Source organism: Ambystoma mexicanum, chromosome 6p (genome assembly GCF_040938575.1).
Source record: "Ambystoma mexicanum isolate Mex_15411 chromosome 6p, UKY_AmexF1_1, whole genome shotgun sequence".
In the NCBI taxonomy this organism is placed as follows: domain Eukaryota; kingdom Metazoa; phylum Chordata; class Amphibia; order Caudata; family Ambystomatidae; genus Ambystoma; species Ambystoma mexicanum.
The window spans coordinates 306482328-307481120 of record NC_090935.1 but is presented as its reverse complement, the minus strand read 5'-3'; the positions used below and the strand labels follow the sequence as shown (position 1 = coordinate 307481120).

The 998793-nt window shown below is 46.4% G+C and overlaps 1 protein-coding gene across 1 annotated transcript; it reads left to right on the top strand.

The window, feature by feature from the left end:
* The first annotated feature begins 55426 nt into the window (after positions 1–55426).
* On the top strand, positions 55427–591161 carry ALPK2 (alpha kinase 2). The gene is made up of 11 exons (XM_069626477.1): positions 55427–57535; positions 229506–229647; positions 229867–232257; positions 237024–237165; positions 243237–243364; positions 243478–243513; positions 398083–398357; positions 408201–408289; positions 452031–452248; positions 487242–487290; positions 587134–591161. The coding sequence occupies exons 1-11, from the start codon at positions 55427–55429 to the stop codon at positions 587339–587341; spliced, it is 5787 nt and encodes a 1928-aa protein (XP_069482578.1). The 3' UTR covers positions 587342–591161.
* Positions 591162–998793: the final 407632 nt, after the last annotated feature.

Here is a 998793-nt window from a genome sequence, read left to right as displayed (position 1 = left end):
ACTCTATGGGAATTAATTCCATTATATTTTTAGTTAATAGTGCTAAGGATATACACGCTTTCACCTCCCCACTATTGCAGAGCACCCACCAATGCAAAGATAAGGGTTAAACAGACAGATTCCAACATGATTCAATGTAACTGGATAGAGTGTTCTTCTTTAGCGAGTTCATTGAGTATAAATGTTAGTTCAATATGGGTAGGGTCTACCCAGTTTTGCCTGCCCACTTTACTAACTAAGGAAAAGGTATTAAGGCAGTTAGCTCCCTACACAATTGATAGCTTTGGGATATATCTACTTACATGGGAGATCTCACCCCCTGACGTCCCTTCCCTACCCCTCCTCTCCTACCATTGCCACCCTCCTCTCCCCCATCCTCTCTCCTCCCCCTCAAACCTTAAATTAGTAACAATACTACTTAAAGGCAATGAGGACACCAGACCACTCCCCCTTCCCTTCCCCTCCCCTCCTCCCTCCCCCTCTACCTCAAATCCTACACCGTCACTCCTTCACCTACCCCCTCCTCTACCCTATTCCCCCCTTGTAAATAGTTCTACTAATTGTTTTATGACCTGTTCATGTTTGTAAATATGCTCTCTCACTTTGTATCTGTTGTTATATTGTAAAGCGCTTTGGTTTAAAGCACTATATAAATTCAATAAACATAAACATAAATATGGGAGATCTCTGTTCTTGGCTCAGGAGGCCCACCAGATCCTAGGACCCTCTTTCAGGCAGGCAGCTTACAAGCCTCTATCCACCAGACAGGTCTCTCCAACCACAGGCCTCTCTCAGATCGAGCTCCCAGATTTATAAGCAAAGTCCCTAGGTCTCCTTTTCTCCCTGCTTCTAGGTAGGCCTTGGTTTAGCTTTGTTCCCCTGTCATGTCAGTGCCCCGATGGATTAGGCAGCTCTCCTCGGCTCTCTCCCTAGTGGTTTTCTTGCAAGTCCCCTCTTAGATTGGAACTTGCCAAGATATAGTGCTGATGACACTCCATGATTATCCAAATTCCCATGCTATGGATTAGCCGCCTCTCTCGCTCTCCCTCCTCCGATACATGCACTGCCTGCTAATATGACAAGGCGTTAGGGTGTGTGGATGATGGAGGCTGAAGGAGGAGAAAGATTCATCATCCCAAAATGACAAGTGGGTTTAACTTCTTCAGTGTTCTTAAAATCTAATAACATGGCATTTATCCTATTGTATCAAAAAATAACTCTGTGACTCTGCGCCAATTTCTTTCAGAAAGCTATCTGATTTTTATTGAGTCAAAAACTTATTTTGTCAGAACACCCTCTATAGGGTCAAAAACATTAAGTCAAAAGGCTCTGTATGACACGCTTTTCGGCTCAATGGAGCCTTTCTCAAATCTGGGCTACTCAGGTGTATTCTAAGAATATTCATCACATGATATATCATTAGATAATCAATTCAAAATTCAAATACAAAAAGATTTGTGTATAATCACAACATTCCCCCAATAATAGTCCCCCCCCCCCGAGTTATGTTGAAAATACCAATTTAAAGACAGAGATTAGGGATTGGTAACGGGGAGGATTGTATGGGTCATAAAACAAAACAAACATTTATGCAAATAGATTATACATAGCACAAGGGAGAGAAAAGGTAGGAAAACAGGGAACCAAACAAACAGAAACAAGAACGATTTGATTTCATCAAATATACAATGTAGAAACAAAATAAATAAATAAATAAATTGGAGAAAAAGAGAAAAATACAAAATTATTAACAATGATTGCGTGATATTATTCAATTGAAGTTGTCTCTATTGTATTCTCAAGCAAATAGTGACTTACCCTGAGGTACATGAAATATCCACTGATAGTGTTGCGCTGGTTTGGAATTATATTGGGTTTAATCCCATGCTCCTTCTCTGCCAATTACATATAATGAGATATATTTAATCTACTTCTCCCAATTGAGAGAAGTGAAATATATATTGCTTACTGAGACTGCCTAGAATTACTGAGATATTGACTATGATCACTCATTCATTCAACTAATATATAAACATCTGTCTTACAACCTGCAAAATTGGCTGAGTAACGTCCCAACACTCCCTGGATTAAGCGTGACTGATGTCGGCTTCTGGATACCGGCGTTCCTAATCTCTTTTGCCAAGAACATCTAATACGCTATAAATAGCCTTCACTCCTTTCACATATAAACGCAGTTACAAGCACGGAAACCCAAAGACATCATGGAATCCCTTTTTCCTATGGGGATTTCCATGATGACGCGGCATTCCCGCATATCAATTGTATGTTTACCTCGCAATCTATGAATAATGTTGTGAGCCATGTGTTCGCTTTCCGTGATCGAAAAACTCATCTAATTCCATACAATTATCAGATACTTATTAATTAAATGTTCCTAATTTCATAGTGCCCAAAATGTATTGCCTGAAAGCAGAGGTTGCTTACCTTCTAACGGCTAATTCACTCGCGTTGGCGTTGTTGGGAACGCCGTCACCATCTTGGAATCCCTTTTTAAAGTGGTTTCCATGACGACATGGCGTATTTCCTTTCTTTATGTCTACTCTATGGGCTCGGCATAAACTCTGTATTATCATTAAGTTAAATACATTTTTGTTTTGATTTTTAAACTAAGTATAATCCAAGTCACGACAGTTAATAAAGTGTGTGATCATTATCAGTATTGAATAATTAAAAATCCCTCGTAAGTATGTGAGATTGTTTAGACCGCAACGGCCATCTTGGAAAACCTGGTGTATGAAGGTTTCGATAATAACAAGGCGTCTTATCCACCCTTCAATTAATTTGCTATTCAAAATGAGATTTCAGTACTAAAATAATGCCGCGTTAATATTTAGAACTGTTTACTTGACCTAAACAAGTGCATATTTAAAAAATAATTATAATAATATGAATATATGTACTTGATATGAAATGATCATTAAATATCCCACATTATTGTGGCTACATGAGTACTGCGTACCATGGTATGTATTCACGATTTCACCTGCTATCCTCCAAAAAACGTTTAGTCTGGTACTGAGTAAGACAATCTAATTAGGATATTCAAATATATATTCCCCATTCTACCGCTCAACTTAAAATGTTATTTGAATAATTATCCTTGGTGACATCATAGTCATATCAGCAGATATACGTTTTTTAGTACATTTACCATCGCATAATTTGTATACGGTACTAAAGTGATTAACTTCCTAATTGACCCGGTACATTCATCATATTCCATCATTTTCACATCAACATCTTGTTAAATCTATATGCATATTGCACACTCATAGAAACAACGCCATTTCAGTGTCTTTGTTTAGACCTGTTGCTGTAGAGTCAAAGTGACAAATGAGTCTGGCTTCTGCTTGCTGTAATGCTCTTAGTCTATCCCCACCTCTTTTAGACATGGTGACTTGTTGTAGTCCAACAAACAATGAGGGACTCCAAGCCAAAACATACACTCGGTCGTGCTTGGAAAGAGCATGAAAATATATAAAGAAACTAGGAGACCGATGTACTCAATCTTATTTAGGTTTTCAGGACAAAACTAGACCATCAATATAGCACCAACCAAACGGTACAGCTGAGAAAATGCAAACCACATCACAAAACAAGAGGTGAAAAGATTGAATTCACATCATTAGATTTAATAGAAAATATATATTTTTAATTAGATACAATATATCATGAGAATTCTAAAAACTCCTAATGTATAATGATACATAGAAGTCATAAAATACAATTCATAAAAAAACTTTTTACTACATGTCAAAAAAATGTCTCACAATAATACGCAACACAACCGGACCCACACGATTCATCAATCACTCCATTCATATTCAACTCTTACATATCTACAATTCATACCACAAAAACAATAATAAAACATGGACTGCACTTCAACACTAATGAACTTATTGCATGTTAAATTGAGGCACCATGTTCAAATCCTAGTGAGTGGCAAACACTAATTTACTATGATGCCATCAGAATATCCTAACTGTGGAATTCTTCAAACAGTCATATTAATTGACAATTTTAGCCACTACAAACGTGGATAATTCAAAAAACCAACATGTTTCTTTCCATTTTCATAGTTAACTTAATTATGTGGAAATTCATCAGGGTGACTTGGAAACTGAAGTCATCAATGATCGAAGGTGCTGAAGTATTGCGTTGCTCAATAGGCCAGTCTCGTCCTGACACCTAAACAAAAGATTGAAGAAACAAAAATTACTCGCATGAAATGGAGTAATTTAAGTAGTACAGAGTGAATCTGTAACATGCTCTTTCACTGAGCATAAATAGTAGGTCACAAGACCTGTTAGAAACACCGACAAAAGGTCACAAACAACTAATGGATGGACCAACTGGGTATGTCAGCTAAATATATTAGGTAACAACCCTATGCATGGTGCAAGAGAGTGAAATCGGGAAAAAGAACTGTCTAGTAAGGCAAAAGTCGTGAACCACTAAACGGACCACATATAGTTAGTAATATTATAGTGGTAAATACAGTAAACCTATCAGTGGTCATAGCTATTGGAAGTTCAAGACCAACAATAATAATACTAATGGCAGCGTTAATCTAAAATGCTGAAATGAATGCCAGAAGTATAACTCAATAGCTTTCAGACTCAGTTCAAAGTGACACTTACTTGGCCATATACCAAACGTGGAGTATACCCCAATGCTTAATCCGAAACGCTAAAACCAAGCGCAATGTTGCCAAGTAGAAATCAAGGCAAAGAATGCCCTATAAAGGTAAAATATAAGAATAGAATATGACAAATATCAAGTCTGTAAACAATTAACTAAACTCGCAGAGTGTGTCAAGTCATATAAACGCTCGGAGAATTGCATAATCAAGCACAAGTACCGAATCCCATAAGGACTTACTTGGAAAAAAAGTGTCGGCTAAAACTCGTAAAGTGTTTTCAGTTGTGCCGTACACCCGCACGTCACTGGAGCCACGTAAGTAAATGCCACGGTGGTCATAGTGTAGGCGTCTCTTTGCAGATTGTTCAAAGCATCTAGCAAAAGGAACCATCAGGGCAAATATAGTTACCAATATAGGCAGTCTGTCAATGTTTGTGTTGTATACATGCACTTCTGTTATAGCGCAGGTGACTCTGCACCATATATTAAAGGAGGAACAATTCGAACAGTGCCTCATGCAAATGTAGGTGAAGTAATGTGTATTCAAAAACCTGTGATAATGCATAACAGTTCTACATCTAAGCATGCGTGAAAGCCCATCAGAAATGCATGTAATAGGTCAGAGTCAGTCGCAATTGGCCAAAGTGAAACTGGCACGTGACATTGTCCGAAATATCAAATGAATGAAAATCGTGTCAGAAACGGAACCGCAAAGGAAAACAAAAATGTGATAGAAAACCCGACAAGCTACACCTGTTGCAGAACAGCCGAACCGGATAGTATCCCACTAATGTGTTCGAATGAAAAAAGCACATGAATGCTTACCGAGATCGGGATCCTGCGTTGGATGTCCATGGTAAAGACAAACAGTCCTTTCAAGAAATAAAGAAAGGGCTGTGAACGGAAACTCACGGTTCCGTATATACTGCAAGGTATCATGGTACTGGGCTCGAATGGTCGTGCTACCAAAGTGAGTAAATGCGGCCATATTGAAAAGGAGTGCCTATTCTCGTAGCAATGCTGTGAATTCAATCCAGATTGACACAGCCAATAAAAATGAACAACTGAATTCAAAGGCATATTTCAAAAAAAAGAACTGAATTCAAAGGCATATTTCAAAAAAAGAGAAATAGGAACAACCATAATAGCACAAAGTCGCTATACTCGTAATGATGTTGTGAGCTAAATGCAAACACAACAAACTGAATATGCAAAATGGTATAAAAGAAGAACACAAAGCAGACACATTTTTTTACCAGATGATAGGAATAGTTATTATATCAAGATAATGGCGTGTCATTCAGAGAATAAGGTCCAGTTGTTCATTAAGGCCAATTAAATTGCTTTTAGTAAGGAATATTAACCTCATCTCTTCTTTTAGCAAGATGCTCCTGCTTGTATTCCCGCCGTTTGCAGTGCGTACCTTCTTTAGGACAGTCCATTTCAAGTCTTCGCAATCATGGTTGTTCATCAAAAAATGGCCAACCATGGGAGCTGTGATATTTCTATTCCTAATACAGCTCTTATGTTCGGTAACTCGAATCTTAATTTTACGTTCAGTTTGTCCAATATATAATTTTGAGCAGGAGCACCAGATGGCGTATATGACTCCGCTCGTATTACAGTTTGTAAAGCTGCATTGTTGCCAGGGTTTTGTTAAACCTATATCAACCATAGTAGTGCGTTTCATGGACAAACAGCATTTGCAACTACCGCAAGGCGAATGTCCACAGGGTTTGGCTAAACCCCATTGTTCGGTAATGGTAAGCTGAGAGATGGAATAATCACCAATATCATTCCTTGTAACCAATTCCTTAAGATTACGTCCGCGTTTAAACGCGCATCTTGGTATTGGGACCGGATTACTGCTTTTAGATAACAAATGCCAGTTTCTTCTGATAATGCTGACAATCTTGTGTGACAGTGGGTTGTACGTGCTCACAAAAATCAAACCATCTGGATCAGATGTGGAAGGTTTTCGCTTATATTCAAGAAGGGCTTGTCGATGGTTGTTAGAAGCCCTTTTGAAAGACCGTTTCACAATTTGTCGGGGATAGCCTCTCTGTATAAGGTTATTACCCAAACTCGCCGCTTCCTGCTTAAAGACATTGGTGTTGGTACTATTACGCTTCAGCCTAAGAAATTGGCCGAAGGGAAGATTGTCACGGAGTGTTTTGGGATGGAAGCTATCATATCTCAATAAAGAGTTCCTATCCGTTGGTTTATGGAACGGTTTCACTTCTAGCGTATTATTAGTATTATTAACTAGACTAGTAAGATCAAGAAAATCAATTCTCTGTCTATCATAATGAATCGTGAATTGTAAAAAGGGATTAATGCTGTTAAGCCAATCAAAAAATACCAGTAGACATTGTTCATCGCCATGCCAAATCATGAGCACATCATCAATATACCTTTTCCATAAGATCTGGTGCTGTCGGAAAATGTTAGTTGCACTAAAAATGCTCTGTAGTTCAACGGCATTAACGTAAAGATTGGCCAAAGTCGGTGCCACTGCTGGATCTGTTGGAAAAAATCATTATTAAATTTAAAATAGTTCTCAGTGAGGGCTAAAGGGGTACACCAGAGGATAAATGAATTGGGCGTAATACCAGATGTACGTTTTGCCAACAACAACTCTTCAATCATGTCTATGGTAGATGATTGTGGAATCTTGGTATATAGTGAAACGATGTCTAAAGTCACCAAAATATCCTCGCTACTCTTAAAGGGAAAATGTTCAATAAAGTTAATAACACTGGTGGAGTCTTGTACGAATGATTGCATCTGCGGTACAAAACCTTTTAGGAAAGAGTCTGCAAATTTCGCTAGTGGTTCCAGTAGGGAATTGGTACCTGAAACTATCGGTCTCCCGGGAGGGTTGACCAAGGTTTTGTGGACTTTAGGTAGAATATAAAATTCTGGAACTCCGGGGTCGCTCTTGACCAAGTATAAAGCCTCTTTATTAGTAATCCATTTCCTATCCCTTGCTTTCTCTACTTTAGTAGCGATCAGAGCTTTCAGGCGGGGCATAGGGTCATTACTCAGAGGTTTGTAAAAACTGGTGTCAGACAATTGTTTATTGCATTCAGAAATATAGTCCACTTGATTAAGAAGGACAATGGCACCACCTTTGTCGGCACTGCGAATGACAACTGATTTGTTGTTTTTGAGTCCATTAATGGCTGCGCGTTCGGCATTCGAACAATTCTGAAAAGTGCGTTTCATAATAGTGGTATCTAGTTGATCTAATTCAGATAGAACTCTCTGTTCGAAAACAACAGATTCCGGACTGTAACTGGAGAACGGGGGACAAAAGGTGGAAGGATTGTGAAGCCCACTATTGGTCTGTTCCATATCGAATGGGTTGTCCTTGAAGTATTGTTTCAGATGTATTGTAGTCCAACACATTTGATCAATTTTTTATCGTCCATTTGGTGTAAGTTCTGCCAATGAACTGCCAATGGCAAGGTCGGATCTTGACTCCCTATTTTACTCGGATGCTCTCAAATTCTTATTCTAAGTTCTCTTTTCATGCTGCCTATATACATTTTATTGCAAACACAGCAAATACTGTACACAACATACTTAGTACTACAATTTATTGCTTGCTTGATTTTCACAGATTTCCCATTCAGATCCTTGAATTCTAATGTTGCTTCACTTGCAAATTTACACATGGTGCAGTATCCACATTTTCTAAATCCTCTGTCTTCTTTCGTGAGCCAAGTATGAATCTTGGATTCCTTAATGTCTGGCAGTAATGATGGGCTGATTAAAGATTTGAGAGTATTCGCTCTTTTATAGATCGATGTCGGTTTATCCCCCACAAATTTGCTTATATGTTCGTCTAACTTCAGTAGATACCAATGTTTATTGAAAGCTTTCTGAATTTTTCTATAATCTTTATTGAATTGGGTAATGAACCTTACTTCATCTGGTTCTGTATTTGTAGGTTTGTTTTTCTTCATCAAAGTGTCCTCTTGTTTAAGGGTTTTAATTTTTTCATAAGCCTTCTTGACACTTGACCCTGGATATCCTCTATTCAAAAAAACATGTTTGCAATAATTTGCATTCCTGTTCAAAACTCTTTTCATCTTGACAATTAGGTCTTGCTCGTATGTATTCACCCAATGGTATGTTCATGATGGTTGATTTCTTATGGCAACTTGTCGCATGTAGTAAAGAGTTAACCTCTGTTGGTTTCCTAAATGTCCGTGTTGTAAGCTGATGATTGGTCACACTTATTGTAAGGTCTAGGAAATGTATTTCTCTAGTGTTATAAGCTCCTATGAATTCAATTTCAAAGTATCTTTTCCACAATTTAATTCTGGTGCCGTAGTCTGGGTCTTGATAAACAACTTCTTCTTCCAACATACCCATAAATAAATTTGCTAATGCGGGCGCAAATTTAGTCCCCATAGCGACACCTTTCTTTTGTTGGTATGTCTTGTCATCAAACATGAATATACTAGAATCTAATGCTAATTGTAACATTTCTTTTAGCATTTGTATTTGTTGAAAGAATGAAGCAGAGTCGTTTCGAAAAGTGTGGTCTATTGTTGCAATTGCCCATTTATGTTGTATTGAAGTGTATAGTGCTTTGACGTCCAATGTGGCCAGAGTGAAAGAATCTTGCCATTTAAATGTTTGTAATAGACGTATCACTGAAGTGGAATCTTGTAAATAAGATGGTAACAGATTGACCCTTGGTTTGAGTATTACATCCAAATATTCTGATAAATTCTCTGTAATCCACCCTATTCCACTGAGGATCGGGCGTCCTTCCGGTATTATATCAAAGCATTTGTGAATTTTAGGTAGAAAATACAATGTAGGTGTTACGGGATCATTAATGAGTAGGAATGCTTTTTCATCATCAGAAATCAATCCACTTCTATAGCACATTATTACAGATTCTCTGATTTCTGTGACAATATTTTGTTTTGCAGTTGAGCTGAGACTGACATAACATCCTGGGGTACTCAAATGGTTGTTTTCCATACTCAAGTAATCTTCCCTATTCATGATCACAATATTACCCCCTCTATCAGCCTCTTTGATGACAATCGATGTATCCATTGATAATTCCTTTAACGCTGCATTATTTCAGTACTGAAATCTCTTTTTGAACAGCAAATTAATTGAAGAGTGGATAAGACGCCTTGTTATTATCGAAACCTTCGTACACCAGGTTTTCCAAGATGGCCGTTACGGTCTAAACAATCTCACATACTTACGAGGGAGTTTTAATTATTCAATAATGATAATGATCACAAACTTTATTAACTGTCGTGACTTGGATTATAATTAGTTTAAAAATCAAAACAAAAATGTATTTAACTTAATGATAATACAGAGTTTATGCCGAGCCCATAGAGTAGACATAAAGAAAGGAAATACGCTGCGTCGTCATGGAAACCGCTTTCAAAAGGGATTCCAAGATGGCGACGGCGTTCCCAACAATGCCAACGCGAGTGAATTAGCCGTTAGAAGGTAAGCAACCTCTGCTTTCAGGCAATACGTTTAAGATTTTGGGCACTATGAAATTAGGAACATTTAATTAATAAGCATCTGATAATTGTGTGGAATTAGGTGAGTTTTTCGATCACGGAAAGCGAACACACGGCTCGCAACGTTATTCATAGATTGTGAGGTAAACATACAATTGATATGCAGGAACGCCGCATCATCATGGAAATCCCCATAGGAAAAAGGGATTCCATGATGTCTTTGGGTTTCCGTGCTTGTAACTGCGTTTATATGTGAAAGGAGTGAAGGCTATTTATAGCGTATTAGATGTTCTTGGCAAAAGAGATTAGGAACGCCGGTATCCAGAAGCCGACATCAGTCACGCTTAATCCATGGAGTGTTGGGACGTTACTCAGCCAACTTTGCAGGTTGTAATACAGATGTTTATATATTAGTTGAATGCATGAGTGATCATAGTCAATATCTCAGTAATGCTAGGCAGTTTCAGTAAACAATACATATTTCACTTCTCTCATTGGAGAAGTAGATTAAATATATCTAATTATATGTAATTGGCAGAGAAGGAACATGGGATTAAACCCAATATAATTCCAAACCAGCGCAACACTATCAGTGGATATTTCATGTACCTCAGGTTAAGTCACTATTTGCTCAAGAATACAATAGAGACAACTTCAATTGAATAATATCATGCAATCATTGTTAATAATTATGTATTTTTCTCTTTTTCTCCAATTTATTTATTTTGTTTCTACATTGTATATTTGATGGAATCAAATCATTCCTGTTTCTGTTTGTTTGGTTCCCTGTTTTCCTACTTTTTCTCTCCCTTGTGCTATGTATAATCTATTTGCATAAATGTTTTTTTTGTCTTATGACCCATACAATCCTCCCCGTTACCAATCCCTAATCTCTGTCTTTAAATTGGTATTTTCAACATAACTTGGGGGGGGAACTATTATTGGGGGAATGTTGTGATTATACACAAATCTTTTTGTATTTGAATTTTGAATTAATTATCTAATGATATATCATGTGATGAATATTCTTAGAATACACCTGAGTATCCCAGATTTGAGAAAGGCTCCATTGAGCCAAAACACGTGTCATACAGGGCGTTTTCACTTAATGTTTTTGACCCTATAGAGGGTGTTCTGAATTTTTTGGCTCAATAAAAATCAGATAACTTTCTGAAAGAAATTGGCGCAGAGTCACAGAGTTATTTTTGATACAATGCAATTTTAACCGTATAGGCTTTATACCGACAACTCCGAATAATTGCGACATCATGATAAAAGTATAATATTTGAAATTCTGAATTAAGATGTGTAATATCAAAAACGAATACTAAGGAGTCGCCCACAAGACCAGCTATAAACAGCAAAATCCAAACACGTACTTCATACATGGCATTTATCCTAATTGTCACTTAATTCCCAGCACATATATATTTTTGAATTCTATATTTTATGGCAAGTCAGAAAATACTAATCATATCTTGGCAAGCTCTCCCTGGGAGTAAACAATTTTTTATCAATTTAATCCTGAGCCATAATAGTCACAAACCTGAAGTTTCCTGGTTCAAACCTGACTTCCATGACCGATCATCCCACCAACTTTCTATTCCGTCGGAATTATGGGAAGGCCGAAATCATAATTTTTCTCATAACTCAAGTTGTAGCCACCACACACAATTTGTTTTCACATGGTCCTGACAGGCTTTTTATCCCTTTTAATCTGAGTCTGGGGTGAGCTCACTGAGACATACGATTTTCTTTTAAGTACAGAAAAGGTGGTCCAGTGTTAATCAATGGCAAGGCATCTCATGTGTCCCTCAGTTTTAGGTAGCCCCCACCAATTTTATGATAAATGCATGTTCTTGTGACCTGACACAAACATCTGCTTATCAGCTATCTGTTTCATGCACAATGTTTGATCCTCCATAAGTGGCTCTGAAGCCATTTCTTGAGGTCGAGTTAGCCCTGAAAAGGTCATTTCTGTTGGCCACTAATGCACAGTTAATGGGGAGACCCGACCCGACCTTACAGGTTATTTCTGCTGGCTGTGTTATCTGCAAATCCCACAATTTTGATCTACTTCTCTGTATATTCTTTGTATTTATAAATGGAAACCAGATCTTCTTCAACTGGAGGTCCTCATCCAAAGGTCTTGAGCTCAAATTTTCAAAGGCACAGACCTTTCAGTTCAATGAGGAAAACACCATCTGCATCAATACCTCAGAAAATACAGCTTTAAATCGACAAGATGTGCTTACATTTAATATTATATCTCGGCATGTGGCTTACAATACAATCTTTCTTTTCTATTATATAGAAGAAAGGTAGATTCATTATTAATGTTATGCACATAGATAGGCCACAGTTAACATAGGAAACCAGTCTTCAATTAAAAAATGAAATAGGCCATTCTCTTTACAGGCTGTCATTTTGTATGATGAAAATGAAGTCTCTTTAGTCCTAAAAAACTTAATCTGTCACTTGACTGTATTTCTTAAATGTCAGGCATCATTTATCTTCCAAATACGCAGTGTTTCAAATGTATCATTTCTTTCCACATGCACTGCTGCAGGTTTGTCAAGGTGCTTCTTTTTCCCAGTTTACACAAAGTCAGCCTCTGCAGCCCCCATGTTGCTTCCCATTCATTGGGCATATCCATCAGTTGTAGGTTCTCGGGTAGATTCCCCTTCACTTGTGCACCTGTCCAATTTTAGTGTAGTTGACTAGGCCCATTTATTTCCATTTTACTAGGCCTTATGTCATACATCACTGTTTAGTACTGGCTTTTATATTTCAATGGAACTCCTCATTAGCCATCTTCACTCTCACAATAGGGGCCTAGCATTGCCTCTCCATCTCTGTCATTCTGGGGCTGTCTTTTCACCCCACATTACCCTCCACCCGTTTACCAACTCTCACATTTGGAACATTTTCAGATCAGCCAGAAACACATCTTTGATGGCCATTGCAGTTACCTGATTCGCAGCTGGATGAATTTTATATCTCTAAAATCGCCTTGAAATTACCAATAAAATGGTACATAAATGAAGACAATCTGCCTCATGGTTGCTGGAAAAAAGACCTAAATTATAATAGTCCTTTTCATTTAATAGTGAATCTTCATGTGGGACAAATGGCAATTCTCTTTGCTTCAGGCCATATGGGCTCTCTGGATCAGCATGTAACCAGTGTTTTTATTATTCACTTTGTGTTTGCAGCTTGCTCTTTGAAGTTTGTTTCCTGTTTGAAGTTGTAGTCCCCAGTCTTCACACTTTTTAGTCATGCTCCAGCCAAAGGGAACTGTCCTGCTATTACTGCCTTCAGAGCCAGCAGGTCTGGTGAACACTGGGGATTCCACACCTTTGGCAGGACACACTTTATTGCAGTTATAATTAAATGGGGAATGTAACATCCAGACTGGCAGTGGGAAATGTCTTTGTGAAGTTTGCCCACCCACAAGCCAAAACGGTTTGCCTTAGGCTGACATTTTTCAACAGGAAATAAAGTGGCTTTTCAAATGTCACTGGTATTTTGTATGCAAAACATAATATGCATTAATTTTTTTCAGCACCCACCATGTCTTTTCTCTGACAATTTGCTGTTAGCAGTGGTACATTTTCACGTTTAAACTGCAAAGCCTTTTTTTGTGTCAGTGTTGAATAATCCTGCTTTTCATGTGAAAGGGACTTTCCATTTTCTTTTGCAAAGCCATTTTTGTGTCAATGCTGAAAAAGCCTACTTTTCATGTGAAAGGGACTTCAGTTGGAGGCCTTTGAATGCACCCCACAGCTTCATGCTTGGTGTAGCGGTGCTGACGCTATAAACAAAACATGCACAGCCCAACCTATGCATATTCTTGAAAAGCATGTACTGTTTATGCTCATGCTGTACCCACACTGCCTCTCCAAAGGAATCTGGTATTGCTCACGTTGCACATGGAGGAAGCATGCACAGGAAAACATTCCTGAATCCAAGCTTTTAAAATAAATTCAACCAATTCAAACCATACAAATATCTAATTGTATCTATGCACAACCTAGAAACCAATATTATTCACAAATATTAAGCACCATTTTCGTTTGAATCAATTCTTTAATCAGAGAACCATTTGTTTGGACAAACATATTCAATTGCCAATGGTATTGTTTCAAACTTAGTGGGAGAACTGTTTAACCTTTTTGAATTAAACGGCCGTTGTCAATGTGTATGTCTTTATTGTTCAGTATTTTTCTATTGCCTAGATGACTCGTTCATATTTGGCTTTTTGTCTATAGATGTATGGATGTTTATACAATGTGTAATGAAAGCATTGGTAACACAACAGTAGGCAGGTTGTGTATTCCCTTCTGTAGAAAAGCTGTCCGTATTTATTTGAGATATTGTGGGTGCTCCCCTAATGAACGTTAAGGGCCCCCCTTCCCTTTAAGTTCCTTGATTTATTATTTTAAACGGAACACTTTCCGATTAAAATAGCATGTGGCTTGTCCCAGATGGTTGGTTTGCGATTGTTCCATTGGGGAGTGGGAGTTTTAAATTAGGGATATTCCTCGATAGAAGGAATCCCTATAAAGCGAAATATCTGCCAAAGATAGCAGCCCTCACAAAGCATGCGTAGAAGGGGCAGACTGATCATGGGGTGTGGCAGAGTCTGGCCCTCGCATGCTTGTTTATGGCTGACTGTTAGGCAGAGTGTGGGGCAGTGCCCAGCCAATTTTCATAATAAAGGAAACTGGTAGCTGAACTGACGGGGTGCAGCGGTGCAGCAACACGTATGTACATGGGCAGAGTGCTTTGCATTGGCTTAGAGAGGACAGACTGCAAACTGTCTGCCTGGGAACTTGTACTGTTTACCTGCTGCGCTTGCGGCCTCCAGCACACACTGTGCTGCTTCAGCCCCATACTGGCTCTGTTATAATAGGACAGGTAGATAACTGCACAGGAGAATTCATCGAATTCCATTTCAACTATTTTGTTATCGAATTTTGCCGCAAATATATTTGGGGCGAGGGTACGGGCAATAATTAAGGTGCGGGCTGAAAGGGGGACTGCAGAGGTTGGGAGGGTTACCTCATGCATATATTTGCAGCACAAATGTTAACAACAACAAAAAGTTGAAATCGAATTCGACGAATTCGCCTCGAAATCAAATAGAACCGTTATAGCTTTATAACCGTTGCACCTTGAAACACTTGTGTGTAGGCGCATTATAAATAACCTATCGATCAAACAATAGCTAGCAGCACTATCCCTCTTGATGGACTGCCACACCCCAAGGCTAGTCCAAGGATTTCTGCCACCATAAGCAAGGTTACAATTTGTCGGTACCTCCCTATCCTAAATGTCCACCCGCAGACAGCAGCAATCATTCTGCTATCCACCTGTCTCTACCCTGTGCACATACCCGCAGGCAGCAGCAATCATTCTGCCATCCAGCTGTCTCTACCCTGTGCACATACCCGCAGGCAGCAGCAATCATTCTGCTATCCACCTGTCTCTACCCTGTGCACATACCCGCAGGCAGCAGCAATCATTCTGCTATCCACCTGTCTCTACCCTGTGCACATACCCGCAGGCAGCAGCAATCATTCTGCTATCCACCTGTCTCTACCCTGTGCACATACCCGCAGGCAGCAGCAATCATTCTGCCATCCAGCTGTCTCTACCCTGTGCACATACCCGCAGGCAGCAGCAATCATTCTGCTATCCACCTGTCTCTACCCTGTGCACATACCCGCAGGCAGCAGCAATCATTCTGCTATCCACCTGTCTCTACCCTGTGCACATACCCGCAGGCAGCAGCAATCATTCTGCCATCCAGCTGTCTCTACCCTGTGCACATACCCGCAGGCAGCAGCAATCATTCTGCTATCCACCTGTCTCTACCCTGTGCACATACCCGCAGGCAGCAGCAATCATTCTGCCATCCAGCTGTCTCTACCCTGTGCACATACCCGCAGGCAGCAGCAATCATTCTGCCATCCAGCTGTCTCTACCCTGTGCACATACCCGCAGGCAGCAGCCATCATTCCCGCAGGCAGCAGCAATCATTCTGCTATCCACCTGTACCGCGCACTATCACCACCGGAGTGGTCCCCTGGCGAACCCTTTGATTGACAAATTGTGGCTGCAGGCAGCTAGCTACCTCACGCCATTTGCTGAATAATAGAGTGGTAACTGAAAAAATGATAACAACTTTAACACAGCCATGGCTATTTGGAGCTATTAGGAACTGAAGGTGGGACTGTTTCGGTTAAGGACGTCTTTCGTGGTGCACCAAGACCTGTGCACCCCTCCGCACCCCACACTCCCTGCACCCTACTGCACACATTGTAAGATGCTTGGTGGACTTGTCACATCATCATTTGATTTAAAGAACAGACCATTAGATAACATTAACTGATGACGTGATGATGATACTATCTTTAAGAAGATATACACAGATGACTGATCTTAGGAGACAGGCCACTGTGTTGGAATGTAAAACTCTTCCTCATTCACGTGGCAATACAACTACACCCTTGTTGAGGTTCTTCTGAAATTACCTGATTTACTTCCAAAGTCACTGCATGCTGCAACTGTTCACTCATAAGATTAGCTGGGATTTCATAGGACTCCTGTTTAATGTCACCGAATTCATAATACTCCGGTTATCTCACCTTTGATCTAAATATGGCAGAAGGTTTTCATGTTCTGCCTTGGGTACCTTCTTCCTTGCATTTTCGTAAATGAGCCAGCAAGCGTTTAGTGGGAACTGCATCTACGCATGCGTCAGGTGCAATATAACAAAGGCGCATTTCGTGGTGGCGATTACATCGCAAATCTCAGGATGGACGTTAATACTGATGTTGCCGTGTACAGGGGATACGGCGATGCCAACAGTGATGCAGACAGTTGCAGGAGATTTACTGAAACACATCTGTCTCCCAGGGCTAGATGGATCAGACACTGATGCTTACACTGACACTTCTAAGGAAGCTTGCACCATCCGCTCCTCCTCTTAAATAGAGGTTTTCTGGGAAAGGACGTCTTAAACTGCTGTCGTATTTTAACTGGCAGTTATACGTGAAAGTGAAACTTGCATGGCCCACACTGCGCGTAACCTGCGGATGCAGGGGAAAGCAATCCTTGCCTGAAAGATGCGTGACCTGGCGGCTGTGCAGATATTCTGGGCATGTAAATCATGTCCTGCCCAGTCCATGCTGTACATGCCCTGACTCTGTGACAGAAGCTTGCACTATCCACATTGCACACATTCTGAACATGGAGTATAAAGCATTCCTTGCCTCCGTCCATTCTATACCTCCACTGTCTGGATCAAGGATGCTTGCCCTGAGGCTTTGCAGATATCCTGTGCATGGAAATCCTGACCTGATCTGTCCATGCTGTGCATGCCCGGACCTTGTGACAAAAGCTTGCACTATCCACATTGCACACATTCTGAACATGGAGTATAAAGCATTCCTTGCCTCCGTCCATTCTATACCTCCACTGTCTGGATCAAGGATGCTTGCCCTGAGGCTTTGCAGATATCCTGTGCATGGAAATCCTGACCTGATCTGTCCATGCTGTGCATGCCCTGACTCTGTGACAGAAGCTTGCACTATCCACTTTGCACACATTCTGAACATGGAGTATAAAGCATTTCTTGCCTCTGTTCATTCTATACCTCCACTGTCTGCATGAAGGATGCTTGCCCTGAGGCGTTGCAGATATCCTGTGCATGGAAATCATGAACTGATCTGTCCATGCTGTGCATGCCCTGACTCTGTGACAGAAGCTTGCACTATCCACATTGCACACATTCTGAACATGGAGTATAAAGCATTCCTTGCCTCCGTCCATTCTATACCTCCACTGTCTGGATCAAGGATGCTTGCCCTGAGGCTTTGCAGATATCCTGTGCATGGAAATCCTGACCTGATCTGCCCATGCTGTGCATGCCCTGACTCTGTGACAGAAGCTTGCACTATCCACTTTGCACACATTCTGAACATGGAGTATAAAGCATTTCTTGCCTCTGTTCATTCTATACCTCCACTGTCTGCATGAAGGATGCTTGCCCTGAGGCGTTGCAGATATCCTGTGCATGGAAATCATGAACTGATCTGTCCATGCTGTGCATGCCCTGACTCTGTGACAGAAGCTTGCACTTTCCACATTGCACACATTCTGAACATGGAGTATAAAGCATTCCTTGCCTCTGTCCATTCTATACCTCCACTGTCTGCATGAAGGATGCTTGCCCTGAGGCTTTGCAGATATTCTGTGCATGGAAATCATGAACTGATCTGTCCATGCTGTGCATGCCCTGACCCTGTGATAGAAGATTGCACTGTCCACATTGCATGCATTATCGTAACAGAAAGCATGCAGAGCTTCTATTCCTGCTGTGGGTGCACTGTCTACACGAAGAACGCTTATTCTCCCCCACTGTGCAGATATTCTATGCACAGAAGATAATTCACTTCTTGCCCATGCTGCAACTATGCTGTCTCTGTTAAGAAATCTTGCACTGCCAATCATGCATCTGTATTCTGTTCATGGAAGGCATGCATTGCGGCTTGCTTGCGGCTTGGACCCTGCAGGGCTGATTTCCTGCACGCAAAGGCCACCCGTCTTCCTTCCCGTATGAGGCATGGGTCTGCTCCACCAGAGGCAATGGAACTCGAGAATGCTTTAAGATATTGAATACTGCGGCATTTGGGATGCTTCCTTTGCTGCAGGAGCATGCAAAGACGTGGCCACTCACTAGCCAGCCACATCTACACAGCCCATGAGCACATGAGGGTTGGATACCTCAGTGAGTTAACAGTGTGCTGCTAAGATCTACTGTGCGCTTCACAGCCTCAGAGATCTGTGCGGGTTTGATTCAACTTTTCATCCTTCTGAGATCTATCCATGCCATACCTTTCAATTGGGACACTTATAGAGGAAGAACATGCTGAGGCGTGTACTATCTGCTGCATGAAAAATATGATTAACATAGTTCGTTAATTATGACTAATAAGCTAATTGTTCGCTTGAGAGAGAACATGGATCCATTGCATGGTGAGAGGTCTTTTCGGCAATGGGTTAATAGAAACCCTCTTTTTCTGTGCGACCATCTGTAATGAGTGGTGCACACAATGGTGCACGCGGAGAGAATGGGGTATGGTTTCCAAACTGGGTGGCAGTCTTATTCTACATGTCGAAACGCGAGTAGCACTCAGAAAATGCATTGATGATCTTTTCAAGCCAAATAAAATGTATCATGTCAACAGATGTTAATTATTGGTGCAGCTCTATGTCCCAAAAATTAATTGAACTAAGGTCCTACCGGATCATGGCACCTCAAAAACCTTCCACAATTTGTATTAGCTCAGACTCTAATGAATTTTTAATGTAAACTTGCAAGCAATGTCCATCAAATTATACAAGGTCTCATCGTAGCCAGACAGCGGTTGGCATTCCAGTCCATCCCCGTGAAGGGAGACGGGACGGCCCTTTCTGCACTTATTGTGTGCACACGGAGGAAGCATGCACTGTTTCTGTGCACCAGCATTGGGGTGCGAGAATGTGTCTTTGTTGGCTGATGTGCTTTTGGGAGGCCTAATGCACTGGATAGCGCTTTTATCGGCTTTGAGACATGAACAAAAAAATACAAAGGATGTGGGTGGGGGTGCGTGTGCGCTTTGCAACAGATATTTTTTTTAATATCTTTTTTTTATTTCTTGTTAAAAAGAAATGCTAACGACTTTTGAAGCGTTGAACTTCATACTCAAATAAAAACTTTTTAATGAGTTATTTTTATGTTATTTTTTCAATTGAGGACAAAATTACCTTCAGTCTTATTCCTGTGTTTCCGTAAGTGAATAAATTAAATGTTCTCAAAAACTTTGCTCAACTTTTCAAATCCTGAATTTAATTGAGCATTTCCAATTCGTCTGGTTTTCTCCTCTGAATCAACGATTCTGGTTCATCAAATATTTAACAGTTAGGCTCTCTTCTTTACAGGCGAAATCCTTAGATCCACATTTTAAATATAATTCCCTTAAGTCCTTGTTGGAGTGAGGCAGAGTTTCTTGGTGCTCGATATGGAAGGAGCTGCCTATTCGATTCTTTCGGTGAGGAGTCTGTCTACAGTGACTTTGAAATTAAGGAGGCGGACCCTATTTACACTCTACACCTCAGCGGAGTGAGGCAGAGTGTCTTGGTGTCTTCGTGGGCGAGCGGACATTGACAAGTCAAATGTCAAAGGCAGATGAGAGATCAAGTAGGATGAGTACAACTGGGGAGTTGGAGTCAAGAGATCCAAGCAGTTCTGAAGAGCAGTTCCCTTGTCTCTGGATGTTCGAAATCCAGATTGATAGTCATGGAGACCACCAACAAGTCCAGTGTGTGAGTTGAGTTGGGGCAAGGCCAGCTTCTCCAGCAGTTTCCCCAGGAAGGGGGTGATGGAAATAGGGCAGGAGTTGGCTGGACAGGTAAGGGCTGCTGAGGTTATTTTCAGGAGGGGGGGCACAAGTGAGTGTTTGCGGGAGGAGGGGAAGGATCCAGTGACAAAAGAGTGGTTGCAGAAATCAGCGCGTGTGGGGGCAAGAGAGCCAATGTTGTCCTTGATTGTTCTCGATGAGCAAGGGGAAGCCTGTTTAGAAGAGACCTTCATGGAGTGGACAACTCTGGTAACTTTTTTAGGTGTGACAGAGAAGAAAGAAGTGAGGGGGGAGGAGGAGGGAGAAGGGGCCAAGGCAGGCAAGGGGGTGTGGGAAGTGTTCAGAGGGTGAGTAGCATGGGTGTTCAGGATGTCCTAGGTTTTGGTGGAGAAGTGAATGGCCAGAGCATTGCAGAGAACCTGGGAGGGGGAATGGGAGGAGGAGACTGTGGAAGGGTTGGCTAGTGCCCTGCAGATCTTGAAATGTTCAGCCGTGTTGTTGGAAATCTGTGTCTGTATGTGGGCTTTTTTCTTGGCACGGATGGAGAGTCTGTATTGCCTTTGGAGCTGGCGGCAGGCCAGTTTGTCAGAGGATGCACCTAAGGTTTGCCACTTACATTCAGCCGCTCTGCATTTTCTTTTTAGGGCAAGAATGTCAAGAGTATTGGTAATGGACACGTGGAGGTTGCTGAGAGCAGAGTCAGTGGTAGAGTCTGAGGTAGGGTGGCAAGGTTGGATGAAGGTGGGAGTGAATGCAGCAGCTGATACACATTTCATTGAGCGGATGTTAGTGAATGCAGTTGGCAGGGCTATTGGGGGTGCTGTCATAGGGCCAAAGGGATCCAGGTGTGAGGAGAGGAGCGAATGTTCTGACCAAGAGAGAGGGGTGACTAGTGGGGAGGAGGGAGAGAGGTCAGAGTGAATGAGGGCGTCCAGAGTGTGTCCAGTCAAGTGAGTTGGACCAGAAGGGAGAATGGAGAGGTGCAGAGGTCAATGAAAAGAGTAGATGCTGTGACAGGGGAGTCCAATTGGATGTTGAAATCCCCTAAGAGGAGGAGATTGGAGGTGGATGAAATTAAGGAAGAACAGAAATCAGCACATTCAGAGAGGAATAGGGTGGTAGAGAATGCAGGCCGGTAAATGGTGGCAAAGGTCAGGGTGGAGGAGGGTGAGATGCCCAATTTGAAAACCAGGCCTAATTAGAGGAAATAAGGGTCACCCTAGTGGCAGACTAGCAACTGCTGTTAACCTAAACCTAGCTATTAATTCATGATCCATTGATACGACACATGAAGGTATACTGGCGGTAGAGCTGACCTTGAGAACAACGGAATTGAAAATATTAATAATCAATCTATACTGGAACCCCGCCCATTCTTCTTTGGAATCAATACATTCGGCAATTTCCAACCTGATGGATGCTTGGCTGGTCCATTCTTCAATAATTGCAATTGTCTTGGACAGTGATTTTAATTCAAATTGTTTGTCAGGTGCCAAAGCCAACAACGCCAACACCTCACACTCTATGAAGATTTTAGATAATATTTCTAGGGGAATAGCATGGGACTTCTTCCTGACAAAATGGGATGCTTCCCTTGTAATGAAATGTGCGGAGCTTAAGGCATCAACTGCTACTCATGGCATCGGGGCTCTGCAGAGTCATGGATAGAACACTTACATTTCCAATGAAATTAGAAATCGGTGTGGTCTGGTTACTTTTCATGATCTGTTGGTAGGCAATCATATTATCTTGTCCATCACATTGCAAACTGGAATCCAACCGTGTGAAATTCAACCCCTTACTTCCCTGCTGTTAACGGATCATAATAGTCTAACGTTGAAATGGAAAAAACGGAATTGGACTATTTTTTCAAACCTTATTAACAGGAAACTTAATGAGATCATTCTTGGCGAAGAAGTGTCGATGGTTTTGTCCACTCATCTATTTAGCAAAATAACTTCTTCCTGCTTAAAAGAAAGGCCAACAAGGGGAAAGTAATATGAGCAAAGCCATCTCTGCATATATATGATTCTGGGATAGCTGAATCTAAAAAAAACAAAACAAGCTAGATTAAGGGCTATATTCATTCTGTGCCTCCGTAATGAGGAATATACAAGGGCTAAGAAGAAAATAATTCAAGCCCACAGGAACTATGTTAAATCTCTTAGGCAGGAAATGTGCCTCAAATACAATCAATCGATCTTGAAACAACTTTAGGTCACAATACAGCTTGTTTTTTGGTCCATTATTAATAAAAAATGAAATACTGGAATTGCACGTTCCGACTGTCCAATTGTAGAACAGGTCTGGGTCAATTACTATTGTCAGAAATATTTTAAACCTAGTGGCTTCGAAATATTGCACAGGAATTGAGGGGTTGGACTCCACAGGGCCCTCTCCCTGGACCGTGGAGGATATTATATGGGCAATCACTAAGGCAAAGGCATCATGAGCACCAATGGGGAGCTCACTAAACACCTCCATAATGGCACATCTCACGGCATCTGTTAGAAAGGGAAAATCCGGCTCTATGTACATGTCTTCAATCGACATGGAAAATGCATTTGACTGAGTAATTAGATCAATTCTATGGTCAAAGTTCATGGCCTACAAGTTTCCTTTGAAACTTGTACAGTTGATTGCTCTATTACATACCAACATGACTGTGAAGGTTAGACTCACAAAGGAGGGCTCTATGTCTGGATCCATCAAAAACGGAAATAGGTCTTAAACAAGATTACGTACTAGCACCTGTCCTATTTAATGTACACATTAGTGATATTGACCATGTCTGGATTGGGGAGCTCACTAAACACCTCCATAATGGCACATCTCACGGCATCTGTTAGAAATGGAAAATCCGGCTCTATGTACATGTCTTCAATCGACATGGAAAATGCATTTGACCGAGTAATTAGATCAATTCTATGGTCAAAGTTCAAGGCCTACAAGTTTCCTTTGAAACTTGTACAGTTGATTGCTCTATTACATACCAACATGACTGTGAAGGTTAGACTCACAAAGGAGGGCTCTATGTCTAGATCCATCAAAAACGGAAATAGGTCTTAAACAAGATTGTGTACTAGCACCTGTCCTATTTAATGTACACATTAGTGATATTGACAATGTCTGGATTGACAGCAACTCATATCCTGTTAAACTGGGCCATCTTAGAATGCAGTGGATTGCTTTTGCAGATGATATTGTACTTTATTTCGATAAAACAGGACATGGGCTTCAAAGGAAATTGGATTTATTTGTTCACTACACCGTGAATAACAATCTTGTGGTTAGTGGAGAAAAGTCCAAAGTGGTAATATTTACATCTAAACATAAACCCAAGACCATGTATTGGTCGATTGGCACTCATAGATGGAATAGATTACTTTATTTACGATATCTTAGCTACAATCTTTCAAACTCGAATTCACTGGAAGGCAGTAAGACTCTCTCTTTGGTTTCTCATTGAAAATGGGTCTATTACCAGTTTTTAAGTTCTCAATGATGCCTATGTTTAGATATTACTTGGCTAAAATAGTACCGGTTTTGTTATATGGCTTGCATATAGTCAATACTGACATAGGATCATATTTAGATTGTACACATGGTCAGTTCTGGACGGAAACGCTGTGTCTAGCTATACCACTGCCTAATGTTGTTGTGAGACATGAGTTTGGATTTACCTCCCTTCAAACCAGGTACCCGTGGAGACAGTTAACTGGTTATGCCAAAATAATTTCCCCTCCAGTGGACTCATTGTGTGAAGATCTAGGTTTGATGACCAGGGCAAGTTCTGTTCCAACACTTAACGTTTTATAAGGAAACAATGATCAACATTTTGGAACTAGTCTGCTCCACTGAAGATGAACTCATCTCTCGACCTGCATCTACTAAAATGAAGCTGTTTAGATTTGATTGGGCTACTACTTGTGATCAGGTCTCGTTTTATAGTGGATATAGGGAATATGCCATATATTTGAGGAAAAGGAGTGATCTGCTTGGCTATCTGTGGACATTTCCTTGCAGTAAAGCTCGTGACTTGCATATGCGCTTTCGTTTGAACCAATTACTTATCTTGGAGTGCACCAGTTGCTGGGACCCGGGTGGTGTTGGCTCTACTGATTTGTAGCATTTGCAAAATATCGGGAAATACTGAAACACTGAAACACTGAGACATTTGGTCACAATGTGTCCTGGCTTCATTGTTGTAAGGAAGAGTCATTTTAAGGAATGTGCTTCTGGTGGTATTGATTTTACAAATGGTTTCTTTTGGACCCGTCTAATGTGGGGAGAGAATATTTCACCTTTGTTAGCTCTACACCATTTTCTTTTAGAGGTATTGGTGTTACCTACTAGCTCATGAGTTTTTTTTTTCTTTTTATTTCTTTGTTTCAATCTTAATTTTCTGATTTTATAGATCATATACAAAGGAATAGTATGTTAAGGTATTGTATTGATAGATATTGCATTTTAATGTATTTGTTTGTTACGTTATATTGTAAAGGTTTTTGACCAACTAAATGCAATAAAAGGAACACATATTAAGTCCTAGTCCTGTAGTAGATAAATCAGATGTTCTCAGAAATTGCTCAAGTTTTCAAATTCCAAACCTCAATTGTGAATTTCCAGTTCGTTTCACATGATGTGCATGAAGCTCATTATGATAGTAGAATCCTCTAATTTAGTTATCTGAGTAAAGAAATCTGGTTCTTTATATCTTTACTGATTAAGTTGTCATGTTTAGTGGTTATATTCTAAAATCCTAATGTTTAATATAATCAATTCCTCAACACGTGTTCACAAATGGCTCATCAGGAGGAAAAGTCGCAAGATCGTAATATATATCCATGTAATTACGTTATAAATCTGTGAGATAAAGAATACAGTAATAGAATATTAGATATGTGAAATCAAATGTACACTAATAACGTTAATGTGGATTATATTCAAGGCCTATTTTGGACTAATCACGAAATATTTGTTGGTGTGCTGATAGCATAATCCAAAATTCCATTGAATAATGTAGTTCCAAATGAAGTATGTATGAAAAATGATGGGGAAATTTAGATAGGAATCTGTGTGATCTGCATGAGCCCAAAAATCTATACTGCAGTGCATCACGTATGATGTTTTGCTGTATGATGCATGTATATTAGCTGGTTACAATCCTTTCATATGCATATTATCTTACAAAATGTATTTTTTATTGTACGTCCACACAATTATTTGTGTAGTGAGGCCAAATGTCCATATTTACTCATCACGGTATGTTTCTATTGTTCAGTGCACCGTTTTGCATCTCTTTCCAGCTTCTCAATTTAACCATATTGTGTGATCCTGAACATATCATGCAACATTTCCAGTATCAAAGGCTTTTATATTTTGATCCAAAATTCCCCACTTGATCAAACAGTGTTATAATTGCCAAATACCTTGCCCTTTGTGTATTATTCCTTCTTTTATAGAAAGGTTAAGGTGCTAATAAAAGTAATGTTAGTCCATCAAAGGTATAGTACACCTGCTGCAATACTTGTGTCCTGTCTCATTAAGTGTTTTGCTGCCTTGCGAAAGCTATTTCGCAAAGCACACGCTTTTTATTCTGGTTACAAACAAGTTGTTTCTAGCAAGGTCCAATGTAGCACTTTGCACTTCTTTTGGACCCAAGTGATTTGAGTTCTAATCTCGGTTTTTAAAATTGAACATATTGTCTAATCTTTGACATATCAGAAAACATTTCTAAAATCAAGGCAATCTGGATTGTGATTCGGGATGGCCAGTTTGGCCTAATAGTGTGTTTCGTGCCCAATCTCTTTAAACTAGACAGCTCTACAGTGACGGCATGTTGCATTGTAATGATTGCAGTTTTGCGGAGAAGTACTGACATCCCTCCAGTGATTTCCTGTCTGGGTCGCATTAAAAAGCCAAGTGTAACTAGCCTGCTGAAGAGTGAGAGCTAAATCGAATGATCCCGTGGAAAGCACGGCAGCCTGTACATTGTGCACACGGTGATTTACAAACACATCAGCCCTTCTAGAAAGTGCCAGCAATGTGTGATACAAATACAATACCTGCTTAGAAGATGCGCTGTAGTTACTACATAATCCGAAAGCCCTTCATAAAAGCGGTGGTACTGTTCCCTTAGGTTATCCCCTCCATGCTAACAGTACTACCCTTTATGGTAGCCTCGCTGGAAAGTGCCAGTGTAATCCCATTGCGACATTTTGCAGTCTTACTTAGAAGGGCTAGTTCTGTGCCACTGTGATATAAAACGTACAATTTGGATCAGATTAATCAAATTATGCAATCTTTGCAGACAACTCAGTTACCACTTGTTTTTTTCACTGGGATTAGCCTTTATGACGTGCAGATGATACAAAAATCTCCCCTGCAACTACATGAACCCATTGAACTATGTTATTGTTATAGAATGTTGTGCTTTCTTTAGTGCAATACCAACACTCTCTGTGTGTAATTGTTACATGGTCCCTTTTTTAATCGTGGTTGTTACTACACATTTAAAATCAAGCTCACAAACGAGTCGCACAGCCCTTTCCCGCCAGTTCACTGTAACTTTCAGGCAGGTGGGCCGGAACCGAGAGGGGCAGGAGACGAGACCAGAGAGGGAATGGGAGCCAAGTCGCTCCGGATTTCTTATTCTGGGGTGCCAGGGTGAAGCTGTGACAATCCGGGCGCAGTTCTCCAAGCTACAGGGTGCTGCGTCTCCCGGCGCCCTTTACAGTGTTTCACATCCGGTTCCGGTGAAGCGTCCATGATCCGTGAGCCAGGACACCTGCTGGGTCGCTGGCACTCTAGCACCCCATGCAAAGGCAATTGCGAAAGTGGAACTCGGGAAAGAAGCGTGCTCTTGGCCTGAGCGCAAGTGCAGCTCCTTCTGATAAACACGTTCATATACCCACTGCCACACTGGAGTCACAGCCGCCCCAGCAATATGCCATCCTAGAGCCTAGATTGCTGAGTGCTTAAACCCAGGCCAGCAGTGCACTCGGCCATCACACGCACCGCGGGTACACTATAGGAATGAGGAACCTCTCTGGCAAGCACACTTCTAGAACACGAAAAGGTGCCCTGCACTGCGTGCTTACTGTAAAGATGTACTCTTGGGGAAGAAGAACGCGAGAGACACCAGGCAGGGAAGGGAACTCTTTCCTTAACTTCCACTTGACAAGTTGTTCACACAGAGGCACGTTACAAGGTAAGTATTAAGGAAGGTAAGGAATCCTCCCCCGGCCTCCACTCTCAGAGGCTTTCCACTCCAACTAACCTCCATAGAACATTCAGGGCCCTCACACCACAACCTTCCACAGATGAGCATTCCACCAGGCATTCCATCGCACTAGCATCCATGCAGCAAAAGGGCAAAGGGAGACACAAGACACAACACTTAATCCCTGCACAGACTAACACAGGCACCTCCTCCACAAGGGGAAACAGGGCATTCACCCGCCTCCTCTTCTGCAGGAACTAGAGGGAAGGCCCCTGTGAAACCCAAGCACTTCCCCGGCTGCAGCGGGTATGAGAACCTGCACCTGGGTCAGCCTGTGTAGTGAGGAATCCTGGTTTCCCTTTGCACGTGTACCCCAGCGAGTGCATGCCCAATGGGCCATGCAAGGCCAAGGGGATTATGCTTCCCAAGTCTTGAATGGACCATTGGTCTTGCTGACTGGACTACTGCATGCCCTATCACACTAGTGGGTGCTCATGCACATCCTTATGCCAATGGCCCACAATGGTGTTGAAATCCTGGCACCTACTGCCTTCCTGATTCCTATCAGTGCATGGGGTGGGCCATCCTGCAAAGTGGTAGAGACCAGGGGTGCTGTGGTGTTGGTGGCAGGTAAGTAGTTTAAAAAAAGGTGTGTGTGTGTTCTGTTGAGGGTAAACTCTCTCCGTCAATCACCCACAGCCACACTAATAACGCTTGGAGCCATTGCTAACATGAACCATCTTTATTCTCTAACATGACTGGACTGATTTTCCCTTCCCGTGTCCCTCCCCTTCCACCCCCTTCCCGCCCTGGTGTGTGTGTGTGTGTGTGTTTTTTCTTAAAGGGGCTGTGTCCCCTTATTCAGATACAACACCTCCCCCGTGCGAACATGAAAGCTGGGGTCACATCTGTTCAATGAGTCTCACCGGTCTCCTCACTGTCCTGTGAGGTCTGCCTGGAGACTCTCTGCTTTCGCCGCTCGATTCAACATCTTCCTCATCTCCTGGGTTTTCAGCGACCGCTTCTGGTGCCTCTTGATCATCGAGATACAGTATTTTGAAGAATGACACGTTCCTAGTTATCTCCTGGCTCTCCTGTTGCAGTTATCATGGGTCCCTTTATGGCTGTGACAATTCGAGGTTCCGGGTCATAACGGGTGTCCGTTTCCCTCCTTTGGTTTTGTCATACTAAGACTGTTTGTCCTAATTCTAGCTGAGTGTCTTTTGCATTCCGCTTTTTGTCGGGCCACTCTTTGGCTTTTCTCTTTTTTCTGGCGTCTCATTCCCTTATAGCCGCGTCTTCTTCCGGTGTATAGTCTTCCCACTGGGGGATGCATGTTCGGGGTCGGTACCTCACCATTAGTTCTGCTGGTGTTTTCCCTGTCGCATCATGCCGGGTGTTCCTGTAGCTTCTGTGCATGCCACAGAAGACCTGCGAAAGAGATATTTGTTCAGCAAGGGCCTTCTGTCTAGTTAATTTTATAGAGGCTATGAACCGTTCCACCATTCCGTTGGCTTGGGGCCAGAGTGGGGTAACCTTCTGATGGCGGAAGCCGAGATGGTCTGCGAGTTTGCCGAACTCGCGTCCTTGGAATGGGGACCCATTGTCCGTCTTGACGATGTTGGGGATGCCCCATTCACTGAATAGTTCATCTATGATGGGTGCCGTTTCAGAGAATGATGTCGAGGTGTTTGTTTGAAGAAGGGAAATCTTGAGTATTCATCAATGAGCACAAGCAGGTATCCCCCTCTTTCCAGGGGTCCATAGAAGTCCATTGCAACCTTTGGCCAGGGCCTCTCTGGAAGTGTTGTTGGCTGTAGGGAGTTTTGGAGTGATTTCCTCGCTGCTAGTTGGCAGGGTCTGCAGCGTACCAGCTTGTCCTCTACTATGGTATCCATGTAGGGGAACCAAATGTGGTTTCTTAAGTTCTTTTTTGGATTGTCAATCCCTCTGTGGCCATCATGCACTAGTGCTACTAGTGTCTTCTGTAGATCTTTTGGGGCCACTAGCCTGTTTCCTCGTAGCAGTATCTCTTGATCAGTTGCCACCAGTTCCGTGTGCATTTTGGCTAGGCGGTCTAGGTCTTACTTGTCTGCCCCCTCCCCTCAGTTTCTTCTTACTTGGCATTCTCTCCATTTGTTGGAGCAGGTGAGATGTATGGCGGCTTTGATTGTCGGGTCTGCCTTACTTCGCTGTTGAGATTGTTGGTGGCATGGCGTTGGAGGATAGGTATGAGATGTATTCTTCGGCCTCATGGGCTAGGGTGTCATCACTTCTCATCAGTGGGGGTCTTGACAGGTAGTCTGCCGGGTTGGCTTCTCCTCCAGGCTTGTGGATGATCGCATAGTCATATTCTTGTAACCTTATCCCCCAGCGCTCTATTCGGGGAGGAATTTTAGTCTTGGGGTTCCCTAATATCGAGGCCATTTACAAAGTGGTGGAACTTTTTGGAGGCCGATACAGCTGCAAGGCTTTCTCGTTCAGCTTGGGAGTAAGCCTTTTCGGTGTGAGATAGGGTGCGGCTGGCATAGACTACAACTGCATGTCGTGCATTGTCCTTGGTGTCTGTTTGGGCTCGGATGGCTCCTAAGCCAACTGGACTGGCATCAACTGTGATGATGGTGTGCCACTCCGGGTGGAAGTATGCCAGCTGGCGGTGGTTGGCGAGGTTCTCTTTGATGGTTGAAAATGCCGCCTGGGAATGTACGTCCCAGAGGAATGGCTGGTCCTGCTTGAGGAGAGCTCGGAGTGGATTGGTAACTGTGGCATAGTTGGGAAGTAGCATGCACAGTATCCTGCCATCCCTAAGAACAAGCGTAGTTCTGCTGTTGTTGTGGGAACTTGAAGGTCAGTGATTGCTTTTATCTTGTCCGGGTCAGCCTGTATGCCTTTATCTGAGAATATATGTCCAATAAATCTGAGGCTAGTTTTGTTGATGTCGCACATGGGCCCATTCAGCGTTAGGCCCGCCTCTTGGAGGATCTTGCAGACAGCTGTGTGTGCCCTGCCATATTGTCATATTGTTCTTGGTCCTTCCCGAAGATCAGGATATCATCGCTGTAGCTTCGGGCATTCACCTCGGATGATATTAGACATCTGATTGTCTCTTGAAAGATTTCTGCTGCGGAAGATATGCCAAAGTTGAGCCGTTTATATCTAAACAGCCCTTTGTGTGTCGCAAAGGTGGTGATTGCTCTTAAGGCAGGGTCTATGACGGGCTGGTGATAGCCCTGATTGAGGTCTAGTTTTGAAAAATGTGTCGCTTGGTTCAGCGTGATAAGCATATCCTCTAGGCTTGGTCCTGGGTGCCTCTCCCTTTGAATGGCAGTGTTGGGGATGCGCATATTGACGCATATGCGTAGGCGTTGTTATCCTTGGGCACTATTACTATGGGGGACACCCATGGTGTTGGTCCTTCTGCCTTTTCAATGATGTCGTTGAGGAGGAGGAGTTTGATCTCCTTTGAAACTTGGGCCAGGAGGTGGAAACCCACCTTGCAGGGGTGTTGTGGCACCGACTGACTTTGGGGTCAATGTGCAGCTTAATGAGAGAGTCTTTGAGCATTCCTACTCCTTCAAATAATTTGGGGAACAGAGCCTTGAGATCTTTTTTGGTGGGGGGACGGCATGTAATTGACATGATGACATTGCTTTCTGACGGGTGTCCCTTTATTATTTCAGTTTGGTCGTATTGCAGGTCGATGAGTGCTAGGGCTCTGGCTGTCCTGTAGCTGAGAAGGCAGCGTCTGATGGAGGGACTCCTTATGAGGTGTATTGTGGTTGTTATCGTGATGTCGCGGTGCGTCAGGTTACATTGAAATTGTCCTTTGGACATCATGCGCAGGGCTGCTCCCCATTGGAAGATGTGAGTTCTGGACTTCCGCAGAGGGTAGAGAGCCGCAATCTCATGGTATAGTTCTTCATTCATGACATTCACTGTCGCTCCGGTGTCAACAACAAATTGGTTCCTGGTGTCTCTCATTTGAAATGTAACCCTGGGGGCGGTGTGCCTTCGGTATCGCTGCTGAGGAGTCAGACGTACTCCCTGTCATATCCGTCTTTTAGGTATTGCAATTGTTGCACTTCCACCTGGTGATATCTTGGCGGAGAGTTATCGTATGTGTCGATGTCTAGTGGGAAAGACAGGATATGACTGTCCTGTTCATGAGGTGGCGGGAGTTGTCTTGTATACGTTCTCTCTTGCGCAGCTGAATGCAGCGGGTCACGGTGATGGAGGTCGTAGAGCTCATGAGCTTTCCAGTCGGGTTCAATTTGTAGTCCTCTAATGCTCTCACTGTGTTCAGGCGTTGGTAGGCGTTTCTGGGGTAGGTCACACTTCTTTCGATGGGGCGCTGGTCATGCTATTCTCTGTGTGACTCCGCTGGGCGACTGGCATTCTGTTGGCGGATTGGGTTCGCCTCATGGAGTTGTTCCTTGCACATGGCTTGAAAGTGGTTTCCTGTCCACATCACATGCATTGTTGTCCAATCGCGGGGCATGGTCCCCTGTGTGGGTACTCGAACCTGCAGCAGTAGCATTGTCGATCACTTTGTGTACGTTGCGAGGAGTATCTGGAAGTTGGTCTGCTCGGGGCATTCGGGTATCAGGTGTAAGGGGTTATGGCTGCGATGACGTCACCCTTTTTGGGGTTTTCTATGGTTGCTGCCTGAACATCAATCCTTTGATACACCCTAGCCAAGTCCAGTAATTCTTTGAGGGATAGGGGCTTTTTCAGGAGGTGTTTCCTGAACATTGAAGATATACATCCTTCTATTATGCAGAACCTAATTGCTTCGTTGTCGTTGAAGTTGGCAAAGTCACACTTTATGATCTTCCTTTGGAGGCGGATGACAAATTGTCCTATCGATTCATGGGGAAGTTGAGCACATTGATTGAAGGTAACCCTATTTTGGGTTTTCTATGGCTGCTGCCTGAACATCAATCCTCTCATGCACCCTGGCCAAGTCCAGTACTTCTTTGAGGGATAGGGGCTTTTTCAGGAGGTGTTTCCTGAACATTGAAAATATACATCCTTCTATTATGCGCAGCCTAATCGCTTCGTCCTCGTTGAAGTTGGCGAAGTCACACTTTATGATCTTCCTTTGAAGGTGGATGCCAAATTCTCCTATCGATTTGTGGGGAAGTTGAGCACATTGATTGAAGGTATAACGTTCATAATCACGATTGGGTGTTATGATTAGTTTTTCGTTAATGGCTTCCAGAAAATGCGGGTAGGTGGCGCGGTCTTGTGGGGGAATTGTGCGTATTATGTTTATTTCTCTTCCCGCAACATTAGGGAAGATGCTGATTTTGTTCGGGGGGTCTTGGGTGCCTATGGCACCTACAAAGGCTTCACATTCCTCAACCCACTCTTCCCATCACTGACCATGGTCATGGTGTGGGTTGAGTGTGAATGGGCTTGGTCTCCTCATGAGGTTGGCATGTGACGTGAGGCTGGCAGCGGCGTCTGTGGGGGCGTCTGCATCTGCTGCGGCTTGTGCTGGATCGGTCATTATTGCTCTGTAGTTAGTTGGAGTTGTTGACAGTGTTCAAAGGGTGGTTAATGAAGGTCTTCCTATATGATTGGCATCTTTTATTGCTTATTGTTTAAAACATTTTTTTTTTTAACTTCAGAATCTTAGAGTGTCGGGTCTTGGGCTTTGTGGCTTGAAAAATGTATGTTCTGGATGAGGGCCCCGTTTCTCTACTTTGCCTTGTGACTTTATTATTGGCAGTGTTGGTTTAAGAGGCTTATTTTCCCCTCTGGGCTTGACTTGTTGCTCTCTTTTATTGGGGGGGGGGGGGCCCAGTGTCCGTTGACAACGTTTTGTTAGTGGGCTGGTGGCCTTCTTTAAATGAGGAGCCCAGTGTCTGATGATGGCAACATTTTATTAGCAGGCTGGCAGCGGGATGCACACGTCGCATGTTGTAGAAGAAACGTATAAACTACGGAGCTCCTTTCCTCGTCGTTCCTCTGCTGGTGCTGGCTCCTGGATCTGGCAGAGCTCCGTGCACGTAGTTTGGTGAGTCTTCCTGTCCCGCCCACGGTCCAGCGATGCCGTCTGCTGCTGCTGGACGTGGGAGTCGCTAGTGGCTCTTCTCCTTGTGGCTGTGTCACAGTCCTACGGCCCCTGCTTCCTGTTGCTGGGTTTACCGGCTCACGGTCCGGCAGCCCCTCCTTCTAGCTGCTGGGCTCATGGTCCGGCGGCCCCTCCTTCGAGTTGCTGGGTGCACAGGCACGTTGCTGTGGGCAGAAGTCCTTCAACGTTGCGTTCGGGTGACCGCTTCGCACCTCATAACTGCTGTTACCGTGGTTACATTCCTGCAGTTAAGTGTGGCAGTTGTGACCTACCACGGTGCTGCAGGGTCTGGCGACCCGTCACTGCCGCTGGCGGTGTTGCCTGCTTCCTGTCTTCGTGTCTGCTGGGCACGTAGCCCACCCTGCTGTGTGTTCCACACCCTTCTATGCTGCTGCACGACGCAGGTCCACATCGGTTTCGCCGCCAGTTGTTGAGGGTAAACTCCCTCTGTCAATCACCCACAGCCACACTAATAACACTCAGAGCCATTGCTAACTTGAACCATCTTTATTCTCTAACATAACTGGACTGACTTTCCCTTCCCGTGACCCTCTCCTTCCGCCCTTGTGTATGTGTGTGTGTGTGTGTTTGTTTGTTCTTAAAGGGGCTGTGTCCCCTTATTCAGATACAACATGTACTTGCTTAATTGCATGCAACTGGTAGCTTATGTGGCTGTGTATGTGCCCACGTATGTATGTATGTACGTGTGTGTTTGTGTGAATGTCTGCAGGTGTGAGGAAGCGGGATCGTGTGATTGGAGCATGGAGTGTGAGTGTGTCCGAACTGGGGGAGGGAGAAGAGCGATCAGGGAAGTGCTCGTACAGAGGTCTGGATGCCTTTACGAATCAAAACAACACTCCAGCAGTAATCCCAAATTACAGCCTACACATCAAAATGTATAAACCCGGATCTGTCCACTTTAGGAATGCTTTCCAGACAACATTAAAGGGTGTCTCGTGATTACTACGCTGCTGATAAATTAAGTTCTAAAGACTGTTCTCATTAACGAGTCTCTGATTGTTTGTGCCCTCATTAACCAAAAGGTGCGTCTTTTTGGATTTCAAGAGCATCATAACTTTAAGGGGGTCCTAGAAACTAGAGCTCTGGAACTAACCGTCTCGGGTACCGAGGCAGGACAGCTATATTGTGTCGCTTTCATTAAATGAAACAGGCCCTTAGTGCTATCCCTATCTCTGATTGGGATGTAACCTAGGTTGGGGGTGATTATTTGGTGTTCAGTACACTGTCCCACATATTCAGCACAGGGAACCTGAGTCTACCAATTACCCCTTATTCTGATGATGTAAATTAGCTTGCTACCCCGACGAGTTTGGGGGCGCGGGGAGGGCAAGTCTACCCAATCGAAAAACTTTCTTTGTCAAAGTGTTGTAAAAAAAACTTTCCACAGAGATTATATTTCTGTAGAGGTCAAGTTCCAAATAAAAAGTGGGGGACATACCATTTAAATGTGGCATCGCCATAAATGAGCGTATCAAGGTGCCCTCTGAAAAAAGTGGGGGGACTCCTGAAAAAAGTAGGGGGACTCCATCCACCCACATGTGCCCTCGACTTGAGCCCTGGTTAATGTACTATTGTATTATTTTGAAATTGCCTGTGACTGGCTAGAGGCTCATTCCTTCATGTCGGTCCATGTGTAGTTTATGACATTTAGGGGGTAATTCATAGAATTCGGCGCACAAGAAGCGCACGCGGCTGGCGCACAGTGTGCGCGTGCGGCAGTCTGCGCCAGCCGCGTTCGCCAAAACCCATTTCAGCGCACAGCGTATTCATGGATTTTAACATCCATAACCAGCCGTGGCTCAGAGTCGCACAGCGACCCTGCAGCAGCGCCAGTTACGCCACCAACCCCGTCCTGTGCGTCATGAGCAGCGCACAAATCCAGTACATGGCGCAAAGGCCAGTGGACCAGCATGCAGCCCTGCAACCATGAAAATTAGTGTAAAACTCCCTGCGCACCCCTCAGAATACATGGATGCAGCCCATCCACCCTCCCCATGCCCCACAGGCAGCCCATCCCCCCAGTGCATGCCCCACAGGCAGCCCACACCACAGGGGGGACAATTCCCACTCGATTTCGGTAGCACGAGAGGGGTATGTGTATTCTGAGGGGTGCGCGGGGAGTATCACATGCGATAGGCCCTGTGCAGCGGGGTACGTGTATTTGTGGGGTGCGAGGAGAGTTTTACACGTGATAGGCCCTGTACGAGCGGGATACGTGTATTTGTGGGGAACGTGGGGAGTTTAACACGCTATAGGCCCTGTGCGAGCGGGGTACGTGTATTTGTGGGGTACGCAGGGAGTATCACACGCGATAGGCCCTGTGCGAGCGGGGTACGTGTATTTGTAGGGGATGCGGGGAGTTTTACACGTGATTATGCTAGCGCGAGAGGGATACATGTATTTGGAGGGGTGCGCATGTAGTTTTACACGTGATAGGCCCTGTGCGAGAAGGGTACGTGTATTTGTGGGGTACCCCGGGAGTTTCACACGCGATAGGCCCTGTACGAGCGGAATACGTGTATTTGTGGGGTACGCAGGGAGTTTCACATGCTATAAGCCCTGTGCAAACAGGGTACGTGTATTTGTGGGGTATGCAGGGAGTTTTACACGTGATCATGCTAGCGCGAGAGGGTTACATGTATTCGGAGGGGTGCGCAGGGAGTTTTACACATGATAGGACCTGTGCGAGAGGGGTACGTGTATTTGTGGGGCACGCAGGGAGTTTTACACGCGATAGGCCCTGTACAAGCGGGATACGTGTATTTGTGGGGTACGTGGGGAGTTTCACACGCTATAGGCCCTGTGCGAGCGGGGTATGTGTATTTTTGGGGTACGCAGGTTGTTTCACACGCTATAGGCCCTGTGCAAGCGGGGTACATGTATTTGTGGGGTACGCGGGGAGTATCAAACGCTATAGGCCCTGTGCGAGTGGGGTATGTGTATTTGTGGGGTACGCAGGGAGTTTTACATGTGATTTTGCTAGCGCGAGAGGGATACGTGTATTCGGAGGGGTGCGCAGGGAATTTTACACATGATTTGGCATCATGTGCCCTCCCGGGTATGCGCTTCCCCCCTCCCCATGCCCTGCAGGCAGCCCACACCACAGGGGACTACCCTACAACCCTCACCATGCCCTGCAGTCAGCCCACGTGGCACCATGCACTTGTGAGCACATTTGTGAGCCCCTGCCCACCCAGCATTGACGGGTACCTGCCAGCAGGCCCCGACTCATGTCCCCCTGTCCCCCTGCCCACCTAGCATTGACGGGCACCTGCCAGCAGGCCCCGACTCATGTCCCCCTGCACCCCCACCCACCCAGCATTGACTGGCACCTGCCAGCAGGCCCCGACTCATGTCCCCCTGCACCCCCGCCCACCCAGCATTGACGGGCACCTGCCAGCAGGCCCCGACTCAGGTCCCCCTGCACCCCTGCCCACCCAGCATTGACAGGCACCTGCCAGCAGGCCCCGACTCATGCCCCTCTGCACCCCCGCCCACCCAACATTGATGGGCACCTGCCAGCAGGCCCAGACTCATGTCCCTCTCCACCCCCGCCCACCCAGCATTGACGAGCACCTGCCAGCAGGCCCCGACTCATGTCCCCCCTCCCAACACGTCATCACGATCCACACACATGGCCCTTATGGCCACCCAAATCCCACCCCACGCCACCCCAGTCCAAAAACCCAACCAAGTATACCATCCACCCCACATTGAAATCCACCATTACCTGATACATCCCAAATGGCAAGTATGCACATAAATACATGTCCGTCACACACACACAATGAGTGCAAGTGAATGAGAATACCCACATCGTGACATGCATGAAACCAATGAGAGAATACCACACAAATGAAGTATTAAACCAAAATGTATTAAAAATAAAAGCAAGGAAATGAAAGAAACTCACACAATAATACAAATAATAAACAAAAGGCTGCATGTCCAAAATAAATGATATAAAATACATGAATGCTACATCAAAATAAATCCAAATGAAAATGTCTCCAAAGGGTTCTTCCATCAAACAAGATCCAAATGAAAAAATAAATCCATTTTTCCATGGTAAAAAATGAAAAAAAAGAAGTCCAATCCAGTCTTCAACTATATACAATTTCCAATCGAGGGTCCATGAGCCCAACAACCCCAATTAAACCTACAAAGAACCCTACCTAATAAACAACTATATACAAAAATGTGGGGCATAGTCCATGTGCCCCAAATGAAAGAAAAATATAAAGGAAACCTAACACTAATTAACTATGTACAATGGCGGGCAAGTCCTATGGCTCACTTGTTGATTTCCCAGGCCAGGGCATCATCCAACTCCCGTTCTACGTCCTGGAGGCGGGCCTGTTCCATGGCCCCGAGGTTTCGCAGGGATAACGCCATGTCCACCTCCAACTCCCTGTGAATTTCCTCGAGGCACTCAGCTCGCCTCAGCGCCCTGTGCATGGAGTTCTCCGCCCTGACCATAGTGAGCCGTGCCTCTTCCACCCGCCGCCACTCTGCATCTATTTGTGGCCCAACCGCTGCCACACGGAAGACACTCCCAATCCAGGGTCCTCCTGCCCTCCGGCCGATGCCTGCTCCTCTGATGTTGATGGCCCTGAGCCATCATCACTCCCACCTTGAGCCTGCTGCTGCCGTGCATGTGCCCTGGCTCTTGATGCCTGCACGTCCTCCTCCTGCTGGGGTCCAGTTGTTGGGGTGACCACCCCTGCTCGACCTCCGACTCCCGACTGCGGCGGTATGTGTCCTCCACCAGCGTGGCCCCTGGGTCAGAGGCAGCTCCACAGGGTACCCAGGTGATACTTTGGCCGGAAGATGGCAAGGAGGACGACTGGCGCATAGGGGGTTCAGTTGAGGAGGGGGTCGATACAAGGTCCAGCAGACGGAGGAATCCAGCACTGGTGACCCGTCCTAGTAGGTCGATGTGGTCAAAGAGGCATCCCAGATAACGTGCAGAGAGTCTTCACGAAAACCCTGCAAGTCATCTTGGATGCCCCGTTGACGCAACGCCATCCCAGCCAGGACAGGCTCAACATGGACCCGGATTGCCACATCCGTAGGGAGAGGCAGGCCAGTTGTTGTTAGCGCATCCCCTCCCTGCGAACGGGTCTAGACGAAGGCATCCCTGCTGGTGCGGGATGATGCAGTCACAGGATCGGGGACACCGTGGCCACCTGTGCTGCCTCCTGTTCCTGCCCCGGGACTGCACCACTAGCACCAGTGGAATCTCCCCCTCCAGACCCCGTGTGTGTCCCTTCCATGGCCTCCTCCTCAACCAAACCCCCACCAACCTGGATGACTCTGTGCCATCTTCCTCCATCAGACCCTGTGGGGTTTCAGCTGCCCCTTCTTCTGCCGAGGAGTCGACCTCCGCCTCAAGGACCTACCCTCGGCAGCTGGGGCCACGGACGCGCCACCAGACTCCTCACTCCACGATGAGATGACAACCTGGGAGGGGAGCCGGGCCTTGCGTCTCCGGCTGGCGGTGCGATCCCTGCCGCTTTGCTCCACAGCACCGTCTCAGCCCTCTTCATCAGTTGGCGCTGCAGACAGGGAGAGATAGAACACATGCATCAGGGCACTGTACAATGGTCTGATACACACATGACAGTTGCGCATGAGTGGCAGTGTCAAACTTCACACATGTCATCACACTCCCCAACACACATATAATTTCAACTCACACACATGCGCAAATCAACAGGAATGTTGCAGCAGGCAGCACCATCCATACACATACAACAGCATGAGCAACCGAAGGTTAGCCTGATGTCACATGCAACACGGGGAGTGAAGAACACATGCACACATGCCACCAGACATACATGCATCTGTACATCTCCATCACCTGTCGGAGTGATATCATCGCCATCCATGTCACATCTGCCAATCAGCCTCCTACATGTCAGTGTACATACATCCATGGTGTATCACAGTTGCACACTTGTCAAATACACACACATGCACATGTGCATAGTGCAGATACATGCAGGTGGAACCAGCATCCATGTGTGACACCACAAGCATGCAACAGTACATACACGGAAATGTAAACATGTGTGCACACATGCATTCGGCCAGCATGTATTTGAACACATACACCATTGATGTGTCTCACACATGACAGGACTCACATGCGGCAGGCTCATGTCCCTGTACATACACATCCATACATGGGCCTACAAAGACAAATGTCCAACCTGCACACTCCTGGCACACCTCAACATGCACAGCGTCCAATCAGTACGCATGTACACTTACCGCTCGACTCTGGACGGGTCTGCCTCTTAAGGACCTGGAGGTGGAGCGCTGGGCGTATACGTTCCAGGACCCTCATCTGGTTGTTGGTAAGGCGGACCCGGCACCCCTCAGCATCCGCTGCCTTCAGGAGTCGCCGGGCCTTGTTGAGGGTACTGGACCTGAAGTCCTCCCAGCGCTTCCGGACGTGTTGAATGTCACGGGCTGCCACCCCCTCCATGTTGATGGTAGCCACAATCTCCATCCAGATCCTCTTCCGTCCTTCATTGTCAGCACGTGAACTTCCAAAGAGCGCATCATACTGCCCCAGGACTTGCTCCACTAGGATACCAACTTCATTGGCACTGAAGCTGGTAGCCCTCTGCCTCTCTGCTGGGGGGTTGCCACTGGTGCCAGATGGTGTTGTGTCCGATATGGCAACCCCCGAGGCAGGTGTGGGTGGGCAACTGGGTCCTGGGGCTGGGTTGTGGAGTGATGGAATCCCAGTCAGGAGTCTTCTGTTTCAGCAGGGGTGGTCACAGCAACTAGACCCCTGCAAATGGCTGACGTGCAGGCACCAAACAGCAGGGCACATGCCCAGCAGGCAGGCAGCAGCAGATGGCAGGTGGGAGCGTGCTCGAGGCTCTGGGGGGCAGGAAAATGGCCTTCTGGGCAGGAGCGTAGTCTTACGTGTGTTGTCGCGTGGCCAGCTTGATACGGACTGATTTGGCACGTGAAAAAACTGCACATCAACGTGTAATTTGAGGAAAGGCCCTTAGCACGTAAGAGCGTCTGTGATGTTACGCACGCAGGCGTTTCCCTCGTGACGGGTGCATAGTGATTCAGCATGTGAAAAAACAACACGTCCGCGTGTGAATGTGTGTAATTCGAGGAAAGGGCCCAAGTGCGTAAGCGCGTATGTGACGTTACGTGTGCAGGTGTTGCTCTCTGCAAGGGTTAAATGTGAGCGCCGGCCAGCAAAACACTGTACGTGTTGTTTGTGTGTGTTTGCTCTGCTGGAATCACACGCGATTACTTCACAGCGTCTGAAGTCCGTACCTCTTCTTTTGGTGGGGTGTTGCCTACGCGCACAAGCGCGTGTTTTTTTTTTTCCACGCAAGGCATACAGTGAGTCGCATACGCTTTTTTTCCACTGTGGTTCCCCCTGTGCATGCTTACTGTTTGAAGGTCATTGTATCCTGCCTGTTCCACGCGTAGGTGTCTTGTGTTCCTGGGTGCCACACCTTACTGCCGGATGGAATATTTACGCATGTGGGCTACCATGGTCGCGTGCACAATTTTTTTTTCTTCTAATTTCGTGATCTTAAATTCATTTTCACTTATAATTTTTTGATTTTTTTTCTTTTTTTTTCAGGGGGTGCCTAGGCGTTGCGTGGCCCGTCATTTCTCTCAGGGATCACAGACAGCCTTGCAGGGGCACTTGGGTACCTATACCATCAAGTACCCTGCCCCCTTCTAGCCAATAGCCCAGGACAATTGTTGAGTGAACCTCCCATAGCCCACTTTCCATCGGTGCAATGGTTCGGAGGCCACCAAAGGCTAAGGGTGGAAAATCTGGCCATCCTCCAAGGGCTGGACGTAGTCGGGCAAGTCACACAGAGACCAGGGAGGACGGGGAGTTCCAGGGTGGCCAGGGTGGCTACAGGGGTGGAAGAGGCAGGGGTGCCCCTCTGGGACAGGATGCACAGCCATGTGCTGGTGCAGACATGCCACCACCCCCTGTGGTTCCTGGTGATGCACCTGTTGTATCCCTCCTGGCACCCATATCACCCAACAGCAATTTACATCTGCTGTCACAAGCCCATTGGTGGTGGTAGCTGCAGGTGCAGATGTGGACACCTCCACCCGGGTTCTGGGTCAGGCAGCGCATGTTTCGTTGTGTGAGGAGGACTCCCAGGATGATTTCCATCTTGTCCGAAGGTGGGCTCATGTGCGTCTACTGTGGCTGTGATTGTAGCACACATATCTTGGGCAGTACTGACATCTGCTGCCCCAAGCAGCCGGGTGGTGGTAACTGCATGTGCAGATGCAGCCAACACTACCCCGGCAGTGACTCAGACCCAAGCAAGACCTGCCACTGCCCCCACTGATCAGGGCCACATTGCCCCCTCAGGGTCAGTACCCCCGTCCAAAAGGAGGAAGCGTGCTCCTGCACAAGAGGCTGGGACCCCAGACACGGCTCCGGCCTCTGGCAGGTCAAGGAAGAAGCCTTTCTGCAATCAGGAACTGGACTTCTTTGTGGGCTACGTGTCGGAACACCAAAGCGATATGCTTGTGGGCCCACAGTGCCTTACAACACATCACCAGCGTTGGGTCCACTGAAAGCATGTTGCAGATGGTGTGACATCCATGGGATTCCAGGTGCGCACAGCTCAGGACTGCTACAAGCGCTGGAATTACCTCAAACGCAGTGCTAAGCAAAAGCGTGCCTCCAATTACTCCATGTCTCTGGTAACTGGTGGTAGGCCACCATCAGAGGAGGATGAACACACTCGGCATGAGGAGATCGCTTCAGAGTTCATCCCGGAGGAACAAATCCGTGGAGTGGGAGAGCGGATGCACTATGATGCATCATCTGGTGAGTATTGTTGCGTGCAACTCAATGACAAGTGTGTTTGGCATGTGTGACCCGCCCAGCTATAAGTTGGCTCTTACCTATCTGCAATCTCCCTCTCCACCTGTGTTGTTCACCAAGGGTCTGAACGTTCGGCCTCAATTCACAAAGAGCACATGGCAGCTCTTAACTACTGCATTATCATTTATTTGTACGAGTTCCGGTGCTATGCTGATGACAACCAACACATTTCCTGGCTGCCCTGGGCCACCTCTTGTCCCTCCCTCATTACAGATAGCCTCATTGCCATTTGCATTTGGTGTACTACCAATGGTCTCCGTCTGAATACAGCAAGATTGACATCCTCCTCATCGATGCACCTTTTACATCCTTTGCAATCAATCTCTCGCCAGCCCCACTTGGCCCACCTCCTGCCTCCACCTGCAAGGCCATGAACCTCTGGGTCACCTTTGACTCAACCCATCCCTTTTACACACACATTTGTGATGTATCTTGGAATGGATTAACTTATTGCTCCACCGCCTCAAGGGTACTGTGCCCTCCCTAACATTCTCCAACATGCTCACAATCTGTCAAGCTCTGGTTCATTCAAGGTTGGGGTACTGTGACAGTCTCATTCAATAATCGACCAGTCTCCACCCTCCACCACTAATCCGGTACAGGGCTGCAAGTCTTGTCCTTGGCCACAAGCCCTGGGATCCCATCATTCCAGCTATGTGACCCCTTCACTGGCTACTAGTGGATGCAAGGATGTTACTTCAGACCCTCCGCATTGTGCACAAGGTTTCTTTGGGACTGGGTAGAAAATACCTTCGCCAATCCCTCTACCAATTCCTCCCCCCTTGAGTCCTTTGATCCTCTTCTCCACACTCCCTCAAGCTCAGTTGTTACTTTAATGAATGAGGTAGGAGCAGATCTGTGTGTACAGCTGGGAGCTCACTTTTGAACTGCCGACTGGCCACCTTGAATCTTGAGGGGAGATATATCTGCTTTTGGTAGCACCTCAACACCTTCCTTCTTGCTCCTGCATTAGCCCCTCTTCTACCCAGCTGAACAGTTCCCTCTGTTGGGACTGTGCCCCTGCACACACTCTATCCATCGGATCAGGTACCTGCTCACCCTGCCTCCCTGCTGCACTGCCTACAGGCCTCCCATATCAGTGGGTCCAGTGCTTGTCCCCATACAGTCCAGCACTCTTTGTCTGCACTCATCAGATTTGTCCTGTCCAAATCATCTTGCACTTGCCACTTGTTGGCTGCACTACCACTATTTGAATGGACATTCTATCATTGCACTTCATTTGCCTTCTTTAGTCTGTTTTGTTTGGCACATTCCCCTTCTCACCCTTCCTGGGTCTTCAACCCTTTTTCCCTTCTCCATGCACTAGCGTGTTCTGTATGTCACTGTGCCCAGTATGATAGTTGTTTTGAATTCCTTTTCTCTCTTGTTCCCCTCCCTTTGCTTGTTTGCGCTCTGAGCCACTTGTGTACGTGTGCAATCATGATGGTGCTGTGTGATGTTGACCTGACATGTATGTAACCATGTCCCTCCCATCACAGTTTGGAAATGCACTAGCATAGATGCCTCCCATGACACATGTACTGTGCATAGTTGATTGTAGTTGAGTGCCGCACATGAACATGCATTTTACATGTATCATGGTGTGTTCGGTTACATTTCTAGCTGTGTCTATCTGTGTGGTAACACATGCTTATGCTAGGTGCCGATTATTTGTTACCATCTCTCATTTTTGATTTGCATGTATGCCCTCTAGAGGTTGTGTGTGATGCAGGTGATGTGCAACATGCAATAGATGTGTTGCATTCACATTTTGCACGCATCCTTTACTGCTTTTGGAATGGCCCTGCATTGCAATTCTACTGGATGCATGTTGGGGTTTGATTTGCCTGTGACATGGCTGTTTCATTATTTGTCGTCAATGTTGTGAACTGTATGTGTGTCGTATGTGCTACTGACATGCGTGTTCTTGCTTTTCTTTTTTATGTTGCAGGTGATGACGCACTGGCGGCAGAGGATGAAGATGTCATCCCACACATGGTGGTCAGTTCACATGTCCAACCAGGCACCAGTGGTGGTCGTGGGTGGCAGCCCACGAGAACCCAAAGGTGCTCCAGGGCATTGTGTCCAGAGCTGACTCTGAGTCAGGCTCAGATGTATCCTCTGACCACTATGTTGAGCCGGATCTGCATCATGACGTGTCATCGCCGGTAGGTGATCCTGTGTCGGATGGTCTTCTGTCAGCAACACCTGCAGTAGGGGGCCAGGCAGGGCTGGAATGTCCACCTGTGGTGGTTACGGGTGCACGGTCACACTCAACACCAGTTGGCCATGTTCCTGGGGCATCAGGTCGACAGAGGGATGCAGTCCAGCAGCCAGAGGCGGCTCCAACCCAGCAAGGACCATGTCTTCTTGGGCCCAGCAGGTGTGGTGTCTGGCGACCCGGTGGCCGTGTGGCACCGGGGTCAACTGCGTGGAAGCGTTCCATGATTGCCATAGCTCAGCAACAGGGGGGAGCAGTTGAGATGATTGCTCAAGGTATGGAAAGTGTGACCCATTCCATCCTCCCTTCTGTTAGGCAAATGGTGCTCCATCAGCGGGCTACGCAGTCCACGTGCCGCTCACTCAGGCTGGGCATGACAGCGTAAGACAGGGCGCACCGGGCTGAAATGGCGGCGCTGCGTGAAACACTTAATGCTCAAGGAGAGGCACACCGTGAGGCCCTGAGGGTGGAACAACAAGCCCTCCGATCTACTCTAACTGACCTCATGATGGATCAGCGTAGGTGGACAGAAGACAGGTTTGAACAGCTTGAAAGAACCATCTCGGCTGAACTCTGTGCAAGCCGGGAGTCACTCCGTTTGTCATGTGAGGCCATGCAAGCATGATTCCGTCTCACACGTCAGTCGCTGCAGGAGGAAGCACGTGTGACACGTGAGGTAATGGATGCTGGCCTCAGTCTCATTGCCCGCCAGGACCTGGCTTACCAGACCCGCATACTTGCTGCCGTTGAAGGGGCAAGGCGTGGCTTGGTGTGGTGAGTCAACTGCACCACCTCCACCTTCTGATTCAGATCCAGAGGGTGACCCTATCTCCCACATAGGTCGGGCCGTGCAGGCGCTGTGCCCAGTGACCTTTTTTTTTTACCTCTACATCTACACATGTGGGTGTAGAGGTGCACCCTGTACCTCCCCCCTGCTGGGTGCCCCCCATCCCGGCCATTTTGGATTTTTTCTTTTTTTTCCTGCAAATTTTTTTAAATCTTTTTTCTAGCAGTTTTTAATCTGAATATATTTCTGATTTTTCATCAAATTTGTATGGTTTTTGGTAAGTATGTTATATTTTAATTTTAATTTTTCATTTGATTTAAATTTTCTGTTATTTTGATGTTATTTTTCAATTATTTCACTTTGTTTTTTTGTTGTTTTTTTCAGGTTTTCTTCTATTTTATTGATTTTGCTTTTGTTTCATTCGTTACTCTTTTCATTTTATTTCTTTCAATACATTATTTGAATTTATTTGTATTTTCTTTAGAATTCTATTTTTTTCAATTTTATTTTGTCTATTGTGCATACATGTGACAGTGTGGTGCTTTGTGGCATCGGAAGGCATCCACTGTATGTTCCTGCTGGGTCCATTCAGGCTTGTCTTGTGTATGTGTTTTGCTTGGGGTCCTGACACATATGCTACTCCTGCTTCCCTTTTCCATGGGCTCGCAAGGATGGCTCAGTGTAACAGCATATCACACAGGGGTATTGGGCTTCTGTCACATCTGTGGCCAGATATCTACTTGTGTGTACACCCCTGTTGGGTATTCCAGATGGGTTCTCCAATGCATGTCTGCAGTTCACTTTGGTGAATATTAAGCTGACTGTGCATTTCATCATGTTGCTTGAGATGTTTATGTATTGAATGTGTATGTTGATGTACTTCCTGCTGTAGCTGGTACCATGCACTCTTTGTCTGCATACAACACACTGATGGTGGGAGGGGTCCATTTGCTGAGAATGTGGAATTGGGACAGTTTTACCACAGTAATTTTGATATGCCACATGAAGGGTGCACGCTGAGTTACCCCTGTCACCATGCATTTCAACAACCACCCATTCCTTGCTAGCACCACTTTGGACATTTCCCAGCCCTGGCTGGTGTTTGGCTGTGACATCTGAGTTATGACTACATTGTTTGTCATTTTAATTATCTGTTTGTGTCATGGACCTGAACCCCCCCCTCCCACTGTTTGCACTTCGCCCTTCTGACAATCCGGCCAATCAGGATGCTTGAGCCTGCCACCACTATCAAAAGCCCACTACGGTGCCCCTGTCTAGACCTGTCCACATGCCTTCTCAGTCACTTGAAGACCCCTGTCTCCCCTGCCCCTGTCAGTGTCCCTCTGTCTCTCCCCTTCATCATCACATCCCCTACTCTCCTTAACGGCAGGTTTCCCTCTGCCCCCTGTGTGTGCTTTCTTTCACCATCTCCCCCATTGGTCATTTTGAGCTTGGCCCCCTCCTCCCTTCTTTCCGACCTCTCCCTCTCCACCCCTCTTTGGCCTCCTCCTTGTACTCTGGCTGTCATTTTCAACCACTAGCCCAATTGCCATTGACCATGGTGATACATAGGCGCTCGTTCTTTGCAGACATTTGCCCTTCTGCCTCTGTCCTTCCACGCCCCACCTTCACCATTTTAAGTATTATTTTGACCGTTTTTTTGATCATTAGTCCCTCCACCACTGATTACAGGTCATCTCTTCCCCCATTCCCTTCTGTCTTTCTTCTCCGCATCCCCAGCACTATGTTTAATCTTTGTAGACCTACCATAAGTTGTCACTTGTTTTGTTACTCTCCTCACCTCTTCCATCCTCTTCCGTCACTCCCCTCCTTATGTGACTCCCGCACTGTGACTGTTCCCATCAGGCATGGGAATGTTGATGCTAGTTATGTCATCCTACAATCCGTCCCTAGGCTCTCCCTTATTGGTCCTGGCATTTATTATATGTACTTTGCTTTTCCAGTTCATTCTCACACTGTGGACTTTTTGAAGGACATGTAGGAATGTACTGTTCTTCTCCCTTATTCACTCCCTCATTGATGCACTTTGATGAAGTTTGTGTGTTGTTCATTTCATCGATTTCTATGATTCAGTGATGGGTCACTGTCTGCCATTGCCGATGTGGTGTACTCTGTACATGATATGTTCTGCTGGTCAATGGCTGATGCAATGTATTGATTTATTTTTACGTGTTAGGGGATGGGTGAGGTTTGAGACACAGGGGGGTCCTTGGTGCTATGCTCATATGTGCTGTGTACAGGACACTGGCATTCACTTCATTTCACATGCATGTATTCTAGACATGTCCATATGGACGAATACACTTAGGCAACACCGCCCCCAGATACATTTCACCCAGATTGCCTGTGTCATGACAATCCATGTTCTCTTCTGAGTCATTATTCGTAGACATGCATGAAAGGGTGATATTTGGTTGTATGCCATTTTTTGAAATGATGCAGAGGTGTTTTCCTAAATGCAATGCACACTCACCGTGCTGTGCAGTGTGCAGTGTTTGATATGGCCATTTGCTATTGTCCAGTGTGCATGGCGAAAGGTATTCAGACTTTTGTTGCTTGAATGACTGGTGACATGCATTTATGGCACCGTTTTCAGGGTGTGAGGTTTTGGTCACTCCTTTCTTCTGATTCCATGTGAGGTATAATTGTCTGGTGACTACATACATTTCTCACATGGCACTTCATGACTATTGTGTCATGTGTTGTGCATATGGTTGGATGTTTTCACATTGCATTCCATGGTATGGTGTGGCAGTCAGAGTTGAGGAGTGTTGGGAGAGTTTGGGTGGCATGCCAGTCCTTTCATGCCCTGTTTAGCAAGGGGGGGATGCCTTGAATGTGTTCCCTTTGGTCATATGGGATTGGTTGTGTTTAAGTATCTAGGGATGCACACAATGTGGCACTTCCGTGGACACATTCTCAGGGTGGTAAGGTAGTGACAGTTAACTGTCCCTTTGTCATCATCGATTGTGGCCTGGTATGTGCCAGGCCTGTGTGCACTCCACAGGGGTTGGAGTTTAGGTGAAAAATGTGGCCACAAGCTGGGTACGGGCTGCCTCGCCACATGCCCTTTCCCCTCCCATGCACAGCGGCCGTGCGTGTGGTTGGGGATGTGGGGGCACCACCATATCCACCAGTACGCCATGCCGTGTTGCAACATTGTGCAGGACACATGCTGCCACAATGATCCTGCACAGTACTGGGGGTGCATACAGTAGCTGGCCACCAGAGCGGTCAAGGGAGCGAAAGCGTGACTTGAGAACTCCGAATGTGCGCTCCACTATGGTCCTAGTTACAATATGGGCTGCGTTGTATCTTACCTGGGGTGGTGTGGTGGGGTTCCGTATGGATGTCATCATGTAGGTCCTCAGAGGATAGGCACTGTTCCCTGGTAAGGTGATAATAGTTGTCATTAGTGGGGCTTTTGTATTTGTCTGTGTGTGACATGTATGCATGTGTACAGGCATTTGTACTCACCTAGGAGCCATGTGTCGCCATGCTTCCCAGCTTCCATGGCCCGGCTCAGGGCAGACATTCTGTATATGAGACTATCATGGGTGGACCCAGGGAAGTTTGCATATATAGAGGTGATGATCCCCTTGGCATCACATACCACCTGCACATTGATAATGAAAAGCCAGTGCTTGCAGTTTCGATAGATGTGCTCTGTGGCCCTAGGTGGACGCAGGGCCACATGGGTGCAATCTATGGCACCGAGCACTTTGGGGAAGTGTGTCACCCTGTAGAAGTCCAAGACCACAGCCTGCCTTTGTGCAGGTGTTCTGGGCATGTATATGGGCCTGTGGACTGAGGGGCGCGCAGTGATGATTGCCAACACCTGCTGTAGGCAGCGTGATTGAGTGGCCTGTGAGACCCCACCCACTATGGCAGTTGTCCGCTGAAAAAGACCCAATGGCCAAAAAATGCAGTACATTGAGCACCTTCTCCAAGGGTCTCAATGCTTGGGAGCACAGGGTGGGCGATGTGAGTTCATCCTCCAACTCCCTGACCAAATCTAGGATGAAAGGAGGTGGAAACCTATACTTACCATAGACCTGGTCATCAGGCATCCCAAAAAGGCTGGTCCTGGGCAAAAAAATGGAGGGCCTGGCTATTCTCCTTCTCCTCCGGTGTCCCACGATCACTGCTGCGAGGAACGGGACATTCATCGTAGCTGTATATGCTTGTTTGTTGTTTGCGCGCACTTTTATGCTGTGCGAGGGTGCTTCTGCCTGCTTTCATGTGGCGGACGTAATTGTGCGTGTGCGTGTGTTTTGACGTGCGCAGGTTTTCCCTATTTGATTCCATGAATACGTGTAGTTCGCTCGCGTATGAGCGTTCTGTGTACTTCCCAGCGGTACTTCCCCTGTTACGCCCTTATTTTAATGCGTTGGTCCCCATTCCGCGTATTCCGCCCCTTGTTCCACCCCCTTTTTGATGTGCTCGCTGACGTGCGCTGTCGCTGTGCGCGTCGCTCACGGCGTTCGGGATGTGGAAATGACGCGTGCGCCAGCGTGTGACACGCGCATATTGAGTCCTGTATGAGAGCCAACACATCCTGCGTTTCTTTGGAATGAGGATTTCAAGGTATGCAAATATGCGTAGCTGCACTGCTATCAGGAGCTGAACCAGAGAGAGAATTTTGAAATAAGTCCTAAATAAAGAACCCACTGAATAATAAAGGATATTAAAAGACACTGCGGCTTCACTTCCATGGATAGCACCTCCATAATACTTAAATGGAGAAGCCTATGGATTACGTAGTTGTTGTGGAGGAACCTTTTGAGAGATTTTTATTGTTATTCAATTATGTTGGCAGAGAAGGTGAAGGGCTGAAGGAAAATTCTGTTCACAATGTTGTGTTCCCAGAGATCCTGCTCTCCAGGTGTCTACTGACGATAAAACAAGTAAGTTTAGGTTTGTGGGGTTGGTCCGGGGTACAACTTCTTATGTCTGCGACCTAATATCACTTCCATAGGGACGTGTCGCGTTGGTCTGGGAGGTTGTGGAGGAACTAAAACCCCTACCTCCTTGGTTAGTTATGTAAAGGATGTTATCCCACCCAATAACTGCACCGCACTGTTTAGATTTCTTTTTTCCAAGTAATTTGTATTTTGAAAACGAAATTGAAACACACGTTTTGGTGCCGTGGGGTTTACACGTGTTTCGGCTTCACAAGTTCCTTTCTCAAAACATATAGGGCATAAATTCGGGTTGCATGTTCTAAGCATATTAGTTATTCTCATGTGGCAGAGAATTCCACCATTCCTGTAGAAAAATCTAACATTTTCCATCGTAAAATTAGACTAAAAAGCTAATAAAAATGTACCACACATAAGACTAAATATTTACATTACTAACATTAACCACTCATAAAAAAATAAACTTGACAGATATCCAAAAAAAGTACATTCAACTCACAGAAAACAACTGCAATACGTGAATAAATCCCTTCAGTTCGCTGAACAAATGTAAAAAATAAAAAAGGAGAAGAGAAATAAAACAAAAAAGAGCTTCTTTACTGTTATTTACGGATACTATTACTATTGGTAAGCTTTAAAACATTAAAGATCTTTTCTACTTCTGCTGTCAAAAACTTCTCATTTCCTGAGGCCATTCTTTCCCAAAACATAAAAGAATCCAAAGACTCAACATTATGAATAAATATTTTCAATCTGAGAAGCCTTAGGTCCCAGGTCCCTAGGCAAGCGGATAGCATATGCTGAGTGGCGTGCTTTGAGTTCAACTCACATTCCTGATAGGTATCACTTGGAAAAGTACCCCTATCTCCAATATGTAGGATTTCCAGGGTAGGCAAGATGTTTAATCTAAATCTAAGGAAATCAGCCCTAGTTCTTGGATCTGATATACACTGTGTCAACCTGAAGCCAGCTCCCACCTCTCAGAATCAAGGGCAGTGACATGTCATGTCTGGGACTAGGTATTTACAGTAGTCATCCCTGCAGAGGGACCCCATTCAGGTCATATGTGGTTTGGTGGTGACCAAATGTCTGCTTTTGCCACAGTTTAAAGGGGGGCCTGCCGCTTTAATCAGGAACCACAGAGAGTCCATTAACCAGAGAGACCCTTTGATCCACAACAGACAGGAAAATGGATGGGGCTTAGTATTACATGTTTTCACTCCTTTACCTTTTCTGTTGCAAAGCCCTCTGGTTATGACCTCACGCATACAGGAGATTGTTGGTGTGGACCATTGGATTGGTTCATTAAGGTAGGCTTAGCCTACACCAATCACTGTGGCCCAATTGGCTTTAAAAGATGGTCGATCCACTCTTTTGGCAGATCATCTGAACACTTTGCAAGGGCTAACAGGAAGAACTCTGCATTGGACCCTGGCTGAAGGTACAGTCTGCCGTACATCTTGCGCCAGGGAGGGAAGGCTAGGATCTCCAAGAGGGAAGCAAGATCCCTTCCCTAAACATCTTCCAGTCAACAGAGGGAGATACTGAATCCAGACGACTCTAAAAAAGCTCCAGAACCAGTATCCAGCCAGCACACATCATGCCCTGCTAGGCTCTGCAGAAAGCTTCCAAGGTGGTAAGTGCCAGAGAGCCTCTGAACCAAACTAAGGACAAAGCAGCTGCCTGCAACACTCTCCTCCGCTTTGGCCGTCCATCTTAAAGGACAACACAAGCCCAGTGAAGAAGCTAGTAATAGTACATTGACAAGCATCTACCAACGTCTGCTTTAAATGACATTTTCGAGCCAGTCAAGCCCCTTGAGTTGCACCGCTGAATGTTATTCTGCCGCAGTCGCAAACGCTCTCCGAGAACGATTCCTGACCCCGACCTGCCATGCAGGCCAGCCTGCAGCCATCCGTCTGGCCTTGGTTGCCAAACTGCCTGTTCCCTGATACCCGCAGCTGTCGCCCATCTTGAACTCTGTCACAGAAGCTGAAAAGCACCCTAAAACCAACTTTACACTGTCGAGCACCAATAACTTCTACAAGCAGAAGTTACATGGTGGTTCTGTTCCCATGGTCCTTCTCCGAGGGCCCTCAGTGACATTTTATGACCCATTGCTCATTTTGTGTTGAAAGCAAGTACTCTTGAACTATTGCGATTAATGACTATATCGACTAACCTCTTGTCAGTATCCAGACTGCATTCCCTTTCCTTCTTTGAAACTGTCTGTACTCTGCATTCCTTTACAGGGTGGGTTGTGTTTTATATTGTGCTAGAATTGTCTGTATTGATAATAATAAAGTAGATCTTTTTATACAACCTTGACTGGACAGTCCCTTTTATCATTGGGTAATAATTGTATTTTCCCTGTGTTGCAACTAACCAACGATCCACGACCTTGCAGAGATAATCCTGCGTTTCCGTCCACGTTACCAAAATTGGACAAGGATGTTTATAATTTGCTTGTGTTTCCAATCTGTTTAGATTCCTTCTGGTGTACTAGAGGTGTGGATCTGATAGATGGTTGAGAAACTGATAGTCATCCCTGGACCACGGAAGTTGATTGGTCACACCACCTCTGCCAGTAGCTGTCCAGGATCGTAACACACTTTGATCACCCCTTGTTTTGTTCTACAAAGACTATCAAAGGACACTCTGGTACCTTCCCCCAGTCTCCCCAGTCTTTTTGAATGGCGGCCATGTGGGGTTCCTTATCAGTAAGGCTCTCAACACTGTTGATGCACCTACACTCCTCTGACATACCCCTTTCCGCTTTTGAATATTTCACTATTGAACTCCTAACCCATTCTCTCACTGTTCTGGCTCTCTATTGATCACCTGGCCCTCTCAACTCTATCTTTCCTGATCTAAACCTTGTCCTTGAGACACTTACTACTGACATCCCCATTGGCATTCAGGGGGACATTAACCTTCCCAAGCCCTCTTCAGCCACTGGCCTTGAACTTCATTCCCTCCTATCTGACTGCTCCTTCCACAAATAGCTTACCCACTAATTGTGGGAACACTCTTGAACTTGTCTTTCTCCAGAACTCACTCTGCTGCTTGGGCCTTTCCATTAACCCATCCCAATGGCTAAGAGGAAAGTCTTCCACGACTCTCTTGCCCTTTACCTTGATGATGTGAGAACATCTATCCTGTCTCAACCCCTTGTTCATGTCTCTTCCATTGACCATTCCATTTTTGGACTTTCACTAGGCACATATGGCTCCATTTAACCAACACTATCCTGCTTGCACACTCACATCGTCCCGTCACCGTCCTCAGCCCTGGATCACTCCTGAAATTCAAACCCTCAAAACAAGAATGTGCTTTAACCGATGATGCGGGTGCCAATTAGGGACCCCACCCTCCAAATATTCCATATCTGCCCTCACCTATGCACTGGACCCTGCCTAATCCGCCTACTACACAAATGTAATCTTCTCCCTTTGCTGTCTCCCCTGCAAACGTTTCTATACTTTCCAAGCTGTGCACACAGCTCCCAAGTCAATATCCTTCACCTCCTCCCTTACTGCTGAGGACATTGCTCACTCCTCTAAAATCTCTAAAATGTGGGAGACTCTCACAGTCCTCCATTTACCTCCCCAATCCTCCTTTTGTTCAGCATCTCTCCTGCTACTTCTCTTCTATTCTTGGCTACTTCTCCCCAATCTCTCATATTGAGTTAGCAGCCATCCTTTGCAGCCTCAACCCATCTTGAGTTCAAATCGATCATTTTAGACCGCAAATGGTTAAAGAATTGTTATTTTAGCAGCTAACGAAGTCTTTTTAGTTTAATTGGTGAATTTTTATGTGTTTGGTGATTAGTTGTTTCTACTTCAAAAACGGAATCCCTCCACAAAAGGATGAAGTTTAACATGGCGGACAAGCTAACTCTGATAATACATGTAAAAAAGTGTCCCTCCTGCAGAGTGAGAAAATCATTTATGTGATCCCAAAGAGAAATCGTACTAAGGGCATCATAAGAAACAAGGTAAAACATACAGACACAACTGCATAACAAAAACCTACCGCAGAACTACATGGGAGTCTAAGGTTTGCAGACAGAGAGGGATTAGTCCAGCTTTCTCTTACAGTAACTTTACACTGTTGATGTGCTACATTGCGTTTATTTGCAGGTGGGCAAAAATGTGCCTGGCAGGAACGTTCATTGAAATGATGCATGATTGAACTTGGTCCAATTGTGTCCCCATTGGTAATGTTTAGAATTGGTGCACCGTTTCTGTAATATTGCCCCAGGCCTCTGGGTTGAAGGGGTGGAGGAAGATTGGAGGGAGTGGGGAACCGGGGAGCTATGAAGAGTAGTTCATAATCCTAGTGTAACCCCGGATCAGGATTGCCATAACATTGCTACTCATTTGTTATATGTTGGGGTGCTACCCACCGGAATATGAATAATGCGTTCATGGTATAGTTTCCATTGGCAGAAAATCCATACTCCTAGGCACCATGATTGGGCAGCTACTGTTTCATTTATCGGCAGATCATGAATGCTATCGGATTATCTTTATTGCTGTGCTTGTGTACAAACTTTCAATGTCTTGTTTTAATGTAATATCCCTTGTCATCACCACAGATGCACAGAAGAGGATGCCGCAGTTTATCAAATATCTGCGAGAAACCCTTTGGGAATGATAAGCAGCTCCGCCATCATCGAGGTTGGACCAGTTACCAAATCCATCATTTACCAGAGGCTTTTCCATTACCCGAGAGAAGCTACAGGGATGGGCAAGGGAGCCGATGGCAAATGTGTGGAGCACCCTGGAAAGGACGAGCAGTGTTTCGCACAGGAAGAAGAGCGCCCTGGAACGGCCAAGCGCCGTTTCGCACAGGGAGAAGAGCGCCCTGAAACGGCCGAGCGCTGTTTCGCACAGGAAGAAGAGCGCCCTGAAACGGCCGAGCGCTGTTTCGCACAGGAAGAAGAGCGTCCTGGAACGGCCAAGCGGTGTTTCGCACAGGAAGAAGAGCGCCCGGGAACGGCCGAGCGCTGTTTCGCACAGGAAGAAGAGCGCCCTGAAACGGCCGAGCGCTGTTTCGCACAGGAAGAAGAGCGCCCTGAAACGGCCGAGCGCTGTTTCGCACAGGAAGAAGAGCGCCCTGAAACGGCCGAGCGCTGTTTCGCACAGGAAGAAGAGCGTCCTGGAACGGCCAAGCGGTGTTTCGCACAGGAAGAAGAGCGCCCGGGAACGGCCGAGCGCTGTTTCGCACAGGAAGAAGAGCGTCCTGGAACAGCCAAGCGCTGTTTCGCACAGGAAGAAGAGCGCCCTGGAATGGCCGAGCGCTGTTTCGCACAGGAAGAACAGAGGAATGGAAGAAGTTCCAATGAGGATACATCAGCGTCATCATCTGTCAACTCTTACCCTCATTGTGCGACAACAGATAAGTCACGATACTCCAAAAACCCAGTTTCGTATTTTGTGGATAACAAGCCAACCACATGGTTCGACAGCACCACGGCTAACCTAAAAAATACAGATGCACGAGGTGGCCACGAAAATGGCTTGATGATGGATGAACGAAACAAGGAAGGAACACATTCCAAGACAGTGTGTGTAATAGCTAATGCTGTGGATCACTGCATGAAGACTTCCAGCTCAGCACCACGCGCAGCGGAGTCTTCCAGCTCAGCACCACGCGCAGCAGAGTCTTCCAGCTCAGCACCAAGGCACGGCGATGAGGACTTGAGGATATATGAAGACGGTGACTTCAGGGACTCTGTCCCCAGCAGTAGATTCTCCACATCCAGTTATCATGCCGAAGATGGCCCTAAATATTGCCTCAGTAGTGTGGAGTATGACTCAGGCCAACAGGCCTCCACAGCTGACGATTTGCTTCTTGAGAGTGACTCCCATGACCTGAAGTGTTCCGACTTCCTGGCAGGTTACTGCGATCAAATCCTGCACATTGACGATGCTGTGGGATCGCTGGAACATCATCCCAGTGATGACGCAGGGCTGAACCAGGACGGGGGTGAGCACAGTACGCCTGGCTCCTTTGAAGTGTCAAATAACACAGGGGTTGGGGCGGCCCCCATTGGCTTCTGTGACAATCACTCAAACGCCAGCGAGGTAGCTGTCAAGGGAGCCCGGTGGGCCAGCAGAAGCAGCCTGTCAACTCTGCAAAGCGAGATGGTTCTCAGCGCTGGGCACCTCCAGAATGACCTCTCCGCCGTGAGAGCCCGCAGGAGGTGCAGCAAGCTGCCCAGGTCCGCTACCGACCATGACTCTGCTGGCCTCGGGGAAGCGAGCAGAGCCAGCCTGCGAGTTGGAAAGGGCTTCCCCCTGTATTTCCCACACCACTCAATTAAAGGACTCGCGGAGAGCGCAGCAGGGGTGCACGGCTTAGAGCAAACACTTTCTGAGGAAATTATAAAACTGATGACCGAGCAGGAACTCGTCGAGGGGCAGTCAAACGGGTGTTACAATGGTGGGGACGACTCGACCGGCTCTGGAAAGAAAGGCTGCGACAACGGCAGTGCTCCTTCAAGTGGACAGTGTGGCAGCGTGCTGACATCCGGGGAGAACCGTGAACGCAGGAGCATGGAGAAAGACAAGCCAGCGCGGACTGCTGCTAAAAATGCAAATAGCAGACATCTGCTGTGTGTTGAGGATCACACGGTTTCACTGGGGCAGCAGGAACCAGAAAGCCGCCAAAGCGACCCGGTGGAACAGGTGGATTCATCGCGTGCTCGTGACGGACGCCTTTCCAATGAATCGACCCTCACCTGCCCACCAGACACAGTGAGTAGACCAGCCTTTATCACTGCACTGCACAGGGCCGGCTTTGCATCGCTCCTCGAAAACAAACAGAGGTCGGCTGCGTCTATAGTTCCTAAAATACCGCCGTGCAGGCGCCGGTGAGTGACAGCTCCTGCTGCGCGGGGATCTAGCTGCGCGAATAGGCCTCAGATAAACATTGCGCGGGCCTAATTATAGACAAGGCCTGATAATGCCAGGCGCACTAACGGATCGCCGAACAGCTGGACGGGGGACGTCCGAGGTGTGCTGACGCGCTTCCCCCAAACACGGCCGTGCTTTAAAAAAGATTTCCCACGAAAACCCCGCTCCGGGGGAAGTACGTTCGAACGCCCATGCTCAGAAGGTTTCATTCTGAATGATATGAGTGTATTTGAATTGGCGCGCGGTTCCAAGCAGCGTTCCATTATGTTGACAGGCAGTCAGTGCGGAAAGTTAAATTGCAGCTAAGTGATCACCTATTTGATTATAGCGGCAAGTGCTGCTATGTCACCCAATGTAAAGGTACTCATTTCATCAACCACAGGCTGAGCCGGATTCCATCAGTTAGCTCTAAACATGATTTGGTTGCACACAGCTTCCTCGGGTTGGATATATGCATATGTGTGTACGCGCGCGTTTGTGTCATCTAAATCTATAAACATAAATATATATAATTAAATATTGAGGGGAGAAATAGAATCAATGAGGGTTTTTTGCTGCTTTGCATAGAATAAAAGAACCTTTGGGGAACAGACAGTGCTTTAAGTGGGGTGATAAATTGAGGTTGTGCTCTCGTTAAGTGGTGTGGCCTAAGTGTGAGTGCTTAGTCCACCCCCCCACAAAAGAGCCCCTGAGAAGAGCCCGCCCCAAACATTGCATTCAAGGAGCTGTGGTTAAAGAATTTCTACCTGACCCTCCTAGGCAACCCTTTAAATGTTAAATGTTAAATGTTTAAGGTATTTGTACCGTGCACCGTCACCTCCGGAATTGGTCCCTAGGCGCTCTGGCGGATCTGTAAATGATAAGGCAGGATGGGTTAGTAAGGTGAAGAGGGAGTAGGATAGTGAGAGGAGTGGTGTTCTGTTGGCAGCTTCAGCTCGGTATATACCAGATACTGAGCTTTGGTGCGGGTATTGGATCGGTGTCAGTCCGCGTGTGCTGTTGCTCCGGCTTATGTGTTGTTGCAGTGTTGTGAAGTGCATGCGGCTTGTTGTGCAAGAGATGGTTGTGTGAGTTTTTTGAGTGAGATAAGTATGGAGAGTTTGAGCTTATATTGGTTAGTGGGTTACCTGACCTTTAGCATGCTAATATTCACAGTTCTATCTAAATGTGGATATGCTAATATTCACAATTCTATCTAAGTGTGGACATGCTAATATTCACAGTTCTATCTAAATGTGGACATACCAATATTCACAATTCTACCTAAGTGTGGACATGCTAGTATTCACAATTCTATCCAAGTCTGGACATGCTAATAATCACAATTCTAAGTGTGGGCATGCTAATATTGAAATTTTATTTAAGTGCAGTGCTTGTTGACCTTGACAAGTAAGTTAGTATGTAATGCAAGGCAACTTTGACAATCCTGTCATGACTAAGTTCAGTCTGGTGGTCACAAATCTTTCTGAGTGTACCTGGTGTGAGTTTATGGCAGTTTATGTTTATGAACCAACACGGCTCCTTGAATGCAATGGGCTGCCTGCTGCATGATGTCTCTTTATTCCGAAACAGGAGGAGGGCTGGGTTGGACAGCCTCTCCTTTTGTTTCTGAGTAAAGAGCTAGCATGCAGTGGAAGCCCTTTAACCCAGCATGGTCAATGGGCTTCCTGCTGCATGTTAGGTCTTTACTCAGAAACAAAAGGAGAGGCTGGCTAACCCAGCCCTCCTCCTGTTGCTGAATATAGAGACATCATACAGCAGGTTTAGATGAATGGCGCTGCTCGGTTACACGGCTGACTTCAGGTGTCAGCTTTCGGATTAGAAAAAGAAAGCAGGCAGCTGTGTAACCGTGCAGCGCTTGGCAAAATGGCTGCCTTAGAGGTCGCATGGATGGGGCTAGTTGGGTAAGCCCCGGCATGGCCCCGGCTCAGCAGCCCATCTCCGAGACTGGGAACAGAGTCATGATCGGGGATCTTTATATTTGGCAAATATCTCTCTGATAAATGGGTTGTATTGAAAATATATATATTTAAATAATCGGTCTATTCAGTACACATTGGGCTTGATGCTCATTTAATTTTCATCAACACTCACCCTAACATTACAAAGTTTGTATCCAGGAGCCTTATGGGCTCATTTTTCCAGCCTAAGGATTTCGATTTGAGGTTTAAAAAGCTGGAAAGTCTGTCACTTCATTAGCTTCTTAGGGCTGCATTTACAAATGTCCAATGTTGGTTGTCCTTTATGCATGTCCACTTATGTATTGTCCCCGGTGACTTTTCCATTTACTCCCCTTCACGACCTGTTCAGAATGTCCCTCAAACTCAACCCATTGTAAGCAACTCACTGATTGCCATCAAATTTGATTGCTTATCTAGTGTACATTCTTTTGTGATCAAAAGACCATTGTTCCTCGTGTTTATTAATACATAAATACAAATAAATAAATAAATAACTCGCGCTTCAGGAGAATTGTAGAAGAGGAGAGTCTGGGTCTCTGAGGGCACATGCTCAGTCCCCACTGCACAGACCTCCTTAGACCATATAATTGAGCACACAATCAAGCAGCCGAGAGCTGCATGAACTTTGAAAAAAGAGATTAGGCCACTTCCTTGAAAGCACTCCACTGGCTTCTTGGTACCAGCATATCCAATTCCAGACCTGTGCTTTACTATCTGAGATGATCAGGGACTTGCCCCTTAGCAGAAACCAAACCAGAGCCTCTGCTTCAACCAATCCAACCAAACATGAGGCTAAACCACTGGAGCACAGGCAACATCTCACTTATGAAAGACTCTGGATCCAAAACACAGTTCAAATTTCATTTTTGCCAACTTTACTGTTCAACTCCCTGTCCTAGATGCCTTGTCTTGGGATTTTTCCCAGTTGCAGAGATTCCACTCCCTTCTCTGGGTCTCGGAGATAGGGCGTGCAAACTCCCGGATTCAAAGATAAGGAATTATCTCCACCCTCGGCCACAGGATTGCCACTGAAAGGCGTCCCCAATGTCACCCTACATCTGTACTAAGGTCTCTCCATGCAGAGGAGGCGTTGAGGCAGTCCATGGGCCCTAATAAAGAGGGGGAACCATGTGTTGACACCAGCCCAGATGTGTGACAAGGGTGGGTTATGCTTTAAATCAACATGGAGTTGGGTCATATCAATTCCCAACTGGGTGTAGCAGAATGAATCCCGCATTTCGTTTATTACCATGGAGACGGTACACTTGGGCCATTGATTCAAAAATATGTTGCAATGCTGTTTCCTACTAGAAGAAATCATCTCTCTTGACAACAAGAAATACAATTGAAAAGATAAAAAAAGAAAAAACATAAGATTGAATGTTGAATAGTAAACGAACAAATACACTAGAAGTTGGTACTACCCTTCATCACAGATACAGAGGAGATAGTAAATAGTTATCGAATTAATAGCTAACATAGCCCCGAAGAAGCTCACAGCGGGAAGGACGATATCCATTTCCAGAGCCCGCTTAGTAAAACATGTGTAGACGAAGTTGGGTTGAATTCAGTATTGGCATGTTAAGCATTTTGAATTCAATTCAATTGGCATATGTATTTAATTTGTGATATAGTTAATTGTGCACATTTAGCATTTTAACTAAGGGCATTTCTATAATTTCCTTAGCAAGGTTTACTTGTGCCTTAGGTATTACTGATGTTCAGTTAGTGTTTTGAGTTAAATGGGATGTTGGAGTTACTTTTGATGAAACAAGTGCAGAAAAAAAGTGCTTTTTTATTTTATGACATATCTGTGCCTATCATTACAAGAGGCTGTTACAAACCTACAAGATATAAAATTAATCTGGCGATCAGCATAAAATACAAAGTAATTTGATTAATTTACAATATAATCTGTAAAAAGGATCTTATAAAATAAAATAAAGTTTTGTAATTTAATTAAAAAAACACTATTAAAGTGTATGCATCTTATGCGTCACATCTACATCAATGGCCTTGTAATGCATGGGATTGGGCCAGACCTCTTACCTCTATCAATCGGGACTGCTAGCAGGCAAAGATGATTTGTGATTTCCTCTGTTGATAAAGTTAGTTCATAAGACTAGTTAGTGCGTGATGGTTTGTGGGATGACCAGGGGAAGAGCCCAGCCCTGCACTTGCACCATTTTGTGCCGGGTTGTCAAACAGTCCCAGAGTCAGTTTTTGTGCGAAACTCTTATCTTGTAACAGCTGTGCTTCTTAATCCCCATGTTCGATTTATGCATGTATCCGCCCCAAATTTCACATGTGCCGAGTTGGGACACTGCTCGAGTGTGCACATTGCGTAGTCTGAGAATCGAGGGTTGGAGCCAGGTTACCTTTAGTTTGCGGTACAGTGTGCAGAGCAATGGGAATTTGATTACACTTTCTATTGAGACTCAACTGCTTGACAGACGCACTCACTGGGATCCGCATTGACCCATCAGCCAGGGACTGTTGTGAGAGGTCAGAGGTCAAGCTGGAATTGTGAGGTAACAATATTCTGCATTTCTTCCAAATTTGTCTCCATGCCATTCGAACACCCGATTGAAAGTATAATATAAAACACAGGTTTTCACCCATTTTGTCCTCACCCTACTTTCATACACTTAAAATGTTTCTAAATCTACAGCAACACAAAGTCTTTCTCTCTGATACTTTCAAAACACCTTTCGAAAGCAGAGAAAAAAACGATTTTGCTGACCCAAAATTGATGTCGGAAAAATCGTGTCCTGATCACAGCAAATGTAAAGAGCTTTTTTATTATTGCTGTCAGAGAGCTAGTGGCACGGGTGGACTGTCCCACAGGGAGCTCTGTAGATTTCCCATTAGGCCTCTGCACCCCGGGCCACCTTTGTGAGGCAACCTATTTTATCTCCCAATTTTCTCATAGAAATGGGGTTGAGCTTGCTGAAAATGTGTAATATGGGGCCACTGTGAATATTATTCCCAGGGCCTTTTTGGTTCCCAGTCCACCTCTGACTAGTGGCATCACCAAATAGGACAGACTTTAACTTCCATCGCGGCCAGATGGACCATTGGAGGGTGGGAAACCTTCAAACAGTGGGACTTGTAGACCCATCCATCTGATCAGAAAAACAACCCAGTACGTTCGCGAATGGACAGTGGTTAGAGCGGCTGTGGCCTTTTACCCACGACATGAGGCATCTTGGCAACTGGGCACACAGGAGCGTTTACATTCTGTCAGAAGTAATGGTTGCGTGCACCGTGGTACAGATTCTCCAGCAGCCGCCCTCCTGTGCTTCCCTTGCAGACAGAAGTAACTTTATTTATTTATTTATTCGTTGTTTTATAACTCAAACAAATATAAATCTAAACTATTTGGAAAAGTTGAATTACATATATACAATTGACAACTCCATGCATTAAAATTAATTTGTTATCAATCAATATAATAAAACCATCCCCTTACTATCAAGATCACAATATATCATGCGGTTGACAGAATTCATCCTGCCTGTGAATCGACACAATTCTTCCTACCTGTTGAATCTCTGTATGTTTTACTCAGATTCTACAAATTACTCCGTGTAACTTCACTATACTCTTTATTTTTTCACACAACCTGTATAAGGCCATATTTCGATGGGCATTATTTGCCATTAAGCATAATATCCAAAAAGATGAAATCTGGATCATGGGCAAAATCCTCCAAATAAACCATATACATTGAACCAAGTGCTCCATACCTCGTCATAACACGTCCATATGATTCAGAGAAATGCCAGCTTTTCCATGCCCTACACCATCTCTCCACAAGGGGGTAACCCCCCTTTTCGAGCCTTAAGCTCGAGTGCGGGTAACTGATTGAGACGCAATAACAGGAGGAACCTTCGTAGCGCCGGTGAAGGACACAACACTAATGTTTGTTTGGACACAGGAATGCAGTTGCCACTCAATTAAGCTTTATGTTTTTCATTTAGATAGATGGGCATAGTTGCGCCTCTAATGCCAATCTTTTCACTTTTGAATGCTTTCGTTGTTTAACAGATGGAGGTCTTCACCCAACCAATCCCCTTACTTCTTTATTTCATTGTTCAATCTCGTTTGCACTTTGTCCATTGGCGTTCTTTATATAATCAATGTAAACTGAATATGCAGCTGTGCTTCCGTTCCTCATACACACGTGAGCAAGAATAACTTGCTGCCTTTACAATGGGTTTTATACTCTTCCAGTATTTGTTAACTTTCTGACTTAGATCATTAGCGTGATTTGTGTTGTTTTCCCTCTTGTCCATTGTCCAGTTCAGAAATCTTAAAGAAAGCACTTGAACTACTTTTAACAAGCAAATGTTAAACTTCCAACATCTGCAAGTTGGTAGATGGTGAAATATTAGAGCAGTGAAAGAGCAATGGTCCCAGTGCAGGGCAGGTCACATTGCTCTCTGCCGCTGGTGCCATGCTTGGAAACGTCCCTTGCCATGTTTCCTTGGCGTGTGGAGCGTCTGTTGTGGTCCAATGTTTCCACTGACTGCGGACGGAAATAGCCTCACTGTCACAGAAGGTAAAGGATGTCTAAGTTATGGTGCTTGCAAAGCAGATGTTTCTCCCATCTTGCAAGCTGTCAGACTGCGCCTTTACTCATCCACCGCAGAGGCCAACCGTTCTCCAGTGTCCCCGGCGACAGCTCCCAGAGGTAGGACTTGAATGCAACAGCCATGTTTTGTATATGAGGCCCAACACCCTCGAAGAAATCTTCCCTTTTTATAACGTATTCGTGTTCACTATAAGCTGAGTGACTTCGCAAATGAGAGCAGTCCGGGGTGTTGCTAGGTTTGTAAAAGATCCAGGGCTAAGCTAATGTCAGGACTGTCGGGACTAGGGGCTAGCTAGCCTTTTGGTTGTAGCGCCTGTTTCTATCCGGGGCTACAACCAAAAGACCCGGGGCTATAGCCCCCCACACCACCCATTGTGACGCCTCTGAGAGTAGTTAATAGCCCAAATCCCCAAAGTGACCATAAACTATCAGTTCTTGAGGAGGCTGAGCCTGCAATGTGCCCCTACATTGTTCATCGGCCCTAGGTTCATCCCGATGGAGCAACCATAGGTTCAAACCTCACCTTTATAGACTAACTTTCTGGCAAAGAGAACGGTCACAAGGCAGACCCTACATCATAATCCAGCCTTTAGCCTAATTGACTATTAGAGAAGAACTTAGAAGCTCTGGCTCAGTTATAGGCGGGCCCAAAAAAGGTGTTCTGGGGCTAGATTACAGAAACTTTGCACCAGTGCAAGTGCAAAGTTTGCACGGTATTAGCACTAGGGCAAAGTTTGCCCTATTTTTTTAAAACAATGGGACACATTAGAAAACGATTGCACCATGACAAGTGCAGTTTGGCATGGTATAAGCACCAGGGAAAGAACTGACATTGGGAAAAAAAAGATTCATTTTCACTGCATTATTGCAACAGGGCAAAGTTTGCCCTAGTGCTAAACCTGAATGGAATGGTATTACTCGCACCGGGGCAACATTTCTGTAATCTGGCCCCTGGTATGAACAGATTGGCTGTGTTAAACTGACTCATACCTGCCTGGAACCTACCTCATACCCACCTCATACTTTCCTGGAATGAAAGGAAAATGATCTGGTTTATTTAGATTCAAACTAAATGGATGTATTTCGAAATACGGTGTTTTGTATACTTCTAACGACTCTCTTTAGCTGTGTTTTGTCCTGTTATCTAAGCCTCAAACAATTGGGTACTTTACACAATACACATTTTATAGTGCATTTTTTAATCATCTCTACATTGTCTTTCAAAGTAATATGTCTTCACAGCCACATTGGGAAAAAGTCAACGCTTCAACATATGCTCAGCAATGATGGATACGGCAAGGTTGCACACACATAACATTCCAGCGTTCCCCTGCCACCATTTGCACAGCGACTCATTAGTACCATGTCGTGTTTTACCAATAGTCAAGGAGGATGTAAATAGTCGCCTATAACCGCAGACTTGAGAACTAGTTTATGACACACTGGGTTGGCAAATCCTGATTTATTCGCAGGTGGATGTGTTAACTACACTCTGCCATCTAATCAATTAAAATTGAATTGCTTCAGTAGCAACTGATGCTGTTTGGCTTGTTGAAGACTGGTAATCATTTGAGGTGCTGGTCTCAGAGGAAGTAAATGTGTCCCTCTTCCCTTTTCATGCGAGTCCCTGTATCTCACTCCACTTGTGCTGGTCTCAGAGGAAGTAAATGTGTCCCTCTTCCCTTTTCATGCGAGTCCCTGTATCTCTCTCCACTTGTGCTGGTCTCAGAGGAAGTAAATGTGTCCCTCTTCCCTTTTCATGCGAGTCCCTGTATCTCACTCCACTTGTGCTGGTCTCAGAGGAAGTAAATGTGTCCCTCTTCCCTTTCCATGCGAGTCCCTGTATCTCACTCCACTTGTGCTGGTCTCAGAGGAAGTAAATGTGTCCCTCTTCCCTTTCCATGCGAGTCCCTGTATCTCACTCCACTTGTGCTGGTCTCAGAGGAAGTAAATGTGTCCCTCTTCCCTTTTCATGCGAGTCCCTGTATCTCACTCCACTTGTGCTGGTCTCAGAGGAAGTAAATGTGTCCCTCTTCCCTTTTCATGCGAGTCCCTGTATCTCACTCCACTTGTGCTGGTCTCAGAGGAAGTAAATGTGTCCCTCTTCCCTTTTCATGCGAGTCCCTGTATCTCACTCCACTTGTGCTGGTCTCAGAGGAAGTAAATGTGTCCCTCTTCCCTTTTCATGCGAGTCCCTGTATCTCACTCCACTTGTGCTGGTCTCAGAGGAAGTAAATGTGTCCCTCTTCCCTTTTCATGCGAGTCCCTGTATCTCACTCCACTTGCTTGCCTTTAGTCCAGTGATTGCATGCAGATTTGACTATACTGGATAAAAGGTAAGAGTAAATAATCACATTATACTTTAATATGATATGATCTTAGGTTATTTATAACACGCTTAATACCCAGAGGTGTCTAAGCACAGACCGAACCCGTGTTGCTTCGTGTTGTCTTGCTTCCAAGGCGAGCATGTTGCCCCTGAGCCATCCTCCCGAATATATAATACACATTTATATAATCTTACTTCCTTTCAGATTTAAAGTTTTTACCAACTTGTATTTTTATAAATACTGCTAGCAAGCTCATATTGCATTTAATGGGATGTGGGAGTGATAAGTCTCACTGATCAGAGGCAGTGCTTGAGAAAAGTCAAGCATGCTTTAGTTTTGGTTACAAGCAAAATACTAAATAAGCTCCTCCATTGTACAAAACCTTAAGTGCAATGAAATAGCCCATTGTTTGCTGGCACCACTGATTTGATGTAAGTTCGATGCTGATCATAGACAAAGTAACGTCTTTAAGGTGTGACTACCAAATGCCCGCTTGCAAAAGCAGGTAGGACAGACAAGAAGAAAAGGGTCGAGCGAAGCCCCTGAATCTCAGGCCATATTAAAATCCTTTGACTTATGGCTTCTTCAACATTCTTCAAAACAAAATTCCAGAAAAATGTTATTCTATATATTTATAATGTATTTATCCTTTAGGAAACCAAAATGTTCATAGCTGCAAACAAACTCTAGTATGATTCAGGTCCACGGGGTTCAGACACTACTCCTATTCAGAATCCACATTGGCATCTCTGCAGTAGTCTTTCTTTTATTTCCATACACGCCCAAAGACGGCGGGAGATGTGCTAGCCTTTAGTCCACTCATGTGTTTGTCTCTCATTAAATTGTGCTTTTTATAGATCACCACTTCTGTTGGTATCCATTAATCTTAAGGGGTGTTATCATTGCGATAGTAAAGAACTACGGAGAAAATATATCTATGTTCCCAAGCCTCGTTTATGAATCGCTCCTCGGTTTGTATACCCTTCGATGTATTGTTCATTTTAATTCTGTAGTTTCAAAGAATGCTTTCACAGAAGAAACCAGGCGTCCACGCGCTGGTCAGGGAAAAAAAGTGCACATAAAGTGTGGAAGTCTGTACTAATAGATACTAGCCACCAACATGAGTCCATATTGAATAGGGTCTTATACAAGTGAATGGATAGATATTTTCAAGGTTCAGATTGGGAATTTGTAATTTGAATGTGAGTAATTTTGAAGTTTGTGATTGGTGATGTAAGCTATCCGGTCCGATAGCACAGCGAGTCGAGCGCTCGCTTTGACATCTATGCGTAGCCTGCTGATGCAGGTTCGAATCCCGGCAGGGCCAAGCTCAGCCTTTCATCCTTCTGAGGTTGATAAATAAGCACCACACAACCACACACCGTGGGTAATAATAAGCAGCACTCAGATACCTGAGGGTTCGTAGCGCTAGATAAATGCTAAATAATAATAATAATTGCGAAATCGGGATGTGAAAGGCATTAACAAAAGATAGGCCTTGCTAATTGCAGGCTGAGAATAATGCACCCACAAGGTAGGCCTTTTGTTCACAGCCCTCTACTGGTACCTATTTAGATGGTGTCAGCCCGGCACCCTCATCAGCTGTGCCCCTCCTCATTTACCTGCTGCAGCATCTGGCCTCCGGCTGCCTCCTTCTGTCGGTCTGGACACCGCGACTCCAGAAGCCCAACGCGCTTTTGTGCACAACCTTTTGTGTCTCAGGCTTTAGGCATAGCTCTCAACTCACACGCTTTTGGTGGGTGTCACCCGCCTTGTAAAGGGCTGACTCACCCGCCAAGCCTCCTGCACGCCCATTCATTCCAATGGGCGTCTCACCCGCCAAAAACAAAATCGGTTGATTTCACCCGCCTTTGCAACACAAATGGTTGAGAGCTATGCTTTAGGGTTTGCGGAATCTAGACCGTAAACAATAATTGCATATATACATATATCACACAATAAAGGGCGAGGCAGGGACGTCCAGATCACTCCCATCTGAGGAGAGACTCAATCCCAATAGGGCGCCGGAAGTGACACAACCTCAGAGGGAAGAACCGCTAACGAGGCGAAACAGGGGGGTGTGGTACCTGAAACCACAAATGGTGCACTTGTGGAAACCCTTAGTTCGGCTAACCAATTGCCATTCGGCTCTATTGAACAAGCTTTGGCTAAGGCCTCTTCGACCACTAATGAAGTGGACCCCTCAGTGCCTGTTGGCGCAAAATGTCTTTTCGATTTTCCAAAACTCAAAAACAATTGGTGGGGAAAATTCAAACCAAAGGGGACCATCACTCCAGATCTTGAAAAGAACAAAAAATAAGAAGATGGGGCATAAACGAAAGTCCAATGGATTACAGGCTTTTATGACAAACTTAACAACGCCCCAACTATCACCCTTCCTCTGCATCCCAAACACATGACGCTCAAGTAAGTCAAATAGCTTAACAATCAATCACTCCCACCTGATGTCTTAAAATGATGATCTAGAACTGGTTTCCGACTCTTATCTGAGTGATCTCATTGAAACAATCACCAGAGACGAGGAAGCTGATGACTGGAGAAACCTGAGCCGATCTGAATTTGTGGAAATAGACGGACAAGTGCCTCGATGCCCATGGGCTGTTTGTATGCTATACAAATCTAAATAGTTGTCTTAGGTAACAAATGGAGCCCCTTCTCGTTCTTCATTGAATGGTCCACCGATGGGTGAAAGGGCAATTAACTGCTCGGTCAAACATCCATTCAGAAGTATTGAAGAAAAGAGGTAACTCCTACCTAATCGGACAGTCTCTGTCCCACTGTATGTGGATTGCTCTTCGGCTAATAGGCCTTGATTAAGCAGGAGCAGCCGCAGGGTGCTAAGCCAATGTTTGAGCCGGCTAGACCTCAACCCTATAATTTGAGGGAAAAGAACTGAGCCTGTCTAGAAAAACTGTTGCCAGAGCATGGGAATTTAATCTTGAATCGCCGAAGTCTGATGAAACTGCTGCAATACATCCCTACATTAGGATATATCACTTCAGAGGATGTCCGTTTAGTTCAGTTTGTTAATGAGAACAGCATGGACTGTGTAATTCTGCATTTCGGCTCAGCCTTAATAAAATCTACAGTGTTGGATATGAGCGACCACCTGCTCCCCCTGGGTTTTGAGCTACGTGATTACATAGATAATAATGCAAACTTTATTGGTTGGGAGAACCCGGTTCCAAAAGTAGGAAATTCTAGGAACAGGAAAATCCTAATGCCATAGGCCTGAGAAGCTACAGAGCCTGACATCCAATCTACAGCTACTAAAAACTACCAATTATTTTCAGTTACCCCAAGATGGCAGGAGCTCCTGTTGGGGGTTGGAAAATCTCAAAGCTGGCCATGGCTTGCAGCGGCTCTGGCAAAACCTCGTGAGCATTAGATCCAGATAAAGGATGGGAATGAGGTCCTTTCAGTAGAATCCTGGAACTCTCGAGGTTTTGTGGAACTGGTCTCGAATGAGAAATTGGGCTTAGACCATTTTGACATCTTCTGCCTGCAGAAGACCTGACTTTGAACTAATCCAATTTGCAAAGGCTACTAGGTGTACCTAAATGAGGCTTTCAAGGGCTGGCTTGGGATGCCTTATTCGGGTCTACTGACGCTGGTCAACATGAACAGTGCCCTAGGTGTGAAAGAAGTCTCCCAACCAATCCCCTGTGTTCAGATGCAAAGAATGGAACGACAGAAGTTGGAGGATAAGACAAAATCGACCGTAATCTTCATAAACCTGTATTGGAGCATAAACATGTGCTCAGAACAAGGTTTTGTTGATTGTATTGTGACACTACTGGACGAAGTGCTCATATCAGTTATGATCCCTCATATTGTTTTATGTGGAGACTTTAATCTGCACTATCTGCAATTCTGAGACTCGGGAGGATAGCTCAGCGGCAATGTGCTCACCTTGGAAGCAAGATGACACAGAGCAACACAGGCTTGATCCCCGGGTCCGCGCTTAGAAACCTCTGGGTATTAAGCGCGTTATAAATAACCTATCATATCATATCACTCCTTCACCACTGAAGTCTTCCCTTCCCCCTGAAGCACTCTTTTGTGCACCCTCTTCTTAAGAAACCCTCTGGCGACACATCCTGCCCGGCTAACTATCACCCAATCTCCATCACTCTTTTCCTGGGTAAACTCCTGGTAAAGCGGGCCATCTCCCAGCTTAATCTTCACACTGAATCTGTTGGTTGTCTCCATGACCATCAGTCTGGCTTCAGAGCTGCCAGAAGCAAGGAAACTGCTCTCCTGAACATCTGTGAAGACCTGCTCCCCAACCTGGATTCCAACATCCCTGTGTCCTCATCCTACTTGATCTCTCTTCTGCCTTTGACATGGTCAACCATGCCATCCTGCTCAACCGTCTCTGTGATAACCTAGGTATCACCGATCAGGCCCTGGCTTGGCTGACCTCTTTCCTCTACGATCGACCCTCCCAGGTCCAACTTAGGTCCTTCCTCTCATCTATCTCTATCTCTACCTATGGTGTTTCCCAGGGGTCTAACCTCTCTCCCTGGCTGTTCAACCAATACCTGTCACTTCTTGGCCACCGCATTGCCATTCTCCCCCAACTTTCAGTGCTATGTGGATGACACTCAACTCCTTTACAGGCTCCCTTCCGCCACTTCTTCTTCTCTCATCTCTGACCGTCTGTCTGCTACCCAGGAGTGGTGTGCCGCCAATGATCTCTGCCTTAATGCTAGTAAGACTGAGATTCTCCTCGTCGGCACACCTGCCCCCTCCTTTCCTGTCACTCTCTGGCCAGCCTCCCTAGGCCCTCTTCCTGCTCCCACCTGTGAGGCTATAAACCTCAGGGTCATCTTCGAGTGCACACTCTCCTTCTCTCCTCACATCTCTGATGTTTCTAAGAAGTCACACTACCAGCTGCACCTCCTCAGAGGTATTCTTCCTTTCCTCTCCTTCCCCCATAAGCGCACTGTCTCCAGAGCTCTGGTTCTCTCTAGGCTGGATTACTGCAACAGCCTCTTTCTAAATCTGCCTGCTTCTACTCTCCACCCTCTGCAACGCATCCAGAACAGGACTGCGAGACTTGTCCTTGGCCTCAAGCCCAGGGATTGGATCTCTCCAGGACTGAAATCTCTGCACTGGCTCTCAGTGGCTGCGAAGATTAAGTTCAAAACCCTCTGCATTGTCCACAAGGCCTTCTGGGCCTGGGTCCTGAATACCTACAACTCGCTCTTCCTAAATATCTTCCTTCTCGAGCTCTTCACTCATCCGCCTCCAACTCCCTCAGGGTCAGTCGCTTCTCCAAGCAACAAGTTGGTGGTAGATCTCTTTCTTCGGCTGGGGCCTCTCTCTGGAACAGCATCCCTGAAACTTGAGGAGAACCATCTCCAGTTCTGGAGGCATCTCAAAACCTTCCTTTTTGCTTCTGCTTTCTATCCTCCTCTCCCCTGCTGAACTTCTGGCTGAAGCTGTATCTGCACTGGTCACCTGGCCCCACCCTCTGACCTTGTTCCTAGGTACCCTTTGCAGCCCGCTGCACTCCTGCACTGCCCCCCTGGCAACACCCGCACTTGGGGTCTGTATTCTGTATCCCTACAGTCCCATACCAGCACTTGACACCTGAGGTCATCACTTACCCTTGCCACCAGCTGGTGGCACTTTTTATTTATTGCTCTTATTTATTGTTCTTATTATTCTATTTTTCTTTTACTGTCAATCCCATGTTCTGCACTACCCGCCCCCTCCCCCGCATGTTCCTCCTTCCCCTGCACTTGCGAGATCTCACTGTCACCTGGCCTGGTAAGATTGTTGTTTCTGTCTTCCCTCTATTCCCCCTCCCTTGCCTCGCCGCGCCTTGAAACACTTGTTTATTGGCGCGTTATAAATGCCATATATTATATCATATCGAGATAGGCAGGTTGAGTGTTGAGTGACTCGATGATGGGGAAAAGGGAGTTGCTATGGCTGAATGAATCGAGGGCCCATGATTTAGTGATGCTGAATGGTCAGACAAAGGGGGACATCCTAGAGACTTTGAGATGGTCTAGGGGGGTGCAGCAGGCCTGCCTGGGCTATTGCTTTGTCTCCGCAAACGTGGCTGAGGCAACAAGGAACATTGAGGTCTTGGTGATGCCGGTGAGTGATTACAATTTGATAGCAATGAGTTGGGTGGTAACACGACGGCAGCGTCATGCCGCTGTGACAAACCCGGTCGAAGTGACATGGGGTAGAAATAGTCCAAGAATCAAACCCTCTGAAGTTCCCCAGATGGTATCTCGGTTTGAGCAATTTGTATTGGGTAATCCGAATGGAATAGAATATGGTTGTATTCTTAGGGACTATAGGGAAGAACAGGGCCCCCGCAGAAAGACCAAATTTCGTTAATGTACACAATTATAACATTGAAGTGATGTTAACTAAGAAATCGCTAAGATCCGATATTAGGAAATTAAGGCAAATAAATGGCAATGCACTTGAGATACAAATCAAGAAAAGGAAACAAAAATATCAGAATTGGCTCTTGGCATCAAGAGCCGCAAGAATGCAACACAATGCAGAGCATATGCTGCGTACGGGTAGTGTTCAAAAACAATACCATAAATCTCTGGGGATTGCTTAACAATGCAGGAAGCTTCCAACCAGCTCTCACAATCAGCCAGGTAACCGAAAATAGATGAGTCGAGTTCTACAGCAAATTGTTTGAGGGCGGGGAGGAAGGGGCCCAGAATAAAAGCACTGACACTGGGGGAAAATGGTCTACTGACTTTGATAGAGAGGAGATTAAAACAATGATTGGCAAGCTAAGCTCATCTAGGGCAGCTGTGCCGGATGGCCTGAACAATCATATTTTAAAAGAAAATGCTGATTTATGGGCAGATTTCACAGTCAAGATCTTTCACCAGATCCTGGAGACCAAACAGATTCCAGTCTCCTGGAGAGAGGCTGTAATAGTGCCGATCTTTAAGAAGGGCGAACGTGACGATCCAAAACACTATTGTCCAATCACCATTTTGCTTCTACCCTGTTGAGACACTTGAGTGTCTAGGTGGTGCACTCGGGTCATCTCGACCCCCATCAGATGGGTTTTGTGAGGGGAGTTGGCACCTTTCTAAACCTATTCCTGCCTAACCTTCTGAAGTTCCGATCATTTGAGACTAAAGCAAACATCTACTTGGCTTTCATGGATTTTGAACAAGCTTTCAATGGGGTGAGCAGGGGGAGGCTTTGGTCCAAACTGATGAGCTGGAACTGCCCTCTGTACAGGAGCACCTCTATACAAGTGAGATTATCGGCAAAGGGTGCCCTCTCGGAGAAAATGTATACATTTCAGGACTGAAGCAAAGCTGCTCCATAGCCCCAATCTTGTTCAATTTGTATATTTCTGACTTGGGAGAGTCCCAGCGGATGATTCAGTCATTTTCACCCAAGATTAATACAACAGATATTCCCTGGGTCCTGTATGCCGATGACTTGGTTTTTGTCGATCAAACTCCGATAGGACTGCAGAGCAGACTAAATACTTTCCTGTTGTATCTTGAAATGAATGGCCTGCAAGTAAACGTAAAAAATCCCAATGTCCAAATCATATAATCGGATCATAGAAAACACAAGGGATTATATTCGTGGGTGGTTGGTGATGAAACATTGGAAATTGTTGAATCTATTACCTATCTGGGAACCATAGTCAACAGAAACATTAATGATAATGCCCATTACATGATGCTACGAGCCAAGGTCAGGTTGATAGCGGGCCAAGGAAACGCTCTTCACAGGAGGCATGTGTACCTTCTCCGCACTATCACTACCTGCTTTCTATAAGCAAAAAGTGGTGCAGATTTTAACTTATGGAGCAGAATCCATGCTTAATGTGTCTTGGAAAGTATGGGGGCTTTTGGCGAAAGGTGTTAAGACTGCCCAATTCATTGCCATGATGATTGATTGATGATTTGAACTAGGTTTGCAATCTATTGGAATCAATTGCAATGTGGAAAACTACCTTTCTATTTAGTAATTGCATTGCCTTTGATAATTCACTCCCTTTTGATATTCAGAGACACAGTGATTTGCCCTCCTCGGATGCGTGGGTTGGGTTTTGGAAATGGAAATGTTTGGCCCATTTTAAGTCTTCTGACATCTCATTAGAAATGTTGAAAGGCAGTCTGTCAAAGGACAAAAAAGCGATGCAAAACAGGGATTGGGTCTCCACTCAGGAGTCCAGAAAGAAATACAAGCTGACGGTATTATCTGACTGAGCGAGCAGAGTGCTAAATCAAATCCCTGCTTATCTACACAAATTTCCATCAGCTCACTATCGCAAGCTATTTATGCAATGTCGCCTTAATATCCTCCCAACAAGAGAGGATCGATTGGCTAGGTAGCAAATATTGAAGGTGGACTCATTTTGTAGATATTGTGGAGATAGTGGGAGGAAAGAATCATTATTCCACTTGATGGTGATCTGTAGAGCTTTGGGAGAAACAAGGACCCGGTATCTGGAAGCTCACATAAAACAGACAAGCTCCATGTCGGCCTTGGAGTGGTGGGATATGTTTTTAATTGGGGAAAATTCGATCTGGTCTTAGCAGGAATGACATTAATTGAATGTATTTTTAAGGATTCATAAATTGAGGACCTCTAATGATGACCATTTGTTTCGAATGATGAATGTTTTTGCTTATGTTGGATTTGTTGATAAAGGCTTTTTTTGACACTCTATAATTTTCAGTGGCTGCTGCAGCTTTGTCAATAACCCTAGAACAAATGCATTTGCTACAGCGTCCTGACCAGTGTCACCTGGCTTCATTATGCCTGCATGCTGTGTAAATGCCACTACAAGCCTGTCCAGATAGTCCATGGGTGACTCCTTTTTGTTCTACCTGCAATTACTTATCTTTCCATAGTCTGTGTATCCATGGACACACCTTGGGAATAGTTGCCTATAAAGTGTCTCGTGCACATGTGAAGTCTGTGCCTATCACACGGTGATCTGTCGGCCATCCACTTTATTTGGTGAGTTGTGTCTAGCTTCAGCTGGTAGTATCATATGCATGAGTTTGTTCATATCGGCCCAGGATGAATTTTAACACTTGATTACCTTTTCTAGTTATTTGTCAATCGTTGGGGTTCTTGTCTCATGCTGGAAAGTCTTTTGTCAAGTTTCTGAGATCCCTCTTGCCTATGGCCCGTGGACCATCATTAATGGATTCCCTTTATTTGAGTCCCCGGGAGTTATCTGATAAGACTTGCTTTATTGGTTGCTTCCTTCTATAGTTCATACCTCCTTGGATGGCAGAAAGTTCAATGGGAAAAGGAGAGCTACCAGTGATGGATTTAAATTTGCGGTGCCAGTCACTCCACTACCCAAGTTGGACTGTAGTATCTTTATTTTTTTAACCACTGTGGAACACAATCTGTCCGTGGCCTACACTGAGTTGAACAATCCACAGGCCCACCTTTCCCCACTCCCCCTGCCCGACCCCATAGAGCTGGATTTGTGCTCAGAGGAGCATGTGTGCGGAACTCCGTGAAGCCTCTAGTGAGACTCAGAGCACAAATCCCTCATCCTGGGAAGCCCTGCATTTGTCCCTGCAGTGCTCTGAGAAAGGAGAACAAACACAAGTCTTGGCTTTTTTTAACAACTTGTCAGTGTAATTCAGAGCACAATCTGCCCGTGACCTACACTGGGTTGAACAACCCACAGGCCCTCTGCTCCCCACTCCCACTGCCCACCCCCATAGAGCAGGATTGGTCCTCGGAAGAGTAGGCCTCCATAACACCTACACCTAAAGATCACCCTTTGGGCAGCCTTGCCCGGGCAGCCGGCTGGGGGCACAGGCAAAGGGTGCGTTCCTGTGGGCGCTCCCTATCCCTGTTTCCATGGTCGACCGGGCGCCCCAGTCCTGCCAAGTACTGCTCTTGCCATCTGCAGCAACACCCAGGTAGAAGACTCCATCATTGATGTAGTGTTTTCATTTCTGAATCTCACTAGTGTTGTGTTCCACCACATTGCATTGCTTCAGGGGCTGCGTTTGCATTTATCAATCTTGCTAGTGTTGTGTTCCACCACATTGCATTTTTCTCATCATAGTGCTTCAAGGGTTGGGGTTGTAATGTGTAATGAATTTATTGTGCTGCACCCCATTGCATTTCCTTCCCACAGTGCTTCCTAGGTTGGGTATGGTTGCATTTTTGAGTCTCACTGTTGTTGTGTTCCAACGCATTGCATTTTCCTCCCTGCGGTGCCTCCTGGGTTGGGTTTGCATTTTTCAGTCTCGCTGGTATTGTGCTCGGTATCGTACAAAAAAGTCAACTATCTGATGCCAACCTGTACAATATTGCGCTTTTGCCCCATACCAAAATTCCAACTGAAGTCTCAATCGGAATTTTGGTACATAGAAAAACGTTTATCTCTTTATTATTAAGTGAAAAAGAAAAAAAAACTGTTACACTGACAATAAAGGGAGTGGGGGTTGTGGGGCTGTCCACCGCTCTCCTTGTTCGGTGTAATCGGAGTCGGGGTTTGAGGGGTGTCTCCTGCTATCCATTACCTGGATAGCCAGGGATGATAAAGTTAAAGAAAAAAAGATTGGCGCCAGTTCCAAGCCATGTTAGTGGAATGGAACTGACACCACAGGGACAGAGAGGAGTTGGCAGCGCATATAGAAGTGTGCCGCCTGTACCACCGAAAAGGTAAGTAGGGAGGGGACGGGGAGGCGGGTTGGTAATGCAGGCACAAGTGATCAATATGATGACTGTGCCACGTTCTAATGTCAGCATTTTATTGGTCGACATTTTGGTTGGTGCCGTGATCACATCGCCTTGTGCTCCACCACACTGCATTTTCTTACTCTCGGAGTAAGCCTGGCCAATATCTATAGTTTGCCACACCTGCATTCTGCCTGACTAAGGCTCTAAACTGATATCACGGCTATAGAGCTAGTACCTTTTTGGATTCCAACACTCTGAACCTCCGAATGCTAATTCTAGAAACCTTCAACCCCTGCCTCAAACATTACCATTGTAAAGCTTGAGTTCCAAAACACCACAAAGTATGGAGGCTAAGGTACAACACCACACACAGGCAGGCTTTTGCCATTGTGCACAACAAAATCCTAACAAGCTCGGGTTCCGAAGCATCACAAGACTTTGAGACTAACAAACGACCACCACAGAGAGGTTTTCGCTACTGTGAATGCAATACTACTCAAAATCCTAACAAACTGGGGTTCCCAAGCATCATGAGCCTCTGAGACTGAAATGCAACCACCACAAAGAGGTTTTCGCCACTGTAAAGTTGATACCTCTAAAGGGCACCATAAAAGGGAGCCTAAACTATCACGCTGCTAAAACCATCATATCCAAGGCACCATTGCTACAGGCACTCACAACCAGAACCCATAACACAGTAAGAATTTACCACTCAGAAATCCAGCTATGATCAATAGTCCAGACAGGGAATAGTCCTGCACTGGAATACTGCTAACCCGGGACCAGCTCCTCCCCAGGAACTGCTGTAACCCTGAGATAGCTTTGTCCTGAAAACGTACCCCGGTGGTAGCTCACGCCCCTGTGATAGCTCACGCCCCTGTGATAGCTCACGCCCCTGTGATAGCTCACGCCCCTGTGATAGCTCACGCCCCTGTGACAGCTCACGCCCCTGTGATAACTCACGCCCCTGTGAAAGCTCCTGCCTCTGGGATAGCTCCCTTCCCTGGGATAGTGCCCACCCCTGGGATAGATCCCACCATTGGGATAGATCAAGCTCTTGGGATAAACCCCCAACCACAAAATGCACCATGCCAGGAAATACAGACACATAAGAAATAGCCAAAACAGGATAAACCAATTGGAACAATCCCAACCATTGCAAAACAGCACACCCGTGAATCAACCTATACCAAGAAAAGAACACTTTTGCTGGAACAAGTCCAAAATCACTCTACTTATCACGCTACCAATTAACTTACCTCCCACCCGGACAACTATCCCACCAAATGATCCTTAAGCACATAAGGAGGATAACTGGAAACGCAACCGACAGACATGAAAGCCACAGAAGTACAATGGTAAGAAATTACTTAACACACCATTTGTCACAAAAAACTGGCATGACACAAAGAATCATCAATGTGAGCAGACAGATGACCTTGAAGAAAACATCAACCCAAGACGCAACCTTTCTGAACTACTCAACGAAGAAACAGAAACAACAGAACTGAATGCACAAGTTGAGGGAAGAATGAATCAATATCAACTCAAACTACCAATGCCGCTGCCAAAGGACAAACCAACCCCAGAAAACAAAAAGGCACACTGCAACCTAGTCAATACCAGATCAGTGTCAAAACACAAAACCGAAATGTACGAATTTATAATCGATGGTGGGACAGACTAGCTATTCCTCACTGAAACCTGGCTAACTCAAAACAACTAGATAATAACACGATTCCCTACCAAACACATCAAACTTAAAGAAGCCAACAAGAAGGATAAAGAGGAGGAGGTCTCACCACGGCATACAAGGATCGGCTAAAGATAACAACTGCACCACGACTAAATATCCTAAACTGAGAATCACTCCTTCTGCACCTAGCCTTAGATCACCATACCAGTTTATCGTTCCTACTTGTTTACAGACCACAGACATACAACCCTGCTTTCACAGACTCATTTGTGGATGACATCACCAACATCGCCATTAAACACGATCACCTGATCATACTGGGAGCTTTCAACATCTGGTTTGAAGAAGAAAATGACGACTAACCCAAAACTTTAAGAAATCAGCTAGCAACGATGCATCTATAACAACTGGTGAAAAGAGCGACACACATAGCAGGCAACACCCTAGATGCAATTTTCTGCAACAAAATCCTGGTCACAACTGCACCTCCAATGGAAATCCTCTGGAGCGTCCTTCTCATAATACCCTTCATGATCCACCGGCAGTGCAGATACTAACAAACATTCCAAAACATCCTCTGAAAGAAACTGGAAATCCATGAACATTGCAAACCTAAACGCCAGACTGGAAGCCACAAAACCGCCAATCACCGTCTTAGACTCAACCAGCATAGAAGAAAGAACTAAGAGAATCCAAAAATAGATCACGAAAACAATAGATGACATTGCACCAGAAAAACCATTCACCCCCTCACTAAAGAAAATAATGTTGAGATGAATCATTCCCCACCTCAGACCACTGAAAACATCAAACAGGAATTTGTTACAAACATGGAGAAAATACTACGACCAACAAAAGAAATCACATACCAAAGACAGATATGACTATACAACGCTGAAATACTGAAAGTTAAAAAGACCTATTACAACAAATGGATGAACACCCAGAAGGAGATGTTCAACATCATCAATGATCTAAGATACCCAACAGCATGCAAGTGATGACCTTGCAGACCACTTCAAAAACAAAATCACAAGCATCCAGGAAGTCTTTAAAAGCATGCCTGAAAACAACAACAACATCCCTAACTAGCCCCTACCAGAGCCATTTACTAGGATAAACCACCTCCAACCAATCTTGACAGAACAATTCAGCAGCATGGTGAGATAAAGCAACATAGCCGGCTCTTCTGGAGACCCATGCCCTCCAGATGTATATAAGATTATCCTCACTCAGAAAACACCTGCAGAATATTTCCTCAACCTCTTCAACCACTCACTAGCAACAGAAGCGGTGCCACAAGCCTTCAAATCAGCATACAGCCAGCCATTCCTTAAAGACCAATCAGGAAACATGGAAGACCTAACCAACTACTGACCAATCTCAAACATCCCATACGAAGCTACTAGAAAGATATGTCTACAAACAAATCTTGGAACATGTAGAAAACAATCGACACTAGACCAGGCACAAGTAGGCTTCAGACCCATGAGCGGAATGGAAATAGCATTACTATCGATCTGGGACAATCTAAAAACCAACACAGACTCCAACGTCCAATCAGCACTAATACTGCTTGATCTATCAGCATCCTTCGACACAGTCCACCACAAAACAATCATCAAAAGTCTCTAAGATATAGAAATCGGCAACACAGAACTACTCTGGTTTAAATCCTTAATGGCAGAGAGAACGGAAATTACTTGGATACCACCATTCGAGTCAACACCCGGCAAAACAAGATGTGCAGTCCCTTAAGTCTCATCACTCTTACTGCTACTTTTCAACATCTAGGTGACCGCCCTGAATAGCCTCATCCAAGGACACAGCTTCACCTGTTACAACTACACAGGCAACACACAAATCATCTAAAAAATCAACTCTAGCGAAGAATAAACCCCAACCCTTAGCAACTGCTTCACAGAAATAAACTGCTGGATGAGTACTAACAGCCTTAAACTCAACCTGGACAAAACAGAAATCATGATCACGCCCAACGACCCATTGAATCATCACCACATTCCATGGCCTACCCAACTGCGAAACCCACCTGAAACATCCACAGTGATTGAAAATCTCAGAATATTAATGGACAACAAACTAACACTCAAACCGCAAGTCAACGCAGTAGTAAAGAAATGCTTCTTTCACCTACGCACAATCAAGAGGATACTCCCATTCTCCACCTTCCCAGACAGAACACTCACTGTCATGTCTCACGTCATGTCAAGAATAGAGTATGCCGACAGCATCTATCTCGGAATGCCAGGATATCTTATGAAAAAACCACAACGAATACAGAACAGAGCAGCAAGACTACTCCTCAGACTCACTAAGAGAGAACGCATCACACCAGCACTGAGAACACTAAATTGGCTACCTGTCAAAAAACACATTTTCTTCAAAACACTCTCAATGACCCACAGAGCAATCCATGGTCAATGAGCAGAATTAATGCAAAGGGAAACATCTTCAGATACAAACCAAAACAAACATTAAGGTCCAGCAACGACATTCGTCTGGAAACAAAATAATACGCAAAACGTAAATTCGGGGATCAGCATTCTCCTGCATAGCAGTGAGACATTGGAACTCAATCCCAAAGGAAATGCAAACAACAGAAGATCACATCACCTAAAGTTCAGAAGACTGTTAAGAAACATCTATCTTTAATGCACTTAGCTAAATACGCAACATCATTGAAGGAAAACCACAAACAACACAATAAAAACTCTTGGAAATAACAAAAACCTGATTGCCCGAAACAGGGACACCCAAAGAATAAAACATGCTACTGCAAATCACCATAGATCAACCTAACCTGCTGAAAAGACTCAGATGACTGCCCACTAACCCTACTAAAGACATTCTAAAACTCTGCATACTCACACGCAAACACTGAACACTGAACAAACCAGACAAATAGCTCTGCCGCAAAATAAAAACTACAGCCACTCTACAGAAACCCAACAGGACACTAAATCAGCCTCACAGAAACCACCCATATACAATCATACACCTAACACCACATAACATAGGCAACTAAAAACAAACCAGCACACAGTGACTGGTTTTTCTGAACTGTAGCTACCAACAGCACATCAGAGCACTCTTGCGCTTTTCCCTCTCAATCCCATTAATTAACCAATCCCAACCCTTCCTTTTCAGATCTGACAGATCTCCTAGAGACCATGAAAAAAGCAGTGGTGCGTGGTATAAATCGCAATAACATAACATATCATAACTATAAGCTGGAGGGCTCATTGCAGACAGATAAGCTGCGGAATGCATTTCTACCTGGGACTGGCACAAGGTACTGGGATGAGACTTGCTAACAGGCAGGTGGATTTTGTCTGGGCTTTGGCAGGTTGCTGGAAGACAGTTGCTATGGGATAAAAAGAAAAGACTGCTATGGTGCATACCGAGGTGTTAGGCCCCGAGGTGGTGGGCCGACCCTCTTGGAAACGGCTCGCCGCCAATGCTAAGAGCCCGATAACGTGGGCCGCAGTGCCGTTACCAAGAGGGTTGTGCCCCCACTGAGGGGCATATCGCCTTTAACACCCTTGAGTAAACTACACGTGGGTGCTAAAGGTGATGTAAACATTTTTAAAAAGAGGAAAAACCTGCCTTTACTCCATTCTGCAACGACGCGTCAGGAGAGGAGTCCGTCTTCAGTGTTGATCCAAAGCTCTTTTATAGCACATATTTACATACATTATTGTTTATTATTAAAGGCTTTACACACTTTATGAACAATAAATGGGACGGATAGTTCTCAACAATCACACCCTGATATTGGAGAAGATATTCTGCAAGTAAGAATCTTGTGAACATGTAAAGGGGTTCTTGAACAGGATGGCGGACCAGTGGATAATATGGAAATTGTTGTGCAAACAATTGGAAACAAATGCATTTTGTTGCTGTCGGTTGGGTCTGTCCTCACTGGAGTGCCTATGCGCGACGTCCCCACACACCATATACATAGATCCGCTGAGACAGGGAGATTTCCACGCATCTTAATTTCCCTCTCCGGGATTCTGTTCCCGGGCTCTACTCGCCCTTCCTCTTCCTCCCTCCTCCCCTCGTGCCTGGCTTCCCTCTTCCTCCCTTAAGGTGGTCTCCCTTTAAGGTGGGCTGTCCATGATTTACGTCATATCACATTTCTCACTTTAGTGTGACCTAGAGATAGCTACCAGAAACATTTAGTAAGAGTTAATTCGTTTCATGAACAAAATGAGAAAGAAAGAAAAAATGGCAATGAAGAGGGACCGTAATGATGGATGCACTGTGGCTGTAATAACGTAATCCGCAAAACACATGCTCTACAGCTCCATGATTGAATTGGGATCATGGCCTGAATATGATTGAAGTGCTTTGGAGAGTATAAACTACTCCTTTTCAAAGAGGATACATGTTGTGCTTAAATCATTAACTAGCATAAGCCCTGGCTGGGGAGCAAGGATATACAGACACCCATAAGAATGTACTAATGTTATAATCTTTATGGTTATGCTCCATACATGTATGCACAGATACTAGGAAGAAACAGTGCAGGGGAAGAGGGCGGCAAACCATTTTTATAACAGTTTATTAATTTGGTTAAAAGGGCTTTCATGTGATAGCATTGCGAGTCCTGGGAGCGCTCTGGAAACCTGGTAGCGAGTAAATGAGAAGAAAAATTGGATTAAAGAAGTCTAGTACACAGTGGCACGAGTCAAGTATGTTTATCTCGCTCTATTTCACTACCTGCCTCATGCCCCCTTCGCTCCCTTTCCCCCACCACTCTCAGTTTTTCTTTCTCCCTCCAATGCCGCCTCTCTCTCTTCTCTCCCGCTCACTTTTCCACTTCTTCTCTCTCTACCACTTATCCCCTCTCTCTTGATCTCTTGCGTTCACTCGTCCTTTCCAGTATATGCTTACCTCTCCAAATCTCTATTCTTTGTCTTCTTGCCACCACTTCTCCCTTCTCCCCTTTTCTGTCTTTCGCTGCTCCCAGTTACTCTCTTTCCTAGTCTTTGTCCTTCTTTCTTTGCATCAACTCTCTTCCTCAGGAGAGGTCCAGTAGTTTTTTTCTTTTTCTTACTGATGTACACACACCTTTTCCATAATGAATTGTAATCTGAGGCTTCCTCAGGTATGCAGCACTGTGATGTAAAGTAATGCGATGCAATATAAAGTGGTCTTGTACGGTGCACTTCCTCCATTTTGGTATCATCTGGAATGAAGTCCCCTGCCTGACACTTATGGTGGATGATGGAGTAGCCAAGAGGGCTGGTTGCCACCATCTGCCAGGTGATGCTGGGCCTGTGAGTGGTGTGGGAAGGAGGTGGGAACTAACACATATATACGCAAGACTCAGATGTGCTGAGACATGGGTGTTCAGCGACAAAGTACAATGGAGTGTGAGGTGAGTTGGAGAGCAGAGAATATTGGAATAAGAGGCGTGAGAGGAAGAGTGATGGAGAAGTAGGAGGTTGGGGAGAGGAGAAAATGAGTCAAGGAGACGAAGTTGATAGAGAAGGTTGTAGAATGGATTGACCAGACATCAAAGGGGTGAATAAGAAGATGGTGGGGGAGGGTGTGAGAGGGTAGGATGCCTGCGGACTCTCAAAGTAGGTAAAAACCACAGAACAGGTTATCATGCAACGTTCTTTCTAGAGAGGGGCGCCTGCTACCTTTACTGTATTTTTCCAAGGAACTTGGGGTTGATCACCTTAAGTTACCTGGCGTGCACGAAACGTGGACCCCTTGCTCACTGTGCTCAGAGAGGCACAGCTCCAACCTCACCGATGAGGCCCGGCTAGGCAGAACCACGTGTCTGGGGATGCTGTTGACACTCTTGTGGGGGTGGGAGGTTTGTACAACAAAGGCATTTTAAAAATACCTTTGTTGCACAAACCTCCTCTCCACCAGCCAAATCAGCTCTCTGTCTGAGGTGCTGTGGGGCCCAGGGGACCAGAATGCAATTTTTCTACTGAACATCTACGATGTCTAGTAAAAAATGCCATACCTGCCCACCTGGCCCCCCAGCATCTTGCATACACACATAATCACTTTGTGTGTATGTGTGTTTGGAGCTGCGAGGCCCAGGGGACAGGCATGATATTTTTTTACTGGACAAGATGTCTAGTAAGAATTACCATACCTGCCCCCCCTGGCCCCGCAGCACCTTGCATACACACATAATAACTTTGGCTGGGTGAGTGTGTTTGGTGCTGTGAGGCCCAGGGGACAGGCATGGTAACTTTTTACTAGACATCTATAAAAGATGTCTAGTAAAAAATACCATACCTGCCCCATGTTCCCCCAACGCCTTGCATACACACATAATCACTTTGATTGTGAGTGTGTGGTTGGTGCTGTGAGGCCCAGGGGACAGGCATGGTATTTTTTTACTGGACAAGATGTCTAGTAAGAATTACCATACCTGCCCCCCTGGCCCCGCAGCACCTTGCATACACACATAATAACTTTGGCTGGGTGAGTGTGTTTGGTGCTGTGAGTCCCAGGGGACAGGCATGGTAACTTTTTACTAGACATCTATAAAAGATGTCTAGTAAAAAAATACCATACCTGCCCCATGTTCCCCCAACGCCTTGCATACACACATAATCACTTTGACTGTGTGTGTGTGTTTGGCACTGTGAGGCCCAGGGTGCAGTCATGGTATTTCTAATACCATCCCCAGCCCCTGGTCCTCCAGTACCTTCACAAACACCCATACCCACATTGATTGTGTGCATGTGTGAGGAACAGGGGATCCACAGGACAGGAGTGTATTTTTTTACTGGCCAGCTCTGATAGAGGGCCAGTAAAAAAAACATGCCTTACCCCAGTGCCCCCATGCCTCACAATCACACATAATCACATTAATCATTATTGTGATTGTGTCTGACTGCAAGGAGCTGGCACACCATGGAGCAGGCATGGCATGTTTTACTGCACATGGTTGATAAAGCAAGCATGATAAGTGTTATTATGTAACTAGACTTGCATTTGAATGCAGCCAGTCTAGCCATTTCTTGTTGTGGTAAGACATTTTGTATTGGGCATCTTTGGTAAAGCAAGCAGGACCAGTGGTGGTATTCTTACTGTGGCATGACATTTTGTACTAGGCACCTTTTGTATAACTAGCATACGTGTTATTATGTAGCTAGACTGGCATTTCAATGCAGCCAGTTCAGTCATTTTGTATTGTTGTATGGAAATTTGTATTGGGCACCGTTGGAAAAGCAAGCATGACAAGTGTTATTATGAAGCAAGACTGTCACTTTTATATGGTTAGTCTAGCCATTTCTTATTGCGGTATGACATTTTGTATTGGTATCTTTGATAAAGCAAGCATGATTAGTGTTATTACAAAGCTCTACTTGCATTTTAGTACAGTCAGTTTGGACATGTTTTTATACTTTGCCATGCATTTTTAATGGTAAAGGCAACTGTAGTATGTTCTTATGTGGGAATACTGCCATATATCGGTACAACAAACATGGACATGTTTTCTCATAGTATCATTACTAGCATTATGCACAAAGCAAACATGAGCATGTTCTTATATGGGAATAATAGGGTATAATGTTGCAGTCAACATGGAAATGTATGGGCACAGCCAGTGTGAAAATGTTTTATAGTGGCACATATTGTGGGAAAAGGCATCATGAAAATGTGTTGGAGAAATGCTCCTGTGCACTGTTGATGACTTGCATGTATTGGATTTTTTCATGGTTTACCCTACAAAACCCAATTGGAAACTGTTTGGATTTTTACCCAAGTTTTCTAAAAGTGTGCTCTAAAATGCACCATTATACCCCATTACAAAAAATTCTCGGGGGAGAACCCCCCCAAATCCTCCTTGCACGGTCTGGGATCGACGCTGTTTCAGCTGTGTGCGCTTCGCTCTCTCTCTTGTTTTGCTGTGCTCCACTGACTGTTGAGCCTGCTTGCTTTCCTTTGGACTGCCGCATCTTTGTGCTCCCGCTCCCCGTTTCCTTGATTCCTGTTCACTTTCCCTTGCTTCCCGCTGGCTTCCCTTTAACCTGCTGGTGACCGCGATTGCCTCTCTTTTCCTTCGTTTTGGTGGGGACATTTTCTCTGTTACTGACCTACCTTTAAACTTCACTTGGAATCCTCCTCCTCTTCTTATCGCTCCTACTGTCATGTACTGTGAGTACCTTCAAGTATCTACTTCTACAACCCACATTCAGGATTCTGCTGCTATTCTCCAAGAACGCACATTGTTTTGGAGAAGGTTTTTTTTGTAAGCCTTTCTGGCTTTTTTCCTTCTAAGGTCCTTTTGGGCAGGCGTCCATTGCTTGGGCTATAGCCATACAAGCATAGTGGCTTCTTCCCAAGATCGGCCGTACCTCTTTGAGGACTGGAAGACATCAAGGAAAACAGGAACCCCACCACCCTTGGAAGAGACCGCCTTGCAACTGAGTTCAGATGAATCAGGTGAGGAGGGGGTTGGATTTAAACCAGTGACAATCCCCAAAGATCCTCCACCCAGGTGATCCTCCCTCACTGCTCCACCCACAGGTTTGGGATACAAGAGCGATGGCCTTTCCCTAGCCACCTGAGAAGAGGACCCAAGGGGAGTAGATGTGAGAATGTCCTCAGGTTTCTCACATGCCCCTAATGTTCCATGGGATTAATATAATGCTATCCATCTTGGTCCCTTGGTGTAACGTCACTTGTGTTCGTCACCTCCATTGCATACTCTTTTATAGATCCTTCCCCCTCTGCCACTGAGATCCAGCAAGTCTAGCAACCTGATGCTTTTTCATCAAATTGCATATGACACTGTACTTAATCTCTGAAACAACTCCCCCTTCCATCCTCCCCCCACCCAGGCTAGAAACCGCAGCTTTCTAGCCATGATCCCCACCCTATTAACCCAACAAAGTAAACTTTCAGAAATAGCAGATACTGCTCCAGGGAACTGTTCTTGCAAGCCACTGCTCCCTTAATCGCCACAGCTTGAAGACTCAAATATGCTCCAACCGCATCCAGCTGTCCACATCATTCATTCGAATGACCCTGGGTCTCACCAATTGTCTCCAATTCCATTCTATTGCCTTCTTGACCAGGTGACAGCATGGAGGGTGCGCGTTCATGCCTTGTGGATCTGTTGCCGTCCATACTCTATTGTGCCTTTGTACAGTGAGGCTGTGCGAGCCCCATAACCTTTCCTTGCAAATCTCTCTGCTGCTGCCCGGTCCGCAAAGAACACAGTCTTGCCATCATGTACCACTCTGAGCTTTGCAGGATATAGCATAGTGTAGCCTTTTCTTTCGGAGTATTGCTTTTGTCTCCTGAAATATATGTCATTGCTCCCGGACGTGCTGGCTAAAATTGTGGAAAATCCGTATGTCCGTGTTGCCATATGCTAGGTCTCCTATTACTCAGACAGCAGAAGATACGGGCTATGATCAGATGCTGAGGTGTGCCCGGTGAGGCTTGGGCACCAATGATTGGTGGTCCCTTTTCACCAATAAGATAGAAGGCACCTGGGGGTTGCTCAGCACCTCCAGGAAAAGCTTTTCTTCAAATGTTTGCATTTGACAAATAGCTGTGTGATTCTGCTACCCCTGTGATGCGTAGAATATTGAGAGGGGATCTGCCCTACACGTCCTCATTATTGCCCACTACCTTTTTGATGATCTGTTGGAGTTGGGCCACTTAATTTTGGAGTTTTGCCACCTTGCCCTCTGTGTTTATTCTCTGTTCCGCTTCAGTCATGCGCCTGCACAGTTTTTTTCGATTTGAAAAGCTTAGACATCAGCTTTACTTGTTAGAGCATCAATCTTCTTCCACAGCGTATCTGTACATTCCTTGAGTGCTGTTAGTGTCTGTGTAAGAAGCATGATACCCAAGTCTGTTGCTTCCGCATTTTGCTCTGGGACATGCGCCTGGGATCCTCTGCTTTTTGTTTAATGACTATCTTGACTTGTTTTTTCAAATTCATCATTTATCCTCCCCCTTTCAGGACCCTGCTTCTTATCCATGGTACTCCGCTGTCCCTTGCCGTGCCCCCCAGGTCTGGTTGTGCCAGCTGCCCCTTTCTCTAGGGACTAAACAAATCTCACTTGTTTGTTTGTTTTAATATTTGTAATGTGCACCAGACCCGGGGGTATCAGGGCGCAATAGGCATCAAGAGGGTTGTTCAGCTTAGGTTACAATGCCGTGCAAGATCATGCATTTGAATAAAGTCAGTAGTGATAAGGGCAATTTGTACAGGATAGACATGAAGCTAGATGGTTACACAATAAGAACACAAAAGACAATAGCTAGTATATACAAAGTGTACAAAAGGAGTGAAAATTCCAGTGTATATATATTGGGAGGTTAGATGTTATCCTTCTTGATCCAGTGGATGACGTGAGATCTAAAGCGTGGGTAGGGGAGGTCAACCCTCAGGGGTGGGGGAGGGAGTTCCAAGATTGGGCAGCTTTAACCGGGAAGCTGCTCCCGCCAGTCTTTGTGCGTTTAAACCTGGGTACTGTAAGAAGGTTGGCGTTGGTAGTTCTTGTGGGTCGGTTGGCGAGTTGTCTAGTGAATCTGTCTATGAGATATTTTGGGACAGCCTGGTGAAGGCATTTGTGTGTGAGGGACACTGTTTTGAGAAATATTTTATCATTCGTAGATAGCCAATTATTAGATCTTCTGTGGTTAGAGATATGGGCTTTCTTAGGAATACATAGAGCTGCTCTTAAGGCGTTGTTTTGCAAAATCTGGATCTTATTGGTAATGTAATTATTACTCCCTAGGTATAGGGCATTACAATAATCCAATTTGGACAGAACAAGGGCTCTTGCCAGGGTAATGCAGTTGTTGGGGGAAAGGAAGGGCTTAGCTGCTCTAATTAGTTTGCAGGTGTAAACTGTTGATGAGGCCATGGAGTTGACTTGCTTTTTAAAACTTAGCGAAGAGTCTAAATAGAAGCCAAGGGTTTTGACTTCCCTAGCTACTGTGATGTTGTTTTCATCAATTATGAAGTTGGAGTAGTTATGGCCTAATTTGTTGAGGTTTGCAGGGGTGCCCAGGATGAGGAGGTCTGTCTTGTCATCATTCAGGCATAGACCGTGAGAGGCCATCCATGCCTGGATGATGAGGTATACCCTATCCACAAAAGCCAAATCCTTTCTGGAGTCGCCCGTCCACGGGATGAGGATCTGACTATCATCAGCTTTGTTAGTGTAGGTGATACCAAGGCCGTCTAGATCATCAAAAAGGGGCTTTGTGAAAATGTTGTATAGAGTGGGGGACACACAAGATTCCTGTGGCACCCCGCAGGTGATCGGTATGGGGTCGGCTGCTGCTATGGGGGAGAAGATGCGCATTGTTCTATTGTCCAAGAAGGATTGGACCCATCCTATCGCTTCTTGTGAGAAATGGGCGGCAGAATCCAGGTGGTTGCACAGGATCTCATGGTCTACTAGGTCAAACGCCGCTGAGAGATCAAGTAGCAACAGTAGTGCTGCCTTACCAATGTCTCTCAGCGCGTCGATTTGTGCCTTGAGGTCTATTAGCGCAGTCTCAGTACCATGTTGTGGTCTAAATCCTGATTGTCGTACTCCTAATAGTTTGTTGCATTCCAGAAATTGGTGGATTTGGAGGTAAGCCACCTTGTCCAAGATTTTAGGCAGGAACAGGACTGTGGTGATGTGGCGATAGTTGGTGGGTATGGACGGGTCGAGGGTTTGTTTTTTAAGTAGTGGGAGAACCCAACACTGTTTCAAATTGTTGGGTATGGTGCCAGTGGAGAAGGAGACATTTATGAGTTTGGAGATGAGCGGTGAGAGGCCGTGTGCAGAGTCTTTTATGATTTGGGCTGGGCATTGGTCACTGTGGCCGTTAGAAGGTTTAGGTCCAAGTATGATTTTTTTTTTCTTCTAGGATGGGTACTTTATTAAAGTAGAAGCGGGGGGTATGTTGATCGGGAGGTGGTGGTGATGGTTGGGATAGAGGCTTGGAAGTTTTGTTGGGTTTAGGGGCTAGGAGGAGGGTTTCTTTTTTATTATTAATCTTAGTGTGTTACCTGAAAACCAATCTTTTTGTGAAAATGTTCGTTAGCATCAGTTCAAAGGCCAGCATTGCGAGCCGACAAGGGGCTCTTGCTGGTGGCCGTGCGCTTCCTGGAGGAGGCGGGGCCTGTCCTATACACGTAATCTATCACGTGATCTTCACCATCTACAAAGGCCAGAGTGAACCGCCCGAGCGGCGAGTGTGTTACCTGAAATCCAATCTTTTTGTGAAAACGTTCGTTGGCATCAGTTCAAAGGCCAGCATTGCGAGCCGACAAGGGGCTCTTGCTGGTGGCTGTGCGCTTCCTGGAGGAGGCGGGGCCTGTCCTGTACACGTGATCTATCACGTGATCTTCACCATCTACAAAGGCCAGAGTGAACCGCCCGAGCGGCGAGTGTGTTACCTGAAAACCAATCTTTTTGTGAAAATGTTCGTTGGCATCAGTTCAAAGGCCAGCATTGCGAGCCGACAAGGGGCTCTTGCTGGTGGCCGTGCGCTTCCTGGAGGAGGCGGGGCCTGTCCTGTACACGTGATCTATCACGTGATCTTCACCATCTACAAAGGCCAGAGTGAACCGCCTGAGCGGCGAGTGTGTTACCTGAAAACCAATCTTTTTGTGAAAACGTTTGTTGGCATCAGTTCAAAGGCCAGCATTGCGAGCCGACAAGGGGTTCTTGCTGGTGGCCATGCGCTTCCTGGAGGAGGCGAGGCCTGTCCTGTACACGTGATCTATCACGTGATCTTCACCATCTACAAAGGCCAGAGTGAACCACCCTTGCGGCGTTAAACCCGGCAGGGGTAAAGGCCGACTACTGTTATGCGACTGTTACATGCTGGAGGTGTGAAATACCGGTTGGGAGACTGCAGAGGCCTCCCTCTTTGATCCCCCGGATACTCCTGTGCCCCACTGGAGCCTCACAACGCATTGAGTGGGCGTGGTCTTTACACAGGTGAGAGAGCACAATAGTGTATAATACACTACCCCTCCATATTTGACTGCTTACAGTGAGGAATAGTACTGATAAAGGGCAATCCTAGCAAAATGGCTAAACCAAAGCCTGTCAAAGCCCGGTACGATTTGCGTAAAGGCAACGCTGGGAAAACGGATAAACTTCCATCTAAAAGCTCCAAGAAAGACAAACAAAATGGGGCAGATGGTGCTCCAGAGAAAGGCACAATCCCGGCTATGTTTGGGAAAAATAGCACCAAAGTATCTTCTTTTACTGATAAATCGACAATTGATGATTGCAATTCAGCACCCCAGCCCCCACATAACAACAGTGAGGCTCTTGATTCTACTAATTTTAATGACATTGATAATAACTCACTTCTCGACCTGTGTCATGACAATCCAAAAATCAATGGCCTCTTTCAACAAACCTCTTACCCCTCGAAAGGATACCTCAATAGTGGTAGAAGCACAAGTCTTGAATGAGGCTCAGAATGATCAACAGAGATCCTTGGTCCCACGTAGCCCTAAACAAACAGGCAACTGTACCTCAAACCTGTCTGGCATCCATTCCATACACCCTACCCCCATTTCAGCCATAGTACCAACTGCAGGGCGATTATCGGCTTCCCCAAATCTTTATATTGACACTGAAGAATTGGAGCATACCGATAGAGGACCGAGCAACGTTACAGAGAGTTTAAATAATGCAGCAATCGTTGAATTACAAGCCTCAATGGCCTCCGTCCAATTTGCCCTGAAAATCCTTTTAAAGCTGTGTGGGAGGATCCATACCAATTCTATAATCCAGCTAGGGCTCCCTAACCCTATTGAAAGTATGGATCAAATACCACAAAAATTGTCGACACTGAAGGGGGACCGGGACCCAGTGGCTCCGCTTGAGGCGGATAACTTGGTGGAACCTAAGGAGATCGCTGTGGAAGCACCTTTAACTAAAAAACAACGTTGACAACTAAGACGTGAGGCCGCAAAAAATGTGGTGGTTGAGATAGCTTCCCCCTTACCAGCCACTAATGCTCCTGTCGTTCGATCCAAAAAAGCTAAAAAAAAAGGGGCCTGAAAACAAAGAAGCATGCAAATAAGGGTGCAGGGACCTTAACGAGCTGGATTATTCCGGACATACCACAGGAAGCTACCAGCACGATCCTGGAAGATCAAGAATCTGATCTCTCAGTTAATTCGACTGATGATTCTTCAAAATGCTCTACCCTATCCGGGAACGTGAGAACCGAGGAAGATGAACACCATGATTCCATGGAGGTAACGGATATTGACGACCCCAACGTAAGTAAAATCTGCATTATTAAAAACTTAAATCAGAAGAAAAGGGACAAGTGGCTGACAAGATCTGAGGTCTTGACAAAACTACATCTGATCCCACAGTTACGTGTTATACGCTCTGAAGATTTTCCTTTTGTGGAACCACTCACAGTATGCAACCCTAATGTTACAGCCCTCCATTGTTGTGTCATGGCATCAGCCAAACTGATTCGAAATTACAAAAAAATGCCTTATGCGGGTTGGGATAGAGGTGGATGCCAGTAAAGAGAAGGAAGACCCCCACCTCCCAAGAGGTGATCATGTTCCATCCAAGAATAATGGTGGCAGACCTACCCAACCATTGGGGAAGAAAGTTCAGATGACGGACATACAAAACACTTTGAAATGGTTGGCTGACTCACTACCAATGGTCCTACAACAACCATGAGATTATTCCTTACTAAGCTGGAATACTCACTGTCACCAACATTTTATTACTGTTAAGGGATCACTGCCACTCATTAATAGCCACCCTATTATTTTGTTACACGAGTCTTGGCTGTTGCAGCCTACGGCATGGATGGTTACTCTATCTACCACACCCTGGCTAAGAAAGGAACAAGGGGGCGCCCCTATGTGGGTTTAGCTATTGGTGTGTCAAATAAAATTAAAAGTAAAATGATTCCAGTGGAGAGCAGTCATATATGCGCTGCAGCCATGTCCCTTAGAATAAGAGATGCTTGGGAAGAAACGCTGTTAATAAACATATATAACCCCCCCGGGGGCAAAACATAGAGACCACATACAAGATGCCTTACATGATCTTCTGAGTAATTGGAGGTTAACAAATGATAAATATATTGTCATTGTTGCTGGGGATTTAAATTGTGGGATAAATTGTGGGGGGGCACTACTAATAACCGGAATCTAGCCAGTAACAGCCACTGGAAAACAGGTAAACACCGATAATGAGGGGGAATGCTGGAGTGGCTTCTTCGACTGCTGGGACCTTGAAATAATCAATGGCAGAACAAGAAGTGATAGACCTGCAAAATTCACTTGGAAGAATGGGAGAAGTGGGAGCACCCTCGATTATATCTTTACGAGTGCTGAGATTGCAACTATTGTTGATGATATGGTGGTGAGGGAATGTGAATGGAGCGATCACGAACCCCTGATATTAAATTTGGGGGCTTGCATTCCGAGGGAGGGAATGGTCTACTTAGGTGAGCTTACAATTAACCACTCTTTAAATCGCATATCCTGGTCGGCAAAAAATGTGCTGAAGGCATCTAAGGCATCGGGTGAATGAGGGTTCAAACAGTTTAAGCTATTCACGCAGATGTCACTTGAACAAATAGAAGGATGTATCAGCAATTTCTCCGGTTTGCACGGTTCCTGCAAAATTCGGTCGATGGTAGGAAAGGTGCCGCAAGAGGCAATCCATGACCGTACCATCAGAGACAGGAAACGTAAGCTCAGAGGTGATATCCGTGCCATCAGAAAGGGCCTACACCCTACAGATGTCAAAGCCATCAAAATAAGAAAACTGAAGGCTGCTTATCAAAAATGGCTAAAAATACACAACAGACATAGGAAATTGGAGAGATGGCAGTTCACAGTTAGATCTTTATGTAGTAAGAACTCCCGCAAAGTTTGGTCCCTATTAGGGGAGGTGAAAGGGAAGAAGACCATTAATATGGTGAATCCCATTGGCTGTGATAAATGGATTTCCCATCTGGAAAAGCGAAACGTTGGGATCCGTAATAAGATCTACTCTCCCACCTTTTCAAAACCCCCTATTTCCCCCTTTTATGTCTCCATTGAGGACCTACAATGGAGAATTAAGGAACTAAACACCTCACGAGCCCCAGGACCAAATGGCCTCTCGAATGTGGTGATGAGAAACAACCCTTCCTTCTGGGCCAATCTACTTAAAATTTTGTTTGATAAAATCATGTTTGATGGTCGTATACCAATATCTTGGCAGGCGGCCATCATCATACCAGTTTTTAAAAAAGGTAGCAGGACCGAACCAGAGAACTATCGGCTGTTATCTATGTTGGATTGTTCCGGGAAGATGTTTGCTGGTCTCACTCTCAATGAATTACAAAAATGGACTGAGGGGACAGGTATCTTGGACCAATTTCAATGTGGTTTCAGGGCTGGCTATTCCACCTCACATAATCTATTTATTATGAATGCACTAAGAAATAAGGCCCTGGTACACGCTAATCCAACACTATATGCACTTTATGTAGATTTCAGGGCCGCCTTTGATTCAGTAAATCGTTCCCTTTTATGGGAAAAATTGAGGAAACTGGGCTGCCCTGAGCCTCTGCTATATTACCTTGAGCTACTACACACTAACAATACTGTACAAGTTAGGCTGGATAATCAGGGTGCGGTGACTAAACCCATCTCTCTGATGTGAGGGGTAAAACAGGGATGTGTGACGGCCCCCACCCTAAATAACCTATTTGTGTCTGACGTGCCTAAATGTTTTTTGGGGATTAACAACTGCCCCCCTAATATAGGCTCCTACCATTGTCCCATACTGGCTTATGCGGATGACCTGGTGATACTAGATCACACTTTTAGTGGAATACTAAGGTCTACAAACCAGTTATGACGATATGCAGAATCCAATGAACTTATCATTAACCACAGCAAAACCAAACTGGTATTATATACTGCAGGAAGGGTTGCCAGGCCTCGTATGATGGTGGGCCCGATTGAAATTGAATACACGTCCTCGTATAAATACCTAGGTGTGGAGTTTGACAATAAAGGAAATTACCACACGTGTATTCAGGAACGTAGAACAAAAGCCGCCCAACTTACAGCATTAATATATAAATTCACGTGTGAGCAGTGTGGCTTCTCAATCTGGGCTGCACGCCAGTTATATTTGCAATGCCTGGCTCCTATGGTTACGTACGGATTAGAGTCCCTGATTAATATGAATCTAGGATGGCTACAACTCGTGGAGGGTAAGTTTAGGAGAAAAGTTCTCGGTCTCCCCCAATGCATCCGTATGGCCATGATTAGGCTAGAGTTGGGTATCTCCTCCCTCAAGGCTATGGTTCTGAGGAAAAGGATGGAATTTTACATCAGGCTTAACAACAAACCTACAAATAGGCTTCTCATGACCATCAAAGAGGAAGCTATTGCGGGTAGACAGGTAAAACTAGAAACCCAGACCAACATTCTGATTGAAGAAATCAGTTGGTCCCCGGAGTGGGGCAGGGAAAATTAACATCTGATTACCCACATGCGTAGTCGCTTAAATTTGTGGGACTGGCAGAGTAATTTTACCCACCTCAGAAGCCTGAAAAGCTACAGTTTCATCACGTTTATACTCTATACCAATATGAAGCCACAACCATACCTACATCTTTGCCCATCTGAACAATTGAGGCGTTTCATACTACTCTTACGCTTCAATTACTTACCAGTTTTGACAGCCCGAGGTTCAGTGATGGGTTTGGCTGCTACAGAAAGGTATTGTAGGATATGTGAACTTTCGACTGAGCCGGAGACGGCATGTGACGTATTAACGAAATGTCGTAGGTTGAAAACAAAGTACATGAAATATCTGAAGAAGTTCGTTCATAACACTGAATATATCGAACATTCAGATTTTTGGAATCAGTGTGTTAATACCTTAAACCCCAAACTGCACCTAGCACTTTTCCAGGTGTGGTGTGAGGCCAACACTTATTTGAAAACAAGCACAAGGGTGGCCACCCAGACGTACAAAGGATTTTACCTTTAGCAAACGGTTGAACAACGTTAATATGGAAGATAACTAGCCACACTGATAGGAGTATAAGGATGGCCTTATGTCTTGTATCAGGTTCTATTAATGATTTGATTTATTTATCTTTCTCTGCCTTGATCGATTGATTTGTGGTGAATCTTATCATGTTTATAATGGTTTTATATATTCTGTATATTGAATACTTTTCTACATTTTAATTGTTTAATGTAATTATGTGTAAAGTTTTTTACATTTTGTACAAAACTGTATCACATTAATAAATAATAATAATAATAATAATTAATCTTAGCTTAGAGAGTTGCTACCTTATTCGATAGGGCACGCTGAATGCTGGTACGCCATAAATTGTCCTTATGACAGGTATCTGGTACTATGATAGGTGATTCTATTTCTTTAAGGATTGTGAACAATTCTTTAGTCCTAGAGTTGGCTTGCGTAATGCGCAGATTGAAAGAGGATTGTTTGGCCGGTATGATTTCTTTTTTGTAGAGGGAGGCTATTTTACTAAGGTTGTTTTTATTAGTCTCAGAAGGGTCTTGTCTCCAGATGTGTTTGCTTTTGCGTTTTTCTAGTCTCATAGCTTTCAGGTGAGGAGTAAACCAGGTGTTTACATGTTTTTTAGGTTTGCTCTTTCTATTTTTCAGTGGTGCTATGGCATCTAATGATAACATTATTTTGTTATACTCCTCTACCATGGAAAAGAGGTCATTGTTGACGGGGAGTGAGTTTAAGGTGGGACAGATCAATGGGGTGAGTTTTTCAGCTGTAATGTTTCTTTTGTTTCTGGTGGGGATGGCTAGGGCTATGTTGGTGGCGGGTAATGGAGGCGTAGCCTCTAGAGAGAAAGAAATCAGGTGGTGGTCAGACCAGGGTTGAGGATTGATGGACGTAATGGAGGTCTGGCAGTTGTACTCTGCTACCCAGTCAAGGGTTCTTCCTTGTGTGTGCTGGCCCAGCAGCCTCGCTCATGTTGAGTACTGGCACGGTGGAGTGCACTGTGTTTTTTTTTTTATCACCCCTATGGGCCCAGTAACCACAGAGACTGACTTTTCTGGGCTTACACGCTGCCTCGCAGTTTGCGGCCCCATGAAACAGGATGGGCAGAGTGGGTTGTGAATACAACCCAGGCCCCTCTTCCCTCTCTTCTCCTTGACGTCACCTCACCTCTTATTCCTTGTACTAGTAGTCAGCTGGGGCAACGGAGGATGGACCGTGAGCCCAGCCACTCCGGTGTGAACCTCTCTCTGAATTCTAGTGGGAGGAGGGGGGAAGTATGGTGCCAACAGTCTCCCCCAGGCCACGCAGGTTGTTTGGCGGCAATCCACTCCTGCCCACCACTGCCCACTCAGCGTTCTCCTCCCACGGGGCCGTTCCTCACTCTGGTGCTGCTGATAGATGGGAGAAGCACCAGTACCACAACCCAGTGCCGTGCTGCGCCTCCAGCCAGCCCTGCGCACCGCTCCACTGTCTCTCGGCCGCGGAGACACCCAGCGACCTGCTCACTCCTTGGGGCCCAGCATCCACATCCTTGGGTCTCAGCCGGTGTGTCTTAATCGTTTTGTCGGCCCTCCGGGGGTGCACCGCTCTCTCGTTGCTCAGCCTGGGGCTTTCCTTCTCCCACTGCTGGTCACAGTTGTCAGTCTTCGCTCTACGTTCTCATTCCATTGCAGGGAGCCTGGCAAAGGATTAATATTGTTGTGGCAGCATCAGACTACTATTAGCTGAGGTTAGGGTCTGCAGTTCGGTAGTATTAGGATGTCATTTGGAGGATTTGTCAAGCCGTTGGCCGGAGCGTTCTCAAGACGCAGCCCTGTAGCCGACTTGGGCAACAGCGCCCCCAAACCTTATGTTTCAAACGTGACTCTTTCTCTAGCCCCAAAAACCCTCACCTCTATTCCAGAACTATATTCCATGAGGTGTCAAAAAGGGCAGCTGAGAAATCATGACCTTTCATCAAAAGAAGTTTATTCAACACATTTTCTAGGGAAGTGGTTGAGAGTTATAAACAAGGAAATCACATTACTGAAATGGGATCACTTATCAGAATCTTCCCTATGTATTAGCAATTCAAACTACCTTCTCTTCTTTAGGCCTCCTAGACATCTCGCTGGATCAGAATAGTGGTAATATCAATTTTCCTTTTATCATAGATCTCAAGCGTTATTTTTCTGATATAACGTAGAACAAAATATGAACGGGAAAGGCTTCCAATGAAACATGTTCAACTCTGGATGTCTCGTGAGCAGATACAATAGAATTGTCCACTTTAGGCTCCTTGAGAAGCTCACTGTACTTCCCGGGCCTTTCAGTCTACAGGCTGAAGTCTCTGGCCAATCACATGTGCTCCTTCGTGGTTCCCTCGTCAATTGAGTGTGAAGTGAGAGAACTACTGCTCTCTCACCAAAAACGTAGCAGGCGCCTATCTCTAGAAAGAATATGGCATGATAGCATGCTCTGTGGTTTTTACCAGCTTTGAGAGTCCACATCCATCGCTTTTTGCTCACTGTACTTTTCACAAAGGAGAAATACCCATTTGGATATCAGTCTTTGTCCCGCCCACAAGGGCAGTCCAGCATCGAAATGCTTGGTAAACTTCCTTTGAACACACGAGCACCCATCATGAACACAAGCATACACGCATCCATACACGTTTTTAAATAATATACATACAAACACACACATTTACACAACATACACACAGCAAGTACTATGTTTCCTTCACACAAACATCCATCATGCACTCACTCAAAACACAACCATACATGCATCCATACACATATTTAAATAATAATCATACAAACACACACATTTACACAACAAGCACTCTTTCATTCACACGAACACCCATCATGCACTCACGCATAACACAAGCATACATGCATCCATACTCACATTTAAATAATAAACATACAAACACAGACACACATTTGCACAACATACACACCAAGCACTCTGTTTCATTCACATGAACCTCCATCATGCACTCACTCAAAACACAAGCATACACACATCCATACCTATGTTTAAATAAATACATTAACATACACACGCCATTTAGACAATATACGCACTGCAAGTACCCTTCCATCATGCACTCACTCATCATAACACATCCATACACGCATCATACACAGTTTGAAATACTAAATAAACATACAAACACACATATTTACACAACATACACACAGAATGCACTCTCTCGTTTGCACCAGCATTCTTCATCCATCATCATCCATTCACCTAACAACACAAGCATGCACACATCCATACACATAATTTAAATTAAACAAAATGAACAATGAACATAAACAAACGTAACTTCTGCCGTGTGTCCAGAGGTTCCAACGCTCCACCCCCTGCAAGCATGAACAGGAATAAGAAAGTTTCCTGGTTCCTGCACATGCATGCAAGGGGCTTGAGCGTGGGTCCATAGACGCCCCACTCCAGCCTGCTCTGTCTGTATGTGCGAGGAGGTGCAGGAGCGCCTCCTCGCACATACAGACATGCAGTTCCCTAGTCAGCATTTCCTATGAACCATACGAGACTGGGGAAGCAAATCCCCCCAGCCCTGCATGGCTCATTGAGCATGCGCGGCTGGGGAATTTTAACTGTGAAAGGGAAACAAAATGGAAGAGCAGCCCCTGCTTGAAATTAAACTGAACTATACATATTGAATACCAAACTGAATATAAATTTGCCATTAAGCTGAACTATGCATATTGAAACCAAACCGAATACAAACTTGAAACTAAGTTGAGTTATACCTATTGGGTACCGAACTGAAAGAAAATTAATAACTAACCTGAATTACACATATTGAAATTGAACTGAACGAAACCTTGGCTTTAAGAATTCTGAACACTAAATGGAATAAAACCGTATTGGGAAAAACAAGTAACTGATGAAAGTTAAAGAGGAAAGTGTCCAAGTGAAAGCAGCCTATGAAAAAGAGCTCACATGTGTGAAAGAGTGTAACCAAAAGGTGGGGCATGAAACAGACCACCATAACGCGAACAATGCAGCAAGGCTGACAAGAGGTGTGTGACACGGTATGGCAAGGCCAAGAGGCAAACCAAGAGAAGCCAAGAGAGTGTAAAACCACCACTAAAGCCAATAGGCCACAAAGAGAAAGTAAGTGAATATAAATCTGTGCATGGGACAGGTACAGAAGAACCTGTATGGGCTGATGAGCCTAGGGATCGTGGTTGCGCGACCTTTGATGGGTGGACTGTGCGGTCTGACAACAGCGCTTAGACCAGTGAGCCCTAAAATTGTGAAAACCAAAGACATTGTGAAATATAACCAAGGAGAAGCACTGTAAGCAAACTGGTAATGACATTCAGAAGTAGAGTCAGGTTGACCAAGAGTTGTATAGAACATTGAGAGACTGAAGCAAATGGTAGTTGTTACATTAAAGTCTTGGGGAATGGAACCCTGAGGCTTGCAGAGCTGCTAGTGCTGTCTTGAGGATGGAACCGCAAGACCTGTTTCTTTTGAACTGCCTTGCTTGGAACTTGGGGACGGGAACTGTGAGGATTGTGCGGAACTGTATTGCCTTGAACTGGAGAAAGGTAATCTTGAGACTTTTGTGGAACTGTTTTAAACTTGGGACAAGGGAGCTGAAGAAGAAGCTCAGAACTTTGTCTTGATGACCCTTTCTTTCATTATTGACATCCATACACATTGTTTAGCTTTAGTTGTGAGGGAAAGGATAGGTTTTGGACACAGACAGCCTTTTAAGTTGAACTCTTTGACTCAGACTTCTTAGTTTTGTTCAGGTAGCGAAAACCCACCTTAGCAAAGAGCAAGTTAAGCCTTCTACCATCCTGACATTTGATTTAATAAACCAGTTTACTCTTATCCTTGAATCTGTTGTCTGTGTCGTGCTTCATGATGCCTTCACAGGCATCACAAATGGGAAGTAATGGAGACAGGTGTTAAATTATGAGAGTAGGCATTAGGTGCGGATTCTCATGGTGCAGGAGATACATTTAGGCCACACTGAGAAACTACAGAGAGTGCACTGTTCACAGATAAAGTGCATCAAATGGATCACACTCAAGAGGAGTAGCCACACATCTACGGCGCTCTATGTCATATTTCCACATTCTAAAGACTTACCCCCAAAAAAGACCGTTTTTTATTCTGCCATTTTTGTGTCGGCTTTAAAATGCAGAAATATGACATATTCCCATCCCCTCATAATGTGATCCCTTCCCCACCCTCTCCCACTAGTTTTCTTAATTGTGGGCTTTAACACCGTGAATCTCCCTTTTCCCCACCTACCACCCCTTCCCAGCACAACACACACTCACTACACACACACACACACACATACACACACAGACACACACACACACAGCCCCACATTCACTTACCTGACATTCCCGCGCCAGTCAGGCCCTGCACGCACTCGTGTGCAGCAGAGACCTGACAGTTTGATTTAGAAAAACTGCTCTGTGCAGTCACAGAGCGGTCTTTCTAAATTGATCATTTTTTTCCAGATTTTTAGAAAAGGTCTTTTGACCTAATACCACAAATACATGCCTCCCTAGGGTTTAAACTACAGAAGTTAGTACAGGACAAAGAAGGGAGGTACCACATGCTGGCGGGAGGGATGAGAGGGATGAGCGTACTTCTCATAAATGTTTATGTGCCGAATATGGATTCACTGGATTTCTTTCTAGGGTGCTCTAGGCATATACACACATATGTGGGATATGAGATGGTGTGGGTGGGGGATTTTCACATCTCACTCATCCTTGACAAGGTTAGGGCAAACATGACGCAGGTAATGATTCCAAAGGCAGTGGAGACATGGCAGAGTATAGCATGTTATAACGGAATAATAGACATATGGCGACACTTTCACCCGGCAGGGCGGGAATACAAGTACAACTCGAGTATACACAATTCCTCATCTAGAAAAGACTACATCATGGTCTCTTCAGAGATCACAAGGAGTACTGTAGACTCTAAAATAATCTCTAGGACACTATATGACCATTGCCCAATTATTATCATGTTCATGAGTGATGCTCAGCACCAGTCTTCCCCTGCTGGAGATTTAACAACCACTCCATTGAAGACTCCATGGTTAGGGAGGAAGCGGCGAGTTACGTAGACCAATTCATTCAGCATAAAGTGGGGCAAACCCAGAACTGGGGGTGGTTTGGGAGATGTTCAAGGTGTATATAAGGGGTAGCAGTATGGCTCGGGAGGGAGGAGTGCTGAAAGATCTCTGACATAGTGTCAAGGTGCTGGAGAGGGAGATTAAAGGGCTAGAACTTAAATAGGTCTCAGATGGTGGGGCAGAGACAGAGCAGCGACTTCAGCATACCAGGCAGAGTTCACCGATATAGCAGCTAGGGTATCCCGATACATCGTAGGGCCAACGCTAGCCACAGGATATGGAAAGGGGGTCCGCCCGAGCAGGGCCCTGGTGTGGGCCATTAGAAAGGAAAGCAAACTGGTGAACATAATTGAAGTAAGAACAAGCACAGGAGTGGTGGTTAGAGATAACAAGGGCATTCATTGGATATTCCGGGTCTACTACAACTCTCTGTACACATCCTGATCAAGTGCAGACAGGACTGATGCACAACCTTTTCTCGACCAGGTAGTGTTGGGGTGGCTAGACCCAGAACAAGCACTGCTATTGAAGACTCCAACAACAGCGGAGGAGATCAAACAAGTAATGATGTCACTAATGAACAACAAAGCCCCGGGATCAGACGGTTTAACAGCTGAATTCTACAAGGAATTCATGGATGAGCTAATCCGACTCCTGCCCAGTATGTATGCATCTGAACTGGATAAGGGGGTACTGCCAGAGTTCACAAGGTCTGCCATCATGGGTGTTCTGCTGTAGTCCCATAAGGACCCATCCAGCTGTGCCTCTTACTGGCCATTATCATTAATAAATACAGATAGCAAGATCTTATCGATTCGTCTCCAGCCTCACATTCCGACACTGGTCCTCCCAGATTTCTACTAGGCGTTTGCCCTGATATATAACATTGATGAATCGGTTCCTGTTAAAGTCACCTCACTCAACGCAAAAAAGGCATTCAACTCACTCACATGGTCCTTCATGTTTGAAATTCTATGCAGATCGGAGTTGGGAAATACTTTTGCTCAATGGGTTCAGCTGCTCTATAATGCCCCGAAAGCTAGGGTATTATCGAATAAAATATTATCAGACCTGATTAGTCCAACGTGAGTTACGAGACAGGGTTGCCCCTTGTCTCTACTCCTCTTTGCACTGGCTATAGAACCCATAGAATGCTGCATAAGGGAGTACCATGGCAGGAGGGGAATCAAATAATAAATAGTGTCACTATATGCGGACTATATGTTGCTCTATGTTACAGATCCCAGGCCCATCCTACCTCCCATTGTGTGTGACATACACACATTTGGAACCATATCAGGATTTTGAATAAATTCAGATAATCTGAGGTTCTACCCCTGACAACTGCAATGAAACAAACGGACATACAGGGGGGGTTTAGGTGGTGCCCAACAGGTATCAGATACTTGGGAGGCTGGTGTCCACTGATGTTATGATCCTTTATACCGAAAACAATGTAAAAAATCAAGGCCGACACGTGGATACAACTATCAATCTTGCAGGCCACACGTCTCTTGCTGGCAAAAATGTTGGCGGTCCCTAGACTCTTATATGTCTTCAAAAATGTACCAATGGTTCCCTCAGAGAAGTTCTGGACCAGACTCAGAAATACGATGATTAAATTAGCCTGAGCGGGGATACAACCTATTATCGCATATGACACCCTAACAAAAGGAAAGGGGAGCCTAGATTTCCCGGATCTGTACATATACTATTTATCAGCCCAGATTCAATGTGCCGTATGGTGGTGGGCTCCGATGCCAGAGCTACCGCATGTAGGTATAGAGAGGGCCACAACTTACCATGATAACCTTAAAGCTGCCCTATGGTGAAATTCAACTTGTGGCCATATGCAGGGAGCATGGGATGAACTGGCGAAGGTCACAGGGGAAGACCGAATGTTCTTGACGGCTTTCTCAATACATGGGGTGCACAAGATCACTGTGACAAATTAGAAGATATTTCAAACACACTCTGAGAGATTGGGTATTCATATGCTGGGGGACCTGTACCAAAAGGGCAGGTTCATAACGGCGGACGAGCTTAGAGAGTGGGGGGCGTGCAATGCTATTACTATATTAAACAATTAGAGGTTGCAAGTCGTGATACAGGCGGCTTGGCCTGTTTCCCAGGAGAACCTAAACCCACAGCAATATTGCACAAGTTTTCACGTGCCGCCTAGGTACAAGCAATGAGTATCCTCTCTTTACAGGACAATAAAAACACAGCGAGTTCACACGGCCGATAAAGCAGCTGAGGATCAGTGGAAGTTAGCCTGCATGCAAACGAGGAAGATATCACTTAATAATCAATATGGTGTGCAGTCAAAATATCGGGAAAAAAAATGTCGAAAGACAAAAAAGTCGAAAAGAAAAGTCGAAAAAAAGTCGAATAATTTCTTTTTTTATTTATATTTATTTTTTGGCTCTCGTATGTAAAAAAAAAAGGTAAAAACAAAAAACTAAAAAAAGGGGGGTTGAGGGGAACCCCCCATTTCGAATAAAAAACGTTATAAAAAATAAATCCGACTTTTTTTCGACCTTTTTTTTCAATATTTTGACTTTCGACCTTTTGTTTTTTGATGTTTTGACTATGAACCAATCAATATAGATTAACTTACTTTGAAAACCTGAACCAGATGTTTTATCAGGACCGTAATTTCACCAAAATGCCTGGGGTAGCAGAAGAGACATCACACGACCCTTGACCCCCTGATGACATCACAGGAAGTGATGTAATTGGACCCCACTCTCAAATGGCATCACAGGAAGTGATGGCAAACAACCTTCAGATTTTTCAGATGCGTCTACCACCTGTGTTTCTTGTCGCTCTCATTTCAGCCAGATATAAGATCCAAGGCACAGCGCGCGCGAGGCATGATTTGTCCATGATCACACATTTGGGGAATGTCGTTTTCCAGATTCGACGTAGGGGCTATATGTAAAACATACAAAATGCTGTATTTGTTACAGGGTGTTCGAAATCTCTAACGCAGGCTACAGCTAGTGTATGAAACATCTATCGATCAATGGACACAGAAGTACGTGCCAATTGTGGAGTTGCTGTGTTAAACAAGCCAAAAAAGCCTGGACCTGTGGAGGCGTGCACTGCTGTTTAACCAGGACAAAAATGCTGCATGAGCAAGGTCTGAAAATTGAATCATTGACCAGGATTTAGTATCAACAAAAATCCCTGGTTATAAATGTATCTATGAGTAGCTACCACTACGAAAGAGGAAATTCAATTAGACTGGTTTGCGTGCACACATGGCAGTGCAACTGATAATTATCTTTGCTGAAGTATAATACCTGGGAAAGATTATTTCTGTATACGCAAGACATAGCTTTTATTATCTAAGCATAATACTGGGTGCCAGAGGACTTAAAAAAACACCATTTAATGTAATGTCATTGTTGCACACAGAAATCCATGGCACCACACAGTTATTTTAAAGTGAGAACACTTAGGAGTTGCTTCTCAGCCAGGGACTCACTGGCAGACTTCAAGGTGCGCACTGCACAATACCCCTTTGTAAAACCCAGTGGTGCCCAATGGCGTAGCACAAAATGTTGGTGCCATGCTGTGGGGGGCCCACCAAGCTCCTTAACAAAGCACAGGGCAGACCACACCGCGGGTCGGTTCAGAGCACCATGTGTGCGCAATGTCCAAGATAATTATGCCGCTGCAGGGGCATGCACTACTGCAATTGAAAGTAGCTAATATGTTTTTAAATCAAAGCTTAAATGTTTAACGTGACATAGAAAGAAGGGGGGCATGCCTGATGCAAAAATATACCAGCCATCAGTGGTGGCTGGTGAGTAGTTTTTTTGGAGGGTGTAAATATTTGCCACAAGTATGTGATTGCGACCGAGCGTAGCGAGTCAGCTTGCACTAACAAAACTGGATCTGGGGGGATCAGGAGGAATCTTCTCCCTCCTCTGAGAAAATGATTTAAATAAAGGGTTAGAATGGTGCATTACACAGCACACTTTCTGTGCACTTTTAGGTAAAAGGCCAACAACTTGGATAAAAGGCCAACAATCGGTTTTGTAGGGTAAATAGTGAAAAAAGAACCATAGATACAAGTCACCCAAAGTGCACAGGGCATTTCCCAATGCATTATCATGCCGGTCCCTGCAATGTATGCCAGTATAAAACACATTTTCATACTGGCTGTGCTCATACTTTTCCATGCTGGCTCCACAAACATATGCTCGTATTCCCATATAAGACCATACTCAAGTTCGCTTTAAGATTTTCTTTTATAGCATGATTACTTGCACTAGGCACAAAACTGGCTCTGCCAATATATGCCAGTACTCCTATGTAGGAACATACTCCTGTTGGTTTGGCCATTAAACATGACATGTCACAATATGAATACCTGTCTAAACTGGTTCCAATGTAAGCCAGTCTAGGCCCCTCACAACACTTATTGTGCTTGATTCATCATAGATGCTCAGTTAATGAAATGTCATGCGACAGTAAAAAATATACAGGCCGCTACACCAAAACATCCGTCTAGTGAGGTAACACTTCTTATCATGCTTGCTTTTTTAAAGATGCTGAGTAATATATGTCATGCCACAGTAAGCAATGGCTAGACTGACTGCACCAAAATGCCAGTCTAGCCAGGTAATGAGACACATGAACTTGGTTCTGCCCGAAATACCATTAAAACATTCAAAGTCAATAAACGATGTTGCAAAAATGCTCCAATGATCCCCAGTCTCCCAGGGCGTTACACACACATGCATCTCCTTTCACTCACCGGTCTCTGATCATACATCCCGTCTCACATTCACTCACACTGGATTCACCACACAGGCACACACCAAACCCCACCAAGAACATTCAGACACACACTACCACATTCATACTCATTCACTTACGCATACACCTTTTCTTCCCTCCACCCATTCCATTCTCTACACAGGCACACAGCCACCCACTCAGAACATTCATTAAACACACCATCAAATTCATACTCATTCACACACCAGTCACTCACTCATACACCTTTTCTTACCTCCACCCATTGCATTCTCTACACAGGCACACACCCATACACCCACCCAGAACATTAAAAAACTCACCATCACATTGATACTCATTCACCCACTCACACCTTCTCTTACATCTACACATTGCATTCTCTACACCGGCCCCCACCCAGAAAATTAAAAAAAACACACATCACATCACTTCTCTTTCACCCACCAGCCACTCACACCTTCTCTTACATCCACTCATTGCATTCGCTACAAAGGGACACACCCGCCCACCCAGAACATCAGAAATAGACATCACATCACTTTTCATTCACCCACCATTCACATACATACAACTGACACGCACTTCACACATGCAAAATACACATCATATTTCTTTTTTAAAAAGCCTTCTGACCTTTTTCTTGCAATTTTGGTCCGTCCTTCCAGGCCACCCTCGGCTACTCCATGCTGCTCACAAACGTGAACCAGGAAGCTGTGAGAGCTTCCTGGTTCCTGTATGTGAGCTGTGAGGAAGCCAGGGAGAAGGAGTTGGAGCTGAATGTGGCCCGTGCCATGTGCCACATATCACAATCAACTACCCCAGGGGTCGCAGCTGTGACATCTGGTGACCCTCAAATGATGTCCCTGCATTTTATACCACGTTACAACTGCATAAATACTATATTGATAGAAGCCCGGAATGTACAAGGTGTCACCAACAGAATGCAGATTTTATACACTTGGCACGACCATTGATGGGGTGTACAGGTTATGGCTTCACGTTATGGAGGCTGTGAAAGAGATGGTGGACGAGCAGACACTGGACTCGCCACTAGCATGGCTACTGGCAGTATTTGAAGAAGGGAGTGTCCCTGTTCGTAGGTTCCCAGGGATGGCATCGATAGTGGAAAGATCACTGATTGCATCGGCCTGGAGCAGGGGGGCTGTGCCGAACTTTAAGCAATGTCTGGGATGCATGGCAAACTGTGAGGAGTTGGAAACTCATTCCGCAAACTCACTGCCGGCTAGAAGCAGACCCAAAGATGTCTGGGCTCCATTAAGAATCTACATAGCGATGCTAGAAGCACCAGACACACAGAATTAGAAGACCTGCAACCCATTGGAAGGCAGGTGACCGATGGGCAAAACTGTTTTGTACCATTTTCATTATAATACATGGGGGGTCTATGGGTGCTAGAGGGAGGGGTAAGACGGAAGGTTTGCGAACTGGGGACATTGCAATTATGTTGAGCACTATGCATTACTGTACAGTTACTTGGTTATGGTTCTGTTGTGGTTCAAGTGCAAAATAAAACGGATATACAAATAAAATGAAACATAAGGTTTGATGGTGACCAGCTGGAAACACCTGAGTTCGTTTTGTGGGACTATGTGAGGTTAGGTGGGATGTGGTGGTGCTATTTGGGTGTTGTTTCATGTAGAGGGGACATGATAGATGATCTACTTGCACTGGGATTATGGAAGAGCAACTGGTCTAGGAGGATTAATTGGATGGTATGTGATAGAGCAAAGGGTGTTGTGGGCCATGCACAAGGCTACTGATCGCTCCTCAGTGGTTGGGGTACTGGTGCTAGCAGGCAAACCGTTGAAGTGTGTATGGGGGTTAAATTACATTGTGTTAAGGTGGTTGGAGATTTAAAGGTTATTATGTTAAGTGACAGGGTTATGATTTTGACCCTGTCAGTATGCACAAATATCCTTCCCAGCCTGGGCTAGGCAGTCTACCAGGGCATATTCCAGAGCCAGGGGCGAGGGTGTTGGTGGGGGGGGGGGGCAGTCTTTATATCCCTGGAATGTGCCTTGCATGTTGACCTTGATACCACTGCTGATCACCCAATGCCTTACAACCTTGTTTCTGACTGGAGTGGTCTTTGATTTTATTTCAGTACCACAAGATCCACAATGCAATGCAGAAGTGGAGAAACACAGCATACCACGTAAATAAGCTTCCGGCCACGATATAGCTTCTTAGACTCCGGTGCCCGTCAAACCCCAATATAGTCAGATGAAATTCAATAAACCCCAGCTCAGCAGGAACAGAACGGCAAACAAACACCACATTAAACAAACCACAGAGACAACAGGACATATTGCACAAAAAAGGGGTTCGGCTAAGAGGGGGGTTCAACAGATGTGTCATGTGATGACTCAACCCCTGGTGAAAAGAACAGACTTAGATTGGCCCTCAGAGTCAGGTGAGACATGAAACTAATGAAGGGGGAGGAAAGGACTGAAACAGGAAATCACAGTATTAAATGACCGGTAGGAGCGGGACAGAGTGAAAGGTCTTCATGTGAGGTCAGGAGGCGTGGAGCTGGACCGAGAGAGAAGGAGAAGGATGGAAGGCAGAGAAGAGAGAGTGTTGAGAAGTCGGTGTTGGACGTGAGTGTAGGTAAGATGTTGAACATGAGAGACAATGGTACCAAGTTAAAAGAGTGAAGCTGTGATTTAGGAAGTGTTAGAGGAGAGGCGTGCAGGAGATAGGAGATTAAGTAAAAGAGTAAAGGTATAAAAGGAAAGGTGTGAGTAGTTTGAGTAGACCGGAGGTTGGAGACAAGAGGGAATAGTTGGTAGAAGAGGTTAGAGAGAGAGAAAAAGAGAGCGAGAATGAAAGGAGTAGTGAGGGAAGATTGGAAGGACAGCAGAGGAGAAACTAGATAAGATAGAGAGGGAGAGATGAATAAGAAAAGAGGTAGGAGTGGGACGCTTGATGAGAGATACAGGAAGAGAGGAACTATGAAGACTAGAGATAGAGCGGGAGAGAAATAAGGAGGGATTAGGAGAAGAACAGGAGGTAGGGCAAAGAGCTGCAAGATCAGGGAGAGGAGAGAAAGAGAGTGAGAGTGGGAAGAGAATGTCTGGGAAGAAACAGGCAAAATCTTGGACTCTAAAATAATGACCTTAATAAGGTAAGAAGAGGGTGTAGGGGTTATAGGAGCTAGAGAGCGGTTCTTATGTGGCCATCACACGAGCTCCATGCCCCGCCCTTCCCGGGTTAGGCATTCTTGAAGGCAAGTGATTGGTATCAATGTTCATCTTTCTTGTCGAGCGATTGGTAGGCCTTTTGTTAGTGTATTCCATTTGATTCCTTAGAGAGGAAAGTTGACTGCTTAACCCTCGCTGCCACCCAGGTTAATTTGTCCTTTTGCCCCTTTTCTTAGCGTCGGAGGTTGTCAGTGAAGCTGCAAAGGCGTGTATACGAAATTGTTCTAAAAGTAAAATGTGGGGATGGTAGAGAGGCTGGACAGCTATTATTGTTATGTGAGCCATGGAATCCAGCACAGGATAGGTCACAATGGTACAGACAGCTTAGTACACTTGACAAAGGTGCACTTGCCACAGTCTAGCAGATACTACAGTCAATTTACCAAGGTTCTACCAGGAGCAAGAATTACAGTGCAAATGGCAGGAAGCAAGTATCAGAGAGAGAAAGGTAGAGCGCACATCTCTCCCTCCCTATTTCCCCCATTACATCTCTGTCTCAGTCAGGAATGTAGCTCACTCTTTCTCGCTCCTCATGCTTAGTGCCCCCCTTCTATGTCTCTCCCTTTCATTCCCACTATTATAGGGTAACCCGATTTTCAAGACAAATAAACGGGACGTCCAATAACACAAAAGAAGGACTGCCCCATCCCCCCCTTTAACCCGGCCCACCTCACCCCAACCTCATTCCAAAGTATCTGCATATAAATTGTGACGTTTTATCTGTGGATGTCAACACGTTAATAACACAGAAGCTGTTGCTCTGTTTGACATTACATGTCTTGCTGTAGTTGATGCTGTCTCAGTCTGTTTCTGTGGCACAAGCAATGCATGCATGTAGATACTACCTGGAAGGTTGGTGGTTCAAACCCTTCCTCAAATGGCAAAATTGTGAAAATATTATGAGGTCAGGTTAGTTTATAATTGTTGCCGGTTAAGTTGTGTCACCAATGTTGTTTTTGAATCGGGACAGTGGGCCAAATTCCCAGACAGTCCCGGCACAACAGGGATGTGTGGTCACCCTACTCTGTCTACCAATCTTTTTCTCTCCTCTCCATCTTTCGCTCTCCCTCCTCTATGTCTCCCTTCCTCGCTGTTTCTCTCTCCAGTCTGTGTCCTGTCTCTGCATCTCCCGCTCTCCCTCCCTATGCCTGCTCCTATCTATTTCAATAAATGAACTGTATTCTTCATAATCAATTGCTTACCTTCGCAGCGAAGATCAGGCCATTGCTGGGTAAACACATTACTACTGTACGTGACTGAGAATGGAGGATGATTGGTGAAATGGTCATCGATCAGTGCCAGAGCCCGCTGCATGAGTACGCACCTCTGAGGACGCCATGTAGCCTTTTCCCATCAGGCATGGCAGCGTCTGCCCTTCTATCGCAGCACTCTCTGAGATCACCCTGGAAAACAATTTAATTCTGTCTACTCCAATACAAAAAGCTGAACATTATACTCAGGCTTTGATCGATAGCCTGCATTTAATGGCACTTTATTCGCTGTAATCTGTTCCATCCTTTCCAGATATTATTATATTTAATTGACAAAGGAGGTTGTTCTGTGAAATTATGGCTGCGGGTCCTGCACAGCGAATCCCTGCTTTTTTCAAGGTTTCAATGAAAATTGGACACGGGGACTGTACCTAAGCTATGAATCCCTCTGAAAACCTAAGGAAAAAAGGTGTAACAAAGTAAATATAGAGTCAGTGTAGATAAAAGCTCGTGAAGGGATTCTGCCCTCGAAAAACCCTATGGAAAACCATCACGGGAAGTCTAAACAGAAGCCTGCCTGGAACCCAGCTGGACACTCCTAAGGAGAACCAAATGGATCCAATATTTATAAAGATCAGTATGCGAGGTTCATAACATATAAAACACTTGAGGAGAAGTACATCATCAATTTAATCAACAACAAAAGCGAATCGCATCTGAAATTAATGTGAACATGGAACAAGGTCCATGTCGAAAAATTATATCTGACCCATATACAAATACAGTACAATTAAAATAAGAGCCTAAACCAAAACGGGTTAAATACACTTAACGAGTGAAATTGTGTTCGTGGTCACGAAGTTCCGCAAATCATAAATGAGGATCAGGATCAAAAAATCCTACGCGTTTCAGGACCTAGGTCCCATCTTCAGGGGTATGCCCTCATTCTATTCCTAGAATGATAGTGTAAACAAAAATGCTATCAGAATTCATCACTTAGATTAGTAAATAAATAATGTTGTGTTTCTAATACTTAGAAGCAATTAGATAAACCCCAAAATGAAGCAAGCAAAAGACCAAACAGTGTACTACAACAGCAAAGAATATCCTGTAAACAACACATGAAGGACCAGTGGAAATAAGGAGGTCAGTAATCTGGAAACCATAGAGCAACAAGAGCCCATGTAAGACCAGCCGTATAGTTTAATACACCCAAAGCAACCAACGTGCTGAACTCAGTGCCGTAATGCACCGGACTCAAGTAAGCAAGAACCAGCTTACGCATCATGTCATTAACGAGCAATAACCTACGGAGGACATCATTAGAGCGGATGTATGCCAAAAAACGTAGTTTACATTTACGGGTAGGCGCAGGAGCTCTTTCCGTAACGACTAATAGAGTCAATGCAAAACCTGTCTCACAGCCACCGCAAGCAATCACGCAGGGCCCGGCACGAAACATCAAATAGGTGTATAAATGGCCGCTATATTAAAATGTTGCTTTATCTAGTAATACATCCAGAAAACCCAGCAAGCTAATTCATGCAAAACCCGAAAGGTACAGGATATCTCGAGTTAACCCCTTAAGTGCCAGGCATATGAGTCGATGCAAAAAGGACGAGCAACTCGTCTTTGGCACTTTATAAAAACAAGTAAAATAAACAAAGAAATGAACAAAAGTAGGTAGTACAGGAAATTATGTAGCCCACATAAGTTGCTGTGACCAGTATTTGTGTGCAAAGAAAAACAGACAATAAAATTAGTAGTGTCGAGGAGAGTTGAAAAAAAGCAACAGAAGAGGCCAAATATAGTGAGATAAGGGTCGCAGCCCCAAGGGTCCACCAGAAAAGAAAGTGTAAGCCATAATTACAATAAGAACCAAAGAAACCATGTTCCACCAAAAGATAATACCTACTTTACACATGTAGAAATCTGTATAACCAAATAGTCTAATTTAGAAAAAACATAGCCCTGTCATTCATTGAAAGGTAAAGCCACTGGAGATCTCAAATTCTGTGGGTGGGTCTGAGACTTATGTTCTGTCCATCGCAGGTCTCCATGGGCATGCATTGGAGCTTCAATTTTGGTTGTTCTTTGTGTCATTACCTTTAAAGCATACTCCTAAATGCATTCATGTAAATGCACACAGTTGCTTAAATATTTCCCATAAATATGCCTAAGCGACCAAGAAATTGTTTTAAATAATGAGTTATAATGGTGCATTTTACAGCACACTTTTTTGAAAAATTGGGTAAAAAGACAAACAGTTTGCAATTGTGTTTCTATGGTAACTCATGAAAAAATCCAGTAGATGAAAGTCACCAACAGTGCAAAGGAGCATCTCCCCAGCACATTTTTAAGATGTCTTTGCCCACAATATATGCACATATTAAAACATTTTCATACTGGCTGTGCCCATACATGTTCATAATAGCTACACCAATATATGCCAGTTATACCCATATAAAAACATACTCATGTTTGTTTTGTGCACAATGGCAATAATGATACTATAGGAAAACATGTCCACGCTGGTTCAGCTAATATATGGCAGAAACCCCACGTAAGAGAATACTGCAGTCGGGTTTTCCATTAAAAATGCCATGCCACAGTATGAAAATGTGTCCAGACTGGCTGCACCAAAATGCCATTCTAGTCACGTAATAACACTTAGTATGTTTACTTCATTGTAGACGCCAAGTAAAAAAAAATGCCATGCCAAAGAAATAGCTAGACTGCCTGCACCAAAATGATACTCTAGCCACATAGTAACACTTTCCATGCTTGCTCTATCAAAGATGCCCAGTAAAAAATGTCATAACACAGTAAGAAATAGGTAGACTGGTTGAACCAAAATGGCAGTATAGCCGCATAATAAGCCGTATGATCCTTGCTTTATCAAAGATGGCCAATGAAAAATATTATGCCACAGTATGAAATGGGTAGAATTGCTGCATGTGCAAGTATAGCTTACTTATCATGCTTGCTTAATCGTAGATGGGCAGTAAGAAATGCCATGCCTGCCCTCTAGGCCCCCCGGCATGTCACACACATACATTATGAATGGGTTTGTGTGCGTGCAAGGTGCTGGGGCGTGCAAGATGCCCAGTAAAACATGTTACACCTGCCCCTAGGTCCCCAGCAAGTCACATACACAGATAATCAATTACGTGTGCATTTAAGCCCTGGGAGCAGGCATGGCATTGCGTGTGAGGCGGTGGGGGCCTAGGGTACTGGCATGGCATCCTTTAATGGGCATACTGAGTAACAACATGCCATGCCTGCCCCTGGGACCTCCCAGCGCATCACACGACACAATTAATGGATCATGTGTGCATGTGAGGGGCTCAGGGGACAGGTACGGTATTTTTTACTGGCCATCTATCATAGATGCCCTGTGAAAAATGGCATGCCTGCCCCAAACCCACCCACTTCCTCGCATAAAGAGCTGATTTTGACCGTTGGGAGGGGCCGGGCCTTGTGCAACAAGAACACATTTTTTACTGGGCATCCATCATCATACACTAAATCATTGCACACAAGTAAAGCATGCAAACAAATAAAAACATATTTAAATTAACTGAACTTCTGCCTGGTACCTGATGCTTCCTCCGAGTGCTCCAGCATTCCCAATAGGCTATGCAAGGCTGGGGAAGCAACACACCATTGGCCATGCATAGTTCATTGGACATGTGTGCTGCGGAACAAAAACGTTCAAAGGGAAACTATGTGTCCTTTCGACAGTTTAAGCCAGCACAAAAGTGCTCCCTCAGCTGCAAAAGGTAGCTGTGGGAGCGTTCAGTGTTTGCACTGTGCTGGCTCATGGGCTCCTCCAAAATGGGCAACATTTCGGTGGAACTTCACCCCCTCACCCATTATAGACGAGCCAACACTGGGTTTAGGGAAATCAAGCCTATGTGCAAACCCTCCTATTCATAGAAGAGAAATCCGCCATCAAATCCCGGCAGCAGGTGAAGCACTTGTGTTGATCTGCTGTAAACACAGTTTAAGCAGATACCTCATCTTGGAACACAACATTGGTCTATCTTGGCAATGAATCCCAGGATCCACTCCAGTCTGGATTTTAAAGAGGATTATACTTTATTGCTGCTCTCACTGGGCCCGACAACTTATGACATAATACGTCATCCTATGCGTATGCACGAAAAAAGTTTGTCTAGTGAGCTCTTCAACTTTGTAAGGCGCTTAATATTAGCAAGCTTTGGCAACGCCAATACATTTGGCTGTTAAATAAGTATTGTATTGACACTTGCAAGGCCTTCATCATTTGGCAGCTGTTGCCCAGATAGTAACATTATCTGCTCTGGTTCTCATGTCACATGACCTGTATTAATATATATCTCTGATGGCCATCAAAGGCCAGAGTACTCGCACCATTCCCAGGGATAACCATCAAATGCATGCACTCCAGACTCCTTCGCCAAATTTGGCTAATAACCACTACAACCGTGGGGGATGAGTATAGAGCAATGCATGCTTACTTGTTGAGAGTTCCAGTGTGGGCAGCAAGGCTTCTCTAGCTTTTCGCTTGGCGTAGCCCTGCCGTAACTACAGAGCTCTGTGTGGTTTCTTAGCAGAGCTTGTGGAAGAGTACATTGCGATTTAGCTAGGAGGCGGGGGGGAGGGGGAAGTGGGCAGGGAAGGCAGGCCTTGCCTTTATCTAATATGGACATGTCAGGTCCAGTGAGCTGTGCTTGTGTGCACACAGGTGATTTCAGGGCTTTGTGAGTTGTGGAACAACCAAAAGTCAAGTAACTAAACAACTCAAACACATACTGGTGCAGGCCAAGATCTCCTTCAAAATCCTGTGCCTTGCACTCAAGTGGCTGCAAGGCTCGGCACCATACTACCTACAAAAAAGATCCCACAAAATAAACCCATGTGAGCCATATGCTGCGTACATGGCACAGCGTGCTAATCCCCATCCCGGCATTCTCAAACCAGGGGTCTGAGAATGTTCTGCAATCGCTCTCCACCCCTGAAATAATTATAAGAATTGCTCCAACCAGATGTAAGTCAAGACAAAACTCAACAAACAATTGTATACTAACCCAGGGAGGACCCTTTGCTGGAATCTGCCAAAAGTGCCAAGAAGCAATTAAGTCATGCAGTGAGTGCTTGACCAATCAGTACGTATATAAAATAAATATATACACAAAAAGCATGTGTCTCGGCATAGGGTTGGGCAAAGATAATGGATTAGGGCTTGGGTGAGGTCATGAAAGCATTTCGGGAGAAACTGAAGACACGAACAGTGTGCCAGGAGAGAGTATTAGCCCCGGTACCCGCTGGCACAGAAAAGTAGACCACAGAACAAATATTATATTTTTTGGCAGGTTTAGGTGCACTTAGGACAACGCCAATACGGTTCATATCCATATTGGAATTTAAGCATAACAGCACCTAGTGAGCAATCCCGAGTTGATTCATTGACCCCATTACATAGCTCCTTGACCGACATGTCCAAGTATTGCACAGCGTCTCGTTCAGCCCATCTCTATTTCCAATAAATATTATCATCCAATTCCCCACCTATATCTCACCATTGCACATATCCTCCCACTAACTAACCCCGATCGTTCTCTGTTACTGGACCTTCCTTCATCCAAGCTGTCTGCTATTTCTTCAGTGTTCAGAACAGCTTTCATACAATTCTTGGTGTGCTGTTGTAAAAGCTTCTCTTTGTTGGTGTTTGGATATAAAAAGAAACCAAAGGTTTTGACTTCGGAACTTAATAACGACAATGCACGTGCCCATTAGATAATGGGCCTCATTATAGGTTTGTCGGTCCGGAAACAATGGTGCCGTTAAGCCTACCAGCACCTTTTTTTCTGGACTGGCAAACTACAAGTCTGTCTGCCTGAGCCGCTGTGCCTGACACGTCTGATCCTGTGGGGTGCAGAGGCCACGGTAGGCAGGCTTGTCACAGGAACACCGGCACCATTGTTAACGGTGCCGGTGCTCCCATGTCCCCATTCCCATGGAGCCCCATTGGACTCCATATGAATGGGGATATACGAAATTGCCAGCGCCTGACTTCCCGGCCGCCGGGGTTGTAATCCCCTGGTATTACTGGGAAGTCATACGCTGGTAATTCATTCTGAGTCTGGCGGCAACTCACCGGTAGCACCAGCAGGGTTACCGCCGGACTCGGAATGAGGCCCAATGTCTTTTTTAGCGTTGTCAATATTGAAGATTTTGATCTTTTGATATATGTCAAACGCCTGCTTGTTTTTACCTAATCATATTTTCCATTCTGGTTATAATATTTTCGCTGTATGTGCTTTTCAATACACCATCCCCCAGCCCGTGGTACTCTGGAAAGCACTAGAATTCTAAACAGCGCCCCAAGCAGAGAGGTGAGCAAAGGGGGAAAAACCCATATATGTAGATAGTAAACACCCCGCGCATTCCCTCACCGCCCCCACCGGCGTCCCCACAGTCTGTTATCCCTCCCCTGCGCAGGACATTCAGGGAATATTAATCACAATAATTTAGTGGTGGGGTTGCTGCACCTTATGGCTCTCATTATTGGTTTTGATTATGGAGGCAGGCTATTTGGCATGCCGCTTACATTTAGACCCTAGACTAAGATTTAATGGTCCACAGAAAAGTCAAACATTCTATGATCCGTGGTCATTACTAATTGATGTCAATGTTCAGTAATTCGCTCCACACTTTTGTTAAGTGACACAGGATATTTCTCAAGGCAGAATCGACTACAGCAAACGGAAATGATTTACATTCAATTTTAAATGTGAGAAAACAACAATACATGTTACATTTGGAGTTTACATTTGCAGCAAATTCTCTTTCCTACATTTCTGGGCACCTTAAGGATTTCATGGGACTTTAGAAGACAAGTATGATAGCTAAAGGAGAATGAATGCAGCTGTATTCTGTTCTGTCCTGTGTCACTATGTTGAAAGCAAATGATAAGTATTAGAATGTCGAGGAGTAAACTCTTACCTGGGGCGTTCACTGAGTCTTCACCCTCTTCCTGTAGAAACACAACTATGTTCTCGGAATTCCCCCTTTTAAGGGAGTCCTTTCTATGAGTTTATCCCACAGTCCCAGATATTGCGTGTGAGTCACCTGGGAGCACGTCTCACATATGACCAATGTTCTACTATGGAATGAAAACCTCTTCTTTATTGATTACTCATATCCGTTTTTAACTATCAGACAAAATGGGGCTTTCTTACATGTAGGCTCCTCGAAAGTGTCTAGCAATGAAAGGGTAAATGAGAAACAGTGTGTACAGTTGGTGTATTACAACATTGAATTTGCTTCGAGAGGGATGCTTTCTCTCTTCTCTCCTACAAAAAGGGCTCCATCAAAGCGTTTCTGAAACCGATTGTTGAAGTCCCAGAAGAGCTAAACATAAGTGATCTTACACCCTACTCGGGTACTGATGTTATACATCTGCCCTCAGGAACTATTGCTAGCCTCTAATTCCAAGAGTGTCTGAAAGTCATTGATGCTACTGAGGTCCAGGTTGTGTAGAAGTCATATAGGCCTGCATCCCCACACTTGACACAAAGCTATTCTACTCAGGCTTTGCTTAAAGCCTCTATAGCTTTGAAGCCTCTTGCCTTTTAACCTCTGGCCCCTGATCTTCCTCCCACGTGTAAAGCCTCATAAAGCTCATACTCATAATTCAGGCCACTGTGGGAGGTATGTTGGCTGTAGTGGATGATGGTGTGCGGAATCTGCTGCCTCAAAATCGGCAAGGTACTGATGGCATAGCAGACAATGTTATTCCAACTCTGTCTTTGGAGGCGGGTTCGTCTGTGAGGTTTGGTGACCCGATCTCCCCTTTTCTAACTTTGGGGGAAAGAAGAGAGAAAGTGTCCCTTTTGAATCAAAGTAGTTCACAGCCTTTGAGGGTTGGTGACTTGGTCTCTTCTTTTCTAATTTTGGAGGAGAGAAGAGAGAAAGCATCCCTCTCGAAGCAAATTAGCTTCTAGCATTCGTCATCCCTCCTAGATTCTTCGGTGGACTTTCCAGACTCCTCTGTGCAGTTTACTGGGGAGAGGGAATTCCAAGACCTTTTTAATAAATGCTAATACAAAAAAAGAGGTGAAGGCTGTTAATGATGAGGGCGAAACATTCTCAGATGATCATGTTCTTTTTATCGATTGCATCCTTGATTAGGGCGTTGCTTTTCCCCTAAATTGCTATCATGTTTTGGAGCTATTTTCTGCTGTGCCCAACCTAAGCTTGATCACTTCTAAAGACATATCCCAGGTGGAATGTCTTACGGAAGACAAACCAAGTTTAGCTAAACTCTATTTTTCTTCTTGTATGGTAAGAAATGTGGTGCTAGCAAAAGTGGAGACACTTTTATTGTTGGGCTTTGACGTGTTGCGCTCCGTTAACCTTGTGAAACAGTGTGATCTTCCAGCTGAGCCGATGTCGCTTAAGGGTCCACAAAAATAGGAGTTGCCACAAAGTGGTTAATCCCGTCTCGTGGAGAAGAACAGAGGGTACTTGATTCAAGTGCTGTCAAAGTATGTCCTGCTTTTGACTGGTCCTCCATTTTAAATACACTTCATAGAAGCACAACAAAGGGAATATACACATGAGATCCACGTGTAACTCTGGTTAGTTGGAACTGTAGGGGCTTTTCTCATTTAGTATCCTCTTTAGACACTTTGAATGACTATACATTGGTGTGTCTCCAAGAAATTTGTGTCCAATGAGTTGTATTTTGCATTTGTGAATTTTAAGTTTTTAAATATACATAAGTGTGATCACTGCTAGCTTGCACTAATGCTAGAAATCTATCCCTTAAACAACTTCGAAAAGCCAAAGACACTAAAGTTTGGAAGTTAACACAAGAAACTTTGTGAAATGAAGCTCTCTTCAATTGCATATTTGGAGTATTTATTAAAGATCAAGCAAATGCCCACCAGCTCATCAGCAGCATACAGTCAACTGACTTTTCCTCCTGCATCTTTCCTTCACCTTCCTTGTTCCACGTTCCACATTCCATGCTTGCGTCAGTATGGAATGTGAAACGTTAAGCATGGCATGCTACACATCATCCTTTTTTAAAACAACAAATACATTTCCATAAAACATGTTAAATTCTAATTCAGAACATTCACAAAGAAAATAACTGGGTTGTTTAGTTGATACAAGAAGCACTGAGATAATCCCAGTGATGATTAAAAAACAATGCACTGGAAACTGGATATTTACATGGGAAAGGTTCATGAGGAAAGACTGGAAATATAGAGAACAGAAAAACAATGTATTCATCCTAGTGATGATGGGTAAAACAATGCACTAACGCTAGATGTTTGCATAGGACAAAACACTGAAACCTGGCATTTACATGGCAAACATTGAAGATTGGAACTGGTTAGAGCTTCCCTATGTGTAAATCTTCACCTAACTCACATAGCCTCTTAGATACAAAGGTTTACCACATACACGTTTAGTGCAAACTAAACAACTCCCTACTTTACCTATCTTCTCCTCCTTAGACTTGAGACCTATTTCTCCAGTAACACTTTGTCCAGTGGTGTTGGTACAATTGCACTTACCATTCACACACTTAAATACTCTGTTAACATACACACTCTGCCATCTGAGACTCTAACTGCTCCATTAAACCTTTGTAACACCTCAGTAGGCTCAGACCAATGAACACATTTTCCTGCTCCTGCGCGAGGAAGTTTTATCCTAACCCAGTCACCTTCGTTAACGCAGCATCTTTTTGCTGCTTTCCTAATGTCATAGCAAATTTTATTATTTATATGTCTGTCGATTATATACTTTTTGACCCTTTTAAGGTCATGTCTTTCTGACATGCTCTTCCCAACCATGGAGGACAAATCCTGGTATTGGGGTTCCTTCCGCTCAACATTTCAAAAGGAGAAATGCCTGAAGTGGCATGGGGTTTAAACCTATGTGCGACTACTGTGTCCTCTGCAGCCTTCTTCCAATCTCTATTCTCTAAAATAGCACCCTTGATGCTATTCTTGATGACCTTGTTGAATCGTTCAACAATTCCATTGGTCTCTGGATGATAAATTGAGCTGCTTTTATGCTAATTTTCCTTAAAAAATGCTACAATTTCTTCAGATACAAGTTGAACTAAATTATCAGTTATAATGTTTGTGGGATAAACCTCTCTTTTAAAAATATCCTACAAAAAAATACAATACTTTTGAATAGATATATTATACCTATGCAGTTTCCACCCACCTAGACAGCATATCTATCAAAACAATGCAAAAACATAAAACCCCTTGACTCCTCATGGGTCGTACAATGTCCAAACCTACACGCTCCCAAGGTATAGTTGCAATAGACATGACTGTCATATGTTCTGTACTTGTAATACAGCATTTTGCAGAATCCTCACACCTGTAACAATCTCTAATCAAGTCTATCTACCTGTAAGTCAATCCTGGGCCACCAGTAATGCTGCCTTATAAGTTGTTCAGTTTTTGTCTTTCCTTGGTGTCCCTTATGTGCTAACTCTAGAATTCTCTTTCTCGCATTTACAGGTGGAAACAATTTGTCTCCTCTCAAAACCATCCCTTTGTTTATCCATAATTCATCAAACACATGTCTTACTGCATCTGGCATGATCCCTTTTCTAATTTCACTCCCTTTCACACCACATTCCAGACACTCTTTGACATTCTTCAGGACTTCATCTGATATCATTGCTTCCTCAGACACTCTCTGTGACACAATGGGGGTCATTACGAGTTTGGAGGTAGCCCTGGTGCTACCTCCAAAGTCGTGTCCGGGTTCTCTGAATGGGGACTTAACGGTTAATTCCAACCTCGGTGGACCCGGTAAATCCCCCATTCAAAAAACCCATCCCAATTCCCATTCGAGCCCCCATAGGGCTCAATGGGAATGGGGAGGGAGCTAATAACGGGCCCGCAAATAGCGGGCCAGTTATGAGCTCCCTGGTCCCTTAGTGGCTCCCGCTAAGGATGGCTAGTTTTACCAGCCGGCCTTAGTGGGACCCGCTAAGGGACCTCGGAATGCAGCAGTAAGGGGTTAGTGGCACCGGCATCCTTACCGGCGCCATTAACCCCTTACCACTGCACTCGTAATGAGGCCCACTGTCCTGATTTAGGTTTAAAATGTGATCCTCTTCACTCTCATCATCATTATCAGTTTCAAAAACATTGGTCAAACTTGATAGACAATCAGCTCTTTTATTCTTCACTCCAGGTACATATTCTATTCCCCAGTTATAATCTTGCATGCTCGCAACGCACTTGTGTATTCTCAACAAAACTTTATCTAAACCCTTTTGTCATCAAAATCCCTCAAAATCCCTCTCAGCGGTTTGTGATCTGACCTGATATCAAATTTCATACCCCAGAGGAAAGGACGGATCAAGCGCCCACTTAATGGCGATAAGCTCTTTTTCTATTCTGGAATAGTGGTGTTCTGCCTCTCTCAAAACCCTAGATGCAAAAGCAGTGGGAAAATATTTCCCATTGTCTATCTGAGACAACACTTTCCCCAAACCATGATTGCTTGCACCCGTTGTAAGAATGCTTTTTTATTGGGCTTAAAACTCTTCAGAGTGGGCGCATTGTTTAAAGCTACCTTTATCCCTTCACATTCATGTTCACATTGATCATCCCAGTGACACCTCACACCTTTCTTCACCAGCTTCCTTATGTGAAATGTTTTATCAGCCAATTCGGGAATAAACTTGGCATAATATTCGGCCATTCCTAGGAAAGAAACTACTTTTTCCTTGTTGTCGGGACTGCAAAAACTTAAAATAGTGTACATGAATTCCTTCTCAGGTCTAATACCTTGTCCGAAATGTCATGCCCTAAATATTGTATAGTGGACCTATTGAACTTACACTTGTCCTTACTGATTGTTAAACCAGCTTCCTTCAAAGTGTCTAGCACACTACGAAGTCTAAAGTTTTGTTCCTCCTTAGTCTTGCCATATACAAACACATCATCTTAGAAACACAATACCCCTTCCATGTGATGAAACAGTTGGTACATTATAAGCCGACAAACAGCAGCAACTGAGATATGCCCAAAAGATATGTTTTCACATTGAAACAATCCCTCAGGGTAATGAAGGCAGTTACATTTCTAGACAGGGGATGTAATACAATTTGATGGTAAGCAGACTTTAAATCCAAAGTGCTAATTACCTTTGCGCCAGTAATAGTGCCCAGCATCTCTGTTATGTTGGGCAAAGTATGTCTGTCTGGTATCACACATCAGTTCACACATCTCAAATCTATGCATAACCTGAGTTTTCCATTAGGCTTATGAACAATAGCCAATGGTGATACCCACTGACAAGACTGTACTCTTTCTATTACACCCTGTGCCTACACCCTGTTCCTCCATCTTCTCAAGTTCTTCCTTAACAGTATCTCTAATAGCTAAAGTACCAGCCTTACTTTCTGTACAACTTGAACAGTATCATTTTTCATGTGAAAGTCTTAAATATTTCTAATTTCCTAATTCCTCTCGAAAAACTGACAGTTGTTCAAATAGTTCAGATGACTTATCCTGATCTATGGCATAGACTACCTCCTCCGCATTTGGATCGAGTTTGATTTTAATTCTCTTTTGATGAGACCCACTCAGTAGTGGATATGTTTGTTTCCTGGAGATGTAGATTTTACCCTTCGCTGTTCTGTCCTTAATTCGCATGGTAGACCAGAACCAACCTTTAAAGTCAATGCGTTTGCCACCATAGGCAACTGGTTTAACATCCACTTCCTTTAATATAATATCCTTCTCCATTTCTTCCTTGAAAATGGATTTGGGTAGCAAGGTGTACTTAGCTCTGGAATCAATTACCATGTCAATTTACTTACTATCAATTTCTATGGATGACATGGGTTTCTCAACATCGGCATCCTCATCTTTGACATTGTTTACTTGCGAATCAATTATAAAAGTGCATTCTTCAAGTTCCTCACACAAATCATCAACACAGTCAATATTCTCGGCCTTTGTTCTACAGCAGTTGGCAAAATGACCCTTTTTGTTACACCGCTTGCATAGCGCTCTAATACCAGGACATTTGTCGCTACTGGCTAGATGATATGAGCTGTCACAGCAAAAACATCTTCTCCTTTCATTTTCATCTGTCCTCTCTTTAAATCGTGTTCCTCTTTTCTTTATCATGTTTTCTCTTTTAACACCCACTTTCTTCTTAGTCACATTCCTCTCTTGTATTGCTAAAACCTCTGGCACTTTCCTCTTTCTTCATTTCGGTTTCAACTCTTTTTTTCTAACTCCTTCACACACTTGTTGGTGTGTTTAACTTCTTTGGCCACTTTAAGTACTTCTTCAATAGATAGATTGCCTTTGCACCATAGAGCTTCTCTTACTTTTCCGTTGCTGCATTTTAACACAAATTGATCACGTAGTCTCTCGTTGAGATTGCTGCCGTATTCACACGAGGGAGCTATACCTCTTAGGGCCATAATGTTTTGCTCCACTGTCTCTCCGACTTCTTGTTTCCTTCTACCAAAATGGTATCTCTTGAGTCTTTTGCCTTCCATGTTGGGACTGAGAAAACCTGGTTGTGGCATGCAAAGAGGCATGGAAGGGTCCTTTACTCAAAGCCAGAGAAGCGCAGCATTCAGACTGACGTGGGGCCTGCTTAGGTGCGCATCGTGCTTCTCAGCGGTGGATGCTGGTTACGCGCTGCTGGGCTCGCACTGGGCCTTATTTCTTAATAAAATTGGTTGTTCTCCATAAAGTGCAAACCTTTAAATTGGAGGACATGGAGTATTGGAAGCACTAGTCCGGGAAAGAGAGGACTATCAAGAGGTAACAGCTATCGGCGCAGCGCAGCCCATTTACTTCAGTTTCAGGCTGCTTCTGATCTAGCTTTCTATCTGACACTCTTGTGCCCTTTCCTGTGCCGTGGTGCAGGTTCCTTACGACAGGCCATGTAGAGAAGCAAGTTGTCCCTTTGGTTGGTGTTCGGTTCAGTAGGTTAATTAATGAACGGCTCCTCAGTGGGCTGTCGTTCAGAGGAATTCCTCATCGCCACTGAAATTATGCACTGAACAATTGGATATTTGGATTATTTATTAAAGATCAAGCACACGTCCACCGGCTCATCAGCAGCATACCGTCAACTGACTTTTCCTCCTGCATCTTTCCTTCACCTTTCCTTCACCTTCCATGTTCCACATTCAACACTTGCTTCAGCATAGAATGTGAAATGTCAAGCACGGAATGCTGCACTATGCATTGGTATGGAAACCTGCCATTGGATTAAATTCAATAATGTTGTCTTGGGTGCTGATACTTCACAGAAGGATGCACATGTGGACCCCCTTGCATATGAATATGTTATACAGGACCTATTGAAGGGACTGGTAATAGTGGCTTTTGAGCCACTTCTAGGCTCAAAACATATAAGCGTAAGCATGTTTATAACGAATGGGTCTGTGAAAGAAAGTTTCTTCTGCATAAATCCATCCGAGGCCTTAACAAAGACGATAAAAAGTTCCAAAAAGAAATAAAGATTATGAAGCAGGCCTATACCAACTGGCTTGAAGGTTATCAGGCCAATTTGTATACAGATGATGCTGAAGCTGTGTTACACGCAGTTAGTAAACAAGATTCCTCAACGTTTTTTGAAAACATATTAAGGTGTCAGAACACCAAGTAAACTTCAGATTCAGCCTATTGCATTTCAATTTGGGAGGATCACTTTTTCGTATTATATCCAATGGCTCGCACTAACACAAGGCTTTGGGGGGTAAATTGGAAAGACTACAAGTGGTGGATCTGTTGTCGGTACAGACTTGTATCAAGAAAAGTAAAGCATCCAGGTCCCCCCGTCCGGATAGTTTAGCCAATGCCACCTTCAAATCCAACGTACCTTTATGGTTGGCTATCCTGTGGGGACTTTTTACACTCATTACCACCATCTTGGCCGATTTCTCTTTTGGACTCAGCTAGTAAAATATTTGGCAGTTTAGTATTGCAGGAACTTCAGAGTTGGGCTCTAGGAAATGGGTGTTTGGACATAAATCAAACAGGTTTCAAAGGGGAACCAGCATTTCCTTAAATTGTTTCATAATTGCTCAGTGTCAAAAGCGATCCATTTATTGTGCATTTTTGGACATCAGTCAGGCTTTTGACTGTATGAATAGAGCGGTCCTTTGGCACAAATTGGAAACTTTCGGCTGCCATTCTGGCATTCTTAGTATGGACTAAGCAGGCAACACTACTGCATGGATATACCAATCGTGGACTTCACCTCGTTTGCATGCTGGCTACATTTCGGTTTAATGTGTATATGAGCGACGTTGGCAAAGCTCTTAGGAGTAAAACTTACAACCCTCCGAAACTGGGTAGCTTGGTCTTAAATTACTTGGCCTATGCCAAATGGCATTTTTCTTTTTGATTCAACACCAATCGGACACCAACGTGCCCTTAAAGCAACAAACATATACTTTTTCAATTTGGATTTAAATCTAAATTTAAAAAAGCCTAAAATATTGACGCCTAATTACCAAGCGGGGGAATCACAAATTTGTTTGGGTATTAGACAATACACAGTTGGGGTTGGTATCCAGTTGTAAATCTCTTGTGGTTTGCATCTATGCAAAGCCGAATAAAATGCGGAGAGAGAACCATATGAGGAATGAGGCTGCTGTGAGTGCCTCTGAATTAAAACGTATTGATAGGCGTTTCGGACGGTTTTCTGTTATACCGGTCTTAAATTACTATCTTCAGAAAGTTATTCCTCATTTTCTTCATGGTGTTGAGTCAGGTTTGTTGGCCTCAAATTGGGATAGGCTAGAAGGTTTAATGTGGAGAAGTGTTTTATTCCTGCTGCAGGGAACTCCTGTCCCGATCATAAGGACTGCTCTCCCTGCCGGTTCGGGTCAACTGGACATTTTTGCAGTTGTTAAGGAAACTTTTTATTCCCCCAGAAGATACTTTATTTGTTAATTTTAGGGCTGAATTTAATAACGATCGATGTAAGGCACTAATTATTTGGACAAAACAGGCAACCCTCATTTTAAGCTCCCGTGAAATTTCGCTAGAGGAGCTTTTGGTCAATCCTCAACGCGTTAAAAAGAAACTTCTCAAAGAGGATTCATTCGAAAATCTAGTGATGGCCATGAACTATCATTGGTTTTATCACTTCAGATATGAGGTTAAAACATTTAATGTCTTACCTTGCTATTTGAAAAACACCCTTCTCAATTGCATAGAGGTGACATGTTGAGGTTCAAATGAAATGTGATGCCCACTAGAGAGATTTTGGAAGCTCAAACAAAAATTCCAAGAATTAACAGAGTCTGTAGATATTGTGCCAAAGTTGTAGAAACACTCAACCATTTACTAATTGATTGTTATATGTTACAAGGGCTCCAAATTGACATGTTTGCTAGGTTTGTCTTGTATGCTTTTTGAAAAATAATTCAGAGTTGTTCTGGTCTAGAATATTAAATAACCAGGAACCAATTTTAAATATAATATTGAGATTATTAAATAAGGTTTTAGTGTGAGGGTTTATATGTCTTATTGTATTGATGAAATTGTTGGCTGTAAACCTTTGTAATTGTTTTAATCGTGTTTGTTTTATATTCTTGTGTGTAAACGTATGTGCACTAATAATGAATAATAATAATAATAACAATAATAATAATATTAATAATAATAATAATGTATTTACATGTGTATGAGCCTGTTGGTCATTATTGAGGACTCATAGGAACCCACAACCGGGTTGGCATTTGGGGGTACGTCATTATTGAATTTAGTTCCTGGTGTCAGTCTTGCCAGTTCTTGCATAGAAAGAGAAGATAGACAAGGAGTTTCAATAGAAAGGAAAGACAGACAGAAATAATGTCCATGTGTCCATTGAGCAGGCATGACAGCTGCTCTCTGACATTGGGCTGTCAGTCAGTCAAGTGGAGGAGTTGTTTGCCTAATTTGATCTCAATAGCCGTTGTTGTGGGTTTCCTTCTTATCCATCTGATAGGCTGAGACCACCTTCAAAGGCAGGACGGGGGAAGGAGAATCCCTATGGAACCAGAGAGAGCTGATGTGACCTCCAGAGGGGAAAGATCTTGTTGTTTCTCTGCTTTCCCAAGGCATGTGATGGATCTGGGGAGACACCAGCACCAAAGGGGCGGAGCACTGAACTACTGTGCTCATTCCACAACCTTACCTGGAATACTATTCCCGAAATATCCATACAACACAAGATCCATCCAGGATGTTTCTCTATCAAATGTCTGTGTATCCAGTTATCAGATAGACTGCTATATTTTGGGGAAAGTTCCATCATCCTGAGCGAAAAGAAAACAGAGTTTCAAAGAGTTCCAAGGTCATTGGCCGTTCATTTCCTGCTTAGCAATTGGTTGTTTCCTGGAGCGGCAGACCTAAAGGGTGGGTGCATGCATGACACTTTATTTAAATCCCCCAGAGACTTAGTTTACTCTGTTTGGAGTTTGTGGAACTGTGTGCAAATATTTGTCCGGGGTAGGATAAGATTGTGTTGAATTTATCTCCCCCCTTCTTTGGGCTTTACTATACCTCCAGGTAATGGTTTGTCTTTATGCTTGACGGACATGAAGGAACATGCTATCACCACTCACTGGCACTGGCTAGCCTGCATGAATATCCTTTGCCATACCCTGCATTGCAGCCTCGGCTGTAGGGGACTGTCCATCTATCAGCCACTGGCTGAACACCCTTGCATCATCATCATCTTTCCAGGTGTTGGTTGTTTTTCCAAACTTCTTCCACTCTGCCTAGGGCAAGGGAGCGCAACTGCTTTAACTAGAGGGCGGAAAGTACCACACAAGTCTCATAAAATTATTATTATTATTAAATTATTATTATACAGCGAGCTGGACTTTCCATGGCCGTGAGAGGGCGGTCCGGGCAGTCACTGTGTGAATATGAGTAAACAAGGATTTTGAGGTATATTTTTGTATTGCTCTAGTTTAACTGTAATCTGTGTAATACATTGCCTTGTAATGGCATTACCACTTTGATGTATATGTATTTTGGGACTGAAATCATGTTTTTAAATGGATGCAAAATTGCACGCATCCAATGCAAAGTCAAAACTGGAAAACAGAGGCTTCTCACATGAAATGACAAAGGGATACAGAGTGTAAGAGAGAAAATAATATATAGGCAGTGAAGGAGCGGGCGGGGGAGAGAGAGAGAGAGAGAGAGAGAGAGAGAGAGAGAGAGAGAGAGAGAGAGAGAGAGAGAAAGTGAAAGTGAAAGAGAAGGGGAATGAGAAAAAGAGGCAGAAAAAGAGAGATAGAGAAAGGCTGATTTTAGACCAAAACACACTTAATCATAAAACACTCTTCATTATTATTATTATTATTCGGTTATTTATTGAGCGTGGACCTAGTGTCAGGAAGCAACAGTCATAGGGGGAAGAACACAGTGAGGGAAGCAGAGAAGGGAGGCAGCTAACAGGGGAGGGCGAGGGTGGGCATTTGGCAGCAAAGGATGTACAAGTAACAAAGGAAGGGGGAGACAGTGGGTAACAAATCAGCGAGTCTCAGATAGGGTGGGGAGTGCAGGGTGTTTCACAAATATACTTTTGCTTTGGAGGGCCATAAATGATGTCCTGAAGGGCCGCATCTAACCATATGTTGTCCACCACTGGCCTAAGGACTGAGTAATTCCTCCAACTTGGTTTGCTTGTCTGCACTTCCGCAACATCTGGATAGGTACATCTGCTAGATCCTATAACTCGCCATTCTACAATTGCCACTCCCTAATTCCCTTCCGTTTCTGCCTCTGCAGGATCGAGGATCCACCAACATTAGAATTGTGTCAACGGGCTTGACACTGGAGAGAGTGCACTCCCAGGGAGGGAAAGACAGTACTTAAACCAGCGTTCTTGCGAAACCTCTTTCCTTCAAGGGTCATATTTATTAGCTCCTCTAACCACATGTCTAGGCTTCATTTGCTACTCTCTTACCACAGTAATACATGTTGATCCATCAAATGCCTTGTTATCTGACACTTATTGGGAATCAGTGGTTCTGTTTACCAAACCATACAAGATAACATAATGCCTGTTATCTGCATGACAAAGAGTCTAGAAACTGAGGGACATGGTCATACAGCAAAGCATGCTGTAATTCTGCTCAGTTTACCCATGATCTGCCAACCAGCACGTCTGTTGTCTGGTCTTTGAAACATTGCTATCTGGCATATTATTATGACGAACAGCACTTTAAATGGTAATTCCAAAATGACAGACAAATAATTTGTATACACTTGTCGACACCACAGTGACACAAGAGATCACAATACTTTCTGCGTGGCAGATTTCCAAAACACGTGACACAAGACATACAGGTTGCAACATCATTTATTCGCAAATAGGGGTTGGTTGGGATAAATGGCCTGTCGGGTTTAGGTGTTTCTCTACAGAAGAACTAGAGATCCCTCAATGGGAATATTTTAAGTTATCCGTGTCTGGATGGGTCAAGCATTAAAGTCCTTGCCCTCGAGGATATACTGGTCTCCCCTATGTCCTCTAAACTCAACCCAGTCTCTTGGATAGGGTGGCAAGCTATTTAGTCACAAGAGTATAGCACCCATCGGAACACCTGGATTGAGGGCTCTTGGGAATTGGGAGTGGGGTGCCTTCAGGAGAGACATGGTCCCCCTTATCTTAGTGATAACCATCCTAAACCCACCCTACCTTTATGGGTTACTGTAGGTCTGCTCTCCTTCTTTTCCCCCTTTGGACACCTGACAGTACTGAGATGAGGAAGAGACAGCTGAGAGTATTGAACCCCACATACTCTCACTACTCTAGTATTGAGACGAGTGAGGAAGAAGCACCTGAGAGTAATGAACATCACTCTCACCACTTAGGTACTGCGATGAAGAAGATGCCTGCAAGGTATGAAGGTCAGGCATGTCCTCTTAGTCAGAGTCAGGCAGAATTGAATAATGGAATACACCTACAGCCTCTTGAAGGACCAAAGGTGTAAAAAAGGAGAAGCCATGAAGTGGAGATGGAGAGAGTTCTGGGGAATTTAGGTAAAGATCATCAGGAATCCTCTGGAGTCTGGAGGCAGCCGTGGTGGGACCCGAGGTGGAGGGGGATGCCACCCGACATCCCCAAGCCAAGGGGAGCCTCCTGTATGACGTGGGAGCAAACAGAGCTGCAGAGAGGCCAAAGCAAAGAGGACGCTGTGTCCATCCTTGCAAAGGTATTGAAGTTGATTGAAGTTGTCTGTGCCAGCCGAGCTCCAGTCCACACACGAGTTTGGCTCGTGGAACCTGAAGCAGCAGCCAGAGCGAAGGAGAAAAGCCACGACAGCCACCGGAGGAAGACTCCTACGACTGGTGAGTTCTGGGGAAGTTACCTTGATACGGGACGATCCGGGCGGGCTACGAAAGCAGTGAACAACGCTGAGGGAATGAATGCTTCAGTTACAGATGCAACTGTGAAGTTATATGAATGAAAGAAAGGCAAGTGGCACGAGGCATAGCAAGTCTCTTAATATTGAATAACGAACTGAAAGAAAGCAGAAAAGCTGGGTGCCACTATTGAATAATCAACTGAAAGAAAGTACCAAATGTGCTAATAGTGATTCACACCATGAAAGAAAATAGTAAACCAAGTTGAGTTGAGGACTCTGACTGGAGTCAAGTCTGAGAAATTGTTTGTTTTTGAAGCTACATTTGAAAAATGATTTGTTGGTTGAAATCATACTGATAAAACCCCCAAACCGTTCTTAAAGGACAGTACCCTGTATCCTTGGAGGAAGCTAAGTATGAAGTGGGCGAAAGGGTCACCAGAAGTGAAGTGTGAATAAGACCCTGAAATACAACAAGCCATTGAATGTGGACAGAGTAAGTAAGTCAAACTATTGAACTTGAAACACAGAGGCAAGACACTGAGGAGCCTATGTGTGAGTAGGAGAAGTAAGGGTTCCTGGTTGCATGGCCTGTGATGGGTGGAACGTATGGTCCGACAACTGCGCCAAGACCAGAAAACCCATACGTGTTGACAAGGAAACCTACTATTGTGTCAAAAAAGAAAACTACTATTGGTGCATTTAAAGCTTGGGGAAGGGAACCCTGAGCTATGAAGAATTGTTGCAACGTATATTAAAGACAGAGCCTCAAGATACTTCCTTTTATAAATGTTATATTGAACTTGGGGAAGGGAAACTTGATACCTGCCGCAATTAAACTGTATTGAACTTGGGGAAGGGAATCCCGAGAACGGTGTGGAACTCTATATCCTTAAGTTCAAGAGAAGGTAACTTGAACACTGAGGTGAATGTTTTGCTACTTGGGGAGGAGGAGCTGAAGAATAAGCCCAAGCTGGTAATAGCTTAGAACTTTACTTTTGGGACCGCTGTTTAGTTTATGCCAGCCATACACATGGTTTCGTTTAAGTGGTGAAGGCAAGCATAGGTTTTGAACACAGACAGACTTTTATGTTGAATTTACTGACATAGACTATCCCTATTTTCTTTAGGTAGGGAAATCCCACCTTAAGTTTCTTTAGGTAGGGAAATCCCACCTTAGCATAGGGCAAGTTAGGATTTACAAGATCCTGACATTTAAGTTAATTAAGTTATTTCTGTTACATTGAATCTGTTGTCTGTGTCTCCTTCGATGATGCCAACCTCACACTACACACATACACATCTACATGCAAAAAACCTCTTTGTACCAATAATGCAAAAAGGTACCATGTGATCTAGCCTTCAAACAAGGTCAACAATTTTGACCATGTGAGGAAACCTTCATCATAAAGGTAAAAAACAAAGATAATTTATTATCATCCATTGCGGTCTACTAGTAGAGCTTGTGCTTCCATTCACAAATGTCCATAACGTGGTACTGTATTGATGAGCTTCCATTGCTAGTTTCGACTATGCAGGGATCCAATCATTAAGATGTACAGTCTTCCTCAGGACCACAAAGGTTCAATACAAGTTGCAAAGACAATGATAAGCAATGTAAAAAACTCCTACAACTATTGTCAAGACCAGCTAATATACAGGAAAGTAAATTACATTACATACCTCTAACATATACGTGGAGGTCCTAATTCTGTGGTGAATTTAATTGCCAGTTACAATACTTTACACCAGTTGTGTGAAACCTGAAAGATATATATTGCAAATGTCACGCTCATTGTAAAAATATCTATGCACATGCATTCAACTTCCTTTTAAAGCATGCTCCACTTTCCATGAATGCAACCCTCAATACAAGCCTCAACAACTGCTCAATTAATAAAAAATATATTTGCTTCTCGCAAAATTCACTGCTGACTCCATCTGATAACCGAAATCAGCTCATAATGTCAATCTAAAATTACAAAGACAAAGTAGTATCCTGGCAAGCCTGAAAACCTGCCCTCATATTCCACTTTAGGGCTCATGATCTTACCTAACCAAACGTTCTGATGTATTCCCATAGTTCTTCTAACAGAATCAAAGGAATGACTTAAAAACAATTCTCGTCCAGTTCACCGTAGACTCGTGGCACAATGTATTTCCCAATGAATATGAACTCAAGGTTTCCATTTGGAAAAACAAAGCAAATACTTGCTCCAATGTCCTAGCCATCCAGTTGTCATCCTAACTAATTGTTTTTGACGCACATAATACAGCTCCCAAGCCGTGTATTCACTTGGAATCAATCTCGTCCTTAAGCAGACCTGGCGTTTTGCTGAATGAAATAGTGTTGCTCTCCCAACGACGTCACTATGTTGTTCATTCATCTCTCTCGCTCATATCCACGGAGAAGTGGTGTTGGGAAAACTACCAATGAAAATACACCCACGACTGTTAGGTCACAGGATTCAACAATAATTTACAAAATTCATACATTTGTAGTTCCTATACTACATAGACAATAATATACCATGTGAACAACATCATCACAATGGCTATAATCGTTTTGACCATTATAGCGTCATCATCTAAAAGGGGCTTACTTCCATTATGAAACCGTACCTCTAACAAAATGTGAACACTCGCAAGAGTTACCTCTGTATGTCAACTTCAGAGGCTCATGATGTTGTTCTAACCTGTGATGTCAATATATCAGAGTTATTATATTACACTTTCCATGAATATGTCATCCCGGTTACACAAAAAAAAACAGATTCAGATATTTGTGCCTAATTCCTGCCATTCGTGAGCGATCATCAATAATGCTACTCTTGACTAATCTTGTGGTTTTTCCCCTGTAAACCTTCTTACAAGGACACTGAACCAGATAAATGACATTAGAACTATTCCAAGTAGTGTGAGACCTTAGTGTCCATATTGTCTCCTTCACTGTATTATTTTTCACCTGAACCGTATATTTACACACATTACAATTGCCATACGGGAAAGGGCCTAAAATAGGTCCCAATTCCCACATTTGGCTAATCGAGAATGATTGTGTAGTAGTTTCTTTTCTGTCTGCTTTAGTAAACTGTTGCTTAAAATTGTTCGCCCTCGTAAAGGCAAATAAAGACAACAGCAATGCTGAATCCTCCAGTTGTAGCAAATGCCAATTCCTAAGAATGTGTTTTCTGATTGCATTACTGTGAGCACTAAAGGCAGTCACACAAACTAGCTTGTTCTTTTTTTCAATGTGGGGAGCTGGAGGGGCAAAAGCTTGTCAGCTGTGATATTCCCTTTATTCCTAGTGAGCAGCGGTGGAGCTATGGGAATCGTCTTGGATGCTGGGCCTTTGGCAAGTGTGAAAGAGATTAAGTGATAGTTGGTCCGCGAGTGAGGTTTGACAGAGGTAATTGCAGTCTCGCACTTAAGATCTGCTACCCAATCTAATATTCTGCATTTCGCGTGGGTAGGCTGGTTGACTCTTTGTGTGAGCCCTAGTTCAGTAAGGGTCTCAGACACGGTCTTGGCATGTTGGTCGTTGGGGTCGAGGAAGCCGAGGTTGAAATTTGTTTATGTTATTAGTTCAAGAAGTCTATACAGAATAGTTGGTGTCACTTTGCCTCTAAAAGGGGGCTTAGGGAAAATTAACAGTATTTAGCTATTAATTTAATCTGGGCCATCTGTACCATAAAAGACTCGATTCTAATCCCTAAACGGGTCTTATTAGCAAAAATAAACTCTAGATAGACTAATTGGTTGACTTCTTCTATTTTGTTTCCGTTGCTAAAGCACTTAAAATGTTTGAACTTATTTTTCCTGTTAAAAGTCAAAATACCTGATTTGTCAGGGTTAACTTCTTACCTTAGCAAACTCTGCCACCTGGTCTAGTGATCTTTGGAGACCACTAGGCGTGGAGTCCAGTAAGATAAGGATGTCCGCGTAAGCCATCCATCCAACCTTGAGGAAAAAGAGTCATGCTCTGGAATGTCATTGGCAGGTCCAACAAATATAAATTAAATAGAGTGGGGGCTAAAACACGCCCCTGTCTTAATACACCCCTGACCTGTACATCCCATCTCCACTCTTTGTGTTGGATTTCCACTTAACTTTGTACCACATGGCCCCTGCTGCACAACCAATACTGTAAACCCAGGCATTTTATTCTGTATCTGTCCCAGCTGATTCCTGTTCGCAATTTCAATGAGCATCCTCTGCTCCATTGCTGGTGATACTATTTTCCTGGTTGGCCCTCTGGGGTATACCCCCATTGAGGTGAAGATCTGCAGTGACCTCGAAGCATGATTGAAGAATTTGAAGCAAGTTTCTTTAGTGTTGCTACTCCACCTTGACTGTAGTATTAGGTTTCATGCACCTCTCCCAAGCTACATGCATGACTTTGCCATCTGAGATGCTGGCCACTGCGCTTCCACTCCCTTTAAACACATCTCCTTCCAGTCTCTTTCATTGGGAAGTCAGAATGGACAGTTTACCTGTTTGTTTTGTCCTGTAATCTGTGGAACAGTGATAGTCATGTAGTTACAAAGCATGTAATCATGGTGTCTGATTTTTCTGAGTTGTTGGGCACGGGAAAGTGTAGCATACGCGCATGGTCCTTCTGTAGCCTGAACTGGTGTCCCCTATCAATACGCCCTGAAGTGTCTGGTTTCTCAAGTGCATGCCAGCATTTCCTTTTCTGCAGCAATGGCCCACTCACCCATGCACACTGGCAACAAAGGAAACAATGGTGTCTAGCCTTAAGACACAGAGCCCTGGCAATCTCTGTCTTAAGCTGACCCAATACTTCTTTTTTCAGGTGTACTGTGCCCCTTTTCTCAAAGGTGTTCTGAGGCCCCAGGTGGTTATTGACAAATCGTTTTCAAATGTTCTCAGCCATCCCCATAGAGGTCGTGGATTGCCCTCTGCCCTTGGGGCCTGGGGTTCAGTGATGCCTTTGACTACATTTTCCTTGAGATGTAGTCTTTCGCAGAAACTGATTACCCTAAATCATGAGTTGAAATTAAACAAAAACGTACTTCTCTTTTTTGAACCTTGGACCACATATTTCTAACCTGGTCAGCACTGTAGTAAGTGTTTCTTCAGACCTTCCATGGTCTACGATGTCATTTTGTAAGTATTTAATGCCTACGATCCATTTCAGTGTCTCTGATATGAGTCTTTGGAACACTGAGTTATGACGTCCATGAGAAAGAGTGGGGGTCGCCTTACCAGAATTTCTTATCGTGACTGCCTTCTGGCAAACCCTTTCCTTGACGGCTGCCCTGTCACCCACCCTTCCAAACGTACCTCGTGGTCTCTGTCATTCTGCATGCCACACGATCTGTGTGTGTCCACAAACCCCTCTCCCAGAACAACCCCTGCCAGCCCATGTCCCCCTGCTCACTACTTCCTCTGATTGCTCAAGATGCAGGGGTGTTCCCCTCAGTACACATTACAACCTAGTCGCCATCCTTATTCGTACCCCTCCCGCCCTTTCAACCAGGTACATTAAGGGGAGTCTCCATAGTGCAGGGGACAGCATCTGAGTAGCCTTGTCAATGACAAGCTCACCCCGGTAATGTGACCCGCTTCCATTGGACATTATGGCATATGAACTCCTGGTTAGCGCTTTCCAATTCTTAGCTTATTAGTCTCAGCCTTTCGACTGACTACAATTAGGCTGAGCCACTCAGTGACCTACACTGATTCTACGACTTTGTCCCTTACCTCTCCGCCCTACACTTCTTTCATCTCGTCTCTGGCTGTGACTGGTAATGACCAGAGTTTATGCTTTAAAGCTGTTGCCTGGGCTGTAATGTGCTTTTCATACACCTGCCCTGTTGGTGTTCCTATCACTGACAGGAACACAGCCCTGTGGTTGCCTGGGATGGTGCTGCCTGGTCACAGGCGTAACACAAAATGTTGGGCCCCCCCTGCAAGCCCTGTCGAAGAGACCACCCCCCCACCACCACTGGGCCCCTGCTGGGCATGGGCAGTATTGGGGGCCTCCTGCCCTGCAGGGGCTGTGGGGGCCACTTTACGCAAGTGGATCACACAACCCCTCCTGTTAGGATCTGATTTTGTTTTGAGTAGTTGTTCCTGTGGCCATGCCAGTAGAGGCCAGCTCTTGGAAGTGACAGTTTACCACTTCTTTGTGAGAACCTGGAATCTCATCATAGGTTCCTCTGCAGTGCTATTGGGTTGCTCCAGTAAATACCTGTGTTTATCCTTCTTTCATGCATCTTGGGTTTGCCCTCTTATCATAGCTGACCACCAGGATCACATTCCAGTACACATTCTGTGTTTTCTCAGCTTCAAATCACTCCTGCCATGCGCCGAACCATTGTACAGCCACAGTGTTCATCCTTGCAGGTCCTTTCACAAAATGTGGCAATGGCACGTTTGCAAAATGACCAACTTTGTTGCTTTTGGCACATGACCTTTCTCGACCCGGCACTGTTTGCTGCATGTGGTCTAGGCTCTTCTTCCACCATCTAAATCTTGGTCCTCTTGTTGTTTGGCAGACCTCTCTGTAGCTGTCTGCTGCCAGGATTCCTCAATCCTGGGTGCTTCTTCTAATGACAGGTCTCGGCTTGTTTTGTACTCCGAGATTTCTGCAGCCTAGTGGGATCATGTCTCTCAGAATGCTGTCTGAGGGTTGTTTGAGGCCTCAGAGAAATTACTAGCTACTGTTGATTCCCTGAGGTTAGTCGGGAAGGCACCCACGGTCAGTCCGCTTCATGGTTCATGTTACAGAACCTTACCCTCTGACATGTTCCTTAGTTTCCAACTTCTCCATGCTTCATTTCAAAGCCTCCTCATATTTGTCATGGATTTCCGTCCTGTTGTTCTTTATCGACAGCTAAATGTTCTATTTCCCCTGCCCTTCCATTTCAAGGCATTCACTAGAATAGCCATCTCGCTCCCCCTGGTGCATCACCAGCTATGGGTGCCTGAAGGCACAATCTAAAGCTTTCCCTCCACTGGTTCTGTAGGATTGTCAGAATGACAGCTTTGTGCAAAGGGTCGTTACCCTTTGTGCCATGACTGGCTTTTCTCTCTGCTGGTTCAGGAACGCCTTGTTGCTCCTGGTCCGATTCTGCATGTCTAAGGTATCTAGTCTTCGTCGCCATTGTGATGTGTTGCTTATGCGTTCATTAAAGTGACACTGAAACCCTGCAACATTATATGTTTGTTGCTTTATTTCTCTCTGCTATGGAGAAAGTGGGGATCAGCCACTCACCTCTATGTGCATCCTCTGTCTCTCTTCATCCCCTTATTTTCTCTTCAGCACTCTTTGTTTTTCAGCATAGTGTTGCCTGGCGTACAGAAAGTACAAGATATTGCACCCAACATCCAACTGCCTCTGTGTCACGTCTCTGACATGATATTTACAGCTAAGATAAATACTGTCCATAGTTGCCTCCTGAAGAAGAAGAAACAGTACTTTCATCTCTAATCATGCGTACAGATCCCTGTGCTAATCTAGTATGCCTGCATTGTGCCTGCTCACAGCTCACCATGCAGATGTAGCCCAGTTCTGTACATGCCCAGTGAGCTCCACCGACACCCAGTCTCAGGTTAGTCACTAGTGTATCTCTTTTATGCATGCCCAGTGACTCAGAGTTTGTCAGTAACTAATGCAGAACTTGTGTGATGTTTCCTAGAAAAATGGTTCTAAAAAAGAAATTGCATATATTTTCAGAGCAAACAATGGAGTTGAATGGAAATGACGCACTGTTTAAGGAAAGTTAGACAAATGGATGGATAGGTAATGGGTGTGTGGGTTGGATGTTTTTTTTTAAAGATGGGATCTTGAGTTTTGTAGCGGGTTTCTATTGCTGAAGCTCGAGAGCATGGTGCTGTCTCTTGGGTTCTTGTCCTATGCTGTTCTCAAATAATTAGTCATGGGCACCCCTCTATGAGAACAAACACAGCAAACATGGCCTGTTTTATGGGATGGTACCCACTCTAGAGTCCGCAGCCACATTTGAGCTCACTGTTCCTTTCACAGATGGGAACATTCTCATTTGCATATCAGTCTTTGTCCCGCCCACATGGGCATTCCAGCACCGAAATGCTATGGCAGGACAAAGACTGATATGCAAATGGGTATTTCCCATCTGTGAAAGGTAAAGTGAGCTAAAGTGTGGCTGCGGACTCTCGAGTGGGTACCTTCCCAAACAACAGGTCAATGGGCCGTGTTCGTTCTCGCAGAGGGGCGCCCATGGACTATTTTTTGATTATTTAAGGGACTTAGGTTTCGTCACCCTAAGTTTCCTAGGGTCATCCAGACGTGGACCCCTTACTCGCTGTGCTCAGAGAGGCACAGCTCCACCTCCCTGATGAGGCCCAACAAGGCTGAAACACGTGTATGGGGTTGCTGTTGGTACTCTTGTTCAGAAAGGAATTGTCATAGCATTTCGGTGCTGGACTGCCCATATGGGCGGGACAAAGACTCATATGCAAATGGATATTTCCCATCTGTGAAAGGTACAGTGAGCTAAAGTGTGGCTGCAGACTCTCCAGTGTGTACCATTCCAAAGAACAGGTCAATGGGCCGTGTTTGTTCTTGCACAGGGGCGCCCATAGACTATTTTTTGATATGCTGTTCTCATGGTGAGGTTTTGCTGTCCTTGCTATCACCTTCATATGACACCAAGATTTTGTGTCCCATATAAAAATGCATCGACTTTCCATTTGTTAAAATACATTTTGACAGCAAACTTTATTTCTTTTTCATCACGCACTGTGAACACACGTTCACCATGCCTGAAAGAACTAAAATATATGTTTTAATATGTATTGTTATTTTGTACAGTGCCTATATGTAAAATACTTCACTTGAGGGTGCCAGGGAAAAGGGGAAGAGAATGGCGAGGGGTTTAGAGGTGGGAAAGCAGGGGACAGGATTTAGGGGATACAATAATGGTAATGGTAATGCCAACAGGAGTATGTTATTCCATCGTGGTACTGGCCTATATTGGCAGAGCCAGTTTAGGCATGTTTTCTTATAGTATCAGTACTGGCATTACGTGCATAGCAAACATGAATATTTTCTTATATGGGAATACTGGCCTATATCGGTGCAGCCAGCATGGAAATGTTTGCGCACAACGTGCATAGACATTTTTTTATATTAGCATATATTGTGGTTAAAGGAATGAAAATGCATTGGGAAATGTTCCTGTGCACTGTTGGTGACTTGCATCTATTGGATTTTTTCATGAGTTACCCAATAAAACCAATTGCAAACTGTCTGGCTTTTTGCCAAATTGTTCACAAAAAGAGTGCACTGTAATGCACCATTTTTAAGCCATTATTCATCTCTTTCTTACTCTGGCATTACATTTCTTTATTGAGCATCTATGATAAAGGACGCATGGTAGGTGTACTCAAATGTCTAGACTGGTCAACATTGGACCCAGTTTGGACATGCTTTCTCATTGTGGTATGGCATTTGTAATGGCAATGCCAACAGGAGTATGTTTTTACGTATGGTACTGGCATATATTGGCAGAGCTATCTTGGAGATGTATTCATATAGTGTCATTACTGGCATTACATGCAAAGCAAACACAAACCTCTTCTCATATGGGAATACTGGCATATATTGGTGCATCCACCATGCTATGATAATGATATTATAAGTCATTTATAATGTGCCTGTACACAAGTGTTTCTAGGCTCGACAAGACAAGGATGGGAAAGACAAAGGGGTACAAAACAAATGATCTTACTAGGGCTTGTGTCATACAGATTGTGCAAGTGCAAGGGGAAGGGAGAGGAGAAGTGCCAGATGACTGGGGGGGCAGGGAGAGTGCAATAGCAAAGCTCAAGTAAGTGCTGCCGGGGTGGCCGGTTCTAAATAAGTGTAAGGAGGCAGGGGACTGTAGAGTTTCAGATACAGTCCCTAGTGTGCGGTAGGCCCAGAGGCAGTGCATGCGCCTTCTGGTCATGAAGGAGTCTGTTCCCTGTAAGGTTCAGAGGGAGGCCAGGTAACCAGCAGACAAGAAAAACAGCAGTGGAGAGAGAGAGAAAAAGCAGAGGCGAAAAGGAAGGTCTTGAGTTGCTTACGGTTTTAGAAAGCGGTTGTTGCAGTAGTCCAGCCTAGAGAGAACCAGGACTCTGGAGACAGTGAGCTTCTTAGGTAAGTGAGAAAAGAAAGCAAGAACACCTCTGAGGAGGTGCAGCTGGTAGTGGGACTTCTTAGAGATGTCGGTGATGTGTGGAGAGAAGGAGAGGGTGGAGTCACAGATGACACCAAGGGTTTCTGCCTCGCAGGAAGGCCCAGATAGAGGGCCCATGGAGGGAGGAAGAGTGAAAGAGGGAAAGCAGGAGCAGGGATCCCAATGAGAAGGATCTCAGTCTTACTGGCATTCAGGCAGAAATTGTTAGAGGCACACCATTCCTGAATCGCAGATACACAATCAAGAATGAACGAGAGAGGAGAGAAAGCTGAGGGGAGCCTGAAGGAGAGCTGAGTGTCAACCACATAACCCTGAAAGTTAGGAGAGAAGGTAGAGATGAGATGGGCCAGAGGTGCCAAGAAAAGGTTGAAGAGCCCGGATGAGAGGTTAGAGCCCTGGAGAACACAACATGTGGAGAGAGAGGTGGTGGAGAGAGAGGACCCCAGATGGACCTGGGAGGATCATTCAGAGAGGAAGGAGGCCAACCAGGCCTGATCTCTGATGCCCAGGTTGTCATGGAGATGATTGATCAGGATGGCATGGTTGACCGTGTCGAAAGCAGAGGAAAGATCTATAAGGATGAGGACAGAAAGAAGGCTAGAGTCGACATTCGGGAGCAGGTCTTCACATGTGTTCAGGAGAGCAGTTTCCTTGCTTCTGGCTGCTCTAAAGCCATACTGATTGTCATGGAGACAACCAAGAGATTCGGTGTGGAGAGTTAGCTGGGATATGGCCAGCTTTTCCAGGAGTTTGCCCAGGAAAGGAGTGATAGAGATCGGGCTGTAGTTTGCTGGAGAGGAAGGATCGGCACAAGGCTTCTTTGGGAGGGGGTGCATATGTGAGTGCTTAATGGGGGAAGGAAAGGTTCCACTGACAAACGAGTTATTGCAGAAATCAGCCAAGGCTGGAGTGAGGGTATCAATGTGTTCCTTGATGGTTCTGGAGGAGCAGGAGAGCTCCTGCTTGGCTGGTACTTTCATGGATTGGAGTTATCTAGAAACATTGTCAGGAGTGAACACTGGGGAAGAGGAGAATGGAGGAGGAGAGGCAGTGGTGGCCCGAGAGGTGCAGAGAGAGGTAGAGGGAGAGGGAGAGGAAGGGGAGACAGAGGACAGGATGACCTGAGTTTTAGTGGTAAAGTGAGAAACCAGTCCCCTGCAGAGGGCCTGGGAGGGGAGAAGAGAGGTAGATACTGCAGTAGGATTGGCCAGCTTTTTGCAGATTTTGAAGAGTTCAGCCATGTTGTTGGAGGCCGCAGGGATGCATGCTTGGATGTAGGTTCTCTGGAAATGTATGAGCACAGCAAGCGTGAAAATATTTTTTATACTGTCATATATTGTGGGGAAATGCAGGACAATGCATTGGGAAATGTTCCTGTGTACTGTTGGTGACTTGCATCTATTGATTATTTTCAGGAGTTACCCAACAAAACCACCTGCACATTGTCTGACTTCTTACCCAATTTTTCACAAAAAGTGTTCTGTATAATACGTCATTTGAATCCATTATTCTAAAAATGCACATGCATGGTGGTCCAGGCCCGACCGGTGTGTGCTGCATCCTGTGCTTTTTGAGGAGCTTTGGGGTAGGGGGCCCTAAGAATAGCTCGCAGGGGGCCCCCTAAATGTTGTGTTAAGCCACTGACTACGCGCTACAGTAATATCTGTTATTGTTGCCCAATTGAATGTTACTTCATTTTGTAACCTCAGAAGGTTGAGGGGTTCAGTCAGGGTTGGCGGCATTTGAACTTGCAATGTACAGGCATGACCCATATCAGAGGTGAGCATTTCAATCATAAGCTCTCCACCTGTTCCTCAGTATAAATCAATGTATTTTACCCCAGGAACCCAGAAGAAAAAAAATATATTGTTATCTGTCACTGACTTGGCAACTAAACTGCTTCTGTGATGGTGCATTAGTGTCTCGTGGTGTTCCTTTTATTGCTTTACCTTTCTGGGTGTTTACAATGTCATAGATCGAAAGATCGGCTCAACCCCAATTGCCGTCAGGCATAGTAATCGTAGCTGCCTGCCTTTTGCAGCCATCTTACCCTCCTCTGCCTCCCCCCACCTTTTCAATTATATTTTAGCACTTACTCACTTACTCTTATCACTTGTCCCTTGACCTCTTATAACAGCTTGTCTGCCTCGTCCCCTTCCCTCCTTGTCTTCTCTCCCCCCAGCACTACCTTGAATAGTCTTGACCTTTTTTGTTCCTCTCCTTCTCCCTTCTCTACACCCCCCCACCTTCAATCCCCCCTCTTATCTTCATGCACTGCAACAATTGTTGTCAAGCATAGTAATGTTACTTCCTAGTCTTGTCTCCTTTTTTTCCTTCCTCTCCTCTCAATTATTGCTCCATGCACTCTCATTTGTTTCAAGGACCTGTAAGAATGTAACTGTATTCTCCCATGTTCCCTCCCTCCTTGAAGCCCTTTGAAACACATTGCATATAGGCGCTATACAGATTAACAATCAATCAATTCAATTCAATTCAATAGAGTGCTTTATAGTAACACCCAGGCAGTAGTACATTGCCATTACGAGCAAGGAAAAGAGGGTGGTGAATAGTGAGCAAAACAAGGGTGAGGCGGGAGGGAAACAATCGATTGCATATAAGGTGCTGTGTGCTGATGTATGGACATCGAGAGGGAGAGTGGTGCGGTGCACAAGGAGGGACAACAATCACTACTAAACTTTCATAGAAAGGTTCAGATGATGTACGTAAATACATGATTGAGCAGCTGGATCTATGGGAAACCATTGGACCTGGTTTTAAGGGACCCGGCTACTGACATGTGGGTTTTTACTCGTTACTCAGGTTACCTGTACACATGCCAGGTTACTTCAGAACATGCTTGGATTTCCCCAGATTGCTTCAGTTTACTTTGCTTTAATCATTGAATTACTTAACAATTTTTCAGACCACCTTGGATTACTTTGGGATTTTTAGGATTACTTTGGATCCCACTGGGGTCATTCAGATAATTTCTTATTTTAGAAATACAGAACTTCACTGTACCATCTGGGCTTGAATTGCGAATGATCTGATAACATGTTTGTATTGCATTATGGGGGAGAGATGCTCCTGCCTAATAAATCCACATCAAAGCAGATTAAAGACTAAATAAGAACACGAAGTGTGCAAAAGTTTGACCTCAGGTGAACCCCAGCTAAATGCTCATTTGCCGCCTACGTGTTGGGAAGCTGGATTGATTAGACATCAAGTCCCTGGAATGCACGGTCAAGAGTTTGTTTTAATGTTATTGCCTTTCAAATAGCTATTTTTCATCTGAATCACCATGCTGTGGCACAGATTAAGATAGGCGGCTGGCCTTGCCGGCAGACATGGCTGGTATACATAACTGTTACGTGATAGGGATTTTGATAACACAGAAAATCAGCTACAGGTTGTTTTGCTGATGTACATGTAAATGACCACTAATCCAAGCATTGCCTTCCGGGGCAATAGAGTTTGGAGCAGTCACTCATGTGACCACTAGGAGCCAAACACCGAAAAAGCGTTAATTGTCCTCTGGATCTAAAAAGGTTTGTTAGTAATGTGTTGGCTTGAGTATCAAGAGGCATTATTTACACTGATATGTATGCCCAGTTTTGTAAATCTCTGAGCACATAGTAATGCGATCAAAATGGGATTCTGTACTAGAGTAGGCATCTGTTGCAAAATATTCTCCTTCAGCTTTTGAGCCATGTTATGATGGACATGAATAGAAAAGACCCGGATGGTCAGATTGGTTTAAACAAAAAAAAAAGTTAATTAATTGTGGATGTGGTCTTCAGATTGATAGCAATCATCTAAAATCTAGGCTAACACGAATGTTTCAGCAAATACATTGCTATTTGGGGCTCCTGCTCAACCGTGAATATACTGCTAAAAATCCTAGGCAATCTGGATACCGCTTGTTCAAAACGAAAACAACTTTTAGTACAAGGGAACCAAATACACATGCCAAGGATTAACCCCCCTCCTAAGGTGGTGATGCCGGCTTGTTCCACGGTCAGTACTCACCTGCTATTATTTGCACACGTTTAATGCGTTTCACCCCCAGTTAAACCAAAGATACTAATATTAAAGAGCTGTGGAAAGGGAGAAAAGGAGTTGTAGGAGAATAGCACACATTTCATGATTGAAGTTACAGCCACTTTAAAGATTGCACTTATTATCTACATGAACCCCGTTTGAGCATTTTACTGGGACAGAAATTGAAACACATACTCTGCAGGAATCAGGAGATGGAAGAACATAGTATTCGTTCCATGATTGTTACTGAAATGAACCAATATAGCAAGAGAAGGGCCATTCTTGACAGGGTAAGCGTCAAAACACCCGTCCATGGTGTTTATTAAGGAAACCAGTAACTAAACCAAAGAGAGATTGGGTAGGGGCGGTGACTAACAACATTAGACCAAAAGAAAGGGAGGTGGTTTTAGTAAAGGCTGTACTGTTAGTTCACAAGTCACTACCCCATACATGAGGGACTTAGAACCTGCGGCTCTCAAATAATTTAGGACTAAAATTCCCTCGCCATTGACATTGCTGTCTAGTGTTGATGGGGCTTGCAGTGCAAAGCATCTGGAGAACCAAAGGTTGCATCCATAGTTTACCGAACCCTAAGTATATGGACAAAAACCTGGGATGGTGACAGATGCAAAATAGCAGTTGCAAAGTATTACCTGTTGATCAAATCAGTTTGTGCCCCATACACTGACCAATTAAACCTTTTTGAAGACTCTCACACAACCTTGCTATATTTAAAATAGTGTGCTCCAGAATTTTGGAATGCCTGCGCACAATATTCTCCAACAGTAGCCAAATAAATGAATTCCTGAGTTTTCACGGTGGCACGTTATACCTGGACATGATAAATAATGTGTTCACAGATGCGCAGCAATTGATAGACTTGTTGTCCTGTGACAACAATAATTCATATAATAAGAGAAATCTTGAATAGACTGTATAGCCATTAAAGTGGAATTGGAAGGATGTTAGTTTGTCCACTTAATTCACATGAAAATAATGTACATTTATGTAACCACTGCAATTTCATTAATGTGCTGAATTCTGCTTGTTTATTTGGTTATACATTAATAATCAAGAAGTACGGAGTGTGATATTATATTAAATATCCAGTTGACAGATGTCCCGAGAAGTCAAGGTAGATTTTGAAGATCTACATTTTTCTGCATGGGCAGTGGGTGACTCAGGATCGCGAATCCTGCAAAGACAAAATGAGGGAAAGAGCGGAGAAAGTAGGAGCAAACATTTGAAAAGAAGAGAGCCCCCTAGAAAAGCCATTGCAGAAGCTGCACAGGACTTCCACTAACAAAGAAGAAAGGCATGTGCTTCTGAATGTTTCAGCTCATCTCTATTCCCACCTCAAGTTGGTGGAGGACAGATTAGCTGAAAGGGGAACTTACATGCACGCGTTCACAGCAACTGCTAAAAGATATCAACAGAATTAACACTCATCTTGCAAGTTAGTGATCAGCGAGAACAGGAAATAAAACAATTGAATCAGGCTCTGGATAACAACCATATACTTCCTGCGCTTCCATTCTTCCCTCTCAGGCTGCCTTTGCTTCTGTCTCTGCTGATGACTCTGCTTCCTCTCTTTCTCTCACCTTATCTTTTACCCTTGACTTGCTTTATGCTGCCTTTTCTTTTTCTCCCACTTGTAAACCTCACCAACCATGGCTCATGCCTCAGTTTAGCCCTTTGTGATGTACCCTTCTCTGTGCCAAGCATCTTTGGAGTAAGTCCCATTCCAATTCGAACTCCTCTATTCTGTCAGACGTTCACTCTTCATTTGATGTTGCTCTTCTTTCTACTAATCAATCTTATTGTTCTGAACTATTCAACTCCTATTCCTCCCACACCCACTGCCTCTTTCACTCATTAACAAGTATTATTTCTCTGCCTTTTCCCAATCCTATGCTTGATTTGTACCTCTCAGCCACTAATCAGGCCTGTTACCTTTCCTCGATGGACACCTTCTTGAGCTCTACTATTACTCCATCTTCTACTTTTGTCTCTTCTCCGCTCTCTCACATTGCTTGTATGTCCTTGTTTCACACGCTCTCTAACCCTAAAAGTGTCCTTCTTCTGTTTGGATACCATCCCACTTTAGAGCCCTCTGATCCCATTCCTTCCGCTCTCATCTTCAAAGTCTATACTCCTCTATTGCCTTATCTTACTACTGTGTTTAATGCATCTCTCTTATCTTCATCTTGTCCTTCTTTGTTTAAACAGGCCACTAGTCTTCCTATTCTTAAAGACCTTCACTTGGCTCTCCCCTCCATCCCAATTGATGTCCCATCTCTTTCTTTTTTTATTAGTTTAAAGTGCAAAATTGGTTCATTAAAACCTTATACACTATAACATATACAGATACAAATCAGTTATATACATAAATTACGAAGTTACAGTAATAAAAACATACATTTCTTAGTCATATAGTTCATATAAACTATCCAACAACCTACGTTAAATGGAAATTAGATAAACTCTTTCTAATAATTACTGTCTGGTACCTGGCGACACTTTCAGTAATAATAACACCTAATCACATTTTAAAACAATGGATGAAGTCAATTAAAAATTAAGAATTGCTCTCTTCCATATATTAAAAGCTGTCCAAATATATACCATAATTTCTCCCATGCAAATGGTAGACCAAAACTGGTCAGAAGATATCATATCTCACTCACCAATTCGCCATATCCTTCAAAATACCATTCATATAGTTGTGTGCATTGAGTGAGTATATGTATAATGGTTTCTACTTCAATATTACAATGCCTACACCATCTTTCTCCCCAGGGAATTCAAGCCCAAGTATATTCTCTACAAGGGAGAATATTAAAACAGAGTTGGATAATAAATCTTACAATCTTTCTATTTCCCGTTTTTAACAGATAGACTCTCGGTGTGGCAGCTCTTAGCCCTTGTAGGGCATAACCTTCATATTGTTTCTTAGTACAGAGGTAAGACTGGTTTTTACACAGGTCCCGATTTTTGCTTTTTCCTTAAGAGATTTGAATAACAAAGTAACTTCTATATTTTCATTCGGAGCACTCAAACCAATTTCTTTAAGGAAAGAGAATACAGTTTCTTTTAGACTTTCCATATAGGTATTCATTTTTTTTCCCATTCCAGTTTTCCCCAATAAGTCTCATTAGGCTCTCTTCTTCCCCTTCCCACATCATAATCCTAAAATAGAGATTCCAACATCTTATTTTCCACAAGGTCTCCAATGAGGTTAGCCCCAGTTCACACCTTATCGCCACTACCGGTGTGGCCCCAGAGAGGCCTAAGAGTGGCCTCCATAACTTCCCCTCTAATTTCCCTAGGTTGGTCAAAAATGTTCCCTCCACTGTTTCCAGTGCATAAAGTATCAAAGGTATGATGCAGCTTTTATACACCTCCAGATATCCTTCAATAGAATGACCACCCCTACTTGTCATATACCGTCGTACCACATTCCACTTCTTTGTTGCTTTGGATGCCACTATTTCATGTAAATAATTCTTAGGGGGGGTTATTCATAATTGGGATACCCAAATAAGTATAAATATCCACCACTTCCAAAGTAACAGAATTAGAATGCCATTTAAAGCTCATTTTACCTCCACTCCTTTTGGGTCCCCAAAATATCATAATCTTCGATTTATTAATATTGATACTAATGCTATTTTCATTGGAGTAGAGGTACAGCTCATTCAGCATCCTTTGTAGTCCCACAGGTGTTGTATCTAACAAAATGGTATCACCTGCATACATTAGACCATAAGTAGCTCTACCACCTACTGTAGGTGGTAAGTTATTAATAGTAAAATACCTATCCCATAATTCGGACACATACAGGTTGTATACACTGGGGATGTCACACACCCCTGCTTAAGGCCTAGTTCTAATAGCTGGTGATATATTTCCCCCCTTAAAAAGGCTAACAACAACTGTTGTGTCCCTGTACATTTCCTCCATAAAATGCAAAATTCTTGGACAGAGTTTCCTATCCCTCAGTTTTTTTCTAGAGAAGATCTCTATCAACACTGTCAAATGTTTTGGAGTAATCAATGTAACATGCATACAACCTTTAATATCCATGGTATAGAAAATAATGTGGTTTAGCATAGTCAGATTATCCAGGGTACCATAGTCTTTTCGGAATGCCGTTTGTACGATGGGCAAAATGCCCTCCGCTTTACTCCATTTATTAATGATGTTAACTAGTAAGGAGCAAAGAATCTTACAACTGCTGTCACCCATTGCCAATAGCCGGTAGTTGTCAGGGTTTTTTCTGTCCCACTTTTAAGAAATTGTGACAACTACTGCTTTTTTCCAGCTTTCTGGGACTTTTTCCCAAATCCCACATAAAGGGTGGAAAAGTAGCAAGGCCCATTTCGTGGGATTGCATTTAATTACTATGTTGGCCAGTCCATCGTGGCCAGGGGCTTGAGATGCATACATTTTTTAATAATTTCTAATTTATCTGAGATTTCAGAAAGAAAATTATGTTTCCTATATTCCCAGCTACTTTTATCTAGGTTCTCTATTGTTTTGTTTACAAAAAAGTATTTAGAAATATATAGAAATATATTACACCCATGTTTCCTGTCCTACATCATTATTATCACTATTTCCTTCTTCCAAGAAAAATAAACGATACAGATGCCAACGGGTTTTGGAATCATGGGTTTTACAGAGCACAAAAATGCTCCTTCAATTGGCATTATTAATGCTGTGCTTATACGCCTTGAGACAGTTTTTATATCTTTTCATGATATTTCTAGTATGTGCTCTTTTCTCCTCTTCACTTACCCCTGGCATCACTTTGAGCATCTTAATATCCTTCTTCACCTCTCTTTTTCTATGCTGGATCTGATGGTCAAATTTATTTACATGCGTTTTCCGCTGTTTGTTTTTAACATACATCTTACAGTTCTCTCTTTGGATCAAAACCAGTAAATTTCCAATTACCTTAGCTCCATTGAGTATCATCTCATGGCCATCTAACGGGATTACAACAAATAGTCTATCGAATTTCTCTAAATTCTTCTCATTCCATATGACCCTATTCCCACCAGTGGAAGTTTGTATATTCATATTTTCCCCTACTTCCCAACTTCGTTGTGGAATTTTAACAAATGTTCCCTTCAGTGCCTTATGATCACTAAGAGTGGTGACTATATACTCAAAGGAGTTCATGGAGTTTCTTAATCTTTTACTTGCAAAGAAGTAGTCAAAGCGATAGCCAACCTTTCCATTAGTCCATATATTTCCTTTTAGAGCCCCTTCTACTGGTTCCAGATAATCCAAATCCCAGTTACACCGCAATTTCAGCCAAAAAATCCAATTTATTATTTGTATGTGGTGCTTTCTATCTAACCCACTAACCCCCATCTGAACTGGAATAGTGTCAAGAGAATCATCCCATAAATCCTTCCATCGATTCATTTCCATCTTGGCGACATCAAAATATGCATTAAAATTGCGTACTATACATATTTCTGAGTTCGGAGATTCCAATAACCATCCTTTAATGGTATTACTTATGATGTCACCTATATCAGTCATATTATTTCCCCCTGGGCATGACTAGATGTTAATTAGAGGCATCTCCCCGAACGGGCTCACATTATCAATGATTACACACATAACAAAGGGCGATTTCCCAAACAGATCATATACCCTACAGGGGATATGATTTTTCACCCCTATGCATAAACCTCAGACGGGGCGCTCTTTCTCCCCTCTAATGGCAGCGTTATTCCAAATATTATAGTCATCCAGTAACATTTCACCACATACCCAGGTTTCTTGGAGGGCAAATATATCACTATCCATCAATAGTATTATGCCATCAGGGTGGAGTAAGGAATTAAATCCTCTACTATTCTAGGATAATAAAGTGGTTTCACTTCCACATTCCTTATCTCAATAGTCAGGGAAGTAGGTACTCTGAGGGATCCATATTTCCCTGTGGTTTTCCTCAGTATCTTTTACTCTTTTAAGGTTCTTCCCAGGCTCAAATTTACTTTCCCGTTGTTCCAAATAAGCAATCGTATTACTTATTACTATCTCAAGGTCCTTGCCCCAGATACTTTTAGCGTGTTGTCGAATAAAGTCTACCAGAACCACAGATCTAAATTGTACGAAAACCCAATTTTCCCAACTGCCAGATTCAGGTAATATAACTGTCAATATCCATTGATTTAAGTTTATGCAATTGAGCATTTTGTATCAATTGTTCTAACAGCCAGGTGTGGTTCATAAAGGGACACACCTCGGTAGTGTTTTTTTCAGTGATCTTAATACTTTTCCCCAAATTTCCACGTATCACCTCCTCATTAGCTATTTTTCTACATGAACTACTTCTGCAATTTCCACTCATTGCAAACCGTTCCATTTCTGTTATAAATATCTCTCATTCCCTATTAGATAGGCTCTGGGCCATTTTATTATTGGGGATATTTAAGCACCTTACTTCATTTTCCAAGATCTCTTTTTATCCAATTCAACCACTTCAATATCATGACCTTTTCCCTTCAACCATTTTTCTAGGACACCATCTTTTTTGGGGGAAATTTTTTCTTTGTACTATTCCTTTTGCCATTCCACAATTTCAAACCTGTTACCAACTTTCACACATGCCAGATCTGAGGGGGTAGTTGCCGCCAATGTCACACTATTCCTTTTTACACATTTAGACCTTCTCACTTTGGCCATAGCAACCCTATTTCGGGTAGTTTTTTTTATTATTGCGTTTACGTCGTGTTCTTTTCTTAGATCCGTATGGAGCAGAAATATCCCCTGTACTATTAACAACCTTCCCTTCATTCTCAATCATTTCACCAATGAGTTCTCTGCTACCAGAATCTCATCCTCCTGCACCATACATTTCTCATTCTCATTCTCCACCACCAGACATAATTCACCCAAATTTCCCATACCGTCATAAGTAATCTTGGATTCCTTTCCTTTACAAGTCTGACACTTCCCGCCACTTTCCTCTATCATTATTCCCAGATCTTTGGTGTTTTCTATGGTCTGATACAACATGGATTTAATATCGTTTGGTCTTTTGATAACTTTGAGCATATACCAAGGAGAACGTCAATTGTGATAGTGAGGGCATCCAATTTTACAGCTAAATTTAATAAGTTATTGCCTCTGCGGCCTATAGACAAATGAATAGAATTTTTGCTACCATTTCCTGGGTCATTCAAGGACTCCTCAACCTCGTTTTCCTCCTCAGCATCTTGTGCACATTTTTCACAAATCCGGTGTGACAGACAGACTAGATCCTATTATGTTATTCATGTTAGCGCCAGTTTCTATACCGGGTTCAACATGAGACATATCCAGATCCGTCCGTACACCCATTGATTGACGTCTAAAGTCCTGTAATAGATTCAGCAGGGAATTATTATCAATCATGGAAATATTGGTAGGGGGTGGTTGTATATCCTCCAGCACCAGTTCTTTTGGTTTATCTTTTATGGTAAGGAAGCTCGATATTTTAGGTTGTTGTTCTAAAGACCATTTATCCTGGTTTATCATGCTTTTGTCCTTTTTGCCTCGACCACTAGAACCTTGCCCTTTACCAATATCAATTTCCCTATGATTAACCTGTGTTAGTGATGTATTTCTTTTCCCCTTCTTGGACCTAAGGTTATGAGATCGTAGATTAGAGCTCATATTACCTTTCCGGGTATGTTAAACCAAACAGTTCTTCAAAGGGGTGAAAATGCTAAAAAGGGCTCTGCCCAAGTGTATGCCTTTTCAAGCCCTAATAGTCGCCACACACTTCAAACACAGGTAGTACTACAATTATATCACTCTACACATGTATCAATTTCCCAAGGTGGAAGATATAAATCAGACAGTAGAGGGGAGGCTTGAAAAATCTCAAGGGATCCAGGAATATAAATATACGAAATAGAACCAGATGATTTATTTCATAATTTCCCTAAAAATAAAAACAGAAGGTTAAATTAAGTATCTATAGCTGGTGTCTTGGCGGAGAGAATAACCTTACAACCGCCTGAGTCCAGCAACAGTAATGGCCCACAAGGACCTATGTAATCCCCGAGATAAAGTGCAACGTGCTGGGTAAAACCACTAAAGCTTTTTGCAACCATCCAGGGGTGTACACAGTCTATAAAGATTAAAAATTAATGTGCTATAATTCACAGCCCCCGTCCAGGAAGAGAGCAACTAAAATAATAACTGCTAACATACGTTCTGAAATAGAAATATTGAATCGACATCCAATCAAATTAAAAACCTAGAAAAGCCTTCAAAAAAGAGCGAGGTTAAAAAGAATTGTCAGGATTACCTAATGTGAAAACTATATCATGAATAAGGAGACAAGATCCAGTCCAGCTAATCACCAGCTGATATTAAAGTCACTTGTTCGTCTCGGCCATATGACCAGACCAATGAGTACGTTTACGTACAAAAGCAATACAAGGCAGGCCGTCCAGAGCTCAATTTTCATTATACCACCACGAGAGGGACAACCAATGAGGCAGGGCATGCCTGACAGCTCAAGGAGGTGCCCTAGTCCGACTCTCCCCCCGGGCCGATGTCAGGTTTTGAACAGTCTATGCAAACTCCCAGTACTCAATGAGGAGGCAAGCGCTGATTAGTTAATGCAAGAGTTTTAGCCCGGGATTCCGTGTGGTCGCTTTGGCAGAGACGAGAGTTGAACATGGTATTAAAAAAAAAAAAATACCACCCATTAGCGCGTTCTATCCACCGAAAAAGTACCAGTGACTAAATCACTCGTACCTTACGGGAGTTAACCCCAAGTATTTCCTTGTCAGCGTCCTGTGTCCAGCCAAATATCCCAAACAGATTTGCCTCGCCCTTTTCACCTCAGGGCTTCTCGCCACAAGGGCAGCTGGTCTTTGACTTTATTCTCCTCTCTGGCACACGTGACACAGTGGTCAGCTGTTTTGCAAAGTCCAAACTCCTTAAGGAAACAGGAGCGCTCGCAGTGATTACAGCACTCGCAGAGATGACTTTTAAATTAGCAGAACAACTTTAACAAAAGATGCTCCACGTAATGCAGCTCAAACAGATTTGCCTCGCCCTTTTGTCCTCAGGGCTTCTCTGTTCTATATCACTTTTCCCTTATCTTTCGAAACTCCTGAAACATTTTGTCTATTCTCAAGTCTCTACCTTCATTACCTCTAACTCCATCCTTCCTCGCTTCCGACGTTGCCACTGCACAGAGACCCGCCTTGCTCTCTTTCTTTTATTCAATACTTTCTGCCCGCTATGCGAAACACTTTTCCCTCTTCATCTTTGGGTGTTTCGGTGGTCCAATGTCGTTTAAAGTTAACACTTATTGGCCCTCATTACAACTCAGGCGGTGGGCCATGGTGCTATTAGCACCATGGTCCATGCCGGATTCCGCCATGGTGGATGGCGGAATTACAGCCCCATTCCAAGGTGAGTGGGGCGGTAATTCCCCATTCACCATTTGCCCTTCCCCATTCCCATTTTTGCCCCATAGGGCATAATGGGGATGGGGAAGGTGCTAATTACGGCACCGTAAATTACGGTGCCGTAATTAGCACCAAGGTCGCTTAGCGCCTTGGACTTTAACGCCTGCAAAAAGCAGGCGTTAAAGTGTGAATCAGGCGTTAAGGGTTAACGGCGCCGACAGCGCCGTTAAACCCTTAACGCCTGACTTGTAATGAGGGCCATTGACTAAAAAACAGAAGCATTTACATATGTTGAGCATCACCAGGTCAGATATAGTTTCCAACTGTTCATGAACAAGCTTATCTTATTCTCACACGGTTTTTGTAGAAAAATATATATTTGATTTATCTTTATAAAGACATATGGACGTATTGGTACATTATGTTTACAAGATTAAGTTGATTGTTGGTTTTGCAGTGCATTTACAATATTACTCTCAATTTGTTCATAAAAAATCTTTTATTTCTGTGCTAGATAGAAAATAATTCAGCAATAAGATAGTATTAAATATACAGTTGTTTTTACTATTTCATATGTTCTTCGAACATTCAGTCTCTATTTATATCATTCACTCAATTCAACCCAACATGTTTCATTCCTATTCACCACTTCTTATTCAGACTCTTTGTATCGGAATGTAAGAGGATTCAATTCAACACTACAGCTAAGTCAATGCCTAGTCTGGGATACTGAATGGAAACCCTTATTGATATATCTTTATGTCCAGTTCATGCGTTCTGGATGACTACCCCTATATAACACCCCTCTCTTGGAATCCCCCTGACCCCACTGAGCCAAGAAGTAGTTCTGTTTTGCAAGTTAAAAGGTTTATTTGAGAATTTAAACAATATATATATATATATATATATATATCACACTTTATAATAAATTAATAATTGAATATCACACTTAATCTGATATGATAAAGATTAACAACGGAGAATCTGGCACTAGCCCACTTCTTTATAATCACTAAGGAGTTGACATGAAATGGATAAGGTAGCACACTGGTAAATAGGGACAGAAGAATAATGTGGTAGAGAATGCTTTATAGGGTTCAAGGAAATGCAAGGTTGAATGAATGAAATGCAGTATAGAAGATAAACTGATATGGTTTCACAAAAGACAAGGTAATCACTTTCCCTTTGTGGCAATTCACCCCCCCTATACAATGTAAGGAGATGGAAGGAAGAGCACACGGTTCAGGTATACAATCACAATGTAATACAGAGTTCCAGTTTCCCAGCAAGCTTAGAGGAGAATAGATATGAGTTTTACACAGGCTCAAAATGCTTTAAAATGTGATAGCAATATATTGCAAAATGTTGTAAAATGATTTTAATTCCCTCGGGAAGTTCAGGTTGAGGATTAGTTGGTTTAAATTAGTTCAGGCTTACTTTAGCAATGTTCTAGGAATGATTGGCAGGTTAAACGAATTTTCGGCAAATGAAAGCAAGGAAGCTGCTGTTTTCACACGTGGAGAAATTTGCAAATCGCGGTAAAATTCGCGAGTGCGTTTTTCGCGTTTGCAGCTAAAGTATAGGCAATAGGAATGCGGTTCTAGGTTCGTTGAAAAGCCAAGATTCCCAGCTTTCAGAGGGAAGTTACTGCAAGTCTCTAAAACAAACGGTCACGGAGATATGAGCGATATGGTAAAGGTCGTTTTTCAGATTTGAAATTTTAAAAGTTCAAAGTGACAAGTTACAGCTAGCAACTAGAAATGACAGGTGACAGCTTTGCAAATGACAGGTGACAGTTAGGAGACAGTTCTGGTTAGATTAAAATAGATTGAATTATATTATTTTAACTAAGAGATTGGTTCTGCACAGTTCTGCTAGGTACTCACAATATATTTTTGAAATAAATGGGCCTCGCCATGGATCTGGTCAACAGGTTTTCTTCAGTCGCCACGGACGGTCTCTGCGCACAGCGTCTGGGTCAGCTCTCTAGTTCTGCGAACAGCGGTCTGGGTCAGCTCTGCTCTGCCTCTGGTTCTGGATACTGCTCTGCTTTCTCTGGGTACAGCACTGCTTCTGGATCTTTCTGCACAGCTTTCTCTGGACCCAGCGCTGATCTGAACGGCTCCTGGATGCTGCTATCGCTGTTAGGTTTGCTGGATGCTGAGGCCCACTGAGAAGAGTTCTCAGTTTGTGGGTTTAGGCCCTTGCTTTGAGTTCTGAATCAAGTTCTTTGGAGTTTTAAAGTCTAAGTGTTGAATCTAGTATCTTTTGGATGTTGTGTGGTCCGGCAGAGCGCGTTGCAGCAAATGGAATTGAATGTCCCTATCTGTCCTGACTGTCTGCTTTTATGTGTTTTGAAAGTGGGTGGAGAGGCTAGCTTCCAAGGCCCTACCCCTCTCCACTTGTCATTGGCCACTTCCTCCTCTTCCCCTTGATTGGGGGGATGAAATGAAGTGTCATCATGATGAGGTCTGTTTATGATACAGAGAACCCACCCCAGTCAACTTGACACCCAAATCTATATCTGATCCAAATACATATTTACACAGGTACACATCTGTTTAAAATTACACGCACCCATCACATATCACATGAGGTATACTCTGTCCAAATCTGCTCTTCCTGAGAGCTTGCATTCAAAAATGGCAACATATTTCACTTTTTGGTCAGGTTACCAATATTGGATTTGTCCCCGCATTTACACAGATGTGCCCATGGTGTGTGGGCATTAGGTGGTGGAGTGTCAGATTTTTAACATACATACATTTAGAGTAATATCCTCTTTTCCGCTAAAACCCCCCTGAACATACCACCGGGTCCTACCACGTCTTCAAATGTGCACAGAAAAATCACAAGAATTATGGTATCATTTGAATAATTATGACAAGTCCGTACTATGAGTTATTCATCTTTTTCTAAAACCATATTCTGGCTACAGGGGTGTGTCTTTTCAGGTCACATGGTAAAGAAACCAGTCTTTCCACTTTCTTCAAGCTCAGCCTCTGTCTCCAGTTTCTCCCCCTCCCCGTTTCTGCCAAGAGGAAGCCATTTTTATGGCCCCTGCAATAAACCATCTGCCTGGGTGAAGGGGGTTGCATTGTTCAGAGGAAGCGATTTTTACGACACCCCCAATAAAACATTTGCCTGAGTCAGGACAGGGCTTTGTTCAATTTCCTGCAGAGCCCAGGTAATTCAATCATATCCCTTTTGGTGGGAACAGCAAAAGGCAGCTAAGCCTGGGAACACAGCTGTTGTGCAAGTCTCAACTCCTGTCGGGGGTAGCTGGTGGGCAGAATTCAGTTCCTTAAGCCAGGCCCCAGCTAATGTCACTTCTAGTTACCCAGTTTTCTGCATTCAAATAAACTAACAATTTTTACACATGCAGCTAGAATGCTGATTCTAAGTTTAAAACTATGACATTTAAACAATTGCAACCTATGTGACACTCAAAAGTAGGTCACTCATTTCTTTTAAACATTTAGATTTTTAGTGTCTTTCAGTCCAAATTTACTTAAACTGCTGAAATCCACAGCTCAGCCAGTCTTGTTATAAAACTTCAAGTCACTTCAGAATATAACTTTACATTGTATCCACCTCTCAGTAAGTCTTTCTTTGGCCTGCTTTGGGTTCATCTATTCAGTTTTACACAAAGTCTGGTGGTTTTAAAACGCCGGCTTTCTGACAGTGGTGAGTACTGGTAATGCAACCATTTTGGGGATTTTTCTTGGATTAATGCATTCCAAACGGGAATGGTTCTTACATGGTAGTAAATCCTTGCTTAACATTGTTTTGATGGGGCTCCTTACAGTAAAATGGTTATGTGGAACCCCACAAAAGGGTTGAATCTTTAAAGTGGTCTGGTGAGCCACGATTTCAGCAACTTTTTGACACCAGTAACAGTGGATTTTGTTAACAAAGATCTTTCTTTACACTGGTGGGTGGCTAGTGAGCTAACCATTTTGGTGTGCGCACAAACTGCGTGGTTCTCCTGGATTCTGTCGCACTTGTGGGCTTTTTGGCCATCTTGGATTTTCTAAGTCCACGGCACCAAATGTTGCAGCATGATAGCTCAAACGTGGGTCAGGACACCCAACAGGAAATTCATCAGGGGTATGCACTTCACTGTCAATCTTTAATCTCTCCTTGTCTGTTATTTTCTATCAATTGACAGGTTATTTGTATTGATGTTCTCTTCTTTGCTTCTATTATTTAACAGTTCTTCATATCGTTAGCTGTTTCGTCAATGTTGTGATTGCATTCTAATGTTTGCCACGTGTTCAGTCTGTTATTTCACTTCCTTTATCAGTTTCTTTGCACAGCATATTCAAACGCTGTTGCGAGGTTAGTCCATTTCTCTCTTGTCCTCTTGTGTATTTAATGGTCATAACATTTACACTTTCGAATTTCTATGATCTCTTATTCTGGGTCATTGCTGTTTATTTCTCATCTGATTTTGGCACTCGTTTCGCTCTGCAGGCTGTTTGAAACGTACTCTTTGCTCGATCACGTCTTGTTTTCGCTCGAGCCATTCAAGCCTCCACTGAGATGGCATGTGTGTCAAACCTATTTGGCTCAAATCAGTGCAACCCAATTGCAGCCATAGATTACTATGGCTCGAATTGGGTTGAAATGACATTTGAAATGCATGGAAAGGATGGGGCAGATTCTACCAAATATCTGTGGGTGCAAGTGAAAAAATGTGCTTGCACATCTCACATGTGTCAAAAAAAATGTACTTCCTATTCTCAAGGGTTGTCTCAATGTGTGGCTCACTTTCTGATGCCCATTTCTGCCCCCTTTGTGTATTTGTTCCAATAAATCCACAAACAAAATCCTCTTTGCAAGGCTCAGAAAATAGTCACATTTGCCTGGCTCTAATTGAAATAGGCACAAGGGTATGCACAATATGAAACTGGCTCATTGCTGACCCTGTCAATTATTTTCTTTTAAATGGAACAGCAGCATTATGAACCGCGATGGTCCTACTTGCAAATCTATTGCTCAAATAGGGATAGGCTTTTCTTTTCTTTTGAACATTTCAAAGTGACAAGCAATTTAAGTGCCTGCCACAGTGAAATGCTCTCCCAGGACCCATGTGGGTGTGGTGAGCCTGTCATACATTAGTTTTGGGAGTGCACTACAGACACTGATGTATGCAAGGGGGCTGGCATACACATCATTTTAGCTGCTACACAGTCCCCCTGAAAAGCACAGGTCTTTTTTGGTGCAGGTGAGCAGATGCAATTGCACATGCTTTGCTCATGTGGCTCTGAAATGGGGGTGAAATTCCAGTGATTATGTTCTGCAGTGCTTCTTTGCTCATGTGGCTCTAAACTGTAGGTGCACTTCCAGCGATGGCCATGTGGCGGTTCTGTGGCATGCATGACTTCGCTCAAATGACTTATTCTACTAATGTATAAAAAAAGTCAGAACTGTTTTTTTTGTGCAAAAAGTTCAGTAGTGCTGTGAACCACTACTATACACAATTCATTTGCACCTTCGGCTAAAAAAACTAAAATAAAAAAAAGAATTCTCGAAATGCTGTCGTTTAGTATTTTATGCAATCCACTGCCATTACCACTGTGCACTGGTACTCTTCTAATTTGTTAACCATGGGCAGTATTGGTAATTACCGCCATTGGGAATCCCCTTTAAACAATCTGGCCAAACTGTAATGAGGCCCACTTTCTTTGCCAGTTTTACTGTTTAATGCCTTCCCTTTACAGCACCATCCGAGTAATCTTTATTAGTGGCAAAAGTGGCACGTGCCCCGGGGCCTGTACCCTGGTCAGGGCCCCAACTCGGCTGCCAGATGCAAAGACTTCGAAACACATTTTCGATTAAAATGATTGAAGATTTTTTGTTTATCATTGTGTGCAGAAATAGCACTTTCTCTCTTTCTACAGTTTAATTGTGAGCTTCACCCCACCGGATTAGGGCTCGGTCCTCCATTTTAAGCTGTGTGCCGCCATTAAAGCCAGTACTATGGGAAATTGTGTTCAAGGCACAGAAAGACTCTCGCCAAGTACAGATGTTTAACTTATGAAAGAACAACATTTGGTATTTTCATGACTTGATATTGGAATGAAAACATTGCATAAAAGTACTGGAAGGGATGTGAATGCTTTTCTTGGAGGCTGTGGGTTGGTCTTCCTTTGCTTCATAGCTTTAATGCACCACATTGCTTTATGGACCTCACCGGGAGATGGCTACTGTGGATGGAATGACTCTTTGCTAGTTCCCACTTCCAGAATTGGCTGGATTTATTCAACCATTCTGCACCATACTGCTTTTGTGTCCATTTCACAAAAAGGGTTAATTACATGATCATCTACGTTTGTGGATCTCCGGACTTGAGTTCCATGCATTGTTTTCATTTGCAGCAGTGCAAATGAAAACATTGCATGGATGGGACTCAAGTCTTCCGTTGAGGCCCCGTAGGTAACAAATGCTCAGTGGAGATCCAGTAGTTTCAGGCACTGCAGACACCGTTGCGCTCTATAGTTATCCTTCAGGAATGCCATTGTTTCTCCCCATTCTTTGGCAAATTTCTGAAAATTGTTGTCCATTGCGTACGATGCCCACTCGAGGGAAAACAGTTCCCAAACCTTTCGCAGCCAGTCCTGAACCGTGCGTATAATAATGCCCCTTTTTTACACTTTGTAATGCAAAAAGTGTAAATGCCCCCTGCAATTCACGTTTACGGGAGACATTTACAATTCTACCAGCATAGAAAATGTGTGTGTGGGGGGACAGGGTGCGTGGTGTAATTCCAGCCTCTGAGACCGCCTCATGTGCCATACGTTTGGATAGTATTGCCGTCCTCAGCCACAAAATGCCTCCCAGCACTTTTTCTGGCCAGTGTTGTCCGTTTTCCATTTCAGAACCATAACTCTGACAGCACACCTGGGAGCAACTGAGAAAACCCAGGCTGGCGTCAGGACAATGGAATCAAGAACAGCCAGGTAATGGACTTGGAATGTCCCAATCAAACAGAAGAGACACCCAAAACCGACCTGACAACCCCATATGGACCCCAAGCGAATGGGCGGCCAGCAGAAGTGAACTGGGAGTGGGGAGAGACGGTATTACCCAAATTATTCGTTTACAATTGTTCGAATGAACAATTGACTGAATTTAAAGGGTGAAAATTGACCTTTTCACAATTGACCATATATATATATATATATATATCTCGGTTTGGTAATATATATATATAGGGGTTTTGGGGGGTTTGGCGTTGGGTGGGGGGTTGTGGGGGGTTTCCACCCACATATATGTTACAATTGACCTTCACAATTCAGTCAATTGTGAAAAGATCAATTGTAATTCGAACAGTTGTAAAACGAACAATTCGTATGCAACCGGGAGAGACGGCAAGGGGATAGGAGAGATACAAGAGAAACATAAACCACCCTCCCCCTAACTGAAATGGTAAAAAAAACTCAACAAAACCTGAGGAAAGCTACAGGGAGAACTAACAGTCAATGCTCCTTGCTGCTACCACACTAGAGACTATTTCCAAAACCATTCTGGAAAAGGGAGGTGGTCTTAGAAGGGTTTTAAAGTCTCTCACATGGTTAATGGATCTCCAGGAGAAAGGACAGGCACAGATTGGTTCCTAGAGTCAGGTGACTGCTACAGCCAATGCAAGGGGAAAGGGAAACAGAAACCATAGTATAAAAGAAGGAAAGGCAGGGTGTGGGTTGTACGGGTGAGGTCAGAGGAGACAGTGACTGGCCAACTACCCAGGTGCAAGGTGAGGTATTTGTGAGGGAGAGTGGTTCCAGTTTGTGAGAGTGAAGCAGCGATTGACAGAGCATTGATGAAGTTGAGGGCAGGAGTGAGGAGAGAGTGGCAGATAGGAGTAGGGGACTGAGGGTAGTAGGGAGAGTCAGGGCAGTGGGTGTTGAGAGAGACTGAGGATAGCAGCGATAGTGTACAAGTGGTTGTGAAAAGCAGGGTAGAGGAGAGAAATGAGGGGGTGGGAATAGTGAGAGTGAGTGAATTGGGAGATGGGCACAATCCCTGGAACGGTGAGCAGGGCGCCATATCACTGAGAAGGGGGTGGGAGGAGGGGCAGAGTGAGAGGTGAGAAGATGGGTGTAGTGTCTGATGTGGGGAGAGCAGTAGTAGTGCTCAGAGGAGAGAGTAGTAGTAGTAGAAGTGCAGAGAGGGGATAGTAGTGGTGGTGGTGGTGTGGACAGGGGAAGGTAGTAGGGGTTTTGGAAAGGGAGAACAGTGGTAAGAGTGGAGGGTTTGGGTAAGGAATAGAAACATTGGAACATCAGAGAGATAAAGAAGGAAGTATCTGGGAATGTGAGGAGAGAGAGTGGGTGGAATAATAATAATACAAATTTAGCATTTATATAGCGCTGCAAATCCTCAGGTATCTGAGCGCTGCTTATCATTACCCCCGGTGTGTAGTGCTCATTTATCGATCTCAGAAGGATGAAAGACTGAGTGTGGCTCTGTCAGGATTTGAACCTGCGTCAGCAGGCTCTGCACAAATGTCAAAGTGAGCGCTCTACTCGCTGTGCTATCGGAAGGAGGAGAGTAGGATGAGATAAGCAAGAGTGATAAAGAGACATAGGGAGAGTAACATTATAGCATGGAAGAACAATGCCCAGTAGTGGCTGAGTGTTTGGGAGGCACACACCCTTACGTTACATCACACTGGAGAACTTAAAACAGGAGCAACCTTGCCTGTTCACAGAGGTAGGTTTAGATAATGCGTTGCCTTTGACAGTAGGGTTTGCCAATCACTGGAAACTATCCTGGGGTGGATGGAGGCCTGGGTCAGGGAGGGGATGGCCCGCACGAAACAAGAGAGAGGACGACATCTCTTAGCGAGCTTCACCGACCCCTGCCAGCCTGGTGTATTCCATTTAACCAATTGCCTGTCTTTATACTGAATAATCTACCCATTGATGAAGAGAACAGTCGAAACACCCTATGCTGTTTATTTTTTTTAAAAACCCTTGAATCTTCCTGGAAGCTCAGCGACTCATTAAGACCATCTGTCACTGAAGGCAGAAATGGTGCATCCGTTCTGTGCCCCAACTCTGCCTACAAAAAAACGAGGAAAATGCCCCGGAGTTAAGTGCTTCAGCTGGTGTAAATGTTTTACGCCTGCTTTTCCCCGCCCCTTTGGTGGCCCATGGACGTGTCCATTACACTTTTGTTTGTAAACATGTACCTTTTCCTTCATTCTCTATTACCTTTTAATTACCGACTGTCCTGTCTTTCACTTTCCTGACAGAATTTCCGATGGTTAATCACCCCTATAGCACCCTCTATAGCCTCCCCCACGTTTTGACTCTTTCCTCTTCTCTAAGCACTCATTTGCATCACGCACTATACAGAAGTGTGATTAGCCTGACTTCAGAAGCTCATTTGCGATGCTCAATGCTTTTTTTTTTGCCAGCCATTTGTTTTAGCGCTTCCTGTATCCATGTTTAGAGGCTACGTTCTGGGAGCAGAATACCAGCGTTAGATGGAATGTATTACAGTGGAAACGTGAACTAATATTCCCATGCAGGAGAGAAAGCCTAAAGGAGAACCCACCCTATAAAAGCTTGCTAGTCACAGACTCGAGTACTGCAGCTAGGTCAATGATTCCTTTTTGTTTTCCAATCTGTAGGGTACCTCAGTCTCATTCCCGGGAGAAATACCGCCAGAGGGAAATCCCGCTTAGCCACCATTGCCTCGCTGACCGGTGGTATTGCATGCCATATCAAAACTGCTGCTATGAAATTACTTCTGGTATACCAATTGAAAATGTACCGCCGCTAGGAGGTATGTTTTCCTGCATTTTTATTAGCACCATAAATACCACAGTTGTTCAAATATTTCCCTGACCGTGCCTGACGGTTGCGTGAGTCTTATGTTGCAACATATAACACACACTCATCAAGTTACGGGTAACCCATGTTCAAGGTTGATCTTACTTTCCATGATAAAATCCTCCGGATTGGGAAGTCGTCTTTGACTGTAATGGGAATTGGTGGTGGCAATGCACTCACTTCAGAAATTACCCCATTAGGGTTCATCACATTTCCGTCTGTCAACATTTATCTCTTCGTCTGTTTTTTATATTCTTTCATTCTTCCTGCCATTCTCTGCCCTCTTAGGCTTTTGGAAAGGTGCCACCCCTTACGTTTCTTCTCTCAGACACTGTTTTACTATAGCAGTGATCTATGCATTGGCCGTAAACAAGCAGTGTGTATTTTCCGCCTAACAATAGTTGCCCCTTCTTTCTATTATTGGTGGTATTCACTGCTTACTATCAGTGGAAACACTACCACCCTAGGCTCTGATCTTGACCCAGAGGCTTCTATGCAGTGGACAAGAGCACAGCTATCTTGCATTTTCCTTCTCTCCCCACTGACCTACGCCTCCCCCTCTTTCAGTTACACCACAACATACGGAGACTAAGCAAATGGCCGAGGTGTGCGGTATTCACGCCCATGACATGGCATTCCATAAACCTCCCCTACATCAAGCCTCTGGTCTTTAGAGTATGGGGCGCTGAAAGTAACTTGCCCTAAACGCTCAATCATCGATCTGCAGAGATTAAGCTGGACTTTAAATACATGGGGTGGAGGGTGAAATCACATTTCTGGTCCATTTGCCACAATGCACTTTGGAAGCCCACCCAGTAAGCGGCCTCTGCTGGCATTCTGCAGGATAGAAATAAATAAAGTGGAGAGTGTTTGAGTTGTGCTTCTGGTTTCCCTCTGGCAGATCAGCACCCCCTTATCACTCGGGGAGACATTCCTGGTGCAGTAGCTGAGCAGAATGTAGATGTGCTACTTTGACAATCACGACATTAATGATCATCAGCCCATCCTCTGAAATGTGCATATCACAATATTCTGGCACAGAGATGCACACAGCGTGTGTCTTTTAAAAAAGTTTGATTGGACGGCCTAAAGAGTGAAGTGGAAACAGTTGGCACGCTGTTATCAGCTGCTTTGCGATACACGTCCCATTTATACTGGAACCGATATAGCACTTAGTCCTGCTTGATACCGAAGCATGTCCCTGATAAAGGCCGGGACACGCAGCATGTAGGCCGCTTTACTGCATGTGTTTTCACGGATCCAGCTAGCATTTGCTTATCGTGCTCTTCACTTGGACAAAACGAGCAAACATTAAAAGATAAATTATAAAGTTACTATTATAGCTACTCTTTTAAAAAATGTTTAATCTTAAATACTTGCTGTGCCCCTTGATTTATTTATTTGTTGTTTTATAATGCACCTAATACCTGAGTTGGGTTTCTAAGCGCAGATCCGGGACTTGAACCTCTGTTGTTTTGCGTGGTCTTGCTTCCAAAACCAGCATGTTGCCCCTGTGCTATCTTTCGTTCATTTTGGCTTGTCAAAGATTCTTTCAGCCGAGTAATCTGATACTTTTTATTTTCAAACACATTTTGTTTTGAGCTTTTTGTATAGAAACAACTATAGTTCATCTGTAATAACAAGCTAATTACAAATTCAGCGTCAAGCGAAAACCTAATTACCAAAAGAATATCCACCCGAGCTCTGTCTATACACATCCAAATACCCTAATCAACTAAAATCCAAAGCAGGCCCTGCGTAACGAGCCTACACTTGAAATTCACAAAGTTGAATGAGAAGTGTCCCTACTTATTGAGCAGACATCTGAATAATACATCCAATATATGCGGGGCTCAAAATCTAGTGGGACACAGAGAATCCCTATTTTCATGAGAAGAAAATGTGTCAGTGGTTACCAAATAAACGAGAAGCCAGAGTGTGACCCCAAAATGGCTGCCGATAGCCCCTCTCTGTCTTCAGCCAGATATTATGGCATGGTGGATCTTTCTTCCCCTAACAAGACCCAATTGGCAACTTAGCAGATAGGAACATTGATGTAAGCAGTTTCCCTGTTGGGTCATAAAGGGGATAGATACCTTCAAAGGGCAGACCAAGGAGAACTTGGTGCTTTTGAGTTGTTTTCCTGGTTCACACATTGTCACTGGATGTTTCTTGGAATTATGTTGCAGTAGAATGTGATGTTGTGGCAGTGCCTCTGTACAAAGTATGTGCAACACTTTTTTAAGGAATTTAATCAACAATGCATTGTGTAAAGGCAAATTATTGAATAAAGCATTATTTTTGATAGAAGAATTGAGATGTTGAAGTTATTCCAAATTTGAATTCTAATGTCATAGAGACCTACGCATCAAGGGGATTTCTTTATGTCTATGTTTGGGTTTTATAGATGGGAAAATCTCCCAGTCTTCTGTGCACCCTCTCTAGTGTAAGTGTGTCAGGCAGGTTCACCAAGTGTGGAGCAATGTTCCTCTCCTCCGATATCTCTGCATTTTCAAACGTTCATCGTATGCAGCCTGCATCGAGGTAGATACCAATACTGTATTCATTGATACACTGCCTCTTTGTGTTGGAAATGGTTTGGGTTTGAAGATTGCTTGGCCCTGGAATAGAGCACCACCCATTGCTGCTCCATAATGGTGGCATCATAAATATTTCTGAACTCTCTGGGATGCCATAATGCAGCTCACCAACCTGTGGACAGATGGGGGGTCCATCTTGATTGGCATTGGCAAGGTTTTAGATTTAGATGGTCCCAAAATCTTACTATTAGTGGCCCTTCAACAACTGTTCAAAACCAGTAGAGTGTCTTATCAAGGCAACTTGGATAGTCACATGAAGTACCCAGGTACTAGGTTGAGGGTATTCCAATCCATTCCTTTCTTGTATTCATAATTCAGGTTTATAGTGACTGAAACAATCTTCTCTCCAGCCTTTAAAGAGATCATATTTTCAAACACAGTCTCTTTGGTTCCAATTGGAAAGACTGTTCTTTATCAATCCCAGGGAAAATAAGGGTTGTTGTACAATGGTGTGAAAGTTGTGGGAATGTTGTAAGTGTAACCTTAATTGCAATCATATCCCAAATTACGAAAACAGGATCTGAAAATTGGTTTGTATATACACTAAGATCGTCTTTGGTGCTTGGGGAGCCAAATAAGATTCCAAAGTAAAGTGCCAGCAGTTGCACTATCCATGGACCAACATTGCTTTCCAGAATATAGTTTTGTCCACTCATTAAAAGTCCAGAGTAGGCCAGACATGTAATGTAAAATTATTTTAGGACATTCCAGCCCCCCTTTTAAAGGCTGGCTCTAACAATGTCCTGGGCAAACGTGGGTCTCCACCATTTCCAAATAAAATGATTGCTCTCTTTCTCCAACTAAATCCTGTTGTGGGAAGTATGTGTGGAGGGCTTAGAAATAATTTTGGGAAAATTGAGGAAAAGGGTCTGGGAAGCAGGTTCATTTTTAAATATTAAGTATTCAGAACGGGACACTTCTGGGTGCCTACACATAGATAAATCTACCTGATGGAATCAAAAAAGAGCTGAGTAATTAGCCTTATATAGGTATGACACCTTTAATGTAATTTTCACTTAGACTCTCACTGACTTGTCTGCTCAACTGAAATCCCACATTTTGTATCATTCTCAGACCCAACATTTCTGATTTGGTCAAGTTAATTTTAAAACCAGAGGCTGCTTTAAATCCCTCAATTTCCATTTGAAATGCAGGAAGTGACAGCAGGGCATCTCAGAGGGATGCCAATATGTGCAAGTTTCTTACATTTGCCAAACCTTATTTCATTAATCATTTGAGTAAGCCCTTAATACAGGGTTCTGCAACCTTTGACTCCCCAGAGGTTTTGTGCTACAAGTATCACCAGCCCTAGCCATCAAAACGAAAGGAGATGGATCATGAGAGTTATAGTCGAGAACATCTGGCGAGCCAAAGGTTGCAAGCCCCTGCTTCAGTGTATGAGCAAAGGTTTCTTTTGACAAAATGAATAAGAGCAGGGACAACAGATGGCCCTGTCTGACTAACTGGTTAGATCTAAATGCCTCTGACAGATAGGGTTAGTATCACCTTGTAAGACACACAAGATGAAACTTTCCATCTAAAACCTCGCTTTTGAATGGTACCTCTCAAGGAAGACCAATCCACCCCATCAAACACCTTTTTGGCATTTAGATGGTGATGAACCTTGAGAAAATCTACTGAGCTTGTCCTCCAGATCTATTGTTTTGCAGACATTATCAAAGGTCTAGTGACCAGCAAAACTAGAATGATTGGTGTGTATTAAGGGCGGGAAGATCCTTCTCAAGAGGAGTAGCTAACATTTTTATAAACATGTTAATATCAATATTTAACAGGATGATAGGCCTGTAAGGCCCACCCATTTCATTGTCCTTTCAGGATTTCAGAAACAGACTGTAGGTTGCCTCACTACTAGAATCAAAGACTGTGCCACACGTTTTAAAAGAATTGAGACAATCAGTCAAGGGGCCCACCAACTCTCTAGAATAAGTCTTATTAGAAAGAGAAGATGGGATGTCAGGCCTCAGAGACGTGTTAGGTTTGAGAATTGCAAAAACTCTCAGTGATTGTTCCTTGGCTGTGGGCGAATCTACTACTATTTCTTTTTCACTGAGATCTTCGGGATATCAGCCCTGTGTGAATATCCTTTCTGGAGGCCTCATCACGATGCTCCTGAGAATAAAGTTCCTTGAAATAGTTAATCAAGGATTATATCTTACTTGGTCATCCTGCTGTCTAACCCTGATCATTCCTAATTGCAGGGAGAAATATTTGCTGAAGATATTTATGATTTAGCAGCTCTGTTCTGCCTTGCTGATTTGAGGAGTCAAATGTTGTCTCCTGACGTACCAGAGCCTTCTGAGAGCCTTTCTGGAGTTAGATTTTTTTTAGCTGTGTTCACTTGCCCTTATCTCAGTTTGTAAAGTGTTACTCGCTTGCCTTTGTTTTTACGTTAGGTTCAAAGCAGCAGCAAGTATGCAGCCCCCGAAAGCTGCCTTAAATGTGTCCCATGTGACATTATGGGAGGTATGTATAGGGACATTTAAAGGGGAAAATTCAGTAATAAGAGATGAAATCTCTCCCACCACCAATTTATCGTTCTGAATATAAGGAGTAAGGTCCATGTACCCCACTCTTTGTAGCCCAAACATGCATAGCAGAGTCTAACCAGACTATGTATATGCGGTAATGAGAATTTCACCAATCTGAGGTAAAAGAGTAGAGCTTGCTAGGAGACAGTCAATTCTTGTAAATATTCTGGGGGTGTACAAAAAATCATGCACACTAAGTGTTCGAATATTAGAACTGTAAGGTGTCGTGAAATCCCAGCTCTGCTAAAGATTTTAGAAAATGCCCTGATGCTGTATTGCTCCTTTCCACAGTCTAAAGGAATGGACCAGAGTAACTCACATTGGTATGTTTAGATCTCTCTGGAATAATCTCTGATCCTGAAACAAAACCCATTAATTTAGCTAAAATGTTCTGAATAAACTTCTCCTGGCCTAGGTGAGGCATGTAGACGAGGCCAATGACAGGGGCGGGGAACTGACAGAAGTCCATCTTTGGATGAAAACTCTGCCTCCTTTATCTTGAATAGGCAGCTCCAACTTAAATGGAACGCTTTTGGGCATAAAGATATCGACTCTTGCACCTTTAATGGGAATTTATTAGGAGGGTTTAAGCCCCTTACATTTAATGTCAGAAACCTAAATATAAAATGATGCATGGAAATATATCTGTGATCTCATTCAAATGTACATACTCATGGTTCCCCCAAGGCCCAGTTGCAGATGCATGTACTTCCATCCTCATATGCCTAATTTCCTGAACCCTACCCTTAACCCAATTTGGAACCATAAGGAAGAAAGTGTCACCAGCAGTATACTCAGTGAATCTCTGTCTCCCGGCTGGCTAGGTGGAAATCATTGCACAACTTTCAAGATTAATACCACTGAACACAATTACTGATCTCCCAAATGACCCTTTAAAAGAGGGATAAGAAGTATACAGTGTCCTTTGCTTAGTATATTCTCAACTCTTTAGAATCATAATACTATCAAACAGTCCCCAAGGTAAAGCGATAACGAACGCAAGCTAAGACTTTACATCAAGTCATGCTGGTCTCCTCCCACAGTTGTGACTGAAATGAGACCAAGTCACTCTCAGTGGACTCCTTCTTTTTCAAAGGTTCACAGAGTCTATTCCCAATAGTGGCCATCCTTTCTGGTCCAGTGATATTCACTTCTGGTTGTCATCCTTTGGAAAGTGAGCCTGCAGGGGAATAGCCTGCGAGACAGCTTTTCTTTTTTTGTTGTTGCAAGATTTCAGTCACTGACCAACATTCTCTTCTTTTCAAAAGAGTTCGAGAAGAGAATCTTGAAAGAGCTAGTTTACATACCCCTTAAAATCTAAAAGGGCCTTATCTCGTCTGGCAGCTAGTCTTAATTCATTTGTATACGATTTTTGACTACCACATACACATAGTGAGCACTAACAAAGCCAATAGATCTGGCATTGTATTAATAGCTTAAAGTCTGAAGTGATGCAGGCTATCTTGAACATGATACGTACTTGACGTGGTACCATTCCAGTTCTTTGTGGATGGTGATGTTGTAGTGACATTTTCTGCCTGCTGCAGCATGCCATATGGCTTTCAGAGGGGCCAAGGCGGCATCCTGGATTTCTGAGAGTAGGGCATTGCCTCTCTCCATGTTGGAGATTGCCATTGTTTGGACAACTGTTCTGATTTTTCACTTGGTGAGAGTTCCAGTGTGAATCTGTCAAGCTTCGTGTCAATCGGACAATTCTGGGCTTGGGATGCTTGGTTGGGTTTCCTAGGGGAATGGATTCGGTCTTGGTTGGATCAACTTCAGGTTGGTGCTGTGCATCCAGGCTTGGATGAGGTACGGATGGCGCCTGAGTTTATGGATGTCATAGATGCAATTGATCTTTGGGTAAAGCTGAGTCTCATCCACGCAGTTAAAGCAGGCAGAGAGAAACCTGCCTGCCTATGCCTGGTCCCCTATGTATCACATCAATGTCTCTTTACCTACGCGTCACAAAATATACAACTGCCTTTTGCATAGCTTCTACAATATGAGTTGCTCAAAGGAAAGTGGGCATTTCACTAGTTGGCGAAAAGTTAGTATTCAGTGCCCTTTCACCTATGTTAGGTAAACTAAGCTTTTCCTACTACTGACCACAGTGTATCTGTTCTGTATCGGGGCAATAATGCACTGTTCTTGCCTGCAATGAGCACATGTCTCTGTGTATGTGAAGGTTTCACAGTTGCTGCCTTTATTGCACCTGTTTTGCTTGTGTGTGAGAGACAAGCTTACACTGTTACTGTCAACACTTGCATTGCTGCCACATTTATTGTAGGGTGTGGGTGTGTGCTTGTGTGTGTGCGCATGTGTATGTGTGTTTTTGACGCTTACACTACTGCTTACACTGCTATCTATACCTGTTCTGTGTGTGTCCCTGTCCTTTCGCTGCTAAAGGACATTCTGCCCCACTTCTGTGGGCAATGAAAGCTTTCACTGATTGCCTGTTGTACCTGTTATATGTTTAAAGACAGCGTGTGAATGTGCCTGTGTGGTGTACTTGCTCTCTGTAACGCAATGTTGACATTTTGCTTCCCACGTCTACTAAGATGGAGCGACGGGCATCAATGATGCCACGGAGGATGGTAGACTAGGAAACTATTTATTCTGCTTTTAAGGAGAGGAGGTCAACACAGAAGGGTTGTAGTCGGAGTTGGAGAAAAAGTCGGGCAGTCTTTGCATAGTTGGGCAGTTGGAGGACCCAGTGTGTTTTTTCACTTACTACTGAAGTATTTTTCACTTTCTACTGAATAGGAGGAGCTTGCATTCAAAAACCCCTTCCTACCGCATAGCGGTCTGAGTTGGAAAAAGAGTTGGGCAGTCTATGCAGTCAGAGGACCCAGAGTGATTTTTCACTTGCTACTGAATAAGAGGAGCTTGCATTAAAAAAAAAAACCTTCTTACCGCGTAATGGAGCGGAGTTGGAGAAAGAGTTGGGCAGTCTTTGCAGTCAGAGGACCCAGGGTGATTTTTCACTTGCTACTGAATAGTAGGAGCTTGCATTCAAAAAAACCTTCTTACCGCGTAATGGAGCGGAGTTGGAGAAAGAGTTGGGCAGTCTTTGCAGTCTGTGCAGGCTGTGTGGCTGACAGATCTAATTGACACCGACTTTGACTCGTCTCTGCCTCTGCCGCACGATTAAGGTGAGCAAGCCCCGTGAGAAGGCTGTTTGTTATTCGTTTTGCTACACCAGATTGCCTGTATAGTGCGTGGTATTCTGATTCTCTCCATTGCACGTATCCAGCAATCCAGTAATATCAATCCCCAACAAACTAAAACAAACTAAACTCACACCACCATTTCCTAAGTGCCTCCGTAAAAGGATCTAGGCGGAAAGACATGGAAAGGAAAACCGCGTGTAAACTGATCGAATTGCTGCACCTCAAAACTTGTGTTTTGTCTTTTTCCTGAAACCTGAAACTCTCCTGTGAAAAGATTGCTGTCCAGCCATAAAGCCCCTTCCTTTGCGTGGGACTCTGATAGAGCGGTGACTGTGGGTACTACCACTATGGTATTACCTTTGAGCCGGCTCTCTGACATAGGCAGGACATTGAGGCTGTAAGTTGTGAATAGGCTTGGATTTTTGATACTGTGGCTCTTGTTCCGCTTTTGCCATTGTACTGAACGACCGAGCCAGAGGTGGGGGCCGCTTGGCTTGGGATCCTTGTTTGTTAACCAAGTGTCTACTCGAGGGCGAGCATCGGATAAAAGTGACTTGGAACTTAATACATTTGTGTTGCCCATTTTCTTGCAGTGGCTGCGGGCAAAAACGTTTGAGCCGCAAGGGCACTATTGTATTGCCTACCCTGTTACTTACTGGGTCATGCCATGAAATCCTTGAGAACATTTTCATAACTCTCCACCTTTGTGTTGCCTGCTTTTTGAAGGTTGCAGTAACTGCGGGTGAAAGCCTTTGAGCCATGTGGGCACACTTGTTTCATCCATCTAGCTATTTACTAAGATAAGCCACAGATTTTTTGAGAAAACCCTTCTCCTATGTTTTTATTATCTGTAGTCACCTGTGACTATCTCTATAAGAACTCTATTCTTGATGCTTATGTTTTGACATTTTTACTGGTTTTATGTCTGTCTGTTTTATCTGAATCTGTGTTTTATTTGTTGTTTTAGCCAGATCTCCCCCTTTTAGACATTTCTTACCTTGAATGTGATTTTGAATTTGATTTTATCGTACTATTTAATAAGTTAGCACCCATTGTGGTTTAGGATACATAAAAAGTACCTAAAAACGACTTTGTAGTGACGGGTTGGTTTTTGCCTTTGGGTTTTTTGCCTTGACAAACTAGGAACGCCTCTTAATTGGATGAGTGCACTATGGCATCCGGTCTAAGAAGTAAACTCATTGTGATGGACCCTGTTCTGGGCAAGTCAGAGAAAAAGAATAATGGCCATAAATTATCAGTCTTGGGGGGGAAAAGGCCCTCTAACAACGGTGGCTCAAGTTCATGCCCCCTAAAAAGCTGGCCTCCACACAACAGGCCTTTAAGGAAGCCTTCTTTGATTCTATGAGGAAAGCCTGTCTCCTTCGCTCTGGCATTGAGGACGATCCCTGAAACTCACCATGGGGCTCTACCTCGATCAGCTTTAGATTTAGTTCTGAGCCCCTAGCAAATCCCTCACCTGACATCGGGGATCAGGGGGAGCTGGCACAGGGCTGACTGTGCAGATCCCGGCTGTACTGGAAAAACTGTCCGGGACTGTACAGGAGTGTGAAAGGTCAAGAGGCCTGAGTGTCCCCCAGGAAGAGATTACACACCTGGAGTTGTTAGCTTGTAGGGAACTATCTTTCTCTGGCAGCTTGGTTAAGAAAGGGTCAGGGTTGGAGGTGGGATTATGGGAGAGCTCGGGGGGGTGTATCCCCCTGGCAAAAATGTCTCTACTATGTTGCAGGATGTCCAGGTGAACAGAGACCCTCCTGGGAAAGAAAGAATAGCCAATACATGAGAGGGGGACGAGCGGATGTTGAACCCTGAGGGGGCTCATCAATAATCCCAAACAGGGGCCCTGAAAACCTTCCAGAGACTTTGGGGAACCTTAGTATGTTGGAACAGGAGGGTAACCCAGTTAAACATTATCCATTGGTGGAGGTTTGTTTGGGGGCTTTAGACGCCCCACCCTTCTCTTTTTGGGCTAATGTAGGAGGTGGGAGTTTTGCTTTCCCTAAAGAGGTATCAGCGAGGGCAGAGATCCCCATGCAATCTGATCCTGAGGGAACGGATAACCACAAAGTGAGAAGGCACTTTATAGCTAGAACCCCGTTATTTACAAACCAAAAAGAAAGCGCAAACTCCCGCTTTGTCACAAGGCGATAGCCTACGGGCACATAAAAAACCTAATAAGCAGTCCTTAAATAAAAGTGGTTTGTGTGAGTGACAATTAGTTGAACCGGCCCAGAGTGAGATGATGCTCACACTGTGCTCGGTTGCCCGGGCACTCGAACTTGCCATGTCTGTAATCAATAATTCTCAGAGGGACCTGGTACACGTGCTAGCAGATCACAGTAAAATACTTGACTCCATGATGATGAAACTAGCGCAAATGAAAGGTCACATAAGGTGCCAGGAGGTCAGACCACCCTTCCTTCAGGGCCTGGTGGATCTACAACAATCAGTAGTGGGTGGCCCGGTTGCCTCGAGTGTTTAGATAATGTCCTCTTCATTGGTGGAGGACGTTGTCAATACTAACATAGGTGACGAGGAGGGTGAGCCAGGCATGGAACATGAAGAGGGTGTGTTAACCACTGAAGGTGGAGAGGTTTTACTTCTGCGTTATCAGGTCTCCCCAGCTACGCTGCAGGTATTAATGACATTGAACCCAACCAACAAAGTGTGGAAGAGGTGGCCACTTCACTGGATAAGCTTGAGATATTTAACCGGGTAAGCGGAAAAAAACACAAGGCTTGCTGCCTCGTAACATAATGGCCGCAAAAGTAAAGAACAAAAAGGGACTGAAGAAAAATGGACAAAAGGGGCTGACTCAGTTTATCCCGAGGTTATCTATGCCCCCCACCCTGAAACAGAGTGGGAGGGTGGTTTTCAGTAGGGCCATACGGGGGGTTCCTCAAATTGCTCCACCGCAAGAGTGGAGGGAGGATAACTGTCTTGAGGAACTGACGGTTTCCCTGCAGATGTGCATATCCAAATTCTTAACTCCTTTGTGGCACGCTGCAACCCAGAAAATGAGAGAGAGAGTGGGAAATTATGGAGAGAAATCGACAGACACGGGCCCCTTGCAAATAAATTGAAAAGTCTGGGCGTGTGCAATTCGTGAGGATTTTAGCAGTGAACCCAGTTACGCAAGGCTCGTGGGGAGATCAAATTGAGCTTGGGGCTCCACTTGTAGCTGGGGCAAGGGATTTAAACCCCAGGGGTGTACCCTTGCGGAACATCGACAAGCAGTAAGGGGGGATACAGACACGCCAGCGGATATGACTAGGGGGCATGTCATAAACAAATTGGTCCTGCACAAATTACCCTTGGACCAGGAGCAGGTCGTCCTAAATTGCTCCAAGGTGCTGCCCATACTCTGGAAATCACCGGCCTTAGCTGACTTTGTTTCTTGATACATCAACCGCGTGGAATTCTGGAACCGTCTTAATATGGATAAGGTGATCCTTCATTTTGCCTCCAGTATGGTACTTAATCAGGCACTGGCTGAAGCAGACGCGATCAGAGCCTGGGAGTATGACCTTTACAAACTAGCCACTAAGGGATGGGGGCCCTTCATTGGACCCCAGGGTGAGTAGTGTTGAACAAATAAATAAGACCCATCTGATTTATGATAAAAGCATCAGGGATGGGATCCAATCGGAGAGAATTTGTAGTACGGGCGGACAGGCAGAGCCGCCCAGTAAGGGAAGAAGAATGGTCCTGGGTGGCGGCCATTTTAAATGCGAGGCCAGGTGTATAGTAGCTGTCCACAGGTGAACTTAACATCTTGGAATTGTAGAGGTTCAGCCCACCTGTTTCAGCCTGGAAGTGTGAATTTGCTAAATTATGACCTGTTTGCTCTTCAATAGTGTTGGTTGTCAAAGGCACCGTCATCAACGGGTACCACGTGGTCCTGACTCCAGCCACCAAAGGGGAGAGGGGTTGCCCTATGGCGGGGCTGTTGATAGGTGTATCTAAGAAGGTATGGGCAGAGGTCGAGAACATGGCTAGGCCAAATTCGTACGACCAGAGGATTAATCTTATTTGGAACCGGGAAAGTTTCCTGGGCAGACTGACACATTGCTAATGAATATTTATTGGAACAACTTAAGAATTAATCAACAAGACTTGCTGGAAGCAGTTCAGGACATCTTCCTTAGTTGGGGTGATAGAGGTTTAAACTCTACAATAATATGTGGCAATCTAAACGCTAGATGCGTAGATTGGCCAGAAGGTAAAATCACCTTTGGCCCTGATAAGTTAAGCAGGGGGAGGGCCTGGGAGAACCTCATAGAGGAATGGGGGCTAATAATACTAAATGGAACATAAAGGGCGATGAAGTGCCACATGACACTTGGTTGAGGGGTTCTCAAAGCAACATTCTAGATTACGTGTATGTCTTGCAGGACATCTACCTTGAGTTTAAATCATTAACCATGGTAGAAACCACAGCAAGTGATCATCTCTCACTAGGTATTGAATGATCAGTGCCCTCGACGAAGCAGAACCAGGGACGTTACATTTTTTAACTTAAGGTGAAGGCAGGGGGAACCAAAGTAATATGGAACGAGTTTAACAGAATCCTGGCCTCAGGGGAGTTCAATAGCTTCTTCGAGGAATGGGTGGTTGGGAAGGGTTTGTGTGCCATTTTGGAGCAGATTTACAAGCGCTTGCCAATAAAAAAAAAACAGGCAACGTGATCCATAGACATGCATTTGTCCGAGTCATCTTACTCATAAAGAGAGAATTTTGGAAATCATTGAAGGAGTCTGCCAAAGAAGATATGAGTAGCAGGTTGTGCCTGAAGGCAACCTATAGAGGCTGGTTAAGATACTATCGCCGTCAATTGACCCTGAGAGATGCCCAGAAACTGTTGGAGGTCATGGTTAGTAACAACTCGCTTGACTTCTGGAACCTAATTAAAAATGTTGACAAAGTTCAAACGGGGGCCCAAATAAAACCAATTTCGGAAGTATTATGGAAGTATTATGGAGGGCCCATTTTATTGAGATTCATAAAGCACCCCAGGCTGCACGGACTAGCTATGTGAGTCCTGAAAAATAGCCCAGACACTTGGGTATGTGTCCTAGATAGAATGTTTAGAACCATATTGAGGGAAAAAGTGATTCCAGTGTCTTGATGAACAGTTATCATTGTTCCTATTTTCAAAAAGGGATCCCGTCTAAGCCCTTCAGATTATAGGCCAATCTCCCTCGTGGATTGTCCAGCCAAGATTTTCACAGATCTAGTATTACCATACCTGAGAAAATGGGCAAAGGATAATGGGAGAATCGACATCTTTCAAACAGGTTTCTGCCGGGGAGTGGGGAATTAATGGCTTTGTGTTAGAATTGCTAAAGAAGGGGGCAAAGAAAAGCAATAAACCACGCTGTGCTGCCTTCATAGATTTCTCAATGGCTTTTGATACCATCCTGAGGAACTTATTATGGGCCAAATTGGATAAATGGGATTGTCCTCCTGTTCTACTAGCCATCCTGAATGCACTACACACGGACACCAGTGTGCGTGTCTGTCTGGACAGAGAGGGTACCCTGTATGCTCCTGTTAATTCAGCAAGAGGATTGAAACAAGGTTACCTACTGGCCCAAATTTTATTGCTCCTTTTTTTGTCTGATTTAGGTGAAGCCTTTGTTGATATTAATCCCGCCCCAAATAGAACGACAGAACGATCAATTACATATTGTACGCTGATGACCTCATCCTAATAGATAACACTCCCATAGGGTTACAGCGGCAGTTGAAGGCTCTGGAGACATACACTAAAAAGAACATGTTAACAAATGTCCCAAAATCAAATATCCTAACGTTGAATAAGGGTCCGGGAAAAGCAGGAGGACAATTCAAATTGTCCATGGGGGGACGCCTCTAGAAAAAGTTGACTGTTTTGTGTACTTAGCTTTTTCATTCTTCACGAAGGATAACAGCCTGTGATGGCTTGTGGCAAAAAAAACTAAAGATTAAGGCCTTGGCCGCCCAGGCAAGCTGTTTGAACAAGAAATTCAACTACTTTTCGATAATTCCCACCAAGAGTTTTATTGTAAACAGGTGGTCGCAGTGATGACATACGGTGCTGAGGTTTCATTTTTTTGCCCTTAAAGGACAATAGTGCAAGTTTGAGGGACTTTTCTGGAGAAAAGTTTTGGGATGGCCAGCTAGTGGCCCGACTCCAGTCCTAAGGTGTGAATTGGGTCCGGTGTCATTGGAAGTGTTGGTTAAATGGAAACATTTAAACTTATTATGAAAGATTGCCTGGCGGAAGGGGGCCTGACCTGGGGGTTGCTAAAGTGTGGGCTAGCTTCTAATTCTCGTGCACGTCTCGTAGATTGGTTCCACAAGTGCCTTGAAGTATTACGTACTGTCAACTCAGTGGATTACTTAGTAATGTATCCATTGAAAGTAAAAAAGAGGTTATGGGAGGTAGACTGGATTGATACAATCGATCAGGTTAGGAAGTATAACTTGTTTACTAGCTTGTTTTTATACGTCAGACCCTATAACACCTTAACATATTACTTGAGCAAAAGTCCAGTTCAATATTGGTGTTCTCAGTGTTTACGTCTTTGTTTGAATCTGCTCCCCACAAACGAAATATTGGCTGCCCGTGGTGGCGTAGCTTGCAAGTTAAGATGCTGTAGATTCTGTAAAACGGTGAACTCTATATGATGATATGATATGGTAGGTTATTTATAACGCACTTAATACCCAGAGGTTTCTAAGCGTGGACCCGGGGATCGAAGCTGTGTTGCTCCGTGTTGTCTTGCTTCCAAGGCGAGCACGTTGCCCCTAAGCTATCCTTCCGAAACTCTTCAGCATCTGTTGGTAAATTGCCCTGAATTGTCCAGGATACGCCAAGCACATTTTTTGCATCTTTTGAAGGGATTTAAAATGATTTATCCGGGCTGTGTCTTGCAACATATTTTTACGGACAAATCCCTCAACTGGTCCTTGGCTTCTATACGTTTTATGAAAGAAATGTTAGCACCCAGTTAAGCATGCCTCCTGTAGAGATTTCTATTAGATATTTATCATTTTGGGGGAAGTCCTTTTATATCATTCAGTTCATTTTTAACCTCTAGGTTTCATGCATTGGGAAGACAATTAGAAAGTCCTCTAGGATGTCCTGCTGTTGTACTCGTAACTCGGTAAGTGTGTTTTTATATGTGTATAACAGGTATCAAAAGCTGACCTAAATTTATTCAGAAAAAGTTATTTTACTTCCTGCAGGATTGCAAACTTCTCACCAAGGCTTCCCCCCTTGCCTTCAGTTTGAGCCCCCCGGCCCATGCAATTAATAAAACTGAAGGACTCAATGAAAACATACAGGGCCTGATTCATGGAAGTGTTTTATAATGGCGCAATCCCATAGGAAAAAGTTCCATGAATCAGGCCCACAGTATGCAAGGACCATGTCTGATCACGAGGTCACCCATGCACCTCACACATTGATGTATGTGTGCCTGCATTTGGCATAGTGATCTCGGCGTGTGAGGACACTAAATGGGTAAAGGGCTGTGGGCGACTATGTTCGTCCTGCATTCCCATAGTGATGCATTCTAGGCTGCACCCACCCCAGAACTCGGGATTAAGCACGCCTTCTTTAAAACTCCAAGCATTCCAGAGGACCCTTTACTATACTGTAGAAAGCGATTTGCCACGGCACTTTGCAGCATTTAGGCAAAAGCTACAAAGCTTCCCACTAAAGGTGTGCTGTAAAGTTCAAATGGGCCTCGTTTTCCTCAGTGGAATACTTTCATCAAATCATTAGGGCAGCAAAAGTCACACATCATGCTCTCTTTATTCACCGTGACTTAATAGAAAGTTGCATCACATAAAATGGATCACGGACTCGCCTTGTAGTGCGATCCGGCAAGCAGGGTTGCCTGCAAAGTACCTGTGCTTTGATACCCAGGGGTCTTCCACGCTATACAAAACCCATGCACAGAAGAAAACAATTGGCCAGGATATGCCTTAATGCCTTAAACCTCTTTGGCATTGGGGGCTGTCAAGGGTGATATTTACACCCCACTCATTCTTAATTCAGCCAGTGGTTTATTATGGTATCACCCCAGAATTTCGCGAGCCAAAATTCCGAATCCCAAAATGCCGAAAATGTTACTGCGCATTTCAGTGCAATTATATGTGGGGGGTGGGATTGGCTAATATATAATTTGAGGGATGTATGGGGGTGCGACTGCTGGTGGTCTCCCACCGCATATAATTGTGCTGAAAGATGGGGGGGGGAATTATAATTTCGACATTTTGGGATGCAGGGTTTGTTTTTCTCGCATACATCTGTTTATTATCATGTCACCAGAACCCCGAATGGCGTAAGAGAATCATAATGCACAGTTAACCATTATATAATAAAAAAGAGGTGAAACTAAAGTACTGCAGCAACCCATTAACCTTCACATAGGGGTGGGTCATGGGGGCATGCAACCATGTAGGGTTACCTTTTCACTCGGATGCTTTCAATGATAAAGTCACTGAAGGCAAATGCTATTTGTGTGTTTGCTATAAGGCATTGTTAGTACACACAGAGTTTCCATCACTGGCGGGGCAGTTCCCCATGGGGTCATCAACCGGGCGTGCAATGGATATGCCTTCCATGCATCCAAAAGTCACAAATAGCACAGGGGCGATGCTGGCATGTCGTGAATGCTCCTAGAGACTTGTGGCAAGCGCCACAGGCACGCGGCCAATGCCCAGGGTCACCAGAGTCATGCTATGACGTGGGCGTCCATGGTGGTTAGTGTTACTTGTATGACATGAGGTTAGTGATCATAACTTCAGTAGCCTACGCATGCGGGGGTCTGAGCAGTGCTGAATGCCACATTCAGGCATATATGCATGTGCCATTGTGCAGGCGTACATACTATATAGCAGCTTCAAGAATGACAGAATTTTATTAAGCAATTATCTCAGAAATCTGCCTGATGTCGACTTTGCTGCATTGCAAGCCCTAAACATCATGCCCTTCCTGGGTCCAAGGAACAAACATGCCTCTCTCTATGAAGGTACTAGTTGGGCATCACCTACGAAGACCACCCCCTGAGTTGAGACCTTTGCACGAATCCACAGGTCTATCCAACTACAAACTGAACAGAAAGATATGTTGTGGAGCATACTCTCCTTGCCAGGGGGGGTGTCTCTCTCTCTCTCTCTCTCTCTCTCTCTCTCTCTCTCTTTCTCTCTCTATCTCTCTCTCTCTTTCTCTCTCTCTCTCTCTCTTTCTCACTCTCTCTCTCTCTCTCTCTCTCTCTTTTTCTCTCTCTCTCTCTCTCTTTCTCTCTCTCTCTCTCTCTCTCTCTCTCTCTGTCTCTCTCTCTCTCTCTCTCTCTCTTTGTTCAAACTCACAATATGCATACCAACGAAGCCACTCACACATGGCAATTTCAATATCCTCCCTGACAAACATCACTATGCTACACCTCGCCGAAATACTTCCACGCCAACGCCCCAATCAATGCATCCACGGGCCAACGTTATGACACAAAACACTCAGAAATAGTTCTGCGCACGGTGCCCAGGTGATCGCGAACTTCACTCATCATCACCTTAGAGCAAAACTAGCCTCCATGTTCCCTTTCTCCCCAACAGCCAAACCCATCATCCTCTCTTTCAGATCTGTCAAAGCGCCAAGAGACTGGGCAAGTGGGAGTGCAGCACATTATAAAAATCAATAACATAAATCACACAAGCAGACACACATGCATTTTTGCCAAAATGTACATAAACGTGCATATAGGAATTTGCAACAACAAAAGACAGAAACACTCATAACAAGGAACCCCGCCTAAAGCCCCCCAGTTTCTCGAAGTGTTATGACCTCCTGAAACAATTTACAGATTTAAAAAATCTCAGTTTTGTCATGCCGCAGACTCACCCTAGTTTCACATTTACTGCCCCCGTGTCACAGGCATGGCCTTCTCCTAGACGCAAAAGCTAATCTATAAAACACTTGAAGGTGACGAACGGAGAGCGCAGCAAGTGGAGGAGGCACCCCGATAACCGGGGCAGGGGCCTTCCTCCTGGACGCTCTCTCGCCCCTCCCCCCCAGGGGCAGGGGAGAGGGCGGCAAAGGAGCCAGAGGAGAGGGCGACAAGAGCCCGGGAAAGCCCGCGAAGGGCGACAAAGGAAGGAGGCGGGGCTTGGGACATAAAAGCGGCGGGCGCCCGGCGCAGGGGCACTTGCAGCTCTTCCAGCAGCTGGGCGCCCGCCAAAAGTGGAGGACTTCGTTTTCGGTTGCTGTTTGTGAGTCTGTGATCCCGCGATGCTGTGGCTGCAGGAGTGCTTTTTTCAACCCAGAAAGACGAAGAGTGGCGATGTTGGGGCGATTTCCAGTGAAGAAGTGGATGGTGTTCCAGCAAGGAGATTTCCAGTGAAGGAGTGGATGGTGTTCCAGCTAGGAGTATGCGTCGGGTAAGGAGCGGGGTGGATATAGCGCCATATATGCGCTGTTGTCGCTTCAGAAGTAGCTGGGTGCGCTCTCCGTATTAATAGGAGAGTAAGGGAGCGGGTCGGCGATCGAGGTTAGGTGGGTTGCTGCAGGGGTTTAAGTTTTAGCACTTTTTGAAGCGGCGGCGGGCGCATATGGGGTTAATTCCGTGACGATCGGTCTCCTCAGTTCATAACCCCTGTGCTACTGAGATAAATCAAAAAAGTGTTCCTGTGTTCAGAGGAAAAGGGCTGGAATTTTAGAAACGTTTGGCAATGGGAACATCCACTCGAGAAGAAACGCGTCACAAAGTATCTGTTTCAAGTGGCACAGCGAGTAGAACGCTCGCTTTGACATCGGTGCAGAGTCTGCTAACGCAGGTTCGAGTCCCGGCGGGGCCAAACTCAGCCTTTCATCCTTCCGAGGTCGATAAATGAGCACCACACACCATGGGTAATAATAAGAAGCGCGCAGGTACCTGAGGGTTCGTAGCGCTATATAAGTGCCAAATTATTGTTTTCTTTGCGGGCACATAGAGCAGAAGCAGGCTGCCCTCATTACTCGAGTTACCCGTTGTTATGTTTCCAGGTGCAGCGTCAGCGGTTTGGATGGCCTCTTTGTTAGGTGGGTCCTAGTGGGGTCGTGTGGCGGCGAGCCCGATTGATTTTTTGTGCTGCAACACAGCAAACCTAAATGTTACTCGGGCTTGGTTTCGGGTCATGACATCTCCGCGCTGGGTCTACGTCACTCCGGGGTGTCTGTCCCCTCGGGGTACGCGCTCGTATTAAACGACAATAAGGGAGCTGGTCGGCGGTCGATCTTATGGGAATTGCCGCAGGGGTTTAAGGATTTAGGTGCTTTTGATGCAGGGTGTCCAGTCCAACAGCTCAGTCGGGCGAAGCTGCGTTAGGGCAATCGTTGTGGAACTAAGTAGGAGTATACAACTAAGGAATAATTGTGGGAGTAGTGGTCCGATTTCGCACATTAATAAGCGCTGCAGCAGAACTTGCGGAGTAAATTACATATGGCACCTTAGGGGTCGGACGTGGGTACCGATCTAATGCCCACCCAGGTGACACATTTTAGGAAAGTTGGAGTTGCGAGCTGAGGTTGTCCGCAACACGCAGATCAGGCGGGTGGTTTCTGTTAACACAGCACTGGGTGGGTTGTCACACACGAGTGGTCCCGGTGGCCTAATGGATAAGAAACTGTTCTCCTAAACCGGCGGTGGTTCGGGGCAATTTGGTTTTAAGGCGGCATTCTTACTTTATAAGGAGGAGGATAGCTCAAGGGGTAACGTGCTCACCTTGGGAGCATGACGGTACAAAGCACTCCAGGTTCGTTCCGCGCATAGAAGCCCCTGGGTATTAAACACGGTATGAGTAACCTAACATAGTTCATACACAATTATTAAGAGGTTCTAGAAAGGCGGGCATGAATTCTTCCATTGCGGTTGTGCGGGCAGTAGTAGTTGTGGTCAACTGGTTTAGTATTGCAGGCACGGGAGGGGTGTCACGAAAGTGACAATGCGTAGAAGCTACTATGGTGTGTTACTTCACGGTGCGCCTAGCAGTTTTGACCAGTTACTGTACGGTAGTCGTTAAATTGCACAATTTACGACACATGTTACTGTCAAACGCCTCCTTGGGAACTATTTAAACTGGCGGTATGAAAAGGAAAGATCTGACGTTTGCAACGGCGGGACAAGCAGATACGACTCTTCCCAAGGGATGGGGGAGGCCTCTGGGCAGGGACTACAAAAGGGCACTATAAACAGTATTGAATGACGCCTTACATTATGTGTGGGAGCGCCACGAGGCAGGTAGCACCCAGTTGCGCTGCAAGGATTATGGCATGCCTCTTTCCAACGTTAGGGGGTGCATCACGAGGCAGCGGGGACAAAATGTTGTTATTAAGCATTATGGCTGGACTCTGGTGTCGGGTGCCGGAGCACCACGAGGCAAGATGGTAGGACTGAGTTGCATGATGGTGCGACATGGGCACAAATGTGGGCTAAGAAGTATAGCAGGGACGTAATAGCAAAGTGCGGGGGAATTTTATGATAGGCCAGTTGTAATGCACCGGTACGCTAGTGTTTTTAAGGCGCGATTTTGCGTTTAGGGGTGGCCTCTCCCCCCATGTTTCTGTAGCTCAGGGGATCAACAAAGATATTGGGGTTGTAATATAACTGGTCAGTTCGCTACTTACAGCGGTATAAGCAGGTGTGATGTGCATTTGGGACGAAACAGGGCGAGCTTTTCACTTACGAGGGTTCGCTTAGGGTCAATGGGCAATGCACAGTATGGTATAGGCGCAGTGTTCGCTGGTATGGTTGGAGGCCGTGATTGCATAAGGAACGGATAACCCCTAAGGTTGGTGTGGCAATGTTGTGCCTTTACAAGTGAGGTCCAGGTACGGGCACAGCTTTAAAGAACTGCTGCAATACATGCGGGCTGAAATGAAATGGGGTCAGTGGCCGTTTTTAGGAGTTTGCGTTTAAGGTTTTGAGCCCATTTTGGTGCATTATGGGAATGGTAGTTGGACACAGGATTGGTATCAGATTGGCTTTTATTCGGTAAATTAATTTATGCCAGACGCAGTCATGCCCCTGGCCGGGGTTTAGTGCCCTGTATACCTGCAAGACTAAGTCCCAGAATGCGTTTAGGCATTTGCCATGTGCATTTCTAAGTAAGGCGGATTTCATGCAGCTGCCACGCATTGGTCAAGGTGCTCTCTATTGTTTTGGAAATGGAAAAAGGGCGGCTTTGCAGTGAAGACATTTTCTTTCATTACACAGGCATGGGATTGGTTTTTCCAAAAAACAAAAGTAATCAGAGTTGGTTTCCAGTAATGTCCACACGAATAATAGGGAATACTTGCTACGAATAGGGATTTTCTGACCATTGATGTTAGTAGGTGCAAACATGGTGTAAGTGCATGGCCACGGGATATGGTTGCCCGTGGTATTACTGTACATTGTTGGTAACAGGTGTACGCACAAGGCCATGGAATATTGGGGTATTTACTAGCCATCGATGGTAGCAGGTGCAAGAAGGGTGCATGGCCAGGGGATTGTGCCTGGCGTATCCCTTAGGCGTATACACAGCCCACAACTGTTGGGTTTGAGAGATGGGTGCGGGTATATCTCCTGGGTTGATTGGCTTGGCTTTACGGCAGGGGGACATATGGCCAGGCAATTGGGGGGACAGCCCCGGGTACTGTTGCGTGGGGGGGGCACTGCTGCGCGTAGTGAGTCACTGGTCCCTCCCGCGGGAGGTGAATAGTTAAGTACACTTGCCATAGCACAGCAACGTGCGGAACTCGCGTGTCTGGACTTTTATGCAACATCCAAGAAAAATGTTAGGGTGCATCTGGACCGAGTAAAGGTTTCTTAAAGTGGGTTTCTACGTTTTTAGGGCAGGATAGCGTGCCACGGGACTTAACATTCTTTTAAGAGGCACAATTACTGAAAGATTAGTGGAAACATGGCGGGTGGATAATAAAATTATGGCTAATAGTATAGGTTGTATGGATACAAATAAGCCCCACTTCTGGATAACGAGACTACAAATACCAGAATGCAATTCGGCAGAAGGCTGTAGCATGGCCTGAAGTTGTTTAGATATGGGAGTACTTAGTAGTTATGAGGAAGGTTGAGGGATAATAGGCTGGTTGGTTTTCAGGAGCCATTCGAAAGGGTTTTCCGGGAGGCATTCCTTGGGGGAGATGATCCATACGGACAGGTACCGATTGCACCAACCAAGATTTCCCTGAAATGACAGCTGACAAAGGCATTTATGCATGAGGGAAGGTACCTATCCACGAGGCAATGCTTTTGGGACACAGCCTACAAGTGTCCAGAGTATGCCTCATGTCTGCATTGGGTGGATAACAAATTGTTTTCTGTTCAAATACAGGCAGGGGTGTCTGGTGTGGCAACGAGGGCTCTGCTTCCTCGAACAAATGGTGTTCTCTCAGCCCAAAAACATCTGCGGGGGCAAGGTGGTATCAGGCACGGAGGGTTGAGAGAGTCGTGTCTACGAAGGAGATGGTTGGACAAGGCAAGGAACGGAGTCGGACCAGCCCCCCTGGGGAGCCTGAAAGAACAGGGGCGTCTGGTGGTGGCAACGAGGGCTCCTCTTCCTCGAGCAAATGGCACCCTCTCAGCCCAAAAACATCTGCAGGGGCAAGGTGGTATCAGGCACGGAGGGTGCAGGGAATTGTGTCCACGAAGGAGACGGTTGGGCAAGGAACGGAGTCGGACCGGCGCCTCTTGGGAGCCTAAAACGGCAGGGGCGTCTGGTGGGGGCAGCGAGGGCTCCGCTTCCTCGAGAAAATTGCGCTCTCTCAGTCCAAAACACCTGCAGGGGCAGGTGGGTATCAGGCATGGAGGGTTGAGAGAGCGGTGTCTACAAAGGAGGTGGTTGGACTATGCAAGAAACGGAGTCGGGCCAGAGCCTCTTGGGAGCCTAAAACGGCAGGGGCGTCTGGTGGTGGCAACGAGGGCTCCGCTTCTTCGAACAAATGGCTCTCTCTCAGCCCAGAATCACCTGCAGGGGCAGGGAGATAGCAGGCACGGAGGGTTGAGAGAGTTGGGGCTACCAAGGGATGGTTTGAGGAAAGGGGAGGCAGTTGGCCTCAAAGCGGTGGTCAAACCGGGAGCCGGTTGTGCAAGAGCAGGTCAAGGTATGACGGAAAGAGGGAGGGGACTGAAGTATCCCTAGATCAGGCACAACGGGCAAAGGTGAAATCCCTGGTCAAAGGAGGATAGACGGAGTTGCACCGGGCAGCAAGGTGTACTCAGAACTGCTAGAACTACAAAATAGGAAAAGGGGGAGCCACGGTGGGCGGTAACCTGGCGGTAGCAATTGGGGCTCAACTTCCCCCCAACAAACGGCGCTCCCCCAGTCCGCAAAGACCTGCAGGGGCAGGCGATTTCTCAGACTCGAAGGCCTTGGGGGAGTTGTGCCTGCAAACAATATGGAGGTAAAGGGGGAAGCAGGACGAGGAGCAGTCGCCACACCTTTTGGAACTAATTTTTAATACCTGTTTACAGTGGTTATGTATATGTAAAAATAAATCTGCGGCCTTGTTATGCCAAATCAAAGGAAATGTCTCATGCAGCACCTTACTGGAGGGGAAACGAAAGGGGCTGACAATATGGGTAATGTTGGATACAACGGCATAGCTATTGGACAAATGCCCAGGTTAATAAAAAGAAAAGAAAACGCTTTCCCGAGTAAATACTGATTGTGCAACTACTTAGCTACTACAAGGTTCAGTGAGAGAAGTTGGTATTTACGGAGATATTGCTCCTCCAGTAATAGTGCACTTTACTTAAAGTTCATGTACTTTGGGGGAGTGCGGATAATTGAGTGTTCTGCTATTTGTTAGACAGAGGCAAATAGAAAACTCTTATTTCCCCAACAGATAACATTGGGAGGTACAACACAAATTATGCTATGACTATTTTTTAAGCTTTGACGAAAAGCCATTTATTTCAAAGCATGTCAATTTTCCATATAACACATCTTTGACATATTGCCTTAGAACCTAAGAATTCCCTGGCCGCGAAGTCTCGTGCAGCGGCAAAACTGCCGCGTGGAGGATGTGGGCTGCTCCCCCTTTTCCCCCACCATGAGGAGGGGCATGTCCAGCGGTCTCCGCCGCAATGAAGAGAGGGCCGTGAGACGTGAGCTGCAACGGAGATGTGGTCGTCCCGCCCACCGGCAAGAAAAGTATACAGGCCAGCCTGCTTCCCAGGCCTCTGCCGTGAGCTACCTGCCGGCAGGAAAAGAAAATATCTCCGGGCTCGCCCGCAGCCAGACCCATCTGGAGGGTCTGGGGAGCAGTAAGAAGATCCGCTGACCCCCTCGAGGTACGGCAGTGTGAGCCGCAAATCCACAAAGAACTCTCCAGCCCGGTGAAAGAAGTTGCTGCCTGCATGGAGGCGAGCTCGAGGAGGGGGTGCCCCGCCCACCCAGTAGACAAAGCAGCTCATGGCTGCATTGTCTCTGGCTGAATGCCCAGGCCCAGTAGACGGTGCGGTCGCAGTGATCTCTGTCAGATCAAAGGCTCCCATTGGAGAAAAACGCATCCGTAACATCCTGGGTGCCAAAGGTGACTGCTGCTGTGCTCGGGTAGGAGTCGAGAAACAAAAGCATATAACACCAGAGGCCATATGCATTTAACTAAAAGTGACAGCTACAATCTAGGAATCCACGACATCATTTGTCTTCAGGAAACCTGGCTATTGGATAAACCGGCTCTGGACGGTTACAACATAGAGATCTCTCCGGCCCACAAAGGCCCTCTAGGCCGCCCATCATCGGGCCTACTTATAGCCGTCCGTATAGGCTCAGGGATACACATCACTAAGAAAATAGAAGCATCCTACGGACTGCTGGCAATCCTGGCCACATGGCCGGAGGAATCATCGCCAAAAGGCAAAATTTCCTCAGAACCGTTTGCCGTCATCAACATCTACTGGAATCCCCAAATAACATCACCAGAAGCCTTTTGCGATGCTGCCTCTAACACCATTGACGAAATTAGAATCAAACATCAAACTTCGAATATTGTTATCTGTGGGGACTTTAACGCAAACTGCGTGGCTTCAAACGTGCCAAAAACAAACGCACTACCCAGAACTATGGCCGAGAGAAGGGGTAAAACATGACTTACATTAATGAAGTCTAGAAACTTCCACAACGCTGTCAACGCAATGAAGAATCAAAACTTGATCCCAACATGGGAACGCGATAACTCATCGGCCACCCTTGACTATATTTTTGTTTCTGAACAAATCTACCACCGCATAATCACCTTTGAAATAATTAGAACCAAGGAGAGTGATCATAACCTCTTGAACCTCATTTGTAAAACTGCTGCTCATGATCGCCAATTTTACAAACAATCGATTGAGATAAATTCCCAGGCAACTCGCCTTTGTATGTCTACTAAAGACATCAAATCATTGACTGCCAACTATAAAATGCTAACTTCCGCCATTGACACTAAAGATGCAACTTTTAGAGACAGCTATATTCCTCTACTCCTTCCGTTTAAAAAACCACGGAACCTTCCTAACGATTCAATGCTTCAACATAATCACACCTACAACGCCAATTTGGTAATTAAACGTAGGACGCTAAGGAAAGCAAAGAAAGAAGCTGCAGCCCTGAATACAACCATCTCATGGGAAATTTACTTCACAGAAAAGAGAAATTACAAACAATGGCTGAGATATGTACGGAGCTCTCTCTATCAGTGTGATGCAGAAAACATGCTTAAGGTATTAGCCTCGAAAAAATCGCGGGATTTCTGGTCTATGATTAACCAAACAAACCATCACCCGAAAGCTGCTATGACCAACTCGGTCACTGAAGGAAATTGGGTTAAACATTTTTCTGATCTTTTTGAGACACCCCCAATAACTACCACTCCTCAGAAGCAATCGTTAGCGAGAAACTGGGTCGACCTTTCTGACGAAGATGCGATAAAAAAAGCCATCACAAGATTAAAACTATCCCGAGCCCCTGGTCCAGACGGGCTAGCAAACTCGGACCTCAAGCGAAACCCTGACGATTGGGCAGCAGTAATGAGCCTAATCTTCAATCGACCAGGCGGTCGTTGTCCCGATTTTCAAAAAGGGCATTAGGGAGGACCCTTCGAACTATCGCCCAATAGCCTTGTTAGATATTATAGGCAAGGTCTTTGCTACGATGCTTTTGAGCCATTTCCAGAGCTGGGCAAGGCTTTCCCCCTCTGCAGACCCACTGCAAACGGGTTTTCAAAAAAACGCAAGTACGGCAGCTAACATAATGATCCTGAATATCATCAAAGATAAAGTCTTGTTGGGAGCACCAAGAGTCTTCCTAGCATTTGTTGACCTCTCCCAGGCGTTCGACCGAGTCGACAGGTCAATATTGTGGAACAAATTGAAAGCGTGGAAGTGTCCTGACGACATCCTGGACCCCATAATCGCCCTTCATTCGAACACTAGGATGGCCGTTCGCCTGAATAACCAAGGACTTCTATCCGATCAAATTCCATCTTATCGTGGAGTGAAGCAGGGATGTCCGCTGGCCCCCGCACTCTTCATATCTTTCCTAGGCGACTTTAAAGACTCTCAAGACATGATCAGGTAATTTCCACCTAAAGTCGGCAATGTAGGGGTCAAGCGGCTTTTATACGCCGACGACCTGATAATCTTGGATCATAGGCAGGTCGGACTTCAGCGGCAACTCGACAATCTTGTCCAATACATAAAGGAAAACAACTTGGAGATAAACAAATCAAAAACTAAAGTCCTGATTTTTCAAAAACAGGGGACTAAAAAGAAAGAAAATCTACAGTGGTACCTCAACCAGGTAAAAATTGAAGTAGTTACAACGTTTAAATATTTGGGAGTCGAAATTGACAGCTCCAAGAACGCTACCACAATGCAACAAACTCTATGGATAAAGGCGAAACATCTAACATCCCAGCTGCAAGCAGTCCACAGAAAATATGGCAAATTCAGTCGCCTCCCTGCAATCCAGTTTTACAAAGCTAAAGTAATCCCGTCTTTAACATACGGCATGGGTGCAATGCCTACAATCCCGTCGACGCTCTGGACCAAACTAGAAGGCTACATCTGGCGAACAGTACTGGGACTTCCTAAATCTACATCTTCTGCAGCAATAAGACGTGAACTAGGATTGCTTTTTATAGCTGTAGTGGTGACACAAAGTACGATTCAACTATTCAGAAAAATAAGAGTCTTCAAATATACCGTATGATCAATGAAGAAATCAGTAAGGGAAACAATAAGCTACTTAAAAACTGGGTTGAAATCCAGCAACAAAACCTGCAGGAGATAGCCTGCTCAGAAGATGAACTACTCGGGAATCCTCTAAGAATAAAATCAAAAATGGAGTGGTTAGATTGGACAAATACTAATGAAAAGGCATCATCAAACAAGTTGCTAAATCATCTACCACCCGTTTTTAACAAACTCAAAGAGCCTATGGAGTACTGCAAAAGATATCCCTGCAAGCTGTTAATGAAAACCCTATTGAACGCCCGTCTCAATTTGCTTCCTACAAAAGAAATTTTAGCCATCCGAGCTGCCACTAACGAGAAAACATGTCGTCTCTGTAAAAATCCTGAAATTACAGAATCTGTAAGACACCTCCTGATGGTTTGCCCGGCGATCGCACAGGAAAGGAATGCCTTTTTTTGGTCCCTTGCTTATAAACTATTTCATCAATGACGAAGACACGTGGTGGAACCGCTTAATTACAGGAGCTCAAACTAGATGGCTAATTGCGACGGCAAAACTACTAAATATCAGCATGGAAAAGATCTCCCATCTCTCTGACATTTAACGAGAAACTCGCCTCAACTTTGATAAACTGTGGACGGCGAAAACAATAACAATAATATTGCTCCAATCACCTATTAGCACATAACCTTCTACATTTTTTTTTTTTCGTCAGCTATATGTGATCACGAGAACTTCTTTTGTAAAAATCTAACAAAGATTATATACAAAAAAAAAAAAAAAAGCATATCACGAGTAATATACAATTGGATGGCTAGATGTGTTTATGGAAGCGCACGTCCTCTGTGAGTGCTGACGCTCGGCTGTTGTGCCCTGCCTGCCTCCCAGTGATCGCACCGGGCAGTATTGAGCGACGCATGGCGGTGGTGTCTGGGCAAAAGAGCGCATGCTCCATGCCGGAGCGAATACAAGTTAGAAAGGGACAGTCCCCAGAATGCAACCAGGCCACGAGGCGGTGAGGAAACATGCATGCTACGTGCCAGAGCTAGAGCCCCTTAGGCAGGTGATTGGCCCTCTAAAAGCCTGGGCCACATGACAGTGATCAGTGGAAGGACTCCAGGGCGAGAAGAACGAAGGAGGCATCCCCACCTGCAGATGCGGCCACACTCAGACAAGAGGTGGCATCGGTGGAGTGCTATGCTGCACCCCATACTACCATGGAGGATCCCGGGCTGCTGGGGTTGAAAGCCACTGTGCTCCCGTAGGTCCCAGGATGCCCGGTGGTCAGAGAGTTACCAACTCGGTGCCAGAGGCGCCCCAGCAGCTGATCCTGAGGCGCAACCGGTATTGAGTGCACAAGACACCAAACAGAGCTACTGCACCCATGACGCACCAATGCCAACAGAGCTACTGCACCCATGATGCACCAATGCCAACAATGACCACAACGCCTCTGAAGGGGGAAGTCCACACGTGGGGCACTGGAGTGTCCTATGAGCTGCCCCTGCTGAACAGCTAATATTCTTCACTGAAACTGCACTGATTCTGCAACTGGACCACTCTTAACGGCCTCAGTCCTGGGCCCAGCCACTCTCCACTTGCACTGATGCCCTGGAACCCCTCTGCACTGCGGGACTGTCTCTGTATCCCTACAGCCCCCCCCCTTTTCCAGCACTTGTTCTGCACTTACCTTGCACTTGCCACCAGCTGGCCCTATTTATTTATTACTTTACGCCACTTACCTTGTACTGCACTTCCCCCCTCCCCTTCCCCTTGCACTTTTCCCCCTTCCCACCCCTGCACTTGCGCGATCTGAATGACACCTGGCCTAGTAGGATCGTTGTCTGTCTCCCCTTGTTTCCTCCCCTCCCTGCCTCGTCGCGCCTTGAAACACCTGTGTATAGGCGTGTTACAAATGTCATATCATATCATATCATATCACTGTACACCGCATTAACGGCGCCATGCATGAGGCGCTGCGTGGGATAAGAGACATTCTGCACTGCTAGGCACTCCAAAAGACCGAGTATCATTGCGCACCTGCGATACCAGCACTATCCAGCAAGGGATGCGGCCTGATCAAAGCAGGACGAGGTAAAGGCCCTCCAACACGGGGAAGAGGCGCAATGCGCTATCGGGTTATTCGAGAGGGTGGCTCCCACCACGTATCTGTGACGCCAACCCAGCCCAGCGTTGGCAGCCAGACAAGAGATGGTACACTTTGACAACGATCGAAAGGGAAGGCCAACCAGCATAGAAGTGATTATTTCCTGGCACTGCACCATCGGAACACAAGCCACCCTGCCTGCCATGTTAGTTGCCCTGACTGCCTGTCACGGAGGACACCCTGGCTGCCTGTCACTAATGACACCCTGCACGCTATGCCATCGAAGGACCAGGCTAAACGGGGCTTGGGAGAGATACCTGCCGGACCCCCTGAGTTCAGCCGACAACTTGTGTCCGCCCAATTAACCAGGCAGCCCTGGGCCCCAATACCAAGAACCAGCGCATCTGGCAAGAAATGGGTTGCAGCTCATCATGAGTGCTTGTGTGCCCTCCTGTGCTCCTGGAGGAAAGAGACACGCCAGATCGGGAGAACATCTCAGACGAAGGGGGTGAGTGATGTCCTTTCACCCCGTGCCCTGTCAACAACACCGTGCCCTTTCAACAGGCCATGGAGTAGCCTGGATGCCCTGCGGCCTGCGTATCGCTACTATGCTCTGAACATCAGGGGACTATGCCGAGGTGGCCCCTGGTACCCGCCAGGTGCGGCCTTGCTGGCTGTGAACTGTACCATCAATGGACCTGGACTCCAGAGGTGACTCCTGATCAGACGCTGATGGAAGGCGAACTTGTCTCCTGTGGTCCGGCAATTGCTTAAAGAGGACTCAGTAATCTTGTGTGTTTTGATGCTGCAAACCTGTATAGTAATTACATGCTTTAAGTGGTCTCAGTAAAGAACAAAAATGTGAAGCTGTGATCCCGCAGTTTCGAGGTGTGCATGTAGTGCCAGCCACCAACCATCGCGTTGTTTCTGTAGTTGCTGTTCCGAACTCCAGGTTAATAAAGGGTTTCGTAAACTGTGGTAGAACTGCCACTATTCCACTGCAGCTCACCGACCACGCCTGTCACCCGCTGAGTATGTTTAGAAATGGGTTAGTATATGTTATGTCTGTAACTATTGGAATTAGCTATGTATGTGTCAGTGGCAAATCCGATTATTTGTCTACCGTGCAAGTTCTAAAGTAATAAGTATTTTGTTGTTCTGTAACGGATGGGATGCGCGTATGTCTCAACAAAGTTTGTTTGTTCTTTATGAAAAAGGAGGAGTGTTAGGTGTGATCCTCCCATGTGTATTGCCCATTTAAGGGGATGTGTCCCTCCCACGTGTATTGCCCCTTTAAGATGAGACCCCAGCTAATAAAAGGAGCCCCTGCAGGCACTTGCAACAGAACGGCTGCAGACTCCACAAGAGGAACTCCTGAGTGCATGTCTCATTACCATGTAGGCTGCAGGCCTCCACAGGGAGGTACAGGCCTGCAGGCACTGATGCCGTGGGACAATTGTGCCAGGACGGTGGCAGAGGTCCGCATGGTCAGGGGCCTGGCAGGCAGTGCCCCCACCCCGATGGTGCTGATGCCCCATAGCACCAGGGGCCCTGCCGGATATCCATGGCAGGCCCCAACACCCACAGGCACTGGGCCTGCTGTGTGGTGAAGTGAATAGCACCTGGGGTGCCTGCTGGATGTCCTTGGCAGGCAACCCCCAACACCCTCCCCTATGCAATCCCTCCTCCAAATACATTGCCTTCTCATGTTCCTGTGCTCGCCTCTCCCAGCCACGTTCCTTCTTCTGAGTCCTTAGACTTTTCTTCCGATCCTTCGGCAAGTCTTTCTTTCCTTTCCTCTGTTCCTACTCATGCGTACCTACCTACTCAAGGGCCAGGATGCCTTACTTCCCCACATGTTGCCCTAAATTTACAATCCCAAATCTGCAATTAACAACATTTATTCCACAACGTGTACATTCTGTTTTCTATTTGTAACCTGCATTAGCAACAACCAGTAAATATAAAGAATTGACAAAATGTTCCATAACCGAGCCACTATGCCTTCATCTAAAACATGTCCTATCCCCAAAACTAGGTAACTCTTGGGACGGTGGGCCTTTTCCTGGGAAAGATGTTGAGGGTACTCCCGTGCAGCGGGTTTCCTGTGAGGTTCTGGACCTTTAACTTTCACTTTTGCATCGTTGCGCTTCACTGAGCGACTAGGAAGCCCTCGAGAGAACGTTCTCACTATAGGTGAAGAAAGTAAGAAAGAAAAAATATATATGTTAGCATAATGCGACAGGAAACCAAAAGAAAACATGATTAGCACATATTTGAAAATAATAGTATCAATACACGTACATTTGCATTGGCACCCCTTTTTGCACTGGGTTTATGAAGATGGAGAAATCTAAGTCATGTGCTGCCATTGGTTGGGTGGGAGGAAGGTTTGGGAGGGTGGAGGGAGAGGTTAGGATATGGCCAATGTGTAGTGCCCGGCATTCCTCCTACCTGAGCTGTATGTCCTGTTACCCCTGTGTGCTGGCACCTTTTTATTTCAGGGTATATTTTTGATCATGGAATAATAACGCCCTTTCAGCATACGGGTATTTCACGAGAAATATATATGGTACTTTTTGTTTCAGCCAAATCCCACCACCCCTTGATTTTTCCCAAGATGATCGCATCTTTTCACATCAGTACATCACACGTTAATGTTTAGACGTATTTACGGGAAAAGAGCCCGCACGGCTTTGAAAGCTCACTAATCTGTGCTGGTATTATGCAAGGGGCACCACCAAATAAATCATTCTTCCCATTGCTGGACATGGGAATACTCTGGGAGTAGGGGGGATTGACGGGAGTGATGAGTAAGGCTAAGCTGCTGGGTCATAACAAGAAAGTGATAGGCTTGTAAAAACTGTAATATATTCAGAGCTAAAAAAAACTCTCTTTTATCGGGATGACTTGAAACGTGCTTGAAGAACATATTAAACCCTCCTGACAGCATATACATTGTTACAATGCATGATAAACAAAGTTAGTATGGCTCAAGCTTTATTTGCTGCATCCTCAATGGAGCCGACATGTACCAGCATGCAAATGAATGTGAGTGCTACTAGCACCTACGTGTAGTCATTGCTTTCTACAATATACAGCTTTCTGTACCCATCCTATTTCTAATTATCCACCATTTTCCTCGCTTAAGGACATGCCACTCCCAATTACTTGTGTCTCAGGACATTGGGCCTCATTACACAGTAGGCGGTAAACCATGGCGCTATTAGCGCCATGGTTCATGCCGGTAATTTACCGGTACCGCCTTGGAGGAAAGGGGAATTACCGCCCTATTCCAAGGTTGGCGGGGCGGTAATTCCTCCTTCCTCCATTGCCCTTCCCCATTCCCATTTTTGCCCCATAGGGCATAATGGGAATGGGGAAGGCGCTCATTACGGTACCGCAAATTGCGGTACCGTAATTAGCACCCTGGTCCCTTTGCGGGTTGGATTTTTAATGCCTGCACAAAGCAGGCGTTAAATTCCCCAACCCGCAAAGGGACCTCGTAGTAAGGCGGTAAGGATTTACCGGTACCGGTAAAATACCGGTACCGGTAAAATACCGGTACCGGTAAACCCTTACCGTCTACCGTGTAATGAGACCCATTGAACGTTAATCGCTTCCGGGTTTAAATGCTTGCTAAAACTAAGTGGAGTAGTAAAACGCTCACTAATGAGGCCCAACAAGGCTGAAACACATGTATGGGGTTGCTGTTGGTACTCTTGTTCAGAGAGGAATTGCCATAGCATTTCGGTGCTGGACTGCCCATGTGGGCGGGACAAAGACTGATATGCAAATGGATATTTCCCATCTGTGAAAGGTACAGTGAGTAAAAGGTGTGTGCTGCAAACGCTCATCTCAGAACAGGTTATCATGCCATGTTCTTTCTGGAGAGGAGCACCTGCTACCTTTTTTGAAAGAATTCAGACCTGGCCATGGAACGGAAACAGCCCTCTTAGACTTGAAAATGCAAATGGTCCATTTTAAGGACAAAGGTGACTTGTGCAACCTTCTCCTGCTAGACCTCTCTGCAGCTTTCAATTTGGTCAAACATGATACACTATGCCAACCCCTTGAAACAGCTGCCCACTTCTCTCCTGAAGCCATTAACTGGATCAAATCATTTCTTTCGAACTGGACCATGCAGGTCTTCTAGGACACTTCAGCACCCCCCCTGTAATGGTAAGCTGTGGCGTACCTCAAGGATCCTGTGTGTCGCCTACCCTATATAATGCATTTACCAAGCTCTTATTCGAAAAGCTTGATAAAATGGGTATCACATATACAAATTATGCAGATGATACACAAAAACTTATACAAATCACTGGATGTTATGATACAGACTCCAAAAACTTGAACAACATTTACCTTGAAATCTAGGCTTGGATGGCCCTTAATGAATTTTGTCTTAACGATGATAAGACCAAGTTAATTCTTATCAGCAACAAATCTAAGCTTAATTCCAAGTTTGAATTTCTGTAGACATTACTCCATCTTGTGTCAATCGGGTTTTGATAGTTGTATTTGTATGTAATGCTTTGATCGGCGGTAGGATGTCTCGAAGACATTTCCAATTAGTGAGTTATTCCCACAATTTTGCTCTATTTAAAGCATCAAAGGCAGGTAGCAGATCTATGAATGCTGCATGAATAGAAGTTTTCTCCCTTATGGCTTCCAGTTTTAAGATGTTAAGCAATATTAGGTTGATTTTTGTACCTACATTCTTAATAAGCCTGATTGTCTAGGATCTTGCCTTCCATTTACTGTTGCCCCTTCAGTTCATCTGCTGAGGAGTAGCAATGCAAATACCTTTCCCAAAGGATCTAGTAAGGCTATCAGGCGATAGTTGTAGGGTAGTTTTCTACCGCCATGTTTAAAAATAGGTGTCAAAATTGCTGCTTTCCATGTTGTCGGAAGATAATTATGCTTTGAAATGATCGAAAATATCTACATACATAAATTTGCCCATACTTCCGGTTTCTGTTAAAGAATAGCATTATTTATGCCATCAGGGGCGGGGGCCTGAGATGTATTGAGTTGTTTAATATGAGTTTTTATTTCTTCATATTCCCAGCTGATATTCCATTTCTCATTACTTTCTGGCAACGATTCTTCCTCTGTTTCAATTCTTTTCTTGTATAGCTCGGAAAAGTAGGATATTCACTGTGCCTCAGGAACATCTAGTATGAGACGCTCTTGTTGTTGATAGTTTTCATTCAATATATTCCATAGTTTGCTAGACATTTTGTTTTTCAATGCTTGTATGGTCACCTTTGTCATTTTGATCCAGTGCCTATATTGCAGTTGTAATAGCCTGGACGCTTTTATCCTTCTTCTTGTCCCAATTTTAAGGCAAGCTTTAGATTCATGCACAGTTGTTTTTTTTCCCTCTGCTATCTGACTGCTATAAGAGTGTGAGTGTTTCACTCTATCATTTCTTCCATGTCCATTAGGGTGTTTAAAGGGTATTAATAGCCATTCATACTCAAATTTCTCTATCTCATTACGAGATGTATTATGGAATGTTTCTTTTAACCCCTCGATTTCCTCATCGGATATGCATAATCTGTTAATTCCAATATTGAGTACGAGACGCAGTAATGAAACTTTAGTCACATGGGATAAATTGGTCGTCCATATGATAGTGATTTTATGATGATCACTATTTGTAGACGAGATATTTGTTATTTTTTAAATGTTCTCCTTTAGAACGGCAGATGAGTAAATATAGTCTAGGACTGCGGCTGATGTACCCCTTGACCAAGTTCACCTAGGAGGTCTCTCCTCTATTAGACTTCCATTTATCAGTGTCATATTTCTTTTAGTGAACTCTTTTGTCAATTTTTGGGCTCTAGTCAGTAGTTTATTATATGGGATTTTCATTCCCTTTGGATCAAACAAATGTATATTCAAATCGCCACACACAATGAATTTCTAGTTGTTTGTATTTAACTTGCGCAAGCATCAAAGGTTGTTAACTCTGTGTCAATGAATGTATCATCATTTTTTGCGACTGTATTCCAATAGAGGTTCAGAATCCCAATTTTCTTTCTACTTTGAGCTTTAATTTCTTCGTTTTCCAGTTGCTGTTTCCTGGTTTTATGTTGCACAACAGTAAATTGAGTCCATGTATTAGGATTGATTGTTTCTAAGATTTCCAGATTTGCATCTGTTTTAATTAGCGGTAATAATCCAGCAGATGGCCGTCCTAAGTTCGATTTATTGCAGGATTCATGCATGTTAAATATCCGTCGCATATTGGCTGATTATATATCCCTGTCTCTTGGAGCCATATTATCTGCTGTTTTGCAAGATCATTATTTTTGCTTTTAAACAAATGTGCTGAACCTCTAGTATTCCACGAACAGAGGCTAAAGGATTCATTTTTACTTTTTTGTAGTTGTTATGGCTGCCTCTTCTTTTGCATTCTTTCATCCAGTTTCCGCACCTCAGTGTCACGCTGTGGCTGTCGTTTCGATACTGTCGTTCTTTCTTCCTTTCTTAACAATCTCCTTCCAATTATTTGCGTTTGTCTCTGTCCTTTTTCTGGACTCTCTGTCTCTGTTAGGGTCGAATTCTGATATTGCATTCTTCTTTCCTGTGTTAGTTTTCTATTTTCTTCTGTTATCGTTCTTTCCCCTTTTCTTGATGATCTCCTTCCAATTGTTTCGGTTCGTCCCTGTCCTTTTTCAGGACTCTCTATCAGTGATAGAGTAAGGTTCTGATATTGAGATCTTCGTTCCATAGTTATTTTTCTGTTTTCTTGCTGCATGATTTCAGATGCATACGACCCAGATCTACTTCTCTTTTGAATTTGTGTACAGCAGAAGCCTAGTTCATGAAAATGGCACAATTTTTCCATCACTTTTTCCAAACGTTGTCGGGTTCTGAATTGAATCCGTACTTTATCCAGAATTGTCTCTTGGATAAACTCAATCAACTTGATATCCTCTGATGTACTAGTCGAAGTGCATTAGTTCTACTTAATAGTAAGCCATCATTAATTTCTTCCATTCTCTCCATCTTTAACATGTTTACTGAATCATTTTGTCGTGGATCAATGAACGTTGGTAATTTTAATGATTTTTTAATTTCTGGGATATTATTCCAGAATGTTTTTTTTTTTGTTTTCCACTATTTTGTTTCTCATAATTAGACGACTGATCTTCCTCCTGAGTTAGGTCAGCTGGCTTCACAATTCCTTCTCATGACATCTCTAATTCTAGATCTGATATATCCTTACAGGAGAGATGTACAGCGTCATTGTGAATAGTATGTCCTTCTTCGTATTTGTCAAGTATATATAATGAAGCTTCTTCATCAATAGTAATTTCTTCGGTCGGGAATTGTTGCTCTTCTTCTATATAAATTCACAGATTCATCAGTAGCTCATGTTGTACTCTTTCCTGCATTGTTTGTCTTTTTGACCGCTCTTTATGTAATGCATCTTGTTCCTTCTTTATCAACTGATCTTTTTTCTGTGTCTCATTTTTTTCCCTTTTTTGTTGTTCTTGTGCCGAAGGAATGGCTGGTGTTAGATTTCTCAAGCAAGTCCTAGAGTTTATCTTCATTAATTTCACTTTCATTGGCATTTTATGCTCATTTTTTTCTGTTTGATTACTTCTTTCGACTGTATTATGGTTAGCTCTTTCTTATTCTTGTCAAAGTTTGGAAAGGACTCAGTTCCTGAGGCTAATAGTTGTTTTCTCTGTTGATTGTTTTTGGGAATCATTTCTCCATTTGTTAGATTCACATTTATTGTAGGTGCAGATTTGGCTTCCTCTGCTATATGTATAACCTCTGTTTCAGCTTTTGGTTTTGTTTGTTGTTGTGTGTCGAGATTGCACTCTTTTGCGTGAAGGTTATCATGTTGTGTTGTCGACCCTTGCTCCACAATATTATTTCTGTCTCAAATCTTTTGGTGTTGTTTAATGGAGATCACCTCGATCATCGCTGTTGTCATTAGCGCTTTATCTGAACGATCATTCCTTGCAATATCAGACAATTTAGTGTGCCATTGATTAGTTTCCTCAGCTTCCGTGAATAATCTGTTTTGGATTTTGTTTGCAAATGTTTGTAAAAAAATCTGTTTGGTGTGATTTAAGGCCAGCAACGTTGCCTAGTCTTTCATTGTGTCACTTATTGTTTCATAAAGTTTATAGAATGGCGTAGAGCATGGCTCGAGGCTACCATCAGCATATTTTGTAGTTCAATCATTGTAGTTGGTATTACTTCTTGATGATCTTCTCTCAGTGGATCACATTGATTTAGTCATTGAAGCATTGGCACGCTCTCTTCCCGCTGTCATTGGGGGATACTGTGCTTCCACCTTGTCTTTTTCATCTTTTATCAGTCCCTTGTTCTGAAATTCCGATTGTTTGGTCGGAATTAAATGTGTTAAATTTGGTCTGGCATGTATAGGTGTAGAAGTCGTGGCAGATTCTATAATCTTTGTTTTTTTTGGCAAAGAATTTCCCAAAACCTCATTTTGTTTTTCATGGTTACTCATCAATGATTCTAGCTCTGTGATATCCAGAGATAAGTGCGCCAGTCGCCAATTGTCTATCAGTGGAGTTAACAGAATATAAGTTAAGGTCTTATTCTCTTGATCGAATTTTTGCTGCCACATACACTTGGCTTGAATGGCTCTATTTTTCGGTGTGTCTTTGCTGATGTCATGCCGCTCTCTGTAGATTGGTGTCGCACTTCCTTGTCCCTCTTCTTCATCTCATCATTGGGCGGACATGGTGTCCAATTGTGTTTCTGAACCTTAGTATTTATCCCATTATTTGTGGTTTAATTCAGCGCTTGTATGGTGCATGAAAGATCTTTTTTACTTTCATGAATGCCGACAAATATTGTCTTTCTCTCTGGTGATTTCTTCTCGCTTTACTTCAGTATAAGATCTGTCAGTACTATTCTCCTGTTCCGACAAAGTAACGGTGCCTCTGACAACTGGCCGTTGAAAGGCATTGGTCTGCTGATCAGTTGTTTGGGTATTCGTACTTTTGCCCAGATTTGTGAATATTGCCTGCCCCTCTTCATCCTGGCTCAAAGCCTCCTCACTCGAAGCCACGCTTTTGCGCTGCACCAGTGTACTCACCTGCAAAGCTGCTTGTGGATCCTGTTTCGGCTTTAACGACGTTCGGGTTAGTTTACATGACGAAGGGGGCAGCTCCAGCGGGGAGGGGATATCAGGTGATGTTAAAGATTCCACAGCCAATAGTGTCTTTGCCCAATGTCTTGTTCGTGGGCCCGTTGCGGCCACCATTTTATCACAGTCTTCGGAACGTTTTGCTGCCACTAGCGCAAGTGGGGGTAACACAGAGGCGGGTGTCACAGTAATCTGTGCTGTTGCCTCCCCTCAGCCTCCCAAAGACTCAGCTGACTCTGCGCTGCTCTGCGGGCCAGCTGGGTTTTTGTAACAAAGCAGGACAACAGACTGGAAAAGTCAATGAAATGTAGCTTGCAGTGAAGAAAAATACACAGGGCTCTCTGCCTCCTCTCTGTCTCCACAAGACTCAGCTGACTGTTTAAAATGAATATAAACAACTTACTCTTCAGTAGAAATGCGCTATCAATTAGAGCTTCTAGGATTAGTCTTCTGCAGTAGTTTTTAAGAGTAGATTGGGAAGAATTCTACGGTGGAACATTTTTTGTAAAATACATTTTTTGGAATGCTTTACTGTGGCTACGTTAACATTGGTAGATATAGTGTTAGGTTCATTAGTAGGTTGGCTGTTGTTTGAAAATATTTTTTACTTTTAGTTTTTGGAAGAGGGGCCTTACCTTTTGTGGCTGCTGCTTTAGTTATGTTGAGTGAGGTTACTTGCTGTTTTGTTTTAATGTTTTCTATAAATTGTTTACGAGGTGGATGACTATATGGCTTGCTTTCATTCTTATTTGCTCTATTTTCTCTTTGTTTTCTACAGAGTTGCTTTTTAGTAGGCATTCTGTTCTGCCTGTTATAAAAAAGAAAGTTTGGGTTTGAAAGTTGTGGAATGTATATGCATGTATTGTGGATGGATGTGTGGGTGTGATTGCAGAGATGAAGAGAGTGCTGTGTGATTGTGTGGTGGGGTTATAGATGTAGTTGAGAAGGTTGTAAGAGTAAGGGTCTGTATAGGTGTGATGAGCTTGGGTTAGTGAGTAAGGGAGTGGCTTTTTGGAACATAAGAAGTAGCAGGGCAAAAATAGGTGTCAGAAAATGGAGAATATCTGGGTTATTTCTGTGCTGCTAATTTTAATAAGAGAAGTGTTGTGTTTGTGGTGTAATATAGTTGTAATGTGTTGCAGTGTTTCTAAAGAATAGAGAAACTGTGGCCTAGTTGCAATGCAATGACGGATTGTTGTTGCAGTAGTGTTTGGTGTATTATAGTAGAGGTTGGGAAAGAAGAGTACTTTATATGTAAGGTGAACTGTTGTATATAAATACTTTGGTTGTATACACATGTGTGAGCAAGTGGAGAATGGTGGCTGTGTAAGCGATGTAATGAGAGAGGTTGGAAAGTGTAACATTTGCATGGAATGGAAAATGGAAAATTCAGACTGTTTAAAAATGTTTTTCAGGAGCATTTTCATGAAAGTTAAATAACGCAGATGTGCATTTATAGCCGTTCTGTGTGCAACATTTTTGTAAAAGAAAAGAAAAGCAGATGGAGAATATGTATAGCACATTTCTAAGTGGCCGTTAGTGTGTGGAAGTTTAATATATTGGCAGTACATGCAAACTTGCCAACATGATCCATTCCAATGTTTAGGTGCTTATGAAGTATTTTTTCCTTTGCATTGTGGGAGCTGTAGTTGCACTTTTTCCATTACAAAACATGGACTACATGTTGCAGAATGCATAGAAGAAACTAGGACTGGAAAAGCACCCACAGATTGGAATGGGTGATGCTAGCAAGTATGCATGTACTGTCAAGATATTGAACTTTCACACACTAAGTGGCACTTACAAGTGTTGCAGAAATGTCCACAATTGTCGAGGGCAGGAGCCCGCAACAGCAGCCACGCACCGTGCGTGCTGCCGGCCCGATCCACGCTGCAGGAGCATCAAGGATCCCAGCTGCCAGCGATCGTCGGAGCGCGGCCTCACATCGCCGTGAAAGCACCATTCCACACAGCTGCTGCAGTCTGGGCCGTGCAATCAGGCACGGTGGCCCCCTGCATTTGCTGCATCTTGCCCCCAACCTGCTACCGCACCACGAGAATCCGCCGACCAGCATATTCAAAATGGCGGCCATCGAAACGCTTCCATAGCGTCCTGGTTGCCTAGCAACACACCGCCGAAGCCTCCTATTTCAGCCGGCGCCATCAACCGGAGGCGGAAGCCGGCCCACGTCCACAAGGGCCACGGAGTACAAGGGTCCTTCCTGTCTGCCCCTCAGCTCCACAATTGTCGAGGGCATGAGCCCGCAACAGCAGCCACGCACCGTGCGTGCTGCCGGCCCGATCCACGCTGCAGGAGCATCTAGGATCCCAGCTGCCAGCGATCGTCGGAGCGCGGCCTCACATCGCCGTGAAAGCACCATTCCACACAGCTGCTGCAGTCTGGGCCGTGCAATCCGGCACGGTGGCCCCCTGCATTTGCTGCATCTTTCCCCCAACCTGCTACCGCACCACGAGAATCCGCCGACCAGCATAATCAAAATGGCGGCCATCGAAACGCTTCCATAGCGTCCTGGTTGCCTAGCAACACACCGCCGAAGCCTCCTATTTCAGCCGGCGCCATCAACCGGAGGTGGAAGCCGGCCCACGTCCACAAGGGCCACGGAGTACAAGGGTCCTTCCTGTCTGCCCCTCAGCTCCACAATTGTCGAGGGCAGGAGCCCGCAACAGCAGCCACGCACCGTGCGTGCTGCCAGCCTGATCCACGCTGCAGGAGCATCTAGGATCCCAGCTGCCAGCGATGGTCGGAGCGCGGCCTCACATCGCCGTGAAAGCACCATTCCACACAGCTGCTGCAGTCTGGGCCGTGCAATCAGGCACGGTGGCCCCCTGCATTTGCTGCATCTTGCCCCCAACCTGCTACCGCACCACGAGAATCCGCCGACCAGCATATTCAAAATGGCGGCCATCGAAACGCTTCCATAGCGTCCTGGTTGCCTAGCAACACACCGCCGAAGCCTCCTATTTCAGCCGGCGCCATCAACCGGAGGCTGAAGCCGGCCCACGTCCACAAGGGCCACGGAGTACAAGGGTCCTTCCTGTCTGCCCCTCAGCTCCACAATTGTCGAGGGCAGGAGCCCGCAACAGCAGCCACGCACCGTGCGTGCTGCCGGCCCGATCCACGCTGCAGGAGCATCTAGGATCCCAGCTGCCAGCGATCGTCGGAGCGCGGCCTCACATCGCCGTGAAAGCACCATTCCACACAGCTGCTGCAGTCTGGGCCGTGCAATCAGGCACGGTGGCCCCCTGCATTTGTTGCATCTTGCCCCCAACCTGCTACCGCACCACGAGAATCCGCTGACCAGCATATTCAAAATGGCGGCCATCGAAACGCTTCCATAGCGTCCTGGTTGCCTAGCAACACACCGCCGAAGCGTCCAATTTCAGCCGGCGCCATCAACCGGAGGTGGAAGCCGGCCCACGTCCACAAGGGCCACGGAGTACAAGGGTCCTTCCTGTCTGCCCCTGTCCGCCACTGCGCTACGGCGCGAGACGCTTCCCTGCCGTCCAACGCCTCCTCTCCCTCCGAGCCAGGCAAGCACACCTCCCGCATCGTCGTGAAATCCATGACCCCTCCTGCTTGCCCTCCTCTAACGAAGGCCCTCACCCATTAACTCTGGCACCTGAGCCAATTACTATGGGCTAGAACAAGCTCAATCTTAGCTCACGGAAGAGACAGTAACCGTAAGTCACTACCATTTGCCTGCTAATGTTACTGCATAGCATCTCCCTAGACAGCATTGTGTTAGCCTGCCAGCATTTATGATATCCTGCCAGCATTGTGTTAGCCTGCCAGCATTGTGTTAGCCTGCCAGCATTGTGATAGTCTGCCCCCGCGCAACAAACACTTGCTCAGTATGTCCCCCCGCTCCTCCACACCTGCCTAATATGTGCGCTACTAACCCTCATAATCACATTACTCAGCAGTAACAGAGAGCTTCACCCGCACGACCTACACACACAGAGACCCTCAACTATAATGGACCACTTCAGTACACGCACGCCGCCACTACAACTCACGGCACTAACACCTGACTCGAACATTAGATTAGTCAGACTCAGAGACCGCACAGCACCCATCCAACACCAGGCCAACACGGCACACACAACACTCAGAAACTACAGACTTAGCTCACGTACCACGAAAGTCAACACACCCTACTATCATAGGAAGAATACCTCATACCACAATAGGAAGTCTACTGTCTATACACCCAGCAGCAATCCTTGCACCCCAATTAACACTGCCGCTACACCAAATCCTCTCACCCCAGGACCTCAGAACGCCAGCCATACTCAATACAAGTGCGCTCTCCTCAACGTAAGATCCCTCAACGCCCACGCCATAGAAGTACATGATCTACTAAGCACTAATGACCTAGACATACTAGCCATTACTGAGACATGGATTCAACAAGCGTCTGGCCCTGCCATCGCTCTAGCCCTACCTCCAGGGTATGCCATCATCAGACAAGACAGATTGACCAAAACAGGAGGGGGGGTTGCCCTTATACACAAAGAAACTCTACCCATTAGAACCACACCACACCAAGAAGAGGGAAATGTTGACATTCTATCGATCAAACTAGCACCCTCGCCGAACTGCACGATCAATATTCATACTATTTACCGTCCACCTGGCCCTGCCACCAACTTCCAAGGCCAAATTAACCACCTAGTAGGAAATAACATTAAAAAATCCACGAAATCACTCCTCTTAGGAGACTTAAACTTAGGACTCAACGACCTCAAGGACAAAGCTGCCTTATCTCTAGCCAAGGACCTCCACAATCTAGGATTCTCTCAAAAAATCGTAACGCCTACACACGCTAAAGGACGCACCATAGACTGGATCTCTGACCACAATTGCAACATAGCATTCACAGCCAACACCAGCCTCCCGTGGACAGATCATAATCTCATTCTCTTCGATATCCCCAGCACCAAGAGCAGTAGAGTGCCCACCAAAGCTACGGCTACCCTAGCTAGAAGTTCCAAAAAACTCACAGCAGCCAACATCGGCGCACTACTTAACATGCCCTGTCTAAAGCCCCCTTTCCCATCAGACCCTAATATACTCGCGGAAATATTCAAAGATTCCATCACAAGGGCAGTGAACACTGTCGCCCCCCTAGAAAGCAAAAAAGAGAAAAAATCCTTCCACTCCAACTCGTGGTTCTCAGAGGATCTCCAATCAATGCGCACAGACAAACCACAAAGCGCTCAAAAATTGGCAACGCATTCCCTGCGACAACACAAAAGATATATTCAAATCCATAGCCAAAAAATACAAAGAGGCCATCTTCCTAGCTAAATCCGAAGCATACAACCAACGCATCACTGCAGCGAACTCTCAAACTAAAGAGCTATTCTGCATCTTTAAAGAACTAACCATACCTCCCACATGCCCAGACGAGATCGTCAAGGATGAGGCTTGGTGTACAGGCATACAAACAGCCATGCTAGAAAAAATAAACCTCCTCCAAAAAAAGATATCACACCATTACAACTCCTTACCCAAGCAAAGCTCACTCACAACCATGAAACCTAATGTCAAAGCCAACAACATACCCAAGTTCACCTTCACCGAAATCTCCAATACTGAGGTCATCAACATCCTTAAACATCTCAAACCATCACTATGTAAGGGTGACGTATGCCCCCCAAAAATTATCAAAGAATGTGCGGAGCAGCTCGCACCCATCCTCACCGCGTTCATCAACGCATCATTTAGGTCAGGAATAGTCCCAGACACCCTCAAAGAGGCCTGGGTGCGCCCCCTCCTAAAAAAACCTACACTTGACCCCACGAACCCCAACAACTATCGACCCATAATCACAGTCCCATTCCTTCTAAAATTACTTGACAAGGCCGCCCATATACAGATCCAACACTACCTGGAATCGAACGCAATCTTAGGTAAAAGGCAATCTGGATTCCGTAAAGGACATGGAACTGAAACCGCCCTTCTAGATTTAAAAAACGAAATCACCAACATTCTCGACATAGGCAAGCCCGCTCTCCTCCTCCTCCTCGACCTATCAGCAGCATTTGACCTGGTAGATCACAGCACACTCACCAACCATCTAACACATGCAGCACACTTCTCTAAAGACGCTGCCTCTTGGGTAACCTCATTCCTACAAAACAGAGCTATGAAAGTCTTCTCAAACACAGCTCATGCAGCGCCTTCCATCATCCACTGCGGGGTCCCACAAGGCTCGTGCACGGCCCCAACGCTATACAATCTCTTCACCAAGCCCCTATTCGACAAGCTAGACGCTATGGGGATCACCTACACAAATTACGCTGACGACACGCAGATACTCTTGCCCATGACGGGTAACTATCATCAAGACTCCACCGCCCTTCAACTAATCTACTCCACCATACAAGCCTGGATGGCCACCAACGGCCTCTGCTTGAATGGGGACAAAACTGAAATCCTCATCTTAGGACAGAAGCCCACTCTTGCCAACCTCAACCCACTATACACTAACTTTAACATAGACAACTGCATTATCCCAGTCCTATCATCAGTCAAAACATTAGGAGTCCACATAGATGCCACCCTATCTATGGATAAACAAGTAAGCGCAATAGTCTCAGCCTCGGCATTAAGTACCAAACTCATCAACGCAATAAAACCGTTCTTAACTAAAGATAACTGCCTGTCCATAGCAAGAGCCACCATTGGAGCCAAGCTGGATTACTGCAACGCGCTCCTAGCCGGCACATCCAAGAACAACATATCAAAGCTCCAAACCACCCAAAATAATGCTCTCAGAGCAGCGCTCAGCATACCAAAAAGAGAGCACATCACTCTAGCTAGGAAAGCGGTCCATTGGCTCCCAGTCAAGGATAGGATTGCTTTCAAAATCCTAACCATAACGCATAAATGCATCAACCATACATCACCTTCCTACCTATCCGACACCCTGTCTAGATCCCAGTCCATTAGACCTACCAGATCTACATACACCAACCGTCTCATCATACCACGCATCAATAGATCCAAGGCAGGAGGTATAGGCTTCCCCTACCTGGCACCAAAGCTTTGGAACACACTGCCCACTAACCTCAGAGCAGAAACATCCCTCCCCTCTTTCAGGAAACAACTCAAAACTGCTCTCTTCAACTAACATGCGCACCTGCACACCCTCTTGCTCTCTATTTACATGTACCTTAACCATAACCATTGCCCAATGTAACCAAGGGCACAACTGTATGTAACCAAGTACAAGAAACACTGTAACCACAACTGTATGTAACCAAGTATAAGAAACACTGTAACCAGCGCAACGATGCCTTCGGTCTGATGTGCGCTTAACAAATGCGAATAAATAAATAAATAAATAAATATGTTTGTTTCACAAAGAGGTCACACACAGTGCTGCTGTAAATGTATGTATGCATTTCTCTACTTTAGTGAAAATGCTTCTAAGAATGAATATTTTTAAACGCTCAGTATTTTCAATTTTCATTTGATATAAATGTGACACGTTTGAATCTTGCAGTCTAGGTCTAGGCCTGGGTATTTTCTTTTGCATTCTGGTACTTGTCCGAGTTGTGTAATGGGAGAGGTTGTATTAGAACTCACAGAATACAAAGAAAGAAACCAAGACTTGTTAAGCACCTATAGTTTGGAATGGGTCATGTTGGCAAGTATGCCTGTACTGCCAACATATTAAACTTCCACACCCCAAGTGCCACTTTAAAATCTTGTACACATCTTTTTTTTCGCTTTTCCCTTTCTTTTAGAAACATGTAACACACAGTGCTGCTATAATTGCACATATGCATGTTTTAACTTTCATGAAAATGCTTCTAAAAAGAAACATTTTTAAACACACAGCATTATAAGTAACTGCCTCTTGATGTGAGCAGGTGCTGAATGCATGGCATTTGATAGAGTGGTTAAAAAGAGAATATGCTTATTGAGAAGCACATTACAGGGGAAGTGGCAGGACACTGTATACATACATGTGTAAAAGAATTGACAAAAATATAAGCATATCTGTACTATGTCTTGTTGGATGCAGATGTTGTTGAATCTGCAAATAGAAACCTTGGAGAGTTTTACAGTATTATTTGATGCAGCTGGCTGTGAGTAACAGGAGACATGTACTCTGAGAGTTCAGGAGTAAATCTGAAGTGTTGAACTGAGATGGCAGGGTTGTAGTATTTTTTTATGTGATTTGTGAATGGATGTGACTGTTTGAAAGCAGCCAATGAGGAAGTGTTATAAACATGAAAGTAGAAAGGGTAGAAGGGCTGCCCTGTACTCCGGTGACCATGGTCAATGCGGTAGTCATCGGACACTGCACGTGTCCTCTGGGTCTTTTTAGGATGCCTGGCATGGAAAGGAGACTGTGGAGACTGCAGACAGTCATGGATGTCCGCAGACATCAGGGGAACAGCCAATCAGGTTTCCTGGGTGTGGTGTACAGGAAGAGAGGGTAGCAGGAGTTTTGTTTGGTGAGTGCACTGAGATGGCTATAGCTAAATCTTTGAGGAAGCAGATTATATGGATTCTGGGAGACTCTTTGATCCATTGGCTGAAGGTGTATTTTGAGCACTGTGGATTGACTGAGAATCTTTGATTCAATGAATTTCAAGTTTCATGGTATGAAGTTCGAGCAATGAAGTGGGTGGAATTCCTGCCATTTTGTGAGAATATGGTTCACTGGAAGCATCTGGACATCATTGCAGTACACTGTGGATACAACAGTTTGGGCTATGTTACCACAATGTCATTACAGTTTGCAATGAAGAATACAATTGAAAAGTTAATGGAAGTGTTGCCACATTCAAAAATTATTTTTTCTCGGATAGCTCAGAGACAAATGTAATTTATTTTGTCCACAAATTGAGAAAGCAAGGCACAATATGAACAAAGTTGTATGTGCCTTTTTGCGGAAGTTGGCATGACATCTTTTCATAATGAAAATATTAAATTTGATATTGTGAACACTTTTCAAAGAGATGTAGTGCATCGAACTGATGTGGGCAATCGAGCTTGTTCTTGAAAATGTTCACAAGGCATTGAAGCAGTTTATGGATTCAAGTATTCTTTAGAAGTTGAATTAACAAAAAAGAAAAAAGAGAAGAAAAAAAATGAAGCCTTTCTTTGAAAGTTACAAAAATAATGGGGTTCTGTAGAATATTTGTTAGTTTACTACATAAAATGAAATAATCAAAATCATCCAAAAATCATAAATAATCAAAAAATACATAAAAGTAAAAAAAGAGAAAAATATGGCTCTTTTAAGAGCCACCATTTTTAAACAAAAACAATTAACATAATTTTCATTCCCCCAACTCACGCTTGGAATTTTCCAGATGTCCACAGACTAGCATGCTTTCCATGGAATATGCAGGCTGTGAAGGGGCCTGTGATTTTCTTTTTTGTTCTATTTTTTAAATGTGAAAGGTGGCTCCTAAAGGAACTGTTTTTTGGGAGGATTTTGTGTTTTTGTATTCTTTTCTGCTTTTACATTTTTTTTCAGGAGAGGCAATGTAAGGTGGGGAGGGAAGGGGGATGGGAGGAAAAGGGCACCAACCACAGAGATGGAGTGGCAGGTGGACAGAGGTAAATGTTGGGTCGGCCCTAAATTTAAGGTAGCTGGCAGTGTTTCTCATGCTCCTTGACAATGGCCTAGAAAGCACTACGAAACTGCTCCCCCCAGCCAATTGGTGCATTTCAGTACAAACACAGCACTGTGACCCTAGAAAGGTAAGGGTCAACAGTGTTCTGTATGGCCTGCGAGGTGGCCACCGGGATCCTCTACCCCACAGGAGTAGGCTCTGTGGTTGCAGTAGCAGTCCACGATGATGGAGTGGAGATTGTTAACCTGCTTCTCCCTGAGAAAGGAAAAGCCTTTCTCAGAGCACCCGAATGGTTGGATCTGGTGTGGCGGAGCATGGAGGTGGTCCCGTAGGAATACAGCCCAGGTTTTACATGACTGAGTACGATACCACACTCAGTGTTTCTGACCTTGGCTGCCTGAGCCTTTTGTACACCCACAGAGGTGGTAAAAAAATCACCACACTGAGGACTCACTTCGGGCGCTGGAGGTAGGCACTTCATCTACCTGATCTTCATCGTCCTCTTCATCCTTTTCTGCATCCTTGTGCCTGTTCCTCTTTCCAGGCCCTCCAGATGGTGATGGCAGCTGGGGATGAGGGCTGGCCATAACAGATGCCATTGCTGCAAATATAGCTGTTCTGCAAAGCAGGTGCTGTCAGCTGTTCTCTTCTGGAAAGCCAGATTGAGAATGATTGAAAGTAATGGGTGGGTCCCTTCAAAGGAGCCGTCTGCGGACCACATGACTGTCCCTGGACTACTTTGTCCAAAATAGGCCTTGGAAAAGTGTAACAAGGGGGGGTGGCGCTGTGGAGCAGCCCAAGATGGCTGCTTAGCTTTTGAGCTCCGTGCGGCTCCGGCTTACATCTGCCTACATCTGCGGGTATCGTTGCCTCTTACACTTCTGTTGCGGCTGGGCAGTTGCCCCTTTTTACTAGGCTGTTCCTGGTGAAATCCTGGCCTGATTTGGACATTGGGAGGCCGTCTGCGGCCCCGTTTCGTTTGAGGCCTCGGTCTGACTGGGGCTGCGGCATTCACCCGGGCTCCGTCACTGTGCTGCGTGCTGCCCGGCGGAGCGGGCGGACTGGGGAGCCTGAGCGCGGGCGTGGGACTGCGCTGTTGAGGTGAGGAGTGGAGGGGGGATGCGCTGTGAGGGGGGTGCGGTGCCCCCGGCCTCTACCCGGCTTGCGGCCCCACGCGCCTGGGCCGGTCCATTCTCCTCAGTTCACACAGTCTGAGGAGTGGGATCCCCTTTGGCTGCACCTGCCTTGCCTCTGACGCTGGACCACAACTCTTCCTGCAGCATAACGCCTACATCCTGGATGCCCTGGGAGTGCTGGGCGATTGGTCTTTGCTCTCTGGTGCCGGGCTCCCTGGCGGTGGGTGCCCTGCTGGCCCGGTTCCCACGCCCTTCATCCATGTTGGAGAGCGCCCTCAACTTTAATAATACCGCATCTGCTTGACGCCTGCTCCCTCCCCTGGGTTGGCGCCCTCTGGCCTGTGTCCCCAGGAGCGGCCGCGGGTTCTTGATCTGCCAGCAGCCACCTTGCCTTTGCCGCGACCGGGGCCTGCGGGCTGCACTGGGTTCCTGCTACTGTGAGCCTTGAAGGCCGCCTGATAGACTGTATAGCCTGGACGCGGGCTCCCTCATCCTGCCCATCCTGCATAACTATCTGTCTCTCTTTAGGTGTGGGTGTGGTCCCTCGCCCCCCCGCCCTTCTCTGGCCACGCCTGGACATCACCTGCGGCCCGCTCCTGCCGGGGGCCGTGCAATCACCGGACTTGCCATGCGGGCACCTCTGCCTCCCTGGGGGAGGGTCACTGCTGCTGGCCGGCATCTGGGACTACTGTGCACCTCGCTCAGCGCTATCAGTGTTATCTGCATCTACATCAGCGGGGGCCTGACAGGCTTGCCGTCTGTCTTCCGTGGCCTGATTTGATCCCTGTGCCCCACGTCTCTTGTTTCCTCACGGGCGGCGTTCACTGATCACGTTAGCTTTTACCACCATCCAGCATGCCGAATAAACTGAAGGGGAACACCAAGGGAGTATCCATGGATAAATTTGCAAGAGCGGTTTCAAGGACTGATGCTTGCTCATCGCCATCCCTGCCAGAAGAATCTGGGGTGGAAGCACACGCCGGAACATCGGGACCTGACCTCACAGTTATCATGGAGTCGATGGCCAAAAACTTTGCCTCTTTCCACGAGAAATTGGACGATATAAATGCCAATGTTGCCTCGCTCAAGACACGTGTAGATCAAGCTGGGACTTGAATAACAGAGGCTGAAAGTAGGATTTCTACAAATGAGGATGAAATACACGTACTGCAGTCCACGGTTGCGGCCCTGTCACGAGACATGAAGGCGGTTAAGTCTAAGTGTGATGACTTGGAATCCCGCTCCCGCAGAAATAATCTACGCATTATTGGTGTTCCCGAGAACGCACTCAAAGGACGCATGGAGGATGCTGTTGAGAGCTTGCTCAAGGATCTGCTGGACAATCCAGCTTTGTCACCGCATTTTACAGTCGAGCGTGCACATCGGGCATTATCCCCTCGTCCCAAGCCGGGTGACATTCCGAGACCCATCATCGCCAGGATCCTAAACTACCGGGATAGGGACCTTATCCTACGCTTGGCACGGGAGAAGGGAGAGCTGCGCCTGGAAGCTAATACCGTCAGGATTTTCCCCGACTTTTCAGTTGCGGTTCAGCAGGAGAGGCGCCAATTTCTTGGCGTTAAAAAGCTGCTCAGGGAACGCAATGTCGCATACGCTATCCTATTCCCGGCTCGACTGAAGTTGACTCACAACGGAAAACTCTACTTCTTCATGGTCCCCGATGAGGCAGTGAAGTTCATCGAGTCGGAAATACCATTGCATAATCCAAGAAATGACCCCGCGGCTGCCATGTGAACACTGAAGTGCCCTATTCTATTTATCACTTACCTCCTTTCATCTGGAATGTGTTAATGGTAATATTGTACTGCAACCTCAGCAACTTAAACCCTGTGAATGGCCATTCGGCCTGGGGTTTACGTTGGTCCCTTGGACATTACTCCTTGCTCCTCGTGCATTGCATGGTCCTGCTTGAGTTCATTTACTGTTCCTTCACTGCTATCTGATCTCATCTGTGTGATGAGGAATCCGGGACCTGAGCTTGGATCCTTTACTGCAGAACTTGACTTGACGGCACATGCCGTCCTATATGATGCTTAAGAAGCCGTCCGCACGTCTACAGCGCCCCCACTGCGTTTGCAATGTTCATGTTTGGTTTGCTATTAAGGCTGGGTGGCCCCTGTTGGGCCAGAATATGGGCATATCCCCATTGGGTAGTGCTCTCCGATTTCCCTTGGTTGGGGAATACCGGTCTGTTTGCTGGTCCCGGCGCTGGTTTGGCTGGGGACACAGGATTTGGGTGGGGGGCAATTCCCACTGCAAGTTGCGGGTGGGCAGTGAGGGTGGTGGGTGGTGATGTTGGGAGTTTCTGGGATTGCATTACAAATGACGGGGGTAGCATGGCAGAAAGCGCGACATCGGTGCATCCTTGTGGGGACTCCATTAAATCACTAGCTAGACTCCGGCAAAGAGTATGGGATGTACCCTAGCTTCGTGTAATGGCGACTGTAGTGATGTCTTGGAATGTTCGGGGTCTTAGCAACTACACCAAAGCCCGTAAAATTATGGCCTACGCCAACAGGCATAGCTGTAAAATTTTGCTCCTGCAGGAGACGCACTCTGAGGGCCACTTGGCCAGATGCATGGCTCCATCGTGGGGCCCCAATAGATATTTCACCTCCTACTCGACCCGGGCCAGGGGGGTTCTGACAATGGTTCATAGGTCACTCAAGTTTGCACTCCACAAGAACTATGTAGATCCAGAAGGAAGATATGTTATCCTACATTGCTCATTGGCCAATAGGGAATACTTGCTGGTTAATACATATGGTCCTAATGTGGACTCTGAATTTGTGGACCGGGTGGTAGCGATATTATTGGGCTATGTGGGAGTGCAGATCTTCTGGGGTGGGGACATGAATTTCATAATGGATACCACACTGGACAGAACGGGCACTGCCCCTAGATTGCTTTCTGGTGCGGCGCGTAGAATCCTAGCGCATAGTGCGACGCTAGATATTCGAGATGCATGGCGGGTAATGCATCCGTTATCGCGTGAATATACTCATTATTCCTCCGTGCACGACAGCTCCTCGAGAATTGATATGTTTTTTTTGTCTAGTATGCTCCCGGGAAGGGTGGCTGAGACTCGGATTTTGGTGCGCACCCTATCGGATCATTCTCCTATCTAGCTGTCCGTGGACCTGGGAGCTCCTGCTCCCACAATTAACACATGGCGCTTCAAGTCTTCAGCCTTGCAGGACATAGTATTTAAGGCGGATATTCTTGCAGACATACAGTCCTACTTTGAGTTTAATTTATCCCAGTCCACTTCCCTGGGGATCCGTTGGGAGGCCTTCAAAGTCTTCATCAGGGGAATGTCCATATTGAGGGAGGCGGGGGTACTCAGAGCCATACGAGCAGCTCTTACCCGCTCTGAAACCAAACTACGTGACCTAGAGAGCGCGCATCCTACCTCCGTTGACCCAGCCACCCTTTCTCGGATTAGTGAGGAGCTCCAAGTTTTTAATGAACAGGCCATCAGGGAAGTTCAATATTTCAGTCGCCCACAGGCGGCCCGCAAATACGGTGAAGGGGACAGGGCTGGTAGGACACTGGCTGCAGTGGCCAGGGGCGAGTGGGGTCAAGCACAGATTGCTAGCATTAAGGACAGGTCAGGGTTGGACCAACTGACTGATCAACAGATCCTGGAAGTTTTTGCAGACTGACCTATACTCCCAGCCCCTTGAACATAGCGAGTCTCAAATGCGCTACCTCCTCAGGCAGATCCCCACGACAGTCATCTCCCCTGCAACTAAAGACCAATTAGACTCCCCCATTCTGTTGGATGAAATAGTCGAGGTAATATCCAATTTCCCTAAGGGAAAAGCTCCTGGTCCGGACGGGCTGACAGCGGAATTTTATCAGGAGCATGTGGCCATTCTGGCCCCCAAATTACTGGAAGTTTGGAACGAATCGCTCCGACTGGGCGCCCTTCCTCCGACATTGCGGGAGGCCGTCATTACGGTTCTCCTCAAACCGGGAAAACCTGCTGATGAGTGCGGATCTTACAGGCCCCTCTCATTAATGAATTTGGACACTAAAATATTTGCCAAAGTGATTGCCAATCGTTTTCTTCCGGTCATGTCTTATATGGTGCATGATGACCAATCAGGTTTTGTCCCCGGGAGGTCGACGTCCCACAATATTAGAAGGCTATTCAATGTCATGGCCCGCATGGATCAGGGTGTTAGTGCAGTGGCGGTCACGCTGGATGCCCAGAAGGCTTTTGACATGGTGTCTTGGAAATATACCTGGTTGGTACTGGAAACTATGGGTATAGGGCCAAACATGATAGCGTACATTAAATTGCTATACACTTCCCCGGTGGCTAGGGTACGGGTTAACTCCCAGACGTCCCTCTTTCTAGGGGCACCCGTCAGGGCTGCCCGTTCTCTCCGATCTTATTCGCCCTGGCAATAGAGCCAATGGCCGACTATATTAGGGAGCGGCACGCACACCAATGGATTAGGTTAAAAGACGCCCCTGAAATCGTCTCGCTATATGCAGACGACGTGTTACTTTTCGTGAGAGACCCAGATGTTCACCTGGACCCGATCTTACGCGATATCACCCGAATTGGCACATACTCCGGGTTCACTATAAACTACACCAAATCTGAAATTTTCCCTCTTACTAGTTCCACGTCACAACCTGTTACTGAGTACCCGTTACGTTAGTCCCCGCTGGGGATTAGATATTTGGGGGTCCAGGTGTCTCTGACCAGGGATACACTGCTAGCGGACAACTACCGGGCGGTGGCGGAGCAAGCTGAGGCCAAAATTGTGCGCTGGCGTGTCCTTCCACTGTCACTAGCTGGTAGACTCTCACTGGTGAAAATGATCCTGCTCCCTAAGTTATTATACATCTTCTGTAATGTCCCCGTCTGGCCAGGTAGGAGATACTTTGCAAACCTCCATAAAACACTTGCACAATTCCTCTGGCATTCTGGTGCGGTGCGTAAGAAGTGGTCGGACATGTGTCTGCCCTATGACAGAGGGGGCTTCACAGCCCCGAACCTGCTAAAATACTGGACGGCAGCCCAGGCACAGTTCGCTTCATATTGGTACCCTGGACCCCCACCCCACTCTCACGTCAAGTTGGAGGTTCTGGCAGGGGCACGCTGTAACGTAATGTCTCTGATTCTGAATAGGAAGTACGAACCGGATTCGCCTATCGATCAGGTCCGGACCACCGTAAAGGCCTGGGGCCAGCTGTTTGAAACCTGTGATGAACAACACCCATATTACAAGTGGCTCCCCGCCTGGAACGTTCCCGGGCTGGAACCCACGCACGACGTCGCATTGGCGCGGCACTGGGAGGTGCTGGGATACCGCGCCCTCACTGATTTTTATCCAGAAGGGCAGTTCATAACACGGCAGATGTGGAGGCTGGGGCATTCTGGTTCAGTTATGGAGCTGCTGCAGTTCTACAGGCTACGCGCAGCCTTCCTCAGCGCGTGGCCTGACTTTCCTGCTGAACCCCGGGACTCCCCTGGAGTTGCCTATATTGCTAATTCGGGAAGTGCCCGTGGAGTGGTCTCCTCATTATATAAACTGTTGCTGTCTGCCGCCCCTCCCCGACCATCCAGGGCACCGGAGGATTGGGCCGCTGAGCTGGAAACGGAACTTACTGACCAACTGTGGGAAAAAATGTGCTCTCATACCAGTGGGGTGTCCTTGAACTTCCGTTACCGCACCATACAATATAGATTGCTCAACAGGCTGTATTATACACCGGGTAGAATATCAAGATTTGCACGCTCTGATCCGCGGCTCTGCCCTCGCTGCGGTGCTGAGTGTGCTGACCACCTACACATGTTCTGGGCCTGTCCGGAGCTGGCCACATTCTGGTCTAAGATCATACAGACATTGTCTGCAATTATCGACTCTGTAGTCGACCTCGACCCGTTGGGGGCATTGTTTGGGGTGTGGGGCCCTGGGGAGCCTAGAGATGTGGTTAAGTTCCTGAATGTGAGTTGTGTGGTGGCCAAGAAATGTGTCTTGCAGGGTTGGAAGAGCTCGACCCCCCCTACATATCAAAAATGGCTGAATCTGCTCACGTGGTCTCGGAACTGCGTGGAGGGATTCCTGGGCATGCTCCCGACCCGTTCCCGTCCCCATAATATTTGGTCTGCCTTCAATAGCTATCTGAATAGTTTAAATGACACCTCCTTGACGGACGGGTCCTCCCGGTCTTCTCCAATTGCTGTCTAAGATGTTGGTGACTCATGATTTGTTGCTAATTGACCTCCGCTGCCTACCTTTTGCATATACGTCCTTGTATCCATGTATATGTACACCAAATTTGTTCTTATTGTCCCGATGTATGTGTGTATGCTATCTGCCTCTGTCAACAAAAATAAAAGTTTAAAAAAAAAAAAAGAAAAGTGTAAAAAGTTGGTAGATCAACTAAGATTGGGTCTAGGAGCTCTGCAAGGGTAATCATTCAACTTCAAACACCCTAGATTGGCAGAAGAACCAGTTTTAAACTGCCTGTGGTGATGGACACGCTGTCACGCTGCACGGGTGCTGTCACATGATGATGTCCGGGGACGTCTGCGGTGCTGACGGCCTTCCGCAGACACCCATTGGATGGGAGACACAGGGCACATGCACGTGAGTGTCCATGGAACTGGCACGCTATCCACGGACTGATTAAAAGTGCATCATGCGAGAACGGACATGTACTGACACAGCGTGCTGTCCGCAGACACCCTGAACAGTCGGACTGTCTGCAGACTATTCATTGGGGTTAAAATAAAAATTATTATGTTAGAACAATATACAAGATATTTATAGTATAATAAATACATTTATTTATGAAAGGGATGGGGTATTGGAATGGGAAACATAAATGGGAGAATTTGGGATTTGTACAATACTGATCAGGGGAGACAGTGAGGTTTCGTCAAAGCGTCATTCATTTATATTTTGGGAATTTGATGGGGATGATTGCTGGGGACAAAGGGGACAGTGCAAGAAGGATAGTGATAATCAACATTTTTAATAGCCTGATTTTTAACATAATTAAAGTCATTACTAAGTTTATCAAATTTTGCAGACAAGATCATGATTTCATTATGTACAGTTGGGGATAGAGAATGTCTTTGTGTTCCTTGGAATTCTCCATAATTATATGGGAGTGTTGTTTCTTCATTTAAACTATGTACTATAAAGAATAAGAGTTTATTATTTCACTGAGGTCTGTAGAAAATAAATTATTTGTGTACATTAAAAGATGTATTGTTTATCATTAGAGATGATATCCTCACTAATTTCTTCTGTTGGAAAATGTTCTTCCAACCACACATGTGTGTTTGCCATTTCTGTTAAAATATAAAAATTGTAATATTTGCTTGTACATCTTTTTCACATAATGAATGGTAATAATAAAGAAAGAAATACAGTGTACTTACTATTTGATGAGACATTGTTTTGGAATGAGCGGCTGGTGGATGTGAGTCTCTATGAAGAGTTGTGTTGAAGTGTTAATATGAGGTGTACTGTTATGGTTTGTGTTTGGTGCATTCCATTATATTGTGTCATAAAAGAAAAAATAATGTGTACATTTTGAAGTCATCATTTGTGCAAAAGGGTTTTTTTTTTGTTGCAGTACATATAAGTAATGTTGTTTTATGTATATGTGTTTGTTGGTTGATGGGGAGAACATTATCTGTTCTCCCCTGTTCTTCTGTGCTTTGTGAATGCTACCTTCTGTCTGCAGACTATCGCACTGCCAGTGACCTCTCCAGCTGCTACATTAGTTGTGGGTATAATGTAAGGAACTTGAAGCAAATTAAGGGTGCACTGGTAAAAACCTATGAAATTCCAAATGTACAAAAATACGCTTTCAGGACCAAGCCGACCACTCCTGTCGCATATTTGGTGAAAATCCGTCTAACGGTTTGGGCTGTAGGCATGAGAAAGATTTATTTTCCATTGCATCTATGGGAAAAACCACACATTTTGGGTCCCTCCTATAACTTTCCCCCTTTGGCAAAGCCTCACCAAACTTTGCAGGATCAATCTGATGGAGCCATATGCATGTTCTGCAAAGCCCCGCGAGGATTGGTCCAAGAGGGGCGAAGCTATAAGCTGTGCTCTTTCTATGGGTTGAGCAACATAACCATAACTACAGGACCGCTATCGCAGGCCCTGAAATATATGATATGCTGATTCTGAATGGTTTTGATAAGTATGACGCTATTTTGTTAAGAGGGAACAAAATATTGTAAAGGCTTTTCAATGTCGTGCCATTTGAGGAATCTTCACAAATGTTTGCAAAACGATTTTAGATCTAGATATAAATGATATAGATATAAATGTGTTTGCAAAGTTTGGTGGGATTTTGTCAAGAGGTGGCAATATTAAAGGGGGGTCTCAAAATATTGTAAAGGCTTATAAATGTGGTGCCCTTTGATGAATCTGCACAAACGTTTTCAAAAAGATTATGGATCTCGATATAAATGTGTTTGCAAACTTATTTATATCGAGATCCATAATCTTTTTGAGGGTGGGTGCTAAATTACAGGGGGGCTCAACATTTTTAGATGGCTTATAACTTTGTTGCCATTTTACGAATGTGGACAATCATTTTCAGAAAGATTAGAGACGCAACCCTGAATGTTTGTGCAAAATCTGAATGGATTTTGTCAAGTGGGGGCTACGTTATATGACTAGTGTATGTACATACATTTTGAGACTTTAAAAAAATAAAACATGTGCAGATTTCCAGAAAACACATGTAAGGAGCATTGGCAAGGACCTGAAGGCATGGTTTTGCAAATGTGTCCGTGTTTTATTTTTTGACAAGTGTCATAATGTAGGTACAAAAAACTGTGATATACCTTGGTCACTGAGGTATAGCCTGTGGCCATGGGCAGTGGCCAGATTGTCTGGTCATGGCATAAGGTCATGGCCCGGACAATCTGGCTAGTGGCCATGACCACGAGGGACGACCAATGGGGACAAAGTGGCCATGTCCACCAGGGACGAGCTATGCGGTAAGGTTTTTCCAAATTGGAATAGGTTTGAAAGGGAAAACAAAATGTGCTTGTGGTAATATGGTCATAGGGTTCTCTCTCCTTGACTTCTGCAGGCCGCCATGGAAAGGGAAGAGGGACTCTGTATGGAGTCACACCTTCCCTTTCCATGGTGGCTATCTTGGAAAAGGAGTTTCCTTCTTACAGTGGGATGCAGTGCGCGTCCCGGTGTAGGAAGAAAAATCTATTTTTTTCTTAGCATCCCTGGTTACCGCTATGGCAACCTGGGGTGTTAATGGCCTTCATCCCTCATTGCAGGAGCTGGAATGAGGATAACAGTCCGGAACCCTCGTTATCTGCCCTTGCTTCGCTTGGGCCAATAACTTGGGCTTGCAGGCCGTTATCCCCGATCCCAGTTCCTGCAAGGGGGGATGAACGCCACATTATTTCCATTAGAATAACACAAAATGCTAATGGAAATTTTGGAAAATCTTCTTGAGCCTATGTACTTTACTGGGAAATGTAAAGTAGATGGAGTCTATAAAACTTATTTTTTGTTCTACGTTTTAACTGTGAAAGGTGGTTCCTAACGGAACCCTTTTTTGTTGTTTGTTTATTTTTTCTTTTTTTTGCAGGAGAGCTTACAACGTAAGGTGGGTAGGGAAATGAAGGAACAGGCAACAAGTATTAATATGAAGGGGCAGGTGAACTGGGGAAGATGTTGTGCATATGTTACATCTAAGGTAGGGGTCAGTGTTTCGCATACTTCTTGATTACAGCTTCAAAAACACTTTGTAATAGCTCCTCCTGCAGAGTTGTGTGTTGCAATATTTACAGAGGACTGTTGTCTTCGAAAGATATGGATCAACAGCCTCTTTTATTGCTTGCAAGGTAGCTGCTGGGATTTTGTGTCCCAGACAAGTAGGCTGCGTGGTTACAGTATTGGTTGAGGAAGATGAGGTGGAGGAAGACAGCCTACTACTTGCTAAGAAAGGAACATCCTTTTTGAGAGCATTGCAGTGTTTGGATTGGGTGTGGCGGCACATGGAGGTGGTCCCGTAGGAGTACTATCCAGATAGTCCATGACTGAGTGCAACGTTGCACTCAGTGCATTTCACTTTGGTAGCTTTAGCCTTTGGTACATTCCCAACAGTGGTAAATAACTGCCACACTCATGATTCTCTCTTGTGCGAGAGGTAGACACTTTCTCTACCTCAACTTCTTGGTCCTCTCCATTGTCTTTGGAAGTACTGTGCTTTTTTGCTGTGTAGGTCCTCCAGCTCTGGTGGTGGTGGTGGCTCTTAGGCAGGAGGGTTGGCAATAGCTGATGCCATTTTTAAGATAAATATAAGTTGTGCTAATATTATTCAATATGTGCTATGCACTAGATTGTTAATGTATAATGAGTAAGAATAGGTGTAGGAGATGTGCAAGGGGAACATTTTGAGCTTGAAAATTCCTAGATCTCTAGAAAGTGCAGTTCCGAACTGTCTACGAAGCACGGCCCTGTTCACAAAGTACGGACGAGTTCTCGAACACGTCATCATGCCACACGTGCGTGTGCGGTCACGTGACACTGTCCGAATAGTCTGCGATGACGTCAGACGTTTGGGAACATCGACGGACACAAAAACAGTGGAAAAAAATAGCAAAATGTGTAAAGAAGTGTTCAAAATTATGCTAGAAGGTGGGAAATGGCAGAGTTTTAAGGTGAAACTTTGTAAATTTGACAAGAATGTTGCTAAATTGGGGTAAGTATGATATTAGTAAGTTGTAAGAAATTAGCATACACTGGTAAATACCCATGAAATTCACTGAAAAAACCTTGTTAAAGGGATGTTATGGTTAAGTTAAGTTGCACTAATAAAAACCTATGAAATTCAATGAAGAAACATTGTTAAAGGGACGTAATGGTTACAAGTAAAATCGAAAAACCTCAGAAATTCACCAGTTCTGGTAAGCTAAGCAACCATGACTCGTGCCAACCACTGTGCACTGCTAAGACTAACACCCAGGACATAAAAGATGGCATCACAAATATCATTGATGACATCACATATCTGGGCCATAGGGACCTTGAGTTCCAATTGCTCTAAGTGCCATCTCAGAAGAGTGAAGTCACATCTTCAGCACGTTCTACCAAATTGTCTTGAATTTGTAGTTTTCTGTTCTTTTCATGTTTTTTTCTGGTGTTTATGCTTGGAATTCCTAAATGCCTCTTTTAGTTGCTCATATTGTTTACTTTTATTTTTAAAAGGTGGAGACATTGGAATAAGCTCATACTGCCAATCAGTGTTTTCCAACATAGTCATATTTTTGTCATTTATAATTCTAACTTGTGCGTTCCAGCCCCTTGCATGTGGTTTCCTATATGTTTTTTTTTCTGTATGGACTTTTCATGCATAGGCATCTTTTTCAGTTTAGGGTTGTGTAAACCAAGCCTCCTTGTCTACAAATATGGAACAAAGCTCTGTCTCTTCAACTACTCCTACTTTCTTCATGGGATCCAGATGTTCGGAAGAGCTCAAATCTAGGGGCGCAAGTGGTTACATTGAGAAATCTAATAGCGAGCAAGATTTTACAACCACTGGCCATTCTAAGGAATTTCTATTCAGTTTATCATGATAGTTCAATACTTTAACAGTCTGGGCACGACTATGATACAAGAGATATGGGTGTGATTTCATTTCTGCCTTTATAGTGTCATATAAACTGGCTACTAGTTTCAAGTGGAAGGAGGGGGAGACAGAGTTCTCAAAAGATCACTAAGATCTTGCTCTTTCAAGGCATTAGAGTTTACTCGGTGTGCAGTTAAATTGCTTCCATGTTTATATTTGGAGCTTAAAATATTAATTTCATGCACCTTTTTCCACTGTATCCCCAGGTTTACGTCATTTTCTAGATTCTAACAAATCCATTATAAAGAGTTATCATCCATCAATCCTCTGTTACATTAAGAATAGGAATTCAGTATTTCATTATCCCTGGGCTTCCTTTCTTGTTACAACACTTAGCTTAATTGCACGCCACGCAGAGTCACAGGCTCCTCAATTGCACTCATTATAGCATTGTCAACTTATTTTGTTTTCAGAGATTTAGTTGCATAGGCTGTTCAGTTGTCTTACTCAAACTATATATTGGAAGGGAACATGATAATTTCAAAGGTCAGAACATCTCTGTACCCTAATACACAGGCTAGTGTCTGAAAAATAGTCTAAAAGAAATCAAACCGTTCTACCAACAGTACCTTATGAATGTTCAGCTCCAGGGATAGGTTCTCTCCAAACTCCAAGAGAGGACAAGTAAACTCAAAGACAACCAAGGCTACTGTTCTTCGACATCCCTGCCTCAGGCCCACAGAGCCCTCTGTGCCAAATGATGCAATTGCACTTGGCAGACACTTCGCCAACTCAGTGGCACCTTATGTATGGACCATGAAAGCATCAAAGAGATTGAAATCCGAAATTGCCGATCACACACAGATATAGCAAGCAACTGTGGTTCATATATATTCTCTGACATGCGTAAACAATGTACATTTGTGTCTATTCCTTTCATTTCGATGGTATATATATCAGTTGTACTATTGGTAGGGCAGTGTGCTTCATAGGATGCACATACCTCAGTTGTACTGTTGGGAGGGCAATGTGCTTCATATGATGCACATATCTCAGTTGTACTATTGGGAGTGCAATGTGCTTCATAGGATGCACATACCTCAGTTGTACTGTTAGGAGGGCAATGTGCTTCATAGGATGCACATATCTCAGTTGCACTATTGGGAGTGCAATGTGCTTCATAGGATGCACATACCTCAGTTGCACTATTGGGAGGGCAATGTGCTTCATAGGATGCACATACCAATAATTATAACCAATACCAAATAGGCTCAAGTCAAGTTGAAAGAGTGACAAACACAGAAATCCATCAGTACAGGAATGGTGGGTTTTATGAGCTATGTTGACCATACCAGGTTCCCGAGCAGGCTTTCCAGTGAAATGCCACCGCCAGACAGTTCTGAAGTTGGTTTGATTGGGATTGTTGGGGTGCATAAGGAGAGGAACCAATAGATGCAGTATACCCACTGAATGTTCCCCTTAATTATTGTTACATGTTTCAGGTGTCCCCTCCCTAAAAGAATGAGAATAGATCAGAGGCAGGGGAAAAGAGATCAGCGTACGAAATTGATTCTCAAGAACCTACGTATTATAGCCTAGTCAAAAGGAGTAACTCTTGGGAATCTAATATACCATGCAACATGATAAAACCTGTACACTGCAAGAGAAGCCTAAGAGTAGGACAGTAAGGATGGTCAACTCTTGAAACCACCTGGGCCCAATGAGTAAAATATGTTATTACAGTCTAAGAAGCTGTGTGGTTATTACAGGGGTCAGTCATACTGTAAAGGTAAAAACAAGCTGTATATCACATAGAGTCAATGATGTTGCAGAAGGTAGGGGAATGAGCAAATGTTTCTGCTGCCAATGGTTATATATAATATCCCTTTTCTCAGAAACTGTAGAAAACAATGCACATCAAAGTAATAATACTTGCAACACTGCTCTTGTTAACATTGTATACATAGACTAAGAATTTGCCACATGTGATTCCCACGAAGCAAAGATTGTTGTCATGGTTAATTTCGTATTTTGTCTCCCTAGATCCATGATGTCCAAGTGCCGAATGCGGTTGTACTGGAAAACGGGATTTGTGAGTCTGTGCCAGATAGCACATCACACTCTATCAGTTCAGCCTTCCTCGATCCCAGCAGCGTTTGTCCACTGGCTCCAAACATTTGCAAAGGTAAATATGGTTTCAATTCCACAAGCTGGGCTCCAATTGATCATTATGATATTTCAAAGTCTGAGAAAGGAGAAAGACTATTCTTTGAGAATGAGATATTTCAAGAAAGAGTGGATGCCACCAATTATGGCAATGACTCACATGTACTAACTTGCAACAAAGAAGAGAGTTCAGATCTTTTCTTTGACACTCTTTGTAATCCATATTTGTCTGGTCTAGATTCCCATACAGGTTCTGAAACCTTTGGATTTCCTCCGGGTGAGCACGAGATGTCTTCTTCGTATGATCAGGTAGAAGAATGTGTTTGTGAAGATACAGGCATCGGCAGCAATTTTGTGTGTGATGATCCAGAAAGTACTCTGGGTGCTATGGTTATCGAGTATCCAATCTTCAACTCTCTGGCTAGGGAGAATATAGTATTTCAAATTCCGCTGTCCGGGGCCCTTGACCAACCACCAAATGCAAGTGCACAGGACAAAATAAAATCTTTCATACACATTGGAGAATCTGTTAAAACAACTGAAGCAAATGTACAAATAGGTAATTTATCTGCATTCCGTGCAAATATAAATGAGGCGGGGGCCTCTCAAAGTCATTTCTTAACGAGTGATGTCCAGGAAAATTTGAACAGTGTTTATGATAAAGAACTAACAGAGGAAATACAGTCTTCTACTTTGATGTACGCTAACGTGAATGCTGCAATCTCCAATTCTAGTTTGGATTCTGATCCTCCTCGCAATTCCATTAACAGATCTGAGGTTGGTAGTTGCACTGAAACACTCCCCATGCCCCCAACATACATTTTCGATCTTGACCAAGAAGATATCTCCAGTGGATTAGATGAAATTACAGACTGCTACTCAGATGCCAGCTCTTGTGTCCATGTAGCTGAAGATAGTCTGGAAGAGGTAGCTGGTGTACCATCCGACATAAAGAATGAATTTCTTCAAACCAATGAGAGGGCACTTGATCGCTGCTATCCGCCCCAGCTTTCAGTTTCAGAGAATTCCAGCAGTGACTTAATAAGTGAGAGTGAGGGTGAGTTGTTTTATGAAATTAAAAGTCTCCTTGAAGCCTTCAGTCAAGGTTTGGAAGAGAACATGGAAGGGAATAGGAATCAGCTAGACCTTTGGGACCAACCTGACACCAGTGTCTGCATTGGCCAACATTCTCCGGGCAATTATAGTGATGATGTTCACATTATCCCACCTTCTCAAGAAATCAGCACTTTGGCAGACGCAGCTGCTGTAGATCAGCAGGAAACTGATGGACTAGCCGAAATCAGCATGGACATTTCAGTCAAGACACTGATGAAAGACTATCTATTAAATGAAACTGTATCAAGTGAATACATGGAGAGGGATCGGGAGGTAGAATCTGAAAGAGGGGGTATGCTTTTGGATTGCTCAAAAACAAAGCCCTCTGCAGCGCCTGTGTTGACACAATCCCAGTGTAAACCAGAAGTAGATGCAGATTCTGTAGAAAAAGCAAAAGACGTTCATGAGGACGCTTCAACAGCCATTGCAGCTGAGCAGGAAATGTCAACCACTTTTAGCATGCGTCACATTCTAACAGATAAGGGTTGGGCTGGTGTAGGAGGTGACGCTAACATAACCCTGAGGACCTGCAATGGAACAGAAGAAGCTGATAATTGCATAAGAATGGCTAAAACAGACGAACATGCTGCCATCATGCCCGCCTACACCAAATCCACTGTAAAGTTAGGTTATGAAGGTGATCACTGTTTCATGGATGCCTTGATAAAAGAGGAGCTTAGGGAGATCTCTTCTCAGCACCCTGAACCCACACAGACCCACCCAGGAGAGATGATTGTTGACCGCAGGAAGAAGGTAAATCTAGAGATCTTCCAAGAAGAAGATCAGAATGGATCGACTTTACATGGAAGTAGCGAAAAAGAAGCCGCTCCCGCCAGAATGCAAGACACTGGTGAAGTAGAACATGAAGCATGGGCCCTCAGTAGAAGATCCAGCCAGATGATAGACAGCAGTGAACATGTGTTGCCTAGTGAGAGCAGGGACAATTCAATGCTTGGTGAGACCATTATGGTTTTCTGCAAGGAGCAAAACAGATTATCCATTAAAATCATGAATAGTGAAATACAAATATCACCCCCTGACATATGCAATGCAGAAGAGGGCTTCCCTGTCCAGCAAAGACACACTAAGGTTAAAGAACAACGTTCAGAAAAGAACAAAGAAGTGTTAGCAAAATATGTGTTTCCTTCTCCTCTGTGTCCCATAAGAGATATTCCTAGTGACCCGACGGACACTACCCAGGATCCTTGGTTCTCATCACCGGATGACAGCACCTATCATCAGATGCAGACTCAAGGAAAAGGCCTCGAGAAAATGTCAACTGATGTGCGGCCCGACGTGGTGGTATTAGGACCAGCTTTAGCCAATATTGAACCTTCACCTGATCTGTGTGAGCAGAACACATGTGAAAGGACATCTCCCAAGCACACACCTGACGGAGACCTAAAGATTAATGAAAGTGAAATCTGCTGTCTCGAGGGGACACTGGGAACACATGAAGGAAAAATAGTGGAACCACACGTTGAAGAACCGCTTTCCGTGGACGATCGACAAGGTAAGGCCAATTGCAGGCACAATTGCTTCACTGCATCTGCTACTGCAGGTAGATCCGTAACCCACAAGACCCAGTAACAATAAGCGCAGACACAAAAGCATGTGCTGCAGGCTCATATTCCCATGCTTTCACAGACACCCACAAGGCATGGCTAATGCCCTACAACTCTGTGGCCATTTCTGAAGCAGATCACGTAAAGATATCAAATGTGTCTGGCGAAAATTTAGACCGATGTACTGGCCAAAACCTGCCGGTCTCCCCTATTGCAGGTTTCAGTAGCTAATATGCGCATGATGGCATGTCATCTATCTGCCTATGCATGTCTGTCACGTGACCAGACCGGCCTCTGACCACCACTACTACCAATGACCGCCGCCGAAACTCTTGCGTGTACGATGACATGCTGAACATCCAAGCTTGTGGCTTTTACATAGCAGAGTACTGTGTCTCACAGAAACGTCCCAACTCTTAGCGGCGGCATGAACTAATATCTTCTGTGTGTCCTTTTCTCTTGTGTACTATATTTAGTGCACGCCTTGAGCAGCAGACTTCTTACAAATAAGCAGCTTTGCTAAATGCAACTTTGCAATGCTTCTGGTGTACCATCAGGTAAGTGGAAAGCATGTATGTGAACGCAATGGCTGTTCGGCTCCATGTAATAATGTCGCTGTGAAAAAGTCGTCATTTTTCCTGGCTACCAAAATTCTTTCCCCAAATATTCTAGGAGGAGTATAATTATATATTATTACCTCCAGTCCTAGAATATTTGGTGAAAGTGTTTCATAGCCTGGAGGGTACATCATTAATTCATTTTTAAAAAGAGTCGCCAACCTGACGACTTTTTTCATGTTGACATTATTAGCTGATACTGGCTTTTCTACGTGGTATTGTGCATTTGAACCACGTACTGAGTGGGACTGCCCAATGCACCCAGCATAAAGAGAACTTTAATATAGAAATGTACATCATGGCAGCTCTCAAGGTCCCGGATATGGTTGCCAACGTACCCCAGCTAAACTAGCACAGACAAGAGCACTTCCAATACAAGTGATTGGTTCATGCAGAATGACTGCACCAGTAATTCTGTTAATTTTCTCATTGCATTATTTCACAAGCCTTGTGCCCCAAATGTGTAAAGCGAATGAGGTACAGGGCTTCTAGTGACGTCTTTGGAGTTGTCACATCAGTAGCAGCATTTGTTGGACCTGATGAAAGCTCTGATATTATAAGGACTGAAACCTGCGATTTTGAAGCGTTGGGTTTCCAACAATAATTTGCCCCATTCCCTGAGGCGAAGCCTTGTTATTTTGCCACTACGTATTTCCATTTAGACAGCTGAGAGACAAGTTATGCGCAGCAATCTAATGTGCAGAATTAGCCGAGGTGTTGTTACACATGCATACATCCCTTTAAAGGAATGCTGCGCTCAGAAATATTAATTTCTAAAATGATTGGCAATAGTCTAAAACATAGTTTAGACATATTTTGAATGGAAGTTCCTATGTAAACACTTTGAGCAGACAAGGCTCAAAGTGTTTGCGTGGGAGCATCCATTTTGTGATTTCAGGCAGCCTCCTCAGCTCTGCCCTTGCGGCACTAAACAAGCAGCAAAAGCCCCCTACTGGGAGCTGGGAGCTTTTGCTTACTGCAGCCAGAGCAGAGCTGAGGAGGCTGCCTTCACTTTCATTTTCACGTTTTCTGTGCTCCCCAAGTCCAGGGAAGCACAGAAAATGTAAAATGAAAGCAAAAAGCCGAGGCGCGTCAATTAAAATTAGAACGTTGTTGTATTTGTGATTGCTGTGGTTGGAAAACCACGGAAATCATAAATACAACAACGTTGTTATTCTGAAAGCGGCAGCTTTTGCGTGGAGTCTCCCGGGCTCCTCCAATGCTGAGGGAGTACAGGAGACTCCAAGCGAAAGCTGCCACATTCAGAATAACAAGGTTTTTGGATTTGTAAATACTGTGGCATTTACAAATACAAAAACGTTGTATTTCTCACTGCGGCAGCTTTCGCTTGGAATCTCCTGGACTCCCTCAAGGTTGGGGGAGCCCAGGAGACACCACGCAAAAGCTGCCGCAGGGAGAAGCACTGCATCATTTCAAAACACCCGCGTTGTGTTTCTACCTGCAGCGGCTTTCACTTTGGGGCTCGCGGGCTCCCCCAGGGAGTCTGAGAGCCCCAAAGTAAAAGATGCTGCAGGCAGGAACACTGCGGCATTTCAAAACACCCACATTGGGTTTCTGCCTGCAGCGGCTTTCACTTTGGTCTCCGGGGCTCTGCGGTTGTGTTTCAAAAATGCTGTGGTTTTTCTTTCTAAGTTTCTCAGGCTCCTCCGGCTCAGAGGAGCGCAAGAAACTTAGAAGGAAACCTGCAGCATTTTTAAATACAACAACTGAAGCTACCACAAATATAAATACAACATTTTAAAAGCTGCGGTTTTATTTCTAAGTTTCCAGGCTCCTCCAGCCACTTACCGAGATGCAGCTGCAGCTTTCCTACCTGCAGTCTCTGGTCTCCGTCCTCCGCACCAATGTGGCAAAAGCCACCCAGTGGTAGATTTTGTTTACTACAACTGGCTGGCTTTTGCTTCATTAGTGCTGCAAAGGCAAGCACAGGCGGCATCCATTTCACAAAATGGATGCCTCCTAGTGCTTTCCATTTTAAAGTTTGAGCTTCATTTGCTCAATACTTCACATAGGGACAAAAATATATATTTTTTAGGTATTTTTTTATTATTGGTCATCTTTTTGGCCAATAATATTTCTGAGCACATCATTCCTTTATGCTTCTGTTCTGGAGCGTCCCTAGTCACTGATTTGTGCACTTAAGACCAAGTTCTCATGCGGTGGTAGAGCTCCTGAAGGCATTGTCAGGTTCACTTACTGACACTAATTATGAAACTATGGATAATCTAGAGTGCAATAGTCGGGAAAACCTATTTCTGAGAATGCAATGATGAACTACTGAGATCGGGAATCTCTCTCAATCAATGGGCAGAGACATAGCTAGATCATGCATGTGTCATTAGCAGTGTTTTTATGCTGTTCGCTTTATTGACCGCTAGCTAATAGCTAATCATTCTAGTTATTGCCCCTTGACCTCTGTATGCGCTCTTGTCTGTGTCTCAGACCCACAGATTGGGGGAGGGCCAATAAATGGCAACATTGAGAGTCTCTGCAACCAGTAATGTAGCATTCGCATTCTGTAACAACATGGTCCGTTTCACACACAAGTATGCGGGACATGGTAAAGAAATGACAGTAATTGACACAAGGAGTCATTCACCTGAGTAGCCATCTTTGAAGGAATTTACAGCAATATTTTAGACACGAGTTAGTGCTAAAAAGGTGGCAGGACACTGCAAAACTGTAATCGTCTTTTAACAATATGTGGTCTTAATCGATTATTGCCATATACATATAAATCCAGGGCTCTGGAAATGGATTATAGGACTGACCTATAATCCATTGCAAGCTTGACGTAGCCCTAGAAATGCGCATGCATCAATGCAGAGCGAAATTCCTATCGCAATAGAGAGATCAAGCATGGATGGTGCCGAAACTAGCATCTCTGAATCCAATTGTTTAAAAATTGTTTAAATGCTGTCTAAATGTAAATCTGCACACATTGGGCTTCTTGCAAGTATACAATATGGCAGGCGTCCATTGGACTAGTCAGATATCTGATGCTTCTTATGAAATTGAAGGAATTTTCAGAGCCAGGAATGCAACGCTGCAGGTTACTTCTTTACTGCCCCTCCTTGTATCATGTGCGTAATTTAGCGGTACCCACATAATGGAGTATAATTGTGAAGTTCATAAGTCTTAGCAGTATGCTAGGAGCTCAGTTCAGTTTAAGGGCACCTCTTTAATACATCAAAGTATTCAGGACGAAGACAGTTCTTGTTTGTCATGGGAAGACTTGGACACTGCTTTTAAATGAGGTTCCCCTGCCTTGTAGGCATCTATGTGCCCTGTAGTGAACTGGGCCAGATTTTGTCCTACTTAGTGACAGACTTTCAGCAGGAGCTCTGCTTAGAGGACACTCTTGCAGCAGGGCTCTGGTGAAGATGCTGTTCTGTTACTGCTGTGCACAAAGGGCCGAGTCAAGCTTCACAGCTCCAATATCTGCCAGACACCCAGATGTGCTCGCACACACCTTAAACCATCGACTCCTCAGGCAGAGTGCCAAACTTTCCTCCAACACTTCAGGAGTTACAGTGATAGATTGCCACTTCATCAATTTAGTGTCTTGAAGTGACGAACTACTAAGCGCTGGGCTCTGCAAGAACCCCACAAGATGTTATTGACGGTTGGTCACTACCACAGTGGGCTGCATGTAATCCTGTGGATCTGGAAGCGGGCGGCTTTGGAGGCACACGCCAACCCATTCAGTGATTTGGGGTGTCACTTGAAACTGTCTGGGTTGGTTCTTCCATTTGACTTGTCTAATCATACCTGGGGATGACTTCACGAGGCACGAGGAAAGGAGCTCATAGAGGAGACTAGCAATGGAAACCACGCATTAAGCTTTTCACTGCACTAATCTCGTGCAGGTTTTAAGATTGCATGCAGACTGACTTTTCATATAATCCCACTGTAGTTATTTCTAACAGTCTGTGCAGTGTCGCATATGCTTTTGTAAACATTGATTCGGTTGCCATAATAGACCAAAAATGTATTTCTTAAATAATATAGAGCACTGTCCATTTGCTGTTTTTATATTATTTGCTGAAGGTAAGGTGTTCTTTTTCACCTTTAAGCTCCTCACCTACGAAAAGATATGCACGCAGCGATGTCTCGAGCTCGCTCTAAACCTGGGCCATTATCCCGCCACTGTGCTGAGGTTCGTAATGACGTAGCTGTTTCATGGACCGAGGATTCGCATTCGACTGCAAAAAAAAGGTAAGATCCTTTCAAACTCTTAGTTCCGAATTGCTCAAACATATTCAGCTCTGTGGATCTGCGGAATGCACGAGATGCCGCTGGTTAAAGCATTTTGTAGGACGGTTCCATGGCTTTGCTTCTAATTTATATACTGGGTGGGTTTTCCCCACTCAGTAAATACATTGCAGCTTGCCCCTCATTGCTCACTCCCCGACCCTCTTCCTCGAAGGGGAGTCCTCCCTTTAATCCCACCCCATCGCAAGCACAGACAAAGAACGGGGCTACACCCGCCTTTAACTCCCCCATTTCAACGGTCATCAATCTTCAGCTTCCTCTTCATCTGCATGGGACGTATGATGTCCCTGGTCCTACGCCCATAAAGGCCCTATTCCCTACTAACTACCCGCCCACTACCTCACCCCGGCACACATCCTCCTGCATCTCCCGCCACTGCGCTATACTTTGCCGCAATGCATATGTAGCATGGGAAAGACCTGTGTTCTGCTTGCAGCTCATTAAAGACATGCCATCTTTTGGATTGAGTTAGGGGAAAGAGCCTGCCTGGGTGAGAGGCCTAAAGGAACCCTATCCTTGTTGTTTCTGATTCAGGTCTCCACAATCCGGATTACTAAGCCACTTCTGCATCTCTGTGCCTAACTCTCTCCAAACCTCCATGTGCTCCACTAGTTTCCAAATACTGTCGCTGTGCTGCAAGGTGAGCTTGGTTGTTCTATCAAGAGAGTAAACAAGTGGAACGAGGACTCTTGTGGGATAGTTGGACTCTTTCTAGTTGAGGTCAGGGATGGGCAGTTCCCTTTTTAGTTATTTTGTTCATGCTGTGTCATGAGTGGTCTTCTGAACTGTAAAGATGTATGTGCCTGGTTGATGCACATGTCACTAGACTGCCAAGGATTATTAATAATTAGCACCCAGGTCGGGCACTTCCACCAATCAGTTTGCTTGGAAAGCAGGCCTTACCTACTGCTAAAGCTTGTAGGAAGAGCAAGATGACAGCTGATCGCACCCGCCCACACCTACCTCATGCCACCTGTTTCTGCCCTGCACCAACGGGTGGAAATGGATCCCTTACTTCCTTCTTCACTCTCGTCTCTGACTACTGCTCTAACGCTCACCACATCTCAGCCACCACTATGGAAATGGATGAGGGACTACGATTGGGGCCCCAGCGGCCATTTCCTTGGCAGCCCATATTTGATTTAATTAAAAGAAAACATCCCTTAGCAATCTGGCCGTTTGCCTGAGATGCTTATAACCATAAATGTTTGGTGCCCATACGGGGTGGGTGTTAACCTGATGCACTCGTTAAAGCCTCTATGCACTTGGGCGTACTATCACCTGGTATGGCCCATCAAACTTGCCTTTTCTTGCTTTCTTCAGCCCTCATGCTCTCTTATTTGATTGAATCAATTTTCTAGACATTCCTTCTATAGCATAGATGTATCTGGGGCAGTAGGGCAGAGTCCTCGCAGAAGAGGCTTTTGAGATATGAGCCTCCTCAAGCCGCTCACCCGATTCAAGCGCACATACATGGACACCTATTGTGGGTATTACATGGAAGGTTTACTGTCATAGATAGTCATGGCTTTACACACTCGTCTGTCACCGAATACATCTTAACCATTATGATCAGAAAGGGTGTGCATTTTTGGACTTTATCAGTTACTAAAAAAGGAATAATAACAAGGGAATTGCCACATATTGCTCGCTCATGCCCTCTGCCCAGAAGAATCTCATTAGAGGATGAATGCCTCTGCTGCTTTGAAGGGTCAATTAGAAAAACAAAGGCTCGCTGTAGAACCTGTGAGAGGGAACGGTCAGGAGCAGTGTTCCACTACTTTTATTATTTTCTGTTTACCATTCCTCGACTTTTTACGACCATATTCACCATTCTATACCGAGGATTTGCCCATTCATGTCTTTGTGCAAGTGTAACATTGTAATAAGAGCCTTAGTTACTAGTCACTTAGACTATTGCAATGCCCCGGCCGCGACACCTTCTCACATGTTGCACTGTGCTTCCGCCTACCCTCTCCCCTGCAGAGACCACAGTTGCACAACTTTATTTGGTGCACTTCTACCACTTCTGAGGGTCCTTTTTTTCAGAGCACTTTCTATCCCCCAGTAACCAGTAGCTTTCCGGAGCTACCTGCGCTTCCATGGTAAAGAAGAATGAGTTACATGAGTCCAGGAGCCCCCTGTCTGCCAAAGAAGATCTGAAAGCTTAGCTCGCACCAAGAAAAAGCATTGAAAATGGCTCTAGCTTGACTTGGAACTTCGCTGATACCTGCCTGTTTGGTTTGGTTGCTTGAATTCTCTACAGAAGCTTGTCCTCTTCGTCAATAAATCATTGTACAACTTGGACTCTAATTACTGAAAAGCTGGAATATCAAGCTTCTTGTTCACTGGGGGAGAGACACCCCTATTCTTTTGCATATGCTGAGGCCCTGCATGTATCCGCCTCCCTCTCGGTGAGATGCCCTTGGTTGTATAGAGTTCGAGTCAGTCAATGAATAAATGAGTGTCACTTCTTAAATGGCTTATTAAACAGTGGTCGAAGTGCACGTAAAGAAGTAGTGGACCTATGTTCCTTGTTGGCCTGCAGCTGCTCTCCACAAACCCATCACCACGCCCCCTCCCACAAACCCCTAAACAAATGCGCCTGCTGTTTAAGGGAACGTTCAGTGCAGTGCACTGAAGTGCACCTTTCAATTTCTTCCTACACTTTTATTTTAAAATGAAACCATTCTGCAACTGATTTTAAAAAAAAAGTATAGGAAACGTAAAACTTAATTAAAAAAAAATAATGGAGCACCGCTCCGGCCCTCTTCGATCACTGATATTATATGGAGCAAACTGTCTCAGTGAACCGTAGAATTGAACTTGAGGAGAGAAAGAAAGTGAGAGAGACAAAAAGAGATAAAGAGAGAGAGGTCCAAAAACGTCAGTCTTCGTGGCCTTCATAAAGCCCACTTTATTACGTCGATTACTCGTAAAGATGTACATTGGAGGGGTTCAAATATTTTCTATGAAAGTATGCGAGCAGCCAAGCGTAGCAAGGGGCTTTCAAAAGGCCCGGGGACTTCTCCACCCGAGGATATTTGTATAAAACAATGGATGCAAAAGGTGCACAGTACAGCATACTTTCATTGAACACTTGCTATACAATTTACAATTGGTTTTGCAGGACAATGCATACACAAATGTCACTAATACCACTGAAAGAAAAAAGTCCACAATGCCCGTAACATTGTCATGCCACTAAGATTCCAATGTCAATGCATAAAGACATGTCCATTTAGGCTGTGCTACACTAGGCAGGTATCGTCAGAGAGCCCAGTCATCAGACCTTCACCATTTATGCTAATAAACATGAAATTGATGTGGAGCTTTGCTTTCTTAAAATATTGCCAGCTGCCCACATGTTCTCACCCAGTGGCGTTAGCCAATGAGCAACCAACCAACATTTTTCAAGAGTTTTTAAATTTAAGGTGAATTCCCAGAATGTTGGCTATTCTTCTTTCAAAATGTTGTAACTGTAACTGCAACTGATTTCTAAATTTGACCACCTCTCTTTTTTTGCAATAATTTCATGTAGCATGTCACCTTATTTTATGATAATGGGCCTCATCACGACCCAGGCGGTAAGTTACCGCCTGGGCCGTGACTTTACCACCATGGCGTAAACTACGTTTACGCCATGGTGGTTGGCGGACTTACCGCCCCATTCCGACCTTGGCGGGGCGGTAAGTCCCCAATCCCCATTTACCCTTCCCCATTCCCATTTTTGCCCCATAGGGCATAATGGGAGTGGGGAAGGCGTTAATTACGCCACCGTAAATTACGGTGGCGTAATTAACTCCATGGTCCCTTAGCGCCATGGATTTTAACACCTGCTAAAAGCAGGTGTTAAATCCGCCATGGCGCTAAGGGACCTCGTACTCAGGCGGTAAGGGTCGGCGCTGTTTACGGCGCCGTAAACCCCTTACCGCCTGAGTTGTTATGAGGGCCATTATCTGCGAAGGTGGGCACAGTTGCTGCACCTTAGTTGATGCAATATGTTGCAGGGTTTAGCGGTTGTCTATCCAAGCATACTGGACCCAGAATCCATCAGAAATGCATGCTTTCCTTCTTTAACCTTAATATTCTAGAACAGCATGAGTTATCTTCTCCACTTTAGTTAGTAGGCTCATCGTGCATCCTCTTACAAATAATGAGTACTGTGAAAGTGTGCATAGAATATTCCTTCATAAAAAAATCACTGTGCCTCATATTTCAAATTAATTAGTGATTGTATTCAGATACACCCTGACGACACTCTAAAAACCTCATACCAGGTGTACTAAAATAGAAGAGACCAAGCACCAAGTTAATGCTTGCCATGCGTTGTACAAATTATGAGTGCAGCCAAGACAAAAATATATTTCAACAACTTGTACCCATGCATAGGATATGCAAAACCACTATGTTACACCCATTAAACTGTGGTATATTCTACTCTTCTGCATAGTGCCGAGAGGCATTGAGTTTAGAGCAGGTGCAAATCAACATATATGAAAATAAAGTCAGACTCTGAAATTTGCCAGTGAAGTTTCCAATTTAGGGAGGCCCTCTCCAAGAACCTGAAGTTCACAGGTCTGAATCCCAGCAAAACTGATTCAATCTTGCATCTGCCAAGGTTGTAAAAAAGGCCCTCAGTTGAGTTTGCAAGATGTTCAAGTAAGTGAGCTATCTAGAGCCATCCCTTGGGAGCAGAGTAAGTTGCGTCTTCATGCAATACCAGATAGGAGGTAAGGCAAATGCAGTCAATCTAGTTTTTATTCGGTGCTTCGCCGGACACACTGCCTATTTTAGATGATACTTCACAACAACGTAGGGTTTTCCCCAACTCTTAATTGTGTTTCACCTTTGTTATTTTCAGAATACTTTGCTGTTTTCCAAAATCTGCAAATGTCTCTTGCTTTCTGTTGTTTCTCAGTCAGAGCACTAGATTGTGATCTATTTCACAGATCTATTGCAAGCTCTCCAAGTGTCAGCTGCCCCCTGATTCTTGGCTGTGTCTTTACTCTGTATTTCGTGGATCATACACACGTCTTCAAATTACATTAAGGTATTTCTGGAGCCAGAGAATGGTTTCTGTTTGTAGGCATTTCTTGATTTTTACATAGTTTGGAGATATTAGGGCACTTATTTTCTATTTAAACAGAAATTGTCCAGAGGGGAGACAGCTTATGTTTGCACACAAACAGGCCCCCTTTTGGAAATGTCCACCATTTGCTCTGTGGAGTACACATGAGCAGTGGAAAGAGGCGGCAGAAGCCTCTTCACACTTCTCTGTTTGCACCCCACAGTGCATATAGAGTGAACGCTGCCTGCCATGTACGGATGGCAGGCAGCGTTTACAATGATTTGCTATGGACACTGCTGGAAATCATTGGTTTCATGCCAGCATGACAATTGCATCCTGGCGTGAAGCCAAGTTGTTGAACGGGAGGCGGAAACGTAACTCCTGTTACGCCCCCCGCCTTTAAAAACAATGAGCATCCCGGAATGGGAATGACAGGTGTAAGTAAGTGTGTTACGTCTGTCTTTAGCGCCTCCATTTACACTCTGGCAGCATTGAAATTAACCTCCCAGGTGCTACCGGGTTCATAGGTTTTTGGGATCTTAGAACTTTGAAAATAGCCATATGCACTGCGACACTAAGCATTTTTAGAATCAATGTTTTTTTAAAATTTCTGCGGCATATCTCACTTACCTAGTGCTCTGACTGAGAAACAACAGAAAGCAAGAGACTGTTGTAAATGCCCTTTTCTCCTCTCATAACATTGAGATGTGACGGGATCCTTTCGGTTTCAGAAGCACGCAAGAACTTTTCTAATCACCTTTTTCCACCGCTGGCAACATTGCATATCTATGTGTGCATGTTTCTTTTATAGGAAAATATTTTAAAGTTATCTTATATGCACAAAGATATAAAATGCTATTAAATAATGACTTAAAGTGTGACATTGTAATTGAATGAAAAAGGGAACTGCAAAAGTGACTGTCCTTTCCACTTCTCCTTATAGCGCACAAGATAATTGGACGGCGCCGGTGCCAATAATGCAGCCATGCAGAAAAGGCCAAGGGGTGAATAATTGTATCTTGGAGAGCGCACATGTGGAAGAGGCTTCTGAGTTTAGTCTAACCTCAGAAGGTGAGTCTCAGTACCCAGTCCCATGAGTGGAGGGAGGCACAGCATTGCACAGTCATTGCAAGACTCTGCGGCGCAGTGACCAGCACCGCTGACATATTCCTCTCTCTTTTCAGTGTTGGGACAGTGCCCAAGCTGCCCAGATACAGAAGGTAAGGTAACTTGCCATTGCTGGGTTCTAAACAACACACTCATGCATTACATTGCGAATCCATAAGAAGCAGAACTCACATAAAGCTGAAATATAATAATGAACACTTCTAGCAATTGAGCAGTTATTACATGGATGCATTTTCACAATTGTATACGTGTCACATGCACAGAATGTTCACTGTAACATAATGACCATGTCTGCTATCGTGGCCAACGTGTATGTTTCTTGCAGACAATACAATAAAATATGTCTTTGTTTTCTAAACAAAGCAAATATGTTGCAGTGAGAAATAAATGTCAACGGATCGAATAATGCTGCCCAATCTTTGATAATTATGTTTCCTAGTTGCCTGGTGACAGGAAGGAAGGCCCATACATTACCTTTGATGCAATAGATGCGGACATCGTTGCACTGTAACAATGGTTAGCTATAGAAGCTGTCTGGCAAGGCTAAATAGGGACCTGACTTAATAATGTTACCCCTAAAAGGCCAGAGCAGGTCTGGAGATGGAAGAGACCCAGGGTCATATCCAAATCTTGTTATGTGGCAAACACGTGATATCTCAGGGGGCAGATTCTGAGCTGATGATCAAAGAGTGTGGAAATACAACCCTGTCCCCTCCAGTTTACGGCACCACCATTCTGAAGTGGGCGGCAGTAATGGAGGAGAGATGTCATGCTTTCCAGCAGCAAAAGCTGCCAAAATCTCTTGTGCAGGAAACATGTGCTCCAGTGGCATGGCGAGCATTTCTTAAAAGACTGCCACTTTTCTAATTTAAGAACGTTTTCTTAAACTTTGTTTAAACTATGAAAGTGGGGCTGCAGTCTAAGAAATGCTATATTTATAAAGGAAGAAAGTGTGCATTGGAGATTAACGCGCCTCAAAGGTGTCATATTTTAACACCTATTTTTGTTGTGCTAAACCAGTGCTGCTGGGAGGACAAGCCATAAATCAGGCACATGCAGAAGCTGGGGCTTTCATGTCCCTGCAGCACATCCTTTCTTTATCAGAATATGGTGTTTATAAGGAAAGTGTTCCTCCTTCATCGAAGAACACTGTCTTACGTTTGCATGCACCTCAGAATCGGACCCCCAGTCGCTCAGGTAGATGCAGGTGGTACAACAAAGAAAACTAACACAGTTTAAAAAGTAGAAAGTGTTGGTTTTGACCCCATTTTAGCACAAATATCTGTACACTGCAGTTTTTTTCCTAAATTATACCTGAGTAGATGTACCTGATAGGTATTTTCATTTACCAAGAAACTCAACATCTGTTTATAGCCTGACTCTTGCAACTTGCAGCCATGTCTCTGCTTCAGACTTTCTGTAATCCAATGATAAACTTGATTGCTTACAGGGAAACATGTGCACAGCCAGGTGTCCTAGTTGCCCTTGTGGGGTGCACTTGACGATCTCTGCCTGGCCTCTGATGGCACCAGTGTCAATCGCCCTGATGATGCTCAACCTATGGTGGACTTTAACACAGTCTACCGCTCTATCCTATTAGGTCTGCTGGCCAAGGCAGGAATGTCTGATGCAGTACACACCTGACGTGGTTAGCAGAATGATACCAGTCAGGTGCTATGGGCTCCTTTCCCTCTCACAGCTCTCCTCAGCGTTCCCCTCTGTCCCCTCTCATGTTTCCTTTTTATGTTTGTGAGGATGAGATTCGGATCCACCATTGTTTGGATCTGTGTATGTTTACGCCCTCTCATGGTGAGGGTGGGTTGTGTGCATTGACCTCTACATAGCTCTGAACTAGTTGAACCTCAACATGGATTAAACTGAAATGCTGATAGTGCGCAGACCCTCAGGTCATCTGGACACCTCAATTCTGACTTTCGGAGATGGTACCAGTCCATACTTTCTACTACTGTCTGCAATCTTGGTTTTTTGTTTGACAATAATTGCTCATTGGTCCCGCAGACTATTCTATTTGTATCTTTATCTTTATGAAAATACTAAAAATCAGTTCTTCAGTTTGTTCTGGCACAGTTTAGAACAACTACTGTATCTGCCGGATTGTCATCTCACCTAGATTATGTAAAGTTGCTGAATCTAGGATTACCTGAGTCTCTTCTTGCCAGGCTGCTTGTCTTGCCCTGAACGCCCGTGCCAATGCAAATTTTCCACACTGAAACTAAATTTGATTGGTTGCTACTCTGGCACTGACTTTTATTCAAAACCCTCTGCTTAGTACTACCTGGTCTCTACGTTATCGGTCCTACCCATTATGCCGGGATGTTATAGTCTCCTCCCTTCTATTTTTCTTGGAAAGCAGCTAGAGTCTTCTCTCCCATAACCCCCTGCCCCCCACTCTTTAGAACACGTTTCCTGAGAAAATTAGGTTCATCGCCAACTTCTAGCTTTTCCTTTGCACTGTCTGTTCTCTAAAAAAGTGTTCCCAGGCTCTTCCTCCCAGACAGTGCCAAGATGCCAGAGGTGACAGTGTGCTTTAGAAATATCAGCACCCATACCCATAGTGCTGTGGAATGCACATGGCCATGATGTTGCATTTCGTCTGATCTCCAGCTCTGCTATTACTTCTGGTCTGTTTGTGTTGGTGAGCCGTACTGCTGCTCTGATGGTGTGTTCTGCAAATAGAGCGAGGGTGAGCATTGGTGGAAGTGCATTCTCCGACAGATATTGAATGTAGTGCTCTGCCTCTTTCTCTAGTGCATCGTTTTGGTACCCCTGCGGGTGCCTTGATAAATAGTCTGCAGAGTTTCTCCTCCTGGCTTGTGGATTATGTGGAAATTGTATTCTTGAATTCAATGTTCCACACTCAATGGCCTTCCTGCGAGGAGAATCCTCAGGGAGCAAATCTGGTGGGGTTGGGCCTTTGTGCCTCTTGGACGACCCTGAAGTTGAGCAGCTTATAGAACAGGGCTAGGGCCCATAGCCAGCAGACTCGATTTAAAAAAAAAAAAGTGGCCTTTTCACAGGGCCCAAGAGCTGTTAAGTCCAAGCCCCATAAGAGGCAGTGGCAAGATGACCACAAGCCCGCGGACACATTATCGCACAAAAAGAATGCAAAGACTAAGCACATCAAAGGCAAAGCGTGGCGGAGGTGGCATAGTGGTACACCCTCCAGCCCAGAGGAGGATTCCATTGGCATGGACTCTATGAGCCATTCAGAGTCATCTAGCAAAGATGCGTGCTCCCACGTCTCTGTCAGTTCAGAACACCCACAGGACGGGGAACCCCGCAAGGTGCACAAGAAGACCGAAGAAGGACACTGGGAGAGTCCCCTAAATGATACTTTCGCCCCGAATGCTTTCTTCCACCCGAGGTCAGCAGAATGGGAGCCACCAGGGAAAGGGACCGACTACCTGTGCAAACGCCTGCGGCCGCCTCTCAATAAGGAGGCAAGAGATACGTTGAGAGCTGAATGCCCTAGGCCATCAATACCAGACAAAGCAGCAGGAACTTCTGAGGTAGACCCTCATATGCTGACATTTATGGCAAAATATGCCAGAGATGTTAAGAAGGGCATCAACCCTTCATGGAGGGCTTGCAAGACAAGCTCCTGGACATGCTAGGCCCTCTTGCCAAAATCCTTCAGATGACAAAAGAAACAAAAGGGGGAGAAGCCATCGACCCTAGCATCCTGGCAGGATGGGTGTAGTGAGCAGTGTGCCTATTAGGCAACGGAAACTGCGCCATTACCACAGAACGCCGACGGTCGATTCTAGTTAAGATTGACCTTAAGCTAGGTGAACTGGCATCCTCCGAAGCCGCCTCAGCAGTCAAAGATCTATTCTTCAGTGATACCTTTTTAAAGACATGTCGAATTTCGTCAACACCTTCACTGTCTCTCAAGAGAGTGTTTGCTCCACTAATTTCCGACATAGCTGGCAGAAGCTGGGGCCACTCAGCCAGTCGCAGAGGGAGTCATAGGTCCTACAAGAGCAGTAACTCGTGCAAAGAGGACAGCAGACCCAACCCCCACATCCCCTCCCGCTGGCGAGGAATAGGCAGAGGTTGGCGCATCAACAACAGGGCAACAGGGCACAGCATGCTACCGCAGGTGAAACTGTAGACACGAGCTGCCAGCACAGTGGCAGGCAGTGTGATACCACTGTAAAGACTGGTAGGTGGTGTCTGTACTTCCGCTCTCTATATGGTAGAGGAGAGGCACTGCGGACCCCAGCCAAGATTCTCTATAGGGTAGCAATGGACGAGCAATCCAGGCCTAGCTTCTCAGGAGGTGATGCGAGCTGGTTCTTAAGTGCAGTGTAGTCCCCGAACCCCCACAAAGGAATGTCCACACACTGTATTACTGAAAACACAGTCTTTATATAATTAATATTCAAAGGTATGTACACGATCACAATAACGCACTGTGTACTCGGAAGTCAATAATGATAAATATATACACGTCTAGAGTGGTACCACTAATGTTATCAAATCTCATTAAAGAGGGGCGTGGCCTGGAGCTCATGGTGGTAGGAGGCTAAGGCGCCGAGCTTGGGCCGACACGCCGCGTTTCGATCCTCGTCTGACCGCATGCAGCTCGCCTCCGGGCCACTAACTCAGGCACAAAACGGCGGAAAACGCCATCGAGCGGCGACAGCAATCCCGAGAAGAAACGGAGCCGGGAAAGCATAATTCTGCCCTGCACGAACCCTCCCCCTCTCCACCTTCACCTGCGCTCAAGATGGCGGGCCCCGCGTTGCTCTAACGCGGCCGAAGTTACCGCAGCGTACAGCTGTCGCGAAGCCCAGCACACGGAGGAGCGGGTCATCAGCGGATGCGACCCTGGGGGACATACTCCCACACAGCCTCGAAGCCACGCACTGAGCGCTTGCGGCCCCTCCGACACGCAGGACGCCGCGAGCCGCAGCCAACAGGTGCTGGAACTGCTCCCGCTGAACGGGCGACGACAGGAACACCCAGATCGCCGCCGGGAGTAACGAAGCCCATGAGGTGAGAAGGGGGGGGCCCAGCTAAACCCCACAGCGGCACCAGCATCCGTCGCTCTGAGCTCTGAACCCAACATCGCTCAGCCCCCCCGACCCCCCAACAAGACTACCAACACCAACAACCCACCCCACGCTACCCATGAGGACCATATTACCCCTACAACTTGAGGGCCACTACCACCCAACGTATCATTAAGGCAGCATCGCCCAACCATCGTCCCCAGAGACCCGTCATGTCTGCCAGAGGCAAACCAAAACCTGCCACGATGGACAGTTATGTCTCCACAAAAGCCAGAACCTCGGCTGACCAGCACCCCCCCAGCCCCGATCCTACAAATCCAAAAAACGCGGATCCCACTGAAAGCCAAACACAAGTGCTGGAGGCCATAGCATCCCTGCGCACTTTCATTGACACCAAAATTGACGAATTCAGGTCAGACATTCAACTTGTGAGACAGGATGCCAGGAATTTAACGGACAGGGTCGCGACCTCCGAGGCGACCATCAAAGAGACCACAGAAAACACTGTGGAGCTGAGGGCTAAGGTGTCGGACCTCGAAGGAAAGGTGGCTTTTCTCGAGGCGAGGGCTGAGGAGGCCGAGGGGCGTGCCAGAAGGGGCAACATCAGGATACTCGGAATCCCCGAAGGAGATGAGGGCCTGAACCCCACTGCATATATAGAGACTCTACTACAACAAGAGGTGGGCGCAGGCAAACTCACGCAAGGTTTCGCTGTCGAGAGGGCACACAGGTCCCTCCAAAAAAGACCCCCTCCGGGCTCGCACCCTCGCCCAATAATAGCAAAAATACTTAACTTCCAGGACAGAGAAGTCATTCTCAGACACTCCAGGGAGACTGGCCCATTCGAACGCGGCAACTCAAAAATATCCGTCTACCCGGACTACACCCCAAAAGTGCAAAGAGAGAGAAACTCATTTGTTCCAATCAAAGCCAGGTTGCGGCAACTAAATTTAAAATATATGCTGCTCTACCCATCCAGACTAAAAGTCATCTTCAAGGGCCGCTCGATTTTCCTAGAGACCCCAGAGGCCGCCAACATGTGGATGGAGGACAACAACTTAGCCCAAGGCGCCGACACCCATCCCAGAGACAGATGACTGAAGCTATGCAGCAGGCCACATACATGACCGCCGACGCAGGATCCCGCCATAAACACATGCACTCCTTAGTGCGGAAGCAATCTACACTAAAGTTTGCTAGATAAACGCGGCTCTCGCTTGGCCCCACACCGGACTCAGGACTTCGCCCCCACGAACAGACCAGGACAGGCCAGTTGCCTGACCGACCCCACTCGAACCCGACGCCCGGATGGGTCCCGACGGTGCGAGAGCGCCTGAGCACAGCAAAGTGAATACAGTCGCTAGGCGCACTAGTTACAGTTATGTTATCTGTTATGTTAGATGCACAGTCTCCACATCATCACACTCGAGCGGACAACAGAAGAAACTGACGCAGTACTTAACGTTAGGCAAGAATGAGGGCCAAACGCCGAATCTCCTCATCAGGTAACCTATCCTTCTGGGCAGACCCTCTGGGGAGGGGATAAGAAAGAGCACCCACACATCCAAATGACATCACAACTAAAGATACTGACGTGGAACGTGCGCGGGATGAACTCCTACCTGAGAAGAAATCGTATTCATTCCTACCTCCGCAGAAAGAAGATCTCTATAGCAATGCTCCAGGAAACCCACCTGATGGCGGAATCCTCCTCCAAACTGGCTGAGAGATGGGGAGGCATTGGAAAGGGAGCATCATACTCCAAATACGCACGTGGAGTCTTCACATGGGTGAACCCAAGCGTTCCGTTTCACCTACAGGGGTCGGAAGCTGACAAAGAGGGTAGATACCTGATACTGTGGGGGACCATTGAACACACAGCAATTTGCCTGGTCAACTCCTACTTCCCGCAACACGGGACACCATCGCATATCTCAATGTTGTGCTCTAAAATAGCCCACCACAGAGAGGGCACCTTCATTTGGGGAGGTGACTTCAACTGCGCCAGAAATGGCGAGATGGACAGGTCGGCGCCCCTACAACAACCACGTAACGCCGCCGCCACGGCTCTCAACAACGCCTTGGAACACTTAGACCTGGTGGACATATGGAGAGAGCAACACCCAGAAGAAAGGAGCTACTCCTACTACTCTGCCCCGCACAAGGTTCACACAAGGATCGACTACCTCTTCATTGACAGGGAACAAGCTGCACTGGTGGATGACACCACATACCTAGCCAGATCGATATCTGACCATTCACCGCTGGTTATGCAGTGGAGGTTGAACGAACCCAGGCCCCTGATTCCGACATGGAGACTGTCCCCCATGGCACTCACTGATCAAGAGTTCAAGGAAGATCTAGGCACTAAGCTCGAAGACTACATTGACAACAACAAGGGGTCCGTATCGAGCTGGAGTACGCTATGGGAGGCGATGAAGGTGGTAACACGGGGCGAAGCCATTTCTGGAGCGGGAGGCATTCGGAGACGCCTGAAGGAAACACTGGAAGAATACGAAGCAGAGATAACACGCCTTGAGTCCCAATTAGACACCGCTGCTGAAAAGGAGGAAACCCTGCGGGGGCTCCGAGACGACTGTCGAATGGCTTGGAACAGACTGGCGAAATTCGACTTTGCAACCAACACCACCAAAGCACACAAAGAGGCCGATAAACCAGGTAGACTACTAGCATGGTTGTGCAAACGGGAACACCCAAGGCACTCCCTCACTGAGATCCAGGATGAACGTGGAGTTACACATAAATCACAACTTGACATTAACACCGCTTTCGCAGAATTCTACTCTGAGCTCTACTCCCACGATAAGCAAGTACCCAGAGAAGACATCAGAGCCACCCTAGACGAGATCGGACTCCCAAGACTGACGGAAGAACAGCGCGCAGCACTAGACACTGAGATCACCGCTGACGACATCAAGGACGCGATCAGATCTCTAGCCACCAGCAAGTCCCCGGGGAGCGATGGACTCCCGCCCGAGTTCTACAAAACCTACGAAGCCACCATCACTCCAATACTACTGGGGGTCTACACGGAGGCATATGAAGAAGGAATTCTCCCCTGCACCATGAAGGAAACCATCATAATCCCTATGCTCAAACCAAACAAGCCACCCGAACGCTGCGATTCCTATCGCCCGCTAGCGATGCTGAATTACGACGCCAAGATTTTGACCACCATTTTGGCAAAGAGGCTCGCGAGGGTGATTGGAACCATTGTACATGAGGACCAAAACGGGTTCATCCCGGGACGCAACACCACGGCCAACCTAAGAAGGCTACAACACGTCATAGCTGAAACCCAAGAGAGCGCCGAGGATCTGGCGGTACTCTCACTAGATGCCGTCAAGGCCTTCGATTCCATCTTCTGGGAGTGGTTAATCGAGGTGTTGCGAGAGTTTGGGTTTGGAGAGGGCTTTGTGAGATGGGTCAGGGTCCTTTATAGCTCACCCAGGGCCAGAGTGAAGACCGGACGAATAATATCTGAAGCCTGGGCGATACAAAGAGGCACCAGACAGGGCTGTCCGCTATCACCCATGTTGTACGTCCTGGGACTGGAGCCGATCGCTATCTACTGCAGGAAACAGTTCTTTGATGCAGGCATAAAGCTGGGCAACAGGCACTTCATAATTTCCTTATACGCAGACGACGTACTCCTATACCTAAAGAACCCACAAATGAACGCGCAGGTTCTGCTCGATGTCCTGGACAATTATGCCCGGTATTCCGGAATCAAATTTAGCAGATCAAAATCCTGTGCATTCCCGCTAGCCAAACTCAACAAGACAACTAAGGAAGATTTGCCGGTGGTGGGGATAAAATGGCAACCAGGAATGTTCCGCTACCTGGGAATCAACATAACGCATACCCCAGAACTCACCCACGACCACAACACTGAAAGAGCAGCAAAAGCACTCCGCAACTCCATGAAGTTCTGGTCAAAGTTGCCACTTGCCATGATGGGTAGAGCAGCAATCGTGAAAATGATTATCCTACCGAGATTCCTTTACTACTTTACAAATGTCTGTCACTACATCCCTATATCCTTCTTCAGAAAACTGGATTCGCTAATCAGAGACTTCCTATGGGGCCCAGCTAGACACAAGCTACCCCTACAGATCCTCACGTTGCGTCACAAGGAGGGGGGTGCAGCTCCCGGACCTACACATGTATTACTTAGCAGCTCAGCTCAGTCATGTCACAAAGTGGCTCCACGACGACCCAAATGCGGAATCAGAACTACTAAGGCTAATACCTTCCAACCTGTTTCCCAAGGAATCACTCTGGAACCCACTGAAACAAACACGAGAGGTCCCCATGATTGTGCAGCTGGGTAGACAAATTTGGACTAGAACTTGCTCCATCCTTGAAATGACTCACCCGTATTCTCCTGACACCCCCATCCTTGTGGACACATGCCAAACCATAACAGACCTCAGGGTGGCAAGAAATTGGGAGCGCGCTGGGATTTACACTTGGGGCGATATGTACGAAGACGCCAAATTCAGAGAATTCGAAGCAATCCTGGAGTCGGAGGAACTAAACAGAGGCCAATTCCTGTGGTATCATCGTCTCAGACAGGTTGCGAAAACAAAATGGCCTGAATGGCCGGAAGAACCCAACCCCAACCCCCTGCTCAACGAGATGCACAAACTCTCAGACGGCTGGAAACCGATAACCCGTCTCTACGGCTGCCTAATAGACAGACCCAACCCTAAAAGTGCAGCACTAAAAGAAAGATGGGAACTTGACCTCCAGATCACGCTCACGGACACTGAATGGGAGAGAGTATTACTTTACCCCAAGGAGGTCTCCAGGAACACCAGATTCCGACAAATCCAACTCAATGTTCTCTACAGAACATACATGACCCCGAAGAGAGTTGCCAGCTTTAACAAAAAGACATCATCAAACTGCCCTTGGTGCGGCACCAACGCAGCGGACCTACTACACATGTTCTGGTCCTGTAACAAGGTGTCGCAATTCTGGTCCAAAATAAAGCAAACTTGCACGGAAGCTGGCATTACCAGATACAACTGGGACCCCAAGGAATGCCTGCTCGGAGCATACCCCAGAATGAGCAAGATCAAACATGTGGTCAAGCTGATGGACATTTCCTGCATCCTAGCCAAAAGATCCATAGCTATGGCTTGGAAGTCGAAACCAGGCCCGAGATATGAACACTGGCTCAGAGAACTAGAGCGTTGGACCACAGCCGAGACCAGAGCCTGGCAGGATGGAGCTAACACTGGAGTAGCCGACGTAAACAACACCCTTGAAGCGTGGAGGGCCCTCCTCCGCGACATACCCTTCTCCGCAGACTTCAAGCCTCCCTGAGGTGCCTGCCCACCCTAACATTATACAAATATTGAACCACCCAGAACCTGAACCTCGATCATTCGTAAGCCCTCGAACTCTGCCTTCACACTCCTTCCCTCTGGAATACGAGCTGGACAATGACACCCACACAAAGAGACTGTGCATTCTTGTTGTTACTTTTGTTGTTACCTGTTAATTTCTCACTCTATACGGCTAACGAGTACCTCCACTAAATGCAGTTTTGCAATGCAAATTTACCTAAATGCCAATAAAAAGTGTTTTAAAAAAAAATCAAATCTCATTAAAGTGCATCAACTGTACGGTTTAAATGTCACACATATCAATAACGAATAAACCAGCAATAGAGATAGGAAGGAACGTAAAATGGTTAGAACAATAGGCAGAATGCTGACCCCTGCCACTAGGCACAGTTCTGTGTGGAGATCCCCCCACCTGGGCAACCTGTAAATAAAGATATATAGCACAAGCCCAGTCCATATATTGTTCGATAGTCTCACTTCTTCCTATGAATGTTCTACCCCCCCCCAATGTACCTGGTGGAGTAGAGTTCTCCGATGATGCACCGACCGATCCTTCTTGGGTGCCTCCCTTTCAGGCGGGAGCCACGGATCGTCGAGAGGTGTCGGGGGACTTGGCGTTCGGTGTCGGGGAATCGATGGCCCTTCTTGAGTGCCCTCCCTTTAAGGCAGGAGTCGCGGGTCGTCGAACGTCCGACGGTGAACAGGGTGAACTATGGCAGGGAAGTCGCCGCTTCGTTCCAAGCGGTGCTCGTCGATGACAGAGCGTTGGCGTCCTGCAAGGAAGAGGCGTGCGGGGCACCTCAGTGACAATAGTTCTGGACCGCAAAGAGATGATGAAGAACTGTGGCCCAGCAAGGGCGTCGAGTCGTCGGCGTCTCTGCGGTCTGTAGGTGGCGGGAAACCCACCGGTGGATACTCCTCGGCGCATCGACGGTCGGGCCTTCTCCAGCGGGAGACAAGCGGGTGACGATGCAGACGAGAGCGTCCGATGATCAATGGATGTTCTTAGGCAAACGGGAGCACGGCGGACAACAGTCCGAGTGCTTCTCCTTGGAGTTCCGCAGCAGTCCCAGTATCGGGTCGGCAGCCTGTCGTAGGTCTGTCTACCAGGGAGCGTTGGCAAAGATCAGCTGTGCACGATGGTCCCTCGTAGCTCGGGAAGAGGGCGCCTTACCAGGTCCTCTCTGGGTCAGTCCTTGGAGGCACAACAGCTTTCAGATTGTGAAGGAGAGCAACAGCAATTTTTCTCGTCCAGCAGGGCTTCAAGGTCAAGCGTCAGTTAATCCAGTTACTCGTCGTAGTGGACTTCAGCTTCTGAACACGATTCCTAGCAGTGAGAGGTCCCCAGATATACTGTTGATCTCCCATTCATTCCGCTGGGTCACACTCAAGCATCCAATCACGACTACAGGCATTCATGTAGGCAGGCAGCCAATCAGGCACACAAGGTATTCAGGCCATTCACTTCTCTCCAGACACTCACAACAAGTTATGTGTATTGGGACAAGTACCGAGCCATTCAACACTCCAAGCTGCATTCATACCGGTTTCGGGCAGGGTTGTCTCAGTCATTGTGTCAACCACCAGATACTAGACACCCACAACACAGAATGTATATTCGTCATACACTCTGTTCACCCAGGTCCCACCCACAGGAGGTACCCACAACATACATCACCGGGAAGGCTCCAGCTAGTCTGACTGGGCCTTCACAACAACACCATATATGACACTTCCATCCAACAGCCAGTCAGGGGGAAGGGACAGAGTCAGGGCTTCCCAGGACTTTGGGAAAACAATGTAATAGGTAATAGAAAGCAAGAGGCCACCGGGGCCATCTTGTTTTCCATCAGGAATCAACTGATTCCAATGGCAGGGCCGGGGTATCCCAAAATGCAGGATACTCCGCGCACCTGTCAAATTCAGCATGGAGCTGCCACCAGCCCATCCCTGCTCTGTGGGCCACCCACAGGTGCCCAAAAACATACACTAGGGGCACAGGGTTGTACCCCCACCCATGGGTGCCATAAGGGTATCCCACGGGTCTGTTCACCAAACCAAAAGAAAGAGAGCTGCACCGCCAGGAGTCCCACATGAACTCCTGCACGGAAAACACGACAGAACACACGATAAAAAGCAGTAAAGGACAAGGATACGGAGGCCTTGTCCCTCCGATGCATTTCCAGCATCACAACCACCCATCGGGACAGGCCAGCAGCGCATGCGCAGGCATGGTGAGAGCTCACAGCGGATTCTAAGCTCTTCAATATGGTGCAAGACTCTATCTTGAGTTCTTGCAGGCCCAAGTGCAAGCAAAAACCCCTCTCCCTTGCGTAATGTCAGACGCAGAGCAGGTCCTCTTAGACAAAGAGCTAAGAGAGCTACTAAGAAAAGAGGCGATAAGGCCAGCAGTCCAAAAGAAGCACGCTTTCCTGAGCAATGTCTTTTTAGTGAAGAGGAAAATGAAGGTCAGACCGGTGATAAATCTAAGAGCTGAACACTTTCCTAACATACCAGCACTTCAAGATGGAGGGCATCCACTTCCTCAGAGTTATCCTTCAGAAAGGGGACTGGCTAGCCTGCATAGACCTGAGGGATGCTTACCTAGCGATCCCCATCCATGAGCGCACCAACACTTTTTTTTCGCAGTTCCTTTGGCAGGACCAGAGGTGGGAATTAACATTCCTCTTCTTCGGCCTATCTTCAGCATCTTGGTGCTTCACCAAGCTCCTCAAGCCAGTGGCTGCGAAACTACGTGAGCTGGGAGTAAAACAGCTAACTCTTTAAGTAGGCCGTCCTGACTAGCCCTCAACACTGTAGCTCATAATTCTGCTTGTCTTAAGTAACTGGCCTTATTCAAGTACAAGGGGATACCAGTACTCCAGTGGTTTGAAGAAACTAAATGAAAACATTTCCCTTCAACGGGCTATGATGATGGACTATGCTCCAACAATGTTTGCAGTGGAAAGCTGTGCCCCCTCTCTTTCTCTCTTCCTCACTTTCATTGCACCATGATGTTTCCTGCCCATCACAACCAGCAGAACCAAACGCAGTGTCCAAGTGCTGGAAATGCAATTACTTTTTTGCTACAATTATTTGTTATTAGCAGTTTTCTTTCACTAATATGTGAATGTTTAACTGATAGGAACTGTGATGGAACACTTCCCATGGAAAGTCAGCTCTAGTTACCTACCAAATCTGAGCCTTCTTCCAAGACAATTAAAGGGAGCCACAAATAAAACTCTCATTTTAAAGCGCACTTTATATTCATAATTTGTGCTAGTTTGACATGCAAAAAAGAAATTGTGTATATGGATATTCAAATTTCCTTAATGCCAGCAGTAACGGAAAGCTGGATGTTTGTGGCAAACAACTTTAGGCAGATTACCGTATTGCACAATTTCTTTTATTGTTTGCTGTGAAGTGCTGAAGGTAGTGGTTTAACAATGGGAGATTTTTCAGGCTTGAGCTACTTTGCAATCTAGGACTTTTAGGCTTCCTTTAAGGATGTGGAAAATAAGCTACTATGATATCCTTTTGGGTTAACCTGTGCAAGTAAGGAGTTGTTAGCAGGTTGCTATACTATGAGATTTGTGTACTTAACAAGTAAACTCAACAACATTGTAGTTCTTGAAAACCAAAATGTAAATATTTAAACCAATCTTAGCTCGGGAGGTTTTTATTATTATTAATATATTTATTGACCACAGACCTAGCTTCAGGAAGCAACAAGAGTGTTTTACAATTCCAGGGTGAAGAACCAGGTGAGGAAAGAAGATAAACAAGGGAACAGGGAGTTAACAGGGGAAGGGGAGGACGGGCAATTTGGCAGCAAGGGATTTACAAGCAACCGGTCAAGGAAACGTGGGGAGCAGATCACCCAGTCTCGGGTAGGGGGGAGGGTTTGTGGACCCTGTTGTTGGAAAAGATTGTAGAGGAGCGGTTGGACGCATTTTCACTAACTCCCGCCCCTCACCGTCATCATATTGGAACAGCAGGAGAAGGGCCCTATATAGGACTCCATGTGTTATGCCTATACTGCATTGAGTGTACGAGAGACTATATGCACTCAGACAACTGCATCGAATTTACCCTCACACTGAAAGTGTGGAAGGATGTCAGCACGCACCATTGGACATCATGGAGCATGGAGTGAAACCTGATGATGGTAGACTTATGTCATAAAGAAGCTATAGGAGGACATACTGAAACATTATGAAAATACTGAAGAGTGATGATGTAACTGAAGTGATAAGAGATACATGTATGAAACGATAAAGTAATCATGAATGCAACAGAAGATAAAGTAACTTGCTGACCAATAAGTGTAAATACGCAGTAACGCAAGATAGATGAGATACACAGAAGCTTGCTATAGAGGAATATGTAACATGGCAAATACGGCCATAATTAGAAAATGGATGACAGGTTGCGTTAAGATTCAATTTAGCTACCTCAGAGACAGATCAGGGTTGCAGAGTCAGGAGACGCTGGAAGAACAGCTTTGTGTGCAAACCAAAGAGGATTCTATGTTGGCTTGGGATCTATTTTTAAGGACTAGCTGCAAAGTAGTACGAAGGGAGGCAGACGTATATGCGACAGATGAGACATATTTCTCTTAGATTAAAGAAGAAGAAAACATTGGCAAGAGCCAAGTATTGGACAATTAAAAGTGTATAAAGTCTCTACAAGGTAGAGTGAGCAAGTCTCTATAGGCGAAGAAGAGCAATGACACACAGTATATTTAAATCAAATAGCAGTAAAAAAGAGGCTGAAATTGACAAATTAGTGGTCTCTTCACATGTGATTCAGTAGGTGAAAACAAGGGCTATTCATTAAGCCTCAGATGAAGATAGACATGTGCTTATACTCCCTTGAATGTCCCAGAACAGAGAGCAGGCTACAAGATCAACTACAGATGGGAAACGTTGGCTCATGGCCTGACTGATGAGAGATGTTGGACTAATTGGGAAAGTGGGGAGTAATCTGACGGGATTTAAGCATCTGGGTTTAGTTTCTCTTACATGCTGATAGAAAGTCCAAGGTTGTGTGAGAATGCCAACCAATCAGTGGGTCTATGGGGCAACCTGCTATACAATGTTGCATAGACCAATCCATGGCCATTTTGTTTGCTATAATCAGTATTATAAGAATTTAGAGGTTGTTCGAGGCATGCCTCACAGATAAGAGACAGCCAATGAAGTACTAACCTGTATACATTCTATGAGTAGACATGTTCTCCTAACCAATCCCTCTCGCTAATAAGTTTTATAGTTTGCCACATAGGGTCACATCATAGATGATGCATATTGGGTATAATAACTCTGTGTAATCAAGATTGTGTGATAGTGTGCAAACATCAGTCCAATGTCTGCCATTTGACCCTGCTTTATTAAATTGAGAATAAAGTAGTACTTTGAATCTGCCAGGTTATTTGGTCTGAGATATTTATTGATGAATCCATCTAGCACAAGAGACGCTTCAAGGTGTTAGAGCACATGAGCCGTTCCTTGAAGAGGGCTTGGCTCTTGATCTACTTCCTGAACTGTAGAAGCGATTTGCTCAGTATGATGTAGACTGGGAGGAGGTTACAGAGTCTTGAGGCGTAGACGCATGACAAGCCTGCCTTATGGTTCTTTCCTTTCTGCACCAGTAGAGTTCTGGTCTGCAAATGTCCTTACTTTTGGTGGATCTTAGGCCTCCGGAGATGGTGAGTTTCTCAGTGAGGTAACTTGTGGAGTTAATAGTGACAGCCATGTAGATGATGCAACAGGATTTGAAGATGATACAGGCTTGCAGCGGGAGTCAGTGCAGTCCATTGAGTCATGCTGCAGCATGCAGGACACATCTTGAGGGTGCCACTATACAGGTAGGAGAGGACCAAGGCTTGGACAGCCAATCTGAAGTTTTCTGGTATACAGGGTTAACTTTCCAGAGGAGAGAAAGTTGGTACCAAGCTGTTTCTGTCTTCCTTGCTATGTGTTGTTTGAAGGAGCGCAGTCTGTCGATATCAAACTCAAGAGACTTGGTGCAGGTGGTCAGCTGGCATGTGAAGCCCTCAAGGTCCATAACAGAGAGCCAGGTCTGGATGTAAGAGAGTTCGGTGTTGTTGTTGGTCTGCATTAAGAATTCAGTCTTGGAGATGTTGAGCTTCAGGTAAGCACCGGACATCCATGATTGGATCATTGTGAAGCAGGCCTTGAGCCGGTGGACTTTTTCAGTGGAGGATATCTTTAGGTAGAGATGTGTGTCATCTGCATATTGGTGGATATTGTGTTGAACAAGGAAGGTTCACAGTGGTTACATGTAAAGATTAAAGATCACTAGGCTGAGTATGTATCCTTTCGGCACTCCACAGGTGATGGGTAGAGTTGGTGATCTGGAGGAATCCATTTGCACAAACTGGTTGCGATTAGCAAGGTAGGATTTGAACCAGCTGATGACACTCTAGCTGATCCACATACAGCGATGTAAATGGTCTGTGTATCTGGTGATCTACTGTGTTGAATGCTGCCTAGAGTTCAAGGAGAACCAGGAGGCAAGCGTGGCCATCATTGAGGATTTTAAGGGCATCATCAATCACGTTGATGGGAACAGTTTCCGTGCTGCATCTTGGTCTGAAGCCAGATTGGTAGGACTGAAGGAGGTTGTTTTCTTTGATGTGTTGGAATTGCCTGGCTACTAATTTCACAAGGATCTTACTTAGGAATGGAAGATGGATGATGGGACGGTAATTGCTGCAGTAGTCAGGGTCCAGTATTGGTTTTCTGAGAAGCGGGAGAATGTGTCCAGTCTTGAGGGTCAAGCGGAAGGTGCCTTGAGTTAGGGAGCTGTTGTTTATTGTCAGGTACGGGAGGAGAGTTTCAGTCGAACGTATCTTGAGTACGGAGGCAGGGAGAATGTTGTCAATGTATCATCTGGACTTGAGGGTCGCTATGGTGGCAGTGAGGTCTTCCATAGTAAGTGCCTTGAAAGTTGTCCAAGTAGTTATGTTTTTTCAAGATGGGAAGTGTAGTGTGTTGTCAGTTGTGGGGTTGGTGACTGTGTTGGTGGATCCTGCTGATCTTGTTGATAAGGAAACAGTTGGTGGTTAATTTTATGAAGTGTGTTACGGATGGGTTGGGCAGAGGGTTGATGCAGTGCTTGATGGGTTTGAAGATGTCCCTGCTTTAATTGTTGTCTTTGGGTATGATATTTTGGCAGTAGTTGGCCTTGCCAGTGGTGTTCAGTCGTCTGTGTATTGCACAGAGTTCCTTGAGCAGAGCGAGGTCAGATTCACTGCAGGAGTTTCACCAAGCCTTTTCTGGTTTTATTATGGTTTGTTTGTTGAAGTTGAATTCTTGAGTGTATCAGGTTGTGGAAAGTTTAAGGTTGAGGGTTCGTTGGTGTGAGGAATTTGACCATCATCGCGGTGGGCGTGCCCTCGTCTGGGCTTTTTACATTTTTTTAATGGAATTGAGTGAATGAAGATCAACCTCTGGAAAATGTGTGGGGATAATCTGCACACATTTTCCTATGTGCTCTGCACGATATACGCATAGACCTATGTACTCTGGGTGGACACAGCCTAAAGGTGCAGCCTCCCCGTCATATTTAGTTGGGATCTAACAGGTGGAGTACACGATGCAACTCCAGAAAGGGGAGTGCCAAATAGGGGTGTCACGGTATTCGTTTTATGACGGTACAATAACCTTCTTGCCAAATGACGGTATATCATGGTTATCGCGGTATAGCAGGTGGAGTTAACCGATCTTAACAAATATTTTCTAAAAGGTCATAAATTGACAGATGTATCATCACAAACAAAACCAGGCACCCAGGGCCAGAATTGGGCTTTTCAACATACTTTCCACTGAAATGCCTTGCTTCCACCAAACACAAACACACGTGTGGAGAGGAGGGGGTGGGGTGGAGGCCTGCTGCAACTGGCAAAGCAAACTGAATAGCTTTTCTTAAGTGGTCATTTAGGCTTTTTGCTTCCCCACTGGCTACTGGTGAAGATGAACATGTTGCCATCTTGATAACCTGCATGCCACAGATTAATCGAGGCTGATGGTAGTATACGCTTGTGCACATACACACACACAAACACACACAGACACACGCACTTTCTCTTTACGTTACAGCCTTTAGTTTACTTGCGGGCCAAAAGGTGTTCAGTAATCACTGACATGTTACCCTTTGGTATGGCAGCAGGGAATACCCACAGAGATGAGTGAATTTCGCAGTATGACTTATTATATGTAAATTCAATGATAGAACCAGTGAAATCCCCCATTGCCATATGTTTAGAGAATATTATCCATTATAAATATATAAACCCCAAAGCCGCCACCCCAAAGTAAACCCTATTCCTTCTTGGCACTGTATCTATTCTTCCTATTGCTAAAATATTGATTTTGTGTAAGGCACGTGTGGTTTATGGAATGGAATTAAAAACTGCTCCAACTGAAACTACTTGGTAGACGGCACATCCAACAGTGCAAAACCAAGACTGCACAGCAATTGCTTACTGCAGCCTTTCCAAATCAGATTGAAAAGCACACAGTGGTTCACGGTATCTTTAACGGTATACCGTTATACCGTTACATCCCTAGTGCCAAACCTTGCCCCTGCCATTGCCAACCTAATCAACTAACAAAGGCTCCTTGATCCACCTTTTGTTGAGCCTTCTACGTGGTGGCAGCATTCGCATACTAATCCAAGTTTAATTCAAACAGGTCCCATGGGGCCTGGGTGCAGAGGCTAACAAAGGAGACAGAAAACTCCAACACCCTATCCATATGCACTTTGTCAAACTGGTGCCAGCTCCTGCCCGCAGTATTGATTGACAGTGAAATATAATGTCTGGGACTGCGTGTTTACAGTAGTCATCACCGCAGGTGACCCCATTCAGAATGTACGAGTATGTGGTTTGACAGCGCCTGAAAGACTGGTCTCACGCAGCTTCAAGGTACACCTGCCGATTTAATCAGAAACCACAGAGAGCTCCATTAACCAGAGGGACCCATTGATCCGCAACAGACAGGAAGATGGGTGAGACATGTTTTCACCCCTTTACCTTTTCTGATGCAAAGCACTCTCGTTATGACCTCACGCATACAGGAGATTGTTAGTGTGAACCCATGATTGGTTCATTAAGGTAGGCCTAGCCTACATCAATCCCTGTGGTCTATTTGGCTTTAAAAGAGGACAAAGACCCTCTTTTGGCAGATCATCTGATCTGAAGGCTTCACCAGAAGCAGAAGGAAGAACTTATCATTTGACCCTGGCTGAAGGTACAATCTGCCTTACATCTTCGCCAGTGAAGGAAGGCCAGGGCCTCCAAGAGGGAAGCATTATCCCTCCCCTAAGCATCTCCCAGGTTACAGAGGGAGATACCGAATATAGAGGTGCATCCCTTTTCCATCTTTGAAACTGTTTGTCCTCTGCATTCCTTTACAGGGCGGATTGTATTTTGTAGTGTGATTGAACTGTCTGTTAAGATAATAATAAAGTAAATATGTGCATACAACCTTGACTGGACAGTCCCTTTTATCATTTGGTAACAATTGAATTTTCGCTGTGTTGCAGCTAACCAACGATCCATGGCCTTTCGGAGATAAGCCTGTCATTCCTTCCACGTTACCAAAACTGGACAAGGAGGTTTATAATTTGTTTGTGTTTCCAATCTATTCTAATCCCTTTTGGTGTACCAAAGGTTTTGGGCTGATTGATGGTTTAGAAATCGATATTCACCCCTGGACCACTGGTGCCCCGGAAGTTGATTTGTCACAGCTTGTTCACTGGGGCATGGCAGTTAATATTGGTTCTGAGGGTGGTGTTGAGTTCTTGGAGAAGTGAGTCACAGTCCTGGTTCATCAGAGGTAAACCAGCCCATGTGAAGTGGCGTTTTCGAGATTTTCTGTGAGTGACTCGTCTGGGATGTTCTTGAATATTCTGAAGGCTTGTTCGCTGGGTTTTTCAATGGCTTTGCTTGGCTAGTGTGGTGTGACTAATGTCAAAAGGGATTGCCAGAGGGTCTGATTAGTTGAGTGGGATTGGAGAGCTGTGATGGTGGGGGGGCAGGGCAGTGATTATGAGTTTGTTGCCAGGGAGCCTGTGGGGGGCTATAGCCCAGGGTGTTTTGGTTGTAACCCCAGATAGAAGCTCAGGGGCCACAACCAAAAGGGAAGGTCGGTCCTCTCTGTCCAACCTTTCCAGATTCAACTGGGGCATTTTCTCTCCTCCATCTCTTCAAGCCCATGGACCACATCTCTCCAGCCCTACAATCTCCCCAATGGCTCCCGGTTGCTGCGAGGATCAGGTTCAAGACCCTTTGTATTATCCACAAGGCTTTCCGGGGCTTGGGATCCCGCTACATCCAACTTTCCCAAAATACCTTCCTGCTAGAGCCCTTTGGTAATCTAGTGGCAACTCTCTGCAGATCAGACGCTTCTTCAAGCAGAGAGTGTGGGGGATAAATCTCCTACACAGGTGCCTCCCTCTGGAATGGGCTCGCTGTCCCTCTCAGATTCGAGTCGGATCTCCATAAGTTCCGGAAGCTTCTCAAGACCTTACTATTCTCTTCCTCCTTCCCTATCCCCCTCCCCTGCTAATGTCCCCATCTGCCTATTGACTGACTGCCTGGTTCCCTTAGATTCTTACAGGGCACCAGGCACTCCTCATCAAGTCTACCCCTGCACTTGGTCTCCTCTGACCCCCCACCTCATTTACCTGCACTTGCTCCCGGCCCCTTTCCCGCTGCACTAGCCTGGCTGGGCATTCACCCCTTGCGCTCGTTCCAGCCCGTCAACTCGCACTTAGCTCATGGACCTTCCCCTGCACTATTTTTCTTTCCCCTGGTACTGTCCACCTGGCACTTGCTTCTCAAAGGCCCTTTCACCCTGGCCTACACTCCCTCCACCCACTTCTTGTTACTGCACTTATAGAGAAACAAAGGGTGGGTGAGGTGCGCACTCTAGTTCCCAGTGTTGAATACCTGCTGCATTTCAAGTTGCTGTTCTCCCCCAAGCACTTTCATGTCTCTAACAATCTTCAGGGAGGCTGTCTTTTCAGGTGTTACAAATTAGTCTCAATTGGTCTCAAGGAATTCTGGTAGCTGTAGTCTGTTTTTGGTAACCAGGAACTAACTCCCCTCCTTGCATGATCTGAATTTCACATGGCCCAGTATGATCGTTTTTGGGTGGAGTTGGATGTCATCCAGATCACAGTAATGAAGATGGCATCCAAGTCATGTTTGGGGATGAGGTCAGTGATGTCTGCTGCATGGTTGATTGCTGAGCGAACATTGGCAAACATCAGTTTTCTTGTAGTGCTGTGTGTTGGAGTGCTGATGGGGTCTATGTTGATTCGGGTGAGGTTGCAGTGATGCAGTGTCCATGATGTTGCTGGTGAGTGGCGTGGTTGGTGAAGAGTGTTGATGGTAGGAATGGGCTGCTGGGAGAAAGGGGTGAAACACATATTCGAGTGAGTTTACCTGTTAGAGGAGCAGGGGTTGTGGTCCTGGGTCTGAACAGGTCAAAACAGGAATTGCTTTTTTTTGTGTCTGCCCTTCACTTTGGACACTTGAGTGAGAAATGCCTTTGATCTAAGAGTTAAGAAAGGAAGGAACAGGGGTAAGCAGGTGGGCGGGGCACCTGCTCATCAGGGAGGTTATCGTGTAAATTGCACAATGGGCTAAAATACTGACTTTAATGCATTTTTTTAATTTTTAAATTTCTTTTTAAATTAGACTTGTAGAGCGCACGGTAACCGAGGCATCATGGCGCTGATGAGAGAAAGCTAATCCCACAGAAGGTGGCCGGAGAAGAAAATTTAGAACAGGATTGTCTTGGGAGCCTTTCTGAAACCCAAGTGATTATGGGCGCTTCTCAATGTCGGGGCGAGGTTATTCCAAAGTCTGGCAGCAGCGATAGAAAAAGCTCTCCCCCAATCCTTTCACGGTTAAACTTGGAAATAGCTAAAAGGTTGGTGTTCGAGGGACGTAGAGCCTGTGTAGGAACATAACGAGTGAATTTTGTTTGCAAGAACTCAGCTCCTTGGCCAAGGACTGCCTTGTGCACAATACACAAGGACTTGAATAGAATCCACGAACCCACTGGAAGCCAATGCAGTTGGCGGAGTACTGGGGAAATGTGGGCACCATAGGGGGTGCCAGTAGCTAACCTAGCCGTCAGATTTTGCATGCGCTGTAACCGCTGTATAAGACCAATTGGCTGTGACAAATACAGGGAGTTACAGTAGTCTAAACGTGAGAGCACTAGCGCAGCCACTACGGGTGGGCGGAAGGATTCTGGTATCATAGGTAGAGCCCTTTTAAGGAGCCTAATCTGGTGGTGGGCGGCTTGGCACACAGCCGTCACTTGATTGGACATGGAAAGGGTAGCAGAAAGTATGACGCCCACATTTCTCACTTTATCAACTGGGCTCGTAAGTGGGCCCAGAGAAGAGGGCCAGAAGACTGAGGTCCACAGTGAGAGGACCGGGGGCAACCCACCACCATTACCTCAGTCTTGTCGCCATTGAGTTTGAGCCAATTCTGGTCCATCCAATCCCCCAGGGCTCTCAGGCAGTCATGAAGACACGACGAAACCCTGCCCTGATCTTGATCTAGACGGATCAGGATTTGGGTATCGTCTGCGTAGGAATAGCAATTGAGGCCGTAGGAGCGGATGAGGCAGGCCAGTGCCCAGATATATATATTAAACAGAATAGATGAGAGTGAAGATCCCTGCTGGACACCAAAGGGCAGGGAGCAAGGAGAAGGGAGGAAAGGAGGCATGGCCAGAGTTTGGGTGCAATCTGAAAGAAAAGAAGTAAACCAAGCAAGAACTTGGCCAGATATCTCTATCTGAGCCAGACGAGAAAGCAGAATTGGATGGTCAACCGTATCAAAAGCGGCCGATAAATCCAGCAGAATCAGAGCGCCTACTCCACCTGCATCGACTAATCTGGACATATCATCTTGTACTGACACTAATACACTTCCCGTACCTCTCCCTGGTCTAAAGCCAGCTTGAGCGGAATGAAGAATTTTGGAAGATTCCAAAGAGGAAGACAGGAGAGGGGTGATGAGAGACTCCAAAAGTTTAGACAGGAAAGGGAGTAAAGAGATTGGACATAAATTAGCAGGAACTGTGAGATCGAGTGTGGACTTTTTAAGAAGAGGAATAACCCTACCCGATTTAAGCTCCAAGGGGACCAAGCCGATTGGCATGAATCATTAATGGCCGAGGTGATGTCTGTTAATAGATCAGGGGCCATCTTCTTTACAATGATGACCGGAATGGCATCCTCAGGAGACGAAGATTTAATTTTCAAAATGGCAGCTAGGACTTCTTCCTCACTAAAAAGGGGAAAAGGTGACCAGCTAGTTGATTTGTCAATAAGAGGGACAGATGCAGGTGCGGTAGCCTCTGGTGTCCTTATTGCAGAAGATTTAGCAATATTTGAGTGAATCACTTCGATTTTGGTAATGAAAAAGGAGGCAAGATCGTCACAGAGGTTTTGAGAGGGCTTAACCCTGGAGGTAAGGGTCTCGGAGGAGGCTAATGAATGTACAATTGAGAACAGGGATTTAGGCTGGCATAGAGCATCTTCAATTTTTTGTGAAAAAAAGAAGGATTTGGCCAGCTTAACCTCGGCCAGATAGTCAGAGAGTCCAGGTTTGTAGGAGTCTCTGAGCACTGGGTTGTAGCTGTTGCGCCACTTCCGCTCCAGTTGTCTGAGTTTCAGACAAATAGATTTAAGCTGGTCAGTGAACCAGGGTTGAGGGGGTAATCTGCGGCCTTGGATTAATTTGAGAGGGGCATGCAGATCTGCGGCGGCCAGAAATGATTGGGAAAGAAATTTTAAAGATAGTGGCCTCTGAGAGGCACAGTCAGTAACTATTTGAGAGCTTCAATCCTTAGTATCGACCGAACGCCAAGAGCGTAATAGAGTTTTTGGCGGAAGTATTTTGGGAGGAGGATTCACAAGTGTAAAAATACAGGATACCAGGTAATGGTCAGACCATACCACTGGTTCGATGGGGCCAGGACATAGCAGTTCGTCCTTGGCAAATATTAGATCAAGTGTGTTACCATGAGAATGGGTGGGGGCTTGAATCAGTTGATGTAAATGAAGGTCAGAGAAGCTGTCAAAAAGGGTAGTAGACTCGTGAGGTCTAGGCAAATTAAAATGTAGATAGAAATCCCCTAATACCACTAAGTTGTTATATTGCAAATTCAAATCAGCTGTAAGGTGAGCCAGGCCTATACTTAAAGAGCCTATAGGACCTGGAGGGCGGTAAAAGAGCAGGAGATGAATAATGCAGAGTGGTGAAATAACCACTTTCAAAAAAAGGGCTTCCATAGCGATTGTATGAGAGCACGGCAATTGGGTGACCACATACTTGTCCTGGAAAATAACCGCAATTCCTCCACCACGTTTGGGGGGAGGGCGGTCAAGATGTGTAATAAGATAAGCGGGGGGATAGTTTGAACTAATGCTGGTGCTGAACTGGGAGTAAGCCAGGTTTCAGTTAAGCATAAGAAATCTGGTTGTCTAGTGGACAGCATGTCCCAGATTTCACCAGTATGCGCTGGAAGAGACCTAGTGTTCAATAGTAACAGTGCAGGAAAAGCCACAGCAGGCTTAGGATTGTTATTAACAAATGCAGCAGTGTAGGGCGTCAAAGGCACATCATGAAGCCAGCCAACTGGCCATATGGTGCCTGTGGGGGCCATGGAGAGTAAATAGCCTCTCTCAAGCACTCCCACCCGTACCATCCCGGCACGGACGGGCACAGACGAGCTTGCCTTTAGCGCGCCTTACTGAAGTGTGTGATCCTGGGTGAAAACTTTAATCTCATTGTGCTTTATTCTGTGAAAATTGGTAGTCCTTACAAGGGACTCGGTCCATGCAATTCAAATGAAGCCTTCCTAACAATGGAGATTTATGGGGTCATTTGTCTTTCCCTTTTAGGGGTAACTAAGGTGCAAAAAGCTATAGGCATAGTTGTACACATTTTTATATATGACTCTAGGAGATTTTTTTTGCCAGACAGAGTGGGGTGACGTCACAGAACAAAATAAACATTCCTGCTAACGCTGTCTGTCCAAAAAAAAAGAAGCTTTTCTGTCAATCTTATGTTGATGTTGGTGGAAAAGCACCAACTTTCTTCAGTCTTCAGGTGCTAAAAGTTGGCGGATTCCATAGAAAACCATACAGATACCTGCTGCAATGCTAGTAAACGCCCCCCCCCCCAATCATGCATGTAAATGGCGGTAGGCAGGTACACTTGTTTTGTATCGCCAGTCCTGCCTCATTTCCGTAGAACTTAATTTGTCAGGAATCCGAGGATAGATGTACATCCTCAGCAGCCGGTCAGCAAGCAAGATTCTTGTACAGCAGATTGACGACTTCACAACACATTCATTTCCGTTCCTGCTGCTGCCAGTCACTGGAGCTTCTTGCGCCAGCAGAGTGCTGCCTCACAGGAGGATGCATGCAGCTCCTGCCTATCCTGTTCATTTCATTCAAGTGGTATTAGGGGTGGCTTTTCTCTTTGAAGTGTTCCTTAAACCAGACATTATTATTATTTTCTTTTATTATTATATTTATTGATTTGTCTGCATATTCACCAATCATAAAGCACAACTAAAGAGAAGAAGAAAAGATAAAGCGTTTCAGATAGTGATGTTCTCCTCGCATTGCAGTTCATCATTCCCACTGATATATGATATATGTGAAATGAATCTCCTTAAAATGACCAAGCATCCTCATGCTCTGTTGTCTGTATGGTTTCTACCTCTCCAACCTCTGTTATGCATCAGAATGGATGCACATATCCAGAGATGTGGGCTAGTAGCAATTATTTTGACTTTATGCTGGGATAAGACCTTGGGACAATAACACTGCATCAATATAGCTATCCCAAATACAATGAACGGTCTCTTCACGATATTGATATGAGATGATAAGTCCTTTAGCACGCGCCTGTGCGCAAGTGTTTCTAGGCGCGGTATTATGTCTGAATCCTAAGCTATTGTTGCCCGTTGACAATAATAACGGTGTAGATATTATCCAATGGATCACAGTTGGTTGGCTAAAGTAATGCCTAGTAATACTTGCTCCTTTTCTTACCTAGGACTAACCCGAGCAGACTTGGCTTGGCTTCCCATGTGCCACTCTCTTATGACTTTCATTCCTGTACCCATGCCAGTATCATATTATTATTTTCGTGCAGTAGAGGTTCTTCAGGAAACGTGGTCCATTTTTGGTTTTGGCGTAGCTGGTTGTGCTCTAGCACGACCTAATGCCAAACATTGCTACTGTATAAGTACTAAAGACAAAGGGGAGTTCAGAAGAAGTCTCTTGAGTTGGCATGGTAACTGGGCGACGCTTACGGGATGAAATCCCCGAAGCACAGGCTAGGCCTGGATTTGTTTCCATGAGGGCTGTGCTACCGCCATTTCATACCGTAAGCTAACTGGCATTACACATATACACACACAGCACGAAAACATTTGGAAAAAAATCGAAACATACAATCTCTGCCTCCCCACTTTACAACAGTTTTTTCGCATGACTAAAGAATACACATATCTAACCAAAAACATCACAGCAGTTTTTTAAAGGAACTACACACGACCAGTTCCGGTTCTTGGATAACGAAGTTTGCTTTGCCCTGTGGGAAAAAACCTAGCATGTGGCAACGCAACAGGCCATATGGACAACCAGTGCCCAAGTGCCCGAGTCCCCTCTAGGGTGGCCAACTTTGTGAGATCCTTTTGCGGGACAAAGGTGGTGATGATGTCACCGGGTCATTCACCGGGCAGAATCAATGCATTGCATTGCACCCGCAGCTGCCTGCAGGCCTGTCACGTCAGCAGCTGCAGGTGCAATGCAATAGGACTCTTATTCACAGATTAGCTGCCACTTATAGGAGCGGGGAGGGGGGTCCTATACATACATTTCCCGCGAATGGGAATAACAGTGGCTGGCAAGTGGCAGCTAGTCTGTGAGACAGCGCCCTACAGAGGCCGGCCCCAGCCCCCAGCATGTGTAATTCTGCTCAAACAGAGCAAATCGGGATAACCCGCGTCCCGCAGAGCCACTCAGCATACTGCGGGACACAGTCCCCAATTATGGGACAATCCTACCAGGTCCCCACCTGTTTGCGTACAGACACACGAAATGAAGTCCCTGTTCTTGTTAGCAGACTTTCTGTCCCCTTGCTTACCTGCTGTAGACAGCGGCGCTGCTCCCGCCTCTTCTACTCGAGCTGTGTACACATATGCACCTCGAAGCAGGTAACAAAAAGGGGCGTCGGGGGCAGGATTGTCTCGCAGAATGTCTGCTCCTGCCTCTGGGCATAGCGTGACCAGATAAAAAAAGAACGGGACAGGCCATAGACATAGAAGTAGGACTAAAGTAAACAATTTACACTGTAGTCGATTACCTGATGCGGGCCGGAGAGAGGGTGTGCTCACAGGCACACTCTTCTTATTGGAAGAGAGCAGTCACGGGAGGGGAAAGAGGAGGAAATGGGGGCGTGAAAAGCATTTCATGCCCCCATTTGCGCTGGAAGAGTAGCGCCGGACCCAATTTCGGGATTTTGAAATATATTTCACTGGCTATTGGGTTGCTTGCACTTTAATAGTGAGCATATTTATATTGCACACCACAGGCATTTGTTTGTTCCTTTGATATCTAATGGCAACACTATTGAAAACAATATCCCACTTCTAATCTCAGTCTGTCTGGATAAAGACACCTTCCTGGTGGCTTCTAATCTGCATCCACTATCCATGCTATGGTATGTGTAGCTTTATCCTTCCTTTCAATTGGTGGTCTCTATCCATGCATGAACACTTTTGCATTCTCTGAGGCAGCTAATGGGAGTTCTCTGTCTATTATGGGTTACATGTACCTTTAACATATGGTCCTGCATTAATACTACAGGCTGCATAGCTTCCTGGATGTTATTGATACAAATTATCCTGTATGCACTAGACCAGTAACCTCTTTGTAGAATGCTCATCTTGGTCTTCAAATGCTACTTGGTTATCATTCTGATAAGAGCAAGAATGAAGAAGGTACAGGGACTTAAAGGGAGTAAACGTGCTTATTATGCTGCAAGAGATTGTGAGCGCGATGGGTGGGGGTGGGGGGCGCAACCAGTATTGTTGATTCCTTAATTCCTTTGGTTTGGTGGAGGGGGGCCCCAAAGATGTCCGTGCCCAGTGCCCCAAAAGTGCTTAAAATGTCCCTGCCTTTACCCCCACCCTTCCCCATTCTCTTTACCACCAACCACACTACCTCAGTCTCTCTAACCCCACCCACCCTATCCCGTTCTCTCTACTCCACCCACCCTACCTCCACTTTCTCTGCCCCACCAACCATATCTTCACCCGCCCTACCCTTTTCTCTCTTTCCCCCACTGTCCAAACTATCCCCTCTTTCTACCCCACCCACCCTACCACCACTCTCTCTTCCCCAACTCACTACCTCCAGTCTCTGTACCCCCACCAAACCTCCTCCACTCTCTCTACCTCCACCCCAGACTTCTCCACTCGCTCTACCTTCACCCCAACCTCCTCCACTCTCTCTACCTCCACCCCAACCTCCTCCACTCGCTCTACCCTCACCCTACCTCCACTCTTTTACCTCCAGCCACCCACCCTAGCCCCACTCCCTCTACCACCACCAAACCAACTCTCTCTACAACCCCCTCATCCACCCCACCCCCACTCTCTACCCCCTCACATCCTTCATCTCACACACTTGCTTCATTTCTTACTGTCTCACTCATATTCCCTCTTGCCCATCATGGATGGCACTCTCTCTTAATCATTTCCTCCCTTGCTGTAGTCACTTTCCTTCTCAAGGGGGACGCAGCATCACAAGTTTTAAATACCACTGACCTAAGAACAAGCCCAAGGCGGGGCTCGCATTAAACATGTGCACAACACTAGGAAAGACGTGTTATTGCCAGAGCATGGCATGATGGTGCAGGAGCACAGGAAAATATTCTAGGTGGTTCCAGGGAAAAAATAAGCCTGGGCCGCCTGGGCCGAGCTTCTGGCCCCGGAGCCCCCCTCCTCCTGTGTAAGGGGAGACGGGAAGGCGTGAGCTGGGGAATACTTTCCAAATGCGCGATCGTTTCTTTGATCTCCGTGGCATGGCCCTGGCTCCGAGTGGCTAAGTATAGGCCTCACTTTGTAAACCTTTGCTGGCTTTCGGAACCGTCCGTGCCCCGCGCACACTTTATGCGCATAGCTTCCAACTGGACCCACATAATGAAAAGTCAATTTCTTCCTGTCCTGGCTGCCCCTTTGCATGCGGTGCCGTGAAGCTCCACATTTCCTAGTAAAATGGCCTGCGAATGCCAGCACGATGCAGGCTGAAAGGCTTATGCTATGGGCCCAGTGGACAGCCATGGATCCAGCCAAGGGCGCGACTAGACCGAAACTTCGGGGCAGGGTCCAACTAGGGCAAACGGGCACCAATAAAAAAAAAAACGTGGCCCACCGTTGCAAAAAGCTATTAATTCCTTTTGTGACCGACGTTTGAATAGTATCCAAGGGTGAGTTTTTTAATAGAAATTATGCATTTTAAAGATATTTATTCAGCAACACTGGTCAAAACTACTAGCTGCATAGTGAAGTAACTCATCAAACTGGTCCACATTGGCCAAAAAAATGGCCCGTTTTGACCAAAAAACCTGTCTCACACCAGCATTTTGTGTTTTTGGTTCAGACATTGCCCTATTGCCCTATAGGCCAGTCCTAGCTTGCTTCGTGGTTGAGGGGGAAAATGGTAGTGGAGGGGCTTCCTTCAAAGATTTTGTGTAGGCGGGGTACATTTACTTATATGGTGAACATTCCCGCTGTCCCAAAGGAATATTTTGGAGGACTACTGGCAAATTAGCAATCACTGATGAAATTGAATGTCGCTTGGGCCAGGGACATTGCCCAAAAACATGTTAGGTTTTAAATACAAAATGCATATTTTATTGGCACCTGCCAGTATGTGATCTGGTGCGTGGATGGATTTGTCAGCTGCTAGTTCCAGGTGCACATCCAGCTGCATTGTGCCATAATACCATGTAAAACCAAGTGGCGCTGGATTTGGATTCTCTTTGAGCTGGCATCGGACTGTCCGAAGGGAGGACCACGGCGAATGAGTCCATATACTGTGACCCCCTGAATTAGTGTCACTTGACATGGCATCCCCTAGCCTAACAACGCATCTCGTCTGACAACTCCAGCAGCACAACATAAGCTACACAATTAAATGTACACCAACTGAAGACAAATGTGTACACTAAATTTCCCTAAACACCACACTAACCCACCACAGTAACACCAACGTACCTCTCCACACTCCTTAAACACCACTCTGACAGCCACCACAGTCAACCACAGAAATAATGCGGCGTTAAGCACCGGTTCCAAGGGCTGGAATGGGGCTTAATGGCCCGCAGCCCAAGTTTTCAGCCCAAGTTATCGGCCTGCTTTGGTAACCCAAGGTGCTAAAAAAAAGGGTTTTCATTCATTGAGCAGGACGCCACGCGCATCCCATTTAATGAATGAAAATCCTTTCCCAAGATGGCCGCCGTGGAAAGGGAAGGCGGGGTCTGTACCGAGCCCCTCTTCACTTTTCATGGCAGCCTGCCGGAGGAAAGGGGAAGGAGCGGATGCGGCAGCAGCACTCGCCACCGCCAAAATAAGGTAAGTGGGGGGAGGGAATAAAAGGGGGATGAAGGGTGGGGGAAGATGGCGGCGGGGGAGCTGGCGTCAGGCAGCATAGAACGCAGGCTTTTACAAGCAGTTCGAGCCTGCGTTCGTAGCCATCTGATTGTCTGACTCCCCCTGCCCGGGTGCTAATGCACATTAGCAGCCTGAAGTACAAATGAAACACTTACTCTGATAAATCACAAAATATCTAAAATGCACACACTACAGACAGCCTTACCTTTTCAGATCTGCACACATCAACATTGCAAAAAAGCATTCTTGCCCTGTGTTAATCCTTTTGCACAACACTTACAGATCGTGAAGCTCTAAGAAACAGTGAGAAAGGAAGAAGGTTTGTTATAAAAGACTCTATAACATAGCATAACCGGGCATAGCAAACAATTTCACTCATTTTGATTTGAGGAAGTTGCTAAATGGCCCAGACAACTTTGGAGACTGACAGCAAGAGTGAAGGAAAATAATGTCAGTCTACTATGCTATAATCACACTGACTGGCAAGTGATACGTTGTGTCTGCCCGTCAAAGTAAGTCATATGGGATTTGAGGGGGGGTTACTGTGACCACAATGCATTTCTAGGTGGTGGCTTTGGTGGCCTCTAATGGAGGAGCACAAGGAGACATTGGGCCTCATTATAAGGTTGGAGGTAGTCTTGCCGATTAAACCGGCAAGGCTACCTCCAAGCCGGCATGAAAATCCAGCACCCGCAAATGGGCAATTACCGGGGTATACCGGCCCCGCCGGACCCAGTAATTGCCCTTTTGTGGGTGCCCATGCCGTTATATCCCCATTCCCATTTGAGCGCCATAGGGCTCAATGGGAATGGGGATGCCTGTAGCACATAACGTTTATGAACGGTGCCGGTGCTACAGGCTTTCTGTGCTCGCTGGTGCCTTTCATTCCGCCTGGGCAGACCTGGTGGAACCAAAGGCCCCCGCGAGCACAACTCAGAGTTTGCCGGTCCGGATACAACGGTACCGGTATGCTTACCGGTACCGTTGTATACGAACCGGCAACCTTCTAATGAGGCCCATTATTTGGCCATTTTAAGGCAGTCTTTTTTTCCGATAAGGTGAACATAATCACTTCTTAGGACTCCACTTTTTGAAGTTACGTCCCAGTCTCTTTTTAAGCAATGAACCCGGTTCCAATTTGGTGCTTGACCACATACCTGCATGCTCTACTTGGTACAAATAATTACGTTTTGGCTTTCAAGGACAATGGTAATACGGTCTTGTAGTGTCTCCATGGACAAATAAATGAATCCTATTGTAAAGCCAACTGGCAATATTAAGTCCATATAGAAACATGTTAAGCCAAAGGAAAACCATTGTACTTCTATTTCCCACATCCTGTAAGGAAAACTACGAGTCCTAGAACATAAAATCATGATAGCCTGAACAATCTTCTGTTGCAAAGCACTGTGCTTTCAGCACTTTAAGAAAGATAGGGTATCCTTTTATTTAAAAATATGAATTGCACAGAGAGCACCTGTTACATTTTCCCTTAATTTCAACACAATGGTGTAAATGCAGGCATAATGGCTGGTACGCCTTCGTTTTTTCACTTTGTAGTGCAAATTGAGTAAATGCTACTTGCCATTTAAACGTGGAGGTGGTGCTTACAATGGGTTCCTTTTCTATGCTACATCATGATAAACATTATCCCCACTCTAAAAGATATTGGGCCTCATTCCGACCCTATTAGCGCCTTGGTTGACGCCGTTATCTTTCCGACTCCGCCATGGTGAATGGCGTAATTACCACCCCATTCCAAGGTTGGCGGGGGCGGTAATTCCCCATTCACCATGGGCCCTTCCCCATTCCCATTTTTGGCCCATAGGGCTCAATGGGAATGGGGAAGGCGCTAATTACGGCACCGTAAAATACGGTGCCGTAATTAGCACCAAGGTCCCTTTGCGGGTTGGTTTTTTAACGCCTGCAAAAAGCAGGCGTTAAGTACCAACCCGCAAAGGGAACTCAGAATAGGGCGATAAGGGTTTAACGGCACCGGTCTCGTTACCGGTGACCGTTAAACCTTACCGCCCTACTCGGAATGACCCCCATTGTCACCTGGCATAGAACGTGTACATCCCAAACCTCCAGCCTGCTGTAATGCATGACGTTAGGACCATTTGATAGCCACATAAAAATAAACCCTTTTAATTTTAGTAGATTAACATTTTTCTTTATTTTAACACCAATAGTTAACAAAGGTTAATGCAATAAAAGGAACACAACCAATACAAACTTTGTGGGTCAACTGTACAATCTAAGCATAATGAGTAGTATATTCACAACATCAAGCCAAGGGGAAAGGAGAGAGAGTAAAAACATGTTGTACAAATATCATGCATAGTACCCACAGAACAGAATAGTATTATAAAACCAGCAATGCAACCAAAAACATATATTCTTGAAACATTTAAAGGAGCATTTTAAATAAGCACATCAATCAGCCATAGGTATCCAGGAACAGAATCAATTTACTTGACCGAATGGTAAATTTGACCGAATTCGGCTTGTATCATTTGATCAATTAAGTTCAATCAAATTGGGTAATCAATACCAAACACAGGGAGCAGAGGTTGCGGCGGTGTCCTCCGCTCCCCATGTTCGGTATTGATGGCCTTGAGGTATACCAGGGGTGTGCCCCGCCTCCTGAGGATTGGAGGCGGGGGATGAAAAAAAGAGATAAGGAGACCCTGCGGTGGCGTATCCGATGAGCGTTACAGGCAGAAGACGTACAAAAGGTAAGTGGGGGACTGTGGAGGGATGTATTGGGGTGGGTGGAGGGGACAAGGTTTTGCTGGATTTGGCCAGGCAAAATTGTATTCGCGGTGAAATTGACCACTGTCAATTCCGCCGTGAACAATTATGCCACAGTGAAATCACGCATATCCCAAAGATCAATTAATTTGTCAGATTGTCCCCTGCATTTGAAAATTGCCCTCTCATACGTGGCAAGGTCAGCAAATCCTCCACCCAATTATCAATGGTGAAGGAGTTGGAGGATTTCCATGCATGCAGGATCATTTTCTTTAGCAAGCATGCAGCTTCGTTGTACCCAAACTTTCTTTGAAAATGACAGATCTGTTAATTAAGTGACGTCCCCACGAACCAAAAAGGAGGCCTTTCTAAAAATTGAACAGTCCAACACTAGGCCCACCCTCTCACATACTCCTTTCCAGAAGTGTCTTATCCTCATGCAAAACCAAAGTAAGTGGCTCAAAGTACCACCTGACTGATAACATTTCCAGCATTGGTCACTCTCTGAAAGGTGTCTCTAAAACATTTGTTCTGGTGTCCAATAAACCCTAAAAGTAATTTAGTCAGAGAGGACCTCAGACCCCAATCCATGATTGTCAAGCGGACATTGTTACAGCACCCCTGCCAGCAACCAGGGCTAATCTCCTCACCCAGTTCACCAGCCCAGACATTAGCAAGTTCAGAGTCCACTTTGCAATTGGATACAAGGACATTGTATAAAGTGGCGGCTGGATGGGCTGCCCGAGCACAAAGTTCCAGCATTGATCAATCAGCACTCAGCACAGTAATCTGTGGTGCGAGCTCAAGCTTAGCAGATATTAGTCCTCTCAGTTGTCTATATTCAGCATAACTGCAATTTCTCAAACCGAACTCCCTGTGCAAACGTGTAAACGGAATCCAAGTTTCATTTTCAAAAAGGTCTTTGATGTACCGAATTCCACCCAGATATCTTTAAAAGGGTGCTTTATTGTTTAACACACTGAAATTGGCTAAGAAGCAAACACAGATTTGCTAGCACATTTGAGTTGTATTGTGGTAATTTCAGTTGGAAATGCCCATTGCAGTGGAATGACCTAAAAATGCACGCCTCAGAAAGGCACTGCTGAGAACAAAAGGAAAGGAGTTGCACAGACCAGGACTCTGGTCATCATCGTCTGGATTTCGTCCTACTCTTGAGGCTCTCGAGGTCAGCAGGTCCCTTCAGGATTTGCACAGAATTTCAGCGGTGGGTAGGGCTGGAGCCCAATTAGCCCAATGGTATTGCGACAATGCATGCAGCCAACAGTGTCAGCACAGATTATTTTGTTAACACCTTTATTTATAGCTCGACACATCTCTTACGCACATTGAAAATACCACACACAACAATCTTACATGGGCATTTCTCAGTGCAATACTTGTTTACATCACCTTGAGCATCCGGCCTATGGCAACAACCTCACCTGACCTCCCACTGTGCAGCCTCCACATCTGAAAGATAGCACTGATTTCATTTTCATGTGCCCTCTATCACCTGATCCTCCCCACTTTGCCTCCTTTCACGACCTACCACTACTGCCACCCCACTTCTGCTCTTGATGCTCATCAATCACTGGCAAAATCCTAATTAAATAAGCGAAAGCTGGCCCTTCGAAAGAGGAATTACTTGCAAGAATTCTGCTTATGTTTTCTGATCTGGGATGTGCCCCCACGTTTTAAAAACAGTGCCTCGTTAGTTTAGCTAGTAGGAGGTGCGTGCTCAACTATAAGACACAACTATTGCATTCAAGTACCGATAGGGAGAAATGGCATATAGGAAGGGACACAAATCTTTACGGTGTGGTTTCGTTACTTGCCCACCCATTGACTGTTCGTGGCCGTGCTAATCCCTATGGCCTTTCCCACCCAGTAGCTGCCCTTCCCGCCAAAACACCTCCTCATTGGAACTATTTGAGCTCAATTTAACAAGCTTTACCATCACCTCCCAAGCCTTGTCTTGGGAGGATAGCTCAGGGGCAGTGTGCTCACCTTGAAAGCAAGATGACACGGAGCAGCACGAGTTCGATCCCCGGGTCCGCCCTTAGAAACCTCTGGGTATTAAGTGCGTTATAAATAATCAGCATATCAAACTTTACACTCCAAGTGCCTGCCAGTGTTTTTTCAAAGCAGTCTTCTGAGAGTTAATGGCTTAATTGGAGTTGTAAACAAGCTGATGGTGTAATAAAAATGTTTTAACGAGGTCTGCCTTCAGACACTCGATTTATAAACAATATGCGTGTTCTTCACTGAAGCTTTGGTAAAAACCAATATTGGAAAAGGCATCAGTTTTGGCTTGTGTATAAGTATTAGGCATTTGCTGGGCACTGCAATTATATACCCAGGTACACACACCTTTTTCTCACCCGCTAACATCAATGGCCTGTTAATACCTCTATGGCAGTGCCGGGCAAATGGCTTGCGTGTGCCTTCACAAAAGCCAAAACTGTTGGCACTGCCAATGCTTGTTTTGCTGTTTCTACAGGCCCAACATTAAGGTTGATTAGAATACGCTATCGTTGCTTAAATGTAACGAACGTGACTTCCATCACAGTTCAAATCAATGGGTACAGCAGGAAGCACAATATTATTATTACAAACACTTGGCGCCGTGCATCCAGGAGAAGCAGAGCGGCATAGTAATGGCGCCCAGGGGCGGCTACTCAAATACATTGCTGTTTACAGGCCATAGCGGTGGCTTAAAATAATGCAAAATGAAAGCTGGCCTCAGGCTTTAGGTTCCTGTTGAGGGCTTTTTCGAATCTCCTGCTCTCAACGTGCAGTCTTCCCCTGGAGTTCTCCAGAATCCGCTACATTAAACAGGCTGAAACATAATGGGATGGGGAGAGGAGGTATACAAACAAAGAGAGGACTTTAGAGGTTGTGGAGAGCAAGTAAATATCTAAAAATAGAGAGCTTTAGACGCAGAGAATTAATAGAACGATGGAAGGGAGTGAAAGGTAACTGTTCAGTTTAAAAAGTAGGACACTACAGTCCAGGCTTCCTGTTATGTCAAAATACTGAGCGCACCAACACCGTAGCTAACTTACTGCGCCCAGCCTTGTCTTGATATGGCATATTGTGACCCCGCCTGGTGTGCCAAGACCATAGTCTGTTGACAGTAATGAGTAGATGAAAGGGAGAGATGGACATAGCAGTTAAGATAGAACAGAGTTCAAAAATACAGATGGTTTGGTTAGACGATGCACAAGCAATTTAATAGCGGGGGCCGTAGTATAGATGCATGTCTTTAGTCTATATTTGCTTATACAACAGTATGAAAGAAACTACAATGAATGTGTAGCTTTTAGAAAATAGCTTTTATTTAACCGCCTGGCAGCACTGCCACATGATTGCTTCTGGAAAGAGGTGGAGGGATGGAGGACAGAATTATTGAAGGGGAGGGAAGGGAAGAAAGAAATGGGTAGAGAAGAAAGAGTAAAATAAGGACACACAAATTCACAAGCCCGATGATGAGCGTAAGGAAGGTGGTTACATAAATAATGGAGGAAAAATGGGAAGGGGGAGGGAGGCAGGGAGGACGAAGGAAATAGGTGGTAGGAGGGAGGCAAGGAGGGAACGAGGGATGGAGGGAGTTATGTGTGGGTGCTGGGATGAGGTTGTGGAGTGGAGGAGTGACCAAGAGACTGGAAAGTACCGGGGAGTTGTTGGTAGGTTTTGTGGAGGTGAATGCAGAGACTTTGGAGAGAATTAAGGAAAGGTGCTGGAGGCGAGAAGGATCTGTAACGGTTTATTGAGAAGTCACCCACAACACAGGTAGTTCCTTCCCTCCCCACTCAAGGTGTGACGCAGCAAACTGTTTAACGGATTCTTTTATTCATCCCTACTTCAGACATATATCATGTCCCTTAGATCCTCATCCCCCTGAGGTAATAATGAGCCAATACCAGGCCAGTGTACAGTAAATATATTTGTACTTATTTAAATTAAAAGTGCTAGAAATGTGCACGAAAAATGTCAAACACCACTTTATCCGTGGCACAACACGCTAAACTTCTCTTACCATAAATATATCACTAAAATGAGTTGAAAAGACCGCAAATCACAATTCTTTACTTTCTACAAATTTCACTTCAAGAAATAATTAACGCTGGTCAGTGAACACATTTATAGACGTAGTGCTGCGCAAATTCACTCTTCCTGCGTGCTTAAAATGCTAGCAGAAGGGATTCAAGAATGGTACAAATAGGTATGGCAATTACGATTTCACCCACACTTTTGGTTTAAAATAAACACAGGCGTGGAGTGGAAGCAGAGAGGTCTGTATTGGCGAGTATTTTCTCGCTGTTTACTTTAGGAGGAAGATACTCTGCATAGACTTTCCTGCTGCCCCATAAAACATCATGAGACACGGAGTAGCGCCACGCGGAGTGCAAGCAGAGTTGTCTGTGGTGGTCTGAGAATAAGCCGTGGCTTGGGGATCCCCATTGGTTCTTTACCCCGATCTCTAACTGCTCCTCTGCACCTTGTTTGCATTCCTTAATGACGTCAAGCATATTTCCTGAGCAAGCAACTGTGACTTTGCAGTAAGCGAAAACTGATGTTTGTGCAGTACTGATGATTAGTTTATACCGTTCTTATACAATAAATCGACACTGTGCCTCCTGTTGCTCCTGATAATTCTCGCCCTTTTCCATTGAAATCAACTATTGTGACAGCAACTAAAGTTTTATCTCTCTTAGACACCCAACCTTTAGAACCAACAAGCTTACCATCTGTGGGCCTTCCTCCAAGAATGACTTTAACCCCCTCCGCTAGAGCAAAAGACATCAGCCTTTACATGGGCGCTAGGAAGCCTGTTACACCTTCTGCCCAGGGAGAGAAACAAGATGATTCCTCCACTATTCCTCCCATTACTTTAGCTTCTAACCTTGGTAGCTGTCCAGTTGACCAGTTGCTACCCTTTGTTGACATTATAGAATCTCCCTCTATGCAAATACCAATCCACGTGGAAGCATCGATGTCTGGCTCTTTGATTCCATGGCTGGGTACTGTGATAGCTTATGAGGAATTACCAGACTTACACCTGCAGGTTCCAGAGCTGGTCATGGCACAGCAAACCTCGGTATCAGGCAATATTATTCCCACCAATAATATCGCTCTATATATGGTCGTGGGGAATGGTCATAGGAAATATTATTAGTGAGGATAATTTTTGGGGTAAATGGGCGCGTGGGATGCAGGGGTCCCCCACGCTCCCTTTAAAAAAATATGGGGGTTGCAGGGTGCCCTCCGCAGGTTCCATGGGTTAATATTGCGGCACAAAAACAGCGCCATTCTTGTATGGCGATATCTTTGTGGCGATATTAACATATGCAACCCAAACCTCCACTCCCCTACGTATCACTACCACACAGGTACTTGGCATAGAGAAGCCTTCCACCCTTTATTCTCAAATTTAAGATCCACTGCCACGTCCTCAGCTCGAAACAACTGTTAATGCTAAACTGGTTAGTACTGAAAGTCATCTCCAGGCAACAAACCCTCCAACCAGTAGCCAATCACTTTATGATCAAGAAATCGATTCACTAGATGAAAATGCAAAGGATTTGGGAGATTCCTCTGCTTCTTTAACCCAAAGTAGGAAACTATCAGCTTCTCCAACATTTCGGCAGAATTCTCCACACTGCTCAGAGTTATCAACATCCTCGTCGGTCTCATTTGCTCATCCAACTCCAACACGATCCTTTGGTCTGATGAATCCGATTACTCCTTCAATAGAACTGACACTTGCTGCAATGAACACGTCACTTGGCACACTGTTAATACTATATGACATATTTAACAATAAAGTCTTGCTTCAAACAGATCTCCTTGCAACATTGGTGCAGAAGGTAACTACCATTGAAGAGGAATTGCCAAAGTTAATTACAAAAACTGTCTGCTTTATAAGTGCTGATGTACAGATGATGAATAATCCCAAAGCACTGATGAATGACTGGCTGACTTTAACCCGAGCTCTGACTTCGGTGGCTGGGAATCGAGTCTCTCCACCCTCCTCTATTACTACCGTACAGCTTCCACGACCATTCTGCGAGATGGCCATTGAGAATAGTGAAAGCTTCCACGACCATTCTGCGAGATGGCCATTGAGAATAGTGAAAGCAAGACCATGTGTGTGACTGGATTGTGGCCGTGGTTGACTTGCCACTCTTTGTATTTGAAATATTTCAGAAGAAGAAGCAATATCGGAGCCTCCGCAATATGATAAAGAAATCCAAAAACGTGAGGACTTCTAAAAAACCGTCGGCACAATATGCTTAATACGGTCTCTGGGAGCCACACGCACTGGCCAGACCAAGGACCCCAGTGAGGCAAAAACGCTCAAGAGGAGGGAAGAAGAGAACCCCAACAACACTGTCCTGTCCACCTTTAGAAGACAAGGTCGGTGACTCACCCGTAACCTAAATATTACACAAATGTGATATGAAATCATCAGTAGATTTAGCAGATCTATCAGTTTACGTCGATCATGAAGAAATGGCAGTTACATCACCGTAGTTACCAAGAGGAATGCATCCATCAGTGCCCCCTCTAAAAAAACTCTGCTAGTGCATTACTGACGATAGAGCTGGGGTGCACAACATATGGCCCACGGGCCATATGCCGCCCACGGTATTGTGCTTTGCAGTCCCCTAAGGACAGGACTTTCATAATGAAATGCGGCCCACTTCAAGCTAAAGAAAACAAAGCCAGCCGCAATTCATTATAAAAGTCTTTGCAGCCCGAGACATTGCTCGCATAGGCGTCCCTATAAGGGGGTAATTGCCCCCCTGATTGATGGCCTGCCCCCACCACCCCACCCCCTTTGGCAAATAACTTTTTAAAGGGGCCTTGAAGGTGCTCCTTCGCCTCAACCATAATCCGTGCGTTAGCAGGTCCTATTTGCACAGCCTGTGTTCTTCCTTCCGTCCTGAAAGGCACACCAGCGCTAGCAATGGGCCATGAATATCACTGGGGGCCATCACTGATAAAAGCAGGCTACCTACATGGTGAGCACACATTTGTTTTCCAAATGTGCAGCTTACAGTTGTCTAGCTGTAAACTGTAAAAACACAAAAGACATTTCAAAACTGAAACATGCTTCTTCAACTTGCATTCATTCGTTTTCTTTAAAATGTGTTTATTTTTTGGTCGGACTGCCACACAAATACCCTTGGATTTTTGTGTCCCTTCCTTTGTGTTTTTTCACAGGATATATTTCTAAAATTGTTATATGCTTATCAAACTGCTTAATCGCAAATAAATGCTTCTACTGCACTGACAGCAGTTATCAGGAAAATAAACTGAGGGTTCGTGGGTACCAACTTTTGATTTTCACTATGGAGGAAGAAATCCCCCCACCCTCACCCTCAATATAAGCAAGCTAACAGGCCAACATATCCCATGGCCGAACAGATTTGATAGCACTTGTTTGTATAAGAAATTGCAAAATGTCAGACGATTTGCAGCCAGTTTTATATATATAACAGCTTAGGAACAGTCACTCAACCTGCTGAGCTACCCTGGTAGCTTTCTTCTGTAGGGCATGTCTATGAGTCCATTCATGTGTTCAAAATAACTGTATTACCAACAGTGCAGTTTGTGTATATTATTTCAAAGTAAACAGTATTTCATCTTCAGCCACACAGACTCTGTGCATACATTCTTTGACGGTGCAACAGTGGAGCTTCTCCGTAGTGGGCGAGGTTGCGCCAACCCACGGGCACCCTCGCCCATAATGGAGGAGGCAGCCCATTGTAAACACTGAGTACTCACTCAGCTGCTTCATGCGGCTAACGAATCATTCCTCGGTTGGCTTGAACTGTCAAAGGGAAACACGTTTTCCGTTTGACAGTTCTGTTCCTCAGTCTCGCATATTTATTTATTTATTGTGCATTTGTAAGGCACTGATAGATCAAGTAAATTGTGTTTCAAAGCGCCCACAGGGTGCCCACATGGGAATGAAAGGCAAATATAATAACAATGAAGAGAAAGAGAAAGGTGGTCCTAATGGGTCTTGTGAGCATTCAGATCATGAAAGTGCAGAAAGAGAGAAGGGACGAGGGAGTAGGGTAAGTGCTAGGAGTTCTATGACGTGAAGTGCTAAGGAGTGAGTTGCAAGCAGCTGGTAAGTGCCTGGCATAGATCACTTGGTAAGAGTGGTCCACTGCCAATACAATAAGTGCAGGCCTGTGAGACAGCACAGGCCAGTGGGCGCCCAAAGGCAAGTGCTGGGAGTGGGCAGAGACAAAAGGTGATGGGGGAAGGACGCAGAAGGACACATAAGGGCCAAGATCACCAATCTCAGCGACTGGGGGGGTTCAGCAAGGGAGGGAGAGGGGGAAGGAGAAGGTGAAAAGGAAAGTCTTGAGGAGCTTCCAGAATTTCAGGAGATCCGGCTCAAGACAGAGAGGAATGGGGAAGCTGTTCCAGAGGAGGGAGCCAGCCGAGAAAAGAGATTCACCACCATCTTGCTGTTTAGAAAAGGGATCGACTTGCAGAGAGTTGGTGCTGAAGGAGCTTAGAGATCTGGAGGGAGAGTATTTGGTGAGAGCCAGTTTTGGATAGCGTGGTCCCCGGCTCCAGACAGCCTTATGGATGAGGCAGAGGACTTTTAATTTGATCCTTGCAGCAAACCGGGAGCCAGTGGAGAGATTTTAGGGATGAGAGATGAGGTCCCTGGGCTTGAGGCCAAAGATAAGTCTTGCAGCTCATTGGATTTTATCCAATGTTCCATGGAAAGCCTGGAGCGTTTTGCTTCCCCAACCTTGCATGGCCCACTGGGGATGCTGGCTAAAGGAACTGCATGTCTGTATGTGCGAGGAAGGTGCTCCTTTGCCTCCTCCCACCTCTGAGGGGGTGTTGTAAATTCACCACATGCCCCTGCCCATCTACCCCACACAAACAATCTGGCCCCCTGTAGACAGCTTGTAATGTACATTCGGCCCTCCGGCAAAACTAGTTGTGCACCCTAACTGTTGAACTTGCACGGAGAAATCATACCTCCCATGACTGGCTTCTCATCAACCACCAGAATCGGGAGCATTGATGTTTGCAATACCCCTAATCACTTGCATTCTTTTCCTACACTAAGTGCAAACCAAGGAAACCACGAAATAATGAATTGTAAGGATATGTATGATTCTATGTCAACAGTTACTGGTAATAAAAACATGAAAGACTGGAAAGACCCTGCAAAAACAATCAATAATCTCTTATTTGAACGTTTAGATACCAATCTTTATCAAAGGAACTTAAATAGACTAAATTTCTTGGCGCTATGGCATCAAATCCCAATTTTACATCAAGTTTTATCAAGTGATATTTAACAGGTGGAATTTGTAAATAGTTACGAGACTGACCAAGTTTTCATGCTTATTGCTTCAAATGTGGTAAAGCAGATAATCATGGATGCAAGCTTACATTTGCTTGTTTTGGGCAATGTGGTCTTCTGATTGGGTACTACAGCAGGTAAAACATCCTCCCCAATTACATTCTGTGGAGATTCAGGGCCCATATGTACAACAGCAAAGAGATAGCCAGGTTACCCTTCCTGTTACTTGGAATTATCCAAATTGTTGTCCACCATTAAGAATAACTTATTCATGGAAGCACCAGCAAACCTGTAGACACATAGAACTCCGCCGAGCAGAAATAAAACCTAAAGCGATTGAAGATTGGGCTTGGATTCCAGGAGCATTACTAACCCACAGAAATAATAATTTGCCAATAAGGAAATCCAAGCCGGTCTCTGTACGAATGGGAAGCTGGAATACTAGAGGTCATAAGCACTTTTTGCAAAGGTGTGATAACCCCTTGACGTATTTAGATGTCTTTTGTCTTCAAGAAACATGGCTATTTTCAGCCTCCATTTTTGATGGTTATACATGCCTCCACTTGCTTGCTTCTAAAGGGGATAGAGGCCGCCCGACAGCAGGTTTGTTGACAGCGTGTAGAAATGGCTTTGGTATGGAACTAAAGTTATGGAGGAGTCCAAATGCCTTTTCCCAGCTGACAAAACTATTCTGGCCTATGCACAGTGCTGACTCCTGTGGAACCAGAGGCCTGATAAACCTGTATTGGAACCTAATGGGAATAACGTCCTCTAGCTTCCTCTCAGATGTGCTTCTCTTCTAGACACATGTGCCCTTGACCCTAAATTATCGGGTGTGGTTATAATGGGTGACCTTAACATTTCATGCATAGGACCGACAAAGGGTAACCCTTTATCAAGGAAAAGAGTGTGGCCGGAATTAATGAATTCAAGAGATTTACTACTAGTCAATGACTCATTGACAGGAGATGTACCAGCAGCACCTACATGGTCTAGGGGTTTACAACAAGCTATCCTTGATTATTTTTTTGCCCTCCAGAGAGATATTTTGGTGGGTTAAAGATTTGGTTGTTAGTCGGTAACTAAATAGCGACCATCATTTAGTTACCACCAGGTGGACATTCTGAATGAGTCAGAAAATCCACGAACAGTACACTGAACAGGTAGAGGTGTCAGCAGGAGGAAACTGTCTGCATTGCTCTAATTACTCATTGTTACTCTTAAGTTAACATTTGAAGAGTAATCCGTACCAGACAATGGATTAACCCATAATATTGCAACAATTTATGATCCAACAACAAGCTCACAGTCGACAGTTCTCAAGACATAAACCGAGTTTTGATATAGAAGTATATAATTAAAAGGAACAAATGAGGAGTGAAATTAATAAATTAAAGAAAAATCGAGAAGTTGACACCTTAGTTGAAATTAGGCAGCTTAAACAAAAATTAAATCATTGTCTAAAGAGCCACAAGATAGTTATCCTTCAGAGAGAAGCAGAAAAGATGCTGGCGGCGTTGATCCCTAAAAACAGCGGCAATCATATGGTCCTTGTTAAAGAATGCCACCACCTCCCATCAGATAGCTTTACAAATGAAGTCACCTATTTTGAAACATTCATTGTCCTGCCTACCATCTCCTCATCAACTTCCACTTGGGAATTAGAGTTTGATTCTGTGGATCTCGAACAAATTATACAAAGATTATCCAACTCTCGAGCTGTTGGTCCTGACGGCATATCCAACAAAATATTAAAGAAACATCTAGGGATGTGGGTGGAGATATTGAGTACGCTCTTTAACAACATACTAAGTCTCAACAAATCCAAACAACTTGTAAAAAGTTGATAATTGTTCCAAATTTTAAAAAGGGAGATCGCCAGTACCCTGTGAAATATTGACCGATAGCTTTGTTGGATGTTGTCGGCAAAGTATTTATGAGATTAACTCTAAGGGACCTCTTCAAATGGATAAAAGAAGAGAAAATAAATGATAACTTCCAATCAGGATTTAGAGCAGCATTGGGAACTGCTCCGAATCTAATTACCCTATTGTTAAATAAAGACATAGCACTGATATCTGGCCAACCAGTGTTCCTGGTTTTTGTTGATTTTAAATTGGCATTTGATGCAGTGGGCCGATCTATGTTATGGGCAAAAATGGAAAAATTGAGGTGCCCAGAACATCTGCTAGAGATCATAAAGGATCTATACTCAAACACCTTCATTGAAATTCATTTAAATAAACAGGGACATTTGTCCCGTCAGATTAAGACAACTCGAGGATTTAAACAGGTATGCGTCCTGGATGCAACATTATTCACTTTATTTATGAGAGACTTTGGTGATAAGTGTCCTGGTTGCAACATTATTCACTTTATTTATGAGAGACCTCGGTGATAAACTGACCCAGGCCTGTAAATTTCCCCCACAATTGGGCTCCTCTGTAGTCCAATGGTTATTATATGAGGAAGATCTGGTCCTTATGGACGAGACTCCCATTAGACGACAGCGCCAAGCAAATATGCTGGGTGAATATTGACAAATGAATAATCTCACGATTAACATAAAAAAAATCAAATAATATGATTTTTACTCCAGGATCCCGTAGAATATTAACTAAATGATCATGGAAAATCCACGGCGTCTGGCTGTTGGTGACTTCTGAGTATAGATACCTGGGTCTTTTTTATAAATGCAACATGATCTGAACTAGTTTATAGAGAGGATTTAAGGAATAAAGCTAAAACTGCTGCATCACAAGCGTTGATCCTGCATAAGAAATATGGCACCTTCTCTTACCTTCCGGTCCTATTATTCTACAAAAGAAAGGTAGTCCCGACACTTACTTATGGACTAGAGGGCAAGCTGGCCGGAGATGATATTAATTGGAAAAAAATAGAAGGTATACTCTGGAAGAGGATATTAGCAGTGCCATATAGTACACCTATCTAGATTATACGAGGCGAATTTGGGTTAGTTTCTCTGCAAGCCTCTGTGAAATAGAAAGCCTTATCCTATTAGAGAACAATTACTAAGGGACCACAAGATTTGATTTTTGCAACCTTAGCGGTTGCATTGGAACACCCTGCTTCTATCCCATTGACTAAATGGAAGGTACAATGTCTGACTTGGTTAGACGAGATCGACCTCACTCAGTTAAAATAAGAATCTGGAGAGCCGACTGGTGTAACACAATTGACAAATGCCAAAGGTATAAGGACTTTACAAATTTACAACAAGAACCTAAGGCATGGAACGTACTTCCGATTTACCTAGAATACTTCCTGAGTCGACAGAAATGTATGAATTTTCTAAGATTTTGCTTAAACCTATGGGGAACAAGAGAAGTATTGGTAGCTAGAGGTCAAAGGAATGGAACTTACAGCTTTTGTCATGTTTGTGGTAAAGAAACAGAATCTTTAAAACATTTATTTGTAAGATGTGTTAAATTGAAGGGACCAAGGCATAAGTTTTTGAGAAATCATTTTAAAGGTTTTAATGATCTCACAGTAGAAACTGTTTGGACATTGATTTGTGAAGGAGTATATGTATCCTTGATTTTAGATACACTTAGATTTTGAGAGTTTATAGGTATAGTCCTAAAATCTATTTATTTTGGGAATTCTTTTTTGTGAGTTTTTATCAAATGATTGATCAAATGTTAATTTGTTTTTGTTTTTGTTTTCTGGTTACATATATCCTGTATGGTGTGAAGGTTTTTGTTTAACCATATACCAAATAAATAAAAATTAAATATGAAAACACAGGGTTCTTTAGCGGTTTGTTTTTCAGACCCACCCTATTTTGGTCTGTGTTGGGGAAGTCGGACAGAACAAGTGGAATGATTTGGAGAATTTTGGATTTTGCACCCCCCTCCACTGAAAGGCCTGTGTTGGGGGAAAGTTGGACATAAATATTGGACTGATTTAAGAACAAAGACACCTCTCTTCTTTAGAGAAGTTGGGGTCAACAGGACAGAAAGGATTACCCAATTAAATTATAGGCTATAGTTTTTCAGCACACACTGCAAAGTGAGCTTTGTTAATTTCAAATTTTAACAAAAATCACCCCGTAGTGTTCCACCAAATGGGGAATTAATTAAATTAACCTTTTTAGTTAAATAGGCTAAGGATCTACACAGTTTTGGCCACCCCGGCCACTATAAAGTGAAAGATTTAAGGCCAGCAGATTCCCCCACCTTTTGGTTTCCCAGGGCTCAGTTCTACTTACATAGTAATCCTCTGTTTGAAGGTCAGGACAGCCAGCTGCATATCAGGACCCTCTGGAAAGATAGGAGCGGGGTCTGGTCATACCACTTTCAAAAATGGCCTCCTGCTCGTCACCACAGGAACCATTCAGCGGTTATGCCTTCCTAGCAATAGACAACTATACCCAGAGGCACTCTCAGCAATCTCCTCTGGTGTTTCCTTGCAGCTGTCAGATTGTAAGTTGCAGCAGCACTCTTTTGATGGTAAATGTCAGCAGCTCTGTCCCTTCCTCCAAGTGCAGTCCCCCTTTTATAGCAGCGATCACACTACCATTTTTACAATCTTGGGGAAGTACTCTGCCAGAGTTCTCGCAACTAGAATTGGACAGTTACCCTTCTTTTGCCTCCCAACTCCAGCCCCTCTATGGATTTGGACAGACATATGGCAGCTTAATTTACAAGCCACAATGGTTATCATGTCATTTCTTTGGCAAAAAACAGTTATGTGGCAAAACTTCATAATTGTACTAATAACTGCCATAATATACATATTTTCGGATTCAGCTAATCATGGGTAACTAAATACAATGACAGCCAGGTCCACACAATGTTGCACGGCCATGTGGCAGTTTCCTGCCATTTCCGTAAAAAGCATAACCGTTATGAATATGTAATTTATTACCCATATTCCTAATTTTACACTCCACCCTTTCACCAACTCTCACATTTGGAACATTTTCAGATCAGCAAGAAACACATCTTAGATGGCCATTGCATTTCCCTGAGTGACAGGTGGATGAATTTTATATCTCCTTAAGCCTCTTTCTAAATCTGCCTGCCTGTACTCTCTGCCCTCTGAAACTCATCCAGAACAGAACTGCGAGACTTGTTCTTGGCCTCAAGCCCAGGGATTGTATCTCTCCAGGACTGAAATATCTGCACTGGCTCCCAGTGGCGGTGAGGATTAAGTTCAAAACCCTTTGCATTGTCCACAAGGCCTTCGGGGGTCTAGGACCTCAATACCTCAACTCACTCTTCCTAAATATCTTCCATCTCGAGCTCTTCACTCATTCACCTGCAACTCCCTCAGGGTCAGTCGCCCCTCGAACCAGCAAGTTGGTGGTAGATCTCTTCTTCTGCTGGCGCCTCCCTCTGGAACAGCCTCCCGGCCCCCCGAAACTTGAGGAGAACAGCCTCCAGTTCCGGAAGCACCTCAAGACCTTCCTCTTTGCTTCTGCTTTCTCTCTTCCTCTCCCCTGCTGATCTCCTGACTGGTTACATGGCTACCCTCTGATCTCAGGCCCAGGTCCCTCCCCGCCAGTTGCTCACCTGCACTGCCCCCTGGCAACACTTGCACTCGGGGTCTGTTCTGTATCCCTACAGCCCCACCTAGCACTTGACACCTGATGGCTGCACTTACTCTTGCACTTGCCACCTGCAGGCCACACTATTGTCTTTATTTATCTTACTATTTATGTATCTTACTGTTCTCCTCCCCTTTCCTTCCTCCCCTACACTTGCGCGATCTCAATGTCACCTGGCCTAGTAGGATCGCTGTCTTTGTCTCCCTCTGTTTCCCCCAATGCCTTGTTGCGCCTTGAAACAATTGTGAATAGGCGCGTTATGAATGCCATATCATATCATATCTCCAAAATCACCTGGAAATTACCTAAACATGGTACATAAATGAAGGAAATCTGCCTTAGGCTTGCTGGGAAAAAGGCCTAAGTTATAATAGATCTTTTAAATTAATTGTAAATCTTCATGTGGGACAAATGGTAATTCTCCTACCTTCAGGCCATATGGTCTCACTGGGTCAGCCTGTAACCAGAGTTTGTATTGTTCTCTTTGTGTTTGAAGCGTGCTCTTTGAAGTTGGTTGCCTATTTGAAGTTGGAGTTTCAGCCTCCCTTTTCACACCTACTGTCTACTTTCTGGTCATGCTCCAGCCAAGGCCAGTTTTCTTTGCAGAGAGCCCATCCTTCCAGGACAACACCTTTCAGGAAGCCACATTTTATTACAGTTGTAAATACTAGGATGCCAGCCTTCCAGTGTTGAAATTCTTTGTGACAGCCAGCAAAAGGGTTTGCCTCTGGCCTACAGAAGATTTTCATGTAAACAAAGTCGGGGTTTCTTTTCAAATGTCTGCTGGTCTTTTACTTGCTAAACATGATATACATAACTTTTTGTCAACCGGCAGATCAGGTCTTTTCATAAAAATGTTCTGTACACAGTTGTACATTTTTCACATTTAAACTGCTTTTACTTGCACACACACATGTAAGTCCGTTTCTGTCAGTGTTTAAAAATCCGGTTTTCCATGTGAAAGGGACCTTTGATTTTTCTTATTGCTTTGTGAATTAAAATGCTGCTTTTCCCTAGGTAGTGAAAAGTAGGCCTTTTTCACATGGCCCATCAGTTTTCATTTGCAATCGCACATGCAAAGCTATTTTTGTGTCAGTGTTGAAAAATCATGCTTTTCATGTGAAAGGGACCTTCATTTTGGGGCCCACAGAGGTACAGAGAGAGAGAGAGAGAGAGAGAGAGAGAGAGAGAGAGAGAGAGAGAGAGAGAGGTTGCTTTTGAGGGAGAGAAGGAGGTAGTGAGTGAGAGACTGTAGGTGAAGACAGACTGAGAGAGAGAACATCGAAGGGAGATTGGAGGAGAGACATTAAGGGAGAGAAAACGGGACAAAGACTTAGGTGAGAAATTGAGAGTGAACACCAGAGAGAGATTTAAGAGGAGATTGAGAGAGAGCACATGAGACGGAGGGTCGATGAAGAGAGAGAGATGATTGGAGAAAAACATTATTTGGTATACCAGGGGAGACAGATAAGTAGTACTTGCGTTTAGGGTAGAGTGAGGACCCTTGCAAATTCCCAGATGGAGTCTGTTAGAGAAAGCCACAGCCTTTAGGCCACACACAGTGGTAGTTTGCAAGAGACAGTAGGACAACCCTTGATGCAGGGATCTGTCACTTTGGGAGCATGAGGTCCAGGGCTAGTGTGGTGGAGTATTCCCACAAGATTGAGCTTCAGTGTGAGGGTACATCTTAGTGACTTGGGGAATGCGGCCTGGCGCAATTCCCAGAGAAACTGTATTATCCTAATAAAGATCACTATAATTTTTTATGCAGTGCAATTTCATATCACACAACGCATGAGCCTGCCAGGGGTGCATCTTGGTTCAGACTGCGATGATGCCTCTATGGGCAACTTCAGGAGGATGGGTGAACGCCTCCTATAATGCAGAGCATGGACATGGGGGACCGTGGATTGGTACCTCTCTGGGGGGATTCCCCTGGATCCTCTCCAGCCCCTGATCTTGATGACAGATGCCAGTCAGATGGGATGTGGAGTCATTCTGGGTCTTTCCTCTATTTAGGACAAACAGACCAGCGAATCTGGGAGAGTCCCTTAAACTGGAGATAGCTGTCTGTTATATGGATGGCTCTGCTCATTCTGGCTCCACAGCTCAGGGGTGTGTGGCCCTTGTTTGAACAATCAGGTGGCCAAAGAGGTATGTCAATCGTCAGAGGGCCAAAGTGCCTCCCTTCCTAGAAGTGGTGGCTCACAAGATCATGTGCTGAACTGAGGCCAATATTCTCTCTCTTCAGTCCTCCTGTATTCCAGGGGTGGAGAATGTCAGACAGACACACTTAGATGGGTCTTCCTCTCGTCAGCATAGTATTGCCTTTGGGTGATTGGGATGCACTTGTATGGAGCCTTCTAATCATCTTGGCCTTGGTCATTCTTCGGGCAAAGAAGGAGGACTTCAGTTGACCTTGACCAAGGAAATCCTGGTACCTACTCCTTCACCTCTTTCCTCTGCCCACTGTGGCCATTCCTGCTGAGGAGGCCTGCTCTTCCAGCTACCACCTTGCTCCGCCTTCATTTCATGGCTGTCTGCTGAATGGTTAGGGCTGGAGATAGTGGGTGCAGGGCTGCATACGCCCATCTACACTTAAGGGGTATTATAGGCGTTGGCTTTCTTTTGATTCTTGATGTATTAAGGCCACACTTGCTACCCTTTCCTGTGATCCAGTTTGGTTGTTAGATTTACTCCAAGAGGGGCATGTACTGGGGCTGGCTCACTCTACCTTAAGGGCTTAGGTGGTGGCAGTAAGAGCATTTAGGGCTTCCTGGGGACCCACCACCCCCATTGAAGACATAGCGTCTCGTCTCCATCGATGTATAGACATTTCCCACCAAAGTATAAAGTTCAATTTCCTGACATGGGACATCTATATGGTTCCTAAGGTCCTCTCTGCTCCTCCTCTTTTAGCCTCCGGAGCATCTGCCTTTCAGCCTTCTTTCATACAAGTGCCTTTTATCTGGTGTCATGGCTTCTGGGAACTATTGGCTCAGATTTTTTATAAACTTTATGCAGTGGTAGAAGTGTACCAAAAATAAGTAGTGGAACGGTGGTCTCTGCAAGGGAGAGGGTAGGTGGAAGCATAGTGCAACATGTGACAAGGTGTTGCGGCTGGGGCACTGCAATAGTCTAAGTGACTAGTGACTAGTAACCAAGATTCCCATTACAACTTTACACTTGACCATGGACATGAATGGGCACATCCTCTTTATAGAATTGTGAATTTGCTTGTAAAAAGTAGAGGAATGGCAAACTGAAAAGATAAAAAGTAGTGGAACACTGCTCCAGCTCACTTCGATCACTGACTTAGTAGATGTTCTGGTGCTTCACCGCCCTCTCTTTAGGCCTAGCTTATATCAGGTTTCCATCTACACATGTATATAGTCTTTCCCACGCTGAGTGAATCTTCCTAGGGTTCTGGTGCAGCCCCCCATCTCCTTGATGTTGGTGGACTGGTGAATCCTTACTTGACTAGGACTTGGGGCACCTAGCAGTGGGAGGGAGTCTTCGTCACCTGCTCAGGTCCAGCTGGTCGAGAGCAGGCTATGGCAACCCTGAGCAGGTGGCCTCGGATTGTCATCCACATGGCATATGTGGCTTCGGGTCTGCCTTCCCATAGCTCTGTTTAGGGCAGATCTACTCCTGCAAATTCTGGCTCCTGGGTGGCCTTCAAGGGTGCTGCAGTGGGTGACATTTGCAGGGCTACCACACAGGTATCCTTTGAGACATTTATTTCCCACTATAAGATATATGTTGGTCGCCCAAAGAAGTATGTCAGGTCTGCGGTTCTGATGTGCATCAACAACTGATGAAATGTAGTTTGTTAGTTGGCCTGTGTTGTAATGAAATCCCCATCGCATCTCACCTTACCTTCAGTAAGGTTTGGGGCAAGGAAGAGGGACAAGGAGGTAATGTTGTGATTACTAACGTGTAATCACAATAATCTGGGGCCTTCTCATCCTCGTCCAATTGCTAGTTCATAATGGACTCCCGCCTCCCCAGGGGTGTCCTTTCTGGTGGCTGCATTGCTTGAGTACTGATGCGAGGACCATTGGCTGTGTCAAAGGAAGGGTAAGGAGGTTTCTATTGGGAGTTGTTAGTCTTTTTCTGTTCTCTTGTCATTTCAGCCCAAACAAGGATCAGCCCACCCCCTTGTGATTATTTGCAGTTACTGCATGTAATACATCTTAAAATCAGTCCCTACAGACCCTTTTCCTATGAGAACATATGGAAATAAGATAGATTAGCACACAAAAGAGGGCCAGGGTGCAGAGGCCTACCGGGAAATCTCTGAGTTCCGTAAATGCCGTTACACCCATGTTTACAAATATTCCACGGGATTGGCAGTTACAGATGCAGGTTCACAGAAATACCACATGCAGAATTTCTGAAAACACACATGCGTTAATTAAGCACTTTTTAATTTTCACTTCAATCCTCATTTTGAAGATGGAAATGTATTGCATAAAATAGTGGTTCATACTGTCACTGTCTAATATTTGTTAAATGCACACAATGGTAAAGTCTGACAGACCCTTCTTTGCATTGCATGGCAAAAGACGGTAAAATAGATGGAATCCAAAAAAGATTTGCTGTACTGAAAGGAAGCACCTGAACTGCCATTCAATAAAGGAAAATAGTTTTTAAAACTTATGGGCTGTTTTAAAAATGTTTACCTTCAACTCTTGAGCAGGGATGAACATTGTTGTCAACAAGGAGGTATTTGATGTTATAACATGTTCTCTTACAGAATACTGCTTGTGAAAATTCAATTGGACCTATACTCAGGGCAGGAGGTCAAACCAGGCACTATGTCCATAAAATATGTGTTTTTGCAATTACCCTCATACCTCTAATGAGGACCTCTTTTTTGCAGCTGTATTCCATTTGTCCAATGCAAGGACACTGGCATTGCACACACTAGATATACGAGTGATGCCAAATTCAAGTTGCATTTGGCAGATGTACAAATGCCATTGTCCATTCGTACAGTTGCATTTTACAGACTTAGCGAAAGTCTTCGTTTCGAGAAAGAAATTGTGATTAAAATACAAACATGATCTGGCAGCAGGTCTTACAAATGCATTTTATGACGAAAGTCTAACCCTGCAACAAATATGAGTCCCATAATATTTGTTGTGGTCCTACAAGCTCGCCAAGCCCTTTTTTATACATTGGTGAAGCTCCATACAGGGCCCCGCTGGCAGTGTAACGCCATGTAATGTAGCCTTGGGAGTCCACCTCCCAGGCTAGTGTGACTCAGAAGTACCCACCAGCCTCTTTCCCTGAGTAGGTCACTGTGTGTGGACTGCGATGTGCCTCAGTGGCTGGTGGCCGCTCGTTGTGTATTTGTCGATGGCCCAAGCTGCTACAGTCATTGTACCTTGTCAGGGAGCAAAGGATTGTGCCATGCTTGTCTCCTTAAGTAGTAAATCTGTTTTTTTAAATCTATTGAGACTTCTCTGTGACTCTGTTTTATCCATTAATCGTGGAAACAAGCATTTGACCAAAGAAGGCCATGGCCTATCCGAGGCTCTAGGCTGGGAGCTCAGAGTACCATGTCTGGATCTGGACGGCTGTATGAATGGGTGCCTGGGCTTTACAACTGAATCCACATCTTGTGTGTTTGACCAAGTAGAAGCCTGGGAAGGTTTAAAAGTGGTTACAATCTCTAAGAGTGTGGCCACCAAATGGTTGAATGGTGCTGTCAATTTAATTGGAAGCTGGATGTGCATCCGGCTCCGGAGAGCGCTATAAAGATAGGGTTGCGTGCAACATATCTTTGTTCATTCCTGCGAAACGCCGCAATGGAACGGGAGAAGGTACTACATGAAGGCCCTTCTCCCGAAACATAGCAGGCATTTTTTTGGTTTACTTTAAAAAAAATCTTTTTTAATGACCGCCATGGAATGGGCAATGGGACTACATGTAGTTCCTTCTCCCGTTCCATGGCGGCCATCTTCTTTGTTCAATTCTTTTAACTATTTTAAATGGCTGCCATGAAAAGGTAGACTGGGCTTCGTTTCCAGTACCATGGTGGCCAATTTTTATTTTTTATTTTTTTGGTTGCGAAACACCAGAGCCTCTCGCAACTCGAAAAACACACTATAAGTACAGGGGTCTAACAGGCCTGTAAGTATGAGCCGAGGGCATTACCTGATGTGGCAATGCCCCCCCCAGCTCAGGGCTTATTGCTAAGTAGGCTATCGGCCTATGGCATGCTTTGGTCAAATAACTGGAAACAGCATAAAGGGTTGGTAAAGTTGTCATTCACAAGTCTTGGTCGACAGGAATTAATATTAGTACCCGGTAGGGGTGTGGCATAGGTCTCTGAGCCAATGAGGAGGCTCAGAGTGGGGGCTTTACCACACGGTATAGCCCCCGCTCTGAGCCTCCTATGAGCTGGAGGCCACCATCTTCCACCGCAGTATCTCGGGTAATAGTGCGCTCTCCCAGCATCCTCTTCCCCTATCCCCACCCCCTTTTCCACATCTCCACTCCCCCACCCACCCTCACTCCTCCACTTACTTCGCTTTCCTTCTGCACCGGGAACACTAATGTTCCCAGCTTGTCTCTGACTTGGCAATACCCGCCATAAAAATGGAGAAGGGACTGCAGTGGGACACAGTAGGTGTGCACTCGCCTGGGTTTTTTCAAATTTTTATATGAAATTGAATGATCATAGATGTGTGGGGCTAATCTGCACACATTTTCCTATGCTTACTGCACGACAAACACATAGTCCTGTGGATTCTGGGTGGACGCAGCCCACAGGCACAGTCCACCCTGTCACATTTAGTGGGAGTGTGACACCCAGGGGTACATCAAGGAATCTCAAAAGGGGGAGGGCAAAACCTTCCTCTTGCCATAGCCAGCCTATGAAAATAACAAAGGCTCCCTGGATCCGCCCTATCCCTTGTTGGCCCTGCTGGTGGCAGTGACTCATACTGATGAGAGTTCATTTAGGCAGGCCCACGGGAGGCCTGGTCACAGGGCTAACAAAAGACAGGTAACCCCAACACCTTCGATATGCAGAAAAATTAAAGTGGCGTAAGTGTGGATAATAGAAGCACTTGCGTAATGAGGTATTGACTTAGAGTAATCACTGGGCTGGACAGCTGGACTTGTGTGAGATAGAGATTAACCCTTTGAATCCCTAATGTTAATGATTAGGCACTTCCACGATTGCGCGCTTGTCCCCAAAAACATTTTAAGACACAAAATATTCTATATTTGCAATTATTTAATAATTGCTTGACTGTTGGTTGGAAAGATTTTGGAAAATGAAGAAAAGTCAAGATAAACTTCATTTAAGTAATAAAGAAAAGGCTCCATTAGGTTTTACAAATGTCTTATTCTGTCATTCAGTTAATTATTATAATTAGAAATTAATTGAGTGAAATTCATCTTAATGCCTTATCAAGATTCATGCAATCAATACGGATTAATTCAAATCTCCTATGATTTGATTAATAGTTGGAGTACAATTAATCATGATAGATATTCTAAAGTCATGAAGACTGATAGAAAACTCCATCTGGCATTCAAATCAATGAAAAGCTAATATTTTGAATACATAACAATTAGTAAAAAACTGCATCGGATGGTCAGATCGATCAAGAGCGGCTTACCCATACCTATGTTGTACGAGTGCCACACTCTGCGCCTCTTAATATTAATTGTCAATTATTTCTTTTGTGCATCCATTTTTAGTAAAATAGAGTAAAATTAGGTAAAATATGTCCCACACTGTGTTAGTGCTAGCGATACATCGATATATTAGTATAAAGTGTCTCAAACGTGTCTCATCTCTTGTCCTAAAAGAGAAAATATATGTGGCATAAATGTCAATAGTCCATTTTTGTGTATGTACCATCTAATTAGTTGAGATCTGGGTCTGTAACATTAAGATATCACATGTTAGAATAATTCTCACCTATTGTTATGGTCATACTCCAGATGGATTTTACCACCAACTGAATGTAAACAGATTTGACACGAGTAACTAAAATGTATTTTCCTCATTAAAACACCACTAATCAGGGTCTATTGTCCTAAGTCCACAAATTGTGGATAAGCTTACCTTATCATTGTTGCAATCGTCCCATAATGGATTGTGAGAACTCTCGCTCTGCCGTCAAACATTCCTCTGATATCTGCCGCCTTCTTGAGGAACTTGACCTTGACATACTCGGTCTCACTGAGACATGGTTCACAGCCAGTTCTGCCACCAGCTTTGAGACACTCCTACCCGACGGCTACAAGATCCTCTCCGTGCCCAGGCCCAACCGTGCTGGGGGGGCTGTGGCCCTTATCTTCCCTGAGTGGATTCCTGCCACTGTTACTCCCACGCAGACCTACTCCTCTTTTGAATATCTTGTCTGCCGACTCTCTCTCTCTCCTAGCCATTCCCTGACCGTGGCTACTATCTATTGGCCACCTGGTCACATTTTCTCCTTCCTCTCCAAGTGGGCGTACCTCTCCTCCTCACTCCTGTCCTCAACCACTCAACTCCTCTTTCTTGGAGACTTCAACATCCACCTGGATGCCTCCTGTCCCCCCCTGGACTCTTTCGCGACCTCTGCGACTCGCTCTCACTCTCTATTCTCCCGTCTGGGCCGACTCATTCTGCAGGGCACACTCTTGATGCCCTGATCTCCTATGACCTTCCCCTCTCTGTCCCTCCCTTCACTCCTCTCTCCTGGAGTGATCACTTTCTCCTCTCCTCCCACCTCACCCTCCCTACCCCACAGACAAAGCCACCCCCATCACTGCCGCCTTCTTTCTCGGTCATCCGACCCATGAAGCTTTTGCTGCCACCTTCTCGCCCCCTCCTCCCCCTTCGGCTGACTCCCACCCTGACGCAGCCCTCTCCACTCTCCACTCTGCTATATCTGATACTCTTGATATCCTTGCCCCTGTCATGAGAATCCGCCTGAAGCCCAAAGCCAAATGTAACTCCTGGTATGACTTGGATCTTGTCACCCTTAAATGCAAGTGCAGGGTGGCAGAGAGGAAATGGCGTGCTTCATGTTCATCCTCTGACAAACTGGCCTGTCGCCTGCTCCAAAGGCAATACCGGCTCTCTGGTCTCACCAAGAAGAGAGCCCTTATCCAAGCCCGCATCTCTGCGACATCTAACAATTTGGCTGAACTCTTTAAAATCTGCAGGGAGCTGGCCAACCCTGCTGCAGTCTCTACCTCTCCTGTCCCCTCCCAGGCCCTCTGCACGGCACTGGCCTCTAACTTCATTTAAAAAACTCAGGACATCCTGCCCTCACTCTCCTCCTATCACCTCCTCCCTCTATTCCCTGCCCTTCCTCTGGCCCTTCTGCAGCCACCCCTCCTCTCTCCTTCTCTGCCTTTCCCCTTTTTTCTGCTGATGAGGTTTCAAGACAAGTCCGATCTATGAAAGTCTCATCAAAACAGGTCCATCCCTGTTCCTCCAAAACTATCAAGGACCACATTGACTCCTTGGCTCCTGCCCTTGCTGACTTCTGCAATCACTCCTTCGCCTCTGGAGTCTTCCCATCCCCTCTCAAGCACTCCCTTGTGCACCCCCTTCTTAAGAAACCCTCTTCCGACCCTTCCTGCCCAGCTAACTATCGCCCAATCTCTATCACTCCCTTCCTGGGAAAGCTCCTGGAGAAACTGGCCATCTCCCAGCTTAATCTCCATGCTGAATCTGTTGGTAGTCTTCATGACCATCAGTCTGGCTTCAGAGCTGCCAGAAGCACGGAAACTGCTCTCCTGAACATCTGTGAGGACCTGCTCTCGAACCTTGACTCTAACATTCCATGTGTCCTCATTTTGCTTGATCTCTCTTCTGCCTTTGATACTGTCAACCATACCATCCTGCTCAACCGTCTCCGTGATAACCTGGGCATCACTGGTCAGACTCTGGCGTGGCTGACCTCTTTCCTCTCCAATCGACCCTCCCAGGTCCAACTGGGGTCTTTCCTCTCTGACATCTTTTTCTCTACCTGTGGTGTTCCCCAGGGATCTAACCTCTCTCCCTGGCTGTTCAACCAGTATCTGGCACTTCTCGCCCACCGCATCGCTGCTCTCTGCCCCAACTTTCAGTGCTATGCGGATGATACCCAGCTCATTTTCAGGCTACCCTCAGCCTCCTCTTCTCCTTCCCTCATCTCTGACTGTCTTTCTGCTATCCAGGAATGGTGTGCCGCCAACAACCTCTGCCTTAATGCCAGTAAGACTGAGATTCTACTCATCGGCACTCCCACTCCCTCCTTCCCTGCAGCTCTCTGGCTGGCCTCTCTGGGCCCTCTTCCTGCTTCTACCTGCAAGGCAAAATACCTCGAGGTCATCTTCGACTCCACACTCTCTTCCTCTCCTCACATATCCGACGTCTCTAACAAGTCACACTACCAGCTACACCTCCTCAGAGGTATCCTTCCTTTCCTCTCCTTCCCCCAGAAGCTCACTGTCTCTAGAGCCCTGGTTCTCTCGAAGCTGGACTACTGTAACAGCCTCTATCTAAATCTGCCCGCCTCTTCTCTCCGCCCTTTGCAACTCATCCAGAACAGGACTGCGAGATTTGTCCTTGACCTCAAGCCCAGGGACCGTATCTCTCCAGGACTGAAATCACTACACTGGCCCCCAGTGACTGCGAGGATCAAGTTCAAAACCCTCTGCATTGTCCACAAGGCCGTCTGGGGCCTTGGGCCAAAATACTTTCAACTCTCTCTTCCTAAATATCTTCCTTCTCAAGCTCTTCGCTCAGCCGCCTCCAACTCCCTCAGGGTCAGCTGCTTCTCCAAACAACGAGTTGGGGGCAGATCTCTCTCCACTGCAGGGGCCTCCCTTTGGAACAGCCTTCCTGCCTGCCTGAAACTTGAGGAGAACCATCTCCGGTTCTGGAAGCACCTCAAAACCTTCCTCTTTGCCTCCGCTTTCTCTCCCCTTCTCCCCTGCTAATACTACTGAAACTGCACTGAATCTGCAATCTGCAACTGGGCCACTCACCGTTCTCGGTCCTTGGCCCAGCCACTCTCTCCTGCACTACCTCCCCGGCTACCCCTGCACTGTGGGACTGTGTCTGTATCCCTACAGCCCCCCTTCCCAGCGTTTGTCTGCACTTACCTCGCACTTGCCACCAGCTGGCCCTTGTTATTTATCCTGTATTCTGTATGCTAATAACCCTGTACTGCACTTTCCCCTCTCCCTTTCCCCCATGTACTTTTCCCTTCGCCTCTACCCTTGCACTTGCGCGATCTGAATGACACCTGGTCTAGTAGGATCGTTGTCTGTCTCCCCTTGTTCCCCCCCCCCCTGCCTCGTCGCACCTTGAAACACTTGTGTATAGGCACGTTACAAATGCCATATCATATCATATCATGTTGTAGTCCTTTCTGGGCAGTGACATTCACGGCAATCTCCCACGGCCGTCCTTTTGAATGCTAATTTATACCTTCATACTCATGACGCTGCATGTCTTGCAGGATTCTGAGTCTGTCTTCTGTTGCTGTCAAGTGTTTATCAGCAAATAAGTATTTTATCCATTAAGTTAAGCCAACAGTATTCCACGAGTTAAATAGGAAGTAAGAATTAATAAATCAATACTTCTCACAACTAATGCGATATTCCATTTGTGAGTCTTTCCTTATTTTAAGCAAATATCGGTTTGTCTTAAGTTTTATTCATTAAAAAAAGCTTACAGAATCCAGCGTTCAACATACTATTGTCCCTCTTCTAGTTTCACTGAACACTTCCAGCGATACGTAAAAAATATCTGAAGTCAATTTAAATACTCATTAGCACAAAATGGCTTGGTGTTAATAAATCTGGCATTACTTAACTTATGTGCTCATTTGTCTAAATGTTTGTTATTCAATTGTTTACGTTATATAACATTGAGCATATTGTTTTACTTCTTCCATTTCGCCTTGCACAACCCAAAACAAGTATTCTTGTTTTATTCTTGTGCCTTATTTACCAGAACATTAGGAGGAAATGGTTGCTACCTATTTATAACAAATAATGAGTCCCAAAGAAATAGAGAGTCATGAGGGGCTATTACCACCCCAGCGCGAACTGGAGCAAACAGGCGAGACACCTGCCCTTAGAAGGTCAGCCCTTTGAATGGATGCCCCGGGCGAGGATGTCCAATGGAGATGGTAAAAATAGGCAAAAGATGCGCCTGTGATCGTCACGTGAGGGCAGCGTTTGCTGAGTGTCATCAGGTGCAGATCGTAAGTGCAGTTTATGGGTGCAGGGGAGGGCTGACTGTGGGCGAGTCGCGTTGAAAATGCTGACGCCATGGGGGCAGTCCACAGGAGCAGATAGAGAACAAGTCCGGAGTCTGGGCAGCTCCTACCAGGAAGCTGTATCAGTCATATGAGCCATCAGTTGAGGACAGCGTTGGCTGAGCGGCGTCACCTGCAGATGGTGAGTGCAGCTCGTGGGGGCAGGGGCGGGCCGAGTGCAGCAGAGCCACAATACAAATGCCTGCACCTCAGGTGGAAGCCTATTGGCAGGGGCGTTGCTAGGGGGGGGTAGGGGGGCTATAGCCCCTGATCTTTTGGTTGTAGCCCCGGATAGAATCTCAGGAGCTACAGCCAAAAGACTAGCTAGCCCCCAGTCCCAACAGTTCTGACATCAGCTTAGCCCCGGGTCTTTTCCAGACCTAGCAACTCCCCTGCCTATGGGAGCAGATGGAGAACAAGTACAGAGTATGGGCAGCTCCTACCAGGATGCTGGATCAGTCAAGTGATCTGTCACGTGAGGGCCTCAGTGGCTGAGCGACATCAGCTGCAGATGGTAAATGCAGCTTGTGCGTCACAGGGGAGGGCCGGGTAGGGCAGAGCTGCAATGAAAATGCTGGTACCTCGGGAAGCTACCCACGGAAACAGATGGAGAACCAGTCTGAGCGAGCACGGTAGGCAGCATTTTCTCATTTTCATGGCGGATTGCAAATGTGCAGAGCAAAAGGCAGTGTAGACACTCGTGGAAATGACCAAAATTTGGCAGCAGTGAGCATTTCCAATTACAATTAATTGCTGCCTACCATGCTCACCAAGCAAGCAGCGTGTAATTGTAAATGCTCCCTGGCATGCACTCATGGCAGGCAGCGTTTACTCATTTGCACAGTGGATGGTAGGCAGTATTTAATTGTAATTGGAAATGCTACCTGCCAAGTGAGCATGATAGTCAGCATTTTCTCATTTGCACGGCGATGTGCAAATGTGCCGGGCAAAAGGCAGCATGAACATATGTTCACTGCCTTTTGCCCTGCCCATTTGTACTCTGCCATGCAAATGGCCAGAATTTGACAGCAGGGAGCCGCCTACGTGTATGTCTGCACGTAACTGCTCCCTGCCGCCAAATTAAATTCAGGAGCAAAAGGAGCTCTCTTGAGTCTTTTCCCAAACATGCTACTTGCCAGGCTTCCCATTTCCTTGTACATCTTTCATAGGGGGTCATTACGACCATTCAGGGAACCCGGACCTGGTCCATCCCCATTCCCATTTGAGCCCACATAGGGCTCAATGGGAATGGGGAGGGTGCTAACAATGGGCCCATTAATAACTGGCCCGTTGTTAGCACCCTGGTCTGCTAGCGGGACCCGCAAAGGGCGCCTGGTTTTAATGGCGCTGGCACCTTTACCGGCGCCGTTAACCCCTTACCGTCCACCTCGTAATGAGGCCCTTAGTTTTATATTTGGCTCTAAGCTCTGACATTCTGTTTTGACTCTTATCCCTGTTTAGTTTTTAACTTTCTCAATCAACTAGCCTTCACTAAACGACACTCTCTTTATCGTAGCCGGAATTTCACAAACTAGCAGACTCTGTAATGAATCAAACAAGCTTGGTCATATATGGGACTGTTGGGTTTACCAAGTGCTGGTATACTTGTTAACAATTTCCATTATTTGGCTTGCCTTCTCAAAATAACATTAAATTGTACGTAATAAAGTGACACATATAAACGGGGTACCTCTTCCTAGATCCAAAGAAGATCACCTTAACCTATTAATGTTATTGGATAGCACCAATTTTGAGTGAGCTAGATAAACACCATAGGTTGTGTTTGTTTCTAGCCATAAAGTTGGGCTAAGCAGATAGTGCCCACCTTACAAACATAGAAACGTTGTACCCTAGTGCTGTGCGTCAATAATTCAGGGATGGTTCAGATCATATCCTCCTCTTGTGAAAGTTCTTCTATAGTTATTAAAGGGTTAAACTGCACATTTAGGTCACCTACTCTAATACAATGCCCAGTATTCTTGCCTACATATCTTACCCCGATACCCTTCACAAAGTCCTCAGGCTAGAGAGGCACTCTGCCCTTCTGGGAGTCGGATATTCGGAGGCATCGGATCTAGAGAGCCTGTCTCAAACACAGTCACATCTGCACCTAAAATAATATCACTTAAAGTAACAGACCCCCGCTTGGTTGTGGCCTGGTAGCTAGAACATAGAACCTTCTAAAGACAAGCCTATGAACATTATCTACGCTCCATGTTTCCAGAAGGCAAATAATTTGATGTATGTTCACTGATATATTCATACCAATTATGACCCCCATCTTACAAATAAGGCTGGGCATGTTCCATGTCAATAAATGAATTGTTGATTTGCAGGTGTTGTCTAGGCGATTATGCATACTAACTATTTGGACCAAGTGGAGCCGGCATATCAGTGAGTACCATCTGGCACACTGGTAGAGGTCTCGGGTGCATTAGGGGCTGTATGCAAGGAGGGAAGAGACTGCTTGCCGTGCCCATTTTTGAATTCCGCTTTATCAGTTAACTCTGGAAGAGAATCAACACTGGGTGTAACATTATTCTGCCATTGCAGCTTCTTAAATGGATAGCCTAGCTCTGGGGTGAAAAGATTCTGAAATCTATCGCTACGAGACCCTGTCCAAAGTTCTTCCATGAGAAATTAGCTCACTAGTGGCAGCCACAATTCCACTGTTGTTTACTATGTATTTGTTAAGAATATTGATTTTGGTGCAAAGGATTCTTCTGCATTCATCTTCGTGTTGCCATCGTGAGGAGACTGTGTAATTTCAATCAGGTGTCTGGTCGTCTTTGTTGATCTAATTAAGAAATTGGCATCAGGGTTCCACGGGGAGATGTTGTTAATTGAAATACACCCCCTGGGTGTAGTCTCACCCATTTTGTAAATTTACTTTTAATTATTTGCAACTCCTCCACAACGTTGGTGAACATACAACTCAGTTAACTAATTTCAGCAGACATCCTTTTTAAGTATTTTTGGGTGTCCTGACCCACGTTTGAGCTATCATGCTGCAACATTTGGTGCTGTGGGCTTAGAAAATCCAAGATGGCCAAAAACCCACATGTGCGCCAGAATCCAGGAGAACCACACAGTTTGTGCGCACACCAAAATGGTTACCTAACTTGCCACCCACCAGTGTAAAGAAAGATCTTTGTTAACAAAATCCACTGTAACTGATGTCAAAAAGTTGCTGAAATCGTGGCTCATCGGACCACTTTAAGATTCAACCCTTCAGCTGACTTCAAAGGCTGCATTTTAATAAAAATGCAGCCTTTGAAGCCACCTGCTGTCCCCAGAGGCCAGAAGCCTGGGAAACCCTCTCACCTCAAGAGATTCACACCACAGCCCAGGATATCACATGGTCATAATAACCAAATGCAAAGTGACCCCCTGGTCTGCTGACCTAAGCCTCCCAGAGACCACACAATAGGCTCTTGCACTTGAATAGAATATGTTGACTTTGACTGTTTCCTGTCAACAAAGGCCTGCCTGCCAGCAGAGGCATGGTTTCTGACCCACCCAAGTCTTGGAGGCGGACTCCAACACTCTGAGAACTGAATTGAAAGCAAAAAAATACAGTTTATAAAAATACTGATAACTCTTTGTAATCAAATGACAGGAATGTATAACTTTGAGAACCTTAATTTAAAAAATGTACCTTCGATTCAAGCCCAAACTCCAATTTGTGTGATGTTCTGGGGCAAAACCCCACTATTTATTGACACCACAGGCACTGTATTTAAGCTAGAGATATGGGAATTTACTGGAGTAGGTATGGACAGCCTGTTTATATGTGTATAACTTTTAATGAAGAACCAAGGTTGCATAACCCACTAAAATCGAAAATAAGTTGCCATTTTTGAATGCCAGCCCTCAGGAAGAGCAGAGTTTGAACAGAGTATACCTCATGTGATATGTGATGGGTGCATGTAATTTTAAACAACTGTGTATCTGTGCAATATGTATTTGAATCAAATATAGATTTGTGGGCAAACTAACCAGGGGATGATCCTCTGACCCATAAAACCTACAGCATCACTCTGACTCACATTTCCTTCCCCCAATCATGGGAGAGGGGAGAATTGGGCCAATGACAAGTAGAAAGGGGCAGGCTTAGCTAGGCCCAGGCACACACCCACTACTCCTTATACTTTTGCCGTAATCACGATTTACGCACTTGCGAATTTTACTGCGATTTGCGATTTGGTTAAAAATCCAGCCACGTGTAACCATCAGCAGTCATTTCTTTCCTTGCTAAAAATGTTGTTTGCCTCCTAAGAACCATCAGTGAATCATTGCTAGAGTAAGCCTGAACTAATATTAACTAGATACCACTCACCCTGAACCTCCTGAAGGGAATTAAAAGCAAGCATTTTCAGCATATTTCTCACTTCATTGCCACCACATTCAAAGCACTTGGGTCTGTGTTTCAAAACTCCTATCTGTTGTATAAGCTGCTGGGGGGGAATTGAACTGAATTCTGTTTGATTGCATTCCTAAGAACTGAGTGCTCTCCTCTTCATCTCCTTACACTGCATAAAGGGGGGGTGAATTATCCAAGAAAGTGATTACATTGTCTTTTGCTGAAATCCTATCAAGTTATTTTCTGTACTGCAATTTCATTCCACATTGCATCTATTTGAAAACATAAAAGTAGTGTTGCTATCTTATCCATCCTATACCCACTCATCATTGATTATAAAGAAGTGTGCTAGTGCCAGACTATCCATTATTGATTACTGCTCAGATTAAGTGTGATATTCAATTATTAATTCATTATAAAAGTGTGATATATATATATATATATATATATATATATATATATATATATATATATATATATATATATATATATATACTGTTATTTTTTTTTTCAAATAAACCTTTTAAACTTGCAATGCAGAACTACCTCTTGGCTCAGTGGGGTCAGGGGGATTCCAAGAGAGGGGTGTTATATAGGGGTAGTCATCCAGAACTCATGAACTGGACATAAAGATATATCAATAAGGGTTTCCATTCAGTATCCCAGACTAGGCATTGACTTAGCTGTAGTGTTGAATTGAATCCTCTTACAAATTGGGGGCTCGAGCCGGACGTCTGGGTTAGATCTATCACTTGTGCAGCTTAATACAGTGTGCTAACTGACGGGATACATACATCCGGTCGGATCACCACGCTGTTTTACGCTGTAAAGCACTCTTCAAAGGGACGCTCTAAGGAAAAGGTCTGTTTTGCAAAAATAAAATACTAATTTCTGTAAGTCAGGACAGAGATCAATCTCTAGAATGACGACCTTGGTAGACATGAAAATAGCGAGGGAGCACCTCTTACATAAGCTATTTGTGAGTGGACTCACCAGGACCAAACGGTCTGGTTGCAGGCCATCGCGCAACAGGTCACTGAAACAGGGTCAGACATATGGAGAGATCAGGGTCCATTACATGTGGCCCTGAGTGAACTATATATGGCTCCTAAAGCCAAAGATGAACACAATAAGATTGCCAGGATAGCGGCATACCTGTACCTATATATGGGAGACATGCAGGATAAATATACTGAAAGCCAGGATCTGGCAAGTAGGCAACTGCTGGCGTTAGAGAAGGTCCAATCTGACCTGGTCTCTTCTGAGCAGGGGCTGCAGAGGAGCCAGGAGTCAGAAAATGATAGTAGGCAGTATATCATTAAAATAAAAGAGGACATGGATATACTGCAACAGGAAAAGCCAGACCAGGATACCAGAATTCTGGCTTTGCAGAAGGAACGCCAAGACAGTTTGGACTCCCTACTGCAGAGCCAGAAAAAGCTGGAGCAACAGATTAATTTCAACAGGGCATGCACAGAGCAGGTAGCTACCCTGCAAATCCAACTAGACAGAGAGAAAGAGGAGAGCAATAAACTGATCCTGAAAGACCTGGTTACCCAGGCAGAGTTTGATCAGGCGCGCCAGAAAGCTGGTGCCTTCCAAAGGCAAAGGGACGACCTGGCGTCACAAATTCAAGCTCTTGGTCAGGAAAGGGACACCTTAGGCCAGGAAGTCTGCCACTTAAGAAGAAAAATGGAAGAAAATCACCTGGCCCTCCAGGGACTGGGTGACCTCCAAAAAGAACACCAGAACTTGTTAGAGCACACCAGGAGGGTGGAGGAGGCTCGGGCAAGAAAGAAGGAGCAGGCCAGTAGGGAAGGGACTCAGGAGGTAACCCTCCTGCAGCAAAGACTGGCCCAGTACTCCAGGACCAATCAGGAGGCACAGAGAGAGAATGAGGCTCTCTGTCAGCACAATGATAGGCTCCAGCAACATGTAGCGATGCAGGAGAGACTGATAGAGTCTAGTAAGGCCTTAACTGAGGAACTGAAAGTGCAGGCTCTTGCATTGCACCAGGGAACAGGGGCGGATAGAGATGAGGTTCGCTGGGAAAGAGAAACTCCTGAGCATACCCTCAGGAGCCCTAGTACCAGAGGCCTTCATCTCTCCCAGTCCCTGGACTCTGCCACCCCCATGCTGCCTGGCGCACATGAGCACGGGGCCACAGGGATGGCAGACTACTATCCAGCTAAAAGTATGGGGCTCATAGGCCAGTACCACCCAGGAATGGAGGGGCGGGCATCTGGGTATGGGCACCCAAGCACAGTGAAATTTAGTGGGGAACCCCAGGCGAGTAGGCCCATTAAGGGCATCCTGAAAACCTCTGCCCAGTTAGGTCAGTGGGGGGGGGGGTACCCATGAAATCCTGGCAGCAAGGAGGGATCTGAAGACTCCTCTGAGCGGTACAGGACACAGGAGACCAGGTCCCCACATTCTGCCAGCCACTCCCAGGCTCGCAGAATCCGGGAAAACCTGGAAGTTCAGACAGGAACCTCTGGGAGCAGTGCCTCTGAGTCAGAGGATGAATGGACCAGGGTTACCCGAACCAAAAAGGCCAATAAGGCAAAAAGGGCCTTGCTTAAGGACCCATTGAAGCAAATAAAGGCAATAAGGAGTGTCATCACGCCTTATCATAAGAAGTATTCCGTTTGGGAACACTTGGAGCTCTATGAGCGAATGATGGAGACTTTCCATTTGAAGAACAGCAGTAGCTGCATCCAGTACGTCAAATGGACATTCTCCCCAGAATACTCCAGTTTCTTTGCGGGGCTGGAGGACCAAAATCATTTAAGATGGTCCACCTATAAGGCGGCCATCTTGAAACATTTTTCTGTTCACAGAAATCCTCAAGAGGCTCGCAAGGCAGCCTACAATTTGCAATGTGAGGAGGATCAGGCCCCACAAGAGTTTGTGCAAGAATTAAAGCGTGCTTTTGCGCAGACCACCAGAAGGGTGCGCACAGACAGCAAAGAGTTTGTCAATACGTTTTTCCATGCTCTACCCAAATACATAATGACCCAGCTCGTGAGAGATTTTCATGAGAAAAGATCTTTAGACTGGGTCATTGAACAGGCTACCCGGATCTATGAGGTGCAGAAGCCTATCGAAAATAAAAATAACGCGCCGAAAAACCCCAAAACCAACAGCACCCCTGCTGCTGCCAAGGTGGCAGAGGTAAAGGTTGCCCCCGTTTTAGATTTGGAGATGGGGGGGCCTAAAAACCTGCCTGCACCAAATAATTCACAGCCCAGAAGGCCCTCGGGCCAGTCACAGACAGGGAGTCGAGGAGGTAGTCCCACAAATGGGGTCCCCAGCTCCCCTGACTATGTAAGTCCCCGCTATAAGGGAAACCGACCAATCCTGGGTTATGTGTGGACTACTCCAGCCCAAGTGGGGGATCCAGCCAAGCACCTGACCCGGGGAACTTCCCTCCTAACTTCCCCCAGGAGGGCAGAAATTCTCCATATCCTGGGCATAACTTTTTCCCCAGGTATCCACCCAATTTCCAGCCCCAAAATCATCCATCCTTCTTTCCCCAATTCCCTGAGCCCAGACAACCTAATCCGGGAGAGGGGAGGCCAAGGGTGGAGGGGTACCAAAATCTTCCCAACCAGGGGTACTACCAGAGAAGGGATAGCTACCCTTTCCGGGATCAGCCCAGGGGAGAAAACAGAGCCCCGTATCAGCCTGAGCGGGTTTCACAACTTGAGCGCCAGGTCCAAAATATGGCACGAGATCTGGGTCACATACTGAGGGCTCAACAGAACCCTCAGATGAGCATGCCACCGCCGAATGCCCCAAACTCTGGACCTGGTGCTCCAGAACAATAACGGGGGCAGCACCCCGATAACCCACCGGTTCGCAGGGAGGAGGCACAAGGAGAAGGGGGGTGTAAAGCCTTGGAGGAAGCTTCCTTCGCAACTTGAAAACAGCCCCTGGAAAACCAGGAACCAGAAACAAAATCCTTCCCCTGAAAGCCTGCCTCCCAAGGAGCAGAGGGGGGGTAGGAGAAACAAAGGACCCAAACAGACCCACTTTGTGGAGGAGGTGCAGGTCTTCCAATTTGAGGGAGAGGGATCCTCAGAAGATCCTGGGAAAAGGATCTTCTCCTTCAGAGATGGGGGAACTCCTCCCAAGGAAAAATGGGTCCCAAGGGATTCCAATCCAGACTGGGGAGATGTGGAGACTGAGCTACCGCCGCCCATCCTCTCATCCCAGAACCCACAATACCTAAATCCCCTGGTTTAAACCCATCCTGGTGACTGCCTCCAAAAAGGGGGGGGCGGCCCAGAACCGGAACCAGGGGAACCCACGATGGCTCTGATCTCCAGTTGCCAACTTTTTCTTTCAGATTCCCAAGGCTCTCCACAGAATTCTGCCCAAATGTCTTCGCTAGCAATGTCCAAAACCAGAAGGTTAGCCCACCAGTTGTCTAAAAATGTGCATTATCTGTGCCCCCTTGAGGAGAAGGAGGGAAGATACTATGCCCCGGTACAAGTACAGGGGCAGGGTACAATTTTGGCACTGGTGGACACTGGATCCCAAGCTACCCTTCTGTCCAAAAGGGCCTTTGATGAACTAAATGCAGGAAGGGGGGAGAATTACCGTATTCCTCTCACCTCTCTTCCTGGACAACTGCAGAACTTTGACGGGAAGGAAATTCCCGTTGAGGGGACTGCAGACTTGGTCATTAAAATTGGGCGACACAAGGTGAAACACCCGGTCATAGTAGTGACTCCAGAGGGCACCCCTTGTTTACTGGGGAATGACCTCCTGAGAAGGTTGTCACCCCTAATAGATTGTGTAAACAAGGTCCTCTGGACCCAGACTAGCCGACCAATTAAAATTAAAACAGAGTGTTAACCATGTTAGTTTAAACGGCACCTGCCACATGGTTGAACAAAAATCTGACCAAGTAGAATTTCACTTCCGGAACAACCAAACTCCAGACGTGACAGTAATAGCAGTAGGACAACAGACTGGTGATGGCGGGTCCTCTCTATTTCTGAAAATCAACCTTCCTTCCAGTTTAAGGTGGTATTCCACACTCGAAGGAAACACCCTGAAATTCTTTACTAATCCACAATCAGAAACTCCCACTCCTATAGTCCAGAAAGATATGAAATCAGCTCAGAGCCTGGCTGACATTCAGCAAATTGGAGAGCAGTTGTTCATCCCTGTTCAGTTAAATGATGGGAAGGACTCTGTTCTCGCTCGAGTGTGTGTGAACAACGGTAAGAGCTTCATCAGCGAAGCCATGTTCCGCCAACTCCCAAAAGATCCAGCCATTCCCACATTCAAACTGATAGACAAATGGGAAATGGACCTGGAAGCACCTAATTCCAAACATCTCCTGCCAAGCAGGTGTATGCTCAAAATCTCCATTGGCAACAAGAGCATAGTCCATAATTGTTGGGTCGTGCGAGACGTCACTGCCGCCTTTTACTTAGGCAGTGACATTCTCAATCGCTTTGCCATTACTTTGAACCTAATAAACTTCAAAGCTTGGTCCCGATTAGCGGATAATCCCATGGGCTTTGATAATCCAGAAAAAGCATTTAGGTCAGCTCAATTGCTACCTTATGCAGTTGAAATTCAGATCAAAGAGGAAGTCGCCATCCCAGAAAGGACCCGACAATTCTCCCTGGAAGTGAAAGTTAAAAGAGGACAACATTTGAAAAACCCTGATGCTTACATACATCTAAATGCTTCTCTCCAACAGCAAGGGTTAGGGGTAAACCCAACACCATTAGTCAACATAGAACATGACACCATTCCAATAGAGGTGGATAACAGCGACTTAAAGAGTATTACTCTAGCCGCAGGCACCATTATTGGAATGGCGGTTGATGACCGACATTTTTCCATTGATTTAGGAAATGAACTGTTAGGACCAATCCCCAAGGACTGTTTTGACAGTGACAGTGATGACAATACAACACCAGACAGGATTTTCACCCGGCATGGGAGGAACTTCCTGGTGTACACTTCTTGCCCTTATGGTAAGGAAGATGTGACTTGTGACTTCAGGAGGGATGAGGTGATTTTCCAGGTCCATGAGGGCTTCCTTTCCCACCTGAGGCCTCCAGTCCTAATCAGCACTCTGACCAGGGACTTCTCCACCCAGCTGGAGGAGGCCGCTGAGATAGCCAAACCAGAAGTCTTTCCAGGCTTCAGGCAGATGGTGGAAGAGAGAGTCAACCTAGCTGATGCCTGTGTGACTCTGGAACAAAAGCAAAAGTTGAAACAAGTTTTCTTGGATTTCCAAGATCTCTTTGTGGTAGACTCATATGACTGTGGTCGCACCGACAATCACACAACAACAATCCCCACGGACCCTGGAATGACTCCAGTGTTTGTGAAGCAATATCGCTTGCCTCTCGCATCCATGGAGTCCCTTACTGAAATAATTAAGAACCTTGAGTCCCGGGGAATAATCCGTCCAGTCCACAGCACTTTCAATATTCTGGTGCTGGGAATATTGAAGCCAAACGGCCAGTGGAGACTCTGCGCCGACCTTAGGGAGCTCAACAAACGGGTCCATACTTCCCGATGGCCTTTGCCCTACATTGACCAAGGGCTGGCCCAGATTCAGGGGTCACAGGTATAAACTGCAATAGACCTGACCAATGGATACTGGCTGTGCCTGTCAGTAGGGAGGACCAATACAAGCTGGCTTTTACCTTTGGGGGCCAGCAGTACACATGGACCCGGACTCCCTTCGGATACCTCAACTCCGGCAATGAATTCAACATTTTCCTACACAAGGCCATGCCCGACCTGGGTGCAAGGGGTAACCTGGTTTATGTAGATGATGTCCTCATCAAGAGTTCATCTGTGGAGGAACACATAGCGGAGATCTGTTATGTTCTGACCCAGTTGAGGGCCGCCGGAGCAAAACTTTCCTTTCAGAAAGCACAGTGGTGTAGAACCCGTGTTAATTTCTTGGGGCATGAGATTACTCCTCAGGGTCTCTTTCCCCAGGAAAAGAAAGTGGAAGCACTTCAGAAACTGAAAGACCCCACAACTCTGTGGGAACTAAGGAGCCTCCTTGGACTGACTAATTACAGCAGAAAGTTCATTGAAGACTATGCAGAGATCACTAGACCCCTGATTCATCTCTTGAAGGGGGGGGTCAAGTGGGAATGGGGTCCAGAATAAGCCGAGGCAGTGAGACAACTCAAAAGAAGCCTCTCACAAGCGCCTTGTCTAGCTTACCCTGTCAGAAACAAGGAGTTCTTCCTGGAGACAGGGTTCTCTAATACGTGCTTGACGGCAGTATTATACCAATAGCATTACAAGGTCAATAAAGTAATCTCCTATGCGAGCAAAACTTTATCCTCTGTGGAGGAAAAATTCAATGATTGTGAGAAGGCCCTCCTGGCAACGGTGTGGGCATTGAAGAATTACTGCCCGTTTATCCAGGGGGAAAACATCATAGTGGAGACTCCACACCAGCCTCTGCAATATCTCCAAAGTGACAGAATCCGGGCCGGAAATGTGAGTAATTCCCGAATTACTTCCTGGATTCTGTCAATGCAAGGCTTTCCTGTGGAGGTCAGATATGGCCAAAACAAGAAGAGTACCCTCGCGCAAGGTCTGGCTGACTTGCATGATTGTGCCAGAGAAAACTGTCTCGAAGACGAAAGTCTAAAAATCAAGGACAACATGGAGGCATACCTTAATTCCCCACACAGTCTTTGAAGAAAAGTGTGAGGAAATGCCCACTGTCTATGTGGATGGATGCTCGTACCATGTTGACAACGACGGGGAGAAAGAACTGGTGGCTGGCGTAGGAAATGCATGGGAGAATGAGTCCCCAGCACCCTCCGCTGGATACAAAACTGGTCCCTGAAGTAGTCAGGTGGCAGAATTGATGGCTGTGCATCAGGCCAGGCCATCCTCACTGCTGTCCAGCATCAACTCCACAAACTGGTCATAATCACAGATTCAGATTATGTACGGAACGGGTTCATGGAGCATCTGGTCAACTGGAAAACCAGAGGCATGTTATGTGCTAATAACAAACCATTGAAACATGGTAAAGTTAATCCAAAACATTGATGATCTGGTCACATCGAATGGGGTGACCATCTACTGGAAAAAGATCAAGGGTCATTCCAAAGTAGAGGGACCAGACAAAACTGGAAATGACTTAGCTGATCAGCTGGCCAAAACCGGGGCCATCCAAGGGGATCTAATTGAGATTGAGTCCCTGTTGGGGGAAATCCAGGTCACTGCTATCACTAGGTCCCAGACAAATGCTCACAATGATCTTCCAATTGCACAATGGAGTAAGGCGACCCCTGATGCTGATTTGATTACCGCTCAGAAGGGGGATCCAATTATTGGTAAGTTTTACCAACACCTTGAGGACCCTGAGAACTTTCCCCTGACGGATACCGATTACATTGGGAAAGAGGACCTAAGAGTGTTGATGAAATGTCCAAAAATGTTCCGAATCCAAGACGGTTTGATGGTAAGGAAATCCAAAGCAGGCCACGATCAGTGGGTGGTTCCTACCTCATTCCGAACCCTGATGTTAAGTCACGCCCATGATGCGGCCACCGCCGGTCATAGGGGGTTTCACACAACACTGGAAATCTTAAGAGAGGTTGCATACTGGCCACACATGGGCCAGGACCTCAACCAATATTTGAAGGGTTGTCTTGTGTGCACAATTTCAGCCAACATCCCTCACACACCGGGCACCTCTCCAAAAGAGGGGAATGACACTCCCATGGTCAGATTTGCAAATCGACTTTGTAGGCCCTGTAATCCGGTCGTCTAGAGGAAACAAGTACATGTTGACCGTTACATGCTTGTTTACCAAGTGGGTGGAATGTCTCCCAGCTCCAAATTGCAAGGCAGAAACAGCAGCTGCCCTGAGGATTAACCACATCTTTTCCCGTTTTGGTCTACCTCAAAGGATTGAGTCCGACAGAGGTAGCCACTTCACCAGTGAAGTAATGACAAAGATGTGGGAGATACTAGGTGTTAAAAGGAAGCTACACATTGCTTACAGGCCAGCTTCTTCTGGAGCAGTGGAGAGATACAACCGAACCATTGTGAGCATATTAAAGAAGTTTGTGGCAGATTCTGGGCCAAGTTGGGATATCCGATTACCTCTGGTCCTAATGGCCATCAGATCTACCCCTTCATCTGCAACCAAAATGTCACCATTTGAGTTGATGACTGGACGCAAGATGGTGCTTCCTCAGCATTTGCTCTACAGGACCCAAGAGCAGACCTTAATAAATGCCTCCACTACTCATGAGTATGTGGAGAATTTAAGGAAACACCTTCAACATGCTTTTGCCTATGCTCAGCGGAATCTAGAAAGATCAGCTGAGAGTATGAAGACCCACTATGACCTGAAAACTTCCAGGAAGGAATATCAGGTGAGGGATCGGGTCTATTTATACAACTTCCAAAGAAACCAGCCAAAACAGCGAAAATTCTTGCCTACATGGAAGGGACCCTTTGAGATTATAGACAAGATCTCCCCTGTGGCCTACAAGATCCACATCCCCAAAGGCGGTTTGGCAGAGGGGGAAGACAAGTGGGTCCACATAAACCAGTTGAAGTGTTGCCATCCCAGGCACATTTTGCAGCAACTGGAGGAGTCCTCTGTAATCCCAGAGGGTACCGCTCCAGAGTAATTCAATTCCAACCCTAAAATATCCTACATATAGCCTATCAAATTCTGTGTTTCTCAAGTTTATGTGTTCCTGTTGCTTAATTTAAAAAAATGTGCATGTTCATATCTGTTGAGTTCTAAAATATATATGCCACCCCACTATATCAATAGTGGGGGAGAAATGTCCATTAATAGGTATTGCCGCTCTTCCTTTGTCGTCCTAGGGGAAAGAAAACCTGGAGACTGGCCAAGGAGGACGATCCGGAGACCGGGAGCAGAGACCCGAGGGGCCCGGGGTACCGCCCAATATTCCCATGAGGACCGGCGAGGAGAAACGATCGATCAGTACCGGATGCAGGAAAAGATGCTGAACTGTGCCATTTGCAGAATTGGAAGAAGATTATGCGGACATACCAGTACGTGGGTCAAAACACTCTTTGCACCCGACTCCCCATCGACTCAGATTTAAAGTGCAGTCGGGTGGGGGGGCCTTGTTGGGTGTCCTGGCCCACGTTTGAGCTATCATGCTGCAACATTTGGTGCTGTGGGCTTAGAAAATCCAAGATGGCCAAAAAGCCCACATGTGCGCCCGAATCCAGGAGAACCACGCAGTTTGTGCGCACACCAAAATGGTTACCTAACTTGCCACCCACCAGTGTAAAGAAAGATCTTTGTTAACAAAATCCACTGTTACTGATGTCAAAAAGTTGCTGAAATCGTGGCTCATCGGACCACTTTAAGATTCAACCCTTCAGCTGACTTCAAAGGCTGCATTTTAATAAAAATGCAGCCTTTGAAGCCACCTGCTGTCCCCAGAGGCCAGAAGCCTGGGAAACCCTCTCACCTCAAGAGATTCACACCACAGCCCAGGATATCACATGGTCATAATAACCAAATGCAAAGTGACCCCCTGGTCTGCTGACCTAAGCCTCCCAGAGACCACACAATAGGCTCTTGCACTTGAATAGAATATGTTGACTTTGAGTGTTTCCTGTCAACAAAGGCCTGCCTGCCAGCAGAGGGATGGTTTCTGACCCACCCAAGTCTTGGAGGCAGACTCCAACACTCTGAGAACTGAATTGAAAGCAAAAAAATACAGTTTATAAAAATACTGATAACTCTTTGTAATCAAATGACAGGAATGTATAACTTTGAGAACCTTAATTTAAAAAATGTACCTTCGATTCAAGCCCAAACTCCAATTTGTGTGATGTTCTGGGGCAAAACCCCACTATTTATTGACACCACAGGCACTGTATTTAAGCTAGAGATATGGGAATTTACTGGAGTAGGTATGGACAGCCTGTTTATATGTGTATAACTTTTAATGAAGAACCAAGGTTGCATAACCCACTAAAATCGAAAATAAGTTGCCATTTTTGAATGCCAGCCCTCAGGAAGAGCAGAGTTTGAACAGAGTATACCTCATGTGATATGTGATGGGTGCATGTAATTTTAAACAACTGTGTATCTGTGCAATATGTATTTGAATCAAATATAGATTTGTGGGCAAACTAACCAGGGGATGATCCTCTGACCCATAAAACCTACAGCATCACTCTGACTCACATTTCCTTCCCCCAATCATGGGAGAGGGGAGAATTGGGCCAATGACAAGTAGAAAGGGGCAGGCTTAGCTAGGCCCAGGCACACACCCACTACTCCTTATACTTTTGCCGTAATCACGATTTACGCACTTGCGAATTTTACTGCGATTTGCGATTTGGTTAAAAATCCAGCCACGTGTAACCATCAGCAGTCATTTCTTTCCTTGCTAAAAATGTTGTTTGCCTCCTAAGAACCATCCGTGAATCATTGCTAGAGTAAGCCTGAACTAATATTAACTAGATACCACTCACCCTGAACGTCCTGAAGGGAATTAAAAGCAAGCATTTTCAGCATATTTCTCACTTCATTGCCACCACATTCAAAGCACTTGGGTCTGTGTTTCAAAACTCCTATCTGTTGTATAAGCTGCTGGGGGGGAATTGAACTGAATTCTGTTTGATTGCATTCCTAAGAACTGAGTGCTCTCCTCTTCATCTCCTTACACTGCATAAAGGGGGGGTGAATTATCCAAGAAAGTGATTACATTGTCTTTTGCTGAAATCCTATCAAGTTATTTTCTGTACTGCAATTTCATTCCACATTGCATCTATTTGAAAACATAAAAGTAGTGTTGCTATCTTATCCATCCTATACCCACTCATCATTGATTATAAAGAAGTGTGCTAGTGCCAGACTATCCATTATTGATTACTGCTCAGATAAAGTGTGATATTCAATTATTAATTCATTATAAAAGTGTGATATATATATATATATATATATATATATATATATATATATATATATATATATATATATACTGTTATTTTTTTTTTCAAATAAACCTTTTAAACTTGCAATGCAGAACTACCTCTTGGCTCAGTGGGGTCAGGGGGATTCCAAGAGAGGGGTGTTATATAGGGGTAGTCATCCAGAACTCATGAACTGGACATAAAGATATATCAATAAGGGTTTCCATTCAGTATCCCAGACTAGGCATTGACTTAGCTGTAGTGTTGAATTGAATCCTCTTACAAATTGGGGGCTCGAGCCGGACGTCTGGGTTAGATCTATCACTTGTGCAGCTTAATACAGTGTGCTAACTGACGGGATACATACATCCGGTCGGATCACCACGCTGTTTTACGCTGTAAAGCACTCTTCAAAGGGACGCTCTAAGGAAAAGGTCTGTTTTGCAAAAATAAAATACTAATTTCTGTAAGTCAGGACAGAGATCAATCTCTAGAATGACGACCTTGGTAGACATGAAAATAGCGAGGGAGCACCTCTTACATAAGCTATTTGTGAGTGGACTCACCAGGACCAAACGGTCTGGTTGCAGGCCATCGCGCAACAGGTCACTGAAACAGGGTCAGACATATGGAGAGATCAGGGTCCATTACATGTGGCCCTGAGTGAACTATATATGGCTCCTAAAGCCAAAGATGAACACAATAAGATTGCCAGGATAGCGGCATACCTGTACCTATATATGGGAGACATGCAGGATAAATATACTGAAAGCCAGGATCTGGCAAGTAGGCAACTGCTGGCGTTAGAGAAGGTCCAATCTGACCTGGTCTCTTCTGAGCAGGGGCTGCAGAGGAGCCAGGAGTCAGAAAATGATAGTAGGCAGTATATCATTAAAATAAAAGAGGACATGGATATACTGCAACAGGAAAAGCCAGACCAGGATACCAGAATTCTGGCTTTGCAGAAGGAACGCCAAGACAGTTTGGACTCCCTACTGCAGAGCCAGAAAAAGCTGGAGCAACAGATTAATTTCAACAGGGCATGCACAGAGCAGGTAGCTACCCTGCAAATCCAACTAGACAGAGAGAAAGAGGAGAGCAATAAACTGATCCTGAAAGACCTGGTTACCCAGGCAGAGTTTGATCAGGCGCGCCAGAAAGCTGGTGCCTTCCAAAGGCAAAGGGACGACCTGGCGTCACAAATTCAAGCTCTTGGTCAGGAAAGGGACACCTTAGGCCAGGAAGTCTGCCACTTAAGAAGAAAAATGGAAGAAAATCACCTGGCCCTCCAGGGACTGGGTGACCTCCAAAAAGAACACCAGAACTTGTTAGAGCACACCAGGAGGGTGGAGGAGGCTCGGGCAAGAAAGAAGGAGCAGGCCAGTAGGGAAGGGACTCAGGAGGTAACCCTCCTGCAGCAAAGACTGGCCCAGTACTCCAGGACCAATCAGGAGGCACAGAGAGAGAATGAGGCTCTCTGTCAGCACAATGATAGGCTCCAGCAACATGTAGCGATGCAGGAGAGACTGATAGAGTCTAGTAAGGCCTTAACTGAGGAACTGAAAGTGCAGGCTCTTGCATTGCACCAGGGAACAGGGGCGGATAGAGATGAGGTTCGCTGGGAAAGAGAAACTCCTGAGCATACCCTCAGGAGCCCTAGTACCAGAGGCCTTCATCTCTCCCAGTCCCTGGACTCTGCCACCCCCATGCTGCCTGGCGCACATGAGCACGGGGCCACAGGGATGGCAGACTACTATCCAGCTAAAAGTATGGGGCTCATAGGCCAGTACCACCCAGGAATGGAGGGGCGGGCATCTGGGTATGGGCACCCAAGCACAGTGAAATTTAGTGGGGAACCCCAGGCGAGTAGGCCCATTAAGGGCATCCTGAAAACCTCTGCCCAGTTAGGTCAGTGGGGGGGGGGGTACCCATGAAATCCTGGCAGCAAGGAGGGATCTGAAGACTCCTCTGAGCGGTACAGGACACAGGAGACCAGGTCCCCACATTCTGCCAGCCACTCCCAGGCTCGCAGAATCCGGGAAAACCTGGAAGTTCAGACAGGAACCTCTGGGAGCAGTGCCTCTGAGTCAGAGGATGAATGGACCAGGGTTACCCGAACCAAAAAGGCCAATAAGGCAAAAAGGGCCTTGCTTAAGGACCCATTGAAGCAAATAAAGGCAATAAGGAGTGTCATCACGCCTTATCATAAGAAGTATTCCGTTTGGGAACACTTGGAGCTCTATGAGCGAATGATGGAGACTTTCCATTTGAAGAACAGCAGTAGCTGCATCCAGTACGTCAAATGGACATTCTCCCCAGAATACTCCAGTTTCTTTGCGGGGCTGGAGGACCAAAATCATTTAAGATGGTCCACCTATAAGGCGGCCATCTTGAAACATTTTTCTGTTCACAGAAATCCTCAAGAGGCTCGCAAGGCAGCCTACAATTTGCAATGTGAGGAGGATCAGGCCCCACAAGAGTTTGTGCAAGAATTAAAGCGTGCTTTTGCGCAGACCACCAGAAGGGTGCGCACAGACAGCAAAGAGTTTGTCAATACGTTTTTCCATGCTCTACCCAAATACATAATGACCCAGCTCGTGAGAGATTTTCATGAGAAAAGATCTTTAGACTGGGTCATTGAACAGGCTACCCGGATCTATGAGGTGCAGAAGCCTATCGAAAATAAAAATAACGCGCCGAAAAACCCCAAAACCAACAGCACCCCTGCTGCTGCCAAGGTGGCAGAGGTAAAGGTTGCCCCCGTTTTAGATTTGGAGATGGGGGGGCCTAAAAACCTGCCTGCACCAAATAATTCACAGCCCAGAAGGCCCTCGGGCCAGTCACAGACAGGGAGTCGAGGAGGTAGTCCCACAAATGGGGTCCCCAGCTCCCCTGACTATGTAAGTCCCCGCTATAAGGGAAACCGACCAATCCTGGGTTATGTGTGGACTACTCCAGCCCAAGTGGGGGATCCAGCCAAGCACCTGACCCGGGGAACTTCCCTCCTAACTTCCCCCAGGAGGGCAGAAATTCTCCATATCCTGGGCATAACTTTTTCCCCAGGTATCCACCCAATTTCCAGCCCCAAAATCATCCATCCTTCTTTCCCCAATTCCCTGAGCCCAGACAACCTAATCCGGGAGAGGGGAGGCCAAGGGTGGAGGGGTACCAAAATCTTCCCAACCAGGGGTACTACCAGAGAAGGGATAGCTACCCTTTCCGGGATCAGCCCAGGGGAGAAAACAGAGCCCCGTATCAGCCTGAGCGGGTTTCACAACTTGAGCGCCAGGTCCAAAATATGGCACGAGATCTGGGTCACATACTGAGGGCTCAACAGAACCCTCAGATGAGCATGCCACCGCCGAATGCCCCAAACTCTGGACCTGGTGCTCCAGAACAATAACGGGGGCAGCACCCCGATAACCCACCGGTTCGCAGGGAGGAGGCACAAGGAGAAGGGGGGTGTAAAGCCTTGGAGGAAGCTTCCTTCGCAACTTGAAAACAGCCCCTGGAAAACCAGGAACCAGAAACAAAATCCTTCCCCTGAAAGCCTGCCTCCCAAGGAGCAGAGGGGGGGTAGGAGAAACAAAGGACCCAAACAGACCCACTTTGTGGAGGAGGTGCAGGTCTTCCAATTTGAGGGAGAGGGATCCTCAGAAGATCCTGGGAAAAGGATCTTCTCCTTCAGAGATGGGGGAACTCCTCCCAAGGAAAAATGGGTCCCAAGGGATTCCAATCCAGACTGGGGAGATGTGGAGACTGAGCTACCGCCGCCCATCCTCTCATCCCAGAACCCACAATACCTAAATCCCCTGGTTTAAACCCATCCTGGTGACTGCCTCCAAAAAGGGGGGGGCGGCCCAGAACCGGAACCAGGGGAACCCACGATGGCTCTGATCTCCAGTTGCCAACTTTTTCTTTCAGATTCCCAAGGCTCTCCACAGAATTCTGCCCAAATGTCTTCGCTAGCAATGTCCAAAACCAGAAGGTTAGCCCACCAGTTGTCTAAAAATGTGCATTATCTGTGCCCCCTTGAGGAGAAGGAGGGAAGATACTATGCCCCGGTACAAGTACAGGGGCAGGGTACAATTTTGGCACTGGTGGACACTGGATCCCAAGCTACCCTTCTGTCCAAAAGGGCCTTTGATGAACTAAATGCAGGAAGGGGGGAGAATTACCGTATTCCTCTCACCTCTCTTCCTGGACAACTGCAGAACTTTGACGGGAAGGAAATTCCCGTTGAGGGGACTGCAGACTTGGTCATTAAAATTGGGCGACACAAGGTGAAACACCCGGTCATAGTAGTGACTCCAGAGGGCACCCCTTGTTTACTGGGGAATGACCTCCTGAGAAGGTTGTCACCCCTAATAGATTGTGTAAACAAGGTCCTCTGGACCCAGACTAGCCGACCAATTAAAATTAAAACAGAGTGTTAACCATGTTAGTTTAAACGGCACCTGCCACATGGTTGAACAAAAATCTGACCAAGTAGAATTTCACTTCCGGAACAACCAAACTCCAGACGTGACAGTAATAGCAGTAGGACAACAGACTGGTGATGGCGGGTCCTCTCTATTTCTGAAAATCAACCTTCCTTCCAGTTTAAGGTGGTATTCCACACTCGAAGGAAACACCCTGAAATTCTTTACTAATCCACAATCAGAAACTCCCACTCCTATAGTCCAGAAAGATATGAAATCAGCTCAGAGCCTGGCTGACATTCAGCAAATTGGAGAGCAGTTGTTCATCCCTGTTCAGTTAAATGATGGGAAGGACTCTGTTCTCGCTCGAGTGTGTGTGAACAACGGTAAGAGCTTCATCAGCGAAGCCATGTTCCGCCAACTCCCAAAAGATCCAGCCATTCCCACATTCAAACTGATAGACAAATGGGAAATGGACCTGGAAGCACCTAATTCCAAACATCTCCTGCCAAGCAGGTGTATGCTCAAAATCTCCATTGGCAACAAGAGCATAGTCCATAATTGTTGGGTCGTGCGAGACGTCACTGCCGCCTTTTACTTAGGCAGTGACATTCTCAATCGCTTTGCCATTACTTTGAACCTAATAAACTTCAAAGCTTGGTCCCGATTAGCGGATAATCCCATGGGCTTTGATAATCCAGAAAAAGCATTTAGGTCAGCTCAATTGCTACCTTATGCAGTTGAAATTCAGATCAAAGAGGAAGTCGCCATCCCAGAAAGGACCCGACAATTCTCCCTGGAAGTGAAAGTTAAAAGAGGACAACATTTGAAAAACCCTGATGCTTACATACATCTAAATGCTTCTCTCCAACAGCAAGGGTTAGGGGTAAACCCAACACCATTAGTCAACATAGAACATGACACCATTCCAATAGAGGTGGATAACAGCGACTTAAAGAGTATTACTCTAGCCGCAGGCACCATTATTGGAATGGCGGTTGATGACCGACATTTTTCCATTGATTTAGGAAATGAACTGTTAGGACCAATCCCCAAGGACTGTTTTGACAGTGACAGTGATGACAATACAACACCAGACAGGATTTTCACCCGGCATGGGAGGAACTTCCTGGTGTACACTTCTTGCCCTTATGGTAAGGAAGATGTGACTTGTGACTTCAGGAGGGATGAGGTGATTTTCCAGGTCCATGAGGGCTTCCTTTCCCACCTGAGGCCTCCAGTCCTAATCAGCACTCTGACCAGGGACTTCTCCACCCAGCTGGAGGAGGCCGCTGAGATAGCCAAACCAGAAGTCTTTCCAGGCTTCAGGCAGATGGTGGAAGAGAGAGTCAACCTAGCTGATGCCTGTGTGACTCTGGAACAAAAGCAAAAGTTGAAACAAGTTTTCTTGGATTTCCAAGATCTCTTTGTGGTAGACTCATATGACTGTGGTCGCACCGACAATCACACAACAACAATCCCCACGGACCCTGGAATGACTCCAGTGTTTGTGAAGCAATATCGCTTGCCTCTCGCATCCATGGAGTCCCTTACTGAAATAATTAAGAACCTTGAGTCCCGGGGAATAATCCGTCCAGTCCACAGCACTTTCAATATTCTGGTGCTGGGAATATTGAAGCCAAACGGCCAGTGGAGACTCTGCGCCGACCTTAGGGAGCTCAACAAACGGGTCCATACTTCCCGATGGCCTTTGCCCTACATTGACCAAGGGCTGGCCCAGATTCAGGGGTCACAGGTATAAACTGCAATAGACCTGACCAATGGATACTGGACTGTGCCTGTCAGTAGGGAGGACCAATACAAGCTGGCTTTTACCTTTGGGGGCCAGCAGTACACATGGACCCGGACTCCCTTCGGATACCTCAACTCCGGCAATGAATTCAACATTTTCCTACACAAGGCCATGCCCGACCTGGGTGCAAGGGGTAACCTGGTTTATGTAGATGATGTCCTCATCAAGAGTTCATCTGTGGAGGAACACATAGCGGAGATCTGTTATGTTCTGACCCAGTTGAGGGCCGCCGGAGCAAAACTTTCCTTTCAGAAAGCACAGTGGTGTAGAACCCGTGTTAATTTCTTGGGGCATGAGATTACTCCTCAGGGTCTCTTTCCCCAGGAAAAGAAAGTGGAAGCACTTCAGAAACTGAAAGACCCCACAACTCTGTGGGAACTAAGGAGCCTCCTTGGACTGACTAATTACAGCAGAAAGTTCATTGAAGACTATGCAGAGATCACTAGACCCCTGATTCATCTCTTGAAGGGGGGGGTCAAGTGGGAATGGGGTCCAGAATAAGCCGAGGCAGTGAGACAACTCAAAAGAAGCCTCTCACAAGCGCCTTGTCTAGCTTACCCTGTCAGAAACAAGGAGTTCTTCCTGGAGACAGGGTTCTCTAATACGTGCTTGACGGCAGTATTATACCAATAGCATTACAAGGTCAATAAAGTAATCTCCTATGCGAGCAAAACTTTATCCTCTGTGGAGGAAAAATTCAATGATTGTGAGAAGGCACTCCTGGCAACGGTGTGGGCATTGAAGAATTACTGCCCGTTTATCCAGGGGGAAAACATCATAGTGGAGACTCCACACCAGCCTCTGCAATATCTCCAAAGTGACAGAATCCGGGCCGGAAATGTGAGTAATTCCCGAATTACTTCCTGGATTCTGTCAATGCAAGGCTTTCCTGTGGAGGTCAGATATGGCCAAAACAAGAAGAGTACCCTCGCGCAAGGTCTGGCTGACTTGCATGATTGTGCCAGAGAAAACTGTCTCGAAGACGAAAGTCTAAAAATCAAGGACAACATGGAGGCATACCTTAATTCCCCACACAGTCTTTGAAGAAAAGTGTGAGGAAATGCCCACTGTCTATGTGGATGGATGCTCGTACCATGTTGACAACGACGGGGAGAAAGAACTGGTGGCTGGCGTAGGAAATGCATGGGAGAATGAGTCCCCAGCACCCTCCGCTGGATACAAAACTGGTCCCTGAAGTAGTCAGGTGGCAGAATTGATGGCTGTGCATCAGGCCAGGCCATCCTCACTGCTGTCCAGCATCAACTCCACAAACTGGTCATAATCACAGATTCAGATTATGTACGGAACGGGTTCATGGAGCATCTGGTCAACTGGAAAACCAGAGGCATGTTATGTGCTAATAACAAACCATTGAAACATGGTAAAGTTAATCCAAAACATTGATGATCTGGTCACATCGAATGGGGTGACCATCTACTGGAAAAAGATCAAGGGTCATTCCAAAGTAGAGGGACCAGACAAAACTGGAAATGACTTAGCTGATCAGCTGGCCAAAACCGGGGCCATCCAAGGGGATCTAATTGAGATTGAGTCCCTGTTGGGGGAAATCCAGGTCACTGCTATCACTAGGTCCCAGACAAATGCTCACAATGATCTTCCAATTGCACAATGGAGTAAGGCGACCCCTGATGCTGATTTGATTACCGCTCAGAAGGGGGATCCAATTATTGGTAAGTTTTACCAACACCTTGAGGACCCTGAGAACTTTCCCCTGACGGATACCGATTACATTGGGAAAGAGGACCTAAGAGTGTTGATGAAATGTCCAAAAATGTTCCGAATCCAAGACGGTTTGATGGTAAGGAAATCCAAAGCAGGCCACGATCAGTGGGTGGTTCCTACCTCATTCCGAACCCTGATGTTAAGTCACGCCCATGATGCGGCCACCGCCGGTCATAGGGGGTTTCACACAACACTGGAAATCTTAAGAGAGGTTGCATACTGGCCACACATGGGCCAGGACCTCAACCAATATTTGAAGGGTTGTCTTGTGTGCACAATTTCAGCCAACATCCCTCACACACCGGGCACCTCTCCAAAAGAGGGGAATGACACTCCCATGGTCAGATTTGCAAATCGACTTTGTAAGCCCTGTAATCCGGTCGTCTAGAGGAAACAAGTACATGTTGACCGTTACATGCTTGTTTACCAAGTGGGTGGAATGTCTCCCAGCTCCAAATTGCAAGGCAGAAACAGCAGCTGCCCTGAGGATTAACCACATCTTTTCCCGTTTTGGTCTACCTCAAAGGATTGAGTCCGACAGAGGTAGCCACTTCACCAGTGAAGTAATGACAAAGATGTGGGAGATACTAGGTGTTAAAAGGAAGCTACACATTGCTTACAGGCCAGCTTCTTCTGGAGCAGTGGAGAGATACAACCGAACCATTGTGAGCATATTAAAGAAGTTTGTGGCAGATTCTGGGCCAAGTTGGGATATCCGATTACCTCTGGTCCTAATGGCCATCAGATCTACCCCTTCATCTGCAACCAAAATGTCACCATTTGAGTTGATGACTGGACGCAAGATGGTGCTTCCTCAGCATTTGCTCTACAGGACCCAAGAGCAGACCTTAATAAATGCCTCCACTACTCATGAGTATGTGGAGAATTTAAGGAAACACCTTCAACATGCTTTTGCCTATGCTCAGCGGAATCTAGAAAGATCAGCTGAGAGTATGAAGACCCACTATGACCTGAAAACTTCCAGGAAGGAATATCAGGTGAGGGATCGGGTCTATTTATACAACTTCCAAAGAAACCAGCCAAAACAGCGAAAATTCTTGCCTACATGGAAGGGACCCTTTGAGATTATAGACAAGATCTCCCCTGTGGCCTACAAGATCCACATCCCCAAAGGCGGTTTGGCAGAGGGGGAAGACAAGTGGGTCCACATAAACCAGTTGAAGTGTTGCCATCCCAGGCACATTTTGCAGCAACTGGAGGAGTCCTCTGTAATCCCAGAGGGTACCGCTCCAGAGTAATTCAATTCCAACCCTAAAATATCCTACATATAGCCTATCAAATTCTGTGTTTCTCAAGTTTATGTGTTCCTGTTGCTTAATTTAAAAAAATGTGCATGTTCATATCTGTTGAGTTCTAAAATATATATGCCACCCCACTATATCAATAGTGGGGGAGAAATGTCCATTAATAGGTATTGCCGCTCTTCCTTTGTCGTCCTAGGGGAAAGAAAACCTGGAGACTGGCCAAGGAGGACGATCCGGAGACCGGGAGCAGAGACCCGAGGGGCCCGGGGTACCGCCCAATATTCCCATGAGGACCGGCGAGGAGAAACGATCGATCAGTACCGGATGCAGGAAAAGATGCTGAACTGTGCCATTTGCAGAATTGGAAGAAGATTATGCGGACATACCAGTACGTGGGTCAAAACACTCTTTGCACCCGACTCCCCATCGACTCAGATTTAAAGTGCAGTCGGGTGGGGGGGCCTTGTTGGGTGTCCTGGCCCACGTTTGAGCTATCATGCTGCAACATTTGGTGCTGTGGGCTTAGAAAATCCAAGATGGCCAAAAAGCCCACATGTGCGCCCGAATCCAGGAGAACCACGCAGTTTGTGCGCACACCAAAATGGTTACCTAACTTGCCACCCACCAGTGTAAAGAAAGATCTTTGTTAACAAAATCCACTGTTACTGATGTCAAAAAGTTGCTGAAATCGTGGCTCATCGGACCACTTTAAGATTCAACCCTTCAGCTGACTTCAAAGGCTGCATTTTAATAAAAATGCAGCCTTTGAAGCCACCTGCTGTCTCCAGAGGCCAGAAGCCTGGGAAACCCTCTCACCTCAAGAGATTCACACCACAGCCCAGGATATCACATGGTCATAATAACCAAATGCAAAGTGACCCCCTGGTCTGCTGACCTAAGCCTCCCAGAGACCACACAATAGGCTCTTGCACTTGAATAGAATATGTTGACTTTGAGTGTTTCCTGTCAACAAAGGCCTGCCTGCCAGCAGAGGGATGGTTTCTGACCCACCCAAGTCTTGGAGGCAGACTCCAACACTCTGAGAACTGAATTGAAAGCAAAAAAATACAGTTTATAAAAATACTGATAACTCTTTGTAATCAAATGACAGGAATGTATAACTTTGAGAACCTTAATTTAAAAAATGTACCTTCGATTCAAGCCCAAACTCCAATTTGTGTGATGTTCTGGGGCAAAACCCCACTATTTATTGACACCACAGGCACTGTATTTAAGCTAGAGATATGGGAATTTACTGGAGTAGGTATGGACAGCCTGTTTATATGTGTATAACTTTTAATGAAGAACCAAGGTTGCATAACCCACTAAAATCGAAAATAAGTTGCCATTTTTGAATGCCAGCCCTCAGGAAGAGCAGAGTTTGAACAGAGTATACCTCATGTGATATGTGATGGGTGCATGTAATTTTAAACAACTGTGTATCTGTGCAATATGTATTTGAATCAAATATAGATTTGTGGGCAAACTAACCAGGGGATGATCCTCTGACCCATAAAACCTACAGCATCACTCTGACTCACATTCCCTTCCCCCAATCATGGGAGAGGGGAGAATTGGGCCAATGACAAGTAGAAAGGGGCAGGTTTAGCTAGGCCCATGCACACACCCACTTTCAAAACACATAAAAAGAGACTGCTGGGACAGGTAGGGACATTCAATTCCATTTGCTGCGGAGCATGCTGACCGACGACTTCACATCCAGAGATCCTACACTTAGACTTCCAAGCTAAACAGAGACTACAGAACTTTGAACCAAGAAGGCCCACTGCAAGCAAAAGTATTTGCCAGCAGGCCCAAAAATCATTTGCAGACTATTCACAGCTGGGCCCAGCTGTTGATTCTGGCCTGAAACCCTGTGCCAGAAAGATCCAGAAGCAGTGCTGTACCCAGAGAAAGCAGAGCAGTATCCAGAACCAGAGGCCAGAGATCCAGAGTGACCCAGATCGCTGTTAGCAGAACCAGAGAGCTGACCCAGATCACTGTGAAGTGCCAAGACCAGAACCGGAGTCCAGTCCAAAACCTGACCAGATCCGTGGCGAGGCCTATTTCAAAATATATTGTGAGTACCTAGCAGAACTGTGCAGAACCAATCTCTTAGTTAAAATAATCTAATCCAAACTATTTTAATCTAACCAGAACTGCCTCCTAACTGTCACCTGTCATTTGTAAAGCTGCACCACTGTCATTTGTCAATTCTGCAGCTGCAAAGCTGTAACCTGTCGCTTTGAACTTTTAAAATTTCAAATCCGAAAAACAACCTTCACAAAATTGTTCATAACTCCGTAACCTATCCTTTCCTTGCTAAAAATTTCGTTTGCCTCCTAAGAACCATCCCTGAATCATTGCTAGAGTAAGCCTGAACTAATATTAACTAGATACCACTCACCCTGAACCTCCTGAAGGGAATTAAAAGCATTTTCAGCATATTTCTCACTTCATTGCCACCACATTCAAAGCACTTGGGTCTGTGTTTCAAAACTCCTATCTGTTGTATCAGCTGCTGGGGGGGGAATTGAACTGAATTCTATTTGATTGCATTCCTAAGAACTGAGTGCTCTCCTCTTCATCTCCTTACACTGCATAAATGGGGGGTGAATTGTCCAAGAAAGTGATTACATTGTCTTTTGCTGAAATCCTATCAAGTTATTTTCTGTACTGCAATTTCATTCCACATTGCATCTATTTGAAACCATAAAAGTAGTGTTGCTATCTTATCCATCCTATACCCACTCATCATTGATTATAAAGAAGTGTGCTAGTGTCAGACTATCCATTATTGATTACTGCTCAGATTAAGTGTGATATTCAATTATTAATTCATTATAAAAGTGTGATATATATATATATATATATATACTGTTATTTTTTTTTCAAATAAACCTTTTAAACTTGCAAAACAGAACTACTTCTTGGCTCAGTGGGGTCAGGGGGATTCCAAGAGAGGGGTGTTATATAGGGGTAGTCATCCAGAACTCATGAACTGGACATAAAGATATATCAATAAGGGTTTCCATTCAGTATCCCAGACTAGGCATTGACTTAGCTGTAGTGTTGAATTGAATCCTCTTACAGTATTAACAAAGCACATGTTGCAAGGTCTGCTATCTCGAGGACCAATATACTGACGCGACTTATAGAAATCACACTCAATGGCAGACTTTTGCTCTTATTTCATTATTCTGGGGAATTTGATCAATCAGGTTAGAGGGTGAGCTATTCCGCAGTCTTCTCAAGCCCCTGTTGTGGATCGATAAAAACACTTAGTTTAATGGTTCGTCAAAACTCTTGGCAGTTATTGGAGTTGAAGCTGGGTTTGTTGCTGTTTATTAAATGGCACATGCAAGCCAGGGATCTCCTTCGCCTACAATGAGTGTGGCGCACAATAAAAACGCTTTGATTTTCTTTACTTTGGATCCTTTTTTAGAAGGCCTCTAACCCGTCTTGCAGCCAACCTCCACAAACACCCTGTGTCACAGTGGACTTGGGACCGGGCCGGTGTATATCAATGAGATATGTATTCATTTATTATTTAATGTCTAATGAGAATAAACAGCTTACATCAGCCAACAATGTTGTGGCAACACAAAACAAAATCCTTTTTTTGATGAAGCAGTACACTGAGATGCCTCCAAATATACAGTGACAAGAATTTACTTTTACTTCTTTCACCACTACAATCAGAGAACAGTTCAAAACACACCAAGAAAATGAATGCAAACAAACAGGAAAGTGCATGCACACAAAATGATGCTTGAATTCCAGCAGCCCTCACACCCCCTCGTCAAACATCCACTAGTCTTGTCAATTTTAGATGAAAGGCAGTGGCAAGGAGTGGGAACACAAGGGAAACATCGGATTTGGGATATAGTTCATGGGGAAGTGCCATGGGGAATGGGGAATTACCGCCCCCACACACCTTGGAATAGGGCGGTAATTCCGCCATTCACCATGGCGGACTCAGTAAAATACTGGCGGCAACCATGGCGCTAATAGCGCCGTTCGTGTAATGAGGCCCCAAGTGTTTTATTTAATGGGTGGAGGACCGGGTATTAAAAGGTGTTGTAATTTATACGTGTGCACAATCGCCACTAAAGCAGACTCCCTCTTAAGCTTGCAAGCACATTATATATCATCAATTGGAACACAGAGACTTTTTGATGGAAATTGGAAACTAACCCTGCCATATCTTTCTCTTCTCCAGCATGGGGTCTGGCATGGATTCACATGCTCATGAATATTCCCCGTCAGGCTGGGAATCCTCGGTAAAGAAAAATCAGTATCAGTTTAGTTTCTGATCTGTCTTTCGTAGTAGTAACCAATCACTGATCTCTGCGTCATACTGACCACAGCCAATGACTGCCCTCTACCTAAGCCCCGCCTCTGGCAGCCATCTTCAGATTTTTACCGCACGTTCAAGTGTTGGGAGTCCTCGTGCTTAGCTCTTGAGCTTTTACTGCGTGTTTCAGGCTTTTTCAGGTGAATTTTCACATTTTTTCGGTTAATCGAGCCTCAAGCTCCACCGTTTCTACTCCCGTTAACGGCTACCCGTTACGGGATTTTCCTACGCCCCTCAAAGGTGAAGATTTCGTCAAATCAACTTCTTGGAGGATTCCAGAAGATTCGCGGCCTACTTCGAGATGGCCCAGGACGCGAGTTTGTCACCCGGACCCAAGCTGTTTCGCAGCTGCCCTGGATGCGGGCTGTAGAATGTGTTTAAGGAAGATGAACATTCGCGATGCCTCTACTGTCTTCATGGGGACGAGACTCATGTAGAGAAGGACTGCCAGTTCTGCAAGAACTTGTCGGAGCGGACCATGAGGGACCGTCAATCCCGTCTCGCCAGCTGGTTGGAGAAGGGCTCAACGGGTGAGAAGAAGAAGAAAGGGTCCGAGCGGGCTTCTAAGTCCTGTGCGGGCGCCCCGGCGACGGGGGCCCAACACCAGGCCAAGTGCCGCGAGTTCGCTGGCTCCGGGAGCGCCGAAAGGTCGGGCTCTTCGGTCGCCAGGCAGGGCGCGCCTTCCCCGGCACCGTCAAACCAATTTGAGAAGGTTCGATCAAGTAAGGAAGATCCTCGGGAGATAACCGAGGAAGATGACGATGGCGAGGAAGAGCAGCCTTCCCTTCCGGCGCAGCCGGAACCTAGGCCTCAGGATGGTTCGGCGACCATTTTGTCTGCGATCCAGTCCTTATTCTCTGAGATAAGGACGAGATTCCCATGGCCCAGGCCGGAGGACCCGCAACCTGGCCCGTCGGGAAGTCCTCAGAACAAACGACGGAGGACCCAACCCTCTCCTCCACTCGCCCCCGTAAGGCCTACAGTTCCCTCCTCATCCTCCCACGAGTCGGGAGATGACGGTGCGATGGGCTCGACGGTGGGTTCTGAGGGCGACGACGACGACGACGGAACGGGTCTCCCGTCTCCCTTCGCACGGGCCTCGCCGCCCTACGAGGTTGGCTCATTCCACGCCATGATCGCCAGGGCGTCCGAATTGTTCCAGCTCTGCCCGGAGGAGCAGAAAAAGGAAGGTTTCCTCTATCAACGCCGGGAGGCCAAGAGGAAGACTGTCATCGCGGTGCCTCTAATCAATGACATCTGGGAGGAGGGCCTGTCGGTTCTCAAGAACCCCTCCACGGCACCAGCCAAACGGGACCGGTACGAGAAGAAGTACCGGGTCCCCGAAACCGCTCCCCTGTGCCTCAGGGCCCAGCCAACGCCAGACTCGGTCGTCTCGGCGGCGGCGAAGAAGAAAGCGGCGGGGTCAGGAGCCTCGACGTCGAATTCCCCGCCGGACGGCGAGGGAAAGAAGTTGGACGCCATGGGGCGGCGGGTCATTTCGTCGGCGGCGACGAAGATCAAAGCGGCCAACGCCCTGGCGATCGTGGCCCGTTACGACAGGGAGCTCTGGTTTAAGCTGGCCCCCATATTGGACTTCCTACCAGACGACAAGAGGTCCGAGGCCCTGGAAATACTTCAAGAAGGCGAGGTGGCGTCGGACCACGCCATAAGGGTGGCAACCGATATTGCCGATACCGGGTTCCGCCAGCTGGGCAACAGTGTTTGCCTACGACGACGGGGTTGGCTCCGGGCGACCGACTTTCGTCAGGACGTCCAGACCAGGGTATTGGACATGCCGTTCGACGGCAGCAACTTGTTCGGGAAGGCGGTGGATGAATCCCTCCAAGCCATAAAGACGGACACGGAGACGGCCCGCGCCCTAAGAGCCCTTCAGCAACGATGGCCCTTTCGGAGCTCCGGAGGCAGACAGGGTGCCTCCAAGGGATCCAGCGGTGGCTCGTCGTCCTACCGCCAGGTGGCACGCTCCTCGTCTCAGGAGGTCTATAGGGGCCGCGCAAGCAGGGAGCGCCTCGCCGCCGTCGGCAAGGTGGCCAGGGCGGCAAGGCCACCACCTCCAAGCAGGACTGAACCAGCCGTGGTCTCGGGCCCCCACCGAAGCACCCCTGTGGGAGGCCGGCTGACGAATTTCGTCGGCGTGTGGAAGTCCATCTCCACCGACCGTTGGGTGCTGGATACCCTGGCAAGAGGACACTCTATCAAATTCCTGAAGAAGTGCCCTCACGTTCCACCTGTGGCCAGGAAGGAAAATCACGTCCCGCAACTGCTGTTGGAAGTACGGGTGATGCTCAGGAAAGGCGCCATCAAGCTTGTCCCGTAGAGGCTCTGGGGCTCCGGGGTGTACTCAAGGTACTCCCTCGTCAGGAAGAAGACGGGCGGCATGCGCCCCATCCTAGACCTTCGTCGTTTGAACAAATACATCAGGTCACAAAAGTTCAGGATGGTCACCCTCCAGCACGTACTGGGACAGCTGGAGGAAGGTGACTTTCTATCGTCGTTGGACCTGGAGGATGCATACTTCCACGTTCCCATCCTCAAAAGTCACAGAAAGTTCCTCAGGTTCGTCGTCCAGGGACGCCACTACCAATTCAGAGCACTGCGTTCGGATTGAAGTCGGCCCCCAGGGTCTTTACCAAGTGCCTAGCACCTGTGGTGGCGCGGCTGCGCCTGCAGGGGATTCACGTCTACCCCTACCTGGACGACTGGCTCATCCGCTCAAGGACGAGGGAACTCGCCGTCGAACACACTGCGAGGACCATCCAGCTACTCACAGACCTGGGATTTGCCATAAACTACCCAAAGTCCCACCTGGTGCCGTCGCAGGTGGCCCTGTTTCTGGGAGCGAAGCTCGATACAGGGAGGTGCCTGGCGGCACCGTCGGAAGAACGGACGAAGACCATTCTAGGCAAAGTGCAGCGCCTGCTAGCCACGGACGTGGCCAGGGTGAGGTCCATCAAGTTCCTCCTGGGGATGATGTCCTCTTGCATCTACCTGGTGCGCCTCTGCAGACTACGGATGCGCCCTCTTCAAGAATTTCTCGACGCCCGTTGGATGCAGGCGACGGGCACCTTCGAACACCACGACAAGCAGGGAGGCACCAGATCCCCAGCCCTATCCAAGGAGGCACAGGATCTGTGGCACTGGGCGGTCGCCCAGGGGATGTTCCTGGTTCCCTTCCACCTGGCAGGAGAAAGAAACACCATCGCCGACTCGCTCAGCAGGGAGCTGCGCGCGTGTCACGAGTGGGAACTGCGCCAGGATCAGGTGGATCAACTCTTCCGACGATGGGGCAAACCCCAAATTGACCTGTTCGCAACAGCGACGAACTCGAAGTGCAAGAGGTTCGCCAGCAGGTTTCCCCAGCCGAGAAGCATGGGCGATGCGTTCTCGTTCCCCTGGGACGGCCTATACCTGTATGCGTTCCCTCCATTGCCGTTGCTGCTTTGACTCATCAACCAGCTCAAGAGGTCCCGGTGCAGGATGATCCTCGTCGCACCGGCGTGGCCGAGGCAGATCTGGTTCCCGGACCTTCTGGACTTGTCAACGTCCCCTCCCATCAAGCTGTCTGCGGACGCGGACCTTCTCTCCAGAGAAGGAGGCGCCATCTTCCACCATGACCCGGCGTCGCTGAACCTGCAGGCTTGGCTACTGCAGCGCTAGAGTTTGGAGGCTACGATATACCGGCCGATTGCAGAGAGGTTCTTGCAAAGGCCAGGGCGTCCTCGACTCTCAAATGCTACGGTCATAAGTGGAAGAGGTTCTCTATCTGGTGCCGAGCACAGAAGATCAACCCCCCTACGGATTACGGCCCCTCAAGTGCTGCCGTACCTGCTATTGCTGGCAAAGGCTGGACTAGCCCATGCCTCCATTAAGATTCATCTGGCGGCGATCTCCAGATATACCAGAACCACAGGACGGACGTCCCTGTGGTCCCATCGACTGGTAAAAGAGTTTATGAAAGGACTGTTCCGGTCGTTCCCGCCGGTGAAGGCCCCGGCCCCGGCATGGGAACTTAACGTGGTGCTGACCAGGCTCATGGGGCCCCCATTCGAGCCGATGCACTCCGCACCGATGAAGTTTGTGTCGTGGAAGACTGCATTCCTGGTGGCCATTACCTCCGCACGACGAGTGGGAGAGATCCAGGCCCTATCCTGCAAAGCACCGTACTTGACTTTCCATGCCTCGAGGGTGGTGCTTAGGACGCATCCCTCCTTTATGCCCAAGGTGCCGTCGGACTTCCATCTTAACGAGCCCCTGGTGTTACCTGTTTTCTTCCCGTCTCCTTCGTCGCCGGCCGAGAGGACTTTGCACTCGCTGGATGTGGCTAGAGCGCTGAAGTTCTACGTGGACCGCACGAATAGTTTCCGGAGGACATCACAGCTGTTCGTGAACTTTGGACCTGTGAATCAAGGGAAGGCTCTCTCGAAGTCTTCTATTTCCAGATGGCTCTCCGGCTGCATCATGCACTGCCACCGGTTGGCTAACCGTCCGAGAGCCCATACAACCAGAGCGATCGCTGCTACTACGGCGTTCTTATCTGGTTTGCCCCTGCTGGACATCTGCAGGGCGGCTACGTGGAGGTCGACGCACACCTTCACGAGATTCTACTGCGTCGATCGGGATTCCAGGGAGGAGTCCAGGGTCGGCCAAGCAGTGCTGCGCAACCTGTTCGCTTAAGGTGAGCCTGGTGTGGAGGTAAGAGATGCTTAATGTTGAGTTTTTTGTATTGCTTAATGTTGAGCCTTTTGCCACCCCACCGTGGTTGTGCATGTGGGTACTGCTATTTATTCTTATATTGATGAGCATGTGAATCCATGCCAGACCCCATGCTGGAGAAGGAACAAGTTACTTACCTGTAACTGTTGTTCTCCAGCATGGGTCTGGCATGGATTCACATGCGAACCCTCCCGCCTACCCCTCTGCGGCTCTTCACTTGGTCATACTGCCACTTCACATGCTACCAAATCTGAAGATGGCTGCCAGATATAAAAAAAAAAGTCTCCCAACCGACCTCCGTGCATATGTGCCCACTTGCCACCAGTGGGGCCAGATTACACCATTGGTTTGGGAATCAGTCTAAAGTGTGGTCTTGATGCTGTAGGCATGCTTGCATTGTTTAATTCTAGGTTAGCTGAAGCTGCTCTATCACACAGTCTAGTTCATGCCTGTAGATGCGAGTGATGCTAAATCCGTGTATGGCAATGTGGCTGGAAGTGTTTCAGCTGATCGGTTATTAGTGTCAGTGTCTGTGAGCTTTCTGATCGGAAATGGGATGGTTTGCTGTAGCATATTTGGTGGAAGGAGAATTCGTCGAAGTTTTTGGGACGAATTTCATCACAAATGTATGTAGGGGGTGGGTTTGGGTAATTAAAATGGTGGGGTTGTCATGGGGGGTCCCCTCACATGTATTTGCGATAATATGTTCCCAACAAAAAAATAATTAAATGAAATCTCCCTCGCCAAATAACTTTGAGCAAAGAGCATCGAACCCTCCGATCCCCTCTCCTTCAGACAGCAATGGCATTGTTTCACTAAAATCATTGGGTTGGTGGAAATGTTGTTGCAGTGGGATCACAGGAAGTGAAATATCATGATTTTAGATGGCGTTTGATAGCCTTTCTACGTAAAGTTTATTGCAAATGTCATTGACAACTTGAGGCTGCATTTTCGCCTGAGGCCATAACTTGTGGGCGGGTCATTATCGCAAGCGTTAAGGACCCCTCCCGCGGTTTATAAGGCTATATTCATATACTAGTAGTAGCAATATAGTTTTCAGAGTTGTGATTGTAAAGTAGAACACGTTTAATACTGGTTCAAATACATACTCAAACCCTGCTTGTAAATTAAATGTGCTATTATTTTGTAATGCTTACAAACCAAATGTGTTTTTATAGGTTATGCATTTTAATTGCAAACTTGGCTGAACTGGCAAGGTTTGAAGAGGAGCATGCATTAGGGGTAATGTAAAAAGAAACAGTTTCTCTTAAAGAAAGTGAAAGCTTTTTACGCGTTTTAGCTTTCGCTTTGGTGTGGAAAATGGAGTGTTTTCTTAAACGAAATGATGCCTGGGAAATGCATTGTTGTTTCCCAGAATGAATGACTTATACCTTCTGTTCTGTTGAAATGTTATGACGGATTGCTCATACTTTCTCTAAGGTGTGCCAACACTTTGGCACGTCTTAGGTAATTGGAAAAAAGCAGTGGGGCTGCTTGGTGAAAATGTTTTCTCCACTTGGGTGCGCCTTGCCCAAACACAAGAGGAGAAAGTACCAGCATAGTATATATATATGGTTGAGTTGATACACATAGGTGAGTCTGCCTATGCAAAATGCTCTGCACATCCGCTTGCACGTTTGTGAATCAGTCCATCCCCAGAATGCATGCAGTGTGCGTGCTGCGTGAACGGCTACAGCACATCAGAGTGCACCTCGATTCACAGCGTGTTGTGTTCTGATGCACTCCTCCTGCTCGTTTCCTTGCACCTGGTCTCTCCTATCGCAATCCAGTCTCAGGTAAAAGCACAATGCATCCAGGGTCTTTGAAGACCACTGTCAGCCTTACCTGCCCCAAATAGAAACACGTATGCTTTGCATGAAGGTGTGTATTTTCTTTTTAATTCTTTCTCATCTGAAGTTGAGGTGTAAATGCCCTTCATTTCAAGTAACTGAACATTGTTTTGCTGACACCACGTGTATAAGGGGCTCACTCTAGTACGTCATCCATATGTGGTCAGTTAGACAATACATGCCTAGATATTAGGAATGAACCCAGCACTCAAATAAGCCTGAAGGAGCTGGCTGCTGGCACCATATATCTCCCGCTGCACGCAAATCCCTTTTGTGAATCAAGGATTTGGATGCAGTGAAATATGGGTAGAGCATGTAGGGCTTTGAGAATTAGCCCAGTGTTTTTATCCGGCCCCTAACATACAATGTATATGCTTAGGAATTATAATATTTTCCAGTGGTGATTAATTACACACAATTATCTTTATTGGTAAGTCTTTGGCCACAGAATGTACTGTAAATTGTTCGTGCAGACAAGAGAAGTGTTGGGCTAAGCCTAAAAGTACAGAGTTCCTGTTGCTCCTCTAAGAGGCAGCCATTTTGTTTCTTTGGTGAAAGTGCTGTAGACCAATAGTTCGCCTGTTCACAAAATGGAGAATAGGAGTTAGGTGGGCCAAACCTTTATGAATTATCTTGATGCTTTAAGAGTGGGTGAATGCATGATTTTATCAAGTGGTCAAGATGTACAAATATAGGTTTGTTCGGAATGTCTCGTCCTTTCTTGGCAACTGCCAAATTGTCAAAAACAGTATTACAGAAAAACATGATCTTATGACCACTACACCACATCTGCCGTTAATAAAACGGAAATGCCCTTTTTGTCCCCTGAGAGCTATGTCTTGACTGGCCGTTTTGCTTGTACCGCAGCACGTTGGGAATAGCGCTTTTCACCCATTACTGGTGTAACGGTTTATTGAGAAGCCACTCTCCACATGGGGAGTCCTCCCTCCCCACTTAAGTGGGTATGCAACTAAATACTTAACTGATTCTCTTTTTAGCACTGTCTCAGACACATATAGTTCCCCTTGGATCCCTCTCCCCTGAGCTAACAATGAGCCAAGAACCAGGCAGGTGTACAGGGAATATATTAGTATGTATTTAATTTTAAAGTAATAGAAATTAGCACGAAAATGTCAAAAAACGCTTTAGCCATGGCACAACACAATCAACTTCTTTCAGCATAAATAAATCACAAAAGTGAAATTAAAAAGAACACAATCACAATTCTTCACTTTCTGCAAATTTCAATTCACAAAATAATTACACTGATCAAAAGGCACTTATCGTGTGATGTTGTGCGATTGTGATTTTCCAGCAGACTTAAAAGGCTAGAAGTAGGATTTCAAGATTGGTAATTATGATTGCGCCCACACCTTTGATTTAAAATAAACACAGGGTGATTTCTCGGTTTGTTCTTCAGACTTGCATTGGTCTATGTTGGGAAGTCAGACAGAAAAATTGGAATGCTTTGGGGAATTTTGGGTTTCAGAACCCCCTTACTGAAAGGCCTGTATCGGGGTCAGATGGACAATAAGGATTACCCAATTCATTTATAGGCTATAGATTTCAGCACACACTGGGAAGTGACCTTTGTTAATTTCGAATTTTAACAAAATTCACCCCGTGGTGTTCTGCCAAATGGGGAATTAATTAAATTAATGTCTTTGGTTTAATAGGCTAAGGATCTACATGCTTTTGCCCCTGCCCACTATAAAATGAAAGGATTCAAGGCAAGCAGACACCCCGACCTTTTGGTTTCCCAGGGCTAAGTTCTAGTTACATAGCAAGCCTCTGTTTAAGGTTCAGGAAAGCCAGCTGCATCTCAGGACACTCTGGAAAATGTGGGCCAGGGGTCTGGTCACTCCACTCTCAAAGATTACCTCCCGCTCTCCGCCATAGGACCCAGTCAGCTTTGAGGCCTTCCTAAAAATAGACAGCTCCACCCAGAGGCACTCTCAGCAATCTCCACTGGTGTCTCCTTACAGCTGTCAGGTGGTAAGTTTGAGCAGCCTTTTCTGTCTCCTGTATGTGTTTTTTCTTTTTCTGTCTGTTCCTCTCTGTTTGTCCCCTGTCCTAATGCAGTCCCCCTTAAATAGCAGCAATGACACCACCGATTTTACAATCTTGATGAAGCACCCTGACTCTAGGATTGTACAGTTGTTACCCTTCTCTTTCCTCCTAAACCCAGCGGCCAAGTCAGGATTGGTTTAGGGGTCTGGAGCAACATATGGCAATTCCCATTTGTAATCGCCCTTTGTTCTCCTTTCACCTTTTTGGCAAAAACTAGTTATGTATCACAACTTCATAATTTTACTAGCAACTGCCATACTAAACGTATGGTCTGTTTCAGCTAATCATGGGGAATTAGATAAGCCGACCACCAAATCAGTATCATGTAGCACGGCCATGTGGCACCTTTCTGCCGTTTCCATAAAAAGCAAAACAGTTATGAATATGTAAGTTATTAAACATATCCCTTATTTCATTTTCCACCCGCTCACCAACTCTCACATTTAGAACATGTTCAGATAAGCCAAAAACACATCTTAGATACCCATTACAGTTCCATGAGTCGCACCTGGATGAATTTTATATCTCCAAAAGCGCCTGGAAATTGCATAACAAATGGCACGTAGATTAAATCTATCCGCCTTACGATGGTTGAGAAAAAGGCCTAAATGATTATAGTCTTTTTAAATTAATTGTGAATCTTCAAGTGGGACAAATGGACTCCTTCCTTCCGGCCATTTGTTTTCACTGGGTCAGCCTGTGCCCAGAGTTTTTTTTTATCAGTCTCATTTTGCTGGAAGCTTGCTCTTTGAAGTGGGTGCCCCCATTTTCACAATTTTCAGTCATGCTCCAGCCAAGGGTAACTTTTTCTTGAAGTCAATGCTTTCAGAGCCAGCAGGTCTTGTGAACACTGAATTTCGACACCTTTAGCAGGACATTTTATTATGGTTGGTCATTAGCTGGGAAATGTGACATCCAAGCTGGAAGTGGGAGATGTCCTTGTGGAGTTTTGCCCACAGCCAGCAAAAGTGTCTGCCTTGGGCTGACATTTTCCATGAAAACAAAGTGGCTCTTGAAATGTCACTTTGTTTTGGTCAACCCCGACATCATGTTTGTTTTCCTGACATTTTTCTGAGTAGTGAATTCTCTTTTACTTTTTAAAACCGGTTTTATTTGCACACACCTGTGCAGGCCATTTTTGTTTTCAATGTTTAACAATCCCGTTTTCGTTGTGACAGGGATATTTGATTCCTCCTTCTTTTGTAAATTAAATGTTGCTTATCCATTAGTAATGACAAGTAGGCCCCTTTCGACGTGGCTCTTTAATTTTACTTGAAGAAACAAAACAAAGACCAAGCCGTTTTTGTTCCAGTGTTATTTTTACTATTCATGTGAAAGGGACATCTGTTTGGGGCTTTTAAATGCACCCACCCCACACTGGCGAGTGGCAGGAAGAGATGGTGCCAGACCCACAAGTAGTAAGAAGGGAGCACTGGCTGGGAGGAGATGGGGTTTCAATTGGTGGCAGGGCACAGGGATGGGAGGGGGGGGGTGGTGGGTTCACAGGATGGGAAGGAGCAGGGCCTAGCAGTAGATTGGTGGCTATGGGGCAGTCACCCGCACAAGAGAACCGTGGCAGTATGGGTGGAGGGGTGAGGGGCCAATATGCATGGAGTGCAGTGCAGTCCCTCACACAAGAAGAGCAAACATCTTGACAACAGCACACACGAAGCAATACGATTGATCACTGCGTCTAACAACCAAGCACAGCAAACTGGAAACTTCATCAAGAAACGTTGTCCTGTCCTCAAAAAGGATAAGCTATTTCCGAAGGTTTCGGGGAAGATGCATACATAACATTCTGAAAGTCACCCTTCAGCAAACTGCTCTGCAGGGAATTCACCCAGACCCAAGAAATGACAAATAGATTTCTGCATAGAAACTGATGACTTCTGAAAGACCACCTAAAATGACAAGCCCGAAAAAAAGTCCCCACCTGGTGCCATTTCTGTGTGTCTCATTGATCATTGTTTCACTTCGAATGTTGATGCACAGCAATCTGTTGGCATCTTGAACCTCATTACAGAAAGCTTGCACGGTTGAAGCAGAATTTTGCACAGCATAAGCACTTTTGCACCAGGATAATTTAAAAAACATCACTTGTTGCAATTTATTTTTGCAATTAAGGAACATATGAGCCTGCGATTCTATACGCCTTTTACATATTTGACGTAAGCGGCCTTGTCTGCCTATACCCAGCCACGCTCCTCTACTTCCAATAGTGGGAGAAGGTTTAGACGACATTTTAGAAAAAAAGATTCCAGTTTTCTGATTATCAAACCAAAAGCACCGACGTGCTTGGACCGCACTCGGGTACCAAATGTTAGCCACAAAACTGGCGGGAAGAGCATAAAACGGAAAATATGTATGCGACAATACCCAAAGCAGGAGGCCGCTTAGCAACACGCTTCGCAACGTGCTTGTTTTCTGATTACTCTCAAACATAACGCAGATCTAGTCTGCATCATGACACAAGTGTGCTCTCACAACAGAACTTCACATCCAACTCTTTCACTATGCTGCTCAGCTGTCATCCCTGTTTTCATTGCTCTATTGCAACAACCCCCTCCGGCAACATCTCGGAATTACATTTTTTTGTGTGAAGTCGATGATGAACTCTGTTCCTCATGACATTCCTTAAATGTAAAAGAAAACACATGCATAGGAAGTGACTAACCACAGGCTGGCAATATACACTTCTGGGACTGTGAACTGAATGCTGATAAGAGCATGCTCTGTGTTACCGTGTTTAATGTCTGCTTCCATACTTGAAAGGGATCTGCCATCGGCCTTTGGCAGTGTGCATGTGCCTTTGAACATCTCGCTGCTCCCGTGGCTTTCCCCGCCACTCATCATAAGACAAAATGGAGGACCTGCATCATGGAACAATCTCGCAAAAGAGAGAACTCTTGAGAAATTTCGAAATTGCAGAGACCGTTAGGAGTGGGGTGACCAGATTGTAAAGATGAAAAACCGGGACAACCAACAACATAAAATAAGGACTCGCCCATCCCCCAACCCTGCATCCTCTGCTCAAATCGAACCTCCCACCCACCCCTCTCCATCACAAGGTATGTCCAGCATGGCTCCTATCAATTGCGTGCTTTTGACTGGATATAAGCGTATTAATAATAAAAGGAGATTTTGCTTTGGTACACGTTACAAGCTGTGCTGTTCATTCATTTCCTAAATGCTCTCTGTGCACAATCAGTTTATACACGGTCTGGTACCTATAAGGTTGGGGGTTCGAGCCGCACCTGCCATGGCACAATTATGCGTGTATTTTAATGTGTATTTACTTTATAATTGTTAACGCTGGGAAGTAGTGAAGAAAGTTCCAATAGAACCCAAAGAGAGACAGAGAGACCCGGGAATGCGGACCAAAGGCCGAGATCTAAAGCCCAGAGTGCTGGGTTATCATCAAAGCATCCAACCCTCAGGGAAGTGACCCTTGGCGAAGAGTCCATAAGCATGCTGGGGCCATGTGGGGGCGACAAAAAAGAAAAACAGGGCGAAAGATGACCCAAAGCTAAAAAAACAACACCAATGGAAGAAGTGCTTCCCAGTGGCACAACCCTGAGGGAAAAGGCAAGTGGGATGCTTATACACCAACACCTTTTCACCTCATGCGCCAGAGGTTTTGGTGTGCAAACCGGAGCACATTGCTTCAAGAATCAGTGATGCACACTGGTATGGAATGGCTCCCCCCACTGGTGCCGCTGCGCCACTCCAGATGTATATATACGTGGGTTTGCAATAATGTATTGCTCGCGCAGCCCATTGGCAAATAAGAACACAGCTACGGTTCGAACTAAGTGAGATATCATTCTTTTCTATGGACCTATCATTTCCATTCCCGCTCTCTGCACCAGAGTTGGAAGAGGCCGAGGACACCTGCACTTCCGGTGTCGATGGGTGACTTGTCGCTATGCGTCCATTCACACAGGCCCTGCAGCGGGAATGCACATTACTTACATGTTCCCAATGCTGATGCACGAGGCTCTCTCTTCACAAAATGTTCTCATTCAGTAACTATTACTGGTAAGCCTAGTACATTTGGGAAAGTGGGAATTTGTGTGGCGTTGAACCTTGCTCTGACGGGTAAAAGCTTTACAGCACTCTCCACTTCGTAGAACAATAGAAGGGGCACTTAGACCAGGGCTATTTTAGGGTCGGGACACAAACACCTTGCCCCCTCACCAAACCAAAGGAATGAAGGGATCCAGAATATCTGTTTGCACCCCCCCTTGTCACGATCACAACCCATAACTTGATATGCTACCTCGAAGTAGTCAAAATAATCATGGCTCCAGTGGTCGAAGGGCACAAAAAGAAGTAGTGGAACTATGCTCCCTATCGGCCTGCCCCGCTCCCTACCAAACCCATTGCCACGCCCTCTCCCACACAAAATATAAACCCCCAAACACATGCGACTGCTGTTTAAGTGAAAGTTCAGTGCACAGCACTGAAAGTGCAAGTTTCAACTTCTTCCTACGCTTTTATTTTAAAACGAAACCAATCCGGAATAGTTTCTTTGTAAAATAAAAGTATAGGAACAGTAAAACTTAATTAAAAAAAGTAGAGGAGCACCGCTCCCAACCGCTCCCGCCCACTTTGACCACTGCATGGCTCTCCATGTCAGTCGCCTTTACCTGCTGTAATCAGAATGATAAACAAGTAGCATTTCAAGGCCAACATTAGCAGTCCACGGAAAGGTCACTCGTGTTCTATCTAGCATAGATACAGGACACTTTATCAATAGCAGCCACAAGGAAGGTATACTGGCCATAGTATAAATGTAGGACACAGAAAATATGAAAAAGGTGCACATTCTTTTTTTTAGATGTAAGCTGCAATGGGGCTGTGGCCAGTGCCATGTGACCCTTTGTATCTGGAGTGTCTGGCTTTCTTGTTCAGACCTCTTATAAAACAGGTGGTACAAAAAGTGTAACACTTTGAGCAGTGACCCTAAATAAGAAAGAATAGGAATAAAAATGAATTTTTCTTTCTGAAATTCTATACAATAATTGCTAGACTCATTAAAGGTTTATTTCAGGCACACTTCAGGGGGTGAGTCACTGATTTAGTCTGTTCTTAAACACCTCAACTCAGCCTTTTATCTTTCTGAGGTCGATAAATGAGTACCAACACAGTTTGGGTGATCTTGTATGTATATTTGTTCTATGTAAAGCGCTTAAGTGTAAGTGCTATATAACAACTCATCATTATCATTTGGTCTTGGACGTCTGCTTGCATTCACAGTAATTTGGTAATATGGGGCTATACACAATGATATCACCTTTACATATGGTGATCCATTCTTGTATGAAATGTATATCACCTTATAGTGATATCGTAACCATATTATTTGTAGTGTACTTAGGAACAATGCTATGTGATGCCACTTCCTGTTTTGTCAAGGGGTGAAAGGTTGTGTTCCATCGCTTCCCGTGTTGTCATCAGAGGTCAAGGGTTGTGTGATGTCAGTTCCGCTACCCCAGGCATTTTGGTGGTATGACGTCCCTGCAGATGACTGATTAGCTGCCTCGCAGAATGTAAAGTTGCTCAAGCATGGATACAGAAGACCAATTGGAATAAAGGAGACAGCTACACATAACGTAGCACAGATAGTGGATGAAGATTAGAAGCTACCAGAAGGTGCCCATATCCAGATAGCGTGAGATTAGAAGAGGGACTTGGTTTTCATGAACTGGTGTGTGCAATATACCAATGTTCACTGTTTTTAAAGAGGAAGAAACACTATAGCTAGTGACACCATTAGAGAGTCTTTTTGTGGAGATCATACCATGAGAATGAAATAAAAGTGAAGTACAACAATTTTGAAATGTTTAGTGACTGGCAATTTTGACAGGTTCACACCTAGTAACCGTTGCGTCCAGGCGCGTTATAAATGACCTATCATAGCATACGAGATTAAATGAGATACCCAGGAAGACACATTGGATATGAGTTCAAGTTGGGATTTTCACTCACTCTGCAATGTCTACACTTTACCATTTTCATTTCAAGTTTTTATCATGATTTAAAATAATCCCATTTTATAGCACCGACTTCGAAAGTAAACACATCACATAACCCAACACGGCACTTTTTAAAAATTAAAATGTTATAGAAACACCTTGTGCAAAATGGGACTGATTCTAGCTTTATTGTCTCCATCATCAGGGAAGTATATAAGTACCAGCATACTAATTGATGTAATCTTAAAAGATGTTGTCTGGGATTCTATTTTGTATTTTAAAGCATTAAATGCCCTCATAACACAGGCTTGGGACATTGTTATTTATAAACGTGCAGAAAAACCTTTGAATTGTACAAAAAAGCGGATCGTCTTTTTTGTCAAATGAGCAGAACTTAAAATATGCTTTTCAGAGCCATGCAATATCTGGTCAGCTTTCGCCTTGAAACACTTGTGTACAGGCGCGTTATAAATGCCATATCATATCATATCTTGATTGAACCTCTTGCACTCAAAAGGCCTATATAAAAGGAAAGATCGGGTAATGGGCTAAACAACGCCACCTAAATGTCAGAAGGCAAGCCTTTTCACAGAAGACAGCATAGTAAGTCAATGATATTGTATTTGAATTTTGTATTTTATTTTATATCTGGAGCGCATTCGCCAAGGCACCTTACAAAAGTTAATAAACTGGTACAACATTCAGCATTGATGACATATAACAACAGTATACAAAAGAAATACAAAAGATGAAGAAAAACCGCGAGGAAGAAATATAGTGATAGTCCAGAAAAACAGTCAAGTTGTAAGTCAGGCAACAAGAAGAGTAGTGCAAGACATAAATCCAGCACCCCCCGACCAAAAACGAATATTGTGGGCAGCAAAAATTAAAAAGTCCAGTCCAGGGATCCAGATGAAGTAGGATCATGTCTGGAAACAATAAAATAATGTACAATGATGTATAATGATTTGTCCAGGATCATAATATCTTCTGTGGAAAATGCCAGGATACAAGCATGAAGGCTTTGATTCCACAGTCTCGAATTTGGATACCTAATCACCTCTCTGGACCAGCACTTTATGCTCATCATTGAAGGTGGCTGCCTAGGTTTCACAAATCCCCACCTGACCAAACATTTTCTAGATCTTCTCCATACTGATGCTATTTTTGTTTTCATAGCAACCGCTATGTTGTGCAGGTACATTGCTGACAATATGACCTGCGGTTACATGTGATTTCATCGAATCCAAGAGAACTAATTCAATTACAACTAATACCAAAATAACGAATTCCAAAATAACTAACTCCCTTTCCATTGTTGTTGGGGGATCCTCTCAAAGCCCCCTTTTTTTGTTCCTAATGCGTTTCCCCATCCCCAAAACCACTATTCCCACTCCCACCCCCCTTTTTTTGTTTTTTTTCTAAATTCGTTTGTTTGGGTTTGTTGTAATTAGATTTTGTTATGAGTTATAATCACTGCATACCGTCACCTGCTGTGCTACAAACCAAAGTACATATAAATGCAGATTTATCATCTTTAGCTATAGGAAAGGCTGAGCTGGACTTACTGGAATTTGGTACTGTAATCTTGCAGTTAGAGATCTAATCTCTGCAATTACAGTTTAACACACTGAGCTATCTTCTGACCCATTGCATTTATCGAAATGCATTTCAATTTCGGCTATTGCACATAATCAATATCATCCCCACAGAAATGTGAGACTATTACAGGAGTTGTGAGCGAGTGAATGCACAAACTCCATATACCACAGTGGGCAGAGAAGGCATTATAGGATGAATTGATGAAAGTAGAATGTGCTTGTCAACAACAGACAGGCAATAGTTAAAGCCTCAGCAACCTGCCATAAATATCCTGACATGTGCTATTTCAGTTTGATGAACAATGTATTCTGACTTTTTTAGATCAGGCAACCCTGTGGAGCCCGCTGCAAGGTGGGAGCCCGGGAGAAGTGCCCCTCTTGCCCTCCCTTAAAGACATCTCTGACTTGGACATTATCGGAATTACCTTGCAAGTACCCAGAGCTTAAATAAAGGCACAAAATACTTGTGTGAAAGTGGTATGCCAGTCTTTCAACCTACTTTCTTGCTCCAAGATATGTTAATTGTTGTTGAAGGCAAGGGCAGAGGTGGAACGTGAGTTACGTTTCTGCTTCCCTTTTACCCTCTGCCTTCAAAAACAATCTGATTTTATGCCAGCATAAAAAAAAAAGCATGAAGATCTCCTGCTGGCGTAAAACCAATGATTTCCTATGTAATATGTCTGCTTTCTAGACCAGCTCAAATCAGGCGGAATACATAGAATATCATTGTAAACGCACCCCGCCGCGTGTATATGGCAGGCAACATTTACTCATTTTGCTCTGCGGACTGCAAAAGAGAGATTTAAAGATGCCTCTGCCATCTCTTTGCATTTTTCCTTTGCACTCCACAGTGCAAATGATAAAAATTGTTAGGAAGGGGCCTGTTTGAGCATAAGTGCAAACATAAGCGATCTCCTATGCGCAACTAGCACTCATTTGTAAAATGTTCTTCTGTGTTCGGATCTACGCAGTACTCGAGGGAGTTGACCTCTTCATGGCGGCTCAAGGCTGGAATTTAAAAACTGATGACGGTTAGAATAGACCTGGACCTTCTATGTCTTCCTACATCTGTTATAATCCCGCATGTCAGGTGCTACATTAGACGCTTAATTTCACTCTGGCTTTCATGCAGCAATCTTTATATAGTATTTCACACACAGGAGTAGATTCAAAACTCATAATTCACAAGTAGGACGTTATTTCCATGATTAAAGAGAATTACATTATTTCCGTGGATTTTGGCTTTTGAGTGATGCTAGGCCTCGAAATGCAGTCCCAGGTCAGGGACGAGCAAAGAATGAGGGCAAGGGTGCAGTTGCCCCACAGGCTGGCTGGGCTGTTTGCTCCTTGGGCCAGAGCAACACAAGGTAAGAAAAATAAATGCCTCGAAGCATTCTAGTCTTGCAAGGCCTATTTGGCTTCTCAGTTGATGAAGTGAGACACACGTTTTGATTTCAACAATGTTACAGATGTGCCTGGGCAGCCCGCTCACATGGGCCACCAGAGTGAGTGGGAGAAACGCCTAGGCAGCAGACCTATGTTCATTCGAACCAGCGGCAATGCACACATGACAATGAGAGATTCTGTCTCCCTGGATGGTAATGTTGGTACCGCTGCAGCCCATACACCATTGTTGGAAGCCTCAGCAGCCTATCGTAACTCATACTTGCCAAGGAAGTAAAGGTCTATATGTTATCACAACAATAACACCTGATCTGGCGGGCTGGATCGGGTAGAAATGGCCAGGGGCGTGAGGTCCTTAACGATGGTTCCCGGCACGTTACTACCCAATCCAGCCTACCGGATCAGGTGTTATTGCTATTCGGAACCTTGGGTTTTAAATGATGACTTTTAATGAATAAAATGTAAAATGGACAGCCTTTTTTGCTTTTTAGTTAGCCGTGCTGATATGGTGAACAACACGGGCAACTGAATATTGCAAGTTGTTTTGTATCTGAAATGTATATATATATATATATATATCTTCATATATTTGGACAGAAAAAAAGGCGAATTTTGGTCACCAGTCCCGGGATCCTACTAGGATCTCCAGATCCTGGATCAACAGAATGCACCTCAAAAATGGAAAAGGGCATGAAGCAGCCCTGAAGGCCATTTTGCGCCCCTGGCAAGGTACGTAGATGCTATAAGGTAGTGGAATTGGCCTTTTTAGGAAAGAAAAGCTAGTTTTCAGAGTGAAACCTGCAATTTCGCTATGAGCGTCACAGTCCAGCTGAATCCAGCCGTACAACTTCATTGAAACCACAAATGTGGACTGGGAGTAGCAGAGATGGGCAACGACAACCCAACGCATATCACTGAAGGTGCTCAAATTGGTCTCCCTCCATGGATAGAACCATTCAGCATATGGGGGAGGGAAAAGACAAAGCACTTTCATCAATGTGATGGACCGTACCTATCTGTAAGGCTATTTACACTGTATTGTTAACTCTGTCAATTTAACATCCCAAAAACAACAAGGTTTCTTTACTTGGAATTACCCCAAAAATATGCCTAGTTCCTGGCTAAGGTTATGAACTGGTGGTTTTAAGGTTCCCACATAGATGCTCCATCTCAAAGCCCTTCTGCTTTATTGACATCTCCTCCTCTGATTGCTAAGGGTCTAAGATCTATACCAAAAAGTTGCAAAAGTGTAATATCAGTATCACGTGCCTTGGAAAATTGAATCGTCATGGGATACCTCATGTCTCTAGTCTCGATCGCTCTTTAATGATGTAGGATCTCTGATTTCAATGGGATTGTAGTGGATCCAATACACATCCTTTGGCAATGAAATCTTTTCTTCTTTGCCCCCCGTCCTGACATCCCTCCTTACTTTCCCCTACCTACCTCCCACATGCCTCATTCCTTCCCTCCTTCCTACATCTCCCTATCCTCACCATCCTCTCTCATTCCTCTTTCCCCTCCCCATGAAATCTCATCCTCTTCCCCTGCCTTGACTTCCCTTACTACTTCCCTCTTTCCTTTCTTGGCTCTATTTCTCTTTTATTGACCTTGGTAAATTGTTTTATATACTGTTTTTGATGGTTTGTTTCATGTTTTGTATTTTTATGCTTCTATTTTATTCTAGGTATTCTTGTTGTATTGTAAAGCGCTTTGGCATAAAGCGCTATATAAAATTAATAAATACAAATACAAATAGAAAGGCCAAAACCACAAGCTTTATAATGTAACTCATCTTTTTCTCAGTGTTTGTTTTGTGACCCTTTTAGTAGTTTAGCGATTGCTTAGATATACTTAGGCTACAAGCCTTGCACTTCCAACCCTTTGCAAAACTGTTCTTCTGTCTCATCGAAGCCAATCGATATCTGTATTGGCTTGCAGTAAAATAATAGGTGCAAGGAGATGGTGGGTTTGAGAATGGTATGCATCCCTCGTCCCCCAAACCTTCTGAAATATCTTATCCTGTTCATGGGTCGGCCAGTGTTTGTTGATGAAGTATCTAGCTTGCTGTGCTTGCTTGCTCAATACAGAGGTGAAGCTTATTGGTTCATGTGTGCTGCTGTCAAGATGTGTCCTTGTGATTTTAGGGGTAATGCTGGTCGGTGCTCTGTTTTGATTACTCATCTGGAGTATCCCATAGGTGTACATTGTTCAGCTCTCTCAAGGAATCTACTTGTGTGGTGGTGTTCCTTTTGCTTAGAAAAATTCCTGCTAATGAGAATTCTTCTTCAGTGTTGGTGGATGACTATGGGACTTTGAAGGGTTGAAGTGCGATATAGTTTAGAAATCAGTTGTTGTCCCTTGACTGTGATGATAGTAGCGAGAAGGTGTATGTAAGTATCACGTCACTTGACTGTATAGTTGTGGTTCGGTTCATTGCTATTGTGCATGCATACACATACCAATATGTCATCAACTGTGCCTTTCCAAGCAATGAACACATTCTGTGACATGCAGCGGTTTCATCCCACTAACCCATTAGATGATTAGAAGAGTTGGGCCAAAGAGGGTTCCCATAGCCGTGGCTTGCAGTTGTCATCCAAGTGAAAAGCCTTTGTGATCCAGATGAAACGAAGCACAGTTAAACACATAGGGCCTCATTACGACCCAGGCAGTAAGTTACCGCCTGGGCCGTGACTTTACCACCATGGCGTAAACTATGTTTACGCCATGGTGGTTGGCGGACTTACCGCCCCATTCCGACCTTGGCGGGGCGGTAAGTCCCCAATCCCCATTTACCCTTCCCCATTCCCATTTTTGCCCCATAGGCCATAATGGGAGTGGGGAAGGCGTTAATTACGCCACCGTAAATTACGGTGGCGTAATTAACTCCATGGTCCCTTAGCGCCATCGATTTTAACACCTGCTAAAAGCAGGTGTTAAAAGCTCCATGGCGCTAAGGGACCTCGTAATCAGGCGGTAAGGGTCGGCGCTGTTAACGCTGCCGTAAACCCCTTACCGCCTGGGTCGTAATGAGGCCCATATTGTTCAAAGTAGTAGATTGTTATGCTGCCTTGCACAATGAAGGGACATTTAAACAAAATCAGTTTTCTTCACAAAAACAGCGGGAGTGGCTGGATCATTGTGTGTGCAACGTGTTCCTGCAGAATGCTTGAACAGCATTATATAGACTTTGTCGCAATGTGGAATTATTTTTTTATTGTTTTATTTATAATAATTTCATGTCCACTACATTGAGGAACAACAATAATAACAAGGTCCAGCAAACAGTGGGAATAATAAACAAAATCAGTAAGTCAACATATTTTCCCCTACAATTAAATACAGTTATAGATAACAGATTTATTTGGACACTTAATCTATCGATAGACTCTATACAACTGAAAACACACACAAAAAGAAGAAGAAAAATAAAAAACCATAAACGCAGGGTAAGCCAAGTCTTGTGCGATGGGCAGTGCACTCTGGGTATGCACATTAGGTCAAATGTCAAGCCTTGAGCGCCAGGATAATGTCTTTGGCTCCAGGGCAGTTCTTTTTTAAACATGCCTTTTTTCAACCCTAGACAGAGAGCTCCTAAGGATTCAGGCAAACGCATACATGTTTCAGCCTTCTTAGGGTCAGTAAGCACAGTACAGTCTGAACCCTTGTGGCCGGGCATTGAGGCATGTTGAGCAAACGCCAGGAAAGTTATGGTGAGTTTAAAAAGTTTGAAAACAAATTCCACCTGAAATCTCCTGTTCAGAACCAATTTAGGGATAACACAAAGTCAACATATGAATTTACTCTGCACACCACTGCTTCCTTGAAGTTCAAAGTGCTTGTGGCGCTGCATAGTCTCTAAATAACACATATAGAACAATGTTGGGAGAGAGCTGTCAGCCTCGGCACAAATCACTCAAACACAAGCAGCTTTTGCAAAGCAGGTATGTGCAAAAGATTCACAAAAAAAACCTTTACCCATACCAATCACCACTGCCAGTCGCTCTCTGGAGTTGTGAGGCTGGAACACTATAACAGACTTCACCTGTGGGCGACCAACTACAGCATCACTGAAATGTAGGTTGCCTGGAAGAATGACACTCATGCTACTGTCTGCAGGGCCAGGCCAGGTCTCAAATCACTGGTTTGCAGACGGTCTAACAAGACCATCGACCTGTTCATAATGTCCTGCATAGACTCAGCCCTAGCGACCGTAGAAAGTAATACTAGCACTAGCAACCTACCTACAACTTACCAGTGTTCAACCACACCCTCACACCTTGACGCCTGTTGGGAATTACACCCCTATCAGTGCTGCCTCTGATGCAATCTTCTTGAAATTCACTGATTTATGAATGACTTTGAAATTTCGCAAACCCTCCCCCTGCACACAAACCTCTTCAGGAGGCAATTCTAATGTTCTCTTCTTTTCTCCCACATGCACTGGCTCAGCCTCTTATCAAAGGGACAGAAACGTTTCTCACATAAATAAAATGAATGCTAAAGGTAGAAGCAAGCAAAATAAATAATATGTACAAATTAGATGTTACATATAGCACATGCTATATGAAGGCCAATGTTTAGCATGTAGAACAGGACATATTAATGTCAGGCTGCCCTTCGTTCTTATTTAAGTTCCAGCCTCTGTTTTGGGCCTTGGAATGCATTTATCATGGATCTGAGAAACACACACACAATCACCCTCACACATACACCTTCACAAACACACTCTGTCACACACACACCCTCACACAGACGCACCCTCAACCCCCCCCACTATTCTGAATGTCTGTCACGGGAACCCGTGGATCACTTGTTGTGATTGAAGGCTCGAATCTGAGCTCCATGTACAATAAAGGAAGTGTCATTCCGTGATGGAATCTTAATTTTTTATTTTCCCCATATTATGTGCCTAAATGTATATTGATACAGAGTAAGGAGCAAATAAGAGAGCTATCGTTCCTGACACTTTTCTTATTTTTCCTGGAGCACAGAATCAGGCCCTCACTGTCTATACTTACTAAAGAGTCTGAAGAGTTAGCAGCATGAAATGTGCTTAGTAAACCTTACAATGCCTTTCTCAAGAAGTCTGCGGCACCAGGGTGTGATCCGGTGCTATGCACTCTGGGGCGTGTAGTTTGGGGGTTCCATTTACAGATTCCATAGAACATTCCCAGAATGCAAAGAGGTCATCAGGACTAGGCGAGCGCCTGCATTCGGACATAGGACAACCAGCAGAAGAGCTCTAACTGGTACATGCCAGGTTATTAAAAAATGCACACCCCTGGCATTCACTGATAAATCCTCAGAGGTTAATAATTCAACTTGTCGGTAAACATGCTGTCAGTGCATGTGACCTGGGCACACTGCCGCCATGCGTGCACACATTGAACACCAATGGGTATTGCATCGTTGCCCCACCTGTCTTCTGTCTTCGTGACATTACTCACTCAAATGCAAAAGCAAGTTCCCACTAGCCTCTTATTTTCTGCTCCACCCTTCATGATTTTGGGAGGCGGCAGTACCGGGTCTGGTAATGCCGCGGGCCGAGGTACAGGCATTACAGTACAGGTTTATTGCCATTAGCATCCCGGCATAATCTTTCCAGGATGCTAATAGCTTTTTTTTAGAATTCCTGTTACAACTTAACAAAAACTACAAAACAAGATAGCCACCATGCACAAGAGAGAAGGTGACATTACTGACAAAGGGAAGCGCCGGGAACACTGAGTGTTCCCGGCACTGGCGAAAGATAAGGACTTTCCAGGTAAGTAGAGGCGGGCCAGGGATGTGGAAATTGGGGGTGGGGAGAAGAGGGCGTGGGGAGCGCATGGCTGCTGTCCTAGCAGAGAAGATTGCGCCCTCCTGTTTCTGAGGAGGCTTGAAACCTGGGATTTTCCATGAGGTAAAGCCCCCATTCCGAGCTTCCTGATTTGCAGGATGGTCCCCTGTCCCAACAACCCGCCGGGGTGCTAATATTCAATATTTCTAGAGCGCAAACATTAGTCTCTAAAGGGACACCATGGTTCTACTTTGACTGGGCACAGCTTAAGACACAATTCTAGAGAGATAAAAAAACTAAGAACAAAAAAAGAAACTGGAACAATAACATTTTCATACTTCTACAAAACTGAGCATGTTTCCTTATGTCACATAGGGTCTGTGGGGAGGCATAATCCAGGGCACCGCTTTTTTTGCGAGAAGGACGAATGACCACATTTTACATGGCAGGAACTAGAATTTGAAAGAATTTTGATTTCTTGAGCTAAACTGTGTGCTAATAATTTCTGGGGCTTTTGGAGGCTTTCTTGGTCCAGCATCAGGTGTTACAATTGCTATGCTTTGCGACCGGCAGCCAAGGGAGTTGTGTGAGTGCTGAGATTGTATGGGCTTTCCTGGGGAACATAAGTACCATTCTGGGAGTTCTGGAGTCTTTTTAAGACATAGGCCAAGAGGCCTAGATATGTAGACTACAGAAGTAATGTCTTATTTGTATTTTATTGTTTAAAGTGCAGACCTAGCTCGGGAGCAACAGAGCACTGTACAGCGTGTGGGTAGCCATCGTATGGGCTGCCATCTTTGATAGTAGCACAGTGCTGTGAGTTACGGTCTGTACATCGGACGGTGCATCCAGGGTGATTAATCGAGGTCACGAGTTGGTGAAAAGTCTTGATGAGACATAGGGCCCGATTCATGGAACGTTTTCCTATGGGATTGCGCCATTATAAAACACTTCCATGAATCAGGACTATAGTGTGCTTCCTAATGTTACTTGATAAGGAAAGGATAACTGTTGGAGGATTGTTTAGCTGCATTAGCTCTGTGAAGCATATTCTTGCAGCCTTTCTCATTTAAGGAATTAGGGTGTGGTCTCCACCTAGTCACACCCAGGTTCTGGAACCAATCTCTCGGCTTAGGATCGGGGTGGGGCAAAGAGTTCAGCTATGTATCTCAGGACAGGCCACAAACCATCATTTCTGTTTTTGCAGCACTCCATTTTTGTCGATTTGTGTCCACCCCCTTGCTCACTGCGCACATACAATGATGGAGATTGGCCAAACTGGAAGAGCCATTATCATCTAGTGGTAGCAAGATCCGAATATCATCCGCATACGTGTACAAGATCATTCCAAATGAGCTAAACGCTTTGGGCAAAGGATACAGGTAAAAGCCGAATCGAAGTGGAACAATACTGGTACTCTGTGGAACACGGGAGGGAGCCATACAAGGGGAAGAATAATAAATACCAAGGGTGATTGACTGGAACTGGCCGTAAAGGAGTGAGATGAGCCAGTTCAGTGCGCTACCTGAGATTTCAAAAATGACCATGAGCCAACCCAATCATATGGAATGGTGAAAGGTTTCAAGGGTGGCATCGAGGTCTGTGAAGACCAGCATGCCAGTCCCGCCCTTATCTACCAAGCACCTGATGCCCGCAAGGGGCTGTGGAGTGGGGCGCGGGTAGGACTTGCAGTTCTTTCTTCTGTAGTGTGGGAAGGTGCCTGTCGTGGCGAGGCACGTTGATAAGCTGAACGGGAACTTCAGAACTTCAGTTTTGCAGTGTGTTAAATTTACTGTCGATCAAATCCCTAGATGTGATTGATGGGATTAACACGAGTGCAAGAGATACATCTTTTTTTTTAACCAATCTGTTTAAAATTTTCATGAAGGAACAGAACAAACACGAGCATCGGTACAACAACTTGAGCATAATACAGTAGGATCCATATAACAGTATTAGCATTAGCATGGGAGCGCAACTAACATAGGATGCTAACAAGTTACGCTGGCAGCAAGGAGGTTCGGGGTTGGAGTAGTCCATACTGTCAGGCCCCTCAGTCATCTCCACTCCACTTCCCCCATATCTTCAGGAATTTCCTGGGACAGCCCCTAGCTCTGTACACTCTCCTTTGCAAGGCCAAACAGCCGTGCAGTTCCAAGAGGTCTTTCTCGTGAGTGTTATCTGGGCTCAGAGTGGTGGTTTGACAGTCATGATAGGCTTTGACTATCCTCCTTTGTGAGAAATCTGATGAGGAATGTCATGATGTGGTAATGTCCTAATTACGTATGTGAAAATATTTTGTTTTCTATTAGCAGTTGGTTAAATGTCTACCAAAATATTGAATAAACATATGCTATTTTAATAGTTATCAATGAAATAATTGGAGTTGGTAAAAGCAATAGGAGAGGTTTTAACAGGATGGGTATCATTGTCCGAGTGGGGTGATGATGGAGCTATAGAAGGGGATGGGTACAGGGGTGTTACCTTTTTATGTAATTTAGGTTTATTGGGGGAATGTCATGGTGGTTGGGAGAAAACATGGGCAAGAAGACGGTTCAGTGGTTCCACAAAAGAAGGGTTAGAGAATGGAGCTGTATGACAGTAAAGCACACGCTGGGCGTTTTACTGTGAGATAGGGCCAACCTGCATGCCACATTAATGCCAATTCCCCTTTATGAGGATGACTAATTGAGTTTCACTGAATAAGGTAATAATATCAGCTATTGCTACATTACTTACAAGTGGGAGAATTATGGCATGAAGCAGTATGTAAACACCTGATATTATTATTATTATTATTATTATTATCATTATTATTATTATTATTATTATTATTATTATTATTATTTAATCTTTAAAGACCTAGTCTGAGGGGATGGCAGCGTCTATATAGCCATTATGTCCCTTTAATATAAAAAAAGGTAATCTGCCTGGAGGGGTTCCTGGAAACTGTCTAGTTCCCAGTAACCACGTACAAGGAGGAGGGGCAAGGCCTAGAAAAGGCCAGGCTGCATCAGCCAGGCGCTGCCCGGTGAAACCTGCAGACTGTAACAAGTGTCCCGGATGGCCGCACCCCTCCCCAACAAAGTAAGGAGTGGGGGAGGGGTGCCAGTGATTTCACATGCCTGGGTCACATTTGCAAGGGCAGAGCGGCGCTGCCAGGGGGGCCTCTGCCACCGCCCTAAGCAAGTAAGGAGAGGGGATGGGAGTGGATGATTCTGGTGCCTGGGCCATGTCTGTCAGGTGCGGCCTAGGCAAGGAGGAGAGCCACACTGTCAGCATGGCTGAGAGCCATAGCCACATGGCTGTCAGAACGGCGCTTCACTGATGAGCGGAAGTGCTACATTGAGAGCCATGCGGTACTGGCAGCATAGCCACAAGTGCAGCGCTCCCTCTCATCACAGGAGTAACACACTGAGAGCTATGCACCGCTGGCAGCAAGGCTGTCAGTGCGGCGTTCCCGTGATGAGAGGTAGCACGCGCTGACAGCAATGTGGGCCCGGGGCAACGTCAAGACTTCCCTCATTGACCAATATCCAAGCTATACTGATTTTCTGAGTCAAACAGGCTCTTATTTCCAGGAAATTGGCCAATGGGGGACTGCTCTGCCACTCCTCCGGGACCTAATACCGTATGCCCAATTATGTGAAACAGAGCAAGTCCACATTTATGCTCTGCATTGTCTACTCCATAAAAACAAAAGATGGGTGTCCCCTTCGTTGCTGGCATAGGGGAAGCAAAATCACAACTATCAAAAAATGTTCATACCAAGCGGAACAAATTTCAAATTAGTGCATGAACTTACCTTCTGTGATATAAATGATATCTGTGAGGCTACCCTCGGCCTCCTCTTCTCCTTCCCTCATCTCTGACTGTCTTTCTGCTATCCAGGAATGGTGTGCCGCCAACGACCTCTGCCTTAATGCCAGTAAGACTGAGATTCTACTCATCGGCACTCCCACTCCCTCCTTCCCTGCTGCTCTCTGGCCGGCCTCTCTGGGCCCTCTTCCTGCTCCTACATGCAAGGCAAAAAACCTTGGGGTCATCTTCGACTCCACACTCTCCTTCTCTCCTCACATATCCGACGTATCTAAGAAGTCACACTACCAGCTACACCTCCTCAGAGGTATCCTTCCTTTCCTCTCCTTCCCCCAGAAGCTCACTGTCTCTAGAGCCCTGGTTCTCTCTAAGCTGGACTACTGTAACAGCCTCTATCTTAATCTGCCCGCCTCTACTCTCCGCCCTTTGCAACTCATCCAGAACAGGACTGCAAGACTTGTCCTTGGCCTCAAGCCCAGGGACCGTATCTCTCCAGGACTGAAATCACTACACTGGCTCCCAGTGACTGCGAGGATCAAGTTCAAAACCCTCTGCATTGTCCACAACGCCGTCTGGGGCCTTGGGCCAAAATACCTTCAACTCTCTCTTCCTAAATATCTTCCTTCTCGAGCTCTTCGCTCATCCGCCTCCAACTCCCTCAGGGTCAGCCGCTTCTCCAAACAACGAGTTGGGGGCAGATCTCTTTCCACTGCAGGGGCCTCCCTCTGGAACAGCCTTCCTACCTCCCTGAAACTTGAGGAGAACCACCTCCGGTTCCGGAAGCACCTCAAAACCTTCGTCTTTGCCTCCGCTTTCTCTCCCCCTCTCCCCTGCTAATATTACTGAAACTGCACTGAATCTGCAAATGGGCCATTCACCGTTCTCGGCCCAGCCACTCTCTCCTTCACTGCCTCCACGGCAACCACTGCACTACGGGACTGTGTCTGTATCCATACAGCCCCCCTTCCCAGCACTTGTCTGCACTTACCTCGCACTTGCCACCAGCTGGCCCTTGTTATTTATCCTGTATGCTGTATGCTAATAACCCTGTACTGCACTTTCCCCTCTCCCTTTCCCCCATGCACTTTTCCCTTCCCCTTTACCCTTGCCCCTTGCACTTGCGCGATCTGAATGACACCTGGCCTAGTAAGATCGTTGTCTGTCTCCCCTTGTTCCCCCCCTGCCTCGTGTATAGGCGCGTTACAAATGCCTTATCATATCATATCATATCATATCACTGACTCTAAATCATTTGTAGTTTCCACAACAGTGTAGTTGAAGAATGGCACCCCACTTTATTCATTTGTGATATTTTATTTCCTATTTAGGATATTCTCTTTTCAGTGACTGAATGTGATGAATGGTATTCCATCCTAACCATTTGTGCAAGCTTTTCCATTCAGGATAATAATGTTTAACATTGATTCAATGTAATTCAAATATATTTGTGAATGGTGTTTCCGCTGATACACTTGTGAATACCGGTCTCCCCCTCTCGCGTGATCCCCTTCACCCAATTGGGGTGTCCAATTTTTCACTTGTGTACATGCAGTGTGGATTCCCTAGTGATGTTATTAGCACTTTATTTGTGATGCACTTTACTTGTGATGCATTTTATTCGTAATAAAAAACCCAACATGTATTATGGGTGAATACAGATTTACAAGCCGATTCATGGAATAATTAGCGCGGCGCAAGTGGGCAAAAACGTGCGATTCGCAGTGGAATAGCGAAAATCGCAGTGCAATTGCGAAAATCGCACGAAAAGCAGCGCACGCCGATTCATGGAAGGCCGTGCGCGAGAAAACCAGCGGATGTGCGATAAAAAAGTGTGCGGCGCACGTTGGCGCACAGGCCATCTAACAGCGTGCGCCAGGTCACAGCGAAAATCGCACAGGCCACAGCGAAATTCGCACATAGCGCGGCGCACGCAACAAAAGTAGGCGGAACACGGGCGTAACACTCGGAATGGGGAACAACTTGCCAAAACGTGGGCGTCACGGGGGAAGTACAGGGCACAAGTGCGCAGAACGCCCACACGCTCGCCTACAACACGTATTCATGGAATAGAATAGGGGAAAAAAGCGCACGCTCAAACCAGCGCACAGGCACAAACACGACCGCCACAAGAAAGCAGGCGGTAGCGTCTCTGCGGCTGTAAGAAATGTGCGCCAAAAGGTGCGCCAACAAATCGCACCTATATACTGCCATGATGAATGTCCCATACTGTGGCCCTCCAGGAAAAATGACGTGCAAAGGGGTACCCACAAACACGGACACCCGCTGACAAAAAATACGTGTGTGTGTATACCGGGGTGCGCGGGAAGTCTAACACGCGATTTCAGCAGGGTACGTGCATCACAGGGGTTCGCGTGAAGTTTCACACGCGATCGGGCCTGGGGGAGCGGGCTAAGTGTATATCAGGGGTTCGCGTGAAGTTCCTCACGCGATCGGGCCTAGGGGAGCGGGCTACGTGTATTACAGGGGTTCGCGTGAAGTTCCTCACGCGATCGGGCCTGGGGGAGCGGGCTACGTGTATTACAGGGGTTCGCGTGAAGTTCCTCACGCGATCGGGCCTGGGGGAGCGGGCTATGTGTATTACAGGGGTGCGCGGGAAGATCCAGGGGTGCGCGGGAAGTTCCACACGCGAATAGCCTGGGGGCGCGTGTATTCCAGGGGTGCGCGGGAAGTTCCACACGCGAATAGCCTGGGCGCGTGTATTTCAGGGGTGCGCGGGAAGTTCCACACGCGAATAGCCTGGGCGCGTGTATTTCAGGGGTGCGCGGGAAGTTCCACACGCGAATAGCCTGGGCGCGTGTATTTCAGGGGTGCGCGGGAAGTTCCACACGCGAGTAGCCTGGGCGCGTGTATTTCAGGGGTGCGCGGGAAGTTCCACACGCGAATAGCCTGGGCGCGTGTATTTCAGGGGTGCGCGGGAAGTTCCACACGCGAATAGCCTAGGCGCGTGTATTTCAGGGGTGCGGGGGAAGTTCCACACGCGAATAGGCTGGGGGCGCGTGTATTTCAGGGGTGCGCGGGAAGTTCCACACGCGAATAGCCTGGGCGCGTGTATGTCAGGGGTGCGCGGGAAGTTCCACACGCGAGTAGCCTGGGCGCGTGTATTTCAGGGGTGCGCGGGAAGTTCCACACGCGAATAGCCTGGGCGCGTGTATTTCAGGGGTGCGCGGGAAGTTCCACACGCGAATAGCCTAGGCGCGTGTATTTCAGGGGTGCGGGGGAAGTTCCACACGCGAATAGCCTGGGCGCGTGTATTCCAGGGGTGCGCGGGAAGTTCCACACGCGAATAGCCTGGGCGCGTGTATATCAGGGGTGCGCGGGAAGTTCCACATGTGATTTGACAGTGTGGGTCCTCCCAGGTGTACCCTGTACACCCTCCACGGCCCCTGCAGGCAGCCCACACCACAGGGGACTACCCTGCATCCCTGGTCATGTCCCGCAGGCAGCCCACCCACCATGGGCATGCCCCCCAGCAAAGGCACATGTCTCCTTGAACTAATGAACACCAACTCATGTCCCCTTGCACCCCCACCCCCCAGCACTGTGGGGCACCTGCCAGCAGGCCCCCACCCATGTCCAACTCATGTCCCCCACCACCCCCACCCCCCAGCAGTGCAGGGTCACCCTCCACCAGGCCCCCACTCATGTCACCCACCACCCCCACACCCCAGCAGTGCAGGGTCACCCTCCACCAGGCCCCCACTCATGTCACCCACCACCCCCACACCCCAGCAGTGCAGGGTCACCCTCCACCAGGCCCCCACTCATGTCTACCACCACCCCCACCCCCCAGGGTCAGCCTCCACCAGGCCCCCACTCATGTCTCCCACCACCCCACCCCCCAGCACTGTGGGGCACCTGCCAGCAGGCCCCCACCCATGTCCAACTCATGTCCCCCACCCCCCAGCACTGTGGGGCACCTGCCAGCAGGCCCCCACCCATGTCCAACTCATGTCCCCCACCACCCCCACCCCCCAGCACTGTGGGGCACCTGCCAGCAGGCCCCCACCCATGTCCAACTCATGTCTCCCACCACCCCCACCCCCCAGCCAACAGGGTCAGCCTCCACCAGGCCCCCACTCATGTCTCCCACCACCCCCACCCCCCAGCCACCAGGGGCACCCTCCACCAGGCCCCCACTCATGTCTCCCACCACCCCCACACCGCAGCAGTGCAGGGTCACCCTCCACCAGGCCCCCACTCATGTCACCCACCACCCCCACACCCCAGCAGTGCAGGGTCACCCTCCACCAGGCCCCCACTCATGTCACCCACCACCCCCACACCCCAGCAGTGCAGGGTCACCCTCCACCAGGCCCCCACTCATGTCTACCACCACCCCCACCCCCCAGCCACCAGGGGCACCCTCCACCAGGCCCCCACTCATGTCTCCCACCACCCCCACCCCCCAGCCACCAGGGGCACCCTCCACCAGGCCCCCACTCATGTCACCCACCACCCCCACACCCCAGCAGTGCAGGGTCACCCTCCACAAGGCCCCGACTCATGTCACCCACCACCCCCACCCCCCAGCCACCAGGGGCACCCTCCACCAGGCCCCCACTCATGTCTACCACCACCCCCACCCCCCAGCCACCAGGGTCAGCCTCCACCAGGCCCCCACTCATGTCTCCCACCACCCCCACCCCCCAGCCACCAGGGGCACCCTCCACCAGGCCCCCACTCATGTCTACCACCACCCCCACCCCCCAGCCACCAGGGTCAGCCTCCACCAGGCCCCCACTCATGTCTCCCACCACCCCCACACCCCAGCAGTGCAGGGTCACCCTCCACCAGGCCCCCACTCATGTCTACCACCACCCCCACACCCCAGCAGTGCAGGGTCACCCTCCACCAGGCCCCCACTCATGTCACCCACCACCCCCACACCCCAGCAGTGCAGGGTCACCCTCCACCAGGCCCCCACTCATGTCACCCACCACCCCCACACCCCAGCAGTGCAGGGTCATCCTCCACCAGGCCCCCACTCATGTCTACCACCACCCCCACCCCCCAGCACTGTGGGGCACCTGCCAGCAGGCCCCCACCCATGTCCAATCCATGCCCCCCTGCACCTGGGTCCCAACATTCCCCAATCATGTCCGTAATGCCCATCCTCCCCTGCCAAAAGGCCCAACCAACTATCACACCCACCCACATATCAAAGGCAATTACATGTTACACCCCCAATTTAAATAATGCAATTTAACACATGTCTGTCACACACAATGGCTGCAAGTGAATGACAAAACACCCAACATGACATGCCTGAAAGCAATGAGATGATACGACACATTGAAGATTAAAAAAATAATATGTATTTAACAGCAAGTAGAATGGAAATGAAATAAGAAAATAAACAAAGCAAATCAAACAAAACAAGATGAATGTCCAAGAAAATAATCTGAAAAATTAAAATAAGCCAATGAAGAAGATCATCCTGGGTCCATGAGCCCTACCAAATTAAACCTAACTGACTACTAACTAAAAAGTGAACTATATACAAAAAAGTGGTGCATTGTCCAATCGCAACCAAAAAAAAATCAAAAAAACAAAGGAAACCTAACCCTAACTATACAACTATATACAAAGGCAGCGGGCTATTCGGACGGCTCACTGGTTGTTGTCATGGGCCAGGGCATCATCGAACTCCTGGTCAATGGCTTGGAGGCGGGCATGTTCCCTGGCCCCGAGGTCCCGCAGGGATAACGCAGTGTCAAGCTCAAACTCCCTGCGAAGACCCTCGAGGCACTCAGCCCGCCTCAGCTCCCTCCGCATGGAGTCCTCCGCCCTGACCATCGTGAGCCGTTCCTCCTCTGCCCGCTGCCGCTCCGCACCTATCCGCTGGCACAACCTCTCCCACACGGAAGCCACTCCCATTCCAGGGTTCTCCTGCCCTCCGGCCGATGCCTGCACCCCTGATGTTGATGGCCCCGAGCCATGATGCCTCCCACGTTGAGCCTGCTGCTGCCTCCGACGCAACTGCCTGTGCCAGCACGACGGCATCCAGGCTGATGGAAACCACCGACGCCGTCGTGCACGTGCCCTGCCCGATGATGCCGTCACATCCTCCATCTGCTGGGGTCCAGTTGCTCTGGTGTCCACCCCTGCTGGATCTCTGACTCCCGACTGTGGCAGGGATGGGATCCCCACCGAGCTGGCTGCATTGGTCGGGGCAGGTCCACAGGGGGCCCTGGTGGCATCTGGGCTGGAAGACGGCAAGGAGAACGACTGGTGGATAGCCTGCACAGAGGAGGAGAGGGCCGCCACATTGGCCAACACATGCAGGAAACCCCCGAACATGGCCGATCCCAATTGGGCCACGTCGGCACGGTGCACTTCGTGATGACGTGCGTGCTCCTCCCGGGAAGCACGCACGGCATCACGAATCACAGCCGTGCGCATTGCGACCCCAATCAGGACCTTCTCCGCACGGCCAGGGGTTCCCACGTCCGCAGGTGGAGGGGAGTCAGGTGACATGGACATCCCCTCTACCTGCGGACAGGCCTGGGACGGGGCATCCCTGCTGGTGCATGGTGGTGCACTCACAGGGTCAGGGACAGCGACATGCACAGGCCCCTCCACGGTGACCTGTGCTGCCTCCTGCCCCTGGCCCTGGACTGCACCACTTGCACCAGCAGGGATGCCCCCACCAGGCCCCATGTGGGCCCCAGTGGCGGCCTCCTCCTCCTCTGTGCAAACCACCAACCTGGATGGCTCCTCACCGTCTCCCACCGTAGCAGGCCCCTGTGGGGGCTCACCCTCCCCTTCCGCTGCAGCCGTGGGGGCATCCCCGCCGCCTTGCTCCACAGCGCCGTCTCCGCCCTCTTCTTCACTAGCCGCTGCGTAGAGGGAGACAAAGAACACAAGCATCAGGGCACTGTACAATGGTCCCCTAGACAGGAAGCAATAGCAGATGAGCACCACTGTCAAAGTACACTTCCATCATGTCCCTCCACAACACATGGGTCAGTCCAGGCAAAACACACACAGTAACAGGCATGGTGCATGCCATGGACATTTCCATGCATGTCCAATGGACTCTTGAAACATTCAATGATATGTAACTCACATGCATCATGGCTCATGCCCATCACATGCACACACTTCACCTCAGTCACATCCATCTGGCCCGAAACACACCAAACACAGCGGATACAAGGGTAATTTGGCTGCTTTACTGAATCTCTGCATTTTCACACACATTTGTCATGCATCCATGGCATGCACAAGTCACAGACACGCAGGTCAGGCACACAGACATGGCTACCATATATGTACCTGGCATCAGCACCCATCCCTCACCCCCACCCATGTCCAGGTACAGAGACTGGCATGCTCTCATGTTCAAAATCTGAATAGGGCTCCCCATGCGGCATTTCAACACATGCAACAACCATGTGCATCACACATCACTGGTCGCACATGCATTACCATGATGTCCCTGCACACATACATGCATACATGGCCTATGGCACACATACAGGCAAGTATCATAGAACCAGCACACCGCAACATGCCCTGTCTCACACAGTAATGCATGGACACTTACCGCTCAACTCCAGACGGGCCTCCCTCTCAAGGATCTGGGCGTGGAGCGCTGGGCGTACGCGTTCCAGGACCCTCATCTGGATGGAACTCATGCGGCCCCGGCCCCCCTCCACGAGGCGCCGGGCCTTCACAAGGGTCCTGGACCTCAAGTCCTCCCAGCGCTTCTTGATCTTCAGGACGTCGCGGGTTGCCACCCCCTCCGCATTGATGGCAACCACACAGTCGGGCCAGATCCTCTGCCGTCCTTCCTTGCTGGCGCGGGACGATCCAAAGAGGGCATCATACTGCCCCAGGACATGCTCCACCAGGACACCAACTTCGGTGACAGTGAAGCTGGTGCCCCTCTGCCCCTCTGGCCTGGGGTTGCCACTGGTGCCAGATGTGGAAGTGCCCGACATGGCAACCCCAGAGGCAGGTGTGGGTGGGCAACTGGGTCCTGGGGCTGGGCTGTGGAGCGATGTAATCCCAGTCGGGAGTCTTCAGTTCCAGCAGGGGTGGACACAGCAACTGGACCCCTGCAGATGGCTGATGTGCAGGCACCAAATGGCAGGGCACGGTGGCAGCAGGCAGGCAGGCAGCAGCAGATGGCACGTGGGAGGCTGCTCGGGGCACTGGGGGGCAGTAACTCGGCCTTCTGGGCAGGAGCGTGGGCTTCCGTGTGTTTTCGCGTGGCCAGCTTGATACGGAGTGATTTGGCACGTGAATATCCTGCACGTCAGCGTGAAATCCGAGGAAAGGCCCTTAGCGCGTAAGCGCGTCAGCACGCATACGCGATTCTATTGGACTAGAGTCCCTCAGCACGTAAGCGCGTCTGTGACGTGACCCGCACGGGTGTTCCCCACTCAGCACGTGATGACGGGGCACACGTGGAGATACTGCACGTCAGAGTGTCATCGCGTGTAATTGGACAAAAGTGCGCGTACACGCGATTGGCCTATGTACGTGTATTTAATGGGTGCGCGGCCACTTACACACGCAAGTACGTCAGCGAACCTGTATCCCGTGGTGCGTGTGAATTTCCACACGCTATTGGACTGGGAACTGGATTCCAGGGGTGCGCGGGTCACATGCTGTATCCCGTGGTGCGTGTGAATTTCCACACGCTATTGGACTGGGAACTGGATTCCAGGGGTGCGCGGGTCACACGCTGTATCCCGTGGTGCGTGTGAATTTCCACACGCTATTGGACTGGGAACTGGATTCCAGGGGTGCGCGGGTCACACGCTGTATCCCGTGGTGCGTGTGAATTTCCACACGCTATTGGACTGGGAACTGGATTCCAGGGGTGCGCGGGTCACACGCTCGCCTAGAACACGCGCAAAGCATAAAATTGCGGACTTTAACAATAACAAGCTCAGACGCCAGGATGAACATACCGTTCCTAGCAGCAGTGGCAGTGGGCTACCAAAGGAGGAGGAGGAGGATAGTCAGGGCCAGAATATTCACACCCAGAACCAGCCTTTTCGGGATGCCTGATGACCAGGTGTATGGGAGGTACAGGTTTCCACCACACATCATACTGGACCTGGTGAGTGAGTGGGAGGATGACCTCACATCACCCACCCTGTGCTCCCAAGCACTCAGCCCCCTGGAGAAGGTCCTCAATGTACTGCACTTCTTAGCCACTGGATCATTTCAGCGGACAAGTGCCATAGTGGGTGGGGTGTCACAGGCCACCCAGTCACGCTGCCTACACCAGGTCTTGAACATCATGACTGCACGCCCATCAGTCCGCAGGCACATATACCTGCCCAGAACACCTGCAGAAAGGCATGCTGCCGCCCTGGATTTTTACGCAGTGGCACGATTCCCCAAAGTGCTAGGTGCCATCGACTGCACCCATGTGGCTCTACGTCCCCCCAGGGCATCTGAGCACATCTATAGGAACCGCAAGCACTGGCATTCCATCAACGTGCAGGTAGCATGTAATGCCAAGGGAATCATCACCTCAGTATATGCCAACTATCCCGGCTCCACCCACGACAGCTTCATTTACCGAATGTCCACCCTAACCCGGGACCTAGAAGCTGGGCGGCATGGCGATACATGGCTGCTTGGTGAGTATGTATGCCACTGCACATGCATGCATGTTGGATACTGAGCAAGGTCACAACCTCACCAATGATACCAATCCCCACCTCCACAGGGGACAGTGCCTACCCTCTCAGCCCCCACATGATGACGCCAATTCGGAACCCCACCACGCCACCCCAGGTAAGATATAACACAGCCCACATTACAACCAGGGGCATAGTGGAGCGCACATTCGGAGTGCTAAAGTCACGCTTTCGCTCCCTTGACCGTTCTGGCGGGCAGCTGTTATACGCTCCCCCAGTAGTGTGCAGGATCATAGTGGCAGCATGTGTCCTGCACAACCTTGCAACACGCCGGGGCCTGGCCGTGGACATGGTGGTGGCCCCACATCCCCAACCACATGCACAGCCGCTGCGCATGGGAGGGGAAAGGGCACGGGGGGAGGCAGCCCGTACACAGCTAGTGGCTAATTACTTCACATAGAAATCACACCCCTGTGGAGTGCACACTGCCCTGGCACATTCCATCTGACAATCAATGATGACTCAACCTGACACTGATCATGAATGTCTGGAGAATGAACCGGGAATACCATGTCAGCCTGAGATTGTTCACCTGGAAGTGTCACAATGTGTGCATCCCTACCCACACAGACACCACCAATGCAGTTTTGTGAAGTTACACATTGAAGCAGCTAAAATGAATACCCACTTGCAAAATGCAACAAGAGGACAGTGCCATGTCAGCCAACCCAACCCCAGCACTGCCACACGACACACCGTGCCATGTCATGCTAATTGCAGGTAAACAAAGTAATCCCCACAACATGACATCACTCTCACTATGTACAGTGGCACTATTAGAAACCTGCAACACCTGATATGCTCACAGCAATGCCGGACCAACAACATACTTGAGCACGTAGTACCATTAACATGACATCACAAATGTTACATATTAGTAGTCTCACCACCTGGAAATGCCTGCACTCCCACCACTACCAACTGTGCAGTGTTGGCGCCATGTAGAGTTGTAGGTGCACTGCTGCCAACATGGTCCCCATCTCCAGACTAGAGGTCCTTGTGTGGACTTGAGGAAGGGACCTGCAAATTGGGAGGTAGACACAGAAGAAGAGTTACACATCAATGCAACATGCAGTGTACAACACAACAGCAATATGCACTATGAATGTATACACAGTATTGACTACAGACTGGCCACACAGCTCATGGGAGTCCAACGTCACTGTGTAATTCACTGTCACTTGGGCACACCCTTTGCAAGCCCATGGAAACGGGAAGCAGGAGGGGTGTGTGTGACTCAAACCCAAGCATCTGAACCAAATACATTACAAGCCTGCATGTGCCCAGCCACAATGCAGCGTATGCCCACAGGAACCACGGAAGCCAACAGATCGAAGCCAACAGATCGAAGCCAACAGATCGAAGCCAACACATCGAAGCCAACACATCGGAGCCAACAGATCGGAGCCAACAGATCAGAGCCAACAGATCGGAGCCAACAGATCGGAGCCAACAGATCGGAGCCAACACATCGAAGCCAACAGATCGAAGCCAACAGATCGAAGCCAACAGATCGTCCCAAAAAAATTGGGAATAAAAGAAATCAAAATAAAAATAAAAATAAGAAACAATCAAAAATGGCCATTGATGGGCCCGGGGGGGTTGGGGAGGCCACCCAGGAGGTCCGAGGACAGGATGCACACCAGAACCCACCTGCGTGGATCCTGGGAAGATAAAACACCTCCATGGGCTCATGGCCCACACGGCTACCCTATTGTGGGAGTATCACTGCTGTCGCTATTATCACCCTGTGCAGCTGCATCCGGAGGTGGTTGCACTATGGGAGGCAGCCCACGCAAGGCCCTAGTCTGCTCCTCCATGGCTGCAAGCATGCGGGTGTGGTAGGTCTGGTTCTGGAGGATGAGTGTGCGGAGGTCCCCATGCAACAACTCACGGGATGCCCGGACCTCCGCCCTCGTTGCCTGCATCTCAGCTGAGAGCGTACGGGTGAGACGCTCCAGCTGCTGTTCTGTCCTTTGGTGTGTTGAAGCCTCAAGCTCAACAAGAGTCGTCCTGAGGTGTAGGAGCTCCTGCCTCAGGGCTTCCCTGTGGCCCTGGGACTCAATGGAGATGGCCTCCTGCAGAGTCACCAGTGCCGCCCGCCTGTCCCTGTTGGACCCCAACATGTCCTCCCTGTGTGACTGGCAGATGGAGTCGGTTGCCTGCTCTAGTCGCTCCATCAGCCTTTCTGGGGGGACAATGGAAGTGGCCACCCTATCCATGGCCTGAGCCATCATCTCGGATGATGCAGCCTGTTGGGTAGCCATACCGTAAATGGATTGCTCCCATGCGGTATTGCCGGGTGGCGTACGGCCACCACGTCGGCGGGCACCACACCTGTCTGGGGCAAGGCGAACTGCGCCTTGCTGTGCCGGCACTGCCTGAGGCTGCAGGACTGCATTCCCCCTCTGATCTGCTGGCCCAGGAACAGGATCAGATGTCGCGGAGTGTGACCCTGCATCCGTAACCACCGAAGGCGTAGCTGCCAACACTGACATCCCCATGGAGGGTACTGACCCTGGTGCAGGTGGGTGAGACAGAACAGAATCCCTCCCTGGAACACTCACCTGCGACGGCACGTAGGTCTCATCCGAATCAACACCTGAGTACAGCTCGGGGGAGGTGCAGCCAGAGACACCCCTTGAGAGCACGACCTGCAGCACTTGTGGGTTCTCCCCCACCACCACACCACGTCCCTCACTGGTGGTTGGTCGGCCCTGGGACACCTCCTGGGTCTCCACAACCCCAGCAGTATCAGATGGGTCTTCCCCTGCAAAGACATGAAAACAAAGAAATGGAAACAGGCATTAGCACCATGGCACACATTGAGGGCTGAGAAGCAAGAGAACCAGTACTTGATTGACACATGTCCCACATGACTAAAACCCTCCCATGCATGCACCCTCACTGCGTATGAAGTGCAGGCAAATGGCACACACTGATGACACCAAGATGGAAGATGAACAAATTTTCTGCATGCTGCCTGGCAGTGGCATCACACATTGGCCTGTGATTGGCAGGTGAAACACACATGCCATCACACAGATGGCATGTACCATTGCTATTGAGTGAAGATGGAGAGGAGGGCAGCACCTATTCATTCAGTCCAGTTCCCGCATGTAATAGCTTTTCTAATTCTAACAGGTCAGATTTTTCACCTGGAGCTGCCAGTCTGAAATGGTCAAATTGCACAGGGACATGTGTGTACAAATGATATCCAGGTAACAAAGTCACTCCACTTTACCATACCCATGTCAGACATGTGACTAGTGGACAGCGACATGCCTAGTGAAAGTGGTGGAATGCAAACAAACAGACTGAATGAACAGTGAAAAAGAAGCAAATATGTTGTGTCAAGGTGACACTTCAAGGGCAACTGGCGTGCAGTTGTGCTAGATGTCTACTGTTGGCAGAAGGGATACTGCTATGGCCAAATGCAGCTGCGCAGGAAGGATTGCATGAAGCACATGGCTGACCCATACGACTCAGGCGCACACACTCTCACCTGGCACCCGAACAGAAGCCCTCACACACACACCATGCACATGGATGACACACACATGCATGTGCACTCACCGGACAATGCCTCGTAATCAGCCAGATCTCCCACGCCTTGGATCTGTTCCTCCGTGACGTAGGTCCCAGGGACTGACTCATGTGGAGTGAGTTCCATGTCTACTACTGGAGACCCACCTCCAGTCACTAGAGTTGCGGCATGACTTGAGGCCAGCTTACTCTTTGCCCTGCGCTTTAGGTCATTCCAGCGCTTATAGCAATCATTGGCTGTGCGCCTCACGATTCCAAGGGCACTTACGATGTCCGCAACGGTCTGCCAGTGTGCCTGGCGTTGTGCAGGTGTGGTCTTGGATCCTGCAACAATGACCATCTCGTTGTCATGTCCGGACACATACTCGACAAGTGCATTCAGTTCGTCATCCGTGAAGCTGGGCTTCCTGGACGGGCCAGACTGTGTAGCCGTGTCTGGGGCATCAGCCTGTGCCGGACGAGCACTCTTCCTCTTCCGCTTGGAAGGTGGTGGTGATCCTGAGTGTCCTGCGCCGCTCTGGACACTAGGGGCAGGAGCCCTGGTGGACTCTGTATCAGGAGTGTGGGATTGCACACTCAGCATGGGAGTTGGTGCAGGCATTGGCTCTAGTGTGATGGTGTCAGGGGGAATGTCAGCAGCATGGACTAGGACCGACACTGTCCTGGCTGGGTGTGTGAGGGCTGGGGTGGATGGAGCCGCAGCTGCCCCTGCAGCCTCTCCGCCCTGCCTCCTTGGTGCAGCAGATGACCTTGCTGCCCCAGATCCACGTGGCATGATGGCATCAACGTGCACCAGCGCACGTGTCGTAGCCCTGCTGACCTGGAAGTCAGCCATGGAGTCAGCCAGGTCTGGTGCCACAATGGGCTGGTCCAACAAGGGCTGAGCATGGATGGTGTCAGCCACTTCAGCCTCAACGGGAGGGGGGAGGGGGGGGAGGGGGGGGATGATGGGTGCCCTTGACTGGTCCTCCACACATGGGGGGACAGGCTCACCCTGCAAGTTACGACCACGTCCCCTACCGGATCCACCACGGCCACCACTTGTGGCTCTTCCACCTTTGCCACCCTTACGGAATCCTCGCCTCCCACCCATGGCACTGATATTAATGTGCGTATGGGAGTGGCTGTAGACAATTGTCCTGGGCAATTGGGGGTTAAAGGGGTTGGGTACCAGATGGTAATTGTACCCTAGTGCTCTAGCACGGCTGATTGTAACCCCTGGGGAAGGATGACGGGTCACGCAACGCACAGGAGGCCCAAAAAAGGGAGATGACGTGCACGCAACCCCTCCTAGACCACGTGTGCAGAAAGAAAAACCTGCACTACGCTGTGGCACCCAGTAACACAAGAATGAACGTATGCGTGTCACACGCAGCCTAGAATGACCTCTGAAGGGGTAGGCTACACACGGGGCAAGCACAGAAGTTGGATACGTGCGTGACTCACCGTCTGCCAGGTAAAAGTGCGTGAAAAATGAGCGCGTTTGGCTGGCTAAACCCCCGCCAAAAGAAGATGTGTACGCTGTCTGAGAAGACAGGACAACAGTAGAAGGGGACACTGTTTGAGGGAACAGGCCCAGGTAAACCAGTAAAAGAGAAAAAAGAGAAAAAGCTGTCAGAGGTAACAGGGAATACGAACTGGAAACGCCGTGAAGTAAATCGCGTGTGAAACGACAAGAAGTACAGAATTCACCCACTCGCTCTCCACGAAAAGCACGTACAAGGAAATGGTGTTCTACATGTACCTTATATACAGGCCCACACGTACAGCGTCACTTACGCGGCGTGTACGTTCACCAATCACACGCTTTGTCACTCCTGCGTGTAGATACATTTTCACCAATCACACGCTTTGTCACTTCTGCGTGTAGATCCATTTTCACCAATCACACGCTTTGTCACTTCTGCGTGTAGATCCATTTTCACCAATCACACGCTTTGTCACTTCTACGTGTAGATCCATTTTCACCAATCACACGCTTTGACACTGGGACGTGTCACGCAACAATTTCCTGCACGTGCAGGTGACTATAGGCGCGCATATGCTGTTGACGGGTTTACGCGCTAAGGGCCTTTGCTGACGTGTGGGATTTCACTCCCTATCAGGCTGTCCACGCGTTCACACACGAGAGACCACGCTCCTGGCCAGGAGGCCAAATTACTGCCCCCCAGAGCCCTGAGCACGCTCCCACCTGCCATCTGCTGCTGCCTGACTGCCTGCTGGCCACGTGCCCCACAGTGCTGGTGGGTGGGGGTGTTGGGAGACATGGGTGGGGGCCTGGTGGAGGGTGCCCCTGCACTGGTGGGGGTGGTGGGAGACATGAGTGGGGGCCTGGTGGAGGGTGCCCCTGGTGGCGGGGGGGTGGGGGTGGTGGGAGACATGGGTGGGGGCCTGGTGGAGGCTGCCCCTGGTGGCGGGAGGGTGGGGGTGGTGGGAGACATGGGTGGGGGCCTGGTGGAGGCTGCCCCTGGTGGCGGGGGGGTGGGGGTGGTGGGAGACATGGGTGGGGGCCTGGTGGAGGCTGCCCCTGCACTGGTGGGGGTGGTGGGAGACATGAGTGGGGGCCTGATGGAGGGTGCCCCTGGTGGCGGGGGGGTGGGGGTGGTGGGAGACATGGGTGGGGGCCTGGTGGAGGCTGCCCCTGCACTGGTGGGGGTGGTGGGAGACATGGGTGGGGGCCTGGTGGAGGGTGCCCCTGGTGGCGGGGGGGTGGGGGTGGTGGGAGACATGGGTGGGGGCCTGGTGGAGGCTGCCCCTGGTGGCGGGAGGGTGGGGGTGGTGGGAGACATGGGTGGGGGCCTGGTGGAGGCTGCCCCTGGTGGCGGGAGGGTGGGGGTGGTGGGAGACATGAGTGGGGGCCTGGTGGAGTCTGCCCCTGCACTGCTGGGGGGTGGGGGTGCAGGGGGACATGAGCAGGTGTGCAGGGTAGTCCCCTGTTTTGTAGGCTGCCTGCAGGGGCCGTGGAGGGTGTACAGGGAACACCTGTGAGGACCCACCCAGCCTAATCGCGTGTGACTTCCCACGCACCCCTGTAATACACGTACCCAGCCAAATCGCGTGTGATGATTCCCACGCACCCCTGTAATACACGTACCCAGCCAAATTGCGTGTGATAATTCCTGCGCACCCCTGTAATACACGTACCTGGCCAAATCGCATCCCTGTAATACACGTACCCAGCCGAATCGCGTGTAAAACTTCCCGTGTACCCGTGTAATACACGTACACAGCCAAATCGCATGTGATAATTCCCGCGTACCCCTGTGATACACGTGCCCTGGCTAATCGCGTGTGAAACTTCCTGCCTACCCCTGTAATACACGTACCCTGGCCAATCTCGTGTTAAACTTCCTGCGTACCCCTGTAATACACGTACCCTGGCTGATCGCATGTAAAACTTCCCGCATACCCCTGTAATACACGTACCCTGGCCAATCGCGTGTTAAACTTCCCGCGTACCCCTGTAATACACGTACCCTGGCTAATCGCGTGTTAAACTTCCCGCGTACCCCTGTAATACACGTACCCTGGCTAATCGCATGTTAAACTTCCCGCATACCCCTGTAATACACGTACCCTGGCCAATCGCGTGTTAAACTTCCCGCGTACCCCTGTAATACACGTACCCTGGCTAATCGCGTGTTAAACTTCCCGCGTACCCCTGTAATACACGTACCCTGGCTAATCGCATGTTAAACTTCCCGCATACCCCTGTAATACACGTACCCTGGCCAATCGCGTGTTAAACTTCCCGCGTACCCCTGTAATACACGTACCCTGGCTAATCGCGTGTTAAACTTCCCGCATACCCCTGTAATACACGTACCCTGGCCAATCGCGTGTTTAACTTCCCGCGTACCCCTGTAATACACGTACCCTGGCTAATCGCGTGTTACACTTCCTGCGTACCCCTGTAATACACGTACCCTGGCCAATCGCGTGTTAATCTTCCCGCGTACCCCTGTAATACACATACCCTGGCTAATCGCGTGTATAACTTCACGCGTACCCCTGATATGCACGTTACCCGCTTTGCGTTCCTTGTTTGGCAGCCCTGTAAACTGGTCCAGGGTTAGCGCAGCCCTTTGCGATGATTTAGCGATTTTGATGGCTTTTCCTTGCGCGAGGGCGTTCTTGGGGGCGTTACTGGCGCTGATGCAGGGTCGCTGCGATACTCTGCGCCACGGCTGGTTTGGGAGCCTAAAATCCATGAATACGCTGTGCGCGGAAATCGGTTTTAGCGCACGTGCCTGGCGCAGTCAATCGCACGCGGACACTCTGCGCCAGCCGCTTGCGACACTTTTCTGCGAAATTCTATGAATTACCCTGTTAATATGCTATTTTATCTATTTGTGAATAAATATTAAAATGTAACATAACACATTTTTTTCTTTTGGTAGTTCTACCTTTGAGTTATCGCTTGATCTGGTTGTACCTTTCTGGGCACTTCTCCATTGAAGTCTGTCATAAACTTCATTCACTAATTTGAAATTTGTTCCGCTTGGTATGACCATTGTTTGACAGTTTTTTAAATTTTATTTTATTGGTTTTTATCAAACCTTTAAAATTGGTTACAACATATAAACAAACAACAACAAATAACACACACACAGATTCCGGACCTTCACGTCAAGTCCCACTTCATCGTTTGCATCAAATCAAATAACTTATAGTTGGCCTTCAGCTGTCTCCGGCTTAGTCCATCATTAAACAATGTTCAATTATTGCTAATAGCCTTGTTAAAGGAAGCATCAATTTCAAGTCAGTTCCCTGAAACATATGTGCCCACCACTCGTCTGCACAAAGGGAGGGATGGTTTAAGCTCCAAGGGTCCAAATGAATAGTCCTTTCTGTTTGTAATTTTGTGCAAAATAACACCAAATGTTTGGTAGATTCCTTGGCTTGCGTGCAAAGTCTACAATCCGGATTTAAGAGGACATTGCCTTTCCATGAACATAAACGCTCCGCAGTTTTAAACATATTTAGGCGGAATAGCATAAACAGCCTTCGTGCTTGCGGATCAGGAAACAATAGTATGTAACATTGTAGGCTGTTAAAAGCGCGTGATTCAAGAGGCACATCACTCTTGAGTTTTGCAGCAGCCCTCTGGGTACAAGTTTGCTCCCAGTCGGCCCGCCAGATATTTAATTTTGCCGCAACAGGGTTTTCGTGGAGCATAGCTGAGGTGATATCATATTCTACTAATAGAGCCTCACATCTGTTCATCCAAATTGATACAAAGCTAGAGTTCGCTGGTGTTGCATTATAGAAGATGTCAAATTGTGGGATTTGTGCTCGACAGCATGTTTTTCGAAATAGGCTTGCAGGCCGATTCATGGAATTAATGTGCGCTGATATTTTCAGCGCAAGCGTGCGAATCGCAGTGCCAGTGCGAAAATCGCAGCGAAACCCGCGCACAGCGATTCATGGAAGTCTGTGCGCGTGGAAATCCCAGGATGGACGCCAAAATTCTGCGTGGCGCACGCTGGCGCACACGTCTTCAAACAGCGTACGCTGGTGCACACGTCTTCAAACAGCGTGCGCTAAGCGCACAGCGAAATCGCACATAGCGTGGCGCACACAACAAAAGTAGGAGGAACAGGGGGCGTGACACGCGGAATGGGGAACAATTCGTGAAAATGTGGGCGTCACGGGGGAAGTACAGGAGGCAAGTGCGCGGAACGCCCACACGCACGTTCAAAACACGTGTTCATAGAATCGAACGGGGCTAAGGCGTGCGCCAAAAAAGACGCGCTAATCAGGAAACACGTACGCCGCAGGAAGCAGGCGTACGTGGACCCGCGCAGCATAAAAGTGCGCACAAACAACAAACAAGCACAGACGCCAGGATGAATATACCATTCCTAGCAGCAGTGGTCGTGGGATACCGCAGGAGGAGGAGGAGCATAGTCAGGCCCAGAATTTTTACACCCAGAACCAGCCTTTTTGGGATGCCTGATGACCAGGTGTATGGGAGGTACAGGTTTCCACCTCACATAATACTCGACCTGGTCAGTGAGTGGGAGGATGACCTCACATCACCCACCCTGTGCTCCCAAGCACTCAGCTCCCTGCATAAGGTCCTCAATGTACTGCAATTCTTGGCCACTGGATCGTTTCAATGGACAACTGCTATAGTGGGGGGGGGTGTCACAGGCCACGCAGTCACGCTGCCTACACCAGGTCTTGGCCATGTTGACTGCACGCCCATCAGTCTGCAGGCACACATATCTGCCCAGAACACCTGCAGAAAGGCAGGCTGTCCTCCAGGATTTTTACGGGGTGGCACACTTCCCCAAAGTGCTAGGTGCCATTGACTCTACCCATGTGGCTCTACGTCCCCCCAGGGCATCAGAGCACATCTATAGAAACCGCAAGCACTGGCATTCCATCAACGTACAGGTAGTATGTGATGCCAAGGGAATCATCACTTCAGTATATGCCAACTATCCAGGGTCCACCCACGACAGTTTCATTTACAGAATGTCAACCCTAAACCGGGACCTAGAAGCTAGGCGGCATGGCGATACATGGCTGCTCGGTGAGTATAAATGCCACTGCACATGCATGCATGTCAGATACTGAGTAATGTCACAACCCCATTAAAGATACCCATCACCACCTCCCCAGGGGACAGTGCCTACCCTCTGAGCACCCACATGATGACGCCAATTCGGAACCCCACAACGCCACCCGAGGTAAGATACAACACAGCCCACATTGCAACCCGGGGCATAGTGGAGCGCACATTCGGAGTGCTCAACTCACGCTTTCGCTCCCTTGACCGTTCTGGCGGGCAGCTGTTATACGCTCCCCCAGTAGTGTGCAGGATCATAGTGGCAGCATGTGTCCTGCACAACGTTGCAACACGCCGGGGCCTGCCCGTGGACATGGTGGTGCCCCCACATCCCCAACCACATGCACGCCCGCTGCGCATGGGAGGGGAAAGGGAACGGGGTGAGGCAGCCCGTACGCAGCTGGTGGCTAATTACTTCACCTAAAATCACACCCCTGTGGAGTGCACACAGCCCTGGCACATACCAGCTGACAATCAATGATGATGACGACATAAGGGACAGTCAACTGTCACAACCATACCAGCCTGAGATTGGTCACCTGGAAGTGTTACATTGTGTGCATCCCTACCTACACAAACACCACCAATGCTGTGTCATCAAAAGGCACACTTCTATGCTGCAAAAATCATTACCCCCTTGCAAAATACAAGATGACAACAGTGCCATGTTACCCAACCCCTCCCCAGCACCGCCACCCAACACACCATGGCATGTCATGCTATGTGAGAGCAAACAAAGCAACCCCCAAAACATGACACAAGTGTCAAAGTACAGTGTCCTTAATGGAAACTGCCCACCCACAATATGCTCCCAGTAATGTAAAACTAACACACATGACCAAATACTTACCAACAATACAATGCAGCTACACAACCTCAAACATAGCATAAACATGACAGTACTAAGTTAAAGTAGTGGTAGTCTTACAACCTGATCATGCCAGCACATCGGCCACTTCCAACTGTACAGTGCTGCTGCCACGCAAATGTCCAAGTGCACTGCTTACAACATGAACTCCATCTCCGAAGTAGACGGCCTTGGGAAGACATGAGGAATTAACCTGCAAATTAGGCGAAAGACATGGATGCACAAGCACATAGCAATGCACCATGCAGTGTACAATTCAACAACAATATCCACTAGGAATGTATACACAGTATTGACTACAGACTGCCCACACAGCTCATGGGAGTCCTACATCACTGTGTAAGTCAATGTCACTTGGGCACACCCTTTGCAAGCCCATGGAAATGGGAAGCAGGAGGGGTGTGTGTATCACGAACCCAAGCATCTAACCCAAACTCAGGACAAGCCTGCATGTGCCCAGCCAGAATACAGTGGATGCCCACGGGAGCCACACAAGGCAACACATTGCCAAAAATCAAAAATGGACATGTGGGGGCCAGAGGGGGGGGGGGGGCACCCAGGAGGTCCGAGGTCAGGGTGCGCACCAACAGCCACCTGTGTGGATGTTGGGAAAAAAAACACCTCCATGGGCTCATGGCCTGCACGGCTATGCCAATGTGAGAGAACTGCTGCTGTCGCTATCACCCTCTGCTGCTGCCACAGGAGGTGGTGCTGCCACAGGAGGTGGTGGTGCTATGGGAGGCAGCCCACGCAAAGCCCTGGTATGGTCCTCCATGGCAGCAAGCATGCGGGTGTGGAAGGTCTCGTTTTGGAGGATTATAGTGCGGAGATCCCCATGCAGCACCTGACGTGATGCAAGGATCTCCTCCCGAGTTGCCTGCATCTCAGATGAGAGCAAATGTGTGAGCCGCTCCAGCTGCTGTTCTGTCTTCAAGTTAGTGGAAGCCTCAAGGTCAACAAGAGTCTCCCTGAGGTGATGGAATTCTACCCTCAGGGCTTCCCTGTGGCCCTGGGACTCTATTGATATCGATTGGCGTAGAATCTCCAGTGCCGCCCGTCTGTCCCTGTTGGACGCCAACATGTCCTCCCTGTGTGATTGGCAAATGGAGTCTGTTGCCTGCTGTAGTAGCTCCATCTGCCTTTCAGGGGAGACAATGGAAGTGGCCACCCTCTCCATTGCTTGAGCCATCATCTCAACTGATGCTGCCTGTTGGGTTGTCATACCGTAAATGGATTGTTCCCATGAGGTATTGCCTGGTGGCGTACGGCCATCGCGTCGGCGGGCACCACACCTGTTTGGGGCAAGGCGATGTGCGCCTTGCTGTGCCGGCACTGCCTGAGGCTGCAGGACTGCATTCCCCCTCTGATCTGCTGGCCCAGAAACAGGATCAGATGTTGTGGAGTGTGACCCTGCATCCGTAACCACCAAAGGTGGACTTAACAACACTGACATCCCCATAGAGGGTTCTACCCCTGGTACAGGTGGGTTGGACAGAACAGAATCCCTGCCAAAAACACTTACCTGCAACGCCACATAGGTCTCATCATCCGAATCAGCACCTGCATAGAGGTCTGGGGAGGTGCACCCAGAGGCACCCCTCGACAGAATGGTCTGCAGCAAGATTGTGTTCTCACCCACCACCACACCACGTCCCCCACTGGTGCCCGGTCGTGCCTGAGATTCCTCCTGGGTCTGCACCATCTCCTAAACCTCAACAGCATCAAGTGCGTCATCCCCTGCAAAAACATGAAAGACAAAAAATGGAAACAGGCATTAGCACCATAGCACACAAATAGGCCTGACAAGCTACAGAACCAGTACATGATTTACACATGTCCCACATGACTATAACCCTCCCATGCATGCACTGTCACTGAGTTTGAAGGGGAGCCAAAAGGTAGACACTGATGACACCTACATGGAAGAGCAACACATTTGCTGCATGCTGGGTAGCACTGCCATCACACATTGGGCTGTGAGTGGCATGTCCAATACACATACATGACACATGCCATCACACAGATGGCATGCACCATAGCCATGATACATTCCACAAGTACATCCATATGTCGGTGAATGAATACTGTCAGCCATCCATGTGAGATGGACATGATGAGATGAGAAATGCTACATAGTGTGACAAAATAGGCATGTGCCACACACTGCAACACATCCAGTGTACAAAAATACAGTGATTGCAGGCCAATGTACACATCAATGGTTTGTCACTTCAACATGACAGGAAACAACTATCATGTTCAACATTCAAACAGGCCCCAAAAATTCCTGTGATCAGGCCAATACTCAATTTGCCTGAATGGCCAAATCAATCATCTAACAAGGTAACACATGTGGTCCAATGTGGGGTTCATCAATGACAGAAACATGTCACAAATGTGACAATAGGGCTGAGGAATGCGTAGCAAAAGTGGGAGAATTGAAACAATCAGCCTGAACGAACACTGAAAAATACAAACAATGTTGTTGCAAGATGCCACTTCAAGGTCAACTGCCGTAATGTTGAGCCAAATTACTAATGTGGGCAGAAGGGATACTGTCACACCCAAATCCAAGGGCGCTGAATGTTTTGGATGAAGCACATGGGTGACCCATACCACTCAGGCACACACACCCTCACCTGGCACTCAATCAGAACCCGTCACCCAAACAACATACACATGCATTACACACACATGCATGGGCACTCACCGGACAAAGCATCATAATCAGGTAGTCCTCCCACACCTTGGATCTGTTCCTCTGTGACGAAGGCCCCAGCAACAGACTCATGTTCAGTGAGGTTGTTGTCCTCTTGTGGAGACCCACCGCCAGTCACCAGAGTAGCGGCATTATTTGAGGCCAGCTTGTTCTTTGCTCTGCGTTTCAGGTCATTCCACCGCTTGTAGCAATCATCAGCTGAGCGCCTCACAAATCCAAGGGCACTTATGCGGTCGGCGATGGTCTGCCAGTGTGCCTTACGTTGACCAGGTGTGGTCTTGCACCCTGCAGTCACCACCATTTCGTGGCTATGTGCCGACACATAGCCCACAAGTGCATCAAGTTCCGTATCATTGAAGCAAGGCTTCCTTGAGGTACCGGACTGTGTAGCCGTGTCTGGGGTCTCAGCCTGTCATGCCAGAGCACCCTTCTTCCTCTTCTTTAAAGGTGGAGCAGAGCCAGAGTGGCTTACGCCGCTCTGGTCAGTAGGGGCAGAATCACCGGTGGACTGGGTAGTAGGAGTGTGGGAATGCACAATGACCATAGGTCTTGATGCAGGCATTGGTTGCAGGGTAATGTTGGCAGGGGGAACGTCAGTTTTATGGACTGGGACTGACACTGTCCTGGCTGGGAGAGTCAGAGCTGGGGCGGATGGAGCTGCAGCTGACCCTGCAGCCTCCCCACCCTGCATACTGGGGGGCAGCAGATGACATAGCTGCCCCAACTCCATGTGGATTGGTGACAACAACTTGCACCACCACACGTGGCCTAGACTTGCTGACCTGGAAGTCAGCCAGGGACTCATCCTGTGCCAGGTCAGGTGCCACAATGGGCTGGTCCAACAGGGGTTGAGCTTGGATGGTGTCAGCCACGTTTCCCTCAACCATGGGGGGGGCATGTGTGTCCCTGATTGTTCCTCCACACATGGGTGCATAGGGGCACCCTGCAAATCCCGGCCACGTCCCCTACCGCACCCACCACGCCCACCTCTTGAGGGTCGGCCACCTTTGCCCCCCTTACCGCTTGGTCGCCTCCCAACCATGGAACTGATGTTGTTGTGCATATGGGAGTTGCAGTAAACTATTGTCCTGGGCAATTGTGGGTCAAAGGGGTAGGATACCGGATGGAATTGGTACCCTAGTGCTCTAACAAGGCCTTCTGTGACCCCTGGGGGAAGATGACGGGTCACGCAATGCACAGGCAGCCCAAAATCAAAAATAAACATGCACGCAACCCCTCGTAGACCACGTGCGTGAAAGAATGAACCCGCACTACGCTGTGGCACCCGGAAACACAAAAATAAGCATACGCGTAATACACGCAGTCTACAATGACCTCTGAAGGGGAACGCGACACACGGGGCAAGCACAGTTGCTAGGTACGTGCGGAACTCACCGTCTGCCTGGAAAAAGAACGTGAAAAATACGCATGTGTGCGCGTTGGCAACACCCCCGCCAAAGGGAGGAGACAGGACAAAAGGAGAAGTGAACTCTGTTTGAGGAAACAGGCCCAACAAAAAATCAGAAAAGAGCTGTCAGAGGTAACAGGGAGTACGAACTAGAAACGCTGTGAAGTAATCACGTGTGAACCGACAAGAAGTACAGATTTCACCCACTCGCTCTCCACGAAAAGCACGTACAAGAAAATGGCGTCCTACATGCAGCTTTTAAACCGGCCCACACGTACACGTCAGAGACGCGTGTACACTGCCGCTTTCATCCAATTACACGCGATGACACTGGGATGTGCAGTTTTTCCACGTGTGCTCTGTCATCACGTGCTATGAGGGAAACGCCCGCACGCGTAATGTAACTTACGCGCCTACACACTAAGGGCCTTTGGTCCAATGGATTCGCTTGCGTGTGCTGACGCACTTAGGCGCTAAGGCCCTTTCCTCAAATTACACGCTGACGTGCAAGATTTTCACGTGCCAAATCACTCCGTATCAAGCTGGCCACGCGAAAACACACGGAAGACCATGCTCCTGCCCTGAAGGCCATTTTCCTGCCCCCCAGAGCCCGGAGCACGCTCCCACCTGCCATCTGCTGCTGCCTGATTGCATGCTGCCCACGTGCCCTGTTATTTGGTGCCTGCACATCAGCCATCTGCAGGGGTCCAGTTGCTGTGTCCACCCCTGCTGGAACAGAAGACTCCCGACTGGGATACCATCGCTCCAGAGCGCAGCCACAGGACACAGTTGCCCACCCACGCCTGCCTCGGGTCTCGCCATGTCGGGGCAAACACCATCTGAGAAAACTGGCGACCCCCATCCAGAGGGGCAGAGGGCCACCAGCTTCAGTCAGAAGGAAGTTGGTGTCCTGGTGGAGCATGTCCTGGGGCATTATGATGCCCTCTTCGGAGCATCACGCGCGAACAAGGAAGGACGGGATAGGATCTGGGACGGCTTTGTGGTTGCCATCAACGCGGAGGGGGTGGCAACCCGCAACATCAAGCAAGTGAAGAAGCGCTGGGAGGACTTGAGGTCCAGGACCTTCATAAAGGCCTGGCACCTCATGGAAGGGGGCCGGGGCAGCATGAGTACCATCCAGATGAGGGTCCTGGAACGCGTAGGCCCAGCGCTCCACGCCCAGTTCCTTCGGAGGCAGACCCGTCTGGAGTTGAGCAGTAACTGCCCAAGCATTGCTGTGTGAGACAGGGCATGTTGCAGGGTGCTGGTTGTCTGATACTTGCCTGTATGTGTGACACAGGCCATGTACGTATGTGTGTGTGCAGGGACATAATGGTCATGCATGTGAGACCAGTAATGTGTGAACTACATGGTTGGTGCATGTGTTACAATGCAACATGCGGAGCAGCATGCGGAATGCACACATTAATGCATGCCTGTCTCTGTTATTGGACATGGATGGGGTGTGAGAGATGGGTGCTGCTGTCATGGACATGTATGGTGTCCATGTCTGTGTGTCTGACTTGCGTTTCTGTGACTTGTAAATGCCATGGATGCATGACACATGTCTGTGACAATGTTCAGATTCACTGATGCAGCCTACTCATCCTTGTATCCACTGTGTCAGGGGTGTACGAGGCCAGACGGATGAAACTACGGTGAAGTGTGTGCATGTGATAGGCATGACCCATGATGCATGTGAGTTTCAAACCAGCATTGTATGTTTCAAGAGTCCCTTGGACATGTATGCTAATGTTCATAGCATGCGCCATGCCTGTTACTGCATGTGTTTTGCATGCACTGACCCTTGTGTTGTGGAGGGACATGATGGAAGTGATGTTTGACAGTGCCACTCATCTGCTATTGCTTCCTGTCTAGGGGACCATTGTACAGTACCCTGATGCTTGTGTTCTATGTCTCCCTCTACACAGCGGCTTGTGATGAAGAGGGCGGAGACGGCGCTGTGGAGCAAAGCGGCGGGGATGCCCCCACCGGCCGGCGACACAAGGCCCAGTCACCCTCCCAGAAATTACCATCGTCCGGGAGTGAGGGGACTGGTGCTACGTCTGCCACTATGGCTGCAGCAGAAGGGGTGGGTGAGCCCCCACAGGGGCTTGCAACGGCGGAAGACGGTGTGGAGCCACCCAGGTTGGTGGTTTCCACAGAGGAGGAGGAGGCCGCTACTGAGCCACACATGGGGCCTGGTGGGGGTGGTACCACTGGTGCAAGTGGTGCAGTCCAGGGGCAGGGGCAGGAGGCAGCACAGGTTGCTGTGGAGTTGCCTGTGCATGTCACTGTCGCTGACGCTGTGACTGCACCACCATGCACCAGCAGGGATGCCCCATACCAGGCCTGTCCGCAGGTAGGGGGGATGTCCATGTCATCTGACACTCCTCTACCTGCGGACGAGGGGACCCCTGACCGTATGGAGAAGGTCCTGATTGGTGTCGCATTGCGCACTCGTGACATTCGTGATGATGTGCGTGCTTCCCGGGGGGAGCACGCATGTCATCACGAAGAGCAGCGTGCCAACGTGGCACAGTTGGGAGTGTCCATGGTCGGGGGTTTTGTACATGTGTCGGCCACTCTGGCGGCCCTCTCCTCCTCTGTGGAGACTATGCACCAGTCGTTCTCCATGCCGTCTTCCGGCCCAGATGCCACCAGGGCCCCCTGTGGACCTGCCCTGACCAACGCAGCCGGCTCAGTGGGGATCCCATCCCTGCCACAGACGGGAGTCGGTGGTCAGCAGGGGTGGACACCCCAGCAACTGGACCCCAGCAGATTGAGGATGTGCCGGCATCATTGGCCAGGGCACGTGCACGATGGCATCAGTGGATTCCATCAGCCTGGATGCCGTTGTGCTGGCAGAGGCAGTTGCGTCGTAGGCAGCGGCAGGCTCAACATGGGAAGCATCATGGCTCGGGGCCATCTACATCAGAGGGGCAGGCATCGGCCGGAGGGCAGGAGGACCCTGGAATGGGATTGTCTTCCGTGTGGCAGCGGTTGGGCCAGCGGATAGGTGCGGAGCGGCGGCGGGCAGAGGAGGCACGGCTCACAATGGTCAGGGCGGAGAACTCCATGCGCAGGGCGCTGAGGCAGGCTGAGTGCCTCGAGGGAATTCGCAGGGAGTTGGAGGTGGACATGGCGTTATCCCTGCGAGACTTCGGGGCCAGTGAACAGGCCCGCCTCCAAGACATTGAACAGGAGTTCGATGATGCCCTGGCCAATGACATCAACAAGTGAGCCGTTGGACTTGCCCGCCGCCATTGTATATAGTTCATTAGTGTTAAGTTTAATTTCTTTTTTCTTTCATTTGGGGCGCATGGACTATGCCCCACATGTTTGTATATAGTTAGTAATTAGGTAGGTTTCATTGTAGGTTTCATTTATGTCGTTGGGCTCATGGACCCTGGATTTGCTATTTGTACATAGTTTTACAGTGGATTTTTCTCCTTCATCTTTTTTGTTTTTTCACCATGGAGCAATGGATATTACGCTTTTCTTTCCCTTTGGATTTGCTTTGTTGGACGGTGACTTTGGACACATTTTCATTTGGATTAATTTGGATTCTCATTTTATTTATTTATCATGTTATGGGACGTGCTGCATTTTGATTATTATTGGCATTATTCTGTGTTTTGATTTCATTCCCTTCATTTTGACTTGAATACATTTTTGTTTCTTACTTCAATGTGTGGTCTTCTCTCATTGGTTTCATGCATGTCACAATGTGGGTTTTCTCAGTCATGTGTTGCCATTGTGTGGGTCTGACAGACTTGTACTCATGCGCATACTGCTTATTTGTGATCTATCATGTAATGGGGATTTCAATCTGGAGTGGATGTAAAGCTTGGTTGGGTGTTTGGACTGGGGTGGAATTTGGGTGGCCATAAGAGCCAGGCCAGGGATCTGGATTGTGATGACGTGTTGGCTGGGGGACATGTGTCGGGGCCTGGTGGCAGTTGCCTGTCAATGATGGGGGGGTGGGGGGGCTGGGGGACATGAGTGGGGGCCTGCTGGCAGGTGCCCCTCACTGCTGGGGGTTGGGGGTGCTGGGGGACATGTGTCGGGGCCTGCTGGCAGGTGCCTGTCAATGATGGGGGGATGGGGGGCTGGGGGACATGAGTGCGGGCCTGCTGGCAGGTGCCCCTCACTCCTTTGGGGTGGGGGTGCTGGGGGACATGTGTCGGGGCCTGCTGGCAGGTACCCCTCACTGCTGGGGGGTGGGGGGGCTGGGGGACATGAGTGGGGGCCTGCTGGCAGGTGCCCCTCACTGCTGGGGGATGGGGGTGCTGGGGGACATGTGTCGGGGCCTGCTGGCAGGTGCCCCTCACTGCTGGGGGGTGGGAGTGCTGGGGGACATGTGTCGGGGCCTGCTGGCAGGTGCCTGTCAATGATGGGGGGCTGGGGGACATGAGTGGGGGCCTGCTGGCAGGTGCCCCTCACTGCTGGGGGGTGGGGGGGCTAGGGGACATGAGTGGGGGCCTGCTGGCAGGTGCCCCTCATTCTGGGGGGTGGGGGTGCTGGGAGAAATGAGTTGGTGATCATATTGCAACGTGACATGTGGCTTGGCTGGGGGGCATGCCCATGGTGGATGAACTGCCTGCGGGACATGACCAGGGGTGCAGAGTAGTCCCCTGTGGTGTGGGCTGCCTGCAGGGGCCGGGGAGGGGGTAGAGGGGACACCTGGGAGGACCCACACTGCCAATTCACGTGTAGGACTCCCCGCGCACCCCTGAAATACGCGTTCCCTGCTCTGACAGCAAAATCGTGTGTGAAACTTCATGCACAGCCCAGTAATACACGTACCCTGCTCCAATCGCATGTGAAACTTCCCTCGCACCCCCGAAATACACGTATCCAGGCCAATCGTGTGTGAAACTTCCCTCACACCCCCGAAATACACGTACCCAAGCCAATCGCGTGTGAAACTTCCCGCGCACCCCCGAAATACACGTACCCAGGCCAATCGCGTGTGAAACTTCCCGCGCACCCCCGAAATACACGTACCCAGGCCAATCGCGTGTAAAACTTCCCGCGCACCCCTGAAATACACGTACCCAGCCCAATCGCGTGTGAAACATCCCACGCACCCCTGAAATACACGTGCCCAGGCCAATAGCATGTGAAACTTACCGCGCACCCCTGAAATACACGTACCCAGGCCAATCGCGTGTGAAACTTCCCGCGCACCCCTGAAATACATGTACCCAGCCCAATCGTGTGTGAAACTTCCCGCGCACCCCCGTAATAAACGTACCCCACTCGCACCGGCCCTTTCGCGTGTGAAAGTTCCTGCGAACCCCGTAATACACGTAGCCTGCTGAAATCGCGTGTGAGACTTCCCGCGAACCCCAGTTATACACGTACCCTGCTGAAATCACGTGAGACTTCCCACGAACCCCATAATACACGTACCTTGCTGAAATTTCGTGTGAGACTTCCCGCGAACCCCATAATACACGTACCCTGCTGAAATCGCGTGTGAGACTTCCCGTGAACCCCGTAATACACATACCCTGCTCACACAGGGCCAATATTCCTGGGGTTCACGTGAAGTCTCACACGCGATTGCAGCAGGGTACGTGTATTATGGGGTTCACAGGAAGTCTCACACGCGATTTCAGCAGGGTACGTGTATAACTGGGGTTCGCGGGAAGTCTCACACGCGATTTCATCAGGGTACGTGTATTTCAGGGATGCAGGGGTGTCCCACACATGATTTGGCAGTGTGGGTCCTCCCAGGTGTTCCTTCTACACCCTCCACGGACCCTGCAGGCAGCCCACACCACAGGGGACTACCCTGCACCCCTGGTCATGTCCCGCAGGCAGCCCATCCACCATGGGCATGCCCCCCAGCCAAGCCACATGTCACCTTGCAGTACTGATCAACAACGCATGTCCCCCTGCACCCCCACCCCCCAGCAGTCAGGGGCACCTGCCAGCAGGCCCCCACTCATGTCCCCCTGCACCCCCATCCCCAGCAGTGCAGGGCACCTGCCAGCAGGCCCCCACTCATGTCCCACTCATGTCCCCCTGCACCCTCACCCCCCAGCAGTCAGGGGCACCTGCCAGCAGGCCCCCACTCATGTCCCACTGCACCTCCAACCCCCAGCTGTCAGGCTGTCAGGGGCACCTGCCAGCAGGCCCCACTCATGTCCCACTCATGTCCCCCTGCACTCCCACCCCCCAGCAGTGCAGTGCACCTGCCAGCAGGCCCCCACACATGTCCCCCTGCACCCCCACCCCCCAGCAGTCAGTGGCACCTGCCAGCAGGCCCCACTCATGTCCCCCTGCACCCCACCCCCTAGCAGTCAGGGGCACCTGCCAGCAGGCCCCCACTCATGTCCCCCTGCACCCCCACCCCCCAGCAGGTCCCCACTCATGTCCCCCTGCACCCCCAACCCCCAGCAGTTCAGGGCACCTGCCAGCAGGCCCCCACTCATGTCCCCTTGCACCCCCACCCCCCAGCAGTGAAATGCTGATCTCATGACACAAACCAAAAGTTTAAACTATGTACATCAACGCATGTCCGTCACACACATACACTGGTTGCCATTGCTTGTGTAAACTCACATTTTCACCTGCATCAAGCCAATGAGCGAATCCCACACATGGAACTAAAAAATGAAAATGTATTATGTACATGAAATCAAAAATGAAATGAAAGCATACCAAAATATGAAACATGAAATGAAAAGCATGTGAAAATGATGATTGAATGAAAATGACAGCCAATCCATATGAATTTGAACGAAAAACAGTCCAAAGTCAGCCTCCAACAACGCAAATCCAAAGGAAATGTAAAAAAAAAAAATCCATTGCTTCATGTTCATAACCAAAAAAAAGAGAAAAATCAATCCATTGTCAAACTATTTACAATCCATTGTCCGGGAAAAAAAAAACATTGCTCCATGTCCATAATGCAAAACAAAAAAAAAAGGATACATGATGAAACTATATACAATCCATTGTCCAAGGATGTAAAGGGTCCATGATCCCAACCAAACAAATGAAACCTACCTACCTAAAAATATGACTATATACAAATTTGGGTGGCATTGTCCATTGACCACAAATAAAAGGAAAACATAAAGGAAACCTAACTCTAAAAACTATTTACAAGGGCAGCAGGCTATCCGACAGCTCACTTTTGGATGTCCCGGGCCAGGGCATCATCGAGCTCCTGCTCAATGTCCTGGAGTCGGTCCTCTTCCATGGCCCCGAGGGTTCGCAGGGACGACGACATGTTCTCCTCCAACTCCCTGTGAATTGCCTCGAGGCCCTCGGCCCGCCTCTGGGCCCTCCGCATAGAGTTCTCCGCCCTGACCATCGTGAGCCGTGCCTCTTCTGCCCGTTGCTGCTCCGTATCTATAGCATGGCCTAACCGCTGCCACACGGAAGACACTTCCAGTCCTGAGTCCTCCTGCCCTCTGTCCGATGCCTGCCCCTCTGATGTTGAAGGCCCCGAGCCATCATTGCTCCCACCTAGAGCCTGCTCCTGCTGTCCATGTGCCGTGTCTGATGGTGCCTGCACATCCTCCATCAGCTGGTCTCCAGTTGTGGTGTCCTCCCCTGCTGGGCCAACGACCCCCGACTGTGGCAGGGATGTGAACTCCACCAAGCTGGCTGTGTTGGTCGGGCCAGGTCCACAGGGGGCCCTGGTGGAATCTGGGCCGGAAGACGGTGTGGAGAACGACTGGCGCATAGTCTCCACAGAGGAGGAGAGGTCCGCCAGAGTGCGCAACACATGTAGGGACCCACCAACCAGGTCGGAGACCATACGTTCGTGGGACCCCTCGTCTGCAGGTAGTGGAGAGGCAGATGACATGGCACTCTCCCCTACCTGCGGATGGTCCTGGGACGGTGCCTCCCTGCTGGTGCATGGTGGTGCAGTCACAGGGTCAGGGACAGCGACATGCACAGGCCCCTCCGCGGTGACCTCTGCTGCCTCCTGCCCCCGGCCCAGTCCTGCACCTCTTGCACCAGTGGTACTTCCCCCACCGGGCCCATGTGCGGCTCAGTAGCGGGCTCCTCCTCCTCTGTGGAGACCACCAACCTGGATGTCTCCACACTGTCTTCCGCCATTGGAAGCCCCTGTGGGGGCTCACCCGGCCCTTCTGCCACAGCCGTTGTGGCAGACGCAGCACCAGCCCCCTCGATCCCGGATGATGGTAATTCCTGGGAGGGTGGCTGGGCCTTGCGTCGCCGCCCAGTGGAGGCATTGGCTCCACAGCGCCGTCTCCGCCCTCTTCTTCACTTGACGCTGCATAGAGGGAGACATAGAACACAAGCATCAGGGTACAGTACAAAATACCCTAGACAGGAAGCAATAACACATGAGTGGCACTGTCAAATGTCACTTCCATCCTGTCATTCCACAACCCATGGGTCAATGCACACAACACACATGCAGAAACAGTCCCGGCGCCCCTGTAGAAGGGCCCCTGTAGAAGGGCCCCTGTAAACCAAGATGTTGCCTTCAAAGTCACATGCAGCCATGGCGTTTCAAAGTCACACACACACTTCTCTGGCACACACACACACGTGCACCATACAAGTACATGACATCAGCACCCATTCCTCACCCCCCTTCATGTCCAGGAACAGAGACAGCCATGCTTTCATGTGTGCATTCGGCATAGAGCTCCCCATGTTGCATTAAAACACATGCACCAAGCATGTGGTTCACACATAGCTGGTCTCACATGCATGACCATGATGTCCCTGCACACACACATCCATACATGGCCTATGTCACACATACAGGCAAGCATCAGACTAGCAGCACACTGCAACATGCCCTGTCCCACACAGCAATGCTTGGCCACTTACCGCTCAACTCCGGACGGGTCTGCCTCCGAAGGATCTGGGTGTGGAGCGCTGGGCCTACGCGTTCCAGGACCCTCATCTGGATGTTACTCAGGCGTGCCCGGCCCCCCTCCGTGAGGCGCCGGGCCTTGTGGAGGGTCCTGGACCTGAAGTCGTCCCAGCGCTTCTTGACGTGCTTCATGTTGCGGGTTGCCACCCCCTCCACGTTGATGGCAACCACTACGTCGTCCCAGATCCTCTCCCGTCTTTCCTTGTTGGCGCGTGATGTTCTGAAGAGGGCATCATAATGCCCCAGTACATGCTCCACCAGGACACCAACTTCGGTGGCAGTGAAGCTGGTGGCCCTCTGCCTCTCTGGCTGGGGGTTGCCAGTGGTGCTGGATGGAGATGTGCCCAACATGTTAACCCCAGAGGCAGGAGTGGGTGGGCAACTGGGTCCTGGGGCTGGGCTGTGGAGTGATGGTATCCCAGTCGGGAGTCTTCTGTTCCAGCAGGGGTGGACACAGCAACTGGACCCCTGCAGATGGCTGATGAGCAGGCACCAAATAGCAGGGCACGTGGGCAGCAGACAGTCAGGCAGCAGCAGATGGCAGGTGGGAGCGTGCTCAGGGCTGTGGGGGGCAGGAAAATGGCCTTCAGGGCAGGAGCATGGTCTTCCGTGTGTGTATGCGTGAGCAGCTTGATACGGAGTGATTTGGCACGTGAAAAATGTGCACGTCAGCGTGTAATTCGAGGAAAAGCCCTTAGCGCGTAAGCGGGTCAGCAAACGTACGCGATTTCATTGGACCAAAGGCCCTTTGCGCGTAACCGTGTCTGTGAGGTGTCGCGCACGGGCGTTGCCCTTTCGCGTGTCAAACTTCACGCGAACCCCAGGAATGCACGTACCCCACACGCACAGGGCCCTTTCGCATGTAAAACTTCACGCGAACCCCAGGAATACATGTATACCACTCGAACAGGGCCCTTTCGCGTGTAAAACTTCCCGAAAACCCCAGTTATACACGTACCCTGCTGAAATGGCGTGTGAGACTTCCCGCGAACCCTATAATAAACATACCCCGCTCGCACAGGGCCCTTGCGCGTGTCAAACTTCCTGTGAACCCCAGTTATACACGTACCCTGCTGAAATGGCATGTGAGACTTCCCGCGAACCCCATAATACACGTACCCTGCTGAAATCGCGTGTGAGACTTCCCGCGAACCCCATAATACACGTACCCCGCTCGCACAGGGCCCTTTCACGTGTGAGACTTCTCGTGAACCCCATAATACACGTACCCTGCTGAAATGGCGTGTGAGACTTCCCGCAATACACGTACCCCGCTCGCACAGGGCCCTTTCGCGTGTCAAACTTCACGCGAACCCCAGGAATACACGTACCCCACTCGCAGAGGGCCCTTTCGCGTGTAAAACTTCATCGAACCCCAGTTATACACGTACCCTGCTGTAATGGCGTGTGAGACTTCCCGCGAACCCAATAATACACGTACCCCGCTCGCACAGGGCCCTTTCGCGTGTCAAACTTCACGCGAAGCCCAGGAATACACGTACCCCACTCGCACAGGCCCTTTCGCGTGTGAAACTTCACGCGCACCCAAGTAATACACGTTCCCCGCTTGGCTTTGTGGTTACGAAGCCCTGGAAACTGGTCCAGGGTTAACGCATCCCTTTGCGCTGAATTGGGAATTTTGATGGCTTTTCCTTGCGCGAGGGCGTTTTTGGGGGCGTAACTGGCGCTGCTGCAGGGTCGCTGCGCCACTCTGCGCCATGGCTGGTTTTGGAGGCTAAAATCCATGAATACGCTGTGCGTGGAAATCGATTTTAGCGCATGCGACTGGCGCAGACATTCGCACGCGCACACTGTGCGCCAGCCGTGTGCGCCACTTTTGTGCAAAATTCTATGAATTACCCTGTTAATGTACTCCAAATAATCCTGGCGTGAATCGATATGAGTGATAACTCATATCTTATGCACGCTGTTGTCAGTCCCTTTGGGAGCGCCAAAACTTTACACCAAAAGCAGTTCTCTAAGGACACCCAAAACTCATGAGGACAGAATAAGGCATTTTCAGCCCCGTATGTCAAAACAGGAATTACTTTTTGTTGGTAGAATGCCAGTAATGGTTTTAATGAAAATTTCCCAAATTTCGTTTTGCATTATTAAAGCCTGGCTCGCATGTTGTTTGCACTTCCTTTTTGTTTTAATAGTCCAAGGGGCATCATTAATACACAAACTTATAGTCATTCCCAAATATTTCACACTTCGGGATATCTGAACTGTTTCTTGACCCAGGGTCCATTTCAGATTTTTACTTCTGCTCCCACTTCTGCATCGCAAGTTTTTTAAGACCAGAATTTCACATTTTATAGTGTTGATCGATAGCTGGTTGGATGTCACATATTGTTGTACATCATTTAGTTTTCTTTACAGCCCAATGGGCGTTGCATCTATCACGATCAAATCATCAGCATAAGGCAGCCAACTTAGGTGAGAATTGATTATCTTCGGCGGGAAAGAATAGTTTGATAGTTCTGCATTGTCTACTCCACACACACACAGAAGAGAGGGAGCCAGAGAGACCTCCAACACACCACTCTCTTCGAGTTTGTGGCAAGAGAATTGGCAATGAGGTGCTGCATTTCATTTTTGTTTTATTGCAAGTATAATTTACATCTTGATTTCTCTCGTCTAGCAAACACAATTGCATCCACTCTTCCTAAATGTGTTTTGATTGCCTTCTAATCCGCAGGTGGCGAGGAGATTGAGTTCAATCAACTCTTTTTCAGAGACGATTTCATCAGCGATAGTTATTTCGGTGGCAATTTGCACGGGAAGATCGCCACGGAAGAGCTGCACTTTGGAGAAGGGGTCCACCGGAAGGCCTTCAGGAGTAGAGTGATGTACGGCCTGGTGCCGGTGTTCAGCCCCGGCCACGTCTGCGTTCTGAAAGTGCACAATGCAGTAGCGTATGGGACCAAAACCACGGACGAGCTCATTCAAAGGAATTACAAGCTGGCAGCACAGGTAAGGTGTCTGTATCTGCTTCATGTGTGTGTAACTCCGAGGCTATGGGTCTGACAGCGTTTATATTGCATTGAAATACCCATGGGTGTTGCTAGGTCTCGTAAAGATCCGGGGCTACGCTAAAGTCGGGACTGTCGGGACTCAGAGCTAACTAGCCTGAGCTTCTATCTGGCGCTACAACCAAAAGATCCGGGGTTGTAGCCCCCTCCCTAGCAACGCCTCTGGTCAAACACCGTTAGCAAAGTGTGGTCGTGGCCAGAGGGCTACAGGCCACCGAAGCACACATATGTGTGTACTGGACTATTCTTTTTCAGGTTAGTGACACCATATGCTGACATTCGATTTGCTTGATTGAAGTTGTAGGACGCATGCAGAGATGGCAAGCAATGACACAGGAGCCGGAGAATATGCTAGACTCTTTCATTACAGATGCATTTACTATTAATATACTATTAATATAGCTCTTCTGCTTGGACAGCAGCCGGTCTCCCGTCATGCTGAACCTGCGCTGACCCTGCGCTGACACTACGCTGACCTAAACTCAAGGCGTGATCCTGTAGCGTGCCCAGCATCCAGACTGGATGTTTCTGTTTCAGGATCCCAGTGCCCCTAGTTATGACAACACAAGAGGTGTTATCCAGGCTTGCATCTCCCAAAATAGCTGTGCTTATTATTGAAAGCACACGACTGAAAAAGTGTCATAGAGCCATGACGGTATTTGATAACCCTTTTAAAAATGGGTGGAGAACGGTAGCAGGGATTAAAATGCAGTCATTTTGCATAGCTTAGCATCAAATGATTGCACCAATAACCTATTGTAAATTACAGCCTAAAGAATGCGTCCCATTACTATCACAGTTAATTATTTTGTAATTGTAATGCAAAATGTTTGGACATTTTAGAAGTGCTGCGATTATCTATAGGAACAGAGCCTGGGTGTGGCTCGGCTGAGCAGGCAATCCTTTCCCCCACATCTTTACATGTAAGGAAGCCAGCCTTTGAGTGGTGCATACATGAGCAACCTGGCGGTTCAGTTTTACTCACACAAATCCCCTTCAACCATAACCAAGACCGTGGTTTAGAAATCGAACCGGTGTAGCTCTCCTAAACACCTAACCCGACTCATGAGAAGAGATCAGAATAGGAAACACAATGTATCAATTATGTAACTAATTTCATCACGCATAACATTAAATAGTGAGTTTTCGTTTATTGGCATTGTAGTACTAAACACATTCATTGCATTATGCATGCCAAGCATACGCCCGTTATGGATATTTTGAAATCGTCCATTAGCTTAAAACACAGTTCATCTAATTGGTATAATGAACGTAGAATTTTTGCTAGTTGGTAGGTAGTTAATCTTTCCTTGACATATTCAGGGGCTGTCCCATAGCCTGCCTTGTGAACAAAGATAGCCATTTTAAATTGAATTCTGGCTCTTATAGGGAGCCAGTGCAGAGACTTTCGAAATAGCGTAATATGAACACCACGCAGTATTTGTTTTATAATCTGAACCAAGTTGTTTTGTACCACTTCAAGGGCATGCATATTCATTTTTGAGGCACCCACCAAAAGGGCATTACAATAGTCAATTCTTAATAGAACAGTAGTCCTAGTCAGAGTTTCACAGTTCTTCTCTGAGATCAATGGTCTAATTTTCCTCAAGACTTTCAGGTGATATTGTGTGCAATGAATTATGTTTTTTATAATTATGTTTTTTAGTTGTGCATCGGGACTAACATTACAGTCCAGGAAAGCGCCGTAGGTTTTCACCTTAATCTCAGTATTGCTCACACATTCGTCTAACAAGAAAGAGTTGGATCTGACATCTATTTTAGTTCTCTGAAGCGGGAGCCAAAAAGTAGAATTTTCCGATTTACCATCATTGAAACACATCCAATGCTCCCCATCCACTGTTTTACAATTTTGAAAGTGTCATTCAAGCTAACAGAGTCTTGTTTGTATACCTTCCAATTTCAGCAACTGCTGAATATCAGCAGCATAGTTGGTGAAACAAATATTTGCCTCCTGCAGCAAATCACACATAGTTTTCATATATAAATTGAATAGAGCAGGAGACAAACAAGCCCCTGTGGTACTCCAAAAGATATGAGGGCATTTTTTGACAAGGCCTCCCCCGGAGGTACGGCTGAGACCCTGTTTGATAGAAAAAGAGTGGATTGGCTTTATGGCATTTGGTGAGCACTTGCCTGTTTTATCCAGGGATGTCAAAAGAATGTTTCCAGTAAATCAAAGGCTGCCGAGAGGTCCAAAAAGACCAGCAGCCGACACCCGCCTGAGTCCCATATGTTCAGCATGTCTGACTGCAAACCTAAAAGTGCACTCTCGGTACTGTGGCCAGACCTAAATCCAGAGAGTTTTTTTTATGAAGGACTTTATTTTGTTGTAGGAAGTCCTGAAATTGTTTGGTGGCAACCTTATCCAGGGCTTTCAAAAGAAGGGGGTATTGGTTATGGGTCTTAGATTGGATATGTCCTTGGTATCCTTACCAGTTTTTTTGATGAGCAGAGTTAGTTTAACTCGCTTAATGTTTCTAGGAACATTTGCATGTCTAAAGGAGGAATTAATTAATTGGATGATAAATGTCCCAAATATAGTTACATTTTGAAGGATCTTAAAAGGGTGGGTATCTCCAATAGAGGAGATTGGGTGCATACTCTTCATAATTTCCAAGAGAGATGTTGTACCTATAGGCCGGAACACAAAATCCAACTCCTCTACATCAGAAATCCCTATAGGGGCACAAGTCTCCTTACAAGGTTGTGTGAGTACAGGATTTTCACCTGTCGCCACCGTGACCCTGTTTTTTAACTTATTTCTAGCCCCTAGGACTTTATCGGCAAAAGCATTTTGTATATTAGCGCAGTCCTTTACAGAAGGGATGAAGGAATTTAGCTGTTTGCTTGGGTTTTCAACTTTCTTGAAAATGTTGAAGAGTTCTTTGACTCCATTATTGGCCTTCGCGATCTGATTCTCAAAAAAGTATTTCTTAGACTTGTATACTGCTTTTTTATATTTTATCACAATTTCCTTCCATTCCGACTTGTGAGTATCAGATTTTGTTTTCATCCATTGGCTTTCAGCCAATGTTTTGGATGTTTTAATTTCTTTAAGTTTCTTGGTGAAACAATCGTTATGATGGGTTCTGTCTCTCACAACTGAGGTTCTTAAGAGGGAAACCTGGTCTAGCATTTTGGTTATAATATAATCGAAAGTAGAAACTATTATCTCTCGTCCGTAGTGGTTTCCATTACTGACACGATTCCCTTGTTCAAATCGCTAACCAAAACATTTTTGAAATTCCTAATGAGAATTTTCTTTAAAGGCGCATGTAAAACCTTCCGTTTTTGTTTGCAAAAGGTCTGAAAAAGATATAAAAGTGGTCTGACCAAATACAGGGCTGGGTCCCCTTAATCACTACTTGAAGATTTCTAGTAGCTACCCAATCCAATATTTTCCCCTTACAAGTGAGTAGGTTCTGTATTTAGGATAACAAATTCTGAGCTCCTCAAATTGTTTTTCAACTGTGCTGCTTCCTGGTCGGTTATATCCTGCAGCCAGCGATTAAAGTCTCCCAGAAGTAATGTCGCACTTCCAGGTTTATTCAGGGGCTGCAGAGTGTGCGTTAGGTATTCATTAAAATCAGGCATGTTTTTGGGTGGCCTATATAACAACAGGAGATTTGGGCAGGTTATTGAATCTGATTTTAATTTTAAGTGCAAAAGCTCACACCTCCACAGGTCGCAGGGAAATGATAGAAGTCCAACCCTTCTATCATAATGATGGACACTCCCTCACCTTTAGGACCAGAGCGATTGTCTGAAAAGGATGTATCGTTAACTGGTAGAGCTATCTTCATAAAAGGGCCACAGGGATCATGTAACCACATTTCCGTAAGGCATATTATGTCTAGATCATGTTCCAAGATGTCGTCATGTACCTCTATTGCCGGTGCATTAAGGGATCTTGTGTTAAGTAACCATGTTAAACAGAGGTTGGCTAAGATGTTCATCCAGGATCTTGGTAATCGTGCTATCTTCACATATGTCCGTAATATTTGCATTATGTTTAACAATTACATTTATTTTCTCCAAAAGCGGAATGGCTACTAATCCGACTTCGGTATTTTCATCATTGGCACCTGCATCATCAATAGGGGAGTCCGGGTCCAATACTCCAATACTTGGTCTGTACTCTTGCACTTGTTTGTGCACAGCTGCTTCTCAGGTCATTATTCGGTCTGCTGAAAATAATACATAGGTGGAGGAACAAAAAAATAGTGCGAAATCGATGAAAAAGAAAGCAGTGCTCATAAAAGAATTACAGGGCCCACTAAAGTAGTTACCTGGAAGATTGCAGCACCCAGTGCTCAAACGCTTCCAAAACCGTCCCCAACCGGCTTCTTGCTGTTGCGCCGGCGCTGTCGCACCAGCTGGCAAGAAAAAGCTCAGAAGAACTACAGTTGGAGCTGGGAGTTTTAGTTCTGGCGCGTAGTAATGCGCGAAGGCGTTTAAATGAAAAGCCTGCTTCCAACAGACGACACAGGTGCAAGAAACAATTTAAATGCAACTGAAAACGCTCCTGAGGCTAAAAGACGAATTTAGAAACAATATTATTGACATTTCCCAAGATTCAAATGCAATACTAAAAAGGATTTTTAAACCCTCTGGTGCAAAGTATAGTGGACCAAAACGCCTATAGACAAAAGTTAAGCAATTTTAAATACATAACATATGTATAATTGCTTATACTTCACATATTGCATTCAGCATAATACAACTTTCAAACCTTAAGCAGCCATTTACGCTGATGCACCTTTTAAAGTGAAGCCCTGCGTTGATATTCCATTTTTATTTCACACTGACAAAGAACCTCTTTACATAAAAAATACACATATACAAAATAGGTAAACAGCCAGATAGAACGAAGGCCATTCTTTCTGAAGAGGTGTTAGGATGGCTTGTGCATTTGTGAGGGTAACATTTGAGGAAAGAACGATAAGTGTGGGTCCTAGGGCATTGGGATGCCAGTTTCAGCGTGTGAGTCCTGGGTTTGACTGCATGATTCCAATGTTAGATTGGACAGGTATTCGTTATAAGTGTCGTCAGCCACAATGAGCCATGTCCACTTAAGTTCAGAAGCAGTCTTCATGAACAGATCGCCGCCTGTTAAAGACGTGTGCCTAGAAACTCACGTGAAGCGCTAAATCAGAAAGGGATCGCGGATGCACGGTTTCATTGCCCTCAAATATAACTGCATTGTGTTTCACAAAGCACAGGCTCTTTGCATGTGAGGGAGGAGAGCTTGGAGACAGAAGGAAAATATTTAAGGAAACAATTAGTTTCCTTCCACACGTGTACGGACCACCCACTTAAACATCAGAGATACCCTGCAAATCCCCATGGCACTCCCACTACGAGCCTGCACAGATATCAGATATTTTCCTATGGCACCCGCAAAGCGAGCTTGCGCATACATCAGAAGCACTCAACATTTTCTCATGGCATTCATGCAACCTATCAAAATGATGCTGTTACTTTTCTTGGGGTCTGGGATTCAAAGAGATCTGCAGGGAATCAGAGCTGAATTCAAAAGTGCTTTTACTTTGCTCGCCATCACTTAATACTCTTGCGGTGCACAAGCCCTAACCCCACAGGAATGCTGCACAGTCTGGGGTTGCAGCTTCCCCACAATTGATGAGAGTGATATCCAAGATGGTGGATCAACCCTTTGAAGACTTGCTCTGACCCCAGTGTCTTAAATAAAACAGCGGCGAATCAATTAAATTGGCCACTCACAGCCACTCGCCAATTCACATCCATAAGTGCAGGCCCACATAGAAGTCCCATCACTGGAGGTGTGGTTACATGGCTATATAAGATCAGAGTCTCAGTCAGGCAGCGTGGGTGTTTGAGAAGGAAGTTGCAGCATGAGTTTGGATTGAGTAAGCCGTTTTTGGAGGAGAAGTTGGAAAGGGTTTGGGGGGAAAAAGGAGAGAGACGATCAGGTGGTTGGTTTTGAGCAGAACGCCAAGAGGAGGTTAGAGTTAAACATCAGGAGGTCATTGGTTTAGCACAGCATGGGATTGTAAGGCAGAATATCAGAATGAGGTTTGGCTTGAACAGTAGGTGGTGGTTGGGTAAGAACTGCAGGACTAGACTAATATGCAACTGCAATATCTGATAATTTGGCCTTTTTATATAAGGTCCAATAACTAGCCATGAAATGGCCTCTATGCCCAGGCCCCTGTTGCCAACACATTGTGGTACTTGAGCGTTCCGGTACTGCAAGGCCTGAAACTAAGCATCCTCGTATGTGCAAAATATTGCAGATTAACCTTCTGTTCCATAAACGCCTTTCACGTTTCTTCTTGACAAAATAAGTAGTTGAGCATTTTTTATATAACACTCTAGCTGCAGTCGCCTGCCATATGTACATTTCCTATTTAAGCTGTCAGAACTATTTCTAGCATAGCATTCCCACTATATCCCAATGTTCCCTTTATGCTTTTAAGGTAGTGGGGGCAACTTCTCTCCGAAACATTCCATGCACCAAGTCCACTGTCTTAAAGGCTTTGCCGGGGTGTAACATATAAAACGTCTTTCAAATGTTCTAGGCATGTTGTGTCCATGCGACATCCATGCGAGCACCTCTTGCCGATGATCCTCGTACCAATGGCCATAACAACCATGGCTATAATCTGTTAACACTCCTATACCCCGTCAGTCATTCCACCTTGAATAGTAAACGTGTCAGACTTGTGCAATTTTGAAACTTTTGTCAGATCCTCCACAAGTTCATAGACTTGGCTAGGACTTTGTATATCCTCACTTCCTCCCTGTCAGGGAACAGTAGACCCTCACAGGCATTGAGGGCTGGCATGCTCACGTCCCCTTTCCAGTATTACAGTGAAGAAAGCTTAAGTGATTAGAGGGACATGGAGCAATACTGCGCATTGTCAATCGTAGATTGTCAAGATCTGCCACATTTGATTTCATTGGCTGTGTGATTCCCACGCTTGAAAGATGATTTCTCCCTCTGAAGAAGGCTGGAATAGGAAGAGTTACAGACTTTACAAGATTGGCACTAGAGCAAACTCTCATCATTCCAAAGGACTTCCAAGCACATTAATTTACACATGTTTGTTATGTATGATGTTTAATTTCCATGCATAAGAATATCTAATTTCTCGGGTTATCGTTAGTTTATAGCTATCCCCATGTTCGGGACCATACAGGGCTGGTAGCCCGGGCGAGGACTGTTACTGACCCCAAACAGTTCGAACTATGGGGTGGTACCTATTTATTTATTTGAATGTATAAAGCGCACAGCGGCCCTGAGGCATCGTAGTGCTCTTACTGAAGTTTTACTTGTACATGGAAAAGAGAAAACTTACATGGTTTATGATATCAACATATTGGTGTGTTCCTTGGTCAAAGTTGAACACAATACATGGTTCATAATATTATCATATTGGTGTGTTCTTTGGGTACAGTGGAACATAATGCCGTAGGCTCTAGTTGAATAGCTTTGTTTTCTGGGCTTTTCTGAAGACAGTGAATGAGGTTTCGTTTCTGAGTTGGAGTGGCAATGTTTTCCAGTTTTTAGGTGCTATCAACTCGAAACTGGCCCCACCGGCTTTCACTCTTTTGAGGGCAGGGATTGAAAGCTGGTGTGATTATTGGTCCCGTTTGGGTCTGTTTCCGGACGCCTGGTGAATTTGTTCAAAAAGATATGGAGGTGCAGACTGCGAGAGCCATCTGTGTGTGATGGTGAGGGTCTTGAACAGTATGCGCTCTTTGATTGGGAGCCAATGGGCGTCTCGTCTGGCTTGAGAGAAATGCTCTCTTCTTGGTATGCCTAGGGCCGCTCTGAGGGTGTTGTTTTGTGTGATTTGCAATTTGTGGATGTTTTTAGATGAGGTGCTTAGGAGAAGGACATTGCAATAGTCCAGCTTAGCCCCGATAGTGGCTCTGGCAATGTTAAGGCAGTTTTTGGACAAGAGGTGAGTTTTAACTGCGTTGAATATTTTGGTCGTGAGAGCTGCAGATGATGCAATAGAACTGACTTGCCGGCATCATTGATAGGGTGGAGTCGAGGTACACACCCAGAGTTTTTACAGCAGCCGAGACCATGATTACAGTATTCTCAATACTGAAGGTGCTGTATTGACTGTCTAGTTTGTTCAAAATTTGCTTGGAACCTACCAGAAGGATTTCTGTTTTGTCCCTGTTAATACACTGGCCGTTAGCCGCCATCCAGGCCTGGATGATTGCATAGGTTTCCTTGAGAGTGTTAAGGTCTTGCTCGTAGGAGCTGGGTAGCGGGAGGAGAATTTGCGTATCATCGACATATTTAGTAAAAGCTATTCCGTGTTCGTCCATATCATTAAAGAGGGGTAATGTGAAAAGATTGTAGAGGGTAGGTGAGATGCATGAGTCTTGTGCTACTCCACCGTCAAAGGGTGATGCAGTGGATATTTGCACCCTGGGGCTCCCTCTTGGGTGCGTACAGTCAAAAAGTGGGTTTTCTTTGTATGGGAGAGGAGCTGCATGCATCTTGTGTGTGCCCACTCTCCTGTAAATAAAAAAAAACTAAGATGGACGCTGACATAGGGAAAAGAAATGGGACATAGTTTTTTTTTTTATATTCCCATGGAGGGCGGATGGCGAGGTACAGCAGCTGGGAGGAAGAGAGCCCAGGATGAGCAGATAAGTTGAGAAGCTAGTAGGGGGTGCGGGTTGCAAGTGTAGAATTATTGGCTTAATAACTGGGGAATGTGGTCCACTGAGAAGACATAAGATCGCTGAACCTGGTTATCAAGCCGGTAATTTTCTACTTACGAGGTAGACACACACATACACACACACACTGCCCGACTTGGTTGTCTTTATGAAGACTGCCACTGGCTCTTATGCAGGGTAAACGTATTTAACACCACGCCCACTTGGATAGTAGGGAAAGTTAATGGATGAATTGGATCAAACTAAATGTTTCTGCACTTTTACATTCTGAATGCACTCACTTGTTTGTGTACAAATGTGTCTAAGCGTTATGTGGACCGGTCCTCATAGATCCTCGTTCCTCACAAGGATAGTGTTAGTCTGGTGCTGTCACCGTTTGGATCTCCTGTACTGTTGGGCCAAAACTGTCCTCCTGAGTGGGTTTTGCCCAGACACACACAAACCACCTAACTCACTGACTCACTAACTCGCTCACTCTCCAACTTTCTAAATAATCTGCAGATCAGAGACCAGTGAGCCTGTAGTCTGCCGACTCTGGTGAAAAAGAGACACTTTACATTCTGTGCCATAAGGCATTCGAGCCACAGGGGACTTGGTTTCTCTGACTGCTACCCACTGAGACTCCCAGAGGGTGAGTGAAGAGGGGTTCCCTGGGCTCGTCACCTCCTCCGAGACATGATATTATGTTGTCCCCTTGAAGCACACCAGGGCTGCAAACAGAGAGAACGTGTACAAGGTCTGGATACTTCTAGAGACTGGGAAGTGATCTAAATGGTGAGTACTCTCTGGAGGGGTTGCTCAGGGCAGCATTGTATGTATTATGTTGGCAGACTTGTCCGGGACATTGATATATGAGCTTTATTGGACAGAATAAGGCTACATACATGTTTATATTTCTCCAGTTAGCATACAGCACTGCTATTCCTAGCATTTGAGGAATTGCGTTATTATTTAGTTATTAAGCTTTGTTATTTGCAGTAATGGGCGATGCAAAATGGCTGAAAACGGATGTGTTTGCCGTGTTGCAAAACAGATGAATGCATACATAATTTGATGTTATGTCTCTGTAATGCAGGAATGCTACGTGCAGAATACTGCCAGGGAGTATGCAAAGATGTATGCGGAAGAGGCCGAGCATTTAGACGCCTTTGGAAAAGTACCCGAGTAAGTAGCCATCCTGCATTATGACACACATGGGTGATTCTGGCCTGTTCTCTTGTGCAGATGTGTCTGTGCCTTTCCAGCAACCTGAAATTAAGCTGATATCCTTGTGAGGTACATCTATTCAGTGCCCGTTTGCAATTGGCTAACATAATAGCCTAATAGACGGAGGGAGGGGCCGTTATCATGCCAGTAATTCCGTTTACCAGCACGTTACTGGACCGGCATGCTACAAGTCTGGGGTGGCCCGATTTACCTCCAGCCAAGAGCTGCAGGAAAGTCGGGCATCCCAGTAGCCAAAAAAAGAGCTGGTACTACCGGCACCAGTATTACCGGTGGCGGTAATACTGGTAATCCATGACATTGGGATTAATTTACCCTTACTAGCACCTGTAATCTGCCAGTAACGGCAGTTCCTTTTGATGGTATCCCACCGGATTTACCGGCAGGATACCACCAAACATGTAATAAGGGCCATGGTGGTAGTAGCTATTCATGTTTTGGAGTTTTAGTGGTGAAGTAAGAAAGGTTACTTTACTAGTGGGTAAAATGAACAGACAAACTGAATTAGTAAATACATGTGGTTTTATATTGTATTTCAATAACATGGTTGTTTTAATAAATTAAGATTTTGACTGCAAAACTGAAACATGTTTAACAGGAGCATGCATTAGGTGTCATGTACAAGTAAACGGTTTTTCTATAAGAACATTTTCCCATAGGTTTGCTTTCTCTTTTGTGTGTTAAACGGGATGTTGCAGCAAAAGACATCATGCCTGGAAATTGCATAGTTTTTTTCCCTGTTTGCTTTTGAAGACTGAATGTTCAGAATGCAGTCAATAACAGTCGGAACATTCTGATTGGATGAGAGGAGGTCAATAACGGTCTCCATATGGTAATGCCTTACATATACTAGGTATGTGTCTTTCTTGAACCCCCCAAATAGTTAGACTCCCAGGCTAGTTAAACAGAATGTGTACAAGAACAATTTACATGAGTACAGTGAATTTCAGTCAAGCTTATTTGCTTATTTTTGGTCTGTCTACAAATCTGGATTGAGTTTACTATGGAAAGTCTATTCCTAATGTAATCTTTTTGTAAAGTATGTTTGAATCCTAAAACACTCTATTACACAAGTATGTTTGTAATTACCTCTATCAAATATATATATATATATATATATATATATATATATATATATATATATATATATATATATATATATATATATATATATATGACATTTTATGCTATATACAGTAGAATGTCACTAGAAGTCTCCAGTGGCTTACATTTTGAGGCCTGATGCAAGAGGCTACACTAGTGGCTCCATACAAAACGACTCCCTCACTCAGGATTTGGGGTGGTTTAAGGTGCCATTTCAGTATTTTCTGGGTACATTTAACAATCTGTGTTTTTTTAAGTTTTCCTGTTTTATTGCTTTTAGATTTGAGAGCTTGACAACCAGGGGCAGCTTATCCATAATGGCTGAAGGGGCGCCAAACCGCCACATTCCTCACCCATTATAGGGGAGCTGACAAGCCAGCATAGTGTAAACAGTGAGCCGTCCCTCATCCGCTTTCCGGAGATGCTTTCTGGAGCTGAGGCAGGCCTCCTGGTTTAAACTGTCCTGGGAAACATGGGTTCTCTTTGAAAGTTCAGTTTTACCCCAGTGTGCATGCCCAATTGGGGTATAGGCTGCGGTACTGCAGACCTGAATGTACCCCAGGGGCTGAGGGGTGTTGATATGGATACAGTCCAGCTCCACTGCGCATATGCAGAAGGCAGAAAACACTCTCTGCTTCCTAGTTCCTCTTGTATACTGCACAGATGCCAGAGGGCCTTCATCGTGAGACTGGGATCACCGGAAACTGGCTTCATGTAAGAAAATAAAAAAATGTATTTCTGTGTGGGTGTGTGCAAGAGTTTGTGCTTGTGTGTGGGTGCATGAGTGTGCATTAGGTGTCCTCTAGAGCTTGTAATCAATGGGTTACCGGTGGTAATCCAAAAGGAGCGTATACAAGACAAGTAGTAACTCTGTTTATTACAGCTTGGCAAGCACATATCAAGCAGCACAGCTTAACAAAACTGATTGAATAGGGTTGACAAACTAGTTCACAGCGGATAGTCCTTGCGTATAGCTTATAAAATGTGTTTACTATTAGAAACATTTTCTCTTCCATTTTTCACATCTCTGACGTTCTCATGAAGCTGATTGGTTAGAATATGTCATGCCCCTATAATTAGACATAGGTTAGTTGAACATTATTGAAGCAAAAACAGACCTGCCCTCTCCCGGTACATTCCCACCCAGTGTGGTGCTACATTGCCTCCCGCTTCACCCCGCAAACTACTTGCAATTAGTAATAACATAGTTGTGCTGACCTCTGGATCTTTATTCGTCTGCCATTGTTCAGCACCAGAAAAGATGGAACACGAGGCACCCTGGACTAGTAGGAAAGGAGACATTCACATGGCAGCTGTCCCATGATAAACGTCGCAAATACTGTTATGGACACTCTGTTTATTACCTTTCAGGGACACCAAAGCCATACTTGCCAACCCTACCGATTTAGGCGGTAGGATACCGCTTTTTAAGCAGTCCTACCGCCTACCGATTTTTTGACATCAAATACCGATTTTTTTTTAAATTTTTTTTTTTGCCCACGCCAGCTCGGGGAGTCTTTCAAGGGCTCCCCCGAGCTGGCGTACCGGGAGAATGCCCGGCATGCAGGCTTTTAATGTGAAAGGCACCCACGGCGGTGGGCTAAAAGCGCCCTTCCGCCGCGGGTGCCTTTGGCAAAAGGCGCCATTAGCCCCCCACCACGCCAACTCGGGGAGTCTTTCAAGGACTTCCCCGAGCTGGTGTAGCGGGAGAAGGCGCGGCATGCAGGCTGTTAATGTCAAAGGCACCCACGGCGGTGGGCTAAAAGCGCCCTTCCGCCGCGGGTGCCTTTGGCAAAAGGCGCCATTACCCCCCCGCCACGCCAACTCGGGGAGTCTTTCAAGGACTTCCCCCGAGCTGGCGTAGCGGGAGAAGGCGCAGCATGCAGGCTTTTAATGTCAAAGGCACCCACGGCGGTGGGCTAAAAGCGCCCCTCCACCGCGGGTGCCTTTTGGTCAAAGGCGCCATTAGCCCCCCACCACGCCAGCTCGGGGGAGTCTTTCAAGGACTTCCCCGAGCTGGCGTAGCGGGAGAAGGCGCAGCATGCAGGCCTTTGATGTAAAAGGCGTCCACGGCGGTGGGCTAAACGCGCCCCTCCGCCGCGAGTGCCTTTCACAAAAGGCGCTATTAGCCCCCCCACCACGTCAACTCTGGTGAGTCTTTCAAGGGCTCCTCGAGCTGGCGTGATGGCAGAAGGCGTGGCAGGCGCCTCATTGTCATTGAATGCACCCTTGGCGGCGGGCTCATTCAATGACAATGGGCTGCTGACGCGCCCTATTCCTATCATTACCTCCTCGACTGACTATTTTTGAAACTTTAAGATTCCTACAGATTTTTGGTCACAGAATGTTGGCATGTATGCAAAGCTTCAAGAAACAGAAAAGATGTGTCCAGAGCAAAATATGCTACTAGTTCCTTTTAGATACAGACATTGCCATTGGTCAGGCTTTTTTGGTATTTAGATATATATTATTATATATATACATTCTTGTTGCCGATCCACCATGGTCTTGAAGGTTCCCTTTCATCTTGCACGGTTCTCTTTTGGGAGTCACTTACCCTCTTGTTCTGGTTTACACAGCTGTTGTAGCGGGGGCCGTATATGCTTATTTTCACTATGGTATACACGGTTCTTAATTGTTTTTAATAACTTAGGCTGCTAGCAGCAGTCCTTTTTCTCCTTCTTTAATTGTATGTTACAGGCAGTCGGCAAAGACTTTTTCATGTAGTAGCTTATAGTCGCTTTTGCGTACTTGTTTTTCAGAATGGTAACACCCACCTCCTGAGGAAGACGTTCAGTTAACCACCACTACACGTCGAAACCGGTTGAGAGAAAAATTCTACAGGGATGTGATCTTTGCATTTGTTCTTCCTATCCACCCTGACAATAGATTGTTTGTGAATTATTTCTATTGTTTGTAAACACCGCAATAATGAGTGTTATTATGGGGACTAGTTATGAATTCCTCTTCCCCATTGGTTCTTAGCATGTTTTCTGTGTTTTTAGTACTTTGGATGTATGCCACGGTATGATGAGTTGTGTGTGTATGTATGTACTATGTATGTTGAGTATGAGTGATGAAGTTTTAGCCGATTTTCGGCATATTGTTGCTGCTGTTCTGTTATGTTAAAATGATCAGTGTATAATAATTTTGAGTGATTTATTCACTAGTTTTCAATTTTTGTATCACCTTTAATAAATTTGGATACATTTTTTCTAAACATATTTTGCTCTGGACATATCTTTTCTGTTTCTTGATGTTATTATAATACTCTGGTCCAGAGGCTAGAGTTACCCTGCTCCTTTCAGTGTTTGCATGTATGCAAAGCTTACCATATAATTGGCTCTTCTCGGAGCGCCCCTTCATCCTGCATCCTTGTTCCCATGCTCATTAGCCACGGGGCAATTTGAAAACACCTTTGGTGTTGTGCGAGTGACTCCCCGAATCCCAGCTGCTGCAAGTAACCGTGGGACTGGCTAGCCAACCTTGATTGTATCGCTCAATGCCATTTCCAGCGACCATGGTCTGCAAGGGACACGCAGCCCGAATGCAGCTTTTCCCACCCCTGAGCCACTGTGTACATGCCATGGGTTCACCCTGGACTGCTGTGAGACACCCACCTGTGGCATCCCCATGGACCTGTGTCTTTCGCCTCCCTTGTATTTATGCTGCCGGTTCCCTAGTGTCCATATTGTGTTATATACAGAGTGTCCCTCACTTGCTTCCCTCCATGCTGGGTCCCCGGGGTTGGCTACAGCTTCCAGTGTCCCCTTCCCCCGCTTTGGGGGTGTCCCACTCTCCTTATTCCCGCAATTTGTAGATGAGCCCCTCCGTCTGGCACTAAATCAGCACCCTCATTACAAATTAGTGTATGTTGAATGGTGCCCGAAAAAATGAGCAAGCATGGAAATGCTGCATGGGTGTGCAGCACGGGTGAATGTGAGGGTGAATGAAGAATGAATGCTGATGTGTGTTTGTTAATGTCTGAGTAAGTGAAGAATGAATGCGCTTTGAATGCTACTGCGTGCTTGTGAATGTGAGAGTGAATGAAGAATGAATGCCATATGAATGATTATGCGTGTTTGTGAATGTGAAAGTGAATGAACAACGAATGATGCTGTGTGAATGTCGATGCATGTGAGCTAGGCTGTGGGACAGGCCTCTGATTGGGGGACGAGGATAACGGGTCTGGAAGGGGGGCGAGGGATGGACAGCTGCTCTTACTGTGCCATGGCATGTTTTACTGGTCATCAAATTGATTTTACTGAGCATCATGGATGAAGGCAGCATGAGTATTCCTATGTGGTACTGGCATACATTGGTGGTCCAGTCTGGACAAATCTTCACTATGGCATGGCATATTGACAGGGCATCATGGATGAAGGCCGCATGATGTGTGTTCCTACATGGTAGTGGCCCACATCGGTGGCCCGAGCCTGGACATGTTTCTATACTGTGGCATGGCATTTTGTACTAGCAAGGCTTACAGGAGTAGGTTGTTATAGGGTAATACTGGCATATGTTGGTGCAGCCTCCATGGATATTTACAATCACAGCTAGTATGGATATGTTTTTTATACTGGCATATATTGTGGATACAAGCATCATCAAAAGGAGCTGGAAAATGCTCCAGTGCAATGTTGGTGACAAGTTTAATCTATTAAACTTTTACATGCTCTATTCTACAAAACCCATTGCAAAGTTTTTCTTTTTTCCCACATTTGTACATAAAGTATGCTGAAAGTGCACACTTTTAACCCAATTTCAGAGGAGGTAGTTTGGTTGGTTCGGGCTGCCCTGCTAAACTCTGTTGCTTTGCATAATCAGGGAAAATATTTACAACCCACCAATTAAAGTATTAACCAGGAGCCACTGCTGACAAATATGGGTCCGATACATGGAATTATATGTGTAAAATCAGGGATTTGCATGCCATTCTGCGCGCAAAACTCTGTTCGTCGATTCATGTATTCCACTGTGCAGCACTTTTTCCGAACTTACGTGAACTTTGTGCAGGCTCAGCACGTCTCTTTCAGCAGTGAGTGCCTTGTGCGAGAACCCACACAGAGCATAGGTGAGGCCTGTGCAGAGGGTGGAGTAGGGGGTGGAACTCAGAAAATGAGGAAGAACAAGGGAAAAAGCGGACGTTACGAGGCACGGGCCGCAGGCAGTCCATAGCACTCCCACAAATGCACATGAAAAAGCATATTCATGGATGTGACCACGCAACCTCCCGCCTGTGAAATGCCCACGCAGATCCCTCCATCTCTCTGCCACCCGAAGGCGTGTGTAAGTACACTTGTGCCTAGCAATCGCAGCACAGAGTTTGCATGTTGTATTTAGGGGTGCGTTTATGCAGCCGGGGAGGTGTGCGTGTACGCTGTGTGGTGTGCAGCAGGAACAGTTTACAGGGGGTTCGCTTGCAGAATTTCTGAGTTTTACCCAAGTTACGATACATCTTACACATGCTGTCAGGATGCCGGTAACAGTTACAGGGACCCTGCGCAGGGTTCTCAAGATACAGCCCTTCTTCTGGGGGACCCCACACACTGTTTGAAGGGTGCGTGTATTCGCGACCGGTGGAGCATGCAAGGTAGCTGTACTGACTCTTGTGGCCCTCTTTCAAAAGTTATGCCTTGTGTCCCCTCTTCAGAAAGTAATGAGAAACTTGCCTCCTTGGTGGAGGGAGAGAGGTCCAAACCAGGCCTCATGGACACTGAGCGATCTGTGACAAGCCGTACATTGTCCGTCATTCCCAAAAACATCCTGGTTAGAAAAAATATAAATGCCAGTAACCACGGATAAGTCCCTAGGAGATTTTGTTATGGATGGAAGGAACTTCGTCATTGCGAATATAGAGAAAACCAGTGGGCGGGAGCCAAGAGATGCATTAAGGAACAATGTTCTGGCATGGCTCCGGCAAAGTCCCGCACCTGGAGTAGTTAGATGCTCAGATGTGAAACTAGTTTGAAGACTTCAGATAGATAAATGGTGTAACCAGGACAATAGGGATTGTGTATTAGTGGGATGCGGAGCAAGTCATCTTCCTTTTTACTTGAGTAACTGCAATTACTTACCCAAAGGTTCCTCAAACTTAAAACTTGTAGTGAAATAGTTCCGAATTAATTCTATAGCTTCAAGTGTTCTGTGTAAAAATTGAATTGTAAAAGCATTATACTGTTTTTTTCTGCGACTTGCGTATACGGTTACTTTGTGCAGGAAATTCCATGAATACGCAGGATGCACATTCTTTATTCTGTGCGCAGGCTGGCGCAGTGTCGTTCCCGGGGCGTGGCCCCTGCGGGATTAATGTGCTCTTTTCCATGATACGGCCCCTAATGCTTGCCAATTACTAAATCATTTATGGCTATCACTGTCGATCAAACCTGAAAATAATTAGAGCAGATAGATTTTACAGGTTTAAAGTTCATAATTTATGCATTTAAAAAAATACTGGTCAGTTACCCAAGTACCCAGAACTAGTAAAAACATAATGCGTCAACAAATTAACATTATATGGCATCGATTGGAGAAAGAAAACAGGGATCATACCAAAATAATGGATGTCAAACTTTCGAAGCCCAAAATACCGAATTTCGAGAGCCCTGTTTTACCATATATATGTGGGGGTGGATTAAGTTAATAAAATAGGTGGAGGCTATCGGGGGATGCAGGGGTTCTTCCCCCCACATACATAATATATGCGCAGTAAAAAGGGGTAAAAATCAAAAAAACTTGGTATTTTGGGCTTCGGAAATGTATTTTGAAGTAATCTCATAGATCCAGAAAACCTGGGTGCCTGGTTTAGAAGTGTAAATCAGAATTTGTGCGGGGGGCACTAACACACCTAGATGCCACTGACATCAAAGGATAGAATATTTACAAATATGCACATATTTATAATAAGTGCCATTAAATATAGTATCTGTTCAAATTTTCTTTGAGGAGGGATCTGTTTCGCTCACACGTGAATGAGCTCAAAGATAATTCAGCTTAATATGGGCCATATTACTCTTATCGTTGGTTTGAATCAGGATGTGCCAGGATGGCTTCTTGGTGCTATACATGACAGCTTCTATCCACATGAGGTTACGAAGTGAGGCTTTTCCTACAGCACACAATGAACTAAAACGCTCCCATGTGACCACAATTAAGGAACATAAGGCGCAGTGAGTTAAATAAATTCACCCAGGGTCCCATAATGTGGTCAATTGGTGAAAGCTGGGATTGAAGCCATTGTTTACTGGCCGCAAATTTGACAATTTAGGAAGTAAACCACATCATCTATGTTCCTTCTCAAAGGACTGAAGAGCACATCAGACAATGCTTATTTTCAAAATGTTTAAAAGGTATGGAATAAATATACATATGTGCTGTTCCCCTTATGCAAAGAAAAGAAAACACCTTGTTTGTTAAGATCAGTGCGCTCCACTGATGTACCAAGAAGGACAATTTGAGAAGGCCACAAACTCAAATAGACCATAGTTTCACATATCAAATAGGTAATACACAGTTAAAATATAACTGCAGTGCCTCTTCTCATGCTATTTGCTGGAAACTGTGGTGAAGTTTAGTCGAGCTTCAACACTATTGACTCGATTCATATTGTTGAAGTTGTGGTTGCACCTTTTACCCTTAATTACCAGGTCAGTGGACCAGGAGACTGAAATGAAAGGTGACATTGGGGGATGTGGGGAGGGGGCAGGATGTCACAGCATGGTGCCCATCCTTGTTTGCTGACTTCACTACTCCATACATCCATCTCTTTCTTAAGTCCAGACGTGTGATCCAGAGTAAGCGTCAGGGTACCAAGCCTCACCACTCAGTTCTCTAATATGTTTCTAGCGTGGTGCTAGAGTATTGCAGTATGATATGGCATTTACAAGACACGCCTATACACAAGTGTATTACAAGCTACTCTGTCAATGAGTAGACGCCAGCAGCCAGGTGGGTCTGTGGGCCCCACACAAAGACCAGTATCAAACTCTGCTTCTAATCTCGCCTTTCTCATCATAGCCTATCTTCCAGTCTCTGGTATGTGTCTTCGTAAATCCCCTTCACCAACAAACACATATTAAGCATCCATTATGTCATCACTGTATTTGGGCTCTAACTATCCCTGAACTTCGAGTTCACTAAATTGACAGCTCGTTCTGCCTAATTGCACAGTACTCTATCAGACTGCCGATCTCCACGTCTTGGCAGAACCTATAGCCAGAGAAACTATAGACAGGAATCACCGTCAAAGAAAGTACGCACCACACCTGCCAGCTCAAAGAAAGAAGCAGCGTTAGGTGGACCATGGAATTGGTTGAAAGGGGCGTTGACTTCGAACCACAGGAGATAGCAATCATCGAAGGAAGTTAGTCAAATCTACTTCCAAACGGCTATGGCTCTAGCTTCGTGGAATACGAGAGGCCATGCCCATTTAACCAACCCAACAGTGACGACCTAGGACGATTATGTCTCCAAGAGACGTGGCTGCTTGAAGAACCGACAATGGATGGTTTTGAAATTGAAACCTCACCAGCAGCAAAAGGTCTGTTTGGTCGTCCATCTTCAGGGTTACTCATTGCAGTGCGAATAGGCCAAGCGCTGAAGATCATCAAGACAATCACAAGATCTTATGGGGTCCTGGCCGTCATTATACAATGGAATCACTTTTCTAACACTGAAGAGGCGTGGACCACGACACAAATCGCTTTAATCACTGCGTATTGGAATCCCCAAAGAACCTCAACTACAGACTTTTGTCAAACTATGGCCGATATCATCGATGCAATTGTCATTGAATGGAATATCATGGCCGTAATAATCTGTGGAGACTTCAATGCCAACTGTGTGCATCCGAAAGAGCAAGCTATACCAACGATCAATGCGTCGCAAGCAGATGTTAGAGGCCGAGCTTGGATGAACTTGATGACCTCAAGAAACTTTCACAATGCTGCTTGGACGAAGGATTGGAACATACAAATCCCGACTTGGGAAAGGGGAACGTCCATGGCCACTTTGGACTATATCTTCATTTCTAACGCTATGTTGTTAGAAATCAACAACTATCAAGTGGTTAAAACAAAGGCACGTGATCACAACATATTGTCTATAGCATGGGCGGCCAACTTGCACCAAACAGACTTGTACTTAACGTCGGTCGAGACTAACAGCCAACAAATCCGTCTGCGTCTGTCAGCAGCAAAGGTGCAAATCATTACGCAAGAAAATGCAAACGCAGGCGTCGATCTTCAAACAACGGACACCATATTCAGACCAAATTATATTACAATCCTGATCAAGTTTAAGGCTAAACAGAAACATGCGAAAGCAACTCCAGTCAACCATACTCATGCATATGACAAAGTATTAGCAGGAAAAAAATCTGCATTGAGAAAATTAAAACGCAAGGCAAAAGCCGAAAACACCGAAGCAACGTGGGAGCAGTACGCAAAAGAACAAAAAACATACAAATCATGGTTGAGAATGCGCTGTCCTTTATCAAAATGACTCAGATACCATGTTAAGAGCACTCTCAACGAAAAGGTCAGTGACTTCTGGGCCCTGATTAACGCCACTAGAGGCAATCTCGGAGTCAACATGGCAAATTCAGTTACTGAATCTGCGTGGGATGATTTCTTCACAGAGCTTTTTGCAATGCCATCGACCGACGATAAGCAACACCCGGAAACCAGCCACCATCTGTGGATAGACCTGTCATCAAAGCCTGATATAAGGCTAGTCATTCAAAATCTGAAAACTTCAAGAGCTCCGGGCCCAGATGGCCTCACCAACATCGATTTAAAAAACTACATCGATGAATGGACAGAGTTCATTAGTCTTCTATTCAATCAGTGCAGAATCAGCAGACAGATCCCGGAGTCATGGACCAAAGCAACAATAGTCCCGATCTTTAAGAAAGGCTCCAGGGAAGACCCGGCGAATTACCGCCCTATAGCCCTTCTGGAAATCTTGGGGAAACTGTTTGCAACTCTTCTCTTACAGCACTTCCGAATCTGGGTGAAAACGGCACCCTGCATTGACCATCTGCAAACGGGTTTTAAGAAAAATGGCAGTACATCAGTAAATATCTTCCTTCTGAACATCCTGAAGGCCAAAATAAACCAGGGTGCTCCAACTGTTTACGCCGCATTTATAGACCTGTCTCAGGCATTTGATAAAGTCGACAGAGCGCTCCTGTGGGGTAAGCTAAAACTTTGGAAATGCCCAGAAGATATTCTAAATCCTATAATAGCACTGCATACAGAGACTTCTCTTCGTGTCTGCCTGAAAAGGCAAAGCACACTGTCCAGAGAAATTCGAGCAGAAAGAGGCATGAAGCACGGCTGCCCCCTGGCGCCGGCCTTATTTGTGGCTTTCCTAGGGGACTTTAAGGAATCAGAACAAGATGTCCGCTCCTTTCCACCGAAAGCAGGCAACATCAAGGTATCACGCATTTTATATGCAGACGACATGATCCTTCTGGACCAGACGCCGGTAGGTCTCCAACGACAGCTTGACAACCTTGCTAGATACATGGAAACCAATAATCTCTCAGTCAACAATACTAAGACTAAAATCATGATTTTTGCCAAAAACCAACAACTACTTAAAGCATCTAAAACTTGGTCAGTCAACAGAATTAATATTGAAGTTGTGGATAATTTCAAATACTTGAGAGTCATTATTGAGGGCTCGCCCAAAGAGACCAAAATGCAGCAATATCTCTGGGAGAAAACAAAAAAACCTGACCTCACAAATGAGGGTGGTTGACCAAAAATTTGGAAACTTTTTGTTGATACCAGCAATCAATTTCTACAAAGGTAAAATTGTACCATCTCTCACGTATGGCATGGACATAACCATCTCCATATCGACCTCGATCTGGCAGAAACTGGAGGGCTACATTTGGAAAACAGCTTTGGGTTTGCCTAACTCAATACCAATATCAGCATTAAGAAGAGACCTAACAACTGTGAGTATTTCATCTATCTCACTGTACAGGAAAACACTCCTTCAAGACGACCTCCCTATTTTTAACCTCATCGGGGACGAGCTAAAAGCTTCGAAATGCAAAGCTATCCGTCTGTGGACTGACCAGCAAAAAAAACAAACTACATACCGTAGCCTCCACCGAAGAAGACCTGTTGACAAATCCTCAAAAAGTTATCCAAAAGCTTAAAAACGAAGATTGGATAACCACAGTGGAAAAAGCAGTGGCTATCAAATTTTTGAAAGACTTACCTCCAACATGCAATAAGCTAAAAAGCCCCTTGGCGTACTGTATAAAGTTTCCCGATAAAAACCTCAGCAAAACGATCTTAAGAGCGCGTCTCAACCTTTTGCACACAAGAGAAATCCTAGCGATAAGAAGTCAAGTGAAGATGACAACCTGCAGACTCTGTAAAATCCCAGAAAATCAAGAAACGGTTTGCCATCTCTTGCTAAACTGCCCAGCCCTAAATACAGACCGTACAGCCTTTCTAGCTCCCCTGTGGGTCAACTCAATACTGGTAGAAGAAGACACATGGTGGTCACGGCTGATCTCTGGCGAAAAAGTAAGGTGGGCGATGGCAATAGCTAAATTGATGGAAGCCGCATTTGGGAAAATAAATTCCTGTAAATTAGTTGAATAACTCCTAGCTTGAGAACTCTATAGTGATGCCATAGCGATGCGCTCGATGGACTGATGAGACCAAAGCAAAAGCCGATTGCGCACCGCACTGGTTCGCTTTCATTAGAAGAAGATAACCCTTCGATATTTACTTGATTTTAGTTATTAGACTCTACTTGAGGGACATTTTTCTGAGTTCTGATCTTTTTGTAAAAATCAATCTCTTGACTGCCGTTTTAGACTGCTTGGACAGAGGAAAAAGATTCTCCATCAAAGCGCTGCAAGTGTACCTTGTGGAACTAAAAATATGAAAAACTGTGTGGGACTGTATTAGTTCAAATAGCAAGTTGTGCCCCCCCCGACCCCCCAGGGCCATGAAGAACCAGTCATTCTGTCTGTGATATGACACTCTTTAAAAGAGAGGGAAGCAACAGACCTGTGGCTGCTGCAATTTACTCACATAAACAATTATATAAACAGATTTACGAGCAGTTATAGGTATGAGTACGGGTTCAAGGAAAAGTAGCAATTATTTCTGCAGAAGGAGGAGCTAGAAGTCAACACCAGTCTACTCCTCACTATGACACCCAAAAAGAGCATCCAAATAAAACACAAACAATGCCTTTGTATCAGGGGTACTCGGATCCCACTAGATAAAAAATATGATCAAAAAGGAGCACACACCGGTCAAGAAGTAATGCCATTTATTACAGCTTGACGAGCACGAATCAAATAGAACAGTGGAACAGAACTGATTGATGAGGGCTAACATCTGGGCGTACAAAGAACATTAGTTTTATACTACAAAGTACAATGGTCAAGACACTTAGAAACCATTGCAACTCAGGATGTTCATATATTAGATTTTTCCTAAGCATGTCATTGGCTAGGCTACTTCATATCCTTAGTGCTAAACATATGTTAGTGAAGCATGATTGGAGCAAGCAGATCAACAGTATCCCAACTCATTGCCTCACCATGTGGCGCCACATCGCTTCTTACCCCTCCCAGGACCAGTTTGCAATTAGTAAAATAATATTTGTGCTGACCGCTGGGACTCTATTATTCTACCATGGGTCAGCACCATTGCGAAAGGAACACAAGACACCCTGCTTCTGGTAGTAAGGGAGACATTCATATGGTACTTGCTGGATAACGGCGTTCGCAGACCTTGTGGTGGATACTCTGAAGGCTGGCCACCTATCAGGGACATAGAAACGTACCATTTGATTGGTCCTCCTAGGAACGCCACTCCGTTCATATTCCCATTCCCATAACCACCTGCTGGTGTGTCATTACATCACCCATTGCTGTTTTAGCTGCTTCATTCTGCCTTTGACGTGCAGCTTGAGCTATGTCTCCCTCCTCCCTGACCCGTGGTGAGTTGTTCAATGATATGATATGACATGGCATTTATAACGCGCCTATACGCAAGTGTTTCAATCAGTCATGGGAACCTTTGTATGCCACTACAAGATAGGGAATAAATCCCAGGTAAACACATTTTGCAGTGACGCCCACAGGTTGGGCTGTGCCCGGGAAACACAGCAAGTTCAGAGCAGGTTTTCCGAATGACACATCAACGGATGCAGATTTTGTGGCACACATCACCCTCCATTGCAGTCATAAGGTCCAATATTTGATGGTTCAGTAGGGCCATCAGAGCTCAGAGTTCTTTTCACACTTTGTTCAGTCCTTTTTCGGTAGCATTAGCCAATTGCAGCAACTCGTAACACGTTATTTGACTCCATTTTGTGTTAGCTGCAGTTTACACCGTGGGAAGCAGGAGTGAACTGAAAAACATGGATGCCTTGCAGAAGAGTCTTAAATGGGGCTGGATAGTGCCCAAATTCTGGGTGGATTCTTCTGAGATGTCATTGCTGGCTCTCTTCCTCCTTGTTATCTTTGGTTGTTCTCTCCTTGTGTCTCTATTGGCTCTTTTGCTGTATTCTTCCATTGATGAGTGGATAGCTCATTGAATGGCATAAAATCTGCATGAGGCACCACCAATGCAGAGCTCTGAGGGTCACCAGTGCACATACTCTTCCCAAATCTGGTGGTAGCTGGGCGTACACTTTTGTCCCACAGGCTCACAGTACGTCCATCACTGCTGCTGTCCCTTTCTGCAACGTCGCAATGCTCATCGTCCTCTCACAGCCAGTGTTCATCCCCAGCGCCACTGTTCCTTTTTTTCTGAAACTCAAAGAATACTTTGTGAGCGGTTTAATGTAGACTGGGTGATTTTCATCTATCCATGTTAAGGCATGTACTTTAGTATCCCATATTCTCATGCTGCCGGTATCTATCTTCTTCACCACTCTCTGATCGAACCCCACCAGCCCTTCTACTTGGCATTGTACCATCCCCCTTTCCCATTTTTCATTGTGATATACCAAGCCTTGTAGTTGCATTAAGGGTCTGGTGTGGCACCATGGTATATCGTGTACTGTTGAATCTTAAAAAAATATTCTCTTGTGGGCAGTGACCACTTGTTTTCCTTTTTTCGTCCCTTCCGTGTTATAGTCTAATTTCATGCACTTGGTAGTTTTCCCCTGGGCCATGCTTTCTAGTTGTATATAGTGTGAGACGGGCATGGTATCAAGAGAGACACAGACTCAAAAGGGTTTGTTTCAAAACCTTTATTTACTAAGGTTCCTGGGTTGGTGTAATGCCTGACTGGCCCTAACTCTAAAGGGGTAATTCTCTTAACTGCTGTTTCTAATGGCTGTCATTGTCTAATCGTCCAAAATAACAGTCTATCTGTGTCTGAACCTATGCTTGCCCTCACTATATACATAAATGTGATAGGGAGTCTTTTTAAAAAGGAAAGATAGTGGTTCAACAAAAAGTGGGAAACCATAGTTGGTTTCAGGTGGTTTGGTCAATGTCACACAACTGAATTCAAACAATAGGGCTGTTTTGTAAGACCTTCTCTGCAGACCCGTCGAAGTTATTAACTACCTCCAGTGTCGTTGAGTTCCTTGGGGTTCCCTTCTCCAAGCTTCACCTTATTATAGTTTCAAAACACCATGGAAAAAAGTAACACAATTGCTTTTGTAAGCTTTTTAGGGGTTCCCTTCCCCACGCATCAATCCTTCAAATTCTACAAAGAAAACAAACACGTCTCCAGATTGGTTGGGCCTCTCAGGCCCCTTGCAACTTTCAAAAAACAATGTTACTGTTATCAGGAAGCTTTCTTTGATTGGCCTCTCAGGGTTCTCTTCCCCAAGCTTAGGCTTTTTCTAGCTTTCAAACACAAAACATAATGTATCACAGTTGCTTCTTGATTTTACAGGGTGCCCTACCCCAGGTTTAGGCCCTTCTACTTCAAAACACAAATTCAGCTGGTCAGGTTGTACCTTTTTCTTATTGGAAATCCTTTTCACATACTATCCGTTCATGGGGTAGAATCAGAGGCTTTCGAAAATGCCAGGCTCTTTGCTTTTCCTGAATGTGACCACTCTGATCCTTTGCCCCCCTCTTTGTCTTCTTACTCTGACTTGTTCTTACTACCTTTTTTCTTCAGATGCTTCCTGCACCCCTTTTCTTCTTCTTTCCTTTCCGTGCACACTTGCACTGTTTATTCTTGCCTTTCTTATCGTGCACCTGGCACTTGTCCTTTACCCTTCTAGTGATATCTTGTACCTTCTTTTCTGGTTTCCTTTTATCGTGCCCTGGCATCTTTCCTTGGCTCTTCTCATGCCCCTCTCGTCTCCGTTACGTGCCACTCACACTATTGTGCCTTTCTTTACTTTCTCTTGCATTTTGCTCCAATCGATATTTTGCTTGCTTTCCAATCCGATCGACTTTTTGCTTTACCATATGCTCCATTCTGCTGCTTTTTTACATTATGCTCAATTTTGCTTTCAGCTGCGCTTTTAGCCTTTTCACTTTCTGCTTTGCTCTTGCTTTCAGCTGCACTTTCAGCCATTACACTTTTCTGCTTTGCTCTTGCTTTCAGCTGCGCTTTCAGCCATTACACTTTTCTGCTTTGCTCTTGCTTTCAGCTGCGCTTTCACCTTTAACACGTTCCTTTCCTTGCAATTCTGTGCCGCTTGTACTGTCCATGGCTTTCTCCCACTTCGCTCTCATCCGAACACATGCTCCTGAGTTTCTCTCACATTCTCCATGAAACTCACTGGACAGCATCGCACTGGGAGGCGGTTCCTGCAGGAATTGCAGGGTTGAGGTCAGGGTCTCACCATCTTCCCCTCAGACGCGCTTGGGGTCGGCACTGGCCCCAAGGGAACGAGCACTCTCCTGAACCTGACCATCAGAATGCAGGCTGCACTTCTCCGGCTCCCTGGATGCATGACTCCCTCACCACAATGCAGCCCTTAACAGACACCGGGCCAGCGTCTCTGCATGCTGCCCTCCTCCAGCCTGCAGCTCCTGCTTCTCTCTGCTTCTAGGTTTCTCCAGTCTGGACTGCATACCTAGCTCGCTCATTGCTGTGTGCATGACCACACCTTTTATAGTGGACAAACCAGTCAAGTGGAGTCAGGTGTGAGTACTTACTATTAAATGTCTGACCCTGGGTGACTTTATTAGTGGGACAACCTGAATTATTTCTAGGGTAGGTTTCCCTTAGATTCCAATGGGAAATTTTTACTGATCTTAGTTGCCTCCTCCTCATCTCAGTATTTGTAGGAAATGGGGAGGCAGAGATGGGATGAGATTGTAAACACCCCACAAAGGCTGAGGGGGAGTAGATTAAGGTGTTTTCAGGATCGGGGAATACCATGTCTCGCCCTTGGGTATGCTCCTTCCAATCCCCTGTGACCCTTGAATCAGGTATTCCTCCCTCGCTTGTCCACCCCCAGTGTCGGGATCCAAAAGCAAAGGCCCTTCCCAGGCCACCTGAATGGAAGATCCCAAGGGAGTGGGTGGGAGAATACTGTCAGGTTTCTCACAATAGTTATCAGCATACACCTCCTTTGTCTCATCTATCCGTTTTACTTAATAGCCCCCTTGTTTTGCACAGAGACATATGCATCATACATACCCCTTCTTCTACTGTCACCTCTTGAGGCAAGAATTGTTTTGGTGTCCCTGTGAGGTGATGAGTGAGCACACAAGGCACAAGCCATTGGTGCTTCCTTGCACAGCCCCTCTTCATCTCCTTATATCACAAATATTCAGATGCAAGGTCCCCTCCCTCCCAATAGCAGTATAAAATCCTTCTATACTAGATATACTTTTTGTGGTGCGTGTTTCACTTCCACCATCAGCAGGCATACTCATACTCCCACTATGCATTAGGATCCAGAAGTGGAGGACAAGACAGAACACAAAAAACAATCCTACCCCTATTATTTTTACATCACATTCTGTTCTCTCCAATTCCCCCTGGTATTCTCTTACCCGTCTTCTCTTTATCAAGGCTATTGGTATTGGCTTGTAGCCCCTTGTGGGGTCCTTGTTATTGGTTTTGGTAGTCATGCTGTGGTTGCAGTGGCACAGGTGGGGCCTTGTTTTGCCTGCGATGGGCGTCCTATGATGTCCCACAGGGGGCTACAAGCCAATATCAATAGCCTTGATAAAGACCTTAGGGTCGAAACATGTGTCGGCTGACAAGGGCACTCAAGAACCCCTCAATGTACTAGATGTATATTACAACAAAAAGCAACAACTTGCACAAATAAAAGTGAAAACAAATCGCAATCAACAACGTGTGAGAGCAACTCTTTGAAATCCGAAAACAAGATAGCCAGGAACAAAAACCCACCTTCTTCTCAAAAAATGAGGTGTTTGGCCAAACCTCAAACAAGTTACCTGTGATCTTGCAACCTACAATTCTACCCCGATGCACCAAGAATACAGAGCTCAGCAAGGTCATTTCCATATCTAGAGCCAACCACTTTTCTTTTGTGTGAAGACCGCCATCATTACTGAGCCATTTGAATGTGAGAACAAGTAAACATGTTCTCTGTATAGTTTGGGGTGGCCAGCACTGGCCCGTGGGCCAGTGCTTCTTTTAGCTCTGTGAAACTCTCATTCAGTTCAGTGGTCCATTTTTTGTTTCCTCTATTCTTTTTGTGCTTCCTTAAGGCCCTGCTGTAATGCTTTCATGAAGGTGGAGTAGTCAAACACCCATGCCCTGAAATAGTTGCATAGTTCCAGGGACATCTGCATTTCCTTCAATGTGCATGGGCGAGCTGTAGGATAAACTGCCTGTACCCTCTCTGGTGTTATTCTGCGCCCCTCAATGGATATTATCCGTCCCAGGTAAACAACCTCTTCCTGGCAATATTGCAATTTTGCTTCGGGCACCTTGTATCCCTTGTCTGCTAGCAATGTCAGAAGGTACACTATATCTGCTTTGCACTCTTCCTCTGTCTCACTACATATCAACAACTCGTCAACATACTGTATCACTGTGCTTGCCATTTGCACATTGCCCAGATCCATCACTCTATTAAGATGCTAGGATACTCACAGTACCCTTCGGGTAGCCGAGTGTGTTCGAATCTGCTTCTGCAATATGTAAACGCAGTCAAGTATCTTGACACTGGGGGCAATGGAATAGTAAAGAAGGCGCTCTTCTAGTTAATAACCGGAAGGTCTTTGCCTTCATTGGGATGTTTCACAATATTGTGGCAGGGTTCGGAACCAAAGGAATTTCTGCCTCAACCACACCGTTTAGAGGGCGCAGATCCTGGGTGAATCACCATGATCTGCCCTTTGATTTCTTTATTGGGTAGATCGCTGTGTTGCATGACAATGAGGATGTCTGGATGATGCCCTGCTGCCATAGTGCGTGTAGAGTATTATCCCTCATCTGCTTCTCGGGAGCATGGGTATTGTTTTGCGCTGGGCAATAGTGCCCCTTCCTTTAGTTTTATCTTCGCTGCCTCCACTCCTTAAAGTACACCTACATCATGGGGCCCCTTGGTCCATAATTTCTCTGGTACTTTTCTGAGATCTTCTTCTGTGCGTTTGTTCCCTTTTTTCACTAACTGTGTTAGTTTTGGTACCAGTTTTTCCATTGCTTGAACTGGACAAGGTATCTTGTAGAGAACAGTTGTTTATCCGATACTACTGTTATTGTCAGTGTAGGGTCGATGCATAGCATTCAGCACCATTCCATGATGTCATTGGCTGTCCCACACAGGATCTCCATGTCTTGGCATACCACTAACTCCTCTAGCTGTAACACCACTGTCATCCATTTCATGTCATCCTTCTAGCACTGTGGTCTGAACAGAAATTCTGAGGCCAATCGAAACACCTTCCCTTGTATCCTCTGGGCCCCATCCTAGTAGGATACCGATTCCATACAGGAACATGCTTGGGTACAAGGGCTGTGCTTGCAGGGTACGCTGTGCGTGTGCCATGCATGTGTAATAAATGCCTGGCATTGTGCACACCATCCCGTTCTCCATGAATGAGATTATTGCATTTAGCCTGCTGAGCAAATCTCTCCCTAGTATATTGATAGGAGTGTCCTTGGAATATAGTAGTGTCGCAACAATGTGTTGCGTCCCTATAGTTAGTGGTGCATTTCTTGTTACTGGAACCATGACCGCCTCCCCAGAGAAGCCCTGTGTATCCATCACTTTGTTTGATAATGGGAATTCCCCCTCCGTGATGCAGGATTTGGTTGTTCCTGTGTCTATAAGAAAAGAAAATTCTCTTGGTCCTATTTTCTCTACTCCTCAGGTTCTTCTTCTTGGCCATCAGTTACTGCTAGTACTGGACACACCCGGCTTTCTATGGGCCTCCCTGTTGTTGCGGGTTACTTGGTGGGAAATAACCCTGACAATGCTCACCCCGGTGTAGTGGACACTACGTTCTGTCCTAGCACCACTGCAGTCCCTGTCACCACTGCTGGAGTCTGCATCACAGTTGGAGCTGTTATCTCGCCATTCATTAGCCTTACTTGTGCCTGTGTCCCACCCTGCTGCATGGGCATCTTTGCCTGCATTGTCTCTGCTAGAAGAAGCTGCATCTGCTGCCACTGAGGCTGTACTGTGCCAAACCCCTTTTGTTGTGCCACTTGCATTGCTTGTGCCTGGGCTTGCTGCACAAAAGGGAAGGTGCGCACCAGGTGCCCCATGTTCTGGCACATATAATGGTCCGAAGACCCTGTAACCTGACCCTCTATACCCGCCTCTTCCTCAGTGCTGGTACCCTCTTCCCATAGGAGAAAAACCAGTGTGCATGTAATTCCCTTGTGGTGGGGTTCCCTATTATGGTGTATATTGTGGCTGCATGTAGCTCCCTTGCTGCGTCATGTTCCCTGAGGGAAACCCTCCCTGTGGTTCAGGCGCCACTGATGCCGTATCCGGCATGAGTATTGCCCCTTCCATGGTGTACTTGGTCAGTTTCTTTTGCACAAGTTTGTTTTCTACTTGGCAGAATGTTCTGCCGCCTGTCTATCACTTTCTTGTTTTTGTTTCCATAATTCCATAATGTGCTATTGTTGCCTGTATTTCAGGCCAGACCTTAGCTTTGGTGCCAACAATCTTACCTATTTATGCTTGTACTTCTGTTGGCAGTCCCTTTATCAATATGTGATAGAACAAGGATACGCATTCATCCCCAGACCTTCGCGTCTCTTGTGTCCATAGGTCCTGCAACCGTTTTCCTTCAATCTGTTGAGCTATCGTCGTTTTTCATTTTATGAGCCATTACCTTCCCTAGGTGTAAAAGTCAGGAAACATACTTCTCAGAACCTCCCAGACGTGTGCTCGACAGTTGTTAAACAGAGCTCCGTCATGGGCATTTGTGCTTAATTTCACCCCTTGGTACCTTGCCTGGTTCCATATTTTGTCTGCCTGCTCTGCTATAATTGCGGCAAATAAACTTTTCATGTCTCCTATGGCCAAGGTCACCTCTGCCGTCATTTTTCGGGCACCTGTATCCATTTGCTGGCCCCTGAAATGAGGGAAGGCAGGCTGCATATTAGGTTATCTCTGTCCATTGTCTGCCATGGCACATAATGTGCGTCCCCTCTCCATTTCTGTATTAATGGCATCTTTGGAGCTAGGTAGACCAGTCCCTGTCACTTTTGTCACTGTCCTGTCACATTTGCTATTTTCTTCCCCTCCTCCTTGTTTTGTCAATCGTCCACTTATCACTGTCCCCATCACTCCATTCTTCTCCTAGCAGCCCCTCGTCTAAGGCTGCATAGTCCCCTTCCCCTCATTCCGCTTCTTTCTTCTTTCCGTCCTTCTCCTCTTCGTCTAATTTGAATTGTATTCTCCCTGATAGCCATTCCCCCTTATCTCCCTTACTCTTCTTCCATGCCTCCTCTTCTATCACCCGCTCTGCCTCACTGAATAACACGTCCGCCTGCTGTTGCATATTCTTTTCTATGTCCTCTAGGTATTTCCTCTCCCCCTTCTGTGCAGTTTCTCCCTTTGTGCGCCCCTGTCCTTTTCCCTGGTCTTTTTACACAATCCCCTCCCAAGGTTTCCTGTTAGGGGTTTGTATACCCTGTGGCAGGCTGTAGTGATGGGTAGACACCATAGGGTAGGGGTGAACAGTTCGGTCCTCCCCTTCCGATAGTCTCCTCGTCCTCTTTTTTCACTTTTTCCCCTGTGGTTTCTTCATATAATTTCCAGAGCCCCAATATGTTCTGTCTTCTTTTCAATTTGGAGCCCTTGTATTTTATCAATAAGGACGAGAATGTATTTTCTATTATTTTGGCGTCAAAGATTCCCTCTCCGGGCCATGCATGGAAACACTGACCTGCAGTCTCCTGAGTCCATTGAAAATTGTACTTGAATATTTATCACGGTACTGGGCCAATTTTCGGCACATGTGATCCAAATAGGCCCTTATTCCCCTGCCACTGTCATTAATTTATCCCTACTTCCCTGCGCATTTTCCCACCTTTCCTCTACTCTCCTTTCCCCCCTTTTCTCCCATCACACTCTCACTCACTCCCTTTCTCACCTTTGCTCACCATTCACTGATCTGTGCCACGAGGCTGCAGGAGCATCTCCATCTTCTTTTCTCAATGCGAGGTAAGCCCTGATGCAAGTTGTGTGTTGACCACATTTAAAATTAACGGAGCGGCGAGCGCTCCAAACAATTTAATTCATCCTGCCCAGCTCTGATTTCATTTAGGCAGCATTTTCCTTTTGATTGGGGATATTGGCCCTCATTAGGACCCAGGCGTTAAGGGGTTTACGGCGCCGTAAACGGCGCCGACCCTTAACGCCTGATTCCAAGGTCCCTTTGCGGGATGGTGATTTTAACGCCTGCTTTTTGCCCCTATGGGGCAAAAATGGGAATGGGGAAGGGTAAAATGGGAAATGGGGATTTACTGCCCAACTCACCTTGGAATGGGGCGGTAAATCCGCCAACCACCATGGCGTTAACGTAGTTTACGCCATGGTGGTAAGGGTACGACCCAGGCGGTAACTTACCGCCTGGGTCGTAATGAGGCCCATTGTGTGTCCATTGTGTGCCCCTTCCTTTAGTTTTATCTTCGCTGCCTCCACTCCTTAAAGTACACCTACATCATGGGGCCCCTTGGTCCATAATTTCTCTGGTACTTTTCTGAGATCTTCTTCTGTGCGTTTGTTCCCTTTTTTCACTAACTGTGTTAGTTTTGGTACCAGTTTTTCCATTGCTTGAACTGGACAAGGTATCTTGTAGAGAACAGTTGTTTATCCGATACTACTGTTATTGTCAGTGTAGGGTCGATGCATAGCATTCAGCACCATTCCATGATGTCATTGGCTGTCCCACACAGGATCTCCATGTCTTGGCATACCACTAACTCCTCTAGCTGTAACACCACTGTCATCCATTTCATGTCATCCTTCTAGCACTGTGGTCTGAACAGAAATTCTGAGGCCAATCGAAACACCTTCCCTTGTATCCTCTGGGCCCCATCCTAGTAGGATACCGATTCCATACAGGAACATGCTTGGGTACAAGGGCTGTGCTTGCAGGGTACGCTGTGCGTGTGCCATGCATGTGTAATAAATGCCTGGCATTGTGCACACCATCCCGTTCTCCATGAATGAGATTATTGCATTTAGCCTGCTGAGCAAATCTCTCCCTAGTATATTGATAGGAGTGTCCTTGGAATATAGTAGTGTCGCAACAATGTGTTGCGTCCCTATAGTTAGTGGTGCATTTCTTGTTACTGGAACCATGACCGCCTCCCCAGAGAAGCCCTGTGTATCCATCACTTTGTTTGATAATGGGAATTCCCCCTCCGTGATGCAGGATTTGGTTGTTCCTGTGTCTATAAGAAAAGAAAATTCTCTTGGTCCTATTTTCTCTACTCCTCAGGTTCTTCTTCTTGGCCATCAGTTACTGCTAGTACTGGACACACCCGGCTTTCTATGGGCCTCCCTGTTGTTGCGGGTTACTTGGTGGGAAATAACCCTGACAATGCTCACCCCGGTGTAGTGGGCACTACGTTCTGTCCTAGCACCACTGCAGTCCCTGTCACCACTGCTGGAGTCTGCATCACAGTTGGAGCTGTTATCTCGCCATTCATTAGCCTTACTTGTGCCTGTGTCCCACCCTGCTGCATGGGCATCTTTGCCTGCATTGTCTCTGCTAGAAGAAGCTGCATCTGCTGCCACTGAGGCTGTACTGTGCCAAACCCCTTTTGTTGTGCCACTTGCATTGCTTGTGCCTGGGCTTGCTGCACAAAAGGGAAGGTGCGCACCAGGTGCCCCATGTTCTGGCACATATAATGGTCCGAAGACCCTGTAACCTGACCCTCTATACCCGCCTCTTCCTCAGTGCTGGTACCCTCTTCCCATAGGAGAAAAACCAGTGTGCATGTAATTCCCTTGTGGTGGGGTTCCCTATTATGGTGTATATTGTGGCTGCATGTAGCTCCCTTGCTGCGTCATGTTCCCTGAGGGAAACCCTCCCTGTGGTTCAGGCGCCACTGATGCCGTATCCGGCATGAGTATTGCCCCTTCCATGGTGTACTTGGTCAGTTTCTTTTGCACAAGTTTGTTTTCTACTTGGCAGAATGTTCTGCCGCCTGTCTATCACTTTCTTGTTTTTGTTTCCATAATTCCATAATGTGCTATTGTTGCCTGTATTTCAGGCCAGACCTTAGCTTTGGTGCCAACAATCTTACCTATTTATGCTTGTACTTCTGTTGGCAGTCCCTTTATCAATATGTGATAGAACAAGGATACGCATTCATCCCCAGACCTTCGCGTCTCTTGTGTCCATAGGTCCTGCAACCGTTTTCCTTCAATCTGTTGAGCTATCGTCGTTTTTCATTTTATGAGCCATTACCTTCCCTAGGTGTAAAAGTCAGGAAACATACTTCTCAGAACCTCCCAGACGTGTGCTCGACAGTTGTTAAACAGAGCTCCGTCATGGGCATTTGTGCTTAATTTCACCCCTTGGTACCTTGCCTGGTTCCATATTTTGTCTGCCTGCTCTGCTATAATTGCGGCAAATAAACTTTTCATGTCTCCTATGGCCAAGGTCACCTCTGCCGTCATTTTTCGGGCACCTGTATCCATTTGCTGGCCCCTGAAATGAGGGAAGGCAGGCTGCATATTAGGTTATCTCTGTCCATTGTCTGCCATGGCACATAATGTGCGTCCCCTCTCCATTTCTGTATTAATGGCATCTTTGGAGCTAGGTAGACCAGTCCCTGTCACTTTTGTCACTGTCCTGTCACATTTGCTATTTTCTTCCCCTCCTCCTTGTTTTGTCAATCGTCCACTTATCACTGTCCCCATCACTCCATTCTTCTCCTAGCAGCCCCTCGTCTAAGGCTGCATAGTCCCCTTCCCCTCATTCCGCTTCTTTCTTCTTTCCGTCCTTCTCCTCTTCGTCTAATTTGAATTGTATTCTCCCTGATAGCCATTCCCCCTTATCTCCCTTACTCTTCTTCCATGCCTCCTCTTCTATCACCCGCTCTGCCTCACTGAATAACACGTCCGCCTGCTGTTGCATATTCTTTTCTATGTCCTCTAGGTATTTCCTCTCCCCCTTCTGTGCAGTTTCTCCCTTTGTGCGCCCCTGTCCTTTTCCCTGGTCTTTTTACACAATCCCCTCCCAAGGTTTCCTGTTAGGGGTTTGTATACCCTGTGGCAGGCTGTAGTGATGGGTAGACACCATAGGGTAGGGGTGAACAGTTCGGTCCTCCCCTTCCGATAGCCTCCTCGTCCTCTTTTTTCACTTTTTCCCCTGTGGTTTCTTCATATAATTTCCAGAGCCCCAATATGTTCTGTCTTCTTTTCAATTTGGAGCCCTTGTATTTTATCAATAAGGACGAGAATGTATTTTCTATTATTTTGGCGTCAAAGATTCCCTCTCCGGGCCATGCATGGAAACACTGACCTGCAGTCTCCTGAGTCCATTGAAAATTGTACTTGAATATTTATCACGGTACTGGGCCAATTTTCGGCACATGTGATCCAAATAGGCCCTTATTCCCCTGCCACTGTCATTAATTTATCCCTACTTCCCTGCGCATTTTCCCACCTTTCCTCTACTCTCCTTTCCCCCCTTTTCTCCCATCACACTCTCACTCACTCCCTTTCTCACCTTTGCTCACCATTCACTGATCTGTGCCACGAGGCTGCAGGAGCATCTCCATCTTCTTTTCTCAATGCGAGGTAAGCCCTGATGCAAGTTGTGTGTTGACCACATTTAAAATTAACGGAGCGGCGAGCGCTCCAAACAATTTAATTCATCCTGCCCAGCTCTGATTTCATTTAGGCAGCATTTTCCTTTTGATTGGGGATATTGGCCCTCATTAGGACCCAGGCGTTAAGGGGTTTACGGCGCCGTAAACGGCGCCGACCCTTAACGCCTGATTCCAAGGTCCCTTTGCGGGATGGTGATTTTAACGCCTGCTTTTTGCCCCTATGGGGCAAAAATGGGAATGGGGAAGGGTAAAATGGGAAATGGGGATTTACTGCCCAACTCACCTTGGAATGGGGCGGTAAATCCGCCAACCACCATGGCGTTAACGTAGTTTACGCCATGGTGGTAAGGGTACGACCCAGGCGGTAACTTACCGCCTGGGTCGTAATGAGGCCCATTGTGTGTTCATTACCTCCAAATCCCAGTTGGGCTGTTTGTTTCTTGGCCTTGAAAAACTCAGACCAATATGGTCGTTGCCTGAACAGGCACCAAAGTGCCTGTCCTGACCTCTTGAGCCTCTTCACTGATTGGCCTGCACAACTTAAGAAGAACCAATCTAGGGAGTCGGCAAGCAAAAGCTAGCCCCCTCGCCAAAGCCCTCACTAAGGCCCCTTGTACGGCCTTTCTTCTTCTTCCATCCACGCCAGCCAGCCCAGATGAACATCAGCGGGCCGATCTGTGCCATGAGGCTGCAGGAGCAGCTCCATCTTCTTTTCTCAACGCGAGGTAAGCCCTGATGGGCCCTGTGTGTTGGTGCAGCACATTTAACATGAACGGAGCAGGTAGCGCTCTAAACAATGTAATTTATCCTGCCGATCTCGGATTTCATTTCCGCAGCATTTCACTGTCGATAGGTGTTATTGTGTGTTCATTATCGCCAAAGCCCAGTTGGGCTGTTTGTTTCTTGGTCTTGAAAAACTCAGTCCAATTTGTCCGATGCCTGAACAGGCACCGGAGTGCCTGTCCTGCCCTCCTGAGCCTCCTCACCAATTGGCCTCCACAACTTAACGAATCCAGGGAGCCTGCAGGCAAAAGCCTGCCCCCTCATCAAGGCCCTCACTAAGGCCCTCTGTCTGGCCGTGTTCAGCCATGGCTGCCAGGCCACTTGGTTATCTACCAGCAGACTTTGAGGTAAGAGGTCTTCGCCTGTCCCACTGACTGCCTCCATTCCTGTTCTCATCGCTGGGTCGAGCCCTCTCCTCCTCTTCTCTCACCTCCCACAATGCCCACCTCCTCTCACCTTCCTGCATTAAGGTCACAGCGGGCTGCAGCCCTCTCGCTGCTCCCTGGTCTTTCTACATCATTCAGCCTGCCAAAATCAAAATTCAAACTGCACCTAGAACTTTTAGCTCCCCACAATTCACCTAGCACCCACTGGATGCCTAGGGCTCTCTTTTCTGTAATCTATGTACCAACATTCTATGGGCCTCATTACGACCCAGGCGGACTTCGCGGTGCTAAATGCACCGCGAAGCATGGCGGAAAGCCGCCGATAGCGCCATGGGGGTTGGCGGATTTACCGCCCCATTCCGACCTCGGCGGAGCGGTAAATCCCCAATCCCCATTCTGCCCTTCCCCATTCCCATTTTTGCCCCATAGGGTATAATGGGAGTGGGGAAGGAGTTAATTACGCCACCGTAAAATACGGTGGCGTAATTAACAACGAGGTCCCGTAGCGCCATGGTTTTCTCCGGCTGGTAAAACCAGGCGGAGAAAACCTCCATGGCGCTACGGGAACTCGTAGTATGGCGGAGAGGTACGCCATGCACTACGCTGGCGTAATACCCTCTCCGCCAGGGTCCTAATGAGGCCCTATGTCCTGTTACTCCTTTTCTACCTATGCTTTACTTCTTCAGCTGTAACTTGCTTCTTGTTAAACCAGTGCAGTCACTGTTTTTAGTGCGTTCCTGAAAAATCGAATTTAGATGTGTCTGTAAACCTGCGCAATGACCTTTTTTGCTGCATTTTTTGTTCTTTCCTGAAAAATTGAACTTCAATGTGTCGGTAAACCCATGCAGTGACTTTCTTTGCTGCATTTTAGCAGCCACTCAGCCTGGGTACTCAAATTCTGATTCCCCACTTCATCTGTGCCTGCTTGGCTTCTAGGTCGCCTGGTGATTTATTTGTGCACTGTGCTGCATCCCAGTCTGTCCCCCCACTTCACGATGCTCTCTATCTCCCCTATCTATTCTAACTGCTACTTTATCACCTATCCTATCTCTTTCACGAAGTCTGAAGAAAAAAGCTTAAAAAGCCCTCTTGACCTCCAATCCAGGCCTACCTATTGCTGACACCCACGTCGGCGCTACTTCCAGGCAGACTATTACAGACATCCTCTTCTCCATCCCCTCCACAGACCTTTAGACTCCCCACTTGGTTTGCACTTGCTCCCCTTTCTCCTCCTCACCCATCCATGGTGGCACCAGATGGGAAATACTCTTGGCATACTTCACATCCTCTAGGTGCATCAACAATGGCTCCATCATGAGCCAAGGTTCTCAACCCACTGTTCTTCTCCTTGACCGGCGCCTGACTTCTCTCATTAACTTCCACGCATCTCCTGCTACTCCTCCTTCTTCTTCTCCTCTATCCTCTCCACCACGCCCCTGTACCCTTCCTCAGAAAACTTTACAAGGTGATAATCAGCTTCACTTAGCTACTCTGAACGCTTGTTCTGCTGTCAAACACTCCTCCGACATCTGTCTCACGCTCAAAGACTTTGATCTCAATGTCTTCCCCCTCACTGAGATGTGGTTCAATGCCGGCTCTGTCACTGCTCTTGACACTGTCCTTCCTGAGGGCAACAAAATCCTCTCCAATCGGCCCAGAGGTTTTCCCCAATTGGGTTGCTGCCATCATCCCCATTCAATCCTACCCCTCTTTTGATTGCCTCATCTGTAAGCTCACAGTCTCTCCTACTCTCTCACTTAGCCTCGCTACCATCTAAAGGCATCCCGGCCCTATCTCTCTTTCTCTCTGAATGGGCCGACCTCACCTCCTCCCTCCTCACCTCTTCTTTCAAACTCCTCCTTCCTGGTGACCTCAACATCCAACTCGACTCTCATGAATCAACCTCCTTACAGTTCTGTGACCTCTATGACTCCCTCTCTTTTACTATTCTTCCTTCCAATCCAACCCACTCAGCCGGATACACTCTGGATGGCCTCATCTATGGAGACATCCCACTCTCTAACTCGATCACCACCCCCTTCTCCTGGTCTGACCACTCACTCCTCTTCTCCCGCTTAAGGCCCCCCGGCTCTCCGTCTGAACCTCCCCCCGCACTGCCAGCCTCCGTTACCGTCATTCGACCGATGAATCGATTGTCAGTCACTGCTTTTGTTTCCACCTTCATCCCCCCTGCCATAAGGATCCACTTGAAACATGTCACCAAGTGTAACAGCTTTTATGACTCTGATCTAGCATCTCTAAATGTAAGTGCAGAGTTGCTGAAAGGAAGTGGCAGACCTCCAGTTCATCCTCTGACAAACTGGCCTATCACCTGCTCCAAAGGCAATATAATTTCTCTTTCTGCCCCTAGAAGAGTGACCACATCAATTAACAATATGGTGGAAACTTTTAAAATCTTGCCAATCCAACTACAGTCTCCACCTCTTCTTCCTTCTCATCACCTCTGCACTGCTCTGGCCTCAGAAACTCAGGACATCATGTCCTCACTCTCCACCACCCCACCTCCATTCAGACTCCTGCCCTCCTGCCCCCATGGCTCCACACACTCCACCCCGCACTCTCCTCCCTCCTGGCCATAGCATCTGATGAGGTCTCAAAGTTGTCCGCTCCATGAAGGTTTCATCTAAACAGGTGCTCCCCTGCACCTCTAGAACCATCAAGGACAACATCTCCTCTCTTGCCCAGCTCTTGCTGATTTCTGTAACCACTCCTTCTCCACTGGCTCTTTCCCTCTATCCCTCAAGCACTCCCTTGTGCACGCTCTCCTAAAAAAGCCATCTGCTGAACCTTCCTAACTATCGCCCCATTTCCACCACCGTCTTCCTGGGTATACTTCTTCACCCATTTCATCCTCCATACTGAACTTGCTGGTTTCCTCCATGACCATCAATCTGGATGATTCCGGGCATCCAGAGGCACGGCAACTACTCTCCTGAACACCCGTGAAGACTTGTTCACAAATCTTGACTCTAACTCCCCTGCTCTTCTCATTCTCCTTGCTCTCTCCTCTGATTTTGACATGGTCAACCATTCTATCCACATACAACGTCTCTGTGATACCCTTGGCACCATGGACCAAGCACTGGACTGGCTGACTTCTTTCCTCACTAACCGCCCCTTCCAGTTGCAGTTGGGCCCTTCCTCGTCTAATACTTCTCACTCTACCTGCGGCGTCAATCACGGTTCTATCCTATCACCATGGCTCTTCAATCTCTATCTTGCCCCTCTTGTTCAACTGATGGCCTCCTTTTCTCCTCATTTCCAGTGTTATGCGGATGACACACAGCTTTCCTTCAAACTTCCCTCTACTACCTCCTCTTCCTCTTCCCTCATCCCCGATTGACTGACCACTATCCAGGCATGGTGTGCGGCTAACGACCTTTATCTTAATGCCAGTAAGAGGCATTCTCCCTTTCCTCCCCTTTCCCCAGAAAATTAATGTCTCAGAGCTCTGGTCCTCTCTAGAGTAGACTATTGTATGGGCCTCTTCCTCAATCTCCCCGTTTCCTTCCTATGCCCCCTTTGGCAAATCCAGAATAGGGCTGCAAGACTTATCCTTGGCCTCAAGCCCAGGGACAATATCTCTCCAGTCCTAAAATCTCTCCACTGGTACCCTGTGGCTATGAACAACAAATTCAAGACCCTCTGCATCACCCACAAGGCTTTCTGGGCTTGGAACCACGCTATCTTCAACTTTCTCTCCCTAAATACCTCCTTGCCAGAGCCCTCTGCTCCTCTCTCTCCAACTCTCTGCTTGTCAAACGTATCTCCAAGCAGAGAGTTAGGGGATGGGCTCTCTCTTCGGCTGGTGCCTCTCTTTGGATTAGCCTCCCTGCCCCTTTCAGATTTGAGCCGGACCTCCTTAAATTCTGAAAAGCTCTTAAAACTGTGCTGTTCTCTACTTCTTTCCCTCTTTCCCTCCCCTGCTAATCACCCCACTATGCTAAGACTGGCAGCCTGGACTTTCATGAATCTCACAGGTTCATGGACCATCAACACGAGCCCAGTAAACACCAGCACCCTCCCCTCCATCACTGCCCTTGTGGGCCCCTACTGGGCGACGGTGCATCCCACCCATGGGATCCCCCGCCTAAGCACTTAACCAGCGGTCCCTCCCCTGGCATCCTCGGTAGTTCCCTCCCGGGCTCTCACCAGCAATTGCCAATACCATCCCCTCATACCTCTGCACTTCTCTTCACAGCACTTGCACGTCCGAATGCCGCAAGGCCTAGTAGGGCCATTCCCTTCCCCATTTTGCCTTGTGGGGCTTGAAACATTATTTTGTTGTACAGGCGCCTAACAAAAGCTTAATAAATAAAATAAAATAAATAAATTAGCCCCACTAATACCTTGAACTCTTAACAAGGCCCAATGTCAGTATTTCCAAAGTGCGCTCTATTGTCAATTTTTCCGATTTTACCATTTTACACCCGATTTCCAGATTTCCCAAGTGTGAACACAAGTCACGAATGAGTAACCAGCTCATTAAGTGGGCTCCCGTTTGAGGGCATAGAAGCGTGGGAAACGAATTTCAGTGTTCATATAATGACAGAATGAGACATCTCTGCCTCGTAAAGTTAAGCACCTGGTAAATAAAAGCAGCAATGGCAATATTTCAAGCTGGCAGAATGAAAAATTGACTAACGTAGTTCACAGCACAATGCATTGCCACCTGGTGACTTCCTTAGTAGTGCAAGGCACCAAGGATAGCAACCTATGGCACTAGGTTGGGGTGGAGTAGGCTGATGCTGCACCTCTAGTAACACCACAAAATAAAATTGCCACCACAGTAGCGATATGGATCATAAAGTTCAATACAATGCAGAACAACATGAAGTCTACTGAAGTAGGAAAAGTAAACAGCCCGGTGAAACTAGTAACAATACATATCATAGATGTTACACAGTTAGCCTCTCACCTCTTGTCCCGTGCCATTGCCACCTTCCTCTTCTATGGCAGAGCTGCTACTGTGGTGGCGTGTGTGGGACTCAGCGTGTTGTTGCTGCTCCCGGAGATGCCCTGCACAGGGCTGGACCATCCTTGGGCAGGTTGAACCTCCATGGCTAAGAGGTGAGGTGTGATGCTGGTGCAGCTTCCTTTCCCCATGGTGATGATGGTGGTGGTGAGGAGGAAGAGGATGGTGGCTGCACCCATGCAGCGTGTTTGATACCTCCACACCAAGGCTCCGAAACAGACGACGGAAACCCTCGGCACTCAAACTTTTGTTGACACCATACTGCTGAAAGAGCATACAAAGCTGCTGCCGCTGGGTGCCCCCTACCTCGGTCTGGGTGAGGACCGATCTTGGGGTTGAGACGGTTACCAGAGTACCCAGACTTTCCCCAATGTCTGGTTCCGCAGAGGAGAGGGGATCCTGCCACCTTGACTTCCCGAGCAGATCAAGCCAGTGAGGAGCAGCCGGGTCAGCAGGGCTGCACTGGGCCGCTCTGTGGAGTGGGAGAAAGATGCTCCACGCTGCATTCCATTGATGCTGGTCCTGAGCATTCTGAAGAGGAGCGCCCCTGCTCGCAGTCAGCATTATTCGAACGTCAACTAGACTTTCTGCAATATATTTTTACTTTCATTACACAAAAGTCCTTGCTCGCATAGTTGATAATTGTTTAAGAAAAATGAAGCAGAATTATATATCGATGAATAATTATAAATTATGTACAAATAATTATAAAATATGTACCTATATTTAAATAATTATAGAATATTTAGAACTTTAGCTCCTATAAATCATTATAAAACTGAAGTTTCTTCCAACATAGCCAGAAATATATGGGCTTTGAATGAGGGTCATGGTATCTTTCCCATTCAAAGATGGCCGATAGTTTCGGCTTGTTTCCAGAGAGCTTATTTAGAGACAATCATCCAAGATGGCTGCTCCATGGATGAGCTCAAAGAATTCAGAGATGGGCAGGAATGGGTGGGATTAGCTATAGGGTTCAGCATGGCTAGGGGCAGGGAATGGGAGGGATTTAATAATCTAACAACTGTGTATCCCTCCTCAAATGTCATCTCCATTGGAAAAGCATTACAGATCCTCATTCAAAGAAGCTCTTATGTTAACGCTCTAATTTAATGACAATAGTTTTGGCTTAAAGTTAACACTTTCAGTGCCACCTAATAGCCCAAACTAAAAATGAGAACAGGAGCAGCATTAAGTAATACGGTACCGTGACGCCTTAATTAAATGAGGATGTGAACTAGTCCCTACTGGCTTGTGTGCATTATCCTCATGGTAACAAGTACCAAATAATGGGGAGCAAGCCCATCCTATGAGGGCTCGGATTGTGCAAGATGCTGCATATTTCAGCTACTCCAGGCTGTATGTGAGTAAATGCATTCTCCCCTTCCTGAATCTATTGCAATGTGTCCAGGTGATAACGACCATGGTGACCTCAAGGTTTAAGTATGCACTATAATATTCTTTTTTTTCGGCAAAAGCCATTAAAGAGCATAATAAAACAGCACTTAAAATCACACATGGATACATAGCATGAAATACATAAAGTTGCTAACATCCATATTGCTGCAAGTTTGCTAACCCTCAACCTAATCTTATAACATCTGCCATGTCGCATTTCTAGTCCTGTCATGAACGTCTTACATCGCAATATCGATATCCCTTGCTATCCCATCACCCTTGTTTCCAGAAATGTATATACATATATTTGTACTTATTTGACCCAGTGTAGGGAGGTTTGCATTTTAAGACATTTATGCAGTTTTTAAAAAATCCAACCAGTCATCATATTTGTCCATGGGGAGTCTTAGATGTCAGAACATTAACAACAAATAGTGGATAAAAAACATTTGAAATACAATTATCGGGTCCATAATTAAATATCATATCTAAAACAATATAATCATGGTCTCCTGCCAATCCATTTCTTCTGTTTTGTTCAAGTTACTGACCACTCACAATTTAAAGTGCACGTGCAATTACTTAGAGCAAATTTGGTAAATTGATTAAAATCAATTAATAACCTATAAACATTACTTATCTAAAAGTACTCATTGTCGTGCCTCTCTAAATTTGATGTTCTATAAAGTTCAATGCTGTTGGCCATGCCTAGCATATTTTAATAATTTCATAAAGTGCTCATTATTGAATTATTCCTCAATTCGAAGTTTTTCAGATTTTCCTCATTCTAACTGCCCAGGCGCTTTCGAGATGCTGTGCTAATGCAGCAATAAAATGTATTTGACTGGTGGATTTGCAGAATCGTATTGCTTCCTTGGTGCCCCTTGCAGGGAGGTCATTTATGGGTGCCCAGGGGTTGCAACTGCGACCACTGAGGTCTCCCTTGCTACCCCTGTGGTCTCCCTTGCTACCCCCTGGAATTTAAAAAGAATTAAAAAAAAATGTATGCTAGCATCTGGGCTGTGGGCAGCGCCATGTGGGTCTTTGCTTCTGAGTGGCTGGCTTTCATGTTCAGGCCTCTTAAAAAAAAAGGTTTTTAAGTACAGGGGTTCCACAAGTCTAACACTTTCAGAGCAGTGACCCTAAATAAGAAAGAATAGAAATACCCAAAAATGTGTCTTTCTGGAATTATACAATAATTGCTAGACTCATTAAAGGTTTATTTCAGGCTCACTTCAGGGGGTGAGTCACTGATTTAGTCTGTTCTTAAACACCTCAACTCAGCATTTCATCCTTCTGAGGTTGATAAATGAGTACCAACACAGGTTGGGTGATATTGTATGTATATTTTTTCTATATAAAGCACTTAAGCGTAAGTGCTATATAATAACACTTCATTATCATTTGGCCATGGACGTCTGCTTGCATTCACAGTAACTTGGTAATATGGGCCTATGCACACTTATCTTAATGATACATATGGCGATCCATTCTTGTATGTAATGGATATCCCCTCATAGTGATGTTGTAACCATATTTTTCGTAGTGTACTTAGGAACAATGCTATGTGGTGCCACTTCCTGTTTTGTCAAGGGGTGAAAGGTAGTGTTCCATCGCTTCCCGTGATATCACTTGAGGGTGTGGTCAAATGACATCACTTTATGTGATGTCATCAGAGGTCAAGAGTCGTGCGATGTCACTTCTGCTACCCCTGGCATTTTGGTGAAATGATGTCCCTGGCCCCTTGTTCCTATCACAAGAAGCATTGGTCTCAGGGTCTTCCTGCAAATATTACTATATGAGCAGAAAGTGAATCTCAGTTTCAGATTTATCTGGGCAAAATAGGCTAGTTTCTGGGTTATGCGTGTTCCATTTATTCATAGTTATTCCGAGGGGAAAAAATATAAATCTAAATTTGAGATATAGCGCCTTCTGACTGGTGGATTGATGTGATCTAGGTAGATCCGGTAGATCCGACTAGTCTCACTGTTTACGGATTTTCCTAAATAATCCGACTAGCTACTATTCTTAAGCGACTCCGTAACATGGATTTCTTTTAAAATAGCCTCTTGTGTGTACCAGAAGTTGGGTAGGCCTAAGTCCTCTGCCATTTCCTTGACATGGTTTGCTCATTTGACGGGACTCTGGGACTCCGCCTTAAAGCGATCCATCAGCTTGTTTCTGTAGGTTGATAACGATGGAGTAATTCAGGACCGAATCCAGTATAGAAGGGGCTTTTTGCCCACATCTATAAGACCAAAATCTAGGTGCAAATGGTCATTTGGGTATTCTTTCCTAATCCAAGTAGCCTCTTTAGAGATACATTTTCTGTTCTTATTAATTTTTCAAAGGGTTCATGACCCGAGCGTTATGCACTGTACGTTGCACCGTTAGCTGCCTTCATGTTATATACTTCCAGTGCAGCCATTATAAATCTATTCTCCAGACTAGCACCGAATTTTGCTACCATTAAACTTGTTCTTGCTAGTAAAATGGCGCTTTTCTATTTTTGTGGGCACCAGTCGCCAAGTGAGCTTATCCTGTACCTGAGGTAGTCAAATTGTTTCACTTCCTCTATTTGCCTTCCTACCTCCACCATATCCAGCATTTTTTACGGTTTTATTTTTTTTGGCCCCAGAACAAAAATAATAAAGAGTAAAATATATTGCTGTGTTAATTAGACTGCTGACTGCCAACATGGGGCAGTTCCTGGTGCCTCCCTCAGGCTCATGGCCCCTTTCAACTGAAAAGGTGGAAAGGCCATGATGCTGTCCCTGTCATTGACTTGGTATTCCTTATGGTAACTTCCAATCCCTTTTTCATATACATTTCGTTAAATAGCGTTAGTTGTTAGTTACAGCCTACAGGTGCTTTAAATATTAATACTATGTCGTCTACATACAAAAGCATGCCGACTTTCTTACCATTTAAGATTGGGTCATCTGCCTCCAATTGTTTGATTTTGTTTGCTGTATATTATTCATATATAGAGAGACTATAGTGGGGGCAAGTATGCACCCTAGACGTACCCCTTAAGAACCTTGTCAATTCTCCCTTTCAACCATACCTTACCCGGGCCATACTGCATGGAGACTAATAATACACGTCAGTTGCCCACATGGAAGACCATTAGATAATAGACATTACACAGGTCATTTCTAGGGACCTTGTCAAATGCTGCCTTTAGGTCTAAATAGAGAAAGTAAAGGCAGCACGTTTTATGAATGATGACCTGGTCCATAAAGATAACCCCTTTCTGAAATCCCACCTGCCATGGTCTCAAAATATTATTCTCTCCCATCCAATCCTCTAGTCTATGGGGGTCATTCTGAGTTAGGCGGTAAGGGATACTGGGCATCGATAAGGAGACCGGTGCCGGAAATTCCTTAACGCCCAATTCCGAGGTCCCTTAGCAGGAACCGTAAAGGACGTGTGGTCTGACCACACGTCCTTTACTGGTCCCGCTAAGGGACCAGGGCGCTAATAACGGGCCTGCTATTCGCAGGCCCGTTATTAGCGCCTTCCCCATTCCCATTGAGCCCTATGGAGGCTCAAATGGGAATGGGGAATGGTTGGTTGAATGGGGACTTACCGGGTCCTCCAGGGTCGGAATGACCCGGTAAGTCCCCATTCAACCAGACCAGACCCGGACCCGGTATGGGAGGCAGCCATGGTGCTAATAGCACCATGGCTACCGCCCAACTCGGAATGACCCCCTATGTTCTAAAACCTTTCAGTCGATTTTTTCCGGTCACGTATAGTAGGGCGATTGCTTGATAATTATTCGGGTCAGATTTATCTCCCTTTTTATAGAAAGGGGTGATTTACGGCTGTCTCCATGAGTCAGGTACCGTTCTGCTGCATCTAGAAGCATTTAATAATTCTGCAATAATCACCCGTTGCACGGGCTGGAACAGGTGGTAGCAGGCCAGGGCCTGAGTTAATACGCCTGACCGTAGCGGGGGCCTTTAACGAGGGTCCCCGGTGCTGTTACCACCAGTCCCAGACCATGGAAGGGGTGATTATTGCTATTAGCTCCCTGTGTTGCCAATCTGGTAACCTGGGATGCTGATAGCCATGTGTTTTGTATGAAAGACTGTTTCAAGATTGCTGACAGGGAGCTGGAAGACTGGCCCCAAGCGGATCCCCTCTTCCATTGTGGGCAGAAGGAAGACGGAGCGGCAGCAACAGCAGTGGGGGAGCCACTGCCACTGAAGCCATCAGGTAACTGGGGCTAGGAAGGACAGTGAAATGAAGGAGAAGGGAATGGAGGGTGGGGGGAAGATGGCGGGTGGGGGAAGCAGCCCATCAGGTTCCTCAGAACGCATGCTTGGATCCTGGGATTCAGTCCGTGATCCGAGCATCCTGATTAGTTGCTCCCCTCACCCTGGGTGCCAATGTAAAAATGTATGGTGTCCAGTCATAGCTATCATCCTCGCCTCTTGGTACGAGGGCTACTTCAGGGTACAGACAAGCATGAGAGACATAATAGGTATGAGTATGCATTCTGGGAAAGCCTCACCTCTTGGTACGCGGGTCTACTTCAGGGTGCAGACAATCAAGAGAGACACAATAGGTTTGAGTTTGCATTCTGGGGAAGCCTCGTCTCTTGGTACGGGAGGCTACTTCAGGGTGCAGACAATCAAGAGAGACACAATAGGTATGAGTTTGCATTTGGGGGAAGCCTCGCCTCTTGGTACGGGAGGCTACTTCAGGGTTCAGACAATCAAGAGAGACACAATAGGTATGAGTATGCATTCTGGGGAAGCCTCGCCTCTTGGTACGGGGCTACTTCAGGGTGCAGACAATCAAGAGAGACAGAATAGGTGTGAGTATGCATTCTGGGAAAGCCTTGCCTCTTGGTAGGGGGGCTACTTAAGGGTGCAAACAGTCAAGAGAGACAGAATAGGTGTGAGTATGCATTCTGGGAAAGCCTTGCCTCTTGGTAGGGGGGCTACTTAAGGGTGCAAACAGTCAAGAGAGACACAATAGGTATGAGTTTGCCTTCTGGGAAAGCCTTGCTTCTTGGTACGAGGGGCTACTTCAGGGTGCAGACAATCAAGAGAGACAGAATAGGTGTGAGTATGCATTCTGGGAAAGCCTCGCCTCTTGGTAGGGGGGCTACATCAGGGTGCAGACAATCAAGAGAGACAGAATAGGCTGCTATCCCAGTAGAGTTGGTGGGTTGCAAGGTGCACACTTTGAACTATCACGGCATGTTAAGCGGGTGGAGACATGCACTGTTTCCTTGGCAAGGCATAATGGGCACAGGGAAGTTGACAAAAGGTCCAGAAGCGTTCTCTTCCGAGGCTTTATGTTTGTGCCAGTTGGTGTGCCCAGGTTCCTCTTCCTGGTCATGGTAGAGTGGGATAAGGAGCAGATGAGCACATGGTATGCATGTGCCGTGCCCCTCCTGCACAGTAGGTTATATTTTGCTGAGGACCCTTTGGTGTCTGGGAACGCACATGTCATTCATTTCAGTACTCAGATACCTCTGGATTTTAGTTCAACAGAAACACATGTACAAATAAATACAATTCTCTGGGAAGTACACAAAATATTTAACCAAGGTTGCATCATTTCATCATGAAGGCACGTGCACAATGCAATGAATATCTTGGAAGCATATAGAGTGCATGTGACCTTTTCATTTTCAGACACGAGTTATTTTTTGGCAATTTCTCAGATCTTAGAGAGGGCTGACATCCGTGAGTGGATTCGATCCTGGTGCACTATGTAACCAGAGTTTCAGTATTAAAGGGTGAGAGTACCAGCGTGCACATTTCATGTTTACTTAGACCGCCCAGTGACTTCACATCTCTCTTTCTGTTAATTCGGTACTCCTGAGACATGAGAGGCCTGTCAGCATGCTGTGCACCGTTCCAGTGAAAACTAAAAGCAGGTCTATTCATAAATGCATACAGAAAGCAAATAAATTAGGTACAAATATGGAAAATACATCCAGGATTAAATAAGAGCATTTACCTGCTAGGTAAAAGATTACTTTACTAGCTTTGTAAAAATGGCGGTTCTCCGCTGTCCGTTTTAAGATTTCTGTTTATTGAACCATTTCTAAGGCTGCTGCAGCTCACTGTTTCCTAAAGATGTCTCAGTTTGCGAAGACTCCAATGATCAACCATTCCCCTCCTCTCCCCGCATTATATTTATATATATTTATTTTTTATTTTGTATTTGTAGAGTGCTCTACAGCCCACATGCATCGAGGCGCCATAAGTAAATTTACGAAGGCTTGCTCTAGGGTTACAGGAAGGGGCCCCATTATAAGAGATCATGAAACTGGTCAGAAATCCTCAAGACATTGCTAGTATGAACCCTGCCTTTGCCTATCCAGCCGAATGGTAAGCTAAGGTACAGTAGCACACATCATGAATGATTCGGTGCACTATACATACCCTGCCAGGCCGGCAGACTTTCAAAAGGCTTCAGTCGTTCCTGACTAAATATCCTCAGTGTTCTAAGTAAACTTTCCAACGGCACTTCATGTTTTGCATAGTTTGGTTACTATTGCCTGCATGACAGTCAGTCGGATTTAGGCCTCACAGGTGAATTGGGTTCATTTCAACAATCAATAGAAAAGAACTGCTGTGATCCCGAAAGGAGCCTAAATATTCCTTAACCTGAGCATATGGTGCCAGGGGCACGCAATCCTGCTTCTACAGCTATAGATATATATGTGAAGCTCAGGAGCAGCCCTCTACTGCATCTATCCTACACAGACACTATTAATGCAATAGAATCAGAGGAGGAGGGCATTACCAGTCGGGTAATACCCCCGGGACGAGTGTTATGTGATTGCTGCACAGATTGGCTCTCTTGCTGCTGCAGCCTCAGGCCACTGCCTGTCCGCCATGTCGCTTGCTGTGCATGTTCTGCCCGACCTCCATTCCCACCACATCAACGCAAGGCAAGCAGCGGGTCATGCATATTCCCACCTGGGAAAGGAGACCCCCACAAGCACCCACCACCTACTTGGACCCGCGACTGCTGTCTTCTGGTGGGGGCTTGTCTCCCCTGCTGCTGTTGCTCACCACTTCCAGCACTCCATAATGCTACTGCTTGCTCATCTGTCTTTGGCCCCTTTTCCCACCAGATTAGGGGCAAGTAGACAGACTTTCACGTGGCATTCCCATTTAGCTAAAATAGTGTGTTGTGTAATTGCATGCATGCAAGAACTTCCTGGAGGGCGCCTTCACCCCGGCGACCATTGTTAAGGGCATATAAGATAAAGGCATCACCTGTTATTGGGCTTATATTTCACTGCCAAAAGATGTCTTTGTCTAAGCACCTTCCAACCCTCCTATCTCGCGCTGCTCCAAAATGCAGGTCTATGAAAACATTAAGGATTAGAACAACTCCTATGTTTAGTCCTGATTCTTCATCAAAGTAATCTTTGAGAAGACATCTCGGTCTTGAAGAATTTTAAGTGCACTCTTATTAATACTTTGGCAGTGCACTTTCTTCATATTACATCATGGCATGTTACTTGGATGCTTTGTTTTTGAGTTAAACGTCTTACAAAGGGATTTCAAGTCCAATACTGGATTCACTGACACCTGATGACGACACGATTTATGAGGCGGGCGGGCGCCACCCAAGCCAGGTGGAGGCCCCGCATTGATGACTAAAGCATGGGACTTCTTTCACAGATACTTCTAGAACAATACCCTTCAGGGAAATTAAGTAACACCTTGGCGACACACAAAATAGCTTTACCTGCCAGACGCTGTATTTTTTTACGCGTCATAGCGGGTAAAACATTTCAAAGGGGACAATAAAAAAATAAAATGCGATTTAACATCTAATGCAAGTCATTCAGAAGACCTGTTTTGTTTTTGAATCTAGCTTTTTTGGAGAGTAGAGTTGGGGCTAAGGTGGCACTTCTGAGTAGCCTTTCTCATTAAGGAATGTGCAAGTTTGATTCTGTGCAGGCTATCTGCGGATGTGTCCTCACGATAGATGTATGCGTTGGGGGGGGGCCTTTGCAAAAATGTGCTGATCCTGCTGTTAGACTGCTAGATCCACGCGAGGCAACATGTGCCTGCCGGGCAGCCCAGATCCCCCTCCTGCTTCCAGAAAACCTCTCACATGTCCCATGGCCAGTGTGGATAGCCAAGTACAAACACTCCGGAGAACCTCAGCACAGCAGTGGTGCACCGTATACATCACAATAACATAACACACTCTACTGCAGGCGGCATTTTCTGCTGTGACACCTGATTGAAGGGGGAGTGCATGGGTTTGGTTCCTACTCTGCAGTGAAGGAGGAGTTCCAAAGCCGTGCCTCTGAAAACAATCATTTGCCCGTGGGAAATACATGCATTCCATGAGCAGTGCTAGTAGCCATGGCAACTAAATATTCTACATCTCAGCACCCCATCCCTTCTCTCTTCTCTGCAATAGGGGTTCACTTAAGCACCGCCATATAAACCAACACAGTAAAGGAGTGATATTTGCAGGCTCATGGGATAGTGCATAGGTCCTTTGTCATAAGTGCCACAATGTGAGGCCTAATTTATTAGGGACAACTAGAGATTTTGCACAGGGAGAAATATTCTTTCCATCTAGAGAAGACAAATCTGGATTGGCAGACGAAAGAGAACCACAAATCCCGCCCCCTAGGCAGGTGAAGGAATAAGTACCATGGCCTAGGAGAAAGTGGAGTGTTCAGAAAAACAGCCAGTGAAAGGAGCGGGATATAGCAAAATGAGTGCTCAAAGAAAGATGAGCGAAGAAGTGTTTTAAATGACAGTTTCTAAAATGGTATAATTTCATATTTTCTGTCTATTATGCTGTGTCGAAGGATGCCTGGTTCTTAAGGTGAGTACAGGGGGAGGAAGCACAAAAGTTCATGAGAATTCTGCATATTTCTTAAAAGTTGAGAGCCTTTGCCCACTTTGTGAATTTCCCCCTGTTCAATGTTTTATGCAGATAATGCAATGTAAAAAATGCAATCTAAATTGTCATATATAGCAGCCTTTGGCCTCTTTTGGTGGTCTTGCTGCATGCGGCTCCGTTAGAAAAAGTGGAGAGCTTCATAAGTCGGACAGTGGGAGAGGCAGATGTGAAATCTGTGGTGTTGATGGGTGTAGGCCGGAGGTGCCCAGTTCATGTATGCCAATCTGTTTTCTATGGGTTTGGCTTGAGTGACTTGGGAGAAATGCAAAACTTGTATACCGAATGCAAACCCCTGTTTACCACCCTTAAAAACCCACCCCAAACAATACCCCCAAAAATGTAACCCTTTACCCCACCCAAAAATACATTTGGTACACAGGTTTTCGTTATAAAGTACTCGATATATGTGTGTTTCAATATAACATTTTCGATATAAACACTGCATACCCTTGACTACCGCTAGTCTGTTTCGGGGTGGCTTTCCATCCTTGTCACCGTCTAGGTTTCATTTAAATATCTAAACCCAAGTTTACGTCTGTCCATTGCACTGCTAAGCCCTGGCTAGACTCATTTCACAGTAGTGATCTCGGCACTGTTTGCAGTTTGCAGTCACCCACCATTCTTGGATCCACCTTCTGGAAATGCTTTGAAATGTGATGTGTATAGTTCACCTCAAGAGAATGCTAATCTGCCATGTTTCAATCTCCTCCCTATCCATTGCCTGCTGAAAGTCAATGGATGACTCCTTTTACCATCTTATTTTCAGGACATGATGTTTATTTGCCCTAATGTGTAAATCTCATGAGGAATCACCTTAGAAGGAGGCCCCGTAGGAGTGCTTGTGGTGCATTGGGGATCCACTTTCTATTAACTCAGTAATCGATTGCTTTCAGAATCATTCCTATTTTCCTCATCCATCGCCTTGCAAACCATATCCCGTACGCAACGGTGGAAGAGGAGCTCGTCGGGGACTTCGTGAAGTATTCGATCCGGGACGGAAAGGAAATCAATTTCATGAGGAGGGATTCTGAAGCCGGCCAGAAATGTTGCACCTTCCAGCACTGGGTCTTTCAGAAAACCAGCGGCAACCTGCTCGTCACGGACATGCAAGGTTAGAGCTGACATTATTATGAGCACGTTGAGTTCACATCCTGCTAAAATAAATGAGTGCATTAATGAATGTGGGGTCCATAAGGAATCCTGGGCGGTATGAAAGAAACTTTGCATCGGTGGATTAGCACATGGGCAAAAGCTGTCTTATATCATAATTAGTTATTTATGATGCGCTTAATACCCAGAGGTTTCTAAGCACAGACGCAGGGATCGAACCTGTGTTGCTCTGTGTCGTTTTGCATCCAAGGGGAGCACGTTGCTCCTGCCCTATCCTCCCGGCCTTAGAGCAAACTCTACATTCTTTCAATAGAGGGGAAGAGTTACAAGTAGCACTGTATGTTCAATGCAGGTTTGCACTAGAGCTACGTCCGCTCTCGTGCTAGCACTACTGTGATATTTGCCCTGGTGCAAAAATGCAATGAAAGAATAGGTTTTCTGTTCTGGTGCATTTTTTTGCTAAATTCTAAATGTACTAATTGTTTCTAATCCCGCGTCCAGGCTTAAAAACACACTTATCAAGAAGCACGCAAGAGGGGTAAATTGTCAATTTCAGATCCCTACGTGGGGCTCGCAGTTAGACTAATTAGATACAATGTTGATGTTATCCCGTTTCAAAGGTTTTGGAGTCAATTGTTCAGTTCACTTGAAGCTCTTCCCTAGTCATAGATGTACTAAGCATGTAGCAGAGCATTTTCATTCCCGTTCCGCTCCTCTCATGACCCGAGAGCATCAGGAGGGGTGAGAATTGAACCTCTGGCTCACAGACCTCCTTCATGGTAGGAAATGTTCCCTTCCAGTGTGTTTGTATTTATCTCTAGATACATAAAAGAGGTGAGTGCTCTGCCTAATCCTGCCTTGGTATTAGATGTGCTTCTAATGCAGTGGTCTTCAAACTATAATGCTGGCCCCCCTGTGGGGGCCCGAACCGTGTGGTACGGTGAGTGCTTTTAATAGAATATATAAGCAGAAATGACAGCTGGGGGCTCGGGAACAACATTTTTACTCAAGGGGGGATTGGCATAAGAAAGTTTGAATCCCCCGGCTCTTATGTGTAGTTGAAACATTGCCGATCCTTTCTGCAATCATTTGCTACCAGGTGGTTGTTTTTTCTGCTGCTCATATGTCATTTATAATATCAGGCTTGAAACGAGCGCCCCTTATATTCCTTTATACGCGCCCCCCAATAATGGGCTACCGCAGTGATCTCCTGCTTACCTTTCTGGAAAGGTTCTGCTGCATGACTTGAGTGTGCGGGGCCGAGTCTTGTAGTTTCATTTAACCTAAAGTTAAAACTGTCACAGTTATGTTACAAAAAATGTCATTTATTTATTTATTGGGTATTTATAATGCGCCTATACAGCAAATGGTGTTTCAAGGCGCAACAAGACAAAAGAGGGGGTGGGGTTTATAGGGATGAAGAATAACAAAAACGGTTCTACTAGGCCTTGCCTCATTTGGATCGTGCAAGTGCAGTAGCAAGAATTGCAGAGGAATGGGGAAGAGGGCGAAGTGCCGGTGGGAGCGGAATGCGCTAATGCACCGAGTGGAAAGTGCGCAAGTGGGGCAAAGAGGGCCCCTGGGCTAGGCGAGTGCTAAGGGGAAGCAAATGGAAAAATGTCAGGGGAATGCAGAGAGAGCAGGAAATGACGGTCCACGTGCTAAGTGTGAGGACAGGGCTGGATGAGCACAAGAGGGGTGCAGACCCTGCCAGGCTAGTACAGGGGGTGGGAGCCTGATAGGGCAAGTGGAGGAAGGGGGCAGGTGTGTCAGGGGAGACCAAAGTGCTAGGGTAGACTGGGCGACGAGGGCCTGGTCCCTGTAAGAATCAAAAAGAACCAGGATGCTAGTCAAAAACGCTGCAGGGGGGATATTAGCAGGAAAAGGGAGGAAGTTAATGATTGGCAGATTGGACCCTTTAAGCAGACTAGTTTTAGTCAAATCACTGTGGGCTTTAGCCTTTAAAAAGGGGATCTCCCACCACTTCTTTGAATCATCTCTGCATTTCAACCTTTCAATAAGATTTCATTGGACATGTTAGGGAGAATTTTAATGTCTGTGCTAATTTCCTTTCACCTTCGAGACCCCCAGCTCTTTTCCTGGATTTAGGAGTTTTTGATTTTAACGCCTGAGTGGGACCTTTTTCTCACTCTCTCGTGTGTTTTTCCCTGATTAGGATTGTATGTTTTCAGTGTTTTTGGAGACTGACAAACTCCGTAGGCCTCTGCTTTTTTTATAGTGACAGACAGCACCCTCAGTCAGTGTCACTGAGAAGTCCTTTGGATTTCTCCTAAGGTTTAAATACCTTTCCTTGGGTGCACTACAGTTCCCAAGAATAGTAAGGTGAAATTGATCTTACTTACCTTTTTCCTTTTTTAGGTCCAGCCCACACCATCTTATGTTGAGTGCTGGAGGGTTACTTAGTAGCCCCTTATCCTCCTTTCTCATGTAAACTTTTTTATTACCCTCACACTTTAAATGGCTGGTGGCAGTGGTTTACTTTTTACTACCAGTGTGCTTTTATACGGAAGACTGAACCCTCAGATGCAGTACAGCAACCATGGGGGTCCATTTTGTCAAAATGGCCCCTGTCTTCTATTTTCTCCATTTTCTGTTTGTGAGGTCTTTTTTGGCTTTTACTCTGTGCGTTGAGCTAGGTTTGAGCCCTTTGTGTGTTTTGCCTTATGCAGACTTTTGCCCTAAAGCCAGCTGCTTGCTCCAGTCCATCTGGAAGGACAGGAAGTGAGGGGGGTCCCGAAAACTCCCATGTCCTTTGTCTCTAGGTGTGCCTCATCGAAACCAGTCCTGATTGGCTGACTGGCTGTCCGGGAAGGACAGCCCCCCCCTGCTGTGTGATTGAAAGCGTAGGGCTGTGAATGAATGGGAATAAGCTTAAAAGGCAAGGTTGTTGGGACTACTGGCAGAATCGACCACTGGAAGAAACATCCGAAGAAGAAATTGTGAAGAGAAGTCCTCTCCAACCTCCTGGACCTTGAATTGCCCGGTAAAGCTCTGCTGCTGTGCTGACCACCTTTTTCCCCTCGACAGAGAAGCTCCGAACGGAATGACTTCTCCCCTAATGCTGGTGGAACCAACTAGCCTGTGACGAACTCCACTTTGGCGCAATCCCCGACGTTCTGTGCCTCTCCAGTCTTGCAGAAGCCCAATGCCAGGGGTCAAGTGTCCATAACCGAGTGCAACGTCATCGCAGAACGAATCTGGCAAAAAGCTCCAGGGGCCTCCTAAGTACACTCCACGTTCTTCCATTAAGATAATTGGTGGTGCTAGCTTCAACCTGTGGGCTTCCTCCTTATGGAATGCTCTTCTGAAACACCTTGTAGACAGTGAATCAACAGTCCTTTTTAAGAAGCACCTGAAAACTTTCTTGTTTGATGCTAGGCATGGCTGATTGATTTTTTTCCCGGCATCTACTCCTTTAACATGCCTGCCTTATAACAATTGTTTTCTGCTTAGTGTTGGCCTGTTCTTCTGGGGTGGTTCCTTTTTCTTGCTCTTTTTCAGGTTTATTTCATTGTCTCTGCATGTGTCTCTCTTGTGAGTGCCCTGAGGCATACGGGTTAGTGGCGCAGTAGAAAAACTTAGATAGATAGATAGATAGATAGATAGATAGATAGATAGATAGATAGATAGATAGATAGATAGATAGATGCAGGAAATCCCAATTCAGTGTCCCCTCACCAGAGTCCAGGACCGAGGGAGCAAGGAAAATCCAACTGGAGATATTCGATCTGCATCAGTGCTGTTTGCGAGGTGCTGAAATCGCAAAGTGCCATTGAATCGAAGAGAGCCTGTAGCTGCCAAATTCCTTCCTGAGTACTGCCAGAGAAGCCACCAGACGGTCTCACCTGCATGCTCGAATCAACTGCTCCTTGCATGCCTTTAACTCGAGCTACTGGGATGTCAGTCACTGACTTTCTCCCAGCCATCACCGAATGATTCAATCCTGCTCGATCTCAAACTGCTGCCTTGCTGAACCGCATACTGGAACGTCAGGGTCACAGCTTTGAACCCATACCGGACCTCAACTGAGACTGCTGGAGCATCATTCGTCGACCCTTACTAGCATATACCCCCATTACGAACTGGTTAGACTTTGAACCAGTCCTGGTGCACACTTCGTCCTGCATCGCTGGTGTGCCGCCCTTCAAACTCCTTAGCCTTTGTATTCGACCCGGCTCGCCACCTGCTTGGATCAATTATGGTGCACAGTCCACAAACCTGGTTCAGCCGGCTTGCACAGCAGCTCGAAACATGGTATGATGCTGTTGAATAGCCAAGAAGCACAAGATGGTTCTATTGACTATCGACTGCCCTCTCAGCCCAGCTCTGACCCTAGATAGTGGTTAGCTCACTAATCCCCATTTTTGCATCAAACATATCCTTTTTAAGAACATTTTGGTTTATACTGGCCATACACCCCTGATTACTTAGTCAAACAGCTGCATTGGGCTATCTTTGCTTATTCTCTGATTTCTCCTCACGGGTGGGGTTTGTGTAGTGTTTTTCTGTTTAGTTATTTTTGCATATGGCGTGTTTTATTAAAGTATATCTATTTGTGTAGAACCTTGATAGACTGTTATACTTTGCTGTATGATGGCTACTGGATCACATTCACACCCCTCTTAAGATCATATCCTTCCCTCGGCCCACACTACCACTAAAGGCGAAAGAGGTATATCTCTTAGCTGTGCCTATTTTATCTTTATTATTGCATTGGCTCTTGGTTTGTACCAGAGTAAGGGCTGAGTGGGCATTTTAGCCTCTACTCATCCTTGTACTCCTGCTACCTGAGGAATGTTTTGATAGGTTTTCTACCTCACCTGCCTCCAGATTATTGGTTAACTATCTCACAAGCTACACCACACAATTGTCTCCACACCTCTGCCTTTCAATGGGATTGAGGAGCACTGTGTCTGAATTGTTTTTTCATCCCACAATAATTTACTTTTAATTGTCATAGCAAGAGCTTACATCAGAATCAAACTTTGGAAGCTATATGCTGTAAGTGTATATTCCCTTGATGAAGGATGCATTGCCTTGTAGGAAAACAACTTAAAGTTTTATGACCATCTATCTTATTGTCTTAACATGTGAACTCCATAACCTTTTTTTTTTTTAATAAGATGATTTGGTAAAGAAAATCATTTACACCACACATTGATAGAAAAAGAAGAGTAAAACATACAAGGAATATTATAATCATCATCACATTACATAACTTGCTATACCTGTTAAATACTTCATCACAATACATTGTTGGATAACATCTCCTCAAAATCCTGCACTAAAATGTTGAAATTATAAAGAAAATATTTTTTCTAAAATTACCCAGACATGAAAAACAGCAGAATTTAAAAGTGAACATTTGCCCGAAAATATCACGGCCCAAAATTGATCTGTCAACATATTGGCCATACTATGTGAAATACTCTCATACGCTTTATAATATTTTGCACTTAGTGCCTTGCATGAGGTCAATAGATGTCTCCACCTCTGTCTGACATCGATAAATTCTCTCAAATCATGGAATTTGTAGGTAATTGATAAAAGCACAATTTCATCAGAAAACGTCTATTTTTTCATTTTTGTTTCACTTAGTTTTCTAATATCATTAGTGCGATCTCACCTGATGGCTTTATTTTTCAATTCCTTTTGAATTATTTGATATCCTTGAGCCAAATAATGAAAATCTTTCCCCCAGTATCTGAGAGGAAATATCTTTGAAATGTGAAATCAATTATGATGAGTTACCATTAGCCTCTAGGATTTTCAGATGCCATTTGCCACATGCAATCTTATAGTATACCCAGCTCAAAAACATATTGCTTCACCCAGCTCAAAAACATATTGCTTCATGGGGAGTTGCCCTAGGTAGTTCCATCGCTGACCGCCATCATTTACTCTCCAATTTATTAAGCCAGAGAGCTTCCTTCGCCTGCAATATTTCAAGCCGATTAAGGGCACTTGGAATGATACTTGTAGTATACATGTTTTACAGGCCCTCAACCGAGTATCCACAACCTTTAGAAATAAAACCTTTTATTGCACTAAATTTCCTATGTCATTTTGTGCATATATCTTTAGTGACAGAGTCAGTGCACAAGGAATCATACATCAGTATTCCTAGATGGGTGTATGATTGCACAATTTGTAGAGGTACATGATCTATTTTCTGAACAACATTATTATTTGTATTATTTCTTGTGGATTTGATAATCATAGTTTTAGTTTTGTTTAGATTGATTTTTAAATTATTCTTGGTAGCAAATTCATGTAGAGCTATAATACTAAATTGGAGTCCAATTACAGTTCAATCTAAAATCAGATTATCGTCTGCATACGATAACCAGCAGACTACTAGCTGTCCAATTATTGGGCGAATATTTTGACAGGATAGTAAAAATGATCTAAATTGGATACATAAACATTATAATATGTGGGAGCAAGTGTACATCCTGTTTTACGCCCACATTGTTGGGTATTTCTGGTAATAGGGATCCCTCCTTGTTTAATCTAATATGCAAGGAGGCGCCAGAGTTTAATTCCTGAACTAGGTGTATAACTGATTTGTTCAGACCCCACCCTTCCATTTCATTCCACAACTCTGACCTGTTCACGGTGTCGAACGCCCCTGCAAAATCCAAAAAGCAAATATATAATCTTTCATTTTTGGACTTCGGAGACCTTCGTAATAAATAAAGGAGGCTCCTAAGGTTGGTCAGAGCATTTTGACCTTTCTGAAATCCAGCCTGTTGATTTTTTATAATCTCTTTATCAAAGAGCCAACTGTTTATCTTTTCCAATAAAAGATTAGAAAAGATCTTGGAAAGTGTCTCTACTATAGCCAAGAGGCGGTAATTTCACGTAAACCTTTCTTATGGATAGATATTAATATGGAGAACTTCCAAGAGACCAGCACCATCCCCCGGCGAAATGTCCTGAAACGATTGGTAAATAATCTTAGCCCATTGCTCCGGAGCCTCCTTTATAGTCATGTTGGCCAGACCATCAGGGCCAAATGCTCAGCACACATTCAATCCATGTATAATCCCAAGAATGTCATCTAGCTCAAATTGGATACAACCTTTATCATAAAACCTGTTTAGTTGGGATCTTGATTTACTCGGTGAACATTGCAATAATACCAGCCTCTTACATAATTGCACCTTTTAAGCTCAGAAATTGGATTCATTTCCATTTTTCCATCCACTTTTACCTTATGCCGATTATATATAGACCTGAACATGCGCGTATCACTATCTTTTAGGTCACCAAATATAATGTGCCACTGCACAGTAGCTGTCGAAATGATATGGACTCTCAGCCAATTACGATAGGCAGTTTTTAGACTGCTCGCTTCATGTGATATTTCGGCAATAGTGGAAGATGATTTCACTTTTATTTTCTTTAGGTTGAGGGAGAGTTCTCTTTTTTTGTTTGCTATAAAGATGTCATAGATTCTTCCATCCCTTCGTTTGGAGTAGTTATATTTTTTGTATTATCAATTGTATTTGTGAAGCCAATATCCATTTAGCAGTACAAATCGCCTTGTGTAAGAGGGTTCAATTTGTTATCCCTGCAAAACAGCAGAAATACATAATGATTAACATTTTCAAAGTTCTTCTTTGTCCATGCAACCCTAGTACCAGTGTTACCAATAGTATCAGACCCTTGTAGTTGTTAACCCTGTTTTTCATACCAAAAAGACAGGGTACAACTTGAGGTATGGTGGTCAATTTGTTCATTTTCAATAAGGTGAAAAGATTTAAAACTGTAAAATAGTTCAAGAGACATAAAAACCTGATCAAGCCATGAGCGAGATTGCCCATTCGATCAAGTACAATAATGTGCCAGTATAGTTATCAGACAAGATATGTACTAGGCCCAAGCTTTCAAGTAAGTGATGCCACCTTTTACCTGATAAATTATTAGGCTTTAAAAAAGAATCAGATCAGAATACGATTGCATGTTGTTCATCATGGCTCATCCCAAAATGTGCAGAAGAATTCAGGTTTTAAACTGCGATGAAAATTAAGAACATCTACTATTATAGAAATACCCATAGGATTAATATTCAAACATTCATCTATAATCTGTTCAGTATCATTTATAACTTGCATTGTAAATCGACCAAAGGAGGTGTCATAAGCATTAAGAATTAAAATCTGTTGGGTCATGGAGGTGTTAAAGGTGGACAATACGGCCACAAGAACATACTTATTAGGGGAGACATGTTTGCACTTCAAGGGTTTTCCAAGCCCCTATAGTTAACCCCTCTTAAGGTCTACCTCTATCACCCTTTGTGGCAAAAAGTTGTATCATCATGTAACCAACCTGCTGGTAGGGGCACATCTTCCAAGTTTCCTGGAGAGCAAATAGGTCTGCCTTTTGTAGATTTGCCTGTCCAATAGGGCAAAGAAGATCATTAAAACGTCTTGTGCTCCAGGAAATTAGGCTTATAGTATTTGGCAATAAGGGTGAAGTAGAAGATAATCATCCTACATTGTCGAAGGTAAGCCTAGCACACCTTTGCTCATCTGAAACAGGTGAGCAGTCATCTGAATTGTTCATTGTGGGTGTAACTTCCATTGCATTGCTAGTAATTTTAGATCTGCCGGAATTCTTGCCACTCTCTACTTGCAAAGTATTCTGGTCCTCACAATGTGGCTCAAAGTCAAACCCCATTTTCAAAAAGTTGTGAGTAAGGGACAATAGTAAGTCAGCTATAATCGAGGAAGAGAGATGTATTATCACCCAATTTAATTTTTTAGGTGTATCAGGAATTTCCACCACGGTCACATCCACACAGGCAAATTTCTGCAATTGGGGTAGGTTTCTAATTAGTTGGAGAATATTACCTCAATTTAGGAACTGGCTTTCTGTCATCATAAAGAGTTCAATTATCTCAATTTAATGTACCTGTTTATTAGGGCAATGTTGATATCCTAAATTCTCTAACCTTTTATTTGCTGCAGTTTCCATCTCACGGTGTTCCATAAAGTTTCTAGTACTGCCTGTTAAGCTGCCAGGCCTGGCCTTTCCCAATAATTTAACGTTAGCTAACTGGTTAAGTTGGTCCTACCTTTTCAGACACATCAGTCATCATAGGTTGGCGTAGCTAAGTGTCAAGGGCCCCCTCGTTTACTTTGGGCAGTACGGGAAATGTGCATCTAGAGGTTGCACCTTCACTTCGAGGGTCAAAGAGGTTTTGCAGTGGTAAATTACTTGCTACTCCTCTCCCCAAAGAAGTATCCTAAGTTATATCACTGAGAATAGAGGGGTCATCATATTTTGAAATTTCCTCAATTTTCCTCTTCTTTTGTTTCTTCTTTTTCCCCCTGCCACCTTCTAACTCTTTGCATTAAAAGCCCCGATTTGCTCCCTTCATTTAAACAATGAACAGTTTCCACACTTGAGGGGACAGGATTTACTCGTGGTTCAATAGACCCTAGTGCGTTAGAAGGACGTGAAGTGGACTGTGTCGTGATAGCTTGTTGTGTTTCTACTATTTCCATCACATCTACTTGGTGAGGTCATCTTTAATAATGCTTTGTTCTTTGTTAATTGTGTTATAAAGTGGAAATAGGGCCTTAATCATAATCAGTTGCTCTGAAGGTTCCTCCTCTACCTAAGAGTCCAAAGATTACGACTGCATAGAGTCAGAAGAAATATCAGCTGTGGGAGAGGACATCTATGCATTATTGGCTATCTGTTCCAGATTTGGAGTTGCCGATAGCGCAGGTGACAAGGCGCCCCCTATTATGTTTGGTGAGTGAGCCTCTCGTGGCAATTGGGTGATGGCATCACTACTCACAGTCTCTCTCTGTAAACTTAAGCATACATTGAGTAGGGAGTTGTTGCCAATGGGGGTGGGAGCAAAAATGAGTCATCAGTAATGTATTCTACCCAACACAATTTCCCTTACTTGTCGCCATAGTAGCAGTATTCACTTCGATAGCTTTCAAAAGCGCTGTGATTTTTCCTGGGTCTCTAGATTCCTTAGTCTTTTGGGAGACCACAGAGGAGGATCCATTATTCTTTAGATAAACATTATTTTTTCTTTACATCCCCCCACCCCTGTTTAGGTCTCCCATCGATATAAGGCTGCTTCACACGTATGGTCCTTCGGAGTGGGTAGCATTTTCTGTTACGTGGCATTTGTCAAAAACCGTGAGGGCACGCACTTCAGGAACCAATATGCCCACTTGTACAAGTCTTGCGATGTAGAAGTGGCAATTTAAAAGAATTGCCTTTTCTTCTCCATTTTCTCGACCGCTCGATGGACTGCCAATAGACTGCCCACTTCTGCTGCACTTGCGCAGCGCTTCACGCCACTTAGGTTTTTTGAATCCTCAGTTTTTTTGCAGTTAGAACCACAGTGTAGCACTCCCTGAGAGTAGAAAACCAGCATCCTCCTCTGTCGAAAGACTGCTCATTTTGCACTGGAGCTTCGTGCCAGGTTAGGTCTTTGAATCAACACCTCCTTCCTCAGTTAAAGACACAGTGTAGCACTTCCAGAGAGTAGAAAATCAACCTACTCCACTGCCGACAGACTGCCCACTTCTGCCGCACTTGCAACTCCAGATTTAACGAACCTAGAACTTAAAGTTATAACAGGCATGCTCACAACCGTAGAAAGCCACTCTTGCAGCCGGTTCTGCATGACAGGGTAAAGTCTGTGCAGCAGAGGATGTTCAGAATGCAATCTAAAAATGGAATTCCACTTATTGCCAAATAATGTGTCCACATATCTGAGACTCATGAGTGAGGATGATCCAGTATTGCGGTCTTGGGATACATTGCACCAGAAGTGGGAGTTGGATTTAGGATTTAAAATCAGTGATTGAATCTGGAAGTATGTATGGCAGGTTAGTTATAGTAGTAAGATGGATCTCAAGCTGCGTTTTACACATCAGAAAATTTTGGGAAGGTTGTACTGGACTCCAGTGAGGATGCATGATTTGGGATTACTTGCAGACGATATTTGTTGGGGATGTGGATGTGAGAAGGGATCATTGATTCACATGTTATGGAATTGTTCGAGAGTGTCGACTTTTTGGTCGGAAGTATTAGATTGGATAACACTTTGTCGATTTCCTTTCCAAGGAAACCCTTCCAGGTTCTGTTATTGGCAAAAAGAGGTTGTTGTTTGAAAGCTCGGCGGTATGGGTGTTGGATAGATAAGATATTGGTAGTGGCAGTGAAACAAATTATGAAAGTGTGGAAATCTAGGAAGAAACCGACTGTTGAGGATTGGATTAATGATGTGATTGTGTTATCGGAATTTGAGTTAGTTCAATCGAAAAAAAATGGGTAAAGAAAGGGATTATTGGTTTTTGTGGAAGTCTTTCACTGAATTGTATGGTAATGTGACACAGGATGAGAGAAATTAAATAAGAGAAGTATTTTTTTTGTCCTTTTTGTCTAAATGTTTATGGGTTTTTTTTAAATTGTTATTTTTGATTAGATATTTCAAATCATTTGGTTCTTGTTTTGTACCCATTTCTAGGTATTCTATTATGAGACATGTTTACTGATATGGGCTCATGGGAAGGTTTAAAACTGGTTTTGTTGTATTTATGTTATTACCCTTCATTGTTTGGATTTGTTTGAAATTATAAATAAAGTTATTAAAAATGGAATTCAAGTTTGGCATCTCTTGATTAATTCAGTTAAATGCTCTCCCTAGTGACAACCACCTTGAATGAACAAGTACAAATACATTAGGATGTTTTTCCTAATAAGGTTCCTTAAAGAATGCTGTTTACACATGAACCCGGAGGTCCTTTAAGATGAGATAACACTCTATAGGGTGGATGGGGATGCAGAAATGAAGCATCAATAATAAAAACAACTCAGGAAGTTGGCAAATATATTAGCTGTTTTAATAACAATGATCTAAAACAGGCAGAACAACGGACATCATCGGATGGCATGCAGTAAAATCTCAGAGCATTTCACAAAAACCACACTTATATACTAATATACTACAATCTCATCATTGACGTCATACTACATGGCAAACTCAGAAAATGTATGTGGGACTGTGATTGGGAATGGGAAAAATCTAGGTATACCTTCTATGGGGGTTAGGGTTGTGATTGGGTCTCTACTGTCAGGTGGACATCTCTGTCCACCCCTAGCGAAGTCATTATGAGTGTCATCAAATACACAACGTCTTATTGGATCTCTAAACTATAGGGATCTTTGATACGTGGCCCTTTATAATTGCTTGGCACGCTTGTACCCTTCTGGAATATTCCACTTGTTAGCAGCATGCAAGCTTGTACCCCAGGGGCAGGTGGGTCGGACTTGACCATGCTTCCCCACCCAATTAGCCCATCATTTATCATCACTCAAGCTGTCTGCCATGAGAATAGTCTTTTGAGCTTAGCCTTGCAAGTATCACTGCTCCTGGGAATAGAAGAATAGAAGGGAGTGTGAGCATGTTCTTATCTTCTGGTCTCGGCGTAGCTTGCCCAAAGTCTATTTTCATCTGACCATGTGACTGGAGACCACATTTTGAGCTCCTTCGTTGTATTTCATACCATTTAATGAATAAAACCCGGCACTCATTGCCCTTCCGCCGCACCTTAACAGGAGCTCGTTCATTGTATCTTTCCAGGATAGATAACCAGTTTCTTGGCTGCCCCAATCCTTGACACCGGGCCAGGCAAAACTTCTCGATTCTCCTTCCATCTCCAGCCAGGCTTATACTGCCGCGCCACACTTCAAGTGCTTCCATTCACAGGATTTTCAGTTTGCTAAAATACGATGTGGAACTTCCAGATTCCTATGCATATATATACCTTGGTCACACCACCTGCACTATTCACTAGGTATTGCCTGCCTTCAAGAATACTTAATCTACTTGCGTTACTGCATCTGTACAATTATAAAATGGTTTTCATTTTCTTCCGTGCTTTTACTCGTGCAATCTTCATTCCGCAGATGAAATTTTACTTAATTTTTAACTTCGTCATCAGATTCTATATGGTCTGTCCACCTTCTCTTTTATCATCTCTTCTTAGGCGTGTCACTTTGCTTCATGTGACATCACCAGTCTCTTCTTTCATCCGTCTTCACATGCTCTTCAGGGATCTTTCCCAAGAGGCTGTCAGATTTTCGTGGATACATAATGAATGGTCTTCTTAATGGATACTTTGCTTCGAAGGCTGCTCGTGTTAAAGGCATCATTACAGGTGTCGCCTTTGTCACTATTTCTGGTTCACAACATATAGGGAAGTTAGGGGCAGGACTTCGGGTAGAGGCTTTTGGCTCCTCCTCTGCACACATATTCTTGGAGGTGAAAACCATAAAGCCATAGCCATTTCGGTTTGTGTAGATCAAATGCATGCTCTATTATTTTGAGAACCTTGCTGGAAATGGCAGTGTCTGAGTACTGATAACACAATCTGGGCATAACAATCAAAGTGCTTCAGCAGCGGTAAAATGATTTGTCCTCAGTGCCATTTCTGCCATGTATTGATATTGTAAAAGACAGGCCTGCCAAGGAATGCACAAAGAGGTGATGGTATCTGGGCCCAGCACCTTATTAATTATGGCAGTTGTCTTGCTGTGCCATGTGGTATTGTACAAAAAGACTGTATCTAAACGGTCGCAAGAACAAAAAGTTCTAAAAATGCTACCACCAAAGGTCCAAGCACCAAAAGTTCGAACCTTTGGTGGTAGCATTGCAGGTAAGTAAAATAAAAATAAAAAAAAGAATGCGTGGGTATTCCCCGAAACACCCCGCTCACTATACTGTGTGGTATATTGAGCGGGGTGTTGCTGTGGACACCCCCGCAGCAAACCTTCAAAATAAAAAAATTAAAAAACGTTGGCTGCGGGGCTGTCCCCCGCAACACCCGCTCACTATACTATGTAGTATAGTGAGCGGGTGTTGCGGGAAAAACCCCTGCAGCCCCCGTAAAAAAAAAAAGAAATGAAAGAAATGGACCCTGCAGCGCCGGGTCCCGATCACGGAAGTGAAAGGGAACTGGCGCTGCAGGGACTCAGCGTGAAGAAAAAGGTAAGTGGGATTTGTTTATGTTGGGGGTGTGGGTGGGGGTGTGTTGAGGGTGTGCGTGGGGGGGATGTCATGGGTGTGTTGTGGGTGTGGGTGTGGGTATGTACGTGTGTTCGCATGCAAAAGGTGCAGACTTTTGGTGGTTCGCATCTTTCTCATGCAAACTTTCCGGCCGCAGAAAAATCAGCCACGGTCGGATCACGTAGATCCGTGCCACATGCAGAGTTCTTGGTAATTGCGCAGTCAGGGAACATTAGAGAGGTCTGATGTGACTAGCAGTGGCAATTGCTCCAAAATAAAAGGTGTAAAAAAGGCCTCATCATTTTCTACTTCTTCATTGTTGCCATCCTAACTAGTTTTGCCGCCAAACAGTAAGTGCTGGCATGCATCACTGGCCGCCTTTGCAGCCATTGCATGTTTTGCAGAGAAAACATGTCCTGTACAGTCATCAGTGTCTTTGTGTTGGCCTTACATCTCAGCAACAAGCCATACGCCCTTTCTTGAAGATACGAACACTGAATAGATTTGCCAATAGGGTTAGGAGAACTTGCATAGCTCTATCCATACTGTCTTCCCCTTTGTTTATGCATAAAGTATCACAATCGATACCAAGGGTCCTGCTCTACAGCACCTCTCTAGTGTAGATCTCCTCTATTCTAGCCTGGTAATGGGAGTGTTATGTTGTAGATGTAAATGAGAGCTCAGTTTGGAGCATGGAATGGAGAACGTTGGGTAGTGAGATTGGAGATGGAAGGAGGGATGGCCACGGTCTCAGGCTTTTGTTGGACAACTAAATAATGGAATCAGAACTTACCTTTTTCATGCATCCGACTCCTGCCTAGGTGGGGGAGCCCCCACTACCACAGGAAGCCATGAAGAAAAATCAATACAAGAAGTATTTATCTTTCATCCTTTCTGACTTTCACATTTGCCTGTACAACCTCCCCCCGTGGTCAAATCACCTCCCCTCCTTGTCTCAAAACACACCCAAGACTATAACAGGCACATCCATCCCAAACAGTCAGATCACCATTCCTCTTGCCACATAGTAGGCCCAGAATTACAATCGTCCAGGGATCCATAAACTACAGCTCTCATGATGTGTTGAACTATAACTCTCATGACCCCTCACCATTGACTATGGTGGCTTGAACTGATGGTAGTTTTATTCTAAATCATCCAGCGAACCAAAGATTGCAGGCACTTGCAATAGACACATCCACCATCCACAGTGAGAACACCACTCCTTCCTAACTTATCACACACACACAGCACATCTATCTTCCATGGTCAAATCGCTCCCATCCCTGTCTCGTAACACTCCCAAGACAGCAACAGGCACATTCATCCCACACAGTCAGATCAGAACTCCTCCCGGCTCATAGCACACCCAAGACTACAACAGACACAACCATCCTACATGGTCAGGTCATCACTCCTGCCCATCTGATAGCACTCCCGAGACTCCAACATATACAATCATCCGACATGGTCAAGTCATCACTCCTCCCCATCTCATAGCACCTCCTAGACTCCAACTTGTACATTCAATATCCACAACCAGATAGTTTACAGAAGATAAAACGTGAGACAGTATCTGCTGATCCATCACTGCAATGACCTTTTTGTAATCAATAAAATTAGTACCATAGGGCAAACCTTAAAATAGGTGACTAACAGAGGGCTGTATACAAATATCTGTATATGATTGATGCCCCTTGATTACAGAGTGTAACCCCCGGCGATGAAAGAAAGGATCCCCAGCACGTGAAGCAAGGCACCCTTGTGCACGCAAGGGTTCCTTTACTCTGAAATGGGGAAAAAAACATTGCCGGCGCTGTGACACTGCCGTGGCCCGGGCCTTTATGTTGGCACTCCCTTGATTAGCAGGGGAGTGCGTGTAGTGATTGCCACCCCCCAGGTGGCATCCCATCAACTGGGCCCTGGGCCCTGGGCATCATCAATGACTGGCGCTCCTCATGGGAGGGCAGCGTCCAAAATGTATTTTTAGCCCACCTGAAACTCCTGGGCCACACCTGGCAGACGTGGCCAGTGGAGTGAGTAGTGTGGGGCCCGACACATTGCCTCTGAATGCTGGGCTGCATTTGACATATGCAGCCCAGCCCATATAAAGGCGTTGGGCCACTGCTGCTGCTGCCTGTCTTTGCCTGCTGCCAGCCATACAAAGACCTTGGGGGTCCCTCGCACTATTGCTGCTGCTGCCTGCCGCCTACTGCCACAAGATCCACCACTGAAGAGCACAGGAGGAAAGAAGAACCTGCGAGCAGCAGCAAGGACCTTGAGACAACCCTGGCCAGGTTGTCTTGCAAGTAAGGTCTTTATACACAGTTTTTCATACATTGCACTGTGTATACTTTGTATATATTTGTAAAGATACTTTTATATTTTTAAAGGACTCTTTTTTATATGTTTGTGTTTTATTTTCTTTAGTAATTCAGCTGCTTAGGAGTAACGTAAGTTGTATATAGTGTCTTGTGTTCTGCCCCTTTTTGTAAAAAGCTCACAAAACCCTGCTGGAAAAGTACATAAGTAAGCTTTTACCAACTAAAAAGAACCATACACCAGCATTCCTTTTGTCCGCCGCCCCTTTTGTGCTGCAGTTATTCTGACCTTGTGTTTTCTCCCTAAGGGTATTTGGGGAACCTGCCTGCCCTAACCTCCTGATCCTCCCCACCCTTACCATCTTCCTAGCGATGTACACTGGAGTGATCTTGAACCCAGGAGAGCAGGGTTTGGAGACAGGTCAAGTTATAAGTGAAGGGCTAAGCTGTATGGTGTGTGCCCGCATACACCTGTCCCCCAATAAGGTGCGTTAGAAGATCACCCACTTCATTTATGGAGGCAGTGCTGAGATCACCTTTTGTGTGCATATACATTCCCTATCCTACCTACTTACCATATGACTACCTTTCTCACTTCCTGGGGTAGTGTATAGTTTGCTAGCGTACGTTTCCGTTTTTTAGCAATCTGTTTTTAAGTGAAAGTTTTGGATCGAGATTTCAATATAGTATTATAATCACTGTGTTTTGATTTGACAGGATTTGTCACCTTAACTGACAGACAGGTACCTCATGGATCGGCTTCAGGTAGCAAGCTGGGCTGAGGGTGAGGGGATTAAGCCTGATCATTTCTTTATCATAAGTGATGTCCCTTGGAGCACACCTCTACATCAGGTGCTCAGGTTTACGGAGTCTCTAGAGTCCCTCACTGGCCAGGTTAAATGTCTGAGTAAAGCGTCTGGCCTAGCAGGAACCCGTCTCCTGGTCTGCTATGGGCATAAGGAAGTTGATCTCTTCCTCCATGGCAGATGCTTTCAAGGACGTGTTACACAACACTATTGCGACACCATCTGAGCATGGCCCCTATGTCTGCCTGAGACCCTCTCGGGGGAAAAACCAACCCACGAGGGGTGAAGAGAAATACCAACTTTGGGCAGACCAGAACAACCAGCTGATACATGACTGGAGAGCTACAGACCGGGAGAAGAGGTGTTGTGTCATTGAGAGTCTGCGCGGTACTACATTGAGAGTCATCCAAACACTCTCTGCCACGCATCCAGTCCCCACAGCGAATTACATCATGTACACGCTAAATGGGTGTTTGGAGCCACTGAGAGCGGTGCAGAGCTGATGGTGAAGTACTAACTGCCGTCCAACAGGGTGAGCGTCTCTCTGAATATCTGGCCAGGACCAAGCCGATTGTTCAGCTGGCTTTGCAATTGAAGGGGATTGAGCCAAACAGCATGGATCTGGTCAGGCTGCAACAGGTCATGCGCAGAGCCAAATCGCTTCCGCTGTTACTTCTGCAGCCACGACTCTGAGACCGGACCCAGAAACCACCACCCTTTCACAAACTGGTCAGAGAGGTGCATACTCTGAAGGGCGAGATGGAGGACGCAGTGGGCAGTTTACTGAGTCAACTGATGTCTCCATTAGCTGCCCCGGAGTATGATCTAAGACATCAAGTGGAGGAGTTGAGCCAAACCATCCAAGCAATGCAGCTGCAGAGGGTGCAGGCCACCTGAGCAAGTGAAAGACTATACACCGCCATTCCAAGAGAGAGAACTCCAGCTCTTCGGGTGCGTTCAAGAGCCACAGCAGCTCCAAATGAACCAACGGCATACCGCACCGCTCCAGCCTTGGCAGTTCTGCCATAGGTGTGGACAGGAATGCCACACATTCTGTATGTGCATGCACCCACCGGATTACAATGAAGTCATGGCAAGGTTCAAGGCCTTGAATAATCCAACACACATGATGGTGGAAAACGCATGTGAGGACCAGGAAGCGGAGCACCTGAATCCTCAATAATACTACACTCCGACCGAGTAAAGGCGCCACCAGATGGACCCAATGCTGCAGTGACACCACCAGTGGGCAAGTAATATGGGAACCACCATCCCCCCAACCTGGCTAGTCCACCCAAGAGGAAGGTCACCTGTAGTCAAACTACCAGCAAGCGCAGCACCTGAACATCCTGGGCAATACCTGATGGGCTCGTAGTACCACTAGCCACCATGACAATTGCCATCACTGCCCGAAAGGCTCAATCACTTCTGGATAGCGGCTCACAAGTGACCATCATTTATGAGCCGTTCTACAGAATACACCTGGTGCATATCCCATTAGAGCCGTTGGCTGGGCTGAACCTTCTCGACATGGGAGACAACCCTTGCAAATATCTGGGATACATCCGGGTTAGACTGCAGTTTCCACCAGATGTAGCTGGAGTCAGCGCTCCTATCGACACCCTTGCTCTGGGCAGCAGCAGTCAGAGCGAAGATCCTGCAACACCGGTGGTGATTGGAACCAATTCCTCGATGTTCGACGCACTGCCGGCATTATGACGAGAGCTGGCTGGACCACAAAATGCCAGCATGTTGTCCATGCACCCCGTGTAGCAACAGGGGAACATGGAGATAGAGATCGGTCCAGAGCTCTACCTGATTGGCCCATTGGAGATATTCGCACCACCCGGTTCGGGCAGAAAACAATCCCTGCACACGCCACTGTGATGGTTCCTGGCAGAGTGCGACCAAGAAGTCTGGTAACGCACCAGAATGTGGAGAGCTCCCAGGAGGTTTACTGGTACAGCAGAACCTGGTGACAATGGATGGAACGGACCTGAAGACCATCAAGTTACCAGTCATTAATGTGACCAATAGGACTATCCATGTATTAGGATGCAAAGTTCAACCTGACCGCATCTGTAGCCCCATGAAGTGTCACCACCAGCTCATCCGAAATGGCGTTGGATCCGAAAACCTTGGACATTGTTGATTCCCCGATCTCAGAGAAGGACAAGGACCAACTGAGGGAGCAGCTTGCCTTGTGCGCCAAGGCATTTTCTACAAGCCCTTGGTACATTGGCAAAGCCCATGGAGTTGAACATTGGATCCGGGTGTCTGATGACTCTCACTTCAGGGAGCGGTCGCAACGCCTGGCTCCAGGAGACCTGGAGTATGTATTCTGCCATCTGGATGATCTTCTACAGACAGGGATTATTCAGGAGTCCAGGAGCCCCTACGCTTCTCCCATTGTCGTCGCCCGGAAGAAAAATGGGGATGTCCGGATGTACATTGATTACCGTAGATAGAACAATTCACTATTCTGGACCAGTACACCACGCACTGGACAAGGCACTGGACTGCCTGACTGTGAGTAAGTGATTTTCGGTCCTGGACTTGCAGAGTGGCTACTACCAGATCCTGATGCATTCAGCGGATCAAGAGAAGACCGATTTCATCCGTCCCTTGGGATTTTACGAGTTTGTCAGGATGCCTCTGGGGATCTCCGGTGCGCCAGCGACTTTCAAACACCTTATGGAGAAGACCGTCGGCCACATGAACCTCCTGGAGGTACCCGTGTACCTAGATGACATCATTGTGTTCAGAAGCACCCTGGAGCAATGCAACAGGATGCTCATGAAGATGCTGGATCACCTGGGGGAGCAAGGGCTAAAGGTCAGTGTGGACAAAGGCCAGTTTTGCCAGACAATTGTCAAGTACACCAGACACCTTGTCTCCGTGGATGCCATCGATGTGGATCCAGCATAGATGGATGCCTTCCTCACCTGGCGAAGACCTCAAACCCTCAAGGAGTTAGAGAGTTTACTGGGATTCTGTAATTACTACAGGATGTTCATCATGGGATATGCCAACGTGGCCAGACCACTTGTGGACCTCACCAAGAGTGCCCACCTACCCAGAGGAGCTAGAAGAACACTGCTCAGTACCTTACTCTTTACACTGATTAAGCATCCAACCCTCAGGTATGGTGTCCTCTCTCTATTCCTCATACATTTTCCAAAGCTCTAAAATAGCTAGCCTTTTCTCCAATGTCTTTCCTGTGTATGCAGCGTGCAAGTATGGCCATGTGGCCATGGCATGAACATCTTATCTGCCGTACCTTTCACCCATTCTGCACTGTACTGTTTGATCTTGGGCATATGTTTTGACAATGTCTTACATAAATGCATCAAAGGAGGGATATCTCCCATTGTGACGAGTCTCAATTGACTGTCAATACTTACCACTATTTACACAAAATAAAAACAATAAATAAGATCAAGCTCCAACAATCGCCACTCAAACCGCTATTTCCTCAACAATCTCAACCTATTTCTAAGTCGGTACCGACAGTTTCTCTAAATAGGCGCTATCTCGTTTTGTCCTTTTTCTAACTTTCTTTTACAAAATTGTCGCCCTTCGACACCTCAATATACCATAAATGCACAGACAGACAAACTAGTCGACTCTTCACATATATCCTCAGTGATCACTCCTCCTGTTTCTGCCCCTCCTTATTTCCTGGTCACAGGATTTGAGCTGTCATCTTATAACAAACCTGTTCGTACGTAGCCTAGATTACTTCGACTAAAGTGTATGACAGCTCTTTCTGAATCCTCTTAGATTAGGACTCTTAATCTTACATAAAAAATCACGCGCTGCTTTAATACTTTACTTCTAACTACAACAATCCCGTCCCCTCAATTTGCCATTCTCCTTAGTCTACTCACCATTCGCTCTTTCAGCTTGAGGCCTTCAGGATTGACTCCCCCTCCAATCGACCACTTTCGCCATTCGTCCGCAAAGCGCCTGTGGAAACCAGGAGGGATTTCATCAAAGAGGAACCCCTCCCACCTGTCTCGGTTTTCTTGTAAGAATACTTTATCAGCCGCTTTCCACAGGAAACCATGTGATCTTCCGGCTAGATGGCGGAGGGTCCTCGATTGTCCAAAACTCTAGAGTTTATAGGTCGATGGGTCATTCTATTCAACCATCTGACATGCTACCAAGTGAACCCTTATGGTCCTTTTAAGTAAGGTAACACATCGTACGATGGATGGGATGGAGAATAACTCTCACACCAAACAAGAAGACCGACACAGGAAGTTGCCAAATGCTCTGTTTTAATATCAATTATCTAAAACAGGGAGTACAACGGACATCGACGGATGTCGCACAGCATGATCTCAACACATTTCATAAAAAATTACACTTTTATAGCAACAACCCATCTTGCGTGACGTCATACTACGTGGCAAACTACAAAAACCTATAGGGGATTGTAGTTGGTTCATGGGGAACGTCTAAGTATACTTTCTATGTGAGATAGGATTGTGATTGGGTCTCTATGGTCAAGTGGGAAACATATGCCCTCCCTTAGTGCAAGTCATTCTCAACTGTGATTAGAAACACAACACCTTATTGGCTCTCAAACTATGAGGCCCTTTGTTATATGGCCTTCTACAATTGGTTGGCAGGCTTGTACCCTTCTGAAACATTTGATTCCCTAGCAGCACATAAGCTGGTACCCCAGGTGCTGGTGGGTGGACTTGACCATACCTCCCCACCCAATTAGCCTATCATCTCTCATCACTCATGCTGTGTGCCATTCAGATTGTCTTTGAACTTGGCCTTGTAGTAGCTTCCCGTCTCTGGGAATATAAGGGAGTGTGAGCACGTTTTTATCAAGGTTCAGTCTTGCATGCCCATGTCTACTCTCATCTTGGACTCACATGATCAGAGACCGTGAAACGGCCCATTTCATAGCATTTACTTGTCTTTAATGAAGAACTTGGCTCCCAGGATGTTCTCTCTTTAAAACTTAACAAGGGATGTCTCAGCTTCTCACGCTTACTTGTTCTTCGAGGACTGATAACCAGTTTTGGCTGCTCTTAGTCTTTGACACCAAGCCAAGCAGTTTTCCTTTGGTCCATTTTCGAGCCTCGGCTTATTCTTTGCTGCGACACACGCACAGCTGTCAATCCTCCTTTCTCCATGGGTTGAGCTTACTAAAATAATAGCATTGAATGTCCAGATTCTATATACATATATATATTGGCGGCACTGCCTGCAGTCTATTCACTACGTATAACCAGCCTTATGATTACTTAGTCTACTTGCATTACGGCATCTGTACAGTTATAAAACGACATGCACTTTCTGCAGCGCTTCTTCAAACGTGCAATCTTCATTCCACACATGAACGTCTTCTCAATTCTTTACATCGTCATCAGATTCTATATCGTTTATGCATTCTCTTCTCTGGTCATCCTCCTTAGTGCGTCACACTCATTTCTCTTGACGTCACCAGCTTCTTCTTACCATGTTTTCACACTTCCTCAGGCATCTCTCCTAGGTGACCATCATCCTTCCGGGGATACATCACGTAGGGTTTTCTCCGTTTATACCTCGTCTCAAAGGCTTCCCACGATATAAGTACTCTTACAGGTATTGCAGATGTCGAAATTTCCAGTTTCCAACATGTAGGCACAATAGGGGTGGGACATCTTGCAGAGCCTTTCGGCTGCTCCTCTACATTATGGTTTTCTGTGTGGTCAGCAGAACAGGCCTAAGAACATCAGGGGTCCTTTGGTGTCGTACCTACTATCTCAACGCCCGGAGTCATATTCTGGGGAGCCAGTGACTGCACTCTAGGCAATTAACCTGTATAAACCACTGTGCCAATGTGCGACCTGTGAATAAGCCCTGCTTTGCATGTGACATGATATCAGGGGAATCCTGCTGCTTGTCTGTTGGCATTTTGCCTCTACGTCCCTTTGTTTGTGTACCTCACTATGATAATGTTTTGTTGAATGTCTTGAGACGTGAATCAAACAATAAAGAAAGTTTAAAAAAAGATTGTGTTAGATTAGACTGTTTACACTTTTTCTGTTATCATCTACCTCCACAGAGTTATCCATAGTTAATTTCCTTCTGTGTTTTACTTTCTACCCGTTAGTTCCTGTAAGTATTCGTCCAAACTACATCTCGAGCATAACATCCAGGCACAGTTTAACCCTTATGAGGAGGGTTAGCCCTCCCTACCAGGAAGAACCCCAAGCCACCCAGAAATTGTTGAAATCTTTCCCCACTCTATAGTTCTGTTCCACCCACTCCTGCACACAGTTTGTTTACCTATATCCAATCATTGCAGTCTGTTTTGTTTCTACTTTATCCCATAGGTCTTCTACCAACCGTTCCTGTTCAGAAAGGATGCTTTTAAAGCTTAACTTCTATGTGCTAAGTGTTCTGTGTATTCGACCATGCCAAGCCTCAAATGGCTCATTAATAGCTTCCAATGCCACACCATGCCTCTTGAACCTGGTATAATCATTATGTGTCAGTCAACGCCTCACATGCACAAGTTCTGCCTTTTCTGTATGTATATATCTATGTACGTATGTATAGGAACCTCTGTGGGAAGCAAATGAGTGATGTATTTAAAGGACGCATAATGGGTTTACAAGTACGGAGGGTGTGCAGTGTAAGGACGAAGGGAGGGAAAACGGGAGGGTCTCCAGAGGGGGAGAGGGAGGGTTGAATTCATCTTCAAATGCCCACTAATACCACATCATGGCTTTTAATGCCTTTTATAAATGATATAGTTGCAGTATACAGAACAGACTCACATTTCCAGGAGCTGCTGTCATATGCCAAGTGCATTCTGAAATTCCCCAATCATGTCATCCAATCCCAATGAATGCCTCATATGCATCCTATAGTCATCTTATATAATGTGTAACATCACGCGTCCTGTTGCTTCCCCTTCGCCTTGCCCCGTCCTCCGATACCCAAACTTTTCCAGCTCCGGAGGCATTCACAGAGCAACTGCTTCTTGTTAATGGTTCCCAATGGGCTCTGATACACAAGGCTGATCCTTCTCCTTCTTGCTAGGCCGCTGCTCTTCCTGCATGCATGGTGTAAGCAACTTGCTGGTGCACGGAGGGTGGGAAGAGTCGTTTCTGACCCTTTTCCTATCGCCATACACTCAGCAGCCAGTATTAATGGGGTGGGAACTAAGGGAGGGATAAAAGGTGGGAACTTCAGAAAGTATGCACAACCTTATAGAGTGGAGTCCGCTTGCTGTTCACAGTGCTACCCCTGCAAACTCTGACCCTGGGCGTTGAATATCAGGACCAGGGATACCAAAGGAGTTTCCATGGATAGCTGCTGGTACACCTGGCAACCCAAAATTGACATCCTTAATGTAAATGTGGTTTGGAGGCATATTTTGATATGCTCCAAAGTAGACTTCTAAGTTGATGTTCTTGCCGTTTCAGGGCTTATTTGCAGGCTGGTTAGGAGCCTCATGTAGGTAGACAGGTCTATCTACCTTTAGTAAAATGTTTCTGACATAGTCGTCTTAATGGAATTTAGGTGAGGTGATACCAGATTTATTCTGAGGTTGTAACAGGTGAAGTAGATTTTTATTTATTAGCATTTTTAAAGCGCGCAGCAGCCCTTAGGTATCGTGTGCTGTTACAGAGGGTCTTGCTGGTTATAGAGGATAAGAAAGCTTGGTGGTTACATAACAATCAGAGGTTACATTACATATTAGATGTTCCATAGGATGGAGGTTACATAACAATCAGAGGTTACATTACATTTTAGAGGTTCCATAGGATGCAGTCAACTTAGTTACCAGACATGCTGTGTGGGGGAGCGGAGGAGCTAGTTGAACAGAGTGGTTTTGAGGGATTTGCGAAAGGTGAATAAGGAAGGTTCAGCTCTGAGTGCGTTGGGTAGAGCATTCCAGAGTTTGGGTGCTATGTGAGGAAAGCTAATGCCTCCGGCGCTTGCTCTTTTGATAGATGAAACGCGGAGTTGGTTGGCGTGGTGACGCCAGATGGTTTTCTTAGAGATTTCGGAAAGGGACGTTAAGAGAACGATGGCTGCTGAGATATTTTAATACTGCTGAGCTGGCGTGAACTGGATCAGGCAGAGCTGAGAGATGTATGAGGAGGTATTGACCTACCTGGAAGTGCGGTAGGGTACTGGACAGACTGCGGGGCACGGGTATGGTAAAGAAGTGATTTCCCCAGAAACATTTGACAGGAAGGCGCACAATTCTACGCATTTCAAGGCCCTCCTTGCTCTTGTCGCTGAGTCTTATTTGTGAAAAAAACAGAAGCACAGCAAAGGGAGGCACTAGTTGTTTTCTGCCATTTTCGACTATGCAGCAACATCGCATTTCACTTCACGAAAAGCAGCCCAGGTTCTCGCACATGAACCATGAGCCCTTAATGCAGTGCGCTTCACGGATTGTGTAACTTCACTGATTTATAAACAGTGATAATGATTTATCACCTACAGGACTCGGCTTTCGGAAGTGAAATAAAAAATATAAGCAGACTAACTTGAGAAAATGCAGAGGAGGTGACACAACTAATCACGGGTTTACCGTAAGAACAAAGAGTAAACTATTCCAGTTTGTTTATTACTAAAAACATGGGTATATTTGCTTGCTCTGTTGGGGAAATCAGCAATATTTGACTGTAATATTTTAATACACAGGTAAGTAACTTAGAATTGGTTCTAATAATGCAACAAATTCCAAAGCAGAAAAGGCATGGTAATCATTAGAGTAGGTATATTCGTTGTTTACTCTCACATGCCACATAGTTCCTAGTTTATCTGACAAGGCATCGGCTAGGGTTTTTCATAGATTGTTCCTGCATTCTGGAGGAATGGCCAACCATAAAGACGCGCTCTGTCATATCCTGGCCTGGGAAAGATCTACAAAGATCTAGATAGAGTATCAATGAAACACTTGTTTATAGGCGCGTTATAAATGCCATATCATATCATATAACATCAATGAGACTGCAAAAGTGGGACTAGAGCTGGAGACTTTGATCTATGTGTCTAATGTCTATAGAGTAACGTGTGAAGAGAATCCAGGAACAGTGCAGATAAGGTGTGCCTAGTCTCCATTATTTGCTGTCAAGTTTAATGTTTCTTCCAACTATAATCTTGGAAGCCCTGTAGCACATAAGATCCTTCTTAATACTTCTCCAGGCTTTTATTAATCCACTTTCTTCTAGCCACTAAACCTCTCTTATCATGTCTTGTTTGGCTTCACATCATCTCCCTGCCTCACTCATTTCTCCCTCCCCGTGTGAAAGGTCATTGTGATACAAGGATCCTCTGAAGCCATGGGTAATTTGAGAAGAATAAGTATTTATTATAATATATGGAGGCCCTCCTGTACAGCCTGTCAACTGGCAAACTGCACATTCACCAGACCTTAACTAGCTCTGGATGGAACCTAGAAATCTTCTAGGTTTCCCAGGATACAAGTAAACAAGGCATGAGCTCTATCACAGTGACACAGCAACCAAGTAAACAAATGAGCAATTGAAATATATACAAAAAATAAGCAAATATATACAAGATCAGGTACAACACCTAATACACCACCCTCCTCGCACGAGACAGACTAACAACTAACACATCTCCCTCCTCATACATAAGGGACAGTTCCCCATCTCACGAACTCAAGGCTGGCCTCAAAGCAATTCTACGTTTGTTCCCCGTCAGGCCATCCTGCAACACCACTGCATCATCCATCACCTTACTCACCATCAGGGGACCCACAAACTTACCCCAACCCTACACCACTCCACTGGCTCTACGTACCCACACGCAATCGCCGGCTTCACTCTGGTGAGCCAAGCTCTATTCTTGTCATCATAAACGTTCTTCATCTCCTAATCCTTCTCTGTACACTTTCTCTAGGAGCTGCCTCATCCCATTCTACAAAATGCATCTTGCCAAACCACAGAGAACACACAGATGAAGCAGCTTTTCTTCTTCTTAACATCGCTAATGGTACGAGGCCCATTATAGTGTGAGAGGCCAATCTGTAGGACATTTCTCAATTCCTCGCGCCTTGAAACACTTGTGTATAGGCGCGTTACAAATACCATATCATATCATAATGTAGTCCTCTCAGCACTTACAAGCACTGACAGCCATACGTATACCCTGCATCAAAGTCCTATTGAACCTTTCCGCAATACCATTTTTGAAGGGATGGAAGAGCAAGGTCTTGTCATGTTCAATCCTCATGTTCTGAAGGAATAGTCTCATGATCCTCGAGGGGAATTGAACAACGTTATCTGACAACATTTTGTTGGGGAAACCTTCACTCTAAAATATTCCATCCAAAAACTGCACTCTGCCTTAGAGCCTGCTTCCTGAACACATTTAACTTCCTCCCATTTCGAGTAAAGGGCCACTAATACTAAAAAGTACTTCTTGATACCACCTCTCGCCCATAAAGGTCATAGAATGTCTAGCACAACATACTCCCAGGGAAAATTAAGACATTCAAGGGGTTTGGGTGGTTGAATATGCACAGTCACTACAATCTCTAACTAAATCCTCCACCTCAGAATCTCGCCCTAATCACCAATAATCAGATCTTAGTAGACACTTGGTCTGTGAAATCCCTAGGTAACCGATCTGCAATTCTTTCTGCACCCCAATGGGTGGGCACCATGCACCCAGCATGCAAAATGTGACCGCCTTCTACACTTATTTCATTCCTCACCCTGTGGAAGGCTCCAAAGCCAGTATCACTTGACAACCCTGACCAGTCAATACAGATAAATTCCCTTACTCTGAGCAATTCCTGGTCTTCACTGTCAGCTTTTTCCCACAAGTCCTCAGCAATGGTGTCTTCACACACCCAAAATACATCTTGAACAGGTTCTTCCAAATCTTCTTCAACACATGTCAACACTTAACAGGTTCTTCCAAATCTTCTTCAACACATGTCAACACTTAACAGGTTCTTCCAAATCTTCTTCAACACATGTCAACACTTAACAGGTTCTTCCAAATCTTCTTCAACACATGTTAACACTTTTCTGGATAAAAAATCTGCAATGACATGGTCCTTGCCTGGCACAAATCCAACCACAAAATCATGTCCTTGTAGGGACGTGACACCCCATCACGCCTTCCAACTCTTTCGAAGTGAAGACTGATACCAGGGTGTTGTGATCAGCAAATATGGAGAATGGGTGGGCACAATGCACCCAGCATGCAAATTGTGACTACCTTCTTCACTTAACTGATAACAATGTTGAACTCCCCTCCTCCAATAACCTGTCACCCTCTCCCAACACCCCTTCACCCCCTTAACATCCACAACAGCACTCCCCCCTCTCTCCCTCCTTCAATCCTCCCCCATCTCCACCTAGTGCCTTAGTGCTTTGTACCTTTTGACAAATGAAGGAGCCCTAGTGCCCTTAGCCTCAGGGGACGAGTAAAGTCCTTGTTCACAGTCTTAATAAACTCTAGAAATCCCCTCCATTTCTTAAAGAAGGGGGTCAGCCTGTTATGCAGGGTGTATGTCACTTTCTCACATATAGGAAGTCTCCATATTCCACTCCTCCACTCCTCAGTGGATGGTATCCGATTCGAGCTCCAAGCTGCTGTGATGGCGTTCCTCGCTACTATCAGCATCTGCCCAAGGAGCTGAAGCGATCTACCCCCCTGCATGCTACTCGCTTTGATACTCCATTCCCATTAAGCAAACCTCTGGTGCACACTCAATTGCCATATCTTTTGCAGTACACGGATGAGTTGCCTCCAGTAGGATTGCATCTTTGGGCAGCTCCACCAAATATGCAACATGTACCTGCTCCCCCACGACCTCTCCAAGCGGAGCCTCTTTGCCCCCCCTCCATATGTACATCCCTCTCAGGAGTAATATACCACTATGCCAGTAACTTAAAGTGTTGCTCCGCATATTGGGTGCTCACTGTCCCCCTTGAGACCCCTCTTCCAATCCTAGATCACTGCTCTTCATCCAACTCTTTTCCTAGATCTCTATGCCATCCCTTTGTGCAGTCTGGGAAATGTTCATTTAATGTACAATGTAGGCAGCTACACAGCTGCAAGATTAGTCCTGCTGATCCACATTTCAAATGGTGTCAGCTGCCTTTGCCGCCACTTCCCTATTGTCCTTATGAAGAACTCAATGAGCTGCAAATAGCTGAACCGGTCCCTCTCTTCTAATCCACATGTGACCTTGCAAGAGTCCATGGATCTAACCACCCCTTCAAACATATGCAAGATACATTCACATGCTCCTAAAAAAAAAAGCATTATTTCCAAATCCAAGTTATGATGAATTGGGGTTACCCGGCCGAGGTATGTGGTCAGCCCCAGCCTATTTGCAAACCAAGAGCGTACCTGCAGTTGATGGCAACTCACACAAACTGGCTGGTCGCCCGGTCTGATAAATCCACGATATGCACCTGCGCAGTCTACCGATCACCTGTTCTTCTAAGTGACTCCACCCCTTCCTCAATCTTGGATCTACCCAGTCTTGTATTATCCTCAACTGTGAGGTCTGATAGTATCTCCATAAATGGGGCATAGCCAGACCCCCTATTTTCTGGACCTATACAGAGTCGCTGCTGCCACTCTTGCTGTGCGCTTCTGCCAAGAAAACATGCTCAAGTCTTGTTGAAACTTCTCCACCATCCACTTAGGTACTGCTACTGGGAGCCCTTGGAATAAATATAGTAACTTAGGCAGCACATACTTTTTTTCTGCCCATCAGAGATAGTGCCTGCGAACTCTGCTTTCCCAGTTCTACCCTAATTGCCTTCAACATTGCGAGGTAGTTAGCCTCATACAATACCCACATGCTTTGCCATTAACTGTATGCCAAGGTAACTAATGCTCCTTGCTGCCCATCGGAAGGGAGAAATATTCTGCAGGCCCACCACCCTTTCCTGTGATAAGGTCAAATTCAAAGCTTCACACTTATCCATATTTATTTTGAACCCAGACACTGCCTGGTACATTCTTAGCAGTGCCATTATCGGTGGAAGCAAACCCTCCGGCTCCGAAATACCAAGGAGAATGTCATCCAGATATAATGCTATTTTATGTGGGACCCCCTCATAACTGATGCCGTGTATGTCTGGATCAGGTCTACTGCAAATCACAAGTGGTTCTACTATAAGAGCAAACAGCAGTGGAGAAAGGGGACATCCCCGCCTCGTACCCATGAACAGTCTAAACCCCAAAGATAGCTAGCTATTTACCGACACTCTACTAGTGTGCTCCCGGTACAATGCAAATATCCCCCTTGGGAAGTCCTGGCCCAGGCCAAACCTGCCAATCACCTCTTTTAAGTAAACTCACTCCACTCGGTCAAAGGCCTTTTCTGCATCTAAGGCCAACAGCATCAAGTGAACTTTCATTTGATGGGCTGTGCCAATGAGGTCTATCACCGCCTTGTATTGTCCACTGGCTGCCTCCCTGTGCAAACCCAGAATGCTACTTCCCCACCAGATCGGCTAGTACTCAGTTGAGACGTTCTGCTGGGATCTTTTCATACAGCTTCCTATCTATGTTCAATACAGCTATGGAACGGTATGACAAGCACACCCCCGGGTCCTTACCCTCCTGTGCATCACAGAGAACCTTGCCACTTGCCATGGACCTCAGGCCTACCGCTCACTCTGTATTGCATTGAACAATGAGTGAAACGTGCCAAGCAGCTTTCCTGCATAAATCTTATCGAATTCCAGGATAAACCCATCCATTCCCAGGCATTTGCTAACCTTCAATGATGCAATGGCCCACTAGACTTCCCCCTTCGTTATTTCCCCATTTAAAGCCTGTTTTTGATCATCCGTCGCATTCGGCAACCTACAAGCCGCTAGAAAGGAGCCCACCTTTCCAGTTATAGGGGTAAAGGTCCCCATAATACCTGCCAAAGGCCTTTTGTTTCTCTGATTAGAGCCGTCCATTCCCCCTGAAGGATTTTTAAGCTCCCCTATAGCCACTCGAGTCATCCTCGCCTTGAGCTTCCACACCAGGAGTCTTCCCGCTCTATTCCCGTGTTCATAATATCATTGCTTAACCTTCATCAATGCATACTCCACTTTATTTCCTTCCATTGTGTTGATCTGGCTTCACATCGCCTGGAGTGCTCTATACATTTTCCGAGAAGCTGAGACCGGATATTGCCCTTCAAAGTCATTCAATTGTGTTAGTAGGTGCTCCAGCTCTCCACTTGGGACCCAGCGCAGCCCTACTTCTTTAAAAGCATCCCATCTGATCTCCTCTCTCATCTCTCTTTGAGCATTCTCCCTAAAGTACTGCTCAATGGCCCTCCAGTATCACTCCGGCAAATGGGGTCATGCAAGAGAGTCGGATTTAGTTTCCTGTACCAGGGCCTAGGCTCCCTCGGGAACAGATCCCCTGTGATGTATACCAGTGCATGATCAGAGAGTGTGATAGTGCCCACCGTAGCTGACTCAAGTCCTGCAAGAATATCCTTCCCCACCATAATGTAATCGATTCTGGAATATGTCTTGTGCGTGGGAGGTTTCTCTATTAATGATGGTGTCATCAGAGCCAGAGTCTATAAGCATTCTAACTCCTACACCATTAATAAGTACTATAGAATGTCCTTTCTTGTCTACCCCTTTAGTTGGTCCCGCCTCAGAGACTGACCAATTCACACCACACGCTTCACCATCAGATCCAGCTTCTTCCAGATGGTCACACTTAGAGGTGTCAGAGATCTCCATAAACATTTACAATATGCATTTTGACAACATTTTGTGAAGTCCCCCTTTGCCACATCTGAAACACTTTTTATGGCCCCTGGTCTGTTGTACTCCCCTTTGCGGTCCTCCTGATCCTCAAGTTCATCCTTCTTGGGGGTCTGTCTCCCTAGGGCCATTTTATTGTTTCACTGGTAGCAACTTCTTGGCTTTTGGTGGATTAAGTATATTAACTGTGTGCTTATAATCACTGTGATCAAGTTCTTTCACACATGCAAGCATGTGTTCTAGACCTTTGGCAATTTCCAGCACCTCGTCTAGGCTAGGGTCACCCCTTACCCACATCTCATCCCTTATCTTGTTCTCCTTCACCTTTAACATGAACTGATCCTTTCGACGTTCATAATATGACTCTCCAAAGTTGAATTTATTCACTTGTTCCCTAAGGGCAATAATAAAGTTCTCAATAGATTCACCTTTAGCGTGTTCTCTAGTGCTGAAGTTGTCCTCACTTGTGATCTGTCCCTTATCTCCACCATTCATCTCTTACAGGGTCATGCCCTTCTCCAGTGTTATAAACCCTTCCACACTTGGCCAGCTCCCCTGACAATTACTAAGGACCATACCTTTGAAAAATTTTACTTGCCAAGTGTGCCAATCTACCGATGGTCATCAGGTTTTTCTATCTTCCTCTGATTGATTGATTACTTGAATTCATAAGGCACAGCAAGCAATACTGTAAGTGGTCTTTGGCTGCTGTTTAGCTCATCGCTCATTGGTATGCATGCATTTATGGGATATATACAATTCAAACCTACTTGGGAAGGAGCAGAGCTATGAGCACATAGGAAGCACTCAGGGGGTTACACATAAGGACTCAGAGGAAGTAGAGGAGATGGGATGAATAGGGGGAGCAGATGAGCTACACAGAGGGAGAATTATGTTTGACTGGAGTGATCAGCGATTGGCGAGATATTTTTTGAAGAGTGCAGTCTTCTGGGCCTTTGCAAACTGCAGGATGGGTGGGGCTGGTCTTATCATGTTATAACGTGTTCCCCAATCTAGTCATACAGGGGATCCTGTGGATGAGCTCCGAAGAGAAGCAAGGAGTTCCTGAGATCAGAGGGGAGTGATTTCAGATTTTAACAGCTAAGACCGCAAATTGGTAGCCACCATTCAAAGCAAGTTTGAACGAGGTTTGATAGATCAACGAATGATCACTGCTTCTGAGGATATATGGGATAGGTTTATTTGTCAGAGAGCCGTTGCAAGAAGATGGAAACATTTGTAGGGCAGGCCACGATAGTTTGAATTGGACTCTGTCTCCCAGCCAGAGCAACTGAAGGGATTTTGGTGTTTCTGTAATGCGGTCGAATTTTCATAGACAAGTGCCAATCTGACTTCAGCATTCTGTGTGGATTGCAGTTTGGTAAAAGGAACCCTGGGGAGCCCAGCATTAAGGGCACTTGTGTATTTTAACTTTCAATTGATACCATCATCTACCACAAGTGTCAGAGAAATGATATAACTTTCCACAGCATTTTAATTTGTTGATGGGAATTTCTGACCTCAGCCTTAATCTGGCATTCCAAGGTCATGTGTTAATAATATATCAGCCTCAGGATTAAAACCACTGGGTTTACAGGATGGGATGGACCAAGTAAAGGAGGTATCAAAATCAAGTATAACTTCTGGTGGTTCTTTGTTGTAAAATAAAAAAGAGCCAGGTTTTCTTTTTTGTATATTTTTACTTGGATATGGTGATCGTCCAACCCACACCCTTGTTTATTATCCCCTTCTTTTGCTGACCTCAACCGGGTCAACTCTGCTTGTGTTGCCTCCAATGCCTCCTCTGATTGGTCTCCCACCGTGTATTGCTATTTGGGGTTGGTCGATATGGGGTTGGAGAAGTGGCTGGCGAAGGCACATATGTTGTTTTGGTGTATCCTGTGGCTGGGCAGGTGGTGAGTAGATGGAGCCCCTCTCTAGGCACGGGTCGTGGTGCTTCCTCTGGTGCTGTTGTGGTTTTTACATGTGTGGGGCACTATCTTCGCATCGGGGCATACACCTGGCGGTATCCTCTACATCGCCCACCATTTTGCACAGATCTAAGATCTCTTTTCGCTTCTGCAGTTGTTTACCCTTATACTTAGCAGTAAGAAACGTGCTCATGTGATTGCAAATCTCTATATTAACAGTACTGTGCTCTGGCCAGGGGGGTGCATTACCCCTTGGGTCTCTACCAACCACGACTTGTGGTACTTCCCTATTTTGTCCTAATACAATGGCAACGTGCCCGTGGCTCAGTTGTGGAATAATCTGCCACCTAAGATTAGGGCTATACCAAATCACTTAGCCTTCAGAAAATCTGTTAAGACTCTGCTCTTCTAGATGACGTTTCTGGCTTCACTGGTTTCCTCCCTTTCTCCTCTCTAGCGCCAAGATACCTCTAGTGACAGCGCGCTTTATAAGTTGACTTAACATATCATATACTCCAGAACATTTATTTCCCCCATATTAACAATGGTATATTCACCAGAAGCTTTTAGTTGTATGTCACACCCAGTGTTACTGTAACATTCTCTACCAGTCCTCTGTTCCCAACTCCTGGCAGCTCTCTGTTCACACCGCCACCTTCTTCACTCACTCCCACCCTTCTCACACCGCACACTCGCACTATTTTCACTCGCCCTCCACCGAGTTAACGATAACAGTTCAATACACTAATACAATAAACTAAGATAATAAGATAAAACAATGACCACTACTTACCGCTTCACCCCACCCAGAATAAATTGGGCACAGGAAGCCGAGCGGTCTAATTATACGGCGCTCCTACCTTTCTAGCGCCCTTATCACAGTTTTGTGTAAGGTTGCCATAGTGCAGCCAGTTTCACAATGAATACAATATAAAAATACAGTACTTGGCACAGTCGCGTGTGTGAATATAAAAAGATTTGCTCTCCATGACAGATGTTTTGTGTGTTGAAATAGCTTGTTGCAAAAGGTTGCGGATCTCGACGCCAAAGAATCGCTGATGTTTGCAAGGTTAAGCATAAGAGTTGACATTCTCGTTGTCTTCCATTTCCTGTAGGTGTAGGAATGAAGTTAACAGACGTTGGCATAGCAACGCTGCCCAAGGGGTAAGTGAAAAATGATACTGCATGTCTATTGGCGTGGCTTTCTTCACAGCACGTCAAACTGCACGCACGCACACACTGTCGTTACCACATATCACTTTAATGACATTGTCGCTTTGCTTAAATGCTCGAAATATTTAAAGCTCGCCAGGTATGTGGCGACATAGTGTGATTTTCTATGGAATGTACACGTAAAGGTACATTTTTTTTTTGTTGCTTTAAACATTTGGGTTTTGGACGTATTGTGGACTCAATTAATGTACCCTTGTCACGAAGGTCTTTAAAAGATGAATAACAAATTCGAATCCCTTAACGCCTGAGGGTGTCAGTGAATTAGATGATAGAGTGGGGCGATCTTACCTGCAACACACGGCATGCTGGAACTTGTAGTCCTGAAAGCGAGAATCACATTTACTGGAGTGCACTGTTTTTTTTTAAAATAAAAATAAAGCAATGCTGACGAGTGTGACACGAAAGCAATACACATCTAAATAACAATGCAGAAAAGATGGATATTTTTGTCAGTGCCGGCATGTGCCCTTTAGACAACATGCACTTACAGCAGAGCAGGTTGATGGGGAGTGAAATTGGCATAAAGGAAATCGCTGGAAAAGGGTGTATCAATGGCCATGTCCCTTAATAATAATAATGTTGGTCATAATATCACTGCATGCCAGATTCGTCCGTCTTCTATGCGCTGTAAGTGTACTCGCTACTAGTGCTGAAGAAGACTTCTGTCTGCCATACTTTCCCTACTTTACTGCAACTAGGCCATCGACTTATACACAAAGCATCTCTGTTTTTTTTAATAAAAGTAAGAAGTCCATACTTTTCCAAACACCAATTCCCAAAGCCAAATATGCTGACTAATGTATAGGCACCGGCCAAGGATGGGCATCACAATTTCAAGTGCCCAAGCCATGTCCAGATTTGCCTCTAAAGCCATTTATGCAGATTTGGATGACCATGGTGTGTCTATGGCAATGAATTTAAGCTCCGCCTGAAGAAGGGTATATTGCCCACTTTAGACATCGAGTTCCTTGTTTTTTCATGTGTTCAATATTTGTTGACCAAAGACCAGCCGCTCACCCCCACCAGTGCCAGCTGCTGCCCAGGGAGTCACAACATTGCTAAACATATGCCAAGCTGGTGTATTGTCCTCAGTTAGGACAGCAGTGCCATGTTCCTTTATGAGCCGTTAGCGCCGGATGTTCAGAAACTCTCGTGCCCCTTTAGGACACCAGTGCTGTGCACTGCTAGCATTGCCGTGCCAGGCTCCAATTGCCCCAGTGCGCTCAGATACACCAGTACCAGATTCCATATTGACCACTTCGCCAAGAAAGGATGAAGTCCATTATGCCCAGTGAACACAGCACATACAGAGTCCATTATGACCAGTCACCACAGCAGAGCCAGATACTATTAAGCCCAATTATCTGAAAATGCCCAGAATCTATACTTTAGTCTGCATGTACACACCAACAGCGGGTTAAGGGCTGCACCTGTCAGTCCATATCTGTAAACAGACGGTAATTCCTAATTGCAGGTATTGTGCAGGTAGAGACACACGGAAAGTATTCCCGTGTTACACATGATTATCGTTTCTGCACTCAGTCTGGGACTTTCTCCCCAATCCCCCAACACCATCTGCCTCACAAGGAAGCATTAATGACATATTACACTCCCCTTTTAGGAGTGGCCACCACCTCACAAATCAACTTGCTGCACCAACACACTGCATGAATAGGAATGCTGTATGTTGATAGTATTAATCTGTGTTATATTGATTATGTTACATTGACAAGATGGGCGACTAGGCAAAGCGTAAGAAGGAGAAAGGATGGGTTCTTAGGGAGGCTGACAGAAAACAAGAAGAGGGAATGAGAAACAGAGGGCTAGAAGGAAGGAAATGTAAAGGCATCGTAGTGCTATTCCTAAACAGCTGTTTGGAAGTTCTTAAACATAGACAGAATGCGTATGTTTGGGCATGACAACACCCATGTCATGCCCGATGCCTTCTGGCACTCTTGGTTTTGCACATTAGATGTCTGGAATTGTGGACCCACTAGTTTAAAGGGAAACGGAAACTACAAGTCCCAGCATACAATCTGAAAAGTCAGAACCAGCAGAAGGCGTGAGACCTTTTGGCAACTATGGCCATAACAGAAAGGCTGTTGTGTAGCTTGAGTGGAAACGATCACTGCAGCCTCTGATATCACACACAAAAATCACAAATCCTGCCTTCAAAAAACAGATCATTGGCCCTCATGATGAGTTTGGTTACCACCTAACTCGATTGCTGTTACCGTCACTTTGTCCTGGGGATTTACCGCTGGATTACAAGTGGTGGCACAGCGGTGTCAATCATTCTAAGAATGGCACTGTGCACCTCACCTGAATGGTTATGATAAAGAAATCATCTGGGCTGAAACTATGGAGAGTAACAACTGTTATCTAATCCATTGTATTATTTGATTACGGCACGTGATTGCCAAGTTTGTATTGGCTATGAATGTGTAATTTTACTCCATAGTTATAATAGCTACTGGCCTGTGCCTTAACCATGTTCACTATTCTATCTGTTGGGGCGCCGCTTCGACCTGAAGCGTCCCCTAGTAGAAGGCCTGCTTGCGCAGGAAGGATACGCGGGAGCCGGGTATCACGCAACTTTCTTTATTCACTACATCGGCGGAACTGCCGAACCTGCCCTCGTCCCTCCCCTACCCCTGACGTCACGTCAGGACGTCATGTCCTGTGGGACCCAACAGGGGTCCGCCCACACAACGATGTGGGCAACCTGACACTATGACATATTGGATGATGTGATAGATTTTCTTTTATTTGTCTTACAATAGTTTTTGTGCATGTAATGCTATTTTTCTTCGTGTTCTTCTTCTTCTTTTTCTTTTTCTTTTGTTATATTGGCCTTCTGTTTTTTTTGTATAAAAAGCTATGATTAATTTCTATAGTATTACTATAATAAATAAAAAACAATCCCCATTTTTGGAGTCCGTAGGACGCCATTGGGATTTCGGCGCTAATTACGCCAATTCTGCTAATTTGTGGCGGTAAAGTGGAGGATTTTCCTCCCTATTTTTGCTGGAGATAAATCTTCCAACTTACCACCAAACTTGCATTATGGCGGAGCAGTGATATGGTGGTAATGTGACAGTAACAGAATTACCGGCATTTGTAAGCCACACCGCTGTACTTGTAATGAGCAGAAACTATGTGAGAAGTGCACTATATTTCAGAGCACAGGTCCATTTCTTCCTGGACTCGTGATCTGTCCTCCTTCCAACTGCATGTCAATGAATTCGCGGCTGGGAAAAGGCACTTCTGTCACACTTTCTCCCATCCCCTCCTCTGGGGCCCTGGCGGCAGTTTTACTTCCAGTCCCACTGCACGTTCCACAGAAACCAAATGCAGGGTTATGCACAGTGCACTCGCCTCTAGTTGGCAGGAGGGGCTGCCAACTCTGACTGGAGCTGGCAGAGGAGCGGGGCACTTGATGGAATGTAACACTGTGTGCAGGAAACGTAGGGAGGCAGAGAGCATGGGAGGTCAGGGGTGAAACAAGGTGAGGAGAACAGAACGAAAGGCCATAACACTGGGGTCAAGTCTTAAAAACCAAGTGGGGGGAACTCTTTAACATAACGCAGTGAGGTGTGACATCACCATAAATTCGCATTTCATTAAATTGCCTTTCTATAGCCATACAAATTGCACAGGGTGAATGACATTTGCCTTTCATAAAATCAACACGCACCAAAGAGCGAAGAGAGGAGATTTTCCCCTACTAGGGTTTGAAAATGTTAGAATGTGTGTATGTTTTACAATCCGAGAATCAATACCAATGTTTGCCCTAGCACATGCAGTCCCGAAATATGTAATTTCAACTTTAGTTGTATCGCATTTTTCATCAGATGATATGGTGCAGTGGTGAAGTGCCTGGCCTGCGAACCTGGCGACTGCGGTTTGAATCCCCATGTTGGCATAAATTAAAATAAGACAGTCAGATGTTCTCAATTTACACACAACCTCTAAAATACACAGGTGGAATGCCTCTGCTCTTGAAAAGGACTGCGTCCACCCGCGTGTACCCTGGACGTGGGCCCTGCCATCCCATTGTATGAATATGGACTGTCAGTTATTGGGAGGGGGAAGAGTTGGTGGTAGGCCTGGAGTCACCAGAGTATTCATACAGTCCAGATGTGTCTAAAGCTGCCATGTGAGATTCTTCTTGGAGGAATGCTCCACAGGAAGGAAACAGCCAACCATAGGATTCTGAAGCCTCAGACTGCAGGACTGGTCTCAGCAGCCCTTTCAGCAAGAAACATGACGCTCACAAGGGCTAAAGACAAAGCTACCCCACAACCCTAGAAAGGTGCTGTATGTAGTCACGGCAACAACTCATGGCAGTAGATAAGAAGCCAAATAAAGAAATGCAAAGGGAGGCAGGGAAGTAGTTGAGGTTGGTTAGTAAATATCATGCAAATTGTATATCAGCTCGTTTTTAACATTAGATATAACTTGATATAAGTTAATTAACATATGTATAGACTGCTACTGACATAAGACTAACATAATTTTAAAGTTGCACAAATGAAAAAAAATATATGATAAAATGTTCTAAAAGATTGTAATTATTTATTTTTAAAAAACGATGGTCAGTTTTTGAGGTTGTTTCACCTGCAGCAGATATCTCCGTTTTTTGTTGTTGCAAGGCTTCGGAGGGGTTAGATGCTTTCATGCAGACTTTATTTAGATTTAAATGCCCCATTGACTGCGATGATCAATACTAGCAGCCCTTAATATGCAACAGAAACTTGAAATTCATTTTGTCAGTCTCTTGAATATTGTACCTTGGCCAGGATTAGCCATTTTATGCTGGTATGTTTATTCTTAAACTTAGAAATAAGGATCAATGTGATCTGGTCGAAAGTGGCGTGAATAATATCTTGCCTGAGGAAGATAAAATGAAAAATTAAATATTGCGAAGTTTGCTCTGAGAATAATAGCTTTATCTGACAAACAAATGCAAATCACCTGTAAGCAGATAGGATCATGCAGCCGGTATGTACTACGGAACCATTCATTCCCCCCATTTCTTGACACCATCTTGCTACCCCATTTCCCCTTCCCCCTACTTCAGCCCTACCAGTTCCCATAGCATAGTGCCATTTCCTTCCCATCTGCAATTTGCTATATTAACCAAAGACCTAAAAAAGGGGGTAACTGTACCCCCGTCAGCCCTCTTTTGTCTTTCTCCTTTTTCCACCTAAGAGGTTGTTGGGGAGGTAGTGGTGTTTTTTCTCGAGCTCCACACTCTTTCGAAAGCACACTCCCACTCTCATCCTTGTACCTGTTGCTACTTGTTTCCCAGTGTGGCTGGCATGCACCTTTCCACTGTGGCCTACTCTGCGTGCATGAGCCTGCAAGCTTCTACATTTCCCTGGCACGCGCAACAGTGCTATCCTGTGATTGGACGGGCTCCAGTGTCGGATCACTCAATGCTTATCCATCTGGGATGACAAGAAGACGAGCACAGCTACCATCAGGATATACAGCCTTATCCTCCTTAACATATGAACAACGTTGAACACAATCGGCCACATCAGCTACATCTTAATGCTAGAGAGCGCTGGCTTGGCCCAGCCACAAATGTAGTTATTTATTTATTGAGCATTTGTTAGACGCCTATACAACAGAATGGTGTTTCAAGGCACCACAAGTCAAAGTGGGGAGGGAGCCAGGGGAGTAAATAACTGTGGCAAAAGCAGTAAAACAATGGTGGTCCTACTAGGCCTTCTGACATTTGAACGTGCAGGTGCAGTGAAGAGAAGTGCAGGAGATAGGGAAGGCAAGGCAGAGGGGAGGGAGCACGGTATTGACACGTGCTGGTGGGAGACTTGGAGGGAAGTGCCAAGGAGAGCCCAGGGAGGAGGCCGCTGGCTAAGTGCTACGGTGGTGGAATCTGAAGGGTGGGATGCACGGCTGCCAGGCAGGTGGTACACAAGGGCAGTGCTGAGGGTCAGGGGGTTGCTGGTGTCGACTGGGTAGAGGTGAGATTCATAAAGGACCAGGCTGCCAGTCTCAGCGGCAGTGGGCTGATTGGCAGGGAAGGGAAAGAGTGAACAAGTTAGAAAAGAGAAGTTTCTGGGAACTTAAGTCTGAGAGGGGCAGGGCGGCTGTTCTAAATAGAAGCACCAGCCAAAGAGAGGGTCGAGGCCCCCACTCTTCTTGGAGAAGCATTTGAGAAGCAGAGAGTTGGAGTTAGAGGAGTGATGGACTCTAGCAGGGAAGTATTTATGGAGGAAAAGTTGGAGATGGCGTGGACGCAGGCCCCAGAAAACCTTGTGGATTATGCAGATGGTCTTGAATTTGATCCTCGTGGCCACTGGGAGCCAGTGGAGAGATTTTAGGGCTGGAGAGATATAGTCCCTGAGCTTGAGACCAAGGATAGGTCTTGCAGCCCTATTCTGGATTAGCTGGAGGGGGTGAAGGGAGGAAAGGGGGAGATTGAGAAAGAGGCTGTTGTAGTAGTCCAGCCTAGAGAGGACCACAGCTCTGGAGACATTGTGCTTCTGGGGAAAGGTGAGGAAAGGGAGAATGCCTCTAAGGATGTGAAGCTGGAAGTGGGCCTTCTTGTCAAGGTCCAAGATGTAAGGGGTGAGGTGAGGGCCGAATCAAAGATGACCCCAAGGTTTATGGCCTCACAGGATTGTGTGGGTAGAGGGTCCAAGGAGAGTGGCCACATGGTAGGATGGAAACAGGGTGCAGGTATCCCAATGAGAAGGATACATGTCTTACTGGCATTAAGGCAGAGATCATTAGCCTCACACCATGCATGGATGGCAGTCAGACAATCAGGGATGAGAGAGAAGGAAGACGAGGCAGTAGAGGGAAGTTTGAAGGAGAGCTGTGTGTCATCAGCATAACACATGAAATGAGTAGAGAAGGCGGAGACGAGAGAGGTATAGAAGAGCCACAGCAATAGGACAGAGCCCTGGTTGACACTGCAGGCAGAGAGTGAGGTGGTGGAGGGGAAAGGGCACAGTTACAGCTGGTAATGGTAGTTAGTGAGGAAAAAGCTCAGCCAATCCAGTGACGGTCCGTGACACTGAGCTTATTACACAGTGTTTTTATGAGGATAGAATGGTTGACTGTGTCAAAGGCAGTGTAGAGATTGAGGAGAATGAGAAGAGCAGGAGAGTTAGTCAAGATTTGTGAGCATGTCTTCACAGGTGTTCAGGAGAGCAGTTTCCATGCCTCTGGATGCCCGGAATCCAGATTGGTGGTCATGGAGGCAACCAACAAGTTCAGTATGAAGGATCTATTGGGGAAGGACCAACTTCTCCAATATTTTACCCAGGAAGGGGGTGGTGGAGATAGGGCAATAGTTAGCCGGGCAGGAGGGGTCAGCAGATGGCTTTTTTAGGATAGGGTGCACAAGGGAGTGGTTGAGGGAAAGAGCCAGTGGCGAAAGAGTGGTTGCAGAAGTCGTCAACAGCTGTGGCGAGAGAGGAGATGTTGTCTTTAATGGTTCTAGAAGAGCAGGGGAGCACCTGTTTGGATGAGACCTTCATAGAGCGGACAACTTTAGAGACCTCATCTGGTGCTATGTGCAGAATGGAGGATAATGCGGGGGGGTGGAGGGAGGCGAGCCAAGGTAGGCAGGGGAGCGGAAGTGGAGATGGGGGTGGTGGAGATTGAGGACAGGATGTCCTGAGTTTTAGATGTGAAATGGGAGGCCAACGCAGTGCAGAGAGCCTGGATAGGAAGGAGAGAGTTGGAGACTGCAGTTGGATTGGTGAGTTCCTTGCAGATTTTGAAAAGATCAGCAGTGTTGTTAGTGACTCCAGAGATGCAGGCTTGGATGTGGGCCCTGTTCTTGGAGCCGATAGAAAAAGGATATTGCCTTTGGAGCAGGCGACAGGCCAGTTTGTCAGAGAATGAGTCAGAGGACTGCCACTCCCGTTCAGCAACGCTGCACTTACGTTTCGGAGAAGCTAGATCAGAGTTGTACCCTCCGTTGTACTTGGAGGCAGGCTTCAGGTGTATCCTCATGACTGGGGAAAGGATGTCAACGGTGTTAGAGATGGAGAGATGAAGGTTAGCAAGGACAGAGTCAGAAGCAGGGGTGGGAGAGGGGACGAAAGTGGAGGCAAACGCAGCGGCTGACACTCACTTCATCGGTTGAATGGCGCGAAGGAGGCTGGCAGTGCAGGAGGCGGTCCGGACAGAGGGCTGAGGGTTCCCAAGTGGGAGGAGAGAGTGGTCAGACCAGGAGAAGGGGTGGCGGCCGGGTTGAGGATATGGATGTTGCCAGAGATGAAGGCATCCAGAGTGTGTTCGGCTGAGTGGGACAGACCAGAAGGAAACATAGTAACAGAGACGGAGACACAGATGTCACAGAACAGTAAGGTGGCTGATGCAGGAGAGTCAAGGTGAATGTTGAAGTAACCAAAGAGGACGAGTTTGGAAGTAGAGGTCAAGAGGGAGGAGGTGAGGACGGCCCATTCTGAGAGGAAGAGAGAGACAGGGTCAGGGGGCCTGTAGATGGTAGCAAGGGTGAGTGAGAGAGTAGAAGAGAGACCGAGTCTACAGACAAGGCATTCGAAAGAGGAGTAGTCTTGATTAGGTATGATAGAAGCAGGGACCCACTCAGGTAAATACACTGGATTATGTCCTTATTCACTGAGAGACCAGAGACTGCCTTTCTACCGCCCTTCTAGCCGAACATGCATACCATCACCTGCTTCAGATATCCAGCCTCTTGTCCCTCTTGTTTCACATTTACACGGATGGATAATGAGACTCTGCAAAGAACACACCAGACATGTTGCAATTAACTAACAACACTAACATTGCCAGCAAACTCTTCACAGTCTGCCGCAAAGCTCACCTGGTCCCACACAAGATGTCTTACTCTAGTGGACTCCTGGCGGTCCCAGATGGATTGACACTCAACCCAAGCAAAACAGCGGTCCTGCTCTTCTCGGCCAAAGCAAGAAGCCTGCAATGATCCTCAGTACAGAAGAGGTGGAGACTGCTCTAAAACAGCCAATGTGCGAAAGAATTTAGGAATATTGTTTGGACAATATATTATTTGGAGCCACAAAGCGCATAACTGGTAAAGAAACTCTTCTTCCATCTGAGCTCCAGCGAGGGGATCATGCCCCTCCTCACATTACCATACAGAAGGTTAGCAGTCATCTAGCTGGATCTGCACAGTCCGGGCGGAATTACATCTACACGGGCCTTCCGGCATAGGCCTTCTGAGAAATCTCCAGACTCCAAACACTGCAACTAGCCATGAGTGAACAAATCATGCCAGCAATACAAGCCCAATACTAGCTGCCAGTCATGTGTAGGGATTTCATCCAAAGGAACTCCATACTATGCAAACATCAACAGATCGGGAAATCCAGAATTGATGCCCACCTATATGAGGCACCTTGGTTGCTGTATTTTACCATCCAACTATGGACGTCAATGCCTGAAGTAATGCCCAGTTTACAGAACCACCTCACATTCCAGAAAGCACTTAAGATCTAGTGCTACACCACATCCAACAAAATACCCAAATGCTACCAACCAGGCATGCTAGCAAGGATCTAGGCTGAACCCCATCTGAGAAAACGAACCCGACGCCGGGCAACACAGCCCATGGGTGTGCACACACATTTAGCATCGCATTGGGAAAGTATTACCAGGCATGCAACCCTTACCGAAACTGTAGACAACTTTATTCGCCAGCACACTTTATCCATCTCAGAATACTCTATGCTTGAATTATAGCAAGGACCCATTCGCACTCACACACACCCTCTTCCACTCATTGATCTTCACACCACACATGTCACAACACTGCTAATCACCGGAGGGCCGGAATGCCCAGCTTTGCATTGCCCACCTGGTGGAGTAGTGGTTTGAAGTTATTACAAGTTGACATGCAGCACTCGACACAATAAATAAATAACAAGCACACTTTCCTAAGCAGTTACAACTCTATAAGACATGGCACACCCAGCACGATTACAATCCTATAACCCACACAGCCACCATTGCATACACTCCCTTATCAAAACCTGCAATTACATGCCCAGAACATGAAACAACTGCACAATTGTTACACAAAGATATCCCCATGTGTCAGTTTCATTCCGAGAACCCACGCTGCCCAATGTCAAGCTGCATCCTATACCACACACAACTATGTGGTTTTACACTCTCTTACTAAAGAGTATGTTTGGTTTGTTGAGGGCATCCTACGCTATTACTACCTGTGAACGTGACCTGCCTACATGTTATAGTTATTTAGTAAAAACCTGCTACCATCTATCATTTTACGGTGGTTTGTGCTATGCTGAAAACCTCTCTTAAACTTGACTGGCTGTAGGTTGTTTTTCATGATGTACATGTTCAGTTGTGTTGCCATGTAGCTCTTCATGCTTTTAGCCAAAAGAGAGAGGACTGTTGTCCGGCAGTAGTTTTGTTGGCCGTCTAGGTGATCAGAGTGTTTATGTAAGAGGGAGTTGACATGGCCCACATTTAAGCTCTTGTTTGGCTCCATTGTTTCAGAGCATGGTCGTTTTTAGGAGTGAGTAGTTAGGAGAATTCTTCCCAACTGGCCCATGCTTTGGGCTTGGGGGCAATGAAGTGTTAATACGTTGTCTAACCCAATCTGTTGTCTGATTTTGCTCATCTATTCAGTGAAGGAATCCTCAATGTCCTGATCACTCATTGAGGCATGTGGGTAGTGACATGTCCTACCACTTCAAAGAGTTTACTTCGATGATTCTGTGTTGCATGCATGGGCAGTTGATGTGGGTGCCCGTTGAATTGATTGTGCCCTTTATAATATATGTGTGCCGCACAATATTCCTTAAGATATTTTAGGGAGGCAGTTTTACCCTATTTCCTTTTGGGAGCCTGGAGGGCCTTTCTTTCTTCATTTACTTTCTTCGAGAACCAGAGTACATATTGTGTAGGTTTCTCCCATAGGGCAAGTTAGTCGATAATTGGCATGTTACTGTGGTAGTTGCTCTTGAGAGAGTTTATATCCTCCTATTCTAAAATTGTAGCTGTTGGGTATCTCACGTCATTTTATGTATTTATGTTTCTAATCCATACCTTTTGATTTGGCCATTGTGTTTCATTTCCACGCACCGTGTATCATGAACAGGCTCAGCGATCTTCTGACTAGTCCACTCTTGTCGGATCTTTGCCTGCAGTGTCCATGATTTGGCGATGAAGCAGTCCGAGATTGACCGCATGCACAAGTGTGGGATGAGATTTGTTCTGAGAAGTTGAACAAGTACACACCTGCATGTTGAAGGTGTCTCCCCTGTGTAGACTGATGGCTCCAAGTAGGATGATTTTGTAGGCCATCACTTGTTTGGTAATGTGGTCAATGTATTGTTAGATGATACTGACTCTCAGGCTTTGGAGACAGAGATTTTCGCTTCAGCCTCCACACAATAAAGGGTGAATATGTGTGAGAATGTAGCAGTTTATAGAGGATGTCATTTTTATTTTTGTGGATCTTGTGGATCGTTGCCACCGCTCGACCGAGTTGAGGAGGGTGCTGTCGAAACCTTGAGGGACTCAAGAAATATTACAGGTATTGGAAAAAGCCACATTTTATTTTAGTTTTATTTTGGAGGGGCTCATGCACAGAACTGCCTTTGAATATTGCCTGAGTCAGAGCATTCCTTGGGAGGGAACAGTTATTAACTACATGGGGACTCAGATCCCAGTGTGCGTTCTTTTTCTGTGGCTGTCCTTTGGGGCCAGAGAAGTTCCCATTGGAATGTGCAGAGGGGAATATTACATGAGTGTTGACACAGGGCTGCACTCTCATGCTGACCAGGACACTGGGTCCTGCTCCACCCCGAGAGCAAGGAAGATGTTCATTGGAATGCATGGTACATTCAATCAGGGGCTTTAGGCTGGAATTCTAATCGGAACTCAAGAGAGGTCGAGGCAACAGCACTGAGGTAGGAGAGATCAGACAATGCTTCTCCTTACCTGTGTAAGTAAATAAATGTGCAATTTTAGATGCCCTTAATCATGAAAGATGGTTTATTTCTAAGGGTACTCAGTATTTTTATTTATTTTATTTTATTTATATTTATATAGCGCGCAAGTAACCCATGGGCATTGAGGCGCTGTTACTTGCAAGAGCTTCGTTACAAGCAAAGAGGCATTCAGTGGTACATTATGACTTCCACAAGGCAATACAGATTATGCATTAGGAACATATGAGATGTATTCAACTGGTGCGAGGCATCTTATGTGAATAAGATGGTTTTCATGGTTTTGCGGAAGGTGCTGAGGGAGGCCTCACCTCGGATTGTGGGAGGTAAGGCGTTCCAGTGAGTGGGTGCGAGATATGGGAAGCTGGATCCGCCCGCTCTGGCTTTTTTTACTAATGGCACAGAGAGAATGTTAGTATATGGTGATCTGGTTGGCCTTGTAGATGAGACGGGGTGGATCCTTTGGGAGAGGTAGTCGGGGCAGTAAGGTGAATGCACTTGTGGGTCGGTGTCAGAGTCTTGAAGATGATCCTTTCTTTTATTGGGAGCCAGTGTGCTAGTTTTCTGGCTTCCGAGATGTAATCCATGCTGCGATGCAGGCCCATTGAGCCACTTCACCAAACTCAAGATACCTACACCAAACCTTTGACTTTCTATGATCGGGCATCCCATAGAGACAATCAAACCACTGTGCCTTGAGGGCCATTCCACTGTGCCTAGAGGAGGTCAAGATATTCATCTGCCAGTTCAAAGACAAGTGCCATGGCAACCAACTTTCATCACATAAACTAGATGTCTTGAAACCATAGCTGGAAGGAAGCCTGACAAGCACCTTGAAGACCAGCTTCACGCCACAGAGCCATCAACAAAGAGACTTAGTGAGAGAGCTTGGGGTTTAGGTGTCATTTCCAGGCATCCTAGGAACCCTGACATTAGCATGGACCCTAGAGACTGGGTAGGGCCCTATTCCCTTCCTTTACAACGACAGTTTAAAGACTGTTTGTGTGGTTATTTCATTTCAATTGTGTTGCCTATTGTTTTTGTGTGTCGCTCAATAATTACAATTATTCAATTTCAAGTTATTCTTCAAGAAGATAATTGCTACAGTCGAATGGAAAGGTGAAAAAGATTCCTGAAACAGCTACCTCTCAGGGGTGCCTCGTCCCAGCTTCAGAGGGGCACAGTATCATCTTCGGCCAAAGCCATCCCCATACAGTTTCTATCAAGTCACACAAAGTAACTGACCAACAGGTTTGGCGAAGTGTCCCCTATGGACCCACAGACAGACGCCCACTTTTAAGAGGGCCCCACCCAGGGTGAAACTACAGAGTGAACTTGCAAATTGGGAGAAGAGGTTCCACCAGACCATCCGGCTTCACTTCTCCCCAACAGTTTGTTGATGTTTCAGACTGTACCCCATATGGGTGAGAAGGGCCTGAGCCCGTGGCAACCCTTTCTAAGACTCGTACAAACACTGACAGCATGGGGGGAGCCTGCAATCTGTAGTAGTGCCTTTGCACCAGCTGGAGCAAATATATCACAAGATGCAATCAATTATTATCCACTAATCAGAGAGGGACCCTCTGTGTAGACAGTAGTGGGGCAACATATCTTGTAAAAAAAATTGTGTTAAAAAGGTTTTTAAAAGTAGCATTGCAGCCAGCAGTCAATTCATGCCACATGGTGAATAACAACATGAAGCAAATGTCATCAATAAAACATTTTCTCAGGTCAGTGCGGTAAACAAGATTGGTGGAAATCCCGGCACATGGAGCACGGCTCTGCAGGCCAGGGTTGACTTACGTCCTCAGCAGTGGTCCTGGCTGGATCCTCAGAGAGGTAGATGTCGTTGTGACAGGCTTTGTTGTGGTTGTGTATGTCCCAGGAAGGACCAGCAGGAATACTCAGGATCATGTCAATGCAGAGTGGCACAGGTTTGAAACCCGGTCCCGCGCTTAGAGGCTGGACTCCGGCAAGAAGCACAACATAAGAAGCAATCACATTTTTTTTCTCTAGGCCTTGGCTCCCAATTATTGTTTTTTGGAGGGCTACATTTACACCATGCAGTACTTGCTTCTTAACCGATGCCATAAATGTCCCATGTGATCCCAACTCATAAGTAGGAGGTATTTGTAATATATTTCTAACACAACATTTACGCTGTTATCACAATACTGTAGCCTACATTCTCTCCACAAGAGACAACACCTCATGCCTTTCAGGATAATCTGGATCACAATAATTGTTTGTTTGTTTATTAAAGTGCTCCAAACCCAAAGGTATCTTTGCACCAGCAAAAACCTGCAAATGGGGACCAGCAACGCCATTGCCATTCTCGCACTCCGGTGGCACTTCTGCGGGCCAGAATGGCAGTAATAGTAAACGGGTTTGGCAGTGATTGCAGTCCTCGCAAAACCCGCAATGAGGCCCAGAGGTCGTGTCATGGATCAGAGCTGCAGAAGTTGGGCGTGATTCGCTGCTGCTCACTCTAGGCCCTAGAGTCTAGGGGGACCTGCACGCGCCGTCTCCAGTTTCTCTGTGCGCTATTGACCCCCCACTGGAAGATCCCTTTACACGTGGCTGCCGTGTCCTGGACTGACCCTGTGCAACAGAAGTGCGCCGCAGGGCAGCCAGCAACCTCGCCAATGGAGGGAGGGCTTAGCCTGTGTGCACCTCACCCAGTATATGGAGTTCACTTGATCTTGCAAAAATCTAACTTGTTAAAGCGGGTCCCCAAAAATAAGCTCATGCCGCATGCCTGAGTGGTGCGTCAATTCCACTGCCACATTCGGCCGCGGCCTTTCTTCAGTGATCACTCAAGGTGACTTAAGCACCGCTGCCATGTCTCATGTTTGATCCTGTCTGATAATTCTGAGAGTTTGGTGGTGTTAGGCTTCTGCACAGGCCTGTGTCAGAACCGGTGCTAGGTGGCTCTCGGGCTTACTTCTGCTATCCTCCCTAACGACGCCTTCAGCCTTCATGGCTGTTTGCACATGTGTGCTTTTTTCCGATTAGTCAGACTATTTTGACTCTACTTTTCATTTGGATTGCATATATGTATGGCATATTTCCGCATATGCACCCACCCCTCACACAGCTTCCAGTTAGGCCCATGACCATAGTTGCGTATGTTTGTACGTATATGAGAAAACACCTGTTTCTATGTGAGTAGCCCCCAAACCTCAGCATCTTTTGGTATGTATTCATATTTCCTTTTTTCTCTTGGGTAACATAGTGCTTCGTACAGAAACAGTGTGCACAGCCGTAATCCTGCTTCTAGGTGCTTGACAATTGTAGCATAGAGTAGTGAACTGTAACTGAAGACGAACCTGTTTGTGAAGAGGAGGAGAGTCCCTGAAAAGGGGGAAGTAAGACTGGCCGGCATGTACAATAGGGCGGTGGCATTTACATATATACAGTGGTTTAAATTATCTGCAGATGGGACTGGGGGTGGTCCAAGGGTTAGGGGTGATGCTTCTGTAGGAAATACCCAAAAAGGCTGCATCCATTTGTACAAATGGAACAAAAGACCGAAAAAGGCCTGTACCATTTATACGAATCCGCAAATACCGTACACGATTAGCAGGGATTGCGGAGGTGTACCCCACTCCTCATGTTCGGCATTTTCTGATTGGTTGGGGCTGCAGGGGTAGCCCCCGCATAGGCAGAATAAAGTTAAAAAAAAAGGAAAGGACCCTGCGGTGCCTGTTCCCAAGCACGTAAGTGAAGGTAACCAGTGTTGTAGGGAGTCGGCGGCACACAGCGAGGTGTGGGGCGGCACACAGCGAGGTGTGCCGCCAAAAGGTAAGTAAGGGGGGGGAGTGGGAGTGTAGTTTTAGGGTATGCTTGGAGAGGCATTTACTTTGGGTTGTTTGACCGTAACGGTCAAGATAGCTACGGTCTTTTCGGCCTCAAACCTTTCCATTACGGGCAAAGAACCCAAAGCCGCTTCTGTAGGCCCCACGGAGTTCCTTCAACAAATTGCAGGTATTTTAGGGTGTTTTGGAAGCCCTGAATAATGGACGTGGCTTTGAATTCGGGGTGGGTGGAAGTGAATTCCAACACTATCAAGCCAGAAGGCAGAAGGGCTGGAAGCAGAATGCAGCGCAGTATGTGAGTTGAACAGACAGGTCGATCGGGCTTGTGATCGCAGGCTCCTGGCGGACTCTAGCAGAATATATAGTTAGATAAGTGCCTGTGGGGGGCAGCCAACCTGTGGATAGATTTAAGGACCAGATGAAGGAGGTGGTGCTGCACAGAAAGCCAGCCTGCACTGAGCTGAAGGGCAGTCCCGCCAGGAGGCAGAAGCCCAGAGTGCTGAGGCCCAGAGTTGAGATGAGGGTGCAAGCACGGGGAAAGGTGATGTTGGGGCACATTCTGCCGACGGACAGTTTCCGGTGTATGTTCTAAAATTTCCCAATAGGGCTTGTTCTACTGTAAATCACAATAGTTTAACTTCAGAAGGGATCCGAAAAGTGCATGATTTAGCCTACTACCATCTCATTATAGTCTCAGAGAACAAAGCAGAGGAAAAGCTTTTAATTATACCATAATGAAGTGTGGTACCTTGTGAACAGAATTTAATGAGTGTTATTATCATAGCTATTGCTGAACATTAGCTGGATAGGAACTGCGACTCTGCGCGGGGAGGTGATGCACAAGGAAACGACAAGAGCAGCAGCTCCCGGGGGCGGGCCTTGCATGAAAACACGGCGTCGGCGCGACTGCTCTCGCTTTAGCAGATCTGATCAGCGAGCAGCGAGCTAGCAGCATGGCGCACTGAAGGCCACTACCTGCCCTACACCCCTGGCGGGCTGGCACATCCAAGCGGAATGGTTAAGCAAGAGTGCGATGCACGGTGGAAGTAGCCTGGCACATAGTAGCAACAGCCCTGCACATAGTAGCAGTTTTGACGGTATTCTATTTTCTTCCACGTTCATTTTGCTGGACTGCTAAGGAGCGATGCAACAATGACATGCACTGAACCTCCCAGCACAGTGTAAAATGTGTACCTTCTGTTGGGACACAGTATATTTATTGGTTATTCATATCATGCTTAACGCCGGACTCCACCCGCTTCTAAGCGCTGGAGCGGGGAGTCTTCCCAAGGCAAATGATTTTCATTTTTGAGGGGTATATTATTGGCACTAATCATACATTGCCTCATGGATGTAGTGCTCATGAATGTCTACTGTGCTTTCAGTGTTTTCTATTGGGAGCAGAATTTTCTGATGAGCACATATATGATTTATTATTGCCCAGAAATGTTCTTTTGTATTGTGGCGCACTGGAAAACGGAGGTACTGCCCCTTTTCATGACTGTCCATGCATCATATGACCTCTAATCCAATCAGAACATTGTGCTGTAAAATACACCATCAGCCAATTTTGATTCAAAGATTTCTTGAGGGTGGGCCGGAAACGTATGCAAACTCTGCTGGGGAGTTTGTACCTGGTTGCTTCATTCACTCTTTGTAATTTCTGACCCCGTTTTATATCCTATCAATTTGAAAGGTCTTCAACCACCACCTTATGTGACATCAAATGGATGGTTTTAGAGTCGCCTATTTTATCTCCCTGTATAAATGACACTTTCTCTCAAACACCTTGCCTCAACAGTCCTTGCTCGGCTCTGTATGTGCTACATTCATCTACCAGACCTCGCCTTGTGTCCATTGTGGATCACTTTGGATTTTGCTGCAACCCTTCGTTGGCCAAATATGACAGTGGATTGAACTGAACTTCGTAGAGCGATGTCGTGTAAAATGCCATTGATATGTTTGAATTAATGGAGCTTCTCCCAACCTCTCATCCTTTCAAGAAGGCCCCTACAGTGCACAAACCCCAACTCCTCGGGGTGCAATTAAGATTGAGCCCATGGCATGAATTGGATTGACAGCCTGATGGGCAGCACACAGCCATCGAAAAATTAGCAACACTATTCCATTCCAAGAGGTGTGCACAGCGGAGCAGAACGTTGTATGCGGAGATCAAAGTATTGGCCCCGTAATACCCTAGTCAATCCATGGTCCCGGAAGCAGTCAAAGGCCCAGTGCACCACCACCCCTGCAGGCAGGGGGACCCTACTACATGCCATGGTGACATTTCCCAATTGCAAGCCCACTGGGAGGAAGCCAGCTAATTCTTACTTGCCAAGAGAACACCTGCGCTCACCAGTGACAAAATGCATAGGCCAGGAAAATCGCCCAAAGGAAAGAACAAAAATAAGAGGGTAATTCATAGAATTTCACAGAAAAGTGTCGCAAGCGGCTGGCGCAGAGTGTCCGTGTGCGATTGACTGCGCCAGGCACGTGCGCTAAAACCGATTTCCGCGCACAGCGTATTTATGGATTTCAGGCTTCCAAACCAGCCGTGGCGCAGAGAATCGCAGCGACCCTGCAGCAGCGCCAGTAACGCCCCCAAGAACGCCCTCGCGCAAGGAAAAGCCATCAAAATCGCTAAATCATCGCAAAGGGCTGCGCGAACCCTGGACCAGTTCACCGGGCTGCCAAACAGCAAACGCCAAGCGGGGAACGTGTATTTCAGGGGTGCGCGGGAAGTTGCATACGCGATTGCAGCAGGGTACGTGTATTTCAGGGGTGCGCGGCAAGTTCCACACGCGATTTCAGCAAGGTATGTGTATTTCAGGGGTGCGCGGCAAGTTCCACACGCAATTTCAGCAAGGTATGTGTATTTCAGGGGTGCGCGGGAAGTTGCACACGCGATCGTCCCAGTGCGAGCAGGGTACGTGTATTTCAGGGGTGCGCGGGAAGTTCCACACGCGATAGTCCCAGTGCGAGCAGGGTACGTGTATTTCAGGGGTGCGTGGGAAGTTGCACACGCGATTGTCCCAGTGCGAGCAGGGTACGTGTATTTCAGGGGTGCGCGGGAAGTTCCACACGCGATTGTCCCAGTGCGAGCAGGGTACGTGTATTTCAGGGGTGCGCGGGAAGTTCCACACGCGATTGGCCCAGTGCGAGCAGGGTACGTGTATTTCAGGGGTGCGCGGGAAGTTCCACACGCGATAGTCCCAGTGCGAGAAGGGTACGTGTATTTCAGGGGTGCGCGGGAAGTTGCACACGCGATTGTCCCAGTGCGAGCAGGGTACGTGTATTTCAGGGGTGAGCGGGAAGTTGCACACGCGATTGTCCCAGTGCGAGCAGGGTACGTGTATTTCAGGGGTGCGCGGGAAGTTACACACGCGATTGGGCCAGTGCGAGCAGGGTACATGTATTTCAGGGGTGCGCGGGAAGTTGCACACGCGATACCAGCAGGGAATGTGTATTTCAGGGGTTCTGGGGAGTACTACACGTGAATTGGCCGCGTGGGTCCTCCCAGGTGTATGCTCCACAACCTCCACGGCCCCTGCAGGCAGCCCACACCACGGGGGACTACCCTGCACCCCTGCCCATGTCCCGCAGGCAGCCCATTCACCATGGGCATGCCCCCCAGCCAACCCACATGTCACCTTGCACTACTGATCAACAATGCATGTCTCCCACCACCCCCACCCCCCAGCAGTGCAGGGGCAGCCTCCACCAGGCCCCCACTCATGTCCCCCTGCACCCCCACCCCCCAGCATCCAGGGTCACCCTACACCAGGCCCCCACTAATGTCTCCCACCACCCCCACCGCCCGGCAGTGCAGGGGCAGCCTCCACCAGGCCCCCACTCATGTCCCCCTGCACCCCCACCCCCCAGCAGTGCAGGGGCAGCCTCCACCAGGCCCCCACTCATGTCCCCCTGCACCCCCATCCCCCAGCAGTGCAGGGGCATCCTCCACCAGGCCCCCACTCATGTCTCCCACCACCCCCACCCCCCAGCCACCAGGGGCAGCCTCCACCAGGCCCCCACTCATGTCTCCCACCACCCCCACCCCCCTGCCACCATGGGCAGCCTCCACCAGGCCCCCACTCATGTCCCCCTGCACCCCCACCCCCCAGCAGTGCAGGGGCATCCTCCACCAGGCCCCCACTCATGTCTCCCACCACCCCCACCCCCCAGCAGTGCAGGGGCAGCCTCCACCAGGCCCCCACTCATGTCTCCCACCACCCCCACACCCCTGCCACCATGGGCAGCCTCCACCAGGCCCCCACTCATGTCCCCCTGCACCCCCACCCCCCAGCATCCAGGGGCAGCCTCCACCAGGCCCCCACTCATGTCTCCCACCACCCCCACCCCCCAGCAGTGCAGGGGCAGCCTTCACCAGGCCCCCACTCATGTCTCCCACCACTCCCACCCCCCTGCCACCATGGGCAGCTTCCACCAGGCCCCCACTCATGTCCCCCTGCACCCCCACCCCCCAGCATCCAGGGTCACCCTCCACCAGGCCCCCACTCATGTCTCCCACCACCCCCACCCCCCTGCCACCATGGGCATCCTCCACCAGGCCCCCACTCATGTCGCCCACCACCCCCACCCCCCTGCCACCATGGGCATCCTCCACCAGGCCCCCACTCATGTCTCCCACCACCCCCACCCCCCTGCCACCATGGGCATCCTCCACCAGGCCCCCACTCATGTCTCCCACCACCCCCACCCCCCAGCATCCAGGGTCACCCTCCACCAGGCCCCCACTCATGTCTCCCACCACCCCCACCCCCCAGCATCCAGGGTCACCCTCCACCAGGCCCCCACTCATGTCCCCCTGCACCCCCACCCCCCCAGCGTCCAGGGTCACCCTAAACCAAGCCCCCACTCATGTCTCCCACCACCCCCACCCCCCGGCAGTGCAGGGGCAGCCTCCACCAGGCCCCCACTCATGTCCCCCTGCACCCCCACCCCCCAGCAGTGCAGGGGCAGCCGCCACCAGGCCCCCACTCATGTCTCCCACCACCCCCACCCCCCTGCCACCATGGGCATCCTCCACCAGGCCCCCACCCATGTCTCCCACCACCCCCACCCCCCTGCCACCATGGGCATCCTCCACCAGGCCCCCACTCATGTCTCCCACCACCCCCACCCCCTGCCACCATGGGCATCCTCCACCAGGCCCCCACTCATATCTCCCACCACCCTCACCCCCCAGCATCCAGGGTCACCCTCCACCAGGCCCCCACTCATGTCTCCCACCACCCCCACCCCCCAGCATCCAGGGTCACCCTCCACCAGGCCCCCACTCATGTCCCCCTGCACCCCCACCCCCCAGCATCCAGGGTCACCCTACACCAGGCCCCCACTCATGTCTCCCACCACCCCCACCCCCCGGCAGTGCAGGGGCAGCCTCCACCAGGCCCCCACTCATGTCCCCCTGCACCCCCACCCCCCAGCAGTGCAGGGGCAGCCTCCACCAGGCCCCCACTCATGTCTCCCACCACCCCCACCCCCCAGCCACCAGGGGCAGCCTCCACCAGGCCCCCACTCATGTCTCCCACCACCCCCACCCCCCTGCCACCATGGGCAGCCTCCACCAGGCCCTCACTCATGTCCCCCTGCACCCCCACCCCCAGCAGTGCAGGGGCATCCTCCACCAGGCCCCCACTCATGTCTCCCACCACCCCCACCACCCAGCAGTGCAGGGGCAGCCTCCACCAGGCCCCCACTCATGTCTCCCACCACCCCCACCCCCCAGCAGTGCAGGGGCAGCCTCCACCAGGCCCCCACTCATGTCTCCCACCACCCCCACCCCCCTGCCACCATGGGCAGCCTCCACCAGGCCCCCACTCATGTCCCCCTGCACCCCCACCCCCCAGCATTCAGGGGCAGTCTCCACCAGGCCCCCACTCATGTCTCCCACCACCCCCACCCCCCAGCAGTGCAGGGGCAGCCTCCACCAGGCCCCCACTCATGTCTTCCACCACCCCCACCCCCCTGCCACCATGGGCAGCCTCCACCAGGCCCCCACTCATGTCCCCCTGCACCCCCACCCCCCAGCATCCAGGGTCACCCTCCACCAGGCCCCCACTCATGTCTCCCACCACCCCCACCCCCCTGCCACCATGGGCATCCTCCACCAGGCCCCCACTCATGTCTCCCACCACCCCCACCCCCCTGCCGCCATGGGCATCCTCCACCAGGCCCCCACTCATGTCTCCCACCACCCCCACCCCCCTGCCACCATGGGCATCCTCCACCAGGCCCCCACTCATGTCTCCCACCACCCCCACCCCCCAGCATCCAGGGTCACCCTCCACCAGGCCCCCACTCATGTCTCCCACCACTCCCACCCCCCAGCATCCAGGGTCACCCTCCACCAGGCCCCCACTCATGTCCCCCTGCACCCCCACCCCCCAGCATCCAGGGTCACCCTACACCAGGCCCCCACTCATGTCTCCCACCACCCCCACCCCCGGCAGTGCAGGGGCAGCCTCCACCAGGCCCCCACTCATGTCCCCCTGCACCCCCACCCCCCAGCAGTGCAGGGGCAGCCTCCACCAGGCCCCCACTTATGTCTCCCACCACCCCCACCCCCCTGCCACCATGGGCATCCTACACCAGGCCCCCACTCATGTCTCCCACCACCCCACCCCCCTGCCACCATGGGCATCCTCCACCAGGCCCCCACTCATGTCTCCCACCACCCCCACCCCCCTGCCACCATGGGCATCCTCCACCAGGCCCCCACTCATGTCTCCCACTACCCCCACCCCCCTGCCACCATGGGCATCCTCCACCAGGCCCCCACTCATGTCTCCCACCACCCCACCCCCCAGCATCCAGGGTCACCCTCCACCAGGCCCCCACTCATGTCTCCCACCACCCCCACCCGCCAGCACCAGGGTCACCCTCCACCAGGCCCCCACTCATGTCTCCCTGCACCCCCACCCCCCAGCATCCAGGGTCACCCTACACCAGGCCCCCACTCATGCCTCCCACCACCCCCACCCCCCGGCAGTGCAGGGGCAGCCTCCACCAGGCCCCCACTCATGTCCCCCTGCACCCCCACCCCCCAGCAGTGCAGGGGCAGCCTCCACCAGGCCCCCACTCATGTCTCCCACCACCCCCATCCCCCAGCAGTGCAGGGGCAGCCTCCACCAGGCCCCCACTCATGTCTCCCACCACCCCCACCCCCCAGCATCCAGGGTCACCCTCCACCAGGCCCCCACTCATGTCCCCCTGCACCCCCACCCCCCAGCATCCAGGGTCACCCTCCACCAGGCCCCCAATCATGTCTCCTACCACCCCCACCCCCCTGCCACCATGGGCATCCTCCACCAGGCCCCCACTCATGTCTCCCACCACCCCCACCCCCCTGCCACCATGGGCATCCTCCACCAGGCCCCCACTCATGTCTCCCACCACCCCCACCCCCCTGCCACCATGGGCATCCTCCACCAGGCCCCCACTCATGTCTCCCACCACCCCCACCCCCCAGCATCCAGGGTCACCCTCCACCAGGCCCCCACTCATGTCTCCCACCACCCCCACCCCCCAGCATCCAGGGTCACCCTCCACCAGGCCCCCACTCATGTCCCCATGCACCCGCACCCCCCAGCATCCAGGGTCACCCTACACCAGGCCCCCACTCATGTCTCCCACCACCCCCACCCCCCGGCAGTGCAGGGGCAGCCTCAACCAGGCCCCCACTCATGCCCCCCTGCACCCCCACCCCCCAGCAGTGCAGGGGCATCCTCCACCAGGCCCCCACTCATGTCTCCCACCACCCCCACCCCCTGCCACCATGGGCATCCTCCACCAGGCCCCCACTCATGTCTCCCACCACCCCCACCCCCCAGCAGTGCAGGGGCAGCCTCCACCAGGCCCCCACTCATGTCTCCCACCACCCCCACCCCCCAGCATCCAGGGTCACCCTCCACCAGGCCCCCACTCATGTCCCCCTGCACCCCCACCCCCCAGCATCCAGGGTCACCCTCCACCAGGCCCCCACTCATGTCTCCCACCACCCCCACCCCCCAGCATCCAGGGTCACCCTACACCAGGCCCCCACTCATGTCTCCCACCACCCCCACCCCCCGGCAGTGCAGGGGCAGCCTCCACCAGGCCCCCACTCATGTCCCCCTGCACCCCCACCCCCCAGCAGTGCAGGGGCAGCCTCCACCAGGCCCCCACTCATGTCTCCCACCACCCCCACCCCCCAGCCACCAGGGGCAGCCTCCACCAGGCCCCCACTCATGTCTCCCACCACCCCCACCCCCCTGCCACCATGGGCAGCCTCCACCAGGCCCTCACTCATGTCCCCCTGCACTCCCACCCCCCAGCAGTGCAGGGGCATCCTCCACCAGGCCCCCACTCATGTCTCCCACCACCCCCACCCCCCAGCAGTGCAGGGGCAGCCTCCACCAGGCCCCCACTCATGTCTCCCACCACCCCCACCCCCCAGCAGTGCAGGGGCAGCCTCCACCAGGCCCTCACTCATGTCTCCCACCACCCCCACCCCCCTGCCACCATGGGCAGCCTCCACCAGGCCCCCACTCATGTCCCCCTGCACCCCCACCCCCCAGCATCCAGGGGCAGTCTCCACCAGGCCCCCACTCATGTCTCCCACTACCCCCACCCCCCAGCAGTGCAGGGGCAGCCTCCACCAGGCCCCCACTCATGTTTTCCACCACCCCCACCCCCCTGCCACCATGGGCAGCCTCCACCAGGCCCCCACTCATGTCCCCCTGCACCCCCACCCCCCAGCATCCAGGGTCACCCTCCACCAGGCCCCCACTCATGTCTCCCACCACCCCCACCCCCCTGCCACCATGGGCATCCTCCACCAGGCCCCCACTCATGTCTCCCACCACCCCCACCCCCCTGCCACCATGGGCATCCTCCACCAGGCCCCCACTCATGTCTCCCACCACCCCCACCCCCCTGCCACCATGGGCATCCCCCACCAGGCCCCCACTCATGTCTCCCACCACCCCCACCCCCCAGCATCCAGGGTCACCCTCCACCAGGCCCCCACTCATGTCTCCCTCCACCCCCACCCCCCAGCATCCAGGGTCACCCTCCACCAGGCCCCCACTCATGTTCCCCTGCACCCCCACCCCCCAGCATCCAGGGTCACCCTACACCAGGCCCCCACTCATGTCTCCCACCACCCCCACCCCCCGGCAGTGCAGGGGCAGCCTCCACCAGGCCCCCACTCATGTCCCCCTGCACCCCCACCCCCCAGCAGTGCAGGGGCAGCCTCCACCAGGCCCCCAATTATGTCTCCCACCACCCCCACCCCCCTGCCACCATGGGCATCCTCCACCAGGCCCCCACTCATGTCTCCCACCACCCCCACCCCCCTGCCACCATGGGCATCCTCCACCAGGCCCCCACTCATGTCTCCCACCACCCCCACCCCCCTGCCACCATGGGCATCCTCCACCAGGCCCCCACTCATGTCTCCCACCACCCCCACCCCCCTGCCACCATGGGCATCCTCCACCAGGCCCCCACTCATGTCTCCCACCACCCCACCCCCCAGCATCCAGGGTCACCCTCCACCAGGCCCCCACTCATGTCTCCCACCACCCCCACCCCCCAGCATCCAGGGTCACCCTCCACCAGGCCCCCACTCATGTCCCCCTGCACCCCCACTCCCCAGCATCCAGGGTCACCCTACACCAGGCCCCCACACATGTCTCCCACCACCCCCACCCCCCGGCAGTGCAGGGGCAGCCTCCACCAGGCCCCCACTCATGTCCCCCTGCACCCCCACCCCCCAGCAGTGCAGGGGCAGCCTCCACCAGGCCCCCACTCATGTCTCCCACCACCCCCATCCCCCAGCAGTGCAGGGGCAGCCTCCACCAGGCCCCCACTCATGTCTCCCACCACCCCCACCCCCCAGCATCCAGGGTCACCCTCCACCAGGCCCCCACTCATGTCCCCCTGCACCCCCACCCCCCAGCATCCAGGGTCACCCTCCACCAGGCTCCCACTCATGTCTCCCACCACCCCCACCCCCCTGCCACCATGGGCATCCTCCACCAGGCCCCCACTCATGTCTCCCACCACCCCCACCCCCCTGCCACCATGGGCATCCTCCACCAGGCCCCCACTCATGTCTCCCACCACCCCCACCCCCCAGCATCCAGGGTCACCCTCCACCAGGCCCCACTCATGTCTCCCACCACCCCCACCCCCCAGCATCCAGGGTCACCCTCCACCAGGCCCCCACTCATGTCCCCTGCACCCGCACCCCCCAGCATCCAGGGTCACCCTACACCAGGCCCCCACTCATGTCTCCCACCACCCCCCACCCCCCGGCAGTGCAGGGGCAGCCTCAACCAGGCCCCCACTCATGCCCCCCTGCACCCCCACCCCCCAGCAGTGCAGGGGCATCCTCCACCAGGCCCCCACTCATGTCGCCCACCACCCCCACCCCCTGCCACCATGGGCATCCTCCACCAGGCTCCCACTCATGTCTCCCACCACCCCCACCCCCCAGCAGTGCAGGGGCAGCCTCCACCAGGCCCCCACTCATGTCTCCCACCACCCCCACCCCCCAGCATCCAGGGTCACCCTCCACCAGGCCCCCACTCATGTCCCCCTGCACCCCCACCCCCCAGCATCCAGGGTCACCCTCCACCAGGCCCCCACTCATGTCTCCCACCACCCCCACCCCCCAGCATCCAGGGTCACCCTACACCAGGCCCCCACTCATGTCTCCCACCACCCCCACCCCCCGGCAGTGCAGGGGCAGCCTCCACCAGGCCCCCACTCATGTCCCCCTGCACCCCCACCCCCCAGCAGTGCAGGGGCAGCCTCCACCAGGCCCCCACTCATGTCTCCCACCACCCCCACCCCCCAGCATCCAGGGTCACCCTCCACCAGGCCCCCACTCATGTCCCCCTGCACCCCCACCCCCCAGCATCCAGGGTCACCCTCCACCAGGCCCCCACTCATGTCTCCCACCACCCCCACCCCCCAGCATCCAGGGTCACCCTACACCAGGCCCCCACTCATGTCTCCCACCACCCCCACCCCCCAGCCACCAGGGGCAGCCTCCACCAGGCCCCCACTCATGTCTCCCACCACCCCCACCCCCCTGCCACCATGGGCAGCCTCCACCAGGCCCTCACTCATGTCCCCCTGCACTCCCACCCCCCAGCAGTGCAGGGGCATCCTCCACCAGGCCCCCACTCATGTCTCCCACCACCCCCACCCCCCAGCAGTGCAGGGGCAGCCTCCACCAGGCCCCCACTCATGTCTCCCACCACCCCCACCCCCCAGCAGTGCAGGGGCAGCCTCCACCAGGCCCTCACTCATGTCTCCCACCACCCCCACCCCCCTGCCACCATGGGCAGCCTCCACCAGGCCCCCACTCATGTCCCCCTGCACCCCCACCCCCCAGCATCCACGGGCAGTCTCCACCAGGCCCCCACTCATGTCTCCCACCACCCCCACCCCCCAGCAGTGCAGGGGCAGCCTCCACCAGGCCCCCACTCATGTCTTCCACCACCCCCACCCCCCTGCCACCATGGGCAGCCTCCACCAGGCCCCCACTCATGTCCCCCTGCACCCCCACCCCCCAGCATCCAGGGTCACCCTCCACCAGGCCCCCACTCATGTCTCCCACCACCCCCACCCCCCTGCCACCATGGGCATCCTCCACCAGGCCTCCACTCATGTCTCCCACCACCCCCACCCCCCTGCCACCATGGGCATCCTCCACCAGGCCCCCACTCATGTCTCCCACCGCCCCCACCCCCCTGCCACCATGGGCATCCCCCACCAGGCCCCCACTCATGTCTCCCACCACCCCCACCCCCCAGCATCCAGGGTCACCCTCCACCAGGCCCCCACTCATGTCTCCCACCACCCCCACCCCCCAGCATCCAGGGTCACCCTCCACCAGGCCCCCACTCATGTTCCCCTGCACCCCCACCCCCCAGCATCCAGGGTCACCCTACACCAGGCCCCCACTCATGTCTCCCACCACCCCCACCCCCCGGCAGTGCAGGGGCAGCCTCCACCAGGCCCCCACTCATGTCCCCCTGCACCCCCACCCCCCAGCAGTGCAGGGGCAGCCTCCACCAGGCCCCCAATTATGTCTCCCACCACCCCCACCCCCCTGCCACCATGGGCATCCTCCACCAGGCCCCCACTCATGTCTCCCACCACCCCCACCCCCCTGCCACCATGGGCATCCTCCACCAGGCCCCCACTCATGTCTCCCACCACCCCCACCCCCCTGCCACCATGGGCATCCTCCACCAGGCCCCCACTCATGTCTCCCACCACCCCCACCCCCCTGCCACCATGGGCATCCTCCACCAGGCCCCCACTCATGTCTCCCACCACCCCACCCCCCAGCATCCAGGGTCACCCTCCACCAGGCCCCCACTCATGTCTCCCACCACCCCCACCCCCCAGCATCCAGGGTCACCCTCCACCAGGCCCCCACTCATGTCCCCCTGCACCCCCACTCCCCAGCATCCAGGGTCACCCTACACCAGGCCCCCACTCATGTCTCCCACCACCCCCACCCCCCGGCAGTGCAGGGGCAGCCTCCACCAGGCCCCCACTCATGTCCCCCTGCACCCCCACCCCCCAGCAGTGCAGGGGCAGCCTCCACCAGGCCCCCACTCATGTCTCCCACCACCCCCATCCCCCAGCAGTGCAGGGGCAGCCTCCACCAGGCCCCCACTCATGTCTCCCACCACCCCCACCCCCCAGCATCCAGGGTCACCCTCCACCAGGCCCCCACTCATGTCCCCCTGCACCCCCACCCCCCAGCATCCAGGGTCACCCTCCACCAGGCCCCCACTCAGGTCTCCCACCACCCCCACCCCCCTGCCACCATGGGCATCCTCCACCAGGCCCCCACTCATGTCTCCCACCACCCCCACCCCCCTGCCACCATGGGCATCCTCCACCAGGCCCCCACTCATGTCTCCCACCACCCCCACCCCCCAGCATCCAGGGTCACCCTCCACCAGGCCCCCACTCATGTCTCCCACCACCCCCACCCCCCAGCATCCAGGGTCACCCTCCACCAGGCCCCCACTCATGTCCCCCTGCACCCGCACCCCCCAGCATCCAGGGTCACCCTACACCAGGCCCCCACTCATGTCTCCCACCACCCCCACCCCCCGGCAGTGTAGGGGCAGCCTCCACCAGGCCCCCACTCATGTCCCCCTGCACCCCCACCCCCCAGCAGTGCAGGGGCATCCTCCACCAGGCCCCCACTCATGTCTCCCACCACCCCCACCCCCTGCCACCATGGGCATCCTCCACCAGGCCCCCACTCATGTCTCCCACCACCCCCACCCCCCAGCAGTGCAGGGGCAGCCTCCACCAGGCCCCCACTCATGTCTCCCACCACCCCCACCCCCCAGCATCCAGGGTCTCCCTCCACCAGGCCCCCACTCATGTCCCCCTGCACCCCCACCCCCCAGCATCCAGGGTCACCCTCCTCCAGGCCCCCACTCATGTCTCCCACCACCCCCACCCCCCTGCCACCATGGGCAGCCCCCACCAGGTCCTCACAATCCCCAATCATGTGCGTAATGGTCAGCCTCCACAGCCAAAAAGCCTTACCAAGTAACCCATTCACCCACATGGAAATGGAAATCACATGTTACACCGCCAATGTTCATGAAGCTAATGAACCCATGTCCGTCACACACAATTGTTGCAATTGAATGGGAAAACACACAACATGACATGCATGAAACCAATGAGATGATACCACACAGTGAAGTATGCAAACAAAATTGTATTGAAAAAAATAAAGAATGCTAAAGAAAGAAAACAAACTACAATGTGAATGAGAAAAAATAAGCTGCATGTCCGTATAAAAAAAAAAAACTGGAAATCCAAATAGAATTTTTTTTTGTCCAAAGTCAAATGTAAAAAAATCTCCATGCAATGAAGAACTATGTACAAAAATAACAAGGGTCCATGAGCCCAACTGAACAAAGGAAACCTACTAAAAAACCTACCTAAAAATCAACTATATACAAAAAGTGGAGCAGTGTCCGTCGACTCCAAATCATAATACGAAAGAAAGGAAACCTAAAACTAAAGAACTATATACAAAGGCGGCGGGCAAGTCCAGCGGCTCACTCCGTGGTGTCCCGGGCCAGGGCATCATCCTACTCCTGTTCGATGTCCCGGAGGCGGTCCAGTTACATGGCACCGAGGGTCCGCAGGGACGACGCTGTGTCCTCCTCCAACCCCCTGCAGATTGCCTCGAGGCACTCGGCCCGCCTCAGGGCCCTCCGCATGGAGTTCTCCGCCCTGACCATTGTGAGCCGCGCCTCTTCCGCCCGCCGCCGCTCCGCACCTATGGCGTGGCCCAACCGCTGCCACACGGAAGACACTCTCTGTCCTGGGTCCCCCTGCCCTCCGGCCGATGCCTGCCCCTCCGATGTCGAAAGCCCCGAGCCTTCATGTCTCCCACCATGTTGCTGCTGCTGCTGCTCTGCCTCTGACCGTGCACTGCCTCCTGCTGCCTGCACATCCTCCGCCGGCTGGGGTGCACTTGTTGATGTGGCCACCCCTGCTGGACCTCCGACTCCCGACTGTGGCAGGGATGCCTCCTCCACCAGCCTGGCCGCACCGTCAGAGGCAGCTCCACAGGGCACCCAGGTGACTGATGGGTGGGAAGATGGCACAGAGGACGACTGGCGCGTATGGGGTCCAGTTGAGGAGGGGGTTGGAGCAAGCCCCAAAAGACAGCGGAATCCGGCCTGGGTGACCTGTCCCAGCAGGCTGACGTGGTCAACGAGCCATTCGAGATGACGTGCAGTCTCTCCATGAAAAGACTGCAGGTCACCTCGCATGGCCCGTTGACGCAACGCCACACCAGCCAGGACAGGCTCAACCCGGACCTGAATGGCCACGTCCGCAGGCAGAGGAAGGCCAGTTGACGTCAGCTCATCCCCTGCCTGAAAACGGGTCTGGTGCAAGATGATGCAGGGACAGGATCGGGGACAGGATTGCACACAGGCACCTCCGCGGCCGCCTGTGCTGCCTCCTGTCCCTGGTCCTGCACTGCACCACTAGCACCAGTGGGATCCCCACCTCCAGACCCCGTCTCTGGTGCTTGCGCGGCCCCCTCCTCCACCAAACCCCCCACCAACCTGGATGACTCCGTGCCATCTTCCCCCGTTGGGCCCTGTGGGGTCCCAGCTGCCCCTTCTGCTGCCGAGGAGTCCAACTGCAACCTCCGCCTCTTGGACCTCCCCCCGGCAGCTGCGGCCTGGGACGCGGCACCGGACTCCTCACTCCCCGACGAGATGACAACACGGGAGGGGAGCCGGGCCTTGCGTCTCCGGCTGGTGGTCGGATCCCTGCCGCTGTGCTCCACAGCACCTTCTCCGCCCTCTTCATCAGTTGACGCTGCAGACAGGGAGAAACAAAACACAGGCATCAGGGCACTGTACAATGGACACATACACGCATGACAGTTGCACAGGAGTGGCATTGGCAAACCTCAGACATGTCATCACAATCCCCAACACACATGTCATTGCAACTGGCACACATGAGCCATACCACAGCCATATCGCAACTGCCACCACCATCCCTACACATACAACAGCATCAGCAGCCAAAGGGGAGCCAGACATCACATGCAACACAGGAAGTGCACCACACATGTACACACACCACCACACTTGCATGCATGTCTACACCTCTGCCAAGTGTCGCACTGTTCAGACGGGCATCCATGTCACATCTGCCAATCAGGCTTCCACATACCGCTGTCACATGCATCCATGTTGCATCACTGTTGCACCCTTGTCAAATACACACACATGCACATGTACACAGTGCTCATACATGCAGCCGAAAACAACATACATGCCTGACATCACGGACATGTCTACTTACATACACATTCATCCAAACATGTGTGCACGCACAACTGCATTTGCCATGCAAGCCCACAACAACAAGAACCATCCATGTCTCACCCATTACAACCCTCGCATGTGTCAGCCCCACGGCCCTGTACACCCCCACCCATACTCGACCCCATACAAACAGATGTGCAACCGGCACACTGGCGAATGATCACCACACGCACTGCTCACAATCAGGATGCATGTACACTCACCGCTCGACTCCAGACGGGTCTGCTTCTCTAGGACCTGGACGTGGAGCGCTGGGGATATGCGTTCCAGGACCCCCATCTGTTCTTCCGACAAGTGGCCCCGGCGCCCCTTGGCATCCGCTGCCTTCAAGAGGCGCCGGGCCTTGTTCAGGGTCCTGGACCTGAAGTCCTCCCAGCGCTTCCTGACATGTTGTAAGTCCCAGACTGCCACCCCCTCCGCGTTGATGGCAGTCACGATGTCAGTCCAGATCCGAGTCCGTCCTTCCTTGTCGGCGCGGGAACTTCCGAAGAGGGCATCATACTGCCCCAGGGCTTGCTCCACCAGGACACCAACTTCGGTGGCACTGAAGCTGGTGCCCCTCTGCCTCTCTGGCCGGGGGTTGTCAGTGGTCACAGATGGTGTTTGCCCCGACATGACAACCCCAGAGGCAGGAGTGGGTGGGCAACTGGGCCCTGGGGCTGGGCTGTGGAGCGATGGAATTCCAGTCGGGAGTCTTCGGTTCCAGCAGGGGTGGTCACAGCAACAGCACCCCTGGCTGATGTGCAGGCAGCAAATGGCAGTGCACGTGAGCAGATGGCAGGTGGGAGCGTGCTCGGGGCTCTGGGGGGCAGTAGTTCGGCCTTCTGGGCAGGAGCGTGGTCTTCCGTGTGCTTACGCGTGGCCAGCTTGGTACGGAGTGATTTGGCACGTGAAAATCCTGCATGTCAGCGTGAAAACCGAGGAAAGGCCCTTAGCGCGTAAGCGCGTCAGCACGCATACGCGATTCTATTGGACCAAAGGCCCTCAGCGCGTAAGCGCGTCTGTGACGTGAGCCGCACGGGTGTTTCCCACACAGCACGTGATGACAGAGCACACGTGGAAAGACTGCACGTCAGAGTGTCATCGCGTGTGATTGGTGTAAATGGCCGTACACGCAGAAGTGACAAAGCGTGTAATTGGTGGAAATGGCCGTACACGCAGAAGTGACAAAGCGTGTAATTGGTGGAAATGGCCGTACACGCAGAAGTGACAAAGCGTGTAATTGGTGGAAATGGCCGTACACGCATAAGTCACAAAGCGTGTAATTGGTGGAAATGGCCCTAGCGCGTAGACGCCGCGTAAGTGACGCTGGACGTGTGGGCCTGTATAAAAGGTACGCGTAGAACACCATTTCCTTGTACGTGCTTTTCGTGGAGAGCGAGTGGGTGAATTCTGTACTTCTGGTCGGTTCACACGCGATTTACTTCACGGCGTTTCAAGTTCGTATTCCCTGTTACCTCTGACAGATTTTTCTCCTTTTACTCTTTCACTGGTTTACCTGGGCCTGTTCCCCAAACAGTGTTCCCTTCTACTGTTGTCCTGTCTCCTCAGACAGCGTACATATCTTCTTTTGGCGGGGGTGTTGCCAACCAAACGCGCTCCTTTTTCACGCTCTTTTACCTGGCAGACGGTGAGTCACGCACGTATCTAACATCTGTGCTTGCCCCGTGTGTAGCCTACCCCTTCAGAGGTCATTCTAGGCTGCGTGTGACACGCATACGTTCATTCTTGTGTTACTGGGTGCCACAGCGTAGTGCAGGTTTTTCTTTCTGCACACGTGGTCTAGGAGGGGTTGCGTGCACGTCATCTCCCTTTTTTGGGGTTCCTGTGCGTAGCGTGACCCGTCATCTTTCCCCAGGGGTTACAATCAGCCTTGCAAGAGCACTAGGGTACAATTACCATCTGGTACCCAACCCCTTTGACCCCCAATTGCCCAGGACAATATTTTACTGCCACTCCCATACGCACATTAACATCAGTGCCATGGCTGGGAGGCGAGGATTCCGTAAGGGTGGCAAAGGTGGAAGAGCCACAAGTGGTGGCCGTGGTGGATCCGGTAGGGGACGTGGTCGTTACTTTCAGGGTGAGCCTGTCCCCCCATGTGTGGAGGACCAGTCAAGGGCACCCATAATCCCCCCCCCTCCCGTTGAGGCTGATGTGGCTGACACCATCCATGCTCAGCCCTTGTTGGACCAGCCCATTGTGGCACCAGACCTGGCTGACTCCATGGCTGACTTCCAGGTCAGCAGGCCTATGACACATGCGCTGGTGCACGTTGATGTCACCATGCCAGGTGCATCTGGGGCAGCAAGGTCATCTGCTGCACCAAGTAGGCAGGGCAGAGAGGCTGCAGGGGCAGCTGCGGCTCCATCCACCCCAGCCCTCACACACCCAGCCCGGACAGTGTCGGTCCTAGTCCATGCTGCTGATATACCCCCTGACACCATCACATTAGAGCCAATGCCTGCACCAACTCCCATGCTGAGTGTGCAATCCCACACTCCTGATACAGAGTTCACCAGGGCTCCTGCCCCTAGTGTCCAGAGCGGCGCAGGACACTCAGATCACCACCACCTTTCAAGCGGAAGAGGAAGAGTGCTCGTCCGGCACAGGCTGATGCCCCAGACACGGCTACACAGTCCGGCCCGTCCAGGAAGCCCAGCTTCACGGATGACGAACTGAATGCACTTGTCGAGTATGTGTCCGCACATGACAACGAGATGGTCATTGTTGCAGGATCCAAGACCACACCTGCACAACGCCAGGCACACTGGCAGACCGTTGCGGACATCGTAAGTGCCCTTGGAATCATGAGGCGCACAGCCAATGATTGCTATAAGCGCTGGAATGACCTAAAGCGCAGGGCAAAGAGTAAGCTGGCCTCAAGTCATGCCGCAACTCTAGTGACTGGAGGTGGGTCTCCAGTAGTAGACATGGAACTCACTCCACATGAGTCAGTCGCTGGGACCTACGTCACGGAGGAACAGATCGAAGGCGTGGGAGATTTGGCTGATTACGAGGCATTGTCCGGTGAGTGCACATGCATGTGTGTGTCATCCATGTGCATGGTGTGTGTGAGGGCTTCTGTTTGTGTGCCAGGTGAGAGTGTATGCGCCTGAGTCGTATGGGTCAGCCATATGCTTCATGCAATACACCCTGCGCAGCTGCATTTGCCCATAGCTGTATCCCTTCTGCCAACAGTAGACATCTAGCCCAACTGCACGCCAGTTGCCCTTGAAGTGTCACCTTGCCACAACATTGTTGCAAAATTTTCCACTGTTCATTTAGTCAGATTTTTTACATTCCACCTCTTTTACTAGGCATGTCGCAGTCCTCTAGTCACATGTCTGACATGGCTATGGTAAAGTGGAGTGACTTTGTTACCTGGATATCATTTGTTCAAACATGTCCCTGTGCAATTGGACCATTTCGGACTGGCAGCTCCAGGTGAAGAATCTGACCTGTTTGAATTAGAAAAGCTATTACATGCGGGAACTGGACAGAATGAATAGGTGCTGCCCTCCTCTCCATCTTCACTCAATAGCAATGGTACATGCCATCTGTGTGATGGCATGTGTGTTTCACCTGCCAATCACAGGCCAATGTGTGATGCCACTGCCAGGCAGCATGCAGAAAATGTGTTCATCTTCAATCTTGGTGTCATCAGTGTGTGCCATTTGCCTGCCCTTCATACGCAGTGAGGGTGCATACATGGGAGGGTTTTAGTCATGTGGGACATGTGTCAAACAAGTACTGGTTCTCTTGCTTCTCAGCCCTCATTGTGTGCCATGGTGCTAATGCCTATTTCCATTTCTTTGTTTTTATGTCTTTGCAGGGGAAGACGCACCTGATACTGCTGGGGTTGTGGAGATGGTGCAGACCCAGGAGGGGTCCGAGGGCCGACCAACCACCAGTGAGGGACGTGGTGTGGTGGTGGGTGAGAACCCACAAGTGCTGCAGGTCGTGCTCTCAAGGGGTGCCTCTGGCTGCACCTCCCCGGAGCTGTACTCAGGTGTTGATTCGGATGAGACCTACGTGCCGTCGCAGGTGAGTGTTCCAGGGAGGGATTCTGTTCTGTCTCACCCACCTGCACCAGGGTCAGAACCCTCAATGGGGATGTCAGTGTTGGCAGCTACGCCTTTGGTGGTTACGGATGCAGGGTCACACTCCGTGACATCTGATCCTGTTCCTGGGCCAGCAGATCAGAGGGGGAATGCAGTCCTGCAGCCTCAGGCAGTGCCGGCACAGCAAGGCGCAGTTCGCCTTGCCCCAGACAGGTGTGGTGCCCGCCGACGTGGTGGCCGTACGCCACCTGGCAATACTGCATGGGAGCAATCCATTTACGGTATGGCAACCCAACAGGCAGCAACATCCGAGATGATGGCTCAGGCCATGGATAGGGTGGCCACTTCCATTGTCCCCCCTGAAAGGCTGATGGAGCGACTAGAGCAGGCAACCGACTCCATCTGCCAGTCACACAGGGAGGACATGTTGGGGTCCAACAGGGACAGGCGGGCGGCACTGGCGACTCTGCAGGAGGCCATCTCCATTGAGTCCCAGGGCCACAGGGAAGCCCTGAGGCAGGAGCTCCTTCACCTCAGGACGACTCTTGTTGAGCTTGAGGCTTCTACACACCAAAGGACAGAACAGCAGCTGGAGCGTCTCACCCGTACGCTCTCAGCTGAGATGCAGGCAACGAGGGCGGAGGTCCGGGCATCCCGTGAGTTGTTGCATGGGGACCTCCGCACACTCATCTTCCAGAACCAGACCTACCACACCCGCATGCTTGCAGCCATGGAGGAGCAGACTAGGGCCTTGCGTGGGCTGCCTCCCATAGTGCAACCACCTCCCGATGCAGCTGCACAGGGTGATAATAGCGACAGCAGTGATACTCCCACAATAGGGTAGCCGTGTTGGCCATGAGCCCATGGAGGTGTTTTTTTTTCCCAGGATCCACGCAGGTGGGTTCTGGTGTGCATCCTGTCCTCGGACCTCCTGGGTGGCCTCCCCAACCCCCCCGGGCCCTTCAATGGCCATTTTTTTATTTTTTTTATTTTTGTTTTTATTTTTACTTCTTTTATTCCCAATTTTTTTGGGACGATTTGTTGGCTTCCGTGGTTCCTGTGGGCATACGCTGCATTGTGGCTGGGCACAAGCAGGCTTGTAATGTATTTGGTTCAGATGCTTGGGTTTGAGTCACACACACCCCTCCTGCTTTCCGTTTCCATGGGCTTGCAAAGGGTGTGCCCAAGTGACAGTGAATTACACAGTGACGTTGGACTCCCATGAGCTGTGTGGCCAGTCTGTAGTCAATACTGTGTATACATTCCTAGTGCATATTGCTGTTGTGTTGTACACTGCATGTTGCATTGATGTGTAACTCATCTTCTGTGTCTACCTCCCAATTTGCAGGTCCCTTCCTCATGTCTACACAAGGACCTCTAGTCTGGAGATGTGGTCCAGGTTGGCAGCAGTGCACCTACAACTCTACAGGCACCAACACTGCACAGTTGGTAGTGGTGGGAGTGCAGGCATTTCCAGGTGGTGAGACTACTAATATTAAACATTAGTGATGTCAAGTTAATGGTAGTACATGCTCAAGTTTGTTGTTGGTCCGCCATTACTGTGAGCATTTCACGTGTTGCAAGTTTCTAATAGGGACACTGTACATTGTGACACTAGTGTCATGTTGTGGGGATTACTTTGTTTACCTGCAAATAGCATGACATGGCACGGTGTGTCGTGTGGCGGTGCTGGGGTTGGGTTGGCTGACATGGCACTGTCCTCTTGTTGCATTTTGCAAGTGGGTATTAATTTTAGCTGCTTGAATGTGTAACTTCACAAAACTGCATTGGTGGTGTCAGTGTGGGTAGGGATGCACACATTGTGACACTTCCAGGTGAACAATCTCAGGCTGATATGGTTTTCACGGTTCTTTCTCCAGACATTCAGGATCAGTGTCAGGTTGAGTCATCATTGATTGTCAGATGGAATGTGCCAGGGCAGTGTGCACTCCACAGGGGTGTGATTTCTATGTGAAGTAATTAGCCACTAGCTGTGTACGGGCTGCCTCCCCCCGTGCCCTTTCACCTCCCATGCGCAGCGGCTGTGCATGTGGTTGGGGATGGGGGGGCACCACCATGTCCACGGCCAGGCCCCGGCGTGTTGCAACGTTGTGCAGGACACATGCTGCCACTATGATCCTGCACACTACTGGGGGGAGCGTACAACAGCTGCCCGCCAGAACGGTCAAGGGAGCGAAAGCGTGACTTCAGCACTCCGAATGTGCGCTCCACTATGCCCCGGGTTGTAATGTGGGCAGCGTTATATCTTACCTGGGGTGGCATGGTGGGGTTCCGAATTGGCGTCATCATGTGGGGGCTGAGAGGGTAGGCACTGTCCCCTGTGGAGGTGGTGATTGGTATCATTGGTGGGGTTGTGACCTTGCTCAGTATCTGACATGCATGCATGTGCAGTGGCATTCATACTCACCAAGCAGCCATGTATCGCCATGCCGGCCAGCTTCGAGGTCCCGGCTTAGGGTGGACATTCGGTAAATGAAGCTGTCGTGGGTTGACCCAGGATAGTTGGCATATACTGAGGTGATGATTCCCTTGGCATTACATACTACCTGCACGTTGATGGAATGCCAGTGCTTGTGGTTCCTATAGATGTGCTCAGATGCCCTGGGGGGACGTAGAGCCACATGGGTGCAGTCGATGGCACCTAGCACTTTGGGGAATCGTGCCACAGCGTAAAAATCCAGGGCGGCAGCATGCCTTTCTGCAGGGGTTCTGGGCAGGTATATGTGCCTGCGGACTGATGGGCGTGCAGTGATGATGTTCAAGACCTGGTGTAGGCAGCGTGACTGGGTGGCCTGTGATACACCACCCACAATGGCACTTGTCCGCTGAAATGATCCAGTGGCTAAGAAGTGCAGTACATTGAGGACCTTCTCCAGGGGGCTGAGTGCTTGGGAGCACAGGGTGGGTGATGTGAGGTCGTCCTCCCACTCACTCACCAGGTCCAGTATGATGTGTGGTGGAAACCTGTAGCTCCCATGCACCTGGTCATCAGGCATCCCGAAAAGGCTGGTTCTGGGTGTGAATATTCTGGCCCTGACTGTCCTCCTCCTCCTCCTTTGGTAGGCCACAGCCACTGCTGCTAGGAACGGTATGTTCATCCTGGGTCTGAGCTAGTTATTTTGTTAGCGCGCAAATTAATGCGTTGCGCGTGTTGTAGGCGAGCGTGTGACCCGCGCACCCCTGAAATCCAGTGCACAGTCCAATAGCGTGTGGAAATTGCCCGCACACCGGGATACAGGTGCGCTGACGTACTTGCGTGTGTAAGTGTCCGCGCACACCTGATATACACGTACATAGGCCAATCGCGTGTACGCGCACTTTTGTCCAATTACACGCGATGAGACTCTGACGTGCTGTCCAATTACACGCGATGAGACTCTGATGTGCTGTCCAATTTCACGCGATGAGACTCTGACGTGCTGTCCAATTACACGCGATGAGACTCTGACGTGCAGTCTTTCCACGTGTGCTCTGTCATCATGTGCTGTGTGGGAAACACCCGTGCGGGTCACGTCAGAGACGCGCTTACGCGCTGAGGGCCTTTGGTCCAATAGATTCGCGTATGCGTGCTGACGCGCTTACGCGCTAAGGGCCTTTCCTCGGTTTTCACGCTGACGTGCAGGATTTTCACGTGCCAAATCACTCCGTACCAAGCTGGCCACGCGTAAGCACACGGAAGACCACGCTCCTGCCCAGAAGGCCGAACTACTGCCCCCCAGAGCCCCGAGCACGCTCCCACCTGCCATCTGCTGCTGCCTGACTGCCTGCTGCCCACGTGCACTGCCATTTGCTGCCTGCACATCAGCCAGGGGTGCTGTTGCTGTGACCACCCCTGCTGGAACCGAAGACTCCCGACTGGAATTCCATTGCTCCACAGCCCAGCCCCAGGACCCAGTTGCCCACCCACTCCTGCCTCTGGGGTTGTCATGTCGGGGCAAACACCATCTGTGACCACTGACAACCCCCGGCCAGAGAGGCAGAGGAGCACCAGCTTCAGTGCCACCGAAGTTGGTGTCCTGGTGGAGCAAGTCCTGGGGCAGTATGATGCCCTCTTCGGAAGTTCCCGCGCCGACAAGGAAGGATCTGGACTGACATCGTGACTGCCATCAACGCGGAGGGGGTGGCAGTCCGGGACTTACAACATGTCAGGAAGCGCTGAGAGGACTTCAAGTCCAGGACCCTGAACAAGGCCCGGCGCCTCTTGAAGGCAGCGGATGCCAAGGGGCGCCGGGGCCACTTGTCGGAAGAACAGATGGGGGTCCTGGAACGCATATCCCCAGCGCTCCACGTCCAGGTCCTAGAGAAGCAGACCCGTCTGGAGTCGAACGGTGAGTGTACATGCATCCTGATTGTGAGCAGTGCGTGTGGTGATCTTTCGCCATTGTGCCGGTTGCACATCTGTTTGTATGGGGTCGAGTATGGGTGGGGGTGTACAGGGCCGTGGGGCTGACACATGCGAGGGTTGTAATGTGTGAGACATGGATGGTGCTTGTGTGTGTGGGCTTGCATGGCAAATGCAGTTGTGCGTGCACACATGTTTGGATGAATGTGTATGTAAGTAGACATGTCCGTGATGTCAGGCATGTATGTTGTTTTCGGCTGCATGTATGAGCACTGTGTACATGTGCATGTGTGTGTATTTGTCAAGGGTGCAACAGTGATGCAACATGGATGCATGTGACAGCGGTATGTGGAAGCCTGATTGGCAGATGTGACATGGATGCCCGTCTGAACAGTGCGACACTTGGCAGAGGTGTAGACATGCATGCAAGTGTGGTGGTGTGTGTACATGTGTGGTGCACTTCCTGTGTTGCATGTGATGTCTGGCTCCCCTTTGGCTGCTGATGCTGTTGTATGTGTAGGGATGGTGGTGGCAGTTGCGATATGGCTGTGGTATGGCTCATGTGTGCCAGTTGCAATGACATGTGTGTTGGGGATTGTGATGACATGTCTGAGGTTTGCCAATGCCACTCATGTGCAACTGTCATGCGTGTATGTGTCCATTGTACAATGCCCTGATGCCTGTGTTTTGTTTCTCCCTATCTGCAGCGTCAACTGATGAAGAGGGCGGAGAAGGTGCTGTGGAGCACAGCGGCGGGGATCCGACCGCCAGCCGGAGACGCAAGGCCCGGCTCCCCTCCCGTGTTGTCATCTCGTCGGGGAGTGAGGAGTCCGGTGCCGCGTCCCAGGCCGCAGCTGCCGGGGGGAGGTCCAAGAGGCGGAGGTTGCAGTTGGACTCCTCGGCAGCAGAAGGGGCAGCTGGGACCCCACAGGGCCCAACGGGGGAAGATGGCACGGAGTCATCCAGGTTGGTGGGGGGTTTGGTGGAGGAGGGGCCGCGCAAGCACCAGAGACGGGGTCTGGAGGTGGGGATCCCACTGGTGCTAGTGGTGCAGTGCAGGACCAGGGACAGGAGGCAGCACAGGCGGCCGCGGAGGTGCCTGTGTGCAATACTGTCCCCGATCCTGTCCCTGCATCATCTTGCACCAGCAGGGATGCCTACGTCCAGACCCGTTTTCAGGCAGGGGATGAGCTGACGTCAACTGGCCTTCCTCTGCCTGCGGACGTGGCCATCCAGGTCCGGGTTGAGCCTGTCCTGGCTGGTGTGGCGTTGCGTCAACGGGCCATGCGAGGTGACCTGCAGTCTTTTCATGGAGAGACTGCACGTCATCTCGAATGGCTCGTTGACCACGTCAGCCTGCTGGGTGAGGTCACCCAGGCCGGATTCCTCCGTCTGATGGGGCTTGCTCCGACCCCCTCCTCAACTGGACCCCCTACGCGCCAGTCGTCCTCTGTGCCATCTTCCCACCCATCAGTCACCTGGGTGGCCTGTGGAGCTGCCTCTGACGGTGCGGCCAGGCTGGTGGAGGAGGCATCCCTGCCACAGTCGGGAGTCAGAGGTCCAGCAGGGGTGGCCACATCAACAAGTGCACCCCAGCCGGCGGAGGATGTGCAGGCAGCAGGAGGCAGTGCACGGGCAGAGGCAGAGCAGCAGCAGCAGCAACATGGTGGGAGACATGCAGGCTAGGGGCTTTCGACATCGGAGGGGCAGGCATCGGCCGGAGGGCAGGGGGACCCAGGACAGAGAGTGTCTTCCGTGTGGCAGCGGTTGGGCCACGCCATAGGTGCGGAGCGGCGGCGGGCGGAAGAGGCGCGGCTCACAATGGTCAGGGCGGAGAACTCCATGCGGAGGGCCCTGAGGCGGGCCGAGTGCCTCGAGGCAATCCGCAGGGGGTTGGAGGAGGACACAGCGTCGTCCCTGCGGACCCTCGGGGCCATGGAACTGGACCGCCTCCGGGACATCGAACAGGAGTTCGATGATGCCCTGGCCCGGGACACCACGGAGTGAGCCGCTGGACTAGCCCGCCGCCTTTGTATATAGTTCTTTAGTTTTAGGTTTCCTTTCTTTATTATTATGATTTGGAGTCGACGGACACTGCTCCACTTTTTGTATATAGTTGATTTTTAGGTAGGTTTTTTAGTAGGTTTCCTTTGTTCAGTTGGGCTCATGGACCCTTGGTAGTTTTTTATACGGACATGCATGTTTTTTTTTTCTCATTCACATTGTAGTTTGTTTTCTTTCTTTAGCATTCTTTATTTTTTCAATACAATTTTGTTTGCATACTTCACTGTGTGGTATCATCTCATTGGTTTCATGCATGTCATGTTGTGTGTTTTCCCATTCAATTGCAACCATTGTGTGTGACGGACATGGGTTCATTAGCTTCATGAACATTGGGGGTGTAACATGTGATTTCCATTTCCATGTGGGTGAATGGGTTACTTGGTAGGGCTTTTTGGCTGTGGAGGCTGTCCATTACGCACATGATTGGGGATTGTGAGCACCTGGTGGAGGCTGCCCCTGCACTGCTGGGGGGTGGGGGTGCAGGGGGACATGAGTGGGGGCCTGGTGGAGGATGCCCATGGTGGCAGGGGGGTGGGGGTGGTGGGAGACATGAGTGGGGGCCTGGTGGAGGGTGACCCTGGATGCTGGGGGGTGGGGGTGGTGGGAGACATGAGTGGGGGCCTGGTGGAGGATGCCCATGGTGGCAGGGGGGTGGGGGTGGTGGGAGACATGAGTGGGGGCCTGGTGGAGGATGCCCATGGTGGCAGGGGGGTGGGGGTGGTGGGAGACATGAGTGGGGGCCTGGTGGAGGGTGACCCTGGATGCTGGGGGGTGGGGGTGGTGGGAGACATGAGTGGGGGCCTGGTGGAGGATGCCCATGGTGGCAGGGGGGTGGGGGTGGTGGGAGACATGAGTGGAGGCCTGGTGGAGGCTGCCCATGGTGGCAGGGGGGTGGGGGTGGTGGGAGACATGAGTGGGGGCCTGGTGGAGGCTGCCCCTGCACTGCTGGGGGGTGGGGGTGCAGGGGGACATGAGTGGGGGCCTGGTGGAGGCTGCCCCTGCACTGCTGGGGGGTGGGGGTGCAGGGGGACATGAGTGGGGGCCTGGTGGAGGCTGCCCCTGCACTGCTGGGGGGTGGGGGTGGTGGTAGACATGCATTGTTGATCAGTAGTGCAAGGTGACATGTGGGTTGGCTGGGGGGCATGCCCATGGTGAATGGGCTGCCTGCGGGACATGGGCAGGGGTGCAGGGTAGTCCCCCGTGGTGTGGGCTGGCTGCAGGGTCCGTGGAGGTTGTGGAGCGTACACCTGGGAGGGCCCACACGGCCAATTCACGTGTGGTACTCCCCAGAACCCCTGAAATACACATACCCTGCTGAAATCGCGTGTGGAACTTCCCGCGCACCCCTGAAATACACGTACCCTGCTGAAATCGCGTGTGGAACTTCCCGCGCACCCCTGAAATACACATACCTTGCTGGAATCGCGTGTGTAACTTCCCGCGCACCCCTGAAATACACGTACCCTGCTCGCACTGGGCCAATCGTGTGTGGACCTTCCCGCGCACCCCTGAAATACACGTACCCTGCTGAAATCGCGTGTGTAACTTCCCGCGCACCCCTGAAATACACGTACCCTGCTCGCACTGGGCCAATCGTGTGTGGAACTTTCCGCGCACCCCTGAAATACACGTACCCTGCTCGCACTGGGCCAAAGTGTGTGGAACTTCCCGCGCACCCCTGAAATACACGTACCCTGCTCGCACTGGGCCAATCGTGTGTGGAACTTCCCGCGCACCCCTGAAATACACGTACCCTGCTGAAATCGCGTGTGGAACTTCCCGCGCACCCCTGAAATACACGTACCCTGCTCGCACTGGGCCAATCGTGTGTGGAACTTCCCGCGCACCCCTGAAATACACGTACCCTGCTGAAATCGTGTGTGGAACTTCCCGCGCACCCCTGAAATACACGTACCCTGCTGAAATCGTGTGTGGAACTTCCCGCGCACCCCTGAAATACACATACCTTGCTGGAATCGCGTGTGTAACTTCCCGCGCACCCCTGAAATACACGTACCCTGCTCGCACTGGGCCAATCGTGTGTGGAACTTCCCGCGCACCCCTGAAATACACGTACCCTGCTGAAATCGCGTGTGGAACTTCCCGCGCACCCCTGAAATACACATACCCTGCTCGCACTGGGCCAATCGTGTGTGGAACTTCCCGCGCACCCCTGAAATACACGTACCCTGCTGAAATCGCGCGTGGATCTTCCCGCGCACCCCTGAAGTACACATACCTTGCTGGAATCGCGTGTGTACCTTCCCGCGCACCCCTGAAATACACGTACCCTGCTCGCACTGGGCCAATCGTGTGTGGAACTTCCCGCGCACACCTGAAATACACGTACCCTGCTGAAATCGCGTGTGTAACTTCCCGCGCACCCCTGAAATACACGTACCCTGCTCGCACTGGGCCAATCGTGTGTGGAACTTCCCGCGCACCCCTGAAATACACGTACCCTGCTGAAATCGCATGTGGATCTTCCCGCGCACCCCTGAAATACACATACCTTGCTGGAATCGCGTGTGTAACTTCCCGCGCACCCCTGAAATACACGTACCCTGCTCGCACTGGGCCAATCGTGTGTGGGACTTCCCGCGCACCCCTGAAATACACGTACCCTGCTCGCACTGGGCCAATCGTGTGTGGAACTTCCCGCGCACCCCTGAAATACACGTACCCTGCTGAAATCGCGTGTGTAACTTCCCGCGCACCCCTGAAATACACGTACCCTGCTCGCACTGGGCCAATCGTGTGTGGAACTTCCCGCGCACCCCTGAAATACACGTACCCTGCTGAAATCGCATGTGGATCTTCCCGCGCACCCCTGAAATACACATACCTTGCTGGAATCGCGTGTGTAACTTCCCGCGCACCCCTGAAATACACGTACCCTGCTCGCACTGGGCCAATCGTGTGTGGAACTTCCCGCGCACCCCTGAAATACACGTACCCTGCTCGCACTGGGCCAATCGTGTGTGGAACTTCCCGCGCACCCCTGAAATACACGTACCCTGCTGAAATCGCGTGTGGAACTTCCCGCGCACCCCTGAAATACACATACCTTGCTGGAATCGCGTGTGTAACTTCCCGCGCACCCCTGAAATACACGTACCCTGCTCGCACTGGGCCAATCGTGTGTGGAACTTCCCGCGCACCCCTGAAATACACGTACCCTGCTGAAATCGCGTGTGGAACTTCCCGCGCACCCCTGAAATACACATACCTTGCTGGAATCGCGTGTGTAACTTCCCGCGCACCCCTGAAATACACGTACCCTGCTCGCTCTGGGCCAATCGTGTGTGGAACTTCCCGCGCACCCCTGAAATACACGTACCCTGCTGAAATCGCGTGTGTAACTTCCCGCACACCCCTGAAATACACGTACCCTGCTGAAATCGCGTGTGAGACTTCCCGCGCACCCCGGTATACACGCACACGTATTTTTTGTCAGCGGGTGTCCGTGTTTGTGGGTACCCCTTTGCACGTCATTTGTCCTGGAGGGCCACAGTATAGGACATTCATCATGGCAGTATATAGGTGCTATTTGTTGGCGCACCTTTTGGCGCACATTTCTTACAGCCGCATAGATGCTACCGCCTGCTTTCTTGTGGCGGTCGTGTTTGTGCCTGTGCGCTTGTTTGAGCGTGCGCTTTTTTCCCCTATTCTATTCCATGAATACGTGTTGTAGGCGAGCGTGTGGGCGTTCCGCGCACTTGTGTCCTGTACTTCCCCCGTGACGCCCACGTTTTGGCAAGTTGTTCCCCATTCAGAGTGTTACGCCCGTGTTCCGCCTACTTTTGTTGCGTGCGGCCTTCCATGAATCGATGTGCGCTGCTTTTGGTGCGATTTTCGCACTTGCACTGCGATTTTCGCTATTCCACTGCGATTCGCACGTTTTTGCCCACTTGCGCCGCGCTAATTATTCCATGAATCGGCCTGCTAATATGTAAGCTAAAAAAAAACGGGAGTACCATACAAAGAGTTAAGTTCTTATCTTGCAAAAATGATGGAATGCTGAGTGGATACCATTGCTTAGAGATGAACAATAACATGTCAGAAGTCTTGTAGACTGCTGACGATCCTTACAAATGAAAGAAAGGACAACTAGGTAACCTAGCAACCAAGAACTGCAAAAATGTCCTGGAGCAGCAAAAGGAAACAAAGATTCCCAGTTGGCCTACGCATCAAAATCATACAAAAATACAGCATGTAAGTAATTAGCCTTTAAGCGCTTGTCAATGGAAGCTCATACTAGGCACCTTCATACGCCAAGGTGCATTAGGGTGCCCTCACGAATGGAGCCCACAATTCGAGTGACAATGTGATAAGCTATCTGATGAAGCTGTGACGGATAAGGTTGCATCCAGGTGTCATCATCCCGACAGCAGACAGCTGTGCTCTAAGTAACATAACCGCCAGACCACGATCAAACCCACCCAATTGAAAGGTGGTGATGTTTATCTGGTCACACGATTGTGTTAGAAGAATAAGCATAACATACCATCTACAAACCTCTGTTCATTCAAACCCAATTTTTATGATTGTATAGTTGTCCTGCCCAACCCTAGACACATCACAGAAGTTAGCCTTCCTCTCCTTGCCAGAGATGCGGAGGCATTGAACATTGGCCATTGACAGATTGGCCACCTGACAGAAAATGGAGCCAGCTGCAGGATACATGGAATTGATCCCCCATGTCATGCATGATAGAACTTGGCACCAGGGTACGATGGTGAAAATGTTGTACTCCAGGGCAAGACCTTCCTCAAGTCTAATCATGCCCCCCCCCGTTAACTGACCTATCATCAGGCGGCCATGTTCATTGTGCACACCTAAACAATGACCCTCAGCAAAGATTGAGCCAACCTAATAGCCCCTTGGTATGGTTAATACTGCCCTTCAATTATTGTCTTCAATCCTCTCAGACCCTCAACTCAAAATTACTATGAGACCCTCACTGCCAAGAAGGGTCAAGGAGATATTGGCGATGGCCACTTATTCCATTCAATCTGTACTCCATGGTGTGAGGAGGCACAGCAGGAGCTTTAGAGCCCACCCTGCCATGCAGCTCTCCTCAAGGGTCTGCTGACATCTACTTACCCCACCCCTTTTTACAACCGCTAAGTCCATCGATACCAAACCGGTTCCTAGTCATTCCATCAACATCCATATCATCGACAGACCAATCCATCTACAAAATGCATCAAAAAAAGTGCATCGAATGCTTTTTTTTAATGTACTTTTTTAATGGGGGGGGTCTCTCCAGTCCCCTTTTTTTACCCTTTAAACTCATTAAAATAAAAATAAACCCTTTACCTTCCAAAAACATGCATTCGAGGCAATTTTTTCGATGCTATTTTTTAGATGCATTAGTCTGTCGATGCTATGGATTCGATGCAATGACCAGATACCACCACACCACGCCTTAATGTTGTGAAAGTTGAAATACATACCACCAAAAGTTGAGTGGAGTACTCACAAAGAAGTATGCAGATCCTTCAGGCCTTAGACTGGCCTGAAGAGGACCAATACTTTCTAACCAGCAATTTTAGAGGGAAATAATCTAAGCGCTTGTAACTGGGTTGGCACTCAGGAAGCATCATCTTTTTTAAAACAGACTTCCACAATTGTTAGAGCAACAGTTTTCCATGAGTGCACCCGTTACAGCAGTGCTTCCCCATCGCGGCACCAGTGCCTTTGGCAAATACTACACAGTACCCTGCTGAACAAGGAAGCTGTCCCATTGTTTGTCAATAGTTGCTACCTCCTTTTGTGGCCAAGTATCCAAAGTCACCGACACTCAAATGATGCACTCCCAGGCTTAGCAGTGTTAGTATTGTTGTTGCAGTTCTGCATTGCAGAAAGGTGTCATTAATGGAAATCACTTTTCCTTCAACATGATTGATCTTAATCCCAATGTTTTATTTGGTTAACTGAAATTCATTGCAAAGAGTTTGGTGCCCGACCCCGTTTCAAGTCTTTTAATTAGTACATTGAACTTACATGGAAAGATTAGCTTACTGGCCTCCTGAGCCTGTCCATAGCATATCCTGACTGTGGCCCAGGCAATTATTGATCAAGAAAGCAAAGAGTAATCAAGGATAGCGTTACGGGACACGTCCACCTTGAGAAAGGTGAGTTTAATTCTTGAACGTTATTTTATTAATAGGATAAACAATTAGTTTGGATCGTGGGCTGCATGCCACTATCTAAGCACGCACTCTGAGCAACCTGATGGCTGATTCTGTCGCCCCGCCATCTTCCACCTACCCTACCCTCTCTTCCTCTTTGTTCTGAGCGCCCATCCCACCCCCGAGCACCACTTACCTGATAGGTTCGGCAGCGTCGCCGCTGCTCCCGCTCCGTGTCTCTGTCGGCCACCATGGAAAGGGAAGCAGCCTTTTCCATGCAGCTGCACAGCAGCCATTTTGCGTAAGTATTCCAGCTCCACAGCAGCCATCATGAGGCGTCCCATTCATTCAAAGGAAATATATTTTTGTCAGCACCCCGGGTTTCCAGATGGCCAACCCAGGGTGCTAATAGCAATTGGACCCTCACCTGCGGGTAACTGTCTCGGGTCTTATTGCTTAAGTGAAATGTTTTACTTATTTGATCATTTGGGAAGCTCAACTCCATGATCCCAAACCCCTTCTTTTTTACAATTTGTGGCTTCAAATGCCAAAGGCTCAGGTGTTTGAGGCTCAGGGTTCAATGCATAACCAGCTGCGCTTAATGGTTTTCTGATGGGGAAAAGCTCCTAGTCACGAAGCAGTCATATGTGTACAGTAAGTGGTGGTGAAAGTGATAGAACCCTTAATACGCCTTGCAATCTTATTTATCTGAAGTAGATACAATATTCACCTGAGGCCACACTAGGATGTATAACTATTGATAATTTTTCCTCGTTAGCGTCAAGATGCAATATTGTTCTAAGTATGAGCTGGATCCAGCTACCTTCTGGGTGAAAGTCCAACACTAGACCAACTAAGAGAGCATACTTTATAGAATGTATTTATTTTATTTATTGGATGTTTGTAAGGTGCCTATACAACAAAAGGTGTTTCAAGGCTCCACAAGACAAAACGTGGGGTGGGTGGGACAAGGGAGAAGATAACAATCAGTCCTCCTAGGCCTTGTGACATTCTAGGAAAGGGAAATTGCCTTTGATGAGGTGCGGCTGATAGTGGGCCTTCTTGGCAAGGTCCATGATGTGAGGAAAGAAGGAGAGAGAGGAGTCAAAGATGACAACAAGGTATTTTTGCCTCACAGGAGGGTAGGGGGAGGGGACCCATAAAGGGCGGCCAGAGGGAAGGAGGGAGCTGGGGTCCCAATGAGAAGGCATTACTGGCATTAAGGTAGAAATCATTGGCAGCACACCGTGCCTGAATAGCATTCCGACAGCCAGGGATAGGAGAGGAGGAAGAGGAGGCTGTGGCGAGAAGCTTGTACGAGAGCTGCATGCTGTCTACATAACACTGGAAGCGAGGAGAGTAGGAGGAGATCAGGTGGGCTGGTAAAACAAGGTAGATGTTGAAGAGCCACAGCGAGAGGACAGAGCCTTGAGGGACGCCACAGGTGGAGAATGTGATAGGGGAGAGAAAAGGGCCCAGTTGAACCTGGGAAGGTCAGTCAGAGAGGAATAAGGTCAATCAGTCCATTGTCTGGCTCGTGATTCCAACGGTCTCACAAAGCCGATTTGTCAGGGTGGCATGATTGACTGTGTTGAATGCGGAGGAAAGATACAGAAGGATAAGAATAGAAGGAGAGTTGGGGGCAGGCCTAACTTTCAGTGGGGTGAGCAGAGGACCTTTCCAGCAATGACAATCTGAAAGTTCACACTTCAAAGGTTGTAAAATCCCAGTTGAGCGGCCAAAAGGTCACTTCCCTGTCGATACAACCAGGGCAGCCTTATGTAGTACTGACTGTTCCTGATCACTTCACCTGCGCGAGGAGGATCCTCAATCCCCTGACAGTGTTGGGCCTCAAAAATGCCTTGTGAACTGTGCCAACAATTTCAATGAGGGGGCACCCTCCTGAGTCCCCTGTTCTTGCATCACCATTCAGAAGGCCGGGATCTGCAAAGATTTCTGTGTGGAGCTGATGACTGGGCTTAATTGTATTGTTCCTCAAATTAAGTGAAGGGTCCTCCATCTGCGCCGAACATTACTTTTGACCTGGTGGTATATCAATTAGAAGGCTTCTGGCACCCCCATCAGGCCGCCGCCACCGCCCTCAACTCAGCTTTGCCCTTAGAGCACGGGACCTTGCAGACATTTGCATATGCCTAGCATCAGTCTTCCCAGACCCATGAAACCCTCCATGCACAGCATGCCTTGCTAGCGAAGATATTACATTTCCAGCATACATGAGTCCATGATCTGTCCCTTATATTTAAGGAAATGAAAGTCCATCCTTTATTTTGGTTCATGTGTCATGGGTAACTATCACTCTTGCACTAGTTGTCAATTAACTACTTTGTGTTTATACTGCCTGGGCATCAGTTAGGCATGTACAAATACACAACATGCACTGTACAACAGTGTCTACACAATGCAACACACTATACCATCACTCATATCCACAAAGGCATATTCCACGTTCCCTTTTGAGTGCGACTCCAGAGCTTTGATGGGAAGGGGACTTCTCTCGGCCATTAGTGCACATACACAGGATACCCCGTAAATCGCGCATTACTCTAAACCTTATAACATTTCCTTCACAATACTTTGTCAAAATGCAGACGTGCATCCTTGAAGTGTGCTCTCTGCTCAGTGTTGACCTGTGTTGTGGCCAGTCCCTCGGCCATCCTCCTAGAGCCCAGGAAGGACTTCCTGCACAGCTTGGTTCTCCTGGTCAGCATATTGTGTAGACGGAGACCATATTTTAGCTATACCCACTTCGCATGGTGCTGGATGCATTTTCTCGTAGCATCTTCTCTGCCGTCCATTTTGCCCATCCTCCAATGCCAGGTATGTTTGGCAGAACGCGTAATGAAGGGGAGGCGTCCTTACCAACGTAGAAGTCCATTTACAAAGGAGATAACGGAAGTGGTACAGGGGGAGGAGCTATACATTTGAACGAAATTAAATGTAAGCGATTAACTGTTTGGAAGAAGGGATAAGTCTTAGGGATGGCTCCCCTTATATGTATGGGGCGGAGAGAAGGAAGGTTGGATCAGGAGGAAACCACAATGCAAGTGCCCCCCTTGAGATCAAGTTTAGTAATTCTGAGGATATCTGTGGCTGATAAGTGAACATTAGCCTCCATTTTGAATGGAATTCTTGTGGGCATGTTTTAAATAAAAATGACAACCTTGCTCAGCAAGTGACTTTCAGGGGTCATTAAGGTTGCTATGTGTTGGCCCTGCTGCTTTGTGGGCAAAAATAGTATTTGAGGTCATGTCGGTTTGTAGACATTGTTTTTATGCACATAATCTACCTCATGGGCTCTGGTAAGTGCTGATGGAGGCTCATCCACGAAACAAGAGGCATGCTAGAGTGCTAAATACTTAATAGTCAGATCAGTCATTGATGATCTGTTCAGTGTCAATGACCGTAGGATGCTAGAACTTAAACCTGTCTAAAATCAAAGTTCTTTTCTTTCCAGTTTCTTTTTCACCCCCCATCGCTTTGTTTCTTTTTTGGATACTGCACGCAACCTCGCCATGATTGACTCCTCTCTCACCTTTTCTGCGTACATCTCCAATTTTTATCGAACTGCTGCTATAAATTGTTTAGCATTTCCAAATTCAGGTCTGTTCTTTCTATATCTGTCACAAGAATTCTTGTCTCTGCTCTTTTGTTCTATCATGTCTTTTATTGCTTTTGCCTTTTGATTGGCCTCCCAGGGTATTGCCTATGCCACTCTTCACTCCATCTACAACCACTCACCCTGTGTCGTTCTATCGCTTTCCTCTCAATCCTCAATATCTTCTGCTCTCTATCCTCTTGTTCACTTTCTCTGCCTAACGTTCAAATGTCTACATGGTCTTGCTCAACCTTGTCTATCTTCACTCATCTCCTTCTACTCATCTACTTGTTCTCTTCGATCTCAATCTCTCTTTCTCCTTACTGTTCCTAAACCCTTGTGCACTCAATCTCATTTCAGCTCCTTTGCACTCCTTGCTCTCAACTACTGGAACTCCCTCCCTTTATTCACTCCTCATACTCCCTTCCCCTATTACGCTCCAGTATAGAATCTTTTCTCATTTCCTCTCCAGCCTAATGTAAACATTTCTCTTACTGTCACCCTTCAATTGTTATTGTACTGCCATTATGCTAATGTACAGTGATTAGGGATACGTGCTTTATACATAAAGTACAAATATTTCATTATCATTTAGGGAAAAAATTACCAGTACAGCCAGTGGATGCCAGGAGACTGAAAAAGTAGTTGTCGGCTCATCCAATAGTGAAGTATTCAGTTTCCCAGTGTGGTGGCCACTTTTTCATGAGGCAGGCATCAGCCGCCCTGTAACTACCGTACCATTGTCAAGTGCAGTAGGAAAACTCAGCCAGCATTTGCCATGATGGTTTGAGAGCTTTAAATGTATTAATTTATTTTAACACCATTTTATTTTAATTTTATAGAGAACAAACAGGGAGAAGACAAATTCAAAGAAATATTTAGCCAAATAATGTTTCAATGTTCCCGCCTTAACTCGCTCCCCCCCCCCCTTTCAGGCATTTCATTAACAAAGCATTTGGAATTAATCTAAGTCTACAAGTAACACATCAATAGGTTTACAGGGTGTATTAAGCAGATTTAACCCTCTCAAACTCATAGGGCATGATAGACCACCATAGTCTTTATCATAAAGTTCACAAAAAAAGGGGCTCCATATGAACATGAACAACCCCACTGTTCCTCTAATGTCTGCCGTTAGTTTTTCCAACGCTAGAATATGCCACACTTTATGTAGCCATACTTCTACCGAGGGAGGCGCTGTCTGCCTCCATCTAGCAAGTATGGCCAGTTTTTCTGACAAAGTCATGAAGCAAGGCTCCCTAGGACACTACCGGTACCCCCGCCCCGAATCAAGTATAATGGGTCTATCAGCATTCCACTCCCAGGAACTCCTTCAAACTGGAGCGTCCCTCAAAGGACTGTATGATAGGCTATTCCCAAAGGATGTGCAACAAAGTACCCTTGTGACATTTCCATTTCCAGCACAGATCAGAGGTTATTTTCATGGCCGCCGAAAGCTTCTCCAGTGTAAGGTACCATCTTGTTCATATCTCAATTTGAGACTCAGCTACGTTGGGAAATATGTGTTTTTAGTGTGGTTATAGATGTATTTCCCAGTCCAACACATCCACATTAATCTCCCTTTCCCACCCCAAGCAAGTTAAGTGCTTAGCTGGAATACCCTCCTTGCTAGGTGTGTCATAGAGCTTAGAGACCAGACCTTTTGTGGAGGCCAGTAGTTGAAATAACTTTACCCAAGTCATCGGTAGCCTTAACACTGTGTCTTTTAACTGTGGACTAAGGACCCAGTGGCGAATCTTCATATATCTCAGTATGTCCAGTTCGCTCAAGTGAAAATGCAGCAAGACTGTCTCGAGGGACCTGATTTCACCTTCAATTAACAAATCTCCAGATATGCAGCATCCTTGGGCAACCCATCTGGCAAAACCCGAGTGTCTCACACCCGGGGTGCACTGCTCATTATGCATAACAGGTGTAAAGGGTTAAGGGAATGATGTACAACCAGGGATTTTGCAAACCCTGTCCCAGGCTTCGATAGATGCTTTCGTGATAGGATTGCAATGTACACCTGGAAGATTAAGTGCTTGGATAGCCTGGGTTATGTCCACAGATGTCAGACAGCTATGGACTGTTCCATGAACACGCATTTATTCTCTGTGTAGGTTTGCACCCATTCTCCAATAGGCTTTATCTGGGCTGCCCAGTAGTAATGCAGCAGTTTCTGGAAAGACAGTCCTCCTCTGTTTTTTTTATTGCAAATAATGTTTGCCTACTCACCCGGTGCCCACCGCCACCCCATATATAAATCTAAGTAGCATGTCTTCCCATTCCTTGATTCTCCTTCTGGTTTGTGGGATCAGCACCGTTTGAAAAAAATACAGGGTGTACAGGGTGAATGTCTTGGGTGCACATTCATGTTGAACACTGCCATTCTTCCAAGCCACTGGAGGCATAGTTTACTCCACTGTTCGAAATCCTTCTTAATTTTAGACAGGAGTCTCAGGTAGCTGGCTTCATGAAGATGACCTAATATGCCCTTCTCTCCAAAATAATTCCTTTCTTTGCCACGTTTCAATCACTCTCTTTGACCACGTGGAATATTGATGTTTAATATTTACGACTTGAAATCATTTATCTGGAATCCCAAGACTTTCCTACATTGTTGCAAATCCATGAATACATGTTCCCAAGTTGTTTGAGGGTTTGTAAGACTTCAAAATGCTTCCCTATATTTTGGGATTGGACCTGATTCATACGGCCAGCGGTTCAGCTATGTAGGCACATAGGATGTGCGACAATGGACACCCCTGCCGTGTGTCTCTCGATAACTGAGTTGGTTCTGTGCAGTCCCCATTAACTTGGGTTTGTGCTGTTGGATTTTTAGAGTTGCTCAATATCATGTTAGACATCTCTGGGCCAAAGTTACGCTCAGAAGGCATAGCTTTAAGGAGTCCCCAGTCCACTCTGCCAAATGCTTTATCTGCATCCAAGGTTAACAACAAGGAGTGGGCTGAGGTCCTATTAGCATATCTACTGCATGAAGGACTCGACAAATATTGACCATTGTTCCCCTCCCCAACATAAATCGTGATTGGTTTGGATCTGCAAGTGCAGGAATAAATCGCTACATTCTGCTGACCGGAATTTTCGCAAAGATTTTTGCATCGAGATTCAACAGTGCTATTGACCAATATGATGTGCAGATTTTGGGGGTCTTTCCCAGCTTTAGAAATGAATATATCATCAGCTTCTCTTATGGATAGCGGGAGGTTGCCTCATAGAATAGAAACGTTTGGCCAAAGGATTTACCAATATTGGACTTAACAGCTTGCAAAAAGAGGCTGTAAAGCCATCAGGTCCTGGGATTTGTGAAGCTTGAGCAACTAAATTGCTCTGATAACCTCTTGGAGATGTCTAGGAGCATCTAAATATTCGGAATATGATAAAGTGGATATATTTAGCCCCTGCGGGTACACTCGCTGGAGAGCACGGTCAGGATTTTCCACCTTTATATAATTAATCATACATTTTTTTGAAAGACTAGACATTTGTTGTTCTTCCCCTTTCTCTAGACCACTCTCGTCAACTACTGTGTGCTCTATATACGATATACATGCGTTGGCTCTTAGTAGGCTCATCAGCTCTCAATTTCTTTTTTCCTGGTATATTGCCATGTTCATAATATCCCAGTTTCAATTGCAGAACTTACACTCAGCTTTTTGGACCCTCATCGTATGGAGTTCATTTCGAACCCATGCCAATTGCCTATATACAGACCTCATTGGTTTAGCCTTATATTCTGTCTCCTTTCATTTTAACTCTACCAAAAGCTGTTCTTCTGTCAGTAGGTGGATCTGATCAAGGGCCACCAACAAAACTATCAGTTTCCCTGTTTCCACTACTTTGAGGGAAACCCAATGTGACCCCAGTGCGGTATCTTTGGATCATTAAATCCCAAATAGCCCATTATTGCCTCTTGAGTTCCTCAGTAGAAGCCAGGTCACTCGCGAAGCCAGATCTTTGTTTATGTTTAGTATCTGGGCTGAAGAAGGAGGCCTCCACCATGCTGTGGTCTGATAGGATCATGTATCAAGATCCACTTTGAATAACATTCTCATCTAGTTGGAGGAAATGAACATAAAGTCAATCCTGAACAGTGGGTATAGTTTTTGGTTTGCAGGTTGAGCGCCCACCATGGGTCAACCAGGTCTCCATTTTCAAATGATTGTCGAAGCTTATATGAAGCACTGCCTACCGATGAATATGTGGTTTACAATGACCTATCTGGGTCGCTATTCATGACTAGTTTTATGTCACCCATATCGCTTTATTCATCTCTCTCTTCTCCTGTGCTGTATTTGAGGTGTAAAAGGAGGCAATGGTCAGTGTCTTTATTCCTAGGGTGTACTGTACTATAACACATTTTCCCTCCGAGTTATTTGTGTCAGAAATGGGACATCCTTGTAAAATAACAGTAGCACCCCTGCGTGCTTAGCCGCGGCAGGTGAGTGTACCTGCACCTGCATTGGAATGTCCCCATATGCGTGTCTGCATTGTTCCTCTTTCTTAAGATTGGTCTCTTGAAGTGCCACTCATGCACAACCTCCCCAATTCTCCAAATAATTGTGACCTTTTGTTAGGCGTTTCGAGACCCCCTAACTTTAGTGAGCCTATCATATCAGCCATTATCAATATTTTTCTCCAAAGTCGCCTGACTACTCAGACCTGCCTATTCCGTTTCATTATAAAAAAAATAATTCAGCTGTATGTGCCCTGTGTGTGCTCTAAAGTCCTTTCTCTTCTTCACACAGATTTCCTTAAACTGCTGCAATGCAGTGTATAGAAAATTATAAACCTTAACTGCCCTCCTATTAATGCCATTTTTCTCATTGGGCAGAGAATCCATTCCTCCTGCCCCCGAGCTGACACCCTTAAAACGCTCCATTTCTAATCATTATTAACGTATAGTTGAAGCCACTTTTTTTATTTTCCCTTCTCCAAGGCTCATCCATACTATCAAGGCTCTACTAACATAAACCATCTCAGCCCATGACCGAGGCTCCCCAAATGTCCAACTGATCCCGCTGTCCGATAAGCAAGATATTGCTGCCTTGTGCCGACACCTTTGGGCACCTTCAGGCCCCAGCTCTCCCTGCCTTCCGCTGCTTGCCTCTGTCTCAGTAGAAGCAGTCGCTAAGGGATTTTGGATGTCAAAGATTATAAGGCCGGCTTCCATTGTAAAAATTGCATTACACTGACCATCTTGTTTTAAAATTGTAATCCAAAAGGATAAGTCCATTTATAGCACATTTGCCTCTTCTGGAGTTCATCCGTTCTGCGTTTCATTGCCCACCTTTTGATCAAAGAAGCCTACATGAGGTCCTGAAAAGTGTACTTCACTGCCAAAAAAGAGTATATATTTATTTCCTTGCATTGTTCATTATCGCTTCTTTCATCTTATAGTGATGTAACTTTGCCACCATGTCGTGAGAAGGTCGGTCCTTTTCCTGTGGCACAGGTCCCACTCTGTGAACTCTGTCAATCTTGATAGAAAGGTTAGATGGATCCCCCAGTACATTAATGAAAAGTCCCAGTACCCCTTCCTCAATGTCTCCTTCTGCCACGCCCTCCTTCAAGATTACTATTCGGTAGTTGTCTCTTCCCTACCTGTTTTCCAGGTCCTCGAACTTTACCTGCAACAAATCCACCATGTCATTAAAGACCGTACTATGTTCCGAGGTACTTCATTCTCTAAGTTGGAGATTACACTTTCTGCCTGATCTATGCGCTCCCCCATGCTGGATATTTCTTTCTTGTTGTCTCTTATCACTTCTGGCAGTTCTGAGCGCAGAGCAGATATCTCCTTTGGATTGTATCCTTTATGTCCCTTTTAAGTGATTGTAGAGAATGGAGCATGAATTCTGTGGTAAGGGGAGAACCCATGTTGGTGAGGTCTTCTGGGTTCTCAACTGCCTCCATCTGTTTCCCGCCACATGGATTTGTAGTTTTGTTTTCCCCGGTGTTCAGAAAGGCCTCAATACAATTAAGGCATCTTAACATTTGTGTCGGATCATCAGTTTTCAGAATTTGGAGGCTGGTTGACACTGTCTCTTCAGGTCTGCAAGCTGAATGGCTGTCAAGGGCTGTTTCTCGCTGAGATGTCTGGCTACCTCCACATAAAACAGAGTATCCAGAATAACTATGGATTAGAACGAGGGGTATCAGCCATGGTGTCCATTCTCCCCAAACTCCCTGCACCTGTCTCTTCCTCTGCTCACCTTGCCTCATGGTGTTGCGACGGAAGGACCCGAGAGATTGTCTGTCTCCGAGCACAACAGCAGCCATGCCCCCCCCATTCTCTTTTGGAGAAGCAGCGCTGGTCCTCCAGGCACAAGCAAGCCACGCGACCGGCAGGGGAGTGGGACGGTATGGCTCTGCAGCCCTCCTCTGATGTCATCAAGATCCCTGCGGTGTGCCAGGCCTGCCGCGGCACCACAAGAGTCATGGCCCTTCCTCCACTCTGGCTCATAGGCACGGCTTGCCTGCCATGTCAAGACCAGACCCGCACAGTTTCACTATTTATCTGTACTGCTCTGGGAATCCACCGCCGCCTTCAAAGTCGCCGGTGGTCGATCCTGGATTGTGGGGATCACTGTATCCTGCTAGGGGCTATGCGTTCCCTGTGGGTCAGAGAGATCCGTCTACTCAAGCCATCATCTTAGCTACACACATGTGAGCCTTAGATTTAAATATGTAATGGCATAAACTGCTCAAAAGTGGTAACCAGGATGCACTACGGTGGTCCCCAGATGGCACATGACATCTGGATAGGGAGCTGGGAGTAATAAATGGAAAAGAAGAGGAAAAGTGTAGCCGTCGAAGGGAGAGTAAAAATAACACTTGCCTGCCAAGTCTTGCACCTCTCGCCACCATTTATCCAGCAGCTCCATTTGGTATCATATGAATGATACAAAAGTTCAACAGATGAAGTCTATCTCCCGGGAGGATAGCTCAGTAGCAACAAGCTCGCTTTGGAAGCAAGAGGGCACGGAGCAACACAGGTTCGATCCCTGGGTCCGCGCCAAGTAACCTCTGGGTATTAAGCACGTTATAAATACGCAACTAAGACATATTCCTGTAACAGCGCAATGATGCCCCCGGGCTGTGTGAGCGCTTTAAAAAAAATGAAAATAAATTGCTTGTTAAAATGCGTAAAGGATCAATTTATTGATACCAATGTCCCTTTAAGCCGTACTTGCAAGAGCTCTGATAGAGTGGTGACGCTCTCTCTATGGGCTTAAATGAAGCCCCGCTGAGTAGCATTTCACTTTCATTATAAAGCAGATGCATTAACAAAATAAACGACTAATGTGACCTTGATTTAAGCCAGGCTCTGATTTCAGGGGATTAATGCATGAGCTATGTAGAGGCACATGTTTGATATTGTATGCTTCATTTCACCATTCCTTAAGCAAACCAAAGCCAGACGTTTTAGGGTTAGTGACAGAAATTAAAGAGGTCTGCTGTCTCTGTCACTGTTCCTATGTATCCCCATGCGTCTAACTCTCCTTCTCCGCCTGTCTGGCTCCAGGCTGGGGCAGGGATATACCATACCATAATGGAATGCTTTCAGAGTGATCAGCTTCCTCATGTATCTAAATGCAGCCCTCATGGAAAACGCTGAGGAAGAGCCGGCCTGCACCTCTCTTCTCCATCACCGGAAGTATATTTATAGAAGTGGAGAGCTCAGTAGAGGGACCATTTATTTTCTACCTTATATCATCACAGAGCTGCAGTTTACAACTTATGTTAAAATGTTCACATTCCTAACTTCCTTTTACTATTTAAAAAGGCCGGGCATGGGTAGCAGTGCTGGGAAGGGCGCAGCCATTCGTCCCTCTGAAAGGCAGTGTGACACTGCGATGCTGGCTCACAAAGAATCCCCTTCCTGGGGTAATTTATGCGTAGCCCTGCCACTGGTCCGACCTTACGACTTTCAACAATATGAACAAATCCGGGGTAATTCACTACTGTGGGAACATCTATGTAAATCGTATCACATTTGAGAAAATAACCCACTTGCGCCTAACATTGGTAGTCTAACAAGCCCCATGCATGGATAAATATGCATTGCTACAGTCAATTAAAGTGTAAAGGATGGTGAGGAAGGGTCATCTGGAAAGGGCGTAGAAGCCCTAGATTTGTCTTACATTTTAAAATGATGCAGGTAATTCCATCTCAGAAATCGTGGTCTGCTAATTAGACCCCTCCTCCCCCCCGCCCTTTCATCCCTGATCTGCAGCACCTGCTCTTCAGTGGCACAGAGCAGATTCAGAGGTCACAGATGCCCTGTTTGACAGCTGCAGGTGACAGCAAAGCCACGGCAGAGGTTGCATTTGAATCTTCACCTCTGATCGAAAACCATAATAATTATGACAGACTGGTGGCAGGGTCGTCTTTAAATAGACAGCAAGACAGGGCAGAGCAGAAGGGAGGAAGGACTCCTCCCTATTGGTTTTCTGTGTGATTCTCTTTCCTTCCTGTCTCCTACACAGAAAATAACTTTTGGTATGTTGCCATAAGGCAAAGGTCCCTTGTTACCATTACAGGTTTTGTACCCCTTAAAACAGGCTTGCTTTTGTCCAATCCTGGGTGACCTCCTAACTTTATAAGGAAGTGGACTCCCACTCCTTCTTTGATTCACTTTTGGACTTTCAAGGACATAAGGAGTAATTCATTCAGACCTCAATTGGGTGAGCAGACCTTTCCAAAGGATGCCGCCAGTGGGGAGAAGATACAGTGTTCCAAGGTAGAGGCAATGTGCCTATCCCCACAGGACATGGGGGTGAAATGTTGTTGGACCAGACATGCCTCTCTCTACCAGTTGCACTGGTACACAGGTCCCTCAATTGATGTTATGCACTCATATAGGTGTTAGCTTGCTTCCACTGGGTTGGTAGTGAAGAGAATAAGGACCTATCTTGTCCCTGATCCCCTGGATTGAAACTCAAAGCATCAGCACCAGCTGGTCTCCTGCATTCTAAAGCTTCAAACTACCATCCAACTGTGATTCAACAATCTTCAAACTCCTTCAAACCTCTAGGACTAGTGGTGCTGTCTTTGATACTTCTTAGAAGTCTACGAACTGATGTTGCTGCGTATCTTAAACTGGCTCAGCGTTGCATTATACCAGGTAGAGTATGTCACCTATTCGGCTCGAGCAACCACCTTGCCACTGCCGATGACTTTGAACCGCTGCCCCTTCGAATCTTGCATGTGACCATCAAGATCACAGCTACAAACTGCTGGACCTCGACTAAAACTGCTGGAAGCATTGTGTCACTTGTCGACCCGAACCAGCAGTTGCCAACGTCTCAAACCGACTCAACCTTTGAACTGAGCCTGGGAGCCATCCAAACTGCATCGGTTGAATGCCACCTTGTAACTGCACTGAGCAACTGCTTCAAACTGATTTGATGCCAGCTTGCCACTCGGAACAGTACATCTCGCTGCATACAAATCTAGCACAAACCGCATCTTCAACATCAAGAAGAATAGTTTGATGCCGTTGAACAGTCAAGAATTGATGAAGGTACTTTTGAGAGGCCTCAGCCCACTTGGTTCACTTTTAGGATCATGTAGACTTTTCAGCCAGGCATGGCCATTTGGTAACATTGTTGTGATTTATTTGCCTCTCACCCCTGTTACATTACCCACGAGGCTTGCATCATCTATCTAGTGCATATTCTGTGTTCTTTCCACAAGGGCGGTTTTTATTAGTGTTTTTATGGCACAGCTACTGCATATAGTTTGTTTAATTAAAGTATATATTCCTCTATGTTGGACTGTTGTACTATTGCTTTTTGGGTTGCTGGTGAGATAATATTCACACCTCTCTTAAGAGTATAGCCTGCCCTCGCCCCACATAACCATACAATGTGAAGGAGCTATATCTCTTGACTGTGCCTGTTTCACCTTTATGATTGGGATCACTGCTGGTTTAGTAGCAGTGCAGGGCTGAGTAGCGGCTTAGACACTACTCATCTCTGTACTCCTGCAGAGCAGTAGTCATTTTGTCACAAGGATATTCCAAAAACTCTTTGAAATATTTTTCTCTCACTTCAAAATCTGTTTTCATTACATATCTTAGGTGACATATTCCACACACTTAAATATATGTTCTTTTTCACCTCGCGTGCAGTCCTTACATGAGGAGCATCTCATTGTAGTTTAAGTAAGTTCACAAAACGTTATTAGACAACTTCAAACTTTTTTCAGTACATGTACATTTTCACTTCACTTTTGTGGTATGTGCTTTTTCCCCAGTCATCTTCCCACTGCCCCTTACAAAACTCACCCTCGCATAAACGCCACACTATGCCCCTTGTTGCTGGCCTTCTACCACTTTACGCGTACTTAGAGTTACGAACATGGAAAACTGTGGCAGCCCTACTGCAGCCAGCAGCATAGTGGCACTGCTGATACACATTGGGCCTCATTCCGAGTATGGCGGTAAGGGATAGCGGCCACCGCTAACGAGAGCGGTGGCGGTAATCCCTTACCGCCATACTCCGAGTTCCCTTTGCGCCATGGTGGTTTTAACACCTGCTTTTAGCAGGTGTTAAAAACCATGGCGCTAAGGGACCTTGATGTTAATTACGCCACCGTAATTTACGGTGGCGTAATTGACGCCTTCCCCACTCCCATTATGCCCTATGGGGCAAGAATGGGAATGGGGAAGGGTAAATGGGGATTGGGGAATTACCGCCCCGCCAACCTTGGAATGGGGCGGTAATTCCGCCATCCACCAAGGCGCTGCCGGTCCGGGTACGGCGTCAACCAAGGCGTTAATAGCGCCATTGGTTAGCGCCGTACTCGGAATGAGGCCCATTCAACCAAATGCAGCAAAATGTGTTTGTTATTGTTTTGCAACTTCTCCGCAAGGCTCACAATACGCTTCTATTCATCAAAAGCACCAAAGACTTTCTTGGCACATCAGAAAACGACATCTCCAAATTTAGAAAAGAATAATTTGAAACAATTAACATATAACATCTTTTTTACAAAAACATATTAGAAAAATAGATCAAGCATACATTTATTAGAAACAATACTATTCGATCCAAAAAACATGTACTCATATAGGCTCACCATCCCCAACACGTGCATGTTTCTGTTCTTAAGGGGTCTCCAATAGCATGGACATTCATCAGGGGGAATATAATTCATCCATTCTAATTTTGAAAGGCTCCAGATTGTTCCAAAAAACCAGACAAATTCTATATGACGGAATTTTGTCACAGTATTATTCAAAACAAGAAGCTGAAAAACAACAAAACCTGACTTTAGAGATTTAACACTCAGTGAAACAATCTTTAAACGAGGTAAAGTTATAGGAATGGAAACAATGCCATTTCCTACCTGGTACACAATACTTATTCCTGACATAAATTGTGTTTTCCCAGCTCAGTCTGTGCAAAATCACGCTCGGTAAAATGTGCATCACATGAAACATATTAAGAAGGGAGGCTCGATGAACATTCCCATGTCAACTCCAACTAATCAAAAACTCATCTCAGCCGATTCCTCTCTTAGTCATACTTCTCCAAGAGTGTGACGTAAATCGGGAACACAGGGAAACTCCTTTCTTTTACATAGCCTCTCTGCATCTTTCAGAACTGCAGAGGGAATTCAAAACACACACTCTAAGTACGGAACAGACTTTCAAAGCCCATAAAAATGGGACATTGGGCTTCATTACAAGTCCGGCGGAAACTCACCGGTGCTACCGACAGGTTGCTGCCGGACTGAGACACTGTTTCCGCTGCCTGATATCCCTGTGCCAACGGGACGTTGCAAGTCCCGGTGGCACGGGATATCAGGCAGTGGAAAATGTTAGTTCCCATTCCCATGTAGCCCCATAGGACTCCATGGGAGTGGGGACATGGAAGAGCCGGCACCATTGCCAACAGTACCGCAAGTTCCATGACAGCTCTGCATTCCAGGGCCGTTGCGCCCGCCAGGTCAGACCAGCCGAGCGCGCAGCCCAGGAAAGCAGAGTTGTAGTCTGCCATTCCTGAAAGGGTGCCAGTACATTGCTACCGGCACCTTATTCCGGACCACAGACTGGTAATAAGGCCCTATGGTTCTCCTCATCCAAATACGAGGCTCTCCTATTACTACAAGCTGCTTACTGTGGTTCTTGTTCTCTAGATCTCACTGTTTCATTAGGAGCAGCCGAGAGGTGCCAAATGCACTTCCCGTTCGGCGTCTCCCCTAAATGGGTTTTTATGCTTACTCTGAGGCCTACAAAACCCAGGCAAATTGTGGGAAATTGTAGTTCACATGGAACTGGAACTACGCAACAGAAAGGAAAAGTCAAAGGCATCAAGGCATCAAGGAATGCCATTTTTCACAACACATCTCTCAAAACATTTCTCTCACTCACAATGACTAAAAAAGTGTCGCGCTGAGCACAGTGAGTTCAGTAATCGCGTGGACGCCACGTCGCCACCATATTGGCATTCATACATGTGATGCATCTTCTTTTCTTCAAAGCTGCCTGTGGCTCACCTGCTTATCATGTGAGTGGAGAGGTTGAGCACCAAGGAGAAAGTGGAGCCGGACTTTGAATGAGTGACTCTTGCTTTTCGCTGCAGTACTGGTGTCGCCATGCTTTCCTTCATGTTAGGGGCTGACTTCGGAAGCTCCTCACACTCACATGTTTGTTGGGCTCCAAGTACTTATCTTTGGGGTCTTTACACATCTGGAGGTTGTAGGTGCCCTGTTGTCAACTGCCCGGGACAGCATTTCACCCTCTGGCCTTGAATGTTGGATACAAGCAGCTGGTAGCGTAGCTGGCAGACCAAGCCACCCTATCCATTGGAAGGTTGGAAAAAACAGAATTGTATTTTAACTTTAAGGGTTTTTTTCAAGGAAAGACTCATACACAACACTATCAATTAAAGCTATCTGGGAAGTATCAGATTTGGTTTAATTTAGTATTCTGTATTCTGCACAGGGTGCTGTGGTGAGACGCTTGCTTTCCATGCTCTGCTAGAAGTTCTTGGAGACATACTTTGAGTGAATGGGTTTGTTTATATATGTATGCTACACTGCAGGCCAAGTCACCTATTGGGACTGATCATCACTGCCGAATAAAATAGGCCAGGGCAAACCATCACAGAGCTATTTGCTGAAGAGATAAGTTTTGAGACGCAACCTAAAGTGGGGAGGCTTCTACTCCAGTCGAATGGGGCTAGTAGACTATTCAACGGGGTTGGCTCCTATGTGTACATCTGGGGAGTGCTCAAATTAGAGCATCTGATCTTAGATGCCTTGAGATGGGCGGTGTTCTTAGTTATTGGGACACTGGAAGGAGATTATTTATTCATTTTTTTTGCTTAGTGACTTGACACAGTCCCACAAACGCTTTTGTGGTAACGGCGGTGGAGTTCAAATCAGTGAATGGAAGGATCTATGGGCCAGGGAGATGAGACTCAATTTAGGGAGAACTACAGCCTAGCACTAATACAGCCGCATGTACAGCGACCTCAGATGGTGGCAGGTAAACCTCCATCGAGGACATTGTCATCAACGGGTAGCTAGAATGGATGAACTACTCTGATGCATCCCACAGAGGAACAGAACATGGAAGAAGGGAAAACAGCAGGTCCAGTGCATAATAACTCTCTCAAGTGATTGGCTGGAAACCTGGCTGCTAAATGGGCTGGGTGTGGGAGGGGCATTTGGACGCCCCCTACCAGCCGCCCCTCAAAACTGAACGGATACAGAATGCATTCCTCCAGGTGCTCATGGTTGTGACCGATGGAGTTCCCGCTAGTTCCTTATAGCTATGCGCAATAATGCAATGACCTTTGGATACATTTGCCACTTTCCTCATAGTGTAGGGCTGCATGACACTTGAAGTCAGTTACTTCCATTTCCCTGACACGCTGGGAATGGTGCTTGTCCAGCCCTATGTACACACTTTCATCTGCCTTGTGACAGCGGTGTCTATGCACCCTGCATTGAATGTCACAGTCTTCTGTTATGTTTGATAGTCGGTGCCTTTGCACAGGTTTCTGATTCAGCACGTGCACGCCGACTAATTGGAAGATATTTGCTATTATGTTCTTTCTTTGTTTTTCCGAGCTGAAGTATATTCAAGGCTGATCCTTGTCATTTCTGTGGATATGATAATACCTTCTAATCATGTTTAACGTAGTACATAATACCTATCACGCTAATTGGTTTATTCTTCCAAGCAAATGTTTCATCCAGAGGCAGGTGTGTGGACTGGAACTGCAGAGCCTTAACTCAAGCGTTAATTGGGATGTAGCGTCTGATGGTGTTCATGTAATTAAATATAGCACGGAGGGGCAGCAAAGCCGGGCTTGATTGCCAGGATCCCATGGTTGTCTGGCCACTGGTATCTTTTTACTTACATAAAATCAAAATGTCACAGCATTTTGACATCTAATTAAATGCAATCGCTCATGTTTTGAAAAATGATAGGCGAAATTGATGCATTTGATCATTTTTACTGCTGCAATCATGACCAACAAATGAAGGGTTAACTATTGACCCCCAATATCACAACCGCCAATGAAAAGGTAAAGTGACATAATAAACCACTACTGGGCAAAGGGGCCTGCATTCTGCTCCCTATCTGATGAGTGACCATTAATGGTAAGAGAATGGTCTCCGGTGATAAGCGTGTGATAAAAGATTAATTAATAAGGCCATAAAAATCAATTAATCTACAAACCCGACATAAGCACCTGAATAAATATTGAAAAATGACATATACATTAACGAGAAATATCATGTGCGTATGTATGCATGGGCTTTGTACAGGCAACCCTATCTGGGAAGCGACCGAGCGCTGTACATAGGGTAGGGGGGTACCCAGAGGTTACAGGTAGCGTGCCTCTGTTGCAGGGGTACCTGGAATGGGAGAGGGAGCTGAAGAGTTACGAACTCCGGGGGGAGGACGAAAGAGGGTAAAATGGTGCGATCAGCAATGGGCAAGATATTCTCTGCAGAAGAGCTTCTTCAGGTCCTTCCGGAACTGTAGGATGCAGGGGGGCAGTCTTATCTTTGGAGCGATCAGCAATGGGCAAGCTATCCTCTGCAGAAGAGCTTCTTAAGGTCCTTCTGGAAGTGTAGGATGCAGGGGGGCAGTCTTATCTTTGGAGCGATCAGCAATGGGCAAGCTATCCTCTGCAGAAGAGCTTCTTAAGGTCCTTCTGGAAGTGTAGGATGCAGGGGGGCAGTCTTATCTTTGGAGCGATCAGCAATGGGCAAGCTATCCTCTGCAGAAGAGCTTCTTAAGGTCCTTCTGGAAGTGTAGGATGCAGGGGGGTAGTCTTATCTTTGGAGCGATCAGCAATGTGCAAGATATCCTCTGCAGAAGAGCTTGTTCAGGTCCTTCTGGAAGTGGAGGATGCAGAGGGCAGTCTTATCTTTGGAGCGATCAGCAATGGGCAAGATATCATCTGCAGAAGAGCTTCTTCAGGTCCTTCCGGAAGTGTAGGATGCAGGGGGGCAGTCTTATCTTTGGAGCGATCAGCAATGGGCAAGCTATCCTCGCCAGAAGAGCTTCTTAAGGCCCTTCTGGAAGTGTAGGATGCAGGGGGGCAGTCTTATCTTTGGAGCGATCAGCAATGGGCAAGCTATCCTCTGCAGAAGAGCTTTTTAAGGTCCTTCTGGAAGTGTAGGATGCAGGGGGGCAGTTTTATCTTTGGAGCGATCAGCAATGGGCAAGATATCCTCTGCAGAAGAGCTTGTTCAGGTCCTTCTGGAAGTGGAGGATGCAGGGGGCAGTCTTATCTTTGGAGCGATCAGCAATGGGCAAGCTATCTTCTGCAGAAGAGCTTCTTAAGGTCCTTCTGGAAGCGGAGGATGCAGGGGGCAGTCTTATCTTTGGAGCGATCAGCAATGGGCAAGATGTCTTCTGCAGAAGAGCTTCTTCAGGTCCTTCCGGAAGTGTAGGATGCAGGGGGGCAGTCTTATCTTTGGAGCGATCAGCAATGGGCAAGCTATCCTCTCCAGAAGAGCTTCTTAAGGCCCTTCCAGAAGTGTAGGATGCAGGGGGGCAGTCTTATCTTTGGAGCGATCAGCAATGGGCAAGATATCCTCTGCAGAAGAGCTTGTTCAGGTCCTTCTGGAAGTGTAGGATGCAGGGGGCAGTCTTATCTTTGGAGCGATCAGCAATGGGCAAGATATTCTCTGCAGAAGAGCTTCTTCAGGTCCTTTCGGAAGTGTAGGATGCAGGGGGGCAATCTTATCTTTGGAGCGATCAGCAATGGGCAAGATATTCTCTGCAGAAGAGCTTGTTAAGGTCCTTCCGGAAGTGTAGGATGCCGGGGGGCAGTCTTATCTTTGGAGCAATCAGCAATGGGCAAGATATTCTCTGCAGAGGAGCTTCTTCGGGTTCAGGAGCAGTCTTATCTGCATTGGTAGCTTGTTATAGAGGGACTCGTCATAGCAGGAAAAGGCCTCTTATATGCCTGTTGCATTTCCTTATGTCTAATATGGTGATGTTGCTGCTAAACAGTAATTTAACAAATAAGACAAGTATTGGCTTTTATAGAGCGAACATCTGTTCTTTGTTGGGGGTATTCAGGGTATGCGTGCAGCGGGATGGGACAAAGGAAGGACTGCAGCGGGAGAGGCACATGGGTGCTGCAAGGGACGAAGGAAGGACTGCAGCAGTAGATACACATGGGTGCTGTAAGGGACAAAGGAAGGACTGCAGCAGGAGAGGCACATGTGTGCTGCAAGGGACAAAGGAAGGACTGCAGCAGGAGAGGCACATGGGTGCTGCAAGGGACAAAGGAAGGACTGCAGCAGGAGAGGCCTATGGATGCTGCAAGGGACGAAGGAAGGACTTGCAGCAGGGGAGGCACATGGGTGCTGCAAGAGATGATGGAAGGACTTGCCGCAAGTGAGGCACATGGGTGCTGCAAGGGATGAAGAAAGGAGTGCAGCAGGATAGAAGGCCGCGGTGAGGTAATCTCACGTACATCTGCAAGAGTTCTGGCAGAGAGCCAAAGGTGCTTCTTCCCCACTTAAAAAGAGAGATACTCTGAAAACAAGCTGCAAGGGACGAAGGAAGGACTACAGCAGGAGCAATCTTATCTTTGGAGCGATCAGCAATGGGCAAGATATTCTCTGCAGAAGAGCTTGTTAAGGTCCTTCCGGAAGTGTGGTAGTCCTTCCTTCGTCCCTTGCAGCTTGTTTTCAGAGTATCTCTCTTTTTAAGTGGGGTAGAAGCAGCTTTAGCTCTCTGCCAGAACTCTTGCAGATGCACGTGAGATTAGGGATCCTGGTGCCAGTCAGCTGCCCTGTGACGTAGAGAGTGACTCGGGTTGGCCCATTGATTCAGCTGAAGCCTTCAGAACTCTCCCTTTTGTGTGAGCCATATTGTGCAAGGCGACGCTGCTTCTTTTTTGTTTGTGCCCTTGCTTTCACCTATCTCACCAGCCTGTATTTCCCAACCCCCACCAAATACTAATGTGCTAATTGACCGAGAGAGCTCTGGAGGAGTCATTATCACTTGGAATAATGTCATTCTCTGACTCATGGTCGTCGGTGCCAGTCATGCCCCAGATCTACAAGTCATGTGCCACCCCAGACCTACACGACATGTGCCGGCACTGGTGCCGGTCATGCCCTAGACCTACACGACATGTGCCGCCCCAGACCTACACGACATGTGCCGCCCCGACCTACACGACATGTGCCGGCACTGGTGCCGGTCATGCCCCAGACCTACACGACATGTGCCGCCCCAGACCTACACGACATGTGCCGGCATTGGTGCCGGTCATGCCCCAGACCTACATGACATGTGCCACCCCAGACCTACACGACATGTGCCGGCACTGGTGCCGGTCATGCCCCAGACCTACCCAACATGTGCCGGCACTGGTGCCGGTCATGCCGCAGACCTACATGACATGTGCCGCCCCAGTCCTACACAACATGTGCCGGCACTGGTGCCGGTCATGCCCCAGACCTACACGACATGTGCCGCCCCAGACCTACACAACATGTGCCGGCACTGGTGCCGGTCATGCCCCAGACCTACACGACATGTGCCGCCACAGACCTACACAACATGTGCCGGCACTGGTGCCGGTCATGCCCCAGACCTACACGACATCTGCCGCCCCAGACCTGCACGACATGTGCCGGCATTGGTGCCGGTCATGCCCCAGACCTACATGACATGTGCCGCCCCAGACCTACACAACATGTGCCGGCACTGGTGCCGGTCATGCCCCAGACCTACATGACATGTGCCGCCCCAGACCTACACAACATGTGCCGGCACTGGTGCCGGTCATGCCCCAGACCTACACGACATCTGCCGCCCCAGACCTGCACGACATGTGCCGGCACTGGTGCCGGTCATGCCCCAGACCTACACGATATGTGCCGCCCCAGACCTACACAACATGTGCCGGCACTGGTGCCGGTCATGCCGCAGACCTACATGACATGTGCCACCCCAGACCTACAAGACATGTGCCGCCCCAGACCTACACAACATGTGCCGGTACTGGTGCCGGTCATGCCGCAGACCTACATGACATGTGCCGCCCCAGACCTACAGGACATGTGCCGGCACTGGAGAACTTGATGCTTTACTCTTGTGACCTTCATTGTAAGACCAGATCAGCCTTTGAAAAAATACTCATTGGTTGCATTTTCGGGCACAGAACGTGCGTCAGCCTTGCTGTACATGACCCCTTCGGTGTACATTGCCTCTGGCAGAAGCAGTGGCATACAGCATCAGTGCTGTCCTGGCATTGCACTTGTGTCTTGGCTGCCACACACAGCTAAAGCTGCACCTCTTCCACAAGCATAAGTTAAAGATCTGGGGAGAGCATGCCAACCTCACCCCTCCTCACGCCCATAGTGCAGGTACGCTAATTTCAGCAAAAAGAACAGACCGCACATCAGCCTTGCTGTGCGTCACCCCTTCGGCGTCCATTGCCTGGAGCGTGATATCCCACTCGGTGGCATCACAGGAAGTGCATCCCAGTACCTTTAACCTGAATGCCATTACAGGAAGGGATGCGACATGACCTTTGGATCTGAATGCAGTGCGTGAATTGACATCAAAATGAGACAAAAACCTACACGTGTAAGATTATTAAAACAACACAAGTTTTAGTTGCCAACCATGCATTAACGAGGACAAGTCCTCAAGTCATGATATGCGACACCGATCCCAGCTATTGCAGAGGAATTTCAGAGTTGTTATTACATCGGTGTAGCTCTCTGATTTGAACAAACACGGGCCCCGGTTATAGTATGGGTGATTTCTGGGCATAAATACCACCAGTGGTAATCACCACCATCACCAGAGTTATTTGCAGAAGTCCTCCCAAATACATCTTTACCACTGGTCCAGTGAAAATAGTGTTGGTATTGCTGTAATAACCCTGGAAATACCACAGACGGTATGTTTTCTTTTAATTCATGTCCATCTTCACTACTGTTTTTCTGGTGGGAGTGGACAATGAACAGTAGTGTTTCACTTCACTACAGCAACTATTTTTGATGCACAGCCGGTTCACTTGCGACCCCTTTATGCATGGCATGAGAAAGGTGGTGAGAGGGTGGGAATCAGAGATGCCCTCTTTCTCCCATTGGACCCCATTGGACCCCCCTTCCAATGTCGCCACGAGCACCGTGTTTTCCCTGTATAGAAGAGAAGCACGTTCACATCGCCTCTGTGCACTAAAAAAAAAGTTTAAATACTTATGGGGCCATCTTCCACCTTTGGGGGGAGGTCAAAGTTGGCAGGTTTTCAGTGTTTGGGTTGTATGTAACTCTGCCCCTGTAAGGGAGCATGGGTAAACAATATTTACAAATATCACCTGTTCTACCAATACCGCCAAACTGAAATGACCCCCTGAGGGTTTTCCTTTCCTTCTGTTTAACAGTGTACCATGGATACAGCACAGATGCATTTTAACGCACAGAAGGGCCACTAACGTGTGTTGTGCTCTGGATGGAAGGGCCAGAGGGGATGTGTATTCCCGCACACATTGTAAAGTCTTAGGACCAGGACACCAGAGCTTAAATCTCGACGCGACTCTGCCATGCACTTCATTTTCCTTCACTGGGATCACTTGCCAGTGTATAAGGTCAGTCTATGGCAGTGGAAAAGTGTCCCTCACCCATGGTTTAATATACTACGGCGCTGCTCCATATATGGTGCCAAGAAGACATTTGTGTCATATGTTGCACTTTGACACTATGAGCTGACCCATGGCAACTTCACCTGTGATCCATATTTCTCTCCTCGGAAAAAAATCAAATGATATATTACTTTTTTTAATCATTTTTTTATTAGTTGTCATGCCATTAGCACGTGATACATGAACATGTAGATAGTAGTGCCTGGTAATTCTTTTTGTTGTTTCCACCCCCCTCCTAATCCCCTCAACCCCCTTGGAACAGCACAAAGTGAAAGCACAAGGATTGAGGTAAAGAACATTCATTTAACCAATGTCCAACAATTTGAGGCTTTGTGGGCAAGTGTCTGTCTAAGGTCATCTTTGAAAAAGTTCAACACTTCTTTCCATTTATAGCTAAATTGTGTTTGATCCTTTTTGTAAGGAGTGTGTCACCCATTCGAAAGATAAACATTCCAAAACCATATCAGAAAATGTTCCCATAGGAGTCTTGGGTCTGAAAGCTGACAATGGGGGCACAGAGAAAAAGGAAAGGTGCCATTTACTGCACGAGCCCAGTTAGTCACGTGTGCAGTGCCCAATCGGTGGATCTATGCCTTGTGTTCCCAAATTCACTCAGACTGGACATTTCACCGAATTTCCTTGGTTTAAATGAACCCATGGGTCGTTTGTTGGAGAGGCGCACCCCATCCCCCCCTCCGTACCCACTCTATCCCTTCTATACTAACATTTGGGGCCCTCTTTTTTCACCAATTTTTGTTATTTTCCTTATATTTCAGGAACATAATAAGGACGTTTTCTTCCTTTTCGGCCAGCTTTTTAGATATACGGACTTAAACCCGTAATGTATGCAGCATAATGTTAATTGGATGCCATGTTTTACTGCTATTGTTTTTCTTTTAGGCTTAATGGGCAGAGGTTGCCAGCCAAACCTGATTCTATCATCATCATACCTTGGTGTGGAGTCAAAGTGATTTAAGGCCAAAGGGTCAGGTCTTCAATTCTATCAGGAATTGAAAAGCGAAACCGAAGAAAAAACAGATTGGAACACTTATCCTAAAGTGCACGATTTTCCAACATGGCCGCAAAATCTGTCTGCCCAAAGACCTATGGCATGAACTGCCCACCCACCCATGTCCTGTTAAATTTTGACTATAAACCAAAACTATTGTATTAGAGTACGGCCAAGAAGAACTGGCATATGAGCAGGGACACACAGCTTGTAGATGTTGTTTGGTTACTTACCCATCCATTGCCATGCTAATCCTATGGCCATTCCCACCTACGGTCCTGCCCTACCTGCCCAAAACGCATCCTCCTGGGATCTCCGAGTTAGCTTTTTTAAGCCTTACCATCAAACATTGTGCTCGAAGTCCTGCCAGCGTTTTTTCAAAGCAGTCTTCTGAGAGTTAGTGACTTAATTGGAGCTGTATGTGCACTACTGGAGTAATATAAATGTGTTAAATAGGTCTGCCTTCAGCCACTGGATTAATAAGCACTCTGCATGTCCTTCACTGAAGTCCTGTTAAAAACAAGCATTGGCAAAGCCAACAATTGTGGCATATCTATATATATATATATATATATATATATATATATATATATATATATATATATATATATATATATCTATATATATATATATATATATATGTTAAGCAGATACCCACACCATTTTGCAGCTGCTACCATCGATGGCCAGTTGATGCCATAAAAGACAAACCTATTGGCAGTGCCAATACTTGTTTCATTATTGCCTTTGAGGTACGTTGTCTTAAATCAGCCACTTGATATAGATTGTGCCAGTCTTGCAAGTATTAGAACCATCTGACGTGAAGCTGCATGTCACTGGATTTTGTTCCTGTAGAATCCACTGGTAGGCAGAGAGGTGGGCATGGGGGGTGGGCGAAAGCCAAGACCTACTTGATTCAAATGACGGGAGCTATGTAACTGTGTTACACAGCACCCCCTTCTGACCTGTCTGAAACATGCATCATTAAACATTGCATTTTAATGTAGCAGCAATCACGTAGCAACTACGAGGGGGAGCTACGAGGGAGTTGGGGAGAGGAGACTTAGTATAGAAAATATTTCAAAAGGCCCATATTTAATATAAATGATATCGGGGGATTTATAAAGCATGCCAATTACCTGCGATTCCCTGTGCAGGATGCTATTACCTGCGATTCCCTGTGCAGGTTGCTATTACCTGCGATTCCCTGTGCAGGATGCTATTAGCTGAGATTCCCTGTGCAGGATGCTATTACCTGTGCAGGTTGCTATTACCTGCGATTCCCTATGCAGGGTCTATTACCCGCAATTCTCTGTGCAGGATGCTATTAGCTGAGATTCCCTATGCAGGATGCTATTACCTGAGATTCCCTGTGCGGGATGCTATTAGGGATGCTATTAGCTGAGATTCCCTGTGCAGGATTCTATTACTTTAGATTCCCTGTGCGGGATGCTATTAGCTCAGATTCCCTGTCCAGGATGCTATTACCCGAGATTCTCTGCGCAGGATGCTATTACCTGAGATTCCCTATGCAGGATGCTATTACCTGTGATTCCCTGTGCAGGATGCTATTACCTGAGATTCCCTGTGCAGGATGCTATTAGCTGAGATTCTCTGTGCAGGATGCTATTACCTAAGATTCCCTGTGCAGGATGCTACTACTTGAGATTCCCTGTGCGGGATGCTATTGGCTCAGATTCCCTGTGCGGGATGCTATTACCTGAGATTCCATGTGCAGGATGTTATTTACCTGAGATTCCCTGTGCAGGATGCTATTACCTAATATTCCCTGTGCAGGATGCTATTACTTGAGACCCCCTGTGCGGGATGCTATTACCTGACATTCCCTGTGCAGGATGCTATTAGCTGAGATTCTCTGTGCAGGATGCTATTACCTGAGTTCCCTGTGCAGGATGCTATTTCTTGAGCTTCCCTGTGCGGGATGCTATTAGCTCAGATTCCCTTTGCAGGATGCTATTACCTGCGACTCCCTGTGCAGGATGCTATTAGCTCAGATTCCCTGTGCAGGATGCTATTACCTGAGATTCCCTATGCAGGATGCTATTACCTGTGATTCCCTGTGCAGGATGCTATTAGCTGAGATTCCCTGTGCAGGATGCTATTAGCTGAGATTCGCTGTGCAGGATGCTATTACCAGGATGCTATTAGCTGAGATTCCCTGTGCAGGATGCTATTACCTGCAATTCCCTTTGCAGGATGCTATTACCTGCAATTCCCTGTGCATGATGCTATTACTTGAGATTCCCTGTGCAGGATGCTATTAGCTCAGATTCCCTGTGCAGGATGCTATTACCTAAGATTCCCTGTGCAGGATGCTATTATTTGAGATTCCCTGTGCGGGATGCTATTAGCTCAGATTCCCTGTGCGGGATGCTATTACCTGAGATTCCATGTGCAGGATGTTATTACCTGAGATTCCCTGTGCAGGATGCTATTACCTAAGATTCCCTGTGCAGGATGCTATTACTTGAGATTCCCTGTGCGGGATGCTCTTAGCTCAGATTCCCTGTGCAGGATGCTATTACCTGAGATTCCCTGTGCAGGATGCTATTACCCGAGATTCTCTGCGCAGGATGCTATTACCTGAGATTCCCTGTGCAGGATGCTATTAGTTGAGTATCTCTGTGCAGGATGCTATTACCTGAGTTCCCTGTGCAGGATGCCATTACCTGAGATTCCCTGTGCAGGATGCTATTAGCTGAGATTCCCTGTGCAAGATGCTATTAGCTGAGATTCGTTGTGCAGGATGCTATTACCCGGATGCTATTAGCTGAGATTCCCTGTGCAGGATGCTATTATCTGCAATTCCCTGTGCAGGATGCTATTACCTGAGATTCCCTTTGCAGGATGCTAATACCTGAGATTCCCTGTGCAGGATGCTATTAGCTCAGATTCCCTGTGCAGGATGGTATAAACTCAGATTCCCTGTGCAGGATGCTATTACCTGAGATTCCCTGTACAGGATGCTATTACCTGCGATTCCCTGTGCAGGATGCTATTAGCTCAGATTCTCTGTGCAGGATGCTATTACCTGAGATCCCCTGTGCGGGATGCTATTACCTGATATTCCCTGTGCAGGATGCTATTAGCTGAGATTCTCTGTGCAGGATGCTATTACCTGAGTTCCCTGTGCAGGATGCTATTTCTTGAGCTTCCCTGTGCAGGATGCCATTACCTGAGATTCCCTGTGCAGGATGCTATTACTTGAGATTCCCTGTGCAGGATGCTATTACTTGAGATTCCCTGTGCAGGATGCTATTAGCTCAGATTCCCTATGTAGGATGCTATTACTTGAGATTCCATGTGCAGGATGCTATTACCTGCAATTCCCTGTGCAGGATGCTATTAGCTCAGATTCCCTGTGCAGGATGCTATTTCTTGAGCTTCCCTGTGCTGGATGCCATTACCTGAGATTCCCTGTGCAGGATGCTATTACTTGAGATTCCCTGTGCAGGATGCTATTACTTGAGATTCCCTGTGCGGGATGCTATTAGCTCAGATTCCCTTTGCAGGATGCTATTACTTGAGATTCCATGTGCAGGATGCTATTACCTGCGATTCCCTGTGCAGGATGCTATTAGCTCAGATTCCCTGTGCAGGATGCTATTACCTGAGATTCCCTATGCAGGATGCTATTACCTGTGATTCCCTGTGCAGGATGCTATCAGCTGAGATTCCCTGTGCAGGATGCTATTAGCTGAGATTCGCTGTGCAGGATGGTATTACCAGGATGCTATTAGCTGAGATTCCCTGTGCAGGATGCTATTACCTGCAATTCCCTTTGCAGGATGCTATTACCTGCAATTCCCTGTGCATGATGCTATTACTTGAGATTCCCTGTGCAGGATGCTATTAGCTCAGATTCCCTGTGCAGGATGCTATTACCTAAGATTCCCTGTGCAGGATGCTATTATTTGAGATTCCCTGTGCGGGATGCTATTAGCTCAGATTCCCTGTGCGGGATGCTATTACCTGAGATTCCATGTGCAGGATGTTATTACCTGAGATTCCCTGTGCAGGATGCTATTACCTAAGATTCCCTGTGCAGGATGCTATTACTTGAGATTCCCTGTACGGAATGCTATTAGCTCAGATTCCCTGTGCAGGATGCTATTACCTGAGATTCCCTGTGCAGGATGCTATTACCCGAGATTCTCTGCGCAGGATGCTATTAGCTGAGTATCTCTGTGCAGGATGCTATTACCTGAGTTCCCTGTGCAGGATGCCATTACCTGAGATTCCCTGTGCAGGATGCTAATACCTGAGATTCCCTGTGCAGTATGCTATTAGCTCAGATTCCCTGTGCAGGATGGTATAAGCTCAGATTCCCTGTGCAGGATGCTATTACCTGAGATTCCCTGTACAGGATGCTATTACCTGCGATTCCCTGTGCGGGATGCTATTACCTGACATTCCCTGTGCAGGATGGTATAAGCTCAGATTCCCTGTGCAGGATACTATTAGCTCAGATTCCCTCTCCAGGATGCTATTACCTGAGATCCCCTGTGCGGGATGCTATTACCTGATATTCCCTGTGCAGGATGCTATTAGCTGAGATTCTCTGTGCAGGATGCTATTACCTGAGTTCCCTGTGCAGGATGCTATTTCTTGAGCTTCCCTGTGCAGGATGCCATTACCTGAGATTCCCTGTGCAGGATGCTATTACTTGAGATTCACTGTGCAGGATGCTATTACTTGAGATTCCCTGTGCAGGATGCTATTAGCTCAGATTCCCTATGTAGGATGCTATTACTTGAGATTCCATGTGCAGGATGCTATTACCTGTGATTCCATGTGCAGGATGCTATTAGCTCAGATTCCCTGTGCAGGATGCTATTACCTGAGATTCCCTATGCAGGATGCTATTACCTGTGATTCCCTGTGCAGGATGCTATTAGCTGAGATTCCCTGTGCAGGATGATATTACTTTTGATTCCCTGTGCAGGATGCTATTAGCTGAGATTCCCTGTGCAAGATGCTATTAGCTGAGATTCGTTGTGCAGGATGCTATTACCCGAATGCTATTAGCTGAGATTCCCTGTGCAGGATGCTATTACCTGCAATTCCCTGTGCAGGATGCTATTACCTGAGATTCCCTGTGCAGGATGCTAATACCTGAGATTCCCTGTGCAGGATGGTATAAGCTCAGATTCCCTGTGCAGGATGCTATTACCCAAGATTCCCTGTACAGGATGCTATTACCTGCGATTCCCTGTGCAGGATGCTATTACCTGAGATTCCCTTTGCAGGATGCTAATACCTGAGATTCCCTGTGCAGGATGCTATTAGCTCAGATTCCCTGTGCAGGATGGTATAAACTCAGATTCCCTGTGCAGGATGCTATTACCTGAGATTCCCTGTACAGGATGCTATTACCTGCGATTCCCTGTGCAGGATGCTATTAGCTCAGATTCCCTGTGCAGGATGCTATTACCTGAGATCCCCTGTGCGGGATGCTATTACCTGATATTCCCTGTGCAGGATGCTATTAGCTGAGATTCTCTGTGCAGGATGCTATTACCTGAGTTCCCTGTGCAGGATGCTATTTCTTGAGCTTCCCTGTGCAGGATGCCATTACCTGAGATTCCCTGTGCAGGATGCTATTACTTGAGATTCCCTGTGCAGGATGCTATTACTTGAGATTCCCTGTGCAGGATGCTATTAGCTCAGATTCCCTATGTAGGATGCTATTACTTGAGATTCCATGTGCAGGATGCTATTACCTGCAATTCCCTGTGCAGGATGCTATTAGCTCAGATTCCCTGTGCAGGATGCTATTTCTTGAGCTTCCCTGTGCAGGATGCCATTACCTGAGATTCCCTGTGCAGGATGCTATTACTTGAGATTCCCTGTGCAGGATGCTATTACTTGAGATTCCCTGTGCGGGATGCTATTAGCTCAGATTCCCTTTGCAGGATGCTATTACTTGAGATTCCATGTGCAGGATGCTATTACCTGCGATTCCCTGTGCAGGATGCTATTAGCTCAGATTCCCTGTGCAGGATGCTATTACCTGAGATTCCCTATGCAGGATGCTATTACCTGTGATTCCCTGTGCAGGATGCTATTAGCTGAGATTCCCTGTGCAGGATGCTATTAGCTGAGATTCGCTGTGCAGGATGCTATTACCAGGATGCTATTAGCTGAGATTCCCTGTGCAGGATGCTATTACCTGCAATTCCCTTTGCAGGATGCTATTACCTGCAATTCCCTGTGCATGATGCTATTAGCTCAGATTCCCTGTGCAGGATGCTATTAGCTCAGATTCCCTGTGCAGGATGCTATTACCTAAGATTCCCTGTGCAGGATGCTATTATTTGAGATTCCCTGTGCGGGATGCTATTAGCTCAGATTCCCTGTGCGGGATGCTATTACCTGAGATTCCATGTGCAGGATGTTATTACCTGAGATTCCCTGTGCAGGATGCTATTACCTAAGATTCCCTGTGCAGGATGCTATTACTTGAGATTCCCTGTACGGAATGCTATTAGCTCAGATTCCCTGTGCAGGATGCTATTACCTGAGATTCCCTGTGCAGGATGCTATTACCCGAGATTCTCTGCGCAGGATGCTATTAGCTGAGTATCTCTGTGCAGGATGCTATTACCTGAGTTCCCTGTGCAGGATGCCATTACCTGAGATTCCCTGTGCAGGATGCTAATACCTGAGATTCCCTGTGCAGTATGCTATTAGCTCAGATTCCCTGTGCAGGATGGTATAAGCTCAGATTCCCTGTGCAGGATGCTATTACCTGAGATTCCCTGTACAGGATGCTATTACCTGCGATTCCCTGTGCGGGATGCTATTACCTGACATTCCCTGTGCAGGATGGTATAAGCTCAGATTCCCTGTGCAGGATACTATTAGCTCAGATTCCCTGTGCAGGATGCTATTACCTGAGATCCCCTGTGCGGGATGCTATTACCTGATATTCCCTGTGCAGGATGCTATTAGCTGAGATTCTCTGTGCAGGATGCTATTACCTGAGTTCCCTGTGCAGGATGCTATTTCTTGAGCTTCCCTGTGCAGGATGCCATTACCTGAGATTCCCTGTGCAGGATGCTATTACTTGAGATTCACTGTGCAGGATGCTATTACTTGAGATTCCCTGTGCAGGATGCTATTAGCTCAGATTCCCTATGTAGGATGCTATTACTTGAGATTCCATGTGCAGGATGCTATTACCTGTGATTCCATGTGCAGGATGCTATTAGCTCAGATTCCCTGTGCAGGATGCTATTACCTGAGATTCCCTATGCAGGATGCTATTACCTGTGATTCCCTGTGCAGGATGCTATTAGCTGAGATTCCCTGTGCAGGATGATATTACTTTTGATTCCCTGTGCAGGATGCTATTAGTTGAGATTCCCTGTGCAAGATGCTATTAGCTGAGATTCGTTGTGCAGGATGCTATTACCCGGATGCTATTAGCTGAGATTCCCTGTGCAGGATGCTATTACCTGCAATTCCTTGTGCAGGATGCTATTACCTGAGATTCCCTGTGCAGGATGCTAATACCTGAGATTCCCTGTGCAGGATGCTATTAGCTTAGATTCCCTGTGCAGGATGGTATAAGCTCAGATTCCCTGTGCAGGATGCTATTACCCAAGATTCCCTGTACAGGATGCTATTACCTGCGATTCCCTGTGCAGGATGCTATTAGCTCAGATTCCCTGTGCAGGATGCTATTACCTGAGATCCCCTGTGCGGGATGCTATTACCTGATATTCCCTGTGCAGGATGCTATTAGCTGAGATTCTCTGTGCAGGATGCTATTACCTGAGTTCCCTGTGCAGGATGCTATTTCTTGAGCTTCCCTGTGCAGGATGCCATTACCTGAGATTCCCTGTGCAGGATGCTATTACTTGAGATTCCCTGTGCAGGATGCTATTACTTGAGATTCCCTGTGCAGGATGCTATTGCTTGAGATTCCCTGTGCAGGATGCTATTAGCTCAGATTCCCTATGTAGGATGCTATTACTTGAGATTCCATGTGCAGGATGCTATTACCTGCGATTCCCTGTGCAGGATGCTATTAGCTCAGATTCCCTGTGCAGGATGCTATTACCTGAGATTCCCTATGCAGAATGCTATTACCTGTGATTCCCTGTGCAGGATGCTATTAGCTGAGATTCGCTGTGCAGGATGCTATTACCAGGATGCTATTAGCTGAGATTCCCTGTGCAGGATGCTATTACCTGCAATTGCCTGTGCATGATGCTATTACTTGAGATTCCCTGTGCAGGATGCTATTAGCTCAGATTCCCTGTGCAGGATGCTATTACCTAAGATTCCCTGTGCAGGATGCTATTACTTGAGATTCCCTGTGCGGGATGCTATTAGCTCAGATTCCCTGTGCGGGATGCTATTACCTGAGATTCCATGTGCAGGATGTTATTACCTGAGATTCCCTGTGCAGGATGCTATTACCTAAGATTCCCTGTGCAGGATGCTATTACTTGAGATTCCCTGTGCGGGATGCTATTAGCTCAGATTCCCTGTGCAGGATGCTATTACCTGCAATTCCTTGTGCAGGATGCTATTACCTGAGATTCCCTGTGCAGGATGCTAATACCTGAGATTCCCTGTGCAGGATGCTATTAGCTTAGATTCCCTGTGCAGGATGGTATAAGCTCAGATTCCCTGTGCAGGATGCTATTACCCAAGATTCCCTGTACAGGATGCTATTACCTGCGATTCCCTGTGCAGGATGCTATTAGCTCAGATTCCCTGTGCAGGATGCTATTACCTGAGATCCCCTGTGCGGGATGCTATTACCTGATATTCCCTGTGCAGGATGCTATTAGCTGAGATTCTCTGTGCAGGATGCTATTACCTGAGTTCCCTGTGCAGGATGCTATTTCTTGAGCTTCCCTGTGCAGGATGCCATTACCTGAGATTCCCTGTGCAGGATGCTATTACTTGAGATTCCCTGTGCAGGATGCTATTACTTGAGATTCCCTGTGCAGGATGCTATTGCTTGAGATTCCCTGTGCAGGATGCTATTAGCTCAGATTCCCTATGTAGGATGCTATTACTTGAGATTCCATGTGCAGGATGCTATTACCTGCGATTCCCTGTGCAGGATGCTATTAGCTCAGATTCCCTGTGCAGGATGCTATTACCTGAGATTCCCTATGCAGAATGCTATTACCTGTGATTCCCTGTGCAGGATGCTATTAGCTGAGATTCGCTGTGCAGGATGCTATTACCAGGATGCTATTAGCTGAGATTCCCTGTGCAGGATGCTATTACCTGCAATTGCCTGTGCATGATGCTATTACTTGAGATTCCCTGTGCAGGATGCTATTAGCTCAGATTCCCTGTGCAGGATGCTATTACCTAAGATTCCCTGTGCAGGATGCTATTACTTGAGATTCCCTGTGCGGGATGCTATTAGCTCAGATTCCCTGTGCGGGATGCTATTACCTGAGATTCCATGTGCAGGATGTTATTACCTGAGATTCCCTGTGCAGGATGCTATTACCTAAGATTCCCTGTGCAGGATGCTATTACTTGAGATTCCCTGTGCGGGATGCTATTAGCTCAGATTCCCTGTGCAGGATGCTATTACCTGAGATTCCCAGTGCAGGATGCTATTACCCGAGATTCTCTGCGCAGGATGCTATTACCTGAGATTCCCTGTGCAGGATGCTATTAGCTGAGTATCTCTGTGCAGGATGCTATTACCTGAGTTCCCTGTGCAGGATGCTATTACTTGAGATTTCCTGTGCAGGATGCCATTACCTGAGATTCCCTGTGCAGGATGCCATTACCTGAGATTCCCTGTGCGGGATGCTATTAGCTCAGATTCCCTGTGCAGGATGCTATTACCTGAGATTCCCTGTGCAGGATGCTATCACCCGAGATTCTCTGCGCAGGATGCTATTACCTGAGATTCCCTGTGCAGGATGCTATTAGCTGAGTATCTCTGTGCAGGATGCTACTACCTGAGTTCCCTGTGCAGGATGCCATTACCTGAGATTCCCTGTGCAGGATGCTATTAGCTGAGATTCCCTGTGCAAGATGCTATTAGCTGAGATTCGTTGTGCAGGATGCTATTACCCGGATGCTATTAGCTGAGATTCCCTGTGCAGGATGCTATTACCTGCAATTCCCTGTGCAGGATGCTATTACCTGAGATTCCCTTTGCAGGATGCTAATACCTGAGATTCCCTGTGCAGGATGCTATTAGCTCAGATTCCCTGTGCAGGATGGTATAAGCTCAGATTCCCTGTGCAGGATGCTATTACCTGTGATTCCCTGTACAGGATGCTATTACCTGCGATTCCCTGTGCAGGATGCTATTAGCTCAGATTCCCTGTGCAGGATGCTATTACCTGAGATCCCCTGTGCGGGATGCTATTACCTGATATTCCCTGTGCAGGATGCTATTAGCTGAGATTCTCTGTGCAGGATGCTATTACCTGAGTTCCCTGTGCAGGATGCTATTTCTTGAGCTTCCCTGTGCAGGATGCCATTACCTGAGATTCCCTGTGCAGGATGCTATTACTTGAGATTCCCTGTGCAGGATGCTATTACTTGAGATTCCCTGTGCAGGATGCTATTAGCTCAGATTCCCTATGTAGGATGCTATTGCTTGAGATTCCATGTGCAGGATGCTATTACCTGCAATTCCCTGTGCAGGATGCTATTAGCTCAGATTCCCTGTGCAGGATGCTATTTCTTGAGCTTCCCTGTGCAGGATGCCATTACCTGAGATTCCCTGTGCAGGATGCTATTACTTGAGATTCCCTGTGCAGGATGCTATTACTTGAGATTCCCTGTGCGGGATGCTATTAGCTCAGATTCCCTATGCAGGATGCTATTACCTGAGTTCCCTGTGCAGGATGCTATTTCTTGAGCTTCCCTGTGCAGGATGCCATTACCTGAGATTCCCTGTGCAGGATGCTATTACTTGAGATTCACTGTGCAGGATGCTATTACTTGAGATTCCCTGTGCTGGATGCTATTAGCTCAGATTCCCTATGTAGGATGCTATTACTTGAGATTCCATGTGCAGGATGCTATTACCTGTGATTCCCTGTGCAGGATGCTATTAGCTCAGATTCCCTGTGCAGGATGCTATTACCTGAGATTCCCTATGCAGGATGCTATTACCTGTGATTCCCTGTGCAGGATGCTATTAGCTGAGATTCCCTGTGCAGGATGATATTACTTTTGATTCCCTGTGCAGGATGCTATTAGCTGAGATTCCCTGTGCAAGATGCTATTAGCTGAGATTCGTTGTGCAGGATGCTATTACCCGGATGCTATTAGCTGAGATTCCCTGTGCAGGATGCTATTACCTGCAATTCCCTGTGCAGGATGCTATTACCTGAGATTCCCTGTGCAGGATGCTAATACCTGAGATTCCCTGTGCAGGATGCTATTAGCTTAGATTCCCTGCGCAGGATGGTATAAGCTCAGATTCCCTGTGCAGGATGCTATTACCCGAGATTCCCTGTACAGGATGCTATTACCTGCGATTCCCTGTGCAGGATGCTATTAGCTCAGATTCCCTGTGCAGGATGCTATTACCTGAGATCCCCTGTGCGGGATGCTATTACCTGATATTCCCTGTGCAGGATGCTATTAGCTGAGATTCTCTGTGCAGGATGCTATTACCTGAGTTCCCTGTGCAGGATGCTATTTCTTGAGCTTCCCTGTGCAGGATGCCATTACCTGAGATTCCCTGTGCAGGATGCTATTACTTGAGATTCCCTGTGCAGGATGCTATTACTTGAGATTCCCTGTGCAGGATGCTATTAGCTCAGATTCCCTATGTAGGATGCTATTACTTGAGATTCCATGTGCAGGATGCTATTACCTGCGATTCCCTGTGCAGGATGCTATTAGCTCAGATTCCCTGTGCAGGATGCTATTACCTGAGATTCCCTATGCAGGATGCTATTACCTGTGATTCCCTGTGCAGGATGCTATTAGCTGAGATTCCCTGTGCAGGATGCTATTAGCTGAGATTCGCTGTGCAGGATGCTATTACCAGGATGCTATTAGCTGAGATTCCCTGTGCAGGATGCTATTACCTGCAATTGCCTGTGCATGATGCTATTACTTGAGATTCCCTGTGCAGGATGCTATTAGCTCAGATTCCCTGTGCAGGATGCTATTACCTAAGATTCCCTGTGCAGGATGCTATTACTTGAGATTCCCTGTGCGGGATGCTATTAGCTCAGATTCCCTGTGCGGGATGCTATTACCTGAGATTCCATGTGCAGGATGTTATTACCTGAGATTCCCTGTGCAGGATGCTATTACCTAAGATTCCCTGTGCAGGATGCTATTACTTGAGATTCCCTGTGCGGGATGCTATTAGCTCAGATTCCCTGTGCAGGATGCTATTACCTGAGATTCCCAGTGCAGGATGCTATTACCCGAGATTCTCTGCGCAGGATGCTATTACCTGAGATTCCCTGTGCAGGATGCTATTAGCTGAGTATCTCTGTGCAGGATGCTATTACCTGAGTTCCCTGTGCAGGATGCTATTACTTGAGATTCCCTGTGCAGGATGCCATTACCTGAGATTCCCTGTGCAGGATGCCATTACCTGAGATTCCCTGTGCGGGATGCTATTAGCTCAGATTCCCTGTGAGGGATGCTATTACCTGAGGTTCCCTGTGCAGGATGCTACTACCTGAGATTCCCTGTGCAGGATGCTATTACTTGTGATTCCCTGTGCAGGATGCTATTAGCTGAGATTCCCTGTGCAAGATGCTATTAGCTGAGATTCGTTGTGCAGGATGCTATTACCCGGATGCTATTAGCTGAGATTCCCTGTGCAGGATGCTATTACCTGCAATTCCCTGTGCAGGATGCTATTACCTGAGATTCCCTGTGCAGGATGCTAATACCTGAGATTCCCTGTGCAGGATGCTATTAGCTTAGATTCCCTGCGCAGGATGGTATAAGCTCAGATTCCCTGTGCAGGATGCTATTACCCGAGATTCCCTGTACAGGATGCTATTACCTGCGATTCCCTGTGCAGGATGCTATTAGCTCAGATTCCCTGTGCAGGATGCTATTACCTGAGATCCCCTGTGCGGGATGCTATTACCTGATATTCCCTGTGCAGGATGCTATTAGCTGAGATTCTCTGTGCAGGATGCTATTACCTGAGTTCCCTGTGCAGGATGCTATTTCTTGAGCTTCCCTGTGCAGGATGCCATTACCTGAGATTCCCTGTGCAGGATGCTATTACTTGAGATTCCCTGTGCAGGATGCTATTACTTGAGATTCCCTGTGCAGGATGCTATTAGCTCAGATTCCCTATGTAGGATGCTATTACTTGAGATTCCATGTGCAGGATGCTATTACCTGCGATTCCCTGTGCAGGATGCTATTAGCTCAGATTCCCTGTGCAGGATGCTATTACCTGAGATTCCCTATGCAGGATGCTATTACCTGTGATTCCCTGTGCAGGATGCTATTAGCTGAGATTCCCTGTGCAGGATGCTATTAGCTGAGATTCGCTGTGCAGGATGCTATTACCAGGATGCTATTAGCTGAGATTCCCTGTGCAGGATGCTATTACCTGCAATTGCCTGTGCATGATGCTATTACTTGAGATTCCCTGTGCAGGATGCTATTAGCTCAGATTCCCTGTGCAGGATGCTATTACCTAAGATTCCCTGTGCAGGATGCTATTACTTGAGATTCCCTGTGCGGGATGCTATTAGCTCAGATTCCCTGTGCGGGATGCTATTACCTGAGATTCCATGTGCAGGATGTTATTACCTGAGATTCCCTGTGCAGGATGCTATTACCTAAGATTCCCTGTGCAGGATGCTATTACTTGAGATTCCCTGTGCGGGATGCTATTAGCTCAGATTCCCTGTGCAGGATGCTATTACCTGAGATTCCCAGTGCAGGATGCTATTACCCGAGATTCTCTGCGCAGGATGCTATTACCTGAGAGTCCCTGTGCAGGATGCTATTAGCTGAGTATCTCTGTGCAGGATGCTATTACCTGAGTTCCCTGTGCAGGATGCTATTACTTGAGATTCCCTGTGCAGGATGCCATTACCTGAGATTCCCTGTGCAGGATGCCATTACCTGAGATTCCCTGTGCGGGATGCTATTAGCTCAGATTCCCTGTGAGGGATGCTATTACCTGAGGTTCCCTGTGCAGGATGCTACTACCTGAGATTCCCTGTGCAGGATGCTATTACTTGTGATTCCCTGTGCAGGATGCTATTAGCTGAGATTCCCTGTGCAAGATGCTATTAGCTGAGATTCGTTTTGCAGGATGCTATTACCCGGATGCTATTAGCTGAGATTCCCTGTGCAGGATGCTATTACCTGCAATTCCCTGTGCAGGATGCTATTACCTGAGATTCCCTGTGCAGGATGCTAATACCTGAGATTCCCTGTGCAGGATGCTATTATCTCAGATTCCCTGTGCAGGATGGTATAAGCTCAGATTCCCTGTGCAGGATGCTATTACCTGAGATTCCCTGTACAGGATGCTATTACCTGCGATTCCCTGTGCAGGATGCTATTAGCTCAGATTCCCTGTGCAGGATGCTATTACCTGAGATTCTCTGTGCAGGATGCTATTACCTGCGATTCCCTGTGCAGGATGCTATTAGCTCAGATTCCCTGTGGAGGATGCTATTAGGGATGCTATTAGCTCAGATTCCCTGTGCAGGATTCTATTACTTTAGATTCCCTGTGCGGGATGCTATTAGCTCAGATTCCCTGTGCAGGATGCTATTACTTGAGATTCCCTGTGCAGGATGCTATTACCTGAGATTCCCTGTGCAGGATGCTATTAGCTGAGATTCCCTGTGCAGGATGCTATTACTTGACATTCCCTGTGCGGGATGCTATTAGCTCAGATTCCCTGTGCCGGATGCTATTACCTGAGATTCCATGTGCAGGATGTTATCTACCTGAGATTCCCTGTGCAGGATGCTATTACCTAAGATTCCCTGTGCAGGATGCTATTACTTGAGATTCCCTGTGCGGGATGCTATTAGCTCAGATTCCCTGTGCAGGATGCTATTACCTGAGATTCCCTGTGCAGGATGCTATTACCCGAGATTCTCTGTGCAGGATGCTATTAGCTGAGATTCTCTGTGCAGGATGCTATTAACTGAGTTCCCTGTGCAGGATGCTATTACTTGAGATTCCCTCCACAGGATGCCATTACCTGAGATTCCCTGTGCAGGATGCTATTACTTGAGATTCCCTGTGCAGGATGCTATTACTTGAGATTCGCTGTGCGGGATGCTATTAGCTCAGATTCCCTTTGCAGGATGCTATTAGCTCAGATTCCCTTTGCAGGATGCTATTACTTGAGATTCCATGTGCAGGATGCTATTACCTGCGATTCCCTGTGCAGGATGCTATTAGCTCAGATTCCCTTTGCAGGATGCTATTACCTGAGATTCCCTGTGCAGGATGCTATTACCTGTGATTCCCTGTGCAGGATGCTATTAGCTGAGATTCCCTGTGCAGGATGCTATTAGCTGAGATTCGCTGTGCAGGATGCTATTAGCTGAGATTCCCTGTGCAGGATGCTATTACCTGTGATTCCCTGTGCAGGATGCTATTAGCTCAGATTCCCTGTGCAGGATGCTATTACCTAAGATTCCCTGTGCAGGATGCTATTACTTGAGATTCCCTGTGCGGGATGCTATTAGCTCAGATTCCCTGTGCGGGATGCTATTACCTGAGATTCCATGTGTAGGATTTTATTACCTGAGATTCCTTGTGCAGGATGCTATTACCTAAGATTCCCTGTGCAGGGTGCTATTACTTGAGATTCCCTGTGTGGGATGCTATTAGCTTTGATTCCCTGTGCAGGATGCTATTACCCGAGATTCCCTGTGCAGGATGCTATTACCTTAGATTCTCTGTGCAGGATGCTATTACCTGATATTCCCTGTGCAGGATGCTATTAGCTGAGAATATCTGTGCAGGATGCTATTAGGGATGCTATTAGCTGAGATTCCCTGTGCAGGATGCTATTACTTGAGATTCCCTGTGCAGGATGCTATTACCTGAGATTTCCTGTGCAGGATGCTATTACCTAAGATTCCATGTGCAGGATGCTATTACTTGAGATTCCCTGTGCAGGATGCTATTGCCTAAGATTCCCTGTGCAGGATGCTATTACTTGAGATTCCCTGTGCGGGATGCTATTAGCTCAGATTCCCTGTTCAGGATGCTATTACCTGAGATTCCCTGTGCAGGATGCTATTACCCGAGATTCTCTGTGCAGGATGCTATTACCTGAGATTCCCTGTGCAGGATGCTATTAGCTGAGAATCTCTATGCAGGATGCTATTACTTGAGATTCCCTGTGCAGGATGCCATTACCTGAGATTCCCTGTTCAGGATGCCATTAATTGAGATTCCCTGTGCAGGATGTTATTACTTGAGATTCCCTGTGCGGGATGCTATTATCTCAGATTCTCTGTGCAGGATGCTATTTCCTGAGATTCCCTGTGCAGGATGCTATTACCTGTGATTCCCTGTGCAGGATGATATTAGCTGAGATTCCCTGTGCAAGATGCTAATAGCTGAGATTCGTTGTGCAGGATGCTATTACCAGGATGCTATTAGCTGAGATTCCCAGGATGCTATTACCTGCAATTCCCTGTGCAGGATGCTATTACCTGAGATTCCCTGTGCGGGATGCTATTACCTGAGATTCCCTGTGCAGGATGCTATTAGCTCAGATTCCCTGTGCAGGATGGTATAAGCTCAGATTCCCTGTGCAGGATCCTATTACCTGAGATGTCCTGTACAGGATGCTATTACCTGCGATTCCCTGTGCAGGATGCTATTAGCTCAGATTCCCTGTGCAGGATGCTATTACCTGAGATTCCCTGTGCAGGATGCTATTACCTGCGATTCCCTGTGCAGGATGCTATTACCCGAGATTCCCTGTGCAGGATGCTATTAGCTCAGATTCCCTGTGCAGGATGGTATTAGCTCAGATTCCCTGTGCAGGATGGTATTAGCTCAGATTCCCTGTGCAGGATGCTATTACTTGCGATTCCCTGTGCAGGATGCTATTACCCGAGATTCCCTGTGCAGGATGCTATTACCCGAGATTCCCTGTGCAGGATGCTATTACCTGAGATTCCCTGTGCAGGATGCTATTACCTGCGATTCCCTGTGAAGGATGCTATTACCCGAGATTCCCTGTGCAGGATGCTATTAGCTCAGATTTCCTGTACAGGATGGTATTAGCTCAGATTCCCTGTGCAGGATGCTATTACTTGCGATTCCCTGTGCAGGATGCTATTACCCGAGATTCCCTGTGCAGGATGCTATTACCCGAGATTCCCTGTGCAGGATGCTATTACCTGAGATTCCCTGTGCAGGATGCTATTAGCTGAGACCCAGCGGTTAATGCATCATTCTGTATGAAGAAATCCTGCCAGGATCAAACAGCAGCGGGTGCGTCTATTCCATTTCACATCCGGCGAGGGCACCGGATAATGTTACGCGCGGTGGCACAGCTCGGGCATGCATAATGAACCCCGGGAACACTCCGTAGAATGAGCCGCTCCTCTGATCCGTGAACGGAGGAGAGGTCCCCATCAGAAGGCATTTCAGTCTGATTGGCAGTGAATTAGTTGTCACTTTGGGGAGGGAGCGGGCTCTTGCACAGCATCTTGTAAAGTGAATGCATCCAGCAATGGCTGGGCCTGCAGGCATGTTCCGCTGCAGCTGATATAGAGGGCAGAGGCAGCGTGGGCAATATCAGCGGCACAAAAACAGAACGAAGAGCCAGGGGATAGAAAGGGTCTCCATTAGCTATATGAAGACTACACTCCAGGAGCAATCACTGAGGAACTTGCCTTTCTGTCGTCGTGGCCCTTTAAACTTAACACACGAGTGCCCCCTCTCACTTAGGCGCTTGCCCCTGCCCTCTCATCCAGGCATTCCTGTATGCCTCTGCTTCCTGAGATTCAGGCAATTTACCACAGCTACACACTGCGCCTGTGCTGATGTCTTTCAATATGATGCTATGCCCTTTATATGTGCCTGTGTCCCCTCTCAAGGAGACTGGTGTGGTTCGTTATCTCTGTGCTCTTGACCAGTCTCTATGAGATTGATTTGGTTGGTTACCTCTGTGCTCTTGCCCAGTCACAATGAGATTGATTTGGTTGGTTACCTCTGTGTTCTTGCCCAGTCACATTGAGATTGATTTGGTTTGTTACCTCTGTGCTCTTGCCCAGTCACATTGAGATTGATTTGGTTGGTTACCTCTGTGCTCTTTCCCAGTCTCATTGAGACTGTTGTGGTTGGTTATCTCTTTGCTCTTGCCCAGTCACATTGAGATTGATTTGGTTGGTTACCTCTGTGCTCTTGCCCAGTCTCATTGAGACTGATGTGGTTGGTTATCTCTTTGCTCTTGTCCAGTCACATTGAGATTGATTTGGTTGGTTACCTCTGTGCTCTTGCCCAGTCACATTGAGATTGATTTGGTTTGTTACCTCTGTGCTCTTGCCCAGTCACATTGAGATTGATTTGGTTGGTTACCTCTGTGCTCTTGTCCAGTCTCATTGAGACTGATGTGGTTGGTTATCTCTTTGCTCTTGCCCAGTCACATTGAGATTGATTTGGTTGGTTACCTCTGTGCTCTTGCCCAGTCTCATTGAGACGATGTGGTTGGTTATCTCTGTGCTCTTGCCCAGTCTCAATGAGAGCGATGTAGGTGGTTATCTCTGTGCTCTTGCCCAGTCTCATTGAGACTGTTGTGGTTGGTTATCTCTTTGCTCTTGCCCAGTCTCACTGAGACGTGCATGGATAGCTGGCATGACTCAGTCCAGCGTGTCCTTCATTATGACGCTTTCTGTGCAGTTATATCGGTTTAGTTCCAGAAGCCTTAGATTTCTGGGCCTGGATCTTTTTGGATCCTTTCGTTGTGGCCATCGTCCCCTTGAGAAAGTTCTTCTCCATATTATAAATCAAGGATGGCTGCCCAATGGATTCTTGTATCTACTGTAATGGACTGCAGACGGTCAGTGCCTATTATGCAAGATATGATTCGTGTTCAAGTCCACATTTGGGCTGGAATTACGTCATTGTTGGTCAGGGACAAAAGAGGTACCACTCACAGGCCACTTGTGTACATGTTCTTCTATCCCATACCTGTCTATATTTATTAGTGGTTCCAAATCCAGTAGAATACAATGCAGTGCAAAGTGCCCGTTGTCATGACAACTATTGTCAAAATGAATTAATGTTATACATGAACAAGATAATGATCACCCTTAATAGTTCCAAGTGAGGTGGAATACCAACAGCAACACTGGAAGCATGCGTCTGCCCCGTTGGGCATCATCAGTGAAGGGCAGCCAGTACTGTGAGTGTGGCATCCTGCGGCTCAACATGCTCTGCCACTACAGGAACTTTCTACTGAAAGGGAGGGTTTAGACTGGATAACTATTAGGTTGAGTCAGAGTCGGAAACATTTTCAACTAACCATCAGGGAAGAATGTGTGAGTGTGTTGGTCTATCAATGCTCTTGTCTGTTACTGTGGGCCTCCTTCCTGCTTCCCTTTCTGGGTACCTCACACTCTGTCTATCACCATTGTATTGCTGTTATCTGCCCAGGTGTGTGTGTTTTCTATCATAGAATAATAGGTCGCTTGCTGCCTCCTGATTCCTTGCTCATGAATCCATAGATCAATAGTTTGCTGTGGCCTCCCTGAAGATGCTCCTTAAGCCTGCCTTGTGCTGCCCCTGTTTACTGTTTCCAGCTCCACCCCCTGCACCATCTGCTCTAAAGTTCTAGTGGCGGTATCATGACTGTGCAATGCACAGCAATCGCACTACTCTAGCTGTCAGTTTGCCCTTCGTGCAGTGCTTCTTGGTGAAGCACTTTCCATTCTCAATGAACAAACCTAGAAGACCAATAAACTCCTGCTGGTTGTGTGCTCTTGCTACTTTACCCAGGGCTTTAAGTGGGCCAGGGCTAACTGTGGCCTAGCCCCAGCAAGCTCCGAAAATTGTGTTTGAGACCGGGCCCTGCTAACCCCAGGCCACCAGGCTGGCAGTAGGCAAGGCTTTTTTTGTAAAGTCTGAAGCTCTCGTGTGTAAGGGATAGATTCAGGGTTTAGAATAAAAGCCTTGCCATGTCATCGTGTCTCTGACCACCCTGCATCTCTAATGAAAGTGCTGTCTGGCGGGGAGTTGGCAACACAATTAAAAGGCGAGACTTTTTTGTAAAGCCTGAAGCTGTCGTGTGCAAGCGAGAACTTCAGGCTTGCTTTTCATTGCTTCTCTGACCCCCTGCCAGGCTCAGTGAGAGGGTGAAGATCCCTGCATCTTCACTGAAAGGGGTGCCTGGCAGGAGGTCAGCACCACAATGACAAGGCAAGGAAACACTTACCTGACCTGAATGGTGCCTGTTAGGCCACGGCCCCTGCCCTGTTTGCACAATCGAGCCAGGGCTCTTGTGGGGTGTGTCCTAACAGGCAGTGTTCAGATGAGGTAAGTGTTGCCACCTAATTGCGGCACCGACCCCCTGCCAAGGCGCGCCCCCTAACAGCCCCGGTTCGAGTCTGCAGGCCGCTCAGAGCACTGAATTTACCACACATGCTCTTGATGGGCAATGGTAGCATTATTGCTGCTCAGGCAGAGAAAGGAGGAGTTTCATTCTGAGCGAGCTCGTGCAGAGCCCGCCCGGCAGTATTACCAAGGACGGATATTCGCCTTTATTGAGTTTTATCCCTTGGAATGCAAGCACTGTGGGGAGAGTGCTATGCAAACAAGTCTGTGCTCGCTCGCTCGTCTAATAAGGGAGAAGCACCAGAAGGGGACCATGTTACATTTAGTCCAATTAAGGGCTTTGCACAGCACTCATGCTTGAGTGGGTGCAGTATAATGTTATGGACGGGTCTCCCCAGGAGACTCCTCATCCCATCCAGCCACTGTTGCACGGAGCGCTGCAACTGTGTGCTCAGAAGACACAGGCTACTGCGTAATGACACATTTAACCCCGAGTTTGCTGCTTAGGCGGTGGTTTCACTGATAGCGTGGGAAAGGAGATGTTTGCCCGTATACTTTGACAGGATGCAGTGACTGAAAATAACTATGTATCTATTAACCATCGAATATTGCAGTCAGGCCCCTCCACTAGGGATGTCACGGTATTAGTTTTATGACGGTACAATAACCTTCTTGCCAAATGACGGTATATCATGGTTATCGCGGTATAGCAGGTGGAGTTAACTAATCTTAACAAATATTTTCTAAAAGGTCATAAATTGTCAGATTTATCATCACAAACAAAACCAGGCACCCAGGGCCAGAATTGGGCTTTTCAACATACTTTCCACTGAAATGCCTTGCTTCCACCAAACACAAACACACGTGTGGAGAGGAGGGGGTGGGGTGGAGGCCTGCTGCAACTGGCAAAGCAAACTGAATAGCTTTTCTTAAGTGGTCATTTTGGCTTTTAGCCCCCCCCCGCTGGCTACTGGTGAAGATGAACATGTTGCTATCTTGATGACCTGCATGCCACAGATCAATGGAGTCTGATGGTAGAATACGCTTGTGCGCATACACACGCACACACTCTCTCTTTACATTACAGCCTTCAGTTTACTTGCGGGCCAAAAGGTGTTCAGTAATCACGGACATGTTACACTTTAGCATGGCAGCAGAGAATACCCACAGAGTTGAGTACATTTCGCACTGCGACTTATTATATGTAAATTCAATGATGGAACCAGGGAAATCCCCCATTGTCATATGTTTAGAAAACATTATCCATTATAAATATATAAACCCCAAACCGCCAACCCAAAGTAAACACTTTTCCTTCTTGGCACTGTATTTATTCTTCCTATTGCTAACATATTGATTTTGTGTCAGTCACGTGTGGTTTATGGAATGGCATTAAAAACTGCTCCAACTGAAACTACTTGGCAGACGGCACACCTAACAGTGCAAGACCAAGACTGCGCAGCACTTGCTTAGTGCAGCCTTTCCAAATCAGACTGAAAAGCACACTTAACGGTATGAACGGTATACCGGTATAAACAATGTGACAGTTATTATTGTTCAATTAAGTGGTTCAAGGTATCTTTAACGGTATACCGTAATACCGTTACATCCCTACCCTCCACATCACCCAGATTGTGAATGTCGACAATGGTGACACCTAAATGGGTCTGAACCATAAGTGTGACACAGAAATCGCACCAGCAATCTTGACGTGTGCTGAAAATCTTCACACCACAACATCGACGTGGAAGTAATTGGGCAAACCCAACTTCGTCATGCACTTCGAGGCGGAAAAGCACAGCACCTCACTCCTAGAACAGGTGGGGGCTGCTTGAGGAGGAATTTGGGCAATTATTTCCATGTCGGTATTACGGTATTTGGGTGGCAAATGTACGTCGTATTATTGGTGGGATGTATGAGACTAGAGTGGTAGAGGAGTTTTGGTAATAACCAAGATCATCGACCGCCTGTGCTTGAGAAATGGTAAATAATCCCCTCATGATGGGTCAGGCATCCACTCATGATGGGTCAGGCATGCTCACTCTTTGCTGTGAGCGCAGCCAGTTCGGTGGATTTCAGCCTCTGGCCTGCCTGCAGCAGTTACCCCATGAGATAGACACCTCAAGGACCAAGACATCAATAGGCTTCCATTTCTGATGATAGTGTATATCAAATAAAGGGCGGGACTGCCACCAGGCTGTCCGTGCCATGGCAGTAATGTAGGGATGGGCCTGCTGACACTCTAGCCCCTGTCAATCCAACCCTGCCCCACTGCACGGCCGCTGAGTATTGACTTAGCATTTTGGAGCTGGAAGTAGCCGGGGAATACCGAAGTGGTTTTAGAAAGGTACTTAAATTGGACAAATTACACAAGGTTTGAAGCCTAGGGGCCCATTGAAACTTCCTGCATAGGATAGTCTACCAGTGGAGTATCAAACTCCCTACTGCCCGGCGGAGGCCTTTACACTCCTGGGTGGATGCAGGGGGGCTACCTGACGGAAGGAGTTATCCGCGGAGATGGATTGTAATTGTTTATTCATATGGCCCCATTAGTTGTGTGCTTAAGTTCATGAATATCACGAATAAAGGTTTTACCTAATTGCCTTTTTATATAACATATATATATATAAGTATATTAAAAGGAATATGCAGACACACACATCTGAATCATTGTGTGTTTAACCACAGGCGCAATGCCTACTGCCACAAATGTTGCCACGCCCACCAAACGATTGTGAAGATCTGCTAGCATTACACCTCTCTAACGCTGTTGGGGTTGGCTGGGAAAATCACAGCCATGCCTAAACAGTATGGTGCACCAAAGAAGGAAGTTAAAGTAACAATAACAAAAAAGTATTTATCATTGTATATTTAACTCTAGATGTTTTGCTATGGAAAGCCAGTCTTTCGGTGGAAGCATGTCCAGCCGGTGCTTCACTTAAGACCTTTTGGATATTTTTAAGCCTGGAGAAAGCCAAGTGTTTTCATAAAATCAGGACATGGGAGTGAAGACTGTCAGAGAATGCACTGTGCTTCAAACAGAACGTCCAATATTCTTGCCAGTGGCATTGGTTTTATTTTCCTTGAACTTCTACTGTATTGGGACTTTTAGAAATCCACTTGTTAATTTCCCTTCCTGTTAGTTGAGATTTGAAAATCAGAAGACAGGATAATTCTACCTGTTTTTTTTTTAATCTAACATTTGACTACTATATTTCTGTAACAGATGTCGTTCCTGTCGCAACATTTAAAGTGTGGAGGTATTTTGGCTTTGAAAAACGTGGAATGACATCCACATTTACAGGGTTGGAATTGTATGATTTCCTTTCACCAAACAGTGACCCGAATCACCAAACAGCGACCCGACGCACTGTTTCTAGTATCTTCTGCAGTGGCGCAAACTCCGGCCCATTATGTTTCTATCCTGCACAGGATTTCCGGAAAACAAACACGAACATTCATGAGATAAACTTGCCTTCCAGGGATGCAGCGGGGCATGGCACTAGTCATGCAGCTTAATAGCTCTTCATGGATCCCAGGCCAGGCAATTTGCATAAAAACCAAGAGCATTTTGGGAACACAAGAATGCCCACAATTTTAAATTTAAAACAAGTCTGTGATAGTGATATAGACATGAAAACGTTTGAACGAGTAATGGAAATGTTATTTTCTTAGGTCACAACACTCACCCTAACAAAATAAGTCTGTAAATAGGAAGACATATATACCAATTTTTCCTTTCTTTAACAGGATGTGAGGCTTCAGCTGTTTCTGCATTCAGTCTCTTATACCAAGATTTTTGCATCTGGGCTTCGAGTGGATTAAAATGCAGGCTGCAGTTGGATGAGAGCTCAGCGCCCAGACAGATCTGGGAGTTTCCTAGGCTAGCCCTGGACCTCAGGGTGGAGCAGAGCTCCGGCAAGACAAACATTGCGGAAGCTCCGTTTAGGCCCAATCCCTACCCTGGTTATTACCCTAAAAACCAGATAGGTGTGTAGGGGTTGAGGGAAAGAATTGTGCAACAATGATTCAGGCGAATGAGTGACTTCTCACAAAGAGAAACTTACACATTGAAGATGCTGCTGCTTAAAAAAGCACTGAAGGTGCTTAACCACGGCGGATCACGGGCATGCATGACTGCTTATGCTCCTCTACCTCTCAGTGGCCTTTGACACCATTGACCATTCTTGACTGTGGTGGAGCTTTTGAGAGCTGGCTGGAGCGTCAAATTCCTCTGTAAAATTGCTATCGTTATTTTTAAACAATCGCACATCGTACGACATAATGGGCCCACACGATTCGAGCCCAGAACCAGTGGAATTTGATATCCCTCAGGGATCCTTAATGTCTCCCATTCTTTAAATAAAATAGATTAAGCCAATGCTTGATTATCTGGTTAATCTGGGGGCAGTGTTTCAGAATTATGTAGATGACACCATGTCAGTTCTTTGTTTGGATCGGGCTCCGGCTACCAACTGCGCACATATTAAGTCTATTTTTAAATGCATTGAACTGTTGATGGCCAAAAAATGGCTTGGGCTGCATCAAGGCAAGACAGACATTTTGTCCGGAGATTCTTCTCTAACACTTTCTAAGCCCTTATGAACTTCTCTGCATTTTATCTTAGGGGAGCATATAATTAAGGTCCAATCTAAAGCTAAATCATTGGGCAGGATCTTCGATTCTACTCTTTCTATGGTACCTCAAATGAATCTGACATTAAAAAACTAAGACTTTTTCTTAATGCTGCTTCACCAAGTCAGGCCTCCTCTTTCAGGCATTGTGCTAGAGCCTTAGTGGAATCTAGAATAGACTAGTGGGACTCTCTACGGCTAGGATTGTCACCGCACAGCCAGATTGGCTCATTTTTCCCCAGTCCTTCGAAGATCCGATTGGTTACCAGTAAGAGTAGCATTTCTTTTAAACTGCTCACACTGGCTCATAAAGTTCTCTGTGGGTTTTCGCCACTTTATATTGGGCAACGATTTATATGGCTGGCATCTTCTAGACCACAACGCCTTAAATTGAGCAACAATTTATATGGCTGGCATCTTGTAGACCACAACGCTTTACATTGGGCAACAATTTATATGGCTGGCATCTTGTACACCACAACGCTTTACATTGGGCAACAATTTATATGGCTGGCATCTTCTAGGCCACAACGCTTTACATTGAGCAACGATTTATATGGCTGGCATCTTGTACACCACAACACTTTACATTGGGCAACAATTTATATGGCTGGCATCTTGTACACCACAACGCTTTACATTGGGCAACAATTTATATGGCTGGCATCTTCTAGACCACAACGCTTTACATTGGGCAACAATGTATATGGCTGCATCTTCTAGACCACAACGCTTTACATTGAGCAATGATTTGTATGGCTGGCATCTTCTAGACCACAACGCTTTAAATTGAGCAACAATTTATATGGCTGGCATCTTGTAGACCACAACACTTTACATTGGGCAACAATTTATATGGCTGCATCTTCTAGACCACAACGCTTTAAATTGAGCAACAATTTATATGGCTGGCATCTTGTAGACCACAACGCTTTACATTGGGCAACAATTTATATGGCTGGCATCTTCTAGACCACAACGCTTTACATTGGGCAACAATTTATATGGCTGGCATCTTCTAGACCACAACGCTTTACATTGGGCAACAATTTATATGGCTGGCATCTTCTAGACCACAACGCTTTACATTGAGCAACGATTTATATGGCTGCATCTTCTAGACCACAACGCTTTACAATGAGCAACGATTTGTATGGCTGGCATCTTCTAGACCACAACGCTATGCTTATTTTAACCTTATTTTTGCACATTCTTCAAAACATGTCAGAGCATCTGGGCGATCTAGTGCTGTGCTGACAGCTAAATTGTGGACTTCTCTTCCACTTGATCTCCGTAGAACAGTCTCTTCTAAATGGGGAGTGATGCTGGCTTCTGGGTCATTGATTGCTGTTTGCGTCGAATACTGCAAAACATGTTGGTAGTAGTGCCTCTGACGTCATAAATAGAAATAGAAAGAGAAACAATTTCTAGTACAAATTTTAACCCGTATCTGTTTTCTTTTTTTTTCCAGATATAAAGGTTTCAAAGGCAACTGCTCCATTTCTTTCATTGAACAATTTAAAGCTCTTCACCTGTGCAATAAATATTGTGAAATGTTGGGGCTGACATCGCTGCAGAAACAGAAGAAACCGGCCGCAGTCAAGACGAAAGCGCAACCAAACTCCTCCGCAAATTCACGGAAAACAGGGCATGGTGCCAAGGCAAAGAGCAAAAGATAACATTGAGCGCCCTCCGCGAAGGGTGGTGTAGATAGCGATTGTTTTGTGTATATATACATATATATATTTGTTCTGAAAGATTTGATGGAAGAATGATACCAAGATATAATACCAAGGCTGTCGTCAGATATTCGCCAGAAGGGCGAGAAATCATTGTGCCTTACCACTGTCGTTGGACACAGTCACTGCGGAATTCTCATTACAAAAGACAGGTGGATTTTCTAAGACAGTGACGCGTCACATTGTTCTTTTTTCTACCTGCACGTTGGTGTTTACACGCCGTGGTTACCAAAGACCCTTTTCTATCACCGATAACCCATAAGGCAGCAATGATTTCTGCATTCATCTGCAACCCAGCCCTTGGCCTCTGTATCAAAGGTTTGCACTAGTTGTTGGCGTCTCGAATGCTGCTAAATACTTATTTAATTGCTATGGGATTATTTATTAACAGTCTAAACAACTGTCATGCTCACTAATGCGCACCATCTGCTGTATCCCCCTTCTCGTTTCACACTAAGTTATTCGCGAAGGGCAACAGGATTCTAGTCGCTGGCCTTTTTGTGTCTGTTCTTTCCAAGCAACGACATATCGAAGGATGGAAATTGAAGAAGGACTTGAGATGGAAGTAATGGCAGATTTGGAAGGGCGGGGTACTCACAGGTTCTGCTGTGCTTCCTCAAACACAAATCTTGTAGATGTTGGCTAATCCTTTTGGCTGTTTTTCAAGTTCAGTTCCAGTAAAATAACAGTGTTTACATTTGTCTTAGATAAGGGTGTGCATAGAATTAATGCATGATGTTGCTTAAGCCTCAAAAACGCAACAAGCTGTGAGGTCAAAACCATGGTTCCCTAATTTCCAAAATACGTCCCCCTGACTGTGGTATGTTGAATTGTTGGAAAGCAATTTTACTTTGATATTCATTTGAAATACTTCCATATTTTAACATTTCTAATGTTCAGGATCGAAGAACCCTAGTTTTCAAAATCTGCTCTGCCACATGATCTCCTATGTACCAGTTTTTCAGGCAAAGCGGTGCCGTAAAAGGGGCACATAATTGTAACGTGACTGTGTTTTATATATAATCAAAACATTTTATACACAATATGTTACTGAAAAGCAAATTCGCTAAATTCACCAAAGCAAAGCAGCTGACAAGGAGACTTCAAGATCTTTAAACACGTGCCCAGTAGCAATGGTGTGCACCCAGTGCCTAAAGTGGGATAAGAAATCGAAGGGGCCCCCAATGAGTCACAAAAATAGCATTTGCTGGAAGGATTCAATAATTGTATGCGATTAACAAGCCCTTAAAAAGAGGTGGCCTATTAGGGCCGGGAGTATAGCTCAGTGGCAACGAAAGAAACAAGACAACGCAGAGCAGGACGGGGTTGATACCTGGGTTCCGCACTTAGAGGCTGGACAATATAAAAAAGCAATTTACATTTCTTTTTTTCTTTTTTAAACAAAGGAGTGGCTTAACACACCTGGTCGAGTTTCCAAACCTGGCATTAAAAGGGGTCACATCTGCTAATCAATGTGTGTGCTATACAATGAACCAGCAGTACAATACAGTGCACTATAATAACAACATTAAAATAAAAACAAAATAAAAATGGCATAGGTCAATGCAGGTTCTAATCCATTTAGGGTAGCCCAGGGTGTCGAAGCAGCTTCTCTAGGGATCTGTTTGCAACATGGAAGCACAGATCCCTCCAACAAAACAAAAGCATGGCGGTCGCACTCTCACTGAACCAGATCACACACCCTGCAGAAGTATATATTCTCCATGTTATCACCCATAAAAGGGAAAACAGGTGGAAGGCCAGGGTTAATAAAGCGAAGTGCTTCCCCCCAACGAGGGCTGTGTAGTCATAAGTGAGCTGTTGATGCATCCAATTGGCTCCTTTATCTGCTCCAATGGGACCAGACATTGAAAGTTCATGCTGGATGCCACAATGCAAAATGCATCTTGGGAAGGGGGGGTCATCTGTTTACAGCCAGAAAAAAAGGGGGTAATTCCAAGGTGATTGGCATCCAAACAGGGCCCTAGTTCTTAGCTGGATTTAAAAAAAAAAAACAAACCTTCTGGGGTTCTACGTCGGGAAGTCCAACCCCATTTGCAGCCATGAGTGTGAGCACAGAAAGCCACATTCGATAAAGGAACATCACTACCTGGGTGTCTCGTCTAACAGGAGGACCACAAGAGGGCTGCAGGGAAGAGAGAGGTCATGTGATGAGTGAATTATTGGCCTTAGTGGGTCAATAACACAATATTATGCAAGTTGCTAATAAGAGAGGATCGGAGGCACACACATGCAACCCAGCCTGCAAAATAATTTTCAGCTGTAGCTCACTTATCTCAAGAAATCATTTGCTTTCTGACAACCAAGTAGGGTAGAAATGAGCCTCCCCACCATTACTGGAGCGGCATAGGCCTACCCTCCCTTAATTTCCCAGAAACCACAGCCTGATTCATGGAATTATTTGCGTGGAAAGTGCAGATTTGCGCTCCTTTCTGCTCGAAGATCCTTGTTTGAAGTATGGGGATTTTCAGGCAGAAATGCGCGCAAATCTGCGTTTTTCACGCAAATAATTACATGAATCAGGCTCTCGTGCTGGACTGAACATAGCATAGCTTGGCTTTTCAGTTCTCCATGAAATTCCATTCGGCCAGCTGTATTTTAGAAAATTATTTATTTTCTAAAGTTGCATGCCAGTCTATTGTAAGAAGTCTGTCAAGTATGTGCAGTAGCTAAGCAAAGGTGAGTGTTTCATTTGGTTAATTTCCATTCATTACGTCTGTGTTGGGGGAGGGGTGCAGGAGAATCAGGAGTTGTGGGGTCCTGACAAAATGATTACAGACTCCACCATTCTGGAAAGAAGGCCATTGCAAAATTTGATCTCAAATATTATTAGTGTTTTACTGTGCCCAGAATAATGTCCTCGTGGCATCTACGAAACAGTCATAGAAGCCAAACCATTCCCCCTGAGACTTACAGCACACACTTTTATCTTTCTATAATTTGATATACTTTTCCTTTTGGAGAAACAGGTGCTGCGTGAATCGATATTATCAGTGTATGTTTTAAAGATGTTCTAATGTGTTTTACTGAAATTCTTTGGAAATGTTCCACACTGGTCCAGTACTATAATGTGATCGTAAGAATGCAGTTGGTTGATGTTAACATGTTTACAGTATGCAACAAGTCATGTGTTGAGGGTAAATGTACATATGTGTGATATTTTCATGGATCTGCGATTATAATTGGGACTGTAATATATATATTTTTTGAAAGTTTTATCAAAATAATATATGTGTGGTTGCAGTATTGTTGCAGGCACGGTTGTGTTTAATTGCATGCAAAGTCAAGACATTGCGTCAGTGGCCAATAGCCGCGCTGATTTTGTTATTTTAAATGTAAGCGTTTATATTGTGTATCCAATCATTCATAAGTCTGTGAACTGCCACTTTCGTGCAGTGCAGCCTCGTCCAAGTGACAGTACCACCACATTGCCTTTTATTATCATCACAAGAATGCGCAGGCAACGAGGTCCACATATGGAAGCCGCCGGCATAGCCACGTGGTGCCCTTTGACAATGTTTGCAGAGATCGTGGAACCTTACACAAGGAGGGTGTCCAAAAGCTTGTAAATTATTACAATAAAGGAGTGCTGACAGTAAATTAATAATAGGTACACTGGAAATTCATGTACTGTTATGGCATGTAGTTCATACAATACTTCAACCAGAATTGGTTTTGTACCTTGGTTTACCTCTAAGTTTTCATCATGGCAATAATAAAATCCTCTGTGTCTCGAGAATGTTGATTGGATACAATTGAGTGAGTTTATATGTTTAAATTTTGCGAAGGTTGGCTAGCCTTTGACCTTTCCATGAGATAGTGGGCCATGATGTAACCAACAAAAGTCAACCCGGAATGGGCAACCTTTTTCCAAAGTACATATATGGGTTTTCTTAGTGTTGATATGTGGAGGCTCTAAGCCACATAAAACCAATTTAACCAACCTCCCGTTATGCACTATTTCTGGAGATGTTTTTGCACAGAGCATCAGTAATGGTGTATCAGAGGCGGCTGTTCCCCACTTTCTCTTGGAAATCTAGCTCCAATGTAGTTCTGCCTGAACAAGTGCAGTCTTGAATGAAGGCTCCCAGGGCACAGCAGAGATAGCACATCAACTATTGTCATTAAAACCAAATCTAATTTCGGGGTGCTGTCGGACAGCCGCACAAGATGGTGGCTTCCTAACACAGCTCTGCACGTTGGCAGTGTTGTTCTCGTTGGCAGTGTTGTTCGAAAGCAAAGTCACTGCGGGCCCCCGCAATCACACAGCCGATATTGCCCGTAAGCACTTACCGTTCAGTGCGATGATCGGGAGAAGCCTGGCTGGTAATTTTTATTTTGTTTTAGAACTCCGGTGGAACTTCAGGCTAGTCCAGAAGGTCAGACGGCAGTGACAGACAGAGGCCAAAGAATATTGAGGTGGACCTGTGGCGGAGGAACGGGTTTGGATTTTGATCGCTGTAGTGGAGGACACTGGCAATGGAAGACCGACTGGAGTTGGGATGGTACACAGTGTCAGCATGTGGCAGACTGACTGCGGCCCTCCCAGTGCCTCTACTGGTGGCACACGTATTGCGGCTTTTGCCCCTCGCACTGACCACTGGTACCTCCCGACGCTGTGTTCGCTAGAGCCTGGCTCCCTGCCTTTAGGCTTTGCCGTTGTGAGAAATGGGCGGCTCTTTTAGTCATCGCTGCCTTGGAGAGTGTAGAAACTGTCATATGGCCCAGCGAGGAAGACGGATTGGAGGTGCCGCACGAACCAGGCTTGCTGATGCTAACTACAAGGCACCCTGGGACTACAAAGGTGGAATTGGCCCATGCAGAGTGTGGTTATCACTTGTGGCTGGGGAAGTTGCATCCAACCCTGCCCTGTGCTTGATGGGAATGCTGGGCAGCCGAAGCAGAGGATCACACACAGCTCTGTGGTGGTGATTGAATCTACTGTGGCACAATTGGAAGGTGGGCCCCATATTTTGACTTCCTACATTTATTGATAAATCAGCTCTACAGGACAATGACTTAGAAGGCTGGGGTGAGACAGGGCAGCATCGAGTGATTCACCAAAACAATGCTACAGTCAAACCTGGTGCCCTCAAGGGGAGCGACTGAGGTGCAAGATCGGATGGATGATTGGCCAGCGGGTTCCCCTGATATCTAGCAATTACCTCCATTGAAAGATTCTTTGATTTTGTCAGTGGTAAACTGGATGATATTCCAATAAATATTGCCTCCATACGCATGCAACTCGAGAAGGTGACACAATTTATTACCGAAGCAGAGGGCAGGATCACGTCGGCTGTAGATAATACAACTTCCATGAAGGGCACCATCAATACCCTGGTCAAAGAAATAAAAGTAGTGAAATCAGAGTGTGATGACCTTGAATCGCATTCACGCAGTAATAATGTGCATTTCATTGGAGTCCCAGAGGATGCGCTGAAGGGTAAAATGGAATTGGTGGTGGAAGGCTTTCTGAGAGACATACTGGAGAATGCTACATTCTCTCAAAGTTTCACTGTGGAGAGGACACACTGGGCACGGGGTCCTAGACCTAAACCTGAAGGCTCCCCGCGTCCCATCATAGTGTGTATCCTGAACTATTGAGATAGAGATCTGCTACTCAAGATAGAGAGGGAGAAAAAACAACATGGAATTGGATCCAGCAGTATACATCTTTACACAGATTACTCGATTGCAGTACAGCAAGAGTGGTGCTCGTTTCTAGGAGTCAAGGAGATGCTTAGAGAAAGAGATGTCCAATATGCAATGCTATTTCCCCTCAGACTCCAGATCCACTTTCAGAATAAAATGTACTTTTTTAAAGTACCGGATGCTGCAGTTACATTTATCGAGGCCAGGATCCCTCTCCTGGGTCACGGGGTCATTGTTCCTTCGTAAATGCGAATTGGCCTTCTGAGGCATAATAAAGTCTTGTTGTAGTTTGATTGTAGGGGGTGGACCTAGTTAATGGGTCCTCCTCTTTTCCTTGTTTGTTTATACATGTATATAAAGTCAACAATCACCAAGCACATACACAATTAGCACCCATGAGAATGCATTGATTTGATGTTGGGGCATTTGTGGTGGATGGGACTTATAACGCTGGTAAAGTTTGGGTTGCAGTAAGGGGGATATGGGTGAGGTTTATATTCAGGGGTTGAAAATGAAAAATAGCACTTGGTGGTTGAAGTATGTGGAAAGGAACTTATCATTGGTGAGCTCATTGTGATGTTGTGGGATGACTGGATGTGCCCTATGGCTCTGTCTCATAGTAAAGTAGGTGGAACAACTTTTGTGAGTTGGAATATGCATGGGCTGGGTAATCCAATTAAGGCCCGTAAAATACTGGCGTATGTGCAGTGACATGGGGTCCAGGTATTGATGACACTAGTACATAGGTCACAACACCAGCACAGCCACTGCTGGGCAAAACCCCGCTCAACAAATCAGAGCAACCCACAATACACTACCAAATTCTTGTCACGCACCCACTTCACTCACTTAAAAAACTCATCCTGAGAACACCACAAGGCCAACACACTCACACCCCAGACCAACCACAACCAACACACCCTTATATCCCCAGAAAACACATAAAGGCATGAGAGGACAGAAAAAACGAATCAAACAAAGAACACACTAAATATGATGTCACTGCAAGGAAGCAGCATGCTAGAAACACGCACACAGGAAACCAATGTAGCGTGTAACTCGTCCTGCCAAATAAACACAGGCTAGCTACTCCCATGTTCAGGCAACCCTCAAAATCCTAGAAGGTAAAATAATAAGTATTCAACCACTCCTACTAACCGGTTCTACTCTAGTGCACTAAGTACAAAACACTGACTCATATCTGGAGTCTGAGCCTCCCACAACAACAACAACAATAGACCTACACATACCTGGTGTAGCCATGTCCTACCTACAGTACCTACATCTCCAAAACTCCCAACTGGTGACTTAGCTACACCTATCCTACCAAAAACAACTCCAAGACACCTACTCATTACTGGTGTCATGACTTTGCCTACTCATGAATGGCATAACAATGCCCTCCAAAAACTACACTAATACACCTAAAATAAACATCTGTTGCACAACAACATCAACTACTAACGGCGCTACACATACACAACTGCAACACTGCCCCACTACACCTACCAAAACAGGTGCACTACTACTTTCACTACTCGAAAACATTACAATCGGCGCTACACCCATGCACCAACTCAGCAACTCATTAACTTTGGTGCTACACACCCAACTTCAACACTATCCTCAACAACAACACACTGAAACATAGGTTCTCCATGAGCGATGCCCACAATTTACGAACCACAGAAATATCCACAGCACACCACCCGAACCAAGCATTTCATCACCCTGCAAAATACAACTAACTCAAACCACTTAGACTGCCTAGCAAACGAGGTAATACAACTGAGTCACATGAATGCAGTGGTGATCAGGCACTACATTAAATACGAAAAAGATACACATTTGGAAGAAATGCTTGCAAAATGTTAAGGAACATTATATCTACATGGCATACATAATAGGCCCCCAAACCATCTTGTAAATGTAAGTGGAATGAAAGACATTTGTACAAAACAGATCACGAAACTGCCTATAGTGTACTCTTACCCCAACATGCTACATAAATAGAGAGACAGTCCTGGTTACCTCGCAATGCGTTAATTTGAAGATTCTGTATATTAATTACTTCCCACGCTAAATGCGGTTGTTAAAGTGAGATGTTTATTACAGTGTAGACTCCTAGTCTTGTGGCGGTCAGCCGACATATGTTTTGATCTTAAGAAGTCTTTATCAAGGCAAGATATACGTTTTAGGATGGGAGTGTGTCCCCCAGTTTGAGCCCCTTTGGGGTTGGGATTTTCTTGTTGAGTCCCAGTCTTGGGTCCTTGAATTCGCCTAGGACTGTCGTTACAGTCCCGGTGGAGCTGTTGCAAACGTGGAGGAGTCTCCAACACTGGATGCACCCCACTGCACATGGCCCCACTGAAATATTCTGACGCCTCCCAACGCCACAGGAGCCAGTTCCATCTCTCCTCCGTCTCTTCACCCCTCTCTCCATGGACACCAGTACCAGACCGGCAACCCGCTGGACAAGTCTCTCTGCTGTCCCTTCTCTCTGGCCACCTCATAGGGAAGAGCAGGCTCTTTGGATGACTGCGCCTGAACCTCCTCGGCACAACAGAGCCTGCTTCACAGCGTTATATGTCTCCATCACCTCGAGCCCAATGCAGGGGAACAGCACTCCACAGGCTTGGAGCCTGCATATGCATTTTTCCGGGACAGCCAAACTCCATCCAAAGCCTGCGCCTGCACGCCAACCAGAGCCACCAGGCCCTACCTTCCCCTGCACCGTCACTTGGAGTCCTCCTCCAATCTCAGTGCTCCTCCTGGACCCCAAAAAAACAAAACACCTTTCTGCTGAGGGGTCCACTTCATGAGGCCACAGCAGTATGGCTTCAAACAGTCTTATGCTGGAGCAATCTCTCCTTTCCTGACACCACAGTGACTTTCTCCTGGCTACTCTACTACTGTTCACCCTCACCAACATCAGCCCTCCTTTCACCATCGCTTGGCAATTCAACGTGGGCCAGATCCCATCCTCGTCGCCAAAATGTAGTATGCAGGACCACAGGATGGACAACCAGGAAGCAGGAACCAAGTAGGGAGAAGGTGAGTACATAACAGAAATGTACTTTATTAGTTTCAGTTCAAAGATAGAAGTGTAGCAGGAGATCAGACTTCAACATACTTACAAGTCCAGCTCCCCGTCTCCAGTCCCCACCAACCGTCAAACCCCAGCACCCTCAGACCCCTGGCATTCCACATTAACTCACACATTCCAGGGACAGCTCACAGCACTACCATAAGAACATGCAGGATACTACACAGAGCTTGTGTGATGCCTCTACCCAGACTCCTGGAGAAGAAAGGGGCTCTTTTGGCAGGCATCAGAACTGTGCTTCAGAAGCGGCCCAGGAAAGAGGCCCTGCAAGAGCCCCAAAGGGAAGGCTTCTTTGCCATGTTGTTTCTGGTTAGAAACCCCACAGTAGAGTGGCATTCTGTATTGGATATGAACGAATGCAATCAATTTGCCAGGACTAGTCATTTCAAAATGACTACGATACAACAGAGTATCCCCACAATGAGCCTGGGCATTTTCCTGTGTGCCATAGATATACAGGACTCATATGTCCAGATTCCGATTTTGCCTGCACACCGTACATTTCTACGGTTTGCGGTACAGGGACCGAAGTCTCATTTTTTTAGTGCTTCCCTTTGGGCTGAAGTCTGCATCACAGGTGTTCACTCTTGCCCTAGTGGTGGCCCAGATCCATTCGAAGGCCATTCTCTGTCACCAGTACCTAAACGACTGGATGATTAATGCCCCAAGCCACAGGGAGGAGTGAGCTCACATTCAGTGATCTCCACACTCCAACATGTCAGGATCCCGCTGAACTGGGGGAACTCCTCCTTGATTCCATCTCAGGACCTCCAGCACATCAGAGCCAATTTTCTGACAAATAAGCAGTTTGTTTGCCTTCCAGAGGGCAGAATCATCAGACTGCACTAGCATGTCCGGGACCTACTCTCACTCCCACAGGCATCAGCAAAGTACTGGTATCAACTCAGGGGAATGTACATGGCTACTGCCAGATATGTAGTTCAATTGGCTCACTGGCATCACAGGCTGGTGATTTCACATATGGTTGCCCTCCAAAAACCATCAGGAATCCCTCATTCCTGTCTCTCTGCCTACCAGACAGCCTCTGAAGTAGTGGTTGGACCCCAGCAATCTCAGGGAAGTTTTTTATTGGTCAACGCCCCTCTTCAAGATGAGTGCCACGGATGCCAGCGACAGGCAGTGGGCCGGCTGCCCTGTAGAGATGGCCAGGTCCTGGAATTGGAAGGAGTTAGCAGAGATCCTTCAGGCTCTCAGGTTCTTGCGTTCCAAACTGAAGGAGCAGGGAGTAAAAGTCCAAAGAGACAGCAGGGTCACCATGGCTAATGTGGATCGAGGGGAAGCATGGGATCTCACTCTTTGAACAGATTGTCTATGGAAATAGGCACATGGGCAGATGCCCATTAATCACCTCTGGTGGCGGTTTACGACTGAGGGGTGAATAATCAGGTAGCAGATTCTGTGACTCGAGGTTTCCCATCATCACAGTATCTGCCACTGACAACTCAGACCATCCAGAGTATATGTGTCAGGTTTAGCATACCAGAGATAGACCTCTTTGCGTCCTATCACAATGTGAAGATACCTTGGTACTCCTCGAGGTTTCAAGATCCCCAGACATGGGACCTCGCTGCCATGTCAGTGGCGTGGCCCCTTGTCTTCTGTATGCATATGCGCCATTTTCCCTGATCAAGGATGTACCGATGTGGGTATGGAGGGAATGGGCCATGTGATCATGGTGGAGACATATTGGGAAAGGATGTCCTTGTTCCTGTTACTGAAGAAACTGTCTCAGGAGCCAGCATGGCTCCTCATGTTGCACCCATGTCCGCTGAAATGTCCTCCCCTGCACTGAGTATCCCTCTTGAGGATGTGCCTCTTGGTCTGGAGGTTGAAAAGGTAGAAAAGCTTATCCCAAGATCTGGCCATAGGCATCCAGAACTCCTGGCGCCCCTCCACTCTGCAATCAAACTTGAGGCACTGGCAGTCCTTCCATGCTTAGCTGTCCTTCCATTCTTGGTGTCAATGAAAGCCTATGTGCCCATTGAAAGGGTCTCCATTTCGGGTTCTGTACTTCCTACATGAGGGTTTCCTAATAGGGTTGTCAGTTGCTACCCTTGGTGTCCAATGTGGGACCATTAATGCATTCAGGGAAGCCTGTGGATACATCTGCCCAACCAGATCATATGCCAGTAGGTTGCTTCATAGCTTTGACCTTCTTAGACCCCCCAGTCAAGATGATTTTGCCTCAATGGGATCTCCTGCTTGTCTTCAGGGCTCTCCAGGTGGACACGTTTGAGCAATAGGAGAAGGTTCCCTTTAAATTCCTTTTTGATCCTTTTTGATCACCATAACATCTGATATGCGCTTGGGCAAACTTCGATCCCTGTTCGGTTTCCAGCCTTATCTGCAGGTTCTTCCAGACACATTGGTTCTGCGCATAAGGCCATCTTTTCTCCCCAAGTTTCCCTCAGCATTTCATGTGAACCAGGAAATCTATCTCCCTGCGTTCTTTCCTAAACCATCATCAAAGTAAGACTCTTGTTTATATATATTAGATATTCGCAGTGCAGGTCACATTTACTTGAGAAGGCTTTTCCCTTCTCCGGAATGTGGCTCACTTCTGATGACCTTTGGCATGGTAGGTAGAAGGGGGCATGCCTGTCTTCTGCTACATTGAGCAGGTGGGCCAGAGAAGCCATTGTTGAGGCAGGATCTAGACCTGCAGTAGTGCTTCTTCCTTTGGTGAAGGCTAGGCCTACCAGGGGTATGGCGGCATTCTGGGCTGAGACTAGTGGAATCCTGGTGGCATCAGCGCATACCTTTGTGTCCCATTACCACCTACGCATCGGCGGGGACCATGGACCTTCCTTTGGGGAGCAGGTTCTTGCAGCAGCACTTGAAGTAGTTGTTGCCCACTGTGTTCATTTCACGGTTTGTAAATAAATATGTTTATTGGAGCAACCTCTGTGTAACTTGTGTTGTTTTTTCTGGTGTTCTGATATCTGTTGGACTAAGCGGCTCATTGCTAGTTGCTTTGGTATTCTTCACTCCCTGAGGAAGGTGATGAGGAAGAGGGATGTGATTACTGGGGGTAATCATCGTTACACCGAGTCCTACTCTTCCTCGTCCCCTTCATCTCCCACCTCTCCATCCCCAGGGAGACACAATGTAGTGAGATTAGGCAGTAACATGCCACTGCCGTGCTTCAGGGCGCTACTTGTGATGCACGGTGAGATGGAAAAAGGAGGGACCGGAAGTATCTCCCAAAAATAAAAAAAGAGTGACTGTCAAGGATGTGTATGCTTGGAGGGATAAGAGGACTTGGTGTAATGCACATTGCGCCCTGTCATCAGAGCAATACTTCAGTGTGCTTGGCTCGGCCTTCGCAGACAGTTCCACTGAATGAGAAAAATAGGTCCCTTTAAAAGTATACTTCAATGACAGAACACACAGGCGCTGCGGCAGAAAGCCTCCATTTCCTCTCATAAATAGGAAGTGAGTGCTCCTCCGTAAAGCGTAAATACTGTAGCCACACACTTACACTGACAGCCCAATTTTCCTATGTATGCTTTTCACGTCGTAATGTAAAAATGGAGCGCTGCCAGTGCTTGAGAGTGCGCCTCCGCGGAGGCCAAATAACCGACGTCTTGTGTAGTGCTGTCATTAGCCGTGCCAGGATCTTTTGAGGCCAAAGACTGAGCCCGTGTGAAAGATGAACATATGCTTTGAGCTTGCGAATGGGGAAATGCGCCGCACTTGCGCAAGATCCAAAGTAGCGCAGTGCTGTATGATCGCAACCGTGGGCATCCAGGCGAAGCGAGGGGCAAACATCTGCTGCCAGTGCATTCAGAATTCAAGCTCAGCTTTATTCTGGCATGTGACTGGCATCAGTTCGCTTTTAGACCAGCCATTTCCATTCCAAGTTGAAGCAAATGCCCTGGCTAACCAGCACTGTGTGGTTCTTGTTTCTCGTGGCATACAGTACAATGCATCCATAAAAAACATGCATAACAATTGTACGCAAACTTTTACTCTACTCCACATTTTCATTTGCTTTGGATTCCTAATTGTGACACCAGCTAAAAGGAGCTGGAATGCTACAGAATGCTTTGTAAATGCTGCTTGCCATGTGAAATTGGCAGGGGGCATTTACTCACTTTGCACTCTAGGTGCCAAAACAAAGGCAGGCATAAAACAAAGGGACTCTTACTGAATCTGCCTACACTAAGCACCTGTTAAAACGGGGCGGATTCCAAATAAATCCATCTAAACAGAATCTGCAAAGTGTAATTTGAAGGCAGCATTGACCCCTTTTGCAAAACGGATAGTAAAAGTAAATATTAAAGTCGATTTCACCTCTGTTTACTGTTTGCTTTTGCACTCCATTTTGCAAAAGTCAAAAATTGCATGCAGGAGCACAACAGCACACAATTAGCATGTTTTAGAAAATTAGCCCATAATTAACAGCAGCATTAACTCAAAGGGGCTAATTTTCTAGTCCATCAGGTTGCAAAGAAAAGGTGTTAAAACGTGGGGTGAAAGGGTTATGCTATGGTTAACCCACTGTTTGCACTCTGGAGGAAGTTTGACTTTTGTGCAGGTGGAGTGGAGGCAAGGAGCAAGATTACCATGTCTGCGTTGCAAGTCTGCATGGCATTTTCAAGCTGGAGCAAAATCAATGGATTCCTATGGAATGCACCTGTTTTTTATATATATATAGATTTGTATTGGTTTTACATAACAGACACATATCATCAATAACTTTCCGCCCACAAATCCCCCCTCGTCCTTCCCCCTCAGGTGGTGGGATCCGATTCTTCGTATCGCGATGCGGGTCGACTCACAAAATCTCCTGGATTCTAATGTTGTGAGGGCACCATTGGAGCATATAGTCACTTTGCAGGTATAAGACACTGCCCCAATCTGTCCATAAAGTGTCTGGTGTTCCTTGAAGTTTGCAGGTCATCCACTCCATAGATACGCACCTCCAGACTTTTTGAAGCCTGTCGAATAATGTGGATGGGGTTTTTATTTCTTCCAATGTTGGCCGAGTGTCAGCCATGCTGCTATGATTAGCGTCATCACTCCCCTCTGCTGCGGTTTTGCCCATCATCCATATTTTTCCTTCTAGGTTGTCTGCCCCATGAACCATTTTCCCCGTTTGACATTTTATGTCCCCTCAGTGTTGGATGGATGGGCAGCTCCACCAGATGTGGTACCAGTCCGCTGTTGCATTGCACACTCGCCAACATTTGTCGCTAGTGGTTGGGTACATTGCGTGCAGTCTCTCCGGCGTGTAGTGCCGTCGAACCAAGACTTTCTACCACATTTCTCGCAGCTGAATGGAGAGTGTCAACTTCGGGACTTTGATCCATAAAGCACCTGGCTTTTATCACCTGCTAGAGGCACGCACGGGAATCCATTGTAAATGCCATCTGCCAGGCATAAAGGGATGGTGGCATTTACAATGCTTGGACTAAAAAGTGCAAAACAAATGTTTTAAGCTGTTTTGGGCCGACGTAACATTTTTTGCACTTTCGAAATGTCACAAATGACATGGGGGCCACGAAAGTGCAACTGCAGGTGGTCCCATCTGTGCAATGTAGACTTTTGGGGGAATTATCCCAAAAGTAGAGGTCCAGTTGTCGAATCGCACCATTTCAGTTAGCAAGTAGCAGGAGCTTTGGACGCAGAAACACATGAATACGGTAGCCGCTCGCCTAAGCTGACAGCTGAGTGTTCCTAACATGCTTTTGAAGCTACTAATGTAAAAAAAGGAGCGCTGCCAGGGCCTCTGAGTGCGGCGCGCGAGCTCCTGCATTAGAGCGGATATTGTGAATAGCGCTGTCACCAGGCGCGCCAGCAGCGGAATCCATCAGGAGTGAATGCCAAAATGCTCATTACCGGTATTCAGGCTACTCATCTGTATTCCAGGGAATACGCATCCTAATCAATGCCCGGGTAATTGGAAACCCCGCATTACTGAAGAGTGTTCCAGCCTGGCAAGGCCTCTTCTTTCACGGTTTACCTGATCTGCCTCGTCACCTTCATCAAAAATGCATCAGCGCTTTGAAAAAGAAGACTATTTTTGTCATGTTTCTCTCACCTCAAAGTCTGGCTATGCTTATGCAGCACAGTAACAGTAATGCACGTTTATGCTTAGGGAGCTCCCCAACACTGCACGCCCACGAACGCCCTGCTAGCTTGTGCCGCATTTTCTTTCAGGCACTGCAGCTTCTCTAGAGGAATGAAGTCATGTTCTGATGGGCGGAATGTCAGAACTAATGGCAGGCGGACATTTTATAATCGCTAGGATTCTTTTCATAGTGCACGGGCCCTACTAGAGCAGAAGCACAGAGGGCTGCTGCTTTAACATCAAGCAGCACAGGAGCAGATTGAATGCACAGGAGAATGCTCACGTTCTTCATTATGTCGAGGCCTACTTCCCTCATCACACACCTAACTAACAGAATGAAGACGAGTCATATGTTGAAAAACAGGTGATCGAGCTGGCCCTTAACAACACGTGTAGCCCCTCTCTGTGCTCAGAGCCTATGAAATAATAAGACTTTAATCCAAGGATACGCAAGCAGTGCTCAAATGTTTGAAGTGACATATGGCACAAGACGGCGGTGGAAGACAATCCATCACTGTGACGAGGATGAGAAGACTCGATATATGAAGACTATTGGTAATAGAATTACCATCTTATTCCACACCCATGGTCTAGTACAAGTATAACGAGGCAATATCAAGCAAACGCAAGTCTACAGACAACACTGCTTGCGTCCCGTCCCAAGACCCATTTGGGAACACTGGTCTCAACACCCAAAACAGGGATGTGCTCGGGTCACAATCAAATTTAGGTGTGTAGAATAACTGGGTACAATAAGTGTATACAGTGGAACCACAGCACTGACTGCCCTGCAGTTAAACAGTGTCTGGAATTGGTGAGAAATACTAAGCCACCAGAAAACTCAAAGCAACAATTGAAGCAGGGGTGTTGCTGGGTCTGGAAAAGATCTGGGACTACGATAATGTCGAGACTGTCAGGACTCAGGGCTAGCTAGCCTTTTGGTTGTAGGTCCTGGGCTTCTATCCGGGGCTACAACCAAATGATCTGGGGCCATAGCCCCCTCAGCCCCCCCCTAGCAACGCCTCTGAGTTGAAGACAATGTGGTGGGTCAGAAGAAGGGCGCAGACACTTTATGGACATGGTCCACAATATGTTTTCATTAAAGTAAATTAAGGCTAAGCTTTCCCTAGCTCTATAGGTGATCCCTGCCTATTTTCTAACTAAGGTTCTCACCCATTAGTTGTGAATGTCCAAAAGGAACACAGTCCGCTGTCCAAAACGCTAACCTATCTGACCCTACCACTATATCATTTAACTTATAAGAAGAGAATGACTCCTTTCTCCTGGAACTACTTCTTAGTACCAGTTTGTAAGGTTCTTCAATAACAGGTAATGTTTAAATAGTCTCTGGATAAATCTTGTAACAGTCTTTGTAACTCTTCAAGAGCGGATTGTAGTTTTCCGTTCTCCTTGACAACCTAGCCTTTTTCTCGTGGCCAATTGGGCTAGATTTGCTTTGGTCTGTTTGCTTTCATTTAGCTTCACAGGTCTTCTTTGTGCGCTCCCCTTTTGATATTCTCTTGGGCTTGTATATTTTGACTTGTGACTCTCCTACTTTTCCAGGGAATTAGGGTTTGTTTGTCTTTCCCATTTGTAATATCCTTTTCTTTGACAGTTCCATAGTTAATTTCCTCAAAGAGAGTCTTTTTCTCATGCTTTTTACTGAGACCAGTTATTTGCTTATCACATTGATCCTCTTTTGGCATCCCTTTTTCTCCGTTCTCTCCATTACCTCTTATTTGGAGGGGAAGTGTTTACAGGAGCCTTTTTCCCGGTATTACCGGAATTGTTTGAGTACAATTGTTCGAATGATACAATTGACCGAATTACACGGGTCCGAATTGACCTTCTGAACAATTGACCATATGGTCATTTTTATATAAATAATGGGTTGGGTTGGGGTAATAATAATATAAGGGGATTGGGTGGGTGGTTGGGGTGGGGTTGGATTGGGTGGGGAGTGCGGGGGGTTTCCCCTAGCATATATATCCCAATTGATTGTTTAAATTTGGTCAATTGTGCAGAAGGTCAATTGTCATTCAGACAATTGTCATTCGGACAATTGTCATTCGAACAATTCATATACAAGCTTTTTTCCTTTAGGACCTCTTCTCAGGTCACTGCCATCGTAACATACCGGTCAACGTTATGCTTTTCTTCCAACTCTTTTTATTCTCTTCGATAACCTTGTTCATTGACATGGATGGGGACACGCTGTGTCCTTAAGTGCATGGTGGTATCGGCGATGTTGGTGGGACCTACAATCCAGCACAGGATTTCCATAGTCTTGCCACCACCTCTGTTTGGGCTCCTGCCACACGGACTTCTCGATCTGGGTTGGTGCTTTGCATTTGGTGTTTCAGCCTCTCTTTCTCTGCTCCCCATCCCGGGGTTTCTCGTGTCTGGCTGTTGCCATTGCTCAGGCTTTCCAATGTTTCTCTCTCGGTTTCCCTGCATTGGGGTTCTCGTGTTAGGTTGAAGCAATGTTTCTGCCGCCCCGATCTCTCAGTCTCTTATTTTCGGTTCTCTGGGTTTCTCGTGTCTGGCTGACACCGTGACTTGTGGTGTTTCAGAGCTCCTCTCTTGATATCCTGCTTCGGTGTTCGCAGGTCAGGCTGTCAACGTAGCTCTGGCCTCCCAAACCCTCTCTTTTGATCTTCTCACAGTGTCCCTCTTTCATGCTTCAGGCGAGTTTCAAACTCACAGACTTGTCTTGTGCTGACTCTGCCGTTCTCACATAGGCACGTAGGGTGTCCATTATTTAACTTGCTTGTCTCATTTCATGAGACATTGTGGCTTAAAGGTACATGCTCCTTTCCAGTAGGATTGTGGACTCTGTTGCAAGTTTCTTCATCCCAGTCAGGAAATTTAAAAGTCTTTGATGTTGTAGAATATGCCATGTAACCAATAAGGAGGATATATCTAGGGAGTTCCTCACATGAACGTGAATCCTTGTCCGCAAAGGGTGAGTCTCTCCCGGTGAGGTCCCACTTGCCTCTACCCAAAGGGAAGGTATTGCAGAGCAGGCTCAGCTCCCCAGGGTGGGGCTCCCCTTTTGGGAGAAGGGGCAAATTCCCTCGATTCATCACATACCCCAAGCATCATTTCTTTGGCTTCCCCCTTCTGGACTGATAGGAAAACAACTTAAGAAATCAATGTTTCCTTGTTCCTGTCCTTTCCGGTGGTCTACTGAAAAACAGAAGAGTTGCAAGTCCGGGAACCATTGTCACGATTTGGAGAATGACTTGCAGTCACCGTAGGGGTATTGTCCAAATGCTTCACTTTCCCACCCGAGGCACCACTCTCCTCACCTGAGTCTTCAGGGTCTGGGGCTCCGACGCCGTGTCTGTGGGCAAGGTAATCCTTTTTACTCTTCGTTGTGAGTGCTCTGACACGGAAGGAAGCCGTGGTGGAACTCTGTATAGGTTACCACCTTGGCTCCGCTCCCGTATGCAGGCGGGTAAGGGGAAAAAGCCCAAAGGCGGAAAAAACCCCTGAGTTGTAGTCTTGGGTTGCGATGGGAGTTGTAGTCGTCGCTGGATGGAAAGCGGAATTCTATAGCCTCGGAATCCCTGGGTAAACAACACGAAGGTTTTTCAGGAGAGGAAATGACCAGGGAGGAAGGTACGCTGGCAAGTAGCCGGTAAGCGTAAGAACGCAGAAGTAGAGGGGAAATAGGTGGAGAGGAGGAACCGCCAGGGAGACGGGGGAAGGAGGAGAAATGAAGGGAGAGAACTCCCCAGCAGGGGAAACAGGAGCAAGCGAGGGAAAAGCACTGGAAGCGTCTCACCGTGAAAACGAAAGGAGACGGTTGCAACGCAAGGAATCATGGGAAGCAGGAAGTAAAATAGGCTGGATGAGGAACAGAGGAGAAAACACTAGACCGTAGACAGAGAAACGTGAAAGGAACGTGGTGGCCGTGTTAATGGCGGCGAAGCCGTAACAGCGGCATCCATCGCCAACCAAGAGGGTTCATGACAGTATGCCCCCTCTTACTGCCCACCCCGCCCGGCTTACCAGGATGGCACCGATGAAACCTAGCTACTAGGCGGGGCGCTTTGACAAAATGCACGGGTTCCCAAGAATCTTCAGACCTGGGATAACCTCTCCAGGAAATGAGATATTGTAAACGTCCCCGGTAGTAGCGGGAGTCACGGATCTTTGAAACTTCATACTCCTCCTGGGAGTCTCTGGGTGAAATGTCTTGCAAGGGTGTAGACCTGAAACGTGGTTCAGTATGTGACTCTTTGAGAAGGGAAGTATGAAACACCGGGTGCACCCGGCGAAGGTAGGAGGGTAGTTGAACCTTGTAAGCCACCGGGTTGATTCTTTCTAGGATGGGAAACGGACCCAGGAACCGAGGTGACAACTTGGAGGACCGGATCCACCTTGGTAGATATCTGGTCGAAAGCCAGACCTTCGTCCCTTTAGTCCAAGAGGGGTCCGTTTGGCGATGTCGATCAGCAAGGGTTTTGTAGGTCCTAAGGCTCCTCGCTAGACTGTCTCTGGCCGTCCGGTGAGCCTCAGAAATTTCCGACAAAGCCGCTTCGGCAGCAGGAGAGTTACTGGCGTGAGAAACAATGGGCCAGATGGACTTGGGATGAAGACCGTAGTTGCAGTAAAAAGGAGAGATACCTGTGGCAGAGTGTTTAGAGTTGTTATAGGTGAATTCTGCAGTGGGGAGGAGTTGTACCCAATTATCTTGGAGTTTGTTTATGTAGCATCTGAGATATTGTTCCAGAGTGGAATTGAGTCTTTCTGTCTGACCATTGGTCTGGGGATGATAGCCAGATGAAAGAGCACGGTCTATGCCTAATCGGAAACATAAGGCCTTCCAGAATTTGGATATATATTGGCTGCCCCGGTCCGAAGTAATCTTATCGGGCAAGCCATGAAGGCGGAATATATCTCTGGCAAAAACCTCGGCCATGTGATTGGCCGTAGGTAAGCCCTCTAGTGGAGAGAAATGGGCCATCTTGGTGAATGAATCTATGGTTACCATGATGCAAGAACAGGACTCTGATAAGGGTAAATCCACAATGAAGTCCGTAGACAAGTTCCCCCATGGCCTTTGTGGTATGTCAGGCTGAGTAAGGAGACCTAACGGTTTGCCTGTTGGATTCTTTGCCATAGCGCAGACTGGGCATGCTTTGATGTATGACTGGACTTCTCGTCGAAGATTGGGCCAGAAAAACGAGCGTTGTACGAGGTCAATGGTGTTTGCCTGGCCTCGATGTCCTGCAACTCGGCTGTCATGGCACCAGTAGAGAATCCTCTTGCGGAGATGTCCTGAAGGTATATAGAGTCGGTTCTTGTAAAACCAGAGACCATCCTTGGTATGGAACTGAGACGCCAAGTCTTTGTCTTTACAATAGGGTTCAGCGTCCGAAGCCTCTTTGAGCTCCTGTAGAAAGGTGTGAAGAGGTGCCACTATGCGAGTAGACGGAAACATGGGTTCGATTGAGTGGTGGGCCGAACCAGTAACCGACTCCTTGCGCGACAAGGCGTCGGCTAGGACGTTCTGCGAGCCTGGTAAATAGGTAATGGTGAAATCGTATTGGGAAAAATAATAAGCCCATCGTGCCTGACGAGAATTTGCACACTCGAGGGACTGCAGGACCTTGAGATTCTTATGATCCGTGCGAATGATGAAGGGAATACTGGCCCCCAATAACAGATGTCGCCATTCTTCACAGGCCAATTTCATAGCTAGTAGCTCCTTTTCTAGGACAGTATAGTGAAGTTGACTGATGGTCAGAGTGCGAGAGAGGTAGGCGACTGGATGTTCTATACCTTCGGACTCCTGGAGTAAGGCAGCACCCACGGCCGCGGAAGAGGCATCGGTTTCCACGATAAACTGTTTAGTTTGATCGGCCTGGAGCAATATGGGTGCTGAGCAAAACAAAGTTTTTAGATGTCTGAAACTAGACTCTGCCGTCGATGACCACACAAAGGTTCCAGATGATTTCTTGAGAAGTGCGGTTATGGGTAGCACCATTTCGGAGAACCGGGGAATGAATCTTCTGTAAAAGTTGGTTAAACCCAAGAATCTCTGAACCTCTTTGACTGAGGTGGGAGAAGACCATTCTATAATGGCAGACACCTTGCGAGGGTCCATGGAGATACCCCGGTCAGACAAAACAAACCCCAAATAGGGAATGCTCGAGACCCCGAACTGACATTTCTCCGGTTTGGCTAGCAAACGGTTCTCCTTAAGACGAGAAAGCACTGTCCGAACATGCTCTTCGTGTTCTTCCTTGTTGACGGAAAATACAAGAATATCATCCAGGTAGATGATCACTGAAACAAATAAGAGATCTGAAAACAAGCGGTCCATAAATCTTTGGAAAACTGCGGGGGCGTTAACTAGTCCAAAGGGCATGACTCTGTATTCAAACAATCCGAAGGGTGTTCGAAAAGCCGTCTTCCATTCATCCCCCTTGGCAATGCGCAATAAATGGTATGCATTGCGAAGATCCAGCTTAGTGAAAATGTGTGCACCTTGAACTGCCTCAAGAATGTCCGTGATAAGTGGCATAGGGTAGCGGTCTCTGACAGTGACCTTGTTGAGACCTCTGTAATCAATGCACGGTCGTAATTCTTTGGAATCCCTCTTGGAGATGAAGAAAAAAGGAGCACCGGCCGGAGATTTTGAAGGTTGAATGAGGCCATTGTGCAGGTTCACATCCAGGTAAGTTCGCAAGACCTCCTTCTCGGATCTGGACAAGGAAAACATACGACCGAACGGAACCAGTGCATTGGGCTCAAGATCTATAGAGCAGTCCTCAGGACGATGGGGTGGTAAAGGTGCTGGCTTGACTTCTGTGAAAACCTCTCTGAAAGCCTCACCAAGATGTGCCATATTATGGATAGTTGGGGATTCCTGACTAGAGACAGGGGTGACCTGTAGTTGAAGATAAGATTGTTGGGGAATACAATGCTTCTTGCAAAACTCAGACTCGAAACGTAGCAAATTGGATACCCAATCGATTTGTGGGTTATGTCTCCGGAGCCAAGTGATTCCCAAAATAACTGGAAAATGGGCAGCTCTAATGATGTCAAATTGAAGTTTCTCCACATGCTGGAAAATTCGAACTTCTAGCTCCTCAGTCGTCTGTGTTATGGGTCCCGAAGACAAGGGGGTTCCATCGACACCTTCCACCTTCTGGTCTTCGAGCCTGGCTAGCCTTTTGAGGCCCACCTTGTCAACCCACAAGGTATCAACGAAGTTACCAGCTGCTCCACAGTCCAAGAGTGCCAAAGTCTCTACGAACTGGTCTTGGATCATCACACTGATATTGATAACCATAAGCCTGGAATCTTCCGGTGTCTTCTTAGTGGATACGGCCAAAGAAACGTAGGGACTGGAAGTTTTGGATAACCACCGGTTTTCTGTCCCTGTTAAAACCGGGGTGATTCGTTTCCCGAACGCCGTGAAGGTAGTTCGGAACAGTCTTTGAGTAGATGTTTGTCAGACCCACAGTAGGCGCAAAGCCCTCTTTCTCTTCGTCTTCTTCTTTCTTCCATGGTGAGTGGTGCTCGGGTGGTTCCAATCTGCATAGGTTCTTCACTCTGTTTAGAAGATGGAGGAAGAGGGTTGGATGATGTCCCTGTGGTAAAGGGATTTTCTCTGTAGCGTCTTCTTTCATTGCGTCTCTCCTGGAGACGATGTTCAATCTGTAGGACTGAGGATAAAAGGTCCGAGAAAGAGGCAGGCCGGGGAGACCTGGCCAGTTCGTCCTTTATCTCCTCTTTGAGACCTCTGCGAAAAATGGCAAATTGTGCCTGTTCAGGCCAACTGGCCTCTGCCGCCAGTGTCTTAAATCTAGTTATGTAAGTAAGGAGGTCTGAGGCTCCCTGTTTGACATCCAGGAGATCCTCACAAGCAGTGTAGGTGAGTTCATGTCTTTCGAAGGATTCCCTGAGAAGAATCTTAAAACTCCCGTAGTTCTGTAGAACCGGATTCTCTCCGGTCACAAGAGGTGTAGCCCACGCTAGGGCATTGCCCACCATGTTCGAAATGAGGAAGCCCACCTTAGCCTGATCCGAAGAAAACGTACGAGGGCGGAAAGTGAATTATATGGTGGCAGCTTCCAGGAACTCTTTAAGTTTCTTGGGTGAACCGTCGAACTTCCCCGAAGATAGGGCCATAGGTGGCAATTCTGGGGGAGGGGAAGGTTCTTTGCCCAGAACCAACTGTTTTAATACCACATTTTCCGCCTTAACAGTCTGAAGCTCTTGAGAAAGGGACTGTACGGCTTTCCATAGTTCTTGGATTTGATCCTGCAACTGTTCTGGAGTAGCCATGAGTATTTTTGGGCGTTGCAAACTGTCACGATTTGGAGAATGACTTGCAGTCACCGTAGGGGTATTGTCCAAATGCTTCACTTTCCCACCCGAGGCACCACTCTCCTCACCTGAGTCTTCAGGGTCTGGGGCTCCGACGCCGTGTCTGTGGGCAAGGTAATCCTTTTTACTCTTCGTTGTGAGTGCTCTGACACGGAAGGAAGCCGTGGTGGAACTCTGTATAGGTTACCACCTTGGCTCCGCTCCCGTATGCAGGCGGGTAAGGGGAAAAAGCCCAAAGGCGGAAAAAACCCCTGAGTTGTAGTCTTGGGTTGCGATGGGAGTTGTAGTCGTCGCTGGATGGAAAGCGGAATTCTATAGCCTCGGAATCCCTGGGTAAACAACACGAAGGTTTTTCAGGAGAGGAAATGACCAGGGAGGAAGGTACGCTGGCAAGTAGCCGGTAAGCGTAAGAACGCAGAAGTAGAGGGGAAATAGGTGGAGAGGAGGAACCGCCAGGAAGACGGGGGAAGGAGGAGAAATGAAGGGAGAGAACTCCCCAGCAGGGGAAACAGGAGCAAGCGAGGGAAAAGCACTGGAAGCGTCTCACCGTGAAAACGAAAGGAGACGGTTGCAACGCAAGGAATCATGGGAAGCAGGAAGTAAAATAGGCTGGATGAGGAACAGAGGAGAAAACACTAGACCGTAGACAGAGAAACGTGAAAGGAACGTGGTGGCCGTGTTAATGGCGGCGAAGCCGTAACAGCGGCATCCATCGCCAACCAAGAGGGTTCATGACAACCATCTCATTATTCTGGCATTGGTATCTTTTAATAAATTCAACCAGGTCAGGGTAGAATGGTCGATGATTAGTCTAAATTGTCTTCCGGTAAGGTAATATTGTAAAATCGGCGACAGCCCATTTTATGGCCAAGACTTTCGATTCCACAGTGGCATGAAATTATTCCCAGAGAAAAAGCTTTCGGCTTATGTACAATATAGGGTGTTCAATTCCGTCATGTTCTTGGGAGAGTACCCCCTTTTCCCAAATTTTGAATCCTCTGTTTGTAATATGAACTCCATGTTGAAGTCCGGCATGTATGGGAGGTACAACGTTCTTTCATTGTCAGGCATTTCAAAGCCTGCAGTTTAAACGTGTTTGACAGTTCATTGATTTTTTGGGGGGGGAGATAAGTGGTTGGGGGGTTTGGGTATAAATAAAAATAGGTGCAGGAGGGGTTTTTGGGGCGAACCCCCCCCAAAAATAAAAGTATTTCAATGAACTGTCAAACACGTTTAAATTTCAGGCTTTGAAATGCCTGACGATGAAATGACATGGGAACTGTATGGGATTGCTACACAGGATGTTCTTCAGGCCATTGAAACTATCTCGGTCTTTTTTATTCCATCTCAGTTTTTGTGATTGAGCAATTTTTAACCTGTCTGTTAGATTTGCAGCTATGCTTCAGTAATTCTGAATTATCCTTCTATAGTCGCCTGACAGACCTAGGAAGCACAAAGTTCAGTCTTGATCTTCGGATGAGTGTTTTTAAGACTGCCTTGACTTTTTCAGTTTGTGGTTGGATTAATCAATTTCCAACAAAAAAAACGAGGCATTTCTCTGAGGATTGGCCGAGATGACATTTTTGTGGATTGGCTCTGAGGCCTGCCTTTCTCAAGGCTTGGGTGATCTCATATAGATGATACATGTGTTCAGACCAGCTAGAAGTATGGATGACAATATCACCTAGATAGGTCCCACTGAAGTCGGAGTATGGTATTAATAGCCGGTTCATTAACCTCTGAAAGGTACATGGGGCTCCTTTAAGGCCAAAAAGCCAAAAGGCAAGACCTTAAATTGAAAGAGGCCCTGCGGTATCAAAAAGGTCATTTTCCCTTGGTCAGTGGGATGATTCAAAGGTACATGCCAAATTCCCTTTGTTAGGTCTAGAGTGGATATGTACCTAGCAGAGCCTAACTTTTTGATTAGCTCATCTATTCTTGGTATGAGATAGTTGTCAATACAAAAATATCAAGATTGGTTCGGTTTGGCGACTAGGACTATCGGGGAACAGCAAGGGCTCTCTGATGATTCGATGATGTCAGAGTTGAGCATGCCCTTTACCTCTATCTCTACTATCTTTTTGGGGCCCTCAGGGAGTCTATAAGGTTTGAGATGTATAGTTTTTCCCAGTGGTGTACAAATTAATTAAAACGTTTTTGAACTCTCCCCGGCTGTTCTGAGAATACTTCAGAGAATTGCTCTGACAAATCCCTAAGGTCAGTCTGTTGGGAGCGGAGAAGATGAGAAGGAATCAAGGTGTTTTTACTAGGGGACTCTATAATGAGGGCTGCCATGGAAACCATAGCGGTTTGGTCTAGGTTTATTTTCCACTCTTAAGTACATTCACATGATATACCTGTGTCTTCTGGCATCTATCGGGCTGTGAGCCAAGGTAATTCAATTGTCCCTTTTTTTCTAGAATCTTATGTGGGTCATACCAATGGGAAATCATTTTGTTTTCAGACATGGGCAGGAGGACCTATACTGACTGCCCAACCGAAAGAAAAGGTATGGGTGACTGTATGTCTATTATAGGCAATCTGTTGTTGTTCCAGGGCCTGTCCTAGATGTCTCTTCACAATTTCTCGTACTGCTTGCATGTGGGACTTCAACTTCTGAGCAGTCTGAGAGATGGGTAGTAGGGCTTCCTCTATTTCCTCCCATCTTTCCCTCAGCATGTCTATGACATCCCATAGTTCTCTTCTATATAGAAGCTCGAAGGGAGAATATCCTAAAAATATTGACTTGGGGAGTCTTCCTGACTGCAAAGAGAGCCCAGGGTATCACCATGTCGCAGTTCTTATTGTCAGCTTCAACCAGTTTCTTTAATATCATTTTTGTGGTTTGGTTGAAGTATTCTACAAGATCATCGGTCTGAAAATGCTACATAGAGGTTCTAAAGTTTTAATGTTTAATATCTCTTTTGCCTCCTTTTTCACATTGGACATAAAGGTAGTTCCTTAGTCTGTTAAGTTTGTTTTGGGAAGCTAACCCTGGAAAGGATAGGTAACAGGTGTTTCAAAATGTGTTGCATAGTATTATTACGCAGACGGAAGGCTTCTGGTTAATGGGTGGCATAGTCTAAGATGACAATGATGAAATGATTGCCCAGTTTTGAGGTCTCCAGGAGACCCACTGTGTCCATCCATGCCAATCTTGGAAAATGGGACGTCAATTATGGGTAAAGGTTGTAAAGGTGCAGGGGGTATGGGCGTATTAATAGTTTTTTTTTACAGATTTTGCAAGTGGCTATGAAACTATTCACGTCAGCAAAGAACCTGGGCCAGTAGGACCTAGGTTTTATTTAGTTCTGGGTTTTCACTATCCCCTGGTGAGCTGAGGTTAGATGTGAGGCGGCCAGTTCCAATACAGTCTTCTATGGCTTTGCGGTACCACCAATTATTTCTGGTGTACCCCCTCATGTGTCACATCACCTCTATATAATAATCCATTTTTTGAGAAGAAGGGACTAGTTTGATCACATGCAGCTTCTTCAGGAATTTCCTTGTTAAAGGCTTCTGTGAGACTGGGATCATTCCACTGAGCAAAAACCAGATCGGGTAAATGGGCAATTTCCACTGCCTCTTCATATGTTTTCTTTATAACGGTGAGATCTGCTCCCCCGAAACCTTTGCTCCCTCATACTTTTCCCTCTTGTTCTGTGACTTCTTGTGGTGCTGGGAATACAGCCCTCCCTAAAATGCCTTGAGACACTTTTTCTCCCTCCTTCACTGTGTATGTGTTCTTCTTGTTTTGTTTTTGGGAAGAATGTTGACATCCCCTCTGCAATCAGGTGCTAAAACTCTGTCCATGACATTTAGCCCATGCCTCCAAACTAAACCGGATTTGGAAGTTCACCTAATATAGGTTCCTTTAGGTAGGGTAAAGAATAAGCCAGTGGAGACCAATCAGCCCTAGCAGATGGTATCTCAGTCTCTTCAGTGCTTGTAAACCAAAATCTATTGGTTCAGCAGTGGCCACTGTTTTGACGCTCAACTTAGTGAATTCTATGTGTTCGCAGTTTGTAGCTGCTGGTATACATCCCATTTCTGACACCATTTGTGGTGGGTCAGAAGAAGGACGCTGAAACTTTATGGACATGGTTCACAATATATTTTTATTAAAGTAAATTGAGGTCTCTCTTTTGGTGATCCCTACCTATTTTCTAATTAAGGTGTTCGTCCGTCAGTCATGAATGTCCAAAAGGAACACACTGCACTGTCCAAAACTCTAACCCATTTGAAACTACCACTATATCAACTAATTTATAAGAGGAGAATGACTCCCTTCTCCTAAAGGTACTTCTTAGTACCGGTTTCTAAGGTTCTAGATATATCTTGCAACAATCTTTGTGACTCATTAAGAGCAGATTGAAACCTCTTCTGGTTTCTTTATATCAGAAAAGCTTTTTTTTCATAGCCAATTGTGGCTAGATTTGCTTTGGTCTGTTTGCTTTTTATTTAGCTTCACAGGTCTGCTTTCTTTAAACTGAGATTTGTTGTAACCTTTTGATATTCTGTTGGTCTTGTATGTATTGACTTGTGACTCCCTCCCTTTCTCAGGGTATTAGGGTCTGCATGTCCTTCCCCTTTGTGTTATCCTTTTCTCTTATAGCTCCACAGTTTATTTCCTCAAAGGGGGACTTTTTCTCATGCTTTATAATGAGACAAATTATTTGCTTATTATATTGATCCTCTTTTGGCAGGCCGTTATCCCTGTTCTCTCTGTTATCTCTCATTTGGAGGGTAAGTATTTCTGGGAGCCATTTTCCTTCTGTACCTCTTCTCAGGTCACCAGCCGTCCTCTCTTTGATATCCTTGTCTGTTGACATAGAAGGGGACACGCTATGTCCTTATGTGCACTGTGGTCTCAGCAATGTTTGTGGGACCTGCGATCCACCACAGGATTTCTGTTGTCTCGCCACCACTTCCGTTCGGGATCCTACCCCATGGACTTCTTAGTCTTGGTTGGTGCTTTGCCTTTGTTGTTTCTGCCTGTTTCTCTGCTCCCTGTTCTCGGGCTTGTCATGTCTGACTGTTGCCATGGCTCAGGCTTTCCAGCGTTTATCCGTTTCCCTGCCTAGTGTTTCTCATGTCAGGTTGACGCTGTGTATCTAGCGTTCCAACCTCTCTCTCACTCTCTCTCTCTTGGTTTCTGTTCTCCAGGTTTCTTGTGTCTAGCTGTCACTGTGCTCATGACATCGCAGAGCTCTTCTCTCAATGTCCTTGCTTAGGGCTGCTCGGGTTGGGCTGACGCCATAGCACCTGCATCCCGACCTCTATCTTTCACTCTTCAGGCGAGTTGGAAACACACTAGCTTGTCTTGTGCTGACTCTGCCTCTCTCGTGTAGAACCATAGAGTGTCCATTATGTAACATCCTTATCGCAGTACATGAGACACTGTGGGTTAAAGGCTCCTTTCCAGTAGGATTTTGGCCTATATTCCGAATTTCTTTGTGCCGGTCAGGATATTTAAAAGTCTCTGATGTTGTAGAACATGCCATGTAAGCCATAAGGTGGATATCTCTATGGAAATGGCAATCCTTGTCCACAAAGGGGGAGTCTCTCCCGGTGAGGTCCCACTTGCCTCTACCCCTAGGGAGTGTATTGTGGAGTGGGCTCACCTCACTAGCATCAAGGCAGGGGGCTCCCCCTTGGAGAGAAGGGACACATTGATTCGATTTGTCACAACACCTACACACATGGTTCAGAACTACACTAAAAAAATCTATAGGAAACCTGACAAGAATTGACATATTCAACTATATGTCAAAGAATGTTGTGCACTGACACGTATCGTCCCAAAATAGAGAGGAAATAAATGCTGAATGCCGTTTACTGTGCATTCGGCTGCAACTATAATCCTGAATCCCATTATACCAAACAAGGGGAGCAGGGGTTACAGGGTTGTCCCCTGCTTCCATTAGATGGATAGGGGGAGACAATCAAGTTTAAAAAGAAAGAAAAAAAAAATAACTTTGCAGTGTGAGTTCTGTCCCACACTAGTGGAAAGGAATTTATGTCGATGGCATAAAGGAGAGTCGGCGGCCCACAAATTAGTGTGCCGCTGAAAGGTAAGTAGGGTATAAATGGGTAGCGGGCATGGGGATACTGGAAAAAGGGATCTATGTGATCCCTGCACGCATAATTTCTGAAGTCAGAATTTTGGTCAGCGCAGTGACAAACACATAGATCCCACTGACATACACATGCCATCCATCGTGGAATATCTGGCTTAACATATCTACTCTGCAAGGGCCAGTTTAATATTTGCAGCAGGGTTAAAAATGGAGCAAATGCATTTTGGCACCAGTTGTGCTGCTCAGGTAATGTGGAATGGAGCAAACAGGTATTGCCCCAATTCCTACTGCACTGGGGCAAAACTGGCGCAGTCTGATTATATAATATGTATACCTTATGCCTGAAAAAGAAACAGACAGGGTAATTCATTGAATTTCGCAGAAAAGTGTCGCAAGCGGCTGGCGCAGAGTGTCCGCGTGCGATTGTCTGCGCCAGGCACGTGCACTAAAACCGATTTCTGCGCACGGCGTATTCATGGATTTTAGGCTCCCAAACCAGCCGTGGCGCAGAGAATCGCAGCGACCCTGCAGCAGCGCCAGTAACGCCCCCAAGAACGCCCTCGCGCAAGGAAAAGCCATCAAAATCGCTAAATCATTGCAAAGGGCTGCGCTAACCCTGGACCAGTTCACCGGGCTGGCAAACAGCAAACGCCAAGCAGGGAACGTGTATTTCAGGGGTGCGCGGGAAGTTCCACACGCGTTTAGCCCCGTGCAAGCAGGGTACGTGTATTCCATGGGTGCGCAGGAAGTTCCACACGCGATTTCAGCAGGGTACGTGTATTCCAGGGGTGCGCGGGAAGTTCCACACGCGATCACAGCAGGTTACGTGTATTTCAGGGGTGCGCGGGAAGTTCCACACACGATTGGCCCAGTGCGAGCAGGGTACGTGTATTCCATGGGTGCGCGGGAAGTACCACACGCGATTTCAGCAGGGTATGTGTATTCCAGGGCAGCCTCCACCAGGCCCCCACTCATGTCCCCCTGCACCCCCACCCCCACCATCCAGGGGCACCCTCCACCAGGCCCCCACCCATGGCCCCTATCACCCCCACCCCCCAGCCACCAGGGGCACCCTCCACCAGGCCCCCACTCATGTCCCCCTGCACCCCCACCCCCCTGCCACCAGGGGCACCCTCCACCAGGCCCCCACCCATGTCCCCTATCACCCCCACCCCCCAGCAGTGCCGGGGCACCCTCCACCGGGCCCCCACTCATGTCTCCCACCACCCCCACCCCCCAGCAGTGCAGGGGCACACTCCACCAGGCCCTCACCCATGTCTCCCACCACCCCCACCCCCCAGCCACCAGGGGCAGCCTCCACCAGGCCCCAACTCATGTCTCCCACCACCCCCACCCTCCAGTCACCAGGGGCACCGTCCACCAGGCCCCCACTCATGTCTCCCACCACCCCCACCCCCCAGCAGTGCAGGGGCACCCTCCACCAGGCCCCCACTCATGTCTCCCACCACCCCCACCCCCCAGCAGTGCAGGGGCACCCTCCACCAGGCCCCCACTCATGTCTCCCACCCCCCCCACCCCCCCAGCAGTGCAGGGGCACCCTCCACCAGGCCCCCACTCATGTCTCCCACCACCCCCACCCCCCAGCAGTGCAGGGGCACCCTCCACCAGGCCCTCACCCATGTCTCCCACCACCCCCCAGCCACCAGGGGCAGCCTCCACCAGGCCCCAACTCATGTCTCCCACCACCCCCACCCCCCAGTCACCAGGGGCACCGTCCACCAGGCCCCCACTCATGTCTCCCACCACCCCCACCCCCCAGCAGTGCAGGGGCACCCTCCACCAGGCCCCCACTCATGTCTCCCACCACCCCCACCCCCCAGCATCCAGGGGCACCCTCCACCAGGCCCCCACCCATGGCCCCTATCACCCCCACCCCCCAGCCACCAGGGCACCCTCCACCAGGCCCCCACTCATGTCCCCCTGCACCCCCACACCCAGCCACCAGGGGCACCCTCCACCAGGCCCCCACTCATGTCCCCCTGCACCCCCACCCCCAGCCACCAGGGGCACCCTCCACCAGGCCCCCACTCATGTCCCTCTGCACCCCCACCCCCCAGCCACCAGGGGCACCCTCCACCAGGCCCCCACTCATGTCTCCCACCACCCCCACCCCCCAGCCACCAGGGGCAGCCTCCACCAGGCCCCCACTCATGTCCCCCTGCACCCCCACCCCCCAGCCACCAGGGGCACCCTCCACCAGGCCCCCACTCATGTCTCCCACCACCCCCACCCCCCAGCAGTGCAGGGGCACCCTCCACCAGGCCCCCACTCATGTCTCCCACCACCCCCACCCCCAGCAGTGCAGGGGCACCCTCCACCAGGCCCCCACTCATGTCTCCCACCACCCCCACCCCCCAGCCACCAGGGGCACCCTCCACCAGGCCCCCACTCATGTCTCCCACCACCCCCAACCCCCAGCTGTGCAGGGGCACCCTCCACCAGGCCCCCACTCATGTCTCCCACCACCCCCACCCCCCAGCAGTGCAGGGGCACCCTCCACCAGGCCCCCACTCATGTCTCCCACCACCCCCATCCCCCAGCAGTGCAGGGGCACCCTCCACCAGGCCCCCGCTCATGTCTCCCACCACCCCCACCCCCCAGCAGTGCAGGGGCACCCTCCACCAGGCCCACACTCATGTCTCCCACCACCCACACCACCCAGCCACCAGGGGCACCCTCCACCAGGCCCCCACTCATGTCTCCCACCACCCCCACCCCCCAGCCACCAGGGGCAGCCTCCACTAGGCCCCCACTCATGTCTCCCACCACCCCCACCACCCAGCCACCAGGGGCAGCCTCCACCAGGCCCCCACTCATGTCTCCCACCACCCCCACCACCCAGCCACCAGGGGCACCCTCCACCAGGCCCCCACCCATGTCTCCCACCACCCCCACCCCCCAGCAGTGCAGGGGCAGCCTCCACCAGGCCCCCACTCATGTCCCCCTGAACCCCCACCCCCACCATCCAGGGGCACCCTCCACCAGGCCCCCACCCATGGCCCCTATCACCCCCACCCCCCAGCCACCAGGGGCACCCTCCACCAGGCCCCCACTCATGTCCCCCTGCACCTCCACCCCCCAGACACCAGGGGCACCCTCCACCAGGCCCCCACCCATGTCCCCTATCACCCCCACCCCCCAGCAGTGCAGGGGCACCCTCCACCAGGCCCCCACTCATGTCTCCCACCACCCCCACCCCCCAGCAGTGCAGGGGCACCCTCCACCAGGCCCCACCCATGTCTCCCACCGCCCCACCCCCCAGCCACCAGGGGCAGCCTCCACCAGGCCCCCACTCATGTCTCCCACCACCCCCACCCCCCAGCCACCAGGGGCACCCTCCACCAGGCCCCCACTCATGTCCCCCTGCACCCCCACCCCCCAGCCACCAGGGGCACCCTCCACCAGGCCCCCACCCATGTCCCCTATCACCCCCACCCCCCAGAAGTGCAGGGGCACCCTCCACCAGGCCCCCACTCATGTCTCCCACCACCCCCACCCCCCAGCAGTGCAGGGGCACCCTCCACCAGGCCCCCACCCATGTCTCCCACCACCCCCACCCCCCAGCCACCAGGGGCAGCCTCCACCAGGCCCCCACTCATGTCTCCCACCACCCCCACCCCCCAGCCACCAGGGGCACCCTCCACCAGGCCCCCACTCATGTCTCCCACCACCCCCACCCCCCAGCAGTGCAGGGGAATCCTCCACCAGGCCCCCACTCATGTCTCCCACCACCCCCACCCCCCAGCAGTGCAGGAGCACCCTCCACCAGGCCCACACTCATGTCTCCCACCACCCCCACCCCCCAGCCACCAGGGGCAGCCTCCACCAGGCCCCCACTCATGTCTCCCACCACCCCCACCACCCAGCCACCAGGGGCACCCTCCACCAGGGCCCACCCATGTCTCCCACCACCCCCACCCCCCAGCAGTGCAGGGGCAGCCTCCACCAGGCCCCCACTCATGTCCCCCTGCACCTCCACCCCCCAGCATCCAGGGGCACCCTCCACCAGGCCCCCACCCATGGCCCCTATCACCCCCACCCCCCAGCCACCAGGGGCACCCTCCACCAGGCCCCCACCCATGTCCCCTATCACCCCCACCCCCCAGCAGTGCAGGGGCACCCTCCACCACCAGGCCCCCACTCATGTCTCCCACCACCCCCACCCCCCAGCAGTGCAGGGGCAGCCTCCACCAGGCCCCCACTCATGTCCCCTATCACCCCCACCCCCCAGCAGTGCAGGGGCACCCTCCACCACCAGGCCCCCACTCATGTCTCCCACCACCCCCACCCCCCAGCAGTGCAGGGGCACCCTCCACCAGGCCCCCACTCATGTCTCCCACCACCCCCACCCCCCAGCAGTGCAGGGGCACCCTCCACCAGGCCCCCACTCCTGTCTCCCACCACCCCCACCCCCCAGCAGTGCAGGGGCACCCTCCACCAGGCCCACACTCAAGTCTCCCACCACCCCCACCCCCCAGCCACCAGGGGCAGCCTCCACCAGGCCCCCACTCATGTCTCCCACCACCCCCATCCCCCAGCCACCAGGGGCACCCTCCACCAGGCCCCCACTCATGTCTCCCACCACCCCCACCCCCCAGCCACCAGGGGCACCCTCCACCAGGCCACCACTCATGTCCCCCTGCACCCCCACCCCCCAGCCACCAGGGGCACCCTCCACCAGGCCCCCACCCATGTCCCCTATCACCCCCATCCCCCAAAAGTGCAGGGGCACCCTCCACCAGGCCCCCACTCATGTCTCCCACCACCCCCACCCCCCAGCAGTGCAGGGGCACCCTCCAACAGGCCCCCACTCATGTCCCCCACCACCCCCACCCCCCAGCAGTGCAGGGGCACCCTCCACCAGGCCCCCACCCATGTCTCCCACCACCCCCACCCCCCAGCCACCAGGGGTAGCCTCCACCAGGCCCACACTCATGTCTCCCACCACCCCCACCCCCAGCCACCAGGGGCACCCTCCACCAGGCCCCCACTCATGTCTCCCACCACCCCCACCCCCCAGCAGTGCAGGGGCATCCTCCACCAGGCCCCCACTCATGTCTCCCACCACCCCCACCCCCCAGCAGTGCAGGGGCACCCTCCACCAGGCCCACACTCATGTCTCCCACCACCCCCACCCCCCAGCCACCAGGGGCAGCCTCCACCAGGCCCCCACTCATGTCTCCCACCACCCCCACCACCCAGCCACCAGGGGCACCCTCCCCACAACCCCCACCCCCCAGCAGTGCAGGGGCAGCCTCCACCAGGCCCCCACTCATGTCCCCCTGCACCTCCACCCCCCAGCATCCAGGGGCACCCTCCACCAGGCCCCCACCCATGGCCCCTATCACCCCCACCCCCCAGCCACCAGGGGCACCCTCCACCAGGCCCCCACCCATGTCCCCTATCACCCCCACCCTCCAGCAGTGCAGGGGCACCCTCCACCACCAGGCCCCCACTCATGTCTCCCACCACCCCCACCCCCCAGCAGTGCAGGGGCAGCCTCCACCAGGCCCCCACTCATGTCACCCACCACCCCCACCCCCCAGCAGTGCAGGGGCACCCTCCACCAGGCCCCCACTCATGTTTCCCACCACCCCCACCCCCCAGCAGTGCAGGGGCACCCTCCACCAGGCCCCCACTCATGTCTCCCACCACCCCCACCCCCCAGCAGTGCAGGGGCACCCTCCACCAGGCCCACACTCAAGTCTCCCACCACCCCCACCCCCCAGCCACCAGGGGCAGCCTCCACCAGGCCCCCACTCATGTCTCCCACCACCCCCACCCCCCAGCCACCAGGGGCACCCTCCACCAGGCCCCCACTCATGTCTCCCACCACCCCCACCCCCCAGCAGTGCAGGGGCAGCCTCCACCAGGCCCCCACTCATGTCCCCCTGCACCCCCACCCCCCAGCATCCAGGGGCACCCTCCACCAGGCCCCCACCCATGGCCCCTATCACCCCCACCCCCCAGCCACCAGGGGCACCCTCCACCAGGCCCCCACTCATGTCCCCCTGCACCCCCACCCCCCAGCCACCAGGGGCACCCTCCACCAGGCCCCCAATCATGTCCCCCTGCGCCCCCACCCCCCCCAGCCACCATGGGAAGCCTCCACCAGGTCCTCACAATCCCCAATCATGTGCGTTATGGTCAGCCTCCACAGCCAAAAAGCCCTACCAAGTAACCCATTCACCCACATGGAAATGGAAATTACATGTTACACCCCCAATGTTCATAAAGCTATTGAACCCATGTCCGTCACACACAATGGTTGCAATTGAATGGGAAAACACCCAACATGACATGCATGAAACCAATTAGATGATACCACACAGTGAAGTATGAAAACAAAATTGTATTAAAAAAAATAAGAATGCAAAAGAAGTGAAACAAACTACAATGGCAATGAAAAAAAGATAAGCTGCATGTCCGTTTAAAAAAATAAAAACACCAAATCCTAATCCAAAAAAATGTTGTCCAAAGTCAAATGAAAAATAAAATCAATCCAATGAAGAACTATGTACAAAACTTCCAAGGGTCCATGAGCCCAACTGAACAAAGGAAACCTACAAAAAACCCTAACTAAAATGCAACTATATACAAAAAGTGGAGCAGTGTCCGTCGACTCCAAATCACAAGAACAAACAAAGGAAACCTAAAACTAAAGAACTATATACAAAGGCGGCGGGCAAGTCCAGCGGCTCACTCCGTGGTGTTCCGGGCCAGGGCATCATCGAACTCCTGTTCGATGTCCCGGAGGCGGTCCTGTTCCATGGCCCCGAGGGTCCGCAGGGACGACGCCGTGTCCTCCTCCAACCCCCTGCGGATTGCCTCGAGGCACTCGGCCCGCCTCAGGGCCCTCCGCATGGAGTTCTCCGCCCTGACCATTGTGAGCCGCGCCTCTTCCGCCCGCCGCCGCTCCGCATCTATGGCGTGGCCTAACCGCTGCCACACGGAAGACACTCTCTGTCCTGGGTCCTCCTGCCCTCCGGCCGATGCCTGCCGCTCCGATGTCGAAGACCCCGAGCCTTCCTGGCTCCCACCATGTTGCTCCTGCTGCTCTGCCTCTGCCCGTGCACTGCCTCCTGCTGCCTGCACATCCTCCGCCGGCTGGGGTGCAGTCGTAGATGTGGCCACCCCTGCTGGACGTCCGACTCCCGACTGTGGCAGGGATGCCTCCTCCACCAGCCTGGCCGCACCGTCAGAGGCAGCTCCACAGGGCACCCAGGTGACTGATGAGTGGGAAGATGGCACAGAGGACGACTGGCGCGTAGGGGGTCCAGTTGAGGAGGGGGTCGGAGCAAGCCCCATCAGACGGAGGAATCCGGCCTGGGTGACCTGTCCCAGCAGGCTGACGTGGTCAACGAGCCATTCGAGATGACGTGCAGTCTCTCCGTGAAAAGACTGCAGGTCACCTCGCATGGCCCGTTGACGCAACGCCACACCAGCCAGGACAGGCTCAACCCGGACCTGGATAGCCACGTCCGCAGGCAGAGGAAGGCCAGTTGACGTCAGCTCATCCCCTGCCTGAAAACGGGTCTGGACGTAGGCATCCCTGCTGGTGCAAGATGATGCAGGGACAGGATCGGGGACAGGATTGCACACAGGCACCTCCGCGGCGGCCTGTGCTGCCTCCTGTCCCTGGTCCTGCACTGCACCACTAGCACCAGTGGGATCCCCACCTCCAGACCCCGTCTCTGGTGCTTGCACGGCCTCCTCCTCCACCAAACCCCCCACCAACCTGGATGACTCCGTGCCATCTTCCCCTGTTGGGCCCTGTGGGGTCCCAGCTGCCCCTTCTGCTGCCGAGGAGTCCAACTCCAACCTCCGCCTCTTGGACCTCCCCCCGGCAGCTGCGGCCTGGGACGCGGCACCGGACTCCTCACTCCCCGACGAGATGACAACACGGGAGGGGAGCCGGGCCTTGCGTCTCCGGCTGGCGGTCGGATCCCCGCCGCTGTGCTCCACAGCACCTTCTCCGCCCTCTTCATCAGTTGACGCTGCAGACAGGGAGAAACAATACACAGGCATCAGGGCACTGTACAATGGACACATACACACATGACAGTTGCACATGAGTGGCATTGGCAAACCTCAGACATGTCATCACAATCCCCAACACACATGTCATTACAACTCGCACACATGAGCCATACCATAGCCATATCGCAACTGCCACCACCATCCCTACACATACAACAGCATGAGCAGCCAAAGGTGAGCCCGACATCACATGCAACACAGGAAGTGCACCACACATGTACACACACCACCACACTTGCATGCATGTGTACACCTCTGCCAAGTGTCGCACTGTTCAGACGGGCATCCATGTCACATCTGCCAATCAGGCTTCCACATACCGCTGTCACATGCATCCATGTTGCATCACTGTTGCACCCTTGTCAAATACACACACATGCACATGTACACAGTGCTGATACATGCAGCCGAAAACAACATACATGCATTTTTTTTATTTATTTAATATTTATATTGCGCCGGTAGCTTGCGAGCCTCGGGGGGGCAGAAACAAGGACACGAGAACGGACGGAACAGATAGTGATTAGACAGAGCAGACGGGACAGTCACATAGAATTAAGCTAACTGAGGCATATGCCGTGATGGCCGTTTATTTGAAGATATGGGTTTTTACCTGTTTGCGAAAACGCGAGTAGTTGGTTTCCAGTCTAAGGTGGTCTGGTAGGTTGTTCCAAAGGTTGGCTGCAAGGGTTGGAAAGGCTCTACCTAAGCCACTTTTGAGTTTGTGAGGTGACGTAGCAATTTTAACAAGATTGGGATGATCTCAGTGTTCTATTAGGAACGTATGGTTTGATCCTAGTTTTTAAGTAGGTTGGTGCCTTTCATCACGACATCACGGACATGTCTACTTACATACACATTCATCCAAACATGTGTGCCCACACAACTGCATTTGGCATGCAAGCCTACACACACAAGCACCATCCATGTCTCACACATTACAGCCCTCCCATGTGTCAGCCCCACAGCCCTGTACACCCCCAGCCATACTCGACCCCATACAAACAGATGTGAAACCTGCACACTACCGAATAATCACCACACGCACTGCTCACAATCAGGATGCATGTACACTCACCGCTCGACTCCAGACAGGTCTGCTTCTCTAGGACCTGGACGTGGAGCGCTGGGGATATGCGTTCCAGGACCCTCATCTGTTCTTCCGACAAGTGGCCCCGGCGCCCCTTGGCATCCACTGCCTTCAAGAGGCGCCGGGCCTTGTTCAGGGTCCTGGACCTGAAGTCCTCCCAGCGCTTCCTGACATGTTGTAAGTCGCGGACTGCCACCCCCTCCGCGTTGATGGCAGTCACGATGTCAGTCCAGATCCAAGTCCGTCCTTCCTTGTCGGCGCGGGGACTTCCGAAGAGGGCATTATACTGCCCCAGGACTTGCTCCACCAGGACACCAACTTCGGTGGCACTGAAGCTGGTGCCCCTCTGCCTCTCTGGCCGGGGGTTGTCAGTGGTCACAGATGGTGTTTGCCCCGACATGACAACCCCAGAGGCAGGAGTGGGTGGGCAACTGGGTCCTGGGGCTGGGCTGTGGAGCGATGGAATCCCAGTCGGGAGTCTTCGGTTCCAGCAGGGGTGGTCACAGCAACAGCACCCCTGGCTGATGTGCAGGCAGCAAATGGCAGTGCACGTGGGCAGCAGGCAGTCAGGCAGGAGCAGATGACAGGTGGGAGCGTGCTCAGGGCTCTGGGGGGCAGTAGTTCGGCCTTCTGGGCAGGAGCGTGGTCTTCCGTGTGCATACGCGTGGCCAGCTTGATACGGAGTGATTTGGCACGTGAAAAATCTGCACGTCAGCGTGTAATTCGAGGAAAGGCCCTTAGCGCGTAAGCGCGTCTGCACACATACGCATTTTCATTGGACAGAAGGCCCCTCAAGCGCAAGCGCCCCTGTGACGTGACGCGTACAGACGTGCATGCGCATTTCAGCGCACGTGAAAAACTGCACGTCCGCGTGTAATACGAGGAAAGGGCCATGCGCGTATGCACGGCAGCACGCATATGCGATGTCATTGGACCAAAGGCCCTTAGCGCGTAAAGGCGTTGCCAGCGTATGCGCGTCTATGAAGTCACGTGCACGTTGAATTGGGCACACGTTTGAAAATGTTGCGTGTTAAAAAAATGAAAGACACGTCCGAGTGTCAAAGCGTGTAATTGGTGGGAATGGGCCTAGCACGTACACGCGGCAGTGACAAAGCGTGTAATTGGTGGAAATGGCCCTAGCGCGTACACGCCGCGTAAGTGACGCTGGACGTGTGGGCCTGTATAAATGGTATGTGTAGAACACCATTTCCTTGTACGTGCTTTTCGTGGAGAGCGAGTGGGTGAATTCTGTACTTCTTGTCGTTTCACACGCGATTTACTTCACGGCGTTTCAAGTTTGTATTCCCTGTTACCTCTGACAGCTTTTTCTCTTTTTTCTCTTTTACTGGTTTACCTGGGCCTGTTCCCTCAAACAGTGTTCCCTTCTACTGTTGTCCTGTCTACTCAGACAGCGTACAAATCTTCTTTTGGCGGGGGTGTTGCCAACCAAACACGCTCCTTTTTCACGCTCTTTTACCTGGCAGACGGTGAGTCACGCACGTATCTAACATCTGTGCTGCCCCATGTGTAGCCTACCCCGTCAGAGGTCATTCTAGGCTGCGTGTGACACGCATACGTTCATTCTTGTGTTACTGGGTGCCACAGCGTAGTGCAGGTTTTTCTTTCTGCACACGTGGTCTAGGAGGGATTGCGTGCACGTCATCTCCCTTTTTTGGGGCTCCTGTGCGTAGCGTGACCCGTCATCTTTCCCCAAGGGTTACATTCAGCCTTGCTAGAGCACTAGGGTACAATTACCATCTGGTACCCAACCCCTTTGACCCCCAATTGCCCAGGACAATAGTTTACAGCCACTCCCATACGCACATTAACATCAGTGCCATGGCTGGGAGGCGAGGATTCCGTAAGGGTGGCAAAGGTGGAAGAGCCACAAGTGGTGGCCGTGGTGGATCCGGTAGGGGACGTGGTCGTTACTTGCAGGGTGAGCCTGTCCCCCATGTGTGGAGGACCAGTCAAGGGCACCCATAATCCCCCCCCTCCCGTTGAGGCTGATGTGGCTGACACCATCCATGCTCAGCCCTTGTTGGACCAGCCCATTGTGGCACCAGACCTGGCTGACTCCATGGCTGACTTCCAGGTCAGCAGGCCTATGACACGTGCGCTGGTGCACGTTGATGTCATCATGCCACGTGCATCTGGGGCAGCAAGGTCATCTGCTGCCCCAAGTAGGCAGGGCAGAGAGGCTGCAGGGGCAGCTGCGGCTCCATCCACCCCAGCTCTCACACACCAGCCAGGACAGTGTCGGTCCTAGTCCATCCTGCTGACATTCCCCCTGACACCATTACACTTGAACCAATGCCTGCACCAACTCCCATGCTGAGTGTGCAATCCCACACTCCTGATACAGAGTCCACCAGGGCTCCTGTGTCTAGAGCGGCGCAGGACACTCAGGATCACCACCACCTTCCAAGCGGAAGAGGAAGAGTGCTCGTCCGGCACAGGCTGATGCCCCAGACACGGCTATACAGTCCGGCCCGTCGAGGAAGCCCAGCTTCACGGATGACGAACTGAATGCACTTGTCGAGTATGTGTTCGCACATGATAACGAGATGGTCATTGTTGCAGGATCCAAGACCACACCTGCACAATGCCAGGCACACTGGCAGACCGTTGCGGACATCGTAAGTGCCCTTGGAATCGTGAGGCGCACAGCCAATGATTGCTATAAGCGCTGGAATGACCTAAAGCGCAGGGCAAAGAGTAAGCTGGCCTCAAGTCATGCCGCAACTCTAGTGACTGGAGGTGGGTCTCCAGTAGTAGACATGGAACTCACTCCACATGAGTCAGTCGCTGGGACCTACGTCACGGAGGAACAGATCCAAGGCGTGGGAGATCTGCCTGATTACGAGGCATTGTCCGGTGAGTGCACGTGCATGTGTGTGTCATCCATGTGCATGGTGTGTGTGTAAGGGCTTCTGTTTGTGTGCCAGGTGAGAGTGTGTGCGCCTGAGTCGTATGGGTCAGCCATGTGCTTCATGCAATACATCCTGCGCAGCTGCATTTGGCCATAGCAGTATCCCTTCTGCCAACAGTAGACATCTAGCCAAACTGCATGCCAGTTGCCCTTGAAGTGTCACCTTGCCACAACATTGTTGCTTATTTTTCACTGTTCATTCAGTCAGATTGTTTGCATTCCACCACTTTTACTAGGCATTTTGCAGTCCTCTAGTCACATGTCTGACATGGCTATGGTAAAGTGGAGTGACTTTGTTACCTGGATATCATTTGTTCACACATGTCCCTGTGCAATTGGACCATTTTGGACTGGCAGCTCCAGGTGAAAAATCTGACCTGTTTGAATTAGAAAAGCTATTACATGCGGGAACTGGACTGAATGAATAGGTGCTGCCCTCCTCTCCATCTTCACTCAATAGCAATGGTACATCCCATCTGTGTGATGGCATGTGTGTTTCACCTGGCAATCACAGGCCAATGTGTGATGCCACTGCCAGGCAGCATGCAGAAAATGTGTTCATCTTCCATCTTGGTGTCATCAATGTGTGCCATTTGCCTCCCCTTCATACGCAGTGAGGGTGCATGCATGGGAGGGTTTTAGTCATGTGGGACATGTGTCAATCAAGTACTGGTTCTCTTGCTTCTCAGCCCTCATTGTGTGCCATGGTGCTAATGCCTGTTTCCATTTCTTTGTTTTTATGTCTTTGCAGGGGAAGACGCACCTGATACTGCTGGGGTTGTGGAGATGGTGCAGACCCAGGAGGGGTCCGAGGGCCGACCAACCACCAGTGAGGGACGTGGTGTGGTGGTGGGTGAGAACCCACAAGTGCTGCAGGTTGTGCTCTCAAGGGGTGTCTCTGGCTGTACCTCCCCCGAGCTGTACTCAGGTGTTGATTCGGATGATGAGACCTACGTGCCGTCGCAGGTGAGTGTTCCAGGGAGGGATTCTGTTCTGTCCCACCCACCTGCACCAGGGTCAGGACCCTCAATGGGGATGTCAGTGTTGGCAGCTACGACTTTGGTGGTTACGGATGCAGGGTCACACTCCGCGACATCTGATCCTGTTCCTGGGCCAGCAGATCAGAGGGGGAATGCAGTCCTGCAGCCTCAGGCAGTGCCGGCACAGCAAGGCGCAGTTCGCCTTGCCCCAGACAGGTGTGGTGCCCGCCGACAATACCGCATGGGAGCAATCCATTTACGGTATGGCAACCCAACAGGCAGCATCATCCGAGATGATGGCTCAGGCCATGGATAGGGTGGCCACTTCCATTGTCCCCCCTGAAAGGCTGATGGAGCGACTACAGCAGGCAACCGACTCCATCTGCCAGTCACACAGGGAGGACATGTTGGCGTCCAACAGGGACAGGCGGGCGGCACTGGCGACTCTGCAGGAGGCCATCTCCATAGAGTCCCAGGGCCACAGGGAAGCCCTGAGGCAGGAGCTCCTTCACCTCACTCAGGACGACTCTTGTTGAGCTTGAGGCTTCAACACACCAAAGGACAGAACAGCAGCTGGAGCGTCTCACCCGTACGCTCTCAGCTGAGATGCAGGCAACGAGGGCACACTCATCCTCCAGAACGAGACCTACCACACCCGCATGCTTGCAGCCATGGAGGAGCAGACTAGGGCCTTGCGTGGGCTGCCTCCCATAGTGCAACCACCTCCGGATGCAGCTGCACAGGGTGATAATAGCGACAGCAGTGATACTCCCACAATAGGGTAGCCGTGTGGGCCATGAGCCCATGGAGGTGTTTTATTTACCCAGGATCCACACAGGTGGGTTTTGGTGTGCACCCTGTCCTCGGACCTCCTGGGTGGCATCCCCAACCCCCCCCCCCCCCGGGCCCATCTATGGCCATTTTCTATTTTTTTATATTTTTATTTTTATTTTTATTTTTATTTTTTTTTTAATTTTTAATTATTTTTTTCCCAATTTTTTTGGGACAATTTGTTGCCTTCCGTGGTTCCTGTGGGCATACGCTGCATTGTGGCTGGGCACATGCAGGCTTGTCATGTATTTGGTTCAGATGCTTGGGTTTGAGTCACACACACCCCTCCTGCTTCCCGTTTCCATGGGCTTGCAAAGGGTGTGCCCAAGTGACATTGACGTGCATGGTGACATTGGACTCCCACTACATGTGTGGGTAGTCTAGTCAATACTGTGTATACATTCCTAGTGCATATTGCTGTTGTGTTGTACACTGCATGTTGCATTGATGTGTAACTCATCATCTGTGTCTACCTCCCAATTTGCAGGTCCCTTCCTCATGTCTACACAAGGCCCTCTAGTTTGGAGATGGGGTCCATGTTGGCAGCAGTGCACCTACAACTCTACATGGCGCCAACACTGCACAGTTGGTAGTGGTGGGAGTGCAGGCATTTCCAGGTGGTGAGACTACTAATTTATTACATTTGTGATGTCATGTTAATGGTAGTACCTGCTCAAGTTTGTTGTTCGTCCTGCATTACTGTGAGCATTTCAGGTGTTGCAAGTTTCAATTAGGGACACTGTACATTGTGACACTAGTGTCATGTTGTGGGGATTACTTTGTTTACCTGCAAATAGCATGACATGGCACGGTGTGTCGTGTGGCGGTGCTGGGGATGGGTTGGCTGACATGGCACTGTCCTCTTGTTGCATTTTGCAAGTGGGTATTCATTTTAGCTGCTTGAATGTGTTTCTTCACAAAACTGCATTGGTGGTGTCTGTGTGGGTAGGGATGCACACATTGTAACACTTCCAGGTGAACAATCTCAGGCTGATATGGTTTTCACGGTTGAGTCTCCAGACATTCAGAATCAGTGTCAGGTTGAGTCATCATTGATTGTCAGATGGAATGTGCCAGGGCAGTGTGCACTCCACAGGGGTGTGATTTCTATGTGAAGTAATTAGCCACTAGCTGTGTACGGGCTGCCTCCCCCGTGCCCTTTCCCCTCCCATGCGCAGCGGCTGTGCATGTGGTTGGGGATGTGGGGCCTCCACCATGTCCACGGCCAGGCCCCGGCGTGTTGCAACGTTGTGCAGGACACATGCTGCCACTATGATCCTGCACACTACTGGGGGAGCGTACAACAGCTGCCCGCCAGAACGGTCAAGGGAGCAAAAGCGTGACTTTAGCACTCCGAATGTGCGCTCCACTATGCCCCGGGTTGTAATGTGGGCTGTGTTATATCTTACCTGGGGTGGCGTGGTGGGGTTCCGAATTGGCGTCATCATGTGGGGGCTGAGAGGGTAGGCACTGTCCCCTGTGGAGGTGGTGATTGGTATCATTGGTGGGGTTGTGACCTTGCTCAGTATCTGACATGCATGCATGTGCAGTGGCATTCATACTCACCAAGCAGCCATGTATCGCCATGCCGCCCAGCTTCTAAGTCCCGGTTTAGGGTGGACATTCGGTAAATGAAGCTGTCGTGAGTGGACCCGGGATAGTTGGCATATACTGAGGTGATGATTCCCTTGGCATTACATACTACCTGCACGTTGATGGAATGCCAGTGCTTGCGGTTCCTATAGATGTGCTCTGATGCCCTGGGGGGACGTAGAGCCACATGGGTGCAGTTGATGGCACCTAGCACTTTGGGGAATCGTGCCACACCGTAAAAATCCAGGGCGGCAGCATGTCTTTCTGCAGGTGTTCTGGGCAGGTATATGTGCCTGCGGACTGATGGGCGTGCAGTGATGATGTTCAAGACCTGGTGTAGGCAGCGTGACTGGGTGGCCTGTGATACCCCACCCACTATGGCACTTGTCCGCTGAAATGATCCAGTGGCTAAGAAGTGCAGTACATTGAGGACCTTCTCCACGGGGCTGAGTGCTTGGGAGCACAGGGTGGGTGATGTGAGGTCATCCTCCCACTCACTCACCAGGTCCAGTATTATGTGTGGTGGAAACCTGTACCTCCCATACACCTGGTCATCAGGCATCCCGAAAAGGCTGGTTCTGGGTGTGAATATTCTGGCCCTGACTATCCTCCTCCTCCTCCTCCTTTGGTAGCCCACGCCCACTGCTGCTAGGAACGGTATGTTCATCCTGGGTCTGAGCTTGTTATTTTGTTAGCGCGCAAATTTATGCGTTGCGCGTGTTGTAGGCGAGCGTGTGACCCGCTCACCCCTGAAATCCAGTACCCAGTCCAATAGCGTGTGGAAATTCCCACGCACCACGGGATACAGGTGCGCTGACGTACTTGCGTGTGTAAGTGCCCGCGCACCCCTGATATACACGTACATAGGCCAATCGTGTGTACGCGCACTTTTGTCCAATCACACGCGATGACACTCTGACGTGCTGTCCAATTACACGCGATGACACTCTGACGTGCAGTCTTTCCACGTGTGCTCTGTCATCACGTGCTGTGTGGGAAACACCCGTGCGGGTCACATCACAGACACGCTTACGCACTGAGGGCCTTTGGTCCAATAGAATCGCGTATGCGTGCTGACGCGCTTACGCGCTAAGGGCCTTTCCTCGATTTTCACGCTGACGTGCAGGATTTTCACGTGCCAAATCACTCCGTATCAAGCTGGCCACGCGAAAACACACGGAAGACCACGCTCCTGCCCAGAAGGCCGAATTACTGCCCCCCAGTGCCCTGAGCAGCCTCCCACGTGCCATCTGCTGCTGCTGCCTGCCTGCCTGCCTGCTGCCACCGTGCCCTGCCATTTGGTGCCTGCACATCAGCCATCTGCAGGGGTCCAGTTGCTGTGTCCACCCCTGCTGGAACTGAAGACTCCCGACTGGGATTACATCGCTCCACAGCCCAGCCCCAGGACCCAGTTGCCCACCCACACCTGCCTCTGGGGTTGCCATGTCGGGCACTTCCACATCTGGCACCAGTGGCAACCCCAGTCCAGAGGGGCAGAGGGGCACCAGCTTCACTGCCACCGAAGTTGGTGTCCTGGTGGAGCATGTCCTGGGGCAGTATGATGCCCTCTTTGGATCGTCCCGCGCCAGCAAGGAAGGACGGGAGAGGATCTGGGCCGACTGTGTGGTTGCCATCAACGCGGAGGGGGTGGCAACCCGCGACGTCCAGAAGATCAAGAAGCGCTGGGAGGACTTGAGGTCCAGGACCCTCGTGAAGGCCCGGCGCCTCGTGGAGGGGGGCCGGGGCCACATGAGTTCCATCCAGATGAGGGTCCTGGAACGCGTACGCCCAGCGCTCCATGCCCAGATCCTTGAGAGGGAGACCCGTCTGGAGTTGAGCGGTAAGTGTCCAAGCATTGCTGTGTGAGACAGGGCATGTTGCGGTGTGCTGGTTCTCTGATACTTGCCTGTATGTGTGACATAGGCCATGTATGCATGTATGTGTGCAGGGACATCATGGTAATGCATGTGCGACCAGTGATGTGTGAACCACATGGTTGTTGTATGTGTTTAAATGCCACATGGGGAGCCCTATGCAGATTTTAGACATGAGAGCATGCCAGTCTCTGTTCCTGGACATGGGTGGGGGTGAGGGATGGGTGCTGATGGCAGGTACATATATGGTAGCCATGTCTGTGTGCCTGACCTGCGTGTCTGTGTCTTGTGCATGCCATGGATGCATGACACATGTGTGTGACAATGCACAGATTCACTGATGCAGCCTAGTTACCCTTGTATCCGCTGTGTTTGGGGTGTATGGGGCCAGATGGATGTGACTGAGGTGAAGTGTGTGCATGTGATAGGCATGACCCATGATGCATGTGAGTTCCATATCATTGTATGTTTCAAGAGTCCATTGGACATGTATGGAAATGTCCATGGCATGCACCATGCCTGTTACTGTGTGTGTTTTTCCTGGACTGACCCATGTGTTGTGGAGGGACATGATGGAAGTATACTTTGACAGTGGTACTCATCTGCTATTGCTTCCTGTCTAGGGGACCATTGTACAGTACCCTGATGCTTGTGTTCTTTGTCTCCCTCTACGCAGCGGCTAGTGAAGAAGAGGGCGGAGGCGGCGCTGTGGAGCAAGGCGGCGGGGAAGCCCCCACGGCTGCAGCGGAAGGGGTGGGTGAGCCCCCACAGGGGCCTGCTACGGTGGAAGACGGTGAGGAGCCATCCAGGTTGGTGGTTTCCACAGAGGAGGAGGAGGCCGCCACAGGGGCACACATGGGGCCTGGTGGGGGCATCCCTGCTGGTGCAAGTGGTGCAGTCCAGGGCCAGGGGCAGGAGGCAGCACAGGTCACCGTGGAGGGGCCTGTGCATGTTGCTGTCCCTGACCCTGTGAGTGCACCACCATGCACCAGCAGGGTTGCCCCGTCCCAGGCCCGTCCGCAGGTAGAGGGGATGTCCATGTCACCTGACTGTGTCCGTATGGAGAAGGTCCTGATTGGGGTTGCGATGCGCGCGGGTGCAATTCGTGATGACGTGCATGCTTCCCGGGAGGAGCACGCACATCATCACGAAGAGCACCGTGCCGACGTGGCCCAATTGTGATCTTTCATGTTCGGGGGTTTCCTGCATGTGTCAGCCAATCTGGCGGCCCTCTCCTCCTCTGTGGAGGCTATACGCCAGTCGTTCTCCTTGCCGTCTTCCGGCCCAGATGCCACCAGGGCCCCCTGTGGACCTGCCCTGACCTATGCAGCCAGCTCGGTGGGGATCCCATCCCTGCCACAGTCGGGAGTCGGAGGTCAAGCAGGGGTGGACACCACAGCAACTGTACCCCAGCAGATGGAGGATGTGCTGGCATCATCAGGCAGGGCACGTGCACGATGGCGTCGGTGGATTCCATCAGCCTGGATGCCGTCGTGCTGACAGAGGCAGTCTCGTCGGAGGCAGCAGCAGAGTCAACGTGGGAGGCATCATGGCTCGGGGCCATCAACATCAGAGGGGCAGGCATCGGCCGGAGGGCAGGAGGACCCAGGACAGGAAGTGTCTTCCGTGTGGCTGCGGTTGGGCCAGCAGATAGGTGCGGAGCGGAGGCGGGCGGAAGAGGAGCGGCTCACGATGGTCAGGGCAGAGAACTCCATGCGGAGGGCCCTGAGGCGGGCCGAGTGCCTCGAGGCAATCCGCAGGGGGTTGGAGGAGCAGTTGGCGTCGTCCCTGCGGACCCTCTGGGCCATGGAACAGGAACGCCTCCGGGACATAGACAAGGAGTTTGATGATGCCCTGGCCCGGAACACTACGGAGTGAGCCGCTGGACTTGCCCGCCGCCTTTGTATATAGTTCTTTAGTTTTAGGTTTCATTTGTTTATTCTTATGATTTGGAGTCGACGGACACAGCTCCACTTTTTGTATATAGTTGCTTTTTTGTTAGGGTTTTTAGTAGGTTTCCTTTGTTCAGTTGGGCTCATGGACCCTTGGATATTTTGTACATAGTTCTTCATTGGATTGTTTTATTTTTTAATTTTATTTTTTCTTCTCCATGGAGCAATGGTGTTTGGATTTTATTTGTTTTCTGTCGGACTGATTTCTTTTTTAATGTGACTTTGAAGTACATTTTTTTGGATTTGGTGTTTTTCATTTTTTGGGATGGACATGCAGATTTTCTTTTTTTCATTGGCATTGTAGTTTGTTTCATTTCATTTGCATTCATATTTTTTTAATACATTTTTGTTTTCATACTTCACTGTGTGGTATCATCTCATTGGTTTCATGCATGTCATGTTGGGTGTTTTCAAATTCATTTGCAACCATTGTGTGTGACAGACATGGGTTCATTTGCTTTATGTACGTTGGGGGTGTAACATGTAATTTTCATTTCCATGTGGGTGAATGGGTTACTTGGTAGGGCCTTTTGGCTGTGGAGGCTGACCATTACGCACATGATTGGTGATTGTGAGGACCTGGGTGCAGGGGGACATGAGTGGGGGCCTGGTGGAGGCTGCCCATGGTGGCTGGGGGGTGGGGGTGGGTGGGAGACATGAGTGGGGGCCTGGTGGGGGCTGCCCATGGTGGCTGGGTGGTGGGGGTGGTGGGAGACATGAGTGGGGGCCTGGTGGAGGGTGCCCCTGGATGCTGGGGGGTGGGGGTGCAGGGGGAAATGAGTGGGGGCCTGGTGGAGGGTGCCCCTGAACTGCTGGGGGGTGGGGGCGCAGGGGGACATGAGTGGGGGCCTGGTGGAGGGTGCCCCTGCACTGCTGGGGGGTGGGGGTGATAGGGTACATGAGTGGGGGCCTGGTGGGGGCTGCCCATGGTGGCTGGGGGGTGGGGGTGGGTGGGAGACATGAGTGGGGGCCTGGTGGAGGCTGCCCCTGGTGGCGGGGGGTGGGGGTGATAGGGGCCATGAGTGGGGGCCTGGTGGAGGGTGCCCCTGGATGCTGGGGGGTGGGGGTGCAGGGGGACATGAGTGGGGGCCTGGTGGAGGGTGCCCCTGCACTGCTGGGGGGTGGGGGTGATAGGGGACATGAGTGGGGGCCTGGTGGGGGCTGCCCATGGTGGCTGGGGGTGGGGGTGGGTGGGAGACATGAGTGGGGGCTGCCCCTGGTGGCTGGGGGGTGGGGGTGGTGGTAGACATGAGTGGGGGCCTGGTGGAGGGTGCCCCTGGTGGCTGGGGGGTGGGGGTGATAGGGGACATGAGTGGGGGCCTGGTGGGGGCTGCCCATGGTGGCTGGGGGGTGGGGGTGGGTGGGAGACATGAGTGGGGGCCTGGTGGAGGGTGCCCCTGGTGGCTGGGGGTGATAGGGGACATGAGTGGGGGCCTGGTGGGGGCTGCCCATGGTGGCTGGGGGGTGGGGGTGGGTGGGAGACATGAGTGGGGGCCTGGTGGAGGCTGCCCCTGGTGGCGGGGGGTGGGGGTGATAGGGGCCATGAGTGGGGGCCTGGTGGAGTGTGCCCCTGGTGGCTGGGTGGTGGGGGTGGTGGGAGACATGAGTGGGGGCCTGGTGGAGGCTGCCCCTGGTGGCTGGGGGGTGGGGGTGGTGGGAGATATGAGTGGGGGCCTGGTGGAGGCTGCCCCTGGTGGCTGGGGGGTGGGGGTGGTGGGAGACATGAGTGGGGGCCTGGTGGAGGGTGCCCCTGGTGGCTGGGTGGTGGGGGTGGTGGGAGACATGAGTGTGGGCCTGGTGGAGGGTGCCCCTGCACTGCTGGGGGGTGGGGGTGGTGGGAGACATGAGTGGGGGCCTGGTGGAGGGTGCCCCTGCACTGCTGGGGGGTGGGGGTGCAGGGGGGCCTGGTGGAGGGTGCCCCTGCACTGCTGGGGGTTGGGGGTGATAGGGGACATGAGTGGGGGCCTGGTGGGGGCTGCCCATGGGGCTGCCCATGGTGGCTGGGGGGTGGGGGAGGGTGGGAGACATGAGTGGGGGCCTGGTGGAGGGTGCCCCTGGTGGCTGGGGGGTGGGGGTGATAGGGGACATGAGTGGGGGCCTGGTGGGGGCTGCCCATGGTGGCTGGGGGGTGGGGGTGGGTGGGAGACATGAGTGGGGCCTGGTGGAGGCTGCTCCTGGTGGCTGGGGGGTGGGGGTGGTGGGAGACATGAGTGGGGGCCTGGTGGATGGTGCCCCTGGATGCTGGGGTTGGGGGTGCTGGGTGACATGAGCAGGTGTGCAGGGTAGTCCCCTGTGGTGTGTGCTGCCTGAAGGGGCCGTGGTGGGTGTACAGGGAATACCTGGGAGCACACAGCCAAATCGCGTGTAGAATTTCCCGCGCACAACTGAAATCCACGTACCCTGACAAATCGCGTGTGGAACTTCCCGCACACACCTGAAATCCACTTACCGGGCCAAATCGCGTGTGGTACTTCGCGCGCACCCCTGAAATCCACGTTCACGGCCAAATCGCGTGTGGAACTTCCCGCGCACCCCTGAAATCCACGTACCCTGACAAATCGCGTGTGGAACTTCCCACGCACCCCTGAAATCCACGTACCTGGCCAAATCGCGTGTGGTACTTCCCGCGCACCCCTGAAATCCACGTACACGGCCAAATAGCGTGTGGAACTTCCCGCGCACCCCTGAATCCACGTACCCTGACAAATCGCGTGTGGAACTTCCCGCGCACCCCTGAAATCCACGTACCTGGCCAAATCGCGTGTGGTACTTCCCGCGCACCCCTGAAATCCACGTACCCGGCCAAATCGCGTGTGGTACTTCCCGCGCACCCCTGAAATACACGTACATGGCCAAATTGTGTGTGGAACTTCCCGCGCACCCCTGAAATCCACGTACCCTGACAAATCGAGTGTGGAACTTCCCGCGCACCCCTGAAATCCACGTACCCGGCCAAATCGCGTGTGGTACTTCCCGCGCACCCCTGAAATCCACGTACACGGCCAAATCGTGTGTGGAACTTCCTGCGCACCACTGAAATCCACGTACCCTGAAAAATCACGTGTGGAACTTCCCGCGCACCCCTGAAATCCACGTACACGGCCAAATCGTGTGTGGAACTTCCCGCGCACCACTGAAATCCACGTACCCTGAAAAATCGCGTGTGGAACTTCCCGCGCACCCCTGAAATCCACGTACACGGCCAAATCGCGTGTGGAACTTCCCGCGCACCACTGAAATCCACGTACCCTGACAAATCGCGTGTGAGACTTCCCGCACACCCCGGTATACACGCACACGTATTTTTTGTCAGCGGGTGTTCGTGTTTGTGGGTACCCCTTTGCACGTCATTTGTCCTGGAGGGCCACAGTATGGGACATTCATCATGGCAGTATATAGGTGCTATTTTTTGCCACACCTTTTGGCGCACATTTCTTACAGGCGCAGGGACGCTACCGCCTGCTTTCTTGTGGCGGTCGTGTTTGTGCCTGTGCGCTGGTTTGAGCGTGCGCTTTTTTGCCCTATTCTATTCCATGAATACGTGTTGTAGGCGAGCGTGTGGGCGTTCCGCGCACTTGTACCCTGTACTTCCCCCGTGACGCCCACATTTTGGCAAGTTGTTCCCCATTCCGAGTGTTACGCCCCGTGTCCCGCCTACTTTTGTTGCGTGCGCCGCGCTATGTGCGATTTTCGCTGTGGCCTGTGCGATTTTCGCTGTGACCTGGCGCACGCAGTTAGATGGCCTGTGCGCTAACGTGCGCTGCGCACTTTATTATGGCACATCCAATGGTTTTCTCGCGCACGGCCTTCCATGAATCGATGTGCGCTGCTTTTTGTGCGATTTTCGCACTTGCACTGCGATTTTCGCTATTCCACTGCGATTCGCACGTTTTTGGCCACTTGCGCCACGCTAATTATTCCATGAATCGGCCTGTTAGTCTGTCCCAAAGCCTTGTCATTCACATTGGAGAAGTGGAGACACGTGTATTTGTATTGCATATAGAGAAAAAAAATGAAAATCTTTTGATGTGTCCCTGTTGTCCAGTTCAAAGTGGTAAGTAACACATTTCCAGAAATACATATTTGCCTATTCAGCATAACGTTGGCAGACAAAGTGAGCAAAGCCAATTCAACCCATTGCAAAAATCTTTAGTTAATATGGTTTAGGGCAAACGTTAGGCAGCCGACCCCAGTTTGTGTTCTATAGCATCACTTAATGCATTGAAGGGTTACTACTGCTCTCTTTGGCTTCACATGGTGCAGTCAGGGTGGTTTGGTCAGTTCCATGTCATTTCATGGCGGGATTCTTTTTTGCTGGCTTTTTTACCACAGATTTTTTTTATGAAAAAACATCAAATTTTTTATTTTTTTATTTTTGGGTGGTTCACCCTCAGTCCCCCATCCCCTTTAATTTTGTATATATCCTCGAATACCCACACCCAATATATATATTTTTTTAAACCCTCAACAAAATTCGATGAGTTTTTTTGGCAAAGAAATCGTGGTAAAAAAAACCCTGCGAAAAAGCATCCCGCGATGAAAGGACGTCATGCCGTTTTGGTCATCCTTGTTGTTTCGCCGACAGTAATTACTTGGTGGTAATTCACCACCAAGTAATTACTTTGAAATGTCATCGAAAAAAATAGGTATTTGTGAGTAGGAGGGAAAAAGCGGGTGGGGAGGGCTTGGGTAGGCGCAGTAATGAAGGGGAAGGGGCAGGAGGATGGAGGAACCCCCGCCCCAACAAAAAAAGTGAAAAGTAATGAAACATTTCAAAGTGATTGCTTCGTGGAAAATGACCACAAAGTAATTACTGTCAGCGAAGTGACACTGAACCGTTATTTTGTCCATGAAATGTGCACAATTTCGACAACCTCCTACACTTTAGATCAATGTTATCTTTTCAGAAAAAGTAATCTCATCGCAATGTCAATGACATTTTCGAATTAACGATTGCTACCCAAGGCAATATTATTCTCTGCCTGTTGGGGATTTAATTTCCTGCATTGCAGGCACCATTTTGTGCCTTGTCAAAAAAGCAAACGTTTGTGTGAATGTGTGTTGAGCAGAAATGAATCACTGCTATTCGGCTTCTTTTTAGCAGGAACAAGTAGTTTGAAATCTAATCTTGCCTTCACAACTATCACCCCACGTCCCCGCATCCAATCTTTGCCATAAATCTTTTCCAGGCACCCTGGCTTGTCACATCTCCAAAAACATCTATTGCTTACTTTTTAATCCAGTCCCCAGTTGCTAATTGCATCCCTAATTGGAATGTTACTTGCACTTCCTACTCTCCTGAGGACACTAAAGGGTGCTTAAATGGAAGAGGAGAGAGGAAGGCTGTAAGAGAGAGGAGGAAGGTGGGTGGGAGAGAGGTGAAGTTTCAAACAGAAATCAGGGGACAACAAAGAATTAGTACACCCCTACAGATAATTGACACGTTCACTTTAACGCTATAAAATCAAGCAAATACTGCCAACAATATATGGAGTAAAAATACTTGCACTAAAAATAGGAAAAAGCTGACGCACAGGAAACTGCGACTCTGGCTTCCACCCACACAGGTCTACCGACGTGTTCGACTGCTACCAGCAGAGCAGTGACTGCTGTTCTTACTACTTCATCGAAAGAGCACATTTAAGTTAGAAAGTGGATATGTATTTAAAAATTCATAAAATACTAGACACACTATATAAAAAATACCCCCATTGGAAAGAGGAATATTTTTTTCTCTCCCTACAACATAATTTAACCCATAACAATACAATATAATGGAATAAATACTTCCACTTCAAAATCTCAAACCCCACCTTTTAGTGAGTGAGAAGCAGGTGGTGCAGTGTGAGAGGTATCAGAACAGGGAGGCCAAGAAAAGCAGTCATTCCTTTCTGCCTCAGTTGCCCCCTGATGCTTTAGAGTGACAGCACACATGGGTTAGGGCCCTGCAGTGACAGCGGCAGGCAGCAAATTGTGAGAGTTGCTCCACCGGGCACTAATACCGGAGGCGAAGAGAGGCTTAGAAATCTCAGAGCTGTAGCATAATATGTAATGAAGGGAGATCCTGGTCTATAAGCAAATGTTTTATACATATTATTTCAAGACATCCTTAGAAGGAAGGCAATTCCGGAATCTTGGCAGAATGCAATCGTAGTGCTTATTTCTAAGAAGGGCGATAGACCGATAGTTAGAAGGTATCGCCCTTCTTGAGTCGAGTAGCAACACTTTCGCTATGATTGTTTTGGAGGCCCTAAATGACTGGATTAGGTGTGTCGCTCGGTTCGACCCTAGCCAGTCTGGATTTCAGAAGTAGAATGACACTCAAGTGAAATGGTTTTTTGTTGTCCATGACATTTAACATCAATAGATTTTAAAAGAAACCTCTGTACGCTAACTTTGTAGACCTGGCACCTGCCTTTGACAGGGTGGATAGAGGTATCCTGTGGAGAACATTGAAATGCTGGGGTATATCTATCGGTTTCTAGAGATTCTTACGGCTCTCTAAAATAATTCAAGGATCCGGATCTGCCTGAATGGCGAGGGAATGGTGTTGGAGCGAGTGATTACACAGCGTGGAGTTTGACAAGGTTGCGTCCTGGCTCTGGCACTCTTTAATCTGTATCTCTTGGATCTTGGGTACTGGTTGAATGGAGAGGGCGCTTTCCCCCCTAAGCTAGGCTCTCAGTCTTTTCTCTATCTCTTGTATGCTGATTATGTGGTCATACTGGACCAAACTCCTATTGCCCTGCAACAGTCCCTGCATAAATGGGTTCTCTTTATGGACGCTCACGATCGTGGTATTAACATTCAGAAAACTAAGGTTTTAGTCTATGGAAAGAAGTGGAAACAATGTTCTTTTACCTGGAGAGTGAAAGGTGTGCCATTGGTCAGGGTGGAGAGTTACATCTATTTGGGCCACACTATTGACAGTGGTCAGACAAAAAGAAAACATCAGGAATTGATGGAGTTTTTGCTGCGCAGCTGAGACGTATAATATCTAAATTGGGGGAATTTTCCCTGCTTCCTGAAATCACTTATTACAAAGCTAAGATTCTTCCTGCCTTGCTTTATGACTCTGACATTTATTCTCTAACATATCAACCTAACTAGAACCTGTTGGAGGGCCTTATTTGGCCGTGAGCACTTGGGCTACCAAATCGTGTACGAGTATCAGTTATTAAGCATGAGCCACCTTTGAAAGTAATCTTCTCTCATTCTTTAGAAAGAAAGGATTAAAGTCTCTTATTTGGAAGTTGTCATTATAACTTGTTTACTCCTCTCTTCATTTCGCTGCATGGACGGGGGGATCCAGTTTATGCTGCTGAATCTGGATAGATCAGAAGAGACACTTGATCTGGACCCAGGTAAAGGGAAAAGAGCAGTGTATGAGAGGGACTGGATCCGTACTTGAGAGCCTGTGTCTAATTATTCGCTCTTCCGGAATGCTTGTAAATACATTAGCACCCAGTGCAGAGGCACACCCAATCAGGTTCCAAGGATCACAGGCTGAAACCTATAATCTCAGCTCGCGTTCCACAGAGCACGCAGGCTACCTCCCCTACCGGCGGCAGCCAGCCTGCCTCCACTGCAGCAGCAGCTTCCCTTGTCCAGCCACCATGCTCAAAGAAGAGGGGCTATGCACGCAGCTCTGCCTTCTGTAACCATGGCAGTCATTTTGTACCAGTATTTTCATTAATTGAACGGGGCGCGTGCAGCGTCCCGTTCAATTAATGAAAATACTCTTTTTTAGGTCCCTGGGTTACCATTTTGGTAACCTGGAGTGCTAATGTCGTTAACACCCTCAGGCTGTTAATGTTGTTAATGTCACTCTGTCTGTTAACTTGGGTTGTTAAAATGCGTTTAAATGGTATAGAGAGGAAAGATTGTATTTATTCTATTAATCATCCGAAAACATCTTGTTCCTTTCTTAGCTGAATACAGATTGTTATATCCTGAATTGCTTTGGGTACAGATATTGGTGGGATGACAGATTTCATTGACTCTGGTAAAATTTAATTTTACGCTACATTGATTAAATTTTCTGTCTTTTAATTGAAAAAAAGACTTTGGTGCTATATGTATTGATTGTTTACCTTGTTTAATTTTGGAATTTCTATGTGAGTTGTATTTATTTGTAAAAAAACAAAATCTTGCTTATTTTCATAATATAATGTTTGTGATAGTTTTAATGAAAATGAAACCATATACGCAATAAAAAAATAAAATATGTAGGCGTTGTTATCAAGATTCTAACTACATATATATATGTATATATATATGTATGCATATCACTACAAAAAAAACTTTGTTGAGGGGATGTTATGGTTAAGTTGCCCTAACAAAAACCTGGTCACTTCACTAAAAAAAAACTTTCCACCTCCCCTTTATGGTTCAAATTAAAACCGAAAAACCCCTAAAATTCGACAGTTATGGTCAACTAAGCCCCCAAACCTACCACCACCCCTGCACCCCTGTGCACTATTAACACTGACACCCAGACCTTGAAAGATGTCATCTCACATGTCAATGATGCCATCAATGACAACATCACTTGTTTCGCCCCTTTCTTTCCCTTTCCTGCCATACATTTATATGTAAATTCAGTAAAAAGATTTCACTAAAGGAATGTTACACTTCACAGTGCAACCAAACACCACTGCACATTCCCCCTTTATAGTAAACTAAGCAACCATAACTCACACCATCTACGTCCATTGCTAAGACTAACACCCAGGACATCAAAGATGACATCACAAATAACATTGATGACATCACATGTGAAAATAATATTCCTAAAAAGTCCCTACCTACAAGGGGTTCTTTCTACCATGTTGGTAGCAAGATGTGAGGGGTGATTGTGTAATGTTATTGTAAGTAGTAATAAGTAAATATGGAAACCTGAAGGTGGGAAAAGAAAACGACACATTTAATAACCATGTAGAATGAAGTGGATGGTACCAAAAAAAAAAAGGATGCCTCCAGCGTAATCACTTCACAGAAACTCGGCAGCCTGGAACGACAGTGGACGGACGCAGTAGGACGAAGGGAGATTACATCAAAAGAGTGAGTGCAGGCCATTTTTTTTATGTGGGTGTGTTTTTTTTTTGGTATGTGGTGCAGAAATAATAATTTCTTTCTGTTATTTTGACTCAGAAATGGCTTGTACTTTGGAGTGGCTGAAGGAGTATATCCACACGGGGAAATGTCTGAAGACAGCGACAACAATGGTACACATTGGTCTGCATATGGAGAATAGTGACCAGTATTTTATAGGCATTTAACTTACGGTGTTTATTTTCAACAGATCAGGAAAAAAAAGAGGAAAGGGCAAAAAACAAGATCGAAGAAGACAGGATAAAAAGGATAGAGCAGAAATGGACATTTTGAACGACAATTTTCAAGTTTACAAGAGTTTGTAGAGGACGTTGTGAGTGGAAAAGTTCGGTACCATTGCCCCACCTGCACCTGCCATGCTTCTCTATTCCCTAGTGACCCATCCCCAAACCTGCAAGAGGAAAATAGACATTTCAACAAAGTATCCATCTCTTCTTCCCCTCACAAATCTTCCCCTCATAACCAGCCCGTTTTAAATCCAAATTCCCCCATATCTGTTTCATTGTCCGCTTCCCCCACTGTTTCTTTAGATTGATGTGTGTGTGTGTGTGTAGTAAATGGTTTTGTACAGTAGTTGTAGAGAAAGAGCTTGTGTGTAATTTCTTTTTTAAAAAGACGTAAACTGTTCGCGAACAGCGCGCCTGTTCGACATATCTGCAAGCAATGGAATGTGGGTGCTGTCTAATGCCAAGTAAGACGGGTGTGATGTGTGTCTGCACCATCTTTTCAAAATGTGCGTACATAAACAGAAAGGGGTGTCCAAAGCATATACTACCTCGGCGTACCGCTTAGAAATGAGATAATACATGGTCGTAGAATACACAAGATGTCCGGAATGGGTGTAAATAAGTAAAAAGGGAGTGTGTGAAGGACAGTATAGCGGTCCATATGGGGCGCAGTCAAAACCATGCCGTCCGTAGAACAGGCACGGTGGCCGGCAAGTTCGTAGGCAAACAAAATGGAGTTGTCCTAAGGACACTGGAACTGTCCGTACAGTGAACATAGCATGCGTGCACATGCGCAGTACAAACTAAAGGATTGCCAACATTGCGCCAGTTCCTAACTGTCCATCTCACTTGTGTCCCACTTTGAAGTAGTTTGAGAACCCGAACACTGTCCATAGGACACTTGTGCGCATGCACATGTTTGATTCTTTGCATTTGCTATCCAGGGGACTTCCATTAAGTGGGCGGATGTGTTGAGGACGTCATCTTGTGACCGCACCTATGCTGCGCGTGGGGACTAGTTTCCGCTGTTTGTGTGCTTCCGCAACACAAAAAATGAACTTGTAGACACAAGGCAAAGTATTGAGGAGTGTAAAAATGTAATTTCACACATCCCAAACAATAGGCCACCTCAGGAGTTGCTGTGTAAAATGTGTGTACCGCATTGTAGGGATGAAGACGGTCGTGAGGCACACCCCTGCACCCCTTCAAAAGGCCACATCCCCGAGTGCATCTTCATTGTCATTCTAGCTATAGTAGATAGAGGTGTGTTGCCTTTACTGCTGTAGTGACGAAAAGGAAACTAATCGGTATGGCTTCCATGGCTGCTGTTGGGTTATTAGCCTCTGCACCAGCCCCAAACCCATCACCATCACCACCTCACCAAGGGCCTGCAGAGAGATATATGGGTGAGGATGTAGAGATTGAGGAAGAAGAGGAGGAAGAGAATGAAGTGGAGGAACTCCGCACTAGGAGCACTCGGCGGGAGTCGTGGGTGTGGCGGTTGTTTTCCGTTTATGAGAACGTACCAAAAGCAAGTGCGAACCTGGTGAAGTGTAACCAGTGTGATGTGGTGTTGAGTCACGGGAGATTTGGAGCGTACAGTTTTGGTACGACAACCATGAAGCGACACCTCACTTTGTTCCACACGGCGGACATTCGCAATGTGGTGCCATGTGAAGAGCATAGTCGTTTGAGTTCCTCCACAGCATTCTGGTAATCTGCTGCTCCCACCACAAGAGACACTCCTGTGGGGGAGCACCTCCCTCCAGCTGCTTCACAAGCCATTCGCAATTCTGTGGACCCTTACCTTTCAAAGGTGACTGTAGTGTGCACGTATTGTGACGCAGTACTCTGCAGGGGCAGGGGAGAGAGTTTTTGAAGTGCTTTTGAGGCTGCAGTCACCGAGCACCAGAAGATTTGCTCCTTACCTAAATAAAGATCACCCGTAATATTTGTCTGTTGAGTTGCCCTTTCTTATCCCCCTGGCTGGTGTCCCTTCCTTACCCTCCTTTCGCCTCTTCTCCTAGTGTGCCGAGTGCTGTTAAGTAATGAATGTAAAAACAACAAAAATCACAGAAAAGGCTCTTTTCAGAACCGCCTTTCTCAGTGTAACAATAGAACTATGAAGTGAAGGCCGTAGACCCCTGCGGAGTTCAGCAAAGGTTCGCGGACAGTCGTAGAGGGGAAAAAGGGAGGGTGCAAGCGGCGCAAACGCAATAAAGTGTACGTTGGGAGTAAGTGGCGGCTCTGAAAAGAGCCTTTTGGTGGTGTGTTGTGTGGGTCAAAAACAGTGGATTGGGGAAAACAGATTGTCAGATAGGTTAGTGTAAATGCAAAAGAGGGCGCAATGCATTTTGTAAATTGTGAAGAAACATCTGATTACCAGCATATGTGAGGTGGACTCCATCTCTGCGGGAAATGAATCTGCTACGAAACAAAATGTTTTCATTGTAGAAAGAGGACATGCCAACATCTCTTAAAAAGGCACACACAGCCTTATTTACATTGCATCTCGCTTTCTCCATTTATGAAGAAAATGCAGAAGAACGCAACCATTTTTGTCTTTGGGCAATACGGGAAAAAAGTATTTGACAATTTGGAAACATGTCCATGAGCTTCGCAAGTCCTTCCTTCATGGCAAATTGTAAAGAAATGCCAGATACATGGCCTAAACTGTTTCCTCCACAATGAATGATGAGTATATCTGGAGGACGCTCTGTCTGTAAAGTAACACAAAGAGGTACCAAGTCCACCCATCTCATGTCACGCACGCCATGCCAGTGCACTTCCGCATGTGGAAATCCGAGATTTGTAGATAAACTGCAGTAACCGCATGCACCTTCAACCAATGTATCCATGAGTCTGCCACAATCCAGATAATCTGTTTTTGAGCATGGAAAGCCATGGCTGTGTGGTGTCCTGTGAGGGAGAAGACGGTCTTACTAAAGTACGTCGGTCAGAACACACTTATTGAACTTTATGGAGCAATCCCTAGCTCCGCTCATTCTCATTTACATGCGGCTCCACCCTTCAATCCCCGGTGGTGATGTGTGCTGGTTGCTAACTACCGGCATGTTCGTGGACATGTACAGGATCAGAGCATGACGACGGTACATTAAAGTACTATTCCCCTTTTTCCCCTTTAAGGTAGGCTCTGAAAAGAGCCGTTTTTCTTTTTTTTTGGCCACATATCGTACAGACATGTGGTATTTTATGTATTTTTTTGTATTTTTTGTCCTTGCTTTACCTGTGCAAACATTACAGAACCTTCTCTAAAGCAAGTCTTATGTTCCAAAAAAACATCGCATTTCCCAAAGAGGATAACGCAACACCATCTCCTTCAAAGTAATGTGCATTGCTTGGAGCAATGTTATCGTGGCTCCAAGAAACATACCAACTCGTAGCATGAATGCACGCATGCCGCGATTGATGATGCACCTCCCGATGCTTTGATCTGGACAGAAAACAGAAGTGTTGTTCCATTGCACTCTCGGGAGTAAAGCAGAAAAAAAAAATTCGATTTTGGGAAGATGGTCATGAGTGCTTCAACCAACTGTGCCAAATCTGCCAACAAAGTACGTGAAGTCAGGTATCCCAAGTGGCAAACGCCATAGTGCAAAATTACCACATGAGGACTGCTCCATCGACGCATGTCTCTGCAAACTTGCAGAATTGCCGCAGCATTGGCATCAGTGTCAGCGCTCCACACCACCTCCACTCCTCGCACATCGAAATGGTCTGCCACATGCCTACTCTCGGCATAGTGTTGTAAGCCTTGCACAAAAATGTCTTCAAGCAGCAAAACCCTGACCCTCTGCACCTCTGCCATTTTCAGTGTGCGCACCGTCTTTTGACACAAAAGACTAATGTGAACATCTGATTGGCTGATGCCTACAGTCGTCTTTCCATGCAGGATTTGCCGTAGAAACCCGTATGTGACACGCCCTATCAGCGGACAAGCGTTGCCTACGTGCGGCACGTAACTCTTACCCAGTCCTTCCATCCTTTCTACAGTGGTACCAAAGCGAGTCCCTCCTTGAACACAACTAAGCAGGCGCACAATCATCCATCAATCACATAGAACATCGCTAATTTTAACTCCGTCATCAACATTGCGCACTTCAAAATTACTGTCGATGATTCTTAATGAAAATCGCATACCATTGCAAAGCACCTACTTCACAAGCGACTGTGCAAGGATTGCGAATTTCTACGTACAGCTTCATGCATGTGCACATGCATCAGTATAGAGTACAGGTATGTACATTTTAATCAGAGTACATGTGGAACCCTTATGATTTAAAATAGACAAAATAATGGCAGTAAATTTCCATAGTGAACACATAACAACGCTCCCCCTTTTAAAGTGCAACAATACCGATTTGCCATTAACAAATCGCACAACCACTTACTGTCTTTTGTATAATCTGTACATACGTTGCAAGCATGCCTATTTAGGCATAGCTTTCAATCATTTTTGTCTTAAAGGCGGGTGAAATCAGCCGATTTTGATTTTGGTGGGTGAGACGGCCATTGGATTGAATGGCCGTGCAGGAGGCTTTCGGGGTGAGTCTGCCCTTTACAAGGCGGGTAACAAACGCCAAAAGCGTGTGAGTTAAGAAGTGGAATTTAGGGCAAACCTCAATTTTGTATGTGAAAATGTCGGAGTTCCGTACTCTGTACTGCATACAGTAATGCTACCTGCAATGTGATCATATGAGAATAGTAATCGCTCCCGATTGTGGTGTTCACATGTCCTTCGGAGGGTCTCCCGATTTTTGGACATCGTGCTTTTCATTAACAAGTACAAAATGTTTGCCCATCTAGTACTTTGCCCTAACGCTTACAAATCTCTCTCCTATGCATATTGCACTTTGTAAAGAAGAAGGCATTTCCAAACCCTTAACAAATGTAGTTATTTTGAAGGACTTTCAGGTACCATATTAAAAGTAGTATGGAAAGGCTGCACAGAGAGAAATGAAATGTGCACGTGGACTGGGTTGAAATATGAAAGTTAAATCCTCTGACGAAAGAAGTGCAAGTAAAGTCTGCAGTATCATGACCGCTGCAAACACACAAAGTAATTGATATTGTTTTTTCAATTCACAGTGAATACTACTGTCCTGAGAATCAACAGCATCTACACTGCAGACGACATATCTGAAGAAACCTGGTCATCTTGTACAAAAAAGTAAGTACAGTACAACCTTCATATTGTAACTACTCCTTAAAGAGGCTGCGTGGGTTATTTGTTTATTTTGGGCACCAAAGCAAGCATTCATTTGTAAACCATTCTACCTACAAATATCCATTTAGTGAACAAAGAATAACAGGTGGAATGGCTGACACATCCCTGTGTGTTTGGTACTGAAATAACATGGGGAATCCTTAGAAGGTTAGATTGTGAAAGTAAGTTGTGGTAGCAAGTTTTTGGCATTTCGGTTATTAATAATGGTTCTCGTCACAAGTAGGGCACTTTGTACTCTCATCTAAAGCACATTGTACTAGTATACACACAGTGAAGTAGCCTTACCAAATGATAGTTAGAGGTCACTGTACGTTGACACACCATGCCAAAGAGCTTCCCCATCACACTTATGCACACATGCACACAGCACACATACATTAGACAACAGACCAAAGTATACTTTTTTTTCTCAACAGGCACCAAAGAATGCCTACCAAAAAGCAGCTCCGTAGAAAGGAAAGCAGAATTAGAGCAAATAAAAATAAAGGTGCCCAATGTAAGCATCCTCCTGTTGTAGAGTTAGTGGAGAATCTTGGTACAAACCACCTAATGCAGTTGGGTAACATAATAAAAGAAGTCTCAACTACCGAAACTGTACCTCCTCCATCAAAAAGTGTCACAAAACACAGAAATGTTGTAAAAAAAAAAATGGCTGCCAGTACAGCTAACAATGTTCCTAATAATCCTGATAGTGTAAGAATAACCCATAGTAAAAAAAGTATTTTAGCAAAAATGTTTAGTCACAGAGTCCTTCAGAATCTACTAAGAAGAGGACCAAAATCATCCTCACCTCTTAAAACGTACCGTAGAAAGTTAATTCTAAAAGCACTCGTGGACAGTGCCACCCTTCTCAAAAGGAAGTTGTTCATATTAGTGTTGAAAAGACTGAAAGCTTTAACAAAACTAAGTACCAAACTACAAATGAAACTCAGCAATAAACGGAATGTGAACAAAAATATTTTTTGGCATGTTTGTGGTGGTGAATGGAGTCACACAACAACCACAGAGCCATATTTTAATGAAGAAGCATACAAACAAAATCAAACAAACACAATTGCCATCCATAGCAGTGGACAAGGGTATGAGAAAATCAATACTACCATCATGGAACAAGAAACACTGCTTATAAAACTGTCTTCTGAAAACTCAGAATTACCTCGTGATTCAGCAGAACCACATCGACCAGTATACAAATGGCCGTGCACATCAATGTGTGCCATTCCAAACAAAGCTTTCAAATCTTTACGTCAGTTCCTCAATCAATATGTAAAAGGTAAAGACAAAAGTAAAATGAAAGTGCTGCAAAATATGGTTATTTGTGTAGTGCGGAAAGTCACAGGACTAAAAGGACATTCATTAGCCTGCATTTCTGGCCCTATTTGCAAAAGTACCTTCCATGATATCAAAAGAATAGCAGTACATCATTCCAAAGTAAGATATTTAGTGTGAAAAAAGTCCAGCTTCAGAATTAGGCAATTTAAATACCACTCTTCTGCATTGTACACCCAAATACTTACAAGAAGAAATGGACCGTATTCAGAAAAAGTATTTTGGAAGTGAAAGCCACATAGAAAATACAACAGTTTTAGAGCATAGTAGCGACAATTTTGCACATAGCAACCTTTTATACACATACAGAAAAGAAATACTAACATTTAAAAGGTCATCGGCTGAAGTACCAAACCATGTGTGTGTATGTTGCCTCAGAACGTTTTACAAAAGGAACACAAAAAATGTGGACATAGCATACAAAATAGAAAACAATGAAGACTCTAAATGGTTTGAATTAGCTTTGTACCTTTTAGCTGAAAGTAAATATGAAATAACTGAACGCCTAATATGTTGCAGTTACTGTGCTGCAAAATTAGACAACAACCACACTCCTTCACGTGCAATTACAAATAATTTGGAATTGTTCCCATTACCAAAAATCCTGCAACAGCTCAATTTGTATGAGAGCATGATAATTCAAACAGTTCACCCATTTCAAGCAATTATACGCCTTCATCCAAAAACAGCAAATTCACCTTCCTCTGAATTGGTGAAAGGAATTTGTGGCAAAGTAGTTTACTTGCCATTAGATCTAATGGAAAATATGCACACTCTAGGAGGGGAACGTTCAATAGACCATTCTTTAATAGTCTTGGTAAATGGAGTACCAACAAAGGATAAAAAAAATTGGCAACAATTAGTAGACTTACACAAAGTTACACAAGCATTGCAATATCTAAAAGATAACAATGAGTACTACAAGGAAATAAATATTGATGAAAGCTTAAGGCAAAAAACTGAAATAATTCAAGAGCCATCAGAAACTGGGCAATTCGAACGTCTGGATCCAGCTACAGTATCCACTCTTTTGGACCATTACACAATTCATCCATTGCATTCCAATGAAAGAATAGATAATGCACTAGAAACATACCAAATGCAACAAACGAAAGGGTCACCAATGAGTATTTGGGAAAAAAGTATAGAAGCATGTGTTTTTCCACTGCTATTTCCTACTGGCAAAGGAGGGAGATACGATGATAGACCCACTCAGATTGGGGCATCAGAATACCGCTCATTACGAATGTATTCGCAAGATCCCAGATTTGGGCAAAATGTAGAATACATATTCCACCTACTCTATGAAAGTGAATTAGCAACACTATGTTATGGAGTTTCACAAATTCTTAAATCTGGAACGCACTTTCAAAATTTGTCAGCTACGCAGTTAATACAAAAAGTACAAGAAAAAGATGAGGTTTAACAATCAAGTATAACAAATTTGTTTTCAAACATGCGTGGTACAAAGGAATACTGGTTCACATGGCATGGAGACGTGTGTTGCATGATCAGAAACCTTGGACCACCAACTTGGTTTGTTACGCTAAGTTGTGCAGAATATGCATGGGAATATTTACATGAGTTCCTACGCATAGCAAACAGCAACAAAAACAACATAGATATATCAACACCTGGAGAACTTTGCTCTCTAGATCCAGTTAATGTCTCAAGATATTTCCATCATCATTTCATTGCAATGCTACAATTTATTTGCAGTAAAACTGTTCCTCCCCTTGAAGAAGTGCAACACTTCTTTTGGAGAAAAGAATATCAAGCGAGAGGAGCACCACATATTCACATGCTGTTATGGATCAAAGGTGCTCTGAAATTTGGGCACGACAGTGATAGCACTGTTTTGCAGTTTATCGAAAAATATGTCACATGTGAAATCCCTTCACAACAGACACATAGTGAGCTGCATGGGCAGAGTTTACAATTTCAAAGACACAAATGTGGCAAATATTGTCTCCGTAAATACAAAAACAAAGATAAATACTACACCAAATGCCGCTTTGGTTTCCCTAGACCAGTTACAGAAAAAGGTGAAGTAAACAACATCATGTCTTCAGTTCGACATAATGTTAAAGGTAAATCACCTAAAAACACGTATTACATAAAAAGAAGGGAAGAATCAAAATATATCAATGATTACAATGCAATCATTGCCCTATTATGGAATGCAAACATAGATGTGCAGTACATTTTAGACAATTCAACTGCTGTTGCACGATATGTTACAGTCTACTTAATAAAAGCAGAAAAAACAGAGCTTCAAGACCTCTTGGATGACCTAGCATCAGACAAAACATTATCACAGAAATTGTACAGCCAAGGCATAAAAATGCTCTCTCATAGAGAATGTGGGGCCTATGAAGCAGTAGATCGTTTAACCGGCACTGCTTTGTATGGAAAATCAGACAACATAGCATGGCTAAGTCTTGGTCCTGCAAAATCTAGAAAAAGAGTGCTAAAATCATATGAGGACATAGAAACAATTGCCAGAAATGATCCCAACAGCCAAGACATTCTAAAAAACAATTTACTGGGCACATACTATCCGAACAGGAGTACCACTCTGGAAAGCATGTGTCTATACCACATAGCTCAAAACTTTGCATACAAAAATAATGTAAAACCTGATGAAAGCAAACGTCGATATAGAGTGATCGATTGTGAAGGGAGCTTAGTGAAACTTAACAAACGAAGTTTAATTAATCATGTGAAATTGTCATTAAAAACTCCTCAACAGAAAGAACTATATTACATGTCTCTGGTACAACTTTTCAAACCATGGAGAAAAGAGGAAGACATACTAGATAATTATGAGTGCTATGAAGATGCTTTCGAAGCAAATGAAAGCACTATCACCAATGTTAACTTTACAAAGTACAAAACAATGTTACACAATGAGCAGCAACAGGAAGAAGAAATTCAGGCCCAACTAGATAAAGACTCTTCCGACAGTAGTCAACCTTCTGTAAGAGGAAGTCAAGAACCATAGGACAACCACTAATAGCAAATGAGGCTGAAGTTGCTATGGCAGAAATAGAAAACACCATGTATCAGTATCAAGAAGATACAGAGGACTTAACTGTACAACAAGGAACACTTAACAACGATCAGCGCACCATTTTTGAAGAGGTAACGAAACAAATTGTGCATGGCGTACAACACGAAAATAAAGAATGTACCTGCCAAAATTACAAACCTATACTGCTGTACGTCAGTGGTGAAGCTGGATCAGGGAAAACATTCTTAATCAAAATTATCAGCAAGTTCCTTCAACAATTGACAAACAAACTGTCAGCTGTTGTAACAGCCCCCACAGGTTTAGCTGTCTACAACATAGGCGGTGTGACTTTACACCGATTAATACTGCTTCCAGTAGAGCATCAAAATAAATTAGACTACTACAAACCTTCTGCAGAAGCTGCAATGGAATTACGTAGAGTATTGAAACAAATCAAAATGCTACTAATAGATGAAGTGAGCATGGTCTCCAATCTAATTTTGGCTTTGATTCATCTCAAATTGCAAGAAGTACTTAAAAGTAATAACGAAGAACTCTTTGCAGGGAAACACATTATCGTTTACGGAGATCTTCTACAATTGATACCAGTAAAAGGTGAACCGATTTTTAAAACCTTAGGCCACAAACTCTGCCGGAAAACTGTTGGTAGCATAGGTAATGTTAACCTTTGCAACATTTCCAATACAGAGAATTAACTGAGAACATGTGGCAATCTGCAGATCTCACTAATGCCAACATCTTGAAAAGTATTAGAGTTGGTGTATTATCACAAGAAGCACAAGCTGTATTGAAAAAGCGGCATATACATGCACTTTTTGGCGATAATGCATGTCCTATGGATGTTATGGAACAATTAGCCCACAGGTCAATTGTATGGCCTTAATGCCAACTCTTGCAAGCTGTTTCAAATTCAATGAAACAATGTTAAAAAAAGAAATGCAACCAATAATTGAAATTAGCGCCAAAGACAAACTAGACATACATGGTATGGCACTACCCATGTGTGAACAAGCCACAACAAGACTAAATAGTTTAGAAAATTCAATCTCCAACACAGCTGGATTGGAAAAAGTATTGAAATTATCATTAAATTGTAGAGTAATGCTTAAACGTAACCTTGACGTAGAGCAAGGGCTAGTTAATGGAGCACTGGGCACAGTTGTTGGCTTTCAATCATACCCACGTAATAGCAGCATTCAGTGTGTCAATATTCGCTTTGATAAAGTTTCAGAAATAAAAAGGATAGGGCACTCAATGGCTTGAGTCGTTCTCTTCAAAGACATGTATGTACGTAGAGAGCAACTTTCTCTAACTCTTGCATATGCAGTTACCATTCATAAATCCCAAGGTCTTACCCTAGAGAAAGCAATGATATATATAGGAAAGACAGTGTTTAAGGAATGCATGAGCTACGTAGGATTATCACGCTTACGTACACTTGACGGTCTAATGCTAATAAACTTTGATTCACATAAAGTCAAAGCTGATACTCCTTGCATTCTAGAATACAATAGATTGCGTTCCCTGTACACCCCTCATCTGAAACAATACCCTGTTCCAGATAAAGTGAAACGTGGTAAAAGAAAAGTAAATGAAACAGAAATGCAACAAAATGCAACAGGAAATTCCGCTAAAAAAAGAAAAGAAGGTAAAGTTTCATCAATTGCCGCAAACATAGAAGAACCTATTAGGGAATGAAAACCAGGGATGTTGGCAAAGATGCAACAGAAAAAACAAAAAATGCACTCAGATACAGAACTTGCTGGTTCATTCAAATTTACAAATTAAAGTGGGGTAAATTGCTATGCAAATGTAGCAATGAATATTCTATTTCAATTGCCACCAATTGTTAACAATATTTACCTGCACAGCACAGACCAATTGTGTTTGCAAATGTTAGTGCTGCATAGAAATGCAACAAGCAATCCTGACATCACATACAGTGTTCATGGAGTAAGGCAACGACTGTGCTGGAATAGTGAGATTCACTATTAACTCACAAGAAGATCCACAAGAATTTCTAATGTACATACTATTAGTATTGGAAAACAAAATCATACCTGTAAATGAAATCTTCCAAATTTCGTACATGTGGAAACATTCATGCACTCTCTGTAACTAAGTGATACAGGAAGAAATTCCAAAAGAGCAATTTGTGTATATTTCCATACCAAATTGTGAGAGCATTTCCATTTGAGCAACTTGTACAAAATGCAAACCATGGCAGATTATGTAGTATTTGCAATTCAGACAATCATTCTACCTTACTGATACAATCACATAGTGACTACATAATAGTTATGCTTCTACGTTATAATGCAGATGGCACCAAAACCAACTGCAAACTAACTGGATTTACACATGGTCAAGTGTCACTTGGAAAGAAAACCTTTACAACAGTAGGAATAATCTACCATGCAGGAGCTACAACCAATGCAGGTCACTCCACTGCATACATTAATAGAATTCTGGATGGTTTGAATGTAATGATAGCACTTTTACTCTAAAGCAGAGGTTGCCAGCTAACCTAAGAAATGCGTATTTAATGTTCTTGAAGCCAAAATTTACGTAATAAGGTGTACTTCAAAATTGTCAACAAATTATGTGAAAGACTACAAACAGGCAGAATACGCCTAAACGTATATTTAACTGTTGTTAAAAATTGGCAGAAAGGCAACAAAGAAAACATTAATGGGAAAGATAAAGGAAACAGGATATGTCAACGACACAAATGAATGAGTATCACAAATCTGTAGGAACAAATGCACAGTTAGAATATGCCTACAGGTATCTAACTACCCAACAGGATGGAAGAATGACACAAATAAATGATAATCACAGATCGTTGGAAACAAATGCACAGGTAGAATATGCCTAAAGGTATCTAAGTGTTGGTAAAAATTGCCAGGAAGGCAACAAAGACAACATTAATGGGAAAGATGAAGGAAACAGGATGTAACAACGACACAAATGAATGAGTATCAAAAATCTGTAGGAACAAATGCTCAGTTAGAATACGCCTACAGGTGTCTAACTGTTGTTAAAAATGGGCAGGAAGGCAACAAACATAATATTGATTAGAAAAAAATGAAGAAAACACTGAAAGGAAATAATGAAGTACTTAGTTGCATAAGAAATGAAGGTTTTTTTTAATCCGACAAGGATTGTTTTCCCCAGACCCAAGGATTAGAAAAGCAAACACAGAAACTGAGCGCAATTCACAGTACACTGGTTTGTAAACTAAATATGAGGGTCTAAAAAAAAAGTTAACTGTCTATTATGCAATGTGTCAAATGTGGAAAAACTGCAAACATTAACACACCTTTTTCTTTCATCACAGAAATGGAAAAAGTGATTCTTCCGCCAAGTACGATAACCAATTTTTAAAAAAATGCACGGATTCTGAACAAAGTAAGGAGTAAGTATATTGGCAGGCATTTTCTACACATGGGAATCAACTTGTCTAATCTATGGTAGTAATATGCTGCAGTGCCTGTACGCTGGGCCTTGCAGCTTCGGTGAGTAACCTACCACCTACGCCTTACAACCAAGTTTCAAGGAGTACAGTTTCTATCCACAACCATCGCTGCATATGTAAAACATGGTCCTTGTAAATTAGCTGCTTATAAATGTACTTTGTGGACCATCGTCTGCAGCCATGAAGTGAAGAAACTAGGGCATCGACACAACAACCACAATCCACCACACCCATATTAACTTGTAACTCCACTACTTATGACTTCAGTCTTGCGTGCATGGGCTTTAGCCATGCACCCAACACTGCAGGGTCTCCCCACAACTACCTCGGTGATGTGTGGTAGTGGGCGTTATTCTATATGTGTGTTATCGTTAAGTACCTCTGCCCAGAGGCTTCCCTCCTAGGTGTGTGTTTGTAGATCTTACATGGGATGGGTGTGCAGTGTCTTCCAACTCTAGTACTTACCACTTTCTTCTTGGTTGCATGACCTTCGGCATGTACCCAACACTGCACGCACTCCCCACAACTTGCCAATGAAAATGCAACACAAGGGGTGTATGCATGGGTGCCACATGTGGCGGTGGTTGTGGCCAGGGCCTACAGTCTTGGAAGTAAGGCCTTCGGGCTTCGGATGACGGGCATGCATCCAAGACTCTACCCCCCACATTTACTGTACGTACAAGGTGTCCATAGAAATTACACCATGACGGCCGAAGAACAAATGCATAGATCACCCATTTCTTACTGTCTGAACCTTTCCCAATGCTCTGTGACACAGCAAAATAGGTTAATGAAAAAAGCATGTGTACGCTGGTTGTTGCTCCGCTTTCCGCAGATCCAAGATGTCAGGCGCATCCAAACCATCTAACGCAGAACATGTCTTGCAGCAGCCAATGGGCAGAGATGTCGCGTGTACGCGGTCATGACTGCAGACCCTTGGCCAATCGGTTTCTTGTTCGTCGACCGAACAAGGAAATGAGACCGCGGAGCGAACAAAGATATCACTAATTATTTCAGACCTACTTTTTCATAATTATAAATAGACGTACTGCATGTATGTTGACTTTCTGGACCAAGCCCCTGTACCTGCCGCAGATTTCGTCAAAATCCGTCCAGCGGTTTCACCTGTAGCCGTGCGTAAAGCTTTTCCCCGATTCAGTCTATGGGAAAAAAAGACGTTTTGGGACCCCCCCCTATAACTCCGCTCCCCCTGGACGAATTCTCACCAAACCTTACAAAGAAATTCAGAGTGGCACATATACTTTTTTTGCAAAGTTTGTTGAGGATTCGTCCAGGGGGAGCGGAGTTATAAGCCGCCCAAAAAGTGCTCTTCCTATGGAAACAGCAACTTAACCATAACTACATGGCCACTGATGTGGCCATGTAATATATATTTACTTGATGCTTACACCGATAAACAGTAACTCAGTGTGAACACAAGATGTGAGGAATAACGTTTGCAATTCAACCAATAGCCACTGTTCAATTAAATTATAGCTACCCATCCAATTGACGGTCAAACTCTTTATGGTAAACAGGTCTGCAGTAATTTTAATTAACTTGTAGCCAAATCCCACAATAGCCCATGGTTTCTCTAATGCTGCATCCATCTCATGCATTAAATTATTTTAAGACCATAGTGTAAGTTCTAACAAACTTTTATAGCGATAACCTGCAGTCTAAGATGTTAACGTTGTTCAGAACCACTCAGAAGCTGCTGCTGAAGATGCATAGGGGGTGGGGGATTTGAGTGCAAAATGTTGGAATATAATGATTGCAGTCAAATGAATGTATTCTTCTGTATCCTTATGAGTAACAGAAGGCCATGCACCCGTATTAAAACTGTGTCCGCCAACTTTCATACTTTAAAAAGATTTGAAAACCTTTTGGGTAAGAATGAAAAAAATGAAATAGACATAAGGGGTAATTCATGGAATAAATGTGCAGCGAAATTACTGGCGCAAGCTGGCGCAAGTGTGAAAAAGCTGGCGCATGCGTGCGAATTGCACGCGTGCGATTCATGGAAGGCCCTGCAAGTGTATTTCCCGGGATACGTGCCAAATCTGCGTGTGGCGCACATCGGCACACACGTCACTTCCACATGCCGAACGCCGTGCGTAACGCGCACAGCGAAAGCGCACAACATCAGCGCACACATCAAAAAGGGGGCAGAACAAGGGGTGGAACACATGGAATGGGGAACAACGCGTGAAAATAAGGGCGTAACTGGGGAAGTACTGCTGGGAAGTACACGGAACGCCCACACGCATGCGAACTACACGTATTCATGGAATCAAATAGGGAAAACGCGCGCACGTCAAAACACATGCACACTCACAATTCCGTCTGCCACACGAAAGCAGGCAGAAGCACCCCCGCGCAGCATAAAATTGCGCGCAAACAACAAACAAGCATATACAGCTACGAGGAATTTGCAGCTTGCAACGTGACGCTCACCGTGTCCAGCTATTCCCTCGAAGCTCGGAGAAGCAGAACCTGCAAGGAGACAAAAGGAACATCATTAGCAGCAGCATCTTACCTGCAGTTTTTATCTTTAAACACTAGCAGCTACTGAGAACAGCTTCCTGGAATCTGCACGCCTCCCGGACAGACGACCTGAAAGAGGAAGATAGAGGCAACATTAAAACAAGCATTAGAGACATTTACAAAATTACGAACTGCTCAAAAGGCTTACCTGGCTGGTCGCCTCTCTGCTGGCACCCCTCCGGACATTCCACTCGCGCTGAAGGACACTGTGAACTACAAGGAAGGAAAACACAGGTTAGCAAAGGCAAGACTTTGCAGCGCTGCGCATGGCGCTTACTTACCGCATCATAGCGCTCTTAATGCGCCATCATTTACCAGCAGGGCTCAACCAAGCCAGTTTGCCGCGCTGAAGCTCTGCATACCTAAGGGAGAAAAAAGAGACATTTTAAACAAAGAAAGGCATGCAGGATAGCAACAAAACTAAAGAACAGCAGTAAGACCTACCTGAACAATATCAAACGGGCCGGCGTCAGTGAACTAACTGGACCGCACTTGCCCATGAAAGACAACGGACCCCTGCAAAGAAGGCAGGACGAAGAGCACGCCTAATTCTACCACAAGGTGAGGAGAGGGCACTAGAGGGACTAAAATCATACGGGGGTGGAGGGAGCATACTTACCCCAGTCGGTCAGTCTTGAACACAGTCCTCCTGTATTTTCAGGCAGAACCTTCCCTGCAGACCACATCAGGGCAAAGCTGAGAAGCATACCAGCGAGTAACCCAGCTGGGTGGCGTCCCTGTGGATACCAGGTGAGCGTAACAACGACCTACACACAAAGTTCATCAAAGTGCATCAATGAGGGAGTGAACAAGGGAGAAGAACAGTACATTCCTACATGCTGACCTCGCACTTTGCAATACCAGTGATCTTAATTAACCACCAACAGTTGTCAAGAATACATGCCGTTGAAGCATACATCGATAGCGGAGCAGTTGGAAATTATATTGATCAAGAACTGGCAGCAGAGATGGGGCTTCCTTTGTGTTCTAAGCCAACTATGGACAAGGTAACCGCTGTGGATGGGACAGAAATCGCTTCCGGAGCAGTAACCCAGTGCACAGCCAGGGTAACCTTGCTGTGCCAGGACGGACATCGGGAGTCTATTTCATTCGATCTCATCAAGGCACCTCAGTTAAGGCTAATACTAGGGATGTCATGGTTGGTTGCTCACAACCCTTTGATAGACTGGCGGCCATGAAAATTTACCTTCCCCAGTGACTGCTCCCCTGCCTGCTATTACCAAGAGGAGAAACCCGACGTCTGTATCCCCATGACTCCCGGAGCGACAGTATCAACCCTGGGAGCAACTAATATCTTGCCAAGTGAATACCATGATTTCCAGGATGTTTTCCGAAAGGACCAAGCCAATACATTGCCGCCGCACAGGCCCTATGACTGTCAGATCGACCTTGTTCCTGGTGCAGAAATACCTTGCAGCAGGATCTACGCTCTCACAGAACCAGAAAACCTTCATTTGAAATCCTATTTAGACTAGTACCTTGCAAACGGATTTATCCGTCCTTCGAAGTCCCCCGCAGCCAGTCCTTTGTTCCTCATCCGAAAAAAAGGAAGGAAACTTGAGAACATGTATTGACTACCGCGCATTGAACCAGATCACTGTGAAGAACCGCTACCCCTTGCCACTTATCCCTGAGATGCTAGACCAAGTTAAAGATGCCCAGATTTATACCAAATTGGACCTACGAGGAGCGTACCACCTGGTCCGAGTCAGAAAAGGAGATGAATGGAAAACCGCCTTCCGTACTAAGTACGGCTTGTATGAATATTAAGTCATGCCCTTCGGGTTATGCAACGCTCCTGCGGCATTCCAATATTTCATGAATGACGTCTTAAGGGAGTTAATTGATGTGTGTGCCTTAGTGTACATAGACGACATATTAGTATACTCAGCCTCGGAACAAGATCATGTCAGGCACGTTCGTTCAGTCCTCACCAAGCTTCGTCAACATCGCTTGTTTGCAAAGCTTGAAAAATGCTTTTTTCACGTCACCGAAGTAGAATTTCTTGGTTTTATCCTTACTCCAGGAGGCATCAGAATGGACGTGCACAAGATAGATGCCATTCTGAAATGGCCTTCACAGACATCTCTGAAAGGGGTACAAAGCATGCTGGGCTTTGCGAACTTTTACCGCCGGTTTATCCCAGACTTCTCTCAGGTTGTGCACCCAATCACAGTACTATTACGAAAAAACAATAAAAAGTTTGCTTGGACCGAAGAAGCAGAAGAAGCCTTTCAGGAACTTAAACGAAAGTCTACCTGCGCTCCAATCCTGCAACATCCTCGTCCAGACCTCCCTTATGTCGTTGAAACTGATCCGTCCAGTCTCGCAATGGGGACTGTCCTTTCACAGAGAGACCCGGAAACCGTCCAGCTACATCCTGTGGCCTTCTGGTCGAAAAAGTTCTCACCTCCAGAGATTAATTATGCCATCACGGACAAGGAACTCCTGGCTATCAAATCCGCCTTTAAAGCCTGTAGGCACTACCTTCTGGGGGCCAGACACACCATTACAGTCATCACAGACCACCGAATCCTGCTATATCTCAAAACAGCCAAGGCCCAGTCCTCGCGCCAATTACGGTGGGCCCTTTTCTTCACCGAATATGATTATGTAATCACATTTCGACCAGGAGTCAGAAACGGAAAGGCGGATGCCTTATCTCGCATGGGCATAGACAAAATAGTATATACAACTCCAGACCCAGTACCTATTATACCTGAAGACAAACTCTTGGGTATCACGACAGCCTTAACACAAGAACTACGAAAAGAAATCCAACGGACAAATGAATCCTGACGCCTACCTCGCATGTCAAACTCAAGGAAAACAATATACCATCAAGGACCATCTACCCTTTTTAAGGGATCACCTATATGTACCCAAGAAGGAATTATAACAGCATATTATTTCAAACTATCACGATTCACTGATCGAAGGGCATCCTGGGATCGCCAAAACCCTAGCTAAGGTAAAAGAGAACTTTTGGTGGCCTACCTGGCATAAGGACATCATTCAGTATATTCAGTCCTGCGGTGTAGGCGCACAAAATAAATCACAGAAACAAAATCCATCTGGTCTCCTACAACCATTGGACATTCCTCCAGTTCCATGGCACACTCTTTCCCTTGACTTCATCACTGATCTACCTCCAAGCCAAGGGTTCAACACCATCCTTGTAGTTGTGGACTTATTCTCAAAGATGGCCCATTTTATTCCTCTCAAAGGCCTCCCAGACGCAGCCACTTTAGCAAAAGTGTTCCTGGAGGGCGTGGTTAAGCTACATGGCTTCCCTTCAGTTCTGGTCTCTGATCGAGGCAGCCAGTTTGTTTCAAACTTCTGGAAAAAATGTTGTGCAATGGCGCAGATCGACATTCAGCTATCTACCAGTCACCATCCCCAAACGGACGGCCAAACCGAGAGACCCAATCAGACACTCGAGCAATATTTACGGTGCATGCTGCACCACGGACAAAGGAATTGGAAAGACCTACTATGGATAGCCGAATATGCATATAACAATTCTTTGCTTTCAAGCTCGGGACAAACGCCCTTCTATACCCTTTATGGCAGACATCCACGTACCTCTGAACTAGACCTTCCAGCCAGCTTGGAAATACCAGCGGTAAAGACTCTACACACAACCATTACTCAGGCTTTCAAAAGGGCAAAGGAACACCTTATTCATGCCAAAGATAAACAAAAGAGATTCGCCGACCAACACTGGAAAAAGGCCCCTGATTATCAAGTGGGAGACAAAGTTTGGTTAGCCGCTAAATTCGTACCCATCAAGGGAACAGGGACCTTTCATCCCAGATGCTTAGGACCCTATACCATTCAGGCAATTATCAACCCAGCAGCCATGAAACTGAATTTACCACCTAATCTACACATCCACCTGGTATTACATGCGTCCCTCCTGAAACCAATGCAACCCGGAACACGGATTGGGACACCACCAAAGCCCATACTTGTTGACGGAGAACCAGAATTCGAAGTCAAAGATATCTTGGATTCTAAATACTATAGGACCAAGGTATATAATCTCGTCGATTGGAAAGGATTTGGACCACAAGATAGATCCTGGGAGCCCAGTGAGAATATCCATGCACCACGTCTAATCAGGAAATTCCATCTGAACTTCCCAACCAAACTTGGGCCAGACAGAAGGAACACCATGGGAGGGGCCTTAGGGGGGAGTGCTGTCACGACCCTCACCAAAAACCCCCTCTGGCAAACACATTGGCCAGGTGGAGTCAGGACTCGGGCCTCTAGAGCTTGGCATCCTCTTCAAAAGCCCTCATGGGGCCAGTCCTGGTGCCTATAGCGTCAGGCTCATACACCATGAAAAACAATGTGCTTGGGAAGTACTTTATTGTATTGTCAGCCAACATGGAGGCATCCACATAGCTTGGTTCCTAAGAACCAAGCTATGCGGTCTAGTGTTTTGGGTGTGGCAGCCTTGGGACTACTTTACCTGGACTATTTTGTTGGGGCTATTTAAACCACACCCCAGCAAGACAACACGCTTTGCGTTACTTTGCAGCTTGCAATGTGACGCTCACCGTGTCCAGCTATTCCCTCGAACCTTGGAGAAGCAGAACCTGCAAGGAGACAAAAGGAACATCATTAGCAGCAGCATCTTACCTGCAGTCTTCATCTTTAAACACTTGCAGCTACTGAGAACAGCTTCCTCGAATCTGCACGCCTCCCGGACAGAACGACCTGAAAGAGGAAGATAGAGGCAACATTAAAACAAGCATTAGAGACATTTACAAATTACGAACTGCTCAAAAGGCTTACCTGGCTGGTCGCCTCTCGGCTGGCACCACTCCCGACATTCCACTCGCGCTGAAGAACACTGCGAACTACAAGAAAGAAAAACACAGGTTAGCAAAGGCAAGACTTTGCAGCGCTGCGCATGGCGCTTACTTACCGCATCATAGCGCTCTTAATGCGCCATCATTTACCAGCAGGGCTAAACCAAGCCAGTTCGCCGCGTTGAAGCTCTGCTTACCTAAGGGAGAAAAAAGAGACATTTTAAACAAACAAAGGCATGCAGGATAGCAACAAAACTAAAGAACAGCAGTAAGACCTACCTGAACAATATCAAACGGGCCGGCGTCAGTGAACTAACTGGACCGCACTTGCCCATAAAAGACAATGCGCCCCTGCAAAGAAAGCAGGATGGCGAGCACGCCTAATTCTACCACAAGGTGAGGAGAGGTCGCCAGAGGGACTGAAATCATACGGGGGTGGAGGGACCATACTTACCCCAGTCGGTCAGTCTTGAATACAGTCCTCCTGTATTTTCAGGCAGAACCTTCCCTGCAGACCACATCAGGGCAAAGCTGAGAAGCATACCAGCGAGTAACCCAGCTGGGTGGCGTCCCTGTGGATACCAGGTGAGCGTAACAACGACCTACACACAAAGTTCATCAAAGTGCATCAATGAGGGAGTGATCAAGGGAGAAGAACAGTACATTCCTACATGTCCTTCTAACAGTCCACAATGTGATATTGAACTGGAGAGTCTAGGGAGGGAATGTTGGATGACAAAACTAGCATCAACATTCCAATGCCTGACGGCAATAGTCGCAGTGCAGGAGTCACATAAGGAGGTGAAGAGGAGGGAAGAGGTGAGGAGAGTAACAAAACAAGTTACAAACTGTGGTAGGTCGACAAAGAATCAAGATAGTGCTGGGGAGGGGTAGAAGAAACACAGAAGGGAATGGGGGAACAGCCGACATGTAATCTGTGGTGGAGGGACTAATGATAAAAAAAGTAACTTGCAAAATTAAACTAAAAAAGTTGAAGGTAGGGTGTGGAAGGACGGAGGCAGAAGGGCAAATGTATGCAAAGAACAAGCGCCTATTTATCACCATGGCTGATGGCAATTGGGGTAGGTGTGGAAAATGACAGCCAGAGTACAAGGAGGAGGGTAAAGGGTGGCGGAGAGGGAGGAGAGAAGGGAGGAGGGGGCCACCATCTTCCCCAAAATGCATAATGGGGAAGATGGTGAAAGAAATCACACACAGGGGGCATAGGGAAACCAGACGGTGCAGAAGAGTAGGGGATGTGATGATGAAGGGGGGAGACAGAGGGACACTGACAGGGGTGGGGGAGACAAGGGGGCAATCAAGTGACGCAGAAGGCTGGTGGACAGGTCTAGACATGGCCTCCTTTGTGGGTTTTTGGTCGTGATGGCAGGCTTAAGCATCCTGGTTGGCTGGATTGTCACAAGGGCCAAGTGCAACCAGTGGGAGGGGGGAGCAGGTCCAGGACACAAACAGGACAATCAAATTAAGAACAATGCAATCATACCTCAAATGGCACATCAAAACACCAGCCAGGGCTGCAAGATGGCCAAAGTAGTGTTAGCAAGGAATGGATGGTTGTTGAAATGCGTGGTGACATGGGTAACTCAGTGTGCATCCTTCATGTGGCATATCAAAATCACTGGTGGGAAACTGTCCCAATTCAACATTTTCAGCACATGGACCCCTCCCACCATCAGTGTGTTGTACACAGCCAAAGGGTGCATGGTACCACCTACAGCAGGAAGAGAACAATGCAATCATACCTCAAATGGCACATCAAAACACCAGCCAGGGCTGCAAGATGGCCAAAGTAGTGTTAGCAAGGAATGGATGGTTGTTGAAATGCGTGGTGACATGGGTAACTCAGTGTGCATCCTTCATGTGGCATATCAAAATCACTGGTGGGAAACTGTCCCAATTCAACATTTTCAGCACATGGACCCCTCCCACCATCAGTGTGTTGTACACAGCCAAAGGGTGCATGGTACCACCTACAGCAGGAAGTGCATTAACATGGACAGTCAATACATAGCAAACATCTCAAGCAATATGATGAAATGCACAGTCAGCATAATACTCACCACAGTGAAGTGCAGACATGCATTGGAGAAAACATCCGGAATACCCACTAGGGGTGTACACACAAGTAGAACTGCAGGCTGGCCACAGAAATGACGGAAGCCCAATGCCCATGTGTGACATGCTCTTACACCGAGCCATCCTTGCGAGCCCATGGAAAGGGGAAGCAAGAGTAGCATATGTGTCCGGACCCCAAACAAAACATATACACAAGACAAGCCTTAATGGGCCCAGCTGGAACACACAGTGGATGCCTTCCGATGCCACAAAGCACCACACTGTCAAATGTATGCACAATAGACAAAAGAAAATTGAAAGAAACATCTGCAGAAAATACAAATAAAATCAAATAATCAATTGAAATAAAAAATGAAATGAGTAAATAAAAAAATAAAATAAAAAACTAATTGAAAAAATGAAAACATTTTTTTAATAAAAAATAAAAAACAAAAAAGATAAGTCATTGTAAAAGAACTACAAAATAAAGTAAAAATAAAAAAAGAATTGAAAAATGAAAATAAAAAAAAACACACTTACCCAAAACCATATAATTTGGATGAAAAATAAAAAATATTTGCATTAAAAAAACTGCTGGAAAAATATTTAAAAAATTGCAGGGAAAAAATGGCCATATATGACCTGGGGGGTGGGGAGGCGCCCAGGAGAGTTGAGGTATAGGGTGTACCTCAACACCCACATGTGTAGATGTTGAGATAAAAAAAAACTCACTGGGCTTAGCGCCTGCATGGCCCGACCTATGTGGGAGATAGGTTGTCATCGTCACCCTCTGGATGGAAATCAGAAGGTGGACGTGGCGCAGTTGACTCACCACGCCTAGCCGCACCTTGCCCCTCAATGGCAGCAAGCATGCGGGTCTGGTAAGCCTGAGCCTGGCTGGCAATGAGACTGAGGTCAGCATGCATTACCTCACGTGTCACACGTGCTTCTTCCTGCAAGGATTGACGTGTGAGACAGAGTTCTGCCTGCATGGCCTCACATGACAAACAGAGCGACTCCCAGCTTGCATGGAGTTTAGCTGAGATAGTTCTTTCAAGCTGTACCATCCTGTCTTCTGTCTGCCTACTCTCATCCATCATGAGGTCAGCCAGAGTAGATCGGAGGGCTTGGTGTTCCACCCTCAGGGCCTCACGGTGTGCCTCTGCTTGAGCATTAAGTTTTTGATACTGAGCCACTATTTCAGCCCAGCGCGCCCTGTCAGACGCCGCCATGCCCAGCCTGAGTGAGTGGCACGTGGACTGTGTAGCCCGCTGCTGGAGCAGCATTTGCCTTACAGAGGGGAGGATGGAATGGGCCACACTTTCCATACCTTGAGCAATCATCTCAACTGCTCCCCCCTGTTGCTGTGCTGTGGCAATCATGGAATGCTCCCACTCAGTTGACCCCTATGGCACACGGCCACCGCGTTGCCGGACACCATACCTGCTGGGCCCAAGGAGCCATGGTCCTTGCTGGGTTGGTGCTGCCCGCGGCTGCAGGACTGCATCCTCCATAGACCTGATGCCCCAGGAACATGGCCAACTGGTGTTGAGTGTGACCATGCACCTGTAACCACCACAGGCGGACATTCCGACCCTGCCAGGTCCCCTACTGCAGGTGTCGCATAAAGAAGATCATCCAACACAGGATCACTTACCGGCGACGACACATCATGATGCAGATCCAGCTGAACATAGTAGTCAGAGGATACATCAGAGCCTGTCAGCTCTGGATACAATGGCCTGGAGCACCTGTGGGTTCTCATGGGGTGCCACCCCATGACCACCACTGGTGCCTGGTTGGTCATGTGAACTGACCACCGCGTCTGGGATGACATCTTCATCCTCTGCCGCCAGTGCGTCCTCAGCTGCAACATAAACAAACGAAACAAGGACACGCATGTCTGTAGCACATAACACACACATACAGTTCACAACATTGGGCCTCATTCCGAGTATGGCGGTAAGGGATAGCGGCCACCGGTAACGAGACCGGTGGCGGTAATCCCTTACCGCCATACTCCGAGTTCCCTTTGCGCCCTCGCCCTTAACGCCTGCTTTGAGCAGGTGTTAAAGTCGAGGGCGCAAAGGGGCCTCCAAGCCAATAACGGTGACCGTAATGAACGGTCACCGTTATTTGCATCTTCCCCATTCCCATTGAGCCCTATGGGGGCTCATTTGGGAATGGGGAAGAGCCTTGGTGAATGGGGAATTACCGCCCCGCCAACCTTGGAATGGGGCGGTAATTCCGCCATCCACCAAGGCGCTGCCGGTCCGGGTACGGCGTCAACCAAGGCGTTAATAGCGCCATTGGTTAGCGCCGTACTCGGAATGAGGCCCATTGACAGCCAAATAATGAAATAGCCATGTCACAGGCAACTCAAACCCCAACATGCATCCAGTGGCATTGCAATGCAAGGCCATCCCAAAAGCAGAAAAGGATGCGTGCAAAATGTGAAGGCAACACATGTATTGCATTTTGCACATTACCTGCATCACACATAACCTCTAGCAGGCATATATCCAATGCCAAAATTAGAGATGGCAACAAAGAGATGGCACCTAGCATAAGCATGTGTGAACACACAAATAGACACAGCTAGAAATCTAAACAAACACACCACGATACATTTAACATGCATGTTCATGTTCAGCAACCAACTACCATCAACTATGCACAGTATATGTGTCACAGGAGGCAGCTACGCTAGTGTTTTTCCATACAGTGAAAGGAGGGACATGGGTACATACATGTCAGGTCAACATCACACAGCAGCATTGTGTTTGCATGTTAAAGGGCTTAACTTGGCACAGGAGTGAGTGTGTGCGGTGCAGTGCATGTGTAGCCCCTCAACTTAAACATCAACACTTACGTAGTGATGACAATATTCAAACATGATGGCAGTGTAACAGCAATTGCAGCTATCATGTGCAAATGGCATGCACCAGGTAGCATGGTTTCCGTGAAGCATGCACCCTCTGGGCAATAGTAGGGAGGCACTGCGTGGCAATGACATGTTCCACACAGAACTGTGCATTGCCAGACAGTGTAGGCGTGCATCTATTGCATTTTGTCATTCAAATGTCACTACAGCCGATGAGAAGTGGACATGATGGAGGAGAGGTGAGGAACCATCCATAGTACATCCATGCATGTAGAAGACAACACCAGTTGAAAAGAGGCATTTGTGGACAGCCTAAAGTCATGGGTGATGACACACAGACCTACAGTGAGCATGACATGGCAGTCCAAATGAGATGATACTTGGATCATCCTGGACAAATACTACAATGAGCAGGTGTTCAAGAACACCTAGGGGCATACATGGAATGCACATGGAGCATGATTGTGCACATATGTGCATGGGGAGTCACTGCCATCAGCACAGTCAGAGTGAGATACAATGCACCAAGGACAAAGGATGTGTGTGACATGATATGACATCTCATCAAGATTGCACTCGTACACAAGTGGCTCAGAGTGCAAACAAGCAAAGGGAGAGGAACAAGGGAGAAAAGGAATTCAAAACAACTGTCATACTGGACACAGTGACATTGAGAACACGCAAGTGCATGGAGAAGGGATAAAGGGTTGAAGACCCAGAAAAGGGGAGAAGGGGAACGTGCCAAACAGTGTAGACCAAAGAGGGAAAATGAAGTCCAAAGATACAATAGCCATTCAAAAAGTTGTAGTGCAGCCAGCAAGTGGCAAGTGCAAGATGATTTGGACAGGGCTAATCTGATGAGTGCAGACGAAGAGTGCTGGACTGTATGGGTACATGCACTGGACCCATTGATATGTGAGGCCTGTAGGCAGTGCAGCCGGGAGGCAGGGTGAGCAGGTACCTGGCCCGATAGACAGAGTGTGAGCAGGGGCACAGTGCCAACAGAGGAAACTTTTTAGCTGGGGAGAAGAGGGGCTAATGCATGAGCAAGTAGAAGGTGTTGAGGTGCTTCCGGAAGCAGAGATATTTTTCCTCAAGTTTCAACGTGGCCAGTTGGCTGTTCCAAAGGGAGCTCCCAGCCGTTTACACAGATCTGCTCCTACCTTATTTATTCAATTAACGACTGACCTTGAGGGAGTGTGAGGTAGAGGAGCAAAGGACTCAAGAGGGGAGGAATTGGAAGAGGGATTGTTGAAGTTATTTTCTACCCAGAACCAAACAATCCTTGTGCACAATGCAGAGGGTCTAAAGTATCATCCTTGCATCCACTGGTAGCCAATGAAGGGACTACAGAGCTGGAAAGATAGGATCCCAGGGCTTGAGGCCAAGGACAAATCTTGCAGCCCTGTACTGGATTAGTGGTAGAGGGTGGAGTGTGGAGGCAGGTCGAATATTGAAAGAGACTGTCACAGCACTACAACCTTGAATAAACCAGAGCTTGGGAGACTGTGAGCATGTAGGTGAGTGATAGGAAATGCACAGTACCCTTGAGGAGGTGAAGCAAGAAGTTAATCAATCTCAAGATACGCCACAAATGTGTGTGTAAAAGGAATGTGTTGAGTCAAAGGTGACCCTCTGGTTGTTGGCCTTGCAGGTGGAGGCAAGAGGAGGGCCAAGTGGGGCTGGCTAGAGATTGAGGGCAAAGGATGGCAAAGGTGTATCGATGAGGAGGATGTCAGTCTTGCTGGCATTCAGACAGAGACCGTTTGTAGTACACCAAAGCAAATGGCAATGAGGCTATCAGAAATAAGGGAGGGATAAGAGGTGGTCAAGGGCAGCCAGGAAATGAGTTGGTTGTCATCAGCATAGCACTGGAAGTCGTACAAGAAACTGAAAATGCAGTAGTCAAGAGCTTCCAGGTGCTCTTCGTAAATTGAGGCCGAGAGGTCAGACCCCTGGTGAACAACACAGGTGGCGAGGGAGATTAAAGTTAGGAAAGAGCCAAATTGTAGATGGGCGGGTCACACATGACTTACATACATGTCATTGAGTTACACGCATCAATACTCACCAGATGATGCATCATAATCCATCCTCTCTCCCACTCCACGGATGTGTTCTTCCGGGATGAACTCTGAAGCAATCTCCTCATACTGAGTGAGTTCATCCTCTGGTGGAGGCCCACCACCAGTCACCAGAGACATGGAGTAATTGGAGGCACGTTTTTGCTTAGCACCGCGTGTGAGGTCATTCCAGCGCTTGTAGCAGTCCTGAGCTGTGCGCACCTGGAATCCCATGGATGTCACACCATCTGCAACATGCTGCCAGTGGACCCAATGCTGGTGATGCGTTGTATGGCACTGTGGGCCCACAAGCATATCGCGTTGGTGTTCCGACACGTAGTCCACAAGGAAGTCCAGTTCCTGCTTGCAGAAAAGCTTCTTCCTTGACGTGCCGGAGGCCAGAGCCGTGTCTGGGGTCCCAGCCTCTTGTGCAGGAGCACGCTTCCTCCTTTTGGGTGGTGGTACTGACCCTGAGTGGGCAATGTGGCCCTGATCAGTAGGGGCAGTGGCGCTGGTGGACTGGACCAAGGCAGTGGGTGTTGGTATGAGGACAGAAGGTCTGTATGGGTCTGACTCACTGCCGGGAGGTGTTTGCTGCATCTGCACATGCAGTTACCACCACCCGGCTGCTTGGGGCAGCAGATGTCACAACAGCCCCAGATACGTGTGCCACAGTCACAGCTACAGTGAACACACATGACCCCAACCTCTGGACAAGATGGAAATCGTCCTGGGAATCCTCGTCACACAACGAAACATGTGCTGCCTGATCCAGAGCCCGGGTGGAGGTGCCCTCAGCTGCACCTGCAGCTACCACCACCGGTGGGCACGTGACAGCAGATGTAAATTGCTATTGGGTGATATGGGCGCCAGGTTGTGATGCAACAGCTGCATCACCAGGAGCCACAGGGTTGGTAGCATGTCTGCACCAGCATGTGGCTGGGCATCCCATCCCAGAGGGGCACCCCTGCCTCTCCCCCCTCTGTAGCCACCCTTGCCACCCTGGAGTACCCGTCCGCCCTGGTCTCCGCGCCCACGTGCCTGACCACGTCCAGCCCTGGGAGGAAGCCCAGCTTTGCCGCCCTTAACCTTTGGTGGCCTCCCAACCATGGCACCGATGGAAAAAAGGCTATGGGAGGTTCACTCAACAATTGTCCTGGGCAATTGGCTGGAAGGGGGCAGGGTACTTGATGGAATAGGTACCCAGTGCCCCTGCAAGGCTGCCTGTGACCCCTGGGGAAAAATGACAGGTCACGCAACGCTCAGGCACCCCCAAAAATAAAAATGTAAAAAGAAACAAGAAATTTACAAAATATAAGAACACTAAAGTGAAATAAAAAAAATGTGCACGCGACCCCGGTAGCCCACGTGCATGGATTTTACCTCCAGCAGTACGGTGTGGCACCCAGGAACACAAACAACACATACGCGTCGAACACGCGAGCTATTATGACCTCGAAAATGGTACGCAATGCAGAGGGGGAACCACAGTGGGAAAAATAGCATATGCGACTCACTGCCTGCCTTGCGTGAAAAAGAAAAACACATGCTTGTGCGCGTAGGCAACACCCCAACAAAAGAAGAGGTACGGACTTCAGACGCTGTGAAGTGATCTCGTGTGATTCCAGCAGAGTAAGCGCACACTTCAGTCTCCACAAACAGCACGTACAGTGATCTGCTGGCCCGCGCTCACATTTAACCCGTGCTGAAGGCAACTGCCGTGTGCATAAAGTGACTTACACACTAAGGCCATTTCCTCCAATTACACGCATTCCCACTCACACGTGATTGTTTGGCACGTACGGATGCACCTGTGCTGAGGGAAACACCTGCACGTGTTACGTCACAGATGCGCTTACGCGCTAAGGCCCTTTCCTCCAATTACACACATTCACACGCACACATGATTTTTTGGCACATGCGGATGCACCCGTGCTGAGGGACATGCCCGCGTGTGTTACGTCACAGACGTTCTTTCGCGCTAAGTGCCTTTCCTCGAATTACATGCAGACTATTTTTTCACGTGCCAAATCACTCTGTATCAAGCTGGCCACGCGACAACACACGGAAGACCACTCTCCTGCCCAGAAGGCCATTTTCCTGCCCAACAGAGCCCCGAGCAGACTCCCACCTGCCATCTGCTGCTGCCTGCCTGCTGGCCACGTGCCCTGCCATTTGGTACCTGCACATCAGCCATCTGCAGGGGTCCAGTTGCTGTGACCACCCCTGCTGGAAGAGAAGACTCCCGACTGAAGTTCCATTGCTCCACAGCCCAGCACCAGGACCCAGTAGCCCAACCACACCTGCCTCGGGGGTTGCCATGTCAGGAGAAAAAACCATCAGACAGGTTCACAGCAGGAGAGGTTGGCATCCTGGTGGAGCAAGTCCTGGTGCATTATGATGCTCTCTACAGAAGAAGACACGCCAAAAAGGATGGACGGGAGAGGATCTGGCTGGACATCGTGGTTGCTATCAACGCGAAGGGGGTGTTGCAACCCGCGACATACAACACATCCGTAAGCATTTGGAGGACTTCAGGTCCAGGGCCCTCAGGAAGGCCTGGCGCCTCTGAAGCAGCGGAAGCAGTGAGGCACCGGGTTCACCTTACCACCAACGACATGAGGGTCCTGGAACGCGTTAACCCAGCGCTTCACCACCAGGTCCTCGAGAGGGAAACCGGTCCTGAGTCGAGCGGTAAGTGTCCTTGCATACTTGTTGGACGCAGTGCATGGCGAGGTGTGCCAGGAGTGTGCAGCTTGGACATATGGCTGAAAAGGTAGGGGATGTGCGAACAACAACTGGCCTTCCTCTCCCTGCGGACGTGGCAATCCGTGACCGGATTGAGCCTGTCCTAGCTGGGGTGGCGATGCGTCAATGGGGTATTCGGGATGATGTGCAGAGTCTCTATGTGGACAATGCACGTCATTTCGAATACCTCATTCACCACGTCACCCTACTAGGACAGGTCACCAGCGCTGGATTCCTCTGTGTGCTGGATCTTCTAGCGACCCCCTCCTCAACTGAACCCCCTATGCGCCAATCATCCTCTGTGCCATCTTCCTGCCCAAGTATCACCTGGGCACCCTGTGGAGCTGCCTCTGACCCAGCGGCCAGGCTGGTGGAGGACACATCCCTGCCACAGTCGGGAGTCGGAGGTCCAGCAGGGGTGGCCACCCGAACAACTGGACCCCTGCAAGAGGAGGACATGCAGGCATCGACAAGCAGGGCACAAGCACGGCAGCAGGAGGCCCAGGGTGGGAGTGATGATGGCTGGGGGCCTTCAGCATCACTGGGGCAGGAGGACCCTGGATTGGGAGTGTCTTCCGTGTGGCAGCAGTTGGGCCAGCAGATAGATGCAGAGCAGCGGCGGGCGGAGGAGGCACGGCTCACTATGGTCAGGGCGGAGAACTCCATGCACAGGGCATTGAGGGAGGCTGAGTGCCTTGAGGCAACTCGCAGGGAGTTGGAGGACGCCATGACTGCATCCCTGCAAGACCTCGAGGCCACGGAAGAAGCCTGCCTCCGGGACATCGATGTGGAGTTCGATGATGCCCTGGCCCCGAACATCAACAAGTGAGCTGTTGGACTTGCCCGCAGCCTTTGTAGTGTTAGGTTTCCTTTGGTTTTTCTTTTATTTGGAGTTAATGGACTTTGCTTCACTTGTTGTATATAGTTTTTTTATTCATAGGACTTTTTGGTAGGTTTTATTTGTTTTTGGGATCATGGACCCTTTGGACTTGGATTTTATATAGTTGAAGACTTGTACATACTTTCTTTTTTGACCTGCTGGCAGTTGCCCGTCAATGGGGTGGGTGGGGGATGTAGGGGGACATGAGTCAGGGCCTGATGGCAGGTGCCCGTCCATGGGGGTGGGTGGGGGATGGGGGGACATGAGTCGGGGCCTGCTGGCAGGTGCCCATCAATGGGGATTGGTGGGGAGTGTGGGGGGACATGAGTCGGGGCAGGTGCCCATCAATGGGGGTGGGTGCCCATCAATGGGGGTGGGTGGGGGACATGTGTCGTGCTCCCGAGTGCATGGTGCCATGTGGCCTGCCTGTGGGCCGTGGTCTGGGGTGATGGGCTGCCTGTGGGACATGGTCTGGGGTGATGGGCTGCTTGCAGGGCATGGGGAGGGGGGGCCACATCCAGGAGGGCGACACTGCCAAATCACTTGTGAAAGTCCATACGCACCCCCGGAATACACGGAGGCCAGCGAAATCACGTGTGAAAGTCCACGCGCACCCATGGAATACACATAGGCCAGCTCGCGCTAGCGGAATCGCGTGTGAAAGTCCACGCACACCAACCGGAATACACGTAGGCCAGCGAAATCGCATTTGAAAGTCCACGCGCACCCCTCGGAATACACGTACCCCGCTCACGCTAGAGAAATCGCGTGTGAAAGTCCACGCGCGCCCGCTGAATAAACGTAGGCCAGTGAAATCGCATGTGAAAGTCCACGCGCACCCCTCAGAATATGCGCAGGCAGCCCATCCACCCTCCCCATGGCCCACAGGGAGCCCATCACCCCTGTCGATGGCCCGCAGGCAGCCCATCACCCCAGTCCATGGGCCACAGGCAGCCCATCACCCCTGTCCATGGCCCGCAGGCAGCCCATCACCCCAGTCCATGGGCCACAGGCAGCCCATCACCCCTGGGCATGCCCCACAGGCAGCCCATCACCCCAGTCCATGGGCCACAGGCAGCCCATCACCCCAGTCCATGGGCCACAGGCAGCCCATCACCCCTGTCCATGGCCCACAGACAGCCCAACACCCCAGTCCATGGGCCACAGGCTGCCCATCAGCCCTGGGCATGCCCCGCAGGCAACCCATCAGCCCAGTCCATGGCCCGCAGGCAGCCCATCAACCCCTGGGCATGCCCCGAAGGCAGCCCATCACCCCTGGGCATGTCCCGCAGGCAGGCCACACCACAGGGTGGACTTTTGCCATGCATTTTACCTGACACAGCAGAGTATGTGTGTTCCCAGGGGTGCGCATGGACTTTCACACGCGATTTTGCTGGCGTACGTGTATTCCGGGTGTGTGCGTGGACTTTCACATGCGTTTTTGCTAGCGCGAGCAGGGTACGCCTATTTTGAGGGGTGCGCGTGGACTTTCACACGTGATTTCGCTGGGCTACGTGTGTTTCGGGAGTGCATGTGGACTTTCACACGCGATTTCGCTAGCGCGAGCGGGGTACGCATATTCCGAGAGGTGCGCGTGGACTTTCACACGCAATTTTGCTAGCGCGAGCAGGGTATGCGTATTCCGCGGGGTGTACGTGGACTTTCACACGCTATTTTGCTGGCATACGTGTATTCCGGGGGTGCGCGTTGACTTTCATACGCGATTTTGCTAGTGCGAGCATGGTACGCGTATATTGAGGGGTGCGCATGGACTTTCACACGCGATTTCGCTGGCCTACGTGTATTCCGGGTGTGCGTGGACTTTCACACGCTGTTTCGCTAGCGCGAGCGGGATACGCATATTCCGAGGGGTGCGCAGGGAGTTTTACATGCGTTTTCTTGGTTGGGGGGCTGTATGTTGGTCCACTGGCCTTTGCGACATGTAGGGGCTTTGTGCGATGTTTTTGGTGCACGGGGCGGGATGGGGGCGTAACTGGCGCTGCTGCAGGGTCGCTGCGCCACTCTGCGCCAAGGCTGGTTATGGATGTTAGTATCCATGAATACGATGTGCGCTAATATGGGTTTTGGCGCACGTGGCTGGCACAGACTGTCGCACGCACACTCTGTGCGTCAGCCGCGTGCGCCACTTGTGCGCTGAATTCTATGAATTACCCCCAAAGTGTTTGTAAAATATGTTTTTTGGGTGGATAGTGTGTGAGGCAACATCATAGCAGATAGAGGGGACAGGTCCTTTGTCTAATAGTACATTTATATTCTCCTGTGCACAATGTAGGATCCTTTCAATGGCCTTAATCAGGATTTGGGCTTAGCATGTTAAAGTTCTTAGGTTTGTGTTGGATTTCTACAAATATGGCGCTTATACACATCCCATAAGAGCTTGCCTTGTTCACTGTAAGTCATGATAGGTATAGTCCACACATTTAATTTTGATACCATTGTGGATTTTTATTTTATCACCATAGGTGCCAACACTTGTTTCGACCATCTGGAGGTCTTTATCAAGGCTAGGATTTAGGTGTATCTTGTGTGCTGTTTCTCAGAGGGCAGGTAGCCCTGGGTAGATAATATCACCTGGTTAGGTTCATCTCAATGTGCCGGTGCTTGTCAACACTCGAGTTGTGTCTGCCGGGATGTGTACAAGCACCATATGAGTAGGAGTCCAACACAAACCTAAGAACTTTGGGGCACCAGAGCACGGGCCCTATGGTTCCTACTACCGGCTGCATGTACAACAAAACCTGGCATATCATAAAGAGTAAGGCACAGCAACCACCAGTTCCTAGAGCTCTCACCACTTTCTAAACTGTTAACGTTCTTACATTGATTTTCTATATAAAGAAGTCATCACAACAGAACTATCACAGTGGGACACAGAAATCGGAACAGTTTGTCTTTGTGGTGCAATGCTATTTGAATTAATGCTTTTGAGCCCGCATTTTTAAAAGCAAGTCAGAGGCAGTATGCTGCTGTCAATCACTCAAAACCAGGGATGAGCGGGCCATCTCGAATCAGATTCAAGCCTATAGAACCAATGGAGGTTCTAATTGGCTCGAAGGATTCAAACCATTTGGATCTAAAGCTCGAAATTGGTTTTGCCACTCGTATAGCGATGGGACTCAGCTCAAATAATACTCTATTGTAATACTGAATTCTGGGATACTGGCAGCTTACGCAATGATGCAATAGGGCCATCTATGCCTGCCCCCTGGAGGTATTGTGTTGCAGGGGGAGCAGAGTGACAGAGCTCTAGGCTTCCATGTTCGTCATTCCATTCTACCTTATTTTGATATGAAAGAAAATAAATCAGGCCCTGGTTTATTGAACCTGTGCTCAGTCAGCAATATTCTGGCTCAGTTAATGCCTTTTTATCTGACATAGTTCACTCATTTCAGAACATTGCTCATATGGACATTTTGTCTCAATAAATGTTACATTTCTTTTTAAATTTGCTCTGGTTGCTTCTTGAGTTGTCTTTTATATTTATTTTATTTTCCGAAAATATAATACTAATTCTTTTTTCCAAGCCATTGTTTTAAGCCACTGTTTTGTGATTGATGGCATCCAGTTTTAGTGTAGTGTTTCCATTTAATTTAATGTACTATTAAATGTTCTTATTCTTTTGGAAACAGACATTTATTTTGTGGATGTGTATGCAAACATTTAATTATTTTTTCAGGCACTTTTCTGAGAGAGATAGCTGTATCATCAAATACATTTGTTGAATGCCTGGACTTAGAAAATCATAATCTCTTAACAAGTAGAAGTGCAAAATAAAGTGCAGGTGGCTACCACATTTTTTGAGGGGCACCCAAACTTCTGAATGCTGTGAAAGGGCTTGTGAACATTTGTGGAGACGCTACTTGATCTGGAAATATAGCAGATAACCATTAATAGTATTTCTGAAACGATTGAGGCGTAGATGAAAGGACTATGCCCAATAGTGCTGCAAGCCAATTCACAAACCAAGGTGGCGCCATGGATAAATCACAAAAAAAGAAGTGTCGATTTCTGAAGCCACAGCTTCAGCTCAGAAAATGAGGAAGAATCTGATCAGTCCTCAAATGAACAGCAGGCACATGAAAGAAAAACAACATGTGATCTACAGGAAAGAATAGAGGGATTGGTCTCTGATCTAAAGGAAAGGATAGAGGGATTGGTCTATCACCAAAACTGCAGCAGCGTCTAAAACTAGAAAAATGACAACTTTTATCCCTAAAGTAAGTGAATTTAGTAGAATAGATGAAGAAAATGCTGTGAAAGAAATCATAGCAGATCTAAATCTCTCCCGAGGCTGTCTAGGTACCAAGTTGATTGACAATGTTATGTACCAGTCAAACCATCAGCTGTGCCTACTGCTGTTACGACTGCTGCTTCGGCAGAGGCAAACTGCATAGACAATAAGGACCTCCTACCTAATTTTGGACATATCCCCAATGACTCCACATTTGCATGTGAGACCCAAGATTGACAGGAAATCCTGCAGAATAAAATGACTGTCACTGCTTTGATAAGTGGTATGGTAGAAGGTAATATATCTCTGCTTCTGGACCCCCTAATGATAAGGATGTAGACATCTGTACACACTTACACAACATACACACAGCAAGCACTTGCTGTCTCATTCACAGTCACAAGCACCCATCATGCACTCACTCATAACACAAGCATTCTTGCATCCATGCACATATTCAAATAATGACTAAACATACAAACACACACATTTACACAACATACACACAGCAAGTCCTCTTTCATTCACCCAAACAACCATCATGCACGCACTCATAACACAAACATACATGCATCCATATACATAGTTACATGATAAACATACAAGCATACACATTTACACAACATACACATAGCAAGCACTCTCTCTTTCATTTACATGAACATCCATCATGAACTCACTCAAAACACAAGCATACACGCATCCATACACATATTTAAATAATAAACATACAAAACGCACACATTTACACAACATAAACACAGCAAGCACTCTGTGTCATTCAGACGAGCACCCATCATGCACTCTCATAACACAAGCATACATGCATCCATACACCTATTTAAATAATACAAAAATGAGCATACAAACACACATTACACAACAGACAGACAGCCAACACTCTGTTTTGTTCACACGGGCATCCATCATTCACTCACTCTTAACACAAGCATAAACGCATCCATGCACATATTTAAATACTAAATAAATGAACATACAAACACAACATACACACAGAAAGCACTCTCTCATTCACACGAGCATCCATCATACATTCACCTAACAACACAAGCATGCATGCTCATAACTTAAATTAAAAAAAATTAACATAAACAAATGTACCTTCTGCCATGGGTCCAGAGGTTACAATGCTACATGTTACAGGCAGTGGTTACAGATCCACCCAAGAACACTGTCTCACGATTCCCAGATACAAACTACAGACAGCCGGAGGTGCAAGCTTCCCTGTCCTAGCTGCCAAACTCTGGAACACACTGCCACTCACCATTAGATCCTTGACATCTGCCACCCTATTCAAACACAAAGCCAAGCTTTGGCTTGCCACTATTTCTGACCCACCACCTTCACAGGCCATCTGATTCTCCCCACCTTTCTCTATTTTGACAACTATCACCCTGACTATCTGCACTGCTATGTACTTTACTGCTCCTCACTGTAACTGATTGATTGTATATGTAATCCTTGCCATGTATGTACTTGCTGCTCTAAGACATGCGCCCGGTTGCCTTCGGGCCTGGTGCGCTTTACAAATAAAATAAATACAAAATACAAATAGCTCCAGCGACCTGCAAGCATGAACAGGAATCAGGAATCTTCCTGGTTCCTGCACATGCATGCAAGTGGCCTGAGCGTGGGTCCAGAGGCGACCCACTCCAGTCTGCTATGTCTGTATGTGCGAGGAGATGCAGGAACGTCCCTTTGCACACACAGAAGTGCAGTTCCGCAGCCAGCATTTCCAATGAGCCATGCGAGGCTGGGGAAGCAAACGCCCCCACCCTTGAATGCCTCATAGAGCATACGCGGCTGGGGATATTTAACTGTGAAAGGGAAACGGCACAATGAGGAGCGCTCCCTCAGCTGAAAAAAACTGCTGAGGGAGGGCTTGTATTTTACTGGGCTGGCTCCTCCATAATGGGTGAGAGGGGGCCAAGACCCGGTTTGTCGACGCCCCCTCGTCCATTATAGACGAGCTGCCCCTGCTGGCCAGACAACTATTGTGCTTTAACATGAAAAGGATGATAATAGTACTTCAATGTAGTAGAACATCACTTCACCAGAAACCCATAAGAGGCATGTTAGAAAAGCGAACACCCTATAAGAAAACCCACACAGTAACTGTGCAAATCAAACACTTGATTGAAGAGTTTATAGCCTAAGCCATGCAGTGTTGTCAAAAGCAGTGGTTTCAAAGCCCCTTTTAATTACTTTTCATCAGGCTACAAAGTGCAATGCCAGTTTTACTCCAACTATCAAAACATACGAAAAACTGTACATTCTGCCCTAAGGGCCAGTGGAAGCCATGCTATCCATTTAACAACTGAGATGCGGACCAGCTTCCAAACAGCAAATTACATGTGCAACACTGCGCATTGAGTGTCGTTCCAACCTACAAACCAAGAGAGCTCTCTTCTAAGGACCTCCCTCCAAAATGCTCCTCCATCAGCAGCATGGGCAGTGGCGTGCAGAAGATGGCTGCTCTCTCCATCCTTTTATTTGGAAAAAACACACTGCAGACACACTTTTAGAAGAGATGCAAGATGTCTTATCCAAGGAGCTACAGCTGCTGAATCAACATGTTAATTGTGCTATCTGATAATGAGGCACCTATAGTATGTGCATTGCAAAAGGGTTGTCCATACCATATGTAATGCTTCGGCCATTGTTTGAATCTTGTAGTCTATGGCTTTTTGAAGGCGAACTTGCAGCATGGTTACTCTTGTGGGAACAGCAATGAAAATATGTGACCATTTTCACCATGCTGTGAAGGTGCTGGCAGCATAGACAAACGCTCAAGCAAAGCACAACGTGTCATGTTATCAACTTGTGGAAGATTTGCCCACACAGTGCAACTCCACTTTTGACATGTTTGAAAGAATGCTGGTGCAATGAAGGCAGCACAGGAGGACACCCTGCAGCATGTCGACCCCGGTAGCCCACGTGCGTGGATTTTACCTCCAGCAGTACGGTGTGGCACCCAGGAACACAAACAACACATACGCGTCGAACACGCGAGCTATTATGACCTCGAAAATGGTACGCAATGCAGAGGGGGAACCACAGTGGGAAAAATAGCATATGCGACTCACTGCCTGCCTTGCGTGAAAAAGAAAAACACATGCTTGTGCGCGTAGGCAACACCCCAACAAAAGAAGAGGTACGGACTTCAGACGCTGTGAAGTGATCTCGTGTGATTCCAGCAGAGTAAGCGCACACTTCAGTCTCCACAAACAGCACGTACAGTGATCTGCTGGCCCGCGCTCACATTTAACCCGTGCTGAAGGCAACTGCCGTGTGCATAAAGTGACTTACACACTAAGGCCATTTCCTCCAATTACACGCATTCCCACTCACACGTGATTGTTTGGCACGTACGGATGCACCTGTGCTGAGGGAAACACCTGCACGTGTTACGTCACAGATGCGCTTACGCGCTAAGGCCCTTTCCTCCAATTACACACATTCACACGCACACATGATTTTTTGGCACATGCGGATGCACCCGTGCTGAGGGACATGCCCGCGTGTGTTACGTCACAGACGTTCTTTCGCGCTAAGTGCCTTTCCTCGAATTACATGCAGACTATTTTTTCACGTGCCAAATCACTCTGTATCAAGCTGGCCACGCGACAACACACGGAAGACCACTCTCCTGCCCAGAAGGCCATTTTCCTGCCCAACAGAGCCCCGAGCAGACTCCCACCTGCCATCTGCTGCTGCCTGCCTGCTGGCCACGTGCCCTGCCATTTGGTACCTGCACATCAGCCATCTGCAGGGGTCCAGTTGCTGTGACCACCCCTGCTGGAAGAGAAGACTCCCGACTGAAGTTCCATTGCTCCACAGCCCAGCACCAGGACCCAGTAGCCCAACCACACCTGCCTCGGGGGTTGCCATGTCAGGAGAAAAAACCATCAGACAGGTTCACAGCAGGAGAGGTTGGCATCCTGGTGGAGCAAGTCCTGGTGCATTATGATGCTCTCTACAGAAGAAGACATGCCAAAAAGGATGGACGGGAGAGGATCTGGCTGGACATCGTGGTTGCTATCAACGCGAAGGGGGTGTTGCAACCCGCGACATACAACACATCCGTAAGCATTTGGAGGACTTCAGGTCCAGGGCCCTCAGGAAGGCCTGGCGCCTCTGAAGCAGCGGAAGCAGTGAGGCACCGGGTTCACCTTACCACCAACGACATGAGGGTCCTGGAACGCGTTAACCCAGCGCTTCACCACCAGGTCCTCGAGAGGGAAACCGGTCCTGAGTCGAGCGGTAAGTGTCCTTGCATACTTGTTGGACGCAGTGCATGGCGAGGTGTGCCAGGAGTGTGCAGCTTGGACATATGGCTGAAAAGGTAGGGGATGTGCGAACAACAACTGGCCTTCCTCTCCCTGCGGACGTGGCAATCCGTGACCGGATTGAGCCTGTCCTAGCTGGGGTGGCGATGCGTCAATGGGGTATTCGGGATGATGTGCAGAGTCTCTATGTGGACAATGCACGTCATTTCGAATACCTCATTCACCACGTCACCCTACTAGGACAGGTCACCAGCGCTGGATTCCTCTGTGTGCTGGATCTTCTAGCGACCCCCTCCTCAACTGAACCCCCTATGCGCCAATCATCCTCTGTGCCATCTTCCTGCCCAAGTATCACCTGGGCACCCTGTGGAGCTGCCTCTGACCCAGCGGCCAGGCTGGTGGAGGACACATCCCTGCCACAGTCGGGAGTCGGAGGTCCAGCAGGGGTGGCCACCCGAACAACTGGACCCCTGCAAGAGGAGGACATGCAGGCATCGACAAGCAGGGCACAAGCACGGCAGCAGGAGGCCCAGGGTGGGAGTGATGATGGCTGGGGGCCTTCAGCATCACTGGGGCAGGAGGACCCTGGATTGGGAGTGTCTTCCGTGTGGCAGCAGTTGGGCCAGCAGATAGATGCAGAGCAGCGGCGGGCGGAGGAGGCACGGCTCACTATGGTCAGGGCGGAGAACTCCATGCACAGGGCATTGAGGGAGGCTGAGTGCCACGGAAGAAGCCTGCCTCCGGGACATCGATGTGGAGTTCGATGATGCCCTGGCCCCGAACATCAACAAGTGAGCTGTTGGACTTGCCCGCAGCCTTTGTAGTGTTAGGTTTCCTTTGGTTTTTCTTTTATTTGGAGTTAATGGACTTTGCTTCACTTGTTGTATATAGTTTTTTTATTCATAGGACTTTTTGGTAGGTTTTATTTGTTTTTGGGATCATGGACCCTTTGGACTTGGATTTTATATAGTTGAAGACTTGTACATACTTTCTTTTTTGACCTGCTGGCAGTTGCCCGTCAATGGGGTGGGTGGGGGATGTAGGGGGACATGAGTCAGGGCCTGATGGCAGGTGCCCGTCCATGGGGGTGGGTGGGGGATGGGGGGACATGAGTCGGGGCCTGCTGGCAGGTGCCCATCAATGGGGATTGGTGGGGAGTGTGGGGGGACATGAGTCGGGGCAGGTGCCCATCAATGGGGGTGGGTGCCCATCAATGGGGGTGGGTGGGGGACATGTGTCGTGCTCCCGAGTGCATGGTGCCATGTGGCCTGCCTGTGGGCCGTGGTCTGGGGTGATGGGCTGCCTGTGGGACATGGTCTGGGGTGATGGGCTGCTTGCAGGGCATGGGGAGGGGGGGCCACATCCAGGAGGGCGACACTGCCAAATCACTTGTGAAAGTCCATACGCACCCCCGGAATACACGGAGGCCAGCGAAATCACGTGTGAAAGTCCACGCGCACCCATGGAATACACATAGGCCAGCTCGCGCTAGCGGAATCGCGTGTGAAAGTCCACGCACACCAACCGGAATACACGTAGGCCAGCGAAATCGCATTTGAAAGTCCACGCGCACCCCTCGGAATACACGTACCCCGCTCACGCTAGAGAAATCGCGTGTGAAAGTCCACGCGCGCCCGCTGAATAAACGTAGGCCAGTGAAATCGCATGTGAAAGTCCACGCGCACCCCTCAGAATATGCGCAGGCAGCCCATCCACCCTCCCCATGGCCCACAGGGAGCCCATCACCCCTGTCGATGGCCCGCAGGCAGCCCATCACCCCAGTCCATGGGCCACAGGCAGCCCATCACCCCTGTCCATGGCCCGCAGGCAGCCCATCACCCCAGTCCATGGGCCACAGGCAGCCCATCACCCCTGGGCATGCCCCACAGGCAGCCCATCACCCCAGTCCATGGGCCACAGGCAGCCCATCACCCCAGTCCATGGGCCACAGGCAGCCCATCACCCCTGTCCATGGCCCACAGACAGCCCAACACCCCAGTCCATGGGCCACAGGCTGCCCATCAGCCCTGGGCATGCCCCGCAGGCAACCCATCAGCCCAGTCCATGGCCCGCAGGCAGCCCATCAACCCCTGGGCATGCCCCGAAGGCAGCCCATCACCCCTGGGCATGTCCCGCAGGCAGGCCACACCACAGGGTGGACTTTTGCCATGCATTTTACCTGACACAGCAGAGTATGTGTGTTCCCAGGGGTGCGCATGGACTTTCACACGCGATTTTGCTGGCGTACGTGTATTCCGGGTGTGTGCGTGGACTTTCACATGCGTTTTTGCTAGCGCGAGCAGGGTACGCCTATTTTGAGGGGTGCGCGTGGACTTTCACACGTGATTTCGCTGGGCTACGTGTGTTTCGGGAGTGCATGTGGACTTTCACACGCGATTTCGCTAGCGCGAGCGGGGTACGCATATTCCGAGAGGTGCGCGTGGACTTTCACACGCAATTTTGCTAGCGCGAGCAGGGTATGCGTATTCCGCGGGGTGTACGTGGACTTTCACACGCTATTTTGCTGGCATACGTGTATTCCGGGGGTGCGCGTTGACTTTCATACGCGATTTTGCTAGTGCGAGCATGGTACGCGTATATTGAGGGGTGCGCATGGACTTTCACACGCGATTTCGCTGGCCTACGTGTATTCCGGGTGTGCGTGGACTTTCACACGCTGTTTCGCTAGCGCGAGCGGGATACGCATATTCCGAGGGGTGCGCAGGGAGTTTTACATGCGTTTTCTTGGTTGGGGGGCTGTATGTTGGTCCACTGGCCTTTGCGACATGTAGGGGCTTTGTGCGATGTTTTTGGTGCACGGGGCGGGATGGGGGCGTAACTGGCGCTGCTGCAGGGTCGCTGCGCCACTCTGCGCCAAGGCTGGTTATGGATGTTAGTATCCATGAATACGATGTGCGCTAATATGGGTTTTGGCGCACGTGGCTGGCACAGACTGTCGCACGCACACTCTGTGCGTCAGCCGCGTGCGCCACTTGTGCGCTGAATTCTATGAATTACCCCCAAAGTGTTTGTAAAATATGTTTTTTGGGTGGATAGTGTGTGAGGCAACATCATAGCAGATAGAGGGGACAGGTCCTTTGTCTAATAGTACATTTATATTCTCCTGTGCACAATGTAGGATCCTTTCAATGGCCTTAATCAGGATTTGGGCTTAGCATGTTAAAGTTCTTAGGTTTGTGTTGGATTTCTACAAATATGGCGCTTATACACATCCCATAAGAGCTTGCCTTGTTCACTGTAAGTCATGATAGGTATAGTCCACACATTTAATTTTGATACCATTGTGGATTTTTATTTTATCACCATAGGTGCCAACACTTGTTTCGACCATCTGGAGGTCTTTATCAAGGCTAGGATTTAGGTGTATCTTGTGTGCTGTTTCTCAGAGGGCAGGTAGCCCTGGGTAGATAATATCACCTGGTTAGGTTCATCTCAATGTGCCGGTGCTTGTCAACACTCGAGTTGTGTCTGCCGGGATGTGTACAAGCACCATATGAGTAGGAGTCCAACACAAACCTAAGAACTTTGGGGCACCAGAGCACGGGCCCTATGGTTCCTACTACCGGCTGCATGTACAACAAAACCTGGCATATCATAAAGAGTAAGGCACAGCAACCACCAGTTCCTAGAGCTCTCACCACTTTCTAAACTGTTAACGTTCTTACATTGATTTTCTATATAAAGAAGTCATCACAACAGAACTATCACAGTGGGACACAGAAATCGGAACAGTTTGTCTTTGTGGTGCAATGCTATTTGAATTAATGCTTTTGAGCCCGCATTTTTAAAAGCAAGTCAGAGGCAGTATGCTGCTGTCAATCACTCAAAACCAGGGATGAGCGGGCCATCTCGAATCAGATTCAAGCCTATAGAACCAATGGAGGTTCTAATTGGCTCGAAGGATTCAAACCATTTGGATCTAAAGCTCGAAATTGGTTTTGCCACTCGTATAGCGATGGGACTCAGCTCAAATAATACTCTATTGTAATACTGAATTCTGGGATACTGGCAGCTTACGCAATGATGCAATAGGGCCATCTATGCCTGCCCCCTGGAGGTATTGTGTTGCAGGGGGAGCAGAGTGACAGAGCTCTAGGCTTCCATGTTCGTCATTCCATTCTACCTTATTTTGATATGAAAGAAAATAAATCAGGCCCTGGTTTATTGAACCTGTGCTCAGTCAGCAATATTCTGGCTCAGTTAATGCCTTTTTATCTGACATAGTTCACTCATTTCAGAACATTGCTCATATGGACATTTTGTCTCAATAAATGTTACATTTCTTTTTAAATTTGCTCTGGTTGCTTCTTGAGTTGTCTTTTATATTTATTTTATTTTCCGAAAATATAATACTAATTCTTTTTTCCAAGCCATTGTTTTAAGCCACTGTTTTGTGATTGATGGCATCCAGTTTTAGTGTAGTGTTTCCATTTAATTTAATGTACTATTAAATGTTCTTATTCTTTTGGAAACAGACATTTATTTTGTGGATGTGTATGCAAACATTTAATTATTTTTTCAGGCACTTTTCTGAGAGAGATAGCTGTATCATCAAATACATTTGTTGAATGCCTGGACTTAGAAAATCATAATCTCTTAACAAGTAGAAGTGCAAAATAAAGTGCAGGTGGCTACCACATTTTTTGAGGGGCACCCAAACTTCTGAATGCTGTGAAAGGGCTTGTGAACATTTGTGGAGACGCTACTTGATCTGGAAATATAGCAGATAACCATTAATAGTATTTCTGAAACGATTGAGGCGTAGATGAAAGGACTATGCCCAATAGTGCTGCAAGCCAATTCACAAACCAAGGTGGCGCCATGGATAAATCACAAAAAAAGAAGTGTCGATTTCTGAAGCCACAGCTTCAGCTCAGAAAATGAGGAAGAATCTGATCAGTCCTCAAATGAACAGCAGGCACATGAAAGAAAAACAACACGTGATCTACAGGAAAGAATAGAGGGATTGGTCTCTGATCTAAAGGAAAGGATAGAGGGATTGGTCTATCACCAAAACTGCAGCAGCGTCTAAAACTAGAAAAATGACAACTTTTATCCCTAAAGTAAGTGAATTTAGTAGAATAGATGAAGAAAATGCTGTGAAAGAAATCATAGCAGATCTAAATCTCTCCCGAGGCTGTCTAGGTACCAAGTTGATTGACAATGTTATGTACCAGTCAAACCATCAGCTGTGCCTACTGCTGTTACGACTGCTGCTTCGGCAGAGGCAAACTGCATAGACAATAAGGACCTCCTACCTAATTTTGGACATATCCCCAATGACTCCACATTTGCATGTGAGACCCAAGATTGACAGGAAATCCTGCAGAATAAAATGACTGTCACTGCTTTGATAAGTGGTATGGTAGAAGGTAATATATCTCTGCTTCTGGACCCCCTAATGATAAGGATGTAGACATCTGTACACACTTACACAACATACACACAGCAAGCACTTGCTGTCTCATTCACAGTCACAAGCACCCATCATGCACTCACTCATAACACAAGCATTCTTGCATCCATGCACATATTCAAATAATGACTAAACATACAAACACACACATTTACACAACATACACACAGCAAGTCCTCTTTCATTCACCCAAACAACCATCATGCACGCACTCATAACACAAACATACATGCATCCATATACATAGTTACATGATAAACATACAAGCATACACATTTACACAACATACACATAGCAAGCACTCTCTCTTTCATTTACATGAACATCCATCATGAACTCACTCAAAACACAAGCATACACGCATCCATACACATATTTAAATAATAAACATACAAAACGCACACATTTACACAACATAAACACAGCAAGCACTCTGTGTCATTCAGACGAGCACCCATCATGCACTCTCATAACACAAGCATACATGCATCCATACACCTATTTAAATAATACAAAAATGAGCATACAAACACACATTACACAACAGACAGACAGCCAACACTCTGTTTTGTTCACACGGGCATCCATCATTCACTCACTCTTAACACAAGCATAAACGCATCCATGCACATATTTAAATACTAAATAAATGAACATACAAACACAACATACACACAGAAAGCACTCTCTCATTCACACGAGCATCCATCATACATTCACCTAACAACACAAGCATGCATGCTCATAACTTAAATTAAAAAAAATTAACATAAACAAATGTACCTTCTGCCATGGGTCCAGAGGTTACAATGCTACATGTTACAGGCAGTGGTTACAGATCCACCCAAGAACACTGTCTCACGATTCCCAGATACAAACTACAGACAGCCGGAGGTGCAAGCTTCCCTGTCCTAGCTGCCAAACTCTGGAACACACTGCCACTCACCATTAGATCCTTGACATCTGCCACCCTATTCAAACACAAAGCCAAGCTTTGGCTTGCCACTATTTCTGACCCACCACCTTCACAGGCCATCTGATTCTCCCCACCTTTCTCTATTTTGACAACTATCACCCTGACTATCTGCACTGCTATGTACTTTACTGCTCCTCACTGTAACTGATTGATTGTATATGTAATCCTTGCCATGTATGTACTTGCTGCTCTAAGACATGCGCCCGGTTGCCTTCGGGCCTGGTGCGCTTTACAAATAAAATAAATACAAAATACAAATAGCTCCAGCGACCTGCAAGCATGAACAGGAATCAGGAATCTTCCTGGTTCCTGCACATGCATGCAAGTGGCCTGAGCGTGGGTCCAGAGGCGACCCACTCCAGTCTGCTATGTCTGTATGTGCGAGGAGATGCAGGAACGTCCCTTTGCACACACAGAAGTGCAGTTCCGCAGCCAGCATTTCCAATGAGCCATGCGAGGCTGGGGAAGCAAACGCCCCCACCCTTGAATGCCTCATAGAGCATACGCGGCTGGGGATATTTAACTGTGAAAGGGAAACGGCACAATGAGGAGCGCTCCCTCAGCTGAAAAAAACTGCTGAGGGAGGGCTTGTATTTTACTGGGCTGGCTCCTCCATAATGGGTGAGAGGGGGCCAAGACCCGGTTTGTCGACGCCCCCTCGTCCATTATAGACGAGCTGCCCCTGCTGGCCAGACAACTATTGTGCTTTAACATGAAAAGGATGATAATAGTACTTCAATGTAGTAGAACATCACTTCACCAGAAACCCATAAGAGGCATGTTAGAAAAGCGAACACCCTATAAGAAAACCCACACAGTAACTGTGCAAATCAAACACTTGATTGAAGAGTTTATAGCCTAAGCCATGCAGTGTTGTCAAAAGCAGTGGTTTCAAAGCCCCTTTTAATTACTTTTCATCAGGCTACAAAGTGCAATGCCAGTTTTACTCCAACTATCAAAACATACGAAAAACTGTACATTCTGCCCTAAGGGCCAGTGGAAGCCATGCTATCCATTTAACAACTGAGATGCGGACCAGCTTCCAAACAGCAAATTACATGTGCAACACTGCGCATTGAGTGTCGTTCCAACCTACAAACCAAGAGAGCTCTCTTCTAAGGACCTCCCTCCAAAATGCTCCTCCATCAGCAGCATGGGCAGTGGCGTGCAGAAGATGGCTGCTCTCTCCATCCTTTTATTTGGAAAAAACACACTGCAGACACACTTTTAGAAGAGATGCAAGATGTCTTATCCAAGGAGCTACAGCTGCTGAATCAACATGTTAATTGTGCTATCTGATAATGAGGCACCTATAGTATGTGCATTGCAAAAGGGTTGTCCATACCATATGTAATGCTTCGGCCATTGTTTGAATCTTGTAGTCTATGGCTTTTTGAAGGCGAACTTGCAGCATGGTTACTCTTGTGGGAACAGCAATGAAAATATGTGACCATTTTCACCATGCTGTGAAGGTGCTGGCAGCATAGACAAACGCTCAAGCAAAGCACAACGTGTCATGTTATCAACTTGTGGAAGATTTGCCCACACAGTGCAACTCCACTTTTGACATGTTTGAAAGAATGCTGGTGCAATGAAGGCAGCACAGGAGGACACCCTGCAGCATGTCGGATGGTGTTATGATGAATTCATTACAGTGGTTAATGTCAGTGCACTTAACATGCCTTCTGAGACCTATTGAAGGAGCCACTCACAGCATTTCCAGGGGGACTGCCACACTAAGGGGAGTGATAGCACTAATGCATCTATTGAAGCAACACGTTGAAATACAGCAAAGTGCCTTTCAAACCAAAGGGGTTGTTTCTGGCATATCCCTAGCTTACCAGATGCTTCAAAATTGCAAACGATTTGACAAACTGATGGACACAGAACATTGGAAGCTAGCAAGCCTGCTTGCCCCTCAGTTTATAATGACACAGGTATCGAAGGATCTGGAAGGTTGACTCTATAAACACCTGATTGTATTGCAGTACTAGAAGACATGGATTGTGACCAGCCCTCTAGTAGCCATCCCACCACTTCCACTCAACATCACCAGTCAACAAGTAGAAACATCAGATGAGATATATAACACATCTGATAGAAAGCACTCCTGTTAGGAAGCAAGCGACTCCTGTCACCACAGGACAACACTATGGCTTGATCAAGGGGGCACTGTTTACAGCACACTACACCTTTCTGAGGGTAGGTGCCACCATTTGACACTGATGTATTCAAGTACTGGATTCATAAGCAGCAGCTACGCAGTCTTTCCAGGTTATATTGTAAGATGATGAGCTGCCCGCCAACCAGTATTTACTGCGAGTTTTTTTTTAGTGCAGCTAGAAATATCATGTTTGAATTACATACTCTTCTCGGTGCCAAAAATTTTCAGCGCCGTTCTTTGATGAAAAGCAATCTAAAGTATTTCCTCCAGCCATTACTGCCAAACGAAATGGTTGCGACAGATTCAGAGTCGGACAGCGGGGTCGATATATGCACACACTGCCTATATTTGAGGAGGATGATCATTAGTAGCAATTGTAAGGGCTGATGAAAACCAAGACAACGTATGGGAGTCTGCTATATTGAGAGAATTTAACCAAACACAATAAATAATTATAGCATATTATTTTAACAAGTATGCATGTTTGGCCAGCTTTTGTAGAGCCAGGACAATTTCCGACACCATGGCTTTTCTGCAAGAGAGATCCAGAACAATTGTTCGGAATGCAGCTTTTCTGCTAGGCAGAACAGTTTTTCAGAGAGTGGCTTTTTCTGAGAGGCAGAGCTTTATTATACAATTGTAATTCCACTCAAACTAGTCAATGACAGTTCAATCAATACAGAAAAACAATACATGTTCGTGCTCCAGCCAGTCAATTGTACTTCAATAACTTCATTTCACTTAGATCCCTTGTTCGTCAACATAGGGACTGCCTCTAAAAAATGTCAGAAGCATGTTGTGACAGAGAAGACCAGCTGGGGCCACAATATTCTTTGGATCAAGACATGACTTTCGTACCCGGGATGACTCTAAAATCATTTCTAGGCATCACTTCTCAAGTTCTGACCCTTAACAATTTTTGGGATGTGGTTTTCATAGAAGGGATGATTCTTAAAAGTTTTTCAAGGCATGCCCTTTGTACACAGGATAGCCCTTAACAATTTTCCAAGTTGTGGATTTCATACAAGGGATGATCCTTAAAATGTTTCCAAGGTGCGGCTTTCATACAAGGGTTGACCCATAGCAATTTTCAAGATGCAGCATTCTTACAAGGGATGACTCTTAAAAATGTTGACGGTAGTGCTTCCTACAAGGCATGACCTGTAGCAATTTCTGAAGGCATTGCTGTAGTGCAAGAGATATTCCTCAACAATATTTAATGGCACAGCTTTTGCATGACTTTCCTACGAGGGATGACCCTTAACAATTTCGTGGAGACCATCAACAAGTTCAGTGTATGAGTTGAGTTGGGGCAATGCCAGCTTCTCCATCAGCTTCCCCAGGAAGGTGGTGATGGAAATAGGGTGGTAGTTGGCAGGGCAGGTAGGATCTGCGGAAGGTTTTTCAGGAGTGGGTGCACAAAGGAGTGCTTAAGGGAGGAGAGGAAAGATCCAGTGTCAAAAGAGTGATTGCAGAAATAAGCGAGTGCAGGGGGCAAGGGAGCCAATGTTATCCTTGATAGTTCTGAATGAACAAAGGGACACCTGTTTAGAAGAGACCTTCATGGAGCGAACAACTCTGGTAACGTCTTCAGGTGTGACAGGGGAGAAGGAGGAAGGAGGACGGGGAGATGCCAAGGGAGGCAAAGGACTGAGAGATGGGTTGGGAGGGTGGCTAGCAAGGGTGTTCAGGATATCCTGAGTTTGGTGGCAAAGTGTGTGGCCAGTGCATTGCAGAGGGCCTGAGAAGGAGAAGGGGAGGAGGAAACTGCGTACGGGGTTGACCAGTTCCCTGCAGATCTTGAAAAGTTCTGCTGTGTTGTTGGATGCACCGGAAACCCGTGCCTGAATGTGGTCACTTTTCTTGGCACGGATGGAGAGTCTGTATTACCTTTGGAGCAGGTGGCAGGCCAGTTTGTCAGAGGGTGAGCCTGTAGTTTGCCACTTCCATTCCGCAGCCCTGCACTTTCGTGACAGGACCGCAAGTTTGGAGTCGTACCAGATGTTAAGCTTAGAGGAAGGTTTCAGGGGGCTCCTCATGACTTGGGCAAGTTTGTTAAGAGTATTGGTGATGGAAAGGTGCAGGTTGCTGAGAGCAGAGTCAGAGGTAGTATCAGAGGTAGGGGGTGAGGGGGAATGAAGGTGGAAGTGAAGGCGACATGTGACACTCATTTCATTGGGCGGATGTTAGTGAATGAGGTTGACAGGCTTTTTGCGGTGCGGTCAAAGGGCCAAAGGGACCCAGGTGGGAGGAGAGGAGAGAGTGGTCTGACCAGGAGAGGGTTTGACTAGTGAAGGGGAGAGAGAGAGGCCAGAGTGTAGGAGGGCATCCAGTGTGTGTCCAGCTGAGTGGGTTGGCCCAGAAGGGAGAAACGAAAGGGAAAGAGAGGTGTAGAGGTCAGTGAAGAGAGTGAATGCAGAGCCAGGAGAGTCCAGTTGGATGTTGAAATCACCCAGGCAGAGGTTGTAGTTGGATGAAAGTAAGGAAGAGCAGGAATCAGCCCATTCAGAGAGGAACAGGGCGGTGGAGCCTGGAGGCCGGTAAATGGTTGGAATGGTCAGGGTGGGTATGGGAGAGATGACCAACTTGAAAACCAGGCTTTCAAAGGAAGGGTAGTGGTGGGTAGGTAAGATGGAAGCAGGAACCCACTCTGGGAAGTTTAAGGCAACCCCCCCACCTGTGCAGGTGAGATTGAGGCTTGGAAATTATTTATAAGCAATCAGGATGGAAGGAGTCAAACGCAGTGACTGAGCTGGCATGGAACCATGTCTTGGTAAGAGCGAGAATGTCAAGCTCATTGTCTTCAAGAAGGAGGCAGATGACAGCAAAGTGTTTGTTGGCTGGGCAGGTGTTAAGAGTCGCCAGATGGAGGAGGTCTCTGCCTTTGAAAGTTTTATGAGGTGGTGTAGAGTGCCGTGGTACACAACTCAGAGGAGGGAGAGTGGTAGGGAGAGATTCAAGAGAAGGAAGGAAGTTAATGAGAGAAGGGCAGAATCCAGTCAAAGAGGAGGAGGTTGGGTTGTGTACCCTGAACCCAGATAGTGCCTGTGTGATAGATATTAATGAAGCAACATGAGGATGAGAAGTCAGCCAAGACAACCTGGCATGTTGTGCCACCATGAAGGGTGGAGAATGTGGAAGGAGAGAGAACGGAGATGAGATGGGGGCCCATAGATATGGAGAGGGGACAGAGAAGAGAATATCAGTGGAAATCTCTTCATCTGCGGTGGGAAGACCACTCAAGATATCTTTTTTGTGTTTTTTCTACCGGACCAGGGAGAGGGTGGATAGGTGATAGTGTAGCAGTTAGAGAAAATAGGGGAGATGGAGAGAGTCATAGGGGCAGCAGAAGATAGTTGAGGAATGCAAGAAGAGAGGCTGCATCGCACAGTTGTAGCTAAACTGCCAGGTGGACTAGTTGAAGTAGTCACAATGGCATAAATGCAATACACAAAGGAATAGTGCATCAAGAGACAATAGGTGCACAGATGTAAAAGGTACACACAGCCTATAATCGAATGTTGGTAAAAATGCACAGATGCAATTCAAGAGAGGTGCACAGATGGTATAGCTACACACAGCCTAAAATAGAATTTTGGTAAAAAGGCACAGAGGCAATGCAAGAGAGGTGCACAGATGGTACAGCTACACACAGCCTAAAATCGAATTTTGTGAAAAAGGCACAGATGCAATGCAACAGAGGTGCACGGTTGGTAAAGCTACACACAGCCTAAATGCAGTGACAGGAGATGAAGATTAGTGGTGGCAGCGAAGGCAAGGGTCAAACGCATAGTAGAAAGGTTCAGTAGGATTAGTGGAGGTGGCACTGAAAGAGTACAGCCATCACTCACTTCAAGAAATGCGGCGAGTGCAGTTGTTCACGGATCAAGTCTGGAGGCCGAGGCATAGTTTGTGGGGGGACCTCTAGGCCCTACTTGGCATGGACAGGCACAGAGAGAGCCTCAGATGTGGTCCTTTGATGGAGGGGCCAGTTTCACATGCCAGAGTCCCTGATTGGCAGAAATAGGAATGAGGCAGCCAATCACAAAGGGGGCAGGCTCCAGGCAATGCATGGCTCCTCTGCCCTAGGCAGGGATGGCCATCTTGGAGAATGCATGTAAAAATAATAAAGTGACCCTAAGAAGATTTTGTTTCACCATTGTGTGTATTCTGACATAGACAGACCTTCTGGATCCAGTTCCATGGGAAAGCTGAACAGGAAGTACCATAAAAGTTAGAAAATGTGTACAGAACTATCCATGCAACCATGCGTGGAGCCCAGCCAGTGACCGAGTGATTTTAGCTGTCACGTTCTATAACAGAGATGCCACCAAGATATTCTAGCACCCAAAAATGAAGCAACCGGGCTGAGCCATTTCACTTATCTAGTGACCTGGCATCGAGCAGCTCCTGCTGCCACCTTGACATTGTTCTTCATTTTAGTCCCTTTACACTACGGTCATCCTTAGAGCCAAGCTGAGGACTTAACGTCATTGGACGTTTACTGTTTGCTGGCGCTCATATCTGCAAGGTCCCACTGTGGCGAAGCATGACCCCTAGGTCTTTGGCCCTCTAGAAAAACATACAGAGAGATGTAATTTTTCTGAAGCATTTTGTTCTAGCCCTAAAGGCTTAATGAGCCACTAACACAATCTCCATTATGGGATCCTAGTCTTATTCTTGACTCTGCCTGAGCAGACACCGCCTTACAACATGTGTGTATATCATTGCACCACAAGCCAAGCTTGGAGTCCTGCTGTGTGGATATGTTTCTGTATGAATACATTACACCAAATTGACACAATGCACACTGACTGGTTGTTTAGATAGGAAACTGAGAGTTTGGAGAAAATCTCAAATTATAGTGTGCAAGGGACATGAGTTCCCTCATAGGGAACTTTCTCTTTTTTACTGTTATATTGACAACCTAGATGCCAAGGTTGTGCTCTTTCTCCCCCACACCTGAACTTCATCAAATAACGTAACACTAAGTCACAGAAATAATTTGAGATTCTCTCCAAACTCTCAGTTTCCTAAATTAACAACTAGTCCGTGTATATTGTGTCAATTTGGTGTAGTCTTTTCTGTTTCCCTTAATTAGGTTGGCATATAGCTACGCAATTGCACTTGCCATAAGACATGTCATTTTCAAAGATCAGTTCACTAACAGACAAATCAGCCACGACGTTGGTATTTAGCGAAGAGGAAGCTTTAAGAATCTTGGGCCTCATTAAAGATACTGACAGAGAGACAGTCAGTGATGATAATCCGGACAGATTAATCCAGAAACTAGAATGACTAATACGCAGGCAAAAATCACAGAAACTACACGTGACAACATTATCCCAGTACTATAAATCCAAAAGAATACCTAGAGGTTTACGAGTATATTTATGACCCACATTGTGTAAGGAGAATCAAGAGTTCGTAAAGCACTGGGAGCAAATTCTTAACAAGTGCATGTTGGATTTAATCCTTTTAACAATAGAAGAACTAGCCAAATCCTTGTCACCTATCAATATGGAAATTGAAGAGGTTTCGTTACAGTTGTCCAAATTAAAGACAGGAGCAGAATTAAAAACAATTTTGGATGATATAAATTTGAAACTTGATTCCTATAAGAAAGCTATCAAGCAAAGAAAAATTCTCAAATTTCACAGGGACACCCTCGATTACACCTGTGATATTGTATACACGTGGCAGGAGTTTTATAACAACGCCAGACCGCCTCCAACTCGACCAGGAAGACAACCACCCACTAAAAATAACACTGATAGTAGTTATATCATGAGTGGTGAAGCAGAGACAACCAACACTGCAATAACCAATTTATCAGAAACTACCCAAGTGGAAGAAATCGGACCACAGCAACCGGGAACATCATTAAAGACTGCAACGGTACAGATACCTTTTTTAGGCGAACCAAGACCAGAAGAGGGAAAACGAAAACCTTGTCAGAAGAACAAATAAAGGAATCCTTAGTACTTGACATCTCCTCTAATTGACTGACCAAAACACAAATCGATACACTAAATTTAGGAATCTCCTTTATACCTACACAGGCTACCAGTTTGTTTGAGAAAGAAGCAAACTTGTTCAAGCTAATCAGGAAAATGGAGCTTCAACTTTTCTTTGATACTCTAAGCGAAGCAACAGGTGAAGCAGACCCGCATGAATGTCTGAAAATGAAGGCAAAAAGCAGCATTCATCCACAGGTTAACCATTCTCTTAGTAACATGTTCAAACTTAAGAACCCAAAAGATTTGAAACATCTTAAATATGACGCACCATATAAAAGCAACATCAGGAAACAGCAGTTGAAACTTATCAAAGAATTAGCCGATTACACTACAGTAACCTTGAAACAAGCAGACAAAGGTGTTGCATTGGTTCTAATTGACACTACTTTATATTATGAGGGTTGTCTCTCACTGCTATCAGATCAAAGGACATACCTTGTTCTAGATAATGATCCACTGACAGAGATTAGAGGCATCAGCCAGATAACCGTGGATGCAGCACATCATCTTGACTGAATTTCGGAAAAGACCAGTGAATTCCTGATTAATACATTTCCGGTGACCCTGGTCTTTTATGCACTACCAAAAATTCACAGAAACATATCCAATCCTCCATTCAGACCCATTGTGGCTGGGACAGAAAACATTTTCCATCCGCTAGCAATCTATCTTGATAAAGCACTCCAACCTCTAGTGCAGGCCACTCCAACCTACTGAAGGACACATCACACGTTCTACAATTGCTAGAGGGAATCAAGACAAATGAACCTAACCTACTATTTTCTGATTCATGAACTGGTGATATCTAACCATTGTATTGTAGTTTCAAATGTATTTTTCCTAAAAACTGATATTATTTCTGTTTACATTGTTTTGTAGTCATATTTTGTTAAGAAGCCCCTGATGAAGAGTAAATAACTCAAAACGCATTGGGCAATTCGTTCATTACATTTTATGAACAAATGGACAACTGAATGGCTTTTTGTGATGAATGTAAATGTACTGTACTCCTAAAAAACGTGCTGGATTTCTTTTACAAATTGACTCTACTTCAACAAACTAAATAGTGGCAAATTGTGTTTCCTGTATAGGAACCACTTGCTACTTATTCCCAACCACTTTTTTTTTTAACCTAATTTAGGTTACAAGATAGTGTGCAGGGGACGTGAGTTCCCTCATAGGGAACTTTTTCTTTTTTCTCTGTATGAATACATTACAATATAAATACCTGCACCACACTCTTTTCGCAACTGCCATCAGGAGTGTCTGCTACTCAGTGACAGACAGCGCAGAAAACCACTCTATATCCAGACACGTACTAATCAATACTGTGTTAGTTGTAAATAATGATACACATATTAACGGTTTCTTAGTTGCAGTAGTGGACCTAAACAGACTTAAATCATCAACTAATCACATGGATCCCAGCATCAAGAGAACATTTTTGGTTATGTTTGAACACATGAAGTCCACTGTGTTGTCAGAGTTATATTTATAAAGCTGAGATCAATATAGCATCACTTTATCAGCAATAAAGGCAGAGGACTTGTTGTATAACTGAAAGGGTGTGGTTCGATGCATTAGACTCCAGTGAGAAGTTAACTCACTTCTGGGAATATGCCAAATTCTTTCTGAAAATTACAGGGTCACTGGGCAATTGCAAGATATACTATTTGTAAGGCTGCAAAGTTTAAAGGATTGCGCGCTCAAAGATTTTATTGGCCCGAGTGTTCGGGCATGTGTTTTTAAGCATACGTTGATCAATCGTACAAACATTTCCTATGCAACTTACTGTAGTTTTCTTCACTTTTACACATGCAAAATCAGGCAGCAGGGCGTGGCCATCTTGTGCTAATCTTATCCGTTGCTGCATCGCACTAAGGTGAACTGCCCAGGCGGCACTAAATCATATCCCCCGCCCCTGAAGCTGACATCATGATTCCTAACGATATTCTCTGCCTATCTCCATGACGTTACTGGGCAGGGTAGCCAAAAATGCCCAGTCATCACCTACTTGTTGACGTCAGTTAACACAGAACCCAGAATATCAACACACATCCTCTCACAACACAGCACGTCCCAATTTTGAATACATAACATTATTTTTTAAAGGAAACCGCAATACTCTGCAATTTATAATGTGCTTTTATTTTACAATAAACGCTCCGAGAACATCCGCCGATTTCCATATTCAACCAAATTGGTCATTTCTTTCTTTGTTCTCGAACCACAAATGTTTATCGTGAGTCACAAAATGTTCCTTTGGATTTAAGAAGCGCATTGAACACACCGTGAATCGCAAGGCATCGGCATCAGCTAAGGTGCTAGACCACCGTAAGCAATGTCAGGTTGTTCCTCATCGCTGGTACCGCGAAAGGGCATATCGGCCTGGGGCGATTGTCCCAAAACAACGTGATTGTAATGCAGCCATCCGAGTGTATCTGCAGCTAGCGGCTGAACAAGCCATGATATGATATGATATGATATGGCATTTATAACGCGCCTATACACAAGTGTTTCAAGGCGCGACAAGGTAGGGGGGGAACAAGAGGAGACAGACAAACGATCCTACTAGGCCAGGTGTCATTCAGATCACGCAAGTGCCCCCCCAGCACGGTTGGGCATGGGCACGGAGAGGATCTTGCAGCCGTCAGGTAGGAGTGTGTCAAAGCTGGTGACAGAGCTGGCTGTGAACCATGTCTCGGTGAGACTGAGGACGAAGACGTCAAGGTCCAGTTCCTCTAGAAGGCAACAGATGTCAGAGGAATGTTTGACGGCAGAGCGAGAGTTAAGAGTGGCAATGTGGAGAAGATTGCCATCCTTGAAGGATTTCCGGGGAGAGGTACAGATCAGAGGTATGCCCTGCGGAGGTGAAGAAGGAGCACAAGAGGGAGCAGGGAGGGAGGGTGGAGGCAAGGTAGCTAATGACAGAGGAGGGGGGACATCAGGAGAGGAAAGGAAGTTGATGAGGCGCGGGAAGCGTCTATCAAAGAGGTGAAGGTTGGCCTGAGGGCCTTGGACCAAGACGGTCCCATTAGCGTAGACATTAATAATGGCCTTACAAGAGTGGAAGGAGGCCAAGAGGACATCCCAGTGGGTGCCACCATTAATGGGATAAGAGGAGAAAGGAGAGAGCACAGAGACCATATGAAGGGTCCATAGGTCAGTCGAAGGCACAAAAAAGAGGATGTCAGTGAGAGTTTCCTTGGAGGAGGCACTGGTGTAGGTGTCAGCGATAGGGAGGCCTGGGTTGGAGACCAGGATGTCCTTTTTAAACTTTTTCCTGCCAGATTTAGTGAGGAGAGCAGGATAGTCAATGGAGTAGCAGTTAGAGAAGATAGGCGAGATAGAGAGCACCATGGAAAAGGAGGGAGGGGGGGAATAGACGAGAGTAAGCAGAAAGGGAGTGAGCGACAAGCCCTAGTTTACCACATATCAGAACGAGAGGCCACCTAAGTTTGAGAATCCTGCGAGGGTGGAAAAAAGCCCTAGTTTACCACATATCAGAACACAGTAACACAGTAATGCGTATTTGGTACCTTGTGGAGAGGCCACCTAAGTTTGAGAATCCTGCGAGGGGGGGGGGAATCCCTAGTTTACCACATATCAGAACACAGTAACACAGTAATGCGTATTTGGTACCCAGTGGAGAGGCCACCTAAGTTTGAGAATCCTGCGAGGGGGGAAAAAAGCCCTAGTTTACCACAAGTTTCAGAACATAGTGGATTGTGCACACCAACCAAAAAGAAAGTGAACATGTGTGGATGGGGTGGGCCGGGGAGCAGGTGGAGCTGACAAGAAGGAGAGTCGGAACGGCGCCTGGAGTCTCCTGCGGACACCTGCAGACACCAACAGAAGCCGCAGCCGAGGGAGCTGCCCTTTGCCTAAGGGGCCCTTAGCCGTGGAGGCTGCCGGGCAGAGGGCTGCCCAGGAAGACCAGTATATGGGGTGGAGGTGGGCGGGCAGGGGGGCGGGATGGGCAGGGGGGTGAGATGGGGAGGGCACCAGGAAGAGGGTGCAAGGGGAGGAGGGAGGAGGAAAACACACCACGCGCTCGGAGCGCTGGAAGAAAGAAGAAGCCATCAATTGGTATCTGGAACTGATTACATTCGCAGAATGGGAAGATGTAGCTGTGTAGAAAACATAACAGAAATGTGTCTCAGTAGCTGCTCTTTATTGTAATTTATCAATTTAATCATTCATTCTGCATCGTGTGAAAATTAATGATGAACACAAACGCGAAACAATGGAAACACAGATAAAACATTGTGGAAAGTTGGAGTCTACAATGTGCTTGAGAGGTTAGTGCTATGGAGTATGTTTAGCTCGCAATGGGATGCAGACGCTGATGGAAGAATTCAAAGAACACATAAACAGCATTTTAACAGAATATTAGCATAGAATTTGGCATTGGTGGATCCTGGGGGAACCCAGATGTGGACTACATGCATTTTGGTGCTGGACTGCCCATGTGCCCGGGACAAAGACAAGTACACACAGGTTGTTTTTACGTGTCGTTGCAATATGCCACAAACAACAACCCATTACAATGTAAGCCAGCAATACCGGTCAGAAAATGAAACCTTGACTCGTTCGTCTATAAACTTGTCTACAGTAAAACGTACATATTATTCGGCATTTCCATTCTCTCTGCGTAACACAGAGTGCCCGTTCAGATCAACACATTTTCATAAAATGAAATTACATGTTCCTTTGTCCAGTTTGGGAATGGGAACCTTATCATATTTGACGGTTATTACACACCTCCCTTCATTCATTCCATTCCGAATCCTCCCTTTCCTCCAAGGACGAAAAACAATCAAACCTTATACTGTGTAGAATGCGTGGGTGTGCACAGCTCACAAGAAAAATTCAAACACAGTGACCTTCACTCCCATAGGAGCGAATAGCCCTGCAGACCAATGTGGCATGTGAAATATTTTTGAAAAACAAACAAATTGTTTGCTGGCATCCACCAATGCCGCACAAAATTTCTAGTGATTTACTTTTTTTTAATGAAAACAGTTACTTCACTTCCAAATGCCTTATTTCTAGAGTCCCTCTGTCCCTCTGTTGAACTGCTCACTCTCCTAGCACCTTATACAGCCATCCCCTACCACCTGTCAGCTTAGCCCGTCTCCTGTTCTAATAGCAATGCAGCTAATCATTTTTGCAAGTAGCGAGTCTCAGGCCCTGACAAAATGTGCTTGTACGAGAATGTCAGAGCAAGCCCTGCTCCAACCTTAGTGCACAATCTGTCTCTGCTCACTGACTCATGCCATCTCCAACCCCCTCCTGTCAGGCCGCTGTCCCCTGAACCATGACCCCTGTTCCCTTTGAAAGCATCTGGTCCCCAGACCCTCCCCTCGCACCACTTCACTTCACCTCCCATATATCTAATCAGGGGTGGTCATATGTTTTGGTAACACTGAACCCTACCCCACTGTGTTTGAAATAATAAGACTCCAAAAGCCGCATATCAAAGATCGGCCACTCTGATAAGGCATCCGAATGCAACGACCCCTAACACATGCCCCCATAAAAATATAGGTCAGAATGCACCTATTTCTCACCACCAACCCCCTTTCATGCGTTGTTTTGCTTACAGTCAGTAGTTCTTGTGTGCCAAGTTTCTTATCTAGCCTAGGTCTCATTCCATTGTGGGACGCATATTTATTCAGCTATTTGGAAACGTGCTTGGTAAATCAACTGCAGAACCCCAAATTTGCTTTCATGCTGATATCTATCTGACCCTCCCCCGATTAGTGAAGGACACACAAGAGCTTGACGAAAGCGGGAAGTGTGAAAGCACAGCGTTACACTGTATGACATCCTCCAAAAGGCACTTCTTGCAAAAAAAATTGACAAATAGGATACATTTCATTAGACAATTTGGATGCTTTGTTTGGACACTTTATATAAACATTGTTGAACAAATAAATAGCTGGTAAGCATTTGAACAGGGAAGTGAACTGTTCCACAAGGTCTGCTTTCAGTGGACAGGGCACGTTTGCAATGTTTTGTGGCAATGTATGTGTCCCAGGAACAAAATCATGAGCAATTCCATCAGTATGTATGTCCAACACAGTCAAAGTGAGATCTTTCACAAAATATAATTCCATTTCCTGGTATATTGGCGTGACCACCCATTTTTTGCTTCTTTTCGTAAAGGCCATTGTGTAACCAAGCATCCCAAAGTTTCCCACAGTCCTCGATTGTTCTTTCCCACATTCTCGTTATGCGCTAATACTGCTAGTCGTGTCCGATATTGCATTCCGTCTATGCCGAAATGCAATCTCTTGGGCCTGTACTTTAGGCACATATTGTGGAACACCTCCAAATCTCCTGTGTGACAAAATTCTATTAGTCCCTTCAGATCTCTTGATAGAATATTATCAAACACGATCTTCTCAAGAGCTTTGTGTGGAGGTGATGATGGAATCAACCACTTCTTCTTGCGTTCCTGCTCCTCCGATAAAGGTTGTAAGGATGGAAGGGGCGAGTTAGCACCCACATACATTCTATGCAAAATGGACCTCTTGCTCTTGCACTAGTGGGGGATGCCTCCATCGCCCTTCTGCTGCCATGAGGAATAAGGCCTCGGCTGGAGCAGAGGTGGGGCTATTGCAAGACACACTTGGACTCCATTTTGTGTGCCCTCGACTCCATCTTTGGACTAGGCCGCAATTCAGCACTATGAAGTCTCCTCACCCCGCTGCAGCGCCGCGCCCAGCGAGCACTAACCGCCCCCACCTTTTTTGCACGGTCCTCCAAGTCCCTTTCTCATGGATGTGCTGAAGCTAACTGCTACGATTAAAACTATGTATCGTATCACTCTTCCTCTGAAATCACCTGTCCTGTGTGTGAACCGGTCCGAACCATGATTTGTAGTTCATCCACCGCCACAAACCTGCTCCTGCACCCCTCACCCTCGCTGTTGGAAAATTACTGCTTTTGTAACCGTGTGCCCCCCTAAGGTATTCTCTTGATGTAACAGAAGTGTGCCCCCACTATGCTGGCCACCCTTGAGTGCCCCCAACATACCCAGACCCCTGTCACAATATATCCTGTCCTAAACTAACATGTGTCACTCCACTCCCCTCTTTGACCTGATGTGCCAGACCAGCCCAGTCCCCAGGTTACCATAGAAGACAAGACCCCTGCACCCCTCATTTTAGGAATGACCTAATGTATGACAATATAATCATGTGTATGTAATTTATAGGTCTCTAAGATGTATTCAAAGGTATATGATGTTCATTGTTTATTGCATGTCTAGGATAAGTGTATAGATTAGCTAGTGAGGTCCAGTTGCCTCTCCGACTTGGCCTAACCTTCACCTCGCACGGAACGGCCCCGCTGAATCACGTGATGTCCAACCCCCGCCAAGTCATCTGCCAATCCCGTGGAGCAGGCCCATAAAGAACTATATGTGCACCTCCCTTCTAACCAATGATATTGTAACTTTTAGACTGTATAGAACTCCTCACTGATGACAATGTAACACTTTAAAACATATTGTATCTGTATTGTTTGCCAGAGCGCTCTAGATGCTAAATATAATATACATCTTTGACAACTCGCAATAATCTCTCGTGGTCTCATTCCCTACTGGGATTTGTCCTTTATTCTGAATTTCATTGGTATTGTGGGGAGTGAGTACTTTCACTTGGTGACACTGATGTGATTGTGGGTGCACCGAGAGAAACCCCCGTGCCATGCAGCATGATCCGGAACACCCCCAGCAAAACCATTGCCTCTTGTGGCTGACCAGTGTGCACACAAAAGAAGAGGTTCCAAGGGTGCCCGCATTGCGAATACCTGACTGCTCGCCAAAGCGGGTGACGGCTTGGTTGGGGTGCAGCCCCGACTGTGGATAGACCATGAACGGAGGCTCTCAGATCACCCTGGACACATGAGTACTGGTTAAGAGAATCTCAAAGAAGGGGAATATAATTGGTATAAGGGCAGCAATAAGAAAATAGTAGGGAGTCAGATTTTGTGTCTAGGGACTGTGTGAGTGTAACTGATAGGCTCTTTCTTCTCTTTTCTTTATTTGCCCATTAGGTTGTGAATACAAAGGCAACAGAATAAGGGAAAAGTACAGGAACCTAGCCCTGAAGGTGGGTAGAAGGTGGCACCCGTGGCATTGTCTCGACCAGTGCAGGAAATAAGTGGAGATAAAAAACGTAGGAGTCTCATATATTAAGTAGACTCAGGAGATATTAGTAACTTTGGTAAATTCTTTTTCTTGTAAGCGTAACTCTTGTAGAAGTAAGCCCGAAGAGGCCCAGGGAAGGGAGGGGGCAAGACGAGTGAATGGGAGAACAGAATATGAATAAGTGAGACTAAGATAGGGTGGAAATATAATTAACAACAAAGCAAATACATGTTATATGTTAACTGTTGTAAAGTCCAATTTGTCGGTATGTCTAAAAAGTATATGTAAGGTTGTCATTCATGTCAGGAGTATTGAAAATGTGTCCTTTGTCGTTTATATGGAATCAAGAAGGTGTAAGTAACAAGGTTTTTGTGATATTATACAGTGAGTGTTGAAGTAGTGGCAGAGTAAACAGACGTAGTTTTTCAATTGTATTTGTGACACACTACACACACATGAGTAAACACAACGGTAAACAGGGGAGCCATGGGGGAGACACACCTTTAGCTCATATCTACCAGCACACCCCCCTGTATAATCATAAAATACAAAAATACCATAAGCAGTGGCTCACGGGAATAAAGGGAGAGGGATCATTCCAAGGGTGGACAGAAGGAGGGTCATTTGATAAAAGAGTGTTAGACCTTGTGACAACCCACCTGCTAGCAAAGTATTGGGGTAAGCAGCTTCAAAATAGACGTGAAATATTAGATCTTCCCTACTGGGATGTGTCCTTTAGTCTGAATTTCATTGGTATTGTGGGGAGAGAGTACTTTCAAGGTCCATGTTCACATTGGTGAAAATGTAGGTTTTCTGTCCAAGAGTGAATGTTGGAACAGTGGTGCATTAATAAGTGCTATTTTCCAAGTAGAATTTACACAGACCCACCACAAGTTTTGGAGCTCCATCAAAGATGGTTGGTCAAAGACTGGGGCCACTGTAAAATATTTTCAGAACCTATTTTTTTAACAGCCGCTGTGATTTTTTTTATTGATTGATTTAGCAACGTGCTATACATCAAATTGATGGCGAATGTTTGGGAACTGCTCTCGCATGGCGTTGGCTATTGAAACATGTCGGTGGCTATGAGGTTTATTTGCATTCCCCTTGATTGGAGATCTTCCAGGGATTTTATAAAACCATGTTTCTCCATGGTCACTGAGGATTTACATTCGGACACCTGCACGACCACCAAACTCACAATTTCTTTAGTTTCTATCTCCTGAAAGTGATATGTGCAGAACTTTTCAGAAAATCCGAGGCTGTCACTGTCAATCGCCAGCTAGCCTGAACCGTTTGTCAGAGAATGTCCTTTCAATTGACATTTGTTCAATTTTCCAAGCTTCACTAATAGCAGGGAATCAATATTCTTCTTGATATTTGTAGTACTGCATTTTAGAAAGGAACTGGAGTCCCACAAATTGTCAGAAACTGGACAACGTACTAAAAGTAAAGCCACTGAAAAGTAAAGCTGCTCCACACAGTAGATTTCCAGCTGGCACTTTGCCCAGCATCGGTTGAGCGTATCATGAAAATGAAGCATGAAGCTAGCCAAAGGTGGCTTGGATTTTCAGGTTAGTACCTTGTGATACACGAGTCATATTCACCAAAGGCTGCCTCTATACTTACCCCCTCACTTGATGGACACATTTCAGCATCAGTATAAGCTCTACCAGGTAGCAGTCGAATACAATGTATTTGGGCTCCTTTATTAGACTATCGTCCTGCATGAATGTGGTTTGTGACTCAACTGTGGTGGATAAATCAGCCAAACAGGATACACTGAAGTTGTGATCTTTGGCAAGTTCCTCAGTCAATTGTGTTGAGGCTTCAGCATCTGTTATTTCTGCTTGTGTCATTTGAGCATGAATTGGAGAAACCATCAATGTCGATTGTTTATTGGGGGGCCCTTTTTTGCAGGTGTAGATTGGGTGAAGTGGTCACTGAGTAATTCAAAAGCATCTTCCTTATATTCAGTTTCTTCTTCATCTTGTCGAGTTCTCACATTGTAGCAATGGTCCAAAAACACTTTGCTTGCTTCACCGGTCACATTCAATTAATCTTCTGGCCTTTGGGCATAAGCATCCCGAGCCTGCTTATTGACTGGACTACACCGCACCTCAAATAATAGTTGCTCCATGGTGAAATCTGTTTGGCAAGCAGCATCTTTGGTTTAATTTGTTGTCTGTGTCTTCATACTTCATTTTCTTCTGGGCCTCTATGAGATGGGTTGTAAAAACATGTTCAATGTAAATCCAACATACAGTATATAGCACTTTAGATTTTTTTAAAATCATGTTATGAAGACAACACCAGCCCAAACCACTTTTCTTAAACAAAATTGTTTGTTAGTTACACTTGTTTTCTTGATTATCTGTGAAACTGTGTTCTTCACTCTAAAGACCGCACCAGCAAGCTGGTCTGCCACATCTGGTCCATGTGCCTCCTCTTCTAATTCCCAACCTTGTATACATCCCTTGAATAGAATATTCATTAAAAACGGTCAATCGTGTTTGAAGTCAAATTCTTTCATCACACACATCGCTTACATACATACCCTCGTAAACAGTGTACATCATTTAGTCAAAATATACATTTCAAATTTCACCTGATTGATGGCTAGTGTACTCGATCAGAGATCACTGTCCAAAACCTACTAATTGTAATGTTGCACTCAAGCATTTTGCATTGTATTCGGCATTAGGGTAGAAATTGTAACTTTAGAATTGAAATGGTAAAAGTTTGAAAAGATGCATGTTTATAATAATGTCACTGTCTAATAATATCAGATGTAGGATTAACTTTCTTTCATTCAAGGGAACTGTCAGTACGCATACCTCATGCTCTGGACCAGCTCCAAAGGATGATGTAATTGTAGTCGAAGTACCAGCATCGCGCTGTAACACAGTACTTGTTTTAGTATGGATGAAAACAGTGAAATTGAACAGAGACAATCAGTTGCAGACAACCCTTAATTGAAACATTATGTAAAGAAATGACAGGATACATAAACTATGTCATATTATCTAAAATTCCATGCAAAATGCATTACCGTAATCTAAAAGCAAAATAAAAGTTGTTGTTGACTCCGGAAAAGAAATGGATGCAGAATCTTGCTCCTTCATTTTCAGTGCATTGTCACGAAGTGGTAAAGGGAAAATTAGATTTGCATTAGATATGTGGGCAGGTCCAACTCTCAAAAATATGAACTTCAGTAAGTCTGTATGGCTCACCATTGGTATACTGGATGTGTCGGCGATGTTGTCACGACTGATAGTCTGTGCTTCAGTCAATATGCTCACCTAAAAGAATTGACATGTGAAGCAACCGATCACGAAAAGATTATGCTTATTTTGAAGGGCACTATGGCATAGTTTTCTGTGTTCATACATAATTTTCTATGCTGCTCCTAAAACCAGGGACAGATGTCTAGCAAAATGGGGTACAATTATAAAGCAATAAAATCTGGTAAATATGCAAAGTTTAGTAAGAAACATTTACACCGAAAGCACCAATCCGTTCATGAAGTTACCTGTTCAGTACCCCAAGGCCTACAGCTTATTCATGAACCGTGACTCACCGGAGGCAGCGTGTGCATGGATAGAGTTGGAATTGCATTTAGAAGCAATTTACGAGATGTTCTGAATCGATGTTTCTTTGTGTACTGCGATTGGTCGTACATATTCGGGGTAAAGTGCAGGGTGCAGATGCAAAATTGATTGCCCCACAAGTCCCCAAGACATCCTGGGCTCTACTTTCAAGCTCGCCTGGTGAAAATCCACAATATCTGACCCATTCTCTTATTAGATCTATATTCCTTGGGAATATAAACATTATTGTGCCCTTAGATTTGGTATGCGTCTTAGAACGGCAACTGTAAACCATACAAGCAGGCATTGTTGAAAAATCTGTAAAAAAAAAAAAAAAATACACATAGTTAAAAAATTATTTTACATGAATGCGTGAGAAAGATGGAATTATATCATACATTTTTTATACAATGTTTGTTTTAGTCACAGAAGCAAAACCTGTGTAGCATATTCGACTATACGCTGGGATAACTTTCATACAGAATTGATTGATATGACGCAAATCCTAACATGTTACTCGTCCGTTGAATGTACTTTCATGCATCAAAAGGAAACAAGCTTATAGACACAGTCCGTGAAGGATGCAATTCTATCCCAATTGACACTGATGACAATTGCTATATATCGAGAACAGAACAAATTAAACAGAAGTCAATGGTAATGGCAATGAGAGGAATGAACATTACACTACTGGGTACATTCGTTCGAAATAGATAGAAATTTAGAGATCAAGAAGAGATGATTAGGTGACCTGCCGTTACCTTGAACAACAAACAGTTAAATTCAGCAAGCAGGGTAGTTAGTAGCAGGAGAACAGGTAGCGCAATCACAAGTTGACTTGCAGTGATCACAGATGTTCTCATTATAAATATCAAGGGGTTTATAAATAATTAGAAAAATGGGTGTGTCTGTGAATGAGTGACGTGTATATGGCGTGGTTTTATGTGGATAGCACGGGCGCGGCCTGCTTCAGGGGAGCCTGCCTGGGGACACTGGGTATCGGGAGGCCATGTGACCAATGGCCCCTGTGCGTAAGATACCTTTGAAGTGTACATGGTGTTTAACACCTTAGCCGTTCCCCCCCTGCTAGCCCCCTTCGCAGGGCAAGGCCAAAGGTGCGAACAGCCATTGATACTGGAGGGGGCATGGAGGGGCATGAGGCATGCAGAAAAGGACCGGAACACTGCTGAATGGAGACACACTTATTTGGATTGCAGGGGCGCGGCCTGCTTCACGAGAGCATGCCTGTTGACACTGGCTTTGGGGAGACCATGTGAACAATGGCCCCTGCGCGTAAGATACCTTTGAAGTGTACATGGTGTTTGACACCTTGGCCGTTCCCATCCCTGCCAGCCCCCTTGGCAGTGCACATCCACTCACACAAACTGCTATTAATAATGGAGAGGGGGGGTGGATGGACATGAGGCGTGCAGACAAGGCCCTGAACACCGCTGAAGGGGGAGACACACTTATGTGGATTGCAGGGGCACGGGCTGCTTTAGAGAAGCTTGCCTCAAGGCACAGGGTCTGGGGAGGCCATGTGAACAATGGCCCCTGCACGTAAGATACATTTGAAGTGTATATCATGTTTCGCACCTCGGCTGTTCCCACCCAGTCAGCCCTACCAGAACAAGTGAGCGTGTCCTTCATTCACTGAAAAATTGAAACAACCATTCATAAAAGTTCAGTTCTATTTTATTTTGTTGTTCATGTTGATGGCACAAATGTACAACACATTATATATTTCGGGTTGCAGCACAGTGTGGGAAAATCCCCTGTACTGACCGCTGTCACTGGGGAATGTGTCTCTAATGTCACCAACAACACAGGCGGGTATTACTTGTCGAACGCAGTGTCCAAGCCTCCCATGAAGCCACCATGTAAACGCACGATAGGCCAACAGCCTAAGGTAAGTGCATCAAACCAAAGTTGAAAAAGCAATCTTGTATCCTATGGCATTGTTTCCAGTACAAATGTTACTTCACGGATCAATCAACTTAGGCTTTAAAGTGTTGGCACATTACAATGTGAACAACTATGCATTCCATTACATTTGGGACACAGACAAATATTGTTTCTTGGTTGTACGTGAAAGACACATAAGATGACCACTATGATTTCCCCAAATCACGAGTGATGTATAGAATTGCAAGTATACATTGCCAGTGATAGATCAAAGTTAAGACAATATAGGAGACAAACATGAAATGTTAGTGGCCTAAGTGACATCACATCTAAAGTACACTTACTCGTTACTTGGATTGCGAGGGCAACCGTTGCGTGAAGTTCATGCATAAGCACCATCATAATCCTCAACATGAACCGTGTGAGGCAGGCTGCCCTGAAGTCATCCAGCTTGGTAACGCATTGCGGCCGTGTCTCATCTTGCGATATATAGAACAAGCATCCAGAGCTTTCTCGGCAGCAGCAGTTCTCCTCGGTTGGCATGACCTTGCACCGATTGCAGGTACACCAGGTGGAGATGTCGCCCATGCGACTAGGCTCAGGCTCTTGATCTGGTGATTCAGCCTTCCAACTGTCATCATAAACCCCATCGTTTCTGCATCTTTCTCTTTCGAGTAATTCTGCATCGGAATACTCAGGCTCATACTGGTAGGGCTGTATTGTTTTGATTATGCGATAAAATTAAAATAGATAGTAATGAGAGTACTAGTATCTGTACGCACAGGCTACGAGCAACAAAGATATCTGAACAGAGCAGAAAAGAGCCACAGGACACACACACAAAAGACAGTGAAATGATTGAAAAAGCAAATCTGCCATGATCAGTTGAGAAGCGGTCGGTTTATACTTATTGAGGACAGAGGCGTCCTGCCATTTCCATGGAGACACGTCATTAGCTGGAGCGCAGAGAACGTTGACACGAGCCGTGCATTGGTGTTGTGAAATGGGCAGTACGCGTCTAGTGATATCAGCCTCAGGGGCGGGGGATATGATTTAGTGCCGCCAGGGTTGTTCACTATAGGGCGATGCGGCAACGGATAAGATTTGCACAAGATGGCCTTGCCCTGCTGCCGGATTTTGCATGTGTAAAAGTGAGGAAAACTACGGTAAGGTGCATAGGAAATGTTTGTACGATCAATCAAAATATGCTTAAAAACACATTCCTGAACGCTTGGGACAATAACATTTTTGAGCACACTATTCCTTTAATGATTCTGATTTAAATTGCTCACCTTAGACACAAGACCAGTAATGCTTTTAGCAAGTCTGCATCTCAGCCGGGCCGTCTCCCTCTGGGGTTGATCAATCGACTACCATTGACTTGAGTTATAATTATACCAAATATTACAGTGCTTAGCAGCTCGAGGAATATGGCATGAAGTGCTATTCAGAAAACCTGATTATGATAACAGTAACAACAATAATAATATTAAATCAAAACTCCAATCACACATAATCACTGTTCGAACCCATGTAATCATGTTTTGGAAGCTAGTACTAATCAGGTTAGAAATAGGGAAACAACTTATTGACACTACAAACTTGATCACGTCTGGATATTTAAAATTGTGGACATACATTTCTATGTTTTTCTATTGGCAAAGCATCTCAGGTTCCTGAAGTTGATCATGAATGCCTTCAAGCGTTAGGCAGATATGCCTTTCAATTGGAGAGTGATCACTTTAGATATGGGTAAAATCCAGAATCTATCCCTGTGAACAAGCTGTTTGTGTGCAGTGCTCTGTGAGGCTGTTGTTCTCTGGGAAAGATCAGAAAAGATATTTGAGCATCTGGGTAAGGATATGCCCAATACATTGTTCAATTTAATTAATTGTCCTTATTGCAAGTTGCTGCAACCTCTGGTTGTTTATATTGTTACACTACAGCTGCCACACTCCATCACCATTTTCTATGCTCGCTAGGGCTTGTTGGAGTTGCAGTTCAAACCATCTGGAGCCCCAAAGATTGTGAACCCTGACCTATAGGATGGTAAATAACATTAATTCTAAGCAATCTACTAGACAAGGGGTTTACTGTTAGCACCGGGCATTCAAAGAAAGAGAAATACTGAGTGCTTATGCGCGTGCAGGCAATATTATTCTTCTGTGTCAGGGCAACACAATCCCCTTTCCTATTTATGTGACCAAGGCAAGTGGTAACAATCCCTGTGCTACCAAGGTGTCCATGATGATTGAAGCAAGTTCCGGTGGGGAAGAGTAGACCGGGAATATAGTCCTTGATTGTGTCTAACTAAAAGCAGCCGGGGCAGTGACAGTTTTACCAGTGTCAAAGAGGCAGATAATGGAAAAGGACTCTGGATGTGCTGTGTCATGGGTAGTTGCTGGAGGTAAAGTGCTATTACTGAGTTAGGGCCTCATTAGGAGTTGGGTGGAGCGGGAAAATGCAGTGGTTATGCTATAACTGCTGCATTTACCACTCCACCCAATCCCGAACATGGCCCTACCTGGACGCATTCACCACCAGCTCTCAGTGGGAGGTGAATGCACCAGCGGTATGCGCATTTTTGGTGCTATTACCGCCAGCGGTATTTGCACCGGCAATAATAGCGCCATCTGGAAGACCCAATGGGGATTTATTGCCTTACCACTACTCTTGATCCGGTGCAAATTGCCCCAGACCCAGTAGCAGTAACTCTAATTGTGTTTGGCTTAATCCTGGTGCAGTTACCGCCGGGATACCACCCAATGTATGATGAGGCCCTTATGCAGGTGTGACCTATGCCTATCTGTTCATCCTATCTCCAACTATGTGTTATTATTCTAACTGCCCTTCATGTTTAACACTGTACTAGCCTAGCATGCATATTAACTGTTCATCATGCTCACTACTGACTGCCTCAGTAGAATATTAGAGTGTACACACTTTGCACAATCCAAACCCTTCTTGGGCTGCATATTGCGTATTAGCTCACCTGTTTTTGCATATTAGCCAATCGTGCCTATCCTAACCTACATGTTGTGCATTCATTCACTTGGCATAGCCTGAGCTGCATATTGCGCACTAGCTCACCTGTTTTTGCATGTTAGCCAATCGTGCCTATCCTAACCTACATGTTGTGCATTAATTCACTTACCGTAGCCTGAGCTGTGTATTGCGCACTAGCTCACCTGTTTTTTGCATTTTAGACATCTTGCCTATATTAGCCTAACCTCCCAAGTCTAAGCTGTATATTGTGTACTAGCTCATCTACTACTGCATATCACCCAATCTAAGCCACATATTAGTACATAGTGCATTGGTTCACTTGCCATAGTCTGAGCTGCATATTGTGTACTAGTCCACCTACTATTGCATACTAGCCTATCTCGCCTATATTAGCCCATACTGTCTACCTTGAGCTGCATACCGGAACAACGGTCTACCTAGACATTACGGTGGTCACCCACCAGACATCACTCATTTAGGATAGAATGATTTTCCTGACAACCTTCTGGTCCACATAAACTACCAACCGAAACTCATATCCCAGGGAACATCAAATCCTGATGAGTGCCGACCAACTATCATCCCAGACTCTGCCCATCAGCCCATATACTCACCTATCATTTACCACTCCCTAGCTAACCTCCCTTGCGACACCTTGAGTAGAAATGCCAAACTACGATCAAGATTACGTAAAATTTACGAACCCCTAGCCAGACTGGTCACAAAATCTAGTAATAGAAGAGACCTCCAACCTAACACCAACAAACTAAACACCCCCCATAGTAAAACTGACTCTCACTGTAATAACCTTACAAACAACTACTGTAAATCTAGTAATAGACTAACAAAAAAGAAAAGCAATGTCATCTTGGCTACATCAAAACCAAACACCCCACTGAAGGGTGCCCTTATTAATGCTAGGTCATTAATAGCACATGGTACTGAAATTGCGGATCTCATTCAAACAGGAGATTATGACCTCCTAGCCATAACAGAAACTTGGCTGCACCAAGCAGCAGGACCTGCTCTGATGCTTGCCTTGCCCCCTAATTATATCATACTCAGAGAAGATAGAGCCAACTCTCGAGGAGGTGGCTTAGCTATTATTGCTAAAAATAATCTCACTTTAAAAACAGAGGCAGGTTCAAACACTTTAAATCCTGTGAATCTTTAACCGCTAAACTCTTAACTTCACCCTCTCAGGCTTTCAATATACACCTCATCTATAGACCACCAGGTCCCATTGGTATGTTTGAGGAGGACATTTCAACGATCCTCTCAAACAACCTAAAGAAATTCATCGCAAGCCAATCTTCTGGGAGACCTAAATCTAGGCTACAATGACCACAAAGACTTGCAAGCAACTAATATTGCCAATGCCATCTCAGAACTAGGCTTCTCCCAAAAAATCTCACAACCCACCCATGCAAAAGGCCGAACACTCGACTGGATTGCTGACCACAATTGTAATGTAACTATCACCGATATCAGTCCACAAATTTGGACAGATCATGCGCTGATAACCTTCCTTATAAATGTAAACATGTCCCAACCTATCAAAATTGCACTGGCTCCCCCCTTACCAACCAGAAATAAAAAAATATAACTACTGACAAATTGCTACCACTGATCAACCCTACTCTAAACCCCTTACCTGATTCACTGGACCCCTCAGCTCTAGTAAAGGAATTCAACTCTAACATGGCCACAGCCCTTGACACCATCGCCCCATTGAAAATGAGAAAAAGTATCCTTAGAGCACACTTAAACACTTGGTTTACCCCCCACCTTAAATTCTTAAGGATGGAAAAACGCAAATGCGAATCTGCCTGGCGGCTAACCCCAACGGAGACAAACAAAGTTGCGCTCATCAACATCTCCAAGACTTATAAAAATGAAATAAAGAGAGCTAAAAAAGAGAACTTTAACAATAGAATACTGCAGGCTAAATCCGGAACCAAAGAGCTATTCCTTATACTAAAGGAACTGGAAAACCCCATCCCTGTTCTGGATAATTGTGACAAAAATAAAATGTGGTGCACTAACATCCAAAAAGCACTAAATGACAAAATAGCCACACTACAAACAAAAATTGAGAAAAAGAAACAAAATATCCCTCCCACAACTAACCAAAGAGGTAAACTAATGACCACTACCAAACCAGAAAAAAAATGTAACTTCACCAAAGTAACTATACTAGAGACGGAAAAGATAATACTTTCACTCAAACCGTCTAATTGCCAAGGCGACTTATGCCCAGCCCAACTAATAAAAGACGTGGCCAGAGACCTGTCCCCTTTTATTTCCAAACTCATTAACGCCTCCTTTGCATCAGGCATAATACCAGATAATCTCAAACAATCTTGGGTCCTCCCCCTCCTCAAAAAGCAAACCTTGGACCCATCCATCCCGACCAACTACAGGCCTATTACAACGGTACCATTCCTGTTAAAAATCCTAGACAGAGTAGCCTACTTACAGATTAAAAAATACCTGGAGTTGCACCATCTTCTAGGCACGAGACAATCAGGTTCCAGACCCCAGCACAGTACTGAAACGGAGCTTATCGATCTCAAAACCCAGGTCGATGAGCTGAGGGATGCTGGAAAGGTGGCCTTACTCCTCCTACTGGATCTCTCTGCGGCATTTAACTTGGTGGATCATGATGTGCTTTGCACCCATCTGGAAACAGCTACCCACTTCTCCACACATGCCATTGCATGGATCAAAGCATTCCTAACTGGTAGAACCAAGAGGGTTTTCTCTACCTCTGCAGCGGCTGACCCAGTACCCATTACATGTGGAGTTCCCCAGGGCTCCTGCGTCTCCCCCACTATGTACAACATCTTCACGAAGCCCCTGTTTCATGATCTGGACCTTCTGGGTGTCACCTACACTAACTATGCAGATGACACTCAGATTCTCATCCCACTTTCGAGGGATTATGAACAGGATTTGCCTTGGTTAACAAGATTTACCTCATCATTCAGGCATGGATGGCCAGTCATGGACTATGCCTGAATGATGACAAAACGGAACTCATCATATTGGGGAACACACAAAACATCAAAAGACTGAAAGATGACTACTCATCTTTCGTCATAGATGGTAACACTATCAAGGTAGCAAAAGAGATAAAAACTTTAGTTTTTTGCCTCGACTCTTGACTCTCCCTAACAAAGCAGATGAGTGCATTGGCTTCCAGCACTGCATATACCTGCAAGTTGATTAGAGCTGCAAAGCCATACCTGTCCACCACCAGCTGCCTCACCCTTGCTAGAGCATTGGACTATTGCAACGCACTATACATAGGGTCCAATAAACATACGTTGCAAAAAATCCAAACCCTACAGAACAATGCTCTCAGAGCTGCCTTAGGAATTCCAAGAAGAGAGCATATCTCAGAGGTTAGAAGACAATCCAACTGGCTCTCTACAGTGGACAAAATTAAAGTCAAAACAGCCTCATTAGCATTCAAAAGTATTAATGATCTAGCCCCCAAATACCTAACTGAATGGTTCAACAGAAGAATATCCTCTAGACCTACCAGAGAAGCATAACCCAACCAGTTAGTGGTACCCCTATTCAAACTCAGCACTGCCGGAGGTAACAGCTTCCCTGTCAAAGCTGCCCAGTTGTGGAACTCCCTCCCACCCCTCCTAAAATCTGTACAATCCTACTCGCACTTCAGACTTAACTGTATTAAATGGCTCAAAGAAAACGATCTATAAACATGCCCTACGTCTCCATGATTCCTGACTGACAAGACATACCGTGTACACACCCTGCACACAAACCCCTGTATATAACTATATATATTCCATATTCTCTATATAACTGTATATATCCTGTACAACGTATACTTATCATCTTGCAATATGTAATTGTAATCTGTTAGTAATTGCAACCTGTAAATAATTGTAACTACGCGCCCGGATACCCTCGGTTCTGGTGCATGCTATAAATAAATAGGTGTAGGTGATCCAGGATTATCTCAATATATAGTTGCAGCTGATCCATCCCTTGTCTAACAATTTGGAAGGGTAGGGTTCGTTAGATATGGGAAGGCAATTTCTTTGGGCCTCTGGGATCCAATGATGGCTTCTCTGGGAATATCATGCCTATAGATTAATTTAATTCTGGTAGGGCATCCCCCGACATTAATGAGCCAGGTATTTCCTGTAAACAGGGGTTTATCTGCTTTTTGCTGCCAGCAGTCCCTAAGTAAACCTCGCACTTGCAACCTATAAGGAAACATGTTCTTGTAGGATTACTAGGGGCTCAATCAGTCGAAGGTTGCTTTTTTGTGGCGTTTTCATCCAAATCCCTTTCTAGGGATGTGAAATTCTCCAATGGTGTTGGATGTCCCTAATTTTCTAGGTTTGATATTTTGTACTGATTGCCAATTTTTCAAAACTTTCAAGGTGAGCGTGTCTAGGTGGGTGGTGTTTTAGATCAGAAGTTAAATTCAGACTTCAGCAGCACAGCCAACGCGTCACTTTTCAAAAGGGTTGCTCTGTAAATGTGGCCTTTTTTAAGCAGAGTGAGAACCAAGGGGCTGCTGCTTTGTTTGGTGATGGGTTGAGTTATTTTCATCCTTTATTAGGTAATCAATAAATGTTGCCAGAAAGTGAAGTTTCTGGCAGAAAAATCATGTTGCGATGTTTAGTGACTATTAAATAGTGATCCACAATGCCTATAAATGTTAATGCAGGGTCTACTTATACTTATACTATTTACACTACTTATGCAATTTCCTGCTGAGAAAATTAGGAAGTCTACTGTATGTTCATTGATATTGATAGTAAATTAAGAGCAGACGGCAATGTTGCTCCCTGCCACTAATGTCTTTTCTAAGTGCAAACCTGTTACTTTAGCATTATAATCATTTGCGCGACACGAGTACATATTCAATTATGATGCCACGCTCTCCTATCAGACTACAAGGCACACATCTCTGTCCATTAGCAACACGTCGCTTGATGTACTAGCGTGTATATTTTCCCCTGCGTGTTAGCCTTGCCCCCTTCCTCACAGTATCGGATACGTCCTCTCCACTACTTTGGCGCATGTAATCAGCCTTTTAGTCATCATTTCAAGCCTGGTACTTGGTCTGTCATTGTTAGCGCTCCTGTTCTAATTGGCCTGTTACCGCTCTGCACGGTCGCAGACTTTGTTACGTATTCGTTCTTTGACCTGCCTGCGGAACGCCAATTGAGTGTATGCTCCATCGCACAGAACTTTACGTGACCCCTCGCACTGCCATTTACTGTTGATTTTGGTCCACTGCGATAATCTCCGGCGGATCGCACACTGGGTGATCGTCCCGCCCAATACAACGTTGGTCACCAGCCTGGCTTTTACCTGTGAACACCTTGACTGTAGCGTATGCCCATGTGCTTGCAGATCGTACATAGCATGATTAGCCTGTCGCCTAGACCTGCTTTGATGCCTACTGCACTGCCTTGTTGAATTCTTATCTGCCTGCTGAATGTATTCCCACTGCCCTGAACTGCTATATGCCCAATGCACTGCCTTATTGAATTCTTATTTGTCTGCTGAACATATTCCCACTGTCCTGAACTGCTATGTGCCCATTACATTGCCTTTTTGAAACTGACACGGCACCGCACGCTTTATTTGCCATGTGCACATTCACTGAGTAATTGATAACCCTCTTGCCCTCTCCCCTGCTATTATGCATCCCCAGAGTGCAGCATTTATTCTCTGTCAATTTGCCTTTTGCCTCTTGTTCACTATTATTGCACATACAGACTCAGCATTACTCAGCCGCAACACCCTAATAGCAGCACCACTACAGAACTACACACACGTCCTTTTGTCACCCTTCTGTGCCTCCCAACACATATTGTACACGTACCCTACTATGCACATACAACACCCTAGGGGTACCATTGTCAATTTACACCAACAACTCCCTTTTCACTCAACCATGGATGGCCCTCTGATCAACCCTTACCTCAACGACCCAGCTCTTTGGCTACATGACTTCGCTAGGAAACCTACACCCTACCAACCTTGTTCTGTCTCATTGAGAAATTCTAGACTAGGGTCCAGACTTCCCCACACCTTTTACCACCGCTTTAGCAGGGGCCAACCTGCCAAACTATATGACATCAAGCATACAGCAGTTACCTATCACCATACGTCTATCCCCTCCATGGACACCCCTACCTCGAACACACCTTCACTAGTACCCACCCCTGATGCATGCACCTCACCGGTTAATACACAACCCTCAAAATGCATTAAGGCAGGATTGATCAATTCCAGGTCTCTCAGGGCCCATGCCCCTTGACATGGCAGATCTTATCACTACTCATGACCTCGACCTCATAGCTGTTACTGAAACTTGGCTCCATGCGGCCTCAGGACCCCTTCTATCCCTTGCACTCCCTGAAGGATACACAATCTTCAGAAATGACCGTAACACTGCTCAAACTAAAGGCAGAGGTATAGCTATTATCCACAAAACCGCGCTTAATCTCCGGCTTTCCACTCCTTGCCAATTCAAATCAGCAGAATCCCTCACAGCGAAGCTCGCCATCCCTCCTAACCAGACCATCACCATCCACATCATATACAGGCCCCCTGGCCCCATATCTACCTTTACTGAGGATCTTGCCCACACCATGTCTGAAAACACCAAGACTACCTCACAAATCATCGTACTAGGTTATTTCAATTTAGGCCTCTCTGACCCTAACGATGCATCGACCCATGATGTCAACAGCTTACTACTCAATCTAGGCTTCACACAACGTGTCACCGCACCTACTCACGCTAAGGGCAGAATCCTAGATTGGATAGCTGACCTTAACTGTGATTCTAAGGTCAACTCCAACTTACCATGTGCCTGGACGGACCATCACCTTATCACATTTAGCATCCCCACTCAAATCATTCACCCCATCCCTAACATAGCACCTGCCACGTCCACTAGGAACAAGCGCAACATAATGTGTGCTAAACTTATTCCACTCATCCTCCCCGCCCTCAATGATCTTGCCTCTGCATCTTCTGACCCTACTGTCTCGGTCGACACTTACAACCAGACTATGCTAAAGGCACTTGATCTTATCGCTCCCTAAAAACAATGGAAACCTAAACCCCGGGCTCACCTTAACACCTGGTTCACGCCTCAGCTGAGAACCCTACATAAGGAAAAAAGGAACCTTGAAACTCGTTGGAGAAGCCAACCCACGGAATCCGATAAAGCAAGCATTGCTCTAGCCACTTTAAATTACAAAGAAGCCATACTGGCAGCTAAAAAAGAAACATACAATAAACTGGAATCCCCTGCTACGCCTCCAGACACCTGCTCCAAAGACAGTGCTTGGTGCACAAACATCCAAGAGGCTCCCTTGGGAAATATTACTATGCTCCAAACCAAAATCAATGAGAATAAAAACAGTCTACACTCCTTTATAGCACAGCTTACCCCTCAGGCTAACTACAAACCGAATACTGCACCACGGCAACCTTTCTGCTTCTCACCCCTCTCTATTTCTGAAGTTGAACACATCATTAACAGTCTTAAGCCCTGTCAGGGTGACTCCTGCCCTGCCACTATTATCAAGGAGGCCTCACAGCACCTGACGCCTTTCATCACTACACACATAAACTGCTCCTTCAAGTCCGGGATCGTCCCTGACAACCTCAAGGACGCCTGGGTTATTTCTCTACTGAAAAAACCTACCTTGGACGCTAACACTCCTACCAACTACAGACCTATCACCACGGTGCCATTTCTTTAATAAATTCTCGATCGAGCGGCATACCTGCAGATCCAAGATTATCTTGAATTCAACAACCTTCTGGGTCTTAGGCAATCGGGCTTCCGCCCTCGCCATGGCACAGAAACTGCGCTACTAGATTTAAAAACACAAATAGAAGACTTAAAAGATAAGGGAAAACTGTCTCTCTTACTCCTTCTAGACCTCTACGCAGCATTCGATTTAGTCAATCATCAACTCCTCTGCCGCCACCTTAAATCAGCGGCTAACTTCTCGGAGAAAGCCACAGCTTGGATTACATCATTCCTGGACAATAGATCTATGAGGGTCTTCTCACCCTCTGCCACTGCTGAACCTTCCCCTGTCACATGTGGTGTCCCCCAAGGGTCATGTGTGTCCTCGACACTCTACAATGTTTTCACAAAACCTCTATTTGACATACTGGACCGTATGGGTGTCACGTACACCAACTATGCTGACGAGACCCAAATACTTATTCCCATCACGGGTGACCACAAAATTGACTCCCTAGCTATCAACGCCATTTATCAAGTCATCCAGGCCTGGATGGCGCAGCATGAACTGTGTTTACATGACGAGAAGACTGAGCTCCTCATCTTAGGTTCACCCAAAAAACTCAGTAAACTTGACTCCTCATTCAAGTCCTTCAGCATCGATGGTAACTCCATCAAAGTGGCCAAGGACACCAAGACATTAGGTATTTATCTTGATTCCACCCTCTCCCTATCCAGACAAACTAATGCAGTCTATTCAGCCGCATCTTACACATGCAAGCTTATCACAGCTTGCCGCCCTTTCCTGTCTCCTGCCAATTGCACAACTCTAGCCAGGACTCTTGTCCTCTCCAAAACCGAATACTGCAATGCCCTCTATCTGGGCACTAACCAATGCAATATCAGAAAACTTCAAATCATCCAAAATAACGCTATTAGAGCGGCCCTGAACAATCCTAGAACTGCACATATCTCCGAATACAGACGGAGCCTTCGCTGGCTCTCAGTTACCCAAAGAGTCTCTCTTAAAGCCTTGGCACTCACACATAAAAGTATTGCTAACCTAGCCCCCAGCTATCTTTCCAACAGGTTCCCCTCGCACTCAGCTGCGAGACCTCTAAGAAGCGCGCACACTAATTGCCTTGTCATCCCACGGTTCAACCTCCAAAAATCTGGAGGTCGCAGTTTCCCTGTCCTAGCAGCGAAGCTGTGGAGCACACTACCCAACCCACTCAGAGCTGAACCTTCCTTCACTGCCTTCAAGCGTAATGCCAAAGCTTGGCTATCCACCCTCGACTAAGGATGACTATTGACTGTAACAATATTCTATGACACCACAGGCTATTTTTATCTCTCTGCCATTGCATTCTGCCCTATCCTGTAAATTGTATACCTTCGATTATGTCACTTGTATATTGTAAATTGTAAACCTTTGATTATGTCACATGTATATTTTGTATATTCTAAATGTAAATACTTCTATGTAAGCTGACTGTAACTAAATAATGCGCCCGGTTGCCCTCGGGCCTTGTGCGCTATACAAATAAACAAAATACAAAATACAAATACAAATGTTCATTTCAGCCCAGCAACACAAGTCCCTAATTCCACCAAATTGCTGAACTGGGAAATCATGCAGCAAAAGCGTGCCTGACTGCATCAACCACCGAAACACGCTTTCACCACTCATTCTGATTCAAGTGGATGCATACAAAATAAATGCAAAATTTATTTGCATGGATTCTATCTGCATAAACTCTGCCCTGTGGCAGAGCATATCCACACGCAGAAACACCCCACACAACAGAAATAGGTTGACAGAGTTTCCTAGATTTTCCTGCCGCAATCTGTCAAAATCACAGGGAGGATTCCGGCATCCTGTGTTTCTGTAAATACCCAATAATTAAATAAATAAATGAAGAGCTGCCAATGAAACAAGGGACAAAATCCACGTAGATGTGGAATTCATTGGATTTCGCCACGTTGTCATGTGCAGCGGTTCGAGCAGCGCAGCTGGGAAACAGACTACTACAAACAAGGAGTCCGGAAGCCCACACTGCTTCCACTGGAGTACTGAAGTTGTATATAAGTGGTTTAGCTGTACCAGAGAAGTCCTAGCAAACACAACAGACTTGTGCGCATGCAGTTTTCAACTTGAATTAAAATCACTATTAAACATAAACGCCTAAAAAAGAGAGCGCAAGTCAGCATGTAGTGTATTAGTTTCTGCACCCACATACCCTGCATTTGGATGGAGACTCCATTAGTATACGCCTAGTTCGGCTAAAGGGACATGGCATGGAGAATGGTATTTTCCAGATAAAGAGAACTGGGATCCATCATAATTCCAATCTTGAGGGAGTTCCAGAAAAGGGATTGTAATATGAGCATGACTGAATTACTGCCAAAGGACCACCAGTAAACTGGGCAATCTGAGCAGCTAGAGAATTGGGTTCTGCAAGAGTGCAATTGTCAGGTACTCACGAGGCCAGGTAATTGTACTTTTCCCCACATACTTGCCAATATTTTATGTCTGAATGATTTAAAGATTAACTGCAGTGGTTCTTTAACACCTGATGCCAGAGGCGTTGCTAGGGGAGAGGGCTCAGGGGACTATAGCCCCAGATCTTTTGGTTGTAGCCCCACATAGAAGCTCAGGGGTTCCAACCAAAAAGGCTGGCTAGCCCCGAGTCCCAACAGTCCCGACTTTAGCGTAGCCCCAGGTCTTTTCCAGACCTAGCAACACCCCTGCCTGATGCCAACAATGCACTTAAAGTGAACTTGATTGAGTCTTGAAATTACAACCAAAAAATAATGAAATATGGGTCGTGTTACAATATAAAAAATGGAAAAAATATTCCTGTAGGGGATGTTATTCTTTTCTGAATGAATCCCTTTCTGCATCCTGCATTCTGCATCATGAAATCCATCCACGGATGGATTTCGTTTCGACCCAATGCGCCAACTGGAGCGTATCTTCCCCCCAGGTCTTCTGCCTTGCACAGTGAGTGCAGCACAGTCCCAGTGATGGCCGCCCAAAACGCCACACAAATAGAAAATGTTAATTAATCTGGAAAGATTCATGGTTATCAATGTATTACAGTCAGTAAGCCACTGCCCCATGTTGTGATTGTGCAGTTGCAGCAGCTTCGGGTTCTTTCCTTGCCTGGAGCTACAACCACTCAACCTGTTTGGCTTTTCTGCATTATATAATTCTTCATTAAGAAGTAGAATTGATATCTTTTGTTCCTCAATTGGACATAGAACACGACTAAAATATGATCAATCCAAATGATGTTCTCTCCATTTATTTATTTATTTGTTTTCATCCAGTGCAGGGATGCATAAAAATCCATTTGGTGCACTAAGAAGGGGGGAGCACGAGGAAAGTGCGAGGGAAACATCTGGTGAGGTACTCCACATTCAGCAGCCCAGAGGCTCAACTAGGGCGAGGACAACAACACTCAATGTTGCAGGAGGCAGAGAGTGCAAGATCTTAGATGAGATGGGGACCGGGGCTGGTAGTTGACATCTTCCGGGGTCAAGCTGGTACCCAGGGAAAACGATTGTTAGAATCCTATGTTGTTGCGCTTTCACTATGATCACAATAAAAGATGACAGTATTTACAATTGTAGTGTTTGGACTACTCATTTTTTATTTCACTTATATATATTACATTGGAATCCTTTCCTGTATTTCATTCATACAGTTCTTTGCTTCCTTGAGAGTTCAAATAGTTGAATTATTAGTCATTCAGTTACTCCCTTTCTCGTTTTAATATTTGGGGTGTGCATTCAAATTGGGATATTTCCTTAAATTAGCTTCATTCAAGGTTGTATATAACCCTTCTGATGTTCATATAGATTTGTGTCCTTTTTTTTGGGTAGTTCCAAGGGTTTGTAAGTCTTTGTCTGGTATTCTTTGTTGTTATATTAATAGTCCAAACACTACAATTGTAAATACTGTCTTCTTTTATTGTGATCATAGTGAAAGCGCAACAACATAGGATTCTAACTATCGTTTTCCCAGTTATCAAGCCCCGGCCAGTTTCAGGACAATAGAATGCTGCTTAAAAGCGCCAAGTGCTGACAACAAACTGGAATTGTTTTTTCAAGTTGGTACCCAGCAGAATCCTTGGGTCTGCATCCTTGGTGCACAAATACAGAACAGGGGTTGGTTGAGGGTGAAACAAGAAGCTGCCAGCCCTAAATGTAGAAGATTCAGGTTTGGCAATTGAATTCCAGAATATACGATGTTGATGTCATTGTCATCTAGCCAGAAACTCAAGCTCATTAGTGTTAACACTATTATTGTGGTTATTATTATCATTATTATTTTGACAACAGTTCTTATGGAATTTCCAGGGGTGTCCAACATCGCATTAAAATGGATCTGCTCCCTTCTGAAACCATAGCCAACAGGTATGGATTGGAACTCTGATTATACATTTATATATATATATATATATATATATATATATATATATATATATATATATCACACGGCCTGCGGTAGCGGCCGTGTAGTTATAGTAAAGTTGCTCAACTCATAGGAAGAGCACTTTTTGGGCGGCTTATAACTTCGCTCCCCCTGGACGAATTCTTACCAAACTTTGCAAAAAAAGTATATGGCCCACTCTGAATTTGTCGGTTGAGGTTTCATCGAGGGAGGGCACAGTTATAGTGTTTTCCTTCCATAGACACAATGGAAAAAGAAATGTGCTCACGCATACAGCCTAACCGACTGGACGGATTTTCACCACAGTGGCGGCTTGGTTCCGAAAGCGTGCTTTTGTAAATGTGGTGTAAATCCATCCAGTAGTTTTCTTTAAAACGGGCTAAAAGAAGGTAAAACAAGATGAGTGATATATGGGTTCGGTCCGTTGGCCCACTTCCCTTTTCGATCCGCGGACGGGTGTCCGATTGGCCTAGAGGGCGTCGTGATGTCCACGGACATCGGATACACCCACTGATTGGATGGTGAAAAGTGTGAAGTGCGTCAGATTTTTTAAAACGCCCGCAATGTTGGATTCACGGACAGCTGCCAGTGTCGCGGACATCACGGTAAAAACATATTAAATAATACAAAATTGCACTTGTCAAACTTATCAAACAATCTCTGGGGAGGTGAGGGGTGATAAGGATGGAATGGGATATGGCTGTAAAAAGCCAAAAAATTGGTGTTTTTCACCCCGCAAACACTCCGGATGTTCGGGTACAGTCCTGTGATGTTCGCAAATATTTAAGATGTTTGGGGACATCTATGCCTATTTCTTTATTACTGGGTTGGTGAAAAGCTGTTTTTGGATTGCTTATGACTTTGGCGCCGCTGAGTGAAACTGCATGACATTATGGAATTCTATTCTACACCTGATCCTGAATGGTTATGCAGTTTGGAGGTATTCTTTCAAGAGGGGGCAAAATTAAAGGGGGGGTCCCAAAATATTGTAAAGGCTTATAAATGTGCCATTTGACAAATCTAGACAAAAGTTTGCAAATACATTTTAGATCTAGATATAAATGTATTTGTAAAGTTGAGAGGGGGCTAAATTAGAGGGTGGTCTCAACATTTTAAAATGGCTTATAACTTTGTTGCGTTGGACGAAAGTGGACAAAAGTTTCTAAAAAGATTATAGACCCAACCTTGAATGTTTGTGAAAAGTCTGAATGAGTTTTGTCAAGTGGGGGCTAAGTTATATGACTATTGTATGTACATATATTTTGACACTTTTGAAAAAATAAAACATGGGCGGATATCCAGAAAACTCATGTAAAGAGCATTGGCAAGGACCAGAAAGCATGGTTTTGCAAACGTGTTTTATTTTTTGACAAGTGTCATAATGTAGGTACAAAAAAATAGTGATATACTTTTGGTGACTAGGGTATAGCCTGTGGCCATGTGCGGTGGCCAGATTGTCCGGGTCATGGCATAAGGTCATGATTCGGACATTCTGGCTACTGGCCATGACCATGAGGGACGACAAATGGGGTTAAAGCGGCCATGTCCACCTGGGACCGGCTATTTGGTAAAGTTATCCGAATGTGGGATAGGTTTGAAAGGGAACATAAATTGTGCTTGTGGTAATATGGTTATAAGGTTCTCTCTTTGCTTTCTGCATGCTGCCATGAAAAGGGAAAGTGGTTCTGTACAGAGCCCCACATCCCCTTTCCATGGTGGCCATCTTGGAAAAGGATTTTCCTTCCTACAGTGGGAAGCCACAGGCGTCCTGTGTAGGAAGAAAATCCTATATTTTTTTTAGAACCCTGGGTTATCGCTTTGGGAACCTGGGGTGCTAATGGTCTTAATCCCCCATTGCAGGGGTTGAAACTGGGGATAACGGTCCAGAGCCCTCATTATCCGACCTCGCTTTGCTTGGGCCGATAACTTGGGCTGCCAGGTCGTTATCCCCCATTTCAGTCCCTGGATGGGGGATGAACGCCACATTATTCCCATTACCATAACACAAAATGCTAATGGAATGTTGGAAAATCGTATTGAGTCTATGTGCTTTACTGAGAAATGTAAAGTAGATAGAGTATTTAAGAATATAAGATTTTTTTTGTTCTATTTTTTAACTGTGAAAGGTGGTTCCTAAATGAACCTTCCTTTTGTTGTTGTTTGATGTATTTTATTTTTTTACTGGAGATGTTAGAACGTAAGGTGCAGAGGGAAATGAGGGAAGAGGTAGCAAGCACTCATATGGAGGGGCAGGTGGACAGGGGAAGGTGTTGTGAAGGTGTTACTTCTATGGTAGGGGAAGTGTTTCTCATGCTCCTTGATTACAGCTTCCAATGCACTTTGAAATTGCTTCCCCCTGCAGAGTGGTGTGTTGCAGTATATACAGAGGATTGTTGTCTTCGAAAGATATGGATCAACAGCCGCTTTTATTGCTTGCAAGGTAGCTGCTGGAATTTTGTGGCCCACAGATTTAGGCTGTGTGGTTACAGTATTGGTTGGGGAAGATGAGGTGGAGGAAGATAGCCTACTACTTACTAAGAAAGGAACAACCTTTCTGAGATCATTGCAGTGGTTGGATTTGGTGTGGCGGTGCATGGAGGTGGTCCCGTAGGATAACCAGGTAGTCCGCGACTGAGTACAAAGTTGCACTCAGTGCATTTCACTTTGGTAGCTTTAGCCTTTGCTACATTCCCAACAGCGGTAAAGAACTGCCACAAGCATGATTCTCTCTGGGTGCTAGAGGTAGGCACTTCCTCTTCCTCGTGATCTTGGTTGTCTTCATTGTCTTTGGAAGTACTGCACTTTTTTTGTTTTGTTGGTCCTCCAGCTGGTGGGGGTGGCTTTTGGGGAGGAGGGATGGCAATAGCTGATGCCATTTCTAAGATAAATAGCAGTTTTGCTAATATTCTTCCAAGTATTTGCTTTGCACTAGATTGTTAATGGATAATGAGTAAGTTCAGGTGTAGGGGCTGTGCAAGGGTACATTTTGAGCTTGAAAGTTCCTAGATCTGTAGAAAATGCTGTACCGAAATGTCCTCATAGCATGGACCCGCTCGCAAAGTGTGGACGCGTTCGCGTACATGTCATCATGCCACACGCAAGTGAATGGTCCCATGGCACTGTCCGGAAGATCCGTGATGACATCAGACGTTCGCAGACATCAACGGAAGCGAAAACAGTGGAAAAAGTTGCAAAAAGTGTATAGAAGTGTTAAAAATGATGTTATAAGGTGTGAAATGGCAGAGTTGTAAGGTGAAACTTTGTAATTTGGACACAACTGTTGCTATATTGGGTAAGTATGATATTAGTATGTTGTAGGAAAATAGCATGCACTGGTAAACTCCCATGAAATTCACTGAAACAACTTTGTCAAAGGGACTTCATGGTTAAGTTGCACTAATAAAAACGTGTGAAAGTCACTGAAAAAACTTTGTTAAAGGGACATTATGGTTAAATTGCACTAATAAAAACGTATGAAATTCAATGAAAAATGTTGTTAAGGGGACGTTATGGTTACAAGTAAAATCGGAAAAACCTCAGAAATTCACAAGTTATGGTAAGCTAAGCAACCATAACTTGGGCCACCACTGTGCACTACTAAGTCTAAAACCCAGGACATCAATATGACATCACAAATGTCATTGATGACATCACTGATGACATCACATGTGAAATTAATTTTGATGAAAAGTCCCTTCAAGGAGCTGTATTTATAATGTTGTTAACAAGATGTCAGGGGTGATCAGGAGACCGATCATGAACTACTTAATATATTAAAGAATGTACTCATCTAAATAGCATTCTATTGCAGTGTTGTTGCTAATACAGGAACCTAATCAAATATAAACATAGGCAATGGCTGAAGCATGCACCATAGAAGTACAACATTTATAATCTTGTAATTTTGGATAGTAAAATAATGAATGCTACCTTATCAGAGTTTTATGTAATGTTAAACATGTTTGTTTATTTGTTTATTTATTTGTATTGCGTGCCAGACCCAAGGCTATCAGGGTGCAGAGGTTACAAGAAGTCTTACAGCTTAACTAGCTATGAAGTCAAGACATACTACACACTTATGCTAGTACAAACAATACATATGAAGACCCATAATGCATACAAATCAGAGGCACATACAGGGAAATTAAAGTAAGGAAGAAAGAAACAGCACCATCAGAAAATGTTAATAACATTAAAGTTTATCTACATGTATACAAATGAATTGTGTGTTTGAGGCCTGCTTATTGCCCCATCTATGTGCACCATGAGCTGAGACCAAACCCTAAGCAAAGTACTTTAAGAAAATATAACAAGGTTAGCGTCTAGATATATAGTCTGGGGAGGATAGCTCAGGGGCAACGTACTCGCCTTGGAAGCAAGACAGCACAGAGCACCACAGTTTCAATCCCCGGGTCCACGCTTAGAAACCTCTGGGTATTAAGCGCGTTATAAATAACCTATCATATCATATCAATGTCATAGCACCTTTTGAATTTTAATATTCTGACTGTCAGTGAACAAAACCACCCAGCCTAGATATGTCAGTGAACAAAAAGAAGTGGCCCAGATATATGATGCCATCAATGACATTTGTGATATCATCTTTTATGTCCTGGGTGCAAGTCTTAGCAGTGCACTGTGGTGTCACGAGTTATGGTTGCTTAGCTTACCATAACTGGCGAAGTTATGAGGTTTATCGGTTTTACTTGTAACCATAACGTCCCTTTAACAATGTTTTTTCATTGAATAAGTGTATAAATATATATATATATATACATATATATATATATACATATATATGACAAAAAGAAAGCAGAGAGGGGCGCACTCCAGTTCCCTTTACAGTAAACCTTCTCAGCCACTGGTGTTCTTCTCCTATCGGTTTCTGTGCTCTTCACATCGTCAGGAAGGCAGTCTTAACTTGCAGCTCACAGCAAGTGCAGGTGTTGACAATCAATGATGATTCTGCTGCAAGGACTTGTGGTAGCTGTAGTCATCAGGTTTGCAAGGAACAAGCTCACAACCAATCCCACAGAGGGGAAAGGGGGGGATTAGCCTACAGTGAGGCACTCCAAAGCAGGGCATGTGTCACCCCGGTGCAGCACCCTATCAGATTCTGAAGATTCCGACGGGGCGCTGTTGCGCCGAAGCAAGATGGCCACCTAAGTGCCGAGCTCCGGATTGGGAAAGCGCACAAACTCTGAAAAATCCTTCCAGATACAGGCAATCTATTCTGTACTGCTGTGGCCTTTATGGGAACACCTCCATTGCAGATCCACAGACTTTTGACCCTGGCAGGTCCCTGAGAGCTGAGCTGCAGCTGCCGTGTGTACTGGAATTGCGGGTGCCTGGCTTGCCCCGCGCCACGGCTCCAGCGACTGCGGCTCTCCCTGCCACCAGAAGACGAGGTGGTGTAGGTCTTTGTGGGGGAGGGGCGTCCGAGCCCGTGGAGCGCGCCGGGCTACTGGGGCCCAGGCGAAATCACCCTGCTCTCCCCCTGCCGACTGAGCCGGCCGCCTCACCCAGAGTTACTGCCGACTCCCCCGCCGATTCGGACAGCGTCCGGAAAGACCGAGACCTCCTGCTGCCTAGACCTCACGCTGCATGGGACAGAGCCATCGCCGCGGACCCCCCTCACCTGTACACTGCTCGCCTGTCCCCCCACCCCCTGCCCCTCCTTGAAGAACTCTGGATGCCACACATGACAAGGTAGGGGGAGCGATGGGGGCAATGGTGCACCGCTCCTGCGTCGTTGTGGGGCCGGCCTTGACGGAAGCTGGTTTGCCTCGCAGACAGCCACCCACCATACCTGAGCTGCTGGGGGGCGCCGTGGACCCGATCTACTTGGCGGGGCCCGGCCGTATTGGACTGTTGTTATACTGCCCCCTCCCCCCCCCGGGGCTGTGAGGATACCTGCTGCAGCCTATCCGGGCGGTGCCGCACCGGGGCCCTAGTGCCTGCTGCCCATCTCTCCTGATAATTGGGGCTGGATGCGGGCTCTCTGTGCCGGTGCCGAGTACCCGAACTGTGGACACTCCCACTGCGAACCCCCATCATTGGGAAAGTACACGTTTGGCTCCCCCTGGATGCTGCCACGGATAATTAATATAACTGGGTCTCACCTGTAGGGCCCCTGCTGCTACCAACATCAGCAGACGTAATTGACGACTATAGGATCTGGAGAGTATCCGTGGCCATGCCAGGCTGGGGACTAGACCCCGCTGGGTCAGCCTCGCAATCCTTTAATAGTGCCGAACCTTCTGGACGGTCCACACAGCCCTGGCTGTGGACATGGGCCAACCCTGATCATCTGAACCTACCCCGGATACAACTGACCTCAATGATCACATTGGCCCTCATTACGACCCTGGCGGAGGACCATGGTGCAATTTGCACCATGGTCCATGGCGCAGAGCTGCCAACTCCGCCATGGGGGTTGGCGGACTTACCGCCCCATTCCGACCTTGGCGGGGCGGTAAGTCCCCAATCCCCATTTACCCTTCCCCATTCCCATTTTTGCCCCATAGGGTATAATGGGAGTGGGGAAGGCATTAATTACGCCACCGTAAATTACGGTGGCGTAATTAACAACAGGTCCCGTAGCGCCATGGATTTTTCCGCCCGGAAAAACCAGGCGAAAAAATCGCCATGGCGCTACGGGAACTCGTAGTCTGGCGGAAAGGTACGCCATGCATTACGCTGGCGTAAAACCCTTTCCGCCAGGGTCGTAATGAGGGCCATTGTCTGCAATTTGACTCTCACTAGACCAATCCTAGGAGATCCCAACCGATACTGGTGCAAACACAAATTGATCCCCTACGGGACATCCCCATCTGCACTGATCCTGTGTAGAGTCAGTCCTGAAGCCCAATACAGCGATACACCCCTACAGACGCTGGGGGTGCTCTGGGAGCGTGGCTGGATTGGGGGTAGCTACATAAACGCAGAGTCCAGTGGAGCTTCACCACCATCTTCCTGGCTGCCCCGGGTTGGGCAATAATTACATAAGAGATCCGATACCTCTGGTCACTCACGCCTTCGTTGGTTGCTGGAACCTTTCTCTCGCCATCACCATGACCAAGGGGGCTGGTGCAGGAAAAAAACAAAGTTCACTGAATATGTTTACTAAGACTCCATCCAGACCGGTGGCTGGGGCCACAGAGGAAGCACCTACCACCTCCACGTCTTCAACCCCGGATGACTTGCAGAAGATGCTGGAATACATGCGTGAAGGTTTCACTACACTACATACTAAATTGGACGATATGAATGGCACTATCTCTTCCATAAAAGCCCATATAGAAAAAACAGACGGCCGGGTTGCTGAATTCGAAACAAGGGTCGGGGCTGTGGAGGATGACCTGGGCTCCCTTCGCGCCACAGTCTCCACACTCACCAGTCGAGTTTCAGCAGTGGAAAAGAAAAACAATGACCTCGAATCCTGCTCTAGACGGAATAATCTGCGCATTGTCGGTGTACCCGAGGACATTATCAAAGAACCCATGGAGGACGGTGTGGAACGCACTCTTTTAACACTCCTAGATACACCGAAACTCTCCGCGCAATTCGCAGTTGAAAGGGCACATCGCTCCCTGGCCGCAAAACCCAGACCGGGGGCACCTCCGCGCCCCATTATAGCCAGAATCTTAATATTCCGGGACCATGATGCCCTCCTGCAGGCATTCAGGGTTAAGGGGGAGTTGCTTCTTGGGGTTGGCAAGGATTCATCTCTACCTGGATTTCTCCGTCGCTGTGCAACAAGAACACAAAACCTTTCTGGGTGTAAAAAAGAGACTCTGAGACTTAGGAGTTAAATACTCCATGCTATTCCCCGCAAAGTTAAGGATCGGATATTCCAACCACACTTTCTATTTCACTATTCCAGAAGAGGCGTCGAAATTTATTGACGAACACTTCCCTGGCTGATCCCTCATCGCTGCAATGATCTGCAAGTTGACTTGTTGTTTCTGATCGAGCCTATGCCATTAATGGGCTCGTCGGCTGTGGTGCTCTCTGTGACGGCCACACTTCAAAGGAAGTGCATTAGTTGTTAGGTCTGTTCTTTGTTGCTCCATTGATCCTCCATAATGTGGGCCCCGTCTGCCACACAAACTCATTGTGTTTAGAAACGATTGATGTCCTAATAAGCCCCTAGTTTGTAACAATTATTCTATACCGACACAAGCCTCCGGTTGTTGGATGCCGGGGTCCTGGTTATACCCACAGCCACACTAGGCTATCATCATGTTTCCGCGGGAGTGCACTGATGACCTATGATTGCTTCCCTTTGTCCGCAGTTGTCTTATCTCTCTTAAACCATGGGCCCTCTGCACCTTCGTGCCTATGCTGAACACTCTGGTTAATACTGCTGTATTATAAAAACTCCTCACACTCTCCCCAGTCCGTTGCGCCATCGCCAGGCCAGCTGACAGGCCCCCAGGTGCAGATGCCGAGAAGTTTGCTGTTGTTATGGTCTTGTTTGGGTATCATCCCTCCGGTTGGGGGAGGGATCTGGGTGGGAGGGATGGGACGTTATGTTTAAAAAAGTCTTGACAACCACCAGAGGTGCCACATGCACCACAGCAGTACATCACAAACTCATAGATAGGGGTCCGCATTCCACCAGATCGATTGATTCCTCATCACTGTTAACCCATGCACAGAAACTCAATCATTACCCCTACACGAATGGCAATCATTACCCCTACACGAATGGCAAATAAAAATTTGACCTTTTTGAGCTGGAATGTTCGGGGATTGGGTAACCACAAAAAGATGCGGCAGATACAGTTATATGCTGAACGCCACGGTGTTAAAATTCTGTGCCTACAAGAGACCCATGCCCGCTCTGAACAATGTGAATGATTTGCTAAACAGTGGGGACCCCAGAGGTATTACACTAACTATTACACCCAATGCCGAGGTATCCTTACTTTAATACACAGGAATCTGAAGTTCGCATGTAGCCACTCGCGGACCGACCCGCTTGGCAGATATGTATTAATCATCGGCAAACTGCAAAACCAGGAGGTAGCCATCTTGAACATATATGGCCCGAACATGAGGATCCCGACTTCTACCTACACCTAGCCTCTGTCCTGGAGAGTTACCCCCTGGTCCCGATTATATGGGAGGGGATTTCAACATGATATTGGATGTCATCCTAGATAGGTTGGGCTCTAGACCTCACCAACTCTCCAGAGCAGCCTACACCATTCTTACAACGCTCCCTCGACTAGCGGTGGTAGATGCCTGGCGACTAATGAACCCCAACTCTTGCACGTACTCCTACTATTCCTCCGTCCACGATTCACATTCTAGAAAAGACAGATGGCTCATATCTGACATACTGGTCAGATGCCTATCCCACCTAGCGATCCGCCCCAGAACACTATCAGACCACTCACCTGTACTCATCTCGGTGAACTGGGGTCAGGACACTGATAAAACAAGACAGTGGAGGATGAGACCCCACCCGCTTCTTGATCAGGTCTTCGCCACTGAACTCGAATCCTCCGTCGAAGAATTCTTTGAGATCAACACAAACTCTGTGGCAACACAGGCCACCGTTTGGGAATCCTTCAAAGCGTACGTGAGGGGCATCGCCATCTCCAAGGGGTGTGGTATTCTGAAAGGAATCCATGCGAATATCGCCGTTAGCGAATCAACTCTGGCTAACCTTGAGATCCAGTACGCTCAAGATCACTCTCCGGCCACTCTAGCAGCATTGGGGCTGGAACTGGACAGGTTCCGCAGCCTTGTAGTATGAGAAGTTAAATTCCTGGACAGCCCCCAATCGGTGAGGAAATATGGTGAGGGTGAGCGGCCAGGCCTTATGCTAGCCAGGCTGCTATGCCGGGAATTTGGAGCCCCCAACATTCCGGCTATAGACAGGCCCGATGGCTCACTGGCTACCTCACCACAAGACATCAACTCTGAATTCCTATTGTTTTATACTTCCCTGTATTCTGAAGTGGATGGTCCCCATACATCAGAAATAGACACCTATTTAGAAAATCTTCCTCTCTCAGTCCTGTCCGCTGATGCGGGCATCTCCCTGGAGAGGCCTTTTACTCCTGAGGAACTCACTGAGGTCATTGAGTCGCTGACATCGGGGAAGGCCCCCGGTCCGGATGGTCTCCCCATGGACTTTTATAAGCAATACAAATCTCACCTGGTCCCACACTTACTGGCCCTATTGGAGGAGTCGTGCGAACGGGGCATACTTCCCTCCTCTCTCCGCGAGGCGTTGATAACAGTTCTCCTCAAACCTGGTAAGCCCCCTATCCAGTGCGGCTCATACCGTCCCCTGTCATTGATTAACTGTGACGTTAAAATATACGCTAAGCTACTGGCCAATCGCTTAGCCACCTACATGCCTCACATCATCCACCTTGATCAGGCGGGATTTATCCCAGAAAGGTCCACATCCCTGAATCTAAAAAGGCTCTTTAACGTGATCAGTAGGATCACGAAAGCATTCGACTCAGTCTCGTGGAAATACCTATGGCGAGTACTCGAGAAATGTAAATTTGGTTCTAACTTGCGGACCTGGGTTAAGCTACTCTACACCGCCCCCTCAGCTAGAGTTTGCACAGAGGACAGGTGCTCCAACCCCTTCCAGATAGCCAGAGGGACACGACAGGGATGCCCGTTCTCCCCGTTAATTTTTGCCATAGCCATGAAACCCTTTGCCGACATGATTCGCCAGTCACACTCTCATAAATGCTTGCACACAGCGGGCCAATCCGATATAGTTTCCTTGTACGCTGATGACGCTCTCCTGTGTATCCGCTCCCCAGAAACCAATCTCGCCCCCATTCTGGTCGATGTTGCCCGATTTGGAGACATATCTGGCCTGAAAGTAAATTGTTCCAAGTCTGCACTATTCCCACTTACAGACTCCACACAACCCCCTTCTGATTTAGGGGGATTCACTTGGTCTCAATATAGCATCACTTACCTGAGGGTGGTAGTTTCCCGTCACACAGAGAAGCTCTGCGAGGACAATTACCAAAATTACCTAACAAACTTGGCTACTAAAACTACCAGCTTGTCTAGACTCCCCATTTCACTAGCGGGTAGGATTGGAGTACTTAAAATGGTAGTGTTACTCCAACTCCTCTATCGATTCACCAATCTTCCTATATGGCCATGTGATGAATTCTTCAAATCGCTACGTCGCATAAGTAACACCCTTCTCTGGCATTCGGGCACAGTCCGCCTCAAGCTTACTATGGTGAACACCCCTAAAGAATTGGGCAGTTTTGGCGCCCCAGACTTTATTAGATACTGGGTGGTGGCCCAATCTCAGTTTGCCTACTACTGGTTTAACACCATGGATCCCCCCCTCATGTTCGGTTGGAGAAACTAACGGTCTGCGACCGAGTGATTGGCTCCCTTATCCTCAAACCGGTTTCACCTGACCCAGACTCAACAAACCCCGTGGTTAGCACATCCTTAGCACTTGCCAAATTCTGGGCAATGGTCGATACACCTCACCCATTCCATGGTGACCTGCCACTCTGGACCTTCTTCCCCGATGTCCCACACATCCCACAATCCATGGTATCTCGCTGGGCTGATGCTGGCCTCCGGACACTCCGTGATGCCTATGTACAGGGCAACTTCCTTGAGAGGACTTATCTCCTTCTCTCCCTCAATACTACAATACTCCTCTGTTGGAAAGAACCTCAAAGCCAGATACCCCGATTTCCCCACGCTACCACCTGACGAACCCATAGTTGCGGAACTCTGTTCCTTTGACTCCTTCAAGGGGACGGTGTCAAGGCTTTATTCCCTATTGCAGACAAGAGCTGCCCCCTCCTTCATTAAACTGAAACGCAGGTGGGAGGAGGATCTGGAGATCGAGATTACTGATGAACGGTGGTCCCGAATGTGTGCTCGCACCCATGATGTAAATCTAAATTCAAGTTAATACAATTTAAGGTGCTACACAGATATCATCATACACCAAAGAGATTACATCATATGTCTCGTGAATTTTCTCCCAATTGCTCCAGATGTGGTACTGATCAAGCGTCTTACATTCATGTGCTTTGGAATTGCCCTCACCTGACCCAATTTCGGTCCGACATCTGTTCCACATTAACGGATATACTAGAGCCCACTATTGTCCCCACCCTACTGCGTTGTCTGTTCCACGACTTCCCTCATTTGGGGCGCGATTCCAAGAGGCTGGCGGGACTATGTATGGTGTTGGCAGTGCAATGCATATTGATGTGTTGGCTCCGCCCTAGGGCGCCCACTTATGCACAGTGGCTCAGGACAATCACTTGGGCACATGACACTGAAGCGGCCTGGAGTGCAATGCAACATCCATATTCGAGGCCAAGAGATATTTGGCGAAAGGTCCGCGATTACATGTCCGCCATGACTTCACCTTCAAACTCTGATTCCTTCTCCCCGTTTGTTCCCCGTAACTGTGTCGCTGTGTGAACTGTGTTTCATTTGTCTCAGTTGCCAAACCATGGTCAGATCCTGTCCCCTGTGCTTCTCCTTACAGTTTACTGCAGAATATGTATTGTACCTAATGTATGCTGATGTTGCGCTGTGACTACCTCTGTTTGTTTGTGTGTTGTCAAAAATAAAGGTTTAAAAAAAAAAAGATTCTGAAGATTCCACCCTTCAGAAATCCTGGAGATATGACAAAAAAGAAAGCAGAGAGGGGCATACTCCAGTTCCCTGCACAGTAAAACTTCTCAGCCACTGGTGTTCTTCTCCTATCGGTTTCTGTGCTCTTCACATCGTCAGGAAGGCAGTCTTAACTTGCAGCTCACAGCAAGTGCAGGTGTTGACAATCAATGATGATTCTGCTGCAAGGACATCTGGCAGCTGTAGTCATCAGGTTTGCAAGGAACAAGTTCACACCCAATCCCACAGTGGAGAAAGGGGGGGAGGGAGTAGCCCCTCCCCTCTTTCTTTTTTGCCATACAGCCCGCGATAACAGACTTGTAGTTATGGTTAAGTTGTTAAACCCATAAGAATACCACTTTTTCGGCGGCTTATCACTTCGCTCCCCTGGAGGAATCATCACCAAATTTTGCAAAAAAAAGTATATGGCCAGCTTTGAATGTTGGATGAGGTTTCGTGCAGGGGGGGCAAAGTTATAGGGGGGTCCCCAATTTTTTTTTGTTTCCATAGACTGAATGGGGAAAAACTTTGCACACCCTATGGGTTTAACAGGCCGAACGGCTGGACGGATTTTCACCAAATTTGCGGCACGAGCGGGGACTTTGGTCAGAAAGTGTGCCTTTGTGTGTTTGATGGAAATCTGACCGGTTCTTTTGTTGCAAAGAACTGAAATGTGCGTCTCTAAAAATCAGTGATATCTGGGTCCGCTCCGCTGTCATTGGCTTGCGGTACAGCCTGCTGTCGGATAACTTTGGATGCGGTCGGTGGTTGGCTGGAGGGAAGCGTGCTGTGCGTCAACATTTTTTTGCCAAACGCTGCCATGGTGTATCGGAGGACAGTGCGGTGGCTGAAGGGTCTGGAAAATATACCATACGCCATGTGTTGCCGGCAAGAAGGGATGGAAAAGGTGGGGGAGTGAGAAGTGGTTCATGTGACATATGTAATTAAGTGGAAGAAGACGGATGTGTACCTGCAGTATTCGTGCGTATTGAGCCAAAACGCGGGCACCTGGACAGGTGACTACTTTGTGTGGTGAATGGAGGCAGCTGTCGTAGCGGCCCGCTAGCTTGTGCGGCGACCTGTTTGCGGTGACCTCTTTCTGTGGTGAGTGGTGGAAGGTGAATTTCAGATGGGTAGTGAATTGTACATGACATAGGTTGGGTGGGAGCGTGGGTGGCTGTGCTATGTGGAAGGATTGTGGTAGTTGGGCACATGGTGGCATGTGATGGTTACATAATGTTGCGGTGGGTGTGTTGAAGGAGTAGACCATTGGGTGCATGGCCGAAGGCATTCAAGAGCCTAGGGCGTGAGCACAGCCACCACAGCAATGAATGTTTGACTCTGCATCAGGTAGAGGGTGGTGCTTGCATATTGTGGTGTGTGCAGATTGGTTGGAGTAGGGCCAATGTTGTGAACATTATGTGGTTAGGTTGGCAGTGACACAATGGTTTGTGAATGGAAGTGGGTACGACCATAGTATGTGAACGAAAGTTCATAGGGGTGCCGGAGACAGTGTTTTCTTTGTACATTATGCTAACTGTTGGATTTTTTGCTGCATATCTCCATTGCAGTACACAGGTTGGGTAGGAGTGCTGGTGGTAGTGGTGTGTATGTGGATTGTAGTAGTTGGTGACACGGTGACATGCATGGTGGCAGTGTGTTAAAGGCCTAGACTATTTATTGCTTGGCCAAAGGCCATAGGCCATGCACTCAAGAGCCTAGGCATCAGCACACCCACAGCAGCAATGCATTTTGACTCAGCATTAGCAGGTGTTGACCCGTAAAGAATGGTTGTGGAGCACATTTCAGATGCCATAGAGCAGCAGAAGAAAGCTGGCAATGCATGGTTTTTGATGTGTGGTTGGAGATGGTGCAGTTAAAAGTCATGCAGTGTGGGGGAGGTTAGCACTGGGGGAACCGGAGCCAACAAATTACTCATGTGCTTTTGGAAACCTTTTTTTCATTATTATGGGCACTGGGTGCAGTGTTTGTGGGGGAGGTTAGTACTGGGGGAACTGGAGCCAACAAATTACTCATGTGCTTTTGGAAGCCTTTTTTTCATTATTCTGGGCATTGGGTGCAGTGTTTGTATACTGTCAGTATTGAAGAGGGTGTAGTTGAAGTGCAGCTTATATGTGCTTGGATAGTGTGCCGTGTGCAAATTGGTTGTAGTGGGGCAATGTTGTGAAGATGTTTTGGTTAGGTTGACAGTGACACAGTACTTTCTGAATGGAAGTGGGTAAGACCACAGTATGTGGATGAAAGTGCATAGGGGTGCCAGAGACATTGTTTACGTTTGTAAATTATGGTAACTGGCACATTTTTCGCTGTATAGCTCCATTGCGGTGCAGAGGTTGGGTAGGAGTGCTGGTGGCAGTGGTGCATATGTGGATTGTGGTTGTTGGTGAAATGCTGACATGCATGGTTGCATTATGTTGCAGTGAATGTGTGCAAGTAGCACACCCACTGTAGCAATGCAGTTTTGACAGTGCCTCAGGCACAGGGTGGTGATCTTTGAAGAATGATTGTGGAGCACATTGTAGACGTGCTACAGCAGCAAAAGTGAGTTAAAAAGCATGCATTGTGCGTTCCATGTGTGTGGTTATAGTTGGAATATGCTACAGTATTTGGTGTACGGCAGGAGATGTATGGAAGAGGATACGGTTGAAGTGCAGTTTATATGTGCTTGGTTACTCTGCTGTGTGCAGATTTGTTGAAGTAGGCCCAATGTTGTGAAGATGTGGTGGGTAGATTGGCAGTGACACAATAATTATTTGAATGGCAGTGGGTAGGAGTGGCAGAAGCTGTGCTATGTTTGTTGATTCTGCTAATTGTGACATGTTTTCGTGGATGGCTGTGTTATGGTGTGGGGGAGTTGGGTAGACATGCTGCTACGTATGTTACGTTTTTGGATAATGGTAGCTGCCCACATGGTCGCAGGCATGGATCCGTAGTGTTGTGCTGGGTGTGGGCATAGCCAAAGGTGTGCTGGGTGCGGCTCAGGATCTTTGTGGAGGCTGAAATTGTGGATTCTTTAGTAGAAGTTTCTGGAGGAGGTGCTTTGGAAGCAAACGCAACATGCACTGAGAATGTTTAATGGTAACTATGAAGTGGTATACAGAAATGATAGTGTGCAATGCAAAGGTTTTGTATGTGATTGGTGTATGTGTGTTTGAAAAGTTCACAGCACCCAATGAGGGAGTGCTGGAAAAATGCCAGTGCAAAGGGAAGAAGTATTGTCTCTCATTTACTGGGGCATGGCCCTCACTGTAGCTGGGAAGGCTCACATTCCACGTCCTGCCATTATGAGCATGGTGGCCATGGAAATGGAATTGTGGGAAATAGGCAATTACGTGTTTAGGATGTGGTTGACAGGAAGGGGCGTTACCAATCTTTCCCAATACTGTGTCGTGAGGTTGGTAGATATGGAGAGAAGCACAGTGCTTATCGTCGGTGATACCTTTGTGCACCATCTGCACAGGTGTTGTGTGCAAAGAGACGTTGCTGGTAATTTCGGGTTGGAAGGAGTGGACACTTTCTGGGGCTGTCAGTATGACTGCAGTTTCGGTGAGATGGTTTGCCTTTGCAAATATGTGGCCTCCGTCATGAGCGTTGACTTTGTCGTGGTGCACTATGGAAGTCTACGTTTGGGTTACATGTCGTGTAGACGTGTAATCTGTCACCCGAAGAGGTTGATGAATGCGGTGATGCAGGTTTTTCTTACTGCCAAGGTCATTTTCTCATGCATAACACCAAGGGGAGTATGGGCCCATGCCGGTGTAATTTGTCCCCAGCCACAGGTCGGAAGGTGTGTCATAAACAGAAGCATGTGTGAATTTATGCAGACTGCTGCGATGTTCTCCACCCACTATGAGGTCATAAGGTCGGAAAATATGTATTGGTTTCGTGGAAATGGCATTTACTTGAGCACCATTGGCAATGTCGTTTTCTCTTACACTGTGCAAGAAGCATTGAGCAGAATTTGGTAAAAATGTGAGGAGAGGCAAACAGAAACATATATAAAGAGGAAAAATAAAAAAAAGTTGCTCACAAGCACGTAAAAAAATACTTTCTACAGCCACGATGGAAGACTTAATCCCCTACCCTGCTCAAAATTGCTTCCCCCGTCCTCACCCCCACCCCCACCCCCACCCCTCACTATCACAAAAATGTAGCAGATTACGCTGTACTTTCAGGATTATACGTGCCAAATCCTGGGTGGGCATATGGATGTATGTGGATGGAGAAATTGTGCATACTTTTACTGAACTTTGTTGTGGACGTGCTCTGGAATGGCACCACACTTGTAGTGTGAATGTGTAACGGTACATTTGAAGTGTTCTACAGGAGTGACAGTGTTGGGTGATGGCGGCTGGGATGCGATTGGTGGATGCGTGTGTCACTATTCAATAGTAGCCAATGAGGTAGTGGTGGGGCAACAGTAGTGGAAAGGGAAGAGGGACTACTCCTGCTTTGCTGGGGCATGGCCTTTGCGGTATTTCAGAAAGTACACGTGCCACATTCAGCTCTTCTCACCATGCTGTCCAATGTTAATGGGACTGTGGGATATGCCCAAGCTTGGGGTGTGCATCACAGGTAAGGGTGGCAACATTTGTTTCCATTACTCTGTGCAGTGAGGGTGGCAGCAGAGATGGACAGACACACTGTTCTAGTAGTCTAGTCGGTGATGAGTTTGTGGAAGATCTGTTCCGGTATGCCATTGAAAAAGGCTTTCATTGTGATTTCGATTTGGAGGCAATGGACGCTTTGTGGTGCTGTGACTATGTGTGCAATTCCGGCAGTCTACTTGATGAATGTCGACGAGTGGCCACATTTGCAACTGTGTATGCTGTGGTTGTGCATTATGGATCGTTCCATTTGGGGTCCATAGCTTGTTCCCATGTGTACTGTCAACTCAAGAAGTTGATGAAAGCAGTGAAGTGTATTTTTCCCAATGCCAAGGTGCTTTTCTCATGTATACCACCACGAATAGTATGGGTATTCCAATGATTGTTATCACCAGCCAGAGGTCGGAAGGGGTCTAATTAACTGAAGGATGTGTGACTTCTTGAGTGCTGCTGGGATGTTCTCCTGTGAGAATGACAACATTGGTTCTCGATATTTACACCTTTTCAAAGCTAACAGAATTTCTTTGTCGACCAGTAGCAATGATATTTTGTTTTCCAATATACAGGCTGCACTGAAGTCTATTGTAAGCATGTGAGCTCAACTACAAAACACAAAAAATCGCAAGAAATTGTGTTTCTAAGGAAGCAACTTTAAAAAGAAAAAGAAAAAAAACTCTTTTCAGAGCCGACACTACTGACAAGGTCCCCTATCCTGTTGAAAATGTATTCCCCCACTCCCACGCGCCACACCTGGAAAAGTCTGCGGACATCGCAAGAGTTGCAGGGTTGCATGTGTGACATACGCCCCTTTTGCAGATGGCGGCCATAGAATTGGGCCTGTGGAGGACACGGGATTGGTCGATAAGGTTTCTGGGTGTGGATTGCACGCACAGACTGTGGTACATTTGTCGAGCAAAATGCAGAGGGTGCGCTTATGCGTGTGTGTTGCACAAGCCACAGCGTATGCTTTGTGGCAGAGTTCTAAATACATTGATTGGCAGTGAATGGAAAACAGACTCCAGTGGTAGCACTGTTACGCTCACCTGGTTCCCACAGGGGCGTCGATCGGACAAGGACAGCTGCGGTCTCCACCAACGTGATGCGTAGTGAAGAGATGACAGTCTGGACTAGCCCGCCTAATCTTGTCTGCTGGACTCATAGAAGTATTCTCCTGCAATTGGAGAAAGGGATTTAGCCACCCGTGGACTTTAGTGATGGCCCCCCGACAGTTCTCGTTCTCCCCACTAATCACCTCCGATATTCCCTTTTGGTAACCTCACCTTATGTTTTTAAATGATGAGCTCTCCGTCCTGCATGGCATGCAGGGGCGCGTAGATACCAGTTACTTCACTGGGTTGAAGGTACTGGAGGAGTTCCGGAGGAATATTGACTTCAGTGTCTATAAAGTTCAAAGAGTTCAATATGTCCGATGTTCACTCTTGTTCCATTCCCTCGTTAGGTTGCAGCTGGGTCCAAAAGAATTTTGCCTGGAGGCAGCTGATGGCGTTCAGGTAAGAGTCTGTATTACCAAATACTGTCCGGTAAAAGTTGCATGAGTTTAACTTGCTGTTTTTTCTCCCTTTATAGGTGCGGCATAGGAAGATGCGGTGAATTAAAGAATAATATCTTCGGTGGTAAAGCAGGTAAGCCTATGGTGGCAAAGAGATTGTCCTTGTTGGTTTTCTCGGCTCACCTTGTTATTCCTTTTGTTTTCCCCCAGGTGCTGGGTGTCGGCGAAGAAAATGATGGAGGCAGTGCCGAGTCCAAAGATGCGGTGGACTGGTGAGTATAACGCGGCGCTGCTGCTGGCGAAGCGACGCGTGCTGAAATAATGTCCTTTCCAGGCTCGGAGATGTGCTGGGTCCGGAATCAGGTAAGAATCAAATAATGTCTGTGATCTAACCCCTTCTCCTTTCTTTGCCTTTTGTCTAGGAGCACCGAATTCGAGGCGTGCGTGGCAGAAGACTGGATGCTGACTTGCAGACACGGTGAGCGTCACGCTGCTGGATGCAGAATAACACAAAGCATGGGCTGCTGTTCGGGCGTGGTTTGAATAGCCTGCAAAGTAGTCCCAGGTAAGAAGTTCCACAGAACCACACCCGAGTGAAAAATAGTCCCTGTAATAAAATAGTCCCATCCAGGCCTCACGTTGGCTTGGACTCATTTGCAGCATGGTCTGCATAAGGTAGGTAAAGTCTATGAGCCTGGCGCTTTTGGCGCCAGGACTGATTTCTTTGATGAGCCTGGCACCTAAGGCGCCAGGACTGAATCCAAACAGTCTGTTGGTGTTTTAATGAGTATCTGTATGCCTGCTCCCGGGGCTGATGGACTCGATCCGGATGCCCGGGGGTAGGCATCATGACAGCACTCCCCCCCAATGCCCCTCCTAAAGTTGTTCTTCCCCTTGGCCCTGGCTTGTCTGGGAAGTCCCAATGGAATTTTTTCACCAATCGAGGAGCATGAACATGGTCACATGGGTCCTTTCTTGTGGTCCGTTACCCTTGCAGTCGATTAAATAAAAAAGTCTTGATTTAACCATTTTAGAGTCCAGGATGTTTTTTACCTCGAATTCAGGTTCTCCATCTATTAGGATGGGGTCAGGTGGTTTGGTTAATCTTGTCCCGGGTTGAACTGGTTTTAGAAGTGAATCATGAAAGACAGGATGAATCTGCATATTAGAGGGTAATTCTAATTTGCCGGCCACCGGGTTGATAATGGCCTTAATGGTGTAAGGTCCCAAATATCTAGGATTAAAAGTCTGAGTTCCTTTCAGAGGAATATGTCTTGTAGCCAGCCAAACTTGATCTCCGATTCGATATGGTGGGATCTCACTTCTATGTTGATCAGCATTTTTCTTGTATTTCTATTTTGCTTGTTTCAAATGTTTTGTTGCCTCTTTAAAGGCTTGTGTAATAGTAGAATGTTGATGAGTTACTGCCGGCATTTCTAAATGCTGGGGCGAATCGAGTTCTGAGGTTCGAGGATGATGTCCATATATGGTATAAAAAGGGCTTTGTCCGGTTCCTAAATGTACAGAGTTATTGTATGCGTATTCAGAAATCCATAAAATGTCCTTCCAATTACCTTTGGTTTGGTGGAGCATACAACGTAGGTATTGTTCAAGAGTCTGATTGGTTCTCTCCGTCTGACCATCGGTTTGGGGATGGTGACTGGTTGATAACCTTACGTCAATTTGTGCCAATTGACAACACTTCTGCCAAAATTGTGAAATGAACTGACTACCTCGGTCAGAGATCAATACAGAAGGAAATCCATGTATTCGAACAATATTTTCGAGAAATACCTTGGCCAAGATTGAAGCAGAAGGTAATCCTTTTAAAGGAATAAATTGGGCCATCTTGGAAAAAAGATCCACAATAACTAGAATGGTGTTGAATCCATTACATGGCGGTAGATCTGTAATAAAGTCTAAAGACAAAGTGTGCCATGGTGTGGGTGGAATATCTAAAGGTTGTAAAAGACCAGCTGGTTTCTTCTTTTGGCTTTTGTTCTGGGCGCAGATGCCACAAGACAGTGCAAATGACTTTACATCTTTTCGCCAGGTGGGCCACCAGAATTGTCTTTTAATTTTAGCTTCAGTTTTTGCAATACCTGGGTGCCCTTCCATCAGAGCTTCATGGTAATTAGAGATGACTTGTTCTTGTAGTTCCTTGTGTGGTAGAAATAGATGCCCTTGATAGTAAGGTAGGCCATTGACAACTGAATAATCTTGGCCCTTTTTAACCCAGTCCTGCAGTGCTGCTGAATCGAAAAGTTGTTGGATCTTTAAATGAATATCTTCTAAGGTCTGTAGAGATCCAACAACTTTTCGATTCAGCAGCACTGCAGGACTGGGTTAAAAAGGGCCAAGATTATTCAGTTGTCAATGGCCTACCTTACTATCAATATCTTCTAAGGTCTGTAGAGTAGTTATCCCAAGAATTCTTTGTTCAAGAATTATAGGCACCGGTTCCGGGTTTGAATATGCTTCTCCCATTCCGATTTGGGATAAAGCGTCTGCCTTACCATTCTTACAACCTGGTCGGTAAGTGATCACGAAATTAAATTCGGCAAGGAATAAGGTCCATCGAAGTTGACGCAATGATTGGGCCTTGGCTGTTTTTAAATACTGCAAGTTCCTGTGATCGGTGATTACACTAATGGTATGCCTGGCACCGAGAAGATAATGCCCCCAAGCCTTGAAGGCGGATTTGATGGCTAACAACTCTTTATCGGTAACCGCATAGTTTAATTCGGGGGCTGAGAATTTTCGGGACCAAAATGCTACTGGATGAAGTTGACCGGTTTCTGGATCCTTCTGGGACAGGACAGCCCCCATGGCTAAACTGGATGCATCGGTTTCAACTATGTATGGGAGCTCGGGGCGTGGATGCTTTAAGACAGGTGCCGACGTGAATTTCAATTTGAGTTCTTGGAAGGCTTTTTCAGCCTCTTCGGTCCACAAGAAGCGTTTGTTTTTTCGCAGAACTGCTGTGATGGGGTGTACAACATATGAGAAGTCAGGAATAAATCTGCAGTAGAAATTAGCAAATCCAAGCATGCTTTGCACCCCTTTAACTGAACTGGGTGATGGCCACTTGAGAATTGCGTCCACCTTACGAGAGTCCATTCGGACTCCTTTTGGAGTCAGGATAAATCCAAGGAATTCAACTTCTGTAGCATGAAAAACACATTTTTCCAATTTTGCATATAACTTGTACTGGCGTAGTTTCTCAAGGACTGCACGAACGTGCTTAACATGGTCTGATTCTGAGGAGGAGTACACTAGAATATCATCTATGTATACGACAACACAGACGTCAATGAGTTCACAAAGGACATTGTTCATAAAATACTGGAAGGCTGCTGGTGCATTGCACAACCCGAAGGGCATCACCTGATATTCGAATAATCGGTACTTGGTGCGCAAAGCGGTCTTCCATTCGTCACCCTTCTTTACATGTACCAGATGATATGCCCCTCGGAGATCTAATTTAGTGTAGATGCAAGCATCCTTTACTTGGTCTAGTAGTTTGGGGATCAGAGGCAATGGATATCGGTTCTTCACTGTGATCTGGTTTAATGCGCGGTAGTCTATGCACGTTCTGAGGTCACCTTCCTTTTTGGGCACAAAGAATAAAGCTGAAGATGCAGGGGACTTAGATGGACGAATGAAGCCATTAGCAAGGTATTGGTCCAAGTATTGTCGTAGGTGACGGTTTTCAGGTTCTGTAAGGGCGTAGATTCTACTGCATGAAGGTTGTGTACCGAGTATGAGGTTGATTTGACAATCGTATGATCTATGAGGTGGTAAGGTGTTTGCCTGTTCTTTTTGGAAAACATCCTGGAATTCTTGATATTCCTGAGGTAACTGCATGACTGGATTAGCGACTGTGGCCAGGCTTTTGTTCAAGGTTTTTTCCGGGTAACAGGTGTGTGCACACTCCGGGAAGGTTACTCTCTTCTCTCGCCAATCAATACAAGGATTATGTGTTTCCAACCAAGGTATCCCCAGTATTATTTGGAACTGCGGGGCTTTGATTAAGTCAAACACAATAGTCTCTCGATGCCCATCTTGACCCAACAGTGTGATCTCTGTGGTGGAATGAGTTACAGGCCCAGAGGCAATTTCAGTTCCATCGACTGTGGTGATAACATCTGAAGAGGTAGATTCATCCTAGAAGCCAATTCGTGGTCCACATAGTTTCCTACGGCCCCGCTATCAATGTATGCCCTAACTGCGTGCATACGTGATGGCTGCCTTGGATCAATAAGGACCATTGGTATGATTAGGTGCAAGGTCTGAGTGTCCTTCTTTAAGCTCGGCAAGCGGACCTCTACGCTTGTCAGGCGTGGTTGTTTCCCGAATCAGGCTCTGTTTGATTTCTATCAGCAACTCCGACTACTTTCTTGGATGGTTTTATAGGACAATCCCGTAGAAATGTCCTGAGGCCCCACAGTACAGACACAACTGCATCTGTCGTCTCCTTTCTCTTTCTTTTTGAGTTTAGGGTCCCTTAACCCCCCCGATCTGCATTGGTTCTGATGCATCTGTTCCTTTGGGACTAACATTGGGTTTAACCAAGACCCGATTCTCGAACTTAACTCGATCAGCTTTTCTATAATGAAGTCGGTGGTCCAGCTGGACCACTAAGTCTATATATTCTGCGCAATCCTGAGGTGGGTTCACAACTTGGGCCAAAACATCTTTGAGTTCACCCCGAAGTCCACGATGAAATAATGTAATTCGCTTTACCTCTGGCCATCCGGTTTCCACTACCAACCTATTGAAGGTTGCGATATAAGTTAGCAGGTCCTGGTTTCCCTGTCGTAGGGATAGAAGTTCGTTATCCAGGGCCTCTCCCTGTGAATGTCTGGCGAATAATCTTTCCATGCTCAATTAAAAACCCTGAAAATCCCGAAGAAGATGGTCATCCTGGTTGACTAATGGAATTGACCAATCCGCTGAGCTGCCACTAAGGTATGACAGTACAAAGGCTACTTTGGCTTGGTCGTTTGGAAAAGCTCCTGGTCTGCATAAAAAGTGTAAACAGCATTGGTTCATGAACACGGCAAACCTTTTCGGGTCCCCAGCAAAGCGTTCGGGTGGAGCTAAAGGAATGCTCCCTGGTAGAACCACTTGCACAGGGCTGCTCGATGAAACGGGGGTTGAATTCCCCCCAAGTACAGGTAGTGGTGTTTGCCCAGCTTGGTTTTGCAGCAGTTGTCTGGCAAGATCATCAATGCGCTCCTTTCACACAATCAGTTATCTCCTGAGGGCATTAGTTTCTTGGCGCGCGGAGTGCACTTCTGCCCTAAGTTCTCCTAACAATTGGGCGAGTTGGTCGGTTTCTGAGGTCTCCATTATGCCCGGGTGGGGATTTGTAGATAGGCTTTGCATTCTGTTATGCTCACCTGGTTCCCACAGGGGCGTCGACCGGACCCGGACAGCTGCGGTCTCCACCAACGTGATGCGTAGTGAAGAGATGACAGTCTGGACTGGCCTGCCTAATTATGTCTGCTGGACTCGTAGAAGTATTCTCCTGCAAGTGGAGAAAGGGATTTAGCCACCCGTGGACTTTAGTGATGGCCCCCCAACAGTTCTCGTTCTCCCCACTAATCACCTCCGATATTCCCTTTTGGTAACCTCACCTTATGTTTTTAAATGATGAACTCTGCATCCTGCATGGCATGCAGGGGAGCGTAGATACCAGTTACTTCACTGGGTTGAAGGTACTGGAGGAGTTCCGGAGGAATATTGACTCCAGTGTCTATAAAGTTCAAAGAGTTCAATATGTCCGATGTTCACTCTTGTTCCATTCCCTCGTTACGTTGCAGCTGGGTCCAAAAGAAGTTTGCCTGGAGGCAGCTGATGGCGTTCAGGTAAGAGTCTGTATTACCAAACACTGTCCGGTAAAAGTTGCATGAGTTTAACTTGCTGTTTTCTCTCCCTTTATAGGTGCGGCATAGGAAGATGCGGCGAATTAAAGAATAATATCTTCGGTGGTAAAGCAGGTAAGCCTATGGTGGCAAAGAGATTGTCCTTGTTGGTTTTCTCGGCTCACCTTGTTATTCCTTTTGTTTTCCCCCCAGGTGCTGGGTTTCGACAAAGAAAATGATGGAGGCAGTGCCGAGTCGAAAGATGCAGTGGACTGGTGAGTATAACACGGCGCTGCTGCTGGCGAAGCGACGCGTGCTGAAATAATGTCCTTTCCAGGCTTGGAGATGTGCTGGGTCCAGAATCAGGTAAGGAATCAAATAATGTCTGTGATCTAACCTCTTCTCATTTCTTTGCCTTTTGACTAGGAGCTCCGGATTCTAGGCGGCCGTGGCAGAAGACTGGATGCTGACTTGCAGACACGGTGAGCGTCACGCTGCTGGATGCAGAATAACCCAAAGCATGGGCTGCTGTTCGGGCGTGGTTTAAATAGCCTGCAAAGTAGTCCCAGGTAAGAAGTTCCCCAGAAACACACCCGAGTGAAAAATAGTCCCTGTAATAAAATAGTCCCATCCAGGCCTCACGTTGGCTTGGACTCATTTGCAGCATGGCCTGCATAAGGTAAGTAAAGTCTATGAGCCTGGCGCCTATGGCGCCAGGACTGATTTCTATGATGAGCCTGGCGCCTAAGGTGCCAGGACTGAATCCAAACAGCCCCCAGCCGAGGCTTTATATCTTGATGCCTGCTCCCGGGGCTGATGGACTCGATCCGGATGCCCGGGGGTAGGCATCATGACAAGCACATTGTGGATTGTATTATGTGCATTTGTACTCGTATGGAGTACCTACAATGAAGTGATTGATTTTGGTTTGTCTCTATGAGACTTTGGTGATGCGCAATCACAACGATATTATTATTCTTCATTGTGGAGGGAAAATTGCACAACATGTAACACGATTTTCAGTGCCGTTTGCACTGAAGGAGGCACTTGGCTAGGTCATGCGTCTGTTTCCGATCTCCTGCATAATTCTTTATCCCATCACGCTGCCCCCCATGTCACCTCGTTATTTCTCATTTGGTCGGGAAATGGAGAAAGTGCGGCACATTGTGAAGAAGTCTATTTCTGCCTTTTAACAACTTGTGCCAATGTCGTACTTTACAAATGGGAATCTGATGTTTCACATCACGCAGACTTTTCCCCACAAATAGCGTTAATCATAATATTACTGCATTTCCGATTTCTGCATGCCCTACACAAATTGCCTTGCTGCCCTTTTTGGAAGTATAGAAATAATGTTTGCGCTAGGTGTTGCGCACTTGCGCTCTTGAAAACGCACTGCAACAAGTAAAACAATATCTTTCAACAGCAACCCATTTCTACCCGATTCGAATGCAGTGTTTTCCACAGTACCATGGCTCCTTTTATTTAGCACTCAATCTGTAGAGGGTATACAATGTGCTGCACCCTGCCTCCCTTCTTTGCCACTTACATAGATGAACTCTGAAAGAAGATTTCTTTACTTAACTTTTTTTCTTTTCAAGGTAATTTCTATTTCTTTTGGTCTTGTAACACACGCCACCGAAGGAACGAAAGCCAAGGGCCAGTATGGGAGGGCCAGCCCCTCCAGGGATAATGTAGGATACATGCAGAGAGAGGGTCATGTTGGGTGGCCCTCGCTTAAATAGCCGCCACTCATTGTCATGCTCCCCGACCCACTCTTCCCAAGCACTTCAAAGTAGCTTCCCTTTGTAGAGTACAACGCTGCAGTACATGCGCACTACAATGTCCTTTGGCAGGTAAGGGTCATTAGCGCAGCATATGGTCTACAAGGGTGTTTTAAAGCTCCAGTGCCATACAGGAGTGCCCCTGTTGTAGGCCGCAGACTAAGTGGAGAATGCTGTACATGAAATTACCCTACTGCATTTATGGCAGGGTAGTACCCTGCCCACTGGTCCCTTATGGCTGCATTGCTGTTCCCGTCACGTGCGGTACGGACTGTTCATGATACGCCATTAGCCGTAGGACTAGCATGCATGGAGATGAATGAGATGAATGAATTGTGAAATACAACAATGCTTCCAACAAGGAAAAACGCAGCTTCAATACGTGCAGAAGGTAGATATTCATGAAGCACGACCCATGCAGCTACAGTGCTGTTCTAACCACCAGTGATATTCTTGGCTCTCCAAAGAATCTGCTGTTTGCTTGATTCTCTTAACATGCACTACTATGTTAGTGACCAAGCCGCACCAGCTTTGCCATTTTGCAAACGGTCGCACCTGCAGTTAAATGTTATCTCCAATTCTACCACCCACAGGTGAACCCTTGACACTTTCCAGCACAGTGCTCAGTGCAGAGACAGTGTGTCTGTTTCACGGGTCATGGAAAGGCCAGCAGCACATCAATCAAACTATTGTGACATTTAGCATGCCCACCGTACACTTGAGGTTGCTGTTCATTGTTTTCCAGTGGGACTCATGCAGGCAGGCATGGTGTAGCGACAAATTGGTAGGTTTGCAGAGGAACCCACGTAGTCGCGAGAAGTACTTGAAATTCCATAGCCTACCATATCAATCCGTAGGGCTGGTGACAGGGGAACTCTTACCAGCACTCAGACAATGCCCTAAGCATGGACATAGTTGTACAACAGATAAACGTGCGCTCCCACAAGTAATTAAAAGTGCTTTAGAACATACGGCCCCACGGCCAGTAATGCAGTCCTACTGATACCTGCATTGTGATTGCACATACTCCGGTGACGTGCAGTCTGCATAGGAACCCTGCACATTGCTTACCTTTGGCTATCTCGCCTAGTAATGTGTGCCACAGATTCACCATGCTATGTTACTCTCAGTCTCACCAACACTTAACATGCAAACCTTTCATTTGTAAGATACACCGAAACTAATAGGCAAGGGAAGGGGTAGCAAAAATGGATAGATACACAGGGGAATTTGGGCTTTCCAAAAGTTTGTGAGGTGGGCAGACAAGCTATCAGTGACAAAATGTTCCCAACGGGACGTTATGATTCAGTACCGGTACCAAAAATATATCCCCTTTACAGAAAACACTATGCTAAAGCAACGTTCCGGTTACAGTGCCCTACTAAAAACATTTGAAAATCACTAACAAAAAATATTGCTAAAGGGACGTTATGGTAAAGGTGCAGTACTACAAACATATCACCTTTACTGCATACACTATGCTAATCAACGTTCCCGTTACAGTGCATTAATAAAAACCTATGAAATTCACTTACAAAAATGTTGTTAAAGGGGCATTATGGTTAAGTTGCACTAGCAAAAACCTATGAAATTCAATGGAAAAACATTTTTACAGGGGCGTTATGGTTACAGGTAAAACCAAAAAACCCCCGAAATTCACCAGTTATGGTAAGCTAAGCAACCATAGCTCGCGTCACCAGTATGCACTGCAAGGACTAACACCCATGACATCAAATATGCCATCACAAATCTCATTGATGACATCACTGATGACACCACATGTGCATTTAGGTTTCATAGAAAGCCTCCACAAGGGATTTTTATTCTCAATCTCTGTCCTTTCACTCAAAGGCCCTTTTGGTATGTAGCACCGTAATGTGAGACCAGTCCTTTTGGGATGGTTGTGCCCTCTGATTCCTATTTCCCAAGACAGCTCTTGCTGGGAGGCTAGCTCGCCAGGGAGAGGTGTTACTCAGCCTCAAAAAGGATAAAAAAGAGAAGCATTCCAACCCAACATATCTTAAAGACAGCCCCAATGCTGAAATGACTTGCTGTCAGTTCAGCTGTCAGAGGTCAACTGTGATCAGCAAACTTGCTCTGTGCCACAGGGGAGCAGGTGCTGCAGATCAGGGTACTGATTCAGAAGGGCAGAGGTGCACATTATGCTTTTTGCATGGAGTTTGTGGACATGAGGTCTGATCAGCCAGCCACCAGAGAGAGAATTGCCTGTATCATTTTGCATTTAATAAATATAAAAGAGCCAGGGCTTTTACACCCTTGCCATATGGCAATCCATCACAAATACCTTAGCAGCAGTCCTGTATTATCTGTCAATTCACATAGTAATTTCTCCCAAGTCGGTTCTGAAAGGGTATATTCCAGTATGCTCATCCAAGTTGGCCCTAAAAGCATCCATCATTTCAACCCAACATTTTTCACATTTACACAACAGAGAAGCAAGTTTCTGACAATGCCTGGTGGGATTAATCTTTTCGGTCACGCTCCACCTTAGCTCCACATCCTCATGTTTGGAATAAGTCAAATGCACATACTGCATGTAGATTGTGTAGATTGTGTAAGAATGTGAACTCTAACGAGACATTGGGCCTCATTACGACCCAGGCTATGGTAAGTTACCGCCTGGGCCGTGACTTTACCACCATGGCGTAAACTATGTTTACGCCATGGTGGTTGGCGGATTTACCGCCCCATTCCAACCTTGGCGGGGCGGTAAATCCCCATTTTCCCATTTACCCTTCCCCATTCCCATTTTGCCCCATAGGGCATAATGGGAGTGGGGAAGGCGTTAATTACGCCACCGTAAAATACGGTGGCGTAATTAACTCCATGGTCCCTTAGCACCATGGATTTTAACACCTGCTAACAGCAGGTGTTAAGACCTCCATGGCGCTAAGGGACCTCGTACTCAGGCGGTAAGGGTCGGCGCTGTTTACGCCGCCGTAAAACCGTTACCGCCTGAGTTGTAATGAGGCCCATTGAAGCATTTGATACTCTACAACCCTGATCATCATGGGTCCTCATGTTATTTTTTAGAAGTGTATGGATTATTTGTCCAGTAAATTTTTGGGGAATTTCTCTAGATGTGGTGCACGTTTGGGTACTTATTAGGAAATGTCTTAGTATATGATTTAAAATATAGTTTTCCTTTTTAGTTTTTGTTATATGTTTTGTGTATCAAAGGTTGGTGTGTTATTTCTTGTTTTCCTTTTCTTTTCTTTTTATATACTTCTTTTTATCTAATGTATGTATGGAATTGCTTAACCAATGTATAATGCATTTTAACTGTTAGTTTATGAAATGTTTATCTATTTTATTTATTAGATGTTTATTAGATTTTAAGGTTTAACATGTTTTAACCATTATATAATAAAACAAATAAAGTAAAAGGCTGTTTGAGTTTTGAAGTATCTGGTCAATTATGTACTCAGGATCTCTGCTCCCCTATACAAATGCCAGTTATACATGATGTTCGACCAACATATATTATTTGTAATTGGCAATTCAAGCAGTAAATCAAATTACTTAAATTGCAATGAGAATAAAAGAGTTTTAACCATTTCACATTTCCATGCTTTAATATTTTGTAACTGAAGCTTAAGAGGCAAGATACACAGGATCCGTCGGGGAAATGGCCCCCTCATTGGTGCACCTACAAACATTCGTCCAATATCTCTTTCTACTGGTTCTTTGTACATATGAATGAAAATGTCTTCAATACTCTGCCCTTTCTTAAATGTAATGAGTGGTCTAGCAAATTTCAGCATTTGGTACCTGGCCAAAAGCCAGCATTTCTTAACTAACCCACATAAAGGATTACCCCTTAGGTTAAATGTTGTACAGATACTACTCGTTATTTTGTGCACTGAAGATTTAGGGCTTAATAGTGCAGGATCTATAGTCCTTGTCCTCGCGTGGGCTTCTTAAACCGCTATGTAGGTTAATTTCTTGAGCATTATTTTGACTGTAATGTAGCACTCATTCAATAATGCATCATAATGTGTAGTAAAAACATATTTTATCCTGAGGCAAAGGCCAATCCCATATTCTGTCTATTTACCTAGGCATATAGAGTTGTTCCATGAATTTTGTCATTTTCAGTAAGAGCCTGCCTCATGATTGCCCTAAAACTTCTACTCGGTATTTGTGGTCTGGACCTCTTGTCCACAACACATAAAGGAGGAAGGATATCTCAGGGGCAACCGGTTTGTCTTGGAAGCAACGTGGCGCAACACAGGTTCGAAAACCCAATCCCCTGCTTAGAAACCACTCGCTGGTATTAAGCACGTTATACTTTTTTAAAAAAAATGTATTTAGTTATAGTGCATTTTGGTTAGGAACTTACCCACACTATCAACATTAAAGTCACCAGTTAGGATAATAATTCCTCCCGGGCATTGGGTCAGCCAGGCTCTAAACGTCATTACAGCAATATTAATTATTTCAGCTGTCAAAATCCGCCCCGGTGGGTCGTAAAGGGTTGCCAACAGAATTTAATCACTGCCCGCTCCCATATTCTTAATCTAAGCTGGCAGAAATGTGGGTGAGCCTCACTGTGACAATGCTCAGTGAGGTTAAAAAACACTCTAGCACCAATACAAAGACCTCCCTTAGGGCGGCCTGTCACAGGAATTTCAGACCTACGAAAAATTAAGGAATCCAGCTCAAATGTATCAGAGAACCAAGTCTCTTGTAAGCAAAAGCAACTGGTACTTGCCAGAGTTTTCATAGATTGAACATTGCCAAAAAAAGAAATATGGTGTCTTTGGTTCCAGGATATTAGCAATATCACACCAAGATCTTCAGAACTCGAATATCATTGCAGGGCCTGCAAAACCTTAGCCCATCGCCAAAATTGCCTTGGTAGCTGCTGAATTGGCTTCCTCCCCCGGAGGCTCATTGTCGCCACCTGGGCTTGAGCCTCCCCATGACTTGGTGCCTTTAGGTTTGATGGCACAAAAACCAAGATTACAAAGCCCAGCTCTTTTAGGGCCCTCACGTTATTACAATGCGCTCCACGACCAGGAGGCACACAAATGTTACGATGAGCCAATTATCACAGCTATTACATTTTGGCAGTTCCAGCTTAGTGAAGTACTTTGTCGATATTATGGCCAGGTCTGCTATCATGTAGATAATTCAAGGAGCCAAGTTTGGTAAAGGAAAGGGCTATTTGCTGTGGTATTTATTTTCCATAAACTTGATGTGCAATAGTTCTGAGCACCATGTAGGATCGGGCACCTCGTCCTTCGAGACGGTGGTTCAGGGCCTTAACTGTTCTATCTGATCCGCCCAAGATAGTTGTTTAATCAGAATAGTGGGTTGGAGACTAAATAGGGGGTGCAAATGTGTAGCTTCCATAGGCTGAGTATTTGGTGGGTCCACCATGACAAAGGGAGCAGGTGGGGGGATAACCTTTCCCCAGATGCCGGTTTGCCCATATACATCGGCGCATACAACTGTCTGGAGTTTTGTTGGATCAACACCTGACACCACCCCCAGCGGTCACTGGTTTACCATTGGGGTTTCATTCACCGACCACTTATCAGGCTCTGTCGCCTTACTAGGTATACAGGGAGGACCCTTTGGGAGCCTTTGGTGTGTTCAAGGTTTGGCGTGGGATCTGGCTATCCATCCATAGGGCCTCCAAGGCATACCTGCCTTTTCTACCCATCCTCAAGAGTGTTTGACACCATAGTCCCCCCCCCCTTACGCAGTATTTGATGTTTCCCAACAGCGAGACAGCTGCCCTGTAAAGCCATCAAATAGAGGTGAGCCCACACATGGAAAGGATGCTAAACATGTAATTTTACAATAATGATAGTCAACAGGGGTTTTGTGACTGGGAGACAGCGCTGCTGATTAGTGACTATTCCCGGCACAAAACCCGCCCACACAGAAACAACAGACCTCTTCAAAAAAGGATGTTAATTCGTTTTCTTTGACAGATTGAGTAAAAAACTGCCCGTAGCACTTAAAGGGATGGATAAGGCGCACAGCCTATGCACAAGCCAAATTGATATGTGAAAGATGTTTTAAGGAAGTGAAGATCTGCGCAGTCACAGGTACATCAGGTCATTAAAACTAAAATGGATGAAAGTGATGAAATTAGCTAAAACATAAATGACAAAACATGGATAAAAGTTTTTGATTAGAAATAAGTGTTTATTTAAATTTCAAAAATCATCACATTGAATCAAGACATTTGGTCGCACCTGATGAAGTGCGTTAATTACCCGAAACACGTTGTGCATTAGAGAAACACACCAAAAAATAGGCAATCTGCCTGAAGTTCAGAGAAAGCATAAATATATGGACTGAGAGTAAAAATCTATTTGAACTAATAGGGAATGAACTCACAGATGAATAGTACATTTTTTCAAAAGTTGTAAGAATTTTTGTTTGTTAGTTGTTGCACTCAAATTCCAGTACTACTGAGCATGAAGTAAGGCCATATTGTTGAATGATTTATGTTTTGAATATTCAAAAAGCCAAATAGAGATATCTATTACGAGCATATATATATTTTTGTGTTTGAATCATTAAAAAACGTATCCAATTGTAATAGAAGTGTGGTAGAAAATTACTTTGCATGTATACATGCCCAATAGTGTGCACAGAGTTAAGGTCATTTTTGTTAAAGTGATCCCACAAAATGTTCTGTTTAGAAATCAATATCCCTATACATTTACTATAAACAAATAACTTTCAAAATATATTAATACCAGTTTTTGTGGTCAAAATCCCACTCACAATGGCAAAAGTTTTTCTTTTACAAAAATAATGTGTTCAACATAATTCATATATTTGTAGACAGATTGTTTTAAATACATCTAAGATGACCCAGTATCAAATTAAGGGATTCAAAGCATTTGTGTCTGTAACATATAAATGCTAATAAAATACAAGCAAATATGCACCGTAAACATTATTCAATGCAATTTACATATATTCTATCCCAAGGATATTATTATATATCCTCAAGTGTGGAGGTGCTGGAGTGGCCTTGTGGGTGGGAGCCGACCAATGTGCAAATGGGTAGGGTGCAGTGAGCTAAAAGGTGGCCGTGAAGACCCTCCTGAGGGGAATATATTTCCTAGAACATGCTATTTGAGCCATGTTCATTCCGAGTAGAGGGGCACCCAAACCTTCTGTAAATGTCATCGAAAGAATAGTTTAGTTCACTGCTATCGCTATTCCCATGGAAAAAAAGATTTTGGTCACTCAAGTGAAGCCATAGTAAAACCACTGTAAACAGGAGGTGCATTACTTTGTCACATTTGGCTCGAGGATTACTTATAGCAAAACAATATTCATACTGGTTGATTTGTGCTACACAGAATAGAGAATGAAACTATGTAATAAACACAGGTATGAATAAAATAGCGTGGGCCTCATTACACGGTAGGCGGTTGACCAAGGTGCTATTAGCACCTTGGTCCATGCTGGTAAAATACCAGCACCGCCTTGGAGGAAAGGGGAATTACCACCCTATTCCAAGGTTGGCGGGCGGGAATTCCCCCTTCCCCCATTGCCCTTCCCCATTCCCATTTTTGTCCCATAGGGCTCTATGGGAATGGGGAAGGCGCTAATTACGGTGCCGCAAATTGCGGTACCGTAATTAGCACCCTGGTCCCTTTGCGGGTTGGTTTTTAACGCCTGCTAAAAAGCAGGCGTTAAAGTACCAACCCGCAAAGGGACCTCGTAGGAAGGCGGTAAGGGTTTACCGGTAAAATCATTGATGCAGTCAGACCAACCAAAAGGGCAACCCTATGGTGAGAGGAGCGACTCGCCACCTTATGTGAGCAGATTAAGGTTGCTGCCAGGAAGAAGGTGGTGCGGAAATATTGTCCCTACCTTGAATAGACAGACAATGGGAGATGAGAGTGAGTTTGGGGTTTCATAGTTTCCCTTGCTAGAGGAAGAGGGAGCTAAACCACAGTATATACCCTGGACCCAGATGGACAAGGATCATTTAAGATGTAAACGTCAGAGTTTCATTTCTGGCACTGGGAAATGGATACATGAATTAGAAAAGATGACAGGACGAAATACATTGGCTATAGGGGACATTAAGGGTCTTCGGATTGCCATCCTTGGAGAGAGAGCTAATGACGTTTGGTCCAGAGCAGGGTACTCTGGTCTTACTATGATTAACAGTGCTCATAACAGAGCACCGTTCAATAACTGCAGAGCAGCAGTCTGGAAAGAGCTTAGAGTATCCAGACACGTCCGATATGGGAGCTATAATGACAAAAAAGATGCAGGAAAGGGAAGACCCACTTGTTTACATTCAGATTTTCCAAGAGCAATGGGCCATGCAAACACGCGAGGCTTGGGGGAAATCTATACCTGTGTTCTATCATATATTATGCCAAGGGCTGCCAGACCTGGTACAGAAGCAGCTCAAGAAGTTGGTGGGTATGGAGGCAAAACCGTGGTCAGAAATTCAGCTGACCATCGCACATTATTGAAGACTCTTGCAAGAAAAGAATCGCAAACAATATGATATCAGGAAAGACGAAGAGGCAAAGTTAGTGCAAAAGAAGTTATCTAAGTACGTTATTGAAGGGGCGATGATAACTAGTGGAGACAGATCGAATTCACAGCAGCTAACAAACATGCCGCAGATGAATAATCAAAGGCAGTTTGATCAGGGCAATAATGGATTTGCTCCATGAGGAAGAGGAGGATTTCGAGGCAGAAAGTTTCAATATAATCAAGGGAATTGGCAGAGCAATCTGAGAAACTTTCAGAGAAATCAAAGTAGGTTTCAAAATATGCAGAATGACAATTAAGATATTCAGGTAGGGCAGAATAGGAGATTTCTGCCTGCAATATGTTGGGCATGTGGAATGATAGGGCATTTAGCTCGTATGTGTAGAAGTCAAGGGTTTCTGCAGAATGGTCAATTTTCAAGAGGCGGGACTTCAAATCCACCTGCATATTCACAATATAGTGGAGATGGGTTTGCTCAGAGTCAAACAGTGCAACAGGCACTAGTACCAAGAATGCAGAAAGTTTTGCAAACTCAGCAAACAGCATTGAATCCGCCGCAAGTGCAGTCGCAGCATTCACCTATACAGATACAGCAAAGAACAGGGCAGTTAATGGCTCCTAGGGTGGGAGGTGTCACTGTAAAGGGAGGGAATCGTTTTACAGGTACAGGAATGAGGCTGTATCCACAATAGGACAGCACACTGGGAGACTTGATGTGTTCAATATTATCCGTGACGCCGAATCCTCACGAGAACCAGGGGAAACATCCATATAGGAGGCAAACGGTTTTCATTTTTAGTAGACACAGGTGCAACACACTCATGTATAAAAAAAAGGACAATTTTCAATGTCTGGCAATGCCATGAATACTCAAGGTTTCAAAGGAGCTACAAGCAGAGTTCCTTGTACTGACAAATTGCCAGTCTCTATAGGAGAATGTTGGTGCCATTGATGTATTCAATGCAGACACCTGTCAATATATCAGGTTGAGATTTGATGACCAAGTCGAATTTGACAATCTCGTTTACTGATGAAGGTATAGTGTGTTCAACACCAGGAAGGCATTATTTAAATGTGAGTGAATTTATGATGGCATTTGCAGGACAAGTGACAATACAAGCAGTTCCGTTGAAACCTGAAGTTTTTTATTATGGGGTATGCATTTTGTTGACATGGCTATCAGGCCTAGTAGGCAGAACTGAGAGAATACCTGATGAGTTTCTATTCAGGCCAAAGATACCTGTGGATGAAGAGGAAGGGCAAATCTTTCCTTTAGAACTAAAAGCAGCCATAGTGCGAGGAGAAATGGCTTTGCTTGATAGAAATGATTATGAAGGAAGACGATGGTGCACAGTAATCGCCACCGGGGAGGGATACAGATTAACTGATGTCACTGATGAAGATCTGTTTGGAGTTCACCAATCTGATGACGAAGTAGTGTTTGAAATGAGTATTACCTATTGGGTATGAGCCATCAAATGAGAGGTTCCTCAAAAAATGATGATAGCACAAAAGCGTGCCCGAATATTTTGATGCAAACATGGCAAAAGTGCCAGTTTCATTATGGACTACAGGTAGGCCTATTGAAGGGGGGTGGAGAAGTAAAGATTAAATTGAAGCCTGGAGCAATTTTACCTCAAGCAGGACATTGGCCCTCATTACAACTCAGGCGGTGGACCATGGTGCTATTAGCACCATGGTCCATGCCTCATTCCGCCATGGTGGATGGCGGAATTACCGCCCCATTCCAAGGTGAGTGGGGCGGTAATTCCCCATTCACCATTTGCCCTTCCCCATTACCATTTTTGACCCATAGGGCATAATGGGGATGGGGAAGGCGCTAATTACGGCACCGTAATTAGCACCAAGGTCGCTTAGCGCCTTGGACTTTAACGCCTGCAAAAAGCAGGCGTTAAAGTGTGAATCAGGCGTTAAGGGTTAACGGCGCCGATGGCGCCGTTAAACCCTTAACGCCTGACTTGTAATGAGGGCCATTATCCTATGTCTCGAGAGGTAGATGAAGGTATTTTTAAAACAATTTCCACCATGATGGGTCAAGGCATCTTGGTGACGTCCGAGTCACTGTGTAATACATCAGTGTACCCTATCAAGAAATCTAATGGCGGGTCATTGAGGCTCATTCAAGACCTTTGCCCAATTAACTAGATTGTAGAGGCCGAGTTCCCTCTACTTCCTAATCCTGCTACAATCTTATGTAACATACCTGTTGAAGCACAATATTTTACTGTGATTGATTTGAAAAATGTGTTTTTTTCAGTCCCCTTACACAAAGACTTGCAGGATTTGATGTAATTTACATTCAGAAAGATGAAGTTAAAAAGCATGAGATTACCTCAAGGGTATTGTGAGTCTCCATCGATATTCAATAGAGTTCTCCAGATGGATTTGAATAATATTAATCTGGAAAGTGTTGTGTCGCAATACGTAGATGACATTTTAGTTTTCAGCACTTCAGAGGAAAGGTGCATACATGATTCTATTCATTTGATGATTACGCTCGCTGATAAAGGATATAAAGTTGACAAGGAGAAGTTACAGTATTGTCAACAATAAGTGCTGTATATAGGTCAGTTCATTTCGCATGAAGGAAAAAAGGTTACTCCTGAAAGAGTTGAGGCTAGCTTGAAAACCACAAAGCCACACATGATAAAGCACATGCAAAGATTTCTGGGACTATGTAACTATGTCAGAACATGGGTCTTTGATTACAGCTCATATATAAGGCCTTTATTACAAGCTCTAAAGAAAGCACAGGCAACACAAGAGAACATTGTTTGGACTGAGGAGATGGAAGAAGGGTTTGATGAATTGAAAAAGGCAATTTGTACAGCTCCAGTTTTAGGGATTCCTAATTATGCTGAGGAATTCTTTTCATTCTCGCATACAGATGGTACCATTATGACGGCAGTCATCACACAGAGAACCACATTGGGGTACAAGCCCCTTGCATATTACAGTGGGATTTTGGATCCAGTAATGAGGGGTCATTTTCCATCTAAACAATCTTTGACAGCCGCCGCGTTCGCCATTGAAAAGGCTGCAAGTATAGTGATGGGATGCTCTATGACGTTGTTTGATGAGCATGCATTATTTGCCATTTCGGAGAAACTTAAAGGGACTTTGACTTCTCAAAGGGCTTCTGCCTACGAGTAATCATATCAAATCCGGCGATTAAAATAGTTCAATGCAAACTAGTGAATCCTGCTATGTTTATAGCTGAACCACTGGCAGAGGGTGAGCATGCTCATGACTGTTCGAACTATGAAGAGTTCTATGATGAACTGCCTAGAATAAAAGAAAATTCTTTGGCAGAGGGAGAAATTGTTTTTATCGACGGTTCTGCAAGCATCAATCAAAATGATGGAAATAGATATACAGGTGCCGCTGTGGTAAAACACACGGCCAATAGGGAGTTTCAAACATTGGTGCATGACTATGGTCTCATTATTCAGCACAGGCTTCAGTTAGTGGCGCTGATAATCACGCTCGAGAATCATGCAGACCAGGAAGTAACAGTGTACGGTGACTCCACCTATGTGACGATACACACAGGGATAGCATGTTAGAAAAGGAGGGGCTACCCCCGAGCGGATGCCCCTCCAGTGCAGCATGCCGCTTTATTGGACAGGCTTATTAAGGCACTACAACTCCCAGTAGCCATCACAGTTGTTAAATACGCAGCTCACACTAAAAAGACAGACTTTATCTCACGTGGAAATCAAGCAGCAGACGATGAAGCCAAACTCGCTACATGTTCAGAAATTATCATGTCATTTGATACGCCTAATGTAAATGAAAAAATGGTGGTAATGATGAGTGTGTCTGAATCCTATAGTAATCTTTCAAAGACACAATTAATAGAGGTCGAGGGAGAAGCACCTCAAGATGAGAAGGATCTATGGACGCAAAGAGGGTGTTCTTTAAACCCCTCTGAAGCATTATGGCGACAAGACAACACTGGTAAACCAATCATGCATGTCGCCTTATTAACAGTGGCACTTGAACAGCTACACTACCCTGCACATACAACTAGAGAAAACCTCGCTGCAACTATTGCAGAGGAGTGGTTTGTACCAAATGTGTTAGAACATGTTGAATTCTATGTATTGAATTGCATCGTTTGTCAAAAATTCACCACTGGGCACACACTGCGCACAGTTAGAGGAGTTATCCCAATACCTAATGGCCCCTTTCAGCATTTGCATATAGATTACGTCGATATGCTCCAAATATGTGATGGATATAGATACATGATTGTAGTAGTCTGTCCCTTTTCATGATGGATAGAAGCTAGTCCATGTAAACACCCAGATTCCACCTGTGCAGCAAAATTCTTAGTGCGAGAAGTATTTCCTAAATGGGGAATATGTGAAGTATTAAGATAAGATAATGGTCCTCATTTTGTGAATCAAATCTTTGAACAGATTAGCTTGTTGCTTGGTATAAAGCACAAGTTTTCTTCGGCTTATCATCCACAAGGAAATGGGCTCAGTGAGAGGCTCAACGGCTTGCTTAAAGAAAGAATAGTCAAGTTGAAGCTTACCTTGAAGAAAGGGTGGTTGCATTGCCTACCACTGGCATTGTATGAATTGAGGAACCAACCAGGTTCGGACAACCATTTTACCCCCCCATGAAATAATGACAGGGAGGAGAATGAGGACACCCCTCACACTTCCATCCAGAGTCAGAAGTGATGCCCAGCCAACATCAGAACTGCTAGGAATGCACTTACATGACTGACTTACTTGGATGACTTCCAGTATCTCTGTTATTTCAGATCAGCTATGGTGAAAAGGATGTGGGGCAGTACAGACCACAGAAGGAGATGCTTCAACAAGTGTATTTCAAGAACTTCGTATTCCTAAAGAGTTCCCCAGAGATGCGGTCCTAATCCACAAATTTACGAGGAAGAAGTGGGACAAGCCCTGCTTCAACTGTCCTTTTATTGTAGAGGACGTCACGCCGTCTGCAGTCAAAATGCAGGGCAGACGTGCTTGGACTTTTCTGGGAGACGTAAAGATCTATGTTGAGAGACCACTTCACCCCTGCACCCTTTCGGCAGCAAGCATCGGGGAAGAACCTCAGCTCGTGCAGACTAGGTCTATGACAAGGAAGAAGGACGTAGAAGCTGTTGCGTAAAGATAAAGAGTATATTGGACTGTGGCTTATTTTGAACACTCTTTTCAGTCATTCAGGAAAGAGTCAAGGGAAGATATTTATTCTTGAGCCACAGGAGTTTGTGACATTGGACTGAGGATTGCTTAAGCCTTGATCAGAAGAAAAATATGCCAGATCTTGATTTAGTTTTCAACAAATGGAAGAGGGTACAGTACCCTGATTCATTTGTCACTGAGTTCCTGTTTGGATTTTCCCATGGTGGTACCCAAGGACAATGTTTCATGGATCATATTTGAAGTTTTTCTTTTTGTGTTGCACACATATCCTGCAATTGTGGGGAGAACTACTAGCGTTCACGTTTTTCTGCAAGATCCTATGAATGGTTAGATCATAAGGAGATTTCTCACAGCGATTATCAAGCAAGTTTTGCAGCTTCCTGAATACAGTAGGGAAAGTGCAAATTCCCCTATAACCTGATAATGTGCACAGACTGGTCAGTATAGTTTTTTACTACTTGATTGAAGAATGCCCACAGCTTGTTTATAGACACACAGATGTACGCACTTTACTAAGGGACCCGAGAAATAATGCAGCATTGAATGAGATTTTAAGAGACATTATAGTACAAGTAAATACTTATTCTGAGAGAACTCTGAGATTGGAGCGAGGCGTTCCTTCGAGGGACTGATCGAGGGATTATTGGCTAAAAAGAACTCTTGCTCCTGCTGAAAGGAAATCTTCATGTCGTCTGGAGAAAGGCCGATTCGTGGTATCCACTGGGAATTCATGTTCATTGTCCAGTAAGCAGTCAGCTGATCAAAGAAGTTTATCGAGTGTGATTAGCAGTTTCCAGAAACAGTACATAATGTTGCCATATCAAAGTTTTATTTTTTCCTCCTTAGACAATAAAAAATGGGCAGCATTAGTAGCAATATCATCATGCCAGATCCAGAGAGATGTCCACGTTGTGTAGAAAACCGATGCTGCATGTTCTCATACCTCTGTGTTATTTATGCTTGCATTCTGTTCATAATAATACTGCTTTCACTCACTGTGCACACATCCTATCACATAGATGTGTATGGAGCAAAGACTCATGAGAATCTTCCTAAGCAGAAGGAAGGTATAAATGTGGCAACTACTAGGCAAACGGGACCGTATGGATTTATCCCTGTTCCAAAGAATGATGAAGAATCACCTAGGTCTGAGGTAAATATTACTTGCAGTCAGACAAATGCAAAAAGTGTCTTACAGATTATTTTTGGACACCAGAGACAGGCTTTACAAGGGAGACAAAAGAAATGGGTGTTGAAAGGTGAACCTACCCAGTTAATGTGTGCAAATACACCTAGTCCACTGACAAGTGTTCCTGTGATTGGTCCAGTTAGAGAAAACTATGCTGATATACTTCATTAAATAATGGTAGAAGGTCCCAAGAGAAAAATGAGACCTAAGAGAGATACCAGGAAGGATGACTTTGAGCTAAATGATTACTTGGATAGTACAGCACATTTAGGAAACAACATATGGTATCAACATATGATGGAAGTAGGAAGAAGTACCTCAAAGGAGGAATGCTTTGTATGTGCACCCCTGTCTTATAGTATGGGGAAGTCTAAGATCTTCATAGCTATTGCAATAGACATCCAAACAGCACATTGTCTTTCCCACATAGCACTTTGCCAAACAAAAGGCCACTTTATGGGCCGAGATGCCTATCTCAAATGGGCAACTGAATGGACAGATCCATATGAAGATTATTCCGTGGAAGACTCTAAGACAAGAAACAGAGAGCACACCAAGAATCATGTGATCAGGTACGTGAAGCCTGGAGTAAAAGGAGCTAGAATCAAATGGGAAGTAAACAAAAGACTGGATAGTCCAGGAAAATCTGAAAATCCGCAGAAGAAATTTGTAGATGGAAGAACAGAGGCCAAATGCAGATCTGGGGATCAGTACTATCACCAGATGGATGGGAAGAAGGGGTGGTGATCTGCAGAGTCTGGGTGGTCATTGGCTGTTATAAACCAGCCATTGGCATAGTACAGAATGGCTGCAAACCTCTATGGCCAAGACTTGCTAAACTACTGACCTCGGTCGAAGACAGGGGAGGACCCTTGCAGATAGTGCCTTTGGAGAGTGCAAAGCTGTGCTTCAGAAATAATGGCACAACAACAGTTGGAGAGAATCAGAATTGTGGTAGAATCTTTGATGTACCAGGAATGATACTTGGAACAGCAGTAATCATGGATCAATATTGGACTTGTGGATCCAGAGCATATATGAGGCTACCCAAGGATTGGGGAGGTCAATGCTCATTAGCGAATGTTCATGTTCCAGCATTAGTTATTCCAAAAAATGTACTTAAACCTTCACAGTTTTCCAAAGGCAGATGCTCACCTGAAAAAGAAGATATAAGTGGAGCTGATAAGAAGAATGAAGAGAGAGAAGAGAACTATTTCCCAGCAAAATCTATAGGAGCTGTTGATGCTATTCCCTATGAGCACAGACTATTTAGCCAAACAGCTTCAGTGTTTTCGTTGATCTTCATGCCAAGTGTCCCGGTTGGAGCAAATACCAAATGGCTGCTGATAACAAGATGGGAATTGCTACAGACAATCAATACAACACCATAAAGGTATTCAATGCAATCAGAGAAGAGATGAGAGCCATACGACAGATCACTCTTCAGAACAGATACGTCTTGGACATGATCACAGCAATGGATGTGAGGTGTTTTTGCAAAAATCGGAGAATCATGTTACACATTCACACCTTAGCATGATGACTAGAATGGAACCTTGATGGAGGCCATAGGTATGCTGACAAAGCTCCATGGCTAGATGATCGACAAAGTAGGAGACATTATTGATGACAGTTGGTTTGGATCACTCTTCTTTTGGGTTCCACAATGGATGGCAGAAATTTCTAAGTTCCTTGGAGCTCTGATACTAATGATATTGCTTGGTTTCTGTGTGATCAAGATAATAATCTCCCAATGCAAGAAAACAGCCCACAAATCCATAGGGATGAAGATTAAGATCGAAATTGAACCAGGATGTAAGGCTAAAGACTTGACAGATGAAGAAATTAGAGACTTTGTGAAGGCAAGTATCCATGCACCTAAGGGGAAATATTCCTGTTTCCAAAGAATCATAAGAAGTATGTGGGAGGATGGATCTATTACAGTCCAAGTGGACAGTGCTGGTGCATGACATGTAACAAACATGAGCATGTGAAATCAGCAGGATGCCTGAAGGGAGTCATAAAGATATGGGTTCCAAGGAAGCTCTTCATCAGACAAAGCTGTCTGGATGTGAAGGATGATGAGAAAGTGGTCAATAAATCGCCCAGAGGGAGGAGTGTAGAGGAGGAGTCAAGTACCCCCACCTCAACCACCTCACCCATATTGCCTATATGTTGGGAGCCCAAATGCGAAAACCGTGCACTACCAGTGGGAATACCGATACCTTGGAGAATCATGGAGGCAAGGTTCCAATTGAGTAAACCATACCTGCATACAAGAAAATATGATGGCCATTTCAATGAAAACCCGGAAAAAGCGGAGCAAATGAATGGCAAAGACGAATGGTAACTGTGTTCAAAGACCTTGGCTGTGAAGCCAGCGGTGCGGGCTGCACTCCTATGCCCACTAAATAGTGGTTTCCTTTAATTAGTGATAAGTTTCTATGCCAAACGTTAGAAATCATATACACTATGATTCTTTATCATATAGTTAAATTTAATTCAAAGTATAATGAGGTAAATAAATTCAGTTCATGCAGGTGCCTTTAGGGGTGGCCAATGCATTTCGGAATACAACTTCCTTCATCAGGGCCTAGTGAGGGTCATCATAAGACAAATACAACATAATGACATCACCAATGTAAAAACGGCATTGAAAACAAACCGTATTAAACCGCATTATATAAATCAATTTCACGCATAATATTGGTAAATCACAATCATTACACAAGTGTTTGCACCGGTATTTGCCCATTATATAAATGTATGTCGCAGGACGGAGAAAAAAGCAATATACAATCATGCAATGTGAATGGGGAAAAAATGTGTATACATACGGATTGAATGAAGGGGCCACAGCAATTGCGAGTTGTCAACAAACATAAGGAGAAAAAAAAAGAAGCAGTGTGAAAGGGAGTTAATCATCACTCTACAAAGGGACGTTTACATAATTATTGCAGACTTAGTGGGGAAAACTGACCTTGTTTCCCTTTAGTGCAAAGGTGCATGTAGAACTGACTGGAGAATCTCCCTGCGTGATGTCTTGTATGTGGGCATATAAGAGTAGCACTCTCCAGGACGATCTGTAGGTATATGTACAAGGCAACTGTTAGCCTGTCAAATAGCTTGAGTGGACAAAGGGGCTTCTCAACAAGTGCTCATGCTTACCATTCATCTATAGAACGATCGCAAGACTGGTCGAGAAACCGCGAGGACGCGCGTTACTCTGCAGACAATTCTGTTGTTAAAGGTTGCTATGGTTACACAAAGACGGAATGGGAGGTGAGTAGCAGATTATCGTGGCGGCCATGTTGTAGTGAAACAGGCGCCTTACGAATGACAGTAACACATGTAATGTATGGTGTAGAAGAAATTATTCCTGTAAAAAGATACAGAAAATAGATATAGAAAAATATAAAAAACGATTCTCTCATTGAGGTGTTTAACCTCATGTAAAAATGTGTAATGCAACCATGTGAAACCTCAAAAAAACCGGGGTGAGGGGTCCTCACACTTAGCTGAATATACAAAAAATAATAATGAAAAATAATAATAAAAAAACAAAGTGAATCATTATTATGCTAATACGTAGCGAGTCCCGAGGCTTGCTACGATGCCGGCTTGTGAATCAGAAATAGTATCGATCTCTAGCGCACGGATGAAGTAAGGCTTGCAATGATGCCGGCTGCTGAATAGGGGGTCGGATGGATCTCATAGCGCTCGGATGTGGTAAGATAGGTATGCAAAGTATACGTACTTGTATCTTTATATTAAAGACTCCCAATTAGCATGTGACCTATTTAGATCCAACATAAAGTTTAACTCAGAGTATCAGTGTATAAAAAACACTGTCTTGATTGTAATATAAAGGCATCGGACAATGATCAAAAGAAGAAAGAAGAAAACTCTCGTAGTAACATGGGTCATAGTGAGGAGTAAAGTGGAAACACTGCATGAAAGTGAACGTTTCAAAGTATAAATGTTCAATGATCTCTGGATTCCTTCTCTGATTGCCAAATCAAAAATACTGATGACCAAAACAATATGTTACAAAATGTAACTATGCATTCCATATGCTGTAGTTAGAGATCAGTCTATTCCTGAAATATCCTGGAAAAAAATAATTAAAAAACTAATAGAAAATCATAAAGGAATCGTACAAATCATAAAAAACAACTCAAATCAAACTCTTCATTCATTCCATCAGGTGACAAAGCATCACGTTTATCAATCCAGAAAGCTTCCTGTTGTGCCCTCCATTTCTTCATATCTTTAGTAGCCTTTTTGGTGGGTTGTACCTCTAGTACTGCAAATCTTAATTGTGTTATAGAATGTCCATTTGTCAAGAAATGTCTTGCTACTGCTGAGGTCATGTTGTGATTGCGGATACACGACTTGTGTTCATTTATTCTGACTCGTATCTTGCGAGCTGTTTCTCCCACGTAGTATATACCGCATGGGCACTTGATGGCATAAATAACATTTTCTGACAGACATGTCGCATGGTACCTTAGTTTGATTTTGAGTCCAGTTTTGGTGTGCATTATGGTGTTGCCCTTCATCATGTTATTGCAATTGCTGCAACTCATGCAAGGGTAGGTACCAGGGTGTTTGTCTGGTTTCCTATTTGAATTCTTGCTTCTCGTATACACCAACATGTTGCGTAAATTGTTGCTTCTTTTGTATGCAAAAATCGGCGGTTGTGGAAACAAATCCTTAATTCGTGCATCACTAGTAAGAATACTCCATCTGTCTCGAATTATATCCTTGATTTTATTGCTTTGTATGGAATATGTAGTGATGAAAACTAGTTCAGGATTCTCTCGTTCTGTTCTTTTAGTAAGAAGTTGGTCTCTTGTCTGTGTTCTTGTCTTTTCGCGTGTTGTTTGCAAATTTACCTCAGGATAACCTCTTTCTTTCAGCCGTTCCTGAAGTAGTTCAAGTTGTCTCTCACAATCTTCTGGGTCACTAACGATCCGCTTTATTCTTAGCATTTGTCCAAATGGTAGATTGCATAGTAAATTTGGTGGATGAAAACTCATACGATGAATAAGGTTATTTCGATCTGTTTGTTTAGTATACAGTGTTGTGTTGATCCTGTTCCCATTGATTACCGTTTGTACATCCAAGTAATGTATATTAGGGTCACCAACCTCTTTACCTAGGGAAAATTGCAAGCGTGTATCTATGCCATTTAGGTATCTCAGAAAAGTGTCCAGGTCTCCCCTTTTTCCCGACCATATTCCAAAAATGTCATCGATGTACCTGACCCAAGTTTTCAAGTGGGGTTTCCATCTGATGTTTTCTAGGATGTTCTTGCTTTCAAATATTTACATGAAAGAATTAGCATAGGCTGGCGTCATGGTTGTCCCCATGGCCGTCCCGGATATTTGTTTGTAATATGTTTGATTATACTCAAAGCACGAATGCGTGGCTATAAACCTCAGTAAAATCATTAGGAATTCCTTATTTGCTCCAATATGTTCTCTTTGAAGTAAGAGAGTCTGAACCGCCTCTTGGCCCTGATCATGGGGTATGCTTGTATACAGACTCACAATGTCTATAGTGAACAGAATGCCTTGTTCATCTAGTTCTATCTGGTTAAGTATTTGCAAAAAGTGGGTGGTGTCTTTGACAAAAGTCAGGCTTTTCTGTACTATTGGTTGCAAAAAGTAATCTATATACGTGCCCAGAGGTTGTAGAATACTCTCCGTCGCTGCCACTATTGGTCTTCCCGTGGTTTATCCATTCTTTTGTGTATTTTTGGAAGGATATATAGATGTGGCATCTTGGGATATGCTGTAAAGAGATATGATTTAGTTTTCTCTGTAATCCAATGGTTTTCCACTGCATCATCTAGAAGTGCTGTTAACTCATTTTTTATTTCCATAGTATGGTTATGTGATAATTCCTTGTACGTATTAGTGTCCGCTAATTGCCTTAGGCATTCATTATGGTAATCTTCGGTATCTTGTATTACAATAGCGCCGCCCTTATCAGCTGGTCTGATTGTAATAGAATCATCTGAGAACAAATTTTTGATCTGTGAGAGTTCACCTCTGTTTAAGTTGTACCTATTTGGATGTTTAAACTGAATCTGCGATAAATCTTTCATCACCATTTTTTCAAAGATGTCTATGGCTGGTACATGTACTGGGGCACAAAATGTACTCTTTGGTTTGAATTCTAAGTATTCACTTGTGGTCTCAGGTACTGGTGCGTTCGCTGTTTCTGCGAAGTATGTTTTGAGCTTCAGCTTGCGTATTAGTTTATATACTTCCACTTTCTTCTGAAACTTGTTTGTACTATGAGTCGGTACGAATTTCAAACCTTTTTCCAATGTTTGAACTTCTTCCCTAGACAAAGTTCTTCTAGATAAGTTTACTACTAATTTCGACTTGTCTGTTGTCTGGTCTGGACTCCATGATATCTTCTTCCTCTTCCCTCTCCTTGTCTCTTCCTCTTTGATCTAAAAAACCTTCTGTGGTTTGATTCGTAGGTTGTGACGGTCTTCTACCTGTTCCTGAGCCACTTGCTGACTGGTTGTCTGTGCCTTGTTGTGGTCTTGTTTCTGCAGTGTCCGACTCTGAACTGCTGTTATCGCTGGTAGGTCTATTTGTTCTTGTGTTAGGTTGAGTATACTTATCTGCCCATGTATATACTTCGTTGTTCAGATAGTGTTACGTGTCCCTGTGAAACTTTCTAACTTTCCTTGCTTCGAGATCCTGCTCGTAGCTTTCAAGCTTGGTGTTAATATCTGCCAAAATGTATGTAAAAGATTCAGCGTTGGTTATCTGTGTAATTTCATTTGACAGTGTTTCGATTTCATTTTCAAGTTGTTCAATGTTTCCTGATTGTTCTTTGCTGGTAAGCAGTATCAGATCAAGTGAGCACTTATTGAGGAACTGTTCCCACTTCTCGACAAAGTCCTTGCTCTCTTTACATAGGGTTGGACGTAGCAGTATCCTCAACCCTCTTGGGATTCTTTGTACCTTGTAATATCTGCCAAGTGTGACGGCATGCAGTTTTCTGTTGATTTTACTTGTCGGGTCATTAGTTGCTTTGGTGCGTGCTGTGTCCTTGATCAACCCTAATATGGCATCTGCCTCGTCGGCTGTGAAGCCTAATGTTTTCGCCCTTTTATCTGTTAAATGCTCGATGTCTTCATAGGACATTGTTAGCTGTGGTGTGCTGCAACTCAAAAAGATTCCACGGATGAGGAATAGAAAATTAGAAGTATTTATGAAGTTCAGTGAGCACAACCGATATTAGTCCTTCTTCTGATAATGCAAGAAGATTTTTGACAAATTCAGGGTACAAACCCGCTGTGAAAAGTGCCTCCGTGGAATGGCACTGCGAGAAACTGTGTTCAAAGACCTTGGATGTGAATGGTAACGTCACACAGAGCTGAGCTGATGTGCATGGAAAAGATGCAGAGACTAGAGGGTGCAGATATTCTCTGAGGCATCAGGAAAGTATCAAAGATAAGTGGCATCTTGGGATCAAGGTGAAGAAGCTTATTCTACAAAATGGATGAAGATATCAAGTCAGTTTACATGTGTACATGTGTACAGATGCAAAATAAGCGCAAGCAGACGAAGTAATCCTGAGGCTAGCTTAATAGTGAATAAATTGCGGCAAGCTCCTAACGTATATATATATGTATATGAACAAGTGAAGTATGGATATTTCCAATACATATTGTAGCAGTGCTGGACTCTAGAAAGAAGGCCTCATTTCTAGTGTGTCACAGCTAACAAAAATTGAAATAACAAAGTGAATCTCGAAAATGCGAGGTTAGATGAGCCATGAAGCCAAGTCAAGAAGCCAAGGTCCTATCAGGCTGAAGTTAACTAACATTGGATACAAATCGTGGCAAAGAACAAAACTCCTGTTAAAAAAACATTAATAAACAAGGAAGACGTCAGAGGTCAATTAAAAAATAGTATTTTAAAGACAGTGAACGTTCAAAATCATGGTCTTCAGTCACGTGGAAGCATGAAATTGGACGAGCAAGATGCTCACACCTACGTATGTGGGTAGAGCATGCCTTCCCTCCCCTGAATTCTCCACAGTACAGAACAAACTCAAGGCCGAGCTTCAAAGCCTAATTGACTAAACAGACCACTGAGGTGATGCTGGATTGACATGCTAATTGGTGGGAAGCTATAGTTAAGACGAGCTCACCATCACCTGAAAGGCCGGCCGGCCTGCGTGCTGCTAGACGTGGGTGGTGGAAAATTACTGAGGAAGGTTAGAGTGGCAACCAATTGTAGGGAACCACATAATTAAGGGTCCTATAGATTATGTAGCCAATGGGACGTCGAATATTTAGTGACGTTTATATTGTAAGTGGTCATTTTAGAGAGAGGGCTTAGTTGCCTCATCTGTTGATAAGTAACCAATCACATATTCATACTTTTTAGGGTAGTATACATTGTATACTTAGATGTTCACTAAAAGCCTATCACAGTTAATCATAGGTTATTGTAGTTTGCCACAGTGGATGACGTTGATAGTAACGTAGGTCAACGTCAATAATGACGAGTTTTTGATATATAAGCTCAGTTTTTTATGAAACTAGTTGATTAAGAGGATCAAGAGAATTTGTTGATGTTCGTTGTACTCCCTGTTTTAGATAATTGATAAAAAACAGTTATCCTTTTTGCCAACTCTCTGAGTCATTTCGATTATTGATGTATAAATAAAATCTGCATCCCCATCGATCGGCAGGGTAATTGCTACTCATCTTAAAGGGTCGAGGTTATTCAGTTTAGTTACACTACTTACTTTCGTACACTTCAACCAGTGGGTAGATTTACAAATCCATTCGTTAAAGCGTTCCGGCCAGAATCAAATATGGTACTTGACAGCATTCTTGTGGTGGCCGCCATCTTGGAAATATCACCTTTCATATAATTGTCATAATGTGGCTTTGTCTAGGGGCAGTGTTTGATTAGTAGCGCCTTTCCATTCCTTTTTGTATACAAAAACAAATGTACATGAGCTTAAAACCCTAAAGGCTGCTTCAACCATCCCAAACAACCCCAAGCAACACTGAAACGTCACTGTAAAGCTGACCTTTCCTGTTCTCCCCAAGGTGAGCAAGGTGAGCAAGAGCTAATGCACAAAAGTATATTTTGTTTATAAAGATGTCTTGTTTCATGAATTGCTTCAGACAAGGCCTGGCACAGAGCACACAGCAAATGAGACAGATTCCAGGAGGTGGTAAAAAACCCATTCTATCAGCAACTCACTGCGTAGATATAAACATATACATGTTAAATTCAAACGATAAATACCACTATTTGGTAAGCACATCTGTTCCCACATTATCTAATTTTCATGTAGGACTTTTTTCGTCTGCATTCAATTTTATGTTGATTTAATGTATACTGCTCTACTGTACCAAGCTAAAAGGACTGCATGTGGGGGCAGATGATAAAAAAAAGATCCATGTAGGAAAGGAGGGTGAAGTGAATTATTTAAGAAGGAAGGTATTACGCATTTTAGCATGTCTCCTATAAGACCAAACTATTGCATTAGAGCACAGACAGGGAGAAATGGCATATGAGGAGGAACACAAAGCTTGTAGGTGTTAGGGTATTTGCCCAGCAATTGGCTGCCCATGGCTATGCTAATCCATATGGCCATTCCCACCTAGTTTCTGACCCTCCCTACCCAAAACACCTCCTTATGGGAACTCTTTGAGATCACTTTAATTAAGCCTTTGCATCACATTCTGCACTCATAGGGCCTGCCAGTGTTTTTTTCAAAGCAGTCTTCTGAGAGTTAATGACTTAATTGGAGTTGTAAACCTGCTACTGGTGTAATAAAAATGTCTTAACCAGGGCTGTCTTCACCCACTCAATGTATGAGCACTATGTATGTCCTTCACTTCCTTCACTGAAGTCCTGCTAAAAACAAGCATTGGCAAAGTCACAGTTTTCTCTTGTGAATAAGTATTAGGCATTTGTCAGGCACGGCTATTAGATGCACAGGTACTCGTACCATTTTGCACCTCCTACCATCAATGGTGTGTCTGTTAATACCACTATATCACTGCCTGGCAAATGCTTTCCCCATGCCTACATTACATCTCTTGTAATTGTTGAGAAAGAAGGAGGGAGTTCCACAGTTGAGGACCTAAAACATGAAAATGTCTCTCACCTCTGGAAATATAACAGGTTGTAGGCTAAAATGGCATTCCAGATGGTAAACATTTATCTTTTCTGAAGGATAACGTGATGCTAATCCATGAATGCATTTGAAAACCAGGCTGAGTATCTTATACTGAATTCTCTGCTTGGCGGATAGGCAATGGAGTGATTTTAGACAATGCGAAATTGGGGGGAATGTTGGTGTGCGAAAAATAAGGTTTTTAACGAAAAGTTGGGGCACACAATCACCTGCTTCAGTTTCCCTCAGGTTTCCTTTTCCATTCCCTTAGGTCACAAGTTCAGACTGTGGGGGAAAATGGTGAGGTGTGCAGATGTAATCACTGAAAGGTAAAGCCCAGTACTTTTGTTCCCATTTTTTGGGAGAAAGTCATGAAATTACAATTCAGCACATGTGGAGCCTGCTTCATAATATAGAGCCATACTACGTCATGCCCAACCTGCTATTAAGTTCCGATCCGCTTTGTTTTATTTTTTGTTTATGGAAAGGGAAATTTTATTTTTAAGCAGCGGGTGGCACTTTGGAAAAATCCCACGGGATTCCTAATTCTTACCACCGGCCAACTTTCTTGCTTCAATAACTTATTTTTTTGTATTTATTAATTTATTGTGCTTGGCTCATCAAGCCTTTCACAAAGTAAGAATTAAGAACAATATCAACATCATACATTTAGCCTACCATTAAAAATGTACACAAAGCCTAACATATATGTACATTCATTAACACATATTTCTCCTAAAAATCAGTATCAAAAGTTCCAAACTTGGCACCCACCTCCACCAGCATCCATTACAATCTATCTACATCTTCCATCCTCTTGAAAACCACTTTAAAAAATCTAATTTAATTCAATTTAATGCTGACATTTGAGCCCTTTAAAATAATCTTGCTTATCATGCCATCATTCATTGTAAAGAAGTCTGCTAAGAATTTCCCAAGATAAACTTGTCGAAGAGCTGCCAGTTTCTCACAGCTGCCAGTTTCCCACATTGCGGAGACCTGTGATATAAGGATTCAATTTGAGGGACTTTGCACAACTGGCAGGTTCTGTTTTCCTTTGCAATGTCTGTAGTGGTGATAAATCGTTTTTGCCTGGGAAATCAAATTCCATATTTCTTTCCTAAGATCTATGTATTGTAGTGTAGGTCTCTCAGCATCATTAATATTAAGACCCATGTATACAAATTCCTTAACTTTACCTATAACTTCATCCAATAAAATCCATCATCCAATAAACTTCATCCATTTAAAATGTACCACCTTGTTTTTCCTGGCAGGTTATCAGATCATCACCTTTGTTTGTTTATGTTAATTTCCAACCTATTAACTTTTGGGTACTGTACCAATGCTGCTAAATGCTGTTTGAGGCCAATATGTTTTTGGTCACCTAACACTGAATCATCTGCATCTGAAAGTCGGTTCACATGCAGGAAATCTATTCTTGACAGGAACGAGCTAGCCTCAACAAGAGTTGACCCCAGGTCAGAAATAAAAAGATTCAAAAGTCGTGCCATCAGAACACAGCCTTGTTTCAGGCCCTTGTTGGTGTTTATTGCTCTAGACAAGAGAGCCTCTCCATTCAGTCTAATTCTCAGAAAGGTTCCTGATTACAATTCATATAAGATTTCAACCAAATGTCGAGTACAGCCCCATGTTCTTAACTTATTCCATAATAAAAAAACAGGAGACAAAGTCAAAGGCCATAGTAAAATCTATAAAATGTATATACATGCACAATTCTTAAGATCCCGATATTTAGCCTGAATCAGATGAATTAAAAAACAACTTAGGGTTGTCCTTACACCACAAACAAAACCAGATTGCCACGGTCTAGAATCTTTGCTTTTTCCAGCCAATGGCAGAGTTCTTTTTCTACGATAGAGCAGAAGATCTTTCCCAGGACATCTAAAAGATTGATGGGCCTGTAGTTCTTAGGCAGTCCCTTTTTTATGTATAGTTATTATTATGGAGGTTTTCCAGGACTGCAGTGTTTGCCATGTACTTATTTATTTATTTAATATGATATAGTTTAAAAATAAACTTTACACATATTTACATACAATCAAGAAAAAGTAACATACAATTCCTATTTACAAAATAATGAATATATACTAAAGTGAAATAAAAATAAAAATTCAATTCAATTAAAATAAGATACAATTCTAAATTGTAAAATTCAAAATCACATATCATGGTGTTCACAGCATGCAGTAGGTTATGGTTTTATAGGACTCCCTTAGTATTTCTTATAATAATTGACTATGTATACGCGTTAGGAACCATTGACATTTCATTTCAATCCTCTGCTATTACTTCTTTTATGGAGCGGGACCGTACAATATTTTGAAAAGGAGGTACAGATTTGGCTACTCATATCCCTGAACCAATTCATTCTTGTGCTCAACTAGTACCTTCTTATGATAGTATGTTATGGACCACGTATCAGCTTCCACCTGACTCTATGGATAGCCTATATAGTAGATGTTCCTCTTCCTTATATAGTGATTCCAAAAAGAGTTTCTATCTTCAGCCACATATTATATATTGCGATTAATAATTTGATGTTCTTAGTGTTAATACATTGGAGCCAGAAGGTCATTTACTGTAACGCTCACCTGATTCCCGTAGAGGCGCCGGTCTTGACTGGGCGTATACCGTATCTTCAATGGTGATGTGTAACACATGGCTGGCTCTTTGGGCTGGACCTCTGTGCACTGTATGTCTGACTCGAAGGGTAAGATGTCTGCAGATAGAAAATATGGGATTAAGGAACTGGGTTATTGAATGTCTCTCTCTTCTTCCCTTTCTCTTCTCCTGTAGAACCCCAAAGGTTAACGCTCTCACCTTAGGTAAGTGAAAGCCGTGCTCTCCATCTGCCTCGGGGCAGGGTGCTGTAACCAGTTTCTTCACTGGGTAAGGGGAGCAGGCCTCTTGACTTCAGAGGACTGCTGTCCGTCGTTTACTGCACGAACGGTAAGTTTCGAGTAATTCTAATGTCTTTAAAGTCTTTAGTAATGATGTCTCTTGTTTTGCAGGGTTCCGGCGATGGCGGATGACGGGCTGAAGTGAGTTGAAGATGGAGCCCGTGTGATGAATAGAAGCGCCTGGAAGCACGTAAGTAAGCGCTTGTTGCCTGCTTCATGATGCGCTCTAACTGTCTTTTTATTTTGCAGGTACAAGTTCGGAGCGGCTGCAGGGTGCCGGAATACCCACTGGGTTAGATGTGGAAAGGAGTAATGGCACGTGAGTAGTAAAGTTCCCCAATGTCTTTAAACGCACCTTGTTTTGTCTTTCAGATGCGGATGCAGCGCCGAAGGCCTCCGGAGCGTGCGAAGAGTTGGTAAGCTTTTGTCTTTCAGATGCCGGAATGCAGTGTGAAGACCTCCGGAGCGCACGAAGAGTAGGTAAGCCTTTGTCTTTCAGATGCCGGAATGCAGCGCGAGGCGTTGGTGACAGCCGATGGACCAGGTAAGTGAAGAGCTGTCACTGAAGACCGTAATGCTAACCTGTTCTTTCTTGTCTTTATAGGTGTTGCTGAAGACTGGATTCAGGATGGTAAGCCTTTTTCCTTAGGCCCAGGATCAGATGCAGAGGACACGATGAGCGTTCTGCTGCAGAGGATGCAGAATAACGCAAAGCAAGATTCATCCATCGGGTGTGGTTTAAATAGCCTCCTGTAGTGCTTAGGTGTCTCCTTCCACAGCCACGCCTAGGTAAGAAAAGAGTTCCTGCTTTCCAGAAGAGTTCCAGTGTTCTGAATCTAGGGAGTGGCTCCTGCCCCACCCAACAGGAAAAGTAGTTCTAAACAGAAGAGGATCAGAGGCTCAACTGGCAGGCAAGTAAGCAGCAAGGTCTGCTGCAGGTAAGTCCACCCAAGCATTATGAGCCCGGCGCTTCCAGCGCTGGGACTGGGCATATTTATGAGCCTGGTGCCACTGGCGCCAGGACTGGGTCCAAAAGGTACCAATTGGGACTGGTTGGCACTCGGAACCTGGGTTATGGATCTGCTTCCAAGGGAGTTGGGAAAACCCTGACCTTTTGGAAGCAGAGATCATGACAGTACCCCCCCCCTCAAGGCCCCTCCCAAACCGGGCTTCTCCGGGGGTTTTGGCTTGTCAGGAAATGTTCGGTGAAATCTTTTGATTAGGCGAGGAGCGTGGACATATTCAGCAGGTTCCCAGGATCTCTCTTGGGGGCCGTAGCCTTTCCAGTCAATTAGGTAAAATAGTTTAGATTTGGAGATCTTGGAGTCCAGAATGCTTTTGACTTCAAACTCGAGTTCTCCATCAACTAGGATAGGTTTTGGAGATTTAGTTAGTCAGGTTTGAGGTTGCACGGGTTTTAATAGAGAGACGTGGAAGACCGGATGGATCTTCATGTGCGGGGGCAAGTCCAACTTGAACGCTACTGGGTTTACTATGGTAGTGATGGAATAGGGACCAAGGTATCTTGGGTTGAATGTGCGTGGCCCTTTTAGAGGTAGATATTTGGTGGATAACCAGACTTGATCCCCTACTTGATATTGAGGGGCTTCCTTCCGATGTTGATCTGCTCCTTTCTTGTATTGTTCTTTAGCCCTTTGAAGGTGAGAAAGAGCTTCCTTAAAGGCTTGGGTGATTGTAGAATGCAGGTAGTCTACTGCTGGTGTTTCAAGATCTTGGAGGGGATCCAACTCCGAGGTTCGAGGGTGACTGCCGTACAAAAGAAAAAACAGGGTTTTCCCAGTTCCCGAATGGACAGAGTTATTGTAGGCATATTCGGCTATCCAAAGGATGTCTTTCCAAGTTTTTTCAGTTTGTTGCAGCATGCAGCGTAAATACTGTTCCAGAGTTTGATTGGTCCTCTCGGTTTGTCCGTCGGTCTGAGGGTGGTGACTGGTCGATAGTCTCACATCAATTTGAGCCGACCGACAGCAAATTCGCCAAAAATGAGAAATAAATTGACTACCTCGATCCGAAATTAGAACCGAAGGAAAGCCGTGCAGTCGGACGATGTTTTCGAGAAATTCTTGGGCCAGAGTTGCTGCTGTTGGCAAGCCTTTGAGCGGAATGAAATGCGCCATCTTGGAGAATAAGTCCACGATTACTAGAATCGTATTGTATCCGGAGCATGGAGGTAGATCGGTGATGAAGTCCATAGAAAGCGTATGCCAAGGGCGAGGTGGAATGTCAATAGGGCGTAAGAGGCCTGCTGGTCTTTCCTTTTGACTCTTGTTTTGGGCGCATACTCCACAGGACATTATAAAGTCTCTGATATCTTTTTTCCAAGACGGCCACCAGAAGTAGCGCTTGATCTTTTCTGAGGTCTTGGCCATACCGGGATGTCCTTCCATTAAAGAATCGTGATAACAAGAGATTACTTTTTTCTGTAAATCTGTGCTGGGTAAGTATAATCGTTCTTGGAAATACAATAAGTTGTCCTTTACTGCAAAGTCCTTTCCCTGCAGATGCCAATTCTGTATGTCTGCTGGAGTTACAAGTTGCCTGGCTTTATCCTTAACTTTCCTCTATGGATTCTGTGGCGATTACACCCAGAATTCTTTGTTCGGGAATGATTGGTACAGGTTTAGGGTTGATCAAGTGTTCTTCCACTCCCATCCGAGAAAGGGCATCAGCTTTACCGTTCTTTGTACCTGGTCGATAGGTAATTATGAAGTCAAACTCGGCAAAGAATAATGCCCAACGGAGTTGTCTAGAGGATTGGGCTTTTGCGGTTTTCAAATATTGCAGGTTTCGGTGATCCGTAATCACAGTAACGGTGTGTCGGGCCCCAGCAGATAATGCCGCCAAGCCTTAAAGGCAGACTTGATAGCCAGAAGTTCCTTGTCAGTAATCGTGTAATTGATTTCAGGAGGCGAGAATTTGCGGGACCAAAATGCCACGGGATGCAACTGATTGGTTACCGGGTCCTTTTGTGATAGAACTGCCCCCATGGCAAGGCTTGAAGCATCAGTTTCCACGATGTAGGGGAGTTCGGGGCGAGGGTGTTTTAAGATTGGTGCAGAGATAAATTTAGTCTTCAAATCCTGGAAAGCTTGTTCCGCCTCGGTAGACCATTCAAAACGTTTGTTTTTCTTTAACAAGGCAGTGATGGGCTGGACTATTCGAGAGAATTCGGGGATAAACCTGCGGTAAAAGTTAGCGAAGCCTAACATGCTTTGCACACCTTTTACGGAGGATGGTGATGGCCATTTGAGAACTGCATCGACCTTCTTTGAATCCATACGCACCCCGCCAGGTGATAATATGAATCCCAAGAATTCAAATTCAGTCACGTTGAAAACACATTTTTCCAACTTAGCGAAAAGTTTGTGTTGACGCAATCTTTCGAGGACCATTTTCACGTGTTTCCGATGTTCAGATTCCGATGAAGAATAAACGAGGATGTCGTCAATGTAAACAACAACACACACATCTTTGAGCTCTCTGAGGACATCGTTCATAAAATATTGAAAGGCGGCCGGGCATTGCAAAGTCCGAAGGGCATGACCTGATATTCAAATAGCCCATACTTGGTGCGGAAGGCCGTCTTCCATTCATCGCCCTCTTTTACTCGTACCAAGTGGTAAGCTCCTCTAAGATCCAGCTTTGTATATATGCATGCTTTTCTGACTTGGTCCAGGAGTTCAGGGATCAAAGGTAACGGATATCTATTCTTAACGATGATCTGGTTCATGGAGTGATAATCTATCCAAGTTCTAAGGTCTCCTTCCTTTTTTGGAACGAAGAACAAAGCTGAAGAAGCAGGGGACTTGGAAGGACAAATACACCCATTTGCCAGGTATTGATCCAGGTATTGTCGAAGGTGAAGGTTCTCAGGCTCGGTGAGGGCATAAATTCTACTACAAGGAGGAGTAGATCCAGGTATCAGGTCTATCTGGCAGTCATAAAACCTATGAGGAGGTAGAGAGTTAGCCTGATCCTTCCGGAAAACATCTTGGTATTCTAGGTATTCGGGAGGTAACTGTGGAGTCTCTGAAGAAATTGCTGCCAGTGCAACACCAGGTGGAGGGTGACAAGTAGAGACACATTCTGGAAACTGGACCGTTCTTGCTCGCTAATCGATCAGTGGATTGTGTTTCTCTAACCAAGGTATTCCTAGAATAATCTGAAACTGAGGGGCCTTGATCACATCGAACATGATCTTCTCATGGTGTCCATCTTGACTTACTAGCGTCACCTCTTGAGTGGTATGCGTTACTGGCCCGGAGGCTATCTCCGTACCATCCACAGTAGTAATGACGCCCTTTACAGCCTTGGGACAAAGAGTTAGATTCATCCTCAAAACCATTTCATGATCCACATAATTGCCGATGGCACCGCTGTCGGCGTAAGCTTCAATTGCATGTAATCGATCCGGATTATCAGGGCTAATGAGGACCATAGGTATCACGAAATGCGAGGTCACGGAATTGGTTTTCACGCTCGGCAAGAGGACCTCTATTCTTGTCGGGCGAGGTCGTTTCCCTGCTCAGAGTTTGTAACTTTGGTAACTGCAGCTCCTACTGCCTTCTTGGCAGGTTTCACCGGACAGTCTCGAAGAAAGTGCCCTGAGTTTCCGCAATAGAGGCATAATTGCAACTGTTTTCTCCTTTCCCGCTCCTTTTGTGTTAGAGGACCTTTCAGACCCCCTATTTGCATGGGTTCCCCAGAGTCTACTCCTTTGAAAGGAGTTGGCGGTTTGGAAAATACTCGAGCATCAAACTTGGAACGATCGGCCTTCCTGTTCTGCAGTCTGTGATCTATTTGAACGACTAAGTCTATATAGTCCGAACAATCTTGTGGGGGATTCACTACTTGGGCTAACACATCTTTGAGCTCTCCACGTAGACCTCTATAAAACAGCGTAATCCTTTTGTCCTCAGGCCATTGAGTTTCCACTATCAGTCTGTTGAAAGACGCAATATAAGCCAAAAGGTCTTGATTACCTTGTTGCAACGAAAGAAGCTCATTGTCCAAGGCCTGCCCCTGTGAATGTCTTGCGAACAGTTTTTCCATACTGAGCTGAAAAGCTTGAAAATCATGGAGGACCGGATCATCTTGATTTACTAGAGGGATCGACCAGTCTGCCGCATTGCCACTAAGGTACGAAAGCACAAAAGCTACTTTAGCTTGATCAGTTGGAAAGGCTGCTGGCCGGCATAAGAAATGCAACCGGCACTGATTGATAAATAGTGCAAACCTCTTTGGGTCACCAGAAAATCGTTCGGGCGGAGCCAGAGGTACATTCCCAGGTAGGTTGATCTGCACTGGATTCATAGAGGATGTAGAAGGAAGATTTCCCTCAGATGCGGGTAACGGGGTCTGTCCGGCTTGTGACTGTAGCAATTGTCTAGCGAGATCATCTGTTCGCTCCTTGGAAATAATCAGTTCCCTTCTTAGAGCGTTCGTTTCCTGACGGGCTGCATGCACTTCTGCCCTTAGTTCCCCAAGTAACTGGGCTAGCTGGTCGGTATCCGAGGTTTCCATAGCGCCTGGACGGGAGTTTTGTGGTAGGCTTTGCGTTCTGTAACGCTCACCTGATTCCCTTAGAGGCGCCGGTCTTGACTGGGCGTATACCGTATCTTCAAAGGTGATGTGTAACACACGGCTGGCTCTTTGGGCTGGACCTCTGTGCACTGTATGTCTGACTCGAAGGGTAAGATGTCTGCAGATAGAAAATATGGGATTAAGGAACTGGGTTATTGAATGTCTCTCTCTTCTTCCCTTTCTCTTCTCCTGTAGAACCCCAAAGGTTAACGCTCTCACCTTAGGTAAGTGAACGCCGTGCTCTCCATCTGCCTCGGGGCAGGGTGCTGTAACCATTTTCTTCACTGGATAAGGGGAGCAGGCCTCTTGACTTCAGAGGACTGCTGTCCGTCGTTTACTGCACGAACGGTAAGTTTCGAGTAATTCTAATGTCTTTAAAGTCTTTAGTAATGATGTCTCTTGTTTTGCAGGGTTCCGGCGATGGCGGATGACGGGCTGAAGTGAGTTGAAGATGGAGCCCGTGTGATGAATAGAAGCGCCTGGAAGCACGTAAGTAAGCGCTTGTTGCCTGCTTCACGATGCGCTCTAACTGTCTTTTTATTTTGCAGGTACAAGTTCGGAGCGGCTGCACGGTGCCGGAATACCCACTGGGTTAGATGTGGAAAGGAGTAATGGCACGTGAGTAGTAAAGTTCCCCAATGTCTTTAAACGCACCTTGTTTTGTCTTTCAGATGCGGATGCAGCGCCGAAGGCCTCCGGAGCGTGCAAAGAGTTGGTAAGCTTTTGTCTTTCAGATGCCGGAATGCAGTGTGAAGACCATCGGAGCGCACGAAGGGTAGGTAAGCCTTTGTCTTTCAGATGCCGGAATGCAGCGCGAGGCGTTGGTGACAGCCGATGGACCAGGTAAGTGAAGAGCTGTCACTGAAGACCGTAATGCTAACCTGTTCTTTCTTGTCTTTATAGGTGTTGCTGAAGACTGGATTCAGGATGGTAAGCCTTTTTCCTTAGGCCCAGGATCAGATGCAGAGGACACGATGAGCGTTCTGCTGCAGAGGATGCAGAATAACGCAAAGCAAGATTCATCCATCGGGTGTGGTTTAAATAGCCTCCTGTAGTGCTTAGGTGTCTCCTACCACAGCCACTCCTAGGTAAGAAAAGAGTTCCTGCTTTCCAGAAGAGTTCCAGTGTTCTGAATCTAGGGAGTGGCTCCTGCCCCACCCAACAGGAAAAGTAGTTCCAAACAGAAGAGGATCAGAGGCTCAACTGGCAGGCAAGTAAGCAGCATGGTCTGCTACAGGTAAGTCCACCCAAGCATTATGAGCCCGCTGCTTCCAGCACTGGGACTGGGAATATTTATGAGCCTGGTGCCACTGGCGCCAGGACTGGGTCCAAAAGGTCCCAATTGGGACTGGTTGGCACTCGGAACCTGGGTTATGGATCTGCTTCCAAGGGAATTGGGAAAACCCTGACCTTTTGGAAGCAGAGATCATGATATTTACCCTATTGTTTCCAGGTTATGAACATAAGCCCCATAGTAAATCTCATACTTCTTTAACATATTAGGACACTCGTCAGGAGGTGTTTAGCTGTCTCTGATATGTCCCGATTTTTACAAATTCGGCAATATTGATCTTGAGTCGTAGTTTTGGTAACAACACCCATTACTGTCAGAACAAGTAGTTGTGCCAATATCATTAATAGAATACATTTCCTGAGCCTATTCAAGGGACAAAGGTTAAGATAGCACTGAGGGCTCTTAAATGTATATAGCACATATGTCACAGAGTGATATTTTTTTCAGATTTCTTAGATGATCATCATTTTCAAGCCAATCCCATAATTCAAAGTGCTTGGCTAGTGAGTGTTCCATTGTTGCAGTATGGAACCCCATCTGGGGGTCCAGTATATGTCAGTGGAGAATGTTTCCATACTTTCCTTCAATTTGCAGTGTAAGTGTGCCTTAGATGTTTCCTGGTGCATGACTGTTAAGAGACCATTATCAGAGTTGGTACACATTTTTAAGAATAGGTCTGCTCTCTTTTTTAGAACCTTAGCTTTTAGAGAGATTAGATCCAATTCCAACCTGATAATGGCCATCGGGACACATACCGGCAAACCTAAAATATTTCACCAGAATTTGCCCTCAATGATTTGAAGCCATTTCAGATCAATAGGGAGAAGGGATTCCAGTCCATAGGTTATCATAGGGACGAAAACCAGGATGTATAATTGACGTGTACCCCACATCGTGTAACCACCTTGATTGGCGGTGAAATTATGTATCAATGCTGTGATCTGGGGGGCCCTAATGTTTATGATTGTTTGCAGGTGGCATAGTCGCCACAGATGTCAAATTCGATACCAAAGTATTTTAATAAGGTGCGTATGTAATCTATGAATCGCGAACTATTAGTCTAGCACGCGCAATTTTTTTGTTGTCAAATACCAAATATTGAGCTGTCTGCGAATGTCCATAGAGCTTCAGCGGATCAACACAGCCCGCTGAATGTATGATCAAGGACTACCAAATCGTCTGCATAAGGCAAAAACTGGACAGTGAGCCAGACCTATCCTAGGATGACAATTATGAACTGATGTAATTGCCATGGGAAAATCGTGCACAAATAATTTGCACAGTATATAGTAGCCTTAGGTAGTACAGTAATCCCTCAGGGCAGCCCATGATCTTTAATTTTAACCATATTTTTTCTCTTGGTATCAAATCAAAGGCGGCTTTAAAATTCAAATGAAGGGTATACAGTGGTGGATTAACTTTAATTCTAGCTCTCGTGTGCAATGTATCCATGATTGCCAGGGTGTGGGTTGTAGAGTCTCCCTGTCTGAAACCACTTTGAAATTGACTAAGCAAACCTGTCCTATCTACCCAAGATTGTAATTCATTCAATAGGAATGTTGCGAAAAGTTTACCTGTGGAGTCAAGCATGGACAGAAGTCTATAATTACTGGGATCCATCTTGTTGCCTCTCTTATATACAGGAATTAATATGGCAGGCTGCCAAGAGGATGGTATTTTACTTTCAGCTAGAACTTTTTCAAATAGAATTTTTAGTAACCCAGACCAAAAAGCCGTCTTGCTCTTAATTACGATATTAGCCGGTCCATTAGGGCCTGGTGCTCGGGACAATTTTAAACTAATTTTACTGAGTAATTGATCATGGGTTACTTCAAAAGGGGGGCATGGTGGACCGGGGTTGATGTAACAGAGCCGTTGTTACTTATTGGAGCATTGTGATTTTCCAGGAAACTAACTCAGTCTAGTGCACCAATGGGATTTATCAGCATAGTGTTCTTATTGCCTTGGGCTTCCCCAAATAATACCCATATGCTTCTGGTGTTTTTCGAGCAAAGTATTTGTACTGTTTTCTGCCATCGAGAGATCTTCTGTAGGTGTCTCCTAGCTTTAATCTCAGCTCTATATCTATTCTTGATGGCCCTGGAGGTGGCGTAGAAGGACTCATAAGTAGAACTTAATTTTCTTTGCCTGAAGAATATCAGCTCTTAATTTTCTTTTGGCAGCTCTTACATACTTATAGAATAGATGTTTCTTACTTGACTCTCTAGAGATCATTCCATCTACTATGGTCGAATATTTGCCCGTGAATGAGTAGATCCAACTTTCAATTGCATTCACCAACATTGTATTGAATTGTCAAAAATCTGTGATGTGCTTTTCTGATACAGCACAAGCTGCTTGCTGTATGTTCTTCTCTGACTAGCAGATGTGTGTTGCTGCATGATTTACACGCAAGTTTTGGTTCTTTAACATACCCAACATTTCTTTCTGCATTGTACTGGATTATCATGAAATGTTGTCTAAGCCAGCATTTATATTGCTTGTTTAACCCATTGCACGTTGCCTGGTAATGTTCCGGGGGCTCAACTTGCAAAGATCTCACCCTCTTTCTTAGCTGTTTCTTCTGTTCTTTAATATCACTATCAAAGACATGACAATGAACAAAGCCTTTTATACCTGGTTTTTATACATCTCATCCAACTTCCCTTGTATGGAAATAAAGTCCCCACGCCACTCTGGATTTTGTAGCTGATTACTCAGAAGCGCATTAAATGTATCCACTAGAAACCCTTTCCAAATTAAGTGGTTCCCAGTCTGATTGCATTCCACACTAATGGGATGGGAGTCCTGATAAACTTCCCTACCCATTTACTTGCAGATTTATTGAACCGCCAGGATGTTAGAGGAAAAAATATAGGTGGCATTATAGGTGGCATTTCTCCAAGTTGGATTTGGGGCAATATTACCAACCACTGCTTCATTTATTGTATGGATATCCCACTCGTCCCAAAAATCAAACCAAGTTTTCTCTCTCGCTGCTATTGAACTCTTTTTCATGGGTCTACTCCTCAGGCTCCTTTCCTTTTCCTGTAGACAACAGTTAAAATTCCCTCCAATCAATGTTTCCAAACCTGGGAACTTGATGGTCATATGCTCCATAATCCGGACCTTGGTCTCTTTCATAACCCGCCGGGACACAGCCACCAGATTCCAATACATGATGATTAATAACATTGGGGGCCTTTTACCATATATGATTTCATTCCAAGTGATTGTCACCGCTTAGATAAAATGGTTAAGGCAAATTGTTTCCAGCACATCAAGACAGATGGAGTTTCTAATGCCAATTAAAAGCCACACAGATGGATGGCCCTTATACTTATAAATTGCTGAATTTAAGAAAAGACTAGACCCATCCAGGAGCAGTTCGTTAAGGAGCCATGTCTCTGGAAGCAGGAATATGTCCCCTTCTGTCAAGTCCATTCTCCCCGGCTGGAAGAGATGGCTGTGCCTCCAAACCAGCTACATTAAAAATCCCTACCATCTTGCTGCTAAATTCTTCCCTGAGGGCCTCCATTCAATGCTGTGGCCAGCCATGTCCAATCAATCTTAGGACCTTATTACACGGAATGCGGTAAGGGTTTACCGGTACCAGTAAGGGCACCGGTACTGGTAAACCCTTACTGCCTTACTACGAGGTCCCGTTGCCGGACCCGACCTCAGCAGCTGGTTTTAGCAGCCGTTAAGGAACGCGCCCGCAAAGGGACCTTGGTGCTAATTACGGTACCGCAATTTGCGGTACCGTAATGAGTTCCTTCCCCATTCCAATTGAGCCCTATGGGGGCAAAAATGGGAATGGAGAAGTGCCGTCGTGAATGGGGAATTACCGCCCCCGCTCACCTTGGAGTAGGGTGGTAATTCCGCCATCCACCAAGGCGGACACAGTAAAATACCGGCGGCAACCATGGCGCAAATAACACCATGGTTACCGCATATTGTGTAATGAGGCCCTTAGTCTCATTACAGGCCTCCCAAGACTCAAGGTCATCGTGCCCCCTGCCTTTAAAAGCCCTGCTTGCTTTAATACCACCATCTAGTCTACCTTGTCTCCAGCTCTATGTGTAATTTTACATAATCAAGCATGTGTATTCATAGCTAACAACATGCATTGATCAAAGCGAAAATAACATATCCCTCTAGAAGACCATGCGCCTCACTAACTCATCAGATCAGGTGGATCGTTTCATCACTGATGTATAGACACCAGCAGTTTCCAGTGACATTAAAAAGATAATATGACAAGGTAGCTCAGTAGGGCATCCACTGTGGAGATCTGGGTTTACCTGGAAGGTCATCATTTTAAATCATGGCGCAGCAACACAACCATGTATCCTTCTGGTGTTGACATAAGGAGCCTCATTGAGCATCACTGAGCTAAGTGATAGTAATACCTTTTGCAGCACTTTGAGATTTAGGCGAGGAATCTCTTTATATTTAAACAGTTATTATGATCAGGAAGATCTCAGCTCAGTGGATTGAACACCCGCTGCAATCTACCGGAGCTCGGAGCCCAAAACCTCGTGCTTACATTGATCTCTACATGAGATGCTCACCACACTCGTCTCTCTGGAATTGGAAACCTTTCCTTGCAGATATCTCTCACACACGCTACAAGTACTCATTCCAGTGAGTAATGCAACCTGATGCACTCCCTCGCTCCTGCATCAATCTCCGCTTTAAACTATGTTCACTGATTTGTGGCAAACAACAGCAAACAACTACTTTCCCACCTAATCAGCTCAGTCCCTGATCCGCAACACCCTCATCCACTATATCCCTGACCCTGCCTTTACATTATGATTATACAGATAATGCATAGGTGACTGGATGATTACAGAAAGTAAGAATTAACAGAACCATCTCCCCTGCTCATCCCAAGCCTGCTGCAACGCCAGACATCATATCAGATCACTTCCGGATTTAGTTCTTGAATAGAGTATTGCTAAATAAATACTGATGCAAGGTATTGGCCAAGCCCCTTTAAGTTGCTAATTTCCTTGCCCGATTCAATTCCATATGCTCTCCTTCATCTCCAAAACTGACTTCTCTCTAAGCATTGAGATGCGCCGATTTTCCAAATATATCCCCTCCTACATAGCACAGACATGTGGTTAACTGGTTCGGAAACCACTGTGTCTGTAGTCCTTTTTATCATGCTTCCATTTCCTGGTTGTTTTTCCTAAACTATGCCCTTTTCTGAAAATAACATTTGAATTCATTTGATCTGTCTGATTAATCTAAAAGCCTCACAAACTGAAGGGACACTCTGGCTTCACAACAGAACCATGCTATGTTTCATGTATTTTATCTTTTTAAAATCAATAATGGTAATTGGCAATGAACAGTGCAATACAATGTGTTTGATTGTGAATCAAACAAAAATCAAATTAATACATGCTGCTAAACAATTCATTTACAAGTAATGTATGCCTAGAATACAGTAGACCAGAGATGAGTCTGTGACAATGCAAGCTTTTGGGGGTGTGCCTTGATCTTCCGCAAGAATACCTTGCTTTTAGAGATAAGCGGGATAGGTGACTGACTCTATCGCACCCCTGCCAGCCAATCAGCATTCAGCCTTACATGTGAAGGGCAGTGCTCCAGCCCTACCACATATTCAAAGACACTTGCCTAACATGTGACTCAGTCTGCCACAGCTCCACCAGGCTTTCGGAGGAGATCCTAACAGGTAACATTGCCCTTCCTGACATGCAACATTCACCTTACAAGTACCTCATTTCAGACTGTAATATATGCATGTGGTTCAAAGCAAAAATAAATCACAAATTGAATTAATATTCCATTGCAATGTTTTTCACCTGTGATTGATCTAATGCAGTCTTCTTTGCATATACTGAAACGGTTGAATGCAGGTCAAGATTGCTCTTTTACAGGCAGGTCAAGATCGCTCTTTTACAGGCAGGTCAAGATCATTCTTTCACAGGCAGGTCAAAGTCGCTCTTTCACAGCCAGGTCAAGATCATTCTTTCACTGGCAGGTCAAGATCATTCTTTCACAGGCAGGTCAAGATCACTCTTTCACAGGCAGGTCAAGATCGCTCTTTCACAGGCAGGCCAAGATCATCCTTTCACAGGCAGGTCAAGATGCCATTCTGCTTCTTTCTTGTATCATCTATCTACTACTAGGCTGTCTGGTGAGTTCCTTAAGCCTGTGCAGCTCTCCTCTCCCACCCCGCTCTCCCTCCATCTCTCTGCTCTCTCTCTCTCCACCCATGGCTCTCTCAATCTCTCCCGTTTATTCCAGCTGCTGCTCTATCACCTATCCCTATCCCTCTCGAAGTCTGGTAGGAAAAGGTTCAAATAGAATCTCTTGGTTTCCAACCCAGGCCTGTCCATCGCTGACACCGATGTCAATGCTTCTTCCAGGCAGACTGTCACAGACACCGGGCCTCATTATAATGTTGGCGGTAGCGTATGAACGGTGCTGGTAAGGCACCGGCACCGTTCATATCGTACTGCCAAATTACGAGTTCTGCTTGTGGGTGCCTGACAGCCCGCCAGGTCTGACCTGGCGGGCTGTGCAGCACCCACGAGCAGTACTTGTGATTGCACAGGCACCTTTATCAACGGTACCAGTGCAACCATGCTCCCCACCCCCATGAAGTCCCACGTGGCAGTATGGGGATCGGGAGCCCGGCCATACGACCACCCGCGAATGAGCAATTACCGGCCCATTCCACTCGTAATGGGCCGGTTATTGCCCAATCGCCGGTGCCAGTACCGGGCTCTAGAGGGGCAAAGCTAACTAAAACAAAACCATAATGAGTATCACCTAAGAAAACCCTGCAACTCCCACGAAACCATTTTGAAGGAAAAGAAAACAGCTGCCACTATTTACAATATGGTTGAATTCAATGGCAGCCAGTCTGATATTTCAGGAAGTGACATGCAAGTGATTCTGACAATTCAGCAGGACAGGACTGGTGAATGAGGGCACATAACCAGGCACTGTATTGTTCCACCATTTTCTCCTCCCCCACACTAGTACCCTAAAAAGTGGGGAATGAAAAAGATACCAGGAATGGGGGTGAATAGGACTGACAATAGTATGGGCCTCATTATGGGTTTGGTGGTATTCCGGTGCTAAATCCGTCAATTTTTGGAGGGGAAAGTGGAGGTTTTACCTCCAGCAACAAACTAGAGGTGAATCTGACACTTTTCCTCCAGTAATCAGCTGATTTAACGCTCACTAATTTTGCTGGCAGTAAATCGGGCATTAACAGATTTACCGCCACTTTTTTCCCACACCACCAAACTAGTAATGAGGCCGAATGCCTCCATCTGTACTGCAAGGATTTATAACATTGGAAAAAATGTAATACTGATGTTATTGGTTCAGCATCTGTTCTTGTTAGTATTCATTCGGCAAGCCTTCGGGTGTATGCTGTTGTTTTTTTTCCAAATCATTTGTGATCGCTGTGCAGCTGTAGTGTTTTGATCTCTCTGGATGAGAAATACCAACACGATGATTGCAAATCCCACTACAAACAGTGCACATTGGCAGCTCGGACCTGATGAGATATTCTTCAGATATAAAATACAGGCTTAGAGCCCATCATCCTCTTTTTAATGTTCTCTCCACTGTGAGATTTTCAGCCTTGCTCCCACGGCTTTTGCTTGCATCGCCAATAAGCTAGGCTTCGTCTTGGCAGAGCTTCTGTTTCATGAGAAAAGCAAGAACAGCAAGCCATCACTCGTGTGGGTGTGTGAAAGGTTGCACAGAGCTTCAATTATTCTCTGCAAACACAGAGGCTGGGGCGTTAGGAGAACACTGATCTTTAAAAGCAGTGACTTTCAGATAGATTTGTATTTGCATTCCCATGAATTTCCTAATCTGTTTTTTTTTCTGTCAGAAAATCTAAAAATCTATCCTGGTCTTACAAAAGCAGAGCAATTAAGTCAACACGATTTAAGCATAATATTAGAATTCTAATATTACAGCCCACAAACAGGAGCCAAAGTGCAAGCTTTCGTGAACACAGTAGGACTACTATATTATCCTAAGGTAACATCTCCCTCTAGCAGAGCATTCTGTGCGTTCAGGCAGTCTCTACTGCGCATGACGGCATCGGACAAACATACATCTGGTCTTGTTATTAGAATTTTCAATCTCCAGATACACCTTTGGACTAACTCTGCGTTTCCAGCATTGCAAATGGTTTCTTCACCCTTTGATTCTAACGTGTACAGCGGCTTTGCAAATTAAATGAGCACCAACCAATGAAACACTCTGCATAAGATGGTTCTTTCAAATGTAAATGCCATTCTGCTGTCACACCACCATAACCCAAGGTATAAAACACTGCCTCTAGCCCTGAAGAAAGATGGACACCATTGCAAGCATCTTCGTGGCATTCGCCTATTTAGAAGGGTACCCAGCCTGTCTTGTTGTGAAAAGATGGTGAAGTGGAATGGGACAAATACACAGGCCTTGACTGGTGCCACACACTTTTAACAGGTTCTGCACCTTGGTTGCTGAGGCAGCAGGGCCTTTATTCTCTAGTCATGACATTGCTGCATCCTGTCCAGCGACTGAGTGTGTGTTCTTGCAAGCACATGCCAGTGTTGCTAGGTCTGGAAAAGATCCGGGGCTATGCTAATGTCAGGATTGTTGGGACTGGGGGCTAGCTAGCCTTTTGGTTGCAGCCCCTGAGCTTCAATCCGGGGCTACAACCACAAGACCTGAGGCTATAGCCCCCCCCATCACCCTCCCCAGTGACGCCTCTGGACATGCATGCGTGTGTGTGTGGGGCTGTGCTCAGGATTGACATGTCAGATCCTCGACTGAGTGTGTGTGTATAAGCTTACGTGTGCGGAGTGCTCAGGCTTCATACTTAAGATCCTGTTCTACATTAGTTTAACACATTGCTATAAATAGCTGCTCTCCTGCAGTACCACGGGCGCTGCACAAATTGTACCTTAATCCCTCGCTTCTGATGCTGGGTGGGACGAGGCATGCCGCCAGTAGCCCAGCATTTGACTCCTTCAGTAAATGTTCCCTCATCGTAGGAGTTCCCCCTTTTTCCCTGGATCCTCAGTGATTGCCCTCCTTTGTAATAATTCACATCTACCTTTTTTGACACCATCAGAGGTGCAAGTCTCGCCAGGCCCGCCCTTTCAAGCAGAGTTGGTGGTCACAGATCACCCTGTGTGGACTAGGAACCAAAAGAAGTCCTGGAAATAACTTTCAAAGTGGCCTGAGATTACACATTTTCAGCGAGCCCAACCCTTTTCCTATGACAAAATCTGGAAATAAAAAAAGGTTTGCACACAAAAGAGACCCAGGGCCTGTCATGTTGACGTTTCCTTGGACATGAAGGCGGGAGGATGGGACAAGGGAAGTCACGCACAAACAAGGGAAGTGACGTGGGAACAGGGGCAGGGCGGGCAAAGGAAGTTAGCCAGCAAGAGCTCCGTGTCCGCTCCTTAATCAGGGTGCGTCACTGCATGTATGCGAGGCCTACCCAAGGCCACAAAACTGGCGACGAGGTGGGCGGCTCCTAAGCCGATGCAGGATGCGAGGGAGCAGAGACACCTCGAGCGGGCACCTGGAGGCGCCACTCATCAACGCATACTAGAGAGCACGTCACGTCGAGGCCGAACATAAGGGCGCAGAAGTGCCGGGTTGGGCTGCTTCGCCTACCCGAAGAAGGCGGAGAGTTGGCCCGGGCCGCAGCAGCGAGGAGAAACACACATGGAAGAGAAGTATCCTTCTCCAACCCTAGCCGCTGCGTGATTAAAAAAATCCGCGTGCATCAGACCACGGCGGTCTGAGTCCCAGGCGGCAGCAGAGGGCCAGGACACACACTGCAGGCAGCAGACAAGGCCCGCAATGGCGGATGCACAGAGGGGTGGAAAGCCCCAACATTCTCACGGATGAGTGGGTAGTGCTCGTGCCTACATAAGGCGGCCATCCCCACAAGCCAATAGCCTGGAGGAACCTCAGGCCAAGAATCATCCCATGTCCTCACGGTGGCTACAAGGAAGAAGCCAGTGAGGTAAGCACCCAATAGTTACAGTGATCAAGTAGATAAAATGTCTGGCCAGGATGACAATCAAGGGGCCCTGGCACAGGGTCAAGGACAGCCATTCCAGTGTCTATAGACACCCGATCAGGCCGCTTACAGACTGCCTGACACGCTGGCAGCCCAGATGGCAGGCGCTTTCGATGTCACAGACACCAGCAACATGAGCCCCAGGTGGACCAAATGGATAAGAGACTTTGACCTTTTACATGGGGGCCACAGGGCCCATAGCAGACACACGACAAATATGCCTCCTGAAACTCATGGTAAGCTCCGCCACACGTGATATCATAGATGAGATGCCTCCTGAGTCCATCAAATCCATCCAAGAACGGAAGGACGCGTTGGCAGCGTATTTCACCCCGCACACCAACGTGGACTATGAGCGCCACCTATTTCATAGTACCAAACAAATCAAAGGTGAAACAATGGATGCCTATGTGATGCGGCTATGCACAAAAATGAAACACTGTGACTTTGTTAATTACTCCAACACGGAGGCACTACGATCACAAATCATCACAGAGTGTGAGTCGCAAACATTTAGGAGGAAACATCTACAGAAATCATGCACGTTGGATGAAATATTAGCACTGGCCCGGGCTGAGAGAACCCTTGACACATGCAGTGAAGAGGATCACTTCAAATCAGTATGCAGACTCTCCTGAGAGAGAGAAGGACAGAGCCAGAGACCTAGGGTGAGAACCAACCCTCCCCCAGCTACTCATCCCAGCGCCACCTCACATGGGACATCGTCATCCACACATGGAACAAAGAGAAAGTGACTCGGGAGAAGAAAGACAAACAAGGGAGAGAAGGTAACAGAGAAGAAAAATCATGCGCGCAATGCCAGGGCACAGGTCAAGAAGCCATGTACGCTATCTAGTGGAACAATCACCATCTGACTCAGACCCTAGATCACCTGGAAGTGACCAGAGGAAGAAAGCGTACGTATATGCACTAGGCAATCCGGCCGCCATGACGCACAGCCCCACCCTGATCATTAAGTTGAACGAGCAACCAACCAAGTTCCTTATTGACACGGGAGCCACGGTGAACGTGGTTAGCGAGAAGATATTCAAGGAGTTGCCTTAAAGGCCAAAGCTAAACCCTGCAACATTGGACATATACATCTATGGGGACAAATCGCCCCTCAAATGCCTAGGAAAGTTTGACAGTCTCTGCCGATACAAAGGGCATGAGAAGAAAATACCCATCCACGTCCTGGTGACCGAAACGGACAGTGGCTGCGTCCTGAGCTTCAAGGTGGCTGCCGACATGGGGCTCATCCACGTATTGTACAACATCATGGACCACAAGTACATTCACCCGGTTGAGAAGATCAATAATCTCTATCCACGAATATTCATGGATATCAGGAAATTGAAAAACAGGCAGGTGAAACACCACATATGAATCCATATGCCCCATTGCGCAGCACTATAGAGGGATCCCCGTTAACATCCAGAAAAAGGTGGAAGATGAGCTACTACAAGCTATTCAACAGGAGAGACACCTGGCTCCACGCATTACAGACATGATCCACCTATTAAATGGAGCCAAGGTGGTCTCCAAATTAGACTTGCAAAAGGGTTATCATCAACTCATGCTCAGCCCCGAGATCAGAAACATCACCACATTTGGCAGCCACCTGGGGTTATTCCGCTACAAGAGGCTGAGTTTCGGTGTGTCCTCGGCAGTGGAAATATTTCAAGCCGAGGTACATAGCGTCATCAAGCACATACCGAACTGCCTCAATTATAGCGACGACATCTTGGTCTTTGGCACGGATGTCAACAAACATGATGAAGCTCTAATGAAGGTCTGTAAAGCGTTAGAGACGGCAAATCTCACATTGAACCGAGACAAGTGTGAGTTTCGGAAGATCACGCTAAAATTCTTCGGCCATATCTTCTCAGAGACAGACATGACACCGGATCTTGAAAAGGTAGCCGCTCTGATTGAAACCTCACCACCGGCAAACGTGTCAGAGCTGCGCTTATTCCTAGGGCTCGCCAGCTACTGCACACTTTACATCAAGGACTTTGCCACAGTGAGTGAGCCACTAAGACTACTTACCAAGCAAGATGTCAGTCACGTTTCACTGGACTGACAAGTACCAAGAGGCCTTCAAAATCATCCGCAAGAGGGTCACCAAGTCAGAACACAAGGCATATTATGACCCCAGCCGCTTCAACCGAACTAACAGTGGATGCAAGCCCAGTGGTGCTAGGAGCCATACTCGCTCAAGTGGATCCAGGAAACCCCTGTCAGACACATATCGTTGCGTACGCTAGCAGGAGCCTCTCCGCCACTGAGCAGGCATACTCTCAGGCCAAAAAGGAGGGGTTAGCTGTAGTGTGGGAGGGTGAGTATTTCCACCTCTTTCTGTATGGCAAACCCTTTCGGGTGAGTACCGATCACCAAGCACTCCTGTTCCTATATGGCAACCCGCAAGTGAAAATGCCACCCCACATAGCCAGATGGGGACTACGGTTGCAGGACTATTCATTTGAGATCACTCACTGACCAGATAAAGGGGAAAACCCAGCAGAGTTTCTGTCCAGACGACCCAGGGGTGGGTGCACCCATAACCTCGGAGGCGGACAGGTACCTCTGATATCTCATACATCAAGCCACCCCGGAAGGAATAGACACAGAAATGATAGCGTGGGTAATGGAGAACGACACCGCCTGCAAGATCATCTGCGAAGAACTTGACTCTGGCATGTGGAGGAGGGCCAGAGAGAGAGGGCAAGCAGCTGGGGACTCGGTGAACGCAGAAGTAGAACGCTTATTGCAGGTAAAAGTGATGCTTATTGCAGGTAAAAGTGATGCTCTCCAATGACCACCTCCTCTTGAAGAACTGCAAGCTGGTAATTTCATCGATCCTTTCTCAGTTTGCGAACTACATGGGGTTTCACATTGGGAAAGTCACTCCCTTGTGGCCTCAAGCAAATGGAATGATAGAGCATTTCATGGCCAACTTAAAGAGAGCGCACCAGATAGCCAAGCTCACCGGGCAGCCATATGAACAGATACTCAATCAACTAATGAGGGACTACTGGGGCACTCCTCATAGCACCAATGGAAAAACCCCAGCCGAAGTGATGTTCAGGAGAGACATTCAGACAAGAATCCCTCAAGCCAAGGGAGCAGACCACTCACCTAACCTGGACAGAGAGGTGAGAGAGAGGGATAACGCTGCAAAGGAACACATGAAGGCATATGCGTATATTCACAGATGGGCTCGCGTGCACCAGATCGAGGTGGGAGACATCGTAGCTGTAAAGAAACTACAGACTCACAAACACACATCCATCCACGTAATTCATCCCATTTCAAGGCGATTCCGTCCTTAGGGTCCCGACGGCTAAGTTGGCGAGTGACTATTCCCATCGATTACGCCTCAGATGATCCATATCAAGGAGATCATGGAGACACAGAGGAATCAGATCAAAAAGCCACATGGATTGTGGAGACAGTAGCAGCTCTCTGAAACCAAGCAGCTCACGTCCTCTGCGAACAAGCCTTGCCGCCTAATTGAAGAGATGGGTTAGCAACTCATCCTAGACACCCACCTGTTGTGTAGGTCTAGTAACTGTTTAAAAAGGGGGGAGATCTCATGTTGACGTTTCCATGGACAGAGGGAGGAGGGAGGATGGGACAAGGGAAGCCACGCACAAATGAGGGAAGTGACGTGGGAACGGGGGTGGGGCGTGCAGAGTGAAAAGGAAGTTAAAAAAAGTTAGACGTGCCAGCAATAGCTCTGTGTCCGCTCCTTATTTCAGGGTGCGCACTTCATACATGCAAGGCCTACCCAAGGCCACAACACGGCCTACTGGGAAGTCTCCAAAGTTCCCTACAGGTAATTTCACAACTGGTCTTCAGTATTTAGAATTACTTTCTTTTGTTGGGTGACCATCAGCGCAGCCATCTTAAATACTATGCTGGCCTTTCCAGAAGGGTGACAATTTCTGATCAGATCTAAACTCTGATGCACTTATTTACATAATTCTTGGCACTCATGTGTCTGTTGTTTGCTGACGCCTCTTCCCAACATGACAAGAGTCCATGATGGGGTGTGCTGGATGTGATGAACTTTCGATTGAGAGAAGTGGCACACAACTTTGAGGTGTTAGAGGTCGCTCTGTGGCTTCTGCACAATTAGTAGAGATTGATAGGCAACCTTCATCCTCTCTGTAACCGGCAAAGTCCTGGCTTCATTAAGTCTACTCATGAACCACTCAGCATCCCCTTTCACATTGCAAGTGTGCGTCATGTACGGCTCTTTCAGGCATGTGTGTATCTTAGAACAGGATGCTGTGCTCAGTCTACTTTGGGTGTAACTTGTATCAGTCAGATTGTTTTCGGGCTTGGGTATTATGGGTTCAACCACCATGGAACTCTCCACTTCCTCTGTGAGTTATTATTATCATCCAGGTGACACCTGAGCCTTGGCAAAAAGAAAATATAGTAATGACCATTCCAGAGGGGCAGAACCTTGCTCTTGTATGCATATTGGCAAACACTGCTTTGCCATCCTGCTGTCCTGTCATAAGGCGCATGTTACTGGTATCCTGGCATAGGAGGCACCCGTGAATAATTTCCTCAATCAGGCGATCAACCCATGGAGCCAAACCTATTCCTATGGCCTTGCTTTGGTTTTCATTCCTGCTTCCTGTCCCTCATGGCCAAATAATGCTACTTGTGTTACTAGGGGTGGGGGTACATCTGTTCTTGCCACGCTGAAAGTAGGCTACCAGCATCATAACGCTAGCTTTGGCGTAAGGTTTGTGGTGGTTCTGCTGTTGGAGGGGAGCGTTCTACTGCACTGCATTTAAGATATTTTGAGGAATTCGCCTTTCGCTGTCTCCTGGATTCTTTCTTCCATCTGGACCGTTTCCATGGTCATCTTTATGTTAGCCTCTGTGTCGCTGACTTCCTTTACTTTTTGGGCTGTGGCTAGTCTTGGGCAATGGGACAAGTGGCCTCTTCAATTGTCAGCTCCTTGATGGTATTGAAGCTTGAAATTCCACCTGCAGTTGCTATTTCTTGATGTGAAGGAAGGAGGCAAGTGGCTTGTGATTGGTTAGGGATATGAATCTTTGTCCATACAAATATATATTGATGGAAACATTTAATACCAAGCGGAATGTGATGGACTCCCTCTCAGTTTGACCATACTAGTCAGTTGTATTACAAGTGCCCTTGTAGTGTCGGTTTCTGTTTGGAATTGTCCTGAATGATTAGAGCAGGTGAAACAGCAGTTAGCACCCACCATAATTTGTGTTCTAGCTGATGTCTATATAGGCTATTGCCAGGTCTGACAAAAGCCCATCATTGGTGGTGATTTGGAAAGCTGATTTTTGTCATTCGTATCACCCAATTAAAGATGGGCTTGCTTATGTCCTGTAGAGGTTTAATGAAGGTGCCACCCTCAGGATGAAGTGGTCACCGTTGCTAGCCATTCCAATAAAGTTTCTCTTCTATGTCTTTGACTGTGGTGTGGGTACTACCTTGATGTCGATTACCTTTTGAGGGCCTGCTGTGATCGTGCCACAGTTATGTACCCAAAGACTTACAGCAGAGATTTCTCTTAGTAAAGGTTGAGCCCACAGCGCGTCAGTCTCTGCAGCATTGTCCTAAACATTGCAGATATTATTTCTCCATGTGTGAGTATGTCAGAATGTCACTGCTTACACTGATGACTCCATTCATCCAGAGCAAGAGCTTTCTAATGGCCTCCAGACATACTGCAGAGGTTTCCCCAGTGCTTAACATTATGTATCTCTGGAGAACATGCATGGAGAAAGCTATCAATTAGGTCTTATCTGATGAGATCCCATCTTCAGGTCCAGTTTTGAGAACTTCATGGCCCCTTTCTGTTCCGTGATGAGGCCATTGATAGTTGACATGATAATATTGCACATTTTAAATCCACCACTCCCTGCGATGGTTGGAAGAGTAGATTATTTTGTAGTTGATGCAATTTTGGATTCCCCCAGGTCACATAATAAACTTCCGTATGTAGTCACTTGATGGACTGTGGACTACGTGTGGGACACTGCTGATTATGTGCATTCTTCTAGGTTGGTTCTTTTGTTCAATCAGTGATTTCCTTAAAAGCCTGGTCCTGGGAAAAGGAGCCTTGAAGGGAGGAGGGCTACTTTTATGGGCAAGGAGAGGGTAAGATCACTGTCTGATTATGATGTCTTGTGCTCCATGGAGAGGTTGAGAAAAATGGAAACTTAGGGGAGTTGCCTGGTGCAGAATGGATTACGATTTACAGAGAAAATAATCAGTTCCTTTAGTTACAAGGTTATCTGAACATTTCTACACAAGATGGCTGCCGTGGTGGTCGCGTAAGGAAGAGTTCCAGGAAGAATTTCAATTTCAACCATTCCGGGGCAGACATGCGTTTCTGCTTCAGTGTACCTCTCACATTGCTGGTTGCCTTGCAATGTGTCGTTTTTCGGGCCCTATGTCTCTGTGCTTTTTCCTCTCTGTTTTCCATCACTTCTTAATCTGCTTGCTGCAGACAGGTCATCGCATACACTGATGCATGTTACGCTCATCCTTGTTTTGTCCTGTATGATTCTTGATAACCGCGACATCCCCATCATTGCTTTCTCTACTCGAAGTTGGTTCTCTGCAGAAATGTAGTTACCGCAGTGTGTATAAACAATATTTTTTCTGAATTATGATTGGCTTCATGGACTCCACTTAAGTCCATCTGTGTGGATACATATACGGATTTCCTGTTTAAATTGGGCTTTTGGGTGGCGCCACCTATAATCTGAAACGATTGCATTGGAGTACAGGTAGGAGAGAGATGACATGTGAGGGCGTTGTTTGGTTATTTACTCACCCATTGACTGCCTATGACCAGGCTAATCCCACCCACTCTTTGACCCTCCCTGCCCAAAACACACCCCCCCGGATCTCTTTTAGCTCGCTTTATTAAGTAATAAAATCAAGCTTTAGCTACTGGTGCAATAAAAAAGTCTTAACCAATTGTGCCTTTAGCCATTTGATTTATATCTGCTCCTTACAATGAACACATGTTAAAAACAAGCAGGACAAAGCCACCAGTTTTGGCTTCAGAAATTAGATACCAAAACAATATGCCTGGGTATTCGCGCCATTGGTCAGCTGTTGCCAGGTGGTACCTTCATATTAGTGCCTAGCAAATGTCTATCCCATACCTACACAAAAGCCCAAACTGCTGGTGCACTTGTGCCTATATATTTTATTTGAATGTTATTTGTGTAAATCAATAAGATTTTTACAAAATGAGTGTCAATCATGTCTTTTAAAATCTAACTAAATCTCTCTGAAACAGTAGTCTACAGTCCAGAAAGCCTCTCACAGCTGTATGTGTGTTTTTGGTTTAACTGAAAGGAGGGAACAGTTTACATGTTGGAGAATTTTGAAGGTCGCCAGTAGCCAGGAGGTTCTGTCACCAGCCATCATTTTAGACCAACATGCATCTTCGTCCCTTGATGAAAAGTCAGAAAATATGTGCTGAAAGTAGTGCGTTCTAATCCGACCTGTGCAGGGGCAAGAGAGGAGCAAATGTCAAATAGACTCTTTCTCGTCTGGTTGACCACAAAAACTACAGGAGTTGGTAGTAGACAAGCCTCTGATGGCTAGGATTTCGTTTGTTTGAAGTAGGTTGAGTCTGGCTCTTTGTAATGTATCACGAGACTGTTTGGACAGGAACTTCTTGATGTATGGTTGAAGTTCGTTTAGTTTCCTTATGTTAGTCGGGAGGTGGGTCATCAGTTTGTCGCAGCCGCTTCTGTTGTCCATATCCAATCCAGCTCTTTTAGTCTATTCAAGACTTTCACAGGGTTCTTGTGCAGTGTCTCTTCATCGCTTTTGATTGAATGCAGTGTGTCAAGGTTCTACTTGGTCCAGAAATTAAGCATTTTGCAACTAGTGCCAAGGCTTTCTTGGAGTATCAAGTTGTAAATTGAAGGCTCTTCTGACATCCTGCACTTCCAAAAGAGCATCAGTATGTTACATTTGACCGTGCCTGCTAGAGACAGCAGACTAAGTTCTTGTCTAATGGAGACTACAGAAGTGGAATTCGGTAGGCCTAGGACTGATCTCCAAAACAAAGCCTTGAGTTTGGGCCAAAGTGTCGTTGGTATATTTGGCATTGCGTCAGCTCCATATGTCAACGTTGGTACCACTTTCATTTTGTAAAAGTTCAGCATCGGGATCATAGAAAAGCATCCGAATGTCTTGTCAATCACCTTCCCTTGTGCCACCAATGATTTTGTTTTATCTCTTAGGGAGTCTTGAATAGCTGTCTCCTGCTTTGAACTGTCTAGTATCACTCCCAGCTACCCAAACTCTGGCACTTTTTCTATGGGCCGACCGTCAATGCCCAAGAAGATCTTTTCCCTTTTCTTATTGGTTGCAGACAGGATCATGAATTTGTTTTTTTTCGTTGATCTCCAGGTTGTGATGTATTCCTGCAGGTTACTAAGTTGGCATTGCAAACCAATTGGAGTGTGGTCAAGAAGAGTTAGATCGTCCGCGTACAGTAATCGATTTATCGGTATTGTGCCAATTTTTGGTGGAAAAGTGCGTGCCTTTGTACCTGAGTCTTTGATGTCCCCTATGAAGGCCAAAAATAACGCTGGTGCCAGTGGGCATCCCTGTTTCACTCCTCTTAACGTTGGTATCACGGATGAGAGAAGCCCTTGATGATTTAGCCGTACTCTCATGCTGGTATCAGTGTAGAGGGCTTTGATTGGTTCCAGATATGATGGCGGACAGTTTCAGGGCACTAGTTTCGCCCAAAGGCGACATCTGTCCAAGGGTCAAAGGCCTGGGTTAGGTCGATAAAAGCGATGATGATCCCCGGACCCCCTTCCAAAACCTTGATCTTCAGAGCACTTATCATGAGGATATTTGCCGCTGTTCCCAGGTCCTTCTTGAAGCCAGTTTGTAGATCTGTCCAAGGGTCAAAGGCCTGGGTTAGGTCGATAAAAGCGATGATGATCCCCGGACCCCCTTCCAAAACCTTGCTCTTCAGAGCACTTATCATGAGGATATTTGCCACTGTTCCCAGGTCCTTCTTGAAGCCAGTTTGTAGATAGTCTTTGCACGGGGCATTTTTAGCACATTTTTGGAAGTCTCTGAGCAGCAATGAGCCAAAGACCTTCCCGATGGAGTCCAGAAGGGCGATCGGTCAGTAGTTTGCCGGGTCGCTCTTGATTCTTTTTTTAAAGATGGGAACAACTGTGGCTGATTTCCACGATGGGGGGATCGACTTCAGTTCCGCACATCTGCAAAATATTTTGCCCAGGAGGTCCGCCCATTCCAGCGGGAGGGCCTTGAGGTCCACATTTGTGATTCCGTCCGGGCCCGGTGCTCTAGAATTCTTAGATTTCTTGATCAAAGTAGTTATTTCTTCTTTATCATCTAAACAGAGCCAGTTTGATGGTTCCGAGCTAGGGTCAGCTGTGAACGAGTTGGGCGGGGTTTGGAACAAGGTCTTAAAGAAGTTTACCCAAGTCGATTCCCCTATGCTGGTGACAATAGGCGACTCTGTTGCTGGAAATGTCGACTTCAGTAAGGACCAGAATTCTCTGCTGTTGTGGCCACTTAAGGCCCTTAGCATGTTTTCAGCGTCTTGTTGATATAAGGCTACACCATGTTTTTTAAGCCACGCTTTATATCCTCGAGTGGCTTCAGAAGCTGCTAAGACTGCCGAGGGCATAGCAGAGGATTTTACTCTCCGCTTTTATTTTCTGAGTTCTTTTCTTTTGGCGACCAAGATTTTGTCGTACACATGTTTTTTTAGTGTCCAAGAGCGCTTTTAGTGTGATGTCTGTTTGTAGATCGTGAACAAAGGTAGATAATCAATCTGCTGTAAGACTTCTGAGTAATGCTGTGCTACATATTTGGACATTAAGTCTCTTATTGAAGTGGCCGACATTTTTAATCTCGTAGGCTGGTTGCTGGATTCCAGTTGGAAAGGGAACTTTGCTGTTGGTGTTGATTTCAGGGGCCAGGAGGTTGTGATCGCTCGCATTGGTGCATATGACCTCGAAGGAGATCATTACTTGAAGTAAAGGGGCCGTAGCAAATATATAGTCAATTGTGGCTTTTGAAGTTTCGCGTTCCCACGTGGGGAGTTGATTAATATTGGGAAACGCCTTGTCTAAATTGGATAGCTCTCGTGACTTCATCAGCTTTGTCCATGCAGCACCTCTCTGTATCGCCGCTAAGGCCTTCTGCTGTGGAGTGAATGGATTTGTTTGAATTGCACATATCGAATTAATGCCTCCACATATCAGAAAGTATGGTGTCAGATGAACTGCCATTGCCTCATCTATCGCTCCTTCTATCATTTCTAGGTAATAGCGTGCCTCAATCGCTGCTGGATTCCAGTATGTATTCTCGATAATGATCGATGAGGTTCTGTCTCCATTGTTGTCTGCATTGGCCCATTTAACCTTAATCATGAGCAGGGATTGATTGCTGATAGGCATTTCTTCCATGGAGGTTGCGGTTCCATGTCGGCATGCCGTCAGTAAGCCTGATGACGGGCGACCCAGGAGCCTCTTATTTGCTGGTGATAAAGTGATTTCATAGCCCTCTAACGTTGGAAGTTTACATTAACCAGGTCTCCTGGAGGCACAGTATGTCGTAGTCACCCAATTTGATGTCTCCAGGAGCCGTCAAGTGAGAGTGGCCCCTGGTGTTCCATGAGCACAACCTTATGGAGTTCTTTTGTTCTTTAGCAGATGAAGTGACTTGTTGGTAGTGCTCATGGCCTGAGAGTTGCTATCTTTTTCTCTGAATAGATAGAGCTTTTAGTAACCAGGACCACAAGCTTTGTGTAGAGAAGACCTTACCAGATGTCTCCGCCGTTGCCTGCTTTTCATGCACATTCTACGTGGTGGTTCTCGTAATAGGAGAACGAGTTCTGAGGTAGTTGCTTTTATTGTTTTTTTGGATGTTTACCCTTGCTGTCGAAGTTATTTTGGGTCAGCTATCTCTTCTCTCCTTAGGTAAAGCTTTTGTGTAGTTCTCCTCACAGAGTTCTTTTAAGTTTGAAGAACTAACAGAATAAGCTGTGTTTTCTTTATTTTGATGCTGGGGCGCCCTAATTCGCTGTTGCCCGTGCTGGGGACGGTCAGGGCTTTGTACCTCGCGGGTGATGGAATAGACTGGTTTTGCCTTGCTCTTTTGGCTGGACAAACTTATTCAGGAGGATTCTGTAAGATCATAGCCCATTTTCAGCAATTCCTTTGTTTCCTCTCTTAGCAAAGTTCTTGTTTTTGATGAAGCAATGTACAGATGAGCTATGGATTCGTGGTGGTTCTGGCTGGGATCTACAATAAGTAGAAAGGGCAAATACTATACTGACCCTTTGTACTTGGAACACCAGAGGATTTTCTCATCTCTTTCGTTTAAATATGGATGATCTCTGGAAATATATTTTATATGTCTACAAGAAACATGGATTGACAACATGCCTGGATGCGACGGACACACAGTGGTCATGAACCCCGCAATATCCCGTAAAACACGACGTCCATCAGCAGGACTCCCAACTCTGATTAAAATGGAAGAGAACATACACGTGGTGGATTCTACCAACATTTTCCTGTGGATTCAACTAACGTTAGTAGAAATCTTGAGCACAAGGATGACGCATGGAACCCTGTTGAAAGCTCCTGCGCAGAGATTAGCAATATTCAATTTATATTGGAACCATGCAGCGATTCAAACGGATGTATTCATTAGATTACATCTATATGTCTCTAACCCTAGCCTCCAAAGTAACGGCACAAGACATCACGAGATCCGATAACAGTGATCATCATATTATCAGCATTACATGGAAAGCACCGTATTGCGAAGGAAACAAAGTGCATTTACCGCAGATGGAAACTAATACTGCAGTCACTCGACTGCGTATTAGTGATAATCAAATGAAGAAATTAGTAAGCATATACACCAGTTCTGCGTTATGTGGCATGAAACAAAGAAACTATGAATGGATACTCACACCATTCTTACTAAAGATTCCCAAACAAGAGTCGTCTAAGAAAAGTCACACTCATGCTTATAATTTACAAGTAGCAAAAAAGAAAAAAGAACTCCTGAGAAAGATCTCGAAATAAAAAGAATGAACAATGTAAATTGATGGAGCGCTATAGGTAAAGCAAAACAAAGTTACAGAAATTGGACAAAGAATGCAAAAGCACTGCTCTTACAACAAGATGCAGAAGCAATCCTAGCTGTCAGGACTACAGGCAGACAGAACCATGGACAGGCTGGGCACAGGAGGGTTGTGGGCGCTGTTGTGGGCACTGTTGTGGAGAAATCAGCTTTTCAGGAAAGCTTGCAACCATACAGAAGGCTGCTTTGCCCCATGTGCAGGAAACAGAAGCTAAAGACTGCATTCCCCAGCAGCCGGCACCAAAGGACTACAATCCCCAGCATGCCAAGGGCCAATTTGGGCCAATCAGGGACCAGGAGGGGCACGCCGGCCCCATCGCGCATGCGCAGAGCCCCAAGCACGGGGCTTGCGTTTGAGACTCCATGCCGAAAGGACGTGCGGACCGGAGCTCCAGGAGAATCATACACGAGGGGCCCAGCCCCACCTGAGCAGCAGCCCGGCCCCTCGCCTACACGAGATAAGTACCTCTCCATGCTAAGCGCCCAAGGGTATCGAGGGGGAAATGCAGGGGGCGACCACAAGCCCATCCAGAGCCCCTGCACCGATGCAAAAAGCTAAGTGGGCATAACTTTGGCGCCCTACGCGCCGGCGGTACATTCTTTGGGGAATATTAACCCGTACGGGGGCGCATTGTCATAGGGGTGTTTCTGCCTCCTGGACACCACTGGAGGCCCGCGAGGCGAAAACACTGTACCGAAGAAATCTCGCTGCGTTTAAAAATACAATCAATCACGAGGGTCTGTGGGAAGACCGCTCGTGAAAAAGTTGGCTATGGCAAAAACCACGTTCGCAGGGGTCTGCAGGAAGACCGCTTGTGCAGCATCTTGCATAGAACAATCCAGGCCCTAAGAGGGGCCCTTTAATGTGTGTGTGTGTGTGAGGATGTCGCATGAGGTGAATGCTGACAAATTCAGAGGTCACGTTTTAATGCTTGTCATTTTCTTTTAGCCTGAATCTTGAAGACAGCACTTCAGACGTGCTCAAGGACGCGACCGCCCTTCACGGACAGGACTCAGAAGACCAGAGCTAAGTTTGCATGCTAATTCTTTGTGCTGGTCTGTTGACTTAGGGTTAGTAAGGGCGTTCTTATGTGCAAATTGGTGCTTATGTAAGACTAGCAAGTAAGGGCTGAGGACACCTGAACAAAAGTGAGCAGCAATCAATCTACCCTAGTATTCCCCCATTCCTACCCATAACCTCTACCTCACCCTCAATCCGGTTTACCTAACTTCCCCCTACCTATCCAACCATCGAGACCCTAACCCTCCTTCCCTGCTCTGGTCCAGGAAACCCGTGTAAGCTCTGACTTACGGGCTCCGCGACCAAAGTGGGGGTGGTTGGTACTGCGTCGCTCCTGCGCCTTGGAGTTTGGCCTTCGTGACAGAAGCGCAAGCCCACGTATTATTCAGGCGCCCGAGCGGCGTTACCAGCCCCCATCGAAGCTATGGAAGAAATAGCCAAAGCTCTGCAGGACTTACAAGGGGAATTGGCAGCGTCTAGACAGGATTATGCCACCCTGTCCGCGCAGGTACGCAGTTTAGCAGCTCAAACAGCACCCTTACCTGGTCAACCATCTACCCCGGTGCAGGTACATGTAAGTCCGGAGCCCATAGTTCCGTTGGCGCCCCCAGAGCGATATGCTGGAGACCCACAAACGTTTTCCACCTTTATTACTCAGTGTCGTCTCCATTTCCTGACCAAGACTGCAGCCTTTAGGTCCGTTCAGTCCCGAATGGCGTTTGAAATATCGTACCTCACGGGGGACGCCGCAGCATGGGCAAACCCGTTGGTCCAAAAGGACCATGCCATTCTCTATGACTGGGATGACTTCCTGGCTGAGTTTGAAAAAATATTCAAACGGCGAGCTGCCACCATTTGTAAGGATCGGGAATTGCTAAGCCTCAAGCAGGGGTCCAAGGAACTGGTGACTTACGTCACACATTTCAATCGGCTGGTAGCTGAAGCCGACTGGCCCTATGATAAGAGGATGTCCCTCTTTTACCAAGGATTGAGGGATGATATCAAAGATCTTATAGCCCAGGTTGACCCACAACCAAGGGAGTGCTCGGAAATGATTGATCTGGCCTTACGGCTCGATCATCGTATGACGGAAAGGCGGGGCGATAGGCGAAAGGGAGATTCACGACCTGTACCTCGACTAGATCTGTATAAGGGATCCCGGGGGGTGGCGGCCAAATCTGAGGGGGACGAACCAATGCAGATAGGTTCAATCCGAGGTCCCCTAACTAAAGAGGAGAAGGAACAAAGGAGGAAGGACGGCCTCTGCATGTACTGTGGTAAGCCCGGTCATTTTGTCCGTGAATGCCCAACTAAGCCCAAAACCCAGGGAAACGTTTTGGATCGTCGGTAGTGGGGTTCACCCGATCGAGCCTGTGGAGTAGCAGGGCCCCAATGGCTGGCATTTCAAACTATGCCACGCATGTCACCTTGACAGGTTGTTTGGAGTTCCAAACACATAGAAAACAGGTTACAATGTTTGTGGACTCGGGAGCGACAGGGAATTTTATTGATGCCCAGTACGTGGTTACCTTAGGTATCCCAGTACTCCAAAAAACAAGGCCGGAACCTGTACGTGCCGTGGACGGCACTCCCCTCTGCTCTGGGCCTATAACACATAACACCTGTTTGGTGGCCTTACAATGCGGAGCTTGGCATAGAGAAAGTATTGCCTTTGATATCATTGCTGCCCCGCAATTCGGGCTGATTTTGGGATTACCATGGCTAAAGAAGCATAACCCCCATATTCATTGGTCCACAGGATTAATCAGTTTGGACTCACTGCAATGTCAAGAACAATGCTGGCAAGAAATTCCACCCTCTGTGTGCGCTATCAGCGTCTCGAATAAGCAAATGGAAGTTTGTCCCAAAAATCTACCCCAAGAATACGCAGATTTCGCGGACGTGTTTAATAAACAAGCTGCAGAATCTTTACCCCCACATCGGCCCTTTGACTGCCAAATAGATCTGGAGCCAGGGGCTACTCTACCTTGTAGCCGTATTTATGCCCTGACGGAGGCTGAAAATAATCACCTCCAAGAGTACATAGCCGCGAATTTAAAGAATGGTTTTATCCGACACTCAAATTCACCCGTGTCGTCACCTTTGTTCTTCGTACCGAAGAAGTCTGGAGAGCTCCGGACTTGCATTGATTACCGCGGAATGAACTGGATAACCATTAAGAACCGTTATCCGCTTCCTCTTATCCCAGTTCTTCTCGATCAAGTCAGGGATGCGGCCATCTATACCAAGTTGGACCTTCGAGGCGCATACCATCTTGTGCGGGTGCGCGAGGGAGATGAATGGAAAACCGCCTTCCGAACCAAGTTCGGATTGTACGAATATCAGGTTATGCCATTCGGTCTCTGTAACGCCCCCGCAGCCTTCCAACACTTCCTGGATGAGGTCCTTAGAGAATATTTAGACGTGTGTGCAGTAGTGTACATAGATGACATCCTCATATATTCTCGTAACCTCCAGGAACATGTCCAACTTGTACGCGCGGTTTTGCAAAAGCTGCGAGAACACCACCTTTATGCAAAGCTGGAGAAGTGCGAATTCCACTTTACCACCGTGGAATATTTAGGCTACTTCCTGACCCCGACTGGCGTACAAATGGTCAAAAAAAAGGTGCAGGCAATCTTGGATTGGGCTCCCCCTACCAGTGTGAAGGAGATACAGTCTTTCCTGGGGTTTGAGAATTTCTACAGACGCTTCGTAAAGAACTTTTCAGAATTGGTTACTCCAATCACGAAGCTTCTACGAAAGGGCTGCCCATTCGTGTGGGACACATCAGCCAATCGGGGGTTTCAACAGCTCAAAAAGGCCTTCACCGATGCGCCGGTACTGAAACATCCAGATTTGTCCAGACCGTTCATGGTAGAGACAGACGCGTCGAGTTACGCTCTGGGTGCCATCCTGTCCCAGCGGGACCCTCACACAGGCCTGCTACATCCTGTGGCTTACTTCTCAAGGAAATTACTCCCTGCTGAACAGAACTATATCATTGCCGATCGGGAATTGTTGGCGATAAAGGCGGCTCTTGGTGAGTGGTGACACTACCTGATGGGGGCACGTCATACCATCACGGTAATAACGGATCATCGTAACCTCCAGTTCATAAGAACCACCAAGACGCTAAGCCCGCGCCAGTTGCGATGGGCTCAATATTTTGCTGAGTTTGATTTTATCATAACATATAGACCCGGAGCCAACAACCGAAAGGCGGATATATTGTCACGGTATCCTGAGTCAGCAGAGCGAGAGGCTGGTATCACACCTCAGCCTATTATCCCCTCGACCCGTATCGTTGGGGCCACTTCGGATTTCTTTGAGGCCGTGTTAAAGGATCTCACCATGCAATAAATTCATCAGTGGTGCAAGCAAGATCCTCAGAATTCACTTATTGAGGGGCTTCCCTATCATGGGTCAGCCTTATACTTGCCTACTAAGCAACTACAGGAGAAGGCCATATCTTGGTGCCACGATTCGACATTAGCGGGACACCCGGGAAAGTCAAAAACCCAGGAGTTGGTAGCCAGACATTTTTGGTGGCCCAAGTGGCATCAAGACATTCTTCAATATGTCTCGAATTGTGAGGTGTGTGCTCGAAACAAAGCTAGTCACCAAAAACCCACTGGGCTCCTCCGTCCCTTACCAACTCCTACGATACCATGGCATACGATCACCATGGATCTTATTGTGGATCTTCCCGAGGTTCAGGAGTTCACTTCAGTATTAGTGATAGTAGACACCTTTTCGAAAATGGCCCACTTCATCCCTTGTAAGTGAGTCCCGACCGCTGGTGCAATAGCCGAACTAGTTCTACAAAATGTAGTTCGCCTCCATGGCCTCCCCAATTGTGTGGTTACAGATAGAGGCCCGCAGTTCACCTCTCGCTTTTGGCGTGAGTTTTGTAGGATCCTAGGAATGGAAGTCCGCTTGTCGTCTGGATACCATCCCGAAACAGATGGCCAGACAGAACGTGTAAATCAATGCCTATAGCAGTACTTACGTTGTTTTGCCACGAGTAGGGAGACAACCTGGGTTCAGCATACATGGTTGGCAGAGTTGGCATATAACAACGCCACACATGCCTCTACCAAAAAGACTCCGTTCTACTGCCTTTATGGCCGACACCCACGGATACTCCCAATGGCTATTCCGGCTTCAGAATTAGAATTGCCTACGTTGGCCGGACAACGGATTGGCATAGAGCAGGTTTGGAAGGAGGTGCAAGGAAATCTCACAAAAGCCAAGGACACATATAAACGCTATGCGGACAAGCGTCGTCGACCTAGCCCACCGTCTCGTGTGGGAGATAAAGTGTGGTTATCCACCCGCAACCTTCGCATAGATGGGCCCAGAAAATTACAACCCCGATATTTGGGTCCATTCCCAATAGCAAAAATTGTGAATCCAGTTGCATTGCAATTGACCTTACCTCCCCAAATGAAAATTCATCCCACTTTCCACACTTCCCTCCTGAAACCTGCCCCATATGGGACGATTACTAAGAAACCACCTCCCGTCCTAGTACAAGGGGAACCGGAATACGAAGTTCAAGCAATATTGAATTCCAAGCGGGATAAAAAGGGGCAAGTGTTTTATCTCATTGACTGGGTGAGGTACGGCCCTGAAGAACGCACTTGGGAACCCTCTCAGCATATACATGCCCCCAGATTGCTGCGCGCTTTTCATAGGAATTACCCTAACAAACCTGGGACAGCTACCTTCTGTGGGAGGGGGAGTACTGTCAGGACTACAGGAGGGTTGTGGGCGCTGTTGTGGGCACTGTTGTGGAGAAATCAGCTTTTCAGGAAAGCTTGCAACCATACAGAAGGCTGCTTTGCCCCATGTGCAGGAAACAGAATCTAAAGACTGCATTCCCCAGCAGCCGCCGCCAAAGGACTACAATCCCCAGCATGCCAAGGGCCAATTCGGGCCAATCAGGGACCAGGAGGGGCGCGGCGGCCCCATCACGCATGCGCAGAGCCCCAAGCACGGGGCTTGCGCTTGAGACTCCATGCCGAAAGGACGTGTGGACCGGAGCTCCAGGAGAATCATACGCGAGGGGCCCAGCCCCACCCGAGCAGCAGCCCGGCCCCTCGCCTACACGAGATGAGTACCTCTCCATGCTAAGCGCCCAAGGGGATCGAGGGGGAAATGCAGGGGGCAACCACAAGCCCATCCAGAGCCCTGCACCGATGCAAAAAGCTAAGTGGGCATAACTTTGGCGCCCTACGCGCCGCCAGTACATTCTTTGGGGAATATTAACCCGTACGGGGGCGCATTGTCATAGGGGTGTTTCCGCCTCCTGGACACCACTGGAGGCCCGCGAGGCGAAAACACCGTACCGAAGAAATCTTGCTGCGTTTAAATATACGATCAATCACGAGGGTCTGCGGGAAGACCGCTCGTGAAAAAGTTGGCTACGGCAAAAACCACGTTCGCAGGGGTCTGCAGAAAGACCGCTTGTGCAGCATCTTGCATAGAACAATCCAGGCCCTAAGAGGGGCCCTTTAATGTGTGTGTGTGTGTGTGTGCGGATGTCGCATGAGGTGAATGCTGACAAATTCAGAGGGCACGTTTTAATGCTTGTCATTTTCTTTTAGCCTGAATCTTGAAGACAACACTTCAGACGTGCTCAAGGACGCGACCGCCCTTCACGGACAGGACTCAGAAGACCAGAGCTAAGTTTGCATGCTAATTCTTTGTACTGGTCTGTTGACTTAGGGTTAGTAAGGGCGTTCTTATGTGCAAATTGGTGCTTATGTAAGACTAGCAAGTAAGGGCTGAGGACACCTGAACAAAAGTGCGCAGCAATCAATCTACCCTAGTATTCCCCCATTCCTACCCATAACCTCTACCTTACCCTCAATCCGGTTTACCTAACTTCCCCCCACCTATCCAACCATCGAGACCCTAACCCTCCTTCCCTGCTCTGGTCCAGGAAACCCGTGTAAGCTCTGACTTGCGGGCTCCGCGACCAAAGTGGGGGTGGTTGGTACTGCGTCGCTCCTGCGCCTTGGAGTTTGGCCTTTGTGACACTAGCACTACTGAAAACTAACAACACGCAAGGGTTTTGGAACTTATTAAATCTGCAAATGGATAACCAACATAAAATAATCCAAGGGATTGCTGAATCTGCTTGGATTACCCATTTCGAGATTATCTATAAATGTACGGTGAGCAATCATCCCATCAGTACAGAGCAGAATGAATCAACCGTATGGACAAATGCCTGGACATTCGATGCTATCTTAACAATCATAAAGAAGCTCAATACATCAAGAGCACCAGGCCCAGATGGCCTGAGTAATGCGCTCATAAAGAAACATCCAGAGGATTGGGCCAAACTATGCCTACATCTATTTGATGCGATTGAAAAAGGGAAGCAAATTCCCATTACCTGGACGACAGTCATTTTTATCCCAATATACAAAGCAGGTGTTAGGCAACTGCCTGCAAACTATAGACCAATCGCCCTTTTGGATCCGATTGGGAACATTTTTACAATATATGGATCAAAGAAAATAGGAAATTTGACATCAGGCAGACTGGATTTACAAAAAGTACGGGTACTCATGTAAATCTTATGATTTTGAATTTATTGAAACATGAGGCACTGGTTAACAAACATAACATGTATGCAGCATTCATAGACCTGCATATGGCTTTCAAATAGAACAACACTTTGGGGAAAACTAAAGAAGTGGAACTGTCCATCGACGCTATTGGAACCAATCAAGCAACTATACAGCAATACAACTTTCAGAATTAGACTTTCCCAACAAGGACAATTATCGGCACCGATTGAAGTGGACAATGGGCTTAAACAGGGCTGCCCCCTCGCAGTAACACTGTTCAAGCTGTACACCGTTGATGTCCCTGATCCACCCCGATTTCAGAAGGCAAATCCACCTAAAATAAACAACCATCAGATTCAGCACCTGATGTATGCAGATGATATTGTTATTCTGGATAAAACAGAGTTAGGGCTACAAAGAAGTCTACGGGAGTTGGAAATATACATGCTGGAAAATGGCTTAGAGATAAACACCGCCAAAACAAGAATCATGGCACTCTCGGCAAAGAAACCACAAAAAAAACCATTTCAATTCTACATGAATGACAAAAAATTGACCACAGTGACAGCAATCAAATATCTGGGAGTTATAGTGAATCAATCGGAAGTATAAACACCCTGGATAAACCATTTAAGAACGAAAACGCCCTCATTGGTGAGACAAGGGCTACTTTTACATAGAAAATTTGGAAAATACTCTTTAAACTCGATCCTTATTTTCTATCGACAAAAAGTGACTGTGATCCTTAGTTACAGGAATGAGGCCATGATAAATCTTGACCAATCAATTTGGGACCTCTTGGAAGGCCTGTTTTGGAGGAAAATTCTTGGTTTATCGAAATCCTTCCTGATTAAAAGAATTAGACGCAAGATTGCGACTCAGTCGTTACGATCAAGTCGAGTGGAAAAAGAATGACTTGTATAGAAAGATAATTAATGAGGATGAAATCCCAGCATATAAAGTATTTCAACAAAGAAATAACACAGTGGCTAATACGGCCTTAGCGCTATGGAAGAAAGCCATGAAAGGCGTGATGGCAGCAAATAGTATAACAACGGAGATGTTAGTGAATTGGCCTCAATGTGCTAAACAAAGACTACAGCGAAATGATTGAATACGCACTTTGGCAGAGAAATCACAATATCAGATGAATCTGAATTGTGAACTGGATATCCGTGCACTTAATGAGCTACCCGCATACCAGAAGCAATTTCCGGACAGGTTGATCAGGGACCAATTTATTAGACTACGACTGAACCAATTACCAACATGGGAGCTCATGGCAAATAATAACCAAATCCCTAAAGAGGAAGCCTTCTGTCGATTCTGCGAGAACAAACAGATGCTCGAGAATATTCATCACATCATCATGATTTGTCCTGCATTCGTTGAAAAGAGAAATTGGTTTCGAGAAATGATATCAACAACTGGGCTCGAACTTAATAGCAAGGACAGATGGAACCTCATACTGTCCTGGACCAACAGGAGTCTTACTACTGTCATCATTCAATTCTGGAATCATATTATCTCCATGAAGAACATACGAATAGCTGGCATGGTGGACTTAAAGTAGTAAGGAAAATGAAATAAGGACTATGGAGAGTACGGATAATGAAAGAAAGCTTTTGTGTTTAAACTTTTTATTGTAAAATTTGGAAATGTATGGTTTATTTGGATAAATTAAAAGTTTTGAATAAATAACTATAACATTTCAACAACAAAAAAAAATAAGTAGATCATCCGATTTGATCTGCCGGAGGGTTTGGGATGTAGCTGAATAGAGTTAATACCGATTTTCGATTAAGAATTACTTTGTCGTCGTTTCCTGGGATTTGTTCCAGCTTTAGAATCCATTTGGTGTCCTCCTGCTTCTTAGCCACTTTGTTATAGATATTCGTTTTAGATGTGTAGTGCACTCTTCCAGTGCTATTGTTAGAGGTTGGGTATTTTGCTGACGATCTAAGAGTTTTAGGGCTTTTGTTATTGGCTTTGCTTGGGCTGGCTTTCCTTGGGGTGTTATCGTGTTTCTGCCTTGCCCCAGAGCTAGTATCTTGAGCCGGTTTTCTACACTTCGGCGGCCGTGGTGCCAGGACTTGAGGCGCTGGGGCTACCGGAGGGTTGTTCCATGTTACTTTCCGTGATAGTTTTTTACATCGCTCCTCCAGGGTGTGGAACACTTCTCCTACTACCTCCCCCTCCTCGTTTTAAGTAGAGTTACAGAGGCGAGTCATGTTGCCCTGGGGCGACGTAGTTTCCTTCGCTGTCATCGCTTCAGAAGGCGATTGGTCTTTGAGGTGTTGACTAATGTTCATTAGAGCTTCATTTTCAAGAAAGTCATCTATTGTTCTCGGTGAAGTGGTAGAATTTACTGTTTTGTGATTTGAGAGGGCTGGCTCTGTAGAAGTTTCTTTGAAGGAAGGTTTCTGAACCACGGAGACGAGTCGAGCAGGTGCTTTCAGGATTGCTTTGTTGGAGCAAGTAGGCGGTCGAATTTGTAGAAAAACGGGCTCCAGTGGTTTGTTCTTTGTAGTCCCCGGTGTTGTTGCCTGTTTTTCCTTCTCTTTGGCGAAACTTGGATGGGCTTTCCTTTAGAGCCACGTGAGGCAGTTGGCAAAGCCAGAGTATCCACTTTGTTTTTCCCAAAAGGCACTGCATTAGGAGTCTTTATGTGAGTGGCTTGGATGGATGTTGTTGGATAGAGCGACTATGTTGATGTCATTTGGATTGCTTTGAACGCTTTGGTTGTCGACATTAAGGTTGATCGTAGTAGATGTTTGAGTACCTGTCTCCTTTGTGGTAGCCATTGAGGTAGCTAGCTCCAGTGGGACCTGTGCAGGTGTTGATGTAAAGTCGCAAAATGATGACAGTTTTTTCACTTTATCTTCAGTTGCCATGATGTAAGCCTCAAGAAAATGAGCTTGCTGTGCATCATGGCTTGTATTGACGTATGGTCTTTTATTTTAAAGAGTCACTAACAGCTTCATACAGCTTAGTGAAAGGAGCTAGCATGATCGTGACTGCCGACATTATGGAAAGGATGTCTACTTTCTTTGTCAGGGTCTCTGTCAGCACTGAGTCCGTGTAGTAAGGGAGTCTTCTTTTCATCGGCGAGTCTGTCCAAAGTGGTGGATGTGCAAGTCGCTGTGAATTACTAGCTCTGTAAGAGTCCAAAGAGTTTCTTCGGTTTGAGGACGTATTTAAGGGGTCCCATAAAGGTTGGTCATGAGGGTGTGTTAGGAGACTGTATTTCCCCTGCATTAGACTTCCAGTCATTTCAGGTTTTGCTTTCTGAGGGTGTACATTGGCAGTCGCCTCTGGCGGCAGGTGGGCTTCTGTAGATGATTGTGCAGCATTTTCTTGAGCTCTCAAGCCCTTGGTGAGAGCAAGTTGAACCTCCTGGGCCCCTTCGTCGTCTAGGTCGAGGGTCAAGTCCACTGAGGCTTGCGCAGGCTTTCCAGAGATAAGAGGAACCACTTTAGGCGCCTTCTGGAGGGGAAAGTCATTTGAGTCTGCTCCCTTCAGGACCAAGGGTGAATAGAGCATAGGTAGAACTGCTGCAGCCCCATCATTTTCTGGTCATGTAAGAGGGGAACAGGTGACTTCTGCCATCCAACAGGGCTATTCTGGTTTGCTAGGTGTCTGTCTGCTGTGCACAGTGTCTAGAGGAGGGGATTCCTTGTTTTGGTTTGTGCCGCCCTCAATCCTTCGTGATTTTGTGAACGGCAGGCAATCTTTGAGCGCCTCCAGAATTTCCACGTCTGAAAGTTCCTCGCCACGAATGTTCTTGGTGTTGGCTCCTTTAGACTGCTACTCCAGTCAGAGGGCCTAGTGCCCTTTTTTATAGTTGAGGGTGTTGTAACCTTTCTCCCTCTAGCTGTGTGTACAGGTTTTTTAATGCAACCTCCCTGGGGTCGTTTTTTCTTGCAAGCACCCTTTTCAGGGCCAGGGGGTCTTGGTTTGTTTTCATCCGCCCATAAAGTGTCTTGATTTCTTTGTCATTTTTTATTGTTAACAGTGTATTTTGTAGCATTCCTGGGTGGTGATAACACTAACGTACCCAGGTTTTGGCTGGCTAGCAATAGGCTGCCTTTGGAGTCTGATGTTAGAGACGGCTCTGTGTGCACCAGAACCTTGACAGTTAATATGAGTGAAGGAGGAGGATCAGAGTATCCGGGGGGGGAAAGGGGGCCAAAGACCACTCCTGCAGCTGCTGTGCGTGTGATTTTGCCTCAGAGGCGCTGGAGGGATGGTAGACATCTTCTCTTGGGCCCGGGGCCTCGCTGGAGGGGGACCGCTGCAGCTCTTCAAGCGGCCCCCTGTACGAGGACTGTCTCTCGCCGACCGCCCACCCAATGCCTACCCCAGAGACGCTGCCCGAGTGGGCCCCGCCCGCCTCATGACACAAGGGCTCCCCTTCAGGGGCCATCGGTGAGGTAAGCAGGAACAGGTAACCCAGGATGGGTGGGCGGTTGCGGTTGGGGCGGGGGGGGGCAGCTGGTGTCAAAGAAGAGGTAAGGAAGGCTGAGGACTCCTTGCCGGTATATGTGAGCGGACTTGGTCTATCAGAGGTGGGGGGGGGCGGGAGGATTGGAGTCGCACGCCCAGGAAAGGTCTGGTAATTTACCTCTGGAGATGGTTGTAGTCCGGTCTCCTTTCTTAGGTTTTGTTGCCGCAGGTTCTTCTGGCATAGGACTGTCTGTGTTTACACAAAGGTGCGTGCTTCTCAAGCGGCGTCCATCACCCTCTTCATAAAGGGAAGTAGTATGGAGTGCTGTCCTGTCAGCCCTGCCAGCCATGACTGCAGGACTGCCACTCTACGTCCACTCCGCATTCGCTCCGCAATCAGGAGAAGGTTTTATGTGGATCCTCCCACACAAAGTATAGAGTAGAGAAAGACTCACTAGAAGCACAGCCACATGTTCTGAGTAGACTGCAGAACTGCCACTCTACGTCCACTCCGCATTCGCTCCGCAATCAGGAGAAGGTTTTATGTGGGTCCTCCCACACAAAGTAGAGAGTAGAGAAAGACTCACTCGGAGCACAGCAACATGTTCTCAGTAGACTGCAGAACTGCCACTCTACGTCCACTCCGCTTGTGCCTATATAATAAAAATAAAAAGCTTTGTTTTGCATCTTATTTATTTGTGATCTTCTTACCCTCTGCACATGTTTGACGACTTCATGTAGCTCTGAAGGCGGATCCCATGCCCAAACTGTTGTTTACTGATGGATTAATCATGTCCTGCTCATGTTATTTAGTCCACTCTTCTTATGCATGCATGTTTTCTTTTGTCTATATCTTTTGGAAGATAGGGAATTAGTGTTTCCCACTAGCATTGCTTTCTCTTCTTGTCTGCGCTTGTCCCTGAAAATGCCTTTTCCCATCTCTTGCCAGGGGGGATGTTTCTGTTGTTTCTTCTTCCTCCTTCTTCTCTTCACAGAGTCTGGCTTCTATCCACACTGAGTGGCCACTTCCTCGCAATAAAGTAAGGCCCCGGTTTATGCCAAAAATGTGTTCTTCTACATGAATATACTAGTGATTAGGGCTTCCCATTGCAACTCTTTTTTTCTCTCCTACTTAGAACTGACATTCGCAACACCCCAACACTTTCCCCTTTGCCCCACTGGTTATGAGCTGGCGACATAGTGCCACCCTCGCGGTGACATGGACTTACTTCTGCATGTCATATGACAAGCACACCATTTCATGACAAACAGCAACTGATACAGCAATGGGGGGGGGGTAGGGGCTGATATTTAGAGCTTTTATTAAGTGTTAACACTCTTTCCCTAAGCCAGGAAGAGCAAACTGCCCCAGGAGAGAAAGTCTGAACGTTTTAATTAAAGCTTTCGTCAATCCTTTAATTCACTAAAGGAAAATTTGAGAGTCACTCTCATAAAAGCCTACAATGGGGAAATAATGAAGACAGGAAAGAACTAAATGAATGAGAGGGTAAAAGTGAGATCAAATATCTGATATGGTATGACACCAGAGGGGGACCAACACAGTACAATTCACAGAGTTGCAAAGCTTAAAATGGTAAGAAAGGCGATTGCATAAACAGCAATACAATGATGCGATGTTTTACTACCAAAGCAACATTTTTTAAAGTGTTGTTGGAAAGTATCTCAGTGTGGACGCAGGGCCAGGGAAATGAGGTATCCCAGGCTGATGGGAGGGGCAGCAATCTAATTGGCTCTTGATATTATGAGACACAGTGAGATTAAATGATTTGCCCAGGATCACACACTTTGTCTAGGGCGTAAAACAGGGCGTGGCAATTTAAGCAACTGACCACATGTCTTTCGAGGTTTAGTTGATATTCATATTTATTAATGCTTATTTTAAAAAAATGCCTTGCAAATAATGCACAAAACCTAATAAACTAGCAAGTCATAATAAACTAACTTACACTACATAAAATGTCATAGAAACAGCTTGGGCAAAAAGAGTATGATTTTAGCTTTATTATCCCCATACTGCATGGGATCATGCAAAGTAATGTCATGTGAGACAAAACAATGTCACTTGGGTTTTAATACGAGTCTTATGTCACACAACATGCTGCATTATTCACCGTCCCCATTTCTCATCACCCCCATTCACATTTCTTAATAGCCCCCATCCCTCCCATGAGTGCTTAATTGCTCCCATTGTAATGCTGTTTACACAGAGCAATGTGTTAAGGTGCTGCAACTTCTGCTTCCTGAAACTCCAGCTATCACGCTGAAGTGTGAGCTCAGAGCTGAAACCCTTTTGATCAAGGAGGGGCACAGGAAATTCGGGGCAAAACCCATCAATACAGGCAAGTCCTGCAAAATAGTGTATTTTATGTGCAGAAGCGCCCTGTTTAAGTGAAACGTTCCCTGGGCAGCTTTTCACTTTAATAAGGTGCCTCCACCAAACCAGCTCGCAGAAGCCTTTCAAGGCTGCCCCATGCTGGTATGGCAGCGGTCCCATAGCCAAATGAAAAGCTCCCCGCGGCCTGGAGCAGGGAAGCTTTTTAATTGAATAGGGTGTCGCCGCCATGCCAGCTCGGGGTAGCCTTATAAAGGCTACCTGGTGCTGGTGTAGCAGCGGCACCCTATTTAAATGAAATGTGTCTGCTTCTGTGCGGGAGCACCTGGTGCAGCACGAGAGCAGGGCACTTTTGATTTCAATAAGGCACCATTGTAGAGGATGAGCCAAGTACTCCCACCTCAACCATCCTGCCCCTTTACCTATAGATTGGAAGCCAGAGTATGTGAGATACAGGGGGCAGTTGAATCGACAAAGAGCAGAGTATGGACTCTGTCAGGTGCCCATAAGAGTACCGACAGCAAAGAGACTACTGGAGGCAAGGTTCCCATTAAGCAAGCCATACCTGCATACAAGAATATGTCACACAGAGTTGAGATGACGTACATAGAAGAGATGCAGAGACCAGAGAATGCAGTGAATAGATTGCGGCAAGCGCCAACGTATACATATGTAGGAATAAAAGAACTATGTATGTTTCCACTAAACGTATTAAAGCAGGTTGGATAGTAGCAAAAAGGCCTCATTTTGAGTGTGTCGCAGTTAAAAAACAAGTTGAATTACAAGTGAATTCCAGCAGACGACGCTGGACGAACCAAGAAACCAAGGTTTTATCAAACTGGAGTGAACTGACTTTGGATATAAAATTGTGTGAAAGAAAAAGACTCCTGTTCAGAAGGCATGAACATAACTAGTAAGACTTCTGAGGTCTATTAAAAAATAATATTAAATGCATGAAAAGGCACAAGTTTATGGTCTCCAGTCACATGGAAGCATGAAGTTGGACGAATGAGATGGTCACACCTACGCACGGAGGCAGACAGTGCTTCTCATTCCCTAAATTTCTCAGAGCTAAGAACACTCTCAAGGGCGAGCTTTAAAGCCTAATTGACAGTAGACCACTTAGGTGATGATGGATTGATATGCTATTTGGTAGGAAGCTAAAGTTAAGGCGACCTCACCAGCACCTGGATGGCAAGACTGTTTGCTGGTTACGTGGGTGGAAAAGTACTGAAGGAGGTTAGAGTGCTACCAATTGTAGAGGACCATGTATTTGGGGGTCCTGTAGTTGAGTAGACCAATGGGACGTCATGTATTTAGTGACATTTATAGTGTTCATTTTAAGGGAAGGGCTTAGTTGCCCCACCTGATGTTAAGTCGCCAATCCAATAGTTACACTTTTTTAGACTAGTATGGATCATATACTTAGATGTTCACTCAGAGCCTATCACCCATGCTTATAGGTTTTTGTCGTTTGCCACGTAGGATGACGTTAGTACATACGTGGGTTAGACGTCATTGATGGTGAATAATGCTTATAAATGCTCAGTTTTTTCTTAATTGCATTGAGTGTGACGATCGAGCGATCTCGTTGATGTTCGTTATGCTTCCTGTTTTAGATATTTGACATTAAAACAGTCTTCCTTTTGTCAACTTCCTGAGTCGGCTCTATTATTGATGTATGAGTAAGGTCTGCATCCCCATCCATCTCCAGGGTAATTGCTACTCATCAAAAGGGCTGGACTATCCAGTTTACTTGATAGCATTGGATGGTTCAGAGCCATCGATCTGAGTAAATTTTCGATTTTCAGAAATATCGAATGATCTTTGCCATTCGGCTGAAAGGACGTGAAGCTCCCTGTAGATAGTGGTTAGTGTAATTTTTAAAAGTCTTGCAAGTTTCCATAGAATCCCCTCCCACTTCTACGTGAAGCGGATCGATCGAAGGTTGAAGAGGCAGTAAAAAAGACGGACGATCCGAGAGTCAGGAGACGAAAATGATATCGGTGAGTAAAAAACTGAGTGAGTTGGAAAATGCATGGGTGATGAGTCAAGAAACAAAGTGAGTAACAGAGGGTGGTGGGATAAAATGTAATGTGAGAGTAATAGTGTAATATATATATATGGGGAATGAGATATTTACTCGAGTGTGGCCGACCAATATGTAATCGTGAGAGGGGCCATGATAAGAGAATACGCCCTGGCCTGCGTTTTTTATAAATGTAACAGATGAAATTTGAACCCAGAATCCCATAGCGGAACACGTAGAAAACAGATCTGATTAACGGCGGATCTAAAGGGGTAATTTACACTTCGTATGAAGTATTTTAGAGGACAAGACGAGTCTTAGAAAAAAGATTGTAAGAGATTTATGTAACCGGTTGAGTTTGTCTGTTTGTTTTATGTGGTTGTGAAAACGATGATGTCATAAGCAGAAGACATGTATTATTTGTTTAAATTGAACTAGATGGTTGTTTTTTTAGCAAGATTAAAGTAAAAAATTAAAGTGGATTGCATGATTATTTGAACTGTCTGAATTCCAAAATTCCAGTAATTCTGTCATTTCAGGACAGTTGCAACGACAAGGGTGCAGGGCAGGACAGAACACAGAAGGATATGCTTCAACAAGTAAATCTCAGGAATTTCCTGTTCCCCAACTATTCCCCGGAGATGCAGTCTTAATTCGCAACCACACAAGGTAGAAGTGGTACGAACCCTGTTTCAACGGTCCGTTCATTGTGGAAGACGTCAGTCTGCTATCAAAGTGCAGGGCAGGCGTGCTTGGACTTTCTTAGGCGATGTTAAGATCTTTGCTGGAAAAACCCCTCTGCCTGCACCCCTTCTAGAAGCAAGTACAAGCATCGGGGAGGAAACACAGCACGTGCAGATGAGATCTATGACGAGGAAGAAGGACGCAGACGCTGTCAAGTAAAGAAAAAGTTCATTGGACTGTGGCTTGGTTCGGGACACTCTTTTAAGCCATCTCTGAAAGGGTTAAGGCAAGCTAATGTGAACACTCTGTGCTGACATTTCAGGGTGAAAGAACAATTGTTTGTTATTGAGCCACAGAGAAGCTTCTTAAAAACTTTGGACTGAGGCATGATTAAGCCTTTATAAGAAGAGAAACATGCCAGATTCTGATCGTGGTTTCAACAATTGGAAAATAGTGCAGTATCCCGACTAGTTCCACACTGAGTTTTTGTTCGGATTTGCCCATGGTCGTTTCAAGGATCATATTTGAAGTTTTTCTCTATGTTCTGCGCTCTTATCTGGCTATTGTGGGGAGCACTACTGATATTCGTATTTTCCAGCACAATCCTAAGAATGGTCCTATTGTAAGGAGACTACTCGCAGCAATCATGGAGCAAGTGTTGCAGTTACCTGAGTACAGTGGGGATAGCACAAATGCCCCTATCAACTGATGCTGACACAGACTTGCCAGAAGGGTTTTCTTTTGTCTAATTGAAGAGTAACCACATCTTGTTGGCAGACACACAGATGTGCTCAAATTTCTAAGGGTTCCTAGAAACACTGCAAATTTGAATGTGATCTTGCAAGGTATTATACTCCAAGAGAGCATATACTCCGAGCAAACCCACAGGTCGGTGGTGTGAAACTTTCCTTCGAGGGACATATTGAGAGGTTTCTGATAAAGACAGACTCTTGTTTCATGCTGAAAGAAGTTCATCCTGTCGTCTGGCTTAAAGCAGATTCGAGGAGTGGACTGGGAGCTAGCATATGTCGTTGAACTGGTCTAGACATACTGAGAGCGGTTTTCTTCTTGCTGGAGAGACATCCACATTTCTTGTAGTCAAAAACTGGTTCCAGAGAGAGATCGAGAGTTTGTTCTTATCACCCAGTAAGCAGACAGTAGATCGAGGACAAAATTGCAGAGTCAAGACAGCACCTTCCAGAAGTAATACATAATGTTGATGTATTCAAGATTACTTTTTCCTTCCTTAAGCAATAAAGATGGGTAGCATCAAAAGTAATTTCGTAATGCCTGATGCAGAGAGACATCCACGTTGTCCACAAAATAGATGTTGTAAATCAATGTACCTTTGCCTCATTTATGGTTGCATTTTGTTCATAATCATACTGCTTTCACTCACAGTTCGCACATCATACTATTTTGATGTACATTGAGCAAAGACTCGAGTGAATGTTCCTGAACAGAAGGAAGGAGCAATTGTGGCAACTACTAAGCACCCAATACCCTATGTAGTTATTCCTGTTCCAAAGAAAGATGACAAATTACCTGAGTCTGAGATAAGTGCCATTAGCAATCGTTCATATGCAAGAAATGTTGTATAAATTCTGTTTGGACACAAAAAGCAGGCTTGGCAAGACAGGCATGACAAGAGGTAGCTAGACGGTGTGCATATACAGGTAATGCATGCAAACACACCTGGTCCTGTGATAAATGATCCAAAGATAATCCCTAGAAGACAGACACATATGGAGATTTTGTGAGACATTTTTATGCCTAAATGGTCTGCTGAGCAGACAAGATGTTCTGAACTTTATCCTACTCAAGGAGCACCTGTAGATATACCCCGTCCACTGATAGATTGCATATGATTGATCCAGAAAGAAGACGTTATGCTGGTAAACTTCATGACATGATTATGAAAGGTCACATGAGGAGAATGAGAACTAAAAGGAACACTCAAGAATATGATTTCGTACTAAATGATTACCTGGACAGTACAGCTCATTTGGGAAATAACATTTGGTATCAGCATATGAAAGAAGTGGGAAGAAGACCTCGAATGAAGAATGCTTTGTGTGTGCACTCCTGCCATACAGTATAGGGAAGTCTAAAATCTTCATAGCTATCGAAATAGATGTCCAACCAGCTCATTGTCTTTCACACTTAGCACTTTGCAAGACCAGAGGCCAGTTCATGGGACCAGATGCCGACATGAAATGGGCAACTGAATGGACAGATCCAGATGAAGATGATTATGTGCAAGATACAAAGACAAGAAACAGAGCTCACACTAAGAATCATGTGATCAGATATGAGAAGCCTGAAGTAAAAGGAGCCGACATCAGATGGGAGGTGAACAAAAATCTTGACAGCCCAGGAAAAACTGAGGAAAACATCAAGCACTGGAAGAACAGAGGCCAAATGCAGATCTGAGGATCTGTGTTGTCACCAGACTGTTGGGAAGAAGGAGTGGTTATCTGCAGAGCATGGATGGTGTATGATCGTCCTGAATCAACTGTTTGGAATGTGCAGGTGCAAATCGAGCCCCTGTGGAAGAGCATTGCCAAATTACTGACATGGGTCGAAGACAGAGGAGGACTTTTGCAGATAGTACCTCTGAAAAGTTCAAAGTTGTTCTTCAGAAATAATGGCACGAGAAAAGTTGGAGAGAATCACAACTGTGACAGAATCGTTGATGCACAAAGGATGAATATTGGTACTGCAGTGATCATGGATCATTATTGGGCATGTGGAGCCAGAGCTTACATCAAATTGCCTGCAGACTGGGGCGGAATATGCACACTGGTGAAGGTCCATGTTCTAGCATTGGTGATTCCAAAATTGATCTACACCTTGACAGTATCCCGAACTGTTTTGCCAGACCTCATCTGTGTTCACCTTGATCTTTATGCCGAGTATCCAGGTTGAAGCAAACACCAAGTGGCGACAGATTACCAGATGGGAATTGCTGCAGACAATTAACACTACAATAAAGGGATTCAATGCAATCAGAGAAGGGATGAGAGCCATAAGACTGATGACTCTTTAGAACAGATATGCCCTGGATATGATGACAGCAATGGATGGAGGTGTTTGTGCAAAAATCAGAGAATCATGTTGCACATTTATACCTTCTCATGATGACGAGAATGGAACATTGACATAGGCCATAGACATGGTGACGAAACTCCATGGCCAAATGATAGATGAAGAGGAAGACATTGCTGATGACAGCTGGTTTGGATTACTCTTCTCTTGGGTTCCACAATGGATGGCAGACATGTTCAAGTTTCTTGGAGCCCTGATTTTGTTGGTGTTGGTTGGATTTTGTGTGATAAAGATAATAATCTCACAATGCAAGAAGACAGCAAAGAAAGCCATAGGAATGAAGATCATGATCGATGTTGAATCAGGATGGAAGCCGAAAGACCTGACAGATGAAGAAATCAGAGACTTTGTGAAGGCTAGTATCCATGCACCTGTGGGGACGAAGTTCCTGTATCCAAAGAATCACAAGAAGTATGTGGGAAGATGGATCTACTGCATTCCAAGTGGACAATGTAGTCTCATGACATGGAACAAACATGAGCATGTGAAAACAGCAGGATGCCTGAAGGGAGTCATAAAGATATGTATTCCAAAGAAGCTTTTCTTCAGACCAAAATGTCTGGATGTGAAGGATGATGGGAAAGTGGCCGATGAATCGCCCAGAGGGGGGAGTGTAGAGGAGGAGCCAAGTACTCCCACCTCAACCGTCCCGCCCATTTTACCTATAGATTGGAAGCCAGAGTATGTGACATACACGGAGCAGTTGGAGGCAAGGTTCCCATTAAGGAAGCCATACCTGCATACAAGAAAATTTGATGGCCATTTGAATGAAATCCCTGAAGAAGCAGAGCCAATAAGTAGCAAGGATGAATGGTAACATCACTAACCATTGTGAGTATACGTCACACGGAGTTGAGATGACGTACATAGAAGAGATACAGAGACCAGAGAATGCAGATATTCTATAAGGCATCAAGAAAGTATCAAGGATAAGTGACATCTTGGGATCAAGGTGAATAATCTTATGCCACAGAAAAAGATGAAGATATTAAGCCTGTTTACACTTGTACAGATACAGACGAAATGCAAGCAGCAAAGTAATCGTGAAGCTAGCTTTAAGCTTATTGTGAATAGATTGCGGCAAGCGCAAATGTATACATATATAGGAATAAGAGAACTATGGATGTATGCACTAAACGTATTATAGCAGGTTGGACAGTAGCAAAAAGGCCTCATTTTCAGTGTGTCACAGTTAAAAAGCAAGTTTAATTACAAGTGAATTTCAGCAGACGAGGATAGACGAGCCAAGAAACCAAGGTCTTTGTCACGGCCATAGCCCCTGGCCTTGGGACTCGGGGTCTCTGGGCCTCACCACAGTGTTCCCGCAAGGGCCCAGGGGCCCAATCATGCCCCTCCCGGCTTTCCTGGAGCCAGTCCTGGCACCTTTGGCACCAGGATCATATGGCAAGTGGAGTTCCCGTTGGGGAATGGACCAACATGGCTGCCCCCAGTAGGTTCAGTTCGGATTTGAACCGTGCAGTCTAGCATCTAGGGCGTGGTCCGCACTGGAGGCCCCTGGGATACCTGTAGGCTATTTAAGCCACGCCCGAGCTGAAGCACGCGCTTTGCGTTGCTATGCACTCACAGCGTGACGTTCACCGTGATCTGCTCTCAGCATTCCAGGCCTGCATCTATAAGGAGAGAAGAAGAAGATCATTAGTCCTCCTTACCTGTTCAGCAATCCAGCTCCTCGATCGCTCCCGTGTCTTCTCTGGAGCCCGTCCTCACCTGCAAGCAGCATCCTAGGGAGAAGAGAGAAGAGGACAATTTTAGTAAGCGTTCGTCTTCCGATTCCAACGCCTATCAGACTCACGCTTAACTAACGAAGCTCTCCTGGTATTCAACGGCTGTCCGGACATCTTCCACTCTACGTCCCTCTTCCATCTGATCACACCTCTTCCAGGAACTTCTCGGCGACCTCCAAGGGAAGAAAAATACAGGTTAGCCCAATTACAAAGACGCTCATAGCACCACGCTTCGCACATTCACTTACCATCTCGAGCACCACCCTCTCCATCAGCTCGACACTTTCACCATCCCTCCTGCACCTATGAGAGAAGGAGGAAATTAACAGGGTAATTACTATTACGGACACACACTCTTTAAGAACTATAGTCTTACCTCAAGAGCGGAGTCGCAGCAGGACTTATTGAAACACAAGGTGAGGAAGACTCTAAAGGGGGTCACTGGAGGGTACTTGGGAGGTGGGCCCCGAGAGGAGGAGATTGTGGCTAAAACAGAACTCCTGTCTTCCAGAATAGATCCTCGGCAGAACGAGTACCCGGGGAAGATGAATCCAAGTCAGAAGCAATCCAGCCAAGTCGGGTGGCGTCCCTGTGGATAAAAGGTGAGCGTTACAGTCTTATAAAACTGGAGTGAACTGACTTTGGATACAAAATCGTGTGAAAGAACAAGACTCCTGTTCAGAATGCATGAACATAACAAGGAAGACGCTAGAGGTCTATTAAAAAATAATATTAAATGCACCAAACGGTTCAATTTTATGGTCTCCAGTCACATAGAAACATGAAGTTGGACGAACGAGATGGTCACACCTACGCACAGAGGCAGACAGTGCTTCTCACTTCCTAAATTTCTCAGAGCTAAGAACACTTTCAAGAGCGAGCTTCAAAGCGTAATTGACAGTAGACCACTGAGGTGATGATGGATTGATATGCTAATTGGTGGAAAGCTAAAGTTAAGGGGACCTCACCAGCACCTGGATGGCCAGCCTGTTTGCTGCTAACGTGGGTGGAAAAGTATTGAGGAAGGTTAGAATGCCAACCAAGTGTAGAGGACCATATATTTGGGGGTCCTATAGTTGAGTAAACCAATGGGACATTGTGTATTTAGTGACGTTTATAGTGGTCATTTTAAGGGAAGGGCTTAGTTTCCCCACTTGATGTTAAGTAACCAATCACATAGTTACACTTTTTAACACTAGTATGGATCATATACTTAGATATTCACTAAGAGCCTATTACCCATGTTTATAGTTTTTTGTAGTTTGTCAAGTAGGATGACGTTAGTACATACATGGGTTAGACGTCATTGATGACGAACATTGCTTATGAAAGCTTCGTTTTCTCTTAATTACATTGAGTGTGAAGATCGAGCGATTTCATTGATGTTCGTTATGCTCCCTGTTTTAGATAATGAACATTAAAACAGTCTTCCTTTTGTCAACTTCCTGAGTCGGCTCTATTATTGATGTATGAGTAAGGTCTGCATCCCCATCCATCTCCAGGGTAATTGCTACTCATCAATGGGGCTGAACTATACAGTTCGCCTTCACCACCCCAGCTCTGGGAGCTCTTGAAAAACTCCCCCAAGCTGACGTGGCAGAAGCATTCTTTGAAAAGCTGCTCCACCATGCTGGGTGGCAGCAGTGCCCACCTCAAGTGAAAAGCTCCTCCGAGGGGAGGAAATCCTTCTTTGAGACCTACTTGGAGGCTAAAGACGGGCTCAACTTTGCTCCCACTGGGCAATGTTCCCTTGTTGTAAACTTCCTAGGCAGCAGCGATAAGAGGTTACCTGTTCTTGCCACAGCAGCCATGCCGGACGACACCACTGCTTATTACAATGTATTCAAAGAGGCCATTGCGTGATTACAACTGTGTTTTGGTAAGCTGGTAAACATAGTTGTGGAACATGAGAATTTCTACAATCGGCTACAAACGTCGAATGTATCATTGGGTGACTTTGTGAGGTCTGCCCTCACAGAAATGTCCAGCATGTGTGCGTGTGGGGCCATAACGGATCAACGCATTAGAGACTAACTTGTGTGGATACATAAAGGTCCATCATTACAGGAAGTGATTGTATGAGAGAGGCTGGAAAGCAGGGACGTCATTTCACCAAAAGGCCATGAGTAGAGGAAGTGAAATCACACAACCCTTGACCTCTGATCATGACATCACAGGAAGTGATCGTATGCGAGAGGCTGGAAAGAATTACATTAATGATGAAGTGTGCATAGTCAGAAAATGCTCCTCTGGACAACCATAGTTGGGTCACCCATAAAGAAGAACAGGGGAAGGTGAGCGCAGACATGCGTGCACCCGTTTTCACTCTGGCAGTAGCAACCAAGTCGCAAAACACTGTACAAGTGCAGCAAGAAATGCTGAATGCTCCCTATGTCATTTTGCTAAAATGTGCATTTGGTTTATGCTCTATACAGCAGCTGCTAATAAGAATGTCACTGATTTGTATTTGTATTTATTAAGTTTATGTAGCGCTTTACACCAAAGCGCTTTACATTATAACAACAAGAATACAAGAATACATTGAGTATGATAAACTAGAAGCGTAACTACAAACATGAGACAAGCCATTAAGAAAACAGTATGTAGAACAATTTACCTGGGTTAATAAATGAATGAAGTCAGGGCGGGGGATAAGAGGGAGTTTCAAGGGGAGCAGAGGAGGTGTAAGAGGGAGGTGAGAGAGAAGTAGAAGGGGAGTGATGGGGAAAGTCAGGATGGGGAAAGGAGAAGAGATTTCAAGGATGCGCGGAAGGAGAAGTAGGAGGTAATGGAGCGGATAGAGAAAGGTAGAGAGTTCCAGTGTAGGGGGGAAAGGAGTTGAAAGGAATGGAAACGAGAAGAGGCACAAGGGGAGGGAGGAACAGTAAGTAGGAAGAGATCAGCTGAATGGAGGGAGAGAGGGAGTGTAGAAAGAAAGGAGAGAGGAAAGATAGGGGCGAGTTCATGAAGAGATTTAAAGACAAGACAAAGGAAGTGAAATTTAAGTTGGGAGTGAAAGGGAAGCCAGCCAAGGTAAGAGAGCAAAGAGGAAATGGAGTCATGAGGAGCAAGAAGACAAAGGGTACGTATGGCAGAGTGGTAGAGGGATTTAAGGGGAGCAAGATGAGAGGCAGGGAGTCCAAAGAGGAGAGAGGAGCAATAGAAAAGACGAGAGAATATGAGGGAAGAGATTAAGAGTTTAGTAGCATGGAAAGTGAGGGAGGATCAGATTTTACAAATATTGAAGAGGTGGTAGCGACAGGCACGAGAGGTAAGAGAAATATGGTGGGTAAAGGAGAGGGAGGAGTCAAAGTGGAGGCCTAGATAGCGAGCGTGGGCAGAAATGGGAAGATTAGAAGGGGGAAAGTGAATGAAAGGAGGGGGAGAAGGATGAGGGAGCATGTTAGAGGGAAAGAATAAGTCTTCAGTCTTATCAGTGTTGAGGGAGAGAAAGTGGGATGACATCCAGTTTTTGATAGCGGTAAGACAAGAAGAGAGATTAAGGTGGAGGTCAGGAGTGAAGGAAGAGAAGGAGAGGAAAAAGTGGGTGTCATCAGCGTAGAAATGGTGAGGAATACCGAAGGAAGAGATGATGGTGGCAAGAAGGGAGGTATAAAGTGAGAAAAGGAAAGGGCAGAGAACAGAGCCTTGAGGAACACTGTAGTCCAAGGGATGAGTAGAGGAGGTGCAGCCCCCCCAAGAAACAGCAAAAGAACTATTGGAGAGGTAAGAGGAGAGCAAACTGAGAACATAGCCTTTGAAACCAAAGGAAGAAAAAGTGTTGAGGAGCAAGGTGTGATCAACTGTATCAAAAGCTGCAGACAGGTGAAGGAGGACGAGGACAGGGGATTGCTTAGAGTAGCGAGTGGTGAGGAGGGAGTTGAGAACATAAGTGAGAGCAGTTTCAGTGGAGTGTTTAGGGTGAAATCCAGATTGAGAAGGGGGACGAAGAGAGAGATTGGTTACGAAAGCTGAGAGTTGGGAATAGACTAGGCGTTCAAGAAGCTTAGAGAGGAATAGAAGAACAAGATTGGATGAAAGTTGGATACAAGAAGGGGGTTGGCAGAGGGTTTCTTCAAGAAGGGGATGATGGTAGAGTGTTTGAAGGCTGAAGGGAAGGTGGCAGAGGAGAGACAGATATTGGAGAAGGAGGTTAAGTAGGAAATAAGCAGAGGGTAGATTTTAGGAATAAGGGGGTGGGAAGGGGATTAGAGGGGGTAGCAGTAGGATGTGTTTTGGACAGGAGGAGGGAAACATTGGAAGGAGTGACAGGAGAGAAGTCAGAAATGGAGGAGGGGGAGGCAAAAAGAGGGGGAGGAGGAGAATAGGAAGGGGAGTGAAGAATGTTTTGGCATAGAGAAAGAGAGTATTTTGGAGGAGAAAAAGTCAGCAAAGTCAGAAGGAGAGAGGGTAGAGGTAGCCGAGAGGTCAGGAGTGGGCGGGGAGAGAAGACGAGAAAGGGTCTGAAAGATGCGACGGGGGTGAGAGGCTTGTGATTGGAGAAAGTTAGAGAAGTAGGAATGTTTAGAAGAGCTGAGGCAAGAGTCATAAAGAGAGTGGTATGAGAAGTAGGAGGTTTGATTAGCACAAGAGCAGAGTTTGAGCCAGCGTCGCTCAAGGCGACGGAGGAGATGACGCATGGACAGAAGGTGAGGGGATAGCCAGGGTTGAGAAGGTTTGCGGGTAGGGTGGAAAGAGGAGACGGGGTAAAGTTGTTTGAGGCTGGAAGAGACAGAAGAGAAAAGAGAGGATAACGCTTCATTGGCCGAGAAAGAGGAGAAGTCAAGAAGAGGGGGGGAGGCAGGAATCGAAAAAGAGAGAAGGGCTAAAGTTACAGGGATCCTGTCGAGAGAAGGAAATGGGGGAGATGAGGGAATGGATGGTGGGAGAGGGAGAGTGAGGGAGAAGGAGAGTAAAGCATGATCAGAGAGATAGTTGCGAAGGGAAAAGACTGGGGAGGAGGAGTAGGTAGAGATAAAGATAAGGTCAAGAGTGGAGTCAGATGAGTGGGTGGAAGAAGTAGGGATGGGAGAGAGGGGGTAGGAGTCAAGTATGGAAAGAAGAAGTTAAGGTTGATGGGAAGTGGGGAGGTGAAGGTTGAAGTCGCCGAGTACAATGAGGGGCGAGGGTGAGGGGGAGATAAGAGAAAGGAGGTGGTCAAGTTCATCGTAGAAGGAGGAGAGGGGATAGAGGGTCTGATGAAGACGCTGCTGAATCCATGGAGCAACTCGTTTTGCGGGGGACACCATCATGGCACGGTCTCTTCCAAAAAAGAGGGACTGGAATTATGCCTATTTAACTAATCACGAAAGGATTGACTCTCTCTATCTACTTATAAATAACTCTCAATTGTGTGCAACGCGCCCCTTGAGCAAGCATGTGGATTAAGCCCAGCCTTGATAAGGACTGGTAAAAGGTCGAAACACGTGTTGGCTCTTTGGGCATCTGTAACGTCTACAACCTGTCCATGTTTTGGGTGGACCTTGGAAGTACATGGAATAAATGGTTTCACAGACATTTTCACAAAGAACCGAGCCTCACTAATCTAGGAAAGAGACATAATTCAGAGACTGCTAACTCACCTCTGCAATGTATGTTACCTTAGAGCTATTGAGCAACAACAAGCTTAGGACATGTGCCTGGACTAAGGTGTTATTTTCTGTTCAATAGTTCTGAGTTCAGCCATGGGTTCAACGAAACAGTGAAAGCAAATTTTGCAGTGTTCAGTGATGACAGAGAACCACATTTATGGCTGACTCCGAATCATATTACATGATTATTCCAGAAGCACTATATTGGCTGTTATTCCCAAGTGAAAGCAAGGATCTGCTACTGCCCGGCATTGCCCCAGGTTCATTAAAGGACAGATACGTCTACTCATTTCAAGCATTTATAACGCGCCTGTACTCAAATGTTTATAAGTACGATAAGACATGGGGGAGAAACAGTGGGAGGACAAAACAACGATCTTACTAGGCCTTGAGTCATTCAGATCACGCAAATGCAAGGAAATGGAAGTGGAGACGTGCTGGGAGGGTGCATGTAGTCAAAAGTGCAGCCAGCGGGTGGCTCAGTGCAGGTAAATAAGAAAGTGCAGCCAACGGGTGGCCAATAAGTGCAGAGAGAAGGGACTGTGGGGTTACAGATACATACCACAAGTGCTGGAGAGACCAAGAGGCAGTGTGAGGTGCAACTGGACATGATAGAAAGATGAAGGTCAGATAGGACTGTGTCAGGATGTGAGTCAGCCAAAGGTGCAGAAAGAGGAGAGAAAGTAGCGGTGAAAGCCTCAACTGACATGCGCTTCATGGGTCGGACGACTGAGAAGGTAGGTGGCAGTGCTGAAGTTGGCTTGGCCTGAGAGATAGAGAGGGAGAGATGGGAGGAAAGGAGAAAGTTATCACTCCAGGAGAGAGGGATGGTGAGAGTTTGGAGAGTGGGAGGTCTGAGGAGATCAGAACATCCAGGGTGTGCCCTGCAGAGTCGGGCCAGAGGGAAGAATAGAGAGAAAGAGAGAGAGAGAGAGTCGCATAGGTTGCGAAAGAGTCCTGCAGAAGGACAAGAAGCATTCAAGTGGAGGTTAAGGTCTCTGAGGAGAAGTTGAGAGGTAGAGTCGAGGAGGGAGGTCTGCTCACTCAGAGAAGAAGGAGGCTACCTCCTAGATAGTGGCCATAGTGAGATAAAGGCCAGAAGAGATAGAGAGCCTGCAGACCAGGCATTCAAAGGAGGAGTAGTCCTCCATAGGAATGATAGAAGCAGGGATCCACTCCGGGAAGATCAAGGCTACATCCCCACTGGGATGTTTGGTTCTGGGTATGGAGACGATCTTGTACCCATCAGGAAGGAGAGTGTCAAAGCATGTGACGGAGCTGGCCCTGAACCATGTCTCGGTCAGACCGAGTACATCCAGATTGAGTTCTTCCAGGAGACGGCAGATGTCAGAGGACAGTTCGACAGCTGAGCAAGAGTTGAGAGTAGCAATGTGGAGCAGGTTGCCCCCTTTGAAGGACTTCTGTGGAGGGGTACAGGTCAGAGGTATGCCCCGCGGAAGAGTTGTAGGTGCCCGAGGAGGGGCAGGTGATGAAGGAGGAGAGGGCAAGGTAGCCAAGGAGGAGGAAGTGGGTGCCAGAGGGATGTGTAGGAAGGAGGCAGCAGGAGGCAGCAGAGTGGCCAGAGAAGCAGCAGAGGCAGCCGTAGAGGTGTCAGGGGATGGAGGAGGCAGAGGAGCCAGAGAGTGGAAAGAAGGGACAGCAGCAGAGGAAAGGAAGTTGATAAGGCACAAGAAAAAAGGAGGAGGTTGGCCTGAGGGCCTTGGACCAAGAAGGTGCCATTTAGGTAAACATTAATGATGGTCTTGGAGGAGTGGAAGAGGGCCAGGAGGGCCTCCCATCGGGTGCCACCTTTAATGGGTGAAGAGGAAAAAGGAGAAAGAGCAGAGACCATATGGGGGCCATGGGCCTGGAGAGGGAATGACAAAGAGGATGTAGGTAAGGGTCTGTCTGGAGGAAGCACTGGTGTAGGTATCGGAGAAAGGAATGCCTGGGTTGGAGACCAGGATATCCCTTTTGAACTTCTTCTGCCTGACTTAGTGAGAAGTATAGGATAGCTGATAGAAAAGCAGTTAGAGAAGATAGGTGAGACAGCTAGCACCATAGTGTGTGCAGAGGGAAGCGTAGGCGGGAGAAGGGAGAGTGGAGAGTGGAGGGGGGTGAGCTAGGGAGCAAGCAGGCAGGGGGGGAAACACTAGGGTGGGGGGGACACAGAAGGAGGAGCGGCACACAGAGGACAGGAATACTGGTAGAAAATCTGCCTCTCAACTTCCACCTTTCCTACTCCTTTTAAACATGCGACTATTCTCAAATAACCTTCTGCTAATCCCCATCTTGCTTCCAATTTCCACCCCATATCTCTCCTACCCTTCCTATCCAAACTTCTTGAACACATTGTCTATTCTCAACTCTCTTACTTTATCTCTAACAACTCCCTCCTTCCCTCTACCCAATCCGGCTTCCGCCCTCTGCACTCCACTGAAACTGCTCTCACCTCTGTTCTTAACTCTCTCCTCTCTGCACGCTACTCTAAACACTCCTCCATTCTTATTCTCCTTGACCTTTCCGCTGCTTTTTGATACTGTTGACCATCCTCTTCTCCTCAACTCTCTCTCCTCGTTTGGCTTCAAAGACACTGTTCTCAACTGGCTTTCCTCTTATGTCTCTAACTGCACATTTTCTGCCTCCTGGGGTGGCTCCACCTATCCCACATATCCTCTCAACCACGGAGTTCCCCAAGGTTCTGTCCTTGGTCCCTTTCTTTTCTCACTCTATACTTCCTTCCTAGCTCCTATCATCTCCTCTTTTCGTATCTTGCACCATGTCTATGCTGATGATACCCAGCTATTCCTCTCCTTCTCCTCCTTCTCTCCCGACATCCAGGAAAAACTCTCTTCTTGCCTATCTGCTATCAAATCCCGGATGTCCTCTCACTTCCTTACTCTTAATGCTGCAAAAATTGAACTCCTTTTCTTCCCTGCCAACACTCTTCCTCCTCCCCCCCACCCCCTCCCATTCTCTTTCCTCCCTCCCAGCTCTCCTTCTCGCCCCATGCCTGTAACCTTGGTCTTCACATTGACCCTCACCTCTCTCCATCTCACCACATATCTCTTACTGCCAAGTCTTGTCGCTTTCACCTCTACAACATTCGTAAAATTCGACCCCTCCTTACCTTTCACGCTACTAAACTCTTAATCTCCTCCCTCATCTTCTCCAGACTCTTCTACTGTTCCTCCCTTCTCTTTGGACTCCCCTCCTCTCATCTCTCCCCACTCAGATCTATCTACCACTCTGCCATCCGCTCACTCTGCCTTCTCTCACCCCTTGATTCCATCTCCTCTTCTCTCACCTCTCTAGGTTGGCTCTCTTTTCACTTCCAGCTCAAATTCAAGTTCCTCTGTCTTGTTTTCATATCCCTCTATGGTCTTGCCCCCCTACCTCTCCTCCCTTCTTACTTTCCATACCCCTTGTTGTTCTCTCCGCTCTGCTAATCTTTTCCTACTCTCTCCCCCTCCACCACCCTGCGCCCCTTCCCGCTCCCGCTCTTTCCAACTCCTCGCTCCCTTCCACTGGAACCACCTACACATCCGCTCTTCTCCCTCCTACCCTTCCTTTTGCTCTTCTCTAAAATCTTATCTTTTTCACTCCCCTCCCTAACACCTTTCGCTTCCTCTCCTTCTTCTCCCACCCCCCTCATTCCTCACCTCTTACTCCTGCTCTTCCTTCCCCTCTCCATCCTCTCTACCTTCTTCTTCCCCACCCCCTGCCCTCATTTAGTCTTACTCTTTCCTCTATTCTTCCTCACACCTTCTTGCCTTCCCTTTTACTTCCGCTCTTACCTCCACTAATACCTACCATTCCCTCGCACACCTATGCCCCTCCCTACTCCCTCCTCACCTCAGCAATATTGTAAATTGTTCCTTATACTGTTTTCGAGTTGTGATTCATTTGTTATCTTATGTTGTTATATTTTCGCTTGTTCTCATGTAAAGCACTTTGGATTAAAGCGCTATATAAATTCAAAAAATACAAATACAAATATAAATACAAAATCAGATGCAATGCATAGGCATAGTCAATGGCCAATGGAACTTAGCAGTAAGAATGGACACAGCTGGTAAGCGGCATTACAATTTAAGCAAGCCTCCATGTAGAAACAAAACGAGAGAACCAAACGATCACTTATGGAACCTAGAAGTAACGAAGAACACAGCAATGATGCAGGGAGTACAATGTAAGCAAACAACCATGGATAACACAAATGACAAAAAGCAGGACAATCGACCTGGGAACCTAGACGAAAAGAATGAACACCGCAGGGATGCAGGCAATGCAATAAAGCCAACAACCGTGGAGAAAAAAACCTCAGGAATAGTAAACAATAGGTCAGGGAACGAGGATAGGAGAGGGCAAGGGGGGCTAGGAAAGGGGGAAGGAGAGGGCCCACAGGGAATGCATGGTGCATGCGGCTGAGTGGAGAGAGAGAGTGGCCTAGAGTTGCGACGGAGCATATGCAGCCTAAAATGCGAGTGAGCTCATGCAATCTAGGATTGTGAGGGAGATGCGAGAGAGCACACGCAGCCTAAGATGTGGGTGAGCGCCCATAATCTAGCATTGCAAGGGAATGCACGCAGCCAGGCATAGCCTACTAAGATGTGAGGGAAGCTTGGGATGCAAGGTAGCGTACACGGCCGAAGATGTGAGGGAGCACGCGCGTCCCAGGATGCAAGGTAGCACAGGCGGCCTAAAATAGGAGAAAGCGCACACAACCTACGATGCGATGGGAGAGCTAGTGAGTAAGGGGTGAGGGGGGCAGAAGGACAGGTCACGGAGAGAAATGAGTGTGCAAGAGTGAGCAGGGGCACCAGGTCAGGGGGTTGCGAGGAAAGTAGCAAGCTAACTCTCCCTGTAACCTATTACCTGGCGGCTGCAGACAGGAGGGGGAGGTCGTCCGCACTCACTGTCCATCCCGCAACACCTGCGTCGCTCAACACCGTGGACTTGTCCCAGCCTAGGTACATATACCCAGAAGAGGCCTGACCATCCTAGGCTGGATTGAAGAAATATTACTCAAACAAGTCTTTCTGGGGGAGTCTCCCTCACCTGAGGATCCTCTTCCAACATACACCACAGTGTTCTGAGAAAAGGCTGCCAATTACATCCACAAAACAGCGCTGTGTCCCCATGCTCTTCCCATCAAACGTGAACTAAGACCATCTCCCATGTATGTATCTAACAGTACCCCAAGACCTCTCGAGCTTCTCAAAATATTTATGGAGCATGAAATCTTGGGCTAGTATAATCCACAGGGGAGTGAGGGTCAGTGCCATAGTCTGAATTTCCGAATCTCAATGGGAAGGGCCTCCCAATCTGATGGAGCAGGTCAATACATTGGCATTCGATTTGAACTAGCTTGGCTTCATCGGTTTTGCTAATGCCTTGACAACCACCTCCTAGCTGGAATAATACATGTTATCTTCGAGGGTGACATAACAGCCACCCTTCAGCAGACACTGAAGAAACTCATAACACCACCCTCGATCTAGTACTCAAAAAAGTCCAGTGAAATGATCTTTTGTACTGAGAAGAGCAATGCAAATTCTTCCAAGGCAAAGTTGAATATTTGGGCTTTGAATTGTTATACAAGGAATAATACCCAACATTACGTTACGTCAATGAAGGCAATTCAGGATGCACCCGTTACACAATTGCGCTCTTCCTTTAAAATTGTGTTTTGGTTTATGTAATAAAATCTTTTACAATTCGGTTTACACAATAAACAAAAGAAAAACATAGTAACAATCGAAATAAAACATGTCCTTGCATGACAGCAATATGCACTAAATCATCATGATACTGTAGCAAAGATATGATTTAAAAAGCTACAAAGTTTGAAAAGCAGTGAGCCATGTGTCTATTTATTTATTGTTTATTTATATAGTGCTTATACACAGGTGAAGTGCTTCAAAGCGCTTCAAGGCGGGATGTGAATCAGGGAATACAGTAATCATGCTTAGGCCTTGAAGATTCCGAGTGATCTAAATAGAAACTAGCATACTAGGCCTGGCGACATTTCTCCTATACGACAGGTTTTCGTCAGTTTAACCATAATACATGTAAATACAGTCAGTAAAGTGCATAATTCGTTCACCATTAAAGTGAGGGCAATAAACCAACAAATGTTTTAAAGTTTCAATTTTTTAACTCTCTCCACACCGATGACAAATTCTTAGATTTCTCGTAAAACACAGCGTAGGGCCCACAATTTCCAAAGCTGGTAACAAATTCAGTTGGAATTTTAAGGAAAAATCTCTCCATTTCTGGCATGGAAAAAAGATTAACAGGCCGATTCATGTAATTCCACTCAAAAGTGTTGCACGCGGCTGGCGCACAGCGTGCCCGTGCGAATATCTGCGCCAGCCGCGTGCGATAAAATCAATTTCCGCGCACAGCGTATTCATGGATTCCCACCTCCAAAAGCAGACGAGGCGCAGAGTGGCGCAGCGACCCTGCAGCAGCGCCAGTTACGCCCCCAAGAACGCCCTCGCGCAAGGAAAAGCCATCAAGATCGCAAAACCATCACAAAGGGCTGCGCCAACCCTGTACCAGTTTACCGGACTAGCAAACAGCAAACGCAAAGCGGGGAACGCGTAATACGGGTGTCGGGAACACGCGTGCGCGAGAAGTTTCACACGCGACCTGGCCTGGGGTAGCGTGTGCGTGTATTTCAGGGGTGCGCGAGAAGTATTACACGCGAATGGCCTGGGTGCGTGTATTTCAGGGGTGCGCGAGAAGTTCCACACGCGATTGGCCTGGGCGTGTGTATTTCAGGGGCTCGCGGGTGGTTTCACACACGATCGGGCCTGGGGGAGCGTGTGCGTGTATTTCAAGGGTGCGCGGGAAGTTTCACACGCGATTGGGCTGCGTGCGTGTATTTCAGGGGTGCGCGGGAAGTTTCACACGCGATTGGGCTGCGTGCGTGTATTTCAGGGGTGCGCGGGAAGTTTCACACGCGATTGCCCTGGGCGCGTGTATTACAGGGGTGCGCGGGAAGTTTCACACGCGATTGGGCTGCGTGCGTGTATTTCAGGGGTGCGTGGGAAGTTCCACACGCGATTGCCCTGGGCGCGTGTATTACAGGGGTGCGCGGGAAGTTTCACACGCGATTGGGCTGCGTGCGTGTATTTCAGGGGTGCGCGAGAAGTTCCACATGCGATTGGCCTGGGCGCGTGTATTTCAGGGGCTCACGGGTGGTTTCACACACGATCGGGCCTGGGGGAGCGTGTGCGTGTATTTCAGGGGTGCGCGGGAAGTTTCACATGCAATTGGGCTGCGTGCGTATATTTCAGGGGTGCGCGGGAGGTTTCACACGCGATTGGGCTGCGTGCGTGTATTTCAGGGGTGCGCGGGAAGTTTCACACGCGATTGGGCTGCGTGCATGTATTTCAGGGGTGCGCGGGAAGTTTCACACGCGATTGGGCTGCGTGCGTGTATTTCAGGGGTGCGCGGGAAGTTTCACACGCGATTTCATCAGGGTACGTGTATTACAGGGGTGCGCGGGGAGCACCACACGTGAATTGCACGTGTGGGTCCTCCCAGGTGTTCCCTCTACACCCTCCACGGCCCCTGCAGGTGGCTCACACCACAGGGGCCTACCCTGCACATGTCCTGCAGGCACCCCATCCACCATGGCCATGCCCCCCAGCCAACCCACATGTCAACTTGCACTACTGCCCACCAACGCATGTCCCCCTGCACCCCCAGCCACCAGGGGCACCCGCCACCAGGCCCCCACCCATGTCTCCCACCCCCCTCACCCCCCAGCACTGCGGGGCACCTGCCAGCAGGCCCCCACCCATGTCCAACTCATGTTCCCCACCACCCCCACCCCCCAGCACTGTGGGGCACCTGCCAGCAGGCCCCCACCCATGTCTCCCACCCCCCCCACCCCCCAGCACTGCGGGGCACTTGCCAGCAGGCCCCCACCCATGTCCAACTCATGTTCCCCACCACCCCCACCCCCCAGCACTGTGGGGCACCTGCCAGCAGGCCCCCACCCATGTCTCCCACCCCCCCCACCCCCCAGCACTGCGGGGCACCTGCCAGCAGGCCCCCACCCATGTCCAACTCATGTTCCCCACCCCCCCAGCAGTGCAGGGGCACCCTCCACCAGGCCCTCGGCCATGTCCCATCCATGCCCCCCTGCACCTGGGTCCCAACAATCCCCAATCATGTCCGTAATGGCCATCCTCCCCTGCCAAAAGGCCCAACCAACTATCACATCCACCCACATATCAAAGGCAATTACATGTTACACACCCAATGTAAATAATGCAAATGAACACATGTCTGTCACACACAATGGCTGCAAGTGAATGTTAAAACACCCAACATGACATGCATGAAAGCAATGAGATGATACGACACATTGAAGGATGAAAATAAAAATGTATTGAAAATCAACTTGAATGGAAATGAAATGAGAAAAACCACAAAGCAAAACAACCAAAAGAAGATGAATGTCCATGGAAAAAATCAAAAACACACAGCACAATCAAAATGAATGGTGTCCAAAGTCACAGTCAGAAAAGTAATCCAAGTGTAAATGATAAACAAAAAACATTGCTCCATGGCGATGAAAAAAAACCAAAAAATAAAAGAATCCATTGAAGAACTATTTACAAGATAATCCCGGGTCCATGAGCCCAACCAAATGAAACCTAACTATGACAACTAACTAAAAACTGAACTATATACAAAAATGTGGCGCATTGTCCAATCGCAACCAAATAAAAAAAAAATTAAAGGAAACCTAACACTAACTATATAACTATATACAAAGGCGGCGGGCAAGTCCAGCGGCTCACTCCGTGGTGTTCCGGGCCAGGGCATCATCGAACTCCTGTTCGATGTCCCGGAGGCGGTCCTGTTCCATGGCCCCAAGGGTCCGCAGGGACGACGCCGTCTCCTCCTCCAACCCCCTGCGGATTGCCTCGAGGCACTTGGCCCGCCTCAGGGCCCTCCGCATGGAGTTCTCCGCCCTGACCATTGTGAGCCGCGCCTCCTCCGCCCGCCGCCGCTCCGCACCTATATGCTGGCCCAACCGCTGCCACACGGAAGACACTTCCCGTCCTGGGTCCTCCTGCCCTCCGGCTGATGCCTGCCCGTCCGATGTTGATGGCCCCGAGCCATGATGCCTCCCACGTTGACTCCGCTGCTGCCTCTGACGCCACTGCCTGTGCCAGCACGACGGCATCCAGGCTGATGGAATCCACCGACGCCGTTGTGCACGTGCCCTGCCCGATGATGCCGGCACATCCTCCATCTGCTGGGGTACAGTTGCTGTGGTGTCCACCCCTGGTGGACCTCTGACTCCCGACTGTGGCAGGGATGGGATCCCCACCGAGCTGGCTGCATTGGTCAGGGCAGGTCCACAGGGGGCCCTGGTGGCATCTGGGCCGGAAGACGGCAAGGAGAACGACTGGCGTATAGTCTCCACAGAGGAGGAGAGGGCCGCCAGATTGGCCGACACATGCAGGAAACCCCCGAACATGGACGATCCCAATTAGGCCACGTCGGCACGGTGCTCTTCGTGATGATGTGCGTGCTCCTCCTGGGAAGCATGCACGGCATCATGAATCACAGCCGTGCGCATCGTGACCCCAATCAGGACCTTCTCCATACGGCCAGGGGTCCCCTCGTCCGCAGGTGGAGGGGAGTCAGATGACATGGACAGCCCCTCTACCTGCGGACGGGCCTGGAACGGGGCATCCCTGCTGGTGCCTGGTGGTGCACCCACAGGGTCAGGGACAGCGACATGCACAGGCCCCTCCACGGTGACCTGTGCTGCCTCCTGCCCCTGCCCCTGGACTGCACCACTTGCACCAGCAGGGATGCCCCCACCAGGCCCCATGTGCGCCTCAGTGTTGGCCTCCTCCTCCTCCTCTGTGGGAACCACCAACCTGGATGGCTCCTCACCGTCTTCCGCCGTAGCAGGCCCCTGTGGGGGCTCACCCACCCCTTCCGCTGCAGCCGTGGGGGCATCCCCGCCGCCTTGCTCCACAGCGCCGTCTCCGCCCTCTTCTTCACTAGCCGCTGCGTAGAGGGAGACATAGAACACAAGCATCAGGGTACTGTACAATGGTCCCCTAGACAGGAAGCAAAAGCAGATGAGTGCCACTGTCAAAGTACACTTCCATCATGTCCCTCCACAACACATGTGTCAGTCCAGGCAATACACACACAGTGACAGTCATGGTGCATGCCATGGACATTTCCATACATGTCCTATGGACTCTCGAAACATACAATGTAATGGTACTCACATGCATCATGGGTCATGCCTATCACATGCACACACTTCACCTCAGTCACATCCATCTGGCCCCGTACACCCCAATCACAGTGGATACAAGGATGACTAGGCTGCTTCAGTGAATCTGTAAATTGTCACAGACATGTGTCATGCATCCATGGCATTCACAAGTCACAGACACGCAGGTCAGGCACACAGACATGGATACCATATATGTACCTGGCATCAGCACCCATCCCTCACCCCCACCCATGTCCAGGAACAGAGACTGCCATGCTCTCATGTGTGAAATATGCACAGGGATCCCCATGTCGCATTTAAACACATGCAACAACCGTGCGGTTCACACATTACTGGTCGCACATGCATTACCATGATGTCCCTGCACACATACATGCGTACATGGCCTATGTCACACATACAGGCAAGTATCAGACAACCAGCACACTGCAACATGCCCTGTCTCACACAGCAATGCTTGGCCACTTACCGCTCAACTCCAGACGGGTCTCCCTCTCAAGGACCAGGGCGTGGAGCGCTGGGTGTACGCGTTCCAGGACCCTCATCTGGATGGAACTCATGCGGCCCCGGCCCCCCTCCACGAGGCGCCGGGCCTTTATGAGGGTCCTGGACCTCAAGTCCTCCCAGCGCTTCTTGACCTTCTGGATGGTGCGGGTTGCCACCCCCTCCGCGTTCATGGCAACCACACAGTCGGCCCAGATCCTCTCCCGTCCTTCCTTGTTGGTGCGGGACGATCCGAAGAGGGCATCATACTGCCCCAGGACTTGCTCCACCAGGACACCAACTTCGGTGGCAGTGAAGCTGATGCCCCTCTGCCCCTCTGGCCGGGGGTTGCCACTGGTGCCAGATGTTGATATGCCCGACATGGCAACCCCAGGGGCAGGAGTGGGTGGGCAACTGGGTCCCGGGGCTGGGCTGTGGAGCGATGTTATCCGAGTCGGGAGTCTTCTGTTCCAGCAGGGGTGGACACAGCAACTGGACCCCTGCAGATGGCTGATGTGCAGGCACCAAATGGAAGGGCACGGTGGCAGCAGGCAGGCAGGCAGGCAGCAGCAGATGCCACGTGGGAGGCTGCTCGGGGCACTGGGGGGCAGTAATTCGGCTTTCTGGGCAGGAGCGTGGTCTTCCGTGTGTTTTCGCGTGGCCAGCTTGATACGGAGTGATTTTGCACGTGAAAATCCTGCACGTCAGCGTGAAATTCGAGGAAAGGGCCTTAGCGCGTAAGCGCGTCAGCATGCGTACGCGATTTCATTGGACCAAAGGCCCTTACAGCGTAAGCGCATCTGTGGCATTTCGCGTACGGGCGTTGCCCTGGCAGGGCTTGGAGATCTCGCGTGCCTTTACACTGCTCTGTACGTGCTTTTCGTGCGGTGCGTGTGTTTTCCATCCGTTGGGGTTCACACGCTATTACTTCACACCGGGTGTTGGCTACGCGTTCTTCTACACGCAAGGCAGACAGTGAGTGGTACCCCGCTCCCCCAGGCCCGATCGCGTGTGAAAACACCCGCGAGCCCCTGGAATACACGTACCCCGCTCCCCCAGGCCCGATCGCGTGTGAAAACACCTGCGAGCCCCTGAAATACACGCACACGCTGCCCCAGGCCAGATCGCGTGTAAAACTTTGCGCGCACCTCTGAAATACCCGCACGCAGCCCAATCGCCTGTGAAACTTCACGCGCACACCTGAAATGCCCGCACGCAGCCCAATCGTGTGTGGAACTTCTCGCGCACCTCTGAAATACACGCACATGCTCCCCCAGGCCCGATCGCGTGTGTAAACACCCGCGAGCCCCTGAAATACACGCGCCCAGGCCAATCACGTGTGAAACTCCACGCGCACCCCTGAAATACCCACACGCAGCCCAATCGCGTGTGAAACTTCACGCGCACCCCTGAAATGCCTGCACGCAGCCCAATCGCCTGTGGAACTTCTCGCGCACCTCTGAAATACACGCACACGCTCCCCCAGGCCCGATCGCATGTGTAAACACCCGCGAGCCCCTGAAATACACGCGCCCAGGCCAATCGCGTGTGAGAAACTTCTTGCGCACCCCTGAAATATGCGCGCCCAGGCCAATCACGTGTGGAACTTCACGCGCACCCCTGAAATACACGCACACGCTCCCCCAGGCCAGATCGTGTGTAAAACTTTGCACGCACCCTTGAAATACACGCGCCCAGGGCCAATCGCTTGTGAGAAACTTCTCGCGCACCCTGAAATACACGCACCCAGGCCAATCGCGTGTGGAACTTCACGCGCACCCCTGTAATACACGCACACGCTCCCCCAGGCCCGATCGCGTGTGGGCCTTCTCGCGCGTGTAGGACTTTGGCGCACATTTTTTTCCTGCGCAGGGACGCTTTTGTGTGGCGGACATGTATGGGCCTGTGCGCTTCTTTGGCCGTGCGCTGTTTTTCCCTATTCGATTCCATGAATACGTGTTGTAGGCGAGCGTGTGGGCGTTCTGTGCACTTGCCTCCTGTACTTCCCCCGTGACGCCCACATTTTCACGAGTTGTTCCCCATTCTGCGTGTGACGCCCCGTGTTACGCCTACTTTTGTTATGTGCGCCGCGCTATGTGCGAATTCGCTGTGGCCTTATCGCACAGCGTTCGATGACCTGTGCGTCAGCGTGCGTCAGCGTGCGCCAGCGTGCGCCGCGCACTTTTTTAGCGCACATCCCACATTTCGGGCGTGCACGGACTTCCATGAATTCATGTGCAATGTTTTCAGTGCGATAATCGCACTTGCACTGCGATAATCGCACTTGCACTGTGATTTTCGCTATTTCACTGCGAATCGCACGTTTTCGCACGCGTGCGCCGTTTTTTCGGCGCACGTTGATTCCATGAATCGGCCTGTAAGTATTTTGGTAAAACCTTTCTTCTTCTGACACTTTTTGCATATGCTATAAATAGGGAATATGACTGACGCTCTTTAATGTTCCTCACTGAGTATTATGCTAAACATGTGGATGGCGTTCTACCAAAATGGAGACACTAAAATAATCTGGAAAACGAAATCTGCCTTACAGTCTGCATTTCAGTGGACCGCTACTGCACTGTCTGCATTTTATTGGTCTCCTACTGGACAGTCTGCATTTTATTGGGCCCCTACTGCACTGTCTGCATTTCAGTGGACCCCTACTGCACTGTCTGTATTTTATTGGGCCCCTACTGCACTGTCTGCATTTTATTGGGCCCACTACTGCACAGTCTGCATTTCAGTGGACCCCTACTGCACAGTCTGCATTTTATTGGGCCCCTAGTGCACTGTCTGCATTTCAGTGGACCCCTACTGCACTGTCTGCATTTTATTGGGCCCCTACAGCACAGTCTGCATTTCAGTGGACCGCTACTGCACTGTGTGCATTATATTGGGCCAATACAGCACATTATGGATTTCAGTGGACCCCTACTGCACAGTCTGGATTTCAGTGGGCCCCTACTGCACAATCTGCAATTCAGCAAATCAAGCATGATATTCTTAATGTCCCAGCTCAAGCCCATTTCAGCCCACCACACTAACAGCTGACACCAGGCCAGTGTTTTGGGACTCAGTGCAGTGATACTGCAGAATAAGAAGGGCGATGACAATGTGGTGGCGTTTGTATCCTTATCACTTAAGATACTAAAAAGAACTATTTGTTAATTGAGCGGGAGATGCTTGCATGTGCATGGGTCATGGATCACTTTCACACCTACCTCTGGCGGGGAAGACATTTCCACTCGCGCAGAGAACTTTAGTATTTAATCCACATTCTTCTTTCTAACGGCACTAGGAGTTATTCCTCCAGACTGGCAAGACATGGGACCAGACTCATTTTGAAATATCATATTCACCAGGTTGGAAACCTAAAGCGGCAGACGGTCGACCAGGATCCTTCTTCCCAGCAATGACTCAGATGTAGGCAATTAACATGAGTGTGTAGCAGCGTCAATGCTGAGTGCAAATGCTGGGGGCCAATTCCTGCATTAGTGAATCTCGCAAAACAGAACAAGCAACCACGGATCCTACTGCCTACGAAGTCAAGTGCTATACCATCTCAGGACGGCCTTCCGAGAAGGCTGTGGAGCCAGCTGTGAAATCCTACTGGAAAATTTAGAAAGAACTCAACATAAAAAGTAGTCATCTTATGCAAAGTGAAAAGATCATTGCTCCGGTCTCACTTTGTTCACCACCGCTCCTTTTGGCACACAATTACCATCATGGAGAAACTTTAGCAAAACCACAGATCAGGGACAAATATTAGTGGTCCACCATGGATAGGGTAGTGGACATTGCGCTAGCATTGTGTACCACTTGCAAAGATGGGGTCTTCAGTTATGTTATGTTATTATGCATTTGTATAGCACCTTATGTACCGTTGGTATGAGCTCAAAGCGCTCTGAGTTCAACGCCCTTGGGGACCCCAGACCAGGGCAGTGGAGGGAGTATGGTAGTATATAGTGCTTGAGTGCGCTCAGTATGTGTGCAGCCAGTGCGGTTTTCACGGTGAGTAGCTGCATTCTAACGCTAGGTCCGATGCAGTGGTTGTGAGAGATCAGTAGAATGTGTGCAGTAAGGTAGTTGGCCTCCAATTCTGCATTGTGGCGGCAGTGGAGCCTGTTTATGAGATTATGCGTGCAGCTAGGCTGATTTCTTCGTGGGGTATAACTGTGTTCTAAATACTGTTGAGGTGTTAATAGAGTTGTGTAGATATGTGTGCAGCTGGGCCAAATTGATCGAGGGGTATAGCTGCATTCTATTTTACGTTGGTGTAAAGGAGAGAATGAACATATTGGTATGCGTGTCTGTGCTTAATGTTAAGAGGCCCCTATTCCTGGTTACGTTCCAGGGCCCGCTGAGCTGACTGTGTCTGTCCTGGTGGTTTGTGCTGATGGATCTCCAAGAGAAATTCTCTGACTAGTGCTTAGAGTATAATGTGCTTGCCTGGTTAGAGGGTCCTTGTTTCTGAGGTTCAATTTTAAGTGCCAGAGGACCCATTTTCCAGGTCCCCTGTCCTTGTTTATAGCAGGTGGATGGTTTCCGTTGTGGAATTATATTGCATCATCGTTGTCCCTTCCAAGAGCAGGAGTGCTAGAGAGCTGACTAGCTGAAGGACGTAGTGCATATGCTCAGGAGGTATGAGCAAGTCCAACCAAGCATAGTTGCTATAGCACCTCGGATGAGGGAGTTTGTGGCATTATTCCTAGGTAGCCCAGGGTAACCTGTCTTGATCAGATACCACCTTGCGTTCCCGATGGGCGACATGATCTGGCCCAATAGTAATGTTTGAGACATAAGTGAGGTTGGGCTCTGCAACAGAGGCTCTGCGTGTTAATTCCCAGATAGGTAAAGCTTGACACAGGTTAACAAGAACAGGCCCAATCGTATTTGACTGATATGGGAGATATTACACTCTGGGATTGTAGTTATGCCCAGTAGTTTGTGGATAGGTTTGTATGACAACGGTTCGCATCTTCTGGAGGGATAGCACTCTGCTTACTTAGGGGAAGATAATGTTTAAGCACAAGTATGGCAGAGAACATAGGTGCTGTTGGGCTCTGGTTTGGAGTCTGGCTATTCGTTTCCATGTTGATAGATACAGACAAACATCTCCTGGTCTAAGAGCGTGGTGCATGACTTGTCGGTTGACAGTGAGCGGGCCTGGTCATAGCACATGGTTATGGTGTTGTTATGTCTCAGGTTTGGAAGTGTTGCACTGGCGTGACAGGGGCCCCTGCAGGCCCCGCAGTGTGGGGGGCCCCACAACCACATGCCCTGGTAGGTGGCCCCACTTGGAGTAAAAAAAAAGAAAAAAAAATGTAGTCAAATTTTTTATAAAAAAAAAAAATTGAATTTACTCTGCAGTTATAAAGATATTTCTGTAACAGAAATAATTTCTTTATGAAGGCAGAGTGAATGCAAAAAGAAACTTTCTTTTTGAAGTCCGGGGGCTACCCCCACACCATGACATGAAGACCCTAGGCTGGAGGCCTCCATGTCATGGGTTGGGGGAAGCCCTATGACTCCAAAAATAAATAGTTTATTTTTGAAGCCACTCTGCCTTCATAAAGACATTATTTCCATTATGGTTCAGTCCTTAACAGAAATATTTTCTTTATGAAGTCAGAGTGACTTCAAAAGGAAACCATTTATTTTTGAAGTATTATGGCTCCCCTCAACCCCATGACATGTGCGTGTGTGTGTATGGTGAAAGAGAGCACACAAATGTATGGGTGGCTGGGTATGCGTGTGTGCGTGTACGGTGAAAGGATTCACACTTAAACGTATGGGTGGCTGCCTGGGTGTGCCTGTATGGTGAAAGGATGTACACTTAAATGTATAGGTGGCTGCCTGTGTGAGTGTTTGGTGAAAGGGTGCACACAAATGTATGGGTGGCTGGTTGTGCGTGTACAGTGAAATGATGCACACTTAAATGTATGGGTGGCTGCTTGGGTTTGCCTGTATGGTGAAAGGGTGCACACTTAAATGTATGGGTGGGTGCCTGGTTGTGTGTGCCTGTATGGTAAAAGGTTGCACACTTAAATGTACGGGTGGCTGCCTAGGTGCCTCTATGGTGAAAGGGTGCACACTTAAATGTATGGGTGGCTGCCTGGGTGTGCCTGTATGGTGAAATAATGGTGAATGGTGTGTGTGCTTGTGTTCAGGGGTTCAACAAAACCTACAATTCAGGGGGGCTAACCCTTCAAATGTTGGGAGCGGCGCTAACTTCACGTGTGGTGGGGAGGAGCAAACTTATTTGTGTGGGGGCATCTAACGTCTTTACGCATGTTAATGAGACTATGCTAGTACAGCTTCAATGTTACAAGCAGTTAACTCTCTCCTTTAAGTCTGAAAGCACCCACTTATGGACTGCTGTGAGAACGACTGGTCCCCTGTCCCCTCTCTACCTTTCCAATCACTCCCTTGGCATGCAAGTACTAAACCCACATCACAATTTCAATTGCTTAAAAAATGTGGCATTTGAAAGCAGGTACTAACAGTTAAATGTTGTACATTAGTAATTGCTGGGCTGGGCCCATGTTAACAGCGAAACCCAGGTGCCGTTTTACATCTGTGTCCTTTTCTGTCAGGCAACTGCTCTGTAGGTCAGCCAGGTCAAGTCAACATAGCCCACAAGGTCAGGGGGGCAGTACTGAAGCCCAGTCAGCTCAATGGTGTTGCACCACCACTTGTGTTTAATGCCTTGATTACTTATTGGTAATCTTCATTACTCCTAGCCCTATTCTTCCTCATCCCAGTACTTGTGGATGAGGCAGTACTTGTGTATGAGGCACTGTGCTTCATACACAAGTACTGGGATAAGGTAGAGCTATATGAAGGTAATGCCTGATTTAGTTATCTGTAATCTTCATTACTCCTAGTCCCACTTTTCCTCATCCCAGTACTTACATATGAGGCAAGGTGCCTCATACGTAAGCACTGAGACAAGGAAGAGGGATGTGGAGGTAATTCAGTGCCAATTAGCTGATTTTGGAGGTTGGGGTAGGGGATGGGAGGAGAGGGGAGGTGTGGGGGGTGGGATTGTGCAATAAATCATAATGGTCATCCATGTCCATGCTAAGCAGGCATAATATGTGGAATTAGTGGCTAGAGAGGCATTTTGGTGCAGCCAGTCTAGTCATTCCTCAGTTTGGTATGACTTTTTTTTTAACTGGCCACTTCTGATAAAGCAGTCCTGCTAAGTGTAATTAACTGGCTAGACTGGCATTTGAGCTCTGCCAGTCTAGTTGTCCCTACTGTGGCACTGTATATATTTCTGGGCATCTGTGATAAAATTGTATGATATGATTATGATAAGTTATATATAACGCGCCTGTACAAGTGTTTTTAGGCACAACAAAACAAGGGAAGGAAAACAGAGGGAGGACAAGACAAGACAAATGATCAGATTGTGCAAGTAGCAAGTATGAGAATGAGAAGTACAAGGGGAAAGGGAGTGGGGAAGTGCAAGGGAGAGGGGAGGGGAAAACAGGGTAGCAATGCTCTGTGTAAGTGCAGCCAGGGCAGCGCGGCTCTGGGTAGTGCAAGGAGAACAAGGGACCGTAGGGTTACAGTTACAGCCCCTAACTGCGTGGTAGGCCGGGTGGCAGTGCTAGGGTGACTGATCAAGAAAGAGCCTGGACTCAGTGAGAATGAGGGTAGCCAAGCAACCAGTTGGTGCAGCAGGCAGGTAGGTCAGGTAAGTCAGCAGGGGATGGAGAGTTAGAAAGCAGAGAAGAGGAATGTTTTTGCTGCCTCCCCAAATTTGGGTAGTCCAGCTCAAGTTTGGGCAGGGCAGGGAGGCCATTACAGAGGGAGGCACCTGCAGGGGAGAGGGATCTATCCCCCCACTCTCTGCCCGGAGAAGCATCTAACCCTTAGGGGTCGAGAAGGAAGGTATTTTGGAAGAGAGTGTTGGATTTAGGGCAGATCCCAGCCCCAGAAAGCCTTGTGGACAATGCAAAGGTTCTTGTACTTGATCCTTGCAGGCACCGGGAGTCAGTGGAGAGATTTCATGGCTGGAGAGATACGGTCCCTGGGCTTGATGCCAAGGATAAATCTTGCAGTCCTGTTCTGGATTAGTTGCGGAGAGCAGCGGAAGGCAGATTGAGAAAGTGGCTTTTGCAGTAGTCCAGCCTACAGAGAATCAGGGCTCTGGAGACAGTGAACTTCTGGGGGAAAGTGAGAAAGGGAAGAGTTCCTTTGAGGAGGTGCAGCTGGTAGTGGGACTTCTTGGCGACGTCAGAGATGTGAGGAGAGAAAGAGAGAGTGTAGTTGAAGATGACACCAAGAATGAGCGAAAGAGGAGAGTAGGCTGAGGGGAGCCTGAAGGAAAGCTGAGTGTCATCCGCATAACACTGAAAGTTAGAGGAGAAGGTAGAGATCAGTTGGGCCAAAGCGGCCAAGTAGAGATTGAAAAACCAGGGTGAGAGGATAGAGCCCTGGGGAATGCCACAGGTAGAGAGAGGTGGCGGAGTGAAAGGTACCAAGTTGGACCTGGGACGGGCGGTCGAAGAAGAAGGTCAGCCACTCCAGGGCCTGATCCATGGTGCCCAGGTTCTCACAGAGTCGATTGATCAGGATGGTGTGGTTGACCATGTCGAAAGCCGAGAAAAGTTCAAGGAGGATGAGAACATAAGGAATGCTGTTATCAATTATTATAGAGATCAGATCTTCACAGGTGTTCAGGAGAGCAGTTTCCATGCCTCTGGCAGCTCTTAAGCTTGACTGATGGTCATGGAGACAACCAACGGATTCAGTGTGGAGAGTAAGCTGAGCGATGGCCAGCTTTTCCAAGAGTTTGGGAGAGGGGAAAGTTCCAGTGGCAAAAGAATGATTACAGAAATCGGCCAAGGCTGGAACAAGGGTGACAATATGGCCCTTGATGGTTCTGGAGGAGCGGGTCAAGAACCTGTTTCGATGACACCTCCATAGATGGGACTTGTCTTGAAACCTTGTCAGGTGTTAGAGAGAAAGAGGAGAAAGGAGGAGGAGAGGGACAGATGGCCAAAGGGGGGCCGAGAGAAGAAGAGGGAGAGGATATAGAGGACAGGATGTCCTGAGTTTTAGCGGTGAAGCGAGAGGCCAAAGCCGTACAGGAGGACTATTGAGGGAACAGGAGAGGTGGAGACCACAACAGGATTGGTCAGTTCTTTGCTGATTTTAAAGTGTTTGGCTGTGTTGTTAGAGGCTGCAGAGATGCAAGCTTGAATGTGTGTTCTCTTCTTGATGAGTCTCATTGCTTCGACTGGCATTTTGATGCAACCAGTTTAGGTATGTCTAAATGTGGCCTGGCATGCTTTACTGTAATGTTATTACGTGCCTACACTGGTCTAAATTGTGCAGCCAGTTGAACATGTTTTCATTGTGGCATGGCATCTTTAATAGCAAAGCATTAATGTTCATGTGACTGTTGGTGACTTGCATGTATTGGATTGGTGTTACCCTACAAAACAATAGCAAACACTGGCTTTATAACCATTTTTTCTCAGAACGTGTGATGTATATTGCATTAAAACACATATTTATATCTTTCTCCAAGAGCAGTGTGTACAGCACATCCCTTCAGCAGCACGTTTGTGCGTATTGCGCAAGCGTGGTAATCTAGGCTGGCCCAGAGTGTGGCGCAATCCGTGATTTGTTGCCGAGTTCGGGGGGCCCCTCAGCGCGGCTCGCAGGGGGCCCCTCAGATCTTGTGTTATGCCACTGACGTGTTGGCATTTAAGAATGGAGTGCAGGGGGCGCATGGTCAGCTTGGTGACACAAGGGGGGCTTCTAGGCTATGTAGTTGAGCCAGCAGCTACCTAGCTCAGAGCAGACAGATCCCTTGAGCCGGCTTCCAGGACCCGACTGTTCCTACTTTTCTGTGATGATGCCAAGCACCATTTGGGAAAATGTATGGATAGCTTTTATTGGTCCCATAGTCTGCATGCCACACAAACCTCATTTTACAGTTGTTCACACGTGCTACACATCTGAATCTATTGAAGACGTGCTTGTCAATGAAATAATGACCTGTACCAACACTCAAGTTCTAATTCAGGTATTCCAAAGTGAAGTTGTGATGAAACTGCTACTGCTGTGCAGAATTACAGAGATGAGTAGTTGCTAAACTGCCTACTTAATCAAACCAGCAGTGATCTTAATCATTAAGGTGAAACAGACAAAGCTCAACAGGTATACCTCCTTCTCCTTTTATAGTAGTGCAGGCAGAGGGAAGGCTATAACCTTCAGGAGGGTGTGAGGTGATAGCAAAAGCAACCCAAACAACTTAAGTTAAAAAATAAAAGAATTTCTAATCAAGGTTCTATAAAAGGTTCTATATCATTTTACCGACTTGAGTTTTTTTCAATAATAGTTTTCGATGGAAATGTTTCCCAAAAAGTCATCTAACATTTAAAGAAAATATTTGGGTGTCTCCCCAGTACCCTTTTCCCTGTATTAATAACCCTACCCTAACCCCCTCCCCACCTCTTTTAACCCATTACCCCCCTATATTTTGGTGGGTTTTATTTATGCAATTTCATAAAAGAAAATTACATCAACTAATCAGAAACATAGCGAAAACCCATTCAGCTTCACCTAACTGATGAGGTATAACAAATCTGAAACATGCGTCTGAGGGATGTATAGTGATTGCACTGAATGCCAAAGCATCGAATGCCTTAGCATCTAAAAAAAAAGCAATGAATAAAAGCATTGAATGCATTTAAAAAAAAACAAAATTAATGGGAGGCCCCCCCCATCCCCTGTTTATTATTAAAATAAAAGCTTTACCTTTGAAAAAAATGCATTTGATGCTTTTGATGCTTTTTTGAATGCTTGTTTTGGATGCTTTTGGCATTCAATGCTTTGTATTCGATGCAATGACTGGATACCGTCTGAGATTGCTGATGACAATCTTGTTCAGAGAGAATTGCCTGGCATTTCAGTGATGATATGCCATTGATATTCTTCTTCTGTGAAAGGGTGCAATGTGCTGACATGTGAGTGTGGCACACCCTACAGAACAGGTGAGCCATGTTCATCCTTAGTAGAGGGGCTCCCACACAAGTGTACATTTTGTAAAACATGGTGGTTTTACACTTGGTCACTAAGCGAATCCAGGCGTAGATCCCTTGCTCCTCACAGCGCCTTACAGAGGCTCAGCTTCACCTCACTGATGAGGCCCAACAAGACCAGAACTCCTGTCTGGGGTTGCTGATAGTACTGTTGTTCAGAGGAGAATTGCCTAGAATTTTCGGTGCTGGACTGCCCTTCTGGGTAGGGCCAGAATAATAGGAAAATTAATATTACTCCTCTGTGAAGTGTGCAGTGAGCTAAAATGTGGTGTAGACCCTCCTGAGTGGGTAACTCGATAGAAAAAGTGATTTATAACATGTTCCTTCTCAGTAGAGGGGCTCCCGCACTTGTGTAAACTATGGATAAGAAAACCTAGAGAATGCAGACTTTTCTGAAAGGGCACTCTGGGTAGATGAACAGGGTTGTTCAAGCACAAGATAGGTACAAAGTCCCTATTCAAAGGATACGTCTTTAAGAACAAGGTAGAACATTGGGTCTTAAAATTCACTATGGTTGCAAAAGTGCACAAGTAACTTATGTTGTTGTCTTTGGGGCATGACACTGCTAAGCCAGGCTTTTTGGCATCGAACCAGGGGTTTGTGTACTTTTGTTGCCATGCCAGTGTTGAGTCAAGGAGAGGCAGCTCTGAGTCCAATGACACAGTGCTGTTCAGCAGCGGAATCAACTTTTGGGAAAAAGACGCTGGGGTCGGCAGTCAATTTTGTGTTGGAAGCATTGAAAAACTCGGCAGCCTCGGGTGCAGAGAAGCAGTAACTGGCCACCGGAAGAGAGCAGGCTCTGCTGACTGACACTGCATAATGGTGCTGTAGAATTGTCAACTTGGAGCTTGAAGAAGCCAGTGATCAGGTGACTGTGACAAGTTGAGGATGGTATAATGGGTCTCACATGCAGAGACTTTGGAGCTTCACCATCTGCGACATGCAAAAACTCACATACGCAGAGGTGGTGGAGTATCAAGAGGACTCTAGCAATTCCTGTGCAGCAACATGGATGGTGTTGAAGGTGCCCAATCCAGCATTAATGCAGTTTGGAGACACAGGGAGAGCCAGGGGTCACTTCCTTGGTTCTGTGGTTGCAGGGAGACCAGGGTCTGCAGGACAAGATGAGACCTTCTGCACTCCCACTCCAGAGAGCTTAGATTGCACCTACAGGGAATCCTTCACCTTCAGTGAACAGAGTCCTGGTTCCAGTGAGGGACCTTTGTCTAACAGCAGTCACCCTCCCTGTTCCCGGAGATGGTTAGGAGAGAGGCATCCTCTGCCTAGGATGCCTTCTGACTTCACCCTTCAGGCACATGACTTTTCAATGAACTGCGCTGCCAGCAGAGGTCCAAAGGAGTATCCCAGAGAGGGTTAGGACATAGATTTACTCACTGCCTTGCATGCCTTCTGTCTTCACCCCTAAGGCAGAGGACTGTTAAGTTAACTGCACTGCCAGCAGAGGTCCAAAGGTGTAACCTTCTTGTTCTCTTGATGATCCAAAGATGAATGAAAAAATGAGGGTGGCCACCCTTCTTTTAAAGGTGAAATGCCACAGTGGATTCATCCAAAGCAAGCCTGCTGTAAGGGGTCCAAGCCACGGTGTTGTAGCAATTTCGCTTTGCCTCATGATACCATATCAAGAGTACCTTGCATGCAGGAAATAGAGGGGACAGGAAAAGGGAGAGTGTCCTGACTGAAATCAAGATGATGGGACCCTTCTCAAGGCCTACCTCTCCCTACTGGCTACTCTTACTCTGCCCCTTCTCGTGTCAGCTGATATCAAAGGAACTTCAGTAGTCCGCAGCCAGGTATGAGAGGGACTATGTTGCATCAGTGCTGCCTCTGATGCACCAGTTTCCAGAAACCCTACTCAGGAAAATTCAAATGCCTGCAGGGGAATCAATGGGGCAACATCCATGCCATTGATCCACATGCCTATAGTGGAGACAGTCAGACCAGGCACCAATTCACATCAGTTCAGTCATAGCTGGCCCTGCTCACACACTGTCTGTTATCCAATTGCTGTGGCTTTATAGTTGTGGGGGGACTTCTGTCACGCTGCCACCTTATCAAACCCTAATGCCACCAGACTTACTAAGGCATACAACTATTACAATTTAGATCAGAGGTAGAAAACACTCAAACGCTACCTCTGCCTGCAGGAATTTTGTGCCACAGCAGGTGTCAGGAATACACATGTGACCTTTGAACTTGCCCTGTGGCACTACAGAGCAGAGGCTGAGGGAACCCGTAGGCTGTTTTCTCAAAGGCACAGGAATGCTCGAAAATGTTGGCATGAAAAATGTATGAAAGGTGGGGATAGCTGATTAGCAGTCCTCCCTTTCAGTAAAATTACCTGCATCACCAGATGACAAATGTTCACAAAGGTTGCTCACAATAGCTTGGGCAGGTTGAGAGAGTAAACAGGTTTCTGAAATAATCCCTTCAGCTCACCAAAGCATGAGGACATGATTGCCATGAGGCAGTGCAACATGCCATAACAGAAGATAGTCACAGTTCACTCTATGACAGAAGCAAACAATGTATGTATTTCTACATAGGCACCTTCAAAGGGCAGTGAACACAGGTCACACCCCACAAACATGCAAGAAAAGGTAAAAACCGATCAAACAAAGAACACAGCACATATCTCTGCACTGGCTCCCACTGTATCGAGGATTAAGTTCAAAACCCTCTGCATCGTCCACAAGGCCTTCTGGGGCCTGGGGCCTCAGTATCTTCAACTCTCTCTTCCTAAATATCTTCCCTCTCGAGCTCTTCGCACATCCACCTCCAACTCCCTCAGGGTCAGTCGCTTCTCCAAGCAATGAGATGGTGGTAGATCTCTTTCCTCAGCTGGGGCCTCCCTCTTGAACAGCCTCTCTGCCTCCCTTAAACCTGAGGAGAACCATCTACGGTTCCGGAAGCACCTCAAAACCTTTCTCTTTGCTTCCGCCTTTTCTCCTCCTCTCCTCTGCTAACCTCCTGGCTGTTACTGGAACTGCACTGGCTACCTGGACACCCTCTGATCTCAGGTCCAGGTCCTCCCTACCAGCCAGTGGCGTTGCTAGGGGGGGAGTTCTGGGGGCCGGCCCCCCTGTGAGACCCTGGGCTCCCCCTTGTCCCCCCCTACCTAAGACGAGCAGTGACTATGTTCTCCCTCTACTTTTTTCTGTGCCCCCGTACTTTTGTCTTTGGCCCCCTCTGTGCCCCTCCTTAATTTGATTCCTGGCGACACCACTGCTGCCAGCGTCACACACCTGTACTGCCCACCTGGCAACCCCCGCACTTGGGGACTGTTTCGTTATCCCTACAGTCCCCTACCAGCCCTTGACACCTGATGTATGAACTTACCATTGTACTTGCCACTTGTTGGACGTTACTTAATATTGTTATCACCTTCTCATGTACTGCACTGTCCCTGCCCCCTTCCCATGCACTTGCGCGATCTGAATGACACCTGGCCTAGTAGGATCACTGTCCGTCCTCCCTTTGTTCCCCTCCCTTGCCTTGTCGCGCCTTGAAACACTTGTGTATAGGCACGTTATAAATGCCATATCATATCACATACTACAATGCTCGTCATGCCACAAGACAGCATTTTCTTCAGGAGAGAGATATCCTAAAGATCAAATGTGATGTGTTAAGAGTCTAAAATCAGCAAGCCTACAAGCATCATTGATCTTTTGCCCTTTCCCAAGGTCGTGGAATTGAAGAAGATATGGTTTAATTCAAGAGTAACACTGTAAAAATCTTCAAATAACACCCTATTCCATGGTTGTGGAATGGAAGAAGATATAGAATAATTCAAGAGGAGCATTAAACCAATCTGCAAATAACACCCTATTCCATGGTTGTGGAATGGAAGAAGATATGGAATAATTCAAGAGGAGCATTGCACCAATCTGCAAATAACACCCTATTGCATGGTCGTGGAATGGAAGAAGATATGGAATAATTCAAGAGTAACACTGTACAAATCTGGAAAGATAACCCTATTCCATGGTCGTAGAATGGAATAAGATATGGAATAATTCAAGAGGAGCATTGCACCAATCTGCAGATAACACCCTATTCCATGGTCGTGGAATGGAAAAAGATATGGAATAATTCAAGAGGAGCATAGCACCAATCTGCAAATAACACTCTTTTCCATGGTCGTAGAATGGAACAAGATATGGAATAATTCAAGAGGAGCATTGCACCAATCTGCAAATAACACCCTATTGCATGGTCGTGGAATAAAAGAAGATATGGAAATATTCAAGAGTAGCATTGCACCAATCTGCAAATAATACCCTATTCCATGGTCGTGGAATGGAAGAAGATATGGAATAATTCAAAAGTAACACTGTATCAATCTGCACATAACACCCTATTCCCTGATCGTGGAATGGAAGAAGATATGGAATAATTCAAGAGGAGCATTGCACCAATCTGCAAATAACACCCTATTCCATGGTCATGGAATGGAAGAAGATATGGAATAACTCAAGAGTAACACTGTACCAATCTGCAAATAACATACTATTCCATGGTCATGGAATGGAAGAAGATATGGAATAATTCAAGAGGAGCATTGCACCAATCTGCTAATAACACCCTATTCCATGGTCATGGAATGGAAGAAGATATGGAATAACTCAAGAGTAACACTGTACCAATCTGCAAATAACATACTATTCCATGGTCATGGAATGGAAGAAGATATGGAATAATTCAAGAGGAGCATTGCACCAATCTGCAAATACCACCCTATTCCATGGTCGTGGAATGGAAAAGGGTGTGGAATCATTCAAGAGGAGCATTGTACCAACCTGCAAATAACACTCTGACATGCATCTCTAGACCTTCAGTGAATGACAACAATATCAACAAAACAGTGATCTGGGAGGACACTATGAATTAGAGAGGTTGTGAAAGGACCAACAATAAGGAGGATGTATCGCAGAATAAACAGTAGGATACGGAGAAAGACGCAACAAAATGCCTCATTTAAAGTACAGACTTTGAACTGTATTAAAATCATTATGTTGTAGGATTTTCCTCTCTGAGCACTCCTCCCTGACCCGGCTTACACAGTGCACTGCCACGCAGCCCTAACATAAGTGCGTTGGTGCGCTGTGAAACTGGCATGCAGCAGAAACACAAGAAGAGCAGAGCAGCGAGAAGTCAGAGCTTCTACAATGAGCGTTGCGCTGCATGCTACGTCATCAGCTGAATCTACTTGAAGAGATCATAAACAAGGCTAGCTAAAAGGCATGAGTGAAGCTGCCTCATTCAATTCGACACAGGCTCCCTGTGTCTGAGCACGAAAATCAGACCCAGTCATTTCTATTGCATCTTAATAAACCTACCGCCCAGGATTTCCTGCAATGTCCTGCATCCCTCTGATCCATCAACCACCCCTCTGCTCCTGTTTTGGGTGAGGTGGTACAGGGAGACAGTGCTCACTGCTTACACCCAGACATGTACCGCCTGATTCAAGGGGCCATCTCTGATATTCCCTCATTGCCTGAAAAAGCTTGACACTACTACATGAAGAGCAGTAGTCTAATATTTAAGCGCATCTTAAAAGGATTTATGACTTTGCCTTCACGGCCCTGGCAAGGGGGGGTCTAACCCCAACCCTCTGTAGGGTGCCGGCGTGACAGACGTCCCCCTCCCAGCCACTCCTTACCTTGGGTAATGGCAGCCTCAGCGACAATAGAAGCATAGCAGCAATAGCAGCGTGAGAAGCCTACCCGAGACGCTGGCGTCTGGGCCATGGCAAGCCTCACCGCATCTTGGAAAACGCTTGCAGGAACAACTCGGGATACAACCGTGCAGCAGGATGTGCAGCCAGCACTACACCGGATGTTGGAGGAAGAGGCAGGAACCCAACATCGAGGTATGCCACAAGTGCCACAACACCAGCACAGCATCACAAAATGGACAGTGTATGCTGGAGTTTGTGAAGGGGGATAAATCTGTAGTATAATTTATAGTGCTTTGAAGTATAGCGCCTCACTGAATGTGATAGCATTCTATTGACAGCAATAATGTGGCATATACATATAGCCAGTCCTATGTTGCTAGCATAATGTATGAGTATGCAGATGGGGACAGGCTGCAGGCTTAAAAGTACACCACGTTTTTTTTTCTTTCTTTTCTCCTCCTTGAAATGCCTCATACACAGGAGACTACATTATGTATTTAACTGACTGACTTAATTAACAAGTACTAATCACTAGTGCTAACTCATTAACATTATAATGTAATCTCTATGTGAAAAATGAGGTGGAAGTTCATGTTCTGAAATTCATTTTCAAACGTGCACTAGGATATTTTTTTTTCTTCTTTCTGTTCACTGTGTTTGCAGCAAGCAGAATCTGCATGCCAGGAAATGATTTAGTTACAGTTTCTTACTGAAAAAATGGGCTATTGTGTGGAAGGAAGGGTGATGCAGCCTTTTTAATTTGATTGGTGCAAAGTATCTGCAGTGGCCCCACGTAGGAAAAGGGGAATGTGCAGAGGTTTGCTGGAAAAAGAATGACAGATCTTTTGGCAGTTCGCTTTTACTGGGCTTCCAGACGGACGTGCCTGATTTCACTTAGCGCTGGCTTGAGAACCCTATGTTTTCGCCACACACTCCAAACATTTGAGATAACAGAGAAAAGCCCTGCTGACTGTGCCTGTTCGAGTGAAAAGGAGATCCTGTGGGAGAGGGGACTGCAAATATTTGTTCAGCATCCAAGGTTGAAGTGAGGTTATTTTTATGCGACTGTTTGGCCAATGTGTTCTAAAATTACCAGGCAGTTAGTATAGCAAAGAAATCCTCTGCATTTAATTTGTCGTATGATAATGTTGCAAAGTGAATGTTGCTCTATCCCTGTATTGTTTCTTTTCTTGTTTTTATTTCAGAGAACAATGCGATGTAATTGGTAAGGTGTTATTATGAATTGCAATTGTTTTTAATACACACAATATAAAAGCAGAACGTGTAGAGAGTTTTTGTTTTTCTCTTTTCTTGGTGCATTTGGAATAGCATTTATGACACGGGGAAGATTTTTTTTTAGGTAGTACATTTGTCATTTTTCCCATGTAGATGAAATACAGACAGAATAAGCTGTCCTAAAAATAAGACTTAGCGGTGACAAATAGTTGTATGCATGTGTTCCCCAGTGCATGTTGTCTGGGTGAAATATAATATAATATATAGATTACTGGGGGTCCATGAACCAGTAATGAATCAGTAATGAGGCCTATGGAAGTATATTTCACTGATGTAGATAAATCAGTGATAACACCATGGGTTATTGGTGATGCTGTATGTGAAATCGTGGTGTCTCTGAATGTAGGCCCAAGGCTCACTATAGATCACAAGAATATTATAAGAATAAGGAAGGTTTTGTGTATGATGGGGTCATAAATAGAACAGGAAAGTTATGCTCACCACTAAGTAATTTACCACTAAGTAATTTACCACCAGAAATTACCACCATTAGTGTATATTACTAGATTATCCAATATAATATAACAAAACATGGTCACTGGAAGGAGGTAAGGCCAAACCCAATCTAGATGCAAGGACAAGTTATTACCAAATTACCACTTTTCTTTTGGTGGTTCTTTCATTAAATTAAACAGCCCATATTATCCCTGCCATGATATCTCGAGTCTCAAGGACCACTTCTTCCTGTTCCTGACACATTTACGAATAACTATTATTATGAATCATTCTGCTTTCCCCACGTGCGCAGTAATTACTGGTCTTTTTAGTCGCATTGCGTTTCTCTGTCACACCTAGCTGATTGCTGAGACATTAATCTGCCAACTACTTATGAACTTCCTGGGATTTTCAGTTGTCCCATAGACTTCGAATAGTCTGCTGTGTTATTGTAACTTGATTCACCTTGACAGGTGGATGCACACAATGGTATTTTGTTTCACCATCTAACCCTCCTCTATGGAGTCTTTTGCCTTCACATTCCTTTGAGGCAGCTACCCTCTAGCTGGCCACAGCATTTTCCTGAATTAAATGTATTTGTTCAAATAGCGTGTTTAACTGGGGGCTTTTCTTAAAGCTCCAGATCTCAATTCCCTGCTGTGCTGGTGCAATTTAAAAGGGCAGCTGTTTGCCATGTTATTTTCCTCTGCAGGACACATTTGCTTGCTATCTACAGAGTACCTGGTGTATGCATGTCACATTATATCTCTACCTATGGGTAGAAGCAACCTTATCCTGCCCACAGTTGCTCTGCCCTACTTGTATGGTGAGCCCCTATCTTGGGTGCACGCCTTCCTGTCACCTAATCTATTCTATTTTAAAACACACTAATTTTGCAAGCTAATGCCTCATCTGTCTCCGACTTGTGTCGTGAAACTAACTATTCTTTGTGCCAGCTGCATTCCCAGGAAAATTTAAAGTGCAGTTTCAAATGTGTACTTTCATATCTTATAATTTTGTTTCTTCTGAGGGAGGCAGGGGGGCAGAGCCTGATCATGCTCTCTAGTCAATGATTGCCCCACTACATTCCCCTCCTCTGGTCGAGCCATCGACCACTCCTTCATTTTGTCTTATCACATTATAGCCATCCTTGGTGACCCCCTTCAAGTTACCTCCTTGTGCTATGTATTCTTCTGGACTGTATGTCATAAACCAGAACTCGCCATTATCGTCACATTTCATCCAGTGCTCATTGTAGTTATGTGTATCTGTTGGGCATGTAAACAATGCTCCAGGTAGTCTAGCTGGCTGACCCAATAAGTACATGGAAAAGTAAACTTCATCATCAGTTGGGGGGCGCACTTAGCAGGATGTATCCAGCCGCGTGAGCTCCTGCGACGGCTGAGGCCATGAAGCTGCAGAAAACTGACAAAACTGCCAATTTCACCTTGAATATTGCATAGTGCTTGTTTGATGACTCAGCCCGACACGGTTACCAAAAATCGGGGAAATCTGCCTGGGATATCACGAGATAAATCGAATTAAGGAAGGACCCACGTGTGGCGAAGAGCGCTGCCGGAGCGGATGTGAAGTCCAGGGTGCCACCAATGCCAGCCCATTAACTTACAGACTGGTGTTCACTGAAACTACGGCCCGTGGTCCAGGTGAGGAGGGCATCCAGGCACGGGAAGGGAAACCACCGAGCCAACACCAGCAGACGTGGGCGCTCCGGGCTTCCCCGTCGAGCGGCTGCGGAGGATATACATTGTGCCAGGGACCTGGTGCGTGAACTCCTGGAAGCACAGTAATCTGCGCCGTGCTTGAGTAGCCCCCGCATTCAAGACCGCGATGTTGGGCACATTTGGACTGACACCCCCTCTGTGGGGGAACACCTGCGCCGGCACTGGGAAACCCGTTATTGTTCTCTCTGGAGCCCTGCGGACAGATCCAGGGGCTCCTCTGGTCTCCAGAGAAGAGGGCCTCTACCCCATCCATCTACCAAGAACACCAAAATGCTCATAAGCTCTCGCCGAGAATATCCGTGGGTCCAGGCCCCGGATGGGGCAAGGCCATGCTGTGAGCCCGATATGGACTTGAGGCCTCAGAAGAATGCGCAATCACATAGGACTGCTCTGGGGACCCCGCCAGGGCGCTGCTCAGTCGGCTCCCGCCGGCTCCGGTACTGGTAGGCCCAAAGGAATCAGCGCACCAGTGGAAGGCATTGGGATTCACCCTTGATCCGAATAATCACATCAGAACTCAAGGGAAGTGTGTGGTAAATCAAAAGATGTTGCCAATACCCAGGGGTTGCTGTGCTCTGCAGAGAGGGGGCTGAGAGCCAAGTGTGTGAGACCCCAACTGGAGCTCTACACAATGCTCAGCAACTTGAACGGGTACCGTTGAGGAGACACTCAGTATCACGCAACAATGGGCATCACTGCACAAGAATCAAGGACAAGGTCCCCAACCCTAGACATAAAAGGCTGTGCTAGACACATTGGAGAGGAGATCACAGGTCAGCCTGCTCACATCAAGGCAAATGCCCCCAGGAGTACCCTATTGACAGCCTCACCACTTGAGGCACAAACAGAATTTGAAACAGAATACCACGACAAGCTGCCCAGGCAAATATAGGGATTGGGCAGTGCAGTGGCAATAATAGAGATACGTCAGCCTGCGGTCTTGCAATAAGAGGGCCTCAACCCCCCCTGGGTAAAAAGTGGTCGGGCAGGGCCTGGAAGAAAACCCATATCACGCACAGCGGAAACCAAAACAACCAGTCATATCAGAGAAGTGCACGGGTGGTCAATACACAGGGTCCTTGTCACACTACCCATGACCACTATTTACTGTAGTACTTTTCGTTACATCTGAGGGGAGATCACAGGAACAGTCGCCGTACATATCAGTGCAATAACACTGTCAAGGAAAGGTACTGCCCCGGGGAATGAAAGAAAGTGAGACTATAACAGCACCCAAATGAGTTACATAAAGACAGATCTCCTCAAGGGAACCCTATCAATTGATTCAATATTGAGGAACACAAAGACGGTAAGGCAGATCAAGAGGACAAACATTCATGGTGAAACAAGTGAAGAAACAACATAGCAACAACGACATATCCACGTCTGTCAGCATCTAATATCACGAAGGGCCTAGAACCCTGGGCACAGAGTGGGAGCCCTCGGTGGCCTCACAGACAGTTCACTCAAAACTGGAGAGGAATAATATCTTGAATAATACCAGCGGCAGGCAGGTGGACAATGCCCAAAGGCGCAGGCCCAAAAAAGTGTAAAGGAGCCATAGGTAAAGACATGGAACACATCGGACATGACTACGGAACAGGCATCCCCGAATGCAACGACCACGCCAATGACAACCATGGACCCTCAGGCAGTCTTCATGGCCCTAAATGATAAACTGGACGGGATCAACATGAACGTGACATCTGTTAAGAACCAGTTAGAAAAGGCAACCAGCCGCATCACGGAAGCAGAGACCCGCATCAGCGCCACAGAGGATGCATTGGAAAACCTTTGCAACACAGTGATGGAAATGGCGAAAGACCTGGGCACGGTGAAGCTCAAGTACAAGGATTTAGAGGCCAGATATGGTATAATTGGTGTTCCAGAAGATGCTCTCAAAGGCCCAATGGAGCCCGCGGTGGAGAAACTACTCAGAGACTTGCTCAGAGACCCTGGCTGATCATCCATCTTTATTGTGGAGAGAGTGCACAGATCATTGGCATCACGACCCAAGCCTGGAGCCAACCCTGGACCCATCATTGCGCGAATGATGAACTACAGGGATAGAGACCTGGTGCTGAGAGCTTCAAGAGATAAGCAGGAGCTGAAGTGGGAGTCCAGTGTGATTTGTAAATTCCCGGACTACACGCACGCAGTCCAGCAAGAAAGACGCTCCTTCACAGGAGTCAAAAAAATGCTTTGTGACCGTAAAGTCCCTTATGCAATGCTGTACCCGGCCAGACTCTCATGCAGCATAACAATAAAATATATTTCTTCACATTCCCTTATGAAGCTGCCAGCTTTGTGGAAGCGAATATCCCGATGCTACCGAAACAATCGCCAAACGGTGCAGAAAGTCCTGCAAACAAATCATCATAGGGAATCTGGTAATGTGGGTACCGCAAAGCGGAAACAGATGACGAGCATGAACACTTGGAAGAATGTATCCCGTACTTATTATTGATATGTCACCATGCAAGACTAGCGCGAGATGGGGATACAAGCAAGTTTTCATTATGTGTACAAGTAACAACCAAGTTTAAACTGATACGGTCAGAAGTTGGAAGATGTGGGCCTTGGCTGCCGCATCAGAAGCCCCCTCTTGCTGGCACACATCTCAGAATATGGGAAGAGTGGGGAGTGATAGGGGAGACATAGTTGAAATTCGGGGAACTATGGGGGTGGGGTGGAGGTAGGGTATGTTAAATGGGGAGTTAAAGTTAAAAATGCACAGGTACATATAGGTGCAACGCACGGACACAAACCAAGGTACAGACTCATTACACATCAGTTATGCAGAATAATCACTCATGGCCAAGACAGTAAATGATAGTATCTCCCTGCTGAGCTGGAATGTTCGAGGGCTCGGGGCACCGGTGAAGAGGAGGAAAATAATGGCCTATATCAACAGGCTAGGTCCCCAAATAGTATTCCTACAGGAGACCCATTTACTAGGGCACCTAGCAGAAAAGATAGCCCCCGTATGGGGCAACAATGTCACTACACAACGTATTCCAGCAGGGCCCGACGAGTGCTGACATTATTCTATCCCATGCACACATTACAGTACCGACAGTGACCTCGATGGCCGCTATATCTTGGGACATGGCAAACTCAAGGAAGAGGAGGTCCTGTTCATGAATATATACGGACCAAATGTTGATGACCCAGACTTTTATTCGATACTATTTAGGAAACTTTCCAAATATCCCCACAGTCCATATAATCTGCGGGGACGACATCAACAGCATTCTGGATAAGCATCTTGACCGCACATCAGACAGCCCCAGGCCACTCACAAACTCTGCCCGTATGATACATACTTACATGGTTCATTTGGTCCTCCGAGATGCATGGCGCTCTCTGCATGGAACGCGCCGGGCCTACTCATTTTATTCAACAGTGCATGATATGCACTCCAGAATACATGTCTGGCTATTGTCCCTGAGAGTGCTCGGTTGGGTAACCGAGGCTAAAATATACCCCAGGACAATGTCTGATCACTCAGCTATACAGATCCCATTGAATGTCCCAAAGTGACACTACAGAGGCCCCCATGGAGATTCAAGGCAACAGCTTTGGCAGACCATGCATACAAAACCACGTTGACCCGTCATATTGAGGAATATTTCGAACATAATGAGGGCACTGTTGAAAGTCAGGCAATATTGTGGGAGGCTTTCAAAGTATGCATAAGGAGGGTCGCTATGCCCACAGAATTTGGGGTATTGAATTATATCCGCAGGGAACTGAAGAGGAGTGAAGGGATGATAGCGGAGTTGCAGGAACAGTATGCCATGGATCCCTCCCCCCAGGTTAAACTGAGCATTAAAACCCAGGTGAAGGAATACAGGGCAGCATTACGGAGAACAGGAACGGCCTGGTCGGCTCCTGGCTAGGATGGTAAGAGGGGAGCGTGAGACCATGAATATCCCCTGTATAAGACGACCCGACGGGATAGTGGTAACAGAACAGGCAGAGATAAAAGAAATTTTCTATGACTTTTACAAACATCTATACTGCCCCCAAAGCACGGCCATGGAGAACAATATAGATGATTACCTGGCTAATATACCTACAACGCTTGTATCCCCCGCAGCTAGGGAAGCCTTAGAAATCCCGATTACCCAAGCAGAAATATTGAACGCCATTAAAATGCTCCCTAACGGCAAGGCACTGGGCTCTGATGGCCTTGGATTTGAGTTTTATAAGGAAATTCACAGAACTCCTGGTACACAAGCTACACGTTGTCTGGGCTGAATCCCTAGTTGTAGGCTACCTGAGATGACCCGGGAAGCAATTATCACCCTGCTGCACAAGCTGGAGAAGTGTCCCAAAGAATGCGGCTCTTATAGGCGGCTGTCGCTGATAAATATGGACGACAAGATTTTCACTAAGATCCTGGCCATACATCTGACCCCGTTAATGCCACATATGGTTCATGAAGACCAAGCAGTTTTCATACTAGGCAGATCCAAACCGCTGTTATAACATTCTGGCTACAATCCCAAAGAATGTACACGGGGTTGCACTGGCATTGGACATGCAGAAGGCATTCAATACCGTTTACTGGCCATTTTTGTTCAGAGTCTTACGCAATTACGGATTCAGAAACAATTTTAAAAGTGGGTCAAGGTACTATACTCACATCCATATGCCAGGATCAGCGTCAATGGCACCTTATCGGCTATATTGAGACTGCTCGAAGGCACACAACAGGGCTGTCCACTGTCCCCCCCTGTTGTTTGCCCTGGTAATAGAACCATTGGCTGACCTGCTGAGGGCCAGATACAGTAAGATGGGTATCCATCTAACAGGGAAGGCAGGGATCAATATGCTATACATGCCAATGATATACTGTTATACCTGAAAAACCCAGAGCGCAACTTTGGTAGGATGCTTGAGGCTGTTAAAACATTTCGGGAATACTCGGGTCTTAAAGTAAACTCTACTAAATCAGAAATATTCCCTATTACTGATGCCACTGTCAAGCCCTCTGAACTCCATGGCCTGCTGAGGAATCCCGCTCATGTCAAATACCTGGGGGTATATGTAGCTAGTACGGCGCAACTAGTCCGCGCACTGAACTAGGAAACCATAGCTGTGAGCCTCTGCATTAAAATGGAACGATGGAGATCTCTACCTATGTCAATGAAGGGCAAACTAGCCCTGGTCAAGATGATAATTTTGCCTAAACTTTTTTATTTATTCAGCACCATACCAGTGTGGCCGGGCAGATCATTCTTCTTGAAAATCAAGGGTTCCTGCACGGCATTCGTCTGGAATGGCCAGCCCAGAGTAATCTGGCGAGCACTCACCAATCAGTGCTCCCAAAGGGGGCTGGTAGCGCCAGATTTTGAAATGTATTATTTGCCACACTACGTATTGCAATGGGCCACCGACTAACTCCGCCCACAGCGCATGACTACTAATACCAAGGTGGAACATCCAGCGGAATTCCTCCATAACGCTATGACGATGAGCCCTAGATGTCACAATACCATGGATCCAGCATTGGTGATGTGCACCACCTGGGCCAAGATTGCAGTATCGCAGGGGAAGGAAAGACAGTACAATCCAAATATGCCACTGTGGGAAGCGTCCTTTATCCTACCCACACTACACCCCGAGATAGCCACAGACTGAGGAGGCCAAGGTATTAATCAATTCGGAGACATTATTCCAGATAAGAAATTCATGACATGGGAAGAGGCCAGAGGGATAGTGGGAGACACGGCCAGACAAAAAATGTATTACCTATGCATGAGATCTGCCATAGCAAATGTGTGGGGAGTATTCCCAGCAGAACCGGCAATACATCTCGGCCTAGACTACATGTTCACAGCAAGGACGGCCAAAACATCCGCTTCAACTCTGTACAAAATCATAATAACTACCCGAACACCGTTGACCCATGGTGCCAAAGCGGGGTGGGAGTGCGACCTGGGGCATAGCATCCCTGACAAGCAATGGATACAAATTTGTGGTCTGACAAAACAAATATCCTGTAACGCACGATACAGACTGATACACTACAAGATCATACACATGACACATTATACACCGGCCAAACTGAAACGTATATTCCTTGCCATGGACGGTAAATGCCCCAGATGCGGGAGTGAAGAAGCAGACACCATCCACATGTTTTGGGCGTGCACACATTTAACTGACTACTGGGCTGATTTGTGCAATGTATTGGACGCAATGTCTGACCATCCCATTGATAGGACCCCAACTGTGTGTCTGTTGGGTGCAGTAGAGAAAATGAACCCCACGTGGCGCAAGCTACTTAATCTCTCACTGCTGCTAGCAAAGCGGGCAATACTGATGATATGGAAAAGTAGCAGTCCACCCACCAAGATAGATTGGGAAAGAGATATGCTCTGGGCAAATGATAACGAAGAAATGTATGCTGAACTGTTGCTAAACACGACTCACCCCCAGAGACATTTGGGGTAGATAAAAACAGTACCTCGCAGACAAAAGCAAAGAAGAAGAGGACACTAACGCGATATAGCTGTATATGGAAAGTAACTCTTAAATGTAATGTAGAATGTACAAGATTGGAATGGATGTCACTGTCATGCATCTGTGCAAGTTCAAATAAAATTTATAATAAAAAAACGTCATCATCAGTTTTAGTGCACTGAGGCACGGTGTCAGCCACATTAACCATTACTGTCATTTGGAGTGCCTTCTTGCCAGTCTTTTTACATTGGCTTATTGCTATTCTCAAGATGCAAAAAGGCATTAGGACCAGTACCAAAATTTCCAACAGGAATTTTAATGTATCTGTCAGCCAGGTAGGCATACAGGAGAATAGATAACTGAACCAGCTATCGTCCTCAATGTCCTCCACTTCCTCCTCCATTTTATCAGGCACCTCTTTCAGGCCTCTGTCAAGGTCCCATAATGTGTGGGTACATACGTACTGCAACTTGGCCCTATCTTTGCACATACTCCTCCCTCCATTGCTGTGAGGACGTCCAGACCATACTTGTTCTGTAGGGTCATCAATCTGACCGCTCTTAACTCCTCCTTGATGGCATTGAAGCCTTTTATTGTGGCATTAATAGATAGCTAGTAACAGTTCCTACCTAGTTGTCTGGATCCAGTGTGTATGTGCTGCTGCTTGCAGGCCAGGCATTAGAAAGGATGTGAAGAATGTTGTTATTTTACCAAACACCTTATGACTCTCTGGTATTTCATCAAATGCAGCATTGGTTCTTTGGAAAAATAGTTATTTTTGTGCATTTTAGGGATAGGGATCTTTTCTTCCTGTTGTATTCCACTGAAGGAAATGTCCCAATGTAAACGTCACTTTGTGTTATTACCAGTGCTGCTGCATTTAGTAGCACTATTGTACATATGCTACCCCAGTTAGGTGGAAGCTGCATATGACCTCTTGTGCCGCAGGCCCAGTAATGGTCCATTTGTACAGCTATGCCAACTTTCATACCTGGTAAATCCATACTGCGTTTGCACCCTTCATTGTCATCAAGCTTTACTGAACCATTATTTCTAAAGCATAATGTCAGTGTAGTTTGGTTATGGGTAGTGGTCCTTCTTCCTCTTCCAACCATGTTAAAATTGTTGCAGTTTCTTTCCATTCCTCATGGCACACTTTGTCTGCATTTTTCATCACTTCTATTGGTGCAGTCCATATTGCCTCTGCTTTGCATCCCATTATTCCATCAACCCATCTTCCTGAGTAATATACTTTCCCTTTTATTTGTAATTGTGGTCTGTCAGCACAATGAGGTATCAAATTAAACAGGGTATCTGTAAACCTTAATATTTGGTGATCCACTACTTCTACATATCCTCTTTTTGGACCTGATAGCATGTACTTGAGCACCTTACTTTTCATTCTTATGCTCTCCATCATGTGTGCCTCTTTTACATAGCTGTCTACGTATGAAAATTATGATCCTGTGAGACACTCCATCATGGCCGATTGTCCTTGAAATTATCATCTGGTCTGGCATACTGCGAGATGTACCAAGCAGTGTGTTCTATACTCAGGTACTTCTTGAGGAATAAATACTTGAGAGGCTGTCATGGCATAGGAGATAAGTGAACTAACAGAGAATCTTTCCCTTGATCTCTCTCTTCACACCTTCTCCATTGACCTACACCATGAGTTTAATTCAATATTTATGGAATTATCGAAATACATTCTCATGTAATACTCATCATCTGCAATACGTCTCTTAGCCCTTATGGTCTCCACAACTGGGCGGAATACCATTTCCTGCTCTAACTGGAAATCTATTTGTTTTTTAACTTCTTTACTAACATTATGCCATAGGGACACATTTATCTTATCATAATCAGTCAAATGCAGTGTGAGATAAAATAAGAAATAAAAACAACAAAAGAGAAAGAAAAAAGAAGGACTGCAATAGCCATAATGGCTGTTGTCAATAGATGTGTCCTGCAGCGTATTGATTGGGGTATTATGACGATATCAGGAACATAAAGATATGAAAACATTCGTACAATTTACTTAGTACCGGACAATAGTAGGTTATTAGTTGTCAATAGTGAGCGTGGTGATCTGTATATACATTTCTCAAAACATTTTACAAAAACATATAATGACAATAATAAAAGATTTGATTGATGATTGTCAAACCACTTTCACTATTATGTGGTTCATTGAAAAATATAAAAATATTAAAATATGGAAGATAAAAAATAGTCCCAATAAAAATGTAAAGACGGAAAAGTAGTAAATAAATCTGTTTTAGATGTATGCTCTTGTGAAAATAGTATAAAAAATAGTCCCAATAAAAATGTAAAGATAGAAGAGTAGCAAAAAGTGTCTGCTATAGATTTATGTTCTTGTGAAAACATAGTATAAAAAATAGTCCCAATAAAAAAGATAGAAGAGTAGAAAAAATAGTCTGTTATAGATGTATGTTCTTGTCAAAAATAGTTTAATGCTGTGCTGGTGATGTATTTAAAAAGTCCTCAGCTTCAACTCCTTTCTTACTGTTCCAGTGATAGTTCATCATCAGTGTTCCTCAAGTGGTGCAATGTGATTTATATCTTCTTTATTCTCAAGTTCCTTATTCCTTTTATCTTCTTTCTCAGCTTGCACTTTAGCTCTTGTGCTGGGTCTGGTTTCGTTCTCTTCTACCTTGGGATCCTAGTAGTTGGGCGGGGAGGTGGCACTCTTGTATCGTTTTATGTTGGCTATGTTGAGCCACAGAAAAAAGCTGACAACTGCGGTGGTATTTAATTCTATTTTGTCTTTTTCTGTGCCTTTAGTGATACCTCCCAGCATTTCCAAATGAGAGAGGTATTGGACATCAAATAGTCATGTAACTCATTTACAAACACAGTCGCAATGCTTTTGCCATCTGTCTGTGCGTGAATGGGACAGGTAATGGGCACATGCAGCCCGCGACCTGTCACCAACTCATAAGGAGTCAGGTGATCATCTGAGCCTTGCTTATTGTGCAGGGCAAAAACAGCCAGTCAAAGGCAATAAATCCAGTACTTCTGCAGTGTGTCATGCAATCTTGCTATTCCTGTTAACCCGTTATGCCCGAGGGTTTTGAGCGCTTTATACATGCAAAATAAATAAATAATTAAATCTCCACGACCCTCCCTGAGATTTTTTTTACTATGTATACAGCAGAGTTGGAAGGAGATTCTGATGGAACTATCACTCCCTGCTTAATGAGCAAATGTATTGTTTCATAAATACCCTCTACTGCTTCTTTGGACATTGGGTACTGTTTTACTCGAAGTAAAATTGCCCCTTTCTTTATTTTTATTTTTACTGCTCCAATCCCTTTTAACAAGCTCACATCATATGGACTGGTCGTCCATAGTGTGCTGGGTACCCTTGCCAAATCTTCTTCCATAAATGATGGTACTTTTTTAACTAGCATTATTTGTTGTGGCACCTCTGTATACTCTACTCTAAATTGAAATGGTATATTTATCTCAACCAATACCTCATCATTAGAGTCACTGTAGTCAAACAACTCATCATCTGTCAACTGGGTCAGTCTGTGTGATGCGTCAAGTGCTTTTATTGTGTGCCAACTCACCCCATCCGCATCAATGCTGTGTAAAATCACTCTATCCACCTTCACTAAAGCCAAATCTAGCTCAATTGTAACGAGTTCCCCTTCAGTTACATCTGTAGGTACCTGTGTTGTGAATAAATGGTCTGTGGATATTCTCAATAACTGTTCCTCAATGCGGGGAAGCCATGCTAACATCACTTGGACTCCACAGAAAAATACTTCAGGATCCACTGGTACTCCCCTCTGTACCTTCTTGTTACGCTCACCTGGCTCCCACAGTGGCGTCATTCTGGACTGGACTGGACTGCTGCGGTCTCCACCAATGTGACGCGTAGGGCCGAGATGACGGACTGGACTGGCCCACCTAGCTTCGTTTGCTTGGCCGGTAGGAATATTCTTCTGCAAATGGAGAAAGGGAATTAACCACCCGTGGAGTTGAGCGTAAATCCCCCCACCCCGCTGTTCTCCCCACTGATCACCTTGGATGTCCCCTCATATAGTCTCACCTGATGATTTGAAAAGATGAGCTCTCCATCCTGCATTGAGCGCAGGGGCGCGTAGATAACCAGTTGCTTCACTGGCTCGAAGGAATTGGTGAGTTCCAGTACAATATTGACTCCGATATTCCCGGCAAGACGCTGTAAGTATGTAGTTCGTAAGAGTTCAAATGCCTGACTTTCACTCTTGTCCGATTCCTTGCAGGTTGCAGCTTGACCTTACTGAAGAGTTCCTCGTGGCAACCGGTAATGTTCTGGTAAGGATTTGTATTATTCAACACAGTTCGATAAAATAATGTCCATATGTAACCTGTTGCTTTCTTCCTTATTCAGGCGTTGAGAGAAAGTATGAAGTCTCGGGGAATAATGCCTCCGGCGGTAAAGTCAGGTAAGTCTTTTGTGGTGAGGACGGTTCCCCTTGTTAGTCCCTTGTTTCACCTCGCTGTCCTTTTGTTTCCCCTAGGGGCCGGGGTTCGGCTAGGATGCAGTGGAAGCTGCGCCGACCCGTGAAGAAGAATAGTACCCCCGGTGGTAAAATCAGGTAAGTCTATGGGGGGTATTCCTCTGTGTATTCCCTTGGCTTACCTTGCTGTTCTTGTCTTCTCCTTAGGTGCCAGAGTGCGGCGGGAACATGCAGGAGGATGCGGTGAAATGTGAAGATGCTGCGAAGGGCGGTGAGTTCAGCGCGGCGCTGCAGCAGGCGAGGCGACACGCATAAAATAACTTCTTTCTTCCAGCTCGAATGCGCGATGGATCGGGAATTCAGGTAAGGATCAACGGTATTGCTCTTGTTCTAACCTTTTCTCCTTCTTTCTTCCTTTTTCTAGGAGCTCCAAACTCGAAGCGGGCGTGGCCGAAGACTGGATGCAGACTTGCAGGCACGATGAGCGTTACGCTGCTGGATGCAGAATAACTCGAAGCGTGTGCTGCTCTTCGGGCGTGGTTTAAATAGCGTTCCAAAGTAGTCCCAGGTAAGTATTCCTCCCCAACCCCACCCGAGTAAAAAAATAGTCCCTAGGTAAATTAGTCCCTTCCAAGCCTCATTTGGCTTGGAGCTCTTGCAGCATGGTCTGCATCAGGTAAGTTTGCAGCATGGTCTGCATCAGGTAAGTTTTAATCTAATAGCAGGGCGCCTATGGTGCCAGGACTGACTCTCCATATGAGCCTGGCACCATAGGCGCCAGAACTGCACCCAAATAGCCCCTAGTGGGGGTTTTTGGGCTTGCTTGGGGTAACTTGATGCCTGCATCCGGGGTTGCTGGACTTGGTCTGGGTCCCCGGGGGTAGGCATCATGACTCTTCTGCCCGTGAAAGGCTTGTATGTCTTCCTTTGTTGTCTGGAAATGTATGCCTGGTGTAGAGCATATTATGCTGTCCATTATTAATGATATTGACATATTGAGTTTGGCCATAAGATCACTTCCCAATATGTTAACATGTGTCTTCCTGGAATACAGGGATGGGATTGCTACCTTCTGAACTCCTACTTTCACAGAATTCTGTTGTCCAGGTGTCAAATAAGAGTCTGGTCGCCTATAGATACCTTCACCCTCTGTTCCTGTTCAGTGTCTGTGGTTGCTGATTGGATAGGGCTCATCAAGCCATTCTGTGGGCTGTCCAATTGGGGATACATGATCAGTCCTGTCCCTGAAAAAAGGGTTCCCCTCAACTGCTGTCACTCATCTGTGGTGTCTGTTGTGTTTGCACTGCACTCTGTGGTGGCTGTGTCAATGTCTGCTGGGGTTGTGGCTCTATCTGTGGCTGTATCTGAGGCCCTTGGGGTTGCTGCACCTGCTGTGCTTGTGCCAGATCTGGTGAATATTGTGTGTAGTCATAATACCTATAGTCTAACAGTGGTGCACCATATGGTGCTGGATATGCCATCCCCCCTCTTGGGCCATACTGCATAGCACCTTGCTGCATTGCTCCTCTACTTCTACACGCTTGTGAAATGTGTCGTACTTTCCCACATGTCCAACATACCTCCCCAGTTCCCCCAGGTCCTCCAAAGCGGGGCTATCCCCCTCCAAACTCAAATCCTCTTCCTCTGTGAACAAATCCTCTTCGTCCTCTGGGGTAAAAACTACTCTCCCCTCTTCCTGCAAAATAACCACCCATGCCCTGCTGCGGCATGACAGCTATTTGTACACAAAAGAGAAGGTTCAAATAATTAAATTCCACAAATAACTAATCTATGTTGATAAGGTGATATATGACCTCCTATAACCCTTAGGCTTGAAAAAATGGACTAGGTACACAAATCATTTGCACAATTTTGACAATTTTAATTAATGTTCCAATCAGTAAAAAAAACATATAAAACATTCTAAAAAAAAATATGACCCAAAATAGAACCCACATGGTGGGTATAAAATGAACCTATTCAATGACACAGCATACAATTTACCACATTTAACAATTTCATGCAGATAAATGACTTTGACAAACTATACACTCTAAAAGTGTTGTTATTCAAAAAATAACAACACTTTTAGAGTGTATAGTTTGTCAAAGTCATTTATGTGTATGAAATTGTTAAATGTGGTAAATTGTAAGTCTTTTTTGGGGTTTTCTTTTTTTAGAATGTTTTTTTTACTGATTGGAAAATTAATTAAAATTGTCAAAATTGTGCAAATGATTGTGTACCTAGTCCATTTTTTCAGGACTAAGCGTTATAGGAGGTCATACATCACCTTATCAATATAGATGAGTTATTTGTGAAATTTATTTATTTGAACCTTCTCTTTAGTGTACAAATATTTGTGGTCTGCCTCTGACCGTGGAATGAGGTTATCTCTAAGGGGGTTTTCAGCCTTTAGGAAGACAAATAGTGGCATGACAACTCCCTGTCCATTATTCCCGTCTCCTGTATTTATCAATACCGCTCCTTCTACTGCCATTTTGGAAAATGTGTTCTGTGCCAATTTTGCCTCTTCTTTTTGGCTTTCCTCTATTTTCTTTTGATCCTTCTCTTGCTTTAACCTACAGTGATGTACGATAGTTAATTGTATCTCTGGCCATGGTCTCATTTCAATCACCAAAATCTTTTTTAACTGTCTCTGTACTTCTTCAGGTAGGTCCTAGCATAGAATATGACAAAACACTGGTATATTTTTATCCCAATGGTCTTTAGTTTCCAAATGCCAATATTCTTTAATGTCTTGAATATAGGCAGTGGGGTCCTCAGTAGGCACCATCTTCTGAGTTACTTTGGCGCTCATATCAGATTGATCTGGAAATAGCACCCTCAGTGCCTTTCATACATTAGCTCTACAATTATTAAATGGTGACCCATCATATTTAGTAGTGTTATGTTCTGTCACTGCAAAATAGCCTGTTCGCTTCCACACGTCCTCTGCCTGGTCACCCAATATGGATGCAAATAGACTTTTCATGTCACCTATAGCTACTGCTATCCCAGCTGTCTCTCTCTCTCTCTCTCTCTCTCTCTCTCTCTCTCTCTCTCTCTCTCTAGCTTGCAGATCCACTGGCCCGCCCCTGCTGTCAGAGATGTCAGTTTATCCATCAAGTTATTTTTGTCTGTCTGATTCCAGAGAGTATAGTGGGTTTGCCATAATCCCTTGTGTAGCAGTGGGAATTGTGTTACCCCTTTCTTGTGCAAAGATGATGCTGCGCGAGTCCTCCTTTTCAATGCTACATGGTATCGCTGGCATTCCTGGCAAATTTCTTAATAAATATGGTGATGTATGGTCTTCATTTATGGGGCTGTCACAGTACCTGCCTACAGACACCAGGAACAGATCAACCAGCCTAGAGTATTGGCACCCATGGGGACCTCCAAGGTCCCAAAAGATTCCCTACGGGATTCCTGGACTCGGTCCTGGTGCCGTTGGTGCCAGGCTCATGCTGCCATCTCAAGGAGAGCAGGTTTCAAAAGGAGAGAACCACGTGCAGACCAGTCTGAGGCAAGCTGAAGGAACTATTTTACCAAGGGACTACTTGCTAGGGTGTGGTTGGAGGGACTATTTTACCTGGCCACTACTTCTTGAAGACTATATAAAGCACGCCTTCAGTACAGAACATGCTTTGCGTTATTCTGCACTCCTGCAGCATAACGCTCACTGTGTCTGTAAAGTCCAGGCCTGTCTTCAGCCACACTCGTCCCGTCCTCTCAAGTTATCTGCAAGGAAGAAGGAGAGGAAAGAGAACAGAACAAGACTCTTAACTGATGCTCCATCTTGGTCGCCCCGAGTCACCGCTTTTCAAAGGAAAAGACACCAGGTTTGCAGTGCAACGCTAATACTTACCAGAAGGCTGCTCATTCCAGCGATCCATAGAAGCACCATCACTCGATCACCGCTCCATCATCCGATCGCTGCTCCAGTGATGCTGCATCTGTAGAAAACAAAGAAGACATCAGGTTAACCACGCAGTGGGAGAAAGGCCTCATTCAGATTTTGAAATCTTGCGCAGCGCGGTTACTCACCTGAAGGCAGCCCTTCCTCGCGGCCCTGCAAGACATTGCCACACACTCTCCGCTTTGGATATAACGCATCTGCAGAATACAAAAACAACAGGTTAGGTGCGCAACGAACCAATATCGTGTGGAAAGATTATTGCATAACACTGCCGCTAGACCTACCTTGGAAGCCAGCTACCATTTCCAGAATGAACCCCGCTCCATATTAAGCACCGAGGGGAAACCTGTAAGAAAGAAGCACAGGAGTGAACTTTTGGCAACTTGAACTCTTAAGCAACCCATACCTTGGAATAAAGACTTACCCATTGAGTCACAGTTGTCTGGAACTCATCAGGATCAGTGACGTAACTAGATCCTTGAACTACTACGCACCCCTGCACAGAGTTGCATGATGGAGAGTCCGCCATTCATAACATACAGGTGAGACATAGCAGAGGGGTGCAAGAAGAGGTTACGGGAGGCGGGAGTTGCCCTCATCTTTATGGTTGGGTAACATTTGGTTTAACCTTTTAGGCAACCTCCTTTTGTGACGAAAAGGGGAATCAGAGGGGAACACAAGGAACCACTCAACACTGGACCGTCCAGCTCTGTTCGGCGCCCCTGTGGAGACCAGGTGAGCGTAACAGGGGAGTACTGATGTGAGGGGTGGATATAGGCTTACGGTTGGCCCCAGCAAATCTGCTATCTCTCCTACACCTGGTTCTGTGGTATCCATTTGTGGGGTTTGCGCTGCATCCTCTCACCGTCTTCACCATCAATGTCTACCCAAACTGTTTCTCTGTTACTTTCTCCACTGTCATCATCCTCAAGTATTAGATCAAAACTTAGTCCCTTAACAGGCTCCCTTAAATATGTTCCACTCATTATCTCTGGCAACACATCTCTTCCCCTGGTCTCGGGGATTTTTGTCACACTCCCTTCTCCCCACATCTCGGGCATCATATTTCTGCTCATCTTTTGGCTCATCTCCTTCCTCATTTTTTCAATTTCTTCCTTTTCTCTTGCCATTCTCCTGTTCTTTTCATTTAGCCTCTTTACATATTCGTCCCTTTCTCCTACCTCCCTTTTCCTTCTTTGTCTTTCCTGTTCCTCACTCTGCATCTTCTTTGCTGCTTATCTCAGCCTGTGTCTCCCTCATGACTTCCTCCCTGACTGCTTCCTTCATTTCTTCATACTCCACTACCGTCACATAATTATTTTCTGTGCCTTTCCCATCGAGTTTCAACAATATTTTCCCTCCCACCCATTTCTCAGGTTCCATCATAGTCTCCCCACTCTCTCCATTACCTCTGGGTATGCTTCTTGCCCTGTGAGCATCTACCCGCATGCCTCTCACCTTCAAGAGCTCTTCCTTAGCTGCTGTTATCTGCTTTTCTAAGTGATGTAGCCCTCTATATTCATCCTCATCCCTTAACTTGTGTCTCTGCGTTGCGCCATGCTTCATTCTCCATTTGCACTAATGGCGCCTTTCCTTTTACTAATTTCACCCTTCTCCTACTATCATCACTTTCCTCATCAGGGGATTCATACCTGTGATTACTATACCCTACAGCTGCTGCTTGTACCGGGTATATTCCTGGGATGGTCGAGGCTGGTGTGCTCTCCTCATACGGAGGCAGTACTGTGAATTGTGTGTGGATGCCTGCCTCAGCTGGTGGTGGCGGAGCTGTTATTGGACAATTCTTATCTAAGATCCCACCCATAAACCATCCCATAAAAATGTGCTACCTCAGCATGCTTAAATATTATTGATAGGCTCTAAATTACTTCTGCAGTAGAAAAAAGAGACATGTGCTATTCGGTTAACATGCGGTCACACTCTCCATGTACTGGCTGCATGACATGTTTTGTGTATATGGGAAGAGAAGACAAGTGTATCGCCTTTGTTCTTTAATTAAATAAAACAGCCAATATTACCCCTGCCATGATGTCTCGAGTCTCAAGGACCACTTCCTGCAACAGTAATCACACCATCCGGTCCTTGACACATTTATGAATAACTATTATTATGAATCATCCTGGGATGTTCAATTGTCCCATAGACTTCAGATAGTCTGCCGTGTTATTGTAACTTGATTCACCTTGAAAGTTAGATGCACACAATGATATCTTGTTCCGTCATGTAACCCTCCATATGGAGTGTTTTGCTTTGCATTCCTTTGAAGCAGCTACCCTTTAGCTGGCCAGAGCATTTTCCTGAATTAAATGTATTTGTTCAAATAGCGTGTTTAACTGGGGCCTTTCCTTAAAGCTGCAAAGCTCAATTCTCTCCTGTGCTGGTGCAATTAAAAATGGCAGCTGCTTGTCATGTTATTTTCCCCTGATGGACACATTTGCTTGCTATCTCCTGAGTACCTGGAATACATGTCACATGATATATCTACCTATGGGTAGCAGCAACCTTATCCTGCCCACAGTTTCTCTGCCCTACTTGTGTAGTGAGCCCCTATCTTGGGTACAAGCCTTCCTGTCACCTAATATATTCTATTTTAAAACACATTAATTGTGCAAGCTAATGCCTTATCTGTCCCCTACTTGTGTAGCAAAACTTACTATTCTTTGTGCCAGCTGCATTTCCAGGAGAATTTAAAGTGCAGTTTCAAATGTGTCCTTTCTTATCTTATAATTTTGTTTCTTCTAAGGGAGGTAAGGGGGCAGAGTCTGATCATGCTCTCTAGTCAATAATTTCTCCACCACAATAGGAGTAGAAGTAGCGAGGCAGGACTAATGGGAGGAAGTAGCAGAATAAGGAGTGCTGTTAAAAACAGAGAAGTGGTATTAGCAGTGGAGGAAAAATAGAGGCAGGAAGGTAAAGTAGGAGGAAGGACAGAGGATAAGGTACAGTCGAAGGTAGTAGGCAGGCGGGACAGTAGCCAGCAGAGAAACGGAGAAGTATGAGGAGAGGTAAGACCAAAGGGTAGAGGTGGAAAGGCAGAGTGAGATATCTGAGGGACAGTAGTACGGTGTGGGAGAACATCTGTTAAGGCGGGTGTAGAAAAGGGTCAGGCGAGAACGGTGCAAGAGACAGAAGAGTGGCACTTGGTGAAAGAAGGCACCATCCCTAACTCCCTAAGACTACAAAGCGTGATAGGTCAGGGAAAGTCTAGAAGGCTCCTATGGAGTCAGGTAGCCATCATATTAGGAAAAACACCATCATCCCCAGGAAGAATAACATACAGTAGGGGTCACCTGGCAGTAATACTAACATCTCGTTATGGATGCCTGGGCTAGGTAGGAGGGAAAGGCCGGGGTAGACAAGTTAGAGGGGGACGGCCCTAGCATCAAGTTCCCAAAATACCCCGGTCGCAGGAAAGATCTTGCATTGGACCCACAGCCAATCTGTCTGTATTTCCAAGTAAACACCCTTGGACTGACTACCTGAGTCAGCATGGTTATTTCTGGTGGGCTACCACTTCACATGTGGTGTCAGAACTGGGATCAGCCAGACTCTGATACAGAAATCTCCCACATTCTTCAGGAAATGACAACCAGAGTGGCCAGACCCATCCTTAAACCTATAACCAAGCAGGTCTACCTTCCCACAAGGATGATTCCCTGGGACATCTCTTATGAATTGCAAAGTCCATATGCCTATTGGATACTGGGAAAGGAGAAGGTGGTTGTTGAGAGGGACCTCTGAATCAAACTACCCCAATATTGTATTGGGTATTTTCATCTGACACACAAACTCTAGACACAACCCTAATTTGAACTATATTCATTGGTGGGTCAAACTCAACAATCCAGCAACGAGCAGGTGCTGCTAGCTATCCAGTTGCCCAAACCCATTCATATTAAAGAAGGAGAGGTCTGTGGTCAACTTTGTTAAGAGATAATTTGGGATACCAATCTTGAACTCAGAGAGTGGAATGGACCAGGAGTACGAGAGCCATCACCAGTCAAGTCCAGTCCTAATTTAAAGGATATCCACCATCGCGCATCAAGGGAGAAAGGGAGTCCCCACAAAAGACAAATATTGACCCAGTCACCACCCGAGGACTGGTCAACAGGAAGTGAGCAAGCCAAACCCCTGGGTCAATTTCAAGGTAGATCTACCTCCCGTACCTGACTATGGCCCTCATTACGACCCTGGCGGAGTGGGTTTCCGCCAGCGTTATTTGCGGCGGACCCGTCCGCCCTACTACGAGTTCCCGTAGCGCCATGGAGCCTTTCTCCGCCTGGTTTTACCGGGCGGAGAAATCCATGGCGCTAAGGGACCTCGTTGTTAATTACGCCACCGTACTTTACGGTGGCGTAATTAACGCCTTCCCCACTCCCATTATACCCTATGGCGCAAGAATGGGAATGGGGAAGGGCAAAATGGGGATTGGGGATTTACCGCTCCGCCAAGGTCGGCATGGGGTGGTAAATCCGCCAACCCCCATGGCGCTATCGGCGGCTTTCCGCCGTGCTCCGCGGTGCATTTAGCACCGCGAATTCCGCCAGGGTCGTAATGAGGGCCTATGTCCAGACCAGAAAATGGTATGGGTGGAATAGAATCCAATGACACCCAAACATCAACACAGGGAGTCAACCAAGAGACCCAATCAGAATCAGTCTCTAAAAAGAACCAGTGCCAAGGAATTGAGTTATTGTCTAAGTAGGAGGGATATGGAAGTCCCAAGAGCTCTGGGTCATTAAGAATGAGCATCATGATCAGAAAGTGACAACAACCCTCAGGATGACATCTTGCTGGCTGTACACTTTTTCGGATGAAGAAGAAGGTCCCTTGCAGAAGGATGTCTGTCAATTGCAATCCATGTATCTACAGCAATGGCCTGAAGATGAGGGCCTTATGGGGAATGAATCATTCTACCCTAATGAAGAGGCTTTTGGTCCTGTCCCTGGAAAAGACTTTGATTATAGAGCCCAGTACACTGATCCGGTCCAGAAACCCAGTTCATCGAAGGGAAGCAAGAGAATATCTAAAGACGGTTTGGCCAGTCATCAGATGTACGTACAAAACAACTTTCTGGAAGAAGATTTCTGGGTGCCAGTGCTGGTGAATGGAAAGATGGTTTGGGTTTTACGAGAATCTGGTAGCAGGTACAACAGCATCTGGCCATAGTTCTTACTGCCAGATAGCCAACTCCATGTGAATGTTAGAGCCACCTGGTGTGCCCATAAGTATTGGAACTCCTTTATTCCAACAAACACGCCTCTTCAGATAGGTGGACTGTATCTGGTGAATCCCAATCTCCCCGAGGAGCTAATATTAGTCTCTAAATTTCCCAACTTTAACTGGTGGGTGGAAGCTTTATGTCAGAGAATGTCCCAAACGCTATGACAAAACCAGGTTCCAATCCAAATTAACGTAAACATCAAATGTTATGCCTGTGGAGCGTGAGGACATAATGCTTATTAATGCCCGAACAGACTCGCAGCCCTAAAAGCCTAAACATCCTGGGGACCAATTAAACTAGAGGGAACGCTGGGGAAGGAAATTCACAGGAATACTGCAAAGCAAGGGTGGAGGTATGTGACAGGGCCACATTCATGGCAATGTCAAGGTGGGGGCTATCCCCAAAAACCATGTAAGCTGCTGGCTTGAGGGCAGGCCCCCTTGCAGCCTCTCCTTACTTTGGATAATAGTCGTCTCAGTGCCACCGGAAGAAACAGATCGGTGGCAGCAGCATGGAAAGCGCGCAGGAGATGCCGGCGGTGTGGCCATGGCGAGCCCCACCACGTCTAAGGAAATGCTTGCAGGAACAATGCGGGACGTGCCCATGCTGTGGGATGCCGCAGCCTGCACTGCACCGGCCGCCAGAGGAAGAGGCAGGACCCAACATCGAGGGATGCCAAAAGCGCCATAACACTGGCACGGCATCAGAAAATGGAATACTGCTCCAACATCCACCAACCCACCAGGGATATAAATAAAATATCATATCATATCATGTCATATCATACTGATGAAAGGAGGTTTCTACAAAGCCTTATGGATGAAATATCCACTAAGCCACCAGGGATGTTTTAAAAAGCAAGGCATCCCTTGAAGCTCGTTAACAAAGACAATTCGGTGGCCACGTTAGAAAAGGCAGCCAGCAGTCAGGCTGCATGGAGAAGGGGCAGGGCTTACAGGCCCTTTAGAAGCCTCCTGGGCCTTCCTCTGTCACATCCTTGGAAGCAAGGTACGTCACTGGCTAGGGTAAGTAGCCAATAAGGGGAAGCCTCCTTGCAGTTCCATTTTCTGGTCTCCAAAAAGGTGGGTGTATAAAAAACAAAAAGTGGACTATCATCTGGCTTCATATTTCAGAATCCTTCACTGGCACGAGTGCAATTTTGCTGCGCATAGGCATTAGGAAAACAGCTTTGGCCTAAGGGTAATAAGAAATTCCATCAGCAATGGCGCAGAATTTGCACTGGTGAAAAAATACAACGAATATGTTTTTGCACTAGAGACATTTTTTGCTACTTCTTTTTGTGTAGTCCTAACTCCTACAGATTTTAATTCCAGGTCCTACCGTTTTTTTGGTATTTGTATTGCAAGGACCTCTTTGAAAGGTCTGTGGGGTGCTCGCTTATTCAAAATATTGAGCTGCAGGCAGTGGAGAGAAGGCGATGCAGGAATATAATTTTCTTCATTCCCCTGCCCCGTGTGTTAGCAGGTGTGTTGTTTTTCAGTTTATGTTTACTTCCTGATAGTACTACTACAGGGTGTCCAGTTAAAGTTTCAAAAACAAAAGGATCGAATGCCAAAGGTGAGAGTGCATTCGACCGAAAACAAAAGGATCGAAAAAATAATGTAAATGTATATTATTTTTTTTTTGCTCTAGTTTAGCTTACAAAAGGTGTTTTTACACCAAAAACAGGAGTTTGGGGGGGAACCCCCCAAAATAAATAAATAAATACATTTTGATCCTTTTTTTCGGTCGAATTGACTCGACCCTTTTGTCATTCAACCCTTTTGAGTCGATACTATAACCTATAACCGTACTACAGACATTGGGCCTCATTACGACCCTGGCGCTAATGGGTTAACGGCGCCGTAAAAGGCTGCGGCGCCGTTAACTAATTCGCGCCTTACTACGAGGTCCCTTTGCGGGACCCGACCTGAACGGCTGGTCTAGACCAGCGGTTAAAGTAGGGACCCGCAAAGGGACCTTGGTGCTAAGTACGGTACCGCAATTTGCGGTACCGTACTTAGCGCCTTCCTCAGTCCCATTGAGCCCTACGGGTCAAAAATGGGAATGGGGAAGGGCCAATGTTCAATGGGGAATTACCGCCCCGCCAACCTTGGAATGGGGTGGTAATTCCCCATTGAACATTGGCGGACTCGTTACGATACCGGCACCAACCATGGTGCTAATAGCACCATGGTTTAGCGCCAGTATCGTAATGAGGGCCATTATGTTTCAGTTATCTGTACAGATAAGAGTTGTGTCGGTTTGAAAGTGATCTTCCTGGTTAGCAGGTGAGGCATAGGGAAGTCTGAGTAATCATTTCTCACTGGTAACTGATTCACTTCTGTTCACAAATCGTCCATCGCGACGAGGATTGCGTCTTCTCTGATCAAAATGTCCTGTCACGTGGTGCCAATGACGTTATCATTATGCTAATTCATATCTTCAAAGCAGGAACAAAGAAGATTACCCCTGCTAACTGCGCAGGTCAGTATTAATTCTATTAAAGACTAGGAGGCGAGCATTATGCTTTAACTTCATTTATTTACTACTCTTCAGCAGTTCAACAAAACTCATATAAACTTGAAAAGTGTTCAACAAAACTTTTCCTTTTTTCAAAACTACAAAATCCATGAGTTTCTGTAGTCCATGCCCTCTCAGCCAGTCACAACCCACTTCCTGTGATTGGACTCCTCCTCTGCTTTTACTCGCTCTGACAGTTTCTCATCTTCCATAACTGATCCTCGTCAACGGTGCAAAGACTCTCCTGAACTTTGAAACTCAACAGCCGGTGAACCTCCGGACTCTGCCTTCAGCTATTCTTCTGGTCTTCCCCTATGAAACAATACAATAGGAGACTTTTAGGGTGGTGTCTATGTAGTGCACTCGCTAACATAATGCAATACCATTTTAGACAGTGCAATACTCGGGTGGGAATTTAATGCTCGCCTCCTAGTCTTTAATAGAATTAATACTCCCTGCGCAGTTAGCAGGGGTAATCTTCATTCTATGACAAGACTGGAGGCGAGCATTATGCTTGTTCAAAGCTTCCCTAACACCGTTCCAGCTAGACTCTCTGCTGGTGTAAAATAAAACTCCTTAAATGTCCGATCACTCAACCAGTCTGCTGCTGGCATAATCTCACTTAATGGTACTCCTGTTCTCGCGGCTGTAGAAGCCATCGCACCTCTGACTGAATAAACTCCATACATGCTCACATTCACACCTGCCGCTTGCATGATCTCTTTGACCCATCTCGAGATGGTAGCTGAAGTAACTGCGTGATAGGGCTTCCTGCGCGCTATTAGTAGCTGTGTAGTACTTACTGCCCTGTTCTTCGCCATCCTATTCTCGTACTCTTTAATGCATCGTGCTACGCACCATTTCCTATTATTCGGGAAATAAGGATAATGAACTGTAGGAGTCCATGGGCCTCATTACACGGACGGCGGTGGACCAAGGTGCTATTAGCACCTTGGTCCATGTCAGTAAAGTACCGGCACCGCCTTGGTGGAAAGGGGAATTACCGCCCTATTCCGACGCCCTCTATTGGCAAATGGCCTGCTGAAATTGCCGATCTGTAAACTCCTATCGTACGGAAGGCTCTCCCGTTCTGTAATAAGTTCGCTAAGAAGTTCAGAATTTCCACTACAGGTGCTGAAACGAGATGAACACTTCTGTCCTTACACCAGCTTGTCCACTTTGCCCAAGCTGCGTCATAGCTCCTCCTAGTGGATGGAGCCCAGGATTCAGCGATAAGCTCTGCAGCTTGCGCCGAAATTCCTGGCAATGCCCAGCGTTTCCTGATATCCTGCACGCAGCTAGCGGGAGTGTCCCTCTCACTCTCAGAGGATGATATGACCCAGATGGGTCCGTGAGCAGTCGCTCTCCTTCGGGAAGGACTATGGGTATGTCCGTTACTAGTTCCATTAACGTTGGAAACCACACTTGTGATTTCCACAAAAGTACTACTAATACCAGCTCCGCTTTCTCCCTCCGACATTTTGCTAGAACTCTGCTCAACATCACGAAGGGGGGTAAAGCGTAGTGCAGGCCTCCTGCCCACTCTTGCAGGAACGCATCGGTTCCTTACGCTTCCGGATCCAGCCTCCAACTGAAGTAGAGGCTTATCTGTGCATTGAGCCGGGAAGCGAACAGGTCCGTCTGTAGTCGTCCCCATCTCGTGTTCAGCTTCTGAATCACTGCTGGATCCAGTATCCAATCGCTGGAGTCTGTCAGACAGCGAGAGTTCCAATCTGCTACTACATTCAGCATGCCTGGTAGGTACTCTGCTGTCACTGATGTCTCTGATCGTAGGCAGAAGTGCCACAAGTCCTTTGCTAGCTCCGCTAGCATCTTGGACCTCGTACCGCCTAGGTGGTTGATGTATTGCACTGCTGATATGTTGTCCATCTTCAGCAGAACACAATACTTTACTCTTCCTCTTGTGAAATCTTTGATCGCGAATGATCCTGCTAGGAGCTCCAGACAGTTTATGTGGAGGCGAAGCTCTTCTTCTCTCCACTTGCCTCTGGTCTGTAGAGTCCCACATCTGGCTCCCCAGCCCTTCCGGCAGGCGTCTGATTCTATAATCAGATCCGGCTTGTCTCCGAATATGGCTCGCCCATTCCAAGCATCCATATTCTTTAACCACCACTCTAGTTCCGTAATGGATTCCTGATCCAGAGGTACCTGCTGATGGTACTTCAGTCCCTGTTGCAGGTGCTTTATCTTCAACCTCTGTAGTGCACGGTAGTGCAGGGGACCCGGAAATATGGCTTGAATAAATGCTGCTAGTAGCCCCACTATTCTCGCCAAGGCTCTGAGTGATACTTGCTGCTTTTCTAAGCATGCTCAGATTTCTCTCTTGATGTTTTTTATCTTCCGAGCTGGAAGCTCTAATGTCACCTTCTTGGTGTCTAGGACAAACCCTAGGAAGTTTAATCTCTGCGCTGGCGTGGTATCAGACTTCTGTGTATTCACTAGGAATCCTAATGATCCCAGAAGGTCCTGCACCCATCTCGTTTGGTACACTAGTACCTCCCGATCTTCTGCTAGGAGTAAGAGATCGTCTAGGTAAATGACCAGACTGACGCCCTTCTCCCTGATCGCCACTGCCACGGGCTTCATCAGCTTCGTGAATGCCTAGGGTGCTGAAGCAAGCCCGAATGGCATTGTCTTGAATTGGCAGAATTGTCTTTGCCAGCGAAAAGCTAGGAATGGTCTGTACTCCTTGAGTACCGGAACCGTAAGGTAAGCGTCTTTCAGATCTAGACGCGTCAACCAGTCTCCCTCTCTCAGGGAGTCTCTGAGCTGATAGATGCCCTCCATCTTGAAGTGCCGATATATGAAATAACCGTTCAGCTCTTTGAGATTTATAACCGGGCGTACCTTCTCTTTCCTGTGCACCAGGAACATGTTGCTCACAAACCTTGGGGTCGTCTCACATCTCTCTATCGCTTTCTTGTGGACTAACTGTGCTATCTCGCTGTCTAGGCATGCCTGTTCCGCTTGCGCTAACTTTTAACTCTGAGGTTTTCTCAGTTGGACTGGGGCTTCTATGAAATCTAGCTGTAGACCTCTGACGGTCTGCAAAATCCAGGAATCGCTTAAAAGCTTGTGCCAATTCTCTAAAAACAGCGTGTCCTCCCCCCTACAGGAGGATAATGAATCGCTCTCACATGGTGTAAATCCTTGACCTCGTCCTGTTCCTCTGGACCTGTGGCCTCTCGGGAATCTCCCTCTGGATGGGAAGAATGTGTCTTGGCTCTTGTTTTCCCAGTATTGCGCCCTGGGGTTCTGGGGTCTTCTATCTCCCTGGTTGCGACCGGCTGCGCGACCCCTGAAGCGGCCGGTCCCTCCAAAAACTCTACTTGGGAATATTTTGCAGATCAATGCTTGTGCCTTTTCCAGTGAAGGGTATGTTCTGACAAACCAGCCCATCTCCTTCCCAAAGGTCTCTCCAAACAAGAGGCCTTGGGCTCCTTCTCCCGCTTCATACGATGCTAAATCGCTAAGCTTAGAATCTATTTTCAGTCCTTTTCTTCTTTCTGAAGCGATGGCACAATTCACATTTCCGAGAAGACAGACTGCCCTCTGAGCCCATCCGGCGAGAGCTTCAGGGTCCACTTCTTCTCCTGTGTCCTTTGCCCTCTTTGCGAGGTCCATAATCTTGGCAAGAGGTCCTGCCAAGTCCAACACTTTTTCCTGACAGCTTTTCCAGGACCTTTCAATACCCTTGCGGGGGTCTTTGCTTGTCTTTGACATGAAGGTCAGCATCTTTGGGTCGAGCTAGGGGGGCCTCTGCTACCTTTCCCAGAAGGTCTGGTCACGCGCACTCTGCTCGTAGGCGCTGTCTCACCTCCTTATCTAGTGCTTTGCGCAGTCTTGCTGTCATATACTGTGCTACTGGGGGGGATGGTTGCCACTTGGTAGATCTCGGATTCCGGATGCTGTCCGGGTCAAACATCTTCTCTTGGGCTTCCAGGAGGTGTTTCTCCTTTCGCACTCTCTTACCCCCACTGGGTCTTGCCCAGTCGTCTTCCGCGGCCTCCTCTTCTCCCTGCGAGGCCTGATCTTCTACCTGCTCATCTTCTGAGCCTGGGTCTTCTCCTGTATTGTCATCCCCTGGAGAGGGGGTCATGAGGTCTGGCACTAACTGACGTTGCAGGTAAGCCTCTTTCACCTTCGCGAAAGCGTCGGTCACCTCTGGGGCCTTTTCTTCTGCCCCGTCCAAAGAGCCCCGGGGGTCATCAGAGGCTTTCCTCTTGAGGGCTATCTTACTCCCCTTATGTACCTCTTTCGAGGATTCTGTGGGCATGGGCTTAAAGTCTTTGGTGCTCATACTGGGCTGTGAGAGCATAGCTTCCAATGTCTCCAGTCTCTCTTGTAGGGGTCTGACCCCTTCGGCCACTGCATCAATCAGGGAGCTTCCCAGCAGTTCTTTAAAACTGGCAGCGAGGTCCTGAGCTGCTCCTCCTCGCTCCACTCAAACTCCGACATCTTTCTGCTGTGCTGTGTGCCTAGAATACCTGAATCAGGTGTCTTAGCACACCCACTGCTCCCTTTGAGATGATTGTTTATGAATATCCTTTTTTTAAAATAAATGGTTTATTTGTGGCTGCACCAACTTGTATAACTCTTGCCTTCTGGCTGCTGTGAGGGGCCTTGCTTCTTGCGCGCTACTCTTCTGCTGACTAGCAGTGTGGGGTACTCTGGGACTCTCCCTGTGGCTTGCTCACAATATCGTGGCTGTTGCTTCTTCAGCTGTTTGTGCCCAGCTGATGCTCCACTTGCGCGCGATCGATCATTAAGACCGCTTAATCCTTTGATATTGATATCTTTACAATTCGCTCGTGTGAGCGTTGCATTTAATACCAGCGTCGCTTAAAAGCAACGTTCACTTTGATGCGCGTGTCTCGTCGCGCTCAGCTCCTCCCACCCGCGGGTGGGGGCTAAGTTTATGGAGCGCTGTTCGCTGCTCCTTGCTAGCGCGGACCCGCCTACCCGAGGGTGGGGGTACCGCTCTGCCGTGAGGCGCGCTTCTGAACTCGCGGGCACCGGCTCCTCCTACCTGAGGGTGGGGGCCGGGCCTCTCAAGCGGCGCTCTTGCTGCGTAGTCCGCAAGGCTGGCTGCACCCCTGAGGTGCTGAAAATGCGACACGGGGCCGCCAGCCTCGCAGGCAAAATCCTGCCACTTACCTATGAAATGACTCAAATAAAGGTGGATTCCTCTGCGTTCACACTGCGTTATAATTCTGCCTAAACGGCTGATCGCCTATGCGTACGCTTGTATGACCCAACAGAATGTTAAGATTTTCAATCAATCTCCTTACACGCATTCCCCGCGCTTTATGCATACATTGTTAATGACAATTCTACTCCTATTCTTCCACTCATTTCCAGACAATTCTCACACAGAAATACAGAGAAATGGTGCTTGAAGAGCAGTAAAAGAAGAGGGGGAGTCCAAGCACAGGAAGTGGGTTGTGACTGTCTGAGAGGGCGTGGACTACAGAGAGTCATGGATTTTGTAGTTTTGAAAAAAGGAAAAGTTTTGTTGAACACTTTTCAAAGTTTATATGAGTTTTGTTGAACTGCTGAAGAATAGTAAATAAATGAGGTTGAAGCATAATGCTCGCCTCCAGTCTTGTCATAGAATCCGACTTCTTTTTGCTGAAAGAAATGTGTCAAGAGTGCATCACAGCAGCCACGCCTAGCTCACTAAACTATCCGACACATGCAGAAATGTCCTGGTATTATGTAAAACATTTAACATTAACTACCCTTCTCCAAACATTAAGCGGCAAAAAATAATGCGGCTTCCGCATTATCATTGAGGTCCTAAAAGAAATCATGGCCGGGAGGAGGGGCGTGGGGGGGTGAGGGGGTTTAGGGTCCGAATTGAATTACCTTTCCTGAGGAAGATCCGAACCAATCTCCTCCAAGCGAGTAAAAAATAACCATTACAATGGCACCGGTGTGTAGATGCTTACACAAATTAAACGGCTTCTAGCATTCTTTGTTTAAATATCTCTTAGGCCGACTGCTTGCAGCAGTGATAGCAGCTGTTCAGTTTGCGCAGTGTGTGCTGAAGCCCAGTTTGCAAATCGCCCCCACCTCCCTCCCTCCACAGTGAGTCACTGATTATGCAGTAATAACCCCCTTCCCAGCCAAATTAAATACACACATTTGGGCAGAAACTGAGCGGCCCAGTGACACAGCTCCGCTCTTCTTTCAGGTCTTAATCATAATTACTGTGTACAGAGAAGCAATCAGCGCCCTCCTCCGTCCCCATATGCCTCTCTCTCTTTGTCAGCCACTCCAGTGGAAATGCCCACACACACAGACTAGGTGGGTTGATTTAATCCAGTTCAGCAACGCTTGAAATATTGTGTTCGCTTTCAAAAATGTTGCATAGTTATTGAAATGGAGGAGAAAACATCACTTCTCGGATTCAGGGTTTCTCCTGGGAGCAATCCAGTTTCTTTGGTAGGCGCTGACTCTGTGTGTTCAGTCAGCAATCCTTGCATTACCTCCTTGTCTGTCATAATTGTGGTCATAGGCTGCGCAACAGGGGGTGGGGGGGGGGCAAAGTTAAAGTGGCTTTGGCTGAATTTCAGGGGTTTTGTTACGTTCATTTCTCACCTTAATGTCCCTGCAACTAAAGGTTTTCCTTGAATTTCAGAGGTTTAGTTACAATGGGCCTCATTCCGAGTATGGCGGTAAGGGATAGCGGCCACCGGTAACGAGACCGGTGGCGGTATTCCCTTACCGCCATACTCCGAGTTCCCTCTGCGCCCTCGCCTCTAACGCCTGCTTTGAGCAGGTGTTAAAGTCGAGGGCGCAAAGGGGCCTCCAAGCCAATAACGGTGACCGTAATGAACGGTCACCGTTATTTGCATCTTCCCCATTCCCATTGAGCCCTATGGGGGCTCATTTGGAAATGGGGAAGAGCCTTGGTGAATGGGGAATTACCGCCCCGCCAAGCTTGGAATGGGGCGGTGATTCCGCCATCCACCAAGGCGCTGCCGGTCCGGGTACGGCGTCAACCAAGGCGTTAATAGCGCCATTGGTTAGCGCCGTACTCGGAATGAGGCCCAATGTATTGCTCGCCTTAACATCGCTGCAAGTAAAGTTGTGTCATTGAATTTAAAGGGTCTTATTATTCCATAGATGTTTAGAATGCTTCCAAACCACTAGCATGGTCTTGGGTCGCACCCACTGTCCATTTTAAAACGCTACTAGGCCACAAGCCATGGGCGGTGGGCATGGCCGAACACTACCAAAACACTAATCAAGGTCTTTTTCGCCATGGCCAGTGGGCACGGCCACTCTATATTTGAAAAAACTTGCAACCCATCGTTCAAAGATGTTCATCAATCACAAACTAATGTTGTCTGTTTTGATAGTGGAATTGTTATGTATAAAAGATTGCATGCAGGTTTTGAGAACTCACAATGTCTTCAGGCAATGGACTGTGATATTAAATTATTTGCCATGGACCACAAACTTTGGTTAAGCAGCGTGCTCCAAGCCACTTGCTGTTCTCTTGGTGACTGTTGTGCTACATTGCACAACCCCAACTAACTACATTTAAGCAACACGGAAATGGGAAACAAATGACCAGCTGCATGAATAGCATATGCCCAGGTACTTTCTCCACCCATAGTGAATATCAAATGGTGGCACCTATGAAGATACACACAGAAAGTGAACAAATATGTAGTTCATTTGACCTTCCCCTTAGAAGAAAATTCAGAAGACAAAATAGCATTAGGCTTTTTAAAAAAGTAATGAACATCAGAAAAATAACCTGAGAGAGAACATTTTCCAATAAATATGCTAGCAAAGTATAAAACGTCAAATCAGATCTCAAAGTTTGTGATATTTTATTCTTAGGTCGAAACGGTAATTGCTGCTGACATGTGTTTTTACCATATTGGTCCTTTTCAAGGCACAGTATCAAGTTAAGAAGTTGTGCGGTAGCTTGCTTGGTCAAAGTATGGTGAAAGATTTCTTAAGTTGGCTTCGTATTGCCTGAGTCTTATGTCTTATTGGGACCGCTAAAAATCTTTTAGCTCGCCAGAATACAAGACATACGACTAGCAGGACCCGTGCATGGTGAACCTGTAATGACTTCAGGTTCTATTGAATTTAAGAAGTATTTGCAGGCATATATCATGTGACCATACTTTTTTAGGCAAACACGCCTATGTGGGCCGGGCGAAGGCAGGAGCAGATGCATAGTGGTCCCAATAAGACATAAGACTCAGGCAATACGAAGCCAATTTAATAAATCTTTCATCATATTTTTACTAAGCGAGCTAACACACAACTTGTTAACTTGATACTGCGCCTTGAAAATGACCAATCTGGTCGAAACATGTGTCAGCGGAAATTACAGTATCGCCCTTAGAATAAAATATCGTGAACTTCAGTGTGAGACCACAAATACAAGAATTCAATTCAGCAAAGGGCAAAAAGTAAAAAAAGTGGTCTCTGAGTGCTAAACCTACAAGAACCGACAGTAGCATGGTTTAAAAAAAATGCAGATGCCAAGTGTTATGGGATATTTAAAACTAGGAACACACACAGCATTCAGGACTGTGGACTGTTTCCCATCCATGAAGTAACCAAGACCAACCCTGCTTAGCTTCAAAGCAAGGAAGGATCTGGGCCCCTCAGGCCACGTTTTTCTAAGTTGTCTTGTAAGGTGGGCTCATTTATTAGGCAACATGGCCATAGGGCCTGACTGCTTTCTCTCTTTGAAGCTAAGCAGGGTTTGTCCCAGTTACTGCACGTATGGGAAACCCACTGTTGCTGTAAACATATCTATTTTTTATTATTATTGACTGGGAGACTACAAATACCAAAATGCAATTTAGCAAAATGCAAAAAAAGGTCTCTGTGGGCAAAACCATCAAGGACTGACAGTAGAACTGTTTAAAAAATATAATAATTCAGTTGCCCATTTGGTCGCCCATCCATGCAATAACAAGGACTGGCGCTGCTTAGCTTCAAAGCAAAGAAAGGGCCGATCCATTCTGCTAAGTTGTCTGGTAAATTTGGACCATTTATCAGGCAACATGACCTGAGGAGACCGGGCCCTTCATCACTTTGAAACTAAGCAGGAACTGTCCTGGTTACTGCATCGATTGGGAGACCTGGATGGCAATCATGTCAGTGACCATGGCAGATGATTTTTCACCGCTGACATCACTATAGCTGTAGAAATATCTTTACAAAAAACATGTAACTGTGGGTCCTGAACTACACATACACTCGGCTATCTGTAGTTCTTTATCTCCTCGAATATAGCTGTGCGTATCAGAAAACGGATGAAATAAATGCTTCCTGGCCCTCACCAAGTGCCCCCCTCATCTGTGCTGACTTTGCAGATGGCCTGTCCCTTCCCCCCCACAACACGTTGTTTCTGTGATGCAGTTTACTTTGCGATGTCGGCTATTCACAGCTATAGCCGAGGCGACAAAAAGCTTTGTGTTGCAAATTCAGTCCCTAGACCCCCTCCAACTTCCACATTTCATTTGGTGCCCTATAGCCACCCCTCCACCTCTAGCCTTATGGCATTTGCATGTTTTTTTGGCCTGAAAATGGCTTTTTTCCTGTGTTTCATTTTCCCATATGCTCTTCTATAACCTCGAATATCCCTCCCATTTTGAGAAAAACAAGATGGTGGCTGTTTCATTTCTAAAAACACCGAGTTTGGGTAAATCTCTGAGATATAGCTATCTATTTTTGAGAAGGGGGCACCTCCTTTTAAGTCAAATATTTAAATAACTACTGCACGGAATAACCCCAAACCAAGCATGGAATGCTTTGTGCCCAAGTTGTTTTGGACCTGGTCCAAATCCGTCCAGCGGTTTGGGCTGTGTGCTTTGGCAAGACTTGACCTTCTTTGTCTATGGGAAAATGAATGGGAAGGAGACTGCAACTTTGAAAAAAAAATGTTTTTGTCTTTTTAATAACTTTCTTATTTTTTAATGTATCTTTACGAAACGTTGCAGTCCGTGGGGGTGAGGCGCGTGTCACTAATCACTTTTGAAATTTCAGTCAAATCCATCTCGAATCAGAAGTTATTAACAATAGAGTTTAAAGTGGTTCCTATGGGAGTCCGGAAAGCTTAACTATAAGGCTATATTACAGGGCATGTGGTAGCGGCTCTGTAGGTATGGTTAAGTTGCTCAACTCATAGAAAGAGCTCTTTTTGGGCTGCTTATGACTTTGCGCTCCTGGACGAATCCTCACTAAACTTTGCAGTATATGGCCCCATCCAAACGATTTTGTAAAGTTTGGTGTTGTTCGGTTAAAGGCGGTAGAGTTATGAGGGGTCCCAAAATTTGTGGAATTCCTCATAGTCGTAATGGAAACAAATGTTTGGTCGTGCTAGAGCCCATACCGCTGGATGGATTTTTACCAAATTTGCACTAGGAGTGGCAGCTTGGTCCCGAAAGCGTGCTTTTGTAAATTTGGTGTAAATCCATCAGTAGTTGTTTTAAAAAATGGCCAAAAAGTAGGTAAAAAGAAATTAGTGATATCTGGGTCCGGTCCGTGGACTAATTTCCTATTTCGGGTGGCCGCTGGCATCTCTGGACCAATCAGGAAGCGGTGTGACATCCGTGGACATCACTGATTTGTCAATGAAAAATGTGAACTGTGTCAGATTTTTTAAACGGTCACCATGTTGGATCCGTGGACAGCCACTGCTAACCGCGGACAGTGCAGTGAGCAAAAAGTGTGGAAAACACATTTGGGGTTTTTTCGGTGGCCAAAAGAGGGGCTGGAAAGGGAGGGGGAGTGGAATACAGTTGATATGGAGCTGTTTTTATAGGGTTTGCAGATGTTGCAGAGTCCATGGACATAGCAGCTGACCACCAACAGCGCAGTGAGAAAAAAGTCTGGAAAACACATTTGGGTTTATTTGATGGCCAAAAGAGGGCCTGGAAAAGGTGGGGAGTGGAATAAAGGTGACATGGAGCTGTTTTATAGGTGAAAAAATGGTGTGCAGGTGCCTCCAAGTGCGTAGTCCCTTTTAGTGTCTGAAGACATCATTTGGATGACAGGGGTTCTGGATGAGTCTTGTTATTTAAAGGTGTACTGTACACACTTGATATATGGTTGAATGATATTGTGGTGGTTGCGACCAGTGGTGAGATCCTTGGGGGCATGGCCATATGCCATGCCCCCAAGAATGAGGTCACTGGCAACACACAGTATAGTAATATGTGTACAGGAATTTAGTTACTGTAGAGTATGCAGTATTTATAATATGGTGGAATTATATAATTGAAGTGTATATGGTATTTATGATTGTAGTACAGTTGAGGATAGTGCTTATGGAATATGTATTTGTTTCTTTGTGAAGATAACAAACAGGATAATGTTTGGTATTGTTACTTAGTTGCATACAGTAATAAAGCTGGAATCTCTGGTTCTTTTTCTGTGAAAAAAACTGCATAATTTGTTAAGCAGGATCGTGTAAAAGCTTTAATTGCATACAAATGTACACATACATTTACTTTTTTTGACCATCATAAACAGTACATTCTATGTTCTATGTTTGGTACAACATTAGTATGTGCTACACTGTCGTTGTATGGACATGAAATAATCATTGGGGCATTGGGAAAAAGAATCCATGGAGGAATAAGAAAAAGCATTATAATTATGTGAGTGTAAGTGTGATAGTATGTTTGAAGTGTGTTGTAATTAAGGGTGCATTCTAACTATATTGGAATTTACAAGAAGTTTTGCTGTAAGAATAACTGTGATGGCATATTTGAAGTGTATTGCAATGAAGAGTATTTTAGTAGTAGTTAGATACCTGTTGGCGTATTCTAACTGCCTTGTGTTTTAAAAGTACTATTGTAATTTAGATGTAGTTAGATACCAGTTTGCATATTCTAACTGTTTATTGTACTATAATTTAGTGAGTAAATTTGGGGTGAAGGAATATTAAGAAGGCATTTGTTAGATTTGGTGGTAACGTTGGCGTATTGTAATTATTTTGGATTTTACAAGAAGTATTGCAGTAACAAGAACTGTGATGGCATATTTGAAGGGTATTTTTGAAGTAGTTAGTTGCCTGTTGCCGTATTCTGACTATCTTGGCTTTTAAACGTTCTAGTATAGTATTGTGGATGTAGTTAGATACCCGTTGGTGTGTTCTAACTGTTTATTGTGGTACAGTTTAGTGACTAAATTTGGGTTGCAGGAATATTAAGTAGGCATTTGTTAGATTTGCTTCTAGCCTATGTTTTAGAGTAACGGAGCTGTCATTACATTCAAACAAACCACTTATTTTTTTGACAAGGGTTGCCATTAAGGACATGTATTTTTTTATTTTGTTGAGTTAATTGTTCCATGACATCAGGAGCAGATTTGTTTTGCCCGTGTAGCTTGATTAATTGATTAATTGATTGATTGATTGTTATTTATTATGCGCTTATACAGAAGTGTGTAAAGCGCAACCATGCATGGAAGGGGGAAGACATAGGGAAGACAAGACAAATGATTTTACTAGGCATGGTACATTCAGATTAAGTAGGTGAACAGAGAAGAAGTGCATGGGGGGGCAATAAGAACAAGTGCACCCAGTTCCGTCAGAACATGGGTTAAGCGTGGACAGATACTACTCTCATGGGTCGTAACTGAAGTGCAGGAGTGCTGCGGCAAGTGCAAGGCCCGTGGGCAAGTACAGGAGACTGGCAGGGAAAGCTGGGACAATGTGAAGCTCTGAGGGTACACCAAGCAACCCGTCAGCGAAACTGAGCAAAAGTAGAGGAGAGGGAGCGAGAGAGCAGAAAGAGGTGGTTAGCAGAGAAGGAGGAGGCGAAGAGGAAGGTCTTGAGGAGTTTCCGGTATTTAAGCAGATCTGGCTCAGGATGAATGAAGAGAGGCAGGGAGTCTGTTCCAGAGCGAGGCATCTGCAGAGGATAAAGACTTCCCCCAAGTCTTTGCTTGGAGAAGCGGCTCACGCGCAGAGAATTGGAGGAAGACAAGCAAAGGGCTCTGGAAGGTGAGTATTTAGGAAGAGAGCGTTGCAGGTAGAGAAGACTCAGGCCCCAGAAAGCCTTGTGGAGAATGCAAAGGGTCTTGAACTTAATCCTTGCAGCCACAGGGAGCCAGTGAAGGGATTTCAGTGCTGAAGAGATGTGTTCCCTGGGCTTAAGGCCAAGGATAAGTCTTGCGGTTCTGTTCCGGATGAGTTCAAGAGGACGAGGGTAGATGAGAGCAGGTTGAGAAAGAGGCTGTTGCAGTAGTCCAGCCTAGAGAGGAGCAGCGCTCTGGAGACAGTGAGCCTCTGGGGGAAGGTGAGCAAAAATAGAATACCTCTGAGAAGGTGCAGTTGGTAGTGAGACTTTTTAGAGATGTTCGTGATGTGTGACGAGAAGGAGAGAGTGGAGTTGAAGATGACCCCCAAGTGGTTTGCCTCATTGGTAGGTGGAGGCGCATGTCCAGGGGAGGCCAGCCAGAGAGAAAGAGGGAAGGCAGGAGAAGGGGTCTTCATGAGGACAATCTCTGTCTTACTGGCATTGAGGCAGAGGTCGTTTGTAGCACACCATGACTGAATTGCGGACAGACAGACAGGTATAAGTGATGAAGAGGAAGAGGCCAATGGAAGCCTGAAGGAGAGCTGCGTGTCATCCACGTAACGCTGAAAGTTGGAGGTGAAGGTGGCTATCATGTGGGCCAAGGTGGCCACATAGCTATTGAAACTAGGCGGATAGGTTAGAACCCTGGGGACATCGCAAGTAGAGAATGTGATAGGGGAGAAGAAAGACTCCAGTTCCACCTGGGATCGGTGTTCAGAGAGAAAGGAGTTTAGATATACAGATGCCTGATCAGAGATGCCCAGGGTATCACGGAGATGTGCAATCAGGGTGCTGTGGTTCACTGTATCGAAGGCAGAGGAGAGGTCAAGTAGGATGAGGACAGAGCAAGAGTTTGAATCAAGATTTGAGAGTAGATCTTCATGGGGGTTCAGAAGAGCAGTTTCCGTCTCTCTGGATGCTCTAAAGCCACACTGGTGGTCATGGAAGCAGCCAACAGATTCAGTGTGGAGTGTAAGCTGGGAAATAGCCAACTTTTCCAGGAGTTTTCCCAGGAAAGGAGTGATAGAGATACAGCAATATTTTGCAGGAATGGAAGGGTCATCAGAAGGATTTTTGAGGAGGGGTGCACAAGGGAGTGCTTAAGAGCAGTGGAGAAAATTCCTGTGGCAAAGGCGAGGTTGCAGAGATTGGCCAAGGCTGGGGCGAGAGAGTCAATGTTGTTTGGAGGGACAGGGTTCCACCTGCTTGGAGGAGGCTTCCATAGCCGGACTTGTCTAGTGACCTCAGATATGACAGGGGAAAGAGAAGAGATAACAAGGGAAGGGGTGGAGATGGCCAAGTGTAGAACAAGACATGTTGGTGCATGAGGTAGTTAAGAAGTGAGAGAGGATGGGATATCCTGTGTTTTTAAGGTGAAGTGTGCAGCTAGGGCTGAGCAGAGGGCCTGGGTGGATGCAATGGTGGAGGAGGCTGCAGTAGATTTGGCTAGTTCCTTGCAGACTTTGAAAAGTTCAGCCGTGTTATTGGATGCGATGGAGATGCAGGCTTGAATAAAGACTCTTTTCTTGGGGTGGATGCAGAGTCTATACTGCTTTGGAGAAGGCGGCAGGCCAGTTTGTCAGAGGGTGCCCCCGAGGAATCTCATTTCCGTACAGCTTCCCTGCACTTGCGTTTAAGGACAGCCATTTCAGAATCGTACCAAGAGTTGCATTTTTTGGAAGGCTTCAGTCGTACCCTCATGACAGTGGCAAGAGTATCAATAGTGTTGGAAACAGAGAGGATAAAGTTAGGGAGGACTGTGTCAAGGTGAAAGTCAGCTGCAGGAGTGGAAGGAGCAGAGTAGGTGGAGGCAAAGGCAGCTACTGACACTCTTTCCATGGGTCGGATAAAAGAGAGGAGGGAATGATCAGTCCAGGAGAGTGAAGTAGTGAGAGGGATAGATAGAGGAATGTCAGTTGAGATAAGAGCATCCATAGTGTGGCCATTACTGTGCTTTAGCCCAGAGGGTAAAATGGAAACAGAGAGAGAGTTGCAGGTTCATGGATTTGTCTAGTATTTAAGATGGATTTGTATCTTTAGTAAGCAGACCAGTTCTCATGCTTTTTAAAATGTTAGCATAGGTGAGATCTGCTGACTGATGCATATTTTGAGTTACTTCTCTGTAGCGAAAATGTTGCCAAAGATTTACATTTCCAATGCTGCCAAGTGTGTTAGGCATTGTTTGTGTCCTAATGTTTTGAAAATAGGTTGACCTTTCACTGATGTTAACTGTAGGAGGTCTCCGAAAACAATAACGTGTTTTCCTCCAAACAGTTCTTCGTATTTGGTTTTAAGACTTCTTGCATTCTGAGATGAATTAAAGCCAACAAGAGGTTTGAAACCATGCTTACTTCATCTATCAGCTGCACTTTTATTTGTTTTAGAATTCTGCTGAGAATTTTTAGTGTTCTAATTTGTTTTGGTGTTCTACTGGGAGGAGCAGTAGTCGGTGTAAAGTTACACGTCCTCTGTTGTAGGCAGCTAAAACTGTGGGGGATGTTACAACACATTATTGTCTGTTAAGTCAGAAATCTGCTGATTATTTTAATTAAGAACATTTTACCAGAACCAGCTTCACCACTTACATACAGGAGCAGCGGTTTATAATTTTTACAGCTTCAAGTTTTAGTGTCATGTTTAAAACCATGTTCAATTTCTTCAGTGACTTCTAGATAAATGGTGAGTTGCTCATCATTTAGCTGTGATTTGAGCACTGACAAGTCTTCTTCAGATTGTTTAGATTGATATGTGGCCTGCTCTACCTTAGTGGCTATTTCTGCTTCATTTAGAATGAGTAGTTCTCCAAGTGGTTCTTGGCTTCCTGTAAGGGAAGGTTGACAGCCCTCGGAGTGTCTTTATCTATTAGAGCTTCAATTTCTTCCTCTTGTTGGCGTTCATTGTGCAATATTTCTTTGTATTGTTTGAAATTGACAGTTGTTATGCTGCTTTCATTTGCTTTCAATGCATCTTCAAAAGAGTCATGGTCACCAAATAATTCTTCTTCTTTTCTCCAAGGTTTAAAACAGTGCAGTAAGGCCATGCAATAAAGTTCTCTATGTGGCAGACATTTAAATGATAACTTTATATAATTAATAAGGCTGGGTTTGGTAAATTTCACTAGGATTCATTCACACATTGAAACTGAATATTTGCCAGTTGTCTCATCTGGTGTGACATTGTTTTTGTAGGAGTAGTTTTCGGCTATGTCGTACAGGCACATGTTTTCCAAAGCAGTACTTCTGTTTGAGTAGTATGTGTCAATTAAATTGTTTTTTAAACTGTCCTGTCTGTTGGGATCCTTTGTGGCTATAGTTTATATCTCTTGGTAGGATTTTATTACTCTTTTTTGGAATGAAGCTTGACCAAGGCTTAGCCAGACAATGAGCCTCATTACGAGGTAGGCAGTAAGGGATTACCAGCACCGGTAAGGGCACTGGTGCCGGTAATCCCTTACCGCCCTACTACGAGGTTCCTTAGCGGGTCCCTTCCTTAACGCGTTATGGAAGGGACCCGTTAAGGGACTTCAGAGCTAATAACGGTACCGCAATTTGCGGTACCGTTATAAGCACCTTCCATTGAGCCCTATGGGGGCTGAAGTGGGAATGGGGAATGGCTTTATCAATGGGGACTTACCGGTCTTGCAAAGGTCGGAATAGACCAGTAAGTCCCCATTGAACGGGACCGGACACGGTATCGGTTTTGGAGGTAGTCATGGCGCTACCTCCAACCTCATAATGAGGCACAATTTGTTCAGATTTGCCATATAAGGCTGTAGCTGTTAAACAGTCTGCAGCTTCATAGCACCCGTATTCTCTGTGGGAGTGCACTTTTATACCAAAGCTGTACAATTTTTGTGACAGTGTTTTGACAGATGATATGCCGTCCCAGATGTCTTTTAACTCTGTTTTCTCAACTTTGGTGAAATATCTCGCAACTGCAGTAGGATTGTTTGCAATGTATCGTATGGCTATATTTGCATTCCCCAAGAGGGCAAAGATTGCATTGCAATCATTAATGTGCTTGGATGCTTCATCCCTTTTAATGTTGTAGGTGTTTTAGGGGATTTGCCATTTACAGTGTGTCTAACAGAAGACACCAAGCTATTTACTTGTCCTTTTTTGGAAACTGGTCTAGGAAAGCCAAAGCAACTTTTGGTATAGTATTTACCTTTGTTTTATATCTACGTTGGGAGTATTTGCCACACTTATGTTTTTAGAAGTGTAAGATTTGTGTACATTGGTCAGTATGTGTGGTTTCTGAATGGATGTCACAGTTAATGTATTTTTCAATAAACTGTAAAATGGTGGCATCACTGTCTTGGTCAAATTTTGGAGCATATTATTTCCACAAAAACATGTGGATGTGTGATGACCCTCTGGATTGATATTCTTTTCTCTAAAAGAAGTGTTCCACTTTTCCAAGTGGAGGGTAGTTTTATTGCAGATGAAGTGCAGCATGACAATGAAGCGATGGTGAAAGTACATTGATACATTGACAGAGGTAAGAGAACAGAGTCCTTCTGGTGTTTTTATATCTATTCCCTCTTTATTTTGGTTTGCAGTGTGTAAGAAGTCATGCAATTCATCCCATGCATATGCTGCACAACTTAAAGTAACAAACCATGTGGATGGGCCTAAGTTCCTTAGCATACAGCGTACATCAGCATGACGTCAGAATCACTATTCTTTTGTACCACACATGTTTGCCAAGAGATTTGTGATACTTGACTGCAAAACTTAATCTTTGGGCCTCATTATGGTTTTGGCGGTAGCCATGCCGCTATTGGCAGCATGGCTACCGCCAAAATCGGGTCCGGGTTCCCAGAATGTGGAATTAACGGGCTATTCCGAGTTCGGAGGGCCCGGTAATTCCTCCCTCCAGGAACCCGGGCCCGGACCTTCCCCATTCTCATTTCAGCCCCCATAGGGCTGAATGGGTATGGGGGAGGGAGCAAACAACGGGCCGATTACGAGCAACCCGTTGTTTGCTCCCTCTTCGCCTCGCGGGACCCGGTAAGCAGGCCTGGTTTGACCAGGCGTTACTTACCGGGTCCCGCGAGGGGAGCTTGTAATGAGGCGGAATGGGTTTAACGGGTCCGCCTCCTTTAGCAGATCCCGTTAACCCGCTCCGCCTCAATTGTAATGAGGCCTCTTGTCTTTTATCTTTTAAAGCAGTTGGGTAGTGGACATGTGTAAACAATTGGAGCATGTTTTTAATGTGTGTGCAACTCCATAACATAAAGTTGCTAGTTCACTTTCGAACAGGAGGTGGAACATGTATTCTACATTTTGTATGAATGTGGGGTCTTCAGATGACATTCATAAATAAAGAGTGATATTCTGATGCAGTAATTTGTATGGATCTTTAACCCTATCTTCCTCCTTTTCCTGTAGGAAAGAGTAGAGGAAAAGAACGTGCTGCTATACTTTTCTCCCATATGCTCACTGGGGATCCTTTGTCTTGATGCATTTGATAAGTTTCTAATGCATCTTCTATGGTGTCTTTGGAGTGTAGTGGGTTTTGCATACTGGTCTAAAGTTTTGGCTGCAGTAACACGATCTTCACGTTCAAATTGGCTAGTTGCTAGTGAGTCTTGAATTATTTGGTGGTTCCTCTTAACTTTTCCTCTATGTTTATATCTTTGTAGTATTGATTGTTTTCTTTGAGATATTGTAGGGATTGTCTAACTTTGTTTAAGTTGTCTAGTTGTTGCCAAATTCTTTTGTCTTTCGTTGTGAGACGATAAACTAGTGCAGTCAATGACTGATCTATTGGCCATTGTACTCCTAACGTTTCTACATTTATTTTAAGATTGAATGGTAAATATACTACTTTTCCACAAATGCCTTTAAGTAACTCAGATGGAGGCAATTTGGCAGTTTTCGGTTGAAGGCGTATTATAGCTTGAAATGGGTGCACTGTTTGGATTATAATGCTCTCTTACAAGTTAAGTTGTTGGTTATTCCTTGCGGAATATTTAAGTTTATTAAAAAAATAGCATGATAATAAATAAAACATGCTTAATTATAGTAAGCTATTCTTTTAACTAACAAACTATTAAAGTAAAAAAGACGGTATTCATAGGAAAATGTAATTTTCACTTTGGCCACTAGAGGGGGGCAAACCAGTGTTAATGCACAACTTTCCAATCTGAAGGATGCAATTTATGGGCTGTAATGAAACTGCACGCTATACCAGTTCTTATAGCCCGCAAATTGGCCAATGGGAACAGGTTATTCACTCGCCCAGGGTTCTAATTATGATTAGTGTTCTGAATATTACCCTACCCATCTTTGCCCTTCTCCTGGCATCCCCACCTTCTCCCTCGCATACCATAGTCTCTGAAGCGCCCCCAGTGTAACTCCCCAGCCTGCTCCTTGGTCTGGACCTCTGCACCCCATTGCTGTTAGCTCAGTGTGTCGATGCCATCGCCCTCGTTCTCCTGCCTTTCACATTGTGACTTAGCTGTCACATCATTGTAGCAATTGCTCCATCTGCTCCAATTTCCCTCCCCCACTTTCTGTTTTCTGGGGTCATCCTGCCCCGTCAGGCTTCCAGGCACCTAATGCTCAGAGTTGTCCCTGGCACAGGGTGTTAACGCTTAATGAAAAGCAATCTATATTTTTTTTTATTTAAGACCCTAAAATCATATTGAAATTGAATATAAACTAATCAAGGCATGGCTGAAAACAATAAATGAATACCATCGCAAAGTAAAATCTGCAGTAGCACGTAACACAAAATTGGGTACAAAGCTGGACACAAAAATGTGGCTAAGGGTCCCATAGGTTTGGCAGTATTAGCTGTGCTAATCACGCCGTAGTGATTGACTGTTACTGCATGCGATAACAGTAATTTACTGCCTCATTTAGAAGTGTGTTTATTCCCCATTATGGATTCCCATTGGGCTCCACTGGCATAGGCGGAATTACTGCATGTGATTATCACGCCTCATCAGTCACTGCCATTGTTACAGAATGCCATCTGGTGAGAGTGTGAAGTCCCTAGATGTTTACATTTTTAGTAATATAAAATGATGCAGGGAATTCTGTTTCTGCTCATCCGACCCACCATTTCATAAAAGGTTCCATGCCAAAAGCGTAGCGCCTACACGTGCATAGCGCATACATGTGCTCTTGCTGCACCAGTTCCTTGACATCTGCAGCACCTTCTAATTCAGTGGCACAGGGAAGGTTCACAGATTACACGTGCATTCCTGAAAGCTGCTGGGGCACAATGTCACTGCAGCAAAAGGTGGCATTTAACTTCTGCACCTCTGGTAACTGATTAAAATACACAGTTATCAAAGTCAAACCAATTTCATATCATACAAATATCAATCCTGTGAACACAGGTCAGTGATGAGAAGGTGGTGTATATTCATGACTAGCCTGGCTGTCCCCACTACCCCCAGTGAGATAATAATCATGATGCTGTCTTCCTTTGATTTCCGAGGAGGAAGGATAACATCTCCCCCCTCAGGCCAAAGGAGATCTCACCAGGAGATCTTCTGGGAACTCTGCTTTCACCAGCATTCACATTAGAACAGCTAGCATCACATCAGGGTGCTGCACTACAGAGCGCCTTTGATATCAGCAGGCATGAGACAGTGGTGGAGTTGGAGTAACCAGAGAGGGAAAGGCAGAGCTGAGAAGGGGATCTGTCATCTTGCTTTTCTGTGGTCGCTGCATTATAGCTTCCCGCATTATAAGAATAGCATAGCACGCAGTGGCACACTGCAGGGTGCTCTCACAAGCAGGCATTGCTCTCCCTTTGCAATGGTGTCTCTACTGTTGTTATCTTCTAAAGTGTCCCTTGTCAAATAAAAATGCTCTCTTCTCTCTACATATGTTCAGCATTGCTGCCCTAAAGTTAAAGGAAAGATTGACCTGCGTGTTTAATTCGACCCATTGTAATGACATCCGCCTTGCACCATATATCGATGTATTAAACCATTTTTGCGGAGCATAGCTTACATTTTAAAGTCTAAATATCTGTGAATCACAGGTGTTCCCATCGACTAGTGTAATCTCCAGGCTAATGTCACATGCTCTGTGAAGTACATCATATCATGCGCCCCTGCTGGTGACGTGAGATGCCGCAGTTGCAAAACAATGCCCCTGGTGGTGACGTGAGAGGACACTGGGGATATATGTACTCTATGCAATTCAATCATGTGCCGCCATGGAAGTGCGCAACATGTAGCGTTCAATGTATATCAACAAAGCCTTTATATGTTGCCTGTATTTTTCTCTTGTGTCTCTCAGTGTTTGATGTATTTATTTCTGAAATACCAAAATCAAAAGGCATGGTAAACTACTACTAACGTGACCATCCACTAGACTAGAACTAGCAAATGAATGGATTTGTTTCTGCTAGCAAAAACCATCTAGATTGTGCTCTAAAAGCATGCTGGCAACTATAGACATGTAATGAAATAATTGACCTCATTCAATTAACTATTTATCCAAATATACCTCTGCTGGTGTTTTACTGGCACAATTAACCCAATGCTAATTACAATTATTAATTTCTTATCAAAACCATTTTGTATACATTTTCCTAACGCATCCCTTTCAAAGTCTATCTTTTATTTAAAAAAATGCTTGATTAGCAATACTGCATTTTAAGTTCTTTAATTGAAATTTGATACCCCTTTTGTTTTTTGTTTTTTAACAGGTCTGTGTTTTGTTGTGGACTTCTCCAACATGCATGGCTGGTTTTCGTGAGCTCATGTATGCACCTGAATTTACGGATGAAGAATGGGTATCAAGGTAAAGCCTGAAAGATATGGGGGGGATCACTGACACTGCAATTCTCCTGATCCAGAACCAAGTAGAATGGAAGACTTGTCCAGTTGTTGTTGCTGCAATCATTGCCAACTGATGCCAACATTGGATGAAAATACACGTTGCAGACAAAGCTCCACCTGCAGGGCCTATCTATCAGGAGATGATTGTACGCCATTAGGCATTACACAACCAGGGGACTTTGGGGAAGTTCTTTGAATGGAAATGTACAAATACTGCGCCTTTATAATGCCGACTATATATTTACTGTGCAGTCGGCGTTATAAAAAATCTAGTTTCCTTGAATTTGTGTATTTAATTCTTATTCGGCTTGCCAACTGCCTACGCCTCCTTATCTCGGCCGTCCTTAGATAGGCTATTCTGTTCTAAAAGTTTCGATTCTGCAAAGCTACTGTTCGCTCCTTCTATTGGTCTGACCTTGGCTCTTCCTGGCTCACGTTGCCTCTGCTAAATTTTGATTCAGCCTTCTCTTCTCATTTTAGCTGGAATACGAATACTGTCCTGTTTGACCTCTAGTAACCTGAGTTAATTCTGCTTTTGTGTAAAGTGGACTCGCACTTATATAACATGCTTTGTTGAGGTAGATATGTGTAGGTGGCGCTTGCCGCGGTCTATCTTCTATCAAACATAGCAAGCCACACTGTTTCCTTAGCTTTCTTGCGGTTGCATGCATATGTACAGGTGTTAGCTGGTTTGAATGACTTCATCCTGCTTTACAGCTTAAGTTTCTTTATATTTCAACATTGCTTCTTCTTCTAGGTTCATGGTATCCTTATTCATGACATTTTGCCTCTTGTGTCATCTTTGGGTCATCTTATCTTTTATCTGCAAATCTGTCCGGGCCTTCGTGACGTCACCATTCATCTTCAATTAAGACCTTTGTGGTTTCTTCCGGGACGGTATTTAGCCTATCTTCATTTTGTTTCATTTGCAGTTAGGGTTTTCTCAATGGTTACCTTACTGTCCATGGTTGTCTGGTTATTGGTACTTCAACAGGTGTTGTTCTCCTGATAGGCACTGGGCAGAGCCCTACTGCGGCTCTCTGCTGGTTTATTTGCTCATCATACGTCACATATCTCGGTGTGAACATTCCTGGTACTTCAAAATGGGCAACTGGAGTGCAGGCTATATTTGGGACCTCCTCTACACTCCCCCCTTTGGTCGATTCATCAACCACTTTCACTTCCTCCTTTGGATTCATCTCACTTGGTTCCTCTGTATTTATCTTCACTTCATCTTCTGGGTTCATTCCTTGTTCACCTTCTGGGTCTGTACATGATGGTTTAAAGAAGTGTCTCTTAGGAGTCCATATTTTTATCACTCCTCTCAGTCTTCCGGCTGTCTTTACATGTTTGTCTTTGTTCCATGTCATCAGCTGACATTGTCCATTTGGGCTGCAGTAAATCCATTTACCTTCATAATTCCTGTGTTTCCTGGGATAAAGAAACTTTGTACCTTCTGGTGCGTGCTTGCTAGCCTTCAGAAAGTCTCTTATTTCTTCATCAGTCAGATCTCCGGGCTTCTATCCTGGTTTGACATCAATCATGATTTTCATCCCTATGGCTTTCTTCGCAGTTTTCTGGCATTGCAAGATTATTATCTTGATAACGCAAAATCCTAGTAATATCATCATTAGCAAGGCTCCCAGGAACTTGAATGCATCCTCCATCCATTGTGGAACCCATGAAAAGAGTGATCCAAACCGGCTGTCATCATTGACTTCATCGGTTTCATTGATCATCTGGTTCTGCAGGTTTGTCAGCATACTTATAGCTTCTGTTAAAGTTCCATTTTCCCCGTCGTGAGATGGTATAAAATGTGCAACATGATTCTCCTATTTTTGCACAAACTCCTCCATCCATAGCTGTGATCATGTCAAGTACATATCTGTTCTGGAGAATCATTAGTCGGATGGCTCTTAACTCTTCCTTGATTGCATTGAATCCTTTTATTGTTGTGTTGATGGTTTGTAGTAACTCCCATCTGGTTATCTGAAACCATTTAGTATTTACTCCAACTTGGATTCTTGCCATAAAAGTCGTTGTGAACACTGATCAGGTGAGGCTGAACAACCTATGTTCATATGGGATCGCATGAAATGCTTCTTCTGATTTAGCAGAGAAGTAATTTTCTCTCTTCATTCGGGTTATCAGTTCCACAGATTTCTTCTTCCTCAGGTGAGCATCTGCTTTTGGAAAACTGTCAATATTCAGGTCACACTTCGGGATTACTAATGCTGGAATGTGGACATTCACTATTGTGCAAATACCTCCCCAGTTTTTTGGCAGTCTGATGTAGTCTTTGGGTCCACATGCCCAATAATGATCCATGATCACTGCAGTCCCATGAGTCATTCCTGGAGCCTGAGAAATTCATCCGCAGTTTTGATTCTCCCCCATTTTTCTTGTGCCATTGTTCCTGAAGCACAATTTTGGACTTTCTAGTGGCACTATCTGCAGGGGTCCTCCTCTGTCTTCGACCCATGTCAATAACTTTGTAAGTTTAGGCCATAGTGGTCTTTGTGAGTTTTCAATTGCCTCCTTGCAGGCTCCGGGGACCATCCTTGCTCTGCAGATTACTACTCGTTTTTCCCATCCGTCTGGTGAAAGCACTGTTCCCCAGATCTGCATTTGGCCTCTGTTTTTCCAATTTTGAGCCTCTTCTGGAGTTTATCCTTGGACATTTAGTTTTGGGTTCACTTCCCATCTTATTCCTGTCTTTTAACTCCAGGCTTCTCATACCAGATCACATGATTCCTAGTGTGAGCTCTGTTTCTCGTCTTAATGTCCTGAACATAATCATCTTCATTGGGGTAAGCTGTCTCAGTTGCCCATATCCAGGGCTTTAAGTGGGGTAAGAAATCGGGGGGGGGGGCTCATTTGGGGGCGTGGCTTATGGGAGGGGCGTGGCCTAAAAAGTACACAAATCGTAGGGTATACACACAAATATATATAAATGTTATATATTTGTATGCGTACCTTACTATGGTTTGTGTACTATGCAAGCCATCTTTTCTAAACATAGAAATATGTAACATATTTCTACGTTTATAAAAGATGGCATGCAAAGTACACAAACCATAGTAAGGTACGCACACAAATATATAACATTTATATATATTTGTGTGCATAACCTACGGTTTGACTAGTTTTCAGGCCATCTTTTTTAAATATTTCGGGTTGATAAAAGATGGCTTTGAAAGTACACAATCCAAGCCATCTTTTATAAAGCTTTGACTACGGACAAAATTGTCCGTCGGCAAAGCTTTATAAAAGATGGCTGGAAATGTGTACTTTCAAAGCCATCTTTTATAAACCTCGAAATATGTCGATGAATCCCCAGGTTCGCCGAGGTTAAAGACGCCTCGGCGACCTGGGGAAACAAAGGGACGGTAACTGCCTCTGGTGACCTCTCGCGCGAGGAGTCACCAGACGCAGTTACTATGACTGACGGAAGTGGCAGCCAGTCACAGCGTCGCTGTGGCTGGCTGCCACTTCTGTCAGCTTGCCTGACTTCATTGCAAGCTCATCTTCCGTCGCGGCTGCGACCGCAACAGGATAATGCATCCCGCGATTCCTGCCAATGTTGCGGTAGGACGGGGGTTCGGCAGGGCCCCGCCTCAGTCCCACTTTTTGGAGACTGCCGGGGCCCAGCCCCGGCAGGCCCCGGCCCACTTTAAGCACTGCCCATATCAATGAGGCTTCATTTCCCATGAACTGGCCTCTGGTATTGCACATTGCTATGTGTGAGAGGCAGTGTGCTGTCGGGACATCAATTTCTACAGCCACAAAGATCTTGGACTTCCCCATGCTGTACGGTAGGAGTGCGCAAACGAAGCATTCCCCTTCGGATTTTCGTCTTCCAACTTCCTTCATGTGCTGGTACCAAATGTTGTTACCTAGGTGTGCTGTGCTATCCAGGTAATCGTTCAGTTCATTGTCGTCTTCATGCATGTTTCTCTTGATTCTTAAGGTCTTCGTGTAGTTTGCTATTACTACATCTCTGAATGAATCTGTATGGCTTTTTCTTGCTGGAGGGTTCTAAGGTATCCTGGTCCATGGTGCAGGTCTCTTCATCTGCTCCTTTTGAGTGGACAGGAGTCTGGCAGCTCTTTCCTGGTCCTCATGCATCTTTTCTCTGCTGCGTGCAAAAGCCCATGCCAACCATCCTGACACTGGTCCGGTATATGGCTGTATTGTAGACCTGGTACTTACAGTCTCTGCTGTTTTGTTCTTCATTTCCTCTTGTAGTTTCCTTGCTCTGGCTATGTATGCGAATAATGAGTCTGCTATCAGTTGTGTTCTTGCAGAGAGTTTCTCTGAGGCCGCCTCTGTTTTCTTAAGGGTTTCTGATATGACTGTTTTTGTTGTTCTTTCTCTTAATTCTTCTTGTTTTCTCACATTATCTTCTGTGAAGGATTATATGGCAGGCAGTCTCATCTTCTCTGCTGCTTTCGTTTGTGGTTCTGCGGTCATTGACACTAGGCCTGTTTCGTGTGCATTGAGTGTGTGTGTGCGTGTAGTTGTCAGTGTTTTTTCTTCATTAATTTCATGCCGACCCTGTTTCCAGCTTTCCTGCTCATTCGTTACCATAAGTGTGTGCATATCACTAGTAATCACGTTCATTTGAAGTTCATTTACTCTACCATCAGATTTTCTAGGGACTGGAATGACTATATAAGGTCTGGGTGCTTTTGTGGGTTTCATGCGTGTATCATCAGGTGGGTGCACTGAAATTGGAACGCTTCATGCACCAATAAAGAATGCAGTTTTGATTGTTAATGACAGAAAAATAATGACAAATATGATGCATAAGTACATTATGGTTCTAAGTGTTAGGCGACAGCATTTCCTTCCAGAGAAGTTAAGGTGTCTCTCTGCTTGTGGGAGGACCAGGTTGCTGCTCTGGACCCCCATCTCGATCATTTGCCAAAATGTCAAATTTATTATATTCTCTTAACCAATATCGTCTTTCAGATTTTATCGTTATGAATGTTTGGTGCTTCACAAGTATCCCCCTTCTTGTGAATGGCAAATTGGGCCTCATTACGAGTCCGGCGGCAACCAGCTGTTTTTTTCGGCTCGGTTACCGCCAGACTCGTATTATCATTCCGCCTCCATGACTCCCGGAATTACCAGGGCATTACGACCCTGGTGTTCCGGGAATTCCGGAGGCAGAATTCGGTAAATCCCCATTCCCATTGAGTCCACTAGGACTCAATGGGAATGGGGAAGTGGAAACACTGGCACCATTTCGTGATGTTGCTGGTGTTTCCACGTCCGCCTGCAGGCGGGCGGTGTTAAACCAGCCAGGTCAGACCTGGCGGGAACACCACCTCCCGCCTGCAGGACTCGGGATCGGGCGGTCCGGAATTAACAGTGGCAGCGGGTTTACCGCCACTGTTATTTCCGGACCGCCTGACCCGTAATGAGGCCCATTATCTCTTATTTCAGGATGCAGTTCCTTTGCTAGACTATGGGGAAAAAATCAAATTAAATAATACTTCAGTAAGTCCCTTTACTGTGCGTGTTCAAAGTAGGTAAGCTCCCAGTCCACCCCTCGAATCTGCTTCAGTCCTGAGGACAAATTGGACACTGATCAGTATGAAGAAATAGGGAAAAAATAACAACAAGTACAACAAGTGAAGTTCTTAAATCTGCTCCTTCGATCTGTCCCTCGGCGGAGGGCTTTTATTAAAATCTCCTCAGATATTCTCTCTGATGGTTGGAAAGTTCCACTTGGAGTATGATTCCATGCAGGAGCATTCCCATCTGTGCGACATTAGTTGGATCTCTGATGAAGGTGAGGACGTCAACCTTGGTAGGTCTTCCCACCAGCTCTGGAAAGTCAGTTACTAGGTGAAAGAGGACATTGTGTGCCAATCTGCTATGTTCTGGTGATAGGGACATCTGTCCTGTCTTGCTGGGTTCAGAATTATATGTTTTTTCCTTGATGTAAACAATGTCTGCACTGTCCGGTCGCGTGGAGTGCGACTAAAATGATTATCTTATTTAAAAGATGGCTTAAATGTTCAGTGTTTGCTGGGTCTCGAAGAAATGTGAGCGTGTCTGTCTTTCTTCCAATGAGAGTTGGACAGTCTTTGATTATGCGAAAGAACAGTGTGTTGACAAATTCATTTATTTCCGCCTGCGTTGGGAACATTTGATTCTTTCTCGCTGTACTCAAGGAGTAGGATGAGTTGTTCAGCAATGACAGTAAGCAGTTGTCATATTATTTTTTCGTTTTCAGGATCTTGGAGAAAGTCTGCGACACTGGTGAACCTCCTTACCTGTGAAGGGTATGATCTTAGCACTAGGTTGAAATAGGTGACCACGTCCTTTGTGATGTCGCTACTGTGGGACACCATAAGTGATTTCAAATATGTCTCGGTGCTGAATGAATCAGGATACTGTATTTGCTTCCAATGTAAATGTCCTCGGTCATTGTATGTTACAGCAGTGACGTAGTCTTATTCAGGATAATACAAAAGGCTTAAAGCATAGCTTAAAAAAACACAGTACATGATATATAAAGAAATGGAACTGAAGCTGGATTAGGAGAGAGATGAGAGGGTGCACAGGGCTGAGGTAGTTAGTGTTCAGTAGAGAGTGAAATGGGCATATCAAGCTTGTGGAGCCAGAGTTTGTTTTTGTTTTTGAAGGAGAGGAACGCAGGTTCTGCTCTGAGTGTGGCAGGGGTAGTGTTCCAGAGTTTAGATGCAAGAACTGGGAAACTTGAACCCCAGCAGACTGCAGCTTAAATCTGGGTATAGTGAGAGTGTTAACATAGGCTGATCTCAGCGGTCTGCTTGTGACATGCTGCGAGAAGCAGCTAGTCATGTAAGCAGGCACCAGGTTGTTCTGAGCCTTGTAAGTTAAGGCTAAGGTTTTGAGAGATATTCGCTGTTCGACGGGGAGCCAGTGAAGGCTACGTCTGATGTCTGAGATGTGAGAGCTTCTAGGGATGTTGAGGGCCGCCCTTATGGCGTTGTTTTGTGCAACTTGTAACTTGTCAATATTCTTTTGACTGGTCCCTAGGTAGAGAGCATTGCAGTAGTCTATTTTAGCCAATATTAATGTTCTAGCTAGGATTATGCAATTCTCTGAATTCAGGATGGTTCTGCAGACTGTGATAAGTTTGCAGGTATATGCAGATGCCGACGCTACCGCGTTGGTTTGTCTAGTCAGGGAAAGAGTTGCGTCCAGATAGATGCCCAAGGTTTTTGCTGTGTTCGACACGTTGATGATGTTACCGTCTATGGTGAATGTTTTGTAAGCTGGATTTAGTTTGGCCAATTTGGAGTGCGAACCAAGGATGAGTTACTCCGTTTTCTCATCTTTAAGGCAGAGCCCGTGGTGAGCCATCCAAGCCTGGATGATAGGGTAGACGTCATTAAGAGCCTAAGCGTCAAGAGCAAAGTCACCGGAGATGGGGATGAATATCTGGGTGTCGTCAGCGTAGTTGGTGTAAGAGACACCTAGATAGTCAAGTATGTCAATGAGAGGCATGGTAAACACATTGTATAGAGTGGGAGATACGCAGGATCCTTGAGGGACTCCGCACGAGACATGGGTGGTATCTGCAGAGGCTAGAGGAGAGAAGACCCTCATGGTTCTATTTGCTAGAAATGAGCTAATCCAAGATGACGCTGAGTCAGAAAAGTGCGCAGTAGTTTTGAGGTGGTGTCAGAGAATTTTATGATCCACCAAGTCGAATGCCGCTGAGAGATAGAGCAGAAGGAGGAGTGCCAGCTTGCCCTTATCTTTTAGGTCCTCAATTTGGGTTTTTAAATCTAGCAAGGCGGTTTCTGTGCCATGTTTAGGAAGGAAGCCCGATTGACGGAGTCCCAGTAATTGGTTTGATTCAAGATATGCCTGAATTTGCAGGTATGCAGCACAGCCCAGGATTTTTAGTAGGTATGGTACAGTAATGATGGGCAGGTAATTTGCAGGGTTGCTTGGGTCAAGGGTGGATTTTTTGATTAAAGGGATGACCCAGGCTTCCTTTAGGTTATCTGGGACGATGCCTGATCTGAAGGAGGCATTAATGAAAGTAGTGATAAAAGGCGCAAGGTCATGCGCAACTTCCTCAATGATTGGTGCAGGGCAGGTGTCGCCTTGGCAATTTGAAGGTTTAAGCTTTGAGATAATATTTTCCACTTCCTCAATGGATAGCGAATGGTCCTTTAGCAGGACTTCGCAGACCCCCCATCTGGGGGAAAACTTCCTTCACAAACAATTTGCCCGCACAGGTAGAGTTTGGGTGTGTACATGGACCTGCTTCAATCCATCTAGAGAATGGACACACCACAAAATGTACTTTCTGTACCCGTCACATACTTGAACCATGTCGACGTAATTGACGTGCAAGTGCTGTAATGGCCCATTTGGCCTGGGTATGACTCCTCTCATTACTTTTAATGTGTGCCCTGCTGTAAATTGCTGGCAAATTAAACAGTTCACCATGAAAAATGCAACATGCCCCTCTAAATTTGTTATGAACCAGTCTTCCGCGAGCGTTGCTGCTAGATTCTCTTTAGTCATATGAGCTGGGTAATGTAACTGCTCCAGCGCCATTTTTAGTAGGGCTACAGGCATTACTGGTTTACCAGTGCTCTCTTGTTGCCACAAGCTGTCAGAGGGGTTTAATGAACACCCTCGATGTTTCCACAGGTTCTTCTCTTCTTGTGGTGCCTCCCCTTGGAGTTCCATTAACTGTGTTTGCCCCAAATTGCTGTAACTCTCAGGTGCGGTTCATGTAAGCAACATTACCCCATTGGTATGGATAGCTTCCACTGCCATAACCATCTCACTTTTGGATGGCATACGCTTGGCTTCTGTGTCTGCTGCTTGGTTTCCACGTGAGACAAAATCTGTCCCTTTCGTGTGGGCGGCGCATTTCACGACCGCTATGCCCACTGGGAGCTGTAGTGAATTAATCAGCCTGTCCAATAAGGCTGCGTTCTGCACTGGTGTGCCGTCTGCTCGAAGGTAGCCCTCCTTTTCCAGCATGCTAAACCTGCGTGCACTGTCGACGTCACATAGGCGGAGTCACTGTATACCGTAACTTCCTGGTCTGCGTGATTCTCAATGGCGAGTATTAACGCCAATAATTCTGCGGCCTGTGCTGAATAATAAGATGGTATTCGTGCACTAAGAAGCTCTCAAAATTCTCGATTTGCTGTGTGCTTTATCACAGCGACGCCTGTGTATCTTTGCCCATCAGTTTGGTCGATCCTTGAAGACCTGCCAATAAAGACGATCTCTGCTATGAACATGGATGGGTTCACTATTTTACATCAGACTATTTTAATCGATGGGTTTAATATGATCACTTCATAAGCAGAAGCTCTCTGAGATGTCAATGTGCCCTTTGGTTTTTCTAGAATGGCAAATAATGAGTTTGCGACGTACAATGTCATTGAGCAGCCATTACAATGGTTGTAGCCTTCTTGATGGTGAACGCTGCGGCAGCTAAACTTTGTTCGCATGGGAAGTGGCCTCTCATTACTGGGTCCAGATTCCCACTGTAATATACCAGGGGCTTGTACCCAAACAAGGTTCTTTGAGCGAGCACTGCCGTCATGATGCTGCCATTTGTGTGTGAAAACAGGTAAAATTCCTCTGCATAATTGGGGATTCTGAGAACTGGAGTTGTTCAAATAGCTCTCTTGATTTCAGCAAACCCTTTCTCCATGGTTTCAGACCATTCAATCTTTTCTTTCCTCACTTGGGCCTTCTACAGAGCCTGAAGTAAAGGCTTAGTGTAAGAGCTATTGTTAGGAAAGATTTCATAATTGTATGTAATTTTCCCTCCATGTGGCAACCCCCCACCTTTTTGCTGTTGTTTTACACCCTGATATAGACTTTGCCAGAGAAGCGCAGCATTCCGCCGCACTCCTCTGGGCTTTCGCTCAATTCTTATGGGGAAACTGACATGCCCTTAAGACAGTCAGCAAAAACAAAGATTTGATGGCTGGAAGGTTTAGAATGAATCTTAACCACTGGCATTGCTCTGGGAAACCCTCCAGACCATCGTTCTTCGCCTGCCAAGCCATTACAGAAGGGGAAAGACCATATGCAAATCAGGCTTAGTCCCACCCCAAAAGGGGCAGTCCAGCCCGAACTGCTAGGCCACATCCCTTCCGCACGAGACCACAAGCATCCCCAGACATGTTTCAGCCTTTTGGGCCTCATCAGTGAGGAGTAGCTTGAGTCTCTAGGCCCAGCAGGCACGGGACCCACGTCTGGGCATACCCGTCCCACTCGGGGTGACAAAGCAAAAACAAAGATTTGATGGCTGGAAGCTTTAGTCCTTTCCTCATGTTGCAGCTTTTGTGCAACATGAAAGAAGAGTGCACCGTAACTTACATTACCGCGCTCTTGGGTCTCTAGTTATTCCAAAGGCCCTAGAAACTATCGCTGGACTTATCATGAACTGTGCAAGTGTGTCAGGGACTGGTGAACCCTTTTTTTGCCATGTATCCGCGCTTACCGTGTTTGGCACGAATAGGTGGCCTGGCTCCCAAAATGGCCATGCCATGAGGTTCTTTGTCCTGTCCGCTGACCGTCTTGCCCCTTCACCTTCCCCCAGGTCGAGCCGACCCGGGGCAGTCCTCATTTGGTCATGCACTTTCCCGCGAAACACAATGCTTTTGCGGGCTTCTGCATGCCTTGTGTGTGCCTCCAGGAAGTGGGCTGGGATGTCTGTTCCCAATACACATCCTGGGTGCCAGAGAGTCTAGAGTGTCCTGAATGCCAGGGACCACCGTGGTCCGTGATAGGTCCACGTATGGTGTGAGTGTTTGTGAGAAGATCTCCCATTGGGTCCTCTCCGTTTTGGCGCAAAGGGAACTTTGGATAAGAGGAGGCTGAAAACACCACTACCATGTCGATCTCCTGAGTTCACACCAAACAAGGGATAAGGAGCCTAGTATTCTGCAACAAGAAGCTGAGTTGAGGAACCGCTGGTGACCCGCTGAAGGTTCGGCACCCTGAGCCGCTGTCGTCCTGCGAGACCCCTCTGCATCTGATCGTCCTAGAAGGTCTGCAAAGGCGCTTCGACCCATTGGAATAGTGGGATCGGCACCTTCATCAAACCGTGCAAGTAAGCCTCTTCGGAAGTGTCCCTGGACCAACCAGAGGGCTGGCCAGTTTACGCAGGATGCTTTGCTCGGTCACCAATGCCGTTTCGGGGAAGCCCTCGAAACTTTGTTTACTGCTTGCTCTGCGTCCACGGCACCCTCACAATTTCGTACACTTGGCATTCCCAGGTCTGAAGTGAGACGAGTGCACCCGGACCAGAGTAAACGTGGTTGCCGTGTTGCCCTGCTGTGGTAACAACCTGTGCATGTCTGCTGCATTTGTGACACCCTCGACCCTGCATCCTGCTACGCAGAATCTACATGATGTCAAGACATCCTGATCATCGCAGCTGAACCTGACAGCAACATGAACTGAACTGGAGAAGTCTGGGTCTGCCTGCATCGGGGACCGGTGAGTAGTCCATACCCCAACCGGTGGCCCCTCACACAGGAGCCCGTTTCTTTTCTACCGCTGTTGCGAAATAGCGACTCTATCCCGCACCCACACCCTGCCTCTGCCCACAAGGGGAGGCCTTGCTTGAGTAGTGGGGACTTGTTCTGCATTGCTTCATTCACCTTCCTGAACTGCCTGATATCCTCGAAGAGGCCCTCTTTGTCCATTGGCACCAGCGCGTGCAGGTACTTTTGAGCATAAGGCTCCTCTCTTCATAGGGCTCAGACTTCCTCCTAGTTAGGTGTATTTCAGATGTTGAACTGGGTCTAATGATAACTTGCACTGCCTGTTTTCCTCCCCATCTAGGTGGTCTACATATTACGTGCTCCTAACTCCTTAGACCCCGCGGTCTTGTATATATATTGTATTGATTGTGATGCGTTGGTTTACTTTTGTATTATCGTGATTCTTTGCTATGGTCGATGTTACAAAGACCTTATAATAAATGTGTCTATATTTTTAATATAACATCTGTCTGCAGTAATTTGTAAGTGTCCTTGCTTTATGTGCTCATTGAGGTCTTTCCGTCACCCTCACCCCTCTTGAGACTTAGTCTTGACCGCTGCCATCGCTACCCTGATTGGTCTGGCTTGTCCAGAGGTTACCCTGTTCCAAGAAACTTGGCTGGCCTTCTGAACCTCTGCCCCTCCAGGTCAGAGTTCAGAAATCCATCTTAACAGTTATAGTCGAAGACCCATGCTCTGACATAGTTGCATAGGCCTAAAAACATCTGCATCTGCTTTATCATGTGCGGCTTAGCCGTGTTCAATATAGCTTCAGCCCTTTCTGGGGTTACCTTCTTTCCTTCATGTAAGATCAGCTGGCCTATGTACAGCACTTCCTGTTGACAATATTGCAGCTTTTCCTTGTCAACCTTATATCCTTTCTCAGCCAGTATAGTCAGTAATTGATTAGAATCGTGCCTGCATTGCTTTTCTGGTGTGCTGCAGATTAAGATTTCAGCCACATACTGCAGGATGACACTTTTTAATGCAATATTGCTTAAGTCCATCTGCAGGACTCTGTTGAAAATAGAAGGGGACTCACAGTACCCCTGTGGCAGCCTCGTGCTTTTCAGATGCATTTGTCTTAACGTGAATGACGTCAGATCTTGTGAGTCACGGTGGAACAGGATTGAGAAAAATGCACTTTTCAAGTCAATCACCATGAAATATTTTGCCTCAACAGGTATATTACATAGAATTGAAGTCGGGTTAGGGAATAAAGGGAACTCGGCCTCAACACTATCATTTATTGGGTGTAAATTCTGAATGAAACTCAAAGACCCTGCCTTTGATTTTTCGACAGGATACACTGACGTATTACATGGTGACTCTGACGTCACTAAAATGCCCTGGTCCATCATGGCGGAAATTGTCTTAAAAATACCTTCATCTGCCTCTCTGGACATGGGATATTGTCGGGCTCTTGGTAGAATTGCTCCTGGTTTCAGTTTAATCCTTACTTCTCCAACCCCCTTCAAGAGACCCACGTCATAGGGTCCTGTAGTCCACACTGAGACAGGCACTTTAGCTATATCGTCATTAAAATATTCAGGACATTTTAGCACCAACATCATTCTCTGAGCTACTTCTCTTTTAATCATTTTAACCCAAAAGATGAGACTTACTTCTACCATTGTCTCTCCTATATCTGTTTGTTCTTCAAACAGATCGTCATCAGTGACGTCAGTCACTCGATATACTTCTTCGATGGCAATTATCGCACACCATTGTCTGCCTTCATCATCGTAACCGTCAACCAAGATCACTTCCCTCGCACTGCAGCTGTGTGTATCATCAAGGGAAATACTTGTCCCACCTCCTCGTGCATAGGTATTCTTGGTCTAAATAGGAACTCATCAGGGGTTCTCATGATTTTGTCTCCAAGGCCTGGCAATCCTGGCATAAGCACACGTATGCTGTATGCGAATATTTCTGGCTCTAATGGTATAGCCCTCATGGCTATGTGTCCTGAGTATGCTCTAACCATTTCGCATACATTTGAATAGTGCATTCCTGGAGTGGAGCATACTATGCCCTCCTCCGTGAACGAGATTGTCATGTTCAACTTTGTCATTAAGTCTCAACCCAAAATGTTTACTGGGGTTTGATGTGACTATAATAAAGGTACATTCATTTCGCACTCTCCTATGGAGACTGGAAGTGCGTTTGTAAAGGGAACTCGACTGTGAGCTCCTGTAAAACTCTGAGTATCTATGGTCTCACCGCACAAGGAAAACTTGCCTTCACGTATACACGAGAGTGTCGCACCTGTGTCCACTAGGAAGGAATATTCTTTACCCCCTATAACCGACTTCCACCCTAGGTTCCCTATGAGAGTCTGGAGTCACTGAGCACATCAGGGTTCCCAGTGAACTGTCCTACCTTATATATAAATTCGGCCCACCGTGTGCTGGTAGATTTCCCCCATTCCCATTGTTACCTCCCATTCCAGGGTTCATGGTCTGTGATAGTTGCAGTGGTGCCTGTTGGGATTGTCCTTGTGGAAAATTCCCCATGCTTTGTGGTTGCACCCCTTGCTGCGCTCCTTGTGCTTGTTGTTGCACTGTGTGACTCTGTGCACCACCCTGCTGTAAAACTGCAGGTGGGTTTATCGTGCCTGCTCCTGTTCTTTGGCCTTTCTGCAACATGCCTTGACTTCTGCATGTGCGTGCCAAATGCCCTTTCATTCCACACAGCCAATAAACTGGCGGTGGTCGGACCATTTGCCCATCTTTGTTACCATTTTGCATATTTTGAAAGCCTCCTTGAGTATTTTGGAAACCTCCCTGATTGCTCTGCCATCCTCTTCCCCTAAATCCTCTTCCCCGTGGGTAAAACCCTACGTTACTCTGATTATTTTTTTGTGGACTAGCCACCTGCTGCATGCTTGATTCAGCTGCTTCGGGCGACATTCTCAGTGTCGTACAGCTGAGTACTCTCCAGGCGCTCGTCTTCCCCCTCCCCTTGGGGTGTCTGTTCTAGCCCCATTTCATCATATATTCTATCGATCGTTTCTCCGATGCTTCTGGTGTCGAAGTCATCTTCAATATTTGCCCTAGACGTGCCCGGTACTGAATCGTACGCAGGAAAGAATTATTCGATGTCTTCCCAATCTACTACTGGAGTGGGTTTTTTAACCTATCTCCCCAGATATTTAAGATCGCATGCTCTCTGTCTTCGCTTATGTTCAATATCGTCATCAAATTCTTTGTGCTTCCTCGTCTCTTCTCTGACCCTATCTTCTTCCTTTCTCTTTTCATTTCTACGTTCATCTGCCTTTCGAATGTCCTCATCTCTTTGTCTCCTTATTCTTTTCTCACATATCCTTTGCTCTTCTTCTAACCTTTGCTGTTTCTGTCTGTCTTGATCGTAGACCGCTCTTGGGTTGCGATCAAGCTGTTTTTTTTGCTCTTCATGATATAGCTGTTCTCACCTTTGGCTGTCTTTCCTTCTTATCCTTTCGTCTCTTAACTCCTTCTCTTTCCCCTCTCTCTGTGTCTCATCTAACCTCTCCTTTTGTCTTACGTCATCAATGCATTTCCCATTGAGTTTCAATAAAATGTGTCCTCCCATCCTTTGCAAATGTTATCTCATCAGTTCTGCCTTAGCTTCCCTTCCATCTCTTCCCTTCTCCCTCCTTGTCAAGAGATGCACTTGTCTGTGCCTGATCTTTCCTTTCATCAGCGCATCTCCCCTTGTCCCTTGGGACTGCAGAGGTAATATTCTTGTCCTTATCTTTCCCTTGATTCTCGTCACTACTATGTGTAGGTGACACATATGCTCGGTTGCTGTACCCCGTGGCTGCTTTAAGTTCCCTCAACGGGTATAATCCCTCGTCCTAACTTTCTTCAACTCTCGTTTTGGGTGGGGCAGGTGGCGCGGTAGGCGTCTCACCCCCCTCTGTGCATACATTAAGTATCCAATCTATTGGTAGCTCTTCCTCCTTTACCTATTCGTACATTTTCCACAGCTCAAGAGCATCAAGGCGTTTTTCTAACTTCTTTCCTGTATATTTGGCGTGCAAATATGTCATCATATGTTGTAAGACGGCTTTGGATCAAGACCCATTTTGTGGCCATGGCATAAAGATCTTGTGGGCGGTATACTTAACTCACTCTGTACTATATTTCTTTAGCTTGGGTGCATGTTTTGGTAATTGCTTGCATAAGTGTGCCAATGGAGTTATGTCTTCCATGCGCAAATCTGTTCCCTTTCCTCTTATATAACACTTGCCAATGCTTTCGTGTGGTTTAAACAGCTTCTAACAATAGGAGCGAGCACCAAATATTGCAAGCTCCAACCCAAATTTTCCACCAAAATTGTTTACTACCGATTTGTTCAAAAGCATCAATTCATGTGCGATTCTGTCTCAGCTATCAAATCGTATCCAATTTTTAAATCAGTTTTCTCAAAAAATGTTCAATACATATGTGTGACGTCACAACAGAGAAACATGTAAGACAGACACTTAACAGACTAGACGGACACCATCTGGATACAAATATCTCTGCATCTAATCATTACCCCTCATGGAGTGTAAACGTACCCCTTTCACAACGTCTTTAAACGTTGTGGTAGCCTAGTCGTTCCCCATTATGTGGGACTCTGGGTACACGTTTCTTCTAGCCGCTATATTAAAGCACAGGAATAAGGCGAATCTTCTCTCTTCTCGGGTGTCTACCCTGGTAACCTCTCTCTTCATGGGTGTCTACCACGGTAACCTCTCTCTGCTGTTATTACTCTCGGGTCATTATCCCCTTATATATATATACAGTCTTCTCTGCTTCTACCTATATTTTGTTTTCCCTCCTCCCTCCATTACCTTTTCCCTTTACTTGTTCTAAGGCATGCACTATTTGCCAAAGCATTCAATTTTTTGCTTCACTCACCGTTCGCATTGTTTGTCTCTGGACCCTTGGGATCACCACCTTTGTTACCGCCTTCTTCAGCTTTTCGCTCGCTCAGATGGCCATAGGAATGGGAAGGGAAGTGTGGGAAAACGGGTCCCTTCAGGCCCTTTCTGCAGACTCTTGCTTACGCTATCATTCTCTACGGGTGCTTCACGGTCTACTCAGCCAAATGGCAAAGGACTCGCGATATTGCTGAAGACCTAGAGTTACTGTATGTCGACGGTCAATAGACGTCTTACATTAGTCAAATAATCGATAGTCGATAACCATCAAATCTCTGCTACCAAGTGTACTGGGGAGACCCCCGGCCGGCCCATAGAGTGGGGGTGGAGTCCAGCAGAGTCTCGTGAGTCTGCTATTGCCGAGTTGCTGTGTGGCCCGAGCTTGCTACAGTCTGTTTCCCATTGTGACTACCTAACTGGGAAGAGCCAACCTTCAAAAACCCTAGTAGCCCATGGAGCAGCGCAGAGTCCAGCAGAGTCTCGTGAGACTCTGAAGCTTGCGAGGCTTGTTCTCTTTCAGAAAATTCTGCAGCAAAATAACTTATGGAACCCAGGAAAGAACCCACGCATCAGCTGCAACAGCCTCTTACGTGACTTCAATTACGACGTGGGAATGAAGGAGGGAAAGAAGGAGGCCTGGGGACTTCTGCCTCCTTTATGAGCCGGCGGGATGACGTGGGCCGAAAATTTACAAGTAGGGCAGTCTGAATCCAGCATGACACTCATGCCTGTATGCTTGTACCCTGTAACGTGTGCTGCGAACAACGTTAGTATGCATGAATCAAGAAGTCCAATGCCTACAAACTGTCAAAAAACATTTTCCCAGAACCCTCATGTGGGTGAGTTAGACAATGAGCCTGCTATTGACTGCAATTTATGCACAATGTCTGGCAACACTCCCTGTGTTGCTGCACACTGTAAGCCAAAAATACGAAGCGAGGCTTTGGAAGCTAACACATTTATGCCCTATGACACGTTAGCGCTGCCTCACATTTGCCAAATTGGATGCACTTTGCAAAACATTATTCTACCTTCTGCATCTGAACTGGCAATTATAAGGGGCATGGACCAGGTACCCCCATTGAAGGCTTTAGTTTGGGGAGAATTTGGCAAATCTTAGACTCTTTTTGAGTATGTGTGATAATAAGCATCCATCCAGGACGAAGCGTTTGACCTCTGAATGTACAGGTGCTTGGATTGAAAGCACCAGTTACATAACTCACGTGGCATCCACAGTCTTGCACCCGCAGTCGATGATGGAACGCAATGAGACCCAAAATGAGAGTTGTTTGCCTGCTTGCGTCCCTATAGCGTCTCTGCAGCTCCCTGAACCTAACATAGGCATGGAAGAAGTACAGCTTCAGTCCCAGCCTGAGATCTTTGATATTAATACACAAGACATCTCTTTTCAGACCAATCCAGTCGCCTCATTTCATTTAAAAAATGTTGATTCGCTTAATCATACTAATAGCAAGTCTCCTAGTCCGAGGAAATGGCGAGACTCGCTAGCTGTTGCAAATTAACTCCTACAGGACTTAACCAAATTGAATATTGACCTAAAAATAAAACCAGCAACAACGGATGGCTTGTGCGACTCTCTGGTCAAACATAAAGAGATGCCTGACTCTGTCCCCGCTCCGATTATTAATAATGCGGCATATAGTCAACAACCAAGTGGCCAGCTGGTACCAGGAAACGTTGCAGGGTCGACTCAAGCCCTTACTCAATGGTCCTTCCCTCACAAAACAGAAGTAACCATTGTAGAAATGCAACCCTCTCGCCTAAACAGATGAATATCATGAGTCCTAATGGGTTGGATGCCACTCACAACCACCCTGTAGAAGCTGATGATGATGACAGAAACCCCTCTTCCTCATCAGATGAATCCTCTTCAGAATCGTCCATCATGGAACGCCAGTACCCAAAAATAAGGCGCCTACAAAAGGCAGCCGAAGTCAAGCTACTAGGGAGTGTGACATTCAGAAGTTGATCAAAGAATCTCTAAATGATTTGAGGCCATACATAATGTCGTCATTGTCTACATCAATAGCGCCAATGATGAAACTTTATGAGCAAATTAACGAAAACATAAAAGATCTATCAATGCTGGCTGCATTAACAAACTCTAAATTAACGAGCAATGATTTGGACAGCAGCCTCTCGAAATCTACAATATGGGACAACATAAGAAGAATTAACGCATCTATCAAGGAACTAGCTGATCAAAAAAGAAATAACAGTGAGGACAAGAGACTTCTCGCAGACCTGGCCAGAGAAGCAACGGGACTTCTTAAACATTACCAGACTATGCAGAAAGAAACTAAAGAAAATCTAGAACAAACGTTCTTCGCGTGGAGAACAGTGTTTGTGAACACTTTGTGAGCACGCAAAATGGCACGAGTGGGCCTAAATTTGCTGTTAAATCTAACACAAATCCTTCAGATCCTAGGCTCGCTCCACTTTCCATACAGCCTTTGAGTGATCCTTCTGTGACATTGGCCCAAGTGACCGCCAACAATCATAATCTGAATCAGTCATTAAGAACAGATGTCATTGTTATTGACAAAGCTAACAAAAAGTCAGCTGTGCTGAATGCGCAAGTTCCATCAAATGCATCTGTATCCAACAAATACAAAGATAAACAGGAAGTTCCCATTATACCAGACAAAATTGAACCTCAACCTTCTACGTCTGCAAATGGCCTGGGTTCCATCTGCCTGTCAGAAAGAAACGATATGGCATGTGAAAAAGACAAAACATATGCAATATTTCAAAAAAACTTCCCCGCCCAGGAAAACACATAGCAAGAAAAAAAATCGGAAAACATAACCTGGGTTCCAGGAAATTCCTTAGGAATTTGAAATCTGTAAACGTCTTTGTCAATTCTGAACAGCCATGCAGCAAGGTCAAAAAGGTTAACCTTGCAATAACTCAGAATCCTGGGTCCCAACTCAATTGTCAATCTGAAACCGAAACAATTGTAGAGACTACTGACAATGAACTAATGGATCTGTCAATCTATGAAGGTGTGGAAGGTGTGCAGTCATAATGTCGACAGTCAAAATGTCGACAAATAAATGTCGAAAAACAAAAATGTCGACAAACAAAAATGTCGACATTTTTCGATATTTTTTCGAAATTTGTATTTATTGTAAGAATAAATAAATATATATATAAGATGTGTTGAGTATGAGGGGTGGTTGGTTGGGGGGGTGTGGGGGGGTGGCAGGGGGGTGTTGGGTGAGGGGGGGTTGGGGGTGGACCCCCCCCATAGTAAATGATACTATTTTTATTTATTTAATTACTGACTAAATAAATAAATAAATATATAATTGTTATGTGTTGAGTATGAGGGGTGAAAGGGTGGTTAGGGGGGTGTGGGGGGGTGGCAGGGGGGTGTTGGGTGAGGGGGGGTTGGGGGGGACCCCCCCATAGCAAATGATCCTTTTTTTGGTTATTTATTTATTGAATAAATAAATAAATAAATAAATATATAATTGGTATGTGTTGAGTATGAGGGGTGAAAGGGTGGTTGGGGGGGTGTGGGGGGTGGCAGGGGGGTGTTGGGTGTGGGGGGGTTGGGGGGGACCCCCTCCATAGTAAATGATCCTTTTTTGGTTATTTATTTATTGAATAAATAAATAAATAAATATATAAATAGAATGTGTTGCATATGAGGGGTGGGAGGGTGGTGGTGGGGGGTGTGGGGGGGTTGCAGGAGGGTGTTGGGTGAGGTGTTGATAGTTTTAAGGGTTTATAGTCATAATGTCAAAAAGAAAAATGTCGACATTTTTTTTTCGAAAAAATGACTTTTTACATTATAAGTATAGGATGTCGACATTATTATTTTCGACATTTCTTTTTCGACATTTTTGTCTGTCGACATTTTTTTTTCGACATTATGACTATAAACCGGTGTGGAACATGTTGAATCCATGCACCGACCCGATGAAGACGCTTGTCCAGAACCTCCGGCCAGAATTACAGGCCAGGAGCAGGTGAATTCCTCAATCGATGCACCTGTCTCCCCGGAAGTATCTGGCAGAATCTGTCATCTGGTATTGCCTCTGGTTTGCCACGAGCTCCCTAATTATGAGACCCAAGCTGTAAGCTTCCAAACCATGGACTTGAAACGGAAGCGTTTAGCAGCAATAAACCCATCAAACCTCACAGTGTGCCAAAAACGCAACCCATGAGTCAAAAACAGATGCTTGACTCCGTAAGCAGGGATAAGAACATGCCTGACTTTACCCAGACTAAACAAATTCAACCGATGCCTAATCACAAAAAGAAGGGCTCGGATAATGGTCGAAATGAATGGAGTGCGACCTCTATGACAATTAAAGCAACCAAACTTCAACGCAAAACAGCAAAATACCATCTGGTTCTGGAACGAATCTTAACATCTAAGGACGGCCTGACCTTGAACCGAAACAACATCCTACGTTTACTACACCATGTTCCAGGATTGAGATCAATCGAGTCTAGTGATATACAAACGGTAGAATTTATAGACAAGCTCTTTTTTGATAGAGCATGTGTTCATATAGACTCTAGATCAGGGATCCCCAACGTGTAGCTCGGGAGCAACATGTTGCTCGCAGCACCCTAAATTGTTGCTCGCCAGTTGCTCTGGGCCATAGTGTGGAGGTCTAGAAGGAGGTGCTGAATGGATGAGACCTCAGTAGCACTGTAGTCAGGACAGAGTCCTGGACTGTGCAAGAATGTTGGCCAATGAGCCGCTCGCTGTTCTTCCAGTTTATTTTTATACATGCAACATTTGTGTTTGCTGCCACCATGCACATACATTTTCAGTAAATGTCCTTACTCGTTATGGTAGTGTCATTGCTAAAAACCCTGCCATCTCCATTTACTTTGCCCAGCTGACAAATGTATTAATGAGTACAATATTTGAACCATGTTTGTGTCATGGAGAAAATTGGCATATTATGTTCCTTGGTACAGCTAGTATGAGCATAATGGACATGGAGGTGATATGCATACCCAACTTTCCTTTATTAAATAATGTGCATGCACACTTTCTGTACAAGTGATGTTTGTGTTTGATGCCACCATGCATATTTATGGACAATTTCATTTTGGTGTCACGTGTATTTAATATTACATAGTGTCCTAGCGGAAAAATGGTCATCGTTTGATACTCTGCCCATGTGGGCAGATACGGTAAATGCATGCCACATTTTTCATAATTAATTTGCCCTGTATTGCAATCCAATTAAGTTATTGTTAATATGTTTAACCTAACAAGCCAATTAATTTAATCAAATACTTATTTAACACCACCACACCCCTCTATGAAGTAGTCATCAAATGCTCAAAGGTTTGACCAATGTTTGCCACTAAGTCTTGTGTAAAATCACTTCTGGGCAGAGAAAATAGGCTCCAAATATTTGAGAAAGGTATTATTTTAATTCCTAACCACCTTTTCACCAATGCAACAGCCTTCTGGAGCTTTAAAACACAACATTTTCCATAACATTCCCAAGTAATTCCCAGGGGGTAACTTCCAAAGGCCCAATGAAGTGATCTTTAAAGCCTACCATGTAATGACCTGAAATACTAATTAATATTTATATTTCTCCATTAAGTTAGCAACATTTAAGAACAGGTTTCATATTTTTCATACAATTCACACAGAACAAGCCCAAAATAAAAAAAGCAACTTTAACATTTTCAAACTTGCTATATATAGAAGTCTGGTCATTACAACTAATTATATATAACATAGCTCCCATGCATTCCACGCAAATAAACAGAAAATGAACCAAATCTTTGACTCCTATTTTGCAAGCGCACTTTGTGCTTCCTCCTGCACACTTTTTTAATTTATTGAGGAGTGGGTACATTTAAACGTACCATTACCACCAGCCTCCTGCATTCTGGGGATCTTATTTGACAGATTTCTCCTTGCCATCTTGTATGTCTACGTAAGTCTGTATATAAGGCTAAAGTGGGCAACCTATGAATATTTTGGACATCTCACTCTTTTTCCATTGGACAAGCTCTTGCTTTCAGAGCTATTTTGAGGTGGCTTAATGCACCAAATTTAGTTATACCCCATCCCTTTCCAAATGAACAGTGCCTTACAACCACCCATAACCACCAAGGGAGGCTACAATCACACTTGCACCGAAATTCACTTTGATTAGCAGAAAATCCCAGATGTGCTTTTAAAAAATAAGAACATTCTTAACTGGCCTAACACTTTCAAATGGAACACTCCCAATTCAGCTCACAAGGGGCTAGCAGGTTTATCTGCAGGCAGACCTGCTATTTGGCCGAGGAATTTATTTTGCAACCCCTCCGGGAAATGACAGTTCCAACGACCCTAGATTTTGTGGCCTTAAAATCATGGAGCAGACCTTTGGCTTATTTACCTCCAGACACTTCTCCAATCAGAATGCCGCAAACTTGAAATAACAACGTAAAAATCCATTTAATTATTAAGGATGCCTTTTCAGCTATCTTCCTAACGACTGATGCAAGCACTGCTCTTTCAGAAGAATAGGCTCAAATTAAAATGAGACTGCCCCCTCATCTCTACATTCATTTAAAAACTAGCTACAAGGTTTCACCCTTTCCCGAACACCACCATTTTTGTTTTTATTATATTTAATTTCAAACTGTAAATCCCAAAATAGTAACTTGTGTTTAGCAGGTCCTGTTGGAGACCTGCTGGGTGCAAGTCCAAAATATCTGTGTCTTCTGCACAAGGAAGCATGCTATAAAATGAACCCTTCAGGTGGAGGGTGGATTAACTTTCCTAAGAGAAGTACTAGAATCCAAAAGGAATACATTGGGACCAACTGACATCCCTGCTGGTCACCTTTATTGGTGTTTGAAAACAATGTATAATTCCACAATCTTGTATATTGGACAAATGCTGAGATGTCTGCGTATCACGTTGGATAAGACTTAAAAAACCATTAGTGACCTGTAAGAATGTAGAAGTAGGACTCAGACATAGTGGGCTCATGTTGATTGGCATATTCTTTTATTGAAAGTAAAAGGGTGGGGGACTGGGGAAACTCCTGCTTTTCCCCAAAACTAAGGAAACTGTCAGGATGTCTTGTCTAAAGTAAATTGTCCACTGTCACAATTCCGAAGCCTATTTCCATCCCTCACCTTATTGACTAACCTATAAAAAACAAAAGGTCTTCTTAATTCAGAAGAATAGGTTGTAGATCCAATCAAAGAGTTCATGTAACAAAGGTTCCAAACCCAAAGTTCTTCAATGGAAAACAAACTTTGCAATAACCCGGGGCAACGACTCCCTTGTCATGGTTCCTTCTCTTGGCAACTTTATTTATTGGACCACAACCAGGGGCAATGACTCCATTGCCCTGAATCCTTCTCTTGTAGGTCCCAGATCTCTGCTTCTCTCTCTTTCCGCTTGGGCCAACTTGGTTCACTTCCCTGCCAAGTATGGTCCTTAGTAAATTACTCTGTGGTTTACCTTATTCTCATGGGATTGGGTGAACCCCTCTTTATGTTGGGGAACTGCGAGCTCTATTCTCCCAAGTACCACCACGAGGAAGATGACTTGTGTGGTTCTCGTATAGTGGGCCCCAAACCCCCCTTCTTTGCGTGACGGTACTTGGAGCTCTCTTCTTCCATGTACCACCACGAGGAAGATGACTTGTGTGGTTCTCGTTTAGTGGGTCCCAGACACCCCTTCTTTGTGTGTGAGTACTTGGAGCCCTTTCCTCCCAAGTACCGCCACAAGGAAGAGGACTCATGTTGCTTTCATTTGGGGGGCCCAGAAACTTAAGTTTCTCTTGTTGGGGGACAGACATGGTTCACATGCCTGGCAGGTACTGTGACTATTAAGATGCTGACTGCACCATCTTAGTTTCCCACCAGCCAGCCTAAGTGCTCCCCCTTTGTAGTGGGCTCTGGTCTGCCCTGGAACACTGCAGTGTCAATCTTTCCCAGGGCAGCGTGGTCTTCCTTTCACGCACTTCCCTGTCTGCAGGAACACCGGGAGCTTCTCTCTGCCAGCTCACCTTTTGGTCATTCCACTGTGGACTGGCCTTTGACCATCCAGCTCTCCACTTGGCATCCTGGTGTGCTTCCTTGCACTTTCCTGGACCGTGCTGGCTCCTGCAGCTCCTTCATGGAGGACTAGACAACTTCTTCCTGAGTCCCTCTTCCTTTTCTACTCTGCATTGGCCAATGAGCAGCCAGCAACAACTAGACTGCTCTTTGTGGTTCTTAGGCGAACTCTTCATGCCTCCGCTCCTCCTCTTCATCCCAATAGTTATTCCCAGTTGTCTAGAATGCTCATGTTGGTTATGCAGAACACTCTACATTCCTCCATGCATCTTCTATGTCTCAGTGGTTGTCAATAGCATATCGTTCAACTCTTCCCCATCTCAGTATTTCTATCCTTGATCCCCCTTGGGTCAGTTGTGCTCTTCATAGTCCCAGTACTTATCTAGGGAAATGGCAGGGCGACTATAGCTCATGAGCCTATTAGGAAAGGGGTTGTTCTTTGGGTCATAGGAAGGGGGAGGTCTAGGGTCTGGTGATTGGTGAGGATATTGCGTTCTCAGGCTAGGGTCGGTCCTAGTGCGATGAGGGGTTTCCTCTCCCATGTGATCCTCTCCCTGTGCACCACCCTCAGGGGAACTATTGTACCGAGGACGTACCGCCCTGGCCACATGGGAATGGTCTCCCCCATAGGGGAGAAGGGACAGCATCCACAGATTTGTCACAGACTCCAATAAAATGTTAATTACGCCACATTATGTTTCTATCAATCAAATACAGACAAAATCCACCCTGGAGTGCTACGGACTCCATAATTGGGGACTAACACCGCCAAACCACCACTTGGAATCTGGCAGTGATACCGCTGGACCAAGTGGCAGTAACAGTACCGCTGAGATGCCACCAAACTCGTAATAAGCCCAAATGTCCAGTAAGGGAATTGGCCCATAACCGTGAGGGGCTGGTGGTCCAAGAAATACTTGTCTAAGGGGATGGCATACTGCCTGTCTTGGCAACAGCAATAAAAATAAAACAATTTGGTATCCTTCAAAAAAGCTCCCATTGTTTCAATAATTCTTTTTTTTGTCTTAAGGCAATTTTTTATGCCATTTTGAAACTATAAATCTGACCAGCAGTGTACACACCCCTCATTAAATCATGGTTCAGTTTTCTTTTCGAGATTCTACATTCTGCATTGAACCATGGTGTATCCCTTTCTATAACCTGGAACTCCTGAACTTGGAGGCACGTTTGTCAATAGCTCTGTCCTGGATAGTTTCTCCTAAAGACTCAAACAAACTGACACTTTCCTTTGTGGACTCTGAACTGTTCAACAGTTTTAAGAGAATATCTTAATTTCTTGTGAATTAGTAATTCTTTCCAATGCCTCCTTTTCGAGTGTAGGCATCGCCAACCACCCTCTCTGGCTGTCAGATATCTTCTTTGTGGTGCCTGCCCTGGCCATTGGAAAATGAACTCAAGAGGATTGTGTTTAGACTTTCAATAAGAAATGTAACATTTCATAACGTTCCTGAAGAAAATAAACATCCACAATACAGTCATCAATGACTGTGGAACAGTATTGCTGATCTTACATGCTTAGGAATGCACCATTTGCTATTAAAGATCCCATAAAATCCTAGGCAGAATCTCAGTAGACCTGAAAAATCAGTGCTCCGTTTGTGGCCATTTTTATTGTCCATACATTTGCACTGAATTTTGCTCGGGAACCTGAAACCCCTAGTAATGTTTATTTACTCCTACTCAATTTGTGAACAGCTGGACTGGTCCTATATGTCTAAAAATGTACTACTGACCACTCAATTTCCTCAACATTCCTTTTAAACAACCACTTAAAGTCAAATGAAAGGCCTTGTACATTTCCTTCACTAGAATACTAGATAACTATCAAGTACTGCAAATTAAATGTTCTATATGCAGTTTTAACTTTGTTACATTTCTAATTTGTGTTGCAAACAATCTGTCCGCCATCTGTGCGCCGATATGTTCCATCGCAAAATGGATGTTGCTCACCATTTAATTTGATATGCCAATTTTGCTCATTCCACACAAAAGGTTGGGGACCCCTGCTCTAGATTAATATGCGATCTCTTAATAAATGCAGTTCCCTTCCTATTATCATTAGGATTTGACATACATGAAGTATTCCACGATTACAATGAAAATTGTCTGCAGCAGAATGCTCAAGAAACAAACCAAAGACTGATAGTCAACATGGCTAAAACCGATACTGTGAAACAGATTGTAGTACAGCAAAATACTGATGGGGTGTCAGATAATGCTGAAAGTAGCATATGTCCTTAGAGGAGTGAAAACGGTGACACCCCAAGAGATGTATTCCCGGGAGAAAACATCAAAATTACTTTCACATGTAAAACAAACCACAAAGTCGAAATCAAAGATGCCGATGCAGGTTCAAACGACACCGGTATGCCAGAAAATTGGCGGGAGTCCTGGGAGGGCAAACAAGATAATGTCCAACAGGGCCAGAAGGCCCAAACCTCAGCATCACATCATGGAACACTAGAGGTTTTAGTCATTTGTTTAAAGAATCTTTCAGATGGACAGAAGACACCACCATTATTTGCCTACAAGAAACGTGGATGGCTAGCTGTCCAGTTTTAGAGGACTTCGACTTAGCCATAAATCCAGCCATAACCAGACAAAAGGGTCGTCCATCGGCAGGCCTTTTAACCTTAATTAGGAAAAACTCAGGCCTGAAAATGTTGAGCTCAACCAATTATACCGCCATTATACAGCACACCGTGGTGGAATCAAATTGCCCTACTACTTTAAGTAAAAATCGTCTGGACATAATCAATGTCTACTGGCATCACAAGCTAGCGGGAACATCTAAATTCATAAATACAGTATGTGACATAATTGACGACATCAATACCGCCCAGGCAGTTCCCAACATAATACTCTGTGGGGACTTTAACTTGGAGTGCATAAAAACAAGCAAGACTGGTGGAGGAGTTGGCAAACTTGCCGTAGAATGGTCTCTAGCATTGCAAGAGAGAAATGTATTGATGAGCAACGGAAACACCAAAGGTGATATCCCTGCTCAAACAACATGGAGATGTAAGAATATGTCGTTGATTATAGATAATTTTTTCTTATCTGAAAATCTAAATCGACGTGCGCTTTCATTGCATGTAACCAAAAATCCATGGAGTGATCATAGTCAACTCAAACTGTTAGTCCTTTACGTCGAGAGAAGTAGGCCTAGCTTGTGGACACAGAACATTGTTGTAGAATCAAATCAAATAAGACTGAAAATAAGAGGCGACGAAGTAAACCAAATTACAGAGGCCTACATAAATCACTTGGATGGTGAGATGGAAAACAAAGTGGAATATAGCCACCTGCTACAACAATTTACGTACCAGCCTCAGGGTCTGAAAAGAGGTTCCTTCAGACCAAAGCATCAGTGCGACGAAGAAAATGTCAAAAGAAAGTGTCAACTCCGACAAGAACTTAGACAACACATTAACCTCAGCACAACCGATCAACAAGGGCCGAAAAAGGCAAGCAGACAAAAATATAAGAACTAGCTGATCTCACATAGAGTCATTCTTCAACAACAAGACTCAGAGGCAATGATGTTGACTCTATCAAAGAAAAAGTACAATATTTCTGGAAACTAATAAATAATAACAGTTCAGTTGTAAACAACAAGCCATACAAATCAATATGATTACCGAAACGCAGTGGATCCAACATTTCGGGAAACTATACGAAATAAAAGGCATAATTCCAGAATCTAAATTGCCAGAACTATCCAAATGGGAACTGCAATTTGAGGTTTCAGACATCCTCTAAAGTATTCAACGATGCAGTTTTTCAAGTGCACCCAGTCCCGATGGACTAACAAATTACATCTTAAAGCAAAACCCAAAAAAGTGGGCAAACTTTTGCGCGAATCTATTTCCAGAGATAGCCACCCAATGATCTACACCGGCAAGTTAGAAAAGTGCGATTGTGGTCCCCATTTTAAAAAAAGGCAATCGGGCGGACCCAAATGAATACAGGCCCATTGCGCTATTGGATGTTCTAGGCAAGATATATGCCGCCCAATTACAAAAACAACTAACAAAGTGGATAACAACAAGGAGGCACTTTGATTGTCGACAGTCAGGCTTTGTGAAAAGAGTAGGCTGCAGCCTAAACCTGATGATCCTCAACTTGTTAAAAATGGAGGCAATTCGAACCAACAAGTGGGTCTACCTGGCTTGCATTGACCTGTCGAAGGCATTCAACAGTTTTGACATAGAGCTGCTTTGGACAAAAATGAACACCTGGAACTGCCCCGAAAGTCTCCTAATGGCAATAAAAGAATTGCACACCAAAACAGAAATCAGAGTGAGACTGGACCAACACGGCACACTATTTAAACCTATAAAAATGTTCCGCGGGGTAAAACAAGGTTGCCCATTGGCTTCCATTATATTTAATCTATTTATATCAGACATTGGTGAACATTATGTAGAAGCTAAGGTTTTCCCTCCAAAGATAAATGGAAATGAAGTAAATTGGATCCTCTATGCAGACGATCTGGTGCAGTTGGATCTGACACCCATAGGACTCCAGCGCAAACGAAACATATTACAACAGTACATGAACCAAAACGGATTTGTGTTAATACAAGAAAATCGGAAATTTTAGTCTTACAAAATCTACAAAAGAATAGAGATGGGTGCAAGAACAAAAAAATAATCTGGAAATTGGGAAATGAAACCATTGATCAAGTAATGCAAACTGTATACTTGGGCATGTGTGTTAGTGCCAGCATTAATGACTCTCCTTGGATTGAAAGAACAAAAGCCAAATGTAAACAACTCACAAACCAAGCCTATATGCTGAACAAGAAATTTGGCAAAATCTCTACTACACCTGTATTGAATTTCTACAAGCAGAAATCATACCTGCACTAATCCACGGAGCAGAAACTGCTCTTGGCTGCTCCACAGATCACTGGGCCTCTCATGAACATTCTTTTTGGACAAAAGTCTTGTGGCTACCAAAGGGCGTTCGAACTGCATCCATAAGGTATGATCTAGGATTGATATCAATCAATGCTAGAATAATATGGAACACCCTGAATGAATATCGTAAGATGACTTCAATACTGATTGCTCCCCAGTACGCAATCCTGAAAGACCCAGGGAATGGTAACAGGGAGAGCGTACTAACATCATGGGCTCAACAAGTTAAAAAATACTAGCTGATATAAGCTCTGATAATCTGATATTGCAAACCAATCCTAATAAAGTTAAAACTACCTTATGGTCTCCAGATTGGATTGATACTGGGGACACTCGGCGTAAACATAGAGCAATGAGTATGGCTCCGAGTGATGCAAAAAAAATACAATACGACTCAAGCTTATCTGGTGAAATTTCCTGGGGGAGTGCGCAGGCTGATATTCATGAAATTCCGCCTAAACCAAATACCAACTAGAGAAAATGTAAACTTTTGGAAAACGAACGACCAAGCATCTCTAACCTGTCGACTATGCGATCTAATGCCTGAGGCATAAAAACACTTGACACTAACATGCTCGGGGCTGACACAAGAACGGAATTTGCACTTAGGAGAGTTTTTTCGAGCAAGATCTTCATTGGATGCCGAAGATTGTTGGCGCATACTCTTTGATGACCAGGATCGGAAACTGACAATTGAATTGACTTTTGTTATAGAAGAGGTAGTAAAGAAGCTGGCAAAAGTGGAAGTATCATTTAAAATCTAAAACTAAAAACTGAAACTTTTTTTTTTGGGTACAGGAGTGAGACAATAGTTGAAGTGACTCCATCTTAATGTTGTAAATAGATCAATTGCTTTATTCAATTGATTTAATGTTTGATTTTCCTTCTTTTTTAAGGTTTATAACAACAACAAAAAATATAGAGTCGGGGTTTGCTCCGCAGCACTTTAAGGCGAGATAGCTGCACCTTTGAGATAGATGGGGGTGCAGGTATATTATTCCAACACCAATCAATAAAGACAACTCAATGGTTTGGCAAAGGGGAGTCTGTTTAATGAAAAGTACAAAAAACAGGGAAACATGGAAATCAACAGTGATGCGATAGTCTGTCTCGCTTCAACTCCCTCGAACTTCATACAAACAGTAACATTTATACCCAAAACTTGTCATCATTGACGTGTAACACTCAAAAGTTAACATGCAATTCTATTGGTCAGGAAAAGGTAACTTTACTACAGGTACTATATCTATATACTGATATGATATAATATACTGATATGATAGGTTATTTATAATGCGCTTAAAACTCAGAGGTTTCTAATATGGTAACGGAGTAAGAGGATTGGATAAACAGTATCAGGTGGGCGTCTAAGTCCTTCCTTCTAACATTACTCTAGTAGACGTCACTATGAGTATGGCGTCTCGTTGGTTCTACTAACTATAGGACCCTAGGGTATTTTGCCCATTGTGATTGGGTTGGCTTCAACCCCATGCATAAATCTCCACTTTACTTAGCAGCACGCAGAATGGTCAGCCAGGTGCGGTTGCCCCAAGATTCACAAGGCCTCCCTCCAATCAATCATTACTTTAGTGGCTATGTGTCAATTAGTTGGCTGTGGTTGGCCTCGAAACTTTATCTTCTTGTCAGAAAAAGTTATGATATCTCTGTATGGGAGACAGCCAGGCATAGGTGTGAAGCCGTGCTTCTTCTTGCTCGGATGGTCACGTGCTGCTCACACTGTGAATCTGCCTAGTTTCCTTCAATTTGTGCATTTAATTCTTATTCGGTTTGCCACATGCCTACGCCTCCTTATCTCGGCCTTCCTGAGATAGGCTATTCTGTTCTTAAGTTTTGATTCCGTAAAGCTACTGTTTGCTCCTTCTAATGGTCTGATCTTTGCTCTTCCTGGCTCACGTTGCCTCTGCTGAGTTTCGATTCAGCCATCTCTTCTCGTTTTAGCTGGAATACGAATACTGTCCTGTTTGACCTCTAGTAACCTGAGTTAATTCTGCTTTTGTGTAAAGTGGACTCGCACTTATATAACATGCTTCATTGAGGTAGATATGTATAGGTGGCGCTTGCCGCGGTCTATCTTCTACTAAGCATAGCAAGACACACTGTTTTCTTAGCTTTCTTGAGGTTACAAGCATATGTACAGGTGTTAGCTGGTTTGAATGACTTCATCCTGCTTTATAGCTTAAGTTTCTTTATATTTCAACGTTGTTTCTTCTTCTAGGTTCATGATATCCTTATTAATGACATTTTGCCTCTTGTGTCATTTTTGGGTCGTCTTATCTTCTATTTGCAAATCTCTACGGGCCTTCCCGATGTCACCATTTGTCTTCAATTAAGGCCTTTGTGGTATCTTCCGGGACGGTATTTAGGCTATCTTAATTTCGTTTCATTTGCTGGTAGGGTTTTCTCAAAGGTTACCTTACTGTCCATTGTTGTCTGGTTATTGGTACTTCAACAGGTGTTGTTTTCCTGATAGGCACTGGGCAGAGCCCTACTGCGGCTCTCTCCTGGTTTATTTGCTCATCATACGTCACATATCTCGGTGTGAACGTTCCTGGTACTTCAAAATGGGCGACTGGAGTGCAGGCTTTATTTGGGACCTCCTCTACAACACTACAGAAACCATTGGAAGGCAATGCCAAACACAGTTTAACAACCAACTAGTTACACTTGTAGCACTGTCTGTCCACTTATTTCCAGCAAATAAGTGTGTGGTGTTGATTTATATTTACAGATGCACCAATCTGCAAGTTCTAAAAACATCACTGTGCTGCCACCGTGCCCACAATATACATTGTTTCCTATCTGATATTTCTAATATTTGTGGTTTATTTATACTGTCAACCAATAATTGTTCTTACCAGGTTCAAACGTGGCTTAAAGACATTGATATTCCGGTAACTCCTCTTGTTCGTCGCCTGCTGTCCGTTTTCTTGCCCCATCCAGTCTGATGGTTTATGCTCTTTGTAGTCTGTCTTGTCAGGGCTCCTACACCCACGGGTCTTGTTTCAGAAGCTTTATAAATAATAAATAATGTTATTTTTCAACAAGTTCGCAAAGCTTCTTATTACAATAAAACCCTAATATTTTCTGTAAAATATATTTGTTGGTTAATTTCAATGGTCTCATGTTTGTCTCTCATATTGTATTACTTACATATATGTGCTGTCTATACCTGATTATGAGGATTTTGAGTTGCGCTATTCCAATAGGGTATACAATTTAAAAAAAGAAACATCAAACAGTGTACTATATACTTCTCCTCTGCCAAGTGAACAATTTCCATCATTTCAAAAGATGGTACCGGCTTTTCACATACAGAGCCTATGCTTGGTGGATTCATGGAAGACTGGGAGCCAGAGTCCATAGGATTATAACAGCACATGTTGTATGAGCCATCAGGAAACAGTTTTCAAGTGCATCAGGTCAATGCAGAGGCTTCATCGACAGACAGGCAAATGTAGCAGTAAATTACAGTTTTTTGCTGCTGTACACATGTGTAATACTGTTTAAAAATGTGTTATCGTTATTGTATGTATTTGAAATGCCATGCATGTTATTGGTGTTCACATTATTTTTAGTCTCTGCTGAATTATATGCAAGTGATGTTGGTACTGTCATTCTGTATTGTAGTCAGGCTTTTTGCAAGCAGAAAATGATAGAAAAAATAGTTTTCTAATAATAACTCATTGTGATGGAATACAATAATGATATTATGAATGGAACAGCATGATATACATGGACATGTCACATTACAAAGCATTATCATTATGATGTAAGTTGGGATCTAATTGTTTATGCTCTGCTATGTTTGTTAGATTCTTCACTGATGCACCTTTTGTGTTTGTGGCCAGTAGTCCACATGTCATCATAAAATGTATTGGTCAAAAAGGGTTATATGTGAAAATGTCTCCTGGGAAAAAGTCGCTAGGTAGGCAAGACATTTTCCTGTACCTTTACAAGCCTTCCCACACATATTCCTGGATGTGTACACCCTTCTATTCTAATTCCAGACCTAGAATATTTGGAGAAAGTGCGTGATTTTCATGGGAGTGAAAATTTGGGGAAATGTCGCACCCTGGTGGCCTTTCCCATGTGACTTTATCAACGTATTCCTCAAAAATGGGCCTTTTGGAGAGGTTGTTTCTTGCTTGTCAATATCAGATCTATGAAACCCAAATATATATTAAGAATTTGTGAAAGGCGTGCACTCTGTTGCCAGTCAAGTTTTCCTGCATTGACTTCTCCTCCAAACGATCGTTTTCATGACTCCATCAATCTTTAGGGAGGCTATATTTCTTTACCTTTTCAGGCGTGTCTTCATTTCCTTTTCAGGTGTTGCAGGTTAATTGACAAAATGGGCCTCATTACAACCCTGGCGTTAAGGAGTTAACAGTGCCGTAAAAGGCTGCGGCGCCATTAAACCCTTAACGCCAGATTCCCACTTTAACGCCTGCTTTTTGCAGGTGTTAAAGTCCAAGGCGCTAAGCGACCTTGGTGCTAATTACGGCACCGTAATTTACGGTGCCGTAATTAGCGCCTTCCCCATCCCCATTGAGCCCTATGGGGCAAAAATGGGAATGGGGAAGGGGCAATGGTGAATGGGGATTTACCGCCCCGCCAACCTTGGAATGGGGCGGTAAATCCGCCATCCACCATGGCGGAATCCGGCATGGACCATGGTGCTAGTAGCACCATGGTCCAACGCCAGGGTTGTAATGAGGCCCAATGTCTCTAAGGATTCTGGTACTTGTATTTTTCTCACTTTGTTTCTCTGGCAGGTCACTGGAAACAACTCCCTCCATAGTACAAATCTGACCCTGGATAGGGGGAGGGGGAAAGCCATGTTTATGGCTCTCCATTGTAAGGCATGATGGCCCTGGTGCTGCAGACTTTTGAGCCTGGGACTCCTGGAACATAATGGTTAAATATTAGCGACAAGGCGCGCACTCTGTTGCCAGTCAAGTTTTCCTGCATTGACTTCTCCTCCAAACAAACGTTTTCATGACTCCATCAATCTTCAGGGAGGCTATATTTCTTTACCTTTTCAGGCGTGTCTTCATTTCCTTTTCAGGTGTTTTGAACATTGTTGGGATTTAACCCTGTTATTACTTGCATCAGGATTAAATGACTGGTAACTAGAGTGCGCGCCTGACCTTCTTTTTCTACCAAATATATTTTAGTCATCAAGATAACATATACAGTTGTATGTACCTAAAGGCCCCAACAGACAGAATATTTAATTCATGTCAACAGTGGATGCTGTTGTTCCTCCATTATATTTGTCAAAATGATGCTATATAGATGGGGTATGTACATAAATGCCACGTCTGAAATTGATTTCCTTCCATGTCAAGAGAATGTACTGGTATTCAAAACACATACTTTTAAAAAAATAAGATGCACTGTGCATGTAATTAAATGTCAATCACAGACACAGTTTCTCAATACTGTGAAGGACCTTTGGCTGTAAGTAGCTTCACATCACTGTAGAGATGTTATCAAATGATATATATTATATCTCATGCAGATATGCATGTCCAAATATATCCCTCAACAGTCCTATATTCGAATTACAAACACTATTCCAAAGTATACAAGTATCAATGCCATTCATCTATCTTCACCCACAGACATGCTGGCACTAGGTAGTGGACAGAAGTTGAGGTTAATAAGCAAACATACACTAGCAGGTCTGGCAGCCATAGAAAAATGTTCATCTGACATTGTTTTGAGACCACCTCCTCCTTCATAATAAAGAAAGGAATAAAGGCGTATATGCCTTACAAGTAAGGGCCACCCAAGACACTGTTCCTCAAGCTAGTCCTTTGAAGACGGTACAAATAAAAAACATACGTCAATAGGCCTGCTAGCCACAGGCAACCAGTCACCTGACATCATTTCGAGACCATCTCCAAATTCAAAGTCTTGGCTGTGCTAAGTGATTTAGCAAGGATCTGACAAGAGAGGTGAGCCACTAGTCCTGGAGGAAGCAACAACTGTCCCCTTGTGTCAATTGACAGTCAATTGACTAAAATCTGCCCCCACGGACAAAGTGTTTTTAGCTAGTCGATTGGATTAGGTCTGAATCAACAAACATTCCTCAACAATTATGTCATCCACAAGCAAATGGTCACCTGACATCATTCTGTGACCACCTCGAACCTCTAACTATAGACACAACAAACTGAATTTGCAAAAAAGGCTGATATGCCATTCAAGTACCTGCCCTCATAGATGTTATGTCTCTGGCAATTCCATTGAAGGTATTGCAAATAAAGAGAAATGCTCCAACAGCTTTGCTGACTCAAGCAAATGATCGTCTGACATAATTTTCCAACCATCACTTAATTCAAGGTGTAGTGTGAGGGGTCAGAAATGTGATGTGGACAACTTTGTGAAGGTTCTTCAAAGGATGCAATTTTATTAAATTAACTCTAAAGGTTGGATAAAGGCCTCACTATCCCTACCCTGATGAGGATTTCCCTGCCTAAAATAAACTAAAGGAACACTCTAGCAAGAGGTTTCTGTCCCTCGCACATGCATATAATAAAATCAACAAGGAAGTATATGGCAGTTCAATTAAATCAAATATAACAGTAGCATTCACACCCCAGTATCTGCCTCTTCTGATAACCTGGGCAAGTGCCTCTTCCCCAGATTCAAACAGGCTTTTGTTTAACTGTTCAAAAAGGATATGGAAATACTGTATTAAAAAGTTCCACTTCAGGTCTTTTTTTTGATCCAATTAGATAACACAAAGTCCAACTTGTATTCGAAAGATCACTCACAATGGATTCAACAGTTTCCTTTTTCAATTTGTAGCCGAGGTCTTGAGACAGCTTCTTGTCATCAACAATATATATTTCAGTATAGACCTTGAAGTAATTTCTTGTTATCAACAAAGAATATTTCATTACTTCATTTAATTCAAAACAAATGTCTATGTCAGGATATTTTGGCACCACTTTTAGTTTCAGTACTACTTCACCGGAACACTTAAGTGATTCTTCAACTGCTTCATAGGTCTTACCCTACCACCGTAATTAATTAAATTTCATCTGGTTTGCTCTCATGCCATGTTTACTACTACTACAAATCTCTGTTCTGGTCTACCCTCCTGCCAAAACAGAACCAATTGTCACAAAGGTTCTTGGACCTGGTATGCTCCCTGCCAGCCAAGACAAACTACTGCAATACTCTGTTCGGGTATGCTCTCCTGCCCAATTGGTACAAAGTCTTAAGACCTGGTATGCTCCCTTCACAGGCCAAACTACTAACTCCAAGTACTTCAGTGGAAAGGGTCAGCTTCAAATAGTTTCAACACTGTCTTCTGCTTCACACAATTTAGGTTTTAGAATTTCTTCAAGGGTAACAAGAATCACACTAGTGCTATTCACTACACCTGTGTGTTTGCCACTTGCAAGACAGGCAAATCTTTACTCCTCTTGAACCTCTTTTCTCAGAAGGGTAGCCCCCCTGCCAATCTTGTTCCACCTCTGTATTATTAACCAAGTGCTGATGATAACTCTTTTCCTCCTTTACACTTCTTAGTGTAGGTTTAAGCCATCTCTTAATATAACATCCTCTACACATGGGCAATATTCTTCACAAACACTTAAATGTTTAATGATCTTCTTTTGGCTTAGGTAACACTGGTTGCTTATCAATGGCCTTAGTCTTTGTTGGTATTGGCAATAATGGGTTGACTCTCTATTAGAGGTATTGCCCCTTTAAGTGTGTGGCTTCTACTATGACCCAATACATTACAGTCACAGCCTTGAGATTGGATGTTTAAGTTCTTATCAGGCCAACTGCCTAGGTTTTGATCAGCTTGGCATGCTTCGCAATCATTGCTTTACATTCGGTATTCAAAATTAGATCTGAACTTGGTCAGCGGACAGACACAGAGCGCTCCAGGGTCACAATGCAACAGGGAACTTACTGGGTCTGGCATGCACATCTGTTTCACTTGCTGCCTCCAGCTCTTCTGCTTCTGTTTTCTTACGCGGACCGGCTGTCTCTTCTGTGTGGCTTCCCGCAGCTCATGACCTTCACTTTCAGATCCCTTGAGGCTCTCCCATCGACCCAGTGCTCACCTGCCACTGGTGAATGCTTGACAATAGAGAAAGTTACACAAAGGAGCGCTTTCCTCTGCTCAACCTCTGCAGATGAAATCTCAAGCACATATGACCCTCTCAGGACCGGCATCAGCTTGCCACAATGGTCCCAGCGACATGGCTCTTCTGTGATGTCCTCCTCTACTGCTTCGTAGAGGATCCAAAACTCCTCCACCCACTACTACCCTCCTGCCACTGTGGCTGCTTCCCCTTCCTCCACCTTACTCTAATGGCCTGAATAAGAGGGGGCATTATAAGCCTCTCAGCCACCCTCAGGTGTGGGGCATTAACCTTAATGGACTGCATTTTACAACCTTGTGCCTATGCAGCCCTCTTCTTCATCCCAGTACTCTGAGAATTCTGGGACCTGAAGTCCCTAACATCAAAATCAGTTTTCTCAATGGATGATGTATCACCAAGTCCTTTTCTCTCCCTATGTATAATCCTTAAAGGGGTATCATAAAAATTAAAAGCTATTTGCTAATCTCCCCTTACTGGTAAAGTGATTTGCATGTAATCTGTATCCTTATTGTGTTGTGCCCCATTGTTTGTTGAGGCACTACCTGTGCTGAATTAAGCTTTTCTATAATGTAACTGGTCTGTAACAGCGCCCTGATGCCTGAGGTTTAAGGCTCTTTACAAATTAAAAAATAAATAACATAAATAAATACATATTTGGTTTCACAGACTAATGAGGTTTGTCAGGATCTAATTTGGTAGCCTTTAAAGATTTCTCTTCATGATTTTCCTGGGACTCATAGGGTTTCCTATTTTCAAGAGTGTTAGAAGTTTTGCAAGAGTTGTTCTCACTCTTAATACATGACTGGTTACCATTGTCCTCACTCATACTCTGGCCCTTAACTTTAGGTAATAACAGTTCGTTTTGACAACATGTCATTACATGTGTTAATATAAATGATATTCCCTTCCTTGATGGAGACAAATACTGAGTCTCATCCCACAAAATCCTCCTGTCACCCAGGGGATCTTCTCCTTCCAGGCGATCCTCCCGGCTAACACCACCCCCACGGTTAGGATCAGGAAGCATCTGCCTTCCCCTGGCAACGTGAGAGGAGACTTTAGGTAGGGTTTTCGTGAGGACTCTGCAGGATTCATCACAGTAGATTGAGCTATTTGTATTTGCAAGGATCTGACAAGGGGCATTCCTTGAGAACATTGATGACTGTTTACAGTAATTTCCCTATGTAAGAGAGTACAGGCATCTATGGCATTAAAGTTCCTGCCCCCACAGACATTGTATCAAAACTATTCAAAGGACAGCCCATCCTGTATTCACCCACCTTTCCCATATGAACACCCTGATCCTAGAATATAAAGACAATATTGAAAATCCAAAAACTGACTATTGATCTACTCTCGACTTTATGAATATCGCCATCAACTTCTTCAATTGCAAACATCTCGTAGCAGTGTCGCAATACAGGCACTTCCTTTCTTTGTTCTTCTTTTGTTGATAGTCGTACAGCCAAACTTTAATCTTCACCTTTTTTAGCTCCTACCAGAAAGTGTATCCAAACATTTATTTTGGATCACTCGTCAAAGATAATTTTGAATTTGGTATTTAACCACTTTATTTTTGTAATTATTCTTCATAGAGTATGAGCTTAATGTGTAGGCAATTGTCATGCCATGGCATAGTCTATTTTAAAGACCCTTTTATGTTTTTCAGAACTTAATTTCTCAAGTAAGATGGCCTTCTTGAATTGTGATGGGATGTCTCAACAATACTCATGGGAAAGCATATGGTACGGTGCTCAACATTTTCCCAAAAGACATGTTGATGTAACAATGGTTGCTCAACTGTGGATGTCCACATTCCGAAGTTCACAGATTTGCCAGAGATGTCTTGAAGGATGTGAGAGGCAATCTTTACTGTGTGTGCTGTAAGCATTTTGCCACAGAGATGTATGCGTCTTCTCAATGCACAAAGAATGACCATCCCAGATAGACTCAGAGGTTACTGGCAACTGCTGCTCGCCTATCCGTCAGCATGCATATAGTAAGTATAAAGTAAATCAATGTGATCAATCTATTAGGCTTCCCCATTTCTAAGATATTTTATAGGTCTCAACTTCTACTTGGCCTTTGTCCAATTTTTATTTTCTGAAAACAATGCACGGGAGATCCATCAAGAATTCCTTTGCATCTTCAATCAAACAGATTGAAAAAATATCATCTTCTACGGTGCCAGTTATGTTCTAGATTTCCCTCAGTTCAAGTTACCAATATCAGTACCTGTATTAACTATTCAAGGTTAAATGTGTTTTTCCATCTAATTTTTCTTTTCATAACTTTTAATTTGTTCTTGACCTCTTTGGTAGCATAGAGCCATCAAAAGGAAGGCTTATTAAGTACTTTTCTCACAATCCATTGCCAGCTCCGGTCCACTTAGGTATGCGTTCCCCTGACTACGGGACGCCCCTCAGATTCATTGCTTGCCAAACACTTTAGTCTTAATAAGCACCGCCCTAGAGATCCATAGCTTAGCTCCACGAGAGTCCCTTACCTAAGTACGACAGCTACAACCTTGCCACTCTGGGTCCCATTACCAATAGCTTATATTTTACAGCAACCGACAGTAGGACCCCAGCATATGATTTGCCACATACCACCAAATACCGTTGGGCACCCACCGGAGCCAACTGTAGGCCCCCGGCATATGACTTGCCACATATCACTAAATACCGTAGGGCACTGACCGGAGACAACTGTAGGACCTCGGCCTATGGTCTGCCATATACCACCACATACCATTGGGCATTCACCAGTGCCCGCTCTCACAGTTCATTGCCAGTTCTGTTCTACTTAGATATGCGTCTCCTTGACTATGGGCTGCTTTTCAGCTCCTCTGCTCCTTCACACATGCGCACAGGGTAGATTGCCCCACACAGCACTTCGGGCGTGCGCGCATGACACAGAGACTAGTCTAGCCCTGTTCGGCACATGCGCATTGCGAATTACCTAACACTGCCCCCTAGACGCATGCGCGTTGTACACAGTTCCGCGAACCGCCTAGCTCCATATGTAAAGCTCTCCGCTGCTTCACTACACCACGGCTTCGAGTAGGAAACGGACCCCCATCCAGCAACAGGTACAATCCCTAGCCACACTATCACTATGGCTCCTATTCCAGCGACCACAGCCCCCCTAGCCTAAACCTGCTCTCCGTTTTTCTTTTTTCTACCTCGATCTTGCAGGACCACGTCCATTTTCTGAGACAGCATAATTCCCTTTCTATTGGAATTCCCTCAGCTCTTTCCTGCCTAGCTACCGGGGCATCAACGTAACGAAACAAGGTGAGCCCCTGCGTACAGTTGCCTTAACACGGGACACTTACAACATCATTGTCCTAATAGAATCCTTTTGATTTTTTTATTGTCATTTATCTAACAGCAGCCTGACGCTGCACATAAGAATGTGTGAACAATTATGGATCACCGCCTCCACTCTTGAAACTGACGGCACTGCTCCTCATAGGATCCATTTTGATACTACCCCCAAGGTCAGTCCAGTGCTTTCCTGTCCAATTTTTAATTATACTAGTGGTGTACCACAATCACGTTTTTTTAACTGTCATTACTCAGTAGCCTCCTATCATTACAGGTACTAATAGAGTCCCCTCCATTTTCTTTTCAGGGAGACCTATCCCAGGCCCTTGATGAAGGCACCTTGCCGAAACATCTGTGGACCAGCAACCTAGTGTGCCCTATCTGGCCCTTTCAACCATCTGACCAATACCCAGACGTCGACCGTGTTTTAGGTCACCCTCCAGCCTGGCTAAAAAACAACCAAATATGACTTTGTTTCTTTGACCTGGTTGTATTATACATCTCTAGCTATCACTTGTCACTTTAGGTGGTGGTTTTACACTGTATTCCTAAAAGCAGAAACTTGCATAAATCTAATTGTGTTTCTTCATTCAGTTGCCACTAAAGGCTTTGCAATTGTATAAAAACAAACCACACTTGGTCAACTGAACTTTTTATGTATATGAAAAATGTGTGTTCATAAAAAACCTTCAAATGCATGATTATAAAATGCAGGAACAGCTAAATAAATGAAAACTGCATCGAGTTTCAAATTTTGTCTGTATTACCTACTGATGGGTTGAGTACTACTACATACTAAAGAAATCTAAATGTGTGCCATATAACAGAATAAACTTTGGGTTTACAGTAACTAGCAAGTAGACCATGAAAATACAGTGATCAGGACAGTCCCCTTGTGTATCTTATTAAGTACTGTCACAGAAATTACCTACACTTCATATGGTCCTCAGTGTAAGGAAGGGATTGCATAAAAGTAAAACAGACACAAGTGATCACAGTTCAAGGATGTTTATTAAACTGTAAAATGGGTAAGATAAACACCTAATCTAAACCTAAATCTAAGATTGGAGCAAGCTACGACCATCCAAAAATAATAATACCGCCCAGGTGGAGTCTAGTCAAATAAAAAGGGCCAATACTATTGCCAATCCTTACCACTATGCAAGAGTGTGGGATATGTTCACAAGAAAGAAAGAAGTGTTCACAAAATGATAAGTCAGGATGTCATGGTCGGGGTCCCCCCTCCCCACGTTTCAGCATGGTGTTAAACGGGAAATCATATTGTGCCTCCTTCTAATATATATTGGCCTAAGCCTAATCGCTCTGCAAAGAAAACTGCGCTGCAAAGTTCAGATTCTAGATCGACTTCGCCGCCATTTTAGGATCATCCGCTATTTTGATTTCTGTTCATATGTAATTCTGTGTTCTAAAATGGTGGACTGTGTTTCCAACTTGTAACCGAGCCTTCCCCACCTTTGAGCCTAGTTAATGGTTAGACTGCCCAAGGGCCAAATTTTTGGACTAGGTAATGAGACCTTGTCCCAAGCATGACTTATGGTCTAAGGATTGTCTGCGTTAACAAGCCTCATCCACGAACATACATCGAGAACAATACAATGCAAATGTTGAGCATGGACACTGGCAGAACTGCATTGTAAAGGGATATGTGCTAAGGCTTACTGCTAAATCCAGGAATACACTTTGCCATTGTAACTTGTTCGAAGTATACACCAAAGTAATCCATGTGCATATTGTTGTATGAGCCATAAGTGAACTCGGCACGAACTCTAGACCACAGATTATTAACTTGTAGAGGGGCTGGACAATATTGCAAGATATGTATAAATAATGCGACTGTTTAGATGTCCAGAACTCTCTTTTCCCTCACTCTGACGGGCTGGTACTCATTGTGATGTATTGAGAGCCAGATAGCTATCTGTATTTCTGTGTCTTTGTAACTGTACAGTAGATTAAAGATCTATGAATCTTTATAGCCCGTGTTTGGTGTATTTCCTTTTGTGGTACTCAGCCTCGATATTTCCTTGCTTTTACAGATGGCGCCCGAATTGGTAGCCTCAAGATTGATGCCACCTCATTGAAGGTTGACGCGGCTATCGGACCGGGATCGGACAGTGAGGAAGGGGGCCCCTTCTTGGATGAGACACGATACCTCAACAGTACTGCACGATCCGATCCCTGGACAGTGAGCACGTGGTCTGAGACGGCATCTTGACGAGGGTCCATATATCGAGATGGGCAGTTTTCCCGAAATCACCAACCACGAGGGTCCTTTGTTGTCCTTAGTTATCTGATCGGACCTCCTTTAGTTCTTTGATCAGGTGAGTCGTGACCCGATTCTTAAGTATCCTGATCATTTGTTATGGCGCATTTTTCTCGCAAGCACAATTATTGAACAGGTAACACCAGGAATCTGATATGCTTGAGAAATTATTCCGCAAGGACAGACAATCTTTGGAATTTGGCCGTCTGGCGCAACAGGAGGGGTCGCCGGCGTGTACTATGTACTGTAAGCATGGCATTGGTAGTATAGTGTTTAATGATATTTGGCACCGACAAACTAGACATGCTTTCGAACTTCAGTGGCCAACCAATGGCAGCTTTGAAATTCCTCGTATAGAATATTCAGAATCTATATTGTTGAAGAAAAAACTTGGCATTCAGAAAATATATCCCTATAAAGATTTTCATGTGTCTGATAAATTAATTGATAAACTTCTAAATGAACGAAGGCCTGGTGCCACTGCGCCACCTCCGTATGTACCTATTCCTGTTGCTTTACCTCTTCCTGCTGTCGTTCCTCCTCCCGTAGTAGTTTGTGCCCCTCCTATCGTTCCTCCTGCTGTTCCTCTTCCTCCGGTTATCGTTCCTCCTCCTATCATTGCTCCTCCACCTGCACCTCCGCCTTTGCCTACTGTTCCGGGTCTGGTAAATTTGTCTTCTGCACCAGTGATAGCACCTTTGTTATCGATTGTACAAGATTTGTCTACTTTTCCTCTTCCGAGTGTTTCTGTTCCACTTGTAGTTGAAAAGGGAGCGGAATCAAAGATTGTAACTCGCAATACTGTGTCTAAAGAGAGAAAGTGCGATTTGACTGCATGGGCTAGACAGTGCATGGAGAAGGGTGAACAATCTGATCCTTTTGCCACACTCTCTAATATAGAAAGTTTTCCTCAGAAAAATGTTTTCATCGAAGGATTGGGAATTCATTTATCTGTAATGTGGAACAGACTGGATGATATAGATCTCCCACAAGGGTTAAGGGATTTGAATGTTTAAGCATATTCAAGAGATACTGCGGAGAAAGTATATTAGCACGTCGAGAGGGTTTTTGAGTATAGAAGGGAGTTAGAAAGGTTACGGAATGAAGAAACTGATGGTGATAGTTTGAGCGCTATTTTTGTACAGAAACGTTCCTTCCTCTTTGTAAGTCAATAAGTGAAGAAACACGGATTTGCAGAAGAGATGGCATTAGGTGGATTTCAGACATGTCAATATCTCCCGTAGAAGTATATGACACGTATAGTCAGTATACGCCAGAAATGCAGAGGAAAGTGATACAGGCATGGTAGAATACCTGCAGGATGAATGTATAAAAAAGAAAAACTTGTTGTCCCGCAGAATTATTGAATATTTATAAGAGAGCTTTTTCGTCTCATACTTCTTCAGCTGCGCGAGCGCTCGATTTAGCTCTGTTGCTCAGTAAGCGTTCGGAGTTTCCTATCTCTCAGTTGCCTATGAGAGAGGTTCCTCCGACATTTGTCCCAAAAGTTGAGGTTCCAGCTAATGGCGCAGCAGGTACTGCTGCTTACGACATTCCTGCTCATTATGTATCACAGTTTGTTCACGTCCCGTTCTCAAGACAGGAAGTGAACACTATTAGACAATCCATCCCAGATATTAGAAATAATCCAACAGGGTTCTATAAAGAAATAGAGTCTGTCTTGCAGTCGTCAGTATTTACTCTAAGCGATATAGATTTGTTATTCCCCGTGCTCCTACCTATTGATTTGTGGAAACAGATTAGGACTGTAGACGATGCGGCAGGGTTAGGGGACACATGGGATAATATGGTTAGACAAGATAGAGATAGACCAGCTGGCGAGAGACCGCCACAGGTAATACTGACTTTACCTGATAGAATAGTGATGAAACTAAAAGCCATAATTCCTGAGAGAAGGATTGTTTGGGACAAACTTACTGCTTGTGTCCAAGGGAAGTCTGAGGATGCTACCGAATTCTTTAATCGGTTTGAACAAGTATTTTCAGATTTCAGTGGACAAGATTTGAGCACAGAGTCTGGAAAATGACTATGTGTAGACAAATTTGTGTGTGAATTGTTGTCTGACATCCAGTCGCAAATTATGACTTCTGAGACCGCTTGGCAGCCTAAGTCTCAGTCTGAAGTATTGCATATGGCTCAGTACTATGAAAACCGAGTCAATAATGAAAAAGAGAGGATCGAAAAGAGAAAGGGAGACCTGAAAACTAAAGTTCTATTGCAACAGATTGTTAGAGGTCCTAGAGGGGGTAGTACACAGTTTAGGGGATAGTATTCTCCACAGGGTAATGTGCTATTGGGTCCTGTACATGCGAACCAATGTGCACATTACAGACAAGAGGGTCATTGGCGAGCACAATGCCCGACCCGCCAGTAGAAGTCGAATAACACATTTGGTACCATGGGTAGACGATCCAGAGGCCGCCCTGGGGCAGGGGGTCCTGGTAGAGGCCAGTTTTCTCAGAATTCGCAATCTTTTTTCACAAGAAAATCAGTCAACGAGTGTGGATAATAGAAACATTTTTGATCATCCTTCTGCTGCATATCTCTCTGAAAACCTTCCTTTTTATGACATTTTGTTTTGCTAGGATTGCCCGAAGCAGGGTTTGGAACCAACGCCTATTACCGTTAATCAGAAAAGTCCCTATGTTGAAATGATAGTGGGTAATAGGAAACATCTATTTTTGATGGATACAGGAGCACAGAAGTGTTCCATTGATCATTCACCCATTCCAAACATTCCACTGTCAGGTCAAACCAATGTTTCTGTAGGGTTTTCTGGTACACCAGTGGTTAGTCCGGTTTCTTCACCGGTACCAATTACACTTGGTCCATTCACGGATCACTGTCTGTTTTTTTACAACGAACTGTGGAGAGAATTTGTTGGGGTTGAATCTGTTGAAAGAATTAAATGCGGTAATTCATTTTTCTTCGGATGGAGTACGTTTGAGGATTTCACCACAGCAACTTTATGTCTCTCAGTTTCTGACTAGACCTTTGCCCCTGGAATTTAGTGAGGTTCCGGAGTGTTTATGGGTGATTGATGGCAATGATATCGGTGTTCTACAAATTGAGCCTGTTAAAATTATTTTGAAACAAAGAGTAAAGTTGCCACATATTCCTCAGTATAAGATTTCGGTTGATGGTGAGCATGCTTTGAAGTGTATAGTCTCCGATTTTGTACACTGTGGGGTAATTGAAGAAATTGCAGGTAGTTTGTGCAATAGTCCGATTTTGCCTGTGTATACGAAAGGCGATAATGCAATTCCTTTTCGTTTCATCATTGATTTACGCGCTATCAATAAGATTGTTGCTCCACAATTTCCTATTGTGCCTGATGTGACATCAATACTAACAATGATCCCAGCTTCTGCTACTCACTTTAGTGTTGTAGATCTTAAGAATGCTTTCTTTAGCATTCCTATATACAAGGATAGCAGATACCTGTTCATGTTCACCTTAGGGGGACGCTGGTTTACATTCACACGTGCGCCACAAGGATACACGGAAAGTCTGAGCATTTATAGTAGGGCTTTGAAAGAGAAGCTTGCAACACTCGAATTGCCTACCACTTGTACATTGCTTCAATATGTAGATGATCTTCTTTTACCTGCTGACTCAGAAAGTGCTTGTAAGGAGGGCACTGTGTTTTTGCTTATTCACCTAGCAAAACATGGACATAAAGCTTCACTCAAAAAGTTTCAATATTGTCGACAGGAGGTTGCCTATTTAGGCTATCTCCTGTCAAAGGAGGGAAGAAGGTTGACGCCTGAGTGGATTAAAATAATTTCTGGCATGTCAGTCCCAAATACACAGAAGGAAGTCAGAGCCTTGATAGGAATGGCTTCTTACTGTAGGCAGTGGATCCGGAAATTCTCACTAGTGATTAAACCAATGTTGGCTTTGACAAAGAAGGGCATTTCTTTGCCATTGATGTGGAACTTGGAACACCAGAAAGCGTTTGATCTGCTCAAGACTGCACTGTGTTCAGCACCATTTTGGGCACACCAAATTATGAAAAGGCCTTCGAGTTGTATGTGCATGAACGTGATGAATGTGCTTTGGCTGTATTAACGCAGGAACATGGATGGAAGAATAGGCCGTGCGGCTACTTTTCGTCCACCCTTGGTCCTGTTGCATGCGCTTTGCCAAGATGGTTGAGAGCTGTCGCTGCTGCTGCTGCGTCCATAAAACAGAGCGAGGGTATGGTCCTAGGCCATGCTTTAACCTTGTTGGTACCTCACTCTGTAGATGTTCTATTAAACAGAACACAAACGCAACACCACACCTCCCCACGATTAACGAGATATGTATTGATCTTGTCCGCGCCACACATTAAAATTCACAGGTGTTGTGTATTGAATCCGGCTGAACTATTACCTTTCCTGCAAGATATTCCTTGAAGTGACAAAGTGTCACATGACTGCCTCTACACCACAGAGCAGGAGACTAAAGGCAGGATCGACTTGAAAGATACTCCTTTGAACGGCCCACAAGGGGAGCTGTTTTGTGATGGCTCCTGTTTCAAACTTCCGGATGGTACATCCACGGCTGCTTATGCCATCACCACATTAAGCATGATTTTGGAAAACAAGAGAATCACGCATAACTCCGCGCAGGCCGCTGAGATTATTGCTTTGACTCGAGCTTGTGAACTTTCCGAAGGGCTTAGAGTAAACATATATACTGATAGTCAGTATGCTTTTGGGGTAGTTCACAACTTCAGTAGACTTTGGGCAGAACAAGGTTTCTTGACCTCACATGGAACAAAGATCCAATATGGCTCCTTGATAGTGCGGGTACTTTCAGCGCTTGCATTCCCCACTCAGTTAGCAATCATGAAATGCGCAGCACATCAGAAAATCATAAATGATGTAGGAAAAGGGAACACTTTTGCTGACCAGATAGCCAAACAAACTGCACTGATCTCTTTTCAGAAATGTATACTGCAAGGGAAGCCACAAATGTTTGTACTATAGAAGTAGGTATTGAATCTGTAAAGAATATTCAAGCCGGTGCCACATCAGAGGAAACTAAACAATGGGCTGAGGGTTTGGCAAAATTGGATGATGACGGGTGTTGGGCGGATAAGTTAGAAGGAAAATGGATGCTGCCAGACGCATACATTACAATGATGGTCACAATGGCTCATGGGCCCACCCACATCTGTGAAAGGAAAGTGTGTAAAATGTTAGAAAATGTCTGGGTGAACGATAAAATCTCAAAAACAGCTGAACGTTTTGTCCAGAGTTGCATGATATGTCTGCATCATAATATGGGAAAGGGTACATCGACACCAAGGGGTAGTTTTGGTCCACCTTCTGTCCCCTTCGAAGTCATCCACTTTGATTTCATTGAAATGGAGCGTTGTAATAATTTTAAGTACGTCTCAGTTGTTATTTGCGCCTTTAGTAAATGGGTTGAAGCCTTTCCTGTTAAAGATGCTAAAGCAATGACAACGGCGAAAACCATGCTTAAGGAATATTTTCCTAGGTTTAGTTTGCCAACGGTCATCTGGTCGGTCAATGGTCCACATTTTATCTCGGCTGTAATTCTGCAGATATTCGCGGGATTATAGATCGATAAACGGTTCCATTCAGCTAGACATGCTCAGAGTGCTGAATTGATAGAGAGACATAATGGAATTTTGAAAAACAAGCTTGCTAAGACGTGTGCCGGCACCAAATTGAAATGGCTGGATGCCTTACCGATAGTGTTACTGTCAATGCGCACCACCCCACAGACTAAGACTGGGCTCTCCCCATATGAGGTGGTTAGGGGTAGGCCAGCTAACATTTGGAATGTCCCAAAGCCCTGGGCCCTGAGGGATATTGAACATGTACTTCTTTCTGATTACTGTGACCGGTTAACTAAAAATCTGTATTTGATTTACCAACAGGTGCGAGAAGCCCTTCCAGTAAAGTACGAGGGGCCAGGTCACAGCATCCGAACTAGGCAGTGGGTGCTCGTGAAAGCATTTGAATGAGCATCCTGTCTTGCACCCTGCTGGATAGGCCCGCACCAAGTCCTACTGGCCACACAGCCCGCTGTACGACTGACTGGACGAAAGCACTGGATCCACGTGTCGCATGTCAAGAGGATTCCCTTCCCATTGCCACACAATACAGAAGATACGGAAAAACCTACCTGCTCTGCCCCCACGATCACTCAGCATTGAGCAGTACTGAGAGTGCTTCGGAGACACTCCCTGAGCCCGTGGGGCCTGGGGAAACAGCCGCTTTATCTCCACACTCTCCTACAGATCCTTTTTCACCATTGTTAGGTTCCGTTGTGAATCCACCACTTCCATCAGGAAGCAACGACACATTGTTCGCAGATCACACCGTACCAGGAGCCACAAGGTACAATCTGCGTCCACGGAGCTAGACTTAATGTACGGTTCGGCTGTGCCAACGGGAAAACCATCATAGGGCTTGTCTTTTGGCCCTGTCTTTTGCATACATAGGGAAGGACTAAGAAAACGCGCCAGCAAACAAACTCTGGAGCTTTTCGTTTTGAAGAAACAATGCCTGCTACCGCCTCCACCTGTAGGTAACAAACAAGTGATAGTGTGGCCAGTATAGACAATGGACAATCGAATGCATGGTCTTTTAAAATGTATTGTTTACTTGTAATCATGTTAACTGGCTTCACAATAGTAATTGCTTTGGGATTTTGGTATATGGAAGAAGTACGTCCTTTTGAAACTCTTTTGCCCACTGAAAATGTACCCACTGGAACTACACCTTTCGTGCATCTGCACAATCTATCTCCTAGAGACTCTCAACACAGACAGAGTTACCACACTAACACACTACTGCTTATCATGAATGCAACACATGCCATATTCAACAGGTCTAATTGCTGGGTCTGCTCTCATTTACCGCAACATGGAGACAAGGGGTTGGGCTGGTATATTCATCCTTTGCCTCTGACTATTGCATGTTATGCTTCTTCAAGGGCACTATTCTTTTGGCGGATGGAATGATAGCATTTTGGGGAACTTTGATGGAACGAATTTCAACGAATTTGAGAAACGAGTTCTAACGCCCCTGGGATGCTCACTTTTCGCAAATAGGAGCAAGCTTAATGTTGCTTCCATTAGGCCTTCTGATAGACTGTCGCGACCTTTCTAATCTCTGATCTCTTTCAAGATGGTTCCTATAGGCAATCGGATGCCATGCCACCTTCGTATACTGTTAACCATAGTCCCGATTCAGTTTCTTTCTGCATACAGAGGAATGGTACTCAGTCAATGGGTGATTTCAAGGGTTGCACCAATGTTGCAAACTTGACCAGTGAGGACAGACCTTTGTATGTAGGCGAACCTGTCTATTTCATTTTTGCGGTAATGAAGATTTCCCATGGTTACCTAGGGATTGGCAGAGAACCTGTTACCAGGGGTATTCATAGCAAGTACTATAAAAATCTCTAAGGCTCGTCCAAGACGGGATGAGAATGGTGATACTTCAAGTTCTGGGTGACGTAGCAAAATCTTATGTACCTTTTTGGGGATAAATACTAAACTCTGAGGATATCAGAAGACTAGTGAGAGTACTATCAACCGTACCACTGACATACTACTATAACATGACTCTAGAACAGAAAGCGGTTAGTGGCACTACAGAACCGGATGGCATTAGACGTCATCCTGGCTGAGCGTGGTGGAGTATGTAAATTAGTGGGGTCTGCTTGTTGCGTTTTCGTTCCGGATTCCTCCCCAACCATCTTTAAGGCTATACAAAATCTGCACATCCTTAGTTCAGAAGTGCACGTTCCTGAGGGAAATTGGGTTCTTAGCGCTTGGTTCTGGGACTTCTTACGATCTTCGGGATGGAAGGTACTTTCAGTCTTATTAATTATTCTGGGTATTCTGTTGTTTTGCTTTTGCTGTTTACAATGTCTTCCTGACATATGTTCGGTGATAGGAGGATGTTGTGCACAGACTATGGGAACATTAGGACAAAAGGTACACGCACCAGAGAGAATGACCAATGAATTTGTGTTAAAGGAAATATCTGTCACAGACCTTATGGTGATTGATATCTCTGATGATTGTGATTCAGGTTGTATGGACATTGAGACGTGGAGTTACTCGTAAAGTGACTAAAAGTAGATTAGCGCTTGGCTTAGGCCAAACGGAGGGTTTGTTAAATGGGAAATCATGTTGTGCCTCCTTCTAATATATATTGGCCTAAGCCTAGTCGCTCTGCGAAGAAAACCGCGTTGCAAAGTTCCGATTCTAGATCGACTTTGCCGCCATTTTAGGATCATCCGCCATTTTGATTTCTGTTCATATGTAATTCTGTGTTCTAAAATGGTGGACTGTGTTTCCAACTTGTAACCGAGCATTCCCGACCGTTGAACCTAGTTAATGGTTAGACTGTCCGAGGGCCAAATGTTTGGACTAGGTAATGAGACCTTGTCCCAAGCATGACTTGTGGTCTAATGATTGTCTGCATTAACAAGCCTCATCCACGAACATACATGTAGGATAATACAATGCAAATGTTGAGCGTGAACACTGGAAGAACTGCATTGTAAAAGGATATGTGCTAAGGCTTACTGCTAAATCCAGGAATATACTTTGCCATTGTAACTTGTTCGAAATATAAACCGAAGTAATCCATATTGTTGTATGAGCCATAAGTGAACTCGGCACGAACTCTAGACCACAGATTATTAACTTGTAGAGGGGCTGGACAATATTGCAAGATATGTATAAATAATGCGACTGTTTAGATGTCCAGCACTCTCTTTTCCCTCACTCTGACGGGCTGGTACTCATTGTGATGTATTGAGAGCCAGATAGCTATCTGTAATTCTGTTTCTTTGTAACCATACAGTAGATTAAAGATCTGCGAATCCTTATAGCCCGTGTTAGGTGTATTTCCTTTTGTGGTACTCAGCCTCGATATTTCCTTGCTTTTACAATGGGACAAGGCAAGACTCTCGAGCACAGCACACCCCTGGGCTTCTCCAGCACAAACCTACACTTCCCTCTCTCAGAATCAGGGCCTTCTGTGCCCAAGTCTCCTCTCATGCAAAGTCTTTTGACTTAGAGGACCTGATATGACAAAACAACAAAACAAATATTCCTTCTGTTCACCTCCACATTGGGTGATTTCCCTTCACCCTTTTATGACCACCTTAACACCTTACACCGGCCTTCCCTATAGCCTATTGGTACTTGAAGTTTTCTTTAGATAAGTCACAATGTTCAACACAGTCTCTTTGCTCAGGAGAGGTTTACCAGCCAGAGACCTTCGACTGAGCGCCCACGTGGCACTGTACCACTCTGACTCTGGTACAAAGTTTGTTCACAAAAGGCCTCTTGTCTATTTATCTACTTAATGTTGCCACTGCAACCTTGAGCCAAACACATTCTGTGTGACTAACAGGTTGTTCAGACTCACCGGCTATGCTGAACTCGTTGGTGGTTCTTTTGTCACTGGAGTCAAGGACGGTACCACGATGGCAAGAACGTCTTGTCGCCCTGGCTATCAGTGTGGGAGGGTTCCATGTACCACTGACATCCGTTACACTATTTGCCAACTGTGATTCCTGATCTTAGGTTGCTTTCAGCAGAGGCTTCGTGGGGCAGGGTTGAAAAGGGCAAGGGCAACTCCCTCCTTGACATCCTTTCAGGTCTCACCACCTTTCTCCTCCATTTGAACTGCTGTATGGGAATAGCTGCTTCCTCCTGCGTTTGGCCTTGCTCGGACTGTGCTCTTGTGCTCCACCTTTTATCCCTATAGGGAAGGGAAAGGGTAGTCAGGTGTGAGTGGTTATCGGTAATTGTCTGACTCTGCCTGACCCTTGTGTTGAGACATGTAGGGTAAATGCCTTGGGTATTAGTCTGTTTTCGTTCACGCTGTGAGAAAGTGTTCATGTTGGAAAAGGGGGAAGAGGGAGACCACCAGCAGGCGCAGGCGTGATGGTCACCTGAACCATCGTCTCGCTCTCCGGGCGAGAAAATAAGCTTAAAATTATTCAGAGAAACGGTTCCTACGGAAGAGAAATTGCACCACAAAGCTTTGGAGACTCCCAGCGCACCTGAACGTGGCGACGAGATCACTTCAGTAGTACTGCTTCCCCCACGGCCGGGCCATCGAGATGAGAAAATGGCAGCCGCGAGGAGAAAGTGAGCCCGGACCCGACAAAGCTTGGGCCAGCAGCAGCGTTCTGGCGGGGGTCCGCGACTGAGGCGACACCTTACCACACCCCTGATGAGGGACAACAGCAAAAGTGACATTCCGTGGTCAGCCGGAAGAAATGCACCCGGAGAGCCCCAGAGCAAGGTAGGAGAGCGGAATCATTGAATCGCACCGCTCGGTTCATAGAGGAAGGCGCTACCTTCCTAAATCCTAAACCCAGCATGCTGAGGCCCCAGCAAAGTGCCGCCCTCTCTGCTCTAGCAGCCTCAATGGCAGAAGCCCCTTGCCCGCTCCGGGGCATAGTAACGCCACGACCGCAGCGGTAACTCCGCACCAATTGACTCGAGCCCTGCGGTGCAGGGATGGTCTTCCAGAGGAACACACCCCTGGGCGGGTTACAGCGCCCTTACAGAGCCTCCACATGCACGCAGCCCCAAAACAACATTCAGACCAAGGCAGACTAGGTGTGAAGAAATCACTAGCAACGTGGGGAAAGCTGTGGCCATTAGCTACAATTTACACTGGTGTCTGAAGAAACTGAGAGCACAACAAGCAAGAACGGGGGCCGGGGCACGTGGGCCGGTCCCTGCTCTTGGGGTGGCCCAGCCAACCTGCTGGGGGAGAAGCGGCTCAAGCCCAGTGGGGGACACACAAAAAGATCTAGTTTATGTTTCCTTCTCCTCAGCTTCAAGGGTAACCACAAAACCCTCCGAAGAGGCAAGACACACCGAAGGAGACTTTGCAACATGCCACCTCCCGGCCACCATTCTAACACTTATCTGGCAGGCCCCAACTCGCTTGCATGGAGGCCCCGAAGGAATTTGGTACAACAGATACTCGAGGAACACCCCGTAAAGAGTGGCCACTCTCAGATTAAGCCTACGGAGGGATCCCCTGGTAACAGCGAGGGTGGAGGAGAGGAGAAGACATCACTTGCACCCCCGCTACAAAAGGGGTCAAGAGGGAGGCAGCACTAGAAAACAAAACAAAGCAGAAGCAGGCATCCCAGCTACACGCTTGAAAAATTCCCTAAGCCCGGCACTCTTGGCCCCCATAAGAGTGTCGGTGTACTCCAGGCCCAGCAAGAGGAGGAGTATGGATCCACGCACGCTCGCAACACTGCACATGTTCTCACGGACAAGGGTAGTCCAAGTCCAGAGCTCTTCCGACATCCCAGGAAAGGACCTTGATAGCTCCACGAAATCAGACATAAGGCTCCTATTAGGCGAAATCAGATCAATCAAATCAAGCCTCACAGAGACTGTCTCCGACCTACAAACAAAGATGGCCAAATTGGAGGATCGCTTGGAAGCAGTTGAAAGTAACCAACAGTCAAGCGACATCACAATGATGCAATACGAGGCCCAGCTCACGGACCTGGAACAAAAGGAGCGGGGTGTTGAGGCAAAACATGACGACCTAGAAAATCGAGAACGGCGCACCAACATTTGCATCATCGGCTTAGAGGAAGAGCAATTGGAAACCACAATGAGTCTTGAAAGCAAGGTCAAAGATTTGATCCATACCCTCTACGACAAAAAACTAACCTCCCCAAGCCCGAATTCGACAGGGTGCACAGAGCCGGGGGACCACCAAAGGGACCCAGATCGGTCCTCATAAAATGTCATTATTACGCACAAAGGCAGGACATCCTACAAAAGGCAAGGGAAAAGGACACAATAGAATATAAGAGCTCAACAGTAAAGCTGTATCAAGACCTGTCAATGATGACCCTAGCTAAGAGGAGGGGATGTCGCCTCTTAACAGCATGGCTGCAGGAGAATGGTGTCCGTTACCGCTGGGGTCATCCTTTTTCCCTATCATTCGAGTATAACAGCGAAGAGTTCAGAATGACCTCAGTTGAGGAAGCAGAGCGAGCACTCCGACATCTTCAAGGTCCCGCCGCAGACTCAGACTCAGAAGCCCGCAGGCAACCCTTGGGACCAAAACGCTACCAAAAGCAAAAGCCTTCAAGGAGAGGACGAGTGCAGCAGAAATTGAAATATAAGCGCTTAAACACTCCGTGAAACAAGAGATAAAAGTTGGACTCTTCTCTCTCTCTGAAATGGCCTTGTAATGTTCACTTGAATTTACTAACTTCAGTCCAGAAGGGCTGGCATCAACGGAAATAAGTTCAGACAATTTTGAGGCAAAACCGAGCTACACGTGGTACCTAACCACTGCACCTAACGCAGGTAACACTTTCTATGCATAAGCATTGACAGATTCAGTTAACACCCGGAGAGGGGTTCCACTAGTGTGGCCCTTCTGTGTTTAGGGCGTCTCACTACACCCGAAGAATATTGCACCTAAATGCATCTCAGGGGACGGGGGGGAGTACACTCAGCTTAACAAACCAACTGTACCTAATCACAGCACTAAATGATACACATGCACAGCCCTAACCTGGCATGTCAAAAATATGCCTGACATAAGAAGAAAAAGTTTTCAACAGACCCCAAAGGGTGGAGGGGGCTCACTAAGGATATTCAACTGTGGGTATGGCCGGGTCTGATAGTATAGTGTTCGGGTCCCTAAACGTAAAAGGCCTTAACTCTCCGCAAAAGAGATCCATGCTAGCGCGTCAATTTGAGCAATCCAAACTAGACGTATTATTTGTACAAGAGACAAAATATATCTTGGGAGGGGAACGTAAGATTGTTGGGAAGGGAATTGGTGATACAGTGTGGGCCTCCGGCTCCCAAAAGAAGGGCGGTGTAGGAATTTTGCTCAGAAAGTCCCTTGGGCTACAGATCGCACAAATACACAGGGATACCGATGGTCGATATCTATTGCTCAAAGGGAGGTTAAGGACCACCATTACACTCTGCTCCGCTTACACTCCCAACCAGGGTCAATCCGATTTCTTCAAACCACTGCTCGACCTCCCGGCAGGCTGGAAAGAGGGCACACTAATTTGCGGGGGCCATTTTAATGTGGTGACGGAAGGGGATCGGGACTGGTTTTCAGTAAGGCGTGATACCCACCCACAAAATACCTTGCAGGGGAACAGATTCCTAAGTCAATTGAGGGAACATCACTTAATAGATACATGGTGCACATCCCACCCAGAAGGAAAGGCCTATACCTTCTTTTCCCCCGCCCCACCAAACCTTCTCCATGATAGACTACCTCCTACTGGGGGCAGAGAGTGAATGTGAGGTGTGCAGCACCGGAATAGAAGTAGTGGCCTGGACCGATTACGACCTCTGCACACTGGACCTCGACTTGGGTCCTCTACCCAAGGCTGATCGCAGATGGGTTTGTAATGACTTTCTGATTGGCGACCCAGTGTTCAAGGAGACACTTTCTGAGGCAATCATAAGTTACTTTGAGATGAATGATGTGGACGGGATGTCTTTGAACACGGTGTGGGAGGCAGATAAACCCACAATAAGAGGTATCCTAATAGCAGAGGGAGCAGCCAAAAAAAGACTGAGACAACTCAGGGAAAGGGAACTAAGGGTAAACATCACCCATCTGGAACGCAACCCAAGAAATCAACCAACCCACGAGGAGAACACATTGAGTCAAATCAAGGGATTGAGAGCAGAATTAAAAGACATATGGAATGTTAAGGCCTTAATGCAACTTAAGTACCTTAAACAGAAATTCTTCGAGAAGGGGGACAAAGCCCACACGATGCCAGCAAACTGACTACGGAAGCAAAGAGCAAATAGAGCAGTATACAAAATCAACGACGAGCAAGACACCCCCGTTACTAACCTGGAAGAAATTGTAAACCGCTTTTCGAGATATTACTCAGAGCTTTACTCAGCAGAGGGTCGAAGGCACCCCCTCTGTCTTTGAAAAATACTTGTCCGCCCTTCCTCACCCACCCATTAGCTACGAACACCTAAACATGTTGAACGCTCCAATTACTTCCCAAGAAGTCAAGAGCGCCGTTGCTAATCTTAAGGTGACCTCGGCACCAGGGGAAGACGGCTACACGCCAGCTTTTTATAAGTTAAACAGTCACTCCCTTGCCCCCTTCCTCGCCAAACTCTTTAACTCCATTCTAGAGTCGGGACAGGCCCCTAGATCATTTACCGAGTTCATAATCATTGTAATCCTGAAAGAAGGCAAAGATCCATTGAAATGCGCATCATACCGCCCAATCTCCCTCATTAATGTGGACGCACATTTTTATTCCAGCATCCTAGCCACCTGCCTAGCAATAGTTCACCCTCAACAGGTTCATGCCGATCAAGTAGGTTATGTGAAAGGAAGGCAAGTGGCCGATAACATTAGGAAACCACTAGATCTTATGGACACTCTACGAGAGGTCGGTGATAGCCCCACCCTCTTATCAATAGACGCTGAAAAAGTGTTTGACCGGGTGGAATGGCCCCTCCTACGCACGGTACTTAAGTGGTCGGGCTGGGAATGGCTTGATTTCAGGGAGCAGGGGCGTTATACCATAGGGCCCGGGCCAAAGTTTCCATCAATGGCACCACATCAGAACCCTTTGCACTTACACGCAGTACGAGACAGGGCTGCCCACTTTCCCACCTGATATACGCGCTAGTAATTGAACCATTTGCACAAGTAATTCGGTCTAACCCCCTCATTCGTGGGATTCCCCGGGGGGGGGGGCAAGGAATATAAACTAGCCATGTTTGCCAACGATATTCTGCTATACCCTTTCCAACCGCTAGAATCCATTCCTGCCCTGTTCCAGGAAATACAGCGCTATGGCTCCCTCTCGTGCTTCCGAGCAAATCTCCAAAAAACTATCACAGTGCCACTAAAACCAAATCTAGAACCTCTGAGACAGCTATAGACAGACCGGGACTTCCAGATACAACCCTGCTAGGTTAGATACCTGGGGGTAAACATCACGGTCCCACTTCCGGACGTATTCGAGGCAAACTACACCCCCCTATGGGCTACCATCTGAGAGGACTTTAACAGATGGTCCAAATTGCCTCTCTCTTGGGCTGCTCGCTTCACCTCTATAAAAATGAATCTATTGTCCCAATAATCATCCCTACTTCGTTCCTCACAGAAGTAAAACGCACCCTGTTAGGGTGTTTGTAGGCTGGGAAAAAACCCAGAACACCATACTCCACTCTTATTCACACCAAGGAGCAAGGGGGCAAGGGGTATCCCAATCTAGAGGAATACTATAGAGCGTCACAGCACAGAGTTTTGCCGGACCATCTATGGGAAAATCCTGAGAAACCATGAGTAGCAATAGAAAATTACATCTTCTCCAAAGTCACCCTGTGAGAATGGCTGTGGGTCCCCTTATCTGCAATGACTAGACGTGTAAAAGAACACCCTGTCGTGAAAGTTCTATGGTCTCTGTGGCACCCAACCCAAGCTATGCGAGGAGTCACGACATGGCCCTCCCCCCTTAGTTGCATTTCGTTCCTCTCATCCGTGATCTCATACACAAAGTTCCTACCTTTCAATCCTGGTATGAAGCTGGCCTGGTCATAGCGGGACAGATGTGGAGAAAAAACACTTTCATATCCTTGGAAGACTTTAAGGAAGCCCTGCAAGGCATAGACATTTCCACCATGCAATTCCTCACACTGAGAAGTGTCCTTAACGACGCCCGCTGAGGCGACTCACTAAAACGCCCCCTCACACCGTTCGAGCAAATACTAAGCGCTCCCCAGGTAACGAAGGGTCTTATTGCGCAGATGTACAAATCCTTGCTAACAAGAGGTCAACTTGAACGCCCACCATCTGAAATTAGGTGGGAAACAGAACTTGGCCTAGAAAACAAACCAGAGGTCTGGAAAGCAATACACAGAGCAGTTTGGACATCATCGATCTCTGTGCAATAAAAAAAGCAAAGCGCCTACTGGTTAGATGGCATTACACCCCCGTGAGACTGTCAAAAATGTTCCCAGGAGTATGCCCCAACTGTTGGAGAGGGTGTGGCGAGAAGTGAAACTATTGGCATCAATGGTGGCAATGCCGAGAAGTTCAAACGTACTGGAAAGAGGTCCTGGCATAGTCCAAGCCATAGACGGCATACCTAGGGTACTATCACCAATACTGATCTTGTTTGGGGTTGAGGCTGACGATGAAGACTCATATGCGTCACTCACACATATGCCTCGCAACCTGTTCTTAGCCGCAAGAGTGTGTTTCACTATTAAATGGAAATCATCCTCTCGCCACACAAAAAGAGAATGGCTGACTAAAGCACACGTCATTTACGAAATGGAGAACCTAACAGCAGCAATCCAGGAATCACGCAGGAACATAAAACATGATATGGCTGCCTTTTCTTGACAAAGCATACTGGGACTCCGTAAGACCCATTGACTAAATCCAGCAGTTTGAGTAGTGGCATATCCTCCATATGCATCGCACTCCACCTGAAGACTTCTGTTCCAAGGTCGAAAACAGGCAATGTAACCCAGGTGCTGCGCACTACGTACATTGACTAAAGCAGTGCAAAGTCCCGTTGAATGTTCATTCATGGCAAAAGTTACTATGATGAGTAGGGGAGGAGGGATGAGGTGTGAGAAGGAAGGGAGGGGGGGCCTTTATAAAACAAGTTTTACCTTTCTGTTTCTTGAATCTCACAGAGAAGTTGCAATCTCTATGTTTCATTGGTCCTTACTGTGAATTTAACATGTATAATGTTGAACTTGTTTATAAAACCCAATAAAAATCATTCAAAGAAAAAAAGGGGGGTGGATTTTCTAAGTATCCTACTGGGCAGGATGGGGAAAAGGTGTCATAAGGAACGGTGTCCCACTTCCTCCAGTGTCCCACTTCCACTCCCCGAAGACCACAGATCCACTCATCCAGGTGATCCTCCCGCACTGGTCCACCCCCAGGAACTGGATCCAATAGCGATGGCCGTGTCCTGGCCACCTGGATGGCAGATCCCCGGGGACTAGTGAGTGAGACATCTTCAGGTTTCTCACATCAGGTAATGCACTGTGTCTTGCATTGTTCGTGATGTCAGTGAATGAAAGGCCTTTTAAATGACAGCACACATTTAATGTTTAATTGTATGTGAGTTGGCTATGCTGAGACAATTGCCCTATCATTGACTCTGCCTCTTGACCCATTGTATATATTGTCCACGGCGGCAAACAGCGATGTCTAGTACTTTCACAGAACCTACTGACACGTAGGTTGATGGTATTCAATGTCACAATGACATGTTTCTTTTAAGTAATCATTGTATTCTCTGTATCCTATTCAATGTGTGTTAAAATTCTGTTTCTCATATATTAACATTATCTGGCCTTCATGGCTGATCTTATTTGTGACAATTTATAACAATTTATAATCCAAGTCAACAGTCATCGGTGTCTTGACACCCAATTAATATTTTAGCTACACACACGTATGTCTGTCTAGGTTGGCTGGTGCTCTACTATTACTTTTGTGATTGCTTTGAAATTGTGTGATAATTGAATAAAACCTCACTTCTGATTGCATGTACAGAGTAATGTAACACCCTTAAATTGCATCAATTGAAAAATGCATAGTTTTTTTCTTGTCACATTTAATGTCTGCAATACAGAAGACACGTTCGGCAATTTTGGCATGGAGCCCTCTAGCCTTCACTGGCTCCCAATCCATTCCATGAGGCCTGGGACTCCCTCCCCCACATGCCGACAAGAAAGGGGCCTTAATCAGCCACTGTGAAGTAGCGCACAAAGCAACTAAAATCTTTTTTGAAGCAACATGCTTTTGCCACATTTTGCATTAAAAGAAAAAGAAAATAAAGAAAGTGTATTTAGTGACTTTCAAACGCACTTGCAGCATTTGCCTGGTTCAGTTCCCCCCGACCTTTGATTGCGAGGCAGCATTTGGCTTCCCTTCACACATGGCTGTGCTGGATCAGTAGGGACTGGAGTGCCTGGCCCTCTGCTGAAGGAAAACTTTGATTGGGCCCTCTTCTCCTAAAAGGCCCAATCAGACTAGCCGGCAGGCGAATGCCGGCCTGCCTCCCAAGACCCCACTTCTAAGGCTCCTGTCTGAGCCTGTCCAGGCTGAGGAGGGCCTGGAGTGCAATTGATCTCCTTCACAAACTATGATCCGCCCACTCGGTTAATACCTGACTGCTTCAATGCTCACAGGCCACCTACGATCCCTGCAGTCATGCAAGTGAGTTTGGCTGACCTCCATAACAAACTCCCATTAGGCATTGTGAGTGCTCTTCACCTCCTCTATCCTCATCTAACTAACCTCTTCCCTTCACTGCTTTTCTGCCTGCATTTCAGATTTTGGGGAGTGCTTTTAAAATCGAATTTGGGGGATTTGCATTTCCTGTGCACCAACTGCATTGTTTGTTGCCTGCATCTCAGATTGATTTTGGGGTGTGCTTTTAAAAGCAAATTTGGGAGATTTACATTTCCTGTGCACCAACTGCACTGTTTCCTGTATGCACTTCTAATTTATTTTATTTGTAGAGTTACATCTCTTTGTCACTGCAATGTAAATCTATTCCTGCTGTGTTTCACTCTTTCTCTATGACTGGACCTACTAGGCCCCCTAGTGAGGTCAGCCAGATCTGTGCAGTGTTGTCACTCCTCCCTCATCCTATTGCTAAAACCTCTGCCCTCCTATGGCTCTCTCCATCTCTCCCATATTCTCAAAGGGCTACACTATCACCTATCCCCAACTGTCTCCAGGTCCGGCAGGAAAAAGCACAAAAAAGATATCCTTAGTGCAAACCCTGGACCATTGCAAACACCTATATCAGTGCTTCCTCTAGAGAGGTTTTCACTGATATCCTTTTCTCTGTCCCCTCTCTAGATCTCTGGACTCCCCATCTCACCTCCACTCAATCTCCCTCCTCACACTCTGCTAGTAACGGCGGCTCAAAGTGGGAAGTCCTCTTGGCTGGTTTCGCATCTTCCCGTTGCTTCGTTAATGTCTATCGCACTGGCACCATTCAGGTTCAGGTTCCACAACCCAACCTCCTTCTCTTTGACTGCATCTTGCCTTCTCTCATTAACTTCCTTCCTTCTCATGCATCTCCTCCTTCTCCCTCTCTCCCTCCTCTGAATGGTGTACCACGCCCCTGTACCCCACCTCATAAAACCATCAAAAGCGCTGACCTCCTCCACCTGGCGACTCTTACCGCCTGCTCAGCACACAAACACTCCTCTGATATCTGTCTCCTTCTTGGAGACATTGACCTCGACATTCTCACTCATACCGAGACTTGGTTCAGTGCCAGACTAGTCACTGCCTTTGACTCCCTCCTCCCTGACGGCTTCAAGATCATCTCCAAGCCTCGACCTCACCGCACTGGCAGGGGGTTGCCTTACTCTTCCCTGAGTGGGTTCCTGCCTCCATCTTATCCACCCAGACCTACTCCTCTTTTGAAAGCCTGGTTTGCAAGTTGGTCACCTCTCCTACCTCCACCCAGACCCTTGCTACCATCTACCGGCCTCCAGGCGCCACCTCCCTATACCTCTCTGAATGGGCTGAAGTCTGCTCTTCTTTACTTTCTTCCACCTCTAACCTCCTGGGTGATTTCAACATTCAACTGGACTCCCCTGGCTCTGCATCCACTGTATTCACTGACCTCTTCTCCTTGCTTTCCCTCTCCATTCTCCCTTCTGGGCCAACCCACACAGCTGGACCCACCCTGAATGCCCTCATAAACTCTAACCTACCGCTCTCCCCCTCACTAGTCACCCCTCTCTCCTGGTTTTACCACTCCCTCCTCTCCTCCCATCTGGGTCCTATTGGCCCCCGGACCGCCCCCCACCCAAGAATTCGCACCAACCTCGTTCACTAACACCCACCTGATGAAACGAGTGACTGCGGCTGCTTCGCCTCCACCTTCACCCCCCCTCACACTCCCACCTCTGACTCTACCTCTGACTCTGCCCTCAGCAACCTCCTTCTTTCCATCACCAACACTTTTGACATTATTGCCCAGTCATGAGGATCCACCTGAAACCAGCCTCAAAGAGTAACACTTGATACGACACTGAACTGGCAGCCCTGAAACGAAAGTGCAGGGCAGCAGAACAGAAGTGGCAAACCTCAGACTCATCCTCTGACAAAGTGGTCTGCCGCCTGCTACAAAGGCAATACAGACTCACCGTCCGTGCAATGAAAAGGGCCCACATTCAGGCACGGGTATCCAGCGCATCCAATAACACGACTGAACTGTTCGAAATCTGCAGGGAACTTGCCAATCCCTCTGCAGCCTCCTCCTCCCCAGGCCCTCTGCAGTACACTGGCCTCACACTTTGCCACCAAAACTCAGGACATTCTGACTACCCTTTCTACACTCCCTCACAACCCATCCCACTCCCCCACCACTCTACTCCCCATCCCTCCTCCTTCTAGCTTGTCACACCTGAAGAAGTTACCAGGGTTGTCCGCTACATGAAGGTCTCATCTAAACAGGTCACCCCTTGCTCATCCAGGACCATCAAGGATAACATTGGCTCTCTTGCCCCTGCTTGCACTCATTTCTGCAATCACTCTTTTATCACTGGATCTTTCCCCTCCCCCTCAAGCCCTCCCTTGTGCGCCCACTCCGGAAAAAAATCTTCCTCTGACCCTATCTGCCCTGCCAGCTATCGCCCTATCTCCATCACCCCATTCCTAGGGAAGCTTCTTGAGAAACTGGCCTGGCCCCAACATAACTCTCACAACCAGAGGCACGGAAACTGCTCTTCTGAACACCCGTGAAGAACTGCTCGCATCTCTGGACTCCAACTCCCCTGCTGTCCTTATCCTTCTCGATCTCCCCTCTGCATTTCACACAGTTAACCATTCCATCCTCATACAAAGGCTCCACGATACACTTGGTATCTCGGAAAGGGCACTGGATTGGATGTCCTCCTTCCTCAGTAACTGCTCTTCCCAAATCATCCTGGGTCCCTTCTCCTCTCCTACTTCCATCTCCACATCTGGTGTCCCTCAGGGCGCTATCCTCCTGGCTCTTTACTATCTACCTTGCTCTCCTTTATGGCTCAAGTCCACTTTCTCCTGCAACATCCAGTGTTATGCAGATGACACACAGCTCTTCTTCAGACTCCATGCTGACCCTCTTGCATCTTCCATTATCCCTAACTGCTTTTCTGCCATCCAGTCCTGGTGCGTCTCCAATGATCTCTGCTGCGATGCCTGTAAAAACTGAGATCTTTCCCATTGGGACCCCTGCTCCCTCCTTCCTCCCTTCTCTCTGGCCTTCCTCCTTGGACACTCCCACTACACCTTCAAATGAAGCTAGAAACCTTGGTGTCATCTTTTACTCCTTTCTTTCTTTCCTCCTGCACACTCAGGACATTGCCAAGAAGCCCAACTATCAGCTCTTCCTTCTCAAAGGAATTCTACCTTTTCTCACTTTCAATCAGAGGCTCAATGTGACTCAAGAACCGGCACTCTCTAGACCTGACCACTGTAGCAGCCTCCTCCTGAATCTTCCTTCTTCCACTCTGCGACCCCTCCAGCTTATCCAGAATAGGGCAGCTAGACGTATCCTTGGCCTTAAGCCCAGGGACTGCTTCTTTCCTGCACTAAAAAGTGTTCACTGGCTCCCGGTTGCTGCACGGATTAAATCCAAATCCCTCTGCATCATCCAAAAGACTGTCAGGGCTCGGGGACCACACTATTTTCAACTTTATCTCACTATAAATACTCTCCCTCTAGACCACTTTGCTTCTCTGGCCCCACCTCTTTGTATGCACCTCCACCTCCTTTGGAATAGCCTACCCCTCCTCCTGCGCTTTGAGCAGGACCTTCTCAAATTCTGGAAGCTCCTTAGGACTTTCCTCTTTTCCTCCTCCTTCCCACATTCTCTCCTCTGCAATGTCCCACAGTTGCTGAATGGGTGTCCTTGGCCCTTATGCATCTTCGGAGCCTTGACCTCACCCACCAATTCTTCCCAGTTCCTGTCTTTCCACAGCACTTTGCGTCTGCACACACTCTGCTCTGGAGACTCGCACTTACACCTCCCAGGCCTGTAGCACTCTACATTCCTAGCACTTCACCCATGACTCAACCCCAAGCTCGGACTCCGCAGGAAATACCACTCTTTCCCTCTTCCTTTCTGCACTTGCAGGGTCTGAATACTCACAAGGCATAGTAGGTTCGTCCCCCTACCTCTTAAATATTGTTTTGTATGTATTTCCCACTCTGTCCCCTGGCCCCCCCGCCCTGTGGGTGCTTTGAAACTGTATATTTTTATTGTAGAAGCGCCTAACAAACAATAAATAAATAAGTAAATAAATGGGACAACTTTATATTTCACAGCATACGTTCAAACAACTCATTTGAATGCCTAAAATAGTATACATTTTCTAATTTCTCATTTGGTTCGGTTTTCAGTCAAAAAAAGTAATGTTATATCACTGGATTTTCATTTATATTTGACAACTGTGAATAGACGTTTGTATCACAAAAACTGTTGATATGTTGGTTAGTGCAATTGTTTGTCATTGTGTGACCAAGTGCATCACAGGCAAGTGATGTCAGCTCTATTGACCGGTGCACAGGTAGGCATTTTGCTTCATGTGTACACCCGTGGAATCTCTTGGAATAGATGTATGGATATTATCATGTCCTTTCAGTATGTAAATATGTATTTGCATCATCTCTATGTTCAATCTTTCTTCTATCAGGAAGAGTGAGGGCCTCATTACGAGTCCGGCAGTAACCATGGCGGTAAAACCGCCTGGTTACCGCCGGACTCGTATTACCATTCCGCCTTCGTGATTCCCGGAATTACCGGTGCATTACAACCCCGGTTTTCCGGGAATCACGGAGGCGGTATGGTGTTAATCCCCATTCCCATTGAGTCCTATGGGACTCGATGGGAATGGTGATCATGGAAACACCGGCTGCATCTCGTAATGCTGCCGGTGTTTCCTTGTCCGCCTGCAGGCGGGCGGTGTTAAACCCGCCAGGTCAGACCTGGCGGGAACATCACCTCCCGCCTGCAGGATTCGGGATCAGGCGGTCCGGAAAAAACGGTGGCGGCGGGTTTACCGCCACCATTATTTCCGGACTGCCTGAGTTATAATGAGGACCGTTCTTTCCGGACCGCCTGAGTTATAATGAGGCTGGGCCTCATCATAACTCAGGCGGTCCGGAAATAACGGTGGCGGTAACGGTAACGTTTTGTATGTCATTTTTATCAACAGATTTGTGTTTTGTTTCGTAGACTGTTTAATTTTCTTTTCTCTAAGCGACCCTAATGTGAATGTATGGTTGCCCTATTGAATACTTTTAACAATTCACTGAATGTTCACTTCCTGGTGTATTTTGTATTTGATTTAATCCCTTTGTATACTTTGTATTTAATGTAACTTTTCACAGTGCATTTTTTATTTCATGTGTCCCCCTTGCTCCTTTCTGCATGACTTAATAGGGGTGTGTGTACGTTTTGATGATTTGTGATGGCATCCCTCTGCTGAGGGGTTTGCGCATTGGGGGCTTCACAGTTAAGGTGGCGTAGTTTCCAACACCTGCCGAAATTCAGAAGTTTTTTTAATTAAATCAGCACCTTAATGTCATTTCAACTAAAGGTTTTTTCCCTGGATTTCAAGGATTTTGTTTTGCTTTACCTGCCATCACCTGTAATTCGGTCTTTTTTTCTGATATATAACTGATATATAACGGATATCAGATCACTTGTTATCACTATCTGTTCTTCAGCTACGCAACATCGGGTTTATCAACTATTTCATCTTTGTTTGTGTCCACTATATAAGAAAGGATTAGTAACGGTGTATGTTGATGAGGAACACTTGTGTACAGGTGCGTTATAAAAGCCACATCATATCATAACATTGAGGTGGGGTTAGTGGGGACTGACGTTGTTTAGTTGGGGACTGTGACAAGGAAGAGTGAGGTGAGGTAGTTGGGGATTGTGATGAGGAAGAATATGTTGGTGGTAGTGGGGTACTGTGATGAGGAAGAGTGATGTGCTGGTAGTGGGGAACTGTGACGAGGAAGACTGACGTGATGATTGTGGGGTATGTTGATGAAGAATTATGTGGTGGTGGAGGACTGTGGCGAGGAGCAGCGAGGTGGTGTTAGTAGAGGACTGTGATGCGGAAGAGTGCTGTGGCGGTAGTGGGGTACTGTGGTGAGGAAGAGTGATGTGGCGGCAGTGGGTTCTGTGATGAGGAAGAGTTATGTGGTGTAGTAGGGGACTGTGATGAGGTTGAAGGATGTGGGGTATAGGTAGGTTTATCATTGTGTACTGGGACGAGGAAGAAGAATGTAGGAGTTTGGGTAGGATTCAAAATCAATCAAAACAAAGGCTATAGTAAACAGGCATCAGCTTCCCGCAGACGTTCATTGTGCACTTTTTGTTGAACGAATTAAGCAAATATACGCTTATTTAAAACATTTTAATCCCCATAACACTAATAGCCCTCTAATACGTCCCTCCCATTGATTGCAAGTTAATTTAAACAGATTTGGGTGCGTGGCCTGATAAGCTTAGAGACAACATGGCCACCTGCGTGCTTCGAGGGATCAAGGAGATGTGAGGCCTGTTTAAGCACTGATTTTGCCTGCCACTCAGCATCCGATGTCGGGCAACCCTTTGCTTCTCTGCTGTCACGGCCTGAGCGCGAGTTGGAGGTGGTGAGACGCGTGGGCAGCAGCTACCGCTAAGCAGATGGCGACGTGATCAGACCGGCTCTGCACCGGGCTCTGATCGGAAAGATAGAGACGGTTCGGGATAAAGCTTGGGCATGACTTCTGGGTCTGCCAAGGGTCCTCTCTAACTCAGCAGCCAACTTACCGCCCAGGTGGGGCAGGTCTGTTGTGGTCTGCTGGATGAGCCAAAGAACTGGGTGAATGCTGCGGCAGCAGGGTCCTCATCTGGGACATTGCATCGGCCAAGCCCAAACTCCACGGATACTGGGTCGTGAGGACCATAATCCCACTGGAGGTGTGATGGGTGGTATAGGGAAGGCTGCTGTGGTCCCCCCACCCCCTGCATCACTGGTGTCATGCGGTCCACCAAGAGTCTGAGGCCACTCTGCCGTGGGAGAAGCCCTCCCCTCGAAGGATTCTTCATGAGGGGTGTCAGTGTTCTAGAAGCCTCTGGCCTGCCCCCGGCTCGCCATGATAGAGTGCAGACACCTAACCTCCTCTGCTTATGGGCCTCATAATAACGAGGGTTGAGGCCGATGGGGATTCGGACAGCAAGGGAAAAGGCCCTCTCAATGAGTGAGATCACTCTGAAGCCTCCAGCGTGACATGTCCCATCCACCTGGGGCCAAGCAGAAGTTCCCTCCCTGTACTGCTAGACTTTGTCATGCCTAAACCCTTGAAGAGTCTGTGATCAGCCCTTCGGCTGTTTTAACAGGACACTCGCCATTTCCAGTTAGCTGTGGCACCGACGACATGGTCAAGCCCAGCAACCCTCGGACATTCCCACCCTTCTTCAGGCCCAGGAGAAGGTAAATAAAGATATTGTCACAGTGACACAAATCCATGAGGCAAAAGGTACAGTGGATATGTCTAACTGGGCCAGCATTGTGGAGATGTCGCATAAAATAGCCTCCCTGGACATACGCGTAGAGTAATCTGAGAAGCGCCACCACCTGGAATAGGCTGTGACTACACTCTGCAAGCAAACGTATAAAATAAGCAAGTGGGCTCAACATATTGAAGGGCTGGAAACCTGGGCAGATCTACTTCAGTCTAGGCAAGAAGATTCAGAGAACCGTTCCTGTCATACATAACAATGTGTGATTGAGGGGGGTTCCAACCCACGTAGCATATTACGACCTAGGGTACTACATAAAGAACCTCTTTCATCACATTCTTGCCAGCCGGAATGATGAAGAGGTGGAGCTGGATGGGACCCATCGGATCCACCCTTCTGCTCCAGCTTGACAGGGACATATCTGAGGTGTCCTCACAAGAGTCCATTTCTACACACTCAAGGAACGGATCATGGCAAAATCCAGACAACTCCCACAGATCAGTTTTACGGGTGCGACAATCACACTTTATCAGGATCTTGCGGCTGAGACATTGGCTAAGTAGAAATCTCTAAAACCCATGACAGAATGGCTGCATGAGAAGAAGATCTGCTACAGGTGGGGTTTCCCAACAGCGCTACTCTTTGCCCACTCAGACTGGAATCTGGTGATCAAATAGATGAAGGAGGCCAAGCCACTGCTTTCACCACAGATCTATGAGTCAGCGGCCCTCATTGAGCAGTCATGCCCCTCACCTGGGCAGAGCATTGCCATGGTTATTCCATGGATGAAGATCGGAAGGAGTCCCAAATCTAGAAACCTCCCAAGGATTCACAAAGATCCAATCTGATTGAAAATGAGGATCTGAGCATAAAATGGCTGGTGGTTTGTGTGGGTCTCTGGAGATAGAGGATTAATAAGGGGGGGAATGTTACATGAGTTACTGTTTAAGCTGTGGGGCTAAACGTTTTGATGCCAGTTACCGAGGGGTGATCAGGAGGGGGCCTCTCTCTTCAATCCTGGCTATTACCTCAAGGTTGTTTGACACTTGGCATTGAATTCCTGATGGGTGTTGAAACATGTTTCTGGGGTATGGTTGGGTTAGAGGGGCTAGGGGTATTGTTTTAGGGGGAGAATCTGTTGAGACAGATGGCTTACAGGTAACAGAGTCATGTTAGATGGGGGCAATCTGAAGAGTGTAAAATCACTGGGGAAAACCTATGATATACCCCCCTGAATTTGAGCCTCACGCCTCCCTTAACATACTGACCTGTAATGTCCAGGGCTGGAATTCCCTCATCAAGAGGAAATCAGTGTTAGCTAGTCTAAAAGCCATGGCTCCGTCGTTGGTCTTTCTTCATGAGACTCACCTCTTGAGAGCGGACTTGGGTAGACTGACACATAGGACCCTCTTGAGGGGCACCTTTACATCAAATGGAGTAAAGAAAAGAGGAGTAGCTATTTTATTTGCAAGGTGAACCTCTTTTGTGAGGTCAGGAATTATGCATGATCCAAATGGGAGATTTATATGTGTTAAGGGAAATTTCACGAGACACACATTCACGTTTATCTCATTCTATGCGCCCAATGATGGACAAGCCCGCTTCTTGGCAGATTTATTGTCACGGGCTAAGGCCTTTTAGGAAAGGTACTATAGAGTTGGGGAGAGATTTCAACCTTACGCCAGACCCTGATGTGAACAAAACAATCCCACCCACTCACTCCCTTTGACTTCCAAAATGCACTGGTCTTTGCAAAGGTTCTCAGAGAACTGGGGCTCATTGATATCTGGAGGTTTAAGAATGAGTCCAGTACAGATTACACTCACTGTTCACATGTCCATAGAGGCTTCTCTAGAATGTACATGCTCTTAGTTTCCCCCTCCATGTTTCTCTGTATCCCAGACACACACATAGAACCTAGGATTGTCGCTGTTCATGCTCCCGTTTCGCTTAGGCTCTCAGTAACAAGTCAGGGACTTCTGGTCCAAAAGCCCTGGAGATCATACGATCCAACACTGAAAGATAGGGTTATATGCCAAGAAATAAGTCATGCCATCGTGGCCAGTGTTCACTCTAAGCTGTGCGCATGTGCGCTTGCCCAAGTTCCTTCTGGGTTCCGCTCAGAAGAGTTTTAGTAGAGCACAGGGACAATTCCAAACTTGTCAAGAAATAATATAGCACAAACCACAGCTGTTACCTGACATTTTCTTAGCTCTTACGAGAGCTAAATTATACTTGGTAGTCATTATATTCTGGTGTAGCCTATTTAGATTGCCCTACTCTGCTTAGCAGGACCTTAAAAACCTAAAAGTAGAATACACACTAAGAAGTTAAAAACGAATATGAAAAGGTGTCTCCATCAACAGAAGATCAAAGATATGCCTGCACACAACCACTTAACCTTCCTTCCCTACCCATGAGTCCTACAATTGACTCTACCACACTTATACTGTATGACTAACCTCGGCCCCAGGCCACATCTAGACATTATCAGACAGCCTTGACTCTGCCTGCCTTGGCTAAAAAGGAAATGCTACCAGATCTTTACCTATATCCACTTGTTTCATATTTCTTGTAATATGAAGAACGTTCAATCACAAGAATTTCTGTGGCTGATGTTCACCCACACTATGCAACCCAATTATCAGCTGAAACATTGGATATGGCTAATTGCATGTGCAAACTCCTCCCATGCTTCCTATTCTTTGTACATATGTCACACAAGCACTTTGAAGTGTTGCCCCCAGCAAGTTAACGCATTATAAATATTAATTTGCCTTCTAAGGATTTTGAGTAGGCAAATGTCCCGCCCACTGTCTCCTGCGTTAGCATTGCTTACATTAGTCTATAAGTGGAGAGCAACATTGCATTATCATTTAATTGACCTGCAAGGGATAATGGGTATGGGCTATCCCTGGTACTACTCGTACATAGCATTAGAGCAACAAATATTCAATTAGTGAGAATGCTTTTTACACAATCTGCATCTTTAACTTGCCCATAATATCATGGTGAGGCCTTAAATATGATTAAGTTGAAAAGTATGCACATATCCCAGTGAGTGTTTTACTGATACAATCCCTCACATTTTACCAGAGTCATGTCAACTAGTATTGGAGACTAGCACAGGAAACTGTGAAGAGTACTGGGGAAGGGCACAGGCGAACGCTGCTCGGGGGTGAAGAACAAATCAGCAACTTATGTTTCAGCGGTACAGTACAGTGGAGGAAATGTGTTTGTTCGTTAAAGATAGGAAACTCTAGTAACAATCTAAGAAACTGCACCTTCTGGTTCCTTCAATGCTCAGCTGCAGTGGGCTTTCCAGTATAAAAATGTGCTCTGCGTTTATTGCCTCTAACATCCCCATACATCTTGTTTAACTGTTAACAGGGAACTGCAGAAGAGGGGCTCATAGCTACAGAAGAAGGCACTCAATCTATTATATCTCTGAGCATTGCAACTATTAACTTAAAAGGCAAATATGTGTGATTTACTTTGAGGCTCCATAAGAAAACTCAGGAAGGCTCATGTTGAATTTTGTCTAGGCTGTGGTAAGGAAGGGAAGGAAAAACCAAAAGTTGTATTATGTGGCCTCTCCTTGTTAGACCAAAAGTAACCCTATAGTCGAATGATATGTATAATATGTTGGCCAGAAGCAAATCGCATCGTGTGACAAACATCACAATCCTGGAATCGTCAATGTAACCAAACGGCGTCCATTTTGTGAAATGTCGGCCATTCGCTTTTTCTTTTCTGTCAAAATGCTTTGCAAATGTATTCTATGCTTTAGACTCGCACACCGGGCGAGGCCACAGCTTGAACGCTGAAATACTAACACAGGCAGGAATGTCAAACTGTGCAGAAATACATTGTTTTTCTCTCTCACAAAGTCCTTGAAGTCGAGCAGGAGCCGCATCTATTCAGTAATCCAGGTGCCGGTTTGTCTTGCAAGCGCTGTTGTAAAAGGCAGTTAATCATGAATTATATTCTCCTAGCGGTGCTCCTTCGCGGAGAGTGGTATTTTCTGCTTCAGAACTTTCTGACCCTTAGCTCATGAGCCGAAACACACAGATAACGTAGTAAGGAATTTCTCCCTGGTAAGAACACAATATCCTTGCCGAGCCAGAGCTCCATGTTCCTCATAACAGAAAGTTGTCCCTGCTGCCTTTGCTAAAATAACTATGTTTAGGCTGAATGAAGACTTGTCATAACGTGTCATAATTGTCATAATTGTCAATCACTGAACACTAGCCTGTATGACATGTATGAGGGCGGGTCGACTTGCCTTAACAAAGGATATGTCTAATGTATGTATATTGCTGCTTGAGCGCTGTTCGCTCTCTCTCGCATCTCACAGTGTTTGGGAACACACGTCGTGAGGCGTTGAGACCCAGTCGGCCGACTGAGAAACCTTTGAAATAAACCAGACTTGTTTGGAAAACGAACCTCGCGTCTGACGTGTCATTATAGTATATGGTTATTTTGCCTTAGTTTCCATATGCATTCTTTATGGCCTAGCAATTATGGCGCCCGAACAGGGACCTTCCCACTAATGCTCCATCGTATAAGTTGAAGTTGAAGGAAGGCAAAAACGAGTCGAGGACGAAGCCGTTGAAACGGGATCGGAAGGTGTTCGGGGCGCCCCTGTAGAAGTGATGAGAGACTCCTCCACAGATCTGTACACAGCCGATCCCTGATCGATGAGCAGCGCCCAGAAAGCATCAAGGCGAGGGTCCTGGAATGAGGCAGATTGAGCCAGACACGCAGTCACAACGATTCTTGGTTGCGTCTGTATACGGGTGAATTGCGTCCTGAGTGACAAATTGTTTGATCAGGTGAGTCGTGACCCGATTCTTAAACGTCCTGATATTGGTAGAGAGTAGCACTTGCAAGTTCAAACGCCCAGGGTAAGAAAAGGGTAAGAATTAACCATGCCTGGGAAATTGTCTTCCTGTTTAGTGAGTTTTTTTCACTGCGGTAGACAATCTTTGGAAACTGGCCAGGTCGTGCCACCCGAAGGGTGCCGACACATGAAATTAATATCAAGTATGGTATAGGGGCAATAGTGTTTAATGCGATTTGGCATAGGTAGATCGGACATGTATCAGACCTTCAGTGGCCTAATAATGGGAGCTTTGAATTATCACGTATAGAACATCTAGAATCAGTATTGCTACGCAAAAAGGCCCGACCTGCAGCGTTCGACGTTGTAAGAGACTGGAAGAAGGAAGTTAATCTCCGTTTGAGATGTAGGGAGAAACACGCGCCCAGACATAAAACAAATGTTTTATTTATTTATTTATTTTTTTATTATAAATGTTTGGTAATACAAACTTTTCATTATATCATTTACAAAATGAGAAAGGGTTAACATTTATGTTTCTGATTCTCGAAACTTGCTATTGTTTAAGATCGCAGTCCAAAATTTAATTACTGTTAAAATTACGTTCTTGTGTCCTTTTAAGAGATGGGCCCATCGTTCCTGTGTATTCATCTGTTTCTGAGAATTTTTGAAGAAGTCCTTGAACAAGTTTCTTTTATCTGTCAAAGCATGGCAATCCATGATTACATGGAAGAGAGTCTCTCTAGTATTGTCAATCTTACAAAACCGGCAATCTGTGGTCATTGTGGTTGGATGTTTTATGCTTGATAGGTAATCATGTGTTGGTAATATGTTTAGGCGAAAGCGTAGGAATAGATCTCGTATTGACCATTCTGGAAAGCATGCTAAATATGGTGGTAGTTCGTTAAGAGCTCTTGATTCTATTGAACAGTTCATTGCTCGTTTATATTTTGATTGTTCCTCTATTGTTTTGATCCAATCATTGGGCCTCATTCCGAGTACGGCGCTAACCAATGGCGCTATTTACGCCTTGGTTGACGCCGTACCCGGACCGGCAGCGCCTTAGTGGATGGCGGAATCACCGCCCCATTCCAAGGTTGGCAGGGCAGTGATTCCCCATTCACCAAGGCCCTTCCCCATTCCAAAATGAGCCTCCATATGGCTCAATGGGAATGGGGAAGATGCAAATAATGGTGACCGTTCATTACGGTCACCGTTATTGGCTTGCAGGTCCCTTTGCGCCCTCGACTTTAACACCTGCTCAAAGCAGGCGTTAAGGGCGAGGGCGCAGAGGGAACTCGGAGTATGGCGGTAAGGGAATACCGCCACCGGTCTCGTTACCGGTGGCCGCTATCCCTTACCGCCATACTCGGAATGAGGCCCATTGTGCTGAACTCTTCTTTTAGCATGTTGTGGTCTGTTTATTAGCATGTCTTCGCTAATGTCTTCGGCCTTCATTTTCTTTTTTATCTCGTTGGTCCAGTATTGCAGAGCTGTTACACATACAGGGGTCTTTTTTTCCTTGAGTATTTCTAAAGTTGGAATTTTATCCTGACAAATTATTTTTCTGTAGAGATCCATTTTTGTCCAGGTAATTATAGATTCTAGAGATTGTAGAGCCAATTGAAAACAAATTCTTGGGATTGGAAATGAGTTCGGTAAAGCCAGAGTTTTTCCCGAGAATATGGCCTCGTATTGTTGCCATTTAATTGTATCTTGATTGATTATTGTTTCTCCAGCGTAAGTTAGGATGGGGACCACCTTTTGTCTATACAGTAGGATTGTTGATTTTATTGTAAAGGTTGCAAATTTGCAATGAAAAAAGCGACCCGAACGAGCTAAGGATCTTGATTTTCTCTCGATGAGGTCTGTCCATTCTTGCTCAACTGGTGATGAATTTATCAAGGCACCAAGATATTTGAATGCTTTGGTTTCTTCAATCTCTTTATCTTCTAGTTGTAGTTTCACATTTTGTCGTCTGGTATTATGGAAAGATGTTAATCTCATTAATCTCATTGGTTTTGGGAATGTTAATTTGTAGGTCGTTCTCTTTCATGAAAAAGTCCACTTTGTTTAATTTTTTTTGTAGACCTGATTGCGTTTTGTCCATGACAATGATGTCGTCTGCATACATTAAGGTTTTTAGCGGTTCGTTATTAATCTTCGGCGGATTCGAGAGTGGGTCATGAATCGCTTGTACAAAGCCAAAAGTGCATAAGTTATATAGACAAGCAGCCAGGGGGCACCCTTGTTTCAGGCCATTCCAGGTGGTAATTTCATCTGTTACTGCACCATCTTTTGTCAATCTTATTCTGATAGATGTATTAGAGTAGAGATGTTTAATTGGATTGAGAATGGCTGGGGGACAACCCCATGATGTTAAATTCAACCATAGTTTTTCTCTATTCACCGAATCAAATGCTGTTTTTAGGTCTATAAACACAGCGTAAACTTGTTGTTTCTTTATTGTCGCTTCATACTTAATCGTATTCAGAAGTAGCCGATTGACATTTGTGCCGATTTTGTTAGCGAAACCAGTCTACCTCTTCTCTTGAAAGCCATTTTCCGCTGCCAAATGACTTACGTTTTTTCATTAGAAATCCCGCGAACAGCTTTCCCAGTGGGTCAAGAAGGGCTATGGGTCTATAGTTTGTTGGCATTTTCCTGTCACCAGCTTTATAGATCAGTATCAATATCGCAAGGGTCCAGCTGCGTGGGATTTGTTTGGTTTTCTCTATTAAATTAAGAAGTTTTGAAAAAAAGATAGACAGCTGTGTGACAGGTAAAATAAAGGTGCTTACCGCGTCACCAGCCGTAAACAGCGGGAAACAGCATCTGTAGATCGCCCTTTACTCTGACAGGCTTAAAGATGATGATTGTAACTTTCGTAACAGATTGAGCTTTCTTCTGAATTGCAAAATCAATCAAAGCATCTATGATGGAATCAGCGACCAGTGATGGATTAACACCTCCTTGACCTATGCCGTGCAACAAAGTAGCACTGAGTCTCCTGATCCTCCATGTTATCAAACACTCTGTGACACTCCGTAGAATGTAGAGAAAGCGCTAGAGCATGATCAGCAGACAGAAGCCATTAGGAACATGGCCAGGGCTTTCCAATTAGATGTACAAAAAATATATCCTCAGCAAGATTTTCATACATCAGATGAACTAATAAACAAAATATTAAATGAGTGAAGAAATGAACATCAATGTACTGACCCAGTTGCACCTCCTCCTTATGTACCTCCCATCCGTTATTCCATCCGCACCTGTAGTAAGCAGTTCCTCTCCCAATGTGCGTGTGACATCATTTCATCCACCGCCTCCAGAGCACGAGTTAGCCGCTTTAGCAGGCAGTTCTACAGAGATGGGGCCTGCGCAAGGAAGTATTAGACAGACTCGTAGTATGATTAGCAAAGGAAGGAAAGAAGAACTGAAAGAATGGGCTGAAACGTATATTGATGATGACAATGAAGTGGCTGTGCAAAGTTCCATCTCTGATCATAGAGGCCTTGGTGAACAGCAGGTATTGTTAGAATGCATGGGGAATTATCTTGTGAAAATATGGAGTGATTTGACCGATACAGTAGTACCGCAATAGTTGCGTGATTTGGTTGTTCTTCCGAATCTGCAAGATAATGCGACAAAAGTTCGAGAGCACGTAGGCCGAATATTTGTGTTTAAGTGAGAACTTGATCGACTGCATAAAGAATTATTGAGAAAATATAAACCGGGTATGGCGTATGTCCAGCAACGGTTTTTACCACCGTTGAAACCTGTCAGTGAAGAGATGCGAATTTGTACGCGAGATGCGCTTAGATGGATTACGGATGCCGCCATCTCCCCAATTGAAGTGCATGATACGTTTAGTCAGTATACACCAGAAATGCAGAGAAAGGTATTACAGGTTATGGTAGAGTATCTACAGGATGAATGTATGAAGAATAAGATATGTTGTCCCACTGATCTAATGACAATTTATAAAAGACCATTTTCGCCTGAAACTGGAACAACAGTTTTTTCACTTGATTTAGATTTGTTGCTTAATAGACGAACGAATGTAGAATTGCCTAGTTTGCAATTACCCATGAGGGAGGTGCCTCCCACGTTTGTCCCGAAAGTAGAGATTGCTGCCTATGAAGCAGCTCCAGCGTGAACAATAGAAGCTCATTATATCGTACAGTTTGTACATGTCCCTTTTTCTAAGCAAGTGGGAAATACCATAAAGCAGATGATCCCTGATATTAGGAAAAACCCAGTAGGATTCTATAAGGAAATTGAATCTGTTTTGAATTCATCTGTTTTTACATTGAGTGACATTGATTTACTGTTTCCCGTGATTCTTCCTGTAGACATATGGAAACAGGTTAGAAATATAAATGACGCGCCAATGTTAGGCGATACATGGGAGAATTTGATTAGAATTGATAATGAGAGAAAGGCTGGAGAGAAGCCACCGCAAGTAATGTTGGCCTTGCCATCGCAAATAACAGAGAAATAGAAAACTTTAGTGCCCGAAAAAGAATAGTTTGGGATACATTGACTGCTTGTTTACAGGGCAAATAGGAAGGAGAGACAGATTATTTTAATCTGTTTGAAGAAGTTTTTGAAGATTTTAGTGGTCAAGATCTAAGTACTGAAATCGGGAAGAGATTGTTTGTTGATAAGTTTGTGCGAGGGTTGTTACCGAAAATCCAAAGTTTAATAATGACATCTGAAAGTGCATGGCAAGCAAAAACACAAAGTGAAGTATTACATATGGCCCAATATTATGAGAACAGAGTAAATTCAGAAAAGGATAAGGAACTAAGGGATAAAGGGAATTTGAAAACAAGAGTATTGTTGCAGCAAGTAGCTAACAATAATAGAGGTGGTGGGAACGTACCGTCCAGAGTCCAATTTGCAGTAACGTCCAATATGCAAGGGGGTCCAATAGGGATTGATCAATGTGCCTATTGTAGAGAAAAAGGCCATTGGTGAGCACAGTGCCCGCATATACAGAATAGAAATGGGACTTTTCTGAGACGACAGAATAGAGGTCGTCCGGGAAGACAAGGACAGAATAGAAACCAAAAGGCGCTCAATTTCAGGAAAATCAGGGTAATTAGAATCAACAACGAAACAATACAAATGGTGGGAATGTTCTTGATAATCAGTATAATGCATATTACTCTGGGGACTTTACATCTGACGATGTACTGTTCTACTAGTACAGCCCGAGACAGGGGTTGGAACCTGTACCTATTCCCATTGACCAGAAAGGGCCCTACGTAGAAATGAAGGTAGGGAATAGGGAGCACATTTTTTTAGTGGACATAGGTGCACAAAAATGTTCAATTGACCATCAGCAGGTTCCAGAAATACTACTGTCAGGGCATAAATGTCAAGAAGCATTTGACCTGCTCAAAGCTGCATTGTGTTCAGCTCCAGTTTTAAGCACGCCAAATTATGACAAGGGTTTTAAGTTATTTGTGCATGAAAACAATGGATGTGCTTTGGCTGTTTTGACTCAGGAACACGGGGGAGAAATAGACCAATGCGGCTACTTCTCTTCCACGTTGGATCCTGTTGCATGTGCTTTGCCATGTTGTTTGCAAGCTGTTGCTGCAGCTGCTGCATTAGTAAAACAAACCGAGGGAATGGTTTAAGGTCACACTTTAAGCATAATGGTACCTCATTCAGTCGACGTTCTTTTAAATAGAACGCAGATGCAACATCTTACATCAGCCAGATTAACAAGGTATGAAATTGTTCTATTTGCACTGCATATCCAAATTAAGAGATGTTGCTCTTTAAATCCGGCCGAGTTAATGCCTCCTCCAAATGAGAAAGGGGGTGGAAAACAATTCCCCCATGATTGGTTAATGGTTACTGAGCAAGAGACAGAAGGAAGAATTGACCTAACTGACACGCCACAGAAAGAGCCAGATGGAGAACTGTTTTGTGACGGTTCTTGTTTTAAATTACCAGATGGCACATCAACTGCTGCTTATGCCATCACCACACTGAAAACTATTATAGAAAGCAATCGAATCCTATATCACTCAGCACAAGTTGCAGAAATAATAGCGTTAACAAGAGCATGTGAAATTTCTGCAAACCTCAATCTAAACATATACTGACAGTCAGTATGCCTTTGGGGGTGGTACACAATTTTGGTCAATTATGGGCTGAAAGGGGTTTCCTGACATCACACAGAACCAAAATCCAACATAGCACTTTGATAGTGAAACTGTTGTCAGCACTTGCGCTTCCCAAGCGATTAGCGATAATGAAATGTGAAGCACATAAAAAAGTAACATGTAATGTTGGAAAGGGAAATGCATTGGCAGACAAAATTGCGAAACAAACTGCCACTGATTTACACACAAAAATGTATTTTGAAAGAATAGAAGAAGTAGCCTGCATGATAGAAAACGAAATTGCAACAGTTAAGGAGATCCAAGCAGAAGCTACCGTAGATGAAATAAAAAATTGGTCTAAGGGTCCAGCATAATTAGATTCTGAGGTTTGTTGGGTGGACAAGCATAACCGATGGATGTTGCCAAATGCCTATGTGATGGCCATGGTCACTATGGCTCACAGTCTGATGCACATATGTGCTAGAAAAATGATTCAACACCTGGATTCTGTATGGCAGAATGCACACATTAGAAACACTGCTGAAAGATTGGTTCAGAATTGCATGACTTGTTTACAAAATAACATTGGAAAGGGAACAGTGGCACCAGTAGGTAGTTTTGACCCACCGTCTATGCCATTTGAAGTCATCCATTTTGATTTCATAGAAATGGAGAGGTGCCAAAACTATAAGTATGTCCTTGTGGTGGTCTGCACATTCAGCAAATGGGTAGAGGCCTATACCTTAAAAGATTGTACAGCTATGTCCACAGCTAAAGCCATGCTAAAAGAATACTTTCCCTGATTCGGGCTACCCTGTGTCATATGGGCAGACAATGGGCCACATTTTATTGAGGCCGTGATATTGCAAATTTGGACAGGTCTCCAAATTGATAAACGATTCCATTCGGCCAGACACCCAATGAGTGCCGGTTTGGTAGAACGCCAAAACGATATCTTGAAAAACAAGCTGAGTAAAATTTACACAGGGAGCAATTTGAAATGGCCCGATGCACTACCCCTAGCTTTACTTTGCATGCAAACAGCTGCACAGGCGAGGACTGGTCTCTCCCCTTACGAGATCGTGATGGGAAGACCAGCGAATGTCTGGAATGTGCCCCGACCAATACGGTTGAGGGATATTGAATACCCATTACTTATTGACTACTGCCAACAGTTGACTCAAAACTTGCATTTGATTCATCAGCAGTTGCAGGAGGCTCTTCCTGTCAGATATACCGGCCCAGGACATTGTCTGTAGCCTGGCGACTGGACTCTGGGGAAAAATTGTGAAAGATAATCTTCGCTTTCACTGTGCTGGACGGGACCCTTCCAGGTGCTACTGGCCACGCAGACTGCAGCACGAGTGAATGGCTGCAAGCACTGGAACCACGCAACACACATGAAAAGAGTTCCGTTTTCTTTGCCACATGAGAAAGATATTGATGATCCTGACGTTGAAAGAAAGACAGCTTTATTTGATCACAAAGATATCATCACCAGTTCCCTGTCAGAAGTACTTCCTAAGCCAGAGAAAGGGCCTGGGGAGATTACAACGATGCCTCAACTTTGTCCGACTGCTGCCTTATCATCACGCAGTGCATCACAAGTTGGCACTGATCCTGCATCTGGAAATGAGAGTGCATTGTTCATCGATCATACTGTACCTGGAGCTGTCAGGTACAATCTACGTTCACAAAATCGAAGGGATCAGCTTTTGTTTCGCCTTTGTTCCTAGCTCACAGATGAAACTGGGAACGGAGGCCTAGGGAAAAGGAGTGTATGAGCTGTATCAAGTTGAAAGCTCTGACACGCGGTTTCCCTGTGCTACCATTGAAAGTGAAGGTCTTTGCAACCTGGCACGGACAGGCGGGGGCAAATGGTACCGACACTATAAAATTGATACTTTCTCCTGTCTTTTGGAGCTCTGTGCAGATTAACATCAGCTTGCTATGATCTATAAGCAGGTTAGCCTGAACTGGCCTGAACTTTTGTTGCTAACATGTGTTGCTGTGGAGAACTTTCCCCGACGGACACGGAAACTCTTTTTCTGAGATAAACATTACAGACAATGCCTATTTTCGCTCCTGCTCCATCCTGCACCGATGCTGTAGATGATATAGAGATAGAGATTAAGCCTACTCCAAGAAAAACTTGGTTCAGAAAGAATAATATACCAATGATTATAATACCGCTTTGCATCTTGATTACACTGGTCCCAATATTTTTGTATCTAGAAACTGTGCATCCCTTAAACTCTCTCCTGACTGCTACCAATGCTTCTACCATGAGCAGCCCAGTACATGTGCTCTCTTGTACTCTCCCTTCACAATAAGTGAAACATAGAAAAGGATATGATAATAATACATTGTTACTGATTATGAATATGACCCTTGCTATCTTAAATAGGTCCAATTGTTGGGTTTGTTCCCATTTACCCCCGCACGGGGAAAGAGGAATGGGTTGGCATGTACATCTTTTGCCACTTAATAACGCCTGTTATGCATCATTAAGAGCACTATTTTTTGGAAAATGGAATGATAGTGTCACTGGTCAGTTTGATGGAACGAACATAAATTAATTTGAAAGATTGGTATTGGACCCATTGGGTTGTTCCGTATTTACAAGCAGAAGCAAAATAAAACCCGTAACAACAAGTCCAGTAGATAGGCTCTCTAGGCCTTACCAGTCCCTAATCACTTTTAAAATGGCTCCGGTAGGAAACAACGATGCTGTGCCTCCCTCCTATACTATTAATCATAGTCCACATTCTGCCCCATTTTGCTTGTGGAAAAAAGGTTCCTACCCAGTTGGAACATTCACTAGATGCATGAATATTGCTGTACTTGAACAAGAAGAAAAACCATTATATATAGGAGGTTCTGTCTATTTCATATGTGGAGATCAGGTCTATCCATTGTTACCTAGAACTTGGGAAGGGACCTGTTATTTAGGTATACTTTTACCTGGTGTTTTTCTTTCCAAAACTTCTGAAATGGCAAAATTATCTAGATCTCGGCCACATCGAGATGATACCGCAGGACAGATTGCTGGGGATATAGCGAAATCATTTATACCATTTTGGGGACAAACAATAAACTCATAGAATATAAGAAACTGTCCAGGGTGTTAGAAAAAATGATAAATGGGACAACAGATATACTTTATGATATGACATTGGAACAAAAAGCAATCAGATTAATTGCACTTAAAAATAGAATGGTACTTGGTATAATTTTGGCTGTTCGTGGAGGAGTATGCAAATTGGTGGGGCCAGCGTGCTGTGTATTCGTAAGTGACTCCTTCCCCAGGATATTTGAAGCAATTAACAAATTGCATGTCCTAAGTTCTGAAATTCATGTTCCCATAGCAGGTTGGAATCTGAATATAAATTCATGGTTTGGGGAATTGCTACGATCATGGGGATGGAAACTAATTGCAATTTTGGTCATGATATTTGGAATCCTCATAATCTGCTGTTGTTGCATACAATGGCTGCCAGTCCTCTGCTCCCAAATTTCAAATGAGTGTGTTCATGCAATTAGTACGAAACCTCCTCGCATGTTAAATGAAGGTGCACGACACGAAAATGAAATAATTAAAGAATGTATGGCAATTAATATTTCTGATGATGATTATAGTGACATGGGTATTTCGGAATTGGACACGTGGTCCGATGAAGATGCGATGTATGGATGATGCTATTGGCTTAAGGCCAAA

Excerpts from the sequence above, each read along its gene's own strand:
- ALPK2 (XM_069626477.1), top strand. The coding sequence starts at position 55,427 with ATGATAAGCAGCTCCGCCATCATCGAGGTTGGACCAGTTACCAAATCC. Across the intron at positions 237,166-243,236 it reads CATTCGACTGCAAAAAAAAG|CGCACAAGATAATTGGACGG; the intron begins GTAAGATCCTTT and ends TTCTCCTTATAG. Across the intron at positions 243,514-398,082 it reads AAGCTGCCCAGATACAGAAG|GTGGCGAGGAGATTGAGTTC; the intron begins GTAAGGTAACTT and ends TCTAATCCGCAG.